This window comes from Myxocyprinus asiaticus, chromosome 33 (assembly GCF_019703515.2).
Source record: "Myxocyprinus asiaticus isolate MX2 ecotype Aquarium Trade chromosome 33, UBuf_Myxa_2, whole genome shotgun sequence".
Lineage (NCBI taxonomy): Eukaryota > Metazoa > Chordata > Actinopteri > Cypriniformes > Catostomidae > Myxocyprinus > Myxocyprinus asiaticus.
This window is the reverse complement of record NC_059376.1, coordinates 15074627-16228059: the sequence shown is the minus strand read 5'-3', so window position 1 is coordinate 16228059 and position 1153433 is coordinate 15074627. Positions and strand designations below refer to the sequence as shown.

At 39.7% G+C, this 1153433-nt stretch overlaps 12 protein-coding genes and 4 pseudogenes across 19 annotated transcripts; 10 read left to right on the top strand and 6 right to left on the bottom strand.

Annotated features, from left to right (window-relative positions):
* The first annotated feature begins 2046 nt into the window (after positions 1-2046).
* LOC127424636 (alpha-2B adrenergic receptor-like) lies at positions 2047-7720 on the top strand. The gene is made up of 2 exons (XM_051669992.1): positions 2047-3556; positions 4216-7720. The coding sequence occupies exon 2, from the start codon at positions 4267-4269 to the stop codon at positions 5800-5802; it is 1536 nt and encodes a 511-aa protein (XP_051525952.1). The 5' UTR covers positions 2047-3556; positions 4216-4266; the 3' UTR covers positions 5803-7720.
* Positions 7721-198171: 190451 nt separating this feature from the next.
* On the top strand, positions 198172-248302 carry LOC127424593 (glycerol-3-phosphate acyltransferase 2, mitochondrial-like; annotated as a pseudogene).
* A 2517-nt stretch (positions 248303-250819) lies between these two features.
* Positions 250820-256021, bottom strand: LOC127424645 (fumarylacetoacetate hydrolase domain-containing protein 2-like; annotated as a pseudogene).
* A 1745-nt stretch (positions 256022-257766) lies between these two features.
* Positions 257767-272615, top strand: LOC127424637 (putative aminopeptidase W07G4.4). The gene is given in 14 exon segments (XM_051669994.1): positions 257767-257906; positions 258618-258765; positions 258958-259066; positions 259947-260068; positions 261441-261540; positions 262100-262175; positions 262452-262537; positions 262938-263042; positions 263134-263209; positions 263291-263409; positions 266291-266374; positions 266476-266533; positions 266618-266799; positions 271974-272615. Coding segments are annotated over 12 exon segments (1230 nt in total). The 5' UTR covers positions 257767-257906; positions 258618-258765; positions 258958-258973; the 3' UTR covers positions 272103-272615.
* Positions 272616-275446: 2831 nt separating this feature from the next.
* Positions 275447-289090, bottom strand: LOC127424632 (RING finger protein 10-like). The gene is made up of 17 exons (XM_051669986.1): positions 288567-289090; positions 287244-287434; positions 285404-285609; positions 285121-285211; positions 284796-284980; positions 284135-284271; positions 283867-284024; positions 281742-281876; positions 279408-279627; positions 279161-279294; positions 278884-279001; positions 278678-278779; positions 278319-278456; positions 278156-278247; positions 277336-277393; positions 277047-277220; positions 275447-276890 (listed from the first exon to the last, which is right to left on the bottom strand). The coding sequence occupies exons 1-17, from the start codon at positions 288709-288711 to the stop codon at positions 276817-276819; spliced, it is 2358 nt and encodes a 785-aa protein (XP_051525946.1). The 5' UTR covers positions 288712-289090; the 3' UTR covers positions 275447-276816.
* A 151-nt stretch (positions 289091-289241) lies between these two features.
* pop5 (POP5 homolog, ribonuclease P/MRP subunit) lies at positions 289242-295033 on the bottom strand. The gene is made up of 5 exons (XM_051670001.1): positions 294961-295033; positions 294715-294857; positions 294371-294520; positions 290399-290482; positions 289242-290080 (listed from the first exon to the last, which is right to left on the bottom strand). Exons 1-5 carry the CDS (start codon positions 294978-294980, stop codon positions 289965-289967), a joined length of 513 nt encoding a protein of 170 aa, XP_051525961.1. The 5' UTR covers positions 294981-295033; the 3' UTR covers positions 289242-289964.
* A 586-nt stretch (positions 295034-295619) lies between these two features.
* On the top strand, positions 295620-327404 carry LOC127424633 (olfactomedin-like protein 2A). Of its 2 annotated transcripts, none has more exons than XM_051669988.1 (8): positions 295620-295951; positions 319260-319523; positions 320912-321019; positions 321219-321398; positions 321693-321957; positions 324216-324503; positions 324823-325008; positions 325832-327404. In XM_051669988.1, the coding sequence occupies exons 1-8, from the start codon at positions 295883-295885 to the stop codon at positions 326434-326436; spliced, it is 1965 nt and encodes a 654-aa protein (XP_051525948.1). In that variant the 5' UTR covers positions 295620-295882; the 3' UTR covers positions 326437-327404. The 2 variants fall into 2 exon arrangements, with proteins under 2 accessions (XP_051525948.1, XP_051525947.1); XM_051669987.1 differs by having other exon boundaries at positions 321693-321981.
* Positions 327405-372692: 45288 nt separating this feature from the next.
* LOC127424286 (actin-related protein 2/3 complex subunit 5-like protein) lies at positions 372693-378589 on the top strand. Its single transcript, XM_051669322.1, has 4 exons — positions 372693-373059; positions 375877-375948; positions 377659-377835; positions 377945-378589. Exons 1-4 carry the CDS (start codon positions 372919-372921, stop codon positions 378005-378007), a joined length of 453 nt encoding a protein of 150 aa, XP_051525282.1. The 5' UTR covers positions 372693-372918; the 3' UTR covers positions 378008-378589.
* A 1568-nt stretch (positions 378590-380157) lies between these two features.
* On the bottom strand, positions 380158-406609 carry golga1 (golgin A1). Its single transcript, XM_051669321.1, has 23 exons — positions 406454-406609; positions 404854-405155; positions 403708-403798; positions 401366-401440; positions 399508-399638; positions 399124-399252; positions 397049-397218; positions 396610-396721; positions 395281-395376; positions 395061-395186; positions 394875-394970; positions 393430-393525; positions 393251-393346; positions 392404-392556; positions 392195-392290; positions 390437-390526; positions 390179-390281; positions 389919-390079; positions 389645-389800; positions 386219-386278; positions 385828-386091; positions 382782-382868; positions 380158-382005 (listed from the first exon to the last, which is right to left on the bottom strand). The coding sequence occupies exons 2-23, from the start codon at positions 404977-404979 to the stop codon at positions 381925-381927; spliced, it is 2595 nt and encodes an 864-aa protein (XP_051525281.1). The 5' UTR covers positions 404980-405155; positions 406454-406609; the 3' UTR covers positions 380158-381924.
* Positions 406610-407535: 926 nt separating this feature from the next.
* On the top strand, positions 407536-413632 carry LOC127424592 (serine/threonine-protein kinase pim-1-like; annotated as a pseudogene).
* An 8594-nt stretch (positions 413633-422226) lies between these two features.
* Positions 422227-479318, top strand: si:ch211-158d24.2 (multiple epidermal growth factor-like domains protein 9). Its single transcript, XM_051669984.1, has 6 exons — positions 422227-422827; positions 436235-436433; positions 457122-457261; positions 461708-461857; positions 472306-472575; positions 477165-479318. The coding sequence occupies exons 1-6, from the start codon at positions 422380-422382 to the stop codon at positions 477653-477655; spliced, it is 1698 nt and encodes a 565-aa protein (XP_051525944.1). The 5' UTR covers positions 422227-422379; the 3' UTR covers positions 477656-479318.
* Positions 479319-484382: 5064 nt separating this feature from the next.
* si:ch211-158d24.4 (uncharacterized protein LOC560966 homolog) lies at positions 484383-508517 on the top strand. 5 transcript variants are annotated; one of them, XM_051669906.1, is made up of 5 exons: positions 484383-484525; positions 494029-494466; positions 495126-495156; positions 495308-495391; positions 496247-498044. In XM_051669906.1, the coding sequence occupies exons 2-5, from the start codon at positions 494272-494274 to the stop codon at positions 496696-496698; spliced, it is 762 nt and encodes a 253-aa protein (XP_051525866.1). In that variant the 5' UTR covers positions 484383-484525; positions 494029-494271; the 3' UTR covers positions 496699-498044. The 5 variants fall into 5 exon arrangements, 3 of the variants coding, with proteins under 3 accessions (XP_051525866.1, XP_051525869.1, XP_051525867.1); XR_007894488.1 differs by lacking the exon at positions 484383-484525 and adding an exon at positions 507916-508517 and having other exon boundaries at positions 490982-494466; positions 496247-497346; XR_007894489.1 differs by lacking the exon at positions 484383-484525 and adding an exon at positions 507675-507909 and having other exon boundaries at positions 490982-494466; positions 496247-497103.
* An 80715-nt stretch (positions 508518-589232) lies between these two features.
* Positions 589233-952562, top strand: LOC127424528 (transmembrane protein 132C-like). The gene is made up of 9 exons (XM_051669844.1): positions 589233-589374; positions 694417-695305; positions 794470-794613; positions 843921-844107; positions 898051-898194; positions 915931-916139; positions 937699-937972; positions 944340-944531; positions 951039-952562. The coding sequence occupies exons 1-9, from the start codon at positions 589299-589301 to the stop codon at positions 952242-952244; spliced, it is 3321 nt and encodes a 1106-aa protein (XP_051525804.1). The 5' UTR covers positions 589233-589298; the 3' UTR covers positions 952245-952562.
* LOC127424539 (solute carrier family 15 member 4-like) lies at positions 927380-1034717 on the bottom strand. Of its 3 annotated transcripts, XM_051669871.1 has the most exons (10): positions 1034496-1034717; positions 1031449-1032072; positions 1026904-1027196; positions 1023384-1023525; positions 1019171-1019248; positions 1011919-1012099; positions 1001216-1001374; positions 991140-991298; positions 932605-932697; positions 927380-928607 (listed from the first exon to the last, which is right to left on the bottom strand). In XM_051669871.1, the coding sequence occupies exons 2-10, from the start codon at positions 1032019-1032021 to the stop codon at positions 928588-928590; spliced, it is 1698 nt and encodes a 565-aa protein (XP_051525831.1). In that variant the 5' UTR covers positions 1032022-1032072; positions 1034496-1034717; the 3' UTR covers positions 927380-928587. The 3 variants fall into 3 exon arrangements, with proteins under 3 accessions (XP_051525831.1, XP_051525830.1, XP_051525832.1); XM_051669870.1 differs by lacking the exons at positions 927380-928607; positions 932605-932697 and adding an exon at positions 973972-977102; XM_051669872.1 differs by lacking the exons at positions 927380-928607; positions 932605-932697; positions 1019171-1019248 and adding an exon at positions 973972-977102.
* Positions 1034718-1037530: 2813 nt separating this feature from the next.
* LOC127424591 (glycosyltransferase 1 domain-containing protein 1-like) lies at positions 1037531-1083686 on the top strand (annotated as a pseudogene).
* A 9624-nt stretch (positions 1083687-1093310) lies between these two features.
* Positions 1093311-1152059, bottom strand: LOC127424525 (transmembrane protein 132D-like). The gene is made up of 9 exons (XM_051669841.1): positions 1151820-1152059; positions 1138316-1139222; positions 1121614-1121751; positions 1117389-1117578; positions 1114909-1115052; positions 1106721-1106926; positions 1104912-1105101; positions 1104623-1104814; positions 1093311-1103765 (listed from the first exon to the last, which is right to left on the bottom strand). Exons 1-9 carry the CDS (start codon positions 1151881-1151883, stop codon positions 1102344-1102346), a joined length of 3453 nt encoding a protein of 1150 aa, XP_051525801.1. The 5' UTR covers positions 1151884-1152059; the 3' UTR covers positions 1093311-1102343.
* Between the last annotated feature and the right edge of the window lie 1374 nt (positions 1152060-1153433).

The following is a 1153433-nucleotide window of genomic DNA, read 5'->3' as shown; positions in this document are numbered from 1 at the left end:
GAAAATCTGCATATTGTCCAGGGCTGATTCTATTGACAAATTTTCAGTGTCATCCGCTTGCTCATAACAGCAGGAACATGATCTACAGCCACAGTAGGTCTGCTTTTGTTGTTTGGGATTAGAGGCTCCTTCTAATAATTCTTCTTAAATACTGCTCTGCGTGCAGCTGTTGCTTTCTTTGCCAACAGAAACTGCATAATTAACAGTAGCAGCATGACACATATACTCTCCCTCCTACTGTGTCTTTAACACACACACACACACACACACACACACACACACACACACATGCGCTGACGCACACACACACGCACACTTGTTTTACTATAATAGTGAGGACAATGGTTTTTATACGGAGGTACAGATATTTTCTATACCTTAACATAGATTTACCCTACCCTAAAGTAGATTTAAAGCAAAACTTTAAATGATTTGTCTGATTCATGAGCCTTTTTTTTTTTTTTTACTAGTGAGGACTGTTGAATATCTCCTCACATAAACAGTACACAGTGGTGAAATTTATAGATTTATCTGACATTAAATGGTTTGTGAAATACATCCAAGTCAGATACTCACGTTAAGGGCAAAATATCTTGCATTCACTCATATCACTGTTCATGAACTCATGATGAGGAAAACACTAGAAACTGAGTGTGAAGGGTGACACTGTGGAAACTGCTGCTCTCCAAAAGGAATATAACTACTCTCTTAACAGACTGGAAAAGGGTACAGTGAATGAAAGTCTGTATTTTCCGAAAAAAGAGCCTCATCATCTGGAGTTTCATAATCTCAGATGGCAGACAGTCAGTGAGGGAAAAGTAAATTCTGGAGTACCTAGGTTTCATTCCATGAATGTTTGCTTAAAGCAATATTCCAGGTTCAATACAGTACAAGTTAAGCTCAATCGACAGCATTTAAAGCATAATCTTGATTACCACAATAATTAATTTCAACTAGTCACCCCTTTTCTTAAAAAAAAAAAAAAAAAAGCTAAAATCTGGGTTACAGTAATACATTTAATTGCAATGGAAGTGAATGGGGCCAGTCCATAAACACTAAAATATTCACTGTTTCAAAAGTATAGCCACAAGATGTAAACAAAATGCATGTTACTGGCTTACTAACCTTTTTAAGTTATTTCCAATTTTACAACTGTATTGCCATGATGACACAACACTGCAAATGCTAAAACCCTAAATAATAATAATAATAATAATAATAAATAAATAAAAAAAGATTTTAATAACTTTACAGTTCAAATAATCCACAAGTTTTAACAGAAGAATTAATGTAAGTGCTTTTATAAAATTATAAGCTTCACATTTCTGCCTTTAAACCCTCCAAAACTGGCCCCATTCACTTCCATTGTAAGTGCCTCACTGTAACCTCGATTTTTGCTTTTTAAAAGAAAAGAAGGGATAAGTCAAATTATATTTGTGGTAATCAACATTATGCCACAAATACTGTCATTTGGACAGTCATGCAGCATGACAATGTTTTTAAGCTGCTGTGAACACTCAGCCCAGTGGATGAGTCACAAGATCTTTAGTATTCTGTCCTTAACCTGGTTGAAATATGGTGGAATAATGTAAGGTAAACCACTTGTGCAAGACATGAATAACAATAGCTTGGAGGCGTTTATATATATATATGTATATATATATATATATATATATGTTTATATATATATATATATATATATATATATATGTATATATATATATATAAAAGATTGCACACAAGCCAGAGTAAATGTTGGATAAAAGAATAGATAGTAACACCTCAAAATATCTGCAAAACATGAATGGTTTATTTATTTCTTTATTTATTCTGATGACATGCGTATTTTGCCCATAGGGGGCAGAGCTTACCACAGTTTTGTAAAAAAAAAAAACAAAAAAAAAAAATTATTTTATAAAGATCTTCCCTGCCATGTGCTATCTATCTATCTATCTATCTATCTATCTATCTATCTATCTATCTATCTATCTATCTATCTATCTGTCTATCTGTCTGTCTGTCTTTTCTTTCATCTATCTATCTGTCTGTCTGTCTGTCTGTCTGTCTATCTATCTGTCTGTCTTTTCTTTCATCTATCTATTTATCTGTCTGTCTGTCTGTCTATCTATCTATCTATCTATCTGTCTGTCTGTCTGTCTTTTCTTTCATCTGTCTATCTATTTATCCATCTGAACACACAAATGGTCCTCTAAAAGCGAACACTTTACTGAAGAGCTCTCTGTTTGAAACTAAGGCTTGTCCATTTATTAAGTTGTTTAATATGATTTATTTTTTTATTTTTTTTTCGATAGAATTTTGAAAATGTTATAACTCAATCGACCCTTTTGACATCAATCTTTATGTTCTTTGCTAAAATCGACAACATTCACGACACAGATATACTCTGATCTTAATGGATACGTTTGAAAGGGGCTCTAAATTGGGATTGGGTATATGCTGCACTTTATCAGCTGAAGTGAGCATTAAACCACTTGATCTTTCTGAAATCAAGCGCGGCATGGTGCGGAGGAAGCGATCATTCGCTCTGATGCGTGATGTGCCCTCTGTCCTTTTACACACGCGAGCGCAATCTGTGATGAAAGTTTTAAAATGTCTGAAATGTTTGAACGGCACAAGGTCTCCGTCGTATTTATAGTGTATTTCGTTATCATTTGCTTCATTTGTGCTCTTTAGTTTTTTTTTAGCAAACCTTTCTCACTTTTTTTCACTCAATAATGCTAATTTTTAAATAGGCTATAGCCTAGGTCGTCATGCAATCTTATGTAAACTCTTAATGCAAATATACAAGGAAAAAAAAAAAAAAAAGACATGTCAGTGTAATTTATTCAAAATAATTCCTTTTATCCATTCAGGACACAAGCTGTTTCAATTATTGAGTCTTCCGAGATGCATTACATTTACATTAGTTCATTTACCTAACGCATTTATTTGTTTTATATTTGACAATAGAGTGCTAGGATAGGTCAGGCTACTGAGTGGGAGGGAAGAGTTCGCTTCATGACGCCCGTCTTGACATCACTCATACTCGGGTACTGAGGAGAACCGCTGCGCTGAAATGAAGCCAGAGCGGCTCGCGCGAGCCCACCACTACTTGAAGCTGTCACTGAGGTAATGCGCGAGGTACGTTGGAGGCATTCAACTTGGAGCAAGCTGCGCTGAGTGAGATACTGTGACTAAAACGGGAGCAACACAAGGGGAGAAGGATAACTGTATACTTTCAAACATTACACTACTTTTAAGTGCTTGGACTTACCCGAAAAATTGTTCGGCGTACCGCTATTTCTTTGTTAAGCCGACTTTCTCCATTCAGGAATGTTACGACGACTCAACATCTTGTGAGTTTTCAGTGTGTGAAGAACAAAGACATTAAATGTTAGCAGGTGGCATCACTTCTGTGTTGACAGAGCAAAATGATGTGCTTAATTTCTTCTTGAAAACTTGTGAAAACTGTGAGGGGAAATTGGCACTCGCTGCTGCGCGCTCTAGGGAGATTTATATTTAAAGCCTCGCGCTCTGTGGAAGGTTGCGCATCTGGGTAACCTAGATTTAAGTTTTCTTTTCTTTCTTTCTTTTTTATTTTTTATTTTATTTTATTTATTTTTTTGTAAACTCTTGTTTAGAAACCATGGTAGTTTTATTGTGTAATTTAAATTTTAGGAATAGGCTATTTAAAATGATAACATTGAACAATTATTTTGCAAATCAGAAGTAGGCTAGCATATAATAGGCTATTGCACAGCTTTTACCTATTGGCAGTTAATTTATTAACTGTGTCACCATGTTACCATAGCTGCTGTCGCTCAGTGATTTTTCATCGATTCTTTCATTTGCTTTGCTATGTCTGGTCTAAGAACATTCTTAAATGTATAATTTAGCGGCAGGATTTAGATTATAATTTAACGATAAAATAGTTTGTATAATGTAAACACACTTTAATGCATCACCTCTGCTGAGGTTTTGCCTTTCACAACTGCAGAACTCAAATGAAGCTCATTCCCAGTTTAGTGTGATGTCAGAGGTAACGAAAGAATTGCAAAGCCTCCTAGAGATGTGAAAGAAACAATGGTAAACAGAATAGTTAGGGAACTAGCCTAGCTCATTTTAAGTAAAAGGATTTTATTTAGTTTAAATAAAATATATTCTATAAAATTCTCAGGAAACAAAATACCAAAACAAAATCTGCCCTTTAATTAGAACTGCGGTTGAGAAGATTAGTCCACCCAAAGTGGCAGCGCATTGGCAGCCATGGAAAGCGCCTGCTCTGCCGGTGCGAGTCTGCCAGGCTACAACATCAATGGCACCGGAGGCACATCTACACCAACTTGTAACCAGAGCATGCTGAAACTCGCTCCATACTCTCCAGAAGCCACAGCAGCTTTTGCAACAGCCATCACCTTGATGATCGTTTTTACAATTGTGGGCAATATTCTGGTCATCATAGCTGTTTTAACTAGCCGCTCGCTTAGAGGACCCCAGAATCTCTTCTTGGTCTCTCTTGCAGCCGCGGACATCTTGGTGGCCACCTTGATCATCCCATTTTCGCTGGCCAATGAACTGATGGGCTACTGGTATTTCCGCTCCGTATGGTGTGAGATCTACCTGGCGTTGGATGTGTTATTCTGCACTTCCTCTATAGTACACCTGTGTGCCATAAGTCTAGACCGCTACATGTCCATCTCACGTGCCGTTACATACGGTCCAAAGCGGACGCCCAGACGCATCAAATGTGCCATTTTGGTGGTATGGCTGATCTCAGCAGTCATCTCCTTCCCACCCCTGCTCTCCATGAACAAGAATAAAGGTGGGGGAGATTCAGATGGGGGACCACAGTGCCAGCTCAATGATGAGCGTTGGTACATCCTGTACTCTACTATTGGTTCCTTCTTTGCTCCTTGCCTGATTATGATCTTAGTCTACATGAGGATCTACCAGATCGCCAAACAGCGCACACGCTGTCCACCAGGGGAGCCCCGGAAAGAGGTCCCGGCCAACGCCTCCACCTCCAATGGTGGAGGAGAGGAAACGCCTGCTACCCCGCAGAAAAACCCTACAATGCCTCGGCCTCCAACTCTCGCTGTGTCCCAAGTGGACCCTGCTCAGCTGTGTAAAATGCAGCCTGCAGGCACCCCAATCGACAACATCCTCCTGCAACCCCCTTTAACAGCCCCGACACCAACCATCACATATTCTCCTCCATGCCCCTCCCTTTCTCTTTCTCCTTCCAATTCATCTGAAGTAGTTCCTAATAAACCTAAAGATGGGAAAAAGGAGAAAAAGACCAATAAACAGGCAGACAACAATAATGGAGAAAGCTTGAGCTCGGACTCAGACACAGAGCAAGGTTGTAGGGGGGCAGAGGTGCCTTGCACCCCCAGTGTAATTCCCAGTGGCATCCACTCTCCTGCCACAACCCAGAAATACAGAGACATGATTGCCACAGCAAAAGGGGCAAAGCTTGTGACTCGAAAGGCAAAGCAGGAAGGAACGGCCAGTTCTACACGGCGCAAAGCCATGGTGAACAGAGAAAAACGCTTCACTTTTGTGCTAGCAGTAGTGATTGGTGTCTTTGTCATCTGCTGGTTTCCTTTCTTCTTCTCCTACAGCCTACAGGCTGTGTGCCCAGAAACCTGTGCTCTCCCAGAGCCCCTCTTTAAGTTCTTCTTCTGGATTGGCTACTGCAACAGCTGCCTTAACCCAGTCATTTACACCATCTTCAACAAAGACTTCCGTAGAGCCTTCAAAAAGATCCTTTGCAAGAACACCAAAGGCACATTCTTCTAAGGTTTCTGAGGTGGATCGGCTGTTCAAATAACAAATATACAGCTATTCTGAACATGGACTAGAGAGAAAGACTAAAAACCGCACAATAACAGTGCTGTTGCAATGTAAATGAAGGGCTTTTTTTTTGCTGCCCAGTTAACCAAGGACACCATGCTACTCTCAAGTGACTATTTTTTGGTCCAGCTGACTGTCTCAGGTTTGGGATTCCTGGACTAATGCTACTAAATGTGGCTCATCCAAAAATATTTACAACAGAGGGAGGGAGGGGGAATGCATAGACAAATCATGGCTGAAAACAAAAGAACTTATTTAAACTATATGGCACACCTGCAAGGACAAGGCACAGTGCATGGAGCACAAAAAGGTTATTGTATTTTGTTATCTTGCCTTTATGAGAAAACCAGGCCTTGGGCATAATGCAAACATGGATCTGTGTAGGGATTTTAATCCAATCAGAATTAAACTGTTCAGATTCTCTTAAATCTTTACTCAGAGCTTTTAAAAGAGAAACTTTCCATGCTTATTAATTTGTCTTATGTCTATACACCATTATTTCTGATGAACAAAAAAGAGAGAGCGACAACAATGCTCTTGTTGAACTCCTTGCCTAAGGCAATGTGTATGAAATGAGCTGATGCAGGTTTCTCCAATCAAACTTTAATGCTTCTAGTTACAGATCCCCCTAGTGCAGGACCATAGGGGAGATTCCCTGCCATGCCCATGTCTTCTGCTCCTTTGATGCGTAGAGGCTCGGTGAATATAGAACACCTCTGTCTCTTTCCACCAGATTATCTCACAAATACTTGAACTGAAGATAAATCCTTACAGGAACATGCTTATCATGAAAACATTTGATATGTATTAGGACAAATGGTCTTTTATTAATCTTTCCCCTAATTCTGACACTTTGCATTATCAAAAACGCATCCTCTATATACTTTGATGACTGTGTCAGAAAATAGGAACACCTCCTGATTTCTTGGACTAGTTTTGGAGGTACCCTTTCTGGCTTCTGTTTCAGCACTTTTCTTTGTTAAAACGAAACAACTGAACAACATTTTTTTTTGTCTCTAAACTGATCTACTGCACCCTACATGCCTGATCATTCAGCAGGGTGATACTTTGGGATTAAGGGCTGATAGCAGTTATGCTTTCCATTTCTTCATTGTCTTTTTGCTGATGATCCCTTTGTGTGTGTGTGTTAGTGCAAAGCAAATACTGTGAATGATGTTTGCGTATGTAGGCTGGGTGTGCGTATGTTGCAGTGTGGAGATGTTTATTTGTTTTTTTTTTTGTTTTGTTTTTTGCGCGAGCGATGGTGTCTGCTTCCATTGGCACCAACTGGAGTATATATGTGTATGTGCTTAATAAATGTGGCTGGTATGCAATATGTGCCATCTTATGCCAGTGCTTATGATTCAGCTGCTTCTTGTGCCAATACTTTTACATGTTTTGCTGCTAAACTCATTTAGTATCTTCTTAAACCAACCATACAATAGTGTGGGTACATGACCAGAGTTTTTTTTTAATAATCTTTTTATTATGCTGACATTGCAGTTCATTTTGAACTGATCATTTTGATTTTAGAGAAGATTAAAAAGCTGACAGCTGTAAATTATCTTGGGTTTGTGAATGATTTTGTATTTATTTATCCTGCTGTTTTCTGTTGTTCCCCTTTTGTATATATTTTCCCATTTATTTTCTTCCATTGGGAAAAATGCATTTGAGAGGTTCAGTTTTAGTTACAAAACAATTAAAATCTTTTAACTACTGTAAATTTTGAGATGATTATTTTTTGTTTGTGTCAGAGTGTTGCATTTGGGCTGCATTCTCTAAAGCTTTGCTATTTACTCCTCTTTTTCAAGTGTAATGCTGTTGGTTTTCCACTACTCTTTAAAAATAAAACCGCTGAGCTGTGTGTTCCATCTGACTCATTGCTGTTTGAGATAGAATAACTATCGAGCTTTAAGTAGCATAACAGATTTTTCTCTCCTTTATAGATATCATGGGACATCGAAATTCTGTAAATATTATTTTTTTTCCTCTAATAATATTCTGTTTTCCTTATACTTTTAGTCAAGTATAAATAAGTCAAATTATTTGCAAAAATGTGGTGAACGTGGAATTTTATCACATGCTTGATGTACTGATTTTCAAACAACAGTAACCCTACTTTCCATATTCACTGCCATGATTCAGATTATGATGCAAATATATTCTGTAGATATACGAACAAGACACTATTGATTAAAAGAGTAAAGGTTTTTAACATCTGTATTCAAAAGGACCAGGGCCAATGTTTTGATCTTCGGAATAAGAATAAGCTGTGAGATAAATTGGCGCTTTGGCAGATGTATGTTGATATGGTTGGATAAACTCAGAGTCTCCCTTAAGGTCAACAAGACACCTTCCAAACCCTTTTTAAAAACTTAATATTCACAGGCATGACTGCATTAGGAATGGTTTCCTAATGGTTTCTCAACACATAACAGTCACAGGTTTGGGGATTAATATTAGACTGAGTTTAATACTGAAGTCTGAGGTCCGACTGCTTTGGTCTTAATTGCATTTAGCTTTATCAAGATGGCACTAAAGATGGTGAAGTGGAAAACTGGCAAAAGAAATCGGAATATTATGTGCATTTTACAGGGTAAGTGCCAGACTCTTGGGTCTGAACTCAAACAGGAAAGGAGATTCATTTCTGATAATTGCAGAAAGATGCTTCATTTAATAATTGATGAACTCTCCTTGTGAAGTGTGTAAATAATTTTGTGCGAATGAGTAGCTTGATCTATTCCTTAAGCATCTATCCAGGGTCATGCTCTGGCAGAGCCTTAAACCCTTGATTGCTTTGCTGTGACTAGCAGGGAAACTGAACTCATTAATCTACAAATATTGAAACGTCATTCCAGGGGATTTAACATATTTCCCAAAGCAACCACAACATTAAAACCACCTGCCTAATATTGTGTAGGTTCCCCTTGTGCCACCAAAACAGTGCCAACCCGCATCTCAGAATAGATGATATTCTTCTCACCACAATTGTACAGCGCGGTTATCTGAGTTACCGTAGACTTTGTCAGTTTGAACCAGTCTGGCCATTCTCTGTTGACCTCTCTCATCAACAATGCATTTCCATCTGCAGAATTGCCACTCACTGGATGTTTTTTTGTTTTTGGCACCATTCTGAGTAAATTCTAGAGACTGTTGTGTGTGAAAATCCCAGGAGATCAGCAGTTACAGAAATACTCAAACCAGCCCGTCTGGCACCAACAATCATCCATGCGATTATCTAATCAGCCAATCGTGTGGAAGCAGTGCAGTGCATAAAATCATGCAGACACGGGTCAGGAGCTTCAGTTAATGTTCACATCAACCATCAGAATGGGGAAAAATGTGATCTCTGTTATTTGGACTGTGGTATGATTGTTGATGCCAGATGGCATTCACTAGGGTAAAAAAAAAAAATCTGGGTTACAGTGATTCACTAACAATGGATGTGAATGGGGCCAATCCATAAATGTTAAAATACTCACTGTTTCAAAAGTATAGACAAAAGACTTAAACAATGTGTGTGAAACATGATTTTAGTGTGATAAAATCACTTACCTTTTCTGTGTAATGTCATATCCAATTTTACAACTTCGTTGCCATGATGATGTAATGCCATAAACCCTAAAACCCTGAAATGAATGTAAAAACAACTATTTACAGCAAATAATCCACACGTTTTAACAGAATTAATGTAAGTGCTTTTATAAAATTATAAGCTTCACATTTCTGCCTTAAACCCTCCAAAAACTGGCCCCCACTGGCCTCACTGTAACTTTGTTTTTTTTTGTTTTTTTTTTTTTAAATTATTATTATTTTTAATTTATTTTTTTAAGAAAAGGAGGAACAAGTTGAAATAAAATTTTCTGGTAATCAACATTTTTCCACAAATACTGTCAACAAGCTTAACTTGTAATGAACATGGAACATTCCTTTAATATGAAAAGTGAAAAGTTTGGGAAGACTTGGGATGTACTTTTTAAACCACACTAGTGTGCTAGTGAGGCTGGCAGAATTGGGTAGCTGTGAGGAGAAAAGTAAACAAGTATTTCAAGCACACACAATTTGCAAAAAAGTAAATGAAGACTATTGTGTCTTTGAATCCAATTCTGTATTTTACTGTATACAGTGTAGAAGATTTTTAAGGTGACGCAACAGAATCCTAGGAAAGTTAAACAAAAGTAAACTTCCCAAAACTGTTTATAGAGCTATGCGTTAGATATGAACAATTTAAGAACACATTTAAGAACACACAACACTCACAAAAAGGGAAATATTGCTACATATATGTATTTACACTTCTGGTACAGTATATGAAATGTGACTCATTGAAAGCACAGCATGAAATGTATCAAGCAGCAAAATGAATAACTTTCCATTAATAATGCAAAAAATATATAATAACAATAACATGAAGACCTGCTAAATCCTTTATAGTTTAAACTTCTTTAATCATGTGCAAGGCACATCCATTTGATAAAACCTGTAATTACTTTAATTCATAATGCATTATGTTATATATTTTCATAGTAACCAGGAGCATTTTCAGAGATCTAATCTGAAAACTTTATCCATTTATGTCTTTGGTGTTTGTGTAAAGAAGACTACTTCATGACAAATGTAGGACACCCCGAAGGACAAGATGTTTTTAAACTTCCTCTTAGGACATTCCTCTCTGTAACTGACTTTCCACTGCACTATTCTCAAAACATGCCATTTTATAAAATAAAATAAAAAAACACAGAGATACACCCACAAATACAAATCATAGAACCTATAGAGGTGTTTTTGAACATCTGAAATGCCCATAGGATTCAATAAACAAGAGATAATCCATTTAGCATTTCAGAGTATGACCATTTTGCTTTGAACAACCTTACATCTTAAAAAAAACAAAACAAAAAAAAAAAAAAAACACACCTTATATCACTTTGAAATTACAGAACTGCAATATGTTCATTGTCCTCTAGGCTTCCCCTGACCCAAATTGTCAGTGTGAAGATTCTAGAATGTTTGTGTGTTTGGGTGAGCAAAGTACAGTATAAAATTTGGAGACAGATTAGTAGGACCATGGCTGGGAATGGACGGGAGGAGGGGAGGTTGGTTTTTGGCATGGACAATCAAACAGGAAGTACAAAGTGTGTTCAGTCACAGCCTCATCACGTACCACACATCATCACATCTAACAGCTGTATCATAATCCACTGAGGATAGCCCTTTTAAGACACTACTCAGCCCCAATAGTGTCTTTTCAATCTGCGAGAGGTGCTAAAAAGTGGTTTCTGCAGTTCAGGATTTGCAAATGTTGACTGGTAATTCATTCTTCATAAAACTGTACTTTTATGTACTTAGTAAAAAAAAAAAAATTTTTAACTAACAATTATTACCCTTTCATTATGGCCACAGGGGTGTAAATTATCCTTTCAGTATTCACAAGGCAAAGCACCTGCTGTAGAAAAAAATATGAATCTTGTTAGAGTCAAACAGTGTAGTTTGTATCAATTAATTGCGAAGAGGATCATGGACAAGCCACTGTCACCGAAGTATCAGGCCAAGACAAAAATGACCAGTGTAGTGGATAAATTGCCTCGCAAAAGTCAACATATTCAAACAGGAGTGTATTTGCAATTCAGCTAAGAGCAGTGTGACTGATTGTCACATTTGAATTCTTCTGAGGCAAATTGTTGGTGGATACAAGGCAGAGCTGTTGGTAAAACATCTCAATTTTCTGCATTTCCATGTTTACATTTTTGCAGTGACTCTGGAAAGCTGGAACAGTAGCTTGGAGGACCTGAATCAAAGCCAAAGCAGACCAGATTGCTGTGAACATTTACGAGAAGCCTGATTCTCCCATGCACTCATGCTTGACACATGATTATTTATGTCCTGTAGATGTGACTAGCATTATATAATTAAAAAATGTATGTCTTGGTTGAGGATAACACAAGCATTGAGAGTCGATCCAGAAAGTATGTTTCTTAATCAAAAAGGGAGGATGATGCAATAATCCTTTGTATAAAAAAAAAAGTTCGTTGGGGTCTGTAGAACAGGATTCAAAGAGAAAAAAGACAGAAAAGACAGATAGAGAGATGAGAAGCTGGACAGAGAAAAATGAGAATGAAAACTGGGATGAAGAATAGACAGAGATGGACAGAATGCTGGAACCCGAGACAGAAGCTCGGAACAGAGGGGAAATGGAATGTAATAGAAGAGAGGGTTTTTGCTGGGAGCCAATGGGAATAGAGAGCAGTATAATGTATGCATGTCACAGGACTGATGAATGTAAAACTCTCTAAATTGATTATCTGTATAAAATACCCTCAGTCTTTCAGGATGACTAATCTATGTGTTGGATGGAAGGAAGATTTCTCTGTAAAAAATGCCATGTGACAGATCAGAGTGGAAAGAAAACACAAAAACGTCCAGATGAACGGTGTCATGCCATAAAATTGTTGTTGTTGTTACTAAGTACTATCAAGGCCTATATAACTGAAACCTATGTTTCGTAAACTGTTTTTTTAAATATCTGGATTTTTTAACCATTTCATTGTCGGACAGACGCAGGCAGGGGCATAGATTCCGGGGGGGATGGGGGAAGGAGACCACCACCAATAATCAAAACAAGCAAGTAACATCTATGAAATGAGAGGCAGCGACTGATGCACTTGTTTACGAGCCTTTATTTGGTTTCTGAACACCAAAGGCTTTGATTCTTCATGATATGACCCCTTTAATAACACTATTTAAATTCTAAATAGTCTCTCATGGTAATGCTTGTTGTACAAAGTGATGCAGTGCAGTTCAGCTACTTTCGTAGAAAAAGACAAGGAAAACCCCACCCATGCCAGTGTGTGGCTGTGACAATGACAAAGAGTGTTGAATGTTTGATAAAATAGTGGGAGGTGTTAGTCTGTTTGCATGGGGCATTTGTACAAAGCGAGGGTCAATTGAACACCATGTGTGAAGAATGATAACTGCAGTGTATAATTTCTCTCAGTGAGGGGTCTACTGTCTTCAACTTTAACTGTGACACACCAGCATCATCCTACAAGGGCCAGCTTACATGTTTGTCCTCTAATAACCACCAGGCTCAGCTGCTTGACTTTTGTTAATAAACTAGAGTCTCTTTTGCAGCCAACAACGTACTTCCTTACGTCTCTTTCCCATCCAACTAGGCAAAAGTCAATGCAATATACCACCCCTAATTAATGCTGGTACACAGTCTGTCACGCACAGACCAGCCAGAACACTGACCTGTCTTTCTCAAGTTTTTTTTCATGAGGTGGTACAGAGCGAAAAGGATTCTGGTTCCACAACACTGCAAAAAACTAATATTCCTACTCAGTATTTTCTGTTTTGTTTTAAAGTTAAGGGGGAAAATGATGAGTCTGCACTGAAAACAGGAATAAAACTCACATCAATTTATTTATACAAGGCCCCAACAGAGCAAAAGTTGTGCAAAAAGTGCCAAGTGCAGTAGCAAAACATTTTTGGGACCACCCCTTCATCAGTAATAAAAATGTATAAAAGCGACACACCTGCAATCCAGTGGTGTCTCAGGGTCATTATTTAGTGTGGGGTACAAACAATCAATTAATAAATAATCAATTATTTGACCGATCTTTGAAACATTGACAAATAATTTAAATTTCTGTCTGTCATTCTGACAGATAAAAAAGAAACAAGAAAAACATTTTAACCTAGTGCATCAGTTTTGACTTCACTCTTTGTCCCTCACATTCCCACTGTACATGTGTCCTGTTTATTCCCTGGTATTAATATGCGTATTTGATGCGTATTAACTGGCACCATCATCATTTACACCTTGTATTGTGCATCTCTTTTGTGTTTAGATTTTGAGTAGAGGGTTTCTGATTTCATGACTGCATACATCAGTCATTACTTCAGTGTGTTAATGTTTGATAATAAAGTGCAAACTGCATAATAACAAAAACAAAACACACACACACACACACAAAAAAAAGCAGCAATATCATGTGCATGTGTGTGTGTGTGTGTGTGCTTTGACCGGCAAAGAACGGTTAAATGGCTCTTACGCAACATACCTTAATAATAATAGAATTTCTCAAAAGAATATCTAAAAAAAATGTTTTATTATTTTTTATTTATTTGTTTATTTATTTTATAATGGACATAAAACATGTTTAAGTTGCGGAAAATATATTATTTCTTAAAATAAACGTATGATGATGAAATATGCACAACAACACCATCTCTGGTGGGGCTTAGCCCCACTTGCCCCTAATGTAGAGACGTGGTTGCTGCAATCGTTTACAGTACAAGCATTTACCTTATACATTCTAACATTAGGTGTACAACAACATCAAAGTAAAAAAAACAAAAAAACATTATTCATCCAAAAAGGCATTGCTAGTACATTACTACAAATGAAATCACTTTTATTGTCACACAACCATATGCACAAGTGCAATAGTGGGTGAAAGTCTTGGGTGCAGTTCCGAGCAACATAGCAGTCATGACAGTGATGAGACATATACCCAATTTACAATAAACATCAGATTTACACAACACAATTTACATATCTAATATACACATAATTACACAACACAATGATAATTATACAATGTACAGTATACAATACACACAATATAGAATACACATACACATAATATAGAATACACATACAATAAAAATATACAGTAGGTTGTATTGTACTGTATTGACATTCAGGCTGTCAGTTGATAGTCAGTTGCCAGTGTGTTGTTAAGAGAGAATATAATTTATGACAGTCCGGTGTGAGATAATAAGATTAATAAAGTGCAGTGCTGTTGTATATTGATCGTGTGAGATCAAGAGTTCAAAAGTCTGATTGCTTGTGGGAAGAAGCTGTCATGGAGTCGGCTGTTGCGGGTCCTGATGCTGAGATACCACCTGCCTGATGGTAGCAGTGAGAGCAGCCCATGGCTCGGGTGGCTGGAGTCTCTGATGATCCTCCGAGCTTTTTTCACACACCGCCTGGTATATATGCCCTGGAGGGAGGGAAGCTCACCTCCGATGATATGCCTGGCAGTTCGCACCATACTCTGCAGGGCTTTGCGGTTGTGGGCAGTGCTATTGCCGTACCAGGCAGTGATGCAGCCAGTCAGGATGCCCTCTACAGTGCTGGTGTAGAACCGTGTGAGGATGTGGTGGTTCATTCCAAACTTCCTCAGCCATCTCAGGAAGAAGAGGTGCTGATGAGCCTTCTTCACAACAGCCTCAGTGTGGCTGGACCATGTGAGTTCCTCTGTGATGTGGACACCAAGGAACTTGAAGCTGCTGACTCTCTCCACCGGTGCTCCATTGATGGTGATGGGGCTGTGTTCTCTGTCTTTTCTCCTGAAGTCCACCACAAGCCCCTTGGTCTTGCTGATTTTGAGGAAGAGGTTGTGCTCCTTACACCAGCATGTCAGAGTGTGCACCTCCTCTCTGTAGGCTGTTTCATCATTGTCAGTGATCAGACCTACCACCGTCATATCATCAGCAAACTTAATGATGTCATTGGAGCTGTGTGTTGCCACACAGTCATGTGTGTACAAGGAATACAAGAGTGGGTTGAGAACACAGCCCTGCGGGGCTCAAGTGTTTAGGGTCAGTGATGAGGAGATGTTGCTGCCCATTCTAACCACCTGGTGTCTGCTTGACAGGAAGTCCAGGATCCAGCTGCACAGTGAGCTGTTTAAGCCCAGAGCCCAGAGTTTCACATAAAGCTTGGAGGGCACTATGGTGTTGAATGCTAAGCTGTAGTCTACAAACAGCATTCTCACATAAGTGTTCCTTTTTTCCAGGTGGGAGAGAGCAGTGTGTAGTGTAGATGCAATGGCATCATCAGTGGAGCGGTTGTTGCGGTAAGCAAACTGCAATGGGTCCAGTGAGGCAGGCAGCACAAAGCAGATGTAATCTCTAGCCTCTCAAAGCATTTGCTGATGGTGGGGATCTGAGCAACAGGACGCCAGTCATTTAAGCAAGTAATTTTGGATTGCTTTGGTACAGGCACAATTGTGGACGTTTTGAAGCATGTGGGGACCACAGACAAGGAGAGGGTAAGGTTGAAAATGTCAGTAAAAACACCAGCCAGTTGGTTCGTGCATGCTCCAATGACGCGGCCCGGAATGCCATCTGGACCTGCGGCTTTATGGATATTCACCCGTCGGAAGGATCGGGTTACATCCGCTACAGAGACGGAGAGTGAACTAACCTCTGTAGCTTCGGCCGCAAGAGCTCTCTCCGGAGTTTTTATTCCCTTTGTAGTCTGTGATGATATTAATTCCCTGCCACATTGCTTCTAGAGTCGGTGGTGTTGAACTGTCCTTCAATCTTGTCCCTGTACTGGCGTTTGGCTGCTCTGATAGTTTTGCGGAGGGCATAATTGGCTTGTTTGTGCTCCTCCGCGTTCCCGGAATTAAAAGCGGAGGTCCACATATTAAATGCTGCACGAACATCGCTATTAATCCATGGTTTCTGGTTGGGGTAGATCCGAATTGTGTTAGTTGGAACAACGTCCTCTACGCACTTTCTGATGAAACACGTTATGCTCTCAGCGTAAACCTCGATGTCGTCATCAGAGGTGGACCGTAGCATCTCCCAGTCCGCATGATCAAAACAGTCTTGTAGCGTAGAATCTGATTGGTCCGACCAGCACTGGATCATTCTGAGGGTGGGTGCTTCCTGTTTCAGTTTTTGCCTGTAAGCGGGCAGAAGGAGAACGGAAGAGTGGTCTGATTTGGCAAATGGTGGGCAGGGGAGGGATTTGTAGCCATCCCTAAAGGGAGAGTAGCAATGGTCCAAAACCCGGTCCCCTCGTGTGTAGAAACTGATATGTTGGTGGTATTTTGGTGCGATTGATTTGAAATTGGCTTTGTTAAAGTCCCCGGTCACAATGAACGCGGCCTCAGGGTGCGCGGTTTCTTGCTCACTTATACTCCCATACAGTTCCTTGAGTGCCCAGTTTGTACTCAGCAGTGATAATGACCGCTGTGAATTCCCTTGGTAGCCAGAATGGTTGACACAGAAGCATGAGAAATTCCAGATTAGGAGAGCAGAAAGACTTGATAGAATGTACGTTCCTCTGATCACACCAGGATTTGTTGATCATAAAACATACACCACCACCTCTGCTTTTACCTGAGAGGTCTTTCGCTCTGTCTGCTTGGTGCACAGAGAACCCCGCGGATTCGATGGATGAATCTGGAATTATATACCAGATTAAAAAATATATGATACAGAAATGGTCACTAAACAAATCCATGCACGAATGTGAAAAAAATCTTTTTGGTGAACAGATTCAAAAGTCTCGAAAATCCCTCAAAATCCCCACCATTTTTTGGAAAGTTGCGAACACAGACAAGTAGAGTGATTCAAATAGTGAAGCATCCCAGTGCTGTTATAAAGGCACACTTGCAACCCCACTTAGAGTCATATTTGAGGAAGGGAACTAACTGTTACATAATTTTTTGGGTTTTACACATAAACGTAAATTTTTTTTTTGAAAGGTTATTCTTAAAACAAAAAAAAAAATTACCATTGGGGTAAAACAACAACAACAACAACAACAACAACAACAAAACAACAACAACAACTTAATTTAAGATACATTTCCTGAAAACAATTAAATATTGACTTGGGAATTGTGTTGATAATTGTCATAAGTTAATGTCTTAATTATTGCTTCACACATACATTATCTTGTTTTGTTCAGATGTTCAGATAGATTCAAGACATGATTTTGCATGCAGTGAAGATTGGTACTTGAACTGCCACGTTAAGTGACAACACAAACATGGACTAAATTTTTAGCATAACATAACCGAAAACCGGAACAAAGTGATTTTCAATTGTTCCGGAGTGAAAACGTAATTTTTAAATGCTGGAAACTGGTTATAACCAGTTAAATTTGTTCCAATCATTTTTCATGACACTAAAGGCCAAAGGGTTTATCACAGTATACTTTTGGAACTACACCACTTCATGCTGCCCGAAAAAATAAAACATGTGCTTTGAACCTGAAGGAAACTGATGCATCACACATTTCTTTGCCTATTTGCCCATTGTGGATGTCATATTCTGTGAATGAAGACCTTTTTAACTACTATGTATAATAACTACATATACAACCCCAATTCCGAAAAAGTTGGGACAGTATGAAAAATGCAAATAAAAACAAAAAGGAGTGATATGTAAATTGTATTCACCCTTTGCTATATTGAAAGCACTACAACTACACATTATATGATGTTTTACCTTTTGAATTTCATTGTTTGTTTTTTTAATGTACAGTAATTTCAAATCAGATGATTGCAACATGCTCCAAAAAGTTGAGACAGGGGCAATTTAAGACTAATAACAATTTGACGAGTTGAAATAACAAGGTGATGTGAAACAGGAGATGTTAAACAGGTGAGGCAATCATGTCATAGTATATAGGCATGGTTGGGTAGTAACAGAATACATGTAACGGGATTACGTATTTAAAATACAAAATATTAGTAACTGAATTCAACTACAGTTACAATTTCAATAATTGGTAATTAGAATACAGTTACATTCAAAAAGTATTTTGATTACTGAAGAGATTACTTTGCATTTTATTGTCATTTGTTTCATTTAATATTTAGTCCTTTCAGATGGAAAACATTTATACATATAATTGATGCAATCCAAAGTGCATTTGAACAGCGGTGAAACACTTTCTTATGATGTGTAACATTCATAAGAGTAGATAGATGAAAAGTTTGAAGTAAGTTTGGAGCAGAAGAAATAGAAACAAACCTTGTGTAAATTGTCAGCTTTATGCTAAGTTAAAATGCTATTTCTAGCCATTTTACATGCACGTGTTACCAGGCACGATCATATTTTTTATCAAGAAAATTAACGTTAAATCATAATTTCTTTTTTCTAGTAAGACCTATCTTATTCTTGATAATAATTTTTGTATTGTTTTCCTGTAAAAATATCTAAACATCCATAAAACAAGATCAATTTGATTGATCTTGGTTTAGAAACAACACTGCATAAGATATTTAGGTTTTTCAGAGAATGTATTTTTACATGTATATTTTGTCTTACTGTACTGGCAGAGTTTTTATAGTCAAAACAAGTGAAAAAATCTACCAGTGCTGAAGGAGTAATCCAAAGTATTTAGAATACGTTACTGACCTTGAGTAATCAACAGAATATGTTACAAATTACATTTTACGGCATATATTCTGTATTCTGTAGTGGAATACATTTCAAAAGTAACCCTCCCAACCCTGTATATAGGGAACCTCCAAAAACAACCTAGTCCTTCAAGAGCAAGGATCATTCGAGATTTGTCAATTTGCCAACAGATGCTTCAGCAAATAATCCAGCACTTTGAGAACAATGTTCCCCAAAGACAAATTGGAAGGATTTGGGGCATTTCACCCTCCAATAAACAACCAATAATCCTCTCAGCAGTCCAAACTGTCCTTAGTAGTCTTCTGATGTCTGATTTTGTAGCTGAACCAAACCAGACAGTTATTGAAGTGCAGAGGACAGACTCAATGACTGCTGAGTAGAACTGTATCAGCAGCACCTGTGGTAGGTTGAATTTCCTCAGCTGGCGAAGGAAGTACATCCTCTGCTGGGCCTTTTTCACAATGGAGTCAATGTGGGTCTCCCACTTCAGGTGCTGTGAGATGGTAGTGTCCAGGAACCTGAATGACTCCACTGCTGCCACAGTGTTGTTTAGAATGGTGAGGGGGGTCAGTGTTGGGGTGTTCCTCCTAAAGTCCACAACGATCTCATCATTTTGAGCGTGTTCAGCTCAAGGTTGTTTTGACTGCACCAGACAGCCAGCTGTTCAACCTCCCTTCTGTATGCAGAATCATCGTCATCTTGGATGTGGCCAATGACAGTGGTGTTGTCTGCAAACTTCAGGAGCTTGACAGAGGGGTCCTTGGCGATGCAGTCATTGGTGTAGAGGGAGAAGAGTAGTGGGGAGAGCACACATCCCTGGGGGGCACCAGTGCTGATTGTACAGGTGCTAGAAGTGAGTTTCCCCTCTCTCACAAGCTGCTGCCTGTCCATCAGAAAGCTGGTAATCCACTGACAGATAGACATGGGAACAGAGAGTTGGTGTAATTTATTCTGGAGTATAGCTGGGATGATGGTGTTGAAAGCCGAACTGATGTCCACAAAAAGGATCCTTGCATATGACCCTGGTCTGTCCAGATGTTGCAGGATATGATGCAAACCTATGTTGACTGCATCATCCACAGACCTGTTTGCTTGATAAGCAAATTGAAGGGGATCTAGAAAGGGTCCAGTGATGTTCTTCAGGTGGGCCAACACCAGTCTCCTTGTCTTTTGTTTCCGAAAGACGTGGCTCACATCATCTTCACAGATCTTAAGTGCAGGTTGAGTAGCAGGAGGGGGGAGGAGGGAGGTTGCAGGAGGTGTTGGTGTTTGTGTGAAGTGAAGGTCAGAGTGGGTGTGGGGTGTGAGATTGGGCCTTTCAAATCTGCAGTAGAACACATTCAGGTCATCAGCCAATTTTTGGTTCCCTACAGGGTTGGGGGTAGGAGTCCTGTAATTTTTGAGTTGTTTCATGCCACTCCACACTGATGCAGGGTCATTAGCTGAAAACTTGTTTTTCAGCTTCTTAGAGTATCTTCTTTTAGCCACTCTGATTTCCTTGTTCAGTGTGTTCCTGGCCTGATTGTACAAGACTTTATCCCCACCCCTGTAAGCATCCTCTTTGGCCTGACGAAGCTGCCTGAGCTCTGCTGTAAACCACGGTTTGTCATTGTTGAACTTTAAATAAGTCCTAGTAGGAATGCACATATCCTCACAGAAACTGATATATGATGTAACAGTATCTGTGAGCTCGTCCAGGTCTGTGGCTTCAGCCTCAAAAACACTCCAATCCGTGCAGTCGAAGCAGGCTTGTAGTTCCCGCTCTGCTTCATTGGTCCATCTCTTTACAGTCCTTAATACTGGCTTGGTTGATTTTAATTTCTGCCTGTAGTTTGGAAGAAGATGAACCAGACAGTAATCAGAGAGTCCCAAAGCTGCTCTAGGGACAGAGCGATATGCATCCTTTATTGTTGTGTAACAATGATCCAGTATGTTCCTGTCTCTGGTGGGGCATGTGATGTGCTGTTTGTATTTGGGCAGTTCATGTGTGAGATTTGCTTTGTTAAAATCCCCAAGAATAATAATAACTGAGTCCAGGTATTGTTGTTCTGTTTCTGTGATTTGATCAGCCAGCTGTTGCAGCGCTGTGTTCAAACACGCGTTTGGCGTGATATACACACTCACCAGAATAAACGAGGAAAACTCCCACGGCGAGTAGAAAGCCTTACAGTTAATAAAGAGCGCTTCCAAATTAGAACAGCACATCTTCTTTAACGTTGTTACATCTGTACACCAACTTTCATTGATGTAAAAGCATGTTACACCGCCTCTCATTTTCCCCATTAACTCCATGATGCGATCTGCTCTGAACAGCTGGAAGCCCTGCAGAATGGCTTCACTCAGCCAGGTTTCTGTGAAGCACAAGGCAGCAGGTGTTGAAAAGTCCTTGTTTGTGTGGGTGAGGAGATGTAGTTCGTCCGTTTTGTTAGGAAGAGAGCGGAGATTGGCTAAGTGAATACTCGGCAGCGCTGTTCAAATTCCATGCCGACGGAGTTTAACCAGCACACCGGCTCGTCTCCCTTGCCTGCGTCTCTTGAACAGCAGAGCTGTGCCTCCAACTTAAATGTCTAGCAAAACGTCTGAATATTCGAAAACCGGGAAAAGATTGTCTGGTATATGCTGTCGAATGTTCAGCAGTTCGTCTCTGTTAAAACTGACTGGAAAAAGATTACTAAACACAGGACAAACAAACAAAAACAACAAAAGAACTGAGGAGCTCCACACCGAGGCAGCCATCCGTGGCGCCATCATGATGATAATGGATATCATGAACATGGGCTTGGGATAACTTTAGGGAAACCTGTGTTTGTCAACACTGCATCCACAGATGCAAGTTAAGACTTTACTATTCAAAGCAGAAGCCCTACATCAACACTGTCCAGAAGCGCTGCCAACTTCTCCTGGCTCAGTCTCATCTTAGATTGAAAGTAGAACAGTGGAACTGTGTTTTTTGAAAAACACAGCCATCGTGCTCTCCGGGCCAAAGAGAAAAAAGACCATCCATATGGGCCAGGGTTGTGTCAGTGCCTATGGCATGGGTGAATTGCACATCTGTGAGGGCACCATTAATGCAGACAGATATGTACAGATTTTGGAACATATACTGCCATCAGCACTGTCTTTTCCAGGGATGTCCCTGCATTTTCTAGCAGGACCACTTCAAACCATACACTGCCTGGATTACAAGTGCATGGCAGTGTAAGCAGAGAGTGTGGGTGCTAGATTGGCCTGCATGCAGTCCTGACCTGTCTGCAATTGAGAATGTGTGGCGCATTATGAAGTGCATTAGATGGCAACAAAGACCCCGTACAGTTGTGCAGCTGAAGACCTGCATAATGAATGAATGGTGGAAAATTCCACTTTCTAATCTTAATAAACTTGTGTCTTCAGTGCCCTAATGCTTAATAAGTGTTATTAGAAGAAATGGTGATGTTGCATAGTGGTAAGCACTCGACTGTCCCAACTTTTTGAAGCGTTTGCCATCATCTGATTTGAAATTACAATAAAAAATGAAACAACAACAATGAAATTCAAAAGGTAAAACATCATATAATGTGTAGTTGTAGTGCTTTCAATATAGCAAAGGGTGAATATAATATACAAATCACTCCTTTTTGTTTTTATTAGCATTTTTCATACTGTCTCAACTTTTTCAGAACTGGGGTTGTACATGCACAGCTAATTCAGATGTTCAGAAAACATTATTAGATGTAAAAAGTATTTTTCTCAGTTGTTTCTAAGTCTTCACTGAATTATTGTTAGATATAATGCTTTAATACAGATTTGATGCTGCCGGGTTTTGACAGAAGCAGATCTTTAATTAAAATTTTACTTAACTGTTAATTAACTGTATGCTTGTTATAATTTCTATTGTGATATATCTAAATTTTTTTGTTTATTTTGAAGCTAATGGCTTATTTTGAGCTTGTTTTTCCAGACCAGATTGCTTGCTTCTCTTGTGAGATCTGGCAACACTGCAATTGGTATTTCACACACACCTAATGGCAGAGTACTGTCATAAAAAAATAAATTAAAAAAAATTATTAACTGTTCTTTTATTTTGTTCTAACCAGTTACCATTTGGAAAGGAGGCTGCAGAACTTTTGAACCGGAACGTTTTTAGTCCATAAACACAAATGAACATCACAATACCAAACCTGTGGGAAAGATGACAACCCCTCCGGCATCTGTTATTATGACTTAACACTCCGAGAAACCATATGGTGATTCATGCATTGCTAGTGACCGCACTACAGTCAAAAAATTGTGTATAATTACCAAGAACCCAAATGAAAGGTTTGCAAATTACAACATTTCCCTTTTACACTCAAGTAATGAGTGTGTGCATGTAGAGGAATCCAAGTGATACTTGCTACTCTGAAGACAATGTTCCTGCCCAACGCCTCATGTGGAGGTGGACAGGAGTGGGTAATTGCTTTGTTATTGGCCCAGAATGAATGTAATAGTTAACTGGCCATTTATGAACAAGGATTTAAAAAGAAAGAAATGTTGATAATATTAAAATATCAGCAAATTATATGAATTACTACTGATTTATGAAATATGTTATATTAACATTAGACAGATAAATAAGCCACAATGTGATATAGAGGGGTTTTCTCACCTTTAATTAATGAAAACTAGAACTGATGGCGCAAAATCAATTGGATTAACTAGCTGTTCTTTTGTAGATGTTTTGGGAGTTTTGAAAACCTTGCAAAGTAATTACCAAGCTCATTCAAGTACACTTAATAACCTTGACATTTTCTTGCTTTTATTCGAATGAGAACACTTAATGCACCATTGAACTGAAACTACAAGTAAGACAATGGAAAATGTCTTGCTTTGCAAGTACATGCAATTTTGTCAGTGCAAATTCAACTGAATAAGATTTTCTCATCTACTAATAAATTTCAACATTAACAAATCCATATAAAATGTAAGACCTAAAGGACACAATGTATGCTGCATTAACTTTTTTATCATGGTTGCAGAGAATAATTTGATGGAGGAATTGTAATGCAATAGGACTTATCTGCTGTTTTATATTGTCCCACTTCCCCTGCTACACTGACTCTTAAAGGGGTAGTTCACCAAAAATGAAAATTCATGACGATTCATACCATCCCAGATGTGTATGACTTTCTTTCATCTGCAGAACACAAATTATGATTTTTAAAATAATATTTCAGCTCTGTAGGTCCATACAATGCAAGTGAATGGATGCCAAAATTATGATGCTCCATAAAGCACATGAAGGCATCATAAAAGTAATTTATATGACTCCAGTGTTTTAATCCATATTTTCAGAAGTGGTATGATAGGTGTGGGTGAGAAACAGATCAATATTTAAGTCCTTTTTTTGCTTGAAATTCTTCTCCCTGCCAATTATGGGGTGATATGCATGTAGAATTTGAATCACCAAAAACACAAGAAGAATGTGAAAGTGATCTGTTTCTCACCCACACTTATCCTTTTTGGGTGAACTAGCCCTTTAAAGGGTTAGTTCACCCAAAAATTTACATTCTCTTATAATTTACTCACCCTTATGCCATCACAGGTGTGTATGACTTTCTTTCTTCAGCAGAACACATATGAAAATAAATTAATAAATAAAAAATAGAAAAATATCTCAGCTCTGTAGGTCCTTAAAATGCAAGTGGACGGTGATTAGACCTTTGAAGCTCCAAAAATCAGTTGAAGTACAGTTGACAAAAACTTTCTAAATAAAGCTGCCTAAAAAATGCAGAGCTCCTATGCGAGATGCTGAGAAAAACGTCATGGTTACTGGTGTAACCTCCGTTCCCGGATGGAGGGAACGAGACGTTGGTGTCTATGTAGTGACACTAGGGAGCCCGAGACACCTCTGGTCTTTGATAAAAGGCCAATGAAAATTGCCGAGTGGTATTTGCATGCCACTCTCCCGAACATATGGGTATAAAAGGAGCTGGTATGCAACCACTCATTCAGGTTTTATGCTGAGGAGCCGATATAAGGTCCGGCAATTTCAGTGGGTAGTTCAGTGTTGTGGCAGGAGGGACCAACGTCTCGTTCCCTCCATCAGGGAACAGAGGTTACACCAGTAACCATGACGTTCCCTATCTGTCACTCACTCGACGTTGGTGTCGATGTAGTGACACTAGGGGTCCCTATACAAAACGCCACAAGGCTGAACTGTGTTACGTGAACTGGCGGTGTGTGGTGGGCAGACTTGCTGTGTGCCTCATAGCCAGCACACCAGGTCGACACGTAACCTCCCCCAACACAGTTATGAGTGTTGAACGGACCTTTTTAGGGACAAGTCGACTACCCAGAGATAGAGACAGGCTTAACCCAGTCATGGCCTCTTTCCCCTTCTCTTTTTCCACTCCCTAAAAAAAGAAGGGGGATTATCCGACTGGGCCACCAGGTCTAGTCGGTGGGTGTCCCTCCCAAGGGGAGGACACCGCGGAGACCACACCTTGCCCCAAGAGAGGGGGGGATATTTAAGTGGAAGAATACATCACATGGTCTTTCCAACCATGTGGAGAGCCTTTGAGGTAGATCCTGCCCAATGGGGGAGGAGTTACTACAACATGGAGACTGGGGCAGAGGGGCTCTGCCCAAGGAAGACACAGTTTGCCAGCAGGGAAATGAATTAGCGGAAGATATAGATCGCAAGGGGTTAGCCTTACAGGGAACCACCACATGCGGAGCACCTACCCCAGAACCGGGCTCTTAGTTAGCGCGTGTACTGGGCTGGCAGCGAGTCTCTCCGAAAACTTGACTGCCACAGGGCTCGGAGGAAGTCAACCAGGGAACAACTTTTGTGAACACTACTGGGAATTAACAGCGCACGTCTTCAGCTCAAAAGGAGGTGGAAGGCACTATGTGCAAGCGATACACCCGGCCGGCTATCCCAGGCTTATCCGCCTGTGTTGCGTGCCACTACCTGGGATGAAACTGGTTCCACCCGGAGGTTGTAGAACCTTGCAAAGGTGTTGGGTGTTGCCCAGCCCTCTGCTCTGCAAATGTCTGTTAGAGAGGCACCTCTGGCCAGGGCCCAAGAAGCCGCTACACCACGGGTAGAATGGGCTCATAGCCCTACCGGGGGCGGCATGTTTTGGGCAAGGTATGCCATAGTTATGGCGTCAATGAGCCAGTGGGCGATCCTCTGCTTGGAGACAGCGCTTCCTTTCCGCTGTGCACCAAAGCAGACAAAGAGCTGCTCAGAGACTCTAAAGTTCTGCGTGCGATACAAATAGATGCGTAAAGCGTGCACCGGACACAGCAACGACAGGGCTGGGTCTGCCTCCTCCTGGGGCAGCGCTTGCAGGTTCACCACCTGGTCCCTAAAAGGAGTGGTGGGAACATTGGGCACATAGCCCGGTCGGGGTCTCAGGATCATGTGAGAATAGCCCGGACCGAACTCCAGGCACGTTTCGCTGACAGAGAACGCTTGCAGGTCACCTACCCTCTTGTTGGAAGTGAGTGCAGTCAGGAGGGCAGTCTTCAAGGAGAGTACCTTAAGCTTGGCTGACTGCAAAGCTCAAAGGGGGCTCTCTGTAGACCCTGAAAAACTACAGAGGTCCGATGAGGGAACGAGGCGCGGCCTGAAGGGATTCAGCCTCCTGGCGCCTCTTAGTAACCTGATGATCAGATCATGCTTCCCTAAAAGACTTACCGTCGACTGCGTCGTGGTGTGCTGCTATGGCAGCAACGTACACCTTCAAGGTGGAAGGGGACAGCCTCCCTTCCAACCTCTCTTGCAGGAAGGAAAGCACTGATCTGACTGCACATCTCTGGGGGTCTTCCCGACGGGGAGAACACCACTTAGCGAACAGACGCCACTTAAAGGCATACAGACACCTCGTAGAGGGAGCCCTAACCTGAGTGAACGTGTCTACTATCGCAGGTGGGAGACAGCTTAGGTCTTCCACGTCCCGTCCAGGGGCCAGACATGGAGATTCCAGAGGTCTGGGCGCGGGTGCCGGATGGTGCCCCTTCCCTGAGAAAGAAGGTCCTTCCTCAGGGGAATTTGCCCGGGGGGAGCTGTCGCGAGGAGCGTGAGGTCCGAGCACCACGTCTGGGCGGGCCAGTAGGATGCTTATCAGGACGACCTTCTCCTCGTCCTCCCTGACCTTGCATAGGGTCTGTGCGAGCAGGCTCACTGGGGGAAAACGCATATTTGCGAATGCCAGGGGACCAGCTGTGTGCCAGCGCGTCTATGCCGAGGAAGGCCTCGGTCAGGGTGTACCAGAGCGGGCAGTGGGGAGGATTCTTGGGAGGCGAACAGGTGCACCTGTGCCTGTCGAATCGACTCCAAATCAGCTGGACCACCTGAAGGTGGAGTCTCCATTCTCCCTTGAGGGTAACCTGTTGTGACGGCGCGTCCGCCGAAGTGTTGAGGTTGCCCGGGATGTGAGTGGCTTGCTGCTGACTCCATTGGAGGAGACAGCGGGCGAGTTGTGACATACAGCGGGAGCGCAGACCACCTTGGCGGTTGACATATGCTACCACTGCCGTGCTGTCTGTCCGAACTAGCACATGCTTGCCCTGGATCAACGGCCGGAACCTCCGCAGGGCGAGCAGAATTGCCAGTAACTCAAGGCAGTTGATGTGCCAACGCAGCCGCGGACCCGTCCAAAGGCCGGCGGCTGCGTGCCCATTGCCAACAGCGCCCCAGCCCGTTTTGGAGGCATCTGTCTTGACCACAACGCACCTGGAGACCAGTTCTAGGGGAACACCTGCTCGTAGAAACGAGAGATCGGTCCAAGGGCTGAAAAGACGGTGACAGACCGACGTAATGGCCACGCGGTGTGTCCCGTGGCACCATGTCCATCTCGGGACTCAAGTCTGGAGCCAGTGCTGAAGCAGCCTCAAATGCATCAACCCGAGCAGGGTGGCCACCGCCGAGGATGCCATATGCCCCAGGAGCCTCTGAAAAAGTTTCAGTGGAACCGCTGTTTCCTGTTTGAACGCCTTCAAACAGGCCAGCACCGACTGGGCATGCTCGTTCGTAAGGTGTCCAACTCCAAACTGAGAAAAGAGATGCTCTGAACCGTGAGGAGCTTGCTCTTTTCCCAGTTGACGCGAAGCCCTTGTCGGCTGAGGTGTGAGAGCACCAGGTCCCTGTGTGCGCATAACACATCTCAAGAGTGAGCTAAGATTAGCTAGTCATCGAGATAGTTGAGAATGCAAATGCCCACCTCCCTTAACGGGGCAAGGGCAGCCTCTTCGATCTTCGTTAAGATGCGAGGAGACAGGGACAGGCCGAAAGGGAGGACTTTGTACTGATACGCCTGACCCTCGATCGCGAACCGCAGGAAGGGTCTGTGTCGAGGAAGGATCGAGACGGGAAAGTACGCATCCTTCGGGTCTACCGCCGTGAACCAATCTTGATGCCGGACGCTCGCTAGAATGTGTCTTTGCATCAGCATCTTGAGCGGGAGTCTGTGTAAAGCCCGGTTCAGTACTCGCAGGTCCAAGATTGGCCGCAATCCACTGGCATTTTTCGGTACAATGAAGTAGGGGCTGTAAAACCCTTTCTTCATCTCGGCTGGAGGGACAGGTTCTATCACGTCCTTCTGTAGGTGGGTAGCGATCTCCGCTCAAGGTAGCAGCGTTTTCGTCTTTCACCAAGGTGAAGTGGACACTGCTGAACCTGGGCAGATGCCCGGCGAAGTGAATCGCGCAGCTGAGTCGGACGGTCCGGACCAGCCCTCGTGACGGACTGGAAGGCGCAAGCCATGCGTCCAAGTTCCGCGCAAGGGGGACCAAAGGGACAACGTCATCGGATGTACCGGCAGGTGGGGCCTCGCGGCGGGGTGGAGCTCGAGGTGCCACACCACGTCGTGGCCGTGCTGAGTCCGAGGACATCGAAGCACTTACCTGGCTCCTTGCGACCACCCCCGGAACAGCCTGGGATGGGGGAGGAAGTGGCCTGTCCTCATGACCCGTGGAGACTGTCACATCGGGGGTGGATTTGTGCCACAGCTGGGCGCTCAGGGCGGGAGACCCTGGGTCACCCGTCTCAAGGGCGCTTTGAAGCCTTTCACAGGTTCTGGGCGGCCGCGAGACGGGTGGCGTCTGCTTCCTGCGGTGGGCTCCACGCCGGGGCCAGGCCGAAGGGGCGGGCTGCGGCGGAGCCGGTGCAGTCACCGCAGGGGGACGCCCTTGGCGATGAGTAGATGGGGTGCGGGATCTTTAGCCGTGCCGGGGCAGGATATGCCGGCTAGCATCCATCTACTGCTCTACCATCGAGAACTGCTGGGCAAAGTCCTCGACGGTGTCGCCGAATAGGCCCGCCTGGGAAATGGGGGCAGCAAGGAATCGTGTCTTGTCGGCCTCACCCATCTCGACAAGGTTGAGCCAAAGGTGGCGCTCCTGGACCACTAGTGTGGTCATCATCCACCCGAGAGACCGCGCCATGACCTCCGTAGCTCGGAGAGCGAGGTCGGTCGCCGAGCGCAGTTCCTGCCTCAATCCCGGGGCGGAACTACCCTCGTGCAGTTCCTTTAGCGCCTTGGTGGACTTGCAGGAGAGCCATGGCGTGCAGGGCGGAGGCAGCTTGTCCAGTGGCACCGTAGGCCTTGGCCGTCAGAGACGATGTAAACCTACAGGCCTTGGATGGGGGCTTTGGGCACCCGCGCCAGGTGGCGGCGCTCTGTGGGCATAGTTGCACTGCGAGCGCCTTTATCCACTGGGGGATTGCCGAATAACACTTGGCCGCCCCACCATCGAGGGTAGTGAGAGCGGGGAAGCTGAAAAGATCGGGACCGAGCAGTAAAAAGTGCCTCCCGTGACCTTGTCAGCTCTTCATGCACTTCCGGGAAGAAAGGAACGGGGTGGGGCGTGGCTTTGAGCGGTGCCGCGAGCCCAGGAACCAATCACCGAGCCACGAGGGTTCAGGGAAGAGCGGTGAAATCCACTCTAACCGACGCTTGCCGCTTCCCGGGAAAGCATGTCGTCATCTCCACGCCAGCCTGTGACTGGGCAATCGACCCCGAAGGGAGGAGCCCAGCTTAGGCTTCCAACTGGATGAGCCCGCTCTCCGATGCTGCGCTCGAGAGCTCATCACTTTCGCGGGCTCCGAATAAGAGGTCGAACTCGCCGTGAGACGAGCCGGCGGACTCATCCGGAAGCCCGATCGGGGCAGACGAGCGTGCTGAGGAATGGGAGGTCCGCGGGGGGATACCCGGCGGAGGCGCTCCCATTGGGGTCCCCAAATCGCCCCCAGTGCTAGCCACGCTGGCCTCAAACCCGTGGGTAAAAGGACCGAGGTGGGAGCCTCTGGGGTGGCTCGCATTCTTACGAAGGCAAGCCGCGACCGCAACGCTGCCATGGACATATTCTCGCAATAAGAACATGACCATCCACGAATGCTGTCTCCGCGTGAGCAGTGCCTAGACACTAAAGACAGTGATTGTGACCGTTAGAAGGCGAGAGATAACGAGCACAACCAGGAATAACACACAATCGGAAAAGCATCTTTAAAAAGACGCGTCTTTAAAAAGACGTTCCGTGTGTGCTCTCTTTTAGAGAAATATATACTCTTTTAGAGGGGAAAAATGCTCTTTCAGAAAATATACTCTCTAGTTTTTCTGCCGAAGCGCCCAGGGGCATTCTCTGCAGTGCACCAGTGCAGAGGAGGGAGAAGCCGCTGAAATGTGCCGTCAGATCCAGCAGAGGTGAATGAACAGTAGTATTCAGCTCAGTGAGCATGACCGATCGGCTCCGAAGAGAAAATCTGAATGAGTGGTTGCATACCAGCTCCTTTTATAACCGTATGTTCGGGGGAGTGGCATGCAAATACCACTCGCCAATTTTCATTGGCCTTTTATCAAAGACCAGAGGTGTCTTGGGCTCCCAAGAGTGACCCCTAGTGTCACTACATCGACACAAACGTCGAGTGAGTGACAGATAGGGAACAGCAAGATGCAGCACAGTGGTCAAAGAGGTCTATCTAGAGCATGTTTTCATAGGAAATCAACTGAAAAATAGCATGGACTGACACATAAATGCGTTCGGTGTTAATGGCCTTGAGCACAAAATAAAAATAAATTTAAAATAATTTAAAATAAAACATTTAAAATAAAACATAAAACAAAAAACTATTTAAAAAAACGACCAGGGAGATACAAATTTCTATGAATCTTCACTACATTTTGCCAAAAGAACAAAGCTGCAATCAATGGAGAATAGCATTTTCTGTTTTTAGAGCTCAACAAAACATGCTTTCCATTTAATATTGAGCTCATCAGTATATGACTAACTAACGTCTTAGTACGAGTCTTAGTAATGTCTTTAGCAATCATGTATTATAATGGGTTTTTTTTTATACAGAAAACACTTAACATAAAATAGTTTATTTCTCCTTAGATCACAGTGTTGTAGTTTTGGAAGTATAGTGTTTATCACAAAAGAAATTAAGAAAATCGCATGAAGCGTATTAATTGCATCCGGAAAGTATTCACAGAGCTTCACTTTTTCCACATTTTGTTATGTTACAGCCTTATTCCAAAATGGATTAAATTAATTATTTTCCTCAAAATTCTACAAACAATACCCCATAATGACAACGTGAAAGAAGTTTGTTTGAAATCTTTGCAAATTTATTAAAAATTAAAAATTAAAAAAATCACATGTACATACTTATTCACAGCCTTTGCCATGACACTCAAAATTGAGCTCAGGTGCATCCTGTTTCCACTGATCATCCTTGAGATTTTTCTACAACTTGATTGGAGTCCACCTGTGGTAAATTCAGTTGATTGGACATGGTTTGGAAAGGCACACACCTGTCTATATAAGGTCCCACAGTTAACAGTGCATGTCAGAGCACAAACCAAGCCATGAAGTCCAAGGAATTGTCTGTAGACCTCCGAGACAGGATTGTATCGAGGCACAGATCTGGGGAAGGGTACAGAAATATTTCTGCAGCATTGAAGGTCCCAATGAGCACAGTGGCCTCCATCATCTGTAAATGGAAGAAGTTTGGAACCACCAGGACTCTTCCTAGAGCTGGCCGCCCGGCCAAACTGAGCGGGCCTTAGTCAGGGAGGTGACCAAGAACCCGATGGTCACTCTGACAGAGCTCCAGCATTTCTCTGTGGAGAGAGGAGAACCTTCCATAAGAAAAACCATCTCTGCAGCACTCCACCAATCAGGCCTGTATGGTAGAGTGGCCAGACGGAAGCAACTCCTCAGTAAAAGGCACATGACAGCCCACCTGGAGTTTGCCAAAAGGCACCTGAAGGACTCTCAGACCATGAGAAACAAAGATTGAACTCTTTGGCCTGAATGGCAAGCGTCATGTCTGGAAGAAACCAGGCACCTCTCATCACCTGGCCAATACCATCCCTACAGTGAAGCATGTTGGTGGCAGCATCATGCTGTGGGGATGTTTTTCAGTAGCAGGAACTGGGAGACTAGTCAGGATCGAGGGAAAGATGAATGTAGCAATATAAAGAGACATCCTTGATGAAAACCTGCTCCAGAGCGCTCTGGACCTCAGACTGGGGCAAAGGTTCATCTTCCAATAGGACAACGACCCTAAGCACACAGCCAAGACAACAAAGGAGTGGCTCCGGGACAACTCTGTGAATTTCCTTGAGTGGCCCAGCCAGAGCCCAGACTTGAACCTGATTGAACATCTCTGGAGAGCTCTGAAAATGGCTGTGCACCGACGCTCCTCATCCAAGCTGATGGAGCTTGAGAGGTCCTGCAAAGAAGAATGGGTGAAACTGCCCAAAAATAGGTGTGCCAAGCTTGTAGCATCATACTCAAAAAGACTTGAGGCTGTAATTGGTGCCAAAGGTGCTTCAACAAAGTATTGAGCAAAGGCTGTGAATTTTACATGTGATTTTTTTTTATTTTTTTATTTTTTTATTTTTTTTGATAAATTTGCAAAGATTTCAAACAAACTTCTTTCACGTTGTCATTATGGGGTATTGTTTGTAGAATTTTGAGGAAAATAATGAATTTAATCCATTTTGGAATAAGGCTGTAAAATAACAAAATGTGGAAAAAGTGAAGCGCTGTGAATACTTTCCGGATGCACTGTACATTGCACTTTTATATTAAAAGTGCTGCCGTTTTTCTCAACACCATTTGTCTGTGTCTATTTTTTTTTTTTCTCTCTCTCTCTCTCTCTTCCAGAATGAGCACTGGCATATGCAATGTCATGTCATGAATAGGTGTGGGGGACAAATGGCATCCTGTATGGATTCAGTATGGAACACAATTTTGTTAGCTTAAAAAAGTGACGATTCCATATTATACGGGACGGTTGGCAACCCTAATGTCAAGAAAGCGTGTGTGGAGAGGTCAGGACAAACCTCCATTTGTATGTAGCTGGTGGGTTGAAAATCATCACCGAATACAAAAATACCTTTTGGGGTTTTATTCTGACAGGTGTCTGTTAAACAAACAAACAAAATAGTGGTCGATGGGGCTTGGGGCCGTATATACTGTATATATACATATATATATATATATATATATATATATATATATATATATATATATATATATATATATATATATAAACAGAAATTAAATGCAAAAATGAAATATAGTACAACGAAATACAGAAAAGGCTAATGTCAAAAGAAAATACAAACAGGGCATTAGCCTACCCATATGCTTCGGCATACATCACCTTTTTTTATGAACTGACACACAGAACACTTCTTTATTACCTGTTAGAATAGTGACTGACACTTAAATAGATGCCATGAAATATCACACCTGTCTCTGTAACAGCCCAAGGCTAGGTAAACAGCTGAATTGTTTTTTTTTTGATTGAAATCTCCAGCAGTCAACATACAAAACGTCAACATTTCATAACAAAATTATTTTTATAACCTGCACACGAAGTATTGGACATTAAAAATACCACCAACTATAGCTTTTCGGGTAATATACACAATAAACGTGATTCAGCTGTAGATTACAGATATACATCATTATAACACTTCTCAGTGGAAGGAGGAGGCGAGAAGCAGATTTCCTGGTTCAGGTAAGCGTTTTTTTTTATTTTCCTCAGTGCAGCACAAACACACTCTCAGGGCTTTACGTTGTTGGCAAACACAGTCTAAAAACATCCACAAACTAGCTTACAAAATAAACTTTCAAATTTACAATCATCAAAACTTCTGGCTTCATAGTCCGTGCCCAGGCTCTCTCTCCCCTCTAACTGCTGTGTGGCTCTATTTATGCCGCTCTCCCCGTGCTCACTGAAATTAGAGACAGGTGTTAGACATAATTTAACTCAGATGTAAGCGCCCTTACCGCTTTCTCTCTCTCCGGAGAGATGCTTGACCACGCCCCCGCTGCCACATATCCCCACCACCCGACTCAGGCCGGGGCGGCATCCGGCCTGCCTACCACTCCCCCCCCATTCCTGGAAAGGAAGTCGGCGACAGCCATCTGCACCCCCGGTCTGTGGACCACCTTGAACTTAAACGGCTGAAGAGCCAGATACCAACGGGTGATCCGGGCACTGGTATCTTTCATGCGGTGGAGCCATTGGAGTGGGGCGTGATCGGAACAGAGGGTGAAGGCCCGCCCCAGCAGGTAGTATCGGAGAGTGAGGATCGCCCACTTGATGGCAAGACACTCCTTTTCTACGGTGCTGTATTTAGTTTCCCTTAATGAGAGCTTACGGCTAATGTACAGCACCGGGCGCTCCTCCCCCTCCACCACCTGCGAGAGTACGGCCCCCAGCCCCCTGTCTGAAGCATCTGTCTGTAAAATAAAAGGGAGAGAGAAGTCAGGTGAATGTAAAAGCGGCTTTAACTTGCGTGAACGCCTGTTGACACTGCTCCGTCCACTGGACCGGATCTGGAGCTCCCTTTTTAGTGAGATCAGTCAGCGGGCTGGTGACGTCTGAATAATTAGGTACGAACCTTCTATAATAGCCAGCCAGCCCCAGGAACTGTCTCACCCCCTTTTTGGTCTTGGGTCTCGGGCAGGTCGCAATCGCCGCTGTCTTGTCAATTTGGGGACGCACCTGCCCGTGGCCGAAGTGGAACCCCAGATACCGTACCTCCACCCGTCCAATCGCGCACTTCTTCGGGTTCGCTGTGAGTCCCGCTCGGCACAGTGATCTCAGAACCGCCCTCAGATGTTGCATGTGCCGCTGCCAATCATTGCTATAAATGATGATGTCATCTAAATAGGCAGCGGCGTAAGCTGAATGCGGTCTGAGGATTCGGTCCATGAGACGCTGAAACGTAGCCAGGGCCCCAAACAAACCGAACGGAAGTGTCACAAATTGGTGTAATCCAAACGGTGTGGAGAAGGCGGTTTTCTCACGGGAAATTGGTGTCAAGGGGATCTGCCAATAACCCTTCGTCAAATCCAATGTCGAATAAAAACGAGCAGTGCCCAACCGATCGAGCAACTCATCAACGCAAGGCATTGGATATGCATCAAATTTTGACACCGCGTTGACTTTTCTATAATCCACACAGAATCGCACAGACCCGTCGCTCTTAGGCGCTAGAACAACTGGGCTGGACCAATCGCTGTGGGATTCTTCTATTACCCCCATATCAAGCATCGCATCCAATTCTTCCCGAACGATTTTCTTTTTGTGTTCGGGTAGTCGATGGGGCGGCTACGTACCACGACCCCCGGCTCAGTCTCGATGTGGTGATGGATGAGGTTTGTACGTCCCGGTAGAGGGGAGAACACATCTGCAATCTCCTGTTGCAACCTAGCAACCTCCGTGAGTTGGCTCGGTGAGAGGTGGTCTCCGGCAATGACTGGGGTGAACTGGTTATGTTTTGAACTCACCTCCGGTCCGAGCTCCGCCTTCTCGGGAACTACCGTAGCCAACGTCAAGGGAACCGCCTCCCTTCACAATTTCAGAAGATTGAGGTGGTATATTTGACGTGCGCCCCCTCTATCGGTTCGTTTAACCTCATAATCGAGATCTCCCACTCGTCGTGTGACCTCAAAGTGTCCTTGCCACTTGGCGAGTAATTTAGAGCTCGATGTGGGAAGCAATACAAGCACTTTATCTCCCAGTGCAAATTCCCTTAGCTGAGTTAACCTGTCATACAGTCGGCGCTGTCGTTCTTGAGCTTGGAGCAAATTCTCCTGTGTTAGCTGCCCCAAAGTGTGGAGTTTTGCTCTAAGATCAAGAACGTACTGAATTTCATTTTTACTGTTTGAAGGTCCCTCCTCCCAGGCCTCTCGCAATACATCAAGCACACCGCGTGGGCGTCGCCCATACAGCAGCTCGAATGGGGAGAAGCCAGTGGAGGCTTGCGGGACCTCTCGTACTGCAAATAACAGGGGGGATGTCATTTAAGCCATTTATCCCAATTTCTAGCATCATCATGCACGAACTTACAAATCATGTTTTTGAGGGTTTTATTAAATCGTTCTACCAGGCCATCCGTTTGAGGATGGTACACACTGGTGCGAATCGATTTAATATTTAATAACTCGTACAGTTCGCGTAGTGTCCGTGACATAAATGTTGTGCCCTGATTGGTGAGGATTTCTTTCGGAATCCCCACCCGGGAGATTATTTTGAAGAGTGCCTCCGCAACACTGCGTGCTGAGATGTTGCGAAGAGGCACTGCTTCCGGATATCGCGTTGCATAGTCCACTAGGACCAATACAAAGCGATGTCCGCGTGCTGACTGTTCTAATGGCCCGACGAGGTCCATTCCAATTCTCTCAAAGGGGACCTCGATTAGAGGGAGAGGACGCAATGGCGCTTTTGGGGTGGCCGGTGGGTTAACCAGCTGGCATTCGCGGCATGCCGCACACCACCTGCGGACATCGCCGCCAATGCCCGGCCAATAGAAACGGGTTATTAGATGGTTCAGTGTCTTCCTTTCTCCTAAGTGACCTGCCATGGGATTATAATGAGCCGCCTGGAATACCATTTCCCGACGGCTCCTTGTAATCAAAAGTTGGGTTGTATCCTCTTTGGTCCGAATGTCCTGTGTCACTCTATACAACCACTCATTTATAATTGCAAAATAGGGGTATGAAAGGGCGATGTCCGTCTGGAGTCGTTGACCATCGATGACTCTCACTTGGTCAAAGGCGTGTTTGAGGGTTTCGTCTCACGACTGCTCCAAAGGGAAATCCCCCTCAGGGAATCCCCTGAGAAGGGGAGGAGCTGCAGCCTCTCCCCCTCTCTCATCATTATGACGTGGAGCTGTCGAGGACGGCCCCGGCTCCGCCTCCCCTGCCAGAGCATCGCACATCACACATCTCCCTATTTTCGTACAGGACCCATCCACGCAAATTCCCTTTAATAAAACTCTAAAGTCAGGCCAATCAGTCCCCAAAATCAGCGAATGGGTGAGGTGGGAACTAACCGCGGCCTCCACACTATGCTTTTTCCCCCAGAATTTAATCGTCAGGGTCACTACCGGATACTTGTGAATATCCCCGTGTACACATTTCACCTTCACCGTTTTAGTTGTGACCAATGCCTCGGGTTGAACCAAGCGTAGGTGGATAGTGGTTTGATTACACTCGGTGTCCACCAACGCTTGGTGAGTACCCCCCTTGACACTTACCGGTATCCGGTATGCTCCGGCCCGGTCGGGGGCAGCCTGTGGGAGGTCAGAGACCCGCACCACTGTTCCCAGCTCCATCAGAGGGCACTGATCTCGGAAGTGGCCCAGGTCTCCGCACCTCCGGCAGGCTGGCCCAGGTGATATGCCCGCACTTGCGTCGGCAGGCACCCCCCCCTGAGGGGGAGAGCGGCGGGGCATTGGAATAGGGGAAGGTGTCGCCTCCCACACCCAGGGAACTGGTCTCCGTGGCTGAAGTCCTCCTCATCTGCATGGGGCAGGAACGGGACCTGGAGAGAGAGCAGAATGAGAGGAGATAGGGGAGGGGAATGAGACAGGGGGAAGAGAGAGAGAGAGGGAGGGCTCTTCCGCCCTCGGGATCGCCGCCATGTGGTCCTCCACAAGCCGGATAGCTTCCTCCAGCGACGCCGGGAGGTGGCACTGGACCCACTCCGCCGTCCCTTTTGGCAGTTGTCGTATTAATTGCTCCAGTACCACCTGGTCGATGATCGCGTCGACGCCGCGGTCCCCCGCTAGCAACCATCTTCGGCAGGCGTCGTGGAGCCGCTGGGCGAAGGCAAACGGGTGGTCGGAGCTCTCCAACTTCAAGCTCTGGAAGAGTTGACGACTTCCCTCCGGAGTACGACCAACCCGTTGCAAGATGGCTCTCTTTAGATCTCCATAGGCCAGGAGTCTCACCGCTGGTAGTTGTTGAGCCGAGAGTTGGGCTTCCCCGGACAGTAGCGGTATGAGTCGGGCCGCCCACTGGTCGAGCAGCCAGCCCCAGATCTCGTCAGTGCGTTCAAAGAGATCCAGGAACGCCTCTGGGTCGTCCGCCGCCCCCATCTTTTGTAACGCAGGCGGGGGTAACGGCGTGTGGGTGTCCGAGGTTGCGGCTGGGGATGCCTCCTGGCTGAGAAGGCTCCGGATCGCCTGTCAGTCCTCTGCTTGAGCGCGCATGAGCTCCACAAACTGGCGGTCTTGATCTTGCTGGAGCTCAAGCAGGGATTGCTGGTGGCTCCGATGTAAGCCAGCGAGGGCTTGGAGGATCTCCGCCAACTGGGAGGACTCTACGGGGCGACTTCCATCCATCTTCAACCAAACTTTAATTTTTCCGTGTTTCACGGAAAACACTTCTCAGTGGAAGGAGGAGGCGAGAAGCAGATTTCCTGGTTCAGGTAAGCGTTTTTTTATTTTCCTCAGTGCAGCACAAACACACTCTCAGGGCTTTACGTTGCTGGCAAACACAGTCTAAAAACATCCACAAACTGGCTTACAAAATAAACTTTCAAATTTACAATCATCAAAACTTCTGGCTTCATAGTCCATGCCCAGGCTCTCTCTCCCCTCTAACTGCTGTGTGGCTCTATTTATGCCGCTCTCCCCGTGCTCACTGAAATTAGAGACAGGTGTTAGACATAATTTAATTAAAGCGCCCTTACCGCTTTCTCTCTCTCCGGAGAGATGCTTGACCACGCCCCCGCTGCCACAGTCATCCACTGCATACATGACAGTGGTTTATATGGAATTTAATGAACACACGCAGTATCTGCAACATGTGTCTTATTCAGTTGTTCAGTTGTAGTACCACTGCTCATTTGGTGAAACTCATGTGTAGCCATACTTGCTTTCTTCTGCCTCTCCAATGGATCATTATTCAGTGGAATACAACATGTTTCAGGCTTGAACCAAATAACTATTCATGGCTCTCTATATTAAAAATCCTTTTATTACAGAAAGTGGAAGGGCACATTATAATTTTTGTGTTTTGTTACATTCAGGGGGTCTCTGTAGGCAAGATATTGAGAGTTTGTTGAGAAGCCGTGTGCTCTGAGATTCCATTGCTATTTAAAAAAGTCTTGCTCTATGTTTCTGTGAGGGGCATCTGGACAGCATACTTTAGTAGTAGTACATGAACTCATAGGAAAATGTTTCTGCTGAGCTGGCTTACATGGATGTGTGTATTTGTGTTTGGCCTTACAGCATGTGCGATTTCTGAATATGCAGCAGTTTAGCAACTTTAGTTAAAGGACTTTTATGCATATTTCTGTAAGGGAAGGAAAGTGTGCACCATGTGTGTGCTTATTTGTGTGCAAAGTACACAGGCAGCATACATGGGCAGGGTTCTGTGCACTTTGTGTTCTAGTGCTGATGCAATTCAATTATAGAGGACACACTTCTCTCACCAGGCTCTCTAGGTTTAACATTGTGCATGTCTTCTATTTAAGCTGTCTGGGAATGTCACAGCCATACTGCTTATGCAAAGAACCAAAAATTTAAAGAAAATGCATGGTGGACAAATGCACTCAGTGATCACCCAGCCACATATTCAAACCTGCCATCTCTTTTGTAATTACACAGAAAAACAACCGGAGCTCATGTGGGGTTAATTAAATAAGCCCCCGATGTTCTCTCTCCTGAGTTTGGCAATTTAACAAAGAAAGCTAGGACTATTAGTAAAGAAAGTCCTCTATCTTCTAGCAGTTGATGAGAGACAACAGCATTGCTGTGCATGGAGAGTTTGAATTAGTTGTGCAGCTGTCACAAGCCCATCTGATAGCTTCTAAATAATTATCTGAAATTATTGATACAGTGACGTTACTAAAATAACTGCAGCTATAATAATCACAAAATGAAGCACATAAGTGATCTTGTGTTAATGTGAAAGACTTTTCGGTGATAATGAGCCAAAGAAATCAAGAGCTGAATACCTGTGCTTTTGGCTTTTATATTCATATAGATAATCATTAGCATAAAATGTATATTTTATTGTCTTCTGGCTCACATATCCTTTGCTGAATACACACAAATGTTTTTTGACTTACAAGACCGGCATTGCTGATCACCAGCATGTGTTTTAGCATAAACCAGCCTGAACTTCATGCTGGTCTAAGCTGGTCTTTTCAGCAGGGTTGGAACAACCTGGTCTCCTTGAATCACACTCCTTAAAATTGAATCACTATACTTAAATTTTTCCCAAATTTCTTTTATGTGACTTTACGTATCATGGCAGTTTCCTGGTGAAATAAACACTAGAGGCGCTACAACAACAACAACAACTTTTATTCCCTTTCACACATATCTAGACACTAAATTAAACATGCAACATAACGAGGTCATATGATAACAATGAGTGCATTAGCATGCACAATATGCTGATAAATACCACAAATCATCTTATTTAAAAAATCTGGCAACGTAAGAAATCTGTGTTTACACGAGAATAGAAATTAACGGGTTATTCTCTGCTTGTGATGTCAAAAGGTAAACAGTCATGTGCACCACACTTGCGCACTTTAGATAAGCCGGTAAGTATGGCGGTAAAGGTGTTTACATGCAATGCGAAATCAAGGAAATGGGCAAAAATCTACCTGCGTGTGTCCATAATTTTTTGCTTAAACCATTTGTGACCTTACCTTGATAAAGAAAAGTTGTTAAGGCATTTACATGACCACATATGTGGTCAACTTATTCAGCATAATGGGTGTAATATTTTGCATGTTGCATATATTGTTTGAAATGTTTATCATGAAATAATGCCTACCATTTCAACTACTATTTTTTAAAAACAGTCAGCTGTATACAGCGTATACTGCACAGTGTTCAGTGATAAACTAGCTAGTATTCATTTCCAAACACAAAGACTAATGGGACTAGCTGTGTGGGTGTGTTTGTATGAGTGAATGAATGAGCTGGACACAGCAAATGAGAGATAAAAATGTGCTGTAGGTACTTATTAATCACTCCTTTGCTCAGTTATATCAGTTGTGACCCCTAAGCCTTGATTTATGCTAGTCAATAAAAGGGAAGCAATATCCAGTAAAATCCAAACACTCAAACTCTAAGCTTAGGGCAAGATCTCAGTATTATTATATTGCTTAGCCCTCATGACAGAACTGAACGTTGTATATTAACATGGCACTTTATCACAAGTGCTGTTCTAAGTTGACTGGCAAGCTGCACAAGACAGGAACATCATTTCCTAGATTTACCAAAGATGTAATTATCTGCCCCCCTAGGCAATGGGTATTATGGAGCTGTGCGACCAAATAAAATTTATTTCAGACCTATTTATGCAAAATGTCTCTCTTTGAATTAACGTTAATGTATAAATAACATTTAACTAACGTCTTTCTATGAATTAAAACACCTGGTTAGCCTGATCAATAGGATAATTTAAAAATAAAGAAATCAATAATTATCTCAATTGTTTCTCCTTGACAGCAATGGGGTTTAAACGTCTGCTCCTTCTTTTTGGATTTTGCTGCAGAGAACAAGACTCTAGTTTCAGAAGAGATCTCAACAATGTGACAAACTCTGCTGGGATTTGCCAAGATACCAAATTCTGCAATCAAAAATGTCAAAATAAACATTTCTCATTTAATTAATCCAAGACTAAATGATCTAAGCTATTCCACATTAATTGTATAGCTCTATACTCTTACTGTATTTCAACAGTTGAATCTCAAATTAAACATACTGTATCTATTTGAGATCTCCAATAAGTCTTGTGAGCTTAGAAAGAGCAACTTTGGTTCCCTGTCTGTCACTCACTCGACGTTGTGTTGATGTAGTGACACTAGGGGTCACTCTTGGGAGCCTGAGACACCTCTGGTCTTTGATAAAAGGCCAACGAAAATTGGCGAGTGGTATTTGCATGCCACTCCCCCGGACATACGGGTATAAAAGGAGCTGGTATACAACCACTCATTCAGATTTTCTCTTCGGAGCCGAACGGTCATGCTCACTGAGCTGAATTCCCACAACTGTTCATTCACCTCTGCTGGATCTGACGGCGCATTTCAGCGGCTTCTCCCCCCTCTGCACTGGTGCAATGCAGAGAATGCCCCTGGGCGCTTCGGCAGAAATAAAAGAGTATATTTCTCTAAAAGAGTATATTTCTCTAAAAGAGTGGCACACACGGAACGTCTTTTTAAAGACGCGTCTTTCTAAAGATGCTTTTCCGTTTGTGTGTTATTTCTGGTTGCGCTTGTTATCTCTCACCTTCTGACGGTCACGATCACTGTCTTTCGTATCTGGGCACTGCTCACGCGGAGACAGTGTTCGTGGATGGTCATGTTCTCATTTTGAGGACATGTCCATGGCAACGTTGCGGTCGCGGCTCGCCTTCATAAGAAAGCAAGCCACCCCAGAGGCTCCCCGCCTCTGTCCTTTTACCCATGGGTATGAGACCAGCGCAGCTAGCACTGGGGGCGATTTGGGGACCCCAATGGGACCGTCTCCTTCAGGTATCCCCCCGCAGACCTCCCATTCCACAGCACGCTCGTCTGCCCCAATCGGGCTTCCGGATGAGTCCGCCGGCTCATCTCATGGCGAGTTAGACCTCTTATTCGGAGCCCGCGAAAGTGATGAGCTCTCGAGCGCAGCATCGGAGAGCGGGCTCGTCCAGTCGGAAGCCTCAGCTGGGCTCCTCCCTTCGGGGACGATTGCCCAGTCACAGGCTGACGCAGAGATGATGACATGCTTTCCCGGGCAGCTGCTCAAAGCCACGCCCCGCCCCCGTTCCTTTCTTCCCGGAAGTGCATGAAGAGCTGACAAGGTTGTGGGAGGCACTTTTTAGCTTCCCCGCCCTCACTACCCTCGATGGTGGGGCGGCCAAAGGCTATTCGGCAATCCACCGGTGGATAAAGGCGCTCGCGGTGCACCTATGCCCGCAGAGCGCCGCCACCTGGTGCGAGTACCCAAAGCCCCCGTCCAAGGCCTGTAGGTTTACGTCGTCTCTGATGGCCAAGGCCTATGGTTCCGCTGGACAAGCCACCTCCGCCCTGCACGCCATGGCTCTCTTGCAAGTCCGCCAAGGCGCTAAAGGAACTGCACGAGGGTAGTTCCGCCCCGGGATTGATGCAGGAACTGCGCTCGGCGACCGACCTCGCTCTCCGAGCAACGGTGCGGTCTCTCAGGCGGACGATGTCCACATTAGTGGTCCAGGAGCGCCACCTTTGGCTCAACCTGGTCGAGATGGGTGAGGCCAACAGGACACGATTCCTTGCTGCCCCCATCTCCCAGGCTGGCCTATTCGGCGACACTGTCAAGGACTTTGCCCAGCAGTTCTTGATGGTGGAGCAGTAGATGGATGCTAGCCGGCATATCCTGCCCCGGCACGGCTCAAGATCCCGCACCCCGTCTACTCATCGCCAAGGGTGTCCCCCTGCGGTGACTGCACCGGCTCCGCCGCAGCCCGTCCCTTTGGCCCGGCCCCGGCGTGGAGCCCACCGCAGGAAGCAGACGCCACCCGTCTCGCGGCCCCCCAGAACCCGTGAAAGGCTTCAAAGCACCCTTGAGATGGGCAACCCAGGGACGACGAAACCCGCTGCTCTGGAGCTGGTAAGCAGATCTCTCCATCTTTTTGTTACCTTTTGCATTTAATTGTGCTGCATGCCCAAGTGGCTGCAGTACTCAAGAGTTCAGCAAAAGCGGTTCCTTGTTCCCTGGGTCACGTATCCGGTGTGCACAGCCGTCATCACGACCACCATCCACCACTCTATTTGGCAGGTTTGCCACTCCAGAGGTGGTCTCCCACCCCTGAGTGCCCAGCTGTGGCACAAATCCACTCCGATGTGACAGTCTCCACGGGTCACGAGGACAGGCCTCTTCCTCCCCCATCCCAGGCTGTTCTGGGGGTGGTCACAAGAAGCCAGGTAAGTGCTTCGATGTCATTAGACTCAGCACGTCCACGACGTGGTGTGGCACCTCAAGCTCCGCCCCGCCGTGAGGCCCCACCTGCCGGTACGTCCGATGGCTTTCCAATCTGTCGTGATGGCTGGTCCGGACCGTCCGACTTGGCTATGCGATTCACTTTGCCGCGCGTCCAGGTTCAGCGGTGTCCACTTCACCTTGGTGAAGGACAAAAACACTGCTACCTTGTGTGGAGATCGCTACCCTCCTACGGAAGGGCGCAATAGAACCTGTCCCTCCAGCTGAGATGAAGGGGTTTTACAGCCTCTACTTCATCGTACCAAAAAAAGGCGGTGGGTTGTGGCCAATCTTGGACCTGTGAGTACTGAACTAGGCTTTACACAGACTTCCGTTCAAGATGCTGATGCAAAAACGCATTCTGGCGAGTGTCCAGCATCAAGATTAGTTCGCGGCGGTAGACCTGAAGGATGCGTACCCTGTCCACCTGTGGTGGTAGACACAATCACTCAGGGTAGGGCCCCCTCTATGAGGTGCCTGTATGCCTTTAAGTAGTATATGTCAACCGCCAAGGCTGCCTGCACTCTTGTTGTATGTCACAACTCGCCCGCCGTCTCCTCCTCTGTAGTCAGCAGCACTTCAAGTCGCTTGTAGCCACTCACATCCCGGGCAACCTCAACACTACAGCGGACGTGCTGTCATGACAGGTTACCCTCAGGGGAGAGTGGAGACTCCACCCTCAGGTGGTCCAGCTGATTTCGAGTCGATTCGACAGGCACAGGTGCACCTGTTCGCCTCCCAAGAATCCTCCCCACTGCCCGCTCTGGTACGCCCTGACCGAGGCCCCCCTCGGCATTGACGTGCTGGCACACAGCTGGCCCCCCTGGCCTGCACAAATATGCATTTCCCCCAGTGAGCCTGCCTGCACAGACTCTGTGCAAGGTCAGGGAGGACGAGGAGCAGGTTGTCCTGGTAGCACCCGACTGGTCCACCTAGACGTGGTGCTCGGACCTCACGCTCCTCACGACAGCTCCCCCCTGTCGAATTCCCCTGAGGAAGGACCTTCTTTCTCAGGGACGGGGCACCCTCTGGCACCCGCGACCAGACCTCTAGAATCTCCATGTCTGGCCCCTGTCCACCTGTGGTGGTAGACACGATCACTCAGGGTAGGGCCCCCTCTATGAGGCGCCTGTATGCCTTTAAGTGGCGTCTGTTCGCTAAGTGGTGTTCTTCCCGATGCAAAGACCCCCAGAGGTGCGCAGTTGGATCAGTGCTTTCCTTCCTGCAGGAGAGGTTGGAAGGGAGGCTGTCCCTTTCCACCTTTAAGGTGTACGTTGCCGCCATAGCAACACACCATGACACAGTCGAAGGTAAGTCCTTAGGGAAGCACAACCTGATCATCAGGTTCCTGAGAGGTGCCAGGAGGCTGAATCCCTCCAGACCGTGCCTCGTTCCCTCATGGGACCTCTCTGTAGTTCTTCAGGGTCTACAGAGAGCCCCCTTTGAACCTTTGCAGTCAGCTGAGCTAAAGGCACTCTCCTTGAAGACTGCCCTCCTGACTGCGCTCACTTCCACCAAGAGGGTAGGTGACCTGCAAGTGTTCTCTGTCAGCGAAATGTGCCTGGAGTTTGGTCCGGGTTACTCTCACGTGATCCTGAGACCCCGACCGGGCTATGTGCCCAAGGTTCCCACCACCCCTTTTAGGGACCAGGTGGTGAACCTGTAAGCGCTGCCCCAGGAGGAGGCAGACCCAGCCCTGTTGTCGCTGTGTCCGATGCACACTTTATGCATCTATTTGGATCGCACGCAGAGCTTTAGCATCTCTGAGCAGCTCTTTGTCTGCTTTGGTGCACAGTGGAAAAGGAAGCACTCTCTCCAAGCAGAGGATCACCCACTGGCTCATTGACGCCATAACTATGGCATATCTCGCCCAGGACAGGCCGCCCCCAGTAGGGCTACGAGCCAATTCTACCAGGTGTGTAGCGGCTCCCTGGGCCCTGGCCAGGGGTGCCTCTCTAACAGACATTTGTAGAGCAGCGGGCTGGGCAACACCTAACACCTGTGCAAGGTTCCACATTAGTGGTCCAGGAGCGCCACCTTTGGCTCAACCTGGTCGAGATGGGTGAGGCCAACAGGACACGATTCGGGTGGAACTGGTTTCGTATCCAGGTAGTGGCACACAACAAGCGGATAAGCCCGGGATAGCCGGCCGGGTGTATCGCTTGCACATAGCACTTTCCACCTCCTTTTGAGCTGAAGACGTGCACCATTAATTCCCAGTAGTGTTCACAAGTTTGTTCCCTGGTTGACTTCCTCCGAGCCCTGTGGCAGTCGAGTTTTCGGAGAGATTCACTGCTGACCCAGTATACACGCTAACTAAGAGCCCTGTTCTGGGGTAGGTGCTCCGCATGTGGCGGTTCCCTGTAAGGCTAACCCCATGTGATATATATCTTCCGCTAATTCATTTCCCTGCTGGCAAACTGCGTCTTCCTTGGGCAGAGCCCCTCTGCCCCAGTCTCCATGTTTGTAGTAACTCCTCCCCCATTGGGCAGGATCTACCTTGAAGACTCTCCACATGGATGGAGAGACCATGTGACGTATTTTTCCACTTAAATATCCCCCCCTCTCTTTGGGCGAGGTGTGGTCTCCGCTGTGTCTTCCCCTTCGGAGGGACACCCCCCGACTAGACCTGGCGACTCGAAAAAAAGAAGGGGAAAAGAGGCCACGACTGGGTTAGGCCTGTCTCTATCTTTTGGGTAGTCGACTTGTCCCCAAAAAGGGCCGTTCGACACTCATAACTACGTTGGAGGAGGTTACATGTCAACCTGGTGTGCTGGCTATGAGGCACACAGTAGTCTGCCCACCACACACCGCCAGTTCATGTAACACAGTTCAGCCAATTGTGGCGTTTCGTATAGGGACCCCTAGTGTCACTACATCAACACAATGTCGAGTGAGTGACAGATAGGGAATGTCATGGTTACTTGTGTAACCTCTGTTCCCTGATGGAGGGAACGAGAAGTTGTGTCCCTCCTGCCACAACGCTGAACTACCCACTGAAATGGCCAGACCTTGTCTCGGCTTCTCAGCATAAAACCTGAATGAGTGGTTGCATACCAGCTCATTTTATACCCGTATGTCTGGGGGAGTGGCATGCAAATACCACTCGCCAATTTTCATTGGCCTTTTATCAAAGACCAGAGGTGTCTTGGGCTCCCAAGAGTGACCCCTAGTGTCACTACATCGACACAATGTCTCATTCCCTCCATCAGGGAATGGAGGTTACACAAGTAACCATGATGGTTTCCTAAGTCTCTTAACCATGTCCTGTCCAAAAATATCATTTAAAAGAATGTTGTCTAGAATGAATTGGAGCACTCATATTATCACAGCAAAGTATTACGTCTTTCTCATTATTTCCTTTAGACATGAAGACCTATGATTCAAGCTGAAAGATGTAGACAAACGCACAGCAAAACCCACGTACAGGAAATAAAATTTTCAATTGTTCATTTATAGCATTAAACAGCTAAGTCTGAGATGAAATTTAAACACTCGGTTCACTCTTGGTTTTAATTCAATTGCAAACCATATCGGATTTCACATGAACCAAACTCCAAATCACCTTTTCAAGCGTACATGGGTGAAAATCGTTGGTGCACACATTTAGGCTTGTGGAGTAACGGATTACTTGTGATGGCGTTAGGTAAAAACTGTAATCCGTTACAGTTACATAAAAAAAACATCATAATCAGATTACTGTTACATTTTAAAAAATTGGGATTACTGTCAGGATTACAAGTTTTAATTTCTGACAAAAGAAATTGTGAATTTTCCTGACATAAAGTGATACAGACAGCTGTTTGTTTAGAGTGAGAGATGGTTTAGATGCGCATTCTCTTCGGGTTCTCTCTCATGACTCACTTGAGTCCGGAGCGCCTCCTACTGTCGCATGCACAAATAACACGTAATTACACTTTTAAAAATACATTCCCCAACTCTGCAAATTATTAAATAGAACAAATGTTTTATCAGACTCTTACTATGCAAAGCCATTTCTAACTGAAAATGTTGACTATATCGAGACAAATTCAAATTTACTACATACTGTATCAGGGATATTTAAACTAATACATTGGATGAAACAGACCGTGATGGAAATTGTACAATTCAGTCCATTACATATTTGTAGTGCAACCTCTGTGTGTTACCTGTAGAGCTGGCACTTGTGTTCAATGGCAACAAAGTCAGAAAATACAATGAAGAATACTAGTGAGGGGAGAAGTCTCTGTTCACCTATTATCCATACTAAAAATAATGTGAAAAGAACAACACGTCAGCTCAAGGAGAGTTTGTCATAAAAAATGTGATCTTAACTTTAAGGAAGTAGGCTACACCTGGACACAGCAGGAGGACTGAAAAATGTGAAGTGTAGTAGAATAGAAATATTTTTTAATAGTATCTGAACTTTTCTGTTTTTATTTTCTGTTTAATTTTATGGGCATTATTAAATGTTTTAATATTACCATTTAATAAATGTATTAAACACATTAAATGTATTTAATTAATTACATTAAATGTATTTCACCCATAATATTAGATAAAACTAAACTAAACTGAACGGACAAATTGAAAATTAAGTAGAAATATATATATATATATATATATATATATATATATATATAAATAAATTTGAAATAATAATCACTCTGGTTGTAATGACTAACACAGCTTTCACTTTCTTTAGTCTATGTTTGGGTGGAGGGGACAAATCAACAAATAACTGAAAGCAATAGAATGCAATAAGAAGTGTTGAAGGACAGTTTTGTCTTCATACACCTAAAGCATATGCTTTCATTCTGAAACCAATTTGAAGTTTGTTCAGCAGGATACTAATTATAACATGTGAATATGAAATGCAACAGAGGTGTTTTTGTTGCATTTATATTGACAGATTGTTTTGTTAAAATAATCTTAAAATGTTGATGTTGAGTTTATGGTTACAATTTTAATTCAGATTCATGACAGATTCATTCGGACTTGACTCGGACTTGGCCTGTTATGGACTCGGTTTTGAGTCCGACTCGGCCCCTTTTGGACTCTGACTCGACTCGTACTCGACTAAGGTGGACTCGAACCCAACACTAGCAGGAATAGCTGCCAATACTGACACGATGTGCGCAGCATTGCTGGTACGGCATAGAAATCCCGTGGTTTGCATGGTTGCAAATGTGAACTGTACTATATTAGCCAGGATGTCCTGTATGTTGTTCCGTTCCATATTGAATCTAAAAAATAAAAAAAATACCCCTCCCCCAGGTGAATAGTACTTAAACCTTCATCGTTTAAAAAAAAACATTTGAATACAATTCACAATACAAAAAAAAAAAAAAAAAAAAAAAAAAGGAAAACCTGCTATGACTTTCTCTCCTTTTTCACCTCTCATGATTTTGCATCCCTGATCATTATTAACAAATCCAAATTGTACACACAAATATCAAATTAATTGAAAATGTGTTTTAAGTTCTTAGGAAAGAAAGTTAAATGAAGAATGAATCTGACTTTTATAAATTATTGTTGAGAACAGTTCAAATGTCTGGGTAAGGGAGACATTCTGGCAAATGTAATATGTTCAACATTTATAGCAATTAGGTAGAAGTAATTGAAAAGACACACTAAAAGTTTAAATCTGTTTTGATCTATTCTTTAAAAATAGATTTTGTTTTCTTATTGGAATCAAAATATTTCTTATTGAAATCAACATCAATCAAACTCTGATGTCAAATTGACTTGGCTCCACAGCAAAAGATCTGGTGTGAAAGCAGCTATGATCTGTATTATCAAGCCATTGCAAAAGGTTGCAATTGCAACTGAACAACGTTAGGATCAATAATCAATAGTTTAGCAGCTCATTAAAGTGCAGTTCCATAGCTCTATCAAAAATAATAATTCTTCCTGTCATGCAAAACACAATATCTCTCCAACAAAGGTACATTCAGAAATGTCAGTCAATGATGTGTCAGAGTCCACCTCATTAACATCAGCAGCATCAATTTCCTTCCCACACATTTTAGCCATGTTGGAATGTGAGCACAATTCCAATAAGCCACTTTGTTTCTTTAACCTTCACATTTTTTTAATTGACCTTGACACGCACAGGGTTCAGAGTTGCTGGCAGAGAAGAAGAGTCAATCCATGGAAAATGAACAATGATATTAACCTGCTCTGCTGAATGACAGAGGTAGTGCATTTCCATTGGCGTTTAATTGACTAATCACATTTTGTAAAACCTGAGTGTCATGGTCAATAGAGGAACACTGTGGTAATTTTAAATAATGTTATAACAGCAGACATTTAGCATTAAAATGTCTTTAATCCTCTTTGTGTGTGTGTGTGTGTGTGTGTGTGTGTAGGAATAATTAATATTTGTAATATAGATTGATCTACACAAATTATGCATTTTCTCATCTGCTAATATTCTGCACTATAGCAATGACAGCTCTATAAGGTAAAAGTTAGTGGAGGGAAAAATTGTGCCCATATTGCAGTGGACTTTAATCCTATTTCTGCTGTATTAGGATTTCAGGATGTGTACAGTGTTGACTAATGCAGGCTACCTGATAAATTCAAGCTACGGAAAGTCAACATAATTTGATTGCCTTAATGTCAATGTGAAAAGCAGTTCACAAGTCGAGCAGCCTGATCTCATGAAAATTACTCGCTAATGCAACGTTCTATCAATTAAGTAACTGTGCAATTTGATTGTGCTTTAACAAGCTTGTAATTGTAGTTGGTAATGTGCAGTAATGCAAAAATTATTAGCTATCACTTTACAAGTCATGCACTATAGCAAAAGTGTTTTGATGTCATGAGACAGCATTGTGTGAGGAACAGAGCGAGTATTGTTTATGAACTGATCATATGCTGCTTTACTCGTGATTTGTTTGAAATAGAAGTGTGGTGATGTGGGCTTGGCCGAGCGACGTCTGTGGAGAGTGAGGCTGGGAGAGGAAGAATGGTAAGGATTGACACCTGTGGGAAAATATATCTAACAACTGTTCTGTATTACATTGATAGCTAGAGAGGGATAAAAAAAGGAGTCCAGACTGCCGAAGGAGAGAGAGAGAGAGATGCACGCAACAGTGATAATGTGTGTGCCTTTGATTATAAACTTATGTGTGAAACTGAAAAGTGTGAATAAAGAATTACATGGACTGTTCACCTGACCCCGCTTCCTCCTTCATAGAAGAGTTAGAGATGTGTCACAGGAAGATATTGTAAATCATATCAGTGCTACTCAACATGAGGCCGCATGCGGCTCTCGAGCGATCTTTTGCGGCCTGCGTTATGATATCATCATCAGAAATATATTTATCAGCAGCGTATCAAATCTATGTGAATTGTGAGGTGTCCGTTTTCATGAGGATTGATTATTTAAAATAATTACAAAAAGGGATAGTTCACCCAGAAATGAAAATTACCTCATCATTTCCTTACCCTCATGCCATCCCAGATGTTTATAACTTCCTTCTGCAGAACACAAATAAAGACTTTTAGAAGAATATGAAAGAATATGAATAATGAAACATTACAAACAGACATTTGTTTGCTTGGAATAATGTGCACCAATGAATTGGTCCAGGTATGTGCATTAAAGTGATAGTTTGATAAAAATGAAAATTCTCTCATCATTTACTCACCCTCATGCCATCCCAGATATGTATAACTTTCTTTCTTCTGAAGAATACAAATTATGATTTTTAGAAGAATATTTCAGCTCTGTAGGTCCATACAATGAAAGTGAATGGGTGCCAACATTTTGACACTCCAAAAAGCACAGAAAGGCATCATAAAAGAAACCCATAAGACTCCAGTGGTTAAATCTGTATCTTCTGGAGCAATATGATAGGTGTGGGTGAGAAACAGATTAATATTTATGTCATTTTTTGCTTGAAATTCTTCTCCCTGCCCAGTAGGGGGTGATATGCATGAATAATTTGAATCACCAACAACACAAGAAGAAGAATGTGAAAGTGATCTGATTCTCATCCACACCTATCATATCACCTCTGAAGATATTGATTTAACCACTGGAGTCTTATGAATTACTTTTATGACTTATGTGATTTTTGGAGCTTCAAAATTTTGGCACCCATTCACTTTCATTGTATGGACCAAAAGAGCTGAGAAAGCTTCTAAAAAAATCTTCTTCACGGAGTTCAGCAGATGAAAGAAAGTCATACACATCTTGGATGGCATGAGGGTGAGTAATTTCATTTTTGGGTGAACTATTCCTTTAAGAGAGCAAATGGGGTCAATTTCTAATGTTGCTTTTAAGAAAGCCACACACTGTATGCAAGTAATAAATACAAGTCAAAAGATAGACAGGCAAGTATTAATAGATAAATATATATATCCAATAGGAAAAGAATCACTCTTTGAAACTAAGCAAAATATACAAAACAGCAACGCACTATTCAAAAACCAGGGAACCAAGATTACAATGACAATTCAAATGACTTCCCAACTCAACCTTACAAACTCACCTCTATATGTACAGTACAAGACCAGATAAACACGTAGGGAAACACTAGGGATATATCTACATACATAGACTAATTGGAAAACAAGGCACAGGTGTGAACACTAAGGATAGGGACACTAGGCATCTAGGTAAAGCAATCTAATTTTAAAAACCAAAGTAACAAGATAAGGAAAATCAAAACAGTCTTAGAATACATGACAAAAACAAGCAATGACAAAAAATTTTTCCCCTCATACAGCTGACTGCTTCAGCCTCTAGTACCATAGGGTCAAATCACAAGCACAATCATTATAAGCTCCATGTAATGAGATTTATTGTGGATGCAGTTCTGTCACTGTCCTGTTTTCTCCTGTTATTTAAATGTAAATTGAGTTATTACAGTCTAGATGGTTTCTATCCTGGCACAAACGCTCATTGGAGCACACATAAACTTCAGGTGAAATTCTCGTACCCATAGAGGCATTATTCATTTCCATTCTTATAAAAATGTTTCATATATTTCTACTTATTTCTTGGGTTCTATACATGAATATATTTTTATTAGATTGTTTTATTATTATTAATTATTTGAAAAGGGCCATTCACCTTTAATAACTGGACTTCCAAGTTTCTCTCCTCCATCACAATTGTCTTTCACAGAACGAATCATCTTCGCTGAACCCATCAGCATGCAGGGATTGATATGAAAGCAGCCTATGGGCTACTTTCAAACTGTTCCAGCACATTAATGTAAAGCTGAAAAAATTGGTTAATGGAAAATATGAAAATTCTGACATCATGTACTCACCCTCATGTTGTTCCATGCCCATATGTCTTTCTTTCCTTTATGGACTACAAAAGGAGATGTTAGGTAGAATATTAGCCTGAGTCACCATTCACCTGTGTTGTATTTATTTTTTGGTTTTATTTCATACAATGAAAGTGAATGGTGACTGACAAACCCTAAATCCCTAAAATGACTGTTAATCAGCTTTATAACGCAAATAATACATTATTTTTAACAGTAGAATAAATGCAAGTGCATTTATAAAATTATAAGCTCCAAAAAATAAACCCTCGCTTTTTTATTATTTATTTATTTTTTTTTTAAGAAAAATGCTGTCGATTGAGCTTAACTTGTATTGAACCTGGAATATTCCTTTAAGTCTTGAGTGTTTGTTAGCAGGAGGCTAACATGTTTAGAAGCACCATTCTTTGTTTTTCCCCACTGAACACAGAATTTTACAGCAGCATCAGACAACTGAAGATATTCGCTCATCACAGTCAACCAAAACAAGGGCAGAGAGCAAGAGCTATAGAGGAGTCAATCTGGTGTCGCTCTTTAATTCGACTAACTGCTCCTCCATTTCTATTGTAAGGTCTTTGCCTGGGCAACTGAAGGGGTCTCATCAGTAAGCAAATGAATGGAAATCCTCACTGAAATAATGGCCGAATTGTTGTTTCAGTACATAAACATGGTGAACGACTGTGTGTATCTAAGGAGAGATATTTATTCCGGTCTCTTGCACATTGTCAGCGAAGTTGGGAAACATGTCAACATTTTTGTTAATCAACCAATCATGTCAAAAAGGTGTGCTTGAAGCGCACTGAGAAAGTGCGAGCACGAGGTGATCGTCTGTGTTCCGCGACTGCTAGCGGGTCCTGGAACAACATATAACGTGTGAATGAGGGCAGCCGGTGGAGTTTCTGGTGCCAATTAAAAACAACGGTCCAAATTAATAATTTTTTTCTTTTATTACATCTCCATAATATGCCTATTAATAGTTATTGAAGTGAATCGAGCAAGAAAATATGTGCGATTTGTGTTTCCATCAGCATGGATCTAGACTAAAGTAAGCTTCTCCCGTCCCACTAATGTTAGTGTTTGGATTTGGGTAGGAGAAACTGACCAGCAGTTTCAATTTTCAGAGTTTCAGAGTGGCAATCGGATGCAATAAGCAGTGGATTGAGTGAGCTATATACAAGTGAAAATTAAGCTATGATTTTTTTAATTCCATTGATTTTCTGCTCATGCCTGACAAGCAATTTTGGGGGTGAAAATATGTCACTTGGGAAGGCACTGCCTACTAATGGCCATCCCTGGTGATGGCCCTGAATTTTGAAACTATCCTGATTGACAATAAATGGAGTCAAAGAGTCAATTACATCAACTCCAATGGCTGGAGTCAGGAATCATAGTCCACTAAAAAACTCGAAATCGAACACCCCTAACTTACGCAGACTGCGTAATATGGCAGCGTCTCCATTGGAATTCACTGTCGATCTGACCCGTGGCTGACTCCCTATCAAAAAGAAAACGCAGAGGGAGAGGGAACGCGTTTTTTTCTTCTTCTTCATTTATGCAGAGGTTAACGTCATGGAGACTGAAGGCAATTGTGAATTACATTTATTCATATTTTCTAAAGGAGATGAAGCATATTGATGTAGCCTACATGTTCAAATTATGTTTACAGTTCACATTAGGCTTGTGTATATTTGCTCGGTACTTCAGTATTAAAGCCTATTTGAAGTCAATCAAAAATTAAACCTTGAAAAAAATGAACAATGAGAAAATACCTCCAGAATCTGCAGCAATATTCCAAGTAGCACTGACTGCATTTTATGCTGGATTCCATTCAAATTAGAGAGTGGAATTTCCAATGTCCTACTTGGAAAAAATGCAACAGAATGTCACTTGAAGCTGAACTTTCTACTCGTGCAGACAAACAGTCCTCCAATTTGATAGGATATGGGGACATAAATACATGCGTATTTACATAATAAATGATAAACAATTCCTTGTTAAGCAAATTAAATGCATCAGTAAGTAAAGTTCCTATATTATAAGATATTAAAACCTGTTCAGCAAACGTATGCAGAGACAGGTGTGCAAAAAAATCAGCATCATCAACGTTTTCCACTGTAAATAATTGTGCGTACACTTACAGAACAAATAGTATTGAATTGCACCATTTATCCTCTGCAGTTCAGCTGCTAAAAGACTTAATTGTTGACAGTTGGACAACTGCAAAGCTAATCGTATCATTGCCAGTTTGTTTCCAAGCTTCAGGCAATGGAATACCTTTGCATGCACCTTGGAGATTAGAGATATCAAGTCGGAAAATCTTGCATCCGACTTTCAGTGTAATGCAGCATTAAACCTACAAACTCTAGTGTACCACGGAAAAATGCCTTGATCAACTTCAAGTTAAGCTTGGAAATTTACTATAAGAATTGTGACAGCTTACACTTGACAGTCCTGCAGAAAGTAAAAAAAAAACAAAAAAACACAAATTTAGCCACTGCAATTTTTCAGATTTTCAACTACATTTAGGGGCCGTTGACATGATAACGTTTTCAACTAAAAACTGAAAACGGGTTTCAAAGTGCAAGTTTTTGAAAAACTATGCCGTTATCGTCTCCGTGTAAACATACAAAAGCACGAATTTGTGAAAACAATGACGTCATGCGCACGCATATTACGTGTTCGGTCTATAGGCATGCGGGCGAGTACTTCAAAACAACGCGTGAGACATTCAAAACTACAATGGCGGACTACAGGACTGTGTTTGTGCTGATCAAGATTGAGTTTATTGACACTTCTCCAGCAAAGTGTAGATTTACTGCATCACTACTACGACCAGCGATCGCCATCTTCATTGTTTGTATTCACCGCTCTGTGGAAGAATGCTTATGTGCGCAGGCGCGTAGTGTTTCTTTACAAAATGACATCGCTAACTACTGGCCTGGCATGCATAATACAGTGGTTTTAGTCGTTTCGCGGATCCGTGTGAACGGGGATCGTTTTGACAACGTTGTCGTCTGAACGCGAAACTTTTCAAAAACGCAAAGGAAAAACTTTTCTGTTTTTAGTGCATCGTTGTTGTGTAAACATAAATAATAATTTTTCTTTTAATGACCACATTTACATGCATATAAGAAAAGAGTATATTCCAGGGTTTTTACGGAAAGCAGCATTCTCAAACACCATGTAAACGAGAAGGCTGTTTTCTTATGCTGCTTAAGGAATTACGTTTTTCACATTTGGGTTTCTCCTGTAGAACATAGCTTAATGAGGCCATATAAACACATAAGTGGTGTTCTTACAGGTTTTTGAGGAGTGCGCTTGTGCCTGGAACAAACGTCATAGGATGGAACCCAACAACATGTCAACACAGCAGAAAGAATTCAACATTTCTGGGAGTACAGTTGGAAAAAGCACATACCGTACCCATGTCCACCAATGTAACATTTCGACTGTCCCTCACGTTTACGTACCGTATATGCACTTGTACATTGATGAATTATGTACTTTTACATAAGCAGGTTGCAATGGAAAGTTGAGGAAACAAACACCGCAACAACTCTGGAATATCTGGAAATAAAGCGAAGCAACAGAGAATAAAATAGCAAAGTCTTCCTCGGATGCCATGTTTGTTATTTACACAAGTGTCACTGGGACATTATGCTGCTGTAGAGAAAGCTGCTTACTAACCGAGCTGCTTGTATACAGGAGGAAAGAGTTACTGGTTATTCATTGCATGCAAACAGGAATGCCACTTTCTTGCAATAAACCGCTTTCTGGTGTCCATGTATACGCAATCACTGTAAGACATTATTAATATGCATGAAGGAACAATTAGAAGTAAGACATTTATAGGTTAATTCCCCTGATTAGTGTAAAGACTGACTCTGTAGTGCTATCAAAACATTGCTCTGTTTGTTTGAGTATCTTGACCAGCCCAGCATAGCAACAATGGCTTAATGCCGTTATTTTAGGGGAGACTATCTGTTTGTCTGTCTAATGCTTTGGTACTCAACAGGCAGCTCACGGGCTGCATCTGGCCCGCAAACCATCTTTTTGTGGCCCACGTGATGTTATTATCTCATAAAATTATTGAATGTTTATGAATTTGTGTCAGTTTTCTAGAGCATTTACGGTAATTCTCAGTATTGATAAACTGCTGAACTGTTATAGAGGAAAAGGATAAAAATAATAAATTTAACTACAAATCCGTGAAAATAAATCAGATTTTAAGCCACTTTATATAACAAGAATGTGGCGTCAATCTGCGAACGCATTGATAGAAACAGTTTGCGTGTGCTTTCAGTCACTTTAAACATGCATCCGCTGAGTCTCTCTTCCACACCTGCTCGTCACTGCCACAGCGTGAGTCAGCAGGTGTCGGGTGACAAACGAGCTCAACAGATACCTATGCTCGTCACAAAAAATAATTACAGGAAAATGGTTTCTCCTGCAATAACGAGTTGAGACATTTTCTCCCAAATGCTTAATTTTAGTGATTAGCATTACTTACCTAAAAATAACTCTGAAAAGAGGGTAATGCCGGGTTCACATATCCTCCATGAGTGGGGCGTTCGCGTTGGACGTTCACATTGGTCGCGTGGAACAGCAGCGCCTGTGTGCAGAAAATAAAGTCCTACACCAAATGTTTTCTTTAATAAGGTCATAATAACAATGACAATCTTTGACGGTGACAATAGAAGAGATAATCCTCTTTCTATATATGGCAAAAATGCTGACATTTCTCAAAATGTACATTTTAATTGTACATTGTAGTTTTTTTTTAATTATTATTATTATTATTGTGCAGTGCTGCAGTATGGCCTACTAGTAAAACTGTGGATCTTTTAAAAAAACAAGCAAACAAAAAACATATAGGCCTATATATGATCATTATAATAGTATATCACAGTTTTTATTTTTTTAAAAACAAACTTTTACAAGAATTTTGCTATATATTAATATATAATGTTTTACTTTATTCTTGTTAATTACATGTGCCCATGAATTGTTAAATAGCATGTAGCATAGTCTGCTTGCCTCAGTAATATAAAAAAGTTATTAATATATTTTTTTTAATAATAAAAAAAGAGTGCAGCCCTCAAGGCTAAAGGGATCATGCTTTCCAAAGTTGAGTACCCCTGATTTAATGCAGGACACAAGGAACCTGTTGGAAAACATTAACTTTTTTTGTGAATCATTTGATGATGCTAGTGGTGCAGATATTAAACTCTTCAGCTTTAAGGACTTGCTAACCTACACACATGGGACCAATTCAATACCGCAAACAACCCAGCTAATGACAAACATAGCATACACTACTTTGTGTCTTACCCATAGCATCCAGTCACAAACACTCAAGACAATGATGCACAGAACTCTATTTGAACAAATGAAACTGTTTTTATTTATTTATTTTTGCTATAGAGAAGCCATCAAGTAGCAGCAAGAGAAAGTGAAATGTCAAAAATGGCAAAGAAGTGATGAAGCATTTTGGTGAAATCAGTGAGCACTTGAGCAGTTTCAATGGATGTCCTAACTCCCCGTCTGAGGGTTGCTGCGAATGAGAAATTTGATTCATGAAATGTGCACTGAATTCTGAAAAATTCTGTAAGCATTTACTCACCCTTATGTTGTTCCAAAATTGTATGACTTTTTTCTTTGGAACACAAATAGAAATGTTCATAACCTCAGTCACCATTTACTTTGTTCATATGGAAAACAAATGCAAGAAATTTGTTTAATTTTCATCTTATGTTGCTGATTCAGACCTAAAAACAGCAAATTCAGATAAACATTTACTTATTATAGATCAGATACCCTGTTTGTGGTGGCTCATCAAACTGGAATTTATTGAATTTATTCAACTGGACTCACCCAGATTAACTATTTAATCACAAATGTTAATCAAATAATGAAACGACCACACCAGAATCATGTACATTATGGCAAGATACAGAATCATAGCTCATAATTATCATCTTTTGCCCCTTCTAAAACGTTTTATTGCAAATAAATTCCCTTAATCAGCAGAATTACAATTACTGGGCAGAGATTATTAATGCACAGTTCTCCATATGTAGCACAAAAGCTCAAATTCTGAACCTGTGGTAACCTATCCCTTTAAAGTGTAGAGAGGGACAAGGGGAAAGTGAGTACTAGAAAGAGATGAGTGCCACAGATACAGTGATGGTTCGGAAATGGAGTGTATTAAGTGTACAAGAGAGTCTGCAAAAAAAAGGGCTATATTTCCAGCTGAACAAACTTTTGGGCATAAGTACTTGCTAATAGACCGAGTAACTAATGGCATCTAATGGCATCAAGTAGCCTGCGGTTTAAACAGCCATGTAATGCAGCTTTAATTAACTCTGAGTTAAATGTGTTGAAACTCACTGGAGAAGTTGCAATGTGCTCGCATATTGATTTTGTCTGCTGTTTGAAAGGAAGACCAAGCTAGCTGTCAGATGGGGAAGTTGTCACAAGGGCTATATCTCAGTCACTACAAGGTGATGAGTCAAATGTTCAGCTACTACACAAATGCTTGTTTTCTCTAGCAGTGGGCAATTTTTGTCAAATATATTCTCATAATACAGACAAATTCAATTTCATTTTATTTTTGCTACTGAACACAATAAAACCATAGTGGCATAGATTCAAAGAAGGGTCAACTGTAAAATGAAGGTAGATTTTAACTGAAATTTTTTTTTTCTGTGTTCTCAAGATAAGGGTATTTAATAAGGGTATTTCAGTTTGGAGCAAGTTGTCACATTGGGACAAGTTGTCACATGTGTTTCAGATGTGATAATTTTAACCCGGTCTCATGACAATTTGCAAAAGTAGTGGGAGATGGCAAAATCATAATAAATTACACAAGTTGACTAGTGCAAAAACATATGACTTTTACATACACTGAGAAAATTAAACAAAACATAGAGCAATAGTATTATTATTTTTCCTAAATTTAACCCCTAACCCAAATGTAATCCTAACCATAAAGTCTAACCCCTTACCCAAACCCTAAACATAGCCTTGATTTTTAAAGGAAAATCACTGTTGTGTACCACCAAAGAAATAGACACTAGAGGCGCTGCAACAACTGTGCGTTTTCTTCACTTTCACACTACCTTTAAGTTTATAAAGGCTGATTATGACTTTATAAACACTTATTTTCTGCTTTGTTACTCACACACTGCTAGGTTATGACAATAAAACACTTTTACTATTAACGATACATTTTATTGATTGTATTACAGACCCACCTGTGTTTTGTGGTAGCTCACCTGATGGAGTGTTAAACTTTGAACTCAGAAGGCCGCGGTTCAAGCCCAGTCAAGGATGCTAGAAATGAAATTGAAAGAACAACCAAAGTGACTTGGCTTGGTTGCTTCAGGGAAAAAAATAATTGCTTTACATGTCGAATTTGCTTTTAAAATTGGTTAGGTTTAGCCATTGGTTAAGGGTAAGGATGTCTGTTTTCTTCACCTCTTATTTATGTTTTAGTATACTACTGATTAGGTTTAGGCTAAAGTTTTAGGTCAGGAAGTGCATTTTAATCATTAAAACCTCCTCAAATTCATCTTACAAAACTTGTTTTTGGCGCCACCTGCTGGACATTTCCCTAGGAAACTGCAGCAAAAAAAAGTTCTTTTGATTTGCAAAAATGTTGCACACATTTAATCAGATGAGGCTGAAAATAAACCTACCCTCAGAAATATTCACTGGAGTAAAAAATGTGACATCTAGCCCCAGTATCCCCTATTCTAACAGTGGCTCCTCTATCTGGTCCCATATGGACAAATTATTTTATGGATTATGAGCAAAGCCAGACTGACAACATAGTTTCCTCAAAGGCTTTACTTCATACTCCTCAAACATACATTATAAGACTAAAGTTTGCCTGATTGGCAGTTTGGTGTGTGCTGATTAATTAATGTGTTTTATAAGTTGTCAGATGTTCAGTGGATGTTTTTGACAAAGTCTGAGCACATACTGAAGCTTTCATTCCCTGGGCGCCGACAAATGAGCCATGGACTACGGAACAGACATGCTCTCGCTCATGCTTAGCTTCCATTACCTCTGATTGTGGATGTGCTGTCTTGAATATAAACATGGTTAGATGGGCAAGATGAATAATCCAAGCAGCTGGATGGAGCTGTAACACGAATTTGCACAAGACGTTTTGCAAAATACAAAGCCTTAGCTATGTATGGCTCTTTGGAGATTCTGTATGCTAAGCTATGTGTTTAAGTGATGTGTCTGTCTGCTTAGAGGAGAAAATAGGCATTTCACTTTAAAAGATAAAATTCTAGTGAAAGGTACGATGTGCCCAGCATGCTTAAAGCACCAATCCTTGTGCCCTCTCCCACAGCAGATGGAGACTGAGCTCTCCATGCACAGTGTGTAAATGCAGTTGTATAGGATGAGAGAGGTTATCATGTCGTTGAGATATTTGCTTTTATTTCTGTTTCTGCCAGTATCTTGCCCTTTTACAGTGATAGCTGAAAATATCACAGATTGCAGAACTTTTGTTAATGATAACTATTTTAAACTATTTAAAAAGTAGCCTCGGCTAACATCACTTTGGTGACCTTAGTGCTTCAGTAACAGTGTCATCCTCAAATACTATATGTCTTTTTTTAAAGACCCCATAACATTACTTGACAAGTGCAGTTTTCTTTCCTGTGTTAATGTACTTCATATTGAAACAATAAGTTTGAGACATATTAAAAAAGCTTGACCCTTTAAAAAAAACAAAAAAAACAATAGCCTTTAGTTTATGTCGCAGACAGTCCATTAACCATGACTTGCTACTTGCTGGTCAGCTGCGGGTTGCATCTGTATAGCGCAAGATGACTCATCATCAATATTTTAGTCAATTTTCCTGGATAAGGAAGACTGTAAATTTTAATGTGTTTACCTGCTAAAAGTAAATTTTATGTCAATTTTTAGGAGTACACTAGCATATAGATGGCTTTAAGGCTAATTGACATGGACTTAAAGCCACAAAATTGATTAGTCTTAAATGATTCAGACCCAGTTTTTTTGTTTCCCCAACCTTTTTTGTCATATGAGCCCCCATAGCCCCATGAGTTAGGCTCAAGTACCCCTTCATAAACACAAAACCAGATCCACAAATGAGATGAGTAAAAACAACCTTTTTCCCTTAAAAAAAATAGCTGAAAAAAAAAAAAAAAAAATTAATTACTTGAAATAGCTTCTATCATCAATAGACAGGCCTAATATTTTTACCTCATAATTTTGTTTTTATAGGTTTAACAAAGCAAAATCGAATTATTTCCCCTGTAACCTGCTGAAGTACCTCTGGTTGGGAATCACTGATTTAGACCAGGTCTGTGAACTTTATGTTTTTGATTGTGTGCTTGAGGATTGCTGAATTTATTTGATTTTATAGCAGTGACATCATAAATGAGTCACTTTGTTGCTATGGTACATGCACCCATGGCAACTGGAGAGCAAATAAAAAAAATAAAAATAAAAATACAAATCTGAAATGATGGAAAAATATGTATTAAGAGAGACAGTAAGAGATTGAGGGTGAGATAGACATTAGGTGATGAAGAACATAGGACATAACTGCAAATCACATGCTTTACTTTCTATACGAACAATTTGCTAAAAAAAAAAAAAAAACAAACAAAAAAAAAAAACGATTCAACATGTTCAGGTGATGTTTGCTTAAAGGAACAGGTCACCAAAAATGAAAAATTTGTCATCATTTACGCACTCTCATGTCACTTCGAACCTGTATGACTTTAATGTGTGAAACACAAAAGGAGTTATTTAGCAGAATGTCCAAGGTGCTCTGTCTATGGTCACCATTCACTTTCATTGTACAGAAAAAAATGACAATGAAAATAATCTTCCATACACTGAAAGTGAATGGTGACTGAGGCCGATTTCCTTTTGTGTTCCAAGGGGGAATAAAAGTAATATAGGTTTGGAATGACATGAGGGTGAGTAAATGAGGACAGAGTTTTCATTTTTGGGTGAACTATCCCTTTAATTGAGAGCAAATAGGACTATGAGCCCTTAGATCTCTTACCCACTAACTTATACCAACACTACCGTGGATGTCCACATCTCCAGACTGCCCAGGCGCCTTAATCCGGTCATGTGGATCTTCGATTGATTATAACTTAGTTATTTACTCACACAGACACACACACACACACAAACAATAATACGACTCTTTGTATCTCTAAGACTATTTAAGTGTTATGCTGCAGGCTGACTTCTGGGTGTCAGGAGGGGTGTCCTTGTTTCCGCAATTACACACTAACAAACACATGTATATACCCAAAAAACCTGCAGTGATGGTCTAACTCTGAGGCACAATGCCATACAGAGATATTCATTGTGTCTCTGCATTATCAGTAGGTCACACTCCTGCCATTAAGCCGTTCAGGAGGACAACAACCTGTAGAAAGCTGCTGATTACCACTGCACCCTTTCTGTACATGCATGTATATGACTTTGATTATGTTTTCTGTGTGGGTGGGTGGGAACGAGTGCAATATACATGTATATTCAGGTGTCTGTGTGCTGAGGTCTATGCTGTTCTAAACCAAACCAGGAATATTAGACCTGCAAGGAAACATAAAGATAGTTGTGGTTAGGGATGTGTGAGATTAGTCGACTAGTCGACTAAATGGTTCTGATGCTGCTAGTCGACACTGGAATTACTAATCGGTTAATATTTCCCCCCATTAAACTGATAATAATTTTTACACATTTACGTTTGGCTTTATATTTTTACAGAGGCTGCACTTAAATTACTGTCATATTAATGTTACATATTTTAAATAGAATTAATAATACAAATATTATTTAAAAAAGAGGATATCTGGAGCAGATACAAAGTTTCATTTCACCTCAGGCTGCACGTGCTTCTTCCCTCTCTTACTCGCGGCACGCGCAGGAAAATGTCCTCCTGCTAGACAAGCAAACTCAGCAAAGTAGCTAGGAAATCACTTCGGTGGTGCTGGAATCGCCTTTCCAAATGTTTGAAAGTCCCTATGAATGTTTTCACATTTGAGTCTTCTTTACATCTGTACATGCTTGGATGTTATTTTTCCGCTGTTCAGGCTTTTTCAAGTGCAGGATAGCCGCCTCAGGTGAGTCAAGTCTCGTCTTTCACCAGACCATGTCGACGGGTTAATTTTACTCATCAAAAATGTATGCTTTTAAGTAACTTAGAAAATAACTGTTTTAGACTAGGTATGCATTTTTTTTTTTAATCTGCTGATTAAGAAGGCTATTTTCAATGAGGTTCCGACTGCTTAACGGGTTAAACTATATTTTATTCTGTGTGCATGTCATGTTTAGAATACATTAGGTTTATTGTTGGCTACATCACAGGCCTATTTTTTCTATCCTATAGCTACTTTTTTTTTTTTACATCGTAACTGTTATTGATTAACGTTCTTTACCGAACAGCTGTCATATTAGATCAATGGTTAATGCACGACTGCACAGTGTGAAATACGCGTGACTTTTCAGTGCATTTTTTTCTCTCTCATAAATTTGGCTTAGTCTACCTGTTAATTATTTTCAACAATGTCCTGACTGTTTTAATATGTTAAGTAACTTTTACTTGGTGATTTCCTTTTAGAACAGGCTTTTAGTGTTGTTTCATTGATCCTGCACTATTATTTCAATTGTGTTTGCTAATGTAGATTCAGTGAATGCGTGTCATGTTCTATATTTAATGTACAATGATCATAATTCAAGTTGAGCACGTCGCAGATAAATGCCCCTTTTCAGTAGAATTTAGGATCGGATTTGGAATAGATTAAGTATTTTAAATGGGTCGCATAAAAACATTTTTTTAAACTGTTTTCTGAAGGTTGGTTTCTATTTAGACTAGTTGACTAGTCGGTTACAAAACTTCCGTTTAAACGACAGTCAAATTAGTCGTAACGCACATCCCTAGTTGTGGTATTCTTTTATCTATTTGTCTGGATGCGGTGTTGAGTGTTAAGAAACAATGAGCTTATTAAATGGAGCTTCACTAACAAAAAACCTCAATGCACCATTGCCTTGTTTTTGGGGCATTTTCCATGACAATACCATGGTATTCTTTGAAGAATCTTGGAGTTCCATGTAAATGTATTGAATCTGATAATCCTTAAGTACCATGGTATAACAAAGTATTATGGTATCTCCTGCTGCAATAGCTTGATTCAGTTTGCATGGTCTTCAGATGGTCTCTAAGCCTAGCAAAGCATTTTAGCTGGTTTAACTGGTCAGCCAGCTGGTCTCCCAGCCTGACCAGCTTACAATTGCCCACAACCCCTCTAAAACCAGCAAAGCAGACCAGATTAACCAAATTGACCAGGCCAGGAGACTGTAGGCTGGTTTAAAGGGATAATTCTCCCAAAAAAGAAAATTATCTTATCATTTACTCACCCTCAATCCATCCCAGATGTGTATGACTTTCTTTCCTCTAGTGAACACAATAAATTCTCCTCCCTGCGCAGAAGATGGCAATTTGCATGAAGAATGCAAATCGCCAAACACAAAAGAAGAAGAATGTGAAAGTGAAAGTGGAGATTGATGGTAAAAAAAGGACTTAAATATTGATCTGTTTCTCACCCACACCTATCATATCACTTCTGAAGATATAGATTTAACCACTAGCTTGAGGTGAGTAAATGATGAGAGAATTTTCATTTTTGGGTGAACTATTCCTTTAAAGAAAAAGGGTAAACAAACAAAAAAGTGTTTGTGTCTCAGTGAGAATGACACGATCACTAATAGAGAAGTGTATAAGCCTCATCCTGCCACAAACAAAGAATGGTCCTCCTCAAACCTCAGCACTTAAGATGAATTCTAGAGTGAATCCACAGTCAGTCTGAAAGAATGCGACAGAGTGCAGTGGCTGGAGTGGATTAAAGAGGACTAATGTCGAGAGCAGGACAAATTATATAATGGAATAATTTTTTTAAGTAACACTGTATCCCACCTCAGTATCCCATCCCTGTATAAATGTATATGATAGTTAGGGGTCCAAGCATGATGGTCCCAAAGTGGACTGTCATACACTGGTTTGAGCAGAGAGACATGGAAGGATGGGTGGATTTTCATGTACCTGGGAAGTTTGAGCTTAACAGCAGAGGGGAGCCTGGGTAGCTCAGCAAGTAAAGACGCTGACTACCACACCTGGAGTCACAAGTTCAAATCCAGGGCGTGCTGAGTGACTCCAGTCAGGCTTCCTAAGTAACCAATTGGCCCGGTTGCTAAGGTTGGTAGAGTCACATTGGGTTAAACTCCTTGTGGTCGCCATAATGTGGTTCTAACCCTAACCCACAATGAACTGACGAGACGGGTCAGGTTTGATCAACACTGGAACTGATGTGAACAAATCCTTAAGTTTAGCAAAGGCTTGATCTGCTTCAACAGTCCAACGAAAAAGGGTTGAAAGCTGATGTGAGCTTGGTGAGAGGTGCAGCCACATGACTGTAACCCTTGATGAATCAATGATAGAAGTTTGCAAAACCCAGAAAGCACTGTAATTGTTAAAGGGAGATAGGTTTAAGCCATTCTGCTACTGCTTGGATTTTCTCTGGATCCGTCTTCACCTGCCCACCCTCGATTATGTAGCCCAGGAAACTGACTGAATTGACATGAAATTCAAATTTCTCTGCCTTGACATATAGTCGATTTTCCAGAAGTCTTTGCAGTACCTGGCGGATATGGCTGCTGTGTTCTGAAGGGGTGCGAGAGAAGATCAGGATATCGTCGAGGTAAACGAAGATGAAGCGGTTGAGGAAATCACGAAGGACATCATTCACCGAGGCTTGGAACACTGCAGGGGAGTTAGTGAGTCCGAAAGGCATCACGAGATATTCAAAGTGGCCTAGGGGTGTGTTGAAAGCGGTCCTCAATTTGTCCCCATCTCGAATTCTCACCAAGTGATTACGCAAATCCAGTTTAGTGAAGACAGTGGCTCTGTGAAGTGGTTCAAAAACCGAGTTATTGAGAGGAAGAGGATACTTGTTTTTGATGATGTTGTTGAGGCCATGGAAGTCGGTGCAGTGGTGGAGGGTACCATCTTTCTTTTTTTGTAACTAAATTTTTTTATTGATTCTTACAATCAATAAAGAAAAGCAAAAACATATATATATAAGAATCAACATTTAAACCCCACAAACACCCCTCCCCCCAATCCCCAACCCCACCCTGACCCCTAACAAACATCCCTGTGGTCACACATGAGTATATACACACAAAAAAGCAAACAAATATTATATATTTATATATAATATTGTATATATATTAATCATACACATTTAAAACTATACTAATCTCTCCACCGCCCCACCCCGAGAGCCCTCCAAAAACTCCAAATAGTTGCCCCATTTCCCAACAAACAAATCCAAGTCACCCCATCTTCCAAGTAACACCTCGTCAAAAGCCGCCACCCTCACCATCTCTGTGCACCACTCCCGAAATGGGGGCGCTCCAGCTGACCTCCAACCCCTCAAAATAATCTGCCTGGCGATTATCACACTGGTCAGAACCTTCAACCAGAATTCCTAGATCTTAACACACCACCAAAAACCATGGGCCGTGTCTCCATCCTCTGATTGGACTGCTAATGGTTCCAGGGCAAGACAGAATAATAATGGGGAAAGAGGGCAACCCTGCTGGGTGCCCCTATCCAGATTAAAATAATCTTAAATTAATTTGTTTGTACCGCTGCTACCGGGTGTCTATAAAGTAACTTAATCCATCCAATAAAAGCATTCCCGAACCCGGATATTTCCAAAATCTTAAAAAGATAATCTCATTCTACCATATCAAATGCCTTTTTGGCATCAAGTGAGATGGCTGAGAGTCTGATCATTCGCCACTGACCACATAATATTGATGAAACACCTAATGTTATCAGAAGAGCTGCAGCCCCAAATAAACCCCACCTGATCTGTATGTATAAGAGATGTCATAACTTAATCAGTTAGCCAGGATTTTTGACAATATTTTTACGTCTAGCTGGATCAGGAAAATTGGACAGTAACTCTTACACTCACTTGGATCTTTGTCCTTTTTAAGAATCAGACTGATCCGGGCTTGTGTCATGGTTGGCGGAAGCTTCAGTTCTTTAATGATTCCGTATAAACTTCTAACAAAAGTGGAGCCAGTTCTGTAGCATAAGATCTAAAAAATTCAGTGGCAAAACCATCTGGCCCTGGAGCCTTGCCTGTAGGCAAGGCCTTAATTACCTCACCAAGCTCCTCCAGGGTTATCTCAGAATCGAGATAATTTGTTTTGTTTTATCAATTTAGGGAGTTCTAATCGTTCCAAAAAGTTTCTAATGTCTTCATCAGTAGACGAAGACGTGGAACTATAGAGATCAAGATAGAATACTTTAAACGCATCATTAATATCAATAGCTGAGGTAAATATTTCACCACCAGCAGATTTCATTGAGGGAATGGTAGAAAAAGACTCTCTCTGCTTTATATATCTAGCCAAAAGCTTCCCTGCTTTGTCCCCCGACTCAAAATATGACTGTCTTGCCCTGAATAGCCAAAAATCCACCTTCCACGACAAAATTTTATTATATCTGTATTTCAAGCAGATCAATTCTCTGAGGCCATCAGATGACATTCGGCACTTCAGCTCTGCCTCGGCAATTTTAATTTTCCCTTCCAAGTTCCAGTGCTTTGGATTTTTTGATGAATGAGGCATACTGTATGATCCGAACCCTAAGAAGAGGATACTGAGGTCTCAAGTTGGTCTCCATATAGACATTGATTTCAGCCTTTAGCATTTGTTGGAATTCAGGATTTTGCAAAAGGGATACATTAAAATGGCAACTATATGATTTATTTTTCTCCGTATGTGGCAACACCTCTAAACTCACCAGGGCATGATCTGAGACTAAAATGTTTCCAATTGAACAATCAACAACAGATGAAATGAGGGACTTAGATATAAAAAAAAATCTATTCTAGAATACATCTTATGGACTGATGAAACAAATATATGGTCCCTACCAGATGGGTTCTAAGTCTCCAAATATCTGCAAGACCAAGATTTTTACATATCCTGTGAAGCGTCAATGTTGCTCTAGGGGGCTTACATGCTTTTGCTTCACTATGATCAAGGACTGAGTCCATCAAAAGATTAAAGTCTCCTCCCAATATTATATCATGAGGAGTGCCAGCAGCTTGCAACATCCCTTCAAGATCTAGAAAAAAGCCCTGATCATCAGCATTAGGTGCGTTAATATTAGCCAAAATCAACCTTTGCTTTTGAATTTCTGCTAAAACAATAATGACTCTTCCTAATTTATCTTTAATCTGTTTGAGACATTTGAATTGTAGATGTTTACTTATCAATGTAATGACTCCCCTGCTCTTACTTGAGCCAGCTACGTTTAAGAAAAGAAATAACCTTCCTTCTTTTTATGGGGTGCCCCAACCCATTCACATTCCACGTGGTGAGAGACAATCCATTCATATTAATATTTGGCATTTTGACATATTAGAAAAAAATAGATTGTGTGTCAAAAACAAAATTATAAAGATCACATTCCAACATTAGAGCAACAATGCTCCCCCAGAAAAACAAAAACAAAAAAACGTGTGCATTAACCCCGTGCACAACAGCGCCAACTGGCGTCCATCCCTCTAAACTCAAACAGTCCATGTATGCCTACGAGAGCCCCTGCGACACATTTGCCATCAGATTGCTCATGTCCAGTGTTTCTATACAAATTTTGTGAGACAGAACTACACAACAGAAAATAATCTATAAAACAAACTCCAGCCAATATTAGGCATATTCATAAAGAGCATGTAGTCATCCACATAACTGTCTCAAAGGTGTGTTCCACCACAAAACAAGCTCCAGCCGCTAGGCAGAACCAGCAAAAAACAAAAAACAAAAAAACAAAAAAAAAAGGCCGTTCAGTTTCCTCGGGCAGTCAAATCAATGTTCAGTGAGCCAGCCCATTCGGCTGTTACATGAGTGTAACACATGCCCTAATCACTCCATTGTTTGCAATAAATATTCCACAAAACAAATTCCACCCAATAGGAGGCATAAGCAAAAAGAATGTGCAGATTCATCCACATACTGTCCCGAAGGAGTGTTATTCCACAAAACAAATTCCAGCTGCTAGGCAGAACCAGCACAAAAAGAAACAAAAAAGGCATTCAGTTCCTCGGACAGTCAAGTGAATATTCAGTGAGTCAGGCCCACTCGGCTGTTACACGAGAGCAACAAATGCCCTAATCACTCCAATGTTTGCAAGAAATATTCCACAAAACAAATTCCATCCAATAGGAAGCATAAGCACAAAGAACGTGCAGATTCATCCACATACTGTCCCGAAGGAGTGTTATTCCACAAAACAAACTCCAGCGCTAGGCAAAACCAGCACAAAAAGAAACAAAAAAGATGTTCAGATTCCTCGGACAGTCAAGTGAATGTTCAGCGAGTCAGGCCCACTCAGCTGTTACAAGAGAGCAATACATGCCCTAATCACTCCAATGTTTGCAAGAAATATTCCACAAAACAAACTCCATCCAATAGGAGGCATAAGCACAAAGAACATGCAGACTCATCCACAAACTGTCCAGAAGGATTGTTATTCCTCAAAACAAACTCCAGCCACTAGGCAGAACCAAAACAAAAAGAAACAAAGAAGGTGCCCAGTTTTCTCAGATGGTCAAGTGAATATTCAGTGAGTCAGGTCCACTCGGCTGCATCGAGAGCATCACACAATGACTTACTCATTCCATTGACTTTATGAAGGACATCAATTGCTGTGGGCATGTAAATATTTTACAGCCATCTTTAGTATCTATTCTCAATTTGGCTGGGAACATCAGTGCAAAAGCGACCTTCCGTTGATGTAAAAGTTTCTTGCATTCCTTGAATTGATCATGTTCTCTCATCCAATTCGCAAAGTCTAGGAACAAGAAAATGCTGTGGTTCTTCCAAGAAAGCCTTCCTTTACTCCTCGCCTTGTGTAACACAAGATCTTTATCGGATGATCTCAGAAATTTTGCCAAAATTGATTGGGGCCTTTCTCCCTGAACCCTGTGAGCTTGCTCCATTTCCAGCTTATGGCCTGTTATGTCGAGCAGACTCAGGAAGAGCTTGTCTAGGAATTTCACCATATCTCAGCCTTCTTCGTTCTCAGGAATTCCAACAATTCGGATGTTGTTTCACCTGTTACGATTCTCAAGGTCTCCCAACTTTTCCCAAACATGCTCCAAATTCATCTTGGTCACTAGAGGATTAGCAGCTAATTCCCTCTCCGATGACTCCAGATAATCGATCCATTTCTCGACGTCCCCCACTCTTGTAACCAACTCAGAGAACTTCGTACCCATGGCAGTGATCGATCGACATATTACAGCAAGATCCTCCAAGTCAGCAACGACCTTCGCCAGCATTGCTGACATGCTCGACAGTTGACGCTGAATCTCTCCCACCGCACCATCCAAACTGAGTCCCCGGACTGCGGCCCTGTCAGGGGTATCAGCTTGCATCAGCTTATTTCCAACTGCATGGGGTTATCAAATGTCGAAGAGTTGGTTGAGACATGGAGACTAGCAAAATTAATTCAGTGACCTCCTTTCCATTTGACCGGGAGAAGTCACAGGAAGAGGGTACGGGGTGTGAGAGACTGGGTTTTTCCCTACGGTGTTCTCGCAGGTGGTTATCTAGAATGATAGAGAGAGAGAGAGAGAAGTGAGTCAAGAAAGTCAGCTCCTTAACAGCCAGTTCATCCATAATTCAGTCATTGAGTCCATTCCCCGAAGGAGCCCAATGACATAAGAGATCTACACCTTCTGAATACTTCGAAAACTAGAGAACCCTGAAGAAGAAAGAAACTTACATTTTCCTAAATCACCGGAGTATGGTTCAGGATCTGGGACATGAGCTTCATGTAAAGGACTCTTGATCTTTGTTATGGATCATTAAAGGTGCATACAAGACTGTCGCTCAGCCTCCAGTGGGGTCAGCGGACCACAACACTGTTCTCCTCATCCCCATCTATAAAACTGTTTTAAAAAAAGAAAAACCACAAATTAAGAGCTTTAGAGTCTGGTCTGAGGAGTCTACTATATCTCTGCAAGGATGATTGGACTGTACAGACTGGGATGTCTTCTGGGACTCTTGTTGTAATATAGATGAACTTACAGATGCTATTAGTAGTTACATTTCCTTTGTGAAGATATGCTTATCTCTTGTAAGTCGGTCAAAATATTTCCCAACAGTAAGCCATGGATCACAAAATCCTTAAAGCACTTATGAATGATGTAAGGCATTTAAGGAAGGTGATCTGGCTAAAAGGCATAGATTGTAAAAGGAAATAAAATTTGAAATTAGAAAGGTTAAGCAAAATTATAAAACAAAACTAGAAGAAAGAACTGAGCAGGAATAATTTAGGCTCCATTTGCAAGGGGATGAGTGTTATAACCGTGTCTAAAGAGTGTGTGAATAAGAAAGTTGAATTAGCTGGGTAAGATTCTAATAACAAACTGGCAGAGGAGTTAAATATATTTTATTTACATTTTGATGCATTTGATTTTGGTTTAGAGACAGAGACACTGAAATCCAAAATGAGACCTGGTTGTGCTTACAAATTATTTGATGAAGTGGCCGTAACAAAGGTTTCTAAGGGCTGTAATGTGAGAAAAAGTCCTTGGCCAGATAATATTGGAGGGCATTTACTTAGGAGTTGTGCTGAACAATTGGGTCCAGGTTTTGTAACATCTTTCAGAGATCACTTGCCCTCCAGAGAGTACCCAAACTGTGGAAACAAGCCACAGTTGTGCCTGTGCCAAAGATTACACATGCTGAAACATTAAATTATTTCAGGCCAATAGCATTAATAGCTCTCATAATTAAATGTTTTGTGAAACTGGTAAAAGATGAATTGCTGTCTAAGAACTTTTTAGACCCTCTCCAGTTTGCCTATAGAACAAAGCGAGGTGTTGAAGATGCCACAGCAACTTTACTACATATAGTACTGAAGCACTTGGAAGGTAGCAAGACACATGCTACACTGCTGTTTATAGATTTTTGTATCTGCTTTTAACACTATACAACCTCATATTGAAGCAGATAAACAAATTACTAATTTTGACCTTGATCTAAACTTAGTAGGCTGGGTTTTAGATTTTTTAACTGAAAGAACTCAGAGAGTGATAGTAAACAGTAGTCTCTCTCTGCACCCCAGAAAACTTCCACAGGCTCACCTCAAGGCTGTGTGCTGTCACATTTATTATATATTTTATATACAAATGACTGCACGAGTAAACATAAAAACAGGCATTTTTTTAAGTTTGCAGATGACACTGTCATTGTGAGTCTCTTGGAAAATAATGAAACATGTCACGGCCCAGTTGTTGATTTTTTTAAATGGTGTGATGATGCCTATTTGCAGCTGAATGTATCTACACTATATTGCCAAAAGTATTCGCTCATCTGCCTTTAGACGCATATGAACTTAAGTGACATCCCATTCTTAATCCATAGGGTTTAATATGACGTCGGCCCACCCTTTGCATCTATAACAGCTTCAACTCTTCTGGGAAGGCTTTCCACAAGGTTTAGGAGTGTGTTTATGGGAATTTTTGACCATTCTTCCAGAAGCGCATTTGTGAGGTCAGACACTGATGTTGGACGAGAAGGCCTGGCTCGCAGTCTTCGCTCTAATTCATCCCAAAGGTGCTCTATCGGGTTGAGGTCAGGACTCTGTGCAGACCAGTCAAGTTCTTCCACACCAAACTCTCTCATCCATGTCTTTATGGACCTTGCTTTGTGCACTGGTGCGCAGTCATGTTGGAACAGGAAGGGGCCATCCCCAAATTGTTCCCACAAAGTTGGGAGCATAGAATTGTCCAAAATCTCTTGGTATGCTGAAGCATTCAGAGTTCCTTTCACTGGAACTAAGGGGCCAAGCCCAGCTCCTGAAAAACAACCCCACACCATAATCCCCCTCCACCAAACTTCACAGTTGGCACAATGCAGTCAGACAAGTACCATTCTCCTGGCAACCGCCAAACCCAGACTCGTCCATCAGATTGCCAGATGGAGAAGCGTGATTCGTCACTCCAGAGAACGCGTCTCCACTGCTCTAGAGTCCAGTGGCGGCGTGCTTTACACCACCGCATCCAACGCTTTGTATTGCACTTGGTGATGTATGGCTTGGATGCAGCTGCTCGGCCATGGAAACCCATTCCATGAAGCTCTCTACGCACTGTTCTTGAGCTAATCTGAAGGCCACATGAACTTTGGAGGTCTGTAGCGATCGACTCTGCAGAAAGTTGGCGACCTCTGCGCACTATGCGCCTCAGCATCCGCTGACCCCGCTCTGTCATTTTACGTGGCCTACCACTTCGTGGCTGAGTTGCTGTCATTCCCAATTGCTTCCAATTTGTTATAATACCACTGACAATTGACTGTGGAATATTTAGTAGCGAGGACATTTCATGACTGGACTTGTTGCACAGGTGGCATCCTATCACAGTACCACGCTGGAATTCACTGAGCTCCTGAGAGTGGCCCATTCTTTCACAAATGTTTCTAGAAGCAGTCTGCATGCCTAGGTGCTTCATTTTATACACCTGTGGCCATGGAAGTGATTGAAACTCCTGAATTAAATTATTTGGATGGGTGAGCAGATACTTTTGGCAATATAGTGTATAACAAAAAACATGATTATTGGTTTTTGAACTGAAGCTCATTCTCTTAAGCTTACTCATATTAAGGCCCAGAAGGTGGAGTGTGTGAATAGTTATAAATATCTGGGAATAATTATCGATAATAGATTGCGCTTTGATGTGAATGCAGAAATGCTGTGCAAAAAGGGACAGCAGCGTCTGTACTGTCTTAGAAAACTAAGATCATTTAATGTAGATAGGACCTTGATGGAATTGTTCTACAAATACTATATAGTCAATGTTATCTTTCTCCATAATCTGTTGGTTTGGGGATCTTAATGTGAAATATAAAAACGCACTCAACATCATTGTCAGAAATAGTGAGAAGATCATCAGAAACAAACAGAGAAGCCCATCTGATCTTGACAGAAATGCTGTAAATCGAGCTCTAACTGTGCTGTCTGACAGTGATCATTCTCTGTATTCAGAGTTCACTATTCTGCCTTCAGGCTCTCGTTATAGACTACCAAAGATTAGGAGTAATCGTTACAAATACTCATTTGTTCCCAGCTCAATTAGATTGTTAAATAGTCATATAGGAACTTTTTTTTAAAAGTTTTTATATTATATGTTTGTATATATCTACTCTTTTATCAATTTAGAAATTGTATTGTGTGTGCTACGTGTTACGTGTTGTTGTTTATCTGTCTGGCTGTTATACTGCAAACAAATTGCCCGTAAGGGATCCTAATAAAGACTGAACTGAACCGAGAAGGTGACGGAGCGGGCTGACTGGAAGTTGGACTTGTAAACCACTGAGCAAGTAAAACAGAAATATAATTTATTTTTTCACAAATCTGTGAGATTTGACCTGTCATGGCTTGGCTGCTGTCCGTGAGATCCCGTAGCTGTCTTTTGTGCTGTCTCTGAAGTATTCAAGAGCTTTATGGAACGAGTCTGTCAGAGGGGTCCATGGTGGCCAGATTGTTCTTTTATGCCTGAACAATGATTTGAACCCAAACGCTGAACACAGACAGAGAGAGAGAGTATGATAAAAATAGTATTTATTAATAAACTGGGAATGGATGAATAAGCAGACAGGTGGTAATGGTAGCGCAGAGCAGTGAGCTGGATGGTTTGGCATGGCAGGCTTGAAGAGGTAAGTGGTGAATACAGGTTGGATGGTGAATCTGTAGCGCAGGGAAATCACACATGAGCACAAAAAAACAAATACTGAACAAGCGAAGCAAAGAACTAGAGAGTTGGCCTTAGCATTTGTACCACTCTGTTAGACTGAATAATCTAACAGTGATTAACTGAGAAATCTGGGTATAAATAGAGCAGGCTGGTGATGAGATGATGACTTGCAGGTGAGAAGTAATCAGTGGGGAGAGCTGCCACATCACCAGAACAGATCAACTCACAAACACACAGGGGGAGACACAGACAGACAGAAAAAACACAAAAGGCCAAAAGCCACATCCTGACAGAAAAAAGGCTGCAGAACTTCTGAACCGGAATGAAAAAATACTGTTTTTTGCTCAGAATGACCCGAAATGAAAAACATTTAATTTTTAGTCCCTGGTTGAAACTCAGTAACCACTTTTAAAAATTAGAAATTAATCCTCTTTGGTACAAGTCCTAGCAAAGTGCTATCCTAATAATATACAAACTGACAAATCAATCAATATGGACATAAAAAGCCTAATAAAAACCCAATATCTGAAACTGTGAAAAGCAGGTCATTATAACATTTAGCATATTCTTGACCAGATGAGATTTTATGCCAAATGTTGTGAGAATTGACAAGGTGGTACTTTAACTGGCTAATTTAAATTTTTTGCAACTAAAATTCCAAAACCTTAACGGCAAGATTAACAATTCCTTTTCCCTCAACTCAAGTTTTTGAGTGCCCCCAATCAAACGATTTTATGGATTTCCATTTCCAAAATTAAAACATTCCAACACTTTTTTGAAAAACCTACAGTGCTTTTTTCAACCTTCTCTTAGGCTATTTTACTTATTTGCACGAAACTTGACATGTACTGTATCTTGATATGTTTCTGAGAAATACGTTTAGCATATCTAACCATTTAGAAAATATGAGCTAATACATTTTTGGTGTAGCCTGTAATGACAAATTGGCCTTTATCTTATAACTGCAATATCCAACCATTACAAATATTGCTACACATGGACAACAGTTCATTCTGAGTAACATGCTAACTTTCATTCAATTTTGACTAAACAAGCCTCTGAACCTTTGAATTGATTTGAATTGTGTTTTGACGTTTTCCACCAATACAACTGTATCCACTTCATCAGCAGGATTTATTCTTTCAAATTTGGCAATTTTGGTAATTTTCTCCCCTTTTAAATTCTGCTTTGACCTCAATAATCGCTGTTTGTGGCTATATTATATTTTACATTTCTGAGCTGGAATATATTTGTCTTTCCTCAGTATGTGCCTGTATTGTAGTCTTTTAAATGTCTACACATACTCTGACTGACACAGCAGTCTCCAGAGCCTGATTCTGTGTTTTCTCCCTGTGCACCCGTTTCTAATGCACTACTCATTAGCATATGATGAAGAGGCTCTCTGAGTGTTTATTCATTTCTTTGTGTGGAAATTAAAAACGTGCCTCTTAAGTGGTGCCTGGCTGCCTTCATATCACAATTTCTGAAAGCATGTTTTAACAGAATATTTTTTCCCATTCTTTTTACCGTATGTCATGCTCTCCCTTTTATTTGTCTCATGTTTTGTGTCCCAGAGAGCCACTTCTGGAATTAGTGCTTGCTTTCTCCAAGTGACTTCCTCTTTTGCCTCTTCTTGTCTATAAATCTGGCAGCACTTTTCCCCTTCTCTCTCTCTCTTTGTGCAGATCAGTTCTTCAGCAAATCCGTTTCCAGTTAGCCCATGGAGATAAGATTGCATCAACACTGAGGACTTCTGGGAATTTAACGAATATATATGAAACTCTACTTTCTCTCTCTCTCTCATCTGTATTATGTATATGCTCCTGGTAATTTACCTAGAAACAAATAAAAGCGTTTATCAGTGAATTTGTTTATCCGTTGTGCTATTTGTTTATTTGGAAAATGGCACAACTGGGTATATATCTGTTCAACTGTTAAATGCAAGCTATTAAAGTACTATTGTAGACAATTTAATTAAACTATAATTTTGTCTCTAGTGGGTTCGGGTCTGCAGAATGAAAAGAGTTGTGAGTGTTTCATAACACTGAAACAGCCTTTTGAAAAAATGCCTTAAAATATCCATCAAAACTGTTCAGGTGCAGAAAAAGTGATTGACATTTAATGGCATTGTTATGAAAGTGTATGCAAATTTTAACCTAAACAGATACCAAAGCCCTTACTGATAAACTGCATGACCGTCTCTAAACAAGATGCACATTAGCTCTGTTCCAAAACCTAGTGAGCTGCTTACTACCTACATAGGCAGCTGCCTTCTAAGACAGCATCCTAACCATCATGAAACCTCATAAGTGACTGATTTCGAACACTCTACATAGCAAAATTAGTGTTCCAACATTAGCATCAAGGGTGTAAAGTAACGAATTACAAATACTCACGTTACATAATTAAGTAGTTTTTCCCAGGATTTGTACTTTTTTTAAGTAGTTTTAAAATTGTATACTTTTACTTGAGTACATTTTAAGTGCTGTAACTGTACTTTTAATGTGCTATTTTCCCACCGTCTGTGTTCACTACTTCCCTGTCCTGATTTTATTTTTATCTATCAACATGATTGGCTAGGGAGAGTCTCGTGACTCCCGTCAAATCAAATCACTCCTAAAAAACTTGAACGGAAGCTGTAGATCGGCGGCAACTTTTATGGATGTGGAGGATGCCTCAAGCACAGTTCAATACCTGAACATCACGGCCGCACCTAAAAGGGCTTTTCGCAGTGAAAAAGGCCAATTGCTTGACTGTGTCATGTGAGTTTAACTTGCTCAAGCCAGATATCAGCATTAATCCTGCCTCTAATTTGAAGAAACATATCAAGGTAAATTTCATATTTCTGCTTACTAGATTCTGTGTGTCTATAATGTAGCCTGTAAATTAGCAATCTATCTCTGAGATTATTTTGTTGATGTGAGAGATTAAGGCAATGTTATCAATAGGGCTGGGTGATAAAACAATCTTAATGTTTATCTTAAAAAAAAAAGAGAGATGTCCTCGATATCCATGATAAACTTTTGAGTAATTTTCTATACTTAGCCTATGTTATACATCTAGACCAGGGGTGTTCATTACATCGATCGTGATAGCAAGACAACCACAAGTTTGTTGATCTGAATAAAATATAAAAGATTGACTTTTTATTTCCTGACGTATGTAGCTCCGTGCTGTTTGATTGACAGGCAACTATGTTTGAGCACTAATGCGGGTTCGCTCCTAAACGATCAAATACACTTTATAATTTCACCAACGCCCATCTTGGTGAGGCATTAATGTAAACGCAGTCGGTTTGGTCTAAAGTGAATGTAAACAGTGGGACAAAAAGTGTATTTGTATCAAAATGTCAGACTTGAAGTGTACATGTTACCGAATAGAGCACTGTCTAGTAGTACTATTAATCAAACAATAATAACAAGGAAACGAGAAAACTACTCACTACTTTTGGCTGAATAACTTGAGTAGCTTTAAAAGTATTAATGTAATAGAATAAAATAGTGACATTTTTAATAATAATATTTTTTAATAATATTGTTAGTTTTCCCCTGATGTAGAGAGTGTGTTAATTTGTAAAATAAATTACCAGGAAAGTATTTTATATTAATGCTTAGCCTTTATCAAGTTTTTTCTAATGCCTGATAGAAAAGTATCAACCTTTTGTAGAGCAATACTTCAGGCAGAACATTACACCTGTCACAAACTTCAGAAAAGCGTGCATCATGCATTGGAATGAGAACACAACTCTTTCTGGGCTTAAAAGATACAAGAACTAAATCAATGTGGAACATTGTATCTCAAAAGGAGGACAATGTGGCCCCCATGTGCTACTTAAAGAAATAGTTCACTCTAAAATGAAAATTCTCTCATCATTTACTCACCCTCATGCCATCCCAAATGTGTGTGACTCTCTTTCTTCAGAACACAAATTAAGATTTTCAGAAGAATATTTCAACTCTGTAGGTCCAATACAAGTGAATGGATGCCAAAATGTTGACGCTCCAAAAAGCACATAAAGGCAGCATAAAAGTAATCCATATGACTCCAGTGATTAAATCCATGACTTCATAAATTATATTGAGAAAAATATCAATATTTAAGTCAATTTTTGCTAGAAATTCTTCTCCCTGCCCAGTAGATGGTGATATGCATGATGAATGTAAATCACCAAAAACAAAATAAGAAGAAAGTGAAAGTTAAAGTGGAGATTGACTGAGCAGGGGGGAGAATTTATTTTAAAAATTGACTTAAATATTGATCTGTTTCTCACCCAACCTATCATATCTCTTCTGAAGACATGGATTTAACCACTGGAGTCACATGGATTAGGCTACTTTTATGCTTCAACATTTTGGCACCCATTCACTTGCATTGTATGGACCAAAAGAGCTGAGATATTCTTCTAAAAATCTTAATTTGTGTTCTGCTGAAGAAAGTCATACACATCCGGGATGGCATAAGGGTGACTAAATGAGAGAATTTTCATTTTTGTGTGAATTATTTTTTAAAGCCCAATGTGGCCCCTGTACCAAACAACTGCTCTACTGCCTCTATTGTGCGGGACATGACGCGCCAAGTGACCCTGCTTTTTTAGTGTTTTTTTTATTTTATTTTTTATTTTTATTTTTTTGCATTCCTTGCATTGCTTTGAACATGTTTTATGCGCAACAATAACTTTCTCAGTCGGCATTAAGGAAAATTCTGACCCTTCACAAAAACTGATTTTAATGTAATTGCTTCATACATTATGATATTGAAAATAACCTTTTCACTTTACTTCATTGTACTTTTAAGAGTATTATTTTCAGTACTCTTTTCACCCCTGGTTAGCATGTTGCGAAGCTAACAACGTAATACTCTAATAAACAAAAACATACAATGCACACACTGACATTGGGTAAAAAAAAAAAAAAAAATACTTTACAACATTTTTTATTAATCATTTTAGAATGGGCTAAAGCATTGTATCATAGGAGGCAGCGCAAATAAGCTGCTTACCATTTGGCATCTTGAACGTGTATTCAGTATGATGACTTAAAATGCTGCTTCAGTTGGTGTTGGAACATGATTGACCTTAACATAGTGACTTTGAGAGAGTGTAAAGTTTGCCTTCTCATTTTACACTTCATTATTAATTTCCTCTAAATGCTAAACATTCCATTTGATACTGCATGACAAGACATAGGCCTACTGAAGTAATGTATATAGGCAATTCTATCACACACATTAATCCTTCATTTACAGGATGTTATTCATCAGGGAAAGACAGGACAAATCATTATAGGCGGTACTGAAAAAATGCAACATGCAAAATGAGACAGGTGCTGAAAAGAGAAGACCCATCATAACTCCACTCATCCATTTTCCATTAGCAGGCCTGCCATTAAGGAACTGTCTAAACCAAAGCTGACCCATGCAAGACATGTTTTTATTTGGTTTACACTCTCTTTTGGGATCTGAAAGTTTGATGAAGGCAGGATGGCAAAGCTGATGCATGGTTGGACAGTAAATCATTAAAATAATGCTCTATGTAAAGCGAACCCACAGGCCATTATCATGACCATTAGTGAAATTACAAGCGTGTGCGTACATGTGTATGTTCATGCTTATGAGGATGCTGATTTTGAGGGATTAATTATTATTGGACAGCAAACATAGCATTCCATAATGCGTTTGCTGGATGGCCATTTGGATGAGTCACAAATTAGCAAAGATGTTACAATAGCTCTGTTCCAAAGTAGTGAGCTGCCTCACTGCCTACTGCCAACATAGGCAGCTGCCTTCTAAGGCAGCATCCTAAATAGATATGGGCGGACTGGTTCGATATGATGCTGTATAAGATTGATCCTCATATAAATGTATGTATAATTAAATGTTTCTTCATATTCTTCATAAAAAAATATTTAATTAATTATTGCGCTTGAACATAATTAAGCTTTGAAGTGAAAAATAAAATCAAATAAAATGTTAGTAAATAGCTCCAGGATAGTATAGGAACTGTTTGCCCTTCCACAAGAAGTCACAGACTGGTAAAATGCTGTCTTCGGAGGCTGTATAAGAAGGTAGGATGAAAATAAGGCGTTTTCAAACTGTTCTGAGACCAGTTTCCTTAAGAGTTCCATTTATTCAAAAACACTGTTGGTTAAGCCATTAACTGATTAGGCAGCATGTCAACTGCCTACGTTTTCGGATGCAGCCACAGATAGCGCTCTTTGTCACAGCACTCATTCAGACAGAGAGAGCAGTGCTTAACAGAGGTAATGACAGAGAAAAGAAACATCATCTGGAGTTATTTCTCACAATATAAAGACAAAGATCAATATAAAATGTATTAAAAAAGATTTCTGTGATGTTTGTTATGTGTATTTAAATTAAAAGTTGAAATTTATTTATCATATTCTGTATTTTTCGATAATTAACAATAAACAAAACCAGAAGTTTCATTTGCAGTTTAGGTCTATTAAATGCTAAAAACTATGGCTTTCAAATATAATGTTAAATAACTATAATTACCCATTTTAAGCTCAGAAATTGTAAAAAAAATAAATAATAATAATAATTATAAAGGTATTGTGTTAGTATTGATGTTACCCTTGATAGTTGGTACTTACTACAAGGTTGGAAAAAAATAAATGGTATCTCTCAACCCAAATCCACACTATCATGGAAACTCAATCAACAGATTTGGAACTCTGTGCCCCAAATGGGAGATTTGATTAATAACTGATTCACAAAAGAATGATAATGCTATTGCGCATGTCTGGTCCAGAAGCATTTCCGGTAGGCGACATTTGTACAACCCAGAATTGTCAAAACAAAATGACTAATGCATATTTTTTAAATCTAGGTAAAACAAAACAAATAAGATACAGTATATGCAAAAACTGAAAATAAATAATGAGGTGTCATTAACAGATCCTTTAAAGAAGACTATGAGGCAACAACATTTCTCAAAGGACATGAAAATGGTGTCGTGCACCATTTTCTTGTTTTCACACAAGTTTGTCTACATGAGAGATGCGATGAAAGCATTTCAGAGTTTAGATGCTTACGGTTATTTCCTTGGTGGAAAGGTCTGAAATATTTTATCACTCCCATTATAATCAATTGTAATGTGTTGGGCCTCATGTATTCAGATAGAAGACAAAGGCAGGCCTAACACAGTCGTAAAACCTGACTGAGGCCCACACACAAAGTCATAAATCTTACTGATAAAAACCGCACCAAAATCAAACAAAGGGAGTCCAAAACAGACTACAAGGTCACTAAAGGATCGAACTCTCAACTCCTATTGGATGAGGCACACAACAGAACGCCCCTCAACCATGACGTCATCAGGAGTAGAAATACCTCCGAGATCCTTCCGGGCATTGCTACAGCAACTTTGCACACAGTGTGTAGACGCAGCTCATCGCTGCTCTCAGGTGTAGCCTCGTGGCACAAGGAAGTAACATCTGACTTGAAACTGTGGCCATACAATCTCCATCTCGCTGGACGAGTTGAGATTACACTGTGTTCCACCGAACACTCTAACGGATCCGAAGGAGACCGCCGAGCAATCCGCATCTTCATTCCTTTGCCTGCAGAAGTGAAGAGAAAAAGATTTCTTTTCCCTCTTCTATCAAGCTGACGTCGCTGATTTCTCTGCCAGCCCGCCGAGAATCAGCAGCTGTACCGCCTGCTGTCAGAGCGAGGAAACGGCCTCCTGACATCACCCAAGCCTCGAGGAACCGAGTCGGAGTTAAAGGATGGATGAACACACATTCGTATGCGTCCTCATGTGATTCAAGTAAGAGGTTTACCTCTGGGCAGAGATAGAATATTATAGTGTGTTATTCTTGTGTATCGAGGTTATTGCTTGTACAGTTTACGGACCGCCGAGTCCGCTCATTGCTGCTAATAATACTCAAGGTATTACTGTAATGTACTGTTATCACGAATGAGATCTGCTGTGTTGTAGTCCAACCACATTGGACTGTTGTGTATTTCCGCCATCGCGGGTGAGACCGGCACACTGAGTTTATCCATTAAAGAACCAAAGATCGCGGGACGGTTTATGAGCCGTCCACCATGTCTCTGAGTGATAAACTAACAGATGCTTTCTCTCCCACGATCGCGAAATCGGCTTTGGTGCCGCCACTTTATTCTCTTACTCTCGTACTAACCACACACACACGCGACCCCTCACAAACATTCTCGCACACACTTTTGGCTAGTAGATAACTTTGTGATAAAGCTCAGCTTTGTCCCTAAGTTATCATACAAGCGGAGACACACGGTAAATGGGCAGACGCCTTTAACCGGCTTCTCTCCGCCCATATTCGCGGCCATATTCTCTGGCCGGAAATCTTGCGTGACGTACTCACCACAAGAGTCAAGTCTGCCATTTTGTGCGTGTCACTCCTTACACACACACACACACACACACACACACACACACACACACACACCCATTCACACACACATGCACACCTTCACGTGTTATAGGATTATTTTGGTTACCATATCTAATCATGTCACTGTTTAGTTTGTAGTTGTAAGTCAGAAGTTTATTGACTGCATTGGATTGATTATTAATTGATATTACTGCATAAATCAACTTTGATATATTTCAAAGAGAAGTGTTTTGGTTTGTTTTGCATATACCTGTGTCACTTGCTGGCAGGGGATGTCAGTGCTCGGATTCAAGCCTTCATTTTTTCCTTTTGAATGTCGATTTTTTTAAGAGAACAATCTAATATTGAGACTGTTATACTGTCTGGTTATTAGTCCCTGATTCCAGTGTGGTGCCCCGGCGATATTAATCCTTATTAATATTCTACTGATTTTGATAATTGATAATTATCTTTGATGATTGTTGAATTTGAAGGATCAGTAAGCTAGTGTTAATTCTAATCAATGTTCCATTGATTTTAATAATTAATGATAGTCTTTGATAATAATTTATATTCTATTGAATTTGATGGTTATCTTTGATTGTTGATGTGAAGGATTAAAAGAGCTAACATTGATTCAAATCTATGTTCTATTGATTTTAATAATTGATAATTATCTTTGATAATTATTAATTATTGCTAATAACCAAACCCACTCTTGAACGTAGCGCACTACATTTAATGGAGCCTCATATGAGGCTTTAATGAGTTAGATTCTATTATTTAATTTAAATATTAATTAAAAAAGAAAGAAAGAATTATTAATTATTTCTGATAGTAACACTGATCTAAACAACCAGTAAAACCTACAACGGGGTAAAGGTGGGCAAGGAGAAGGTGGGAACCAGCTGAACAGTCAACGTAACTTTTAATAACATACACACACACACACGGCTCTGTAACGGGAGTGATCTAAATGGTCACTTTTATCGCTTGTAAAGAAATACTCTAACTTAACTAGCCAGATAGACTCTACCTATCAAACTTAGTTGGCAAAACTTTTGTTTTGTCATACCAGAGATAAAATGTACTGTATGCTAAACATCCTACAGCTGTAAGTTCATATCCAGTCATTTCACTTCACTGCTGCAGTCCATCCATCTCTTTGTGTATAATGTTTTTCCAGAAAGTTTCCAGAAATATTTGTTAGTTCAAGGCATCCAGGTAGAATCCAGCCATCAAATCCAGCATGGTCCAAAATTTTGTTTTAGTAGTGCTTTTTTGAAATTTAGTTTAGTAGTTCAATAGCGCTACAAGTCACTATGAATGAAGCACATTGTTGTTTTGAATGTGTCTGACAACAAACCAGGAATGTTCTACTAACAAAGACATCAGTGGAGCCTGCAGCTGTATGGCTGTTTGCACTGTGCATACCATGAGCACTCCGATTGCCCTAAGAAAATTTTTCAATGACAGTATTTCAGCAGTCATGACGTGTTTGTTTGGAGCGGTCTCTCACAGTAAAACAGTATCGGGATCCTTTAATCAGACTCTAGAGTTCTGGCAAACTTGCTCCAAACTTGCCATAAATTCACTACTCATTTTCACATGCAAATGAGCTTGCTATTTAGTGCAAATGTTTGTCAGAAGTTTGCAACTCTTAACCGGAAGTAACGAACCTGCAGCAAACCTTTGGCGACAATGAAGAATTTGCATCAAAGCTCATTTGCATGTGAAAATAATTCATGGCGAATATGCAGCAAGTTTGCAGCACATTTGCAGCAACTCTAGATTTTTTGTGAGGAGTGCACATTGCGAACAATTGGCATAAGAACACAAAATATTCTTGTTGAGTCATGGCGACATCGTGTGGCGTACACATGATGTGATTAATTGGAATTCTGCAATTTGATCTGAAGTGGAAAATTTGAAATCGGGTATTCCTATAGCCAACATTGTCTGGAACATGGAATAAATCCTGCAGGTGCCCCTAAAAGACATCACTTCACAAGAAAAGATCTATAGCGTTTGATGTTAGCATGTTGCTAAGCTAAGAGTGTAACTCTTATAAGCATAAAATATATAGCACACATAAATATTGGCCAAAGTTTCTTATGGGGCAGCATAATTAAATTGCCTACCTTTTGCAACATCCTTCAGTTTGGTTGCACACCTAAATGTATGATGTCTTAAAAATGCTGCCTACTTAGGTAGCTCACTAGTTTTTCGTAACTGAGCAGTTGTGTCCTTTCCTGTTGTTTTGTCAGTGTGTCTTCAACAAATCCCCATGTGTGTATGCATCTGACTTCGCTGGTGTGTTAGAGTCTGTGTGTTTGCACACTCTCTCTGGGGATGTATTCCCTCTATAAATATAACTGAAGGGAAGACCTTACCCTGACAAGACCTTGTACTAATGTCCTGTGATGCTGATAAACATGCATGTTCCTTCAACCATATTCCTTGGTGTGAATATGCAGAAGGACCTCTTTTAGTATGCATGTTGTTGTTGTGTATACATTTGAATTAGTGTGTGTTTGTCAGCGTGTTATTGTTTTTGTGTGCTTGTGTTTATGTATGTGTGTTGCTGAACTCCCTGAACATTAGTCAGAGCAGTGTCCCCTGTGATGGTCTTGGCATGTTACTAATGGCCATCCATCAAAGCTCAGGACTAGGACTAGTGGCTTCTCACTGGCTTATCAGCTACTGCCACTACATGGTAGTGTAAGCTACAGAGTGTTTGTGTGTTAGTGTGTTTAAATTTTGCATGTTTAAATGTAGTAGGGTCCATGCCCATGTTTTTGTTTGCATTTGAGCGCAGTGTGTGCTTATTGCTTTCTCTTCTTTGTGTGTACTGACTGTATGTGTTGATTATTCCAACAGTGTTTCTCATGGCTTTTGTTTAATGTTATGCATGGCTGCACTATGGGGCTGATATTTTGCTTAGGCAGATGGACATCAGTCACGCTTCAGTTTGGGTTTTGGCCTTTTCTGGCTCTATAGTTCTACCAGTTGCTGTGTGCATATGTGTCTGCGTTTATCTTATTTGTTTGTGCGACCACTTCTGTGTGAATATGTGATCGTTGCAAACAAATAAAGCCGTATTAGGTGAGATTTGTTTAGATTTGTGGTGTTTCGGCACTGTAGACCTGCCTTTAAGCATACTTTTATCAACAATATATATATATATATATTTATATTATTATTATTATTATTATTATTATTTTAATTTTATTTAACACAATTTATTTTAATCAATTATATGAAAAATAGTGCGTAAATGTTTTTTATTACACAATTAATCATGCCCCGGACTCATATGTATGTACATAATTTCCATTAAGTAGAAATGTTCCTACCATTGGACAAATTCAAACTTGATGTACCACCTTGAAGTTTTTGCAAATCTGTGGCAGTAGGTGGCAGTCTGTGTAACTCCAGCTGTACAGGCAACATGACTTCTCAAACCAACGACAGTAGGCAGCACAACCTTCCACAGATGACACGCTCTTGCGCTCAAAGACAGCTGGACCGAACATATAAGAATGCAGGGTCTCGAGACATATTTTCTAAAGTTTCAAATGACGATTAACTTGACACAGCTTCTGAAAAACACAGCGCTTATAACTAGAGCTACTGAAAACTAATGACATGCAATGCGAGATGCTCCAAAACCCTCTGTCTAACACATGAGTACGTAGACCAACAATTAAGTAATAGCACAAACAGAGTTATGTTTAATGATACGAAAATAAAACAAACAATATTTTGATGTCTAAAGCCACTTTTAGTATTGTCTAAATGCTTGTCTGCTGCCACAATATATGTAGTCCTATAAGATGTATTGTATTTGAATTCTCTGAATTATAAGATTTATTATATATAAAATTTATAATTATTTTAATTATTGCATTCTGTCTTTATTTGGGGGCCTTCCTCTATTAGTATTTATATAATTATATTAATTGTGATTAATTAATCATCACATCATATAATTAATCCTGATTTAGTTAAAAGTATTCTTCTCTAGCCTTGTACTAACTCTAGTACTTACAAACTGTGGGATAGTACTTATGTGTAACAAAATGTGTAACAATGCTACTTGTATTGTTTTCATTTTTGGATTAATAGCTTCTGTTTGTATTCTCTGCTGAACAAACCAGATTAGGGCAGAATTAATTTTCATGCTGGTCCAGACTGGTTTGTGTTAGTTTAGTGCTAGTCCAGCTGGTGAACCAGCATTGACATTTTAGATGCTTTACCATCATCACGCCAAAGAGTTACCATTGCTGAATCGTGCTGTTCTGTACCAAACTGGGCTCAGTGACACAGTTACGGTTTCTTTGTCCATTGTGGTGCTGCGATGTCAGGAATTACTTTAGTAACTGACAACCATTATAAAAAATCTAGAGTTCTGGCAAACAAGCCGCAAATTTGCCACCCATTATTTTCACATGCTCACATTTCTCATTTGTAACTGGCTTTGGATGAAAACATCTAATAAATGAATAAATGGAAATGTAAAAACACATGTTCACTCCCACGTACCTCATTAAATATTTAGTTCTGACCACTGGTCTGCCTCTTAGATCATACATCATGAGATGTGTTTTGGACTGGTCTTGTTTGGGACCATTTGTCACAGGCGTCACATTACAGAACATCAAACCCCCAATTCTCCCTTTAATCTTTAGATATCAGAGTAAATTAATGTAAATGGACACATCGAGGCCACCAGCTGCACCATGATGCCAGAAGAAGCTGTTTAAACACGGTAAACATTCACGCTGCATCCTAATATTAGATGTTTCATCTGATGTCTATTTTGATCCAAATGGGACAACAAAGGTGTAACATAAATTTGACATTGAACATGACTCTGGACATCAAGTGGTGACCAAAATCATATTATCATACAAAGGTAAACAATACTGTCCTTAAAATCAAATATTTAAATATATATACCATGAACTACATAGGCCAAACAATTTACAAAATTATTAACATGAAATAGGCTACCTAGGAAAATCAGAAGTGTGATTTTCCAGCTGAACACATGGAACAAGTGTTCAGCTAGTGTTAGCCATATTATCCAGTGAGAGATGAATGTGTGCCAAAACACCATAGATTTTGGTTGGATTCACAGCCTTTGAAATTAACAATGAAAGAGATTGGAACTATTTTCTCCTCCCCTTTTAAAAGTCAATAAACATATTTATTTAGCTATTCTAACTTTACATGATTATATTTAGTTGCATTTTATTATTTGCATTTAGCAATGTATTTCCTTTGCTGTCCATGACAAGAACAGACCTATGGCCCATTTTTGGGATGTGGCCCATCAGTTGAGAATAAGTGTTTTGAGGACTATGAGTGGAGAATATTTCTTAATGCTGGGTTTATTTGTATAGTAACACAGAGACCCCAGAGGTTTGATTTTCATGATGTCTGCAACTGCCTCTCAGTCTAATATTATTTGACCCCGTAATCATTTATGTTATAGTAGAGACAACAGTAAAGGCCATATAAATTTCACAAAGAGATGCTAGTACTTATGCATGCATATGTGTACTTGGGTGTGTGAATCTTAATTGACTGCAGATGATTATATCTTTCCCAGTGTGAATTCAGTATCTTTGCATGAGTGTGTGCAAAGGGTAGAAGAATGGGATGGAGCGTGTGTTTGTACAGTCTGTGTATCTGTTTCACCTGGCTAAGCATGGTGGTTCTGCACTAACCAGATTATACCTTAGTCAACATGATGCATTGGCATTGAGAGGCAGAAGAGGATTGGAGTTTAAGGCCCTTACCATTCATAGAGGCAACTGCATGTGTAGATTTTTAAGACTGACATTTGAAGTTTTTAATTAGGTCAGTTTGTCTTTGTGCTTTCTATGGACCCTTACTGGAAACAGCAACATTTATGGTCTCTCTCTTTGCTGGTCGGTGGGATCAAAGTCATGAGTTGTATCCGAACTGAGAGTAGGATGAGTGTTTGAATTTTAGCAAGCTAGACATGAGAATGCAGGGTTTATAATTTATCACAGTAATGATCCAAGTAAGGTACACAAAAAATAAATTGATAAATAAATTTGGTCATAATTTTGCTCTTTGGATTGATTTTAACATTTGCCAAATGTTTTTTATGTATATTCTCTGAGTTTTTAAGTATGCTAACCAACATCAAATAATTACAACTCCAAAATTATAGTTGTTTCAGCTGAGGCATCTCTGCATAGTGTTTGAGGCAGTGGTCATATAGGTTCTTCCTCCTGAATATTAAATTACTTAGCCATGAGCAAGTTATTGGGATAAATGGGGAATGTTTAGAGTTGTTGTTGTAATAGGGGTTATAGTTGTGTTTACTGTTTCTTTTGTGTGTGTTACACAAGAACTTGCTAGTTTTTAGCGCTAAACAGTGCAAGTTCTTGACGGGTGTCAAGATGTTTTTTGAAAAATGTAAATGTAAGGCTTGTTTTTCCACTAAAGCCTATTATTTGCTTTCAGATGACTTGAAATATGACACACGAGTTGCATGGACTACTTTTATGATACTTTTCCATCCATTTTGAAGCTTGAAATTTAATCACTGTCCACTGCTATTGTATTGTAAAGAAAGACCGGGATATTAATTTAAATTTCTTCTTTTGTGCTCCACAGAAGAAAGTAGAATGGTTTTTGAACAACATGAGGATAAGTAAATTAAGACAAAATTTCCATTCTTGTGTGAACTTTTCCTTTAAATTCACCGTCATGGAGGAGAATAGTGTTGGTTCTAACTAAGTGGCACCTTCTTTAATATACATGAAATTCACTCACACAGTATTCACTCATTCACTCATTTTTTGGCATCAATTGTATCCGTGAGAGTAAATGTCAACAATGGATTATCTTGAATATAAAGGTTCTTCCAATTAGCTCTCTATAAAGACAATTCATCATAAACATGTCAGGTTGGAAATCATCCGATTAAGTTGGGTTTACTCAGTTAAATTCTTTGTATCTTTAATAGTCTATGTATCAGATACATGCACACAAATGTGCATATTTGCATGCACGCACACACACATACAATATATATACTGTACATATATATTGTGTACGTAAGGTTTGCTTGGGGGTGACAAAATTCATAAAGGTGTTAAAATGCTGTGAAATGTGTTCAGTATTTTTAATGTATACATTCCTCCCATGTGTTCTTCCCCTGTCTCCTTTTATTCTGCTCAGGAATAAGCAACATCAATCACATTTGCATTACAAATGTAATATCTGGGGAAATAACTGATTTGATTACTGACTTCGTTGCAGAAGGATTTATGCTGCTACTCTGGCAGACCAGTTCTTATTTAGGCAGTTTTTATGATTTTACATATATAATTTTTGATGTTTATGGGGACATGAATAACAAATATTGTCAGTAGTTGTCCAAGCTCAAAATGTCATGGCAAAAGCATTCATCAGGTCTCCCATATCCACAAGACACATAACCACATTGTATCCACATCACCTTCCATTCATAACTATCAGACAGATTCTGAATGCTAGATAAATATTTCTACTGTTGTCTTTCTCCTTATTGTAACTGCTATAGGCCATTATAGTTAATCTATTTTTTTTTTCTTTCTTTCAGATTTTCAAATTTCAAATGATGTCTGCATGCTTTCATTGGGATAGACTGTGGCTGGATTAACATTGTGTTTTACATTGACATACAGTGCATTCATAAAGTATTCAGACCCGTTCATTTTTTTCACATTTGTTATATTGCAGCCTTATGCTAAAATGCTTTAAATTATTTTTTTCCCACATTAATCTACACTCTATACCCCATAATAACAATGCAAAAACCAGATTTTTTATAACTTTGCAGATGTATTAAAAAGAAAAAAAAAAACTTGAATATCACATTGACAAAAGTATTCAGATCCTTAGTACTTACTTGAAGCACCTTTGGCAGCGATTACAGCCTCAAGTCTTTTTGGGTATGATGCAACAAGCTTTGCACACCTAGATTTGGGGATTTTCTGCCAATTAAGATCGTCACAAGCTCTGTCAGATTGGATGCGGACCATCGGTGGACAGCCATTTTTAGGTCTCTCCAGAGATGTTCGATTGGGTTGAAGTCCGGAATCTGGCTGGGCCACTCAAAGATATTCACGGAGTTGTCCCTAAGCCACTCTTGTCTTGGTTGTGTGCTTAGGGTCATTGTCCTGTTGGAAGGGGAACCTTCAGCCCAGTTGAGGTTCTGAGTGCTCTGGACCAGGTTTTCATTAAGGATATCTCTGTATTTTGCTGCGTTCAGCTTTTCTTCAACCCTGACCAGTCCCCCAGTCCCTGCCGCTGAAAAACACCCCCAAGCATGATGCTACCACCACTATACTTCACCGCTGGGATAGTATTGCGCAGGTGATGAACGGTGCCTGGTTTCCCCTAGACATGTCGCTTGGATTTGAGGCCAAACTGTTCAATCTCTGTTTCATCAGACCAGAGAATCTTGTTTCTCACAGTCTGAGAGTCTTTTAGGTGCTTTTTTTCAAATTCCAAGCAGGCTTTCATGTGTCTTGCACTGAGGTGAGGCTTCCGTCTGGCCACTCTGCTGTAAAGCCCAGATCGGTGGAGTGTTGCACACTCCACATATGATCTCTGGACCTCAACCAGAGTGACCATCGGGTTCTTGGTCACTGCTCTTACCAAGGCCCTTCTCCCCCGATTGCTCAGTTTGGCCGGGCTGCCAGCTCTAGGAAGAGTCCTGGTTGTTCCAAACTTCTTCCATTTAAAAATGATGGAGGCCACTGTGCTCTTGGGAACCTTCAATGCAACCAAGATTTTTTTTGTAGCCTTCCCCAGATCTATGCCTCGACACAATCCTGTCTCTGAGCTCTGCAGGCAGTTCTTTTGACCTCATGACTTGGTTTTTGCTCTGATATGCATTTTCAGCTGCGAGACCTTATATAGACAGGTGTGTGCCTTTCCAAATCATGTCCAATCAATTGAATTTGCCACAGGTTGACTCCAATCAAAGTGTAGAAACATCTCAGAGATTATCCATAGAAATGGGATGCACCTGAGCTAAATTTCAAGTGTCATAACAAAATATATTATGTCAGTGTGATATTTCAGCTTTTTGTTTTTTTAATATACATTTTCAAAGTTATAAAAAAAATCTGTTTTTTGCTTTGTCATTATGGGGTATGGAGTGTAGACTGATGTGAAAAAAATAAAAAATATTATTTAAAGCATTTTAGCATAAGGCTGCAACAAAAAATGTGAAAAAAAATTAAGGGGTCTGAATACTTTATGAATGCACTGTATATAGGCCTAGGTGTACTTTAGGCATCAATGAGTAAAGCTCAAATTATTCCAGCTGTTATCATGAATATACATGATGACTTTATTGCCTGGTTATTATAAGCAATCATAGACCATACTAAAGATTACCACACATTTTTTAAGAGTTCTCTATGGTGCCTGTGGTGGTTTAGAAATAACACACTTCACCTTTAAATCTGTTGATATGTACATGACCCATAATCTCTTAGAGTGATTCAATTACCTGGAAATGGTCTTAATCATGAGAGTGGGCCTTAATGTGAGACCAGGGATGAGAGAGAGAAAACGGATTGTGAGGGTTATGCAGCACAGTGAAACGATAACTTAGATGAATGTGGGGAATGTGTCGTATTTACATTGACGACACCACATACATAACGTCTTCTTTGGCTGATCATCAACATGAGATGACAGAGTAGATGGCAAGATATCCAATCAAAAGTTTTATACAAATGTTATAAGCACCAAGGACTTATTACCATGTATTCGAAAAAAAAAAAAAATTCTTCATTACATTTCAAACAGCATAAATGATACCTTTAGAACGTACACTCTGAAAGGCTCCCTGGCAGCTATTTGGATACAAGCGGTGTAAAAGTACAGCTCCCATCTACTTGAATAGGGAAAGGCCAAAATCTCCAATATGGTTGGTCAAGATTAAAATCAATTACATATTTCAAATCAGCAGTAAAATCTGACAACAGTCACGGTTGTGTAGTAGAGATGAGAGGTAAGGATCTATTCACAGGCTTTTAATGAAGGTATTGAAAAAGATATCAAACAACGAGGAGAACAAAGAACCAAATAAACTCGACTACACACTAACAAGTAAACTGACTGGGAACAAAGATAGGGAACACATGGCTGTGATGAGGGCAAAGAATCATGGGAAACATAGTTTGGGGGAAACTAAAGACAGGACAAAAACCATTACAAAATAAGAGTCCTTGAAAACATAAGAGATTAACTGTGACATAAACCCCCCCTCCAAAAGGGGCAACTCCTGGCACCCAAAGATGGATGTGGAGGGTAGAATGATGCAGAAGGTGAGGAAGATGATCAGGTGGCCAGCAGGGTGACCACAGGGCAGGAACTGGGTCAGGAGGCCTGGGAGGCAGTCACAGGGTAGGGATAGAATCGGGAGGCCTAGAGGGAAGCCACAGAGCAATGACAGGAGATCAGGTAGCAGGAGGTGGCGGCTTAGGGGGCAGAGCCATAGAAGGTGGAGCCACAAGAAGCTTGAGTATTTGAGACACAGGTGATGGAGACCATGGTGGAATGGGCAGAGCCATAGGAGACACAGAGGGCAGAGTCAAGGAAGGGTCGACAGAGGCAGGTTGAGCCCAGAGAGGCACAGAGGGCGGAGCCGTGGAAGACGGAGCCGTGAGAGGCTCGAGGGGCGGGGCCTCGGGAGGCTCGAGGCTAAGAGTCCTGGATGACTGGGAATGGACCTCCATGGTCGTGAACACGGGCAGAGACTGGGGAAAATGTGTCCTTTTCCTTCTTTTCCGGTCGAGGCTACAGGCATTGGCTCTGGGTCGGTCGAGGCTACAGGCACTGGCTCTGGGTCGGTAACCGTGGCAGGCACGGGTGCTCTGGGTCGGTAACCGTGGCAGGCACGGGTGCTGATTTTGGCCCAGGGTTCCCGCCATAATTTACAGAGTACAGGGGAAATGCCACCTCCGTGGTCGCTACTGCTGACTGCATCGGGGAAATCGACTACTAGAGCTTGGAGAGGATGACGCCCCCCGAGAACTTATTTAGGCGGAATATATGGAGAGGAGTTACCTTGGAGCTGTTAATCCAATCCGGTAAATTGACTTGAGATTGGAGTCCTCAAAACCTGTGAGGCAGGCAATGGTGCAGAAATGAAGAGAGTATTCCCTCATGGGTAAATCCTCCCAGCTCAACTGAATGAACAAAGCTGCTAGATCCATCTTGTATGGTCAGTTCTTCTGTCACAGTTGTGTAGTAGAGATGAGAGGCAAGGATCTATTCGCAGGCTTTTAATGAAGGTAATGATTAAGATATCAAACAACGAGGAGAACACAAAGAACCAAATAAACTCTAGACTACACACTGACATACAAGTAAACTGACAGATATTCAGGAACCAATAGACATGCAAGAACTGACAAAGCATGATAGAAACTAAAGGTTATATATACAAACAAGGGTAATGACCAAACACAAAACACCTGGGAACAAAGATAGGGAACACATGGCTGTGATGAGGGCAAAGAATCATGGGAAACGTAGTTTGGGGGAAACTAAAGACAGAGGACAAAAACCATTACAAAATAAGAGTCCTTGAAAACATAACGGAGATTAACTGTGACAACAATGGAATCATAAATTGTGCTTCATTAGCTTAGATCATATGGTCCAGTTAATGCGCTGGTTCAGCTAATGTGCATGCACATTCTTGAGTTGACTGACAGGTAATGTCTGTATCTGAATGGTGGTTGGCTCGTTTACCTGCAAGGCGGGACTTCTTTTTCTACACTGGCCATATTGTGCCTTCCAATTTCTTTAATTCCTTTTAATACAAGTGCTCTTTCTTGGGCTAAATAGTCTCTGATGTTACTGCATTCTCAAAAAATTCCAAAAAGAGTTTCAATCACCTCTTCACCAACCAAGAGACATTCATCATCCATGCAAAACAGTGTCAGTAAAGGTAATGGAAGTGCTGGAGTAATCCATTAAAAAAAATTTCAACTAGTGTTTTCACCCTCATAGATTCAATCAGATTTCATCCCCCTCAAAGCCTCTTAAAATGCTTAACTCATAGTTTCCTTGCGGTATTGGTCAAGGTTGCTGTAAATTTTTAAAGTGAACCACCATGATGCCATGAGGCTGCAGTGTTGCAGAAGTTCAAGTAAGTCAAGCAAACTATCAGTCAGGTACTAAAAACGAAATGTTTTTCATTTCGTTTCATTCTGAGCTGGCGTTCTGCTGCCTCTTTTCCAAATGGTAACCGGTTAGAATGAAATAAAAGAATGGTTCATAGCATTCTTTTGAAAATGACAGTGCTCTGTACTAAGGGTGGGTGATATACCAGCTGCAGTGTTTCCTGGTCTCACTAGAGAAACAAGGCACAAGTTTTGGAAAAACAAGCTCAAAATTAGGGACCTCAGACAAAATAAGCAAAAATAAGCTATACAAATTTTTTCCATGTGGGGAAATTTTCAGGATAGATATCAGAAAAAGCATAATATACAGTAGCCTGTATAAAGTAACGTCTTTTCAATAAATGTTTCCTAAATATTAAATAAAGCATATCCCCAAAAATATTTTAAATATTAATTTGGCCACTTAAAATAAATTAATAGCCTAAATCTTTCTCTACTGCATGCACACACACACTGGGACAAAATGTTACCTTTTGCAGGACAAATTATTTTTATTTTTTGAACATGGGTTTTTAAACTAGCGGTTTCTTTCAGATTCAAAGTGCATTATGTTCTACAGAAAATTCCATTAGTTTTCGTTCCTTGAACTGTTTTTAGTCCCTGGTATCAGTATAAACATTTTGTGTGTATAGTTTTGTTTCAGGGATAGCTCAGAGGTGGTCACACCCATAAAGTGATATTGGCGCACAGCAGATGCCCTGACCCACACCCCCACTCATATAGACCCTGTAAGGCAGAGTAGCCTGCCAGGAACAATGGATGGCACCATTGTCCAATGGCGGAAACTGGCAATGAGGCTAGGTAGCCATTAGATAGCTGTCTGGCTAAAACAATATCGTTGTATACCAAACAAGACAGCACTGACAATGCATTACAGCTATCAACTGAACATTTCAACAACTCTGACATCAAAACATCTTGGTTGCTGTCGTAACCTCCGTTCCTGTAGGAGGGAACGAGGCATTGTGTCGATGTAGTGTCGCTCTTGGGAGCCCCAAACACCTCTGATCATAATTCATTAAACATATGTGAGGGGTCATTATCTGCTTAAAATTGGCAAAAACACCTTAAAGGCTGCATGAGTAAAATGCCATAAAGGCTCACCCTCTCTGACGTGCAGACAGAGAATCAAAAGGATAAAGGATATGCACGTGATGTGGACGTGTCTTCTTTGCTCACGTTCACTGATGACTAATAACGCTGCTTCTGTTTATCCTTAAGCTATTTTGCTGATTTTAGCCTGCGGCTCTGGTTCTTGCACAGCCCTTGATGTACAGTATAGAGAGCAGAAATGTGAAAGTGATTGGGAGAGACTCTGAGCCACTGACGTCATTACATGCACTGCATTTACTGGCATGTGGATTATCTAGACTTTATTTCAGTCTTGTCTGGGAGTCTAATTGTGGTTCTATTCTAGGTCTAGATTGACCAGCCAGTGATTAGGATGTTGTGCCGGAGATCATATGTACCCTGAAACATGGATATGTTCTTCCGAGTGCATACATTAGATGCAAGTGTTAGGTATCTGTGATTGTCTTATAGAAACTGTCTTTTGAAATAATTGTGGACTCAAATAACTCATTTTCATCCTCCAAATATGGATATGTGTATGAGACATTTTGGTCTTTATATTATTTAGAACATATGAGAAAACATGTTGACTACAAACAACAAATTGTCTTTTATTATCACCAGTGAGTCCTTTAAAATACAGTATCTCTCATCACCTGAGACATTCTAGTATCTTCAAATGTTATCATAAATGCTTCAAACTGACAATTTGGATATGCCTCCTCTGCATAATCAAAAACTTTCGTGAAAGACATCAGTTTAACCCCAAATAGCTCAAATTCATCCTCAGTGCATATGTGGGTCAAAAATAGATGTACTATATTCTTAATAACACTACTTGTTTTGTCGGGGGGGGGGGGGACTTCTTTAGCAACATTCGCATATCTTTTCATCTGGGAATACATATAAATACCATTTTAAAATATATATATATATATATATTTTAAATATATTATAAATATATATAAAATATATATATATTCAAAATAGCTATATATATATATATATATTAAAAACATCATTCATCTTATTTTTCTCAAAGGAATATTCCGGGTTCAATACAAGTGAGGATCAGTTGACAGCATTTGGGGTATAATGATTATTACCACAAAAATTAATTTCAACTCATGCCTCCTTCACTTAAAAAAAAGCAAAAACTGAGGTTACAATGAGGCACTTACAAAGGAAGTGGAGGCCAATTTTTGGAGGTTTTAAAGGCAGAAATGTGAAACTTATAATTTTATAAAATCACTTACATTAATTTTTCTGTTAAAATTCATGTAATATTTGAGCTTTAAAGTAGTTTAAATTGTAATTTTTACAGTTATTTTAGGGTTTTAGGGTTTGTTGACATGTTATCACACTAAAATAATGTTTACACGCATATTGTTTATGTCTTGTGGCTATACTTTTGAAAAAGTTAGTATTTTAACATTCAAAAATTGCCCCTATTCACTTCCATTGTTAGTGCCTCATTATAACCCAGATTATGTTTTTTGGTAATCAATATTGTGCCACAAATGCTGTTGATTGAGCTTAACTTGTATTGAACCCGGAATATTCTTTTAATTCTAAAAATGCATGAGGGAGAGTATTAGATTAGGGGTTGGTTTGGGTTTAGTCTGTAGTCATTTTAATAATAGTATAATAGTAATTAGCTTTGTACAAAACAATAAAAGTCTATGGTATGTTCCCATTAAGAGAGATGTTGTATGTGTGCATACCTAACCTCAGCTTGCCTCCTTTTTAATATTAAAATGTGACTTCACATGATTAAATTTACCTTAATTGAAGCTTTCTTGGTAGGCCAGATGAAAAGATCACTTTATGTGAAATTATATCAAAAATATTTATTGATCGACATAAACATTAAGGTAAAGACTGTATAAATGTTCCGCTTATGTATAGGAAATGCATAAAATGTTCAGACTCTAACACATTTACAGTTCTGACATTTTATGAGACAGGTGTCTAAAATTCATAAACTGCACTTAACAATATTTACTCACCAGACTTCAGCAACACCGAAGAGGAACTTCTGTCCCTAACCCAATGATTCAGAGACAAGCTTACAGCTCAAGCTCAGAGGCACAAAAAAAATGCGAAAGGCAAAAATGTAAATGCTCTCCCCCCAACCCCAGGCAAAAGGGGGACGCAAATTTAGGTATCGCATACAGGGGTAGTTGCGCCCCAGCTCAGGCTGCTTCCTCTCTGACTATTACACAAGATGGCAACATCACCGGGTCAAAGGCCACTCACTGCACTGGCACTGGAAGTAATATATGTCTGTCTATGACGCAAGCCCACAAGTCAAGGTCTGGAAGAGGGCTCTTGATATTCCATTCCCTCAGACTGTGTTATCATGTAATATGAAACCAACTGACATAATTCCAAACAACCAGCGGGAGATGGGGTAAAGATTCTCCATAATTACGTAATCACATACTGACATTGATGAATACCATCATCCTATTTCTTTCTCTTAATCACTGCAGTAAACACAAAACAGCTCCACAAAATAGCTAAAAGCCAGCGCTTGTGATATTATAAGTTTAACAGCAATATCATTCTTATATGTTTTGTATGATTGACTGCAGTGCCTGAGAGAGACCCTAGCATCAAACTCCCTGTGGGGTTTTTATTTAACCAGCTGGATATTTATACACTGATGCTGCCATGTTTTATTGACAATGGTAATTAACCTAATATAGCCCACTGTTTATTGTATATGTAGTTTGTTTGAACTTCTTTTGTGAAATATCAAAATGACATTGATTGAACACAAAGAAAAAAAGCATGTTTATGTTTTTGAGGTTTTATAGTAGCATTGCATTAGGTAGTGGAGCTTAATCGTTAAAGACCCCATGAAATCATTTGACAAGCACTATATTGACATTTTTCCAATTGAAAAGGTTGGTGGTGGTGCATATTAAACGGCTTGTCCTTTTGTTTTGTTTTTTGTTTTTTATTTTTTATTTTTTTTATAGCTTTTAGTTTACATCAGCCTGGAAGCATGAATTGCTACTTGTTATTCATAGTCAAAAGGTGGTATTAGCCATTTTATTGGACAAAAATGTCTTTACGTTGTCAATATTTTTGGTCTGTTTTTCGCAAGAGAAAAACTGTAAATTTAAATGTGTATATACGGTATCTATGCTAAAAGATCATTTTATAAACTTCTAAGAGTACACTAGCATATAGATGGCCTCAAAGCTAACAGACATAAACTAAAAGCCATAAAGCTCCAATTTTGATTTCATGTCTTTAAAAGTCTTTAAAAGTAGATTAGTATTAGCATCAGCAGTGAAAGCCCGTACTTTTGACAGCTTCCAGTATTTTGCTTTCAAAAAGTTAAAATGTTCTAGCATTGTAGGTTTGTTGCAGTTAAATCCCAAAGCTGTAAAAAAGAATCATTGATTTGGCTTTTTAGCTGTAATTTACTGGCTGGTGTAATCTTCATTCTCCACCATATTGCAGCGGCCGTATACTAGTTTACAATGGCTTGTCCTTTTTCTTTAAAATAATCAATAGATTTTTTTTTTACATCACATCCATGAACCATTAATTGATACTTGCTGGTCAGTTGCAGGTGGTAAAAGAGGGAGGGACATTCTCATTCTAGACAGAACTTTCTCTAAACTCCAATTTAAAGCCCCCATGAAATATTTTTTTTAGTTTTGTGGCTTTTAGTCCATGTCTTTTAGCTTCAAAGCCATCTATATACAATAGTGTACCCTTAAAAATGGACAGAATTTACTTTTATCAGATACTGTATACACAACAGTTCAAATGATTTAGAACACAAGGACAATTTTGTTGTTGAAAGAAATGTATGCTTCTGTTCACCAAGGATGCATTAAAATGATCCAAATTTTCAGCAGTCATTGCTTCAGTCTACTAAGAATATACTAATACACCTATTCCTTTACAAATTATTCTGATGTGCTTATTTAGTATGCAAGAAACCTTTCTTCTTATTAGAACAACAGAAAATGGTTGTACTAAGCGTTATGAAGTGTGGAAATCGCAATAAAGTGTCTTTCTTGTATGCCGAGGTATTGAGATCACTTGTATTGCTAACAAGTCACTGTCCACTTGCAAGTCAAATTTAGGTTTTAAAAATGACCAAAAAGAAACACATTTCTTCTGAAGTTTATCTTCAGTCTATTGTTTGACTGAAACTCAGTCAAGTGTAAATGCATCTAGCTGTTCAATCTACAAATGTAAACTTCACTCCTCCCAAACAGTGCTACGCCAGCGAAGGTAAAATGTGAAATAAAACAGCTGCTGCCGAGTATTTACAAAGGCTCGCTTCGCGCAATAAAAAATGACAAATTAAGAGGCAGATGCTTGAGTCATGCCGTGATAGTTTACATATTTTGACAAAAAGGGACGAGCCCTTCAACATGGCCTGCTCAAACTTCCTGTTTCAATAGGAAATACATCAACATAGGGCAGAAAACTGCAATCATCCAACATGATCACATGGGAAGTCTGCATGCTGTTTCCGAAAGTTCCGGTACCCTAAGAACGGCAACAGTATGCCGACTCACTGACATGCCCTATCTCCCATCGGACATGTCTGGTACGGCTTAACAAGAACTACTTTCCCTCGTGGCACGACTGGTAGCGCAATTGCATGGGAGACCACAGTTCAATCCCCTTTCAAACGAGGAAGTAATCACGTTTGTATAAACAATCACGAGCATGATAAGGAGATTGCATTTTTATCCCTAACATTGCATTTTGTCTCTACTAATGGTTAGGGTTACATATGTGTTTTGGTTTGGGGGTAGAGTAAATAAAATAAGCATTTCTCTTCACTGTTTTACACCCTGTTCAGCTGAAAACAATTATTTTTACAACTGGCTTCTAGACTTCTCCTGGATGTACAGTAAATGGATGTCACACTTGTTAAGCACACTTCTGAAACACTTACCGCTTTAGCTTCTGGAGGCAGTGTTTTCAAATTCGGTCAACGTATACCGATTTCGGCTAAAGAAAAATCGGTAAACACTTGCAGATTTTTATGTGAGATCAGGCTGACTTATCATGTGATTTCATGGGGACTTTAACCAGCAGAGAGGATGCCTGTTTTGCTAGGATTATTTGTATCTAAATTTCACATCAAAGACACTTTTGATTAGCTTCTTATTTCATCAACATCCACCCTGTGGGAATGCAGTCAAAACATTGCTTCCAGCACTTGGAATATGAGCATCCATTATTGCTTTTCTTCTCATGAATATCCAATGAACTTTTGGAAAGAAAAAACCTAAATGAAAAAACTTGGTGATCTTTTGAGTCTCTCCCTGTCAGGGGCGCAGAGAGGGGATTTCTGTTGCGCTTTGCTGTTTATCTGTGATTAGTGAATTGCAGGTGGTCAGCCATCCAGTGTGCAGAAAGGACCGGGAGGCTAATTGTTTTCCTCAGCCCCCTGATGACCAGACAGCATGTTGGCTTTGGCTTTGCTTTTCTTTTTGTTTCACCTCAGAATCTTCTTCATTCCAGATATGCCAGGGCTGTCTCATAATTGCATTGTGCTATTAAACAACTGGTAAATCTGTATAGCTAGATGCGATATCCCAAATAGAAGACTGAAGGAAGAAATCAAAGCCCTTTCTGCTGTGATTATAATCATTGTTTTTATGAAGTCTTTGAGTATTTAATTGTATTAAAATGACTGTGTAGTAAATTGATTCTGTTCTATAGGTTTCAAACAACCATTTTAGAATACTTTCTCCTTTAATGGCATGTCAACAATATGAACATAATGCAAAGCATTTGTATGAACATAAACAAATGTTGATTTGGCTTAAATGTTCATTTTCTGATTCTCGTACTTTCACTGAAGAGATTAAAAACAGCTTGTTTCGTCTGCCTCCAGGCATCTTTAAGATAAAGTTTGAATCGGCTTAAAACTCAAAGCCAAAGAAAACAAACTGTCAGTAAGTCTGTTTAGCCAGAAATAGAGAACATGGAGAAATGTTAATTGTGCTGTAACTAATTGAAAATGAATACACATATTATGGTAAAAAATAGCTGCATTGTCTTTAAAAATAGCTTTTCTCATCAGACCATCAGTTTTGATCTGTACTATAGCTGTAGGGTGAAATAAACATGTCTTACAAAATTGATTCCCAGCCAGTGAGTGTAATAATAATAATCATAATAGTTTATGACTGTCAAAAGGTTAAAATAATATCACCCATATACAACTTGTTTAAATAGTTTACAATTTTCAAGTATTCATCTAAAAAGAAAGAATATCAAAGAATGGTAGCTGAAATATTTGTTGAGGTACATAAGTACTGTAAAGATCACTCTGGAGAGAACTCTCCACATATTGATATTTTTGCTTTTGCTGTTCACAGTTGGAAGGGGTTAGATTAGGTTACTAAACCAAATGCCAAACTTGAATCATTCTTTTGTTAAGTATGACTCATTTTTAACTTGGTCACCTCAACCTAAGCTTAAATTTGGCTTGAACATTGCGTAATGCGCTCTGGACCGGAGTAGCAATGTGCTGCTGATCAAGGCCAGTCTATAAGCAGCTATCGGAGTCAGCAATCTACCTCTCAGATTTTTAAGAGCTGATGGGGCCGAAGCCACAAAGCGGAATGTGAAAGAATGAGTGAGGATCAACACATTGGATTCCCAAACAAACACAGGACAAGCACACCTCTTGATCAACCACTGCAGTTTTGGAGTCACAGTAATTTCCGTAGTAATTTAGCACACATCTTGTGAATCTTTAATGCATGGGAGAAGACATCCCACCTGAAGATGGTGACATGGTGTATGATGCCAGTTAGATAACTGACCCTAATCAAAGATTATCACAATAGTAAGAAACTTGCTTGTTTTGGATGTAAATCATAACTGTGGCAATGCTCTGTTTGTTCCTTTACTATGATTATTTCAAACTAAAACTGAAACTAAAATGTAAAGAACATTTGAAAATAGTATTAAAATAAAAACTAATTTGAAAAATGCTAAATTATAATTACCTTATTAAGTCCAGTTTAGTCTAACCATCATGAAACCTCATAAGTGGCCGATTTGAAATGCTCTACGCAGCACACTGAGCACAGGATTGTCACGGTCCCAGTGCTTCTCTGTCTTACTGTCATGTCTAGATGTTTTTGTTCATGTTTGGTGTTAGTCTTTTATTTTGAAAAGTGTTTCCATGTCATGTTATTTCCTGTTTCCTTGCCATGTCATGTGTTTCCCTGTTTCCATGTCAAATCATGTGATTGTCCTGTTTGCCGATTGGCATGAGTGTATATCGCCTCATTGTCTTGGTGATGTGCGCTCATGCCAATCAGATGTTTTGTCTGCTTGTGAGAACACGTGGCTTTGTTATTGTTTCTGTAGCAATGTGCTTCTCTGTCTTATGTCATAACATGCCTCCTTGTTTGCCCATTATTGTTTCATTAGTCTCATCTGCCCTGTGTGAACCCACTTGATTTGTCTCCCTATTTTAGTCTCCTCGTGTTTGCTGTCCAGGGCCAGTTCATCTTGTGCTTCTGTCAGTTGTGTTTCATGTCATCTAGTTCCCTTTTATCCTGTTCTCTAATGTTCCAGTCTATCCTGAATTCCTGTTCCCGAAGCCTGGTCCGGTCAGTGCTGATTCCCCGTTTTCCCTCAGCCCAGCCTGGATTCCCGTTTTTCCCTTTATGGGGTAGTTTTAGTTGTTCTGTTGTTTCCCCCCTTGTGGGAGCTTTATGTTGGTTTATTTAATATATTATTTTTGTTTAGAACTCTGTGTTTGGGTCCTCCCTGCACATCGTAACAAGGATGCTCTACCCACAGGAGACTTGACCTGCTATTCATTTCAATAGAGTTTGATGTTAACATGTTGCTAATGCCACAATATTCTAATAAGCATAAAATTACACAATACACAAATATTTGGTAAAATAATCAAATAATTTTAATTACAGTGAAATATTTTTACAGTTACTTTTCAGTAGCGATGCACTGATGTACCCGTCAAACATTTTATTGGCCAATAAAAGCAATTATCGGCACTGCACTACTATTTACATTTCTTTCGAAGTGGTGTTATTAATTATAAGTGATTTGAAACTAGGTAGCATAAAAAAACTGAACCACCAAGCTATCTGTATCAACAGAATCTAAAAAAACTGACATCAGAATCAGCACATATATTTTGTGTTGGTGCTTCCCTATATTTCATTAAATAAGTAGGCTTATACTGTGTATATATATATATATATATATATATATATATGTAATCGTAATTTCTCTAGTTTTGTCCTCCATCTCAGATAATGTTTTTACTAAGTTAGGTGTAATATATAGTGGTGTGAAAAAGTGTTTGCCCCCTTCCTGATTTCTTATTTTTTTGCATGTTTGTCACACTTAAATGTTTCAGATCATCAAACAAGCTTAAAGATTAGTCAAAGATAACACAAGTAAACACAAAATGCAGTTTTTAAATGAAGATTGTTATTATTAAGGGAAAACAAAATCCAAACCTACATGGCCCTGTGTGAAAAAGTGTTTGCCCCACCTGTTAAAACATAACTTAACTGTGGTTTATCACACCTGAGTTCAATTTCTCTAGCCACACCCAGGCCTGATTACTGCCACACCTGTTCTCAATCAAGAAATCACTTAAATAGGACCTGCCTGACAAAGTGAAGTAGACCAAAAGATCTTCAAAAGCTAGACATCATGCCGAGATCCGAAGAAATTCAGGAACAAATGAGAAAGAAAGTAATTGAGATCTATCAGTCTGGAAAAGGTTATAAAGCCATTTCTAAAGCTTTGGGACTCCAGAGAACCACAGTGAGAGCCATTATCCACAAATGGCGAAAATATGGAACAGTGGTGAACGTTCCCAGGAGTGGCCAGCCGACCAAAATCACCCCAAGAGCACAGCGACGACTCATCCAAGAGGTCACAAAAGACCCCACAACAACATCCAAAGAACTGCAGGCCTCACTTGCCTCAGTTAACGTCAGTGTTCATGACTCCACCATAAGAAAGAGACTGGGCAAAAATTGCCTGCATGGCAGAGTTCCAAGACGAAAACCACTGCTGAGCAAAAAGAACATTAAGGCTCGTCTCATTTTTGCCAGAAAACATCTTGATGATCCCCAAGACTTTTGGGAAAATACTCTGTGGACTGACGAGACAAAAGTTAAACTTTTTGGAAGGTGTGTGTCCCATTACATCTGGCGTAAAAGTAACACCGCATTTCAAAAAAAGAACATCATGCCAACAGTAAAATATGGTGGTGGTAGTGTGATGGTCTGGGGCTGTTTTGCTGCTTCAGGACCTGGAAGACTTGCTGTGATAAATTGAACCATGAATTCTGCTGTCTACCAAAAAATCCTGAAGGAGAATGTCCGGCCATCTGTTCGTGACATCAAGCTGAAGCGAACTTGGGTTCTGCAGCAGGACAATGATCCAAAACACACCAGCAAGTCCACCTCTGAATGGCTGAAGAAAAACAAAATGAAGACTTTGGAGTGGCCTAGTCAAAGTCCTGACCTGAATCCTATTGAGATGCTGTGGCATGACCTTAAAAAGGCAGTTCATGCTCGAAAACCCTCCAATATGGCTGAATTACAACAATTCTGCAAAGATGAGTGGGCCAAAATTCCTCCAAAGCGCTGTAAAGACTCATTGCAAGTTATTGCAAACGCTTGATTGCAGTTGTTGCTGCTAAGGGTGGCCCAACCAGTTATTAGGTTTAGGGGGCAATCATTTTTTCACACAGGGCCATGTAGGTTTGGATTTTGTTTTCCCTTAATAATAACAACAACCTTCATTTAAAAACTGCATTTTGTGTTTACTTGTGTTATCTTTGACTAATATTTAAACTTGTTTGATGATCTGAAACATTTAAGTGTGACAAACATGCAAAAAAATAAGAAATCAGGAAGGGGGCAAACACTTTTTCACACCACTGTATTACCTTCTCCACAAATGTGCTCTGGAAGTGACAGTTTAGAGCAAGTTTTCACATAAAGCTCTATTTCCATACACATCATGCAGATACTATAGGCAGCTGTAGGCAGCTTGCTTAGTTTTGGAACAGAGCAAAAGTTTGTAAGTGTACATGACCGAGAGCTGCAGATGAGACAGTCTTTTAGTTTGGGGTATCATAGTGTTTGTTCTGTTTTGCAGCAGTCAGATACACGTACAATCAAAACTCTAATGTTTAACCCCTGTGAGTCGCACATCTTTATTTATGTCTTCCTCATAAGAACTCACTAAGCATCAAAGCACATACTTCCTCTTCTCTCTATTCATCTATCTGTCCATTTGGTTTACCTGGTATTTTCTCTGCCAGCTTTTTCACCACTCTGCTTTAATCACCGACACATTGTTCATAGATACATTTGTATCTCTCTCAGCATCCATATCTCTCTCTCCATCTGTTACATTAATCCTCATCCAATCACAGTTCCTTTAACAAAATACTCAATTACTCTGTGCCGTGTGCTTGTTTTTATTGCACCGTGTGAATTCTCTCTTGTTGGTATCTTATCACTTCTCCAGTGTTGAGGCACTCATTCACTTTCTCAACCCCTATTTCATCACAGTTACCCCTTTTCCTTAGCCGTTTATCTATCTCAGTGCATGTTGCCTCTACTTTCTATTTAGTTTCACTTTGAGATAAAGGGTTGTTTGTGGTTGACATCTACAGCAAGCTCTGTAGCCATGTTCTAATGGGCTAACTATGGACATTTCTTGAATGTTATCAAGTCTTACAGTGCATATCTGCATTGCCATTTCATTCAAGAGTATGCTTCCTATGTAAGATTAGACTGTTTTGGAAATGGGTGCTTATCCGTTTAGTTCCTAAAATGTTAGTGTAGGTCAGAAAAACGGCAAGGTGCCAAAATTTTGCTGCTGGAAGGTGTTGATTACAAAACAAAAATTGAATTCTCATTTTTTAAATAATCTTTTAGCCCTTTTTGCATTTATTTAGAGGGCAGGAGAGGCAGAAAGGAAAGTGCGGGAGAGAGATGAGGAATGGGATCAGAACATGACCTAGGATGGACATGAGCTTGGTTCCTAGTGAGCCAACAGCATATCTATGTTACCATTTCATTCTTTTTTTTTCTCTCTCTCTCTCAATTTGGAATGCCCATTTCCCACTACTTAGTAGTTCCTCGTGGTGGCGCGGTTACTCACCTCAATCTGGGTGGCAGAGGACAAGTCTCAGTTTCCTCCGCTTCTGAGACAGTCAATCCATGCATTTTATCATGTGGCTCGTTGTGCATGACACCGCGGAGACTCACAGCATGGGAGGCTCATGCTATTGTCCATGATCCACACACAACTTACCAGAGAGTGAGAACCCTAATTGCGACCACGAGGAGGTTACCCCATGTGACTCTACCCTCCCTAGCAACTGGGCCAGTTTGGTTGCTTAGGAGACCTGGCTGGAGTCACTCAGCACGCCCTGGATTCGAACTCATGATTCCAGGTGTGGTAGTCAGCGTCAATACTCGCTGAGCTACTCAGCCCCCCCATTTCATTCTTAATGAAGTTTACTATGTAAGATTAGACTATTTTGGGGCTGGGTGCTTATCTGCTTAGTTGTCAAATGTTGTACTGTATACAGTAGGGTTTTTACAGTTTACAGCATTTTTTTTTTCAACCATAACCCAAACCCAAAACTCTAAACCTAACCATTAGTGGACCAAAAATGTAATATGAGCATGGGCTGCACTAAGGAGGGGCTTGCAGGTGCTTTAGCCTCCCAAAGAAAGTCCACAGCATCCCCAACACAATTTTTGTGAGGATGAGAAACATTTCCCCTGACCATTTTTCAGAAATCATATACTGTGTAGGCTACCGTATTTCTGTCGGTTGAATCAAATTCAGTCTGTGAATCACTTGGACAGCTGATGCAATGAAATATTTGGAGCGGGGTGTCCCTCACTTGTACAATGGAATAACAGGAACAGAACAAAAAGAGCATGAGGTGAAGTGGATATTTACACATAATAAATTGAAACTTGACCTGCAGATTTTTTGCCAGCAATGAGGGTCTTTATTATGTTCAAGGCCTACTTATGCAGCTATAAAACACAAGGTAAACATTTTCAAAGAAAAGAGGATCAAAACATTAACAGTGCATGAAAGCACTTAAATAGGCTACCAAAAAGTATAATTGCATTAACGTGGATTTTAAACATGTAGGCTACATTAGAGTTACCATATCAATTCCATGGTGATCATTAAAGTACCATAGTATTGCCATCTGATTCCATTGAAAGGCAGTTTTGAGACTTTAACTAGTGCTGTCTTGTTAGTCTTTTGGAGATGCTTAGCCAATACATTAATGCTACATAATGGTACTCAATATTATGTAAAAATGCTGCTCCCTAAGTCACCAGAATTGAACAATTTAGTTCCATTTTTTGCAACAAAAAAAAATTATACCGAGGGAGCATGCCCCCAAACCCCCAACACAATAATGGTACACTTTATTCTTTATGCGGGACCTCTTCCTCTGGAAATGTGTTGGCTGTTATACTTGTAGTGACATAGCGATTTCTGGTCACCGCGTACGAAAATATAGTAAAATCGTATGTCCGTGCCTGGATAATTTTCGCATATTTAGTGATCGTGGCTCAGCTCCCCCTGTCAATGATCTGGCATCCCCATAGCACCGCCGACCAAAATTCTCTGGAGCCGCCCCAGAATCTGAGAAAAAAAAGAGGGAAAAATGCAAACTCTGAATTGCGCTCATTATTGATTATGTTAATGAGATGACTTCCTGGTTTCAATGGAACAAGAACCTGTGTCTCTGCGACTGTTCGCACTACACACTATCAGTAGCGACCACAGGAAAAAGAAAACACATTTGAATCGATGCAAAGATGCTTAATTGAAGATGCTGTTTGTCAGTAACTTGGCAGAATGATGTCAATGTCAGTCTATTGGAACATTCTGTTGCAACACTTTCATTGTATGTGTTTTTGTGTTCCATGTAATAAAGAAAATCATATGGGTTTGGAATGACATTGGGTGTCGTTTAGTAAATTATAACAGAATTTTAATTTTTGGGTAAAATATCCATTTAAATACTATACTAGCCTTGCAAAAGTAAAATGGCTCCCCCCAGGGCCATTTCTAGGCATAGGCGAACTTTGGGGGCGCCAATAAGGTAGCCACCCTCCCCTACTTTGCTGCCGCCACACAATGCCACACCTGGGCTCGAGTACGGATCTTGCCTAGGGCAGCAAAATGGTCAAAAACGGCCCTGGCTCCCCCTTCATCTGGTTCCTCCCAAGCTTTTCCCCCTCATCCACCTAAACATCTTTGTGAGTTTTTTCTTTGCCACAAATGCCTTTAGTTTGCACTCTCTGGGGAATTGTATGGCACTATTTTCTGCAAAGCTGCTTAAAACAATACTGCATGTATTGTGAAAAAATCTGACTTGACTACTGTTTGACTTTTAAAGTGTTTGCTGTACCCTTTAAGAACGTGTTACCAGATACCAGAAGTAATAGACCTGTTAGGAATACATTAAAGTCAAAACTGATTAAAAACTTATTTAAACATATTTAAACTTTTAAAATATCTTTGTTCCTCTCTTTACATTGACTGCCCTAGATATACGTTATTATAACCCTACAATGTGGGACTTGTATGGGAATATGCATCTGATATTTTATCATCGAGATTTAAAAGTAGGTCCACAAGTGGATATATCATTACCAGTCTGTAGTTAACTACACCTGTTTTTACATTTATTTGTACATCCATCTCAACCTACATTTGATGAGAGGCTATGAAATTGTTTGATGGTTAACATACCAAATATTATCATAACATTTCTAGAACTGTTGACCTAGTGAGTTTTATGTCCAGAGTTGAATGATTGATCGGTTGACTACTGAAAATTCCAGTTAAAACCAACTTAAGGTGGTAGGTTCGTTTTGGAACATAGTAGCTGTGGCGACTGTGATACAGTAAAGGAACATGGTGACTGGGCAGCTGTTTGAAACAGGAGTTCAATGAAGCAAGAGATATCATCATCATCTCCCCCATGTAACACTGCTGAAATGGTAGTCAGCTGCTTCTCTCCTAACTTGTGAATGTGGAAGTAGGACAAAATAAACTTGAGCAGATGAAAGTGTTTTCTGTTAAAAAAGTAAATCATGCTCCTCCATCGTGACTATCCTTTATCTCTGTGTCTCTTGCTCTCAAACTTGTTTTTATTTTTGACCATAAAGCCTGATTAACACACATACCGCCCCACACACACATTTATGAAAACCTGTTGTGATGTTATCATAATTAAAATCTGAACTTGTAACATTCTCAAGTAGCCCCCAGATACAGTAGAGTCTTTTATTTTACCACTACAGCAATACTTTAACCCCAGGCATGAAGCATACTTTAAGCTTCAAGCTACACAAGCTCGATTTCACACATTCTTGCGTTTCAAAATGTGTCAGAGCACAATTTAGAACACAATGCATTGCATTCTCAGAGTTGCCATAAGGGGCGCTATAGTGAGCATTAATAGAAACGTTCTTATGTTAATGTACTGTCATGGCAGAGCAACAGTTTGAAGAGAATCTGTCTGAGCAAATTAAATCTTATAAACAGGAGCTTGGTACTTGAAAAATAACACATCTGCTTTAATGGCACAGCCATTTGAGGGTAACTCTATCACCCCCTTGAGAACGGAAGTTTGTTATCAGTAATGCAAAGCGCTTGCAATGTTTAGACCCAAGAATTCCCTTATTTGTTTGCGTACTTAAGAAAACCATGTTTTTGGTAGGGATGTGTAGTACGACTGACGTTTCAAGTGTAATTTTTGGAGGTGACCAGTGTAAAAAGAAAGAAACCCTCAGAAAACAGTCAAAAAACTGTTTATGCGACCCATTTAAAATGCTTAATATATTACAACAGCCAAATTCTAAATTCAGTTCCACTGCAACGTGTTTGCCTTGCATTACTGATCATTGTACATTAAATATAGAACATGACTCGCATTCACTGAATCAACATTAGCAAATACAGGCATATTTATTGAAAACAATTGAATGAATAGTGCAGGACCAAAAGAGAAACCCAGCCTGTTCTAAACGGAAGTCAGCAAGCAAGTTACTTAACATATTAAAACAGTCAGGTCATAAGCCAAATCCACAAGACAAAAAAATGTGCTGAAAAGTTGTGCGTATTTCACGATGTGCATTAGCCTATGATCTTAAATGAAAGCTGTTAAATGACAGTACCTTAACCAATGACAGTTAAGATTAAAAAAAATAAATAAATGGCTAGGATGGGCCTGTGAGAAATGGCAATAATCATAACATATTGTTCTAAACATGACATTCACACAGAATAAAAGACACTTTAACCAGTTAAGCAGTCGGCATGTTGTTGAAAATAGTCTTCTTGATCAGCAGGGTAAAAATGCTAATAAAACGATTAGCAAACCTAGCCTAAAAGAGTTATTTTCTAGGCTTCTTACTCAGAGCATACATTTTTGATGATAAAAAATAAAAGAAAATTGTCAACATGGTCCGGTAAAAGACGGGACCTGACTCACTTGAGGCGATTATCCCACTCAGTGGGAAAAAACCTTTCAAGCACACACAGATTTAAAAAAGACTGAAATGTGAAAACAACAGCAACTTGCAAGCTAAAGTTTCGGAAATCCGGTTCCCTCACCGTCACCGAAGTGATTTTCAGCTACTTTGATCGTCTTGCGAGAGGACATTTTCCTGCACGCTCTGCAAGTGAGAGAGGGAAGAAGCATGCGTGGCCTGAGGTGAAATTAAACTTTGTATACATCTACTCTAGATATATGCTTTTTTAATAATTGTACTATTAATTATATTTACAAATTTAACATTATGACAGTAATTAAGTGCATCCTTTGCAAAAAAATATAAAGCCAAACGTAAATGTTTAAAAATTTTGAACAGATTCAGTACCGTTTAGTCGATTAGTCTCACACATCCCTAATTTCTGGCCTTATAACAGGATGTGGGAGGGTGTAAATGTGAGAATGTGTGGGTGGATGTTGTGTTATTAACACAATAGCTTTCTGAGCCCCCCCCCCCCCCTCAAAAGAGTGCTAATTTTTAGCATTAATTCTCCTATCAAGGTGTCAATAACATAATACAGCACTGATATTGTAAGTCTTCACAAAGAGAGGTTTTCTCATTTTTGTTTTCTTACTGAATAAATGGGAATGTGTCATTATTGGGATAATGGTGAATTTGATGAAAGGATTAAGCTCCTTTTGCACATTCTGAAATTAAAGGATTTGGTAGAACAAATATAATGGTCGATGTGCCATTGTTGTCAAAGGCAGAGAGCGACTGATAAAAAAAAAGTAGTGGAGAAAGGACAAAGAAGGGCCTCCTATACAATAATCTTCAATGTAGTTATGTAATTTAACCTGCAAGGGTGTGATTTAATACCACATTACACTACGGTGGCCTATAACTCAGAAAGAACATTGCTGTCATCTTTCGCTGTATTGGGATCGGCTATTAGAGATGGAGCTAAATTAAAGACTATTTAACTGTTACTTATTCTGCGAGGGTTATTGAGAATAGGTTTATAATGCCTGGCATTAGTGGATATAATGGCTGAAGTACTCTAAATTAATGCTCTGCATCAAAGTTTCATCATCTGGTGCAGCATTTTAATTGTTTTTGTGATGAGTGCTGAGCAAAATTGATTTATCTCACTGCATGCTAGAAGTTCAAGAGAAAACATTATATAATTGGACACAAAAATTTGAATGTTTCCTGTAATTAAAACATTTCACAAAGGCACTTTTGGAGCAGCTCGTTTTGACACATTTAATTAAACACTCTGTGGTTTAACTGCTACGTACATTTTCAGAACATTCTTGAAATTCATAAATTTTACATTTAGACATTTAATTTGAGGGTGATTGTTTGAATCCCTGTCTTACGTGCATATTAAATGTTTAAAAAATAAATAAATAAAAAGGTGTGGTCATAAGTCTTTGAGTGCAGTTGTGATTTTTAACTAGACAAACTAGAATCGAAGGTGGATCAACAACAAAAATATCTTTGACAATTTACTGTAACATTGCTTCAGATATTACTATACTTAACAGAGATTTTTTAATGCATTTTTGCCACTTTTATTGATACAGATAGTAGAGAGAGGACAGGAAAATATGGGGAGAACAGGGGGGAACAGGACCTGGAAATGATGCGAGCAGCACTCAAACTCACATGACCCCTACTGGAGCCAAATCTCAATCAAGAGGTCAAGGTTTGGCTGGTTAGCAAGGCCCTGTTAACCTCTGCTGGTGGATGCCATAACTACACCCTTGTGCTAACAAAAAGCTCCATTGATGACCAGAAGTTGTAAAATTAGCTTTAACTTTACACAGAAAAAGTAAGTGATTTTATCACAATAAAATCATATTTACATGCATATTGTTTAAATCATGTCACAATACTTTTGAAAAAGTGAGTATTTTTACCTTAAAAATTGGCCCCCATTCACTAACATTGTAAGTGTCTCACTGTAACACAGATTTGAGCTTTTTTTAAAGAAAAGGAGAGGCAAGTCAAAATAATTTTTTTGTGGTAATTAATATCATGCCACAAATGCTGTCGACTGAGCTTAACTTGTATTGAACCCAGAATATTCCTTTAAGCCCTGAATGTCTTTATTAAAGCCCTGAATGTTTTTATCATATTGCTGAGAAGTTAAAAGTACCATTACTTCAGTATCAAGTCAATGTTAAAATATAAAAATAATTCAATATTAAGTAATACATATACAGAATAATACCAGTCTTTCTACAGCATCAGTAATACCAATTAATGACTCAATTTGGCACCCACACGCTGTTTGACCACTGCTTTCCAGCACTCATGTGCACGCATGCAAGAAGATTGCTCACGATTTGCGATTGCGGCTGTGCGTGTGAACGAGGAAATTCCTATCTTGGTGAGATATTGGAAACTGTGTTGACTGAGCACATCCAGATGCAATAAGTACGAAATATTAAGAGACCGGGCTATGCCCTGAAAATCCACTGACACCAGAACCGCCCCTGCTTCTAACTATCAAAATCAGCTTAAAAGTCAAACAACGCAAGAAATCGCATTTACAAGAGATTTGAAATCATTGGGTTTTATTCTGGTTTGACATCAAAACGTAAACAGGCATGTGCACAACAATCGGGAAAGTAAAATCGGAATAATGAGCAAAACTCAACACAGTCAGAAAAAAGGTACAGTTTGGTACCTTTTTATCTGAGAGTGTAGTTGTGCTGAGTGTTTTTTTGTTTTTGTAAAACCATTTAAGAGCTTACCCCAATTCCCCCTACAGCTTTGCAGAGCATTTTCTAAAGATCTTTCTATCCACAAGCACAGACACTAAACCATCACTGACCCACAATGCTGATAGTGATCTGAATCATCACTTTTAACTGAAGAGCACTCATTGTTCGTTTTTTTTTTTTTTTACATTTTTTTATTTATTTTTTTATGCTTAGCGCTATGAACACACCTCATCTTTTTATATTACCACAACATAATAAAATGGAAAAGTTTTTATGTTTTCACAAGAGCTTGACCTCGACAGCTTGACTCAAAACAGCAATAAATGACAATACATTTTAGTTATGCTGAGAAGGGCACATGTAAAAATGTGATTGTTCATTTGGTATTGTCTCTTTTGATGTGTGTGGCTAATGGGCCCTGGTGAATAGGTAAATGCAATAAAACGCTACGTGACTTTTACGGAGCAAACACTTTTCACCGCATTTCCTGTACTCTGTGAGGTGAACATCAACCTCTTTTATCTGCTGATATGTGTGTTCTGTAATAAAAGTGTTGAGAGCACTTTGTGTTCAGTGTGCTGGAGCTTTTCGCACATTTGGTTCCTCCTGCCGTAAATGTCACATAATATTTACATTAAACTTCTCTCTGTAAGTGCTTTATGTAGTCAAAGTAATCAAAACAAAGTTTTGAAACATATGTATAAAATTATGACCACTCACATGAGATGAGGACTCTAGTCATATCAGTAACTTTATAAAATGTCATGTTACTTGCGTAACCTCCATTCCCTGATGGAGGGAACGAGACGTTGTGTCAATGTAGTGACACTAGGGGTCACTCTTGGAAGCCCGAGACACCTCTGGTCTTTGATAAAAGGCCAATGAAAATTGGCAAATGGTATTTGCATGCCACTCCCCCGGACATACGGGTGTAAAAGGAGCTGGCGTGCAACCACTCATTCAGGTTTTATGCTGAGGAGCCGAGACAAGGTCCGGCCATTTCAGCGGGTAGTTCAGCGTTGTGGCAGGAGGGACACAAAGTCTCGTTCCCTCCATCAGGGAACAGAGGTTACACAAGTAACCATGATATTCCCTATCTGTCACTCTCTCAACGTTGTGTCGATGTAGTGACACTAGGGATCCCTATACAAAACGCCGCAAGTGGCTGAACTGTGTTACGTGAACTGACGGTGTGTGACAGGCAGACAACTGTGTGCCTCATAGCCAGCGCACCAGGCCGACACGTAACCTCCCCCAACATAGTTATGAGTGTCGAACGGCCCTTTGGGTACAAGTCGACTACCCAAAAGATAGAGACAGGCTAGCCCAGTCGTGGCCTCTTTTCCCCTTCTTTTTTTTTCCACTCCCTAAAAAAAGGGGGAATATCTGACTGGGCCGACCAGGTCTAGTCGGGGGGTGTCCCTCCCAAGGGGAGGACACCGTGGAGACCACACCTCGCCCAGAGAGAGGGGGGGGGATATTTAAGTGGAAAATATGTCACATGGTCTTGCCGACCATGTGGGGAAGTCTCATGGTAGATCCTACCCAACGGGGGAGGAGTTATTACAAACATGGAAACTGTGGCAGAGGGGGCTCTGCCCAAGGAAGATGCAGTTTGCCAACAGGGAAACGAATTAGCGGAAGATATACATCGCATGGGGTTACCTTACAGGGAACCACCATATGCGGAGCACCTACCCCAGAACAGGGCTCTTAGTTAGCATGTGTACTGGGCCGGCAGCGAGTCTCTCCAAAAACTCGACTGCCACAGGGCTCGGAGAAAGTCAACCAGGGAACATAGTTTGTGAACACTACTGGGAATTAATCGTGCACGTCTTCAGCTCAGAGGAGGTGAAAGGCGCTTTGTGCAAGCAATACACTCAGCCGGCTATCCCGGGCTTATCCGCTTGTATTGTGTGCCACTACCCGGGACGAAACCGGTTCCACCCAGAGGTTGTAGAACCTCGCAAAGGTGTTGGGTGTTGCCCAGCCCACTGCTCTGCAAATGTCTGTTAGAGCGGCGCCCCTGGCCAGGGCCCAGGAGGCCGCTACACCCCTGGTAGAATGGGCTCGTAGCCCTACCGGGGGTGGCACGTCCATAGCTATGGCATCAATGAGCCAGTGGGCGATCCTCTGCTTGGAGACAGCGCTTCCTTTCCGCTGTGCACCAAAGCAGACAAAGAGCTGCTCAGAGATCCTAAAAATCTGCGTGCGATCCAAATAGATGCGTAAAGTGCGCACCGGACACAGCAATGACAGGGCTGGGTCTGCCTCCTCCTGGGGCAGTGCTCACAGGTTCACCACCTGGTCCCTAAAAGGGGTCGTGGGAATCTTGGGCGAGGGGACAAGGACAGGCCGAAAGGGAGGACCTTGTACTCATACACCTGACCCCCGAATGCAAACCGGAGGAAGGTTCTGTGTAGAATTGAGACATGAAAGTATGCGTCCTTCAGGTCTATGGCCACGAACCAATCTTGATGCCGGACGCTCGCCAGAAAGCGTTTTTGCATCAGCATCTTGAACGGGAGTCTGTGTAAAGCCCGGTTCAGTACTCGCAGGTCCAAGATTGGCCGCAACCCACCACCTTTTTTCGGTATGATGAAGTAGGGGCTGTAAAACCCCTTCTTCATCTCTGCCGGAGGGACAAGTTCTATCGCACCCTTCTGTAGAAGGGTGGCGATCTCCGCGCGCAAGGTAGCAGCATTTTCGTCCTTCACCAAGGTGAAGTGGATACCGCTGAACCTGGGCAGATGCCTAGTGAACTGAATCGCGTAGCCAAGTCGGATGATCCGGACCAGTCATCGCGACGGATTGGAAAGTGCAAGCCACTCATCCAAATACTGCACAAGAGGGACCAAAGGGACAACCTCGTCGGACATACCGGCAGGTGGGGCCTCGCGGCGGGGTGGAGCCCAAGGTGCCACACCATGTCGTGGCCATGCTGAGTCTAAGGACATCGAAGCACTTACCTTGCTCCTTGTGACCACCCCCAGAACAGCCTGGGACAGGGGAGGAAGAGGCCTGTCCTCGCAACCTGTGGAGACTGTCACATCGGGGGCGGATGTTTGCCACAGCAGGGCCCGCAGAGGCGGGGAGACCACCGCTGGAGCGCCAATCCTGCAAGGGTAAAAAGGTGGACGGTGGTCGTGATGACGAGCGTGCACACTGGGTATGTGACCCAGGGAAGGAGGAAACCGCTCTTTTGCTGAACTGTTGGGTACCGCAGCCACTTGGGCATGCGGCGAAATCAAATGAAAAGGCAACAAAAGATTCTCCACCGGGCCAAAGGGGCGGGCTGTGGCGGAGCCAGTGCAGTCACCGCAGGGGGACGCCCTTGGTGACGAGCAGACTGGGTGCGGGATCTTGAGCCACACCGGGGCAGGATATGCTGGATAGCCTCCATCTGCTTCTTCACCGTCGAGAACTGCTGGGCAAAGTCCTCGACGGTGTCGCTGAATAGGCCAGCCTGGGAGATAGGCGCAGCAAGGAACTGTGTCTTGTCGACCTCACCCATCTCGACCAGGTTGAGCCAAAGGTGGCGCTCTTGGACCACTAATGTGGACATCATCTGCCCGAGACACCGCGCCGTGACCTTCGTTGCCTGGAGAGCGAGGTCAGTCGCCGAGTGCAGTTCCTGCATCAGATCTGGGGCAGAACTACCCTCATGCAGTTCTTGTAGCACCTTGGCTTGGTGGACCTGCAGGAGAGCTTTGGCGTGCAGGGCAGAGGCGGCTTGTCCAGCAGCACTGTAGGCTTTGGCCGTCAGGGATGACGTGAACCTACAGGGCTTGGACGGGAGCTTTGGGCGTCTGCGCCAGGTGGCGGTGCTCTGCGGGCATAGGTGCACCGTGAGCGCCTTATCCACCGGGGGAATCACCATATAGCCCCTGGCCGCCCCGCCATCGAGTGTAGTGAGGGCGGGGGAACTGAGAAATCGGGACCGGGCAGTAAAAGGTGCTTCTCACGATTTTGTCAGCTCCTCGTGCACTTCCGGGAAGAAAGGCACTGGAGCGGGGCGTGGCTGATTTGAGCGGCGCCGCGAGCCCAGGAACCAATCATCGAGCCGCGAGGGTTCAGGGGAGAGTGGAGGGCTCCACTCTAGCCCGACACTCGCGGCCGCCCGGGAAAGCATGTCCGTCATCTCCGCATCAGCCTGTGACTGGGCAATCGTCCCCGAAGGGGGGATCCCAGCTGAGGCTTCAGCATCTGACTGGACAAGCCCACTCTCCGACACTGTGCCCGAGAGCTCATCAGCTTTGTGGGCTCCGAACAAGAGGTCGAACTCGCCGTGAGACGAGCCTGTGGACTCATCCGGAAGCCCGATCCGGGCAGACGAGCGTTCTGGGGAATGGGAGGTCCACAGGGGGATACCTGGCGGAGGCGGTCCCATTGGGGTCCCCAAAACGCCCCCAGTACTAGCCGCACTGGCCTCAAACCCATTGGTAGAAGGACCAATGCAGGGAGCCGCTGGGGTGGCTTGCTTTCTTATGAAAGCAAGCCGCGACCACAACATTGCCATGGTCATGTTCTTGCAGTGAGAACATGAACCATCCACGAACGCTGCCTCTGTGTGGGTCGCGCCCAGACATGAAAGACAGCGATCGTGACTGTCTGAAGTTGAGAGATAACGACCGCAACCAGGAATAACACACAAACGGAAAGGCATCTTTAAAAAGATGCGTCTTTAAAAAGACGTTCCGTGTGTGCTGCTCTTTTAGAGAAATATACTCTTTCAAGAAAATATACTCTCTTTTTTTTCTGCCGAAGCGCCCAGGGGCGTTCTCTGCAGTGCACCAGTGCAGAGGAGGGAGAAGCCGCTGAAATGCGCCGTCAGATCCAGCAGAGGTGAATGAACATTCAGCTCAGTAGACATCGACCGTTCGGCTCCGAAGAGAAAATCTGAATGAGTGGTTGCACGCCAGCTCCTTTTATACCCGTATGTCCGGGGGAGTGGTGTGCAAATACCACTCGCCAATTTTCATTGGCCTTTTATCAAAGACCAGAGGTGTCTCGGACTCCCAAGAGTGACACCTAGTGTCAATACACCGACACAACGTCGAGTGAGTGACAGATAGGGAATCTGTTTTATTCTACATGGGGCAGGGGCTGCCATTTTAGAATCACATGACCAGCTGAATACTACTCGATTAATCTCAGTAACTGTCTTGTTATTGGACACTTTCACTCTTGGATTAAATTAATCATGGATGATAGTGAACAGTGAATTTCTACAATGGCATATGTAACTGAAAACTATTCACTCCTTTAAAGGTGTTATATTGTTTTAATACCATGCATAAAATGTCCCTACTACCTGACAGATATCACTGAATTAGGCTCTTTAAACAACTAAAATCCACATGCCATTCCACACTTTTTTAGCCAATCAGAAATGTTTTCTGACTGTGAATCAATTTGTGTGTGCAAATTTGCGACATGTCTTTAAAGGGGATGGTTTTGGAGAGAGAGCATAGCTGTGTCCCAAAAGAGTACAAAGTCTACACACTATATAAATTTATACAGTATTTAATATATGACTGATGTTGGCTAATGCGCTAAAGCTAGCGGCGATACATCATGTGCATCTGAAATGTTACTTCCTTCAGCAGGCGATACTACATTTAAAAATAATCCATTCCCTAGATGGACGAGTGCACAGTGTATACTGTAATGCTTCCCTCAAGTGCTATCAGAATTGTCGTGAATACAAATTTCCTATTTGGAATTTCACACAAATGCCCCCTCAAGTCTTAATTATGGCTGGGAAACTCATACCCGAGTTTCCAAGTTGGAAGGAGACATATACTTTCAACATGGCTAGATTTTTATTGGTTGAGGTGTGTATTAATTTCCGATTAGCCTTTTAAAAGTTATAAAATGATAAATGTGTGTTTGTGTGTGTGTACTGTATATTTATGAGTGTGCTCTAATGGATGAAAGTGATCTGCTTTTTGGGACTCTGTCCCAGCATGTGTGCTGTGCTAATAATGAAAGTATGCATTGCTGTGCCAACTCCAAATGATGGAATGATAATTGTCACAGTATGATCTAGACTATACCCTGACTGGCAAAATCAGCCAGCTGTGTTTGTCTGTATATGTGTGCAGAACCGAGGAGGGCGGGGCCGGGCTGGAATGAGACACACCCGGTCCCCAATCAGCCTGATGGGGCGCGCGAGGGATAAAGGCGGCCGGGGACGACAGTTCGAGAGAGAGAGAATGACAGACAGCTGTACTGTGTGTTTATAGTTGTGTGTTTTGTTTAAGTTATTTATTAAATTATTATTTATATTATTAAGCCAGTTCTCGCCTCCTCCTTTCCACTGAACCCCCTTACATTGGTGCCGAAACCCGGGAAGGAGGAGGGATTCCCATCGCAGAGTCCTTGACACTGCCGTCCACCCAGGGGAGCGCCGCTGCCGTCCGACGGGGGACGGAGTAGCCCGAACACCCGGACGCGGGGAACGGCCGCCATCCGCGAGGCGAGTGGGGACGGGACTCCCCGACCGCCTGGAGTGAGGGAGCCGCTGCCGGGGGCGGAGGAGTGCCCTGCCATCCCCCGGGAACGCGGAGGGGTCAAGAGAAGACCGCCGTCCGCGGGGGGAGGAGGGAAGCGACTCCCCGACCGCCTGGAGTGGTAGGGCCGCTGCCAGGGGCGGAGGAGTGTCCCCACGGGACGCCGGGAACGCGGAGGGGCGTTCTGTCCGCTGGGGGTCGGAGGTCTGACTCCGGTCTGCCCGGGGAGGAGCGGCTGCAGTCCGCCTGAGAGGGTGGAGTAGTGATCGAGGACCACGCGACGGCGCATCAGAGAACTGGTGAGTTTCTTTTTTCTCTCTCTCCTCTCTCTCTCTCTGTTGCTCCGTGTTGGCCTTTCCCTCGCCATTTTGTTTTGTTGTTTTTCCCCTCCTGTCTCCTCCCAGGTCAAGGAAGGCGGGGATGACCCGCCGGCTGTCGGGGCGTAAGGGGGATGTACGTCATGCTGGGGGCTCCCTGGCCTGAGGCAATGCCGGGAGGAGTGTAGAGCCGAGGAGGGCGGGGCCGGGCTGGAATGAGACACACCCGGTCCCCAATCAGCCTGATGGGGCGTGCGAGGGATAAAGGCGGCCGGGGACGACAGTTCGAGAGAGAGAGAATGACAGACAGCTGTACTGTGTGTTTATAGTTGTGTGTTTTGTTTAAGTTATTTATTAAATTATTATTTATATTATTAAGCCGGTTCTCGCCTCCTCCTTTCCACTGAACCCCCTTACAATGTGTATGTTTTTGTATGAAAGAAAGACACAAAACAGGTTACAGAGCAATGGTTTACTGCAAAACTTTTGCTGTCTTGGATCTTCTGGTTTGGCATTTTATCCATAGTAATTTATAGTGAATTGTAGACGCTACTACCTATTTTTACAATTGTGTAGTTCTTCAGTCAAAAAGTAGCGGTGTAGCATCGCAAAATGTTACATTTGTCACATAGTATTGCAAATAAAGCAATAAAGCTGGGGGAGTAATAAAGCATGCTCACCTAAATCTCTCTTATATGTTGCCTTGGGAAATCCAAGTTATTTAAGTGAATCAGCTATTTTGGAAAGTTCATGTAAATGAACCAGACGAAATAAATGATTCACTTATATTTAGTGTTGGAATCTCCAGTTCATTTTATTGTCTTTTTTTTTTTTATTGTAATTTTTTTTTTATAGTTCGTGAATGATCTAGTTCACATAAATGATTCACTTATTCACTTGAGCCCCTGCGCAGCCTTTTTTTTTGTTGTTTTTTTTTTAAGAGCAGATTCAATAACCAAAGGTCGCCCATTTTACATAGAGGCCACAGTTTGTTCCTGGGAGGCAGCAGATGCCCTAACCCCACCCATACCTTAATCCTAACCATATGGAGACTGTTAAACTGGGTAGCCTCCCAGGAACAATGGATGGCACCTTTTTCCCATCATGTCAAAGTTCAGCCATGAAACTCTATGTGGTGCAAGCCGATAGGTCTTTGACTTGTTATCTGCTGGCCAACTGGCTCGCTCACCTGTGACATATTAAGCCATTCGGCTCGCATGGTGTAAGCTGATTGGTCCTTTGACATGTAATTGTGTAGCCAATCAACTTGCATCTTTCTCTTTGTGTAACATTTAAATTGGTCAGTTTTGCAGGTATGCCGGTTTCACAGCAGCATTAGAGTTTTCCTCTGAAATGCTATATGCTCAGGTGGTTGCTTGGGCTTTTCTTCTATCAGCTTGCATGGAAGGTCTGCTTTTAGCCATGACACATAGAAGCGTGTCTTTACCAAAGTAAGCCTTAGCCAAATCTGGCCTGGTACACGTCGCTATCTTAAGTCATTAGATTAAATAAATCCACACATAGCTAATCTAAGACACTAGTTAAATAAGCACTGGGTTTTCCTGGTCCTAGTACACATTCTGAGTCAGTTCACTAGCAGTTTAAGCTATTCGGACAAGGAATTTAGTTCATTAGCGTTATGCCATTTGGCCATTTGGCAAGCATACTGTACACTCGGTGCGCATGGCTTTTTGGAGCAGCAGCATTGCACAAGTCTTGGCGATAGATCTGCTTGGTTGGGGGTTGTTTTTTATGTTTATTTGTGCAGCAGCATGTCCTACATGCTCGATGTAGCATGTCTTGCGTTTTGTCTAATTGTGCAGTAGCATTTCCACATGCTAACTCAGTATGTATGTGTATTTTCTTACAGTAGCAAGTCTCTGTACTTGCTCTGCAGCAGCAGCAGCAGGGTTAACAGATCTAGTCCGCCAAGACCATATCCTATCAACATGTCAAACCCATATTAACATGCCAAATATTTTAGAGAGTTATCATGGCTGAACTGTAATTTAGCTACTTTAGTAACTTGTACTGTTTGGGAAGCTACAGTTTCAAAGTGGCTTCCCCAACACTGACTCTTCACTGTTCATGCAATCGCTCAGAGATTTTGCATTTGTAACGTTGGCAGATTTAATACTTTATTACTTCTTTTTGCAGTTTCCTGTAATAGGGACTCACATTTTACCTGTTGCAACTGATTTATTATGTCAAAAATATACAGCTACATTATAAATGTATTGTCTGCAACGTAAATAATTTATGGGCCCTTGGAAAAGGTGTAGAACCTTTACACCTGCAGGATAACTTTTGATCTAGCTTTCTTGCTTATTTGGTACTGAGGTGAAGACCTTTAGCAAATAGTAAGGGTGGACATGGTAGTTTTAGGTTTGCTAGTGTTATTTGGGTTATTTCATGTAGCTTCATCTCAATTGTGTTGGTATCATAGATTTAATAAGACCTGTTTCCTTCACAGAAAGAAAACAATTCCAATGTTCTCTGCCACATTTGGTCGCTCCATTGAGGACATTGTTTTTCATTATAGTAATTAAGCGTCTAAGAACACGCTCGACTCCAGGGAGGCGCAGCAAATTAGCAGCTAGCAGCACTTCATGTAAAAGTAAAAATGCAGTCAAATGCGATTAGCGACAAAGGGAAATTTTGTTTTTATTAAACTATCCAAGTCCCTTCTTTAAAACTCTGCAAGAGTTCAAGTGTTCATGGAAAGTGTACAGCTATGCTACAACACTGAGTGTAGTGATTTCCACATAGAAATAGTTTGAATTTAAAGTTTGCATTCCACTTCACTCACACTTTTTAAAAACATTTATTTATTTATTTATTTATTTATTTTTTATTAATGACAAGTAAGAGAAACAACTGGTTAAAAAGTGCTTATCTTTCAAGGTGGAGAGTATATAATAAAATCAAGAATTGCAGCAAACACACTCTGTGCCCTAAACCACAATCTGTTCTTGACAATTAATTGAGTATACATCAATACAAATTCTGCATATCACAGATTTATTGAATTTAAGACAGGTTCATAATCAATTATAAAACAGTCACTGTGGTGGTGGTTTAGCTGTGTTTGTGTGTGTGTGTGTGTGTGTGGGGGGGGGGGGGGGGCAGGTTTAAGTGGTTTACGAGGACTTTTTTTTAGGTTACAAACTGGTAATTACAAGGGTATTATGCTATAAATGTGGTTTATGAGGACATTTCTAGTGTCCCCATAATTCAAATCGCTTAAAAAACATACTAAACTATGTTTTATTGAAAATGTAAAAATGCAGAAAGTTTTTTGTGTGGGTTAGGTTTAGGGTTAGGGGATAGAGTCTATAGTTCGTACAGTATAAAAATCATTATGTCTGTGGAGAGTCCTCATAATGATAGCTGCACCAACATTTGTGTGTGTGTGTGTGTGTGTGTGTGTGTGTGTGCCGCTCCTACACACTCACCCTTCCATACTGATTTCTGAGTTCTCCCTGGGTAGATTAAGACTGACAGGCTCAGCAGCAGCGATCAACACTTCAGCCTCTGAATCTAGCCGGAATGAGGAAGGGGATTGATGTGGTTGACAATCAGTGCAGGAGTCAAATTAAATAATAATAGAATAACCCAAAAAAAAAAAATAAATAAATAAAAAAAACAGTAATAAAACTGAAGAGAGGAGCACAGGTCTGCTTTTGAGCATAAAGTAAATTAACTTTATTTAAAAAATTTCATTTTATATCCACTAGGACTACTTGATTAAAGCAGTTACAATAATTTCATGATTGTTTTGTTGTTAATGGAATCACATCTGGATTTGACTTATAAATAATCAGCCATTAAGAAATTAAGTAAGTTTGGGAAGGTGTGGTCTGTTAGTCTTTCAATTCTGTTTCGTGACTCTAGTAGCACAGAAATTATGCACTTCAACTTTCGAGAAGCTCATGAAATTTATGAATAGGCTTTCTCACAAGTTTAACAACCTTGGTTTATTGGTCATCATTTGATTTTGGTTAATTAATTATATGCTTTGAGGAAGGCACCAGCATAAATGTTGTCACAGGCTGATAGATTTCATGAACATTTACAAATCTGCCCTAAAATGATTATCATTAGTTAAATTTAGATCTGTGGCCAGCTGCAGGCTGTGGAATGACTTGCCAACTTTTCCCATTTCAATATTATGAATGAATGGACATTACATTTTCAGCAGGGTCCTTATCAATGATTTCCACTTCAGAACACATTAACATATTAATTAACACTGTGAAGTGTACAATTAGGCTGCAATTAACTGTCCATTCACTAATAGCCAGCATCAGACAGGCAAACAAATTATGACCGTTACATTAAACACCAAAAGACAGAACTGGCAACTTAACTGTTAACTTAATTTACCTAAATAAATGACTTTGTATTGTTATTAGGGTAAAAAAATAGGGTGTCTTTAAATTAATCCATACTTTCCTCCTTTCATCTACATGTGGATATTATTCCCTCAATGCCTGCAGCATACATAATTTGGGTAACACTTTACAATAAGGTTCCATTTGTTAACATTATTTAATGCATTAGATTTTTTATTTTATTTGAATTATTATTCAGAAGAGAAAGAATGAATACTAAAGAGGTGTGGGCACAACTCCAAAAAATGGATGGGGTACAGGGGGTGGAATGAGCTCCTGGGTCACTAAAGACCCGAGGTATGCATTAAAGGGTTAAACAATTAATCTCAGTGTGACGAGGAGGAGGGCGTGGCCGGGCCGTGAGGGCGTATGGCAGGCGCTCAGTCAAATAATCAGCAGGAGAGAGAGATAAAGGGGAGCTGGAGATGCCAGTTTCGGAGAGAGAGACACACACGCGGCCACTGTATGTGTGTATGTGTTTATATTTTTTATGTTGTTTTAAGTTCATTTATGATAGTAAAAGTTACGTTGACTGTTCTGCCGGTTCCCGCCTCCTCTTTCCCCACCCCTTACCCATTACACTGGTGCCGAATCCCGGGAAGGAGGAGGGATGCGCTGTTGTGGAGTCCTCACCACTGCCGTCCACCAGGGGAGGAGCCGCGGCCAACTGCAGGGGGACAGTGAGTCGCTGCCGGGCACCGGGAGTCGGAGGAACCACTGCCATCCACCAGGAAGGGGAGGAGCTGTTCCATCCACCAGGGGTCAGAGGACTCGCTGCTTTCTGCCAGCGGAGGAGCCGTTCCATCCACCAGGGGTCGAAGGACTCGCTGCCATCAGCCCAGGGAGGAGGAGTGGCTGAGGACCAGGCGACAGCGTGACCGGGGACCAGCGAGCAAGTTTTTCTCTCTTTCTCTCTCCTCTCTCTTTCTCTGTGTCTCTCCCGCTTGCCCTTTCCCTCTCCCCTCTCCCTCCCCTCGTCTCTCCCCAGGTTCCCAGGAGGCGGAGTGGACCATCGGCTGGCGGAAAGGCCGGAAGGGCAGCTTTTCCCCTTAGAGATGGTGGGGGAGTAGGCCAGTCTGGATGGCGCCCTGGCCTGAATTGGGTGGGGGAGGAGTGTGACGAGGAGGAAGGCAAGGCCAGGCCGTGAGGGTGATTAGTTGAGGGTCAACTAATCAGCAGGAGAGAGACATAAAGAGGAGCAGGAGACGCCAGTTCGGGAGAGAGAGAGAGAGACACACACGGCCCATGCGTCTGTTTTTTATATTGTTTTAAGTTCATTTATGATATTAAAAGATAAGTTGACTGTTCTGCCGGTTCCCGCCTCCTCCTTGCCCATCCCTTACCCGTTAAACTCAGTTAATCTTTATGTTAATGGGACGAGTAAGAGCCAACTAAAATCTTTCTTAGTGCACCTTTAACAAGTGAAACCTTGAAGTAAATTTTTACCGGAATGTTGAAATACAGAGTGTAGGTTGGATGTTGAATTGTTGTATCCCTGCTTTTGTACACCCTGTACCCCCACGAGATGTTATTGAATTTTACATTATATAGTGTAAGGTGTTTTTTATTGTTCTAATGTGTTTGTTGTTTCAGTACTGCTCACAGTAAGGTTTTTTGGGGGGGGTTGAAGGAGGTATGGAAGTGTTACTCTGCTGAAGGCAAAGGTGATAAAACAGTGATTGAGATTCTGCAATAAAACCATTGCTGGAGAAACAGTGAGATTCAATTCCACTGCTTTTATAAACCTATACATCTCCACAGAGGGGTCTGTTTTGGAAAATGAGTAAAATAGAAAAACAGAGATAGGCAGAATGATCTGTACACAGAAAGTTGTCAGCTTAGACACTGCTCTCTTTTAAAAGTAGATGTCTCTGAATCCTGATACACAATCATTAAAACTTACCACTTTAAGTTTAAGAGCATATCAGTTAGTTAGTTTATCACTTGAGAATAGGCTGTGCAACATAGTTTCTAGGTGTTTGTAATGTGTACAAACAGAATCTATTCATACTACTCCCATGCATGCATGAAGAACATACTGTTTTACTGGCGTAAAAGTAAAAGTGCGTCCAACAGTTCATACTCTGACATTACACAATTTTGGACACAGGGAGTGATTTACAACTTGCCAGGTGGCTGCAGGTGGTATTAGGGGAGGGATGACAGATGTGATCAGAAAGCATTTGATTGGCTCAAAATTTTGTAGTGCGAGATGAGTCATCCACATTTTTAGTAAATAGAGAAATATAGTCTATTCTGTATTTCAGGGGTCGGCAACCTATGGCACACGTGCCAGCATTGGCACGCGGAGGGGTAATCACTGGCACGCCAACAAAGGCGAGAGAGGAGTAGACTATTTTATTTATATAAATTCCGCACCTGCATTCCAATCTACATCTTGATGTATCCTTCCTCATGACCATGCAGCGTGTTTTCATGAGCTGAATGGGAGGCTAAACTAAAAAGTTAAAATGTGAAGAAACTGCAGTATACCCAAGAGACTCGTGCAGCGCGTGCAAGCCATTCATGCATCACAAGCCAGCAGCGCTTCACTTTCGGTTAATTGTGCGAGTAAACGCTCCCGCTTTGCTTCAGTCAGGCTGCGCGGATGACAGCCTACATTCCTTGTTTTATTTGTTTATTTTTGCTTTCAGAACTCCTTAATCCATGGCCACATTCAAAATTACATTAAACAATTAAAAGAGAAAACATATACCCACATCAAGTGGTTCAAAAATCTGAGTCTATTCAAAATATTAATTAAACCTGGAAATAACGTTTTAGGATTCTGCAGGTGCGATTCACTGAAAAGGGCTAAATAGTTGATCGTCTTGTTGATCGCAGCGTGAGTCTCGTCACACTTTAATAGTGTTTAGCCTCCCATTCAGCTGATGAAAACATGCTGCGTGATAATGAGGAAGGATTACATCTAGATGTATATTGGTGCGAAAAACTTCTTATAAATAAAATAGCCTGCTCTCTTGCTGTTGCTTGCGTCACACAGATTATGTGTGATTTTGAGAAATGTATGGCATAATATAAGAAATATTTAAGATTCCACAAAATTTTGTGATCAGTAATCAAATAAGCAAATTTGTGACATTAATTGTTAACTCATTTTGTACAAAAGGTCAGGTTTTCTTTCATTAAAGCACTTTCAAATGATGCTTTGTGAAAATTCACATGCAGGATCCTGATTATATCATAATCATCAGATTCTGCACAAATTTTTCACTCAAACTGTTATGATGATAATATCATTTGTAATGTAAAATAAATTATTAAATGAGAAAAATGTAAAATAGAAACATTTTCACAAGTGGATGTGAAACATTCTCAATGGCTTTCTCAAACATGCGCATGTTTATTTTTTGCTTTGGCACAGGCATTGACACTCCTTGTCAAAAAGGTTGCCAACCCCTGCTATATTTAATAAATATAGAAAGACCTGAATTATCTTTTAAATATTACTTTTGCCAACTTTCAGGGGTATGCATAACTTCAAAGATAATGCACATGGACTAAAATGCACAAAAATTTGATTTTGAACTTTGACTTTGAAATGTTTATTTCATGGGGTCTAAGTGACTTCAGCTGTTCTGCTTCTGCCATATTGTTTGAAAGAGACCACGCCCCATCCTGTCAATCACATGCCCCTACACACCCTCCACATATTAGCCAACCCAATGTAAGCAAACCAAAATGTTAAATGATTGACATGCAAAGAGCATTTCTGATTGGAAAAATGTGTGGGCCGCTCCCCCTTGACTCCTTTTTCCTGTTTACAGAGCCTGTGGTTGTCAGATAGAGACAGATGTGATCGGGTATTATGAACATTTTATGCATATCAATACAAAACAATTATTTAAAGGAAATTACAACAAAAATGCATGTGCTGTATATGCTTGGGCACATAAATTGTCTCTAATTCCTACTAAACTGAGAGACAGAGGACAAAATGCCATGTCTTATAGTAAAACAGAAATAAAGTTATTACTCATATCAATGTGGATGTGTGTGTGTGTGTGTGTGTGTGTGTGTGTGTGTGTGTGTGGGTGGGTGGGTGGGTTTGGGTGGTTTATGAGGAAATTATTTTAGGTTACAAACTGGTAATTACAAGGGTATTATACTATGAATGTGGTTTATGAGGACATTTCTAGTGTCCCCATAATTCAAATCTCTTAAAAAACATACTAAACTATGTTTTTTTTTTTTTTTTTTTGTGAAAATGTAAAAATGCAGAACGTTTTTTGTGAGGGTTAGGTTTAGTGGTAGGGGTAGGGGAATCTACAGTTTGTACAGTATAAAAATCATTATGTCTATGGAGAGTCCTCATAAGGATAGCCGCACCAACATGTGTGTGTGTGTGTGTGTGTGTGTGTGTGTGTGTGTGTGTGGGTGGGTGGGTTTGGGTGGTTTACGAGGACATTTTTTAGGTTACAAACTGGTAATTACAAGGGTATTATGCTAGAAATATAGTTTATGAGGACATTTCTAGTGTCCCCATAATTCAAATAGCTTAAAAAAACATACTAAACAATGTTTTTTTATTTAATTTAAAAATGCAGAAAGTTTTTTGTGAGGGTTAGGTTTAGGGGTAGGGTTAGGGGATAGAATCTATAGTTCGTACAGTATAAAAATCATTATGTTTATGGAGAGTCCTCATAAGGATAGCCTCACCAACGTGTGTGTGTGTGTGTGTGTGTGTGTGTGTGTGTGTGTGTGTGTGTGTGTGTGTTTTATCAAGCATCCTTTATATGCAGTTAATCAAACACAGTCTTCATTGAAGGACACATGCTCCACATATTGAAGTTTGCCTGAGCTGGTCCTCCACTCACATTTATAATCACACTTGCGTTCAGATGGAGGGCGAGCATGCTGACGCAAACACTGCTCTCTGACACCCACTGATTCATACTCTTAAAAACCTTTCGCTGCCAGGCTATTTCATTTTCACCCTCTCCCTGTAATACAAATGAGTGTATGTTCACACACACAAATGCACATACATCAGTCACCTAAATCCACTGAATAAAACCTATATTATGAATAACACTGCTAAGCACTTACTTTGACCATCTTTGCTTTCTGTCAGCCCTCTCTTTTCACTTCTTTTCATACAGTTGAGAGGAAAGTTTTATCCCCCAGAAGTTACAGTTTCTAGTTCAGGAGTCTTAAAAGGGATAGTTCACCCAAAAGAAAATTCTGTCATATTTTTTTCATGCATTGAAATAAAAGAGAAAGCAGCTCTTTTGAAAGTACTAAACTAGTACACTTAAAATCATCTTAATACACATGAGCTTGTTTATATGCATACCAATACGCTGATTACTCCCAAAAATCTGATTATTTAAAAAATCTAATTGCAATAAATCTGTGTTTACATGACATTTAAAATAATTACCTTATTCTCTGCTTTTGAAGTCAAATTGTGAAGAGGCATTCGCACAACACGTGTACACATTGGATGAACCGGTAAGAACGGCAGTTAAGGTGTTTACATGCCATGCGAAATTAGCGTAATGGGCAAAAATCTAGCCATATCGACCAGTTTATTTTTATGCCGTTTATGACCTTACACCGACAAAGGAACGCCGTTTATTGTGTTCACACAATACAAGTCAAAACAAGTCATAACTGGACTTTACCATATTTTGTTGAACCATATTTCATTTTTGTATTTTCTTTATTCCTTTATATATATATATATATATATATATATATATATATATATATATATATATATATATATATATATATATATATATATAAAACAGCCGCCAGAGTAAAACCCCAAAAAGAAATGTTTGTGTCCTGTGCTGTTTCTTTACAACCACCTGCTACAAAGAGAAAGATAATGTGCTTCTATGATTCTATGCAGTTATTTGGACAGATCAAATTGAAGTGATGCTAACTCAATTCATTTAGGTTTTTGCTACACAAAGCATTTGAGTGGAGCCTATATTTAAATTTCATACTAGGGCCACTCATTTTCATTGTATGGAACCAATGTTCACAACTGAATTAAGTTAAACCAATGATTCCAAACCCATCTGACTTTCTTCTGTGTGACAGAGAAGGACAAATGTTGAAGAATGTTATATTCAATCTTTTCCATGTAATGAAAGTTAATGTTATTGGCGATTTCATGTCTTGTGATGGATCACAATGCAGCACGTTTGAATATGAGGAAGTACAAAAGAGATTTGAGAGCTAGGGTGAAGGGGAAGGTTATAAGTAAAAATCAACTTACATTTTGGTGTGTTCCTTACAAAGCTATCAAATGTATTCAGAATACCTGGAATATGACAAACAGGTCATATGGATAAATTTTATGTAACTTTTAAGTAACTTCCAAGTAGGATTTCGCTTAGGGTCACATAGACCTTATTCACAGCATCGCCATCTTTCATTTTTAATGGAAACGAGAATGAGGCTGTGAGGGATAGACATACAGTATCTTCCATGGGCTGTACTGCAGTTTAAAGTGTTTTTGGATAGGTTCGCGGACAAAATATTGAAAAAATATCTTCCCAAGAACATTCAGTATATAAAAAAACTCTAGACAACATGAGTTGTGGAAAATCAGATGGGATCTAGGAGCTTTATACAGCTTTATACCATGCACGCCATTGAAGAGACTATAAGTCTATCCCTCACAGCCTCGTTTTCATTCTCATTAAAAATCAAACATGGAGCTACTGTGAATAAGGTCTATATGCTTAAAACCTTCCCTGATGGCATGCACTGTATAAAGCTGTGTAAAGCTCCTAGATCACATCTAATTTTCCACAACACATGTTTTCTGGAGTTTTTTATCAACTGTAATTTCTTGGAAAGATGCTTTTTGAATGTTTCATCGGCTGAACGATCTAAAACACTTTAAACAACCATACAACCCATTGAAGAGACTGAAAGTCTGTCTCTCAAAGCCTCTTTGTCATTTCTGTCAAAAATTAAAGATGGTGCTATTGTTAGTAGGTCCATCTCTTTAATAGTTCTTTTAAAGTTCTCTGATATGCTGCATTTGAGTATCAACTTTGTCCCAAAATTCTTTACTTTTAAATGCAGAATTTGTTATCTTGGCAAATCTAAGAAGTTTGTGACATCTCTTCTGCAACTTAACCCTCCTGTTGTTCTCGGGTTGTTTTTTGACCTGGTAGAAGTAAATAATACACCAAACTTTGTGACATTGTCAAGACGGTAACGCTTTATAATAATGGTCCGTCATTAATAGTTAACTATGCAGGAATTAATGCAGGATTAATGAGTAGTATTACATTAACACTTTAGTTAATACAAGTATAAACATGAGCATTCAATTATATAAATGAACTTAAAACAACATAAAAAATAAGGACACAGACACACATGCAATGCGGCCGCGTGCGTCTCTCTCTCTCGAACCGGCATCTCCGGCTGCCCCTTATCTCTCTATATCATGGTTACAGTGTCTGGTAAAGTATCATAGTCAGCTTACAGATGTTGGGCCTCATGTATTCAGATAGGAGACAAAGGCAGGCCTAACAGTCGTAAAACCTGACTGAGACATACAAAGTCATAAATCTTACTGATAAAAACCGTGCCAAAATCAAACAAAGGGAGTCCAAAACAGACAACAAATCCCATGAAACCTTGCTCACTAAAGGATCGAACTCTCAACTCCTATTGGATGAGGCACACAACAGAACGGCCCTCAACCATGATGTCATCGGGAGTAGAAATATCTCTGAGATGCTTTCGGGATTTGCTTCCAGCAACTTTGCTCGCCGTGTGTAGACGCAGCTCATCGCTGCTCTCAGGTGTAGCCTCGTGGCACAAGGAAGTAACGTCTGACTTGAAACTGTGGCCATACAATCTCCATCTCGCTGGACGATTTGAGATTACTCTGTATTCCTCCGTACACTCTAACGGATCCGAAGGAGACCGCCGAGCAATCCGCATCTTCATCTGTTTGCCTGCAGAAGTGAAGAGATAAAAGATTTCTCTTCCATCTTCAATCAAGTCGACGTCACTGATTTCTCCGCCAGCCCGCCGAGAATCAGCAGCCGTACCGCCCGCCAACAAAGCGAGGAAACGGCCTCCCGTCATCACCCAAGCCTCGAGGAACCGAGTCGGAGTTAAAGGATGGATGAACACACATTCATCTGCGTCCTCATATGATTCAAGTAAGAGGTTTACGTCTGTGCAGAGATAGAATATTATAGTGTGTTATTCTTGTGTATCAAGGTTATTGCTTATACAGTTTACGGACTGCCGAGTCCGCTAATTGCTAATAATAATACTTAAGGTATTAATTATCATGAATGAGATCTGCTGTGTTGTAGTCCAACCACATTGGACTGTTGTGCATTTCCGCCATCGCGGGTGAGACCGGCACACTGAGTTTATCCATTAAAGAATCAAAGACCGCGGGACGGTTTACGAGCCATCCACCGCGTCTCTGAGTGATAAACTAACAGCTGCTTTCTCTCCCATGATCGCGAAATCGGCTTTGGGGCCGTCACTTTATTCTCTCTCTCTCTCTCGTAATAACTACACACATGTGACCCCTCACAAACATTCTCGCACACATTTTTGGCCAGTAGATAGCTTCGTGATAAAGCTCAGCTTTGTCCCTAAGCTATCGTACAAGCGGATACATGCGGTAAACTGGTAGACGCCATTGACTGGTTTCTCTCCGCCCACATTCGTGGCCATATTCTCTGGCCGGAAGTCTCACATGACGTACTCTCCACGAGAGTCACATCTGCCATTTTGTGCGCGTCCCACCTTACACACACACACACACACACACTCTCTCTCTCACACACACACACCCTCATGTGTTATAGGATTATTTTGGTTACCATATCTAATCATATCACTGTTTAGTTTGTAGTTGCAAGTCGGAAGTTTATTGACTGCTTTGTATTAATTATTAATTGATATTACTGCATAAATAAACTTTGTTATATTTCAAAGAGAAGTGTTTTGGTTTGTTTTGCATACACCTGTGTCATGCTGACGGGATGTCAGTGTTCGGATTCAAGCCTTCATTCATTGTTTTTTTCCGAAAATCAATATACTTCGGATGTCAATTTTCCTAAGAAAACAATCTAATATTGAGACTGTTATACTATCTGGTTATTAGTCCCTGATTCCAGGTGGTGCCCCGTCAATGTTAATCCTTATTAATATTCTATTGATTTTTGACAATTGATAGTTATCTTTGATGATTGTTGATTTTGAAGGATCAATAAGCTAGTGTTAATTTTAATTAATGTTTCATTGATGTTAATGATTAGTGATTATCTTTGATAATTGTTGATTTAATGGATTAAAAAAGCTAACATTGATTCTAATCAATGTTCTGTTGATTTTAATAATTAATAATTATTTTTGATAATTATTAATTATTGCTAATAAGCAAACCTGCTCCTAAACGTAGTGCACTACATTTACTGGAGCCCCATATGAGGTTTTAATGAGTTAGATTCTATTATTTAATTTAAATATTAATTAATAACTAAAGAAATAATCATTAATTATTTCTGATAGTAACACTGATCTAAACAACCAGTAAAGCCCTACACAGATGTATGTGCTCAACATGTGTATTCCTTGGGATAGCCTGTCTCCTCTGTTCATTGCAAATTATTGACTTTGGCAGGTTTAATATTGTGGAATTACTAATTATTTTAAAATGAGGGTCATGGTAACGCATTATTAATGAATGAATTTAAACAATTTTTTTTTTTTGTCATAGATACTGTAGGTTAATCTTACAAGAAGTGTTTAATATTATGTGAGTAACTTCCAATGATCCAATGAAAAAAAAAAAATGAGTGTCTGGTCCATCAAGCTTCAGGGTTCGCCATATTCAATGCTCGTGCTGAAACTGAAAGAAGAGCAAGTGTGATTTTGCTCCGCCCTCCTGTGATCTGCCTGCACGCAGTAAACTTTAACATACATTCTGTTCTGTTCATACTGAACATAGGCAAAGGAGGAAACATGCCAAATTAATTTGATAAAAGCTGTACGTATTTACCGAGTGGATTGTCTAGGGCGGAAGTACACATGTGGAATCGGCCTCATGCTGCATGCCGGTTTTCTCTCCATTTTCTGTTGAAGTCTTGTGGAGATCAACACACTTGTCCTTTAGACACATGAGTTTATTATTTTACTTTATGTTAAGAGATAAGACAATTTCCATGATTCATAATTCAATGCCTTAATTTTTTGGATTCTGTGAATGTTTGTTAACTATCTTTTTGATTAAATTAATAAAATGTAGGAACAAACACTTGAGTATTCATTACTAACTGAAAAGTAACTCCTCAGTTACTGTTAATGGTTTTTAATGTGTTTTCACTTCATAATAATGGTCCAGATAACCTTTAACTCCCAAGGAAGGAAACAGTAAGATCTAATTCATAAATAATGCGTAACCATGTCCCTCACTTTAGAATAATTGTCCAGATCATTAGTAATTCTTTCATACTTATGTGGTAACACTTGACTCATTACTTATGGGTAACCAGAATTATTTAAAAAAAGACCTTTAGCAATATCAAACATGCAGAAGTTCATAATTTTTTAATGATCAGAAGAGATATCCCAAGGAATACACAGGCTGGGCACATCCCTATATTTCTGTAAGGTAAGCTAACTATGATTATGGCAGTAACCACCATAGACACTGAGGGGGATCTTGTTCACAATAAAAACATAATCATTCACATTTTAGACACATGTTAATGTTTTGATTAGTAATTAATTAGTAGTTATTTTAAATGAGCCATAGTTAGTTAATAGTTCTCAATGAGGCGGATCAAATTCAGTAATTATTGATTAACTAACAGTGAATTACATCAGTCATCAGTTCACTATTAATTACTGATTGGTTAATTATGTTTCCATATTAGTTAATAGTAGTAACTAAAGTGTTAATGTAGTACTAATCATTTGTCCTGCATTAATTCCTGCATAATTACCAATTAATGACGGACCATTATTATAAAGTGTTACCGTAAAGACTATCAAAATACACATAAAAAAAAAATAATTCGATTTTTTAATAAAATTGTTTAAGATACATACATAACCATTTAAAACAAATTGTTTCATTGATTGCGTACACAGGTCAATTTTGACCCAGGGATCAACTGTGGCTTTAGACATGATATTTTGTAGCTTTTTTTTTTTTTTTTTACATCTTTGAATTTTATTTTTTTATTTTTATTTATTTATTTAACTTACATTTAGCCTCTTTCCCATACTCTCTCACACACTTTTTTGTCTCCCACTGGGACTGTATATTGTTTACAAACATGCACACACACAGTGATACACAGACACACACACATTCCTGTACAAAACAGACATGACAGATGTAACAAACAACAAATAAAATATAGCAAAAGAACTACTGCCTAAAAGGGGTGTGGCAAGATCAAAAGTTCAAGCACACAGTGTAAATAGGGCTTGAAAGAGGAAATTGTCCTCATTTTACTCTGCAGCCATCTGATGATGAACTGGCTTCCAGCATTCTCATACAAAAACATTCAGCAGTTCATGCAAGTAAATAGAATAGATTTTGTTTAAAAAAAATAAATAAAAAATAAATAAATAAATTGTATGATTGAGTTGTACAGTTGTTTTCATGATGTTTAGTTGAAAAAGTTGTTTAATAATTTTGACCAAGTTATATTAAGCAGTTATGAGTAATAGGAAATTCATTCAAATTACTAGTAATTCTCACATTAGCTGTTCATATAATTTTTATATTATGTTTTATTCCAATCAAATTTCATATAAGTGTTGATGAAAAATATGTCTTCACATGTATTACACTGGTTTGGCTGTAGTTTATGTATATTTTGTAATGTCAAAGAATTTGTAAATTGTGTTATTTAAAAAAAAAAGTCATATTAATTAATAACTGAATGTTTATCAGTTATTATGCCAAAATATACATCTTTCTACATGTATGAGCAGTTGAGAAGTTATTAATGACTTACAATATGGTTTTAGATTCAAAACATTGGGTTATGAATGACTTATAAGCTTAAATTCCACCGGGTCAAAATTGACCCTCTAATGCAAAAAGTTTATGCAGATTCTGAATGCAATAGGTGGGTTAAAAAAAAAAGAAAAAAAAAAAGATGTAAAAACATAAGAAGCAGAAGACTTAAGCAATCTCATTGCAGTGTAGGATAAACAAGTTATTAGAAAAATCTTATTGTGATTTTTCTTTCTTTCAATGACTGGGATATTCATTCTTTTCCTACCACTCAGGAATAAGAAATCACTCTGTAAAGGGAAAAAAGGAAGAAACGGAAAGACAGAGAAAGACTTCTGCCAGTTGCTTGAAGCATAGTTTCATAAACTTTATCAAATGGGTGGACATTAATTGTGATTTCAAATGACATTCCCCTCACACACACAAACACACACGTACACAAAACAGAGATCCACACAGTCACTAAATCTTCATTTGGTAGCTGTGCGGGAAACTGTGTGGGTTTAAATTGTTCGTGAAAGAGAAATCCTTCAATTTCATTTCTCTTATTCTTCCATTCCCACTTGCACAACTCCAAAAGTACACTGCCTGGGAAACCTTATCTTCTTTTTCCAGCCAATTCACCTAATCATTGCACCATCATAGCAAGTTCTCCTGCTTCTGGGCTGAGAGAATATGCTTACATTTTAATTTAGACTTTGAACTTGTCATTATTCTCACAAATCACATTCCAAAATCTCTTTCAAAAGTTCAAGCTTCAAAGAGGACAAAGCGAATTCTCCAATTCACTTTACCCAGATGGAATGTACTTTGACCAAAGTATAGGCTTGCCTTGAGCTCTATGTACAACAGAGACATCTTTGACGTACAAAAGGTGAAGATGGTGCCAAAGTGTGAAATTAGTTGCTTCAAGATCATTGCAAAGCTGACATCAGCTGAAATATCAATATCTAATTTTTTCTTCTTTTTGACATTACCATACTAATATTATCTTTCTTCCTGTTTAAAACCTTATATTTTTTTCACCCCTTCACCTGATGTACTAAGCGTTCTTGTCATTTTCCACACCATTAGACTTAATGATTAGTTTTCAATGAAGTACTGGCTTTGAGCTTAAAAGTATCTCATCAGTGTGAAAAGTGAGGCATCACAGAACTTGTAAAGAAGTTGTTCCCTGTGTTTCAAATAAATTTGTTGAACAAAACCAGAGTACATTAAAATAAATTTACCAAATAAAAATGTTTGCGGTTGTTGTTACTAAGTCACATAATCAGGTCACAATGCCAGAGACAGTTTAGATGAGACAAATCACTTGTTTCAGTGGCGGTCAATGAGGGAATATTCCAGTGAGGCAAATATGTAGATCAAACCATAAAAGATTGTAGTGGGTTTAAATATCATGTTTTATGTTTTTTGCTGGTAATTATGTTCCATTACATGGATGATCTCCTCACCCTGACATCTTCAAGTAGTCTTCATAACCACAGATGTGTTATAATCTTTCCGATCACCAACCCAACACTTGTCATTACAGTAAACGAGCAGAACAAATCATGCAGTGCCATCTACAGACTATGATCAATGCAACATCTACTCACCTAATATAGTGTGTAGAGAAACTCCATTCTCCACTGTTTCATGAAGTCAAATTTATATATGATCCTCTTGTTCAGTTTTTCACGTGTTTTTAGATCTTCCAATTATTTTATTTCATTGAAATTTTGGCAAATTTGTAAAGTTTCTCTACACCTGCCACATTCACAAAAAGCAAGCTTGATGACACATTAACGAGATACTAACAGCTGTTTGGCTTGATTGGTTACCTCTCTGATAATGATTAGTTATAAAAGCAGAAGGAAGCTAATTTCATTTTGCCTCCATTTTGTCTTTTTCTGTAACATTTTGGATGAATGCAGATGATATTGCATCGTTTGAATATTCATTTTGATTGATCATTTTACTAACGAGTGGAGGCTTTAATGCCACAAGCCTCCTCTGACATTCAAAATGATTCATACCATTTCATACCATACAGTGCTTAAAACTCACCTGGGTTACTGTGAATATATTTGTCCATTTAATGCATCCAGGTTACAATATGTTAGTGGGTAAATTGTATAAAAACAACTGTTAATTTTATCTTTTTTTTTTTAATTTCTTCTTTTTTTTATGTTCATTTTTAATAAGTTATTCAGAAGACTCAGCCTCCCTTGCCTCCTCTGATGGGCTGCCACTGACTCAATGTCATTTTGCAATAAAATGAATGGGAGAAAAAGAAACTGCCAATATGGCAGCTGGAGAAAAGGAACCTTTTTGAAACATACATCACCTTTCAGTTAATTTGAGAACATTTAGCATTAGCTGGACCAGCTTGAATGATAGTGTTTTTTGAGTGTGATATGAGCTAAAGAAGCACAACTTATGATACTATTGTAGTCAGATTTTGCTGTTGATTTGATTTGATTGTAATCTTTCCCTTATTCAAGAAGGAGCTGTACTTTCATGCCACTTGTTTCCACAGAAAATAGCTGCCAGGGAGTGTTCCAAATATGGCCGCCTTTTGGACAGACTTGCCATGAAAGGAATTTTGACAATGCCCACATTCCCAGATGAAGTACATGTCTGTCCTTGAATGTATACATACTACCCACCTACATATGTAAAGAACATACTTCTTTAACGACTGAGACGTGCATTCTTCTTGCATTCCTCTGAATGTATGCGACTACAGACAAAGTCCTTGTTTTGACCTAATTTTAAGTCAGCATCACGTGTATCCTTCTCAGAGAAGACAGTAAAAGAATGCATTGCTATGAGCTCAGTGAAAAAATAAATAAATAAAATGTGGCAGAAAAGACAAGAAAGTATTGATTATGAATAAATTCAGATTTCATTTAATCTTTAAAAGTAGCGATAAAAATAGCTTGGTGTAATTAACAAATTATTATTTTACCCTATGTTTGTGTGTTGCGCGTTTTTATGCTTATTTAGCTTAGCAACATGCTAATGTCAAAACTGAAATCAATTGCAAGTTAACACACCCATTTGGAATGCTATTTTTGTGGCAATTTGCTGCCTAGCATTCAGAATTGGTCACTTACGATGTTCCATGACAGTTAGGATGCTGTCTTAGAAGGCAGTAGGCAGCAAGACAGCTCAGTAGAATTTGTTACAAAGCTCTGTACCAGTTTACCATTTTTCACATTGTCAGAACGCCATGTGCCCTATCTGCATTGATCATGGGTATTGTTCATGTGCAGTTAAGTTTAAAAAGTAAAAAATAATTTAATCCTAATTCTCTTTAGATGCTATGTTTTCTCCTTGCATTCACATGCTTCAAACCATCTAAAGGCAAAGACAGAGTCATTATAATGAGCATGCCCTGCATTCTTGTTCAACTAGTGTAACGTAACCTTATCAGCTCCCACTATTCAGCCTCAGTGTTTAATTTGCATTAGTGTTTATTAGTCCTTTTTTCCTTTGCAGGTATAAAAATAAATCTGTGATTCTTTATTAGCTGCATGTGTGAAGATAATTATGTGGTACTTCCTTATTACTGTAATTAGTGCGATTGGGAGAGGGGATTGGGGTGTTTTTTATGTTATGATCTATGAATCATGTAGCATTAACACAACTGCAAAAGAAATGAGATCATCAATCAAGGGTATATTATCCCCCTGTGGAGAAAATGCAAGGACTTCAGTAAACAAATATAGGGGTAAAGAAATAAACTGACAAATAAAAAGATAATCAAGTAGATAAATAGGTAGGCTGAAGGAAAGAGTAATAAATTGAAGTTGACTGACAAAAACGTCTTGGTTACTGTTGTAACCTCTGTTCCCTGATGGAGGGAATGAGACGTTGTGTCAATGTAGAGACATTAGGGGTCACTCTTTGGAGCCCCAAACACCTCTGATCTTTGAGAAAAGGCCAATGGGAATTGGCGAGTGGAATTTGCATGCCACTCCCCCGGACATATGGGTATAAAAGGAGCTGGCTCGCAACCACTCATTCAGGTTTTGTGCTGAGGAGCCGAGACAGGGTCCCAGCCATTTCAGTGGGTAGTACAGCGTTGTGGCAAGAGGGACACAATGCCTCGTTCCCTCCATCAGGTTACAACAGTAACCAAGACGTTCTCTATCTGTTACTCACTCGACGTTGTGTCGATGTAGTGACACTAGGGGTCCCTATACGAAACACCACAACCAGCTGAACTGTGTTATGTTGACTGATGGTGCAAGTGCTGGCAAGCCGCTGCGTGCTTAATAGCAGGTGCATCTGGTCTGCACGTAGCCTCCCCCAACGCCCCAAGAACATCGCACAGTCCCTCACATCCCGGGGGGGGGGACAAGACGTATATGTAATGGGAACAGGCCGTGCCAGCCACAACCTTTTCTCTCTTTTTTCTCTCTACAGCATGGCGACCGGTGGCAAGGAGGACCCTGCCGAATGGAGACACGGATTTGCCCTCAGGGAAGCCATACCATGGAAAATATGTCACCAGCACATGTGGAGCACCTACCCCAGTACAGGGCATAATAGCACATGTACTGGGCCTGGCTACGAATTCCTCCACCGAATTCGCCAGCCGTAGGGCTAAGGAGGAAGAAAATCCAGGGTTCACCATCTTGTGAACTCGCATGGGGGAAAAGTGCATGTCTTCCCCTCAGGGAGGGGAAAGGTGCTGTGCGCAAGTGGTACACCCAGCCAGCTGCCTGCACACTTACCTGCTCGTACCTGTCAACACACGGGACGAAACCGGGTCAACATGGAGATTATAAAATCTCACAATGGTATTGGGTGTTGCCCAGCCCTCTGCTCTACAGATGTCTGCTAGAGAGCCACCGATGGCTAGTGCCCCGGAGGACGCCACACTCCTAGTGGAGTGTGCTCGTAGTCCCAAAGGGGAGGGCACGCCCTGGGCCTGGTATGCCAAAGCGATGGCATCCATGATCCAGTGGGCAAGCCTCTGTTTGGAGACAGTGTTCCCTTTCCGCTGTCCACCAAAGCAGACAAAGAGCTGCTCAGAGTGTCTAAAGCTCTGCATGCGGTTCAAGTAGATGCGCAAAGCACGCACCGGACACAGCAACGACAAGACTGGGTCTGTCTCCTCCCAGGGCAGCACTTATAGGCTCACCACCTGATCCCTAAAAGGGGTCATGGGAACCTTGGGCACATAGTCTCAAGGGGTCGGGGTCTCAAGACCATATGAGAGATTGCCGGACTGAACTCCAGGCAGGTGTCACTGACAGAGAATGCCTGCAGGTCCCCAACCCTCTTGATGGATGTGAGCACAGTCAGGAGGGCAGTCTTCCGCTATAGTGGCCACATACACCTTCAAAGTGGAGGGGGACAGCCACCCCTCCAGCCTCTCCTGCAGGAAGGAAAGCACCAACCCGACTGCACATCTCTGAGGGTCTTCACCTCGGGAAGTACACCAATTTGCAAACAAACGTGACTTCAAAACATGACTTAGATCTTCCATGTCCTGTCCAGGGGCCAGATGTGGAGATTCCAGAGGTCTGGGCGTGGGTGCTAGATGGTGCCCCATCCCTGAGAGAGAAGGTCCTCCCTCAGGGGAACTCGCCAGGGAGGGGATGTCACGAGGAGAGTGAGTTCCAAGAACCAAGTCTGGGTTGGCTAGTACGGCGCCATCAGGATGACCTGTTCCTCGTCCTCCCTGACCTTGCACAAAGTCTGTGCAAGCAGGCTCACTGGGGGGAATGCATACTTGCGCAGCCCCTGGGGCCAGCTGTGTACCAGTGTGTCTGTGCCGAGGGGAGCCTCAGCCATGGAGTACCAGAGCAGGCAGTGGGAGGATTCCCGGGAAGCAAACAGGTCTACCTGTGCTTCACCAAATCGACTACAAATCAGCTGGACCACCTGGGGGTTGAGTCTCCACTCTCCTCTGAGTGTCACCTGCCATGATAGCGCGTCCACTGTATGGTTGAGGCCGCCCGGAATGTGAGGCGGGCGAGTTGCGACATGCAACGCAAGCGTAAACCACCTTGGCAGTTTATATACGCTACCGTCGCTATGTTCTCTGACGGACCATCACATGCTTGCCCTGGATCAATGGCAGAATCTCTGCAGGCCAGCAATACTGCCAGCAACTCGAGGCAGTCGATATGCCAACGCAGTCGTGGCCCTGTCCAGGAGCCTGTAGCTGCATGCCCAAATTAACTGGGGTGGGGTGCGGCCGTGAGTGGCGCTCTGAACCCAAGAACCAGTCATCAAGCCATGAGGGCTCAGGGCTGGGTGGAGGGTTCCACTCCAGCCCGACACTCGCGGCAGCCTGGGCAAGTGTGGCCGTCAGCTCCGCGTTGGCCTCAGACTGTGCGACTGTGGTAGCGGGGGTGTGGTCAAGCATCTCTCCGGAGAAAGAGAAAGCGGTAAGGGCGCTTACACCTGAGCTAAATTATGTCTAACACCTGTCTCCAATTTCAGTGAGCATGGGGAGAGCGGCATAAAAGGAGCCACACCGCCAGTAGAGAGAGAGAGAGAGACCGGCATAAGAAATGCAATCCTAGCACGAAAGTTATTTTGAAGTTGTGTGTAGCTAAAGTCAACAAGTGTTCCTGCAAAGCTGTAAAAACTTTAAAACTGGATAAATTAAAGCACCCACCTGAACTGGGAAACCTCGCTTCTCGCCTCCTCCTTTATCCCAAAACCCTTACACTGGTGCCGAAACCCAGGAATTAAGTTTGGTTGAAGATGGATGGAAGTCGCCCCGTAGAGTCCTCCCAGTTGGCAGAGATCCTCCAAGCCCTCATTGGCCTACATCGGAGCCACCAGCAAACACTGCTTGAGCTCTGACAAGATCAAGATCGCTGGTTTGTCGAGCTCCTACGCGCTCAAGCCGAGGACCAGCAGGTGATTCGGAGCCTCCTCAACCAGGAGGCGTCCCTAGCTGCGACCCCGGACACTCACACGCTGTTACCCCGTCTGCGTTACAGAAAATGGGGACGGCGGACGACCCCGAGGCCTTCCTGGATTTGTTTGAACGGACCGCCGAGATCTGGGGCTGGCTGCTCGGCCAATGGGTGGCCCGACTTATCCCGCTGTTGTCCGGGGAAGCCCAGCTCGTGGCTCAATAACAGCCAGTGACGAGTCTCCTGGCCTACGGAGATTTAAAGAAAGCCTTCCTGCAACGGGTTGGTCGGAGTCCGGAGGAAAGTCGTCAACTCTTCCGGAGCTTGAAGTTGGAGAGCTCCGACCGCCCGTTTGCCTTCGCCCAACGGTTCCGCGACACTTGCCGAAGATGGTTGCTAGCGGGGGACCGCGACGTCGACAGGATCATCGACCAGGTGGTACTGGAAAAATTAATACATCGTCTGCCAAAAGGGACGGCGGAGTGGGTCCAGTGCCACCGCCCGGCGTCGCTGGAGGAAGCCGTCCGGCTTGCGGAGGACCACATGGCGGCGATCCCGAGGGCGGAAGAGCCCTCCTACACTCTCTCTCCTCCCTCTGTCTCATCCCCCTCCCCTCTCTCCTCTCGTTCCGCTCTCTCTCCAGGTCCCGTTCCTGCCCCATGCAGACAAGGAGGACTTCAGCCCCAGAGACCAGTTCCCCGGGTGTGGGAGGCGACACCTTCCCCTATCCCGATGCCCCACCGCTCTCCCCCTCAGGGGGGGTGCCCACTGACGCAAGTGCGGGCGTAGCGCCTGGGCCAGCCTGCTGCAGGTGCGGAGACCCGGGCCACTTCTGGGATCAGTGCCCTCTGATGGAGCTGGGGAAGGTGGTGTGGGTCTCTGACCTCCCACAGGCTGCCCCCGACCAGGCCGGAGCGTACCGGATACCGGTAAGTGTCAAGGGGGGTACTCACCAAGCATTGGTGGACACCGGGTGTAATCAAACCACTATCCACCAACGCTTAGTTCAACCCGAGGCATTGGGCACAACTAAAACGGTGAGGGTGAAATGTGTGCACGGGGGTATTCACAAGTATTCGGTGGTGACCTTGATGATTAAATTCTGGGGGAAAAAGCATAGAGTGGAGGCCGTGGTTAGTTCCCGCCTCACCCATCTGCTGATTTTGGGGACTGATTGGCCTGATTTTAGAGTTTTATTAAAGGGAATTTGCGCGGATGGGTCCTGTATGAAGTTAGGGAGATGTGCAATGTGCGATGCTCTGGCAGGGGAGGCAGAGCCGGGGCCGTCCTCAACAGCTCCACGTCATAATGATGAGAGAGGGGGAGAGGCTGCAGCCCCTCCCCTTCTCAGGGAATTCCCTGAGGGGGATTTCCTTTTGGAGCAGTCGCAAGACGAAACCCTCAAACACGCCTTCGACCAAGTGAGAGTCATCGATGGTCAACGACTCCAGCTGGACATCGCACTTTCATACCCCTATTTTGCGATTATAAATGAGCGGTTGTATAGAGTGACGCAGGACGCTCAGACTAAAGGGGATACAACCCAACTTTTGATTCCACGGAGCCGTCGGGAAATGGTATTCCAGGCGGCTCATTATAATCCCATGGCAGGTCACTTAGGAGAAAGGAAGACACTGAACCATCTAATAGCCCGTTTCCATTGGCCGGGCATTGGCAGCGATGTCCGCAGGTGGTGTGCGGCATGCCGCGAATGCCAGCTGGTTAACCCACTGGCCACCCCAAAAGCACCATTGCGCCCTCTTCCCTTGATCGAGGTCCCCTTTGAGAGAATTGGAATGGACCTCGTTGGGCCATTAGAATGGTCAGCACACGGACATCGCTTTGTATTGGTCCTAGTGGAATATGCGATGCGATATCCGGAAGGAGTGCCTCTTCGCAACATCTCAGCACACAGTGTTGCGGAGGCACTCTTCAAAATAATCTCCCGGGTGGGGATTCTGAAAGAAATCCTCACTGATCAGGGCACAACGTTTATGTCACGGACACTACGCGAGCCGTACAAGTTGTTGAGTATTAAATCGATTCGCACCAGTGTATACCACCCTCAAACGGATGACCTGGTGGAACGATTTAATAAAACCCTCAAAAACATGATTCGTAAGTTCATGCATGACGATGCTAGAAATTGGGATAAATGGCTCGACCCCCTGTCATTTGCAGTACAAGAGGTCCCGCAAGCCTCCACTGGCTTCTCCCCATTCGAGCTGCTTTATGGGCGACGTCCACGCGGTGTGCTTGATGTATTGCGAGAGGCCTGGGAGGAGGGACCTTCAAACAGTAAAAATGAAATTCAATACATTCTTGATCTTAGAGCAAATCTCCACACTTTGGGGCAGCTAACACAGGAGAATTTGATCCAAGCTCAAGAATGACAGCGCCGACTGTATGACAGAGGAACTCAGCTAAGGGAATTTGCACCGGTAGATAAAGTGCTTGTATTGCTTCCCACATCGAGCTCTAAATTACTCGCCAAGTGGCAAGGAACCTTTGAGGTCACACGACGAGTGGGAGATCTCGATTATGAGGTTAAACGAACCGATAGAGGGGGCGCACCTCAAATATACCACCTCAATCTCCTGAAATTGTGGAGGAAGGCGGTCCCTGTGATGTTGGCTATGGTAGTTCCCGTGAAGGCGGAGCTCCGACCGGAGGTGAGTTCAAAACATAAACAGTTCACCCCGGTCACTTGCGGAGACCACCTCTCACCGAGTCAACTCGCGGAGGTTTCTAGGTTGCAACAGGAGTTTGAGGATGTGTTCTCCCCTCTACCGGGATGTACAAACCTCATCCATCATCACATCGAGACCGAGCCAGGGGTCGTAGTACGTAGCCGCCCCTATCGATTACCCGAACACAAGAAGAAAATCGTTCGGGAAGAATTGGATGCAATGCTCGATATGGGGGCAATAGAAGAATCCCACAGCGATTGGTCCAGCCCAGTTTTTCTAGTGCCTAAGTGCGACGGGTCTGTACGATTCTGTGTGGATTATAGGAAAGTCAACGCGGTGTCTAAATTTGATGAGTATCCATTGCCTCGTGTTGATGAGTTGCTCGATCGGTTGGGCACTGCTCGATTTTATTCGACATTGGATTTGGACGAAGGGTTATTGGCAGATCCCCTTGACACCAATTTCCCGTGAGAAAACTGCCTTCTCCACACCGTTTGGACTACACCAATTTGTTACGCTTCCGTTCGGTTTGTTTGGAGCCCCGGCTATGTTTCAGCATCTCACATTCAGTTTACGCCGCTGCCTATTTAGATGACATCATCATTTATAGCAATGATTGGCAGCGGCACATGCAACATCTGAGGGCAGTTCTGAGATCGCTGCGCCGAGCGGGACTCACAGCGAACCCGAAGAAGTACGTGATTGGACGGGTGGAGGTACGGTATCTGGGGTTCCACTTGGGCAATGGGCAGGTGCGTCCCCAAATTGACAAGACAGCGGCGATTGCGACCTGCCCGAGACCCAAGACCAAAAAGGGGGTGAGACAGTTCCTGGGGCTGGCTGGCTATTATAGAAGGTTTGTGCCTAATTATTCGGACGTCACCAGCCCGCTGACTGATCTCACTAAAAAGGGAGCTCCAGACCCGGTCCAGTGGACGGAACAGTGTCAGCGGGTGTTCACGCAAATTAAAGCTGCACTTTGCGGGGGGCCGCTTTTACATTCACCAGACTTCTCTCTCCCTTTTGTTTTACAGACAGATGCTTCAGACAGGGGGCTGGGGGCCGTGCTCTCGCAGGTGGTGGGGGGGAGGAGCGCCCGGTGCTGTACATTAGCCGTAAACTCTCCTTGAGGGAAACTATGTACAGCACCGTAGAAAAGGAGTGTCTCGCCATCAAGTGGGCGGTCCTCACTCTCCGATACTACCTGTTGGGCAGGCCTTCACCCTCTGTTCCAATCACGCCCCACTCCAGTGGCTCCACCGCATGAAAGATACCAATGCCCGGATCACCCGTTGGTATCTGGCTCTTCAGCCATTTAAGTTCAAGGTGGTAGGCAGGCCGGACACCGCCCCGGCCTGAGTCAGGCGGTGGGGATATGTGGTAGCGGGGGCGTGGTCAAGCATCTCTCCGGAGAAAGAGAAAGCGGTAAAGGTGCTTACACCTGAGCTAAATTATGTCTAACACCTGTCTCTAATTTCAGTGAGCACAGGGAGAGCGGCATAAAAGGAGCCACACCGCCAGTAGAGAGAGAGAGAGACCGGCATAAGAATTACAATCCTAGCACAAAAGTTATTGTGAAGTTGTGTGTAGCTAAAGTCAATAAGTGTTCCTGCAAAGCTGTAAAAACTTTAAAACTGGATAAATTAAAGCACCCACCTGAACTGGGAAACCTCTCTTCTCGCCTCCTCTTTATCCCAAAACCCTTACAGCAACCACACCCGAAGTTGGGAACCCAGTTGAGTCCTCCGTGTCCAATTGTGCCAATCCACTCTCTGATGCTGCGATCAAGAGCTCATCCTGCTCTCGAGCCCCAAACGAGTCATTAAACTCGCCCTGAGGCAAGCTGCCTGTCTCATCCCAGAACTCGACTGGGGCAAACGAGCGTACTGGGGAATGGGAGGTCCGTGGGGGATTACCCGGCAGAACCACTCCCACTGGGGTCCCCAAATCGCCCCCAGCATTAACCGCCCCGGCCTCGTACCCGTTGGTAGAAGGACTGGGCAGGGAGCGGCTGGAGTGGCTTTCCCCCAGAAGAAGGAAAGCCGCGACTGCAACGTTGCCATGGTCATGTTCTCGCAGTGAGAACATGAACCATCCATGAACACTGCCTCAACGTGACTATGGCCCAGACACGTGAGACAGTGATTGTGGCCATCAGAGGCGGAGAGATAGTGACCACATCCAGGAACTACACACAGACGGAAAGCCATCTTTAAAAAGATGTTCTCCATCAGTGCACACTCTTTTAGAGGAAAATATACTCTTTTTTGTCAGAATATATACTCTCTCAGCTGTCGAAGCGCCCAGGGGCGTACTCTGCACTAGTCATGCACGAGGGGGGGAAAGCCGCTGAAATGTGCCGTATATCCAACAGCATACACTTCTCGTCTGTGAGGTGAATGGAATGGCAGTGGAACTCACTGCTCAACACCGCTCGGCTCAGAAGAAAAAATCTGAATGAGTGGTTGCGAGCCAGCTCCTTTTATACCTGTATGTTCGGGGGAGTGGCATGCAAATTCCACTTGCCAATTCCCGTTGGCTTTTTCTCAAAGATCAGAGGTGTTTGGGGCTCCCAAGAGTGATCCCTAGTGTCACTACATCGACACAATGTCGATTGAGTGACAGATAGGAAACAATAGATTGGGGGAAATGTTGTGTTAAGGGTGAAGTGTAATTTGCCATAAGTTGTGTGTCTGTTAGAGACCAGGACAGAGAGAGAGAGTGACAGAGAAGTTACAAGTAAAGAAAAGACATGTGGGAGAAAAAGAAAGTATTTTGCACATTCAGAGAAAGAACAAATAAACACATGGACAGAAAAAGAGGATGCCTGAATGAAAAGAGCTACATTGTACAGACAAAAGAGTGACGTGAGAAGATAGAAAATAGCAAAGCAAGGAAAAAACAGCACCGAGTTGAATACATAGATCATAGTCAGATGAATGCTTTCACATTTGTTTGATGTCAGCCAAACAAAAGGTGGTTTCACAACACAGGCCATTACATACAAGTCTCCTCTGCTCTAGAGCATGCATTACAAATGAAAACAAAATCTGTTTCATTTCAGCCAGAGACCCCATACACTGACAGAAAATGTGTTCAAATATACAACTAATCAACAAAACATACATTCTCCATTCTCTACTTCTCTATTTCTACTGTGTCACGAGACAATGGATGCTATGTAAAATTCATGGGACTGACACCAAACTTAGGCAATATTATGCCAAAATGTTAAAGATGCTAAATTGTGAACTGATTTTTGATGTATTGAATGGTGTCGCCATGGCGCAGCAATAAATTTATGGCTAAAAATATGAAACTATATATATCATCTATGTGCATTATATGATTTTGATGAAAATTCAGCTGTATGTTAGGTAATGGGGGCTGATCACATTTATGCAGCTATTATAGGTCACATTCATAGCGCCACCAACTGGCATCATGAAGTATGGCACTTTTAACAGACTTTGATATAGCCCTCTTATGTTTACATGAATTGTTTCAACATTCTTTAGAATAACATCAGGACACTGCTGATGTAAATTTGTAAAGGGATATTTTTTATCTTAAATACTGTTGCCATGGCAATGCATTTATTGTTATTATTCCTTTCTTCCTATATTTGGGTGTTTTTGAGGCACTTTGCAATTTCATGAAATTTTGCACACACATCAGAGTCGTTGGCCATAAGTTCTGGGCAAAAGTTCATGCATGGGCGTGTAGGGGGGCTCTGTAGCATCCCCTTTAAAATGGACGTGTAAGACAGCCTCTGTAGCACCCCTGTTTTCACCTACAGTCACCAAAATTGGTACATATATAGTTCTCATCAAGCCGGACAACTTTTATAATTATAGTCATTAGGTCCGCCCAACAGGAAGTCGGCCATTTTGGATTTTTCAAATATTGCAGTCTCTGAAATTTTAAATACTCCTCCTATGTGATTCATGAGACTGTCACCACATTTAGAAAACATTATGCCAAGACATTGAAGATGCTAAATTGCAAAAAGATTTTGATATATCAAATGGTGTTGTCATGGCGAGGCATTGAATTAATGGCAAAAAATGGGAAACAGGAAGTGTCTTATATCTTCTGTGTGCAATGTGTGATTTAAATAAATATTGAGATTTATGTTTAGCTTTGGGGGCTAATCACATGGATTTGACTATTTTGGGTCACGGTCATAGTGCCACCACCTGGCAGCAGGAAGTGTGGCTCTTACAACAGACTTTAAAATAGTCTTCTTATATTTACCCAAATTGCTTCAAAATTGTTTAGAATAATGTCAAATGCCAAATGCATGTGTCCCCTTGCATTGTTTTCCAAAAGCCACAGGGTGGAAATGGATCAGTTGTACCTGGCCCGTCATAGCTGCTTACAGCTATATTATAGTTATTGTTATTAAATACATCATTTAAGCTATTTTAATAAACTATTCCAATTTAAATTTGTTTTTGTGTCTCTTATTGAATGTGCAATCATAGTTGTGTTTACATTTATCAGTAATGATGATTTTATGAAAAAAAAAATTAAGGGTTTTGACAATATATTGTGGTCCAGATTATAAACATGTCAAGGGACCCAAAAAAATCCTAACAACGCCTCTGACCCTAATTATTAAACATCGGTGTACTACGCATACCACACTGATTGCGCTACACACGTGAATTATACCTCAAATTGTGTGGCTTTTTGAGGAGAGGTGTGCTCTCATATTTCTAAAGGCCACAGTATTTTTCGGTTTTCTGCATTGCTGATCGCTTCCAAATTATCATAGAAACTTGGGTTGCATTTTTTTTACTTAGGTCAGTAGGCAACCACCTAGAAACCACCCAGAACACCCTAGCAACGGCATACCGACATCCTGATAACCACCAAGAACATCCGATGGTGGTAGTTTTGACATGGGCCAGTGTACAGAGGCCTCATTTGTTCCAGAACATGGCATTCCTTGTAATTTTCAGTTTCAGGTTTTCACTAAAATTGTCATGATAATATGATTTGTAAAAAAAAGAAAAGAAAAAAAGTATATTAAAATAGAAAATTGCAAACTAGATGCATTAGAACCCCACTGTACAGTATATACAGAGTTGGGGAGTAATGGAATACATGTAACGGGATTATGTATATAATATACAAAATATAAGTAACTGTATTCCACTAAAGTTACAATTTAAATCATTGGTAATTAGAATACAGTTACATTCAAAAAGTATTTTGATTACTTAAGAGGTTACTTTGCATTTTATTGGTTTCATTTAATATTTAGTCCTTTCCATTTGAACAGCGGTGAAACACTTTCTTATGATGTGTTACATTCATACGAGCAGACAGAGAAGTAAGTTTGAAGTAAGTTTGGAGCAGAAGAAATAGAAATAAGCTAAAAGCTAAAATGCTATTTCTAGCCATTTTACATGCACAAGTTACCTGGCACGTGTGGCGAGCAGGGCAGGGCCGAGAGGCATCTGGGCAGAGGCCGGGAAGATAAATGGTGAATGAGTTCCACATGTGTGCCACACCAGTCTCACGTTCCAGTGAGGGGCGGCGGGAGTATTTGAGGAGAGGAGACAGCAGCAGACGAGAGAGAGAGACGCATGAAGCTATCTGTGTGTATCTGTGTGTCGGTGTGGTGTTTCTGAAAAGCAAATTTTTAGTGTACAGCTGAAAAGCGGTTGACTGAAAAGTGCAACAATAAATGTTTATGTGTTTTGTCAAGCCGGCCCCAGCTTTCTCCTTTCCATAATTGTTACAGCACAATCATATTTTTTATCAAGAAAATTCACATTGGATCATAATTTCTTTTTTTCTAATAAGACCTTTGATATTAGGGCAAAAATCATATTCTTGATAATAATTTTTGTATTGTTTTCCTGTACAAATATCTAAAAATCCTTAAAACAAGATCAATCAAATTGAAACAACACTGCATAAGATATTTAGGTTTTTCAGAGAATGTATTTTTAACATGTGTATTTTGTCTTACTGTACTGACAGAGTTTTTATAGTCAAAACAAGTGAAAAAATCTACCAGTGCTGAAGAAGTAATCCAAAGTATTTAGAATACGTTACTGACCTTGAGTAATGAAACAGAATACGTTACAAATTACATTTTACAGCATGTATTCTGTAATCTGTAGTGGAATACATTTCAAAAGAAACCCTCCCAACCCTGAGTATATAGTATATAATTACATTTATAGGGTGTAATCTGACTTAATATTTAATATTTTATGGCTGAGAGACCAAGGCTTGAGAGACCAAGCTCATCTTCTCTGTGTTTGCTCTCAGATTATTTAGTCATTCTATCCACTCTAAATGAATTGGAATATTTCACTTTAGCAAGCCATTGACAAGTGACTTCACTGAAAACTATAATGTGTGTGTGTGTGTGTGTGTGTGGCAGCTATCTGAGAAAGCTCTACCATGAGACTGAGACTGACTAGGCTATTATGTTATGATTGGAGATGGGTTGTAAAATGTTCTGTTCTGTCTTCCATAATTCTCTGTCATACTGAGAAGTATTGTATCTGAGCTGGTACAGTCACTGTCTCTCTTTTTTTATTTTTCACTCCAGCTCTCCATCCTCCATAATAAAAAGGTTATTTTTCCTGAGAGCAGCGCTCCTGCCTGTTCATCCTGACAGTACGTTTGCTTTTTCCCTCTCAAACTCTTCTTTTCTTCCCTGCATCGCTCATTATTTCTCTCTGGGTCCTTTCACCAGCTCTATCTCTTTGCCTTTATTCATACTCTCTAAATTTTGAAAAGGTTAGCCTTGAGTATGTTATCTCTCTCTATCTATCTTTCTCCCTCTCATACTCTTTCTCTCTCTCTCTCTCATACTCTTTCTCTCTCTGTAGTGTGAGAGGCCTGAAAGGTTAACAGTAGCACATTAGGAGGTAATAGACTCCACACTGACCCCTTATGTAAGACACAAACTCACATACTCAGGCTGAAATGTGTGTGCTTATATGTGGTACTGTTAATAGACATTCTGCCTTTGTCCTTTTTTATTTTCAGTGCTATTGCAGGGTTTCATATAGCATGCCTTTTTTTTTTTTTTTTTTTTTTGCATATTTAGAGATTTACTGACTTTGTAGTTGAAGTTTGTGCTCGCACCCTTGATTCAGGCCCTCATCGGGCTGCGATGACATCAGGGACGTTGCAACCACCATAACTGGGGGGAGCATGTCCCCGCTTGCTTAACAACTCACTTTTGCCGCCATCCTGTGGATATTTGATCTGGAAACTCACACGTGCCCATACGTTCAACAACACTTCCGTTTTTGCCCACTATGGGGCATTGTTTTTTTGTTTTTTTTGGTAAGCACAGTCTGAATTCAGCAGCAGAACTTTCCACCTACTGTAACCGAATTCATAGTTAGTAAAATGGTGGAAGTTGATTTGAAGCTTGATTTCACTTCCTTGCACTTGACACATGCACAGAGTCCTGAACACACTATCTGCCTATTGTGGCGGGGTGAGCAAGAGACACAGTGGGTGTGGTGTCAGGCCTCAGAGAGGTGTTTAATAAAGAACATAAAAGGTCAAGTGTCCATGGGTAAATTAGTGTGCAAAATAAACTGTGGGATCTGGCATCCTTGCTGTGTGAGGCTCTATTTACTACAGTTGTGCCTCATCATGCGCTGTTTAAACGAGGATAGTTACTGCGCTCCTCCTCTCCTGCCCACTCCAGTGGACCTGGCCAATGAACAGACCTTGGAAAAGGTGGGGTGATGGTGATGCAAGGGAGAAGCATGTTGTTCCGTCACACCATGTACAAGCACTGTACATAGACTGTACATGTGCTCTGCACAGGCGTCAAGCATGAAGAAGTATAATCAAGCTTCAAGTCAAGATCGTGCCTGGGAGACTACTGAAGGCAAGATTTAGGGAAAAAAGAGTTACATTTTGGTTTGTTCTGGCTCAAAACTGACCATGTTAGAAGACTTGGATTAAACCACTCAAGACGAATGGATTGCCTTTATACTGCCTTTATGTCCTTTTTGGAGCATGGAAGTGTTGGACCCCATTGATTTGCATTGTATGGATATATTCACTTCAAATGTTCATCAAAATAGCTTTGTGTTCTGCAGAAGAAAGAAAGTCATACGAGTTTGAGATGGCATAAGGCTGAATAAATGATGAGAGAATTATCATTTTTGGGTGAACTATTCTTTTAAGGACTTTTTAAGGGTGAGTCCCATAAGGAGTGAGCCATGAACTATTACCACTGTGCCCTACTTAATGGTTGCCTGTGTGACCTAGTGATAAAGCTTAAGGCTGGTGACCAGAAGCTTAATGGTTCGATCCCTGCAGGTTACGAGATGTAAGCCATGACCATTGTGCTTTTAGCAAGGTAAACCCTGGTTGCTTATTCATAGATCTGGGGGATTCACCCTCTTGTATGAGTTTAAGTGTACTGTGAGTTGCTTTGGATCAAAGATAAAAAAAAAAAAAAATACAAAAATTACCATCAAATTCAGAGTGACAAGTTAAAGGTGCCAATATGTAAACTGTTTACATTTTTAATTAAATGTATGTAAATAATTAAGCCAATATCAACCAGTTTCTGTCAACAAAAACTTTTTGAAATGACTAATGTATTTGTACAGTGACTTAAGATAATTAAATTAGCTTAAACTTAAGTCATGTGAATGCTGGTGTTTACAGAATGAAATGGTGCATGGTCATGTCAGCTTTGCCTTGGTAGACAATGTAAATTGGGGATGACATTTATGGTTCAGTATAGCACATAGGCTATGACACCCTGCTGCAAAATGATCTGAACCAAGCAGCCAGCTCACTGTGAGTAACGACAAACAAATTGTCTGTCTGTGTGTGTGTGTGTGTGTGTGTGTGTGTGTGTGTGTGTGTGTGTGTGTGTGTGATTGAAGACTGGCAACTGATGGTTTGTATAATAATTGTGTTTATTCTGATGCCAGTGCCCATTTAGGGTGTCAGCATGGTACTGAAAGAAATGTAAGAAATGTATTGAGTAGTAGATGATATAGTTTGGGTGAAATTGACAATTTTAAATAAAAAATAGTGAGAGAGTGTGGAGAATTATGAATGTTATAACTACAGACACTCTATTATCCTTTCCACAAATTGATGTGAATTTTTTGGAACATGAAAATACATCAGTAATAACAACATGATCACACCGGAAGTCGGCATGTTGTTTCCGAAAGATCCAGTACCCACTTTATGCCAACTCACAAACAAGTGCCATCTCCCATCATACATTTTGGCATAGTGTATTTACCTTCCCTTGTGGCGCAACCGATATCGTGTTGCATCAGTGGTATTAGTGACCCTGTTTTGGATCCCGTGTTGACTCCAGGAAGCAAATTTTGTTCGCATAATCAGTGATGATCGTGATTCTGAGGTTGTATTTTTACCCATTCATACGTTTACCCCACTGATGGTTAGGTTTAGGTTTGGGGTTTGGTTTGGGGGGTACAGTCAATAAAATATGCATTCCTCTACACTGTATTACAGCCTGCACAGTTGAAAACATTTTGCATTACAACTCACATTTTGGGCCCCTCCTTGGATATTAAATCTGGAAAATGGAGCTCACACATTCCCATATGCCCAACAACACTTACCGCTTTGGCCACCTTGGGCAGTGTTTTGCATTTGGGTAAGCACAGACCGATTTTAGCAAAAGAAAAGTCAACCTATGGTTTCTGATTTCACTATGAAGTCAGACTGTCAATAAACATGTTAATGGATGCTTTTTTATTTGTTTGAATTTCTTTTATTTTACCCCAAACTGAAAATTACATTTTACTCCCCCCTCTTTCTTCTGTGGAATACAAAAGAAGAATGACCACCTCAGTTACCATTTACTTACATTGTAGTGAAATAAGATCCAGTGAAAGTGAATGGTGACTGAAGCTGTCAGTCCCTAACACATCTCCTTTTGTGGTCCTCAGAAAAAGAAAGTCATACAGATTTAGAACAACACAAATAAGAGTCATGACATAATATTCATTTTTGAGTGAACTATCCCTTTAAAATTTTATTATTTTTTTTTAAAACTTGTAATGTCACAGACTTAAGCTCACAGATATTCATGACAAGGACAAGGCCTTTCTAATGAATGCCCCTGTGTCACAATCCGGACTGTTCGGTGATGCAGTCCAGTCGGTGGTGGAAAAATTCCGTACTGTGAAACAGCACACTGCCACGTTCCAGCAGATGCTTCCCCGTAGAGAGAGAGAAAAGCCCGCCACAGCTCCGGTGGGTTCACGTTCATTATCTTTGCAACGTCCCACCAGGCACCGGACATAAGGCACTGGACATGAGTTTTGCACCCCCTCAGAAGGATTGGGGTCCATTCATTCCCGCCATCATGGGCACGTAGGCGTTTGGATGTTCTTTTCCCACACAAAACTTATTTTTCTCCCTGGATGTAAACACTGCCACAGACACATTAAGCTCTACTTTAACAACCTGTCTAGACAGCATCTGTCCTCTCTCTTCTAGGCCAGTGTGTATGATACCACCCAGCCCCTGGCCCTCTGACATCCTTTGTGAACGTCGAACTGACCTCAGGGCGGCTGAGTGGAGATGGCGGAAATCTAAAGATCCAGCAGATCTGGGTAAGTATCAGTCTCTGCTTACAACTTTTTCAGATAACGTTAAATCTGCAAAAACTTCCTATTACCAGAACAAGATCAACAGCACCATAGACACTCGCAGCTTGTTTAGAACATTCTCGGTCCTCCCCCTCCACAGCCTGACACATCACTGACAGCAGATGTCTTTGCCACATTTTTTACTAATAAGGTTACAGCCATCAGCAATACATTCTAAGCACCACACCCTCTCAAACACCCACCTCCTGTATGCAGCTCTTCTGTCTCTATGTTCTCTCCTCTGACTGACACTGAGATCTCTAAACTCCTCCTCTCTAACCACCCCACCACCTGTTCCCTTGACCCCATTCCTTCCCACCTTCTCCAGGCCATCTCTCTGTCCACTCTGTCTGCTGCACTCACATATAATTAACACATCTCTACTTACAGGCATTTTTCAAACTACATTTATGTATGCTCGAGTAACCCCGCTGCTGAAAAAACTTGCACTAAACCCCACACAAGTAGAACACTACAGACCAGTCTCTCTCATCCCATTCATGGTGAAAACACTTGAGGGCAGTTTTCAATCAGATCTCTGCCTATCTCTCACAGAACAATCTGCTGGATGACAATCAGTCAGGCTTCAAATGTGGACACTCCACCGAGACTGCCCTGCTGTCGGTTACTGAGTCACTGAGACAGGCGAGAGTTGGTTCCAGATCATCCGTCCTGATTCTACTGGACCTTTCTGCAGCCTTTGACACTGTCAACAATCAGATCCTATTCTCCACCCTCTCTACCCTGGACATCACAGGAACTGTGCTTGACTGGTTGAATTCCTGTCTCTCAGGTAGGTCCTTCAAGGTAGCTTGGAGAGATGAGGTGTCTAATTCACATCAGCTACTTACTGGGGTACATCAGGGCTCATTGCTTGGGCCACTTCTCATCTCTATATACACAACATCACTGGGACCCATCATTCAGGCACATGGTTTCTCTTACCACTTCTATGCCAATGACACACAGCTCTACTTGTTTTTCCAGCCCAACGACACCATGGTGACTGCTCGAACCTCTGCCTGTTTGGCAGACATCTCGGCCTGGATGAAGGAATACCACCTGCAACTTAACCCAGCCAAGACTGTGCTCCTTGTCTTTCCAGCCAACCCTGCTGTTGAACACAACATCACTGTGCAGCTAGGTTCAACTACAGTAACAGCTTCCAAAACAGGTCAGAAATCTAGGGGTAACCATCGATAACCAACTTAATTTCACAGACCACATCTCAAAGACAGCATGATCATGTAGATTTACACTCTACAATATCAGGAAGATAAGACCCTTTGTCTCTGAACATGCCACACAACGTTTTGTTCAATCACTTGTCATAACTAGACTGGACTACTGTAACGCTCTCATTGCAGGCCTCCCTGCATGAGCAATTAGACCCCCTGCAAATGATCCAGAATGCGGCAGCACATCTGGTCTTTAATGAACCAAAGAAAGCGTATGTTTTCCACTCCTTGTCTCTCTTCACTGGCTGCCGGTTGATGCACGTATCAAATTCAAGGCTCTGATGCTGGCATACAGAACAGACACTGGGTCTGCTCCAGCATACCTAAAATCATTTCTGCAGAGCTTCGTTCCCACCAGAAGCCTGAGGTCGGCTAAGGAACGGTGCCTTGTTGTACCAACACAAAGAGGCACCAAAACTTTCCCGGACTTTAGGTTTCATCGTACCACGTTGGTGGAATGACCTCCCTAACTCCATCCGTGAAGCTGACTCACTTTCTGTCTTCAAAAAATGGCTAAATAAACATCTTTCCATCAGCACTTATCCAGTCACTAAAAAAGAAAAATAATAATTTTATTGCACTTTAATCTGTCTTGAATACTACAATTCTGATGCTAGTGAAACTTTGTAATGCAGCAATTTTCGTACAACTATCTCCTTAAGATGAACTGATTATAATGTATTCCTATTTTGTAAGTCACTTTGGATAAAAGCGTCTGCCAAATGAATAAATGTAAATGTAAATGCTGGACCGGCTCCTTTTAAATGGCCGGTAGCACACCAGAAGCAAGCCTGAAGGACTTGCAGTGAAACTAAGGATGAGCCCCCATTCAGTTAACGAAACCGGACCATAGAAATGTATCCGTGTCATTCCTGTTTGCCCTTCGGACAGTATCGGGCTGAGTTCGCCGTTGTTCATGCTTTAAACACCCGACAGCCAGAATATAGTTCAGTTTCCCCCCACAGCTTACACTGGGGAGTGAACATTAAAAACTCACATTCAGAATTCAGCCTCTGTCTCCATGACCAAGGGTCTCAAGACATGCATAAAATCATTAAATGTTCATCAAATACAAGTGTACACAAAACACACAGTGAATATAAGCACCACACATTGTCCCACCATAAAGAATGCTCCCCCAATGTTTTCCCCGGGAAAAGGTTTATTCTGTCAGCATCCCTGCTGCAAAAGTATATTACGACACTCATCTTTTATGCCTGAATACAATAAAGGCAAAAACATTATCAAATTCCTTTCATCCAGCCTCAGTAGTAGAGGAACGAAGGCTTCCCTCTGCTGTGACGCTGGTTCGGGGGCAGTCACCAAAAGTAAGCCAAGCATGCCATCTAGTGGTTACAGGTCACGCTGCAGGCAAAAGCCATGCATTAATCCCTCTGTCTGCCTGTCTGTCAGCTTGGCAGATGCTGAAGAGCATTTCGAACTGGGTACTTCGAACGAAAATGCAAGGTTACATAATTCATTTCAGGTTAACTCCGCTGGTGTTCAACGGGGTTGTTCCGACAGATGTTTCTGTTAGAGAAGCCCCATTTTTGATTCGCAAAATTCATTCTCTCTTAGAAAAAGGGGCAATAGAGGAGATTCCCCCTTCTCAGAGAGAGTGCAGCTTTTACAGCTATTATTTTCTGGTCCCGAAAAAAAAACACTGGCTTGCGTCCCATTCTGGATTTGAGACGTTTGAATTCCAAACTAATGAACTGTCCATTCAGAATGCTGAGGCAGAAGCAAATAGTGTCACAAGTGCAGCCGGGGGACTGGTTTGTGACAATAGATTTGAAGGACACTTATTTCTATATTCAGATTGCGCCGAAGCACAGGTGCATTCTCGGATTTGCTTTCGGGGTAAAGCGTATCAATTTTGCGTCCTTCCGTTCGGAATTGCACTGGCACCAAGCACTTTTACAAAATGCATGGATGCGGTTTTGACACCCTTGAGGCTTCAGGGCATCTGCGTTTTGAATTATCTCGACAATTAGTTGGTGCTAGCCCACTCAGAGACATTGGCTGCCCATCATCAAGATGTCATTCTCAGCCATCTGAGCAATCTAGGGCTGAGTGTAAACCTAGACAAAAGTTTCTTGTTGCCAAGGCAACAGACTCTGTTTCTAGGGGTGGAACTAGATTATCTGGCAATGCAGGCACGTGCCTGTCTCCAGCTAGCATTCTGTAATTCCGCTGGTGTCTAGTGATGTTCAGAGTGGGACGCATTCTCCCTGCAAGAACATTTCACAGGCTTTTGGGGCTCATGATCGAAGCTTCCGTTGTCATTCCTCTGGGCATGTTGCATGTGATACCTTTTCAGCACTGGATGAACTCCACAAAGGGACTTCAACCACTGACACATGCATCTCTTCAAAGTAACGCGTGGGTGCTACCGATCTCTGTTACAATGGAAACGGACTCACATTCTGATGTCGGGTGTTCCGTTGGGACAGGTGTTTCACCGCAAAGTGATAACGAAGACGCCTCATCCAGGGGTTGGGCCACTGTATACGAGGGTCATACAGCCTACAGGGTTTGGACAGGCCAGCGGCAATATTGGCACATAAACTGTCTGGAGATGTTCACGGTGCTGCTGGCATTAAAAAATTTTCCTCCCGGGGATTCAGGGCAACCTTGTCCTTATCTGGTCGGACAACAGGACGGTGGTGTCCTATATCAATCACCAGTGAGGAGTACGTTCTCATGCCATGCTGAGGCTGGCATGGCGCATTCTTCTGTGGGTATAGAAAAATATGCAGTCTCTACGAGCTGTGCATGTTCCAGGCCGGTTGAATTTGGGGGCAGATCTCCTGTCCAGACAGGGCCTGATGCCCCGAGAGTGGACATTAAATCCTCAGATTATGGAACAAATCTGGAGAAGGTTTGGCTGAGCGAAAGTAGGCTGTATGTTTTGAGCGAGACATCATACTGTCCACTCCTGTTTTCCCTCTTGCCCCCGACACCGCTGGGTATTGATGTGTTGGCGCATCAGTGGCCGACAATGCATCTTTACGCATTTACATTAATCGGTCTGCTGCACGTAGTTCTACAGAGAGTTCAGTAGGATTGGGATCGGCTTCTGTTAGTGCCGCTGTTTTGGCTATATCAAGTATGGTTTTCGACTCTGGTCTCTCTCCTGGAGAAAGTGCCTTGGGAGATTCCAGTCAGAACAGACATGTTGTCTCAAGCTCGGGGAAGCATTTGGCACCCCCGGCCAGACTTGTGGAAGTTATAGGTATGGCCCCTCAACAGCATGCTATTTTGAATGATAGGTTATCCCCCTCCGTGGTTGATACCATTCTGAATACAAGCGCTCAATCAACTAGGAAGCTTTATACATTCAAGTGGCGTATTTTTGCTTCTTAGTGTATAGCGCGAGGTGAAGATCCAGTTCACTGCCCTGTCGGTACAGTGCTGTATTTTTTGCAAGAGCATTTTGGGGCCGGGGTTGCCCCAGCATTGCTTAAAATCTGTGTTGCCACTAGTGGCTGAGCATGCGCTTATCAATGGAGTCTCTGTCGGTAGAAATTCTCTTGTCTCCCGTTTTATAAGCGAGGTATGCAGGCTTAGACCTTTTCGCCCCGTCCGTGTTCCTTTACAGAATTTATCTGTTGTTTTAGAGGCACTCTCGAGTGCTCCATTTGAGCCCTTGATGACAGTCGCTGATAAGTTTCTGACCCTTAAAATGGCCCTGCTGGTGGCATTGGTGTCATTTAAAATTGGACTCAAGATGGCGCCGAGTATGGCTGCTGCGTTGCGAGCTCCGAGACAACATTGTAGTGTTTTGTTTGTTTTGTTTACAATTATGTTTTTTGTCTTGGATGTTGTCTGCCTTATTGTCTACAACAGATGAACACTTTTGGACCATTGCTACTCTCCCTTCCGGGACGGCTACAAATCCCTCCCCCGCCCACCATTTGGCAAATCGGACCACTCTTCCATTCTGCTTCTGCCCGCTTACAGGGAGAAACTGAAACAGGAAGCATCCACCCTCAGAATGATCCAGTGCTGGTCGGACCAATCAGACTCTATGCTACAAGACTGTTTTGACCACACAGACTGGGAGATGTTCCGGTCCGCCTCTGATGATGACATCGAGCTTTACGCTGATAGCGTAATGTGTTTCATCAGAAAGTGCTTAGAGGATGTTGTTCTGACCAGAACAATGCGGACCTACCCAAACCAGAAACCTTGGATTATTAGCGATGTTCGCACTGCGCTTGATGCGCGGACCTCCGCTTTTAATTCTGGGAATGCGGAGGAGCATAAACAAGCTAGTTATGCTCTCCGAAAAACTATCAGAGCAGCAAAACGCCAGTACAGGAACAAGATTGAAGGACAGTTCAACACCACCAACTCTAGAAGCATGTGGCAGGGAATTAATATCATCACGGAGTTTAAAGGGAATAAAAACTCTGCCGTGAACACCGCTGCCTCTCTCCCAGATGAGCTAAATAATTTTTATGCTTGTTTCGAGGGAAATAACACCACCCTCGTGGAGAGAGCTCTCGCGGCCAAAGCTACGGAGGTTAGTTCACTCTCTGTCTCTGTAGTGGATGTAACCCGATCCTTCCGACGGGTGAATATCCGCAAAGCCGCGGGTCCAGACGGCATTCCGGGCCGCGTCATCAGAGCGTGCGCGAACCAACTGGCTGGTGTTTATACGGACATTTTCAACCTTTCCCTCTCTTTGTCTGTAGTCCCCACATGCTTTAAAACGTCCACCATTGTGCCTGTTCCAAAGCAATCCAAAAGCACTTGCTTAAATGACTGGCGTCCTGTTGCTCTGACCCCTATCATCAGCAAATGCTTTGAGAGACTAATCAGAGATTACATCTGCTCTGTGCTGCCTCCATCACTAGACCCATTGCAGTTTGCTTACCGCAACAACCACTCCACTGATGTTGCCATTGCATCTACAATACACACTGCTCTCTCCCACCTGGAAAAAAAGAACACTTATGTGAGAATGTTGTTTGTAGACTACAGCTCAGCATTCAGCACCATAGTGCCCTCCAAGCTTGATGAGAAACTCCAGGCTCTGGGCTTAAACAGCTCGCTGTGCAGCTGGATCCTGGACTTCCTGTCAAGCAGACGCCAGGTGGTTAGAATGGGCAGCCACATCTCCTCATCACTGACCCTCAACACTGGAGCCCTGCAGGGCTGTGTTCTCAGCCCACTCCAGTATTCCCTGTACACACATGACTGTGTGACAACATGCAGCTCCAATGCCATCATTAAGTTTGCTGATGATACGACTGTGGTAGGTCTGATCACTGACAATGATGAAACAGCCTACAGAGAGGAGGTGCACACTCTGACACACTGGTGTCAGGAGCACAACCTCTCCCTCAACGTCAGTAAGACAAAGGAGCTTGTGGTGGACTTCAGGAGAAGAGTTAGAGAACACAGTCCCATCACCATCAATGGAGCACCAGTGGAGAGAGTCAGCAGCTTCAAGTTCCTGGGTGTCCACATCACTGAGGAACTCACATGGTCCATCCACACTGAAGCCGTTGTGAAGAAGGCTCATCAGCGCCTCTTCTTCCTGAGACGGCTGAGGAAGTTTGGAATGAACCGCCACATCCTCACACGGTTCTACACCATCTCCACCTGGTACGGCAATAGCACCGCCCACAACTGCAAAGCCCTGAAAAGGGTGGTACGAACTGCCAGACACATCATCGGAGGTGAGCTTCCCTCCCTCCAGGACATATATACCAGGTGGTGTGTGAAAAAAGCTCGGAGGATCATCAGAGACTCCAGCCACCCGGGCCATGGGCTGTTCTCACTGCTACCATCAGGCAGGCTGTATCGCAGCATCAGGACCTGCACCAGCTGACTTCATGACAGCTTCTTCCCCCAAGCAATCAGACTTTTGAACTCTTGATCACACACGATCAAAATACATCAGCACTGCACTTTATTACTCTTATATCTCACACCGAACTGTCATAAATTATATTATTATTATATTATATTCTCTCTTAACAACACACTGGTAACTTACTTTCAACCAACAGCCTGAATGTCAATACAGTACAATACAACCTACTGTACATTTTATATATACTATATATACTTTTTTATTGTATAATGTGTATTCTATATTGTGTGTATTGTATACTGTACATTGTATGTTATTATTTGTATATTGTGTTATGTGTAATTATGTGTACATTAGATTTTAAATTGTGTTGTGTTAATCTGATGTTTATTGTAAATTGGTATATGTCTCATCACTGTCATGACTACTATGTTGCTTGGAACTGCACCCAAGAATTTCACAAACTATTGCACTTGTGTATATGGTTGTGTGACAATAAAAGTGATTTGGTTTTTGATTTGATTTTGATTAAAAGGGTTAGTGATTTGCATTCCCTGTCGATTAATTCCTTATATATGGATTTTGTGGCAGGATGTTCAAGGGTGGTGTTAAGACCTTGCTTGGGCTATTTTCCCAAGGTTGATTCTACATAATTTCACATTCAGAAAAGGAACATCTCGGTTACATGAAGCGTAACCCTGGTTCCCTGTGTGAGAACGAGATGCTGTGTAAGCTGGCCATACTCTCTAGCAGCTGCATAGGCTCATGTCTTCATGCAGAAAATCTGACTCAATGGCACGAAGCAAGTGCCTTTAAGAAGCCCGTGATGTAGCCCCCTAGGGGCGTCGCTTAAGCACAATCAACCAATAAATTTGCATGATTGTATAAGGGCTTCAGACCACGTGACACTCAGGGCGTTTCCCAATGCGATTACGCAGCGTCTCATTCCCACTCAGGGAACAAGTGTTAAGCTTCACGTAACCGAGACGTTCCCTTTCGTAGGAACTCAAACTGCATAATTGCACTGGAAAACACTCTGGGCTATAAATCAATAAATAAGATATGATTAATTCTAAATTTACATACCAGTTCTCACATGTGTGCACAGAACGTGATCAAACTTATCACATGCAATCTATATGCATCCTTCAAAAATAACCCATAACAAACACTGAGTTTTAACATATGACTCTTGTGAACACATATTTAATGCAATTTTTAAGCATCTTGTGTAAAATTGTATATTTACCCAAAGAACTCTCAAACAATTAACAAAACCATGAGCTCTCTTGCACAACGCATGCTCTGAGGCTTCTAACACAAGAGAGTGCTGGAAAGTGGCCATTGCAAAGCTCCAATCTTAAAGGGGCAACGTTCAGTTTATGACTAGAGTTACATTACATGACATTTCTCCACTTGGATATACTTATATACTATATATATATATATATATATATATATATAAATAATTATGTACAGGTCAATTTCAGAAGTTGCAATGAACCTACATTACAGTATATATGTATATACACTAGGGGTGTAACGGTGTAATTGTGGCACGATACACCGTGGTTAAAAATGTGACAATGCACATTGTGGAGATTGGACGGTTTTAGATTTTTTGTTTGTTTGTTTATTTTTTTATTATTTTACAAACATCTGTATCAAATATGTGCAATGTCCTACGCTTACGTAACGTGGGCATAAACATGGAAATCGCTTCAATGCACAAAAGGAGCTCTAAAATGCAATTACTAGCTGAATCTGCGTGAACTGAAAATGAAACCATGTAAGTGAATGTATACAGTGAGTGGGAGAGAAGCGCCTTTTTAGCCGGGAAGGATCTAGGGGCGTATTACAGAAAACTTCCTATCTAAAGTTAGGACACTTATTTAAGATTTTTGGCAAATTAGGATGCTTCACCGAGTGATCTGCTCTGACTGCACGAGAGAAAATGTAAGTTTACAGAGATTTAATGATGATGCCATATTAATCTACTATAGATAATGCTGAATATTTTTAATAATGCTATGTCAAATGTCATGTCTGATTTTATTTCAACAGTACATTTCATTAGGGTTTTAAGTAGGGACATTATTTAACTGGACAAGCATGCACTTCCATTAAATTTGTATTTTTGAAAATAATATTTAGATGTAATCAGTGACAATATTATATAAAGCTTTAATATAAAATACAGTTTGAATGTATGTAATCAGTGACTGTAAGCAGCATATGCATCTAACATTATTCCATATTTTCAGCAAAGCTAATTTTTAGCTAATATTTCCATTTGGTGTCACCATTGCCCTGTTCTTGGCTGATTTTTAATCCCAGTACATCTCTGATGGATCCTATAGCACTTTTAATAACAGTGCTACATTTTAAATGCTTTGCATATGTCTTTAAATATAATCAGTGTAATAGTAATAATAAAATAATCATAAAACTTTCGATCTTAACTTTTCTTGATTCAGGTTTAGTTTAAAGAATGGTAAACTGAACTGAACCGTGAGCTCAGTATCGTGAAATGAACCGAATCGTGAACTGTTACACCCCTAATATACACTCACCAGCCACTTTACGAGGTACATCTACTTATTCATGTGATTATCTTATCAGCCAGTCGTGTGGCAGCAGTGTAATGGATAAAATCATGCAGATATGGATCAGGAGCTTCAGGTAATATTCACATCAACCATCAGAATGGGAAAAAAAAACGTGATCTCATTTTAGACCGTGGCATGATTGCTGCTGCCATATATATATATATATATATATATATATATATATATATATATATATATATATATATATATATATATATATTCTCATTTTCTTCTAGACTGGTCCTTTTCCAGGCTTTCCTCTTTCCAGTTCATTAAATTTGATCATTTATACTGTACACTGAATGTCCCTTTATCAGGCATTGCCTGTTGCCTGGAAACAATTTCTAAATCAGACATAATCCATCATTATATTTTTTATAAATAGCTGTATCTTACCTTTTAATGCTCATAACACCATTATTTGTTCCAAGTCAATTTGAACTATATACAGCAGTAGTCACTTCATTATTTCTCACCATGTTATTAAATATTTAAATTTCATCTGACAATGACTTGTTCTGGCATGACATAATAAACCATACATTTAAAAACTACAACTTTATACAGTACAGCCTATCTATAATACTAAATATTATATTTTAGACTCCTAATTTTTGGTGTTTGTATGTTATGTGAGCAAGGAGAGTTATAGGTGCACAAATATAATGGCCTTATCTGTTAAAGACCAATGTTAAAAAACATAATAATAATTTGAGCTGTGACACATCATAAATGATCACAAACAGTCAATTAGACATGGGCATACAAGTATTTTTGTTCATACTGTATGTTCATACTGTATGCAGAGAAAATCAAATGCTTGCAATGAAATGCTTGATGCCATGCAAATCAATACACAGTACACTTTTTTCATTGGTGACCATTTCACACTCTGAGCTATCTGATTTAAGTTATGTGCCTGTACCAGCCAATTGCTACACAATAGATTTCTTTGAAGAAGTCAGTTAAATATGCAAGATCTGTCCCTGATATTTCAAGACAGATCATTGCTATAAATTCAAGGCCAAAATTTATACAGCATTCCATCCAAACCAGAAATGCATCACTATCTACAAGTGTGCTGAGAAAGTGATCTGACAGATGTGTAGTACTGTGGCACTGGTACATGACTAAAGCTTGTTGTGTGTTATGACTGGCTGATCCCACTCGCTGAGCCCCAATTTAAACAGTGCTTACCCTGCTGTCATCCCGCATGTCTCCTGTTGGACTCAACCAGAAGGGATACACAGGATCTCCTACGATGTGCCTTTTTCTCTTTTACTCTGCTTTCTGGCATATCCTCACATATTTATTCCCTCCTTTGTGTTTCTTTTTATTTAGACTGGGTAGGGTTTTGATGTCTTAGATTAAATGCATCAAAAGCCCTTTCTGTTTTTCCCCTTTCCGCTTCCTTTCCCAAGAGTCAGGGTCTCCTATAGTTGTCTACACTCATTTCTGTCACCTTCACTCTCCCCTTCTCTTCCTGTCTTTTTATTTATTTTTCATTTTTTTTGGTGTCCAGTATTCATGAGTTTTGATGCCTACAAATATATAAACTTATACTTATTTTATCTCTAGGTTGTAGGTTAAAAGTTGAATGACAGATGCTTACATTAAAGCATTAAAAGCATATATAACTTTAAAAAAATTATTTTTTTAGTGTTACATTTGCACCTACCACTGCTAAACAGGGCAATTGTAACACTCCAACTTTTTGAATAACAAGTATCTTGTATTTTCTTTCTCAGTGTTTATGTATATATTAAACATTTTACCACACAGTGAAATATTTAAAGCTGCCTTGCCATGAACCATTTAGGTTTGATCTTTTTGTATAACACACACAGTGGATGACCATATTCCCTGCTGCTTTTATGTATAACTGGCCAATCAAATGTAATATTTTTTATTTTATTTTTTTAACTACAAGCTAAGCTTTGTCCTCAGATACCATAAGCCTCTCTCTATCTATTTCCACAGGAAGTAGTGACATACTTTCTCAAAAGCTTTCATTTTTCAAGCCATTCCAATAGTATAACCATTCTTAATAATACTGTACATATCAGAATAATTGATCAATACTAATTTCATTCCAAACTGACTGATATTTATCAGTTACATAACATCCACAGCTGCTGGGAAGCTACATTACTGATGCATACTGATTTATTATGTGTATGTTCAGTTTTTTTTAATATACACTGTTTTTATACTTTATATTGGAGTCCCAGAGACTTTACATATTTGTAAAAAGTTTATCATGTTGGAATAAGTGTGTAAAAGTAAGTGGGTCTGTAATGCAAGCATTAAAATTTATCTTTTTTTTAAATTATTATTTGTTATAGTGAAAGTGTTTTGATACCATACTGTTAATTTCAACAGAAAACTGCATAGAACACCACACGTAAAACTCAGTTTGCAAAAATGTAGTTATAGTAGAGTTCATTCTATGAGACTAGGTTGAATTTTAGGAGAGGTAGGGAAGCTTAGGAGATGTTGCTTTTCCTGAGGAATGGAACTGCAAGCTCCACAGTTCCCTATCTGTCACTCACTCAACATTGTGTCGATCTAGTGACACTAGGGGTCACTCTTGGGAGCCCGAGACACCTCTGGTCTTTGATTAAAGGCCAATGAAAATTGGGGAGTGGTATTTGCATACCACTCCCCCGGACCGAGCTGGTATGCAACCACTTATTCAGATTTTCTCTCCGGAGCCGAACGGTCGATGTTTACTGAGCTGACTGTTCATATACCTCTGCTGGATCTGACGGCGCATTTCAGCGGCTTCTCCCTCCTCTGCACTGGTGCACTGCAGAGAATGCCTCTGGGCGCTTCGGCAGAAATAAGAGAGTATATTTCTCTAAAAGAGTATATTTTTCTAAAAGAGCGGTACACACGGAATGTCTTTTTAAAGACGTGTCTTTTTACAGATGCCTTTCCGTTTGTGTGTTATTCCTGGTTGTGGTCGTTCTCTCTCAAATTCTGACGGTCACGATCGCTGTCTTTCGTGTCTGGGTGTGACCCACACGGAGACAGCGTTCATGGATGGATCATGTACTCATTGCGAGAACAAGACCATGGCAACATTGCGGTCGTGGCTTGCTTTCATAAGAAAGCAAGCAACCCCAGCAGCTCCCCACTTCGGTCCTTCTACCTACGGGTATGAGGCCAGCGCGACTAGCACTGGGGGTGATTTGGGGACCCCAATGGGACCACCTCCGCCGGGTATCCCCCCACGGACCTCCCATTCCCCAGCACGCTCGTCTGCCCCAATCAGGCTTCCGGATGAGTCCGCTGGCTCGTCTCACGGCGAGTTCGACCTCTCGGCCTCCAGTCGGACACGGAAGCCTCAGCTGGGCTCCCCCCCTCGGGTACGGTCGCCTAGTCACAGGCTGACGTGGAAATGACGGACATGCTTTCCCGGGCAGCCGCGAGCGTCGGGCTAGAGTGGAACCCTCCGCTCTCCCCTGAACCCTCGCGGCTCGATGATTGGTTCCTGGGCTCGCGGCGCCGCTCACAGCCACGCCCCGCTCCAGTTCCTTTCTTCCCGGAAGTTCACGAGGAGCTGACAAGGTCGTGGGAGGCACCATTTACTGCCCGGTCCCGATCTTTCAGCTCCCCCGCCCTCACTACCCTCGGTGGTGATTCCCCCAGTGGATAAGGTGCTCGCGGTGCACCTATGCCCAAAGCTTCCATCCAAGGCCTGTAGGTTTACATCATTCCTGACGGCCAAAGCCTACAGTGCCGCTGGATAAGCCGCCTCCACCCTGCACGCTATGGCTCTCCTGCAAGTCCACCAAGCCAAGGCACTAAAGGAACTGCACAAGGGTAGTTCCACCCCAGATTTGATGCAGGAGCTGCGCTCAGCAATCGACCTCGCTCTCCAGGCAACGAAGGTCACGGCGCGGTCTCTCGGGCAGGCGATGTCCACCTTGATGGTCCAGGAGCACCACCTTTGGCTCAACCTGGTTGAGATGGGAGAGGCTGACAAGGCACGGTTCCTTGCTGCCCCCATTTCCCAGGTTGGCCTATTCTTTGCCCAGCAGTTCTCGATGGTGAAGCAGCAGACGGAGGCTATCTGGCACATCCTGCCCCGGCATGGCTCAAGATCCCGCACCCCGCCTGCTCTTCACCAAGGGCGTCCCCCTGCGGTGACTGCACTGGCTCTGCCGCAGCCCGCCCCTTCGGCCCGGCCCCAGCATGGAGCCCACCGCAGGAAGCAGATGCCACCCGTCTCACGGCCGGCTGCCAAGAACCCACAAAAGGCTTTGAAGCGCCCCTGAGACGGGTGACCCAGGGACGACAAAACCCACTGCCTTGGAGCTGGTAAGCAGGCCACTCCATCCCCCAGTGGAGGGCCAGGAGGAGAATCTTTTGTTGCCTTTTCATTTAAATTTGCCATATGCCCAAGTGGCTGCGGTACCCAACAGTTCAGCAAAAGAGCAGTTTCCTCATTCCCTGGGTCACATTCCTGGTGTGCATGGCCATCATCACGACCACCGTCCACCATTCCATTTTGGCAGGTTTGGTGCTCCAGCGGTGGTCTCCCCGCCCCTGCGTGCCCAGCTGTGGCACAAATCCGCCCCCGATGTGACAGTCTCCACGGGTCATGAGGACAGGCCTCTTCCTCCCCCATCCCAGGCTGTTCCAGGGGTGGTCACAAGGAGCCAGGTAAGTGCTTCGATGTCCCTGAACTCAGCATGGCCACAACATGGCATGGCACCTCAGGTTCTGCCCCACCGCTCTGCCCCACCTGCCGGTATGTCCGACGAGATTGTCCCCTTGGTCCCACTCGCCCGGAGCTTGGACGCGTGGCTTGTGCTTTCAATCCGTCGCGATGGCTGATCCGGACCGTCCGACTTAGCTACGCGGTTCAGTTCACCAGGCATCCGCCCAGGTTCAGCGGTATCCACTTCACCTCGGTGAAGGGCGTGAATGCTGCTAACTTGCGCGCAGAGATCGCTACCCTTCTACGGAAGGATGCAATAGAGCCTGTCCCTCCGGCCAAGATGAAGAAGGGGTTTTACAGCCCCTACTTCATTGTACCAAAAAAAGGGGGTGGGTTGTGGCCAATCTCGGACCTGCAAGTACTGAACCAGTCTTTACACAGACTCCTGTTCAAGATGCTGACGCAAAAACGCATTCTGGCGAGCGTCCGGCATCAAGATTGGTTTGTGGCAGTAGACCTGAAGGACGCGTGCTTCCACGTCTTGATTCTACCTCGACACAGACCCTTCCTGCGGTTTGCATTCGAGGGTTGGGCGTATCAGTACAAGGTCCTCCCTTTCGGCCTGTCCTTGTCCCCTCGCGTCTTCATGAAGGTCGCAGAGGCAGCCCTTGCCCCATTAAGGGAAGTGGGCATTCGCATCCTCAACTATCTCGACGATTGGCTAATCCTAGCTCACTCTCAGGATGTGTTGTGTGCACACAGGGACCTGGTGTTCTCGCACCTCAGCCGACTAGGGCTTCGGGTCAACTGGGAAAAGAGCAAGCTCCTCCCGGTTCAGAGCATCTCTTTTCTCAGCTTGGAGCTGGACTCAGTCTCGTTGATGGTGCACCTCACGAACGAGCGCACACAGTCGGTGCTGACCTGTTTCAAGGCGTTCAGACAGAAGACAGCGGTCCACTGAAACTGTTTCAGAGGCTCCTGGGGCATATAGCATCCTCAGCGGTGGCCACTCCACTCGGGTTGATGCATATGAGACCACTTCAGCACTGGCTTCAGACTCAAATCCCGAGATGGGCATGGTGCAGCAGGACACATCGCGTGGCCATCACACCGATCTGTCTCCACCTCTTCAGCCCTTGGACCGACCTCACGTTTCTACGGGCAGGCATTCCCCTAGAGCAGGTCTCCAGATGCATCGTGGTTACAACAGAAGCCTCCAAAACATGCTGGGCGCTGTATGCAATGGGCACGCAGCCGCCGGCTCATGGACGGGCCCGCGGCTGCGTTGGCACATCAACTGCCTCAAGTTGCTGGCAATTCTGCTCGCCCTGCGGAGGTTTCGGCTGTTGATCCAGGGCAAGCATGTGTTAGTTCGGACAGACAACACGGCAACGGTAGCATATGTCAACCGTCAAGGTGGTCTGCGCTCCCGCTGTATGTCACAACTCGCCCGCCGTCTCCTCCTCTGGAGTCAGCAGCACCTCAAGTCGCTGCAAGCCACTCACATCCCAGGCGACCTCAGCACTGTAGCGGACGCGCTGTCACTGCAGGTTACCCTCAGGGGAGAGTGGAGACTCCACCCTCAGGTGGTCCAGCTGATTTGGAGTCGATTCGGGCAGGCACAGGTAGACCTGTTCGCCTCCCAAGAATCCTCCACTGCCCGCTCTGGTACGCCCTGACCGAGGCACCTCTCGGTATAGACACGCTGGCACACAGCTGGCCCCCTGGACTTCGCAAATATGTGTTTCCCCCAGTGAGCCTACTTGCACAGACCCTGTGCAAGGTCAGGGAGGATGAGGAGCAGGTCGTCCTGGTAGCACCCTACTTGCCCACCAAGACGTGGTTCTCGGACCTCATGCTCCTCATGACAGCCTCCCCAGTGGTGCCTCTCTAACAGACATTTGCAGAGCAGCGGGCTGGGCAACATCCAACACCTTTGCGAGGTTCTACAATCTCCGGGTGGAACCGGTTTCGTCCCGTGTAGTGGCACGCACAAGCAGGTAAGTCCGGGACAACTGGCCAGGTGTATCACTTGCGCATAGCGCCTTTCACCTCCCCTGAGCTGAAGACATGCGCTGTTGACTCCCAGTAGTGTTCACAAACTGTGTTCCCTGGATGTTTTCCTCCGAGCCCTGTGGCAGACGAGTTTGTGGAGAAACTCGCTGCCGGCTCAGTAAACGTGCTAACTAAGCCCTGTACTGGGGTAGGTGCTCCGCATGTGGTGGTTCCCTGTAGGTAACCCCATGCGACGTATATCTTCCGCTAATTCATTTCCCTGTTGGTAAACTGCATCTTCCTTGGGCAGAGGCCCCTTTGCCCCAGTCACCATGTTTGTAGAAACTCCTGCCCTGTAGGGTAGGACCAACCATAGGACTTCTCCACATGACATACTTCCGACAAAGCTCGGCAAGACCATGTGATGTATTTCTACTAAAAATACTTTCCCCCCCCCTTGGGTGGGGTGTGGTCTCCGCGGTGTCTTCCCCTTGGGAGTGACACCCCCCCGACTAGACCTGGTGGCCCAGTCGGTTAATTCATTTTTTGGGGGGGAGAGGAAAATAAGAGAATAAGTGGCCATGACTTGGCTAGCCTGTCTCTATATTCTGGGCAGTCGACTTGTCCTCAAAGGGCCGTTCGACACTCATAACAGCGTTGGGGGAGGTTACGTGTCGGCCTGGTGTGCTGGCTACAAGGCACACAGTGGTCTGCCCGTCACACACCGCCAGTTCACGTAACACAGTTCAGCCAGTTGCGGCGTTTCGTATAGGGACCCCTAGTGTCACTACATCGACACAACGTCGAGTGAGTGACAGATAGGGAACGTCCTGGTTACTTGCATAACCTCCGTTCCCTGATGGAGGGAACGAGATGTTGTGTCCCTCCTGCCACAACGCTGAACTACCCACTGAAATGGTCGGGACCTTGTCTCAGCTCCTCAGCACAAAACCTGAATGAGTGGTTGATTACCAGCTCCTTTTATATCCGTATGTCCGGGGGAGTGGTATGCAAATACCACTCGCCAATTTTCATTGGCCTTTTATCAAAGACCAGAGGTGTCTCGGGCTCCCAAGAGTGACCCCTAGTGTCACTACATCGACACAACGTCTCGTTCCCTTCATCAGGGAATGGAGGTTACGCAATTAACACATTTTCTCTTACTGGTTGAGGATGAGCTTTATTGCATGTTTAGGACATTTAAAGATGAAACATGTCCAGTCAGCACTATTCAAAACCCCTGCAGACAAAATCACTTTATCCCACAACAGTTTTGATTATCTCTTACTGACCCTAAAGGGAACATGGATGCGGAAGTCATAGCATGTTAAAGACAATATATTACTAGCCGATTCTATCAGGGCAGCAACGTTTTTAGTCTCTTTTATATCATAGCAAGAAAGGCTGGATATAACTGCAATCTTCCATTAATTTAATTAAATGTTTGCTGTGTCGTAAGCATTTCAACGGTGTATGAAAAAGTCTGCTTACAGTAACTAGATTAATTCCATGAAGGGGACAAAATTTCCAAGACCCATACTGAATACTGATACTGTATTTGGCCAACACTGAAGTATATCCTCTTTGATATGCTCTGCAAATGGAATAGTATAGTCTAGATAGAGCTGCTGCAACCTGATCTCATAGTGAAAACATGTCTCTATATACATTTTTGCAAAACTTGTTATATGTGGCTCCAGGTACAATTCCCTGCAGTTTCCAGGTGAAATGAATACTAGAGGTGCTACAACAACTGTGTGTTTTATTCACTTTCTCTCAAATCATGACTTCAGTGGTTGATTATGACTTTATAAATATTTATTTTTCCATCTATTACTTAGACCATGCTATGTTATGATAACAACAATTTTACTATAATGCATCTTTTGAAAAATGATACATTTTAACACTTGTATGACAGACACACAGGTGATTTCTCATAGAGCACTGGACTTAGAATTCAGAGGACTGCGGTTTAAGACCAGTCATGATCTCAAGCTGACATGTGACACGACAGAGTCATACAAGCAACATAAAATTATGTGGTTGCTTCAGGAAATGTTCTTTTCATTTTGCTCCTGCATTTTAAAACACTATCAGTTAGGTTTAGGTGTTGATTAGGTAAGGACGTCTCATTTGTATTTTGAAAAAGTATTGGTTAGGTTCAGACTAAAGTTTTAGGTTAGGGAGGTATAAAACATCCATCTAAAATTCACCTTATAACTTCTTCTAAATATGACACCATTTCACTGGATTTTGGCCATGAATGATCTTGAATGAATGATCTTGTCAGTGTTGTTTGTGAGTATTTTTGGCTAATTGACTGTAAATGTTCATCATGTATTAGCTTCACCTCTAAAGCAGAACATGCTTCAGCATAGAAATGTGTGTTGCTCTTATGTTCATTCGGTGTTCTGGTTGGGTCGCCTCTCTTCCTGCCTGTTTTCAGGGTAATTGTTTGTGTCGGGTTGGCTTGTGTTGTTCCTTTCCTAGACTTTCACTTTGTGGATCATGTTTCACAAAGTTGCAATCTGTGTAAAAACGATGTGTGTACTGTCTGTCAATATGCATTTGAGTCAGTGAGATATGGTCCAATTAATACAGATATCTGTTGACATGATCCACAAAGATCAATACAGCAGACGTTTGACCAACCTTGAAAAGCTACCATTAATGAGCAGATAAAAGCACAACAGTGATTTTCTCTCTGGTTCTTTTTTCTCTCTCTCTCTCTCTTTCTCTCACTCCCTACTTTGCTCCTCATCAATATATGGCTCTCCAGAGAATCTGGTCCATTTACACCTGAAAGCCTTCGTACAAGAAAAAAAGTGTGTTGGCCTTACATTCATCGCAGCTGCACGAATGCAAGAATGTGACATTTGCCTTTAGGGAACATTTTATTCAAAACTCTATGTAATTTTATGTGTAAAGAATTATGCTATTAATCCTACAAGACTGGTGCATGATTAATGTGATAACTTGATATTTGAGTTATGTAAGTCCTGATCAGACTCCATATAAACTGTAATGATAACACAGTTCCACCACATACATGTCCAGTAATCTTTCAAATTAGCCATTTTGAAATAATAAACTATAAGAGCTTGAGTGAGACATGAGTCTCAGTGCACTAATTGTTTTGTCCTTTATTTTGACCAATTAATTATTGTATACTTGAATCTTTGTTGTCATGTAATGCTGAATTTGAATGTAATGCAGAACCCAAACTCTTACCCTACCCCCTAAAAGAAAACTTTTTGCTTCTTTATGAGCTATGTCTTTGGTATTTTCTTTGTTATCACATTAATTTGGCAAGGTTTAAGACAAATTGAGGTCTTTTTTTTTTCAGTTAACTAATGTCATTGCTGAAACCTTTATATAGATGCCCTTTTTAATTCCTTATATCATGCTATCTCTTTCTCCAGGAATGAAGAAGAATATTTGTATCCCTTGTTTTGTTGCAGTTTTTAATATTTGTGCCCACAGTAAATGAGCCTCACATGTCTGCAGCTGGTCTAATTGTATTAGAGGGTCATCAGCCCCTCCTTGTTTTATACAGCCCATCATAAGACCTATCAAAGAAATCTTCCTCCATCTGTAACTTTCAACCTTTCTGTTGAACAGAATGCCGTTGATTTTTGGAGCTGAACTGCAGTTTTGGAGTTTTGAAGTGTCTAAGCTAATATTAAACAGTGAACAAAAATGTCGAGGTTTTACATTTCTTCTATGAGGCTGTGTTTTTGACCCAGTGCTTTTTTCTTGATTAAGTTTGATATTTTTCTACATAAAGAAGACACCAAGAAAAGCATGTAATACCTTCTAATCTGGTTGATATATGCCCTTAATTGCAGCCCTTATTTTGGATCTATAGGTTACAATTAATGGCTTGTTTATTGGAACTGGGGTTAGGAATGTTGCTTAAGATTATTTATTTTTGGTGTGGTAGTGTTAGAGACGTCTATTGATTAGATCATGAACATGTGACTTCATGTGCTTTGGTATGTACTGTACCTTATGACTAGGCCTGCGTGGATGTCCACAGAAATCTCTGCAGATTTCTGCAGAGTTCAAAGGCCTATCATTCACAATCTTATACACCAGCTCATTTGCATGTTTGTTTAGGCCTATTCAACATCTGGGCTACTTTAAAGAGATAGTTCACCCAAAAATGAAAAGTCTCTCATCATATACTCACCCTCATGCCATCCCAGATGTGTATGGCTTTCTTTCATCTGCAGAACACAAATGAAGATTTTAGTACAACCCCAATTCTGAAAAAGTTGGGACAGTATGAAAAATGATCACAAGTGAATGGTGACCTGAACTTTGAAGCTCTAAAAAGCACATAAAGGCAGCATAAAAGTGATCCATATGACTCCAGTGGTGTAATCCATGTCTTCAGAAGCGATATGATAGGTGTGTGTGTGAGAAACAGATTAATATTTTAGTCTTGGTTTTTTTTTTTATTTATTATTATAAATCTCCATTTTCACTTTCACATTTCACTTCTTCTTTTGTTTTTGGCGATTCATATTCTTCATACATATCACCACCTACTGGACAGGGAGGAGAATTTATAGTAAAAAATGACTTAAATATTTCATATTAAAGATATAACCACTTGAGTCATATGGATTACTTTTATGCTGCCTTTATGTTCTTTGTGGAGCTTCAAAGTTTTCATTTGCATAGGATGGACCAACAGAGCTGAGATATTCTTCTTAAAATCTATGTGTTCAGCAGAAGAAAGAAAGTCACACATTAATAATTATTACATTATTATTAACACTTTCCAGTGAAAACACTGTCAGAGTTTTAGTATGGCAGAAGATGTTCAATAACCATTACCAGAACTGAATAAAATTGACAACTATAGCCTACTTATGTTCTTGCTTTTGATCCATTCTGTTTCAGCACCTCCTTGCACAATATTTGTCATATTTTGCCTTAAAACACAAGTTTTAATGGGGAATTTATCTTCCATATGCTGTTAATCACAGTAAACACCTTATGCCTGGTGACCTCTCTCCATCAAAATATCCTGATATTTTAACCAAGTGAAGAAACTCTCACTTTGAGATGAGCAGTGGGGCTATCTGCCCTAAACATCTATAATCTCTGTGATTTGTTTAATCCATTTTCCTTCTTATCTCTGTCTCCCACTCATGCTGCATTCTTCTGTCATGCCTCTGTAGTATAAGAGGTCAAGTTTTAAGCATCCGAATGATTGGCCCTCCATATGCTGCCGATGAACTTTAGAACCTGTGAACTCTTGAACTTGGAGTCATTTTATCAAACAGTTACTCCCAGTTGCTGTCCTCTCAGGGTCACCACTGGACACTGAGAGCTGAGACTGAGGTAAATAAATTAACATCTGAGACCAGACTTCTAGTGCCTGATCACTGTATTCTTTCAGGAGGGGGCATGTACAGTATGTGTTTATATGTTTGAAGATGTAAAGCATCGGTTTATCAATTTAAAGGGATAGTTCACTCCAAAATGAAAACATGTTGTTCCTTGCATTTACATTTATTCTTTAGCAGACACTTTTATCCAAAGCAACTTACAAATGAGAAACACAGCAAAAGCTAATCATCCTAAGGAGGCAATAATATGAGAAGTGCTGTAATACAAAGTTTCAAATTGTTTGGAGAATTACAAGTAGAAAGGAAGGTGAGAGACAGAGGTGAAAGAATGGATCAAGATTTTATTTTTTAAAGAAAGAAGACAGTCAGGCAGTCTAACATGAGTAGAATTGGGTCAAATGCTCATGGAAAAGATGTGTCTTTAGATGTTTCTTAAAAGTACCAAGAGATTCAGCTGGACATGATGTTAGTAAAACTTGCAACATGATCACACGGAAGGTCAGCATATTGCTTTCAAATGTTGCAGTGCCCAGTTTGGCGGAACGACCTGTCCATCCATCTCATCATCGTCGCCCTGCCTCTTAGGGCCGTTCTTAAGCCAGGCTCACAATGGGAGCAGGCAGGAGAAAGGAGAGGTGCAACTTAATGAGCCTCATTTGGGCAGCGGATGATGAAGCGCACTTGATGTTAATAGAGCCCCATCACCACTTCCATTAAAACGTAGAGTGTGCTTCTCCTTGGGGAGCCGGCTATTTCCCTGTGTGCACACACTGGCATCCTCGCAGGTCCAGGAGCACAGCACCGGCCAAGTTAGATTCACCACTGGACCCGCTCCCCCAGAACCTTGGCATTAGTTCGATGTGTCGCTTGGGATGACAGCACGCATTTTAGCTAACGTGCTAGGATGCCAGTCCACCTTCCCCTCACACGCCACAGCCTTGGTAAGACAGGCCACAAGAGAAGCCCCATTCACCGCAAGGGCACCAGATCCCCCTTTATTTTGGACACTATTACCCCATGAACACTTTACTCATCTTTTTGAAAAAAAATTGTGGTTTTTATTTCAAATAAATGCCTCTCCAAGGCCTGACACCGCACCCATTTAACTTTTCCTTTGATGCGAACGGAAGCGTGTCATGTCAGCAGTGTGGAAGACCCTGCATATAAACCAGGAAGTAATGGCATTTGGATAATGAGGGACATCCATGATTCAGAGGCTCTATTTTTACTCAACTGACAGTTAGGTTTAGGGTTGGGGTTTATAAGTCTAAATCTCTACTTCACTTTCACTTTCACTTCTGAAAGTGAAAGTTACCGTGAAGATTTAGTCCAAAAAATTACTTAAATATTGTCCTGTTTCTCACCCACACCTATTATTTTGCTTCTGAAGATATGGATTTAAACACTGGAGTCGTATGGATTACTTTTATGTTTCCTTTATGTGATTTTTGGAGCTACAAATGTCTGATCACCATTCACTTATATTGTATGAACCTACAGAGCTGAGATATTTTTCTAAAAATCTTCATTGGTGTTCTGCAGAAGAAAGAAAGTTATACACTTCTGGGATGGAATGAGGGTGAGTAAATGATGAGAGAATTTTCATTTTTGGGTGAACTATCACTTTAAGCGATCCACTGTGGACATTTTACCCAGAAAGCTAACGTGCCCTCATGTTCAAAAAGCCTTCCCTTGTTGGTCACTGGGGACAGTGCTTTGAATTTCGGTAAGCACAGACCAAGTTTAGCTCAAGACAAATCAACCAACTGTTTCTGAATTTACTGTGGCAAAATAAAGAAATAAAATAAATGTAAAAAAAATTTTTCCAAAAATATTTGCATATTTTTTTCTTGCTAAAATCAAGATCATTTACTGTTTAAGCTTGAAAACAATTCCTTACAAAAAAAAAAAAATAAATAAATAAATAAATACATTTAAATTATTGGAGTAGTATCTTGGAACACACAAATCTATTCAGACTGTCAATAGTCTTCTATAGTTTCTATAAAGCTTAATATGGATTTACACATGCATTAAAACTATCATTTGTTATGTTGCCAGATTGAATGATAAAAACTTCAAAGTAAACAGAGGCTTTTAGCATGCCGGTATTCTGATAAAACCTCAGTTGAAAGGTCTTTATCTAATGTCGAGTGTGATATCTCTGCCATGCATACATTAGTAATCAGTATGACAGCATGAAAGTTTATTTTTTAAACTGGCTCTCATGGATTGCTGATTGCCAAGTGTAGGCCAGTTTATGCTATACAGCCAAGAGGTCACCCTTCCTGCAACCTCTGAAATCATATGATCACACCAGTGTTTTAATCAATGCTTGAAAAAGATCAGAGGGCTTATATAAGATGTAAGAGATAAGTAAATAGAGACAGTGAAAACAAGAATAATTTTTTAGATAAAGTTTGATAAAGTAAGCTACACATATACAGTTAAAAATCTGTGAAGTCTGTCCTGTATAATCTGCAAAGAAATAGGGTTCCAAAGGTATTCAGTTCAGAATCAGAATCAGAATCAGTTTTATTGCCAAGTATGTTTTCGCATACAAGGAATTTGTCTTGGTGACAGGAGCCTCCAGTGTACAACAATACAAAAACAATACAAAAACAGCAGCAAGACATAGATAATAATAAAAAAATAATAAATAATTATACACATACGTAAATACACACACAGACACACACATTCATACATACACACATACACATATGTAATGCAAATCTGTTATCTGTTATGTACAGTGCAAACACAAATCTGTTATCTGTTATGTACAGTGCAATATACAAATCTGTTATGTACAGTGCAAATGTTTTTTTGTTTTTTTTTTCAGAGGAATGAAATGGCAGAAGAGGTTGGATGTGTTGAATAAATATTAAAAAATAATAAACTGTGTATTGCACATAGTTATTGCTCAATGGGGCAGTTTAATTGTTCATGAGATGGATAGCCTGGGGGAAAAAACTGTTCCTGTGCCTGACGGTTCTGGTGCTCAGAGCTCTGAAGCGTCGGCCAGAAGGCAACAGTTCAAAAAGGTAATGGGCAGGGTGAGTGGGGTCCAGAGTGATTTTTCCAGCCTTTTTCCTCACTCTGGAAGTGTATAGTTCTTGAAGGGGGGGCAGGGGGCAACCAATAATCCTCTTAGCAGTCCAAACTGTCCTTTGTAGTCTTCTGATGTCTGATTATGTAGCTGAACCAAACCAGACAGTTATTGAAGTGCAGTGGACAGACTCAATGACTGCTGAGTAGAACTGTATCAGCAGCGCCTGTGGTAGGTTGAACTTCCTCAGCTGGCAAAGGAAGTACAACCTCTGCTGGGCCTTTTTCACAATGGAGTCAATGTGTGTCTCCCACTTCAGGTCCTGTGAGATGGTAGTGCCCAGGAACCTGAATGACTCCACTGCTGCCACAGTGCTTTTTAGAATGGTGAGGGGGGTCAGTGTCTGGGTGTTCCTCCTAAAGTCCACAATCATCTCCACTGTTTTGAGCATGTTCAGCTCAAGGTTGTTTTGACTGCACCAGACAGCCAGCTGTTCAACCTCCCTTCTGTATGCAGACTCATCATCATCTTGGTGGTGTCATCTGCAAACTTCAGGAGCTTGACAGAGGGGTCCTTGGCGATGCAGTCATTGGTGTAGAGGGAGAAGAGTAGTGGGGAGAGCACACATCCATGGGGGCACCAGTGCTGATTGAACAGGTGCTAGAAGTGAGTTTCCCCTGTCTCACAAGCTGCTGCCTGTCCATCAGAAAGCTGGTAATCCACTGACAGATAGACATGGGAACAGAGAGTTGGTGTAATTTATTCTGGAGTATAGCTGGGATGATGGTGTTGAAAGCCGAACTGAAGTCCACAAAAAGGATCCTTGCATATGACCCTGGTCTGTCCAGATGTTGCAGGATATGATGCAATCTTATGTTGACTGCATCATCCACAGACCTGTTTCCTCAATTAGCAAATTGAAGGGGATCTAGAAAGGTTCCAGTGATGTTCTTTAGGTGGGCCAATACCAATCTCTCAAATGATTTCATGACCACAGATGTCAGGGCGACAGGTCTGTAGTCATTAAGTCCTATGATTTTTGGGACAGGAATAATGATTGAACATTTGAAGCAGCATGGGACTTCACACTGCTCCAGTGATCTATTGAAGATCTGTGTGAAGATGGGGGCCAGCTGGTTAGCACAGGATCGAAGACATGCTGGTGAGACGCCATCTGGGCCTGAAGCTTTCCTCGTCTTTTGTTTCCGAAAGACCGGCTCACATCATCTTCACAGATCTTAAGTGCAGGTTGAGTAGCAGGAGGGGGGAGGAGGGGGGTTGCAGGAGGTGTTGGTGTTTGTGTGAAGTGAAGGTCAGAGTAGGTGTAGGGTGTGAGATTGGGCCTTTCAAATCTGCAGTAGAACACATTCAGGTCGTCAGCCAGTTGTTGGTCCACCACAGGGTTGGAGGTAGGAGTCCTGTAATTTGTGAGTTGTTTCATGCCACTCCACACTGATGCAGGGTCGTTAGCTGAAAACTTGTTTTTCAGCTTCTCAGAGTATCTTCTTTTAGCCACTCTGATTTCCTTGTTCAGTGTGTTCCTGGACTGATTGTACAAGACTTTATCCCTACCCCTGTAAGCATCCTCTTTGGCCTAACGAAGCTGCCTGAGCTCTGCTGTAAACCACGGTTTGTCGTTGTTAAACTTTAAATAAGTCCTAGTAGGAATGCACATATCCTCACAGAAACTGATATATGATATAACAGTATCTGTGAGCTTGTCCAGGTCTGTGGCTGCAGCCTCAAAACACTCCAATCCATGCAATCGAAGCAGGCTTGTAGTTCCCTCTCTGCTTCATTGGTCCATCTCTTTACAGTCCTTACTACTGGCTTGGTTGATTTTAATTTCTGCCTGTAGGTTGGAAGAAGATGAACCAGACAGTGATCAGAGATTCCAAAAGCTGCTATAGGGACAGAGCGATATGCATCCTTTATTGTTGTGTAGCAATGATCCAGTATGTTCCTGTGTCTGGTGGGGCATGTAATGTGCTGTTTGTATTTGGGCAGTCCATGTGTGAGATTTGCTTTGTTAAAATCCCCAAGAATAATAATAACTGAGTCCAGGTATTGTTGTTCTGTGTCTGTGACTTGATCAGTCAGCTGTTGCAGCACGGCATTCAAATATATACACACTCACCAAAATAAATGAGGAAAACTCCCGCGGCGAGAAGAACGGCTTACAGTTAATAAAGAGCACTTCCAAATTAGGACAGCACATCCTCTTTAACTTTGTTACATCTGTACACCAACTTTCACTGATGTAAAAGCATGTCACACCGCCTCATTTTCCCCGTTAACTCCTTGATGCGATCCGCTGTGAACAGCTGAAAGCACGGCAGATGTAACGTGCTGTCCAGAATGGCTTCACTCAGCCAGGTTTCTGTGAAGCACAAGGCAGCAGAGTTTGAAAAGTCCTTGATTGTATGGGTGAGGAGATGTAGTTCGTCCATTTTGTTAGGATGAGAGCGGAGATTCGCAAGATGAATACTGCTGTTCGAAATCCACACTGATGCAGCCTGACCAGCTCGCCTGCTCATCTCCCTCGCCTGCATCTCCTAGCGCATTTAAACAACATAGCTGCGCCTCAGACTAAAATGTCCAGCAAAACGTCTGAATATTCAAAAACTGGGAAAAGGTTGTCTGGTATATGCTGCCGAATGTTCAGCAGTTCGTCCCTGGTAAAACTGACTGGAAAAATATTACTAAATACAGGACAAACAAACAAAAACAACAAAAGAACTGAAGAGCTACACACCAAGGCGGCCATCCGCGGTGCCATCTTGATGCATCTTTTTTGATGCATGAATTGATCTTGTAAGTACTAGCAAATTCACTTTGTGCACAAATCAAAGTTATTTTTTAAAATTAGTTATGCCCACACAGAACAACATGACATTGAGAGAAAAGCTTTTGTGAGGGAAAATGGGTGTGGGTGTGGGGGGGTGGGGGGGTGTGTGGGGGGATATTTATGTTGGGCTGTTTCCCCACCAAAACTATAACCATTAATCCTTCAAAAGGAATGTCAAAAGATTGGTAGGGAAGCAGCCATACATGAAAATGAGCTGACAGCAGTAAGACAAGGTCATTTAAAACCAAAAAATAAAGTCTCCCATGCCCACATGTTCAGCATATCAAATCATCCCAGGAAAATTGATTCTTTGCATGCATATGTATTGGCCTATCTCTTGTTCTATTGCTTCTAAAATGTACATATTACATAGCGCACGCTTATAGTGACAATCATATACACGCTCTCTTTGTTTTAGGACTTGGTGGAAATAGTAGGCCTCATTCATGTAACACAAGCAACATTTTTGTTTTTTGTTTTTTACTAAATGATTTACACAGAAATTTGTTGTATTCAAGTTTCATGAATAAGGCCCAGTGTGGATTTGGTGCAGAATGTCTTTTCATTTTTTAGTTTCATTATCATTATTGTCATGTTTGACAGAGTTTGTAATATAACATATTTCACTGAATATGTTCCACCCTTTGGAACAAAGTCTCCTGTGGGGTGACATATGAAACACTCAACACATTATTAAGCACTGACCATGTTTCAAAACAGAGCCACTGTCTTTTGACCCAAAGAGGAAGTTTGTTTAACAGCATGATTATATACAACATGAGACTTTGAGAACAGCTCTGAGAAGGCATTCATTGCACACATATATACACTCTAAAATCAGCAACCCAGTCATTATGCCCTCATGTCATCTGCAGTAATTAGAACCCTCTTAAAGTGTCCCTTTGGCAAACCCCTCCCGTTCTAAACCTCTCTTTCCCACATTAATTACCACTGGTATACAATTAGTAACCCACCTTCCATTCCAGTGATTCCCAATCTATTTCCAATTCTAAACGCTTTATCCATGCCCACAGGAATTGTGGCTTATTGAGGAGTTGACTGGATAATGAAGGAAGGAGGCTGTATTAGTTTGCTGATTAGGTATTAGTGTTGTCAGGATCTTTCTCTCTTTCTCTCTCACACACATACACATGTATATCTACGAACGTGGGCGATGATGAATGTTTTTGGAGAGGAAGGAAAACAGCAGAGTACAAAGTGCTTTTCTATACATAAAAAAGCTAAAATCACTAAAAGGTCCAAGGGTGAGGAGAGAAAAAGGGAAAGAGAAGAGGCAAAAGAGAGAACATATTATTATTTCCAACAGACCGGGTCGTATCTCATTTGTAAGCACCCACTTTTACACCTACATGGTGCACACACAACAACATGAGCTCACATTACAGTAAACACACACACATACTCACACAGTTGTGTAAAAGTTACAAGTGTATCTGTACTATGCAAAAAAATAAACCTCTAGGACAGCATCTGATGTTGACATCATGAAATTTTCTTTTCAAATTATTGTTCAATGACACTGTCACCTACAAAAACATTCATATATGCTATAGACACACACTCACACATACTTATTTGAAATTGCTTATAGCACTTCAGCTATTTTGAGGCCTCTGTGGCTCATTCAGTCTGCTCTAGGTATTTGTGTAGTGCTGTTGTCCACAAGTGTTGGCACTGTAAAGGACCTTTTAAGGAACTAGGTTCACCTTAGCTCACCACTTTGGGGTAGGGCGAATACAAGTATAAAAGACACACAAGTGTTAAAATTTAGATTAAATTAACTCCTAAAAACATTCTTTTCCATAACAAAAAATTCTACGGGGGCCTGGGTAGCTCAGTGGTAAAGACACTGGCTACCACCCCTGGAGTTCGCTAGTTCAAATCCCAGGGCGTGCTGAATGACTCCAGCCAGGTCTCCTAAGCAACCAAATTGGCCTGGTTGCTAGGGAGAGTAGAGTCACATGGGGTAACCTCCTCGTGATCGCTATAATGTGGTTCGTTCTTGGTGGGGCGCATGGTGAGTTGAGTGTGGTTGCTGCAGTGGATGGCGTGAAGCCTCCACATGCACTATGTCTCCATGGCAATGCGCTCAACAAGCCACATGATAAGATGCACAGATTGATGGTCTCAGACACAGAGGCAACTGGGATTCGTCCTCCGCCACCCTGGACTGAGGTGAATCACTACGTGACCACGAGGACTTAAAAGCACTTTGTCTTCTATCTGAATACATGAGGCCCAACACCAGAAGTTTGAATAATCAGTGACGGGCGCAATTCGGAGGTTGCATTTTCCCCTATAACATTATATTTTTACTCTACTGATGGTTAGGTTTAGGTTTGGGGGTTTAAGTTGGAGGGTATAGTTTATGCATTCCTCTTCACTGTATTACAACCTGTACAACTAAATACAACTCGCTTCACAATTCACTTTTGGCGCCCCTCTGTGGACATTTCACCTGGAAATGCAGCCCATACGCCAAATAAATAAGACAGTGTTTTAAATTTCAGGAAGCATTGATCAATTTTAGCTAAAAGTCAAACTACTGTTTTTGATTTCACTGTGAGATTAGACTAATAATTCAGGTAAATTGTATTTCAATTATGATACGTCAAAAGATTGCAAGTACTTCAAAATCAACGGGTCTAATCTCTAATATAAATGTAATCCTGTTTTGCCTACAATAATAAATCCACTACAATCTCAGGCTTTAAAGTTTGAGGTTTTGTGCTGAAATGAAACAGTATTTGCTAATGCAATCAGTGAGTATCTCTTATTACGTAGGCAGCCAGTCTTTTATGTATCAATTGACATTATCTTATGCCAAAGCATGGCACTGTATTAAAAGAAGAAAGGCTCAGGACAATCCATGGTGATATATATATATATATATATATATATATATATATATATATATATATATATATATATATATATGAAGAAAAAAAAAACACCCATAACCCATTCCAAATGATTTCATTTTTTTCTATATTAAAATTAAATTATCATTTGGCTTGATGTAAGATGAAGTGATGGTATCTTTAGAAAAACATTTTCAGCCGGTTACAAAATGCAGATCCACACTGAAAAATGGCCAGTATACAAACGTTTCACCATTTCCTGGAAAGGCAGGCAAACATGATGACTTATTCAGCAATGGGACATTGGATCCTGCATGTTCCTGTTCAAATAAATAAGACAAGAGACAGGACAGATAAAAAAGTCAAGAGAGAGAGAGAAAGAGAGAGAGAATTGTGAAGAGAATAACAAAAAAGAGAATATAACATGGAGTGAAGATGTTTTGGTCTGTAAAAATAAAGGGGGAAAAAAAAGAGTAGAAATTATGGATACTGAGGGTCATAGATTAGATATTTGGGGAATATAGTGAGTCCAAATAAAGTTGTGATATTGACAGCCAGTTACAGTAAAAAAAAAAAAAAACTACACACACGAAAGAGGTTAAAGAAAAGACAACAGATGCTTCATGCTTAGAGATCACAGTTGTATCTAATTTTTGGTTTATCTTCGGTTCACAGATTAATTTGAAGTTAGTTCTTTGATGGATAGCAGATGAATGCAGATGCTGTTTAATTGAACACACGTATCCTCAGCTGTAGGGGGCGATGTTGTGTGGATTAACTAAACAAGCGATCCCAAATTGCTCAAGCTGCTGATCATTATTAACATAAGAAGAGCAAAACAATGTTTTTATTGTGTGATATAAATCAGTCTCATTTAAAAGGGACAGTGTAAATTATTGGTCGAGTTTGCTGAACATGAACTTGATATTTAGCCTCGTTTCTTTCCATATAAAAAGGCTGTGGCATCCTTGTTTTCTGAAGCCTCTTAATGTTATTGAGTGTCCCTGAGTAGATTTTAGGAAAATTGTTATTATTTCTCTCAGTCCTAAATCTCCATATTGAATGACAGCACTCAAAGGAGGCTGCTGCCTTGATCTGTTCTTGTTTTGTTCTCAATCACAGATGCATAAAGGCTTTTGAAAGCTTGCTCTGAATTTATATATTAAAAAACAAACCTCGAACGACCAAATAAACTACCACAGAGCTGTTTGATGTGAACGGATGATTGGCTTATTTTTAAGCAAATAAGTTAAAGGTACGTCGGGTAATGCTATATTGCTGAAGGGAGTTACACACATTTTCATTAAATCATTTTAAGCAGAGTTATTAAGTGTCTTGCTTCTGCCAAAAGAAATAGTGCCTGACATATGAGATAAACAGATGTTTCGTGTCATAGATGTAATGAAATGTCAGAGCTGGGATTTGAACTTGGGTCTCTGGCGCAAAAGTCTTAATTTCCACCACTAAGCCACAGAAAGAAGTTGAACCCAGTAGTCAGACGTGTTCTTAAACGAACTCAGAAGAGTTTAACAAAAATAGCAAAAAGGGTACAAAAACGCAATTTCTTACTGACAACTACAAAACAGAAAAATCTTTAGTCCAAAAAGGATCCAAAAGGAGGAAAAAATAATCTCCAAAGAACTCAGGAAAAAGACACCAAAAGACAGCAAAAATAAACACAGGGAAAAAACAATCCAAAAGGCTTTCAAAGTTTAGTACTTAGAACTAGAGCAGACTTAGGGCAGCAACTGGCTAGGAACATCAATAACCAAGCAAAGAAACAAAAGGAAGTGATCAGCTTAAATACACAGCCCAGAACGAGGCACATGTGAAAACAATAACACATGATACAATGGCGGGAAACTGAAATGAAACACAATGAGGGCCTCTAGTGGTCAAAATATAACATTAAAGCAAAAACTCTGACAGGACCCCTCCCTCTAGGAACGGCTCCTGACGTTCCCTCCCGGACGACTGGACTTGCGAGCATGAAATTCTTGAATTAGTTTGGGGTCCAAGATGTCCTTGGCAGGAACCCAGGAGCGCTCCTCAGGGCCATAGCCTTCCCAGTCTACAAGATACTGCCAGGACCCACGTACTCGACGGGCATCCAGTATTCTGTGGACTGTGTAAGCTGGCTGGCAACCAATGATACGAGGAGGGGGAGGTTTACCTGTCGCAAGAAAAGGAGAAGACAAAACAGGTTTTAACAGTGAGACATGAAAAGTGGGATTTATCTTCAAAGACTTAGGCAAGTATAAATGATAAGTAACTGGGTTTACTTTCCTGGCAATCTTGAAGGGGCCAATGAACCTCTGGGAAAGTTTACGGGATTCGACCCGCAAGGGAATGTTCTTAGTGGAGAGCCAGACTCTTTGGCCGGGGCGCAGAGTGGGGGTAGGTCTGCGTCTGCGATTGGCCTGGTGCTGATACTGCTGAGAGACCTTCAAGAGCTTGAGTCGGACTTTTTTCCATGTCTGGCGGCAATGTTTAACAAACTGTTGAGCAGAGGGAACTGCAACCTCCACTTCTTGCTCAGGGAATAGTGGAGGGGTGTATCCCAACTGGCACTCGAAAGAGGACATGCCTGTAGCAGAGGAGCGAAGGGTATTGTGAGCGTATTCTGCCCACATGATGAAGGAAGACCAAGAGGATGGGTTGTTAGCTGCCATACACCTCAGTGTAGTCTCAAGATCTTGGTTAAGCCTCTCCGTTTGCCCATTGGACTCTGGGTGGAACCCAGAAGATAGACTCACTGTAGCCCCCAGAGATTGACAAAATGCCCGCCAGAATCGGGAGGAAAATTGGGGTCCTCGATCAGAGACGATGTATTGTGGGATGCCAAAGACTCAGAAGGCGTGGTTTATAACCAATTCAGCAGTTTCTTTTGCGGTGGGTAGTTTGGGCAGAGGAATAAATCGGGTGGCATTGGAGAATCTATCAACTATGACCATGATAGTGGTGCTGCCTTGTGATAGCGGAAGTCCAGTGATAATATCCATGGAAAGATGAGACCAAGGTCTATGAGGTATGGAGAGAGGATGCAATAGCCCCTGAGGAGAACGGTGAGGGACCTTACTTTGGTTGCACGTGGGACATGCGTTTACAAATGTTGTCACATCCTCCTTGATAGTTGGCCACCAAAATCGTCTTTGGAGGAACTCAAGAGTGCAAGAGGTACCAGGATGACAAGTGAGATGAGAGGAGTGTCCCCACTGGAGGATCTGGGAGCAGACAGCTTTAGGGACAAACAGGCAGTGGGTTGGCCCCCCTCCTGGGTCAGGTTCTCGGGTTTGGGCTTGTTTTACAGTATTTTCCAGATCCCACCTGATAGGTGCTATTATCTTGGAACTGGGGATAATCGATGCAATAGAATCTTCCTCAGGAGTGTTTACATATACTCGGGACAAAGCATCAGGTTTTAGGTTCTTAGAGCCGGGGTGGTAGGATAAGATGAACTTGAATCGGTTGAAGAATAAGGACCAACGTGCCTGGCGGGGGTTGAGTCGCTTTGCCTGCTGAATGTATTCCAGATTTTTGTGGTCCGTGAATACTTGGAATGGGTGTTTGGCCCCCTCAAGCCAATGCCTCCACTCTTCAAGCACTAGCTTAACTGCCAGTAACTCTCGATCCCCTACATGATAGTTCATCTCAGTCGGTGTAAGGCGGTGGGAAAGGAATGCACATGGATGCAACTTGTTGTCCTCCCCCCTTTGGGACAGCACAGCTCCAATCCCTACGTCCGAAGCATCGACCTCCACTATGAAGGGTTTATCTGGGTTAGGGAGAATGAGAATAGGTGCAGAGGTAAAATGGCTTTTGAGTTTGCTGAAGGCCAACTCTGCATCATGTCCCCAATTAAAGCTGGTTGTGTTCCCCTTGGTGAGGGCAGATAAAGGAGCCGCCACAGTACTGAAGTTCCGGATAAACTTGCGATAAAAATTGGTGAAGCCAAGGAAACGCTGTACTTCCTTTACTGATGAGGGGGAGGGCCAATCTACAACTGCTTGAACCTTTTGAGGGTCCATTTGTATCTGGCCAGGCTTGATAATGAACCCCAGGAACTGAACTTTGGTCATATGGAACTCACATTTCTCAGGTTTAACATAAAGATGGTTATCAAGAAGACATCTGAGAACCTTACTGACCTGTTTTACATGCTCTTGGAGGGAACTCGAGAAGATGAGGATATAGTCTAAGTCGACAAACACAAATTGGTTGAGCATGTCTCTGAGAACATCATTGATGAGAGCTTGAAATACTGCAGGAGCATTAGTGAGACCGAAGGGCATAACTAAATATTCATAGTGCCCAGTGGGCGTGTTGAAGGCGGTCTTCCATTCATCTTCTTGTCTGATGTGCACAAGATGGTAGGCATTGCGCAAGTCAAGCTTAGTGAAGATGGAGGATTCTTGCAGAATTTTGAAAGCAGTGGCCATTAGCGGCAAGGGATAGCGGTTTCGAATAGTGATCTTATTAAGGCCCCTGTAATCAATACATGGCCAGAGTCCGCCATCCTTCTTCCCAATGAAAAAAAAATCCAGCTCCAGCAGGGGAAGTGGATGGTTGGATGATACCTGCCGCAAGGGATTCGTTAATGTATTTGTCCATAGCAGTTCGTTCGGGGGGAGACAAAGAGAATATACGATCTCTGGGGGGACAGGATCCTGGGAGCAGCTCAATGGCGCAATCATAGTGGCAATGAGGAGGTAAGGAGGTGGCTTTCCTTTTGCTGAACACTGCTTTGAGGTGGTGGTACTGAGCAGGGACTTGAGACAGATCTAGGCCTTCTTGGGACTCGAGAACAAGATCAGGGGAGTTCTGGGCTAAGCATGTAGTCTGACAGGTGGGACCCCAACTGAGAACAGCGCCAGTGGACCAGTCAAAGTGTAGGTTATGCTGGAGGAGCCAGGGGTGACCGAGGATAATAGGGAACCCTGGAGTCTGTATAAGATGAAAGCACATTCTCTCCTGGTGCTGGTAAGTGACGAGACAAAGGAGAGAGGTGAGGTGGGTTATTTTCCCTGGAGCTAACGGTTTTCCATCCAAGGCTGTCGCAGTTAGGGGGGCAGGAAGGGAATTAATAGGAATCTGGAGACTTTTGGCAAAGGAAATATCCATGAAATTCCCGGCAGCATCAGAATCAACCAATGCCTGGAGTTGGTGTTTTTGATCTTCCCAAGTGAGTGTGATGGGAAGGAACAATCCAGAGTTGGAAGGTGAAGCTGTGCGTGTAACTCCCGTTACAGTCCTTCCTTGCCTGTACGGGACTGGGCGTTTCCCGAAAGCTTGGGGCAGGCGGAGCGAAAATGACCATACAATCCACAATATAGACAACAGTGCTCTCTCATGCGACGGTCTCGTTCTGATGGGTAAAGCCTAGTCCTTCCCAATTGCATGGGTTCCGAGGACTCGTGGGGCACTGGTAGCATTTGAGCAAGTGCTGGACTGGCAGACAATGTGGAAACAGATGGCCGGTTCAGTCTTCTCTCCCTCAGGCGATTATCCAGCCAGATTGCTTGATCCATGAGGGTCTCGAGATAATGAGCAGGTTCTCTGGTAGCCATATCATCCTTGATTGCCTCAGACAGACCATTCAGGAAACACACCATGAGGGCCTCGTCGTTCCAGCCGCTCCCTGCTGCAACTGTCCGAAACTGTATGGCATATTCAGCCGCGCTGCCATTATCTTGTCGGAGGGTGAGAAGTCTCTTAGAGGCTTGCCGGCCACTGAGGGGGTGGTCAAAGACTCGTTTGAACTCCTTTTCAAACACAGAATAACTTGAACAGAAGGGTGCCTGTGCCTTCCAGACCGCTGTTGCCCAAGAAAGAGCCTTGCTAGAAAGGAGGGTGATAACATATGCGATCTTGGCCCGATCTGAAGGGAAGGAAGATGGCTGTAATTCAAATGTGAGAGAGCATTGAGTCAGGAACCCATCAAATGCACTGGGATCACCTGAGAAATGTTGTGGTGGAGGTAGGCGAGGTTCACTCAGAGGAGAGAGCACTCAAGAATCTGGAAGGGGTACCGAGGCAGCAGTAGCTGAAGTAGAGGGCAGCCAGTCCAGGATCTGACGGACAGAAATCATGAGATCAGACAGCACTTGTGAGTGTTTAGCCATCACAATCTCCTGCTGAACTAGTGCTGACTCATGGCATTGGATTGTGGACTCCTGCTGAGCAATTGTGGCCAGGAGTTCCTGAGCATTAGGCATCTCTGTGTTCATAATGTGGCTTGGTTATTCTGTCAGAGCCAGGATTCAAACTTGGGTCTCTGGCGCAAGAGTCTTAATTTCCACCACTGAGCCACAGAAGGGAGTTGAACCCAATAGTCAGACGCATTCTTAAATGAACTCAGAAGAGTTTATTAACAAAAATAGCAAAAAGGGTACAAAAAGCAATTTCTTACTGACAACCACAAAACTTTAGTCCAAAAAGGATCCAAAAGGAGGGAAAAATAATCTCCAAAGAACTCAGGAAAAAGACACCAAAAAACAGCAAAAATAAACACAGGGAAAAAACAATCCAAAAGGCTTTCAAAGTTTAGTACTTAGAACTAGAGCAGACTTAGGGCAGCAACTGGCTAGGAACATCAATAACCAAGCAAAGAAACAAAAGGAAGTGATCAGCTTAAATACACAGCCCAGAATGAGGGACATGTGAAAACAATAACACAAGATACAATGGCGGGAAACTGAAATGAAACACAATGAGGGCCTCTAGTGGCCAAAATATAACATTAAAGCAAAAACTCTGACAATGAAGAATCAGCATCCAAAACCGAAACTATCCGTTTTAAAAGATTTACATTATCATTAATATTATTAGGCATTCACCGGACGTCAGTGCCGTGAGTGATGGTCATTGAGTGAGAAAGTTCTTTTTGCGTGAGTATTCATATCCATAATTCCTATTAAGCCCTGGGATGTGCAGTAATTGTGTGCGCGTGGAAGTGCGCTGACTCACTCATGCGCTTCAGATGCTCGTGAGCCATGACTCTAGTGAGTGATGCAAGTTTCACTTAGTCATGCCACCTGTGTGGACTTTTTTAAGCGTTGTTTTTTTTTTTTTTTTTGCCTAGTTTTTTAAGTGTTGTACCTGTAAGCCCTCTCCATTTTCAGTCATAGCTTTTTGCCAGCACTTTCTCTTTTTTTGGCTCGGTTTCTTAATTAAATTGAATGAGGGGACAGGAACAGTAAGGACTAAAGTTGCTCAGTTAAACTCAAAACCTGAGCTGCTTACATTGTTTGGGCACCACATGCACGCTCCGAGTCAGCAGCAATTTGGGATAATTTATGTGTGCCAAGATGCCCCAGAATGCAGCCTAGGTAGGCAACTCACGAGGTTTTGGGGATGCAGCCTCTAACTGACAGAGACATCTTTTCTCTCCGTGTCAATGTAATGCAGGAAATGCGAGTAAATAACAAATGCATTAACTGTAGCTACAGTGCCAAAGTTTGATGAATAGTGAGGGTGCAAGAGTATTCTGCCAGGACACTACAGTCAGTGTAAGCTATTGAGAGAGGTATAAATAATGACATTTTTAGGGTGAAGGAGAGGATGAGACTTTAGGGCCTGGTCTTGTTTATGCTTGTACTGTTATTAAAGAAAGCATTATGCCAGGATTTCAATTATAATGTTCCTGTTGTGTTTTATATGTTGTCAGCAATAAATGTCATCAATAAGACTGCAGCCTGCTCTCATCTTTGTCAGTTGAGCTGATGTTTAACCTTCAACTTTTTACATCATAGGTGCATTAGATATATTTGGGCCTTGTGCATAAAAAAAAAAAGCAGAATGAATTTCTGTGTAAATCATACGTTAAACTATTATTACATAAATTGTTGCACAGATTTTTTTGTAATTTAATCTATTTCTGCTTCAGGATTTCTTCTGATGGTGGGGCAGTAAGTTGGTGCTAAGAAACATGGATCAAGCCAGTGGAAATGCTTCCAGTGAAACTGCCCATGCTTTTCAGTCCAAGCGCCCTGTGGTAAGACCTTTCTCTTCACAAAACACAATTCACATTAGCTATGAGGTTAGAGTGTCCAAAGCCTACCAACCTTTTCGATTAGATGCAATAAACTTGAGGCTAGAACTGATATCTTCAATTCTACAGAGGGTAAAGTTTCCATTTTTCTGAAGACAGATTGTTTTTTATCTAAAGCCATTTGGAAATCTTGTATTTTTCAGACATTGAGTGCATTTACATGCACGTTCTTACACCAATTATGCTTAATAAGCTGACTTTAATAAGCCGAAAAACGGCTTTCCTTTAACGGTGTAAGGTCATAAACGGCTTAAGAATAAACTGATTGACACATGTAGATTTTTGCCCATTATGCCAATTTTGCTTTGCATGTTAACACTTACCGACTTTCATACCATCTTATCCAATGTGTGCACGTGTTGTGCGCAGCCCTATTCTGGGTTTGACGCCAGAAGCAAAGAACAACGTGATTATTTTAAATGCCATGTAAATGGATTTCTTGCTTTGTCTGATTTTTGGGAGTAATCAGCATATTAGTGTGCATGTAAACAGGCTCATTGTCAGCAATTTTTCAGTACAGTATCAGCAGATTATGTATACATAGATACAGTTGTTCTCAAAAGTTTGCATACCCTTGGAGAATTGGTAATATATGTACCATTTTTAAAGAAAACATGAGTGAGCAGGCAAAACACATTTCTTTTATTTCTTATGGGATTCATACTCAACTGTAGGTTATAACAGAATGGCACAATCGTAAAACAAAACATGGTAACAAAGAAAAAAATGAAATGACCCCTGTTCAAAAGTCTGCATACCCTTAGTTCTTAATACCGTGTATTGCCCCCTTTAGCATCAATGACAGCGTGCAGTCTTTTGTAATAGCTGTCTCTGAGGCCCCAAATTCTTGCAGGTGGTATAGCTGCCCATTCATCTTGGCAAACTGCCTCCAGGTCATGCAAAGTATTTGGTCGTTTTGCATGAACCACACGTTTGAGATCTCCCCAGAGTGGCTCGAGGATATTAAGGTCAGGAGACTGTGATGGCCACTCCAGAACCTTCACCTTTTTCTGCTGTAGCCACTGGAGGGTCAACTTGGCCTTGTGCTTAGGGTCATTGTCGTGCTGGAAAGTCCAAGTGCGTCCCATGCTCAGCTTTCGTGCAGAAGAATGCAAATGGTCTGCCAGTATTTTCTGTTAACATGTTGCATTCATCTTGCCATCAATTTTCACAAGATTCCCCGTACCTTTAGAGCTCACACACCCCCAAAACATCAGTGAGCCACCACCATGCTTCACAGTGGGGATGGTATTCTTTTCACTATAGGCCTTGTTGACCCCTGTCCAAACATAGCACTTATGGTTGTGACCATAAAGCTCTATTTTGGTCTCATCACTCCAAATTACAGTGTGCCAGAAGCTGTGAGGCATGTCAAGGTGTTGTCGGGCATATTGTAACCGGGCTTTTCTGTGGCATTGGCGCAGTAAAGGCTTCTTTCTGGCAACTCGACCATGTAGCTCATTTTTGTTCAAGTATCATCGTATTGTGCTCCTTGAAACAACCACACCATCTTTTTCCAGAGCAGCCTGTATTTCTCTTGAGGTTACCTGTGGGTTTTTCTTTGTATCCCAAACAATTCTTCTGGCAGTTGTGGCTGAAATCTATCTTGGTCTACCTAACCTTGGCTTGGTATCAAGAGATCCCCGAATTTTCCACTTCTTACTAAGTGATTGAACAGTACTGACTGGCATTTTCAAGGCTTTGGATATCTTTTTATATCCTTTTCCATATTTATAAAGTTCCATTACCTTGTTACACAGGTCTTTTGACAGTTCTTTTCTGCTCCCCATGGCTCAGTATCTAGCCTGCTCAGTGCATCCACGTGAGAGCTAACAAACTCATTGACTATTTATACACAGACACTAATTGCAATTTAAAAAGCCACAGGTGTGGGAAATTAACCTTTAATTGCCATTTAAACCTGTGTGTGTCACCTTGTGTGTCTGTAACAAGGCCATACATTCAAGGGTATGTACATTTTTGATCAGGGTCATTTGGGTGATTTCTGTTATCATTATTATTTAAAAAGGAGCCAAACAACTATGTGATAATAAATGGCTTCATATGATCACTATCCTTAAATAAAAGACATTTTTCTTTTGCATGATCAGTCATATTTTCAAAATCAATGCCACAATTTCACAATTTCTGCCAGGGTATGAAAACTTTTGAGCACAATTGTATATAGCCATAATATCTCTAAACATTACATTGATACTCAATGACCTCACTCATCCCACCTCTCTCCACCTGTGTTCAAGAACTTAATTAAATTCATAACTCAGACCAGCTGCAGACTATTAGTCTAAGCCATCCCATCTTCTCCCAGCTGTTGTTGGCAGGGTCGGCTGACTTCCTCTTAGCCTGAAGGATAATAATATGTAGATTAAATCAGATTCAGTCTTCTTGAGGCTTCTTGATTGGCTCTTTGATCACCTAGTAGTCCTATTTTTCTAAGGCAGGTTACATTTATAACACAAATAATGAGCTACTGTTGAACAGAGGAGAAAGGTAAGAATGTGACGAGAGTCTTTGCAGATTTTCCTAATGTTGACAAGAAAATTATCATTGAAGATGACAAAAAGCTTTTGGATTAAATTCCCACAGAAGCTCCTTTCCTTCAAACGCTGATGAATATGACCTCAAATGTATTCCATTTTTTGATTGGTTCATTAGCGTCTCTGTCTCAGGTTGTTATCTGTGTTTACTACGATGGTGATTATCATAATCAGATTCAGAGCACAGCACTAGGTAAGCATAAGGTAACTTGCGCCTCCATTAATGAATGCACATATAGGACTTTGCATTGGCGAAAACACTTGCGCGCACACTTTCAGGAGTCAATCACGTGGAACGTTTGTGAGCTCAAAATGTTTTTTTTTTTTATTATTTTTTTTAATTTAATTAGCATAAGACATAAATGTACTCACCTGGTCAGAAGTAAGATATAACTCTGTCAGATAAGTAGATACTTCTTGCTCTTTCCCCATGAAGCAATAACATTGGGTGGTGGATCTACCAAATTATGCAGATGTTTACATAGCTTTCTGAGCAGGGGTTCAACAAGCAATTTTCCTCTCTTTTTCCCAGTCTGTTATTACATTGGAGAGAACATTTTCTGCACAGTGCCATGACAAAACCTTGCTAATACAAGCAGATGTATTACTGCACAGACAGAATTCTGACTTTTTTCATCAAAACTGATAGTTTAGTGCAAGAGCGTAGCCAGGAAAGTACTTTTGGGTGGGCCTCAATAAAAATAGATGGGCCAAATTTTTTTTACATTTACAACAGAAAGGCGGTGCATTCAGACAGTGCTTTCACACTGTTAGAAAGCAGAATTTATGAAATTTTTAAAGTATTTTATAAATATATATTTGAATATTCTGGGCCTGGCTCTAATTTGGGTGGGCCCAGGCCCAACCCGGCCCACTCTTGGCTCTTTAGAGTCCTCTAAAGAGATATTTAAATGATCTCCATGTCTTGATTTTTATTTTGTCCAACTCCTGATGAGTTTTTGAATCATTTAAAAGTTTATTGAGTTAGTTTGAATTATTTCATATCTCTGTTTTTTTTTTTTTTATATATTTACCCTTAAAGAAATAGTTCACTCAAAAAATTCAAATGTTCATAATTTACTCATCCTCACTGCATCCCCTATGTGTATGACTTTCATTTTTCTGCAGAACACAAATTAAGATTTTTAGAAGAATACCTCAGCCCTGCAAGTTCACACAATACAACTGAATGGTGACCAGAACTTTAAAGCTCCAAAAACACATAAATGCAGCATAAAAGTAATCCATACAACTCCAGTGGTTTAATCAATGATTTCTGAAGCGATGTAATCAGTTTCGGGAGAGAACGGACCAAAATGTAACTTCTTTTTCACTCTACATCTTGTCATTGCAGTCTCTAAGCACCATTATGATTTCAAGCTCAATTACACGTCCTAGTGCTTGACGCATTCGCAGAGCGCTAGATGGCACTAGTAAGTGTAATCGAGCTTGAAATCATGATTGCCAAGGAGACTGCTGATGTCAAGATTCATAGTGAAAAGGAGTTATATTTTGATCTATTCTCACCCAATGATGGCTTCAGAAGACATGGATTAAACCACTGGAGTCTTATGGATTACTTTTATGCTGCCTTTATGTCCTTTTTGAGCTTCAAAGTTTTTTTGAGCTTCAAAGTTTTGGTCACTATTCACTTGCTTTGTATGGACCTTCAGAGCTGAGATATTCTTCTAAAATCTTCTAATATAGTGAAATCTCTCTAAAATAGTGAGAGAAATTTTTATTTCTTTAAAACCGAAGCATTTGATTCTCATCTCGTCTGAAATTAGAGTAGCACTGGAATAAAGTTTAATAAAAACATTACACACTAGTGCAATTTCTCTGCTTGTCAGACTATAATCTTGTGCTTTTATTACACTTGACCAAAGGCATGGGGTGCCTGTGAGCCCAAGCTAATGAAACATTATCAGCAGAAATTATTTTCTGTTGGAAAGGAGATTAAATGAATTAACCTGTGTGCTGGAGCCCCCTATCTATTATGCAGTCTTATTTAATAATTGATTACTGTAAGTGATATTTCCCACACAGATGATTAGAGACTTTGTAATAGCATCCGTTGTCGAGACAGCTTTAAATTATGTTAAATGTATTCTGCTGTCTCCAGCCTTGTCTCTTATCTGTCTGCTAAAATGTTATGATTGCTATCAATTTGATTTGATGTCATCTTCATGTGGAAATCTATTGGGGGACATTCAGTTGAGTGCAACACCTTTCTGTCACAAAGGCCCAAATTGCTTGCGATTCAATTGCAATACTGTTGTAGTAACCACTCATGAATAGATTTCATATATCTCTCCCTTCCCTACATGGTTTGTGTTCAAACATTGATCAGTTCTACCTTTGATGTAGGAAAATGTGAAACAATTTGAGGGATAATAGAAGAGATACAATTGGAACTTGTCACATTCCCAGCACAAAGAACAAGGGTCTCACTATTGGCTGGAGCGTTGTTTCTTATATCATGCTCAATGTCAGATTCAAATTCTCCGTTCAATTTTTTCTTTGTATTCCTTTGTAACCCTTTTATATGTATCTCTGTGTGTGTGCTTGTGTGTGCTTTCATTGGTAGCTGTCCTGGCGTGTGAAAATCAGGAGGAAGTTGAAAAGCGTAGCTCCTTCAGCGTGGTTCAGACCGCTGGTCAGACAGTGCTGTCACCAATGCACCCCAGAGAGTCTGGTGAGAAAACGAGAGGGATGAAAGGATTATTTGAAGATAATAAAAGTACAAACAGGGAGAGCCAGGTGGGGAAGCACACAGGTTTAGGCTTACCTGAAAACCCCAGACACTGCTTTCACAAACCAATATCATGAGGGACAATCAAAGGGATTTCAGACCGCATAAGAACATGTTACTTACGGTATGAATAGCTGGAAAAACAGATTAGGAGTGGAGAAAATAATGAACACTCAAGAGCATAGTTCCCCCCGTGCTATGAAGAGCTTTTCTGAAAACTGCAGATGACTAAGCTTGTTTCCAACTGCACTGGTCCCAGCAGACAGATCGTGCAGAGAGCTGGGATTCAAGGCTAATGGAGCAGTAATCACAGGGTTATTGGATCGAATCCCCTCCTGAATGAATCTATTAATCTCAACAATCTCAGACCAGCCACCCAGATAAATAATATTTGAACATATGATCATAGTCCTTTATTTGGGTTTATATTAAAAGTAATATAAAACATGTGCAATGTTTTTTTTTTTAACTGCCATGGCAAATAAATCTATTCTATTCACAGAACCCAGGGACGTAGCACTGTAATAATTGCATTTTATTTTATTTTTTGAAATCCTTAAAGTGTAAAGTACTTAAAAAATAACATGACTTAAGAAGCTTAATGGAAATTCTGCCATCATTTACTCATTCTCATGTTGTTCCAAACCTGTTTAATTTGTTTCTTCTGTGGATCACAAAGAAGTTTAACAGAATATTGACTTGGTTTTCATGTCAAGGCAAACATGACAACCACCCCCCCAAATAAGTATCTTAAAAGTAGTCTTAAAAGACCCTTACCAAGTCTTTTCTAAACCACTGCACAGAACAGAGATAAAACAAGGTCACTGTAATATCCTTTTACAAAATTATTCAACTGTATAGGTTTACAAATTAGTCTTGATTCCAGTAGTAATTTGTTTGTAATCTTTGTTAAAGCTGCAAAGGCAGTGATTCTGTATCATATTATTAATGGTTGACCTAAATGGTGGCAAAGCATTCGATTGACAGCAAAGAAATCAAAGAAATCAATATCAATATCAATACCCCCAACCTATATATTCCTATACAGCCCCTCAAAAAATTATTTTCTAATTACTTTTTGAAGGTAAACTGTGCAGAGCTGCTGCAGTCACTTAGAAAAGACTAGTTATATGGTAGTTGGCATAAACCAACCCTGTCACAGAGATTATAGGTAATTTTGCCTGCCTTTCTTTACGAGGGTCACAACCTAATTTAAAAATATAATAAATAAAATAAGGTCCATGTTAGAGAATACTGTAGGTGCAGTGGTTACTTCCACATTGGTGCTCTTTGGAGTGATGCAGATTTCAGTATAGCACCTGACATTTCCCCCTCTCTCTCCCAAAAACTTTATTTAATTTTCCAGATAAAAAAAGAGATGAATTTAATAAAAAAAAGAGATGCTCCTCACCTTTGGTTGGCATAACTTTAACTTCAACATTAACCTTGCCTATTATTCTCAAGAACTAGTGTTTTTAGTGTTGAATTATGTCAGTTACCAACCGAACTGCATGTCAGCATATTTTGAGAAACATTTTATTTTGAAGTATTTTTTATGTAGTATGGCATGACTTTCAGACACTATGATTTATAGTGGAACTAATAGGGTACTATTTTGAACTCTGAAAGGTTTCCCTAAAGTGTACCATTATCTCAGTCTATATAGGACATCAGAACAGACTCTCTGAACTCTGTGATGGATGCTGGTTAGAGCACTTTCCATCAGGTTTAATCAAATATCCTCTTGCCAATTTCATGGTCTGAAGTTGCTGCGAAACACTCCTCCGCTGGGCTTTCAGAATTTGACGTGTGTGAACGAGACACACACCAGGTAAGTGCACATCCTTCACTCAGCTCAAGCCCTCCCCATGCCAACCATTTAAATAAAAATGCATCTCTCAGTTCCAGCTTGAAACTACTCGAGTGTAATTACTGTTTGTATTTCTAACTCACAAGCCTGGTATGTGCACTTCAGTCACAAAATAAAGAACTCTAGAACTTTTTCGAGTAACGAGTAAAGTAACACAATATTTTATTTTAACCCATAATATCTACGAGTTATTTTTTAAAATAAGAAACGCGCTGCTTTTGTACACCTATCCATTCCCTATATTGTGATAAATCAGGAGTAAAATCATACAAACTTTGAGGAGGGGCATGATGGGCATTGTAGTTCTAGAGAGTGGTAGACTTACTTGAGATGTTCAATGAAGTTGTAGGATGTGTGTGCATGATGGGCATTGTAGTGTGTGCATTATGGGTATTGTAGTGTGTGCATTATGGGCATTGTAGTGTGTGCATGATGGGCATTGTAGTGTGTGCATTATGGGTATTGTAGTTCTAGAGAGGATGAGCCATGCTTATGAATGATGGGCAGAGCACAAGTCGTCTTTTAGCCCTCCCTGAGATTTATGTTTTAAAAATGGCAGAATATGCTGGTAAAGGAATGTAAATCTGAACGTTTCAGTGGAATCCAGTTGTACTCATCATTTGCAGCAGTGGATTTTTTTGTGCACTGAAGCTTAAATGAGCAGCCGTCATAAACTTTGCCATTATCATGACATCACAGCAAGAGTTAAGAAATGTGTTCTCATAAGGCAACATTTTGTCAAAGATTTAACATTTGAGTAAGTGATACTTTGATTCTCGCGATTGATTCATGTAGGCTGCATTTAAAAGTGTGGTAGACCGCTTAGGTCTTCAGCGTCCCATCCAGGGGTCAGACATGGAGATTCCAGAGGTCTGGGCGTGGGTGCCAGAGGGTGTCCCGTCCTTGAGAAAGAAGGTCCTTCCTCAGGGGAATTCGCCAGGGGGGAGCTGTCGCGAGGAGCATGAGGTCCGAGAACCACGTCTGGGTGGGCCAGTAGGGTGCTACCAGGACGACCTGCTCCTCGTCCTCCCTGACCTTGCACAGGGTCTGTGCAAGCAGGCTCACTGGGGAAACACATATTTGCGTAGGCCAGGGGACCAGCTGTGTGCCAGCGTGTCTATGCCGAGGGGAGCCTCGGTGAGGTCGTACCATAGCGGGCAGTGGGAGGATTCTTGGGAGGCAAACAGGTCCACCTGTGCCCGTCCGAATTGACTCAAAATCAGCTGGACCACCTGAGGGTGGAGTCTCCACTCTCCCCTGAGGGTAACCTGCCATGACAGCACGTCTGCTGTAGTGTTGAGGTTGCTGGGATGTGAGTGGCTCGCAGCGACTTGAAGTGCTGCTGACTCCAGAGGAGGAGACGGCGGGCGAGTTGTGACATACAACGAGAGCGCAGACTGCCTTGGAGGTTGACATATGCTACCTTTGTCGTGCTGTCTGTCCGAACTAACACGTGCTTGCCCTGGATCAACGGCTGGAACCTCCGCAGGGCGAGCAGAATTGCCAACAACTCGAGGCAGTTGATGTGCCAATGCAGTCACGGGCCCGTCCAGAGGCCGGCGGCTGCATGCCCATTGCAAACAGCGCCCCAGCCCATTTTGGAGGCGTCTGTCGTGAGGCATTTAAATTTAATGAATGGTTCATCCAAAAATGAAAATTGTGTCATTTACTCACCCAACATTTAACTTAATTTTTAATTAATTTTTTTTCCATGCAATGAAAGTGAATGGTGACTGAGGCTATCATTTTGCCTAACATCTCCTTTTGTGTTCCACAAAAAAAGAAAGTCATATGGGTTTAAAACCACATGGAGTGAGTAAATAATGTTAGAATTTTCATTTTTAGGTTACCTGTAACTATGCCTTTAATATTTTAGAGGCCCAAACCATTGGCGGATGCTAATTAATATTTTGCAGGCTGATTAGTGCAAAGAATGTGATTCATTCACCCATTATTTATTGGTCAGTTATTAATATGAGTTATAAGTTATATTTTGCAAATCGGGGAAAAGACAGAGGGCATACATATGTGTACTCATCTGTGTGTGTGTTTTCAGGTACCGTGGCTGGTTAGTAAGGAGGATTTGCTGTGTGTTGTTTGTATGGTGTCATGTTCAATCCAGCCCTGCTGGAGATAGACTGCACAGAGGCGAGAGGTGCGGCTCACTCAAACACTCTTTACTGATTAGATGACATGCCTTGTGTAGAGAGAACATGCAAGATGCATTCGAGCTTGAGAGATGCTTTTCTCCCACAAGGCTCCCGTTGAGATTTAATTCAGATTCTGTTAATATAGAAGATTGGTTGCCACTTAATCTGACATTATATGAGCGTTTGCATGGCTTTGGATGCATGACACTGTCACTGAAGCTTGACAAGACCCATTTAACTCTGAGCCCCATATCAGGGTTTTGCACCATTTAGAATAGCCAGTTTAATTTCAATTCAGTTAAATTGAGGTAGCAAACGGGAAGAAGAGTTGCAAATTGAATTTAAAATGTAAAATTAAAGTGGAAAGAAATTAATGTGACTAGTCTAGTTTTAAAAATACTTTACATTTTTCATTATGAATTGCCCATTTACATGCATTATCATACACACAATATATGGTGTTTCCAGATTTCTTGAAACTAGGCTGGGAAATTAAATGCATTTATTTCCATGATTAAGAGTTTACTGTTTAACATGTGAAAAAAAGAACACAATTCCATTATCCGTTTTCCCACTTACTGAAACTTCACCAAAGCTTTTCTGCACATCCTGTGACTAAAATTGGAACTACATGCTCGACTTGCTGTAAATTCTACCACAGAAATGGAATGTGTAGAGCAGTGCATGCTGCTTCATTACAAGCGATGAGTGTCTCAGGCATAATAAACACAGGAGCGGATTTACTGCATGGAGAATGGTGACTTCACCTGCAGTCTGGTGAGTCCAGTGCAGTAAATCCGCTCCGGATATATATATATATATATATATATATATATATATATATATATATATATATATATATATAGATATATTAGTGCCCGACCGATATATTGATATATCGGTCGGCCGATACTTTCACCGATATATCGGTATTGCCGTATATTTTACAGATATGCGCTGATATGAATTTTTTTATTTATTTTTTTTCAGAACATATAATGCAGAAAACAATGCTTTAGAACTGGTGTCACAGCGTAGTTTGTACACAGAGCGTGCTCCGCCTCCATTGTTTACAGAACTGACTCTGAACTGATGGTGGCTCTGCAGACAGGGCGGAGTTCTGCGGTGTGGATTTGAGCGATCTCTTCTCATTAAATTGCTAACTAATTTGTGAAATACATACTGGAAAGTTAATAAAAAATTACCACATCATTTTATATAACTAATATAATGTTAACCCTGTCCCTGACAACCATGTTGATCATATCTGTTTGTTGTGTTAGCCAGCTATAGTTTGTCAGTGCAGTCAGTAATGTAGCAGATTGAAAGGTAAACATCAGAGCATCTTTTTGCAGCTCAGCAGACAACGGTGCGGTGGTGGATTTTGTGTGGTGAGTGTTGATTTCACGCTTCGCTGTTGCCTAGTTGGTGAGACACAATGCTGGAAAGTAAATAAAGTCCATCTTTTACTCTCCGTGGCAACGAGCTTATAGCTAACTAGCTAACCACGTAGCTACTTTCATACCTTGTCAGCGTGTAAACATGTATTCACCAAACTGTTTTGTTCAGGATTCACAGATCGACATTTATAAAATGTAATATTTAAAAGTCTGGTTTTCCAGATGTAAAAGATGACGCAAGAAGCAGTTTTCCTTCTTCAGGTGAGGCTTTATTTCCCCTCTTCATCGACACCACTTTACAGTTTACCTTTATGCACTCACTAAACACTAACACACACTGCTTCCACAAATAAACTCTCACTATTAGAAAATCCTTGCTCGGCTCTGTCGTATCCAGTCTCTCTCCCCACTGAGTGTTGTGTTGCTCTATTTATGCCACTCTCCCCGTGCTCACTGAAATTAGAAACAGGTGTTAGACATAATTTAGCTCAGGTGTAAGCGCCCTTACCGCTTTCTCTCTCTCCGGAGAGATGCTTGACCACGCCCCCGCTGCCACATATCCCCACCGCCCGACTCAGGCCAGGGCGGCATCCGGCCTGCCTACCACTCCCCCCCCCCATTCCTGGAAAGGAAGTCGGCGACAGCCATCTGCGCCCCCGGTATGTGGACCACCTTGAACTTAAACAGCTGAAGAGCCAGATACCAATGGGTGATTCGGGCGTTAGTATCTTTCATGCGGTGGAGCCACTGGAGTGGGGCGTGATCCGAGCAGAGGGTGAAGGCCCGCCCCAGCAGGTAGTATCGGAGAGTGAGAACCACCCACTTGATGGCGAGACACTCCTTTTCCACGGTGCTGTACTTAGTTTCCCTTAACGAGAGCTTACGGCTAATGTACAGCACCGGCGCTCCTCCCCCTCCACCACCTGCGAGAGTACAGCCCCCAGCCCCCTGTCTGAAGCATCTGTCTGTAAAACAAAAGGGAGACAGAAGTCAGGTGAATGTAACAGCGGCCCCCCGCAAAGTGCGGCTTTAACTTGCGTGAACGCCCGTTGACACTGCTCCGTCCACTGGACCAGATCTGGAGCTCCCTTTTTAGTGAGATCAGTCAGCGGGCTGGTGACGTCCGAATAATTAGGCACGAACCTTCTATAATAGCCAGCCAGCCAGCCCCAGGAACTGTCTCACCCCCTTTTTGGTCTTGGGTCTCAGGCAGGTCGCAATCGCTGCTGTCTTGTCAATTTGGGAACGCACCTGCCCGTGGCCCAAGTGGAACCCCAGATACCGTACCTCCACCCGTCCAATCACGCACTTCTTCGGGTTCGCTGTGAGTCCCGCTCGGCGCAGTGATCTCAGAACCGCCCTCAGATGTTGCATATGCCGCTGCCAATCATTGCTACAAATGATGATGTCGTCTAAATAGGCAGCGGCGTAAGCTGAATGCGGCCTGAGGATTCGGTCCATGAGACGCTGAAACGTAGCCGGGGCTCCAAACAAACCGAACGGAAGTGTCACAAATTGGTGTAATCCAAACGGTGTGGAGAAGGCGGTTTTCTCACGGGAAATTGGTGTCAAGGGGATCTGCCAATAACCCTTCGTCAAATCCAATGTCGAATAAAAATGAGCAGTGCCCAACCGATCGAGCAACTCATCAACGCGAGGCATTGGATATGCATCAAATTTAGACACCGCGTTGACTTTCTTGTAATCCACACAGAATCGTACTGACCCGTCACTCTTAGGCACTAGAACAACTGGGCTGGACCAATCGCTGTGGGATTCTTCTATTACCCCCATATCAAGCATCGCATCCAATTCTTCCCGAACAATTTTTTGTGTTCGGGTAGTCGGTAGGGGCGGCTATGTACCACCACCCCCGGCTCAGTCTCAATGTGGTGATGGATGAGGTTTGTACATCCCGGTAGAGGGGAGAACACATCTGCAAACTCCTGTTGCAATTTAGCAACCTCTGCGAGTTGGCTCGGTGAGAGGTGGTCTCCGCAAGTGACCGGGGTGAACTGTTTATGTTTTGAACTCACCTCCGGTCCGAGCTCTGCCTTCTCGGGAACCACTGTAGCCAACGTCACGGGGACCGCCTCCCTCCACAATTTTAGGAGATTGAGGTGGTATATTTGACGTGCGTCCCCTCTATCGGTTCGTTTAACCTCATAATCGAGATCTCCCACTCGTCGTGTGACCTCAAAGGGTCCTTGCCACTTGGCGAGTAATTTAGAGCTCGATGTGGGAAGCAATACAAGCACTTTATCTCCCAGTGCAAATTCCCTTAGCTGAGTTCCCCTGTCATACAGTCGGCGCTGTCGTTCTTGAGCTTGGAGCAAATTCTCCTGTGTTAGTTGCCCCAAGGTGTGGAGTTTTGTTCTAAGATCAAGAACGTACTGAATTTCATTTTTACTGTTTGAAGGTCCCTCCTCCCAGGCCTCTCGCATTACATCAAGCACGCCGCGTGGGCGTCGCCCATACAGCAGCTCGAATGGGGAGAAGCCAGTGGAGGCTTGCGGGACCTCTCGTACTGCAAATAACAGGGGGTCGAGCCATTTATCCCAATTTCTAGAATCATCGTGCACGAACTTACGAATCATGTTTTTGAGGGTTTTATTAAATCGTTCCACCAGGCCATCCGTTTGAGGATGGTATACACTGGTGCGAATCGATTTAATATTTAATAACTCGTACAGTTCGCGTAGTGTTCGTGACATAAATGTTGTGCCTTGATCGGTGAGGATTTCTTTCGGAATCCCCACCCGGGAGATTATTTTGAAGAGTGCCTCCGCAACACTGTGTGCTGAGATGTTGCGAAGAGGCACTGCTTCCGGATATCGCGTTGCATAGTCCACTAGGACCAATACAAAGCGATGTCCGTGTGCTGACCGTTCTAATGGCCCGACGAGGTCCATTCCAATTCTCTCAAAGGGGACCTCGATCAGAGGGAGAGGGCGCAATGGCGCTTTTGGGGTGGCCGGTGGGTTAACCAGCTGGCATTCACGGCATGCCGCACACCACCTGCGGACATCGCCGCCAATGCCCGGCCAATAGAAACGGGCTATTAGATGGTTCAGTGTTTTCCTTTCTCCTAGATGACCTGCCATGGGATTATAATGAGCCGCCTGGAATACCATTTCCCGACGGCTCCTTGGAATCAAAAGTTGGGTTGTATCCTCTTTGGTCCGAGTGTCCTGTGTCACTCGATACAACCACTCATTTATAATTGCAAAATAGGGGTATGAAAGTGCGATGTCAGGCTGGAGTCGTTGACCATCGATGACTCTCACTTGGTCAAAGGCGTGTTTGAGGGTTTCGTCTCGCGACTGCTCCAAAGGGAAATCCCCGTCAGGGAATTCCCTGAGAAGGGGAGGGGCTGCAGCCTCTCCCCCTCTCTCGTCATCATGACGTGGAGCTGTCGAGGACGGCCCCGGCTCCGCCTCCCCTGCCAGAGCATCGTACATCACACATCTCCCTATTTTCACACAGGACCCATCCGCACAAATTCCCTTTAATAAAACTCTAAAATCAGGCCAATCAGTCCCCAAAATCAGCGGATGGGTGAGGCGGGAACTAACCGCAGCCTCCACTCTATGCTTTTTCCCCCGAAATTTAATTGTCAGGGTCACCACCGGATACTTGTGAATATCCCCGTGTACACACTTCACCTTCACCATTTTGGATGTGACCAATGCCTCGGGTTGAACCAAGCGTTGGTGGATAGTGGTTTGATTACACCCGGTATCCACCAACGCTTGGTGAGTACCCCCCTTGACACTTACCGGTATCCGGCCCGGTTGGGGGCAGCCTGTGGGAGGTCAGAGACCCGCACCACCATCCCCAGCTCCATCAGAGGGCACTGATCTCGGAAGTGGCTCGGGTCTCCGCACCTCCAGCAGGCCGGCCCAGGCGCTACGCCCGCACTTGCGTCGGCGGGCGCCCCCCCCCCGAGGGGGAGAGCGGCGGGGCATTGGAGTAAGGGAAGGTGTCGCCTCCCACACCCGGGGAACTGGTCTCAGGGGCTGAGCTCCTCCTCGTCTGTGTGGGGCAGGAACGGGACCTGGAGAGATAGCAGACGAGAGAGAGAGAGGGGAGGGGGAAGAAACAGAGGGAGGAGAGAAAATGTAGGAGGGATCTTCCGCCCTCGGGATCGCCGCCATGTGGTCCTCCGCAAGTCAGATAGCTTCCTCCAACGACGCCGGGCGGTGGCACTGGACCCACTCCACCGTCCCTTTTGGCAGTTTAACTGTGAACTGTTCCAGTACCACCTGGTCGATAATTCCCTGGACGTCACGATCCCACGCTAGAAGCCATCTTCGGCAGGCGTCACAGAGCCGCTGGGCAAAGGCAAACGGGTGGTCGGAGCTTTCCAACTTCAAGCTCCGGAAGAGTTGACGACTTTCTCCGGAGTGCGACCAACCCGTTGCAAGATGGCTTTTTTTTAGATCTCCGTAGGCCAGGAGGCTCGACGCTGGCAGTTGTTGAGCCACGAGCTGGGCTTCCCCGGACAATAGTGGGATCAATCGGGCTGCCCATTGGCCGAGCGGCCAGCCCCAGATCTCGGCGGTCCGCTCAAACAAATCCAGGAAGGCCTCGGGGTCGTCCGCCGCCCCCATTTTCTGTAATGCTGGCGTGGGTGTGTCCGGGGTCGCGGCTGAGGATGCCCCCTGGCTGAGGAGGCTCCGGATCGCCTGCCGGTCCTCGGCTTGACCATGCATGAGCTCGACAAACCGGCGGTCTTGATCTTGTCGGAGCTCAAGCAGCGTTTGTTGGTGGTTCTGATGTAGGCTGGCGAGGGCTTGAAGGATCTCCGCCAACTGGGAGGACTCTACGGGATGACCTCCATCCATCTTCGACCCAAACTTCAATCCCGGGTTTCGGCACCAGTGTAAAAGATGACGCGAGAAGCAGTTTTCCCTCTTCAGGTGAGGCTTTATTTCTCCTCTTCCTCGACACCACTTTACAGTTTACCTTTATGCACTCACTAAACACTAACACACACTGCTTCCACAAATAAACTCTCACTATTAGAAAATCCTTGCTCGGCTCTGTCGTATCCAGTCTCTCTCCCCACTGAGTGTTGTGTCGCTCTATTTATGCCGCTCTCCCCGTGCTCACTGAAATTAGAGACAGATGTTAGACATAATTTAGCTCAGGTGTAAGCGCCCTTACCGCTTTCTCTCTCTGGAGAGATGCTTGACCACGCCCCCGCTGCCACACCAGACATTATAATAGGATATGTAATAAAAGTATATTTAATAAATAGTATATTTGCCTTGTGTAAATAATAATATATAAGAACTGTATCTAAAATAAATGAAGGGTGATACATACTAATACAACAGGCTGGAAAAATAAACATTTATTCATTTTAATATCCTGTATATATATTTTGAATGTGTTGAATCTTGACACCGGGCGACGCACCCTAAAAACGGCACCGTTAGTTCGGTTTCATGCTGAAGAGCCGCTTAAAACAGTTCGTCTCGATTACTGTCGTAACCTCCGTTCCCTGATGGAGGGAACGAGAAGTTGTGTCAATGTAGTGACACTAGGGGTCGCTCTTGAGAGCCCCGATCACCACAGATCTTTGAGAAAAGGCCAATGAGAATTGGCAAGTGGAATTTGCATGCCACTCCCCCGGACATATGGGTATAAAAGGGAGCTGGAATGCAGGATTCATTCAGGTTTTGTGCTGAGGAGCCGAGACACGGTCCCGGCCATTTCAGCGGTACAGCATTGTGGCAAGAGGGACACAACGTCTCGTTCCCTCCATCAGGAAACAGAGGTTACGACAGTAACCGAGACATTCCCCTTCTGTCACTCACTCCACGTCGTGTCGATGTAGTGACACTAGGAGTCCCTATAGAAAAACACCACAACAGCTGATCCGTGTTGCGTGAACTGCCGATGCAGGTGCAAGCAAGCTGCTGCGTGCGTAATAGCAGGTGCATCAGACTGCACGTAACCTCCCCCAACGCCCCAAAAGATGTCATGTAGTTCCCCACATCCCTGAGGGGGGGAAGCGACGTAACTAGCATGGGAGCAGATCTCCACAGAGTACAACCTCCTGATCCACCTGAGGGACCTCCGTGTACCTGTGGACTGCCCCGCCGTCGAGGGTAGTGAGAGCGGACGAACCCAGAAGTCTGTTTTGGGCAGCAAAAGGTGCCCTCCACGACCTCGTGAGTTCGTCATGCACCTCAGGGAAGAAAGGAACCGGGGGGGCGTGGCCGTGAGCGGCGCCCCGAACCCAGGATCCAATCATCAAGCCGCGAGCACTCAGGGGAGGCTGGAGGATTCCAGTCCAACAAGATACTCGCGGTGGCCCAGGCAAGTATGGCGGTCAGCTCTGCGTCGGCCTCAGACTGGGCGGGCAGACCCGAAGGTGGCATTCCAGTCGAGTTCTCGGCATCCGACATCGCCATTGCGCTCTCCAATGCAGCAATCGAAGACTCATCCTGCTCGTGGGCCCCGAAAGAGACGTCAAGCCGGCCATGAGGCGGGCTGGTCTCATTTCAGAACCTGACGGGAGCAAACGAGCGTGCTGGGAAACGGGAGGTCCGTGGGGAATTACTCGGCGAGACCGCGCCCATTGAACTCCCCAAATCGCCTCCAGCGCCAGCCGGGCCGGCCACACACCCGTGGGTAGAAGGCACAACGCGGGGGGTGGCTAGAGTGGCTTTCCCTTGGAAAAAGGAAAGCCGCGACTGCAACGTTGCCATGGTCATATCCTCGCAATGAGAACATGAACCATCCACAAACGCTGCCACAGTGTGATCGCTGCCCAGACACGTGAGGCAGCACCCGTGGCCGTCGGAGGCGGAGAGATAACGACCGCATCCAGGAATCACACAAAGATGGAAAGGCATCTTTAAAAAGACGTTCAACGTCATTGTGTGTGCTCTAATAGAGAAAATATACTCTTTAGCAGGAATATACACTCTTTTAGCACTGTCGAAGTGCCCAGGGGCGAAATCTGCACTCGTCGTGCAGAAGGAGAGAAAGCCGCTGGAAATGCGCCGTATATCCAACAGCATATGCTTCTTAAGAGGTGAATGGAACAGCAGTAATATTCAGAAGAAAAAAATCTGAATGAATCCTGCATTCCAGCTCACTTTCATAGCCGTATGTCCAGGGGAGTGGCATGCAAATTCCACTCGCCAATTCTCATTGGCCTTTTCTCAAAGAGGTGATAGGGGCTCTCAAAAGCGACCCCTAGTGTCAGTACATCGACACAACATCGAGTGAGTGACAGAAGGGGAACTGATGTTTATTTAGCTATTTATTTTATTTGAATTTATTCTTTATTTTAACGGTCAGCCATTGACTGATACTAAACAGTACTGATGTTTATTTAGCTATTTATTAGATTTTTATTTATTCTTTATTTTCTCAGTGTTCATTTCCAGAATTTGTTGACAATGTATAATAATAATGTCAAATGTTCTTTGATAAAAATATTTGTTTAAGAAAGCAGCCTTCTGAGTACCTTTGCATAGTCATATCGGTGCACAATCCACATAGAAAACGTCTGTTTTCAGTCCAGCTCTAAAATTAACTATATCGGTCACCATATCGGTAATCTGTGAATTTTCCCTCTCTAAAATCGGTATCTGTATCGGTCTCAAAAATCCCATATCGGTCGGGCTCTAATATATATATATGTATATGTATATACACCAGAAAACTTTCTGGTGGACATTTTGTGGTACTGTTTAGATGGCTGTGTTAATTATTTTGACAGTATTGAAGCTAGTTTAAAGAACTGTATCTAAACTTTTGGACTAATGAAATTCCTCAGTAGTGTTTGTTAAATTAGAATTCTAGGCAATTCAGTAAATTCCTCTTTGCTATTCATATTCCAGTTTAGTAGTGGGTTATGGCTAATATAATTATTATTCCAACTCATCAATAGAAAGTGAGCCAGATCTTAAACTAGAGGTTGAACTGATGGTATATTTTGCCGATTCAAGTAACTAAGGTGGTGGAAAAGGCGATCAATTGGCCGATAGTTTTTAAAACTGATTAATAGAGTCTTAAAAAACTTTCTTAGTCTTTTGCTTTATTAATTGCGTTTTTTTTTTTGTTTTTTTTTTTACACGTTAAACAAAAAATAGTAATCACAGAAATTAATGTGTTAAATTTCCCAGCGCTAATTTATGCCTCATATAGATATGAGGCACATAAAGATACACAAATTTCATGATGCGATATAGAAGCCTGACGATACAATACAATATGATTATTAAAAAAGAAAAACAGCAGCCACAAAATTGTTTTGCTTAAACTTACACAAGAGTTCATCATAAATGCATTTAAAATCTTAAAAGGCACAACAGTGTCTGACATTGGCAACAAAAAGCAGAGCTCAATAATAAAATAATATAATCATCAGCACTATTTAGTTTGATTGTAAAAAGAAAAACTCACAATTTTTATGTTTTTCTTGAGAAAAATGTGTTTGTCTTAGGGGTGTAACAGTTCACGATTCGGTTTGGTTCACGATACTGAGCTCACTGTTCAGTTTATGATTCTTTAAACTAATCCTGAATCAAAAAAATTATTACTTTTGTTATATTTAAAGACATATGCAAAGCATTTATAATGTAGCACTGTTATTAAAAGTGCTATGTGATCCATCAGAGATGTACTGGGATTCAAAATCAGTCTAGAACAGGGCAATGGTGACACCGAATGGAAATATTAGCTAATAATGAGCTTTTCTGAAAATATGGAATGATGTTAGATGCATATGCTGCTTACACACAGTCACTGATTACATACATTGAAACTATTTTAAATTAAAGCTGTATATAATATTGTCACTGATTACATCTAAATATTATTTTCAAAAATACTTATTTAATGGAAGTGCATGCTTGTCCAGTTAAATAATATCTCTACTTAAAACCCTACTGAAATGTACTGTTGAAATAAAATCAGACATGACATTTGACATAGCATTATTAAACATATTCAGCTTTATCTATAGTAGACTAATATGGCACTATCATTAAATCTCTGTAAACTTTAATTTTCTCTCGTGCAGTCAGAGCAGATCACTCAGTGAAGCATCCTAATTTGTCAAAAATCTTAATTAAGTGTCAAACTTTAGGACAACCTCACTGTCGTCCTAACTGAAAACTTATTTGAAAGCCAACTGTTACAGTCACATTACAATACTATGAAACATAACTACAGAACTGTCTGAGTATAGTGCTACATTTATTAGCGATACAAAATGCAGAAAAGTGATGTTTGATGGTGGAAACACTTTTGGAAGACCCTGATGATGTGCTATGCTTTGATGACAAAACAATCAAAATAATTACATACTCCCACGAAATATGATAATGCAGTTATCAACATTTTTATTTCTGCAGCCTTGAAATTAAAAGCGTGTCAATTTTGTTTCTCCATTTTCATCTATCTAATGTTTAATTCACAGCAGCCGTTTGCCAACAATCATGCCACGCTCCAAATCACTTAGATCACTTTTTTCCCAATTCTGATGGTTGATGTGAACATTAACTGAAGCTCCTCACCTGTATCTGCATGATTTTATGCACTGCATTGCTGCCAAACGATTGGCTGATTAGATAATCGCATGGATGATTGTTGGTGCCAGACGGGCTGGTTTGAGTATTTCTGTAACTGCTGATCTCCTGGGATTTTCACACACAACAATCTCTAGAATTTACTCCGAATGGTGCAAAAAACAAAAAATATCCAGTGAGGGGCAGTTCTGTGGACGGAAACGCCTTGTTGATGAGAGAGGTCAACAGAGAATGGCTAGACTGGTTCGAACTGACAAAGTCTACGGTAACTCAGATAACTGCTCTGTGTAATTGTGGTGAAAAGAATATCATCGCAGAATGCTATTTTGAGATGCGGGTTGGCACTGTTTTGGCGGCACGAGGAGGACTGACACAATATTGGGCAGGTGGTTTTAATGTTATGGCTGATCAGTGTGTGTGTGTCTATATATATATATATATATATATATATATTTACTGTATATATATACTGTATATATACACAAGATTGATGGGGCACGTTTCCAAAAAGTCGCATTTTTCTTTTCATGCCCTCACTTCAATTTAGAACACTTGATTTATCTTATCAAAATAACATTTGCATTGAAGTGAGGATAAAAATATGGATGATATTGTCTAAGATAACCTGTGATAACTTGGTTCCTCAGAATAAGACCACTGTTATATTGCAGAACCTAGCTGTTCTAACAGTAGAATCCCCTAGTGCCGGCCACAGAGGAACACAAAGGATAAAAAGAAAAGATTTTTGCCAACAGGCAATTGTTCCAAAAGGCAACGATTAATCAGTAAAACCAATATATCAATGGAACTCTATCTTAAACCCTGCCCCACATGCCATGATAATGTTCCTCTTGTCCTGGTCACCCTGTTCCAACTCTGCTGCCACACCTTCCCTCTAGTAACCTAACTCAATCTGTGCCCTAACATTTAAATAGCCTTTTATAGTCCCAAAAAACATCGGAGTGTTTTTTACTCTGGAGGCATAACAAGCTTTGGTGTGTTTGTGTGTTGTTTATGTGATGATCCAAAACACACAATATCCTTATTGTTTACTCTGTGGTCTGTTGTCCTGTGACTCGTTATGTGTGTTTTATCCAGAGTGAAGCAGGCTCTGATGACGTCATGCCCCCCAGATAAGGCCAGTGCAACGGAACTGGTGATGCCTGTGGTCAGAGGTCGTTTTGGCAGACTGCTGGCCTTCACTGAAACTTTCATCTCTCCCACCCTAATCCAGTCCGATCATAATTCTGAAATTTTCATTCTTGGGAAATTTGTCAGTTCCTTTTAAGTAGGGATGTCCCGATACCATTTATTTTTTTATTTTTTTTGGGGGGGGGGGGGGACAAGTACGAGTACTGATACTTCATTTTTGGTACTCGCCAATACCAAGTCTAATGCCTGTTTTTTTTTTGTTTTTTTTGTCTAAACTCCATATCAACAGTTTATTTAAATTTTATCATAAAAAAGGTGTTTAAATAAATGAATGTATTAAAATTTTAATCAAATGAAAATATAACAATTAATTTTCAGCTTAATATTATATTATTTTTTATCAAATTAAGTGGTTATATACAGAAACTCTCAGCACAATCCAAAACACAACATTGGAGTTATATTTGTCAAATAGTGCTACATAACAGAGCATCACAGATGTTAGATACTGCTTAAGTAAAATACAATTACAGCTGATCTATTATTAGTAGTAGTAGTAGTAGTAGTAGTAGTAGTAGTAGTAGTAGTAGTAGTAGTATTACAATCATACTTCTTACATACTTTTTTTCCTATAAATGTTTTTATTTTAGCGGAGCTTTTATTTTGAAGTGTTTCTGTGTTGTTTTGACCAAGGAGCTCTGACTTCAGCAGCTTCCCACTCTGGAAAAGCCGGTTGTTATGTGATTCAAAATTATTATTAAACCGCAAAAGGCTGCTATTTAATTAAATAAGTATGTACTCTGTATGTGCCTTGCACTACAACGTGAATTTGCACTCTGTTTAATGTCATCTGCTACAAACAGAGCAGCGTGCAATGCTCATGACGTTGTTTTCCCTGTATGAACCTTGAAGGAGCTTTAAAAGGTACGAGCATCACAACACTGTCTCCACACATTCACAAGCGCTCACATTTGAATTACATGCAAACTATATATTTATCTCATTAAATCGCAACTTTTGCTGCTAAATAATCTCACTAGGACATAATGGGATTTACATCCGATGGTATCTGTTTTTGGTATCGGAGCATTTTTACAAGGAAGAGTAACAGTACATGAGTGCGGTATCGGACCCGATACCAGTATCAGTATCGGGACATCCCTACTTTTAAGATCAAAAACGTCTCAACTGCTTTTCCATTTATCTGGGTAGTTGACGAACAACATGGACATAAACTTTGAAGATTTTAACTTGTAAATATTCATTTCCAGTCAAATGTTTGGACTCTTGACAGAATTTGTTTCTCATGATCTTATAAATCCTTTGTTGCTTTTTAGAAAAATCTCAATTTCATTATTTTAACAATTAATTTACAAAATTAAAGGGGGTTGCGTGGGTTGCTTGATTTTAAAGGTGTATTAAGTTCCAGTGTAAGGAAAGAAAACATGTTGGGTTCGGCGATATTTGTGGTCGACAATCGTTGCAGAATTTACAGTATATAAAAACACTAGACAAGTACATTTCTGCAACAGTTTTTTTCCCCCAGCTTTTGTTTTTGCAATGCTCTTTCCTATTTCCGTCTCATTAAATAACACATCTCATTCAAAAACAAAAATGAATATCATTTATAAATTACCAAACCCAGATCCTGTTTCTCAAACTGAATAAAATGGAAAAAAGTATTAATAAAGAATGAGTAGGTGTGTCTAAACTTCCTCTAGTTGTGTATGTGGGTGATTGATATGACATGTAAAGAAGTGACAGCAGTGTCCTGCAGTTTGACATCCTATACTTCTATATAAAGCTATTTGTATTGATTATTTATTATTATGCATGTGATTTTTAAGACTTTAATTGATACACTGCATGAAATACAGTGTTTTCAATTTTAAAAGTAAACTTTATAAGTAAAATGCAAAAAAGCTAAAAGGGGAAGCTTGTAATTTCACCTTGTAATAGCACCTTAAATATACAATTTCCCATATCAATTTTACCTAAATCTATGTTGAAAAGTTCCTTTCTGTTCCTTTCAGCTACCCTTGTATAACAGAAAGTGTATATTTTAGGAGTCTTAACTGGTTCCCTAACATTACTTTTTAAAGTAATTTCTTATTCACCTTCAACTTTTTTCTCTCTCAGTCCACTAAAAAAATACAAGTATTCCATGTATTCTCTCAATAAATATAAAATTTTATGAAAACTCCATATATAATAATTACACAAGGATTAGGAAATGTTGTCTAAAAAAGTTTTATATGAAGTGTGGCATGTTACACTGCAGGACACTGCCCATCTACAAATAGATATTATAAACTGGTTTCTCACCAAACTTCCTTTCCTTCTCTGTCTCTCAGGCTGGTGAGCTGGGTGTTGCTGAAGTTCTTGAGTTTAATGTTCTGTAGTGTGCAGGTTAACCTCAACCAGCTGGCAGCTTTACACCGTGCCAGAAGACTGGTAACACAAACACAAAACATAATCATTCTCTATACCACCTTCCTCATTCCTTCAACACTTTCTATCACATCAATTTTTCACCCTGTAGGCATCACATTATCTATGCATTCATTGCCTTCATTCTTCATACATGTTATTTGCCTTTGCTGCCTTTCTTCTTTTACCACTGTTTCCCTTGATCTTACTTTTTTCACAATTGCAGTGCTTTTCTGACACAAACTCAATTATTCTCGATTTTGCTCTATAATGTTGTGAATTAAACACAGGAAGCTGAATGCATGAAGGCTGCTCTCTATTTCAGAATGGTCTTTTCGTCTCTCTCTCTCTCTCTCTCTCTCTCTCTCTCTCTCTCTCTCTCATCCCTTTCTTTCATCTATCCTGTTTACACATTTATTTTTATTGCAGTCAGATTTTTCACCCCAGGCTTTTGGTCACACATAACCCTTTATATGGCTATTAAAGCACACTCTGATAAGCTTTTTGTGCCATTTGGGTTGTGTGTGATTCATCCATTTAGTGCAAGTGGAATCATTATACAAAACATCAGAGAACAGATTTACAGATGGTATAAGTACATTTAATCTGCTGTCTGATTTTAAAACCATGTTATGCATCACTCCTGAAAATATTGAGCTCACCTGCAGTTCAGAAACTTGCCGCCCACCTGAACCACAGCTGAACACATTGTACACCGATGGAATCCTGGACCATGCAATCTAAATAATGTGGAAGAAGTTCACGTACACCACAAAAAACAATCCTATTCTTGATTAGTATCTTTGCCTTTGTCTCCAGTAAAAACACCCTTAAAACAAAATAAATGTAACTGAGAAGCTAAATTGGATATTAAGTCATTCTCTTTTTTTCAAAGAATGCATCTTGAATAGTGGTGAACCACATACAGTATGAGCTAGGATGTTTATTTAGCCAAAATGTGGTCATTTTGAGATTACAGTATCTGCTTTAGCTGTTAACTGTACCCGCTTGTGCAGGTATGGAAATCTAATGACAGATTTATCAATGGATAATGGACAATTCTGTTTTCAGGTATTTTCATTGGTTTAAATTCAGCAACTTTGTGGACGTCTGATTTGCTGTTATTAAATTGTATGAATAGCTTTATATTGGCCATCAGCCACCTTGCTCTCTTGATATTGGTATTGCCATCAGCCAAAAAACAATATAGGTTGACTACTAATCTTTAACATTAGAGTATTTTGTCTTGTTCTATTTACAGATATTTATTTATTATTTCACTTTTAAGCACAAACCTCACAGCATTTACTATTTTATTTTGTATTTTTTGCAGAATAGACTCAGGAGTGCAAGTATACATAATTTACAATCAGTTTTTTGGGTCGAATATTTTTTCAGAGTCACAATGGAAAATATTGTTTTTACCATAATGTGGCTGCTGACACAGCTGTGCTGCTGGGTCTGAATGTAATTTAATCGATCTCAGAAGTTCAGGGATATTAGCACAGTTTGTACAAATGGTCTAGAAACACACTGTAGTGTAGGAGCCATACTCTGAAGTAAAAAAAAAAAAAACAGTTCATTTATGGGTTAATTTTGGTTAATAATTTTCAAGTGTGCACTTAACACTGAACTGTATTTCTCCCTGCACTGAAGTGTCCTCTAATTTCATGCGTGTGTGTTGCAGAAAGCTCCACTGGTGTACGTGTGTGTTCGTCAAAGCGGCATTGATTACGCTTTGATTTGTCTTACTCTGTTCTGCCACAACTTGAGAGTTCCCTAAACTCTCTATCCAGCCCAGGTCCGACTAACCTGGCTAAGGTTAATATACGTACACTTTAAACTCCAAAATAGCACACTCTATAGCCCCTGCAGATGCATAGTTTGATTAGAAACCTTTTTTGGGTTGTTACTGTATAGGGTTGGAAGATAATATCGAAAATCAGGCTATATTTGCAATGATTTTACTGGAAATATGAAATTTTGCAATATTGAGTTTTTTTATTTTGCCATTAGTGTCCTAAAGAGTGTGTTCCTAGACTTTCAAGGCCCTCTCCTCATCTTATGACTCGTGAGTATGTGAGTGTAAAGACTCCGAGAGTCTCACATTTTAGGTGCACTCAGCGATTTATTTATTTATTTATTTATTTTTGCTAATTGCTAAACAACAGAAAGAATAGTATTTTTGAAAAATACATTTTACATGATGTACACTCACATGAGATGAAAACTCTAGTCATGTCAATCTTTGAGAATCCTGGATAATCCCGCTATTGGACACTTTAAATTCATTGTAGCTGACTGCGAATAGCGCATTTCTAAAATGGCACTGGTAACTAAGACTTTATGTTCTTGCGTGATGCAGCATCTACGCCACTAGGTCAGCACTACATAAGCGAAAATATTACTGATTGCACCTTTAATCCGTTCAAACAGTCCATTTCGGTGTTTTAGTAAAAATAAATGTCTGTTTATATTGCTGTTGTAAATAAAATAATTCATGTCTTGACTATATTTTCCCCTTTATTTTACATCTTGCATTAAACATTTTGAATCTAATTGGTTAAAATGGCTGTTTGGTTGAAATGATGATTCCTCTGATTGGAGGAAAACACCCTTTTAAATAGTGAGATATGTATCAAAAGCCTTCAAAAAAAAAAGTGAGATATTTATTTAGCTATATCACCCAGCCCTATTATTGAATACCCCCACAGTTACAGTTCATGTCCCAGTTCACGCTCTACCAGTTTATTTTAACGTTGTAACTATGTGTATGTCAACCATACTGGTAAAGTTAAAAAGAGCGATGTTGCTCATTAATTTGCTCAGACAGTTTCCCCATTTAGGTCATGGAAGACTTGGATTCACCTTCAATGCAAGGGGAAGTTTGTGCTTTTTTACAAGGTTATAACAATAATTACTTAATAGCTGTTTGTACATATCTGTGACAGTAATTGTTAATGTATTTATGATATGCATCAAGCTCATGGTTTGATTATGTATGATCATTTGCCACTGGAAACAGAACGCACATGAATATAAATGTAATCATAATGTAGATTTTTTTTTTTTTTTTTTTTTCTGTTAAGGTACACTCAATATTTTTCCTAGTTAAAAAGGGTTTACACACAGAAATGATAGTATATTTTAAAATGAGATGAAGACCAGTCACATCAGTGGCCTAAAAACAGCTGTATTATTCTACTTGGAACAGGGTTGCCTCAGTGGGACTGACATATTAAGATCACATGATGTGCCAAATATCACTCGCTTTATCTCAGTTAACCCTGATAAAAGACACTTTTCAATTAATTAAATATAACTGACTATTAAACACAAGACCACTGTAGTTTTGGCCAGCAAAACATAAAAAAATATTAAGTGCAACTTTAATGTTTATATTTTATTTTCTAGTATTTTTTTTTTTTTTTTTTTTTTTTTTTTGAAGAATGCAAATGAAAAATGTCATTTCACCATTTATTTAAATGGAACATACAGTATTTATCACTTGGAAAATGAATTGGAAATTTTTGTCGCTCTTTTAAAATAAGAGTTTGATATACTGTAACATTATACAATGTTCACAATGCAAAGCTCCTTCCCCACTCCAAAAAGATCATTTATGGAATACAAAAATGGGTCATTCAAAAATAGTCACAGTATTGATATCAGAACCATTGACATATGACAGTCCTCGTTTACACGTCAACGTATTCAGATAGACATTCATAAGAAGTCATTTAAATGAACAAGTCTTAAACATACAGTAGCAAAAACAGCCTGTTAAAGGCCAAGTTCACAAAACAATGTAAACTCTGTGCTCATTTACTCACCCTCATGTCGTTCCAAAAGGAGATGGAAAAAAGGGGTGCAAATGAAAGTGAATTGTGAAGGCTGTTGTTCGCTAACTTTCTACATAACATCTCCTTTTGTGTTCCACGGAAAAGAGTAAGTCATACGGTCTTTGAACAACATGACGGTGAGTAAATGATGACAGAATTGTAATGTTTGGGGGGTGAACTATCCTTTTTAAACACCAAAAGACACAGAGATGAGTTGTGGAAAAACTAAATTGCAACCATGTAATTAAAACCGAGAGTGACATTATAAGTGGACTTCATGGAAAAAAATACAATGCTGCAGAAGTGTATGAAATGGCCCCTTTAAGTCTCATTTACATTCCTATTTCATTTGTTAGAGAAATATTGTAAATGAATGTGCCATTAGTCACTGTTAATTTGACAGCATTCTGTGATCCTCTTCCTCAGGGCAATTCTTCAGAGGCTGGGTGTCATCTTGCTCCCAGAAGATTTGGACTCAGAGCAGGAAGCTGAGATGGACAGTCTCTATTCTCTAGTCATGACCTCTGTAAGCCCCCGCAAAAGCTGAGTGTGCTTCTCTGCTTGAATTGCTCAGATGCAGCAGAAGATAAGACAAGTGAAACAGACTGTCGCCTCAGGCGCTGAGCTGCTGTGTCCAGCACAGCTTGCGTTTAATATGTTTGGTAGTCTTCGGTGGGAAATCACACTGGTTTTGAGTCCCACTGATACCGGTTCAAGCTGGGGCATCTCAGGAAAGATAGTCACCTGTGTGAGGCTGCATTAGTAACCCTTTTAGATAGACACGGTGGTTCCCATGACGATGGGGCACCTGGAGAGTGCAGATGTTTTAGGAGGAGGTACCATGATCCATTGCTCTGCCTCACTGATGCCTGGAGGAGGATAATAAGTGTCTTCATCCTCTTGTTTTACTGTCAGAATCATACTATTTTCAGAATCTCTTGGAGGAATGTCTTATGAGCAATTTTACATTTACAAAAAATTGGACATTGTGATTGCAAGCCGGTTTCTCAGTCTTGTAAATCTCGAAACAGGATGTGGCATAATCTGCAGGATCTTGATAGCAAGAAGGTCTGATATGTGTTCATATTAAGGGGCTTTGAGTAGTTACTGCATACGTGGAGCCTCTGACTTGAGTAAGTGTGCAGAGGAAATAATCTGTCAAGCCTGGAATTGCACATGAGCTTATCATACTTCTCAGGATGGATTTGGAAGAGATTTGAGTGTAGGAGAGACAGAGTTAAGTGAATAGTTCATTTCAAAATGAAAATTCTGTCATATATTTCCCCTCATGACGTTCAAAGGTCTGGAATAAAAAAAACAGAACACTTGTGATGTTTCCAAATCCATATGACTGTCTTCCTTGGTAAACGAAAGGAGATATTTTAAAGAACATGGACACTGCTCTTTTCTGTACAATGACAATCATAAATCGTGATTCTTTTTCTCACTATATTGTATCGATTCCTGTGTTTTTAATTAAATTAAATTAATAAATTTTTTGTTTATTCATATCATGTCCAACAGTTATCATGTCCCTATGGATTTTTTCACATTTGAGTATTCTTTAAATCTGTGCATGCTTGTAAGTTGTTTTCCTGCTTTCAAGCGCAGGATAGCCACCTCAGTGAGGTCCCGTCTTTCACTGGACCGTGTTGACATGTTAATATTTGCTCATAAAAAAAAAAATTATGCTTTTGAGTAAGTAGCCTTGAAAATGACAGTTTTAGGCTAGGTATGGCATTTTTTTTTTATCTGCTGAATAAGAAGGCTATTTTCAATGAGATGCCGACTGCTTAACGGATTAAACTATTTATTATTCTGTGTGCACGTCATGTTTAGAATACCTTAGGTTTATTGTAGGCTACATCACAAGCTTATTTTGTTTTTCTAACCTATAGCTATTTTTCTTTTCCATCACAACTGTTATTGGTTAACGTTCACTACCGAACAGCTGTCATACTGTATTGAGGTCAATGGCTAACGCACAACTGCACATCGTGAAATACGTGCAACTTTTCAGCACATTTTTTCTCTCATAGATTTTGCTTACCTGTTAATTATATTCAACAATGTCCTGTTTTAATATGTTAAGTAACTTGTCCTGACTGTTTTAGTATGTTAAGTAACTTTTACTTGGTGAATTTAGTTTAGAACAGGCTGGATTGCTCAGTTTGTCCTGCACTATTCATTCAATTGTTTTCAATAAATATGCCTGTATTCGCTAACGTTGATTAAGTGAATGCATGTCATGTTCTATATTTAATGTGCACTGATCATAATGCAAGGCATGCACGTCTCAGATACTGTAAGTGCCCTTTTTCTGCAGAATTTCGCTTCGGATTTGGAATAGATTGAATATTTTAAATGGGTCACATAAACAATTTTATTGACTGTTTTCTGAAGGTTGGTTTCTTTTTAGACTAGTCGACTCCAAAATTTCAGTTTAAACAGAAGTGAAATTAGTTGTTCCGCACATCCCTGATTTGAACTTTGTTCTTTGAATGTAATCTAGACCAACTGTTTGGATTGAGATTTCAGTCTGTCCCCATTCAATTAAATGGATCTGTATTTTCATGCCACTTGTATCCATAGAAAATAGCTCCACACACGCTATGTCTCTGTGGCAACACGCTCAACAAGCCACGTGATAAGATGCGCGGGTTGATGGTCTCAGACGCGGAGGCAGCTGGGATTCGTCCTCCGCCGCCCGGACTGAGGTGAATTACTACGCGACTATGAGGACTTAAAAGCACATTGGGAACTGGGTATTCCAAATTGGGATAAAAAAAGTACAAAAAATGGGCATTTCCCAATCAGTGCATGCTTTCAAACCATGATTGCCATTTTTCAACTATTCAATGAAAGTAGGGAATCTCTATCTAGTAAACAAATCGAGTAAAGCGGTTGAAAAATGCACATCCCAGTTTGAAAATGCCCACTGATTGGGAAACACCCATTTTTGTTCTGCAGAGACACCTGTCTCAACATTTTCAATGAATAACAGCTTAAATTGTGTTGCTCACACAAAGATATCATGTGGCTTCACATGGACATGTTTTGATGCTTCTTTTGTTCTTATTGGTGCTTGACAGCCACTGGCCTCTGTCTGCTGCATTGTCACTGTAACATTCTTCAAAATTTCTCCTTGTGTGTTCCCCGGAAAACAGAAAGAAAATCACATGGGTTTGTAATGACATGAGGGTGAGTAAATTAAATTTTTGGGTGAACTTTTCCTTTAAAGCAATGCTGTATGTCTGAATGAAAATTAATTTTGCTTGGCTTTTACTTCCTCTGTCACCTTGCATCTCTGCTCAAATAAAGATTTAGCCATAAATGTTTAATATTCTCTCTAGTTTAGCATTTCTGTGCGCAGATGATTTTCTGCTTTGCACTGCACCTGTCTGTCTTTAATCAGTTTTATTATTCTGGTTTCTAGAGGCTCAGCTCTGTCTGAATGAATTTTTAGTCCTTTGCGTGGAAAGATTTTTACAAGCATTAGAAACATACTGCTTGAATCCACAGAACTGTCGACTTTGCCACTTCCTCTCGCTGTGGCACATTTGATCTGTCTCTATCTCTCCTCTCCACACAGACACTTCTTTCTAACACAGACACACACACACACAACAAGCTTTCAGTTCATTCATAGAGCTAATTGTAAAGTTGTCTTCAGTTTCTTTTTCTTCATATCTCATCCTCTTCATAAAAATGTCCACACATCAGCCTCTAATATAATTTTTCATTGCTCCTCAGGCTATCCACCTATATACGGTTGTGCTCAAAAGTTTGCATACTCTTGCAGAAATTGTGAAATTTTGGCATTGATTTTGAAAATATGACTGATCATGTAAAAAAACTGTCTTTTATTTAAGGATAGTGATCATATGAAGCCATTTATTATCACATAGTTGTTTGGCTCCTTTTTAAATCATAATGATAACAGAAATCACCCAAATGGCCCTGATCAAAAGTTTACATACCCTTGAATATTTGGCCTTGTTACAGACACACAAGGTGACACACACAGGTTTAAATGGCAATTAAAGGTTAATTTCCCACACCTGTGGCTTTTTAAATTGCAATTAGTGTCTGTGTATAAATAGTCAATGAGTTTGTTAGCTCTCACGTGGATGCACTGAGCAGGCTAGATACTGAGCCATGGGTAGCAGAAAAGAACTGTCAAAAGGCCTGCGTAACAAGGTAATGGAACTTTATAAAGATGGAAAAGGATATAAAAAGATATCCAAAGCTTTGTAAATGCCAGTCATTACTGTTCAATCACTTATTAAGAAGTGGAAAATATGGGGATCTCTTGATACCAAGCCACGGTCAGGTAGACCAAGAAACATTTCAGCCACAACTGCCAGAAGAATTGTTCGGGATACAAAGAAAAACCCACAGGTAACCTCAAGAGAAATACAGGCTGCTCTGGAAAAAGATGGTGTGGTTGTTTCAAGGAGCACAATACAATGATACTTGAACAAAAATTAGCTACATGGTCGAGTTGCCAGAAAGAAGCCTTTACTGCGCCAATGCCACAAAAGAGCCTGGTTACAATATGCCCGACAACACCTTGACACGCCTCACAGCTTCTGGCACACTGTAATTTGGAGTGACGAGACCAAAATAGAGCTTTATGGTCAAATCAAAATAAAATAAAATCACTTTTATTGTCACACATCCATATACACAAGTGCAATGGTGTGTGAAATTCTTGGGTGCAGTTCCGATCAACATAGCAGTCGTGACAGTGATGATACATATACCAATTACAATAACATCAAATTAACACAGCACAATTTAAAGTCTAATATACACATAATTACACACAACACAATATACAAATAATAACATACACATTACAGTATACAATACACACAACATAGATACACATTATTCAATAAAACAAAGTATATATAGCAGTATATATAGAATGTACAATAGGTTGTATTGTACTGTATTGACATTCAGGCTGTCGTTTGATAGTAAGTTGTTAAGAGAGAATATAATATAATAGTAATATAATTTATGACAGTCCGGTGTGAGATATAAGAGTAATAAAGTGCAGTGCTGATGTATTTTGATCGTGGGAGATCAAGAGTTCAAAAGTCTGATTGCTTGGGGGAAGAAGCTATCATGGAGTCAGCTGGTGCAGGTCCTGATGCTGCGATACTGCCTGCCTGATGGTAGCAGTGAGAACAGCCCATGGCTCGGGTGGCTGGAGTCTCTGATGATCCTCCGAGCTTTTTTCACACACCGCCTGGTATATATGTCCTGGAGGGAGGGAAGCTCACCTCCGATGATGTGTCTGGCAGTTCGCACCACCCTTTGCAGTGCTTTGCGGTTGTGGGCTGTACTATTGCCGTACCAGGCAGAGATGCAGCCAGTCAGAATGCTCTCTACAGTGCAGGTGTAGAACCGTGTGAGGATGTGGCGGTTCATTCCAAACTTCCTCAGCCATCTCAGGAAGAAGAGGTGCTGATGAGCCTTCTTCACAATGACTTCAGTGTGGATGGACCATGTGAGTTCCACACAACTATAAGCACTATGTTTGGAGAGGGGTCAACAAGGCCTATAGTGAAAAGAATACCATCCCCACTGTGAAGCATGGTGGTGGCTCACTGATGTTTTTGGGGTGTGTGAGCTCTAAAGGCACGGGGAATCTTGTAAAAATTGATGGCAAGATGAATGCAACATGTTATCAGAAAATACTGGCAGACAATTTGCATTCTTCTGCACGAAAGCTGCGCATGGGACGCTCTTGGACTTTCCAGCACGACAATGACCCTAAGCACAAGGCCAAGTTGACCCTCCAGTGGTTACAGCAGAAAAAGGTGAAGGTTCTGGAGTGGCCATCACAGTCTCCTGACCTATATATCATCGAGCCACTCTGGGGAGATCTCAAACGTGCGGTTCATGAAAGACGACCAAAGAATGGGCAGCTATACCACCTGCAAGAATTTGGGGCCTCATAGACAACTATTACAAAAGACTGCACGCTGTCATTGATGCTAAAGGGGGCAATACACAGTATTAAGAACTAAGGGTATGCAGACTGCTGAACTGGGGTCATTTCATTTTTTTCTTTGTTGCCATGTTTTGTTTTATGATTGTGCCATTCTGTTATAACCTACAGTTGAATATGAATCCCATAAGAAATAAAAGAAATGTGTTTTGCCTGCTCACTCATGTTTTCTTTAAAAATGGTACATATATTACCAATTCTCCAAGGGTATACAAAATTTTGAGCACAACTGTATATACAGTATATGTTTTGTTTTATTGTGTATTGCTGTATATACTTATATTTTCTATTCACTTTTTATTTTTATTCTATTTTTTTATTATTATCTCTGTCTTGTTGTTGTATTGTTTGTGCACTGGATTCTTCTGTCACCAAGACAAATTCCTTGTATGTGTAAGCATACTTGGCAATAAACCTAATTCTAATTCAGTTCATTGGCGAGCTGTTATGAAAGGGCCTGGACTCAGCGTGGGCATCTCCGTGGACAAAGCTCACGGCGGGCAATGGCTGGCACGTGTATGTCAGGCCATCACTGATGGTCTAGTGTCTGATGTTAGCATCGTACTAGTGGGCATATCCTATGATTGCCTGTCACAGCACTTTATTCATCCACAGGTGATGACCTTAATATTAACAAAACTCACTCCAGAAAGACCCCATACTGACCCCCATCAAGTCACAGTCGACATCTTCATAGAAGCCCATTTACCAAACCATGCACATTTACCTCATAATGGCAAACATGATAATAGTTCTCATAAAAGTGCAATCATAAGCTTGTAATCTAATTAGAAGTGCTTGCTAGTAAGGCAATCATAACAATTATTATTGCTTATAATTAGGGTTAGGGATTTAAACAAATTAAACTTTACTGTTTGTGCTACAGACATGAATGATACCTCAAATTGAGCGGCTTGTTCAGGAGAGGTGTGCTCTTGGATTTTTGCATTTTCTGACTTAAGATTTTTGCCTGGTGGAAGATATAACTGGCAAGAAAATCCCATAGACTTGCACTGAAAGAGGGACCCAACCAACACCTAGGGGCCAAATTATCATTGAGACTTGGGCGTGGGGTCTTTTGACTTGGGGCAGTATGCAACCACCCTAGCAACCACATAGCAATGCACTAAAATGACTGAGAACAACTTAGCAACATAGCAATGCCTTGGCAACCATACCCTCAACCCCACTAGCATCATGCTGGTGAGTTTTGCATGGGAAAGCACACCTCACATGTACCTCAGGAAATGTGAAAGTCTAGTTTTGCATTTTGCAATTCCTGTATGTACCTAGCATTCATTACATGCAAGCAGCACCATTCAGATTATTGAAATCAGATGCTGATTTGTTTTACTTTTTGGTTTGGTGGTTTTAATATGCAGATATTAATAAGGGTCTTCTAACTGAGGAATGGTGAAGACAAGGCTACAATGTAAAAAGGGAAAGAGACAGAGGTCGGAGAAATCCATATAATTGTGTGCATCCAGCTCTAATAGATGCTAGTTATAGTGATTACAGCCACTAATTTCTCCTCTAATGGCTTTACCATTGGAGCGTCGTGAAGATGACAATAGTTTTCTCTGAATTATATCTAAGTCATTTCATCTGCTTGTGTGTGTGAGCATTTGAATGTGTGGATGATATTAGTATTTTGTTATTTGTTTTATGTGATCTCTAGGCTGGCGTGATGTCTGCTCTGCAGTTTGTGGTCTCCCTGCTAAAATGTGATCACAGAGGAAGTGTTAGGATACATTTTGTGCAAGCCTTCTCTCTGAAGGTATGACTCACACACAAATAATTACACTCATTATCTCTCGTTTCTGCATTCACACACAAAAATGCAAATTTTTCAAAGTATGTTTAAGCCCATATTTAAAGTGTGTAATTTCTGTGATGCTAGTGTCACCAAACGAAATTGTAAAGAATTATGGCAACATGTCTCTGAATACTTCCTCTGTCTTCCTTGGTTAGACAAACTGATAGACCCACCCCAAACTCACCCCATTGGTTGACAACAATGCTGCTGTGTTAGGGCTGGTCGGGATGCACAAAACAAACAAAGCAAAATGTTTTGGTAGTGCCACGGTGTTTATACTTTTTGGGAGAATCAACCTATGAATGGCTTACAATTATCTCTGCATGTTAAGCTGTCATCGGAGCAAGTTTGTAACATTGAAAGGACGCATTTCACCTTTAAGTTTAAGCTTAAGTATGGGTACCATGAAGAAAGTTTTTAGACTCTTTTTCCTCTTTCCTCTCAGGAGACGTGTGAGAGCGGAAAGTGTCGTATGGATGGAGGGTGCCCCCTACAGGACCTGCTAATGTCTGCCATACTGCACAACAGGTCTTTTGCCTGGCTTTCTTCAATCTCTCTATTTCTTCTCTCCCATCTGCAGCATCCCATCCTCCTCTTCATCCATCTCTCCTACTATCTGCCCCCAAGTGTCTATCAGCCCATATGATCATAGACAAAAAACTCATACGATTTGCTTTAATTAATTAATTCATTCACTCTACGTACTCCATTTTTCCTTTTGTTGTTGTTTTTTTGTCAGTCATGAATTTTCCTGTGTTTCTGTACCTCCTCATTTCAGTTGTTCTTCACCTACATGTAATTTATCAGATGTGCTAAACTGGTAGGTAAAAACAAGAAAAAGATCAGGAAGAGCAAATAGTGAAGGAATGGTGCTGGTCTGGGGAGTATAGACAGTGCATCTCAGGCTTTGTTAACATTGCACATCAATACAATTTCTAAATCCAACCTTTAGGACTGAATGTTTACACTGCCATTTTGCAAGTATTTACAAAGAAATTGGATCTGATTGTTCAGCCAGTGTAGTCAATATCCAGTGTATCTACATTAGAAGCCATGGTAATGACTTAAAGGGATAGTTCACCCAAAAATGAAAATTCTCTCATCATTTACTTACCCTCATGATATCCCAAGTGTGTATGGCTGATTTCCGAATGGCATACTACCATACTATTACTATTTCAGCCACTGACATATATGGCAGAAGTAGTAAGAGTAGTATGGGTAGTATGCCATTCCGAACTGAGCTTATGACTTTCTTTCTTCACCAGAACATTTGAAGAAAAATTGAAAAATATCTCCACTCAGTAGGTCTTTGAAATCCAAGTGGATGGTGATCAGACCTTTGAAGCTCCAAAAATGGCAGACCGTTAGCATGAACGTCATCGATGACATTTATGCTGAATGTCTGTTCTTTTTAGAGCTTCAAAAGTTCTATTTTTTCTTCAAATGTGTTCTGGTGAAGAAAGAAAGTCATACACACCTGGGATATCATGAGGGTTGAGTAAATGATGAGAGAATTTTCATATCTTGTCTCGAGCCATATCACCTCGGATCTGGTTAACAAATGGTGTAAGCAATGTTTATGCTGTGTCTCATTCACTCACTCACCATTCATTACATAGTAAATAGCACAAGTGAGTAAAAATATATGAATTTAGACTCAGCTGTATACATTATTATGCCTTGTGTATCATGTTACACACTTCACATCGCAAATGACGGGAATAAAATACTTCAAATGAAATCTGACCGTTCAGACCGAAAAAAAATAATAATATTTATGTCGTTTAGATGGTTATCAAAATTCAAATTTAATTTTTTTTGCTGTTCAGACTTCAAACATCTAAACTGAAATGCCAAAAATGTGTGTTCTATCTGAATAAAGTTTCTCTGAAAGTGTGATCTGTCTTCCTCTCTGACTCTGCCAACACAAAGACAGTTTGCTTAATCAGACCTCCAGAGCTACACCATTAGTTTCTGCAAGGCATGAAACGTTTCTGCATTGTGCTCGGCGCTCCAAGTTTTTACCATCTCCAAGTTCTCGGCAGAAATCAGTCATCCAGATTGTTCTGGCTCTTAATGAGCTGGAGTATCCTGGAAAATCTACAAAGAGCTCCTCATCTGTTCTTTGTTCTCTTCTGTGAGCCTCAGGGGTTGGTGTATGTTTTAAAGCTGAGCATCTACAGAAGGGAGGCACTATCATGAAAACTCAGCCCTAAGGGGCTCAGCTGGCATTTGCATTTTGACAGTTGATAATGTGTTGTTGTAAAGCCTTTTATTCCACATGTTAGGGAGAGAAAGCTTTCACCTGAAACTCGCAGGAGGTTTGTAGAAGGCAGAAATGTAAATGTAATGCTGAGATCAAGGCCATGTGTGTTTCAGGGCATTTCTCAGTGTACAACCTGTTAGTATGCGAGTATGTATTTATTATACAAGGTATGTCATGTTGTGATTTATTACATCAGAATGGATTTCATCTTTGGCCAGAAGGATGTTTCCTGGCTCCTCCCACCTACTGTCATGCCTGAAATACCCCTGCAGAGAGACAGCAGACCATTGCACTAACTATACATTTGATGTACTGTGAGTCTGTCTGATACTTTACAAGATCTCACAGACCATTCTCTTACTCTCATCTTAGTGCTTATTGTATCCATGAGGCTAAACCTTGGTTTTTTTATTATTGTTGTTAAAAATATATATATATATATTTTTATTTTTTTTTTTTTTTTTTAGCCTCAACTAGCAATATGGCCATCGTGTCCATCAATCTGGTATCCTGTTTGCTGCTCCACAAGCATCGCAAGGTGCGTTTTAAATGCAAACTCCTCTCGGGTATTACTTCACAACACTTAAATTATTTATTAGTGGTTGATCGATATATGATTTTCAATGGCCTATCCAGATGTTTGTAGGGAGCAGTGTGGCTGATGACAATGGGCAATGGGAGTTCTTCCACTTCTGTTAATCAGTCAAGCAGGTCTATTGGGCAATGCCAGTAATTAAAAAATGGCCAAACATATGTTGATTTATCATTGTTATGTTTAAGCAATAAGGTACAAGAGGCTATACTATATTATTTTCTTTAAAAGATTATAAAGCAAATTCATTTAGTCCTATTCTTCAAACAAAAACTACATAGTACGTTTACATGCATTTTAAAAGTTTGATTGCAGTCAGGTTAAAAAAATAATTTGTCTTTTTAAAATGTCATATAAACGCTGTCTGATTTTTGATGAACTAAGAGACCTAGATAACGTGATAGTAGGTCAGCTTCATACAGCATGTATACATGTCAATCAAACCACAACTGGATTTTGTGTGCATGCCACAAAAGACATGCGATGCACAACGTGTTTTTAAGTTGAAGTATTATTCGTCTCTCCTCCAAATATTTGATTATGCATTAGGTCATGTACTTGGACAGATAAACACTGTAGCTTGATTACGCAAAAAATCACAGTAGCTCTATTAAAACTGTGCATGCATATGTACTGAGTGTGAATAGAAAATGGGCTGAGACAGGTCTGCATGGGACTGTTTTTTCCATCCCGTATCCGCCCACTCCCGCTGGTTTCTATCCCACATCCGAAAGCTCCTGCTGAATTTTACTCCATATTCACCCGCTCTCTGCCCGCAGTGATTTTCTTCCCGACCGCTCCCATTTCTGCAACCATACATTTGTTTTCCACATTGGGCAAAAGCCATACAAAAAGACAAGTGTACACAAAGAACATTTTATTTTTCTGTTGTTGCTACTATCAGATGGCGTGTGACATGATGCCCATCTGACTTGCCTGAGGCTGATTTCTTAAAGGTGCACTCAGTAATTTTTTCCCTATTAAAAAAGTTTTACTGCTAAAGAAATGAATTGTAGTTTTGAAACCTATATATAACATCATGACCACTCACATAAGATTAGGACTCTAGTCATATCAGTGACCTTATAAAAGCTGTTTTATTCTACATGGGGCAGGGGTGCCCTCATGGGGGCTGCCATTATAGAATCACATGATCAGCAGAATACTACACACTTAATCTCAGTAACAGTCTTGTTATTGGACACTTTCACTTTTGGATTATATTAATGATGGCTGATTGTGAATAGTGAATTTCTACAATGGCATCTGTAACTGAAAACTATTGATTTTGAATGATGCTGCATCCACACCACTAGGTGTCAGTGTATGTCCAACCAGTGTAAGGTTGTCTGGTTGGACTGGTGCATCATGTGCTCGTTCTGCTCCGCCCACATCTGCTCCTGGCTGCAGCTCCACCCACTGGAGTACCCGTCATTGCACCAAGTCCCGACTCGAACTCTCTGGTTACACTGTGCCAACACTGCGATCTACTCACTCACGTCTTCATACATGAGGCTGTAGGAGGTAGAAGAGTTTGTGTGTTAGGGAGGGGATTGGAGGCGAGAAAAGATGGTGTTGGTGTGTTTGGGTTGAGTCACTTTTGCACCACAGCAGTGTTTATTGACTGTGCTAATCCTGAAGCCATGTGTGTGTTTGGGTAAAGTGTGTGCCATCTCAGCCATGCTGAGTGAGGTTGCAGGTTGTGTAGGGGGTAGCGACCTGGAGTTTGATGTTGTTCTAGGACAGGAGGAGCTGATGGAGAAATGCCTCCAACTCACACATTTATTGTCAGCTGGATACATACCAGTGAGTTCCAACTCAAACGCACTGATACAGGGATCTCACTATGAAATGCATTTATTTTATTACACTTAATTGGTTTAATGACTAACTTTTAATCCACACTTTTTTTTATTTGAATGCAAACAATACTTTGTACAAAACAAATAATCAATGATAGTGCAAGGCACAGTAAAAATTATGAAAAAAAAAAAAACATGACACTTGATATTGAACAATAGAAGGTAAAACTGTTGTGAGGTAATAAGTGCATTTTCATGCACAACAAAATGCTGCTAACTCAAAAATCAGCTTACACAAAAAAATGTACAATGCAAGAAAATCATGTTTACATGAGATTTTACATCATCAGTTCTGTTTTTGACGTCAAAACTAAAACAAGTATATGTATATCATTCACGCACATTGGATAAAGGGGCAGTCACACTAGGCCTTGAGCTTACACATTTTTTTCAGACAACCCAACAGACCAAGATATTTGTCACGTGGGAGGGCTCACAGTTTTGAAATATGTATCCTTCGAATTGATCCAAGAAGTCAGCATGTGACATTTTGATCTTCTATTGGTCACACGTCTTCTCGTTATCCAGATTCGCAGGTCAGAGTTCACCAAATTTTAACTTTTGTATGCAGCGAATTGATACGTTTCTTTGCATGATCTTGGGTGCATCCCAGTCAGCTCCCTATACCAGCAGTCAAGGCACTGGTCATGGAGTCAGCCATTTCTTTGGCTGTCTCAGTTGCAAAATCGCTCCAGTGCACTGAAACGTTCACTCCCTGTCTTTCATCCACAATGACCATGAAAGGAAATAATCTTTTAAAATTAGAGTTGTTTGAAGAAGGTTAAAATTACACTCCTTTATATTTGTATTTCTTTATTTATGTCATTTATCTTTCATAATAATACAGTACATTTGAAAATCTACAACGAAAATACATGATAATGTCAGGTAATTGGCAAAAATCTATGTGCCGTTCGGATTTGCTGAAACAGTTTATGACCTTACCCCAATAAAAGAACATGGTTTAAGGTGCTTACATGACCTTACACATTGTTATTAAGCATAATCAGTGTAAGATTGCGCATGTAAAAATGCCCATTGATATATGTGGTGCATGAAAAAGAGTGCATCGATGGTTGATTATCAGTGATTGTCTGCCAGCATTTAACAATATAGGTACAAACTCAATTGACATTTATAATCACACTGAAGCTGGTGGTTATTCAGCCTTCTCACTTTTTAATCAGTCTGAACAAAATGTATTTATTTTTTCATATATTCTTCTGATTTCTTTCTCTTCCAATCGACCAGTCGCTCTCCATCTGTTCCCTTTATTTTTCTCTCTTGATGTCTTTTAAATCGAATTTCCCGTTCAAGGGTTCTTCAGTGGCTGGAATAGCATGTGTAATTATTGCCGGGACATTTTACACTTACATCAGCAAATAAACACTTGTAAAGGCTGTGATATGTCAACAAGAAAAAAACCCCACTACACAACAGCTGAGTGGAACTAATTCTCTCTTGCTTTCTTTCCATCTGCACTGTCTCTCTTATCTGTCTGTCTCTCTCTCAGCCGTGTCAGACAGCTCATAGCTTTACTTTTGGTGTTGTGGATAGTATGGTGTGCTGTGGGGTTCTCGTTATGGAGGAGGTAAATCTTTACACATGTGGCATCTCCAAAATCCAGTAAAGTGCTCAATAAAGTACTCAGTAAGTTCTCTGTGACAATTTTATTAGGTATACTTCTACACCTACTAATTCATGCAATTATCTAATCAGCCAATTGTGTGGCAGCAGTGCAGTGCATAACATCATGCAGATACAGGTCAGGAGCTTCAGTTAATGTTCATATCAACCATCAGAATGGGGAACAAATGTGATTTCACTGATTTCAACTGTGGCATGATTTTTGGTGCCAGACAGGCTGGTTTGAGTATTTCTGTAACTGCAGATCTCGTGGGATTTTCACGTGCAACAGTCTCTAGAGTTTACTCAAAATGGTGCCAAAAACAAAAAATATCCAGTGAGCGGCAGTTCTGTGGACGGAAATGCCTTGTTGATGAGAGAGGTCAACGAAGAATGGCCAGAAAGAGATGTGGAAGGCCAGATGTACAACTAAACAAGAGGATAAGTACATCAGAGTCTCTAGTTTGAGAAATAGATGCCTCACATGTCCTCAGCTGACAGCTTCATTGAATTCTACCCGCTCAACACCAGTTTCATGTACAACAGTAAAGAGGAGACACTCAGGGGTGCAGGCCTTATGGGAAGAATTGCAAAGAAAAAGACACTTTTGAAACAGAAAAAAAAAAAAAAGGTTAGAGTGGGCAAAGAAACACAGACATTGGACAACAGATAATTGGAAAAGAGTGTTATGGATCTTAACCCCACTGAGCTTTTGTGGGATCAGCTAGACTGTAAGGTGCGTGAGAAGTGCCCGACAGGACAGCCACATCTATGGCAAGTGCTACAGGAAGCGTGGGGTGAAAGTATCTGGACAAACTGACAGCTAGAATGCCAAGAATCTGCAAAGCTGTCATTGCTGCACGTGAAGGATTTTTTGATGAGAACTCTTTGAAGTAGTTTAAGTAGATTTTTTTCAAATTGTAATAGAAATTTTTCACATTATTAATGTCCTGACTATACATTGTGATCAGTTGAATGCCACTTTGGTGACTAAAAGTACCAATTTCTTTCCATAAGAGCAAAACCTGTACATTATTCCAAACTTTTGGCGCCTGTGTATGTATGTATGTATGTGTGTATATATATATATATATATATATATATGTATACACAGTTGAAGTCAGTTTATATACACTTAGGTTGAAGTCATTAAAACAAATTTTTTAACCATTCCACAGATTTCATATTAGCAAACTATAGTTTTGGCAAGTCGTATAGGACATCTACTTGCATGACACGAGTACTTTTTCCAACAATTGTTTATAGATAGTCAATTAAAAGTGAAACAATCTATGTAAACTTCTGACTTCAACTGTATATATATATATATACAGTTGAAGTCAGAAGTTTGCATACACCTTAGCCAAATACATTGAAAGTAATTTTTTCACTATTCTTGACATTTAATCGTAACCTCTGCATGTTTTGGCGGCACGCAGAGGACCAACAGCATATTAGGCAGGTGGTCATAATGTTTTGGTAGTTTAGGGAGAGTGTAGGGAGACTGACTTGATTGCATTATACACAGTGCGTCTTGTAAGTGGGCAGTCTCTGCTGAGTTGGTTTTCCCTTCAGGATTATGGGTAATTCCACTCCACGATTTGTTAAACTTTTTATTGAATTACAGTGGACTGATGGATTCAACAGATGCGTATACCAGCGATTAACAAACTCTGAGCTCATGGTTGGTCTGTCTTTAAAGGTTTATTAGTTATTGTTAGAAATTGATTCCCCTATGGAGAAAATGAATGGATTTTTACTTCTGGAACACAACTGTTTCTGCAATACCAATGACATGAATGGGCCATCACAGAGCACAGGCTGATTGTTTGAAGCCAGACAGACTAATGATCATAAATGCAAAGGGTTGGATAGAGGTCATAAACCATCCATAAAATATTTGTTTATTTACATAACAGTGATATCACTTATAACATGATAGATTATCATCATATATTATAATATGATAATATGAAACTGAAATCATTTGCACAGTAATTACTTTCAGTGGACTGTAGGCCTAAAGTGTCATTAAAATGTATTTGTATTGTCAAATTATGGTAAATTGATAATCAAATGATATTTGCCAATGCAGGAAGGCAGATCTCCAGGAGCAGCATTGAGCCCCCCGATCTAGAGACTAGGGTGGCCTATGTTTGCTATCATGAAATTGTATTATAGCATATGATGTAATACAGTATAATTACAGCAAATGAGACACACACAAACTGCTGAAAAGAAATGAATTGTACACAATATTTACTCTAAATTATTTACTTAAATTTATTGTACAGATAATATGCATTATATATGTTGGTCTATCACTAGTCTTTATAAAAGATTAAAAGACAAGATGGACAAAAATGCATTTAGTTTTATTTTTATTTTTTTACACCTATTGCCCAGAGATTCAGCAGGCCCTCAGTCTGAATCTAATAGAGGAAAATGGGTTGTCATCACTGGCGCCCTGACTGTCCCTGCCATTTGTGTTTAAGTGTTTCCATAGTTTTCAGCCTACTGAGTTTGAACACCCAACACCTACAGAAGTGAAAGTTGGCTGATTTTTTTTTTTCATCAGTTTCTGTGATGGTGTTCAGAGCCAGCTATTTTTTTTTTTTTTTTCTCTGTGGTTAAAGGTAATTTCAGTCTCAAAGTGATTATTTGCCACTTGTCTGTGCTTGTCTGTAGAGAAGTGTACTTGTTTGTGTGTTTAGGTTCAAAGGGATACACCAGTGTGTGACTTCATGAAGAGGTAAGGTGTGTTCATCATGGGCTACTTCAGACAATCCTGACCAGCGCAGCGATTCAGACTGTGAGGAACCAGATATGCGCTCTTTTAAGGTACATCCACTCTTTAGGTAGCTTTTGCAATAATGTGACATTACATAGAGACAAGGGGCTGTCAAGCTCCAAAAACAACAAAAACACCAGAATAGTTTCAAAAGTAGTCCATTCGACTCGTTGCGCTATATTCCGCTTCTGAAGCTATTCAAAAGCTTTGTGTGTGGAACAGGCCAAAATTTAAGGATCAGTTCACTGTTGTTCTTCATCTTTGCCCAAGCTTTGTTTGAGTAAATGATGACAGAACTTTCATTTTTGGGTTAATTAATCCTTAAATTAAATATGGAAAATTAGTGTAAATGACTGTCAACATGCCTGAGCATTAAGTTTAAATATTCAGAGGTTTTTGGATTTGAATATAATTTGATTTATAATAATGTATATTCGGATTGAAAGTACACACGTAATGACTGGACACACTATTAAAGGATCCAGTTTTCCAATAAGATGAAAACCCCTCACAAACATAAACACACACCTCATTTATCATTCACACACACCAAAGCAGACAAAAACAGCTTTAAAATGAAGACAGAGTTCAAAGATGCTGCTCTTGAAGTCTGGCGCAGTCTGCTGCTTGACATTTTTCAGTATCTGCGCAATGAATCCACCACAAAGAGAAAACAGTAGAAGGGAAAGTCAATAGCATGTGCTTGGAGGCTGACGTATGTGAAACTGGGGTGAATTGGTGTCTTCTGTCACATCAGAACCTTAACTGATCATTTCTACAACTGAAAGTGCCTGGCTTAGAAGCTTGTTTTTGTTTGTGAGTTTTCTTGTTTTTGTTTAAACTTATTGAACTGTTGGGCTCATTTGATTTTAATTTTAGAGTTTTTGAATGTTGATTCTTTTCTTTTAGCTATTGTCTTGGGGGGGCAAAAATGCTTACTTTAAAGGAATAGTTTACCCAAAAATTATAATTCTCTCATCATTTTCTCACACTAATGCTGTGTCAAACTCGTATGACCACAAATAAATATATTTTCAGATATGTACAGTATGTTGTGTTTATATCCATACAATCTAAGTCAATAGAGTCCAAAACCTTTAAGCACCAAAAAGGAAATTAAGTAAAGGGATAAACAACCAGCTAACTGTACAATATCCCGCTTATAACATGGCTACTAACCAAATAAATAAATGTACATAAAATATTAATTTGCATTGAAATTATGTAATTTTGTGACAAGAAAGAAATCACTGAACAGCTGAAATCCACCTCCGATTTGCGTTGGAGTTCTGTTGGTGTTTATTTTGTAATTAATGAGCATCTGACTCTTCATTATAAATCTTATTACAAACAAATAAATGAACATTGATTTGAGCTGAAATTATTTTATTAGCTTACTTGTAGAGAACACACAGTGATCCAAGAAGCAGGAAAGGGATGACTCGCTATAACTGGATGAGTGGTCTGAAACATTTACATTTATGCATTTTGGCAGACGCTTTTATCCAAAGCAATTTACAGTGCCCTTATTACAGGGACAATCCCCCTGGAGCAACCTGGAGTTAAGTGCCTTGCTCAAGGACACAATGGTGGTGGCTGTGGGGATTGAACCAACAACCTTTTGCTTACCAGTTCAGTGCTTTAGTCCACTATGCCACCACCACTCACATACATAAAGGTGTGGTTGTTACTGAGCAAAATCAGACCGCTGGATGGCACCATTGACCGAGTATTCCAGAGAGCCATGTAAGAAGGAAGCATAACAGTAATCCATACGATTTGAGTGGTTTAATCCGTGTCTTCTGAAGCAATACAAACGATGACAGTAGACCAAGATGCAACTCTTGACATCTGTGGTCTCTTTGGCGCATTCATGAGAGAAGCTTGATTATACTGCCTTTGCGCTTGATGTCAAGCGTGAGGTGGTGTAATGTAATAACAAGATTTTTCTGAAGAAAATGTTAGTGGAAGTTGCCAGGGTTATGCTATGCTATTGTTCTTGATGGTTGCTAGGTTGTTGCTTACTGGCCCAAGTCAACAGAGCCCACCCCCAAGTCCCTATCCCTGCATCCAAATTTGCATACTTCCCTACTGTACAGTATGCCAAAGTCAAGTATGTCAAACTGGTATATGGCTCGGGTAACTCCTTTAATATAAGTCTATGGTATTTTTTCGTCTGTTTTGTTACTTGCCAGAAAAATATAAGCTTGAAAATTAATATCACTCTAAAAATGTAATATAACTCTTTTCAACTCTACTCGATCCACTCGATTTAGATCATTCATGTCCGTAGCACAAATGGTGCAGGACAACTTTTGTGCCCAAATTCAATACTTGGGTTTAGAGGTTTGTTGAAATCCCTAAACCCAGCCTGATCTCATAAAAATGATGCAACTATGGTGACATTTTTGCACAATTACTGTACATCATGTAGTTCATTACCTGTATTGCACCAGTTCTGAGGTAAAATGTCCACTGAGTGGAACTAAAAATGAGTAAAATTTTCCACCGAACAAACAAGGTTTTTAAGGTGAATGCTCTGTTTCAAAAATTTCAAATGAACAAAACTGACCTCCCTTTATCCCTTACCTAAACTTTAAACCTAAACCTAATCGATGGTGTCAGACAAAGCAAATGTGAGAAAAAACGCATTTGCAGAAGCAAACACATCATTTTGTGGTGCTTCCATTGCACTTTTGGCTCATGCATTGACTTGTGTGCTCTTCAGGACTCATACCTCAGTCATTTGCATCACAAGTGCAATGCTGTAATAGTTGAGCAACTGTGCAATTTGATCAGTCTCGAACAAGCTTGTAAATATAGTTGGTTATGGAATGCAAACGTTAATATCTATTGCCTTATAAGTCGTGCTATTGTAAAAGTTTTTGATATCTAAAGATAGCATTGTGTGTTTAATAAGTGTTTATGAACTGATAATCTGCCCCTCTACTTGTGATTTTTGTGAAAGTGAATAGAGCTGTTGTTTTAGCACCTATTGGTGTTTGTTCCACCAGGAATGTGCCCTGATACGTACAACGAGACACGTAAAAATCATTTTGCAAGAATTTAGGTATAGTAACATGATTCTATAAGACCATGTTGCCTTACTCGAAGTATGAGCAATAGTAATAGTGATGCTCTACAAGGATATCAGGAAATATCAGGACACGGGGCAGGTTTACTTACTGTCCTCTACCCTTCTGCCCTCCTTTCTCTCTTTGCTTTCTAGTTGAGTCAGCCATCTCAGTGCCCAGAACTGCTGTTTTTCTCTGTAGTTTATTGAGTGTCCAACTGTGAGCTCTGTGCTGGGCTTTTGAAAGCCTTCATTACATCCCCTTACCTATCACAGGTTAGTACACACCCACACAAACTCTTGACCTCTCTCCAAACAATGCCGTTGCAATATGTGATGGGTTAGTGTGCCTTTGCAGCATAACTCACTATTTACGCTGAGTGTGTTAAGTGTATTTAAACACAATTTTTTTTTTTTTATCTCAGAGACAGATTGCATGAGACAGCTACATGCACACTTGAAGAACCGAGCTCAGCTGGACAAAGTGCATCACGGTAGGAGACACAAACTCACGTTTTCTTCTCTACGCACTACCATGAAGCTAAAAGATTAGAGTTCTCAGTGCAACCTTTTTAGATATAACTTTGGTTGTCAAAGCAGTTTTGAGCTTCTCGATGTTTGATAGAGCATAAATAAACTGGTTTTAACCTTTAAACATGGCCTACGTACTGTAGATATTGATAGCTTCACCTCAACATCTGACAGCTGCTTATGCATTTTCTTTAATGTATTATTAATCCAGCAGTTGTTTTTTTTAACCGACTATCATTGCTGTGTGTTTCTGAATAATATAGCTCTGCTATAAGTCTGTAGCCTTGATGTTTTATTAGTTTAAGGTTTAATGCTCTGCAGATCTCATTGTGCTCAAGGATTATTAAATAATACTTCAAGACAAAAGCACTCCTAAGCAGAGCTATATATCTGATGTCATTGTGTGAATGTTCTTTAGAGTGCTCATCTATTGACTTGGTGAGAATGGCGCTTCGTACTTTCATTGATCTCGGGGTAAGCAAATCCCAGCTAACATGCCCTATACATCCTGATTTACTATATTTACACTCAGTGGCCTTTCTACCAGCCCATTGCACATACCTACAGAAAGCTGTACTAAAACTGCAAGCAGGTGGTATTATAAAAGATGATAAATTTGGCTCTGGTGCTAAAGATTGAGTCTCTTTGTTTCTTTACTTTAGGTGTTGATTGGCCTTTGGGTATTAAACATTGCGTCTGTGTTTCTTTACTCCAGGTGTTGAATGAGGACAGGCAGAGTGAAGTTGTGTATCTAGACATCAGTCCTCTATTCTCTCATGGTGGGAACAAAGAGAAACTGCTGCAGTTTTTCTCACAGTTCATGTGTAACTGAAAGAGAAAAGTAAAACAAGTGAAGAGAGAAGTATGTCTCAGCTGACAATGATAACAGCACAACCAGAGGCACTTCTCAACTTTCTGTTCAGTTCTTGAGTGTTGTATGAATCATTCATTTCCTACAGATTTAAATACATTTGTGTTTATGCTTTGTCCGGTACACTTGGTTTCTGCAGTGTGCATGATATTTAGGTTGCCTTTTGAAGTTAATTGTTCATAATAGCCCAGAATTAGTTGAGTAATGGGTTGAATAATGACTATTTAAAAAGGGATATGTTAGATAATGTTTTCTGTTAATGAAGAGCAGATAGAGTGGGAAGGAACTGCATTAAGTAAAAAAAAAAAAAAAAATGTGTTCTTTAGTTTGATTGAAATGGGTTGATTTAGTATAATTGGTTTTTGTTTAACTGAAATGTATACAGTGTGTAATTGGCTCGGTTCAGTGCATATGTTTCTTATAATTGACCAGGTTGCAGTGTTTCTGTCATGGTTTGATTTATAGATTTACTATGCAGTGGTGCAAATGAGTCCTCATATGCTTACTTAAACGGTACACATTGTCTTCATAACGTTACCTCAAACATTAAGATGAATTATTACATATATTTTCTTTCTATGCATGTTTCTGCTTCCTCAAGCACAAATACACACACACACACAAATACTATTAATTTAAAGGAATAGTTCATCTCAAAATTAACATTATGCCAACATTTACTCAACCTTGTGTTGTTCAAACCTGTATTTTTGTAACTTTTTTTCTTCCACAAATGTATGGAAAACGATGCAGTAAAAGTGAATGGTGACTGAGGCTAACATCCTTTGTGCTCCATGAAAGAAAGTAAGTCACATGCATTTGGATGAGGGAGAGAAAATGAAGTAAATTTGGGTGAACTATCCTTTAAGTCCTATTCCAGTGGGCTTGAAGCTGTAAATGTAATTAAAATGAGTTTTTAGGTGGTTTAGAATTCATTAAATGAACTATTGATGGCAATAATTGTGATGGATGCTACAGACACAGCAGTTTGAGGAGCTACTGAACTATTATTCACTGGAAATGACTTCAGCTCTATATATACCCATCACATGACAGTCTCATATATAAACAGCCGTCCTTGCAACATGATAACAGTTCTACATGTACATTTACACAGGCAGATCATTCTTGTGTGTTTTAATACTGAGTAACACAAATGAGGGGCCTTGGACATCTGAAACAGACTAACAGCTGGTGCTTGTAACACAGAAGTGCTGAATAAGCTCTCTGGAGAGAATCGACCCATAGACTCGCCACACACACAGCTATCAATAACTCCGAGAATGCATAGATGCCTTTAGTTGAAAGTGAAGGGGTAGAGAGCAGGACAGAGGAATGGGAAAAGAATAGGTTGATTAACAAGTGACAAGAAGCTTGGACAGTAATAGTACTACTATCCACTGCTGTCAACATCACTTTTCCCCTAAGAACAAAAGTGTAATGTCTCAGTTGAATTCAGTACTTTAAGTAATAAGTGTCATTTCTACTTTGGATAAATTGGTTTTAAAGGAATAGTTCACCCAAAAATGAAATTAATTTACTCCTCATTACCTCATTTCGAAACTCGTATGACTTTCTTCTAGCAGAATGTCCAAGCTGCACTTTTACAAACAAAGTTCATCTAAAAGCTAATCTTAAACAAGATCTTTAGTGAATAAAGACTTTAAAAGGTCTGTTTCTCACACAAAGCTATCACAGGACTTCAGAAGGTTTAGGAATAGGGTTGCACACTTAATCAAAATAAAATTGAAATCCCGATATAACCTTGTGCGATTACCGCAAAGGGTTGCGATTTAATTAAATATTCTTCTCGCTCTGCTCTGTCCTGTATTTGTGTTAGTGCATTATTACAGTGTTTTCAGAGCAGTCATGTGCTTCACAACTCCATCTCGTGCTCAGAGTAGCAGATTTGTTCTGCGTTCGGTTCTGTTCGGTTTCGTGTGCTGATTCACTTTAATTTCACTTTTGCTTAATTTCAGATATGTTTGGCTGCTACCAGTTAATAAACAAATACAAATAATACACTCCAGGCACTGGGTATTTGTGGACAGAGAGGTTATAGTTAGGAGCACGTGATGCAACTGTGTGAACTCAGTTACACTAAAATTCTCCATGCAGATATCGCCAAATTAAAAGCTTAACGATTCAGAACTCTTTGGTTTAACTGAACTACATAGCAATGCACCATGAGAGTTAAGATTTTATCATAGAATTATTACTATTAAATAATAATCATCATCAATATAATATTACAATAACATAATATTCATGTTGACTGGCTTCCAAATATAATGATGATGAATAGTGGGCTAAGAGACTATCATAAAGTGGACAAAAGCAGATATACAGTAAACATAAAGACAGATTTTTTTTCCTCTTTGTTTCATTGTTTTTGTGGCTGAAGTACAAAAAGGTTCTTTTTATTGGCAGCAGAACATGGGCAAAACATAACCAAATTTTGGTCAAAAGTAGTTACAAACAATCTTTTTTTATTATTATTATTATTATCATATCACAGTTCAAATTGCAATATCTTTAAAAAAAAAAAAAAAAGAAAAAGAAATTGCTCAAATCGTGTAGCCCTAGTTTAGAATATAGTGGAAAAATCTACAGCTGACTACTTTAGGGTGCATTTTTGTTTCTTTTGGGGCTTAACAACCACTGGTCCACATCCACTCTCATTGTACAGAAGAGAGCAACTCAGACATTCTGATAAAAGTCTCCTTTAGTGTTCCACGGACTAAATAAAGTCATGCTGATTTGGAACACCATGAGGGTGAGTAAATTATGACAATGTTAATTTTTTGGGGTGAACTAACCTGTAAACATAGGGTCAAATACTGGATTACATTTGGTCTAAGATTAAATATCTGGTTTAAGAATATTGAAAGTGTAATTTTATACAAAACTAAACACTTCTGTGTCTGGGAAACAAGAATACTATCTCAACCTAAGAACCTAAGGTAAAGATAGAATAGCGATATAGCTACTGTATACAGGTAAATAATGCCATCTACTGGAGGCTTGATTTACATTCTGTTCCTGTGTGAGAAGAAAACTAGTAAAAACAAGCTTTACATTTACAAGAAATTTAACACGGATTTTTGTGCCAGATTCTGAAAAAAATCTAGATGTTCTTGTTTTAGTATCGGTAGCATCCTGTATTTTACTTTTGCAGCTAATTTTTTTAAATGCACACAGTGTATTTCCATCATATTCACAATTAAAAAAATAAAAATTACAGATATTGTTTATGGCACTTGGGTCAATGTTGAGCATTTATCTTGGGAGATATTCCTACACTACTGTGTTCCTTATGGATCCAATTTGATCAGTCTGAGACTCCACAATATCTCTACTCTGAAACATAAAAAAAAATACTTATAGCATACTAGCCTTCATTAAATATCAAAAGAATACATACAATTAATGTTTCAAACAGTTTCCCACATCTTTTGATTAAATAATTTTTCCATGACTTTTTTAGCCGCTTGTACCAAATAACGATTTTTATGAATATTTTTTTTTAAAGATTGTACTCAAAAAGAGTCATTTATAGCTGATTTAATATTTTAGAGCTGAGCATAACAAGAAAACCTTTCCATGACTTTTGAGATTCTATTAATTTCCATGATTGTGGGAACCTCGTTCAAAAAGTACTTGGTACACTTGAAGAGGTTGCTGTATTTTTTAATACTCAATTCTTGTGACATCATATACCTGATTTAAATGATAGAAAAATGTCTATTTTAAATAGAAAAAAAAAATTATATTTGCTTAGACACAGAAATAATATACTGTATATGCTATACATAAATATATGCATATTTGCATCTCAGCATATTAACTTCTCAGACAATGGAAACCGATAGTGCTTTTACCCAGTGGAACATTTTTGCTTGCAAACCTCAATGGACCAGACCAATTTTAATGTGTCAACACATTTTTAGACCAATCGTGTCTAATAATGCAACAGTTTTCAAAAGGAATTAACACTTCTGAGTTGTGAACATTGCATTTAAAATCATACATAAGTAGTTAAAGTATATTTTAACAAGCAAATATTTGGTGTAAATGATGTGTGGCATGGTGGCTGCTTTCTTCTTGGGCACATCTGCTGCACACTGAATGAATGTCAGTTATTGCATAAATGAAGGATGAAGTTATCCTTGTCTAATTGGAAAAGTGTTTTTATTATTGTTATTAATGAAGCCAATAATGTAGGTTCTAGAAAGTAGAGTTAAAGCAATTGAGAAAAAATGCAGAACAACAGCTCTAAGTATAAAAGCAATTAAAATAAGCAGATTTTTTTTTAACTTTCAACAAAGTAGTCACTGTTAATTGCACTATGACTGTCTCTGACATTTTTTTTAGGTCTTACATACAAATCATACAAAGACTTTGCATTTATAGTTTGCCACCCGGTTTGTTTATAGCTCTACTATATCGTATTGAATTGCCCAGAGTTAGAAAAATGTGGATAGATGGCACTATTAAGAATTTTGGTGTGATTAAAACTACAGAATACTGCCAGATCCTGGAATGAGCATTAAGGCTTAAAATAGTTTGATGAAAACAAATTGCTGAAATAGATGGAGAACAATACAGCAGTGATTGCATCTTTGCACAGCCTATTTTCTTTCAAATCCTCAGTTTTGCTTAAAAACTTGCATTACGTCAGCATCAATAAGACCATTCCAGCTGGTCTTTTTTATATGTTGTTCAGGATTACAGCTATTGTCATTGTATCATCAGTCACACTGCTCTGACTGTTTGAACAGAAGGGAATCAGTGGCACGAAAGCCACACGTTACTCGTGCAGCAAAACAAAGATTTCAGGAAAGGGTGTTGACAGCTTGCCAGGTGCAATGATTGTAGAGTGTGACGTCAGCCCAGTAACGTTGAAATATATATCACATTTTCCTAAAGAATAGCTCACCTTTAGAAACACAGGTGGATTTCTGAACACCCCCACACCTGGAGGTGTTCCAGTCAAAAACACATCATCAGGACAAAGAGTTACAAACCTGCGGGAAAAACAGGATGAAGTCGAAAAGCAATAATAAAGTAACTCTTAAAGGGATAGTTCACCCAAAAATGAAAATTCTCTCATTATTTACTCACCCTCATGATATCCCAGGTGTGTATGACTTTCTTTCTTCTCCAGAACACATTTGAAGAAAAATAGAAAAATGTTTTAGCTCAGTAGGTCCTTAAAATTCAAGTAAATGGAGATTTCTATTTTGAAGCTCCAAAAATCACAGACAGCAGAAATGTCATCTATACGACTCCAGCAGTTAAATTAATGTTTTCTAAAGCAACACGATCGCTTTTGGTGCAAAAAAGATAAATATTTAAGTACTTTTTTTAACTCTTAATCTGTTTCCGGTCTGAAGTGGTACGCGCATTTGTCGTAATCACATTGGCATTTGAAACACTCAAGAGAACTGACGCATGTGAGTCACAGCTGGAAGAGCAGTGCTGTTTACAAGTGAGAAGGAGGAACGCTGTACAGTAGCTTTGTTGGTTTGGATTTAGATCTGTTTTTATCTGTTTCTTTAATCACAATGGTGTGTTTGTGTACTCATCCTGGATGTCTCAACCGAGTGGAGAACGTGAGATTAGGTTTGTATCATGGCAACGCGAATACGTCACACGAGAGACCGCTTGGACTCCACCCTCTTGTTAAGCATACCGGAAGCATGATTTAGAGTTAAAAAGTGATCGTATCGAGTTGTATCGATGACAATTCTGCTGACTGTCTGTGATTTTTGGAGCTTCAAAAATCAGATCACCATTCACTTGCATTTTAAGGACCTACTGAACTGAGATATTTTTCTATTTATTTTTTTCAAATGTGTTCTGGTGAAGAAAGAAAGTCATACACACTGGGATATCATGAGGGTGAGTAAATGATGAGAATTTTCGTTTTTGGGTGAACTATCCCTTTAAGAGCTGCAACCAAATGAATAGTCATTTTGTATTACAATATTGAGCATTGTAATGATGTCATGCCCGACTGAATTACAAATTATGTACTATAAAAATATTCAGTGTGAGACAGATTAATCCTGTCACAAAGAATACATTTAACCCAGGACAGCCCACAAAACAACATGCTGCAAACAGTATCACACATTATGACAAGAAATGAACATTTCATACAAGTTTATAGGCCTACATATTTCATGCAATGCATTTCTCTGCTTTCATTAAAATATATACAAGCCAACAACAAATGTTTAGTCACTACTAAAATGTCTTTTGATGGTTTTGAACACATACTATTAGAATATTAAAACCAAAATTATTTGCTTACTGTGAGACCCAAGCCACTAGTTTATCTGTCTGGAAGAACATTTGATTGGTGTTACTGTCCTGAATAACTGCCCCATTCACCAGGCAACGGGTTCCCAGATTATGAACGTCTGCTTGATCAAAAATTACACTAGACATTACTGATTACATATTGAACATGATTTGTATACTTCAGAAGGGGTTTTCCTCTTAAAGTGAGTCCTGCTGTCCTGCACAAGATCACCTTCATTGACACTTTTAACTTTTTATATGGTTAACTTTTAAATACCATTCAGTGCTGCAGTGGTAACAAGCGCTGGCCCGAGAGGTCAGAACGAGTCGAACGTTTTTCCCAGCAGCCACTGCTTTGCATTGCGTTTCATCTGCCAGTCATGAGTGCTGACATCATTAGCTACAGTGAATCCTGCAACATAGGAAAGAGAAAATGATTAACTTATGTGACATTCTTTTCGCAGAGGACTGTCCAACTGCCAGGAGGCTGAATAATAAATTCTGAATGTTAGCATAAAGACATCTCTTCATTAAATTTACGACTTGTTATATTGCATTTTTACTACTCACATTAATCTAGGCAATGCCATAGGCTCTCAGACAAACTGTAGCAAATCATGTTTATTTTATTTGCATTGTTTGGAATATGTCAAATAACCTCACCAATCACATACTTATTTAATTAATATGTGACCACCTATGGCAGACAGTTTCATACCTTAAAAGAATATTGCGGGTTTAGTACAAATTAAGCTCAATCAACAGCATTTGTGGCATAATGTTGATTATCACAAAAAATTATTTTGACTTGTCCCTCTTTTTCAAAAATGAGAAAAATCTGGGTTCCAGTGAGGCACTTACAATGGAAGTGAATGGGGCCAATCCGTAAACGTTAAAATACTCACTGTTTCAAAAGTTTAGCCACAAGATGTAAACAATATGCATGTTAGCATGATTTAAGTGGGATAAGATCGCTTACTTATTGTGTAAAGTTATGTCTAATTTTACAACTTCGTTGCAATGACGACGTTACACTGTAAACTCTAACACAACAGTAAAAACGATTTACAGCTCAAATAATACACAAGTTTTAAAAGAAGAATTCATGTAAGTGCTTTTATAAAATTATAAGCTCCACATTTCCGCCTTTATACTCTATTTAAACCCTTGATTTTTGCTACTTTTAAAGAAAAGTTGACATAATTGATTTTGTGATAATCAAAATTATGCCACAAATGCTGTTGATTGAGTTTAACTTGTATTGAACCCGGAATATTCCTTTAACATAAATATTGTTTGAAACCATAACATACAGAGCTCACCTTACTCTCTGCTGGTAGAATGATATATTCGCAAGGGCCAGTAATGGTTGAAGGGAACTTGCTGAAAATAATGGGCTCCTCACGAATTGGGGCACTCTGCTCTAGGCAGTGGTATCTATAATTCATACCAACACACACCACCTTTTCTGTGCCAGTGACTGGAGAGAGCAGCCTGATATCTGACCGCAGCACAACACACTGACCACTGGACAGAGCCCTAAGAAAGAGGCAATGTACAATGCCTTTATGTCAGTGCTGACTTTAATTTCCGTTCCTCACACAAAGTTATCATATGGCTTCAGAAGACTTGGAATATAGTACATAAATCATATGGACTTCATTTATGATACCTTTGTGGTGCTTTTTTGTAATTTCATGGAAAAGAGTGGCCAGGATATTCTTCAAAAATTCACTTTTTGTATTCCACAGATGGTTGAAAGTCATACATGTATTGAACGTAATGAGGGTGAGTAAATAATAGCAAATTTTTCATTTCAGGGCAAACTATTCCTTTAACATTGCCCGAAATTAAACAATCTATTCACTTGCGCTATCTATTATTTGGCATGTGATTGTAAAGTGTGTGTTCTCTCACATATTTTTCCAGTTTTTGTGGTTTGTTACAGTGGTCATTCTTATACCTCTGAGCACAGTCCATTCCCTTCTGTCCCATCTCTAGAAACTCTCTCATGGTGGAAGGCATGGAGGGGTCGAAAGCTTTCAGATCAATGACCCCCTGAACTTCTGCCTGCTCCACCCTGACTCTGACCCTCTTCTCATCTCTTCCATGGCAGAACTGGACTAGTCTCATAGCGGCTGAGCTTGCGGTGCCTCTGATTGTGCCTGCAGAGAATATGGCATTGAGTGGCCTCAAACTGTACAGCAATCTCATCTATTCAAACACAGAGGAAAGCGGAGAGAGGAAAAAAGAGGCCAGAAAAGAGGAAAACATAAGCAGTTAAAATGTGCAGGGTTATGGCACCCTGCTGTAAAAACAACGTAAACTAGCCCCTAAGATCGTAGGCTGGAAGACCAGCCCATGCCTCTTTAGCTGGACTGTTTTGTTAGTTTTAGATGGATTTTGGCACTTTTAAGCTGGTCCAGCTAAACACCAGCTTGGCCATGCTGGGAGACCAACTAGACCAGCTAAACAGCAGCTGGACCAGCTAAGAACAGCAAACCACACCTTAGACTGGTTTGAACCATTTTTTTGTATTGTTTTTATAATAAAAATGTATCTCGGTAGGGCAGATGAGAAGAAAAGAAGTAGAGAGTAAATAAGTGTAGAAAGCAATCAAAATGTTATCCAATTAAAGGGACAGTTCACCGAAAAATGAAAATTCTGTCATCATTTACTCACCCTTGTGCCATCCCAGATGTGTATGACTTTCTTTCTTCTGCAAAACATATACAAAGATTTTTATAAAAATATCTCGACTCTGTTGGTCCTTTCAGTGCAAGTGAATGGTGGCCAGAACTTTGAAGCTCCAAAAAGCACATAAAGGCAACATAAAAGTAATCCAAACGACTCCAGTGGTTAAATTCATGTCTTCAGAAGTGATATGACAGGTGTGGGTGAAAAACAGATCAATATTTAAGTCATTTTTTACTATAAATTATCCTCCCTGTCCAGTAAGTGGCGATATGCACAAAGAATGTGAATTGCAACAAACAAAAACAAGAACTCTTAGGAGAGAAGAAAGTGCTTAGGAGGGCTGTGGAGTAAAAAAGGACTTAAATATTGATCTGTTTCATTGATCATATCACTTCAGAAGACACGGATTCAACCACTGCAGTCATATGGATTACCTTTATGCTGCCTTTATGTGCTTTTTGAGCTTCAAAGTTCTTGCATTGAATGGACCAACAGAGTTGAAATATTCTTCTAAAAATCATTGTTTGTGTTCAGCAGAAGAAAGAAAGTCATACACATTTTCATTTCCCCATTTTCCTCGAATTTTCATTTTTTGGGTGAACTTTTTTCTTTAAGATTGATTATATACAGTTCAATGATTACATGAACTTAGACCCCCAGCCCAAGCTTCAGCAGGGTTTCTGGTTAAGTAACAACCAATCAGCAGTAGCCCAGTGATGAATTATACAGTACAAGCAGTTTATCACTAGAAATAAAGATATTCAATCATTGCTTGTTTGCAAGATTTAGATAAGAGGTCACTTATGTCCCCTGCTTGCGGTTTTATTGCAGTGCTGAATAACAATCCTACCTGTTCTCGGTGCAAAAACAAAACATTTTGACCATGCATGCAAAAAAAATATTCTAAAATGGCAAAAAAAATAAATAAATAAATAAATAAATAAATAAAAAAAGAAGAAGAAGAAGAAGAAGAAGAAGAAGAAGAAGAAGAAGAAGAAGAAGAAGAAGAAGAAGAAAAAGAGCTATCTAAAGAGTAAAGTAAAATAACACAATCTTTGTACTTTGTTCCAAGTTCAGCTCATGCTCTCTGTTGGCTGTCCTGTGACTTACGGTTTTGTGTTTTGTAGTTCAAAGAATGTCTGCATGTATGGACACAATTTGAAAGTTAAATCACCGTAAGATTAAATGTTTAAATGTATATGTATAAATATAAAATCTAAAGTGAATTAAATCGATAATTCCACAACTTCTATGTATATTATTTCATTGCACTTTCAGAAAAACTACAAATGCGGGTCATATGATCCAGTGGTCACGTGATTTGTCTTTTGAAATCTGTCAGCTGACAGCACGGCGGATACGTAAAGACGTCCGTCCGGTAAGAGGAGTACTTGCAATATCATGCTTAAAATGTGTTTCCAATACTGCTTTTCTTTTTGTTGGGTGTGCGGTGTTTAGTACAGCGTTATGTGAGCTTTTGTGCTGCTGTAATAATTATTTGTAAGTAATAATCGCTAATTGCTAGATGCAATAACATATACAATGTTAATCAATAAAATAGGACACTGTTCCTTTATTAAAATGAGTTTGAATTTTTTCCCGTTTCAGAGCACCTTATGTAAAGAATCTTTGTTTGCAATGTTGCATTTTGTTCCAGACCATCCAGTGGATATACCATCCAAAAAAAAAAAAAAAATAAAAAAAAAAAAAAGAGAGAAAGGATAGGCCTTATAGAAATATTATTAAAAACTAAATATAGTTAATGGTCACATGATATATTAAAAAGTCATTGCAAGTTCTCTTTTTAATTTTCATTTATTTATTTATCTTATTTGCCATGTCAGCAATTAGGGACTGTCTTTGCTGGAACTGTCTGGATGACATTTCAGATCGATTGATTTGTCACTTAATAGACAAAACTATGCAGTGCTCATTTTAAAGACCTGTCCAACCTGCTTTCAGACTTTGCTGATATTCAATGACACACAGTATATTGAATCCACCAACCCAAATGTCAGAGATGATCATAAATAGATGTAAAAATATAAATATATATTGATTTATTGTATTCTTCTGTCACTCATTCCAGTGGACGGAGGCTTAGGGGAAGAAGTCTTGGTTGTTAAGGTTCCTGGTCTCCCTGGAAACAGATTGGTGTTTGCCTCCACTGGTCTAGTGAATCGGGTCTATGATGATGTCAGACGGTTCAGTGACGCTGGTGCTAATGGCATTAAAAGGTACCTATGCAAACACAATACATGCAGAATGAGGCTCTGATTTGTAATGATCAATTTTACATCCTGTGAAAAGAACATAGTGTCCTTTCTGTCTGTAGCTTGCTGTGCTTTTAAAACTAATTTCCCTCTTTGAAGAGCAGCTTTACTCATCTGGCAGTTTCGCTTCTTTGATCTACTTTCTCCTTGCCCTAGGGCTCTGAAAGCTGGCATGCAGCGCCCTCTGCTGGTTTGTCCTCCACACAACAGCTATGCCAGAAACACCTTAGTGGCCGTGCTGGGAGCCCTGCAAGCTCTCTATGTGGTGAGATTCATTTTTTTTTTTTATATATCTAGGCATCATTTTAGCAAACTCCCATTCAGTTAGGGCTCCATTATGGCATGGAATGCCCAATTTTCAGTGAAATACTGATTAATAAAATCAAGTCCCGCCTTACAGGTTTTCTAAATTTTTTTTAATATCCAGTTTTACTTAGAATGTCATCAGATTGGGGGGCCTGGGTAGCTCAGCGAGTAAAGATGCTGACTACCACCCCTGGAGTCACGAGTTAAAACCCAGGGCGTGCAGAGTGACTCCAGCCAGGTCTCCTAAGCAACCAAATTGTCTCGGTTGCTAGGGAGGGTTGAGTCACATAGGGTAACCTCCTCATAGTCGCTATAATGTGGTTGGCTCTCGGTGGGGCGCGTGGTGAGTTGTGAGTGGATGCCGCAGAGAAAAGCGTGAAGCCTCCACATGCGCTATGTCTCCATGGTAACACGCTCAACAGGCCATGTGATAAGATGTGCGGATTGACGGTCTCAGACGTGGAGGCAACTGAGATTCGTCGTCCGCCACCCGGACTGAGGTCACTGTGCCACCATGAGGACTTGGAGCGCATTGGGAATTGGGCATTCCAAATTGGGGAGAAAAAAGGGGGGCTGGGGGGGAAATAGAAATTCATCAGATTACTGAAGTAAAATGATTTGAGGATGCCGTTTATTGTTGAACTCAACAGTACAATAACTTTTTGTATTGCTTACATATTTTTAAAATGTTTCTCCCTAGCTACCTCCTTTACAGAAATCTTACAGAACCAATGTTTTTCTTTAATTACTACTTTTCTCCCTCTCCACTCTCTAGTTTTAGACTTTAATAGTTGCAAATACTGTACAAATGTTACTCAGTTATATTTCCCTCTCCACAGCCTTTAGAGGTGAGAGAACTGAAGTTATCCCTCCATAAGGTGGCTATGTTGGGCATCTGGGTGGAAGATAAGTCGCAGGGAGCAGACATTACTGAGCTGGCCATTGCCCTGGAGAGTGGCAGGTATGAGTCGCCCCTACATTCTGGGGTCCTACCTCAAGGTCCAATGATGAAAACAGCTTCATAAGGAAACTAAATAATGCAAGGCTTTAACAACAACATACATTAAAGGGGACATGATATGTGTGTTTCAATTGTTAATTCTTAAATTATTACTATAATATCCTTTGCTGTACAATTACAATGTAGCAGCTTAGAGGCGCCACAGGGTGTTTGCTTAAAAACAGTGGCAGAGGACAGCATTAAAGGTGCACTAATAAATTGAACACATTTTAAAATGTGTACTTCTAAAGAAATGAATTATAATTTTGAAACATATTTATAAAATCATGACCACTTGTGTGAGATGAAGAGTTCAGTCATATCAGTAACTTTATAAAAGCTGTTTTTTTTCTAGATGGAGAGGGTCCCTTCATGGGGGCAGCCATGTTAGCATCACATGACTAGCTGGATACTACTCGCTTTATCTCAGTTACTGTCCTGTTATTGGACACTTTCATTCATGGATTAAATTAATCCTGGTTTACTGTGCATAGTTAATTTATACAATGGCACCTGTAATTGAAAACTACTGTGTTTGAATGATGCAGCATCCAGGCCACTAGGTGTCAGTGTAAGCCATACGTTGATATACTTTAAAATTACAGAGTGCACAGTTAAGATTTTGTAACTTATCTTTTACACTTATCTTGTAAACTCTGAATTTAAAATTTTGTATACATGCAGAAGCACAGATTTAAGAGAATGTAAATATGCAATGATGTATTAAGAAAAAACATATCAATACAATATGGAATGTGGAATAATACACAAGTTTGAAGAACAATCACTGTGCAATAATCAAGCAGCTTTACAAATTGTATTATGTTGGCTTGACGAAGCCAACATACTGTTATTCTACTAACTGGGTTTTATTTATTTTTTTAAATCACTTATCCTAGACCAAAATTTCTAACACTAACTCCTCCTAGAGCTTTCAAGCTACATTCACCAAACTCGGCACATTCCTTCAGACTGTTCTTGAATAGTGTGCTGTGTCTTTTCTAAATTATTAGACTTACGGTTTTCGCACCGCAGACAATCAAAACTCTGAAAAATCCCATAGACTTACATTGACAAAATGTTAAAATGGGCCAACAGAATGCTCAGCTCCAACTTTAAAAAAATTAATTCCATCCATCCATCAGTCTGACTATGTAGCATGTTAGCTGGCTGTTTGTCTCACTGTAATATCTGTGTATCTTTCAGACTTCAAAATGTAAAAATGAATTTTAACTTTCAGACAAGGCTTTGTAAAACCATCAACATATAAGTCAAGTTTGTCTTGACAAACTTTACTTATCTAGGTGTTTATTGTATACAATTTATCTGGTAGGTTTGTATATTGGGATATTGGTGGCTCTGACCCAGAGCGTATGGCTGCCCCACGTGTAGCTGAGTATGTTCAAGCAGTCTTCAAGGACAGTCCTGTAAAGGTGTGAGTTTTTACTTCAGCAACAATAATTATTAATAATTACACATTTGCACATATACAGTGAAATTCTTTTTTTCACATATCCCAGCTAAGCTGGGGTCAGAGTGCAGGGTCAGCCATGATACAGCACCCCTGGAGCAGATAGGGTCAAGGGCCTTGCTCAAGGGCTCAACAGTGGCATCTTGGCAGTGCTGGGGCTTGAACCCCTGACCTTCTGATCAGTAACCCAGAGCCTCAACCACTGAGCCACCACTGCCCTGAGTGGCCATCCTATACTGTAAATATAGTCGCTGCTAAAAGGTGTTTAAAGAGTGCCGGCAACCCCTTAAGCCATGTATGCATAATATAGTATGGTCTTGAGTGCCTTTATGCTTTTATATACCAATTAGAATATAATAGAAATATCAAGGTAACACATTTTGCATAGACTTATACCACAGGCTGGTATTGCACTGTGTATTTTAGCATGGCAGGAACACTTTATTGACCAGTCAGAACTTTTAAAGCTATAGCTCAACTCGGTAAAATTTTTGCATGCTTTATCTTGATCTCTTTCTCAGGTGACTGTAGTGAGCGATTTGAATACTTTGGAGAAAGAGTATCCCTGTTTGGCTGCAGTAAACCGCTGTGCTAACAGTAAGAGGATGGTTTAAAATTATATCACAGAGAAAATTTCAGGCTGCTATTACAGCATATTCAGATCAGAGTTGGAGTCTAGACTTCTCATTTATTTCAAACAGTTAAGTTTTCACCTCCTTTACAATGTTGGCAATTTTTCCAAAAACAGAAATTCCACACTGATGTCTCAAGACTAAGACCAAAAAATCCAGACTCCAACTCTCGTTCGGAGATAATAATTTGTATTATGTAATGTGTCATTAGTGGTGTTTAAAATAAATCTTTCTGCCTCAGCTGTGCCACGTCATCAGGTCAGAGTGATCAAGCTGCTGTACTGTGGTGAAGGACTCATTCAACAGACTCTTATGATGGTCGGCAAGGTGAGTTTGAGGTTAATTGTATATGTACAGCATGGATAGTGTCTTGAACATTAGAACACTGGATCTGATTCACAAACTGTATATGCACGTACAGTATTATGTGCCACAGTTTTTACCCATAAATCATAATTCCTTATGTTCGCACGTAATTTTTTTTTCCTGATGAAATTTAGAACCAACTCAAAACATGCATATGCAAAAAAGTTACAAACCGATTGTGGCCTTAGAAACATGGACTGTGTTAAGACGAAATGCACTGGTTATATGTGTAATTATATGTATTTAAGTCACCATACTGGATCGTATGCACCTGTTTTTTTTGCATGAGAACTTCTTCTGTGCACATTAGAACTCTTGTGCGCAATTATTAGTGATTTAGACTGATTGTATCCTGTTGCAGGGCGTTACATATGACACGGGTGGAGCTGACATCAAGGCTGGTGGAATCATGGCTGGAATGCACAGAGATAAATGTGGATCTGCTGCTGTTGCTGGCTTCTTCTAGGTATTGATGATCACATGCACTGCCAATTACATGCCTATATTTCTAATATTCACATGATTATATAAGTTTTATCAGTGATTATGTTTCTTAGATCCTAGCCAAACTAAAGCCCAAACACCTGAAGGTTGTGGGCGCAATGGCAATGGTGCGGAACAGTGTTGGTTCTGGTAAGCAACTTTCTGTGCATGTGTGTTGATATGTTTGTATGTACTTTCTTCATGTGGATAACTTTTTGCACCCTTTGGCAGATTGTTATGTAGCGGATGAATTGGTGGTGTCTCGTGCCGGTCACAGAATCAGAGTTGGAAACACTGATGCTGAAGGAAGAATGGTCATGGTGGACTTGCTGTGTGAGATGAAGGAGCAGGTAGACACCAGCATACTTTATACAGAACACTCTGTCCATTTGTAAATTATATACTTGTTGCTTTATGATCCTTTTTGGTGTTCCTGGAGTTTGTGAGTAGCTAAAAGGGATAGTTCACCCAAAAAGGAAAATTCTCATATCATTAACTCAACCTCATGCGATCCCAGATTGGTTTGATTTGCTTTCTTCAGCAGAACACAAACAAAGTATATCTCAGCTCTGTAGGTACATATAATGCAAGTGAATGGTGATCAGGCCTTTTGTAGCTCCAAATATCACATAAAGGAAACATTAAATTGGTGAACTATCCCTTTACGTCTTGGATTGTATTTGGAATGAAATAATTGCATTACTGAATACTGCATAATAAACACTGTATGCTGCTATTTTTAAAAATAGTGTGAAGCAGTATGTGACCATAAACATTTTAAATAGTAATATGTAAAGTTTTTGTCACATAACCTCGCTACATTGCATGTTTAATTCAGCAAGTGGTGACTAGCATTTTGGAAATAAGTACAGTTATAGTATGCGGTTTGGCAGTGTCCTGCTGGAAAATGCTGGGACGTCCCTGGAAAAGACAGCATCTGGATGGCAGCAAATGTTGCTCCAAAATTTGTACATATCTTTCTGCATTAATGGTGCCCTCACACAATGTGCAAGTTACCTATGCCATGGGCATTGTAACAACCCCATACCATGACAAACTCTAGCTTTTGGACTTGACACTGATAACAGCTGGAATGGTCCGCTTCCTCTTTATCCCGGAGAATGCGACGACTGGTTATTCCAACAACTATTTGAAATATGGATTCGTCAGACCACAAAACACGATTCCATTGTTCTGCTTTCCATCTTAGATGAGACAGAGCCCACAGTAGTCTGCGGAGCTTTTAGACAGTGTTGATGTATGGCTTCTGCTTCTTAATTTGCATCTTTGGATGCAGCGGTGAATGCTGTTGACTCACAAAGGTTTACCAAAGTATTCGAGAGCCCATGTCATGATATCCATTACAGATACATGTCAGTTTTTAAGACAGTGACATCTGAGGGATCGGAGATCATGCACATTCAGAAGTGGTTTTCATCTGGCTCTTTACGCAACGATATTTGACCCGATTCCTTGAATCTTTTAACCAGAGACTAGAAACTAAATGTTTCGTCCTGAGCAAAAACAGTATTTTTTAGTTCCGGTTCCTAAGTTCTTCATCCTCCTTTCCAAATTGTAACTGGTTAGAAGAAAATAAAAAAACAGTTAAAAACATACTTTTTTAAAATGACAGTACTCTGAGCAAAGGGTTGGGTGAAATACCATTTGCAGGGTTGCCAGATCTCGCAAAAGAAACAAGCAATGTTGTCTGGAAAAACAAGCTTAAAATAAGTCACTTGCCTCACCAAAATAAGTGAAAATGAGCCATTAAATTTTTCCCTATGTGGTGAATTTATCAGCAGAGAAATCATAAGCACACAGTTAATTCAAGTATATATATATTTTTTTTACAGATCTGCTTCTCAGTCAAAACCCAGCAGCATCAAATCTGTATGAAGGCATCATATTCAACAAATATTCAGTGAAGACTTGGAAACAACTGAGAAATGTACTGTTTTAGACGTGCATGTACATGTAGTAATTATAAATAGTTATAGTAATAATGTAACCGGTTATAATCGTTACCAGGATTTAAAAATAACAATTTCACTCCAGAACAATTGAAAATTAGTTTATTCCTGTTTTCGGTTACATTCTGCAAAACATTTAGTTAGTTTTTGGTTTTCATTACTTGAACTGTTTTTAGTCCCTGCTTTTAACTAAATTTTGCACTGTAGAGGGTGAAATGCCTAAAATCCTTTCAATTTTATTTTCTTTGCTGACGTATCTGTTGATAGTTTGGCAAATCTCGACCCATTCTTGCTCTTGAAGGACTAGGCTTTTTTTTGGAGGCTCCTTATAAACTATAACATGGTTGCCTCATCTGTTCCACGTCACCTTGTTATTTCAACTCATCAGATTGAAATAAAGGCATATCTCTTCAAAAAGCAATGCTGTTGATTAGGTAAAACATGAAGTACCTTGTCTTTATACTGTTTTTGTTTTAATACAAGTACATTACAAATCACTCTTTTGTTTTTTTGGCATTTTGCATATTGTCCCAACTTATTTGGAATTGGAGTTGTACTTGATAATATTTTTTGCATAAACATATTAAAGTTGATATTACTCCTTGCTCGTCACACTGGATGGGCAAGTTGGGTCTATTGCATTATGGGTTCCATTATCCCACACAGTGTGCTCTGGTTGTATACTGCACATTTTGGCAAATGTATTGGGTCACTCGGGCATTCCATGCGCATCCTGTGAACGCTATACACACTGCATACTATTTATTTTAAAAACACTAGGATTGAGACCTGGGTAGCTCAGTGAGGAAAGACGCTGACTACCACCCCTGGAGTCGCAAGTTCGAATCCAGGGCATGCTGAGTGACTCCAGCCAGGTCTCCTAAGCAAACAAATTGGCCTGGTTGCTAGGGAGGGTAGAGTCAGTGGTCGCTATAATGTGGTTCTCACTCTCGGTGGGGCACGTGGTGAGTTGTGCATGTATGCCGCGGAGAATAGCATGAAGCCTTAATGCGTGCTATGTCTCCGCGGTAATGCGCTCAACAAGCCACATGATAAGATGCATGGATTGATGGCCTCAGATACGGAGGCAACTGAGATTTGTCTTCTGCCACCCGGATTGAGGCGAGTCACTACGCCACCACGAGGACTTGTAGCGCATTGGGAATTGGGCATTCTGAAAAAGGGAGAAAAAAGAAAACTAAGCAAAAAAACATGGTTTATCCCATTAGGAACATAACAAAAGTATGTATTTCTCTCTTAGGCATTACGGGAACTTTTTCCCCATCTCTTCACGATTGCCACTCTCACGGGACATGCTATCAGAGCCATGGGACCAAACTACTCTGTGAGTAATTGTATGCACTCCTAGATAGCTTTTGAGGGTAGGGAAAAACATGTTACATCGCCACATATCGGTTCCACTCTCTGTCTCACATGTCACTGTAGATCATAATGGAAAATGGTCCTGCTCAACGCTCAGGGAACGCACTGCAGTTGCAGAAAGGTACGTTTTTGTTTGTTTGTTTGCTTGTTTTTGCTTCCACAAATGTGGCTTCAGTTTACAGCAATCTGTGTGTGTGTGTGACAGCCAGAGAAGTTCTTGGAGATATGTTTGAGGTGTCCACCATTCGTCGAGATGATTACGAGTTCCACAAAGGGAAGTCTGAGTACGAGGAGATCCTGCAGTCAAATAACCTCCCCTCTTCTGCCACACCACGCAGACACCAGACACCTGCTGCCTTCCTCATCATGGCCTCTGGACTAGATAAGGTAGGCATGCAGAAACTCACCAATGGCTTCTCTCTCAATAATAGTTTACAGAATGGAGATCTGTGAGAAAACACCCTGGGGTCTATTTTCGTAAGCACGCAAAGTGCAAAGTCTTAACCAATTTTCATGAGCGCTAATTCTAAGTGCAATTTTAGTGGATGTGGGTAGGAGTGTTTGCGCTATCTGTGAGTGTACAATTGAAGTTTACATACACCTTAGTGTATATAAATACATTTAAACTCAGTTTTTCACAATTCCTGACATTTAATCATAGAAAACATTCCCTGTCTTAGGTCAGTTAGGATCACTACTTTATTTTAAGAATGTGAAGGTCAGAATAATAGTTGAGAAAATTATTTATTTCAGCTTTTATTTCTTTCATCACATTCCCAGTGGGTCAGAAGTTTACATACACTTTGTTAGTATTTGGTAGCATTGCCTTTAAATTGTTTAACTTGGTTCAAACGTTTTGGGTAGCCTTCCACAAGCTTCTCACAATGTTGCTGGTATTTTGGCCCATTCCTCCAGACAGAACTGGTGTAACTGAGTCAGGTTTGTAGGCCTCCTTGCTCGCACACGCTTTTTCAGTTCTGCCCACAAATTTTCTGTCGGGTTGAGGTCAGGGCTTTGTGATGGCCACTCCAATATCTTGACTTTGTTGTACTTAAGCCATTTTGCCACAACTTTGGAGGTATGCTTGTGGTCATTGTCCATGTGGAAGACCCATTTGCGACCGAGCTTTAACTTCCTGGCTGATGTTTTGAGATGTTGCTTCAGTATATCCACATACAGTTGTGTTCAAAAGTTTTCATACCCTGGCAGAAATTGTGACATTTTGGCATTGATTTTGAAAATATGACTGATCATGCAAAAAAGTATTTTATTTAAGGATAGTGATCATATGAAGCCATTTATTATCACATAGATGTTTGGCTCCTTTTTAAATCATAATGATAACAGAAATCACCCAAATGGCCCTGATCAAAAGTTTACATACCCTTGAATGTTTGGCCTTGTTACAGACACACAAGGTGACACACACAGGTTTAAATGTCAATTAAAGTTTAATTTCCCACACCTGTGGCTTTTTAAATTGCAATTAGTGTCTGTGTATAAACAGACAATGAGTTTGTTAGCTCTCACCTGGATGCACTGAGCAGGCTAGATACTGAGCCATGGGGAGCAATGAGCCATGGGGAGTCAAAAGACCTGCGTAACAAGGTAATGGAACTTTATAAAGATGGAAAAGGATATAAAAAGATATCCAAAGCCTTGAAAATGCCAGTCAGTACTGTTCAATCTCCTATTAAGAAGTGGAAAATTCGGGGATCTCTTGATACCAAGCCAAGGTCAGGTAGACCAAGAAAGATTTCAGCCACAACTGCCAGAAGAATTGTTCAGGATACAAAGAAAAACCCACAGGTAACCTCAGGATAAATACAGGCTGCTCTGGAAAAAGACGTCAAGGTCGAGTTGCCAGAAAGAAGTCTTTACTGCGCCAATGCCACAAAAAAGCCCGGTTACAATATGCCCGACAACAACTTGACACAACTTCTGGCATACTGTAATTTGGAGTGACGTGACCAAAATAGAGCTATATGGTCACAACCATAAGTGCTATATTTGGAGACGGGTCAACAAGGCCTATGGTGAAAAGAATACCATCCCCACTGTGAAGCATGGTGGTGGCTCACTTGATGTTTTGGGGGTGTGTGAGCTCTAAATGCATGGGGAATCTTGTGAAAATTGATGGCAAGATGAATGCAGCATGTTATCAGAAAATACTGGCAGACAATTTGCATTCTTCTGCACAAAAGCTGCGCATGGGACGCACTTGGACTTTCCAGCACGACAATGACCCTAAGCACAAGGCCAAGTTGACCCTCCAGTGGTTACAGCAGAAAAAGGTGAAGGTTCTGGAGTGGCCATCACAGTCTCCTTAATATCACCGAGCTACTCTGGGGAGATCACAAACTTGCGGTTCATGCAAGATGACCAAAGACTTTGCATGACCTGGAGGCATTTTGCCAAGATGAATGGGCAGCTATACCACCTGCAAGAATTTGGGGTCTCATAGACAACTATTACAAAAGACTGCACACTGTCATTGATGCTAAAGGGGGCAATACACAGTATTAAGAACTAAGGGTATGCAGCCATGTTTTGTTTTATGATTGTGCCATTCTGTTATAACCTACAGTTGAATATGAATCCCATAAGAAATAAAATAAATGTGTTTTTTCTGCTCACTCATGTTTTCTTTAAAAATGGTACATATATTACCAATTCTCCAAGGGTATGCAAACTTTTGAGCACAACTGTAATTTTCCTTCCTCATGATGTCATCTATTTTAGGAAATGCACCAGTCCCTCCTGCAGCAAAGCACCCCCACAACATGATGCTGCCACCCCCATGCTTCACGGTTGGGATGTTGTTCTTCAGCTTGCAAGCCTCACCTTTTTCCTCCAAACATAACAATGGCCATTATGGCCAAACAGTTCAATTTTTGTTTCATCAGACCAGAGGACATTTCTCCAAAAAGTAAGATCTTTGTCCCCATGTGCACTTGCAAACTGTAGTCTGGCTTTTTTATGGCAGTTTAGGAGCAGTGGTTTTTCCTTGCTGAGCAGTCTTTCAGGTTATGTCAATATAGGACTTGTTTTACTGTGGATATATATACTTGTCTACCTGTTTCCTCCAGCATCTTCACAAGGTCCTTTGCTGTTGTTCTGGGATTAATTTGCACTTTTCGCACTAGGGCTGAAACGATTAGTCGATGTTGTCGAATAGTCGTTTGATCTCATTTAACGTAACATGAGATCACATTAAACTCTAATGATGATGCGTGACAGCAACACTGTAGTTTGCGCCTGACTGAGGAAGGATGAATTACACAGCTCACAGTCCAGTTGCAGTCTAAACTTTCCAAACAGCTTCAGGTGATCTCAAAGTATGAGGGAATTATAATTCAAAAATACAAAAGTAAATACAGAAGCACTCTCATAGTGGAATAAGTGGAGCTTATATTTAAGGTGCATTCTCTTAAAGCAAGTCTAAATATCGTATATGTTGCTTCTCAAGTAAATGTATCTTGTTTTAAGGATTTTTAGACCATTTTAAATGGAAAACAAGACAAAAACACTTGATAACAATAGGATTTTTTGCAGTGAATTTCTTTACTGTATTTAACTTAATAAAAAGTATTTTTTCCATTAATTCAGTGAATGTCATTTAGAGGTATTTTTAAAAGATGATTTTGTCCTCTTTATTGTTAGTAAGCAGGGCACAAGCTAAATAGTCGGTTAAGAGCTAATGATTAATTGTTGCAGTAATCACTGAATAGTCGAATAATCGTAAGATTAATTGATTATCAAAATAATTGTTAGTTGCAGCCCTATTTCGCACCAAACTACGTTCATCTCTAGGAGACAGAATGCGTCTCTTTACTGAGCGGTATGATGGCTGCGTGGTCCCATGGTGTTTATACTTGCATACTATTGTTTGTACAGATGAACGTTGTACCCTAAGGCATTTGGAAATTGCTCCCAAGGATGAACCAGACTTGTGGAGGTACACATTTTTTTTTCTGAGGTCTTGGCTGATTTCTATTGATTTTCCCATGATGTCAAGCAAAGAGGCACTGAGTTTGAGGGTAGGCCTTAAAATACTTCCACAGGTACACCTCAAATTCAGTACACCTCCTATCAGAAGCTAATTGTCTAAAGGCTTGACATCATTTTCTGGAATTTTCCAAGCTGCTTAAAGGCACTAAGTTAACTTAGTGTATGTAAACTTCTGACCCACTGGAATTGTGATATAGTCAATTAAAAGTTAAACAATCTGTCTGTAAACAATTTTTGGAAAAATTATTCATGTCATGCACAAAGTAGATGTCCTAAACGGCTTGCCAAAACTATAGTTTGCTAATATTAAATCTGTGGAGTGGTTAAAATTAGTTTACGTTAATTAGTTTAATTAATTACGATGAAGTTGTAAGTGTATGTAAACTTCTAACTTCAACTGTGTGTGTGCAAACTGTGGGTGTATTGTATGTTAATGAAAAAGTTAATTGCACTTAGATGTTTCAAAACCATATCTGTTTTCAGCATAAAGTCTAATGCAGTTCCTACATTTGCCATTTGGAGATTCCACCAGCAGGTGGTAATAAAGTTCATGTCTAAACTCAAACTATCATGGATCATCAAATTAAGTCCCTGACAATCGCCGTTTTATGAAACAAAAATGTATTCGATTTGTGTTTAACTATCTATGGTCATGGTTTATTTTCCAATTATTATTATTATTATTATTATTATGTTTATATTTACAATTTTATTTATGATCTAATTTGTTTTGGTATTCTTACACCTGTTGTCGTAGAGTTAGGTTTTTTTTTTTTTTTTTTTTTTATAAAGTCACTGCAAAAGACACCAGTATATGAAGTTGGAAAGTGTAAAATGTTTGGATTTGTTATGATTTTTGACAATTTTGTTATTTTGACTATATTTTCATTTCATTTGAAGTGTAATTTGAATTTAGAAATATTTGTGATAAAATTTTTAGTGCTTCAATAAATTAATAAAACTTTTCAAATTCAAAATCGACCAGTAGAAGTGAAGTGCGTGCCAATACAATCACTGTTAATACTAACCTTGACTTGAGTCAGTAGATGAAAATGATTAATAAAACTAATGTAATTTAACGGAGCCTACATCCAAATCCTGAACCATATTTTCCATGCATATAAAAGGTGTCACTGTCAGAAATATGCCTGAGATGGGTGCAATTAATGCACAAAAGAACGCAAGTCCATATTTCTATTCTTCTAATTAATTGCGTACAGTCCATTTACACTACCATCTTCTAATGAATGTGCTGTCTTTGTTTATATTGTCGCTGCTTTAGCGGACTATATAATAAAACGCAGGTGGTGCATTATCCGGAGAAGAACCTCAGAATTAAATTGCACTGGACCCAGCCCATTAGCGCTTTGCTTGCGCAATTTCGCCAAACCCACTTGTGCCTATACTTAGTGCACACTTGCATGAAAATACCAAAACTCCATTGCCATGCCTATTGACTTCACACTGCTGTAAAAATAGGGCCTCCCGTCATTATGTACTCACCCTTTTGTCTGAAACTGATGTTAACTATCTATATCTTTGTCCTTCAGCATGGACTTGACTCAGACAAACCTCTGCCTTATTCCAATATCGACATTGCTGGATCCAGTGGCCCCTTCCCTGGAGTCCCAACAGGTGCCCCTATCCTTGCCATGGCAACAAAGTACCTGCAGCTCTAAATATCCACCCATGATTTTGTCTGTTTTGGTGTAAAGCCAGTTCTCTGATTAATGGCTTTCATTTCAGTCTTAATCTGCTATGTCGAATGCACCATGTTGATGTAAGACAGAGGAAAAATAGGGGCATTTGCTCAGTATATCCATCATTGTAAACGCCGTCCATCTTTTCATCTCCCTAATAACTCTCCATATATGCCCTTAAAAAAATCTTTTCACATCCTTGAAAACATCTACACTCCTCTGTAACACACAGACACCCATTGTTTCACATTTTTAAGTCCTGTGCAGGCTCTCCAAATCAGCACAATTTACCAAAGTGTTTTGTTTCTGTTCTTAATCTGTAGCTTTACTGTTTTCTCACGTGGTCTTGTTAAAGAGAGGGTGAGGAGGATTAATTTTTTGGCAATATTGATATGAGAAATAATACATAATGTGTGATAACTGAATGGTTTTACCATATGTATTTTGTACAAGTATAGTTTGTGTGACCAGAATTTGACAATAAAAACATAAATGAGCATGATGCATTCTTCTGTTTCCAAATATACGGCTCTATTAAAATTGTTTATTTGTTTTCCCCAAATTTCATATTATTTTTCCCCAAATTCTGTTTTCCATTTCTAATTTTTCTGAATTCCAAGTTGGGAGTTATTGGAGTTATTTTTTTGTCAACTACAGTGCTGCACAGCAGAGCATCAAAGTATTAATGAAAGCATTGATAAACTTATTTAATGCAACAGCACTCTTTCTTGTGAGATATTGCTGAAATCTAATGTAATTATTATTGATTTATTTTGTATTATTATTTATTAATACTGCATTGAATATTTATTTATACTACATTTTAATATACAGTAGCAATACATTTCTGTCACAATTTCTTACATTTCACTCGTCTACTTAGAGCATTTTAAGCTAAAGAAAAAAGCTTTTTTAAGCAGAACTTAAAAGGCTGCAATTTAATCATATACATATATAGTCTGCATGTGCTGTGCGCTTCACAGTGAATAAGTGTTCTGCTCTTTGTCATCTACACACACAGAATATTTATGACGTAGTGTAATCAGTAAATGAGCAGCCGGCCTCATTCATTCAGTTTGAAGTGTTCAGCACATACAGACTGTATATTTATTTAATTAAATCTCAGCCTTTTGTGGTTTAATCATCATATTAGAGCATATCATGATTTTAAATTGTGTATTCATATATTCTATTCAATTTATCATGATTAAAGTCAGTGACAGTCCACGCTTTCTAGTTAATCCCATTTTTATGACAGGATTCTGTGATTTCCGCATTGTGGAAATCATAAGGTCCTACAAATTAAGTTATTAGTGTAGTTGCGCCATAGCCACCAAAGAGTAATTTCTCAGACTTAGTGATTCCGCCTGTCATTGGTCAAACAAAGAGATAGTTCCACCCCCAACTCATGCCACTGACTGAGTAATGTTGGTGGGCGGGATCTAAATGGGTCACTGAAAACAAACAGGAATTTTCATGGCGCCAAAGAGACAGTAGGTGCATTCCAATCCGCAGTGTCCCTACGCAGTGTTCACTGCTCCCTACTCATGGAGTATGGGATATCTGTTGAAGTCCACTTCACTTGACAAAATTAGTTAATTTAGAATACCCTGCAATGTCATCAAACACAGATGACGCTTGAGTCTCGCTGATTACGGGGTGCAAGATGACACACAATATACTTGTGTAAATGCATATAAATGTACAATAAATAACCTTACAGCCACATATATACATTCATATAATATTCATGTGTCTACTTTATGTATTGATCTACTTCCCTTTATGCATTGTTATATATTTAAATTAATATATTTCTCCAGACTTGTAACCCATAAGTTAAATGACTGTTGCTGTTTAACATAAGAATATATGTGTCTTCTTAACTGTTATATAACCACTTGTCATTTTAGTGGATGTAAGGGTCACATCGTGGTGTTCGCTTTAAAGGGGGTCGCACATTGGACTAGAGATCTGCACAGGTCTTAAAATGAAACCCGACCCGTATCAAAGACTGTGTGACTGTGTCAGGTTGCAGACCTCTACATCGGACACGTCTGGCGGAGTACCATAAATTGAACCATTTTCAATACTGTTGTAAAAGCATCTTATGTATCTCCAACACACTTAAAGGTGCACTCAGTAATTTATTCCTCGTTTAAGTTTTACTCCTAAAGTAATGAATAGTAATTTTGAAACATATGTATAAAATCATGAGCACTCACATGAGAGTGACTACAGTAACATTAAAAAAAGTTGTCTTATTCTTTGAGGGTCCCTTCATGGGGGCTGCCATGTTAGAATCACATGACCAGCCGAATACTACTCTCTTAAAGGAATATTAAAGGTTCAATAAAAGTTAAACTCAGCATTTGAGGCATAATATTGATTACCACAAAAAAATGTATTTTTACTCGTCAATCCTTTTCTTTATAAAAAAAAAAAAAAAACAGTGAGGCACTTACAACGGAAGTGAAAGTGGCCAATTTTTAAACACTGAAATTCTCACTTTTTCAAAAGTATAGCTACAAAACATAATATGCATGTAAACATGATGTTAGTGTGATAAAATCACTTACTAACCTTTTCTGTTTAAAGTTATAGCCAATTTTACAACTCCATAGTGATGTAGTCAACAAACCCTAAAATGACTGTAAAAATGACAATTTAAACAACTTTACAGCTCAAATAATAGTCTTAACAGAAGAATTAACGTGAGTGCTTTTATAAAATTATAAGCTTTACATTTCTGCCTTTAAACCCTCCTATAATTGGCCACATTTACTTCCATTGTAACTGTAACCTCCATTTTTGCTTTTTAAAAGGAGGGACGAGTCAAAATTATATATTTTTGTAATTAATGTCAACTGAGCTTAATTTGTATTGAACCCGGAATATTCCTTTAATCTCTGTAACCACCATCTTATTGTACACTTTCACACATGGATTTAATTAATCATGGCTGACAGTTAATTTTTTTCAATGGCATTGCTAACTGGAAACTATTTTTTGAATGATATTGCATTCACGTCATTAAGTATCAGTGAAAGTCTAAGATAAAAAAAAATGTTAAAAATTCTGAGTCCACCTCCATTAGACTCCTGCTAACTGGACTTTCTGAACATAATAGATAAATTAATTATGCATTAAAACCAATGTAAACTTGTATTGACACTTGTAATCAAAATTGTATTACAATATCATTTATTTGATTATAATCAGAATTTTCATTTGAAACATTTAGTATCATATTTACATGTGTACAGAAATGTGAATGGCTAAGATGTTGTGGTATGATATATATTTAAAAAAGACCAACACAATGCCAGTGCATAATCCTTTATTCATTTCAAATTATTCTGTATGCAGGGTCTTAAAATCACAAGTTTTTAAAAAAAAGAGAATAAAGAGAAAAAGTAAACCCTCAAAACATTTCATAAAGCCTTTTCTTTGTCTTTACATTCTCTTCACTCAACACATAAGCAGTGGAGTTAGCACCTCTTTAATATTTAATACAATATTATGGACTTGACTATTAGAACTTCCAACTAATAGACAAGTGCTTAAAGGCCCACTAAGTATTCAGCTATTGCAGCTATTATAATTTGTGACGAGGCTCATATACTTGTTTATGCATTGTGAAAAATGTCCTGATGGTGAAAGGCAGTTCTCATGTTGGGCAGATGAAAATTGCTGGTAAGAGTCGGCTGAATACAATGTGACAGAACAATAATCCCGACAAAAAGGTGAAGGTGTGTAAACAATCAAGTATAAATCAGTTAAAATCGGCATGGTTTTTCTGTGCATGCGACTGAAAGCAATAAATCAAATGCATAAATCCTGCCAAAGGTTATTAATTTGCATATTCTTCTAATTTTAGATCATGTTGTAGTTTTTTGTCAGCGAGCACACAAATTTTTATTCCCAGATTCAAAGCTTCAAGGTTTGGTTTGTAGTACTACAGGTGTCTCAGATATATGGTTAAAACGTATCAATGTGTGTGTGTGTGTGTGTGTGTGTGTGTGTGGGGGGGGGGGGGGGGAATGTCTTTGCAGCTGGCTGACTGCTATCTCAGGACCCCCCCCCAAAGTATATCATAGCAACCCATAACCAGAAAGTGTTCTCTGATGGAATTTGGGCACTAAAACTACAGTGCCATGTCAAATGTCACTAGATGTAGAGCTCTTTAAATGGTTACTTTAGAGTACACTGAGAGTTAGGACAACTTTGGGGATTGGTCTATAATACTGAGTCGATTGTATGCACACTCACTGTTGCCATCTAATTTTGAGCTGCTATTGACCTTGTTTACAGTAGTACCATCTTTTATATTTTTAAACGAGAATGAAAACGGGGCTGTGAGGAATAGACTAACAGTCTCTTAAATGGGTTATACTGTTGTTCAGTGTTTTTCCACTGACAAAACACTGGAAGAAAATAAAAAAGTTGACCAAAAAGTCCAGAAAACTTGAGATGTGGAAAATTAGATGTGATCTAGGAGCTATATACACTGGATGCCATTTATGAGACTGTATGTCTATCCCTCACAGCCTAGTTTTCATTCACATCAAAAATCAAATATATCACCACTGTGAATAAGGTCTATTGAGGGACATAATGAAACATAAAAAGCAGATGGGAAGGAATAAGGCTGAAGACAGTGACAGGAGTCAAGGGTGAATTTCAGTGCTGTTTACTTTGTGTGAACCATAGAGGTGCTGAACAGAAGCTTCTGCTTTTTCTTTTTCTTCTTCCCCCCTTTCTCCTCTAAAAAACAAAAACAAATAATAATTACTGTCAAAAACCAAATACTTGAAGCTTTAAATTATGTAAATGATGCAAAGCTACCATTTCAAAAGTAGCTTCCCCAAACTACACAACAGACACATACACATTGAGCAGGATAGAGAATGGGAAACTCACCGGGGATGGGTAAAGTGTGCGCTGGGGTTTGATTTCCATGATCCAGCTGTGACAAAGCCTCCTCAAAGGCCTGACTGAAAGAGTTCTGGAAACTGGGTACTGGGACTCGATCAGAGCCATCACTCTCTCCATCACTGTCTGCTGATGGAGGGGCCAGGAACATGTCTGCACACACTTTGGAGAAAAACACAGGTCAAGTCAGTATAAAAAGAAGATATTCGGAGTTAGCCAAAAGGAAATAAATCTAACATCCAAAAAAATAAAATAATTAGGCTGACATGGGGCTTACTTTTTTTTGTGGTTGTTTTAGGCCCAGCATCCACACGGGCTTTCCCATCTTTCAGCATCTACCAGAAGAGTCACAAGTTAGGCTACCTGCTTTTGACACTCAAACCTCTCAAGACTACCACTCATTTTTCAAGGTGTATGCAGACACAGAACTATGAGGGGGTCCACCCCAAAGTTGTCATGATTTTGCTTTGTCTGAAATACTAATGCTAAAGAGTAATAAAAACAATTTCACCTCCATGTTAAGATGAAAACAATGAGTTCATTGGCTACTAAATGACTATTTTGGTGTTTATTTTAACTGCGTTTTGTATTTTGCCAATTTTCATATCAATAGTTTTCATTAAGTTTTAGTATACAATAATAACCTGGTCCACACAGTGGTAGGTCCAGTAGGTAACAGTCAGCACCCATGCCCACCAAATCCCACTGCTAAATTTGTATAGTAGGGGTGTAACAATTCACTCATCTCACAATTCTGTTCACGATACTGAACTCACAGTTTTGCTCACGATTCTTTAAAATAAGCCTGATGCAAGAAAAGTTAAAGGAATATTACGGGTTCAATACAAGTTAAGCTCAAGCCCAGAACAGGGCAATGGTGACACCAAGTGAAAATATTAGCTAATAATTGTGCTTTGCAGAAAATCCAGAATTGTGTAAGACACACATGCTGCTTACCGTCACTGATGAAGCAGCTAATTTTAACATTTGTCTGAAGGCCCAGTCAATTTGCAAATATCACAAGTGCCTTTGGTGTACCAGAGTCCATGTTTGAATGGGAGTGTTTTCAGCCATTTCAGAGAAAATTGCAGTCAAACCTGAGCAAAGGACATGCAGTGAGAGTCCTCTTCCACACCGGCTGCACTGAGACAGGGACTGTGCTCACTCAGATAAGGGAACATCACTCCATCTGGAATAAAGCAATAAATGGTAAAAATAATAATAACCACAGAGCAATACAAGTGAATGTGTTTGTGTTACCAGAGGACGGGCTGCTGCTCAGAGGTGAGGGGGGTCCCAACAGGAACTCTGGGGGCTGAAATCTTGGACTGTTCTGAGGTGGGGATCCAAAAGCAGGAAACTGCTGGAGGTTCTCCAGCCCAATATGCACATCTGGATCTAACAGACAGACAAAAACTCTCCTTTCTCATTATTGAGCCAATGGTGAGCAAAAAAAATAAAATAAATAAAAAGCACATATTTACTAGAGCACAAAATATTTTTATTTTTTAAACTTTCAGAAAAACAGGACAGAGTTCATTAATGTTCTACTCTGACACATTTGTAAAATGTTGCCAAATTTCCTCAGAAATATGAGTCATGGGGAGCTTAATTCTCACATTTGCCCTGTTTCCTGTTTTCCTCCATCTCAATCCTCTTCTCTCTTCTCTTTTCATCCCTCACTTTCTTCTGCCTCAGACGCTTCCGCTTCTCCAAGTCATCTGCCAGAATGAGACATACACTTTGCCTATCAGCTGTCTATTATTTCTTTTAGCAGTTAGGTTTAAGATGGGGTTGAATAAGGGGTGTTTGTGTGTTCATGTACCTGAGAAGCTGTCCAGGGTCTCTTTTGAGAGAATCGGTGGCTGAAGATTGAGCTCACAGAGGCTGAACTCACATGTGAGGGGCAGGTGAGAGAGGTAACGATGCCGACGACGAATATCCTACAAATAAATACATTTTTGTTTCTTCATGGTAAGTGATACTAATGGAGTTCAAAACCTGATCCTGCAAGCATGGTTATAAACACACCCAAGTACAAGATATGCATTTATCTGCAATACTAGGAGACTAGGGGTGTATTAAATTAGTTGCACGTTTACCTCAGTGACAGTCTGTCCATCAATCTCCACTACAGTAGCAGTTATAGACTGGGGGCTATTCTCCAGGCTTCCATACTCTCTCTGCAGACAGCGAACATTCACTGGGTGCAGAAACATCTGCTGACCGTCCTCAGCTGTATGTGCACGAGAGAGACATATAACAGTCATATACATAGAGCTGGTATGTTCCGTGTACAAAATAAAATAGTAGAATTTTAAGCATCATTACAAATTAGCTGACACAAACCTTGATAGAAGTAGTAAAATGGGCCATGATGAGAGTTCTGCATTGGGCCCATCTCATTCTGACTGGTCTGAGGGGTCTCTTCCACAGGGTTGTCATTCACTGGTTCTTCAGGAATCTCTTCAGCTACCTCAGGAACATTCTGAGCAGGTGTCTCTTCCACTGGCTCCTCGTGGAGCTCCTGAATCTCATCATCAAATGCTGAGGCATACTGTAGAACGGGCTGGGTTTGGACACAGTACGTTAAATTAAATGAGGGTCAGTAATATTAACTGCAGTGGTCCTCAACTGGTTTTGCTTCTGGACCCAGATTTTACATTTGACAAAGTGGCGACTCAACACAGTCCCCAAAATTATTTTGGTCCAATTGTTTAATTGGGATTTATTACTATTACAAGAAATGCAGAGGCCCAACAATATGCAAAAGTATTACCCATTACATATGTTGAAAAGGAAACTGACAGTTATAAAATTAGGTTTGATATACAATGCATCCGGAAAGTATTCACAGCGCTTCACTTTTTCCACATTTACAGCCTTATTCCAAAATGGATTAAATTCATTATTTTCCTCAAAATTCTACAAACAATACCCCATAATGACAATGTGAAAGAAGTTTGTTTGAAATCTTTGCAAATTTATTAAAAATAAAGAAAGAAAGAAAGAAAATCACATGTACATAAGTATTCACAGCCTTTGCTCAATACTTTGAAGCATCTTTGGCACCAATTACAGCCTCAAGTCTTTTTGAGTATGATGCTACAAGCTTGGCACACCTATTTTGTTCTGCTGTAACCACTGGAGGGTCAACTTGGCCTTGTGCTTAAGGTCATTGTCATGCTGGAAAGTCCAAGAGTGTCCCAGCTTTCGTGCAGAAGAATGCAAATTGTCTGCCAGTATTTTCTGATAACATGCTGCATTCATCTTGCCATAAATTTTCACAAGATTCTCCGTGCATTTAGAGCTCACACACCCCCAAAACATCAGTGAGCCACCACCATGCTTCACAGTGGGGATGGTATTCTTTTCACTATAGGCCTTGTTGACCCCTCTCCAAATATAGCACTTATGGTTGTGACCATATAGCTCTATTTTGGTCTCGTCACTCCAAATTACAATGTGCCAGAAGCTGCGAGGCGTGTTAAGGTGTTGTCGGGCATATTGTAACCGGGCTTTTTTGTGGCATTGGTGCAGTAAAGGCTTCTTTCTGGCAACTCGACCATGCAGCTCATTTTTGTTCAAGTATCGTCGTATTGTGCTCCTTGAAACAACCACACAGTCTTTTTCCAGAGCAGCCTGTATTTCTCCTGAGGTTACCTGTGGGTTTTTCTTTGTATCCCGAACAATTCTTCTGGCAGTTGTGGCTGAAATCTTTCTTGGTCTACCTGACCTTGGCTTGGTATCAAGAGATCCCTGAATTTTCCCTTCTTAATAAATGATTGAACGGTACTGACTGGCATTTTCAAGGCTTTGGATATCTTTTTATATCCTTTTCCATATTTATAAAAAGTTCCATTACCTTGTTACACAGGTCTTTTGACAGTTCTTTTCTGCTCCCCATGGCTCAGTATATCCACATGAGAGCTAACAAACTAATTGACTTTATACACAGATACTAATTGCAATTTAAAGCCACAGGTGTAGGAAATTAACCTTTAATTGCCATTTAAACCTGTGTGTGTCACCTTGTGTCTGTAACAAGGCCAAACATTCAAGGGTATGTAAACTTTTGATCAGGGCCATTTGGGTGATTTCTGTTATCATTATGATTTAAAAAGGAGCAAAACAACTATGTGATAATAAATGGCTTCATATGATCATTATCCTTAAATAAAAAAGTTTTTTTGCATGCAGTCATATTTTCAAAATCAATGCCAAAATTTCACAATTTCTGCCAGGGTATGCAAACTTTTGAGCACAACTTTGTGTGTGTGTATGTATGTATATATATATATATATTACACACACACACACACACACACACACACACACACACACACACACACACACACACCCCCACCCACCCACCCTAACATAGCTTGTGAAAAATCAATTTTTAGCAAATGGTTTCATTTTGCTCAATGCATACATTTGAAATTTATTTTTATTTTTTAATTTTATGTTATAACTTAACATTGATTTCCCCCGATGTTCAAAACTCTCAGTACAGGCCTGTGAGTCACCAGCTGAGAACAACTGATTAACGGTAGTTTAAATCCAAAAGATGTCATTCCTTTTACTCTATGGGTTGAGGGACAATGTATTAAGCATTTAAATGGTCATACTCATCACAAATGGTAGTATAGGTGTACTAATGGAAGAGGTGTCTGTACTCACCTTGGAGTGAGTGAATTTCTTGGCCGGTGTGATCTCTGGAGAGGAGTGCTCAATAAGAGACAGTTTCCTCATGTCTGGCTCATCAACAGAGCCTCCATTCTTATGGCGACACTTCAGCAGACCCTCCTCTCGCTCCTGTTGATTTAGGGATTGAATGAGGTTTAGATTGTGAGGTTTACATGTTTGCGTGCAATGTTGGAGAGTAACTAACTAAACATTGTGACACTAACACACTAAATTGAGTAACATAGCTACTCAACTAAGCATCATAGCAAAGCCGTTTTCCAGGTAGTGTAGCTACCGAATTTTCCGGAATAAGACGCGTTTTCTTTTTTCATCATCTGAAAGGTCTTGTAATTAATAGTCCGACACGACTTATATACATCATTTATACATAACGGATGTCAGCCGATCAAACATGCTGCACACAAAAACACATGCTTACACAAAAACAGATGAAAACATAAGTCGTATAAATGGTAGTAGCATTTTAAATGTTGTCTGTTGAGTGTATTTTATGCTATCAGTTGAAATATTCTGTCATCGTAACATTGTTCTAAAAACCTCTAGACCTCTGTCAAACGCAACTCCTCACATACCCAAAAAAAAAAACAAAAATATTCAGTGAACCAGATAATTAATACATTGCAAAGAGGGCTGCAAATATCAGAGGTATCCATTGATAGAAAGTCGCAACTTTAATTAATAGAATTCAACAGGCATATTGTTTTATTCTAAATGGCTAAAAGCTGTTTATTTGTATACAGCACAGAGTTACAACAGATTTGGCTGATCTGTCACTTTTTTTTTCTTCATGAAACAAACTGAATATGATAAACTATTACAAAGGATTACTTTAAGCAAATGCTCCCGATTAAAACAAACCCAAATAAAACGTAATTCGATGTGTAGATCCAGGCACAATCTTCATGGAGCGATTGTTGACATGCTACCGAGCGCCTGAAATGAGGTCGGGCCACTGCCGCATGTAACCTCGGTTGGTGCAACTTATACACAGATGCGACTTCTGTTTTTTTTTTCTCCTCTCAACAGGATTTTGACCTGGTGTGACTTGTATTCAGGTGTGACTTTATTTCCAGAAAATATGGTACTCGACTTTTTTTTTTTTTTATATATAATTTAAAAAAAATCTTTTTAAATGTCTCGTCCATTTCATTCCAGTTTTATAAAACATTTAAAAAAGTAAATTAAACCTCAGTTTTATTAGTTTGTCCAGCAGATAATCTGAACTGGATTCTTTCAGTTTTTGTGCCCTATAAATACTTACCATACTTAACCTAATAACTTGTAATGCAGCTAACTATTTGTTTCAAAAGTGTATCTTAAATGTTTAAAGTGATAAAATGATAATTCTTTCATGATTTACTCACCCCCCTGGCATCCCAAATGTGTATGACTTTCATTTGTGCTCTGCAGAAGAATATTAGATAGAGGATAGAATATTTCAGCTCTGTAGGTCCTCACAATGCAAGTGAATGGGTGCCAAAAATTTGAAGCTCCAAAATCCACATATAGGGAGCATAAAAGTAATCCACATGACTCCAGTGGTTAAATTAATATGTTCAGATATGATATGATAGGTGTGGGTGAGAAACAGTTCAATATTTAAGTAATTTTGTGTCACAAATTCTCCTCCCTGCCCAATAGGGGGCAATATGCATGAAAAATGTGAATCACCAAAAACAGAAGGAGAAAGTGAATGTGAAGGAAAATAGACTTAAATATTGATCTGTTTCTCACCCACACCTATCATATCACTTCAGAAGATATGGATTAAAACCTAAAAGTTGTCTAGAGTACTTTTATGTTGCCTTACATGGTTTTTGGAGCTTCAAAATTTTGGCACCCTTTCACTTACATTGTATGGACCTACAGAACTGAAATATTCTTCTAAAAATCTTCGATTGTGTTCTGCTGAAGACAGAAAGTCATACAAATCTGGAATGGCATGAGGGTGAGTAAATGAGAAAATTTTAATTTTTGGGGGAACTATCCCTTTAACTAGTATGAATTTTGAGTAGCTCATAGCCTGGCAAAGTTTCAAAGCAACTTCTCAAACACTGATTTAATATATTCATATGCAAGTGTGAATGCATGCTTGTACCTGCAGCTGCAATAAGGCGCTTTGTATGAAACAGGCCTGTGGGTCGTCTTTCTCTTGGTTGAGTTGTGTTTGGAGAGCCACCCTCTCTTCAGCCAGCAAACCCAAAACCTGCTCCCAAGACGCCAGCAGCAGCTTAGAGTATGAGCTCAAATGTTCATCTGCATCAAATGAAAGAAAACCCTGATCAAATGTGAAATTTAAAAAACAGTCAAATGAATACCAGCAAAGATGCATGCCAAAACCAGCATGTCAGAGATAGAAATCCCACCTCCAAAATTAATGGGCTCCTCGACTTTAACCCATTGAGAGCTGGGAAGAGCCACCAGCGTTCCTTTCTCTCTCCGCATCAGACACATGGTGATTACATCACCGGTCACATACTGACGGGTCTCCATGGCAACCACACTGGAAGATGCCAAGGAAAGGCTTCAGTTACAACATTAAGGATAACACTTAAATCAACAAGTATTAATGTTTTCACTGTACCTTGAAAAAAGACATTAATGAATGTCATGAGAAGTAGTATGTAATAAATGATCAACTTTCTCTATATGTCTTAATTTCACATGCAATTTTGAGTACAATAAGGAAATTTAGCCTTCCCATGTATGTCGTCAGTGTTTAGCAAATAAAAATCTCATTAAATTAATAATAATTTTGTTCAAATCTAATTTAAAAAAATAAAAAAAACTGCCATTATATCAAGATTCTGATGTCTTAAGATAGCATGATATAGACAAAATATGGTAGTTCACTTAAAATTGTCTCCAAAGGTTCCTTGAGTAAAATATCTACAAAGCCTAATTATAAAAAATCTTGAAATAAATAACCACTAGATCCAACATGAACCACAGACAAAAAAAAGACCTACGACAGTACAATCTATTTAGTTAACCTAAGCATTCCTATTACACAATCTCTGTACAAACCTCTTGAGGTCAACACTGTGCACGGCCTCATAACAAATGGGGCACTTGGACCAACTCTTCTCACTCAAAGAGAGGTAGTGCAGCATACACGGCCAACAGTAGATGTGGCCGCAGCGTGTGATGTGGGCCGCCACGGGGGGATATAGGCAGATCGGACATGACGGCACCTCATGACTGTTGATACGCTGTGCCGAATGAGAAAGATAAAATGTCATGAAGAAAATCATTTACATTTGGTGTCTGCAAGAGTTTTCAGACGAGTCACTGGAAGTATGTAAAAAGAAGCATGCGGTCTGAACTGGAACTAAATGCATAGAATCCTCACCACTTGCTGCACACAGTCCCAGTCCACCAGAGTGTCTGGATCAGTGAAGTGGGCCTGATAGTCCTGATCATCAATTACCACAAACTGGCAACTTGTGGAAAATACACATTTAAGAAACTAGCTGAATGCAGGTATCGCAATCTTATTAAAAAAAATTTAAAAAAAGTACTTTAGTACTTTTTCTTAGTGCAATAAGCACTGGAAAATACATTAACCTAAAATAATCGTTTCATGGTTCAAGCTGAAGTTTAGAATTCTATTTCATGAGTTGTTTTGTACTCACTTGGCCTGTAGGAAAAGCTCCTTGTTGAAGGGCTTGTGTTTGTGACCCCACTTGTTGCGGCGACCCCAGCAGGAATGGCCATCGCCTCCAGAGCCAAAATGACCTCCTCGTGGCTCAAACGTGAAGTTGAGCAGGTGGTTCAGACTTATCTTTTTAGGTCCAGCAAACTGAGCAGGGCTAAACTCTGCCCGGCGGGTCTCTGCTACCTAATGACATATTTACAGTTGATACAGCATTGATACAGATTTCCCAATTCAGATCCGTTTCACAAGCTCTATTCGATTCTGATTCAATATAGATTAATATGGGTATATTTCAGTTACAATGTCCCTATTGTTTACATCTGAACTTACACTTAATTATATAGGGGACCTTCTAACTAGGTATATTACGAAAATATTAATTTTAAAAATTATATTTTATTCGTTTTTTATGATTTGGGTCACATTCTGGCTTTTTAAAAAATGAGCAAATGCATGTATTCAATTAACAACATTATTTTTCATATATTATTTGTTACGTTTGTTTACTTTTACATTTTGCATAATTTGTAATATTTACAAGTATGAACGTGCTTAAACCAGCACTGTCTCTAACAAAACCAGCATTTCTGTAAATGAGCACGTGCTAACAAAAAACTTTATTTTTTGTTGTTTTTGATCAACAACTGACAACAGAACACAAAGGGTATTAAAAGAAACATTATTCAATGACAAATGGGTTGGGTGGATCTCATCTTTGGACACACATTACATGGAACAACTTTTACTCTAAACACGCAATGAAAGGATTTCGCTGATGAATACATCACTATACTACACAATCAGAATAAAATCTAAATATTTACCAACCAGTCACCAAATAAACACATTTTAGCCATATAGCGCAAAATTCAGTTGCAAAGGAAAGTGATTTTCTCATTGTAGTAGAGGGTTGCGCATAGAGTAAAAGATCGATCTTGGGAATAAAGAATTAGGGGTGGGTAAAAATATGCATTTTATGATGCATCGCGATTTTCATTTGAACAATCTCGATATCGATTCTTAAATCCCAAGACCGATCTTTTACAGCCCTCCACTACAATGAGAGGAAAATCACTCGCATATGAGACTAAATTCCACGATATGCGACTATAAATGTATATATTTGGCAGCTGGCTGGTAAATGTTTAGATTTCACTCACCAGTAAATTAATTGTTTAGTATAGTAGTGGAGTATTCAGCAGCAAGATCTTTTCCATGAGTGTCCAAAGACGAGATACACGTGACCCATTTGTCACTGAATAATGTCTCTTTTAATACCCTTTCTGTTCTTTACAGTCAGCTGTTGATCATAAACAACAAAAAAAGAAACATTTAATTCTAATCAGGCATAGCACAGATGAGATGAAGCCATTCGAGTCTCTCTCGTTAGCATGCGCTTAAGATGCTGTTTACAGAAATGAAAATATCATTAGTAAAATTAATATTTTTCATATTGTACCTAGTTAGAAGGTCCCTTGTATAGTTCACAGAATTAGCTGGGAGACAATGCATTTCATATGTGAGCAAAAGGGACATTATACCTGAAAAACACTCATATGAATCAATATAGAATCAAAATCGGAATCGAGAGCTTGTGAATCGGTATCTAATCTGGAAATCTGTATCGATACCTAGCCCTATTAAGTATCCATATCGAGACTGTTCAAATGAAGATCGCGATGTATCGGAAAATCGATATTTTTTACCCACTCCTAGTAGACAATTAACCAAAATGATCATTGCGATTTAATATGAAATATGGAAGCATAAAAACAGAATGTATTCAATTATTACTCAAAATCTATTTATAAACGCACCTCTTCTCTTCTCCCACCACCAGCGAGACCATACTGTCGACTTCCACCGCCACCTCTCTGAGGGGGTCTTTTGTCAAAATTCTTGCTTTTTTGTGGCTGGGAACGCCGAGGGCCTGAAAAGTTCTCAGTCTTGGGAAAAGAGGGCTCATGCTTGCGGTTATAGCGCTTTGAGCCCCCATTATTCTTGCCATCTAAATAAAAGAGGAAAGAACAGTGTCAAATGCATAAAATTTATAGCACACCATTTTACTTGTCAACACAATGAATGTAGGCCTAGTTCCTAGAATGGATGAGGGAGAACCCGGTTTATTACAATTAATATTGCTAATAAAATATGAATTGAACTAAATAATGATAATAATAATAATAATAGTCAAGGATATGTCATGTTTGTTGTACCTCCTTAAAATAATATTATCTGACATAAGACAGTCTGATTGTTGCACATGAATTGTGAATTTGTTCTTAGCATGCATGCCAAATTGATTGAGAAGCACCTTCACTACTTTGACATAATTAACACAGACCTAACTTCATCAATTCAGTCACATGTTGAACTTAAAGTGTTCCAGAAGGACCACATGATAAGAGAAGGGGGTGTAAACACACACAGCTTTTCAGCCAGCAGCAGAGACTCCTTATGGTTCATGGGCCTACATCAAAACATTATTTATCAAAACTAAGATGAGGGCAGTAAACAGTATAACAGTTTTAAGCGGTTATCTACAATGCTTTCATGCTGATATGTTCATAGCTTTCTTAGGCCCCTCCAAAATCTAGAGGGCATTAAACCACTGAAGCTTTTCCTCTGATCACATGGCAGCCTTGATGACAAGAATAGATCCTGACCATGATTCTGAAACATCCATCTACTACAAACAGGAGCAGGAAAAAATTCATTCCCCTTAGGCATGTCGATAAAGATTTAGGAGAATTCAATGTGCGTTTATATCAGTCTACCTATATAGGAAGTTGACACAAACGAGTAAAGTTTTGATATCGGAAATGGATTTATATCAGGTGGATATATTCACTGACACAAGAGGATGTGACAACCAAATGGTTGAATCTGACAATATTAATAGTTTCATAGTTATTCTGAGAATCGTATACAGAGTTGTTTGCCATTTAATACTAATATTGTTCGATTGTCCACTGCTAATGCAAGTAGCCAGCCAATCAAGCTAGCTGGAGCTACGTCATCTCGGCAGACACAAACAAAAGTACGTCACAACCATGACATACCCTTTCTCCTAACCAGAGACAGCTCAAATTCGACCATTAAAACCGTGCATTTATGTCCATAAGGTGCTGATGGTGTACCTGTTTTGGTTTTAGTGTCTGCAGGAGTCGGGCCTGTCGAGCTGGAGCGGGGCGGGATCTTCGTACTGCTGCTGTTGTTGGCGTTTGGATTTTTCTCCATGTTGAGGCCGAACTCTGGGGGGAGAGTCTCCGAGCTCTCTCGCATGAAACAGGGTAAAAGTGAAAAACAACGGGTTGTTGCTGGCGCGGGTCAGGCGACGAAGGCCCTTGTTCATTTCTGTCAAACGCGGAGACCCCATTACGGCGACATATTGACCACAAACAAACCGAGAGAAAACTGAGAGACACAATCCAAATGTCTCAGTAAAAAAAAAAAAAAAAGCTGTGCTAACACACAAAAAAAAGGGTGCCCAAAAAGCGGGGCCTCGCCCCTTGAAACGCGTCGTTTTTCCTTGACGTGGGATGTGTTGCGCCCCACAAGGCGTTAACCGCTCTCCTGAAGAGGAAAACGGGTGACTGAATGGGTTTTCACCCAAATTTTATTGGAGCAAAATGAACTCAGGCTTATGGCGACGGGTCGCCAATCGGGAACCGTAAACACCCGGATGCGTCTTATATACCTCGCAGGGTTTACGACGAGCGCATGCGCGAACACTCCAATTCTGATTAGTGCATTTCACTGCTCGATGTGCTGTAATATACAGTATGTGACAGACAGTCGTGTTTAGCTGTCAAAAATATTTGGTTTATTTCAATTACATCAAACGCTTTTGACATGGTAATAACATGCGGTTTTTTGTTGTCCGCGCTACAAGCAGCAATGGTTTTAGTTAGTACAAAAGCTTTCAAACAACAACACTTTCGTGATGTAAACATTACCTGTTCAACATGTTAAGGATATATATTAGCAGTAATTTGTCACACGTGTTTTATTTTTAGGCTAATAGGTAGAACTATTCGCCTATGGTTTTACTCAGTACAAAATGAAAAAATAAGTGTACACCAAAGCAGTAATGTATCACAACATACTACATTTAAAAAAAAATACAGTGCTGAAGAATGTTCAGAAAAGAAATACTATACAAGTTTATTTTATGATCCAGACTCCACGTTAACCATTTCCTTAAAGGGACAGTTCACCTAAAAAATAAAAATAAAAATTTTGTTTCAACATGTACTTTCAAGCCTGTTTGACTTTCTTCCTTAAAATAATAGTGTATAGTCACATTCTGCCAAAAATGTTTTGCATGTTACAGAGTAAGTCACTTGGGTTTGGAACAACATGGGTGTGAGTAAATGATTATATAATTTTCATTGTTTGGCAAACTATCCCTTACATGTCCAATAATGAAACATATGTGAACTAACTGATCTCTATAAGAAAATAACTAACTTAAGGAATCCAAGATGTCACCATCTTCATCTACAAATCAGGTACAAAGTTTGATATGAGGGTGTTTAGGTCTCTTCATCATCATCATCATCATCATCACTCCCTTCTTCATCAGCTTTCTCCCCTCTGATATTACCCAGGGAACAACTCAGGATAGCTCTTCTAATCTCCTGTCTTTCATCTATGTTTGTGAGAGAGTGAGTGAGAGAGAGATCAGTAGTGGTTCCCCAACTTTTCAGACCTCACAAGTTGCCGTTTATCACTGTATTAAAATTCTACACACATCAGTTTTTATAAATAGAACATGGAAATAATAATAACAACAATAACAATAATAATAATGTATTATTTGACATTTTCAGAATTTTACATGTCCAGAAATGTGCAGCTTACCACCTGGGGGCACTCTTTTCCAAGAATAAATACAGCTCTTGTGCTGATAAATAAAGTCCGACTGTAATGGAACTGATAAGAAAAAAGGCAGGAAACCAAAACTTACCATCTGTTTTGCAATCTAGTAGCATTCTGTGGAGCTGCTGTCTGTTGTACCGAGCAAGAAACTTCTGACATGTTCTAATTGTTCCTGTGGACGTGGACAAGAAAGTACATAGACAGCTGGGTAACACTTTACAATAAGTTTCCATTCATTAACCTTAGTTAATGTATTAGGTATCATGAACAAATCATTAACAATATATTTTTACAGCATTTATTAATCTTTGTTAATGTAAAAGTATTGTTCATTGTTAGTTCATGTTAACTAATGTTAACAAATGGAACCTTATTGTAGTGTTACCAACGGCTGTAAGAACAAAGACATTAGGGTTTAATGTGCTGTCAACCAGCCACCTCAAGGTCTAATAGAGAAAGTGTTCCATAAATGTACTATGCACTATAGCCTGCAACAGCATGTGCCCAAGGTCAACTGGACTTCTTCTGACTTTAGAGAATTTCAATATTGCAGCAATATAAGCAGCCATGTACAGTATGAATCTTAAAGGGATAGTTCACCCCAAAATTTAAATTCTCTCATCATTTTCTCACCCTCATTCCATCCCAGATCTGTATGACTTTCATTCTTCTGCTGAACACAAATTATATTTTTAGAAGAATCTCTCAGCTCTGCAGGACCATACAATGCAAGTGAATGGTGATCACAACCATTATGCTCCAAAAAGCACATAAAGGCAGCATAAAAGTAATCCATAATACTCCAGATGTAAAGTGACAGATGTAGTTACAATATTTTTCACTGTACATCTCTGCATTGCAGTCACAATCATGATTTCAAGCTTGATTACACATCCTAGTGCTCAAGACATGCACAGAGCTAGATGGCGCTAGGAAGTATAATCAAGCTTGAAATCATGATCGCCAAGTAGACCGCTGATGTCAAGATTTATAGTGGAAAAGGAGATATATTTTCACTGTTCTCACCCAAAACCGGCTGGATCGCTTCAGAAAACATGGATTAAAACACTGTTGTATGGATTACTTTTATGCTGCCTTTTAGAGTTGCACAATTCTGGATGAAATGAGAATCACAATTTTTTTTGCTTAGAATAAAGATTACGATTCTTTTACGATTTTGTAGAGAGAAAAAAAACGTATTTCAGTGATTATTTCAGAGCATTAGGCTACTAAAAGTAACATGTATTTTAATAAAGGTTCTGACAAAATATTCTTTCAGCCAGTCTATTTGAAAAATGAAATAATGTAGGAAGTGTAAGTTGTAAATAAAATATATATATATAAATCCCACAAGAGGGTGCAACTAAAATATTATAAACCAAACAGCACTGTGTTATTATTGCAAAAAAAAAATCCTGTTAAAAGTGCAAAATGTGTTAATGCATTAACAAATGATTTAGCCTGTTCGTATTCTGACTTGCTAAAGAGAAGTAAAAAGCAAAATGAGAGGTAAAAAAGATTCATAAACAGTTCTGTTAACTTGGTGTTGTACTGGTAAATAAGCAAATATACTTAAAAAAATAAAAATAAAATATATATATTTTTTTTTTTTTACATTAATTTAAAACAAAGGAGCCTTCAGTGTTTCTTCTTTAAACATTGCTTCAAGCTTTATAACTTATTATTCAAGTACTCAACCCAGTAATCAAATAGAGAGAACAGAGTAAACAAAAGTAGGGCAGGGTGGTTTTTTCCAATTTGTCAGATTAATTCGAATTGCACTGACAATTTTTTATTAATTTTTTTAATCCAGAAATTAAGATTTTGCATAAAAACAATACAAACGCTATAGTTAGATACGTTGTAAATCCACCAAAGGCTGAATAAGGAAGAGAAAAAGAATTCACAGTGCTTGTCTTAATGCCGCTCCCGATCTGATCAGCTGCATGTGTGTGGCGCGCTCCAAATGAACGTGACAAATTAACAACAGAGACTGATAGAAAAGACAGTGATAATATTCCCAGTACAAACTGGCATTTCTCTGTGGGGTCAGCGCCTCTTCTATGAGTTGCGCGAATGTCCCGATCTGAGGGGGAGAGATTGAAACTGCACCCGGCTGATGCACACTCTGTCGCGGGGATGTTCATCCCTCGAGCGCGCTTGCAGCAGCTAGATTATAACGTGATGGCTCACGACTTACTGGATCATAATATATGTGTCACTGTGTATTTCTTATCGTGAAGAAAATTGGCAATACACAGCTTTATTAATAAGAGAGAATTTGTGTTTTTTGAGAGTTAAAGATGGATTGAAGTAAACAAAAAGGTGACACTTCGCCCCATTATACACTGCAACAAAATATGTTTTTGATTTGTTTTCCAATATAAATATCTAAAACTCCTTTAAAACAAAGTACATTTTCTTTAGCAGCTATACTGCAGAAGAAAAAATTGTTATCTGAGAATGTTAAAAATACAAATATAATATTAAAAACACAAATATTTTTAAATATCTAAAAATCCTTTAAAAAAAGATGCATTCACCTGAGAAGTGGCATGTAAGATATTAGACTTGCTTTTAGAGAACAGATCTTGAATATAAGTATATTTTGTCTTTACTGCACTCGCAGAAGTATAACCAAGTGAAAAAATACACATACACAAAATACACATATATTTAAGATACATTCTCTTAAAGCAAGTCTTAATATCTTATAAGATGCTTCTCAAGTAATTGTATCTTGTTTTAAGGATTTTTAGACAATTTTAAATGGAAAACAAGACAAAAACTCTTGATAACAATAGGTGAATTTCTTTACTGAATTAAACTTAAAGTATTTTTTCTTTTAATTCAGTGAATGTCATTTAGAGGTATTTTTAAAAGACGATTTTGTCTTTATTGTTAGTACGTAAGTTTAATACAACCTTTAACAAGCTGAATAATCGGTTAAGAGCTAATGATTAATCGTTGCAATAAATGTCAAATAATCATTCTAATAATCGTTAGATTAATCGATTATTAAAATAATCATTAGTTGCAGCCCTAATGTACACACCGGCTTAAGACCATAACTCGCCTTGGCCTGTGCATGTTAACGAACTGTCTCCTTTTCTTTTTACCCATAAAAAAAAGCATTAGTTACGTGACAGATATTGCGCTTCATTTTAAATCATATGGACAGACTTCAGGCTATATATGGGAGAATCAAACATCCGCCACTCCTTTTGCCATGATGATTCAGATAGATCGCTAATTATTGTTTTGTTCTGTGATGGTTTTTGGTATCGGAGCATTTTTACGAGTATGATTACCAGCACATGAGTGCAGTATCAGACCTGATACCGATAACGGTATTGGGACATCCTTACATGTGAGCATTTGAAAGTAGCCAAATGTAATCAAACAGCATGTGGTACAGAATTGAGTTAGATCTTGATACTGCCGGTATTTTTTTTAGCATCAGCAGCAATCAAAATGTTTAACTGAGCAGAGATTTTGTGGCACCCTAAGCCAGTCGTTTTGGCACCCTGCAGTTTGGGAACCTTTGCGCTTGACTAACGTCTTTGGCTGTTGCATTTCCTAGTTTATTCAGCATCCCGTGCAGGAGTGCTGTTTTTTAGATGCCACATCGAGTTAAAAAGAACTTGCCATTTATAAACGCATCTCAAATCAAATTCCAAAATTACATTTGACCGCCTTACAAAGGCATGCCACGGGAACATTAACATACATAACTGAATCGCTGTCATTTAGGAATAAGATTGTGTGGGTGTCTGCATCGAGATCACAATCTTTTAATGATTAATCGTGCAGCTCTTCTGCCTTTGCGGGTTTTTTTAGCTTACTGAGTTTTGGTCACCATTGCATTGCGTTGTATGGACCTACAGAGCTGAGATATTCTTTTAAAAATATTCATTTGTGTTCTGCAGAAGAAAACAGTCATACACATCTAGGATGGCATGAGGGTGAGTAAATGATGACAGAATTTTTGGGTGAACTAACCCTTTAAAATGTGCAAACAGTCCAGATGGAAGTTCAGAATTCAGACCCACACTCTTACCTCCTACATGTAAGCAGTTGATGAAGCACTGCACCCTTTGACCTCTGTTCTCAAGGTAGGTGATGAAAGGAATGGCAGACCAGATGAGCTGATAGTTTGCTTTCCTGCAGCGTATAAGAACCACTCCAGTGAGGGCATTCAGGTATTTCACTGCAACAAGATTTAAGAATAAACTTTCTGTGACGAGACACTGAATTGATCCATCTATATAAATGCCATGCTAAATGAGTCTGGATAAACGGCATTATAAATAATGTATAATTACGGCAACGTTTTAAAATGACCGGATCACTGTGGTTGCTATTCTTTATATAGGTTAGGATATTCGCTATCAAGTGGCTTACCTGAAAATGCCAGGTTGACCAGAGCTGATCCGTAGTCCCCGTGAGCTCGGTCCACGGCTGCTCGGACTGTGTGGTAAATGCCTCTCTCATCTAACACCTGCAAACTGTTCCGCTTAGAGAAACACACCTCGCAAAGCAAGTATCTGCAAGTCAACAAAGAACGATCACGGGTAAGATTTGTTCAGCATATGCACAGTGTTATTTTATTTTGTTACCCAGACGTTTTTTTTTCTTTTTCTTGTTTACCTCGATTTATATCGTACCATATTTTCAACACGTGCAGAACAAGCTTTGAAAACGCTACCATTTATTTCCGGGTTTCTTTCGGCCAATAATATTTATCGTTGGACCAAAGTGGGCGTGGTTATACGTTGACGTCCCAGTTTTGCAGTTTATTTTGTGAAGTATTTTTAAATATTGTTTTTAGTTCCTTTTTTATCAGTATTACAAAACCGTTAAAATTATCATCTGAACAACATTATCCTTAAAAAGAAAAACATTGTGTATTGTGTGTAGGCCTTCATTGTGCAAACATTGTTCACTGAAAGAGGGCGCTAGACGACAGCATTAACTTAGCAGCCGAAATTAAAAAGGTTGCGTTCGATATCCCATTTTTGTCATAGAAAATATAAACCATATACAGTGATTCTTTAAGAATTGCGATTCATTATTATTATTATTATTATTAATAAGAATAATAAATAACTCTTTTAAATTATGCATTCAACGTTAACCATGAAACTGCCATATGTAGACTTTAACTTTTTGTTATATAGAAATGATATTACATTGCTCAGTGGTCAGTTGTATATGTCTTTTGAAAGTTACCCAGAAGCACACAAAGCTACAATGCCATGTGCTACAGAAGTGGTGCCAGCAGTAATTCCCCGCCTTACATTGGCACTGATTGTCAGAGATGGTGATGGTGGGTGTGCGCGCGTGAATTCCACAGGTCTGTGCAGAACAAAGCTCGAGCTGATTACTCAAAGTTGTGCGTCATAACATACACAACTCTGCATGGCACCAACCTGCAATCATGGAATCGTAAACCAGTGTTCTAGTGGATTCAGGCTTTTAATCCCAGGATACAGGTGCTTTCAGACACACCAAATCGTATCATCAGGTGGAAGGTCTGCCAAAAAAACGGACTTTGATTAGTCAATGAAAAATGTGGATCTACGCAATTATTTTCACATATGTGCTTCTTTTGGCGAAGGACGCAATAGCTATTAATAAGGTAAGATGTTTAGATATGTTTCATACATATTTTAGGAGGTGCAGTCCACTTTTACGCATAGATTACGCACATAATACGCACAGCTTTCACGAAATACAGATGTGCAATAAACATGATTATTTTACGATTTCGTTTGCTTTGGACAAGTGCGTTTATTAGCTGACTCATACTAGATTAATTTGTTTGTAATACTGGAATGTCATTTGCCTGTTTGAGCATGGTGGATTTGGCAAAGTAGACGGTTGCACATTTAATTTGCAGCCAAATTAAGAAGAACAAACCAAAAATTCTAGATTTTGTAATAGTACTTTGTGGGAGTGTCTGTATTTGTAGCATTCGTGAGATTTTGAAATGAGGTTCATGCGGAGATTGTGAAATGACATGCCCTGTAATCAGCGTTAATGAAACGTAAAATTCCATGAATTCAAAATTATTCTGCCAATGAAGATAATCCTTCTTATTAAAGGATCCAGGAACCTAAAACCTGTTTTAAATGATTCTGTTTATGGTCTTGCGAAGTATGCTTATTTTTCTTCCCCTCAGCATTTTAACAGTGGTCTATACAAAGATTATAGACAAAATTAATGAGAAGGTCTGTTCATTAAAAAAAAAAAAAAAATAAAATAATAACATTGAAAGGTGGGGCCGGTAATGAGACTCAAGGAAATACTGGACAGAAAAGCTTGGATGGGACAATTCATCTTGGTTTTTCATCACGTTTCAGTTAGTCAGATCAGTTATAATAAGTAAAACAACACGCAATAAATCAGCTTTCTCACACAATCCCTCCCAGACAGACATTGCATCATATTTTGGCACAAAAGCCTTCACCCAATTTACTCCTGGCACTGCCAGAACATTCCAAGCTTTAATCCTTGAGATGGCATGGCAGTATAATTTAACTGGCATTTTAGACCCTTGACCTTACTCTAAATCCAGTCCAGCTCATTTTGGCTAACAAAGCTAAGAAAGCAGAATACTGTCTTAACTTTCCAACAAAAACACGCACAATAAACTTTTTAAAACCATACTCATTTGTAATAATTGAAAAAGTAACTGCATTCAATACCCTTAACTCCTCAATTCCTGCATTTAGGGCTTTTATCCCTTCTTCTTTTTAGATTAAGATGATTAGCAATATATCAAGCTGTGCTAAATGGGAAACTGATAGGGTGTGTGAGTGTGTTTTGGGCTCTGTGCCAAGTATAGTAACTGGAGTATGGTTCTGCTGGGGTTAAAAACAATATATGGCTGCTTACACAGCTGTAGCACTTAAGAGCACCCCTCTCTGTCCCACAGAAACATGCCCTACGCTCTTATGACTGGGTGTGTGTGTGAGAGAGAGAGAGAGACAGAGAGAGAGAGAGACTCCTCTCATTGTAACTGATAGTCACTGACTCTATAACCCTAACTAATTGTGTTATGTTGTGAAATTTTAAAAACGTCTTTGTTGTTGGTTTAATGTGTGAAGAGGTGAGAAGGTTAAAAAAGCATAGTTAGGGTTGTGATACCTAAACCCTATTACTAGTGTGGAATAATCAGCTGAAAATCTTGTGAAAACTAAGGATCATTGTTTAAAAACAAAAATTTCAGACCAAAATAAAAAAAAATTATTTAGGCATTTATGTTGCATAAAAACAAGTCACATAATTTAAATCTGCAATGTCTGTGATTTTGCAGTTATTGGCACTAAAATCATGATAGATCTTGAAAATAGATGCAATTTGTGGATTTATTATGGATGGGGTGTGTAAACAATCCCAGAGTTACCCATGAGAGATCATAAGGAGAGCAGAGAGAGAGAGCGAGAGAGAGAGAGAGAGAGAGGGATGTTCTGACATGGGGTTGAGAACATCGACAGAGAAAGGTCAGCTGGTGTGTTTTGTTAATATCAGAATTTATTGGTTGTACTTGCTTTGGGCATTAACTCACACACTGCCAATCATGAACTGAAGCAGTTAATGTTTATAAAACAGTCATAACACTTCTACCACAGGATTTCAACGGGTACATCTGTGTCCCATTTAAAGCGTCACAGCTTTGACCAAGCAGTCACGGTGACGATGGCCATCATAGCTGCTGTCCAGAACTTTAAGAGCAATCATATTTTTATCCAGACCACACACTGAGCCTCAAAATGCAACACCAGTGCCAATATACTTTTATATACAGACTTACATAAGAGTTGATCTTTGACCTTTCTGTGTGTAGTAAATGAGCAGGAAATACATTGGTTATGTGGTGGGCAAAATCTGGCCCTTTGGTGGCCTTTCTATTGGCAACTACTGACCATTCAGCACTATTATAACCTGTGGTCCACCAAAGCAGATGATGTTTGGTTAATGTTTATTTGCCAGTATGATCCTGGGCTATTTGCAGCTGCTTTGGGTATAATTTTGGGGCTACTCAACATTCATTTTCAAGTACTCTGTGTACTCTGTCAAAATAAATAAATAAATAAATTCCATCCATTTAAACAGATGGCTTTATAACTATCAAATCACTGATATGGGGTATCAGAATTTTCAGTATTAAAATACATTTTACCATCTTAGAAATGAGAGAGGTGGATAAGCACAAACTTACAATATACTGTGTGTACTAAGATAACATTGGAGGTCAACCAATATTGGACTTTACAAATACTGATAACTAAGCTGGTGGAAAAGGCAGATAACTGATTAATCGGATGATAGTTTTAGATAGATTTATTCATGTTAAAAAGTTTCTTAGTCTTTCCTTTCTGTGACATAGAGGCAAAAGGAGTTTAAAATGAATACAATTCCAGATGCTGTTTATTGTTCAACCATAATCTCCTAAAATAACCAGAAAAATAAAATACGATTTGCCACATAATGCTGGACTTTTAACTATAATTTATAATGGTGGGAGAGAAATCAATTCTCATATGCATCGCAATTCTTTCTCCAGCGATTTTGAATCGATTCTCAAAAATTCAGAATCGAGTCTAAGTTCAATTTAAATCACGGCAGCTTAGTGGTGCTTATTTGCACTCCAGAGACAGAGTGAGATGCTAGAAACAAATGGTTGTATGCGTATTTACTAAAGCTAAGCGCACACTACAGGACTGATGGCAGACTGGGTGTAGCAACCACAAGACCATCGTCCCCGACTGAAACTACGATACAAAAATTCATTCACAAACTCAAGCACATAGCAGTGGAAGAGCTTATTCATGGTAATAATCAACAAACAACATGAAAGATAGGCTCACGTCCGTTATAGACCTTATTCACGCTAGCGCCATCTTCGATTTTTAATGGGAATTACAACGAGGCTATGAGTGATAGACTTACCATCTCTTTAATGGCACGAACGGTATAAAGCTGTATAAAGTTCACATCTGATTTCCCACAATTAATGTTGTCTGGAGTTCTGTGTATACTGAATGTTCTTAGAAAGATATTTTATCAATGTTTTGTCCGCGGAACAATCCAAAAACACTTTAAACTGCAGTACAGCCCATTGAAGAGACTGTAAGTCTATCTCTTACAGCCATGTTCACATTCCCATGTAAAAATCAAAGATGGTGCTAGCGTTAATAAGTTCTATTGCACTGATTTGCACAGAAAGGGAAAAAACTGCTGAAAATAATGATACAGCGGTTCGGGAGGCGTGGGTGTTTTTATTTTCTAATAATTTGTCTGCTGCTTCCCAATGCCATTCTCTCCTCTTTCACTTTCTATTTCTTTGGCAGTTGCTCATTACCAGTCTCTCTCTCGTCAGGACAGTGCTCATATGAGATGCTTGATTGATTTCTTAAGCAGCAACCTGCTATTTGTGCTATCACCTGTGGTGTGGAAAAGAAAAGTTAACATCTGCATTCTCACAGAAGCAGACATCTCATGTAGCATTCTGGACCAGCAACGAATAGTTGTAGTTATTGTTATAGGCTAGTCAAGTCAAGTCAACCTTTATTTATAGAGCACATTTAAAAACAACAGGAGTTGACCCAAAGTGCTTTACAAATCAATCAAATAAATATACAATGACAGAATTATATACATACAAAAAAATAATAATAATAATAATAAATAAATAGACACAATTAAAAACTACATCAAGTATTTACCTAATTTAACCTATTTAAAGTCCTTTTCGAATGCAAAAAAATATAAATATGTTTTCAAAGAGGATTTAAAAATGACTATTGAAGAAGCTGACCTCACATTGTAAGGGAGACTATTCGAGAGTTTATGACCTACCACAAAGAAGGCACGATTACCTATTGACCTATAGCGGCAACGAGGAACCCTCAAAAGAAGTTGATGAGAAGACCTGAGTGCTCTGGTGGGGGAGTAAGTGACAAGAAGATCACTGATGTATTTGGGCGCGAGACCAGATAGTGCCTTGTTTTAGTTTTTTTGTTTTTTTTTCTCTCCCCATTTTCTCCCCAATTTGGAATGCCCAATTCCCGATGTGCTCTAAGGCCTCGTGGTGGTGTAGTGACTTGCCTCAATCTGGATGGCGGAGGACGAATCTCAGTTGCCTCCATGTCAATCCGTGCATCTTGTCATGTGGCTTGTTGAGCGTGTTACCACGGAGACATGTGGAGGCTTCACGCTATTCTCCGTGGCATCCACGCAAAACTCACCACGTGCCCCACCGAGAGCGAACCACATTATAGCGACCATGAGGAGGTTACTCCATGTGACTCTACCCTCCCTAGCAACTAGGCCAATTTGGTTGCTTAGGAAACCTGGCTGGAGTCACTTAGCACGCCCTGGATTCGAACTCGTGACTTCAGGGGTGGTAGTCAGTGTCTTTACTCGCTGAGCTACCCAGGCCCCCCAGATAGTGCCTTGTAAACATAAAGTAAAATTAAAATCGACCCTAAATTTAACGGGAAGCCAGTGTAGAGACGCTAATACAAGGGTAATGTGATCCGTCTTTCTTGACCCTGTCAAAAGTCTAGCTGCTGCATTTTGAACCAGCTATAGGTGGGATAACGCAGTTTGAGAGAGGCCAATGTACAATGAGTTACAATAGTCTAACCTTGATGAAATTAGTGAGTGGATCACAATTTCCAGGTCTTTGCTGAAAGAAAATTTTTGACTTTAGTGATAGAGCTCAGGTGGAAAAAGCTACCCTTGACAACGGCACTAATTTGCCTTATTAAAAAGTAATCATGAATCTAAAATCACTCCAGGACTTCTTACAGGATCTTGTACATTCGACAACAGAGGACCTATCTGGGCGGCCAGGCCAGGTAAGGAGGACATGGGGGGACCTAAAAACAGAACTTCAGTTTTGCTTTAGTTTAATTGTAAAAAAAAAAAATTGCCAGCCAATGTTTAATATCTTTGAAGCAATTTAGGATATTATCAAATGAAAACTTCTTGTCTAAGCTCACTGGTAAGTAAAATTGGGAATCATCAGCATAACAGTGATAGAATATGCTGTATTTCTGGAAAATAGAGCTCAGAGGAAGCATATACAAGGAAAATAATAAGAATCAGAATCAGCTTTATTGCCAAGTATGCTTACACATACAAGGAATTTGTCTTGGTGACAGGAGCTTCCAGTGTACAACAATACAAAAACAATACAAAAACAGCAGCAAGACAGAGATAATAATAAAAAATAAAAAATAATTATACACATACGTACAGACACACACATACATACATACACACATACACATGGGTAGTGCAAATCTAATACAATCTATTATGTACAGTGTAAATACAAATCTGTTATGTACAGTGCAAATGTTTTTTTGTTTTTTTTGTTTTTCAGAGGAATGAAATGGCAGAAGAGGTTGGATGTGTTGGATAAATATAAGAAAGACTAAACTGTGTATTGCACATAGTTATTGCTCAGTGGGGCAATTTACCTGTTCATGAGATGGATAGCCTGAGGGAAAAAACTGTTCCTGTGCCTGACGGTTCTGGTGCTCAGAGCTATGAAGCGTCAGCCAGAAGGCAACAGTTCAAAAAGGTAGTGGGCAGGGTGAATGGGGTCCAGAGTGATTTTTCCAGCCTTTTTCCTCAATCTGGAAGTGTATAGTTCTTGAAGAGGGGGGCAGGGGGCAACCAATAATCCTCTCAGCAGCCCGAACTATCCTTTGTAGTCTTCTGATGTCTGATTTCGAAGCTGAACCTAACCAGACAGTTATTGAAGTGCAAAGGACAGACTCAATGACCGCTGAGTAGAACTGTATCAGCAGCGCCTGTGGCAGGTTGAACTTCCTCAGCTGGTGAAGGATGTACAACCTCTGCTGGGCCTTTTTCACAATGGAGTCAATGTGGGTCTCCCACTTCAGGTCCTGTGAGATGGTAGTGCCCAGGAATCTGAATGACTCCACTGCTGCCACAGTGCTGTTTAGAATGGTGAGGGGGGTCAATGTTGGGGTGTTCCTCCTAAAGTCCACAATCATCTCCACCGTTTTGAGCACGTTCAGCTCAAGGTTGTTTTGACTGCACCAGACAGACAGCTGTTTAACATCCCTTCTGCATGCAGACTCATCATCATCTCGGATGAGGCCGATGACAGTGGTGTCATCTGCAAACTTCAGGAGCTTGACAGAGGGGTCCTTGGAGATGCAGTCATTGGTGTAGAGGGAGAAGAGTAGTGAAGAGAACACACATCCCTGGGGGCCACCAGTGCTGATTGTACAGGTGCTGGAAGTGAGTTTCCCCTGTCTCACAAGTTGCTGCCTGTCCATCAGAAAGCTGGTAATCCACTGACAGATAGACATGGGAACAGAGAGTTGGTGTAATTTATTCTGAAGTATAGCTGGGATGATGGTGTTGAAAGCTGAACTGAAGTGCACAAAAAGGATCCTTGCATATGTCCCTGGTCTGTCCAGGTGTTGCAGGATATGATGCAATCCCATGTTGACCGCATCATCCACAGACCTGTTTGCTTAATAAGCAAATTGAAGGGGATCTAGAAAGGTTCCAGTGATGTTTTTCAGGTGGGCCAACACCAGTCTCTCAAATGACTTCATGACCACAGACGTCAGGGCGACAGGTCTGTAGTCATTAAGTCCTGCGATTTTTGGTTTCTTTGGTATGGGGATGATAGTGGAACGTTTGAAGCAGCATGGGACTTCACATTGCTCCAGTGATCTATTGAAGATCTGTGTGAAGATGGGGGCCAGCTGGTTAGCACAGGATCTAAGACATGCAGGTGAAACGCCATCTGGGCCCTGTGCTTTCCTTATCCTTTGTTGTCGAAAGACGCGGCTCACATCATCTTCACAGATCTTAAGTGCAGGTTGAGTAACAGGAGGGGGGAGGAGGGGGGTTGCAGGAGGTGTTGGTGTTTGTGTGAAGTGAAGGTCAGAGTGGGTGTGGGGTGTGAGACTGGGCCTTTCAAATCTACAGTAGAACACATTCAGGTCGTCAGCCAGTTGTTGGTTCCCTACAGGGTTGGGGGCAGGACTCCTGTAATTCGTAAGTCGTTTCATGCCACTCCACACTGATGCAGGGTCGTTAGCTGAAAACTATCTTCTTTTAGCCACTCTGATTCCCTTATTCAGTGTGTTCCTGGCCTGATTGTACAAGACTTTATCCCCAACTCTGTATGCATCCTCTTTGGCCTGACGAAGCTGCCTGAGTTCTGCAGTAAACTATGGTTTGTCGTTGTTAAATGTTAAATAAGTCCTAGTAGGAATGCACATATCCTCACAAAAACTGATATATGATGTAACAGTATCTGTGAGCTCGTCCAGATTGGTGTGTGCAGCCTCAAAAACACTCCAATCAGTGCAGTCAAAGCAGGCTTGTAATTCCAGCCCTGCTTCATTGGTCCATCTCTTTACAGTCCTTAATACAGGCTTAGCAGATTTTAATTTCTGTCTGTAGGTTGGAAGAAGATGAACCAGACAGTGATCAGATAGTCCCAAAGCTGCTCTAGGGACAGAGTGATATGCATCCTGTATTGTTGTGTAGCAATGATCCAGTATATTTCTGTCTCTGGTTGGGCATGTAATGTGCTGTTTGTATTTGGGCTTTTCACGTGTGAGGTTTGCTTTGTTAAAATCCCCAAGACTAATAATAACTGAGTCCGGGTATTGTTGTTCCTTGTCTGTGATTTGATCAGCCAGCTGTTGCAGCGTGGCATTCAAACACGCATTTGGCGCGATATACACACTCACCAAAATAAATGAGGAAAACTCCCGCAGCAAGTAAAATGGCTTACAGTTAATAAAGAGCGCTTCCAAATTAGGACAGCACATCTTCTTTAACGTTGTTACATCTGTACACCAACTTTCATTGATGTAAAAGCATGTTCCACCGCCTCTCGTTTTTCCCGTTAACTCCGCGATGCGATCCGCTCTGAACAGCTGAAAGCCCGGCAGATGTAACGCGCTGTCCGGAATGGCTTCACTCAGCCAGGTTTCTGTGAAGCACAAGGCAGCAGAGTTTGAAAAGTCCTTGTTTGTGCCAGTGAGGAGATGTTCATTTTGTTAGGGAGATAGCGGAGATTCGCTAGATGAATGCTCGGCAGCATTGTTCGAAAGCCCCGCCGACGGAGTTTGACCAGTGTGCCTGCTCGTCTCCCTTGCCTGCATCTCATAGCGCGTTTAAACAACACAGCCGCGCCTCCGACTAAAATGTCAAACAAAACGTCCAAATATTCAAAATCCGGGAAAAGATTGACTAGTGTATGCTGTCGAATGTTCAGCAGTTCGTCTCTGGTAAAACTGACTGAAAAATTTACCCTTGAGGGATGCCACATGATAAATGAGCAGATGTAGAAGAGAAATTCCCTACATTTACAGAAAATGTCCTATATTTTAGATAGGAGGCAAACCACTGGAGGGCCATACCCTGGATGCCAACCCTACACTCGAGAAGATTGAGAAGTATGTTATGGTCAATTGTGTCGAACACAGCACTAAGATGTAATAAGACTAAGACAACATGTAAGCCTGAATCCATGGAGAGAAAAATATCATTAGTAACCTTGAGCAATGCAGATTCAGTGCTGTGCAAGTGTCTGAAGCCAGACTGAAATGTGTCTAAAATGTCAAATGTATTAGGAGTAAAGCTGCGAATAGACAACTCTCTCCAAGATCTTGGAAATAAAAGGCAGTTTAGAGATTGGCCTATAATTATTGTGTATTGCTGGATCCAAAGAAGGCTTTTTTAACAAAGGATGCTTTGGAACAACTCCATTAGCTAAGGAGCTGTTAACTATAGCTGTCACACTGGAACTAATAGTTGTAAATCATCTTTAAAAAGGCGTAGAGATAGAATATCCAGCTTGTAACTGGAACACTTAATCTTGGAGACTACATCTGCTAACTGTTCTGACGAAACTGGTTTAAAGTGAGTCAGGGAGCTGGACGGGGAAGGTTTTAGTGGTTGATCAAATTGTGAAGGTACAATAGCACCTTTAATATGCTAGATTTTGTGAGTAAAAAAGTTTAAAAATTCGTCACAGGCCTCTTGAGTAGCGTCCAAAAAAGCATCTCTCATAGGGTTTAAGACATAATGCATAGTATTAAACAATACTTTTGGTCGATTTGCATTATCAGAGATTACTTTAGAGAAAAATGTAGCTTTTGCATCTTTCACTGCTCTTTGATAGTTTGTTAAAGACACCTTTAAGATGTCAAAAGAGACCTGAAGCTCTTTTCCACTTGCACTCTACTTTTCTACACTCTTGTCTGAGAGCGCAGGTGACATCATTTTGCCAAGGCTGTGAAACGCCCTTAATTCTCCTTGGCTTGAGCGGAGCAACATTATCAAGAGTGAAAGTACAAGATTTATTGAAAGCTTCTACCAGTGATTCAGTATTGACTTTATCTGAGACATCATAAGTAAAATGTGATAAATAAAATTCTGAAAAAAGATTGGCAGTAGATGAGTGAATGGACCGGGAGTGACGTAAAGACAGAGAGGTAGTAGGGAGAGGACAAGTAGAGACAGACCCAAACATTATTGAATAATGGTCAGAGATGCCAATATCTAAGATCTCTAAGTTAGATACAGAGATACCATGAGATAACACCAGATCTAATGTATGACCCGTGTTGTGGGTAGAACCAGTGGCATGTTGAACTAAATTTAAAGACTCAGTGAGGGAGAGAAATTCATTTACCAGTAGTTTCGATGGACAGCATACGTGGATATTAAAATCCACAAGAATCAGGAGTCTATCACCACGTGGCACCAGTCCAGAGAGAAAGTCTGAAAATTGTTCAATAAAGTCCCTATTAAATCTGGGAGGTCTGTACACATGTGCACATAAGGCAGGACCAAAACTGGAATACGTGTCCGTATTTAAAAGAGTTTCTAAAAACAGTGGCAACGCCATCTCCTCGCCCTGAAGTCCATGGAGAATTTAAAAAGTCACAGCCTGGAGGTGTTAGATCATCCAGGACCATTTGTTCACAAGAATTCAGCCAGGTCTCGGTGATGAATAAACACTCCAATGATCGTGATATAAAAAAGTAGTTCAAAATAAAAGACTTGTTCGATATTGATTGAATAAAAAAAACAAAACAGTAAATTATCCATAAAAGAGAATCCTAAAACTTGATTTCCTGAGGTCGCTCCTTTAAAAGGCCATTTAATAAAATCAACTAGAAACATCAAAAAGAAACCGGAGAACAGCGGCAGACAGACACGCCAGCTAGGGATCGGTTAATTATCAATTAATAATTTAATACTATTTAATGCTGAGTGTCTGTATTGCTAAAAAAAAAAGAAAAAAAAAAAGACAAGATGCATTGAGAATCGGTTTGTAATCGAATCGTTACTCTTTGAATCGCAATCTAATTGAATCATGAGGACAGTGAAGATTCACACCTCTAAAAATTAAGCCAGAAATACACCAGAGACTCTTATTTTGAAAAATGTCAGTGCTCCCAGCACAACCACACAAGGGAAACAAAACATGCATATATTCATCTACAATGTATCACAATATAAACACTATAAAGTAAACATGTCATATAGGCAATAAATACAGTAATTCATCAACAGTAGATCATCGCTTATAATAAATGTCTGGTTATTCAGTACTATTTAAAAACAGACCTTTTTCTTTTTCTCTAAGGACACCATACAAAATCAAGAAGAACTCTATAATGAAATTATGATTATCTTCTACTCAACATTAAAACTTCTTCAGAGCACTCATTTTATAACATTAATAAACTGGACCCCCCTTAACCCTGAAAATAAAAAACCTCCAGTGCCAGCCACGGAGGAATACAGATAAATTACAGTAACAACAACAACAGCAACAGCAAACTATCAGCTACAATAGATATTGAATGTTATGACCAAAATCCCATATCACGATATGAGTAATTTTATATCACAATAATGATATATATCACGAAATAATTACATTTTTCTGAAAAATAAATAAAATTGTATTATATATTAAGCCATGTCGCAATGTGTAATTTTGAGTAATCTAGTCAGTGAATTAAATACTTTATATATGAAAACTTCTTCATCTTATATAATTTTCTCTTTATTTTGAACTTGACAAACGGTCAAAGTTAAAAATACAAAATAAATGACATATTTCAGTCTGATGATGTGCACCAATTTTCTTTTTATTATTGTTGTTGTTGTTGTTGTTGTTGTTGTTGTTGTTGTTGTTGTTGTTATAACTTTCCTCAAGAAACTTAACATCTTTTCAAAGCAATGCAAAAAGTAAAATAACATAAATAAAAAATTATCCATAAATAAAACACTTAATTTGGCTCTTAGTGTTTTAGTAACCTATATAAAGATAACATAAAATATCTGAAGGAAAATATGGTATGGATGGTTTGTTTCCTGATATCAAACATCGTACGAACAGAATTTTAGAAAAGGTTTTGATGTGTATTTTAAAAACCCACTTGACATCAAGTGAAACCAGAATGAGTAACAGGTGTGATCCGCGCCTTTTCTGTCACAGGAGCACAAATGAAGGGACTGGAATGAATTCAGTACTCGCGCACACTTGCGTGTTTCAGACTGCATGCAAAACACTCGCACAAAACACAGCTGCATGTGTTTGGATGGGAGGCATGTTTGGAGCGTGGGATGAATGTCATTGAATTTGCTTTGACGGTGGCTCAAGCGAAAATTCATGCCGCAGAAGCGGATTCAGTGTCATTTTTTCTCGCGCTCTAGACAAGCTTTTTATCTAATGACACGTGCAGCTGTCAGTGAAAAACTGCATTTCATTATTTCTGTCAGTCCTACGTGAAGCCCTGACCATTGATATATATGCGCACATGTATATATCAACATACACAATGTACAAACCTTGCAAATCGCTGTTTTCTGCTCTGTATTGTGTTTTCTAAAGCCAAACCAATTCCACATCACGGAGGACGTGCATTTTCCTTCATAATCTCCTTTCATCTTCTCATTCAAATGAATTTGACCCACCTTCCTCCATTTATCTGAGTGTGTAATGCGTACATGTTATGTTCTATACACATTTCTTGTGTGGCAATTTTGCGTTACCGCGATAGAGAAGATAATCCAAAATGTATACCGGTTGGCAAATTTCTACCAGTTTATTATGTCTACCAGTATATCGCCCACCCCTAGTTGCCAATAACGATAGTTCCAAATAGCAACTATCGGCACCTATTATTCTGTCAACCTCCAGATTGCATGAGCTGAAATAAATATTTAGAAAATATTCAAACCAGTTCCAATAAAGAATGACCTTGTTGTTAACTGTTTATTGTGCAGAAAATCTGCACAACCATATACTGTACACAACATGATCTAGTGGGAGATCAGAGCATTGGTTCCAAATTTGAATGCCCTCTAATTTGACCCTGCTGTGCTGAATTTCTTACAAGCACCACCATGTGGAGAATATTCATGCCCTGAAAATATACCCCACTGTGCCTTCAGGTTAGCGAGCTACCGCAATTTAAAAAAAGGAAGTGAGAAACTGGAGTTTTGGTCTCAGTAGTGTTAGGGTTAGGTTTAGGGATAATGTAATTACTACTCCAATGTTTCATTCTGATAAAGTTTGCTTATGTCTTGCACTTGCGCAGTGTGTCGCACAAAGGTTCAACTGTTGTTCTGTCAATTTGAAAATCAGAGAGCGGTTTAAGCTGACCAAAACATTTTACCCCCTGTGACCGATTTCCCATAAACTCGGTCTGATCCACTTTGAGGACTGGACAAGTGGAGTTCCAAAGGTGCTAAAATTTTGTACAAGGGCACTAGACTCTTCACTATTTGTATCACTCCACTTGTATGTGTTTGCGGAATTCTAAAAGGGCTTTCAGTCTGTGCATTGCTCTCTGACACGCAATGAATGATCCAGCTTTGGCTTTGAAATCGTTTTTGTTAGTGGAGCAAAAATAGACAAAATAACTGGCCATGTTGTGTCTAAAATATAAGTTTCTCAATATCACATAACTGTTGTCTCTGGAACCGTTGTATAAAAGAAATATCACACTCATTTTGTTTTGCATGAACCATCTGTTTGACTTCTTCAGCCAAAATGTCTCACAGTCGTCTCTTGGCTATAGTGAGAAGACAAATAGATTGAGGTCGAGAGAGTGCTGTGACACATAAACATGCTCAGCTGGAATGTGGATGTGTGTCCCCAAAATCAACACATGCTCACTAAGCTAGTTTTGGGCTAATTGACATGTGTGTCCTAATGGTGTGTGTGTGTGTGTCCAGTTGGAACAGAGTGATGAAGAGATCTAGCTGTGTCTTCAGATCTAGATCCATTATTTTGTCTCTGTGAATGTGTTGACTACAATTGATTAAATTAAAATTATGACGGAATGTGTCATCTATCCTTTAACACAATTGGTCTGTTTTGTTTACACTGATATATTTTCTTTGGAAAAATGCGTAAGTTGATGTCTTATTTGTTTTCATATAGATTTTATAATTTGTCTTGCAGATTTTTGAAGGTGAGTCAAAAGATGTTGTAATCAGAGTAGGTTTTTAAGATGAATTTTAGATAAATTTAGATTTATTAAAACGTGCTTCTCTAACCTAAAATTGTAGCCTAAACATAACCTAAAGTGTCCTAAAAGATAAATGAGAGGTGAACAAAATAGATATTCTTACTCTTTACCTATAAAGATATTAATAATGCTTTTAAAGAATTCTATCTTGATCTATATAGTTCCACGTCTTCATCTACTGATGAGGATATTAGAAACTTTGTGGAACCATTAGAACTTCCTAAACTGACGACTGAGCAAAAGGCAAAAAAATTGTCTTGATTCTGAGATAACCTTGGAGGAGTTCGGCGAGGTAATTAAGGCCTTGTCTACAGTCAAGGCTCTGGGGCCAGATGGCTTTGCCGCTGAATTTTTTAGATCTTATGCTACAAAACTGGCTTTACTTTTGCTAGAAGTTTATACGGAATAATTAAAGAATGGAAAGCTTCCGCCAACCATGACGCAAGCCCGGATCAGTCTACTTCTTAAAAAGGACAAAGATCCAAGCGAGTGTAAGAGTTACTGTCCAATTTCCCTAATCCAGCTAGACATTAAAATATTGTCAAAAATAAGTAAAGTTATGGCATCTCATATACATATAGATCAGGTAGGGTTTATTTGAGGCCGTAGCTCATCTGATAACATTAGACATTAGACTCCGGTCGCTGCCATCTCACTTGACGTCGAAAAGGTGTTTGATATGGTAGAATGGGATTATCTTTTTAAGATTTTGGAAATTTACAGGTTCGGGAATAATTTTATTGGATGGATTAATTTACTTTATAGACACTATGTAGCAGCGGTACAAACAAATGGATTAATTTCAGATTATTTTACTCTGGATAGGGGCACCCGGCAGGGTTGCCCTCTTTCCCCATTATTGTTCTGTCTTGCCCTGGAACCAATAGCAGCCGCGATAAGAAAGGAGGATGATTTTCCAGGGGTGATGGCAGGAGATGTGGCGCATAAGCTTTTGCTTTATGCAGATGACATTTTATTATTCGTCTCCAACCCTATTAGATATATGCCTTGCCTCCACAGAATTATTAATTCCTTTTCTAAGTTCTCAGGGTACAGAGTTAATTGGTCTAAATCCGAAGCTTTGGCACTGACAGCGTATTGCCCGGTAACAGCTTTTAAGCAGGGCAACTTCCAGTGGCCCAAACAGGGCATTAAGTATTTGGGTATTTTATTCCCAGCAAATATGTGTGTTAATTTTGACCCTTTAATAAAACGTTTTTCAAGCTATGTGGGCAGGTGGGCTTCATTACATTTATCTATGATTGGGAAGGTTAATGTTATTAAAATTAATTGTATTCCAAAATTCAGCTACCTGCTACAGTCTCTCCCTTTAGATGTCCCCCTCTCTTATTTCAAGCAATTTGATAGCATAGCAAAGTCCTTAATTTGGAATGGTAAACGTCCCAGATTACACTTCAGTAAGTTACATAGGCCGATTGACAAAGGTAGGCTAGGCCTACCCAAGATTTTGTTTTATTATTATGCATTTGGTCTCAGACATTTGGCTCATTGGTTGCTTCCACCTGAGAGAGCCACTCCCTGGTTTTGTATTGAACAGGCAGTTCTTGCCCCTATTTCGCCATTGCAAAGCCTTTCTATCAAACTAACCGGAGAAGTTACACCCCGTTATCTCGCATTTGCACGGGGTATGGACAAAAGTGTCCAGAGTGTTTAATTTGGACATTTATTTAAATGTTGCTTCGAGCATATGGCTGAACCCAAAGTTATGCATTAATAAGTCCCCTTTCTGCTGGACAGAATGGATTGTGAGGGAGGTTAATATGCTCTGTGACCTATATGAGAGTGGAGTGTTGAGATCCTTTGAAAATATGGTTCAACATTTTGGGATCCCCAGGTCTCAATTCTTTAGGTATTTACAGCTGTGCCACCTGCTTTGTACTATTTTTGGGAGTAGCATACCCCCCCTTAAGCTGCAGATACTCTGGGAGTGGTGATTACTGCATTTGGAAAATGTCATGAGGCATCAGTGTATTACTCCCTGCTAATTCAGAGTCTGGGGGATAGAGCTTCAACTTCTCTCAAGAGATTATGGGAGAAAGATTTAAACTTGGTATTGGAGGAGGGAGTTTGGGCTAGGATTCCAAAAAACATCAAGTCTACATCTAGAGATGCAAGGGTGCGCCTTATGCAATTTAAGATTTTACATAGATTCTATTGGACCCCCTCTATATTGTATAGGCTTGGTTTTAAAGATACACCCACCTGCTGGTGATGCCAATCAGAAGATGGGGACACAACCCATGTTTTTTGGTGGTGTGTTAAGATCCAAGAATTTTGGTTGAGGGTTCAGAGTTTTATGTGTGACGTATTGGGCACTCAAATTTCATTTTGCCCCAGACTCTGTATTTTAGGCAATGGGGCGGTCATTAATATAGGGCATAAGTACATAAAAAATTGGGTCCTAGCCAGTGTTATGATCGGCAGACAGGTCATCCTTAGGGGATGGAAGTCGGCTGGAGCGCCCTCATTTCAGGAGTGGTGCACGGAGATGGGCAGGGTAGCGGCATCTGAGGAGATGTCATGTAGAAGGCTAGGCAACCTGGATTTGTTCATCAGGAAATGGTGCAGCTATTTAGACTTTTTGGAAGGCTCTCGGGGAGGGGCAGCATACAGTTTGCAAAAATTATTTTATAGTAATGTCCATTCAACAGATCTAAGAATGGCGTATAGTTGACTACATATTCAGCTTGAATAGGGGAAAGTATTGTAACATTGAAAAAAAAAATGCATGCGTAATCTTTAAATCTATATAAGAACAGAAGTTTCCATTTCTTGTGCTGCCTATTCTGTGGATTACTTTGACATGATCATTTTGCATGTTTGAATTCAAGAATGCACTTAAAGACTCCGCCCTCATTGAATGGTGCACCCATAGATGTATACATGTGCATATGTGCATGGATTAGGAAATCATTGGGAATGACGCTTTCTGGAGCATACAAAGAACTGAGTATGCCTTGATGCATGATGCAGACACCAAAATGTCCATAACACACACTCTTTTATTCCAGTTTACAAGGGGTCTTATTGTCAAAGCCCACTAGGCCATAGACACTGTGAGTGTGTGGGTATGTTTGCAAGTGTTGCAGCATTTTTCACCTAATTAACTCATCTAAACAATGGGAACCATTCTGTGATATTTTCAACAGAGAATAAAATGTGTTTTTGCTAAATTTAGCATATTACAGACAGACTAAATCTAAATCAGTCCCTAAATCAAACTTGTCTGTCAGTCTGGGCGTACACAAAAGAACAGCATGGCTTTATTAATTCCTTCCACTTCAAGCTGACAGTAGCCCAGTTTTTGTGCATTATTCTGTGGTTGTCATGGCTTCATAATTAGCCTAAAGTAGCCTCCTGAAGGACTTAAAATCTAACCCCTTTTAATAAGAGTTTTTGACCTGTCAGTCTGTTTTATTTATAATTAACTAATATTGGCTTGGCACTTGAAATACGGACACTTTTTTTGGCCTAGTATTGAAATCCCTTGTCTGCAAACTATGATGTGACAGCATAATTTCCTTAAAATGTGAATAACAACAGATTGCATTTAGCCAAGGCATCCTTTATTGCAGATGCATTTATCCAATGTGGCCTGCAGTGCAAGGTATGCATTTTATCAGTGTGTGTTCTCTGGGAATCAAACCCATGACCTTGGCATTGCTAGCACCATGCTCTACCAGTTACAGGAACAGTAAATATGACCATAAAGACGTGTTCACTGAGAGTACTACGTGGCAGTTGTGAGATCAGACAAATGGATGGCTCAAAGAGCACACTGTTTTATTCCAGTTTACAAGGGGTCTCAGACAGATAACCAGATCTTATAATGGAGAATTTCTGAAATGCTGAATTCCTTCACTAACTATAAGCAGTTCCACATGTGCCATGGCAGAGCCTTTATTGAGAATGTCAATCTCAGAAAAGATGACAGCTCTGCTCTCTTTGGGCAAACAGTCTGACAGCACAAGGACTTCAGTTAGATTGTTTATCAAATGCTATAGGTTATGTTGTCTGAGCTAAGAGAGGTAAATTAACTTTTATTGTCTCTGTTCACCAGGGTTGAGCAAAATTCAGAATATTTTATCTGGTTCCCTTTCGATTTATGATTTGGAATTGGAATTGAATTGGCCATGACCCACATGATGTTGACTAAGAATGACACAAAGAAGAATTTAATTTACTGAACTGCGATTAGAAGATATTTAACAGTCACACAAAAAAGGACTTTTATTAGTTCAACACAACAACAAAATGGGCCAGATAACTTCTTAGGTGTTCGGTTTAAGCTTTCCATCCTGCAAAACTGATTTATGCTGTCTGGCTCTATTTTTAAGAATTTGGGGTAAATTAAAGCATTCTTTGAAATGATGTGTTAATTTATTAAATTAAATGATTTAATATTTATTATAAATGGGGCCTGGGTAGCTCAGCGAGTATTGATGCTGACTACCACCCCTGAAGTCACGAGTTCGAATCCAGGGTATGCTGAGTGACTCCAGCCAGGTCTCCTAAGCAACCAAATTGGCCCAGTTGCTAGGGAGGGTAGAGTCACATGGGGTAACCTCCTCGTGGTCGCGATTAGTGGTTCTCGCTCTCAATGGGGCACGTGGTAAGTTGTGCGTGGATCGCGGAGAGTAGCATGAGCCTCCACATGCTGGGAGTCTCCGCGATGTCATGCACAACATGCCACGTGATAAGATGCGTGGATTGGCGGTCTCAGAAGCGGAGGCAACTGAGACTTGTCCTCCGCCACCCGGATTGAGGTGAGTAACCGCGCCACCATGAGGACCTACTAAGTAGTGATAATTGGGCATTCCAAATTGGGAGAAAAGGGGATTCAAAAATAAATACATTAAATAACATGCAAAACTGCCCTTCAGTGCCTAAGACTGTAGAGATAGTGGTCTTCAGTACTACATTGGCAAGTTGTTTTGGTAGTCTGATTGAGAATAAAGAAGAACATATGTGCATCATTACTTTTCCCTGCTGTCATTTCACATTGGTCTTTTCTGTGGTTTTTTTCCCCCAGTGGCTCCACATATTCCTTGCTCTTTTACTGCTACTGTTCATTGTGTTCAGTTTATTTGTGCTGTCAATGTCAGGCAGGTATTATAAAGGCAAAGAGCTCTCCTGCATGTACAGATGGCCGACATTGCGAAGAGCACAGCGCCATATATGGGCAACCTTCATATTCAACAACATCTGGCTTTTATGAAGCTCCATATCAGTCCAATGATTGCTTTATGTTAGAAGTGCATCTCTGTAAATTATATTCACATGTAACTCATTGGAAGCAGAGAGAATGTCATAGAAGGTCCTTACTGAGAAAAGGAGAAACATTAGTTCTGTTCCAAAACCTACATGGGCAGCTGCCTCCTTAGGCAGCATCTTAACTGTCATGGAACTTCAGAAGTGACTGATTTGCAATGCTCTACATAGGCAACAACTTCGCGCATCACACAAATAGTGCTCAGCATGGGAGACTTGACATTACCATGTTGCTAAGCTAACAGCAGGGGTGTAAAAAGTACTTAGAAATTATATTTAAGTGAAAGTATGGATATTAAGTGAAAATTTTACTCAAACATCCAAGTATCTAGCCAAAAAATACTTGAGTGAAAGTAAAAAATTATTCACATTAAACTGAACTTAAGTATTTAAAAAGTAACTTTTTTCTTTGCTAGGATGAAATCAAGAGAGGAGATTGTGTGAGAGAGGACGTTGTTAAATTTGATTGGTTTGTTAAGTCGCCTTTTTACGGTCTCTGACGACTGGCATATTTCTCCCCCAGTGGCATTCGCAACCTGGTCAAAGAATCATGTTACAATAACTATATTTTTGCAAAAGGATTTTTATGTGGCCTGTTGTATGTAACACTGCAATTTCATGGTGGAATGAACACAGAGGCACAACAACAACAATGACTTTTATCCCCTTTCACACAAATCACGAGTAAAACGGCAGATTATCAGTTCATAAACACGTACTTTTTGCCTTGTTCCTCACACAATGCTATCTTATGACATCTAAACACTTTTACTATAGTGCATGACTCATTTTAACATTTGCATTACATAACCAACTACATTTACAAGCTTGTTCAAGTGGGATTGCACGGTAGCTCAACTGACAAAGTGTTGAATATGCGATACAAAGGGCTGGGGTATGAGTCTTGAAGAGCACGCGAGTCCACACGTGAGCCCAAAGTGTCAAAGAAGCACCACAAAATGACGTGGTTACTTCAGAAATTGTGTTTTTCAGGTCACATTTGCTTTTTATGACACTATCGGTTAGGTTTAAGGTTTAGGGTAGGGAGGTCTGTTTTATTGATGTAAATCTCGATAGAACATTAACCTTAAAAAAAGGTATCTGTTTGGGAGAACATTTCACTTGCTTTTAGCACCACACAGTGAACATTTCCCTTCGGAACTGCCCTGAGATGTGTAATGAACCACATAATTGTATTTAGCAAAATTTTTGCCACAGTCATGCAATGTTCGTTGCATGGGAGAAGGCACTCACAAATTGCGATCTCAGAGCACTTGAGATATAGAGAAAGATTAAAAAATCCAAAGAAGCTTTGAAGAAATTTTGTGATGTTGGTTTTGTGAGTTGTTTTATAGTGGCTGTTTAGCAGATAAATTTAATAATTAATATTTACTCAGATTCCATTATTTTTATTATCCTTATCATTGTTGGTTTTATAGTTATTATTACAATTAATAGTTGCCTAACAACAACAACAATACAAATTCAGCAAGTAGGGAGTAGAAATTCATAGATATAATTTAAATATGAAGGCAACTGTAGAAATAAATGACATGAATACATTTAATTACAAAGGCCTTTTGTTTATATACAGTACTGTGCAAAAGTCTTAGGCACATAAGATGTTTCACAAAAACATTTGTCTTAAGATGGTTATATATATCTTCAGCTTTAGTGTGTCAATAGGAAATATAAATTTTCTAAAATTTCTATTGCAAATAGAATAGAATAGAAGAACAGGGAGCCCTGCAACAGATGTCGTGGCCCCCACAGAGCCCGCCCACTGAACATCGTGTCAGTCTGAGATTACATAATGAGACCGAAGCAATTGAGACAGCCTAAATAGATAGAAGAACTGCTGCAAATTCTCCAAGAAGCTTGGTACATCCTATCTGCCAACAACCAAGAAAAACTGTGTCCAGGTGTACCTAGGAGAATTGGTGCTGTTTTAAAGGCAAAAGTGGTCAAACCAAAATTGATGTAGCTTTTTTATGTTTACTGGACTTTGTATGATGTTAATTGATAAATAAAAACTTTTTTTGGCATTATTTTTAAAAACATCCTCACTATGCAACGTTTTTCACAAATGCCTGAAACGTTTGCACAGTACTATGTGTGTGTGTATATATATATATATATATATATTTGCAACTTCAATGATCATTTTTGCCTTCATAACAAGCGTTTCGAATAAAGTTTAGGAGAAAAACCATCAGAGTTTCTCACTTCTTGCTCATAGTTTTGAATGAATACATCACATTCAGTCGGGCGGTCACATACAGTCTATTCGCATAAATATTTCAACGTATCCGAAGCTCAAATCAGATCCAAAATTCCATCTCTGCAGATGGTTGGAACTCCACACAACCACTGTGAGACACTGCATTTGTAATGACTGACCTCTGGTCTGTCATCTGTCATTTATCGGATGCAGTGAAAAGGCAGCTTCAGTCCAGTAAGATGAAAGAAAATGATCTGCAAAAATGTAGTGAGTACTTTTCAAGTTTAGATAAAACTGTATGGAGTACAGAGTGCTATTATTTCTTTGGAAATGTAATAAAGTAAAAGTACAAGTATTCTGTTTAAGTTGCACTCAAGTAAAGTACAAATCGATAATAAAAATAATACTTAAGTATAATAGTATTTTTACTTTACTTTACACCCCTCCTGGCTAACAGAGTGAGACTCCAATAAAAAATACGAATGCATAGCACAAACAAATATTGGGTAAAATAATGCATTTTAATTGCACTAAACTATTTTTGACTATCATTTTCTGGATGAAATATAAATAGGATTTGTGAAAGACATTTCACCTTATCCAACATCATGGATTCTTGTAATTTGGGATTGTGTTATCTGTGAAGGATACATGTGATGCTGCCTTAGAATTTGCAAAACAAGGTATCTAGGAGGCAACAAAGCCTAATTAAGTTGCCTATTTGGAACAGCACACCTAGGATGCCTTAAAATGCTGCCTCCGCAGACAGCTCAATAGATTTTGGAACAAAGCAATTCTGTCAAACTGTGAGGTACTCTGCACGATATGGTTTAAAAATAAGTTGTTTATGAGAGAAGGTGCAAATCCACTCAGGCCCCATCTCTGTGCTGAATTTTATGGGAATCTGAAGCCCCAGGTTGTCTTCAAAGCCAGTGCCATGGTAAAAGTCAACTTACCGGTCAGGCTTGCTCTAACTGACAACAGATGCCTAAACGAAAACAAATGAGATAGAGAGCAGTTTAACGTATCTTAAACTGCTCCCTATCTCTTGATTCATAAAAAACAACTTTGTAGATAGATTTAATGTCTTGTGTGCTTTATGTCATTTGGAACTACTGTGATAAGAGTTTAAATGGGGTGTAAAACTGCATACATCCCTCAAGAAACAGTATTATGCGTCAGGATTCTGGTCAAAAGTTATAGGGACTGGTAAAGTTTCACTGCAGTTGGTTCTTCACAGAGTCTATAGCTGATCACTTCCAGAGCATCAGGATTCAAACCAAGAGGCAAAGTCTGTTAAGCAGTTCAAGGTACAATAGCAGTTTTCTCTTTGTCAAATAAAGTGTAAAAAGGCTTTAAAATAATTATTAAAGAGGGACATGAAAGGGTTAAACGTGATGTTTTGTTCTGCTGGATAATAGGAATTTAACTTTAGTGCTTTGGCTACATTTTATTGTATAGAGACAGATATGATATGAATCAGAAAGAGAGAGAGGGAAAGGGATTGAAAAGGGCTGGACTCAAACTCCGACATGAGTATGGGCTCAACATGTCACTAACCGCTAGGCCACAGCCATGGCATGATAAGAATTTTTATGATAAGAAACTGGAGACTTATGAAAATACACTATTCCAATATACCCATGTGGCAAACTTCTGGCCGCAAGTTCATGTTTTCACATGCCAACGGGCTATGTGGCAAACTTTGCTGCAAATAAACAGTTTTTGCAAGGGGCGTGCTAGTTCTTTGGGCCTTGCTATGACATGGTTGTTGGACATTTGGATTGTTTAGTGCAACTTTTGTAGATTTTCCTTTACTTAATCTGTTTTTCTCCCACTTACTCTCTTTCACTCAGATTTTTGGTGAGACTGAGCCAGTCAGGATGATTTCTGAGGGTTCAGACTGCCGCTGTAAATGTGTGATGCGGCCATTGAGCATTGAGGCATGTGCGAGGCTCCGTGATGGAAGCTTACGAGTGGATGATTTTTACACCGTGGAGACGGTGAGCTCAGGCTCTGACTGTAAATGTTCCTGCACGGCTCCTCCCTCCTCACTGAACCCATGTGAGAACGAATGGAGAAAAGAAAAACTGAGGAAACAAGCTCCTGAACTACTCAAGGTAAAAAATGTCTTCATCCTCAGATCAGGGACATTTTACTTTGGTATTGAACTCTTTTTTTGTACTTTAACATACAGATGTAAAATAGGACTATGCAGTGGCACCTAAAAGTTTTTTTGACACATAAGTGGCTTTTTTAGAGAAAGATAGCACACTTCACAAAATGTATTAGGTTTCAAATGATAAAAAAATGCATATACTGTTTAAAATGAAGATACTTACATGGGATTACTCTGCTAGGACACCTGTGTGAACTTGAGGAGAAGTGACTTCATACACTCACTTAAATTCACCTTGACCTTCACCATTAAGATGGTTAAAAGTAATTGCAAAAGGAGTGCTTGGAAGAGTGAAGTTAGTTTTAATAAAGTTTTAAGTCATTTGTTTGCAGATCCCACTTCCTTTTACATTTTGTTATCTAATGCAATGACATCTATTGTATACATTTTTAAGTGTTACTTAAGTATCTAAAAGTGTCCAAATGTTAAATAATAAATAAATATTATAGGGCCCTTGTATGTCTTTAGGAATGTTCTGGGTTAAAAACAAGTTGAGCTCTTTACTGAGGGATGAGTCAAAATTATTTTCTGTGGTAATTTACAGCATGCCACAGTTGATTACCACAGAAAGTAATTTTGACTTTGTCCCTCAATTGGTAAAAACAAACAAAAATGCATAGACACAAATTAACTTATCATGGAATGCTGTTAATTGAGATTTAAGAGATAGTTCACCCAAAAATGTAAATTGTGTTAGAATTTCATTCCCCTCATTTCAGTCCAAACCTGTATTGCTTTCTTTCTTCTGTGACACATAAAAAGTAGATGTTAAGCAGAATGTTAGGGACTGACAGCCTCAGTTACTGTTCACTTTCATTATATGGGAAAGAGCTGCATCAAAATGCTTGGAAATTTCTCCTATTATGTTCCATGGAAGAAAGTAAGTCTTAACAGGTTTGAAACAGCATTTGGGTGAACAAACTCTTCAACTTGCATTTGAACATTCCTTTAATTTATACACAAAAGCTGAAGAGAGAGTATCAGAGTTTATAAAGTGTTCATTTGATACAAACTTATAGCAAGAAAACAGTACAATCCATTTATCCAAAGCTACATTCAGGTGAAACATAATATGTTCAACTTTCAAGAGTCATGCAGATATATTTTATTTTATCTGCACAGTGTGCCATTAAAACATAGACACAGATGCAAAGGTTTTATATTTTGAAGAGAACATAAAGAGACCCAAGAGGTAAGAATTTCATACATTTCCTCCAGGTGTTACATTTCAATCTACAGCGCTGCTGGATATGTATTAGGTATTTTAGTAATCAATGACATATTTACAGTTCAAACAAGCATCATTAATTATACTATATTTGTATTTAGCTCCATTCTATGGTGGACCTGCTGGAAGGAACATTGTACAGTATAGATCTGATGAAGGTCCATGCTTACATGAACAAGGTCGTGGCTCAGATGAACACATTAGAAGAGGTAAATAATCCACCTGAATGGAACTGAGATTGGATTAATCAGATCTGAATGTGAAACATTGACTAAACCTTAATCAATTGTATGACGCTGTTTTATTGGATATGATGAGAATTTAACTTTTTGGCTTTTGCTACTTTTATTATTTTATAGAGAGAGAGAGATTACATTAAATGATCTCTTTTTAATGATCTGTTTACAGACCATAAAGACAAACCTCACTCGAGAGAATGAGTTTGTGAGGGACAGTGTTGTGAACCTGTCCAATCAGCTGAAGCGGTATGAGAACTACTCTGACATCATGGTCAGCATCAAGAAAGAGATCTCCAGCCTGGGACTACAGCTATTGCAGAAAGACGCAGCCTCTGATAATAAATCACAGGTAACAAGTTAGATTGAACACTTAAACCACAGTTTCACTTAAGTCTCACAGTTAAACCAGCTGAGCACCAGTCTAGCCACTGACTGGGAAACCAGCTAGACCAGATGAAGACCAGCTTGGCCTAGATGGGAGACCATCTTAAACCAGCTAAGACCAGCTTAAACCAACAAAGACCAGCAAATCATCTTAGGCTTGTTTAAGCTGATTTCTCCAGCAAGGACAATGACACACACACACACACACACACACACACACACAAGATCAGACTTGTAATCCAAAACTGTATGATTCCAGGGCACAGAGAGTAAAAAGTCCAAGGAGGTTGTAAAACCACCCAACAAGAAACCCCCAGCTGCCAAACCTCCACCCAAACAGCCTAAAGACAAACCTGTCAAGCCCAAGAAAGAGGCCCCAGCCAAGCCATCTAAACCTGCAAAGCCAGACCCCACCACCAAATCCAAGTCCTTGGGCCCGACTGGAGTCATCAGGGGCATCACGTACTACAAAGCGTCTAAGGCAGAGGACACTGAGTCACATTCAGCGGGGAGAGGAGAGAGGGGTATGGAGACCTCTATGCCATTTGGTACATGCACAACACATCTGTGTTCAATTCATGTTCTTGAAAGCCTCTTCATTATAATTCTAGCAGAACAAAAAAACTGACAAATTTCCAGAAAAGGTCTACCTGTAGAGACTAATTCCAGATTGCTTGCTATTGCTAATATTTAGGGTTAGAGATTCGAACAAACCCCTAACCCTTAAATATTAAACTCTGATTAAACTTGTTTGTGCTTATCTGAGCAAAAACATTTTAGTCTGGCAGATGATAAAACAGGCTAAAAAAATCCCATATACTTACATTCATTAAAGGAGGGACCCAAGCCATACCTTAGGATACCAGAATATCATAGAGACTTGGCGATGGGCTCTTTTGACTTGGGCCAGTAAACAACCACCCAGAACACTGTAGCAACCTCAGAGTAACACACTCAAAACCACTTAGAACACCTTAGCAAATTCTTAGCAAAGCCATGGCAACCACCTACTACACCCTGGCATCGTGGTGGTGACTTTTTTTTTGGGCAGCAATACACACACTTTCACAATGTAAAAATCTAGGTTTACTTGTTATTTTTGTGACATAGTCCATAATTTCTATGTAATGTTAGCTGGGTTTCTAAAGGGCATGTTGTTTACAGCTGTATCTTTGTGACCCAAGGCTCTGAAAACGCTCAGGTGCACCTCTTGTGCTGTATTTAGTTTTGCATGCTGAAGTCACCACAAGTCACACATACACTAGTAGTAAAGTGTTACAGGAGGTAAAGCAGCCGAAAGTTGAGAGAAACATTATACTGTTTATTTTTCACAAGCCCCTTGCTGAAGACCTCTTGTAAGACTGGATCTACAACATATCCTCTAAATCCCTAAATAATCCCTTTAGTCTCATAATTTATTCCTTGTTAAAATACTTTGGAAATTGTGAAAACCAGAATAGCCAGTGGTTAAGAAAAAGGGATTCCCTTTTTTTTTAATCTTGACCTGAAATCTGTAGGTGATGTACTGAGGGAATGTTGTAGACTATGCATAAGGATTTGTTTGAGTTTTGGGGCATGTAAAAAGTGTTGAAGTTAGTTCACACAAATAGGGCTGCAGTTAGAAATTCTTGGGCCCGTTACAAAACAAATTCAGTGGGCCCTCCTCTAGTTTGTAGTCCAATGGGTGGGGGGTGGACAGGGACAGTTCTTTAATCAGCGTGTGCGCTGCCCCGGCGCCTTTCGCTTTCACTTTTGCGCACTGTCTCTGTGTTTATATCTGCATCTCCCTCTGAACACGCAATATACAATATGAAACAGCCTTTTTGTCCCAAACACGGGCCCGGGACAACAGGTCCAGTTGTCCAGTGTCCACTCTTATTAGCGGCTCTGCACCCAAAAATGAATATTCTGTCATCATTTACTCATCCTCATGATGTTCCAAACCCTTATGACTTTCATTCTTCCATAGAACACCAAAGGAGAAATTTTAAAGAATGTTCTGGTTTGTCTAATCCATGCAATAACAGCTTTAAATTCAACCTATTCCTTATACAAAGTTAGTGTGTGACTTCAAAATACTTGAAATTTAGTGCACAAGTCATATGGACCACTAATGCAATTACCACTGTAAGTGCATGACAAAAAAAAAAAGAAACGGCGATCAGAACATTCTTCCAGAAATCTCTTTTTGTGTTCCATAGATAAGAAGTACTGGTCTGTATTTCTATGAATTTTGACAGTAATTTCAGCAAGAAGTGTCCTAAGGGATGAAATAATTTGCATAGCTTGTCCAGAAACAAATATAAAAAGATAGTAAGCAGGGAAGAGATAATAATCCTATAAAGTTTGTTGAGGTGTCCAAAACTATTACAGTGATGGTCCTGTGTCCTTGCATGACATATACAGATGATGGTGTATATATTATATCTTATATACTGTACTTATGTCTTGCCCCCTCTCCTGTGCTCATGCCTACATGTTTAATGTTCCAGACAGTCCCACAGGGCAGGAAGAGAAGGCTCAGATTAGGGTCTCTCCTCTAACATTGTTTTAAGGAGATCTGTTGTACATGGCATGAGATCAAATGGCCTCAGTTTAGATATGTTGAATCCAAACAATGTAGGCAGAGTCTAGGTTACAATGCAGGAAGTTTCTTCGAGTGCAAAATATCACCAAAAATTCATTTGATGTGAAGCAGAGGAATCTGAAATGCCTGGGGTAAAACTTTGGACGAAGGGGTGTAATCGGCCTTTCTAACCCTCCCTGTCTACTGCTTTTTCAGAAAACCCTGCCAAAACCCATGCTGTCCACCAAAGCGAGGACAAAAGGAGTTCAGAGCTTGTCTTGGAAGCCTCTGAAATAATTTCGACTGGAACGCCAATATCAACCACCACTACGACCAAGCTCAATGCTATGACAACAACAAGCACCATACAAGCAACCACCAGTGATGAAGGGCTCATGACAAACTCCACCCTGTCCACACCAGCTCCAGAGAAATCAGCGGTCACAGAAACGGCAGGACTGAATGCCAAAGAAGGAAAACTCAAGACACAATTACACAAAGCAGGTACAGTTTCTTCAGCCTTTCTCATAACTTTCCTTGCTAAACCAGCCTAATGTTGCCAGTTTAAGCTGGTCTAGCTGGTTCTCTAGCCTGGCCAAGTTGGCATTAGCTTGTCTCCCAGTCTGACGAGCTGAAAAGTGCCCAAAACCCACCTAAATCCATCAAAACAGCCAAACAGCCTAACCAGCTTGGCCAATTTGGGAAATCAGTTAACCACCTTGGGCTGGTTTAATTTGTTTGTTTTTTGCCCAGCGAAGTTTCTCTTCTACAATTTTAGTAAGTATATCCATCTTTTACTTTTACTCTTTTCATCTTTGAACAGGTAAATCTCTAGACTGTGAAGGCACCATAGCATCAGTGGAGATGCCAGAGAAACATCACAGTTATGGACGGAACGAGGGAGCCTGGATGAAAGACCCAGTGGCCAAGGACAACAAGATCTTTGTGACAAACTACTACTATGGTAACAACCTGGTGGAGTTCCGCAACCTGGAGAATTTCAAACAAGGTAGGAACACCGTAAAAACAAGGAGGGGGGAATTCACTAAGAATGAATTGTGCCTGGAAAAAGCACAGTTTATTTGCATGCACTGTCTGCGCTGGTTTAGTGACTGATTCGATAAAAGATTTATGCAGATCAGGTGAAGGTGCAAAGCACCCACAAAAACTGCTTAACACAATTTGCACTGTACAATTCCCAATCTTGCATGCCAGATCTGAGTGCTATATAGCAGAAGATGCAGCAGACCACCCTTATTTGGCACACTCTGTCAGGACTGTACAGCATCACCCCACTACTGTGATCCAGACACCTCAATCATCCCTTTAACATGCCGAAAGTGTGTTTGACTACACCACACATATGGATAAATGGCAGGTTATAATGCTCTTTTCCATTATTTGATCATTATTTGATGAATTACTGCTGCCACGATTGATAGAAAATTAACACAAGCATCACTTTTTAATAAATGTCAATTTACCACATGCTTTAATAGCATCAAGTTTATTGCACCAGGCAACTATCAGAGAGTTCTGTGCATGAAGCGCAATCTATAATTAGCCCAATTTACATAGAAAGTAGGTTTTTGCACGGAAAAGAATGACAATGTCTCAGGATGCAGCGCAATTTTTGCACTGGTTGCGTCTGCTTAAACTAGATTGTGCAAAAGTGTTACAACCATTTAGTGAATTTGCCCTGGAATGTTTGTTGAGTGCTCTTAATTGAATGCAATTGAGAATATTGAGGTGTGAATTACTGTACCTGTACAGTGTAACTAAAAAAGTAACAAGTTATAATCAATATCTTTAAATATCTCCATTAATCCTAGGTCGCTGGAGCAACCTGTACAAGCTCCCCTACAACTGGATAGGAACTGGCCATGTCGTCTACAATGGTGCCTTCTATTACAACAGAGCTTTCACCAAAAACATCATCAAATATGACTTGCGAATGCGCTACGTGGCAGCCTGGACTCTTCTTCATGATGCAGTCTATGAAGACACCACGCCCTGGAAATGGCGAGGCCATTCAGATATCGATTTCGCTGTAGACGAGAGCGGACTCTGGGTGATCTACCCAGCACTGGATTACGACTACTCGCAACACGAAGTCATCGTCATCAGCAAGCTGGATCCAGGTGATCTCTCCATGAAGAAGGAGACTACATGGAGGACTGGGCTGAAGCGCAACTCATATGGAAACTGCTTTATCGTGTGTGGCGTGCTATATGCCATTGACGTCTACAACCAGAAAGAGGGCGAGGTTTCGTATGCCTACGACACGCATACAAACACGGATGCTGCTCCTCGTTTGCCATTCACGAATGAGTATGCCTTTGTGACACAAGTGGACTATAATCCTAAAGAGAAGGTGCTATATGCCTGGGACAATGGCCATCAGCTTATCTACAATGTACACTTCGTAGGCCAGTGAAGTTTTGTGTCTAAAATCTGACACTGTTTAATCCACAAGTGTTTGTGGACAAGTGGGACATCTTCTTTAATTGGACTTGGTGCATAGGGACAAACAAGGGCGATACTTATTGAGTTCTTTCTGTTAAAGGTGATGTGTGTAATTTTTTGGGATGTTAACATGATTTCTCTGATCCCAGCTAAATATGCAGTGTCAGCTATAAGTAAGGCTGATTCCCCAAAATGTGTAAATACTGTGGCTCTGTGATGTTGTCAAAACATAACTGGAGGTGGGACCAATGGCTGACAGATGGAGTGTTTTGCAAAAAAAAAAAAAAATTGCAATTCCTATTGGTGACAGTAGTGGCACAGAAATTACACACCTCACACTTAAAGCTAAGTGCTTATAGTTTGGAAATATATTGTAAATGTTAGAGGAATTTAGAGAGATGGTTGTCTCATTTAATGTAACTCATAGTTAAGGCCCCAAACTTTTACCACTTTGTACCGTTTAGCAACTCGAAGATATGAACAAACATTACAGGTGGTAAAACAAGGGTAACCATCTTATATGGCTTTATGCAGTAATGCTTTTTTAATTCAAGATTTTATTTTGATGATTGCATAATGTTTCAGTAATTTCACTGACCAACAAAAGAACATCATATTTTTGACATGGTCATTTTAAATGGGATTTTCAATTTTATGTAAATTTCTTTATTTTCAGTTATTGACTTTGTAAAATATGACATTTTCAGTGTAAATATTTCCAAGAATTGCAACCAAGTTGTGCTATTCTTATTATAAGTCTCAGATTATCAACCCCAGATATTTAAGATCATAGTCATTCAGTGTAAGTGATTACTTATTATTATTCCTGGATTAGTTACATTTGCTGTTTTCTTTCTTTTTTCTTTTTTTGTCTTTTTTTTTTTTTTACAGTTTGTGCAAAATTTCACAATTTGATTGAAAAAGCTGAAATAAACTCACTCCTAAATTATGTTGTGTCAGGAGTCTTTCTTTTTCTGTAAATGTTATCACTGGACAATGAATATGAAAACTCACCTGTAAGGCAGAATCACTATTGCTATTACAACATTTTTAAGTATAATACATATTTATGTTGCTTTCATGTGCTATCAGAATTATCCAACTTTCCATTCTGAAGTTGTAATTTTGAGCTCCTCATGTTCAAGTGCTTTGTTGTTGGAAACATGGAGGACGCCAGGTTCATTCATGTATATTTGTTGGAGAACTCTTATTTTGACACCCTAATACATGCTGTCCAACTGGCTGACGATAATGGAATTGTTGTTAATTACATGCTATTTTCTCTGTGTAAAAATGTACAGTAAGAATCAAATAGTTCTTGATATACCTAAATGTATATGACTGAAAAGGCAAGTGATAATATTGTAGCTGCATTTGGAAAAATTTATAAAACCATCTCACTATTAAAACTGAACTCTTGTCCACCATGTTAAATGTGAAACTCAAAGACTCAGATATAAAAATTATCTCAGAGTTTCCCAGTTGTAATTATGACTTGAGGGGGCATTCTTGTGCAACTTCTAAGTAGGAAATTCATATTTGCAATAATTCTGAAAGCATGTGAAAGGCAGCATTCATTGTCAACCACCCAAAACCCTAGCATTATGGTGGTGATTTTTGCAAAAATCTAGTAAATCATTAGTTCTCTGCACCTCTTAATAGACTTGTTGCTGATTTGCTGTGTAAATTTACTAATGCACATCATAATGTTTTATGTACGTATACAGTAGCCTGTGCTGTATTATAATGGTTCTCTACTGGTTGTGATTTAGAACCCAGATTTTACATTGGCCACCTAGTGGTGACCAAACACAGTACCAAAAACTATTTTATTTTCTTCAGATACATACATAACATAAATCCTCACTTGACACACAACTCACCATCTCCAGATGTCTGCCATTTTTAAAAGGCTTAATATTTTACATTGTGGGAAACTAGTAAGCTCAATGTGTATACTTTACAGTGCATGATTAACATGTCATCTGTGCTGAGTTTGTTTCTAATTTAGTATGAGTATATTAAGAGTAAGTATTTCAAGTAAGATGTTATTTTGAACGGTGGATATTATAGCATGCCCCTTTTTTCATTCAGATCTGAAGTCACTTTCATTCAGTCTAAACAAGAATAAGGAAACACAGATTACACGTTTTCATGAAATCATTTGTGCATTTGGGAGGTCTGGGTGTGGTGATAGTTGATTGAAACATTGGGTGTGTAGTGCTTAGGTCAAATGAACTCAGGAGAAGTGTAGTGTTAGAGGAACTGGGTGGAGATTCTGCTTTGTAGAGGGTTTGCATCTGGGTTAACTCTCAAGACTCCGATCTAAACCACCCACTTATTTCTTATGAGCCAATGCTTTAAAGAGCAGAATTGAAAGCCAACATAATATGCTGGTTACATTAGCCAATTTTCCTCAGATTTTCAGTCATACTGTAAGCTTCATTTACATAATCTCCAGCCACACGTATGGAGTTGTAGTTCGCATTAGCATCTGCCAATATTTATGACTTGACCAACTCAACGCCCAGCTGACTTAATGGCTACAGCAAGTGAAACAGCACTTTCACTGTGTTAGAAAAAATCATTCAGTTCCTGCTGCAGGCTCTTGTGTTCTCATCAACTGATCAATGAGCTTTTTCTCATACTGAAGAACTGACAACAAATGGAGTTTTATAAACTATGTTTGGGAGGAGCAAGGTAATTTAATCCGACCAATCACATCGCCAGAGTAAGCGTATATAAACAGCCACTTACCTCTACATGGCCTCGAGTCTTCCGGCATTCGGCCCCGTCCATTGCCTTCAAACAGACCCTTGCAAGTGACTCGGATCGTCGGATGCAACTTCGCTGCAAAGCATTCGCCTCCACCAGATCAGCTCTTCCATCCAAACAATCTCATTATTCAACCATGCCACAGCAGCTCATTTGTTTTTTGCAGTATTGACCACTACCACATTAAGTGTTATATTCTTACTCTGTCTTTCTTTCTATGCTCCATTCGCCTAAGCAGTTTATAGCGTGAAGTTGATTCCGCAGATTAACTATTTAATTCAATTATTATTCCAACGCTCCCCAGCATTTCAATCTGATTCTCCCGCACAGGTGATTCCTGTCAGCCTCATTACCTCACCGCGCAGCTCATTTAGGGCGTGATCCATTCAGCAATACTTTCAAAAACAAACACAGACATTTTAGCGCAAGCTTGCTGCTGAACAGTACTTGCTCTGACCATTACACAGCACACAGCAGTTATACACTGCCTCTGTCCAAAAAGACACGATCCGAATTCAGCTCCGCAAGAGGCAGATCATGTGCCGCGTCCCAACTCGTTCATAATCATTCCGCAAACTGATCTCGCCTCTCAGAATTTGAGCTCGCCGCACAGCCCCGATAACATGAAGCAAGTGCTGCTACAAACTTCCACTCATCTCTACACTATAACATCACTTTCCCTCCTTCTGTCAGGACAACTCTTCATGCAGGTAAAATCAATCTATTATTTTATTTTACAGAAAGTCTTCTCTACTTTTTCCCGAATCATTGGATTACAAACTTTTATTTACAAGCTTGATCATACAGCTTAATTTCTGCATGATTTTAAAAGCGTTCAACAGTCTGTCATAATGTTACGCTCCACCCAAGTTTAAAGTAACAGTTTTAAATCGACGCCAAACCATTCAGCTTGGCACCTTGCTTTATACTTCAGTATTAAGTTTTTCTGTAGAATTTATTACAAGTCATCAATATTAACAAGTAGTTTTATTCACCACACTACTGTAAACGGTGCTCTTATAGTATCTATTAAAGAGCACCTATTATGGTTCCCTATCTGTCACTCACTCGACGTTGTGTCGATGTAGTGACACTAGGGGTCACTCTTGGGAGCCCCAAACACCTCTGCTTTTTTAAAAAAAAGGCCAATGAGAATTGGTGAGCAGAATTTGCATGCCACTCCCCCGGACATACGGGTATAAAAGGAGCTGGTATGCAACCATTCATTCAGATTTTCTCTTCGGAGCCAAGCGGTTCTATTCATTGAAGGTGAATTCATCCGTGAAGTTCATTCACCTCATCTGCTGGATTCTACGGCGCATTTCAGTGGCTTCTCCCCCTCTGCACCCGTGGAGTGCAGAGAATGCCCCTGGGCGCTTCGGCAGAAACAACTAAAAGAGTATTTTCTAAAAAGAGTATATTTTCTTTCAAAAAGAGCGGCACACACAGAACGTCTTTTTAAAGATGCCTTTCCGTTTGTGTGTTATTCCTGGTTGCGGTTGTTATCTCCCCGTTTCTGACGGCCACGATCGCTGTCTTACGTGTCTGGGCGCTGCCCACGCGGAGACATCGTTCGTGGATGGGTCTTGTCCTCATTGTGAGAACATGACCATGGCAATGTTGCGCTCGTGGCTTGCATTCGTAAGAAAGCAAGCCACCCCAGCAGCTCCCCGCCTCGGTCCTTCTACCTACGGGTATGAGGCCATGCCGGTTAGCACTGGGGGCGATTTGGGAACCTCAATGGGACCACCTCCGCCGGGTATCCCCCCACGGACCTCCCATTCCCCAGCACGTTCACTTGCCCCGGTCGAGCGCTTGGAGGAGATCGGGAAGAAGACGAGTTATCGAGTGCATCATCAGAGAGCGGGCTCATCCAGTCGGACGCAGAGGCTTCGACTGGGCTTCCTCCTTCGGGAATGGTCGCCCAGTCCCAGGCCGACGCGGAAATGATGGACATGCTTTCCCGGGCAGCCGCGAGCGTCGGGCTAGAATGGAAAACTTTGCTCTCCCCTGAATCCTCGCGGCTCGACGATTAGTTCCTGGGCCCCCATTCCTTTCTGCATGAGGAGCTGACAAGATCATGGGAGGCAACTTTTACTGCCCAGTCCCGGTCTTTCGGCTCCCCCGCTCTCGCTATCCTCGATGGTGGAGCGGCCAGGGGGTATTCGGTGATCCCCCAGGTGGATAAGGCTTGTGTCCGCAGAGCGCTGCCACCTGGCGCAGGACGCCCGAAACTCCCGTCCAGGGCCTGTAGGTTTACGTTGTCCCTGATGGCTAGAGCCTACGGTGCCGCTGGACAAGCTGCCTCCGGCCTGCACGCCATGGCTCTCCTGCAAGTACACCAAGCCAAGGTGCTAAAAGAACTGCACAAGGGTAGTTCTGACCCGGAATTGATGCAGGGAACTGCGCTCGGCGACCGACCTCGCTCTCTGGGTGACGAAGGTCACAGCACGGTCTCTCGGGCAGGCGATGTCCACCCTGGTGGTTCAGGAGCGCCACCTTTGGCTCAACTTGGTTGAGATGCGCGAGGCTGACAAGGCACGGTTCCTTGATGCCCCCATCTCCCAGGTTGGCCTATTCGGCGACACCGTTGAGGACTTTGCCCAGCAGTTCTTGGTGGTGAAGCAGTAGACGGAGGCCATACAACACATCCTGCCCCGGCGCAGCTCAAGACCCCGCACCCCGTCTGCTCGTCGCCAAGGGCATCCTCCTGCAACTACAACACCGGCTCCGCCACAGCCCACCCCCATTGCCCGGCCCCGGCATGGAGCCCAGCGCAGGAAGCAGACGCCACCCGTCTCACAGCCGTCCGCCAAGAACCCGAGGAAGGCTTCGAAGCGCCCCTGAGATGGGTGACCCAGCGGCAAGTAGACCCATTTCTGCGGAGCTGGTGAGCAGACCACTCCATCCCCCAGTGGAGGGCCGGGAGGAGAATCTTTTGTTTCGTTTTCATTTAATTTCGCCGCATGTCCAAGAGGCTGCAGTATCCAAAAATTCAACAAAAGAGCGGTTTTCTTGTTTCCTGGGTCACATGTTTGGTGTGCACGGCTGTCTTCACAACCACCGTCCACCATCCCATCTTTGCAGGTATGGTGCAAAAATGCATTCTAGCAAGCGTCCGACATCAAGATTGGTTCATGGCGGTAGACCTGTTGGCAGGCACGAGCGGGGGGGGGGGGGGGTTAAAATGAATAAGAGGAACAGTCACAGTGGTTGAGATATAATTATTGCGTGCCAATAGAAATAGATTGCACATAGGTCAGAGTGTGTAAGTGTGTAATGTGTATAGTGTAGCTGAGGTCCAGTACAGTTACAGTAGTGTTGGTCTTATAAGGTGGAAAGTGAGCGCTGTGTGTTCAGCAGTGTGACAGCTCTGGGGTAAAAGCTGTTCTTCAGCCTGGTCGTGTGGGCATACAGGGCTCTGTAATGCTTGCCAGACGGCAAAGGGGTGAAAATGCTGTGGCCAGGGTGGCTCGGACATGTTTTGTAAAGGCCTTCGCTCACTGGAAAGTTCTTATTCAGGATCTTACTGAGGAGAAACCACATTCCCCCTACCACAAACTATTTTGGCACCGCCAGCTAAACATGAAGGAGTTTGTGTGTTTTAAAATCACACAATCTGTGATCGGTGTGTTTGATAAAACATATTCTGCTGCAGTCAGACAGTTGCTTGTCATGAACATAGACAATTCTAGAGACAATTTGCTTAAACAAATATCTGTTAATTTCACCATGTGTCATCAATATTTCTGGTCCATTTTCCAGGAAAAGTAAAACTGTAAATATTTAAAAGCATAAATCTGCTAAAAGGGAATTTTGTCAACATTTCGGATTACTTTCTATTCAGAAGTTGGATTGATTGGGTCAAGAAAATTATGTCAATTTTGATTTCACATTGACTTTGACTACAGGCATAACTAGAGTTCATTGTCTTGATTGGATTTTATTAAGGCTGTTTCTCCAATCAGTCTTTGATTTAATGCTCTCAGAATGTAGTTGAGGTTTACAAAACAAAAAACCAAAGGCTGACCACAAAGGGATTGAAACTCATTATGACAATAACACTGAGAGAAAACCCCCAGAAGCCCTACACTTATGCAAGAGACAGAGCAAATGAGCATTGATTTGGCAATTGCATTTGCAATTGTCTGGCACAGCCTCACATCATATTTTACGAATTACAATATTCAGAACTTGCTTAAGACAACACTTCTTTCCACTCTGGCAACCCATCAAAACATAACAAGAAAATGTGTATGGTTTACAATAGGCTATTCTCACACTTTCTCATATTTCCAGTTAATTAAATTAGTCTTTGCTCTGAAATGAAGAATAAGAAATTTTTGTTTGTATAGCACTTTTCACAACATACATCGTTTCAAAGCAGCTTTACAGAAAATCATGCTTTAGCAGAAAATGAAACTGTAATATCTATAAAGTCATAGTCATCATTGTGTAGTTTGATTAAATATGAATGTAAATTGTGTATAAAAATAAATAAATAAATAAATAATTGTATTTAGAACCCCAGTGAGGAAGCCGAAGGCAACTGTGTCAAGGAAAAATTAATTAATCACAGTAACCACAGTAACTACTAGATCTGATAGAAAATAAGCAAATTCACCAAGGAAATCAGAATACGGCCCGGGTGATCTATATACTGTTGCAAGGGCAGAAGACAACAGAGATTTTTTATTTGTATCTGATGGTGTCATATTAAGCATTATTAGTTCAAAAGACTTTAAACTTATATCTTGTTAGCAAGGTCATAACAGAAGAATTCTTTGACTGACTCTTTTACATTTGTCTTGTTGTGTGATACAAGCATGAATGAACAACCCTTATCAGAAAAGAAGTAGCCCTCGTGACGTACACACAGAGTGAAAGAGCACCGTAGGAAGCTATTGTAAAAAAGCACAATGCAGTCTTTAGGACTGATGGAGTAAAATGTGAAGAATCTGAGGAATTCAGAGGTCCCACTCATGATGACAAATAGGAGATTATGTTCTAAGCTGAATGCATTAGAATTGCATGCACACATTTTTATTAAGTGCTTGAACCAGATATGGTTCAAATACTATCGTACTTATTAGAGAAACCAAAAACTCTTATGATATTTGTCTAGAATCGATCAACCGAAATACTGCAGATGGCACAGCAGAAATAATTTCAGAATACTGATGAAAAAAAGCAGATCCAAAGACGAGAAACATAATTTATGCAAGTATGCAAACACAGACCTTGTGAAAGTGTGTGACTGCATATTTTTTTTTTACAATCGAGACTTGCCGTAGAATGCACATGTCCATATTCAGCTTTCAATGAGTTAAGATATTATGTTCAATAAAAACACACTGTTGTGCATCTGCTTCTGATTTCATTAGTCATTTTAGAGTAGAAAAATGCTTGGTGACAGAATCACTATGGATTACTATCAGCATTTGTGATAATATGCAGCTGAGTGCAATGAAAATGTTCAGATCAGCTTGAAGTCTTGACAGTTCTTCAGCAAGAGAAGCTCATTCATCACTTGAAGAAAACACAAGAGCCCACCCCAGCGACAAAGTGATTTTTTCTGTTATGCTGGATCCCTTTTTCCATTGCGGGAACCATTAACTATTAACAGCAGGGAATCCGACTGTCAAGTGATGAACAGCCACCTGCTGGCAGAAGCTAATGCGCGCTCCGTTGCTCACCCACTGGCTAATGAAGCTCACACCAGAAAATCACTGGAAAATCATCGGAACCCCCACCACCCAAATATATAAGTTTAAGGGGGGGGGGGGGGGACCTTACAGTTTATCCCAGAGATCACAATCATGGTTGCCTTTTCTTCCAATTGCATGTAGACTGTGTATATACTGATTTACCATTAGCTGCATATCCACAAATGCGATGCACTCACATCATTTGAGTCAGAAAAACTGTAAGTCTCATCTTTCAAAATAATGCCAATTTTATCATGAAAATCAACAATAAATGTTGTTTTGATGCTCTTTAATGCTACGTGTGACAGGTCGGGGTAGCTACAAATTCAAATGGAGAGGATCGCAATGTTCTTTCCCTTAGACTTATAGAATGAAAAAACTAACTTGAGAGGGTATATTGAAATATACAGTACGACTTCAACACTCATGTAATCTGTTAATGTTGAAATTACATTGAGAAAATGAATGGAGAATATCTCGTCCTTTGGATATCAACACGCACACACACCAAGTGACAATCGCGCGCCCAGTTTATTCTCTGCAATCTTTGTTTCAATGTCGGGATATGTAAATTTGCAATAATTTGATAAATGTGATATATTGTACTGCCCTAGTTGACATGAAAGAAAAAACTGTCCATAGATGAAGCCAGTTTATGCTAATGTTCGCTATAGTACCCCTTGTGGCCACGCTGAGTATGCAATGAAAATATGCGTTGTGCAAGAGTTGCAGTCTGACGAAATTCGGAATGCAACGATACACAAAATTGAGTATGCATTGATAGAAGTATTTGTGTTCACATATTGCATAGAGTATGCTTCAGGCCTTTCTTTGACCCTGACAAGAAAAACAACCCTCCCAAGAATGCTGATTGTGAAACGATAGCTTCATCATTCCTATTTCCAAATCTGAACCTAAGGCGACTGATTTATGATAGCTCAGAAAATGTCCGCATCGTAGTGCTGAAAGTCTGAGCCTAGACAGGATGCTGACTTCAATGCCAGACTCCCAAATTCCAGTTTGTCTTAATTTAGAGCAAATGTCATCCATACACAGTGAGTTCAGAGAGAGAATAATGACCAGTGTTGTCACAGAAAAAGCTCATATTCTGACCGAGATGTAACACATAAACTACAGTCACAAGGGCTAGCCTGGGGGAAGAGACTTCACAAGAAAAAGAGGCAGTCTAATGTCTTCAATGTGTCAAACTGAAAGGAAACTAAAATGACAAGGAGGGGTCGTATACAAGGAAGCTAATGACATACATCTTAATATGTTGGACCTCAAGGGACAAATTTGTGGCATAATAGCATTACCTCACTCAATAAATCAATGTTTTAAAGCAATAGTATAAAGTTCCCATAGTAAGTACAGTGATATGTAGTTATACAGAGGTCAAACAAGTCACACATTTTGAAATCAGAAAAACAAGTTGTTTTATGTGACATTTTTTTGGTAAAAGACATTTGTATCTATTAATGTAAGAAAAGTCAGCACAAATACAACTAATTGGTACAGTTAAAGGAGAAGTTCAGACCAATTGAATTTATTCTTTGAAAAGACTTGAGTGAGTTATTCATGAATTGAATGTCACTATTTGTGCCAAGCAGAAACAGAGACATGCCAAGGGATGTACCAAGGAGAGATGTCAAGAGAGAATAACAACTTAAATTTCGATCTGTTCCTCACAAAATCACTATTATATGACTTTAGATGACTTGGAATATTACACAGAAGTCTTATGGACCACTTTTCTCATACTTGTATAGTGCTTTTTGTCATTGTCAAGCTTGACAGCCCCAGTACTCATTCACTTTCATTATATGGAAAAGTGTGCAAGGACATTCTTCCCAAATTCATGTAAATTCTTGAGTGAACTATTCCTTTAAAACTCTTTGTGTAATCCTGGAATCAAATTTCACACATGGCATATGCAGAAAAGAGTCTAGACTGCTTCCAGACATATTGATAGATAACACAAGAGGAGGAACACAAAAGACAAAATACATAAAACTTAATGATGCAAATTTTTTTTATTTTTTATTATTGATTCAGCAGTGTGGGCAATGATGCTTAAAAGACTAAACATGCAACAAAAAGTGGTGACTGGGTTACACAGCTGCTCTGTTTAACACAATGGCTAGGCAAAAGGCCAAGAAAAGTACACCCATTGCACATACAAACACACGCTTAATCACCCACCTGTCCGCACAAGCACACACACATAAATCCATCTTTGCCATCAAATGCCAGTGTAATCAGCTCTCACATGCTATCCACACTGAGTTCAGGATCACTGAAGACAACATAATGCTGTAAATAAAACCTTGTTGATTCATGTCTTTCAGCTGTGAAAGTATCTCTTTCAACACCCAGGGAGCAATGGGGTCAGACAACTCCAAGCACAACAAACACAAGGTAAAGTGGTAATAAACTTTAATCAATGTTTCTGAGCAGCTGGTACAATAATCAGTGTGGCTGACATCTACTCTGGCGGCCAACAGTTTGGAATAATGTACAGATTTAGCTGTTTCGGAAGGAAATTGGTACTTTAATTCACCAAAGTGGCATTCAGCTGATCACAAAGTATAGTCAGGACATTACTGATGTAAAAAACAGCACCATCACTATTTGAAAAAAGTCATTTTTGATCAAATCTAGACAGGCCCCATTTCCAGCAGCCATTACTCCAACACTTTGAGTAATCATGCTAAATTGCTAATTTGGTACTAGAAAACCACTTTCCATTATAACAAACACAGTTGAAAGCTATTTGGTTCATTAAATGAAGCTTAACATTGTCTTTGTGTTTGTTTTTGAGTTGCCACAGTATGCAATACACTGGCATGTCTTAAGGTCAATATTAGGACAAAAATGACAAAAAAAAGAAACAGCTTTCTCTAGAAACTCATCAGTCAATCATTGTTTTGAGGAATGAAGGCTATACAATGCTTGAAACTGCCAAAAAACTGAAGATTTCATACAAAGGTGTACACTACAGTCTTCAAAGACAAAGGACAACTGGCTCTAACAAGGACAGAAAGAGATGTGGAAGGCCAAATGTACAGCTAAACAAGAGGTTAACTGTATCAGAGTCTCTGGTTTGAGAAATAGACGCCTCACATGTCCTCAGCTGACAGCTTCATTGAATTCTACCCGCTCAACACCAGTTTCATGTACAACAGTAAAGAGAAGACTCGGGGTGCAAAGAAAAACCACTTTTGAAACAGAAAAAAGAAATGGTTAGAGTGGGCAAAGAAACACAAACATTGGAAAACAGATAATTGGAAAAGAGTGTTATGGATCTTAACCCCATTGAGCTTTTGTGGGATCAGCTAGACTGTAAGGTGCGTGAGAAGTGCCCGACAAGACAGCCACATCTATGGCAAGTGCTACAGGAAGTGTGGGGTGAAATGTCACCTGAGTATCTGGACAAACTGACAGCTAGAATGCCAAGAATCTGAAAAGCTGTCATTGCTGCACGTGGAGGATTTTTTGATGAGAACTCTTTGAGTAGTTCTGAATTTTTTTTTCAAATTGTAATAGTAATTTTTCACGTTATTAATGTCCTGACTATACATTGTGATCAGTTGAACGCCACTTTGGTGAATAAAAGTACCAATTTCTTTCCATAAGAGCAAAATCTGTACATTATTCCAAACTTTTGGCCGCCAGTGTATGTGTTCCTGTAGCTAAACTGGAAGGTAAGTGTGCTACTGCTAACAATGCTGAGGTCATGGGTTTGATTCCCAGGGACCTCATACAGTGGCCCTAAAAAGTATTTGGACACTTAAGCCACACTTAAAAATGTGTGAATATCATTGCATTAGATAACACAATGTCAAACCAAGTGGAATTTATTTTAAAGAATGATAGCACAAGCACACCTTTCAAGCAAAACATTTTACAAAAAGAAGTTTGATAGGTTTTAAATTATAAAGCTAGTCATACAGTTCAAAATATTGACAAAAAGTATTTTGATATGTGTGAATTTGAGGGGAACTGACTTCATACATCCACTACAATTTAACTCAGGATCAGTTATTTAAAAGTAATAGCAAAAGTGAAGTTATTTCTGAGAGTTCTATCATCACATGATTGCAAATGCCGCTTGTTTGATATGTTTTTATATTTGACAGTAAAATTCACAGTGTTGGGTAGATTACTTTTGAAATGTAGTCTGGTACTAGTTACAAATTAGGCAACTAAAATTGTAAACAGAAACATTCTTTTAGATTACACTTTTTAGGTCATCTAATCTGATAAATTTTTGGATTACTTTCTTCTGTCAGCTTGCACAGTAAGGTCTGCTTTTGGCCATGAGTCATGACACATAGAAGCGTGGTTTTTCAAATTTACCTACTTTCTCTGCAGCAGCAGCAGTGTAGCAGATCTAGCTAGCGAAGACCAAATTCAATCAATATGCCATACCCACATTAACATACTAAATCATTTCTTCAGTTGCTACGACTGAATTGTAATCTGATTAAGCAGATTTGAAAATTTAATGTAATCTAATTATACAAGTGCTTAATTTTTGAAAATCCGATTAAGTAATCCAGTTTATATGTAGTCTGTTACTACCCAAAACTGGGAATTCACAAATTTTTAAGCGTCTAAATACTTTTTGCAGCCACTATATAGGCCTACTGATAAAATGTATAACTTGATTGCACAATTTGTGTTTAATTAAAATAACTGATAAATGAAGATGGATGAAATGTGGGCTATTTGAAGAAAGGCCTTCTTAATGAATTTACATAAATGTACAGCCCCAAAACACATAAGCACACAAACAAGACTTTTCTCTGAAATATACACTCTGATGTGGTATGACATCAGCCAGAGCAGTGTGTGAGGGGTATTCCCCAGTAGTGAGCCCATTTGGCAGTGACAGAACATGTTTGATCCCGGTTTATCTCCCTTAAGCTCACATTCACAGCCCAAGCCATGAGGTAACAGGAAAGCAGATTCCACTCCCAAAAGACCATCAACACATGTTAAATCAAGTGCAACTGCATGTAGATCCGGTCCAGCCTATAGGAATAAAAATGAAAGATTTTCACAAAAGAAATCTTCTTAATATCTTAGAAAATTTTAAATGTATAATATTTATGCAGCCCTGGACAGTTTAATTATTTTTAATATACTGTAATAGAAAAGTGTTGCTATCAGTGGCCCTCTAGAGATTTTATTATTATTAAACAGTTATTTTACCGTAGAAACACATTTTCGTTTGTCTGGAAAGCATTGGATTTAATGTTGGTTTTAAAAAGTGTTGAAAGATTTCCACTGTGAACGTTCTGCAGATCTGTCTCTCTCAGTTTCAATTTTAAGGTGCTTAAATGCCATGACAAATATTTGTACATTCGTATTGCCAAAGCGTTTACAGCTGAGCTGCATACAAATAAAACAGTGCAAGTCTCTCTCTCTCTCTCTCTCTCTCTCTCTCTCTCTCTCTCTCTCTCTCTCTCTCGATGCAAGAGATTCCAGTTGCCTGGAAGCCATAACACTATGTAACACAATTTTTGTTCCTGGGTAGTAAGTGTTATTTCCTAATTGCTTATGCCTCAAAAGTATAGAAATGATGGCTATTATTACCCACAGACTTTGCTTTTGTGACCAGGACAGTGATATTTTGAAATTTACATATTTCCAATGAGAAAATGGGCGAATTTGTGTCTTTTCGTTCACATAAAGTCAGAAAAAAACAACAACATATGAATCCAAATTAACATGTATTTATACTAAAGTAATACAAAAATGACTACAAAAGATTTAGAAGTGAGTCGTTTTTCGAGATTTACGATTATACTGTAAATCACTTTCATGAATCAGCCCCCAAATGTACTCATCATACTTCAAGGCGTCCAGCAAGGTCTTTATGCTGTTGTAATCCTCTTTGAGGTGCACCGAGTGAGCCAGGGGAAGAGACAGGTACTTGTTACCATTATGGAGAAGCACAGCTTTGAGGCTCCTGGATGAGCTGTCAATGAAGAGGCACCACTCATTCTGGTTACAGGCGATTCCGATTGCCTCGAACAGACTGGTCACACTATGGCAGAAGCAGAGCCCATCTTGACAGGTGAAGAAGCTGGAAAAAACTTGGTGACGCTTCCTCTGATCTGCGACTTGCACGCTTTCATCCAACAAGTTCCACTGCTTGAGCCTAGATGTCAAAAGCTCAGCATTGGACTTGGTGAGACCAAGATTTCTAAGTCGTTGAGGTCTTTTTGGTTGGGGTAGTATGGGTTTCTCTCCTCAGCTCCACCTCTGAAATTGTCATCTGGTTCAACAACGTCTTCCTCGCTCTCCGACTTGCTGCTCTCTTCTTAAGACAGCTGCTCTCTCTCCAGAGGAGTGGGTATGGGGAGCTCATGGCAGTGTGGCACCGGGGTGATGGATGAAGGAAGTTCCGGATACATGATAGCAGGTGCATTCTTGCCAGTCTGCCAGTCAGGGTCCACCATGCAGGAGTAGCAGTTGCTTGAGTGGTCAGTGGGTTCCCGCAAAATTCTTGGGATAGCTAACTTCATGGGTCTCTTTTCCCTCCTGTACCATCCTACAAAAATACATTTATTTCACCCATGACTAATGTGTAAGAGAATCTTGCAGCATTTTTCATATATGATATATTTTTTCTATAACATTGAAAACTGTAAAACATTTTAAAATTAAAAACTTGTACAATTTTAAAAATTAAAAAAATGTATAACATAAAATTCCGAGCAACAATTGTCCATCTTACCTTCCAGAGTTTTTTTTTTTTGCAGTGCTCGCAGTTGAAATGAGGTGCTCAGGGTTTGTCTTGATCCCCGACAGGCATGCCGAAATATGCCTTGTAGGCCTCACATATCTTAGCAGATGCTTCCACGGAGTACTTTTTCACTCTTGTCTTGATAAATTTGCCGCAGACATAGTAAAATGCATCTGCCGTACCCTTGCAGCCTCTTGATGCCATCTCAGAAAAATGCAGATATGTATCCACTTAGGCAGCTGGAACTAAACTGAACAGGTGGGCTTAAGGCCCCTGTATTTATACTACTATTTATATTACTGGAAAGTTCTAGAAAGTTCTAGAAGTTACTCCAAGTTTACTCAGCACTGAATCTATCTGGAATGTTCTGGAAAATAGGTACATTTCAAAATATCACTGTCCTGGTTCACAAAAGCAAAGTTTGTGGGGAATAACAGCCATTTTCTATACTTTTGAGGCATAAGCAATTAGGAAATAACACTTACTACCCAGGAAAAAAAAAAAAAAAAGCAATGGAATACATTTATTAAAACGCTGTTGTCAGCAACAGCCATCCCCAGGTGCATGCGCTCTGCCATAAAGCAAAAGAAATTTGTTGGAAGCTTTTGAGGATTCTCTTGTACACCACAAATTTCTGATACAAAGCATCCATTATTCACTCATGCTAACCATGAATGTGAATTTCTTTGCAATTTAGACCAAAGTTTTTTTGCACCTATTATTGCTTAAATATTATTGCGTCTATTTTGGCTTTTTCACAACTAACATTCTATCACTAAGGACTAATTTCCCGTCAAGGTCAGGGTGCACGTATAACATTTCACAAAAAACACTAATCATTTGTTTCCTGTCCAAGCCCTGTTCCTGTCCAGACCCAACATGAGGAAACAACACTGAACGCAGTGGTTCAGCAATCTGAACCCATAACATGCACTTACATTTATTATTTTAAGTAATGCCTTTAGAATTACTAAGAAACCTCTGATTACATCATCCAATACCCCAGGTGAATCCAATATAGGCCGTTCAATTAAAATAAACCCTTAATCTGATCCACTGTGTTTTTCAAAATGACATATGTGAATAGCTATTTTCGGACTTTCTGATATATATATATATACACTATATTGCCAAAAGTATTCGCTCACCCATCCAAATAATTGAATTCAGGTGTTCTAATCACTTCCATGGTCACAGGTGTATAAAATGAAGCACCAAGGCATGCAGACTGCTTCTACAAACATTTGTGAAAGAATGGGCCGCTCTCAGGAGCTCAGTGAATTCCAGTTTGGTACTGTGATAGGATGCCACCTGTGCAACAAGTCCAGTCGTGAAATTTCCTCGCTACTAAATATTCCACAGTCAACTGTCATTGGTATTATAACAAAGTGGAAGCGATTGGGAATGACAGCAACTCAGCCACGAAGTGGTAGGCCACGTAAAATGACAGAGCGGGGTCAGCGGATGCTGAGGCGCATAGTGCGCAGAGGTCGCCAACTTTCTGCAGAGTCAATCGCTACAGACCTCCAAAGTCATTTGGCCTTCAGATTAGCTCAAGAACAGTGCGTAGAGAGCTTCATGGCATGGGTTTCCATGGCCGAGCAGCTGCATCCAAGCCATACATCACCAAGTGCAATGCAAAGCGTTGGATGCAGTGGTGTAAAGCACGCCGCCACTGGACTCCAGAGCAGTGGAGATGCGTTCTCTGGAGTGACGAATCACGCTTCTCCATCTGGCAATATGATGGACGAGTCTGGGTTTGGCGGTTGCCAGGAGAATGGTACTTGTCTGACTTCATTGTGCCAACTGTGAAGTTTGGTGGAGGGGGGATTATGGTGTGGGGTTGTTTTTCAGGAGCTGGGCTTGGCCCCTTAGTTCCAGTGAAAGGAACTCTGAATGCATCAGAATACCAAGAGATTTTGGACAATTCCATGCTCCCAACTTGGTGGGAACAGTTTGGGGATGGCCCCTTCCTGTTCCAACATGACTGCGCACCAGTGCACAAAGCAAGGTCCATAAAGACATGGATGAGCGAGTTTGGTGTGGAAGAACTTGACTGGCCTGCGCAGAGTCCTGACCTCAACCCGATAGAGCACCTTTGGGATGAATTAGAGCGAAGACTGCGAGCCAGGCCTTCTCGTCCAACATCAGTGTCTGACCTCACAAATGCGCTTCTGGAAGAATGGTCAAAAATTCCCATAAACACACTCCTAAACCTTGTGGAAAGCCTTCCCAGAAGAGTTGAAGCTGTTTCAGCTGCAAAGGGTGGGCCGACGTCATATTAAACCCTATGGATTAAGAATGGGATGTCACTTAAGTTCATATGCGTCTAAAGGCAGATGAGCGAATACTTTTGGCAATATAGTGTATATATATATTATTTATGGCCAAGACTTAATTAATACAGACCTTCAAAAAATATGTGGGAATGAGTGCGATAGACAGACCCTGCCTCCGGATCAAACCCTTATCTGCACTCCTCGACATTCACTGTGACCAAATCACTGTGATGAAACCAACATTGATATACATTTTTATCTATTATTTTAAGTAGTATTAAAGGAAATATTAAGATTGGAAACAGGAAATCGATTGGAAAAGAGTGGGACAAAACGCAGATTTGAACACACCGTCTTTACACCACACGCCACGGCAGCAATATCTATTGGTTAGTTTGATGTATATTTCTGTGGTTTCACCAGACTATTGGGGTGAAAATACACTGCCTGTCCAAAAAAAAAAAAAAAAAAAAAAAGTCGCTGGTTGGATTTTTATAATAGTTATGATCTGGGGTTGTTTCAATTGGTCAGGTCTAGGCTCAGCAACATTATGCAGATTATGCTGACTACCTGAATGTACTGAATGACCAGGTTATCCCATCAGTGGATTTTTTCATCCCTGACGGCACAGGCATATTCCAGGATGACAATGCCAAGATACATCAGGCTCAAATTGTGAAAGAGTGGTTCAGGGAGCATGAGAAATTATTTTCACACATTGGCCACCACAGATCCTGACCTTAACACCATTGGAAGTCTTTGGGATTTTCTGGAGAATACTTTATGGAGTGGTTCGACTCTCCTGCCATCAATACAAGACCTTGGCCAAAAGTTCATGCAACTCTGGTTAGAAATAAAAGTTGTGATGTTGCATAAGGTTGTCGAAACAATGCCACGACGAATGCGCACCGTAATCAAAGCTCGAACCACTCCGTAAAGTCTTCTACAGCACATCTCAAAGACTTTCAATGGGGTTAAGGTCAGGACTCTGTGGTGGCCAATTCATGTGTGAAAATGATTCCTCATGCTCCCTGAACCATTCTTTCACAATGTGAGCCTGATGAATCTTGGCATTGTCATCCTGGAATATGCCTGTGCCATCAGGGATGAAAAAAATCCAGTGATGGGATAACCTGGTCATTCAGTACATTTAGGTACACAGCTGACTTCATTTTATTGCTGCATAACGTTGCTGAGCTTAGACCTGACCAATTGAAGCAACCCTAGATCATAACCATTATTTAAATCCAAACGGCCAGGCAGTGTAGCTACACTGTGTGGCAGTTGCTATTTACACCTGGGTGCAAATAGACACTCCAGAGAAGTATTCACTTAAAGCTTATGTGTGTAATTTTACGATGTTAAAGTATATTCTCCTATCCCATCTTAAAGGAATAGTTAACCCAAAAATGAAAATGTTCTCATGATTTACTCACCCTCATGCCATCCCAGATGTGTATGACTTTCTTTCTTCTTCAGAACACAAATTAAGATATTTTGAAGAATATTTAAGTTCTGTAGGTCCTCACAATGCAAGTGAATGGGTGCTAACATTTTGAAACTCCAAAATCCATACAAAGGGAGCATAAAAGTAATCCATATGACTCTAGTGGTTAAATCTATGTGTTCAGACATGATATGATAGGTGTGGGTGAGAAACTCTCCATAAATTCTCCTCCCTGCCCATTAGGGGGTGATATGCAAGAAGGATGTGAATCAGAAGAAGGAGAATGAGAAAGTGAATGTAAAGTGGAAAATGACTGAGCAGGAGAAGAATTTATAGTAAAAAAGGACTTAAATATGGATCTGTTTCTCACCTACACCCATCTTATCGCTTCTGAATAGTATATGGATTTAACACCAGAGTCGTCTGGAGTACTTTCATTTTGCCCTTATGTGGATTTTGGAGCTTCAAAATTTTGGCACCTTTTCACTTACATTGTTTGGACCTAAAGAGCTGAGAAATTCTTCTAAACAGAAGAAAGAAAGCCATACACATCTAGGATGGCATGAGGGTGAGTAAATGATGAGAGAATTTTCATTTGTGGGTTAACTAACTCTTTAATATGTGGAAATAATTAAGCCATAAGTAGGCTGAGTTCCCTGAAAAGCAGAAACGCTGTTGTTCAGCTTGTTTAAGCAAACTGTCCTTGACTCTGCAACATTTGACTCGAGCAGTAGTGGGACTATCTGTTTTTCGACCAATGGCAGATGGAGGGTGTATTTGGAAATTGTTTGAAAATCTTTTGATCATTTGGTGATGCTAGTGGCACAAAAAATCACATACTTCGGCTTTGAGTATAATCAGTGAAAACTAGCCTCCCCTACATAAAAGGACAGATTAAGAACTGAGAGGCCCATGGGCCAGTACACCATGGAGGCCACCCATGACGTGCCACGTGACTACATTCACCTTTATGCACTACAGGACGCTTGCCAGATTTTGTTGGATTTTTCAAATTGACAGAAGAAAAGTTTGGAACAATGTCTATATGTACTTTTTCATTATGAACCGATCCAAAATCATGCATTATTAATAGGGATGTGCATGGTATTCAAATACCAAAATCAATATTCCGTTATTCTGCACATGTACAGAGGTCTTCAACCTGATCTGAGTCCAACGGTACCCGACAAACCTACAGGTTTTGGGCCAGGTTCTGGTCAGTTTTTCAAGTACGCTATCGAGCGAGTTTTTTAGACACTGTTAACTTAAAAATAATTTCAATATTTATTAATACATCACGAGAGACCTGTGTTCTGTTTCACCATTTGTTGTGCTGCATCAAGCTTTTTCAGTGCTGGTGTCACAAATCGACATTCTGATGAAGTTCAGGTTGCAAAGAGGACACATGATTCCAGATTGTTTTTCACCTGGCAAAGTTTCAGCGCTTGATAAACGGTGTGTGTTTTTCCCCCTTTTGCTCTGGTGTGCAGACAATAATTACACAAGTTAAATGCTGAATCATTTATCAAATTAAAGCATCCCGAAGGAGTCCTATAAACCGCAGCATTCGCTGCCTCATGGAAATTGAACCTGCCCGGGCAGAATTACACATTTTTGCATTGATTAAGAATAGGCCTACTATGTTGCATTATTTTTGTTCAACTTTAATGTAATTTTATCATTTGAAGATCTATGTATTGTGCTATTTAGGCTCATAGTTCACTGTGCACTTTATTGCCTGCTATCTGAGATTGTGTTTGATGCATTCCTGGTAATAAATGTTCTTTATTATAACCATTCATGAACTCTCACGGTTAACCAAATATTACAAAAGGTTACCATGCATGCAGTACTTAAACATTTTAAAGTCCTCTATACAGTTGCATGAATTCTGTTGCTTATATGAATTTAAACCATCAGCTTTGTACACAGCCAGGGTAAACTGCACCTTATCTTTGTGTTTGGAAGCATTTTGTAAATCAGACGTGGTTCTGTCTAGTCCTTCAAATAAACATGCAGCACCTGTGAGGCGCAGATTCCCTGAGCGCGTACTTGAGTGTCTGTGCTCACGCTGCTGTAGTCCTACACACATTCTAGGCAATGGCCCAATCGGCCCGGTGGTTAATCCATCCCTGCCTACATACAAGCTTATTGTTTCACTTATATCCACATGTAAAATCTGATCCTAAAAGGTCAATGCTCTGATAAAGTCTATTACAACTACTTTAATATATTAACCCTCCCCCCCCCCCGAACTGGCTCAAACACAGAGCATAATATTACATTTCTCTCTATTACATACTGAGATTTTCTGTGAGTGATATAACAGGATTTAGTGCCTTATGGGTCAGAGAGCACATTCAGCCTGGCATCTGAAAAATTCTCTATTTAATGCAAGAATGATAAATTGTCAACAGATGTTGGAGTGGGATACGGTCTGACGAGCGTTATACTTGCCTCCAGAGAACAGGTGATGCCACATGTTGTGAAAGTAGATCGTCATGCATCTCCCATGGTGCTATAATTCTGCACGCTCAATTGACTTTGAAGACAATGATATGCAGAGCTTACGCCAATGTAAACAAATGGTTAAAAGAAAGGTTGAGAAAAGTAAACTGTACTATCACCCAGATTTTTTCTTGATTTAATTTGAGAAGTCTGACTTTTGTGCGTTGGTGTCTAGAGAGAGTGGATAAGGAAACAATAGCTAATCACCATGCCAAAACTCATAGAAAAGCCCAAAATGTTGTGATTTTGGGATGAAGAGTTTTCCTTGGGTTTAGACACTTATTTTTCAATGAATTGTAAGTGGTTATATTTCTTTGCAAAAACATGGTTTAAAAGTGCACTCAGTGATTTTTTTGTTTATGTTGCACTGGCCAACATGGCAATTGTCTTAAACTTCTACTGACACCTAGTGGCGTGGATGCAACACCATGCAAAAACAAATAGTTGCAGATGTCAATGCAGAAATGCACTAATCACAGTCAGCCATGGTCAGAGTCCGATAATAGGGGGTTTAAAGGGATAAAGTGAGTAGTATTCAGTTGGTCATGGAATCTCAACAAAATACTATTAATTTCTTTTGTGGTACAAAGTTTGTAATGAGTAAAAAAATACTGAGTGCATCACCAGGCTGCTTAAACAATTACATCAAAGACAATATAATTCACAAAGCTTGTCCACTTAATTTGCAAACACAGTCATATAGTTTTAAAGTAATAAAGTTCTTTGAATCGCTCTAATACTATCTCTGTTTCACTCACACACCTCTCCTCAACAGGCTGAGGTGAACAGGAATATGGTGATGGCTCACATATGCTGGGAAGGAGGATAAAGAGTCAATATAAAAGCGGATTTACTGGTGTCCTCTACAGAGCAGATGTTGGCAGGGTCTGGTTCCTTTTTACTTGTAAAAGTCAAATGGGAAGACAAGAAGCTGGGGCGAATTCCTAGATGCTCACTCCATGGAATTGCCCGTTTGGTACCTCCAAATCCAGGAGTACCATAAAGGTATACAGAGAGTGGATGCATTATACAATCCTTTTGTTTATTCAAAACAATGCAACTTCATTATTGCACATAATTATTGTCTTACATAGGCAGTAGTCCAGCGGTCCCAAAATGCCAAGAGGGCCCCATTTGTGAAAAACCTGTAGCAAAACTCACGTGTGCACTTGTAAAATCCTGATGAGAGAGAGCAAGACCAGTGTTCGGTGAGGGAGGGGTCATTGAAGTAGTTTTATTGGTTGATGACTAGCCAATGAATGCTACCGGTGTGGATTGTGTTAACTGGGGATGTGCGCGTGCATGTGAACAATTGCACCTTTTCAGCAGATTTGTTCAATGTGAATTGCCAAAGAGCAAAGAAAAGATGTTTTGCACATTCTAAAACATTTCTCGTATCATTATTATCCTGCTTTGTTTCATTGATGTCTGTTCTAATGAATTTGACAGTTTAAAATGATTTTAACTGTTTCACAGAGTAACATGTTTACCTATGTTAACGTGGGACATTGGTTTAAATGAGAACTGGCGATTACACTTGTCAGAGCAGTAAATCGCAAGTGGAATTATTTTTTTTTTTGCAACATTAAAGCATCATAGGCTGATATGTGTCAATAATATACTTTTAGTTGCCTTTATTTTTTTATAATAAATAATAACTTGATTAACCTGAAAATCAACAAAGTGACAGATCTAGCAGAGCTGGGATGCTGGACCAGTAGTTAATCCTACTGGCAGTACATTCAATGACCTGGGTTCAAAGCCAGGTCAAATAGCATGCATTTGTAGCTTTGCTGTAGATTTTGATGTATTTTTAACAGATATAATGAAAACAGTTTTGTAAAACACACATGCACAGACAAACAATTTATAAAACTGTTTTAAATCAATCAATCAAAATTGTAACTGAATCTGACAGCCAGCAATTACAGTACAATATATAGAAGTTTCTGAGGATTTTTGAATTACTGAGAAAAAAAATAAAATATGAACTATGTTTTCCATACATAGTTGAGAGGCTTTTTAAAATTGTCAAACCAATTTATGATTGAAAATCTTAAGGTTTTGCCAAACAAACAGAATTATTGTGTTTCTGAAGAAATTTCTCATGCTTTCTCAGAGTTTATTCTCATTTATTCTCACCCATTGGTCAATATGGCATTTGTACTTGCTTGCCACAAAATAAATAAATAAATAAATAAATAAATAAATAAAAAGCTCTGTTCTGAAAGATCATCTTTTGGCAGTGTCATGGTTAGTTACTGTATAAGCATACGACATTGTCATGCACATAACCTTTGAAAAGTAAAGGATGCTGTTTTAACAATGTAAATAAGAATTCAGATATTCACGGGGGATTTGAACCCAGGTTGATATGAATGGTTAGCAGACATGCTACCACTAGACCAACGAAAAGAGATTGTAACCAATTGTAATTTAAGTGTATAGGCCAATTATTGAGACATTTCAGCTTATGATGCTTTAATTTAGCAAATAAAATAATTCCACTTGTGATTTACTGCTCTGACAAGTGTAATCACCAGTTCCCATTCAAACTAATGTCCCACGTTAACATAGGTAAACATGTTACCCTGTGAAGCCATTAAAATCGCTCTTAAACTCTGTCAAATTTATTAGAACAGACATCAGTGAATAAAGCGGGTTAAAGATGTTACCAGCATTTTTTTATAATGTCTTTTCTTTGCTCCTTGGCAATTCATATTGAACAAATCTGCTGAAAAGGCAAGTGAAATTATTTACCTGCACGCACACATCCCAAAGTAGTTGCAAAAGTCAAGGCGTGAAGATTTAAAGTAGCAGTGCCAGATTTGAGAGGTTGTATATGCCGATTTGTGGTTGTACTGTGAAAATGAATGAAAGTCCAAAAGTGTAATACAAGTTTGTGTCTGTAGTTGTATTTATGTATACATTTTACACATTTGTGACTACTTGTCTACAATTGTGAATTCAGTACACAAGCTTTGAATTATTGTCTGTGTGTGCAGATTGCAACATTCAACTTTTATTTTACAAGTTTTCACATCAGTGCTGTAAGTGCAAATATGCAACCTCTCTAGTTTTGCTACTGATTTACCTTCATAGCACAGTACATATAATCACATTCAAAGAGAGATGCTGATATAAACACAGAGACGGTGAGCAGCAGTAAAAGTCGTCCGTGTAGCGCATGTTCAAGGAAGAACAGTCTGCATCTCAAGCCCCCCTCTTTTATACTCTGTAAAGAGAAGTCAGAAGAATGAACCAGACATGAACAATACACTTCAAATGAACCTACAAACTTCAGTCACAAAAGTTTTGAGCCAGTGCTTGAAGTTGGGCGGTACACAGTACCTGCACTTCTATAATTTACTCTACAGAGTACCGGTAGTTTTTCTTGCGTACCACAACTTCTCAGAGTCTCCCGGTACAATGTAATGTCTTTATTTAATGTAAGTCAGTGATTTGATGCAGCCCGCCAATCACTTTCATCTGACCTTCCAAATGATTTTGATAAAATCGCAGTAAACATCTGAATGCTCTCTGAACAAAACTCAGTGGTGAATTTAACAATACTCAACACGTGTAACAGCATCGGTGCTCATTAAGTTATCCATGGTCCAGTGTTTAAGCTTGTCTGGACATAGTTCAGTTACACTCTACTCCAAAACATGAACCAGCAACTTTTGTATGACCACATTTTATTTCGTCTTATTCAATCAAGTGTATTTATGCAAATTGCTTAGCTGCTGGGTGCAATCAAAACTACAGACTTAAAAAAAACTGCTACAGAAGTGATGCCAGCTCATATGCACAACCTTTTTACACAAGAGGCAAAACGATGATGAAAACCGAACCTTCAAAGAAAATACAAAGGAAAATTTACTTTTATTCTCCATTTTTTTTTTCTTCTGTAGTGCTCGTAAAAAGATTATGTGAATTGTAAATTGCTTATGCATATTTGGTTCTACATCGTTCGCAATCCGGAACATCATCAAACAGTTTTTTCACCGTTTCTAAAGTTTATTATCTGCAAAAGTATCTGGCTCCTGTGTGAAAATGTATGTGTGCAGGATAAGGATGGCACATTTTGTCCTCATTGAAAGGGAGGATAATAAAAAAAAAAAAATAAAAAAAGGGAAAAAACAGACATAATGCTCTTTTTCAGTTTTAGGCTACATTTATTTTTTTTGTAAAAAAACAGTTCTACGTTAGATTGCCATTGTTCTCTTATGTGTGTTGATATTGACAAAGATACAGACTTTAGCAGATCTAAATATTCTTTCTCAGTTTTCATAAACAATAACCCTACTTTGTATGTTTTTATTTTCAAAGTAAGCTAATCAAAACCTATTTTTTAGTTAAGGAAGTAAGGTCATATTTGTTCTTCAGCCAGATCTTAAGAAGGAATTTATGGCCAGACCATGAAAATGTTCTTTAAATACCTCTTTTAATGTAATTAAATACTATTTAATGTAAATAAACACATTATTAACCATTATTAACCATGGGTTAACATGATCCTGCCCTTCAACCCATTAAAATTTTAAACTTAAAGGAATAGTTCACACAAAAATTTAAATTCTGTCATTATTTACTCCTACCTTTATGTCGCTCCAAACCAGTATGACTGGAACAAAAAGGTGAATTTGTTAACCCTTGGTTAGTGTGTAGTGCAACAAGCCTTTTATAGGGCTAAAAAAACTTCTTTCTGAGCATGAGCAAGATTGGAGGTTGAATCTTCTATGCATCAACTGTGGGAAGTTGTTCCAGATTGCGAACGATTAATGTCTTAACGCCTTAAATTGAGTGTTGAAAAATGAAATAAATTTTAAAGTAATCTATATCTTAAGCCCCAGGCTGTAATATGTGTCTTTGGAACCTCATCAATTTGTACAGCACAGAACTGTTTGTTCAGTGTGATAGTGATGTCGACAAAATCAGTGTTCATTGCATTCTTTACCCCAAGACTTCCATCTGTGAATCCATCACCTGCTGTCTGCTTTGATCATTCTAAAATATCCAGAGGAGGCATGGGAGAGTGGCTGACTAAGAGATCATCAAATGTCTACCATTGGGTTCTGCTTGAGATTATCCAATGCAGGCACATCACCGTGCAAATTGGATTAAACAAGAATGCGTGTTATCATGCTTTAGTGCAAAAATAATAAAGAAGATTGCTGAATATCTTGGTTGGATCACACAGTGGGCTGCTGGTGTCTGTTTTCATTGCCAGAGGGCAGTTTCAAAGCAGCATGGTTCTGCTAATACACCTGATAGTTTATCTAGCAACAAGGCACTTTGCTCCATATGTGAAAATCAACAGACGTTTGAACAAAGGAGTGAGTTCTTGGATGTTCAGCAAATACTGGACTCCCATCTGCCTCTGGATGAAATGGTAAGTTCATGGTATGCTGGGCCATTCATATACCTAAGTTAGTGTTGGCTAATTTTGTGAATGCTGTCATTATAGGAAGACGGAGAAAGATATTGGGACTGGGAGAAAAAATATACAATAGCCTATCTGTCTTTTATTGCTATTCCTAATATATATATATATATATATATATATATATATATATATATATATATATATATATATATATATATATATATATATATTCTATTTTAAATGAAATGCATTCAGCTTACATTTCCACTGGGATGCTAAAAGGGAAGTGTGGTTTTTTGTGTGTGTGTGTGTGTTTGAATACTTTCTGCTATCTCAAATTAATGTGTAGAGACAACTATTGTTGGTGGATTTTCCCAAAAAGTGTAATAACGGTGGCTAAAAACATTTGCCAACTTGTTTGTTTGAGCATCCTGACCAGCCTGAGAGAGCAACACTGGCTTAACCAATGGCATGAGTTTGGGGCGGAATCTTTTTGGTTTAACCTGTCGTTACTTTTTGCAGTTCCGTTGGTGTCACTTGTGGCACAGAAATGACATAATTCCCTTTTAAGTAATCAGACTGATCTCACTGTAAATTCTACAACAGCAGATTAAAAGTTCTGCTGCTGAAATCAGTCTGTGCTTACTGAAATTCGAAGCACTGCCCCCAGTGGCCGAACCTGAAAATGTTATTCAATGTATTGGCACGTGTGAGCTCCATTTTCCATTACAAGTAAATTATGTAATGCAATCAACAGGAATGCATATTTTATTAACCAAATGCCCTAACCAAAACCCAAACTGTAAACCTAACCGTCAGTGGAGTAAAAATTGTATTTTAGAATGGAAATTCGACCTCCGATCACATGCGTTTACACCAAGGTTATTATCGTTAACTAAAACTAAATGTAAAAAAAAAAACATTTTCGTGAACTGAAATAAAAAATAAATAACATAATTGGAAAAACTAAAACTAAACTAAAATAAAAAATCATGGCTCTGAAACTAACTGAAATAAAATAAAAATAATCTCGAATAAGATTTAGTTCCCTTCTGACTCAGTACACTTGTCCTACTATATGACCTAGTTGAAACCTTGGCAATTCACCATAATGGCAATTCTAAAATTGACTGGTGTTTAAGCCCCGTCCTTTTAGGCACGAAGCTGTCCGGTATAAAAGCAGGCACGCAAACACCATTCCTCAGAATTTTCTTCCTTCAAGACAGCGATTCATCTCTCATCTAGAAGCCTTCTACTACTTTTACTACTCCAGCCAGCCTTTCGTTGGCTCTGTGGATAGATTTCCTGAGCGTTACATCACGACTCAGCAACAATCGCAGGCTATGAGACATTTTATGCCAAAACGGAGCAATACTTCATCACAACCGGCTCGGGCCAGTGCCCGACTAAAAACCCCATGCCTGCTGCCAAGCCACCAGTAAAGCCACGCACACCATGGCCCAAACGAAGGCAGCCACATCAGCGCGAGCTCTGCACTGAGGGGAAAACCCCTCCACGCAGCAAATCATGCCTCACTAGCATGAAGCGGAATGCACAGCTCGCCGTTTCTTCCAGACCCGTCCCGAAGGAGACTCGATTGGAGACACACAATGCTGTTCCCTTCTTCCCCAGTATTGTTTGTTGGGAAAGGAATATTGTTGTTCAAAATGTTGTTCAAAATATTGTTTTTGTGTCTTACATTCAAACACATGCAATAAAGATTGCAAAAAAGAGTACAGCGTTCGTTGCACATGCTCGAGACGCTCACACTTTTTCAATAAAGAGCTCCTTTCCACTTCAAAGCCCACTCATTATGCACAACCACTTCCCAATGGTGAGCGGAGCATTATATCATGTTATGAACATACAAAGAATGCAAAAAGGATACAGCGCTCATTGCACATGCACAAAACGCTCACACTTTTTCAATAAAGAGCTCTTTTCCACTTCAAAGCCCACACATTATGCACAACCGCTTCCCAATGGTGAGCAGACGCATTATATTATATAATGAATGAAACAAATGGCCCTCTGTCTCATTCGTGGACGCATGGTAAGCCCTTTACAGGCATTTCCGATTTGGTGCTAAAAATAATCGAACATGGTTATACGATCCATTTGCACGTCGGTCCCCCCGTTTCAACGGCATTCTGCCTTACGCGGATCCGTCTGAAGACGCACTGATGTTACAAGCCAAAATACACAATATTCTTCCAAAAAAAAAAAAAAAATGCGATAGAGGTTGTTTCAGATGAATTAATAAACCTGCTGTCCCGCTGCGTGAATGCGTGACAAGCCCTCACGAACGTGTCAGACTGGGTGTTAAAAACGATTGATACGATTCAGTTTGTACTTGCGTGCAGAGATTCACAGTCTCCTTGGAAACAAAATGTGATAGAGACTGTTCTGCAACACACACAGTGGGTTTTACAACCATTATTCCTCATTCTGAGAAGGATGGCGTGCTTCGGCCCATTCTAGTTCTGAAATGCTTGAATCACACGCTCGTGACGCCCATTCAAAATGTTAACTCAGAAACAGATCTTATCGCACATCTGTCCTCAGGACTGGTTTGCAGCAATAGATCTGAAGGACACCTACTACATGTACCAACTGCACCACGTCACAGGTGGTTTTTGAGATTTACATTCAAGGAAACTGCATATAAATTTAAAGTCCTTCCTTTGAGTCTGTCTCTGGATCCCCACACATTCACAAAATGTATCACTGCAGCACTCGCCCCATTGAAAATGAATGTGTTGAATTAGTGTTTGAATTACCTCGACAATTGGTTATTACTAGCCAATCGGAGGCACTTCTGAGCAAACACAGAGATGTGCTGCTTTGCCATATGAAAAATCTGGGTCTGAATGTCAACTGGGTGAAAAGCACTCATTTTCCCAGCCAGTAAATCTCCTTTTTAGGAGCTCAGGCATGCACACACCTCACGAACAAGCGAGTACAGACCATTCTTCGGTGTCTGTCTCAGTTCAAACTGGGAAAACATTACCACTGAAGTCATTTCAGAGAATACTGGGTTTTATGGCGGCTGCATTCGCCATCATACCATTAGGTCTATTACACATGAGAACTCTCCACTACTGACTCAAGTGATGTTCCACATTGTGCCTGGAGCCTCGGGTGAATGCACATCATGGTGACTCACTGCTGTTTGGCTGCTCTAGCACTATGGGCAGTGCCTGCCTTCTACCAACAGGTTGTTAAACTGGGTCAAATTTTCAGAAGAAAAGTGCTGACCACGGATGCATCCAACACAGGTTGGGATAGCAGGTGTGTGACAGACGGCCAACTTTTGGCAGCTGGACAGGTGCGAAACATGCATGGTATGTCAACCACCTGGAGCTACTGGCTGTCTATCTAGCTTGGAGAGCTTTTCATTCCGACATTTTGAATCACCACATTCTGATTCGTTCGGACAACACAACAGTAATGGCATATAACAATCGCAAGTATGCGTTTCCCCCGGTGCGCCTCCTTCATTCTGTCATCAGCAAAGTCAGAGTGAACATGGAAACAGTTCTATTAATTGTGCCAAAATGGCCCAATCAGTCCTGGTTTCTGGAGATGACAGACATACTGGACAGGCCTCCATGGGAAATAGTGCTGAGGAGAGACATTTTCTCTCAAACACAAGGAACAATTCGGCATTCCCAGCCAGAGCTGTGAAGCCTACACGTGTGGCCACTGAACAGAGTACAGCGGACGAGCCAGAATTGTTCAGTTATGACACAGTTTTACAGGCTAGAGCACCATCCATGAGATGCCTTTAAGCACTGAAATGAAATGTTCACTAATTAGTGCTTTTCACACAGCAAAGACCCAGTGAACTGCCCCATACCTGAAATTCATACATTTCTTGAACCAAACATGTATTGATGAAAATGTATATGAGCTCAGTTGTAGCCTATGGGGGAAACTTCCTTCAAGTTTTTCCAAGGAACAGGGTTTCACGATTCCCTTTTTATGGTTGGGCTAAATGAAAGAGACCTGCTGTATGCAGGGTTTCACGATTCCTTTTTATGGTTGGGCTAAATGAAAGAGACCTGCTGGATGCAGGGCTCACTCCGTCAATGCTCAAAGTTTATGTGATGACTATATCTGTGTATATCTCTATAGGCAAACATGATTTAATCATAATTCCTTAAGGGGGCGGAGCGGCTAAATCCCCCTCGCCCAGTTACAGTCCCAACTTGGGACCGAACTTTGGTCCTAAAAGTGCTTGCGGAGCCTCCCTTCGAGCCTCTGGAATATGTTGAATTGCGTGTGCTTTCTCTTAAGACCACACTACTCCTGGCTTGAAATGCATTTTAATAGTGCCACAGAAATAAGTGAGCACTGAATTGAATTTGAATTGAAGCAAAAATGTCTGGTGTTAAATGGCACTCGGCAGAAGTCAATTTCATGTTGAAGTAATAGTTCCCCCAAAATGAAAATTCTGTCATCATTTACTCACCCTCATGTTGATACAAACCATTATAATCTTTTTTCTGTGGGACACAAAAGGACATGTTATGCAGAATGCTGGCCTCAGTCACCTTTATTTTTCATTGTATGGAAAAACAATGTATGCCTAACAACTCCTTTTGTATCTCCTTTTGTATTCTATGGAAGAAAGAAAGTCAAATCCATTTTGTAAAAGGTGAGTAAAATATAACAGAACTTTCATTTTTGGGTGAGCTAATTCAGAGTAACTGACATTAAACACATCTCCTTTTTGATCAAACTTTTTTATTAAAACAATTGTATTATGCTTTCAAGCTGAAATGCCAAAAATTCAAATCTTATTCCAGTACTCCTTTTCCACTTGTTTTACAAGCGTACTCTCAAAGGAGATGACATCATTTATTCATACTGCAAGGTAATGTACATATGTTGAATTGACATAAGTCAGCAGCCCCACAGGATTATCAGGGATTGAACTAGCCAATGTGTTGACAGACAGATAGGGCGCATTTGGCGAGTAAACGTTCCTCAGGGATAAGAGACTTGTGATAACATTTCAAATCACGGTTCAGACTTTATACTAAAAGGCACTTACTCTCAATTGTAATAAAATGACAAAGCATTATTTTCACTGGAATCAAGGGTACATACTATTGCAGTGGATTCATATGGTAATAAATCTAAAGTGTGCTAAGAGACATCATCCTGCCTTGACAGTTTAATAATGGGTTGAAGACTATGGAAGGGAATGGGCAGAATGTTAATCCATCTGCACTGTATTTCACAATCCAAACAAGTTGGTGCAGTTGTTAAAAGTTGCACTTTGCTAAAGCTTTCTCACGAGAAAATATTCAGAATACTCAAAGGTGGATAACAGATGCATAGATCAATCACATGATTTACACTCTGCACACATGTATGCATTCATACACATTTGTCTGGAAAAGGTTATTTTCTGAAATCATGGAAACCTTGAGCATTCTGATTTGAAATGGTGCCACGGTTAAAAACTGAAACACATAATTACATAGAGCTCGTAGAAGGTTTTGTTGCTGTAACCATTGACAACATTATGGGCCTTAATCTTTTACCTTTGCCATCAGAGAATAAAACCAACCACGAACCAAAGCTGAAAGTTTCCATGGAAACTACAAACATGGTCAAACCTCCAATAAAGAGACATCTACATTTAAAGTGGAGTTTAAAACAAACACTGCATAAAACAGAAGAACCACCAGAGTCTTGGAATTAAACTTTACTGTCAGGTAAGAGTACAACCTTCTTGAACCAAACATGTATTGATGAAAATGTATATGAGCTCAGTTGTAGCCTATGGGGGAAACTTCCTTCAAGTTTTTCCAAGGAACAGGGTTTCACGATTCCCTTTTTATGGTTGGGCTAAATGAAAGAGACCTGCTGTATGTATCTATGGTTGGAATCATTTAAGGATTTACAGATGTTGTCTATTTTGTGGGCGCATGGGAATGGTGTAATGAGGAACTGTGGGGCCCTTCGCCATATACCTTTGTCTTTTCTGAACATAACAAACAAGGTACAATGTCAAACTTAGCTTATGATTGTGGGCTGCTGGTGTAAACAACGTAATTCAGGAGATCATTTAAAAGCAACTCTCAGTGTAGCATGAATTTTGTATGAATGCTGCAAGGTAAACATTTAGACAGTATATGATGAACTTGTGAAAGAATATGGGTGCACGCATAAATATGCCATGGAAAACATAAAAAGCAGCCCGTAAGCTTTTGCTTTAGGATAACAACTGTGTAACGTCATGATCTTTATCGGTTTTCTTTTAGATGATTTTTATCAGGTTTCACTCCATAGTTTTTCTCCAGATATGCTTGACTTAAATGATTCTATCAATATACTGTATTCTTAAAAGAACTGCAATAAAAATAATCCTGCACATAGAAAGTGTGCTAATTAAAGACTAACAATGAACTCTTGATTGCTGCAACTGTTAATCAAGCATTCCTTTCACTAAACAGAAGCCTTTTCATTATTGGGTTGTAGGTTAATCTGACTGATATAAATAATAAAATATAAAAATATCTGAACAAGAGTGCTGGATGCAGAGAACACACAGGTTAGGCTATATGCAGGCAACAGATGCAGCTGATCTGCATTCCCTGAATGAGTCATATTGGCACAGACTGACAGATAAACCAGTCATTGCACGTTACAGCATAATAAATGTATAATCTCTCTGTCTTTATTTTTACATTTGCTAGGTGAAAGTTATAAACAATCACTTCATGTCTAGTGGAGTTGCCCATCTTGGGCACAGTTATGCTATGAATTTCTGTCCCCTGAGATGTTTCCGAAAGCACACGTGATCCTGTAGAATAGCAGGTTCAATGGCATGGAACTCCACTGTGAAACAAAGACTGTTGCAACAAGTCACACACCAGAGAGGGTTCCCTCCTGTAAAACGTAAAACATTTCCAATGCATCATCATGGATCATCTTCTCCAAACATTGGGGCCTATAGCAAAAACATGCTCCAAGGGAGGTCCCTAAAAATTAAAGAAACATCTCAAGAGAAACCACCAAGGAATCCTTCACAGCCAAAAAGGCTATGCCCATAGGTAATGATCTACTAATGATCTAATAATCTACAAATATAATGTAATATAATAATCATATCCAGGCTATTCAGACCAACACCACGATTGTGAGTCATTGCTTATATACAACAATTCAATGAACAAGTAAATAATACTGATTAACCTATTTTTCAGATAAAAATTGGCTAGTTAGTATGTGCATTTTTACTCTGCTAGCGAAAATAGTTCCAAAAGAAGCCAAACCATCAAGTTAAACCCTGTCTCTGCACTGCTTTCACACTAATCATATTTTATTTGTGAACAAATCATTCTTGATAACTTCCATTGTTTTGGCTCTGAAAGACTTCTGTTTTCTAATGAATCACTCATAACATAAAAGACACTTAGTTGTCGCCACCTATTGGCTTAAGGCCCAGGTATACTTCGTTTTTGTGCGTTTCGGATTGCCTCGTGTCTGGTAGACCACTTTGCTTTTGTGAGTATACTCCATTTACCCTAAATGCAGACAGTCGTGTTCGACGCATACATAATGCAACTGCTTTGTGATACTCCCCCTGAACTGTAGAGCACAGAAGTTGTGTCCGCTACATAACTTCTGCTCTGAAGGACACAGAAGAAGAAGGACACAGATGGAGAAGGACATGCTGCTTTGTTTGCTGTTCTTGGAGGAAGAAGAAATCAGAAAGATTAAAAAAGAAGATCCATTGTTGACTTCGTTTGTTTGTTCACACTCTTCTTCCACTGTTTAAATGCAACCACCCAACTCCGACTGTAGTTTTCCCCTAGTGGACCCACATATAACTGCAGCCGACCTTTTGCACATGAGCAGACACTGCGCACAGACGATATCGATGACCACGTGCGTGAGGCGCATAATTAATAAGCCTTGTTTGGGCAGCAGGGTGGAACGAGGCACACCTGATGTGTATTTAGCCCCATCACCACTGCCAAATAAATGTAGGCTGTGTCTCGTTTGGAAGGATGCGTCCTACGGAGGTCGCATTTGTCAGCCGCATACGTCATTGAGACTGTCTCGTTTCAGAAAAGCGAGTAGGACACTTCAAATGCAGCCTACGAATGCGACCTTCTTTCACGGGAATTCGGAGGATACATGAGGTGTATCCTTCGTGGGCACTCACAACCCACAATTCTTTGCTTCAATGGAAATGTCTAAAAGAAATGATGCCAATTTGCCCATAAATATGATGTTCAAACACAAGGAATGTTAATTCCCAAGTTGAAGTACACGCCATGGACCAGTGAGACGGACCAACCATGGATCCTCCTCTGGATACTCCCCATCCTGCACGATGCCCACTTTCACCATGAGGATGACTGATTCCCTTTATTTTGAACACTTTCCCCCTTGTACACAATTTTCCCCGTTATGAACATTTTATGTTTATTATTATTTCTAATAAATGCCTCTCTGAGGCTTGACACCACACCCACTGTGTCTGTCTCTTGCTCACCCCACCACAATATGTAATCTACGGTACAGAAATGGTCATTGAATGAATCAGTGAAAAAAATCCAAAAGAACGATAAATCAAAATACCCACTACTAAATGGAAAGCCATGAACACAGACAAGCAGAGTGATGCAAATAGTGAAGCGTCACTTGGCTAATCATATTCGAGGACTGGAACAAACTTTTGACAAACTTACCTGAAATTAAATTTCTTGTGATCTGAATTGGGTAAGTTGCTCAAAGAAAGTAATTCGCTATAAATGACTTGCTATTGCTCAAATTGTAATCAGATTACTGACTGTACTGATTACTTCAATGGAAAAGTAATCACATTACTAGTTACTTTAAAGTTAAAACTTTCTAGAACACTTCAGAAGCTTTTGTTTTACCACTCAATGAATTGTTCATTGGCTCATTAATGTAACGTGGTGGTGATCTTTTAGAAAAGAGGCTTAGGATCTAATCGCAGCTTCTTTTAATGATAGCAAGGAAGAAGGTAATTCAATAAACATGAAAGAGTACAAAATAACTAAATATATACATCAATGCTACAGCTTAACATAAGAACAAGAACTGACAATGAGTGAAGGAAACAAGAGGGTATATATTCACAGATGAATAATGAGGGAACAGGGAACAGCTGTGGAAGATGGAGGGCAGGTGAGTGTAATCAAAATGTGCATACTGGGAAAAGTATTCCATCAATACAACCACTATACAACCTTACTGCATATTTATATATATTATTTTTATTGTATACTGTGTATTCTATATTGTGTCTATTGTATACTGTACATTGCATATTATTATTTGTTTATTGTGTTGTGTGAAAATATGTGTATAATAGTTTTGTAAATTGGTATATGTCTCATCACTGTCATGACTGCTATGTTGCTTGGAACTGCACCCAAGACTTTCACCCACTATTGCACTTGTGTATATGGTTGTGTGACAATAAAGTGATTTGATTTGATTTGAACAAGGGGAAAAACAAAACAGTCACTGAAACTGAACTGAAGGTGAGGGAAAAACACAAGGCAGTTCGTGACAGTTTGGAGGCGGAAGTCCTTCATCTGCCACAAAATGCAAACAGATGTACATCTGAATGTAAATAATGTTTTATACTGTATGTGTTCAACATATATAATTTTATTTTAGAAATATGTGTAGCACAAGTAAAGTAATGCACTAAACTGAAAGTCAGAAACTGTAATCTGATTGCTAAAATTTAAAATGGGTAACACTTTAAAATAATGGTCTGTAATTAATAGGTAACTATGCAGGAATAAATGCAGGACAAATAAGTAGTACTATATTAACACTTTAGTTACTACGATTAACTATTATGGAAACATGATTAACTAATCAGTAAGTAATAGCAAACTGATGACTGAGGTAGTTAATCAGTAATTACTGAATTAGATTATACTCATTGAGAACTATTAACTAACTATGGCTAATTTAAAATGACTACTAATTAATTACTAATCAATTTAGCATATGTCTAAAATGTGAGCATTTTTTTATCGTGAACATGATCATGAAATGCACATTTGGAGAAGCATGCGCCTTCTTTTTGGAAATTAATTTATGAACAGCCCTCTAAATCACTAAGCTAAAGTATCAGATCTAGAGTGTCAGACTAGTAGAGTATCATGACAGCTTACTATACAGAAATATAGGAATTTACGGTATGTGTTTTCTTTGGGGTATCTCTGCTGTTCATTACAAATTATTAACTTTTGCATGTTTGATATTGCTGGAGGTCTTTTTTTTTATATAATAATAATTACTAAGAATAGTAAAGTGAGTAATAGTTAAGTGTTATCACATAAACAGGAATTATTAATAATTTGGACCATTATTTTAAAGTTAGGGTCATGGTAATGCATTATTAATGAATGAGATCTTATTGAATCCTCTTTATGAATTAATAGTTAATTTTTTTCTTTAAATCTTAAAAAAGAAGAAGAAAAGAAAGAAAATCTAGTTTTAAAAAGCATATGCCAAGTTCTTAGAAATTTAATTTGTGCATTCATGTTGCTTTATACATAAAAAAAAAAAAAAAAACTACAAACAGTTTGATCTAATGGCTTTATTAATGTCAATGAAATTAATAAAAATTTCAAGTGGTGTTATCATTAATTAGCGTAATAAGTAATACTTTCCTATAGCACCTTGAGTACATGTGAATTTTTACAATTAATTTTTGAGGCACAGATAGGTTAATCTTACAAGAAGTGTTTAACCTTTTAATTAATGGATCCAATGAAAAAAATAAGAATGAGTGTCACATCCATCAAGCTTCTAATTCAATCAGAGTTCACCATATTCCATGCTCGCGTTGAAATTGAAAGAGGAGCGAGTGCGATTTTGCTCCGCTCTTCCCTCGCTCCGCCTGCACACAGTGAACTTAAACATGCATTTAAGATATGTTCTGTTCAGACCGAACATAGGCAAAGGAGGACACATGTAAAATAAATTTGATAAATATTATACGCATTTACCGAGTGGACTGTCTAGGGCGGAAGTACACAGATGGGTGGAATCGGCCTCATGCTGCACGCCGGTTTTCTCTCCATTTTCTGTTGAAGTCTTGTGGAGATCAACGCACTTGTCCTTTAGACACATCATTTTAATATTTATCTTGATTTATTGTTTTACTTTATGTTAAGAGATAAGACATTTAAAATGTGTAGTAACCATGAGGACCAGCCATTTAAAGCATTATCTAAATGTTTGCGGAAAGACATTGTGTTTTGTTAAGTGTGCAGTTTATGTTCAGTTATTTCAATGATTTAAAATTATTGGCAGAATATATATATATATATATATATATATATATATATATTTTTTTTTTTTTTTTTATGTCTGTGAATGTTTGTTGACTATCCATTTGATTAAATGAATAAAATGTAGGAACAAACACTTGAGTATTCATTACTATCTGACAAGTAACACCTCAGTAACTATTAATAGTTTATAATGTGTTTTCACTTCATAATAATGGTCCAGATAACCTTTAACTCCCAAGGAAGGAAACGGAGATCTCATTCATTAATAATGCGTAACCATGACCCTCACTTTAGAATAATGGACCAGATCATTAGTAATTCCTTCATGTTTATGTGGTAACACTTGACTCATTACTTATGGGTTAACAAAATTATTAAAAAAGATCTCCAGCAATATCTAAGAGCTGTTACTATTATAAATTAATTTATGCAAAGAACGCATTTGAGGTGCATGTTTCTCTGAAGATGCATTTCATGATATTGTTAATAGTTCTCAATGAGGCAAATCAAATTCAGTTATTACTGATTAGCTAACAGTCATCAGTTCGCTATTAATTACTGATTGGTTAATCATGTTTCCATATTAGTTAATAGTAGTAACTAAAGTGTTAATGTAGTACTACTCATTTATCCTGCATTAATTCCTGCATAGTTACCATTTAATTACACTACTTACACTACTTTTTATTAGGTAGTGTAAGTTATTATTTTGTACAAAAAAGTAATTAGTTCACTGTAATTAATGACTGTAATTAGATTACACCAGACATGGCTCATGATCTTAAAAACCTTTTGAGATTAGTTTGTAGACAAATAACTTCTTTAAAACGGTTTGAATTTGATTGAGAGAATATCCAGAATGTACAGAGCTGTAATCTGGCGATGTGACTACTTTAAAGAATATTAAAAATAAAATATTTTTATTTAGCATTTTTGGTCAGTGCATAATTCCCATTTCTTTTGTGTTATTTTATAGTTTGACTTTTATTCTAAGTATATTGAAATAGTACTAATAAAGAATGTGTAGGTGTGTCCAAACTTTTGACTTGTTGTTTGCCTAATAATTGTTGCTGGTCGGGCTACAGTTAAAGTTGTTTCAGTCCTATTAATCAAGATTTCTGTTTATGTTCTCCCAGCATGTGGAGTGCTATGTGTCGTCAACATGGCCCTCCAACTGCTGCACATTATCTCTCAACAAAGATGAAATAGTTAGACCTCATTCCACTCCATCAATGGCAGAGAAATGCAATACAAAGAGAGTTGAGAGAGAGCTGGAGAGATATACTGGCATAAAAAGAACAGAGGAGAGAGAGAGAGAGAGAGAGCGAGGAGTGGTATACACAGACAGAGAGTAACAATAAATTTAACACACAGGCCTGCCACTGTTCCACTGGAGAATCAGATGGGACACCGAGCACTAAGCACACAATGTAACACAATGACATAAAGTAAATCATGGTGTGTTTCTTTATGGGATCTGTATAATTTCTGAGCTCTTTGTTTTATCACAGCTCCCAAACATTTTTGAGCCTTAAAGAGATAGTTCAGCCAAAAAATGAAAATTCTGTCATAATTTACCCGCCCATGTGATTTTCTTCTGTGGAACACAAAAAGAGATATTAGGCAGAATGTTAGGGACTGACAGCCTCAGTCACCATGTACAAAGAGCAGTGTCAACATTCTCTTCTCTTGTTTTCCATAGAATAAAGAAAGTCATACGGGTTTGAAACAATGTGAGAGTGAGTAAATGACAACAAAATGTTCATTGTTGGGAAAACTAACCATTTAACTGAATCAAAATATATAGACCCCAACTTAATCACCTGAACAAACAGTTGCTTGTCATCAGGCATTTAGGTTTGCGTGTCTGACTTAACTTTGGCAGCGCTGCAGTTTGAAAGCAACAGGTGTCATTTGTTTAGACAAGAAACTACATAACATGAAGAACTGCAAAAGATTTTGGATTAAGAGAATAGAATATTCATTTGGTTACTTTTGCAAATACAGGACTATATTTCAATGTTTAAAAAATGTAGTTAGTTTAAAATGGTCTGAACAGAGATTATAAGGAATTCAAATTTGAATTCAAAATTATTCTCACAGTGCTTAAAGTGCCTCACACACTGATTCTCATTATAGAGAAACTCCCACAGGCAAGATTCTTTGGAGAAGAAAAGATGATCAAAGTATCCTCCAAGATGGACCTCAATATTCTAATGAAAAAAAGTCCCAATCTAACGCCATCTCTGCATCTCTGCCTCCTTTCATCATACCAGCCAGAGGAGCAGGGAGACGACACAGAAGAGCAGCAGGATAATAGGTAAAGCTTACTTACTAAACCAACCAACCAAACATCTATACTGTAAAAAGTGGTAAACTGTCATTATTATCCTAAAAAGCTACTTCTTGATGATCTAACCATTAAAAGTAGTTTTGTTGGTGTAACCTAATATGTTCATGTTTATTCAGTCTTGAATCAAACCAGTTAGTTTAGATGTTACTACATAAAGCATGTATTTTTAGGTTAAAACCTTTTTTGTGTGTAGTTAACAAACTAAACTACACTGTATGTCTAACTTTGTGAACAAAATACAATCCTGAAAAGAGGACAACACGATAACAGTACATTCAGAGTGTTGAAACAGAGGGATTAAAAGGGGGTTAGAAGATGTGGATAATAAAAAGACAACTGATTATAACATAGCTCTTATCTAGCACAAGGGAAAAGCAGCTAGCAAAGAAATAAATGTCTAGCATATCGGAATGATAAAATGAGGGACTCATTTATCTATGCACTTGTGTATTGAGAATAAAGGCTGTTAATGAGAGTTCATGAGTGATATCCTGAGCCCTCTGTGCCTTTAAGCAGTATTAAGTGACATATTATATTCTGTGTGGTTAGTGTCTAGCTTTCAACTGGTGACAGCATGATGTTCTCACCTCCATGGAAACTCACAATACTGCCATAGAGGCCATGCTCAAGTCCGATTGCCTGGAGTGGCATTAATCTTATGTTCATAGATCAAGTACCGTAAAAAGTGAATATGGGTTACCTTATGTGGATATTCCTTCATTATCTGACCCTTAACAATGTCTTCCAAAGGTTGATTTAGTCAAATAATATATTTGAATAAAACAAACTACTTTAGATGTTTCCATTTTAAGAACATTTTCAGGCTATTTTACAAAACAGTGAATATTTTTACCCCACTGAAGTTTGTGTGGATGTGCACCCAACTAATATTACTTAGATGTACAATATAAAAGAAATTTGAACTGATGTGCAGTAGGCACAATGTTATATCTGTAATGTTAAAGCCTTTTAGCAGAGCAAATAGCACATGAGCTCTCCAGTCTACTAAATGGCAATGGAAATTTTAAAAGGCATGATATCTCTTTGAATTAATTGAAGAAAACCAATACTTTCACTGTTTCTCATGATTACCCTGTTCATTGCATTTGAAAGAGGGAATTCTTTTCAGTATCTCTGTATCTTCATGGTCAGGCAGCAAATATTCATTTCACATTTGGTATTTGGGGGTGGGTGGTGGGGGTGGGGGTTCTGCACAGTATAGTCTTAGGATGTAATAACTATTTACGTATAAATTATGAACATCTGAAACTATATAATTTTTACTGTCATAATTTGTTAGATTGTTTTGCCCTCCAGACAAATAGTCTTTGAATCTGCTAATAAATATGTAAACTTTTCAGTCATAGCAAGGTGCGTGGCAAGAGTTTTGTTTTATACAAGTTTAATAATAAAAGGAAAGTTCGACAAACAGTGATGTTGGCTTTGTCGGTTTTAAAACAGTTTTAAAAACCTTGAAGGTAGGATTATTTGTTTGATATAACATAGATAGATAGATGGATGGATGAATGGATGGATGGTTGGATGGACGGACATAAGTTATTTTGAAAAATGTTTGTACAAGCCAACATGAAAATATGTGGTGTAAAATGTCAACTGAAAGCAGAGTTTTCTTCCTTAAGTGTTGACAATTTTTTTCCTTAAAACCTCAGAGGAACATGAGAAGCGAACCATCACAGAGGAGCATGTCCGACAACATGAAATCACCATGGAGAACCAAAAACAAGACAACACTGTCAACAAAAGGCATGCTGAACAACAAAATGATTCTGCAGATGTCATAAAATATGATATCACAGACACCAGGCAGTATGACATTTCAACTGGCAAAATACATTCTGACATGACCGGTGCACAATAACATATTACAGAAGACAACTTGGAGAATGACACCAAAGAGGAGATCACAGATGAAAACAGACAACATAAAAGTATGTATGACAACATGACACAAGAAAATCAATATGACATCACTTATGCTTACAGATGTTATAATATCATAGAGGACAAGCAACAACATGACATGACAGAATACATGCAAAGACAGAATGGCATATATAGGAGGACTAGATCAACTGTTTATAACAGAAGTGCATATTTAAGAGTGAAAAAAACCTCTGATAACAAATTCATGGGTAAAGCACGTTATCCAATCACAGCTAAAGCTCTGACATTCCCCTCTGCCCTGTCAGACAGAAACCCCTCTCCCAAACTTGGTGTTTTGCCACCGTTTTATGGAACATCATTTGGCTATCACATCAGAACTTTCAATTCTTCTGATCTCTGCCAGTCCAAAATAAGGACCAAAAATGTCTGTAATGACAACAGATTTATTAGGCAGATGAATGACATGGAACATACCATAGAAATAAAAGGAAATCCTTGCTTATTAAAAACAAAGGCTGGAGCTGTAATCAGCCCCCACCCAAAATATTAAGCACTATGAGGGGGGTTCAGCCTCTTAAAATTAAAACCACCAAGACTGTTTTTGTGGGGACCAGAGGGACCCCAAGAGGCTAATGTGTGAGCTAGAGACTCAAGTGAACAGGTGGAGAAGCTTGGATTAGTTCTGAACGCAATGTGAGAGCACAGTTGTGAGTGGCATTTCAGTCCTATCCAATGTAGAAAACCCGTTTTAAAAAAGATGAATGATTGAGAACGTTTAGCCATTTTGGGTTTAACAAAATCAAACTTCTTATGAATTTAAGAAAAAGGGCTTTAACATAATTGGGTACAACAACTGCTATGTTCTCATTCACTTTAGTCAAGCACAGAAGAATGATACACTTTTTAGGTTCTCTGATACACTCTGGACTTTCTCTCTGACACATAACCTGTATTGATTCATTGCAGGTTTTGGTGCTTTTTTCTGTTACTTGATATAAAACTAGTAGATCATCTAAAAATGTAACTCCTTCATCCAAAAAACATGTCTGGTGAGTGTCTTTCAACTCTAGGGAAAGACATTACATAAGACTTTTCAGGGTTGAGGAAAAAATTGCGCCTACACAAAATAACAGCTGTTGATTTTGAACTAAATGATGCAAAAATCAGTTAAACAAATGCTTTTATATCCATTCTGTCAGTTGTTTTAAAATAACAACAACAAAAAAACAGACATTGTAACAGACATTATAAGTTTATAAGGCCCATAAATTAAAAAAATAAAATAAAAAATAGGCATTTTAATTGTAAATATTTTGGAATAATAAATAAATACTATTTATTTTATTTTATTATATTTTAAAGAGACTAAAGGAGACACACCACCAAATATTAATTTCAGAGGTGAAAGTACTCAAAATCATGGCCATTCTTTAAAGCTGTATACTATGTTTCATTTTGCAGTCATATATGCAATGGAACATCTTTATACTAATACTGTATATATTGACTTATTGAATGAATTATTCATATTCTGGAAATGTTCAAAGTGTGCCTGGAATATGAGACCCTCATCAATACCATACATTAGACACTATCTGATTTAAAGAAAACTTAATTCATAGAAGCAGCAGGGTTTTGTGGAATGCCCCAAAGTCTGACTCTCCCAGCACTCCCTTCCATTTCAGTAAATATTTGTATTGCCCTTAAAATTGGAGAGAGGATGTCAGCTGCGCATTGATAATGCCTTTATATACATCACTTTGCTTCAACTCACAATCAGAACTATTTTGGTATTAGCAATGAAAATACAACCAAAATTCACATACTGTACATGTACATGCAAACACAAGTAATTACATTCATGTCATGGAAATCCTGGATGGTATGGGAACAGACTAGGTCAGACACTCCCATTGATATACAGGGGTTTATGTGGAAAAACGCATTTGCTATAAAAAAAAAAAAAAAAGTTCAGCATCTCATTTAGATTAAATTAACATTAACTTGACAAATGATTAATTTGTTCTAATTTACAACCATTTTAATTAGTCTAATCCTTTATCAGACGGTTGTAATAGTAGTCAACAAGAAAAGGAAAAGAATGACAAGAAAACAATGTTTCATCAAGACGCATGTCTTACAATGTCAAACAGTATAAAATAGAACAAGGATACCTTTGTAAAAAAATAAAACAAATATGTTCAAGATGGTGTACTGGTTTGGCCCCTGAATAAATGTTAATAGATGCAATACATGAGCATTAGTATGAAAACATCTGCTGCCCCCTAGTAGACATTTGCTGCTTTCAGCCATGACTGTATGAAGCACTGCATTCCAAAATAAAAAGTATGTACTCTTTTGTGACAGAAAAGTGTATACTTTTTAGTGTGTAGCAAAAAAGTGTGCAAGTATTGGGACTATCACGTTCTAAAATTGCATCTTGAAACCATTTTATTGTATGTATATGAGACTTCCCTATTAATATTGAAGAGATAGTTCAACTAAAAATGAAAATTCTCTCATCATTTACTCCCCCTCTTGCCATCCCATATGTGAATGACTTTCTTTCTTCTGCAGAACTCAAATGAAGATTTTTTTGAAGAATATCTCAGCACTGTAGGTCCATACACTGCAAGTGAATGATGGCTAGAAATGTAAAGGTCCAAAAAGCAGATAAAGGCAGCATGTCTTCTGAAGTTATTTGATAGGTGTGGGTGAAAAACAGATCAATATTTAAGTCCTTTTTCACTATCAACGATCAATCTCCACTTTCACTTTCACATTTTGGCGATTTGCATTCTTCGTGCATATCACTACCTACTGGTTGGGGCTGTTCAAAGGTGGAGATTTATAGTGAAAAAGGAATTCAATATTGATCTGTTTCTCACCCACACCTATCATATCATTTCTGAAGACATGGATTAAACCACTGATTAAACCAGATTGCTTTTATGCTGTCTTAAAGGTGCTGTAAGCTATTTTAGAGTCCTGAAGCTTTCACGTGACTGAGCCGTTGAATTAGCCACGTGCCCTCATCCCAAAACCCACCCTACAAAGATAATTTTGAGACCAAAACCGAGCAAAAGAACAGCATTGTTTGTTCCTGTGGCTGTCACATTCAACAATAGCACCCTCAACTGACAAACATTATGAAGCATAGCCTCAATGTTCCTCTTCAAATACAACACTATGAGAACAAGCAAAATGATTGACAGGTGAAAAGCGTCAATGTCAGTGGTCCGCGGACATATTTTTGTTTGCTGTTAACAAAGTCTACAGCTGTCACAGAGAAAAATACAACAGCCAGAGGAAAACAATTAATTTATAAGAGGCTATAAATCAACAGTATTCACTGAAATTTTTTTAGGTGTTTTGTTAATAATGCCCAACAAAGATGTAACAAGAATTAAAATCAACAAAACTGAGTGGGAGTGGATTCTGGCTTAAGAATTTTAATTATAAATGATGAATTTTCCAAAAATAATAAAAATAAATAGTAGTTGTTAGTTGTTGCTATCATAAAAATAATATAAAAAGCGTTAATACATTGAGATATTTGCTCAAATCCTTCCAGAAATATTTAACAATAACCAAAAAAGGGATTCAGTCGTACTATCTTTGTCACAAAAAAAAAAAAAAAAAAAAAAAAAAAAAAAATTCTTAATTTTGTTCATGTATTTAGAAAGCATATAATTCAACTCGCAGTCAGATTCAAATCAATCGTTGCATTACAGGAAGCACTGTGTCACACTGTAACCATTGTGTGTGAATCCGCTTCCGGTTTTTTTTTTTTTTTTTTTGTCAGCTCTGCAGGAATGTGTGGAAATGCTCGTGATGGGGAAGAGGTAACAGCACACCTTCCTGCTGACTAATGAACCGACTAACGGATGTCAATGCCTTTGGGTTTCGACACTGAGGATAGCGGAGACAGACTCGGATCGGCGTGTAGCTGAATATCTGTCCTATTATCCCACATTCCTGGAGTCGCATGATTGATTGAAACTGCTCCTCCTCCTCATGGCGAAAAACACCCTCTCCTCGCGATTCCGGGGAGTCGACATCGACGAATACGACGAGAATAAATTCGTGGATGATCAGGATGAGGCTGCCGAACAGCAGGGACCCGACGCGTCAGAGGTGGACGATCTCATCAGGCAATATCCTTCAGTTCAGTGCTATTGATGTCACTGTCATAGTCAATGATCAACAGTCCTCTATTATAGGCTACTAATCAAACATTTCAGGAGAAAGTTTCAATTTCTTTATTACAAGATCAACCACAAATCTTGCCCTAGATTATTGTAGTTTGTATATTATTTACGCACATATTGTGTCTCATAACCTTGTGAGCTGCCTTCTCATGCAGCATTTTGGGCATTACAGGTGCTTTCGAACATTCATATGATGTCATAAAATGCTATCGGATGTTCCAATTGAAAGTTTGAAAGCGCCTTTGATGCCCCAGAATGCTGTCGAAAGCTCGAATCGAACCTTCCTGCGATGGCCTAGTATGTTGCCGAATGTTCGAATCAACCGTTCGAACACGCTTCTGGTGGCAAAAAATGTTCCAGAATTTTATATTTAACTATTTAAACATGCCTCTGATGTCCTAAAATGCTGTTGAATGTTAAAATAACTGTTTGAATGCTGTTGTGATACTCAAAAATGCTGTCGAATATTTGAATCAATCATTCGAACACTCCCCAAAAATGATATTGACTGTTCGAATCAACCGCTCGAACGTGCAAAGATGCCCAAAATATAGAAAGTTCGAATTAACTGTTCAAACACGCCTCTGATACCCTAAAATGGTGGTGAATTTTCGAAACCAGTTGTCCAAACATGACTCCGATGTCATGAAATGGTGCCGAAAGTCCAAATCACTGTTTTAACATGCCTTAAATGTGCATAAATGCTGCAAAATTTTCTAATGAACCATTCAAGTACACCTCTGGTGCTCTAAAATGCTGTTGAATGTTCAAAGAAACCGTTCGAATGTTTTTGTGAATTTCAAAAAATGCTGTCGAATATTTGAATCAATCGTTAAAACACGACAAAGATGCAGAAAAAATTACATCGAATGTTCGAATCAACCGTTCGAACATGACCTGATGCCCAAAAGAGCTGCAGAATGTTTGACTCAAACGTTTGACGGTGCCTCTGATGCTCCATAAAGCTGTTGAATGTTGAAGACATCCACTTGAACATTTTACTGATGCTCAAAAATGCTGTTGAATCAATCATTCTAACGTGCCACAGATGCCCCAAAATGCAGTGAAATGGTTGAATCAACTGTTTGAATGTTATTCTTATGCTTAAAATCACTGTAGAATGTTTTAATCAACCATTCAAACTCAACTCTGATGGCCAAAATTGTTGCAATATGTTTGAATCAACCATTTGAAAATGACTCATGCCCCAAAATGCTGTTGAATGTTCAAAAATAATCATTTGAAACTTTTTTTTGATGCTCAAAAATGCTTTTGATTGAAGGCTCCAAAGGTGCCAAGAAATGCTGTCGAATATTCAAATAAACTGTTATAAAGTTGATCTGATGTTTAAAAATGCTATCGAATGTTCAAATCAATTATTTGAATGTGCCAAAAATGCCAAAAAATGCTGTTGAATGTTCTAATCAACCGTTAGAATGCGCCAAAGATGTCAAAAAATGCTGTTGAATGTTTGAATCAACTGTTGTAATGTTTTTCTGATGTTTAAAAATGCTGTCGAATGTTCAAATCAACGGTTTAAATGTGCCAACAAAATGCTGTCGAATCAACTGTTCGAACGTGCCAACAAAATGCTGTCGAATCAACTGTTCGAACGTGCCAACAAAATGCTGTCGAATCAACTGTTCGAACGTGCCAACAAAATGCTGTCGAATCAACTGTTCGAACGTGCCAACAAAATGCTGTCGAATCAACTGTTCGAACGTGCCAACAAAATGCTGTCGAATCAACTGTTCGAACGTGCCAAAAAAATGCTGTCGAATCAACTGTTCGAACGTGCCAAAAAAATGCTGTCGAATCAACTGTTCGAACGTGCCAAAAAATGCTGTCGAATCAACTGTTCAAACGTGCCAAAAAAATGCTGTCGAATCAACTGTTCGAACGTGCCAAAAAAATCTTTTTTTTCCTGATGTTTAAAAATGCTGTCGAATGTTTGAATCAACTGTTTACCAAAAAAATCTGTTGCTATTGTTTTTTTTGTTGTGTCTGAAAAAGGGTTGTAGTTGTGCTGATTACATTCTTTTCTAGAATATGACATGTTCATGCAGTTTTTTCAGCATGTGTGTTTTCATTTAGTGTCTGAAATTAGGATTGTCCTTCCCCGCTCAATTTGATGTAATTTATTTAATAAGATCAACAAATTTGGTGACTGCAATGATCTATTTCTGGTTTTGTGAGGCAGAACTCCACATTTTTTAGAAAGACATATTTTAAGAGGTCTGAGGTGACTTCAGATTCAGGACTCTCTCTTTCACTCTCACCAATAAAGTAAAGGCCTAACTGAATTAACTGCTTTGGATTCCTTCCTGCTGATGTTAGTGATATTGGTATGGACTGTTCTAGTGTTTAAAGGTTTGTCTTGGCAGCAGGTTATGCATTCTCATTCTTTCCTCACCCTAACAGACAGTGATTTCACAATGACTTCATGTATTAAGGGTGTGAATGATGTGACGCAGATCAAAATCTTATTAAAAAATGTCAAGATTAGCCAGTAAAATTAAAACACCCAGTTTTTAAATAAAGAAGATACTTTACTTTTTTCTGAAGCTGTATGTTTAAAAGACTTTTAAAGAACCCCCCCCCCCCCACCGAGTAATGCATCCCCATTGATCTAAACATGCCTACGTCAAAGTAAGATTTATGTGGCACATTTTAAAATATTCTTTTTATCTAAGGAATGCTCGTTTGCGTACTTTGTGAGTGTTTGACTGGTTGGTTAGCTTTCCTTAACTAACTGTGATGCACAGGGGACATGATGACGGCATTTCACATCGCCTTGAGGAATCCACCAATCAACTCCAAGAATCTGGCAGTGAAAGTAAGAGACATTCAACAAATTCAGTTACTCTGACATGTTCATGTATCACCTTCAGATGTTCAAGAACACTCTGTTTTTAAGGCATAACAGGTTGTCAAGGTTTTCAGAATAATGAGGACATCATGATGACATGATATGACTAAAATGTGCTGTTGTATTAATTTACCTCTAGGGGTGTGACATTCTGTGCTCTGGATGGTTTGATATTAAAGCAGTAAGCTGTGAGAGGCTGTGTGTTGCAGTGATTTTATGACTGCAACAGTAATATGATAACAGGCCAATGTTTAATAATAATGGTTTGACTTTGTAGCAATTTGGTGGATTAAAATGAAATTCAGATGATACGTACATCGTGTGTTTTACAACAAATTTAAATGCAGCTCAGCCAATAAGAATTTAGACAGGGAACTATTCATTTTATAATAAATAATGCCAAGTAATATTGATCATTAGCCTAACTGCATGCTGTTTATCATTTTAATGGTTTGTAGCAACTTGGTGCATTATTCTGATGTCCAGTCACATGTGTGCGTAAATCAAAATCAGCTGTTATATTTTCAGTGGTTTTGAACGTGGCTCATCCAATTAGAACTGTCTGTTTTTATAAACATGTTTATTAGGGCTTAGTATCGCCAGCCAACTCACAATACGATACGTACTGCGATAAACTTCAGGATTCAATATATCACGATATCATGATTCGATTCTGATTAACAAGCTTTTAATTCCAATTCATTTGGGTATACAGTATTTCACTTATATTGTCCATTTTGCTTGTATACATTAAGAAATAAATTATTTTTCAGCTAATGCGTTGATTAATTACAGGGAACCTTCTAACTTAAATTATGTAAATATTAATTTTATTAAAAAAAATTATTTGATTAATTTGTCACATTTAAGCTTTTTTAAAATATACAAAGTCTATGTATTCCATCAATAAATATGTCTTTAAATTGCATATTTTATATCGCATATATATATATATGTTTTGCCACATGTTTGTTGTTTACATGTCTAATTTGTACTGTTTACAAGTATTTACATTAATATGTAGGACAAGTGCTAAAACGGTACTGTCTCTTTAAGACCAGTGGCAGGGACTTTGTCAGAAGTTTTTTATTTTGGTTGAATAGCTTTTTTTTTTTTTTTTTACTGCATCCATGCTATGTGTGATAAGGATTAAATTTATCTTTTGTTGTTTTTGATCAAGAACTGATCAATAACTGACTGAAAATAAAGCGGATATTAAAGAACGGAGGCCTCTTTGGCGCCCTTCCAGCAGGTGGTGCCCTAGGCGACCGCCTAGTTCGCCTATGCCTAGAAACGGCCCTGCTTGAGAGAGGCCCAGCGGTTTCAGGCTCTCTCTCGCCTGAATATCGCTTTGGTTTTCGAGAGTTTGCACTTATTTAGACGACCTACTACTTCTTTATTAAAATGCTGGAAATGATATAAATGCACACATAGTTGAATATAAATACGGATACATGGATCTAAAGTATCGGTACAACATCATTAGAAAAAGTATTGCAATATATCAATATACGATTGTTTTTACACAGCCCTAATGTTTATGCATTTCAGCTGTACCATCTCATGAGAAGACCTTTTTGACTAGCATTTCTCTATTTCACCACCCCCATCTCTCCACTTTCTTTCTATTTCTATTTCTATCTCAACCTCTGCCTCTACCTCCATATCCTGTCCCAGGAGCGGGCCCGGGCGGCGGTGTTACGAGTGTTGACTGCATTTAAGAGCAGCGATATTGAGCCGGCGGTGAAATCTCTGGACAAGAACGGAGTTGACCTGTTGATGAAGTACATCTACAGAGGCTTTGAGAAGCCCTCAGACAACAGCAGTGCCATCCTTCTGCAATGGCATGAAAAGGTTGGGCTAGAAATAAAGCTCTGATATGCTTAATCTGCCCTATGTTTGATCTCTGCGTTTTCGCTTCTCACACATCTGTTTCTATTTTCATGTTTATCTTCTCCCTCAGGCTTTTGCCGTAGGGGGTCTGGGATCCATCGTACGGGTGCTGACTGCGAGAAAGTCTGTCTGAGAAACAGAAAGTGTAAAGAGAGATAACCAGCCATGGGATCTACTATAATTTCTCTGTCTTAAACGTGGACCGCTTCCTCTCTTACGACTCGAATCAACATGCAAAAATGTTATTCGGGGAACACCACACTACCACAGCCAATAGATTATTTCACTCAAAAGCAAGAGGCCATACAAGATATTGTATGATATTTAATGTAAATTATTGATTCTTCTATATGTTCTTATGGAATTCAAACAGCCTGGCACATTTCTTGACTAATGAAATCGAACGGTTATTGCAACAGTCCATGAACTGCAGAAGAAGGACAATGAATCAAATGGAGAGACTTTAATGTATAAGCCCTGAGCAGAAATTTCAGGGCATTAAATACTGTGATGAATATGAAAGTTGTATTTGCTTGTTTTACTTAGTTGCCACTAGTTCCAGTTCTCATTTTTCTTATTGTACAGAAAGAGGATGATGTTTAATATATAGTATTTAGGTGGTGGATGTATGGTTTCATTCATAGTGTTTGATTGAATTGGGTTGGGATAGGAGGGTTATTGTGAAGTGCCTGGTGCAATAAAGAACATAAAGGATTTTTTTTATTTTTTTATATGACTAATTGGTCTATTTGCCCAAGTATAATGATCCCAGTTTCTATAATATTCTGGACCCTAGAAATAGTTCAGGTCCCTCCCTCAATGTAACTCTAAGGACAAAACCGTTAGAAAGCCCTGCTCGTTACAGTTTGATGGAATAATGGCAATTCTAATGCCATTGCACAGGTGAAGGTACAGTCAGATTGTTAAATACAGTGAGCATGTTCACATGCATGATCTTACACTGATTACGCTTAATAAACTAACAACGTGAGGTCATGTAAATGCCTTAAATGGTTTGATTTTATTAATGAAAACTCATGAACTGTTTAAGTAAAACATGATCAGCACACGTAGATTTAATCCATTAACCAGATTTCAAGTAGCTTGTAAACATCTTTACTGGCATTTTTACCGGCTGATCTAATGTGTGCAAGTCCAAAAGCAGAGAATACTCAGATTATTCCAAATATCATGTAAAGGTGGTTTTATTGTGTTGTCTGATTTTTTTATAAGATGATTATGATATTTATCAGCGTATTGGTGTGCATGTAAACACACTCGCTCATTACATATAGAAGAAAATGTGGCAGTTATATTCAGTGCTGGGTAGTAACGGATTACATGTAATCTGGATTACGTGATCAGATTGCAAAAGTCAAGTACTTGTAATTAATTAAATTTCATTTTAAAGTACTCGTAGATTAGTTACTTTTTTATGGATTACATGATTACATATTAATGAGGCAATGGCAGTGAATTGTTCACAATTTAAGTCCCCTCATTCTTTTTTTATTCTAAATAAGCTTACCAGTGATACATAAAACCATACCTTCTCATGACAAATAATTATGCAAATTACTAAACACTGCTGATGTATAGCTGTGAAATAATGTCTACATCATATCCAGTGACTTAAACTAATTATTGATTCTGGAAATCTGGACAAAAAAATTAAATAAAATCTGGAGGACAAGTTTAAAAAGAAATCCTCTTTAAAATAAGAATAATTCCCTTCATCTTTTTCTGCCATCTTTGCAAAAATAGCATGTAAAACATACACACACACACACACAAATCATATCAATTCACATTTTCTGCTTCAAGTTGTCTTCAAAGCACTTAAGCAACATTACATCAAAATAGTGTAGACTATCATACTCAAATTCACCAGTCATCAAATAAACAAAGAGTTAGGTCAGAGGTAATAATCATTCAAAAATAATCAGATTAGAATACTTTAAATATAATCCACAAGATTAGGTTTCTGATTTGCATTTTTAGTTGTCAATTGTAATCAGTATTGGGATTGCAATTCTGAAGTTATCTACCCAGCACTGGTTACCTTACAAATTGTAATCTATTGGAGAAAACTAATTTAAAGTGAAACCAAACCTTGTAATCTTTGCTTGATCTAATGTCTGATCTCATTTTAATTCTTCTCTAAAAATGATTCCAAAAGGCTTTTCCTCATCACTTTCAAATCCACTTTTACAACAAGAACAGCGTAGTCAGCACCTGCATCAAGATACAAGCATAAATATGACTTCAAACAAAATCACTGAACAGATTTAAAAAAATTTTTATCAAGTCTTGATGTTCTTGACAGACCATAAATTGAAATCAAAATAAGGATGCAGTGGTATTTTACAGCAACCAGAAATAATGGATACTTCTATGATGGCTACAGTATCATAAAACAGTTATGCATGTTCTCAGTTTTTGCTAAATGGACTTTTAAAAAGAAATCTTATTTTCAGACTGTTCTTACACAGGGCATTTATATATATATATATATATATATATATATATATATGGTCTCCAAATGTGTTCTTTAAGAATTTTAACTTACAGTAAAACAGGGTGTAAAAATTTCCAGTTGAATTTGAAAAAGAAGGGAGATAAATAAATACAAATTAAACATGTCATTTCCTGAACCAACATCAAATGCTATTTTAGGATGAGCACAGTGGTAAACTGGGGTTTGCAATTGATTCAAGCTTCAAGAGTAAGCAATTGTTTTCCATTTTTTTTTTTTTTTTTTGTATACACACAACAATACAACAGCTAAATTCTTTGGGTTCCATCTTTAAAACAAAAAAAGCTTACAAGAAATATCCAACATTTGCACGGATATTCAAGGCTGTTTTCATTATAAGACGCTGTGTTGCATCATTCAAAGTGTTTAACCTTAGTGCTGATGTGGTCTTAAAAAGTGTTAAAACACACAAATTCGATTGTTCTGTCAGCAAAACACTGTCTTTGACCAAAAACTAGATTCAGTCTTCACAGATAAAAAGGAAAGATATTTCTAATGACATGTTTCACAGGGAAATATAATTTCAGTCCATAGTATTTTATCCTTGAATGTTGAGTGTACTCAAATGCTTTAGTATACACTCAAATCCAATGTACAATCAAAGCATAAAGGCATCCATTTTTTTTTTTCTCTTCAGTCTATGCATATTTGCCTTTATGTTACAGTTTCAAGCCCACAGTGAAGCATCTCTCTCATTCACACACAATATCACACACAAACAGTTCTGAGGACCAATGCATGTATATGATGAACAGAAGAAAAATAACTTGCATATCCACTGATTTATAAACCTTTTCATCAATTATATACAGATAATCATATATAAATACTTGTATGGAATGTACGTAATTGTAATTTCCACATACACAAGGCAGATTAAAATAAGATGCTTCCACATATTCAAAGTCATGACAGTATAGGGCATGTTATCCCACTCGTGATTTTCACTGACGTCCAGCACAGGGCAAAATTATCATTCTGTACTGCTGGAATAGAGCGGTGTAAATAATTTATCCAACCATGATTTCACAGTCTGTTCTTAGTTATGTATTCCAAAAAAGTGAATGAAAAATAATTGATTTCTGTGTTGCAAGGCGTTATCCAGTTGAAGGATGCTGGAAATAGCTGTGGTAGATACCGAAAGCAGATTCAACCATCTGCACATAAATGTTTCTCATGTCTGATGCTCGTCTTCAGAGCAGATGCAACATAGTCTATATGCAAGACAGATGATGCGAAACATCATTTAACCATTACTTATAAGGAGTAAAGTCTCCATTCACAAAGAAAATGTCCATCTATAAAGTATTTTGTTTCCAATCCCTGCAATATTTGAATAGTGAAAACTGGACCGATAGAGCTTATTTTTGTCATCTCTCATTCTTTAGAGGGTATGATGAGCTACACAGGAACTGTTGAGACCGAATGAAACTGCAGAGTCAACTATTGTTCCCTTCAGACATCATTTGACAAGTCTTCCCACTTTTCCCTCTTTCTCTTACGGTTTCTATCTCTCAGCTCCAACTTGTTGAGGTTCCTGAGATGAAAGGCCGTATGATACCTTTGGGTGTGGGCTTGGAACCAAACCATGACATCTGTAACACAAAATAAAAATAACAAAAATCATTAGACTCAAATAGCGCTTTCATTGTTCAAACATAAGGTGGCCACCTCATTGGTTGAAATGGAGAAAGTTGTGAAATTTTGGTCAATATGAAAGCCAATAGATTTTGATATGGCTAATAACTGATATGATGGCCATTGTTACAAATCTATTCCGTTCTGCCAGTTTCTTTTTAACAGCACTAAAATAGCAAGCATATGTTCCAGTCTAGAATTCAAGTAAAATTGGGAATCAAAGCATACAGTAGAAAATATGATTAACTGCTGGCTTTTAACATTTTAAAAATAATGTTTGAATTGGACAAAAAAAGCCATGATATTATCTGCTTTCGATGCTGAAAGTAAAAAAAAATACATACAAATAAATAAAATAACACTAGTATTGGCTAACTGTAATTGTGCATCCTTAGTTCCATATAGTGTACATTTGAAAAGGGACAGCATAATTTGAAGCCGTAAGTGGAATCTAGCACAGTGAAGTGCACTGATTTCCCCTGCTTTTAAGCACTGCTGCTGGTGAGATATAAATACCTGACAGCTGCTATTACTGTGTCACCCAGTGCTAATGGAGTGCTGAGCCAGATATCCTGACCCACATTGTTCGCTGCTTCAGTACAGTGGCCTAGTTAGCCCACGGGTGTGGAGGAGTTCTCCGCTTAGTGTGGTGAAGTTAAAGAAGAACATAGGATGACATTTCTATATGTGGTCCTCCATCACACTTACAGTACAAATATATGCATATACAAACCTTGTACTCCAGTGTCTGTTTGAGCATGTCCTCTTCCTCATGTGTGAAATGCAGGAGTACAGATACGGCTCTGATGAGCTGGTAGGCCTGGGGGGAGAGATGAAGAGGGATAGAGAGAGAGAGAGAGTTATTAAAATAGGAATATTAATTTTAGCATCACTTAAATTATGCTTCCACAGCCAGGAGTTCAACAAAGGGGTTTAGAAATGAGTAATACCAGTATGAATCTGACTAAATCAAGAAATGAATTTGAGTACATCATATTATGAAAAACCTTTTATTACGGCTTCATAAACAGCGTTATAAATCAAATGCCATTGGAACAAAATAAATCCAATATTACTGTTCTGATCAATAATCCAGACAAACATACAGCTGAAGTCAGAAGTTTACATACACCTTAGCCAAATACATTTAAACTCAGTTTTTCACAATTCCTGACATTTAATCGTAGAAAACATTCCCTGTCTTATGTCAGTTAGGATCACTACTTTATTTTAAGAATGTGAAATGTCAGAAAAATAGTAGAGAGAATGATTTATTTCAGCTTTTCTTTCTTTCATCACATTCCCAGTCGGTCAGAAGTTTACATACACTTTGTTAGTCTTTGGTAGCATTGCCTTTAAATTGTTTAACTTGGGTCAAACATTTTAGGTAGCCTTCCACAAGTTTCTCACAATAAGTTGCTTTATCTCACAATAAATTTTGGCCCATTCCTCCAGACAGAACTGGTGTAACTGAGTCAGGTTTGTAGGCCTCCTTGCTCGCACACGCTTTTTCAGTTCTACCCACAAATTTTCTATCGGATTGAGGTCAGGGCTTTGTGATGGCCACTCCAATACCTTGACTTTGTTGTCCTTAAGCCATTTTGCCACAACTTTGGAGGTATGCTTGGGGTCATTGTCCATTTGGAAGACCCATTTGTGACCGAGCTTTAACTTCCTGGCTGATGTCTTGAGATGTTGCTTCAATATATCCACACAATTTTCCTTCCTCATGATGCCATCTATTTTGTAAAATGCACCAGTCCCTCCTGCAGCAAAGCACTACCACAACATGATTTGAAGGAATAATGCTTCACGGTTGGGATGGTGTTCTTCAGCTTGCAAGCCTCACCCTTTACCCTCCAAACATAATGATGGTCATTATGGCCAAACAGTTAAATTTTTGTTTCATCAGACCAGAGGACATTTCTCTAAAGTAAGATCTTTGTCCCCATGTGCACTTGCAAACTGTAGTCTGGCTTTTTTATGGCGGTTTTGGAGCAGTGGCTTCCTCCTTGCTGAGCAGCCTTTCAGGTTATGTCAATATAGGACTCGTGTTACTGTGGATATAGATACTTGTCTACCTGTTTTCTCCAGCATCTTCACAAGGTCCTTTGCTGTTGTGCTGGGATTGATTTGCACTTTTCGCACCAAACTACATTTGCAACAGAATGCATCTTCTTCCTGAGAGGTATGATGGCTGCGTGGTCCCATGGCGTTTATACTTGCGTACTATTGTTTGTACAGATGAACGTGGTACCTTCAGGCATTTGGAAATTGCTCCCAAGGATGAACCAGACTTGTGGAGGTCCACAATTGTTTTTCTGAGGTCTTGGCTGATTTCTTTAGATTTTTCCATGATGCCAAGCAAAGAGGCACTGAGTTGGAAGGTAGGCCTTAAAATACATCCACTGGTACACCTCCAATTCAGTACATCCCCCATCAGAAGCTAATTGTCTAAAAGCTTGACTTAATTTTCTGGAATTTTCCAAGCTGCTTAAAGACACAGTTAACTTGGTGTGTGTAAACTTCTGACCCACTGGAATTGTGATTCCAGTGTAGTTGTAGTCAATTAAAAGTGAAACAATCTGTCTGTAAACAATTGTTGGAAAAATTACTTGTGTCATGCACAAAGTAGATGTCCTAAATGACTTGCCAAAACTATAGTTTGCTAATATTAAATCTGTGGAGTGGTTAAAAAATTAGTTTTAATGACTTCAACCTAAGTGTATGTAAACTTCTGACTTTAACTGTATTTCATTCATCAGCTTACAGGGAAGATCTACAGTAACCCCGAAATGTATTCAGACATTTAAATCACATCGTAAATGTAAGAATGTTTTTGCAATAAAAGGAATAGTTCACCCAAAAATGAAAATTCTCTCATCATTCACTTACCCTAATGCCATCCCAGAATAGATGTGAATGACTCTCTTTCATCTGCTGAATTCAAATGAAGATTTTTAGAAGAATATCTCAGCTCTTTTGGTCTATACAATGCAAGTGAATGGGTGCCAAAATTTTGAAGCTACAAAAATTACTTAAGTCAGCATAAAAGTAATCCATACGACTCTAGTGGTTAAATCCATGTCTTCAGAAGTGATTTGATAGGTGTGGGTGAGAAACAGAACAATATTCAAGTCCTTTTTTACTATAAATTCTCCTCCCTGCTCAATCAATCTCCACTTTAACGTTCACATTCTTCTTCTTGTGTTTTTGGTAATTCACATTCTTTATGCATATCACCCCCTACTGGGCAGGGAGAAGAATTTCTAGCAAAAAAGATTTCAATTTTGATCTGTTTCTCACCACACCTATCATATCACATCTGAAGATATGGATTAAAACAATGGAGTGGTATGGATTACTTTTATGCTGCCTTTATGTGCTTTTTGGAGCATCAAAATTTTGGCACCCATTCACTTGCATTGTATGGACCTACAGAGCTGAAATATTCTTCTAAAAATCTTAATTTGTGTTCTGCAGATTAAATAAAGCCATACACATCTGGGATGGCATGAGGATGAGAAAATTATGAGAGAAACCATTCCTTTAAGTAAAAAAAATTAAAAAAAAGGCATTTAGCACTTTTCATATATAAATATATTGGATATATCCTTCATTGCAGGGTCCGAACTCCGAAGTACGGTCATTTCTTATCTAGTGACCTAACATCATTTGGTTTGAAATTGTGTTCTTAATGCAACAGAATTCATACATTTTTAAGTGTGGCTTAACTGTACAATTACGTCACAGCATACAGGTACCGAACAAGCCCTCACCTCTGCCTCTCTGGATGACATGAACTTCAGCACCACATGTTTGAGGTACTCAAAGTTGATCTCTCGTGTGTCTGTGAGGTCTGAACTATTGGTGACGGTGGTGTTTGGCGTGATGGGAGGCAGGCCTGAGGTTTGAGTGTGTCCTGGGGCTAGAGCTGGACCTGTGGCTGGGGTGGGCATCTCTGAGACTGGCTTATCAGCCGATCTTTCCTGCCTCCCTTCCTGGAGTCTCTCCTTTTCAGAGTCAGGATCTGGTTTCAGTTTCTGTTGCATGCACACAAATTAATGGTTACCAACATGGATTCTGTTGTATAATATCTGTGGAAGTGTAAAAACATTTTGTATACATGCATCTAAAAAAAAAAAAAAAAAAAAAAACACACACACTCACCAGCTCTTTCTGTAATGTCCTCTTCAGTTCTGCAAGCCTCTGCTGTAGCTGTTTTATTGTCTGAAAAGAGACAAATATACACATTTTTAGTCTAACAGGTAGACCGTATATATCAGTTTTACAGATTAATCGCTACCGATGGTTGCTGTTTGGAACTATCGATTATTGGCATAAATCTATGCAGACAGTTTTTGTTATTAACAATCACATGGGTGTTTCCTGTATTTAAATCTTTAATCATTGACAATATTGATGCATATTTTTATTCTTCTTTCAAAGCATATTTTGTTATTCTGATTAGATAATGATGTGTCCTAAATTGAAGCAAGGGCATACAAAGAAAATATGAATCTGGAAACTTGCCCCGTCACATACATCATGTCTCCATCTTCATATTTTGAATAATAATAAACCTTATTCATTATTAAACCTCATCTGGTGAAATATATACTAATATATACATATATACATATATATATATATATATATATATATATATATATATACACATATATACACATATATATATATATACACATATATACACATATATATATATATATACACACACACTAATATATATATATATATATATATTAGTGTGTGTGTATATATATATATATATATATATATATATATATATATATATATATATATATATTAGTGTGTGTGTATATATATATATATATATATATATATATATATATATATATATATATATATATATATATATATATTAGTGTGTGTGTATATATATATATATATATATATATATATATATATATATATATATATATATATATATATATATATATATATATATATATATATATATATACACACACACTAATATATATATATATATATATATATACACACATATATAAACTCAGCAAATAAAATCCAAATAACTTTACTGATCTTTATTGTAAAGGGTTTAAACAATGTTTCCATGCTTGTTCAATGAACCATAAACAATTAATGAACATGCACCTGTGGAACGGTCATTAAGACACTAACAGCTTACAGACGGTAGGCAATTAAGGTCACAGTTATAAAAACTTAGGACACTAAAGAGACCTTTCTACTGATTCTGAAAAACACCAAAAGAAAGATACCCAGGGTCCCTGCTCATCTGCGCGAACGTGCCTTAGGCATGCTGTATGGAGGCATGAGGACTGCAGATGTGGCCAGAGCAATAAATTGCAGTGTCCGTACTGTGAGATGTCTAAGACAGCGCTACGGGGAGACAGGAAGGACAGCTGATCGTCCTCGCAGTGGCAGAACATGTGTAACAACACCTGCACAGGATCGGTACATCCGAATATCACACCTGCGGGACAGGTACAGGATGGCAACAAGAACTACCCGAGTTACACCAGGAACGCACAATTCCTCCATTGCTCAGACTGTCCGCAATAAGCTGAGAGAGGCTGGACTGATGGCTTGTAGGCCTGTTGTAAGGCAGGTCCTTACCAGACATCACCGGCAACAACGTCGCTTATGGACACAAACCCATCTTCACTGGACCAGACAGGACTGGCAAAAAGTGCTCTTCACTGACAAGTCGTAGTTTTGTCTCACCAGGGGTGATGGTCAGACTCATGTTTATCATCGAAGGAATGAGCGTTACACCGAGGCCTGTACTCTGGAGCGGGATCGATTTGGAGGTGGAGGGTCCATCATGGTCTGGGGCGGTGTGTCACAGCATCATCGGACTGAGCTTGTTGTCACTGCAGGCAATCTCAATGCTGTGCGTTACAGGGAAGACATCCTCCTCCCTCATGTGGTACCCTTCCTGCAGGCTCATCCTGACATGACCCTCCAGCATGACAATGCCACCAGCCATACTGCTCTTTCTGTGCATGATTTCCTGCAAGACAGGAATGTCAGTGTTCTGTCATGGCCAGCGAAGAGCCCGGATCTCAATCCCATTGCGCAAATCTGGGACCTGTTGGATCGGAGGGTGAGGGCTAGGGCCATTCCCCCCAGAAATGTCCAGGAACTTGCAAGTGCCTTGGTGGAAGTGTGGGGTAAAATCTCAGCAAGAACTGGCAAATCTGGTGCAGTCCATGAGGAGGAGATGCACTGCAGTACTTAATGCAGCTGGTGGCCACACCAGATACTGACTGTTCCTTTTGATTTTGACCCCCCCTTAGTTCAGGGACACATTATTCCATTTCTGTTAGTCACATGTCTGTGAAACTTTTTATGTTCATACAAATATTTACACATTAAATTTGCTGAAAATAAAAGCAGTTGAAAGTGAGAGGACGTTTCTTTTTTGCTGAGTTTTTATATATATATATATATATATATATATATACACACACACACACACACACATACAGTATATATTGTAACTTCTGTGTCTGTGCAAGTCATAGTATGGAAAGACTATGAAATTTTGAACATTTTATAAGCTAATTTTTAAAACCTTGGCAGTTATACCTCAGTTATCGGTATCTGCAAAATCTACTATTGGTTACCTTTATAACCTATACTGTATATATTAATGTGTTTGAATGTGAATATGTAAAACTTTACCAAAATTCAAATCTAAAATTATTCTTGTTAAACAAAAACAACAACATGAAACTTCCATAATGTGACATAATTCAGAGTAAACAGAATTTTCAGATGGTAGTAATCTAGGGCAGGACTTCATTTTATCCACTGGGATTTGATTGGATCTTAACGTGTTACACTATGACATAATTAGCAAATCTTTTTCCCCGCCCACATGGTCTTGTAAAAAGAAAAAAAAAAGTTTTAGAGTAAGAAGTTATTACATTTTTAAAATAACATCACTGATAAATTGTGCACACTATTTTTTTATTCCATGTTATCTTTAAAGTTAATGTTCGAAGCTTCAACCTCCTGCATACAAAAAAAAATTAAGTGTATTATTTATTTTTAAATACATTTTATTTTTATTAAATATGTATAATATGATATGATTTCATATAATATTTTATAATAATTTAAGCTCATAATTTTGAATAAAATAATGCATAACGCATTGACTTTTTGTCAACATCAACATTTTACATTAAAATATGCACATCTTAAATCCTGTAACTGGCTACAATTTCTTTAAGTTTTTCAACTTTTTCATAACTATTTCACCTTTTTGCCTTCACCAGTTCATTTGAAATGGTCCTGCAGTGTGAAAAATAAATTAGATCTCTAAGAGTACAAATATTCTATGTAGTTTCTCAATTAATATGAGCTCATTAGGGCAGCATGCATAATAATTCTAAAAGAAAGTTCTTGAAAAATGCTGTTGAAAATCATTTTAGATGGGAGAATAGCATGTCACACCATAGGACGTCAACTTTCCAAAAGTATATTTCAGCTCCCCAAAAAAGACTAGGAACCTTGCAAGCTCTCCTTTCCTTCAGTTTCTAGCTTCTTTGCATTTACCTTGTTCTTTTCAGCCAATTGTTGCTCCAGGTCTTTGTTGACTTTCTGCAGCTGGTCCAGATCACTTACTGTAACCGCCCCATTGTGTTCACTCTCACATTTGTCTGCAAGCGACTGTGCTGTTAAACTCATCACCTCACCCTCAAGATCAGACACCTGACACACATATTGACAAAAATAAACATGTAAATTAACAAGCATAATAAAGCAAGTACAGGCAGCTCAGATGTTCACTGGACAGGTATGTAAGTGAAAGACTCAAACACACACTGACCCGTGATTGGTAAGAGGTGAGCTGTTGTGTTTTAGTGAGGACTTCCTGCTGAAGTGATGTCAGCTGAGAGTTGTGCGCTCGCTCTCTCTCCTCTGCTTCCAAATGACGAGATTCACACTCAGCCTGCAGAGAGGACAGACTGCTACGGGCCGCCTGCAGATCTGACACATACAAACACACACAATAAGTATGAGCAGCAGTAGCTTTTCAAGACAATCATTAGAGAGTACATTGATGCTTTTTTTATTACAATCCCTTACCTTCCTTCAGACTGTTTAGCTCCTCCTCCTTCATCCCCAACACTTTAGAGAGTCGATTCACTTCTTGTTCTGCCCTTTCAAGAGACTCTGCCATTTTGCTGACCTATCAGAGACAAGCAACATACAATGTTAAAAAAACACTTTAGTGTTTTATTTTCGAGACTGCCCCAAAGAAAATTAACTGGCTATGGTAAATAATAATCAAATTCCTAACACAAATAGACAGCTGCATGAATTCATGAACAGATGTGTGTTGACCTGTTGTTGAAGCTCCTCCCTCTGTTTTCGTGTTTCCTCCAGAGCTTTGGCAATTTCAACACTTACAGTCTGTCTGCTGCTCAACTCCGCCTGTGACGCACATAAAGATACTCTGGTTGGCAAAATGTCACATTAAATACTCCTTTAAATGTGCAGAAGTTCTGCTCCAATGTCAAGAAAACCACTTTTCTGATTTGAGATGGAGTGATATTTTGGTCAAGAAGGTTAACTGGCCGATATTCGTCTGTTCTGAGTGCCCGCTTGGCTGATTAACGGAACAGAAGTTTCAAACTCAACCCTATCAATGGATAATGCACATTTATGTTTTCCAGTTTTCAGTGAATTATGAATAATTATTGAGTGTCTTTTGAAGAGCACGTGGCTCAAAATATCACAGTTTTGGTGAGAATATTATTAAAAAAAATTCTTAGGAACAAGTGTGCTATTATACTTTACTACCATAAAATTGTATTTTGTACATACTGACATTATATCAAACACAGACTTAAAGGCCATTATAAGATATCTGCTCTCTAAATACACTATATGGCCAAAAGTATTTGGACACCCTAATTAACAAGTATGGTTACTCCATTAATTCCATTTATGTACATTCTTAATGCTGCTCAATACAATGGCATTCTAGACCTGAACCCCGCTGAACATCTTTTGGGTGAATTGGAACACCAACTGTGAGCCAGGCCCCACCGCCCAACATCAGTTCCTGACCTCACTGATGTTCTTGTGTCTAAATGGGAGCAAATCCCTGCTTTGCTATATGTTACTACATGCAATATAGTGAAAGTCTTCCTAAAAGAGTGGAAGCTGTTATTGCAGAAAAGGGCAATAGATGCCTACAGTTTTGAAATTAAGGGCTTTTTTTTTTTTCAGGCCTGCACTTGTCTTATTTAATTTTCATCTTATTTAGCTAATTCTAAGTGCAATTTTCATGCCAGTGCAAGTGGTCGTGGGTGGTACTGCTTGTGCTCTCTGTGGGCGTATACACACAAACAGTGGGCGTATTGTATGTTAATATGTGCCGCTAATTGCAATTTGCTATGTTCCTGAGAAATAAAAGATGTCTGAGAAGCATGTCTATTGTCAAGGGAAAGTCTAAAATAAGTTCCAGCATTTGCAGTTTGGGGATTCCACCAGCAGATGATACCAAAGAGCAATCAATCAATTGGTAGTATTTCGCTGCTAAATACTAAAGCACTGGAACAATGGCAGACAAAACAGGAGAGAGTTCACAGCAAGGATGTAGTTATTGTGCAAAAGAACGCAAGACACAAATGGTCCATATGGATACAGCCCACTTACACTACCAAATTCTTATAAATAGGCTGTCTTCATTTTTAATGACATTGCTTGACAGGGAAGGGAATATATATTAGGATGCAGACAGTGCAATAACTGGAGAAGAACCTCACAATTAAACTTGACCCAGCTTGTTAGCGCTTTGCACGCAGATTCTGCCAAACCACTTGCGCCTAGGCTTAGAGTATGCTTTCACAAAAATATCAAAACTTCACGGCCATGCCCACTGACTTTGTTCACAATGTTCATCAAGCACATATGGTGTACACAAACTTTTGGCCACATACTATAGTGCATCAGGATTGGCACTGGTCATTGAAAAACCAGTATAGGTTGACCACTATTCCTGATGAAGTCTCTGTACCCTAAAAAATGACATCATCTTTAAAATTTAAAATATGCACCAAAGTAGATGAAGTACACTATTCTCATTATTCTTACTCTGGACTGCTCCAGTTCTGCAGTTAGTCTTTCTACAGTGCTCTCACTTTCAGCTTTGCTTTTCAACAGTGAAGCCTTCTCTTCTTCCAGTAACCGCTTGAGAGAAAGAAAGAGACATGAGAGAAGTAAACATAAGTCTGATGTTTAATAACTTTCCCATGTTTTTTTTTTATTATCAAAGAAAGTCCTGCTATTGACAATTCACACACCATGCTGTCCTGATGTTGGTTGATCTCTGTTTCTCTCTCCTTCTGTTGTGAAAGAAGTTCTTCCTCTAGTTTGGCTGTTTTCTCCAGGCCTCTTTGTCTCTGTGTCGAGACCTGCTGTTGTAGCCTCTCTCTCTCCTCTGCCCATTCCAACTGCTGTGGGACCAAAGGTCAAAAGGACAACATTCTGAGGCAAAAGGTTAAAAAAACTTTAAGGATTAACAATAAAGCTGATCGGAAGGCCAGTCACTGCATTATATGCCATTCTTTGTTAATAAACCCAATAAGCCCTTTTCTATGTCTAACAAACAATCAAAGGGGGTACTTTCATTTGTACATACAATGAAGTATAATGCAGGTCAAAAGGAATAGCACTGTACAGTGCGATAAAATATAAAGTTCTACAATAATGATTTTTAGAAAAATATCTCAGCTCTGTAGGTCCATACAATGCAAATTAATGGTGGCCAGAACTTTGTAATCCATACGACTCCAGTGGTTAAGCAATACGATAGGTGTGGATGAAAATAAATCTCCACTTTCACTTCCACATGCTTCTTCTTTAGTTTCTTGGCAACTGCATTCTTAGTGCATACTGCCACCTACTGGGCAGGGCAGGTCAAACGTGGAGATTTATAGAAAAAAGGGACTTAGATATTGATCTGTTTCTCATTCACACCTTTCATATAGTTTCATAAGCTATGGATTTAACCTGGCGTCTTATGGATTACTTTTAATTACAAAGGGGGTACTTTCATTTGTGTATAATTTAATTCAAGATCAGACAACAGCCTTCTCTTCTGAACCTGCTTTAAAAGGTTTTTTCAGATAGTTATCTGACATCATCTACCAGTTTTTCTGCATGTGTTTCACTATCTGCAAGCTGCTGTTCCAAACTCTTCATCTTCTCAAAGCAATCAGTCAGCCTCTGCTCCAGATCAGATATCTGAGAAAAAACACATGTCATTCAGGTCTATAAAGCACAGTTGTGTGATGTGTGGGTTAACTGGAGAATTATACTACTCTCACCTGTGCGTCTGTCCTCTCCCTGTAAGCCTTGGATGAGTCGTCTTTGTGCTTCAGCAGAGTCTGGAGATCTGTGATGTTAGCGTTCAGCCGAGAGATCTGCAAACACAGGACAACAGGAATTCTCTCATTGCAATACAAAAACAGTTTAGTACAGTATAGTATAGCACTATACAATACAGTGAAGTATAATGCAGATCAGAAAGAATAGCACTATACAATGCAGTACAAGATAGTACAGGGCTGCATTTTCCAATAGCATTGCAAGCTTAAGTTGATCGTAGAGACCATTGGCGCCAATGGTTTCTATGATCTACTTAGGCTTATGATGCTTTTAGGAAACACAGCTACGGTCAGTATGGCACTATGTAGTACAGCGAGTATAGCAATAGTACAGGTCAGTAAATTAGTACGGAACAGAATACTGTAGTATAGTGGAGTATAATACAGGTCAGTACAGTACAGCACAGTGCAGTAGATTACAACATAGTATAGCACTGTATTAACTGTATATAATTAATTCTCCTGCCTGCCCAGAAGTTGGTGATATGCACAAAAAATGTGAATCGCCAAAAATAAAAAATAAATTTACATTTTCAGAATTCTCTCACATTCATGCCATCCCAGATGTGTATGACTTTCTTCTGAAAAACATAAATAAAGATTCTTAGAAAAATATCTCAGCTCTGTAGGTCCATAAAATAAAGTGAATGGTGGCAAGAAATTTTAATTCCAGTCAGCATAAAAGTAATCCATACGACTCCACCAGTTTAATCCATGTCTTCATAAGCAATATGATAGGCGTGGATGAGAAACAAATCAATATTTAAGTCCTTTTTTTTTTATTTATTTTTTTTTACTATAAATCTTCACTTTAACGCTCTTCTACTTTCGTTTTTTGGTGATTGAATCTTTGTGCATATCACCACCTACTGGTTGGGGTTGGTCAAAGGAGGAGATTTATAGAAAAAAAGTTTATCTTAAATATTGATCTGTTTCTCATTCACACCTTTCATATAGTTCCAGAAGATATGGATTTAACCTGGAGTCTTATAGATTACATTTAAGCTGGCTTTATGTGATTTTTGGAGATTCAAACTTTTCTTCACCATTCACTTACATTGTATGGACCAACAGAGCAGAGATACTCTACAAATCTTTATTTGTGTTCTGCAGAAAGACAGAAAGTCATACACATCTGGGATGGCATGAGGATGAGTAAAAGATGAGCGAGTTCTCATTTTTGGGTGAACTATCTCTTTGATAAAGCGTAGCGTAGAATAGCAAAACATGTTAACTCTTTGTAAAATAAAAACTCACTAGTACCGGTTTGTAAATTTTCCACTAAGAGACATCTTGATATTTGAGTAATACTGTGAGAGTATGTATAACCAGGCCCAACAAAATAAACAAAGGTATGACGTTCCTAGTAGAAGTTGGCAGTTTACCTGGACCTCTTGTGAGCTGACTGCTGTGGTGTGATTGGTTCTCTCCTCCCGCAGCTCTCCTCTTGCCTCTTCTAACCTCTGCTCTAATGAAGACTTCTACACTCACAAAACACAACACATGTGAATACAAGATGACTGAAACAGCAGCAAGATGATATGCACGTATATGCGTGTGTGTCCTCTGACCTCCTTTAGCAGTTCATGTAGATGTTCATCTTCAGAGAGGTTCCCCTCTAGTTTCCTTTGTAAGGAGGCAGCTTTCTCTTGCAGATCAGCCAACAGACGCTCTCGCTCCTCCTCTGTCACTGCAGTCTGACCAATTACAGTATGGCATGAGGAGTTATACCATTTCATAATAAATAATGTACACATTTAACAGCATGCAAAACAGAGAATGAGCAAGAACCTTGTTCTTGTGCTGTTCATGCTGTAGTTTCAGTGTATTGTGTTCAGACTGGAGATGCTCCATTGACTTCTGTAGTGCTTTTGCATGACATTTTGCCTGGAAAACACAAAACAAATGTGGAGCTGATTTTCATAAAACCATTCCAAAATTGAGTATTGGAGTGTCTGTGTTATTATTATAAATGTGGCACATTCAAAAATGTATATTCCTTTATTTTTAAACAGACAGGTTTGCAGGTCAATAGAGCACAACGGTGCCTGTCCACTTTTTCAGCCATCTGGGTTCCGGAAGTATTATTCCCATTCATTTTTGCATAGGGATTCATAATATCCTCCGTGAAAGAGCTGAAAGCCATGAACCAACCAGGTCCAAGGTGAATCACAACATTACAAACTTTGTTTGAGGCAAAAAAGTATTTGAAAATCAGACAAAAAGACAAAGGTACAAGAATGTGTACTTACCGTCATTCATGAGGGCACAAACTACAATCCCATGAAGCATTGCGAATGATGTAATTGAATACAAATTTAGGGAATATATAAAACTATTGATTTTAGGTTATTGATTATAAGTATAGAAACAATATATTTTACATTTATTGCAAAATATTCTGATATGTACAAATAGATAAGACGTTTAAGGGTAAAGGGAGACCGACTCGATTACGTCACTCACAGTGCGTCATTGGAGCGGGCGGTCGCTCCGAGGCACATTTTGCGGTCTTTGTTGGCAGTGGTTATGGATAATGTAGTTGTTTACCAGGAATTCCACTATCAAACACAATATTTAAGCAATGAAGTTGAAATAAGGCAGACTGATGGCTTCAGGAGAAGCATGTACCTGTAACATCAATGAACAACCTCAGAGCTCACGGTAGGTCTGTCTTTAAAGGTTTATAAGTTATCACTGAAAATCAATTAATCAATGGAAAAATTAAATGGGATTTTTACTTCCAGATAAAGACTGTAATACTCTATAGTTCCAGTACCTACAGAAAATGCTGGCTTCTTCTGGGATTATTTGTGCGTGTGAAAGCAAGGGTGAAGATATTTATACAATTGATTAATGTATAGTTTTGATAATTAATACATTTAGTAAATTTAAGATATCTGTGGGCATTTTTAAACCAAAGTGCTCTAAAATGTCAAAGATATTTGTGAAAATGAAAATGATTTGTGAAAATGAAGATGTGCAAATTCGCAAATGTAAAAAAAGGTGGGACTGAATACTCTACTTTAAAGGGACTCTACCTTGATTACCATAAGTGAACCTCTTGCATCATCTGCACTGATGAGCTAGATGTTTCCAGTGTAAAGAAATATTTCTTACCTTCTGGAAATCCTCTGACACCTGCTGGATCAGCTGCTGTAACTCTTGCTCTCTTCTCTCCAGATCCACAACTCTTCTCTGTGCCTCCACTCTCTCACTCAACAGCTCATCCCTGAGACACAAATACATAGATTGTGGATTACATTTCTCATTTAAAACTTTGCTGTACTTTCTAAAACCTGCAACTAACAAGCAGGCAAATGCAAGCTAACTTTCAAAAGGAAGATATTCTTATTTAACATCAAAGCCTAGTTAACTGTTAAATACATATTTCAATAGTCACATTTCCATTCTATTTCACTTATTACACAGTTTGACAGAACACTGCACTTTGATCAAATGATCCAAAACCTTACTCTTAAAAATTATGTTTCACATTCTCACATCTTCCAAACATTTGCGGAAATAAAGACAAGTTCTTCTGCACTTCTTTTCACACCTCTGGGCTTGTAGCTGTGAGTTGAGCCGGCACATCTCCTCGTGTTCTTCTCCCAGCTCATACAGCTTGTTTTGGGTCTGGCTCAGGGTCAGTCTCGCTGTGTTCAGCTCCTCTCCCCTCAGTTTGAGCTCTTTCTCCCGCTGACTCAGCTGCTCCTCTCGTTTCAACAACTGCAGGAGAAATGCCCAATTATGACGAGTGCTAATGTGGCTTGTGAGGAAGCAACAGACCTCTTGTTTTCTGTTTTGGGATGCATGTGAGCTGCTCTAATCTAAGTTATCAGACACTGCTTGGTGTAAGATAAAATGCTCCTTTAAAACTGCAGGAATGTTCATCACAGTTTAATATAACAATAGTTTTAGCCTTTAGGGATCAAGCACAAAATGCTTCACAAAACATAAAATCAAAAACACACAGTAAAGCCCAACATATTCATATGGTAATAAATGGAACATACGCAATAAAAAAACAACACATTTACAAAAGTAAAAAAAAGCAAGTCTATACAAGACTTAAACGAGACTTAAAACGATTTGGTAGATCTAATATCCCAAGGCAGGCTGTTCCATAACCGTGGGGCCTTCACTTCAAACACTCTAACACCTTTTGTTTTGCATCTGGATCTTGAAGCCAACAGTTCATGACAAGAAGATCTAAGAGGTCTAACTGTTTCATAAGTTCTTAAATGTTCTACGTAATACTCTGGCGCTACGTCATGCAATGCCTTATATGTAATAAACAAATCTTAAAATCAACCCTAAAATGAATTGGTAACCAATACAAAGAAGCTAAAACTGGAGTAATATGCTTAAAAGACCTTGTTTGTATCAAAAGTCTAACTGCAGCATTTTGCACTGATTGTAGCTGTGCTAAAGTGCAATGATTTAAGTTCGTTGACATTACAATAATCAAGGCAAGAAGAAGAAAAAAAAAGAATTTATGGGCTTCTCTGAAACTCAAGACATGTCTCAACTTAGAAATTTTCCTTAACTGATAAAAACAAGATTGAACTTACTTCCTGACATGGTATTCAAAATTTAAATTACTATCAAAATAGACTCCCAACCTGCTTTTTCACCACCTGCTGAATATTTGGGACCACCTGGTTAAGTTCTGACTCAGTCTGACAGTTTTTAGAATCATAGCCGATTATAACAACCTCTGTTTTATCAGTATTTAACTGAAGAAAATTACATCCCTCCATTATGTTTTTCTCTGGTACACGCTTGAAGAACATTTAAATTAGTCAGATTATTCAACGACAAATGCAATTGCAGGTCATCTGCATAGCAATGAAAATTAATGTTGTGTTTTCGAATCACAGAACCAAGCGGTAACATATAGAGTGAAAACAATACTGGCCCTAAAAGAGATCCTTGCGTAACACCACAATTCAGTTTTGAAGAGGACATCTCATCTCCAACAGACACTACAAAATTCCTATTCATCAAGTAGGAAACAAACCACCCTAGATATTTCCACCCATGTCTTCAATGTATCAGTTAAAACTGAATGATCAACATGAAATCAAGCAACACTAAAATGGAGCATTCTCCACCAGTTTACACAAGCAGTCTAAAGTTTGAATACACCTGAAAGAATTTATGTTTCTGATATCAAACCTTTGGATCTAAAGGTTTACACTTAAATATTTGAAATTAGTTTTGTAGACAAATATAAATTATTATTTAAAATCTTGGACAGTATAGTGCAGGTAAAACTGACCAACATTTATGGGAACTCCAAGTCTGTTTACAAAGCATCCCAGGTGGATACCTCGAAGTTGGCTGAGACAATGTCCAAATTTAGCAAAGCAGTTATCAAGGTAAATTGTGGCTATTTTGAAAAAGGTAAATTACAAGATGGTTTTATCTTTATTTGTTTATGTTTTACACAATCCCAATCATTTCACTATTAATCAGAAATGTGGAAAAAATAATGTGTCCAACTTTCTGACTGGTTGTGTATATATCAGTACTGTGTTTGTAATTCTGAAATATTAAAGAATGTATTAATGCTATTCATGCAATATGCAACTTGTAATAAAATAACACCAGGTTTACTGTGCAACTGACCATGTGTTTGACTTTGGCTAGCTCCTGCTGCTGAAAGCCTTCCAGTTCATCCAGGTCATCTCTCTTCTGGAAGAGACTTAAACTCTGCTCCGTCATCTCTTCTAGCTGAGCAGCCAGTGACGCCTTCTCCTGTTTGAAAGAAAGAACAAAACACTCAGTTCTAGATTTCAAAATGCAGGCAGAGGTTTAAAAAAATTATTGTTTTGGAAACAGGAAGTAATCATTTAACACGTTTATATGAAAAGCTTTTTACAGGGGTAGTTGGTCCTGATGTAATCCATGGGGACTTTTGACACATGGATCGTCCCTTGTGGTCCTCGAACCAACAACAATCGAGTTACCAGCTCAGATCTTTAACCAAAATGCCCCAAAACACCTGCTAACCTGCTCTAATGATGCAATCTTATCCATCCACTCCTGGTCCTTCTTCTCTAATGCTAAAGCCATGCCTTCTGCCATCTTGGCTCTGTTAGCCTGGAAGACTTCATTCTGGTCTTGAAGTTTCTGCATGGATGCTGATCAAAGAAAGAAACACAACACAATTTAAATGACTGTCAGTTATGCTTCTGATGAAGGAATATTCCTGGTTATTTTCTTACTGTCTTTGAACTACAGACAATAATTTAGATTTGTACCTCACTGTATATAAACAAATAGCAAACTCATTTACAGTAAATACTCTAATAATAGAAGCTTAGCAATTAAGTGAGTGCTTAAAGGGTTAGTTCACCCAAAAATAAGTTCTCTCATCATTTACACACCCTCCTGGCATCTCAGATGTGTATTACTTTTTTCTTCTGCAGAACACAAAAGAAGATTTTTAGAAGAATATCTCAGCTCTTTTGGTCCATACAATGCAAGTGAATGGTGGTCTGAACTTTGAAGCACCAAAATCCACATAAGGGCAACATAAAAGTAATCAATATGACTTCAGTAGTTAAATCCATGTCTTCAGACACAAGATAAAAGGTGTGGGTGAGAAACAGATCAATATTTAAGTCATTTTTTTTGTCATAAATTCTCCTCCCTAACCAGTAGGGGGCGATACACACAAAGAATGAGAATCACCAAAAACAGGAGAAAGTGATTGTGAAGGAAAAAGGACTTAAATATTGATCTGTTTCTCACCCACACCTTTTATCTTGTGTCTGAAGACATGGATTTAACCACTGAAGTTGTATTGATTTATTTTATGTTGCCCTTATGTGGATTTTGGAGCTTCAAATTTCTGACCACCATTCATTGCATTGTATGGACCTATAGAGCTGAGATATTCTTCTAAATATCTTAATTTGTGTTCTGCTGAAGAAAGAAAGTCATACACATCTGGGATGGCATGAGGGTGAGTAAATGATGAGAGAACTATTATTTTTGGGTGAACTATCCCTTTAACAACAGATATGTGAAGCTCTTCAATAATAATAATAATTATTATTATTTGTATTATTTAAATAACCCAAAGATTCCAAAACAGCCACACAGAACATTATAACTCATTGGTTACTTGTTATCACAGAGAGTAATTTTAGACAAGTACTTAAAATATCTTTGTTAGTGCATTTTAATTGAAAACTCACTACTTTTAATCATGAATTGTTATTTAATTTAACCTTTATGAGGGAAAAAAAGATCAATATAGCCCGACAAATCAATTGTCAATGAAAATAAAAAAAGAACAACATTGCTTAATTTTTAGATGTCCATGGTTGAAACTGAAAGACATTGTTAGTACATGCACCTATAATTAATCACATATAATCTGTCTGTTGTTTCCTCTTATGTTGGGGGTGTACAGTCTATAAATGGAATCTGAGGCTATCCATTTAAAGCATGACTTTACCTTTTGAGTGCCACAGCACATAGGGAGATTTTGCAGGCTTTTGAAAAACTCATTATATTATGCCTACCTTTTAGGCACAATGTACAATTGCAGCAATAGAGCTTGCAATTACCCCAATGGCCTGTCACTAGCACTGCAAACTAGAGGAATCATGGATTGGACCTTTAAACTGTTGAAGCAATAATGTCCAGTCATGAAAAAACTCTGAAGGCAAGAGGTAAACACAATCCTGATTATTTGTTTTTGGATAAAGAATCAACTTTGAAAACATCTGAGTTGTCTACGTTTGAGATGCCTGAGGTTTGTGTAATGCATTGGACAAACAAATGGGAAACAGAGCAGAGGAGAGAAAGCTAAAGAGAAAGGAAGAGGTGAAAATGGGAGGAAAATAATGGTACGTACAATCCTGATACTTCTCTAATGCAATCTCAAGCTTCTCCTTGGTCTTCTGCATTAGCCGAAGTTGCTCAGCGTAGTCTGGGGTTGGGGAATGGGATACCAACACATACACGACCGGAGGGAGGAAGAGGAAGATTGTGGGGTGGGGGGGGGTTCACGGGTAGGGTGGGAGGAGGGACAAAATCAGGGGGGAAAAACAAAGGGATAAATATGATTAAGAAGATAACAAATGGAGGGAAAAACAGAATGTGTCTGTTTACAAACAGGTTTCTCGAACACTCTCCCCATCTGCCATTGGCCAGAAAACAGGTAGTCCCGTCCTGAACTCATGCCATTGGTTGAGTTAATGTTGCTATGTGGGGTGATCGGGATGCTCAGACAAGCAATGTTATGAAAGAGCCACAGAATATCTCTTTTAACAATTTTCTGGGAACTCAGCCTATGAATGGCTTACTTATAGTTGTCTATCCATTTTAAGATACAAAAAAAAAAAAAAAGACACACTTCACCTTTAAAGGGATAGTTCACCCAAAAATGAAAATTCTCTCATTATTTACTCACTCTCATGATATTCCCAATGTGTATGACTTTTGTTCTTCACCAGAACACATTTGAAGAAAAATAGAAAAATGTTTTAGCTCAGTAGGTCCTTAAAATGCAAGTGAATAGAGATTTCTCTTTTGAAGCTCCAAATATCACAGACAGTCAGCATAAATGTCATCCATACGACACCAGCAGTTAAATTAATGTCTTCTAAAGCGACACGATCGCTTTTGGTGCGAAAAAGATACATATTTAATTACATTTTTTTAACTCTAAATCACGCTTCGGGTCAGCAGCGGTATGCACATGTGACATAATCGCACTGGCATTTGAAACACGCAAGAACTGACACACGTGATTTACAGCCGGAAGAGCAGCGATGTTTACAAGAGCAGAGGAGGAACGCTATACAGTAGCTTGGTTGATTTTGGTTTAGATCTGTTTTTATCTGTTTCTTTACTCACAATGGTGTGCTTGTGTGCTTATCCTGGATGTCTCAACCGAGTGGAGAATGTGAGATTACCTCGGTATCCATGACAACGCAAATACGTCACACGAGAGACCGCTTGGACCCAACCTCTCCTGAGCATTGGATTATAGTTCAAATAAATACTTCAATATTGATTATTATTTGCACCAAAAGCGATCGTATCGCTTCAGAAGACATTAATTTAACAGTTGGGAGTTGTATCGATGACGTTTATGCTGACTGTCTGTGATTTTTGGACCTTCAAAAGAGAAATCTCCATTCACTTGCATTTTAAGGACGTACAGAGCTAAGAAATGTTTCAATTTTTTTTTCAAATGTGTTCTGGTGAAGAAAGAAAGTCGTACACACCTGGGATATGAGATCATTTTCATTTTTGGGTGAAATATCCCAAAGGGATATTTTACCCAAAAATAAAAATTCTCTCATCATTTACTCACCCTCATGCCATCCCAGATGTGTATGACTTTCTTTCTTATGCAGAACACAAATTAAGAGTTTTTAGAAGAATATTTCAGCTCTGTTGGTCCAAACAATGCATATGAATGGTGGCCAGAACTTTGAAGCTCTAAAAAAGGACATACAGGCAGCATAAAATTAACCCATACAACTACAGTGGTTAAATCCATATCTTCAGAAGTGATATGATAGGGGTTCACGGGTAGGGTGGGAGGAGGGTCAAAATCAGGGGGGAAAAAACAAAGGGATAAATATGATTAAGATGATAACAAATGGAGGGAAAAACAGAATGTGTCTGTTTACAAACAGGTTTCTCGAACACTCGGTGTGGGTGAGAGACTGAACAATATTTAAGTGCCTTTTCACTATAAATTCTCCTCCCTGCCTGGCAGGTGATAATTTGCACAAAGAATGTCAACTGCCAAACATAGAATGTGAAAGTGGAGATTTACAGTAAAAAAGGACTTAAAAATGTATCTGTTTCTCACCCACACCTATCATATAGCTTCTAAAGACATGGGTTAAACCACTGGAGTCTTATGGATTACTTACATGCTGCCTTTATGTCCTTTTTGGAGCTTCGATTTTCTTGACACCATTCATATGCATTGTATGGACCTACATGTCTATAATATTCTACTAAAAATCTTAGTGTTCAGCAGTAGAAAGAAAGTCATACACATCTAGATGGTATGAGGTTGAGTAAATAATGAGACAATTTTCATTTCTGAGTGAACATTTGATTGTTTCAAAAGTTCCTTTCCAATCTTTGCTTTGGCCAGTTGTTTCTCCATTTCTCATTCATGCTCTCCTTTGATGTGTTCAGATAAGTTTAACAGTCTCGTGTGTGTGATACCTGAGAGTTTGGCCTCCAGCTTTCGTATCTGATCATTTCTGCGCTGAATCTGGGACGAGAGATCATCTCTGGAGCTGCTGCCATCAGACGCCTGAGAGTGAACAATACAAATGTATACACAATCATCAGCATCGTTATATTACTAAATCATTATCTTTTAATCAATCAGCCAAGCAGAAAATGAACTACAAAAACGGAGGTAGAAGCAAATCTCGCAATGCATCTAGCAAAGTAATAAATCTCAAAATGCTACAACACAAAATGCAAATGCCAAACTATTTTTTATTTGAAACAGTTAGCCAGTTGCACAAACACACATGGTCTATCCAAACCCAACTCTCTTTATTATAAAAAAAAAAAAACCTGTTTGAAAAAGGGCTTTGATTTAGACCCGGTTATTGATACACCGTCATGTCCTCCATCAAGTCTGCAGTTTTAATTATTTAAGGCTTACAACAACACGAACCTATCCTTTTGTGTGTATGTGAATCTATCCCGACGTCTATCTCTCTGTGTGTGTGTGTGTGTGTGTGTGTGTGTGTGTGTTTGCCATAAATTGCTCAAAGATCAGGTTACACTGGTTTATTCAAGCAGGTGATATTAATGCTTCCTTATACTCCACAAGTTTCCTAAGCAGCAGAACACAACCCTCTATTAATAAAACTACTCTTAATACCACTCAGATGCAGCACAGTGCAAATACACTTCATCCTACATACCGATATTACTTTCTGATAAGAATAACTCTTTCAAGCTTATTATTAAGGTCATGCTGCTTTTGCCATAGGCAACATCTTGATATTTACAGTGTCAGCCTATAAATGGTTGTAAATTATGCGGAACTCTGCTTTTTGAAACTGGGATTATTCCACGTGTCCTTAGAAAGTCAGGTGAAACTATACTGATGCCTAAAAACAAACTTATACGGTATGTTTTTAGTTTGTTTAGGAAGAATTATTACTGTATCTCTAGAATCTTAACTAGCTACATTTTAAATTAATGATCAAGGGCCATGTCAGCAGTTTTCTTTAATGTAAACATCAAAAAGATTTGTGATCATGTGAAGATACAAGATCACAAGAAGCTGAGGACTATGAAGTGGAGCTACACAGAAAGAAACAGAAAGAGAAAGTAAGATTTACGCACAAAGTCATCCCCTGAATCTGCCCCGACAGAAGTGATGGACTCTTTGCTCATGGAACGGGGAATGCGACCGGATCGGGGGGCAGAGGCTCCCTCGTCTGCCAGCTTCTTCTTCAACTTTGCAAACATCACTGTAGGGTTTAGCGTACGTTTGCGTGTTTAAGGTCCAATATGTGATAACTTGAACGGTTCTCTACGATTGTCTCCAATAGCATGAGACGCTTAAGGGACCTCGTAATGCCCAACAAACTTCGTACACAGGATAGGACGATCTCATTCTGGTGTCACAGTCTGCTGCTTTGACCCTGCAGAAGATCAGACAATCACAACATTAGTCAATTTGTTTTATTTATCATTTGTACAACCTGCAAAGGGTTTGCTGAGGCTCAGACATTATGCAATAACAAGACAGACAAAGAATGTAATAAAAAAAACTCTATATGTATGTATATATATATATATATATATATATATATATATATATATATATATATATATATATACATACAGTATTGTGCAAAAGTTTTAAGCACTGTTGCATAGTGAGGATGTCTTCAAAAATAATGGCATAGTTTTCATATATCAATTAATGTCATACAATGTGCAGTAAACATAAAACAAGCTAAATCAATATTTGGTGTGACCACCTTTGCCTTCAAAACAGCACCAATTATCATAGGTACACCTAGACATAGTTTTTCTTGGTTGTTGGGAGATAGGATGTTCCAAGCTTCTTGGAGAATTCGACACAGTTCTTCTATCTATTTAGGCCGCCTCAATTGCTTCGGTCTCTTTATGTAATCTCAGACTGACTCGATGTTCAGTGGGGGGATTTGTGGGGGCAATGCTATCTGTTGCAGGGTTCCCTGTTCTTCTTTTCTGTTCTATTATATTTGCAAAAATACTGTTTGGGAGTCTAAAATGTATATTTCCTATTGACACACTAAAGCTGAAGATATAAATAACCATCTTAAGACAAACGTTTTTGTGAAACATCTTATGTGCCTAAGACTTTTGCACAGTACTGTATATATGTATATAAGTGAATAAAATCTTCTATATTTAAAGAACGCTAATGGGACAGAAGCACCGATTAACTCTTAAGATGGAAAACATTACAGGTGATGAGAAATATAATTGCTTTTATGTAGGCAGGAACATTTCTGCCAAAGTGTCATGTGCTGTCACTTTTAAAACAGCTGACACTCTTTTAAATACATTGACAGTGAAATACTGGCAAACTGTATCCCAATTTATCAAGGAAAGTGCGTTACAATCATCACTTTGCCTTTATGGAGGGTCACAATGAAAGTATGTTCAATTGCTAAGAAAACACTGGACTGCAAAATGGGCTCAATGTTTACATTGTTTGACATGCTACATTGTTGTAGGCTAACCGGTCTCAGATGTCATCGTCACACGTTAGCTTGATGCCAAAACGAATTATCCATAAACTATTAACAGTGGAAGACATGGTCTACCCCGAAAGTGTCCATAAAAAGCTCAGCAAGTAACAATTAGACACAAACTGTAAACATAAGCTAATGTTAGCTTTCGTACATCTCCATTACTAAACCAACAAAACAGCCGTGTAAGAACCTACCTTGAAACCTTCATGAACTCCGTCAGAACTGATTAAATTCATAGCTAACGTTAAACGTTTATCCGAGAATATCCTTGTGGATGATACATACGTGTATGCTCTTTTTGTCGGGCTATCTGGATAACTAATTTCACCACGTAATCTTCAGTCACCGGATTCCTGATGACGTTCCAGGAACAACTTGGCGAATTTTCTTCGCGCTGATTGGACGTCCATACAAAGGAGGAGTAGCTACATTTTCGCGTGATTTTATGTCAGTGACGAAAGTCTTAAAGTCACAAAGTAATGTCAATTTTTAATTGATCTCACGATGTATTGCTAAATTCTCCCCTAACATGCAAATATGGGTCAAAAATAAAAACAACTCATAAATGGCATTTTACCATGTACTTTCCTACAAAATATAAATTCCAACATAATTATGTTTAACATTACCTATGTAATTATATAGATAACAGATGGAATAAATGAAAAACAAAAACAAAGGCATATGAAAGGCAGGGGCATTCAAAACAAAACTTTCTTAATAATATAATGTAATATAATATTATGTAATGTAATTTCATAATCTAATCTAATCTAATATAATATAATATAATATAATATAATATAATATAATGATTAGCTAACTAAATGTAAAACAATTAGTTCACATGATAAAGACACTGAGGAATTACTCAAATCAGATGAATAGACCACTTAGACAAATTCCTTGTATGTGTAAGCACACTTGGCAATAAAGCTCATTCTGATTCTGAAAATGGAAGGACACACCCTGCAGTATATAAACATCAATCAACTGGTCTAGTTTGATCATAAACACTGAAATACATGCTACCATCATGCAAGATAAAAAAAAGAGCTGCCTAAGTCCCTCGGAAGGAAGATTGTTGAGCTTTAAAGTTATTTAAAATCATTACCAACCTATTTAAAATCCATCATTCCACTCAGAGCTATTTGCAGTATGCAAGTATGCATTAAAGGAATTTTCTGGGTTCAATATAAATTAAGCTCAACCTACAGTTTGTGGCATAATATTGATTACCACAGATATTTATTTTATATTCCTTTTTGCCACAAAGATGGACAACCTGGTGTATTTGAGCATTGTAAGTAGGCCTATAAATGCTTTTCCTTCTCTCAATTCTGTTATCAGTTTAAATGACCTCAATCTAACAATCATAAAATTTGTTCTTCTAGTCTGGTCATACCAAACCCCTTCCTTCAGAAGTGGCTCTCAACATCCTTTCCAATAAGGGCCCCAGCATTGCCCAGATTATTCACCTGCTGGACTGACAGGAGGAGGAAGAATATTACATCATGGTCATGGAGTGTCCCTCGCCATGTGAGACCATGTTTGAGTTCCTGAAGCGCTATGGAGGCAGCTTAAATGAAGGGCTAGAGCGGTGTTGCATGTGGCAGGTAATGCTAGCTGCTGAAACGTGCTGTCACCGTGGCGTCCTTCACAGGGATATCAAACTGGAAAATCTCCTGGTCAACAGTGACACCCTGGAGGTAAAACTGATCGACTTTGGGTGTAAGGAAAGCACCTACACAACATTCTTTGGTATGTATATCCCCCAATGCAGTTGTTTGGATTTAAATTCCAGTGACAAGTTATACCATTTCCTAACCAGGCGTGATGCGCTAAAGCGACAAATAATACAGGTGCGATGAGCAACTGGATATTTTGTCTGTTACTTAATTTCTATATATGTAATGTCCTACCCACAAAAATCCCGCTCCTCTTAGTTGTATAGTAAACGTAAAAACAGTTGTTTGATATGCTGACATTTTGTCACATAACACAGCATTTTTTTGTGTAAACAAATTAAAAACCTGTTGCGTTGCTCCTGATTAGGACATGGTGTTACGCTGAGCCCTGGATGACAGACAGAGCCTATCTCTCTTTTGAAGCTCCATGTAGTGAAACAAATGACATAAAATAATTTCTTGATGCTAATAGATACAGACAGTTCTTTGGTAAATCATACTTACATATTTACATTTATGCATTTGGCAGACGCTTTTATCCAAAGCGACTTACAGTGCACTTATTACAGGGACAATCCCCCCGGAGCAACCTGGAGTTAAGTGCCTTGCTCAAGGACACAATGGTGGTGGCTGTAGGGATCGAATTGATTACCAGTTATGTGCTTTAGCCCAATACGCCACCACCACTTCATACTTACACATTGTACAAAATCTTTTTCATCCAGGCACAGATGTACCACCTGGGTTCACAAAGGCGGGTGAGTACCATGTCAAGCCAGCGACTGTGTGGTCACTGGGGGTGCTCTTATTCACATTGGTCTGTGGATACTATCCAGACAGCAACGACCTCCACATGATCACTGTGATCCCATGGACCAAACCTGGCTTGTCAGAATGTAAGATTCTTCATCACAACAATTGTACTTCTAAATGATATAAAACAGAAACAAGAAACATGGTAGGAAAAGTAAAACCTGAGCCAAGCGGTTTTAATAAAGATGGCCATATGGAAAATGCTGGAATTTTCCAAGAGATTCGACCTGTAGTGACATCTTACAGCCTAGAATAACATGATCAAAGAGAACAGGTAAAAATCAATCTCCCATCTTTCTACACAGAGTGCTGTCATCTGATATCTGCTTGCCTTCAGAGTGAACCAATGCGGTGGATTGATCTGGAGAGTATTCTCCTCCATGACTGGTTTAAGGTACTGAACCTCAGATCAGGTAAAATGATTTTAAAGATTAATGTATATTTTGTATATCCTAAATCAGATTTTTTTGTTCGGTTTGGTTGTCAGATAATGTGTATTAGCTTTCCTGTGCTACCATTCAATACCTGCTGCTGCTCTCATATTGTCAGCCCTCGTACACTGAACAGATGTATTTTATGTTTATACCTTGAAAAATAATTTGAAATTTATTTTTAACATTTCTAATTCAGTTCTTACGTAAAGTATTTTGTCGCTCTTTCTGTGCATTTGTTCTATTTATGTTTGTTTAATGTGATATGGGAAGACATTGCAATAGTCAAATAGGTTCTAAGTGTTGTAACTATTGCAGGAAGAGTCAAGAGAGCAGGATCTTGATCAAGAGTCAAGAGAATGCAGCTTATATTTAATAACAAAACTAGTCCAGATACAAAACTTGGAAAACACAGGAACAAAACAAAAACAAAACCAAAACTTGGGAACAGAACAAATGTTATATACATGTAGGGTAACAGGAACAACAACTGACAAAGACTGAGCAAACACAATGACATTATATACACTGGGGCAAACAAGGTAAATGAGATACAGCTGGGAACAATCAGGGCAGCAAACAGGAACAGAGACTCAAACTAGAAGTCTCTCAACTCCTTGCGACCTCTGGTGGCCGCTAGGTCAAATGTCTCAGGAGTTACAAGTGTGATGTATTTAAACAATTAACCTGATTTCTGATATTTTATTTTCCAGATCACTGCATGAGTCATGCTGTGGAAAATAGTTGTCTTCAGTCAGCTTAGTGTCTGGCGGGCTGACATGAGTGGCCTCTCCATCCCTCCAGGCTGGTAAGCCCTGGTGGCGATTGGTGCCTTGGCTTGAGGTGGCAATATTTGCGTCTTGTGATATTGCTTGCCTAGGGATGTGTCTCCACCTAGAGGCCACTCAGAGACACTTCAGTCAACTTGAATCTCTAACTCAACACCAGTTCCAGAGCTGTCACAGCCATTCCAGAGGTTCCTGGCATGGTCGCCCAAAGGTTCCTGCCACTGACATCTCAAAGGTTCCTGTCATAGTCGCCCACCCAGAGGTACCTACCGCAGCCACCCAAATGCTGCTGTCTTGCATACCTGCTACGGCCGCCAGAGTTTCCTGACATGGGTGCCCCCAAGGCCCCCCAGAGGCTCCTGCCACTGACACCCCAAAGATTCCTATCATGGCCACACAGAGGTCCCTGCCACGGCCGCCCAAATGTTCCTATCATGGCCGATCAAAAGCTCCAGCCAGTGATGCCCTAAAAATTCCTGTCATGGCTGCCCAGAAGTTCCTACCATGGCCATTCAAATTTTCCTCTGATGGCTACCTCAGAAGTTCCTGCTATGGCTGCCAAAAGTTGCTTTTACGCCACCCAAAGTTTCCTCTGCCACTGACACCACAACACTTTCTGTCATGCCACCCAAAGGCTCCTTCCACTGATGCCCCAAAGGTTCCTGTCATGACAGTCCAGAGGTTCCTGACATAGACACACAAATGTTGCTGTCATGGCCGCCCAATGGGTCCTTCCACTGACGCCCCAAAGGTTCCTGTCATGACAGTCCAGATGTTCCTGACATAGACACCCAAATGTTGCTGTCATGGCCACCCAATGGCTCCTTCCACTGATTCCATAATTGTTCCTGTCATGACTGCCCAGAGGTTCCTGCCATGGCTGCCCAAATGATCCTGTCATGGCTACCTCAGAGGTTCCTGCCAATGATACCCCAATAGTTCCTATCATGGCCACCCAATGGCTCCTGCCACTGATGTCTCAAAGGTTCCTGTCATAGCTATCTCAGAGGTTCTTGCCATGGCTACCTCAGAGATTCCTGCTATGGCCACCCAAATATTCCTGTCATGGCTACCCAGAGGTTCCTACCATGGCTGCCTAAATGTTCCCGTCATGGCTACCTCAGAGGTTCCTGCCATGGCTGTCAAATATCCCTTTCATGGATGTCCCAAAGGTTCCTATCATAGCCGCCCCAAAGATTCCTGCCTCTGTGGCCCCAGAACCCATTTCAGTCCCAGAGCTTACAGCCATGGTTGCCCCAGAAGCTCCTGCCATAGCTGCCCCAGAGCTTCCTGTCATGAAAGGCACCTCACTGCAGGCGCAAAAACAGGAGAATTTATGGGGGTTGCTTCAATCCATAGTTCAAATAAAACAATTTAGAAATGATCAAATAGCACTCTTGTCTTTCTTTACATCTGTATATTTTTAATTTTAAATGTGGCCTCATATGTTTTCTTATTTGCTTCATATTTTATTGACAATTTCATGCAGTAGTTCTCAGAATTGTCCCCCAGGGGGGCATGATTTTTACATTACAGTTGTATAAATCAGTCTTCTAAATGGCGTGCATTTAGGGACTTTTAGCAAACGTTTGGGTTATTTAAAAAAATAATCAAATATTAAACTTTCATTGCTTGGATTCAATGGACATTAACAACTTAATTTTCAAATTTATTGTGTTCACCCCAATGGGCAATATAAACAATATACTGTATATATCTATATATCTATATATCTATATATCTATATCTATCTATCTATATATATATATATGATATATATATATAAATATAAAGATGTCTGCACAAAGATTTCTTTTTTTAATAAAGTCTGTTTTGGTTCATTTTCTTTAGTCCTTGAAACATTCAAAGGTAATGGATTGTGACCCATGCTGCTATAAAAAGAGATCCAATAAAATGGTTAGTAGGGATAATAACATCTGAACACATAGATAACTCAATATCTTAAACCTTTTCATAAAGAGTGATTAAAATAATCACAGTTAATTTAAAACCATTGTTTGATCAAACACATTAAAGATAAATTTAAAGTGCACGCAATAACTTCTACTTTGAAAAAGTTTAACCCCTCAAAAAACTCATTTTCTAATGAGTTACTAGATAAGAGCTATCATAGTTGTCTGATTGGTCAAGTATCTAAACTCACATCATTGTGGTAGTTATATATCAATTTGTTAGCAATTTACATTTAATTATAATTCACTTTTAATGTGTGACTGTGTAGTTTAGGTTGTGATAATAAAAAAGTGAAAGTAATGTGAACCACAGACCTTATATTTGTCAGGATACATTCAGAGAACAAGCAGCGGCAGAATGGCTCAGTGGGTAGCACTATCACCTCAAAGTAAGTGTGTAGTCCAGGCTCAAACGGGGCCTTTCTGTGTGGAGTTTGCATGTTCTCTCCATGTTCAAGTGGGTTTCCTCCAGTTGCTCCAGTTTCCCCCACAATCCAAAGACATGCAGGTTAAGTCAATTGGTGACTCTAAATTGCCCATAGGTGTGAGTGTGAATGTCTGTTAGCCCTGTAATGGACTGGCCACCTGTCCAGGATGTTTTCCCGCCTTCGACCAGAGTCAGATGGGATTGTATGGAATAAGGAACAGGTGCTGCTTGCCAGCTGAAAGTTGGCATGATTGGCATTCCCATGGAAACAGTCAGGCATGCCAGCGGCACCTGAAACACATGAAGGAAAAAACGTCAACACGCTTGGAGCAAAACGGAGTTACAGATGCCAGTGCTCATGGTTGTGGAGGCCGCTCCCCTGTCGTGACCAATGTCCATGACCATGGAGGCTGGTCCCCAGCCGCGACCAGCGCCCACACCTGAGCTGTCCACGGCTCTGCCCCCTGTGCCGCTCCCTTCTGAATCCTGTCCAGTGGCTGCTACCCAGCTCACTGTTCTCTCTGCCCTGAGGCCCCCTCCCAAGCCGCCAGACCCTGCCTCTAACCTGAGGCCTCCTCCTAGGCCTCCGGACCACGCCCCTTTACTTAAACTCCCTCCCTGGTTTCCCTCCCTCCCTTCCCTCCCTTTCTGTTGTGTTCTCTGTTCTTTGTTAGTTCTCGTTTTGTTTGTTGTGGCATGAGGGGCGTAGTCATGTGTCGGTCTGCAGGAGAGGGAGAGTGGTAAGGCTCGTCACCTGGGTTGTGAGTACTCTAACACTTGTCTCTAATTATAGTGATGGCAGAGGGAGACCTGAAAAGGCACGCCAGAGCATCAGTGTGAGACAGAGTGACCAGAGGCTGTTCCTGTGTAGCTATGCTACAAACATTGTTGACTCGTTTGTGTATTTTGTCCACCAAAAGCCCTTTTTGTTTAAGTTTTGAACGATGCTGAGAGAGTAATAAAAATACTCATGTTGACTGTTCGCTGTCTCCTGACTTCTCCATTGCCCACGAACTCAGAAACAATCACAGTGGTGCCGAATACCTGGTTTTGTCTACACCACTGGACAAAGTAATCAAGTCCCTTGCCAGCATCCAGCAAAACCAACATCGAACCCTCTTGGAGTTACGCCTGGAGCTGGAACAGTGATTCAAAGCCCTGCTCTAGGCACAAGCGGAGGACTGGCAGGTGTTCCGGAGCCTGATCGTCAGAGAGGGGGCCGGTACTGCGAACCCACCAGAGCCCACCCGTGACCCTGATGAAGATGGTTCCAAACAATGATCCGGAAACTTTCCTCGATCTATTCGAGAAGACCGCTGAGGTATGGAGGTGGCCTCCCGACCAGTGGGCAGGCCGCTTAGTGCCCTTACTCTCCAGGGAGGCGCAGCTAACAGCGCAACAACTCCCCGCCACCAGCCTCCTTGATGAACAACACCTGAGAAAAGTCATCCGGCAATGGGTTGGTCGTACCCCCAAGCAGAGTCGCCAGCACTTCAAATCGCTGAGCTTCGTGAGGCATAGCTGCCCGTTCGCCTTTGCACAACATCTCCGAGATGCCTGCCAGAAATAGTTGATGGCCGAGGGAAGCCGCGGCGCCGTGGACATCGTAGATCTGGTGGTACTGGAGCAGTTCATCTCCCAGCTTCCCTGAGGAATGTCCGAGTGGGCCCAGTACCACAGCCCGGCGTTGCTGGGGGCAGCCGTCTAGCTGGCAGAGGACTTAATGGCAGCATTTCCAGGAGGCAACGAAGCACTGTCTTTTTTTTCTCTCCCTTCTTTCTCTTCTCTCTCTCCCTCCCCCATGTCCCATTCCCCCCCCCCCCCAGTTCCGCCCTGTTCCGCCTCCCCGGAAGAGGGTAGGAACCCCACCCAAACTCCTCCCCTTGTCCGTCCCTCCTACTCCCCCGTCTCTCTCCACTCTCCTCCTCATGTTGGTGAGACCACCCCCATGAGTGTGGTAGGAAAGCCTGAGCTGGTCTGTCGGAGCTGTGGGAAAGCCAGGCACTGCCAGGATCAATGTCTTGTGATGGAGGTGGGGAACACTGATCCGGATCCCTGACACTCCTCAGGCCACCCCCGATCAGGCGGGGGGGTGTTGTTCACAAACCTCTATCCACTAATGCTTGGTGCAAGGCAGGTCATTGGATAAGAATAAATGGGTGAGGGTGAGGTGTGTGCATGGTGACATTCACAAGTATCCAGTGGTTATCGTTGAGATACGATTCAGGGGAAAAAGCCATAGAGTCGAGGCTGTGGTTAATTCCCGCCTCACCCAGCCACTAATTCTGTGAATCAATTGGCCTGGCTTTAAAAATGTATTGAGGGCAATGTGTGTGCATGGGTCCTGCAAAGTGGTGTTGCGGTGTGTGACATGCAACACTATGGCTAGAGAGGTGGTGCCAGGGCCCTCAACGTCTGCTCTGTGTCATGATGAGGCAGACAAGGGAATTTCCATACTCAGGGGCTTCCCTGAGGGGGATTTCCCTCTGGAGCAGTAGAGTGACAATTCCCTCAAGCACGCCTTTGACCAAGTGAAATTAATTGATGGTAAACAGCTCCAGCCTAATGTTGCGCTCACATACCCATACTTTTCTATTATTAACCCTTTAAAGCCTGAGCCCAAAATCCTGAAAATTTCATTCTGTGCCAGAATATGATATTCATATCCATATTCATATTACATTCATATTCATATAACATTACACACCTGAACTGTATATACCATATTGAAGAGAATAACTAGGGCTTTCAAATGATATAAATATATGTATGATTATTTAATGCTAATCATCCTTTATCAATAAGATTTCACACATCAATTTTTCCAAAAATCTTCTCCAGCCACCATACTTCATCAGACAACTGCATTTTCAACCATTTTAATTACAAGCTAGAGGGATGCTTAGAGTGTATGAAATATACATAATTTTGTGGGCAATGTAGAATAGCAGACAGATTCGAAATATAATCTATTGTTAAAAGTTATGACCATTCTAGTGATTAGTGGGAAAACGGAATAAAACAAACATTTAGAATGTTAAGATACATTTCACATGACCACTCCTCAAATACTCCTTTTGAGCACCTGTAATAATAAATTGAGATTGTATCTGAAATTGAAGGACACAAACACTGAAATATACATTTTATGTGTTCAATAAAACATACACTTTATTTAATTTGAACATTAGAATTACACATGAATTACACAGCAAATCATACAAAATCAAACTTTCGAACTATCTACAGTAGATAAAATCAACAACTGCAATACCTGTGGAGAGAAGAGAGGGACAAAAGAGGAGAGGGGGAGGACAACAACACAGTAAACACAGCCTGACCTAGGCCTCTTTGCGAAACTGGTCACACTCAGCTGAGTGCCAAGACTGAAAACAGTTCCTATCGCGAACCAAGCAAAGTCTTTTGCCATTACATTCCGGCGCACAACAAGCTACTTTAATTTTATTTTCAGTCCTACTTTTCCGATAGCATAGCCAACATCTCTTAGAGGACTCTTCAAATTTAGGGACATGGGCTGTGTGGAGTGATGACAAAGGAGGTACTACAGGCTTTAGTGTATGCAAAGGGAAACTTGCGTGAATATCGATACCAGGTTTTCTCTGAAATCTATCTGGGTTAAGTTCACCAGTCTATGCTCATCCCCTGGTGCCGCATGAATGTGTTGCCATTCCTTACACAATATGAAACTATTGACGACGGCAGAGTCTTCCACCACTTCTGAGTTTTTTGTAGGATATCATAAGATTTTATCATTTGGTCTGACCTATCAACACCGCCCATGTTTTTGTTATAATCGCTGATGACAGTGGGCTGGAGGGCTACTTCTTTTGTCCAGTTGCCATCATTTTTTACAAACCTAATAATTTTGGTTGAGCCATTCACATTGTGGAAATTGGAGAGGCGTGTAACTGCACACGTGTCCTTCCACTGAATTACAAGTATATTCCCCTCAATCCTACACCACGTCATATCCTCACGAGCTGTCTTGCGTTCCCATCTTTTGATGTCTTTAAATTCTGCAGGAAACAGTTTACAGTTCACCCTGCATTAGTTCCCATTTCTAACAACTTAATCATAAGAGCTGGGGACGTGTAAAAGTTGTCAAACCAAACATTGTGGCCCTGGTCTTTGAATGGCTGCGGTAAAGATTCAACTACTTTGGTGGCCAAGTCAGTGACATGCCCATCAAAACTACCTGTGTAAACATTAAAGTCGAGAGTATACCTGAGTCTGATGTTGCAATTACCCATAATTTAAAACCCCACCGAGTAGGCTTGCCCTTCGTGTATTGTTTAAATCTTGACCGAGCTTTAGACTTGACCATACGTTCATCTATTGCAAGATTTTAGTTAGGCTGAAAGAGCTGCTGGCATTTTGGTTTGAGGTGGTCCATAAGATAACGCAACTTCCTAAGGCGTTCCTGATTATCCTCTGTGGTAGGGCTGCTAAAAGAGCCTTGTAGCGGTCACGTGACATAAATCCCCTCGCCCATGAGCCCTGAAGTGACTTGTTCCCCAATGACGATGGGAATCAGGGAGAACTGAAAACCCCATGTAAATAAACAACCCAAGAAATTTGTAAAATTCATCAGGGGTCACCTCCATCCAAGCTCCTTGCTTCGTAACTAAAATGTTTTGACTTTCAATAGACAATGTTGACAACACATGTTAAATAACTTGTCTTACCTCGAAAGATCGCCTCAGTTTTCAATTTGAAGCAGTAACCAACACTAGAGGTAATCTCCCGGGATATTCTCTCTGGCTCCACTCAGGCAAATGGAGGATGACGCGGATGACGGTACATTTATTATTCACGCCCAGGAACCCCTTAACCAATCATATGTGCTTTTACCTTATATTGTCAAGAGTATCTGGCAGTTTTCAGAAATAAAATCGGTGATATGATGGTGAAGATACTGAGACAGGAACCATGGGAATAATTGTTCCCAAATTTGAACGCTTCGGCTGGTAAGGATTAAAGAACAGTTGTATCAAGTGGACACTCAAACCAAAGAGAATACAACTCAGCTATTGGTACCAAAGAGCTGTCAGGAAACACTCTTCCAGGTGGCTCACTAAAACCCAATGGCTGGTCACTTAGGTCACGAAAAGACTTAGAACCATATAATCGCCCGTTTCCTTTGGCAGAGCATTCTCGGCGATGTGTACATATGGTGTGTGGCGTGCCGTGAACATCAGTTGGTTAATCCACCGGCCACCCCAAAAGAGCCATTGTGCCCTCTACTGTTGATCGAGGTTCCCTTTGAGAGAATTGGCATGGACCTCATCGGGCCATTAGAGTGGACTGCATGTGGGCATCGCATTGTATTAACTTTTGTAGACTATGCAAATGATATCCGGAAGCAGTGCCTCTAAACAACATCTCAGCACATACTGTTGCAGAAGCACTCTTCAAAATTATCTCCCGAGTGGGGATTCCAAAGGAAATCCTCACTGATCAAGGTACAACATTCATGTCATGTACATTATGCGAACTGTATGAATTATTAGGCAATAAATCGATTCGCACCAGCATTTATCACCTGCAAACCGATGGGTTAGTTGAACAATTTAATAAGACCTTCAAAAACATGATTCGTAAGTTTGTACATGAAGATGCTAAAAATTGGGATAAGTGGCTCGAACCCCTGCTGTCTGCAGTACGAGAGGTCTCGCACGCCTCCACATGGTTTTCCCCATTTGAGCTACTGTATGGGCGTCGGCCGCACGGCGTGCTTGACGTCATATGGGAAGCTTGGGAGGAAGGACCTTCGAATAGCAAAAAACAAATTCAATACTTTCTTGACCTTGGAACAAAACTCCACACTTTGGGGCAGGTAACACAGGAGAATTTGCTCCAAGCACAAGAACGTCAATGCCGACTATACGACAGGGGCACTCGACTACGCGAATTCACACAGGGAGATAAAGTGCTTGTATTGCTGCCCACTTTGAGCTCCAAATTACTCGCCAAGTGGCAAGGATCCTTTGAGGTCACACGACGAGTTGGAGATCTCGATTATGAGGTTAGGCGAAAGGATAGGGGAGGGGCACGTCAAATCTACCACCTCAACCTCCTCAAACCATGGAGGGAGGCGATGCCTGTAGCCTTGGCGATGGTAGTGACTCCCAAACCAAATTCATTCACCTCGGTCCCTTGTGGAGACCACCTCTCACTGTCGCAGCTTACAGACATTGCCTGGTTGCAATCGGAATTTGCGGACGTGTTTTCACCCCTTCCTGGTCGCACGAACCTTATAGAGCACCATATTGAGACCACCCCGGGGATGGTGGTTCGTAGCACCCCTGTCGTCTTCCTGAACACAAGAAAAAGATAGTTCAGGAAGAATTAGAGGCAATGCTTGAAATGGGCGTAATACAGGAGTCGCACAGCGATTGGGCCAGCACGGTAGTTCTGGTACCGAAGAGTGACTGCTAGGTCTGATTCTGTGTTGACTACTGGAAAGTGAACACGGTGTCCAAATTTGACGCTTATCCATTGTCGCAAATTGACGAGTTACTCGATCGGTTGGGCGCGGTTCAATTTTACTCAGCACTGGACTTAACAAAGGGTTATTGGCAGATCCCTTTAATTCCAATATCCAGAGTAAAAACAGCTTTTTCCACACAGTTCGGATTACACCAATTCGTGACGCTTCTGTTCGGTTTATTCGGCCCCAGCCACGTTTCAGCGCCTCATGGACAAGATCTTCAGACCGCACACGGCATATGCCGCCGCATATCTAGATGATATTATCATTTATAATAATGACTGGCAGCGGCATATACAACATCTGAGGGCTGTCCTGAGAGTGCTGGGACAGGCGGGACCCACGGCCAACCCAAAGAACTGTGCAATTGGGTGGGTGGAAGTTAGGTATCTGGGGTTCCACTTGGGTCCACAGGTTAACAAAACTGCAATGTTCACAGCCTGCCCTATGCCCAAGACCAAAAAGGAGGTAAGGCAGTTTCTGAGCTTGGCTGGCTACTACCAGAGATATGTGCCTAGTTATTCTGATGTCACGGTCCAGTCACCTTGTCAGGTTGAGTTTTTTGTCTGACAGGACCATGACATCATCGCCACATATTCTGTCTTGTGTTTCGTGTCCTGTCTTTGTGTGAGCGAACGTGTCCAGTTGTTAGTGACCGCCGTGCACAAGTTACTGCCGTGTGCTCTTCGGTGATGTCACAGTCCTGTCACCTTGTCAGGTTGGGTTTTTGTCTGACGAGGACCGTGGCATCATCATTCCCTGTCTGCCTTGTGTTTCATGTATGTTCTTTGTGTGAGCGCACAGGTCCAGTTGTGAGTTACTGCTCTGCGCAAGTTACTGCCATGCGCTCTCCGGTGGTGTCACGGTTCTGTCACCTTGTCAGATTGGCAAAAACAAGAGTGCAGAAGGCCCAGACTTCAGCCAGGGAGGAAACTAAAGCATGCATGGGAGGGCAAAAATGAAAACTAAAATACAAACAGATTAACTTACAAGTAAATTGAGAAACCAAACTGACCAGGGAAAAACAGGAGGAAGAATCCAGAACAGGCCATAGCACACAAGGGGAATATAAAGAGGCAGAAATCAAGTGGACAAACAAGGAGGGCAGGTGGAGCAAATTATCAGATGATCAGGGAAACGAGGAGGGTGGGACCATGGAACAAGACATGAGAACAGAAATGGGCAGGGCCTTAGAAACAACATAAAATAACTAGTGTCAGGATCCTGCCACAAAAGTGAAAAACAAGACTAGATAGATGACAGGATCTTGGCAGAATTAGGATGACTGAATAATATTATTTATGTAGAATGCATATGAATATATATAAATATATACAAAAAAGAATTTTGTTTCTGTGACAGCTGAAGGGTGTGCAACAACGAACAAGGAGGAAACATTTTGATTTTGAATTCTCTAATGTTTGATTTTGATTGTGTTTACAAAAAAAAGTTCCTTCAATCTAAATAGAATTGTATGATTTAACATATCCTAGGATGTGTTCTGTAAAAAAAAAAAAAGAATAAATAAATAAAAATAATAAAAATCTTTAAATTAAAAAATAGCTATATAGGGTTTAATCACTGAACTGAACAGGGGTGTCTGCTCATCTTTATGTATCCACCTGTGCACTGACAGAAGCCCAGGTGTTCACACATCCCTGAGAAGATTTCCACATGAATGTTGGCCTTCGCCTTGACGAGGTCTCAAAACAGCAGTATGCGAGTGAAGCAAAAAGAATTCCCTGAATCTTTAATACATTATAGTACAAAATACAGGTATTCCTTTATCAAAGATGTTTTACAGGGATATGGTGTGTATTTTGCAGTTTAGAAGGTGTCAGGTGTATATACACACCACCATATTTTTTGTAAGTTTTAGATACTGCATCTAGCAGATGTACGCAAAACAATAATTTGATAGTCCTTAATATAAACAGCAACACCTTGTAGAACAACAAGCTATTTAACTAAGCACACATTTCTGCTATCTATGGACAAGAAGCCACTGTAATAAAAGCTATTTTACAGTTCAACACAAAAACCTGACCATATTGGCTAGCATGGCAGCCTAAGGATATACTGAATTTTTTATTTATTTATTTATTTATTTATTTTACCTAATAGGCTTTGTGTAGTAATATCTATAGTAAAACAAATATTATTTAATATCACTGAATCAATATGAATACTTTAGTTTACACCAACAAAACAAATGTTAAAGGTTAGAACACGTAGAAATAGCTATCTAAGGGGACAGCTGTATGTTATCACTTTTTACAGTGTACTGTATACAGTGATTTTTTTTTTAAACTGCATATTAACATACATAACATCAAGAGAAAGTTCCACACAATCAACATTACATGACTTCCATCTCAGGTACAAAGGATTCAGTTATTCAAATAATAAGATATAGGAAAAAAAAAAAAAGGATACAGTGCCATTTATCTATCAATTTTGCATTTTCAGTCAATATTACAAGCCCTGGAAGCTTTTTTACTTTTACACTTATACAAGTGTAGGCTATACAACGATAAGACCACACCTGCAGAGTTGTGCCGCATTCTTTTGCACAGCCAGAAGATGGCGCTTACTCACAGTGCTCAGTATGTGACGCTGCAGAAATTCATTCCAGAATACCATCTATAATACAATACAATACAGTTCATAAAAATAAATGAACAAATTAATAGAAATAATAATAATAATAATAATAATACCTCAGAAGAAGAAGAAAAAGATAAAATAATATGAATTTCATAGAATATAAAACAGAATACATTTATATTTATGCATTTGGCAAACGCTTTTATCCAAAGCGACTTACAGTGCATTCAAGGTATAGATTTGAGCTGTTTGACTAGTGTGAATAATGTTTGACTGTTAAAATAGCGTGGTTCATTTACACATAGCAATTCCTTTAGTTATACAATAGTAATACATAAATAATTATTAATGAGGACAGAATGAAATAGCATGAGTAGCCTATATGTTCTACAAATAATCTTTGCTATTATTTTTTTGAAGCCCTTAAAGCATTTTCTTTATTTCTTTACACTGCTGACTAACAATAGGCTATAAAACGACCAGTGGAAATATTTTTATGATCGTCTGACAGCATGAACCAGCCAGCTACTCACAACGAGGTTTCGACGCACCTGATTTTAACCAATCAGAATGGTCACCGTCTCTTAAGCGGAGAGAAAGAACACACATCTGAATTCAGCGGTTTAGTCTCCCTGCGTTCTGATTGGTCAGCAAGTGTGTCACTCTAATGCGCTGCGTTACTACTACAGGTCGGTGCGGATCAAGCACCTTGCAGTCGATTCATAGCCATTAAGAAAAGAGGGTCTCAATCGGACATGGTTGAGTAGGCAACATCGGTGCGGCTTGGAAACCACCTGGTCTGGAATAACCTGATGGAAATTGGAGGACGGAGGCCTTGCGAAGTCCGTTTCGAGGAGGTTTTCATGGAGCGTTGAGATTATTATGATGTGGTGGCTTGCCTTAATGATGTTTACACCTCCGGCTTTCCCATTCATCGTGTTCGTGTGCATGGGTTTATCCGAGGCGCTTCATTCCTACGATGCGCTGCCTTTAATAAGGAAATCTCGTGAAATCGCCGAAGAGCATCTAAATAAGAGCGCCAACGGGTTTCCAGTGTACCTGCTCAGTACTGTCGCATTAACACCCGCGCCCACGATCGCTTCCACCAGAAAACCGATAAATGTCGCCGCACCAGCAGCCACCACCATTGAACCACCAACAACAGACCCCACCACCCCATCGCTGTCTAATCCCAGCTATGTGGGCGCATTTGATCGGAGAAAGCCCAGTTTTCCTGAAACGCGGATGAAAACGTCGCAGATATTTGATAATAAAGCCGAGAGATCAGGCGCCGTGCCCTATCTCAGGACAACATCTGACAATTCTCAAGGTGAGTTAAAATAAATAAACAACGAGTGTCATTTAAATGGCCATTTTGATAATCCTTTAAAAGGGATTATCAAGCCTTTCCTGCATTATGCTTTATGATCTGACATTTGAATCCTTTTCTGTTCTAAACCATAATTCCTGCACGCTTTCAGCTGCAGTCTGCCGTCTGTCTCTGAAATCACTTCATTAGCAGTCATAGCCATGCAACATGATATACTGATGAGGTATAGATTCGTCAGCACACTTTCTATCTATCTATCTATCTATCTATCTATCTATCTATCTATCTGTCTGTCAGTTATTTTCTTCATTTTTTCCATCCATCCATCCATCCATCCATCAATAGTTCCTTTTTCTTTTTTCTTTCCATCATCTATCAATTCATTCATCCAACCTGCTTTCAACCATTTGTTCCTTCCTTCCTTTCTTTTTCATGCCATCCATCCATCCATTCTTCAATCATTAGTTCCTTCTTTCCTTCCTTCCTTTCTTTTTTCTTTCCATCCATCTATCCATCCATCCATCAATCCATCCATCCATCCATGAATCATTAGTCCTTTCCATCCATCCATCATAAGTTCCTTCCTCCCTTTTCCCTTCCTTTTCCATCCATCCATCCATCCTTCAATCAATAGTTACTTCTTCCCTTCCTTTCTTTTTTCTTTCCATCCATCCATCCATCTATCAATTCATCCATCCAATCTGCCTTCAACCATTTGTTCCTTCCTTTCTTTTTCTTGCCATTCTTCAATCATTAGTTCCTTCTTTACTTCCTTCCTTTTTTCTTTCCATCCATCAATTCATTCATCCAACCTGCTTTCAACCATTTGTTCCTTCCTTCCTTTCTTTTTCGTGCCATCCATCCATCCATCCATCCATCCATTCTTCAATCATTAGTTCCTTCTTTCCTTCCTTTCTTTTATCTTTCCATCCATCCATCCATCCATTCTTCAATCATTAGTTCCTTCCTTCCTTCCTTTCTTTTTTCTTTCCATCCATCTATCCATCCATCAATCCATCCATCCATGATTCATTAGTCCTTTCCATCCATCCATCATAAGTTCCTTCCTCCCTTTTCCCTTCCTTTTCCATCCATCCATCCATCCATCCATCCTTCAATCAATAGTTACTTCTTCCCTTCCTTTCTTTTTTCTTTCCATCCATCTATCAATTCATCCATCCAATCTGCCTTCAACCATTTGTTCCTTCCTTTCTTTTTCTTGCCATTTTTCAATCATTAGTTCCTTCTTTCCTTCCTTCCTTTTTTCTTTCATCCATCTATCAATTCATTCATCCAACCTGCTTTCAACCATTTGTTCCTTCCTTCCTTTCTTTTTCGTGCCATCCATCATCCATCCATCCATCCATCCATCCATTCTTCAATCATTAGTTCCTTTTTTCCTTCCTTCCTTTCTTTTTCTTTCTTTCCATCCATCCATCCATCCATCCATTCTTCAATCATTAGTTCCTTCTTTCCTTCCTTTCTTTTTTCTTTCCATCCATCTATCAATTCATCCAACCTGCTTTCAACCATTTGTTCCTTCCCTCCTTTCTTTTTCGTGCCATCCATCCATCCATCAATCCATCCATCCATCCATTCTTCAATCATTAGTTCCTTCTTTCCTTCCTTCCTTTCTTTTTTCTTTCCATCCATCAATCATCCATCCATCCATCCATCCATCCATTCTTCAATGATTAGTTCCTTCTTTCCTTCGTTCCTTTCTTTTTTCTTTCCATCCATCCATCCATCCATCCATTCTTCAATCATTAATTACTTCTTTCCTTCCTTCCTTTCTTTTTTCTTTCCATCCATATATCCATCCATCAATCCATCCATGAATCATTAGTCCCTTCCATCCATCCATCACAAGTTCCTTCCTCCCTTCTTTCCTTCCTTTTCCATCCATCCATCCATTAGTTCCTTCATTCCTTTCTTTTTCTTGCCATCCATCCATCCTTCAATCAATAGTTCCTTCTTATTTCCTTTTTTCTTTCCATCCATCCATCCATCCATCTATCAATCCATCCATCCAATCTGCCTTCAACCATTGTTCCTTCCTTTCTTTTTCTTGCCATTCTTCAATCATTAGTTCCTTCTTTCCTTCCATTCTTTTTTATTTCCATCCATGTATCAATTCATTCATCCAACCTGCTTTCAACCATTTGTTCCTTCCTTTATTTTTCGTGCCATTCATCCATCCATCCATTCTTCAATCATTAGTTCCTTCCTCCCTTCTTTCCTTTCTTTCTTTTTTCTTTCTTTCCATCCATCCATCCATCTATCATAAGTTCCTTCCTCCCTTCCTTCCTTTTCCATCCATCCATCCATCCATTAGTTCCTTCATTCCTTTCTTTTTTGCCATCCATCCATCCTTCAATCAATAGTTCCTTCTTCCTTTCCTTTTTTCTTTCCATCCATCCATCAATCCATCCATCCAATCTGCCTTCAACCATTGTTCCTTCCTTTCTTTTTCTTGCCATTCTTCAATCATTAGTTCCTTCTTTACTTCCTTCCTTTCTTTTTTCTTTCCATCAATCCATTCTTCCATGAATCATTAGTCCCTTCCATCCATCCATCCATCCATCCAAATTAATTGATTAATGTTAAAACTTGACCTTTAATTGTCTTTATTTACATACCATATGATGCAACATACCATGCACATCCTACACTGATGTATAAAACTGGTTAAGTGCTTGTCCACAGCTGTAATGTGGTAAATCATATTATAATGTGATCATACTGGCTCCTCATTGATTGAGTTGCAGGCTGTTTGTGTCCTAGCTACAGTAGTCAGTGATCTATCTGCCCTTGCTTTACTCCTTCTCCATTAAGGAATTCAGGATCTGTGTTTTTACCATCAGCCAGCATTTCCAGGAATATATCCAGCTGTGTTTATTTACAGTACATTCTTATTAGAAAATCTTCAGTAGTATGGTGCAAGTAATAGCTGGTAAGAAGGAATGACCTGGGCTTATCCATTGTGTTCATTTGTAAATGAATCAGGTCACACTGCTAATTAGAGGGAGGACTACATTAATCTTGCAATGGTTGTTTGGATAAACCAATAGTTTTTATGGAAATATCTATAGACTTGGCCTACTTTTCTATAAAAATGCTAAATCCCCAAGACAACAAAACCGACAGTTACCACCAATGCACTGACAAAAGGGTAATTGACCCCTGGTGATGTTACACTGTATAGATGTAGATGTTTGTACAACAGGAAACTTGCACTCACTTTTTAAAAACAACACGAGGCCAATGAAAACCGGCTGGCTCATGAAGGAGCGTTTCAACATAATACCAATCTGGCTAAATTTGCTTTCTTGCAGATCTTCAACCAGATTTCCAGCCCTAATCATGAATTAAAAAAATGATTATTTATACAATATTTGTATAAATATTTCCAGTTCAGTAGAAACAAGCAAGCAAGTGAGTTTTGGTCACTAATGTTTAACCCTTCTCAGCTATTGTTCCTAATGAATAAGGTTATAATCTGGAAACAATGTCCACAAATCTAAAACATGGGACTGTGAAAAGAAAGAGCTAAGGAACACTTTTAGATCAGTTGATTTCAACTTTTTTTGCTTTAGGACCCAGATTTTACAATGGACAATAAAGTGGCGACCCAACAGAATATACCAAAATTGTTTGTTTACAAAAATATACAAAATGTCCTTTAGGGCTGCAACTAACGATTATTTTGATAATCGACTAATCTAACGAAAATTAAAATGATTGACTATTCGGGTGATTATTGCAACGATTAATCATTAGCTCTTAACCGACTATTCACCTTTTCCCCCACCTTAAAAGGTTGTATTAAACATGCTTGCTAACAATAAAGAGGACAAAATCATCTTTTAAAAATACCTCTAAATTTCATTGAATTAAAGGGGAAAAAAACAACTTTTTATTAAGTTTAATTCAGTAAGAATTAACTTTTTGTCTTGTTTTCCATTTAAAATAGTCTAAGAATCCTTAAAACAAGATACATTTACTTGAGAAGCAACATATAAGATATCTAGACTTGCTTTAAGAGAATGTATCTTAAATATACGTGTATTTTGTATACAAGTGTATTTTTTCACTTGGTTATACTTCTGCGAGTGCAGTAAAGACAAAATATACTTGTATTCATGACCTGTTGTTTAAAAGGAAGTATAAATATCTTAATTGCTTCTTCTCAGTTGAATGCATCTTTTTTTTTAAAGGATTTTTAGATATTTTAAAATATTTCTAATATTATATTCTCAGATAACATTTTTTTCTTCTGCAGTATAGCTGCTAAAGAAAATGTACATTGTTTTAAAGGAGTTTTAGATATTTATATTGGAAAACAAGCCAAAACAAAAACAAATCAAAAACGTATTTTGTTGCAGTGTATAATGGGGCCAAGACTTCTCACCTATTTGTTGACTTCAATCCATCTTTAACTCACAAAAAAACAAACTCTCTCTTATTAATAAAGCTGCGTATTGCCAATTTATCCACGATAAGAAATGCACAGTGACACATATATTATGATTCAATATGTCGCAAGCCATCATGTTATAATCTTGCTGTAGCAAGCGCGCGCTCGAGGGACGAGCGTTTTAGTGCAGTTTTAATCTCTCCCCATTAGATTGTGACATTCGCGCAACTCATAGAAGAGGCGCTGACTGCACAGAGAAATGCCAGTTTTGGAGTCTGTAGTTATTTACATAACCTGCTTCCTTATTATTTGAACTCTAATAAGCTATAACGCATTAAATATAACTGCATTAAAGATGTAACGCCGGGGTGTTTCCTTTAAAGACGCTCGTCACGCAAGTTTTGCTTAAGCGGAGCGGCAGCTCCAGCTCCACTTATTCCACAACGAGAGTAAAAAATTTGACTTATTTGGTATTTTTGTATAATTCCCTCATGCTTTGTGATCTACATCACCTGAAGCTGTTTAGAAAGTTTAGTGCGCCATCATTAGAGTTTCATATGATCTCATGTTACGTTAAATTACATCAAACGACTATTCGACAATGAAAATTTTTGTTGACAATTTTTTATTGTCGACATTGTCAATAACATCGACTAATCGTTTCAGCCCTAATGTCCTTCAAATCAAACGAAAATGTATTAATATTACCATATTAACAAGCGAAACTATATTTAATGTAGTCTTTTCTTTTACCGTGCATATCATGGTTTTCAAGGTTAAGGGCATGTCAGGTAGTTTGTCCATGTTGGCATCTGTTTAATTAGGCTACAGCTTCTGTCAATCTATTTGACTGAAATACTGAGTTGTAGAGGACGCACAGATTTTACATCAACAATAAAGATAACGTCAGCGTTTTCTCCTCTTTTGGTAAGTTTTTTATTAATGATCTTAACTATACATGTTTTAGGGTTAGCATTTTATTATTTGCATTTAGCATTGGTTTTTCCCTGCTGTCCGCGACCCTAACAGCGGCTAGAGATAGACCGATAATCGGTTTGACTGATATTTTTAACCGATATTTACAATTTTCCACTTAATCGGTTATCGGTTCTTTAATATCCAGTCTACCGATAATGTTGGACACAAAAGAACAACTGTATATTGCAACTAAAACTAGTCAAATTAATTCTCTGTAGATCATACTCAATAATAGTTTTGTAAAGCAGTTTACCAGAGATTAGTGATAAATGATTTAGTTGTTAATGTACCTAAAAGCAGAAAAAACACAAGAATAAAAAATCAGTTATGCATATTGGTTATCAGACACTTAAACACAAAATAATCAGTATCGTATCGGTCATTAAAAATCAATATTGGTCGATTTCTAGTCATGGCCAACCAGTTAAAGTGGACAAGCAGATATTTCCCACAATTAATAAACAGTCAAGGCTTACTGTCTTATTTGACAATGTTCTCTCAGTGAACACACTTCATAGTACCTTTACATTAAATTTACTCATGGTTATCAATGGAACCGATACATTAATCCATGCAGATGGAGTGAAAAACACATATCATATGAATCGCATCATATATCATGCGTATCACACGTTACATATCATATGAAAATATTTCTTAAACTAATAAAAAAAGCTGCATTTGCTTTTTGCCACTCTTATGTTGATACTGTGTAGAGGAATTTAGCCAAACAGGCATTTAACTGCAAAGTCTGAAATATTCTAATGGAAGCAGATAAATGCATTATGGTATGTATGATTTTAGAGGTGAGAGAGTTTGACCTACATCCTAGCAGCTGTGCATTAGATAGCACAGTGAACTCTGTTTACCCCCTGCACTGGAGCTTTTGTAATGGAGTGGTGGGACTAATGCCAGTCCCATTGAAACTAATAGACAGCGGAATATGTTTGCTTCCAATGGAATTCTGAAATATCTATATCGACACACTAAGTGATATGGATTTCTGAACACACACATATGCCAGACACCTTGTCATGTGTTATTTCTTTTGTTTTCTGATATCCAGGGGTTGGCTTGTCTTTATTCATAGCTAACATTGAACAGCTCCCTTTTATACATTTGCAGTAAAACAAATCACTATGTTTATGTTTTTTTATTTATTTTTTTATTCACTTGCGGTTCATTATCATTCCAAGGTTGTGTTAGTAAATTAAGCCACAACAAAAAATTGACCTCACATCAAAGGGTCATCTTCTTGGATGGCTCTGTTGTAATCTCGCGCTGTCATATTGAGTATTTTCATAATATTGTCATAAATAGATGAGTCTGGTAGGCACCCTCATTTACATGGATGTATGTATAATCTTTCAGACTGGGATCTGTAATCTTCTTAACCAAAACCCTCCACAGCCCCCCTCAGAAGGTGTTTACGTACACACTCCACAGCTCTGTGTGTCAGAAGGTGCGTCGGTCTCTGCATACAAATTATGTTTTTCCCTCAGCCAGTGCCCCTCTGGGTGACCCGCTGCAGTAAATCTAGTGAAATAGGTTCTTGGGGACGGAGGCATGAGAGGTTCAAAGAAAGACATCTGGCTGAATATTTCACCCAAAAATTTAAATTCTGTCATCATTTATTCACCCCCATGTTGTTCCGAACCCATATGACTTTCTTTCTTCCATGGAACACAAAAGGAGATGTTAATCTCAGTCACCTTTTTCATTGTGTGGAAAAAAAAGAAAATCTCCTTTTGTGTTTTTATGGAATAAAAATATTTCACATGTGTTTGGAAAAACATGAGTGTGAGTAAATGATGACAGAACTGTTATTTTTGGGGTGAACTATTCCTAAAATATAGATAACTGCTGTGTAAAGTATCTTCAGTCCAATGCATTAAACCCTTGCTGAGCATGCCATTGTCATTGTTATTGTTGACACTACACTAAAAATGTTCTTTAATTGATGTGACTGAGTGCATTGATTATTAGAGTTCAACCGATTATAGATTTTGCCAATACCAGTAATTCAGAAGACAAAGCAGATTTTAAATTAAAAGGCCAATAGATAAATCATTATATTGAATTAGGGGTGAGCAGTGTCACAGTATTGGTAATTTTATATCACAGTAGTGATATATATCACAATATACTGGAAATTTAACCCAAAATGGTTTATATATTACCTAACCATAGGGTGATGCTTATTTCTCAGTAATGTAGTGCATTAAATACTTCCCAAATAAAAATGAGGCTACTTCATATCTATTGATATTTTCTATTTATTAGGACCTTGATGAATACAAACTAAAAGATAAGATTATTCATAATAGCAAAAATTACCAGTTTTTACGTTATCTGATAGTTTCAAAAGCTGCTATTATTGTTAATAATCACAAAAAAATATTAATTATTTGGCTTGACGAAGCCATCATGCTGTTATTTTACAGACTTTTGGGGTTTTTCCATAATCCCGGTTTGGGATCTAGCCGGGATTTCCAAAATCCAGGCTTGGGAATCTATTCTAATCTATTCCAATTTTCCCGGCTTGTATAGCTAGTGCATATGCACATTCCAGAGTTGATTGACAGGTGACGTCTGTCAAAAGGTGATTGGATCTTTTAACTATAAGGCGGGACTTCCTTTCTACATCTGTTGTCCGCTGGGCGCTCGGAGCTCCTTGGTTGAGCGTTCCAATTTCTCCCATTTATTTGAATATAAGTGGCCCATCTCTGCTAAATAATCTCTGTTGTAACTGCTACTACAGCTTTCAAGCTACATCCACCAAATTTGGCACAGACATTCAAACTGTTCTGTATCAAACGTTTTATGAAATGGAGAATGAAAAATCTGAAAAATCCCATAGACTTTAATTGACAGAATGTTCAAACTGGCCAACAGAATGCTCGGTAATTCAAACTCCAATTGTCAAAAAATTCAAATGTAAACAAACACACACAAGGCCTGTAATATCATGTTTTTAGGTTCCAATACAAATATATCCATCTTTCTATTAGGGATGTGCGGAACGACTAATTTCACTGATGTTTAAACGGAATTTTGAAGTCGACTAGTCTAAAAAGAAACCAACCTTCAGAAAACAGTAAAAAAAAAAAAAATGTTTATGTGAACCATTTAAAATACTTAATCTATTCCAAATCTGATGCTAAATTCCACCGGAAAGGTGAAATGAAACCTGGTATCTGCTCCAGATATCCTCTTTTTAAAAGAATATTTGTATTATTAATTCTATTTAAAAAATGTAACATTAATATGACAGTAATTTAAGCGCAGCCTTTGTAAAAATGTAAAGCCAAACGTAAATGTGTAAAAATGTTGATCAGTTTAATGGGGGGAAATATTAACTGACTAGTAATTCCAGTGTCGACTAGCCACATCAGAACCGTTTAGTCAACTAGTCTCGCACATCCCTACTTTCTAAGGTTTTATCTTCAGGTCTACTTGACTATCTATTTATTTTTCCAAATGTTCAGAAAAGGCTTTGTCAAGCCAACATCAAAGTTTTTTTGACAAACTTACCTATCTTTATTGTCTTATTATATCAATAGGCTACCAGCTGGGAGGAAGGTTTTACAGTGCATCCGGAAAGTATTCACAGCGCTTCACTTTTTCCACATTTTGTTATGTTACAGCCTTATTCCAAAATGGATTAAATTCATTATTTTCCTCAAAATTCTACAAACAATACCCCATAATGACAACGTGAAATAAGTTTGTTTGAATCTTTGCAAATTTATAAATACAATAAAAAAAATAAATAAATTAAAAAAAATCACATGTACATAAGTATTCACAGCCTTTGCTCAATACTTTGTTGAAGCACATTTGGCACCAATTACAGCCTCAAGTCTTTTTGAGTATGATGCTACAAGCTTGGCACACCTATTTTTGGGCAGTTTCTCCCATTCTTCTTTGCAGGACCTCTCAAGCTCCATCAGGTTGGATGGGGAGCATCGGTGCACAGCCATTTTCAGATCTCTCCAGAGATGTTCAATCAGGTTCAAGTCTGGGCTCTGGCTGGGCCACTCAAGGACATTCACAGAGTTGTCCTGTAGCCACTCCTTTGTTATCTTGGCTGTGTGCTTAGGGTCGTTGTCCTGTTGGAAGATGAACCTTCACCCCAGTCTGAGGTCCAGAGCACTCTGGAGCAGGTTTTCATCAAGGATGTCTCTGTACATTGCTGCATTCATCTTTCCCTCGATCCTGACTAGTCTCCCAGTTCCTGCCGCTGAAAAACATCCCCACAGCATGATGCTGCCACCACCATGCTTCACTGTAGGGATAGTATTGGCCAGGTGATGAGTGGTGCCTGGTTTCCTCCAGACATAATGCTTGCCATTCAGGCCAAAGAGTTCAATCTTTGTTTCTCATGGTCTGAGAGTCCTTCAGGTGCCTTTTGGCAAACTCCAGGTGGGCTGTCATGTGCCTTTTACTGAAGAGTGGCTTCCGTCTGGCCACTCTACCATATAGGCCTGATTGGTGGAGTGCTGCAGAGATGGTTGTTCTTCTGGAAGGTTCTCCTCTCTCCACAGAGAAATGCTGGAGCTCTGTCAGAGTGACCATCGGGTTCTTGGTCACCTCCCTGAACAAGGCCCTGCTCCCCCGATCGCTCAGTTTGGCCAGGCAGCCAGCTCTAGGAAGAGTCCTGGTGGTTCCAAACTTCTTCCATTTATGGATGATGGAGGCCACTGTGCTCATTGGGACCTTCAATGCTGCAGAAATTTGTCTGTACCCTTCCCCAGATCCGTGCCTCGATACAATCCTGTCTCGGAGGTCTACAGACAATTCCTTGGACTTCATGGCTTGGTTTGTGCTCTGACATGCACTGTTAACTGTGGAACCTTATATAGACAGGTGTGTGCCTTTCCAAATAATGTCCAATCAACTGAATTTACCACAGGTGGACTCCAATCAAGTTGTTGAAACATCTCAAGGATGATCAGTGGAAATAGGATTCACCTGAGCTCAATTTTGAGTGTCATGGCAAAGGCTGTGAATACTTATGTACATGTGATATTTTTCATTTTTTATTTTTTATAAATTTGCAAAGATTTCAAACAAACTTATTTCACGTTGTCATTATGGGGTATTGTTTGCAGAATTTTGAGGAAAATAATGAATTTAATCCATTTTGGAATAAGGCTGTAACATAAAATGTGGAAAAAGTGAAGCGCTGTGAATATTTTCCAGATGCACTGTATATAACAGAGGTGATGCTACTCAGGAATTGGAATGGGTAAACAATGAATATCCTCTCGCCTGGCTTGGATTTCTGCCCTCTGATCTAAATGACCCACCAAAAGAGCATAAGCCCTCCCTTCGTGGCTGCTTTGGGTACAAGCGGATGAACAAAGGATGCTGTATAAAAACATGTATTACATGAAAGAAGGATTCAAATGTACTCAGATTTCCATTTTTACAAATATAGCCCACTTTGCTTTGTGAGATCAAATACTTTTCTTAATAGAATCATCTTAGATTATCTTGGACAGATGAGACAAGGAGGCGCAATCGCACACATAATGAGGTGGGATTTTGAAGTCACTCATTTTATTGACATTCAAAACATGTGCAACTAACTACATTCTAGATCTAACTGCAGCAGGACACAACCTCCAAATGTTGCTGGTAAACTCAATAATGCTGAACCAAATAGTCACCAGACTGAATTCAGATCAATATTCAAATATTTCAGCAACACCACGGGAACTTCCTCTTCTATTTAGTTGCAGATGCTGTAGGTTTGTAATTACACAAGCTTCAGTTGTTCTCAGCAGCTGGTATTTAGTTGAAATGGACCCAACTGACAGACATTTTTTCATCATTTACTCAGCCTTATGTTGTTCTAAATTCATTTGACTTTCTTTCTGTAGAACACACAAGATGTTAGGCATACTATTTACCCAGATTGTTTTACAATGAAAGGGGAGACACTGTCAAGTTCCAAAAAACACAATAAAAATAGTCCATGTGACTCGTCCGCTATATCCCAAGTTCTCTAAATCCATACAATATCTTTAAGGAACAGACTGAATTTCTGTTGTTATTCACTGATAATCTTCCCCTTCACTGCAGCTTTCAAATCTCATTTATTGTTGTGTATATTTTAATATGACGTGTCAAGAGCCATCTGTTGCAACATGCAGACCACTTTTATGGTGTTTTTTTTAGTCACTTTTGGAACTCGACAGTATCGGTCCCCATTCAATTTCATTGTATGAAAAGGAGCTGCATGAAAATGCTCTTTTGTGTTCCACAGAAGAAAGAAAGTCATACAGTTTGGAAAGACGTAACATAACCCTTTAACTCAACACAACTAATTCCCTGTCAAGCCTATACATTCTTTCTCTGTTGTCTTACATCCTCTCCTGCATACTAAAGATGTAAGCTCTCACAGTCTAATATCAACTTAATGAGCTATCAAAGAATCAGGCCAGAGGGAGTCATTCATTATAGCTGGCAGAGATCAAGATGGAGGAGTGAGGCCTAATGGACATGATGGAGAAATGTACTGAAGAGCAGTTCACCATGTCTTTCTACATTGCTTGCAGTGTCTAAGGAAAATAAATACCAGACATATGGGGTGACCTTGTCTGCATTTTATCAGTGTTATATAAAGTATCCATTTGTCATAAAAGTAAAGATACCTTCATGGAAATTAACTCAAGTAAAAGTTAAAGTAGCTCATGAGAAAACGACTTAAGTAACTGATATTAAATTTACTTAAGTATCAAAATTACAAGTAAATTGCATAAATTACAGAACAGTTCATTAAACCCATGGCAACTTATTTGATTGGTGGTGCTCATCATTTACTCACCCTCATGCCATCCCAGATGTGTGTAACTTTCTTTCATCTGCAGAACACAAACAAAGATTTTAGAAGAATATTTCAGCTCTATAGGTCAATTCAATGTATGTGCATGGTGGCCAGATATTTCAAGCTACAAAAAGTACATTAAGGGAGCATAAAGTTATCCATACTTCTACAGTGGTTAAATCCATGTCCTCTAAAGCGATTCAGTTGGTTTTGGGTGAGAACAAACCAAATTGTAACACATTTTTTACTGTATATCTTGCCTTTGCAATCTCTAGGCACGATCATGAATCCATGCTTGATTTCACTTCCTAGTGCTTGATGAGTGCGCAGAGCCCTAGATGGCGCTATAGGAAGCGTAATCGAGCTTGAAATCATGATCGCCAAGGAGACTGCTAATGTCAAAATTTATAGTTGAAAAAGGAGTTATATTTTGGTCTATTCTCACCCAAAACCAATTGGATCCATTCAGAAGACCACTGGAGTGTTATGGATTACTCTTATGCTGCATTTATGTGCTTTTTGGAGTGACTTACATAACTGCGATATTCTTCTGAAAATCTTTTTTTTGTTTGTGTTTTGCAGAAATAAATTAAAGTAATACAGACTGATCGCACATAACTTCATTATTACACAGTTTTCATAATGTTTAAGCCTAAATGTATCAAATTAATTAGTCAAAAAAATAAATACATTTAAACTCACATGAGCAGTTTCTTGTCATACCCAGTGGAGACAGAGGACGGAACATGTAATCTGGCACGTGCTTCGCTTGTGATTTTGATTTTGATTCGTGATTTGCAAAACGAATCATTCAGACCGCTTTTTGAATTGTTTTGTTCATTTCAAAGGAATCAAATTTTACACATTTTACAAATGATTCTTTCAACGAATCTCACATCACTATCGCGATCTGCATGCATTTATGCATGTACAGCTGTTATTTTTTTGCGGTGTTCAGTCGCAAAAGTAACGAAAGGATCTGGAGAATTTATTGGAGTAAAAGTATCAATTTTCTCTTCAAAATGTAGTGAAGTGAAAGTACTTAAGTACAGTAACGAAGGATATGTACTTCGTTACTATACACCTCTGCGTTTTATATAAATATTTGATGAACTGAACATTAGCAGTCTTTGGTGGCCAAAAATGCATAAGAAATATTTTCTCTGTGTCTCTGAAGAGCTAGTGTGTAACTGCAGTGGAGAGGGCGTGTCAGACCCTGACGAGTGTGACCGTGAGACGGGTCAGTGTGATTGTATGCCGGGATACACTGGGCTGGACTGTGAGGAGTGTGAGGAAGATCACTTCACCAACGGCACAATTGGATGTCTCCCCTGCGCATGCGACTCATTTGGCGCAGTCAGCTCAAGCTGTGACAGGTAAGAGGCATTGTGGGAATGTTGCTGCGGATTTTTTATTTTTTTTTATTTTTATTTTTAGTTTACAGATTTACAGTAGTTGAAAAGTGAAAGATATATAATGTAAAAAAAAAAAAAATGAACTTTTGGGGGATCTGCTCAGACAATTGATTTTATTTTTATTAAATTCTTGTCTTACTATATTTGGTGTCTTCTTAAAGGGATAGTTCATCCAAAAATGAAAATTCTCTCATTATTTACTCACCCTCATGAAATCCCAGGTGTGTATGAAAAATAGAAAAAATATCTCTGTTCTCATGTTTTTTCAAATGCCAATGCGATTACGTTACATGCGCGAACCGCTGCTGACCTGAAGCATGATTTAATGTTAAAAAAATTACTTAAATATTAATCTTTTTCGCACCAAAAGTTATCGTATCGCTTTAGAAGATATTAATTTAACCGCTGCAGTTGTATGGATGACATTTATGCTGACTGTCTGTGATTCTTGGAGCTTCAAAAGAGAAATCTCCATTCACTTGCATTTTAAGGACCTACTGAGCTGAGATATTTTTCAGTTTTTCTTCAAATGTATTCTGGTGAAGAAAGAAAGTCATACATATTGGGAATATCATGAGAGTGAGTAAATAATGAGAGAATTTTCAATTTTGGGTGAGCTATCCCCTTGATTGTTATCATACAAATTCCATTTGTCCCAGTCCTCGACTGCTGTGTGCATTTTTAATTTCCCTTTTTGATTTGTAACTTGTAGCCCCTTATAAATATGCCCAATTTTTTTTAGAGGAAACAATTTTCCTAAAAATGTATGTCCTCATATGGGGACAGCAGGACTAAGTTGTGAAATTTTAAATAATACAAAGCTATAGAAAGTCAGATTTATTATAAACAAATGGTTGATTATGTTTCCAGGAGTGTTGGTTATTCATGTTTTTAAGATGTTACAGACATTACAGCTGATTTTCTGTTAAGCTGCTTTGGAATAATATATATTGGGTATAGCACATATGAAAAACTATACAAAAACATTTATTTGACTAGATTTAACTTTTATGTTACAATGTTTTTTTTCTTCTTTGGCAATGTTCAATGTTCTCTCTTCGCTCTATCAAACAAACAAGTAATATCCAGTGCTGAAGCGTTTTAGCAATTAGAAATTAGCATAATTAATTCTGATACAAATAATGGCCAACATTGTCCAATCACTGCCAAACATGTTAAAATAAAATTTAGCATTATAAATTGTGAATCTTCAGTATGTACTGATTATCATTGTCCCATAACTGCCAGCCATGTTGAGTGGTGCAAACATCATCTGCAGCCTGAAACTGGATGGTAGGAGTGAATGCACTTGGTTGCATAGGAAAGCTATAGGATGCTCCCTTGCTCCCTATTTAGTGAACAACATAACCTCCAGTGTGCTGTCTGTCTGCACAGGTTTAAGAACAGTTTGAAATGCACCTCTTCATCCTAAGAAAGTCACACGAGGTTTGAGACAGCATGAGGATGAGTAAATGATGGGAGAATTTTTATTTTGGGGTGAACTAATTGTAAATCAGATCTTCCGTATAATAGATTTCTTTAACAATTTCAACCCAGTGGCTCATACCATTTATTGGTAAGAGTCTTTTTACATGTTATAAGTAATATCTTTTCAAGATTCTTATTATCTAAAAATGTTATTTAAAATGTTCTCATGGTAGATTGTTGGAAATTCCCTTTGCGTATGCCCAAATATTTTCAAACATGATTGAACAGTGTTCCAGAATCTGTAACTTTTTGACAGTTCCTTTCTATGAAAGTTTAAGCTTCAGCATTTTAATGCCAAGGATATCTAGGCAACAAAGTACAAACTATTTTACTGACATCTACTGTATCTTAGCAATATGATTGTTGCTATTTGTGTAATCAAACTTTGTAAAAGAACCATTTGTTATAAAGAGAGAAAATTCTTATTTTAACTAGGCATAAAAAAAAATAAAAAGAATGTGACGATACCAATATCACATTATTTAGAACAACATCTGCTGATACACTGATACCGATAGTTTGGTGGTTCTGCTTTTTTCAGTGATTGCTTATTTCAAATCACTGATAAAAAAACTTTTTTCTATCTCCCTCTCTCTTCATGTCTTCCATGTTTGAGTAACTGGTCCCTGTTATAAACAAAACACAGAAACAAAAGCACATAATTAATTCACACTAACTGAATTGTGAATGATTAAACTCGTCTCTTTGTAGTTGAAGCAGCCTCCGATTTAGCTTTAACAAACTTGTCATGTTTCTTGCTATGCTGAGCTTTTAAGTGAGTAATCAAAGTAGTTTTGTAAACATTTTAACGGTAGTTTCACCTCATGAAATTCTATCAGTGCAAAGCTTAGAAATAGCAGCTCTGCTGTCATTGTTGCCCATTTCAAAGTAATTAAACAAAAGAGACATTTTCTTTCACACGCAGCACAAGTTATAGGCTATTTGATGCATTTTTCCACCCCCTTTCGACAGGAAATAATCAGCCGTGACAACTGGCTGATGTCCCACGCTCTCCCAAAGGAAAAAAAGATTATTGCATTTGCTTTTAACGACCGATACTGATGTTTGGCCGACATATATAATTTTTTTTTTTTTTATATTCAGTTATTGGTTTTATGCTGATATATATTCTTGAATAGTGTTTTTAGCTACATTTGTCACATGTTGCTAACTTCAAGGGACAGTTTTCTCCCCAAAATATACATCCACACACTCGCACAGCAGATGATAAAACAGATTAGCTCGGAAAAGCAATCCCGTATTGCCCCTTTCTCCCACAAACTTTGATTATACTTGGTATGGGCGAAATAATTGGGACATATCACTTGCCTGTTGGCATATTTCTGCTGTGCTTTAATTGTTTGGTGGGGTTTTTGCTATGTTTACTTGGAGACATGCTGATTATTGCCAGTTTGAGCCTAATGAAATGGTGTTTCTTGCAGGGAGCAGATTGTAGTGATCCCAGCCTGTTATGGTACAAGACCATTAAGTAATTGGCTTTTAGAGTCTATGACCAAAGCCAGGATTAAGCCCAAGTTTGTGCATTTTTCAAAGGAGAATTGGACAGTTTTGTTTTCAAAGTATAATAATATATTTGATGTGATCTTATTTTCACTCAGAAATATCAGTATGAAACTGCAGTATATATGACCATATTTTGAAGGGGAGATGAGAGAGAAAATGAGGAGGGAAAGAGAGAAGCCAATTCACCCTTACATTATGAAGGTCACATTTTATAATCTGTTATATAACTTCCCCAAAATCTCTCAAGCAATGACTCTCTTTTATTGGAGAAATAGTTTATACTTAACCATGCAAGATGCTTAGATAAAACACAACATTTTGCCACTGTCAATTTCAGCACTCAAATAGGCCACCATATTTTAACACAGTAATAAAGCTTTGAAGCTTAAATGGTCTTTATAATGAATCTTCTTCTTCTAATAATAATAATAATACTGTGCTTGGGAGGCTCATTTTCTGCCTGTTTCAGGTAGGTAAGAGTTCTGTGTGTGAAATCTCAGCTCTGCTGATGCTGGTATCCTACTGTGTTCATACCTAAAGAGCTCCACAGGGAAATTATAACAACCAATATGCATCCAGTGTGAATTAACAAGCCTTGAATTAACATAATAGCCATATCAAAATTTAACTTGATGTAATTGTTGTAAGAAGAGATATGATAAGCTTGCAATCAAACTATGAAGTGCCTGTTTTAAGGTCTGATGTGTCATCAGTGCTGGGTGGATTACTTGTGATTTGTAGTCAGGTACTGATTACAAATTACATGACAAAAAATGCAATCAGTAACATTATCTCATAGATTACATTTTTGGTAATCTAATCTGATTACTTTGGATTACTTTTGGATTACTTTCAACCGAGTTCTGCATGGTTTAATCGTTTGAGTGGTGCTTATGTCCACAAATTCAGATACATTATTGCAAATGTCAAAATATGAAGGAAGTTTTCATATTTTCATGTTTCCTTCCATAATGCTGATAGAGGTCAAGGTCCTTCATCAATGGCAGACTCAAATATGTTTGAGTTTAACAGGCATTTATTACTGGAGTTTCTAAAATTATGGACAAGTTCCCGGAGCACATTAACACAAATGTGGTCATGCAATTTCACCATTTTACAAACGGCATCCACATGTAGTAAGATCAGACCAAATCAGACCAGTTATATTTGTGAATCAGCATCACAAAAAAATCTCAAAGTTATCACTACACCAAAAGTGCATTCATATAATTTTTTTTGGCTGACTACAATTGCAATTTAAGAAACTAAAAATAACTTTACAGCGCTAATCCAACTGAATATGAAATTATGTGTATTTGTGCATTTTGATGCGTTTGATGGACAAAACCCTTCCAAAGACTTTGCGACATGGTTATATTACACACAGAGTGATAATTCAAATAATTGAAGAAATTTGTTTGAGTTGGTTAGATTTGTGATGTAAGGTAAAACAATAACCGCAAACATATCATCAAATGCCTCTTTTGATTTGATGTAGAATCCTTCACAGTTGACAGGATATTCACTTTTGGAAGGTAGAGTTTACATTGCACAGTGATGTTTTTGCCCTGTGTCTCCATAAAAATATATTATCTCTATAGATCCAGTGGTTAAATGCTGAGGTAGACTGCTCCATCTTCACCTGGCTGGCTCGTAGCGAGTATCAGTTCTGAGTGCAATACACATAACCCTCCCCCTCTCTTCCGAAAACACTCGAAGACTGTAATGTTGTGCAGGCAGGTAGATCAGGAACAGAACTAGATGATGACGAGACTGATCAAGTGACGAACCTAAGTGCAGTTTTATTTACAAAGTGCAATCCAAAAACGTGCAAAACAGATTATAAACAAGAACTATTTCCTTGGTGCAATGATGGACCTGGAGTTTGGGGCAGGGGAAGACTTGGGCCATGAGACAGGGACACAATGGGACCAGACTGGGCTGGGGACCATGGGGGATCAGAGGGCCCTGGAGACCATGGTGATCTATGTGACCAGGGCAGAGCTGGCGATGGAGCTGCTGAAGGTGGAGACCCAGGGGGCAGAGCAGCTGGAGGTGGAGACCCAGGGGATGGAGCCACTGGAGGCAGAGACACAGGGGGCAGGGTGGCTTGGCATAGCGGGTCAGACATGGCGACTTGGCATGGTGGGTCAACATGGCTTGACAAGGCAGATGTGACAACATGGCTTGGCATGGCAGGCGTGACAACATGGCTTGGCATGGCAGGCATGACAACATGGCTTGGCATGGCAGGCGTGACAACATGGCTTGACGAGGCTTGATACTCACTGTAGGCATACTCATCAGCTCCTACAGTGAAGTTAGATCCACTCAGTAGAAGGGCATAATCAATCAATTCAGCCAAAGTCCATGTAATTTGGCCTTGAGGCAAACAAGACTTGATTGGCTCCTCTAGTCCAAAACTGAAAATGACCTACAGAGCAACATCATTAAAGTTAACCTCACTGGCCAAATCACAAAAGTCCACCACAAAGTCCTCGAGGGGACGATTGCCCTGGCGGAGATGCATGAGTGCAACTGCTGGGTTCATGTTGTTCAGTCAGGTATTCTGTAATGTTCTGGTAGATCAGGAACAGGATTAGGCCACGACGAGACTGATCAAGTGACGAACCCAAGTGCAGTTTTATTTACAAAGTGCAATCCAAAAACGTGAAGGTATAAAAGCAATAAAAGAAAACAAAACAGATTATAAACAAGAACTATGACTATAGCTTAGCGTGACTATAAACAAAAACCATGAACTCGAATCAACAGCAACATTACACAAACAATACCTGACAAAGAACAAAGGCAGACATGAGGGTTTAAATATACAGACATGGGGGAAAAATATTACAAAACAACCAATAACAAAACTGGAACCAATTATTAGGAACCAATAAGAACAAAAAACATGAAACATGGTGGGAACAGGAAATTACATGACAGAATCAGAATGAGCTTTATTGACAGGTATGCTTACACACACAAGGAATTTGTCAAGGTGGCAGAAGCTTCCAGTGCAAGAGAATGCAACCATATATACATACATACAAATGTATACATTTAAACAAATATAGTGACATAAAAAGAGAAAAATAAGATATAACAGATAAGAAAAGAGAAATACACAATAGAGCAATAATGTTGTTTGAATATTTGGTCACACTTTATATTAGGTGGCCTTAACTACAATGTAATAACATTAAATACATACAAGACTATGTATTTACTGTGTAACTACATGTTGTTCTGCAAAATTCCCACATTTGCTGCTACTGAGGTGTAGGTACGGGTAGGTTTAGGAGTTAGGGTAGGATTAGGATTAGAGGTTGGAGTTAGGTTTTGGGGTAAGTGTTGGGTAAGGGTTAGGGGTAAAGTTAACAATGTAACTACAAATTTAATTAAATGCAAGTACTTTAAATGTAATTACAATGCAACAAAATGGATGTACATAATAAGTACATTGTATCAAATGTACATAGTACAAAGTTCATAGTAGTTAAGGCCACCTAATATAAAGTGGGTCTGGATATTTTATATACAGATATTCAGTTATGTGCAGGTGATGTAATGTATTGAAGAAGAGGTAGGATATGTTAAAAAATATAAATGAAATATGATATAAGTAGGAATGGATGGATTGAATATTGTACATGTTTGTATTGACAAAAGGAAAGTATTTGGAGGCAATTTTAACTGTTCATGAAGTGGATGACATGAGGGAAAAAACTGTTCCTGTGCCTGGCTGTTCTGTTGCTCAGTGCTATGTAGCGCTGACCAGAGGGCAACAGTTTGAAAAGGAAGTGTGCTGGTGAATAGGGTTAAATAAGTCCTAGTAGGAATGCACATATCCTCACAGAAAATGATATATGATGTCACAGTATCTGTCGTCCAGGTCATTGGCTGCAGCCTCAAAAAACACTCCAATCAGTGCAGTCAAAGCAGGCTTGTAGTTCCAGCTCTGCTTCATTGGTCCAGTCCTTACTACAGGTTTAGCTGATTTTAGTTTCTGTCTGTAGATTGGAAGATGAACCAGACAGTGATCAGAGAGTCCCAAAGCTGCTCGTAGGACAGAGTGATATGCATCCTTTATTGTTGTGTAGCAATGATCCAGTCTATTTCTCTCTCTAGTGGGGCATGTAATGTGCAGTCTGTATTTGGGCAGTTCACGTGTGAGATTTGCCTTGTTAATATCTCCAAGAATAATAATAAGTGAGTCCAGGTATTGTTGCTCCGTGTTTGTGATGTGATCAGTCAGCTGTTGCAGGGCTGCACTCACACGTGTGGAGGAAAATAAACACTCACAAGAATACACAAGGAAAACTCCCGCGGCGAGTAGAAAGGCTTACAGTTTACGAAGAGCACCTCTTAATTAGGACAGCACATCTTCTTCAGCGTTGTTACATCTGTAAACCAACATTTGATGTAAAAACACATTCCACCGCCTCTCGTTTTCCCCATTAACTACCGATAGGTGTAATGCCCTGTCCGTAATGGCTTCACTCAGCCAGGTTTCCGTGAAGCACAAAGCAGCAGAATTTGCAAAGTCCTTATTTTTTCGGATGAGGAAAAGTAATTCATCCGTTTTATTTGGAAGAGAGAAGAGATTCGCTAGATGGATGCTTGGCAGCACGGTTCGAAAGCAGTGCTGTCGGATCTTGACCAGCATGCCGGCTCGCTTCCCACATTTGCGTCTTTTAATGCGCTTGTACAGCACTGCTGCTCCTCCGACTAAAATGTCCAACAGAACGTCCTAATAATTAAAAACTGGTAAAAGATTGTCTGGCGTGTGCTGCCGAATACTCAGCAGCTTGTCTCTGGTAAAAGTAGACAAGACACATGACAAGAAAAAGGAACAGGAAGCATGAACTAAACTATGAAATAAAAGACATGAAAACAAAACATGAACAAAAACACAACTAGACGTGACAAAGACTTACCGAATGTATTTCAGCAGTGTGCTGATTTAGAATGAAAAATGTAAAAGATTGAAAAAAGACAATGATTAGGATGATCAATAAATTATTAACAATTTACTGCCGTTGCCTTGTTAATATGTAATCATGTAATCTATAAAAAATAACTGTAGTCTGATTATGAGTATTTTTTTAAAGTAATGTATTACAATTACAAGTAATTGGGGTTAATAATATGATTAGGTAATCCAGATTACATGTAATCCATTACTACCCAGCACTGTGTGTCATGCTCATGTAAACCCTTAAAATGTTTGTGATTTTGTGTGTTGAAGGAATTTTCAAGGGAAAGAACATGTGTAATTATTAATCCTACAGGACTGGTTTCAATTCTAGACCCAGACATAACAGAACAGCGTTGTTTTGGGACTTGGTTATAATATGGTAAGACAGTATCTCTGGCCAAGATTGTGTGTTTATTCTGTCTGACTCTGATGATGCAAGAAAGGATTATAAATATTATGTTGTGTGTGAGGTAAATCAGTTCTACCTCTCGGTTTGGTGCTTCGTCTTACCACATTGACTTTCAATTACATGCCACATATCTTTCTGTTTGTATCTTTTAATTGCATTTCTTTATTAATGTATGGCTTTCGTCCTGTTACAGTATAGTGGAGACCAAGGCTTGTTGTCACATTTTTTACTACAGTGAATATTTCTCAGGGTAAGTGTATATTTGAAAGTTGATTTCTGCATATCCACATACCTTAAAGCTTTGGCTACAAAAAAAGGCTATTGAACATATTAACAGATATTGCCCAGGGGAAAAAAGTTTGTTGAACAAATTTAAAACTTTCAGTAAAACTTTGCCTTCATAATAGTCGGACTTAGTATAAATTGGACTTTTGACTACAACTATTATTGTTACTGAGAGATAGTCCCCCTTACAACAACCTAAACTTTCTGCAAATTTGCCACAAGTTTGCCACTCGTTATTTTCAAAATGAGCTTGTGATTCGCCAAAAATTTTTGCCAGAAGTTTGCAGCTCTTACCCACTAGAGGTGAACCTCTGACAAACTTTAGGCAACATTGGACAATTTGCCGCAAGTTTACCGCAAAGCTCATTTGCATGTGAGAATTATCAGTGGCGAATTTGCGGCAAATGAACGCTTGATTTTTGTAAGGGCTGTGACAACTTCCCTGTGTGACAACTAGCCCTGATATCTGCAATAGGCCTACCATGTGTTAGTATTAAATGTACCACACATGTAAATTGCGGTGTGATTAAAAATCAATGAAGTATGGTGCAAGAAAAGCACATTTGCATCTAGTGTAAGCCTAAATATCAACATCTGCACAACTTTACCAGTTGCTAAGAAACCAGATCTTCCATGCGTTCTCTACTCTTTACAAAAAATGTAAAGGCCTGGGACACACACACTCATGGTGAAGTGCTTCTTCATTCTTTGCTCAGAGCTAAAAAGTTCTAAACAGCTGAGCAACAACAAACTGTTTGCAAACAATCAGATGAAGGCCTCACCACTGTGGGAGGTTTTTGGAGGATTTAAATATAAGGATGCACAAGACTACATGTAAAACCTTAACTAATGTGACATTAAAATGTTTTATCAATGACACCATGTCATGTCTATGAGTAGAATTCACATTAGATTAGTAAAAGAAGCTGTTTTAACTGCTTCATGATGATTTAAAGTAAGATATAAGCAGCAGATAATGTGTTATTTGTAATGTTTACCTTTTGCTTTAATGCACTAACATGCTATACACAGCCATAATTTGCACCAATTATACTCTGTTATTGTAATTTATAATGACACTGATACTTCTGAAAATATGGGCCAATAAAAGTCAATAAAAGAGTGTTAATGGGTAGAATACAAACAAAAGAATGATGATAGGCATGTTTAAGTTTGGGCAGATGTGTGAATGGCTTTTGGCTGCAGACAGCATATGAATGAGTGGGCTTTTAAGAGTATTTGAGTATATTTTTTCCCTATCTGTCACTCACTCAAAGTTGTGTCATTGTAGTGACACTAGGGGTCACTCTTGGGAGCCCTGAACACCTCTGATTTTAAAAAAAGGCCAATGGGAATTGGTGAGTGGAATTTGCCACTCCCCCGGACATACGGGTATAAAAGGAGCCGGCTCGCAACCACTCATTCAGATTTTCTATTCGGAGCCGAGCGGTTGTGTTCAGCGAGCTAAATTACTCTGCCGATCCATTCACCTCGAAAAGCTGTTGGATTTACGGCACATTACAGCAGCTTCTCCCCCTCTTGCACTGGTGAAGTGCAGAGAACGCCCCTGGGTGCTTCAGCAGTTAAAAGAGTATATTCTTCCTACTGAAAGAGTATATTTTCCCTTCTAAAAGAGTGGCATTAATGGAGAGTGTCTTTTTAAAGATGCCTCTCCGTTTGTGTGTATTTCCTGGTTGCGGTCGTTACCTCTCCGCTTCCGTTGGCCACGATCGCGGTCTTACGTGCTTGGGCACTGCCCACGCGGAGACAGCGTTCGTGGACGGTTCATGTTCTCACTGCGAGAGCGTGACAATGTCAACGTTGCGGTCGCGGTTTTTCCTTCGTTAGAGGGAAAGACCACCCCAGCGGCTCCCCACCTCGGTCCTTCTACCTACGGATTTGAGGCTGCATCGGTTAGCACTGGGGGCGATTTGGGGACCCCAGTGGGAGCCACTCTGCCGGGTAACTCCCCACGGACCTCCCATTCCCCAGTACGCTCGTTTGCCCCGCTGGGATGAGACCACCGGCTTGTCTCAGGGCGAGGTCACGATCTCGTTTCGGCGCTCGCGAAGTGGATGAGCTCTCGATTGCAGCATTGGAGAGCGGGCTTTCCAGTCTGACGCTGAGGACTAGACTGGGCTCCCACCTTCGGGTGCGGTCGCCCAGTCGCAGCCTGACGCGCAGCTGGCAGCCATGCTTGCCCAGGTGGCTGCGTGTGTTGGGCTGGAGTGGAACCCTCCGCACCCCTGAACCCTTGCAGCCTGACGATTGGTTCCTGGGCCCGGAGTGCCGCTCACGGCCGCACCCCACCCCGTTCCCTTTCTTCCCGGAGGTGCATGAGGAGCTCACGAGGTCGTGGCGGGCACCTTTGCACTGCCCAGACCCGGACTCTGAGCTCCTCCCCTCTCACTACCCTCGCTGGTGGGGCTGCCAGGGAGTACTCGGTGATTCCTCAGGTGGATAAGGCGGCAAAACGCCACCACTTGGCAGGGCTGCCTGAGATCCCAGTCCAGCGCCTGTAGGGTTACGTCGTCTCTGGCGACTAAGGCCTGCGGTGCCACTGGACAGGCTGCCTCCGCCCTGCACGCCATGGCTCTCCTGCAAGTGCACCAAGCCAAGGCGCCAAGAGAACTGCACGAGGGTAGTTCTGACACGGGATTATGCGACCGACCTCGCTCTCCGGGCAACGAAGATCACGGCGTGGACTCTCGGGCAAGCGATGTCCACCCTGGTGGTCCAGGAGCGCCGCCTATGTCTCAACTTGGTCGAGATGTGGGAAGCTAACCAAGTACGGTTCCTTGACGCACCTGTCTCCCAGGTCAGCCTGTTCAGCGACACCGTCAAGGACTTTGCCCAGCAGTTCTTGGTGGTGAAACAGCAGACGGAGGCTATTCAGCATATCCTGCACATCCTTCAGGTGCGTGCTTTACGCATCTATTTGGATCGCACGCAGAGATTTAGAATCTCCGAGCAGCTCTTTGTCTGCTTTGGCAGTCAGCGGAAAAGGATCGCTGTCTCCAAACAGAGGATCGCCTACTGGGTCATTGACGCCATCATGATGGCATATCACGCTCAGGACGTGCCGCCCCCCTGTGGGGCTATGAGCCCACTCTACTAAGAGTGTGGTGGCCTCCTGGGCCCTGACCAATGACGCCTCATTAGCAGACATCTTCAGAGCAACGGGCTGGGCAACACCCAACACCTATGGAAGGTTCTACAATCTCCGGGTTGAGCTGGTCTCATCCCGTGTATTGTCAGGTACGAGTGGGTAAGTTCTGGGAGAGCTGGCCAGGTGTACCGCTTGCGCATAGCACCTTTCCCCTCCCCTAAGGTGAAGACGTATGCTTTGACTCCCAGTTGTGTTCACAAAGTTGTGATCCCTGGATGACTTTCCTCCTTAGCCCTGTGGCAGACGAGTTTGCGGAGAAACTCGCTGCCGGTCCAGTACATGTGCTAATTAAGCCCTGTTCTGGGGTAGGTGCTCCACATGTGCTGGTTCCCCATAGGTGACCCCATGTGATATATCTTCCGCTAAATCGTTTCCCTATCGGTAAACTGCATCTTCCTTGGGCAGAGGTTCCTCTGCCCCCGGTCACCGTATTTGTAGAGCTCTTCCCCCTCGGGTAGGACCTACCATGGGACTTCTCCACATGACATAAGACCATGTGACGTATTTCCACTCAAAATAAGAGCGTTGGGGGAGGTTACGTGATGCCTGGTGTGCTGGCTACGAGGCACACAGCGGTCTGCCCGTCTCGCACCGCCAGTCCATGTAACATAGTTCAGCTTATTGTGGCGTTTTGTATAGGGACCCCTAGTGTCACTACATTGAGTGAGTGACAGATAGGGAACGTCCTGGTTACTTTCGTAACCTCCGTTCCCTGATGGAGGGAACGAGACGTTGTGTCCCTCTTGCCACAATACTGAACTACCCGCTGAAATGGCCGGGACCTTGTCTCGGCTCCTCAGCACAGAACCTGAATGAGTGGTTGCGAACCAGCTCCTTTTATACCTGTATGTCCGGGAGAGTGGCATGCAAATTCCACTCGCCAATTCCTATTGGACTTTTTTCAAAATCAGAGGTGTTTGGGGCTCCCAAGAATAACCCCTAGTGTCACTACATCGACACAACGTCTCGTTCCCTCCATCAGGGAACGGAGGTTACGAAAGTAACCAGGACATTTCCTTTTGTAGACTAACTAAAATATTAAATGCATGACATGTTCTTGGAAAATGTCTCTATGCGAACTACAGTATCTTACAGATGTTGGTAAATCTACACCAGCTTGCTAATAACTGCATGCCAATGCATTCATGTTGACTGATCTTATCTGACTTAATGGGAATTAGTTGTTGGCCTTAAAGTAGGTAGAGCTTCAGGTCACACCTCTCGATGACAAGGACCAATGGCAGTAAGAATGTGTTTAGCAGCCAGTTTTCTTGAAAATTCGCACTGGCGATCTGTTGTGAACCACTGAAACAAACTCAAAAACACCTTCAGATTTTATTCTAAATGGCATCACACCAATTCGTTCTTCGAGTTTGTATGAAGTGTATGCGGGCCTTGAGTGTACACCAGAGTTCGGAATGGCATACTACCCATACTACTCTTACAACTTATGCCATATGAATCAATGGCAGAAATAGTATGGCTAGAATGGTAGTATGCAATTCCGAACTCTAGCCTACCTCTTTCAAAGCACCAGGCAAGGTTTACAGCAGTCCAGTTCCTGATTCCACGGTTGCCATGGTTGTGAAGGAAACAGGCAGGAGAATGATGGCATCGGGAGGGGGGGGGGGGTTGTCGTTCAGTAACACTGACCTAGTTAATATGCAGCTGATCTGCTCCAGGGTCTCTGAAACATTAATGAGGTTTCTCCTACTGCTGCATGCTGAACGTGTTACTCCCTTTGAGCACACACTCATACACAAACAAACAACAATTCCAAATGATTTAAGAAGCTCCTGGTGATATTATTGTGATGTATAAAGTTCAAGCCTGCTGTATTAGCGTGTGCTAGTTCGTATGTTAACTATTTCATATAGCTTAGAATCTGACTAATGCTGTTCAGTGTCAGCTTCTAAAGTGTTTTTATTTGAACAAGCAGTTTAAGTGTGTGAAGCGTAAGGGTTTTTACAAATCAAACAAGCGCAGTTCACTCACAAGTAATAATGAATTTTATTAATGCAGCCTTATTGTTATGTCTGTCTAATTTGGATGGTTTTTGTACAATTTTACTGAGCTATTTTGTGCATAGTAGTGTGTATTTAGGGATGATTGGTTGTGAACCAACTATTATGCATTCAAATCCACATTATAACCATGTGTGAAATGCTTTTTTGTGAATTACCATGTGCCGTGACTCTTTTATGCCAGTGTATCGTATTACAAATGACCTGTCAATTTCACAATGCCAAGCTCACACCTCTGAGATCTAGCTAATGGTTGGATAGGTTCTTTTCTAGTATTTCAAGTATTTTTAGTGGTATTTTGACAACAAACAACCTGCATCTTTTGCCAGCCTAATTTTCAGTGGCCTGTTTATAAGAATAGAGTCTTTTTAAGCTGTATTTACCAAATTTTACATATACACAGAGGTCCTAAAAAAAAAAAATAAGGCTAAATAATTGTTCTAGAATGGGGGTGGTCCATTTAGATAAGCATCATGGTGCAAACTGCTATGAAACACCACCCTGTTTCATGTTTATACAAAATGCTAAATGTGCCACCCTTATGAATGGTGCTGTTCAGCATCTGGCTTTAGGGAACTGTTTGTGGCCTAGAGAGAGAGACAGACGAAGGGTCTGTCTGCTAATGAATCTGAATGCAGTGGGAAGGGTGTTAGACAGGGTTTGATTGATCATTATCTGACCTTGATAATCTCTGTGTTTGTGTGTACAACAGTGTGTGTGCATGTGTGTTTGGGAAACAGACGTCTTTATATGCTCTCATTGACTCATCTTTTGAATCTATGCTGTGTTTTTTTAGGAGGAGCAATGTTTGTGTTTAGTGTCCTCTACAAAACCCTTTTTTTGTGGCTGTTTTAAAGTGTTAAAGGAATAATTTATTTACTTAATTTACTTGCCACATGTTGTTCCAAAAATGTATGAATTTTTTTCTTCTGTGGAACACAAAAGAAGTTTAGCAGAATGCTCCAAAAAAAAAAACAAATAAATAAAAAAAAAAAAACATAATAGTACCGTAACATTAATACATGTGACTATAGCCCAAGTCTTCTGAAGCCTTACAATAGCTTTCACTGTATTCACTTTCTCTGTGTAAACAAGCAGCATGAATATTCTGCCTTACATCTCGGTTTGTGTTCAACGGAAAAAGAAAAGCATACAGGTTTGGAACGAGTTTAAGTAAGTGATGAGGGAATTAAAATGTTAAATCATTTTAACAGGCTTTGGTGATCTGTCTCTCTGTCTCTCTTTCACGTTCTTAATCTTTCTCTGTTTCTCTGAGGATGTGATTGATAGATCATATATGTCACACCTTACTCTCACTCCCCAGAATGCTTGAGGTGCTGAGCCATCGCCATGGCAACCTGTCTATCGGACCATGCACATCCACATACAGTATACACGCACACACCCTCCCACACACTCTCACACAGCAAGTGCAAATGTATCCACTAACTCCCCAAAGACTTCAAAGGAATATGTTAACTAACAATTCAGAGGTGCTTTTTTATCTGTAAGATTTTGTCCGTTGTTGTGACATGTCTATTGTAGTGCAAATACACATTGTTTTAGAAGGCGCTACACCTTTTCAATGAAAGGAAAATGCAGCAACCAACTTGGTAAACAGACCATTGTCAAAGTGAATGGTATATTTAATTTGCAAATACACTATATTGCCAAAAGTATTCGCTCACCCATCCAAATAATTGAATTCAGGTGTTCCAATCACTTCCATGGCCACAGGTGTATAAAATGAAGCATCTAGGCATGCAGACTGCTTCTACAAACATTTGTGAAAGAATGGGCCGCTCTCAGGAGCTCAGTGAATTCCAGCGTGGTACTGTGATAGGATGCCACCTGTGCAATAAGTCCAGTCGTGAAATTTCCTCGCTACTAAATATTCCACAGTCAACTGTCAGTGGTATTATAACAAAGTGGAAGCGATTGGGAATGACAGCAACTCAGCCACGAAGTGTTAGGCCACGTAAAATGACAGAGCGGGGTCAGCGGATGCTGAGGCGCATAGTGCGCAGAGGTCGCCAACTTTCTGCAGAGTCAATCGCTACAGACCTCCAAAGTTCATGTGGCCTTCAGATTTGCTCAAGAACAGTGCGTAGAGAGCTTCATGGAATGGGTTTCCATGGCCGAGCAGCTGCATCCAAGCCATACATCACCAAGTGCAATGCAAAGCGTCGGATGCAGTGGTGTAAAGCACGCCGCCACTGGACTCTAGAGCAGTGGAGACGCGTTCTCTGGAGTGACGAATCACGCTTCTCCATCTGGCAATCTGATGGACGAGTCTGGGTTTGGTGGTTGCCAGGAGAACGGTACTTGTCTGACTGCATTGTGTCAACTGGGATTTTGGTGGAGGGGGGATTATGGTGTGGGGTTGTTTTTCAGGAGCTGGGCTTGGCCCCTTAGTTCCAGTGAAAGGAACTCTGAATGCTTCAGCATACCAAGAGACTTTGGACAATTCCATGCTCCCAACTTTGTGGGAACAGTTTGGGGATGGCCCCTTCCTGTTCCAACATGACTGCGCACCAGTGCACAAAGCAAGGTCCATAAAGACATGGATGAGCGAGTTTGGTGTGGAAGAACTTGACTGGCCTGCACAGAGTCCTGACCTCAACCCGATTGAGCACCTTTGGGATGAATTAGAGCGAAGACTGCGAGCCAGGCCTTCTCGTCCAACATCAGTGTCTGACCTCACAAATGCGCTTCTGGAAGAATGGTCAAAAATTCCCATAAACACACTCCTAAACCTTGTGGAAAGCCTTCCCAGAAGAGTTGAAGCTGTTATAGCTGCAAAGGGTGGGCCGACGTCATATTAAACCCTATGGATTAAGAATGGGATGTCACTTAAGTTCATATGCGTCTAAAGGCAGATGAGCGAATACTTTTGGCAATATAGTGTATCTTGGATGTCACATTTTACTCAAAATCAAAAGAAAAGAATAAGAAAATGTATTTTGCTTAAAGAAAGAGATAATAAAGCCTATCAGTAAGACCAGATTTTACATTTTTGTTGCAACATTATTTTTAATGACCATTTTCCCCTGAGATTCTTATTATTTTAATGTAGAAAAATTTAATTCTATAATACAGTAATAAAAATCATACGCAATAAATATTTTTGTATAAAAAATTAGCATTTAAATTAGGTGTAGCAAATGTGACTATCATAAGGCTTTAAAAACTTGGAAAATATTGCGCAGGGGTAGAATGACATGAAAAATACTATTTAAAAAATTAATATATGTTTATAAATACTTAAAATATGTCTTTCTTTTGGGTCAATATTAAACCCTCAATGACCAAGGACATTTGCCATTACACAACCAATAAATTAAAGTGAAACAGTAGCACTTTGTGTCCATATTTTTGTGGGAGTTTGGTGCAAATCACCACAGCAGGTACAGTTCAGTACACTTCAACAGCTGCTCTGAGTCATGAAAATAATGTCACAATGCTTCAGTTTATTTATGCAAATAAAATGTGTTATTTTTATAGTTTGATTTTGGTGTGAAATATTTTTCTTGACAGCTCTGAGATTCACTTAGAAGTACAGTTTGTTCAATATCTCGTGTTGTTTTAAGGTCCTAGATCATGTCTAATTTGTGTTTTACTTCTGGTTTTATGTGTAAATCGTTAGTAAAAATATTCTCACGTAAATTATAACATTGAATTCAATGGAACAATTTACGTAAGAATGGATTCACTATTGATTATTCACAAATTTGTTATGCTTGTGTTTCATAAATGAGGTCCATGGAACAAACTATACTTCCGCTACTCACAGTTTTGTTATTGTTTGAATCAATTTATATATGACGTCTACTACTAAAGTTTAGTTAAAGTTGAAGTAATTTTTTCTACACTCACGCACTTTATTAGGAACACCTGTACACCTACTTATTCATGCGATTATCTAATCAGCCAATCATGTGGCAGCAATGCAATGCATAAAATCATGCAGATACGGGCCAGGAGCTTCAGTTAATGTTCATATCAACCATCAGAATGGGGAAAAAAAGTGATTTTATTGATTTCGACCATGGCATGATTTTTGGTGCCAAACGTGCTGGTTTGAGTATTTTTGTAACTGCTGATATCCTGGGATTTTCACACACAACAGTCTCTTAAGTTTACTTAGAATGGTGCCAAAGACAAAAAACATCCAGTGAGTGGCATTTCTGTGGATGGAAATGCCTTGTTGATTAGAGAAGTCAACGGAGATGTTTTTTGTTTTTGGCACCATTCTAAGTAAACTTTAGAGACTGTTGTGAAAGTCCCAGGATATCAGCAGTTACAGAAATACTCAAACCAGCCCATCTGGCACCAACAATCATGCCACGGTCGAAATCACTGAGATCAAATTTTTTCTTTTCAAATCTTGAAAAGAGATCAAATCTTGATGTGAACATTAACTGAAGCTCCTTACCTGTACCTGCATGATTTTATTCATTGCGCTGCTGCCACATGATTGGCTGATTAGATAATCGCATGTGTTCCTAATAAAGTGCTCAGTGAGTGCACAGTATGTCAAAATGCTTTCTCCTTTCCCAGCTTAATATGCAAAGACAACTATAAGTAAGCCATTTATAGGTTGATTTTCCTGTAAAGTGTAAGCATTGGCTCTGTGGCACTATGAAAACATTGTGCTGTTTGTTTGAGTTTGGTAACCAGCTCAACAAAACTGGCTCAACAAATGGCATAAGTTTGAGGTAGGGCTATCTGCTCGTATGACCAATGGCAGAAGGGGAAGCACTAAGGAAACCTATTTGAAAACAATAATGTATATATATATATATATATATATTTATTTATTTATTTTTTTGCAATTCCATTTGGTGACACTAGTGGCACAGACATTTTATACTTCTTTCTCCTTTGTTATTTTACTTCCATCTTCCATATTTTCTTATCCCCCCTCTTCTTTAACTCTACAGTAGGCTAATAATGTGTCATATAAGATGTGTGTGTAGTTATTCATTCAGATTTGACATTGCGTGGATGTAATTAGATTTAATTAGAGTTGTGCTAATAAAATTGTTAATTCTTGATATAAAAAAATGACGTCATTACTCGATATTTACATTTACATTTACATTTATTCAGTTGGCGGACGCTTTTATCCAAAGCGACTTACAAAAGAGATGTTATTAAAGTGGATGTGTGATGGTGTAGGGCAGGTGAGTCTTCAGTGTTCTCTTTGTTTTTGATACTTTGCAGGAAGCATCTGCACTGCACAATTTCCATACGCTACAGTTACAATTTGCCAGCAATGTGGGTGGATGTTGATGACAATGATGATTTTGTTCCTGTATGTGTCATGTACTGTATATTTCATAAGGCATCAAACCGATTGCTTAACAGAAGCCCAGGAACAAAATCACCAGTGATTCTTTTTTCATTTCTGGACCTTTCTGTCTTTCTCAATCTCTGCTTTTCCTCTCAAATCCCCTTTTTCTGTTTTTGTCCGGCCGCTGCCCCTTTTATTGCTGCTGTTGTTGTTTTTCTGGGGTCCCCAGCATTGGTGGAGGAGATCCTGTCTGCATGGCTGAGTGCTTCAAGCCTGTCCCATGGGTCTCATCGTCCATCCCTCTCTCATCTATCACTAGCTCCACTTACATAGAGGAACCAATCACACAACCCCAGGAAGCATCACCTCACCCCAACCTTCACCCCAGAACTGATGCAACAGCTTAGGGGTGTGTGTGTACAGGGAGTTGACTAATGACTGTTTGGGATGAGCGACGGTTAGAGTAGCCATTAAATGACTTACTAATCAGCAAAATTACTAAATGAAGGAGTGATAAGCACATAGCATCATTATTTTTATGATCTTACAAGTGATGTTATTAGTGGTTGTGGCATTTCTGTAGAAAATACGGTTACACCAAAAGTATTTAGACACTTAAGTAGCATCTACCATCCTCCTACATGTGTAATGCTTCCTATAGCTGCTGCAGTTTCTGTAGTCAAACCACTAATATTTGGGGTTGACAACTTGACAAGCACATTGATATTAAACACAATTAGTTCTTGTTTGTGCATGCGTGTGTGTGTGTGTGTGTGTGTGTGTGTAAAAGAGAGATTCCAGAAATACAGCCTGAAGCAGCAGATGGTTTTTAAAATGTGGTCTGGGCCACAGGTCCCCCTTGCGTACCCACATCTAGAAGTGGTCAAATTATAAATGAAAGGTCTAGACTGTTTTCAAGAGTGCGTGACTGCGGTTTGGGGCAGAATTGTTAGCTGTGGGGAAAAGTTTTGTGTATGCATGTGTGAATGTGTGAGAGAAATACAACAAGTGTATGCTTAAGAGGAAATTGGGTGCACAAAGAGGATGATTCTTTGTGTTCAAACATTTATGTGAACCTATTATGGAAACAAATTACCATTGGTGGTAGAGTGCTTTTTTAAAAAAATTTTTGGCCTTTTTGAATAATAGTTGAGTAGACGGGTTACAGGAAAATAAGGAGATAAAGGGGTAATGGGATCAGGAAATGTTGCATGCCAGACTCGAGCTCAGCTTCCCCACTTGAGCACCATGACTCACCATGTAAGAACATGTGTACTACGGTAGGGCTCCGAGAAAAGGGCACATTTTTAAAGATTAAAACGTATGCAAAATTCACAGATAGCCACTGTTCTTTTTACTATATCTGGCCATATTCTCTCTATGGCCCATATGGATTATAGATTAAGTTATTTTAGAGATTCTTAGTTTGTTTTGTAATGTTTTGTGTTTTTTGTCTTTTTTATGTTGTAGTTCAGGTACGTGTGTTTGTAAGACAGGTGTGTACGGGCCCAAGTGTGATGACTGCCACCCTGGATTCTTCCACTTCAGCAGCACAGGATGCCAGCCGTGCCAATGCAACCACCATTCAACCTACTGCCACCCACAGTCAGGTCAGCCTCACACAATTTTATTATCATTTGATGTCTCCAGATGGATTCTAGACTAATTTAAAGACTGCAGATATATACAGATGATTCTGTGCCACAATTGAAAACCTCTCGTTTGTATCTATATGTACACATCAGGATCAGAAATTAACCAGGACTCTGGGAAAAAATACCACAGATAGGGACAAAAATGGCACCAAAATTCAAGATTTGGGGGCAAAAATGTCCCTGTAATGAATTCCTGCTGTTTTATTTGTACTGTAAGATCTGATGTATTTCCTAAAATGCTCTACTGTGCTTAGTTAATTACTTTTTAATAGTTCAGTGTTTTTAATTCAGAAATTGAAGTATTTCACATTAAACAATGAAATGCAGTATGTTTTTATATGTTTAGAAAAATACAAACCCTCATAAGGTAAAAATGCCCCTGTTCGAATTAACTCAAAAAAATTCTTACAGTAGTGCATATAAATATAAAAAAAGTAATAAAAATAATGTTTGGTACTTTTCGATGTAGTCACAGTCAATAGAGTACAATTCACTTTTTTAGCTGTTTTGGTTCCAGAGGTATTTTTCCCATTAATTTTCTCTATAGAGATTGAGAATTGAAGAGTTCTAGGCATGATCCAGATCAATCAGTTCCGAGGTGAATCGCAAACCTTACAAACTTTAATATGAAGCAAAAAAGTATTTGAAAATGTAACAAAAAGACAAAGGTACACGACGTAATTGAATAAAAAATGATAGAAAAATATAAAACTATTGAATTAAAGTTGTGGATTATGCAAAAATAAACCCAGACAAAGTGATCAGAATCTTGAATCATCCTGAAGGGGTTTATTTTGCGATAACTGGCTGACTATAGATTATCACGACTACCAAGCAAATAAAAAATACATGGACATAAAATATTGATTTGTGTTGAAATTATGTAATTATGTGAGAAGAAATAAATAGCTGAACTGCTGAAATCAACCTTTGCTTTATGTGCGTCAGAGTTCTGTTGGTGGTTATTTCGTGAAAATGACCGTCTGACTCCTCGTTATCCAGCTTATCACAAGACTACTTGCCAAATTAATAAATAAATGGACATGAAACATTGATTTGAGTTGAAATAATTTTATTAGCTTACTTATAAAGAAAGCTCAGTGATCCAAAAAGCAGAAAAGATGATTTTCAATACCCAGATGACCGATCTGATGATATTAATTCCCAGATGTGCAGTTGTTACTCAGAGATATCAGACCCCTAGATGGCACCATTGACCAATCCGAATTGAGTATTCCAGAGCGCTGTGAAGTAAAAGTATAGAAGAAATACATTTTAAGTTAACTGCTAAATATTCAAATACAGTACAAATATGTAAGCAGTTAAAGAATGTTGCTGCAGAGCTCTTTTGCTGCGGTTTGTTTGCCGCGATTCTATTTAATTTCTGTACATGTTGTGCTCTATTCAAATTTGAAATTGACTCACCTAGAGCGATTCATCACAACATCCTCCACACTTTTCCCTCTCTCTTCCTCTGTTTTTCCTCTCTGTATCCATGGTAATCCAGGCTTAATTAACCTCAATTTGAGTCAGGTCCAAAAAAAACCCTATCAACATATTGTAAAAATGAAGTGGAAATAACTCATATGTAGGTCTGTCTGTATAGGCTTAGACATAAGTTATAGTTAAAAATCAATTTGCCTATAGAAAAAAATAATGTGGTTTTTATTTCTGGTCATGTTGTGCTCTATTCAAATTTGAAATTGACTCACCTAGAGCGATTCATCACGACATCCTCCACACTTTTCCCTCTCTCTTCCTCTGTTTTTTTCCTCTCTGTATCCATGATAATCCAGGCTTAATTAACCTCAATTTGAGTCAGGTCCAAAAAAAACCCTATCAACATAATGCTCATGTTTATGTGTGTGTGTGTGTGTGTGTTCATGTCTTAAGCAAACCTGCTGACATATGAGACGTGTAGGCGTGTTTGTCTTAAATAATTTCAGCCATGCCTCAGTATACTGATGTCATAAATGTGTTTGTCAATTGCTTGTGCATGAGCCTTTGTGTGAGTGTCTAGAACCCATCTGTCTCTCTCTCTCCGCAGTGTGTGTGTGTGTGTGTGTGTGTGTGTGTGTGTGTGTGTGTGTGCTAGATTGGAGCTGGTAACCTCTCCCCTGATGCAGAGAGCCACAGTTAGATTTACAGCCCTCCTCAGTCATAAAACCCAATCAGCACCTCCGGAGACTGCTTACAGTTCATAGACTTTGCCCGGCCCTCATAATATAATGCCACACACACAGGAGACAAGCAGTAGCTCACAGAGCCAAAGCAATACTCTTTAGATCAGTGATGAATATTACACAAAAGCTTTTGGGCTTTTGCCAGATAGTTTGCATTGTCTTTGTTCAAGCAGAACCCTTAATGTACTAACGTCAGGCTTGTGAGACAAAGCAAGGCATGATCAATTTGAGCCCAAGTGCAGGATTTAATATAGGGTACAACGGGGCTAAATGCTCCGCAGGGTAAAAGGCACCTTTGATTTTATTTTCTCCCAAAACACTAAATAGCATCAAAAACTACCATATTACTTTCCTAAACAGCTGTTTGTCACTATGCCCTGAAAATGTTTCCTGTTCCATGAGATCAGTGTGAATAATGTCTAAAGGTTGATTTTGAGGCAGTTTGATCTAATATTGAGTAATTTTTTAAAATGTTGTAAATTTATGTAGGTAATGAATATATTGGAGATTATCACATTTATTTTGAAACAAAATACTTATTTGTCATTTTCAGTGTTATATATATATATATATATATATAAAATTTAATAAATTGCCAATAAGTGAAAGGATTGTATTTGGGGTAAAAAGCCCCCCTAAAAAGCCTGTTGCAGGGGCTAAAGGCCCCTATTAAACACATTGTGTATCTTAACTGGGGAGAATAGATTTGATATGAGGAATGTTCAGAGTGAGCTCACATTGATTGATCCGATCAAAATGGAGATTAATTTCTTTATAGAATACTTGAGATGTAATGAAATGCCAAATGTGATTGAAATGTTGCATCCTTTTCTAAAGTGATTATTTTCAGGAAGCAATAAGCATTATCTTAATTTGTTACTCAAAAAAGCATCTTGCTATCTCAAAAGTATTTGCATAAGTTGACAAATTGTGCCCTATTACTATTGCCTCAGTATCTACACTATATCAATATAACCCCTCTGAGGGCTTTTTACCCCAAGTGGAAGGTCCCCTCACCACCTTAAAAAAAAGAAAGAATTTTATTTAAAACAACCTTCTGTTGCTCCATTAATATTCAATAACAATAAATGTATTCCTTGAATCTTAATACATTTTGTGACCAGAAATAAAGCTAACATTCCTTAAGGTACGCCTTTAGCCCCATTGTAATTTAAAGAAATAACAATAGCAAATGTGCACTATTCTGTAACATGGGCTCAAAACATGACTCTACAGATGAAATACAATAGAAGTATCATAGACAAAAACTGATCAATAACCAGGATATAGAAACACAACACTAGACAAAGGACAAGTCAAACACATTGACCATGTACAGGTTCAGAATAAAATATCATCATACTACTCTAACTACAACTGCATATTCAAATAGCATATTCTGGGTATATGCAAATTTTCTGTTGCATGGTATGCCCAGATGACCTACTACATTTGCCAAAATATGCAGTGTACAACTATCACATGCAATAGATTTCATCCCGTATAAGTGATTGAAACCTTTACCTTATGTTTTAAATTTTACACTTTTTTATTTTCTGATTCACATACAAAATAATTTTTCTCTTACTGTTACCATTGTAGAAATAACTTACAGGCGTCACCCATAATTCATTTATTTTGCATTTGAAAGTGTCCATAATTTGGGGGGTACAGTGTAAAAAGTGGTAACCTGCAATTGTTACCTTAAGGGACTATTTAGACCTGATCTAACCCTTAAAATGAGTTTTGTTGGTGTAACCTAATGTATTAATGTTGATTCAGTTATGTTTATTAATATTTTGACCAGTTAATGTAGATAACATTTTTAGGTTAACTTTTATATATATATATATATTGAGATCATCTACAGGATCAGCAACCCGCCCCATGTAGAATAAAACAGCTTTTTCAGGCCATTGATAAGACTGAAATCTTTAATATTTGTCAAAATTACTATTAACTTTTAAAGGGTAAAACTTAGTGCACTTTTAAGGTTATTAGCACTTAAATTTTGGTGATAAGTCCTTCTTTCGAAAATAGAGATTCTGATTTTTTTTCAAAATTGTTTTTGAAGTAGCTGCACTGAACCAGTCTTCGCCTTATGTAATGATTTACGTAAGACTCTGAGGGAGTCAGGAAATCTAATGTATTATCTGTTCTATTCAGATAACCATTCATTGCTAAAAATAAGTCATTCTGCATTTCCTCCCTCTCTCAGGTGTTTGTTTGGACTGTCAGAACAACACTCAGGGCCACAACTGTGAGGAGTGTCTCCCCAATTTTTACCGCCTTCGTGGCGAGGAGTTAACGGAGGGATGTCTGCCCTGTCCCTGCTCCTCCGTGAGCTCCACCGGCAGCTGCCATCTTGGTGAGTCTCCATCCCTGTGACGCTGACAGGGCTGAGGGCAGGTTGTGGGTTCAGTACATGATGTCCTGAAAGTGGTCTGAAATTATTCAGCAGGGTTACTGCACCATCACTGTTCTTAGAGTACACGCCACAGTATATATATTTGGAAACAACATGAAATGGCATTCGCAATACATTTACCTTCCATAATGTGAGATGTTTTCCATGGAAAACTATCTTTTAGATTGGATAGGATGAAAAAAGTTTATATTAGGCTATATAAGTTTTGTTTTTTAAGACAAGCATTCCTACTACTATTGCTCATAATTACAGCAAACCCTTTGGAATGAACCCCCAAGTATGACATTTTTGTAACGTTGGGTTCTTGGAGTGGAAGAGAATAGATACTTTCAATCTTTTAATTATAAACGCTGGAGTGGAACAACAAAACACTTCAAGGTCTGACAAAGGAATGAACAAAAGACTGTGACATTTACCCCCCCTCCGACTCCTGGCGCCCAAAGTTGGATGAGGAGTGTACGGTGACGCAGAAGGTGGGGGATCCAATGTGGACGATCAGGAGGCCTGGGAGGCGGCTGCAGGACTGGGACTGGGTCAGGAGGCCAGAACCGCTTAAAGTTTATCCATTAAAGAATCAAAGACTGCGGGATGGTTTATGACCGTCCACCGCGTCTCTGAGTGATAAACTAACTTTCTCTAAGCTTTCTCTCCCACGATCGCAAAACCGGCTTTGGGGCCGTCACTTTATTCTCTCTCTCTCTCTCGTACTAACCACACAAACACGCGGCCCCTCACAAACATTCTGGCACACACTTTTAGCTAGTAGATAACTTCATGATAAAGCTCAGCTTTGTCCCTAAGCCATTGACCGGTTTCTCTCCGCCCACATTCGCAGCCATATTCTCTGGCCGGAAATCTCGCATGACATACTCTCCACGAGAGTCACGTCCGCCATTTTTTGCGCGTCCCTCCTTACACACACACACACACACACACACACACACACACCTTCCTCTTGTGTTATAGGATTATTTTGATTTCCATATCTAATCATGTCACAGTTTAGTTTGTAGTTGTAAGTCAGAGGTTTATTGACTGCATTGTATTAATTATTAGTTGATATTACTGCATAAATAAACTTTGTTATATTTCAAAGAGAAGTGTTTTGGTTTGTTTTGCATACACCTGTGTCATGCTGACGGGATGTCAGTGCTCGGATTCAAGCCTTCGTTGTTTTTTTTCGAAAATCGATGTCGATTTTCCTAAGAGAACAATCTAATATAGAGACTGTTATACTATCTGGTTATTAGTCCCTGATTCCAGGGTGGTGCCCTGGCGATATTAATCCTTATTAATATTCTATTGATTTTTGATAATTGATAATTATCTTTGATGATTGTTGATTTTGAAGGATCAATAAGCTAGTGTTAATTTTAATCAATGTTTCACCAATGTTAATAATTAGTGATTATCTTTGATAATTGTTGATTTAAAGGATTAAAAAAGCTAACATTGATTCTCATCAATGTTCTATTGATTTTAATAATTAATAATTATCTTTGATAATTATTAATTATTGCTAGTAACCAAACCCGCTCCTAAACGTAGCGCACTACATTTACTGGAGCCCCATATGAGGTTTTAATGAGTTAGCTTCTATTATTTAATTTAAATATTGATTAATAACTAAAGAAATAATTATTATTTCTGATAGTAACACTGATCTAAACAACCAGTAAAGCCCTACAGGTTATTGGAGTGGAAGAGGAAGAGAGGAGACACAGGAGTAGATAATTTCAATCTTTTAATTATAAATGCTGGAGTGGAACAAATGATAAAGCTAAACATCACAAAATCACAAAACAATGAAACACTTCATCAACACAACATAACACTTCAATGACTGACAAAGGAATGAACAAAACAGGAGGGTATATATACAAACAATGACTGATGATGGAATGGAGGACAGGTGAGGAGGATTGGAAACAGATGGAAGTGATGAGGGCAGTGGATTCTGGGAGATGTAGTCCAGAGGAAAACTTCAAAATAAGAGTCCTAGAAGAACATAAGGGAAACAGACTGTGACAATTTTAGGGCCAGTAAGTAACCATCCAGAACACCCTAGCAATCCCCTAGCAACCCCACAAAATTCCTGAGCGATCCCATGCAACCACCCCAACACCTTAGCGTCATTGTGGTGTTATCTTTTGCACGGACAAGCGATTCAAATGTTCTTTAAAAAATGTAGAATTCTATATTCTATTGGTTAATGTTATTTTCCCTGTACACATGGCCTAGGTTATGTCATCAGAAAAGAGGTTGTTATTACATTTTGATGGGAGTTATTGCATTTCAGTGGAAGATTAAAGTTTATATTTCTTTATAAAAATATGCTCTGATAAATTGTGATGAAGACCAGTTGGGCAACATTTGTGCTTAAGGCTTCCATTTAGAAAGTTAATAGGGTCAAATTGGATTTCATGGTGTCAACAAAGGTTACAATAATGTTCTTTGCCTCAAGAGACTATTCCCATCATTGTTAAAATGAAATGGGCCTAAAAAGATATCTCCAGTCTACAATTCATTATATAAGAGACCTGACTTTTTTCCAGTTACCTATAGTTTCAAAGCATTTGGCTGAGTTGTCTGCAAGTTAGCAGGTGAGAGTTGTGCATTCCTTCATGAATTTATATGTGACCTGGGGTTTAAGTCACAGCTAAAAATGTGTATGGCATGGAAGAGCCATCTCAGCTTCCTGTCCATTGGTCCCCACTGCATGGCAACAGTCATGGTGATGTGGCTTTGGGTTGTCAGTTTACATTTATGGCCAGTGGAGCCTGAGGTGGAAAGACAGTGTGTGAGGGGAGAGAGAGAGAGAGAGAGAGAGAGAGAGAGAGGGCACTGAAAGTTCAGATGTGTTATATAAGTGTACTCAGTTTTTCCCTGTAGCTTATAATATTAAATAAGTCAAATATGAGATTATAAACACTGTACCATGGCCGCAAAAAAGTAGTTGGACACTTAAAAATGCTGTAAAAGAATGTCAGCTATTCTCAAACTTCCACCAGAGTAGTGCAACAGTCGGGTTCCGTAAGTAAAAATCCCATTATTTTACCCATCCCATATCAAACTACATATATATATTTTTTATATCTGAATATTTTGCAATAAATGTATAATAAACATATTGCTTTTATACGAACAATCAACTTTAAATTAGTAGTTTCAGATTTTTTCCATTGTTTTAAATTCGATTACATCATTCGCAATCCTACATGGCATTGTAGTTCATCTCCTCATTAAAGACGTTAAGTACACATTCTTGTACCTTTTGTCTTTATGTCCAATTTTTAAATACTTTTTTTGTGCTTCAAATCAAAATTTGTAATGCTGTGATTCACCTCAGAGCTGGTTGGTTTGGTTTATGGCTTAGACCTCTTTAATAAAGAATTTCATGGAATCCTTATGGAAAAAAGTAAATGTGAAAAATACTTCCGGAACCAAGTTGTCTAAAAAAACGGGTGCATGAGCACTGTTGTGCACTATTAGCAACTGTGCTCTTATGGAAAGAAATCGATACTTTTTTTCACTAAAGTGGCATTCAACTGATCACAATGTATAGTCAGGACATTAATAACATGAAAAATTACTATTACAATTAAAAAAAAAAAATTCAGAACTTCTTAAACTACTTCAAAGAGTTCTCATCAAAAAATCCTCCACGTGCAGTAATGACAGTTTTTCAGATTCTTGGCATTCCAGCTGTCAGTTTGTCCAGATACTCAGGTGACATTTCACCCCACACTTCCTGTAGCACTTGCCATAGATGTGGCTGTCCTGTCGGGCACTTATCACGCAACTTACAGTCTAGCTGATCCCACAAATGCTCAATGGGGTTAAGATCCCTAGATTCTCAAGATGGCGCCGAGTATGGCTGCTGCGTTGCGAGCTCCGACCCAATGTTGCAATTATTTGTATAATGTGTTGTGTATAATTATGTGTATATTAGATATGTAAATTGTGTTGTGTAAATCTGATGTTTATTGTAAATTGGTATTTCTCATCACTGTCATGACTGCTATGTTGCTCGGAACAGCACCCAAGACTTTCACCCACTGTTGCACTTGTGTATATGGTTGAGTGACAATAAAGGGATTTGATTTGATTTGAGATCCATAACACTCTTTTCCAATTATCTGTTGTCCAATGTCTGTTTCTTTGCCCACTCTAACCTTTACTTTTTGTTTTTCTGTTTCAAAAGTGGCTTTATCTTTGCAATTCTTCCCACAAGGCCTGCACCTCTGAGTCTTCTCTTTACTGTTGTACATGAAACTGGTGTTGAGCATGTAGAATTCAATGAAGCTGTCAACTGAGGACATGTGAGGCATCTATTTCTCAAACTAAAGACTCTGATGTACTTATCCTCTTGTTTAGTTGTACATCTGGTACATCATGATTGACTGACGAGTTTCTAGATAAAGCCATTTCTTTTTTGCCATTTTTGACCTAATATTAACCTTAAGACATGCCAGTCTATTGCATACAGTGGCAACTCAAAAACAAACAAACACAAAGACAATGTTAAGCTTCATTTAATGAACCAAATAACTTTCAGCTGTGTTTGATATAATGGCAAGTGATTTTCTAGGACCAAATTAGCAATTTAGCATGATTACTCAAGGATAAGGTGTTGGAGTGATGGCTGTTGTAAATGGGGCCTGTCTAGATTTGATCAAAAATGACATTTTTCAAATAGTGATGGTGCTGTTTTTTATATCAGTAATGTCCTGACTATACTTTGTGATCAGCTGAATGCCACTTTGGTGAATTAAAGTACCAATTTCCTTCCGAAACAGCAAAATCTGTACATTATTCCAAACTTTTAGCTGCCAGTGTATGTATGTATATATACTTTAGCTTTAGTGTGTCAATAGGAAATATAAATGTTATATTCTCCCAAATATTATTTTTGCAAATAGAAAAGATTAGAATAGAAGAACAGGAAGACCTGCAACAGATGTCATGGCCCCCACAAATCCCCCCACTGAACATCGTGTCAGTCTGAGATTACATAAAGACAGAAGCAATTGAGGCGGTCTAAATAGATAGAAGAACTGTGGCAAATTCTCCAAGAAGCTTGGAACATCCTATCTCCCAACAACCAAGAAAAACTGTGTCCAGGTGTACCTAGGAGAATTAGTGCTGTTTTAAAGGCAAAGGTGGTCACACCGAATATTGATTTAGCTTTTTATGTTTACTGCACTTTGTACGATATTAAGTGATAAATGAAAACTATTTATGTCATTAATTTTGAAGACATCCTCACTAAGTGCCTAAAACGTTTGCACAGTACTGTATATATATATATATATATTCTTTAACTTTTTAAATAACTTTTAAAGTTATGTATTAAAATTATTAATTATCTTTAACAAAATGTTATCATATATTATCATATTTTATCAACTTTGTACACAAAACACCGTAACATGACTGAGAGCAACTTGCAGAAAATCACATATTCAGTCAACCCCTCTGAATTAATTAATTCATTAAGTTCATTCACTGAAGGATTTGTCAAACTGATTCAAAATGAGAACTCGTGAGCTGGTGAATCACTATTTTAAAAGTACCGGCTCATAAGAGTCATTTAGTCGGACTGATCGGACGAAACCAATCACTGTTTGTTTTTGAGTACAGCCAGCGAACACAACACAATAGAAAGCCTGCTGTTTTGGTGTCATTTCACGGTGCATGCTTTTTTATGTCACCACATTCAATTTAGACTGCAATATCATAACTTGGATCAAATATAATTTTGATGCTGGTAGTTCAGCGGTGGAGCAAAGGAAAATTGGAGCAGGAAAATAGAAAGATGCAGTGGTGTCTCAGGGTCATTATTTAGTGTGGGGCACAAACAATCACTTAACAATCAATTATTTGACTGATCTTTTTGAAACATTGATGAATAATTCAAAATTCTGTCTGTCAATTTGACAGATAAAAAAGAAACAAGACATTTTTTTTAACCTAGTGCATCAGTTTTGACTTCACTCTTTGTCCCTCACATTCCCACTGTACATGTGTCCTGTTTATTCCCTGGTATTAATATGCGTATTTGATGCGTATTAACTGGCACCATCATCATTTACACCTTGTATTGTGCGTCTCTTTTGTGTTTAGATTTTGAGTAGAGGGTTTCTGATTTCATGACTGCATACATCAGTCATTACTTCAGTGTGTTAATGTATGATAATAAAGTGCAAACTGCATAATAACAAAAAGAAAACACAAAAAAGCAGCACATCATTTCAGCCAATTATGCATGCATTTAATATGTGCAAATATCATGTTTAAAGCAGAATTGTCCATTATTTTAGTCGAGTAACTGTGTTAACTGAGCTTCACAGATGTGCTTCTCATGCTACACTTTATGTTCACATCAGGGTCTATGAAGTTCTGTGAACTTGTGCATGTGTGTATGTGCTATGACCGGCAAAGTTTAAAAACCTCGTTTTAGTGCAGCAGTTGATTGACAGGTAGAAGTTTCACACTAGAACTCATTGGTTTCACCGGACTCAAACAAGGGGAGTCCAAAAAATCTATCATAAAAGCCTATCTACTGTCATGTGTGTGCCATTATAATAGATGATATGCCCCTCAATGCCCTAGTACTTATAAAATGAAAGCAAGTATGACTTATAAAAATAGACCATGACAGAAATTTTACAGAGAGTGAAGAATAAAGACATTTTTTTGGGCAACCTCTGAACATGATGCCACACAAACATCCCTAAAAATGTAATCTCAGCACAAAACATCACTAAGAGATGTACATCCACGTCAAAAAGCTCAAGTGACTGTGAAAGTAAACCACAAATAGGCAAATCGTCAAAGGTTGTGCATATTATCTCACTAACTCGAATGAACAGCATAACAAAACTAATCAAAACGACAGACTCCCAATATTTAGCAGTCATTGATATCTAATACAAACCAATGTATGAACAACACCTCAATGCAATGGCATACAATTCAATGAAATTATGCTTAACTAATCCAACCAACAGCATATTTGGAAAAAAAAATATCTTTGAAACTTATCAATGAAGTTCACTACGCAGGTCTACTCTGCACCCGTTAACTTCCGATGCTCATGTCAACAGCTGACATAAATATGATCAAAGCTTTTGATTGGCTCAGGGGCAAAGGCAAACTAGCCCCTTGAACTAGCCCACCAGCCACAGTGGCCGTGAATTCCCAGTTTCACCAGCCACTTTGGTTATTCATAAAGGTATATAAAACACCACTTCTGAAGCTGTAGTGAATTATGATGACACACGTCAATTCATTAATGTCACTGCATATCATTTGCTTTGTATGATTGTGTATTCAGCCACAAATGTTTGTAATTAAGGATTGTTGCATTCTCAATGCGTGTAAATGCGAACTGCTCCATGGAAATCAAACAAACTAAACTCAGAGTACCTTCTGAGATGGTCTGAGATCATTTGCATTGTTCTGCACTATTCTTGCAGTTGCAAACTATTTTAAGATGACTGAAACAGCAGAAACAGTGACACTCTGCATGCGCATGTTCCATGAGAAGCGCTGCGCTTATGGGCGACAGAGCGCCTCTGAATACACAGCGAATCAGATACGTGCATCGTCTGTTCTTCAAAATATAATCAAGTGTGTTTCTTTAAACGCGTGTCTTTTTGTCTGACAGCATTTCTTGTCACATCACTCCAAGATTTTTATAAGTCGCCAACCAGAGGAAACCAAGGTAAAGACTGTTTCAGGTTGGTTATTCGATGGGTATTTGCCTGTAGTTTTACTTAAGTCCACCAACAGCAGTTAGGGACCGTCAACATAGTGACAAATCACATTTTTCAAATTTCGATAACTTTCAAAACTGGTTCTAGCTGACCCAATGGAAGAGACACATATTGCACACACTTGTTTTTTGTAGATTTACTAATTTGCACTATTTTAAATTATTTATTAAAGTTTGTTAATTTCAGCTCCTTGGTCATGTTACTGACAACCGTCTAACTACTTTGAGAACATTCACTCACTAGCCTTAAATATTGCACACCCTTTTGTTTGTCCATTTTCATCTCAGGTGATTTTAATAGAATTTTTTGAAATTAAGAATTTCAATAGCTCCTTGGTCATGTAACCTACTGACCCCAAACAAGGGCCAGAATGTTCCACTGACTACCCTTCTATATTGCACACCCTTTAGTTTGTCCATTTTCATCTCACATGGTTTTATATGAATTTGTTTAACTTTCTAATTTCAATAGCACCTTGGCCATGTGACCTTCAGACGGCAACCAAGGTTCAAAATGGCCATTGACTACCCTTCTATATTGCAGACCTGTTAGTTTGTCCATTTTCATCTCACATGATTTTACATGAATTTTATAACTTTCTAATTTCAATAGCTCCTTGGTCATGTGACCCACTGACCTCAAACTAGGGTCAGAATATCCACTGAAAAAATTTATGTGAAATCTTCATGAGATGAAAATGGACAAACTAAAGTGTGTGCAATATAGAAGGGTAGTCAGTGGACATTTTGAACCTTGGTTGACATCAGTAGGTCACAAAACATTTTTAACTTTAAATTGGCACTTCCATCCTGGGCTCTGATGCTGTTTGAAATGGCCACTCTCTCGCGTGAAATTCGTTCTTCTGTTTTAAATAAGCAGATTCTTGCGTGAACTTGCGTCACGTAACAGCTACGTGATGTGTCAACTGCTGGCAGGAAGCGCTTTTTTAGAAGTTAATAACGTTTTAATTATCGATTTATTTTTTACACAAACGTATAAATTTGCTTCAGAAGACATTCATTGATTGACTGCAGTTGTATGGATTACTTTTATGCTGCCTAAATGTGACTTTTGGACCGTCAAAGTGCTGGCACCTGTGTACTTCCATTATTAGGACCTGACAGAGCTCTATCATCTTTTAAAAATCTTAATTTGTGTTCTGCTGAAGAAAGAAAGTCACACACATCTGGGATGGCATCAGGTGTAAGTGAATAATGAGAGAATTTTCATTTTTAGGTGAACTATTTCTTTAAAATAGGCTATATCTACCTCGGACAGATTGACGAATTTGCATGCTCCGGTAGGAAAGCTCCGCAAAAACCACTTGAGGGGTGACATGATGTTCTGGGTACACATGTTGTCAACACTCTTAGAGTGGTTCGGGTCAGTTTTTCAAGTAGGACTTTGTGTTTGGATTTGTAATTTATGAAAAAATATACAGGACTTCCGAACTTGTGTCGCCCATGAGTTAGGGGTCGTTCACACCAAACACGTTTTGCGTGCGTCTGTGAACGTCCTTGACTGCTGCACTGTGTCTCGCTGTTTCTTCAGTGTTTCACGCAGGACTGGCACATTTTAGATAGTGTCAAGTTAAAAATAACTTCAACCTGCATTCTGTTTCATTCTTTGTGCTGCGTCTAGATTTGTTTTAGCGCAGGTGCCACAAAGATGTTGTGACTGCAAAGATGTGACTGTTACAATGTTTAACATTATTCCAGACTATTCTGATTTGAGTATGACTTTCACTGGGCTGTGGCAAGACAGAAGGTGGGCTGTGGAGGGAGATCTGGTTTAGTCAGCTGGTGGAAGGGGTTGCCCTGGCAACAGCGGCCATTGAGAAAACAGAGCAGCGTTGAGGTATCATGACTATTGAACTGCAGAGGGGTTAATGTTACTGCGTTTGTGTGTGAAAGAGTTTCACTGTCATTCTGTTTTTATTGTTTTATTATATGAAACCTTGTGGTAGGCGGTTGTGGGTCAGAGAGTAAGATAAGTAAATCAGGTCAGATTGCTAATCAAGTTCAGTCATTCAAACATCCTGCTAACTGTGTTTCTTTCCTTTCATGAATATTTCAGGGCTGACCACAGCTAGATTCCATGTGTGTGTGTTTGTTGAATACCCAATGTGTTTTTATCTTAGCTTCTCAATATTTTACAGAGTACCACTGTACCATGTAATATGAAAATAATACATATTTTTCAGTACAATGATCTATCTATCTATCTGTCTACCTATCTATCTGTCTATCTATCTATCTATCTATCTATCTATCTATCTATCTATCTATCTATCTGTCTAATGTACTGTATATATTCCTATGAATATAATCATTCAGTACCTGCAATACTACTTTGTGTACCTTCCACTCAATTTTAATGTTGTGGCGCCACCGTGTGGTTGGATTTAAAACTACACTAAGGTGATTCAAGTATTAGAAAGAGAACTAAAGGCTGTGCATATATTAGAGAACAATAAAACATTACTGTGGTGTGTTCTCCAGAAAGAAACCATGAATACTAAGTCACTGATTTGCTGTGTTTGCACATGTATGTAATTTTTTCACTCAACTCTTATTGTTATATGGGTGTGTGACATCTTGTTAACAGATTCTAGCAGGCGGCCTGTATGTGACAAATGTAAGCCTGGCTTCTCTGGCCCGACATGCGATGTGTGTATAGATGGTCTCTTCAAATCGTCAGGTGTGTGTGTGCCCTGCAACTGTAACGGGAATGCGGACCCTCGCTCCAGGCCTCAAATATGCCACCCCGAGACCGGGCACTGCCACCGTTGCATCAACCACACATCGGGCGTACACTGTGAGATCTGCACCCGTGGCTACATAGGGGATGCCCCCTCCCACAACTGCACCATAAGAGGTACAAAAACTGTCCATATAATTTGTGAGAAACATGGGAAGGTACAAACAAGCAGTCATCTATTCTGCCCTACAAAGGCAAAATGCTGTAACTGCACTAACAGTGAAAATGAGGAAAATATCTTTCAAGTATTTTTTGTCCAGCCAAATGTGGATTATACAAAAGTCTCACTCACATTTTCTTTGAATCTGATTATAGTTGAGTCAAATCGGTCTGTTACAGAACAGATCATTGTCAAAGAGACCCAATTTCAGTCAAAAGTTAGTTTTGACTAAATGTGTTGTTACTGCGTTTGTCTTTACAGGGCGTAATTTTACAGTGCAGACTTGTGAAAATTGTCATACATGTCCACTCTGCTGCTTATTCTGGCCAAAAAATGTCCATGTAGATTAGCAGAGACCATCTGACTTACAGCAATTAACCACAGATTGTTTTTTGTTTTTTCATGTGCCATTTTAGTTGTGGCTTAATTTGAAATCAGTGATACCACAATAGTCAAGTGTGGACAAAAATCACAATAGGGTCATTGACAAATAAGTTTTGTTTGAGATGATAGAAATTAGACATATTTAAAAAAAAATCTAGTTAAAAACACGTGCCAGGTCTGGAGAAATGTAATCTTTGTGTCTATATTGGTCACATGGATTTTTGAAAAACATTTTAACATTTAAAAAAATAAAAAATAAAATAAAAATAAAATCATAATTTTAAGTGGTTACCATCAAGAAAAAAGGTGTTATAATACTTTTCTTGCACCTTGAATAAATGAGTGTACACAATGTAATCGATAAATAAAAAATACTTTAGGAAAATAACAAATATAGAATATCTGAGTCATAAATATCAATACGTTTTCTTAGGGTTACTCATCTGACCTGAACAAAATGTGCCTTTTCTCATGACAACAGAACAGCAACCTGCATGTTGGTTACACAAATGTTGTAACCAATATACTGTTAATTAATATACTGTAATACACCAATAAAATACCATATTTGAAATCAAAATAATTTTATTGTAAAACTTTGCATTTTAAAAAATAAAAATAATAAAAGATTATTCCAAACAACACATTTCTTTTTTGAAGAATTGTATCTTTTAATGAGATTTATTTTCATCCAGACGATTACACCACTTTTCTTTTTTTTTTTTTTTAATTTTTCACTTTTTTTTTACTCTTAACCGCCTAAAAAAACTATCAAAATCACTTTGAGTTCAAAAATTTAAAACATGTTAATCATATTAGAGGTGCATTCAAATATTTGTTTTGTGTGAAATAGTTTTTATTTTATTTATTTATTTTTTTTTAATGTATTTTTAAATAGTTTAATAGATCCAGACAAAAAAGTAATTTATCATTCACCCAATAATCCAATAGTCATTTTCCACAAATTATTTAACAGAAAACACTGAAGAAATTTGTAGAAATGTGGGTAGAGTTTTTTGTGCAATATGCATCAGCTGGTCAGTGAACGGACTGTGGACGGTCCGTGTGGGAGACAAATGGCAATTTAAAATCACCATTAACAACTAGAGATGTGAGAACATGGTGGTGATGAAATGACATGTGCCACAACATTGTTTATCAATACAAACTCATAATGGGGTCATTTCAATGGTTTGTGAGTGCATTTGTTGTAGTAGTTGCTAGGATCCTTGCTTGGGTCATTGACTTAATGAGTCATGAAAAATGAATGCAAGCTTCGGTGTAGATTTCATTCATTAATAATTAAATAATTTGCTAATTATTTCATTGCACCACTCTGACTTTCACCATACTGAGGATAAAGATTATAAGCGTAGACATATATTTTCAGGGAAAGGGCACCTGCTCTTATGGCAATAAACAGAAAATAACAGTATGGGAAATTCTTAACTGTACCTTTGGAATAGTTGATTCCTCTATATGTAGGTATAGTACCTCTGCAAAAGTGAACTCTGTACTCAATGAAACACCATATTTCACATATTTCTGTATTATGCCTAACATTAGGCTACATACTGTTGATAGATACATACTTCTTTCTTTTTACCCTTGTTATCATCATCATCATCATCATCATTTTATTCCTTTATTCTAATGTTCTTTTCACTTTATTTTTGTTTCTATTATGTTTCTTTTTTTAAATGAATATTCCAGGTTCAACAAGTTGAGCTCTATCGACAGGATTTGTGACAAAGTTTATTACCACATTTAATTTCGACTTGTTAATTAATTTCTTTAAAAAAAAAAGCAAAAATCAGCAGGGCCTGGGTAGCTCAGCGAGTAAAGACGCTGGAGTCGCAAGTTGGAATCCAGGGTGTGCTGAGTGACTCCAGCCAGGTCTCCTCAGCAACCAAATTGGCCCGGTTGCTAGGGAGGGTAGAGTCACATGAGGTAACCTCCTCCTGGTCGCTATAATGTGGTTCGCTCTTGGTGGGGCACGTGAGTTGTGCGTGGATGCCGCAGAGAATAGTGTGAAGCTTCCACATGCGCTATGTCTCCACGGTAACGTGCTCAACAAGCCTCGTGATAAGATGTGTGGATTGATGGTCTCAGACGTGGAGGCAACTGAGATTCGTCCTCCGCACCCAGATTGAGGCGAGTCACTACGCCACCATGAGGACTTAAAGCGCATTGAGAATTGGGCATTCCAAATTGGGGAGGAAAAAAAAAAAAAAGGGAATTCTGGGATACAGTGAGGCACTTAAATCGTTGAAACAAGGCTATTTCGGAAACCATTGAGGTCACTGTGCCCCCCCACCAACTAGAAATATCGCCTAGGGTGTCGAATTGGTCAGAAATTGGACTTTGTTAAAATACTCACTGTTTCAGCCACAAAAAGACTTAAACAATATGTGTGTTAACATGATTTTAGTGTGATAAAATTGCTTACCAACCTTTTCTTTGTAAAGTTATATAAAATTTTTGCCATGACGATGTAACACCGTAAACCCTAAAATGACCGTAAAAACGATTTAAACAACTTTACAGCTCAAATATTACATAAGTTTCAACAGAAGAATTAATATAAATGCTTTTATAAAATTTTAAGTCCCATTCACTTCAATTGTAAGTGCCTCACTGTTATATAGATTTTTGCTTTTTTTTAAAAAAAGGAGGGACGAGATTAAATTATTTTTGTGGTCATCAACATAATAAAATGAAATAACAAAATTATTTCACTGCTTATGCACCACATGTACTGTATATAAATGACAAATAAATGACTTTGACATATTTCATTAACCGCTTGTGGGAAATTGCAGTATAATGGTAGACACAATATACACAAAGTTATACAGTATATTGCAAAATTTTGGTTCATTTGCAGATCCCCTTGACACTTTAAATTGCATTATATCTGCCATGCATATGTTAAAGACCCCAAGAAATCAACATTGGAATTTTGTGGCATTTAGTGCAAGTCTTTTATCTTTGAGGTCATCTATATGCTAGTGTACTCTTAAAAGTTGACAAAAACTTTTTGACAAAACTTTTAGCAATATACACATTTTAAATGAACAGTCTTTCTCTTCCTGGAAAACATACCAAAAATATTGATGATGTTTGTGGCACTACAATTTTTTCCAATCAAATGCTTTCTAGAATGTGCTTCACCTTAATACCACCTGGCACTGACTAGTAAATCATGGTTCATGGCTGTAATGTAACTATGGACCCTTTTCACATTTCCGGGTTTGGAACACAGAAGCAAACTACTGTATAGCGGGATAAACTTCTATAGCAGTGAAAAGGAGACCACAGCTAATATTATTTTTCCATTCAGGTTTGATCCGACAGCAAAACAAAAAATCTACTTTTACATTTCCATGACTTTCAAAAAGAGGAAAACAACAGAGTGGTGGATAATGGAAGACAAAAGAGAGAAAGATGCCAAATTTATTGTCAGTCCTTCAGCAGCTTTATTTGTAAACCTATCACGGTAGTGCTGACTGTTTTTTTTGTTTTTGTTTTGTATTTTATTTATGCCAGGGTAATGCAAGGAACATCTCTCTCTCTCTCTCTCTCTCTCTCTCTCTCTCTCTCTCTCTCTCTCTCTCTCTCAGCTGTGAGAATCCTCCCAACTCAAGACATCAGGACCTCCACTGCCCAAATATTCAAAGAATATTGTTATAAATTCAAAATTAATTAAAACATAAAAAAGTTTGCAAGAGTCATCAAGGGATTTCATTGGGTCTTGAATAAAATTTAAGTGACATTACAAGGCACAAACTGCATTACTAAATACACTGAGAAAACATCAGGTGACCGAAAACATGCTTCATTGGTAACATTGGGTAAAGTCAAAAATGACATTAAACATGACAGAATCAACCTGAAAACATTAGGTTACACATTAGGTCAAATAGAAATATTTCCTTAAGGTACAGTGATTTGCAGGTTACCACTTTTTATAGTGTATGGGTATGTTGTACATGTAGCCCATGAATTGGGTTTTATCAATATTTGCACTATTTTTACCTCAATGTGGAGTTAATCTTTTCTGCAGTTTTATCATTTGTTATCTCTGCAAATCCACTAACCATTTTAATAATTTACTCTCTTTCTCTCTCTCTCTCTCTCTTTCTCTCTCTCTCTCTCTCAGCTGTGAGAATCCTCCCAACTCAAGACATCAAGTCCTCCACTGCTGAAATCCCCAAATCCACACGTCCTATTCCTTCTACACCTCCATTCCGCCTCCCCACTTCCTCTTCCCCCACCACCACCACCCACCCCAGCCTCCCGACCCTGCAGTCTGGCACTGGAGACTCCGCAGGACACAACAGCACAGCCTCTGCCCTAACTGTGGTGTCCTGGACGCAGTTTAACATCATCATTCTCGCTGTCATCATCGTCATCGTCGTCCTCCTCATGGGCTTCGTCGGGGGCGTGTATACGTATCGTGAGTATCGGAATCGAAAACTGAATGCCCCGTTTTGGACCATTGAGCTTAAGGAAGATAACATCAGCTTCAGCAGCTACCACGACAGCATCCCGCATGCTGACCCTAACGGACTATTAGAGGAGGAGCCATGCGTGGTCGCAGCCAATGGGCAGTTAGCACTGGCCACTGCCGCCAACATGTACAAAGCGTGAAATAGTTGGTATGATTATATCTGCTCTTAAATACGATGATTAGGGAAAGAAGGTAGCCTTGCTCTGGGAGCCAAAGCTAACTTCTTTATTTATTTCTACATACTATTTGGCTCCCTGTAAGGTCCCATTGCTTCCTGTGTGATATCCTCATGCAACCTGATCTTAAAAAACATATTTCTTGTACCATTTGGAGATTGGAGAGGTCTCTATTAAATTCAAGACAAGCCATTAACATATTACTTTATGGTAGCCCTTAAACACACAAAAAATTAATCATTTGCCAGAACATTATGTGCTGCCTCTTAAATGAGCCTCTAAGGGTTGTGTGTCTGAGTTAGAAAAGACAGAGGCAATGAAAGAGGCAATGAATTTAAGAGACCTTTGGACCAACACAGCAAGATAATGACACCTAATACTACTGTCTGTATAGAAAGCTCACATGTTTTTGAGACAATTACTCTACTTTTAAAAGCAGACAGGGATACGTATGGAACAGAGGACAATTACATACGATTTTTACACATCCATACAGCTTTGCTCAGAAAAGAATGGAACTTACATGTTCAAAATGAACAAGACTTTTGTAAAAGACACCAAGACTGCAAATCAGGTGATATTTGTTAGGGAGGAAACTTCTGACCCTGCAAAGCATCTGTCTTTGAATGAGACTATTTCATACACACATCAAAGGCCATGCTTTGGATTTCTATGGAATGCAGTCTTTGTAATACAGCGTCCCGTTTCTTGCCACGATAAGAGGAAATTCCTGTTACAGATTGGTACCAAACCAAACATGCTACATAACAGACATACCTGGGCTACTGGTAACACTCGCACCTGTTTCAGCCTTATTGTGTTTGTGTGCATGTGAGTGGGTGTTTATGTGTGTGTGGGAGAGACAGTGTTGAGTGTGGAGACAGTTTCAGTTCTAACTGTGTAGAGCTGGATTCTACACAGGAATGTACAAGCCTTTGTGAGCATGGATAGATTCTGCTGCATAGTTTCGCAAATATAAATGTTTGACACAATATTGTAGACACGAAAGCCATGTAAGCGTAAAAAGACACAGGATGTGTGTATTCAGACTTTTAGAAGACATTGTGAAGGAGAGACTGTGTTTGGGAACCTATAAGGTACAGCAGTGGACACAATGTGTTTTTTCCCCCTCCATTTGTCTACAAGGACCCTTTTAAATGTGATTCAGGATCATTTTGATGATTTGGACAAAGGACTGGTCTTTTGTATTGAATTATTACATTTTTTTTTTTTTATTATTATTATTCTAGTTGATCATGTTGACTACTATTTATTTATCCTTTGTGTTTTGTCTCTGTGTTCTTATTTTATTGCTGTTTTGTACAGTGTACCATACTGAATGCAAACTCTGTAGGCCGAGTTGTGAGCACAACCTCAATGACAAGACATGTTGGTAGTCTTATTTTCTCCTCTGATTTTCTTTCTATTTATTAAGTCAGGTTAAACATTAATAACTCACTGTATATGGGATGTCAGTGGAAAATACTGTATTTTCTCAGTCCTGAGTGGTCAAATGACAAATTAAATTAAAGGATTACTGAATCAAAGTACATGCAGACATGAGACAGTATATCAAGACTTTTAGATTGAATGAGAGTGAATGGAGTACTTTAACAGACAGTTTGCAATTCAGTAGAACAGTAATTTGAAATGTTTTAAACACATTAATATTTTTAATCACATATGTCTTAGAGGAATAGTTCACCCCAAAATGAAAATTCTCTCATAATTTACTCACCCTCATGCCATCCCAGATATATATGACTTTCTTTCTTCTGCAGAACACAAACAAAGATTTTCTTGAAGAATATCTCAGTTCTGTAGGTCCATACAATGCAAGTGAATGGTGGAAGCTCCAAGAAGCACATAATAGCAGCATAAAACTAATCCATAGGATTCCAGTGGTTAAAGCAATGTCTTTTGAAGTGATCCAATCGGTTTTGTGTGAGAACGGAACCAAAATGTAACTAATTTTTCACTATAAATGTTGACATCAGCTGTGATTTCAAGCATGATTACACTTCCTGGTGCCATCTAGCACTCTGCGCAAGCGTCAAGCACTAGGAAGTGTAATCGAGCTTGAAATCATGATCTTGCCAAGAGACTGCAATGGCAGGATGTACAGTAAAAAATGAGTTACATTTTGGTCTGTCCTCACCCAAAACCAATTAGATCGCTTCAGCAGACATGGATTAATCCACTGGAATCGGATGGATTACTTTATGCTGCCTTTATGTGCTTTTTGGAGCTTCAAAGCTTTGGTCAACATTCACTTGCTTTGTATGGACCTACAGAGCTGAGATATTCTTCTAAATATCTTTTTTGTGTGTTCTGCAGAAGAAAAATCTCACACATCTGGGATGGCATGAGAGTGAGTAAATGATGAGAGAATTTTCATTTTTGGGTGAACCATTCCTTTAAAGAAAAATCTCCAACTGTAACTAAAGCAAATCAGTTAGACGAGTGGTTCTCAACTATTAGGTCGCAAGTCTGTTCTGATAAGGTGGCAGACAACAGGGAAAAACAATGCTAAATGTCAATATTAAAATGATAAACATATAATTGTAAAATTATATGAGAAACAATTTTGGTACTGTGTTGTGTTCGCCATTTGATGTCCAGTGTAAAATCTGGGTCCTGAAGTAAAACCAGTGAAGAAGCACTGAATTAAACTACATAAAATATGTTATACCTCCGATGAGACTTGTAGATCGACTGGCTGCTGTGCGTGTTTCTCAGGTTTCACTGTACCTTTAAAAAAGCTCCTAGGAATAGAAACCTTAAGGCATCTGAATTTATGATGAACAGAAAAAAAAAGTAAATCTGTAGTAAATCACGATAGTCTTTGATGCTGAAGGGTGTAGCTCAGTTCAGCTCAGTGGCCGAGGCAAGAATAATTGTGACCCAACCCTTCACTCTCCAGAGAGCTGCTGGCAGACTTCCAGACCAACACCGATCAGCCACAACATTAAAACCACCTGCCTAATATTGTGTAGGTCCCCCTCGGTGTATATATATATATATATATATATAATTTTTTTAATTGTTCATTTTATCTTACAACAAAATCTCTACATAACGATTTTGCTGTAAAAACCATTTATGAGGTCAAATTAACCCAGCATATGGTCAATATTAGCTGACATGTTGGGTTAAATGTGTAACCCAACTTTGCTGGGTTAGTTTAAACCAGTGGTTCCCAACCCTGTTTCTGGAGGCCCCCCAGCACTGCACATTTTGTACATCTCCCTTATCTGACACACCCAGTTCAGGTCGTGGTGTTTCTACTGTCAAGCTAATGAGTTGAATCAGGTGTTTTTGATTAAGGAAATAACCAAAATGTGTACTGTTGGGGGAGCCCCCAGGAACAGGGTTGGGAACCACTGATTTAACACAATGTGTGTTCTGATGACATCATATCAGTGAAGCCACTGCGCCGCCATATTGCTATGCCCAAACATTCTAATGTCCGTATTGACTCATTTCAGTGAACAAACATTAATCATTCAATTACCGATTTTATATCTGAAATCTGCATGTACATTCCTGCAATGCAGACATCCTACACTTGTAATTATTTATTTATTTAATGACAGGAAGTTTTCCTCTTTCTTGAAAGCCAGAGCATGTTATGTATATCTATATCAAACAGTATCCACCTCTATCAAACTTCATCAGCAAACAGATCAGCTGAAAGTTCACTGAAACTGGGGTAAGATACAAACAGACATTTTTAGACTTATTTATTGTATATATTTATTGTATATTTTTAGACTTATATGTTCAGAGTTACTTGTTTTATGTTGACTTATGACTTTTTCTCACAGTCAGTTGAGCGCACGCTCTCTCTCTCTATCTATCACACATGCAGTGCCTTAGGGAGACGCAAAGCAAAGCTGGCTAAAATTAAACTGATATGCTAAATTAAAATGGCAAACTAACATGTAATTTATGACATGTATGACTACAGTGAACACTTCAATATGAAAACAGGAAAATCCTAGGCATTTTAGACAAATTAAAAATCCCAGTTTTACTTTTTTAAGGACCCTCTGAGGCAAACAGACATGTTGTCACCCCAAAACAAGCAAATATTACAGCTTTTCATACTTGCATTACAACTTGTGGATAGTTTTGCCACTTCCTTTGGTGATTGTTGTGCTGTACTGAACTGATAGACTGAACACCCGGGCAGGTGAATGCTCTGACATCGCGATCCACGTACTATATCTTCTCCCTTGTAATGAATATTATCCATAACAGCTAATTAAACATTAAACATGATTGTCACTAAAGGGTGAAATGCAACTGTCGTATCCGCAGGTCAGAGACGGTGAAATGGGGGTTGAGAGGTTGGGCATATTAAGATGGCCGTTCGAACACTTCCGGCGACTTCAAAACCTGCTGGCAGTTTATGTTGTGTCAGCGATCCAGTTCTATATATATACAGGTGCATCTCAATAAATTAGAATGTCGTGGAAAAGCTCATTTATTTCAGTAATTCAACTCAAATTGTGAAACTCGTGTATTAAATAAATTCAATGCACACAGACTGAAGAAGTTTAAGTCTTTGGTTCTTTTAATTGTGATGATTTTGGCTCACATTTAACAAAAACCCACCAATTCACTATCTCAAAAAATTAGAATACATCATAAGACCAATACAAAAAAACATTTTTAGTGAATTGTTGGCCTTCTGGAAAGTATGTTCATTTACTGTATATGTACTCAATACTTGGTAGGGGCTACTTTTTGCTTTAATTACTGCCTCAATTCAGCGTGGCATGGAGGTGATCAGTTTGTGGCACTGTTGAGGTGGTATGGAAGCCCAGGTTTCTTTGACAGTGGCCTTCAGCTCATCTGCATTTTTTGGTCTCTTGTTTCTCATTTTCCTCTTGACAATACCCCATAGATTCTCTATGGGGTTCAGGTCTGGTGAGTTTGCTGGCCAGTCAAGCACACCAACACCATGGTCATTTAACCAACTTTTGGTGCTTTTGGCAGTGTGGGCAGGTGCCAAATCCTGCTGGAAAATGAAATCAGCATCTTTAAAAAGCTGGTCAGCAGAAGGAAGCATGAAGTGCTCCAAAATTTCTTGGTAAACGGGTGCAGTGACTTTGGTTTTCAAACAACACAATGGACCAACACCAGCAGATGACATTGCACCCCAAATCATCACAGACTGTGGAAACTTAACACTGGACTTCAAGCAACTTGGGCTATGAGCTTCTCCACCCTTCCTCCAGACTCTAGGACCTTGGTTTCCAAATGAAATATAAAACTTGCTCTCATCTGAAAAGAGGACTTTGGACCACTGGGCAACAGTCCAGTTCTTCTTCTCCTTAGCCCAGGTAAGACGCCTCTGACGTTGTCTGTGGTTCAGGAGTGGCTTAACAAGAGGAATACGACAACTGTAGCCAAATTCCTTGACACGTCTTTGTGTGGTGGCTCTTGATGCCTTGAGTCCATTCCTTGTGAAGTTCACCCAAATTCTTGAATCGATTTTGCTTGACAATCCTCATAAGGCTGCGGTTCTCTCGGTTGGTGTGCATCTTTTTCTTCCACACTTTTTACTTCCAGTCAACTTTCTGTTAACATGCTTGGATACAGCACTCTGTGAACAGCCAGCTTCTTTGGCAATGAATGTTTGTGGCTTACCCTCCTTGTGAAGGGTGTCAATGATTGTCTTCTGGACAACTGTCAGATCAGCAGTCTTCCCCATGATTGTGTAGCCTAGTGAACCAAACTGAGAGACCATTTTGAAGGCTCAGGAAACCTTTGCAGGTGTTTTGAGTTGATTAGCTGATTGGCATGTCACCATATTCTAATTTTTTGAGATAGTGAATTGGTGGGTTTTTGTTAAATGTGAACCAAAATCATCACAATTAAAAGAACCAAAGACTTAAACTACTTCAGTCTGTGTGCACTGAATTTATTTAATACACGAGTTTCACAATTTGAGTTGAATTACTGAAATAAATGAACTTTTCCACGACATTCTAATTTATTGAGATGCACCTGTATATATCGTTGGTTCTGTCCAATATTTACAAAGTGCTGGGTTGCCAATTGGGTTATTTTTAACCCAGCAAAATTAAGAGTGCAGGTTTTACCCTGATTGCTTTGACATAAACATCATCCTGGCTACTTTTGTAATAACAAACACATGCCCGACACTTCAGCTACTGCACAGTTTTTTTCCCCTCAACATTAAACCAGGATATACAGAACAAGCAACACACTTTTATTATAGGACCATTTGAGCTTCCATTTGGGGTTGACCCAAAAGACCCACATTCGTGAAACATAATTGATACTGGTAAAACACAATTGAACTTTAAATGCATCTTATAATCTTATTAGATAAAAAGCAGGTAGAATACAATTATTGTGCCAAAGCTGCTTTGAGAGAAAGATACTATAACCAGACTATCTCCTAAGTGAAATTAGTCAGTGAACCAGGATGGATGAAATTGAAAAGAGAAAGCCCTGAAAATGCCCTGATGATATGACTTCAGTTTGTGTTCAAAATTAACACAATCCAATACAGAATATCTAAAGCATGCATCCATGTTATGCACATTACTGTCAAGTCAGCCTCATAAGAACAGGGGAAACTCCAGTGATCACATTCTGTTTGTGACGTCACTATTCTTTCACTTCTTTAAAAAAATGTAGGGTTACAGCGCCTATTCAAAACAGTGTTTTGGCAGGCACTTTCAGAAAGAAGACATCATGATACAACAAAAGGTTTTTGCTTGACCAGGACACAATGTGTGAAAGGCAATATGACACCTCTGAGTTTTGAAGCTTTATGCAAACCTTCAAAACAATGTAAGTATGTCATTGTGGTTATGAAACTGTAATCAAAAAGAATGCAGAACTTTCTCTGGGCAACAGCAGCATGTTCTACATACTTTAAAACCATATGCCTAAAAATTTGATTCCTGCTCCAACATAGTATAAATATTTTAGGATAAAAGTTTTAATTAAAGTGCTGCTGAACTTTTTTAGAGTGTATAGAGTATTTTTATATACCAAACATAGAAAAAGTGCTTATATAGAATAGTTTGAGTATTATTTTAATCCAGGAAAATAAGGATGAGACTGTAAGGTCTTCGTAACCTTGCTGAGAGAAAGACCTTTCTAGGCACTCAGCCATGACAGAAAATTACTAGGGAGAGAGTACTCTTCAAAGCACTGAATTACACAGACAATAGTTTAAGATTACCACAGCCAATAGTCAAAGTTATTGTATTATGAAAAATGTATACTTTCATAATAAATTAATTGAAAAGGTTATTGTAACAACTTCACAACAAGAGGGAAGGAGGACACGGGGAACCAGGTCTCTTCAATCACAGGTAACGCTCTTTTAATTGGCAACTTTTCTGGTTTACGGCTTCACAACAATTCATCAGCTTCACAATAACTCATCAGCTTCACAATAACTCATCAGCTTCACTAACAGACTTCTGGACCCAGACTCTCTCTCCCTCTCTGCTGGTCGTGTAGCTGCTTATATGCCGCTCTCCCCATGCTCACTGGTATTAGAGACAGTTGTTAAACATAATCTAGTTCAGGTGCAAGCGCCCTTAACGCTTTCTCTCTCTCCGGATGGACGCTTGACCATGCCTCCACTGCCACATATCCCCACCGTCCGACTCAGGCCGGGAAGACATCCGGCCTGTCTACTACTCACCCCCCCATTCCTGGAAAGGAAGTCGGCAACAGCCATCTGCGCTCCTGGTCTGTGGACCACCTTGAACTTAAACAGCTGAAGAGCCAGATACCAACGGGTGATCCGCGCGTTGGTATCTTTCATGCGGAGGAGCCATTGGAGTGGGGCATAATCCGAGCAGAGAGTGAAGGCCCGCCCCAACAGGTAGTACCAGAGAGTGAGGACCGTCCACTTGATGGCGAGACACTCCTTTTCTATGGTGCTGTACTTAGTCTCCATCAGTGAGAGCTTGCAGCTAATGTACAGCACCGGGCAATCCTCCCCCTCCACCACCTGCGAGAGTACGGCCCCCAGCCCTCTGTTTGAAGCATCTGTCTGCAAGACAAAAGGGAGAGAGAAATCAGGTGAATGTAAAAGCAGCCCCCCGCAAAGCGTGGCTTTAACCTGCGTAAATGCCTGTTGACACTGCTCTGTCCACTGGACCGGGTCTGGAGCTCCCTTTCTAGTGAGATCAGTCAGCGGGCTGGTGACATCCGAATAATTAGGCACAAATCTCCTTTAATAGCCAACCCCAGGAACTGTCTCACCCACTTTTTGGTCTTGGGTCTTGGGCAGGTCGCAATCACCACAGTCTTGTCAATTTGGGGATGCACCTGCCCGTGGCCCAAGTGGAACCCCAGATACTGTACCTCCACCCGCCCAATCGCACACTTTATGGGGTTTGCTGTGATTCCCACTCGTCGCAGCGATCTCAGAACTGCCCTAATAAAATTGAGCAGTGCCCAACCGATCGAGCAACTCATCAACTCGAGGCATTGGGTACGCGTCAAATTTAGACACAGCGTTGACCTTTCTAAAATCCACACAGAACCGTACAGACCCGTCGCTCTTAGGAACAAGAACAACCGGGCTGTACCAATCGCTGTAGGATTCCTCTATTACCCCCATATCGAGCATTGCATCCAATTCTTCCTGGACAATTTTATTTTTGTGCTCGGGCAATCAGTAGGGATGTCTACGTACCACCACCCCCGGCTCAGTCTTGATGTGGTGCTGGATGAGGTTTGTATGACCCGGTAGAGGGGAAAACATGTCTGCAAACTCCTGTTGCAACTTGGCAACCTCTGTGAGAATTGTGAATATCCCCATGCACACACCTCACCCTCACCCTTTTGGTTGTGCCCAAAGCCTCACATTGAACCAAGCATTGGTGGATAGTGGTTTGATTACAACCCGTGTCCACCAATGCTCAGTGAGGACCCCCCTTGATTCTTACCGGTATCCGGTATGCTCCGGCCCGATCAGGGGCAGCCTGCGGAGTATCAGGGATCCGGACCACCATCCCCAACTCAATCACAGGGCATTGATCCCGGAAGTGTCCCGGAAGTGTCACGGAAGTGTCCCGGATTCCCGCAACTCCAGCAGACTGGCCCAGGCTCCGCACCTGTGTCAGCAGACACTTCCACCTGAGGGAGACAGCGGCGGGGCACTGTAGATGCTGTGGGTGCTGCAAATCCCCGCGCGTGGGGACCTGGCTTCGGTGGTGGGACTCCTCACCTCCGCGGGGCAGGAACAGGCTCTGGGGAGAGAGCAGAGTGAGAGAGAAGAAGGGAGGGGGAAGAGAATGGGGAAAACATAGAGGGAGGGGAGAGAGAGTGGGAGGGCTCTTCCGCCCTCAGGTGCGCCATCATGTGGTCCTCCGCCAATTGGACTGCTTCCTCCAGCAATGCCGGGCGGTGACACTGGACCCATTCTGCTGTCCTTTTCGGTAATCGATGGATCAGCTGCTCCAGCACCACCTGGTCGATAATTCCCTCGACGCCGTGGTCCCCCAGCAGCCATTTTCATATGTTTCGGTATAATTTCATAATAAATGAATTTAAAAGGTTATTGTAATGACTTCACAACAAGAGGGAAGGAGGACACGGGGAACCAGGTCTCTTCAATCACAGGTAACGCTCTTTTAATTGGCAAATTTTCTGGCTTATGGCTTCACAACAATTCATCAGCTTCACAATAACTCATCAGCTTCACAATAATTCATCAGCTTCACAAACAGACTTCTGGACCCAGACCCTCTCTTCTTCTCTGCTGGTCACGTGGCTGCTTATATGCCGCCCTCCCCATGCTCACTGGAATTAAAGACAGGTGTTAAACATAATCTAGCTCAGGTGCAAGCGCACTTACCGCTTACTCTCTCGGACGGACGCTTGACCATGCCCCCGCTGCCACAGTTATTTAAAAAAAAATAGACTTACTGCCAGAATTCCACTATTAAAAAGAAGTCAGAGAGTCTGTGAAATAATGGTGGCGAACAAGGAGAGTGGAGAAGCACGCTTATTGGCTAAGATAACAGGAGGGGTGTGCTTATGAGGTAATGTGTGATAACAGAAGTGTATAAACAAGTAAGCTATGAATGAGAGGATCAGACGATACAGCTGGCGTCTCGGCTTTGTTGTTTTGCTCAATAAAGTCTAATCTTTGATATCTGGAACCCCTGGATTTTAAGAGTTTTCTTACTGAGAGGAAAAGCGACTTCAATATTCCACGACATAAATTTGGCGCACAACGTGGGGCTGGAAAAGGGGCCAAGGGAGCACCGCTGCAGGTTTGCTGACACAGACTATACAAAATCACTGGCAGCAAAAAACTTAGGTAAGTGATTTTGCTTAAAAGGTGTTTTGTGTAGTCTGTTGTAAGTTAGACCTGGGTAGTGATAAATCAACGAGCCTCTCCAGTCTCGAAATTAATTAAATAATTAATTGGATAAAATAGGAAACTGGTTTCCAGGTTTCAAAAACTGTGCATGCAAATGTAAATAAGTATTGTAAATATGTTGAAGAGTGCAAATCCTACAGATACTGCACTTCTAGGCAGCGCGGAAGTGAGTAGCTCTGGTAGGTCACGCAAGAGGCATGCAAATCCTACGGATACCGCACTTCTAGGCAGCATGGGAGTGAGCGGCTCTGGTAGGTCATCCAGAAGAGGGGAGTGTTTTGAAACCCTGTGGTTACCGCTTTCTGTAGTGACACCAGTAAGGATTAGGAGCCCATTTTTGGTGGCCTTTGAACTGGCTGAGAAACAGTGAGCCCACAATTTGATGGTTGGCATTGTTTTTCAAAATTACACTGCAGTCAGGACTGAGCTGACAGGTACGCAAGAGGCGTGGTCACCCCTAAGGGGCGTTGAGATATTTATTATTTAAAAGCCTGGGCTGAATAGTCTAGACGTTGTTGAATAAGTTTGTATATATATATATATATATATATATATTGGTTGTGTTGAGTTGTTTAATTGCATTGTTGTTGTATATTGGCTGATGTGTTCATGTTGATTGTGCTGCACTTATGCTGGCTGCAATGTGTTATGCTGTATGTGTGTGAGATCAGACTGTGAGTGAGTGATTGAGTGTGCTGGTATATACCCATGTAATTGTTTTTAGCACAGTGAAACAGGTGTATTAGGCCCAGTATTTTGATAATGAATGATGGAAAAAGTGTAAAAGAAGTGAGAAAAATCATTCCAAGAACTAAAATTGTTCCAAGGTATTGGCTTTGTCGATTAATTGGACATCATCCAAATTGTAGTTGGTGTGATCCAGATAAAGAAACACAATTATTAATAAAGAAACTAAATTAAAGTTAAGAAAAAGCACCTGTTTCTTTCTTCCACAGTGGGAGTAAATGAGTACAGGATTGAGAGTGTGTGACTGAGAGAAGGAGAGCGAAAGGAGGGGCCGAAGTCATAGTTGTGTTTTAGAATTTTATTGTATTTTTTGAGAACTCTATGTTTATAAAGGCCTTGTGTTTGTAAAAAGTGTCAAAGTTTCTGTGTTTGTGAGAGTGTTTGTATCTGTGTCTGAAAGTGTGTGTGAAGTGACTGTGAAGTGCGATTGTTTGTAAAAGTGTGAATGAAAGCAAAAAGTGAACTCTTAGCTGGCTGGACAAGATTCAGCCTTGGCCTTGAAGGAAGTGTAATATAAGATTAACTACACTGAGAAAGAGCAAGTGGTATATCTGTGCTTAGAGTTAAAGTTCATATCACATTATCTGGACAAACAATAAAGATCTGAGTCCAGTGTATTACTTTAAACTAAAGTCAACTAAATAATTGGATTTTAAACAAAGGTTGTATTGAAGATAAATGTTGTTACATTACAATAAGGTATAATTATGGCAAACACTCCAGTGGAAATACTCAAATCTAGAAATCCACTGTGTAAAGAATTGATTGATAAAAAAAAAAAAAAAAAGATGAAACTGACTAACATTGTAAACAGTTTTGCTCAGATGCTCTGATATCCAATAAAATAGAAGTTTTATTCTTTTGAAAGTGCATAAAATGGAAAATGTTATTTGTGCTAGAAATTCTGATTTTAAGAATTAAGAAATATCTTTGATGTATTTGATTGTAAAAAATTATTGAAAATGTTAAGGAAAAATTGGTCATTGGTGGCGGGTGAAACCCATGGAGAAACATTAAAATTAAATTGAACATCATAACTTCCTCAATTATGAGTGTTAATAACTTCATATTCATGTGTCTTATTTTAGTTTGATGTGATGTGATACAGACAGTGAGAGACCTTGGGAAACAGGAGGAGACGGGATGTATGTGATAAGCGAATGAGTAGGGAGTTTTAAGATAAGCAACACCTGTGGCAGTTTAACTTCTCTAGGGAGAATTACAGCCTTTCTGTGAATGACCCTTTCTGTGTATGACCCAGAAATAATTTGTGTATTGATACTAAAGGGATGATCTAATGTTTTTAATTAGAACAAAGCCAGGCTCTGCCTGGTACCTGCTTGAAGGAGGCAGAGGACCCATGTGCTAATTAGTGCTAGAAACGAGATGAAACAAATGTATGTGGGTGTGCACACATTTCCCATCTTACAAGAATGTGTGTATCCAATGACTGTAATAAGGAAAATCATTTAATATACTAATCAAATTAATGCAGAAAGTAATGATTGTTAGTTAATATAAAATATGTAACCATATGAGGTGATTACAGTGTGCTTTATGCATATAAAATGAAATGCTGTTGGCATCATTGAAGCAAGTTGGTTCAGGATGACCAGCTGAAAGAGAGAAGGTGGAACAGAAACTGTATAAATGTGTAACAGCCAGCAGAGATGTAAATGGTATATGGCGATCACATGAAGGACACATGATTGATCCAACAGCACTACTTACTATTCTAATCTCAGATGCGCATGTTTTGACCATTGCGCAAGGGGGGAGGTAATTTGAAAACTAAAACGACAGGGATATTAGTCCCCAAAATTGTACAATAAAAGAAGCCCCATTTGCAACAGCCACAAAGCCCCAGTATGCTTTAATACAACTGGGGAAGGATGAATTTTAAATTGTGAAAACCAAACTCTAGTTTTAACTAGGATAAGAACATTTGAGGAAAAAACAATAGCAATAGCAGACTATTTTTAGATTTGTGGAGGAAGACGACTGAGAGCTATATTACCCAAAGGGTGGAAAGGAATATGTACCAGAGTAAGACTGGTACAAGAAACAGTAATGTTAACATGGAAACCAAATTAAGTTGAAACCCCAAATTAGTCTAGAGGGACTGTACAGACAAATTATAGAGTAAAAAGTGCATACCAGCCAGACCCTGATGTATACTTAGATGCAATTGGTCAACCAAGAGGAATACTTCATAATTGTAAAGTTAGAGATGAAGTAAAATCAGGCTTTGAGTCTATATTTGTATGGATACCGGTTCATAAGAATACAGAATGGATTAATTACATTTACGGTTAATAAGAATACAGAATGGACTAATTACATTTACTACAATCAGCAAAGATTCATTAATTACATTGATGACGCATTGAAGGACTTAGGAGAACAAATAGGACCTACAAGTAAAATAGCATGGTTAGAAATTGGTTTGACAAACTATTTGGATCCTGGAAAGAATGGCTTACTAAAGTGGGAGTAATAATAGCCGGGATTTGAACTGGCATCAGCCGGCATGGGAGGTGGAGGTGCTAATGAGGAGGCTTAAGGCTACAGCTCTAGCGTAAATCACTAGTGCGCCTCTTGAGGCCAGGGGAGTGAGGTTTACACATACCGCACAGCTATCATGTACCATCTAGCTCCTGTTACACTCACTCCCCTAAACCTCACTCCCATCCAGGTCACGGCACCACTGTAACCAGTCCTGCTCGACCCGCTCCGAGCGGAATTCGAACTGGCATTAGACAGCATGGTAGGTGAGCATGCTAATGAGGAGGCTAAAGGCCTGACCGTACATTTCAACTGGCGCGTTGAGCAAAGGTGAGCAAGCGTTTTCAATTTATTCCTATGGAAGTTGAGCGCCACACTCTCGAGGTGGATTGTGGGATTGACAGCAGTGCAATGAAGGTGCTGAGAGCAGTCAATGGTGTCGAAAAATTTCAAATTCCTCTGCTTTATGCAAATGAGGAATGAAAAATCCTGGGTGGCAGCCAATCACTGTGAGCTGAAACCAGTGACGTCTGTCATAAGCACTTAAAATATCTCTTTAATGCTGGAGTTTCTGCTGGATTCAGTGCTTTAATCACATCATCATGTACAGAGGTGGTTCTCAATTTTTTTGGGTCACGCCCCCCTTTGAAACAAGAAAAACTTCATCAATCCTCATCCAGTAATAATAATTAACTGTGATTGTCGCATCCTAGCCAGCACTGAAAAAAGTAACAAGTATCACGTGACAGTGCCATCTACGCGCTGTTTCAGTAGTGGTCAGAACCTCTGGACAATAATTAACACCTGATTAATTATAATGATAAATGGACCGGCATCCCGGCTCCTCGGATGATCAAGAGCCAAACTAACTCGGAGGCCACAAAAAAAAAACACCATAACTTACTCACCCCGTCAACTTTATAAAAGACATCATTTATGTGAGCATGTAGATATTTTGCGGTCATCCATAGTGTCCATTCTCGATCTGGCCGAGAACTTCAGTGTAAAAAAGATCTTCCATCAATGCAAAAGTTTCTTGGAGTCATGCCACAAAACAAACTCCAGCTGCTAGGCAGAGCCAGTGCAAAAAAGAAACAAAAATGGTACCCAGCTTCCTCAGATAATAGAGTTCCTGAACCACGAGTCAGTCCACTAATATAAGAAACATCAAATGGTTTACTCACTCTAATGAAGGAGAGTGCCTGTTTTGGACATGTAAATACTTTGCGACCATTCTTCGTTTCTATTCTCAATTTGGCCGGGAACATCATTGCAAAAGTGATCTTCTGCTGGTGTAAGTGTTTCTTACATTCCTTGAACCGATCGCGTTTCTCTCTTGTCGAATTCGCAAAGTCCAGGAACAAGAAAATATTATGGTTCTTCCAAGAAAGCTTTCCTTTGCTCCTCGCCTGGCGCAACACGAGATCTTTATCGGATGATCTCAGAAATTTGGCCAAAATCGATCGGGGCCTATTTCCCTCAGCAGATCTGCGAGCAAGGACTCTGTGAGCTCGCTCAATTTCCAGCTTGTGGCCTCGGGAAGAGCTCGTCCAGGAATTTCACCATATCTCTGCCCTCTTCATGCTCAGGAATTCCAACAATTCGTATGTTATTCCTTCAGCTCATATTTTCAAAATATTCCAGTTTTTCCAAAATGAATTCCAAATCTGTTTTGGACGTGGGCAGATTAGCGGATAATTCCCTTTGCGATTACTCAAGATAATCGATTCGTTTTTCAACTTCTGTCACTCTTGTAACCAATTCAGAGAATTTTGTTTCCATTGCCGTAATCGATCGACGTATTACAGCGAGATCTTCCAAGTCAGCAACAACCTTCGTCAGCATCACCGAGATGTTGGACAGTTGACGCTGAATTTCATCTCCCGACGCACCATCTAAATTGTGTCCCCGGCTCGCAGTCCCGCCAGAGGCCTCAGCTTTTAATGTCTCCAGAGTCTGAGGATTTTGACTTCTTTGCCATGTTTACCTCAAAGAGCAAGTATGTAACTGGGTGTATCGAATCTCACCAGATTATAACATGAAAATAATTAAAAAACTAGCAAAGTTCGCAGAGCTCATGTCTCACACGACTGCTTCTCGCATGGCGTCCCCGGAAAAAAACTACAGTACAATAATATTGTTTGGGGTTCATTTGACCCCAGTTTGACCCCCATCAAAAACACATTGTAGAAGACGTCTACAGCGTGTACTCCAAATGTATTTATTCATGTTTTATACATGGACACACCTAATATAAGTAGCATTCTTCATGAAGGAAGTTTGAATGAAGTTGAAAAATAGTTTATAATCAGCACTCATAAGATTTAGGAAAAGTCATGCAGTATAAACCTGAAACTTCATTGTTCTGTATGAGTTTGAGCTATTATTTTTGAGTTATCCAAACCCAAGCAAAACATTCTGGAACAATAAAATGAAAAGAAAATGTTTGGCACATCAAAAATGAATATATGATTCATATACAGTATTTCCAAACATTCATATCTGCATGTAGCCTACTATGTATCAAGCACTGACCTGTATAAGCCAATCTTTGTTAATGACTTATTAATTATTGTTGTTATAAGGAGTTGCCCTGATTTTACTTTAAAAACTTTTAAATTAAGAGACAACTATGAACACCAGTGACTACATGATTATCTGGCAATCGTAATTGTTATTTCCTCAGGTGACAAGAATTTTGGCACAGAGTCAAATGTCTTTCAGAATCAGCCAGGCGTGAGGTATCAAAGGCAATGCAGGAAGCGACACTGGACTGACCTGACTTGGAAGACTCGTGATGTCATGTCGCCGAAACTTCAGGAGTGGGCTGTTTGTTTTTGGGCGTTGAAGAAAACACGTGTGAGAAATGAGTATATATAGAGAGAGATGAGCTGGAAGGCATGAAGCTGAGCTTATTAAACTACCAGTTATGGAGCACGGAAAAGAAGACGTAGCCTCTAAAGAATACGCTGTTTTAATGGAGCATGACCCTGTAAGCCGACTGAAGACGCAGCACCGCTCGTTACGGCGACAGATGTGCCTCATTCAGTTTATGACTGTTTTTCTCTGCATCAGCTGCTGTCTGTTCACTCTCATGTATCAGCCATATGCGTCAAGCTGCAAGGTAAGCCGCGCTTCAAAGTGAAATTCAAATTCAAATTCAAATAATATTTCAAATGACATTCAGATTCAAATAACATTTGCATTCATGTTAGTGATAAATGACCATATGGAATTTTATGATTTGATTTAGTTATTCTGCAACATCTAAAATGATCTTGTTCTTATTTCCTATTTATATTTTTATGTGTCAAGTGGCAACAATACACAACAGTGTGCATGTTTATAACGCATAATGTAGCCTATTGTGTATTTCCACATGAAGTAGCCTACACGATGTTCATTAGTATTATTCTGTAATTACTTATTAATTGGTTAAAAATCATGCAATATTCGAAAATACTTTTGCCTTAACTAAATAACTTAAAATATGACACCATCATTGATTAGTTGATGGCAAAGCTGAATCAGTTTTCTTACTTCACAGTCTTTCCTGAGAAATGGCTAACGTAACATTTCATTCATTGTTTATTAACCACAATATACTGAACAGCATGTGGATATACAGTCATAAACCAGAATAAACTAAATAGCATGTGGAATGTACAGCTGTACATGACAGAATCAATGATTAATCACTGTCGAAGTGAATGATGGGGTTTTAGTGCATGTGTCTAAACTCATTCATTTTTCTAACTGCTTTATGTTGCTCTCTATTTAAAGGAGAATGAAATCAAAAAGGCACCTGAAATTGGTAATGTTAACTACTGTAAACTATTTCATTATCTACTAATCGAGCTTAATTTCATTGAAAATATTGATTTCAGTGTTTATCTAATGCTATTTTTTAATGTAAATAATACAATATAATAATAATAAACCCACATTTTCATCTCTTCCTACAGGGATGCAGAGACAAGCTCCTGAATCCGATAGTAGAGAAGACATTACCCTGGGACAAAGCCCCACGCGTTTTACTCGCCTGACAAGTAATGTGTTATTTATTCCCTTTTGCTGTGACATGGTCTCTAAATGGTTGATAATGAATGTTTAAAGAGTCCAACTGTTAGAGAGAATCAGGCAATCCTGGAAAAGTTTCTTATTTGTAAAAAAATGTAGGCCTACATGTGGGTACATTTTTATCTGTAAAGTCAATTGTAAATACCCTACAAGCATGCAAAACATGCTCTTTAAAGTGCATGCGTTCTGACTGAGATCATTAAGATCATATACACTGGCACACCTCATTCAGTGCTTCCGATGGTGTGAAACAGGTCATAAGGAAAAACATATTTTACCATTTATGAATTAATGTTATACAGTTTTCCAAATTACACAAACTTTCAATTTCCTAGTCCTATTGTTTGCTCTATAAAAGTTGACTGTTTAGTTAACTGTTTTCAGTCATGGGCTGGTAACACCCATGAATTTGAGATGCATTGAGAAATCCCAACAGATTTCATATCCTTAAGCAGACCACTGCACTGTGTTACTTCAGTGGAACTGCCCTTGTAATTTAAGCACTGTAAGTCACTTTGAATGGAAAACATCTGCTCAAATGGAAAAGAAGGACAGGGATAAAAGGATTCATTGTGCTTTTTAGTGCTAAATTAATGTATGTATTAACTTTTGAGAATGACACAACAAGATGTGCTATTGTCACAGAGCAAAAGCTAAACTAAGAAACTTCACCAAATAAACACAGAGTAAAATGGTTTGACAATAGTTGGCAATAGAGAATATCAAATGCAATTTTTACTCTCAAGGATTCTCACGAATGTACAGTACAATATTTTTGACCAAATATCAAATTTTCACGTATTCACACATTTTCTTTTCTTTAGTTAAACAAAAACCTGGTGTCTCTGGTGCTGGTAATGTGACATGGATTTTGAAAAGTCCAGAGCCAGACCATAAGGAATACTTCACCTTGGATAATGACTGTGAATCTCTGAAAGTGCATCGTGATGGGACTTACAAAGTTTCTCTGCAGATCATGTACAGGGGATTAGAAGGATACATTGGTGATGGTGAACAATCACAGCATGGAATTCTGCACCATGAAATTCACCATTACACCGACAGTTATCCTAGAGTCCCGCCCCTGCTCACCTACATGGAAACAGTGAACTTTAAGAGTCCATACTGGAAGAAAACTCTGTTCTCAGAAGGTATCTTTTCTCTCAACACTGGGGATAGACTGAAGGTGTGGTCCAGTCATCTTATCCTCATTGATGTTGGAGAAAAGGTGGAACAAAAAACATTCTTTGTGGCATATCCTCACTTTTTCAGTTAAAAAAACAAAAATGACTTTTCTTGGATAGCTTTGCTTAAGGGCTGCTTCCCACAATGTGTATCACATTAGAGCCATAAACAATAGCAGATGCATCTACAGAAATAGGGAGTTCCTTATAAAATAAATAAATAAATAGTAATAAAAAAAAAATCAGACATTGGTTTCAGTTTTAAATAAAAACACTAAAATCCAGGATATTCAATGGCACATGAAATTCCAGCAAAATGAATAAAAAAATAAATAAATAAAATAAAAAAATAAAAATAAAAAAAGAGGCAGACTTTGATGTTTCACTTTCACGGAGAATATGATAGGTACAAATATAAATATCTTCCTCTTTCGGCTGCTCCCGTTAGGGGTCGCCACAGCGGACCATCCGTGATCCGCATATTTGACTTGGGACAGGTTTTACACCGGATGCCCTTCCTGATGCAACCCCCAGTAGCTGGGGGACTATCACTCACACCTACGGGGCAATTTAGAGTCTCCAATTCATACAAATAATAAATATAATAAGTAATAATAAGTCCTCAAATACTCAATCTCTACAGAGCGCAGCAATTTCCGCCCACTTTTTTCAGTCATCTTGGTTCCGGAAGTATTTTTTCAGTAAAAGAGTTCTAAGCAAAAAAAACAGCCAGTTCCAAGGTGAATCACAACACTACAAACTTTGATTTGAAGCAAAAAAATACTTGAATATAGGACAAAAAGACAGAGGTACAAGTGTACCTTACCATCTTTCCTGATGGAATGAAATACAATCCCATGAAGCATTGCAAATGATTTAATCAAATAAAAAATGGTAGAAAATCTTCAACAGAAGCATATACCATCTATTAACAACCACAGAGCTTGGTCTGTCTTCAGAGGTTTTTAAGTAATCATTAAGAATAAATCTGCCAATGGAGAAAATGAATGGAATTTTTACTTCAGAAACCAGGCAGTTGTGCTAAATTGTAATACTGTACTTACTAACTTATGTTCTGATATTGTAAGTGTATTTTTGTATATATATTTGGTAAAAAAAAAAAAAATTAAACAGGGAGTTTCACCACATTCATGTCAAAGAAAAATGTACATGGAAGTGTTGTCTACTACAATATCATGGTTGCTGTCATACAAATTTCTATATAGTGCATTACTCAGGATTAATGGGGTCTGTTAACTATTATTTCCTTAAATTCCCAAATGTCATCATAATAATGATTTTGTATGAAATACCGTTTTATATACTTAAAATCAATTTTTCTATATTTTTATGATAGTTCACTGCCATTAACCATCAATAAATATTATGATATAAAGGTTGTCACTTGGTAATAATAATAATAAAAAAAAGTACACCATGTCAGTTGTATTCTTTTCCACTGCTTTTAAGAGATGTCAGACCATTCGAAGACAAAAATTGTCAAAAATATCCAAGACTCTTTTCTATATACAGTATAAAATACCATACAGATATATTTCTTGCTTAGGGGCATTACGTATTTCCATATTGATGTAGTATAGTGAAAATCTAAAAATCAGTGTTTGCCAGCCCTGTTGGTCTCCCAACACTACACGTTCAATTAGTATTATGATTAGTAGAGTCTTTCAAGACCTGAAATAGGTGTATCAGATAAGGGAGTCATCCGAAATGTGTAGTGGTTGTTGGGCTCCAGGAACAAGGTTGGGAAACAATGGTTTATACACAGTATATCTACACTGTAGAGTAAATGCTACATCAGTGATAACTCCTGATAATATTTGCTGTGTTAGCATTTGCCTCAGAATGGCTGTCTGATAAGAGAGTTACTATGAACAGTGAACCACCAAATGAGCTTAGTATTAATTGGTCCCACTGAGATTCAGTCAAGTGATTCTAACAATTTAGGATTGTCTGTGTCTGTTTGAACTTGATATGGGCAACCCCTTGATTGCTTTAGATGCCTTTGTACATAAGTTGTGGCTGAGGGCAAACTGAGGGCCCTTTAAATTGTTCTGGATTATCAGAGTACCTTGACTGAATGTTTAGAGTATATTTGGTAATACACTATACAAGACCTTAAAGATCTCAATGAAAGAGCACCTTTCAAATACTTGTTATTGAATACTACACTACTAAATGTTGTTGCTGACAAGTTGCATTTCATGCATATATAACCATTGGTGTTAATATGCTTGATTATTGTCATATAACATGCTATATTGTATAGAATTTTTTTTTAATTGTTTCTCTTGTTAACTTCAAAGTGTAGTATTTCAAGACAAATACATTAACTAGATGGCTTGGCTTGATTGTGATAAATGACCACTTATTAGTACCATACAAAAGTAACAGTATGTTGTAATATTACAACAGTAATTTTCTAAGGCCTACTGATTTACAGTAAAAGTCTTAGTGCATTGGACACTCTCTACTGTAATACTAATGTAGGTTTACTACAGAGGTTTCAAGCAAATATGTATACATGTCTTCACTCAAGACAGGTCAGTCAGCAATATATTATTTCATGTTGTGCATTCTCTGATGCACTGTAAAGTGAAATCTAGTATTTCACTGCGTTGGTACACGAGGTAGTGAACAACATTTTAACCTTTAGCTCTTTGGCCAATGAAGTTTAAGTTTAAGTTGCAAAATTTTAAGACAAATAATGCACACACACAGATGTATGTCCTGTCTGACAGGTTTAATTTTCCTGACACAGTGTTGTGGTTTGTGAAAGCGGCACTCCCTTTCTAGGTTGTAATGGTATGAGAAGGATTTCAAGCGCATGACTCAACACTGTGTTTTGTGATGCAATCACATCCTACTATTGTTGACATCATGTGGATTGCTTTTGCAAACACTTTCACATTTGCTGTCATATATTATAAAGTGCTATGGGTGCAGAAAAAAAAGATTAATGTTAATTTGTGTTGCTTTTCTCAGATTGAGTTTTCAATTCATAATAAAATACTTTTATAGAGTGACTATTTGCACTAGGTATAAACAGCACCTACCACATCAATATTTGCACTCCAATAGTCTGGTGGAAACACAGAAACTGAAGGCAAACTGCACCCTAAGTGTTGCTGCACTGGCATGGGTTGTAATGACTGTGTGGATATGACTTGTAATGACTTGTGCAGACTACTGGGGTTTGATCCTGCCTTTTGTCCCACTTTTTCCCATCCTGTTTCTTGTCTCCACTATTAATTTTTATTACTTCACTACTATCATTAATAATAAATAAAAATGAATTTAAATGTTTATTTCCTTGCAAGGTCATGGTTAAGGTCGGGAAGTTGAGAGAATGGTTTGATCAGAGTAAAATCTTTACTATATAGTATGGTATATGGTTTTACTATAGTAATATTGTAGTAATAATATTGTAGTAACAACATTTTTGGTGGAAGCCAGAGTTTTAATGCAATTAACCATAATGTTACTACAGCAATATGGTGTTAATATAGAAACCATGTTTAATTTTGTGGTTACATTTATTTAACTACAAAATGCCATGGTGATACTATGGTTACTGTAATAAAACCATAGTTAATTAAGGGAAGGTTAGGGTTAGGTTTAGGGGTGGATGTAGGGTGTCTGTGGGAATCTAAATAAACACAATAAACATGCTGCACTGATGCTGCTATACTGTATGTTAGCATTTAATTAGGGGTGAAAATAGCATCTAAAACTATTTAGATCTACTGTATCACAATTTGCACTTATTGTAAATAGCCTCTGCCATACTGTTAAGTCTAAGCATTTAAAGATGTCTAAGCATTTACAGATTAAATCTTTGAGCAAAGAGTAACTTAAAAATACATTAATTCATATTGAATGTTTTATTTGATATTGGCTCCTTTTCTGTTGATTTAAGTTTTGATTTTCACTCTTGACACGTTTAATAAAATCTTGCTGTTGTAGCTTTGCGATCGTCAAAATCTCTTTAAAATATCAAATCTTGAGACCCAGATCTTTCAGATGATATATTGGATGTAATTTTTTGACCCACCCGTCGTGAAGAGGTTAATCATCAATTACCGATTTTATATCTGAAATCTGCATGTACAGCCCTACAACGCAGGTATCCTACACTTGTAATTATTTATTTATTTAATGTCAGGAATTTTCCTGTTTCTTGAAAGCCCGAGCGAGTTATGTATATCTATATCAAACAGTATCCACCTCTATCAAACTTCATCGGCAAACAGATCAGCTGAATGCAAACAAGTTCACTGAAATTGGGGTAAGATACAAACATTTTCAGACTTATTTATTGTGAACATCGAAGTGTTTGTTCAGAGTTACTTGTTTTATGTTTTCAGCAAAAATGACTTTTTCTCGTGGTCAGTTGAGCGCACGCTCTCTCTCCCTCTATCATGCATGCAGTGCCTTAGGTACACATGCAAAGCAAAGCTAGTTAAAATTAAACTGATATGCTAAATTTAAATGGCAAATGAACACATAATTTATGAAATGTATCCATGTATGACCACAGTGAGCACTTCAATATGAAATGCCAGGCATTTTAGGTGAATTAAAAATCCCAGTTTTACTTTTTTAAAGACCCTCTGAGGCAAACGGATATGTTGTCACCCCAAAATAGCAAATATTACAGCTTTTCATACTTGCATTACAACTTGTGGATAGTTTTGCCACTTCCTTTGGTGATTGTTGTGCTGTACTGAACTGATAGACTGAACACTCGGGCAGGTGAATGCTCTGACATCACGATCCACGTACTATATCTTCTCCCTTGTAACGAATTTGATCCATAACAGCTAATTAAACATTAAACATGATTGTCACTAAAGGGTGAAATGCAACTGATGTATCTGCAGGTTGGAGATGCTGAAACGGGGGTGTTTTCTCCTGTCAGTCACTGATGCTCTATGAGAGGTTGGGCATACTAAGATGGCCGCTGGAACACTTCCGGTGGCTTCAACTCCTGCTGGCAGTTTAACATTGCATCAGTGATCCAGTTCTATATATATATATATATATATATATATATATATATATATATATATATATATATATATATATATATATATATATATATATATCAGTGGTTGTCCAATATTTACAAAGTGCTGGGTTGCAAATTGTGTTATTTTTAACCCAGCAAAATGAAGAGTGCAGGTTTTACCCTGATTGACTTGATGTAAACACCATCCTGGCTACTTTTGCAATAACAAACACATGCCCGACACTTCAACTACTGCACAGTTTTTTTCCCCAACACTGAAACCAGGAAATACAGTATAAGCAACACACTTTTATTATAGGACCATTTGAGCTTCCATTTGGGGCTACCCAAAAGACCCACATTCGTAAAACTTAATAGATACCAGTAAAACACAACTGAACTTGAAAATGTATCTTATTATACTATTAGATAAAAACCAGGTAGAATACAATTATTGTGCCAAAGCTGCATTGAGAGAAAGATACTATAACCAGACTATCTCCTAAGTGAAATTAGTCAGTGAACCAGGATGGACGAAGGACCAAAGAGAAAGCCCTGAAAATGCCCTGAAGATGTGACTTCAGTTTGTGTTCAAAATTAACACAATCCAATAAAGATGGCAAGCTGCTGATTTAGAAATAATTTTGAAAATGATGATATTATTAAATCTATTACAACCCCAATTCCGAAAATGTTGGGACAGTATGAAAATGACTAATAGAAACAAAACGGAGTGATCTGTAAATGATATTCACCCTTTGCTATATTGAAAGTACCACAACTACACATAATTTTATGTTTAACCTTGTGAATTTAATTGTTTTTTTGAAAATGTACAGTAATTTCAAATCAGATGATTACAACACACTCCAAAAAAGTTGGGACCGTCAAGTGTTTACCACTGTGAAACATCACCATTTCTTCTAATAACACTTATTAAGCATTTGGGCACTGAAGACACAAGTTTATTAAGTTTAGAAAGTGGAATTTTCCCCCATTCATCCATTATGTAGGTCTTTAGCTGCACAATTGCACGGGGTCTTTGTTGCCGGATGGTGTGCTTAATAATGCGCCACGCATTCTCAATTGAAGACAGGTCAGGGCTGCAGGCAGGCCAGTCTAGCACCCACACTCTCTGCTTACACTGCCATGCACTTGTAATCCGGGCAGTATGTGGTTTGAAGTTGTCCTGCTGGAAAATGCAGGAACGTCCCTGGAAAACGGTGCTGGATGGCAGTATATGTTGCTCCAAAATTTTGACAAATCTGTCTGCATTCATGGTGTTCTCACAGATGTGAGAGTTACCCGTGCCATGAGCACTGACACACCCCTGACCCATACAGACACTGGCTTTTGGACCTGACGCTAATAACAGCTTGGATGGTCCTTTTCCTCTTTGGCCTGGATAACACGACGGCTGTGTTTTTCAAAAACGTTTTGAAATGTGGACTCTTCGGACCAAAAAGCACAGTTCCACTGTTCTACTTTCCATCTAAGATGAGACCGAGCCCAGAGAAGTTGGCAGTGCTGCTGGACAGTGTTGATGTAGGGCTTCTGCTTTGCATAGTAAAGTCTTAACTTGCATCTGTGGATGCAGCGGTGGGTGGTGTTAACTAACAGGGGTTTACTAAAGTTATCCCAAGCCCATGTTAATGATATCCATTACAGAAGAATGATGTTATTTAAGACAATGATGTCTGAGGGATCAGAGATCAAGCGCATTCAGAAGTGGTTTTCGTCTTGACCTTTACGTACCGAGATTTGACCAGATTCCTTGAATCTTTTTGTGGCAGGGCGGAGGGCCAGGCCGGGCCGTGATTCTGCACACCCGGCCCCTAATCAGGCTGATCAAGCCTGAGAGGGATAAGGCCGACCGTAGACGGCAGTTCGACAGAGAGAGAATTACATTGGTTGTGTCTTTTTGTTTTAGTTAATCATTAAATATTAATATTGTTCAGCTGGTTCTCGCCTCCTCCTTTCCATTGAACTGTGTTACACTTTTAATATTGTGCACTGTAAATGTGGTGAAATGCCCAAAATCCTTCCAATTTGTCTTTGTGGAACATTGTTCTCAAAGTGCTGGATTATTTGCTGAAGCATCTGTTGGCAAATTGACAAGTCTTGAACAATCCTTGCTCTTAAGGGCCTAGGCTGTTTTTGGAGGCTCCTTATACAGTATACAGTATTATGGCACAATTGCTTCACCTGTTTAACATCTCCTGTTTCACATCGCCTTGTTATTTCAACTCGTCAAATTGTTATTAGTCTTAAATTGCCCCTGTCTCAACTTTTTTGGAGGGTATTGCAATCATCTGATTTGAAATTACTGTACATTTTCACAAAAAAAAAAAAAAACAAACAATACAAATCACAAGGTAAAACATCATATTATGTGTAGTTGGGGTGCTTTCAATATAGCAAAGTGTGAATATAATTTAAAAATCACTCTTTTTTGTTTTTATTAGCATTTTTCATACTGTCCCAACTTTTTCAGAACTGGGGTTGTATAAATATTTATATAACAATCATTTATGGTATTAGCTCTGACCAGAAGCCATCAATGCTCATTAAAAACGCACTGGCTTTGCATTTTACAGACATGTCCCAAGGCGGTAGCTGTCTAGCGGACTGGCTTATGCTGAAATTTACATCACACATACTGTGTGCAGTATCATGCAGTATTAACCTGAAACTTCAATGTTCATATGAGTTTGAGCTATTATTTTTGAGTTATCCAAACCCAAGCAAAACATTCTGGAACAATAAAATGAAAAGAAAATGTTTGGCACATCAACAATGAATATATGATTCATATACAGTATTTCCAAACATTCATATCTGCATGTAGCCTACTATGTATCAAGCACTGACCTGTATAAGCCAATCTTTGTTAATGACTTATTAATTATTGTTGTTATAAGGAGTTGCCCTGATTTTACTTTAAAAACTTTTAAATTAAGAGACAACTATGAACACCAGTGACTACATGATTATCTGGCAATCGTAATTGTTATTTCCTCAGGTGATAAGAATTTTGGCACAGAGTCAAATGTCTTTCAGAATCAGCCAGGCGTGAGGTATCAAAGGCAATGCAGGAAGCGACACTGGACTGACCTGACTTGGAAAACTCGTGTTGTCATGTTGCCGAAACTTCAGGAGTTTGTTTTTGGGCGTTGAAGAAAACACGTGTGAGAAATGAGTATATATAGAGAGAGATGAGCTGGAAGGCATGAAGCTGAGCTTATTAAACTACCAGTTATGGAGCACGGAAAAGAAGACGTAGCCTCTAAAGAATACGCTGTTTTAATGGAGCATGACCCTGTAAGCCGACTGAAGACGCAGCACCGCTCGTTACGGCGACAGATGTGCCTCATTCAGTTTATGACTGTTTTTCTCTGCATCAGCTGCTGTCTGTTCACTCTCATGTATCAGCCATATGCGTCAAGCTGCAAGGTAAGCCGCGCTTCAAAGTGAAATTCAAATTCAAATTCAAATAATATTTCAAATGACATTCAGATTCAAATAACATTTGCATTCATGTTAGTGATAAATGACCATATGGAATTTTATGATTTGATTTAGTTATTCTGCAACATCTAAAATGATCTTGTTCTTATTTCCTATTTATATTTTTATGTGTCAAGTGGCAACAATACACAACAGTGTGCATGTTTATAACGCATAATGTAGCCTATTGTGTATTTCCACATGAAGTAGCCTACACGATGTTCATTAGTATTATTCTGTAATTACTTATTAATTGGTTAAAAATCATGCAATATTCGAAAATACTTTTGCCTTAACTAAATAACTTAAAATATGACACCATCATTGATTAGTTGATGGCAAAGCTGAATCAGTTTTCTTACTTCACAGTCTTTCCTGAGAAATGGCTAACGTAACATTTCATTCATTGTTTATTAACCACAATATACTGAACAGCATGTGGATATACAGTCATAAACCAGAATAAACTAAATAGCATGTGGAATGTACAGCTGTACATGACAGAATCAATGATTAATCACTGTCGAAGTGAATGATGGGGTTTTAGTGCATGTGTCTAAACTCATTCATTTTTCTAACTGCTTTATGTTGCTCTCTATTTAAAGGAGAATGAAATCAAAAAGGCACCTGAAATTGGTAATGTTAACTACTGTAAACTATTTCATTATCTACTAATCGAGCTTAATTTCATTGAAAATATTGATTTCAGTGTTTATCTAATGCTATTTTTTAATGTAAATAATACAATATAATAATAATAAACCCACATTTTCATCTCTTCCTACAGGGATGCAGAGACAAGCTCCTGAATCCGATAGTAGAGAAGACATTACCCTGGGACAAAGCCCCACGCGTTTTACTCGCCTGACAAGTAATGTGTTATTTATTCCCTTTTGCTGTGACATGGTCTCTAAATGGTTGATAATGAATGTTTAAAGAGTCCAACTGTTAGAGAGAATCAGGCAATCCTGGAACAGTTTCTTATTTGTAAAAAATGTAGGCCTACATGTGGGTACATTTTTATCTGTAAAGTCAATTGTAAATACCCTACAAGCATGCAAAACATGCTCTTTAAAGTGCATGCGTTCTGACTGAGATCATTAAGATCATATACACTGGCACACCTCATTCAGTGCTTCCGATGGTGTGAAACAGGTCATAAGGAAAAACATATTTTACCATTTATGAATTAATGTTATACAGTTTTCCAAATTACACAAACTTTCAATTTCCTAGTCCTATTGTTTGCTCTATAAAAGTTGACTGTTTAGTTAACTGTTTTCAGTCATGGGCTGGTAACACCCATGAATTTGAGATGCATTGAGAAATCCCAACAGATTTCATATCCTTAAGCAGACCACTGCACTGTGTTACTTCAGTGGAACTGCCCTTGTAATTTAAGCACTGTAAGTCACTTTGAATGGAAAACATCTGCTCAAATGGAAAAGAAGGACAGGGATAAAAGGATTCATTGTGCTTTTTAGTGCTAAATTAATGTATGTATTAACTTTTGAGACTGACACAACAAGATGTGCTATTGTCACAGAGCAAAAGCTAAACTAAGAAACTTCACCAAATAAACACAGAGTAAAATGGTTTGACAATAGTTGGCAATAGAGAATATCAAATGCAATTTTTACTCTCAAGGATTCTCACGAATGTACAGTACAATATTTTTGACCAAATATCAAATTTTCATGTATTCACACTTTTTCTTTTCTTTAGTTAAACAAAAACCTGGTGTCTCTGGTGCTGGTAATGTGACATGGATTTTGAAAAGTCCAGAGCCAGACCATAAGGAATACTTCACCTTGGATAATGACTGTGAATCTCTGAAAGTGCATCGTGATGGGACTTACAAAGTTTCTCTGCAGATCACGTACAGGGGATTAGAAGGATACATTGGTGATGGTGAACAATCACAGCATGGAATTCTGCACCATGAAATTCACCATTACACCGACAGTTATCCTAGAGTCCCGCCCCTGCTCACCTACATGGAAACAGTGAACTTTAAGAGTCCATACTGGAAGAAAACTCTGTTCTCAGAAGGTATCTTTTCTCTCAACACTGGGGATAGACTGAAGGTGTGGTCCAGTCATCTTATCCTCATTGATGTTGGAGAAAAGGTGGAACAAAAAACATTCTTTGTGGCATATCCTCACTTTTTCAGTTAAAAGAACAAAAATGACTTTTCTTGAATAGCTTAAGGGCTGTTTCCCACAATGTGTATCACATTAGAGCCATAAACAATAGCAGATGCATCTACAGAAATAGGGAGTTCCTTATAAAAAGCAAATCAGGTATTGATTTCAGTTTTTAACTAAAAACACTAAAATCCAGGATATTCAGTGGAACAGGAAATTCCATCTAAATGAATTACTAAAAAAAAAAAAAAAGAGGCAGACTTTGATGTTTCACTTTCACAGAGAATATGATAGGTACAAATATAAATATCTTCCTCTTTTGGCTGCTCCCATTGGGGGTCGCCACAGCGGACCATCCGTGATCCGCATATTTGACTTGGGACAGGTTTTACACCGGATGCCCTTCCTGATGCAACCCCCAGTGGCTGGGGGCTCTCACTCACACCTACGGGGCAACTTAGAGTCTCCAATTCATACAAATAATAAATATAATAAGTAATAATAAGTCCTCAAATACTCAATCTCTACAGAGCGCAGCAATTTCCGCCCACTTTTTTCAGTCATCTTGGTTCCGGAAGTATTTTTTCAGTAAAAGAGTTCTAAGCAAAAAAACAGCCAGTTCCAAGGTGAATCACAACACTACAAACTTTGATTTGAAGCAAAAAAATATTTGAATATAGGACAAAAAGACAGAGGTACAAGTGTACCTTACCATCTTTCCTGATGGAATGAAATACAATCCCATGAAGCATTGCAAATGATGTAATCAAATAAAAAATGGTAGAAAATCTTCAACAGAAGCATATACCATCTATTAACAACCACAGAGCTTGGTCTGTCTTCAGAGGTTTTTAAGTAATCATTAAGAATAAATCTGCCAATGGAGAAAATGAATGGAATTTTTACTTCAGAAACCAGGCAGTTGTGCTAAATTGTAATACTGTACTTACTAACTTATGTTCTGATATTGTAAGTGTATTTTTGTATATATATTTGGTAAAAAAAAAAAAATTAAACAGGGAGTTTCACCACATTCATGTCAAAGAAAAATGTACATGGAAGTATTGTCTACTACAATATCATGGTTGCTGTCATACAAATTTCTATATAGTGCATTACTCAGGATTAATGGGGTCTGTTAACTATTATTTCCTTAAATTCCCAAATGTCATCATAATAATGATTTTGTATGAAATATTTTTCTATATTTTTATGATAGTTCACTGCCATTAACCATCAATAAATATTATGATATAAAGGTTGTCTCTTGGTAATAATAATTTTAAAAAAAAGTACACCATGTCAGTTGTATTCTTTTCCACTGCTTTTAAGAGATGTCAGACCATTCGAAGACAAAAATTGTCAAAAATATCCAAGACACTTTTCTATATACAGTATAAAATACCGTACAGATATATTTCTTGCTTAGGGGCATTACGTATTCCCATATTGATGTAGTATAGTGAAAATCTAAAAATCAGTGTTTGCCAGCCCTGTTGGTCTCCCAACACTACACGTTTAATTAGTGTTATGATTAGTAGAGTCTTTCAAGACCTGAAATAGGTGTATCAGATAAGGGAGTCATCCGAAATGTGTAGTGGTTGTTGGGCTCCAGGAACAAGGTTGGGAAACAATGGTTTATACACAGTATATCTACACTGTAGAGTAAATGCTAAATCAGTGATAACTCCTGATAATCTTTGCTGTGTTAGCATTTGCCTCAGAATGGCTGTCTGATAAGAGAGTTACTATGAACAGTGAACCACCAAATGAGCTTAGTATTAATTGGTCCCACTGAGATTCAGTCAAGTGATTCTAACAATTTAGGATTGTCTGTGTCTGTTTGAACTTGATATGGGCAACCCCTTGATTGCTTTAGATGCCTTTGTACATAAATTGTGGCTGAGGGCAAACTGAGGGCCTTTTAAATTGTTCTGGATTATCAGAGTACCTTGAATGAATGTTTAGAGTAATACACTATACAGGATCTTAAAGACCTCAATGAAAGAGCACCTTTCAAATACTTGTTATTGAATACTAAACTACTAAATGTTGTTGTTGACAAGTTGCTTTTCATGCATATATAACCATTGGTGTTAATATGCTTGATTATGATCATATAACAGTGTAAGGGGGTTCAAGGGAAAGGAGGAGGCGAGAACCGTCTTGAGAACTTAAATAATAATTTAATGAACAACTTAAACAAAAACACACAACCATAAACGCACACATAGTACAGCTGCCTGTAATTCTCTCTCTCTCGAACTGTCGTCCCTGGCCACCTTTATCCCTCGCGCGCCCCATCAGGCTGATTGGGGACCGGGCGTGCGTCATTCCAGCCCGGCCCCGCCCTCCTCGGCTCTACACTCCTCCCGGCGTTGCCTCAGGCCGGGGAGCCCCCAGCATGACGTACATCCCCCCTTCCTCTCCGGGGGGTGTGCCTTGCCGGCGGGTCATCCCCGCCTTCCTCGACCTGGGAGGAGACAGGAGGGGAAAAACAACAACAAAAACAAAATAGGCGAGGGAAAGGCCAACACGGAGCGACAGAGAGAGAGAGAGGAGAGAGAGAAAAAGAAACTCACCGGTTCTCTGATGCGCCATCGCACGGTTCTCGATCACTCCTCCACCCTCTCAGGCGGACGGCAGCCGCTCCTCCCCGGGCGGACCGGAGTCAGACCTCCAACCCCCAGCAGACAGAACGCCCCTCCGCATTCCCGGCATCCCGTGGGGACACTCCTCCACCCCTGGCAGCGGCCCTACCACTCCAGGCGGTCGGAGAGTCGCTTCCCTCCTCCCCCCATGGACGGCGGTCTTCTATCGTTCCTCCGCGTTCCCGGGGGACGGCAGGGCACTCCTCCGCCCCCGGCAGCGGCTCCCTCGCTCCAGGCGGTCGGGGAGTCCAGTCCCCACTTGCCTCTCGGACGGCAGCCGTTCCCCGCGTCCTGGTGGTCAGGCTACTCCGTCCCCCGTTGGATGGCAGCGGCGCTCCCCTGGGTGGACGGCAGTGTTGAGGACACTGCGACGGGAATCCCTCCTCCCTCCCAGGTTTCGGCACCAGTGTAAGGGGGTTCGAGGGAAAGGAGGAGGCAAGAACCGGCTTGATAACTTAAATAATAATTTAATGAACAACTTAAACAAAAACACACAACCATAAACACACACACAGTTCAGCTGCCTGTAATTCTCTCTCTCTTGAACTGTCGTCCCCGGCCGCCTTTATCCCTCACGTGCCACATCAGGCTGATTGGGGACCAGGCGTGCGTTATTCCAGCCTGGCCCTGCTCTCCTCAGCTCTACAAACGTTATATAGAGTAGAATTTTTGTTTAATTGTTTGTCTTGTTAAGTTCAAAGTATAGTATTTTAAGACAAATACATTAACTAGATGGCTTGGCTTGATTGTGACAAGTGGCCAATTATTCGTGCCATAAAAAAGTAACAGTATGTTGTAATATTACAACAGTAATTTCCTAAGGCAAACTGATTTACAGTTAAAGCCTTAACAGTGTATTGGACACTCTCTACTGTAATATTAATGTAGGTTTACTGCAGAGGTTTCAAGCGAATATGTATACCTATCTTCACTCAAGACAGGTCAGTCAGCACTATATTATTTCATGTTGTGCATTCTCTGATGCACTGTAAAGTGAAAACTTGTATTTCTCTGCATTGGTACACATGAGGTAGTGAACAACCTTTTAACCTTTAGCTCTTCTGTCAATTAAATTAAGTTGCAAAAGTTTTAAAGCTTTATTCATAAGACAAATATTGCACACACACAGATGTATGTCCTGTCTGACAAAGGTTTAATTTGCCTGACACAGTGTTGTGGTTTGTGAAAGTGCCACTCCCTTTCTAGGTTGTAATGGTATGAGAAGTATTTCAAGCGCATGACTCAACACTGTGTTTTGTGATGCAATCACATCCTACAATTGTTGACATGTGGATTGCTTTTGCAAACACTTTCACATTTGCTGTCATATATTATTATTACTATTTGCACTAGGTGTAAACAGCACCTACCACATCAATAATTTGCACTCCAATAGTCTGGTGGAAACACAGAAACTGAAGGCAAACTGCACCCTAAGTGTTGCTGCACTGGCATGGGTTGTAATGACTGTGTGGATATGACTTGTAATGACTTGTGCGGACTACTGGGGTTTGATCCTGCCTTTTGTCACACTTTTTCCCATCCTGTTTCTTGTCTCCACTATTGATTTTTATTACTTCACTACTATCATTAATAATAAATAAAAATGAATTTAAATGTTTATTTCCTTGCAAGGTCATGGTTAAGGTCGGGAAGTTGAGAGAATGGTTTGATCAGAGTAAAATCTTTACTATTTAGTATGGTATATGGTTTTACTATAGTAATATTGTAGTAAAAATATTGTAGTAACAACATTTTTGGTGGAAGCCAGAGTTTTAATGCAACTAACCATAATGTTACTACAGCAATATGGTGTTAATATAGAAACCATGTTTAATTTTGTGGTTACATTTATTTAACTACAAAATGCCATGGTGATACTATGGTTTACTGTAATAAAACCATAGTTAATTAAGGGAAGGTTAGGGTTAGGTTTAGGGGTGGATGTAGGGTGTCTGTGGGAATCTAAATAAACACAATAAACATGCTGCACTGATGCTGCTATACTGTATGTTAGCATTAAATTAGGGGTGAAAATAGCATCTAAAACTATTTGCATCTACTGTATCACAATTTGCACTTATTGTAAATAGCCTCTGCCATACTGTTAAGGCTAAGCATTTAAAGATGTCTAAGCATTTACAGATTAAATTTTTGAGCAAAGAGTAACTTAAAAATACATTAATTCATATTGAATGTTTTATTTGATATTGGCTCATTTTCTGTTGATTTAAGATTCTCTATATAGTAGGATGTATACAAATAACAACAGATTAATTGGAGTTTGTTGATTTTAGATCCAAATAATGCATATTGTGTACAAATTAGAGGAAAAGTACAGGTGCAAGAAGGTGGCTGAGGGAGGCCATGAGAACATTTGTATAACATTTGTGCATGATTGTGCTTGTATAGCAATAATAATAATTATAATATTAATAATAATATCAAATATATGCACAAATTGGCCAAAAGTTTTTGGGGATCAAAACCAACCCTGAATTGGCGTTCTTCTTATTGGACAGGTAAGCTTACATAACGTCATGGTTACTTGCGTAACCTCCGTTCCCTGATGGAGGGAACGAGACGTTGTGTCGATGTAGTGACACTAGGGTTACTCTTGGGAGCCCGAGACACCTCTGGACTTTGATAAAAGGCCAATGAAAATTGGCGAGTGGTATTTGCATGCCACTCCCCCGGACATACGGGTATAAAAGGAGCTGGCGTGCAACCACTCATTCAAGTTTTATGCTGAGGAGCCGAGACAAGGTCTGGCCATTTCAGCAGGTAGTTCAGCTTTGTGGCAGGAGGGACACAACGTCTCGTTCTCTCCATCAGGGAACGGAGGTTACGCAAGTAACCATGACGTTCCCTATCTGTCACTCACTCGACGTTGTGTCGATGTAGTGACACTAGGGGTCCCTCTACAACTGGCTGAACTGTGTTACGTGAACTGGCGGTGTGTGGTGGACAGACAACTGTGTGCCTCGTAGCCAGCACACCAGGCCAACACGTAACCTCCCCCAACGTAGTTATGACTGTCGAACGGCCCTTTGGGGACAAGTCGACTACCCAAAAGATAGAGACAGGCTAGCCCAGTCGTGGCCTCTTTTCCCCTTCTTTTTTTACCACTCCCTAAAAAAAGGGGGAATATCCGACTGGGCCGACCAGGTCTAGTAGGGGGGTGTCCCTCCCAAGGGAAGGACACCACGGAGACCACACCTCGCCCAGAGAGAGGGGGGATATTTAAGTGGAAAATATGTCACATGGTCTTGCCGACCATGTGGAGAAGTCTCGTGGTAAATCCTACCCAACGGGGGAGGAGTTACTATAAACATGGAGACTGTGGCAGAGGGGGCTCTGCCCAAGGAAGATGCAGTTTGCCAACAGGGAAACAAATTAGTGGAAGATATACATCGCATGGGGTTACCTTACAGGGAACCGCCACGTGCGGAGCACCTACCCCAGAACAGGGCTTTTAGTTAGCATGTGTACTGGGCTGGCAGTGAGTCTCTCCGAACACTCAACTGCCACAGGGCTCAGAGGAAATCAACCAGGGAACATAGTTTGTGAACACTACTGGGAATTAATGGCGCACGTCTTCAGCTCAGAGGAGGTGAAAAGCGCTATGTGCAAGTGATACACCCAGCCGGCTATCCCGGGCTTATCCGCTAGTATTGCGTGCCACTACCTGAGACGAAACCGGTTCCACCTGGAGGTTGTAGAACCTTGCAAAGGTGTTGGGTGTTGCCCAGCCCGCTGCTCTGCAAATGTCTGTTAGAGAGGCACTCCTGGCCAAGGCCCAGGAGGCCGCTACGCCCCTGGTAGAAAGGACTCGTAGCCCTTCCGGGGGCGGCACGTCCTGGGCGTGATATGCCATAGCTATGGCGTCAATGAGCCAGTGGGCGATCCTCTGCTTGGAGACAGCGCTTCCTTTCCGCTGTGCACCAAAGCAGACAAAGAGCTGCTCAGAGATCCTAAAGCTCTTAGTGCGATCCAAATAGATGCCTAAAGCGTGCACCGGACACCGCAATGACAGGGCTGGGTCTGCCTCCTCCTGGGGCAGTGCTCGCAGGTTCACCACCTGGTCCCTAAAAGGGGTCATGGGAACCTTGGGCACATAGCCCGGTCGGGGTCTCAAGATCACGTGAGAGTAGCCCAGACCGAACTCCAGGCACGTTTCACTGACAGAGAATGCTTGCAGGTCTCCTACCCTCTTGATGGAAGTGAGCACAGTCAGGAGGGCAGTCTTCAAGGAGAGTGCCTTAAGCTCAGCTGACTGCAAAGGCTCAAAGGGGGCTCTCTGTAGACCCTGAAGAACTACAGAGAGGTCCCATGCTGGAACAAGGTGCGGTCTGGAGGGGTTCAGCCTCCTGGTGCCTCTCAGGAACCTGATGGTCAGGTTGTGCTTCCCTAAGGACTTACCATCCACTGTGTCATGGTGTGCTGCTATAGCAGCAATGTACACCTTCAAGGTGGAAGGGGACAGCCGCCCTTCCAACCTCTCCTGCAGGAAGGAAAGCAACAATCTGACTGCACATCTCTGAGGGTCTTCCTGTCGGGAAGAACACCACTTAGCGAACAGACGCCACTTAAATGCATACAGGCACTTTGTAGAGGGGGCCCTAGACTGAGTGATCATGTCTACCACCGTGGGTGGTAGACCGCTTAGGTCTTCCGCGTCCCGTCCAGGGGCCTGACATGGAGGTTCCAGAGGTCTGGTCGCGGGTGCCAGATGGGGCCCCGTCCCTGAGAAGGAAGGTCTTTCCTCAGGGGAATTTGCCGGGGGGGGGGGGGCTCGGCTGTCACAAGGAGCATGAGGTACGAGAACCACGTCTGGGTGGGCCAGTAGGGTGCTACCAGGACGACCTGCTCCTCATCCTCCTTGACCTTGCGCAGAGTCTGTGCAAGTAGGCTCTCTGGGGGAAACGCATATTTGCACAGGCCAGGGGCCAGCTGTGTGCCAGCACATCTATGCTGAGAGGTGCCTCGGTCAGGGCGTATCAGAGCAGGCAGTTGGAGGATTCTTGGGAGGCGAACAGGTCTACCTGTGCCTGTCCGAATTGACTCCAGATCAGCTGGACCACCTGAGGGTGGAGTCTCCACTCTCCCCTGAGGGTAACCTGCTGTGACAGCGTTTCCACTGCAGTGTTGAGGTCACCCGGGATGTGAGTGTCTTGCAGCGACTTGAGGTGCTGCTGACTCTTTTTTCTTTCTTTTAGGAAGGGTCTGTGTCGAGGTAGAATCGAGATGTGAAAGTACGCGTCCTTCAGGTCTACAGCCACGAACCAATCTTGATGCCGGATGCTCGCCAGAATGCGTTTTTGCATCAGCATCTTGAACGGGAGTCTGTGTAAAGCCTGGTTCAGTACTCGCAGGTCCAAGATTGGCCGTAACCCACCGCCTTATTCGGTACGATGAAGTAGGGGCTGTAAAACCCCTTCTTCATCTCGGCCGGAGGGACAGGTTCTATCGCGATCTTCACACGCAAGATAGCAGCATTTTTATCCTTCACCAAGGTGAAGTGGATACCGCTGAACCTGGGCGGATGCCTGGCGAACTGAATCACGTAGCCGAGTCAGACGGTCCGGACCAGCCATTGTGATGGATTGGAAAGCGCAAGCCACGCATCCAAGTTCCGTACGAGGGGGACCAAAGGGACAACCTCGTTGGACGTACCGGCAGGTGGGGCCTTGCGGCAGGGCGGAGCTCGAGGTGCCACACCATGTCGTGACCGTGCTGAGTCTAGGGACATCGAAGCACTTACCTGGCTCCTTGTGACAACCCCTGGAACAGCCTGGGACGGGGGAGGAAGAGGCCTGTCCTCGCAACCTGTGGAGACTGTCACATCGGCCCACTTGGGTATGCCACTTTGTCATGCGGCGAAATCAAATGAAAAGGCAACAAAAGATTCTCCACCCGGCCCTCCACCAGGGGATGGAGTGGTCTTCCTACCAGCTGCAATGCAGTGGGTTTCGTCGACCCTGGGTTGCCCATCTCAGGGGCGCTTTGAAGACCTTCGTGGGTTCTTGGTGGCCGGCCGTGAGACGGGTGGCGTCTGCTTCCTGCGGTGGGCTCCACGCTGGGGCAGTCACTGCAGGGGGATGCCCTCGGCAATGAGCAGATGGGGTGCGGGATCTTGAGCCACGCCAGGGCAGGATATGCCGGATAGCCTCCGTTTGCTGCTTCACCGTCGAGAACTGCTGGGCAAAGTCCTCGACGGTGTCGCCGAATAGGCCAGCCTGGGAGATAGGGGCAGCAAGGAACCGTGTCTTGTCGGCCTCACCCATCTCGACCAGGTTGAGCCAAAGGTGGTGCTCCTGGACCACTAATGTGGACATTGTCCGCCCTAGAGGCCGTGCCATGACCTTCGTCGCCCAGAGAGCGAGGTCGGTCGCCGAGTGCAGTTCCTGCATCAGATCTGAGGCGGAACTACCCTCGTGCAGTTCTTTTAGCACCTTGGCTTAGAGGTAATGACAGCAACCAGGAATCAACACACAAATGGAAAGGCATCTTTAAAAAGATGCGTCTTTAAAAAGACATTCCATGTGTGCCGCTCTTTTAGAAAAATATATTCTTTCAAGAAAATATACTCTCTTTTTTTTCTGCCGAAGCGCCCAGGGGCGTTCTCTGCAGTGCACCAGTGCAGAGGAGGGAGAAGCCGCTGAAATGCGCCATCAGATCCAGCAGAGGTGAATGAACAGTCAGCTCCGTAGACATTGACTGTTCAGCTCCGAAGAGAAAATCTGAATGAGTGGTTGCACGCCAGCTCCTTTTATACCCGTATGTCCGGGGGAGTGGCATGCAAAAACCACTCGCCAATTTTCATTGGCCTTTAATCAAAGACCAGAGGTGTCTCGGGCTCCCAAGAGTGACCCCTAGTGTCACTACATCGACACAACGTTGAGTGAGTGACAGATAGGGAACTGCAAAGCATGTGAAATATAGTGCTATAAGGATTGAGCTGTGTAATTTTAGCTAACTTGATCTTGCCTGCTAACGCTGATGAATTGCAAGCTACCTTGCTTCGTAACTTTTAAATAATTTCAATGATCTTCTCTTTTTACTAAAAGTCAGGTTAATTCAATGTTAATCTGTAATTATTCAGCAAGGTAAACTACAATAATAAATGAAATGAATGCTAGACAATGTTCAAGATAATGCAAAAAGCTCCATTCATTAGTGTAACGTAAATTGGTTATACAGAAAATATATACAATCTATTATAATAAAACAATAGTGCATCGATATATCAAAATGACGGTTGTGATGGAATCACATCAATACTGAACTGTGTCAACATATTTATAATGTACAGTCTATTTTATAAACAGCTTCTGTCATCATCCACCAAATTTATCTAACAGCTATTGATAAAGCTGGCTAGCTAGCTAACGCAGACATAGGCTATCGTATAAATGCAGTCAATGTATCATGCAAAGAAATGTGATTACTTCAAACTACAGTCTTGCATAGTCGGACCTATATCCACACTTTGTTTTAGCCCTGTTCCAGCACTGGAGAGTCAAATATAACATGCAGTCTCAAAGTTTGTAGTAAAACAAATATAACTGTGTAATTTTAATTATGCTACCTCATCTGTCAGCATGATGTCTGTGAATCATATTAAGCCTCTTCGTACGTCATTGTTTTGGTCGATGCACGCTCCCGTCCCTATGGAGTGTGTGCGCGAGCACGAGCAACAGGTAGCTGGCTGCAGTTCACTTAACGGCCACAGGTGTCATTGTCACATTTAAGTGTTTTGTGTTCATGTCTTTTATTTTGAAAGTTTAGTTCCTGTTCATGTCATGTTTTTTCCTGGTCATGTGATGTCCTGTTTTCCCTCCATGTTCATGTGTCTTGTTTTCATTGTTTTTTTGTCTTGTTTACTCATTATCAGTCTTGTCATGTCATTGGTTCATGTTTTAGTATCTAGTTATCTTGTTATCAGTTCTGTTTTTTCATTGGTTACCATTGTCATGTTTCTCCCTTGTCCATGTATTTAAGTGTCATGTCTGCCATTGTCCATTTTCAGGTATTGTAAGTGTAACATTGTTGGATTAGTCAAGTCAAGTCAAGTTTATGTTTATGTTTTGTTTCACGTTTGGATTTACGGTTGTTGGATTTCACTTATGTAAATAAACCGCACCTGGGTTCTAACTTCATCATCGTCTTTGTCAGCCTGTCTTTGCCAGCAGCGTTACAGTCATTAATAACAAGGGTTTCTGAATCTTACATACTGCAATGACAATATAATGCAAAGTAATCTCTTCAGTAATCAAAATACTTTTTGAATATAACTGTATTCTGATTACCAATTATTTAAATTGTAACTGTAGTGGAATACAGTTACTTATATTTTGTATTTTAAATACGTAATCCCGTTACATGTATTCCATTACTCCCCAACCATGTGTGTATATATATATATATATATATATATATATATATATATATATATATATCAGTTCAGCTCAGAGGAGGTGAAAGGCGCTATGTGCAAGCGATACACCCAGCCGGCTATCCCGGGCTTATCTGTTAGTTTTGAACACAAAATCATATTGAAACAGCTAAATGGAAAGTGCAAAAATATTTAAAAATATTTCCCAAAAACGGAATTTATCCAAAAACAATTACAAACAGATTGTTCAAAGAAGTTCAATTATATATATATATATATATATATATATATATATATATATATATATATATATATATATATATACTGTATATATGATACTGTCTCCCAAAAACAGTATACAGTTGAAGTCAGAAGTTCAACTGTCATTAAAACTCATTTTTTAACCTCTCCACAGATTTAATATTAGCAAACTATAGTTTTGGCAAGTCGTTTAGGACATCTGCTTTGTGCATGACACAAGTAATTTTTCCAGCAATTGTTTTCAGACAGATTGTTTCACTTTTAATTGACTATATCACAATTCTAGTGGGTCAGAAGTTTACATACACTAAGTTAACTGTGCCTTTAAGCAGCTTGGAAAATTCCAGAAAATGATGTCAAGCCTTTAGACAATTAGCCAGTTAGCTTCTGACAGGTGGTGTACTGAATTAGAGGTGTACCTGTTGATTTATTTTAAGGCCTACCTTCAAACTCATTGCCTCTTTGCTTGACATCATGGGGGGGGGGGGAGGGAAATCGGCCAAGACCTCAGAAATTTTTTTTGGACCTCCTCAAGTCTTGTTCATTCTTGGGAGCAATTTCCAAATGCTTGAAGGTATCACATTCATCTGTACAAACAATAGTATGCAAGTATAAACACCATGGTACCATGCAGCCATCACACTGCTCAGGAAGGAGACATATTTGTCTCCTAGAGATGAATGTAGTTTGGTGCAAATCAACCCCAGAACAACAGCAAAGGACCTTGTGAAGATGCTGGAGGAAACAGGTAGACAGTAAAATGAGTCCTATATATATATAACCTGAAAGGCTGCTCAGCAAGGAAGAAGCCACTGTTCCAAAAGTGCCATAAAAAAACCAGACTACAGTTTGCAAGTACACATAAGGACAAATATCTTACTTTTTGGAGAAATGTTCTCTGGTCTAATGAAACATAAATGAACTGTTTGGCCATTATGACCATTGTTATGTTTGGTGGAAAAAGGGTGAAGCTTGCAAGTCGAAGAACACCATCCCAACCGTGAAGCATAGGGGTGGCAGCATCATGTTGTGGGGGTGCTTTTCTGCAGAAGGGACTGGTGTACTTCACAAAATAGATGGCATCATGAGGAAGGAAAATGATGTGGATATATTGAAGCAACATCTCAAGACATCAGCCAGGAAGTTAAAGCTTGGTCGCAAATGGGTCTTCCAAATGGACAATGACCCCAAGCATACCTCCAAAGTTGTGGCAAAATGGCTTAAGGACAACAAAGTCAGGGTATTGGAGTGGCCATCACAATGCCCTGACCTCAATCTGATAGAAAATTTGTGGGCAGAACTGAAAAAGCATGTGAGAGCAAGGAGGCCTAAAAACCTGACTCAGTTACACCAGTTCTGTCTGGAGGAATGGGCCAAAATTCCAGCAACTTATTGTGAGAAGCTTGTGGAAGGCTATCCAAAATGTTTGACCCAAGTTAAATAATTTAAAGGCAATGCTACCAAATACTAACAAAGTGTATGTAAACTTCTGACCCACTGGGAATGTGATGAAAGAAATAAAAGCTGAAATATATAATTATCTCTACTATTATTCACTAAAGTAGTGATCCTAACTGAACTAAGACAGGGAATGTTTTCTATGATTAAATGTCAGGAATTGTGAAAAACTGAGTTTAAATGTATTTGGCTAAGGTGTTTGTAAACTTCTGACTTCAACTGTATATCCAAAAACAATTATACTAATTGTTAAAAAAATGTGAAGTCATACAGTATATAAACTCAGCAAAAAAAGAAACATCCCTTTTTTCAGGACACTGTATTTTAAAGATAATTTTGTAAAAATACAAATACATTTACAGATCTTTATTGTAAAGGGTTTAAACAATGTTTTCCATGCTTGTTCAATTAACCATAAACAATTAATCAACATGCACCTGTGGAATGGTTGTTAAGACACTAACAGCTTACAGATGGCAGGCAATTAAGGTCACAGTTATAAAACTTAGGACACTAAAGAGACCTTTCTACTGACTCTGAAAAACACCAAAAGAAAGATGCCCAGGGTCCCTGCTCATCTGTGTGAACGTGCCTTAGGCATGCTGCATGGAGGCATGAGGACTGCAGATGTGGCCAGGGCAATAAATTGTGAGATGCCTAAGACAGTGCTACAGGGAGACAGGAAGGACAGCTGATCATCCTCACAGTGGCAGACCATGTGTAACAAAACCTGCACACGATTGGTACATCCGAATATCACACCTGTGGGACAGGTACAGGATGGCAACAACAACTGCCCGAGTTACACCAGGAATGCACAATCCCTCCATCAGTGCTCAGACAGCTTACCTGTCTTCAGCAGCTTTCCCAAATTAAACAGCTTTCTGGTGTACATGTAAATGTTTACTATTCACGGTTACTCCAGATATTAAGTTATTACTCCACCCCCTGCGTAACGGCATTAATGACTGCACAATTTGTTGAACCAATGTGGTTCGAACGATGGATGTGCAACAGTTTCTAGGGTTTTGGAAAACAGTCATGATTAGCTAGTTAATTTCTCCAAAGATGCATCATAATATGGTGGTTAAGCAGTGAGTTATGTCATGGGAAATGCACCCCTGGTTGAATGTGGTTGTAGATTTCAAAACATCTGTCCTAACATACACATCAATCAATGCATAAGCATCCTGTCCATGCTGACGTCTAGTAGCATGACTCACCCATTTCTACTGACCACTACAATCCTTTAATTCAAAGTAAGATCAGTTTTATTGAATGTGGTTGTGGGTCAGCAAGTATCTTGTACAACAGAATTTAAAACATCTGTCCTAGCATTCTAAGCAGTCATCGCATCAGCATCCTGTACATGCTGATGTCTAGGACCATGACCCGCCCATTCCTACTGACCACCACGGCACACTTTGTCCAGCAAGGCTAAATACTTTGCTGTCCCCACACCCAAATGATGGAATCAACTTTACCCAGATGTGAGAACAGCATAATCCCTCCAAATGTTCAAATGCTGACTAAAGACTTGTAACAGTGGCGGCCACCAAAAGAAATGTAAACAAACTGCTTAAAAAATAAATTCAGGCGCCAACACCACAATACACTCAGGATAGCTCTTTACAAGCCACCAGCAATAATATACAATTAAAAAATATATATTTTTTGTTGAAAGAAACACAGTATACTGTACTGACCATAAACCAGAAAACACAAGTGTGTGTGTGTGAATCAACTCTTTAGTACATTCATTTTAAACAAAAAGTGAATCAATAAATCAGGCACTCTGGGGTATGGGAATGAGTGCGCGCTGGGTCAGGAGAATGCTTGCATGTACCTTGAGTATTTGTGTGAGACACTGCTGCAGGAGTGCAGAGGGAGAGCTAAAAATGGGAATACAGGCAGATCAGATCACCTTAGCTCCTGATGCTGGCTCCAGTTCAGCTCGATCGTAGAGCACTATAGCATATGGCATTCCTATACTTACAGCACATGTACACTATTGCAAACTACCTCTTCATTCCAACTCTGTGCATGCAAAACTTCTTCACTCCACACTGGTCAAAACCACCTGGCACACTTTAAAGGCATCCATTCTATACTCACTTACATTCATTATGGCTTGGGGGCGTATACTTAAAGTGGCAGGGAACATTTTCACTCTGCCACAGACTCACCTCTTTCGAATTTCAGTAAGCACAGACCAATTTCTGCAGCAGAACTTTCGACCGACTGTCTGTCACCAAATTTACAGTGAAATCAGTCTGGTTGAATGTGGTTGTAGAATTCAAAACATCTGTCCTAGCATACACAGCAATCATTGCATAAGCATCCTGTCCTTGACGTCTAAAACCATGACTCGCCCACTCCTACTGACCACCATGGCACACCTTGTCCAGCAGGGCCAAATTCTTCGCTATCCTCACACCAAAATTATGGTATCAACTTTGTTTACATTTTGGTAAACAAAAAACGATTAAAGCAGCAGAACTTTTGACCTAATGTCAGCCAAATACTTTGTTGTCCTCACACTCAAATGATGGAATAAACTTTAGCTACATATGATAATAGCATAATCCCTTCCCATTTTCAGATGCAGGCTAGAAAACCTGGATTATTCACAAAAAAAAAAAAAGAGAAACATTTTTATTTTCTTATTGTATCTGTAGGTTTAATGTGTTAGTTATCACCTGTGTGTATGTGCACAGGAAGCACTGTTCTCCTAGAAGACAACGGTCTAAATTGAATGCTTGCCATCTGTTGATCACACCGGCCTCAAATTTGACGCTAAAGCATTTTTTTTAAATTGCCCTGGACATGAATGTTTCTAGTCAAAACTATATTACCTTTAATTGAATTAAAATGTTTACAAAGCTATTAAATACACTTGTTACACAGCTCTCTGGAATACTCGATTCTGATTAATCAATGGTGCCATCCAGCGGTCAGATATTGCTCTGTAACAACCGCACATCTGGGGATTAAGACGTATCAGACTGCTCATCCGGGTTTGGCGAGCTGTCTCTCCTGCTTCTTGGCTAACTGTGCGATCTCTACAAGTAAGCTAATATAATACTGTAATTTAAACTCAAATCAATGTTTCATATGCATTTATTTGTTTATTTGGCAAGTAGTCTTGTAATAGGCTGAATACTGAGGAGTCAGATAGTAATTTTTTATGAAGTAAACCCCAGCAGAACTCTGACGCAAACCAGAGGATAATTTCATCTGTTCAGCGATTTATTTCTTCTCACTTAATTACACAATTTTAGCTTAAATCAATGTTTCATGTCCAATTATTTGTTTATTTGGCAAGTAGTCTTGTAATAGGCTAAATACTGAGGAGTTAGATGGTCATTTTCACAAAATAAACACCAACAGAACTCAGACGCAAACCGGAGGTTGATTTCAGCTGTTCAGCGATTTCTTTCTTCTCAAATTACATAATTTTAATGCAAATCAATTTTTTATTTTTTATTTTGTGATAACAACCGGCTGACTGTACATTATCCCTTACATATACACTAAACACGTATTACATAAATCACAATAAAATACAATAAAAATAGTACAACCATGACCTTTTACAACAATGGACATGGTTTTTCAATCTCTATGCATTTTGAGCTGTGCAACATTATACTACTGTAATCTACATAATTAACATTGAGCATATTTTGGTTTTGTGCTCACATTGTTTTGGGTAAAAATAATAATAATAATACAAAAATAAACTCAATGGCCTTGTATTGCATAAGTATTTTTTTTAAATGCTTGTTTATTTCACATGTAATTCTCTCCTCAAACTGTTTTTTTTTTTTTTTTTTTGTTAATTATTCAATGTAAATAAACTTCTTAAAGTATGACTTATGTTATCAAGATAATCAGTGATCTTTTGCCAGGTGGTTTCTACTATGCCTCTGGGATCATGTAAAGGGTTTGTCCAAGAAAACTATCTTTCAGTCACCCTATTCTCTGGATACTTAGCATTATTTCCTTTTCAAAGAAATGTCCACCTACTGAAAGAGTGTCACTTCTTTGGTAGAATCAAAGTGCTTACCATTATTGCACTTTAATGAAACTAGTATTAGTGAAACCATGAATTTGTGTCATTAGGCTGTGTGTGGGTGTTAAGGAGAGTAGGTAAGGTTACAGTTGCATAATGCCAAAAGTTCTGTGCTCTGTGCAGCAAATACGGCTTGTAGGGATTCCCCTTTCATCCAGTTTATACAGTTTTGAACACATGGATCATTGACTTTCAAGTGAGAATTATGAAATCTTTTTGACTTGGATATCACACCAATAATCTTATGTCACGTTTTAAGAGCACAGTTTTTAAATTTCTTTACAGATGTGATTTATCTAAATAAACATGAAATAGTATTCTGTACATATGAAAAGATGAAAATGTCATATTTCCAACATAAAACAATATATACAGTGGAGATGAAAAGTCTGAGATGTGAGAGCACATTGGAAATATGGGATTCAAAATGTTATTCAAACCTGGAAATAAACAAAGTTCTAGGGTTCTGAAACATTTAAAACAAAAGAAAGAAGTGTGTGTGTGTGTGTGTGTGATATATATATATATATATATATATATATATATATATATATATATAACAATGCTGGAAACAGGCAGACGAATATACGATGGTGAAGTGATGAACCTAAGTGCAGTTTATTTCCAAACATGATATCCAAAAACCCTGACTACAAACGAGAACAAAACAAAACATAACCATGAACAACTTGACTATAGACTTGACATAAACAAGACTTGACTTGACCAAAACAACAAGGTTACTTTCAGAATACCTGACCTCAGACAATGGCAAACATGAGGCCTTAAATACAAGGACATGGGTAACAGGTAAACAAGACAACCAATCACAAGACTAAACTATAAACAATATAACAAGACTTAATGAAAATTAACCAATGAAAAGACAAGACTAATAACAAAGTAATCAAAAAATGAACCAATGAAAACAAGACACATGAACAGGGGAAACACATGACAAGATCACATGAGAGAACAGGAAATCACATGACATGACATGACAGGAACAGGAACTAAACTTGAAAATAAAAGACATGAAAACATGCACCAGCAGAATAATCTTTCGAAGCTCCAAAATCCACATAAATCAGCATATAAATAATCCATATGACTCCAGTGGTAAAATGCATAATTTCTAAAGCAATATAATAGATGTGGGTGAGAAAAATATCAATATTTAAGTTCTTTTTTATAATAAATTCTACTCAGTAGTGGTGATATGCATGAAGAATGTGAATCACCAAAATCAGAAGGAGGAGAATAGTGAAGGAAAAATGACTTAAATATTGATCTGTTTCTCACCCACACCTATTATATCACTTCAGAAGATAAGGCTTTAACCTCCAGAGTCGTCTCGAGTACTTTAATGTTGCTCTTATGTGGATTTTGGAGCTTCAAAATTTTGGCACCCATTACGATACCTCTATTAAATAGAATTTTTACAAATTCTTTGGATAAAATTTGTAACTTTATTATTACTTGATTTTTTATATATATTTATGGGCCTAAACAGAAAATTATTAGGCTGCTTTGTTTACCCTTCAAAAATTTGTTAGTAAAAGCCACATATAAAACCTCAAAATTAATCATAGATATTATTATATGGTTACTATTACTAAAACCAAGTTACCATATGAATACTACAGTAGTGCTGTAGTAAAACCATGGTTAACTGTATCAAAACCTTGGTTACTGCCCCCCCAAAAAAACATGGTTACTACAGTCGTAGTTACTACAGTCATGGTTAATACAATATTACTATAGTAAATCCATGGTAAGTTTTCATAAGGGTATCATAAATTAACAAAGATTAAAGATCATTATCAGTGTTTTAACAACTCTAATAAACCTGTAAAGATGGTCAAACAAGCCCATTATAATAAATGTCACATCTAGGTTTGTCATTAGTGGGAATAACTCCAAATGCTGTTTTTCTGTCATTACCTCAGGAAAGCACTGCACCTTCTTTAAATGATCACTATGACTGAAAGGGTGAGTGCTGTCTGTGACTGCTAGTGTATTTTAGCATTTCTGCACATCAAAAATAGTTCCGGTGCCATGCAACTATTTGCTAATATAATTCTTTTTTTCCACTTTGAAGCTTATGAGATGCATTAATATTCATGTTATCTAAATAATAAGATGACTAGTTAAAAAAACAACAACTTCAGAATCGATATTTTTATGTGAGGATCGATATTCTTGCATATCACATCAGTATTGGAAATATCGATCCTTTAGTACCTAACACTCATGCACAACTATCACAAAAAGACACAAACAGTTATGGGGTGGCGGGGTCCTTGAGGCGTGGCCTGGCGAGATAGGGGGCGTGGAGCATGAGACCAGGGTGGAGCCAGTGGAAGGTGGAGCTGTGAGAGGCTTGAGGGGTGAAACTGGAGAACTGGGAACCCGGAGAGTAGCCGAAGGCTTGAAGGGCCAGGGTGGAGCCAGAGGCTCGGAGGACCAAGGCAGGGTCACTTGACATGGCAGACATGTTAACATGGCAAGGCAGGGCCACTTGACGTGGCAGATGTGGTAGCTTGGCATGGTAAGGTAGGAATGGCAGCATGGCATAACGTGGCCACTGAGGCTTGCAACGCAGGCTCGTTGGCCGTGGCAGGCATGGGCGCTGGCTCGTTGACCGTGGATGGCGTGGGTGCTGGCTCGTTGGCCATGGCAGGCGTGGGCGCTGGCTCATTGGCCGTGGCAGGCATCGGCGCTGGCTTATTGGCCGTGGCAGGCGCTGGCTCGTTGGCCGTGGCAGGCATCGGAGCTGGCTCATTGGCCATGGCAGGCGTGGGCGCTGGCTCGTTAGCCGTGGCAGGTGTGGGCGTTGGCTCCTTGGCCGTGGCAGGTATTGGCCATGGCAGGCTTGGGCACTGGCTCGTTGGCTATGGCAGGCGTGGGCACTGGCTCGTTGACCGTGGCAGGCGTGGGCACTGGCTCGTTGGCCGTGGCAGGCATGGGCACTGGCTCATGCAGCAGAGGCCGGCGTGGACCTGGACTGTGGAGCAGAGGTGGGCCTGGACCGTGGAGCAGAGGTGGGCCTGGACCGTGGAGCAGAGGCGGGCCTGGACAGTGGAGCAGAGGCAGGCGTGACATGGCATGGAGCAGACTGAAACTTGGCAGTGTCAGGGCATGGAGAAGACTGAGGCTGCCGTTACATGGCATGGAGCAGTTGAGGCTTGACTGTGCCAGGGCATGGAGCAGATTGAGACTTGCTTGTGACATGGCATGGAGCAGGCCGAGGTGTGGCTGTGACATGGCATGAAGCAAACTCAGGCGTGGCTGTGACATGGCATGGAGTAGGCTGAGGTGTGGCTGTGACATAGCATGGAGTAGACTCAGGGTCTGGGGCAGAAGGTGGCGCAAACTCTGTGACCATGATGTGGGACCCTGGGTCAGCGACCATGACGTGGGACCCTGGCTCGGTGACCGTGATGTGGGACCCTGGCTCGGCGACCATGACGTGGGACGCTGGCTCGTCGACCATGACGTGGGACGCTGGCTCGGTGGCCATGTCGTGGGATTCTGGCTCGGTGGCCATGATGGGGGCAGCCATAACGGGGAACGCTGGCACGGCGGCCATGACGAGGAACGCTGGCTTGGCGGCCATGACGTGGGACGCTGGCTCGGCGGCCATGATGGGAACTCTGTCTCGGCGGCCATGACGGGGAACTCTGGCTCGGCGGCCATGAAGGTGGATGGCTCTGACATGGCAGTCACTGTAGGAGTGCATAGTTCCTCCTCAGCCACTCCTACAGTGAAAGATGAACCGCTTAATTGTAGGGCTAAATCAATGAACTGAGCCAGATTGAGGGTAATTCGACCATCAGGCATCAGGGAGGAGACCGGCTCATTCAGCCCAAAATGGAAAAACTCCTTGAGGGCAATATCATTAAAGTCCACCCTGCAGGCCAGAGCGCAGAAGTCCTCTACATATTCCTCCAGGGGATGATTCCACTGATGTAGGTGTAGGAGCTGAACTGCTGGGTTCATAGTAGGTTAGGTATTCTGTAACGTTGGCTGGCAGGCAATGACAGGCAGATGAAGATGATGATGTGAAGAACCCAAGTGCAGTTTATTCATAAAGTGTAATCCAAAAACCGTGAACAGAAACATAAACATGAACTAAACTAGACCTGACATCCAATCAACATTACATTAACACAATACCTGACAAAGGACCATTCTTCTTCCTCTGGTGTTTTATGGTGGTTGGCAGTCCAAGTTAAATGGTGCATTCCTGCCACCTACTGGATTGGAGTGTGGAGCGCTAAATGGTTGGGAAGTTGGGAAAACACACACACAAATAAAAAAAATAAAAATAAAAAAAACGTATCTTATATTTTATTGATCAATCTTGTATCTTTTAAGTAATTAAATAATTCTTGATGAATTCTTGATTGCTTTGGGCCATTTCCTAACAAAACCTGAAGTGACACATTATTTACTCCCAGAGATCTTAAAGCTTGAGTAAGATGAAATCTTGCTCTTTCATATGCATCACGTTATAATTACTTGTTCTGCTGATTCTTCTTGACCACATTTGTCACATTACCATTCTCATGTTTCCCTATTCTGTACAAACACTTATTTAATGTACAAAGTCTAATACGCATTCTGGAAATTAAAACATCCTCTTTCCTGTTTCCAAATTTCTTTCAAATTACTTCTTTCTAGACCAACTTTTTCTTGAATTTGATGTAAGTGTCTACCTTTAGTTCCACTATCCCACTCTTTCTGCCATATCTTTCTAATTTCTTTCGCTATTAATCCTTTTACTTCTGTTTTATTTAAAAACAATTTTATGTCAATTTGTGAATGTTTCAAAGCCTGCTTAGCCAGATGGTCTGCCTCCTCATTTCCTTTTACACCCATATGTGATGGAACCCACAAAAAGTTTACTATAAGTCCAGATTGTCTTATTCTAAATAGACTCTGCATCACTTCATATATCAAATCTTGTCTTGCTACAGATATTCCACTTGACAAACTATTGATAGCTGAAAGCGAGTCTGTACATATCACTGATCTTGTAGGTTGAACTTCTTCTAACCATTGAAGTGCTAGGAATATTGCTATTAATTCTGTAGTAAATACAGAAATATGATCAGAGATTCTTTTTGAAATTTTAACTTCAAATGGGGTATGAAAACTGCTGCTGCTTTTATTCCAGAATCTGGATCCTTTGAGCCATCTGTATGTATTTGCACTGCTCTATAGTATGTTCGATCAATATATTGTTGTACTGCTAAACTTTCTAACATATTCCTTTCCTTGTTATGCTTTTCTTCATATAACTGAATGTCCACGAGAGGCATAGGGAAAAGCCAAGGAGGTATTGCTGACATAGCCACAGGACAAAGGAACATGGCAAACATGAGGGTATAAATATATGGACATGGGTAACAAGACAACCAATAAACAGACAGACCTATAAACAAGATAACAAGATTAATAAACTTAAACCAATGACATGACAAGACGGATGTGGCAGCGGGGGCGTGGTCAAGCATCTCTCCGGAGAGAGAGAAAGCGGTAAGGGCGCTTACACCTGAGCTAAATTATGTGTAACACCTGTCTCTAATTTCAGTGAGCACAGGGAGAGCGGCATAAATAGAGCGACACAGCACTTAGTCGGGGAGAGAGACTGGACACAACAGAGCCGAGCCAGAGCAAGGATTTTTTTTAGTAGTGAAAGTTTATTTGTGAAAGCAGTGTGTGATAGTGTTTAGCTTAGTGCTTAAAGGTAAAATGTAAAGTGGTGTGGCGAAGAGGGAAAAATAAAGCCTCACCTTAAGAAGGAAAACTGCTTCTCGCTTCATCTTTTACAACGGATAATGAGTTAACAAGACAATAAACCAATGAAAACAAGACACATGAACATGGAGGGAAACAGGATATCACATGACCAGGAACACGAGGAAACCGGAAATCACATGACATGAAACACATGACTATAAAACAGGAACTAATCTTCCAAAATAAAAGACATGAAAACAAGAACAAAACACATAAACGTGACAGCAGAACCCTTAAACATCTGTTTAGGGATGTCACCGATGAGCCCTGTGCTTTCAATGAGAAACCTTTGGAGTCAATGTACTAACGCAAATGGCATCGACATGTTTATGATCATAAGTCTAGTTTCTCAAAATATCTTGATACATTTGCTGGCTAAAGTGTGTCTGCTTGTAATTGTGTTTATTTCTAAAGAAAGTTGCACAATATAATGAATACACATTTAATTCTTCACATTAATTTAGCTGTTCGTGCCACAATACAGATGCTAAAGGCATGCTTTTGGCATCTACAAAGTGTTTGTATTAATTCTACTATTATACAAATTACACCACAGTATTTGACACCTTAGGAGTATAGAGACTCCCCAGGAAAGTCCATAGCACCACGTAGCATCTCCCCATTTTATTTTTAGCCTATTCATAAAGATGTGAAACATTTTCCCTGACCATTTTTCAGCAACCATGTCCTGTGTAGGCTAACGTGTTTCTGTTGGCTGTTTAAAATCAAATTCAGTCCGTGAATCACTTGGATAGCTCACCCACATGAAACATTTGGAGTGGTTTCTCACTCACTTATCCACCACCTTATTTTTCAGCATGAGTAGGGCGCCGCCATTATCCACCTTGAATGAAGACCGCTTCTGGCATAAGCCACCTCCAGCTATTTTAGCGATACAAAAATACTACCTTAGGCTGGCAATATATGTCATCATATTATTATCATTAATCATTATTTTCATAAACACATTGGTTTGTTGCACAAACAGTTCCCTATCTGTCACTCGCTCGAAGTTGTGTCGATGTAGTGACACTAGGGGTCACTCTTGGGAGCCCCAAAAACCTCTGCTTTTTTTAAAAAAGGCCAATGAGGATTGGCAAGTGGAATTTGCATGCCACTTCCCCGGACATATGGGTATAAAAGGAGCTGGTATGCAACCACTCATTCAGATTTTCTCTTCGGAGCCAAGCGGTTCTATTCACTGAGCTGAATTCATCCACCTATCTCTGCTTGATTTTACGGCGCATTTCAGCGGCTTCTCCCCCTCTGCATCTGTGGTTTGCAAAGAACGCCCCTGGGCGCATCGGCAGAAACAACTAAAAGAGTATATTCTAAAAAAGAAAAAAAAAAAAAAAGAGTATATTTTCTTGCTGCCAAGACATCATTTGTGGATGGGTCTTGTCCTCTCTGCGAGAACATGACCATGGCAACATTGCGGTCGTTGCGGTCGTGGCATTGCGGTCGTGGATTCGTAAGAAAGCAAGCCACCCCAGCGGCTCCCTGCCTCGGTCCTTCTACCTATGGGTATGAGGCCGTGCCGGTTAGCACTGGGGCGATTTGGGGACCTCAATGTGACCACCTCCGCCGGGTATCCCCCCACGGACCTCCCATTCCCCAGCATGCATGAGATCGCCGGCTCGTCTCAGGGTGAGATAGACATCTTGTTTGGAGCCGGGAAGAAGATGAGTTATCGAGCGCAGCATCGGAGAGCGGGCTCGTCCAGTCAGACCCAGAGGCTTCGACTGGGCTTCCTCCTTCGGAAGTGGTTGCCCAGTCCCAGGCCGACGTGGAAATGATGGACATGCTTTCCCTGGTGGTCGCGAGCGTCGGTCTAGAGTGGAACCCTCCGCTTTTCCCTGAACCCTCTTGGCTCGACGATTGATTCCTGGTCCCCCGTTCCTTTCTTCCCGGAAGTGCATGAGGAACTGACAAGATCATGGGAGGCACCTTTTACTGCCCGGTCCCAGTCTTTCGGCTCCCCTGCTCTCGCTACCCTCGATGGCAGAGCGGCCAGGTGATATTCGGTGATCCCCAGGTGGATAAGGCACTCGCGGTGCGCCTGTGTCCGCAGAGCGCCGCCACCTGGTATGGGCACCCGAAACTCCCATCCAGGGCCTGTAGGTTTACGTCATCTCTGACGGCTAGAGCCCACGATGCTGCTGGACAAGCCACCTCCACCCTGCGCGCTATGGCTCTCCTGCAAGTACACCAAGCCAAGGCGCTAAAAGAACTGCACGAGGGTAGTTCTGACCCAGGATTGATGCAGGAACTGTGCACGGCGACCAACCTTGCTCTCCGGGCACTGAAGGTCATGGTGCGGTCTCTTGGGCAGGCGATGTCCACCCTGGTGGTCCAGGAGCGCCACCTTTGGCCCAACTTGTTTGAGATGCACGAGGCTGACAAGGCATGGTTCCTTGATGCCCCCATCTCCCAGGTTAGCCTATTCGGTGACACCGTCGAGGACTTTGCCCAGCAGTTCTCGGTGGTGAAGCAGCTGACGGAGGCCATACAGCACATCCTGCCTTGGCGCGGTTCAAGACCCTACACCCCGTCTGCTCATTGCCAAGGGCGTCCTCCTTTAACTACAACACCGGCTCCGCCACAGCCTGCCCCCGTGGCCCGGCCCCGGCACGGAGCCCAACGCAGGAAGCAGACGCCACCCGTCAATCTTATGTGGGCGGCAGGAGCCAGGTAAGTGCTTCCGCTTGCGTCCGCTTCACCTCGGTGAAGGGCGAGAACACCGCTACCTTGCATGCGGAGATTGCTACCCATGCGCTCTTGACTCCCAATCGTGTTCACAGACTGTGATCCCTGGATGACTTTCCTCCTTAGCCCTTTGGCAGCTGAGTTTGTGGAGAAACTCGCTGACCAGCCCAGTACGTGCGCTAATGAGCCCCTGTAATGAGGTAGGAGCTCCACATGTGCTGATTTCCCGAAGGCGACCCCATGTGATATCTTCTGCAAAATTGTTTCACTGACGGCAAACTGCGTCTTCCGGTCGCCATGCTTTGTAGAAACTCCTCCCCCTTTGGGTAGGACCTACCATGGGACCTCTCCACATGACATACTTCCGACAAGACTCGGTAAGACAATGTGACATATTCCACTCAAAATACCGCCCCCCCCTTTTTGGGCGGGGTGTGGTCTCTGTGGTGTCTTCCCCTTGGGAGGGACACCCCCGACACAGACACTTATAGCTCCCAGTCAGTTAACAAATTCCACTCTTTCTGGGGAGAAAAGAGAGGGAAAAGAGGCCTCGGCTGGGCTAGCCTGTCCCTATAGTTGGGCAGTCGACTTGTTCCTGATGGACCGTTTGATGCTCATAAGAGCGTTGTGGGAGGTTACATGACAGCCTGGTGTGCTGGCTACGAGGCACACAGCAGTCTGCCCGTCACACCGCCAGTTCACGTAACACAGTTCAGCTAGTTGTGGCGTTTTGTATAGGGACCCCTAGTGTCACTACATCAACACAACGTCGAGTGAGTGACAGATAGGGAACGTCCTGGTTACTTTCATAACCTCCGTTCCCTGATGGAGGGAACGAGACGTTGTGTCCCTCTTGCCACAACACTGAACTACCCGCTGAAATGTCCGGGACCTGGTCTTGCCTCCTCAGCACAAAACCTGAATGAGTGGTTGCATACCAGCTCCTTTTATACCCGTATGTCCGGGGGAGCGGCATGCAAATTCCACTCGCCAATTCTCATTGGCATTTTTTCAAAAAAGCAGAGGTGTTTGGGGCTCCCAAGAGTGATCCCTAGTGTCACTACATTGACACAACGTCTCGTTCCCTCCATCAGGGAACGGAGGTTGCGAAAGTAACCAGGACGTTTTACTGTTTATCACATTTTGCCATCATTTCATCACACACTGTTGCACAAGCAGAATAAATGAGAGATCAGGTGCTGATCACCTTTTTAAATAAATAAATAAATAAATAAATAAATAAATAAAGGCAATATCTGAGGTTTTGCAGATAAATATGAATGGAGGTTTACATGGAGACATTAAAAAACTGCATCATCACGCTCTCTGTAAAGTAAGAAGCAGATTTTATTATTGTCTCTTCAGAACAACACACAGCAACAAGTGAATGATCTACTTATTTTTTTACTTTAAATGCTGATGTTAGAAAAGTATGCGACACTGGCATATTATTCTGCTCTACTTCCTGTGGCTGTGTAATAGTTTATTAGCACATATAAGTAAATTCTGGTCTAATTATCCTTCTAGTTATTTACATTGCGATCAATGACAGTAGAACTCTGTCACACTTGCTAGAAACGCAGCTGCTTGCTTACTTCTGCATTGCAAAATAAGGTAGATACGTAAGGGATTATCCACGGCTAGGTGAGTGTTAAAGGATTTCAATACATGATGATGTGGAGGCGAAGAACCATCTGACGTGAAGCACATTCAAATCATTGCATACCTAGCCGTGGATTATCCCGCTTATACCATGGTTACTTGCCAGCATTAATTAGTTACAGCTGTCATTCATTTTTACAGCGCAAATTCTTACTGGAAGAACAACAATAACGGTAAACTTTATCTACAGGTCGTTAGATCTAGAGTTCTACCCGTTCTAAATGAGACACAGAGATAAAGTAGTGCAATAATATTACAGTTTTTTGGAGACCAAACACTCTTTAAAACAGTGAATTTAAATACTCAATCCAGAAATAATAATAGCTACATAATGTAGAAAGGTTGGCACTTCTCAGAACATGTAATATTTAATTTTCTATTCTTTGTCTTTTTCACATTAATGAGAAAAAACCCGCATTGCTTCCATTCTTTATTACAAACAAAAAGAGCCTTAAAAAAAGAACTCTTATGACATTTTTAAAATGTGCATTAAACATTACATGAATGAAATAAACATGAAATCTAACAGCAATGACAGTTTATGATCAAAGTTTATAATTCAAAACACTGAGACATCAAGTTAATTTTAAGTGCATAAAACAATAGCAACATTATGAACATTTATGACCATAAAATCAACAGAAAACGATCATAAAATGAACAAAAATTAATGAACATAAAATCAACAGCAACGATGTTGCTAGGTCAAAGCTTTCATCTAAAAACACTGAAACACTTTTAACCCTTACTGATGGTCCATCGCCTATTTCAAAGCTGAGGTGCAAGATATTATCTTTTGAACAACAAGTATATTCTAAAAGAGCAGAATATTTTAAAACAGCAGAGTTCCACAGTGTCACACAAGTAACAATTGTGTCAAGTTTTATGTCAAGTTTCATGCAGTGGACTCCACTGCATCAGCAGCAACAACAGAGCAATGGGCTTTGTTTAATATTGCTGCACATTTTGCAGTTTAACTATTGTATACCCTGCAGGCAGGACTCTTTAAGATGGCATCAACTAGATCCTTTGAAGCAGTTAAATTCAGTGTGTCAGCTGTACACCATTTGTGTAATTTCATTCTTAAAAATGAAATTACCTCTATAGATCCAGTGGTTAAATGCTGAGGTAGACTGCTCCATCTTCATCTGGTTGGCTAGTAGCGAGTATCAGTTCTGAGTGCAATACACATAACCCTCCTCCTCTCTTCTGAAAACACTCGAAGACTTTCCTAACGTATATCAGCGGTGTGCTGATTTAGAATGAAAAATGTAAAAGATTGAAAAAAGAGAATTAGGATGATCAATAAATTAACAATTTACTGCTGTTGCATTGTTAATATGTAATCTTGTATTCTATAAAAACGGAATTGTATTCTGATTAAAAGTATTTTAAAATGTAATGCAATCCAATTACAAGTACTTGATTTTTGTAATCTTATTATGTAATCCATATTACATGTAATCTGTTACTAGCTAGCATTGAAGGCAGCATAAAAGTAATCCATATGACTCCAGTGTTTAAATCCATATCTTTAGAATTGATTCGATAGGTGTAGGTGAGAAAAAGATAAATATTTAAGTCAATTTTTGCTAGAAATTCATACGCAGCATACTCCCTGCCCAGTATGCGGCGTATGCATGAAGAATGTGAATCACCAAAAACACAAGAAGAAGAATGTGAAAGTGGAGACTGACTGAGCAGGGAGGAGAATTTAAAGTAAAAATTGACTTTAATATTCATCTGTTTCTCACCTAAACCTATCAAATCGCTTCTGGAGACATCAATTTGACCACTGGAGTAATATGGATTACTTGTGTGATTTTTGGAGCTTCAAAATTTTGACACCCTTTCATTTGCTGAGAAATTATCCTAAAAATCTTCATTTGTGTTCTGCTGAAGAAAGAAAGTCATACAGTCATTACACATTAAGTGAATAAATGATGAGAGAATTTTCATTTAAGGGTGAACTATCCCTTTAAAGGTGTGTTATGAAACAGTCTCCATTAAGAACTTCAGTAAGCATTGTGTGATTGTGGGGCACCCTATAGAGGTTAGCTCTAGCCACACATGCTGAGCAGTGCAGCAATTTTAAACAATGTTTTTCATATTATGATTTATTACATGGCTCACTGGGATAATTGATTCTGATTGATCAATGGCACCATCCAGCAGTCAGATATTGATCTCTAACAACCACACATCCGGGGTTTTAGATGTATCAGACTGCTCATCCGGGTTCTGCAAGCCATCTCTCCTGCATCTCGGATTGCTGTGTGATCTCTACAAATAAGCTAAGAAAATAATTTAAACTCAAATCAATGTTTTATGTGCATTTATTTGTTTATTTGGCAAGTAGTCTTGTAATAGGCTGAATATTGAGGAGTCAGACGGTCATTTTTACAAAGTAAACACCAACAGAACCCCAACGCAAGCCGGAGGTGGATTTTAGCTGTTCAGCTATTTCTTTCTTCTCACATAATTACCCAATTTCAGCACAAATCAATGTTTCATGTGCATATATTTGTTTATTTGGCAAGTAGTCTTGTAATAGGCTGAATAATGAGGAGTCAGATGGTCATTTTCACAAAATAAACACCAACAGAACTCAGACGCAAACCAGAGGTTGATTTCAGCTGTTCAGCGATGTCTTTCTTCTCACATAATTACACCATTTCAGTGCAAATCAATGTTTCATGCCCATTTATTTGTTTATTTGGCAAGTAGTCTTACAATAGGCTGAAAGTTGAGGAGACAGATGGTAATTTTCACAAAATAAACACCAACAGAACTCTGACGCAAATCAGAGGTTGATTCCAGCTGTTTAACAATTAATTTCTTCGCAAATTATATAATTTCAACACAAATCAATATTTTATATTATTTTATGTATTTATTTATTTGGTTAGTAGCCATGTAATAAGCGAGATAATGTACAGTCAGCCGGTTGTTATCGCAAAATAAAACTCTTCAGGGTGATACAAGGCCTGATCACCCTGTCGGGGTTTATTGTGCAATAACAATTGGTTGACTATACATTATCCCTAACATAAATGGTCTTGCATCATCTTGCCAGACAGCAAAAGACACATTGGACGGGTCCCAGTTCCCTTCCATCCCACTCCGTGCAAAACAGCTGAATATCAAACCATACTTTCTTTACACAAGAGCTTTGGGTGAGTAATGCGGGGCTGATCAAACCTCTTGTCTTGTCCGTGTTTCCTGTAACACTTCACAGTTGGTTTAAAGATGGTACTGCATGACTTGATGTTGTTTTGTGATGTGATGGCTAATCCCAGCTCTGAGACTACAGAGGCATAAAACTCTCTAAATGTATCAATACAGAAGACAGCAGAGTAGGCGCATTAATACATAATGGTGATGAAAACTGACTGGAACTACCTGTGCATTAAACGGTTTTAAAGCACGTATTCCAACCAATCAGAATTAAGTATTCAAAAAGACCATGGTATAAAATTATAATCAGAACCAGAACAGAGCAAAAAGAGAGCCGGATGAAGTGGATCTTTACAACAAATTGAAACTCTGCCTGCAAATGCATCCAATCGTTTGCCAGCGATGAGTGTCTTTATTATGATCAAGACCTACTTGTGCAGCTTTTGGAAAACACAAGGTGAACATTTTACAAATAAAAGAGTATCAAAACATTAACAGTGCATGAAAGCACTTATACCAAAAAGTATCATTGCATTAATATGGTTTTTGGACATGCAGGCTACATTGGAGTTACCATATAAATGCCATGGTGTACAATAAAGTGTCATAGTATTGCAAACTGATTCCATCACTGTACCATGGCACTGCCACAGCACGCTCCTTTTTTGAAAGGCAATTTTTTGAAACTTCCATAGTGCTGTCTTGTTAGTCTTTTAGAGATGCTTAGCCCAAACATTAATGCTACACAATGGTACTCAAGAATATGTAAAAATGCTGCTCCCAAAGTCACCAGAATTGAACACTTTAATTCCGTTTTTGCAAAAGATTTTCTCTTGGGGGACCATTTTCAATAGTGGTTTCAAATTTTCGGACCCCATTGTAAGCATCAACAGACAGGTACATAAATATTAGATATCTCAAATAAAATGTTATTTTGTAAGATTTCTGAATCTGTAGAGACTTCAATGAGTAATTTCATTTTGTAAAAATTTTTCACATGCTGACATGCTGTCTTCCTTATACAACCCTAAAATTCAAAGAAAGTACAGACCCCTCCCTTGGACTGTAATGTAACAGGTTTTATCTGTCCTTTTGTCTATGTAAACAGAAAACTGAACATTATGTCTATACTCCACTGAACATTCTAACATTTCTTTCTGATATGTTTCTCAGTGAAACTTGATTTGCCACACAATTATATTGTAGAGTATCAGCGACTCTTCTAAGTAAAGAGGAAGTTTGAAATTTGAGTGTACCAGTCTTTGTGCAGTAGAGTAAACTATGCTTCAAGAAGGCTTGAAATTCTTGTGTAGGTGTGAGGCGACAGTTAACCCGGTCCTATTAAATGGATGCCACAGTTTTACCTGAGCATATTCGGCAATCCCCACATTCTGTGTATTTTCTTAATTAATGAGATACCTAAACATTTCTTAAGGATAATGTTTCCTTCAATGGTAACAGTACATGACAGAAACTACTAAGAGATGGGGAGAATTCTTCCTTAACTTTCCTTAAGAGTTATTTGAACCTGAAACCTGAAACCAGCATGGAATGACTATGATACCAGTTTTAAAATAAATGTAGTAATTTTTAACCTTAATTTTAATTATTTATTTATTTATTTATTTATTTATTTATTTATTTTTTGTCAGCAAAGTCAGCAATGTGAAAACACAATCATTATGCAATGATTGATGAATGATTGATGACTTTAGGGTGGGACTTTATTTCCACATCCGTTGAATATTGGTCGTTCCAATTTCTCCCATTCATTATAATAGAAGTGATCCGTCTCTGCTAAATAGTTGCTAGTAACGCTTAATTATCTAGATTAGCTTTTAGTTTTGACATTGTTTAACTTTTACTGCTCGGCAATGAAATTTTACTATTTCCGCAAATGCACTTGTCAGACCACATCTAAACCATGCTACATCATGTCTCACAGGTTCAACTAACACACTATTCTGCTTTTAGAAGAACTAATAGGCCAGAAATAGCACATTCTAATTTTCATTCTCACTCTTTTACTTTCCATATGAAGGATATTAACTATGTAAGCATTAGCATAAGTGTGATCTATTAATAAATACACAATTGTGTAATAATTGAAATATTACAATAAAAGCAATGACCTTATAAATTTGTAGTGCTTTAAATTATGTAGTGCTTCTTCCAAAAGCTCATCTGCCCTGATGGCAGAATCTGCCATTCTTCCTTCTTTCACTATTTCTCTTGTGGTTTGACTTCTTGAACAAGGAAATTGGATTGCACTTTGGTTTTGTTTAGCCAGAACTCTCCATACCATGCACGACATTACACATAGCTTGTGCCAAAAATTCCATAACCTTTGTGACCTGAAAAAAATGTTTAACACCAGGGAGAGTTGTTGTGGTTACACCACTGACCTTAGATGTGTTGTTTTATGATTCAGTTATTAAGTCAAAGTTACAAAGTCAAAAAAACAAAAAAATTATATAATGAAAGCTATACAGTAATTAATTGCAGGTAAGGATCGCTAAATTTCAATGGTCACACACACACACACACACACACACACACAAAACTACACTGACTGACAATTAGGTCTTATTACAGGAAAATTAGGAATTTAGAGTGATTTCAGAAGACAATCTTGTATTATTATGCTGTAAGTGATTTATGTTTTTCCCTATAAAAATATGCCATTTTGTACAGATAATATACAGTATGTACTGTATCATTTTATCAGTTCTTTCACAGTCATATTAAAACACTGGTACCAGATCCTACTACAAAAGCTATTGATATTACAAATACTAAAAACATTTTATTTAAATATTTGATTCAATATTGTTAACCAGACCAACTAATTAAACACAAGAATATCTTGTTTCTCATCTAAACTGAACATAAGAACAATATTCATTCAGTTAGAATCATTGAGGGTGTTATGATTTGATTTCTTTGATATCTATTTTTAAATATCAACATATTCCTCACATAATTTTTCCAAGTAACCTGGGACTTTCCATATGAGTACAGGGGTGTGTTCTATGTTTGTTCTAGTGTAGACTCTTATTTTAATGTCTTGTGGTTTCTATTTGTCTCTTGGTTATCTTAATGTTCTTTTGCCTGATTAAAAGGCAGCACTTTGATTCCACAACATTATTCTGTAGAATCATTTATTTGTTCCTTTTTACATACAGCTGTATGTGTTATGCCCAAACAATGGTTAGAATGCTGAACACAGACACAGAGATAGAGTATGAAACATAGTATTTATTTTGTTATTAACAATTTTATTGATTCCATATAACACACACACACACACACATATACAGTATATATATATATATAGATAGATAGATAGATAGATAGATAGATATAAAATGTATATGTTCCAAAACAAAAAGGCTACAACACACATTTAAAATAACACGTCTCCCTCCACTGCCCCTTTAGAAGAGAGCCTTCTAAAAAGGCTAAATAGCTGCACCATTTCTTACTAGCCTTCTATGTGACAATTCTTCAAATGCCGCTACCCTGCCCACAGGCCCGGTTCTACGGTGGTGCTTAAGTGTGCTAAGTACCCTCAAACGAACCTTAGAGCACCCTCAATTGCAGACCAGTACAAACTGCTGCCTGCGGGTCGATTTATCATGAACGTTTTTTATTAGATCTTTCATTTATCTGGCTTTGGGACCTATCACGCATCCACAAGCTTTTAATATGCTCAGGGTTGCCAGATAATAGATGCATCACCCCAATCAGAGATTTATACTTGCACATATAGTTAATTTATGCAATCTGGCAACCATGCATGCGAGTGTGTGCGCTCTCTCTCTCCTCTTCGGATAAAACCTTAAAGTGCAATATTATGCTCAAAGAAAAGTGTGATGCAGTCACTCCATGTCCATTCGTGATGCTGCGTGTGCTGTTTAGTGCCAAGTCTGCGAGCAAACCTTTTCAGTGATGAACTTTAGTAAAATCCCAATAGATCTTCGCATCATTCACTAACGGAGGGGACACATGAGCAAAACCAAGTGAGAGAGGAATATGTTTGTTCTTTGTGTTATTTTTAAAATGCTGAAGTCCCTCACACCTGTATGTGAATGTTACTATGGCAGTAATCATTTATCAGTGTCATGAAGCTTGTTTTATTCACTTGTGTGCTGAATGGGATTCCAAACATTGACGAGACTCACATCATGACCCATGAGCGTGTAAACAGATTGATAATGTTCTGAGAATAAAACAAATGTGTCCACTTTGCAGCCAACATTAAAATAAGCCTTTAGAATCTATAATTTCAAAATATTTTATTTTACTATTAAACCAAACTCCTGATGTAGAGTGTAAAATTGAATACTAAATTACTACTGCATTGAAGTATGGTAAAATAAACAATTAATAATTATACTCAGTCTTAATTCAGTTTTACTAACACGTGATAGAAATGTAGCAGCAAAACTTCAAGCAATCGCAGAATGTTCCCATCAGAATACACTTCAGAAAATTGTGCATCATTCATTGAGTGCATGAGTGCACTACTACTTCTGGGATTAAAAGATACAACTATGCAGAAATTTTTATCTTCTATCTGCCATGTTCTACTTAATGGCTGATGTGGCCCCTGTACCAAAACAATTGCACACCTCTGCTCAATTGAATATGTAAGTCTAATACTGTAAATTGGCAAGCAGATTTCCTTGAATCCCATCAAACACACAAAAATCCCTGCAGTTTGTGAACACACAATTGCTGCATCAAAACTTATAAATGTGTATGATTGTGCAAATCAGTGTTCTAATCTGCACATGCAGCATTTTGCTGTCATTTTCAGTGACAGATCATGTGAAAAAAACAAAGCAATAAAACTCTCCGCTCCAGCAGCGGGAATCTGTACGATGTGACCAAGATGGCACAGCTCACGAACACTAGTCTCCCATCTCACAACCCAGCCATGGACCACCTTGTTTATATAGGAAGTAAACACACCACGTACTGGTGCTCCCCATTAGCAATCAGCTCACCTGAAAGCGATTAAGAAAAGGGGAGACAAAGACAAAACACATGCTTTACATACACACAAACAATATGGCAGAGAAGGCCATCACAATGGGGGACATAATTTGCTTTTCTATTTCCCGGAAAAGAGCGTGAGCTGCAGAAAAAACTGCTGACAATAGATGACACTGATAACAGCCACAACAATAATTTATCATAAAATTCAAAATAACACATTCCAGCACCGGATCGCCAATCAAAACATACACAGATCAGATGAAATAGAAAATCCTACTCAAGAACTGGAGATGTTTCATATGGATTATACACAAACCTGACGAAAGCTATTTCAGAAAGTGCTGAGGACATGTCCAACTGACGGCAGTATATTGAATAATCATTCAGTGAAGACTTGACAAAAAAAAATTAAGAGAAATTAATCTCTTACCTCTTTGTTGTGGTTGAGGAAATAAGCTAAAAAAAACCTTAGCCCGCTAGTTCCCAAACACTGCATATGCGCTGCAGCAGCAAGTACGCGAATGGCTGCTGCTGTAACCCATCACGCCATTGGCCGCTTCTTTAACCTATCACGCAGTTGACCACTGATATACTTTCATGTGATTGGCTGCCGCTGTAATCAATCACACGATCAGTCTGTGTAGTCATTTGTGCGTCCGGTGAGAGATGAGGCAGTTCGACACGAATAAACCACTACACAACCTCAACATCTTACATTTATATTTAATACATTTTTATACTTATACTTAGGTGGTAGATGAAGTGGCAATGCCTTTTTTGTTTGCCACCCCAGTAGATCCACCCCTACACCCCATAAACCTGCTAAATTAATCTGGCAAGCTTTATTCTACATCAATGGTACAAAATGCATACAATATAAACTGTACAGTAAAAATCCACAAGTAAAACAGAGTTATGCACAATACCAATTTACTTGACTCTTGCCATGATTCTTTAATTGATACGCCCCCAACTTGGAAAACTGGGGCTTCAAGAATATCCCACTGGTATTACGACTTTATGGTGGCGTTCGTTTGCGCTCATCTTGTAAACAAGATCATTCCGACATGGCATGAAAGCACCATTAATTCATATTGTTTACCTTCCTATTTTACACCAGATGAGTAGTACATCTACTCACTGACTGAACTGGTCAGAGCAGTTCTTGAGTTAACTCCACCTAATATAGACTCCAGCATGGCATCGCCACTCAACTAAATTGCCATGGGTATAATTAACTGAGCTTTTATTGATGTGATTTAGGCCTACTTGTTCTATTGATTCATAAGTAAAATTTAATAACAATTCATCCAGTCATCCAGCTACGGGGTCATCAGCGGACAGCCAAACGTCATAGATGTTTCATCTCATTAATCCCAGAACATCTCCTGGTGGTGGGGCAGGAGTCAGGGACATCTCCACGCCATCCCCCACAGCTGGACACTGGATCCTTTACACCGCCTCTCATTCTTGCCTTCCTGTCAAACCCTCCCATGAGTAGTCCTACTCTGTGTCCCAGGTCTCTTCTCTGTTTGAAAAGACACGCTACCAAAGTACGCTTACCACCCCTCTATTGCCTACCCATAAACCAATCCCGCAACAGATTAAGTAGGAGAGCGATTTGAGAGGTGAGCCGCAAGACTGCGTCAGCCACCCCTCTAATGCCTATCTTGGCATGGCTTCGATCCTCCCACTCAACCCCTCTCCAGAAAACTCTGGATAAGGATCAAGTGTGTCTGTGGAAATCATCCCCGACCCCCACTCCTTTCCCTCTGCCACATGCTACCTCACCACGCATAACACTTGTTCCCTATTCCTACTTTCTCACTTCTGCACACCCCACTTCAATGCTGCTGCAATGATGCCAGTGTCTTTCAATAGGTGCTGCATTCATGTTCCCATAAATCCTTGACACCAAACCTCCAAAGGGTAAGTGACAGCCCTCCAATCGATTTTTCCTGCACTCTGCAGCCAGATCAGCATATTTTAGCTTCTCCCTCTCATAGGCTGCCTCCAGTCCCTCTTCCCATTGGACAGTGAGCTGAAGTATTATGACTTTTCTGGCTGACACCAACGATAACACTACGTCCGGCCTCAAGTAAGTAACAGCGTTGTCCTATCATTTCCAGGTGCCAGGATTGATCTGACTTCCCTCCATGCAGTGCCTTGTGTGGCACCTCCCTTTTTATCAAAATCAATGAACTGCCTCTTAGGAGCATGATGGCCTTTGTTTGCCTTTACACACCTCTAGGATCTCCCCCAGCTTGCTAAGGTCCAGATTATGCCACCACCAGTACCTATAAAAAATATTGTGACGCAAACAAGTCCTTTCCTGAAAAAAATGTCATGTTTACTGACAACATTCCAATAGACAACATTGAACTAGACTGGTGGACAAAAATACCCTTAGATCCCCTAAGAGTCTGGCCTCACTAATTAAAGGTTTAAACCCACAGGTATGTTTCAACAACACTGTCTGAATGAAACTTGAAGCCTAATTTTAACCAACAATAAAATTAGTGATTTTGACATAGTCTTTTGACATTGTCTGAGCATGCCTAGGAATGGTTTATAATTTACGCTTATAAACTTAGCAGTCACCTATGTCCAAAGTGACTTCCTATGGAGCACTGACAGTATACAGAGTGTCAGAAACTATTTAGACAAGACAACATTACTTAAAATTTTTAATTTGTTAAACAAACCGGTCACTAATCAAACCCAATATATTTTAAAGTGGCCCTATTATGCTTTTTGGGATTTTACCTTTCCTTTAGTGTGTAATATAGCTGTTTGTGCATATAAAAGGTCTGCAAAGTTACAAAGCACAATGTCCACGCAAAAGGGAGTTATTCTCTCCCACAGACAGCACTGCTCAAGAACTAAAAGAAATGGCTGGATTGTAATCCAGCTATTTCTTCCGCAAAGTATCTACGTCACTATGTAACACATCTGCATAATGCCCACCTAAGGTCTACTTTGGCCCACCCTCAAACAAACATAGTTATAGCAGAGGCCAGGATGAGTTGGATTAGTGCTGCCACCATGTCGAGAAGATGTTGTTTTCTTCACTGCAAAAGCAAAACCTTTTTGTTTGGACTTCCAAATGCAGATGAATTGAAAAATGAGTGGTTAAAATTTATTTTAATTATTTAGCAGTACAACCACAACCAATGGCGAATTTTCAAGACAGTTACTCCCACTTTGTTGGGACAATCTTTCAGGATCACAACCTTAAAGTATGCTTGATTATTTGTGGATTTATCTGCTACTGAGAGTTGAAATGCGGAGTTTTGTGTTGTAGCTACAGTGTACACACCGTGCACAGCTCTAGGCCTCTGCTAACCTGCTAGCTAATGTTACTGTGTTGAAATAGTTTTTCTAATCAGCTGTGGGCCCACTTTTACCTACAATTGTGTAGAATTATGCAGACTGTTTGTTGTTCTTACTATCATGAATAGTGATCAAGTGTGGAGATGGATTTATTTTTACAAACAGTAATTTTACGTCTGCAATCCACGGTAGTGCTCGGCTAACTTGCTATGTAATGTTATTGTTTTGGTAAGGGATTACTATTCAGCTATGTGCCGGCTTTTACTTAAAACTGTGTAACAAAATGGTCGATCTCAAGCGTCTTATATAATTATATAATTATTACAAGCTGTAAAGTTGCAGCCGCTATCCAAGGTAGTCCACGGCTATCTTGCTCATTAACCAGGAGTAAGCCTCTGTTCTCCGTTCATAGCTCAGGCAAAAAAAAGTTTGGCTGCACCCATTCCAACAAAAGATGACTAACTTAGATGCACAACATGTCTTTTACTTGAAGCTTTGTTAGGTTCACAATAATCCACAGTGTACTTGTAAGAAAGCTACAAAATTAAAACTTACCACTGTGAAACGTCCTACTCAAGTCTTGCTTACGAAGGTGGTTCGGGTCGATCAGCTTGTTCTTACAAACTTTCATTATCAGACTCGAACTCAAACTGGTACAGCAAACACCGCCAACATTGTTACCATAGTTACAATAGTGTTTACAGCTGTTAAGGAACCCTGAAACTCAGTTATGTTAAGAGACATTACATTTCCGACACACGCTCTACGCGGCTGACCAATCACAACAGACTAGGCCAGCTCAGATCAGACTGGGCTTTTCGGAAATGGGGGATTTAAAGAGACAGGACCTAAATAAGAGCGTTTGAGCCAGAGGATGAAAATAGGTTTAGCAGAAATGTATAGTATGAGAAAAAGAATGTGTTTTTTGAACATTAAAGCATGTAAACCTATTCTAGTAGACCCCCCAAAATAAAATCATGAACCTGTAAATTAGCATAATATGGGCTCTTTAATGCTCAAGTTCACTGAATTTAGTGTGTCTGCATTTTATTATCTAGAATCCCTGCACGAAAGCTCTCAAAAAGAAAAAATTGACTCTGAAAGTCATTGAATAATTTACACACTGCCCTGAATTAAGCTTTCTAATTTCAGATTGTGTCAGTCCTGTGCTGTGTCACTCATGAGTCACTCTCTCTGAATGTGTAATAAACATATACAGGCCTTAGCGGTGATGTAACATTAATGTCTCCTTTGAATTGTTATCATTAAATTTAGTCAGCTCCTCACACTGATGTGACAAACTCTTGCTTATCTACTCACCAACGTAATCATCAAAAAGAGCCCAGTTGTAGTGACAAAGCAAAGTTGCTGCTAACTTGTCCTTGAGATGTTTATGGTGTGGTTTCCTTTCCTATAAACACTGGAGGCATTAAAATGCTGTTGAATTTTGATAGTTGATGTGTGCATGATGAGTGAACATATGCTGGGCTTTCAGTCAGGCATAAATTTGGTATTGTATTGTTTAGAATATTAGAGCTTGCTCTTTCATAGCTCAGAGGACTTCTCAGTTAGTGAGAAGATGATCAACTTTGAATCAGATGCTACTTGATAAAATTCCATTGGAGAAATAAAAGTAGATACACATGAGAGAATTGTTGAGATACAGTAGTGTGTTGCCATAAAATTAGTGTGACAGCACAGCACACTTTCAATATTAAAATATTAAAGAGATTTTAAAAGACATATTAGTCCTTAAAGAGCTCTTATTTGTGAATTTTCTTTCTGGTGGTATTGCTGTCAAAATGAGAGGTTTTCTGGCAGTCGGACACTAGATGGCAGCATAAGACTATCTTGGGTTACCTGTTCTTCTTTCTGAACAATGTGCTGACACCAAGTAAATTTTACTTAGTGTTAGTAAAAGTCATACAGTTTATGTTGTTTTTTTCTTTTGCTTATGATTGTCAAGCATCCTACACAATAGATCATCGCCGTCGCTTTGTGTTGTTGCAGTTTGAAGGCATGCTTTTGTTTCAAATTGGGTGTGGATAAACTCACCAACTGACTCATTCACTTTGCACTTGTTCATCTTGTTTAATTGTTGTTAAGATTAATTTAATTTCATTTAATTTCATTTAATTTTGATTCAATTCGATTCGATTTGTTTTGTTTGAGTCTGTGGTTGTTAGCTACAGTCATGAAGCAATGTAGCATGTATGTAGCAATAATTTCTAAATATAGCTTACTGTTTCAAGAAGAATCATATTACAGTATATACAACAGTTAGTTCCGGTCTTCGAATCTGATTGGATGTTCCATGAGTACTGATGTCTGAGACTGTGTGTATCACGCCGCTTGTGTTCTTGCAGTTCTAAACTAAAGAATAAGAGCATTGCAGATGTGTTAAGAGCTATACGTATCGCTTCACATTTGCTTTTGTGACATTACTGATTTTAGCCAGCAGTTGGCGGCAAAAAAAAAAAAAAGAAAAAACATTTTTTTGTGTGTAATATAAGCCAGTTCAGATGATGTAAAGTGAGTCAGTGTCAGTCAGTGATTTCATTCATCAGTACTACATGATCGCACGGATTACTACTACACTACTAAAACTAGGAAATAGCTTTAAACAGCTTTAAACTAACAACTTCAGCATTAAGGTTCATCACAGCTGAGAGACACAACAGACTGATTAATTACACAAACTCAAGGTGTTTACCTCTTACCGCAGAGTTCCCACATTGGAGAGGACATACTGTTCAAAATGGCGGAGGACATTGCGGTTTCTGTAATAGTGAATGACTCATGTGCACCGGCTACCGCAAAATAGGGAGGAATGCACCCGCATGAATGGCTATTTTTCCTCTGAGAAAATAGGATGCAGTTGACCAAAATGACATTATCTTCAGAAAGCTGACTAACACACTACAGCATCTCTGCTTGGGAGTGGCAACAGGTGATCACACACGCTCCATATCTCTCTCTCTCTCTCTCTCTCTCTCTCTCTCTCACACACACACACACACACACACACACACACACACACACACACGCATACTTTTTTCTCCAATAACTTGTTAGAAACAGCCCAAGCTGTGATAGTAGTTCTAAAGTTTTTGAATGACTAACGGAGGCTTGGACGCATCATTTGGTTTGAACCAGCAACGGCAGATTCTGATCCGTCGTGTAAGAAAGTAGTTCCATGCACAAATGTGTTTTTTATGACCGTACTGAGTTTTTCCTATTTTTATTTTTTATTTACTTGTTCATTGAACTGTTCTACATAAGCAATATCACACTCACATTCGTGCTATATGGCCCTAAACCCGCACTGCTGTGATTACCTACGGCACTCTGCCTGCAGCCTCGTGCCTGCGGCCGAATCACAGCAGTGCTGATGTAGGGCAATATCATACTCTTGCTCGTGTGATATTGCTTAAATATGACATTGCAAGCAATAATACAGTGTATGTATATACAGTGTATATATATTTTGCAATCAAAATATCAGTTGCAGTCAAAATGATTCAACCCCCCTGACCAACAATACATTCTGGTGATGTGAATGAAAACACATAAACTAAAACCTCAGTAACAGTCAAAGTAAGTTTTTAATACACATTTGAGTGATTTTGAGAACAAGGAGTTCAGTTTACCAAATTGTAAAATAAAAAATAACTAATTCTCTCCACAAATGTCACGTCAAAAATATTCAACCCCCAAAGTCAATCATTTGTGGAGCATCCTTTACCCTTAATAATAGAAAATAAATGTTTCAGGTAAGTGTTTTCAGGCTTCAGACACCTCTCTATTAGAATTTTTACACATTTCTCATGAGCAAAAGCTTCCAGCTCATTGACATTCTTTGGTTTTTGTGCTGCCACTGCTTCCTTGAAATCCCAACAAAGGTTTGCAATGGGATTTTATTGATGGACTGAAAGGGCCATTTAAGGACATACCACGACTTATCCCTGAACCAGATTTTGGACAACTTGGATGCATGCTTGGTGTTACTGTCTTGCTGGAAAGTTCAGTGATCACCAAGCTTCAATTTACACACTGAAGACATCACATTTTTCATGCCAAAATGGCCTGATACCTGAAAGAATCCATGGTGTCAGTCACATAGTCAGGATATCTGTTTCCTGCAGCCGCAAAACACCCCCATAACAGGACTGACCCACCTCCACGCTTGACTGTGGGGATGGTGTCGTTCTTGTCATCACCTTGTCATCTTACTCCAGACGTACTGCTGTCCCATGGGTCTAAAACTCATTTTCAGTTTAGTGTCATACGTCTATAAAACCTTCTTCCAGGACTCCACAGGTCTTTCCTACTTCTTTCCTTTTACTTCTTGAATATTCAAGTCAACATTTTCCTTGGTGAAGTTTTGCTTTCTTCCACATCCCAAGAAGGTTGCTGTTGTACCATATTTAAAAAATGTATGAATGGTGCTGCCAACTTTGTATATTGGAAATTGAAGTGCCTTGGAAATGTACTTTTAGCCATGACCTTTCTTGTGTAATGAAATAATCTCCTCTATTAGCTTTTGAGACAGATTATTTTTTATTGCATTTTTTGCATAGAAATACATTTTTGCTTACAACGCTAAACTTACATTTTAAAACTTAAATAAGTGCCATTGCAGATTGATGACATAATTTTGTTTTAAAACAATTACTTGTGTAGCCTTACATATTTAAGAAACAGCTACATGAAATAGGGGTTGAATAATTATGTCATGGCTGTATTTTTAAAAAATCCTGCTATTTACAAATATTAGGTTATATATTCACACTATGACTTTGAATGTGTCACTCAACTGATATAGATGTAAAGTAAAAAAATTCTGGGTCATCAGAAAAGCTTACCTTTGTAAATCCTTACTGTCTTGGGGAGGTTGAATAATTTCGATTGCAACTGTATATATATATATACACACACATACATACACGCATACATACATACACACACAGACACACACATAAACATATGTAGTGCAAATCTAAATACAAATCGGTTATATACAGTGCAAGGGAATGTAATGGCAGAAGAGGTTGGATGTGTTGGATAATATAAAAAGACTAAGCTGCATATTGCACATTAATTATTGCTCAATGGGACAGTTTTAACTGTTCATGAGAAGGATAGCCTGAGGGAAAAAAGTGTTCAAAAAACTGTTCCTGTGCCTGACGGTTCTGGTGCTCAGAGCTCTGAAGCGTTGGCCAGATCAGAAATGTAGTGGGCAGGGTGAGTGGGGTCCAGAGTGATTTTTCAAGCCTTTTTCCTCACTCTGGAAGTGTATAGTTCTTGAAGGGAGGACAGGGGACAACCAATAATCCTCTCAGCAGTCTGAACTGTCCTTTGTAGTCTTCTGATATCCGATTTCTTAGCTGAACCAAACCAGACAGATATTGAAGTGCAGAGGACAGACTCAATGACTGCTGAGTAAAACTGTATCAGCAGCGCCTGAGGCAGGTTGAACTTCCTCAACTGGCAAAGGAAGTACAACCTCTGCTGGGCCTTTTTCACAATGGAGTCAATGTGGGTCTCCTACTTCAGGTCCTGTGAGATGGTAGTGCCCAGGAACCTGAATGATCCACTGCTGCCACATTGTTGTTTAGAATGGTGAGGGGGGTCAGTGTTGGGGTGTTCCTCCTAAAGTCCACAATCATCTCCACCGTTTTGAGTGTGTTCAGCTCAAGGTTGTTTTGACTGCACCAGACAGCCAACTGTTTAACCTTACTTCTGTATGCAGACTCATCGTCATCTCGGATGAAGCCGATGACAGTGGTGTCTTCTGCAAACTTCAGGAGCTTGACAGAGGGGTCCTTGGAGATGCAGTCATTGGTGTAGAGGGAGAAGATTAGTGGGGAGAGCACACATCCCTGTGGGGCACCAGTGCTGATTGTACAGGTGCTGGAAGTAAATTTCCCCTGTCTCACAAGCTGCTGCCTGACCGTCAGAAAACTGATAATCCGCTGACAGATAGACGTGGGAACAGAGAGTTGGTGTAATTTAGTCCGGAGAATAGCTGGGATGATGGTGTTGAAAGCCAAACTGAAATCCACAAAAAGGATCCCTGCTCCAGTGATCTATTGAAAATCAGAGTGAAGATGGGGGCCAGCGGGTTAGCACAGGATTTAAGACATGCAGGTGAAACGCCGTCTGGGCCTTGTGCTTTCCTTATCTTTTGTTTACGAAAGACGCGGCTCACATAATCTTCACAGATCTTAAGTTCAGGTTGAGTAGCAGGAGGGGGGAGGAGGGGGGAGGAGGGGGGCTGCAGGAGGTGTTGGTGTTTGTGTGAAGTGAAGGTCAGAGTGGGTGTGGGGTGTGAGATTGGGCCTTTCAAATCTACAGTAGAACACATTCAGGTCATCAACCAGTTGTTGGTCCACCACAGGGTTGGGGGTAGGAGTCCTGTAATTCATAAGTTGTTTCATGCCACTCCACACTGATGCAGGGTTGTAAGCTGAAAACGTGTTTTTCAGCTTCTCAGAGTATCTTCTTTTAGCCACTCTGATTTCCTAATTCAGTGTGTTCCTGGCCTGATTGTACAAGACTTTATCCCCACCCCTGTAAGCATCCTCTTTGGCCTGATGAAGCTGCCTGAGTTCTGCAGTAAACTATGGTTTGTCATTGTTAAACTTTAAATAAGTCCTAGTAGGGATGCACATATCCTCACAGAAACTGATTTATGATGTAACAGTATCTGTGAGCTCGTCCAGATTGGTGTCTGCAGCCTTAAAAACACTCCAATCAGTGCAGTCAAAGCAGGCTTGTAGTTCCAGCTCTGCTTCATTGGTCCATCTCTTTACAGACCTTACTACAGGCTTAGCAGATTTTAGTTTTTGTCTGTAGTTTGGAAGAAGATGAACCAGACAGTGATCAGAGAGTCCCAAAGCTGCTCTAGGGACAGAGCGATAGGCATCCTTTATTGTTGTGTAGCAGTGATCCAATATATTTCTGTCTCTGGTGGGGCATGTAATGTGTTGTCTCTATTTGGGCAGTTCACGTGTGAGGTTTGCTTTGTTAAAATCCCCAAGAATAATAATAGCTGAGTCTGTGTATTGCTTTTCAGTGTCTGTGATTTGATCAGCCAGCTGTTGCAGTGCGGCATTCAAAAATGCATTTGGCGCGATGTAAACACACCAGAATAAACGAGGAAAACTCCCGTGGCGAGTAGAAAGGCTTACGGTTAATAAAGAGCGCTTCCAAATTAGGACAGCACATCTTCTTTAACATTGTTACATATGTACACCAACTTTCATTGATGTAAAAGCTTGTTCCACTGCCTCTCGTTTTTCCCGCTTGACCAGCGCGCCTGCTCGTCTCCCTCGCCTGAATTTTTGTAATTTCCTCCATCTTGAAAATCAACTTAATAAGATATTTGTCAGCCACTGTATGTGACTGGTTCTAATTGCAAATGAAAATACATGTATTTTTGAAACATTTTCAGGTGCAATATGTCTCTGTAATTGTGGAATGACCCTTAAACAAATTATTCCATAAAATGACCACGTTATTTTGTTTATGTGTACCCGTGCTGTGAAATTTTTGTGCACATAATCATATAGACAACTTTATAATCACATAGTCAATCATTTTCTGACTCTTTTTCTGTCTGTCTCTCTTTCTCTCTCACACACGCACACAAATTCATACACAAACACTGTTTTCCTATAGTTTCATCATGAAATCTAATGAGATGAGATGGTACATGGTAGATGTGTATATTTGCAAGATTATATGTTTGGGGGTTCGTTTTGCCCAGTGGTGTAGTCCTACCATAAAAAGTGGTTTACTATTGCCCAGTCCCTGTTGGTCTGACTGGGGGACTGCATAATCTGCGTATAGAGAGCGGCGGAATTGCAACTCTGTACATACCGTCAATGGGTCATTCCTACAATTCGGTGACATTTCGGCTTTGAAACTTTTGAAACTTCATGTTTTATCATTACAGCGACATATTAAAGATTGTATTAGTCATACTGGTCAAGCTAAATAAAAAAAATAAATAAATAAAAAATACAAAAATCAGAAATCAGTCCATCCAGATAAATGGGCAGCATCAAGATGGACAATAACAGGGTGGACATTCAGTGGATAAATTAGCCACTACATGGTCTGTGATTGATATCTAGGAAACATATTTGTAAACTAATATTTACGATTTTATTTCTGTTAACATAAATGCTGTATCTTGAAATTTTAAATTATATTAGTTTCTTATATATTGTATTTTCCTATAACAGGGTGGACATGTTATGCTTGACCATATATGACTAACACCACAAAATGAAGGAAAACATAAATAAAATAATAGAGATATAAACTTCAAATAACTCAAAAAATTTTTGCAGAATGGGTGATTAGATTATTCAAGGTCAGTAACGTATTCTAAATACTTTGGATTACTTCATCAGCACTGGTAGATTTTTTCACTTGCTTTGACTATAAAAACTCTGCCAGTACAGTAAGACAAAATACACATGTTAAAAATACATTCTCTGAAAAACCTAAATATCTTATGCAGTGTTGTTTCTAAAACAAGATAAATCAAATGTATCTTGTTTTAAGGATTTTTAGATATTTTTTACAGGAAAACAATACAAAAATTATTATCAAGAATACGATTTTTGCCCTAATATCAAAGGTCTTACTAGAAAAAAAGAAATTATGATCCAACGTGAATTTTCTTGATACAAAAATATGATCATGCCTGGTAACATGTGCATGTAAAATGGCTAGAAACAGCATTTTAGCTTAGCGTAAAGCTGACAATTTACACAAGGTTTATTTCTATTTCTTTTGCTCCAAACTTACTTCAAACTTACTTCTCTGTCTGCTCGTATGAATGTAACATATGAAAGTGTTTCACTGCTGTTCAAATGCACTTTGGATCGCATCATTTACATGTATACATGTTTTCCATCTGAAAGGACTAAATATTAAATGAAAAAATGACAATAAAATGCAAAGTAACCTCTTCAGTAATCAAAATACTTTTTGAATGTAACTGTATTCTAATTACCAATGATTTAAATTGTAATTGTAGTGGAACAGTTACTTATATTTTGTATTTTGTATACGTAATCCCGTTACATGTATTCCGTTACTCCCCACCCCTACATGTTAGTGAGAGAATGTAACCCTAAACTCCTAACTGTATGTGGGGACAAAATCCAATGATTAAGCATTTATATTTGTCAAAGATGTTTGACGTGCAGTTTTTGGGATATGAGAAAATGACACAGTGCAATAGAAAAGGATTTCAATTATTTAAAATTTAACTTTTAAGCCCACAGAAGTGTGTAACATTATAAAAAGTCTTTATTCTTTTTAACAAGCCCATCAAAATTGTAATTGGGTGAAATTAAACAATATAAATACCACACACACTTATAATGGGGACTTAAATGGCACAGAATTGTAGGAAGGACCCATATTTACAGGCGTTCCTGTGCAAGACACTGCTTTACATTGAAAAACACCTCGGTAAAACACGTTCAGTGCAAACATCCCCTACTAAACTTAAAATGAAAAACATTTTAATACAATGACCAGGAAGAAGAGAGAAAGGGAGAGAAAAGGTTTAACATGAAAATAGTGTTTCTGCTTGGATTAGTGTTGTTGTTTTGGCAGTAAATAATGTTTATCATAAGGGAAATGTAAGAAAATCGTGTTAAGTGTTTTAACTACACCTGTGTGATGAGGAGGAGGACGGGGACGGGCCTCGAGTGCACACGGCCGGCCCCCAATCGGGCTAATCATCTGAGAAGAGGAATAAATGCAGCCGAATGCAGCAGTTCGGGAGAGAGAGAGAGCCACAAGCAGCTGCTGTGTGTGTTTATGTTTGTGTCTTTTTAAGTTTTCATTAAACATTATTTTGATGGTTCGTCCGGTTCCCGCCTCCTCCTTGCACATTTTAAACCTTGTTACAACCTGTACTACTGTACTTTTATTTTGAATGCAATAATGCAGTTTTTCTTACCTCTCTCTCTCTCTCTCTCTCTCTACCAGAACAAGCTCTAACATATGCAATAAAATGTAAGGGCATGTCATGAATAGGTGCGTTTACTGGTGTTTTATAAACTAGGTTCGGGAGGAGCAAGGTCATTTAATCCAACCAATCACATTGCCAGAATAAGTGTATTTAAACAGCCGCTTACCACTACATGGTGTCAAGTCTTCCGGCGTCCCTCCACCTCCCCTTTCTCCAATCTATTTATTAATAACTAATCTAAATACAGGGGGGTATTCGAGCTCAGGTCAAGCCTCGAGCCCTTCGCTCAGGACAGCAAGCCACACACTAAGCAGGATTACATTAACTTGCAAACTACTGAAAGCCCAGTGGTGGTAAACAATTAACATGCACTCGAATGCTATAGGATTTTGACAAAATTATCTTGCTTCTGACAGAAAACACGTGCTGATTGTCACAGATCGTCCGTGTAAAGCAACTGCCGATAAATTTATTTTACCTGATACTGCTTTGGTGTGAGGGCGACTCTCTCTCTCCGCTCACTTCCATGCATTCCCTCAGTCGATGACGGTGGTGACAACGGTTGTCAGGGGCGGGGAATGGCTCAAAATGTGGTGATGTCTCAAACTCTGACCAGACCGGGCATGCTGTGAATACACTATAAAAAATGTGAGTATTTAAATGGAAAAGGAGTGGAAAAATGCAGCAATAAAATTTGTTAACCAACAGTTTGCCCAATCTTATTAACTATATTGAACTTGAAATGTTAAAACTTCCTGATGATTTACTGTAAAAATTTTATTTATTTTAACAAGACAAATGTATTTTTACTGTAAAATATTGTGCAAATACATACATATATATATATATATATATATTTAGGTAAAAAGTATTGATTACCTTCTAATTTATTGTAAAATCTATATTTACCATTATAGTACATACAGTATATATATATATATATATATATATATATATATATACAGTATAAACAGTATATATTCCATTTTTTTTTACAGTCAATTTAACATGATTTTCTTTTTTCTTTTTTTTTTACATTAAGGCGTGTATCTTTGAAATATAATGATTATCTCTTGTAAAAATTGGAGGTACAAATATAATAATTTCACCTGTCACCAACTGCAATGGTTTATACTATCCTGATAAACTTTATAATCATAGTTAATCTAAGCTCTACAGTATGCATACCACATGGTATTACCTTCACCACAATTTGCATCTTCCACCTCTTTTGTGCTCACTCCTGTATGCAAGCGGAGAGAAATCATGGTCTGATGTGTGTCTGAGTTTAATTATTTTAGCAGCAGCAGGCCAAACCTGAGACAGTTTGACAAACACACCAGGGGATAGAGCTATAGTCCTTAACAATCAAGTGTATGTCACATCAAACTGTCATCCCTCTCTCGTACCAATTTCTTCTGCTCTCCCACAGAGGTTGAAGAATATATGGAATCATGCTAGGTTTGGCAATGTTATAAAAACAAAAATAACTGCAAGGTAAATGTTGCTTTGCAAACTCATATTCATCACAGCTTATTTGAATCTAATAGAGTCAATCTCCTATACAATCTATTAACCACTAACTCCGGGCGAGGGGGACCAAGGGAATGATCACGTCGGACGCACCGGTGGGTGGGGCCTCGCGGCAGAGCGCAGCGGGACTCGAGCCCCGTGGCCGTGCTGAGTCCAGGGCCATCGAAGCACTTACCTGGCTCCTGCTGCCCACCATAAGATTGGCTGAGGAGGGGGGAGGAGGAATCTCGTCCCTGTAGTCCACCAGAACCAATCCCATGTGGGCGTGTTTGTGCCACAGCTGGGCACAAGCTGTTCCTTTTTGTTGCTAGATCCTTTTTGTTGCTATTACACTTAGTGTAAATAGTATTTATTGCTATTTGCACTTAGTGCAAATAGCCTCTGCCAAAAGAAAATTATATGTCCCTCCATTAAAATCACATTTAAATGAAAAAGCATGTCATGTTTGAGCTTTTTATATGCCGCTTCAAGGATTCAATCCATGAAGTGACTTTAATAAAAATGACTTTAGCTCTGCTGATAGATGATCCTTCAATTAAACTGCCCTGTACATACCTACTCACACATGCTTGTTTTCATGATGGGGCCTTCCATTGACATTTATTGTATTTACACATTGCTTTCATTAAGATATTATTTATTATGTTTATTAAGCTGTTTTTCTTGAGGGGATTGTTAGCTGGTCACCACAGAGTTGCTGATTGTAGGTTTTGCTATCCTTGTGAGGACATTTGGTCCCCAAACAGTAGGAAAAACCTGACATACACACATTCAGACACCCATAGAGAGAGGAGAGCAGGACATGTGGAAATAATATTTGTTGCCGTAGTGATAGATGTGGCCATGTAGAAGCTGTGATTACCGGGGTAAGGGGGCTTTAAGCTCACATCCATTAGACCATTGTTTAGACCTGCTGAGCAGCAGTCTGCCTCCTTCATCATAGACAGAAAGTGGAGAAGAAAAAGAGAGGTGAAGAGTGAGAAAGACAGGAGAGAAGGAGAGGGAGAGTGAAAGAGAGGTGTTTATAAGACTGAGGTCTCATGTTTCCTATTTAAAGAGGGCTGTCGTAGCCATGGTGACGGGTCTGTTATTGCCTTTGTTCTGAGATACAGAAAATTATTTTTCATGCGGGTGATTATTAGAGGCACAATCTCCTTTCTCTTCCCCTCATTCCCCAGAGCGATCATCCACTGTAACCTCCACAGCAGATGATCATCTGAGTCTGACCTTACAGGTACAAATGGTAAAATGTGGTAAAAGAAGTAAAAAAAAACAAGCCCTCTTGAATGGATGCATTGTTGAGCTTCAGTGTTCACGAAGAACATTAAAGAAAAGTTTGTAAAATAATTCTTTTCAACTCCTTGAATCTCCAGGGAGAAAACTATCAATTTCACTTTCAGTGATACTGGAAAAATCCTGGCCAAAATGGACTTAGTGTTGGAAAGCACAGTAAAGCAATTGAATGAAGTAATAAAAACTCAAGTTCTGTTCCAAAACACAAATGATTTCAATACAGTTTGGGGTTAGCATGTTGCTAAGCTAACACAATTACAATTAACTATTTTTAAGCTAATTTTCAGTACTGAATGAATAATGAGCATATTTATAATCAACATTTCTCTTGTCTCATTAGCTATCACCTTTTTTTTTTTCCATTGAGCTCACTGCAGTGCATGAGATTGCCTTATCAGCAAAGAACAGCCTACATGTGCCAGCTGTCCCGTATTAATTGGGACGTCCCGTATTTTGGCATATTTTTGTGGTGAGATGCTTGAGGGGGACCCCTCTCAGTTTGAACATCAAAATAGAGGTCTGTGTGGGACTGTTTTTTCCATCTCGCTCCCGCCCGCTCCTGCAAGTTTCTATCCCGCACCCGAATGCTCCCGCTGAATTTTACTCCATGTTCACCCACTCTCTGCCCACAGTGATTTTCTTCCCGTCCGCTCCCGCTCCCGTTCCCACAACCCCCAACTGTTTTCCAAATAGGGAAAAGCCATATAAATAGACAACAAGTGTACACATATAACATTTTATTTTTCTGTTATTGTTATTATCAGATGATGCATGTCATGATGCCCATCTGACTTTCCTGAGGTTGGTTTCTTAACACTTATATTGGCCCTTTTCCAGTCCCAGTTTCACATCCTTTGATGACACAGTGTGTCCACGCTTTGCTCTTTCATTCTTATAAAACGCCATTGATTATAGCCTGCTCTAAATATTGGATAATTCCATGCACGTGCTGTGCGCACATTTTTACGTTGTATATAACTATAAAAATAGATATCAACATCTGAATTTTTAGGCTCTTCTCTGATTGCCTGCTCCCAGAAGTACCGTCCTCTACCGCTTTCAACTCGTAAATGTAATCCTGCATGAAATCTGATCGGGTCCCGCGGGTATGCAGACCTCTACATAAAAACGTCCCATATTGAAGGCTTTGTTTCCCATATTGTTGTGGAAAAATGCTCAAGCTTCCCGTATTTGCGTCCTAAAAAGTTGCCAACCTAAACACATGCAATGCAGCCTTAAGGCTCATTCCTTAAACTTCCTATTGATTAATGCTGTGCCTTTGCATGTTAAAATAAACCAAACTTGAACCCCACACAAAATTTATGTAGGGTAATTCTTTGCCACCTGATGTCCATCAGACAAATTCCTGATCGTTCAGATTCCAATTGAGATGACTGCATTTTGCCCGCAGAGTTTCACTATGCAGAGGTAAACAAGGTATTAGGAGGCATATAGGAGGTATTGTCAGGTGTATTTTGTTGATTCATGTCTTTTATTTTGAAATTCTAGTTCCTGTTTCATGTCATGTGTTCCTGTTTCCCTTGTCATGTGATTTCTGTTTTCCCTCCATGTTCATGTGTCATGTTTTCATTGGTTTATTGTTTAATTAGCTTGTTCTGTTTGTTAATTGATTTATGTTCTCCCATGTCTTGTATTTAAGCCCTCATGTTTTCATTGTCTAGTTGTCAAGTATTGAATGTGAGTGTAGAAGTTTATGTCAGGCCACGTTTATTGTCAAGTCAAGTTTTTGTCAAGTCAAGTTTTTAGTCAAGCCATGTTCATGTTTATATTTAGTTAGGGTTTTTGGATTTCACGTTCTGTAATTAAAACTGCACTTGGGTTCTCATCATCTTCGTCTTCATCGTCATTGCCAGCAGCCAGCACACGTTACAGGTATATAGGAGGCAGGATATTTAAAATGGCAACCTAGGAACAGCCTTCACATTGGTAGTGTATGATGTATGATGTCTTTTTTTAATTTTTTTTTATATTTGGAATGCCCAATTCCCAATGCGCTCTTAAGTCCTTGTGGTGGCGTAATGACTCGCCTCAATCCAGGTGGCGGAGTATCTCAGTTGCCTCTGCATCTGAGACAGTCAATCTGAGCATTTTATCACATGGCTTGTTGAGTGTGTTACCGCGGAGACGTAGCACGTGAGGAGGACCGCGCTATTCTCCGCGCCATCCACGCACAACACACCACGTGCCCCACCAAGAGGGAAAACCACATTATAGCGACCACGAGGAGGTTAACCCAACGTGACTCTATCCACCCTAGCAACCAGGCCAGTTGTTTGCTTAGGAAGCCTGAGTGGAGTCACTCAGCATGCCCTGGATTCGAACTTGTGACTCCAGGTGTGGTAGTCAGCATCTTTACTTGCTGAGCTAACCAGGCCCCTTATGTATGATATCTTAAATTACTGCCTCACTTGGTTTTGGAACAGAGCATCTGTGTCCTGAGCTAGGCCTTATAGAGAAGTCTGACAGTGAAGTAAATGTGATGGAAGGACAGAGAGGGGAAAAGCAGGAGATTGAACAGAGAGTGTTATTCTGTGAGAGCTGGATTTATCAGTTTGTTGGGTGCAGCAGAAATGTCCTTTAGTCAGAATATTGGATTGGGAACTTGAGGCAGAATTTATCAGTCGCCACAAAAAGTCCTAGCAAGTTAAAGCACATTCTAAGCGGGTCTCGACCTCTTTCATTTCTATAATAAAACTGAAAGATAGGAGGGAGAGAGAGAGAGAGAGAGAGAGAGAGAGAGAGAGAGAGAGAGAGAGAGAGAGAGAGAGAGAGAGAGAGAGAGAGAGAGAGAGAGAGAGGGTACACCAGCATATTCCATTATCACAGTCAAAATGACCCACCTGCCAGTCAGAGTAATAGACTGGTGAAAGAGAGATTAGAATCTGTCGGATGAGGTAATTTTAGGAACGGCTCTTTAAAGAGCAAAATAGCTGAAAACCCACATTGTGGAAGAGAAGAGAAAGAATACTTGCTTAAATGTTTACATTTAGTCAACTGGATTTGGGCCAATAGAGAACAATAAGTACAAAGAAATGTGGTTTCTAATCACTTTGTAATGCTAATGAGATTGCGCTAGGAAAAAAAAAAAAAACTTCCATTTGTGCATTTAAGGTCAGATATTAGCTAAGGTGTATTAAGTTCAGACATGTAATGTCATCTTCTGCAGTGGTTCTCAACCTTTTTGACTTCTTGAATGTTTGCATAGGCCCCCTGGTTGAGAACCTCAGACCTACTCTAATTGCAATCTAATAACTATTCATGAGTTTGCTGGTACATACAGTATAGTCCTGGAGCGTATTAAGATAAACATATTTGGTGTGCTGTTCATAATGGAGGGGCTCGAGCATGGGACTGGGCTTGAGATTCCACTGCTGAGATTTCATAGTCACTCTCAAATGGTCCTGTTCATGGGTCATTGACAAATAAGGTTGTCCAAGTTGATAAAAATTATATATATTTTAAAGCTCTAGTTTAAAACACAGAGGCAGTGCCTTCCAAAGTGACACAATGTGGCCCTTAAAAATTGCTTGTCAGCCATGAGGGGGAAATTAATTGAACGATAAAAATCCCCAGGAGTTTTCACTCATATTAGCTTGTTTAATCCAATAATTTAGATCCGTAATAATTCTGCAGTTTTTCTGTAACAGCTGGTCTAGTATCAGTTTCTCTCACCCAAACCCAAACTATTAATGGGGCAGGTAAAACTGACTCTAAATCAGCAACTGAAACCACATCGCTTGCTGTATGTATCTGCAGAGAAAATGTAATCTTTATTATTAATATTATTATTATTATTTATAATTATACATGTATAACAAAATTTAAATAAAAGTTGTGCAATTCATGGAGTAAAACATATTCATTACAACGAGTAATTACACAGCAACCGTTATAACCAACTCATGCTAACCTACACTGTGAAAAAATGAATCACAAGACATATCCCTTGACCAAGTGAAGCACTGCCTACTAGATTTTATTCCAGCTCCCTAAAACTCTTCAAGTTGATGCTTATATTGTCAGCAAGACCACAAGATATGCCAAGTGCAAGTGTGATTTTGCTGCATTCAGAGGTTAGGCCTGTATATTTTTCACGTTGGCTGCCATGCTGACGGAAAACCAATCATGCATATGTTCTTGCTCGATTCACTTAATTATCAATAAGGTCTGTATGTTATCATGAACAAATAACAAAATTGATTTTGACTGTTGTTTTGAATGGCACATTTTTAATGTTGTTTTAATAATGGCAGTTATTTTTTCCTTGACCACAATGTATTAAACAGCAGGGATTTCATTCACATATATTGGTGTAATTATTGCTTTCAAAATATCGCTTGCTCTCAGATCATAAAGTGTTCCCTATTCAATAGCATGTTCTGGTGATGGACCTGACAAGTTTACAGTCATTATCACTCTCAGTGTAGTTTTTATTTAAAACTTTTTTTTTATGTGTTCCCCGAAGACATAAACTACATAAATGAAGACATAAAATATAACAGCACACTAGTATAAAGGTTCGAATGAATCCAGTTTATCCAGAATCCAGCATTTCACATTTTACCTTGAAATGCCTGTTAAAAACATCAATCCCTGGTTTCTGCCAATAACCATGTTTAAAGGGGGAAAATAACAAGAAACAGGCTGGGCCGAATTTTTTTTATTTCATTTTCAAATAGAAGACAAATTGAGAAACAGGCGGGGTCCGAAAGTTATGAATCAAAGAACAAATCGTCAGTAGCATATAGAGGAGAGCAAAAATGACACGCACTCCAATACACACTGATAAAACCAGCATCAATTTACTTTCCAACCACTGCCCCATGCATTGATGTAATGCTAGAAAGTTCCAAAAGTTTTGTCTTTTGAAGTCTGTCATGCACACTCTCTCTCTTTAGGATGCACATGCATGATCTCTTACTCAAAAGTACATGATGAATGAGTGTCCCACCTACATGTGTGTGTAAGGTATGTGATAGGTTCTTAAGAAAGCCAATTCACTGATCTGAGCCAATCACAACATCCTGTTCGAAAAGATACAGAGTCAATAGAACAAAACAGTTGATTCCTGTCTAGAGTCGACTCAGATTCCATTGCTTGTCAGAGTCGAGGAATCGACTCTTTCGATCTGTCTATGGAAGATCACAGTTTTTCTAAATAAATTTAGCCAACTTGGATTCACTTGGCATCATCAGATGTATAATTGTTTCTTTGGATTAACACAGCACTTCACCATATGTGTTATCTAGCACTTTAATGTGTAATAGTATCTGAGAGCGTTTAAGTGTTTTAATGTTATTGTTTTCACTATTGCAACATGCTCATCTCCCGTTTGTAAATAGAATAAAGTTCTGGACACTGGGACAGTTTCATCTCTATGTTTATTTACATTGCATTCTGTTGCGACTGTGGACACTTCAATCATCGTACTCAAACCACGAAGGTATAAAGTACCGTGCAAAAGTTTTAGGCACTTGTGAAAAATGTTGCATAGTGAGGATGTCTTCAAAAATAATATAAATAGTTTTCAGTCCAGTAAACATAAAAACAAGCTAAATCAATATTTGGTATGACCACCTTTGCCTTTAAAACATCTCCAATTCTCCTAGGTACACCTGTACACTGTTTTTCTTGGTTGTTGGCAGATAGAATGTTCCAAGCTTCTTAGAGAATTCGCCACAGTTCTTCTATCTATTTAGGCTGTCTCAATTGCTTCTGTCTCTTCATGTTATCCCCCAGAGATGTGCAGTCGGATCAGTGCTTTCCTTCCTGCAGGAGAGGTTGGAAGGGCAGCTGTCCTCTTCCACCTTGAAGGTGTACGTTACCGCCATAGCAGCACACCATGACACAGACGACGGTAAGTCCTTAGCTCTGTGGGGGAAATGCCATCTCTTGCAGAGCGCCCTGTTCTTCTGTTCTAATATTTAATTTTTGCAAAAGTAATGTTTGGGAGTCTAAAATATATTTTTCCTATTGACACACTAAAGCTGAAGATATAAATAACCATTTTAAGACAAATGTTTTTGTGAAACATCTTAAGTGCCTAAAACTTTTGCACAGTACTGTAACTCTACATTTTCAACTATTAAACCAGTAATTTTCTGTAACCATTCCTCCTGCGATGGAAATGGTTCTTTATTTGAAATTTTTAAATGGATCTTATGTCATTTGATATTATAATAAGTAAGTACATGAAAGCAATATGATCATTATCATCGCAAAAACTCTGTAGAATCTTTACTCGGAATATAAGTTTTTTTTTAGACTTACTGTATGCCTTTGTCTTGTTCTAGTGCTCTTTAATGTGTAAATGTGCTCTTGTTTGAATATTTTCTTGCATTCATCTAATAAAAAACATTCTGATACTCTGTGAAGTGGTCCCTGCTCACATACATCCTGTTTAAAATATTAAAACAACATGACATTGCTTTTCTATACTTCATTATCCCTGAGTAATGATTGTACGGTGAGGTAGGTCTGTTTAGATTAAGTTTTTGAGATTAATTGTACATAAAATAGGCCATAATACTTCCACGCTGTAGGCACTGTTGTTGAAACAGACTGCAATGGATGTTGTTTTATGGTACTAAGCGAAGCTTCCGCTCTGCGAACACAGAAGTGTGATAAAGGCCTATCCACCTTTTTCATGGGGGTCTTACTGGGGAAACGAATGAGGGAGGGACTTCTGCCGAAAGTTGTTCCACAGCATTCCCTGGCTCTAGCTGCAGTCATTTTAAGACGCTGTTTACAGCTGGTAATAAGACACATTTTGGATGATCCGATTGCAAAGCGCTAAGTATAGTTGTAAACGCGGTGCAAAATGTTTTTTGATTGAATCACAAAAAACACATACAGAGGTAGACAAAAACCACATTGCATTTGAGGTTTAAAACGGCATCCTGATGCGTCCCAGACAGCAGCGAAGCACCACCTCTCATCAGTCAATCATCCGCCAAACAAATGTTTAAACTTAGGTGTGGATTTAAAAGGAAATAACCGTCCGATCAGAAAACTTGAAAAAGCGATTACATACCCAAGTATGAGAACTTTACAGCTCTTCCTCAGTGTGTCTGTCTGATTTGAACATGCAGGGTGACAAGATGACAAGTAGACACATCTGAAGCTGAACTAGCACAGGTACTCCACTAAAACAACCAATAATTTTGCTCGAAATGTTGCGTTTGTGCTTAGATTACATCTCAGCTGCATCTGGGAGAAACAGCGTGCCGGTTTTGTTCGCACTTTCTTTGTCTTCATGACTTTTTTGCAGTTTATTAACGTTCAGTAAGACACTAATATAGAGACTGATGTATGTCCATACAAAATCATACACGCTCTCCTCAAAATCCCCACACCACAATGAAAGAATGAATGGATGTAAGCCGCAACAACAGCTGTGTTAACTTGACAATGTAAGTAATGCCCATATTTCTCGCTAAGCATCACGAGACGTAGGAAAGTGGTGGATAGATGAAATTACTCTGACGTCACACCGCAAGAAACCGTGCTTCCGGGTTCTTTCCAGCAGCAGATTTCAATGGTGGAAATAGGCGGTGCTGCAGTTTTAATAATCTTTTAAGCTTTATAGAATGTAATAATGTCTGTTAATGTTTATAAAAGTTACAAGGTTTACAGTGAAGAAATTATGTGGGTTCTTTCCTGAAATATCAGCAAAACAAGTTTAAACTTGGTTCAGTGAGCCTGTATGTTTACGTCAGACATGTAACAGGTTGATGAATACACATCCTCACATGTTTAACACACTTCTAAAGCCCAAGAATTATGATATATAAAAATAAAAACTACCACTAGAAATGCAATATGTGTCTTTACTGCTTAAATTATTTACCCACATACAATAAATAATAATATTCTTACATAAATATGGTCATATTCCGTATTAAAACTTAATAACTGCTGTTCCCTATCTGTCACTCACTCGACGTTGTGTCAATGTAGTGACACTAGGGGTCACTCTTGGGAGCCCGAGACACCTCTTGTCTTTGATAAAAGGCCAATGAAAATTAGCGAGTGGTATTTGCATGCCACTCCCCCGGACATACGGGTATAAAAGGAGCTGGTATGCAACCACTCATTCAGATTTTCTCTTCGGAGCCGAACGATCATGCTCTCTGAGCTGAATTCCCATGACTGTTCATTCACCTCTGCTGGTTCTGATGGCGCATTTCAGCGGCTTCTCCCTCCTCTGCACTGGTGCACTGCAGAGAATGCCCCTGGGCGCTTCCACGTCCAGCAGAAATAAGAGTATATTTCTCTAAAAGAGTATATTTCTCTAAAAGAGCGGCACACACGGAATGTCTTTTTAAAGACGCGTCTTTTTAAAGATGCCTTTCCTTTGTGTGTTATTCCTGGCTGCGCTCGTTATCTCTCACCTTCTGACGGTCACGATCACTGTCTTTCGTGTCTGGGCACTGCTCACGCAGAGACAGCATTCGTGGATGGGTCATGTACTCATTGCGAGGACATGTCCATGGCAACGGTGCGGTCACGGCTTGCTTTCGTAATAAAGCAAGCCACCCCAGAGGCTCCCCGCCTCGGTCCTTTTACCCACGGGTATGAGGACAGTGTGGCTAGCACTGGGGGGCGATTTGGGGACCCCAATGTGACCGCCTCCGCCGGGTATCCCCCCGCTGACCTCCCATTCCCCAGCACGCTCGTCTGCCCCGATCGGGCTTCCGGATGAGTCCGCCGGCTCGTCTCACGGCGATTGCGACCTCTTATTTGGAGCCCGCGAAAGTGATGAGCTCTCGAGTGCAGCATCGGAGGGCGGGCTCATCCAGTCAGATGTGGAAGCCTCAGCTGGGCTCCTCCCTTCGGGTGCGGTCGCCCACAGGCTGACGCGGAGATGACAACATGCTTTCCCGGGCAGCCGCGATCGTCGGGCTAGAGAGGAGCCCTCCACTCTTCCCTGAACCCTCGCAGCTTGATGATTGGTTCCTGGGCTCACGGCGCCTTTCAAAGCCACGCCCCGCCCCCGTTCCTTTCTTCCTGGAAGTGCATGAAGAGCTGACAAGGTCGTGTGAGGCACTTTTTACTGCCTGGTCCCGATCTTTTCAGCTTCCCCACCCTTACTACCCTCGATGGTGGGACAGCCAAGGTCTATTCGCCAATCCCCTGGTGGATAAAGGCGCTCGCGGTGCACCTATGCCCGCAGAGCGCCGCCACCTGGCATGGGTGCCCAAAGCCTCTGTCCAAGGCCTGTAGATTTACGTCGTCTCTGACGGCCAAGGCCTACGGTGCCGCTGGACAAGCCGCCTCTGCCCTGCACGCCATGGCTCTCCTGCAAGTCTGCCAAGGCACTAAAGGAACTACACGAGGGTAGTTCTGCCCCAGGATTGATGCAGAAACTGCGCTCGGCGACTGACTTCACTCTCTGAGCGACGGAGGTCACAGTGCGGTCTCTTGGGTGGACGATGTCCACATTAGTGGTCCAGGAGCACCACCTTTGGCTCAACCTGGTTGAGATGGGCGAGGCCGACAGGACACGGTTCCTTGCTGCCCACATCTCCCAGACTGGCCTATTCGGTGACACTGTCAAGGACTTTGCCCAGCAGTTCTCGATGGTGGAGCAGCAGTCGGAGGCTATCCGGCATATCCTGCCACGGCGCGGCTCAAGATCCCACACCCCATCTGCTCATCACCAAGGGCATCCCCCTGCGGTGACTTCACCGGCTCCACCGCAGCCCGCCCCTTCGGCCCGGCCCCAGTGTGGAGCCCACTGCAGGAAGCAGACGCCACCTGTCTCGCGGCCGCCAAGAACCCGTGAAAGGCTTCAAAGCGCCCCTGAGACGGGCGACTCAGGGACGATGAAACCCACTGCTCTGGAGCTGGTAAGCAGACATCTCCATCCCCCGGTCAGGGCCGGGAGGAGAATCTTTTTGTTACCTTTGCATTTAATTGCACTGCATGCCCAAGTGGCTGCAGTACCCAAGAGTTCAGCAAGAGTAGTTTCCTTGTTCCCTGGGTCACATATCCGGTGTGCACGGCCATCATCACGACTACCGTCCACCACTCTATTTGGCAGGTTTGGCGCTCCAGCGGTGGTCTTCTGCCCCTGAGCGCCCAGCTGTGGCACAAATCTGCCCCCAATGTGACAGTCTCCATGGGTCACGAGGACAGGCCTCTTCCTCCCCCATCCCAGGCCGTTCCGGGGGTGGTCACAAGGAGCCAGGTTAGTGCTTTGATGTCCCTAGACTCAGCACGGCCACAACATGGTGTGGCACCTCAAGCTCCGCCCCGCCGCAAGGCCCCATTATGCCTTTAAGTGGCGTCTGTTCGCTAAGTGGTGTTCTTCCCGAAGGGAAGACCCCCAGAGATGCGCTGTCGGATCAGTGCTTTCCTTCCTGCAGGAGAGGTTGGAAGGGCAGCTGTCCCCTTCCACCTTGAAGGTGTATGTTACCGCCATAGCAGCACACCACAACACAGACGACGATAAGTCCTTAGGCAAGCACGACCTGATCATCAGGTTCCTGAGAGGCGCCAGGAGGCTGAATCCCTCCAGACCGCGCCTCGTTCCCTCATGGGACCTTTCTGTAGTTCTTCAGGGTCTACAGAGGGCCCCCTTTGAGCCTTTGCAGTCAGCTGAGCTTAAGGCACTCTCCTTGAAGACTGCCCTCCTGACTGTGCTCACTTCCATCAAGAGGGTAGGAGACCTGCAAGCGTTCTCTGTCAGCGAAACGTGCCTGGAGTTCAGTCCGGGCTACTCTCACGTGATCCTGAGACCCTGACCGGGCTATGTGCCCAAGGTTCCCACGACCCCTTTTAGGGATCAGGTGGTGAACCTGCGAGCGCTGCCCCAGGATGAGGCAGACCCAGCCCTGTCGTTGCTGTGTCCGGTGCGCACTTTACGCATCTATATTGATCGCACACAGAGCTTTTGAATCTCTGAGAAGCTCTTTGTCTGCTTTGGTACACAGCGGAAAGGAAGCGCTGTCTCCAAGCAGAGGATCGCCCACTGGCTCACTGATGCCTTAGCTATGGCATATCACGCCCAGTACATGCTGCCCCCGAGCCCATTCTACCAGAGGTCTAGTGGCCTCCTGGGCCCTGGTCAGGGGTGCCTCACTTACAGACATTTGCAGAGCAGCAGGCTGGGCAACACCCAACACCTTTGCAAGGTTCTACAACCTCTGGGTGGAACCGGTTTTGTCCCAGGTAGTGGCACGCAATACAAGTGTATAAGCCCAGGATATCCGGCTGGGTTTATCGCTTGCACATAGCGCCTTCCACCTCTTTTGAGCTGAAGACGAGCACCATTAATTCCCAGTAGTGTTCACAAACTATGTTCCCTGGTTGACTTCCTCCAAGCCCTGTGGCAGTCGAGTTTTCGGAGAGACTCGCTGTCGGCCCAGTACACGTGCTAACTAAGAGCCCTGTTCTGGGTAGGTGCTCCGCATGTGGCGGTTCCCTGTAAGGTAACCCCATGCAATATATATCTTCCGCTAATTCGTTTCCCTGTTGGCAAACTGCGTCTTCCTTGGGCAGAGCCCCTCTGTCACAGTCTCCATGTTAGTAGTAACTCCTCTCCCGTTGGGTAGGATCTACCTTGTGACTCTCCACATGGTTGTCAAGACCATGTGACGCATTTTTTCCACTTAAATACCCCCCCCCCCCTTTGTGCGAGGTGTGGTCTCCTTGGTGTCCTCCCCTTGGGAGGGACACCCCCCGACTAGACCTGGCGGCCCAGTTGGATAATCCCCCTTCTTTTTTAGGGAGTGGAAAAAGAAAAGGGAAAAGAGGCCACGACTGGGTTAGCCTGTCTCTATCTTTTGGGTAGTCGACTTGTCCCCAAAGGGCCGTTCGACACTCATAACTATGTTGGGGGAGGTTACGTGTCGGCCTGGTGTGCTGGCTACGAGGCACACAGTGGTCTGCCCGTCACACACCGCCAGTTCATGTAACACAGTTCAGCCAGTTGTGGCGTTTCGTATAGGGACCCCTAGTGTCACTACATCGACACAACATCGAGTGAGTGACAGATAGGGAACGTCCTGGTTACTTGCGTAGCCTCCGTTCCCTGATGGAGGGAACGAGATGTTGTGTCCCTCCTGCCACAACGCTGAACTACCCGCTGAAATGGCCAGACCTTATCTTGGCTCCTCAGCATAAAACCTGAATGAGTGGTTGCATACCAGCTCCTTTTATACCCGTATGTCCGGGGGAATGGCATACAAATACCACTCGCCAATTTTCATTGGCCTTTTATCAAAGACCAGAGGTGTCTCGGGCTCCCAAGAGTGACCCCTAGTGTCACTACATCGACACAACTTCTCGTTCCCTCCATCAGGGAACGGAGGCTATGCAAGTAACCAGGATGTTTCGATTGAACAATATTATTTACTGCATTCAAAATAAATGCAAAGACATCATTTTAGCAGTATGACATTATTTTTATTCACTTATTCTTTCACAAACAGTAGTCCATGCGCTGCAGTGGTGGATACGGGATCTGTTCCTCCTGTTATATCATATATAGTGTTCTTGATCAGATAAGATCATTGTTAGATCATATTTTACCTCATATCTGACACAGTGACAGCACTTTGGAAATTAAAAAAACAGTTTGCAATCAGAGTTTACATAATTTCTTCGTAAAAAAAGTTCATATTAAACGGATCAAGTGGGTCTAATAGAGCAGACACGATAACAATGACGATGACCCGTGAACTATCATAATTTATGTAAAATCCTGTGTTTTTCCTGATGCAACGATCTAGTGGAAATTTAAAGAAACCCCACTCTCCAATAATCTGTGGGAAACGGTGTGTTTCAACCCCACAAACAGCACTTTTTGGGCAGTTTCAGTGCAATTTGAGCAAAGCGCCCATAGACAGCAGTTCTTTGCTGGGCTACCAAAACAACCCGGAAGGGGCGAAGCATTTGTTTGTAAACAGCAGCTTCATCTATACTCTAATATTTACGCTGTGTCTGACCCCCCCCCCCCCAACTCGAAGACGGTTAATTGCCCATAATTCACCGTGGGGAAGACATACGAGCTGGGAGAGGGAGCGCATGCTGAATGTATTCAATTACTTTTTGACAAATCATTACTTGATTAAAATAACATAATAAAATATTGAGAGGCAAAACATATAGATACATTTTAAAATGTACTCTTTATTTATATTTTATACAGAATTTTGCCGTTAAGCTGAAGAATTCTTTATTTACTAAATAATACACTGAGGTGATATTATTGTAACTCAGGAGACTGCACACAGTGGAAATGAGAATTCTGTGGATGATTTAAATATTCAGTTAAAACATGGAAGTTATGATAACTTTGGTGCTATTTATGGTCGATGAGAAACGCAACCCAGCTTATATTGGAGTTTAAAGATACTAAAGTATAACAAATAAATACAATGTACATTTGATAAAATGTGTTTATTCTTTATATTTACATAAATATATATTAAAAATGACAAACAGAATGGAGATTTATTGTATTAATATATTTAATAATATATTATAATAAAAATAATAACATTTAATAACAATAACAAGTAAGGCCTAAGTATTTAACACTGTGTATCCACCTTATTTTTCAGCGAAACTAGGGCGCCGCCATTATGAACCGTGAATGTAAACAAGGTCTGATATAAGCCACTTACAGCTATTTTAGCTATAAAAAAGTACTACATTATGCTACTTCATATTACAGGCTGGCAATACATGTCAACACATTATTATCATTAATTACGATTTTCATAAACTCATTGGTTTTAAGCACATATAGTTTTACAGTTTTTCGCTTTTTGCCATCGTTTAATCACACACTGTTGCACAGGCAGAATGAATGAAATCAAGTGCTGACACGGACTGTCCTGGGCGCCGTCTGACATGCCTCCACAAACTTTACACAACCAGCAGAGCAGAGAGAAGAAAGATGCCGGGAAAATGCTTCTTCAACTTTCTTTGCACCAAAACTGTATCTTGTTTCATCTTGAGAAAATAATAAACACATTTTACTCTCCGTTCTTGTCAGAGAGCATTCTCCATTTCTAAACGGTGCATGGTAAACAGACACACAGATCTCGCATTCAGCATGGCTTATGAAACATCGCCTTTGGGAATAAATAAAGGCATCATTGGAGGTTATGCAGGTACATATGAACGGAAGTGTACATGGAGACAAGAAAGTCTCGTCACAATTTTGATAAAGAAAGAAGCAGATTTTATTACCATCTCTTCAATAAAACAACATGCAGCAACAAGTGAATGATTTACTTTTTTACTATAAATGCTGATGTTAGAAAATTATCCGACATTGGTACATAATTCTGCTGTACATCCTGTTGTTGTGTGATAATTTATAAGCCCAGATCAATAACTCTGTTATTATAACTTTCTAGTTATTTACCCTGTGGTCAATGCCAGCAGAACTTAGTCACTTTCCCCAGAAATGGGGTTCTCCCAGTTTTATGTTTTTTTTTTTTTTCACATGACAACAAAATGTTGTTGGTGACCTGATTTTGATTTGGTAGACAAAAGTTTTTCAAATATTGATTAATTAATATTAATATTTTATAACAATATTTTTTCACTGCTTTTAATTTAAATAATACTAATTAAATACTAAATTTAAAAGATAAAATTGATCATAAATAAAATCAAAATCAAAACAAATATTACGAAATAGGAGATAAAACTGTTCTAAAATTGTTACAAAATAAACATAATAAATGTTCTTGACGGGTCACCGCAAAATTGAAGGCACTTTTCAGTCAAGTGAGAGGAGACCGTAATCACGCTTTTTATAGCTGGTCACCATCAACGCATTTAACAAAAACTGTGAACAGTTTGTCCTGAATGGGTCGAACAAGTGAAAATGAGTTGACAAATTACACATTAAACAATGTACCCATTCGGACATTTCCACTTTTGGTCACTTATCAAAATGTACTTGATATTATTTGAAATTATGATCCATACAGTATGAGTCAGTTTTTAAGCAACCACTTAGCAGTTCAATTAATGCTGCACCTTTTGACCGTTTCTGTGACCTGCGTTGTTTACTGAGGATTTGATGATCAATGATCCAATAACAAAGTGACTATTAATATTCATAGCTCAATAAAAGTTAGTAATAATAAATAAAAGCTATATAAAAGATGTTATTGTATTATTGTATTTTTAACCTAAAGTTTACAAAAACATAAACTTTTTTGTGTTTGTTCTAATAGCTAAAAATAATAGTTAATATAAATGATAATATTGTTAAACTGAATTAGAAACTTGTATTCTAACAGTGATTATATTTGATATTTTTCACATATGAAGACTTTTATTTTGATATTCCTTCACCTGTAGAGGATTTAGGTAACTGAATGAAAAGAGAGTGAGTTGGGATTAAGGAAGCTTCTCCTCTACCGCTCTCTGAGTGTAATTTTATCATCCTGCCCATTAAAGTTGTTAATCCTGTTGAATCCTGAGTCAATCATCTTAACTGGATATCTGTAGTGTACAAGGTCCATTTTCAAGCCCTCGGTCACAGTTAAACCCCATACCTTTATTGGTGACAGTGGTGGCTTTTGCTGCAAAATTCTGACTCTTTGGAGAGTTCAAGGTGCATTTGGACTGATAATATAACGAAATTCTTAGTTACTGCTGTTTTGTACCATATGAGATTGGGTTTGTGTTCTGAGTGAAACTGCATTCTCTCTGCATGTGAAGTTTTTAGTTACATGGACTATATTCAGATGGATTATATATGTAACTTTAGGGCCGTTTTTTTTTTTTTATTTTATTTTTTTTTTATTTCACCCTCATGTGAGTTTTCTTTTTTTTAATGTTATTAGTCTGTTATTTAATATTATTTAATGAAAAATCGACCATTGAAAGACATGCATCACAGATAATTAAGAGATGGGTCATTGCCAGGATTTCTCAGCACTCATTCTGACATGCCCATCATTCCCTCTTGTGGCAGACATCGGCAACTGTTCAAAGAACTGCATTCATCTTCTCGCTGGGAATGTTCTGCACATGAGAGTGTTGTGTGTTCATCGACAGAGTCCACATGCCTACTAAATTAATTGCTGCTCAAAACCAAGTAAATGACTTTGTAATTCTTTTGTAATTCTTTTAAAAGACTTTGCTGTTTGTAATTCTTTTGTAATTGTTTTAAAATACTTTGCTGGACTAAATTAGTACAGCGGCAGAATAAATGCGTTGCACTGACATAAGCAAAGGCAAATCCTCCTTTACACTTAAGGACTGTTTTACCCCCAGACTTCATTGGAGTTGGCAGTGAAAGCTTTTCTCAGTGGGCTCGTCGTTTTCATGTGTGCTATGAGTCCTCAGGTATGGATAAAGCACAGCTTGCCAAAGTACATCTAGATTGGCAGGTGCTGCATTCAGCTACTGGGATAGTCTCTCTGATGACATCAAAAGCAATTATGATAACACCTGTGGCAAAATGTCTGCAGTTTATGACCCAAAACAACAGCTAAGGACTTTTCAAATGTACCTGAGTGCAAGATCATGTCTTAAAAATGAGCGATTGGAAGTGTATGCTGCTAAACTGAGACACCTTGTGGACCATTAGGCAGCCCGCCTATTACCCTTACTCTCCGGGGAGGCGCAGCTAGTGGCACAGCAGCTTCCCGCCGCCAGCTTCCTTAATTACAACCATCTGAAGAAGGACATCCAGCAACAGGTTGGTCATAGCCTGAAGCAGAGTTGACAACTCTTCAGATCCCTGTGCTTCGGGAAGCACGGCCACCCGTTTGTTTTGCCCAACAGCTCCGGGATGCCTGTCAAAAATGGTTGCTTGCAGAGGGTACCCATGGCGCCGTGGAAGTTATCGATCTGGTGTTGTTGGAGCAGTTCATCTCCCAACTTCCTCGAGGCATGTCCGAGTGGGTCCAGTGCCACCGCCCGGCATCGCTGGAGAAGGCCATCCAGCTGAAAGAGGACTACATGGCAGCATTTCCAGGAGGCAGCGAAGCAGTGTTTTCTTCTCCCTCTTCTCTCTCTCCACCCCCTATGTTTCATGTTTCCCCCCTCCCATCCCTCCCAGTTCCAGCTCCCCAGAAGTGGGGAAGAGCCTTGCCCAAACCGCATCCCCTGTCCAGGGGACCCCTCCCCTTATCTGTCCATCCTACTCCCCCTGTCTCCCACCGCTATCCCCCCCAGGTTGGCGAGACCGCCCCCATGAGTGTGGAAGGAAAGCCTGGGCCGGTCTGTTGGAGCTGTGGGGAAGCCGGGCACGGCCAGGATCGTTGTCCAGTGATGGAGGTGGGGACACTGATCCAGATCCCTGACACTTCACAGGCCACCCCCGATCAGGCAGGGGTGTATCGGATACCGGTAAGAGTAAAAAGGGATACACATCAAACTTTGGTGGATTCGGGTTATTCCCAAATCTCTATCCACCAACGCTTGGTGCAAGGTGGGGCATTGGGTAAGAATAAACAGGTGAGGGTGAGGTGTGTGCATGGTGACATTCACAAGTATCTGGTGGTTTGAACTATATGGTAACCAAAAAGGCATAGAGTCGGGCTGCAGTTAATTCCCGCCTCACCCATCCACTAATTCGGGGAACTAATTGGACTGGTTTAAAAAATGTATTGAGGGTAATGACTGGTGGTGGCATATGCAACATCTGAAGAAATCTGAGAAATCTGTGTCTGCATTTGGCGGGTGTTAATTTCAAACCTTGTTCACCAGGAGTAGGCTGAACAATACATTTGGGAGAAAGGAAATCAAAACAGTGTCATTGACTTCAAGATTTGCAATCACACACAAACTTTCTGCAGGAAAATTAAAAATAATCTTGTGTTGGTAAATGGTGAGACACCCGGCGAGCCACTTGATTTTTAAAAAAGAGCCACTTGTGGCTCAAGGGCCATAGGTTCCCGGCCCCTGGTCTAGATGCACTTTCTGGTGTTAGTTAATAGTTAGTGGCTACTGGCAAATGGAAGTGGATGAAAATAGTAAGGAAAAAACAACCTTTACCACAGGTGATTCTCTCTAACAATTTAAGGTCATGCCAATGGGTCTTACCAATGCCCCACCAATATTTCAGTGCTTAATGGAGCTTGTCCTCCATGACCTCTTAGTGTACCTTGATAACATTATTGTCTTTAGCAAAACTTTAAAGAGCACATCAATGATCTCACTGAAGTGTTTGGCAAACTGTCTCAAACATCATCCGTGAAAATGTCAGCTTATCAAACAATCTGTGCTTTTTCTAGGACACATGGTGTTGAAAGACGGTCTCCAACCTGACCACAAAGAATTGGCCTTGTTCTACTACGGTAACTGAGGTTTGAGATTTTTTCTACCACCACTTTCTCATATAGTTTGCAAAGAAGCCAGCTCCTTTACACAGACTTGCCCAAAAGCATGCCAAATTCTTATGGACTGAACAATGTTAGGAGGAATTTCAGTATTTTCGTCATGCTTTATCATCTCCTCCCATTCCAGATCATAACCGTATTACACCTAAACCTAATTTTGATCAGATGAACCAAACCAAAACTCTGTCTCCAAGGTCCCTGTTGCTGTTCATTCTGTCCCAGACATTGTCACTGAAGATCCTCCAATGTCAAAAATGTTACACCACAATGAATATAGTGTGAAAGTGGTTAGAGGAAAGAAAGAGACCTCCAGCATGGGCTCTAAAGAAGAGTTCATCTGGGTTCAAAGTGTATTGGAGTCAATTTGACAGACTATGTTTACACAATAACAAAATCTACTGTCTCTCTTGTAACAAACTAATGAGGCACCTACCCTTCATGTCGTAACAGTTCTCTGGCCATTTATGGCTAGAGACATTGAGAATTACTGTCAGCATTGTATTGCATGTCTGTCTAGGTCTGTGCCAATTCCACACAGATTAGCTCCCATGCAGACAGTTCAAGCCAGTCATCCTTTCGAAAAAGTTGCAGCAGATATTACTGAGCTTCCTGTGACAAAGATTCAATCGCACTTTAAAAGACCAGTTGAGCAAATGCCTGTATCAGTGAACAGATCCGTGGGATACAATGTTGAGGTCCATCCAACTCTCATACAATATTAGTGTTCACAGTAGCACAGGAAACACTCCCTTATTCTTTGTACATGTTCGAGAAGCCCATTTGCCAGTTCACCTGCACGTCTCTAGTCCTAGTGAACCTTCATGTGCATATCCCTGCACCCTGGCAGAGTATGTCAGGTCTGTCTGCAGAAGACTACAATTTGCTTACAAGGCAAGTCAAGAACAGAATCAACTTGGACATGCCCAACAAATTGCTCAATATGACAAAAAGGTGAAATACACCCCTTACAGAGTGAGAGATTTAGTTTGGTTGACTGATCCTATACATTATTGATGCAAACTTGTTCCACACTGGATAGGACCTTATATTGTGTCTGTTCCAAAACTTAGTGCGCTCCCTCGCTGTCTCCTCTATACATAGGCAGCTGTATTCTATGACAGCATTCTTACTAAAATGATGCCTCATAAGAGACTGATTTGGAATGCTCTACATAGGAGCCAGCTCTGCCCATCATTCAAATAGTGCTCGTCACGATATTGTTTCACGAGATATCTTAAGAGGCAGCATAATTAAGATACTCACCTTTTGGAACAGCCTGCGCATTGGGAGCGTGCCTATGATGTCTTAAAATGCTGCCTCCGGAGGACACTGACTAGGTTTGGAACAGACTCAGAGTCACACAAATCATTTTGCCTGCTGATGGTCATGTGGTACTGTTATCTGTAATCTTTGCTGGCCATGGACAGTGTCAGAGACAAGCCAGGAACATTGGGTAGGGGCAGTCCCATACAAATCCCATTCAATGAGCAGAATTGTTTAATGCTGCACAGCCTAGTGTCACAGATACAGTATCGCAAAATTGGACCATACCCCTAGTTCATCTGAAAACATTGCTCAGGCCTCTAGACCTTTGGGTCGCAGGACATTTCAAAGACTTTGTTGTGAAGTGAAAAACAAAACAAAAGAAATAAATGGCTGTAGTAATGCAAGTTTAAGGTTATTGTTGTTAAGTAATGTTTGTTTCATAATTACTGCCATTTTTTGGTTGTTATAATTAATACAGATCATAGCATGTAGGTTACTTATTGTTTTAAAAGTTTTGCATTGGTTATGTCTCTTTCAGTAACTGAAATGTGGATGTTTCTTTTCACACAGGTTGAATAATGTGAAACTGATTTTGAGACTTGTATTCTAACAGTGATTATATTTTATATTTTTCCACATGTGAAGACATTTATTTTGATATTCTTTCAACTGTAGAGGATTTGGGGTAGCTTGCGGGTACTGAGTGAGAAGAGAGTGAGCTGGGATTGAGTGAGCATCTCCTCTTTCGCTCTCTGGGTGTAATTTTATCATCATGCCAATTAAAGTTGTTAATTCTGTTGAATCCTGAGTTCATCGAATCTGTAGAATATAAGGACCATTTTCAAGCCCTTAATCACTGTTAAACCCCACACCTTACAATATAAATATTAGACTATTAGTTTCTTGTGTTGATAATGTAGCCTAAGGTAAATGATGCTCCGTGTGCCTTTTTATAGTGTAAACATAAAAATGGACCTCAAAAATGAATTTATATTGGACAAAAAAAACAAAAAAAAAAACATTGAAATTTGCCTCCTCATTTCAGAAGTCCTCCACACTCCACTTGTATAAACATCCAAACAGGACAACTGGATTCTGCTGCTGTGTGAACCTATAGGTGCTAAAATCTCTGAAGACTCTGATGTGTGAGTATCCTGTGTTAGTTCTCTGAAGGTCACCTTCTGTTCCTCTCCTGTGGACAAACAAAAGGATGCCACTGGCAGGGGATGATAAGTAAATACAGCTTAAATGGGGCTTCAAATGGGCCACAGTTATCAGTCTTTAGTGGTGTCTCTGTGTGTATATGTGTGTGTGGGTGGGTTTGTGTGATTTACGAGGACTTTTTTTTGTTACAAACTGGTAATTACAAGGGTTATTATGCTATAAATGTGGTTTATGAGGACATTTCTAGTGTCCCCATAATTCAAATCGCTTAAAAAAACATACTAAATTATGTTGTTTTTTTTGTTGTTTTTTTTATGAAAAAATGCAGAACGTTTTTGTGAGGGTTAGGTTTAGGTGTAGGGGTAGGGTTAGTGTTAGGGGATATAATCTATACTTTGTACAGTATAAAAATCATTATGTCTATGGAGAGTCCTCATAAGGATAGCCACACCAACGTGTGTGTGTGTGTGTGTGTGTGTGTGTGTGTGTGTGTGTGTGTGTGCGTGTGTGTGTAAGGGCATGAGGTGTGTGGCCTAGTCAGGTCTTTGCAGTTATTATTAGAGCCGAAATACATCAGATAGACACCAGAAGTTAGATGGTCTATGACTGATGCTAGAAAATCATCATGGCTAAAGAAAAAATGAGAGAAAGAGACTGGTTAAATGTAAAGAGTGAAGGACATAACCCTTGACTTGTATTATGAACACTGCATTCTGTATGATTTACTCTAAGAAAGTTAATGTCATCATGTTTAAGTTCATTACACACAACATGCATGCATTATATATACCATAAAACTTCAAGTATGTAAAGGTAAATAAACACAGCAATAATGAATCTGTCCATAATTTCATATCACACAAACAAATTGTGCAATTATATTTATTAGTTTTGACAGGTAAGGATTGACAATGTTATTTCAATTAAAAAAAATAAAAATAAAATAAAAGACGAAAAAAGAAAGAATAATTACAATAAAAACAAATTAAATATATAGAAATAATTGTAAAAAGGACAGAAGTAAAAATATACTGTGAAAAGAGACATACATTTTATGTGATTATGAAACAAGCAATTAAGAATTTTTTTTTAACGTTTTTTGGTTAGGAAACAGATTGTTCAAACTAATATGGATTAAACAGATGTGGCTTAAAAAGGGACCCCATGCTTTAGTATATTTTTTATTAATCTCTCATACTCAATTTGTTCCAATTAAAAAAATAATAATAATAATAAATAGAGGACATTTTTAAACCAACATTTAAAAATGGACCGCCAAGAGTTTTCCCAATTAAGGAGGATCAAGCATTAAGTCAGAAGGGTGAGAAAAGCAATGCAGTCATTGGACTTGAGAGTAAGACTGGCTTAGCTTTCTACAAGGTCAGAATGTGGATGAGTTGCTGGGACACTGTCAGGGGATGTAGAGATGAAGACCCAAATGCAGAGTTGAAAAACCAAAAGATTTATTCATACAATAAACCAAAACAAACTCCCACGAGGGGGAAAATAACACAAACAACCCCACAGGGGGAAAAACGTAATCCAGGACTGGGGCAGACGGTAATGGGGAACCACGACCAACCAGACAGAACAGGAACACGAAAACCAGGAACAGAACTAGAACTAGAGCAACAGACACACATCACAGGAAATGATACGAACTGGCACTAGACAGCACACATGAGGAGACTAAAATAGGGAGAGAAATCAAGTGGGTTAATTCAGGGCAGGTGAGACTAATGAAACAATAATGGGCCAACAAGTAGGTGGGGTATGACGTAAGACAGAGAAACACGCGGCGATACAGAAACAATAACAAAGTTCTCACACATCGCCAAGACGATGAGGCGATATACACTCATGCCAATCGACAAACAAGACGAGAGAATGCGTAGCAATGCCAAACAAAGCAATGCCACGCATTCTCACATTAAACGAAACCTGAGCATACATTGCAAGGCAAACGCCACGTGATGCACGCAACAGGCGACAAAAACAAGACAGGACACCTGTGCAAGAGTTCGGCCACACACAACCCCGAATCCTCAGACTGAAGTGACCGAACCTCAGCACAATGTGAAGACAGCACGCAAGACAAAGAAAGCGCAAAGCATGCCCATGGTCACGAGAGACAGACATAGATTATTGACACGTGTGCATGCCACCAAGATAACAAGCGCAAGCACTCGCGCCAATACAGGACAAGTCATGGAACATAAGTGTCCGGATCCCAACACCAAAACCAAAACCGAACCAGACAGAAGGGTCAGGATCCAGACACCATGCTCCAGATATGAAACAAGACCAACCGAAAATACAAGACAGACATAAATTATTGATGCGAGTGCATGCATCCAAGATGACACATGCGCGATGCACCCACATCAATAACAGACAGAAAAGGAGTATGAATGTCCGGGTCCCAACACGGAAGGAAACAAAACCAGACAGGAAGTCAGGACCAGACACCACACTCCAGACATGAAACAGAAGGGACTAAAGACACGCGGCAGGGAATATAACCAAAACCGCGTGCTCACACAAAGACAGACATGGGAAGATAATGCCATGGTCCTGTCAGACAAAAACCCAGACTGACAGAGTAACAGGATCGTGACAGACACATGATATGGAGTAGAGAATATTGAAAAGAATAGTATGTGTTGATTAATTTACTGAACATTTCAGATATGACATCTTTATTTGGGGGAATGGTCTAGAACAGGGACCATTTCGTTGCAACAAACAAACACTTCTGAGCAGGTTATACAGTATTTCCACTTCTTTTTTTATGAGACTCTGTAAAGCTCTAGCCTTAAGAATGAGCAGACAGAGTCTTAGAATAGTGAGCTTCCAGATGTTGCAATATTACCTGTAAGATACAAATCTAAGAGCTGTGCAAAAACTATTGTTTTTCATTGTGCTGCCAGAAACTTGAACATGCAACAAAACTGTCCTTCGTGACAAATGCGACTGATAAAAAAACCAAAAAAAACTTGTATGTTGTATGTCTAGCAAACTTTACCTATCAGTTTCCTCAATATGGTCCAAAATATGGTCCAGGCAGTCAGAGCTGCACATGTAAAAAACATGTTGACACACAGAACAAAATGTTTCTGTCATAATAGATAAGTTAATACGATTGTCAGCTGTCAGGCAGGGGTCTTTTTAATTGTGTTGAGACCTACACCTAGAGGAAAGTGTAACTCCAGATGTAGAGGCCCAGTCTCTGGTGGGCCTGTGTGTGTATTTGATGATTATATATGCTTGGCGAGCCTCTTTCAAGCATAGCTCCCCTTCTGTGTGAGCATACATGGGTTTGGCTTTTTAGTTTAACAGTTATCAGTCCCCAAGTATTTAAAGCAACTGAGCCTCACTATTCCTCAACCTTGGCAGCTGCCTGCTCATGGAGTTGAGTGCAAGACAATATTTACTGTGTATATAGTATGTGTACATAGTGTGCTATGTTGAGTAATTTAATGCAATCATCAGATTGACTTATCCTTATTATATTCCTTGAATGGAATGTCACTCTTAGGGATTACATTACATCAATATCCACAACATCAACAACTCTGACTGTACCCCCTTTTCACTCAGGATCTGGGGTCTCTATCCACTCCCTGGTTCAGTTGTAACTCTTTAGGTAAAATCGGTCTGTGCTTACCTAAATTACCCCAGTGGCCAAAGCAGTAAGCGTTGTTGGGTGTATAGGTAAGTGTGAGCTTCATTTTCTGTGTGTATTGTCCACAGAGGGGCGCCAAAAGTGAAGAGCAATGCATATTTTATAAACTGTACCACCCAAACTTAACCCCACACCTAAATCTAACCATCAGTGAAAAATATAAAAATGTAATCTTAGAAAAAAATTGCAATCTCTTAATCATGCTCGTCATTGATTATACAAACACGACTGCTTTCAGGTTTCAATGCGGGATACGAACCCAGGTCTCCTACACTACTGGCACAATGCATTTAAGGTTGCACCATAAGGGGAGGTAAACACACTGGGGTCAATGCAAAAATGTCTGACTGATTGATTTTATTGACAGAGATAGCGCTTGTCAGTGAGTCGGCATAATATGGCTGATCCTAGGGTACTGGAACTCTTGGAAACAAGTTGCTAACTTCCTGTGTGATAATGCTGCCTATTGTGAAAATTTTGATAGTGCACTGAAATGTCACTCCCTTGAAATTGTGATAATGCAGCAGGGCCACCGCTCCCTAAACGCATATTACCCAGTCTGCATAAAGCACCAACTCCCTAGGGGGGCACCATCTTACTATAGCGGGGTACCAGAAACTCCACTGACTGCCCAGTCTCGCACGTTATTCGTGGACCTGAAAGTCACAAAAACGATTGCCTTGCAGCTCACACCATGTCAGATAATCACCTCCAAATTTACCCATTTTCAGGCAGCTACAATAAAGCTGCACGATAAACAAAACAAATTATAACAGAATGATATTGGTCATGGCTTGGTATACAGCAATGTTTTTCATAAGTACCAACTATTTTTTAATCGTGTTACTGGTAATTGTGTCATCAATGTCCCGAAGATTAGTAAATCAAGCCAAGGCCTTTGCTAGTGCTAAGACCTGATGTTCACAATATACTGATGAACATTATAAGAAACTATGGGGAAGAATGAGCCGCAGTTTTGGATTTTTAAAACAGAATATAAAACCTTCATCAGAATATGCATACTTCCCTAATAAACAGTATACATAATGTCTCAATCTCAAATGAGTAGGATGACCTATTGCATCTGCTGAGATTCTGAAGTGCGCAACTTGAAACTACACCTCTGCATACCTTATCCCAGAGCTGTAAGCGCATGCACTTTCACCCTAAGAGTTCATATATAATAGCTCACATGTGAAGACAGAACAGTATACCAAGTGGATATGGAAAAGTGATCTGGAGGAGAGAAAAGCAGGTAGATTGAATATCAGTTATTTAGAGGGCTGTAGGGAGAATAGACTGGAATCATTAAGGATATATTATTGTCTTTAGACAGCTCATTTCAGTGGCTCATGTTTGATTGGAGGATGACAAAATGATGCCAGTTGAGTCAAATCTGAAGAGAACTTAATCTCTGACTCCGAGCATTCACAGCAGGATGTATGTGTGTCTGTGTGTGTACATGCATGTGCATTTGGGTGAGTGTTATTAAGCTGTTCTTTTATGGATTGGGCCCCCTCTGTGCTCAACGCTTTGTGTATAGGCATGCCTTTTTCCAAAAGTGTGAAATAACAGCACAATCTTAAACAGCCAAAATATAATCCACATCCTGTGTTTGTTCTCTGCAAAATCCATTTCAAATCCAATTACTGTGTTAAAGTGAATGCTCATTTATTTATTTATTTTCTCCAATTCTATCTAAATAATTCTTGAAATCATTTATAACACACATTTGAAGTTGACTTTAAAGTTCAGTTCCAGCAGACTGATCTCACTGTGAATTTGATGACAGCAGGTTGAAAGTTTTTCAGCTAAAATCGGTCTGTGCTTACCAAAATTTGAAGCAGTAACCTCAGTGCCCGAAGCGGGAAGTAGTGATGAACGAATGGTTATCTGTTGGCTTACGATTCCGGATGAAATGAAAAGCTTTTTTTTTTTTATTTTTTTTTTTATGTTGTAAATGATGTATTGCAGTGAAGAGAATTGCATATTTTTTAAACATAAACCCTAACCCAAACCCCATCCCTAAACCTAAACTTCAGTGAAGTTAAAAAGTAATCTTTGATGGAAAATGCGACCTCTGAATAACACTTAGCATTGATTATGTGAACGCAATTAGTTCCTGGTTTGTGTGGTACGAGAACCCATGTCTTTCGCACAATGCGCTATCAGCAACACAGGAAAAGGTTTGAATTTATGTAAAGATGTCTGATGGGGGATGGCGCTTTGTGAGTAACTTGGCAGAATGGGGTCAATGTCAGGGTACCGAAACATTTGATAACAACATATCTACATACCATGTGATCATGTTGGTCACTACATTGCAGAAAATAATAAAGTGCTAACAAACGAATGTTATTCAAAAAAAAAAAAAAGTTTAGCCACAAAACAGTGTTTTGACACTAAAGCCAAAGTTAAACACAATCAAGCCTAACAATACATGAATTCATTGCATTAGATGACAAAAAGTAATCTATTTTAAAGAACGGTAACACAAACGCATGTTTCAAGCAAAACATTTCTCAAAATTTCACAAAAAGAAGTTATTAGGTTTTAATAACAATACATATGCAGTTCAAAATTATGACAAAACTATATTTGGACACTTTCTGGTTGTCAAACTAGTGATAGGACACCTGTGTGAACTTGAGGGTAACTGTCTTCAAACATCAATTAACAAAATTAGCCTGGGACCTTTTTATTGATATTTTGTAAGATTAATGCAATAACTTTCATACATTTTAACATTTTCATATATTTTATGTGTGCCTTAAGTGTCCAAATATTTTTGGGGCCAATGCACATCTTTTTAATTATTTTATCTGTGTGTCTGTGTATGTGAGAGAGCATATATTTATAAAGATTTTTCCATTTACACTAAATCAGGTATCTCATTTGCCTTTAATTAGTATGAATGAATGAACGTTACATTTATGTAGCGCTTTTCTGACACTACACACAAAGTGCTTTTACACAGTGAACGGGGGACTCTCCTGAACCACCACCAGTGTACAACATCCACCCGATGATGCAACGGCAGTATAGTGCGCCAATACGCTCACCACACACCAGCTGTTGGTGAAGAGGAGAGAGAGAAGAGTGATACAGCCAATTCATGGATGGTGGCCATGATTGAGAAGGGCCTATGGGGGGAATGTGTCCAGGACACTGGGGTTACACCCCTACTCTTTACGAGAAGTGCTCTGGGGAACCACGGTTTAACATCTCATCCGACGGACGGTGCCTTTTTACAGTATAGTTTCCCCATCACTATTCTGGGGTGTGAGGACCCACACAGACCGCAGGGTGAGGACCCCCTGCTGGCCTCACTAACACCCCTTCCAGCAGAAAACTGAGTTTACCAGAGGTCTCCCATCCAGATACTGACCAGGCTCAACCCTGATTAGCTTCAGTGGGCAACCGGTCTAGAGCTACAGGGTGATATGGCTGCTGAACAAGTAAGTAGCAGTGTAGTAACAATGTAGTAACAGTTGCCTTTTGTGATGAAAGAGGATGTGTGCCAGCAATGAATACCCAGTAAAACCAACAAAGGTCTGTTTTTCACATGTTTGATTCCGCAGACAACAGATCTAAAAACAGTGCACTTACATATTGGCATATTAATGAAGTCAAGGCAACTATACCATGACTAGTTTAAATTCTGAGAGACCCAGCAGCACGCTATTTACTCAAAATACCGCTGTTCATTTAACCCACCCTGTTGATCTACAATCCCCCTTTTCCCGCCTCTCATCTGTTGCATGCCGAGTCGCGAGACATCAAAGGCGCTCATCAACAAATGGATACGCAAAAGACTTACATGAAAGCTTGATTGTAGATGAAGCAGCTGATTATAATTGCATTTTGTATTCAATCGTTTTCTCTCTTTCTCTAATCGGGCCAACTGCCAGCTTTCTTTTCTGTCATTCGGTATTGTGGGAGAGCATTACACATTAGCATTCAAGCATGATGCTCGCTAAATTAATTAAGCATAAGATAGACGCGTGTGTATATGCAATCTGATCTCAATGTGTGTGAGCCCACGTTTAGTCTCTGTTCAAGGCTTCTCAAATGATACGATGACAGTATGATGACGGGAAAGTGGGGTATCTTGTCAGGTCTGTCTGTTTCTGTGGTATGCGCTTTCTTCTGTAAGAAGGTATATTATAAATGGTGGAGTGGCAGCTAAAGGTGTTGCACGCAGGAAGCTGTTGAGTGTCTTGCTGAAGATGCATTCTTTTCTCTTTCTTTTTCCTTCAGAGGCAGTCATCACTTACGTAAGTGTGTCTTTTTCAGATGTGTATTTTTGCATCTTATGCTCTCAATGACAAGGAACCAAATGGCGACAAACTATTACTGTAGAAACGCCTATTTCCTCGATACTTTATGATTTAAAGACTTGGAAAAAGACTAGAAATTCAGCTGTGTTATGTACTATAATCTTGTTAACCGCACTGAGCTGAAGCTGAGAAATGCGGAGGTGTTGGCTGATTGATGCATGAACATAAACTCAGTTTTAGACTGCCTGACAGTCCTGATGGATGCATTTTATAATCATTCAAATAAATCTGATTAAACCTTTTGTGAAATGCAAACACAGTACAAAAACTTTCTGCGGCAGCCTACTAAACCTAAACCTTACACGCAGCATTAATGTCAGAAACTAATCAAAGCTTGTAAATTCTTGTTGGCATACCACCCCTCAATGATTTCCAAAATGCCAAATGAAAATACCAGACAGACTGACTGAAGACAATATGCAGACTTAAAATCATGTAATATCCCAATTCAAATCATTTCTGAATTAGACATGCAACTCATCTATCGAGAATAAACTATACAATTAAGCCTGTTATCTGTTTAGGTCATTTGTCAACAAAATACACAAAATTTTCTCACTATGTCTGTTTGAATGCCTTTTCCTTCCTTTTACTTTTCTGCTTACACCCCCAACATTCACTGACGTAAGTCAATGCTATGCCCACAAGGGGTCGCTGTTGCTTTGCAGTGATTACAATATGATTTGCAACGCTCCTCTATTTGGCACTCAATAACGATTGTGATGTACGTGGAAATGAACTTCTGTTATACCAAATGTATTTTTTGTTGCATGTTTGATAATGTATTTGATGATAAACTATTAAAACCATAAACTATTAAGAAAATAAATCGTGTCTCCAACTTTCCCTTCCTTCCTTAAAATAATAATAATAATAATAATAATAATAATAATAATAATAATAATAATACTATTTAAAACACTTTTGTCAAACACACGCAGATCTTGCAGTTTTGGAGCTATTTGAATGCTCTGATAGGTTGATATGCAGCTTTGTATAAATAGTACGGGGACCCCTTGATCGTGGATGTGGTGCTTCAGGTGATGCTTTAACCATGTACCTCAGTTTGCTCTTGCCAGTCAGTATCTGCGCTGGAGTGTAGAGGACAGCTTGACGCAGGGACCTCTTCAAACCCACATGCAAATTGTCGTATGAGCGATTTTTTCCCGTAACATTAGAAGAATCTTCTGAGGAAGGAAACCATCGTAATAATATTATTTTTCATCCGTGGAGGTTATTTTAAGCGAGACTGAAGATATGGAAAGCGCAAATCATGCAGTCGTGCTCTCAAGCAACTTTTAGGATGTGCACGATAATTCCGCATTAGAGGATGCGCGTGCGAATGCAGTGGAGACCGAGATCTTGCTTTACGCATCACACACACACATCGGGGGGGAAATCCCACAGAAACGCTTCCAAACCAGCCAGACTTTACTAGAAAGACAGAAGTATCCAGTACCGAAATACTGCACACTGATTTGCGGAGAAGAGAGTTGAATAAAACGACGCGTGAGGGAAATATTTCGGATGCGCGAAAAACAATATTTGTGACGGATCTGTCGCGCAACGAGAAGACACATCTGTTTTAATCACGACAGGGCGTATTAATTTGAATATGCGTTTTTGGATGCTCGGACACTTTGTAACCCGAATTAAAGTAAACCGAGCCCGCTGTTAGCTGAAGAACATGGACCATGAACACGTCTGGATTTCATCTAAGTGAGATATTGGAACTTACTTGAGCAAATTTTGTCATCATCTCTCCGGATAGCGCTTTAAGGGAGCCCGCAGGTCTCCTCTCGTGGCCCTTTTCACTTTTACTGCCCTTCTGTGTGGTCCAGTAAGATGGAAGTTTCTGTTCAGGCGAAAGCAAACATGTTGCGGCTCCATACTCTGCATTTCATTTTAATGCTTCTGAGAGGTAAGTTAAGATATGTTCTGTCGTTTTGGTCACCTGCACCACTCTTCATTCCATGGCACCGTCTTATACTGTAATATACGATTTATTGCACCTGCTGCGTGGGGTTTCCCCAATGTAACCTTTGATATGAAAAAAAAAAAAAAAAAAAAAACATAGTTTAAGTCCACAAGCTGCCCTGCGGATGGTGACTGAATCTTGTCTGTTGGATGTGTGGTATTATGAACCTCTTGTGAGACCATTTGGGCTGCAACTGGGGGATTCAAACGCCTTTAAAATCTTTCTGTCCCCTCCCCCCTTACCACACACTCTTGCACTAGTAGTAGGCGACTCTGGTAGCTTTTCATTCACTCATCATTTGAAGCATCTCAGTTCATAAGTCCAGTGGTCAAGCAAAACTGCCTCAGTAGGGTACAACAGGGCTAAAGTTACCCGGGGGTTAAAAGGCACCTGTGATTTTATTTCCCCCCAACACACTAAAAAGCAACAAAAAAACTACCACAGCACTTTCCTAGACACTTGTTTGTCACTATGACCTGCAAAATTCACAATGAGATCATTAGCTAGGTAGATTACATCTGAATTGTAATCTGGTAGGCTACTGATTACAAATTGCATGTCCAAAATTGTAGTCAGTAATGTCATCTCTTGGATTACATTTTTAAAATAATCTAATTTGCTTTTGGATCACTTCTGGATTACTTCTGACTGTATTTTTGTTTATTTAAAGTAAATGCATTTGAAGAGAATAAACTTGTACCATTTTGCTTAAATGCATATAGAAAACTTACTTAATGGACCAGAATATGAGAATTGATATGATTGTATTGTATGTGTTTTTCTCACTATTTGTCTGTCTGAGTGAAATGTAAAAAAAACACTTAAAATGTTCTTACTCTGGCAATTTTGGCATTACACATGCCATCTATGCATGGAAACTGATTAGATATTTTTGTGAATCAACATCATAAAAAAAGTCTCAAAAGTTGTCACAAAAGCAAAAGTGCATTTATAAACATTTTTAAAACCGAGTACAAAAGTAATTTGTGAAACTAAAACTAACTTTACAGTACTAATGCTATTGGTTCAGAATTTATGTGTGGATTCCGCTCCATCTTCAATGTAATTATGGCTGGTGGCTAGTATTGGGTCTGTGTGTGCAGTTTAATTATCACATTTATTTTTAAAACAAAATACTTGTTTTTCATTTTTCAATTTTGTTCAAGTGATTAAACCAAAAGTTTTTCCAATATGTCCAATAAGTGAAAGTATAGTATTTGGGGTAAAAAGGATAGTACGAAGGGGCTAAAGGCCCACCATAAAACACATTGTTTTTCATAAGTATGGTGAAAAGATTTATGTAGAATGTTCAAAGTGGGCTTGCATTGATAGAGACTATCACAATGGAGAATAATTTGCTTAAAGGTGATTGATGATAACGGTGATTGAAATGAACAGGAAATGTTGCATCCTTTTCTGTAGTGGTCATTTTTTAAGCATTATCTTAATTTATTACTTAAAAAAGCATCTTGCTGTTTCAAATGTATTCGCATAAATTGACAAATTTTACTCTATTACTTTTGCCCTACACTACAGTACATCATTATAACCTAATATCACTTTTGCCACATTGTTCCCTACAGTATGTTTTGGATAAATTGAAATACAGCCATATGACCTCATTACGGGGAAAGCACCACTAAACTAAAATAAATGCACCAAACAATTTTAACGGCAGCAAGTGCAAACTATATACAATTAGTGAAAGTGCTGTAAGATGTTTGTTACACTGTAAAAAGTGAAAATGCACAGTTGCTACCTTAGGGAGCTATTTTCACCTGATCTAACCCTTAAAAATGAGTTTTGTTGGTGTAACCTGTGTAGTCTGGTTCAGTGATTCAGTCATATTAAATACTATTTTTGACTTGAGTACAACCAATTAACCTAGGTGTTAAAGAGCACCTATTATGGTTTTTCAAATATTATCTTTCATATAGTGTGTTATATAGCTGTTTGTGAATGTAAAAAAGCCTGCAAAGTTTCAAAAATCAAAGTGCACAATACATTTTTATTGAGTTATTGACACCCTAAAGAAAGAACCGATTTTGAACGCCTGAAACAAGTCGTTAGTAATTCCAGACTTACTTCCTTAACTAACCTATGTAATTTGGTAACAAAAAACCTGCCTCTGATCTGTTTACTAACTCACGTTATTGTCAAACTTCATATAAACTTACCACAGAGAAACGTCCTGTTCTCGTCGTGCTTGCGATGGTGGTTCGGGTTGATCTTCTGATGTATCACTGTCGGACTCGGGCTCAAATTGGTAAGGTAAAACAGAAATTTTTTAAAGACAGAGCTGAAACTCAGATATGGTAGTGGGCGTTTCCTTTCCGACACGCGCTGTATGCGGTAGACCAATCACAACAGACTGGGACATCTGACCAATCAGAGCAGAGTAGGCTCTCTGAAAGGAGGAGTTTAGAATGAATCCTTTAGAACGGATCATCGAAGGAGTCGTTTTTGACACGGGGAAAAAAAGGTAATGCTGCAATTTAAATTATAAGCAAATTAAAGTGTTTTTTCACCTTGGATGGATGTAAATCTATTGTATGACACCTTTAAAACAAAATTAGGCACTTTTAAAATCCATAATAGGTGCACTTTAACAAATGAAGCACATTTTGTTTAGTGAAGTTTAGTGTCAAGCATAATTTAGCCTATAAGTTACCTGACAAAATTATTTTACAGTATAATATACAGTGCCTCTGGGTTGTTTGCCTAACTTTACTTGCGGATGGTTTGGAAGGGAGGCACACTGGGGTCCTGGCAAGCACAGCATTCTGTCTGGATGCTTATGGTTTGGTTGATTATCTTTATCTGACTGTTGAGGACCAAATGTTCTGCTGAAAAATTGTTCCATGCTAAGAGAGGTCAGTGGAGCTTTGTATTGTTCAGGTGTGGGGGCAGAGATGGGCAGTTCAAATTACTTATGCCCTTATACCCTTCTGTAAATCTAGAGCACTCTTGTACACTGGGTAGCATTTGGAAATTATGTTAAATGGGCAAAACCACAATATTAGGATTCTATAAGGGAAGGCCACTCTTTTCACTCGACGTCTTTCTCCCTTATTCCTTGCTTTCTTTTATTGTCTCTCTGTCTTTCTCTCTTGGCTTTCCTCCTCCCCCTCCCTCTGTACCTCAGTGGTCTTTTCTTGCGAGAGAACATGTTGTAGTTAGTGCTGTGATGACCTTGGAATTTTACGGGTCTTTGAGCTTGATGTTCAGCAGGCCCACACATTACTCATTGTGTTTTAAACTTTGAGAAAAAGAAGCGGATTGATTCATAATTAGGTTGGAGAGATGTATGAGAAGTTTTTATAGCACCACAGAGCCACAGTTACACTTTTGGGTGAATTCAACCTACAAATGGCTAATTTACAGTATAGTTGACTCTGCAGATTAAGCTGGGATACAAAAATATTTTTTAACATTGAAAATATTACACACATCAGCTTTAATGCAAATCATTTAGTTTCAATTAAAATTTTGGCAGAATATTGCAAATTTTAGAATACTTGGTAAGTACCAAGAACTGTCTAATATATGCACACCTACTGTGCAAGTTATTACATCACTACATCAGAACAGCAGTCAGTGATGTGGTTCTTTATGTTCACTCTTTTGCCAGAGCTTCTTCTGTGAAGAATGGTTAAAAATGAACTGAAATCTTTGATGTATTATGTCACATCAGAGTAATTACATGTAGCATTATGCCTAAGAAATGTAGAAATTGAGTTCAGCATCCAAAAAAGAGCATGTCATGGGCAAGACTTCATTTGTTAACTGACTAGTTCTTAACAAAGACTTTTGTGTTCCTTTACCACATCAATACTTGATGTGGTAAAGGAACACAATTTGACTTTAGCTTATTTACCTGATTTCCATTCAGGTTTCCCTAGCTGTTGTCTAAAGAATGTTGGAAATGGATATGACAGTTTTCATATGTCATAAATATAATAGGTCAGCAAACTGTAAGAATCACAACATCTACCTGTCATTCCAGCCTGACGACCCCGCTGTCTCAGCTTGTATCTCTGCCTGCCTTTCGGAGATCTCGGCAAGCATAAAGGAACATAGGTCACTATGATTTCCGCAATGCAGAAAACACAGAGGATATTGTGGAATCCAGTCATAAAAACTGAATTAACCATTAAACTTGGAATGTCACGGAATTTGACATTAGGGATAAAATGAATGTATAAATGCATAAGCAATCAAATTAAAATCATAGTATCTCTTAGTATGATGATTAAAGCACAGAAGGCTGTGATTTAATTACATAAAAATATAGTATGCATGTGCTATGCTTCAAAATGTGTGAAGCCAGCCGCACATACACTTAACACCCCATCATGATCATCACACACACTCTTTGTGTGTGCATAGAAGACAAAGAACAGAGCAATTATGCTATATACTTTTGCAATGTATTTATATAATTAAATCACAGACTTTTGTGTTTTAAAAAGCGAACTGCTGATCCGGAGATGTGAAGCTGTCGTCAAAAACATACAAACCGAAAGTGCTTCATCCAATTTTATGACAAAATAAAAGCTAAATTTAACAAGACCCGTGGGGAAAAAAAAGTGCCAGAAAAATATTACTACTGTATATTAAAATGTAATATTCAATGTAGCAATAATAGGCTAATAATTAATAATTAATTATTATATTATATTTAAGCAATACCTCACATGCTTTCAATACTTGCTCATGATCTGCTGTGCAGCACTGTATTTGACAAAAAGAAAAGAAAAGAATTTGATATAAATTTGATAAAAAACAATGCAATGTATGTTGAAAAGTAATTGCTCTGTTTTCATTTGATTCAAATTAGATTAATTCAAGACAGTTTTTTGATTATAAAATTAAATTAATACACGGAATTCAGAAAAAATAAAACAGATTTCATAGGGCCCGAGGAATGCCACCTTCAGCTCAACCTTGCCAAGACAGAGCTCCTTGTGATCCAAACTACTGCACTAATGCCAACGAGGACAGCCTGGAACCTGGGAGTGGTGGTTGATGAGCAGCTTAACTTCACCGGCTACATCTCATCATCTGCCCGGTTTTGCAAGTTCACACTTTACAACATCGGGAGTAGTGCAGTTTCTGGTCCAAACTCTAGTCGTTTCAAGATTTAACTACTTTAATGCTCTGTTGGTTGGCCTCCCAGCTAGTGCGATTAAGCCACTGCAGATGGTCCAGTATGCGACAGCGCGTCTGGCCTTCAATCAACCAAAGAGTGTCACAGTCTCGGTGAGTCCGCCAGTTTGTTCCATTGTGGTTATGTTCTCTTCATGTGTTTCAGGTGCCGCATTTCCATGGGAACCCTGATTGTTTCCATGGGAACGCTGATCATGCCAACATTCAGCTGATGAGCGGCACCTGACCATGGTTTGTTTTCTGCCTATATTTATCCCACTCTGTTTTGTGTTCATTACTAGATTGTTGTTGTGTGTTTAGTTACTCACCACTCTCTCTCTGCCCTAGTCGGTCCTATTACGTGTTTTTTGTGTTGGTTGCCTGTCTTTGCTGTAGCGCCCGAATTGTGGTTACCTTCCTGTTGGTTGCATCGCTCGCCTTGACCCTTCACCTGAGTGTTCCTCATAGGTTACCCCTCTTCACTGGCTCTGCTCTTCACACTACCACGACGCACACAAACCTACAAACACAATATCCTTCAGAGGATTCCTTGCGGATCTGCGCTCCACACTACCACAAATCACACAAACCTACGAACACACTCTCCATCTCCACGCTGCAGTCAGTGCTGGGTCTCCATCGTGCTTCACCAGTTAAAAATATAATAAGGTCTGTTACTTTGTTTTCGCACTTGGATCTCTGGTCTCATCCTTGACAAAGGGGGCTCATGTCACTGCCCCCCCCCCCCCCCCACACACACTTGATTTCACTCCACTGCCTACCTGTAGCTACCCTAATACAAGGCTTTGACTTAGGCCTTCAGGAAAGCCAATGGAAGTGCACCCTCTTAATTCAGTTTACTCCTCCAGGTCTATGTCCCCACTCTCTGCGGTCAATAAATGAGCGGTGCCTGGTGGTCCCATTGCAACAAAGCACAAAGTTGCTCTCCAGATCATTCATATTCTCTGTTCCTCAGTGGTGGAATGAGCTGCCAACCTCCACCTGATCTGCTTAAACCATCTTAATATTCAAGAAACAGCTGAAGACGCATCTCCTCCATGAGTACTTAACCAGTCAACACTAATGCCACTTACTATTTTATTATTTAATGGACAATGAAAAAATAAACCTTTCCTTGTCTGTCTCTTTCTTCTGTGCTACCTTCTATACTTCTCTAGCTACTCTGGGAACTTGGCAGTGCTATACTGCAGATATTGTTGACTTTTGCATGACAAATTGCTTATGTTCCATATTTGAAAGTTACTTTGAATAAAAGTGTCTACTAAATGTCTAAATGTAAATTATAGTGAGCATGAAATCAACTGTAAATTATGTCATGATCTCAGCTACACAAGTTTAGCAAAGCCATCTATAAAAAGCAGTTTTACTTAGACCTTTAGTGGAGTGCTTTTTTATTGAGGTATGAAATACCTGTTTGCTAAAAAGAGGTTTGAGTTACAGTAATACATCACTTATTATTATTATTAAGTCATCTGGTACTTTGTGGTCTTTTAGTGCTGACCTCCAAAGGCAAAGCAGAGTATTTTTGAGCTAAATGAATAATGATGCTGTTTTCACCATAGAATGACATTCAGTAATGTAATTTCACATAATGAAGAATCGTTATAGTAAAATTATTTGTCATTCATTGAAAAAAGAGAAAATTAGTCCCTTATTTAGTGTACAGATTTCTGTGGGCCACATGCATAACATATTGCATTGTCTTAAAAAGTAATGTTTGTGTATGCAAACACAGCAGAATCAGCATGCACACAAAAATAAATCAGATTTACAAATATTACACACTGTATACCATGCATTGCGCACAGTACAGTTTATGACTCTTAGTTTGCATAAGATTATGCACTTTACATGCACAAGCTTTTGGCACCATATGAAATAACTATAAATGGATAATAAAACACATGCTTTGAATATTCATGATCTTATATGCAAATACATATGGCCTTGTTTCTACATGAATTGGTATGTAGGAAAAATGTAATAACCAAGGAAGAGAGTCTAAAAAAAACAAACTTTAAAATGCAGTTTTTTTTTATTTTATTTTTTTTTTACTTTTTTAAAGTTATTTTTGTTGAAGTAAAAGCCTGAAGACATTATTTTTGCTGGTATCTCTTTATTAGTGTTTCGAATAAAAGAGAGAATGCTGAGTGGCAGCAAGTTACAGCGGCTGCCAACATAGGTACTTCAGTACAGGTACAGGGATGAACAAAAATGGTCCATAGAAAATTTTACTTTTCAGCTCTTTACTTTATTTTATTTATTTATTTATTTTACATTTTAGAGATGACTGAAAATCATGCTAAGAAAAAGAAAGGCCAGTGTGATCAATAAATGTCATGAGCTGGACTCAAACTTTTGTTGCCCATATGAGCACCACAGCCCAATATGTCAAAATCATGCATGCTAATTATTAGGCCACAACTCTAACTTCACCTGCAAATATACGCCAAACACACGCTCATGGAGAAATCGTACGGATTCGTTCAAGTTGGCTAAATTGCGGCTAAATCATATGTAATTATATGAGTTGGGACATACCAATTCGCACAACTTTTACACCAGCCAATCAGGTGACTCTCCCAAATCTCCTTAAATGTGACAGTTACTTTCTTCTATCATACACAACATACTCTTTACTCTTCAAATCATCCTTACAGACTCTACTGTATGGTAAGGTTTAGATATTGGGTTTGGGTTAGGTCATAAAATTAATAAGCATGTACACAGCGTCTAACACTGGGAACTTTCACTTACTTCCACATTACACATCCGGGGACTTGCACGTCTACAATTCGTACAAATTCAAATTAATGAACTTGTATGATTGCATGTAAGTTAAAATTTACAGTAGAAATTGCATTGCACATTTTTCAAACCTCACAAAAAACACAACTTCCATGCACAGTTGGAGCTTGAAGTTAGTTAACAACATTACCACTAGATAAAATATATGTTGGTCAAAGATATTTGGACCTTATTTTCTTTGCTTTCTATTACCAATAGAGAAATGATTTCCTATTAATGCTTTTATTGAGTGAATGGAGTTTTGTGCCATTCAGTTGTACTTGAACTAGCTAGTGCTGCAAGTAACATTTTGTATTGGTGAATTTGAAAAGTGCTCATGTGTGCACTTGCTAGTGCGTGAACAAAAGTTTGTGCAACTGCACACTTTGTCTTACCAAGTTTGTTTTTGTTAATGATGTATGCAAAGTAAATAGTGTACTGTATGATCAGTCCCCTAAAATCAACCAATTCTATGTGCTAGTGCAGATTACCTTATCTGTTTCTTAATTGATTTTGGCAATTTTATATTTCCTATTATCTCTTGCAGAGGTTCTTGCATTAAATTCTAAACAACAGGAGACCAGACGTTTGACCTGGCATAAAATATATACTTTTAAATGTAATATTACCAGTGACAAAACATCTTGTAAATTAAATATTACCAGTGACAAAAAAGATTGGCAAACCTAACTTCCCATGATGTTATCCCCTATCCTGGTGGAAATCAGCCCAACCACAGCTAACATATACATTATGTATGAACCTCAGAATGTGAAGTGTTAGTAGAAAACAAAGTTATATATTTAAAAATATATATATATATAAAAAAAATAAAAATAAAAAAAAAAGGTTTCTATTTCTTTATCATTCAAGTGTGAGCATAGAAAATGTTGCTTACATAGGAGCATTGCAATAATCAGCACAACATTCTGAAAAGAAAACTGAAGGCAGAATGACATTTATATACTCTATAAAAATTATATACACTAAAAAATGTGCTTCATGTGGTAACATCTAAATTGACTGTTTTTTTTTTTTTTCAACTAAAAAATATTATTTAACATGACTGACTCAACCTGACTACATTAGGTTACTTCATTAAAAAAAATAAAAATAAGAGTTATATCAGGTAGAAATAGCTCCTTATAGGGATAGTTCACCCAAAAATGAAAATTATCTCATGATTTACTCACCCTCATCTCATTCCAGATGTGTATGACTTTCTTCTTCTGCAGAACACAAATTAAGATTTTTAGAAGAATATTTCAGCTCTGTAGGTCCTCACAATGTAAGTGAATGGGTGCCAAAAATCCACATAAAGGGAGCATACAAGTAAGCCATGTGATTCTATTGGATAATTTTATAACTTCTAAAGCAATATGATAGGTGTGGGCGAGAAACAGATCAATATTTAAGTAAATTCTCCTCCCTGCCCAGTAGGGGGCAATAAACACAAATAATGTGAATCACAAAAACAGAAGAAGGAGAAAGTGAAAGTGAAGTAAAAATGACTTAAATATTGATCTGTTTCTCACCCATACCTATCATATAACTTCTAAAGATATGGATTTAACCACCAGAGTCATATGGAGGATTTTTATGTTGCCCCTTTTGTGGATTTTGGAGCTTCAGAATTTTAGCACCAATTCACATGCATTGTATGGACCAAAAGAGCTGAAATAATCTTCTAAAAATCTTTGTATGTGTTCAGCAAAATAAAGAAAATCATACACATCTGAGATGGCATGAGGGTGAGTAAATGATGAGAGAATTTTCATTTTTGGGTGAACTAACCCTTCAACGTAGTTTACTACTTTTTACATTGTATGTTAGCAGTCTACTACTAATGCACTTTTGCGGGAATATGGACCGGGCGGTGCTCTGGGGGCCTCCAAAGCCTAAGACAGCACAGCCAGAGACTGCCAAAGGAAGCTGAAAACCAATGCCCTCAGTGCAAACACCATGATTTGACCACTAGGGCCCTTGGGCCCCACAACACATACAGCACTTGCTAAATGCTTGGGCCTCTCAGTGCATACAGTGCAGACTGAGCACTCTGCGAGGGGTGCTTTCAAAGACGTGTGCCCCATTAGTGCATGTTCTGTGCTGACTCCATGTTTGAGCTGTCTGCTGGACAGTGTAAAAATAGGTGTCTTCTGTTGCTGCGTGTGTTAAACAGTAAATGCATTTAACACATTTAAGCATAAACTTGTTATTCACATATAAAAGATGATGTGCACCCATAATGTTCCTCTCTTCTCTGTGAGTCATTCTCTACTTCTTGCTTGAAAGGTACTGAAGCATGTAGTTTTATACACTAAAAAGCATGTTCAGTGGTTAGGTGTTTGTCTCACCTGGGAACAAAACCAGCCATTCTGCTCTCGCTGCCTCATTACACCAGAGCTGCTCTACTGCCCACTGAGATTAGAGGACTACTGGCAGAGATTTTAACATCAAAATGCATTTTATGAAAGCCAGCCTACAATTAAGAGTAACTGAACGGAGATTTTTTTTTAACATTTTTAACAACTTCAGATTGATGTCCAGCAATGCCTTTCAACCCTGGAATTCAAATTACAATAACAAAGTGGCTGATGTTCTGCTTTCCCTATTGAAAGCTTTAAGGCCAGAAACATACTCTACACAAGTACAAAAAATGCAGATGTATCCTCTTGAACATACTTAACATGTGCTCTTGTTTTCCTCTGCTGGTAACAAACGTCAGTACTGATGGGGGCAATAGAAATCCCTTCAAATGTCTGTGCCATTAAACTAAATGTTTTATTTTTAATTTTATTATCCATGACTGTATTTGACCTGAAAGAGAAAACTGATAGTCTGGAATATTTCAGAATGCAGTGACAAACAAACTTGAGCTTGTGTAGCTAGAAGTGTGAATGTTCATGTACTAGCGTAGAGAGTGTTTATGGCCTAAAACCTATTTTTCATGCAATTTCAACTTTAACAATGTGTCTGTTGAACTTTCAAAGCATCCGCCAATGATTCAGAGACAATGTAGATAATGTATCATTACATAGACGATGACAGAAGTTAAATCGAAACCAGACGTTAATTGCAGTGCTTTTCATATGGAGGTCAAAGTGGAACATGAGTGATGAGTTGAAGTCCAGACACCAACATGTGGAAGCCCCTTCAGAGTTCAGATTGTTAAGATGCAATCTAATAGAAATTGTTACACTTGACAGAGTGTAAATTTGTCCTTTTTTCTGCTAGAATTATGGCTCAACAACATTTTGGAAAAAATAAAGTTAAATCATCAGAAAGATTTGGCATGTTAATGTGAGTAATGTGAGACATATTGATAGGATATTGGTCTCGGCCAGTGATTAAATTGAAACCTTCGATTCCAAAAAAAAAAAAAAAAAAAAAAGCTTGTTTGTCAATCTGTTACATTTCTTGTGTTCTCCAATGCATTTTTTTTTTTTTTTTGTTTGATCCATTTGACAAATTCAATCTCTAATTAGCGAGTGTACTTGTTCAAAAATATTTCAAACTCATTATGCTTTGGTCAAGTTGCAGAAGTTGGTAGAGGCAGCATATACAAGAGCAGCACGAGACAGCAAGCCCCTGCATACAGACGCGCATTCCACGTTAGATCCCCTGAGGTGCAGTAGTGATCTAAGTTTATTAAAAAGCTGTAGTTATACAAGAAAAGGTTTTGAATCTGGAATCACTCGCATCCAAAGTGATCAAGACCACTCAGCCAACACACTGTAAAAGGTTTCACTGTTATTTCTATATTCATGTGTGTACTCCATTTTTGCTGATTCAGCATTATCTTTATTTTATTTTTATTTTTTGGGGAAACTTTTTTTTTTCTAGCAAATATACAGTGGGATTCACTATTGAAAATGCTTATTCATGCCGTAATGAAGAATTTTAAACTCATTATAATTTAATGCAAATGTTTTCATTACAATTTATATTGTCATAAAACAGTCTGAGTAAAAGGTAGTTGTGTAGGTGTTTGTTTCCCCTGTGAAGAACAATGTGCATTTACTTTTAAATTGTAACATAATTAGATATAAGTTTATCATGTTCTATAATATAACCACCAACCTAAGGCAAGAAAAAGGTAACTTGTCCCAGCTGTGATCTGATTTTCATTCAAATAAAATTATAAAATACATTTGATATTATTCTTAATTAAAAAAAAAAAAAAATTGCCATCTAATGTAAAACACTAAGCCAGATAGTACATGCATTTATGTATTTTCACAATTAAGTTGAATAATGACATAAATAATGACAGACAAATCAAATCAACAGAATGCCAGTTAAATTTATTCATCTGAAAGAAAAAAACTTCTTCTATGAATTAAATACTATACAGTCCTTTTAATAAATCCAAATGTTGACACTCATGTATTTCATTAAAACGTTATTATTTGAAAATTATTATTATTATTTTTTGGTGGTGCAACATATCCTGATTAGGGTTCCCCCAACTCTGAAATTCCAATTTAACCCCTGGTCTTGGTGGACTATATCTGCTAATGCTGCTGCGGACTTGCTACTGCTAGAAAATGCACAAACATACTGAGTTAGCATGTGGAGGAGCTGCTGCTGCTGAACATATAAACAAACATAAGACATGCTGCATCGAGCATTCATTACATGCTGCTGCACAATAGACATTATAAACAATCCCCATGTAGCAGATCCAGGCAGGTGGAAGCTGGGGAGGAGGTGGGTTTTAGAGAAAAACTTTAGCAGCGCATTGTAAAGAAACCAGCTTCAGCAAAAGTGATACATTTAAATGTTATAAAAGAGAAACTCAAGTTGATCAGCTACTGGATATGTCAGAGGACCAATTGGCTAACAGATCACAAGTCAAAGAACCCATGAAGTTGCATGGCTGAACTTTGGTCACTGAGCCTACTAAAGGAATGGTTGTGCAGCAGAATGTGCTGACTGCAGGGAGGCATTTACAGATAATTATAGTCAGTTAGTATAATCAATGTCAGGTCCTTCAACTAAGCAAGGTTGTTCACTCTTGATAAAACACTGAAAGTTAAAGAAACATACATAGGGTTGTTCGGTAATTAAGTTATTACTTCTTATGATGGTAGAGCTTGTTTTTTTGACAGGAATGACATTAGAGCATTGTTTTATTAAAAACAAAAGTGGAAACATGCAGTGTTTACTTTTAATAGCTATTTCTACCTGACCTAAACTTTGTTTGTTTGAGTTAGTTTAGTAAATATTAAAACCATCAATTACTTTCATTGGCGTTACCCAATATAGCAAGGTTGATTTTAACACCAGCTATTTGAGATGTTATTACATTAAAAAAAAAAATTGGTTACTTGACAAAACATATCTTACAGAGTGACAGAAATGTGACAAGAAAATCTACATTTCATCATAACATGAACACTTTGAAAGCATTAATTAATTAGCAATTTGACGAACTGATTTTCTATATAATTGTAAGTGCTACAAGTGATGGCTGACTGAAGGTTTGACATTATTAGGAAATGTTGTAGTGGTCTCAGAAAAAAAGCAGTAGTGCTTCGTAGTGGACAAAATGAATGTGTACTGGACAAAAGGGTGTAATGTTTAATGTGTGTGTGTTCATGTATTTCATGTCTTTTATTTTGGAAGTTTATTTCCTGTTTCATGTCATGTGTCCCTAGTCATGTGATTCCTGTTTTCCCTCCATGTTCATGTGTCTTGTTTTCATTGGTTTATTGGTTTATCAGTTCTGTTTGTTCATTGGTTATCTTTGTCATGTGTTCTCCCATGTCCATGTATTTAAGCCCTCATGTTTTCCATTGTCCTTTGTTAGGTATTATATATTTGGTAACATTGTCAGGTTCATGTCAGGTTCATGTCAGGTTCATGTCAGGTTCATGTCAGGTTCATGTCAGGTTCATGTCAGGTTCATGTCAGGTTCATGTTTATGTTTTTTTAGTTAATGTTTATAGTTAGGGTTCTTGGATATCACTTTTGTTTAATAAATTGCACTTGGATTCTTCAATTCACCGTCTTCATAATTGTCAGCACCAGTGCATCATTACAAAGGGCCCCATATGCTCTTTTATCCAGCCAATTAAATATTCTGACCAAATTATTATGCTTGAATGAGAGGACACAAGTTTGGAAGTTGAAAATTAAAATATAGACACCGATCAGCCACAACATTAAAACCACCTGCCTAATATTGTGTAGGTGCCGCCAAAACAGCGCCAACCCGCATCTCAGAATAGCATTCTGAGATGATATTCTTTTCACCACAATTGTAGAGAACGGTTATAAGCAGATCAGCAGTTACAGAAATACTCAAACCAGTCCGTCTGGCACCAACAATCATGCCATGGTCCAAATCACTGAGATAATTTTTTCCCCCCATTCTGATGGTTGATGTGAACATTAACTGAAGCTCCTGACCTGTATCTGCATGATTTTATGCACTGCACTGCTGCCACACGATTGGCTGATTCAGTAATCGCATGGATGATTGTTGGTGCCAGACAGGCTGGTTTGAGGATTTCAGTTTTTTGGAATGACTCTTTTCTTAAAATATGTTATTTGAGAAAACAATAGACAATATCAAGGCATTTCAGTAAATATTGGACTGGGCAAATTTTGGGTTTCTTTATTGTCAGGGCTTTATTTCACACTGTTTAGATATTTATATGTAGGATTTGTAGATAAAGATACAGAGGCTCACCACAGAAACTTGCATGTCCTCATTTGGTTTGTGTGTCTTTTTGCCATAAACCATAGCGGTAAACATGAGATGAGGTATTTTTTAATGAGTTACAGCAGTAGAGAAAGAAACTTTTCTGCTTATTCTGTCTGCTTTGTTTCCTCCTACTGTTTCCACTTGATTGCGAGATCTTACATCATTACACTGAAATTGTAGCTCATACCTAAAAGAGTTTATTGTAACCTGGACTTGATGTTATTCATGTTTCCAGGAGTGTTGGTTTTGTTTATGAGATGTTGCAGACATTCAATCAGAAATGAGCATAAATAATTCTGATTCAAAGTAATGGCCAGCATCAGCTAATCACTGCCAACTATGTTAAAATAGAATTTTAAATATAAATTCTGAATATGTGTACTGATTACCACTGTCCCATGTCTGCCAGCCATGTTGAGTGGTCCAAACATCATCTGCATCCTGAAACTGAACTTTTGGTTGGTATTAAGGAGTGAATGTACTCAGCTGCATAGGAAATCTATAGGATGCTCCCTTGCTCCCAATTTAATGAATGACTTAACCTCCAGTGTGCTGTCTGTCTGCACTGGTCTCAGAACAGTTCAAAATTCACCTTATTTTCACCCTACCTCCATGTATAAAGCCTCTGAAAGCAAAATGTTTCAGCTTTTGGATGAAATCATTGATTCTCAATGTGATAATGCACAGTAAATGTAGGATTTCGAAGGAAATGCGCTTAAGTACACATTAGCATACATTGTGTTTAGCAGCATAACTCAACACGATAAATGGCTCAAATTTTAAAAATGGCATTTCGAATTAAACTAGAAACTCTAATCTTTTGACTCAAACAGTTTTAAATGTAAAAACTTAATTAGGTTTCTTACCAGATGTAGATTTGTAGGCATTTGTCCCAAAGAAAAAGACCCTGTCTCAGTACTCCCACTTGCGGTCTTGACACTTAAGTGCTTGTGCAGGGGGCATCGAGAAAGTGTTCAAGACTGTCCCATGTCTAAAACATCGAAGCTCAGTGCACTTAACCCTCACTAAATCCACACTAGCCCGAATACTGCTTTGGGGCGTTCTTTCAGGCTAAGTGTATCCCAGAGGTCATCATGTTCAGGAGCTCACACCCTGCCTTCCCGAGCGATCAGCGTATTTTCGCCATGGTGACGTCAAGGAAAGCTTTTCAGCATAAGTTATTTATTATAATCAGATGAAACATATATTTATTTTTGTATATATTAATATGTTCAACATAAAGCACAATATACATAACGTTCACAACTGGTTGGGATGACTTAATAGCAGTATCATAATTACAAAATATATATGAGTAATGCTTTTTATTTGTTTTATGAAACCACATATTGATAAGTTGTGTAAAGTCATGTTTGGTTGTCTTATATAAATGACAAGCCAAATCATATATTTATTTACACTGATTTGTTGAACACGTGCTAAAACCGGTACTGTCTCCAGTGTTGCCAACTTAGCGACTTTGTCGCTAGATTTAGCGACTTTTATTCAAAAAAGCGCCTAACAACAAATCTAGTGACTTTTTGGACAACCCTTAGCTACCTTCCGTAGAAGAAAGTCGCCAGTACTGCCCCACGAGCATGTGGTCTTGCTTTCTTGCCCAGACTCGGAGGCACACCTCTCTCTGCGTCTACTCTGTTCAGTGAGACTGACAGAGAGAGAGAGGTGAGCAGGCGAGAAGACAGAGCACAGCAGCTGACATAGACGTGAATGAGCTGCGCATGTGCAAACAGCGTTGTCAAGGACCAATCACGAATCTGTATTGTTTGCTCCCTTTTGTTTTAAATTTAAAGAGTTTAATTTGACCGTTTATTTTTATTCTTTTCATGCACTTAATCACAAGAGATTTTTAGACAGTTGTTCATTCCTGTTTCTGAACTCTCTGAATTCAGACACTTACTTAGACAATAAAATAATGAATTTTTGTAAATATGCACATAGTGGTTTTGTTATGGCTGAGCTCTGTGTAAGAGAAAAGATAAGAAAGTTTCTGCCTTCTAACAGTCTCTCTGAGTGATTGATAGATATAGGGAATTAACAGGGTATTACAATATGTACGGTGAGCACAGAGAAGCAAACACATGTAAAGGGCGGACACTATGCAAAATGCAAATGAGACACGATGACGTCACGATATGCTAATTAGCATATGATGTCATCTAGCGACATTTAGCGACTTTTCGAGCAGGCTTTAGCTACTTTCCATTGAAACTAGTTAGCAACACTGACTGTCTCTTTAACAAAAAATGGCATTTCTCTAAACAGCGCCTTTAAATGAGCAAATGTTAACTAGAGAGGACTTGAATAGCTTTACCTCATCTGTGCGATGCATGATTAGAATTTTTGTAGTTGTTTTTGATCAACAGCTGACTGTAAAGAACAGAAAGGATATTAAAAGATACAGTATTCTATGCCAAATGGGTTGTGTGGATTTGTCCTTGAACACACATTACACGGTACAACTTTTACTCTCAACATGCTGTGAAAGGGTCTTGCTGCTGAACACTTAAAAAAGACTAATTGTACACAATTACTGGTGAGTGAAATGTAAACATTTACCAGTCAGTTGCCAAATATATTCACTTTAGTCACATAGCGTGAAATTTGGTTGCAAATGCAAGTGATTTCCTCTCATTGTAGTGGAGGGTTGCACAATGAGTGAAAGATCGATCTTGGGATTTAAGAATCGATACCGAGATCGTTCAAATGAAGATCACGATTAATCGGAAAAAATATATTTTTACCCACCCCTAAGCAGTAGCTATTACTGGATCACACTGGTTTATTTGTTATTTTTATGCAGTGTATTGAGAAACAAAGTAGAACGAAATGGCTTAAATGGCAATTATGCACAACACAAATTTACAGTTAAACATATTTTAATGTGCAAAGTATTGAAAATCAAATGACTAAAAATAAATAACTTTTACAATTATTTTCACACAATAAAACATTTAAAAAAAAAAATTCTTACATAATTTCTACAACACAATACACTTCCAACAACCAGTAGTGTCAGAAATGAAAAGATGGGTAAACTATTCTGTTATTTATTACTTTTAGTAGGCTATAACAATCACCCCTACCAACAACAATCAGTCTTCTGTGTGCAACTACAAAATTAGCTATCGCAACTGGGACCAATATCGTTAAGTCTATGAGTGTCCAACAGTCTTCACGTCTACTTGCACACTGTGGCCAAACACCGGAAATACGTAAGACAAGTGGGTAAGTAGGCAAATGGGGGTATTGGGACAGGGCCAAAATCTGCTGGATTGCAGCCATGTTGTTTTGTCACATAACTCTGCATGTTGAAAGTTTAACTCTTTACTGACAGCACAAAGTCTTCTGAACTCTGTGCTGTGAACTCTTCAAAAAAAAAAAAAAAAAAAAAATTGTGCTGTACATAACAGATTTGTGTTTGCACTGTACATAACAGATAACAGATTTGTATTAGATTGCACTACGTATGTGTATGTGTGTATGTATGTATGTGTGTGTCTGTGTGTGTATGTACGTATGTGTATAACTATTTTTTATTTTTTTATTATTATCTATGTCTTGCTGCTGTTTTTGTATTGTTTTTGTATTGTTGTGCACTGGAAGCTCCTGTCACCAAGACAAATTCCTTGTATGTGTAAGCATACTTGGCAATAAAGCTGATTCTGATTCTGATTCTGAGCTGTGATCAGTCATGTGTACGCGGGGTCACACGAGGTAATAATGCTGAAACAGGAGTTAGCCTCCACCAAACTGTTGTCTCAAACTTGAAAGAACAAAATCATATCAAATATCACATGCATAGAGTAGTGCTTAGGGACCGATTAAGATCGATTAGTGGACTAGACATTCAGGCAAAGCAACAACCAGTTGAGTTTGAAAATATGTAGTTTTGCTCATGCCTAGTAGTGTTAATATTTCACTGCTTTGCAACTACGGGTTCTATTCTGCAGTCTGGAACAATCCCAGACCATTTTTTCATCCTCTACCAAACTTTACAGTTAGATTCTGCATTTAGGCAAGTACTGTCAGCCTGCCAGATAGTTAAATGTGACGTGTAAATCATGACACTCCAGAAAGCATGTTTCTACTGATCTCAGGCTTGTGTGCATCTGTTTGCCCACAGAAACCCATTTAATGAAGCCCCCAACGAACATCTCTTGTGCTGATATTGGTTTCAGAAGCACTTTGGAACTTGGTAGCGAGTGCTGAATTGGAGAATGGATGATGTTTACACACTGAGCTGTGCTGAGCTGTTGTTGCTCCCAGTATGTGTACTTACACAGTAACAGAACTTGCAGCTGACTGGAGCAGCTCATGCTGTACTGAAATGTAACAAACTGAAAAGATGGTGTGCTTCATGGTGCCATGTTAAAAATCACAAAAATGTTAGTTACATTATATAGACCATTTAAAGAATAAACAATAACAAAGGAATCTAAAGGAATTCGAAAACTACTGCGCATGTCTGGCCTGGAAACATTTCCGGTAACAGCAATTTCATAACCCAGAACAGTCAAAATAAAATGACTAGCGCATACTTTTAGAGCCTAGCTAAAACAGAACAAACAAGATACTGTATGTGCAAAGACTGAAAATAAACAATAAGGTGTCATTACTGGATCCTTTAAATAAGACTCTGAGTCAACAAATTTTCTCAAAGAGCATCAAACGTTTACCTGAAGTGATCCAGAGGTGTTGTTGATACTGAGCGCGTCTATGCAGGAGAGGTGATGAAAGTCTATCGTAGTTAATTTTCTCACAATTCTTTCCTCAGCAGAAAGGTCGGGAACATTGGATTGCTCCTATTATTATCAATGCAGTTGTTAACACTGTAAGCATGTGACTTGCAGACACTGTAAGGTTTTATTTTTATTATTAAAAAAAAGCTTTCCTTGTGTCTATCTTTCTTCTTCGTTATGTTCTATACTACTTCAGCTACTCTGCAAATTTGGCAGTGTGAAACAATAGATATTGTTGAGTTTTGGATGAAAAATATACTCATTTTATTTCTCATTTGTATGTCACTTTGTATAAAGTCGTCTGCTAAATGACTAAATGTAAATGTAAATGACTTTGCAGCTTAATTCATTACAATGGGAGCGATCTATTGTCACTTTTAAAGCCTGTAAAGAAACACCCTGAATGAACTAGCTAGCTAAACTCTACCTATCTTACTATCAGTTGGCCAAATTTTCGTTCATCTACCATGTGTGCTACTGTAAAGTCATTAGTACTGCACATATCCAGCCGTCTCACACCACTGCTGAGGTTCATGCATCCATTTGTGCTTTTTCGCAAATCTAAACACTTTAATTTCCATCAGTTCCAGGCATCCAGGGAGCATCCAGCCACCGAACAACATGGTCCAAAATTTAATAATGACATTCTATTACAATTGCATTAATGTTATTATCATTAATTGTGTTAAAGTCACTTAGGGCTGCCAACTCTTCTAAATTCTGTGGCTATTATTATTACTGGATTTTGTATTTACATAGTATGTGGTCTCCCAAAACTCATGTCCTTGAGGCAAGTTCATTTCCTGACCCAAACTGTTAAAAAACTTGTCTACACTGAAAATGTTTTGATGTCTAGACTGTAGGGATTTATGATAATACATATGGTTCAATAAACTAGCAATGAGTACTTTATATGTGAAGTTAAATTTTTACAAATTTCACTGCAAAGTTATGTCCGTGATGCTGGAACTGGCCCATTTGTTAAAATACAATAGTGAAATTCCATTAATAAGGCTTTGAACTGAGTGTATTGTTTTGGATAGGCAGAAGCACATTAAAGGTGCAGACTGCTTTATCTTGGTCTTGAGAAGCCCTTGGGATCTCTGACCTATGCCAACAGTAAAATAGGGTTTCCCTATCTGTCACTCACTCGACGTTGTGTCGATGTAGTGACTAGAGGGGTCACTCTTGGGAGCCCGAGACACCTCTGGTCTTTGAAAAAAGGCCACCGAAAATTGCCGAGTGGTATTTGCATGCCACTCCCCCGGACATATGGGAATAAAAGGAGCTGGTATGCAACCACTCATTCAGATTTTCTCTTCGGAGCCGAACGGTCATGCTCATTGAGCTGAATATTACTGTTCATTCACCTCTGCTGGATCTGACGGCGCATTTCAGCGGCTTCTCCCTCCTCTGCACTGATGCACTGCAGAGAACGCCCCTGGGCGCTTCGGCAGAAAAACTAGAGAGTATATTTTCTGAAAGAGCCTTTTTCCCCTCTAAAAGAGTATATATTTCTTTAAAAGAGCGCACACACGGAACGTATTTTCAAAGATGCCTTTCCGATTGTGTGTTATTCCTGGTTGCGGTCGTTATCTCTCAACATCGGATGGTCATGATCTCTGTCTTTCGTGTCTGGGCGCGACCCACATGGAGGCAGCGTTTGTGAATGGTTCATGTTCTCACTGCGAGAACATGACCATGGCAATGTTGCGGTCGCGGCTTGCTTTCGTAAAAAAGGAAGCAAACTACCCCAGTGGCTCCCCACCTCGGTCCTTTTACCTACGGGTATGAGGCCAGCGCGGCTAGCACTGGGGGCGATTTGGGGACCCCAATGGGATCGTCTCCACCGGGTATCCCCCCGCGGACCTCCCATTCCCCAGCACGCTCGTCTGCCCCAATCAGGCTTCCGGATGAGTTTGCCGGCTCGTCTCACGGCGAGTCTGGCTTCTTGTTCGGAGCCCGCGAAGATGATGAGCTCTCGAGCGCAGCATCGGAGAGCGGGCATGTCCAGTCGGACAAAGAAGCCTCAGCAGGGCTTCCCCCTTCGGGACGATCGCCCAGTCACAAGCCGATGCCGAAATGACGGACATGCTTTCCCGGGCGGCCACGAGCGTCGGGTTAGAGTGGAACCCTCCACTCTCCCCTGAACCCTCGCGGCTTGATGATTGGTTTCTGGGCTCGCGGCGCCGCTCAAAGCAGCCACGCCCCGCTCCAGTGCCATTCTTCCCGGAAGTGCATGAGGAGCTGACAAAGTCGTGGGAGGCACCTTTCACTGCCCGGCCCCGACTCTGCAGTTCCCCCGCTCTCACTACCCTCGATGGCGGGGCGGCCAAGGGCTATATGGCGATTTCCCCGGTGGATAAGGCGCTCGCGGTGCAACTATGCCCACAGAGTGCCGCCACCTGGCCTGGACACTCTAGGCTCACGTCGTCCCTGATGGCTAAAGCCTACAGTGATGCTGGACAAGCCGCCTCTGCACGCCATGGCTCTCCTGCAGGTCCACCAACCAAGGCGCTGAAAGAACTGCACGAGGGTAGTTCCGTCCCAGATTTGATGCAGGAACTGCGCTCGGCGACCGACCTCGCCCTCCGGGCGACGAAGGTCATGGCGCGGTCTCTCGGGCGGACGATGGCCACACTAGTGGTCCAGGTGCGCCACCTTTGCCTCAACCTGGTCAAGATGGGTGAGGCCGACAAGACACGGTTCATTGCTTCCCCCATTTCCCAGGCGGGCCTATTCGGCGACACCGTCGAGGACTTTGCCCAGCAGTTCTCGATGGTGAAGAAGCAGACGGAGGCAATCCGGCACATCCTGCCCCGGCGCAGCTCAAGATCCTGCACCCCGTCTGCTCGTCACCAAGGGCATCCTTCTGCGGTGACTGCACTGGCTCTGCTGCAGCCCGCCCCTTCGGCCCGGCCCTGGCGTGGAGCCCACAGCAGGAAGCCGACGCCACCCATCTCACAGCCAGCGCTGAAGAATCCACGGAGGTCCTTGATGCGCCCCTGAGACGGGCAACCCAGGGATGAGGGAACCCACTCACGTGGAGCTGGTAGGAAGACCACTCCATCCCCCGGTGGAGGGCCGGGTGGAAAATCTTTTGTTGCCTTTTTGTTTGATTTCGCCGCACGCCCAAGTGGCTGCGGTACCCAACAGTTCAGCAAAAGAGCAGCTTCCTTCCTCCCTGGGTCACATACCTGGTGCTAACGGTCATCACCACGACTACCGTCCACGGGCTTTTTCTTGCAGGATTGGCGCTCCAGCGGTGCCTTTTCCACCCCTGAGCACCCAGCTGTGGCACACAGCTGCCCCCGATGTGGCAGTCTCCACGGGTTACGAGGACAGGCCTCTTCCTCCCCCATCCCAGGCTGTTCCGGGGGTGGTCACAAGGAGCCAGGTAAGTGCTTCGATGTCCATAGACTCAGTACGGCCACGACGTGCTGTGGCACCTCGCGCTCCGCCCCGCCGTGAGGCCCCACCTGCCGGTACGTCCGTCGATGTTATCCCCTTGATCCCCCTCATGCGGAGTTTGGGCGTGTGGCTTGCGCTTCACGTCTTTTCAGACCTTGGACCGGCCTCTCGTTTTTACGATCAGGTGTTCCTCTAGAACTGGTCTCCAGGCGCGTCGTGGTCATGACAGAGGCCTCCAAAATGGGCCCGCGGTGGTAGACACGATCACTCAGGCTAGGGCCCCCACTATAAGGCGCCTGTATGCTTTTAAGTGGTGTCTATTCGCTAAGTGGTGTTCTTCCCGACGCGAAGACCCCCAGAGATGCGCAATCGGATCAGTGTTTTCCTTCCTGCAGGACAGGCTGGAAGGGAGGCTGTCCCCTTCCACCTTGAAGGTGTACGTTTCCGCCATAGCAGCACACCACGACGCAATCGACGGTAAATCCTTAGGGAAGCAGGACCTGATCATCAGGTTCCTAAGAGGCGCCAGGAGGCTGAATCCCTCCAGACCACGCCTCATTCCCTCATGGGATCTCTCCGTAGTTCTTCAGGGTCTACAGAGAGCCCCCTTTGAACCTTTGCAGTCAGCCGAGCTTAAGGCACTCTCCTTGAAGACTGCCCTCCTGACTGCGCTCACTTCCATCAAGAGGGTAGGTGACCTGCAAGCGTTCTCTATCAGTGAAACGTGCCTGGAGTTCGGTCTGGGTTACTCTCACGTGATCCTGAGACCCCGACCGGGCTATGTGCCCAAGGTTCCCACCACCCCTTTTAGGGACCAGGTGGTGAACCTGCAAGCGCTACCCCAGGAGGAGGCAGACCCAGCCTTGTCGTTGCTGTGTCCAGTGCGCGCTTTACACATCTATTTGGATTGCACGCAGAGCTTTAGAATCTCTGAGCAGCTCTTTGTCTGCTTTGGTGCACAGTGGAAAGGAAGCGCTGTCTCCAAGCAGAGGATCGCCACTGGCTCATTGATGCCATAACTATGACATATCTTGCCCAGAACATGCCGCCCCCGGCAGGGCTACGAGCCCATTCTACCAGAGGTGTAGCGGCTTCCTGGGCCCTGGCCAGAGGTGCCTCTCTAACAGACATTTGCAGAGCAGTGAGCTGGGCAACACCCAACACCTTTGCAAGGTTCTACAACCTCCGGGTGGAACCGGTTTCGTCCCAGATAGTGGCACGCAACAGAAGCGGATAAGCCCGGGATAGCCGGCCGGGTGTATTGCTTGCACATAGCGCCTTCCACCTCCCTTGGAGCTGAAGACATGCGCCATTAATTCCCAGTAGTGTTCACAAATTTTTGTTCCCTGGTTGACTTCCTCTGAGCCCTGTGGCAGTCGAGTTTTCAGAGAGACTTGCTGCCGGCCCAGTACACACGCTAACTAAGAGCCCTGTTCTGGGGTAGGTGCACCGCATGTGGCGGTTCCCTGTAAGGCTAAACCCATGCGATATATATCTCCCGCTAGTTCATTTCCCTGCTGGCAAACTGCGTCTTCCTTGGGCAGAACCCCTCATTGGGCAGGATCTACCTTGAAGGCTATCCACATGGTTGGGAAGACCATGTGACGTATTCTTCCACTTAAATATCCCCCCCTCTCTTTGGGCGAGGTGTGGTCTCCGCGGTGTCTTCCCCTTGGGAGGGACACCCCCCGACTAGACCTGGCGGCCCAGTCAGATAATCCCCCTTCTTTTTTAGGGAGTGGAAAAAGAGAAGGGGAAAAGAGGCCACGACTGGGTTAAGCCTGTCTCTATCTTTGGGTAGTCGACTTGTCCCCGAAAAGGGCCGTTTGACTCTCATAACTATGTTGGGGGAGGTTGCGTGTTGACCTGGTGTGCTGGCTATGAGGCACACAGCAGTCTGCCCACCACACACCGCCAGTTCACGTAACACAGTTCAGCCAGTTGTGGCGTTTTGTATAGGGACCCCTAGTGTCACTACATCGACACAACGTCGAGTGAGTGACAGATAGGGAACGTCATGGTTACTTGTGTAACCTCCGTTCCCTGATGGAGGGAACAAGACGTTGTGTCCCTCCTGCCACAACGCTGAACTACCGGCTGAAATGGCCGGACCTTATATCGGCTCAGCATAAAACCTGAATGAGTGGTTGCATACCAGCTCCTTTTATACCCGTATGTCCGGGGGAGTGGCATGCAAATACCACTCGCCAATTTTCATTGGCCTTTTATCAAAGACCAGAGGTGCCTCCGGATCCCAAGAGTGACCCCTCTAGTCACTACATCGACACAACGTCTCGTTCCCTCCATCAGGGAACGGAGGTTACACAAGTAACCATGACGATTTTTTTAATTAATATTATTATTATTATTTTAATATATATATATATATATATATATATATATATATATATATATATATAAATGCCCCTGGTCTTATTGTGTATCACCAATGCATGTTATTTTTGTAAACAACTTTCTTTTTTCACAATAATTGTTTTCTTTTCATAACCTTTCATCAAAATGTGTTTACTTAATTATTTCTTTTTTTACCCCTGCTGATATAACCAAGTCCACACAGGCAGAAAAAAGTAATAATAACCAATTCTAAACTTACATAGATCTTTTTTCACAGTCCAATCAAATCATGGTGGATAAAATCAATTCCAGACCTACATTATTTCACAATGAATATTCTGTTTCATTCAGAAGAAGTGGTGCAATTGTCTGTGCATGCAATGAGATGTGCACTTTATATCTCTTGCTCAGTCACAGCAGTTTCACGGAATTGTGTGCTTTTCAATCCATGCTTCACTTTCATTGAAAATGCATTGTGATGGAGCAGGACGATAAATTGTGACAGAACCCCCTGTCCCCTCTGTGCTGTATTTTATTTTATTTTACTGCCCAGAAATGCATTATATTACATAGTTTCATGTGCTGTGATTGTCGTTTCATGTTAACATTAAAGGGGAATTTCAAACGTCTCTCACTGTGCTCTTATTAGATTGATTAAATTGTTATTTAGTCATAGTCAGTTTATTAAAGCTGAAACTAGTCCCTTCCCATTACTTGATTAGTCATTCCCACTCTCACATTTTCACTGTCTCATTCTTCAGTTAAGCTAAACCCAAATGACCACCACTGTCACTGTGTTCAGAAGTCAGATGAGATATCTCTTCATCTCATTTTTTTTTTTTTTTTTTGCTTTTTAGTGTTTACATACCCTTCCTCTCACCATGGCCTTGTTGCCGTGTTGTAGCTGGGGTCCTGTGAAGTTTAGTATCTGAATGGTTCTCACAATAAGTGTCAGCTTGCAAAAGGGAACCTGTCTGTCAATAATGTTTCCACAGAGCCTAAGAGTTTTGCTGTCTCCTCAAAAGTGCCCACAAGGAAAAGGCTTGTATCGTGATGAATGGGAGGAAAGCTATTTGAAATGAATTAATCTGCAAATCTGAAAAAGCAATTGTGAAGTTAATCTGTATTGCTTGTATTGTATTGTATTTTACTTCAGTCAAAATAAGCAGTTAGCCTTTGTTCTACGTTTTCACTAGTCCTTTATCAAACATGAAGTATTTAAAGATGAGAGACAAAATGATCAGATTGGGGCATTTTTTATTTATGTATTTTTTTTTATTTTTTACTTTTCGTATTTATAATGAGTCTTTGAAAGAGAGCTCAGGAAAATGTGTGTATTTTTAAAAGAGTATGTTTCTCATTTAGAAGTTTACTCTTTAGAAGTAACACAAAACCAATGAGGTTTGGGTCAAGGTTTGGCTAGTTAGTAAGGCCTGTTATCTCCTAGATGCTGTACTACACCATTTTTAGGGCAAATCTTTCTCCATTGACTGCCATTCAGAAGCAGACATGTATATCTCTCAAATAGATATTTTACTACTGCCAGTTGTTTATGTAGAGCTCTTGTGGTTTCTTCTGTCAGTAAGGATTAGCATAACATCATTTTGCGGCAACTCCACAGTGATTTGTCTCATGACATTCACGGCACATCTGATTGGCTCAAACAAAGAATGTGTGCAGAACAGAGTCCCCATAACCAAACATGGCATCATCAGGTTGTGTGCTTCCGGAGGGTGCTGCACCAGCTCAAAAATGGTGATTGAGATTAATGGAAATACTAACGTAAAACTCTCTCCAGGTATTATAGACCTACAAAACAGATAATTGATATCTGTGTGTGTCCTTGGCCTTGACACAGAAGCTGCATCAAATTCCCATACTTGTACTTAAGTAGGGATGTTCTCATATTTGAATGTGGGGTTATTAATTCTTACAATCAAATAAGCAGCTAATTAAAACCTCACAAGATTGCATTAAGTTATTCTTAGATTTCTTGGTTGAGACCTATACGGATGATGCCTCAAATAATGTTACGCTCCTGACTGCAGTTACTAAGGATTTTCTCACACCCAACAGGTTTCTGCTTATAAACTCAGTTGCTGTAAATGGATCTCCAGGGGCCCATTATGCTCACTTTAGTTGAGAGCTACAGCAACACACACTGCTATCTGAATTATTCAGCGTGTCTGGTTGGTCGAAGTTAATTTAATCAGGTCACAGGTTCAGCTCAGGCTACAGACTGATTCGGTGCATCCTGGGAGTGTGTAAACCTTGTTGTACATGTAATGATTGAGTCATCTGCCAGAGATGAGTAATTAACAAATAAACACTTAATATGTTTTAAATAAATTAGATAATGTTTATTTCCAAATAGACCCAGAGTAATAGTCATGTCTTTTTTTGTAAGTTAGAGAACTTTTCTTGTATCAGTGCCAAGACAGAAATGTTTTTTAAGAAAAAAAAATAAAAATACTTTTTCTTTACGGTATTGATGGAGTTGTTAGTATTGTCTAGTATGCAGTGGTTGGAAAAATGCTTTGCAAGCACAACCTAATATTAAATATTGATAAAACATGCATGCCAAATCTTTTAACCTGTCCAGCCCTGTGCATTCATCTCTCTATTATTAAAATATGAATGTGCATTCTTGTGAATAAGTGTATGATTTTGGACATCTGGAGCTGCAGTTATAAAGCACTATGAGAGGAGAGAGAAATGTGTCTGTAATTTGAAATATCATTTTTGGAAATAATATGTTATGTACAGGTAGCTCTAGATATCATATAAAAGGCAAACACAAAAGGAATATTGTTGCATTTTGACTTTTTAATAATGATTAACATGTGTAAGGATAATTTGTGAGGTATATGCATAAAATCATTCTGTGGAAGAAATGCTGTCTTGTCATTTTGTGCAATTTAGGGAAAAAAGAAAGTTATACAAGTTTAAAACAGCATAAAGGGTGAGTAAATGATGAATGAATGATTATTGGGTGAAACTATTCCTATTCCTACTATTCCTACTATTCCTTTAAAGGGGAATTTCAAATGGAATGGCATATTTCTTCATCTCAGTTTTTTTTTTTCTTTTTAATGTTTACATAACCTTCCTCTCACCATGGCCTTGTTGTCGTGTTGTAGCTGGGGTCCTGTGAAGATTAGTATCTGAATGGTTCTCACAATAAGTGTCAGCTTGCAAAAGGGAACCTGTCTGTCAATCATGTTTCCACAGAGCCTAAGAGTTTTGCTGTGCCCACAAGGATAAAAGCTCGGATCATGATGAATGGGAGGAAAGCTAATTGAAATGAATTATTCTGCAAATCTGAAAAGGCAATTGTGAAGTCAATCTGTATTGCTTAATTATACTTCAATCAAAATAAGTAATTAGCCTTTGTTCTATGTTTTCACTAGTCCTTTTTCAGACATGGAGTATTTCAGATTGGAGCATTTTTTTCTTTTTTTTTTTCTTTGAAGAGAGATAAAAAAAAAAGTGTGTATTTTTAAAAGAGTATGTTTCTCATTTAGAAGTTTGCTCTTTAGAAGTAACACAAAACCAGTGAGGTTTGGGTCAAGGTTTGGCTAGTTAGTAAGGCCTGTTTTCTCCTAGATGCCGTACTACAACATTTTTAGGGCAAATCTTTCTCCATTGACTGCCATTCAGAAGCAGACGTATTCTGACGGAATACATTTTTGCAAGAAAGCAATTGCAAATATTTTATTATTTTCAAGTAGATATTTTACTAGTGCCAGTTGTTTATGTAGGACTCTTGTGGTTTCTTCTTTCAATAAGCATTAGCATAACATCATTTTGCGGCGACTCCACAGTGATTTGTCTCGTGACATTCACGACTCATCTGATTGGCTGAAACAAAGAATGTGTGCAGAACAGAGTCCCCATAACCAAACATGGCATCATCAGGTTGTGTACTTCCGGAGGGTGCTGCACCAGCTCAAAAATGGTGATTGAGATTAATGGAAATGCTAATGTAAAACTCTCTCCAGGTATTATAGACCTACAAAACAGATAATTGATATTTGTGTGTGTCTTTGGCCTTGACACATAAGCTGCATCAAATTCCCATACTCGTACTTAAATAGGGATGTTCTCATATTTGAACGTGGGGTTACTGATTTTCACAATCAACTAAGCAGCTAATTAATACCTCACAAGATTGCATTAAGTTATTCTTAGATTTCTTGGTTGAGACCTATACAGATGATGCCACAAATAATGTTACGCCCCTGACTGCAGTTACTAAGGATTTTCTGCTTATAAACTCAGTTGCTGTAAATGGATCTCCAGAGGCCCATTATGCTCACTTTAGTTGAGAGCTACAGCAACACACACTGCTATCTGAATTATTCAGCGTGTCTGTTTGGTCAAAGTTAATTTAATCAGGTCACAGGTTCAGCTCAGGCTACAGACTGATTCGGTGCATCATGGTTGTCCAGTGTGTAAACCCTGTTGTACATGTAATGATTGAGTCATCTGCCAGAGATGAGTAATTAACAAATAAACACTTAATATCTTTTAAATAAATTAGCTAATGTTTATTTCCTAATAGACCCAAATAGATCTGTCTTTTTTTCAGTGTAAGTTAGAGAACTTTTCTTGTATCAATGCCAAGACAGAAATGTCATAAAAAAATAAATAAAAAGGTTTTCTGCTGTAGAAAATAAATAAATAAATAAATCTGCTAAACAAACTGCTTTGTGAATTTCACTGGGTATTCAATATCACTTCTAAACTGCAAAAGTAGTACTTTTTCATTACGGTATTGATGGAGTTGTTAGTATTGTCTAGTATGCAGTGGTTGGAAAAATGCTTTGCAAGCACAACCTAATATTAAATATTGATAAAACATGCATGCCAAATCTTTTAACCTGTCCAGCCCTGTGCATTCATCTCTCTATTATTAGAATATGAATGTGCATTCTTGTGAATAAGTGAAGTATGATTTTGGACATCTGGAGCTGCAGTTATAAAGCACTATGAGAGGAGAGAGAACTGTGTCTGTAATTTGAAATATCATTTTTGGAAATAATATGTTATGTACAGGTGGCTTTAGATATCATATAAAAGGCAAACACAAAAGGAATATTGTTGCATTTTGACTTGTTTTAATAATGATTAACATGTGTGAGTGATAATTTGCGAGGTATATGCATAAAATCATTCTGTGGAAGGAATGCTGTCTCACATAGCCAAATCTTTCAATAAAACCGCAAAAGGCCTGGAGCTTATTAAACAGGCTAAACGCCAATTTAGACAGAAAGAACTGATAACTGACATGTAAAGTTTTCAATCATAGTTGGTCTTATCATTTTGTGCAATTTAGGGAAAAAAGAATGTTATACAAGTTTAAAACAGCATAAAGGGTGAGTAAATGATGAATGAATGATTATTGGGTGAAACTGTTCCTTTAAAGGGATAGTTTAAATGAATTAAACTATTCCTTTACTATTCCTTATCATTTACTCACCCTCATGTGATCCCAGATGTGTATTACTTTCTTTCTTCAACAGAAAACAAAAGAAGATTTTTAGGAAAATATCTCATTTATATACACTTTGATAAATGCAGTAGGGATGGACGGATCGATACTAAAGTATTGATACTTCCGATACTGATGTGGTATCAAGAATATCGATCCTCACATAACAAAATCGATTCTGACAGGGGATTTTTTAACTAGTGATCTTATTATTTAGATTACATGAATATTAATGCATCTCATAAGTTTCGAAGTGGAAAAAGATTTAAATGAGCACAATTTTTCTTATGCTCATCTTGACGTGCAGAAATGCTAAAATACACCAGCATACAGTGCTCAGCCTCTCAGTCATAGCACTCGTTCTGAGAGGGAGCAGTGCTTTCCTGAGGTAACGACAGAAAAACAGCATCTGGAGTTATTCACACCAAGTAATGAGAAACTTAGACATGACATGTATTATAATGGGCTTGTGTGACCGTTTTTACAGGTTTATTTAAATTTAGAGGTGTTAAAACATTGATAATGATCTTTAATCCTCGTTAATAAACGATACCCTTATGAAAACTACCCACGGATTTACTGTAGTAATATTGTATTAACCATGACTAGTAACCACGACTGTAGTAACCATGTTTTTTTTTTTTTTTGGCAGTAACCAAGGTTTCGATACAATTAACCATGGTTTTAGTAATAGTAACCATATAATAATATCTATGGTTAATTTTGTGGTTTTATATGTTGCTTATACTTACTAATTTTTAAAAGGTAAACAAAGCAGCCTAATAATTTTCTGCTTAGGCCTATAAATATATAAAAAATGTAAGTAATAATTTAAGTTACTAATTTTATCCAATGAATTCGTAAAAATTAAATGTATTAGAGGTATCGGTATTGGTTTCGATATCGGCGATACTGGCATAAAAGTACTTGGTATCGGATCGAAAAGAAAATAAGTGGTATCGCCCATCCCTAAAATGCAGCAATACAGCAAAAATTCCCTCTGTGCAGTGTGGAGGCAAGACCTCAGGATAAGTGACAAAAAGCAGGGTGTTTCTCCCCAGTGGTTCTGTCAGCATGTGCTGAGATGAATGTTTATGGAAATAAAGGGCAGTCAACACATTCAAAGTGTCCAGTGACTTAAGAAGCAAACAAGAGGAAGTTGAGACCGTTCTCTGCAGGCCACTGCGGTGGGTCTATTTCAGTGAATTGCAAGGCTGGATTTCCTGGCTTCACTGTGCCTGTTCTAATAAATCTTTGAAACTGCACTGAGAGTGGCAGCCCTGCTTAATTGGACTTTAGCAAACAAAAGCTAATGTATCTCTCTTTCTGTGGAAAAATGTTACTGACATATAGGGAACCTTATTTTTTCCTCTCTTGTTTTTCTTTATTCTTCTTTCACCTTTTCATCAGTGTAATTGCACAGAGCTCTCAGTCATTTTTGTTTTATTGGTCTCTCATTTTGTCTGTCTCAAAGCTGTTTTTTTCCATTAGACAATTTAATTGTTTGACCTGGTTTGTGCGTGTTTGTGAGCTGCTTTGACAAGAAGCTTAAATGCATTCAGTCTCAGCACACCTACCTGTTTTTTGTTTGTTGGATTGTTTTGTATAATGTTGTAATATTATAGTTTTGCATTTTTCAAAGTTGATGACTGAAACGACAACATATGTTAAAACAGTTTCATGGATGGATTAATTTGTGGATGAATGGATAGACATTTAGGCTGACAAGACAGATGTGTTGAGCCTAAAAATAAACCCTCATATATTGGAGATCAGACTTAGTGAGTAGTGCACATACATTTTACATGGTGGTGCTTGATTCCTGTCTCTGAGTTTAAGCCATTGAAAGCCCTTGAAAATAACTTTAAAGGTTATGCATGTACATTACATTTTAAAGTGCTCTCTTCTATAACATGCAAAAAACAAATGATTGAGGTTCAGGCATGAAACTCTACATGGCACAAACTGTTAGGTTCTTTGGACGTATTATCTGTTAGCCAATCTGCTCATTCACATGTGATATGCTAAACCTATTCGCTCACATAGTGTAAGCTGATAGGTCCTTTAACATGTAATCAGATAGCGAATCAACTTGTGTACTCTAAATTGCTCAGTTTTGCAGATAAGCTAGTTTTACTGCAGTGCGCTGCAAGAGTTTTTCTTTAAAACCTCTCATCCTCCCCAGTTTCACTGGTCTAGATCTGCTACATAAGGATTGCATGTACTGTGAATTGTGCCGCAACAGCATGTCTACATGCTTAACTCATAACCTAGTCTTATAGAATTAACATAACTATAACTACATTTTTGCAAACTGAGTTTATGTGCCGTGTTCTTCGTTTTGCAGTAGTTTCTTGGTGAAATTACCACTAGAGGCACTACAACAACTGTGCGTTTTATTCACTTTCACACAAATCACAAATGCAGCGGCTGATTATGACTTTATTAACACTTATTTTTCGCTTTATCACACACTATTATGTTATGATATCGAAACGCTTTTACTCTTAATGCATAATTTGAAATACAATGCATTATAACGCTTATATTACAGACCTACCTGCATTTACACACTTATTACAATATGATTAGCTTGCACAGTAGCTCACTTGATAGAGTGTTGGACTTTGGACTCAGAAGGCCAAAGCTCATGCCAAGCATGCAAGCTGACATGTGAGGAGAAAGTTTCATTGAGACAACACAAAATGAGGTGGTATTTGGTTTTAAGACACTATCGGTTAAGTTTAGGTGTTGTTTAAGGGTAAGGATGTCTGTTTTGTTTACCTTTCATTTACTTTTTGGACACTTCTTGGTTAGGTTTAGGTTAAAGCTTTTAGGTTATCGAGCAATGTTTTAATCCCCTTACTAAAAATATAGAGTTGCCACACATTTGCTGCAAACTTGCTGCAAATTTGTCACTCATTATTTTCACATGCAAATGAGCTTGCTATTTTCCACAAATGTTTACCAGAAGTTTGCAACTGGTAATTGATGAACCTGCAGCAAACCTTTCGCGACAATGAAGAGTTTGCAGCCAAGCTCATTTGCATGTGAAAATTAATGAATGGCAAATTTGCAGCAAGTTTGCAGCAACCCTAGATTTTTTTGTAAGGGTCATTATGTAGAACCTCCATCTCATGTTCATGTTAAAAACCTTCTCTGATTATGACACCATTTCACTCACTTTTGGTGCTCCTCAATGAATATTTCCCTGGGAAACTGCAGTGAAATATGTAATACAGCATGTAATTTCGTTTTGCAAAAATAATGCCATGATCATGTCATTTTCATGAGATCAGGCTGTAAACTCAGCATGTTTGTGTTTGTTCTAGGAGTAGCAAGTCTTTGTACTTGATCTGCAGCAGAGCAGATCTAGTCCACCAATACCAAAATCCTATCAATATGTCATCCTCACATTACCGTAACATCTTGGCTGGCTGACCAATGGAAGATAGGGGAGTATTTGTGATACCTGTCTGAAAACATTAATTATTTTTCCATTTGGTGAGGCTGAAGGCATAGAAATAACAAACTTCACCCTTAAAAGAATAACCCTTGTACATACTGTAAGTTCTAAAAGATCCCTAAAAATATCCTCTGCTCTGAATCAGTATTTATGTGCTGTAATGATTTGTTTCAGACGCATTCAGGTTATTAACCCAGGCGTATTGTTAAACCAGGGTTGCATCTGTCATTGTTTATCCTGTGCATGACATTAAGCAAAGTACTATCATAGCTTTGCTTTATAATGAAGAAGCCAGATGTTATCTCTCTAGTAAATGCATTTTAAGGCTGGAACGTCAAATGTGCTTATTTCGTCATTGTTCATGCAATTTGCCAACCCAAATTTGTTAGCAATACAATTGAGAAGCAATTTTCAAGAGGACTTATTAACTCAATGGAGCTGAAGAGGCCATTGTGTGCATGTAAGTGTGCTGGTGTGTACATTAGAGAGAGACAACAGCTTTGCTTAGCCATTTCGAATGCCTAGCAAACCAAACTAAAGTACTGGTAGAAAGATTGCGAGAGCGATGGCTGTTTTTCTGTGAGGATAATTGCTAAGACCTGAGGGTACTTTAAAATCTTACTGAAAAAAGACAAAGAAGAAGTGTGTGTGTGTAGTCTATAATCAGTGAGCACCTAATGATCAGCCAGAAGCTCTAATCAGTATGTATGTGTTTCTGCATAACTCTGCAAGGGTACATCTCATCTTAATCTGTCAGATCCAACTTGCAGTTTGCGAATGTGTGTGTGTTGGTGAGAGTACTTTACCTCCACACTCTTCTGCCTATTTGAAAGCAAGGTAGCTAACTCAAAGGCGAAGTCATCAAAGCTAGTGTGAAGTCTTATAGAATACATCTAAGCAAGATTCAAAAGATTGAAAGAACACTGACAGGAATACCGCCTCCAAATTAAGTGCTTTGTCAACAACACTTCTAATAAACTCAGCAATGAATATACTTGTTTTGTTTACATCACACCAAGAACAAATATCTGAGCCAAACTCCCCTGCATCTAAAAACAAAGATATGTTCTTTTAGTTCTGCATGCCTGATATAAAAGTGCATAAATTTACAAAAGACTCAGAAAAGATTTTCTTTGATTTTTTTGTTTGACATTGTGTTGTTTAGAACTTCCTCATGGTTTTTTGCGACTTCCAGGTGTGTGTAATTTGTTTGATTTTAAAATACTTTGTCCTATGCCAGTTTGATTTGCAGAGACAACTAAAAGTAGGCCATTCATTGGGCAAATTTATTCGACATTTTAGCAGTAATTTTGAACAAAAAAACAGCGTCTTATTCACGTACTCCCAGTTCAGCTTCCCTGTGCACTTTCTGTTTTGGAATTATATTGAAAGTATTTATCATAGAGAGCCTGATCATATTGAGTCTGATCATCTGATTTAAAAAAAAAAAAGAAAAAAAAAAAAAAGACTAGGATGTTTTTGCAAAATTATATTACATGGCTCCTTACTTGTACTGCAGCATTTTGTGGTGAAATGTCCAGCTAAAGTGGAGCTAAAAAAAGTTTTAATTTTCTCCCAAACAGATGAGATTTTTAAGGTTAAAGGGATAGTTCACCCTAAAATTTTAATTCTCTCATGAGTTAATCACCCTCCTGGCATTCCAGATGTGTTTGACTTTTTTCTTCTGCAGAACATAAATGAAGATTTGTAGAAGAATGGGTGCCAACATTTTGAAGCTCTAAAATCCACATAAAGGGAGCTTAAAAGTAATTTACATATATTTAAGTCATTTTTTTAAAATCACAAATTCTCCTCCATGCCCAGTAGGGGGCGATATGCACGAAGAATGTGAATCACCAAAAACAGAAGCAGAAAGTGAAAGTGAAGGAAAAAATAAAATATTGACCTAAATATTGATCTGTTCCCCTTCTGTCACTCACTCGACGTTATGTTGATGTAATGACACTAGGGGTCGATCTTGAGAGCCTGAGACACCTTTAGACCTTTGAGAAAAGGCCAATGAGAATTGGCGAGTAGAATTTGCATGCCACTCCCCCCAACATACGGGTATAAAAGGGAGGCTGGAATGCGGATTCATTCCAATTTTTTCTTTGGAGCAGAGCGGTTGTATTTCAGCGAGTTGAATACTACTACTGATCCATTCACCTCTTCAGAAGCGTGTGCGTATATGGTGCATTCCAGCGGCTTTCTCTCCACTCCGCACTCCACTGCAGACTACACCCCTGGGCGCTTCAACATCGCTTTAAAAGAGTTTATTTCCTCTAAAGAGTATATTTCCTCTATTAGAGCAGGCACAGTGACGTTGAACGTCTTTTTAAAGATGCATCTTTTTAAAGATGCCCTTCCATCTCTGTGCAGTTCCTGGATGCGGTCGTTACCTCTCCGCCTCTGATGGTCACGATCACTGCCTCACGTGCCTGGGCCAAAATCACGTTGAGGAAGCGTTCGTGGATGGTTCATGTTCTCATTGCGAGAACATGACCATGGCAACGTTGAGGTCGCGGCTTTCCTTCTTTCGAGGGAAAGCCACTTCAGCTGTCCCCCTCACTGGTCCTTCTACCTGTGGGTACGAGGCCGCCCTGGTTGATGCTGAAGGCGATTCGGGGGCTTCAATGGGTACAGTTCCGCTGGGTAAACCCCCACGGACCACCCACTCCCCGGTATGCTCATTTGTGCCTGTCCAGTTCTGGGATGAGACAGGCAGCTTGCCTCAGTGCCAGCCTAATGTCTCTTTCGGAGCTTGTGAGCTGGATGAGATGTCGAGCGCTGCATCGGAGAGCGCCTTGGTGATGTCGGACGCCGAGGACTCAACCGGGCTGCCGCCTTCGGGTGTGGCAGCCCAGTCTGAGGCTGACATGGAGCTGACCGCCATGCTTGCCCGGGCCGCCACGAGTGTTGGGCTTTAGTGGAACCCTCCACCCGCCCCTGAGCATTCGCGGCTTGATGACTGGCTTCTGGGTTCGACGTGCCGCTCGCGGCCACGCCCCCCTCCAGTCCCCTTCTTCCCGGAAGTGCATGATGAGCTGACACAATCGTGGAGGGCACCTTTTGCTGCCCGAACCCGATCCTTCAGTTCGTCCGCTCTCACTACCCTCGACGGTGGGGGGCCGAGTGTTATGCCGCGATACCCCAGGTGGATAAGGCGATCACGGCACACCTGTGGCCGCTGAGCGCAACCACCTGGCGGAGTCGCCAGGCACTCCCTTCCCGAGCCCCGCGCTTCTTCGCCGTTCCCATGGCTACCAGACACTGAGCGCCTGCAGCCTGGGCCTCAGCAATGTGCCCCCCGCCTTCACGTGCCCCGCTGCATCACACAAACCACACCCCTGGCCGGCTGGTGGTGACGAGTCTCGAGGACGCCCGAGAGGCCCTCCTCCTCAGTCACCAGCCTACCTTACACCGGGCGCGCGGAGCAAGGTAAGTGCTTTGAGGGTCTCCTCAGCGCGGCTGCCTCAGGTCGGAGCACCGCTCCCCGATGCGGCACTCCCTGCTTCCCCCCACCGTGAGGCCCAACCCCCAGGAACATTGGATGCGATCCTTCCGTTAGTGCCCGTTGCCCGGAGTTTGGACGCATGGCTATCGCTTTACAACCCGTCACGCTGGCTGGCCAGAACCATCCGACTTGGCTGTGCGATTAAATTCGCCAGGCGCCCGCCCCGGTTCCACGGCGTTCTCTTCACGTCAGTGAAGGACAAGAGCGCCGCCGTCCTGCGGGCGGAGATCGCGGTCCTCCAACAGAAGGGCGCGATAGAGCCTGTCCCTCCAGCCAAGGTGTTTTACAGCCCTTACTTCATCGTTCCCAAGAAGGGCGGTGGGTTGCGACCAATCTTGGACCTGCGAGTTCTGAACCAGGCCTTGCACAGACTCCCGTTCAGATGCTGACGCAAAAGCACATTTTGACGTGCATCCGGCATCAAGATTGGTTCACGGCGGTAGACCTGAAGGACGCGTACTTTCATGTCTCGATTTTACCTCGACACAGACCCTTCCTACGGTTCGCGTTCGACGGTCGGGCATATCAGTACAAGGTCCTCCCCTTCGGCTTGTCCCTGTCCCCTCGCATCTTCACGAAGTTCACAGAGGCAGCCCTTGCCCCGTTAAGGGAAGTGGGTGTTCACATACTCAATTACCTCGACGACTGGCTGATTATAGCACACTCTCGAGAGTTACTGTGTGCACACAGAGACCTGGTGCTCACGCAGGTCAGCTGGGAAAAGAGCAAGCTCTCCCTGGTTCAGAGCATATCTTTTCTCAGCATGGAATTAGACTCAGTGTCAATGATAGCGTGCCTCACATGCGAGCGCACGCAGTCAGTGCTGAACTGCCTGTACTTATCCAGGTGGGAAATGTCGGTCCCACTGAAATACTTGCAGTGGCTCCTGGGGCATATGGCATCCTCAACGGCAGTCACGCCGCTCGGGTTGATGCATATGAGACCGCTACAGCACTGGTTCCAGACCCGAGTTCTGAGGTATGCATGGCACCAAGGCACACACCGCGTGGCTCTCACACCCGCCTGCAACCGTCTTTTCAGCCCTTGGACAGACCTTGCATTCCTACGGGCTGGAGTCCCCATACAGCATGTGTCCAGGTGCATCGTGGTTACGATGGATGCCTCCAAGTCAGGCTGGGGCACCATGTGCAACAGGCAGGCAGTGCTGGCTCCTGGACAGGACCTCACCTGCGTTGGCACATCAACTGCCTCGAGTTGCTGGCAGTACAGCTCACCCTGTGGAGGCTATTGCCAATGATCCAGGGCAAGCACATGTTGGTCTGGATGGACAACATGATGACAGTGGCTTATATAAACCACCAAGGTGGTTTACATTCTCGTCGCATGTCGCAACTCACCCGTCACCTCCTCCTCTGGAGTCAGCGGCAACTCAGGTCGCTGCGGGCCACTCATATCCCTGGCAACCTCAGCGCCAAAGCAGATGCTCTGTTCCAGCAGGTGACATTCAGGGGAGAGTGGAGACTTCACCCCCAGGTGGTCCAGCTGATTTGGAGTCGATTCGGCAAGGCACAGGTAGACCTGTTCGCCTCCCGGGAATCCTCCCACTGCCCGCTCAGGTATGCCCTGACGGGAGCTCCCCTCAGTACAGACGCACTGGCACACAGCTGGCCCCGGGGGCTGCGCAAATACGCGTTCCCGCAGTGAGCCTACTTGCACAGGTTCTGCGCAAGGTCAGGGAGGACGAGGAGCAGGTCATTCTCGTGACTCCGTATTGGCCCACCCAGACCTGGTTCTCGGACCTCACGCCCCTCACAACAGCACCTCCCTGGCAAATTCCCCTAAGGATGGACCTTCTTTCTCAGGGACGGGGCACCCTCTGGCATCCACGCTCAGACCTCTGCAATCTCCATGTCTGGTCCCTGGACGGGACGTGGAAGACCTAACTGGTCTACCGCTCGCAGTTGTTAACACGATCACTCAGGCCAGAGCTCCTTCTACAAGGCAGCTGTATTCCCTGAAGTGACGTATCTTCACTAAGTGGTGTTCTTCCTGTAGCGAAGACCCCCAGAGGTGCACAGTCGGGTCAGCGCTTTCCTTCCTGCAAGAGAAGTTGGACAGGTGGCTGTCCCCCTCCACTCTCAAGGTCTATGTAGCTGCTATAGCAGCACACCACAATGCTGTTGAAGGTGAGTCTCTCGGTAAGCAAGACCTGATCATCAGGTTCCTGAGAGGTGCCAGGAGGTTGAACCCTCCTAGGCCACACCTCTTTCCCTCATGGGACCTCTCCGTGGTCCTTTTGGCCTATGGAGAGCCCTGTTCGAGCCCCTAGAGTCAGTCGAGTTAAAGGCTGTCTCATTGAAGACCGCCCTTCTGACCGCTCTCTCTTCCATCAAGAGGGTCAGGGACCTGCAAGCGTTCTCTGTCAGCGAAGAGTGCCTAGAGTTCAGTCCAGAAGACTCTCACGTGATCATATTAAGCTGGTATAGGAGAAAGTATTTTAACACTGAAAAAGTTACACAATTCAGCTTTAATTTGTTTTACCTAAGTAGGAAATGTTTCTGTATCAACATTGTTAGTGCTGGAATGACATTCTTATTAACCAATCATATTTTTGGGTTGGGGATAAAGGAGTAGTTAACATAAAAATAAAAATAAAAAAAAAAAAAAGAAGAAGAAACAAAGAAAATTATGTCATTATCACCCCATGGCCGCCGCCGCCAGTATTGCCCAACAATACTAATTTTCTCCGTAATTTCAGCTTCATTAACCTGCATTTTTAGGTAGTTCAAAATAGAATCCACATATGTGATCCAGTCCTGACTTTGCCTTTCACATTGTGATTGGAATCGTTGTGATTGAAATCAGTTGGTTGCCCTGCTGCTTAATTGAATGTGCTGCTTCAGAGCAGAGGTATTTCCCACCCGGAGAAGATGAGAAGCATGAGCAACGAATGTGAGAGGATAATAGCTATCTGTAATATTGATTATTTGTTTATAGCGTATTATAGGTTTAGACTTTTACCATTTAATTTTTAACATTTTATTATTCTAAAAGACTAACATTTAACCATACATGTGTATAGCATGGCTGAGTGTAGTAGCCAACATATTCACATTTAACTTGATAACCAGCGAAAATGTGTCAGGAGTAATAAAACAAAATGTGGATTGTCATATTTAGTGTTATGTAAATTGCTTGTATCTTTAACTACTTGCTAGCTTGGCAAATGTTGGCTGTAGATTAACTTTTGAGCTTTTTTCTATGCAGGAGTGGATAATGCTAGCTAGCTAGTTTTTAGTGAGCCATTTCCAAAGCTACCATGAAGCACACACGTGCAGCTCAAAAGAGCATAGTTTATTTCTTCAAAAGATTTGTCAACAGATGTGGGAGGCTAAAAGATAATGTCAGTAAACAATTTTAAGTGACTTGAGGTGGGCGATATACTGATTACATCGATATACGAACAGAAATGTGCCAACCACAAGAAATGTTCGTGTATCCTTGCTACCGCGGTGATGAAAAGTGCTGCCGTTTGGTAGGGAATGTGCATTTGTAGCCATCGTTAATTGATTGTGCGTTATTTTACATTTAAATGTGCACTTTTCTCTGCATACAACGTAGGCTGATTGAAGACACCTAAAGATGCTTAAAATGAAAATTGACTGAAATTTAAAAATGAAAGCAGTCATTGATAGTATTTTATTCAGCAATATTTAAATTTGTTTTGCAAATATTGAAACAAAGAGCTTACTAACTAATTATTAAAAACAATATTTTATTGTTTATATCATAATATTTTATCATTGGACATAGTGGATGTGAAAATTCTACCATTACTCTGGACATTGTTTTAAATAAATAGGAACTTAATCAGCAGTGTAAGGGAGAAGTCACCCACTGGTCCAGGGACGGTATCCAATGGCGTGGCTGATGGTCTCCTGCGTGTTCTGTCTTATCGTGCGTGACATTACATAATACTTTGATTATTTGATTTGAGTTCCATGTTTTATTAATCTTATCATTAATTCTTTCCTTTATTTCATCTGACTCCAATTATGAAAAACCTTGTTGATGTATCTATGCTCTGAAATTTAGTAATTCTCTCTTCTAGTCTGCATTTGTTATTTCAATGTTATTTGGGTCCTGTGCCGGCCGGACACAGGTCCTTTAACTACAAATTCATCAGTTTTAGATATTAGTAAGTTTTAGACTAAGTCCTTGTAGATTCTCGGCTTTATCCATTTAGTCTGATTTGGCTAAATTCATATAGATTCTCGACTCACCGTTAAGCCCCAGTTTATTAAGTTCTGTTTTACAGATTCTCGGTCCTACTCTTAGTATTCCCGTTTAATTCTACTTGGCTAAGTTCTATTATAGATTCTCGGTTCGCCATTTAGCCTTTTAGTACATACTTAACTAATGGGTTACTTCTGAAGTAGCTTAGTTAAGCCAACTCTGACCATAGATTTGTAGTTAATAAGAAATATACTAGAAAACAGGTCTTCAGAATGAATCATAATAATTTATTTACCAGGTAATAGTAATACATTCAAACAATCCAATTAAAATAATAAATCAAACTCAAAGCTATCAGTGACATTTACCAAACATAAGAAATTCAAATTGCAATTACCTGGTAGAGGACAAAACTACACACAATGTTTACTGTGTGGATCATCTGCTTACAGATTCCCCGACAAATATAAACTACATGCAGCGGTACAGCATGGGAGATCTGCTTACAGATTCCCCGAGCTTCTTGCCAACTTTCCTTAAATACCCAGACAGAATAAACATTGTGTACCAAATGGTATTATCCTTTGAACAATGAGAATTTGGGGGTGAATGGGTTCTTGACTTCCTGAGGTTTAACCTTGTTAACATACAGGAGATCATTTAAACTGTAGGTCAAGGAGGGGGATAGACCTCCAGAATTATGCAGTATTTGGCAAAGACCTTATAACTTTGTTACCATTAGTTTTATCAACATGGGAAAGAGACCACTATACCAGTCGCACAGAGATCTCTTAAATGATATCAAACATGTATGATCAGAAAACCTTTTATATTACAGAACAGGATAAGTCATAACTTAGTTTTTGGTGTCCTTAAAGTGATCTGAGGTGAGAGAGAGAGGGCAGTTGTGAGTGTGATTTGTGTTTGATGGTCCCCAATCACTGAGGTGTGTTTTCTCAGGTGGAGATGCTCCTCTGTGTGAGAGTTTTATGACATTGGTTCTCACAGAGTTCTTTGACTTTCCCAGAAGTGATGCAAACAATTTTGTGCCAGTCTTACAGCAGTTACAGAAATACTCAAACCAGCCCATCTGGCACTAACAATCATGCCATGGTCCAGATCACTGAGATCACATTTTTTACACATTCTGATGGTTGATGTGAACATTAAGTGAAGCTCCTGACCCATATCTGCATGATTTCAAGCATTACACTTGCACATGATTGGCTAATTAGATAATTGCATGGATGATTGTTGGTGCCAGACGGGCTGGTTTGAGTATTTCTGTAACTGCTGATCTCCTGGGATTTTCACACACAACAGTCTCTAGAATTTACTCAGAATAGTGCCCAAAACAAAAAACATCCAATGAGGGGCAGTTCTGCAGATGTAAATGCCTTGTTGTTGAGAGAGGTCAACAGAGAATGGCCAGAATGGTCTGTACAATTGTGGTGAGAAAAATGGAATCTCAGAATGCTATTCTGAGATGCGGGTTTGCGCTGTTTTGGCGGCACGAGGGGGACCTACAAAATAATAGGCAGGTGGTTTTAATGTTGTGGCTGATCGGTGTATGAGCAACTGGTGTTTTTGTAAACAGATATGAGCAGCAAAAGGAGACAGCTGGTACCTCATCACCCAGCAGTGAGAGGTTCAACATGTTAGTAAATAGTTTATTAAGTTAGATGAAGTAAATGTTCAAAACAAGTAAGTTAAGTGATGATTAGAATCATTAAATCTAAAAGGACCTTAAAACGAAATGCAGCAGACAGTAAAAAACAAATGTCTATTTTATGATCCCCTCAAAAAGGAAAAAAATCTCGAACCGTTCAATTATCTATATTAATATAAGATTTTATGTTGCTTGTAATACCACTTTGTGGCATGTGATGGCACCCCTGACTCACCCTCATGTCATTCCAAACCCGTATGACTTTCTTCAGCGAAACAAACAAGTCCCTCTTTTCAGTATGGCACTTTCAAGCTTCGAATATCCATACTTCTCTACTATATACAGTAGTAGGGCTGCAACTAACGATTAGTTTGATAATCGATTAATCTAACGATTATTAGGCTATTTGGCGATTATTGCAATGAGTAATCATTAGCTCTTAACTGATTATTCAGCTTGTGCCCTGACTTAAAAGTTTATATTTAATGTGCTTACTAACAATAAAATACCTCCTAAATGACATTCACTGAATTAAAGGGAAACATTTTGTTTTAATTAATTTTAATTCAGTAAAGAAATTCACTGCAAAAAATCCTATTGTTATCAAGTGTTTTTGTCTTGTTTTCCATTTAAATTGCCTAAAAATTCTTAAAACAAGATACATTTACTTGAAAAGCAACATATACGATATTTAGACTTGCTTTAAGAGAATGTATCTTAAATATAAGTGTATTTTGTATATAAGTGTATTTTTTCAACTGGTTATATTTCTGTGAGTGCAGTAAAGACAAAATATACTTATATTCAAGATCTATTCTCTAAGAGCAAGTCTAAATATCTTATATGCTGCTTCTCAGGTGAATGCATCTTTTTTTAAAGGATGTTTAGATATTTACAAATATTTGTATTTTTAATATTATATTCAACATTCTTGGATAATTTTTTTTCTTCTGCAGTATAGCTGCTAAAGTAAATGTACGTTGTTTTAAAGGAGTTTTAGATATTTATAATTGGAAAACAAGCCAAAACAAAAACAAATCAAAAACTTGTTGCAGTGTATAACGTGGCAAAGACTACCTCTCTTACCTTTGTTTACTTCAATCCATCTTTAACTCACAAAAAAGCAAACACTCTCTTATTAATAAAGCTGTGTATTGCCAATTTTTCTCATGATAAGAAATGCACAGTGACACATATTATGATTCAATAAGTCACGAGCCATCACATTATAGTCTGGCTGTATTAAGCACGTGCTCGAGTGATGAGCGTCCCCGCGACAGAGTGTGTCTCAGCTGGGTGCAGTTTCAGTCTCTCCCCCTTAGATCGTGACATTCGCACAACTCATAGAAGAGGTGCTGTCCGCACAGAGAAATGCCAGTTTCGGAGTTTGTAATTATTTACATGATCTGCTTCTGTATTATTTGAACTTTAATAAAGCTATAACGCATTAAATATAACTATATTTAAGATGTAACACTGGGGTGTTCCCTTTAAAGAGGCTTAACATGCAAGTTTTGCTTCAGAGGCTCCACTTATTCCACAACGAGAGTGCTTCTGTATTTACTTATTTTGTATTTTTGCATTATAATTCCCTCATACTTTGCTATCTACATCACCTGAACCTGTTTGGAAAGTTTAGATTGCATCTTGGCTGTGAGCTGTGTAATTCTTCCTCTCCTCAGTCAGGCGCAAACTGCAATGCTGCTCTCACGCGTCATCATTAGAGTATAATGTGATTTCATGTTACATTAAATGAGATCAAACGACTATTTGCCAACAGAAATTTTTGTCGACAATTTTTTTTATTGTCGACGTTGTCGATAACGTTGACTAATCGTTTCAGCCCTATACAGTAGAATGCCAAAAAACAGTATGCCAATGGAGTAGTATGTCTGATTCCACTGTATCCTTGAAGCAGTAAGCGAGAAATACCCAGATGACATACTATTTCCGGTGAGATTCTGGACTGGACACTTAACGATACCATAATCCCTTGAGAGCTGAGGTGACGTCACATTCAAAACGCTGGATTTAAAAGAACAGCGGTGAACTGCAAATCAGATGGCTATTCTCAACTGTAAGTGCTATATTTACCAAGATAATTGTTCCTTGCACTTCAATTGAGCTGTTTTTTAACAAAACCAGAGCAGATCATTTTTGTGGTTGTTGTTCTTACATCATTGTGACGAGGAGGAGGGCAGGGCCAAGCCGTGACTACGCATGCTCGGCCTCCAATCGGGCTAATCAGCCAAGGAGAGGGATAAGTGCAGTGGAATGTGGCAATTCGGGAGAGAGAGAGCCACATGCAGCTGCCATGTGTGTTTATGTTTTTGTGTCTTTGTTTAAGTCCCTATTAAAATATTACTTTGATTGTTCAGCCGGTTCCTGCCTCCTCCTTTCCCATTTGAACCTTGCTACATTGGTGCCGAAGCCTGGGAAGGAGGAGGGATGCGCTGTTGTGGAGTCCTCACCACTACCATCCACCCAAAGGAGCAGCCACAGAGGAGTGGCTGTTGTCCGCTAGAGGGTGGAGGAGTGATCGAGGACCAGGTGACGGCATGTCTGGGAACCGGCGAGCAAGTTTTTTTCTCCTCTTTCTTTTTTTTTTTTTTTTCCCTCTCCCCTCGTCCCCCTCCCCAGCCCTAGAGAGGCGGGGAAAATCCTGCTGGCATGCGGGGCCAGAAGGCAGAATAATAATTCAATATTATTGACTGTTCAGCCGGTTCCCGCCTCTTCCTTTCCCAACCTTAACCTTGTTGCAATCATATATGCGGGTCACGGGTCAATGCCCACGTCCCCAGATGTATGTCCGAAATCTATTCAATCTACATACTTACCTAAAAGAACGTACTGTTTTGGTGGCAGATACGTGCGTCCTTCATCAAATACAGTACATACTGTTACAATACGCAGTTTCGGGTGTAGTACTAGTACTACTTGGCTTTGAATCCAAACACACTCTCTAAGACCTACAGACTGCACACCTGAGAAATGAGGCATCTACCACCTGTGTTCATCTAATTTTTTTCAGAACGCTGCTGTAATACCAAACTTGCACAATTACACATGAAAAGCAAACTTCAATGCTAGCTGCTATACCATTATCTGTTTTTTCTTCATTTCATTCAATACACAAACAAATACATGCAGCAGTGTTAAAGTGACAGCTCTTTACACTCAACAGCCTATGTGTGCCAGTAATGTGATTGTGTATGTGTGTGTGTGTGTGTGTGTGTATGTGTTTGCGTGCGTGAGAGAGAGAGAGAGAGAGAGAGAGAGAGAGAGAGAGAGAGAGAGAGAGAGAGAGAGAGAGACTGTATCTGTCTGACAGACGTGGCCAGCTAACTGCCAGTTGCTTTGCTCAACATGTGAAATGTGTATTTGTGTGAATGTTCATATGTCTATATAAAGTTAATGTGGGGGGACAAATAATTGTTCAACACTTAATCCAGATATTCGCACTAAGCACCAAGCTGTCATTTTAATCCATGCTGCCTTCGTAATGAAAAACATACACATGCATATGCACACACACATAGAGACTAATACAAACTCATGAAAGCATGAGCAAATATGCAAGAAACACACAAACATCTTCTGAAGTCAAAGATAAGACGCTGAAGGCTTTTGCATTTCTGTCACTGCCTGTGTCTTTCTCCTGTCTGGCTCTCTCACTCTCTCTCTGTTTCAGTCTTTCCGCCTGTTCTTCCACTCACATTTGAAGCTTTTTCCTGGGTGACAGTAGGTCAGTGTGGGGCAGCTGGTAAATGCAATATAGACATAAAGTAGAGAGTAATAGAATGTTACAGGACCTCATTTCCCTTAGAGCTTTGTGGGAATGTTTGAGATGAACTGCTTTGTGAGCTTATTAAAATTAGAGCTGTATGTGTTAGTGTGTGTGTGTTTGCTTTCAGGGTTGTCTTTTCTTTTTCATTATCCCTGAGTAAGAATATATTGTTTTGTTCTTGCTGTTTGCCCACAGAGATTATTTGGAGATTAAATTGAAATACTGTATTTAAATCTTAATTTAATATTTGATAATATCATTATGTAAAATATAGAAAATAACTTATCAATCATTTGTATTCAGCATTTATTAAGTCATCATTTGATTTATTAAAAAAAAAAATAAAAATAAAAATAAATCCACTGAAAAACATCAGAAGATTTTGCACAAATTGTAATAAGTTGTCTACTGATTTTATGGCATGTATACATATAATTTGATCAAAAAAGTAATACCTGTAAAGATTTGTCTAATTAGCTCTACCTGCAAAATAAATAAATACATAAAACTGATCATTTTATCATGTACATATTTAAATAATTAAAATAAATGACCAACCAATTTCTTGCAAGTTCTTTTAGACAAAGTATAAAGTAAATATATTTATGATGATTTTTAATGTTAATGTATCATGTACCATAATTTAATCTTGATTAATAACAGACAATTGTGCAATTGATTAGTTGATTCATTTTTTAAATGGATTCACAGCCCTATTTAAAATTTGTAATTTTTCAAGTGATGCATTAGAGTAAAAGTGTTTAGATATCGTAACATAGTAGTAATAGTGCGAAAATTAATGTTATGAAGTCATAATCAGCCGTTGATGTTTTTGTGAAACTGAATAAAACGCACAGTTGTTGTAGCGCCTCTAGTGTTCATTTCACCAGAAAACTGCAAAGCAATGTAGAATTCGGCACGTAAAAGTCAATTTGCAAAAATTGTGTTATAGTTACATTCATTTTATGAGACAGATTGCAAATTTACTTAAAGGGATAGTTCACCCAAAAATGAAACTTCTCTCATCATTTACTCACCCTCATGCCATCCCAGATGTGTATGACTTCCTTTCTTCTGCAGAACACAAATTATGATTTTTAGAAGAATATCTCAGCTCTATAGGTCCACGCAATGCAAGTGAATGGGTGCCAACATTTTGACACACTAAAAAGCATATAAAGGCATTATAAAAGTAATCCATATGACTCCAGTGGTTTAATCCATATTTTCAGAAGTTATATAATAGGTGTGGGTGAGAAACAGATCAATATTTAAGTCCTTTTTTGCTTGAAATTCTTCTCCCTGCCCAGTAGGGGGCATTATGCATGAAGAATATGAATCACCAAAAACACAAGAAGAATGTAAAAGTGATCTGTTTCTCACCCACAGCTATCATATCGCTTCTGAAGATGTAGATTCAGTGGAGTCTTATGGATTACTTTTATGCTGATTTATGTGATTTTTGGAGCTTCACAATTTTGCCACCCATTTACTTGCATTGTATGGACCAAAAGAGCTAAGAAACTCTTCTAAAAATCTTCATTTGAGTACAGCAGATGAAAGAAAGTCATACACATCTGGCATGGCGTGAGTAAATGATGACAGAATTTTCCTTTTTGGATGAACTATTCCTAAGGAGCAAAATGATGTAAAATAATTTGTTTGGTTTTCAGGGAAAACTAACAAACTTTTGTAAAGTTCATGCTTATAACAATAAAAAAATAAAAAAATAAACTATATGCCAATGGGGTAAGAAAAAAAAATTAAAAGGGAGAACAAGTTTATTTTTCACAGCCTATTTGCACATAATTTTTCATGTTTTAAGCATAAACCTCACTAAATGTTGTTAGATTTCTCGGAAAACAAGATTAAACATCTTAAGTCGTTCTGCTTGTCAATTTATTTTTATTATTATTATTTTAAGGATGTTTAGATATTTTTACCAGAACATTTTGTGTGTGTTTGTGTTGTTGTTGCCGTGAATACATTGAAGCAAGGCTCAACTAGATTATAATACTGTACATGGTACAGTAGATTTTAACTGAAAGGTTGAGCAGTGTTCTTGGGATTTTTTTTTTTTTTTTGGCAATGGTACAAGTTGCCATCTGGCATTTAGTTTGTGACTTTTTTAATTAATTGATTAATTAATTACAACTTTTCTGCTGACAGTGGTTTGATATATTTGTTACCTTTTTCCATTTGAGCTTTTTCATGAATTGTTTATCAAATATGATACCACAATGTTTGTAGGCTGTGTACCATATTCTCTCAGATATTACTCTTTTGTTTTGTGCCTGTTACTATCATCATGCATACAAAATCAAGATAAAGTTCATCTTCTCTAATATGCACTCTCTGTGACTACAAAGATTGCTTGAATATTCCATGTTTATTTGTCACTAAACCTCTGAACTTTTCAGATGAAATTTGATGAAAACCTTTGTTACAATTGTAAAACGGCTTCTCATGAGCACTTGAAAGTTTTTATTTTCATGCTATGAATATTTGAGCATTGGGGAATATGTGAACATTTCTCATCTAATGGTGTAGCACATAAAATATGCGGCTCTTCTGTTTGTTCTCAGCAGTATGTGTGAAGGTCTATGTTCCTCCAGCTGTGATTTATTGTGGAAGTGTGGTTGCAGTGTTGTGTATAGATGATAGCGCTTGGTGTGCGTTTGCTTTGGCCTACATTGTTCGTGAAAGTAGATTCAGGTTTAATGTGCCTGTGTGAAGCCTCAAGCTAGTTTCTTTTAGGGGAGAAATTCACAAAGTGTTGAACTCAGTTTTCAAAGAAATACCCCCTTCAGCTACTCATATTTCCTCACATACTTTCTCTTTTCCCATAACTCTTTCATATATGTGACCTGTCTTCAATATTAACTTCCCTAGTCCATCTAAGTTAAACTCTCTGATTACATGACTTCAGGACCTCTCTCTTTCATCCAGTTCTATCCATCGGACTGTTCTTTTTTTTGTGCTCCCATGTGGGTGTCACGAGAATGCTGATGATTAATAAGGTTTTAGTGGAGTTGCGACCTCTACTTTTGCTCTGTCAAATTGAGCCACTGATCTCTTACGGAACACGCTAGTTTAAATGTAATCTCTCTCTTTGATTTTTTTTGTCCCCTCTTTACAATACTATTAATAAAAAGTGGCAAAAAATACATTCAGGACATGATATGACTTGATACGTTACAACAGTGACACCAGTGTCCTGCAGTGTGAAACAGCATGCAATTTTTATGACCTTTATATTATTTGAGAGATTTAAAATAAAAGGGGGTCAAGTTTCGGCTAGTTAGCTTCGGCAGTTTGACACTGCTAGTAAATGCCGTAACTACACTAATAGGTGGATTTATTTTCTTGATTGACGATCCCTGCCTTCCAAACAGGCACTTCGAAGGGAAGACAATAATGGCTGTCATGTTGGAGGGTCATTCCAAAGCAAAGTGCTTAAAAACAACTGCTTTGAAGGGCCCTTCAAAACTAACATTTCTGTTGGGTTCAATTGATGGACATTTTGCTCCCAGGTGGACCGGAACCAGACCATACATCGTAAATCTGCACAAGGTTTGCTAAGTGTAATGTAATTTAAACAAAATTTGGGGACCATCACAGGGTGCATTTTGCACAGTGGGTCAACTACCCAATTTAAAAATATTTTTTTTTTCTTTCTCTTTCTCCATAGCATAGATGTCTTGACTACCTCTGAGGAGTGAGACTACTTTTTTGTTCCTTTTTTGTGCTCTATTTATAGATATTTTATCCTTCTGTATATTTAACAAGAGGAATAAAAGTGAAAGGGGGAAAGACAGCGGCAAACTTATTCAGCATGAGCACCAAGTTTTCATCTTGTTCAGCAGAGGGTTGAGACTGAGATATTGAAAAAAGAACATATAAAAAGAAATGGGGAATATGCATAGATAATAGAGTGTTTTTTCACTGGAGAGAACGTCACAGAGGAATTGAATGTTGCATGTGACAAAGAGTGGCTTTACAATGCAATGTGTCATATAAACAGCTTCCATCTCAATATGTGTCTATGGGTATGCATGCAGTGACCCCAAAATATATTTTGACACTTAAGCCTCACAAATGTATACATGTTAGTCAAGTCACATCTGCAAACAGATGATGGTAAAGTTTTTCTCAAAACTAACTTTACTTTTCTAAACTAATTTGCAATTACTTACTGGTCCCAAGATCATTTTTAGTGTATGTATGCAGTCAAATCACATCTAGTTCACCACACTTTCTGGCTGCAAACTTGTCAATAGTGTCTTCAAATGTGGAACATGTTCCACAAAGTTTGCCAATCAGAAAGTGGCCAAATACTTTTAGTTTGAGCAATACATCTATTGTTTGATCATTTGAAACCTTTCAAACTGTTTTGGGTTTGCTTTAAAAGCATACTTGTGCTATATTTCTTTACAATAAACTCCACTTGGTTTGATATTTTGTTATCTAATGCAATGATATTCATCCATACATGTTTTAGTGTGTTTTAATAAGTGTTCAAATAATTTTTGGGGCTGTGCGGGATGGCTTTGTATGTTATTTGTGAGTACTTTGTGCTTTTCTGAGTCTGTGTACAAGAAGGGAATTGGGATTGATGAGAAATTTGTACCGTGACATTAAATTGCTGATTTGGAACCACATCGATCTCAAACCCTCGCCGCTCAAGAACAACCATAACAACAACAAACAATTGCGGTAAGTCATGGCATCCGCACATGATTTTTCTTCCTGCATTGCATACCACATGTTTACTATGGCTTCTTCCATCAGCAGTGAGGGATTCACATGTGATAAATGTTAGGAATTAGTCAGTCTGACGGAGAAGGTTAATTAGATAGAGGCATACATCCGAACGCTAGTAGAGGTCAGTGAGAAAGAGAAGCCAGTAGATACTGTTTAAGATGCGGGTAGTACAGCGAGCAACACACACACTTTGGTACCGGATATAGAGCTCCCGAAGCAGGGATGTCTCGGCGGCATACTTGCTCAGCAAAGCAACACCACTCTCCCATTCCTGTTAGGGTTTCCAATCAATTCTCCCCACTCAGTGATGCACCCACTGAGAATCATGTTGAAATAGCCTTAATAATTGGTGATTCTATTGTAAGGTACGTGGAAATAGACTTCAGCCACCATTGTTAAATGCATTTCTGGGGCTCGAGTGTCTGACATCTCAAATTTACAAGTGCTGGCTAATGCTAAACGTAGATTTTCTAAAATTGTTATTCATGTTGACACCAACGATGTTCAGCTTTGCCAGTCGGAGATCACTAAAGATAATGATAAAGAGGTGTTAGACACTAATATGCTCTGGCCCCCTCCCTGTTTGTCATGGTGATGAGGTTTATAGTAGATTAGTGTCATTGAACGGCTGGATGTCTGAGTGGTGTCTGGAGAATAGCATAGGATTTTTAGACAATTGGAAGAGTTTTTGGGGTAGACCTGACCTGCTAAAGCGAGACGAACTCCATCCCTCCAGAAAAAGTGTCGCTCTCCTCTCTAGTAATTTGGCTCATAGTCTTAATAGTGATAGTATTTGACTAACTGGGGCCCAGGTCAGGAAGCAGACAAACTGGTTGATCCAAACGTCTGCTAGCTCTGTCTTGAGACATCACACAGGTCACATAAACTAAAACACATAGATACTGTATCACCTAGGTATCACATAGACACTGTGTCTGTTCCCCTGAACTACCAAACACAAAACTCTCACTAAATGATTTAGAAAAAATCTGATTAAGGTCAAACGTATTTTTTTTGACAGATAAGTAAATCAGATGATTTGTAGAAGGAATAACAACTTTAATTTGTAAAGATTAATAAATGAATAAAAATGAAATAATGAATACTGAAAATAAATGTTTGATTATAAATGTTAAGTAGATATCTTAAGGATATATCCAAGGACTAAGTCCTGGAATAATCTGAACAACACAAAGTCTTTGTCTAATGAACGAAGTAAGTAAATGGAAAAAAGTTAAAGTACAGAGATGAGTCGAGATGAGGCCTCAAAGTTGGAGATCAGATGCGAAGAGCCAGAGAGCTGAGGTGTTAGTCTGACACCCAGATATTCATTAAGATCTTTATACCCTCTTGAGACTGTGCCAGCAATCATTTCCTTTTTAGGTACAGAGAGTTCTGCACAATCATGCAATAACACTAAGTGTCAGGTCAAGCAGTTATGACTTGAAGTGTGAAAATTGCGGTTTGAGTGGAAAGATAGACTATAGCTCCACTTGTACATTTATTTATGCAAACGACTCGTAAATTTACTTATCTCAGCAAAATACGAGGACAGGTGTCTCGAAACATATCATGTTGTGTACTAAGTCTATATCTGTTCTATGTCTGCACATTTCTTAGAACAATAGCAGATTAACTACGCTCTCTCATTCCAGTTCTGAAGCCTCATGAGCTCAAATGGTTAATCAACAGGTCAAAAGGGTATATGTATATATTTGGTCTCACGCATGCATTTAGTTCTCACTGGAACATTGGATACATAAGGCATCAAGCATGAATATAATGATAGTTATACAGTGATGATATAAATGAATATAAGACTGAGTACATAAATGTGAATGTATGAATATGATTGCATAACTTCTGATTATAGTTGATTTCAAGCATAATATCAATAAGTAAAAATATAAAATATAGAAAAGACTCTAACCATTTGCATCAGTAACTTAAACATTCGCATGGATAATGAAAATGACACATTGGGATTAGCATTTATCGATATTCTCAACTCTCTTGGAGTCAGACAAAATGAGACAGGACCGACTCATCGCCATAATCATACGCCAGATTTAATTCTGTCATATGGAGTTGATGTTAATTCTATAGAAATTCTACCACAGAGTGATGACATCTCAGATCATTACCTTGTCTCTTGTTTGATGCGATCAGCTAATGTCACTCAATCTATACCACACTATCGTTCAGGTAGAACTATTTCAACCACTAAAGTTAGCTTCACTAATAATCTTCCAGAATTGTCTCACATACTCAGTAAGCCAAAAAGTTTAGAAGAACTTGATGTAAAAACAGAAAATATAAATACAGTCTTCTTTAGCACTCTTGATAGTGTCACCCCCTTCGATTAAAGAAAATTCAAGAAAAAGCCCTGCACCGTGGTACAATGATCACACTCATGCTCTCAAGAGAGCAGCTCGGAAAATGGAGCGCAAGTGGAAGAATAGAGGTATTTCGCGGTGCATGGAAGGATAGTGTCTGTAGCTAAAAACAGGCACTAAAAGCTGCCAGGTCAGCATATTTGAGTAAACTCATAGAAAATAACCACAACAGTCCTAGGTGTTTATTCAGTACTTTGGCTAAATTGGTTAGGAATAAAGCATCAACTGAACCAGAGATTCCATCGCAGCACAATAGAAATTACCATGAATTTCTTTAATGATAAAATTGAAATAAGCAGAAATAAAATTGGAACTATGCAATCAACTGTCACAGCACCTCAGAAAACAGTGTCTCATAATTTTCCTCACGAGCAACTTCAATTCTTCACTGTCATAGGTCAGGAAGAGCTAACAAAACTTATCAAAAAATCAAAAGCCACAACATGTATGTTAGATCCAATACCAACTAGGCTCTTAAAAGGGGTATTCCCTGTAATCTCAGAACCTCTTCTTAATATTAGAAGCTATCCTTAGGACATTTCCCAAGAAACTTTAAAATGGCAGTTATCAAACTGCTCATTAAAAAGCCACAGCTTGATCCTGGATAATTGGCTAATTACAGACCAATTTCAAATCTACCATTTATGTCAAAAATACTAGAAAAGGTAGTGTCCTCCCAACTATGTTCAATTCTACAGAGAAATGGCATAGATTAACAGTTTCTGTCAGGATGTAGGCCCATCACAGTACAGAGACTGCACTTATCAGAGTTACAAATGACTTTCTCTTATCATCTAATCGTGGCTGCATTTCTGTTCTAGTGCTTTTAAATCTTAGTGCTGCCTTTGACACGATAGATCACAACATTCTCTTGAATAGGCTGGAGAATTATGTTGACATTAGTGGACTTGCATTAGCATGGTTTAGGTCCTATTTATCAGACCGCTACCACTTTGTATGTGTAAATGAGGAATTGTCAAATCAAACAAAAGTATGGAGTGCCACAGGGATCAGTTTTAGGGCCTCTGCTTTTCTACTTATACATGCTTCCCCTGGGAAATATTATCAGGAATCATGGAATAAGTTTCCACTGTTATGCAGATGATACCCAACTTGATATTTCTTCTAAATCCAACGAAAATTCACAATTCTCCAAATTAGCAGTGTATCAATGAAATCAAAGATTGGATGGCCAGAAATTTCCTTGTACTCAATTATGACAAAACAGAGATACTATAATTGGACCAAACACCTCTAAAAATAAGCCGCTAAAATACAATACTGTTACATCGTCATCTACAGTGAAGAACTTAGGTGTTATATTTGATACCAGATTGTCCTTTGAAAATCTAATTTCCAATGTTTGTAGAATACCATTCTTCCACCTCAGAAATATTGCCAAGTTATGACACATGCTCTCTGTTGTTGATTCCGAAAAACTAATTAATGCGTTCATGACCTCAAGACTAGATTATTGTAATGCATTACTGGGAGATGTACTGCAAGTTCAATAATTAAACTTCAATTGGTTCAAAATGCAGCTGCCAGTGTGCTGACTAGAACCAAGAAATATGATAATATTAGCCCCATTTAATCGTTGTTACATTGGCTACCTGTTAAATTTCATATTAGTTTAAAATTCTGTTAACTACATACTGTACAAAGCTTGGAATGTTCTAGCTCCACAGTACTTAAGTGATCTTCTGACATGCTATAATCCTTCACGTTCATTATGCTAATATTATTCTGTTTGTTTCCTTGTCTCAACCTTGGGATTCATGTTACCACAACCGGCCATATCCAGCTCTGTTCCTGCTTGGTGTCGGACTCCACTGCTACATGTCGCTGAGTGATGACGGCAAACTATAGCCGGTGCTAGCCAGACATCACTTCAGTCTTTTATGATGGACTTCATAGGATGAACTGATGCCAACTCCAACTCTAAGACATTGGATTCTTCATATGCCACTGCCTGAAACTTGGATTTAGGATGGACCCCACCGAACCTCACTGAAATTACCTGCCAGTTGAACTGCGATGCACCTCATTGATCTCTGCCTGCATCACCTTTGCCTATTGATGGACTACACTCTTGAAATGGAATACATAGACTATCAATTAATTGCCAAGAAAAGCCTTTATCAGCCAACTAACAAAGGACAATGCATCTATGTGAACTTCTGCAGTTAATCCAGGATGGACTTCAAAGACATTAGTCATTAATGTTACAGTTCATTAAAAATTTTTTTTTTTTTTTCAAAAACACTGGACCTTAACACTTAGTTCACAAATTTTAAACCATGACTTACACTGCACACGAATAACTAATACTGGCATTATATTCATGTTGTTTAGCCAGAGGAGAACTGGCCCCCACAGTGAACCTGGTTTCTCCCAAGGTTATTTTTCTTCATTAACCAACATCTTATGAAGTTTTGAGTTCCTTGCCACAGTCGCCTTCAGCTTGCTCACAGGGGTTCTAAATACAATTATTATTCAATTATTTAATTTTTATACAAAATTTGTAATCATATTTAATCAAACTACACAATGATCCCTCTAAGACTTTATAGATATTACAATTTCCTTTTTTGTTAATGCATGATTTTCTGTGAAGCTACTTTGAAACGATGTGTGTTGTGAAAAGCACCATACAAATAAAAATGACTTGACTTAAATTGTACACACAAACACATTTCATAGTCAAGCAAGGCACGGCCTCAGCTGCAACCTCAGTTGTCTACCGCAAACTAAATGTCCCAGAAAGTTTTTTTTTTTTTTTTTTTTAAACCCCTGGGTTTTGATTTATGCCCAGCAGTTCAGTGTGCAAGATGTGATCTGTGCCCTTTGCAATGGATCATTTCATAGCAGTCTTTCACAAATGGAATGATTTCATCACTTTGTTGGTGCTATAGTATCGACTGAAATAAAAATGTTTTATTATATTAAGTAAAATGTTGGCATCAGATGTGGTTGTATTTGTTCTGTTCATATTAAAGCCTGATATTTTGAAAGTATAAGGTGGTGGTGTCCAACCCACCTAGAAGAGGCAAACCAGTTTAAAGTTTCTGTTTCACTTTACATACTTTTTAAAATCTGTTTCAGATATGCTTTTCTTGTTTTTCCTTAAGCTGTGAGCTCTTTCTAACAGTCAGATGTAGTTATTTTATGTTCAGGATTTTGTTTTTATCTTACTTATGGAGACAGAAAGAGATCATGAGTCTTATGCAAAAAGGGATTGTGGGATGTGCTGTCTAACTCATGAATCTCTCTAAACAAAATAAGAGTAATCTCTTTATTCTCATTAGAGACAACCTCTGCCTTCTGTCTCTCTCCCTCACCTCCCGTGTCTGTGTCGACACATCTGTCACTTATTTGCTCTGTAGAATCCGAGGGCTAGGTGCTAATTTCAGCCTGCTTTGGAAGGCAGAAAATGAAAAGAATAGGATTGTCTTTTGAGGTGTAACGTGTCATTTTAAAGCCTTTTTTTTTTTCAAAATCACAAAATGTGCTTTGTACTTCAACTCCACTTCTTGTTTCTAACCACCATACAACCCCTCCAACCCTCTTTTTTTCCCCACTTCTGACCGTTTTCTCTTTAGAGGATGCGATTTTTGAGTGCTTAATGCTCTCAAAGACATTAAGGTTTTTCTTGATGACATTTTTCCTAAATAGGCTACCTTTTTAAGCATCAGAACCTTGATACACCAGTCATTCCTGGAAAGTTTGTTCCAAAGTTTGGAACATGTAGTTTTAAACCCTGATTTGTGTTATTTGTGTTATTTTTATTTTTTAATAACCATATATATATATATATATATATATATATATATATATATATATATATATATATATATATATATATATATATATATATATATATATATACATATATATATACATACAGGGTTGGGAGGGTTACATTTGAAATGTATTCCACTACAGATTACAGAATACATGCTGTAAAATATAATTTGTAACGTATTCCATTAGATTACTCAAGGTCAGTAACGTATTCTAAATACTTTGGATTACTTCTTCAGCACTGGTAGATTTTTTCACTTGTTTTGACTATAAAAACTCTGCCAGTACAGTAAGACAAAATACACATGTTAAAAATACATTCTCTGAAAAAACCTAAATATCTTATGCAGTGTTGTTTCTAAAACAAGATCAAACTGATCTTGTTTTAAGGATTTTTAGATATTTTTACAGGAAAACAATACAAAAATTATTATCAAGAATAAGATTTTTGCCCTAATATCAAAGGTCTTACTACAAAAAAAGAAATTATGATCCAACGTGAATTTTCTTGATAAAAAGGTATGATCGTGCCTGGTAACGTGCGTGTAAAATGGCTAGAAATAGCATTTCTATTTATTTCTATTTCTTCTGCTCCAAACTTACTTCTCTATCTGCTCGTATGAATATAACACATCATAAGAAAGTTTTTCACTGCTGTTCAAATGCACTTTGGATCACATCATTTATATGTGTAAATGTTTTCCATCTGAAAGGACTAAATATTAAATGAAAAAATGACAATAAAATGCAAAGTAATCTATTCAGTAATCAAAATACTTTTTGAATGTAACTGTATTGTAATTACCAATGATTTAAATTGTAACTGTGGTGGAATACAGTTACTTATATTTTGTATTTTAAATACGTAATCCCGTTACATGTATTTCATTACTCCCCAACACTGTATCTATCTATCTATCTATCTATCTATCTATCTATCTATATACAGTATATATCTATCTATCTATATACAGTATATATCTATCTATCTATATATATATATATATATCACAAAATTAAGAGACATTTTTTTTTTATGCCACGGGCTAGCTAGTTTTGGATCAAATGTTGGTTTGTAATTATTAATGAACTTTTATTTCCCATAAAGCAAGTTACTTCTGTAAATAAGGCAATGCGAAAAAAGATGGTCATTATGATATTTTCATAACCGCAACATGAAAAAAATACATTATTTAAATTACTTTATTAAAATTGCATTATATTGAAATGATAAAATACATTATTTCAATCAGGACCATTTCTGTCATTTGAATACTTTTATTCACTTATAGACAATTAAAGCAATCTGTTGGTGTTGGCAGCTTGGTTCTGTTCTGGGCAAACTCTGCATCCATTCATGCAGCCATGCATGGACAGAGCAGGGAGTGCAGCGAATATGCCCTCTCAAGATACTTTTTCTCTCGAGATACTCTTAAGATGCGTTTTAACTTTCACCTTGGTTCTCATTTCTTCTGCATCTCTATCATGCCTTTCTACAGCTACAATCTTGTTTTATTCCATCTATGCTTTTCTTCTGATCTTCTTAATAACTTTCTTTCTCTCTTTCTGGAGAGAAAGCCCAGTCTGACAGCATTTGAGGTTAAACCACAGATTTAGAGGCTCCATCTGGAGCCTTCACAAAAGCTCCTTTAAGACACACACACACACACACACACACACACACACAGTGACATACACACAGATGCACACGTGTACCAAGGGGCTACGCAGAGGACAACATGCGCTTCTGTGGTGAGAAAACTCACTGCTGTTTCAGATCACATGGTGGCAAAAGCGTGAACTCGTTCCAAATTGGCATTTTTTTTTTTTTTTTTGTGCTTCATTGTTTCTTTCAGAAGCATGCAGTCTCCACTAGTGTGTGTTTTAATCACACCGCCATCTCGACAGTCGCGCAGATGTAGCACACATGTAATTTAAGCTCATAAGAATTATTTTCAGCTCCAGGTTTTTTTGTTGTTGTTGTTGTTTTGCTCCAATCGTTTCACACATATCTGGAGATGATTCGAAATGAAACAGGATGAATTTAAGTTGATTGCTCTCAAGGGAAATTGCTTCTGCTTTTGTTGTCATAGCCAAAGGGAGGTGCTATAAATAAACAAAGGGCAGCGCATAGCATTTTATGTTTAATTGGAAGAGGAACGTCATCTTCGATTAATGTTCAGTGAGCAGAGTGCTCTTCTGTTGGCAATGTGAAAGGACCTTGTAAAGAAATTCAAGAGTTCATCATTTTTTTTAAGTTCAAGTTCATTGTACAGTATTGTTAATTAGTTTCCAATGGTGAAAAGCAATTGTTACTGAGGATATTGTTTATGTTTACTGAGTTTTTGAAAAGTGTGTGTGTATTTTAAACCCAGAGGAAAACTGTATTGCTCAAAGATTTCTCTTTCAGAGATTTAATGGAGTTCTTAGTTCTTTTACTTTCAAGTATCAATTTTGTCTGAGAGGTTTCTCCTAAAATTCCCTGGCAGAAATCAAGAAATTAAAGAGTTAACATGCAGTTCCTTAAGATTATCTGTATAATTTTGAAAGTATAAAATTAACGTTGATAGCATAGCTGAGATAATTTGGCCTTGGAAGAATGTATTTGTTCAAATACAGGTGCATCTCAATAAATTAGAATGTCGTGGAAAAGTTAATTTATTTCAGTAATACAACTCAAATTGTAAAACTCGTGTATTAAATAAATTCAATGCACACAGACTGAAGTAGTTTAAGTCTTTGGTTCTTTTAATTGTGATGATTTTGGCTCACATTTAACAAAAACCCACCAATTCACTATCTCAACAAATTAGAATATGGTGACATGCCAATCAGCTAATCAACTCAAAACACCTGCAAAGGTTTCCTGAGCCTTCAAAATGGTCTCTCAGTTTGGTTCACTAGACTACACAATCATGGGGAAGACTGCTGATCTGACAGTTGTCCAGAAGACAATCATTGACACCCTTCACAAGGAGGGTAAGCCACAAACATTCATTGCCAAAGAAGCTGGCTGTTCACAGAGTGCTGTATCCAAGCATGTTAACAGAAAGTTGAGTGGAAGGAAAAAGTGTGGAAGAAAAAGATGCACAACCAACCGAGAGAACCACAGCCTTATGAGGATTGTCAAGCAAAATCGATTCAAGAATTTGGGTGAACTTCACAAGGAATGGACTGAGGCTGGAGTCAAGGCATCAAGAGCCACCACACACAGACGTGTCAAGGAATTTGGCTACAGTTGTCGTATTCCTCTCGTTAAGCCACTCCTGAACCACAGACAACGTCAGAGGCGTCTTACCTGGGCTAAGGAGAAGAACTGGACTGTTGCCCAGTGGTCCAAAGTCCTCTTTTCAGATGAGAGCAAGTTTTGTATTTCATTTGGAAACCAAGGTCCTAGAGTCTGGAGGAAGGGTGGAGAAGCTCATAGCCCAAGTTGCTTGAAGTCCAGTGTTAAGTTTCCACAGTCTGTGATGATTTGGGGTGCAATGTCATCTGCTGGTGTTGGTCCATTGTGTTTTTTGAAAACCAAAGTCACTGCACCCGTTTACCAAGAAATTTTGGAGCACTTCATGCTTCCTTCTGCTGACCAGCTTTTTAAAGATGCTGATTTCATTTTCCAGCAGGATTTGGCACCTGCCCACACTGCCAAAAGCACCAAAAGTTGGTTAAATGACCATGGTGTTGGTGTGCTTGACTGGCCAGCAAACTCACCAGACCTGAACCCCATAGAGAATCTATGGGGTATTGTCAAGAGGAAAATGAGAAACAAGAGACCAAAAAATGCAGATGAGCTGAAGGCCACTGTCAAAGAAACCTGGGCTTCCATACCACCTCAGCAGTGCCACAAACTGATCACCTCCATGCCACGCTGAATTGAGGCAGTAATTAAAGCAAAAGGAGCCCCTACCAAGTATTGAGTACATATACAGTAAATGAACATACTTTCTAGAAGGCCAACAATTCACTAAAAATGTTTATGCTTATGATGTATTCTAATTTGTTGAGATAGTGAATTGGTGGGTTTTTGTTAAATGTGAGCCAAAATCATCACAATTAAAAGAACCAAAGACTTAAACTACTTCAGTCTGTGTGCAATGAATTTATTTAATACACGAGTTTCACAATTTGAGTTGAATTACTGAAATAAATGAACTTTTCCACGACATTCTAATTTATTGAGATGCACCTGTACTCTTGTGGAGACACAATCTAGGAGAGAGAATTGATCATCAGTCAATTTTTTCACTTTAAAGCAGTGAAACAAACATTGTCTATGAAAGAGAAATACATTTGAAAAATGCTGTAAGCCACAGGGCAAGTTGCAGTTGGAAAGTAAATTACCCAAGTTGTCCAAAGCATGGTAAATTGATTGCTGATATTAAAGAGATCTGATTTTTTTTTTTTTTTTCTTCATTTTTGCTTGTTACGTACAGAAGTATGTTTACACTCATAACTAAAGAGATGAACTTGTTAGCATGTAGGTTAGTATTGGTAGTAATGGTAGTACTCAATCATTAGATCTATTATGGTCAATTTTGTGGAGAGTTTCAAGGACATTTTATAAATTACACCATATAGTTTATCAATAAAATGGAGGGGAACTGGTTTGATTTAGGTGTGTGTTGCAGAGAGAAGTCTTCTGTCTGGGGTGGTGATGGTTACCTATAGATTGGCAGGGGAAGAGTACTAGATGAGCTAGTAATGATAACAGATGATGTGTGGTGTGAACAGTGTCCAGGTGGAGGCCTCAGTGGAGAACAGGGCTGTCAGCAAAGCTTAAAGCAGAATTTATTACACCACTGACCTATGACCTTGAGCAAAGTTTACCACTATTTCAGTGGTACCAGGGGGTAAGAAAGTGTGTATGTGCACATTCTAGTGTTGGAAATTTACCAGGACTATTTACCAGGATATTTTAAATGTTGGGACACAAAATGCCCAGCATAGTGAATTCTTCATTTATTTATTTATTTTTTATATATGTTATTAAATCTAACATTTAATATATTTCACACTATTCTATTCTAGGCCTATTTAGCAATGGGTCAACATGATCATATAGTAAATCGACATGTACTGTAACTTCCGAAAGTTCACGTACCCTTAAGTCAATCCCTTTCAGTCAAATTAATGTGAATCACAATCCCCCATCAGACATTTTAGCATTACTTTAAACATGAACACATTTCCCTTGAGTGCTACTGATAGCGAGACACATTTCCTAGTCCTACTGGAACCAGAAAGTAAATGTGTTTACGTAATCATTGGTGAGCGCAATCTGGAGAATTACATTACATTTTGTCTCTACTGACAGTTAGGTTTAGGATTTGGGTTAGGGGTTTAGGATTTGGGTTAGGGGGAGAGTTAATAATATAGGAATATGGATTGTAACAGGAATATACTGTAATAACAGAAATATGCATTCATGTTGACTGTATTACATAATATACAGCTAAAAATACAACTCTCTTTTAGTGCCACTCTGTGGACCTTCCCACTGGAAACTAAAACTCAAATATGTCCATGCATTTAAAAACGCTTCCAGCTATGGCCACTGGGGGATTTGAATTTCGATAGCCACAGACTGATTTCAGCTGCAAAACGTTTGACCTACTGTTGTCAGATTCACAGTGTGATGAGCTTGGATGGGTTTAGTACCTCTGCAAATACTGTAGTCACTGATAGGTGTCAGATATTTAATATCTAATATTTTGATTACATAAAAAATCTACTGTGACTATGAATAGCAGAGAACTTTTTAATCTAACATAGAAACTGGCCAGTTATTTAAAAAGTATTCTTGAAGAATGTTTATTGGGTTTCAAAATCTTGTGCATTATTTACAGCTGCATTTTAATATTTGATGTTTATTTGATTTTGTAATTAACAGCCATATTTGTACAGATTTAGAATTTAAGTTAATAAATCTATACAACGGATGTATTTTACATAAATTGACGACATGCTGTGCCCCTGAAAATCAATTCTAGGGATGAACAAAACTACATAATTAACAACTAGTCGGTGGATTGCCTGAATGATTAGTCATCTAATCAGTCTAATAATATGAGCTGGTTTCAGGTTCACTTGATGCATTTCTTATGGTACAATTACAGAAGACACATTCTTGTGTTCAAAAATAGCTGGACGGAGTGCAATGAAAAGGAACAGGATGCACATGTCACGTCATGTCTTAATAACATAACATTTGTTGCTGATACACTCAAAAAACAGCGACCAAAGATGTCCATATACATGTGTTCAGGTATAGAGGCAGTGCTTTAAAAAGGATGGGTTTAAATAATTTTCAGTGAGGAAAACTTAGCACACTGTCATCATGCTAATTAAAATACGACCACAAAAAAAAAAAAAAAAAAAAAAAATTTACATTTTTTTAAATAATAATAATACAAAAATATCTGGATAACATTTGAATTTGTCGATTTTACTAATTGACTAGTTGATTGTTAGAGGACTAGTCGACTACTTGATCACAATATCCCATCCCTAATAAATTCCAGTTGACAAGAAAAACGTTTCTGACACTTGTTTGTTCATATTTTAGAAGGAAGGAGCATTACAGAGCTGAGTGTTTTTCACTTAGTTACCACTAATTTAAACGCTCACCATGAAAAGGCAGGAAAAACAGCTTCTCTCAGTGCTTACACCAGGGGCCAGATTCACGAAACGTTCTTAAGAAGAAATTTCTTCTTAACTACCATTTTCTTCTTAATTTATAATTTAAGAAAAAAGTTACGATTATTGTGTATTCCAAAAAAACTTCTTAAGAAAGATATTTTTCTTAAGAAAAACTTAAGAAGCATTAAAATTCTCAAAAAAACAAACAAACAAACAATAAAAATCTTAAAAATCATCTTAAATAAAATCTTAAAGTTAGGATAACCTCAGAGTTGTCTTAAATTTAAAAAGGTAAGATGTTTAATGAATTAACTGGGTTTTTCATGTTGAGTCTGAAGTCGCAATGGGCTGTTTACATAGAAATGTGATTTTAGACCAAAACATGTTTTTGACTGTTTTGTGTTTAATTATATTTTTATTTTCAGCTTGTGAACCATGTAAATGTTATCACCAAATTCAAACTATAAATGTTGTTTTGAAGCTTTTTAATGGGGTGACCAATCATGTTTATTCAAACGGATGCGCTGCATATAGCGCTCTCTTTCCACAATATTTAGAGTTCATAGAAACATAATAATTATAACAATTAGAAAGCTGAGTCTTTCTTTTTCAGCCCCCATCCACATCCCTATTGGAGCTGGGCACAGCGGAGACAGCCTCCGCCACCCTTTCTCATTTACCCTCATATTTTCTGACATGATATTATTATCAAGCTTCCCAAGGAGAACATTTTCCTTGCAGTAATTTCCTCAACAAGAACATCCAGCTCTTGTCTACTAAAGTTTTTCTTTTCTTTTCTTTTTCTCCATGTCAAATTAAAAGTTATCAAATGGTTAGCAGAAAGTAAATTCCCTGTGCCGGTTAATGCCGTTAAACGTCATGGTTACTTGCGTAACCTCCGTTCCCTGATGGAGGGAACGAGACATTGTGTCGATGTAGTGACACTAGGGGTCACTCTTGGGAGCCTGAGACACCTCTGGTCTTTGATAAAAGGCCAATGAAAATTGGTGAGTGGTATTTGCATGCCACTCCCCCGGACATACGGGTATAAAAGGAGCTGGTATGCAACCACTCATTCAGGTTTTATGCTGAGGAGCCGATATAAGGTCCGGCCATTTCAGCGGGTAGTTCAAGCGTTGTGGCAGGAGGGACACAACGTCTATTTCCCTCCATCAGGGAACATAGGTTACGCAAGTAACCATGACGTTCCCTATCTGTCACTCACTCGACGTTGTGTCGATGTAGTGACACTAGGGGTCCCTATACGAAACGCCACAACTGGCTGAACTGTGTTACATGAACTGGCGGTGTGTGGTGGGCAGACTGCTGTGTGCCTCATAGCCAGCACACCAGGTCGACATGTAACCTCCCCCAACATATTTATGAGTGTCGAACGGCCCTTTTTGGGGACAAGTCGACTACCCAAAGATAGAGACAGGCTTAACCCAGTCGTGGCCTCTTTTCCCCTTCTCTTTTTCCACTCCCTAAAAAAGAAGGGGGATTATCCGACTGGGCCACCAGGTCTAGTCGGGGGGTGTCCCTCCCAAGGGGAAGACACCACGGAGTCCACAACTCGCCCAAAGAGAGGGGGAATATTTAAGTGGAAGAATACGTCACATGGTCTTTCCAACCATGTGGAGAGCCTTCAAGGTAGATACTGCCCAATGGGGGAGGTGTTACTGCAAACATGGAGACTGGGGCAGAGAGGTTCTGCCCAAGGAAGACGCACTTTGCCAGCAGGGAAACGAACTAGCGGAAGATAAATATCGCATGGGGTTAGCCTTACAGGGAACCGGCACATGCGGAGCACCTACCCCAGAACAGGGCTCTTAGTTAGCGCATGTACTGTGCCGGCAGCGAGTCTCTCCGAAAACTCGACTGCCACAGGGCTCGGAGGAAGTCAACCAGGGAACAAAGTTTGTGAACACTACTGGGAATTAATGGCGCACGTCTTCAGCTCCAAGGGAGCTGGAAGGCACTATGTGCAAGCGATACACCCGGCCGGCTATCCCGGGCTTATCCGCTTGTGTTGCGTGCCACTACCTGGGACGAAACCGGTTCCACCCAGAGGTTGTAGAACCTTGCAAAGGTGTTGGGTGTTGCCCAGCCCGCTGCTCTGCAAATGTCTGTTAGAGAGGCACCTCTGGTCAGGGCCCAGGAAGCCGTTACACCTCTGGTAGAATGGGCTCGTAGCCCTACTGGGGGCGGCATGTTCTGGGCATGATATGCCATAGTTATGGCATCATTGAGCCAGTGGGCGGTCCTCTGCTTGGAGACAGTTCTTCCTTTCCACTGTGCACCAAAGCAGACAAAGAGTTGCTCAGAGATTCTAAAGCTCTGCGTGCGATCCAAATAGATGTGTAAAGCGTGCACTGGACACAGCAACGACAGGGCTGGGTCTGCCTCCTCCTGGGGCAGTGCTTGCAGGTTCACCACCTGGTCCCTAAAAGGGGTGGTGGGAACCTTGGGCACATAGCCCGGTCGGGGTCTCAAGATCACGTGAAAGTAACTCGGACCGAACTCCAGGCACGTTTCGCTGACAGAGAATGCTTGCAGGTCACCTACCCTCTTGATGGAAGTGAGCGCAGTCAGGAGGGCAGTCTTCAAGGAGAGTGTCTTAAGCTCGGCTGACTGTAAAGGCTCAAAGGGGGCTCTCTGTAGACCCTGAAGAACTACGGAGAGATCCCATGAGGGAACGAGGCGTGGTCTAGAGGGATTCAGCCTCCTGGCACCTCTTAGGAACCTGATGATCAGGTCATGCTTCCCTAAGGGCTTACCGTCGACTGCGTCGTGGTGTGCTGTTATGGCGGCAACGTACACCTTCAAGGTGGAAGGGGACAGCCTTCCTTCCAGCCTCTCCTGCAGGAAGGAAAGCACTGATCCGACTGCGCATCTCTGGGGGTCTTCGCGTTGGGAAGAACACCACTTAGCGAATAGATGCTACTAAAAGGCATACAGGCGCACTCGAAGAGTGATCGTGTCTACCACAGCGTCTACCACACACGTCTCGAGAGTGAGCTAGGATTAGCCAGTTGTCGAGATAGTTGAGAATGCGAATGCCCACCTCCCTTAGCGGGGCAAGGGCAGCCTCTGCGATCTTCATAAAGACGCGAGGAGACAGGGACAGGCCGAAAGGGAGGACTTTGTACTGATACGCCTGACCCTCGAACGCGAACCGCAGGAAGGGTCTGTGTCGAGGAAGGATCAAGACGTGGGAGTACGCATCCTTCAGGTCTACCTCCGCGAACCAATCTTGATGCCGGATGCTCGCCAAAATGCATTTTTGCATCAGCATCTTGAACGGGAGTCTGTAGAAAGCCCAGTTCAGTACTCGCAGGTCCAAGATTGGCCGCAGCCCACCGCCTTTTTTCGGTACGATGAAGTAGGGGCTGTCAAACCCTTTCTTCATCTCGACTGGAGGGACAGGTTCTATCGCGTCCTTCCGTAGGAGGGTAGCGATCTCCGTGCACAGGGTGGCGGCGTTTTCGCCCTTGAATACCGCTGAACCTGGGTGGGCGCCTGGCGAACTGAATCGTGTAGCCGAGTCGGACGGTCCAGATCAGCCACCGTGAAGGATTGGAAAGCGTGAGCCACGTGTCCAAATTCCGCGCTAGGGGGACCAAGGGGACAACGTCGTCGGATGTACCGGCAGGTGGGGCCTCGCGGTGGGGAGGAGCGCGAGGTGCCACAGCACCTCGTGGCCGTGCTGAGTCTAGGAACATCGAAGCACTTACCTGGCTCCTTGTGACCACCCCCGGAACAGCCTGGGAAGGGGGAGGAAGAGGCCTGTCCTTGTAACCCATGGAGGCTGCCACATTGGGGCGGCTGTGTGCCACAGCTGGGCACTCAGGGGCGGAAAGGGCACCGCTGGAGCATCAATACTGCAAGAAAAGCCCGTGGACGGTAGTCGTGGTGATGACCGTACGCACCGGGCATGTGACCCAGGGAGGAAGGAAGCTGCTCTTTTGCTGAACTGTTGGGTACCGCAGCCACTTGGGCCTGCGGCGAAATCAAACAAAAAGGCAACAAAAGATTTTCCACCTGGCCCTCCACCGGGGGATGGAGTGGTCTTCCTATCAGCTCCACGTGAGTGGGTTCCCTCATCCCTGGGTTGCCCGTCTCAGGGGCGCTTCGAGGACATCCGTGGGTTCTTCGGTGCCGGCTGTGAGATGGGTGGCATCGGCTTCTTGCGATGGGCTCCACGTCGGGGTTGGTCTGAAGGGGCAGGCTGCGGCGGAGCCGGTGCAGTCACCGCAGGGGGATGCCCTTGGTGACGAGCAGACAGGGTGTGGGATCTTGAGCCGCGCCGGGGCAGGATGTGCCGGATTGCCTCCATCTGCTGCTTTACCGTCGAGAACTGCTGGGCAAAGTCCTCGATGGTGTCGCCGAATAGGCCCGCCTGGGAAATGGGGGCAGCAAGGAACTGTGTCTTGTGAGCCTCACCCACCTCGACCAGGTTGAGCCAAAGGTGGCGGTCCTGGACCACTAGTGTGGCCATCGTCTGCCCGAAAGACCGCGCCATGACCTTCATCGCCCGGAGGGCAAGGTCAGTCGCCGAGCGCAGTTCCTGCATCAAATCTGGGGCGGAACTACCCTCGTGCAGTTCTTTCAGCGCCTTGGTGGACCTGCAGGAGAGCCATGGCGTGCAGGGCAGAGGCAGCTTGTCCAGCAGCACTGTAGGCTTTAGCCGTCAGGGACAACATGAGCCTACAGGGCTTGGACGGGAGCTTAGGGCGTCCACGCCAGGTGGCGGCGCTCTGCGGGCATAGGTGCACTGCGAGCACCTTATCCACCAGGGGAATCGCTGTATAGCCCTTGGCCGCCCTGCCATCGAGGGTAGTGAGAGCGGAGGAAATGCGGAGTCCGAACAAGAAGCCAGACTCGCCGTGAGACGAGCCGGCGAACTCATCCGGAAGCCCGATTGGGGCAGACAAGCGTGCTGGGGAATGGGAGGTCCGCGGGGGATACCTTTCGGAGACGATCCCATTGGGGTCCCCAAATCGCCCCCAGTGCTAGCCGCGCTAGGTAGAAGGCGGGGAGCCGCTGGGGTGGGTTGCTTTCTTACGAAAGCAAGCCGCGACCGCAACGTTGCCATGGTCATGTTCTCGCAATGAGAACATGAACCATTCACAAACGCTGCCTCCGTGTGTGTCGCGCCCAGACACGAAAGACAGCGATCATGCCCATCCGTAGTTGAGATATAACGACCGCAACCAGGAATAACACACGATCTGAAAGGCATCTTTGAAAAGATGCATCTTTAAAATGTCCGGGGGAGTGGCATGCAAATACCTCTCGCCAATTTTCATTGGCCTTTTATCAAAGACCAGTGGTTTCTCGGGCTCCCAAGAGTGACCCCTAGTGTCACTACATCGACACAATGTTGAGTGAGTGACAGACAGGGAACTAACACATCTCATGCACTTTACATTAAAAAAAATTATTGCAAGGTGCTTGCTACTTAGAAAAGAAAAAAAAAGGTTATTAGATCAAATTATCGTTACGGTTTACCAGTGTTGAGGTATTTAATTTGTTGTAGGCTATTAGACAAGGCAAGCCCATGAGCGGGCTGATCAGACAATGTCAAAGCCTGTCTTTTTATTCTTAAGAAAAAAATTAAGACGTTCTTAAGAAAATATTTGAGAATTTCTCAAGAATTCTTCAAGAATTGCACTTAGGAACGTTCTTATGAACTTCTTGTAATGCATCCTAAGAACTTTCTTAATTTGTTTCTTAAAAACATTTTTGTGAATCTGGCCCCAGCTCTCAGAGGTAATTATATCAAATGCTGTTTTTTCTTTTCTTCTTCATACTTTTGTTGTAGGCATTATGCCATGCGTCTCCAGCTGGGTTGGAATTCTGCCACTAGCTTGATAACATGCTTTTGTTTGAACTTCACATCCAATTCCAAGAGTTCTACCTTAGGATAGTGGAAGACATACTCTGTCATTGATATCTCAGATGTAGATCCCATGTGACTTTCTAAGTGTTTTATTGTTTCCTAAAGGGGACATTGCATGGAAAACACAATTTCCTTTGGTCTTTTGAAATGAGAGTACAGGATACTTTGTAGGCATATCCATTACATTCACAATGCAAAGCTTCCTCCCTAGTCCACATACTGCAGATCATTTTCTGAAACTAAGTGTGGCTATACTCTAGAGAATGGTATGACAGATTGTTCAACGGATTGGAATACGGATGATTTATTTTGAAGACATTGAAAGAACCATGTCAGTTTGAAGACAGCAAACTTGGATTTCCAAAAACACAACTTAACTTACCTCTCAAGTGATGCCTACGTCAGAGTTCATTACAATAAAAATTGAAATATTCTTGACTTTTGGTGACACGACAGAGCGTCACTTTTGCAAAACCTTGTCAATGTCCTTGTGACACACTAGCGGTCGACCGATATATTGGTTTTGCCGATTAATCGGCGCCAATAACAGATTTCTGGAACTATTGTTATCGGCAAAAATCCACACCAATAGTTTTTCCATGTTGAGTCCGGTGCTGGAGCAACTTGGAAGGGTCCACTGTCATTATACAGTATGAGAGCAGCCTCTAGATGCGAACACTTCACTGATGCCTTGTGGTGTTTGTTTTGACATGTGAGACTACACTCTGCATGGAGCGGAACACTTCAGATGCGGATTTAAAACATCAACAACAAAAAGGTATGTATACAGTACACTACAGTACATGTTGTCATATCATTATAAAGTAATTAATTTATTGACTAGATGCTACAACAGTAGAGAACAGCAGCATGTTTGCCGACAATGCTGAGAGGGCGCTAACATTAAAGCTTACCTCAAGTGGTTAGAACAATGTGACAACAAAACACGCAAGTCTTACCCAAATGTTTAAATGTCATGATTGTTACCATCTATTACCATCTATTTGCATTAGTTTATATCCATCTGGTCATGTTTATGCATTCCTTAGCCAGAAAATGTGCATATTTAAAGCTAGTGATGTGAGAAAGTAAATTAATATCTTCATGCAGCCGAGAGAAACTTACAGTATAAACAAATCAGAAACGCATCTGATTTCAATAAAAAAAATTAAAAAGATTATCCTCACTGTAATACGTTGACTTCAGATCACATTCTTGCACTAAAAAAGGCTAGACAAGTCACAGCACAACAAATACAGTTTAACAGAAAGCAGGTGTCTCAATATGCTTTTAAATTTCTTTTTAATTAGACACATCATCTAAAAAACACTCCTGCAGCACTCTTATGCATTAAGAAGAGAGAAGTAGAATGATGAATGGATGGATATACACTGGTGGCCAAAAGTTTGGAATAATGTACAGATTTTGCTGTTTTGGAAGGAAACTGGTACTTTAATTCACCAAAGTGGCATTCAACTGATCACAAATTATAGTCAGTACATTACTTATGTAAAAAACAGCACCATCACTATTTGAAAAAAGTAATTTTTGATCAAATCTAGACGTGGAGGGACAGGTTCTGAAAGAGAAATTCTGAAAAAAGTTCTGAAAAAAAACTATGAAGAAGTTCTGAAAAAAAAAAATTCAAATTGTAATAGTAATTTTTCATGTTATTAATGTCCTAACTATACATTGTGATCAGCTGAATGCCACTTTGGTGAATAAAAGTACCAATTTCTTTCCATAAGAGCAAAATCTGAACATTATTCCAAACTTTTGGCCGCCAGTGTACATGGTGATGGCGTTAACCGGATGAATTAAATCACTACCATGTGTGAATAAGTATAAATAAGGCACTAACCAAACGGGTAGTGAAACATTATATAAGTGACTGCTAACTGCGGGTTATTATGGGATGACCATGAATAAATAAGCTGGTAGTAAACAGCAGGATACACAGTTTAACTCTCCTTCACAGTAAGCACCTGGGAAGAGAGAGAGGAGACATCCAGGTTGTAAAACCTGGCGAAAGTGCTAGGGGAAGCCCAACCTGCAGCTAGGCAGATGTCTTCAACGGAAACACCATTGACAATGCCCATGAAGATGCCATGCCTCTAGTGGAGTGAGCTTTTACTCCAATAGAGCACTGTATGACTTGTGAGTCGTATGCGAGCACAAAGGCATCCACTATCCAATGTAAAATCCTTTGTTTGGAGACAGCCAACCCTTTAAAGCGACCTATGACGCAGACAAAGAGCTGATCCTAAAGCTACATTTGCCTCGTGCAATCAATATACTGTATACATTCAGTGCTCTTACAGGACACAGTGTGTGTAGCCTCTCCACTTTGTCCAAAGTGAATTGAGGGGGATGCATTTTCCTGCACTGAAGTGGTTTCATCTGCAGTAGCCCCAGCGGGGTGACCGCTGTTGCAGAGGTCACGAGGCCCAGTGCTCGTTGAAAATGTTTCAATGAAAATGTTCAAACACCGGTGAATGGAATGAATGCGTTCTTCCGACAGGCCTGCCATCATAGATACTGAGATGAGATTCATGCCTAGGAATGAAATCTGACAGCTGGGCGTTAACATGCTCTTCGACCCATTGACTTTCAATCCCAAACACTCTAAATGTCCAAGTAACAGTTCTCTGTGTTTGCAAGCTTGTTCCTCTGACTGTGCTAATAGCAACCAGTCATTGAGGTAATTCATAACGCTAATGCTGCTCAGCCTCAGCGGAGCGAGTGCCACATCAGCACATTTCGTGAATGTGCGAGGAGCCAGGGATAAGCCGAAAGGCAGGACTTTGAATGGGTAAGCAGTCCCCTCAAAGGGGAACCTCAAAAATAGCCTGTGATGAGGGGCTATTTGTATGTGAAAGTAAGCATCTTTCAGGTCGATCGATACAAACCAGTCCATAGGACGAACATGAGGCACAATATGTTTCTGAGTAAACATTTTGAAAGGAAACCTCACGAGCACCTCAGATCCAAAATGGGGTGTAATCCTCTGTCCTTTTTTGGCAACTAGAAAATAGCTGCTGTAGAATCCACTGTGGGCATCGTCTGCTTATAGCATCTCTATCACATAATTTGTGAGGAGATTTAATATCTCTGAGCAGAGAATCGGAGCGTCCCGCACCGTTACGGTGGAGGAAATAATGCTGTTGATGCGAGGCGGCCGCTTCGTGAACCTTAACACATACCCTTGTTCTATCATCCTCAGTATCCAACTTGAAATGCCCGGAAGATGGCGCCACGCGTCCGTGTAATGGGCCAGGTGACACAGGAGCCTCACTTTGTCTGGTTGTGTGCCCCTCGCCCTCGGGGAGCATTCGTAATGGGTGTATTGTACTGATGCATGAACTGGAAATGAGCTCTTTATTGTGAATATGTTTGTGCCCTGAGCAATCGCATCAGGGGCTTGTATTATTTATTGGTTCGTGACACACTCTTGGCACGAAGCCAACAACATTGGAAACATAAAGCTTTGCGGGGACTCGGCTGGACGATCCGGGTCCTCTTGGTGGCTGGAACGAACACGTCTGTTGGCTCTGGTCCCCACTTCATGCCAGTAACGTCAGGAATGCTGCTCCGGTTTGGCGGGTGGCCTTCCGCCGGTACGAGGGCACATCGGGACCGCGATCATTGGGACCGTTTTCCGGGGTGGTGGTGCAGCGGGTGCATTGAATTTGTGGGGCCGTTGACCCAAGGAGGAGCACGAGTGAGTTGGAGGCACTACAGAGCCCCTTACATTTGTAGTGTAGATTAAAATGTAGAAAATGTCACCTTTCATCATTTCAGTATTGTACAATACACCTTTTCAATGGTGTATTAGATTGCTCTCTCAGTGTTGGAGCTGGACCACCGCTGTGTAAGAGGCCCACTGGAGTGTGTGTGCGGGTGTTTGAAATATGTGAGTATCTCTGAAGCAGGACCCAGGGATTTAGTTCAGTAAAGCTCTGCTGCCACATCCAATCTCTGCTTCTTCATCACCCAGAGCTGACATCTAGTTCACACGGGCATCTGAGAAACCTGTCTCTCACTCAACACACACACACACACACACACACACACACACACACACACTCACAAACTTGGTTTTATATAATTGTGGGGACTCTCCAGAGACTTCCATGCATTTTATGGATTTTATACAGAACTAACGATAATTTCTATGCCCTAACCCTAAACCTAACCCTCACAGTAAACTAAATGTTTTTATGCACAGTGAATGCATACAGCTAAGGGAAAAACAAGATCACAAGTCTGAGGCCATTTGTTAAAATGCTTATAATTAGCAGTTTTCTACTTTATTACAAAAACATTTCTTTACAAATTGCAAAACTTTTTATTGAATTTTTTGTACATGGTGTGTCCCTCTTTTTCTTTAAACCTGTAAAGCCTGACATATGAAATCATTGTCAGTAAATTAAATTTTTTTGACATTACACTGTTTTTAGTGCCATTAGACAAACTTAAAAAAAAAGTTTGTGTATAATATTTGATACATTATTTTATGTATAATATTTGATATATTAGGCTTTAAAAGTCATTTTCTTCCTGAGGCCCAGCAGTTAATTTTTTGTGTAGGAACTTTGTTATCAAAGTTTTTTATTAGCCCATACATGCTAATAGAGTATGTGAGTGAAGTGGAGCAGTGTGACACTCCGCTCAATAACCCGCTCCATGCGTGTCTGCTCCGCTCACGGCCCAAGCGGACGCTCCGCTCAAGTACCGCTCACGCTCACCTGTAAAAAAGTGTTCGCTCAAATCCCGCTCTGAAATTAAATTTCTCTGTAGTATACTTGGTTCCAAGCACATATACGGGGGTAGCTACAGTGGCCCAAGCAACTGCCCCTTTGACCACATGGGCTGAGGTGCCCCTCTGGGTGAAATACAGACTATAGGCCAACATTTATTAAATTATCAAATGCTTAATAACGTACACATCTAAAATTATGTGATTGTATTGTTGTGTTATTGTATATAGAATCTCGCTGTTTATTTTGGACTAGTTTACAATGGCTGTTAGATAATCGGGTCAACCAGACCTTCATTATCATTTGTAATCAGTCAAATATTTCCCTGTTAGCACATATGTCATTGAACATCTTCAAATAATGGCTTAAAAGACGTCCTGGTTACTTGCATAACCTCCGTTCCCTGATGGAGGGAACGAGACATTGTGTCAATGTAGTGACACTAGGGGTCACTCTTGGGAGCCCGAGACACCTCTGGTCTTTGATAAAAGGCCAATGAAAATTGGCGAGTGGTATTTGCATACCACTCCCCCGGACATACGGGTATAAAAGGAGCTGGTATGCAACCACTCATTCAGGTTTTGTGCTGAGGAGCAGAGACAAGGTCCCGGCCATTTCAGCGGGTAGTTCAGTGTTGTGGCAGGAGGGACACAATGTCTTGTTCCCTCCATCAGGGAACGGAGGTTACGCAAGTAACCATGATGTTCCCTATCTGTCACTCACTTGACATTGTGTCGATGTAGTGACACTAGGGGTCCCTATACGAAATTCCGCAACTGGCTGAACTGTGTTACGTGAACTGGTGGTGTGTGATGGGCAGACCACTGTGTGCCTCGTAGCCAGTGCACCAGGCCGACACGTAACCTCCCCCAACACTGTTATGAGCGTCGAACAGCCCTTTGGGGATAATCGACTACCCAAAAGATAGAGACGGGCTAGCCCAGTCGTGGCCTCATATCCCCTTTTTTTTCCTCTCCCCCAAAAAAAGGGAATTAACTGACTGGGTCCACCAGGTCTAGTCGGGGGATGTCCCTCCCAAGGGGAAGACACCGCGGAGTCCACACCTCGCCCAAAGAGAGGGGGGGATATTTAAGTGGAAGAATACGTCACATGGTCTTTCCAACCATGTGGAGAGCCTTCAAGGTAGATTCTGCCCAATGGGGGAGGAGTTACTGCAAACATGGAGACTGGGGCAGAGGGGTTCTGCCCAAGGAAGACGCAGTTTACCAACAGGGAAACGAATTAGCGGAAGATATACATCGCATGGGGTTACTACGGGGAACCACCACATGTGGAGCACCTATCCCAGTACAGGGCTTAGTTAGCATGTGTACTGAGCCGGCAGCGAGTTTCTCCGCAAACTCATCTGACACAGGGCTCGGAGGAAATCAACCAGGGAACACAGTTTGTGAACACTACTGGGAGTCAACGGCACACATCTTCAGCTCAGGGGAGGTGAAAGGCGCTATGCACAATTGATACACCCAGCCAGCTGTCCCGGACTTACCTGCTTGTGCGTGCCACTACACGTGACGAAACCGGTTCCACCCGGAGATTGTAGAATCTCGCAAAGGTGTTTGGTGTTGCCCAGCCCGCTGCTCTGCAAATGTCTGTTATAGAGGCACCACTGGTCAAGGCCCAGGAGGCCGCTACACCCCTGGTAGAATGGGCTCATAGCCCTACTGGGGGTGGCACGTCCTGGGCGTGATATGCCATTGTTATGGCGTCAATGAGCCAGTGGGCGATCCTCTGCTTGGAGACAGTGCTTCCTTTCCGCTGTCCACCAAAGCAGACAAAGAGCTGCTCAGAGACTCTAAAGCTCTGCGTGCAATCCAAATAGATCCGTAAAGTGCACACCGGACGCAGCAACGTCAGGGCTGGGTCTGCCTCCTCCTGGGGCAGCGCTTGCAGGTTCACCACCTGGTCCCTAAAAAGGGTTGTGGGAACCTTGGGCACATAGCCCGGTCGGGATCTCAGGATCACGTGAGAGTAGCCCGGACTGAACTCCAGGCACGTTTCGCTGACAGAGAACGCTTGCAGGTCTCCTACCCTCTTCATGGAAGTGAGCGCAGACAGGAGGGAAGTTTTCAAAGAGAGTGCCTTAAGCTAAGCTGAGTGCAAGGGCTCAAAGGGGGCTCTCTGTAGACCCTGAAGAACTACAGAGAGGTCCCATGAGGGAACGAGGTGCGGTCTGAAGGGATTCAACCTCCTGGTGCCTCTCAGGAACCTGATGATCAGGTCATGCTTCCCTAAGGACTTACCATGCACTGTGTCATGGTGTGCTGCTATAGCGGCTACATACACCTTCAAGGTGGAGGGGGACAGCCACCCTTCCATCCTCTCCTGCAGGAAGGAAAGCACCGATCCGACTGCGCATCTCTGGGGGTCTTCGCGTCGGGAAGAACACCACTTAGCAAACAGACGCCACTTAAAGGCATACAGGCACCTCGTAGCTGTGAAAGAAGGTCCTTCCTCAGGTGAATTTGCCAGGTGGGGGCTGTCGTGAGGAGCGTGAGGTCTGAGAACCATGTCTAGGTGGGCCAGAAGGGTGCTACTAGGATGACCTGCTCCTCGTCCTCCCTGACTTTGCACAGGGTCTGTGCAAGTAGGCTCAGTGGGGGAAATGTATATTTGCATAGTCCATGGGGCCAGCTGTGTGCCAGCGCGTCTATACCGAGAGGGGCCCCGGTCAGGGCGTACCAGAGCGGGCAGTGGGAGGATTCTTGGGAGGCGAACAGGTCTACCTGTGCCTGCCCAAATTGACTCCAAATCAGCTGGACCACCTGAGGGTGGAGTCTCCACTCTCCCTTGAGGGTAACCTGCCGTGACAGCGTGTCTGCTGCAGTGTTGAGGTCGCCCGGGATGTGAGTGGCTCGCAGTGACTTGAGGTGCTGCTGACTCCAGAGGAGGAGACGGCAGGCGAGTTGTTACATACAACGAGAGCGCAGACCGCCTTGACGGTTGACATATGCTACTGTTGCCGTGTTGTCTGTCCGAACTAACACATGCTTGCCCTGGATCAACGGCCGGAATCTCTGCAGGCTGAGCAGAATTGCCAGCATCTCGAAGCAGTTGTTGTGCCAATGCAGCCGCGGGCCTATCCATAAGTCGGTCACCCAGCCCATTTTGGAGGCATCTGTCATAACCACAACGCACCTGGAGACCTGCTCTAGGGGAACGCCTGCCCATAGAAACGTGAGGTCGGTCCAAGGGCTGAAGAGGCGGTGACAGATCGGCGTGATGGCCACGCGATGTGTCCCACGGCACCATGCCCATCTCGGGACTCGAGTCTGAAGCCAGTGCTGAAGTGGTCTCATATGCATCAACCCGAGCGGAGTGGCCACCACTGAGGATGCCATATGCCCCAGGAGCCTCTAGAAAGAGTTTCAGTGGAACTGCTGTTTTCTGTTTGAACGCCTTCAAACAGCTCAGCACCAACTGTGTGCGCTCGTTGGTGAGGCGTGCCATCAATGAGACTGTGCCCAACTCCAAACCGAGAAAAGAGATGCTCTGAACCAGGAAGAGCTTGCTCTTTTCCCAGTTGACCCAAAGTACTAGTCGGCTGAGTGCGAGAGCACCAGGTCCCTGTGTGCACACAACACATCCTGAGAGTGAGCTAGGATTAGCCAATCATCGAGATAGTTGAGGATGCGAATGCCCACTTCCCTTAACGGGGCATGGGCTGCCTCTGCGACCTTCGTGAAGACGCGAGGGGACAAGGACAGGTTGAAAGGGAGGACCTTGTACTGATACGCCCGACCCTCGAATGCAAACTGCAGGAAGGGTCTGTGTCAAGGTAGAATCGAGACGTGGAAGCTTGCGTCCTTCAGGTCTACCGCCGCGAACCAATCTTGATGCCGGACGCTCGCCAGAATGCGTTTTTGCGTCAGCATCTTGAACGGGAGTCTGTGTAATTGGCCACAACCCACCGCCTTTTTTCGGTACAATGAAGTAGGGGCTGTAAAACCCCATCTTCATCTCGGCCGGAGGGACATGCTCTATCGCGTCCTTCCGTAGGAGGGTAACGATCTCCGCGCAAGGTAGCAGCGTTCCCGCCTTCACCGAGGTGAAGTGGATGCCGCTGAACCTGGGCGGACTCCTGCCGAACTGAATTGCATAGCCGAGTCAGACGGTCCGGATCAGCCATCATGTAAGATTGGAAAGTGCAAGCCATGCATCCAAGCTCCGGGCCAGGGAGACCAAGGGGACAATCTCATCGGATGTACCGGCAGGTGGGGCCTCGCAGCGGGGTGGAGCCCGAGGTGCCACGCCATGTTGTGGCCGTGCTAAGTTCAGGGACATCGAAGCACTTACCTGGCTCCTTGTGACCACCCCCGGAACAGCCTGGGACGGGGGAGGAAGAGGCCTGTCCTCGTGACCCGTGGAGACTGTCACATCGGAGGCGGATTTGTGCCACAGCTGGGCACGCAGGGGCGGGGAGACCACCGCTGGAGCGCCAAACCTGCAAGGATGAAGAGGTGGATGGTGGTCATGATGATGGGCATGCACACCGGGTATGTGACCCAGGGAACGAGGAAACTGCTCTTTTGCTGAACTGTTGGGTACCGCAGTCACTTGGGCATGTGGCGAAATTACATGAAAAGGCAACAAAAGATTCTCCTCCCAGCCCTCCACCGGGGGATGGAGTGGTCTGCTTACCAGCTCCAAGGTGGGTTTCGTCGTTCCTGGGTCGCCCATCTCAGGGGCGCTTCGAAGCCTTCCGTGGGTTCTTGGTGGCCGGCCGTGAGACGGGTGGTGTCTGCTTCCTGCGGTGGGCTCCACACTGGGGCCGGGCCGAAGGGGCGGGCTGCGGTGGAGCTGCTGCAGAAGGCGATGAGAAGGTGGGGTGCAGGATCTTGAGCCGTGCCGGGGCAGGATGTGCCAGATAGCCTCCGTCTGCTGCTTCACCGTTGAGAACTGCTGGGCAAAGTCCTCAACGGTGTCGCCGAATAGGCCAACCTGGGAAATGGGGGCAGCAAGGAACTGTGCCTTGTCAGCCTCACACATCTCGACCAGGTTGAGCCAAAGGTGGCGCTCCTGGATCTATAGGGTGGACATCGCCTGCCCGAGAGACCGCGCCGTGATCTTCATCGCCTGGAGAGCGAGGTCGGTCACCGAGCGCAGCTCCTGCATCAAATCTGGGGCGGAACTACCCTCGTGCAGTTCCTTTAGTGCCTTGGCGGACTTGCAGGAGAGCCGTGGCATGCAGGGCGGAGGTGGCTTGTCCAGCGGCACTGTAGGATTTGGCCGTCAGGGACGACGTAAACCTACAGGCTTCGGATGGGAGCTTTGGGCATCCGTGCCAGGTGGCGGTGCTCTGCGGGCATAGGTGCACCGCGAGTGCCTTATCCACCGGGGGAATCGCCGAATAGGCCCTGGCCGCCCCACCATCGTGGGTAGTGAGGGCAGGGGAGCTGAAAGATCGGGACCGGGCAGTAAAAGGTGCCTCCCACGATCTTGTCAGCTTCTCATGCACTTCCGGGAAGAAAGGGACTGGAGCGGGGCGTGGCTGCTTTGAGCGGCGCTGCGAGCCCAGGAACTAATCATTGAGCCGTGAGGGTTCAGGGGAGAGCGGAGGGTTCCACTCTAGCCTGATGCTCGCGGCTGCCCGGGAAAGCATGTCTGTCATTTCTGCATCAGCCTGTGACTGGGCAACTGTACCCCAGGGGGGGATCCCAGCTGAGGCTTCTGCGTCCGACTGGACAAGCCCGCTCTCTGATGCTGCGCTTGAGAGCTCATCAGCTTCGCAGGCTCAGAACAAGTGGTCGAACTCGCCATGAGACGAGCCGGCGGACTCATCCAGAAGCCTGATCGGGGCAGACGAGCATGCTGGGGAATGGGAGGTCTGCGGGGGGATACCCGGCGGAGACGATCCCATTGGGGTCCCCAAATCGCTCCCAGTGCTAGCCGTGCTGGCCTCATACCCGTAGGTAGAAGGACCAAGGCGGGGAGCCACTGGGGTGGCTTGCTTCTTTACGAAAGCAAGCCGCGACTGCAACGTTGCCATGGTCATGTTCTCGCAATGAGTACATGATCCATCCACGAATGCTGTCTCCGTGTGGGTCGTGCCCAGACACGAAAGACAGCGATCGTGACCATCAGAAGTTGAGAGGTAATGACTGCAACCAGGAATAACACACAAACGGAAAGGCATCTTTAAAAAGATGCGTCTTTACAAAGACGTTCTGTGTGTGCCGCTCTTTTAGAGAAATATACTCTTTTAGAAAAATATACTCTCTTATTTCTGCCGAAGCGCCCAGGTGTGTTCTCTGCAGTGCACCAGTGCAGAGGAGGGAGAAGCTGCTGAAATGCGCCGTCATATCCAGAAAATCTGAATGAGTGGTTGCATACCAGCTCCTTTATTCCCGTATGTCCGGGAGTGGAATGCAAATACCACTTGCCAATTTTCATTGGCCTTTTATCAAAGACCAGGGGTGTCTCGGGCTCCCAAGAGTGACCCCTAGTGTCACTACATCGACACAACGTCGAGTGAGTGACAAATAGGGAAATTCAGTTCTAAATTACCTTTATTTACTTTAAACAAGTCATCAAACACACCATAGCCTATGTGCGTTGGCATGGAAACTCGCATACGTGCAAATTTGCACTTTTCAGTTTAAACTGGACCCGAGTGATACAACCGACCCAGAAAACTACAATCTTTTCAACTTTAAAGTTTGTTCGAGTCATTCATGGCAATAATGAAAACATGGATTGATACCAGGAAAAATATTGCAGGTAAAAGTGAAATTCATAATTGTTCTTCAGTTGTCTCCACAGAATGATTATAGATTTGATACATTAATAGGTGTCTGATTTAATGCTATCAGACTTTAGGTCTGTAAATTAAAATGAGCAATTTTTCATCCTAATTTTGTGTTCAGTTTTAAAGGGTGTATTAAGTTATCCAGAAAAGAGCAGTGAATGTTTTTCTCTTTTTTCAGTTTTGTTGCTTTATAAATATTCCCCACAATTTTATATGTACGAATCAGATGCAATCTAAAGGACTGTGGTTATTTATATAATAATTATTATATTAGTAGATACCATGTGCCCCCTTTGTTTTTTCTTGATATTTTTAAAGCAGTATAAAGTGAATCTGGACTTTATATGTGTCAAACGATCATGTGTTGTGCATGCACTCTTTATATCTACAGCAGGGTTTAACCATTGATTTAACAAATAAAACATAATTGTCCTGCATAAAGTGAGATTTTGTTCAATATATATTAGATGAAATAATGTTTAATGATCCTAAAACAAATAAAAATAATTTAATTCACAAATTACACTGCCTTCATTTAAGAAAAGTTTTTTTTTTTGTTGTTTTTTATTTTTTATTTTTTTATGTACAATCATTTATAGCTTTTTTTCTCTGCGCATGAATGCAGCAAGCGATGTCAAAGATAGGCTATTATATGCAACCACTAATCTAGAGTAATTTTTTTACGTTTCACTTATCATTAAGGTGTGGATTTGGCTTTGGGAAACTGACCAGCAGTTATGTGCCACTTTATCCCGAAGCAGAAATCGAAAGCAACAGCTCTAACGTTTGCAACCCTGCAGAACCGGGCCTGCATTTAGCTGGCAGTTGCACTGACATGATGGCAAAACAACAAGATATCTTACTTATCTATTAATTTATTATCGGATAGTAGTGTAGTCTACTAGCTCACCTTTTACTGTGCTACCATGTTCGCGTAGCACATCCTCTTCCTTTCTGGCAATGTGACACTTACGACTCCAAAAGGAATATTTGCTAATTCTCACGTTCTCTCCACACTCCCTTTCAATTTCCTCGTTCTTAGCTTTGATTTTATACTTTGCATTTATTTAGATTATAAGGTTTGCAAATTCACTAAAACAAAGTTAGAGCTCCATAACATCAGGCCTATTGCTTATTTCGCAAATTCCCAAACCAGCATATCACAAAGCGCATTCTGGGTTGAGCGAGCGGCACTGAGCGGCCTGAGCGAGCGAAGCGGAATCATCAAAAAGGCACTTTCCGCTCAGGTGGAATTATCACCACTCTGCTCAACGCTCTGCTTCGCTCACATGCTCTGCATGCTAAAGTGGTAAATATTGGGGTATTACCAGAGATAGGAGATGCCAAATGTTTTGAGAGTTTGGCCATGAAGACTTTCTCCTTGGTCTATAAATATGAATTGAAATGTATCACAGTTCAGTTCAGCACATCAAATACAATATGAATAAAATATTCTTTTTTCAATAAACACTTTTTATAATATGTATTTTATGCACCAAACACTATATTCACATTTAAAAAAGGGAAATTGTAAAACTTTTTCACTGGATTTCAGGAACTTAAGGTAAGATGGCATCATAATAGCTTGTAATGTTAAATAATGAGATATATATATATATATATATATATATATATATATATATATATATATATATATATATATATATATATATATATATATATATTAGATATACCCCAAAAGCCAGGTGTATCATATTTGATACATATGGATTTCAACAGGGTTTTTCAATAAAATAATATAAAACAATTTAACCAAGCACAAGTTGCTTATATTCAGCAAATATTCATTTTAAAATAGCAGTAATAATATAATAATTACTGTCACTTTTACTTTATTAAAATAAGTGGTCATTTATCCCAACATAAGAGTCACGTTTCATGCAAGTCTGCTGCCATTTTAAATAGATCGATATAAACATTGAAAGCATTTTTTCACAAATAACCACTAGATGGTGCCATAAACATGTCACACTTACATACCATATGTTGTTTGGCTTATCAGCTTGTTCAGAGAGTGAAACAGGAGCCATCAAACGTTGTGGATCATATTTGATACACACGGCATTATAGGGTTAATGACAGCATGTACTCGAACTGGCATGAACTTCACATGTTTTTTCAAAACCTGATGATCCATGTTGTCGTAAGTGGAAGCAATAAATTCTGACATTTTTAACAGGGGTTAAAATTGTCAATGGCACAAATTTGCTTACATTTAATTAGTGGTGCAGAATTTTTCTTCTTTATTTTAAGTCATAACTTTTCTATTTTAAATTGTTCAAAATCCTAAAACTGTTTAATGAAAAACTAAACAAAACATATTTTCTAAACCCGTTCTTTTGAATCCCATTGGATATTCCGAAATACCCATGCCTGACCACAGTCTAAAATTAGACAACCATACTGCTACCACACAACTGAAAAGTGTTCTTATTTCTATCTCACAAAAAAAGTAAAAGCCTTTGCCTCTCCATCAGAGTTTGACAAGGTCGTACATTATGAGGTAGATTTGGATGGTGTCTGCTGGAATGGGAAGACAAGGCGCTGTAAACTCTTTGTGCCATTTTTACTTTCCAGTCTTAAATTTAAGCTTTTTCACAGTGGCCTAAGACTTAATACTTTCCTAGAAATATATTAAGACATTTCAATCAAAGAAAGTTCCACTGGAGTTCCTTATAAAACTTTTAGAACTTGACAATTTGAAAGATGCTGTGAGTAGAATTTTAATGGTTGAAATGTGGAATGTGGATCCCTGTGTGGTTTATGGTGATGAGCTGTTGCATTATTATGATCGCTATGATTACTCTTCCATTACTCTCACCTTCAATTACAGTAGCACATAATATTTACCGGGATGCTTTTATTTCATTTTGATTTGTTTATTTATTTATTTGTGCCTGATTGTGGCATTCACTTCTTCATGAAGGCACAGACAAGGACACATTTCAATGCTCCCTTTCTCCCGTCTTCTTAATCACAGGGTGTAAATACTGGGGAGTATGAAGCCGTTTTTTTAAAAAAATCCCTAAGACATTGTACTCTCACCTCCCTGATGATTTGACATCAGTAATCATAACGGAAGGTGCTTGATAAACGGAAGCCATTTGCTTGACAGAGGCTGAAACTCCCCCTACCTGATGAGAAGCTTCAGTGTTGCTGCTGATTTATGATGTCACAGCACCATAAAGGGCATGAAGAAGCAGGAAGAGATTCATTAGGAAATTTGTCCAGGTTTTTAGTGAAGTCCAAGAGAGGTGCTTGGAATACTGATGGGCCCTCAAATCTGTGCTGGTCTTGTCCTTAAAATCTCAGTTTAAAAATGTAGCTTTCTCAACGCCACACACCAATACGTGGAAGTAACAGGCAATGATCGATCATCATGACACAGTCATTGCATGACTTCAATTGAAACTGCAACTTTTTTTTAAAAAGTCTTCATAATACAAATCAAAATTCATTAAAATATTCACATGATGTGAAAAAAAAAAGAAAAAAGAAAAAAAAAAGAGTGGTGCAACAGCCAAAATTGTCAGTTTGATGCATGTATACATAGACCAACAATTGGAAAATAGTGCAAATGGAACCTATTAAGTACTCGCAGGTATAAAATGGATATGTTTTAGCCAACCATGAACACCAAAATGAAAGCATGTTCATTCCGAATTCTTTATGAAAGGTGTAATCACAGAGTAGCATGCAAAATTACTGCATTAACTAGCATTGTGAATATGAGTAGCACAACACTCATTTCCAGTTTCAATTATGGGTAACAGTTTACAGTAACTTTTAGTTAACTAAAATAGTTAACATGGACTGACAGTAACAACACTTTTACAGCATTTATTAATCTTGGTTAATGTTAATATTAACATATATTAATAATTTTTTTTAATCAAAAGTTGTACAAACTTATCGTAAGTTGTTATCCATTTATGTTAGAGAAAACCAGTTATGTTCAGATGAGAAAGAAAAACTTATTTCATGTTAGTTCATAGTACATCAACTAATGTTTATAACTGTATTAGTATATGTATTAATTAACATTAACTAAGATTAATAAATGCTGTAAAAGTATTATTCATTGGTAGTTCATGTTAACTACTGTTGTTAACTAATGTTAACAAATGGAACCTTATTGTAAAGTGTTACCATTTTGTTTTATTGTACACCATTGCTAGAGCATGTTAGTGCTTCAGATTTCATAATTCGAAACTCGAAAATTTGCTTGTAACAAATACAGAGCGGATGTAACAGTAGTATTTTTATATTATGCATTCTGTATTTTATTGAATCAATGTATTTATTTACAGAAACCTTGCTCTTGTCCACTATTAACTCTTTGATAAGCAAACAATAATAATTTACAACCTTCATGAAGTTTATGTGTTAGGCTTTACTGTGGTACCAATACTATCACCAGCTGCAAATATTTAAAGGTGCAATATGTAACAATTTTTATGTAATATTCATCTTTTTTTTTTTTTTGCCAATATGTGAACAGCTTGTAACGCAGCTTAAAAAAATGAGCCCTCCCCGGACTTCCTAGTTTGCCTATTAAAGCCTGTAGACAGATTTTCATGCAAAGGGAGCGGGTCGCTTTTGCCGGGAAAATCCAAAGGATGTGACGTTTATGCGTGCTCCCGAGAGACTTGCCTCAGTGCTTCTGCTATTCAACAGCAACAACAAACTGCAACACTGGGTAACGTTATCTTAGAAATGGAATCCAGCAAATGTCCGGCTCCCACCACAACACTGACTCCTACACAAACTCCAAGTAAGCAGAAAAAAAAAAAAATAAAAAAAAATAAAAACCATATCTACTGAATCCCATCTACTGAAAACCGACCCTGAATTGGCGTTCTTCTTATTGGACAGGTAAGCTTACATAACTGCAAAGCATGTGAAACATAATGCCATAAGGATTGATCTGTGTAATTTTAGCTAACATGATCTTACCTGTTAAGGCTGATGAATTGCAAACTACCTTGCTTCGTAACTTTCAAATCATTTCAACGATCTTCTCTTTATACTAAAAGTCAGTTATACATGATAAATTTAAGCAAATACGCTGGTTTCTTATTGGTAGTACAACTTATGACACACAAAACATACAATAGTGCAACATAACAGTGCAGTGCAACAGTAAACTGTCTGGTATAGTTTGGTAGTATGTAGCTGTATGTGTGTATCAGTATGCTATGTTAGCTGATAAGTAGTTTTAGTTTAGTCTCAAAATTTATAGTAAAACAATCATAACTGTAATTTTAATTATGCTACCTCATCTGTCAGCATGATGCCAGTGAATCACGTTCAGCGTCTTTGTACGTTACGTCATTGTTTTGGTCGGTGCTTACTCGTGTCCCTATGGAGTGTGCACACGAGCGCGAGCACGAGCACGAGCAACAGGTAGCTGGCTGCAGTTCACTTAACGGCCACAGACTTCATTAATCACAAGGGTTTCTGAATCTTACATACTGCACCTTTAAACAGTAACAAGTAAATTGACCAAATTAATTTGTTGAACCTGAAACAGCAGAATTCTTTGTAGTGAGACTTACAAAAGGCAAGCTGTCAAATCTTGTTTTTTAGACACATTACTCTTTTCCACACTACTAATTACTGGCCTACTTTATTATGTTGTTTTTGTGTGTGAGTTCATATTTCTTAATTTGTCCTGAGTTTAGAGTAATTAAGTGGTTTCTTTGAACAGCTAGACATTCGTAAGCAGTTGTTGTAATGTCTGTGGATCCAAGACCTTTGAAACCACTCCATATCCAGTAGACTTGGGATCAATACCTTGTTCATGCATCGATAATCAGAAAATTTTCCTGATGATTATCAATCTATATCACCATTTTTTCAGATATAAATAGGGCTACTCATTGTACAAAAGTCTTTGTCTCTTCATACATATTTGAAAATATATATAACACAACTTTGGTAAAGTGTGAGCGGCAGGGTATCTTAAAGGGGGTTGCACACCGGACGTGTCTGGCTGATGACATGAAAAATTCTAAAATTCAGAAATATTATTTTTTATGAAGGTAAGCACATTGTCACTGATGTCTGTCAGTGGTGCCCAACTACGACGCCAGAGGCTGCTCAAAATTCTGCAGGGCCACGGAATGCAAATCACATAGTATTCCATGAAATTTGACCCAAATCATTATCAAAAGGTTATTTACTCTAGTCATCACTGGATGATATAATGTTTACATGCATCTTTCATATAACCTACATCGTTTATTTTCATTACAAGCATGTCTTTTTGTGTTTTGACAGCTTGAATGAAACCTATTCAAGGCTACATACAGAGTAATTGCATAATAAACATCACCATTTCTATTTGTTCCATTTGTGCAGTTACACCTGTTTCATATACTCACCTGCAAATTTATCAGTGACACTTTGTTCATTCGCAAAGAAGGACAAAGTTACCTTTGTAACTTTTGTGTGTATGGTGACTAGAATCACAGCTTTGGACTATCACCTGCATCGTCTCATCCTGTGTGTGATACCTGTGGCTTGTTCTACCTGCGACGTGATGCTTCTCGTCCAAAGAGCAACTGGCTTCAGTATTAAATACAGAAAATGGTACATCACCACCTTGTGGTCTCCCAAAGCTATTGTGCCAGACTACATTAAACGGAAGCCTTCAAATTTAGGCTAATGTTAATCAATGTCTCAAAAACGTATCGAGAAAATAACGTGCCGATCGCTGTATCGATATTTTATGATATTCCTAACGTCCGGTAATTACGCAAATGATTTTGGGTACCAAAGTGTGCAAGTCAGCCTCACCAAGGAGGTCTGTAATATCCAGAGAGAGCTATCCATTAGCATTCCCAATGATATTAATTGCAGACGTTCCGCTTGTGCATCCCTAGAGTAGGAAACCTGCATACCGCCATCTTTGCTTATGGACACTTACGTTCTCATCCGTTGTTTTAAGCCAGTTGCCTGAGCCTTAAAAGGCAATATAACTAGTTACTTTGGAGGCACAGGAAAATTACATCTTGACAATGATGATTGGCTGATGGCACCACAAGAACACACACACTGTCCCAAGCCCATCACTAGCGACTATCCTGCTGGTGAATGAGCTGTGACATAAAAGGCAGTATAAGTCAATTTCACGCTTTTAAGAGCCCTCACAAAATTGGGAACTGATAAAAAATCTGCTATAGTATAATTAAATATTTGCAATTTATATGTACCTTGCAAAACATTCAAAATACACTACTTTTGTATATCTGTCAATAATAATAATAATAATAATAATAAAACAGGCTTTTTGCCTTCAGAAGAGTCAAGTTACAGAATCTAACAGCAGGAGCTAACTGTTCATGCTAACCAGTCAAACCTTGACTTCCTGAGCATTACACACTTGTCATAACACCAGGGTCATGTTTAAAGGCCATCTACAGTACAGACCCATGAGGACAGACAAGGTTAATGCATAAATGGACAAGCCAATCCCAACTGGATCATTGCCAGTGAATTGTAAGTTGCAGCGAATGAAACAAGAACTTATCACGTGGTGTGTACTCCGCAGTCGATAACTCTTAAAGCCTTGGCTAAAGAAATTGGTGATGAGCATTGATGACAGAGACTTTGAGTTCTGCGCCCATATTAGTCTGTATTATCGGCATCTGTCCTCTCTACACAAGGCCATTACCGAGCCAAACAGGATGGCACTGTGGGCGGAGGCTCTTTAGAGAAAGTGATGAAGGGGGTGCAGAGTAGCCCTAACGACAAACCTCAATATAGCACTATTGCTGTTTGGTGACTCAAACAAAAACAACAGGCCACTCTAGATAGTGTTTAATGTGTAATACTCTGTAATATTGACTTCAAAACAGCAGAAAGTGCTTTTTTTTTTTTTTTTGTGCTACTGCAGTTCTTTTAACAAAATGTCCTGTGAGAGGTTAAAATATGATTAGTGGTACTGCGGGGTGCCTCTAGGTAACACAAATAAGCTTACCGGTGCCACTCCATTTCTCTGAAACTGTCGAGTTGGATAAAAAAGAACATAGGAATATGTTTAGAGTCTCAGCTTTTCACCTTGCAGTATTCTTGAGGGCTTTTTAAATAGACCTCTAAAAGTGCCCTGCTTTGTAAATCATTAGTTCTGGCCAGTCTGGGTAGATGAACATGCTCATTTCTCAATATCATTAATTTCTATGGGAACCCTAAACAGGCATAATGTTGTATAAGATATTGATTCTGCTCACAGCTCCTAGCATACGTTTAACTGCCTTTCTGGCTGTTTTAAGACAAGACCACATATATCATTCCTTAAATGATGCTTGTGAAAGCAAAAGCTCTATGAATTATTTTTGACAGGCCAGCACAAAGTCAATAGCCCTTATTAATTACAATTGATGTAATGTATGGCAAGAATTATACATTGGGACTTGCGGAAAACAGTATAAGCGTTGTGCTCTTATTTAAGGTGAAGAAGTTGGCTTTGAGATGAAAGTTGGTGAGGTATGGAGGGTTAGAGAGTTGGGTAACTATAGAAAACAATGTGGACATGCTTGCAAAAGCAACTGCAGTCTGAACAGAAGTAAATCTGATCTGGCCACATATAACTTGCAGTTTCAGCAATCAGTCAAAAAATTCCCTGCAGTGTGAACAAAGCCATATTCCTTCAGAACTAAGCAGCAGAATTCAACAGAACAGTCCCTTGAGAAAACATTCCTGCTCCACTTCATTAAACACCAGACAACCACAGTCCTCTTTCTCCTTTCATAGCTTCCTCCTATCTTCCTTTTATCTGTTTACTAGTCCCTCTTTCCCCACCTTCTCTTTCTCACACCTCTGTAACTTGCTCTCCCATCGTACCCTATCACCACACTCTTTGACAAGCTGTGGACAGGTTGACACTGACTCCTGTAGTCTTACACATTATTAGGGCTGCTCCTGTCCACATACAGGCTAAGGGGCAGTGACTCTGCAAGCCCTCTCCACCCTCCTGTCAGGCTTCCCTAATACCTTGTCCTGCTTGGGCATTCAGAGAAAGAGCTTCCCCTTGTCTGGAGCTTCCCTACAAGGGCTGATTGGATGCTTAAGTTGACCCATCAGCATGGCAGCAGTGTGGTCTGAGAGAGAACCAGTCAAAAGAGCCAAAAGTACAGGAAAATAGACAGTAAGAGGCAGTGATTGGTAGGTGAAGACTATGGAGGCTTTTTACCACTTGTCTAAGGCCCATTTCACACTGCACCCAAAAGCAGCATGTATTTCTTTTGCAGCCCATATTAACAGTATTTACACTGCTAGCCTATAGCAACTCAGTTCTATGTATCAGAAGTGTAGCTGCAAGTGATTCTCCAAAATCTGTTGAGAAAATGTCCTGGTCATATTTTTTTTTATATACAGTATATATACAGTATTGTATATACACACATGTGACATTACTTTTATGACAGTTACACACATTCCCCCCCCCCCATTTCATTATCGCAATGTAAAAAAATGAATAAAAATAATATATATATATTATTTGTATTTATTTTTTTACATAAAAAAAAAAAAATTAGTACTCGCAGGTCCAAGATTGGCCGCAATCCACCGCCTTTCTTTGGTATTATGAAGTAGGAGCATAAAACCCCTTCTTCATCTCGGCAGGAGGGACAGGCTCTATTGTGTCCTTCCGTAGAAGGGACGCGATCTCCACACGCAAGGCAGCGGCATTCTCGGCCATCACCGTGGTGAAGCGGATGGCGTTGAACCAGGGCGGACGCCTGGCAAACTGAATCGTGTAGCCGAGTCAGACGGTCCTGGTCAGCCACCGCGATGAGTTGGGGAGCACGGGCCAAGCCCCCAAGCTCCGGGCGAGAGGGACCAAGGGAACAATCACGTCGGACTTACCGGCAGGTGGGGCCTCATGGCGGGGCGGAGCCTGAGGCGCCACGTTGGGGGGGCTCAAGCCCCGAACTCGTGGCAGTGCTGAGTCTGTGGACATCGAAGCACTTACCTGGCTCCATATACCCACCATAGGACCGGTCCAGGACGGGGGAGGAGGGAAATCATCCTCGCGGCCTGTCGCAACCGTCCTGGCATGGGTGCAATTGTACCACGGCTGGGCGCCCGCCTCCAGAGCGCCATGCCTGCCATAAAGGTGCGGTGCCTGGTGGTCAAGATAATGACGGCCATGGACACTGAATGTGTGACCCAGGAAGTGAGGAAACTGCTCTTTTCTCCCTGGGTCACTCGTCCAAGGGGCGCTTCGAAGCCTTCCTCGGGTTCTTAGCGGCGGGCCATGCTTCCTATGGGTGGCTCCACGCCGGGGCCAGCCTCCTGGAGCGGGTGTTGCTGCCACAGGGGGACGCCCTTGGCAACGAGCAGATGGCAGGATGCTTTTGTCTGCTTCTTGCCCAGCAGTTCTCGACGGTGTTGCCGAATAGGCCAACCTGGGAGATGAGGGCATCAAGGAATCGTACCTTGTCAGCCTCCATCTTGACCAGGTTGAGCCAGCTCCACGTCAGCATGGGAGCCCAGTCAAGTCCTCGGCGTCAGACTGGACGAGCCCACTCTCCGATGCTGCGATCGAGAACTCATCCACTTCACGAGCGCCGAATGAGATCGCAAACACGCCCTGAGACAAGCCGGTGGTCTCATTCCAGCAGGGCGAATGAGCATGCTGGGGAATGGGAGGTCCGTGGGGGGGTTACCTGGCGGAGCGGCTCCCATTGGAATCCCCAAATCGCTCCCAGTGCTAACCGACACAACCTCAAACCCATAGGTAGAAGGACCACGGCGGGGAGCCGCTGGGGTGGCTTTCCCTCGGAGGAAGGAAACCCGTGACCGCAATGTTGCCATGGTCATGCTCTCGCAGTGAGAACATGACCCGTCCATAAACGCCGTCTCCGTGTCTTTAAAAAGATGCTCTCTGTGAGTGCCACTCTTTTAGAAGGAAAATATACTCTTTTATTAGGAAGAATATACTCTTTTAGCTGCTGAAGCGCCCAGGGGCGTTCTCTGCACTCCACCGGTGCAAGAGGGGGAAAAAACCGCTGTAATGTGCCATAAATCCAACAGCTTTGTAGAGGTGAATGGATCGTTGGAGGAATTCAGCTCACTGAAACACAACCGCTCGGCTCCGAAGAGAAAATCTGAATGAGTGGTTGCAAGCCAGCTCCTTTTATACCCGTATGTCCGGGGGAGTGGCATGCAAATTCCACTTGCCAATTCCCATTGGCCTTTTCTCAAAGATCAGAGGTGTTTGGGGCTCCCAAGGGCGACCCCTAGTGTCACTACATCGACACAACATTGAGTGAGTGACAGATAGGGAACCACAGTTAACAACATATTCCACAGTTTATGTAGCCTACATATTTAGCTTCAGCTGGTGAGAAAAAAGAATATATCAGTAATATAATTAAAAATAATAATAATAAAAATATAATAGCAATAATAATAATAATTATTATATTAATACTACTACTACTACTACTACTACTACTACTACTACTACTACTAATAATAATAATAATTAAATATGCCTATCCGAGGCATACTTTATATACAGAAGCTATAGCCTAAATGTAAGAGAGTTACATTTTTTAATTAGTTTTTGACACACATCCGGTTTAAACCACGCCCACATCTGGTTCTATCCGAATACAGATACAGTTACGGACAATTTTTTCATAGTTACAGATGCAGATACAGATAATCGCTTTGCTGCACACCCATAATTTATATATCGTAATAGAACTCCCTTGGTACAGCCTTTCCTTTTTATTTATTTATTTATTTATTTTGCTAATTTTAATAATAAAAATATAATAATACAATTATACTGTAATACAGCAAAAAAAGACTGCTTGAGTAATGAAAATAGTAATTGAAAACAATGGGAATAGTAGAAGTAAAACGTCCAGAAGCATTATGCTAACACTTTTCAATAAGTTTCCATTTGTTAACATTCATTAATGCATTAGGCATTATAAACAAACATTTAACAATATATTTTCTAAATCATTTATTAATCTTTGTTAATGTTAGTTTATAAAAAATGCTATTGTTCATTGTTAGTTCATGATAGTTCATAGTGCATTAACTAATGTTAACAAGTACAACTTTTGGTTTTAAACATGTATTACTATATGTTGTAATTAACATTAACTAAGATTAGTAAATGCTTGTAAAGGATCTTAGTTCATGGGCAATGAAGGAGTCAGGAGACAACAAAGCAGGTTCAAAGTCAGTCCTTTTATTCGTAAACACACAATCTACGGTAACCTTCGATAATAAAGAAAACGTTTTAAATAAAGAAAGCACTCCAAGTCATAAACACTCTCTCGGTGTTGTCGTGCTTTCTGTTCACTCTCCCTCCTCTCTGACACTCTGACATGCCTTTTCAGGTCTCCCTCCGCCATCACTATAATGAGAGACAGGTGGTAGAGATAATTACGACCCAGGTGACGAGCCTTACCGCTCTCCCTCTCCCGCAGACCAACACATGACGATGCCCCCCATGCCACATTGCTTAATGAGTGTTGTTCATTGTTAGTTCATGTTAACTAATGTTGTTAACTTATGTTAAAAATGGAACCTTACACTACTGATAATTGGTTGATAAAATGTGCTTAAAAGTGTCCCAAAAATATTGTTACATTGCAAAAAATCACAATGGTCCTAACTCTAGGCTTAATTTTCTTTGTGCAAAATTGAATTTTATATATATATATATATATATATATATATATATATATATATATATATATATATATATATGTATTTTTATATTGATTTGGGGTTAAATATGACCAGGACATTTTCTTGACATGTCTTTTGAGAATCACCCAAGTAGAGTTTCAGCTCTAAAGTACTATTTTTGCCCCTTTAGCACAAGGCCGTAACCATGTTTTGAACATTAGAGGGGGACCAAACCATTTTAGGGGTGGGGGGACATGGGTGTTGAGGTCACAAATATAATGGTACCTGGTCCTTTAAAATAGTAAAGGTGATGAAATTGTAACAGCATTGCTAACAGTATGTCAGTTTCAGTCATCTTTTCTTTCTTTTTTGTGCTGATGTATCTGTAAAATGACATGACATCAGCTTGCAAGCAAAAAGAAAATACACAAAATTATTTACTGCCCTCAAGTTGTGCCTCATTGTTTTTTCACCCCATAGAATCTTAAAACAATCTTTTCTTCAAGAATCTTAACGCTGCTCTTTTCCATACAAAAATGCTTCATTTTGACCACTGCTGTCAAGGTCCAAAGAGGGGGAAAAAAAATCATCATTAAAATAAGTCTATGCAACACTAAGCTTTTCTATGGCCCCAGAAAGCTTGGAACATTGTGCACAAGTCATTTGGACTACTGCTATAATATCTTTATGAACATGCTCAAAACAGTGGATATAACTGTGGGAGGAACACCCCAACTCTGACCCTCCTCACCATTCTAAACAGCACTGTGGCAGCAGTGGAATCATTCAGGTTCCTGGGCATTACCATTTCACAGGACCTGAAGTGGGAGACCCACATTGACTCCATTGTGAAAAAGGCCCAGCAGAGGTTGTACTTCCTTTGCCAGTTGAGGAAGTTCATCCTGCCACAGGCACTGCTGATACAGTTCTACTCAGCAGTCATTGAGTCTGTCCTCTGCACTTCAGTAACTGTCCGGTTTGGTGCAGCTATGAAATCGGATATCAGAGGACTACAAAAAAGTTCGGACTGCTAAGAGGATTATTGGTTGCCCCCTGCCCTCCCTTCAAGAACTATACACTTCCAGAGTGAGTAAAAAGGCTGGAAAAATCACTCTGGACCCTACTCACCCTGCCCACTACCTTTTTGAACTGTTGCCTTCAGGCCGATGCTTCAGAGCTTTGAGCACCAGAACCGTCAGGCACAGGAACAGTTTTTTCCCTCAGCTTTTTCCTTCGCCATATGGTGAATAGTTTACACCCTTGGAAATTACTTTAAGTTGGTACAACATTTTAATCATAAAACAGTGGTCAAATATTGCATGTTTAGTTAGATACTTACATCTCACATGACACTAACACTCTTAACCTTTACTGCTTGCTGATGAGCGGCGCTGGAATAATCCATGAGGTTTCTGCTTAGCTTCTGCAACTTCAGTCCCGTGACTCCCGACTTCATCAGTTTGACTGGCTATCTCAAATGATATTGACGAGCTGTGTTTGACTACTGAGCATGCTAAAAATGTAACATTTTGAAACCTTTATGTTATTCCTGCAACAACTTAATGTCAACTAGACGGTGATGCATAATGACATCTTCTTCTAGCGCATCTTAGTGACAATAACATCTTAAATGTGAGTGTTGCCACCTTTTAGACTCACTAATTAGTGCAAGTTATGCCAGGCACATGCGCATTCTGCGCGTTCAAAGACTCTCGGTTAGAAAAATTGGGCTGAATTGCGTCTTGCGTCCTATACGCGGATGCTCAGTGTCCACGTCTGACTGAAGTATACTTGGGGCTTTAGCTGAACATAGGCAGAAATGCTGACTCAAGAGAAACATCACCTGGAGTTATTTCATACTAAATCATGACAAAGCTACTGTAAATGTGACATTTTAAAGTGGGTTTGTGTGATGTTTGTTAAAAATTTGAAGTTAGATTAAATGTAATTAGTGTAAAGATAATTCATGTTCTTAAAGTATAGTTTCTCAGCGTCTTGATGTTCCAAACCTGTATTTATTTATTTTTTTCCGTGGAACACAAAAGGATATGTTAGGCAGAATGTTAGCAGCAGTCACCATTCAATGTCATTGCATCTTTTTTCATACAGAAATGAGGTTGAGTAAATGATGACAGAATTTTCATTTTAGGGCGAGCAATCCATTTTATTGTTAAAATTTTGGATTTAAATATGTTAAATAGCTACAATTACCATTTTACCCTCTGAATAACTTGTCATTTAACAGAGCTGTTGGGTTGCCAGTGTTGGTGTTGATACTGAAAATATTGGCCTCAGATCGAACAGAAAAAAGAGGTATCACTCATCCCTATCTAAATTAAGCTGTTCAATTTGGATGTTTTTATTATTATTATTATTATTATTATTATTATTATTATTTATTAACTGTAAGATATTTAAAAAAAGGAAAAACATTTCAGTTTAATTATTTGTGTTGAATGAGAAAGTGAGGACTTATAAGTGGTTATTTGCTACTGTCACTCTTCATAATGAAGAAGTTGAAACTACCAAATATGTTCCTTTGTGCCTTTGTTCAAAATTGTGCTATCATAAAACGTACAACCAAAAAAAACAACAAAAAAAAAAACAAATCATTATTACTGCACTAAATAAAATGAATTTGACCTAAATTAAATAAGTGGAGGGAATTTGTGGGTGTTTAGTGTCATTCAACTCCCATATTTCATTTTCTCTTTCAAATAAGTGTATCACTTTGTATTACGCCTGCTCTGAAACTACTGCCACGCAGCACATGAAAGAGTTTCTGATTAATGGCTTCCTTTTTTTGGGTTGCTGGTCATGTTCGTAATTTCATTTAAGCCCTGGCTCATTCATTAATTTTCCTAACTATTTCTCTCTTTTTATACCAAATATTCACAACTGCTTTGAAAGGGGCACTCTAGAAATTAAACAAAGTCAACCGAGCTTGTAAGTTGTAAATTAAATTCTGTAATGGTTTTTGCCAAAGAAGAGATTGTGTTATATTTCAGAGTCTGACTGCAGGCAGCCAGGACTTTTCTACCTCTGCAGGTGACCGTATGGCAATCTGCTCTGCAGTATTGTGTTTTTGGTTTGTGGGGTAGGTTTTGTTACCTGCTGAGTGTAAACTAGCTGTTAGTGGCAGAATAACATCCACTAACATCTTTACTGCAACATCTGTCAGAGGGAGTTGATTACTGGACAAGCATTCATTGCCTACCGTCTATGTAAGTGTATGTGTGTCTGTGACCGGGTCTGTATTTGCGAAATGCATTTCCAGGCAAGTGTATGGAGATATGTTGTTGTTAGCAATTTGAGCCATTTTGCTTACTGCAACCACACACTCTCTCTCCAAAACCCTGCCCTCCATGTCAGTAAACCTGATGACAGCAACCAAAGGGTCAGAGTTTGGCTGGAGTTAGCCCCTGCTGATAGACACCGTAACTAAACCATCTGGACCCCCCCCCCCATTCAAAAGTACAGCAGCTGTGTATTCTGATGAAATACATTTTTAACAAGCAAACACAGGGATGTTGTCACAAGGTCAGTGGTTCTCAGATTTTTTTTTTTTTTTTTTTTTGGAGTACTAGACCCCCATCATATCTCATACCAGTCTCAAGGACCCCCTGAACACACAGACTCTGCTTTTTACTTCACAGTTTTACTTATATTTATCACCTTCATTTACATTTATATTATATTATTATACACTCTTAAAAATAAAGGTTCTTTATTAGCATGTATGGTTCCATGAGGAACCTTTAGCATCCATGGAACCTTCACATTGCACAAAAGGTTATTTGTAGTGGGGAAAGGTTCTTAGACTGAAAAAAAGTTCTTCACAATGTTTTTTTAAGAAACTTTCACTGAAAAGTTTTTTCAATTTTTCAAACAAGATTTTTTGTTTTCTATTTTTGGAAATAATATTGTTATCTCTCTCTGAACAACGTGTGTAAATGGGTTAGAGGGAAAGGAGGAGGCGAGAACCGGCTTGACAATATAAATAATAGTTTAATAATAAACTTAAACAAAAAGACATACAAACACATACAGGGCAGCTGCCCTCTCCGGTTGCCTTTATCCTTCGCTCGCCTCATGAGGCTGATTGGGGTCCGGGCGTGCGTCATTCCGGCCCGGCCCCGCCCTCCTCCGCACTACAGCGTGATTTTAAAATAATTTTTTATCTGATTCTACGGACCCCCTGTAATTATGCCATGGACCAATAAGGCTCTGCGGACCCCAGGTTGAGAAACACTGGTCTAAATTACCCCCCTTAATCTAAGTAAAATCCTGAGAAATATTCACTGAAATAAAACGTAACAACTGATGTTTTATGGATAGCTTTCTCCAGATATTCTAAACGTGCAAAACAGTCATAAGCAGAAAGTGTTTCTGATAGGTTAGTTTTTGGGTTGCACAGGCCACTCTCTATTTACAGAGTTCTAGGCTCTTAAACAGACAGGTGTGATTTCTCAGGACACATATTTCAATGATACCTGTCAGGTACATTTTTGCATGGGTTTGGAAAAAAAAAAAAAAAGCTTATACAGCACCTCTAAATGCACTATGAAATCCCATTTCTTTTGTAAAGGCAAGACAATAAATCTTGTAAACAATGAAAACGGTGCATGAACAATTTATCTTTTTCTGTATTTCTTTTCAATCAATGCATTGAATCACTCAGTTTGTTTCGCAAGGACAAAATGTTACTCCATGTCCCCTTCAAAGTTTTCAGCTGTGCTAGTGTACGGGCATGAATGTGTGTGACTAGCAAATCCTGCTGAATGAGTAGCAATTTATGCTCTCTAATTCACAAGGAGGTCATTCATTCCTGCATCCTTGGTCAAAATGCAGAGTATAAAAGAGAGGAGATGAGGAAAGTAATCAGAGTACAAATTGTTCTTCTGTTTAAAGGTCAAAGACCACTTAACCATTGATTAAGACACAGGTTGAATATAAATATATAAGATACATTTTAAAACTAGATTTGACTCTGGAGGGACACATTTCAACATATTTAATAAAGCAATGAGCCATGAGAGGCCATGCATTGCAGTTTTAAGGATAAAGTAAAACCATGCAAACTATGTAGATCCAAACCCTTGTGACTTTTTATCTTCTGCGGAAATAGAGGAAATAATTTAAAGGGGTCATGACATGCCTTTTTTGATTGTTTAAAATGTTCTTTGAGGTCCACTTATAATATTAAAGTTTTTTTTTGCTAAAAAACAAAAAACAAAAAATACATCATATATTTGTAAAACATGATCATTTTCCACCCTATTTTTGACCCTCTGTCAGAAACACTCTGTTTTGGTGCTGCTTCTCCTTTAAGACTTGACAGTGAACACCCACTGTTATAATTTGCTCTCTGCTATTTGCTGCTCTTTACTGGTCATCTTCCTGCTCACTGCTGCTGGGTGGGGATAGGGAAGTGATAAGGTATAGTCAGGGCTTAAAATGGGCCAGTACTGTCCGGAACATCGTTCTGGCACCTTCAGTTCCAAAAAGAAAAACAAATGCTTGTTTGTCAATGCATTCCATTTATTATATTCTCTGATGTGGTTTTTGTTTGATCCATTTGACACATTCAGTCTCTATTTAGCAAGTGTACTTAATCAAAATTATTTCAAGTTCATTATGCTTCACTCTAGTCATTTGCGGACGCTGGTAGAGGCAACATATTCGAGAGTGGCAAGAAGCCACTCGCCCCCACATCCAGACATGCATTCTGCTTCTGTATCGCACCGTGGACCAATCTCTGTTTCTTAGAAATCACATAATATGGAATCAACTGCTCACCCATTTCTTAGATCCACTGATGTAGTAGCGATTTTGCCTATTTTTGTTAAAAAGCTGTACACATGAAGGGGTTTTGAATCTGGAATTACTCGCATCATACATCAGTATATCATACAACTTTACGTCAAAAGACCACTCGAACACACTATAAAAGGTTTCACTGTTATTTGTATATTTATCTGTGTACTCCTTTTTTGCTGATTCAGCATTTATTTGTATTTTGTGTGTGTTATAAATAATATTCTAGCAAATATACAGTAGGATTCATTAGTGAAAATGCTTCTTCACGACACAGTGAAGAATTTTAAACTCTTTTATAATTTCTTGCAAATGTGCTTATATTATCAGAATAATAATTTGAGGAAAAGGTAGTTGTGTAGAAGGTGTTTGTTTCCCCCATTAAGAACAATGTGCATTTACTTTTACATTGTAATACAATTAGATTTAAGTTTAGCATGTTCTATAAGATGACCCCCAAGAAGAAGGTAAACAGAAAACCCCCAATCATCAAGGAAAGAGAATCCCCCACCTCTGAAATCCAAATTTAACCCCTGGGTATAGTAGGCATTGATGTTTTGCTGTGGAGATTTACTTTATTTTAATTATTTATTTTCTTTCTTCACCTGTACTCCTTTTTATGCCTCAGTGATTGTATTCGTTGTATCTGTGTAATTTTGTACATCTTAAGCCCTATTCGGACGGCAATTATTTTGCATGGGGACATGAGGTACTTCCAGCATTTACAGGGGGTAGTCAGTGATTTTATTGATGTCTGAATCCGAAATGTCGGTGATTTTCTCCCACCTCCCGTGAGAAAATTGCCGGCCAAATTACCTACTGTTTTTTGACAAAAACCAAGGTCCTGTGGTAATTTAATTACCATCCGAATCCACATCTCTGAGTTTATAATCCAAAAGCCCTTTTGGAAATCCTTTTTGACCACTGCTAAGTGCCGTTCGTTTGCGCTGCACATGGTAACAGCTCTGATGGTAATGGAAAGTTGTGAAAGTTGGAGGACTGTGTAACAGAAATGTTTTAAATAATTCACAGTAATAAAATTATGTCGCCACTCCACCACAGTGAGTGGGAACTCTTAAGTAGAAGGGAAAGAAAAATGAGAGCCAGATCACGTAAACTTTTGAAATGGTCCATTATTTTGGCAGCAATGTACTAAAATTGTAATATATCACATTTTAAAGTAGAAACGTTTACTAAATACATTTATACATAGGGCTTGCATGACTACTCGTTTATACGGGTCGAGTAGTCCCAGAAAAGTTGTCGGGTTAATGTCTATCTTATTTAAAAGGCTTAGGTTTTCCACCTCCACTTTTTAAACACTGACAGATAATTCAAAATGATATCCATCATTTTGATAGATAAAACATAAGAAAACCATTTTTACCATAGCTCCTCAAATTTTATTTTAACTATCTTTACTGTCCTTGATATGTGCAGCTTCTATATCTCCTTGTGGGCACTTAGGAGAGAGCGCGCAAGCGGCACAACTGAGGTGATGCGGGTGACAAAACATGCGTACCCCCATTGACAGATTTATTTGGCTGCGTTGATAAACAGTCTTGTTCCTACAGTTTCTTGATTCGTTTAATTGCTCTTCGCAAGAATTTTGACTTGCTCCGTATGTGAAAATGTACACTGTAAATGTCAGCAGCGCTTTGCAACACAGTTCCCTCATGTTTTAAAGTGTTTATTTTCACTTTAGCGTAATTCCAAACATATTTAAACACAAATACAGAGGACACAGTTTATGGATTGATGAATTTTCCATATAACAAGCACAACTGCAATCATGTGATCGACAAAAAGTCTTGCTCATCCCCCTTGATTTAATTGTCATCCGAACGCATGAGTTTTATCACAGAGGAGCCATGAAAATTTACTTTTACAGATGTCACCCTGAGAAACAATTGCCGTCCAAATAGGGTTTGATGAACATTTATATTGAACCTTCTGTTTTTCAATAAAAAATCCACAGTTTTAGCACAACGTTGGACTTTTCTGACGGTCCCTTCCCACACCTTCCACAGTATTAGCATATTTCAGCACAGTGTGTGGACTTTTCAGATGACCCCTTACCCAGTGAATGAAAACTTTCCAACTTGTATCAAGGTTAAATTAACGATCTGGAATGATTTTGGCATGACGCCATCTGACCAGCTTACGGGACAAATCACATCCCGTATTGATTCGATACGGGACGCATGATTACATATTTAAATACGAGACGATCCCGTATTTTACGGGATGGGTGGCAACCCTACCTGGAGGTCTAATACATTCTGATGAGCAAAGTGTGGATGCGGAAAATCGTGAGTTTATAGGGAGAAATTGTAAATCCGGAGTACGGCGGGAGGAGGGGTGGAAAAACAGGAGAAACACGGTAAAATCGGGAGTGTTATCAGGTATGGTCATGACCCCTTTAATAAATGTCCTGTTGCATTAAAGAGTGACTCACTTTAACACTTAAGCACCCAAAAATTTCATAAAAGTAGTCCATGTGACTTGTGCATCATATTGTATGCCAAGTCTTCTGAAGGCATATGATCATAAGGTTGCGATATGACGTCATGACGTTTGGTCATGAGACCAAATATTTGATGATATCGACGTAGCACTTTATTAACATTCGTAGACTTTATTTATTATTTTGAATTTAGAGTGAATAACAACTTAAATTATGGTCTGTTCATCACATAAACTGATTGTATGCCTTAAGAAGACTTGAAATATAATGCACAAGTTGCATGGACCCATTTGGTCACACTTTTGGGTGCTTTATTATGCGCTAAAGTGAGTCACCATGTATTCATTGTATTGAATACAGCCAACAGGACATTCATTAAAGTATTTCCATTAGTGCTCAGCAAAAGAAAGAAAGCCATACGGGTTTGACATGACATGAGGGTGGGTAAATGATTGCAAAATGTTAATTTTGGAGGGAACTCTTTCTTTAAATGATAGTTTACAGGACAACATCTCATGTTAAATTGATATGTGTTTGATTTATTTTAATTATGCATTATGCTTATGTATGGAATCTAGAAAGTGAAAAGCTGTGCTGTAATACTGTAGGTCATGTTTACTCTGAAAAGACAAAACATTTTTTAGAGTGTCTATCTGTGTCTATTTTGGTGTGTGTCCACTTTTTCATATCAGTGTGTCTCATCAGTCTTCATAATACTGTCTGTCTGTGAGGTGAAATCAATGTTTGTGCTGGAGGCTTTGCTATTAAGGTTATGATAGCATGCCACAGCCTGTGCTGTCTACCAGGAACAGCAAGGGAGATATCACACAGGATACAAGCAGTGCCTGCTCTGAAAATAACTTTGTCACTTCTTTTGCGATGTAATAGATTTGTGGTAAGAGGTGAGAAAGTTGAATCTAGATCAGTTCTCTGAAAGAATAATCAGACGTCTGTCACCTGAGCTAAAGTCAGGTCGTCATTAAAGTTATCAAACTCACATGCAACTTTCCATGTGATTTTGCTTTAAGATGTCCTTAGGTCTCTCATTTTCTTTTAATGACACTGTAAACCTGATTTCCATTTAGTTTCTACATGGGTGGAACAAAGAGACTGAAAACACAAAATGAAAACACAATTTTAATCTGATGTAAGTTTTTTTTTTAATTTTTTTTTTTTTACGACAACTACTGTATTTAAGTTAATTTTCCCAAAAATTGTAAACCCAAGTGTAAAATTGCACACTTATAGGGTTAGTTTAACCATAAGCGAAAATTCTATTATGATTTACTCATTTGTTCCAAACCTGTTTAATTTCATTCTTCCATGGAACACAAAAAGATGTGTAGGAGAATGTTAATCTCAGTCACCATTCACTTTCATTGTATCTTTTTTTCCCATACAAAAAAAAAAAAAAAAAAAAAAAAGTGAATGGTAACTGAGGCTGTCAGTCCCCAGCATTTTGCTGGAATATAACACTGCACCTCCAAAAGCAGGCTGGAGGTAAGAGTGTAAACTTGCCCTGTTTCTCACATGATATTCAGTTTTTTCGATTTCCTCATTAATATTGAATTTGCCTCCCAAAAATGCAGACACACACACACACATAGACCCTCATCTAACTATTTCAGCTGGTTTTGACACCTCTTTCTTTTCCTATGTCAGTTACAGACTGTCGGATCCTGGAGAATCTACAGCGCTATGCCTTCCCTACTTACCTGCCTGTCAACTACCAGCTCATCAACACAGAGTCCTCCTTCTTCCTCAAGGAGGCCACCCAAGACTTCATGCGTAACTCTAGTTTCCTCTCCAGAACAGAACTTTTCTTCATCCACCAGGCCAGAAAACCCCCAATCATCAATGCCACATATGGGATGCTCTCAGTGGAAGAGCCTGTTCCATTGGACCTCTTACAAATGCCTGGCTCCTTTGTGGCTTCTTCAACTCTCTTCACCTTCAACTGGAAAGTTGAGACCTTTGTTCTCAATGAAAGGATTTACCTGAATGAGCCCAAGGTGCAGGTATTGTTCTACATAGCTGGAAGAGACTGGGATGACTACAGCGCAGTGGATAAACTGCCTTGCGTACGAATGTTCGCCTTTCACGAAACCCAGGAGGTCCATGGGAGCTGCAGATTGAGAAGAGAGATGGGTGTCTGTGTTGCAGAGCTTGAGCCTCTTCCTGGGTGGTTTGCACCTCCTAGTGTGGTCCCTGGACGCCAGAGGGGTCCAGATGTTTCCGAGGGAACACCCGTGGAGCTCTACTACAGCCTTCATGTGGCAGAAGCCGGGGGTTGCCTTGGCGAGGAGTTAGGAGTCAAAAACTCCGCTCACTCGGAGCAAGAGGGTTTGTTTGGGTCACCAACCTCTACGGCCATGAGGCGGATTGGGAGTGTAAGATTGTTCCAGACTCCATCTGCTCCTGAATTATCAGAGCACCGTATGGATGGGAATTTTGCAGTGTTGGTGCCATCCACGCCAGTTCGGCAAAGGGATACCGTGTCAGCATATGTTGCCGCTTCACCGTACTCACCTGTGGAAATGTTCACTCTCAGGTAAGGCACCCAGTGGCCTTCGTATGCAAGAACTGCAACCGTAGAGAAACTGCTGTGTTTTCATAAAACTGTCCACTCAAGACCCTTTTGAAGGATTCATAATTACAGTATGATAGTGAAGGTTTCTGTAATGGCACAGAAAGCTTTACTACACTGTAAAAAAGTGGAAACATGCAATTTTTTCCATAGGGAATAATTTCTTCTTGACCTTAAAAATTGCTTTCGTTGCTGTGACCTAAGTTTTTTTACTTGAGTAAGACCAATTAGTTTAGATGGGTTGTAATGACACCAAGTTTTCAAAAGTCGGTACCAATACCAGTGAAATTTCATGATTCTTAATACCAATTCTGATACTACAGCAAAAGCTAATACTAATTTGTTTATTAATTAAACATTGTTTCAAGTTCTGCAGTAAATATTCAAGACAAGTAAACAGTCAGTAACAAAATAAAAACATATAAAAACAACAGAAAAAAAGATTTTAAAAGTAGTTTTTCAATTAAATCTAACAGCATCAAATATTACATAACAAAAAAGGATTAAATTACTGTTCTTCACTGAATTATTATAATAAATAAATATGTTCTAAAGCTATAAAGTAATAAATCCAAAAACATAGTGAGTTGTTTTCTCGTTTTCTTGTTATTTTTATTTTATTAATATTAGCGACTTACTAGACACCGGCAAGTCTATTATTCCCAATGCACCCATATAGTATTTTGATGCTAATACACTTTTTTTATCCTGCGGTTTTCGTTCACTTTAGACATGATTTACTGTGTTTACATTGATATCTCACCAAGACTGGAGTTTTTACCAAATGTTGAAGTGTGTCTGACCGTTCAGGTACATATTACTGCAAACACCATCAGAGCACACTCGCACATAAGCGCACATAAGTAACGACTAAGTACTAACTTAAAAAAAAAAAAAAAGACTGGTATCACTACATCGTTTTTATTATAGTACCGACTTGGTACTGAAGTACTTTTGAAATGCCTTGATATTACAACATCAAGAATTTTTTAAGTTAGTCACTGCATATCAGCATTGTTAAATATCAATTTGTTTTGCAGCTACACATTAGTTTTTTTATTCTACTATTTTAATCCCAACTAGTCGTGTTTTTCACTTTTCTGTTCCCTATCTGTCACTCACTCGATGTTGTGTCGATGTAGTGACACTTGGGGTCACTCTTGGGAACTCACCCTCGGGACATGTTGTGTGCACACAGGGACTTGGTGCTCTCACACCTCAGCCGACTAGGGCTTCGGGTCAACTGGGAAAAGAGCAAGCTCCTCCCAGTTCAGAGCATCTCTTTCCTCGGTTTGGAGTTGGACTCAGTCTCTTTGACAGTGCGCCTCATGAACAAGCATGCCCAGTCGGTGCTGGCCTGTTTGAAGGCATTCAAACAGAAAACAGCGGTTCCACTGAAACTCTTTCAGAGGCTCCTGGGGCATATGGCATCCTCAGCGGTGGCCACCCCACTCAGGTTGATGCATTTGAGACCGCTTCAGCACTGGCTTCAGACTCAAGTCCCAAGATGGGCATGGCGCCGTGGGACACATCACGTGGTCATCACGCCGGTCTGTCACCGTCTTTTCAGCCCTTGGACTGACCACTCGTTTCTACGGGCAGGTGTTCCCCTAGAGCAGGTCTCCAGGTGCGTCGTGGTCATGACAGACGCCTCCAAAACGGGCTGGGGCGCTGTTTACAACGGGCATGCAGCCGCCGGCTTGTGGATGGGCCCGTGACTGCATTGGCACATCAACTGCCTTTTGATGTCAATTGTTGACAATTCTGCTCGCCCTGCGGAGGTTTCGGCCATTGATCCAGGGCAAACACATGTTAGTTCGGATAGACAACACGGCAACGGTAGCATATGTCAACCGCCAAGGCGGTCTGCGCTCTCGTTGTATGTCACAACTCGTCTCCTCCTCTGGAGTCAGCGGCACTTCAAGTTTCTGCAAGCCACTCACATCCCCGGTGACCTCAACACTACAGCGGACGCGTTCTCACAGCAGGTTACCCTAAGGGGAGAGTGGAGACTCCACCCTCAGGTGGTCCAGCTGATTTGGAGTAGATTCGGACAGGCACAGGTGCACCTGTTTGCCTCCCAAGAACCTCCCATTGCCCGCTCTGGTAAGCCCTGACCGAAGGCACCCCTCAGCATAGACGCGCTGGCACACAGCTGGCCCCCTGGCCTGCGCAAATATGCAATTTCCTCCAGTGAGCCTACTTTCACTGACTCTGTGCAAGGTCAGGGAGGATGAGGAGCAGGTCGTTCTGGTAACACCCTACTGGCCCACCCAGATGTGGTTCTCGGACCTCACGCTCCTTGCGACAGGCCCCCCCCCCCGGCGAATTCCCCTGAAGAAGGACCTTCTTTCTCAGAGACAGGGCACCATCTGGCACCCATGACCAGACCTCTGGAATCTCCATGTCTGGCCCCTGGACAGGACATGGAAGACCTAAGCGGTCTACCATCCGTGGTGGTAGACACAATCACTCAGGCTAGGGCCCCCTCTATGAGGTGCCTGTATGCCTTTAAGTGGCGTCTGTTTGCTAAGTGGGAGGCAGACCCAGGAGGAGGCAGACCCAGCCCTGTCGTTGCTGTGTCCGGTGCACGCTTTACGCATCTATTTGGATCGCACGCAGAGCTTTAGGATCTCTGAGCAGCTCTTTGTCTGCTTTGGTGCACAGCGGAAAGGAAGTGCTGTCTCCAAGCAGAGGATCACCCACTGGCTCATTGATGCCATAGCTATGGCATATCACGCCCAGGATGTGCCGCCCCCGGTAGGGCTACGAGCCCATTCTACCAGGGGTATAGCGGCCTCCTGGGCCCTGGCCAGGGGTGCCTCTCTAACAGACATTTGCAGAGCAGCGGGCTGGGCAACACCCAACACCTTTGCAAGGTTCTACAACCTCCGGGTGGAACCGGTTTCATCCCAGGTAGTGGCACGCAATACAAGCGGATAAGCCCAGGATAGCCAGCTGGGTGTATCGCTTGCACATAGCGCCTTCCACCTCTTTTTGAGCTGAAGACGTGCGCTGTTAATTCCCAGTAGTGTTCACAAACTATGTTCCCTGGCTGACTTCCTCCGAGCCCTGTGGCAGTCGAGTTTTCAGAGAGACTCGCTGCCGGCCCAGTACACGTGCTAACTAAGAGCCCTGTTCTGGGTTAGGTGCTCTGCATGTGGCGGTTCCCTGTAAGGTAACCCCAAACAATATATATCTTCCGCTAATTCGTTTCCCTGTTGGCAAACTGCGTCTTCCTTAAGCAGAGCCCCCTCTGCCACAGTCTCCATGTTGTAGTAACTCCTCCCCCATTGGGTAGGATCTACCATGAAACTCTCCACATGGTCGGCAAGACCATGTGATGTATTTTTTACATTTAAATACCCCCCCCCCCCCCCCGGACGAGGTGTGGTCTCCACGGTGACCTGGCGGCCCAGTCAGATAATCCCCCTTCTTTTTTAGGGAGTGGAAAAAAAGAAAGGGAAAAGAGGCCATGACTGGGTTAGCCTGTCTCTATCTTTTGGGTAGTCGACTTGTCCCCAAAGGGCCGTTCGACACTCATAACTATGTTGGGGGAGGTTATGTGTCGGCCTGGTGTGCTGGCTACGAGGCACACAGTGGTCTGCCCATCACACACCGCCAGTTCACATAACACAGTTCAGCCAGTTGTGGCATTTTGTATAGGGACCCCTAGTGTCACTACATCGACACAACGTCGAGTGAGTGACAGATAGGGAACGTACTGGTTACTTGCGTAACCTCCGTTCCCTGATGGAGGGAACAAGATGTTGTGTCCCTCCTGCCACAACGCTGAACTACCCCCTGAAATGGCCGGACCTTGTCTGAGCTCCTCAGCATAAAACCTGAATGAGTGGTTGCATACCAGCTCCTTTTATACCCGTATGTCTGGGGGAGTGGCATGCAAATACCACTCGCCAATTTTCATTGGCCTTTTATCAAAGACCAGAGGTGTCTCGGACTCCCAAGTGTGACCCCTAGTGTCACTACATCGACACAATGTCTCGTTCCCTCCATCAGGGAACAGAGGTTACGCAAGTAACCAGGATGTTCTTGGACCACCATATTTGGTCACACATATTCCTTGGCATAATCTTTTGGCTCTTGAAATAGTTTTGATTAATTCAGGCTGGTGCTCCTGAAATGTAATTCACTTCATGTTTGAATTACTTAATTTAACTTTGCTTTTTTTTTAGCGTAGCTGAGTGAAAGACATCTTCATATTCAGGTGAAAACATTCAGCCGCACTGAAATTGTGGGCACTAATTAGAATTTGCAGATGCAGCTAAGTGATTAAGGTAATTAACACACAATGCAAACGAGGATGTCATCAATTAAAATGCGCCTCCATTAGCTTAATGACTGCAAGCTCATCCAATTGTCCGATAATCACAGTGGGTGAGAACATCTATAAAACATATGAGACACAACCTGACAAGGGGTCAAACCAATCTGTCAGTGTGCATGCAAGATAAGGGGCACTAGGGCAGGCGATAGGGTGATGTTGAAGAAAATTGGCTGATCCATTTATGCAAGCTGTTTCCCTGCTGACTTCATGGATAGAGCTGTATTTTTCTTGTGACAAAAACACTAATTTTGTGCTCAGGTGTTTTTAAATTGCGACAGTGTTACAGTTTTAGTGAAACAGGAGATCACTCACAAAAAAAATGCTTTTTGAAAGTTGAGAGTGTGTGTGTCTGTTAATGCTGTGTTTGTTATGTATTCTTTTTTGTGATCTGCAGCCACACAGATAAGACGTGTTGATTTTAAAAGACATGTGATTCTAGTGCTATGAGGTGATAAGAGTGCGCACGTGTCATGGCCAGGTCTAAGTGGGGGCTGGGGGGGGGGGCATTGCCACCCTATATTTTCTTTGTGCGACACCGGAAAGTCGCAAGTGGTCAAAATCGCATTGTTGAGAAAAAGAGAAAAGCCACATCTGTGTATACATTGTACTGATAGCCTGACAGAGGTTTCATATGGTAGGCATTAGGACCAGGGGGCAGCTGTCCTACTTTCGTTCAGCCTCTTAGCATGTCAAGAAGCACTCCGTAAAGATTACCATTAAAATCTATGTATCATAACACAATGTATTTGGTGCTCGGGAGCATCTGCTTAAAGTAATTGTGTGTAAATGTTTTTCATATTCTGTGTATGTTTCATAAAAAATAAAAAAAAAAACACAAAAAAGCCATATCTGTTTATAGCAAATGCAACTCTATGCTATATACAGCAATAAACAGCTTTTAGGCTCTGTGTGAAAAATAGGGCTGCATTACCACTGAACTCCTGCAGGAGCTTCTTTGTGTACACTTGTTTTCTTTTTGTATGGCTTTTGCCCTATGTGGAAAACTCGTGCTGCTTTGCGGGAATGGGAGCAGTTGGGAAGACAATAACTGTGGGCAGAGGGTGGGTGAACATGGAGTAAAATTCAGCGTGAGCGTTCAGGTGCGGGATACAAAACTTGCGGGAATGGGATGGAAAAGATAATGCCATGCAGACCTCTAGTGTAAAACAATATTGTTGTTGTATTCTAGTAATTCATTAACTTCAACAACTGTCAGTCATGGATTTCTGATATTTGCAACTGTATTTGCTATGCACTAATTGTCAGGTTCACTGACTGAATGTTTTATTTGTTATTTATTTTTTTATTACTATGAGTGTGACAAAACCTCATTTTGTGGGCATGTGAGCTGCATTTGACAGTGGTCTAAAATTTGATAGCACCATTATGTTCTAATAGACAGAATATTTAAAATATGTTGTAAACAGGGTTTGAAATTAACTTTTTCACTCACCAGTCATTTTGGCTAGTATATTTTTAAGTTACCAGCCATCCAGAAGTTCTACTAGCCAAAACAAAATCTCAGAAATCAACCAAGTAGTTCAAGATTCATGTATATTTAATATTAAATCTGTATTTCATGGGGGAGTGCGGGGCACAAACTTACACTTTTTAGTTTTCTTAAGTTTGTGTAGCTACACTTGGGGTTCGACGTATATTTATCTTTTTTTTCACATTAATTTTACACATCTGGTACAAATACAGTATGTGGTTCCCTATCTGTCACTCACTCGACGTTGGTGTCGATGTAGTGACACTAGGGGTCACTCTTGGGAGCCCGAGACACCTCTGGTCTTTGATAAAAGGCCAATGAAAATTGCCTTTTTTATTTGCATGCCACTCCCCCGAACATACGGGTATAAAAGGAGCTGGTATGCAACCACTCATTCAGATTTTCTCTTCGGAGCCGAACGGTCATGCTCACTGAGCTGAATACTACTGTTCATACACCTGCTGGATCTGATGGCGCATTTCAGCGCCTTCTCCCTCCTCTGCACTGGTGCACTGCAGAGAATGCCCCTGGGCGCTTTGGCAGAAAAACTAGAGAGTATATTTTCTGAAAGAGCATTTTTCCCCTCTAAAAGAGTATATATTTCTCTAAAAGAGCGCACACACGGAACGTCTTTTTAAAGATGCTTTTCCGATTGTGTGTTATTCCTGGTTGTGCTCGTTATCTCTCGCCTTCTAACGGTCACGATCACTGTCTTTTGTGTCTGGGCACTGCTCACGCGGAGACAGCATTCGTGGATGGTCACGTTCTCATTGTGAGAATATGTCCATGGCAACGTTGCGGTCGCGGCTCGCCTTCGTAAGAAAGTGAGCCACCCCAGAGGCTCCCGCCTCGGTCCTTTTACCCAAGTCCTGCAAGTCCGCCAAGGCGCTAAAGGAACTGCACGAGGGTAGTTCCGCCCCGGGATTGATGCAGTAACTGTGCTCGGCGACCGACCTCGCTCTCCGAGCGACGGAGGTCACGGCGCGGTCTCTCGGGCGGACGTTGGCCACACTAGTGGTCCAGGAGCACCACCTTTGGCTCAACCTGGTCGAGATGGGTGAGGCCGACAGGACACGATTCCTTGCTGCCCCCATTTTCCAGGCGGGCCTATTCAGCGACACTGTCGAGGACTTTGCCCAGCAGTTCTCGATGGTAGAACAGTAGATGGATGCTAGCCGGCTTATCCTGCCCCGGCGCGGCTCAAGATCCCGCACCCCATCTACTCATCGCCGAGGGTGTCCCCCTGCGGTGACTGCACCGGCTCCGCCGCAGCCCGCCCCTTTGGCCTGGCCCCGGCGTGGAGCCCACCGCAGGAAGCAGACGCCACCCGTCTCGCGGCCGCCCAGAACCCGTGAAAGGCTTCAAAGCGCCCTTGAGACGGGCGACCCAGGGACAACGAAACCCGCTGCTCTGGAGCTGGTAAGCAGATCTTCATCTTTTTGTTACCTTTTGCATTTAATTGCGCTGCATGCCCAAGTGGCTGCAGTACTCAAGAGCTCAGCAAGAGTGGTTTCCTTGTTCCCTGGGTCACATATCCAGTGTGTACGGCTGGCATCACGACCACCATCCACCACTCCATTTGGCAGGTTGGCGCTTCAGCGGCGGTATCTCTTTTCTCGGTTTGGAGTTGGACTCAGTCTCCTTGACGGCGCACCTTACGAATGAGCGCGCCCAGTTGGTGCTGGCCTGTTTGAAGGCCAGACCGAAGGCACCCCTCAGCATAGACACGCTGGCACACAGCTGGTCCCCTGGCATTCGCAAATATGCGTTTTCCCCCAGTGAGCCTGCTCGCACAGACACTGTGCAAGGTCAGGGAGGATGAGGAGAAGGTCGTCCTAGTAAGCACCCTACTGGCCCGCCCAGACGTGGCGCTCGGACCTCACGCTCCTCGTGACAGCTCCCCCCGGGCAAATTCCCCTGAGGAAGGACCTTCTTTCTCAGGGAAGGGGCACCATCCGGCACCCGCTCCCAGACCTCTGGAATCTCCATGTCTGGCCCTTGGACAGGACATGGAAGACCTAAGCTGTGTCCCACCTGCGTTGGTAGACACGTTCACTCAGGCTAGGGCTCCCTCTACGAGGCGCCTGTATGCCTTTAAGTGGCGTCTGTTCGCTAAATGGTGTTCTTCCCGTCAGGAAGACCCCCAGAGGTGCGCAGTCAGATCAGTGCTTTCCTTCCTGCAAGAGAGGTTGGAAGGGAGGCTGTCCCCTTCCACCTTGAAGGTGTACGTTGCTGCCATAGCAGCACACCACGATGCAGTCGACAGTAAGTCCTTAGGGAAGCATGATCTGATCATCAGGTTCCTAAGAAGTGCCAGGAGGCTGAATCCCTCCAGGCCGTGCCTTGTTCCCTCATTGGACCTCTGTAGTTTTTCAGGATCTACAGAGAGCCCCCTTTGAGCTTTGCAGTCAGCCGGGCTTAAGGCACTCTCCTTGAAGACTGCCCTCCTGACTGCGCTCACTTCCATCAAGAGGGTAGGTGACCTGCAAGCGTTCTCTGTCAGCGAAACGTGCCTGGAGTTCGGTCCGGGCTATGTTCCCAAGGTTCCCACCACTCCTTTTAGAGACCAGGTGGTGAACCTGCAAGCACTGCCCCAGGAGGAGGCAGACCCAGCCCTGTCGTTGCTGTGTCCGGTGCGCGCTTTACGCATCTATTTGGATCGCACGCAGAGCTTTAGAATCTCTGAGCAGCTCTTTGTCTGCTTTGGTGCACAGCGGAAAGGAAGCACTGTCTCCAAGCAGAGGATCGCCCACTGGCTCATTGATGCCATAACTATGGCATGTCTCGCCCAAAACATGCCGCCCCCGGTAGGGCTACAAGCCCATTCTACCCGTGGTGTAGCGGCTTCTTGGGCCCTGGCCAGACGTGCCTCTCTAACAGACATTTGCAGAGCAGCGGGCTGGCAAAACCCAACACCTTTGCAAAGTTCTACAACCTCCAGGTGGAACCGGTTTCGTCCCAGGTAGTGGCACGCAACACAAGCGGATAAGCCCGGGATAGCCGGCCGGGTGTATCGCTTGCACATAGCACCTTCCACCTCTTTTTGAGCTGAAGACGTGCGCTGTTAATTCCCAGTAGTGTTCACAAAAGTTGTTCCCTGGTTGACTTCCTCCGAGCCCTGTGGCAGTCGAGTTTTCGGAGAGACTCTCTGCTGGCCCAGTACACGCGCTAACTAAGAGCCCGGTTCTGGGGTACGTGCTCCGCATGTGGCGGTTCCCTGTAAGGCTAACCCCATGCGATCTATATCTTCCGCTAGTTCGTTTCCCTACTGGCAAACTGTGTCTTCCTTGGCAGAGCCCCTCAGTCTCCATGTTGTAGTAACTCCTACCCCATTGGGCAGGATCTACCTTGAAGGCTCTCCACATGGTTGGAAAGACCATGTGATGTATTCTTCCACTTAAATATCCCCCCCTCTCTTGGGGCGAGGTGTGGTCTCCGCGGTGTCCTCCCCTTGGGAGGGACACCCCCCGACTAGACCTGGCGGCCCAGTCAGATAATTCCCCTTCTTTTTTAGGGAGTGGAAAAAGAGAAGGGGAAAGAGGCCACGACTGCGTTAAGCCTGTCTCTATCTCTGGGTAGTCGACTTGTCCCCAAAAAGGGCCGTTCGACACTCATAACTGTGTTGGGGGAGGTTAAGTGTCGACCTGGTGCGCTGGCTATGAGGCACACAGCAAGTCTGCCCACCACACACCGCCAGTTCACGTAACACAGTTCAGCCTTGTGGCGTTTTGTATAGGGACCCCTAGTGTCACTACATCGACACCAACGTCGAGTGAGTGACAGATAGGGAACGTCATGGTTACTGGTGTAACCTCCGTTCCCTGATGGAGGGAACGAGACGTTGGTCCCTCCTGCCACAACGCTGAACTACCCGCTGAAATGGCCGGACCCTATATCGGCTCCTCAGTGTAAAACCTGAATGAGTGGTGGTATACCAGCTCCTTTTATACCCATATGTTCGGGGGAGTGGCATGCAAATACCACTCGCCAATTTTCATTGGCCTTTTAACAAAGACCAGAGGTGTCTCGGGCTCCCAAGAGTGACCCCTAGTGTCACTACATCGACACCAACGTCTCGTTCCCTCCATCAGGGAACGGAGGTTACACCAGCAACCATGACGTTTTGTTACATGGATACAGCATAACAATTTTTCGTCATCTACCTGGAAAGAAGTGAAGTGAAATGTTACAACGTGCCCCATAGGCAAGCCACATTGTAACATGACCATATGACATATATAATAAAATTCCCCTCTAACAATCTGTAACAGTATAAGGATGGGCAAGGACGAGGTGGGAACCGGCTGAACAGTAAATGTATGGTTAAAATTATAACTCAACTTAAAACAACATAAAACAGAAACAAACACAGACACACATGTGGTGCGGCCACGCGCGTTTCTCTCTCTTTCTAACTGGCGCCTCCGGCTCCCCTTTATCTCGCTCTCCCACTGATCAGCTGATTCAGCGCCCTTCTCCTCGTCACACTCCTCCCCTGCCCGATTCATGCCAGGGTGCCACTGGACTGACTTACTCCCCCCCCACCTCTGGAGGGGAGATGCTGCCTTTCCAGCCGTTCCATCAGCCGGGAGGCGTGAGGAGAGGGAAGGGGCAAGTGGAGACACACAGAGAGAAAGAGGAGAGAGAAAGAAGAACTTGCTCGGCTCCTGGATGCGATGTTGCCCCATCCTTAACTGCTCCTCCGCCCTCTGGCGGACACCAGCTCGCTTCTCCCCCGGTGGACGGCAGCGAGTCATCCAGCCCCTGGCGGATGGAACCGCTCCTCCCCTTCTTCAGCAGATGGCAGGGGTTCCTCCAGCAGCGACCCCTTTGTCCCCAGACAGACGGCCGCGGCTGCTCCCCTAGCAGATGGCAGCGGCGAGGACTCCACGACAGCACATCCCTCCTCCCTCCTGGGTTTCGGCACCACTGTAACAGTATAAGGAACTGGCTGAACACTAAACGTAAGGTTTAATGATATAACTCAGCTTAAAACAACATAAAACATAAATGAAGACAGACACACATGCAGCGCAGCCATGTGCATCTCTCTCTCTCGAACTGGCGCCTCCGGCTCCCCTTTATCTTGCTCTCCCACTGATCAGCTGATTCAGTGCCGGCCGTGCACCATAATGGCCCAGCCACGCCCTCCTCCTCGTCCCACAATCGTATCAAAACTTGTAACAAGTTTGCCTCGATTTGAATAAACACTTAAAACAGAGATGAAAATAGAACACTTAGAGATAACTTTAGTTTGAAATGTAACTTTTGCTACTGTAAAATGAACTTTTTGTGGAATCTTCTAAAGTTTTTTTAATTGTGCCATATTTTTTTCTCTACACAGTGTTAATATGCCAACAAGTAAACAAATGAAGTTTCATCTTACAAGTGTTTGTGGAAACTTTTAAACCATGTGTGTTACAACTAGCCCTGCATTAGTTTGTGTCCACGTATCTGCACCATGAGCACTCTCACAGCACATGCGATGTAACGCACACACACAAAGCCGGCTGTCAGTCAAATGGTGTGCTGCTGCTGAAGCGATTAAATAAAAAAGTCAATCTTGTTGGACCTCATGTATTCAGATAGAAGACAAAGGCAGGCCTAACAGTCAAAAACATTCCTCAAGCCCCCTCCTTCTAAGTCGTAAATTTTACTGACAAAAATCGCGCCAAAATCAAACAAAGGGAGTCCAAAACAGACTACAGATCCATGAAGCCTTGCCCTCTAAAGGATCGAGCTCTCAACTCCTATTGGATGAGGCACACCACAGAACGTCCCTCAAACATGACATCATCAGGACTTCAAATAATTCTGAAATGCTTCCAAAGTGGCTTCCAGCGACTTTGTTCACCGAATACGGACGTAGCTTTTTGCTGCTCTCCGGTGCAACCTCGTGGCTTAAGGAAGTAATGTCCGACTTGAAACTGTAGCCATACGATCTCCATCTCGCTGGACGAGTTGAGATTACTCTGTGTTCAACCGAACACTCTAACGGATCCGAAGGAGACCGCTGAGCAATTCGCATCTTCATCCGTTGGCCTACAGAAGTGAAGAGATTAAAGATTTCTCTTCCATCTTCAATCAAGTCGGCATTTCTGAGTTCTCCGCCAGCCCGCCGAGAATCAACAGCCGTACCGCCCGCCGACAGCGCGAGAAAACGGCCCCCGTCATCACCCGAGCCTCAAGGAACCGGGTCAAAGTTAAAGGACGGAGGAAAACACATTCTACCTGTGTCCTCATGCGATTCAAGTAAGAGGTTACGTCTGGGCAGAGATAGAATATTATAGTGTGTTATTCTTGTGTTTCAAGGTTTTTGCTTGTACAGTTTACGGACCGCCATGTCCGCTCATTATTAATACTCAGGGTATTAATTATCACGAATTTGTTTTATAATTATGATCTTTGATAATTATTAATTATTGCTAATAACCAAACTTGCTCCTAAACGTAGCACACTACATTTACTGGAGTCCCATATGAGGTTTTAATGAGTTAGATACAATTAATTAATTTAAATATTGATTAATAACTACAGAAATAATTATTAATTATTTCTGATAGTAACACTGATCTAAACAACCAGTAAAGCCCTACAATCTTTAAGTTGCTCTTTATTTGTGCCATTTCTCTCTCTATTCTCTTTCCTTTTTGACCTGTTATCGAGATGTAATGAGCACCCCGTGGGGTACGCGTACTGCCGGTTGGGAATCACTGAGATAGATGGCCTACATTGTGATAGATAGAACTTTGAATTTTAACCCGCCAAATTGGCTAGAGAGTTGACAGCGTTGTCCGCCACGGTTGATTTTCACCCTTATTTGGAGGGTTGGTGGGTGTTAATTTCAAACCCTGGTTGTAAAGGCAAATTTCTTTGAATAGGCTACCTTAAAACACTATTATTTCATTATTATTCATCATGAAAATAAGCTGCATTGAACTATAAGTTGCAGGACCTTTTAGATGATTAAAAAAAGCAACAAGTCGATTTCCTGTGTGATCATATTGCTTTAATCACAGTGGTTTACAGGTGTGTTTTGATTATGATTTATGCAATTATGACTTGATGCCTTATCTCTATTATGCATCTGTTTCCTAAACAGGTACATTTCCAAATAAATAAATAAAATAAACAAGCAAACAGTAGCATCAACCATCACTCTGAATCTGGTTTTAATTAACGCTTTAGGCTGTGTGAACAGATGTTTCACAGGGTCTCTGAAACATATCCGGCTAACCCTAAATAAGCAATCAGCACCTGCCTTGGTAAACAATCTCATTCCAGTTAGATAAGGACTATTATCTTCAGTAACTCCAAATCTACACATATGCACACACATACACTCTGTGACAGATGAAGATGCAAAAACAATTTAGATTAAAACATTTTATTTTTCTTCCCACACATAGTTCCTTTCTTCTCAGAGGAAATGTCACTTTAATTTGCATGGTCTGATTCAAAAGGTGACCATTTATTTATTTATTTATTTATTTATTTCAGAAATTCAGGCACAGTTCAAAAGAAACTTTAGCTCTCTAAAATTAGATTGCAGTGCAGTTCATTAGAGAGAGTAATGCAAAGAATACACCAACTACATAATTAGTGGAAGCCTGCTCTCTCTATATGCTGGCATCTATGAGTCATATGGTGTTCAAAAATAGTGCTGATGTGTTATTGTTGGCACTGCATTAAATACAATAGTTCAATACTGATTTCTGCATTTAGTCATTACGGCTGTCACTGCATGTGAGCTTACCATAAAGTAATCAAATGTTCACCTACAACAGCTGTGAGTGGTTAGTTTAGCTGTTGAGCTTGTTTCTTTGTATCTGCATTTTATATGAACATTCTGTCACGTCACGTCATTCTTATGTTTTCCCCAAGGTCTCATGTTGAAAGTTTAAAGAGACTCTTAATTTGAAGTTCTTTATCTTCCTGTGTCTTCCTGTCCTTTTTCCCTAATTGTATCCCAAGTGTTCCTTGTCTCCTTATTAGCCCATGTGTATGGCTGTGTCTCATTTGGATGGATGCGTCCTCCGGAGGTCGCATTTGTCGGCTGCATACGTCATCGAGGCTGTCTCGTTTCAGAAAAGCGAGTAGGACACTTCGAATTAAGCCTTCGAATGTGACCTTCTTTCACGGGAATTCGGAGGATGCATGAGGTGTATCCTTTGTGGGCACTCATAACCCACAATTCTTTGCTTCAACGGAAATGTCTAAAATAAAAAATGATGCCAATTTGCCCGTAAATATGATGTTCAAACGCAAGGAATGTTAATTCCCAAGTTAAAGTACCTCAGTAGATGGGTGCAGAGTATATAATATGTATAATTATATTAATATATAATTAAAATAAAGTATTATAGACTAAAAGTACACCTGTAAAATCTATTTTCTGTTCTCTTTACATCATTATAACTCTCCTAAAATGTACCTCAACATTCCCTTCCAGAGGGACTTTGTTCCCTTCTCACTCAAAGTGCTCGCGCGTGTTAAAGAGTGCCGTGCTGTCATAGCAACCATGTTACGTTCCGTTTCTGTTTGTCCTACGAAGGCCGTCTCATTTAAACAAGGCTTGTTTAAAGGAGGACACTCAGTATACTGCAGCCTTCAAAGAAACGCGTCCTACCTTGCATGCAGCCTTCCAAACGAGACACAGCCTACATATTCCCTTGTTCTTTGTTCTTGCATCGGTTCTTGTTTGTATGTGGTGCGTTATTTGCCAGCATACTGCTGTAGAGTATGCTACTTTCCTTTTTGTATGTTTACTTCCATCGTTATATCCTCTTTTGTGTACAATTAAAGTTCTGCGTTTGTATCCTCACTCTCTTCCGTCTCTTCCCTTCACAAACTGTGATGCATTTGTTCTGCTTAGATGTAATTACAGAAAATCAATGTTTCAAACCTGTGAGTAAAACTACTACTTGTATCGGGCAGATACCCAAAAAGTGCTCAGAAATGATGTCACAGTTTGAAGCACATCTAGTAGCCCTAAGAATTTAGACACTTTTGGAAACTTCAGTCACACTTTAAATGTATGAATGTCATTTCGATATTTACTAAATATTAAGCCAGTATGAGGCCATGTGCACTGATAACACACTGTTAATTTGCCAAACAGGGACAATTATGGCCAGATATTGGCATATAAATGTATCTGGCTGATATATTGGTCTATTCCTAGTCTTTTGCATTAAAAAATAGCATAGAAACATTGTATTATGAAAGATAATTTCAAGACCCCTTTAAGTAACTTATGTCACACTCTGCACTTGAACAGACTTAATTTAGGTCCTGTTTTGAGTTGTAGCTGCTATTGCCTCTGCATTCATATAGAGGTTCTAGTCTGATGTAATCTTTTTAATTGAAATGAAGTAGAGTCCTTTAGGTGGCCTATCTATCTACAGTATATCTATGTAAAATGTGTGTGTATATATATATATATATATATATATATATATATATATATATATACTATATCCAGCACTGCAGTCTCTGAGATACTGATTATATTTTCCCAAGGCTATGCAGAGCACACTTTGCAAGAAACATGTATTTCCCTCATCACAATCAATAGCTAAATCTTGCATCGGCCTAGTTGCAATAGACTCGTTCTATTTGCAGGTGACTGGAGGATTGGATATAAGTTGCTAAGTGACTTTGATTTGTGTGTGTATCTGCAACATTTTCCAATTTCAGGTTTGAGATGAGCAACTTTTATTCCCAGTGATTCATAGATGCATGCTGTTTTTCTCCATTGGACTGACTAAATAAAATTCTGGGATATCTGTCTTTGTGCAAGCAAAATAGTTAAATTTGTTATTTGTGCTTATTAGAAAAAAAATAAAGGGGAAGAAATGCATTTTATTTGATCTCTCTCTTTCTCTCTCTCTCTCTCTCTCTCTCTCTCTCTCTCTCTCACTCACTCTCTTTGAATCCTTTTGCAGATTCATTTGTGTGTGTGTGTGTACTGTAAATACCACTGAGTTCTTCATCTGTTTATGGAGTTGTAACTACCAATATATTACCCGATTTGAAAAGAGCTTCATTTTTGTTCATGCAAGCATTATGAACCATACCATTTTAAAGTTTGCACCTGAAATATGCGTTGGCTCAGATTGTAATTGGCTGAATTAAACAGAATTCAAATTTTCGTCCTCCCATGTCTGCTTCTAGAACATTTTTTCAAAGTAACATACAGGTTCATCACTACTCTACAAGATCTTTAAATAACATTCATTCAGCCTTCTTTAGGATATCTTTAGGCCAATTTGCAATTTCTGGAACTGTCTAAAAGCTAAAAAAATTAGCTTTTTACTAGATTCAAATAGGCAATCCTACCACAGTTACGAAGTGATGAGGGAAAGCATGAATGTTATGCATTGTATGAGTTCATACACTTCATGGGTAAAATTACTTTATGGAGACCATATTTTTTACTTGCTAACTCATGAGGCACACTTTTTACCTGACAAATTTTTTTATTTTTTTTTATTTTAATTTTAATTTTTTTTAAATCAAGATTATTTCAGATCATTGAGAATGAATTGCCCCTTTAGATTTACGTTTAAGACCTGGTAAGAGTAAGAGAGTACAGACAAATACATTGTAAGGGGGTTCAGTGGAAAGGAGGAGGCGAGAACCGGCTTAATAATATAAATAATAATTTAATAAACAATTTAAACAAAACACACAACCAAAAACACACAGTACAGCTGCCTGCAATTCTCTCTCTCTCAAACTGTCGTCCCCGGCCGCCTTTATCCCTCACGCGCCCCATCAGGCTGATTGGGGACCGGGTGTGTCTCATTCCAGCCCGGCCCCGCCCTCCTCGGCTCTACACTCCTCCCGGCGTTGCCTCAGGCCAGGGAGCCCCCGGCATGACGTACATCCCCCACCCTTCCTCTCTGGGGGGGGCGTGCCTTATGCCCCGACTGCCGGCGGTCATCCCCGCCTTCCTCGACCTGGGAGGAGACAGGAGGGGAAAAACAACAAAACAAAATGGCGAGGGAAAGGCCAACACGGAGCGACAGAGAGAGAGAGAGGAGAGAGAGAAAAAGAAACTCACTGGTTCTCTGATGCGCCGTCGCGTGGTCCTCGATCACTACTCCACCCTCTCAGGCGGACTGCAGCTGCTCCTCCCCGGGCGGACCGGAGTCAGACCTCCGACCCCCAGCGGACAGAACGCCCCTCCGCGTTCCCGGCGTCCCGTGGGGACACTCCTCTGCCCCTGGCAGCGGCCCTACCACTCCAGGTGGTCGGGGAGTCGCTTCCCTCCTCCCCCCACGGACGGCGGTCTTCTCTCGACCCCTCCGTGTTCCCGGGGGACGGCAGGGCACTCCTCCGCCCCCGGCAGCGGCTCCCTCGCTCCAGGCGGTTGGGGAGTCCAGTCCCCACTCGCCTCGCGGACGGCGGCCGTTCCCTGCGTCCGGGTGGTCGGGCTACTCCGTCCCCCATCGGACGGCAGCGGCGCTCCCCTGGATGGACGGCAGTGTCGAGAACTCTGCGACGGGAATCCCTCCTCCTTCCTGGGTTTCGGCACCAGTGTAAGGGGGTTCAGTGGAAAGGAGGAGGCGAGAACCGGCTTAATAATATAAATAATAATTTAATAAACAATTTAAACAAAACACACAACCAAAAACACACAGTACAGCTGCCTGCAATTCTCTCTCTCTCGAACTGTCGTCCCCGGCCGCCTTTATCCCTCGCGTGCCCCATCAGGCTGATTGGGGACCGGGTGTGTCTCATTCCAGCCTGGCCCCGCCCTCCTTGGCTCTACATACATGAAAGAAAAATGGCCTACTTTTGAGATGAAGGAATCACAGTTGCTCTGCAACTATGATCTGTATCAGACTAACCTTTAGATTCAAATCAATGTAAATGGATTCCCTTTTACCTTTTTGTGCACAATATGTACTGTGAGAAAGTCATTTGGCAGATAGGGCCCCCACAATAACTGTACTGATAGACTTGACTTTTCAAATGGTTGTCTTTATCTCCAGTAACATTTCCGAGTACAGTTTTTTGTAAAGTTGAAATGGAGAGCTAGATAGTGTTCCACAAAGCTAGGAAAGATTCAGAAAAGCAGTGAGGTGTTGAATGGCAGTCAACCGGAAGATTTATCCATTATATTCTGATTTCTGAAAAGCTGTCCTTCAATGAACTTGCAAAATTCTGGCACCTCTGCAGGCATCATAAGTCAGGCATGATTTATGATGCGCAATGGGTTACCAATAAACAATTTAAGAGGTGTAAATATTTATTGCTGAAGCTCAAAGTAGCAAGCCGTAGTGAATTCTGAATAACACTGAGAGTAGGAAAAAGGACGTACTTGTCGGAGACGTGGCCCAGGGGGCTGTGCGGGTGTTCTTACATGTTGTATAGAGGCGCTTAAATGCGTTTCACCCGAGTTTGTGTCTGGCCCCAAGTAATTTCAGACTGATAGCACTGTGAATTCAGCGACAGTTGGTCGAAAGTTCTGTTGCTGAAATCGATCTGTGCCAGGGCTGTTTCTGAGCATATGAGTGCCCTAAGCGAAATCCTACTTGGAGGCCCATCACAACCCCACCCCCTCCCTGCTTTGAGCAAGCACAAGCCTGTCACATCTAGCTGACTCTCTCCTTGCAGTTACTGTACATTCTCCCTTCTGTCTTGGGCCACAAGGGGCCCCCCTTTAATTTAGTCTAATTTAGCCATAACAGCTTTATTATATTTAAAAATAAAAAAACAACAACCTTGGGTGCCCTAAGCGGCCGCTTTTAGCTGCTTATAACTAGAAACGGCCGTGGTCTGTGCTTACCCAAATTCAAATCACTGCCCCCAGTGGGCAAAACTGGAGGTGTTGTTTATCTTATTTGCATGTGCGACCCTAACCCTAAACCAGGGCTGCACAATTAATCAAATAAATAATCGAGATTACAATTACAGCTGCCACAATTAACTAATCGTGAAAAGTGTCAATTATAGCAACCTATAGGTCTACCCATGTTGCATTAAATTTTCCATTTCGTTTCCTATTTAACGTATGTTTTTGCAGTGGTTGATCATTTTAACCAAATAGAAATACTGTATGTCAGTTGCTCACTTCTGTGTATAACATTGTATGTTTTATATGCTTCTGAGAGGGCCAATGTAAAGTTGACCGGTTAGGTGATTAGTCTTGAATTGCTGATGCATTAAACAGCAATAAAGTTAATTAGAAATGCAGTTCTCAGCTTGCTGGATGTGCTGCTGACATAAAGAATATGGCAGGCAGGTGGATGTGTAAGTACACTTAAATCTTGTATTAGCATCTATTGAGATGTATACTACTTAGTTCATTTAAACTTAAGCACAGCTTGTTAAGGTATGTAACTGTACATAATGTACTCCTAAGTACAATCTACAGTTATTAAACTGTGTAATACTGTGTAATTTTAATGTAATTATGAAGCTATTACATGTATTCAGCTGTGTACTAGTGAGATAATTTAAACTTAAGCACAGCTTGTTAAGGTGTGAAGTTACACATAAAGTACACTTACGTACAGTCTAGATACACTTTATTTTACAGTGATTAATACTATGTAATAAAGTGTAATTTTAATGTAATTATAATGTTATTACATGCAACAACATCTGTCTGTTCCACTTATGTAACAAGATCTTCCTATTACAGAAATAGGTATGTAACAAAACTGGCCTTTTAACAACACATGTAAAAACATCTTGTCTATTACACATACATAATTACAATGTTTAAGTACATGATGTTCCATAATTTATTACATATTAAGTACATGTTGTTTCATGTTATTACATTATTAATTAAGAACTCTAAACTCAGGCGCTGAACAATGCATCCCACTTGGACCACATACTTTTTTGCACATTCCCTTGCACATTTCTTTGCACATAATTTCTACCTCTTGATGCCACTTGCACTGTTATGGTCTCTGGCCATATATATATATATATATATATATATATATATATATATATATATATATATATATATATACTTTATTCTGTACAATGCATCTTCAGTGTTTATACTTCTTCATTTGCACCTTGTACTATATTCACTGACATTTGCACTGAGCTGGTCTCTGCTTCTCTACCTCATTACCTTGAACTCCATAAAAATCTTTATTGTATATACTCATATACATATTGCTATTTGCACTTCTGGTTAGATGCTAAGTGCATTTCTTTGGCTCTGTACCTGTACTCTGCACAATGACAATAAAGTTGAATCTAATCTAATTTAATCTATTCAGTACTCTGTCCTTACTTGGGTAATTAGACTGTAACAGGGACACTAAAAATAGTGTTACCAAAATGGACACGAGGATGAGTAAAAAGTAACAGAACTTTCATTTTGGTGAACTATGGTTTTGTTGTATTTTGTTGTTACCTCATTTAGAGATGCTGAACACTTCCTGTGAGACATGAGTAGCAAATATGCTTGTCATCAAGGTAAAGGAAGCTTCCTTCACAAACGTGCACACACACAAATTCAAACCTACTTAACAAATGAGCCACTAATTGACAGCTCCTTGCTCACACCTCTCCTCTGACCTTTCATCAGTCTGTTTCATCTCCTTTCTCTCTCTCAACTCATCATGACTCAGAAGTCCTTTGTAATGCTCCAAAAACCCCAGGACCACACAATTAGCAGCCAACAAAGAATCCAAACAGTAAGAACCTCAAGCACCTGCTTTCTTTTAACTATTACTTAACACTGAATACTTGATTACAATTGGACAAAGAGTGCTCGTTATTTATTGAGTGGCGATTAACTTAGGTACAGCTCGTCATGTCTTTCCACACTCAAGATATTTCAAGTGTTTCTTTGGACATTGACCCATGCATTTGGATCATCTGGATGCTAGAATATTGTTGCAAGAGCTAGGAAGTATCTTATGGTAAAAACTAGAATTATGCTTTGTAAAATCGATGTAAAATCATTTTTGTGTGAGATACATAAATTTGCTTGTCAAAAAGCTGTGGAACATAAAGGATTATGTGCTCTGTGGATGGCAGTTGTTACAAAGTGGCCCATACAGGTCAATTTGCAACAGCTGGTTAATTAATTGCACATTATCCATACACAGTGGCGGATTTAGGCATTGCTGACATGGGCAGTACCCAAATGGTTTGAAATGGGTTTTCAAATACAGCTGCTGAGGGAGTGACTGTAAATTGGGCAAATTTTCAAGCACTCTCAATTTTTTTCCCCGTTTTGGACAGTAGTGGAAATGCTAAAGTTGGAGCAAATGTAAATGAAAAAATAATGTTTGCTGTTGGCTCCCATTCACCACTATAGAAGTTTCCCACACTATAGTTGATCTCTGTGTTCTAAACCCGGATGTACAATTTGGTTTGGTGACGCTAATTGCACAGAAATTACACACTTAAGCTTTAAGGTTAAATTATGCTTTTTAATACTATTTATAACTATAATATGTTATTTGAGAAAGCTTCCTTTTCTGTGGTTATGGCCTTGATGAGATAAATCCGCATACTGTAACCCTCTGACTCACTTCTTTTCAAATGGATGCAGTGCATTAGAATAAATGGAAGCCTGTCGCAGCATCCCACAGATGTGATGTGACAAAATAGCTTGCGAAACATTGTTACATTGTCATTTCCTAGCAACTGAGTAAGCCAATACCAACACATTAGCATCCTGGTGATCAGAATACCCCATGGGTGTTTGCACAGCCTCTCTGTCATAGTCCTCATTTACCCCTAGTATATTGTATAACGTAAAGTACAGTAGCTCTGATTTTAGCACAGCAAATTTCTTTATTTAACTGAGTTGAAATTATATGCCGATACTTTCACTTTTAATACTAGCCATGACTTGTGTCAGTAGATGAAAATTATAAAAAATAATCACTTTCTCTATAATTTAACAGAGCATGCACCCAAATTCTTACGAGAATCACATTTTCTCTGTGTATAAAAGGAGCATGTCACTGTTATAGAAAAGTGCCTGACATTCATTAATAGACCATAGAAGCTAAAAACCTAAACCAATTTAACCATACCCACTTGCTTGGATTGACCAAATTTAAACATGTGAGTGGGTTATTTATGCCACAGGCTAGAGCTTTTTTCTTACCTACAATAATCCTACAGCATACAATATATAGTATTATTTATTTGATGCAGCTTTATAATCTAATTGGCTCAAAAAATCGAAAGGGGCAGTGCCAGTCCTACCCCATTTGGACCCTAGTTGAAACCCTCAAGTCTCCACCCTTGGCTTGGTAATTTTTGGTACTTTTAAGTGCTTTCATGTAATGTTAGTACTTTGATACACCTTTAGATAGAAAATGTCTTTACCTGCAGTAGACAATCGTTCACAGGCTGCACCCGCACTCGCACATGACCTTCTTCATAACTGGCAAACGATCAAGTGCAACTGCAGGTTTTGTTTAGATGAACTGTAAGTAAATATCCACTTCATTCAGCATTGTTTTTGTTTTCTGTCTTCTAAAGCATCCTGTACTGCTTTACTGCCTGACAAAGCACTTAAAACAATTTAGCCCACACGTTAGACAAATTGAGAAGAACCGACTCAAAAGTGTGACTCCTGTACTGTATCTTGTAATTTGTAAAATTTTGGGTAGTGCTACAGTTATGTTTTCAGTTCCGTATGGTGACTACAGCAATAATTAATATCAGAGAATGGTAGCCCCATTTGTATAGCCACTTATTAAGCTTTAAATAGCTTTTAATGTCAATGATTTGCATGATTAAAAAGGCTTAAGATGTTTCTTTTTATTAGGACATAATATTCATGGCTGCATTTTCCTTCATTTTTGTCAAATCCAGAAAATGACTCAATCGTGTTACTGTAGCCAACATATCCAGGAGATTATAATTTCATTATTAGAGGGATCAGCCAGCCTTCACAATTACCAACTAGTATTAAAGACATAACTGGAAACGCAAAACATTATTTCAGAGTTTTATCACACTGTTTTAAATCCTGTAATAATGCATGCATGCTATTGTGACTGATTCATCTAGTCCTCTACAATAGATGGTTTTGTTTGCCTGCTAGGCAACTACATAATGTTTGCAAATTATGTGATGTGTGTTCATGCACACATATAGTGGCCGCAAAAAGTATTAGATGCTTAATCCACATTTAAAAACATTTGAATGCAATTGCATTACAGTAGTTAACAAAATATGAAACCAAGTGGTTTCTGCAAACATACATATGCTAGACCTTTTCTCAAAACTGACTTCACCTTTCTCATTCCAACAGACTTATTTTTTTTTAATATTTTGCTTTAATTTCTTTTATTATTATTTTATTTTATTTTTTTTATATATGAATTCCTATTGCTTTAATATTTTGTTATCTACTGCAATGACACATTTTTAAATGGGGCTTAAGTGTCCAAATACTTTTTGAGATATCTTTATTTGCTTGTTTGGACAAATCCAAAAAAAAAAAAAAAAAAAAAAAACTGTTTTGAGACAATACTAGAGATTTATAAAAAATCACTTTAGAATTCAATGTTGGACCAAGGTTTTGTTTGATGTGTAGCTTTCTAAGTGAAAGCAATCTATTCACAATCTATCCAGCTCATTTATTTGTAATGACCTTATTTTTCAATGGCGTCACTGAGTAAACTGCAGCAGCATTGGACATGTTTGGCTAAGTCTTTTATTTTTATCTTGGCCTTTATTCCCTTCATGTATCTAATAACATGCTGCCGTAGTTCTGGGTCAAGAGGTTAAGGAAGGCAGTAGCGTCTTTTTGCTGAGTTCGCCTGTTGGATTGAGCCTAATACATTCTTACGTTTTTATTAGCAAGCAGTTTGGATAACACATACCCCAGATTTGTTCTCGAGCCAATATGTCACTTGTGTCTTTATCAGATGATTCCAGTCCTGGAGGATTTAGAGCAAGTGTACTGATAATTAAATCTATGATATGCATGCTTTAGGAAAGGTTAGCATCATTGCTGAACTGTATGTCAATTGAAAAGGTGTTGACCTGGTCACATTGATTGGACTAATACAGCACTAGTTTCACTGCACTATTCTACTTATATATGTACACACACACACACTGGCAGCCAAAAGTTTGGAATAATGTACAGATTTTGCTCTTATGGAAATAAATTGGTACTTTTATTCACCAAAGTGGCATTCAACTGATCACAATTTGTCAGTCATATACAATCAGGGTTGGGAGGGTTACTTCTGAAATGTATTCCACTACGGATTACAGAATACATGCTGTAAAATGTAATTTGTAACGTATTTCGTTAGATTACTCAATGTCAGTAACGTATTCTAAATACTTTGGATTACTTCTTCAGCACTGGTAGATTTTTTTCACTTGTTTTGACTATAAAAACTCTGCCAGTACAGTAAGACAAAATACACATGTTAAAAATACATTCTCTGAAAAACCTAAATATCTTATGCAGTGTTGTTTCTAAAACAAGATCAACCTAACTGATCTTGTTTTAAAGATTTTTAGATATTTCTACAGGAAAACAATACAAAAATTATTATCATGAATACAATTTCTGGCCTAATATCAAAGGTCTTATTAGAAAAAAAGGAATTATGATCTAACGTGAATTTTCTTGATTAAAAAAATATGATCGTTTCTGGTAATGTGCATGTAAAACTGCTAGAAATAGCATTTTAGCTTAGCGTAAAGCTGACAATTTACACAAGGTTTATTTCTATTTCTTGTGCTCCAAACTTACTTCAAACTTACTTCTCTGTCTGCTCGTATGAATGTAACACATCATAAGAAAGTGTTTCACCGCTGTTCAAATGCACTTTGGATCGCATCATTTATATTTATAAATGTTTTCCATCTGAAAGGACTAAATATTAAATGAAACAAATGACAATAAAATACAAAGTAACCTCTTCAGTAATCAAAATACTTTTTGAATGTAACTTTATTCTAATTACCAATTATTGAAATTGTAACTGTAGTGGAATACAGTTACTTATATTTAGTATTTTAAATACGTAATCCCGTTACATGTATTCCGTTACTCCCCAACCCTGTATACATTATAGTCAGGACAAATAACGTGAAAAATTACGATTACAATTTGAAGAAAAAAAAATGTTCAGAACTTCTTAAACTACTTCAAAGAGTTATCATCCAAAAATCCTCCATGTGCAGCTATGACAGCTTTGCAGATCCTTGGCATTCTAGTTGTCAGTTTGTCCAGATACTCAGGTGACATTTCACCCAACACTTCCTGTAGCACTTGTTGGGCACTTCTCACGCACCTTACAGTCTAGCTGATTCCACAAAAGCTCAATGGGGTTAAGATCCATAACACTCTTTTCCAATTATCTGTTGTCCAATGTCTGTGTTTCTTTGCCAACTCTAACCTTTTCTTTTGTTTTTTCTGTTTCAAAAGTGTTTTTTCTTTGCAATTCTTCCCATAAGGCCTGTACCTCTGAGTCTTCTCTTTACTGTTGTACATGAATCTGGTAATGAGCGGGTAGAATTCAATGAAGCTGTCAGCTGAGGACATGTGAGGTGTCTATTTCTCAAACTAGAGACTCTGATGTACTTATCCTCTTTTTTTTTTTGTTGTTGTACATCTGGCCTTCCACATCTCCTTCTGTCCTTATTAGAGCCAGTTGTCCTTTGTCTTTGAAGACAAGTGTACACCTTTGTATGAAATCTTTAGTTTTTTTGGCAATTTCAAGCATTGTATAGCCTTCATTCCTCAAAACAATGATTGACTGACGAGCCAGTCTATTGCATACTGTGGCAACTCAAAAACAAACACAAAGACAATGTTAAGCTTCATTTAATGAACCAAATAGCTTTCAGCAGTGTTTGATATAATGGCAAGTGGTTTTCTAGTACCAAATTAGCAATTTAGCATGATTACTCAAGGATAAAGTGTTGGAGTGATGGCTGCTGGAAATGGGGCCTGTCTAGATTTGATCAAAAATGACTTTTTTCAAATAGTGATGGTGCTCTTTTTTACATCAGTAATGACCTGACTATACTTTGTGATCAGCTGAATGCCACTTTGGTGAATTAAAGTATATATATATATATATGTGTGTGTGTGTGTGTGTGTGTGTGTGTGTGTGTGTGTACAATTCTGTATATAGCAACCAACTTCATCTGTGGTAAATTTACTGTAATGGAGTGTAATTCACTTCTTCCAATTATTTCTTGTCATTGCTTCACTTTGATTAATTAATACAAAAATTAATAATGCCAACCCCCCCAAAAAAAGAAACAGAAAAATATTATACTTTTTCATGTTAAAAAAAAGTTCTAAAAAGTTTTAATAACAGTGTTGATTAGAATGCTTCAGAAATTTGTTCAGTTGTTTTCACTACAGAATTGTATATCTTTAAAGCACCACATATTTTTTGTAGTTCTTTATAGGTCATAAGTGTCATATAGTCTTGTTTTATGTTGACTTCTCTTTAATATGAGACTAGCGATCTAATTGGTGTGAGAGAAATTTCAACCTCTTAGATGAGCTAAGTTTACATTGTTCATGTTATACAGTGTTTGTTTGCAGAGAAAACTGACTGTCTTGTGTACTAAACCTAGATTTCCACTGAAAAATCCCACACGTGAGCCTTGCCACATGCTCGTCTTGCAATGTTCCCTATTTCTTTTCTTTTATTTGTTTATTTATTTATTCTTATTTTCCTTGGGATGTCAGATGTATCCTCAGTATGCCCCATATATGTGACACAGATTTAAGAATGAAAACAGAAACACCGGGGGGCTATGCTGTGCTATAATTCCTGTTCTTGGCTCCGGAGAGAATGAGTCACCGCAGCTCCATAATATTCACAGAATAGAACCCAATAACACAATTGCTTTCTTTAAAAGTGTTTTGTCATCCACTCTAAAACTTTGCCAAAAGCTATTTTAATTGTAACTTTTATCTGTTACACCATTATATAGAGCCTGAATTTGTGGTGCTATTGTGATTATCTTATTTTATTTATTTATTAATTTTTCATTAAAACGCCTTTTATAGAATCCATGAAATATAAGATTTTGTTATATGTATGTCTATTAGCTTTGAGGCCACCATATGCTAATGTATTCCTAAAAGTAAGTGAATGTTCAGCAGATATACACATATATGTAAAATTTACAGTATTTCTCTTCTCTGAAACAGACCAAAAATATTGACGACTCATCTTGTGCTCATGTGCATTTACAAATTTTCGACCAATAAATTGCTGTATATAATGAGAATGTCCCTCCTCCTAATTCCACCTGCCTCCAACTGGCAAGCATTATGGTTAATGGCTATGATGTAACTAAAGCCTATTGGCTACTTTAAAAAAAAAAAAAAAAAAAAAAAGGATGAGCCCTTTCTTATGTCCTGTCCAAACTGTTCATTAGGGAATATGTCAACACAACGAAGAATATTGCATTTGTAAAGCCATTTCTTGGGGTCTTTAAGCATTATTTATTAGCCCAGGTAACTGAAAAAGAAAGTTACACTAAAAAAAAAAAATTACCAGTATGCTAAATATAGAACTACACAATTACTTGACAGTATCAGATGCTTTTAACCATACAAACCTGAAACATCCATACACTCTCCCTTTCGCACAGTTTCAGTCTACAGAAACATCTGACCTACCTCCAGGTATCTAAGAGGCCCACCTAAAATGTCAGATTAGACTGGATTATCTCTACTAACCTTTGAGGTTTTATCTTCAATCATTTCTTGTGTTTTTAACACTGGCACGCCTCACAATCCCTTCCACCATCCTTCATGTCCTCTTTCCCTCTGTGAAGAAGCCCTTGCTGAATTATCAGATTAGTCAAAGATGAAGCACCTCATCACCTCCCCTGTTTTATCTGTGTGCTGCATGACAGTCAGACTTCACCCTGAGGTTAAACTGGATTTACTGCACTTGACTCCACTCAAGTCCAGATCCCAGTTGAGCTCAGGTTGTGGCCATGGACACCTCTACAGTTTTTGTTTTTCACCTGTTGTGATGAAAGCTCTCTGGCCTCCTTTGACCTCAAATCAAATCAAAAATCAAATCAAATCACTTTATTGTCACACAGCCATATACACAAGTGCAATGGTGTGTGAAATTCTTGGGTGCAGTTCCAATCAACATAGCAGTCGTGACAGTGATGAGACAGTACCAATTTACAATAACATCAAATTAACACAACACAATTTAAACATCTGATATACACATAATTACACTCAACAATATACAAATAATAACATACACTGTACAGTATACAATACGCACTATATAGATACACATTATTCAATAAAAATAACAAATAAAAATATATAAAAAAGTATATATAGTATATATAGAATGTACAGTATTGTACTGTATTGACATTCAGCTGTCGGCTGATAGTCAGTTGTTAAGAGAGAATATAATATAATAATAGTATAATTTATGACAGTCCTTGAGATATAAGAGTAAGGGTAATAAAGTGCAGTGCTGATGTATTTGATCGTGGGAGATCAAGAGTTCAGAAGTCTGATTGCTTGGGGGAAGAAGCTATCATGAAGTCGGCTGGTGCGGGTCCTGATGCTGCGATACCGCCTACCTGATGGTAGCAGTGAGAACAGCCCATGGCTCGGGTGGCTGGAGTCTCTGATGATCCTCCGAGCTTTTTTCACACACCGCCTTGTATATATTTCCTGGAGGGAGGGAAGCTCACCTCCGATGACGTATCTGGCAGTTCGCACCACACTTTGCAGTGCTTTGCGGTTGTGGGCGGTGCTATTGCCGTACCAGGCGGAGATGCAGCCAGTCAGGATGCTCTCTACAGTGCAGGTATAGAACCGTGTGAGGATGTGGCGGTTCATTCCAAACTTCCTCAGCCGTCTCAGGAAGAAGAGGCACTGATGAGCCTTCTTCACAACAACTTCAGTGTGGATGGACCATGTGAGTTCCTCAGTGATGTGGACACCCAGGAACTTGAAGCTGCTGACTCTCTCCACTGGTGCTCCATTGATGGTGATGGGACTGTGTTCTCTGTCTTTTCTCCTGAAGTCCACCACAAGCTCCTTTGTCTTACTGACGTTGAGGGAGAGGTTGTGCTCCTGACACCAGTGTGTCAGAGTGTGCACCTCCTCTCTGTAGGCTGTTTCATCATTGTCAGTGATCAGACCTACCACCGTCGTGTCATCAGCAAACTTAATGATGGCATTGGAGCTATGTGTTGCCACACAGTCATGTGTGTACAGGGAATATAAGAGTGGGCTGAGAACATAGCCCTGCGGGGCTCCAGTGTTGAGGGTCAGTGATGAGGAGATGTTGCTGCCTATTCTAACCACCTGGCATCTGCTTGACAGGAAGTCCAGGATCCAGCTTCACAGCGAGCTGTTTAAACCCAGAGCCCTGAGTTTCTCATCTAGCTTGGAGGGCACTATGGTGTTGAATGCTGAGCTGTAGTCTACAAACAGCATTCTCACATAAGTGTTTTTTTTTCCAGGTGGGAGAGAGCAGTGTGTATTGTAGATGCAATGGCATCATCAGTGGAGCGGTTGTTGCGGTAAGCAAACTGCAGTGGGTCTAGAGAGAGAGGCAGCACAGAGCAGATATAATCTCTGATTAGTCTCTCAAAGCATTTGCTGATGATGGGGGTCAGAGCAACAGGATGCCAGTCATTTAAACAAGTTATTTTTGATTGTTTTGGAACAGGCACAATGGTGGATGTTTTAAAGCATGTGGGGACTACAGACAAAGAGAGGGAAAGGTTGAAAATGTCCGTAAAATCACCAGCCAGCTGGTTCGCGCACGCTCTGATGACCGGAATGCCGTCTGGGCCCGCGACTTTGCGGATATTCACCCGTCGGAAGGATCGGGTTACATCCGCTACAGAGACGGAGAGTGAATTAACCTCTGTAGCTTCAGCCGCGAGAGCTCTCTCCGCGAGGGCGGTGTTATTTCCCTCGAAACGAGCATAAAAAGTATTTAGCTCATCCGGGAGAGAGGCAGCGGTGTTCATGGTGGAGTTTTTATTCCCTTTAAAGTCCGTGATGATGTTAATTCCCTGCCACATGCTTCTAGAGTTGGTGGTGTTAAACATATCCTTCAATCTTGCTCCTGTACTGGCGTTTTGCGGTTCTGATTTCGGAGGGCATAACTGGCTTGTTTATGCTCCTCCGCGTTCCCGGAATTAAAAGCGGAGGTCCGCACATTAAGTGCCGTGCGAACATCGCTATTAATCCAAGGTTTCTGATTCGGATAGATCCGTACTGTTCTGGTCAGAACCACGTCCTCTACGCACATTCTGATGAAGCACATTACGCTATCAGCGTAAAGCTCGATGTCGTCATCAGAGGCGGACCGGAACATCTCCCAGTCCGTGTGATCAAAACAGTCCTGTAGCGTAGAATCTGATTGGTCCGACCAACACTGGATCGTTCTGAGGGTGGGTGCTTCCTGTTTCAATTTCTGCCTGTAAGCGGGCAGAAGCAGAATGGAAGAGTGGTCCGATTTGCCAAATGGTGGGCAGGGGAGGGATTTGTAGCCATCCCGGAAGGGAGAGTAGCAATGGTCCAAAACCCGGTCCCCTCGTGTGTTGAAACTAATGTGCTGGTGGTATTTTGGTGCGACTGATTTGAAACTGGCTTTATTAAAGTCCCCGGTCACAATGAACGCGGCCTCAGGGTGCGCGGTTTCCTGCTCACTTATAATCCCATACAGTTCCTTGAGTGCCCGGTCTGTGCTGGCTTGTGGGAGAATGTACATAGCAGTCATAATGACCACTGTGAATTCCCTCGGTAGCCAGAATGGTCGACACAGAAGCATAAGAAATTCCAGATCAGGAAAGCAGAAAGACTTGATAGAATGAACGTTCCTCTGATCACACCAGGATTTGTTGATCATAAAACATACACCACCTCCTCTAGTTTTACCTGAGAGGTCTTTCACTCTGTCCGCTCGGTGCACGGAGAACCCCGCGGGTTCAATGGCTGAGTCTGGAATCTCCGCAGACATCCAAGTTTCCATAAGGCAGATAATGCAGCAGTCCCTTGTATCTCGTTGGAAAGAGATCCGCGCTTTCAGCTCGCAGAGCTTGTTATCCAGAGACTGAACATTTGCCAGAAGAATAGTGGGTAGCGGGGGTCGATTTGCGCGGCGTCTTACTCTGATGAGAACGCCGGCTCTGTTTCCCCTTTTCCTTTTGCGTTTCTGCAGCCGTGCTGCCCAGACAAAGGGCTCCGCTTGCGTGTTTGTAAACAGCGGGTCGGCATTGAGGAATGTGAAGTCCGGTTTACGGTGTGAAATTGCTGAACCAATGTCCAAAAGTGTTTGTCTGTCATAGACAATAAGGCAGACAACATCCAAGACAAAAAACATAAGAATTGTGAACAAAACAAACAAAACATTACTATGTTGTGTCGGAGCTCGCAACGCAGCAGCCATACTTGGCGCCATCTTGAGTCCAACTTCCGAAAATGAAAATGAAACTAAACCTTATTGGAAAGAAAAATCACATATGAGATATCTCAATTTAATACTTTAATATCTCAATTGTTTCTCATAGACAGTAATGAGATTCCTCATAAAATTCTTCCAATAATTTGGCTATGCTATCCATATTCATTTAAAATTCTCCATACCTCCAACTGCATCATTTATTTTGGTTTTATTTATCTTAGAGAATTTGAGGAAAACGCATTATAAAAAGATTTGATGCACAAAACATAACAGAGAATTCCTGAGCTGTGAAATTGTTATGAATTTGAAGTGAGGACCAACAGTAAATGGTTATATCGAAACACTTAATGCAAATAAGGACACAGTTCATAGTTCACACTCATAGTCCAGGCACCGGCTGCAGCGGGAGATCAGAGGTGGAGAAGGAAAGTCTGCTAGGGGTTCCCCGGTGGCAAGAGGTAATTATAATTCCACATGATAAGTAGAGATGGTCTTGAGGGCACGTGAACCAAGCACGGCATATCTGACTGTCAGAACAGCGACTAGAGAAACAAAAACTTAAAGCAAAACTGACAGGATACCAAGACTAGAGAGAGGTATCACACAAGAATCTCAATGAAACAATCCCGCAATAAACAGCACACATGAGGGAACTTAAGTAGGGCAAGGGTGATAGTGAACGTGCAGCTGATCAGTTGATGAGAGGAGTGAATGAGCATTCCCAAGGAGATACTGATCGTGTCTTCCACATGCCACCTGTAAATATACAAGGGTGAGGGAAATACAAAGACACATGTACCAACTGCTAAGGAAAGGACAGTGTTGGTGATGGCCGTTGGGGAAAGGACTGACACTGCGGCCACTGGGGAAGGGACAGAAACTGCGTCCACTGGAAAAGGGACAGAAACAGCAACAGCTGGAGAAGGGACAGACACTGCAGCTATTGGGGAGATGGGTAGGTCATTGACGGCCACTGGGAAAGGGACTGGATCGATGGTGGCTGTAAAGAAGGGTAGGTTGATGTTGGCTGTTGGGGAAGCGACTGACTAGGCGGACATTAGGGTAGGGACTGACAGAGTGACCGCTGTAAAATGGACTGGCTTGATGTCCACCGAGGAAAGCACTTGGTTGGCGGTGGCCCCAAAAGGAATGACAGGAATGGCAGCTGCCAATGGGAATGGGAAAGTCTCAGCGGCTGCTGGGGAGAAGGGTTGGTTGTTGGTGGCCGCTGGGGAAAGGACTGACATGGTAGACATTGTGGAAGGGACTGACTTGGTGGACAGTAGGGAAGGGACTGACTCGGTGGCTGGTGTGTAAGGGACTGATTTGGCGGCCGATGGGGAAAAGGGTTGGTAGTTGGCGGCCACTGGAAAATTTACTGACTCGAAGAGAGCTGCAGTAGACTTGGGTACCTTCTGAGAAGCTGCAGTGGGCTTGGGCTCACTCTGGGAAGCTGCAGCAAATACAGACTCAACCTGTTTCTTCCTCCTCCCTCTCCTCTTCAGAGTAGTGGAAAGAACTGCAGTGGACTTGGAAGCCCCCTAGAGGTCGGCAGCAGACTCGGGTGCCCCCTGGCAGACTAGGGCACCTCCTGGTGGTCAGCAATGGACTCGGGCGCATCACGGCAGTCAACAACAGACTCAGGCACCTCCTGGCAGTCAGCAGTGGACTCAGGCATCTCCTGGCGGTCAGTAACGGACTCAAATGCCAGCCGTTTCCTCCTCCTCTTTACCATTACCGCTCTTATGTAGGTGACACGATGGCTGGCAAAAGTAAGATAGGGAGTGGTGAGTCAATAGAGTTAACTGCAGAAATGGGTGGTTCAGGTGGGAGAGCTTCATTGTCCTCAAGCCAGGATGGGAATGAGAGATCTCCCAGGTGCACGCTGATATAAAAATCACACTACCTGAAAGCCATGTTTATGATCTCTGGCAGGATCTCCTTTCCATCCCTGTCTGGAATGCATGACCTGATGGGCTTATTCAGGCTGGCAGTGAATTGATCCTTCAGGAAAGCCTGATTGTAGCCAAGACCCAAGAACAACACATAATATATTGAGGCATATTCCCTCAATAATCTCACCCCCTGGCAAAATGAGAACAGTATATTTGCCCTGTCTCCATTCCAGGCAGCAGAGGAACAGGGCTTCAACAAGATCCCATGAAAATCCCATTGGGTCCAGTTCTGGTGGGATTGTTATATCACAGACTGGAATTGATGACCCAGATGTGGAGATTTGACAGTAAATGGTTTTATTAAAACACTTAAGGTAAAGAAGGACACAGTTCATAGACCAGGCAGCGGGAGGACAGAGGTGGAGAAGTCTGTTTGGGGTTCCTGAGCGGTGAGAGGTAATTACAAGCCCACAAGGTAAGTAGAGACGAGACTTGAGGGCAAGCCATGTGAACCAAGCACAGCACATCTGACTGGCGGAACAGTGTCTAGAGAAAAAATAAATAAAAACAATTCACAAGAAAATCATAAAACAGTTCTGCAACAAACAGCACACAGAAGGGAACGTAAGTAGGGCGAGGGTGATAGTGAACATATGCTGCTGATCAACTGATGAGAAACGCGAACAAGAGTTCCCAAGGAGATACTGCTCACGTCCTCCACGTGGCACCTGTAAGCATACAAGTCTGAGGGATTTACAAAGCACCAACACTTGAGAGTTTGGGCAGGATCATGACAGAAAGAGCAATATTTGAGCAATACATATTTTCTCTGGGTTATTCTGACATTTATATACTCTACTTGCCTAATGTTTGTTGTCTTTGTTTTACTGAAATACATTTGTAAAACATCTTGGACTGTGTGGGAGGAATTTCTGACTCTTCTGTCTACTCTTGTTTCAATTAGTAAAGCTGGTCAGGAAGTATTTGTTATAAATTGGGTCATGGCACCATGAAACAAAGTGCAGTGTTTATTTTACACAACAAAAGAAGGAAGTGAAAATTAAAGATTTTAAAAAGCATTACTCAACTTAAAAAAACATGATTTGAGCATGCCATCTGACTGGACTCTGACTAGATCTGAATGGCCTCATTAAAAAGTCAACAATAACATCATATTTAACACCAGACAAGGAACATATATATATTTATATTTATACTTTTGGGGGTAACAGCTGGGTCCTCAGTATGTATATTGAGGAATAAAACTCAGAGTCAGGTTTTGCAATAATCAAATGAGAGAGTTTACTCTGATTGTTCTCTGCAGGTTCAATAAGCATCACTAGTTGATGAGATACAACAGTTAGAAAGACAGGAAGTCGAAGTGAAGTTTTACAAACTTTCCAAAGCAATTATAGTTATATGCAAATGACATTAGGTCAACAATTTCAAACATTTTAAAATATTACAAATATGGACTGTTTCCGCCTTCGTGCAAACAATAATTGTTAGCCACAACATGAATCGAGGTCCCATCCTTGGTTGAGACAAACTTATGATCAGATATCAGAGGTTAGATATCAGTTATGGCTACTCCTTATTTCTTTACATCAAAGAGGTACTAAGGAGAGCAATTAAAATCCTTGGAAGTTATTTTCGACTATTACAAAGTCATGTTTGAAAGGGCACAATAACCATAAATAATTCAGAGACATAAGTTATCTAGACATTCAATGTATCAGTGCTATCTTCTCCTCCGGAATAGAGGCCTTCTCCCCATGACTTGCTGGAATATCAGGCGTCATCATCGGTGGAACATTAGGACATAGACCAGGAGAAAACACAGACAGAATACACAGGGCCAAACGAAACATAGTATAATATCACATTAAAGAAACTAAAATGTCTCTCTCTCATACAATTAATAATGATTGAATAAAATAGAATCACATGGTTATAGAAAAGTTGATTAATTACATAATAATTATAACAGATACATATGTTTGTGAATAAATACAAGATGCAGTAAATGTTCCTGGCATAAGCCAGACCCTCAGTCACCCCTCAGATCACATACATGTTACTTGCACCTTATAGTAAAAGATAAATAGAAAATCTATTAATATAATAACAATAAATGAGGATGATAAAAGATAATTTATAATTTGTAAACATAAATAAAAGGATTTCGAAAAGCCACCCCTTCAATATATATATATATATATATATATATATATATATATATATATATATATATATATATATATATATATATATATATTACACACACACACACACACACACACAATAATTAACAAACAAGACACAGGTGGACACAGTGAGAGTACTAGCTTTGTATGCTGCATACACTGCAAACACTGTGTATACTACCTACTGTTTTTTTTTTTTTAAATAGTGCATGAAACAGAATGCATTGTGCAAACTTAAATGTTTAAAACTGTAATATGTTACACTGTTGTCAAATTACCTCATTATATTAATTTTTTCAACAGTCAGTGATGTCGTTATTATCTTTGAATTAAAAAATGAAAATATAAATCTTACAGTTTTTAAATTCAATCAAATAATTAACCAAGAAGGATATGTTAAAAAAAAAAAACACAGCTGATATTGCTAATTAGAGCATTGCATTGTTGGGATACAATACATTCACTAAGCATGCATACACACGTATTTGTCCATAAAACCTGCTTTTACACAGAGAGTATGATTCATCAACAAGTCTGCAATTAAATATATTCAGAATTTATGATACAGTTTTATTCATGTAAGTTTTTATTTATATTATTACAAAAAAAGTCTTACTTATTTCTGAGTAACAAATAAGTGTTATAACTCGATCTGGTAATGGTTCTGCATAAAAATTTAGTCTCTGTCGATATTAAAAGTGTTTATTGTGTTTCAGGCAAGAGCACATGTTTAGAGAGTTTGCAGTAAGTGAAAATGGCTGTACAGGAGAGATATTTCAGAAAGCAAAATATGGAGATGGTGGGTGTGTTTTATGCAGACATTCTGTGAGATTTTCTTTCTGCGCTAAAGTATGAAACTTGGATGCATTTATAAGTGAATATGACCCATTATTCCTGGCGTGTGTCCTGTTCTAAACTGCACATTTTGACAAACAAGTTGTAAGTTACCCAAGTATTATATTGCATACAGAAAATAATAATAAAATATTGCAGAAATATTAAAAATATTCTGGAACTATGCTATTCCAAACAGCCATTGTGAAAATGAAACAAGAGATTCACACAAAAAGACTGAAACAAAACACAAAGATCCACAAAACCATCACAGTGGTGAAATAGTGACAGTGCTCATGTGTTTACCATGGCAACATCATGACACATTGGGCTCTATTTTAAAAGCGCTAGCGCTCAGCACAGCAAAATGCTATAAATCATAAGCGCAAAGTCAATGGGTGTGGCCATGAAGTTTTGGTATTTTTGAGCAAGCATGCACTTCGGCTAGGCACAAGTGGGTTTGGCGAAATCTTGCACGTGACGTGCTAATGGGTCAAGTGCAATTTAATTTGGAGGTTATTATCTAGTTATTGCAGTGTCTGCATCCTGTTATATAGACCATTCCTTGTCATGCACCAGTGATATAAACAAGGATAATCAATTTATCTTATTTTTCAAGCTTATTCATTGTTTGCTTTTATTTGTTTGATCTTTATAGATTTGATTTTTTAAATTTGAACAGTTATTTAGTATGTACAGTAAGTAATAATAGATAGCCCATTAGTGTAAATGTTTTTGTTTTCCAACAACATATTTAGTTTCTTCACCTTTTAAACAGCCTTGGTGCTGTTATTTTCTAAAACGGAGACACACGTGTGGAACAAATCTAACCCCATTTGTCACAGAGATTAACTTTCATGCGATATGAGATGACAAAATGTTACAAATATCATATTGCGTTGAGACCACCTTTGATATCTGTATTACTTTCCTGATGGGAAAATGGCCCATTTCAATGATTTGCTCCCTTATAATTTAATAGGGTACAGAATATCTCAGAAGAGCTGTTCTTATCATTTGCGTATCAGCCATCACGACCTTGAGTTATGATTCTTCATGATGTCGTATAATGATTATTAATGTTTTACATTATGAATCCTGAATAACCTTGTCAAAAATGCTTTATATGTCTCTGCTGAAAGAAAAAGGCTTGAACCAGCCTAAGGTGGTACAGTAAGCTGGTATCCCAGCCAGGCTAAACTAGATAGGATTGTCTGTTTTGCTGGTTTTAGATGGGTTGGTCACTTGTCAGCTGGACAAAATAGAAGACCAGCTAAATTAATTTAACCCAGCTAAGACCAGCAAAACACTTTAGGCTAGTAGAGAGAGTTTTGTAAGGAGGCTTAGGTTAAATGGAAATCAGCGCTGTATACTGATGTCTTTTTATTTAATTTTAGTTGCATTATTTGCTGACAGTATAGAAGTTTCCACTCATAATCAATGAATCAAAACATTTGTTTAAAACATGTTTTTATCTAAGCAGTTCATTTAAAATGAATTTTCACAATGTTTTCATCACATGTACATAAAATACACCATTACAGGGGTGTCAAACTGATTTTTTTTTTTTATTTTTTTTTTGACTTGTATAGTTGTCAATGTAAAGTTGGCAGATTTAATTAACCTTGTCTTCCCATTACGCTACAATTCTCCCATGTTTTTCTGTTTTTACATTGGCAATCACGGATAATGCAGTTATAATTATTGCATTTTTAGTGTAAAACAAATAAAAGTATTATGTTTCAGCAAATGACAAATAGTTAATAAATAAAGTATTAATGTCTTACTGGCCATTAAATTGCTTATTCTAAACTACCTCTGTCCTTTACTCTCATCTCACTCGGTTTTGCTTTATTATTTCATAATGCTTTATATTAAGTTTATATTTAAATTCTTCCAAACAGCGTCTTAATGTCAGTGGGTAAGCTATCAATGGGACATTGCAAATAAAACCGCTTCCCTTTTTCGCTGAATGAGAAAGAACATGCAGATTTGCAGCTCTCAATGCTAGCCAAATTTACACACCATTGGGAATTAACAATGAAAAAGACATGCTGTACAATGCTGTGGCATTTTACATACACGTCCAAATTTCAGAGGGTTATTTAATAGGCTGACATTTTGGAAAAGGTCTTGGCCTTTGTGAACGGAGTCGTTTCCTCCAATATAAATTTTTCAGCTATTGAAGGCCAGCTTAGAGGCCAAAGGGCGTACCAGGAGAGGATGGGTTATCAGTCAGTGAAATTGATCCATGTTGAGTTGGTCCTCTGTGCCTGTGATCCCTGGATATTGTCCGTAGACCTAATCAATGGATCTTGTTAAGGTGTTACAGTCTGCAAAAATGTAATTTTATGATGTTTTACCTGTGCCAGATTTTATTTCGAAGGCTCTTAACAACTTGAAATATTTGTCCTTGTCTGTTTTAATTCATAGTGATCAGTTACATAGCATTTTAGGCTCAGGTGATTGGCTCCAAAAAAAAAAAAATTTATTGTGAAATAAAGATGGCAAATCCCAGTTGCATACTTCTGGGGCTGTATACACCAGCCAAGCAACTACAACTGAGATGAATGCAGTATTAGTCTTGTCAACAAAATTACTGCCGAAAAGGTTAGTTGACAAATTATTATTATTATTATTATTATTTCTTCACCAATAAAGAAGAGGACACGGAAAAAGACGCATCATGCTGGTAATCCAATTATTTTAAATCAATCGCATAGCCAAGCGTGGGCCAGGATATTAGAGATTTGTTTTACTTCAAATATATATATTTATAAAATAGTTTAAAAAGCATAAATTCTGATTTCTGAAAGTGTTTTCTGGACTGTTTAAATGTGCCACTTCTGGTAAAAAAAAAAAAAAAAAAAAAAAGATTTTGGGCGAAAACTTGGCCCATCCATTTTTATTGAGGCCCACCCAAAATCATTTCCTGGCTACGCCCTGAATTTAATTAAACAATACTGTTGATGAAGAAAAATAATACTTCAAGATATAACCAATACACTAACAATGTTTTAATATATATATATATATATATATATATATATATATATATATATATATATATATATATATATATATTTTTTTTTTTTTTATTTTATTTTTTTTTTACAATACTATGTTGGGGATTTCCCCACTTGAGCTGCGTGAGCTAAAAATAGCTGTAGCAAAATTAACCGCTTTACTAATGGGTTAATTACCTCACTGAAAGGAGCAATATGTAATATATGTATTGTACTAAAGCATAAAATGACCATAGTATGTTATCAGAGATTTAGGGAACATGCTAAGTTGAAATACTGGCTTCTCCGACAACTGTGCTACAGCCAGTATGTTTTACATTGAAATTTCCGTTCCGGGTCAGAACTTCTGTTTGTGTTTTGGCGAGTGTGATCATGCCCACTGCCCATTTCCCAATAGTACAGGTGCATCTCAATAAATTAGAATGTCGTGGAAAAGTTCATTTATTTCAGTAATTCAACTCAAATTGTGAAACTCGTGTATTAAAGAAATTCAATGCACACAGACTGAAGTAGTTTAAGTCTTTGGTTCTTTTAATTGTGATGATTTTGGCTCACATTTAACAAAAACCCACCAATTCACTCTCTCAAAAAATTAGAATATGGTCACATGCCAATCAGCTAATCAACTCAAAACACCTGCAAAGGTTTCCTGAGCCTTCAAAATTGTCTCTCAGTTTGGTTCACTAGGCTACACAATCATGGGGAAGACTGCTGATCTGACAGTTGTCCAGAAGACAATCATTGACATCCTTCACAAGGAGGGTAAGCCACAAACATTCATTGCCAAAGAAGCTGGCTGTTCACAGAGTGCTGTATCCAAGCATGTTAACAGAAAGTTGAGTGGAAGGAAAAAGTGTGGAAGAAAAAGATGCACAACCAACCGAGAGAACCGCAGCCTTATGATTGTCAAGCAAAATCGATTCAAGAATTTGGGTGAACTTCACAAGGAATGGACTGAGGCTGGGGTCAAGGCATCAAGAGCCACCACACACAGACATGTCAAGGAATTTGGCTACAGTTGTCGTATTCCTCTTGTTAAGCCACTCCTGAACCACAGACAACGTCAGAGGCGTCTTACCTGGGCTAAGGAGAAGAAGAACTGGACTGTTGCCCAGTGTTCCAAAGTCCTCTTTTCAGATGAGAGCAAGTTTTGTATTTCATTTGGAAACCAAGGTCCTAGAGTCTGGAGGACAAGGAAGCTCATAGCCCAAGTTGCTTGAAGTCCAGTGTTAAGTTTCCACAGTCTGTGATGATTCGGGGTGCAATGTCATCTGCTGGTGTTGATCCATTGTGTGTTTTGAAAACCAAAGTCACTGCACCCGTTTACCAAGAAATTTTGGAGCACTTCATGCTTCCTTCTGCTGACCAGCTTTTTAAAGATGCTGATTTCATTTTCCAGCAGGATTTGGCACCTGCCACACTGCCAAAAGCACCAAAAGTTGGTTAAATGACCATGGTGTTGGTGTGCTTGACTGACCAGCAAACTCACCAGACCTGAACCCCATAGAGAATCTATGGGGTATTGTCAAGAGGAAAATGAGAAACAAGAGACCAAAAAATTCAGATGAGCTGAAGGCCACTGTCAAAGAAACCTGGGCTTCCATACCACCTCAGCAGTGCCACAAACTGATCACCTCCATGCCATGCCGAATTGAGGCAGTAATTAAAGCAAAAGGAGCCCCTACCAAGTATTGAGTACATATACAGTAAATGAACATACTTTCCAGAAGGCCAACAATTCACTAAAAATGTTTTTTTTATTGGTCTTATGATGTATTCTAATTTGTTGAGATAGTGAATTGGTGGGTTTTTGTTAAATGTGAGCCAAAATCATCACAATTAAAAGAACCAAAGACTTAAACTACTTCAGTCTGTGTGCACTGAATTTATTTAATACACGAGTTTCACAATTTGAGTTGAATTACTGAAATAAATTAACTTTTCCACGACATTCTAATTTATTGAGATGCACCTGTATTTTGAACAAATCGGTGGGCAAACACAGCGTGCTGCAGCCATCTAGCTAACATTGACAAAGTTATAAAAAATCCACATGAGCTGTCTTATAATTTGCAAACAATACATTAGCTGATCAGCTTACAGTGTAAGGCTCATCGCTTGCCATTGTCAGTTTTGCTCGTTCCTGTTGCATGTCCTCAACCTGGCAGCCCGCATGAACTTCAAGTCTGGGGAGGAGGGGGTGGGGGAGACAACTCTCTCCAATATTTTGAATTTGGACTGCAGTACCCATTTTAAAATGCTTGCTGTCACTGTTACATATTGCTCCTTTAACCACAGAGGTGTATAGTAAAGAAGTACAAATGCTTTGTTACTGTACTTAAGTACAGTTTTTCAAAATTTGTAATTTACTTGAGTATAAATATTTTTTCTGACTTTTACTTCACTACATTTTGTGGAGAAAATGTATACTTTAACTCCAACAAATTTCTCCAGACCCTTTCGTTACTTTTGCGACTGAACACTGCAAAAAATGCTGTACATGCAAAAATGCATGAAAGCTGTGAAATAATGATGAAGTTATGTGTTATCTGTCTTCCGCCATTTCAGGAAACCTGTTCCTATAAAAGTAAATCAAACACATTTTCATTTTACATTTTACCATGTTAGTGGTTGCTAAAGTGTTCTCTTTGCTTTTTAGCACATTGATGCTACAGTATGTGGTTACTAGGGTGTTCTGGATGGTTGCTGGGGCATGCTATGCAGTTGTCAAGGTGATCTGCTGTGTGTTACTGTGGTAAAGTTGGTTTAATATTCACATACTCAGATTTCTTCTCTCAATAGCTTTCTAACATATTCACATATTCAGATTTCTTCTCTCAATAGCTTTCTAATGGTGGGTACAAAAAGGATGGTATCAGTAAATTATGAATATTGGCTGTCATGTCATTCTTGTGTTTTTCCCCAAGGACTCTTATTTTGAAAGTTTGTAGAGACTATAAGTTTGAAGGGCCCCCTCGCTTCCCGTTCCTCCTCAAACGGCTCCGCCCGCTCCTCCTCCAGCAGCTTTGTCCGCTCCTCCTGAGACTCCAGCTCCGCCCGCTCATCCTCCATTGGCTATGCCCACTCCTCCTCCAGCTGCTCCTCCTCCTGCGGCTCCGCATGTTCCCCCTCCTGAGTCTTCTATGGCTCCACCCTCCGAGTCTTCCATGGCTCTGCCCTCCAAGCCTTCCGCGGCTCTGCCTGCTCCCTTCCAGAGACTCCAGCGGCTCCACCCGCTCCTCCTCCAGCGGCTTGTTCCGCTCCTCCTGCAGCGCCTTCATCTGCTCCTCCTTCAGTGGCTTCACCCGCTCCTCCTCCTGAGACTCCAGTGGCTCCGTCTTCTCCGCTTATTGCAGCTCTGCCCGCTTTGCCTCCTGACAATCCTATAGCTCTGCCTCCTGAGACTCCTGTGGCTCCACCTCCTGTGGCACCGCCCCCTGAACTTCCAGATGCTCAGCTTCTTGAGCCTCCACCTCCAGTGGCTCTGCCCCCTGAGCCCTTGCCTCCTGTAGCTACATCTCCTGAGACTCCATCCCTGGCAGCTCTGCCCTTGGAGTCTTTACCTTCAGCAGCTCTGCCCCCTGAGCCAGTTCCGTCCAGGTCTCCTGATCCTCCGCCAGTTCCATCCTGTTATCCAGAAAGTCCACCAACTCCACCCAGGCCACCGGACCCCGCTCCCTTCCTGGAGCCACCTCCCAGGCTGCTGGACGCTGCTTCCTTCCTGGAGCCGCCTCCCAGGCCACCGGACCCCACTCCCTTCCTGGATCCACTTCCTTGACCACCGGCTTTGCCCTGGTCCCCTGGTCTATGCCTGTCTCCGGGCTCTGCTTCATTGTCTAACCTTTTTTGGGGGGCTTCAGGAGACACCCTTTGGGGGGTACACTTAGTTTGAAGTTTTGTATCTTCCTCTGTTTTGTCTGTCTTCATGTCCATTGCCCTAATTGTATCCCAGGTGTTCCTCATCTTCTAATTAGGCCTTGTGTCTATATACTCTCTTGTTCTTTGATCCGTGTCAGTTCTTGTTTGTATGTAGAGTGTTGTAAGCCAGCATACTGCTGTTGTGTTTGTGTTACATTCTTCTTCGTTGTATCCCCATATTTTGTTTATAATTAAAGTTCTGCATTTTGATCCTCACTCTCTTGCATCTTCCCTTCACAACCCTGACATTGGCAAGTATGGCAATGAGCTACAATGCTGTTTTCTCTTGAAGTCAACATTTTTTAAAAGCGGACAAATGCATTGATCTCTATGGGGCAACAATCTCTAAGGGACCGTCTACAAATTAAATATTATATTTTATGTCAACTGGCTCCGGCCTCTGAACTGAACACCTCTGTTTGACTTGTTCTGTTAAGGTTCCAAAAAAAAGTCGTAGAACATCTTTAAACAAAGAATAAATAAATAAATTGAAAAAAACAAATCTCTTGATGTAAATTTAACTTTTGCTCTGCGTATGATTGTCCTTGCCAATCATTATTGAGAAAATGAAAACCACATCTGAATGATTGTTCAAATTCATGTGATACACACTAGAAAACATTCAGGACATACTAGTTGGCCTTCTACAGCTTTGACTTTTGTAATTAAAATATATTTGATTTAAGTCCAAACTTTACCTCTCAGTTTGTGCAGTTGTACAGCCTGCTGAATTTGTTGCCTTTTTAATAAGGCAGGTTTAAGAGATTTTTGTCATAATTAATGTGGAGTTCAGCTATTTTATGGTTGACAAGATTACTCTTAAACAAGTTGGAAAACCTAATCTATACTCCAAAGGACACATTAAAGCTTGCAGCTTTCCAAACTTGCCGGGTTTTGGTTTTCCACCTTGGTAAAATTTTGGTCATGTTTTCCATTAAAAATGTAAGTAACTTACCACTATTTTAACTGATTGGTCAAATGTTGGTAAGTGTTGGTAAACATTACGCGCCCTCTCGCATCAACTTTTTGAATGGCAACTTTCACCTAAAAATTTCAATACCTTTTCTGTGCTTGCACAGATCACCCCAAAACAACTTCAACACTATCAAGCACCCTCTTATACTACACCTCAAAGTCTGGCTTTTGTCAAATCCATTTTGTTCCTTTGACTTTCTAATGCAGCAACATATAGAGCTCAATCGATTCTACAAGGTAGAACAGACTGTTCTAAAACAAGCTTGAAATCCACACGTGAACCCTGAATGTACTGAATATACTACAACTGAACATTTGAAAGTTTCACCAGAACTTCATAGTGATGTTAATTTTAATCAAGACATACCTGTTTATTCACTCTCCATGTGCATCGTGCTGAAAGCACACATTTCTACCATGTGCCAGTGCATGATAAATTTGCTCTTTTTTTGTGTGTGTGTGGTGGGGGAGGGGGGAGGGGGGGGGGGGGTTGGATAAAATAATTTGGATAAACATCAGTTTCAATAGATTTTGAGTGGATAAATCAATTGGTTAAAATCAATTCGTAAACACTTTTGTGCAAACTGAAGGACATGCTGCAGGTTCACCTTTCAATTTCAATACCTTTTAAGTGGTTGCTCATATTGCCCTTAAACAACTTTGAAAAAATAAAGCACACTCTAAAAGATATACTAAACCTCATAGTTTGGGAACTGTCATATCTACGGGGTTCTGTTGACTTTGTAATGCAGCAACATTATGAGTTCAATAGATTTTACATAGTGGAACAGATGGTTCCAGAATAAGGATTAATTTATGTGAACTCTACTGAATGCACTACACACTACTAGCTTTCATCTCAGCTGCATTTTGGTGCTGTTCCTATTTATAAAGAGATGTCTGCACCTCTAAATTTCAGTACTATTTCATTGGTTGCACACATTGCCCCAGAACAGCATTAACACTTATCAAAAACACTCTTAGAGATACATATATTTTGGGTACTGTCATATCTACTACTGAGTTCACTTGACTTTGTAATGCGGTAACATACTGAGCTCAATAGATTTTTACATGGTGGAAGAGATAGTTTTAAAAAATGCAGGAATGTATTACTTGTACCCAACTGCATATACTACAGCTAAAAGTTTCACCATAGCTAAATGTTAGAGATGTAAATTTTTATAAAAACATGTCTGTGCCTTTACGACTCAGTCACTGTCCATGAAAATTGATGATTCTGCTGCACGCCTGCGCATTGTAATGATGAAAGTACAGTATATTGACTTTTAATGTGACAACATTTAGGGTTCAGTAGTTTTTGAATGTAGAGTAAATTTCCCTAAAGTGACTTGACAAGCCTTATGTGAAATGTACAGTATATGTAACATCTCTAATTGCATCACTCTCACCTCCAAGTTTCAATAACTTTTTAAGAAGTGGCAAAGATTGCTCCAAAACTGCATTAACATTACTAAGCACCCTCTTAAAGTCATACTACACCTTACAGTTCGTCCATTGTCAACTGTACTAATTTCTGTTGACTTCCTATTTCGGCAACATAAAGAGCTCAATAAATTCTATATGGTGGCACAGATTACACTAAAACAAGCTGGAAATCCATACATGAACCCTACTGAACATACTACACTTTAAAAACTTTAAGGTTTCACATGAGCTTAATATTAGTGATGATCATTTTAATCAAGACATGTATGCACTGTCAATGTGTGTGGTGCTGAATGTGCACATTTCTGCCATGTGCCAGTGCATAGTTATTCTGCTCAATTGTTTGGACTTTCGGATGAAATGTTTGTGTTGAGGGCGGCATGGTGCCTCAGTGGTAGCACTGTTACCTAACAGTAAGAAGGTCCTGGGTTCAAGTCCTGGCTCAACTGGGCCTTTATCTGTGCTCTCTGTTCCCTGTATTTGTGTGGGTTTCCTCCAGGTAATTGATTTGGAGACTCTAAATTGCCTGTGAATGTGTTTGTCTGTGTATGTTAGCCCTGTGACAGACTGGACACCTGTCCAGGGTGTTTCCCTGCTTTTGGCCCAAGACAGGTGGTATAGGCTCCAGCACTACCCATGACCCTGCAAAGGACAAGCAGCTATAAAAAATGGATGGATAGAGGTCATTCTACAATTTCAGTAACTGTTTAATAGTTGCACAGATTGCTACAAAATACTTTGACATTATCATACACCTTCAAAAAGGATATACAACACATCATAGTTGAGCAATTGTAATACCTGCTAAAGTCTTTTGACATTTTATTAAGGCAAGATACAGATCACAATAGTTTTTGAATGAATGATCAGTCTGTTGCAAAACACTTGGGAAAATCTGCTGGGCTACCTGCAACACTATGACGTGCACAGAAGGGGGGCAGCAGGGGCGCTAGCACTAAAGGTGCCCTTTTGGCCATCAAGAAAAAGGGAAGAAATTGTAATAAGTAAATTAAAATAGTCAAATAAAACAAAATTAAAATCTCGTAATAATCTCACAATAACAGAAATAATGTGTTATAATGAGATTTTTTTTTTTAAAATTGCAGGCGTATTAAAGAAAATTCAGCCTCAACAGCGTGTGCAGATCGGGGACGGAATCCAATTGCAAGTGATCCTCCCTATAGCCTATACTCACTCTGAAGTGCAGAGCCCTTGAAGTGGGTACTCTGAAGGAAACATGGCATTACTGTATGAATGTACCCTTTGCTAACGGTCTTGTGGAAGGGCCCTTCAAGAAAAGATTCATTTTCTCTCTTTCTTTTGAACGAGCTTTTGAGTGGCATCCCTTCTTGCAGCAGTGCCCTTCAAGGAAGCAAAAATGCAAGTCTGTTACCTCAGATGAGTTACAGGTCAGACAAAAAGTCCACTCCATGTATTGTGTTGTAAGTTCATCAAAAGAATAATACTCCATTGCAAACAACATCTCCTAATCCGTACACCTGCAGTGTAGACAGACTTATTAAGTATAATGGGAGCGGTCGCTTCGCTTTCAGTGACAGAAATTCAATACGGCTTTTATAGAATACTGTCATAAACTGAAGGAGCTGTCTGGTTCAGCCAAAGCCAGTTTGGTTTTTGTTGAACCAAAAAGCTATTACACTAATCACTTTCAGAAAAATACCATGGTATTACGATTTTTTTGACATGTAGTCTACCATGATAACCATTGAAAACCATAGCCATCTTGACACCATTCTACCATGGTTCCACCATATTATTGCTGTAAGGTCCTGTATATTTATAAATATTAATGACAGAATACAGTAATATAACATTATATAAATATTAAAAGAAATTAAGAGAAAGTAATATAAGACGTGTCAGTTATGATGACTGGATGAAGTGAGGGAGCAGAGATGAGAGAAAGTGAAAAGAGTGAAACATTAGAGCCCTATAAGTAAAAAAGACACTCTGCCATTACCAGGGTATTACCATGGTACTGAATGATTATTATATTCATTGATGATACTGTCATGGTGCTCCAAGGTGAAACAAAAATGCCATGGTTTTACTATTACACATGTCAAAAACATGGGGTTATCACAGACCACGGATGAAAATAAATAAATAAACAAGTGTGATACCATGGTGCTTTTTGCCACAGAATATGCTATTAATTGTGATAAAGGAAAACATTTAAAAAGTATGTTCAGTATATAATACAAGGAAAATACTCAAAAAGCAAAGAAATTAGTTAAGTATATATAATTACTACTCATTAAAATGTTTTTTTTATTTATTTTTTTTTTTATTTTTTAAATCAGTGCTCTTTTTCATCCTTCCGACCCTGTCCCTGCTAAGGTCTGTGCACGTCACTGCTACAACACATGCTACATCTCTTCGTTTCACAATTTCTGCCTCATATTTTCAATGTCTAGAATCATTGTGAGGTGTTGACTTCCTTAATGACAATTTCAATAGATTTTGAAAGGAGGAACATATTGCTCCAAACAACTGTGAAAACCTAAAGTTTATCCCAAGGGTAATACTACAGCTCAGGTTTATTCAAATTTCACCTGGCCTGAATTTAAAATAAAACTGAAAACTTTTCAGCAGTAATTATAGTTCTCATAATTTAGCAATACAGTTGCCAGCAGTCATTACTAAGTGTTGTAGTATGTCCTTTAGAGGGTGCTTGATAATGTTAAAGTTGTGAATTATCCCTCGTACCATTTTAAAGTTATTGAACTTTAGAATCGAGAGCACTGTAATTACTGCTGAATTACTACTGAAAAGTTTTCAGATTTGTTTTAAACTGAAGTGAGAGTAAAATTTGAATTACCCTGAGCTGTAGTATTACCCTTGGGGTAAATATAAGGGTTTCCAACTTGCTTTGGAGCAGTCTGTCCCTCCTTTCAACAACTGTTGAACTGTATCTTGTGTTATTATATAAGTCAACACTACACAGTGCTTCTAAACTTTGAAAATTTGAAGCAAAAATTGTGAAATGAAGTGTTGTAGAGTGTCAAATGGGTATCCCAAAAGGGTTTCTGACTTGTTTTGGAGCAGTCTGTCCCTCCTTTCAACAACTAGTGAACTGTATATTGTGCCATTAAACAAGTCAACACTACACAATTCTTCTAGACATTGAATATTGGAACCAAATATTGTATACTGAAGAGATAGCATGTCCTTTAGATTACCCAGAAGGTTTTCCAGCTTGTTTTAGAGTAATTGGTTCAACCATTTAGAAGGTATTAAACTCCTATTAGTACATCCTTAGAAAACTCTGTGATGCCTAGTAGACATTGCAATTACCAAAATAAAGTGTGTAGAGTATCCTGTAGAGGGTCCTTAATATTGTTCAATTTGTTTTGAAGAACTGTGTCCAAACATCAAAAAGGTGTTGACATTTTGGGGTGACTGGTGCAAAATAAAATTTCTAGTAACCTATGCTCTGAAGGGAACATGAATAAATTGTTAATTCTTTTTAATCATTCAATGTCATCCTATCTTAGCAGACACAGTTGACAAATGGTGTACTGTGTCCCTTAAAGCGTGTTTCCTAACATATTCAGTCTTTTTCAACATTGTTCAATGACAATGTTGAGAGTATAATGAGGTGAAATGTTTTTTTTTTTTTTATATATTAGTATTAGTACCATTTAACCTGTACAACAATGGAGAAGCTACTCACTTTTTATTTATTAAAATAAAAAATCAATAAATGTTTATGTTTCTAAAGCAGACCAATATGTCTGTGGTATACAACCTTCAACATCCACATATTCAATATTCAGCAACATCCACTCAACTAGTAATACAATGGTTGAAATAATCGAAAAGTGCATTAAGGTTGGATGGAAAACATGTTTGTATATATACAGTATATGTTACAAGAATAGAAATGTACTGATTGTTAGTTCAGGAAAAGCATACGATAAAGAAATAATAACTCACGCTGATCAGTGTCCGTAATCAAACTAAGGTGGTTTCATCACATGCTGGTCGCAAACAAATAAAAAAATTTGCACACTTTATAGATGATCCCTAACTTCTCCGACATACATTCTGTAGAGATTCGGAGAAAATATGACATAAAATCGATGACGCGTATTTTGTTTGATTAAATTAGTTGTAGCTGATTGTCATACATGCCAGTTAATATAATTTACAAACACTGATCGTATTACATCCATTATTAGAAAACTATTGACAAAAGAAGTCCAAATGTGTGAATATGAAACCAACTTTACTGCGGTCTGTGAGTTTTAGCGCATTGTTTGCTACAGTATGCGGTTGACAGGTTGTTTCTATGCTGTTGCTAAGTTGTTTTCTGTGTTTTTAGCACATTGCTCTGCAGTTGCTAGGGTGTTCTAGGTGGTTGTCAGACTGTTGCTTTGCAGTTGTTATTTTAACTGTATTTTTAGCGCATTGCTTTGCAGTTGCCAGGGTGTTCTAAGTGGTTGTTGGGTGGTTGCTTATTGGCCCAAATGAAAAGAGCCCAGTCTCTATTCTGGTCACTAATATGAATCAGCTCCCTCCTTCAATGTTACAATTTGTTATGGTCTGTTCCAATTTGATTGATTCTTGCCATGCTTATTAAATTGATATGCCACCACCTCAGAAAATCGGTACTTCAAGACAATCTCACTGGATTTAAGACTTTGTAGTGGTGTTCATGTACTGTACACTAATCTCATAAATATGATCATTCTGATGTGACTTAAACACTTAATTAAAGGGACAGTTCACTCAAAAATGTAAATTCTCTCACAAAGCATGAGATCTTGCAGGTGAGTCAGTTGTCATCACTGCTGGTATTGCCGTTGGAAAGAGATCCTTATGGATTTAAAAACGCGAGATGTTCTGCATGACCGTGTGATTGCTTAATTTATTAAACAGGAAAGGAGGACTGATTTTCACTTCAAGTAAATTGGTAAGTGCTTTTTACATTGTTATAGCAACATCAGGAGTTTTCTAAGTGTAAATTAGGCTGCTTGAGCATTCAGTGTCAGATCAAGTTTTGAAAAGAAGTGCTGCATTCCATTCAACTTGGAAAGTTGGATTTTACAACTTCCTACTAGGAAATGGAATGCATCTTCAAGTCAGAATTACAACTTGTAGGCTCGTACAGAAATTCTCAACTCCGATTTCGCCGAGATGCAGGGGCATGATGTCACACAAACATGTCAACACTCAGAGATATACAGTACAAAGTAAGTGATAAACATTCACTTTATTAAGTAATATCGATAAATGAGTTCATTTCCACATTACATGATATTAAAGCTTGTTTAACAAACGCCTGCAGAAACAGGTGTATAAAACATTATAATCTCTTTTGATAATCATACTCCTGAAGCACAAATGCTAGCGCTGCAGCATTGTTTATCAGTTGGGTTGCTAGGAGACATCTGTAATAAGAGTCAAACCCCTGCCAAGCTAACGGGAATGCTGCAGTTTTGTTTCCTTAAACGTCATCTTCCAAATATCGGGGAATAGAATGCATTTATGGTCGGAGATATCAAGTAGGAATATCCCACATCCAACTTGAATGGAATGCAGCATAACCGTGTACCCTGATGAAACGAAATACATTGCAAGCAACATTTAAATTGCAAATATTATTAGATAGATTTTCCAGGTATTTTAGATCACCTTGGTGGATTCATATGAAAAATTACGATTTTTGAATGACTGTTCGGGAGACGTTCATTTCACAAAACAGTCATGCTGCAGTTAAAATTAGGCTTGCTTGAGCATTAAGTGTCATTTCAAATTCTGGCTTTCGTGCGTAGACGTGTTTTTAAAATGTCAATTGGTATTACTAGTTAGCTGCAACATAATGTATGATGCCCAAAGGTATAGGGTGTCTTATTCATTGTGAAACTATGTTTTCTTAGTGGCATGAATCTCACTGAAGGCCTAGACTGTAAATGCACAGCCCACCACTGGTTTTGGGTGATAACAGACCAAAATTTAACTCCTTTTTCACATTACATCTTGACAGCAGTCTCCTTGGTGATCATGATTTCAAGCTCAATTACACAAATAAGTTGGCATGGATCCGTCCTTCAGATGAGACATTAAACCGAGGTCCTGACTCTCTGTGGTTATTAAAAATCCCAGGGCACTTCTCGTAAAAGAGTAGGGCCAGATTCCCCCCATTGGCCCTTCTCAATCATGGCCTCCTAATAATCCCCATCCATAAATTGGCTCTATAACTATACTCTCTCCTCACCACCATTAGCTAGTGTGTGGTGAGCGGACTGGCGCACTGTGGCTGCTGTCGCATCATCCTGGTGGATGCTGCACAGTGGTGGAGGTTGAAGAGAGTCCCTTGTTCACTGTGTAAAGCGCTTTGAGTGTAGTGTCCGAAAAAGCGCTATATAAATGCAACATTCACATTCACTTAATATAGTGCCATTTAGCACATGCGTCAAGCACTATGAAGTGTAATTGAGCTTGAAATCATGATCATGCCTTAAGACTGCAATGGCAACATGTACAGTGAAAAAGGAGTTATATTTTGGTCTGTTCTCATCCTAAACCAAGTGGATCTCTTCAGAAGACATTGATTAAACCACTGGAGTCATAGGGATTACTTTAATGTTGCCTTTATCTCCATTTTGGAGCTTCAAAGTTCTAGTCACCATTCACTTGCATTGTGTGGACCTACATAGCTGAGATATTCTTCTAAAAATGTTGTTTGTGTTCAGCAGATGAAAGGAAGTCATACACATCTGGGATGGCATGAGAGTGAGTAAATGATGAGCAGCACCGTCAATCAAATAAGTTGGCATGGATTTAACTAGCTGTTCCATAATTTATGCGATTTACTTGTACTTTTGATACTTAAGTAAAATTTATGTCAGTTATTTTAAATCTTTTACTTTAGTATTTTTCTAATGAGCTACTTTAACTTTTACTTGAGACAATTTTCATGAAGGTATCTTTACTTTTACTTAAGTATGATGAATGGATACTTTATACAGCACTGACTTAACCGCATAATAATCGGTTATATTCACAGCATAAATGTAACATTTTAACTGACATCTTCATAGACAATGTAGTGTCTTGTGTTGCTGTTTCCGTAAACACATGCTACACGTAATTCAATGTCCTAAACTGTCTAAAACACAGAATAGTCTGTAAGGCCATATGCACACTAATCCGTTTTTTGTTTTTGTTTAAATTTTTTATTTTCTATCATTATTGTTTTCTAAAGTACAGTATGTAGTTATGAAGAGTGTTTTCGAAAGTCTCAGTGGAGAAAATGCCACGGAAGCTGACAAGAATATTTAAAACAAAAAGATAAGTGTGGACATAGCCAAAGCAAAATCAATGCATTTTCAAACAAAAACTGATTAGTGTGGATGTAGCCTAAAGCATGAAGAATTTAATCAGAGTAAAATTGGCTAAAAGTAATGAATATGATATGACAAAATAATGACTAAATTTAAAGAACATTTTTGTCAAAAAGACCAAAAAAACTGTAACTAAAAAAAAAAAAAAAAAAAAATAGAAAATTAATGAACACAATATGAATGGGAATACTACTATATAGCTTTCTCCAAGTGGATTAGAACTCCAGGAAAGTCCCTCGGGACATCTTTGTAAAGCCTGAGTCACCAGTCTCAGAAAAAAGAGACAATTTAATGTTATACTTGAATTTTGAAGGATCCTCATGCCTTTTTGATTACACTGAGAAGTTTATTTTCTATACCACTTGATTTTCATGTTTTTAAAGTTTTTCTTACCTGTGATTGCCCTGTGAAAATAAAATCCAATCAATCACAGATTTTCATGGGTACTTGATTAATTTAGTGTTCCCAGGTGCTACACCAGAATACGAACTGACCTGACTCTTGTACTTCTGCAGTATTTCTGTAGTCTATATCAGTCGTGTTTCATCAATATGTATCATAAATATACTGTATATATTGATGATGGCTTCTGATTTGAATCAATAGATTTGACTCTTTTTTATCATATAATTCATCAGATCTTGGTGGTGAAAATACTTGAGATTATTGTCATCAACATGTATGGTAAGACCTCTGTTGATTGCACATGCTCACGCTATTTTTTTCTATTTCTCTGCCTGTCTCTTGATCTGTCCTAACCCAGCCAATTCCATGTTCCTCTCACCTGCTGTCTTTTTCTTTTGTCTTTCCTTGATGCTTGGTAATAATCCAAACATGTTTAGAGTGAAGAGATCCTTTTATCTAGGATCAGTCACAGCAAAGAACATGAAACTTATGGACCTTTAAGCAAGACAACTGTATGTGTGTCTCTCACATATTTTATGTTATTATTAAACCAAAGGACAACACATCATCAAAACAGCATAAAAGGGTTTTCTAGAGAGAAAAAAAAAGACCTTTATATCAGAGTTTTTATGAACCTTTGAGACAAGGACAGTGTTGAGATAATGAGTTTAGCCGCTGGCTTCTTTTTATCATTTCCACGCCTGTAAATGCTCAAGACTATTTGCATATGAATGAGCTATTTCATATAACTCGCTATTTGCATTCATTGTTTGTATAGAAATGTTAAATCTGTTTGCAAAGTGTACAGATTTTCTGTATATCGAGTTCAAATATTGGCCGTCCACTCCAGATTTTATTTTATTTATTTATTTATTTTTGCAATCAGTGGTACTCTCTTAAAGGGATAGTACACTCAAAAATTTAAATTCTGTAATCATGTACTCTCCCTTATGTTGTTCCTTACACCTTTCTTCCATGGAACACAAAAAGAGATGTTGAGGCAGAATGTTAGTCTCAGTCACCATTCACTTTCATTGCAGATTTTTTCCATACAATGAAAGTGAATGGTGACTGAGGGTAACATTCTGCCTAACATCTCCTTTTGTGTTCCATTGAAGAATGAAAGTCACATTGTATAGGTTTAGAACAACATGAGGGTGAGTAAATGGTGACAATATTATTATTATTATTATTATTATTATTATTATTTTTTTTTGGTAAACTATCCCTTTAACACTTTAAAGTTACACTGCTATAATTAAATACTATAGTAATATAGTAAAATAACTGCAATTATAAGCAGCACATACAAGCAAGTACATAGACAATACTTGCAATTAATTTCTCAGTACTTAATTATATAAATACACAGCAAAATGAACACTCCACTAGAAAATGTGACCAGTAAATGTTCTGGTTTGTTAGTGTGTTTGTGTGAGTGTCCATGTCCTCTGCTCTCTGAAATGGAGACTAATGGGGAGCTCGTCCAGGCCTGACAAGCCCTGAGGACCTGTGTTCATACTCTTATGCGTCTGTCATCCATCATATTTCATGCACTGTGATGTGAGGAAATGATGCTAAACTAAGCGCTGTCTGGACACGACCACACTCCACTGAGAGTTACTGTACATCTGTACCTTTACTACAGCTTCAACCAAGCCCTGTGCAGGACACACAACATTAAGAGACAGTCCCATGGACCATTACCCTTTTGTCCCTTACAACACACTGTTATTCACTGTGGAACACGGTAGCTATTGTTACCGACAAAAATAATCTAGTCTATAATGATGGTAAGAGGCTATTATATACTTTCCTGTTCATCTATTGATTTCTGACCACATCTGTAGATATGAAATCGAGTTTAGCCACAAGCTGTGTGGTGTATGAATTTCTTATCTATTATGTTTCAGTTTGATCTCTTTAAAGCTGACAGAACTTGAAATAGCAAATGAAGATAATATCACTTACTGTATGTTTAGAAGCATAATATTATATTCAATAGCCTGAAATTCATCATCCCACTAGGCATTACACATTTTCCAGATATAAACATTGGAAAAGACATTAGAAATATTAATATATTGCTTAAAAAAAGTAATAAAAACCCACATTTTGAACTGTATAACCTCCGGGCTTATGGAAGGGCCTGCAGCCATTTCGAACCACTGCTGCTACCGGAATATGCACAACAGGGGTCCCTAGAGTTTGCAGAAATGTGCTGATTCATGAAGTTCGACCAAGTGGTAATGACAATGGGAAAATGCACCAATACCTCCCAGGTATCATTCATCTCAAAAAGGCATTAGATATTACAGGGATGTATAGTAATTTTTTTCAAACTGAAAAAAGTCTGAGACCACTTGTGAAAATGTAGATAATTTAATCTATTGTTCTAAAGAAATAATATTATCAGCATAAAAATGAGTGAAAACGGAATGATAAATTTATCATGAATATCAGAATTTCTTAACATATGGTATGCAACAATTATACTTAGGCCTAAAAGGGATAGTTCAAACACAAATTAAAATTCTGTCATCATTTACTCACCCTTATGTTGTTCCAAACCTGTATGACATTCTTTCTTGCATGAAACACAAAATTATATGCTAAGCAGAATGGTAGCATCAGTTACCTTTAACTTTCACTACATTTTTACTTGAAAGGAAATGGTGACTGACATTTTGTTTAACATCTCATTTTGTGTTCCATATAAAAATAAATGTCTTACGGGTTTGAAAGGGTAAGTAAATGATGACAGATTTAGGGTGTACTTTCCATTTAGGGTGTACTATCCCTTGAATGACAGATTTAATATTCTGACTCTAAATTCTGATTGGAGAATCAGAACAGTTAGTTCCAGTCCTCGAGTCTGATTGGACAAGTGCCTTTCTCTGTTTGTATGCATCTCCGTGTTTGTGGATTTCAAAATAGTGATAGAAAGATTTTAATTCATTGTTTGCTTAGATTTCTTTCCCTGATACATTCAGTGACCATTTCTAGAGATTGTATATTTATGCCAGTAGGTAGCGACAAATGAGCATCTTTTCTGTGATGGAGTCATTTAATTATTAGCTAATCTAACTAGTTTTCGAAAACACAAACAATGGAAACACCGAAAAAATGGAGGTGAACGGGAATGATTTGCTTATTTGAAATATTTGTTCAAAAACACAGACTAATTTACTAATTTAATACTAGTTCAAAACCAGAGCATGAGCATGCTTTGGCTTCTTTTGGAACTATTTTCACTGGAGGAGAAGAAATACACAAATTAACTTCTGAAACACAAGTTATGTAATATTATTCACTTGTTTGTTGAACTGTTGCAGCAATATTACATTGACAATCATGCTGTTTTTCCACACACTGTGATTTCCTGATGGCTGAATCTCAGCCATGTTGATTTACAGAACAAAAGTTGATAACAAGGTACTTACATTTAAGACACAATATGGTTAGATATTTAGTATATTGTGGCTCCGCTAATGAAAAAAGTTCCAAACGAAGCTATAGCAGGATCAACTGTTGCATGTCACCGAGCAATGCACAAACTGACAGCCTGACACGCTGTAAACAGTGAATTCATGGAAACAGTGAAGCGTACCAGTGCTGTTATTCTAAATATCAACACTTTTGGAACAGCTCGTCCTATCAGATTAGAGTAGCGGATTTAACTGTTTTATAATTATGCTTATCTCTTATTTGTGTAGCATATTGAACAACTACCGTGGTGTAGGGCTTTACTGGTTGTTTAGATCAGTGTTACTTAATAATTAATTAATAATTATTTCTGTAGTTATTAATTAATATTTGAATTAATCATTTGAAACTAACTCATTAAAACCTCATATGAGGCTCCGGTAAATGTAGTGTGCTACATTTAGGAGCAAGTTTGGTTATTAGCAATAATTAATAATTATCAAAGATAATTATTAATTGTTAAAATCAATAGAACATTGATGAGAATCAATGTTAGCTTTTCTAATCCTTTAAATCAACAATTATCAAAGATAATCGTTAATTGTTAACATCGATGAAACGTTAATTAAAATTAACACTAGCTTATTGATCATTCACATTCAACAATCATCAAAGATAATTATCAATTATCAAAAATCAATAGAATATTAAAAAGGATTAAAATTGACGGGGCACCACCCTGCAATCAGGGACTAATAACCAGATAGTAAAACAGTCTCAATATTAGATTGTTTTCTTAGGAAAATCGACATCCGAAGAATATCGATTTTCGGGAAAAAACAATGAATGAAGGTTTGAATCCGAGCACTGACATCCCGTCAGCATGACACAGGCATATGCAAAACAAACTAAAACACTTCTCTTTGTAATATAAACAAAGTTTATTTATGCAGTAATATCAATTAATAATTAATACAATGCAGTCAATAAACTTCCAACTTCCAACTACAAACTTAACAGTGATATGATTAGATATGGAAATAAAAATAATCCTATAACACATAAGGTGTGTGTGTGACAGTGTGTGTGTGTGTAAGGAGGGACACGCACAAAATGGCAGACGTGACTCTCGTGGAGAGTATGTCACGTGAGACATCCGGCCAGGGAATATGACCACGAATGGGGGCGGAGAGAAACCAGTCAATGGCGTCTACCAGTTACCGCGTGTATCCGCTTGTACGATAGCTTAGGGACAAAGCTGGGTTTTAGCATTTAAGCTATCTACGAGCCAAAATGTGTGCCAGGATGTTTGTGAGGGGTCGCGTGCATGCGTGTGTGTGGTTAGTATGAGAGAGAGAGTGATGACGGCCCTAAAGCCGTTTTCGCGATCGTGGGAGAGAAAGCAGCTGTTAGTTCATCGCTCAGAGACGCGGTGGATGGCTCGTAAACAGTCCCGCGTTATTTGACTCTTTAATGGATGAACTCAGTTGCTGTCTCACCCGCGATGGCGAAATTGCACAATAGTCCAATTTGGTTGGACCACAATACAGCAAAACAAATTTGTGATAATTAATACCCTGAGTATTAATAATGAGCGGACATGGCGGTCCGTAAACTGTACAAGCAAAAACCTTGAAACACAAGAATAACACACTATAATATTCTATCTCTGCCCAGACGTAAACCTTTTACTTGAATCGCATGAGGACACAGGTAGAATGTGTTTTACTCCGTCCTTTAACTCTGACCCGGTTCCTTGAGGCTCGGGTGATGACGGGAGGCCGTTTCCTCGCTCTGCCGGCGGGCGGTACGGCTGTTGATTCTTGGCGGGCTGGCGGAGAACTCAGAAATGTCGACTTGATTGAAGATGGAAGAGAAATCTTTAATCTCTTCACTTTTGTAGGCAAACGGATGAAGATGCAGATTGTTCGGCAGTCTCCTTCGGATCCGTTAGTAATCTGAACTCGTCCAGCGAGATGGAGATTGTATGGCCACAGTTTCAAGTTGGACGTTACTTCCTTGTGCCATGAGGTTGCACCTGAGAGCAACGAAGAGCTGCGTCCACACGCTGCAAACAAAGTTGCTGGAAGCAAATCCCGAAAGCATTTTAGAGGTATTTCAACTCCTGATGATGTCATGGTTTGAGGTGCGTTCTGTTGTGTGCCTCATCCAATAGGAGTTGAGAGTTCAATCCTTTAGTGAGCAAGGCTTCATGGGATTTGTAGTCTGTTTTGGACTCCCTTTGTTTGATTTTGGTGTGATTTTTATCAGTATAATTTACAACTTGGAATGTGGGGGCTTGAGTTAGGTTTTTACGACTGTGTTAGGCCTGCCTTTGTCTTCTATCTGAATACATGAGGCCCAACAGTGGCAACTTTCTGTAACTGTTTAAGCAGATTTCCCTAAAACCTGTAAAAGCTGTGTCCACTGAATCAACATCACAATCACCCACCTCATTTGACAAATGCTGCTTGGCAGACAGTTCATGAGAGGACTTTGCTGTTGCTGCAGAAATGAGGCACTTAGTGTCTTGAATTTACAAGAGCTTCATCAGTTTTAAGTCAAAACTAGCTCCTATTTCTGGTGTGTTGCTATGGGATGGGATTTGTGTTGCTACATTGTAATTGAGTTGACTGTGTAACCACAGTGTAGGAGGAATGAGCAGAGAATGGCCTTGCACATGTTAACTATCAGAGAATATGAGTCTGCACATATGCAGCTATAGTAATACTTTTTGGTGTGCATCCAAGGCTTGACTATGGAGCTGTATTTATCTTTACGTGTACTGCTATCTTCACTTTCTCTAATTTTTTTCATTTATTTTTTTTTAAATAATTTAATGTTTTTTTTTCCCTGAGGCTACTTATAATGTTAACTAAATTAATGTCAATGTGCCCCCCCCCCAAAAAAAAAAAAAAAAAAAAAAAAAAAATATATATATATATATATATATATATATATATATATATATATATATATATATATATATATATATATATTGTTATTGAGCAGGTGTGTAGCAACCATAAACCTAGAATGACACATTTTTGAGAAATAAATTATTGTAGGCCTATACAATAAATTCTGAGAAATTGTTGCTGGCCACAAAAAAGTGACAACTTAAAGATCAAGCAAAAGCCAGACACAATTTTTACTGCATTATGCATTATCATAATGTTACATCACCTAATTAATATTCATGAGTCAAGCTCATAAGGTTTTAAATGGCTTCGATGTTGGGTCCAATATAGTTTGCAGAACCAATCCTTTAAAAACAGCCTCTGTGCAAAGCATGCATTACATTGTGACACGTTCACAAAACAATCAGCGTTGAAACGTGCCACTCAAACTGTTATGGTATGAACACAGAATAGGCGTTGTTGACATGTAAATGTGTGCAGTCATGTTTTAACCCTTAAATGCATGGGAATTTCACCAAACACTCTTTCATATCAATATTTGGGTCTTTAGAGACCCGTCACGTATATCTATCACAAACTGATCTAAAAAATCCTCAGAAAGTGTACAATTTTCAAAACATGTTCAAGACAATTTGAAAATTATAGATTAAAATATATTTAGATATATTTTGTTGTGTTATTTTTCATATTTCAAATAGATAATGCAACAATCTGAACAAAATCTAGAACAGGATTTATTACTTTCACACTGAAATTGAGACCCACTGGCTGTCAAACACATATTGAGCTACATGTAACATAAGATACACACAAGCTACACATAAGTATTTTCTCTGGCACTTATTGAGTGTAAACTGATGCACAATGTACATAATATTAGCAGTACACACAAATTACAATAATCATATCATACTGTTCATGTGTTGTACTTGCTATAGTTTACTTCCATGTTGTTTCTTCATCAAAAAGCAATGTCAAATGTAAATCAAGTCATTAACTGAAACAACAGCGGCACCTTGAGTAACAAATAGCATGTATAAAATATATGTGTACATGCACACGGGATACTGATAATGCACCATTGTTGCACAGAAAATCAATGTGATATAGTATTTATTTGTATGAATATAGTACTCATTTCTCTTGTAATAATAATAATAAAAAAAAGATATTTTTTATATAGATATGAAATAATCATAAAAAATATAACTGATGGAAGTGCAAAAAAAAAAAAAAAAAAAAAAAACTATTACATACCTAGGGACTCTAATGACCCTATACACTTTTGGTACTTAAACCATAAAAAATAAATAAATAAATAAATAAACAAAATTCTTTTTTTATTTTTTATTTTTTTTTACACTTTATAAGAGAAAGATTGATGAATATTAAAGAGGCATGAAAAAAAAAAAAAAAAAATGGCCAAGAGCCTCCTTGAGGTGCTTGAACAATGAATATGCAATATGTTTACACTCTTATTGAATTTGACCATAGCCTTACTCATAGAAAGAGTAGTTTTACTGTGTGTGACATCCTCTGCAGGGTGATTTAAAGTAAACCGGACACACACACTCATTCACAGAGACCAAGAGCACATATTGAGTTCACCTTTCCTCTCAGGAAGGTCCTGAGCTCATCAACAACCTATTGTTTTAGAAAGAACAAGAAAGAAACAGGGCTAGAGAGAAATATTGTGTCTGTTAAAGAGGGAGAGGTGTTGTTCTGGGAAATGGAGGGATTTTGTGGAACCCTCTGGAGTCACAAGCACTCAGTGGATTGTGACAGCATCTCCACTTACAAACAACAAGGGAACAACACTCCAGAAGTCACAACACAAGTCTACTTTCTTTTGTGTATGAGGCTGTTTCATTCTGTGGCCACATTTAGTGCTTGTTTGAGCTTGTCTATGAACTAATGCCTGTGTGTGTGTGTGTGTGTGTGTGTGTGTGTGTGTGTGTGTGTGTGTGTGTGTGTGTGTGTGCGTGCACTGATCTTATACTTAATCCAAAAAATGTATGTTTTGTCATAATTTACTCATTCTCATGTAGTTCTATACCAGAACAGTATGACGTTCTTCTTTGGAACACAAAAGGATGTTCTGATGTTCACATTTACTGTGGCTTTTCTTCTGTAGTGGAGAGAGCTTTAAAATATTCTTCAGTTTTCTAAAAGTAGGTCTGCTCCTCTGAAAATCTGCTTGGGTAAGAGAGAAAGTTATTAAAATCTCATAAGTGGTTAATTGTGAAAACTCAATGAAAAATTCTTCGATATTACCAATCATTTTTTACAGGCAAAGAGCCGGAATGCAACTTATTTCATAATTTACTGATAGATCTAGGTCAGTCTATGCTGTTTAAAGTTTAATTAACCACTGGAGGACTATAAATTACCAAACTGCCCCTGGAGTCAAAGCTGTGGGAAGACTGTGGTGATGACTGGTGGTGTGAAATCATCAGTACATGCAGCAGTGTTCAAAGAACCCAGTAAATGCAATAGTATCCACACAGTTTCAGGAAATATGAGTGAAAAGTAAAATATGTTATTTAATTTTACAGCTTAGAAATCATAGAATCATAGAAATCTCTTCCCACTCTTCATTATTGGAGTAATTAACAACTTGAAAATGAAACCCAAAAATGAAAATTCTCTCATTATTCACTTACCCTGATGCCATTCCAGATGTGTATGACTGTTTTTCTTCAGCAGAATACAAATAAAAGATTTTTAGAAGAAGACAGAGCTCTGTGAGGCCCTTTTAATGCAGGTACATGGGTGCCAGCACTTTCACGGTCCAAAAGTCACATTTTGGCAGCATAAAAGTAATCCACATGACCCCAGTCAATCAATGAATGTCTTCTGAAGTAAATCGATAGGTTTATGTAAGAAGCAAGTCGATAATTAAAACATTTTTAACTTTAAATCTATGCTTCCGTCCAGGGCTCTGGTGCTGTTTGAAATGGCCTCATTCTCGTGTGACGTTCATTCGTGACGTTGTAAATAAGCGCTGCTTCCGAATTCTCGCGTGAACTCGCCAAAGTGCCTACATCACACTACAGCTAGGTGATGCGTCAACTGCTGGCAGGAAATGCTTTCTAAAAGTTAATAGCATTTTAATTATCAATTAACTTTTTTATACAAACATATCAATTTGCTTCAGAGGACATTCACTGATTGACTGGAGTTGTATGGATTACTTTTATGCTGCCTAAATGTGACTTTTGGACCGTGAAAGTGCTGGCACCCATTTATTTGCATTATAAGGACCTGACAGAGCTCTATCTACTTCTAAAAACCTTAATTTTTGTTCTGCTGAAGAAAGACAATTATACATATCTGGGATGGCATCAGGGTAAGTGAATAATGAGAGAATTTTCATTTTTGGGTGAACTATTCCTTTAAAGGGTTAGTTGAGCCAAAAATTACAATGTTGTCATTTACTCCAATAGTGTATTACCTTTTTCATCTGTGAAAGATAAAAGGCAGAATGTTAGGTTCTCACAGCCTCAGCCCCTTTCACTTTTATTGTGGTGGGGGGGTCCTTTTAAATACCTTCATCTCTTCTTAATGACGTTCATGGGTCTTTTCATGCATTCAGTGCCAGTTCAGTAAATTACACTTGATATTTTTAAAAGAAAATGACAGGTTCTGGTTTACTGACGTTAATTTTATAGAATATTAGGACCACCCATCGTCACACTATAATTCTCAACTGGCTCCTCCATTGTTCAGTTGTATGCAGAAATTACACAGATTGAACTATTAATTTTCAAAGCCTTTCTTTAGTCCCAGTAGGTCCACAGTCATAAGCACGTTATGTTCTACAATTCCCAGTACTGAAAATTAAGCAGAGTTCTCATTTTTCTAAGCATTAGGACATACACTCACTGAGCCCTTTATTAACAATATAGTCCTAATAAAGTGCCTGACGTGGTCTTCTGCTGTTGTAGCCCATCCACCTCATGGTTCGATGTGTTGTGCATTCTGAAATGATATTCTGCTCACTACAATTGTACAGAGAGGCTGTCTGAGTTACCGTAGCCTTTCTGTTAGCTCGAACCAGTCTGGGCTGTGATTCCCAAAAGCATTGTAAGCCTAAGTAGATCATAGAAGCCATTGGTGCCAAAGGTCTCTGCGATCAACTTAATCTTGCAATGCCTTTGGAAAACGCAGACCAAGCCATTCTACATCAACGTGTCTCATCAACAAGGCATTTCTGTCCGCAGAACTGCCACTCACTGGATGTTTTTCGTTTTTGGCACAGTTCTGAGTAAACTCTAGAGACTGTTGTGAGTGAAAATCCCAGGAGATAACAGTTACAGAAATACTCAAACCACCCCATCTGACACCAACAATCATGCCACGGTGAAATCACTAAGATCACATTTTCCCCATTCTGATGGTTGATGTGAACATTAACTGAAGCTCCCGACCCATATCTGCATGATTTTATGCATTGCACTGCTGCCACGTGATTGGCTGATTAGATAATTGCATGAATAAGTAGGTGTACATGTGTTCCTAATAAAGTGCTCGGTGAGTGTAGATGTTATTTACTGTATGGTGGCAATGCACTTTTTGCCATTTCATTCCACCACTTTATGATGGATATTTTCATTAAAAATACAAATTAAATTAGGGCAGATTAGAACCCTGACCCCCACAAATCTGAAGTGAAAATATTACCACTAGTCCAGCGTGTCATACTTAACATTTAATTGCTGGAAAACATGAGAATAAAATCATAGGATTTTTTTTTTTTTTTACAAAATAATGGGACCGACAGTGATAGATGCACTGTAGGAATAAAGATATCAAATACAATATGTCACAAGTTTACTTGAATTAGTCAGCAAGAATAATTTCTCCCTCAAACCACTGCATAATTAGAACTTAGTTTTATGTTGAAATTGTTGTTTAAATTATTTTTTAAACATTTCTAATCATAATGTTGTTTAGTTATGACTTGGAAATTATCAAATGCTCTACCACAGACCCAATTTCTGGATGAATATATCACATCAGAGACTATTTATTTATCAAAACAGTAAAATTTTATGTTAAATAATGTGCACTGCTTAATATTTATGAGCTAAGCCTTCACCATTTCATGAACAACACTTTTTAAAACAAAATTGCGCCCATGCATTAAGAAATCAGTATATGTCTCATTTGGAAACATTTGTTTGCCTTTGGGGATTGCAAAGCATTTAGGGAGGTCAAATCAGGCTATTATCATTCCAGTGGCATTCTTGCTACTATTCATTCAGTCATTATTATTCATAATGGTAATTTGGAAGGCTTGATTATAACTGGCCTTTCATTTTTTACTGTTGATAAAGTCAGAGTCATGACGCAGGAGTCATCACATCAGCATTAGTTTGAGAAATTAAAGGAAGAGCCTTTGAGAATGAAGAGAGTCATCTGACAAAGTTAATCTCATCATCCTAAAAGTGTGTAGCTGGGGATTCTGTAGTTCTTTTGTGATCATAAAATGAGGATCATGGTTAACCGAAACTCAATTAGTGGAGATTGCTAATTGAATTAATTGTGATGGGGATGTCTCAAGCTTATCTCTCTGTTGGTCTCACCACACCCCTCCGGTCATGTGATGGGTTCTCCTCTCCCTAATACATTATTTCCTACACACTCTCATGGCGAAATCGTAAGGATTCATACGACTTCTCTAAATTTGGCTAATTTGTATGATATTTTATGACTGCACTCGTATGATTTCGTATGACTTTCACTACAGCCAATGATGTCGCTGGACATCGTTTCCATCTAATACGTGACAATTACTTGCTTCTGTCACACACAACAGCTTCCTATCATGTTTACATACTCTAATGATCGGTTAGGTTTAGATAAGAGTATTGGGTAAGGGCATAATATTAATAAGCATGTCTTTAACACCTCGTGCGTGAAGCTCACACTTCCGCATTAAACATCCAGGCATTTGCACGTGATAATTGTACAAATTTATACGAACGAACTCATACGAAATCATACGAAATAGCCCACTCATAAAATATGTACGAATTTTCATGAGACTGGGTTGTTGTTTCTGTCTGGGAGCAGTTTGTCACTGAAGAGCTAGTAAATGGATGTTTTATTCAGTCTCATATGCAAACATTTTATTCAGTCATTTTAACAGCTTTGCAATAACTGGACTAATGTAAAACTATTAGGTGTTACAGTTAGTTCCATTTAATTGGTCAAGCAATATTCTTAAATTGTCAAGTCTGTTGACACAGGGGGGCACTGGCCCCAACTCCTGGTTTTTGTGAAAGTTTTCTGGCCTTCGAGAGTGACTAATTTAAATCCAGTGGACCAGAAGAAAGGAAGAGGGAACCTCATTTGCTTCACAGAAAGAATCTGAATGGCTAACAGTGGTCTGCTAATGCAATTGACATGAATGTTTGGGCGTAATAGCTTTTTCCTGGTGGGTGCAGAAATAGGAGTTTCGCATATTAACCTGTTTGAAATGGAAAACGGAATGTACTTTCATTTTCACCCTGGTAATGGAGTGAGATGAATGACTGAGGGGTTATGGTTTTGGGTGGTCTGAGTCTACTGGTCTGAGTCTTTCATTCACGTCCTTCTTTTCCTGCCAGTTGTTTCTGTTAATCACTTTTGTTTTCTCTCTTCAAAATCTACTGAGTATTCCCTCTTCTGTGTCTTTTTCATGTTTATGCTCTCTCTTTTTTTATTTTTTTATTATTGTTTTCAAACTTTGGGGTTTGAAATAAAGTTGCTGTTTGTGTGTGTGTTGCAATGCTGGGGAATAACAAGCTTAAAATAGAGATGCCACTAACTACAAATTACTAACGAGCTGCTTTTTCCAACAAGTAGATTGCAAAACTGCATTGCTTTTTATGTCACATTTAGGGCTGGGTATTGATACAGATTTCACAATTTGATTAGATTTAGATTTAGATTAGATTTCAATTCATATGGGTATATTTTAGGGCTGAAAAAAAAAAAAAAAACTTGATTCTGTTACAAATCACAATTCTTTAGCCAAACGATTTTAAAATCATTTCCCTGTATTTAATAAAAAAAAAAAAAAAAAAAAAAAAAAAAAAACATGTTTATCTTAATCTGACAATGATTAATAGATTCATATATTAACCTACATTACTGCAAAGTAGAGTTGGGGTACTCGAGTTCGGACTCGAGTCTGAGTCACGAGTCCAATTTTAATGGACTTGGACTTGTCACGGACTCTGTTCCATTTTTACTCGGACTTGACTTGGACTTGAGCCTTTGGGACTCGGGAACTGAGTCCATGGCATTTGATTTGTGATGCACTGAACAAAATAAATAAATAAAAATAACGAAACAGAAATAAATGGACACTCTGTCTCACCCCCTGATGCCGTAGACATAGCAAGAGCTTGTTTCACCGTGTTAAGCATACATGCCTGCAGAGTGGCACACTCAGTCAACCAATATGCTTGAATGTTACTACGGAGACGGCTGTATAAAATCGATAACCAAAGTGGCTGGCATGACGAACACATAAAGACAAATATGTAGCCAATGAACTAGAAACTACTAGGCAGTTTTGCATGGCACAGGACCTGACAACTGGTAAATTCGCACGCGCCGTTTGTGCAGCCAAGACAGTGCTCGCATTGTGGTTTCGTCATGGTTAAGAACTTCATTAAGTCAAGTCACCCACATCATGTCTCTCACAGTTTACTAAAACAACATATAAAAATAAAAATTCAGAAAAATATTATTAATATTGGGCTATTAAGTCTTTTTAGGTGTAATGTATCCACACATGTATGCATCTGTAGTCTCTTGTGGTCCACCAGTGTTGTCAACTTAAACTGGTTGGGGGGGGGGGGGGGTAATATTGCTAAAGCAGACTGCAACACTGAAAGTCAGATAAACAGCACTTATTTATTTTTTTCTATTTTAAAAGCATTGACGAGCTGCTTAAAATGTGTTCTTTTACAGTTTTTTCCACAATAAAATGCACAATGAAATATGAAGTTATTTTGGGCAGCGAAATGTTTTGTTTATAATTTAATTGTAGATTGGGTGACCAGATGTCCTGGTTTTTGGTAGGGTCACTGATTTTTTTCTTCTTAAATTAAATATCCTCATTTTCCTTCTTGCTATTGTCTCTGGTATCGTTTGCAGAGAAGAAAATAAATTTTATTGCATCACACGTTGATTTGACGATACATTCATTCTAGTCTTCAGCAAATCAGCTGAAATGTGTCTGGCTTCCATGGCAATGACGTCATGCGCTATATGTCATCCTGTCAGTCAGCGCAAATGCCCAAAATAATGCAAAAATGCATTTTCAACAACGAGCTGAAAGAAGCCGATCCATGTTTTAGCGCAACTTGTGAAAATGTAAGCGGGGTGTTTTCTGAATGTTCATTTTCCCCATGAGCATGGAGGTAAATCACACAAGTGTCACATTCACATTCACTTTTTACTTAGTACAAGCACTTAAAGGAATATTCAATACAAGTTAAGATCAATCGACAGCATTTGTGGCATTATGTTGATTACCACAAAAATACATTTTGACTCGACCCTCCTTTTCTTAAAAAAAAAAAAGCAAAAGTCGAGGTTACAGTGAGGCACTTAAAATGGAAGTGAATGGGGCCAATTTTTTAACGTTAAAATACTCAATGTTTCAGAAGTATAGCCACAAGACATAAAGGATATGTGTGTAAACATGATTTTAGTGTGATAAAATCACTTACAAACCTTTTCTTTGTAAAGTTATAGCCAATTTCACAACTTCTTTGCCATGACGATGTAATGTCAACAAACCCTAAAGCCCTAAAATAACTGTAAAAATGAAAAAAATTTAAACAACTTTACAGCTCAAATAATACATGAGTTTTAACAGATGAATTAATGCAAGTGTTTTTAATAAAATTATAAGCTTCACATTTCTTTGTTTAAACCCTTCAAAAATTGGCCACATTCACTTCCATTTTCCCCATTCACATCCATTGTAAGTGCCTCACTGTAACACAGATTTTTTGCTTTTTTTAAAGAAAAGGAGGGACAAGTCAAAATAAATATTTGTGATAATCAACATTATGCCACAAATGCTGCTGATTCCGCTTAACTTGTATTGAACCCAAAATATTCCTTTAAATGTTGAGATGTGGGGACTGTATTTTGAATTTTAAGTTCCAATGTTGTGAATTTTGTGTTAAAATGTGTACCTGACATGACAAGTCTACTCATAATTACACATGCAATATGAAATTATATGGATAGAATAAGCTACGTGGAATTTGTAAATGAAAAAAAGCTAAAATGTGGTTAAATAGTGAAATACAAAATATAAAATAAAATATCCATTTTCACAAACTATATATTGCAGAAGTTTGCATTCCCCTTTTGTTTTAGGCCTATATGTTTCCACACCCCTTTCAGAATGTGTGCAAATATAAGAGATAAAAGATTAAAACTGCTATTGTGTGACATTACTGAGCACAATTTATTTTATTTTTTTTCACAATTTCTCCCTTTGTGTTAAGAAAAAGAAAGAAAATCATATGGAGTTATAACAACACAGGGGTGAGTAAACAATAACTAAATTTTTATTTTTGGGTAAACTTATCCTTTTAGAACCAAGGGAACGTAAACTTTTGAACAGGATAATTTGTTTAAATCCAGTTACTATTTTTGTCTTGTGAAATACAGGTGCATCTCAATAAATTAGAATGTCGTGGAAAAGTTAATTTATTTCAGTAATTCAACTCAAATTATGAAACTCGTGTATTAAATAAATTCAATGCACACAGACTGAAGTAGTTTAAGTCTTTGGTTCTTTTAATTGTGATGATTTTGGCTCACATTTAACAAAAACCCACCAATTCACTATCTCAAAAAATTAGAATACATCATAAGACCAATAAAAAAAAACATTTTTAGTGAATTGTTGGCCGTCTGGAAAGTATGTTCATTTACTGTATATGTACTCAATACTTGGTAGGGGCTTCAGTTACTGCCTCAATTCGGCGTGGCATGGAGGTGATCAGTTTGTGGCACTGCTGTGGTGGTATGGAAGCCCAGGTTTCTTTGACAGTGGCCTTCAGCTCATCTGCATTTTTTGGTCTCTTGTTTCTCATTTTCCTCTTGACAATACCCCATAGATTCTCTATGGGGTTCAGGTCTGGTGAGTTTGCTGGCCAGTCGAGCACACCAACACCATGGTCATTTAACCAACTTTTGGTGCTTTTGGCAGTGTGGGCAGGTGCCAAATCCTGCTGGAAAATGAAATCAGCATCTTTAAAAAGCTGGTCAGCAGAAGGAAGCATGAAGTGCTCCAAAATTTCTTGGTAAATGGGTGCAGTGACTTTGGTTTTCAAAAAACACAATGGACCAACACCAGCAGATGACATTGCACCTCAAATCATCACAGACTGTGGAAACTTAACACTGGACTTCAAGCAACTTGGGCTATGAGCTTCTCCACCCTTCCTCCAGACTCTAGGACCTTGGTTTCCAAATGAAATACAAAACTTGCTCTCATCTGAAAAGAGGACTTTGGAACACTGGGCAACAGTCCAGTTCTTCTCCTCCTTAGCCCAGGTAAGACACCTCTGACGTTGTCTGTGGTTCAGGAGTGGCTTAACAAGAGGAATACGACAACTGTAGCCAAATTCCTTGACATGTCTGTGTGTGGTGGCTCTTGATGCCTTGACCCTAGCCTCAGTCCATTTCTTGTGAAGTTCACCCAAATTCTTGAATCGATTTTGCTTGACAATCATAAGGCTGCGGTTCTCTTGGTTGGTTGTGCATCTTTTTCTTCCACACTTTTTCCTTCCACTCAACATTCTGTTAACATGCTTGGATACAGCACTCTGTGAACAGCCAGCTTGTTTGGCAATGAATGTTTGTGGCTTACCCTCCTTGTGAAGGGTGTCAATGATTGTCTTCTGGACAACTGTCAGATCAGCAGTCTTCCCCATGATTGTGTAGCCTAGTGAACGAAACTGAGAGACCATTTTGAAGGCTCAGGAAACCTTTGCAGGTGTTTTGAGTTGATTAGCTGATGGCATGTCACCATATTCTAATTTTTTGAGATAGTGAATTGGTGGGTTTTTGTTAAATGTGAGCCAAAATCATCACAATTAAAAGAACCAAAGACTTAAACTACTTCAGTCTCTGTGCATTGAATTTATTTAATACACGAGTTTCACAATTTGAGTTGAATTACTGAAATAAATGAACTTTTCCATGACATTCTAATTTATTGAGATGCACCTGTACATTTTTATGATACCTTTTTTTTTTTTTTTTTTTTAAACGATAACACACGGACGCATCAGGGTTTTAGGTGCACAAGCAGTGCATAGAACTGCCCCACATTTTCCGTGAATTAACAAATATGTCCGTGTTAAATGGCCCTAATATTAGCAGAGGGTTTTACCAGTGTTTTCAGATTTAGTAATTGCAGTCAAATCGTGAGATGTAACTTCTCAGCGAGTGCTAATTACTACTGTGTTGGCTCATTATTTTCCTAAACAAGTCAGCAGATTTTGGACTCGGACTCGACTTGGACTTGATTGTTTAAAGACTCTGACTTGACTCGGACTCGACTAAGGTGGACTCGAACCCAACATTACTGCAGAGTTCCACACTAACAGGCTTTCTGTGTGAGAAGTTTTTTCTCTTTAATTCTTTGTTTAGTCCTTTAATGTACCGCTGCTGCAGCCATCAAGGGCCATTTGTTCACTGTTGGACATCAAAATCCTCTGCTGTGATCAATGTTCCTGTTATTATGCATAATCCAGACATTTATTTGAGAGGTGTTGTGGAAAGTATTTGTCAGAAGTCACCCTGCAGATTCTGTCTGACACTGCTTTAATAAATAGTTTAGCTGTAAAAAGGCTTATCAAACTGTTGGACACCATGAACTAGGTTACATGTTGCGCCCCACAATAATCTAACAGTTAGGGTTTTCATGCGCAGTGGTGGGTAATTTTGCAAATTTACCCGCCACTGCCGACAAGAAATGCTGCTAGACACAAAGACGTGTGCTTCAGGAAACACACCTGATTATATTTTGAAGAACAAATGAAAGAAATGCCGGCGATTAGCATGTCTGATTTGCTTATTTGTTCAGAAGTTCATTTGCGCTTTGGCGTCCGCGATCCTGTCTCGCGGAACACGTGAAAATGGTGAGTTCCTTTTTATTTCTCTGTCAGTCATCCGGGAGCAGTTTATAAAAATAGAGTTGTCTATGAGAATGCTGCATAGGCTCTCAGACTATCTCAGGATGCTTATGCAAATAACATGCAGTCCAGTTGTATGTTGCAAAATTATCATTATGATAATAGTAATAGCCTATGGTAATATATGTTATATTTTATATTCTAAAATAACCAAATTATTTTGAGAAGTTAAAATTATATATATTTATTTGTTGAATACAAATGGACATAATGTATCCTTACATAGCATCCTTTGCGCTAACTAGTCACCTAGCTCAACTGATGGTTTTAAATGGGTAGTTGGCACATTCCTACCTTTTACCTGCAAATTATTTATTACAGAGTGAAACAACTGTCATTTCAGACACTACTGTTCTTCAGTAGACATTTCTTTCCGAGAAAAACAAAGAAGTTTTATATCAAAATCGTAATATAGCAATACATATTGAATCGGCTAGGAAATATCATTGTAAAATCAAATCAGGAAGTCTGTGGCAATTCCCAGCCCTAGTATATTTCAGTTATAACCTGTTAATTTCCCCTTATGATTTGTAATTAGTAGCACCTAATAAACATGAAAAAAGAAAAAAAAAAAACATAAAGCAAATAGTTTTCCTAAACATTGATGTCCACATATGTGGACAGTGGGACTAAGTTGTGGAATTTTAAGTAATACCAAGCTATAAAAAGTCAGATTTTTTCAAACAAAATTAGAGACGCCACTCTTTACAACCAAACAGGTTTCAATCAAAAACTTAAAGGGGTTTCTTACCAGAGGCACTTTTGTTGGCGCTGCATCCGTAGTAACACTTCCTGGAAATCAACGTCATGCCGTTGTGCCATGTGACTCGGTGCACCAGAATTTTAATCCTTAAATGACAGTGTTGAGTCTTGTGAACAGTATTCAGTTGGTTTTAATTCATTTAAATTATGCACTGCATATAGTGAAGCAAAAATACAACATCTACACGTGGACACTGGGTCGCACAATGATAATGTCCCTTTTGCTTAAATATGAAAGAAATACTCTCTCAGCAAATGCTGTTAATTTTACAGGGGACCTTTGAACTTGGTACATTAAAGAAATATAAATTTTACGAATTATATTTTGTTAGTTTTTCATCATTTTGGTAACATTTTGGCTTTTTAAAAATGAACAAATCCATGTATTCAATCAATAAATATGATATTATACTTCATATATTATTTTTTGTTACATATTGTTTAATTGCATAATTTGGACTATTTCCAATTATTTGCATTAATTTGTTGAACATGAGCTAAAATCGGTACTGCCTCTTTAACAAATCCGGCATTTCTTTAAAGAGCATCTGTAAAGAATGTCTGTAAATGAGCGCATGCTAACGAGAGAGACTCAAATGGTTATATCTCATCTGTGCTATGCATGATTAGAAATAAATGTTTAATTTGTGTTGTTTTGACCAACAACTGACTATATAGAACAGAAAGGGTATTAAAAGAGACATTATTAAATGACAACTGGGTTGCATGGATCTCGTCTTTGGACACACGTTACAAGGAAAACAAATTTTACTCTCAACACACAGTGCTGTTTATCACTATGCTCTTGATTTAATTATCTATGTTATAATATATACATTTTTTCCTCTTCTTTTCTCCCTAATTCTGGCATGCCCAATTCCCAATGCGCTCTAGGTCCTCATGGTGGCGTAGTGACTCGAATCTCAGTTGCCTCTGCGTGTGAAACAATCAATCCGTGCATCTATCACGTGGCTTGTTGAGTGCGTTACCGCAGAGAACCACATTATAGAGACCACGAAGAGGTTAACCCAACGTGACTATACCCACCCTAGCAACCAGGCCAGTTGGTCGCTTAGGAAGCCTGACTGGAGTCATTCAGCACGCCCTGGATTCGAATTTGCGACTCCACGTGTGGTAGTCAGTGTCTTTACTTGCAGAGTTACCCAGGCCCCTTATTATTATATTTTTTTAGGGCTATCATTCGATTAGTATTTTTTTAGTTAATTATACGACATGCCGATTATTAACTGAATTAATCACAATGAGTCACATTATTTTCTGAGAAAGGATTTTTCCCTGATTTTCAGCATTATAAATGGTGCATTTGCAGGACAGTGTGTCAAGTTAAATGTACAGTAATTGAAACTTGGCAAATCTCATCTCGAGATGGATTCTGTTCACCCAGCTCAAGCGCTGCTTATGAGGTTTGTTGAGGCGTGCTGACTGCTCCCTGCTGACACGGCTCGTAAAAATACATGCACATAAAGCTTGAATTGCTTCTATGGTAGAGAAATATGTACTTTTATGAAGAGCCTTGTGTTTTCAGAAGTGCCTTGTTGGCAAACAGCAATTTCAAAGTAGCTCTCCAACACAGTTTGCACTGTAGTGTGCATGTGTTTGTGTATGTGAAGAGTCATTTCTTACTTCAAATACATTACTATCATCTCAGACTTAGCAAGACTGTTACTCAGATGTTACCTGGATGTTTCTTATACTGACTCCTCAAGAATATGCAATACACAGGAAACAAAATCTTATCTGACCTGAAGCTGTGATTGGCACACAAGTTACACTATTTGTGAACATAATGCCGTAGCACAGTATGGCCCTTAAAATATATATTATATGACATCACATCCTGATACAGATGCCAAAAGTGGGCCTTTTTATTTGTTTACTTCAATATCAGTTAGCACAAGACTGCATTTAGAGAAAATGCTGTTTGAGATTTGTTGGTGAGCTGGCCTTGGTCAAGAGTCTTTTTTCTTTCACCATACATCATTGCTGTTTGATTTCTCTGTTTCAGCCGAGGCTTCAGAAATTAGATGTACAGTGCATCCGGAAAGTATTCACAGCGCTTCACTTTTTCCACATTTTGTTATGTTACAGCCTTATTCCAAAATGGATTAAATTCATTATTTTCCTCAAAATTATACAAACAATACCCCATAATGTCTACGTGAAAGAAGTTTGTTTGAAATCCTTGCAAATTTATAAAAAATAAAAAATGAAAAAAATCACATGTACATACGTATTCACAGCCTTTGCCATGACACTCAAAATTGAGCTCAGGTACATCCTGTTTCCACTGATCATCCTTGAGATGTTTCTACAACTTGATTGGAGTCCATCTGTGGTAAATTCAGTTGATTGGACATGATTTGGAAAGGCACACACCTGTCTATATAAGGTCCCACAGTTAACAGTGCATGTCAGAGCATAAACCAAGCCATGAAGTCCAAGGAATTGTCTGTAGACCTCCGAGACAGGATTGTATCGAGGCACAGATCTGGGGAAGGGTACAGAAAAATTTCTGCAGCATTGAAGGTCCCAATGAGCACAGTGGCCTCCATCATCCGTAAATGGAAGAAGTTTGGAACCACTAGGACTCTTCCTAGAGCTGGCCGCCTGGCCAAACTGAGCGATCGGGGGAGAAGGGCCTTAGTCAGGGAGGTGACCAAGAACCCGATGGTCACTCTGACAGAGCTCCGGCATTTCTCTGTGGAGAATCTTCCAGAAAAACAACCATCTCTGCAGCACTCCACCAATCAGGCCTGTATGGTAGAGTGGCCAGACGGAAGCCATTCCTCAGTAAAAGGCACATGACAGCCCACCTGGAGTTTGCCAAAAGGCACCTGAAGGAATCTCAGACCATGAGAAACAATGATTTAACTCTTTGGCAGGAATGGCAAGCGTCATGTCTAGAGGAAACAAGGCACCGCTCATCACCTGGCCAATATCATCCCTACAGTGAAGCATGGTGGTGGCAGCATCATGCTGTGGGGATGTTTTTCAGTGGCAGGAACCGGGAGACTAGTCAGGATCGAGGGAAAGATGAATGCAGCAATATACAGATACATCCTTGATGAAAACCTGCTCCAGAGTGCTCTGGACCTCAGCCAAGATAACAAAGGAGTGGCTCCGGGACAACTCTGTGAATGTCCTTGAGTGTCCCAGCCAGAGCCCAGACTTGAACCCGATTGAACATCTCTGGAGAGATCTGAAAATGGCTGTGCACCGACACTCCCCATCCAACCTGATGGAGCTTGAGAGGTCCTGCAAAGAAGAATGGGAGAAACAGCCCAAAAATAGGTGTGCCAAGCTTGTAGCATCATACTCAAAAAGACTTAAGGCTATAATTGGTGCCAAAGGTGCTTCAACAAAGTATTGAGCAAAGGCTGTGAATACTTATGTACATGTGATTTTTTGTTTTTGTTTTATATTTTTAATAAATTTGCAAGGATTTCAAACAAACTTCTTTCACGTTGTCATTATGGGGTATTGTTTGCAGAATTTTGAGGAAAATAATGAATGTAATCCATTTTGTAATAAGGCTGTAACATAACAAAATGTGGAAAAAGTGAAGCGTTGTGAATACTTTCCAGATGCACTGTATGAATAGATGCTCACACACACATAGAGGCAGACATTCAAAGAGCAATGACTGTGAGCTTATGAGCTTGACTGCAGGCAATGCTGCACCATTTAACCCTCAGATCGCTGTGTTTTGACAATCTCCTGGATCAGAAATATATGAATTCAGGATTTTGTTTTACAGTCCAATGGTGTACCGACATTACAGGTGCTCACTTCTGACCCAGCAAGTCAAGAATTCTAAACTGACAGAAGTATCAGTTATAATACTGTCAAAATGCTTGTACTTTCTTCAGAACTGGTGAAGCAATTTCCATTTACTTTATAGCTCTTTTTTTATTTATTTTTATTAAATGCTCTTCGATTGCCTTTTTTAATATTCAAACAGGAAGGTGCTTTATGATTACCATACACCTAAAGTTGTAAAACTTTACACAAAATGTGTGTTTGAATGAATGAATGAATGGAACAATCAAAATCTTGATATTACTTTTGTGATTACAAGTTTAATGTATGATATACTGTACATGTACAGGATGTTCTTTTGGAATTAGTGCTGAAAATTATAACCTGGTGTTCATTATCCATGAACACTATACAAGTGTTTAATCAGATCTTTGTGGTCAGTGTAAACATTATGCAAGTATGTAACTGTAACAAATCCCTTAGTTCCAGGGAAGGAGGAAGTGGGAGATGGCGTAATGCGTTCCAGTGAAACAGTTCTTTATTTGTAGGTTAATCTGTTGCTTTTCAGCAACACACTCTGCACACAGGCACACACACACAGGCAGTTCACGCACGACTCTCTCCCCCGTCTGCCGCCATCTCCTTTCCTTTTATCTCCGCCACAGCTCATTGGAAACACAAACAGGTGATGGTACAGGTGTAAATCCTTAACCACTCAGCTTTCCCAGACCCCACCTCCACATACCCCCACCACCTGACTCAGGTCAGGGACCCATCCAGCCTGCTACCGACACCCCCCCACCCCCCATTCTGAGAGAGAAAAATCAGCCACAGCCATCTGCGCCCTGGCCTGTGGACCACCTCGAATTTAAAGGGCTGAAGTGCCAGATACCAATGAGTAATCCACACATTGATATCCTCTATTTTTTGTGTGTGTTCCAGTAACTGATAGGGGTGGGAACATACCATCACTCCTACCATCACACATCTCAATGTGGTGTTCTATGAGGTTCATACAACCAAGTTGAAAACATGTCAGAATACTCCTTTTGCAACCTGGCAACCTCATTGACTTGGGATGGTGAGAGGTGATCTCCACAGGGAACTGGTGGTTTGATGGGCAGTTTTTGATTCCACCTCCAGACCTAACACCAGACTTCCTCAACTCACTGTGTGACCTCAAAAGACCCTTGCCACTTGGTTAACAATTTAGAGCTTGATGTGGGTAATAACACGAGGACCTTATCTCCTTGTGAGAATTCCCATAGCTGAGTGCCCTTGTTATACAGCCAGGACTGCCGTTCCTGGGCCTGGAGCAAATTCTCCTCTGTTAGTTGCCCCAGTGTGTGGACTTTTGCTCTCAGGTCCAGAACATATTGAATTTTGTTCTTAATCTCTGAAGGTCCCTCCTCCTAATTTTCCCTCAGAACATCTAGGATGCCCCGAGGCTTGCGGCCAAAAAGTAATTCAAAGGGGAAAAACCCAGTGGAGGCTTGTGGGACCTCTTGTACTGCAAAAACAGGGTTCTAGCCATTTATCTCAATTTTGCGCGTCTTCGTGTACGTACTTCTGAACCATATTTTTAAGGGTCCGATTAAATTGCTCATCCAGGTAGTAAACACTGGTGCAGATCGATTTAATCCCCAGTAGTTCATAAAGTTCATGGAGTGTTCGTGACATAAACGTGGTGCCCTGATCAGTTAGGATCTCTTTCGGGATCCCAACTCAGGAGATAATTTTAAAAAGTGCCTCCTCAACACTGCTTGCTGAAGTGTTGTGCAGGGGCACTGTTTCAGGGTATCGCATTGCATAATCCACCAAGACTAATACAAAGCGATGCCCCCATGCCGTCCATTCTAATGGCCCAACGAGGTCCATGGCAATTCTTTCGAAGGGGACCTCGATCAATGGAAGAGGGCGAAATGGTGCTTTTGGAGTGGCCGGTGGCTTCACCAACTGACATTCGCGACATGCAGCACACCACCTGCATACATCCCCGTGAATTCCCGGCCAACAGAAATGGGCTATGAGACGTTTCAGTGTCTTATCTTGCCCTAAATGTCCCACCATCGGATTATAATGAATTTTCAGAATTAACAACTGTGTTGTATTTTCTTTTGTTTGAGCGTCCTGCATCACCCGATACAACTGGTCTTTAATAATTGAAAAGTAGAGGTAGAAGAGCACATTGCCGGACTCAAGCTGTTGACTACCAGTTACTCTCACTTGGTCAAAGGCGTGCCTGAGAGACTCATCTCCTGTCTGCTCCAGAGGGAAATCCCACATTGGAATTTTATGGAGGGCGGGCTGGGCGGAGCCCTCACTTTCCTCTGGGTTTCCATGACCTGGAGCTGACGTCGACAGCCCAGGCACCGCATCCCCAGCCAGCACTGCACAAATCCCACACCGAATTATACTACCGCAGGACCCATCCGCACACATTTCCCTCAATAATGACTGAAATGCTGGCCAATTCATACCCAAGATCAGCGGATGGGTGAGGCGGGGACTAACCGCTACCTCTATTCTATGTTTTTGTCCCTGGAATTGAACAAGAACAGGCACTAAAGGGTATTCGTGTATATCTCCATGCATACACCTCACCTTCACCTGGCATGCTGTACCCAAAGCCTCACCTTGAACCAAGCTTTGGTGAATCGAAGTCTGATTACAACCCGAATCCATCAAGGCTTGGAAAAAACCTCCTTGGATACTCACTGGTATGCGGTACATTCCCACTCGATCAGGAGTGGCTTGTGACACTTCAGGGATCCGGACCCACAGCCCCACATCCATCACCGGGCATTGATCCTGAATGTGTCCTTGTTACCCTCAGCACCAGCACACCAGCCCAGATTATTACTCCCACACTATGGACCTGGATTCATCAACCTCGCAGGAAATGGGAATAGGAAAAGGAGGAGTTGGGACAATAGAACTGCCCCGGGCCTGGGGTGCAGGCTTCGGGGCAATGAACCCCCGGCAGTGAGGGGTAGGGTCAGGCACAGTATGTGACGGGGAAGGGGAAGAGAGACAGAGTTGCAGAGAGAGAACTGGATTCACCGGCTCCCAGATATGCCGCCAAGTAGTCTTTGCTAGCTGGTCTGCCTCTTCCAATGATGTCAGATGGTGGCACTGGACACACTCCATTGTCCCTTTTGGTAGATGGTCTACGAACTGCTCCAGTACCACCAGGCTGACGATTCCATCGGCGCCGCGGTCCTCCACCACAGCTCAAACAGGTGTTAGCACAGGTGTAAATCATTAACTACTCAGCTTTCCCGGACATCACTCTCCACAGATTGGCACTCGATCACACCCCTGCCTCCACAGTAACACTCAGTCATAAACATTTTGAAATGTAATAGACAGGGCTGTCGATTTAGCTTATTAATTTAGTGTGATTAATTAGATAAAAATTAATGTGTTAAAAAAATCAATGCAAGTAATTGTGCCTCCTGACCCATACGTAAATTCCATAATAAATGTATGTATTTTCCTACCATCAGAGCAATTTTAGTTTGAAGTAAATGTAACCATGGTTTTATGAGCCAAGTCAGTAGGGGGCGTCATTGTGCCTCGACAAACCTCACAAGCGGCGCTGCCACAGAATAAGATCCAGGACAAGAGAAAAACCAAATGCTGGGATCTCAAGACGTGATTTTCATAGTTTCTACATTTAATGACACAGAATCCTAAAAACACGGTGTTCATGATGCTGAAAACCAGTGAGATGCCCCAAAAACGTCTGTCTGATTCAAATGTACATACACGACAATGTGATTAAAAATAGAGGAGAAGGAATGCAAGAACGCATCCTGTTAGAACAGGACAGATTGACTAAATACATTTCTAAATGGTTTGCTGTTGACTGTACAGTAGCTAATATTAATAATGCGATAAACTAGATTAGTCATGTAATTAATTTGATTAAAAGTTTTAATCAATTGACAGCCTTAATTATAAACCTATTAGCTCATTAGCTAACTTATTTGCTAAAGTTCATGAGTCATTCAGTTGCTGAATCAGGCCTTGTCCACAATAATATGTTTTCGTTTGAAAACGTATCTTTTTCTCTCTGTTTTGGCCTTCCGTCCACACTGAGAGAGCATTTTTGTCCGCAAAAACTGAGCTTTTTGAAAACGCACTCCAAAGTGGATAAATATGAAAATGCTGTTTTCGCATTGTAGTGTGGACTGTGAAAACGGATGCTTTCGAAAAACGAAAACGCATTTTTAGTCATGTGATGCAGTCATGTGACCCATTCAGTCCAAAACAAGATGGTGGACGACGTTGTATCGCAGTTGTTTTGGCTACTCTCCAGTTTGATTGCGTTGTTAAAGATTAATGTCAGTTTGTACATACATTAGCTTACATTTCTTCAAAGAAGACGGGATGTTTACTCACAGTTGTTGTTCAGCGGTGGAACGCAAGGACCGTTGAGAAAAAAAAAAGAAATAAAGAAATTTCCACTTCTCCAGTATCTGAATTAGTGTAAGACAAATAATTTAGCAGGTACAACCTTACCCTGAATAACAACACAGAGAAATGGGGCTTATAGGAAATTTCACTTATGTTTTTATTTAAGGATCAACTTTGTCTCAGATGTTTCTAATTCCATGTTGAAACAAAAAACATGACACACATTAAACAATTGTTGACATATAGTAAAAGTATACAGTAGATGTACAACCCCAATTGTGAAAAAGTATAGAAAATGTAATAAAAGGAGTGATTTGTAAATTCTATTCACCCTGTGCTATATTTAAAGCACTACAACAACAGAGCATTTTTTGTTTGTTTTTTGTTTTTTAAATATACACTCATTTTAAATCTGATGATTGTAACACACTCCAAAAAGTTGAGGAAGGGGCAATTTAAGACTAAAAACAATCTGAGGAGTAGGAAAAACAAGGTAATTTGAAAAGGAGATGCTTAACAGGTTTTTTTATATATATAAGAAGCCTCTAAAAAATCCTAGCTTTGAGAAAATGTTTCCCAAAGATGAATTGGAAGGAATTTGGGCATTTCACCCTTTACAGTGCACTTGTTAAAAGATTTAAGGAACCTGCTCAATTCTCGGAGCACAAAGGGCAATGCCAGTAACCACTTCTGAATGTGCATGATCTCCGATCCCTCAGACGTTACTGTCTGTCATACGTATAAAATGGATATCATGACATGGGTTTAGGAATACTTCTGTAAACCTTTGTCAGTCCACATCATACACCACTGCATCCACAGATGCAAGTTAAAGGGAAAGTTCACCCCAAAATTAAAATTCAGTCACTGTTTACACATCCCTTTGTCATTATAACCCACACAAAAAAACTGTGCTCAGTGATGTATTATTCAGAAGTCTAATAAATTATTGCATGAGACTCATGTCTTGTTCTGAAAGCATACAATGAGGATTGGTGAGAAACAACGTACTGAAATCTAATGTATTATTTAGTGAAACTGTTAACTGACCATTGCTCTCATGTGCATGGTCATGAGATTGCACAAGAGCAACAGTTACTCTAGCCCAAGAATCTTTTCGCTGAGGTATCGCTCTCTTCAGTTGGAGGTCTGTCACAAATACTCGGACGGCAGAGGCGGACTGGCCATCAGGAGAACCAGGACTTTTCCCGGTGGGCCAGCCACGAAGCGGGGCCGCGTTATGCAGAAGTGGGCCGCGATAAGCTGAAGGGGCAGCGAACTGCAGAAGGGTACAGGGAAACACATTGCTGTCAAATCATTCACACCCCCACCCCCGAGTCAACAACTTGACATCATACCCATAACCCCCCTGGGGTTAATACTCCGTTTCAAACAAATGAGGCTTGGCATAGAAGTGCATCTATTCTCTGACTACAAACTCATCAAACATATTTAGTAAGTTTGGTTCTCTGGTTTGTGTGCAGCTGTGTTGTGTTGTTTCTATCGCTGTGGCAGATCTGTTTTTAGATAAACAAAAATCGTTGTCATTTGAATGCCCTATTTCTCTCATGCAGTCTCATGTATGCACAGAGGAGAGCAACGGTCAGTCAGTTTCTCTAAATAATACTTTAGATTTTGGTTTGTTTCTTACCAAACCTCATCGTATGCTTCTAGAACAAAACATTAGTCTCATGGGATAATTAATTAGACTTATGAATTATACTTTTGCATCCTTTTGAAGCTTGAAGATATGGTCACCATAAACTGGCATTGTATGACATCACTGAGCACAATTATTTTATTTTTTTTTCACAATTTCTCCCTTTTTGTTAAGAAAAAGAAAGAAAGCCAAATGGGGTTATAACAACACAGGGGTGAGTAAACAATGACTGAATTTTCATTTTGGGGTGAAATATCCCTTTAAGGTTTTACTATGCAAAACAGAAGCCATACATCATCACTGTCCAGAAGCACCACCGACTTCTCTGGGCCCGGTCTCATTTAAATGGAAATAGAACAATGTAATGATGTTTAGTGGTCTTACGAGTCCACATTTCAAATGTTTTTTTGGAAAAAGCAGCTGTTATGTTCAAGACTAGCATTACTAAAAGTTTATGTATCATGAAAAGTGTTTCAATTGTAAGGAGTGGACAGAATTATTGTTGTGATGGGAATTCACATGTGACAAAGGAAAGGAGAGGAGGCAGAAAGACATATGTGCTTTTCAGAGTGTTTACCCCTATCTGTCGCCACAGCTTAGTGGAGACTTGTGCATGTTGACAGGAATGTTGTGGTAGAAATTATAAGACCTTCTTACGCACACAGGTGCACACATGTCTCATAGAAATGGACAGTCTTTCCTTTGTGATTGCAAAACTAACCGGTCCTGTATATACTGATTCTGTCAGAGCTATAAAAACTGGATGACCAGCATGGTGACATCAGTTGGAAAATCAAGTGTTATTTGTTATGAAAGTGTTATAAATAAGACAGCTGTAAATATAGTGTTAAAAATTAAGGCAACGTGTATTTGGATACTTTAAAGTTGTTAGGCTAAGTTGAACAGGTCCATTGTTAATGTGATGAACCATTCATGTGGTTACTATATGACTATATGGCTATAACTTAAAAAGAACTGACTTCATACATCCTTGAAAACGGCCTTGGGACCAGTTGATTAAAAGTAAAAATTATAAAAATGAAAAGAAAGTTGTTCTAAGAAAAGGTCTAACATCATTTTTTTCAGAATTCAATTGATTTGGTATTTTGTAGAGTTGGGGTACTTGAGTTCGGACTCGAGTCCGAGTCACGAGTCCAATTTTAATGGACTTGGACTTGTCACGGACTCGAATGCATTTTTCCTCGGACTTGACTCGGAGTCGAGCCTTTAGGACTCGAGATTTTTTTCCGAGTCCAGACGAGTCCTTTATTTGTGATGCAATGACAAACAAGCAAGCAAACAAATAACGTAACATAGGGTGACCATACATCCTCTTTTTTCCGGACATGTCCTCTTTTTCAGACCTGAAAAAAGCTTTCGGCCGAGATTTCAAAATTTCCTCTAAATGTTCGGGATTTGGCTTTGTCTTCATAATGATGTGCTCTCTACAGTTAGTACTATCATACATTCTGTGTATTTGATACTGCACATCAGTTTTCACGCATATATGTCCTTACGTGTGATTATTCTGGCTGAGAGCGGCAGCGTGCACTCTTTCAAAGTACTTTTTTAACTCTCTTACCCACGCGCCTGTGCTGTATGTGTGTGCAGGAAAGAGATCGCCACACGTGCTCTGCCACTCTCATCCAGAAACATTAATAACGGAAGTACACTTTAAAAAGTTACTACGCAAAGCCATTTCTAACTGAAATTGTAGACTATATCGAGACTAAATCAAATATGCTAGGGATCAGGGATATTTAATCTAATATAACAGATGAAATAGACTATGGAAATTGTACAGCTTTGTAGTACAACCTCTATGTGATACCTGTAAAGCTGGCACTTGCATTTCAATGGCAACAAAGTCAGAAAATACAGTGAAGGACACAAGTGAGGGGAGAAGTCTCTGTTCACCTATCTAAATTAAAATTTGAAATAATAATTCTGGTTGTAATGAATAACACAGCTTTCACTTTCTTTAGTCTATGTTTGAGTGGAGGGGAGAAATCAAAAACGAATTGAAAAAATTAACAGAACACAGTAAGAAGTGTGTTGAAGGACAGTTTTGCCTTCATACACTTAAAGCATATGCTTTCACTCTGAAACCAATTTAAAGTTTGTTCAGCAGGATACTAATCATAACATGTGAATATTAAATGCAACAGAGGTGTTTTTGTTGCATTTATATTGACAAATTGTTTTTCTTAGTTGTAAAGGTTAAAATAAGCTTAAAATGTTGATGTTGAGTTTACGGTTACAATTTAAATTCAGATTCTTGAACAGATTCATTCGGACTCGGACTCGACTCGGACTCTGCTTGTTATGGACTAGGTCTCGAGTCTGACTCGGCCCCTTTTGGACTTGGACTCCACTCGGACTCGATTTTTTTAAACACTCAGACTTGACTCTGACTCGACTATGGTGGACTCGAACCCAACTCTAGTATTTTGTTATGTATGCAATGACGGCTTGAGTGTCCAAAATGTGTTTGTGACCAATGTATGTAAATTGTCTCACCCTGCACTAAGACACTTGATAGGAACTCAAAGTCTCTTAAGTACTCTTAAAATACCAGTTTTCTTCTGCCTGTCTGTCAAATGCAATTACCTGTTCCCTTTCTCAGAAGAAATCACTGAACCCTTCTCTAGACAATGAAAGCAGATGAAATGAATTGAGATGAATTCTTAATGCTCACTGTATGACGATCCCTTGAGCTCTCACTCATTCTCTGTTTAAGCAGAAAGAGTGATTTAATTAGCAAACAGTTATATGCAGAAGCATGCTTCTCACTTCACTATGAGTCAAACACTTGAATTAACTATAAGTTTAGACTTTGCAGTCTCAGGTCTAAAACTTTGTCCTCAAGTTTGATAATAGCAAATCTTTGTAGAACTTAATACAAAGATCTAAGGGTCTATAACGTGACACTTATTTTTTTGGTCCTGATTCATTCAATTATTCAAAGATTAAAAATGCAATTCAAACAAAACAATTAACTGAATACACTTCAACTATGATGAACATGTTTTTAAGTCATTTTGATCACATTTCATTTTTGTTTTCTGGGGTTAAGATTAGAGTTAAAATAAAACAATTTCTAAGTGGAACCCTCAGGATACAGTTTAAAAGTCATTTAAAGCTGAAATTGCTTAAAATCTTTAATTATTATTTCTTTAAAAAATAAGCAGTAAAACGATTTTGTTTTAAAATATTACTAACATTTGAAAAACTTTTCTTTAGCAAATCAAAGTCAGTTTGGTGTAAGCCACATGCAGGTAGCCATTCTGTTGTCCTATTTCATCATATCACTGAAGCACAATGGCTTTGTAATGCTTTTTCATGTTGACTTTAAAGGTATGGTTCACCCAAAAATCAATCATTTCCTCATACTTACATTTTTATAGCCTGCCTTTCTTCCATTGAACACAAAACAAGATGTTAGGCAAAATGTTAGACATTCTATCTTCAGTAGAACTCATTCACAGTTCACTTTCATTGCATGGTATAAAGATGCAATAAACACGAATGGTGACTGAGTTCCACTGAAGATAGAAAGTCATACAGTATTGTAACCACATGAGGGTAAGTGATGACAACATTTTAATTTGTTTTGGGTGAACCTGAAATGCTTGTGCCAGGTTGTCTGACCAGGTTGTGAGCACTACTCCCCAGGAAAACAAAGAAATTCCCAGAAAATCGACATATGAGCTCTCTCATAAAGTTTGCATCTATACCTGAGACACCACACCCAACTGAGGAGAATTGCAAATTCGCTCCTCGTTATTATTCCACATCTTCTCCTGTCTCCCCCTCTCCTCCTTTTCCTCTCAGGACAGAAATACCTCAAACCCACCTAAGCTCTGATAGCATATCTGATGTAGACAAAGAATGTGACTATGCATGTTTGATATCATTCAAAAGGCCTCAGTGCGACTGGTACAACGGGCTCATCCTCACAGCAGTAGACTTGGTCATAACAAAGATTTGGGGATTTAGAGAAAAGACGTCTCTGCTGTAGGGGTGTGTCTTCTTGGGGTTTTAAATGCAAATTATCACCAGTGCTCAGGAAATTGTGACCTCCTGACTCACTGTATTCAAGTAAATTGGTCATTTCAATTATTTAGGATTCCCCTGAACTTATTTCCATTAAGAAGAGTCTGGTGTTACAGCAATCATATGACCAGGATAAGAGCATTACTGAGGCCCATGAATGAGAGCAGTAGGTGCATCATTTGGGACCGTCAGTACTACACCAAAAACATCTCCACAAAATAAATTGCCCACTATAAGCAAAAAGGGAAGCAGAAATTCCTGGTCCTTGCTGTGTCTCTGTTGAGGTTAGCCCAGGTTAGAGTAGTCTATCTCCAATCAGACACTTGTGTCAATTTCAGACAAATGACTGAACAGATATTTATGAAGTATGGTTGAAAGCAGTGTAAAATTTACAAAGTGTCTCACCCAGAGGTTTCAGGGGCCTGTTTGATAATCATTTGTGAAATGGATAGTTTCAAAGAGTGGGTTGTTGCTGAATTATTCATTATTCAGTGATGGAGAAGCAGAATATTATAGCATAGTGTGTCTAGAAAATATTCAGGTGTGGATGACCTGTCAAGAGCCTGTTGCCATTTTAAGCCAGAGTGAAGCTCTTTGAATTTTTACCTTTTCATTTTCAAAATAATATTTTGACATTGACAGTTGTACTCCCAAATGTGTATTTTAAATATTTTAGATTGTGTGTAGGACAGTGGCTCTGGTGATTATCACAAGCTGTTTTAATTGATAAACTGTATAACATCAGGCATGAAGTGAAACATTTGCATATTTGTTTAACATTCCAGAAGTACTAGATGATCATCTTGTGTTTGAGTGATCTACAGGGTGGCCCCCAAAAAAAAAAAAAAAAAAAAAAAAAAAAGCAGGGCCACCTATGGTTGGCTGAGGTATCGCTCTCTTCAGTTAGAGGTCTGTCACAAATACTTGGACAGCAGAGGCGGACTGGCCATTAGAGGGAACCGGGACATTTCATGGTGGGCCGACCACTTAGCGGGGCCGCAGTATGCTCAGATCTTAAATGTGTTTGCACGATTTTTGCCATACTTCCCATACTTTTTATAAACAAAATGACACAGACATCATTGTGAGCAACAACTTGCTACTGTTATGCCAAAGGAGGACTGAACCCAAAAGCATAACAGACAAAAGGGAGTAAATTCAAGAAAACAGTTTATTACCACAAAAAAGGTGAGGTAATTGGCAGAGCGGCAGGCTGGTTGAGGATCAAGGCAGAAGAATACAAGATGGGAACAGGCAGGCAGGAAGAGTGATGGACTTGGGGCAGAGAAGAAAGAAGATAAGTAACTGGTTAACCCTGAGAACAAAGAACTCGACAAACTAAGTTCAGCCTTGACACTCATACCATAGAACTAGACTGAACAATCTGGTGATAAGTGTGTGAAAACTCCGGGTTTATGTAGACAGGCTGGTGATGGAATGATGGGATGCAGGTGTGAGGTTAATCAGTGGAATGGGCTGCCACACCACAGGAACAGACCAACACAAAAACAGGGGGAGACAGACAAACAGAAAAACACAAAAGGGGAGCTTCCTGACAGTAACAAATAAATAAGTAAATTCACACAGGTGCCTTGACAGAGTAACCACAGGTGTAGTTCATCACATCAGCTACTCTTTGTAAATATTCCACTGATGTTTGACAACCAGAAAGTGTCCAAATAATTGTTATCTCTTTTTTAAACCATAATTTGAAACCTAATAAACTACTATGTGGTAAATGTTTGCTTGGAAAATGTGTCTGTGTTGTATTTCCTTAAAATGAATGCCACTTATGTTGATATTTTGTCATGTAATGTAAATTCATTTATACATATTTAAGTGGGACTTAAGCATATGGATACTTTTTGGGGCCAGTGTATATTGTGTGAATTTCATATTGGTAAAATAATAAATGAAGTGATAAGTATGTATGTTTTACAAACAAGCTGTCTGTCCTGCATTTGAGTGGAGTGGTAGAGAGCGAAAGACAGTGAAACAGATTGACTTAACAAGATATTAATTTGTAGAGCAGACTGTGGAGTCATGCCCTGGGAACTCAGAAACAGAAAGCAGGAACACACACACACACACACACAGACACTTACATACAGTATATTCAATTCCACACAACTCCACTTTAAAAGTACACTAGCAATTCTAAGCAAATCTGAAGAATTATATTCCCCAATGAAAATGCAAAAGCACGGAAACATCTGCCCTCAGCAAAATGTAAAACAACACAGGCACTTTGCCATAGAAAAAACACTGATGACAACTACAAAGCACAATCTTACCCAGTTTAACATACTCAGTCACCCCTCATTGCATTTCTATTGGCTTTCACAGATGTCACCACTGTTACTGAGCATTTGCCAAGCAACTGTCTCTCTGTCTTGCCTTACGGGAGACAACAGGGGAGCTCAAGCTGTTGTAATGTGTCTGGGGAGATGTTGTTATGAGTTTCCTAGACTTAAAAGGGCTGTAATGCTGAATTAGTTTAATAGAATGGTTTGGTTGCGTAAGTGGTGGAATCAACTGGATGTAATTTTGTGAGAAGACTTCGCATTTTGTTTGGATTTTATTTTTATTGTTTTTACTTGAAAGGCTTGAACCACCTTACATTTACCCTATGTGTCCACTGATGAGGAAGAAATCTGCTTAGTACCGCCAAAAATGCCAGAGGGCTATTGCTATGGTAGTGTGTCCAGACATGTATTTCAAGGTCAAGTCTCAAGTCTCAAGTCATAGATTTGTTTTTTTGTTTTTGTCTCGTGTCCAAGTCAAGTCTTAAATCTATTAACTCTTTTCTATATGCTGCAGGTTATTTGTATAAATCCTGTTGCAGGACAATCACTTTTATATAGTTTTTAAAAAATCATTATTTCTAGAGATTTCCTAGAAAAACTGAGCAAATGACAACACATTTTCACAGGCAAAAGCAACAGCGAGTGCAGAGGCACTCTTGTATCTAAACAGTGTCGCAATATTAAGAGAAAATTATGGAGTGACTTTTGCACAGTTAACAGTTGCTCCACTTTTGGGTGTGGTATTTTAAAGCAAAAACCTGCATCTTATTCACTAGTATTTGTCCTTTTTGAAGCTTGACAGCTCTTGCTCATTATAAACGGTTATTCTATGGAACTGAGCTTCTTAAAGTATACATTTTGATGTGCCAAGGAAAAGTAACAGCAAATGGGTTTTGAAATTGAGTAAAAGTAATTTTTCCATTTTTAGGTGAACTTCTCTTTGAACCGGCGGATAATTTTTTGAGCACAGACCTGACAAGGACATACTCAAAATAAAATTGTCTCTTTTCTTAGGAGATGCTGTACAAAACTCAAAAAGTTAATTAAATACAGAAAGAAATTATTTAGAAATCTTAAATTGATTTTAAATTATTACCTAAAATATTTGCATTAAGAATATATGATCTAAAAGCACAATAGAAGTCACAAGTCAGGGGTCTTGCCATGTTCTAGTTCTAATTTGAGGATGATAATGCTCTACTTTGTATAGATAATTTTCTTAGACAATGTCACATGAATTTTCTAAAAAGCTACTTCAAAAGCTTTCCAGATTACCACATTCATTCAATTCCTTTACAATATACACACTCTTTGTCTTAAGCCTGATACAATGACAACTGCTCCATTAATGTTTTCACATTCACAATTATGAATGGCATGCAAATCACATACTGTACATGACATATTTTCAATTCAAAAAGAATTTCACCAAACGATGAATAATATGCACCCTTGGAAATTACTTTGGTCGGTACAACATTTCAATCATACAACAGTGGGCACATATTGCATCTTTATTTAGGTCTTACATGACACTAACACTCAACTGCTTGCTGATGCGTGCCGCTGGAATAATGTCTTGCCTTCATCGATTTTATTTATCTCAAATGACATTGATGAGTGGTGTTAGACTACTGAGCACAATAAAATTTTAACTTTTTTAAACCATGATGTTATTCCTGAAACAACTTAATGACAATTACACTACAGTGCATAATGGACTGGGGTCTGGCCATATCTGATTATTGGGGGGACTTGTCCCCTTAAATGTATATTGTGGTTACGGCCCTGCATTAACATAAACATTTCAAGTAGTGGAAAGTGTATATGATGTTGTATCTTAGTTAATGTTACACTTGACAAGCTCCAGACGTGCACAATTAACAGAGACAACAAATGGAGTCAAGACAATGCCCATCCGATCTGAAATCACACTGTGCGCATTTCCATTCATTACACTTTAGAAATATTGGCTGCACAGATTCATAAATAATAACTGATAAATAATTTTGGATATGTTTATTTAAAATGTCGCTTTATCCTTGTGATTCTTGGTTAATCAGTCAAATGATTTAAAAAAAAAAAAAAAAAATGTATATTATTCGTATGAAAACATAATTTATTTTGAAGTCATTATTCGTGCCTTTCCGAATAGGATATTTGGCTTTGGGCACATCCCTACTGTAGAATTAACTTAACTATTTAATGGACTCAAATTTAGGTCATGCAATAGCACAACTCAAATTAAGATTATAACTGTTTCTAGCTCAGTCATAAAATAAAGTTCATTCTCAACAGAAATTCATAGACACCTGTACTTCAGCTGCACATACACAAGGAGAACTGAGATAGTGTTAACAGTGTCCAACTTGATCACAGGTGACACATAACCCTAATGGTGACATCATAAGTAACAACTATTTGCAACAAAACAACATAAACAATACAACAAAAGAGCTAAAACAGCTATGATTTCTTAATTACAACTACTTAAATTCCCCCGTATTTTTTCTTTGACTAAGGAAACATGAATAATTCCAGTACAAGGCATTTTGGATATTCCCCACAGCCTCAGTTTTGTACTCAATCATTTGAGTTATTGACATTTAAAACTGAAAGTCTATTGATTTTTAAGAAAAATAAGTCACATAGGAAAAAAAAAGAACATAGATATTTGAAATATGAGCCCAAAACTTGACATTTCAATTAATGTTTAATTTAGACAAATGACCAAAGCTCAGCCATGCAACTCTATGTGGCACAAGCTGAAAGGTTCTTATCTTCTATAGCCAGTCAACTCACTCACATGTGACCTGTTAAGTCAAACGGCTCGCATGGTATAAGCTGATTGGTCCTCTGACTTGTTATTGGGTATCTAATCAACTTGAGTCTCTCGCTTTGTCTAACATTTAAATGGCTCAGTTTTGTTGATAAGCTGTTTCTTTGCAGTGCAGTGCGAGGGTTTATTTTTTTTTCCCCTGAAAATGCTATTTGCTTGGGTGTATTGCTTGGGCTTTTCTTCTATCAGCTTAGCCATGACACATACTGTAGAAGCACATCATTAACAAGGTTAGCCTTAGCCAAATCTGGCTGGTACACATCGTTGTCTTAGGTCATTTCATTAAATTAATCCATACATAGATAGTTTTAGTCACTAATTAAATAATCTCCAGGCTTTCCTGGCTTAGGTTGAACATTATGAGTTAGGTCACTAGTCGTTTGAGCTATTCGGCTAAGCAGGCCAAGGCACACATCGAAATTTAGTTATTTAGCATTACGCCATTAGCTAGCATACACTACCGAGTGCACATGGCTCTTTGGAGAAGCAGCAGTACATAGGTCTTGGCAATGGATCTGCTTGGTTGGGGGATTGTGTTTGTGTTTTGTGCAGCTTCCCTTCTTTTTTGTGGGATTGTTTGTAATGTCTTTTTGTGTATAATAAATGCTCGATGCAGCATGTTTTGTGTTTGTTGATATGTGCAGCAGCAGCATCATGTCTCCATGCTAACTCATTATAAATGTGTATTTTCTTGCAGTAGCAAGTCTCCGCAAGTGCGTTAGCAGATCTAGTCTGCCAAGACCAATATCCTATCGATATGTCATACCCACATTATCATGCTAAATCTTTCCAAGCGTTTCATGACTGAACTTGATTTTTTCAATAATGATAAAGCAGCCACAATCGGTGCTAAAATAGCGCCACGTCTTGAGTAGTAAAATTAAGTAATTTTCAGTGTGCAAACACTTTCTAAATTCTACTTTAAATATAGCAATGTTAATTGATATGTTTTAAACAGTGCATCTACCAGAACTTCCAGCAAAAGCTTGGAATTTATGACTTTTGCTTGTCTTCACCTCACAGTGATTGGCTGCTCCCCACTTTTTTTTTTTTTCATCTTCTATTTGCATAAAGTTAAGCATTTACTGACTTTTAGATGCTCTCACTGCTTGTTCTAATGCCAGTCCCACTGCCTAGATCCTAGTGGGGTCTTTGTCAACTGGGACCTCCAAAAATCTTTGAACATGCAAGACACATTGTTAATTGATTGTGATGGTTCAGATAATTGAGAAAAGGAAAGAGTGAGGTGAAAAGATAATAAAAATACTGACAGTAAATCAATTCATCACCATGTTTAGCTGGATTAATGGTATCATTATTTAGTTTATCAGAATTCAGCTTTTGCTGATTCTTGAGATAAGGGACAAAACATGTTTTATATCTTCACTTGTATTTTTTAATATGAAATTAATATATTTGTAGACAAAGGTCTCAGTTAATGAACCATGTCAGGGAACAAGTGTTTTTGAAAATTGACATTTATTCACTTCATAACTTACATTTTAATGTAATTTGTATCAGCTCCATCAGACACTCTAAAAAGCATGCTATTTTAATTTGATCCAACGAATTTAATGATCTAATAATGGTGTTCAGTAAAGGAGTTAAGTAATAAATTACATTGTATATATATATATATATATATATATATACCAGCAGAAAACAAGGTCTGTAATAACTGCAGCTGGAGCCAGGATGACTTATGGCAGAAGTCACACCCACATCCGATTCCCCAGTAAGACCCCCAGGACAAAGGTGGATAAAACCCTACTCTTGAAGATATACCTTACTGCAGAGTTAGGTTCTAACACATTTGGCATGAGATCTTCAAAAGAACCCAAAGAACCTGACTGACTGGTTCAGGTGTATTTGATTAGAGCTGGATACAATGCAACACTCCATTACCAGGAATGAGCTCTTTTGAGAGAGAGAAAAAAAAAAAAAAAAAAAATGCTCTTCATCACCCCCATATATTTAGCATTATTAAATAAGCCATGGAAATGTGATCAGCATATTGTGCTAGTTAGTTTATGAGAATTTTGGTTGACTTTGACTTCTGTTATATTGCAGTAGTTCTGTAATTGCCTGTTGTTCTACCCTGATAATATGTGAGCTGCAGACAATTTCTTAATGCATTATAAAGTATGCAAAGAGCATCATTTGCAGACTTCAGTTTAGCCACATGGGTATTATGCTTCTGCAGAGAATATGTTACACTAATAATGAGCTGATCTACAATCTGCCATCCTTTAGAGTTTTAGCATGTTAGTCAAAGACCAACCACTGATAAAGACAGTTGTCTTGTGCTCTAGTCAAGAGTGTAGCAGATGTGGGGGACATCCAATACCCCCCAGTGATGTTCCTCATCACTATGCACAAACTTGTCATTAGCATTGTTTTCATGACAATGAAGTCACTCTCACCGAAGCCACAACCGCTCACCGGCACAGAGCAAATAATTAACAAATCATTAACATTACATCGTGATTTAAGATGTGGTATCTAAATGGGGTTTGTGTGTGTAACGTCTGAAAGGAGGTCACGAGAGCAGGATCCAAGTGCAGCAAGTTTTAATGATAAATGAAATAAAAAATAAAATAAAAAAAAACAGAGTAAAACTGGGGACCATGAAGCAAGAACAAAAGCCATAAACAAACAAGAACTAACTAGGACCATGAACTTGATAAAACACATGCATAAACATAACACACAAGGACTGAAAAGAAATCAGGGCATTATATACACCAGGGATAATGAGTTAATGAAACACAGGTGAGGAAAATAGAGGACAGCTGGCAGTGATGAGGGCAGGGAATTATGGGAAGTGTAGTCCGGGAGGAACAGATGACAGGGGAGAAACACAAAGCAAACAACAGTGAATCATGACAATATTATATCTATATAATGAATAATAGTTTATTTGGCCTGCTTATTTCTTGTCAACTTTATCTCAGAATCAAACAGAGATTACATTTAGACAGTGAGCACAAATTCGGATGTTAATTGGGATGTAGATCCTATTTAAACAGTTACAGCTTCTGTCTGGAAACTTTTGTTTCTTTATGTGTTCAACATCAGATTTTACTTTTTACTTTTTTTTTCTGGAACTGTTAGGTATGTTTTAATGTGTCTTACATGTGTGTCTTACAGTACATAAATGTAAGCCATCCACTTTTAAAATCATTTACATCCCTTGCCCAAGTCCTTTGAGAATGGAGATGAAAGATAAATGTTAGCTAATTGTAACAAGACACGCACGTAGCGATATCCCATCTCTTCATTCTATAGTGTACAATAGTCATGCTTAACTGTTCTCAGACCTGCTGTCCCATCCCTCTGCTAATTATTCTCCATCTGACTACATCTGTTCACAGACCAGCTCTTACATATTTAATGAACCACTGTGCGCTTGAACAAACGTACATTGACATCCAGTGGTGAAACCTATTATGAATCAGAGGGTCGGTCTGCATGGATCAGAGGAGGCTGGTAATGAAGAATGTGTGGCTGAGCTAGACCTCACTCATTTCGGGTGCCTCTCCATCTGTTATTCCCCCTGGGACAATGATGGCCCCCTGTCACATGCTAATGTGGTCCCACCCCCAACCGAGCCTTTTGATTGGCTGTTTGTCTACCATTTGTCATCCTATTACCGGCCTGTGGTCTGCTGTGTACCTCTGTTACGTGCTACCTCTGTTATCTCTTTTGCCTCTGTTGGCCTTGAGCGGTTCTGAGCATGGAGAGAATGGAATCTATTCGAGCTCAGATCCACTTTTCTTTTTCATTACTGATGACACGCTACTGTGTCTGGATGAATTGGCCCAAATTCTACGCCTCTCTCCCTTGTCACTCTTTCTGTTAGAGTATTATTTCTTTTTGCAATTTTTGGTGTGTACACGGATATTGGATACTATTTTTTATTTTTTTGCTACAGACAATCTAACTCTTAGAGCTGCATGCCAAATTTAGATATGTGAATTCATGCTGGAGTAGGCAATTTTATTTGGGACGTGTGTTGAAGATAATAGGAGTGCAGAGTCAATTTGTCACAACAGGATCTAATAGCTTAACTATGCTATCCAATGTGAAATCTGAGGGGAAATTCACTTACACTGTTGCGTACGATATTTCAGGATAAAACTTCCATCTTACTAACAACTAGTACACTATGCTGTAAGATTAATATCACCAGAACTTGAATTTGAAAAAGCCTCCAAATTCATGATCTTGTAAAAAGACTGAGTGTAATTTGATGTTATCGGTTAAAAATAATAATAATTAAAAAAATATATATATTTAAGTTTTAAACATTTTAAAATATTTTGTGAATTTACCTCATAGAAATTTGGGTTGTGAAATTCAAGTTTTAGTTATTTAGGTTGTGGATTTCAGGTCATGAAATTCAGGTCTCAATATTCAGGATGTTAAATACAATTTGAGAAATTCAGGTTGCAAAATTTGAGGATGACATCCGGGAATGCAAGGAAGACTCTTGGACAACTGCAAAGTGATGGAAACAACTCAAAATAAATTTAAACAACTGTGACTGTGAAAACACAAAAAGGTATACTGTAGGGATACTTATTATAATGTTTCACAAATGTTTTATGAAGAAAAGATCAACGTAATCAGTAAATTGGATAATTTATCTAACAGCAAGTTTCGTCAAGAACCTTATTTTATAATCATATAGGCAAAGGACATTTACCAGAGGAAATGAATAATCAAACTACCTCATTTTAACTGCATGTCTGCAAATAAATAAATAAATCACAAGTATTAAATAATAAATCAAAAAATAAAAAGATATTTTTTATACATCTGTTAAACGTGACTCTCTCTCTCTCTCTCTCTCTCTCTCTCTCTCTCTCTATATATATATATACACTGGCAGTCAAAAGTTTGGAATAATGTACAGATTTTGCTCTTTGCAAATTGGTACTTTTATTCACCAAAGTGGCATTCAGCTGATCACAATGTATAGTCAGGACATTAATAACGAGAAAAATTACTATTACAATTTGAAAAAAAAAAAAAAAAAACCTACTTCAAAGAGTTCTCATCAAAAAATCCTCCACGTGCAACAATGACAGTTTTTCAGATCCTTGGCATTCCAGCTGTCAGTTTGTCCAGATACTCAGGTGACATTTCACCCCATGCTTCCTGTAGCACTTGCCATAGATGTGGCTGTCTTGTCGGGCACTTCTCTTGCACCTTACAGTCTAGCTGATCCCACAAAAGCTCAATGGGGTTAAGATCCATAACACTCTTTTCCAATTATCTGTTGTCCAATGTCTGTGTTTCTTTGCCCACTCTAACCTTTTCTTTTTGTTTTTCTGTTTCAAAAGTGTTTTTTTCTTTGCAATTCTTCCCATAAGGCCTGCACCCCTGAGTCTTCTCTTTACTGTTGTACATGAAACTGGTGTTGAGCAAGTAGAATTCAATGAATTCATCTATTTCTCAAACTAGAGACTCTGATGTACTTATCTATATACTTATATATATATATATATATATTAGATTTATTATAAATAGACATTAAAGTCTCATACCATGAGTATTCCAAATAAATAGCATTTATCAATGGTAAGTTGAAGTGTGTGGGGTTCTGGAAATACAGAAAATATACAAAATATAATTAAACATAAATATATACATTAACAAGGGTAAATCTGTTAACTGGCACTTGAATAATTATTTTAATCAGAGTAATCAGTATTGTATAAAGCATGCTACGTGAACTAGATATAAGATAAACAATATACATACAAAGAAATACTATTAAAGATTATGTGGTGATAATACTAAGTAGTAGAGGAAACTGAATAAATATATATATATATATATATATATATATATATATATATATATATATATATATATATATATATATATATATATATATATATATATATATATATATATATATATATATATATGTATATTACATCGACACTTGTTTGCTCTTCCTTGCATTCCCGGATGTCGAATTTTGCGACCTGAATTTCTCAACCCGTATTTAACAACCTGAATATTGAGAACTGAATTTCACGACCTAAAATCCACCACTTGAATAATTAAAACTTGAATTTCTTAACCCAATTTTATGAAATATTTAAAATTAACCCAATTTTAAGAAATATTTAAAATTAAAAGCAAAATTTTTCGATAACATCAAATTACACTCAGTGTTTTTTCAGGATCATGAATTTGGAGGCTTTTTCAAATTCAATTCTGGTGATATTAATCTAACGCCATAGTACACCAGTTCAAAGAAATAGTTCATCCAAAAATAAAAATCTGTCATCATTTTCCTCATGTGGCTCTAAACCCCTATGACTTTGTTTTCTTATTCAGAACATAAAATGAGATGTTTTAATACATATTACAGCCTGTTTATTTTTTAAGTCTTTAAACTTGAAAAGATGTCACTGAAGTAATGAAAGGTATTTCTAGTGCCTTTTTTTTTTTTTTTTTGTCTGTATATTAGCTCTGTATTTATCTAAGTGGATTAGCCAGAACATAAGTGATTGGTACAAAACCTGCCACTGTGCACTGCTCAACTATGAGAGCTCTTGAGCTAGCAAAAATGAAAGCTTATGATAGTTTTTAATCAAGTGCCTGTTATATGGGTAGCTCAGTGTGAATTGTTATCCAGTAGGTCAAGTGTAGGCCATAGATGAGAGACAGAGAGACTTAAGTACTTTAAACAGTTGCAGGGCTCAATCAGCTTCATATAAGTCTCTCATTTTATGCAATGGTCAGATTGATAGGAGAAAGCAATGGATCCTGTGAAGAATGGTCTCTGGGGTTGACACTCAAGTAGTGCAATATTATGTTAATCTGCTTTTGTGAGTGAATGCTATGTAAATGGTAAGTGGAGGGTCATACATAGATGTATTAACTGGGATTTTTAAATGGTACACTACATGGCTAAAAGTATGTGGACAACCCATAATTGAAAGGTTTGACTGTTTCAGCTTGACCCATTACTTGCATGTGTATAAAATCAACCATACAGCATTCAAGCTCTTTTTTTTTTTTCTTTTTAATTCAAGCCCCTATGCTCACCAAAGTGAGGTCCATAAAGAAATTATTAATTGATTCAGGTGTGGAGTAACTTGACAGGCCTGAACAAAGACCAGACCTGTGTGTGGTTTAAATGTGTCACAAATGTGTAGTTACTGGCAGAATACTCATCATGTACATCAGGGTTAGTTAGAATTCAACCAATCAAATCCTCAGTAATGTCAAAAGTGCTTTTGGAAATTAGAATTTTTTAGAAAAACAAGTTATTTCTTACCTTTCTGCTTCTTATGCTTCTGTGACTTTAAGACTGCATTGCAGTAATATTCTCTTTCTCTTTGTTTTTTTCTACACTGCAGGGTGAAGTTAAAAGATGGCGTGGCATTCCTTGGTGCCCGACCCAGTAACCCCACACTCTGGATGGTTAGTCAAGATGTAAGAACAGAAGGTCATAAGGTTGTGACCTTGCATTGTCGCCGTAAGGATTCCAGCTATGGACAGAGGTCAGTTTTCTCACATTTCTTGGAACTAAAGGATAGCCTCTCACTTCACATACACTTATGCAGTGGTGTATGATTTGAGTGCTTCATAAATAGCTGTTGTCTCAGGAGTGTCAAATAGCATGTCAAAGTAATATTTGGAATTGGTTCTTTGCCTTCTAATGAACATATGAAAAAAGGGGGAGCTCATTAGGGACTACTTTTTATTATTGTAAGGAAAGGATGGCTTTGCTAAAATATACAGTGTGTTCACATATACAGTGGGGCCCAAAAAGTATTTGGACATTTGAGACACACTTAAAAAATATCTGAATGTTGTTGCATGATATAACAAAATATCAGACTAAGTGGCATTTATTTTAAAGAAATATAGCAGAAGCACACACAAGCAATGTCACAAAGTGAAATTTAAATGATAAAAGAGTAGATATATTGTTCTAAATTAAGCCAAAATGTACTCTGACAATTTCTGGTTGTCAACATGTAAGTGGAACAGTGAAATACCCATAGTTAAGAGTCCAAAAGACTCAAAATACTTTTTGGGGCCACTGTACAGAATATGTTCAATACTGTATGTTTTGAGACAGAAGACACGAGTTGCCTCGAGATTTCCCCAACTCATCAAATAGTAATATTGGGATTATGATAACAAGGACTGGACATCAACAGAGATATTAAAGGCAAGATTTTAATACCATTTGATGGACTTAAGAGCGTGGTTGGGAAATCACTTTGAAGTTGTTAGAAGTCACAGAAACATGTCCAGCTGATACTTAATGTCCAAACAGAGAGTGTTTGGACCAATTTAACACTACTCTAGGCTAAAGCAGCAATTTTACTTTTACACTATATGCCTGTCTTTGCAAATTAATCTTAGCTGACAGGAAATAGTTAACAACATATCTCCGTTTCCCTTCCTATTTGCATTAGAATATTGAATCAGTGATCCAAGGGGGGCTAAAAGTTGTTTCGTCCATTTCCGAATCTAATTTGCATGCTCAAATTAATCTGAAAAATAGGAAACCGTGTTGATGGATGCAGAAGAAAAAAACATGCTGCTTGTAATTAAGTGTGGATGTGCAGTCTTTGTGTGTTATCATGCTCTAAATCACATTTCTCCACAGATCTGGAAATAGTATTAATGAACTGGGCTCTGCACTGACAGGTGTAATTTTATGCATTAAATGCGGTTTGATGGAGGTCTGTAAACTTAAAAGATTAAGTCCAGTGCTATAGTGCAACTCAGCATGGAAACACACGAATGAAACACCCATATAAAAAAGCCTTTTGCATAACTGCATGCACCTTGCCTGTATTAGAAATTAAAAATTAAAGAGAGTTTGTTGTTATTTTTATTTTTGGTAATTTCTCCATAGCAGAATACATTTGAATTAATTAAACATTATTCTTTTTTATTTTTTTAACTGAAACTAATTGTTGAATGATAAATAATTGCACATCAATCAAGGATTTCCTTTTCATCTTTAAATTTCAAGGTTTTCTGGGATAACCCTAGAAACTCAGGCTGCCAAGCAAATGGTGTAAGCAACAGCATACTAAAATATTACCATCACAGCATTTCCAGTGCATGTTTATACATTTGGACGCCTGTAACAAAAAAAGAAAGAAAGAAAAATAATATATTTTAAGAGTACATTTGTGTGAATCCAGGGTCCCTTAACATTTGCCATTTGATATATTGCTGCTTGGATTGAGGGAACTGTGGCCATGAGCTAAAACTAGATTTCAAAGCAGTTTTGTCACTCATCCCAATCTTCTGCCAGGTCTTTAGAGGTTGAAACACAGTGTATGGCTGAACTTCACCAGAGGCACTGCTGTAAAAATTATTTCCTTTTTTTGAAAAATGCCCCTCCAAAGGTCTGTTTCACCATGTCCAAATATGGTATGCAGGGTTAATTATTTAAAGGAAAATTTAAGTCATTTACTCTCCCTCATGTCATTTCAAACCTGTATGATGTTATTTCTTCAGTGGATCACAAAAGGTGAATTTTTGAAGAACATCTATGGCACCATTAAATGTATCGCTTCAAGTTTGACGTCAGTGACTAAATATTTGGTTCTTGCTTGTCTTGTGACCAAACGTCATTGACCTCTCTAACCTGATGTGATGCATCTAATTGCACCAAATTTTATTTGAGATCTACAGTGCAGGGCAAGATTTTCAGTAAACAATTACTTACATTTTGGCCTTTTCATCACACAAAGCTATTTTATGCCTTCAAAAGACTTGGTATATAATGCACAAGTCGTTTAGAAGGCTTTCATGATACTTTTATTGTTTTTGTGTTTTTTATTTTTTTTATTTTGGAGCTCTACACCCATATCCACAAAGTGGCTATGATATTGTTAAAAATTTACATTTTGTGTTCCACAGAAGAAAGAAAGTCATACAGGTTTGGAACGAATTAATGATGACATAATTTTTAGTTTTGGATAAATGATCCCTTTAACTTAATGTAATTCTAATAAGTGTGTTCTGTACTATGCTTTAGTATATAGTAAGTGCTATTTTATTTATTTTTTTCTCTCATTTTAAAGATTATCTGATTTGAAGAGAATGTGTTGCTTGAACAAATCATGTATATATGGTCTGTTTTTATAAGTGGTTCTTATACATAAAGTAAAAAGGTTTCAAGTGTGTATAAGATTTTGCTTACTCAATTTGCACAAAATGCCAAATGTTCATCAATCCAGTATAAACTTGAAATAGAAATCATTCCAAAGAAACACAAAAGTCCTATACAAATGGCACTAGTTTTCCATGAGGATGTTAGGTAAATTTGTGTTTAACAGACCTACTTTGTGATTTTAATTTGCCCAAATCGAATGCGAATTGAATTATTTGGGGTTTTATGCACCACCTCCATCAAAATGATGGAAAACAATAACTACTGTTTTTCAGCCAAATCTGGTGTCCTGTGATTGCAGTATATATATATATAATTTTTTTTTTCTTCACAACACTTCTCAGTTTATTTTGACCTTCTTTAAATAATGTAACTAAAGCTAAAATCTTGTTGCACTGCCTGGTGCACCATTATTATGGACTTTTCCCATTCAGTGTGGAAACGTAATTCAATTAATAAGGAGAGCAAGCTTCTGTAAACTGCTCAGAATGGCTGCTGTGGTAGCAATATCATGTCAATTAATATCTTCCCATAATTATATACATAATTTTACAAGTATATAATTCATGACATATATAAGTCTTGTTCATTTCAGTGGGTTTTGTAATGAACGAATCCAGAGAACGCAATCTTCATTAAAATTATGGTCCCAATCCTGTCTGAATCAGTACATGAAATCACAGACGTCCGCTATATATAATAGCAACTCAGACATCATTTATAAAGCTAATACCATCTGAATAGTGCTATAGAATTTTGCTGTTGCCTTCCCTTAACCTGATATTGTGAAATTGAATGGAATATTAACCGAGTTACCCAGCTGCGTTTGTAATGGGGAGTCCCTAGCCATGTCACATGACAAATTTCTACTTAATTTAGTCTGGCATTGATCTAAGACCAGGAGTTTCAGACTAAATAAAGCATGTTAACTTTAGTCTGGGTCTATTGGGATGGCCCGAACTAATCTGTCCAGATGGCGCAGGCATTTTTTACTGAGTCAAAAAGAGCACCACTGAGCATACTGTGTATGATCCATTTGTCTCTTTCATCTGCCTTCCTTATACTTCCTCTCACTGCTCAAGTATGATTCATCTTTGTCTTACGTTTCTTTCTTTTCTGTTTATTTTAATTCCCTGTAAACTATTGCACATTTTATACATATGGGGTCTCACTAGATATAGATGTCCCTTTGCCATAACAAAATGCAAAGCTACAAGTATAAATCATTTAAAATTTGTTTGAAATGTTTGGCTTTTAATGCAGCCATCAAAGTTTGCTAGGATCCACCACTGTTCATCTAGTGGTCTCAATGATAAAAAAAAAAAATTTAAAAACAAAAATGAATGCAGAAGTCGTATGATTGTGTGAGGAACAGATCAAAATGTAAGTTATTATTCACTGACAATCTTCCCCACCAGATCATTCAGTAAGTTGAACTCAAGAACCGAGCAGTATGGTTGTTTTAAATTGGATTTATTTTTCTACTTAATGCTTCAGAAAAAACAGCCCAGATCTGTTTTGTGAACTGGATCACACAAATTTTCATTTCCTTTAAAGGGATAGTTCACCTAAAAATTTAAATTCTCACATGATTTACTCACCCTCCTGGCATCCCAGATGTGTATGACTTTCTTTCTTCTGCAGAACACAAATTATGATTTTTAAAAGAATATTTCAGCTCTGAAGGTCCATACCATGCAAGTGAATTGGTGCCAAAAGTTTGAAGCTCCAAAATCCACATAAAGGCTGCATAAAAGTAATCCATATGACTCCAGTGGTTAAATCCATGTGTTCATACATGATATGATAGTTGTGAGTGAGAAACAGATCAATATTTAGGTCGTTTTTCTTTTATCAAATTCTCCTCCCTGCCCAGTAGGGGGGTGATATGCATGAAGAATGTAAATCACCAAAAACAGAAGGAGAAAGTGAAAGTGAAGTGGAGACTGAATGAGCAGGGAGGAGAATTTATAGTAAAAAAGGACTTAAATATTGATCTGTTTCTATCCCACTCCTATCATATTGCTTCTGAAGATATGGATTTAACCACCAGAGTCATCTGGAGTAATTTTAAGTTGCCCATATGTGGGTTTTGGAGCTTCCAAATTTTGGTCACCATTCACTTGCATTGTATTGACATACAGAGCTGAAATATTCTTCTAAAAATCTTCACTTGTGTTCTGCAGAGATATTTCATTTTTGGTTGAACTAACCCTTTAAGACCATCTTGTCAATTAGTCATTCAGACAACCCAATGACCAGTCAATTTTGAAAATATATAATAATACCTAATCCATTGTTATATTATCTCTTTCCATTTTTCCCACTTCATTCTCAATACTTGTTGGATCAGTTTCTATCACCATGCTGGACCTGTCATCTATTCTGCTTTCTTCAATATTCTCTTATTTATTTTTTTCATTCCCCTCTTCTCTGATGGAGGGATGAGGTCTTGACATGGATGGATGGCAGGGCAGGTTGATTCGCTCCAGCTCCCACCTCTTTCCCTTTATTACATTCTCTCGTACTTTTCTCGGCAGGGGAAATTTGATTAGGCATGCTATTACCTTCGGTGGGCACCTTTCACCTGTCATTTTTGAAAGGTGTTACAGCAGAATAAAATCTTCTGTCAGAGAGAGAGAGAGAGAGAGAGAGAGTAACAAGGAGAGGAAGGCTTAAGTAATTGCAATATGTACACAGAGACAAAAAATGACATAAGAAAAAGGAAGAAGGAGTGAAGGAAAGCAGGACATTGTTGTGTTTTTGTGTAGAGTCAGCAGCTTAGGCTGCTGTCAGAGTTCAGCCACTTATGTTGGTTGAGTTTTTGTTGTCTTTGTGGCTGAGTTCTGACACCCCTGTGTAGTGTTTTGTCTGGTCTATGTGAGAATGCATGCCTTGCCCTTTGGTGTTTTCATGCATTCTCTTGTCTTGTTGGTTACTGGCACGAATGCATTGCTCTTATGTCATCCTTGTGGCATGCACTCCTGTCAATTGTTACGTGTTTGCTTCAGGCATGCTTCGCATTGCGCTTGCTTTGGGCTGCACGTCCAGGTTGCGATCCTTTGTCATGTTGTGCTGGGGTTCGGCCGCTTCGGTCTTGGTGACTGTTTATCTGTGGACGAGCCCTTCCACAAATGTCCCTGTCGTTCGGCATGGGCGCATGTTGCCTTTGTCTCTGGCGATATGCGCTCGTGTCATTCGGTGTTTGTGTCTGTGAGAGCGCATGGCTTTATTTAGTTTCTGTATTGCCACTTGTCTCTCGGTCTTGCGTCTATTTTATTGGTTTCACCTGTCCCTGGTTTCACCTGTCCATGCTTAATCTGTTTCTTTCTCTCCCTATATTAGCTCCTCGTGTATGCTGTCATGTGCTGGATTGTTTCATTTAATTCATTCACTAATGTCCTTGAGTGTCCCTGTTTGCTGTCTGCCTTCTCTGTTAGTTTATTCTATTTTGGTTTTGTTTTGTTTTCTCCATTGAGAGAGTTTTGCTTTTGTGTGTTTTCTGTTTTATTTAATAAAAGCTCATTGTTGATCATCTGCACTTGGGTCCTTCCTTCTAACACCCCAATCCGTGACAGAACAATCAAGCCACTACTGGACCCAGCAGAGGCACAGTGGGCATCTTCCTTTTTCCATCTCCCCTCATTTTATTTTCCATCCATCAGCACATGATTCAACTCATCCACATCTGTCAGAGGGGAACTAACGTAATTTTTTGATTGCAGTGGACGAGCTGTATTTTGATGAGACTAATCTTAAGGAGGTATTTACCATCTGCCTCAATCAGTCTCTCAGTCGGGGGGAGATTGAAAAGCTGGGGCATTTGGGCTTTTGGGACTTTGTGTATCACCTTCTCAAGTGCGGGGAGTCTTCACTCCCATCCCAGGAGGAGATTCCCCTGGTGGGCATTACCATCTTCCCACCCACAACATGCCCATTCCCCAGTCCTCCTGTGACCGGTAAATGGAAGAGGAGGAGGAAGAACGGGTTAGCTGCAGCCCCCCCCCGCCCATCCCTGCTTCCGACTGCCAGGAGGCGGTGGCCATTGTCGCTGCAGTTCCCCTGCCACTGCCAGCGTTCCCAGCCACGGATGCCATTCAAAGTCGCTGCCAGCATTCCCGGCCACGAAGGTAGTTCCCCAGTTACTGCCAGCATTCCTGGCCATGGAGGCCATTCCCCTGTTGCTGCCAGTGTTCTCGGCCATGGAGGCTGTTCCCCAGTCACTGCCAGCATTTCCGGCCATGGAGGCCGCTCCCCAGTCACTGCCTGCACTCATGGCCACGGAGATCCTTCCCCAGTTGCTGCCAGTGTACCCAACCATGGAGGCTGTTCCCCAGTCGCTTCTCGCACCAACGGCCATGAAGGCCGTTTTCCAGATGCTGCCAGCATTACCGCCCACAGCGATCAGCACACAGCCTGTTCAGTTCCCCATGGTCATTGGGTTTGTCCAGTTCCCTGAGGCTGTCAACAAGCCTGTCCTGTTCCTTCTGGTCATTGATGAGCCTGCCCAGTTACCTGTGGTCATCAAGTCTGTCCAGTTTCCTGAGGCTGTCGACAAGCCTGTCCTGTTTCCTGTGGCCATCAACGAGTCTGTCCAGTTCCCTGTGGCTGTTGACAAGTCTGTCCAGTTCCCCGTTGTCGCCGACAGGTCCTTCCAGTTTCCTGAGGCTGTCTATGAGCCTTTCCTGCTCCCTGTGGCCATTGACGAGCCTGTCCAGTTCCCTGTGGTCATTAAGTCTGTCCTGTTCCCTGTGGCCATCGATGAGCCTGTCCAGTTCCCAGTGGCTGGTCCTGACCTCTTCCCAGTAGCCATTACCCTACCTGCCCTGCCTTTTGTGTCTGTCCAGTCAGCCCTGTTGTAGCCTCCTCCCTGGCCACTGGACTCAGACCCTCTTTTAAAACTTCTCCCTTGGCCACCTGACCATTACCCACTCCGGAAGCATCTTCCCTGTGTGCTTCTTCCAGACCAGGCCTTAGAACTAACTTAGAACTTAGGGCTAATTACAGAGTTAAGCTACTTATGTTGGTTGTATTTTTGTTGCCTTTGTGGCTGAGCTCTGACACCCCTTTTTAGTGTTGTGTCTAATCTATGTGAGAATGCATGGCTCGCCCTTTTGGCATTGTCATGCATTCTCTTGTCTTGTTGGTTATTGGCATGAGTGTATTGCTCTTATGTCATTCTTGTGGTTTGCAATCGTGTCAATTGTTTCGTGTTTTTCTCTCGCAACCTCGGGTGCGCTTCGCGTTGCACTCACTTTGCGTTGCGCATCTTGGTTGCAATCCTTTGTCATATTGTGCTGGGGTTCGGCCGCTTTGGTCTTGGTGCCTGTTTATCTGTGGCCGAGCGCTCTCACAAATGTCCCCGTCTTGTCTGATGTGTGGCATGGGCACATGTAGCCTTTGTCTATGGCGATATGCACTCGTGTCATTCAGGTGTTTGAGTCTGTGAGAGCACGTGTTTTTTTTTTTCTGTATTGCTACATGTCTTTCAGTCTTTCATCACACCCCGCCTCCTTGTCTCCTCATTATTAGTTTATTGGTTTCACCTGTCCCTGGTTAACCTGTTTCTTTTCTCTCCCTATATTAGCTCCTCGTGTATGCTGTCCTGTGCTGGATTGTTTCACTTCATTCGTTTGCTCCTGTCCTCATGTGTTTGTGTTTTCTGTCTTCCTTCCCTGTTAGTTTATCTTGTTTGGTTTTGTTTTGTTTTCTGTTTTATTTAATAAAAGCTCATTGTTGCCTATCTGCGCTTGGGTCCTTCCTTCATACACCCCGATCCGTGACAACTGCTGTTCATGGTGTAGTGTGTAGTGTTAGGTAGTTCAATCTGTCTGTCACACTGGCAGCTTTTGTTTGTGGGAAGAAGGTCAGAGCAATATTGAGTTTTGAACAAGAGTTCATCTCTCTTTTACTGATGAAAACTGCCAGGAGCATCTCATACTCTTTTAGAAATGTAGTCAATATGAGGAACAAAGGTTTTCAGCAAGAGTCCTATAATGCCAAGTATCTTTATGGAAGAGCTATGGAAGTTTTCAATACTGACTTGAAAAAAACATTTAACGGGTCTTGCAGTGAAGTGGTTGAAGATTCGGGCTGGTTACTGAAAGGTTGAAGGTTTAAACCTGGTTTGTGGTGTTCCATGGCCCGAAGCAGTGTTTCCCAATTCTGGTGAAATGCTTTTTGGATGTCGCCCAATTTTGAGTCACTTCATTCAACTCATCAGCTTATTAGTAGAGACTGTGAAAGAGCTTCTCACATGAATGCACAAAGGTGGGTGCGGATGTCAAGATTTTTGTGAATAAGGACTTGAGTATTGGTCAGTTTCTCACCCAAAACCTTTAGGATGAATTGAAATGCAGATTGTGAACCAGATGCTCTCACCCAGCATCAGTGTCTAACCCAACTGAAGCTCTTGTGTCTGAATGTGAGAAAATCCCTGCAGCCATGTTTCAACATCTAGTGGAAAGCCTTCTCAGAAGAGTAGAAGCTGCTGCCACAGAGGACCACCTGAATATTAATGGAGTGGTTTTAAAATTAATATTAAATTAAAATATGCATCAGCATTGAACGGAACAATTTACCCCAGATTGCTCCAGTGGGATTGCCACTTTAATGAATGCTCTATAAGTTGCTTTTGGATAAATTACATCTTAAATCTGCAGTAAGCGATTTGTTGAAATGCCATGCACAAAATGTCCTTACTGCCTGACAGATATCACTGAAATATGTGTCCTGAGAAAATACTCCTGTCTTTCTGACAGCCCTTGACTCTGTAAACAGCAGAAAATCAACCGAAAACTTGGAGATGGCTCTCTGCCAGTCAATAATTTTGTGCTTGGGGGCTAGGGTAGCTCAGCGAGTAAAGATGCTGACTGCCACACCTGGAGTCACAAGTTCGAATCCAGGGTGTGCTGAGTGATTCCAGCCAGGTCTCCTAAGCAACCAAATTGGCCCGGTTGCTAGGGAGGGTAGAGTCACATGGGGTAACCTCCTCGTGGTTGCTATAATGTGGTTCTTGCTCTCGGTGGGGCGCATGGTGAGATGTGCGTGAATGCCATGGAGAATAGCGTGAAGCCTTCACATGCGCTATGTCTCCGCCGTAATGCGCTCAACAGGCCACGTGATAAGATGCACGGATTGAATATATCAGGTATGTGTTCATATATTGGAACTGTGCAGACCTTGCAGCGTAAATTAAGCCTAATATATCAAAACAAATAAAAATCAAATCACTTTTATTGTCACATAACATAACACACACAACACACTGATCTGGTGCAATTGATTTAAAATTGGCTTTGTTAAAGTCCCCAGTCACAATGAACGCAGCCTCAGGGTGCGAGGTTTCCTGCTTGCTTATACTCCCATACAGTTCCTTGAGTGCCCGGTCTGTGGCGGCTTGTGGCGGGATGTACACAGCAGTGATAATGACCGCTGTGAATTCCCTCGGTAGCCAGAATGGTCGACACAGAAGCATGAGAAATTCCAGATCAGGAGAGCAGAAAGACTTGATAGAATGTACGTTCCTCTGATCACACCAGGATTTGTTGATCATAAAACATCACCACCTCTGCTTTTACCTGAGAGGTCTTTCACTCTGTCCTCTCGGTGCACGGAGAACCCCGCAGGTTCGATGGCTGAATCTGGAATCTCAGCAGACATCCAAGTTTCTGTTAGGCAGATAATGCAGCAGTCCCTCATCTCTCATTAGAAAGAGATCTGCGCTCTCAGCTTACAGAGCTTGTTGTACAGAGACTGAACATTTGCCAGTAGAATACTGGGTAGCTGGGGTCGATTTGTGCAACGTCTTACTATGATGAGAACGGCGGCTCTATTTCCCCTTTTCCTTCTGTGTTTCCGCGGCCGGGCTGCCCAGACAAAGGGCTCCGCTGGCATGTTTGTAAACAGCGGGTCGGCATTGATGTATTTAAAGTCTGGTTTTCGGTGTGCTATTGCAGAACCAAAAGTGTCCAAAAGTGTTTGTCTGTCGTAGACAATAAGGCAGACAACATCCAAGACAAAAAAACATAGAATTGTAAACAAAACAAACAAAAAACTGCAGTGTTGTGTCGGAGCTCGCAACGCAGCAGCCATACTCGGCACCAGCTATATGCTGTCTATTATATGTTAATCAAACAACAATAATATTAAAAATAATAACATTCGGGGCCTGGGTAGCTCAGCGAGTAAAGACGCTGACTACCACCCCTGGAATCGCGAGTTCAAATCCAGGGCATGCTGAGTGACTCCAGCCAGGTGTCCTAAGCAACCAAATTGGCCTGGTTGCTGGGGAGGGTAGAGTCACATGGGGTAACCTCCTCGTGGTTGCCACAACGTGGTTCTCGCTCTCGGTGGTGCACGTGGTGTGATGAGCATGGATGCCACGGAGAATAGCGTGGAGCCTCCACATGCGCTATGTCTCCACAGTAACGTACTCAACAAGCCACGCGATAAGATGCGCGGATTGACAGCCTCAGACGCGGAGGCAACTGAGATTCGAGTCACTACACCACCACGAGGACTTAGAGCGCATTGGGAATTTGGCATTCCAAATTGGGGAGAATGTTTTTTATTTATTTATTTGTGTTTTTATTTATTTTATTTTTATTAATGGTCTTATTTTATACTTAGTACTTTATATTATGACTGTTTACCTGAATAATATAAAAATGAAGTAAAGTTAACTTAAAGGGGTCATGACATGCCTTTTTTTATTATTATAATGTTCCTTGAGGTTCATTTGTAATATTAGTAAAGTTTTTTGCACAAAAATCAGTAATGTATTTGTAAAACATTATAATTTTCCACCCTCATTCTGACTCAGAAAACGTTTCTGTCAGAAACGCTCGGTTTTGGTGCTTCATCTCCTTTAAGAATTTACAGTAAACGCCCACTGTTATGATTGGCTCTTGGCTCTTGGCTCTTGACTGACCTGCCATCTCACTATTCACCACTAGTGGGCGGAGCCATGGATGTGATAAGGCCGGGGTTTTCAAAGTCTTGGACAGTAAGCCAATAATTTAAATTCATCTTTGCAATGCATTTTTGTTGTATATATGTATCTTTTGATTTCACTGTGAATTTATCGTCAATCTCCGGGCCTCCCCTGACATGCTCTGGCGCCCCCCTGGGGAGGCATGCCTCCCAGTTTGAAAACCATGATGATAAGGTATAGTAGGTGTTGATGTGTTGTTGTGGAGGCATCAGATGCAAATGTTTACAACAGAGTGCCATCACAATCGGGAGGAAATAGAGAATGATTTGCTTTTATATATAAAATAATCATATATATATATATATATATATATATAGAGAGAGAGAGAGAGAGAGAGAGAGAGAGAGAGAGAGAGAGAGACCTTCCAATAGAAATAGGTTTTACAAAAAATAAAGGGAATAATGGTCACCATTCATTTTCATTGCATGGAAAAAAAGATGAGCAATCAAAGTGAATTATGACTGAGATTAACATTTTGCCTTATATCTCCTTTCGTGTTCCACAGAAGAAAGAAAGCTGTAGGGGTTTGTAAAAACATGAAGGTGAGTAAATGATAACATTTTTGGGTGAATTTTAACTACTGAATAGTTTCATCATCTTCAAATCTCGTTATTTTGCTAACTGGTGTCACACTGCCCCAATAACTGCCACCAACTTAATGTTAGCAAACCCAAATTCCCAAAATGATCAACAGGTAGAGAGTGTTTCTGAAGGGCTAAAAAAAAGCATTGGCCACCTGACTCTTTTTTGTAATTTACAGAGCCAATAAGGCTGTCACTGAGACAGGTGTGATTTTTCAGGACACCTATTTCAGTGGCATCTGTCAGATAATAGGGACATTTTGTCCCTGGTATAAAAAAAAAAAAAAAAAACTCTCTCTCTTTTGCCTTCGCCCCCAGTTTCCCACAGCAGAACATGTCAGATACTACTGCAAACTTGCACTGGATTCTGATGGAGCCAAACCACAGTGTGTGATAATTCATCTTTAATGAGCAGCGAGCTTCCCCATGAGCCCTTTCCACACTGTTCTTCTCCACTGTGCAGTCAATGAATCACTCTCCTCTCTCTGTCTCCGCCTCCACATGCTAAAAATAACTTTTATTTTAATTGACAAGATTAATCATAATAATCACAAGCAATCCTGGGACAAATGTGCTGACTCCACATGCCCGGTCAGAGCCCAACTCTGAGACTTCACTGGTCCCCGTGGCCATTTGGCTGTATTACTGTAAACAGCACAGCCTCTTCCGCTGACTGATAGAGTGTGCCTTTAAAAGCTTCAGTAGCCCTGTGTGTGGTGTGATGGTGTGCACTTTGAAAGTGTATTTTTTCAATACTTCATGTTGGCAACTAAAAAAGGGTGGGGGATAAATATTGTTCTGTTTCTCACCCACACCTATTATATCGCTTCTGAAGATATGGATTTAAACAATGGAGTCATATGGTCTCCTTTATGTGATTTTTGGAGCTATAAAGATCTGATCACCATTCACATGCATTGTAAGAACCTACAGAGCTGAAATATTCTTCTGAAAATCTTCATTTGTGTTCTGCTGAAGAAAGAAAGTCATACACATCTGGGATGGCATGAGGATGAGTAAATGATGAGTGAATTTTTATTGTTAGGTGAACTATCCTTTTAATAACAAAATGCTACTTTAGTCTCATTGTTTTACAAATTTAATTTCATAATGCTATGACTTCATTCTCATACTTTTTATTTAAAAATGCTGTAGTAATATTTTGAGAATAAAGTCAAAATTATGAGAATGAAGTCATAGTATTATGAGATTAAAGTTGTAGCATTACGAGAATAAAGTCATATTATTATCAGTATTATAATTATTATAATAGCATTATTAAATACTAAAGAAGTAATGTTTTGAGATCACAGTTATAACATTACGAGATTAAAGTAGTAACATTTTGAGAATAATCTTGTAATGTTATGACTTTGATCTCCAAACATTATTAGTTTAACCTCTTAATCTCTTAACTTTAATGATATGATGCAGTGACTTTTCCTGTAAATTTTGTCTTTATTCTCCAAAAATTACTACTTTAAATCTAATAAAACATTCGCGAAACTTTGACTTAATTCTCATAAAAGGCCAATTATGAGATTATTCTAAAAATAACTTTTTTCTCGAAAATGTTGATTTTCTTTTTTTTTAGAAAAAAAAAAAAGAAAAGTAAAAGGCCGTTGTAGAAAGGAGCAGCCTGAACATTCTGCAAAATCTATTTTTGTGTTCCACTAAAGAAAGTAAGTTATGAGGGTGACAAGAGGGTGAACTATTACTTTAAACTAAGTCTACCTTGTGGGTTTGAGCTCTAGCGTGGTTCTGTTGCCCTATCATTGGCAAATGACTGGAGACGCAGTTGCTCTATGTTGAAGCTTCCATATAGGTACACACATATGAGGACATGGCCACAGTGACAAGCTTGGGACACAAAGTCCTCTCAGGGTAATTTCAAGTGCTTACATGATTGTGGAGCCTTTATTATTCATCTTTATGTCTAATAAACTACAGGACATCACCAATGCATCACCAAAATGTCAGGTCAACTATTTTACTCTGTGTCTTGGGACAAATTAATAACTTGGGGGGAACCGTTAAACTAAACTATTGTCGTCCACACACTCCTGTTGCTCATATGTCTCCATTAGCTCTTCACGGTTATTATGTCGTAATATTCTGATAATTCACAGCAGACAGTCAAAAGACACAGACCCGCGGTTGCGTGCGGGCCTATTTCAGGGCCACTGAAGAGAGGCACAGGGGATGATTGCATCACGTTGCATTTCAGTCAAAAGAAAGGAGAAAACAGGCAGGCCGTCTTGAGTAAACCATATGCAGCCCTCAGGAAAAAGAGTTGAGTGACCGCCATCAGGAATGAAGTGATTACTTTATTCATGATCAACATGTTTAAAATACTGTATATCTTAAGTAGCGAAGAACTGCTGTATATTCAAGCATTTACATATATGTTTTTATTTTTTATTTAAGATTGGACACTTTTATGTCCCAGGGGTTGATTTTTATTAAAATGAAAGAAAAGAAAAGAAAAAAAAAAAATGTAAAAAAATTTTGTGGATTTTATTGATTTACCTTTGTCCCATACTCAAAATTTCAGTCTCAAATATGAAAATCTATCATAAAATTATTAGTACATTAAAAACGTCTAAATTCTTTTCACATATCAATTTAAAGTAGAACTGTCCTTCTGTTGGTGTCATTTCAGGTGTTATTTACACCACAATTAACAATTCTGGCACTTATAAATTAACTAATAAACAAGTTACCAAGTAGTACTTGGTTACCAAGGAGACAAAAGTTTCACTGAAGGGCATGCTTGAGATGAAATATGAGACATTTGAAGTGTAAAGAAAAATCAAGGTAAATATTATTTATTTGTCTGAATTTAGGATACATAAACAGCTAGCTATCAAATTAGCTCTAACAAGGTGTCTGCCATTTTATTTAAACAAAAATATTTAAAACCGCCATCATTTCCACAATCAAATTCTATCAAACACATTACATAACTTCAGATTAGGTTGAAATGGCATTTTGGTGTAAATGTTCATGACATTTTAGAAAAGTTACAAAAATTATCCTGAGATGCATGTACAGTACATCCAGAGTTGGACATTTCTAGTGGACAAACTACTAAAAATAAATGTGTGTGTTCTGTGTTGTTAGAGAGTTTATATTCTTAAAGTCCGCAGAGCCAAAAGTGCCCATTGTTGAAGAAACACCCTTATAGTAAAACTAGGGCTGTTGATTTTGCGAAATTAATCATATTGAAAATAACGTGTTAAACAAATTAACGCAATTAATCATGTCCCCAAACCATAATATAGAATGTTCCTACCAACAGAGCAACTCAAGCTTGAAGTACCACCTGTTTTCAGCAGGGGGCAGTAAGGGAGACTCCAGCTGTGTAGGCAAACAGCTGTACAGAGAACAAACCACACCAAGGCATGTTTGACACTAGCAGCAGCACAAGATGAGAACGTTTACTTGCGTTTAAACACAGCTGGATGGAGCACAATTCTGAATTCAGGAATCTTGAGATGTGTTTTTATACAGTAAGTTTTAAACTGTTTCACTTGACACAGCAACCTAAAAGCACTGTGTTTATGACACAATGTAACCAAAGCACTCTAAAAGCATTCGTCTGATGCATGTGATCATTGACGTGTCCTAAGAAAGCCCTTATAATAAATCTATCTCGGACAGATTGATGAAATCAATTGCAAAATGAATTGCTGTGAACTGTAGGTCAATGATAGGCTTCTGTTCAATACAGCCTGATCTCATGAAATTTAAGTGCTGCATTTTTTCAAGTCAAAATTTACGTGCTGTATAACATGTTTGGCTGCATTTTTCCAGTGAAAGGGAAAATTTCTGCTGGAGGCGCCAAAAGCAAGTAAAATGTTGTCGTTATTAGACGTGCATTTAAGGTGAATTTTAGAGATTTTCTTTTTTTTAACATGCCTCCCTAACCCAAAACTTTTGCCTGAACCTAGCCAATAGTGTTTTAAAATATAAATGAGATGTTAAAAGACATCCTTACCTTATCACAGCCAATGCTTAAAATGCAGAAGCGAAATTAAAAAAGCACATTTTCTGAAGAGTATTCATTAGACATATTAGGCTTAATTTACTATAAATGAGAAAAAGTTCTGTCTGTTTTGTTTATAGCTCTCTGAGGGCCATAATTTATGTCAAGTCCAAACAATAATGGCTGTGTATGAAGTCAAAGGACTCAAATCTAATTTTCATTACTGATCCACTTTTTCAATCAAAGACATTTTAAACACCTGTGTATGTGTTTGTTAGTGCCTGCTGTGAGCTGTATTATCACTGTGGCATCAAAATAAACGGCTCATTAAAATGGACCCAGCATGGTCGCATACATATTAGCACGCAGATGTGGGTGTGTGTGTTTGCATATGTGTTGCTTTCAGTGCTCACTCAATCATTTCTGATCATATTTCCCTCCAGGGTCTCTCATGCCATGCATTCAAAAGCAGACAAAGGCAATTTACTTTATCTGGGACCTGTGGATAAAGCAATCTTCTTCAAGACAAGCAGAGCCCTGAAAATGGGAAAGCATTACTGGGAGCAACAGGTGGTTTAGAGCTAGAGGAAGGAGATTGAGAGAGAAAGAAAGAGAACAGAATGGTTAGGGAGCAGAGAGAAAAAAGTGGAAACAGAACTAAAAGAAGGAAGATAGGGCTCAGAAATGGCTTCCCTTGGCACTGGCTTTGTCAGAAACAATTTATGTCAGTCCAAGTGCAGTTCAGGTGCTGCTACTATCCTGGAGAAATTGATGAGGAAGTGTGTGCAAAGCCTGTTAGGGTGGGAGTGTGGATGTGTGTGTTTTCTTACTGCCTTGATGGCCAATTGTAGCCATTGAAATGTGAACCATTATGGTCTTTTTTGCATTGTGAAGTGCCAACAATCCTCTAACGTGAGGTTGGCAACCTTTTAGTGCTGAGTTTCTTGGAATCACTGTGCAATATTTAGTACAACAAATTATTATTATTATTATTATTATTATTATTTTATCCCCTTATTTCTCCCCTATTTGACATGCCCAATTCCCACTACTTATTAGGTCCTCGTGGTGGCGCGGTTACTCACCTCAATCTGGGTGGCGAAGGACAAGTCTCAGTCGCCTTTTGAGAGAGTCAATCCGCGCATCTGATCACGTGGCTCCCTGTGCATGACACCGCAGAGACTCACAGCATGTGGAGGCTCATGCTATTCTCCGTGATATATGGTGATTTAATCCATATATTCTGAAGTGATTTGATAGGTGTGGGTGAGAAACAGATCAATATTTAAGTCCTTTTTTATTTTAAATTCTCCTCCCTGCTCAGTCTATTTCCACTTCACTTTCACTTTCTTCTGTTTTTGGTGATTTACATCCTTCTTGTATATCGCCCCCTAATGGGCAGATAGGAGAATTTATGACAAAAAATGACTTAAATATTATCTGTTTTTCACCCACACCTGTCATATCGTGTCTGAAAACATGGATTTAACCACTGGAGTCCTATGGATTACTTTTATGCTGCCTTTATGTGGATTTTGGAGCTTTAAAATTTTGACACCCATTCACTTCCATTGTAAGGACCTACAGAGCTGAATTATTTTTTCAATTATCTTAATTTGTGTTCTGCAGATGAAAGAAAGTCATACACATCTGTGATGGCATAAGGGTAAATCGAGAGTAAATCATGAGATAATTTTCATTTTTGGGTGAACTATCCCTCTAATGGTATATTCCAGGTTCAATACAAGTTAAGCTCAATTAACAGAATTTGTAGCATGATGTTGATAACCAAAAAAATAAATAAATAATAATAATAAAAAAAAATACTTTGTATCATCCCTCCTTTGCTTTAAAACAAGCAAAAATTGAGGTTAGAGGGAGGCACTTACAATGGAAGTGAATGGAGCCAATTTTTGGATGGTTAAAGGCAGAAATGTGAATTGTATAATTTTATAAAAGCACATTTAAATAGTCGTTTCTCAGTTGTTTTCCATCTCTCTCCATGCAAATTAGAAGTTGTGTAATGTGCACGTGCTCTCGCAAAGGCACAGAGTGCTAGTATTGTTCCCAAAGTTTAAAAAAGTGCGCTTTTCTGTCAATTTTTTTTTTTTTTTTGTGGGGGGGGGGGTTAGATATGAAGCACAGGATGAAAAGTTATAAACTTAGTTAAACCCCAGTCATACATGTGGCTGGAAATCTGAGTCGTGCAGTATTCTAAATGTAAATTTATTTAAAAACTAGGTAATGTTTCAAAACATAAACATTAATTTGACATGCTAATTCATAGATTAGGCCTAATATCTACCTAATGTATATTACATGTCACAACCAATTTAGTATTAAGGTCTCCTCTCTTAGGAATTTATATGTTTATTACATTCAGCCAACATTCAAATATTTAACTCAGTGACTAAATCTTGCGCCTAAGGTTTCCAACCCCCACTAAGAAATGTCTTTACCAACGTCGTGTCTGAACACACAGATGTTCGAACACACTCACAAATATCCTATTACTTTATCCCTAATGTTGATATATTAATCCACTGTTGATTTTCCATTCTGTTTCTGCGGATGCAGACTGTGATTAATGCTCGCTGGTGGAGCAGGCATACTCGCAGGAAGAATATGTAAATGTTTGTCATTAAGTTCACTTTCTTTAATTAGTCCAGAAATTTCATGACTGAATGCCTCCAATTACAAATCAATGTCTCAATTCTGTGGCAAGCCTCCCTGGTACAGAGTGTGTGTATATCTTCTTCAGGTTTTTCTGTGTACACGTTCTGAGTGCATATCTGCAGACAGCAAGGACTTTTCTTAATCTGAGCCCAATCATTGAAAAATAATCAATTCCCCCTCCTGTACATGATAATATTTGGTGCATACAGTGGGGCTCAGAAGTCTGCATCCACTTGTGAAAAAGTTTCTAGTTTGCATTTTCTTGATTTCACCTTAACAATTTTAGATGATTTGAGGATGTTCCAAAGGTCATCTTGTGTGCTTCCATGTTAGCAAGGAAATCTGACCATTTGTACAAAGGAGTTAAAATATGTTTATTTGATTAGTGACTCAGAAATAATGCAGATTTCTAAATACTGTATTTCTTATTCATTTTACATCATAATGTTTTCTTCTTCAAAAACCAATAAACATTTCTGTTTATCAAAATAATTATTTTAATTATTAGAATTTCTAATTAGTGATTAGAATTGAAATACCAGATTTTCTGGGGACTCAAACTTTTAAACCCCGCTGTGTTTATTTAATCTAAAATGTCTGAACCTGTTTTCCCCTTATAGACGACAAACAAGCCTGTGTACATAATTAACCCAGTTGTAATTTGCAGGAAAAATAATTAGCGTAAAAAGCAGGAGAGAATAAAGGTATGCAACTGCACGCGCACACACACACACACACACACACCTTCATACACAAACGAGAGTGACAGAGAAAGGTAAATTAAAAATAAGCAACAGAAGTTAGGGGACTAAACTTCTTAGGGTGAACAAAGGATGAAAAACAAAGCAAATTGTGATTAGGAGAGAAAGTGACTCACACACATAGAAAGAGAGAGTTGCAATACATTAACTGCATACACTATTAATCTAAACTAAGTGAACCAACCAGTCTTCTGCAATTGTTCGTCAGGTAACAGCAGTGGTGCTTAGGTGTCTGTCGTACACCCTGAGCTTGAAGAAACTGGCAGCTTTACAAGCCTCATGTGTGATTACTGCAAGCTTGTAAACAAGAATGGAACAGCTTGTCTAATTGTAGGTCTTGCTGTTCTTTGCACTTGCAGACTTGTTAATACTTTATTTGAATCATCCCCCTGTGTCCTTTCAGTAGCCTGTTGCATTGCTTCAGAGCGAAGGGGGAACCCAAACAGAATTAGACTTCCACAGCTATAGTGCTGTCCATTCTAAACTGAATGAATGATCCTCTAACTTTTTGTCTTTATGTTATATCAAATAATTATTTTTATTTTTTTATTTATTTATTTATTAAGGGGGAAATTGTGAGCCTGTAGCCCTACATGGACATGATTCGTTTTACATGTGAAGGGGGAGTACTGTAATAATTACCAGAGCTTCTCTGTGATTTCTAATCCCATCCAAATCAGACATATCAGTATATCATTTTTATTTCTAAGACTCTTTATGGACTGTGCATTCCCACACAGGCAATGGTTACACCACTTTTTACGTTCTATAAAATGCCCTAAAAAAATAACCCCAGGTTAAGGTAGTCCCTTGCGAATTTACATGCAGGTAAAAATCCTGTAAATTGGCGCTGCCCAGCCTTGTGAGGTTTTTAACTATTGTTGTTTCACAAGTTCTCCAAGTGTCTGTAGAGGCAACATGATCACAAGGGAAATCGGCATGTTGTTTTCAAGAGTTCCAAGTTATGCCGACTCACTATTAAGCGGCACGTCCCATCAGACATTTTTGCATCTTCTTAAGTGTGTTTATCTTCCGTTGGTGCGACCGGAAGTGCGTTGCACCAGCGGTGTGGTAGACCCGGGTCCAGATACCATGTTGAAACCAGGAAGTCATTGCATTTGCATAATCAGTGATGAGCACGGTTCGCAGGCTGCATTTTCCCCTCTAACATTAAATTATTACTCCACTGATGGTTTGACATTCAGTTAAAAAGCCTGTAAATCTGTGCTGCCCAGCCTTATGAGGTCTTAAACTATTGTTGTTTCACAAGTTCTCCAAGTGTCTGAAGTGGCAACATGATCACACAGGAAGTCAGCAGGTTGTTTCCAAGAGTTATAGTACGCCAGGATTGCCCACATTATGGCGACTCACCGACGAGTGCCATCTCCCATCAGACATTTTTGCATCTTATCAAGTGTGTTTCCCTTCCCTTGTGGTGTGACCAGAAGTGTGTTGGATCAGTGGTGTGGAAAATATGGTGGCTGTGAAGTGCAAAACAAATAACAAATCTAAAAATACAACGGCAAATCCAAAGACAAAATAACAATTCAGAAAACACAACAGCAAATCCAGAAACAAAACAAGTTAGAAAACACAACAGCAAATCAGAAAACACAACACCAAATCCAGAAATAAAACAAGTTAGAAAACACAACAGCAATTCAGAAAACACAACAGCAAATCAGAAAACACAACAGCAATTCAGAAAACACAACAGCAAATCAGAAAACACAACAGCAATTCAGAAAACACAACAGCAAATCAGAAAACACAACAGCAAATCAGAAAACACAACAGCAATTCAGTCGAAACGGAAAGGGTAGGTACCATAGCTTCTCGCCTGATTGGCTGTGTGGAGAATACCTATTCCTTTCCTATTTTTGAAGTGGAAATAGGTCACATGGTCTTGCCGAGCTTTGTCAGAAATGTGTCATGTGAAGAAGTCCCATGGTAGGTCCTACCCTACGGGGGAGGAGTTTCTACAAACATGGTGACTGGGTCAGAGGGGCCTCTACCCAAGGAAGATGCAGTTTACCAACAGGGAAACGAATTAGCAGAAGATATACGTCGCATAAGGTTACCTATGGGGAACCAACATATGCGGAGCACCTACCCCAGTACAGGGCTTAGTTAGCACATGTACTGAGCCAGCAGCGAGTTTCTCCGCGAACAAGTCTGCCAGAGGGCTCGGAGGAAATCATCCAGGAAACACAGTTTGTGAACACTACTGGGAGTCAACAGCGCACGTCTTCAGCTCAGGGGAGGTAAAGGCACTATGCACAAGCGATACACCTGGAGACAGTGCTTCCTTTCCGCTGTCCACCAAAGCAGACAAAGAGCTGCTCAGAGACTCTAAAGCTCTGCGTGTGATCCAAAAAGATGCGTAAAGCGCGCACCGGACACAGCAACGTCAGGGCTGGGTCTGCCTCCTCCTGGGGCAGCGCTTGCAGGTTCACCACCTGGTCCCTAAAAGGGGTCGTGGGAACCTTGGGCACATAGCCCGGTCGGGGTCTCAGGATCACGTGAGAGTAGCCCGGACCAAACTCCCATGTTTCGCTGACAGAGAACGCTTGCAGGTCTCCTACCCTCTTGATGGAAGTGAGCGCAGTCAGGAGGGCAGTCTTCAAAGAGAGAGCCTTAAGCTCGGCTGACTGCAAGGGCTCAAAGGGGGCTCTCCGTAGACCCTGAAGAATTACAGAGAGGTCCCATGAGGGAACGAGGTGCGGTCTGAAGGGATTCAACCTCCTGGCGCCTCTCAGGAACCTGATGATCAGGTCGTGCTTCCCTAAGGACTTACCGTCCACTGTGTCGTGGTGTGCCGCTATAGCAGCTACATACACCTTCAAGGTGGAGGGGGACAGCCGCCCTTCCAACCTCTCCTTCAGGAAGGAAAGCACCGATCCGACTGCACATCTCTGGGGGTCTTTGCATTGGGAAGAACACCACTTAGCGAACAGATGCCACTTCAAGGCATACAGGCGCCTCATAGAGGGGGCCCTAGCCTGAGTGATCGTGTCTACCACCGTGGGTGGTAGGCCGATTAAGTCTTAAGTTGCGAGGAGTGTGAGGTCTGAGAACCATGTCTGGGTGGCCTAGTAGGGTGCTACCACAACGACCTGCTCCTCATCCTCCCTGACATTGCACAGGGTCTGTGCAAGTAGGCTCACTGGGGGAAACACATATTTGTGAAGTACAGGGGGCCAGTTGTGTGCCAGCGTGTCTATACCAAGAGGTGCCTCGGTCAAGGTGTACCAGAGCGGGCAGTGGGAGGATTCTTGGGAAGCGAACAGGTCTACCTGTGCCTGCCTGAATCGACTCGATTCGAACTCGAATAGTTTGAGATTGCCAATTTAACATTTATATAAGTTGACAAATTTGCCTACGGTTGGTAATGGACCATCTGAAAAGTCCACACATTGTGCTAAAACGTGCTAATACTGTGAAAGGTGTGGTAAGGGACCGCCTGAAAAGTCCATAAATGGTGGTAAAACTGTAGAGTTTTTTCTATATAAATGTTCAATAAGATCAAACAATGTATGAATACAATCATAAAGACAAGTACAGGTGAAGGAAAAAAAAATAACAAATAAAATAAATAAAATTATTAAAAAATATTAAAAATATGTATAAACCATCCAAAATGTATACATAAATGAGATAAAGAAGACAAATAATCGAAAAATTTAAATAAATGTACTTTTAACATATAAATTATGTTTTTTTTTATATATATATATATATAATTCATGGGTCAAGAAAGTTCTCATTTTAGCATATAAGAAAGGATATACAATTTTTATTAACGCATATTAACTCAACACATTTATTGCTAAAACTGTGGAGGATGTGGTTAGGGGACGTGATCCACCCAAGTGTCCCTTATTTTATAACTGAAAAAGTGCCAACCCTATCTCTATGGTTACATTTTTACTCCACTGATGGTTACGTTTAGGTGTGGGGTTTGGTTTGGGGGATTTAGTTTATAAAATATTCATTCCTCTTCACTGCATTGCAGCCTGTACAGCTTAAAACAACTTAAAACTTGATTCTGGTGCCCCTCTGTGGACATTTCACCCAGAAAATGGAGCTTACACTTCCCATACGCCCAACAACACTTTAGCCTTTGCCCACTGGTGACAGTGTTTCGAATTTCAGTAAGCACAAACCAATTTCTAGCTAAAGGAAAGTCAACTTACTGCTACCAATTTCACTCCTCAATCAATCTGGAAGTGGATATTGGTCTATGACAAGACACCAGAAAATAATTATTTGCGCTTCACAGCTTCAAATAATGCTGGCTGTTGTCTATGGACTCAGTATTTTCTCAAGCATTTAATGCTGTCGAGCATTTATTTACCATGTAAAAGAGAAAGAAACAAATCATGAGAGAATCGTGTTTTCTTTTGTTTTTAAGGGGAGACGTTGTTTTGAGGTTTGTAAAATATTTTCCAGATGGACAAATAAAATTGGTTACTTTCAATTGTACTAGTTGTGTTGTGTTTTGCCAGAATTTCCAAACAATTTCTTATATATGCTCATGTTTAATATGTACTGCATAATTAATTAGCACAGCTATACAAGTTAAACAAGGGTGAGTATACGCTGACAGCATTTTCATTTTTGGGGGAACTATACCTTTAAAGGAATAGTTCATGCAAAAATGAAAATTCTCTCATCATTTACTCACCCTCATGGTATACCAGCTATTCTTGACTTTCTTTCCTCTGTAGAATACATGAAGATTTTTAGAAGAATATTTCAGCTTTGTAGGTCCATACAATGCAAGTGAATGGTGGCCCAAACTTTAAAGCTCCAAAGCACATAAGGGCAGCCTAAAAGTAATCCATACGACTCCAGATGTTAAATCCATATCTTCAGAAGTGATATAATAGGAGTGGGTGAGAAAAAGATCAATATTTAAGTCCTTTTTACTATAAATCTGCACTTTCAGTTTCACTTTCACATTCTTCTTCTTTTTGCCAATTTGCATTCTTCATGTATATCACCACCTACTGGGATGGAAGGAGAATTTATAATAAAGAATGACTTAAATATTGAACTGTTTCCCACCCACACCTATCATATTGCTTCTGAAGATATACAGTATATTTAACCACTGGAGTCTTATGGATTACTTTTATGCTGCCTTTATATACTTTTTTGAGCTTCAAAATGTTGGTACCCATTCACTTGCATTGTGTGGGCCTAAAAAGCTGAAATATTCTTCTAAAAAATTTTGTTTGTTTTCAGCAGAAGAAAGAAAGTCATACACATCTGGAATTGAATGAGGGTGAGTAAATGATGAGATAATTTTCATTTTTGGTGAACTATCCCTTTAACAAAGCACAAGTGTTTGTGTCCCTGCATCTGAAAATAAATGACTTCTGGCCACTTTGCCACTGTAAATCACCATCAGTGTGACTGCCCTTAAGTTTGCTCCCTTGCATTAATGCTACTGCTGTAGACTTTTGCCAACTCAGTAACTTAAACCTTGATTGCAGTTCATTGATTTTTAGGGGGAAAAAACCCTCATAATTATTCTATTATTCAGTGTGTTTTCTTGTTTCTCTCTTTCTCACTCTCTGTTCTCAGAGTCTCATACTGTCTCTCTTTAACTCCCACAGTGATGTGGGCTGTATTAATGCTTATTTGTGGTCTTTTAAAGTTGAAGACCCATTGACTCATAGCCTGCCATAGCCTAGCCAATCAAGAAAAACCCACACAGTCATCTCTATTATCTACGCACGCTGTAATCATGGGATGTGTGTAACTTTGCTTTAACAATAAGACAACATGCGAACTCTTGCAGAGATGCTCCAAGGTCAGTTCAGTCTGTTGTTATAACTATCATTATTGTCTGGAACAAAAGGAGCTGTAATATTTCATTTTGATAAAGACAATGATTAACAAACTTCCCCCAACCAGTCTTTACCAAAGCAATTTTAGTCTGGTTACCTTGCTGGCTACTGAGAATGCATCATCTAATCGGCTATTATGGGATAAATTACACGTTCTGTTCTGCTTTTCGCAGTTTATCCCCTTCTGAAATGGGCCAGCCGCTCAAGCGGAGGCCCAAACCACCCAATCTCTTTTTGACAGGGCGATAGTTAACCTTCCCCCACTATTCACTTTGTGCCTGCAGTTCTTTTCTCTCTGTTATTGTTGTATTTTATTTTTTTTTTATTTATTTTTTCAGTCTGTAGTGCAGCCATTGATTTGATGCACAGGGGGCCCCAGTCAATGAGGCTTTGTGTGTGCCCTCTTGCCGGTGTTGCCATGCCAACTGAGGTTGAATTCCAACACACACTGTCATTAAGAAAGGACACACTTTCTCTCTCTTTCTTATCCCAACTGTTTCGACTTATCTCTGCCCCACATCTTGAGGTTTTTTTTTTTTTTGTACTAAAAACTGTCAGCAATACTCTCCTTTCCTTCTTTGCCTCTCTCTTTCTCTCTCTCTCTCTCTCTCTCTCTCTCTCTCTCTCTCTCTCTCTCTCTCTCACACACACACACACACACACACAATAAGTGGATAAACAGGTGGTCAGGATGTGCTGCGCCAAGGGGACAGGGTTTGTCTGATTAGTATGGTCCAGTTAGCCTCTGCTGGTAGGTGCTGTAACTAAAAAAAAAAAAAAAATGTTTTCTTTATTGACATCCATTTAAAACTATAGCAGTGTATTCTGACTTTTTATTTATGTATTGCAAGCAGCATATAAATGTTTAATTATAATATAAGATGTTTTATCATTGCTCATTTTTTATTATTTATTTATTTTTTTATTTTTTGTAAAATGGACTTATGCTGCCTTCAAATGCACCTGGGAACCTCCAATGTTTGAGTTGAGCAGTTGATAAGCATAACTGAATACAACACCCATTTTGTACAAACTATATGATTTATTAATGTGTGGTGTCTAACAAATTATTCATTAATTTGCATAAAGCAAACCATAAATGGTGTGTCATTACCTTCACATTTGTTAAAAATAAGATCTGTCATATGTAATTAAATTACTGAAATACTACACTGAAACCATTCCAAAAAATTAATAACTGTATAGTTGCTGTCTACCATATTTCATGTCAACACAGCCATATCTCGGCAACATGGGTATAATCTAGAACTCAGAGTTTCCCACTGATAAATATGACCTCGCTTGGTCATTCATGTGCTTCTAACTCATAATTATGATATAATTACGACTCCACTTAAAGGTAACATTACATTTTTCCCTGTCTGCTGCCTTTGACGTCACAGCTCATGCACTGGCAGGATGCCATCAGATAATAAACGATGTCATGACATCGTTTTCCTGTGGCTTCAGTGTGATAATTGTGATAGCTTAAAAAAGCCTGGAAGTGGAACTGAGTGTCCATGAGCAAAGATGACATGCGCCAGCCAAGCAACTGCCATTGAGATTAATGGAAATTCAAACAGATATTATAGTCCTTCTTGTGCTGTGCCATGTCTGGCTGCCCTACTAGCTGTCTGCTTCGGTTCTGGCCATCCATATACTGTAATAATGGCAGATTGAATGCTTTCTTACAACCTGATGACATAAGCAGAAATACAATGCAGTTATCAGACCAGCCTTTCTGGAGGCAATGGAATATTCTATGTATCTGTCTGTCTGTCTATCTATCTGTCTGTCTGTCTGTCCGTCCGTCTGTCTGTCTGCTCGCCCCTGTGAGAGCATCTTTGGTTTATGCCCTGGGCTCGTTATAATAGTATAATTAATTGTACTCAGCCCGCTCTCAGTACACTATGAAAGGTTTTATAATAAATTAATCATTTAACAGAATCTGATGAATATTAAAACAAGGCTTTTATTTCACTTGTCCAACATATTCAGAGGCTAATTGGAGATTCTATTTTACATGTGTCTTGTTAGAATAACTAAAAAATAAAGATTTCATTTTAAAAAGGTGTGAAACGACAAGCTTGAGGAATTCTCAGAAAATGTAGACACACACATTTACATATATTTAATTTAAATGTAGTGTAATGTAATTTGTGACGAATCAGCTTTTTTTGTTTATGGAAGAACTTTAAATATGCAAGTTCTCTTGTAAACAAGCAAACCATTATGAACAAGCTTCATTCATCTACTAATGAACGTGTAAAGAACATCAAGATTCACACTGACAAATTACTTAAATTCAGTGTTGTTTCTCACCAAAACTGAGTCAGTTGGATGCCTTCATGCCTTCAACTCGCTCTCTGCGGTCTATGAACGAGTGATGCCTGGTGGTCCCATCACTAAAAGCGTCTGCTAAATGACTAAATGTAAATGCCTTCAGATTGTCTTATATACTGTATAATGCACAAGCCGCATTAATTCTGCTTTTACAAACTTTAATAAGAGGCACTATCCCTTTCATTGTATTGATAAGGATTGCAATATTCATAAAAACATGTCCTTTTGTGTTCTGCATAAGAAAATCTTACAGGTTTGAAGCGACATTATGTTGAGTAAATAATGACAGAATTTTATTTTTGGATGAACTATCCCTTGTTAATAAGTTCCAATACATTTGACAAACAGCAATTGTCCTAATACATTTTTAAATAGTAAGCTTTTGTTTTATCATTTAAATATGAACAAAGTTCTTTTTTATGAAACATTTTGCTCAAAAATTGTGTTTGTTATCTTTCTTTAAAATTAAAAGCCACTTGGTTTAATATTTTGTTATATAATGCAACAATATTTATATTTTTTCAAGTGTGGCTTTTATGCATTATATAAGTATTTATTTTAGTTTAAAATATGACTGGACTGGGGGAAATTGCAAGTCTCTATTGAGAAGTCCTGGCCCAATTTTTTTCTGTGCCATATTGGGTGTGTTTCAGTCATATTATTATTATTATTATTTTTTTTCTTACAATTGCATTGATGCAATTTGCTGATGCTTTTATCTGAAGCGATGCATTGCATTCAAGGAATACATTTTATCAGTGGTGAATTCTCAGGGCCAGCAAAGCCTTCTCTGCCGGCCTAACCTGCCAAATAAATAAATATTTTTCATCCTTTCATTCTCAATCACCATTCTCAATGTATTTTTAATCACTTTCCACTTTTAATTAATCTACAAACAAATTGAGAAAAAACGAAAAGTTTATCCAGTCAGAATTTATTCCTTGATGCTTACAAGCAAAGCATGACAACTGTTTCATAAATCACATGCTCGAAGCAGTGTATGAGTCTGAGCTCCACCCCCTCAGGCCTTCAGAATTTCCACAGAATCCCTCAACAGTGCAAATGAATGAGCAACTAAAGACAGATTGTCTGATTCATCAGCCAATCAGATTGATTTATTTGTTCTTAGTGGGTGTGATCTTTAGGATATGTCCCGGTCGAGGCCTTCTAGCTGGCCTTGAGTGACGCAATCACGCTTTAAGTAATGTAGGTAATTTGAAAGCAAAGAGTGCGAGATCGTCATCTCTGCCGCTATCGCCATTGAGAAAGAGATCCTTATGGATTTAAAAACACGAGATGTTCTGCATGACAGTGTGATTGCTTAATTTATTAAACAGGAAAAGAGGACTGATTTTCACTTCAAGTAAATTGGTAAGTGCTTTTTGCATTGTTATAGCAACATCAGGAGTTTTCTAAGTGTAAATTAGGCTGCTTGAGCATTCAGTGTCGGATCAAGTTTTGAGAAGTAGTGCTGCGTTCCATTCAACTCGGAAAGTCGGATTTTACAACTTCCTTCTAGGAAAAGTACAATGGAATGCATTTTAAAGTCAGAATTACAACTTGTAGGCTTGTACAGAAATTCTCAACTCCGATTTCACCGAGATGCAGGGGCATGATGTCACACAAACATGTCGACACTCAGGGAGATATACAAAGTAAGTGATAAACATTCACTTTATTAAGTAATATCGATAAATGAGTTCGTTTCCACATTACATGATATTAAAGCTTGTTTAACAAACACCTGCAGAAACAGGTGTATAAAACATTATAATCTCTTTTGATAATCGTACACCTGAAGAACAAATGCTAGCGCTGCAGCATTGTTTATCAGTTGGGTTGCTAGGAGACATCTCTAATGAGAGTCAACCCCCTGCTAAGCTAACAAGAGCGTTGCAGTTCTGAATATCGGGGAATGGAATGCTTTTATGGTCGGAGATATCAAGTAGGAATATCCCACATCCAACTTGAATGGAATGCAGCATAACCGTGTACCCTGATGAAATGAAATTTATTGCAAGCAACATTTAAATCGCAAATATTATTAGATAGATTTTTCCAGGTATTATAGACCTCCTTGGTAGATTTATATGAAAAATTATGATTTTTGAATGTCTGTTTGGGAGACAGTCATGCTGCAGTTAAAAATAGGCTTTCTTGAGCATTAAGTGTCGTTTCAAGTTCTAGCTTTCGTGCGTGGACGTGTTTTTAAAATGTCGTTGGTATTATTAGTTGACTGCCATGTAATGTATGATTACATACATAGCGTCTTATTCATTGTGAAACTGTGTTTTCTTAATGGCATGAATCGCACTGAAGGCCTAGACTTAAAATGCACGGCCCGCGGCTGCATTTTATCAGTTCTTGTTTTCCCTTGGGATGTTACCCATGTTGATTATGGCATTGTTAGGGCCATGTTCTACCAGTTGAGCTAGAGAAACCCAAAGGAAGAAACCTTAAAATACTGTCCTGCTATATTTGTGCTATGAAACAAACCATTATAAGAAAACAAAATATCCAAATAAATCGAATTATTTGGAGGACAAGTGAAGTCTTGTGTATGGAGTGCACTCTATGCTATCCTAACTAGTCACCTTAATTGCTCGTCGATTCTCTTAGAAAACACAAAAATGACGAGTTACTCAATTTGCAAAGCAATTTCCGTCTCAGTAAATAAAGGTCGGCTGCTTCTTGCTTCCTTCTCTTAATTCATCCTGCTCCCGCCATCCCTAGAGAGGGGCAGGCTCTGTAAATCGGTCCATCTAACAATAGTTGAAGCAGCAGTGTTTGTGGTGAGAATGTAGTGGCTGACCGGGCTCTATCACACTGACATTTATCACTATTATTTTGTCTTTTCCCCTTTTATTCTCTTTTTATTTTCTCTTTTTTCTCCATTTTATTTGAGAAGGGCGCAGGATATTTGTCTCTTCACTTTCTCTCCCTCTTTTTATTTATTTATTTATTTATTTTATTTTTTTTTTTTTTTTTTTTTTTTTTGCTTGTACCCTTCTCCTTTCTAAATCTTTGGTTCCCGGACCAAGTGAAAGTCCCTGATAGGAATAGGGCACATAACTCTCTCCACTCTCCACTCATTCTGATGTTGTTGTTTCACTCTACCTTTAGTACCCTTTCTGGGGTCTATTTTTGATTCTTTACCATTGTTCATATTATTATTATTATTATTATTTATTTTTTTCACATTTTCTCAATCTTATTCCTAAATTTTATATGCAATTTTTGCCCCTTCTGTTGCTGCTTTTCATTTTATTTTAATATTTTATTTTATTTTATAAATGCAGAAATGTTTTGCTGGAATGCCATCTCTAATGTTCTGTCTAGTTTCTTCTATTCAAACAGGAAAGAGAAATCACAAATCTCTTTAAAGGGATAGTTGTAAAAAGAAGTAAAAAAATAAATAAATAAAAAATAAAAAATAATAATCCATATGACTTGTGCTGTATTCCAAGCCATTCATTAGCTTTGTGTGGGGAACAGACTGAAAATTTGGCAGTTATTCACAGACAATCTTCCCCTCTGCCGAAGCTCAGAAATGGAGGTCAAAAGTTGACGGTACTGATGCAAATGCCATTAGTTCTCACTTGTCTTGTGACCAAATGCCAAAGACATCAATGGTGCCATTTTTTATTTGAGGGCTACACCAGACAGGAAGATTTTCAGTGAATAACAAATTACATTTTGTTCCATTTATCACACAAAATGTATGGCTTCAGAAGACTTGGAATATAGCAAACGAGTTGTATGGGCTACTTTTATGGTGCTTTTTAATCTAATTTGGAAGATTAATTGCTTTCATTATATGGAAAAGAGTGGCCAGAGGATTCTTAAAAAATTCTACTTTTTTGTAACATGAAGAAAGTCTTGTGGGTTTGGAACAATATGAGGATAAAATGAGTGAATGTGTATAACATTTTCATTTTGAAGTGATCTATTCCTTTAACATCTCAAGCATAATGTCTCTGTTTCTCCTAGACAGCAATGGGAATAGATGGGGAGCAAATGGAGACTTTTCCTTGAGTCTCTTTTACACATTTAAAACAGTTCTAAACAAATTCATCCAAGAACAAATTATCTGAGCTATCCACATTCATTTTTATACTCATACAATTCTATAAATCTTATATTTGTATCTCTCCTGAGGAATTTAGGAGATATTGTAGATCTGAGAGAAAGTCAATGCTTAAAAGAAACATGAAAGAGTAATAAAATCCCTCTGGGTTGCTTTTTATCTCTCTGGGTGATATTTTGAGTTTTTTTGTTAGGATGAACCTACAATTTTTTTTTTAATTTTTTTTTTTCGAAGAATAGTATGATGATGGCCATGCTATACACAGATGCTTCACAGATCAACTTTAATTTCTTATTCTCAACCATTTTCTATATGGGCCACTCCTTTGCCCTTTTTCCAATTTTTAAGTCATTTGCTATCTCTCTCTCTCTCTCTCTCTCTCTCTCTCTCTCTCTCTCTCTCTCTCTCTCTCTCCTGCTACTCTCTCTCTCTTTCTCTGCATCGTGGCTGAATGCCAGCTAAGTGCACTGTCCTAGTCTTCAGACACTTGTGTCCTGTTGCACTCTGTTGCCCTTAACAACAGAGATCTGCCCACCCCCGGTGCACCAAAGAGAGAGAGAGAGAGAGAGAGAGAGAGAGAGAGAGAGAGATGAGAGAGAGCACTTTAAACAGTCACTTTAAACAGAGTTCCCTCCTTTTCACCTGTGAAATGAAATCACGCCAGCATTTCCTTAATAGTCACACACTCAAACAGCACACACATCGTATTTGCCAGTCGGAAAACACATTTAGTACATTTGATGCACAAATTGAATACAAAAGAAGCCACACATGAAGGCACACAGATGTATGCGGCACACACACACACACACACACACACACACACTCACACACACTCTCTCTCTCACACACACACACACACACACACTCACACACACTCTCTCTCTCACACACACACACACACACACACACACACACACAATGCTCGAGATGTCTCTCCTAGTTGTAGGTTTGAGACTACAAAGCCTTTGTAGTGAAATTGATTCTCTGCTTTGATGTATTATTATTGTCACAGCTAACCAAATTGCCGCCCCGCTTGAAAGGTGTAAGCACAAAAGTAACAATGCAACCCCTGTCTTCTGTCTCTGCATGGGAGAGAAGCATACCCACACACGAATATTTATAAACACACACACATTTATGACAGATTTGTTACAGAAGTATCGTTTAGCTCTGTTGCTCTGTTTCAAAACCTAGTGAGCTGCCTACCCCAGACATCATTTTAAGGAAATTATATGTTGATTCAATACTAAAAAGCATCATTAAAAATTGCTTGTTGTAATAAAAGGGTACTTACCCTAACATTTAATAATTGCAATTTACTTTAATTAACCCATTTACCCTCATGTCATTCCAAACCCATATGACCTTCTTTCTTCTGTACAATAAAAAACCTTTTAAAGATTGTTGATGCTGCTCTTTTTTATTTTATTTTTTTATTTATTTTTTTACAAATAATGAAAATGAATGGTGACTGAGGCTGTTGTGTTAAAGAAAAGTCCCAAATGTGAAACATCTGTATAAAACGTTCATTAAAATGTTATTTTATGTACCATGAGATCAGATTTTTAAGTACAAGTTACTGTATAAATTGAAGCTTTTAAGTTAGATTCACTCTCTTACTTTATTCAATATTATTGTGTTGTATTATTATGTCATTAATTTAAATAGATGTTACTTAACTTTACCTTTAAAATATGCACAAACTCGCAAAAGAAATATTACAGGAATATTTCACCCAAAAATTATATTTCCCTCATCATTCACTCGCCTTTATGTGGTGTCAAACTTGAATGACTTTATTTCTTCTGTGGAACACAAACACAGATATTCTGATGAAGATACAGTATGAGATGTTTTGGTCCACACATGCAAGTCAATGGGGTCCAACAATTTCAAGCTCCAAAAAAGACATAAAGGAAGCAAAAAGGTAATCCATAAGATTCAAGCAATGCAATCAGTTGTGGGTGAGAAAAAATGACCAACATATAATTCCTTTTTCACTTTAAATCTTGACATCTGCAGTCTCCTTGGCACAATCATAATTTGAAGCTTGATTAGTCTTCCTCACGCTTGATGCATGTGCAAAGCGCTGTACACACGCTCTATCAAAATATATGTTTGTTTGTGTTCCACAGCAGAAAAAAAGTCATACAAGTTTGAGACACCATAAAAGGCATAAATAATGGGAGAATTTCCATGTTTGGGTCAACTATTCCTTTAAATAAATCTTGCTAGTCATTTATTTATTTATTCAGAGTAGAGTGTTCTAAATGACTCACTTACAATATGAGGTTCCATCACAGTTAGAATGCTGCCTTCGGAGCTGCTGCCTATGTAGACAGTAGGCAGCTCACTGGGTTTTGGAACATACTTGTATGTTTCCCCTGCCCACACTTTAGTTGAATGTATTTGAGGGTTTGACTTACTTTGTTATTATATTCCTTTTTCTTTTGCAATTGATGTCCTGCTTTTCCATTGCCCCCACCCCCCCACCACCCACCCCACACGCACACACACACACACACACACAATCAAAGATAGTGTCATTTCTTTCTGGCTGTGGGGTATTTAAATATGTATGATGGTCGTTATGTTTCTTCCAGTCAAAGACCGATGTCATGCTGAAACACTGCCTCTTACCGTACTGTCTGTCAGAAGTATTCATCACTGTGTGTATACCTGTGCGTCTTTGTGCTTGAGAAATGGGGAGAGTTGTTACGGACTGCCAAATAAACAACCTAGCAGCACATTTCTTATGTATGCATGTTTGTGCGTCTCTGATAGGGAGCCAACCAGTCCATCAAATCTGTCTCTCAGAGTGTGAGTGAGTATTTTAGTGGGACAAGAAAACTTGTGGCATATAATTTTAGAACTATGCCTGTACACATTTTTATTTTATTTTTTCATCTACATACTGACAGAAACAGGGTACCTCATGGTCTTGGAAAACCTGGAAATACAGTGAAATACAGAACATATATTTTTTCTTTTTTTTTTTTCAGGCCTGGAAAAGTCATGGAAATCTGAATTTTTATATTTATAAATTTTTCTAGTTATGCTTGTCTCTAAAATATGTCATCAACTAAATATTAATTTGCAGTGTAAAACTTGCTCGCAAGTAAATTGATGTCTGATTTTTGAGTGAACCTTTTGAGTCGGTTGTCCTCAATAAGTCTAAATGATTCATCAGAAAATTAGAATTAATAAAAAAATGGAAAGGTTCTAAAAATTAATGGAGATTCATTGGTCAATAAACCATTTTGTCCTTCCTGGTTTTGTTTGAGATAAGTCTTTTAAATGGTCCAAATATGCATGTGTGAATGTGACTGGGAGCAGGTATCATACTTTCAGGTGTCCAAATGTTCATTTCCGTTTCTTCTTCCTTTTCTCCAAGGCTTCTTCGGAGTCTAAAATGTAATTATTTTCTTACTAATGTTTGGACTTTCCCATATTGTACTCTTACATTAGTTCCTCTGATGTTTAGGAATAATAGTATCCCTCCGACTTCCCTCTTATTACCTCACAAAGGCTGGCTCATTTAGTGCTGAGCAATGCAATAAATGATGATGACATAATATCGTCATGATAATGATGACATATTCACAGTTAAAGGCAACCAAACCTTTCAATCTGATAAACATCTGCTGTTGGTACCATACTATATGAAGTAGTTCATCTGAAAAGATGTATAGTATACTGCCTCATTCCAAAATGGATTAAATTCATTATTTTCCTCAAAATTCTACAAACAATACCCCATAATGACAACGTGAAAGAAGTTTGTTTGAAATCTTTGCAAATTTATTAAAAATAAAAAACGAAAAAATCACATGTACATAAGTATTCACAGCCTTTGCCATGACACTCAAAATTGAGCTCAGGTGCATCCTGTTTCCACTGATCATCCTTGAGATGTTTCTACAACTTGATTGGAGTCCACGTGTGGTAAATTCAGTTGATTGGACATGTTTGGAAAGGCACACACCTGTCTATATAAGGTCCCACAGTTAACAGTGCATGTCAGAGCATAAACCAAGCCATGAAGTCCAAGGAATTGTCTGTAGACCTCCAAGACAGGATTGTATCGAGGCACAGATCTGGGGAAGGGTACAGAAAAATTTCTGCAGCATTGAAGGTCCCAATGAGCACAGTGGCCTCCATCATCCATAAATGGAAGAAGTTTGGAACCACCAGGACTCTTCCTAGAGCTGGCCGCCCGGCCAAACTGAGCGATCGGGGGAGAAGGGCCTTTGTCAGGGTGGTGACCAAGAACCTGATGGTCACTCTGACAGAGCTCCAGCGTATCTCTGTGGAGAGAGGAGAACCTTCCAGAAGAACAACCATCTCTGCAGCACTCCACCAATCAGGCCTGTATGGTAGAGTGGCCAGACGGAAGCCACTCCTCAGTAAAAGGCACATGACAGCCCACCTGGAGTTTGCCAAAAGGCACCTGAAGGACTCTCAGACCATGAGAAACAAAGATTTAACTCTTTGGCCGGAATGGCAAGTGTCATGCCTGGAAGAAACCAGGCACCGCTCATCACCTGGTCAGTATCATCCCTACAGTGAAGCATGGTGGTGGCAGCATCATGCTGTGGGGATGTTTTTCAGTGGCAGGAACTGGAAGACTAGTCAGGATCAAGGGAAAGATGAATGTAGCAATGTACAGAGACATCCTTGATGAAAACCTGCTCCAGAGCGCTCTGGACCTCAGACTGGGGCAAAGGTTCATCTTCCAACAGGACAACGACCCTAAGCACACAGCCAAGATAACAAAGGAGTGGCTCCGGGACAACTCTGTGAATGTCCTTGAGTGGCCCAGCCAGAGCCCAGACTTGAACCCGATTGAACATCTCTGGAGAGATCTGAAAATGGCTGTGCACCGACGCTCCCCATCCAACCTGATGGAGCTTGAGAGGTCCTGCAAAGAAGAATGGGAGAAACTGCCCAAAAATAGGTGTGCCAAGCTTGTAGTATCATAATCAAAAAGACTTGAGGCTGTAATTGGTGCCAAAGGTGCTTCAACAAAGTATTGAGCAAAGGCTGTGAATACTTATGTTCATGTGATTTTTTTTTCTTTTTTTTTTTTTTTTTCGTTTTTTATTTTTAATAAATTTGCAAAGATTTCAAACAAACTTCTTTCACGTTGTCATTATGGGGTATTGTTTGTAGAATTTTGAGGAAAATAATGAATTTAATCCATTTTGGAATAAGGCTGTAACATAACAAAATGTGGAAAAAGTGAAGCGCTGTGAATACTTTCCAGATGCACTGTATGTGTATATATATATATATATATATATACACACTACCGGTCAAAAGTTTTGAGACACTCATTCTTAATTATAATTTTTTTTTTTTTTTTTTTTTCCACATTTCAGAATAATAGTAAAGTCATCAAAACTATGGAATAACATAAATGGAACTATGGCAGTTATGTTGAGACAAAACAAAATCCAAAATAAATCAAAACTGTGTTATCTTTTAGCATCTTCAAAGTAGTCACCCTTTGCTTAGAATTTGCAGACATGTACTCTTGACATTTTCTCAACTAACTTCTTAATGTATCACCCTGGGATGCTTTTTAAACAGTATTGAAGGAGTTCCCATCTATATGCTGGGCACTTATTGGCTGCTTTTCTTTATTATTTGGTCCAAGTCATCAATTTCAATTTATTATCAAATTTTTGTTTTGTAATTAAATAAATTAATATGGTGGCACAATTATATTTTTGTCTACAAAACTAGTTTAAAAAATGTAAGCATAAGCCTTCAGATCAAAAGATTTTTAAGATCATGAGAAATATTTCATTCAAGTGTTTCAAAACTTTTGACCGGTAGTGTATATACCAGTGGCAGTGAGCAAGCCAAAGGTGACTTTGGCAAGGAACACAAAACTTGTATGATGTAGTTCATGGAGAAAAATAACATCGGGGGAAACCAGGCTCACAGAGGGTGCCAGTTCCCCTCTGGCTAAAAAGCTTGAATGTAATACCAGTATTAGTTAACTGTAATACAGGCATGGTTTAAATTAGTAAACTGAGTAGATGTTGGTAGCCAATGTTTAAACTGAAGGATTTTGTATGAAATGTAAGATAAATGACAAAGTCTTTGAAGTCGTTCCCGAATTGAATGTGGAAGTGCACAGAGATGCAGTGTCCTTTGTTATTTGGACACTGCATCTACGTACATACTTTGTTGGAAAAAGGTAAAGGGTACTTCACCTTTCCTCTGAGATGACAATAGAGTCAGTCAAAATATCACAGATCTCTCACACACACATTAAAACAAGACCCTTGAGGCTGAAACATTTACTCTGATAACTGGATAATACAGCCAGTTTCAATTATGTCCGTCCCTGGAGACCTGGTACCGAAATAAATCACCTCAGTGGAGAAATTGTTCATTTGCTCTGTCACTTGACTCTCCGTGGCATTTAAATTTGGTCCCAGCAGACACTTTTACCAGGAGCTCATCTGACCTGTTGTTCTAGAGCACTCCTTTGGGAAGAAAGATCTGTAAAGTGATAGGAGCTTCACAATAGATGGAAAATACATTTTTGGTTTTCAGCATATTAGGACTGCTAAAGTTAATGTAATAACATACTGTATATAACTGAAATATGTTTAACGCTGTTTCATCTTTCACAGTCACTCTACTGAAGGCTTTCTAAGCCGCAACACATCAGTTTGTGGAATGTTTTTAACCTAATAGCATTATTCATTTTAGGCTTTTTAAATGTATATCTTTGAATGTCTTGGACAACTAGTTTAGTGTTTTTATTTTATTTTAGTTTCAGTGTTTTTTGTTTTTGTTTTGTTTTTGACAAAATTGTTTTCATTTAATTTTCATTAATTATAATTCCACTGGTTCCTTTATCAGTTCACTCAAAAAAAGAGGGTTCGTTTTAAGATATATGCTGTCCCACTGGTTTTCTCTGTCTAAGCTCTCAGTTAGATTTTTGTTGAATAATTTTGAAATGTTTTTTAAGTAGTCATTCATACAATCAAAACTGAAAATTCATTTAAATCTGGAGACCAGAGAGTAGAACAGTGAAGGCGTGAATTCACTTAATCTTTAGTCTACAGAACTGTATTTATGAATGTTCTTGTACTCTAAAAGCAACCCCATTCAGCTGAATTACTGACAAGCGCCACCCCCGTCAGACATTTTTTTTAATCAATTCAGGTGTGATCACATTCCGTATAGCGCTACTGATAGCATGTTGCGCGAGAAACCTCAGAGACATGGGTTCTGATTTCGTAGGAACCAGGAAGTAATCACATTAACATAAACAATGGTTATCACAATTCTGAAGGTGCAGTTCTGCTCTAAAATGACATTTTTACCCCACTGATGTGGGTTAGGGTTTGGGTTACGGGATAGAGTTAATAAAATATGCATACCTATTGACTGTATTACATAATTTACAACATAAAAATACAATTCACTTTACAACTCTCTTTTGGCCCCACCCTTTTCAAGCGGAAACTGAAGCTCGATCATGTCCATAAATTCAGCAACACTACCAACTTCGGCCACTAGGGGGGAGGGATTCGAATTTCAATAAGCACAGGCCGATTTTAGCAGCAGAGCTTTCCACCATACAGTTTCCAAATTCACAATGCAATCAGTCTGGTATTTCACTGCAAAATCCTGCAGGTAAACTTAACCAGGCGCTATATGCACTGCACCATGCATATTTAAATCAAATAATTTTTATTCATTTTGGACAAGCATGCCTCCTTTCTATTTAAATGAGGCATATTGTACAATATGCCAAATTCACCAACCCTAATGGTAAACAGAATTTCAAAAATAAATATTTATGTACATTTTCTATTGATCATGGTATAAGTACATTTTTTTTTAACCTTGTGTGTTCGTAGTCTTGAGTTCCCAGTCTGAAAATGTTATTGCTTGCTGTCTTTTAGCCATTTTCTGGGCGCATATCCATGTATAGGGTACAATTGTCCAATGCAAACAGGAATCAGCACCAGTTTTGTGGGAGGCATTAGCTGATTTGCATAATTCTTATAGTGAATTTGGTGCTAAAACAACCCAGAAAACCCATTCAAATTAATGACACTATCAGTGGATACAATTCATTCTCACTAACAGGGTTTTTGAATGCTGAAATATTGCTATTTGTCCAGTGTTCAGGAACATGAGTGCACATTTATAATGTTGAATCTCTCTTTTTGGTACAAATTACTCTGTGAATGCTGACTTTACTGAAAGACAGTACTATAACAAATATTTCTAATCCACAGTCAGTAGTGTTTTCAGATTGCTCACTAAAAGATATACTAGATGTATTTCTTACTAGGCCTGTGCTTTAGAGTAAGTGAAGTTTGACCACAAATGTTATTGAGCACAGTCGATCTTCTGTTTTCCTCAGCTGAAAGGCTCTGAATGTTTCTTCAGCATTGCCCTCCTCAGAGGCCCACGTGGGACACAGTCGGCTGAGCGTAAATCGTGAATCTGTGGACTGATCCCTGGGAAGGTGCTATTCTCCTTTGCCCCATTGAGAATGTGTGTGTGTGTGTGTGAGGGAGAGGGAGATTTTACACAGGTTGTTTAGTGGATTGTGTCTCTGTCCGTGGTGCTGAAACATTTATAGCCTTCATAGCAACTATTAAACTCAAGTTACAGTTTTGACAGGACAAGTATACACTGTAAAAAAAATTTAAGAGGTAGCCTAAAAAGATATCTTAATGTGATAGCATCTAAATGAACTGATTTTGTTCAAGCCATAAATATTATTTAATATTACTAAAACAATCGACACACACAGTAAAAAGAACACAAATCTCATTTAAATGAATGCATTTGAAATAGTCTATGAGGCAAGAAAAGCAACAATACTTTTGAGGAAAAATAAAATATTCCAGATCCTAAGTGCATTAGCGTACACATGTTTTATGTTTGTTTGTATGAAATGAGGGACAAGTTTAAATTATTTTCTGTGGTATGTCACAGATGCTGTTGACAGAACCTAACTTGAATTGAACGTTCCTTTAAGTTTCACAAATGAAAGTCAGTGTAAGAGCCAGATCAGGTAGAAATAGTTCCTTAAAGGTAATCATTTTGTCAGATGTAATGGTATAGAATGGTGTCATTTTTTTCAATGCTACAATGCATCTCTTATCCCAGCTTAATATATCAACATGATCACACAAAAACGTGACATGTTGCAACCAAATGTTCCGGTACCCGACAACGACCCCATACTGCCAAGTTACTGACAAGCACCAGCTCCTGTCAGACATTTTTGCATCAATTCAAACATGTTTACCGTTTTCTTGTGGGGCTACTGATAGTTTGTTGCACAAGAAGCCTCAGAGACATGGGTTCTGGGAGATTTGGAGGTTGCATTTTCCCTCTAAGATTCAGGGCCAGATCTACCTGACATGGGGTGGCAACTGGGGCTTTTTATTTTTTTATTTTTTTCAGAATACGGTCATGTTTTATGGGATTCTAATGCATGTCTAATCCACCCTACGTTTTCAATTGGACACTGAATGTGAGAGACATTGTCACAAGAGAACCCTGTTAATTTTTCCAACCACAATAATAATGACAACATGGACAGATACATGGAAAAATAGGGGTAAATGTACATTTACCAGTTGTTGTCTGGTCTTCACTGAATGATTATTAGATATGATGCATCAATACAGGTGCAATGTCAGAGTTGACCAGTAAGTACAATTATCTGTGCAGTGTATTTTTATTTAGGCACTCTCCATTCATGGGTACATCAAGGTTTAATAAATTAAAATAATTTTGCCTGCATAATGCATGAGGTGTCTTTTAGTCCAAGTTTTACACCCCTGCTCTACATATTAATAGTCATGTAGTTTGTTTGTTGATACAATTATTGAAGCAAGATTATTTTGATATATAGGGAGACTGTGGCTTATTGTGAAATGGGTAACTTTAAGAAGATTTAAGTATAATTACACAAATGTGTTTTGTCTCTGGCAATGGTTTTGTATGCTTGTTTCAAACACCTAGTTCAAAACTAAAAATTGTGGCCATAACCACAATATACATTGAGGGGGACAAGCTGCCCCCAAATAATCAGATGTGGCCAGATGTTTTTTTTTAAACATAATGGTTTAAAAAGTTTTAATGTTTAGCGTGCTCAGTAGTCTAACACCGCATGTCAGTGTCGAACCTCATGGATTTTTCCAGCGCCACACATCAGCAAACAGTGCATGTTAACTGTGATATTGTCATGTAAGATGTAAATATCTAACTAAACATCCAATATTTGCCTACTATTTTATGACTGAAATGTTGTACCGACCGACAGTAATTTCCAAGGGTGCAAAATATTCAGATTTTGATGTTCTGAATTGAAAATATATCATGTACAGTATGTGATTCGTATGTCAGCATATCAGGCTTAAGACAAAGAGCGAATGTTTGAATATTATATAGGAATTGAATGAATGTGGTTATCTGGTAAGCTTTTGAAGTAGTTTTTTTAGAAAATTCACTTGACATTGTCTTAGGAAATGATCCATAAAACACAAAGTAGAGCGTTATCGCCCTCAGATTAGAACTTGAACATGGTAAGACCTGCAACTTGTGGCTTCCATTGAGTTTTAAGGTTGTGGCAAGGACAGTGTCATTTACCATATGTTTAATGTATATATTATTAGGTAATAATTTAAAATCAATTTAATATTTTCTAAATCATTTCTTTATGTTTTTGATTCTGAATTTTGTCCAGCATCTGCTAAGAGTCTTCTTTCAAAAGAGACCATTTTATTTTGAGTAAGTCCTTGTCAAGTCTGTGCTCAAAATTAGCCACCAGTTAAAGTAGTTCACCTAAAAATGGAAACTGTACTTTTACTCACTCATTTACTCACCCTTATGTTGTTCAAAACCCATATGCTGTTACTTTTTCTTGGAACATAAAAATAGATATTTTAAGCAGCTCTATTCCATAGAATAACAGTTTATAGTGAGCAGGAGCCGTAAGGCTTCAAAACGGACAAATAATATAAAGTGTTATTAAAGGTTCAGTATTAAGACACAATAAAAGTAGTCCAAATGACTCGTGCATTATATTCCAAGCTTTCTGGAGACATGCAACAGCTTTGTGTTATATGTACTACTTTTATGGTATTTTAATAATAATTTAGTTTTTCTCTTTGGACCCTGACAGCAGTGGTCAGTATGAACTGTTTTTGTATGGAAAAGAGCAATGTTAGGATTCTTGAAGAAAAACTGTGTTAAGATTCCACTGGGAGGAAAAAAACACAATGAGGGACAACCTGAGGGCAGTAAATAATTATGCGTATTTTCTTTTTGCTTGCAAGCTGACACAGTCATGTCATTTTACAGATACATCAGTGATGAAAAGAAATTCAAATTATATTCGTCTTTTCTTTGAGACAGCACAAAAGATGGCTGAAACAGGCAAATTGCTAGCAATATAGACACAGTGGTAGTCTTGTTCTGTGTGAACTTCTGTGTGAAAAAACATGTATCTTTTAAAACCAAAAATTATCACATTTTTGGCCTTTATTCAGAAAATTTTGCATTCAGTGCCTTTACTGTTTTCAAGGACCAAAGAGGACCATTATATTTGAGACCTTAACACCCGTGGTCTCTCAATATATATATATATATATAATAACAATATACACTATACAAAATAAAATAAAATAAGTATTTATCAAGACATTATGAACATAAAAAAATAAATAAATAAAAATAAATTAAAAAAATACTGTGACCGAAGGCAGTGATTGGTTTCTTAGTGTGTGCAGCTCAAAAATAAATTTTTATACAACTGCATTTGATCTGTTACTGCTGAACTGGAAAACTGTGGCATGAGGTTTGAGAGTTTGTCAAAGTATTTCTCTCTCACCTCTGTAAATTTCTCACAGTATCGGAGAAAGTGTGTCTCTGTCTCGACCTCAGCAGTGTCACAGTGAGCACAGACTCGTTCTTCCTTTGAAATCCATGTTTGTCTGCCTTTTTCTATGGCCAGACTGTGATCACACAGTCTGTGAGTCTGTATTTGGTGAGGATCCGTCTCTGTTTTGGATCTCTTTGGAGATATTCTTCCAGATTATACTTTCTGTTTAGGGCCCGATAACATTTCAATTTGCTTTGGTTTAACTTTCATTTTCCCAAAGGTCCAAATATGAATTTTTGCTTTCTTTTATGATTTGGTTTATTCTGATTTGGTTTTGTTTAGCAGTGCTGGTCTGAAACTGGTGTGTGTTTGTTAGTTGTTAGTGGTGTTGTTCTCTCTCTCTCTCTCACTCTCTCTCTCTCACACACACACACACACACACACGTTGGTGTGGCTATCCTTATGAGGACTCTCCATAGACATAATGATTTTTATACTGTACGAATTATAGATTCTATCCCCTAACCCTAAACCTACCCTTAAACCTAACCCTCACAGAAAACTTTCTGCATTTTTACATCTTCAAATAAACATCGTTTAGTGTGTTTTTTTAAGCGATTTGAATTATGGGGACACTAGAAATGTCCTCAAAACACACACTCTGCACTTCTCTGCTTGGACTTCAAAGAAAAAGAGGCAATACAAAATTTGTTGAAGCACACTCACTTTTCTTTTTTTCCTGTTCACTAAATGTAAGAGTTAAATGAAAATGTTCCTACAAGAAGGCCATAAGGACCTTTTAGGACAGACTTTACTGGATTTCATCTATAAAGACACCTATTATGTGTTAATTACATCCTTAATATGCAAAGGAGACTTTAATATTAATTAAAGAACCATAATAATAAACAAGAGTTTTTGTCCTAACCAGCATATAATTTTGTTGATTGGTTTCTTTTTCTGTCGCATTACGACGAGTAGCCCCAACTACAGTGAAATCTCATTGGTTCAAAATCCCGCTCCACGTGAGATGAGATAAAATATTTTTTTGTGATTATCAAAAAGCATGTCTAAGTCCATATAAATAACAAGTGATATTCCTCCAATGTTTTAATAAATACATATATTTCTAAAGCACTTACAGCACTTGCACAAACACTAAAACTGTTAAGTACAGTATATGTTTTCAAGATAGACCCCTTCAAAGGGAAAGTCTAATCTCATTTGCACTCATGCATATTCAGTGTAGGTGCCACAATTACAATTATAATTTTTAGTAAAATGAATAGTTCATAGAGAAGCTCCGATCAGGATTTTTACAGCCGATACTGATCACCGATCTTCTTGTCACGTGATCGGCCATTACCAATACTGATCATTTCACCTTTTATCAAGATATCTGTCATAACTGGCTAAATGTAAGCTTTCTGCACACTGTCACTATCAATTGAATTTTCCTCTTCCCAGTAATATCACTTTGCCTAGTTTATGCTGACAAATAAGTTTAAAAAGTATAAAAAAAGCTTTTTTAATAAGACTTTAAAGCAAGTATAGGCTAACAAAATATTCTCTATATTAAGATAGATAGCCCTATAAAAAAATGAAGCTTAGTGTCAAACTGAAGACAAACATTTTGGATATTGATTAATTGTCATTATTTTATATAATTATTATTGTTCCTCATTTTATTTCTATTTGATTTTTGCATTATATTTAATACATTATATTATGGTATCTTAATACTGTATAAAGAATTATTACATTTATAATTTCCTTCCCTGCCTTTTCATTTAATTGGATGATTGTATTAATAGTTCATTTTTCACTTGTTGCTGCTTGAACTTTAATGAGAGGAACATGCACTCTCTCATGATGGCAAGAGATGAAAGAAAAGAGCGCATTTCTGGACTCTACAGGTGCTACTATTGCTAATGCCTTTTAATCGGGAGATATTTAATAAATTACACCACATCTTGTAACTCGTGTTATTACTGAGATGCCTATGCCCGGCGGAGATTGAGAAGCTGCCACCATGAACAGGACCATTTCACAGCTCGCGCTGTTTTCCCTTTGCTTGTCGCGTGTGAAACCCCACATTAACAGTACAATACACAAGCTTTTCATATTCGCCATACCTCTCCCGCTGCATCGTTCTTAACTGCTGAATCAAGTTTGTTGTCTTACAACACGTATTCCTCACATTCTGTGATGCCATGACAGTGCTGCTGAAGTCTTAAAGGAGCCGCGTGTCTTTTGCGACATGAGCAATCGGCTAAATTACCGATCACCGATCAAGTCATAGGATGTGAATATTGGCCAATACCGATCGGTGGTCCATCGATCAGAGCATCCCTAATAATTCATCCAAAATTCTGAAAAAATCATTATATACCTTTATGACTTTCTGTGGAACACAAATGGATAATTTTTGATGGACTGTTCCTTTAAGTATCTATGTACAGCTGTATTCTCGTTGGTTACAAAGTGTATCTACACTGCTCTGTGGCTCCCATTGTGACTTTCTGATTTTGCTGGTCTCCAAAACAATTCAGAATCTGTTTTGACAGGCTGCTCTCAAACTTTTGAGTGTGTATTAGCCATGGGAACAGTGCGACACACAGTGTCAGTGTTCCTCAAATGAAATGTGTTATCTCCTTTTCATGTACTATTCAGTGAACCTCAGTTTTGTCAGGAACATTTTTTAGATTGTTGATTCACAACTGGGATGTTTATTTTCTTACTCTCTCTCACTCTTTCTTTTAGTGGGGAGGATTATCATTTGTATGAGAGATTCTCTCAAGAGATGGAGTGTTATTAAATAAACTACATTTAGAGTGTTGTTTTCTTTTTGACTGTTTCTGTAAAAGTGTAATCAAGAAAGATTATATGCACTCTGAGACTCTCACAGTTTCCTCTTAGCAAAAACAGAACATGTCTAAAGTCTTGGCAGTACACAATTTATTTTTTTTGTCAGGTTTCCTAAAAAAGGCCCACCTACATTTACACGCTTATTCCAATTTGATTAGTTTGCGTGGTAGCTCACCTGATAGAGTGTTCGACTCAGAAGACTTCGGTTCAAGCCAAGCAAACAAGCTGACACGCGAGACGAAAGTGTCAAGTAGTGACATGAAATGACATGACAGCTTCAGAAAATTTGCTTTTCATGTTGCGTTTGCTTTAAGGACACTATTGATTAGGTTCAGGTTAAAGTTTTAGGTTAGGCAGTTACATTTTATTCTTTAAAACCTCCATATCAAATTCTTCTTAAGTACCTCATCTGATTAAGACACTCTCTTTTGGTGCCCCCCGCTGGACATATCAGGAGTTCACCTGCCCATATTATCTGAGTGATAAAGGGTAAACGTATGTGGCTTGCTGTCCGCAAAAGAGGGGCTTGAGGAAGAAGCTCAACTCGAGCGATAAATGTACCCCCTGCAGCGAAACGTTTAATGAAGCAAGTAATTTCTTTCAGTAAAATTGTTGCCACGGTCACCCAATGTTCATGAGATCAGGCTGAAATTTACTGGCTTCATTCAAGTAAACAAATACTATAATATTGACAACACTTTACTATAAAGTGAACTACATTAATTATCATGAACTAACAATGAACAAAACTTTTTCAGCAGTTATGAATCTTGGTTAATGTTAATTTAAATACTAATAAATTTAAAAATGTAAAAAAGTTGTATATGTTAATATTAGTTAATGCAAATTGAACTAACCATGAAGAGTTGTATTTTCATTAATGAAAATGTACTAAGATAAATAAATGTTGTAAAATGATATTGTTCATTGTTAGTTCACGATACCTAATATGTTTACTAATGTTAACAAATACAACCCCATTGTAAAGTGTTACCAGTATTATATATCATGGTTAAACAAACCTGATTACATTAGTTTATGTAATTGTCAGGTATAAATAGCTAGTTAAAGCTGAAGCTTGGATACAAGAAAGATATTTAACATTGAAAAGATAACCTAACAATGTGAAATGTTAAATGTGCTGCTAGTGTAAACCAAAATAAATTTTTTTGAAAGGGTGTTGTTGTTCTGGCTTCAACTCTGCATGCCATTTGATGCAAGGTGATCATCACCAAAATTAACTTTCTATTTCTTTGTTTCTCTCTTGTTCTGCTCTCTCTCTCTCTCTCTCTCTCTCTCTCTCTCTCTCTCTCTCTCTCTCTGTCTCTCTCCCCCCCCCCAAAAAAAAAATCCCCCAACTACTGTACATTATTTGGCTTCCCAGCATCTTCTGCTGATTTTGGTTCTTCCCAACCGTGGCTATATGATATACATCCAGCTTTTGATACTTAGGACAATCGATGGACTCATACACAAATACTACAAAAGTTGCAAATGTTCATTGATGCTCAAGAAGGCAACACAAGAACCAAAGGAATGCAAACTTTTGAACAGGATGATTTTTGTAAATTACAGTACATTTTGTGTTATGTAGCTTTTGAAGGGCAACACTACATAAAATATGTTATATTTTATCTCTTATATTTGTATACATTCTGAAAGGGGAGTGGAAACTTATAGGCCTAAAACAAAAGGGGTATGCAAACTTCTGCCATATATAGTTTGTATGTAGTACCATGTAGAAATTCCATGTAGCCTATTCTATCCATATAATTTCATATTGCATGTGTAATTATGAATAGACTTGTCATGTCAGGTACAAATTTTAACACAAAATTCACAACATAGCAACCTAAAATTCAAAATACAATCCCCACATCTCAACATTTAAGTGCTTGTATTACGTAAAAAGTGCAGTGTCTGAATGTGACATTGTGTGATTTACCTCTGTGCTCGTGGGGGAAATTAACATTCATAGTGACAGAAAACACCCCGCTTACATTTTCACATGATGCGCGAAGAAATGAATCGGCTTCTTTCAGCTCGTTGTTGAAAAAGTATTTTTATTTGGGGATTTGCGTGGACTGACTGGACGACATAGCGTGAATGCCAAGCGCATGACGCTATTGCCATATTAACCAGATACATTTCAGCTGATCAGCCACCTCGGTAATCGACATTATACAGTAGTCTCCGTAGTAACATTAAAGCGTACTGGTTGACTGATGACTACTGGTTGATGCTCTGCACGTGCGTATGTGTGTGTGCTTGTGTTTGCTCAACACGGTGAAACAAACTCTGGCTACGTTTATGACATCAGGTGGTGGTACAGCTGTATGCAGACAGAGATGTGTTCATTTATTTCTGTTTCGTTAGTTTCTTTTTCATTGCATCATAAATGCTATGGACTCGGCTGGACTCCCGAGTCCCAAAGGCTCGAGTCCGTGTCAAGTCCGAGTAAAAATGCATCCGAGACCATGAAAAGTCCAAGTCCATTAAAATTGGACTCGTGACTCAGACTCGAGTCTGAACACGAGTACCCCAACTCTAGAAATATGCCATTCAATAATTCAGTTCTAGACCTATTAATGATTTCTTTCTCTCTCTCTCACTTTCTTCAGTGTGGAGCCGGGATGGCAGAGAGTCATTCAGGTGGATCTGGAGGTGGATGGCATCGGCAGTACGGTAGGCAGTAGGTCCATTTCCTGGGCAGTGGAATACCCAGGCATCAGGGCCGGCACTGAAGAAACTGAGACACACATCCACCTGGCACAGAAAGACCTAGTTGGCATTGTGCCATTGGCTATGGTGAGAATAACTGTCTATCATTTTTATTAGGGACTCTCTGCAGCACTCTTCATGGAGTACTGGGACTGAAAGAAAAAAGTCATGCTTTTTTAGGGGACATTGATATATTATTGATAAATAACATTTTTCATTTGAGCATAATCTCTTGTTTTAAAAAGTGTTTTAAAAGTAAATGGTCTAATAAAAATCTATAATCTAAAAAATCTAAAAACTATAGAGTGCAGCATCATTTACATAATCAATTATTTTGCATTACAGTTGAGCTCTCAATCAATTAAATTAATTTTTTATAAGCATGCATAATAGGTATCTACATTTTAATCACTTGTGCAAAAAAAAGAAAAAACAAAAAAAGTTTTCCTAGCAAAAGTGAGTTAGTGATGTCATCTGGCATGCAAAGCAAGAATATCATTGGCACTTTATGATAACAGAGAAAGTTAAGACAAGTTATGAATTTTATTTGAAGTCTAGCAAATGATACAAAGCGATTCTGGTGGTAATCTTTTAAATTGGAAGGCAAAAGGTTACTCACTCAGTTTATTTAATGTAAATTCAAAGATGTTAAGGATTAATTTACAAGAATCATCAGATGGCAGTCATTCTCAGGGCCCTGTTAAATTACACCTATTTTTAAGTCAAGGTTTATTTATATAGCACATTTAAGTGCAACAGAAGTTGACCTTTTTATTATTTCACTTTTAGCATATTACTTCCAATAACTAAAACATCTTGGTAACAGTTTACAATAAGGTTCCATTCATTAACATTAGTTAATGCATTAAGTATCATGAATAAACAATTAACAATACATTTATTGATGCTGACATCTTTGTTAATGTTAATTAATACAATTACAATTGTTCATTGTTAGGTAATGTGAGTTAATAGTGCATTAATTAATTTTAACATATATAACTTTTTATTTTAAAAATGTATTAGTATATGTTGAAATGAACATTAACTAAGATTAATAGATGCTTAATAAGTCTTGTTTATTGTTAGTTCATGTTAACTAATGTTGTTAACTCATTAAAAATAAATGGAAACTTATTGTAAAGTGTTGCTAACATTTTAATTGACAACTGTTGACAAAAATGTAACATAAATTATTTAAAATCATTATTTAACATTATTTCAGCACTGACTGAAAACGTCACATTTTAGATGCAGAAGGTGTTCAAGGATGAAAGGAAGAAAGGAAGTTTTAAACTTTTATTACTGAATTCTCATGCTGTGATTTACAATAACTTTCAGCCCTAACTGTGTGAGAAAAGATTCAAGCTCAGTTGTCAGTCTGCCTTTGCTTTTAGCTACATGTAACCAAGGATTTCCACATTCATTTGAATGTTTATTAAATTATTTAATTACTATTTAGTTTTTCCATTCACTTGCATCAAATTCACTTGAAATATATATACAGGTGCATCTCAATAAATTAGAATGTCGTGGAAAAGTTCATTTATTTCAGTAATTCAACTCAAATTGTGAAACTCGTGTATTAAATAAATTCAATGCACACAGACTGAAGTAGTTTAAGTCTTTGGTTCTTTTAATTGGGATGATTTTGGCTCACATTTAACAAAAACCCACCAATTCACTATCTCAAAAAATTAGAATATGGTGACATGCCAATCAGCTAATCAACTCAAAACGCCTGCAAAGGTTTCCTGAGCCTTCAAAATGGTCTCTCAGTTTGGTTCACTAGGCTACACAATCATGGGGAAGACTGCTGATCTGACAGTTGTCCAGAAGACAATCATTGACACCCTTCACAAGGAGAGTAAGCCACAAACATTCATTGCCAAAGAAGCTGGCTGTTCACAGAGTGCTGTATCCAAGCATGTTAACAGAAAGTTGAGTGGAAGGAAAAAATGTGGAAGAAAAAGATGCACAACCAACCAAGAGAACCTCAGCCTTATGATTGTCAAGCAAAATCGATTCAAGAATTTGGGTGAACTTCACAAGGAATGGACTGAGGCTGGGGTCAAGGCATCAAGAGCCACCACACACAGACACTACAGTTGTTGTATTCCTCTTGTTAAGCCACTCCTGAACCACAGACAACGTCAGAGGCGTCTTACCTGGACTAAGGAGAAGAACTGGACTGTTTCCCAGTGGTCCAAAGTCCTCTTTTCAGATGAGAGCAAGTTTTGTATTTCATTTGGAAACCAAGGTCCTAGAGTCTGGAGGAAGGGTGGAGAAGCTCATAGCCCAAGTTGCTTGAAGTCCAGTGTTAATGTTCCACAGTCTGTGATGATTTGGGGTGCAATGTCATCTGCTGGTGTTGGTCCATTGTGTTTTTTGAAAACCAAAGTCACTGCACCCATTTACCAAGAAATTTTGGAGCACTTCATGCTTCCTTCTGCTGACCAGCTTTTTAAAGATGCTGATTTCATTTTCCAGCAGGATTTGGCACCTGCCCACACTGCCAAAAGCACCAAAAGTTGGTTAAATGACCATGGTGTTGGTGTGCTTGACTGGCCAGCAAACTCACCAGACCTGAACCCCATAGAGAATCTATGGGGTATTGTCAAGAGGAAAATGAGAAACAAGAGACCAAAAAATGCAGATGAGCTGAAGGCCACTGTCAAAGAAACCTGGGCTTCCATACCACCTCAGCAGTGCCACAAACTGATCACCTCCATGCCACGCCGAATTGAGGCAGTAATTAAAGCAAAAGGAGCCCCTACCAAGTATTGAGTACATATACAGTAAATGAACATACTTTCCAGAAGGCCAACAATTCACTAAAAATGTTTTTTTATTGGTCTTATGATGTATTCTAATTTTTTGAGATAGTGAATTGGTGGGTTTTTGTTAAATGTGAGCCAAAATCATCCCAATTAAAAGAACCAAAGACTTAAACTACTTCAGTCTGTGTGCATTGAATTTACTTAATACACGAGTTTCACAATTTGAGTTGAATTACTGAAATAAATGAACTTTTCCACGACATTCTAATTTATTGAGATGCACCTGTATATATATATATATATATATATATATATATACAGTTGTGCTCAAAAGTTTGCATACCCTTGGAGAATTGGTAATATATGTACTATTTTTAAAGAAAACATGAGTGAGCAGGCAAAACACATTTCTTTTATTTCTTATGGGATTCATATTCAACTGTAGGTTATAACAGAATGGCACAATCATAAAAGAAAACATGGCAACAAAGAAAAAAATTAAATGACCCCTGTTCAAAAGTCTGCATATCCTTAGTTCTTAATACTGTGTATTGCCCCCTTTAGCATCAATGACAGCATGCAGTCTTTTGTAATAGTTGTCTCTGAGGCCCCAAATTCTTGCAGGTGGTATAGCTGCCCATTCATCTTGGAAAAATGCCTCCAGGTCATGCAAAGTCTTTGGTCATCTTGCATGAACCGCACGTTTGAGATCTCCCCAGAGTGGCTCGATGATATTAAGGTCAGGAGACTGTGATGGCCACACCAGAACCTTCACCTTTTTCTGCTGTAACCACTGGAGGGTCAACTTGGCCTTGTGCTTAAGGTCGTTGTCGTGCTGGAAAGTCCAAGAGCGTCCCATGCGCAGCTTTCGTGCAGAAGAATGCAAATTGTCTGCCAGTATTTTCTGATAACATGCTGCATTCATCTTGCCATCAATTTTCACAAGATTCCCCGTACCTTTAGAGCTCACACACCCTCAAAACATCAGTGAGCCACCACCATGCTTCACAGTGGGGATGGTATTCTTTTCACTATAGGCCTTGTTGACCCCTCTCCAAAACATAGCGCTTATGGTTGTGACCATAAAGCTCTATTTTGGTCTCGTCACTCCAAATTACAGTGTGCCAGAAGCTGTGAGGCGTGTCAAGGTGTTGTCGGGCATATTGTAACCGGGCTTTTTTGTGGCATTTGCGCAGTAAAGGCTTCTTTCTGGCAACTCAACCATGCAACTCATTTTTGTTAAAGTATTGTCGTATTGTGCTCCTTGAAACAACCACACCGTCTTTTTCCAGAGCAGCCTGTATTTCTCCTGAGGTTATCTGTGGGTTTTTCTTTGTATCCCGAACAATTCTTCTGGCAGTTGTGGCTGAAATCTTTCTTGGTCTACCTGACCTTGGCTTGGTATCAAGAGATCCCCGAATTTTCCACTTCTTAATAAGTGATTGAACAGTACTGACTGGCATTTTCAAGGCTTTGGATATCTTTTTATATCCTTTTCCATCTTAATAAAGTTCCATTAACTTGTTACGCAGGTCTTTTGACACTTCTTTACTGCTCCCCATGGCTCAGTATCTAGCCTGCTCAGTGCATCCACGTGAGAGCTAACAAACTCATTGACTATTTATACACAGACACTAACTGCAATTTAAAAAGCCACAGGTGTGGGAAATTAACCTTTAATTGCCATTTAAACCTGTGTGTGTCACCTTGTGTGTCTGTAACAAGGCCAAATATTCAAGGGTATGTAAACTTTTGATCAGGGCCATTTGGGTGATTTCTGTTATCATTATGATTTAAAAAGGAGCCAGACAACTATGTGATAATAAATGGCTTCATATGATCACTATCCTTAAATAAAAGACAGTTTTTTTGCATGATCAGTCATATTTTCAAAATCAATGCCAAAATTTCACAATTTCTGCCAGGGTATGCAAACTTTTGAGCACAAATATATATATATATATATATATATATATATATATATATATATATATATATAGTATTGCGGACAACAGTAAAAAGATGTAAACAAAAATAAATAAATGCAACAAACCATATAAACACGCATAGATTTGGCAGCAAAATAAAAAAGCTTATCAAACAGAAAACACTTCCCATATCTTTTGTTGTTGACATTCGAACTCCACAGAAGTTAGCCGAATTAGACAGATGTCAGCATGGACAGGTTGTGTGACATGCCTTTAACCTTAGCAAAAAACAAAAAAACAAACAAAAAAATTACATTAAACATGTTTTCTCTTGCAATGAGCAAAAACATGGTTTGTTCTGACCACACAGTGCATATTGTGCAGTGAATTACTGACTGCTAAGAGGATGAGACCATTGAAAGATGAGCCTATTGAGTTTTTCATTAATAAATTATCCTATATTACAGTTTTTCTCGGTCGATTTTACAGTACATTAGGCAATGCTCTCAAAACGATTCACACAGCCGACGAAACAGACACTTAATTTTGCAGAACAGTTCAATTTCACAGCATAATGAAGCACTTTATTCATTTCTGATTATACATTTATTAAAGCGAAATACTTGCATCAAAACCATAGATGTGTTCTCCATTGAATTCATAACATTTTCAGCTATAGACACACAACTCTACTAATGAAATAAAAATGTTTTCATAAAAATCCACAATTAAGACCTTTTCCATGTGTTTTCATACAATTTCTCTAAATATCTTTTTATTTTTTTATTTTTTATAATTTACTGCTTTTCCTCTGGAAAGAGGATGAGGAATTTTACTGTAAAAAATAAATACGGCTATATTGCATAGACCTATGTAAGACAGCACTGTTGCTACAGATGGTACAGTTATTGTGGACATTGATTGTGGCATGCAGACATAATGCCATTTCTCCCTATTCTATTTTGTTGAGATTGAAGTCACTGTAGATCTGCTCACATTAGACTAAACTCTTTGTGTGCTTCAGAGACAGGGGCGGACTGGCCATCGGGAGAACCGGGACTTTTCCCGATGGGCCAGCCACGAAACGGGGCTGAATGGGCCACGATAAGCTGAAATGGGCCGGAGCATTATGCAGAATGGGCCACAAAACAGCGCCGCGATATGCCAAAGGGGGCAGCAATATGCAGAAAAGGACACTCTCAGATCATTTGAGCTTCTTCTGTGTCTTCTTTACTGTGTTCTGCCACCCTGCTCTCCTCTTTCTCTCTGCTCGCCATCATTACACCATCTCCATTTGGTCTTTCCTCAAGTCTTTCAATGCTCACCCCTGAAAGAGTTAAGAAATCCTTTCCATTTTCTCATCACTTCTTCCTATTTCCTCTTCATTTACACACTCTACCTCTTCTTAGATTCTTTATCTTGTTCTCCCTCTTCTTCCTTCTCATTGAATTTCAATATTTGACCCCTTTTATAGATAGTGTGTCATGAAAGTTGTGAGAAAAATTGTGTAAATTGCATTTTCTTTGCTGTGTGCATTGCTAACACAGCAGATATACATATAAAGTGATTTGACAACCTGACATGTGCATTTGAGAATATGACTTTAATTTAGTTGTCAGTGTTAACTGTTTTGAAATCATGAATCTTGGATCAGAGAAATCTGTGTGTAGTCTTTCGAGAAAATTATGAAAATCAAGAAATATGTACAATTTGTTCAGGACAATTACAAAGTGTTCAGATGGCTGTGTTAATTGTTTTGAGTGCAGTGTTCTGAGTTTGGAGAAATGTGTAAAATTGATTGAGAAAAACTGTAATAAATTTCAATGTTAGATTTTAAGGACATTTTTGTTTAATTTGTAACATGCAAATTTTGGTACAAATCTATATTCTGAGTTCTGGATCCTGAAGTAAAAAACAGTTGATCTAAACAATAGAAATGAAACAATCAAATTTATATCTTATTTATAGGTAATTCAATAAATGACACATCACCATTACTATATTTGTGGTTTTGATGAGGCATATGTAAAATACAACCCAGTGATGTAATTTATTACCTGCCTGCCCCTTCTCATCTGAGACCCTACATAGCCATTTTTGAGACTTTTAAAGTCCTAAACAGCTGGGATTCAATGCTGGAGTGCTTGCTGTCATACTTCACTGTTCCCTCACTAATCATTTGGCAGAGTTTTTGGCTCCAGTAGACAATGATTCTCATGCTCCCTATGCCATTTGCTGCTTGTTGGTTCACTCCTTAATTGTCTAGCATGTTGTTGTGGTCTAATGGGAGAGTTTTGGCTTGGACGGGGCTCTTGTTCCACACTCTTTAGGAAAGAGTGAGTGGATTTGGCTATCGCTGAGCTCCAGACGAGGTCTCTAGTGGAGGAGCACAGGGAGTCATGCATGACCAGGCAGCAGGATTTCTCTCTTCTTTTCTTTTTTTTTCTTTTTGGATTCTGAAGAGGCAACTGCTCTCCATGTCTGCTGGTTTTCCATGAGCTAAATCACTTGCACTGAGCTGATTGTAACTTTTCATATATACAGTGGCCTCAAAAAATATTTTGAAATTTATTTTACGATTGTTTTTGCACACAATAAATCAAACTAAGTTGCATCTGCAAACAGATGATGCTAGACCTTTTCCCTGATCTGACTTCTCAGTCATTTTTTCAATTATATGTACAAACAGGTCTCAATGTAATTTGTAGTGGATTTTTTAAGTCTGTTCCCTTCACACAGATTTCCTAGCAGTGTAACCTCAGGTGTAGTTCATCATATTTGTGGACATGTTCCACAAAGTAATTTTTGTCTTCATTTTCAGCATTATATTTATTATTTTATCATTTCAACCTAACAAACATCTTTTTGAAAAATGTTTTGTTGGAAAATGTCTGTTTGTGCCACATTTGTAAATAGATGTTATTGGTTTGACGTGTTATATAATACAAAGACATTCATGTTTTTCGAAGTGTGCCTTAAAGGGATAGTTCACCCCCAAAAAAAAAAAAAAAAAAATTTCTCTCATCATTAACTCCCAATCATGCCATTCCAGATGTTTATGACTTTCTTTGTTCTGCAGAACACAAATTATGATTTTTAGAAGAATATTTCAACTCTGTAGGTCCATAGAATGCAAGTGAATGTGTGCCAAAAAATGTGACACTCCAGAAAGCACATAAAGGTATCATAAAAGTAATCCATACGACTCCAGTGGTTTAATCCATATCTTCAGAAGTGGTATTATACCATGTGAGAAACATATTTTTGTCATTTTATGTCCTTTTTTTGCTATGAATTATTCTCCCTGACCAGTAGGGGGGCGATATGCATGAAGAACATGAATCACCAAAAACACAAGAAGAAGAATGTGAAAGTTAAAGTGGAGACTGACTGAGCAGGGAGTAGATTTTATACCAAAAAAGGACTTAAATATTGATCTTTTTCTAACCCACACCTATCATATCGCTTCTGAAGACACCGATTTATCCCTCAGGGTTCGACGGATGCACCGGCGCGTCCTGCTGGATTTTTTCCTCATAACAGCGGAAACAACTTAAAATACTCCATAATTTTTGGGCATACAGATAAGTGTAAGACATCATTAGAAACTATAAAGGGTCTACTTTTATTTGTGTACACTCACAATAACAACAAAACCTTGTGCTTTTGTAAAATAAAGAAAATATACAGGGTGCGCTTTCAGCCATCTCTGTCTCCGCGAGCATCTTTCTGAAACATGTCACAATAATGAACTGAAACTCAGCGAATACTTATCACACAAACATGAAACATATGTCTAAAGAAAGCTTAAAATGTCTACTTTTAAATAAAACAATTCAAATGCAATGTACAGTTTCTCCTGGCTCAGCTAATTATCCCTAATGTGATCACAGCCATGTGCAGAGGGCGCTATTCATACGGTAATGTGCTGAGGCGATCAATGCAAATGGTAAACGCCCCCGAGGCAAGTTTTATATATATATATATATATATATATATATATATATATATATATATATAACACACACATTTTTGCATAAAATCAGTGTGCAAACATACAGTGTATACACAACCTGTTGTAAATCCAGCTAAAATAAAAACATTTACTTTAATTTAAACATAATTACTAGTGAATGAAACAATGTGTGGTCTCTGATACCGGTGAACGTAACTTATTGTAAGTTGGAAATGTATGCACTCACACTGCAAAAGCTGGCTCTCTTTTGGAATGACCTTTACTGGAACTGGTCAAATACTGTGGATATATAAAAAGAGCACACCCCAGGGTTCACACTGTCAGATTGGTCCTCAGATGGACTCCCACAAACATGCACTTGTAAAGTGTGTTGCTTAGGTCACCCATGATCTCCACTGTAATGACTTTAACAGAACACCCACTTCACCAAGTCAATAACTGCCTTTTCCGCTATATCAGATTCATCATATTAATGCTTTGGTACAGCTGGGAAGCTCTACAGGTCCCAAATTGGAGGTATATCAAAGCAATTTATAAGACAGGCCTCCAAATTCAGGTAAGTCTACTGAGGTAGGGGTTTTGTTTGGGCTTCCAGATTCAGGGTGGTCCCATGATACAAGTGAACGTGATTATGCCAAATAGGACGTGTTCGTGGATCAGCATCCTTGTTGGTCCTGGAACAGCATTCCTATCAACCTATCAGATTTTAAGGTTTCTCTTAGGGCTGTGTTTGGGTCTTCAACAACTTCCTATTCCTTTCTGATTTTAGGATTACCTAATGGTTAGGATCAGGGATGGGGGTAGATGTGGGGTTAGGAACTAGTTCTTTTAGATTTTCCAATGTGAATAAACATGTACTTCAATTTATTTAATTATTTAATGATCCAAGTCCTGGATTCTCATCCAAAGAACTTGGCACCTAAAAGCGAATTCACTTATAACAGCTCCAGGCAAAAACAATAGAGATGAAAATGGAATTGAAACCCATTGTAATGAGAGACTCACCCCAGTTAAAATGCAGATTAACTTATGGGCTAGAATGTGACTTTCCTCCTGAGCCAGCAGGAGGTTATATGTTTGGATGTTGGATGTGGGGCATTTACTGCTTTCAACCTTTACTTAGATGAGCCTCCTGTAAGACCTGCACTTTGGAGCCCAGTGACATGAATTAAGCGGAGCGTGAAGAGCCTGGGCAGCCCGGCAGTGCAATACCGCCATGGCCTTAGTGAGTCCCACATCGAGGGTCATTCTAATCTCTGTTTATCACCTCCAACAGATGGCCTCCACTGAGAAAGAGAGCAAGAGAGAGATAGCTGTTGACACAAGTGTGTCGCCTGAGCTTTACCGTACAGCAGGCTTTCATCAGTAATTTGTTTTAATTAGACTAACAGACCACATTGTCTTTGAGCTGTGATACGGAGCTAATAGGGTTATGAGGGGTGGAAATAATCCTTTTAAACAGAGTAATCTATGTGTGACCTTTGCACAGGTCATGGATTTATAACATAAATGATCAGAAATGATGCAATGGCTTTGGTGCCGTCGTCCATATTTATGGATTATTAGCTTTCTTGGCCGTATCTGTCTTCTCTCACTATCTTTATTTCTCTCTCTCCTTCTCTCTTTCCTTAATTTGGTGCAGATTTTTCAATTAATGATGTCCTTGCTGTTAATCAATTTGAACAAAAGGACATTTAATAGCTTCTCTAAAGCTTAGTAGCTCAACTGTCTTGCAACATACCTCTGGGAAAGAGAGAGAGAGTGACAGAGAGAAAGAGGGAGAATCAAGGGACAGATGTAGAAAGCCAAAGTTTTATGAGAGAATTTTTCACTTTGAAAAACATACTTTGAGAGTGGTAGAAGGCTCTCTCAGGTGCACACTGGCTGCTTGACAGAGACCAAATCTGTCATCTATTTCAATACTGCATAGCAGAAATGACTCAGAGGAGAGGAAAGGAATGAGGAATGAAAGAGAAAAAGAGAGAAAGCAGGAGTGAAGGAGGGAGAAGATAAAAGATAATTCCCCTAAAAATGTGTCTCCTCCGTCCACTGCGTGTATGTGTGTGTGTAAATGATGTGTTATGTGGGTCATGTGAAGATAGATCTGCCAGTTGATAATTGAGGCAGATCAGATTTGTCAGCACAGCATGAGGCTGCTCTCTGAGCTGACTCGCACACATACACACACACACAGTGATTTTAGCATTGATTAGTTCAGTACCTTCATCATTACAAACAGTTGAGATAAAGACATTGGTAGAGGACAAGACTTGGGCCATTTCTCTTATCAGAAAAACACACATATGCTATATAAATGGAGACATACCTCAGACTTCTATTGTTTTTATATAAATATAATTATATTTACTTTAGACTAACCTTAACCCAAACTCTAACCTATTAAAAAAAAAAACACACCAAAAAAAAAACATTATTAACATTATTAATATTTCATATGTACATATGAGGACATCCCAAGGGAAAAGGTTGTCAGATTTTGCTAACTTCCGGGGACAAATTTGTCCCCAAAATATAGTTAAATAATCACATACACACTTGATTAACGATGAAACACAACATTTATTATAAAAGATCTGTCTTTCGAATCATACACGCATCTAATATTCTAATGATTACACATTTGGTAGATGCTTTTATCCAAAGCACTCAAAGCACTGTTCACACTGACTGCAAGTTAAGACTGGATTACAATACACAACTTCTAAAATCTGAACAGATTTTAAAATACCAGGCATATCACACTTCAAAACTTTAAAATTGCTACAGACAAAAGCTAACCATCACCAAATGACTGGGGATCACACACTAACTGACTTTCAAGTCGATTAGTCTCGATCACAAACTCACATGGAAACACACGCCCTTCTGTTTTAGGAGACGCCTGACAGTGGCGAATTCTCAGGGCTAGCAAAGCCTTAACTGCTGGCCTAATATGCCAAATAAATAAATATTTTTTCATCCATTCATTCTCAATCACCTTTTGCCTGTGTATTTTTAATCGCTTTCCACTCTTAATTAATCTACAAACAAATAGAGAAAAATTAAAAGTTTATCCAGTCAGAATTTATTCCTTGATGCTTACAAGCAAAGTGTGACATCTGTTTCACAAATCGCATGCCCGAAGCAGTGTATGAGTCTGAGTTCCACCCCGTCAGGCCTTCAGAAATTCATCAGAATCCCTCAACAGTGCAACTAAAGTCAGATTGTCAGATTCATCAGCCAATCAGATTGATTTATTTGTGCTTGGTGGGTGTGATCTTTAGGATATGTCCCGGTCAAGGCCTTCTACCTGGCCTTGAGTGACACAATCACGCTTTAAGTGATTGTGGCATGGGGGCGTGGTCATGTGTCGGTCTGCGGGAGAGAGAGAGCGGTAAGGCTCATCACCTGGTTCATAATTATCTCTAACACCTGTCTCTTATTATAGTGTAGGCGGAGGGAAACTTAAAAAGGCACGCCAGAGCATCAGAGGGGGAGAGAGAGAGTGTTACACTACAGCCAAACACAGAGTGTTTTGCCTTTATTTTTGAAATCATTAGTTTGTATTGATGGTTACTGTCAAAAGTGAACATTAAAGAGACTGACCTTGAATCTTCTTCGTTGTCTCCTGACTCCTCCATTGCCCGAACTAAGAGATACACCACTGTATCTAAGAGATACAGTGGTGCCAAGAACCCGGCTTTGGAGGAGAATGCTGCTATGGAGCCTTCACTGCTGGGCAAAGTCTTCAAGACCCTCACCAGTATCCAGCAGTCCCAACACCATGCCCTCATGGAGGTACGCCGGGAGCAGGAAAAATGCTTCCAAATCTTGCTCCAGGCACAAGCAGAGGACCAGCAGGTGCTCCGGAGCCTTATCGCCAGGGAGGGGGCTTGCACTGCGACCTCCTCGGAGTCCGTCCCACCAGTGGACCTTACAAAAATCTGGGCCAAACAACGATCCGGAGGCCTTCCTCGACCTCTTTGAGAAAACCACGAAGGTTTGGAGATGGCCTCCCGATCAGTGGGCGGCCCGCCTGTTGCCCCTGCTCTCCGGGGAGGCGCAGCTGGAGGCACAACCACTCCCCCCCGCCAGCCTCCTGGATTACAATCACCTGAAGAAGGCCATCCCGCAATGGGTCGGTTGGACCCCGGAGCAGAGTCTGCAGCTTTTCCGCTCGTTGAGCTTCGGGAAGGACGGCTGCCCGTTCGCTTTTGCACAGCAGCTCCTTGACCCACAACGTCGTGGAAGTGGTCGATCTGGTGGTACTGGAGCAGTTCGTCTCCCATCTCCCCCGAGGCATGTCCGAGAGGGTCCAGTGCTACCGCTCGGCGTCGTTGGAAGGAACCGTCCAGCTGGCAGAGGACTACAATGCGACATTCCCAGGAGGCGGTGAAGCAGTCTCTACTCTCTCTTCTCTCTCTTCTCTCTCTCCACCCCCTGTGCCTCATGTTCCCTCCCATCCCCCCCATTTCCCTCACTCCCGCCCAGTTCCTCGGAGGTGGGGAGGCCTGCTCAAACCCCGCCCCCGGTCTAGAGGACCCATCTCCTTGTCTGGCTCTCCTATCCCCCTGTCTCTCTCCGCTATCCCCTCCAGGTTGGCGAGACCACCCCCACAAGTGTGGAAGGAAGACCTGGGCTGGTCTGCTGGAGCTACGGGGAAACCGGATACAGCCAGGAGTGGTGTCCAGTAATGGAGGTGGGGACACTGGTCTGGATCCCCGATGCTCCACAGGTTGCCCCCGATCGGGCAAGGGAGTATCGGATACCGGTAAGGGTAAAAGGGGATACACATCAAGCTTTGGTGGATACGGGTTGTTCTCAAACCTCAATCCACCAACACTTGGTGCAAGGCAGGGCATTGGATAAAAATAAACTGGTGAGGGTGAGGTGTGGGCATGGTGACATTCACAGGTATCTGGTAGTTACCATTGAGATACGATTCAGGGGAAAAAGGCATAGAGTCGAGGCCGCGGTTAATCCCAGCCTCACCATCCACTAATTCTGGGAACCAATTGGCCCGGTATAAAAAATCTATTGAGGGTAATATGTGTGGATGGGTCCTGCAAAGTAGTGGCACGGGGTGTGACGTGCGATACTATGGCTGGTGAGGCGGTGCTGGGGCCATCAACTTTGGCTCCACGTCAGGATGACGCAGACAAGGGAATTCCCGTTTTCAGGGGCTTCCCTGAGGGGGATTTCCCTCTGGAGCAGTCACATGACGAGTCCCTCAAGCACACCTTCGACCAAGTGAAAGTAATTGATGGTCAACAGTTCCAGCCCGGTGTTGCGCTCACATACCCATACTTTTCTATTATTAAAGAGCGTTTGTATCGAGTTACACAGGACACCAAAAATAATAAAATTCATATAGAATACAGCTGTTAGTACCAAAGAGCCATCGGGAAACACTCTTCCAGGCGGCTCACTATAATCCAATGGCTGGCCACTTAGGTCACGAAAAGACTTTGAACCATATAATGGCCCGTTTCTTTTGGCCAGGCATTCACGGGAACGTTCGCAAGTGGTGTACGGCGTGCAATGAATGCCAGTTGGTAAATCCACCGGCCACCCCAAAAGCGCCATTGCGCTCATTGCCATTGATCGAGATCCCCTTCGAGAGAATTGGCATGGATCTCATCGGGCCATTAGAACGGACTGCATGCGGACATCGCTTTGTATTAGTTTTGGTGGACTATGTAATGTGATATCCGGAAGCAGTGCCCCTGCGCAACATCTCAGCACGTAGTATTGTGGAGGCACTCTTCAAAATTAGCTCCCGAGTGGGGATTCAAAAGGAAATCCTCACTGATCAAGGCACAACATTCATGGCACGTACACTACGCGAATTATAGGAATTATTAGGCATTAAGTCGATTCGCACCAGCGTTTATCACCCGCAAACCGACGGGTTGGTCAAATGATTTAATAAGACCTTAAAAAACATGATTTGTAAGATCATACATGAAGATGCTAAAAACTGGGATAAGTGGCTCGAACCCCTGCTGTTTGCAGTACAAGAGGTCCCGCAAGCCTCCACCAGGTTTTCCCCATTTGAGCTACTGAATGGGTGGCGGCCACGCGGCGTGCTTGACATCATATTGGAAGCTTGGGAGGAAGGACCTTCAAATAGTAAAAATCAAATTCATTATGTTCTTGACCTAGAGCAAAACTCCACACTTTGGGGCAGGTAACCTAGGAGAATTTGCTCCAAGCGCAAGAATGTCAACAACAGGGGCACTCGACTACGGGAATTCACACAGGGAGATAAAGTGCTGCCCACCTCAAGCTACAAATTACTCACCAAGTGGCAAGGACACTTTGAGGTCACACGATGAGTCGGAGATCTCGATTATAAGGTTAGGCGAACAGATAGGAGAGGGGCACGTCAAACCTACCACCTCAACCTCCTCAAACCGTGGAGGGAGGCAGTACCTGTAGCCTTGGCGACAGTAGTTCCGGAGTGGGTGGAGCTCGGGCCGGAGTTATTTCACAAATCAAGTTCATTCACCCCTTGCGGAGTCCACCTCTCGCTGTCGCAGCTTACAAATATTGCCAGTTTGCAAGCGGAGTTCACAGACGTGTTTTCACCCCTACCCGGTCGCATGAACCTCATAGAGCATCACTTTGAGACCACCCCAGGGGTGGTGGTTCGTAATCACCCCTATCGTCTTCCTGAACACAAGAAAAAGATTGTTCAGGAAGAATTAGAGGGCAATGCTTGAAATGGGCGTAATACAAGAGTCGCACAGCGATTTGGCCAGCCCAGTAGTTTTGGTACTGAAGAGCGATGGCTCGATCCGCTTCTGTGTTAACTACCGGAAAGTGAACGCGGTGTCCAAATTTGACGCTTATCCAATGCTGCGAATTGACGAGTTACTCGATCGTTTGGGTGCGGCTCATTTGTACTCTACGCTGGACTTAACGAGGGGTTATTGTGAGATCCCTTTAATGCCAATGTCCCGAGAAAAGATTGCTTTTTCAACACTGTTCGGATTACACCAATTTGTGACTCTTCCGTTCGGTTTGTTCGGAGCCCCAGCCACGTTTCAGTGCCTTATGGACAAGGTCCTCAGACCGCACATGGCATATGCCACCGCATATCTAGATAACATCATCATTTACAGTAATGATTGGCAGCGACATATGCAACATCTGAGGGCGGTCCTGAGAGTGCTGAGACAGGCGGGACTCACAGCCAACCCGAAGAAGTGCCAACCCGAAGAAGTGCGCAATTGGGTGGGTGGAAGTTAGGTATCTGGGGTTCCACTTGGGTCATGGGCAGGTACGTCCACAGGTTGACAAAACCACAGTGATCGCAGCCTGCCCGGCGCCCAAGACCAAAAAGGGGGTAAGGCAGTTTTTGGGGCTGGCTGGCTACTACCGAAGGTTTGTGCCTAGTTATTCTGATGTCACCAGCCCGCTGACTGACCTTACTCATGTCAAATGTCAAATATCTCAGTGGACAGAGTCGTGCCAACAGGCCTTCCTTAAGGTAAAGTCTACTCTGTGTGGGGGGCCATTTTACATGCACCTGATTTCTCTCTCCCCTTTATTTTGCAGACTGATGCATCTTACAGGAGGCTGGGCACGGTGCTCTCGCAGGAAGTGGGAGGGGAGGAACGGCCAGTGCTATTTATTAGTCGCAAGCTCTCCTTCAGGTAGACAAAATATAGTACCATTGAGAAGGAGTGTCTTGTGATAAAGTGGGCTGTTCTGACCCTCCACTACTACCTGCTGGGGCGAGCCTTCGCCCTCTGTTCCGATCATTCTCCTCTACAGTGGCTCCACCGCATGAAGGATACTAACGCGCAGATCACCCGTTGGTAACTGGCTCTCCAGCCCTTTAAATTCAAGGTGGTCCACAGACCGGGGGCGCGGATGGTTGTGGCTGACTTTCTCTCCAGAAATGGGGGGGGGGGGGGGCAGAGTAGGCAGGCCGGCAGGGACATGTGGCCGTGGTCATGTGTCAGTCTGCGGGAGAGAGAGAGCAGTAAGGCTCGTCACCTGGTTCATAATTATCTCTAACCCCTGTCTCTCATCATAGTGATGGCAGAGGGAGACTTAAAAAGGCACGCCAGAGCATCAGATGGGGAGAGAGAGAGTAACCAACTACCCTACAGCCAAACACAAAGTGTTTTGCCTTTATTTTTGAAATCATTTAGTTTGTATTGACGGTTACCGTCAAAAGCGAACATTAAAGAGACTGACCTTGAATCTGCTTCGTTGTCTCCTGACTCCTCCATTGCCTGAACTAAGAGATCTGCTACAGTGATGTACGTAATTCAAGAGCAAAAAACATAAGATCAAGCTGTCTGATGAGTCGGCTGTCATCACTGCTGGTATTGCCATTGAGAAAGAGATCCTTATGGATGTAAAAACACGAGATGTTCTGCATGACTGTGTGATTGCTTAATTTATTAAACAGGAAAGCAGGACTGATTTTCACTTCAAGCAAATTGGTAAGTGCTTTTTGCATTGTTATAGCAACATCAGGAGTTTTCTAAGTGTAAATTAGGCTGCTGGAGCATTCAGTGTCGGATCAAGTTTTGAAAAGTAGTGCTGCGTTCCATTCAACTCGGAAAGTTGGATTTTACAACTTCCTACTAGCAAGTGCAATGGAATGCATCTTGAAGTCAGAATTACAACTTGTAGGCTCGTGCAGAAATGTTTATCAGTTGGGTTGCTAGAAGACATCTCTAATGAGAGTCAAACCCTGCTAAGCTAACGGGAGCATTGCAGTTTTGTTTCCTTATAGGTCATCTTCCGAATATCAGGGAATGGAATGCATTTATGGTCGGAGATCGGAGATATCAAGTAGGAATATCCCACATCCAACTTGAATGGAATGCAGCATAACCGTGTGCCTTGACGAAACGAAATGTATTGCAAGCAAATATTATGTATTATTAGATTTTCCAGGTATTATAGACCTCCTTGGTAGATTCATATGAAAAATTATGATTTTTGAATGTCTGTTTGGGAGACATTCATTTAAAAAAACAGTAATTCTGCAGTTAAAATTAGGCTTGCTTGAGCATTAAGTGTCATTTCAAGCTCTGGCTTTCGTGCGTGGACATGTTTTTAAAATGCCAAATGGTATTACTAGTTAGCTGCGACATAATGTATGATGCCCAAAGGCATAGGGTGTCTTATTCATTGTGAAACTGTGTTTTCTTAATGGCATGAATCACACTGAAGGCCTAGACTTTAAATGCACGGCCCGCCACTGACGCCTGACAGATGTAAACAAACATGGATACAGGAACTGATGCTGTTGATGTTGCTGTGTTCAGAGTCGTGAAAGAAGTGGACAAAGCGCATTTGGGTGTGTTCTTGGGTGGGAAGATGCAGCCAGTATGGCCTCTATACACGGCAACGCTTGTTCACCTCCTCCATTTCTTGACATTTGCGGTTCTGCATGCTCACTGTATGACTTCAGATTTCAGTCGTGGACCATCACACACTACCAGATTTCCCCTACAGTCACGGATAGTTGGATCAAAAATATCAAATTGTTTGGTATCCTCCGACTAGATGGAATTATAGTCTGAGGGTTAAAAAATTGGAGTTGGTACCCATCATATACTTTGCAATTTTTTGTGTAATTTGTCAACTCTGATTTGGCCCTACTGAAATTTGGGCTCAAATTGATGTTAAAGACGAATAGTGTAATCTATCCTTTTCAATGACTTGCAGTGACAAAGTGACCAGAAATCATTTATCTTTAATGGAAGTTGATGATTTCTGCAACATGAGCGACAGTGACTGCTGGCGATGCAATGTACAGAAGGTATGTCTAGCGACACAACAAAGAAAAAAATTTAACTTTATGCAATTAAAGGGATAGTTCACCTAAAAATGAAAATCCTCTCACCCTCATGCCATCCCAGATATGTATGACTTTCTTTCTTCTGCAGAACAAAAAACAATATTTTTAGAAGAACATTTCAGCTCTGTGGTCCATACAATGCAAGTGAATGGTGGCAAGAAATTTGAATCTCCAAAAATCACATAAATCATCATAATAGTAATCCATAAGACTCCAGTGGTTAAATCCATGTCTTCAGGAGCATTATGATAGGTGTGGGTGAGAAACAGATCAATATTTAAGTCCTTTTTTTGCCATAAATCTCCACTTTAACTTGCATTCTTCTTCTTCTGTTTTTTGGCAATTCACATTCTTTGTGCATATCGCCACCTACTGGTTGGGGCTGGTCAATGGTAGAGATTAAAAGAAAAAAAGGACTTAAAAATGTATCTGTTTCTCACCAACACCTTTCATAGCACTTCAGATTATATGGAGAGCATAACACTATATGGATTATACCCACTGGAGTTTTATGGATTACTTTTATTCTGCCTTTATGTGATCATTGAAGTTTAAAATTTCTGGCCACCATTCACTTGTATTGTAAATGTTGAGCAAATTTTCATTTTTGGGTGAACTATCCCTTAAAGCGATGAAGTGACTGCTTATGAGAGTTAAGACAGTGAAACTCACATGATCTGTTTCTTGTGAGTTATTGTAGTTGTGTGTCAGCAAGACAGAGAAGTTAATGCTACTACAATTGATTTCACAGTTCTATATGATTTGTTTCTGCCCACATACAGGTATACAAGTATATATTATGAAAAAAAAAAAAAAGAATGTATGGAAAACTGTCAGAAATTGTCGCGATTCTGAGTGAGTTTGATTCATGCTTTGATACTCGTTCATTTTGTTCATGAGAAGATATATTATGCCCTGCTACAATTTAAATTCAAATGCTTTTCCCCTGAGGACCACATTTTTTACATCAAGAAACAGATTTCTCCAAAACAGAACAACATCATTTTACAGACAATATATCTAATTTTTAATCTGATTTTCAAAAGTTATGGCTTGTAGTGTAGCCCACAAATAACGTTCAGGCATCCGGTGGTGGGAAGACTTACTAGAAACCAACAATACAGTGACTTGGCAACATCCAGTGACATATTTCAGTGTGAACAGGATGCATTCGCTTTGAAATTTGGCATTTATCAAACTTATGATTGTTATGAAGCCGAGACAATGGATTGAACCCAGATGCAGTTTAATGAATAACTCAATGGTGGTATAAAGAAAACATGGGTAAATACAGGTTAACTCAGACAAAGAAGCAACAGAGGTATAAGACATCCAACTAATCAACTACTCACGAGAAGAATACTCTAGGAAGAGCTTATAACATTAGATGAGGTCCAAACGAGACTAGACAAAGAGTGAGAGATTGTGGTGAGACTTTATAGTGTTCTAGATGATAGTTTGATGGAGATCAGGTGTGCGTAATTAGCATTCAGGGGAGTGAGATGGAATTGAGGGAGCAGAGACTGACGAGGGCATGACAGTACTCCCCCCCCCTCCACAGGCAGCTCCCACGGACCGGAACAATCGATGTCTAGGGCAACCTAGCCCACGAGGAGCAGGACGATCTGGATGCTGGTTATGAAATTGTGTAAGAAGCAATGGGTCCAGGATGTCATATCGGGGAACCCAAGATTTCTCCTCAAAACCGTATTAACCGTATTAGGCCATAGGACTCGAAAAACATGGTTTTCTAGCAATTCACAGTTTCTTTAGCGATAGGTAATTTTGCCAGGGAAATAAATCTGCAAGCCTTAGAGAACCGATCAACAATGTTGGGCTAGCACCTCCTCATGGCGCTGAACAGTGGCCTCATGCTGAGCAACCGTGGTGACTATGTTACGAGTACTGGTGGTCTCTGCTGGTTCAATGTTTGTTGGCTTGGTGTTTCTATCAGAACTGGGGCTTCACAGCCAGACACCCTATGAGTGTGCCACGGGAGATGTAATGAACCCAAAGTACAGAGAATTCATAAGAACAATGGACAGTGTCCATTAACAACTTCAAACGAAGTAACAGAAAACCTTTGAGCAAATTGTAAGGGGGTTCAGTGGAAAGGAGGAGGCGAGAACTGGCTTGACAACTTAAATAATAATTTAATAAACAACTTAAACAAAAACACACAACTATAAACACACAGTACAGCTGCCTGTAATTCTCTCTCTCTCTAACTGTCATCCCCGGCCACCTTTATCCCTTGCGCGCCCCATCAGGCTGATTGGGGACCGGGCATGCGTCATTCCAGCCCGGCCCACTCCCCCCCTCGGTTCTACACTCCTCCCGGCATTGCCTCAGGCCGGGGAGCCCCCGGCATGACGTACATCCCCCCTTCCTTTCCGGGGGGGGCGTGCCTTGCGCCCCGACTGCCGGCGGGTCATCCCCGCCTTCCTCGACCTGGGAGGAGACAGGAGGGGAAAAACAACAAAACAAAATGGTGAGGGAAAGGCCAACACAGAGCGACAGATAGAGAGAGAGGAGAGAGAGAAAAAGAAACTCCCCGGTTCTCTGATGTGCCATCGCGTGGTTCTCGATCACTCCTCCACCCTCTCAGGCGGATGGCAGCCACTCCTCCCCGGGCGGACCGGAGTCAGACCTCCGACCCCCAGCGGACAGAACGCCCCTCCGCATTCCCGGCGTCCCGTGGGGACACTCCTCCGCCCCTGGCAGCGGCCCTACCACTCCAGGCGGTCGGGGAGTCGCTTCCCTCCTCCCCCCGCGGACGGCGGTCTTCTCTCGACCCCTCCGCGTTTCCGGGGGACGGCAGGGTATTCCTCCACCCCCGGCAGCGGCTCCCTCGCTCCAGGCGGTCGGGGAGTCCCGTCCCCACTCGCCTCGTGGACAGGGGCCGTTCCCCGCGTCCGGGTGGTCGGGCTACTCTGTCCCCCGTCGGACGGCAGTGGCGCTCCACTGGGTGGACGGCAGTGTCGAGGACTCTGCGACAGGAATCCCTCCTCCTTCCCGGGTTTCGGCACCAGTGTAAGGGGGTTCAGTGGAAAGGAGGAGGCGAGAACCAGCTTGACAACTTAAATAATAATTTAATAAACAACTTAAACAAAAACACACAACTATAAACACACAGTACAGCTGCCTGTAATTCTCTCTCTCTCGAACTGTCGTCCCCGGCCGCCTTTATCCCTCGCGCGCCCCATCAGGCTGATTGGGGACCAGGCGTGCGTCATTCCAGCCCGACCCCACCCTCCTCGGCTCTACACAGATATAATCCAAGTAGATGGAGGAGACAACAGAAGAGATATACCAAAAACAGGAAAAGTATAATCCACAATGGCATCAGTTTGAAAAGCAAAATATAGTCCTTTAGGCGAGGGAATAACCAAAAAAGGAAAAAAACATAAAAGAATATATCCACAAATCTGTAAAAACGCATAATCCACAAAGGTTTTAGTTTAAAGTACAAGTCATAATCCTTTAGGCAAGATAATATATCCAGAAAAGGCAAAAAATACAAAGAAAATATTCACAAAGCAAAAAACCAGGAGCTGAAACATGAGTACCTAAACATGACCAAACACCAAGCAACGAAGCATGGAACAAACTCGACTTAAATACACAAAGGGAAACAAGGCACAGGTGAGAGCAGTGAGGACCGATGAGGCACTCTAGTGGCAAAACAGATAATAACCAGTCCATGATCCTGACAGATTATGAGCCCTCCGACAAGGGCGGCCGTTGTTTGGCTTTTATTGTTCGTATGTGAATAAATAAAAGTATATTCCTAGTGTCCAAAACCCCTGCAAAGATAAGCAATGCTTTGCCATTTGAAGGTAATTTAATAATTTTATATAAACCGCATTTGCGGTGTCATGGGATGCTTAGAAGCACACCCAAAGGCATGTCGCAGTTGCTGCACCTAGACAGAACTTTTGCACTGCTTAGGAGATGCACTGAGATAATAGCAGAAAACACACTGTGGTTGCGGTTTTGTGGGATGCTTAGTCGCACGGCAGAAAGACAAGCCACAGTTTGGATGGCACAATTGCGCTGCCAGCATGTTTGCACTGCCAGCAGTGTTTTATCTCAATGAAGTATACAAATACCTTACTTACCTGATACTAAATGTTACTGTCCCAATCAAAGTATAGTGAACAAATATGTTGATGAACTAACATAGAGAGCATTAATGGGGAGCTTATGTTTTGACCAGCAGATGGAGAAAATAAACTGTATGCAGAAACTTGAGTAATGAAATTTGGAATTCAAACGTTAGTGAAAAAAGCCCCATAGTGTAGAAAGGCCCCATTGTTTAGAAGAGGGTGGGGGGGCCGTTTGGTGGACTGTGAGTTGCAAGGCGCGGTGCGAAAGATGCGTGGTGCAAAAGTTGCGGGGGGCGAGCACGATGTGATAGTCTTTGTTTCACGACTGCTACCGGGTCCTTGAATAATATAAACTCAGCAAAAAAGAAACGTCCCTTTTTCAGGACACTGTAAAGATAATTTTGTAAAAATCCAAATAACTTTACAGATCTTTATTGTAAAGGGTTTAAACAATGTTTACATGCTTGTTCAATGAACCATAAACAATTACTGAACATGCACCTGTGGAATGGTTGTTAAGACACTAACAGCTTACAGATGGTAGGCAATTAAGGTCACAGTTATAAAAACTTATGACACTAAAGAGACCTTTCTACTGACTCCGAAAAACACCAAAAAAAAAAAGATTCCCAGGGTCCCTGCTCATCTGCATGAACGTGCCTTAGGCATGCTGCACGGAGGCATGAGGACTGCAGATGTGGCCAGGGCAATAAATTGCAGTGTCCATACTGTGAGACGCCTAAGACAGCGCTACAGGGAGACAGTAAGGACAGCTGATGGTCCTCGCAGTGGCAGACCATGCGTAACAACACCTGCACAGGATCGGTACATCCGAATATCACACCTGCGGGACAGGTTCAGGATGGCAACAACAACTGCCCGAGTTACACCAGGAATGCACAATCCCTCCATCATTGCTCAGACTGTCCGCAATAGGCTGAGAGAGGCTGAACTGAGGGCTTGTAGCCCTGTTGTAAGGCAGTTCCTTACCAGACATCACTGGCAACAATGTCACCTATGGGCACAAACCCACCTTCGCTGGACCAGACAGGACTGGCAAAAAGTGCTCTTCACTGACGAGTCACAGTTTTGTCTCACCAAGGGTGATGGTCGGACTCGCGTTTATCGTCGAAGGAATGAGCATTACACCAAGGCCTGTACTCTGGAGTGGGATCAATTTGGAGGTGGAGGGTCCGTCATGGTCTGGGGCGGTGTGTCACAACATCGTCGGATTGAGCGTGTTGTCATTGCAGGCAATCTCAATGCTGTGTGTTACAGGGAAGACATTCTCCTCCCTCATGTGGTACCCTTCCTGCAGGCTCATCCTGACATGACCCTCCAGCATGACAATGCCACCAGCCATACTGCTCATTCTGTACGTGATTTCCTGCAAGACAGGATTGTCAGTGTTCTGCCACGGCCAGCGAAGAGCCCGGATCTCAATCCCATTGAGCACGTCTGGGACCTGTTGGATCGGTGGGGGAGGGCTAGGGCCATTCCCCCCATAAATGTCCAGGAATTTGCAAGTGCCTTGGTGGAAGAGTGGGGTCACATCTCACAGCAAGAACTGGCAAATCTGGTGCAGTCTATGAGGAGGAGACGCACTGCAGTACTTAATGCAGCTAGTGGCCACACCAGATACTGACTGTTACTTTCATGTGTGCCCCCCTCCCCTTTGTTCAGGGACACATTATTCCATTTCTGTTAGTCAGATGCCTGTGAAACTTGTTCAGTTTATGTCTTAGTTGTTGAATCTTTTTATGTTCATACAAATATTTACACATGTTAAGTTTGCTGAAAATAAAAGCAGTTGAAAGTGAGAGGACGTTTCTTTCTTTGCTTAATTTATACCGTGTGAGTAAGAGCAGCCGGGTTGAGTTTCTGGTGCCCCCCTAGGGTAAGATGTTGCCCCCTTAGGGAGTTGGTGCCCTACGCAGACTGCATAATATGAATATAGGGAGTGGCGGTACTGCACAGTGGTAACATTTGGGAAATGTTCACCCATGCTCAGGTGCCTGAGTGGTGCAGCCGCCGTGCTGTGAAACGCATGATCACCTAACATGATCGGTGAGAACCGAATGCTCTAGTATAATTAATATTTCCACTTGAAGTGATATTGATGCATTATAAAGCTTATGATGAACAGAGGATTGAGAACATTGGAGGCAGAAAGCCTGAAACCCCATCTACCACCAGCTATTTGCATTGACCATTGTTTCCCTAAAAGAAGAATAGACTGAGAACTTATTTTCCTGATGGAGACTGGCTGGATAAATTTTCATACAAAGCGTGAAAATCAAGGTGAGTGATCATCCAACCTGAAGCCACTGTTGCTTGGAGAAGTGAGGCATAGCGTGTAACATGATGTGTGTTTCACTCACATGCGCGTAAGTATGTGAACAATGAGAAGCAGCCGGCAGGCTTATAAAGCGGAGGCTGTATTGTGATTGAATAAGATGCCTGATAGAATTAATCCCAAGATCTTCCTGCTAGAACCACATTTACGCTTACATTTCTGTGAAAATCTTCAGGGTTTTGAGTGCAGTTCTGTGGTGCAGGAAAGGAGTGCATGTTGGTTTTGCAGGTAGTCTGTGCAGTTGTGAGGAACCAGATTCCCAGTGGTCATGGTTTATGTCCCATACATTAAATGTGCTGCTTTATCCAGCAGTATCTGGGGATTAGGCATAAAGGCAAGACTGAATTATATGTTTAAATATTAGAAATGGCGCATAACAAAGTGGTTTAAAGTCAGTTCATTATATATGTGCTTCATCTTTTATGCTCGTAATTTTACTGATACTTGGTAATTTAGTCATTTAAAATACTCTTGGTTATCTTAAAAGTGCTGTTGGGCCTCATGTACTTAGATAGGAGAAAAAGGCAGGCCTACATACAGTCATAAAGCCTGACTGAAGCCTGTAGGAAGACTAGAAGCATGATAGCCACAACAATGGTGCCAAAATCAAACAAAGGGAGTCCAAAACAGACCACAGATCCCATCAAGCCTTGCTCACATTACACCTATGTGTGAAATTCTGAAGGATTGAACTCTCAACTCCTTTTGGATGAAACGCATGACAGAATGCGTCCCCCAACCATGACGTCATCGAGAGTATAAAACCTGGAAATTCCTTCTAGTCTTTGCGTGTGTGTCCCTCGTCTAGTTGCAGCCCTGCTGCTCCCAGGTGTAACCTCATTGCCCAAGGAAGTAACATACGTACCTGAACTTTGGCCATACAATCTCAATCTCGCTGGACGAGCCGAGATTTCTCCGAGTTCCACCGAGCATGCTAACGGATCCAAAGGAGACCGCTGAGGAATCCGCGTCTTCACTCTTTTGCCTGCAGAAGTGAAGAAAGAATATTTATCTTCCTCCTTCTCCTACTTTGCTGTTTTCTCCGCCAACCCGCTGAGAATCAGCCGCTGTACCGCCCACCGACAGAGGGAGGAAACGGCCTCCCGTCATCACCTGAGCTTCAAGGAACTGAGTCGGAGTCAAACGACAGACGAACACACATTCTACCCACATCCTCACACGACTCAAGTAAGAGGTTTACGTCTGGGCAGAGATTATTATAGTGTGTTATTCTTGTGTATTGAGGCTATTGCTTGTACAGACTGACTGAGTTTATCCTTTAAAGAACCAACGACTGCGGCGGACGGATTACGAACCGCTCACCGCGTCTCTGAGTGATAAAACTAATGGTTGCCTTCTCTCTCACAATCACTAAAACCGGCTTCAGTGCCGTCACTCTGTTCTCTCTCTCTCGTACTAACTGCACACATACACATGACTTCTCTCGAACATACCCACACACACATTTGGCGAGCAAATAACTTGGCTATAGAGCCCAGCTTTGTCCCTAAGTTATCGTACCAGCGGAGACACATGTTAAACAGGCAGATGCCATTAACCAGTCTCTCCGCCCACATTCTCTGGCCAGAAACCTTGCATGATGTACTGTCCACGAGAGCCATGTCTGCCATTTTGTGCCCTCCTTCTCTCCTTGCACACACACACAAACACACACACACACACACACACATACACCCATTCACACACATATACCCTCCTCTCATGTATTGTAGGCTTATTTTTTACCATATCTAATTATGTTACTCTTTAGGTTATAGTTGGAAGTTGGAAGTTTATAGACTGCATTGTATTGATTATTAATTGATATTACTGCATCAATAAATATTTTATACTTTAAAGTATTCAGAAAGCTGTTTTGAAAACAAAGTTTGTTTTTGCAAATCCGTTTGGTGGTGCTGGTGTGGTAGGAATTACAAACTTCAGCTTCATGTGATGTGTTAGATTTAAACAGCTTTTAAAAAAATACTGATATAATAGAAGTCTTCATTTCCCATGAGTGGTCATGATTTTACACATACAGTATGTTTCAAAATTACAGTTAATTTCTTTAGAATTAAAATTGTTTAATGAGGACAAAATTACTGATTTTGAATGCATGAATCCTTCTCTTCTCTTCTCTTCTCTTCTCTTCTCTTTTCTTTTCTTCTCCAGCTCTCATCTTCCAATAGGCTTTAATTTAGACTATGTGAGTGTATCATATTACATTTCTTAGCATGCTGTGACACACATTCTCTCCACAATGACATCTCTGAAATATGAATCCCCAGTGGCTAATCTCTCTCTCTCGCTCTCTCTCTCCGCACCCCCCCCCCCCCCCCCCACACTCTTTCTCTCTCTCTCTCATCTCTCGATCACTTGCCCTCTCTTTGAATTAGCATGCTAGAGTGTGGTAGTTAATTGGAACAGCCATGGAGTTCATATGTGCCATCACGCAGGTAACAGCGCATATTAAGGTACACAGCTGTTAAGCACTGATTAATAATGTTCTATGTACATACGTTTGATGCACTCAGTGCCCCTGATTCCCATCATTCTACAAACACCTTCAATGAGATTCATAGTCACTCATATGATCAGGGACTCCTGATCATTGTCACCTTTCACACACTCTTGTGTGTCAGATGCCTGATGCTCCATTGGCTGCTTAGATGAGTGCTTCAGAAATCTTTAGCGAATAGAATGAAAAGACTAACTTGATGAACTCCTCCAAGCTTAATAGAACTGCAGTTCCCTATCTGTCACTCACTCAACGTTGTTTCAATGTAGTGACACTAGGGGTCACTCTTGGGAGCCCGAGACACCTCTGGTCTTTGATAAAAGGCCAATGAAAATTGGCGAGTGGTATTTGCATGCCACTCCCCGGACATACGGGTATAAAAGGAGCTGATATGCAACCACTCATTCAGATTTTCTCTTCGGAGCCAAACAGTCATGCTCACTGAGCTGAATACCCACGAATGTTCATTCACCTCTGCTGGATCTGACGGCGCATTTCAGCGGCTTCTCCCACCTCTGCACTGGTGCAATGCAGAGAATGCCCCTGGGCGCTTCGGCAGAAATAAGAGTATATTTCTCTAAAAGCGTATATTTCTCTAAAAGAGCGGCACACACGGAACATCTTTTTAAAGACGCATCTTTTTAAAGATGCCTTTCCGATTGTGTTATTCCTGGTTGCGCTCGTTATCTCTCGCCTTCTGACGGTCACGATCACTGTCTTTCGTGTCTGGGCACTGCTCACGCAGAGACAGCATTCGTGGATGGTCATGTTCTCATTGCAAGGACATGTCCATGGCAACGATGCGGTCGCGGCTCGCCTTCGTAAGAAAGCAAGCCACCCCAGAGGCTCCCCGCCTAGGTCCTTTTACCCACGGGTAAGAGGCCAGCGCGGCTAGTACTCATCTCACGGCAAGTTCGACCTCTTATTCAGAGCCCGCAAAAGTGATGAGCTCTCGAGTGCAGCATCGGAGAGCGGGCTCGTCCAGTCGGACACGGAAGCCTCAGCTGGGCTCCTCCCTTCGGGGACGATTGCCCAGTCTCAGGCTGACGCGGAGATGACGACATGCTTTCCCGGGCAGCCGCGAGCGTCGGCTAGAGTGGAACCCTCTGCTCTTCCCTGAACCCTCGCGGCTCGATGATTGGTTCCTGTGCTCGCGGCACCGCTCAAAGCCACGCCCCCGTTCCTTTTTTCCCAGAAGTGCATGAAGAGCTGACAAGGTCGTGGGAGGCATTTTTTCCGGCCCGGTCCTGATCTTTTCAGCTTCCCCGCCATCACTACCCTCGATGGTGGGGCAGCCAAGGGCTATTCGGCAATCCCCCGGTGGATAAAGGCGCTCACGGTGCACCTATGCCCGCAGAGTGCCGCCACCTGGCGCGGGTGCCCAAAGCCCCCGTCCAAGGCCTGTAGGTTTACATCGTCTCTGATGGCCAAGGCCTACGGTGCCGCTGGACAAGCCGCCTCCACCCTGCACGCCATGGCTCACCTGCAAGTCCACCAAGGCGCTAAAGGAACTGCACGAGGGTAGTTCCACCCCAGGATTGATGCAGGAACTGCGCTCGGCAACTGACCTCGCTCTCTGAGCGACGGAGGTCACGGCGCAGTCTCTCGGGTCCAGGTGGTCCAGGAGCACCAACTTTGGCTCAACCTGGTCGAGATGGGTGAGGCCGACAGGACACGATTCCTTGCTGCCCCCATCTCCCAGGCTGGCCTATTCGGCGACACCGTCAAGGACTTTGCCCAGCAGTTCTCGACGGTGGAGCAGTAGACAGAGGCTATCCGGCATATCCTGCCCCGGCACGGCTCAAGATCCCGCACCCCGTCTACTCGTCGCCAAGGGCATCCCCCTGCGGTGACTGCACCAGCTCTGCCGCAGCCCGCCCCTTCGGCCCGGCCCCGGCATGGAGCCCACTGCAGGAAGTAGACGCCAACCGTCTCGTGGCCGCCCAGAACCCGTGAAAGGCTTCAAAGCGCCCTTGAGACGGGCGACCCAGGGATGATGAAACCCGCTGCTCTGGAGCTGGTAAGCAGACCTTTTTGTTACCTTTGCATTTAATTGCGCTGCATACCCAAGTGGCTGCAGTTCTCAAGTGCAGTTTCCTTGTTCCCTGGGTCACGTATCCGGTGTGCATGCCGTCATCATGACCACTGTCCACCGCTCTATTTGGCAGGTTTGGCGCTCCAGCAGTGGTCTCCCGCCCCTGAGCGCCCAGCTGTGGCACAAGTCTGCCCCCGATATGACAGTCTCCATGGGTCACGAGGACAGGCCTCTTCCTCCCCTGTCCCAGGCAGTTCCGGGGGTGGTCACAAGGAGCCAGGTAAGTGCTTCAATGTTCTTAGACTCAGCACGGCCACGACATGGTGTAGCACCTCGAGCTCCACCCCGCCGTGAGGCCCCACCTGCCAGTACATCCGACGATGTTGTCCCTTTGGTCCCCCTTGCGCGGAACTTGGATGCGTGGCTTGCGCTTTCCAATCTGTCGCAATGGCTGGTCCGGACTGTCTGACTCGGCTACGCGATTCAGTTCGCCAGGCGTCCACCCAGGTTCAGCGGTGTCCACTTCACCTTGGTGAAGGACAAAAACGCTGCTACCTTGCATGGAGATCACTACCCTCCTACGGAAGGGCACGAGATGAAGTTTTACAGCCCCTACTTCATCATACCGAAAAAAGGTGGTGGGGTGGTGCCAATCTTGGACCTGCGAGTACCGAACCGGGCTTTACACAGACTCCCATTCGAGATGTGGACGCAAAAACACATTCTGGCGAGCGTCCGGCATCAAGATTAGTTCGCGGCGGTAGACCTGAAGGACGCATACTTCTACGTCTCGATCCTTCCTCGACACAGACCCTTCCTGGTGTTTGCATTCAAGGGTCAGGCATATCAGCACAAGGTCTTCCCTTTCGGCCTGTCCCTGTCTCCTCGCATCTTCACGAAGGTCGCAGAGGCAGCCCTTGCCCCGCTAAGGGAGGTGGGCATTCGCATTCTCAACTATCTTGACGACTGGCTAATCTTAGCTCACTCTCGACATGTTGTGCGCACACAGGGACTTGGTGCTCTCACACCTCAGCCAACTAGGGCTTCGGGTCAACTGGGAAAAGAGCAAGCTCCTCCGGTTCAGAGCATCTCTTTTCTCGATTTGGAGTTGGACTCAGTCTCTTTGACAGCGCGCCTCACAAACGAGCGCGCCCAGTCGGTGTTGGTCTGTTTGAAGGCATTCAAACAGAAAACAACAGTTCCACTGAAACTTTTTCAGAGGCTCCTGGGGCATATGGCATCACAGCGGTTGCCACCCCGCTCGGGTTGATGCATATGAGACCGCTTCAGCACTGGCTTCAGACTCGAGTCCCGAGATGGGCATGGCACCGCGGGACACATCGCGTGGTCATCACGCCGGTCTGTTACCATCTTTTCAGCCCTTGGACCGACCTCTCGTTTCTAAGGGCAGGTGTTCCCCTAGAACTGGTCTCCAGGCGCATCGTGGTCCCGACAGACACCTCCAAAATGGGCTGGTGCGCTGTTTGCAATGGGCACGCAGCCGCCGGCTTGTGGACGGGCCCGCGACTGCATTGGCACATCAACTGCCTTGAGTTGTTGGCAATTCTGCTCGCCCTGTGGAGGTTTCGGCCGTTGATCCAGGGCAAGCACGTGTTAGTTCAGACAGACAACATGGCAATGGTAGCATATGTCAACCGCCAAGGCGGTCTGCGCTCTTGTTGTATGTCACAACTCACCCGTCGTCTCCTCCTCTGGAGTCAGCAGCACTTCAAGTCACTGCGAGCCACTCACATCCCGGGCAACCTCAACACTACAACGGACGCGCTGTCATGACAGGTTACCCTCAGGGGAGAGTGGAGACTCCACCCTCAGGTGGTCCAGCTGATTTGGAGTCGATTTGGACGGGCACAGGTGCACCTGTTTGCCTCCCAAGAATCCTCCCCACTGCCCGCTCTGGTATGCCCTGGCCCCCTGGCATGCGCAAATATGCATTTTCCCCAGTGAGCCTACTTGCACAGACCCTTGCACAGACCCCCCATATCACGCCAAGGACATTCCGCCCCCGGTAGGGCTACAAGCCCATTCTACCAGGGGTGTAGCGGCCTCCTGGGCCCTGGCCAGGGGTGCCTCTCCAACAGACATTTGCAGAGCAGCAGGCTGGGCAACACCCAACACCTTTGCAAGGTTCTACAACCTCCGGGTGGAACCGGTTTCATCCCAGGTAGTGGCATGCAATACAAGTGGATAAGCCCGGGATAGCCGGCCAGGTGTATTGCTTGCACCTAGCGCCTTCCACCTCCTTTTGAGCTGAAGACGTGCGCCATTCATTCCCAGTAGTGTTCACAAACTTTGTTCCCTGGTTGACTTACGCCGAGCCCTGTGGCAGTCGAGTTTTCAGAGAGACTCGCTGCCGGCCCAGTACACGTGCTAACTAAGAGTCCTGTTGTGGGGTAGGTGCTCCGCATGTGGCGGTTCCCTGTAAGGCTAACCCCATGCGATATATATCTTCCGCTAGTTCGTTTTCCTGTTGGCAAACTGCATCTTCCTTGTACAGAGCCCCTCTGCCCCAGTCTCCATGTTTGTAGTAACTCCTCCCCCGTTGGGTAGGATCTACCTTGAAGACTCTCCACATGGTTGGAAAGACCATGTGATGTGTTTTTCCACTTAAATATCCCCCCCTCTCTTTGGGCGAGGTGTGGTCTCCACGGTGTCTTCCCCTTGGCAGGGACACCCCCCGACTAGACCTGGCGGCCCAGTCAGATAATCCCCCTGGGTTAGCCTGTCTCTATCTTTTGGGTAGTCGACTTGTCCCCAAAGGGCCTTTCGACACTCATAACCATGTTGGGGGAGGTTACGTGTCGACCTGGTGTGCTGGCTATGAGGCACACAGTAGTCTTCCCACCACACACCGCCAGTTCACGTAACATAGTTCAGCCAATTGTGGCATTTCGTGTAGGGACCCCTAGTGTCACTACATCGACACAACGTCGAGTGAGTGACAGATAGGGAACGTCATGGTTACTTGTGTAACCTCCGTTCCCTGATGGAGGGAACGAGATGTTGTGTCCCTTCTGCTTCAATGCTGAACTACCCGCTGAAATGGCCGGACCTTATATCAGCTCCTCAGCATAAAACCTGAATGAGTGGTTTCATACCAGCTCCTTTTATATCCGTATGTCCGGGGGAGTGGCATGCAAATAGCACTCGCCAATTTTCATTGGCCTTTAATCAAAGACCAGAGGTGTCTCGGGCTCCCAAGAGTGACCCCTAGTGTCACTACATTGACACAACGTTTCGTTCCCTCCATCAGGGAACGGAGGTTACACAAGTAACTATGACGTTTAGTCGTTCCTGCCTTTAATAAGAACACAATGCGTTAGAGCAAAAATCATATCCTGTTTACTGCATACAATAGCACACTATTAATCCGAACAGGAAATTATCTTTCCCCTCCACCAAAGAGTGAGAAACAGAAAGAGACAAAGGCCTCAGTAAATCTGTTGCCTTTGCATCTAAATCTACCATTTATTTAGTTCTTGTTTGTTTATTTGATTATTTATTTATCATTTATCCATTTATTTGTGTTCATACATGCTTTCGCTAGCATCTCAAGTGATGTACTTAAAAGAAAGGAGCTGACAGTTGTGCTGGAGGCAAAAGGAGACAATGTTATGATGCGTATTAATGTGTGTGAACCAATTATAGCTGAAGTAGTGAAAGGATGAAAAGAGAATGACAGCAATTATTCTGGCCCACACAGCTCACTGGTCCCCACCTGATATGGAGCTTCTGTTCCGCTGTTGCAGCTCTCTGAATGCCAGACCAACACACACGCAGAATATTAACAACGTGATACTGAGTGGGATTTCAGATGTAATTTGAGATCTGTTTAGTGACTGGAAGGTCACTAAGCAACATAGAGTTGAGAAGTCCAATTAATTTATAGAGAAGCAGTTTTTTGGAAGGTTTGTTTCAACACTGGTTCAAAAAACAGATCACTGATTTGTGTGAGGTATCACTCAACAGTGTTTCCAGAAGTCCCTGCAACAACATTTGGTGTTTCATTTTTGTAGTGACATAAATATTTAGTTACTTTAGTTTAGACTCTAAATTCTGATAGAATAAGCCACATTTGAGGCTGTCGTAAAATGACTGTTAACACATCCTTTAATAATGAGCCATGTTGTCAAAATGTCAATTATTGTGGCTTGTTGCTTTATTAAAGCACCTGTGAGCAACGTTAGCCATTTTGCTAACGTCCACCAGACATAGCCATTTTATCTGATCCCACCCTTTTAGCCCCATGCTTTCTCTTAAACCCGCCCTCCAAAAACAAGTCAACAAACCCAAAAACAGCAAACCTAAACACAGAAAATAACTGACAGTCAGAGAAATGAAAGTTTTCTGATTGGCTAACCTACACAGGCCACGCTCAGATACTTCTTTGCTGTTTACAGAGAAAAGTGTGTTTTCTTAAGGCACCATTTTCTCTCAGGCAATAGGGACTAGTCAACTTATTTAAAATTATTTAAAGTTATCCTTTAAAGTGGAGTGATTTGCAAACACTTTGTGAAGTGTTATGACTGAATAATTAAAAGAACCCGTTCAAAAGATTGATTCATTTTCAAATCAGACATCACTAAAACAATTGTTGCTGAAATCAACTTCTAAAAAAAATAGGTTGAAACGATTTATTCAAAATCAGGCATTGCTACAACAATTGTTGCTGAAATCAAGTGTTAAAAAAAATTGCTTCAAAGTATTGATTCAATTCAAAGCAGGCATCACCAAAACAATTGTTGCTGAAGCAAACAATTTTTAAAGAAAGTGCTCAAAAAAGTTATTCATTCACAAGTCAGACAACCATTACAGCAATCACTGCTGAAATCAACCCTTAAAAAGAAATGAAGTGTAAGTGTAGTTCTGTTGGGAGACTCGTGGTCATCATCATTACACAATAATTCATTTAACCTAGTAGTCCTCCATCAGCCTATCCTCTCTGCTGTTCATTGTGCCAACGTAGCAACCTGCACCTCCCCCGCCACCACTAGTTAGAGTCCCCGTCCTGTCCTGGGGGTAGGCTCCTCGCCCCTGCCGCCTTTCATCCAGCAGGATTTGACAGTTCAAGTTAGAATCTCATCAGAGCGTCGGACAGGGCTTGCGCCAAAGATTGACATTAATCAATTGTCTCACTCTATTCCTTCAGTAATAGATTCTGTTAATCCATTCGGTCTGCGAGTCTTCTGATAGAACTGTTTTAAAACATTGATTCATTCACAAATTAAACATCACTAAAAAAAACACTGTTGCAGAAATCAACCATTAAAAGTACCATTTCAAAATATTGATTCATTCACAAATTAAGGCAGGGTCACATTTACCTTTGCATGGCAAAATTCTGTCAGCAGAGTCATCTACAGTCATCTCAGTGGTGTCAGTAATATCGCCTGATTGATTTCCCTATGCAAAATTTTACTTGGTGCTCAAATTTGGTGAACTTTGATATACGCAAATTGCAGTGTTAACCAAGTATTTACAATGGATGAGAAAATAATTTTAGTGGTGAGTTTCTTTATAACCTCACTCTCCCAGAGGATTAAGTGTAGCATGCAAAAAAAGATGATAGTTTTTTCGGGTTTCACACTCTCTTAACATCAACCACACCTTCTTCACCTGTGGAGTTCCGTTGTGCAAAGGTAAATGTGACAGTGTCTTTAGACATCACTCAAACAGTTGTTGCTGAAATCAACCATTAAAAAAGTAATGGTTGAAAATAATGATTCACTCCAAAATAGCCACCACTACAACAATTGTTGCTGAAATCAACTAGTAAGATGAATTGTTCCACAAGATTGATTAATTTGCAAATCAGACATCAACTAAACAACTGTTGCTGAAATCGAATATTAAAAGAACCAGTGCGTGTGGGTCAGGCTCTTGCTGGTTGAGTTTGGCTGAGCTGCAGCAGTATAGATTTATCCCAAGCTGAGTGCTGAAAGGGAGGGGAAGCAGTGGCATGGATCAGAGGGCAGAGGCAGAGAGGTTAGGTCCCTCCGGTGGAAGCCCTGCCTTAGGTGACAGGCTTGTCTTCGATCCATCTGTTTAAACTCACAGATCCCGGTCATATCCTGTCTTTCTGCTGGCACTTATTGTTTAACAGTGTGTTAACTTGTGAAAGATTGAGAAATATTGTTTTCAACCGGCTCCTCTTTCACCTTGTATATGTCCATTTAATCCAAAATCGAATTGGTAAATCCATAATTAATTCAGTAAAGGATGAGATCACTGCTTGCTTAATGTAAAGCATAAATTGCTGGCTCTAAACTACAATAGTCTATGTGCATCACCAAATCTTGAAAGAAAGGAAATCGACTCTATTGTGTAGCAGGATGAAAAACAGAATGAAAAAATAATGGAAGAAGAAGAAGGTTTAGCAAAGGGGGAAGTATAAAGATATATCTTTGTTGAATGCATTAAGAAATAACCTGGAGAAAAGTTTGGGCAGCAAAAAAATAAAAAATGAAGCGAGGATGTTTGGAAAGGCCATGACCTGAATACTGAAGCCAAACCTAAGGTCAGGACCTGAGATTAATCCTGTGGAGATGGTCAAGATCTAGAGAAGAGAACTGTGCTTGATCTTACCTGTGGGTGTGAGAAGAGTTTGACTTGCATGCAGCAATGTATAATGTGGATACTTCACAATTTATTTTTATTTTTTTTAGCTAAACATTATCTATGTTTCCAGTAGGAAAACATGTCATACAAGCCTAAGCTGATCAGCCATTTTGAGATGTGTTTTGGAATGCTTAACTAGCTTAACCAGCTTTACACCAGCTTAGCCAAGGTGTTGAGACAGCTCTAAGCAAGTTAACCCCAGCCCTATCTGCTGATCGACCACCTAAACCAACATGGATTAGTTAATGACCGTAAAATGACCATGTTCAACCAACTAGAAACCATATACTGTAACTAGCTACTGTAAGGGGCCATTCAGGCCAAACGTGATCTTGCGTTTAAAAAGCTAGACACGGGGGCTTGGGTAGCTCAGTGAGTATTGACGCTGACTATCACCCTGGAGTCATGAGTTCGAATCCAGGTTGTGCTGAGTGACTCCAGCAAGGTCTCCTAAGCAACCAAATTGGCCCAGTTGCTAGGGAGGGTAGAGTCACATGTGGTAACTTCTTCATGGTCGCGATTAGTATTTCTCGCTCTCAGTGGGGCACATGGTAGGTTGTGCGTAGATCACGGAGAATAGCATGAGCCTCCACATGCTATGAGTCTCCACAATGTCATGCACAGCGAGCCACGTGACAAAATGCGCGGTCTGACTATCTCAGAAGCGGAGGCAACTGAGACTTGTCCTCCGCCACCCAGATTGAGGTGAGCAACAGTGCCATCACAAGGACCTAGTAAGCAGTGGGAATTGGGCATGCCAAATTAGGGAGAAAAGGGGATAAAAATGGTTTAAAAAGCTAGACGCAGTGCAATGAATGGATCAGAATGCAGATGTCTTGAGATATGTAAAAGAATGTGACGTTATCTGAACGTGACATGAGCATCCTAAAAATGCGGGGCTCTTGCTAGAAATGCTGAAAAAACTGTGAAACGTGGTGCAATGGTCAAAGACATCAGACTAGTTTACATAGAAAAACAATTTAAAAAACAGTGCAGATGGATGCAAAAAACCCATTCGACGTGAGCGGCCCCTAAGAAGCTGGTTTTAGCAGGATTTTTCTCTAGGGATTTTTTTTTCTTTACTGGAAGAAGTAATATAAGTTGTCAGAGATAGGAAAGGAGAGGGACTTCAGTCGAAATTAAAGTAAGAAATCATAATTTGGTGGCTCTAGGAATGGAAGCCCTGCCTTTCAGTTAAAAAAGCCATTTGCTTTTTTTAATGGAGGCATCGCCTGTTTGTTTACTCTAGAACATGCATGTGCATAAGCACAAACATATGCACTTGCTTCCCATGGCTGCTCTGTTGTCTCCCTGTGTTTGACCTTGGCTGCATGGCTCTTGGTAACTGCAAAAAAGTCACCTAATTTAAATTCACAAGGGTTGCCAGGTCCTCCCACCTGACCCATTGATCTGGGTGGATTGCAGGTGTGGTATGCATGAGAGCGGCTAGGGATTTGTCCTATAAAGTTAAAATATAGTCCTGCTTCCGACCACTATGTTTTATTCAAAAGCCTGTCTCTCTCACCTCCACCGACTAGTTACCAAAAACCGCTGCTCAGATATTTTTTATATATTGTCTTTATTTCAGACCTTCTGTCTCACTTTGTACCTTTTTCACTCTCACACATAGCAACAATGGCACAAACCTCATGATGTATGAAAATTTATCAGCAAGAAAATCACTAAGGGTAATCAGTAAGAATATGGTGACCAGATGTCCCATTTTCACGAGGTGTCCTGGTGTCTCGACAGTTTACTGAAAATTGTAATTATGTCCCTGTTAGCATTGCTGTTAGATGCAATCTTTGGTGGGGCACTTGTATGTTTTGGGGGGTGGGGGGATTGGGGCAACGTTGATCGTTTCGCAGTCAGTCTGGGGGACAGAATGCCCCTTGAACCTTTTAATGTCAGTCAGGGCATGTGAAGCACATTTCTTTAGTTACTACAGATTTTGAAATGGCTTTTGCTAAGTTCAAATGTGTTGTTGATATTTCGCCAATTTAGTCACTGTGCGGCCATCTGAGCACAACATCAATACATACAGTGAACTGAGAACACTGCAGTTATGAAATGAAATCCACTCTCAGTCAGACCTCGGCTATTGTGTCAGTTTGATTGCATCCACTTTTTTCCTCACATAAAATTAAAGGTTTAATTATGCAATTTGTCTTGTAGCACTTTAAATCCAATTAACGCTTGTGTTTTGCTAAGTATAATATTGTCAGTAATGATGAACCCTTTCAAGATTCACAAGAATATTTGGTAACACTTTACAATACAGGTGCATTAATATGCATTAATTCATGCTTAACTAATGCACAGATAATATTGAGTTAATGTATCACTCATGATTAACTAAGCCATTCATTAATGATTGCCACATCAGCAACTAATAAAGAGTCTGTCTGATTAATATATTAAGTCATAATATGAATTGCTATTAATTAAATGTATCATTGTGGATTAATTCCCTAACAACTTATTATATGAACTAATAGTGTTAATTAATGTGTTAATTACCACAATGAGATGAAGCCATGTATTTGAACTTCCACCCAATACGGGTGCACTAATATGCATTAATACATGCTTAATTACTGCATTATTACTGCAAATTCATGTGTTAATTACAACAATTACTTAATTATGAGTTGATAGTCATGTGCCTCAACAAGTAAAGTCATAACATAATGATATCTTTGCAAACCATTAGTTAATGATTCATTAAAACAAATGCTGATACAGCCAAAGTACTGCCTAAAAAGTCATGACTTGAGAACTAATTTATCATTAATGACCATCATTGGACTTTATAAAAGCAGTTTAACATCGGTTTCCAAAAAAATTGCCCCACTAAAGAAAAAAACAGAAAAATAACAGAGGGATGCAGAGATAAAAAAGAGATATACAAAATATCACATATACATACATACATATTTTGATAAATTAGTTCTCAAGTCATGACTTTTTAGGCAGTACTTTGGCTGTATCAGCATTTGTTTTAATGAATCATTAACTGTTTATTTTCTTTATTTTACAAAAGCACAAGGTTTTGTTGTTATTGTGAGTGTACACAAATAAAAGTAGACCCTTTATAGTCTCTAATGATGTCTTACACTTATCTGTATGCCCAAAAATGATGGAGTATTTTAAGTTGTTTCCGCTGTTATGAGGAAAAAACCCAGCAGGACGCGCCGGCGCGTCCGTCAACCCCAGAGGGTTGACTCAATATATCTGTGCATTAGTTAAGCATGAATTAATGCTTATTAATGCACCCATATTGTAAAGTGTTACCAAATATTTTATACAGGTAATAAGCAGCCATAAGTTCTGCTCTGCTTGTAGGGTGCTACACAGATACACCCTATAAGCTGTCAAATAAGCACATATACGCCTGACAGTCCTTTGATAAAAATAAATTTGAAGTATTCCCATACAGAATGCTCCTGCTATTCATTCCAAGCTTGTTTAAGACTATAGAGTATACACACGGGCACGTCTGCGTGTTTGTGATTAAATTTTGAACTTTCAGTGTTAATGTGTTTACTTACATTTATTCCCACTGTTGGGTCTCAAAGCACATAGAAATGAGCTTTAAACTGGCAATGCGGGCGAAGGCGCTTCTCAAGTCGCATTCACAATTTTTTCATTCATGCACATGCACTTGCCCGTGCTGCACCTTGTATAGACCTCAAACAGCCACCACAAATCTAAGTGAAATCTTAGAAATCTAATCTAAGAAATCCATTATGATATAGACTTTGTGGAGTTGCTTTTTTTTCCCTCAAGCTCATAATGTAAGTCCTCTTACCCCATTAGATGTCCAACAAAGCCATGTAAGGTCTATTTAAGGCAGAATTGTTCCACAAGTAATTGCATGTACAGTAATTTGCATAACTGCAAATGGTAAGGAGAAGACATGCTGGATGAGGCTTTAAACCCATCTGTGTAATTGTGTTCTTGAGATGAGGAGGACGGAAATAAATTGAAGTCCATTTCGAGAGATCTCTGAACAAAGTGAAGCTTCATTAAAGGGATAGTACATCCAAAAATGAAAAGTGTGTCAACATTTAAACTGAGTTTAAATAAGATTTATGGAACAGAATACACAAGCTGCTCCAGTCCATACAATGAAAGAGGATGAGGACTATGAACAACCATGGTCACCGTTCACTTTTAATGTGTGCAAAAGAGAAGCTTGGACATTCTACCGGATAACTCCTTTTGTATTTCACACAAAAAAAGTCATACAGATTGAAAGAATAATATATGTTTACAAAATTTACATTTCTGGGTGAACTATTCATTTAAAAGTTTGCATGTAAAGTTCACCCCATAATAAATACACAAGTATCATGGCACATGCATGTACATATGCACATATTCAAGCACCCACAAAAACAGAATTTGTTTCACCAGTTTTCTGCCTCTGGACTTTCTGTCTGTTCATTCATCTTTTTCTGGCACACAAACACTACTGGAGTCTGTCAGAGTCTCCTGAAAGCAGAGCATGCTCTGGAGCCCTATAAGATTGTGAGATGAGATTCTTACATCTCTTCATGAGTGTGTGCATGTGTGGCTAAGGAAGGGCTTATCAGAAACTTTTTCAGTTTTTGATTTGTAGAAAAGCTTTTTAAATTTTTGAATTTGGGTTTTGGTCAAATATATGGTGAAATCGACAGTGATGTTTGTAGTTCAATTCTGTGGAGGAACTGATCATGTCCCTAGACTTCTGGAATTCTGAATTAGTGCCATGTGAGGACGAATTAGTGCCGTGTGAGGCTGTACAAAAATTATACATATTGCTATCATCTATAATGTATTAAAATGTATAATAATAATGTATTAAAATATAAAATGTATATGCTAATTTAACACTTGCATAATCATAACATATATTTAGACAGCAGCAGTATTACTATTTTGTTTTATAATTGGGTGACTCTCACAAAAAAAATATTGTCATGAAAATTCTCCCCTTAAGAAAAACAATTATGATATATTATTTAAATTGTGAATATGTATACATCATGGAATGGCAGTATTTGTTATACTGCATAGAATTTATGGTGTATTTAAATAAAATATATATATATATATATATATATATATATATATATATATATATATATATATATCACAGTAATAAGTGTGTCAATTCTAAATGAACATTAAGAATGATGGGAATTATGAAAAATCTCAAATGTAAAACAATCTGTAATTAAGAATTAGGGAGGGGGGTACCTAATTGTCATAAAAAATAAAAAAAAGTCACAATCCAAAAAAATCAATCAATAAATAAACATGAATGTAAAAAGGTTTAATTTAATTTATGCAAAATATTATTTCCTCCTTTTTAATATATTTATTTATTGTATTTATTTATTAATTTATTTTGGGGGGGGGGGGGGTATTGTCTTGAGATTCACCCTATTACACTCTTTTGATTTTGGGAAGTGATTCGTTTTCTGAGTTACATTAGTAGGAATTTGATTACTAAACCATGAGGTACAAGAACATTTTCTTGGAAAAAGTCTTAAAATCAGATTAATTGTAAGAGACAAAGACATCTCCATTATATATCATGCTAGTTCTGCCTCTTTCTGGCACATTGTGATATTTTGAGTTTTTTTCTCTCATTCACTAAAGCAGCAAGACCCAAATTAAAGAAGATTAAAGTTGAATGTAGAATGTAGAGAGAGAGAATGTCACCAGTGCTCGGCTTGTCCACTTGTTCTCGGGATCCCCCCCACTGGGAGTAGAGCTGACCAGATGAGGAACGTCACTGGCTCTCTCAACCTGCTTGTTAGCACACTATTTCAGCTTCTAGAAGCATTCATGTCTGTTCTTTTTTTCTTTATTTATGTTTTTGGGTGCAATTAATGACTTTCAGACCTTTGTTTCTTGGAGTGCTCTCAATGATGAAGACACTAGACAGGGAGGTTCTCAGCAGGTCAGCAGAACCGCCACTGGACTGAAATTTTGAAGAATATTCATGATGCTCATTTCCACATAATGAATGTGAATGGAGACTGAGGCTGCCAAACTACAAAAATAGCAAAAAAGACCAAAAAGAACGAAAATATTGTATGGAAAAGAGCAGTATAAACATTTAGTGTTCCTTTCATGTTTGTGCTGTGGAACAAGGTTGAGTAAATGATCACAGAATGTTTTTGTTGTTGTAGTATTTCAACACTTTGTTGTGACTTTTTCATGTTTCCTAATAAAAATTGCCTCCTAAACCCTAAAATACAAATAGACTATATCACACAGCGAGAAATGTAAACATCTGAAGTGAATAAACAGCGCATGAGTGAATACAGTAAATAAATTATACAGTGTTTATTCTTACTTCTAGGCTAGAACTTGAGGAATAATAAGTACGTTTTGTCACCATGTACCTGACATGAAGGAACACTGATGGCCCCAATAATTCAATTATTCCTTCGAACAAAGAAACAAAGTGAGTGAGACAAAGAAAATGATGTGCTGCAGTACAAGCAAAATCTCTCTACTTTGTGGTGAATTGAGATTGTCATGTTAGATCACTTTTTAATACACCACATTTCTATAATTATGTTATATTTCATACCCTTTGTATTTCAAAATAGAGCAGGATTTATATGTCATAAAAGAACAAAGACTGCCGAAGAGTGGCAGGAAAAGAAGGAGGGATGGACAAGTGGAAGGCAGCAAAAAGAGATGAAAAAAAGGATAGAGCATCTGTTTTTCATGCTGGTCAGATTACGGGGGCTGACACCATGAATCTTACTTATTCTCAGATGGAGAAAGGGAGGAGGACAGGGAGACGCTGACAATGCTCTCCTGAATTTCAACACAGGGAAATCAGTCTAGCGGATTCAGTCACTGTTCTGAGAAAGAGAGAACAGTGACATTTAGGGTATGGGTCAATTTGTGAATTTCGGCTCTGACTCTGAGTTTTTTATACCTATCATAGCCCTCAGAAGTTGTAGTTCCAAACATCTTTTGTGAAAAATCCATTATGAATAGAGTATTGTAAATGCCTCAAAATCCAGGAATTAAAAGGCACTGGATTATGGATGAACTGTTCGCTCACAGTTCTCGTTTGGGCTCGTTTGGACTAAATGTCACCTTTTGCAGGCCAAATGATTTTTATTCTTTTTAACATTGGTTAAACTAGTGTTTTCAAAGTGCATACTTATGTTCTACTAAAAAGAGAGAAGCTTTTTTGGGCAACAGGAAGAGGTGTAATTCCCAAAATTTACTGTGATAAACCCTTTGGTCTTTGGTTTCATGAAAATTTGTTTTACGTTTGCATAGATACCAAAACGTACAATGTTGATGTATTGACAGCATCTAAAACAAAATCATTCTACATATTAACACCTTTAGAAATGTCCAAATGTTTATGTGTACTGGTTGAATCAATGAATATTAAATTCATGAAATAATCATTTATAATCGATGAGATTATTTAAATGCCATCACAATTATTTAACGCAGTTGACATTATAATATGATATTTTAATGGTGTCACGGCTCCGGTGAGTTCGCCGATTTGTTTTGTTTGTTTTGTCATTTTCACTCCCCCATGTCTCGCAGGCTCCGCTGGCCGCGGCCAACACTGATTGTTCCCGGGGAAACGCTGATCATATGCCACTGATTAGTGCGCCGAGCAACACCTGTTCTCCTCTAATTCACGCCCTTCTTAAGCCCATCGTGCTCTCAGTATCTTTGCTAGATTGTAGTTTGATATTGAGTACTAACCTCACTCACTCTGCCTAGTTGGTCCTGTCTCATGTAACTGTTGGTTGCCCGTGTGTCGGGTGTGTGGATGCCTTCCAGTATTGCTGCGTGTTTGCTGGTCTTCCACAGAGGATACCTTGACTCTGCCCACGTGTCGGGAGTAGTATTGCCTTCTTCAGCTGTGTGCTGTTCTGCACCTCACTAGCTTCAACAGAGGATTCTATGAATCTGTTCCTGACTTCCACAATGCACACACTCATCCTACGAAGACACTCTTCAAGGATTGTCCCCGAGCATGGCCTCAGTGCGCTCGCTTCCCTGTCGCCTCTTCCTGCTGCTGCAGCCAGTGCCGGGATCCTCGACATCCACAGTGACTGCCTTTTATTATTAATAAATTCTATAAACGTTTCCTCTGCTCTTGGGTCTGTTTGTTCTCCCTATCGCATTGTTACAAATGGTTTCATTTGGTTCTGTGTGATTTCTGCTGCCCTATACAACGTTTTAAAGGATTATATCAAAACTTCAAAACGTTGAATAAAAACTCTGTAATCGTTTATCAACAAAAGCACCATAAAACAATAATAAAAGTAATCCATTTAATTTGACCACTGTAATTCAAATCTTCAGATAGATTTGTGTGAGGAACAGACCCAAATTCAAGTCTTTTATTTAACGATCTCCGTTTCCATACACTATAGCGGCCGCCGTAACAGTCAACCCACATTGGTTTCATTTTCACAGTTAAAAAATTGACACCTCAAGAAGCACGACGCAGGTTTTACAGTGATGTCGAATGCTCATTGGCTCTCAAGTGTCTCGTGACCGTTTGCGACAAGCCATATTCTGTGATGTATATGTTTGAATGAGAAATTACAGCACAGTTACAGAGTGCATCAGGAGAAGATTTCAGATATTATTAAGTTAAATTCCACTCTCTGCCTCACACAAAGCTATTGTATGCTTCCAGGGAGCACATCGGATGCAGTGCATCATCCTTTGGACTACTTTTGTTCTGAATTTTGCAATTTTTCAGAATAAATTATTGTGGTTAAATTGATCTGCCTGTTACATTTTTTTTTTGTTTGCTTAATAAATGGCTATGGTTAGGTTTAGGAGTGGGGTGGGATTAGCAGTTGTTGTAACAAAAATATTTGTTACTGTACATTAATCTACTTGGTACATCTTTTTATATTGGTAAAAAGAGGTTATGTTTAGAGGTTGGGGTAAGGGATCTAAAATATCTATAAAACAGTAAAAATTTACAAATACATTTATAATAGATTTGTGTATTCAAATACTGTATATTTGTAATGGATTCGTCAATATCTTACATTTCTAAAGCTGTAAATATGTAAAAATGTTGACGTTTAGATGCTTTCAAAATGTCCATATTGTATGTTTTTGTGTCTATTCAGATGTACAAAACATGTATGTTGTAAATGTTACAAATATTGATATACAAAATGCTACATATGTTAATGAGATCAGGCTGAAATATGACACTAGGTTAGCCTCTGTGAACATCTGCCAAGAACAAGTGTAAATGTAAAGTGGGGCTCATGTTTTCTGTCAGCATAAGCAAGAATCAAACACTTGGACATGAGTCAAATTTCATCTCCTTCTCTGTTAAATTTTTGAGCTAAAGTGACCAGCCACTTTACTAGAGCAGATAAAACACGCACTGGATGGTCAGATGCTTTGATAGGTAAATGGGGAAAGCAAATTATAATAGTCAGGCACTTTGACTATTATACAAGCACATCTCAGAAGCAGAGATTACTGTGCCCATCTACATGATGGTATAAGTATTTTACCTTAACAGTTGGGACTGACTGAATACCGTAGTGGGTTGGAGCTTGAAATACGATCTCTGTACCAAAGATGTAATTTTCTTCCTTTTTCATCCCTTTACATTTGTGCAAGTCCAAATAAAGCCGTCTGAAAAGAACTCAAAATTTCAGATTGAAAGTCTGGGCCATTATCGAGACATTTCATTAATTTCAAGCATATCATTTTGTAAAGGTCTTAGATCTTTTGTATTAGTTTGTTGGATTAGCTTAGCTTAACTTTCACTGGGACCTTCAAAATTGATTTCAGCACATTCACTTGTTTGGTACTTTCCAATGTCTCTTGAGTAAATGAGCAGGTAGATTTGAAGTAATGAGATACTATTGAGGAAATCTTTGCAAGATATTGGCACCAGGATTCAGCCTGTTCAAATGCATTTTGGTTAATTAATTGTAGTTTCTGTGCAAAGCAACTGATCTAGTTGAAATTGGTCTTGTTTATTTATTTTAACTTTCCAGAGTTGGTTTGTGGAATTTACAGAGGGCTTTCATCATGTGGTCAGCATTGTAAGAGACTGTGGCCCTGTTTCCACCTAGTATTAAGATTTTCGGGGGGCCTGGGTAGTTCAGCAAGTAAAGACGCTGACTACCACCCCTGGAGTTCGTGAGTTCGAATCCAGGGCGTGCTGAGTGAATCCGGCGAGGTCTCCTAAGCAACCAAATTGGCCCGGTTGCGAGGGAGGGTAGAGTCACATGGGGTAACCACCTTGTGGTCACTGTAATGTAATTCGCTCTCAGTGGGGCACGTGGTGAGTTGTGCATGGATGCCGCGGTGGATGGCGTGAAGCCTCCACATGCATAATGTCTTCCTGGTAACGCGCTCAACAAGCCACGTGATAAGATGTGCGAGTTGACGGTCTCAGACGTGGAGGCAACTGAGATTCGTCCTCCACCACCTGGATTGAGGCAAGTCACTACACCACCACAAGGACTTAGAGCACATTGGGAATTGGGCATTTCAAATTGGGGAGAAAAAGGGGAGGAAAAAAAAAAGATGTATTTTTGGTGATCCTATCACAAGTGGTCAGCTGAGACGCATCCCTGTTTCCACCTGGTCTCAAATGCATCTCCTGTGACCACTTATGTTCAGATTTCGATTGGAGGGTCTCTGATTTCATGACAACATACATTAATCACAATGTCAGTGTGTTACTGCATGATTATAAACCACAAAAAAGTAATAAAAGACGAGGAAAGTGCAATAAAAACTGCCACACTGTTTCTCTCCCATTTGCAGTTGAAATGTAATCTAAGCACAAATGCAATATTTCAAGCAGAATTCACTGTTACTTTTCTATTAGCCTGAGCTTCAGATGTGTGTGCATGTTGATATCAGACACACTGACGAAGATCAATTTCTCATGCTTGTATTCGTATTCACTTTTTCAAATGTTCCAACTATGTGCTTGTTTTCTTTTAAATGTTTGAACGTGTGTTTCAGCACAGCGGTTGATTGACTGGTGAGGGGTGGTGCTTCACTGCTGTCTGGGACGCATTCAGCACATAGTGCATTTCAGACCTGAAATGCGACTGTGGGCAAAATGCATTTTGACCATCTCCATATGTGTTTTTTGTGATCCGATCATAAAATGTTTTGGACACCGTTTCCACCTGTATTTAGCGTTGACCACTTGTGATCGGATAACTAAAAAATGCATCTTAATACCAGGTGGAAATGGGGCCTGTGTCACTTTTTCTTTAACATTTCCACTGTGCTTTATTGGTATATAGTTTCAGCTGTGTGTGAACATAGAGTATATCTTAAAGATTTAGATTTGATGCTTTGAATCCCAGTACTGACAGGGACTTATGAAAGAGCAAACAGCTTTAAAGCTATAGGGGGCAACAGTCCCACCAGATTCCCTAACTCCAAATTTCTCCATGGCTCAGAGTCTTTCTGTTTTATAATATAGTTTAATAGCAGCACAGAATTCTAATAAGGAAATAGTTTAAATGAAGACAGAATTGGGTTTTTCTAATGACAGAATTAGGTGTGTTTTAGTTGGGTTGTGCTAAGAATGATTCTCCATCCCAGATGTGTATGACTTTCTTTCTTCTGCTGAACACAAACAAAGATTTTTAGAAGTAATTATCATCTCTGTAGGTCCATACAATGCAAGTGAATAGCCAGGTCACATAAAAGTAATCCATATGACTCCAGTGGTTAAATCCATATCTTCAGAAGCGATTATAATAGGTGTGGGTGAGAAACAGAACAATATTTAAGTCCTTTTTTACTCTTAATCTCCACTGTAACCTTCACTTTCAGATATGAAAGTGAAACTAAACAGGCATCACACATGACTTTCAGATGTAAAAGTGAAAGTGGAGATTTACAGTAAAAAAATGACTTGAACTGTTTCTCATCCACAACTATTATATTACTTCTGAAGATATGGATTTAACCACTGAAGTCATAGTATTACTTATATGGCTATGTTCTGCATATGCACAGCAGCTGAATGTGGCCCAGACCTGATTTTTTGCTGAAATCTTTGTTAGGTTGTTCACATGACATTTTAAATATAGCCCATATCAGACACTGGTCTGAACAGCCGACACTCCTAAACTGACCTGCATGCGTGTAGCACTCCTTGAGCATGCGTATGACAAACTCCGGCATGTTCATCATTATAGTATGAATAATTAATAAAATTAGGCTATAAAATAGAAAGACAGCAGGAAAAACTGCATTACATACACAATCGGTCAAAAGTTTTGAAGCACTTGACTGAAATATTTCTCATGAAATTAGTTTTGTAGACAAAAATATAATTGTACCACCATATTAATTTATTTCATTACAAAACTAAAATGTAATAAAAAGAAAAAAGTTTTTGAAATTGATGACTTGGGCCAAATAATAAATAAAAGCAGCTACTAAGTGCCCAACGTAGATGGGAACTCCTTCAGTACTGTTTAAAAAGCATCCCAGGGTGATACCTCAAGAAGTTGGTTGAGAAAATGTCAAGAGTACATGTCTACAAATTCTAAGCAAAGGGTGACTACTTTGAAGATGCTAAAATATTACACAGTTTTGATTTATTTTGGATTTTGTTTAGTCACAACATAATTCCCACAGTTCCATTTCTATTATTCTATTGTTTTGATTACTTTACTATTATTCTAAAATATGAAGAAAATTTTTTTTTTTAATGAAGAATGAGTAAGTGTTTTAAAACTTTTGATCTGTAGTGCATATGTAAGATAAGAAGAGTTATCTTTATTTATTTTATATTTCCATTGACTGGCTTGCATTCGTATTTTGATACAGTTTGAGAAATATAGAAACTGTATTTTCTGGGCGAGTGACAAAAGCAAAAATTCTGATTTGGGCCACATTCAGTTGCGGTGTGAATGTAGCGTATGCTTCCTTTATGTGATTTTTGAAGCTACAAAGGTCTGATCACCATTCGCTTTTATGGACCCCATTTAAAAAAAACAAACAAACAAAAAAAAAAACAATTTTGATATCCACTCTAGCTTTGTTTGACATGTTCATGAATAGCAATGTCTGATTCATGAAAGAATCATTCGTTTGAGTGGGATCTTTTCAATGAATCAGTTAATTTACAATTTGGTTTACAAAACCTGCATGATTCGTTCACAAATCAGACTGATACGGTTCTGTTTCTCACCAAAAGCTTGTATATTTCTATAGAAGACTTGGAATATGGCACACAATGTCATATGGATCATATGCCACAAGTCATATGGATCAGTTTTTAATAGTTTTATGGTAATTTTGCCCTTTTCAAAGATTGAAAGCTCCAGTCCCTATTCAATCTAATTCCATGGAAAAGAGTGACTAGTACATTTCTCCTTTTGTGTTCCACAGGAGAAAGAAAATCATACAGGTTTGGAACTAAAGTGCATAAGGGCAAATAAATGATGATTGAATGTTAATTTTAGGTTGAAATATTCCTTTAATTACTATCTTACAATATGTAGTTTCATGGCATTGACAGGAATCTATCAGGTCTAGAGCCAACTGACCAGAAAAGCCTCTTTTTCTTGTCAAGGTCCATAAATGACACTAATGGGGCTTTTCCACTGCACGGTACGGCTCGACTCGACTCGACTCTGCTCGTTTTTGGGGGGTTTTCCACTGTGGATAGTACCTGGTACCTGGTACTTTTTTTAATACCACCTCAGTCGAGGTTCCAAGTGAGCTGAGCCAATACTAAATGTGATGTCAAAACCCTGCAGATCACTGATTGGTCAGAGAAAATCGTCACTACCAGCGTCATTGCTATAAGCTAGATGGCAGGTTAGCTTACCCTCGTGCATCGTCTTTGAGCTAACACAGTGATGTCCTCGTCTGTGCTTTGGTGTATGATTTCCCAAACTCTCCTGTTTTTTTTTTTTTGTTTTTTTGCTGTATTTTGTCTTGCTGCCGTCAGCCTCTTTTGAAACAAAGTTTGTCGTCTTGCTGTGAAAAACAGCCACATGCAGAGAATCAAGAACACCATTCCTTCGATATCCTCTATTGCTCCTTTGTTGTGTGTTTGTGTTGCGTTTAAGATGATGTCACGGCAGTAGAGTCGGCGCAACTATGAGGATCAGCCTATAATCCCACCCACGTTGGGGCTGCACTAAACTACAGTGGAAAAGCAAGCTCAGAATAGTAAAGCGAGCAGAGTCGCGTCGCGTCGAACCGTTACGTGCAGTGGAAAAGTGCCAAAAAGCAGCATAAAGAGGCACAACTCAGCATTTGACTGTGATGTCCTTGAGTGTGAGCTAGTTTCATAAATTCCTCCATTAGCTCCTGGGCTTGCCCTGCAGCATGCTTTGTATCTAGCCTATTAAAACCCACTGGGGAAGAAGCCTGTAAACAGTACGCCATGCCAGCCCCACTACTTTAATAATGGCCATGTCTGTGTCTATGTCCAATTGCAGTGGCCATCTCAGCCCTCTGTACTTTCTACCAGTGTCCCACTGTGGCTTATTACCAGCATGCAGTGATCTCGCTTTTGCTAGCAGCTAATGTCCTGCTGCTTACTTTGAGTCTGCTGTGGGGCTCCTAAACCCCACACACTCACACACACATGCTCTGGCTCTCTCCCTGGGTCCACAGCCATTTAGCCCATTAAGTGCAATGATCTTAGCAGGAGAGCAGACAGAGGCTTGGGGGTGTTCTGGGTAGAGTGTACAAAGGGAGAGAGGGTAAATGGATGAAGCATTTAGTGGTGTATGAATGAGGGATTTCCTGATTGTTGATGTTGTGGACTGAAGGTGAAGTGAACAAGCCAGAGGCTTTTTTTATGACTTGAGTTAACCTCCATGAAGTATTGTGAAACTGATGAGTTGAGTATTTTTTCAGTCATTTTATTTGACCCTATTTAAGAACTTTAATTTTGATATTTCTCCACCTGGGGAGAATTTTGGGTAAATTACAAGGACTGATGGAGGAGGGAGATAAATTTGGATTGAGTGAGTTTCTCCTCTCTTGCTCTACAACTCTGTTTATTATTTTGCTCATTAAAATTAGTTAATCCTTTTGAATCCTGAGTGCATAGATTCTGCTTGATATCCAAGACAAAGCTGAAGGGGATTGTTTTTCTCTAATGACCAGCTAACTGTGCATTATCCCAACTATTACACAGCTATTTACCAAATAAATGGAGTTTAAATAATTTTTTGAAAACAAAGAGACCGCAGAGTGATGCAAGAGCAGGGCATGATGACATGTGATATGGGGCAAGTTGTCACAATTAAACCTGCCATTAAACCAGTGCTTATCACAAATACTAAATCTAATCCCTTTTAAAAAAAATACTTGGATTACACAGTCTTGTCACAAATGCTAGCAGGAAGGAGGACCCAATCACAGGAATGAGTGAACACAAAAACTTTATTAAAACAAAGGATACAAAGATGAACATAAAACTCCCACAGGGGAAAGAAAACAGACTAATGAATACAAGAACAAAAATAACAACAAGGACCGACCGAAAACAGGAACAGCATATATAGAGGAACTGACAGACCAACCAACAGACTACACAAACCTTACAAACAAAACCAACTTCACAAAACAATTCGACAAACACAAGAGGGAAGAAGGCACAATATATAGAGGGAGACACATGAGAGACAGGTGCAGACAATCAACCTGACAAGATCCATTGCCTTCATATATGCCAGAGTGTTTTGATTATTTTCAGTTGTTTACCCAAAAGCAATAACAAAAATACGATAACAAAAGTACAATAATTTGGAGAGTAGAATTCACAATATATTCATTTCAGATTTAAAACTAGGTGTTTGAAATTAAAATACACAATCTTAGAGAAAACATGTTTGCACAATTTAACTTTTGACTCTTAATCTTATTGTTACAAATCATATCGTGAAAACTTCCCCATGTGGCAATCATCCCTGTTCTCCCTTATAAGTGTATGTAATTATTTATCCATAATTTTGGGACAGATTTGTTGAAAAATGTTCCCAGAAGCTCAATATGTCAAACGTTTCTTCTGATGATGTCCTCAAAGAGAAAATTGGTTCATATTTTTTCTTTTTTTACATTTTCAAAAATACAAAAAGTTCTCCTGTAGGGCGATATTGCTTGTGTTTTCCTTTTGTGCCCACATGCAATTATTTACTGTGAGCCTAATTCTGTTCCCCCCAAAAAAATGACATCACAATCTCCCTCCTCTATTTCTCTCTCTGTAAATTATTTAGCACACAAAAAACAATGTAAAAAATGTTTAAGCCTATTCTAAGTGGGATGCATTAGAAACATGACTTCCCCTCTTGGCATGAAGGACTGACTGAAACTGAGTCGAGATAATAGATCAAAGCATGCCAGCAGGAGCAGGCCATGAAGTCTTTTCAGCCAGGAAACACACAGACGTAATCCAGGAATTAAAACAGGAAAGACAGTAAGTAGCATTACACAAATTACAGAGAATCTACCCTGTTAAGAGCAGATCAACTAAAAAAATAAAAAAATAAAGTAGGAAAAAACACAGAGCTGTCAGGACGTTTTTATTGCACTTTCGATTCAGCCCCTTTCAGACACTGGTCTGAACAGCCGACACTCCTAAACTGACCTGGAAAAGAACTAGGAGACAGAACAGAGAGAAAGAAAATGGTTCTTGCAATAATGGGTATAATAAGGCAGAGAGTTCATGAGATGGCCGTAAACTGAGCGTGTCATTACACATTCATAGAGATTAGGTTTTGCCATCTCTCTGACTCTCTTACAAAAAGAGGGGAATAAAGAGAATGAGATGTGAGATGACGCTTACAATGAATGAATACTGTCTGATTGCTGTAACCGTGGTGCCACTGTTGGACATTTAGGGCAAACAGATTGGTTAATTGAAAGTGATCTGCTAATGAGGTAAATTGACTACATTATCCACGTCTGCCTGTCTCTCAGGGATGGCACAATGGGAGCTGAGTTTCTCTTGCTGACTGTAATGGTCTCAATTATGTCGTTGTCTGAAACAGTGTGGCTCAGTGGCTGAAAGGTTAAGGACTCAGGCTGTTTCTCTTCTAATGAACCCCTTCCTGAGTATCTGCCCCTCCCCATACTGACTAAAAGCACAGCACTGCAGTCTTTCCTTCTGCCCTATTGGCTCTTTCCTCTGTGAATTGACTTTCTTTTTTCTTTTTTCTTTTTTCTTTTCTCTGTTCTTTTTTACCAGCTATTTTTTTCTGCATTCTATCTCAGTTCATGTCACCCTCAGTGGGGTTTTGTGTGATGTAATTAAAGAATGAACAAACTAAATAAAACAAAGGATGGATGGATGGATGGATGGATAGATGGATGATTGCAAGCAAAAAGAAGGTAAGAAGGAAGGAAGGAAGGAAGGATGGATTGATGGATGGATGGATGACTGCAAGCAATAAGGAAGGAAGGAAGGTAGGAAGGAAGGAAGGATGGATGATTGCAAGCAAAACGAAAGGTAGGAAGGAAGGAAGGAAGGAACTAATGATTCAAGGCAGGATGGATGGATGGATGGACGGACGGATGATTACAAGCAAAAAGTAAGAAGGAAGGAAGGAAGGCAGGAAGGAAGGAAGGAACTATGGGTTCAAGGCTGGAGGATAGATGGATGGATGGGAAAAAAATGGAAAAAAGGAAGTGACTGATTGATTGATTGATTGATTGATTGAAACAGTATTTTCCTCCCCTAAAAGCTTTCAAAAACCACTTCTTTTACCATATACTTTGGAAAATGTTGATGTTAGGAAATGAAAAATTTAGTTTTCAACCAAAAATGTATTAGTGTGGACATGGTCTTAGACATTTTTCCTAACTGTTTTCACAGGAAAAAGAGATTCTGAACACAGCTGTGCTGAACGGGAAGACAGTGGCTGTGCCAGTGAAGGTGGTGACAGTGGGGACAGATGGCACTATTATGGATGTGTCAGACACTGTGCAGTGCCAGTCTACAGATGAAGATGTGGTTAAGGTCAGTGAGTAGAGTATTAATAGACCTTATTCACACTAACGCCATCTTTGATTTTGAATGGGAATGACAACAAGGCTGTGAGGGATACACTTACAGTCTTTTATTTATTTATTTTTATTTTTTTAGGGTCCTTAAATCTTTATTATAATGGATCAAATAAAAAAAAAAGTATTCTGCTATTTTCTGCAAAGTTTTAATCATTGTGATAATGTTAAAATGAAGCTTGCAATAAATTCCATTTACACCTAATGAAGTTTTCACAATGATAAAAAGGTGATAATTATTCATCATGTAGGGACAGACAGCCACTAACTATAATTTAAAATATCCTTCAAGGATCAATCTGTACTTGAACAGATCTCATCCTCACTAAATTAAAATGCAACAATGTGTCAGTAAACGTATACTCAGTAAACTTTTATAATCCACCTGTTTTCATTCTGTGACACTTGTTTAACTGAGATTATCTGTTTTTCTATTTCTAGAGCAACTATTTTAGGGCATGTTGCAACAAACTGACATGAGATGTGATGTTTACTGACCATTATATGCTTTTCTGTTGTTCTTGTCCTTTGGATTCTTTTCAATGCATCCAGCTGGATCTTGGTCTAATATGAGCTAAAACTCAATCATAGAGTATATAATTATTATATGTTTGATTACGCATGATGCGAAAGCTGCTGAAGCTTGTTTCTAAATCAAATGGACTGTGGGATTTATTTTATTTTTTTCCTAGAGATGATAATTTGTATTCGACAAGCCTATTAAGTTGAAGTTACTAAGACATGACATTCCCTGATTTTAAATTACCCAAAATAATTATGCAATCAGTTTTCACTCTGGGAGTTCATTCAATGCTGATGAATTTATGAAATATCATAAGAATGTTTTTAATTGCTAATTTCAATCCATATATACATGTCACATGTCAGAGAGTTCCGTTTATAACACAGCTGTGCTTTATCTAACACTTCCTCCTAAAAGCATTTATGAATTTGTTCATATGCAAATGATCAAAACATTGCATATGTTTACATAGAATGCAATAATGCTACTGACTACTGGCAATTTGCTGGGCATAACCCAATTTATGGCTATGATCCACTATAAAAATTAAATATGTGCAGTTGCTACCGTCAATGAATGTTTAGAGTTCAAAAAAGTTAAACTCATTGAACTGCATTTGTGGCATATTTTTTTATAATGAAATAAACTATTTTGACTCCCTTGTTTATTTAAAAAACAAAAAAGTAAAAATTGCATTTAAAGTAAGGCACTTACAATGGAAGCGAATGGAGTCAATGCATAGACTCTAAAATACTATTTAAAAAGTAGCAAGACAAAGACATTATGTTTTAACATGAATTTAGTGTGATAAAATTGCTTACCTTTTCTGTGTAAAGAAAGATCCAATATTTTATATTAAATGTTTTTTTTTTTTTTTTTTTAGATAAATGAGGGACAAAAAAAAACATTTTTTTGTGGTAATCAACATTATGCTTTTGATTGAGCTGTATAAAACCTAATGTGGGGTGAGACAGCTATGCTTAAACAAAATGTTTAGTATTATGTTTCCTGTTGAGTCCAGTTAAGTAGTATATTTGTATATGACCTGGATGGAATTATTCAGGGTTGAACATTACTTATTACTTTAATTTTTCCTGAATTTTGTTTCTATTCTGGAGATGTGTCATGAAATCTGTTCAAAATTTCAAATCTTTTTTTATTTTCATCTTGACCGCCACACAATCACATCTACAGTATTTCAATTCAAAGTCTTTATTTTAACAAATCATTTCAATAGTCCAGTTGCTTTAGAAAGATGCTATTTGCAGCCTGGTGCAAATAATGATATATGCTATTTACACCCCAGTACAAATAGTGGCAAATATTTTTCCACCTCAACCCCGGTGCAAATAATGGTAGATAGTAATTGCACCCCAGTGCAAATTCTATTTAAATAGTATTTAAATACTAACATAAAGTATATGGGCATCACTCCAGTGTGTTTATTATTTATTTTATATTATTTACAGACAAACTACATTAACCCCTACCCCTAAATCTAACCTTAACTTTACCTTAGGAAAAAATAACCTTGGTTTTATTACAGTAACCATGGTTTCACGTGGGAACAAGTGCGATCAACAGACCCCGCCTCCGGATCAAACCCTTCTCTGCACTCCCCGACATTCACTGTGACCAAATCACTGCACTGAAATCAACATTTATATTCATTTTTATTTATTATTTTAAGTAGTATTAAAGGAAATATTAAGAGTGAAAACAGGAAATTGGATGGGGAAAAGAGTGGGACAAAACACAGACTCGAATCGCAGTCGCTAGGACAACAGTGCACATTCTCACCATTTTTACACCCCACGCCACTGCAGCAACATCTACTGGTTAGTTTGTCGTATATTTCTGTGGTTCCACCAGACTATTAGGGTGCAAATAACTGCCCTGTGTGACAGATAGTATTTACACCTGGGTGCAAACAGACACTCCGATTGCTTTATGCTTCTCTTTTTTTAAATAATATCAAAAGCAGGCGGAGGCATAAAATAATGCATTGCAATTATTCCATCAGACCAGCTGACCTTATAAAAATATCTTTATTCATTTAATAAACATGGACAGAATGATAAATTTACTTCATTTTAACTGGGTATTAATGTTAAGTACACAAGTATGACTTTGCAACTGAATAATGGATCTCAATGCAAACTCACTAATGCATGATGGATTTGCTTGCATCATAACTTTAAGGCTGGTTTGATATGAATTTCCTGATTTACATGGAGAGGGCTTGTGAATGTTGATGCTGCATATGCTTGTGAAATGATTAAATTTGAGAAGGGACTAGTTGATAAGGTGTATAAGTACTTTGTTCCCTGAGAAGCTGAAGTAAAAGCTCCTTTCTTCCTGAATCATGACCACCAATTTGGAGCCTGGATCATTATGAAACATTTTGGATCATTTTCTCCCAATTAGTTTAATAAAGATACCTATCAGCTTGCCGGCAACCTCAACAATAGGTAGTTAAAGAAAATGAATGTAATGCCGGATGATTCAATTACACAATCTTCTCAGCTAAAATGTCAGGGCCAAAATGCTGAATAGCTATATTGTGCTGCGTTATATCATAAGAAAATGGTCTTACATGCTAAATAGAAAACATTTGCATTTTAGCATCATTAGTGGTTTGCACTAAGCTATTATTAAATACTGAAATAAAAGCATGAGATCTTTATTTTAAAAACAGGGGATCTGTCATGTCACAGTGCTACATTTGTGAATGACTGTCAGCCTTCTAGACATTGTCAGTGTCTATGAGCTTTTCGGATTTTGTCAGGATTGTAGTGGTGCTGTTTGCTGATAAAATAATAAAGGGTCACAAGTTCTGCATGTTTCTAGACACTGTTGGCTGGGTTTGATCTGTGTTTTACTGATGTAGCCTGTCTTATTTAAAATTGAAGTAAACAGAATGGCACAGTCAGTACAACTTGTCCCAAAACAAAACAGGCACGTTTCACTGACAGAGAACACTTGCAGGTCACCTACCCTCTTGATGGAAGTGAGCGCAGTCAGGAGGGCAGTCTTCAAGGAGAGTGCCTTAAGCTTGGCTGACTGCAAAGGCTCAAAGGGGGCTCTCTGTTGACCCTGAAGAACGATGAATTATGGGCTGTAAAACCCTTTCTTCATCTCGGCTGGAGGGACAGGTTCTATCGCGTCCTTCCGTAGGAGGGTAGTGATCTCCGCACGCAGGGTGGCAGCGTTTTCACCCTTGACCAAGGTGAAGTGAATACCGCTGAACCTGGGTGGGCGCCTGGCAAACTGAATCGCGTAGCCGAGTCGGACGGTCCGGATCAGCCATCGTGACAGACTGGAAAGCGCGAGCCAAGTTCCACGTGAGGGGGACCAAGGGGACAACGTCGTCGGACGTACCGGCAGGTGGGGCCTCGCGGCAGGGCGGAGCGCAAGGTGAAACACCACATCGTGGCCGTGCTGAGTCTAAGGACATCGAAGCACTTACCCCTGGAACAGCCTGGGATGGGGGAGGAAGAGGCCTGTCCTCGTAACCCATGGAGACTGCCACATCGGGGGCGGCTGTGTGCCACAGCTGGGCGCTCAGGGGTGGAAAGGCCACCACTGGAGCACCAATCCTGCAAGGAAAAGCCCGTGGATGGTAGTCGTGGTGATGACCGTACACACCGGGTATGTGACCCAGGGAGGAAGGAAGCCGCTCTTTTGCTGAACTGTTGGGTACCGCAGCCACTTGGGCATGCGGCGAAATCAAACAAAAAGGCAACAAAAGATTTTCCACCCAGCCCTCCACCGGGGGATGGAGTGGTCTTCTTACCAGCTCCACGTGAATGGGGTCGCACGTCTCAGGGGCGCTTTGAGGACCTCCATGGGTTCTTCGGCGCCGGCTGTGAGACGGGTGGCGTCAGCTTCCTGCGGTGGGCTCCACGGCGGGGCCGGGTCGAAGGGGCAGGCTGCGGCGGAGCCGGTGCAGTCACCGCAGGGGGACACCCTTGGTGACGAGCAAACGGGGTGCGGGATCTTGAGCCGCGCTGGGGCAGGATGTGCCGGATTGCCTCTGTCTGCTGCTTCACCGCCGAGAACTGCTGGGAAAAGTCCTCGACGGTGTCGCCGAATAGACCCACCTGGGAAATGGGGGCAGCAAGGAACCGTGTCTTGTCGGCCTCACCCATCTCGACCAGGTTGAGCCAAAGGTGGCGCTCCTGGACCACTAGTGTGGCCATCGTCCGCCCAAAAGACCGCGCTGTGACCTTTGTCGCTCAGAGAGCGAGGTCGGTCGCCGAGCGCAGTTCCTGCATCAAATCGGGGGTGGAACTACCCTCGTGCAGTTCTTTCAGCGCCTTGGCTTGGTGAACCTGCAGGAGAGCCATGGCATGCAGGGCAGAGGCAGCTTGTCCAGCAGCACTGTAGGCTTTAGTCGTCAGAGATGACGTGAGCCTACAGGGCTTGGACGGGAGCTTAGGGCATCCGCGCCAGGTGGCGGCACTCTGCGGGCATAGGTGCACTGCGAGCCACATAGCCCCTGGCCGCCCCGCCATCGAGGGTAGTGAGAGCGGGGGAACTGCAGAATCGTGGCCGGGCAGTAAAAGGTGCCTCCCATGACTTCGTCAGCTCCTCATGCACTTCTGGGAAGAATGGCACTGGAGCGTGGCGTGGCGTGGCGTGGCTGCTTTGAGCAGCGCCGCGAGCCCAGAAACCAATCATCAAGCCGCGAGGATTCAGGGGAGAGCGGAGGGTTCCACTCTAACCCGACGCTCGTGGCCGCCCAGAAAAGCATGTCTGTCATTTCCGCATCAGCCTGTGACTGGGCAATCATCCCCGAAGGGGGAAGCCCAGCTGAGGCTTCTGCGTCCGACTGGACAAGCCCGCTCTCCGATGCTGCGCTCGATAGCTCATCATCTTCACGGGCTCCGAACAAGAAGCCAGACTCGCCGTGAGACGAGCCGGCGAACTCATCTGGAAGCCTGACTGGGGCAGACAAGCGTGCTGGGGAATGGGAGGTCCGCGGAGGGATACCCGGTGGAGATGATCCCATTGGGGTCCCCAAATCGCCCCCAGTGCTAGCCGCGCTGGCCTCATACCCGTAGGTAGAAGGACCGAGGTGGGGAGCCGCTGGGGTGGCTTGCTTTCTTATGAAAGCAAGCCGCGACCGCAACATTGCCATGGTCATGTTCTCGCAGTGAGAACACGAACCATTCACAAACGCTGCCTCCGTGTGGGTCGCGCCCAGACACGAAAGACAGCGATCATGACCATCTGAAGTTGAGAGATAACGACCGCAACCAGGAATAACACACAATCGGAAAGGCATCTTTAAGAAGACGTTCTGTGTGTGCGCTCTTTTAGAGAAATATATTCTCTTTTAGAGGGAAAAAGCTCTTTCAAAAAATATACTCTCTAGTTTTTCTGCCGAAGCACCCAGGGGCGTTCTCTGCAGTGCACCAGTGCAGAGGAGGGAGAAGTCGCTGAAATGCGCCGTCAGATCCAGCAGAGGTGAATGAACATTAGTATTCAGCTCAATGAGCATGACCGTTTGGCTCCGAAGAGAAAATCTGAATGAGTGGTTGCATACCAGCTCCTTTTATACCCGTATGCCCGGGGGAGTGGCATGCAAATACCACTCGCCAATTTTCACTGGCCTTTTATCAAAGACTAGAGGTGTCTTGGGCTCCAAGAGTGACCCCTATTGTCACTACATCGACACAACGTCAAGTGAGTGACAGATAGGGAGCCTATTATATCAAAAGCCACAGAAGAGCATACTGTATGGTATGTGTATTGAAGTTCCTTGTTTCCTGGACAGATAGGTTACTTGTAATTAACAAGATGCAGTATATGCATACCTTTGTATAGCGGTGTTATGATATAACAATAGAAAATTGTTGACTATTTTCCACCCCCTCTTTGACCCTAAGAATTAAACAGGATGATTTTGCTACAGTATCTTTAACATGTCTTTGTAAATTACCTCTGCTATCATTGGAAACCTCTTTGCATGGGAAAACTGCCAGTGTACATCACATCAGGGTTGGTCAAGTTGCTGAATGCCAAATAGGCATTGATATGTAAACGGTCATATGGGACATAATATGGTAATGTGCTCATGGTTCTTATAACCCTTTTCTGCTGTTTCAATAAATAGTGTGGGTGAACTAGGGAGTCTAGCATTGCAGCATTCACGTTAGAGTATTTCTACATAGTACATGCTATTGTACTCTGATATGTTTTCCATGATATGTGCCCTTTATCATAAAAGTTGAAAAAGTCTCTCAAGTCAAGAGGGCACTCAGGCAACACAACTTCACATATATGTATGCATATTCAGAATTGATGGGAGTATATATGCACAGTAAATGTAAAAGCGTGCACATAATTCACTCCAGGTATAAAGGCAAACTGGTGAAAATGTATAAAGTTTATCTGCAGTATTTGTTTTATTTATTTATTTATTTATTTTGCTGTGGGGCAGCCATATACAGTCACCACTGGCCTATAGCATTGTATGTACAAAAGAATGGGGCTAGTCACACTTATTATGTGAAGAGAGAGAGTGCACATGGGAGTATTATCTGGGGAATCTTTCAGTGGAGTTTGATGTAAAGCACTGCTGGGAGCCATTCAGCTAAAATTGATGAATACATGAAAAAAAGTGAGTTTACATTACAGGTTCTCCCAATAGAAGAGTCAATGTGAACCCTCATTAGTAGTCAAACAGTGTCCAGTCTAGTAAGTGAAAGTTTAATATGAATAGAAGGAAGTAAAATCTGGCAGTTTGAATGTATTTCAACTCTGATTATCTTCTTCTTCTTCTTTCGGTTGCTCCCGTTAGGGGTCTCCACAGCAGACCATCCATGATCCACATATTTTACTTGGCACAGGTTTTACACCGGATGCCCTTCCTGAATTTCAACTCTGATTATAAACCTTTTAAATAATAGGGAAAAAAACTCTGTCTATGCTTCCTTGTTCACCGAGGACCCGCAAAGATGTAGTTTAAGACCTGGTTAATTGTGCTGTCAGACCTGCTCAGTCAAACATGTGTACAAAGCCGCTCATAGTTCGGTCTTCTCAACCCTCCAATGGATGCTTGATTGGATGTTTCTGACAGGTAGTTAATTTCCCAGTCTGAATAGTCATGGCTGTAACATTGTGGTGGAAGATTTCCCTCTCTATGGCAGTGATTAATGATGATGTCTCGTATATTGCATTTGTGTGTCTTATTAGAAAGTTATCAGTGCAGTAGAAATAGTTGAGTTTTCCACTTTTAACATGTGCTAAATTAATAAGATTGTGCAAGTACAGCAAACTTGCTGTTTTTTAAGAATTAGAAGTAGGGCTGTCAACAGATTTAAAACAATAATGCACTATAGGTCATGATTTTAACGATGGCTATATAAATACAAATGGCTAAATAAAAAATTACTTCAACATCCATTCATCCATCCATCTTCAACCACTTATTTGGGACTGGGTCGCAGTGGCAGCAGACTAAGCGAAGCAGCCCATACATCCTTTTCCCTGGCCACAATCCTGAGGACCCCAAACTGGAAACATTTCACATCTCAGCTGCACCTTGAAATCCTGTCCATGACATCACAAACAGGGTCGTAGGGGGACAGTGCTGTCGGAGTCTGACGGCCACTGAGAACATGCTTGACTTAATGCCTAGGATGCGGACACAGCTCTTGCAACGGTTATACAGGGACTAAATGGCACACACTAGTGGCCCTGGTACCCCATACTCCCACAGTGTCCTCCACAATACACCTCGAGGGACACCGTTCTATGCCTTCTAGAAGTCCACAAAACGCATGTAAACTGGATGGGCAAGCTCCCACGACCCCTCTTAGACCCACACTAAGGTAAAGAGCTGATCCACTGTTCCACAACCTGAACAAAATCTGCATTGTTCCTCCTCAATCAGAGGTTCAACACTTGGCCATAGTCTCCTTTCCAGGACCCTGGCATAAGCTTTCCCAGGTAGGCTAAAAAGTGTGATACCTCGTTAGCTGAATTCACCCTCCAGGCCCCATTTTTAAAATTGGGAACCACCACACATTTATGCCAATCCCCAGGTGCTGCCCCAACCTCCTTGTAATGCTGAAAAGGCATGTCAGCCATGACAGTCCAACAATATCCAGGGCCTTCAGCATCTCAGGGTGAATCACATCCACCCCTGGTGCCTTGTCACTTCAGGAGTTCCTCAAAGTGTTCCTTCCACCACTCAACTATATCGGCAGGCGAGTTCAGTAGTTCCCCGTCTAACGGCAACAACGGTCTGGACAAAACCCTTCTTATCATGCCTGAGCCGTCTTACAGTTTGCCAGAACCTCTTTGAGGTCAACCAAAAGTCCTTCTCCATGGCCTCCCCAAACTCCACCCACACCCAAGTTTTGCTTTCACAATCGCCATGCCTGCAATCCTTCTGGCCTGCCGGTATCTGTCAGCTGAGTCTGGAGTTCTGTGGTCTAACCAGTCCCAAAAAGCCTTCTTCTTTAGCCTGACTGTGTCCACCAGCGGGTTCTTGGATTGCTGCCCCGACAGGCACCAACAACCTTCCAGCCACAGCTCACGGTAGTCACCTCCATGATGGAGGCCTTAAATAGGGTCTGCTCAGACTCCATATCTCCAGCCTCCTCTGGGATGTAGGAGAAGCTCCTCCAGAGGTGGTGGTTAAAGATCCTACGGACAGGGGTCTCCACCAAACGTTCCCAGTTCACCCTCACAGTCCATTTAGGTTTGCCAGGTCTGTCCAGCTGTTTCCCCCACCATCTGTTCCAACTCACCACCATGTGGTGATCATCGAATGCTCCTTTCTTTTTTTTTTTTTTTTTGTGGATTTTTTCCCCTTTTTCTCCCAAATTTAGAATGCCCAATTCCCAATTCTAGGTGAGTTAGCAATTTCAAATAAAATTAGCAGTATTAAACACATTTAAATGATCTCATATAAGTTAACATGTCAAAAAGAATTGTAAGCCCTAGTGAAAAGCAGAAAGAGTGAAAGACATAAAACTAAAGAGGCAGAGAAAGGGGAAACTCTGACAGCAGACAACTCTATCAATCAGACAGGCATGAAACGGACTCTCACAACTCTAACAACCCTTAAGTGCAGAAGGCAATACACCATGATGTTCTGATACTGCATTCATGTCTTACTCTTTCTCTGTCTGTCTCTCCAAAAGTGTGTGTAATGTTGAGCAAAAGCCAGGAATATGACTCTTGGATTTTTAACTATTTACTGTAGAATGACATTATTCAGAAGTCTCTTCTGCTCATGTACTGGCACTTCCCACAAATAGGGTACAGAATAATGTAGATCCTGAAACTCTTAAGAAATGTAGTCATTTTTGTTTTCGTTTTAAACAAATGGTTTTCAGAAAATGTTGACTGACAATCTGAGGAGATCAAACTAAGTATTAATCATGAGCTGTTTTATTTTCTATTCATTTTATCTTCTATTAAATAAATAGAAAACAATACAGCTCATCTAATATTTAGTTTGATTAAAATTTTGTAAGTTTGTAATTTTTGCAACCTGATACCACAATTTAGGACAATATTACTATTTAAAAAGAGTTTAAAATCCAGATTTGGTAATTTTCGAGCAAAAAATATATATAATAAACATCAAAATAAATATTAAAACAAACAATGCCAGAATGGAAACAGGGTTGCAGATTTAACCAAAATTAAGCTATCACTCCATACATGGGCTAATTTGGGACAAAATGTTGGTTTATAGTTATTGACAAATGTATATTTCCCATAATTTAAAGACAAATATTTGTTTAATCATTTTTTCTTTCAAGAATTTGGGTAACAGGGTTGATTGGTTGAGTTTGATGAATGATGTCAACACAACAATATTTGTAACAAATTGGAAAATGGACATTGAAACAGTTGCACACAAAATGTGGGGCACAGCTAAATATTACATTTCTGGTCATTTAAAACAGACATTTGATCTGTTTTAAATTAGCTGCTTTTCATGCTAGGTTAATTTTATGCTCGATAATAATTTATCTAACGTATATTATACAACAAATTCGTAGGATTTGAGCCTCTGATGCTTAAAGTAACATTACGGGTTCAATACAAGTTAAACTCAATCGAAAGTATTTGTGGCATAATGTTGATAACAAATAATAATAATAATCATTTTGAAAAATGTATCATTTTCTTGTAAATAAATAAATAAATAAATAGGTGAATGTGAATGGAGCAAAAGAAAAAAAAATCAAAAGTTTCAAAGGTATAGCCACAAGACGTAAACAATATTCATGGTAACATGATTTTAGTGTGATAAAATTGCTTATTAAACTTTTCTGTCTAAAGTTATATTCAATTGTACACCTTAGTTGCCATGAAAATGTAATCCTTTAAGTCCTGTAATTCTGCAAAAACAACAACTTTACAACTCAAATAATACACAAGTTTTAATAGAAGTAAGTGCTTTTATCAAATTACAAGCTTTACATTTCTGCCTTTTAAACCATTTCAAAAATTGGCCCCATTCACTTCATTTGTAAGTGCTGCACTGTAACCTCAATTTTTGCTGCTTCTTTTTTTTTTTCAAGAAAAGATTGTTGAGCATCAACATTATGCAACAAATGCTGTCTTGGATTGAACCCGGAATATTGCTTTTAAAAAAGCCATCGTGGGACACTAGAATGTACCGTATTTGTGGAAAGTGCCTACTAGGTTTCAACATGATTGCCAAGATCTGTAACCTGCAATTGCTCTACAGGGAGCATGAACTGATTATGCTGTTTTCAAACCCTAGTAGCAGAAACTTAATATTCCTTATGAGAACACAAATGTGTATGAGTATGTATGTTCTTATGTACTTTTATCTTCCTGCTGCTGGCCACAAGTAATGTCACCACCATTTTTTAAATGGATGGTTTTGAATCTAGACTTGTAACTACTAACCAAGAAGAGGAAATCGTTCTGTCGAAGTCTTCCCTCTCCTTGTGTGTGTGTGGGTGGGTTTGGGTGGTTTACGAGTTACCTTTATGAGGTTTACAAGGGTATTATGCTATAAATGTGGTTTATGAGGACATTTCTAGTGTCCCCATAATTCAAATCATTTAAAAAACATACTAAATGTTGCTGGTTTTTTTGAAAATGTAAAAATGTAGAATGTTTTTTGTGAGGGTTAGGGGATAGAATCTATAGTTCGTACAGTATAAAAATCATTATGTCTATGGAGAGTCCTCATAAGGATAGCCACACCAACATGTGTGTGTGTACGTTTATACTACATTGTGGGGACCAAATGTCCCCACAAGGATAGTAAAACCTGAGATCACCTACCTTGTGAGGCCCAGCCAGTGGTCCCCACGAGGGAAATGGCTTTTTTTTTCTTTTTTTTCTCCCCAATTTGGAATGCCCAATGCTCTCTAAGTCCTCATAGTGACTTGCCTCAATCCAGGTGGCAGAGGACGAATCTCAGTTGCCTCTGTGTCTGAGACCATCAACCCACGCATCTTATCACATGGCTTGTTAAGTGCGTTACAGCGGAGACATAGTGCATGTGGAGGCTTCACGCCATCCACCACGGCATCCACGCACAACTCACCACACGCCCCACCGAGAGCGAACCACATTATAGTGACCACGAGGAGGTTACCCCATGTGACTCTACCCTCCCTAGCAACTGGGCCAATTTGGTTGCTTAGGAGACCTGGCTGGAGTCACTCAGCACGCCCTGGATTCGAACTCACAACTCCAGGGGTGGTAGACAGCATCTTTACTTGCTGAGCTACCCAGGCCCCGGGAAATGTCTTATTAAACATACCAAACTATGTTTGGTTTTTTTTATGTAAAAGTGCAAAAAGGTTTCTGTGAGGGTTAGGTTTAGGGGTAGGGTTAGGGGATATAAATTAAATTACATCTGTATAAAATCCATAAAATGCATGGAAGTCTATGGAGAGTCCCCACAATGATATAAAAACAAGTCTGTGTATGTGTGTGTGTGTGTGTGTGTGTGTTATGATAGGTCGTTGTGTTTACCTATCGTTATTAACCAAGCTGGCGCTTATTTCTCCATCGGCCATCTGGAAATGTAACTTTTGATCTGTGACTCAGCTGGATGCCAACGACACACACACACACACACACACACACACACACACACACACACACACACACAGTTATACTCTCAATCAGGGTGCTGTTTTCATCTCAGCATTTGTAGTGCTGTGTAAGCTGGGAGAGAGCCAGTACTGCTTTCATTTTTTTCATTTAAAGGTAAACAATAGAATAACTGAAAGTGTTGAGAAAGATCAAGAATCCTAGACATCATAATACTTGATGGTTATTTCACTATTTTATTTAATCAGATTTCATCTGGATCTACTTGTGTGTATGCAGCTTTGATTTGCATCTAATGATTTTGCAAATCAAAAAACTCAAGAACACCAAATAGCAGACACACCCTTGTCTTTCAGGTTTGTAATCAGTATTGTTGGCACATAATACTGTTAAGTGATGGATACCATTTTTTTGTAAATGTTTAAATTGTATAAAAAACAATTCTGCAAAAAAGATTTAATTTCACTTTAACGTTTCTGATAAAAAATAAAAAAAATGTTGAACTTAATGCATACTTGTTGAATAAAAACAATGAATAACTGCATTCGCTCTTTCAGTTATCACTGTTTCATTGAATAATAAAAAAGGCCAGTTAAACTTTATTGAAGGAAATTAAACTAAATGAATTGTGTCATTAGACATATTTTTTTCTGTAAACTTTCTATTGCAAAGAACATAATAAAACATTTTAATTCTAAAATATAATTTAAGAAAATATACATAAGCATTATTAAATGAATAACGCACCCATAAATAAAAAATTCTGTCATCATTTATTCCCCTTTTGTCGTTCCAAATCCAAATGACTCTGTGAAACAAAAAACAAAAAACTAAAAAAAAACTAAAAAAATGAGCAGATGGCAACTGTCATCCATCTCATTACAAAAAGGACAAAAGTTATCATAAAAGTAGTCCAAATGACTTGTGCGCTTTATTCTAACCCAGATAGCACACGTACATCTCCGAGATGCCAGTTGAAGAGCACAGCATCAGGAAAGCCACATAATCTAATTAACATCTGCTAAACATCTTAAAAAGATCAGATTTAAAAACATTCTAAATCCTAAAAGTCTCAAAGAAATCTACTGAACATTTATTAGAGATTAAACTTTTAAAACCTCTGCACATGAAGAATCAACCTAAAAAAAAAAATGTCTTCCAGCTTTGAACACACACATCAAAGAGATGTCTGGGTGATGTACATATGCTATCAGGAAAGACTTCTGAAGTCATAAGATAGCTTTGTGTGAGAAACAATGAAAATTCAATGGCAACCTTGCATTCCATTGTTCAATGACACACACAAGAACATCACTGTTTGCATTCACCTGGTGTCAAGCAGTATTGCAGTCCCCCAACAAATCATGTCACCCTTGGGAAGTTGTTTGCATAGTCTAATCTGAAATGTCTGTTACTAATTCATGTCATAGCTGATGACGAAAATACAGTCAGTAAATACAATATTACCATATCCATTTACCCGATAGCACAAAATAAAATTTATTGAGATTATTATATCTAAATTCATCGGCTGTGCCCGTGCTGTTTTTCCAGTGAACTCAGGTATGTGTGAAAAATGTGTCATATAGCCTATATATTTCTATATAGTACCATCTCCTCTTCTCTTCTAAAATCAGAATCTTCCAACATCGTGTTTGAAATTGTTTTGGACTGTTTTGGTTTGTGAACGGCGCTTGGTCTGTGGTCTGTGCAAGTTTCTCTTGTAAACAATGACGCACTTCCTGCCTCCTGCTCCACGCATGACCTTACCAACGAGCTTACGTCATCCCTCTCGTGAGCGCACGTCACAGTGCACGTACAGAAGTGAACATTTGCAGTTAAAAAGTATATAAGTATTGTTTTGTTTCTAAAAATAATCAATCGTTTTGTTTCAGAAGAACGTTATTTGTCGACTGGAGTCATGTAGATTATTTTGCTGCACTGATTTAAAAATGTACACTTAAAAACCCATATTTACAGAATCACCCTGAAAATGACCATCACCATGACACAGAAAAGCCCGCGTTATCATTAGATCCACAACTTCCCTTAAGGCGTGCTGCCTTAAGTTGGATCTGCAATTTTAATCTTGAAATATCTGCTTGTCTTGGTGTTAAATGAAGGCATTGCACGACAAAACTATTCTTTTTTCACTGTGCAGAGTGAAGAAAGTGTTTCACTTAGTTAGAAGAGCTTGATGCTGCAGCAGTGATTGAGTGACAGTCTGTGACAGCGGCTCAGCGCGCACAGCATTGAACTTGCACTGTCGTAAAATTCCCATTTAATAATCTCTCAATAAAGTATGCATTAATTAAAATTAAACCCAGTAATGTAACGACAGGAATGCTGCCCACTGTAATGAAGTAAAAGTTTAAAAAAAATAAATTCGAAATTTACTTGAGTTAGTGTAAAAAAGTACCCACTTTTAAAACTACTCTAAGTCATTTTTCCCCAAAATGTTACACAAGTACATGTAATGAAGTTACACCTCTGGTGTTAGTGCGCATGTGTGTGTGTTTGTATGTGTGTGTGGTAATGTTGGATGGATGGATGAATGAATGTTGGATGCAATACAGGGTAGGATAAAGTTAATCTCTGTGAAAAAGAAAGCATGTAATACTCAAAAGAGTTTGTGCGTGTACGTGAGCATGTGTGTGTTTGTGTGTGTGTTAGTGCACATGTGTGTGTGTGTATGTGCGCATGCACAGGTCCGAGGCCTTTATGTTTAGAAGCACACATGCACGTGAACATGAACATGAACATGAACGTGCTCCTGAACACTCAATTTTTCTCTTCTTTTTGATCTCCCTCATTCATTTTCAATGGCCGGTCATTTCTGACCAGGAACACCACAAGTGTGACTTTGTGCCATTTTGTACAAAATAAAGCATTTCAAAACAAACTTCCTGGTTAAACATTAAAGCACACTAGTGTGATAAATAGTACAGAATGTTTTCATATTTTATTTAATATTGCCAAAATTATCCACAAATAATGCTTTTTTCACTCAAAAACAGAGGTGCATAAGCTCAGGTCAGTGAGGCCTATGATCAATAATTTTCAAAAAGAAATACAAGACCTGTGCTAACTGAAAGAAAACAAGTTGTCAAAAAGATCCAATCCAATATTTGGTGATAATATAGCATAATGAGAGACTTATAAGCAATTTTCATAGGCAGGTCATTTTTGACCAAAGGTGTAACAAGGTGAAAAGGGTTCTGGGGGGGAAGTTGTGATACCCTGTGTGAGCCAAGTCAGTAAGTTTTAGTCCAATAGGATAACATTAACTAGCAATTTCAGGCAAAAGAAAATCATGTTCGGGACAAAATGACCGGAAAACAACATGAGGGTTAAGATATCTGCTCTGGTGCCCTGCCACTCCATTTCAAATATACAGGTGCATCTCAATAAATTAGAATGTCGTGGAAAAGTTCATTTATTTCAGTAATTCAATTCAAATTGTGAAACTCGTGTATCAAATAAATTCAGTGCACATAGACTGAAGTAGTTTAAGTCTTTGGTTCTTTTAATTGTGATGATTTTGGCTCACATATAACAAAAACCCACCAATTCACTATCTCAAAAAATTAGAATACATCATAAGACCAAAAAAAAAAAAAACATTTTTAGTGAACTGTTGGCCTTCTGGAAAGTATGTTCATTTACTGTATATGTACTCAATACTTGGTAGGAGCTCCTTTTGCTTTAATTACTGCCTCAATTCGGCGTGGCATGGAGGTGATCAGTTTGTGGCACTGCTGTGGTGGTATGGAAGCCCAGGTTTCTTTGACAGTGGCCTTCAGCTCATCTGCATTTTTTGGTCTCTTGTTTCTCATTTTCCTCTTGACAATACCCCATAGATTCTCTATGGGGTTCAGGTCTGGTGAGTTTGCTGGCCAGTCAAGCACACCAACACCATGGTCATTTAACCAACTTTTGGTGCTTTTGGCAGTGTGGGCAGGTGCCAAATCCTGCTGGAAAATGAAATCAGCATCTTTAAAAAGCTAGTCAGCAGAAGGAAGCATGAAGTGCTCCAAAATATCTTGGTAAACGGGTGCAGTGACTTTGGTTTTCAAAAAACACAATGGACCAACACCAGCAGATGACATTGCACCCCAAATCATCACAGACTGTGGAAACTTAATACTGGACTTCAAGCAACTTGGGCTATGAGCTTCTCCACCCTTCCTCCAGACTCTAGGACCTTGGTTTCCAAATGAAATACAAAACTTGCTCTCATCTGAAAAGAGGACTTTGGACCACTGGGCAACAGTCCAGTTCTTCTTCTCCTTAGCCCAGGTAAGACGCCTCTGACATTGTCTGTGGTTCAGGAGTGGCTTAACAAGAGGAATACGACAACTGCAGCCAAATTCCTTGACACGTCTGTGTGTGGTGGCTCTTGATGCCTTGACCCCAGCCTCAGTCCATTCCTTGTGAAGTTCACCCAAATTCTTGAATCGATTTTGCTTGACAATCCTCATAAGGCTGCGGTTCTCTCGGTTGGTTGTGCATCTTTTTCTTCCACACTTTTTCCTTCCACTCAACTTTCTGTTAACATGCTTGGAACAGCCAGCTTCTTTGGCAATGAATGTTTGTGGCTTACCCTCCTTGTGAAGGGTGTCAATGATTGTCTTCTGGACAACTGTCAGATCAGCAGTCTTCCCCATGATTTTGTAGCCTAGTGAACCAAACTGAGAGACCATTTTGAAGGCTCAGGAAACCTTTGCAGGTGTTTTGAGTTGATTAGCTGATTGGCATGTCACCATATTCTAATTTTTTGAGATTGTGAATTGGTGGGTTTTTGTTAAATGTGAGCCAAAATCATCACAATTAAAAGAACCAAAAACTTAAACTACTTCAGTCTGTGTGCATTGAATTTATTTAATACACGAGTTTCACAATTTGAGTTGAATTACTGAAATAAATGAACTTTTCCATGACATTCTAATTTATTGAGATGCACCTGTATCTTCTTTCTGTCACTGAGACGTAACCTATTTATTTCAGTAATGTGAAGTTCACCATGGTACCTTGGAGTTCTGTTCTTTTCTTACCTCTCATTCACTCTTGTCTTTCTCTCTCTGTTGCTGTCAGGTATCAGACAGGTGCGACTACGTCTACGTGAATGGCAAAGAGATGAGGGGGCGTGTTCAGATGCTTTTGAACTTCACTTATGGTTACCTGAAGGCCCAGCTGGAGGTGAAGGTTTGGATCCCCAAACTGCCCCTGCACATCGAAGTGTCAGATACAGAACTCAGCCAGATCAAAGGCTGGAGGATCCCTGTAAACAGTAATGCCCAGAGGTATGAATCTTTGGGTTGGTTTTTGAGAATTTTACGATTTCAGTTATGAAACATCCAATCCCACTGTACTGATCAACAACAAGGAGGTAGAAGGTAAGCCAGTAAGACTGAGATTGATTCACATCCATGCACGATACACATCTGACTATACATACTTTTGCAAAAAGTAGTGTGCCAATTAATTAGGATGTCAGAATGCTTAGTATTCATGTTACAGTAAGGGAACAATACCCAGATGACCTAATGCATCTGCTCAGATTCTGGAGTGTGCAACCTGTGGACACCTAAGGAGCCATCAGATTCTAAAGTAAAATAATAATAATAACAATATAAAAAAATGTGTTAGTGTTATAGGTTCTGTACCTGGAAAGTTGTTTTTTGTTGTTAAATTGTACTTGTTTCACAACAGCCAATTAAAGGGATAGTTCACCCAAAAATTAAAATTCTCACAACATGTACTCACCCGCATGCCATCCCAGGTGTGTATGACATTCTTTCTTCCACAGAACACAAATGAAGATTTTCAGAAGAATATCACTGTGAGTCATCACAACGCAAGAGAATGGTGGCCAGAACTTTGAACCATAAAAGTTATCCATATGACTCCAGTGTTTAAATCCATGTCTACAGAAGCGACATGATAGGTGTTGGTGAGAAACAGATCAATATTTTTCAGTTTTAATCAATTTTAAATTTTTTATCATCAATCTCTACTTTCACTTTCACATTCTTCTTTTTTTTTCTTTTTTTTTGCATTCTTCGTGCTTATCGCCACCTGCTGGTCGGGGCTGGTCAAAGGTGGAGATTTATAGTAAAAAAGGACTTTAATATCTGTCTCACCCACACCTATCATATTGCTTCATATGGATTTAACCACTGGAGTCTTATGGATTACTTTTATGCAGCTTTTATGTGATTTTTAGACATTTAAACATATGGTCAACATTCACTTGCAATGTATGGACCTACAGAGCTGGACTGCGTAACCCAAAAGCATCGCAATCTTAAGTTGATCGTAGAGACAATTGGCGCCAATGGTTTTGACGATCTACTTAGGCTTACGATGTTTTTGGGAAATGCAGCCCTGAGAAATTCTTCTAAAAATATTTATTTGTGTTCAGCAGAAGAAAGAAAGTCATACATATCTGGGATGGCATGAGGGTGAGTAAAAGAAGAGAGAATTTTCATGTTTGGGTGAACTATCCCTTTAAATTGTTTTCACAGTTGCTGATAGAGCATCATAGGTCAAAGAACTCATGGGTAAAAGGACAATGCCAACATGATGAATGTAGTATGTGGAATGTATTTATACTACGAACCTGCACATCTACAGAACATACTTCGTCAATGTTGGCGAAGTTCTTGTTGAATCCATTACATACTACGAAAGTATGGTAATTAGGATGAAGTCCAAGTGTTCATATATGCAATTTTTTAGCATGCATTTGGATGTGTGCAGTAATGACAGTTTGTCATTAACCAAAATTGGAGCATGTGGACACTTTCTCAAATCCCATTCACACTGACCACAAATTTATTGCTGGAGGTCGACAAGTTGTTGTATTTTTTGGTCATCTTGATGCCTTAACATTATTGGTGGGCTGCACAACTGGCCATAGCTTTTAAAAATCTAATTACAAATTAGATTTATTGCCTGTAGAAAATAAAATGTCAGTCTGTTTTTGAAAAGGAATCAGTTTTCTTGCTGCTAAAAATTCACATTCGGCTGGGGAAAGTGTTTTATAGGCTATAAATTGCAGCAGTGCATAATATATCATATCATGAACAAGATGAACGACTATCAAAGCATGAATCAAACTCACTTAGAATGCTGATACACAGACACAGTTTTCCACGCATAATTTTTTACATCCCTGTATGTGGGCAGAAACAAATCATAGAGAATAGTGAAATCGCTCCCAGTAACATTTACTTCATCTTGCCAACCCTTCACTTTACTGTCTCACATGAGATGTATCACGTGTGCTCCACTCTCTTCACTTCCACTGGTAGTCACTACATCGCGTCACTGCTCATTTGCATAACGGCAGATTGTTTTTCAATTTTGTCAGATTGCTGGAAATGCCCACATCGCGTCACCAATGGTCACTGTCGCTCATGTCGCTGCAAATCATTCTCATTGTGAACAGGACTTTACACCTTATAAGCCACAGACAAGCTTAGGTGTGTGGAAAAAGTCGTAATATAAAAATTTTCTTAAAGTATAGAGACAGTTTCTTCTATTCCATTCCAGTATGCCTCGTGTGGCAATGATGCACAATGTTTGTAAGAAACTGAGAATATGAATCTCTTCATAGGAGAAATTTGAAGTTGCTGTTTCCAAATGGGTCAGTCTGTCAGTTCAAACTCCAGCAGTTTGACAGAGACGGAATGGACTAAAGGGTTGAGAATTTGGGGAAAGCCAAATGAGAGATCCCATACATTGCAGAATTTAGCTTTGTTCCAAAACCTAGTGACCTGCCTTGCTGCATCTGCCTTCTAAAGCCCAAAGTATACTTTGGTCAGACGTGAACGCTAGGCATCTGTGTACAGCTCGTGTGATGCAAATTCGTCATTAAAAGAGTGCTCGAGCACTGAACATGTGCAGCCTGATTTTATTAACCGTGTGTACTCTGAACGTGCAGTATGTGCATGCACTTGGAATTATTTTAACTAATAAGTAGGTTCCATAAGGTGGAGTAGGATTTTATATGTAAATAATTAGTTTAAGAATCTTGCCCACGTTCGACCACCAAAATAATGTAGGGAAATATATGCAAGATAAATGACACCAGAGCAGATTAGAAATCTGATTCAAATTCTCCACCATTCAATATGTAATACAACAGGATTGTTATATCTGCTAATAATTTATATTCAAGGAATTTAACTCAATAAAAGAATTAGCTATTGATTTGGGGAATATTAAAAGAATCAATGTTTACATCTGATCAAAGTCTTCAGCCAGCAATGAGTTGATCAGATCGTAAGATGAATTCTTCCAGTAATACTACTTCCATGGCCATGAAAATAATATCACAAATAGACTGAAATACTGTTTATGAGCATGTAGCTTAGGATCGACCGATTTCAAGATTTCACCATTCTCTTTCAATACAAACAAGTCTTTATGAACTAATCTACACATACAACTAAACTAAAACATAGACAAACAAACATAACCACTGGTTGGTAAGTAGGCTTTGACAGAAATGAATGGAAAATTATCGTAACAGAAAAATGAACTTTATGGAGTCTTTAGACCTTCATTTAGTACGCTGCGATTTGAGATCGGGTTACTCAAATTATATTAAAGAAAGCACCAGATTTCAGCGAAAGTATGGAGGTCTGTACTTGCCTTGCATTGGGCACGTTGCTTGGCGTGTGGAGTTCTTGAAGTTCTTTGAAGTCCTTTGGCTTGGTTCAGTTCCAGGATGCCTTCGTTTGGTTCGATGGATGGGTGATGGAATGACCAGGCAGAGCCCTGGAGGTGAGGCTCCCATAAGGGAGAACTCGGGACTTCCCGGGACAGAGGTCAAAGTGTGTGAAGGCAGAGAAATGAGAGAGATGGTTGTCCAGGCTGGTCTTTTAACCCATTCGGTTTGTTCACATCCCAAAGAGGCTCATAGCCAATCAGAGGCGGCTTTTCAGAGGGCCTGTGGTCAAAGTGTCCTTCCCTCAAGATAATTAATTTATGGCCTTACTTCTAAGTCAGTTTCCTGCTCAAAAACATTTTAATCATGAATTTCATAAGAAAACTGTATCTGCAAATAACCTGAAAATACTTAACACCATCATTCTGGAATTTGAGAGACAATCAATTACATACCAAACACTTGTACTTTCTTACTGAATTACAGTTATAATTAAGTAATAATGCATAATAAAACTTCCTACTATTTAGTTTGTTAGTTTTAAACATGGATAATACATTATGAGAAACATACTTGTCTATAATTTTAGTATAATCCTACACATGGCTGTGTATTTGGATTGTAGTGAAATAAGAAAAGTCCAAAATCCATGTCAGTGTTCATGAATTAAGCTTCATGTGAGCTGGTAAGCCAGAAACATGCTTCATGATTAGTATAATAATTTTATGTGTAGATGTAACGATGTTGGCTGCTGACAATGATGACAATGATGAAGATGACGTGAAGATGAAGAACCCAAGTGCAGTTTATTTACAAAGTGAGAACCATTAACCCTGACTACAAAACAAAATATGAACATGGACTAGACTACACTAGACTAGACTAGACTAGACTAGACTTGACTATGGCTTGACTTGACTTGTCTTGACTACAGCGTACCAAACACATACAATCACATTCAATACTTGACAACTAGACAATGCAAACATGAGGGCTTAAATACAAGACATGGGAGAACATAAACCAATGAACAAACAGAACTCATAACAAGCTAATTAAATAATAAACCAATGAAAACATGACACATGAACATGGAGGGAAAACAGAAATCACATAACAAGGGAAACAGGAACACATGACATGAAACAGGAACTAGAATTTCAAAATAAAAGACACGAATCAACAGAATACACATGACATATCCCCCCCACTAAGGGGTGGCTCCCGACACCCCAACACATAAACAAAGCACGTAAAACATGACATAAATTCAAAGTTCTGTAGGGGGGGGGGGTGTCTTGAGGCGTGGGGCGTGGCGTGGCGAGAAAGGGCGAGGGGCATGGGACCAGGGCAAAGTCCGTGGGGGGTGAAGCCATGAGAGGCTCGAGGGGTGGAGCCATAGAAGGTGGAGCCGTGAGAGGCTCGAGGGGCGGAGCCATGGAACGTGGTGCCCGGAGAGTAGCCGAAGACTCAAAGGGCCAGGGTGGAGCCGATGGCAGGGAGGACCAATGCGGTGCTGGAGGGAAGGAGGTCCCCGGTGAAGCTGACAGATTGGAGGGACGAGGCACAGCCAGAGGATCAGAGAGCCAAAGCGAAGCCAGGTGACCGACAGACCAAGGAGGAGCCGGAGGGACGAGGGACCCCGGCACAGCCGACAGGCTGAAGGACCGTAGTGGAGCCGAGGGAACACCGAGCTGAGGCAATGTCGAGGGACCGACAGGCCAAGGCGAAGTCCAGGGCTCGGAGGGTCCAGGCGGGGTCGGAGGGCCAAAATTTCCCCTTACCTGCTCAGGAGAACTAAGGGTGGGTATAAGGGTGGGAACCATCACCAGGTCCCACTGCTCAGGTGTGGCTGTGACATGGCGTGGAGCAGGCTGAGGCGTTGCTGTGACGTGGCATGGAGCAGGCTGAGGCGTTGCTGTGACGTGGCATGGAGCAGGCTGAGGCGTTGCTGTGACGTGGCATGGAGCAGGCTGAGGCGTTGCTGTGACGTGGCATGGAGCAGGCTGAGGCGTTGCTGTGACGTGGCATGGAGCAGGCCGAGGCGTTGCTGTGACGTGGAACTCTGGCTTGGCGGCCATGTCGTGGAACTCTGGCTCTGCGGCGGCCATCTCGTGGAACTCTGGCTCGGCATCCGCCTCCCCCACAGTGAACGGAGAACCAATGAACCGTAGGGCGAGGTCGATATATTGAGCCAGGCTGAGGGAACTGCGACCACCAGGCATCAAAAAAGAAATGGACTCATTCAGTCCAAATCTAAAACAGTCTTTGAGGGCAACCTCATTAAAGTCCACCTGGAAAGCCAGATCGCAAAAGTCCTCCACATAGTCCTCCAGGGGACGATTCCCCTGACGTAGGCGCAGAAGCCAAACTGCTGGGTTCATGGTTGGGTCAAGTATTCTGTAACGATGTTGGCTGCTGACAATGATGACAATGACGAAGATGACGTGAAGATGAAGAACCCAAGTGCAGTTTATTTACAAAGTGAGAACCATTAACCCTGACTACAATACAAAACATGAACATGGACTAGACTAGACTAGACTAGACTTGACTAGACTTGACTATGACTTGACTATGGCTTGACTATGGCTTGACTTGACTACAGCGTACCAAACACATACAATCACATTCAATACTTGACAACTAGACAATGCAAACATGAGGGCTTAAATACAAGACATGGGAGAACATAAACCAATGAACAAACAGAACTCATAACAAGCTAATTAAACAATAAACCAATGAAAACATGACACATGAACATGGAGTGAAAACAGAAATCACATGACAAGGGAAACAGGAACACATGACATGAAACAGGAACTAGAATTTCAAAATAAAAGACATGAATCAACAGAATACACATGACAGTAGAGAGTTGGTTATATTGAAGAAAAATGGGTTTCCATGGGTTTCCCTGGCAATCATAAAAAGAGTAGTCCCTCAGCAAATGGCCAGTCATGTAATGAGTTAGTTTGGGGATTTATCTGATTAACAACAAAAGGGGAGGTTTGTTGTGCTTTTCTCTGATTCACCTCTGTTCTTAAGGCAGTTGAGATTTGCCAGATGCAAGAAACTCAGACTTGCTGGCACCAGTCCAAATTCTTTATAGCTCAGGAAAGAGTCAGTTTAGATTCTGTATTTAAGTCATTCTGTGTAGAATTGTTCAACTTCTCTTAGGTCTCTTCTGCCTTGAAATCCTACAGTGGTAACACTCACAGTTGAGCAGTTGTTGTCATGAAGAAGCACTAGAAGAAGGTTAATCACCGCTAAACAACAGGAGACGAAGCTGGAAACAACAACAGTGGATGCATTTCAAGAGTGCATGTGTGAGGAGGTCTGGAGATACCTCCTTCCCTATCTGTCACTCACTCAACGTTGTGTCGATGTAGTGACACTAGGGGTCACACTTGGGAGCCCCAAACACCTCTGCTTTTTTGAAAAAAGGCCAATGAGAATTGGCAAGTGGAATTTGCATGCCACTCCCTCGGACATATGGGTATAAAAGGAGCTGGTATGCAACCATTCATTCAGATTTTCTCTTCGGAGCCGAGCGGTTGTATTCAATGAATTCAATTCCCTGCAAAGACTCACCTGAAAACTGCTGGATTTACGGCGCATTTCAGCGGCTTCTCCCTCTTTGCACCTGTGGAGTGCAGAGAACACCCCTGGGTGCTTCAGCAGAGTGAAAATAAGAGAGTATATTCTAAAAGAGTACATTTTCATTCACAAAAAGAGCGGCACACACACAGACACAGAACGTCTTTTTAAAGATGCCTTTCCGTTTGTGTGTTATTCCTGGTTGCGGTCGTTATCTCTCCACTTCTGATGGCCACGCTCGCTGTCTTACGTGTCTGGGCACTGCCCACACGGAGACATAGTTCGTGGATGAGTCATGTCCTCATTGCGAGAACATGTTCATGGCAATGTTGCGGTCACGACTTGCTTTCATAAGAAAGCAAGCCACCCCAGCGGCTCCCCACACCGGTCCTTCTACCTACGGGTTTGAGGCCGAGCTCGGTTAGCACTGGGGGCAATTTGGGGACATCAATGGGACAACCCCCGCCGGGTATCCCCCCATGGACCTTCTATTCCCCAGCATGCTCGCTTGCCCCGAATGGGCTCTCGCACGAGACCGCCGGCTCATCTCAGCGTGATTTCGACTTCTCGTTCGGAGCTCGGGAAGACGATGAGTTATAGAGCACAGCATCGGAGAGCGGTCTCATCCAGTCTGACGCAGAGGCTTCGACTGGGCTTCCTCCTTCGGGAACAGTCGCTCAGTCTCACGCCGATGCGGAAATGACGGACATGCTTTCCCGTGTGGCCGCGAGCATCGGGCTAGAGTGGAACTCTCCACTCGCCCCTGAACCCTTGCGGCTCGACGATTGGTTCCTGGGCTCGGGGCGCCGCCCAGGGCTACGCTCCGCCCCCATTCCTTTCTTTCCGGAAGTGCATAAGGAGCTGACAATATCATGGGAGGCACCTTTTACTGCCCGGTCACAGTATTTCAGCTCCCCCGCTCTCACTACCCTCGATGGTGGAGCAGCCAGGGGGTATTCGGTGATCCCCCAGGTGGATAAGGCGCTCACGGTGCACTTGTGTCCGCAGAGCACCCCACCTGGCGCAGGCACCCGAAGCTCCCATCCAGGGCCTGTAGGTTTACGTCATCCCTGACCCGTGGCCCGGCTCCGGCGTGCAGCCCTCAGCAGAAAGCAGACACCACCCGTTTTGTGGCCGGCCACTAAGAACCCGAAGAAGGCTTCGAAGCGCCCCCGAGACGGGCGACCCAGGGGCGAGGAGACCCACTTCTCTGGGGCTGGTCGACAGACCACTCCATCCCCTGGTGGAGGGCCAGGAGGAGAATCTTTTGTCGCCGCATGCCCAGGAGGTTGCGGCACCCAAAAGCCTCACAAAAGAATGGTTCCCTCATCTCCTGGGTCACATAACCAGTGCGCACGGCCGTCGTCACGACCACCGTCCACCGTCCCATTTTGGCAGGTATGGCGCTCCAACGGCGGACCCCCCGCCCCTGTGTGCCCAGCTGTGGCACAAACACGCCCACACGGGATTGGTTCCAGTGGAATACGGGGTTGAGATTCCTCCTCCCCCCTCCTCGGCCAATCTTATTGTGGGCGGCAGGAGCCAGGTAAGTGTTTCGATGTCCCTGGACTCAGCACGGCCACAGGGCTCGAGTCCCCTCGACGTGGCACTTCGAGCTCCGCCCCGCCGCGAGGCCCCATCCGCCAGTACGTCCGACGTGATCATTCCCTTGGTCCCCCTCGCCCGGAGTTTGGGCGCTTGGCTTGCACTTTCCAACCCGTTGTGATGGCTGACACGGACTGTCCGACTCGGCTACGCCCCATGTTCAGCGGCGTCCGCTTCACCTCAGTGAAGGGCGAGAACGCCGCTACCTTGCGTGCGGAAATCACTACCCTTCTGCGCAAGGGTGCGATAGAGCCTGTCCCTCCAACCGAGATGAAGAAAAGGTTCTACAGCCCTTACTTCATCGTACCGAAGAAAGGCGGTGGGTTGCGACCAATCCTGGACCTGCGAATACTGAACTCGGTTTTGCACAGACTCCCGTCCAAGATGCTGACGCAAAAACACACTCTAACGAGCATCCAGCATCAAGATTGGTTCGCGGCGGTAGACCTGAAGGACGCGTACTGCCATGTCTTGGTTTTACCTCGACACAGACCCTTCCTGTGGTTCGCCTTCGAAGGCCAGACATACCAGTACAAGGTCCTCCCCTTTGGCCTGTCCTTGTCCCCTCGCGTCTTCACGAAGGTCGCAGAGGCAGCCCTTGCCCCGCTAAGGGAAGTGGGAAGGGGCATTTCATAGCTACACTGACTACTGACACCATGCAAGTTATTGTCCGGACATTTGCTGGGAAGGAAAGGTAGAGACCGGACCTCTTGGAACCTTAATTGATTTCATTTTTGATGTGAAAGTCGAAGTTGTATCATTTGCTATGTATGTGAATGATACCTTAAATTGCATGCTCCTTATCTAGTAGAGATGTGCAATTACTTATCTAAGCAATTGGATAATACAGATGTTAAAATGGAGTTACATTGCGGTGGCAACAGGAAGCCTTTAAAGGGGTTAATAAAAACATGATTGGGTCAGAAGTAATGATGAAATAATGAAGGGGCAACACACATATCTAGGGATTATATCATCATAGACACTTGAGTGAGGAGTCTTTTGACTTGGGGCAATGCTCAGGTAGCAACCACCCTGAACACCTTAGTAACCAACTAGTAACACCTTAGCAACTACCCAGACTACCCAAGCAACACCCCAGAAACCACTCTGAGCACTTTAGGAATTCATTTTCCCAAATACTAGGAAATTTGTCAGGCCTACTCACATTTTCTACTCACAAATGTAAAAATCTAGTTCAGTTTATTTCCCCAAATGTGTTTTAAGTTTGTGCCATCTAAGTTGCGCATTATTTTGAAAATTCAAATTAATTTATAAGGTTAGCTCCTTAAAAAATTAACATTCCATCATGATTTACTCACCCTGGTGTCTTTCACAACCTATTTGACTTTCTTCTGTGGGATATAATTTGTATTTTTTTTTTTTTTTTTTTGTAAATTTAAATGACTTAAATTTAGATATGTTTCTCACCCAAAGCTATCGTTTGGCTTCAGAAGATGTGCATTGTGTGGACTGCATTGTGTGGAATTCCGTTGGACTGCTTTTATGATACATGTACTTAGTTTCATGGTGCTGTTGTGTCCTTTTTTGAAGCTGAAAAGCTTCAGTTGGATTTTATTGTAATTGCTAAAAAAAAAAAATTTGTGTTCCATGGAAGAAAGAGAGTATTTGAAACAGCATGGGGATGAGTACATGATTACAGAATTTTCATTATTGGTTAAGCCGTTTCTTTAAAGTGAAAGTAATCAGTAGGTAATGCATGATTCCTTGGACGATACAAGTCAAATTAAACTTGAATAGGATGAGTAAGAAACCCCTACAGGTCTTTGTGGTAGTTTCTCCATCAGTAGGTGGTTGCCTGTCATGGTGGATCGAGTGGACTCTAATGAGAGGCTTGATTGCCTCGTCGTGACAACCTCAATCTCACACAATCTGAGAGAGCGCTAACAAGATGGCCACCTGACGCAATCATGTTCTGATTCAGTGACAGAGCCCCAAAGACCGTTCTAATGTCCCAGAACTGTGTCAATAATGCGCAATGCTGTGGAGACACCTTTAGAACCCACTCACTAATGTTCTAGCATTCATCATGCTAGTTACTTCCAGCTCTCACACGGCTGTTAGTAGCCAAGTCTGGGCTTAATGTTGCTAGTTCAGTATAACTTTGATGAGAAAAAAATGGTGATTGAATTAACGTCCCATCTCATTAAATGCAGTTGTGGTGATGACGGTATTTTGGCAGTGTTGCGCAAGAGTCAGTCCCCCTGCAGAATCTGATTCCCCTTGGACCCCAAGGGATAGCTGTTTGTAATGCCTGATCAGATGTGTCTGTCTCATCTTCCTATTGTAACTGATCACGTACACACAGTAATAATAAAACAGTACTTCAATGTGGATAATATAATATATTTCATATAGTTTCTGTGGATATCTTTCTTTTGTGGTTAATAAACGTATATACCCTTTGACAATTGACAAACATAATTGTGTGTTTTTAATAGAAAATATGCTAATATCGTATCCATTGTGCCATGTAGCACTCAATTCGGTATTCTGATATAATAATGTGATGTAACTTGTGCTGGATATCACGTTATATTACATTATCATATCAGGTCCCAATCCAGGATGTTTGATTACTTTTTTTTTTTTTTTAAAGCATGCTAACCATAGGGAATGCTGAATTTCAGCTTAGCAATTAGCATGCTAACTGTTAAAAAAAAAAAAAAAAAAGAAAAACAAAAAAGCCTTTGGCAATTGAACATAATTGTCTGTTTTCAAAAGAAATACGGTGCCACATCCATTATGCCATGTTACACATGACGTAACTTGTCCTGGATATGTTAGATAAGTAGGTTATTTGATTAGTATGCTATTCACTTTATTCAGCAAAGCTCCTTTTCAGCACTCTACCAGGATTTGTCTTCTAATTTCCGGTTTATACTGAAGTTACTGAGAAGAGTCCATCAAAATGGAAAATGTCTGGAAGCACAGAAAGTGTTTTTCACCAAGAGGTGATGCTGTGAGGCTACAGCACCCCTCTACTGGAAAATCCAATTTAAGATGGTAGCTGGTCCAAACTGGTCCTTAGCTGGTTCAAGCAGGTCCTGAGCTGGTCCAAGCTGGTCATGAGCTTGTCCAAGTTGGTCCTTAGCTGGTCGACCAGCTACCATGTTCCAAAAACCTGTTTGAACATCTTGTAGGAATTTCAGTTAATGTAGATGTACACGGTACAGATTAAAGTGCCGCGTATCTCCATCATTATATGTAGGGAAAATTATAATGGAATTAGTCACGTTCGACAACCATTATAAGAAAGATAAATGACAAATAATTAGATTATTTGTCTGAATAGAATGATCCACCATTAAAATTGTAATACAACATCTCATTGTATCCACTCACAATTTCTATTGTAAGGAATTAGCTTTAATAAGGGAATTATGATTAATCCACATATTGGAGTAATATTATTCTCATGGCTTTTTGAAAATAATATCACACATATTTTAGCTATAGCTTTGAAGCAAAATCTTTTAAAATCAAGTGACGAGATTATTTATCAAAATATACCACAGTCAAATAAACATGAAACAGGTTAATGAGTAAAGTGACAGTATATGTGGAAGAAATGATCAATATAGAGAAAATGAACATTATGGAGTTTGTAGACAATGCCTTACAGAACCATTTATCCTTCTTTGAATCTCAATCGATTTGCAATCGGATTACCCAAAGTATTTCAATAATACACCAGCACTTTCAGCAAAGTCTGGAGATGTACTTGCGTGTCGTTGCGTTTCCTTGCGTTGCTTTTCCTTGCATGGCTTGGTTCTCTGGCTCTTTGTAGAAAGTTCATTATGTCAGTGTTTTGGACCTCTGTTAGATCGTGGATATCTTTTGTGTCAATGGATGATGAGGCGGGCTTTAATTTAAGTAAAAATGACATGAATAACACAAGATTAAATATTATAATCATCGATTTGTCAGTTATAAGTGATTAAAAATCACAACACATATTTTAAAAGGTACATCAGGCTATAATCATTAATTTGTCAGTTATAAAAGTGATCACAGGTCATAAAGTCATTTTCCAAATTATCTAGCAAGACTAGGTATTGTGTACATTTTGGGTCCAAATGCATTCTGTACATTTTAGAGGGTTAAATCACAAGTACTGTGACTTTGTGTGAAATGTTCATGGATTCTTTTTAGCTGCTTTTTGCAGAATAATGATCACAATGTCTAATGATCTCCTGATTTGTTAGTTAAAGTGTTGCAAATTGGTTTATCTTGAAGAGCACTAGGCTTCCAGCAATAGGTTTCTCTGGCGATCATGAAAAGAGTAGTCTCTCAGCAAATGGCCAGTCATGTGATGGCTAACCGAAGGGTCGGAGGTTGAAGGAATATAATTTGGACTTCCATGGTAACCAGGGGAGGTTATCTTCAGAGGCATTAAGTTTCCGGGTCATGTGCTATCTTGGACAAGTCTCTTTTGTTCATTTTATTGGCCAGATGTGAGCTTCAGCTAGACTTCTGGAAGCCATTTTGTCAGGGTTAAAAGGTTGGGTTTTCCAGATTCAAGTCATATTGCCAGCAATTGTTCGCTCTTCTGCACCTAATATCCTACAACCTTGAGCTGGTATGACAAACTGACCAGCTTGGACCAGCTAAAGACCAGCTTGGACCAGCTAATGACCAGCTTGGACCAGCTCATGACCAGCTAGAAACTAGCTACCATGTTCCAAAACACAGCTACCATCTTAAGATGAATTTTCCATTTGGGACATGGAATATAAAATAAAATGACATTTAAGTATGTACAATATGTGCATGTGTGTGTGTGTCTTTATAGCGGCACTCCCTCTTCACGGTTTGAGACGTTAAAAATCTGCTCACTTTAACTGTAATGCAATGTGTGAATGACATGAGAAAGTGGACAGAGGTGCAGTACGTATATATTTTTAATGACTTTGTGTTGTCTCTTTGAGTTTCATGAGCACAGAGACATATCAGGACATCCACAGTTATGAAAGAAGCACTCTTGTTTTAAAATCTCCCCCCTCTACTTCCAATTTTTATGATGTTCCCTGAACACTTTAATATACTTATGATAACTTTTGCCAACTGTACAACCTTTAAATCCAATTCGTTAGCTAATTACACTTTGGCATTAACACCATAGATATCTATAGAGAACCTCTACACTGGAAGTTCAAACTCTTCAAAATGGCTGTGCACTTGTTTCTCTGGCTCAAAAGGTCAAAAGGGAGTGCATAATTTTAGCTTAGCAGGCTAATAGGTTAGCATGCTAAACGACAACTCAAAGAGTATTATGTGATATGTTATATAATTTAAAATACGTTTTTGACATATTTTCGATTCATCAAGAAGAAAACCCTTACAAAAATCTAAAGTTTTGGGAAACTTGCTGCAAATTTTCCACTCATTTTTTGACACACAAATGAGATAATTTGCAAAACGTTAAAGTAGGAAGTTTGCAGCACTTCACCGGTAGTTGTGAGCCTGCAGCACACCTTTGGCAACAATAGACAATTTGCAGCTACTGGCAAACACTTAAATCACAAACATGAGGCAACAATGAAAAGTGTGCTGCAAAGCTCATTTGCATGTGAAAATAATGAGTGGCAAATTTGTGACAAGTTTTCACTGGGGTTTGTAAGAACTCTCGATTTTTGTAAGGGAAATCATCAAGCGATATTGTAGGATTTCCGATCAGGTACTGCATACAGTAGAATACTAAGTTGGTTTTCTCATGTTAGCTAGTTTAGTAGGTCTCCCAGCCCGCCCCATCTGGTATTCAGATGGGTTAGCCTGCTGGTCTCCCAGCCTGACCATGTGAAAAGTGGCCAAAACCCTTTTAAAACCAACAAACAGATCAGCCTGACTAGACAAGCTAATACAAGAAATGCCCTTGCTAATATCAGAAAACCATCTTGGGGGGTGAGGGGGTCAGCAGAGTTTGTTTTTGGGTATCACTGGTAATTTGTTCGAATCTTGTCAAAATGCCTTTAATTCTGTGTGTAGTCTCTGAAATGCAGGCTGTTAATGAAAGAGTGAATCGTCAGCACATCACAACTAATTAACCTAGCACAGTTATCCACACTCACCTGGCACTACAGAAAGTGGAGGGGCTCTGTCAGCAGTTTATGAACATGTGTTCGGCTCAGACCAGACACTCATTAACCAGTGGTAGATTTGGCTTGCACAGCGACTGTCCAGTCTACAGTGTTATGCCAAAATACGTTCATCTTTCCTGTGATTACCACAGTGTGAACATGCTTAGCATGGATGTATGACCATAATAAATATGGCAATGGTGCCCCATGTTTGCTTTATTTGAACTGGAGATATTTTACATGCTAGAGAGGAGAAAATATCAAAATATCACAAAGTGTGTGTGTGCGTGCGTGTGTGTGAGTGTGTTGATTTACAATCAATTCCCCTCTCCACACAATCTCATTTATATTTATCGGGACGTAACAGGCATGACCTTGCTGATGTAACAGCATTATGGTTTGATGCTAGTGGGCTCTGATGATCCATTTGTTTGCCGGTATGTGTGTATATGTGAGTTGGAGAGGGATAGAGAATTATGAGGCTCTTCGGTCTCTGCCAAATGCACTGCCAGTTGGTCCGTGTAGTGCGTACTAGAGAGAAACTGACCCGAGAGAGCAGTTTTGTGTGTATGCCAAGCCTATAGCGTGTAGAGTGCCAGGCTGCCCCTCACTTTGTGGGCTGGTGTTAACAGTGTTCTCTCAACACCGGGCAAGCATGATAAGTCCCACCTTTGGGAATGGCTATTCCTGTCTGTGTCGAGAAATTACACTGTGCGAGTGAGATATGTGGTGTTGGTACAGGCTACCCCTTAAGGGATGTGTCTGTTCGTGTCTGAAAATATTTTTTTATTGAATCGTCTCCTGACCTCCTGTCCAAATAACAATATGCTGCCTCTGCCATCTTGCCAAGAACAACTGATGGCTAAATCACAAAATGCCATTTGTAAATATTCCATCCATTCAGTAAAGACTTGTTTAGAATGTATTTTTTTTTTTTTTTTTTTTAAAGTCCATGGATGGTCTTTGACATTTAATATTGTGAAGGTTGCACTTACAGTATTTCACAGTAAAATCACAGCTTGGGACCATTTCGCTCAATATTTTTGACTGGTCAATTAATGTAGATTATTTGCAGTTTGAGAAAAGATTTAAAATGTATAGCTGTTCAAATGTGGGTTGCCCTTTTTTTTTCTTTTTCTTTTTTTGCTTCAGAACTGTCAAATTCAGTGTATAATCAACATTTGACTGAAAATATGTTTTTCATGATTACAAAGATATTTATCAGAAAAGAATACAGTGCTTCATTATTCAGTGAAATTTATTTGTTCTGCAAAAATAAGTGAAACAAGGAAAAAGTGAACACTGAAAGAAAAGCATACTTGATCAATGCTCATGTTAAAGTCCTGAAGTCATCACACCCAGTACTTCCCTAAATCTCCTGTGTGGCAATTCACATATTGCATTCTTTTGACCTAAACAGCAAGACAGAGCAATGGAATAGTGAACACGTCAGCCTTGAGATGCATTTTTAAAAGTTGAACCGTTTTCAACTTGATGCACCGCAAAACGCGACACAATGATCAAAGATGGACACAATAGCGCAACCGGAAAGCAAGAACGCATCTCGAGATCCTCTCGTTCACTATTCTGTTGTGTTCCGTCTTGCTGTTTTAGGCACAAGAAAACGTTATGTGAACGGCCACACAATAAAGGAGACTTTTAGGGCTATGTGAACAACCCCAAAGTAAAATTTAATCGCATCCTTTCATTAACAAACAAGTTTTTCTTATGTTTTTAGAAACATTTTGCTTGAATTATCATCTTATTACTGCTTGTACTTACTGACTTCGATGTTTCCCATTGGGATTCTGTGAGACGCCGCTCTGCTCAAATGCAGCCTTCCCTCAAAACATGTACTGGAGGTAAACTTCATCTCTGGGAGGCAGAGAGAGAGGGAAAGAGCTAAGATAAGCGTTCATTATCATTACCAAGTATATAGTTTATCTAACTAACAATGCCATACATCAGAATTTCAAATATAATATAGAGGCATGTTTACTGTTTAACTTGTCTACTTCATTATGGACCGCTTCGGACTATGGACAACACCAGGTGCTGACAGCGGAGATGCTGACAGTGGAGGCACTGATGCGTACAGTATTTTTTTCCCTATTAATGCTCCGATATCAGACGGAGTCTGCCTATATGTGTGTTAATGCAAATAATTACCAGGGTTTATGAATCAAAAAAGAATATGAACACAGACAGACGTACATTCCTCAGAAGTGGGTTACTGTATTCAGATTATTACTGTATTCATTAGATATTTTTTTTTATTTTTTACTGTACTTAATGGGTGAAATTTCCCTTGATGCAATGCATATTACAGTTAAATATTGTATGATGATTTAGTAAATTACTGGCCATTTTAAAGTTATTTACCCTATAAACTACAGTAAATGTTAAAAGTACATTTTCAATACTGGACTTAAGCACTCCACTGTATATATACATTCTGTATATATCGTGCATGTGGAAAGATAATGAAATAAGTAATATATGTAATGAGGTGGAACAAAACAATTGTTCTGCCATGTGAGTGTTGATGTTTCAGTTTTGTAATTGATATGATTAAACATAGATTGGATTTGTAATGCATTTGCACTGCATTAGAAATTGGTAGTGCTGGGAAGGTCAGTCTGCTCCATTACAGTAACACACACTAATGCTGAACCAGTGGACTTATACAAACATACACCTTCCTCGCAGATACCCCAGAATGAGTTTTAATGCCATATCTTACACTTTTAATTGTTTAAACAAAATACGAGTTCTTTCTGTGATTTAATGACTTGACTTTACCTCGCAAAAACTGCCTACGCTAAAAGGAGTATGATCTTTATGACATTTTTATGAAAGCAATTTTTGACTAGATTCCTGGAACATCTTTGATTACTGAAGCACATTAGCCCCTTATCTTCAAAATAAGCTTGTGTTCCTTCTGTCGCTCTTGTAGGAATTAAATTAAACTGTCAACATTCTACATCATTATTATGTAGGGGAATTTATAATGGAATTAGCTGCATTTGACAACCATTATAAGAAAGATAAATGACAAATAATTAGATTATTTGTCTGAATAAAATTCTCCACCATTAAAATCGTAATACAGTGTCTCATTGTATCTGCTCACAATTTCTATTGTAAGGAATTAGCTTTAATAAGGGAATAAGGATTAATTAATTTTCTGGAGTAATATTATTCTCATGGCTTATTGAAAATAATATCACACACATATTTTAGGAATGAGCTTTGAAGCAAGATCTTTTAAAATCATGTAACGAGATTATTTATCATAATATACCACAGTCAAATTATCTTTGAATACAAACACTTTATTGCTAATCTAAACATAAAAACTAATCTAACACATAGAAACATGAAACAGGTTGGGGAGTAAAGTGACAGAATGTGAAAGAAATGATCAATACAGAGAAAATGAGTCTAAATTGATTTGCAGTCGGATTACTATTTAAATAATACACCAGCACTTTCAGTAAAAGTCTGGAGATGTACTTGCGTGTCGTTGCATTTCCTTGCGTTGCTTTGTTCTTTGGCTCTTTGTAGAAAGTTCGTTCCATCGATGTCTTGGACCTCTGTTAGATCATGAATGTCTGTTGCCTGTTGCGTCGATGGATGATGAGGCGGGGCTTTGAAGCGAGGCCTTCTGCAAGGAAGACTCACAACTCCTGTTACGTGTGTGAACCGTAGAGCAGAGAGTGAGAGGCTTCCTTGGGACTTCATGTCCCGAGCTTCCTTGGACTCTACATGGCACGGAGGCTGCAAGCAATGAGGGCAAGAGCGCGGAGGAAAGAGGAGCTGCAGTGGAAGTGAAGAGAAAGAGAGCCGGAGAAGAGAGAAGACCACTGAAGACTTCTTCCTTGGTACCAGAGTCTTGAGTGTAAACCGGCCACACCCTAAAGAGGCTCTAAGCCAATCAGAGACAGCTTTTCAGAGTCACATGGTCAACTTGTCTGTCCTTTTCAAAGTTGATTTACAATCCTTTGTGTGGAGGATTCTTACAAATTTCCCGCTCAAAATAGTGCATGTTTAATCATGAACTTTTATATCTTGAAAACGGTGCAAGGGACATCACATTAGTTATCATCAACATTCTCTACGTAAACACGCAAGCATTTACATACTAAATGTGACAGACATTCATGAATATTCCACGTGTAAATAACAAAACATGAAAATACCTGATTACAAATCATACCGGTTAATTCATTGGTTTTACAGTATGGATAATACATTATACGCTATGAGAATCCTGATTGTCCCTGCCTTGAATAGTTACCATTCTTAGTAGAATGACATGAACAATAAAAGATTAACGATTATAATCATCGATTTGTCAGTTATAGGTGATTACAAATCACTCCACATATTTTAAAAGGTACATCAGGCTATAATCATTAATTTGTCAGTAGTAAAAGTGATCACAGGTCATAAAGTCATTTTCAGAATTATCTAGCAAGGTTAGGTAATGTGTACATTTCGGGTCCAAATGCATTCTGTATATTTTATAGGGTTAACTGTGTGAAATGTTCCTGGATTAAGATGAGATGTCCTAGTATTAGAATCATGCAAACACGAGGGTCTTTACAAGGAAACCTGCTTTAGCTCTGTGTGGAAGTTCAGAAGGTCATGCTGAGTCTGTCCCATGTCACCGTCCCATGGGTTGAGGGGCCTCTCTTTTAAATCATGCTGTTTCAGTCTCTTTGACCATTTTATCATCCAAAGGCAGGCCTCCACTAGACTTCTTGACACCTAGTCGAGCAGAATCTTTTAATTTATGATGTTAAGGAATTCCAGGATTAAAAGGTAGGGTTTTCTAGATTCAAGTCATATTGCATAGCAATTGTTTGCTCTTCTGCACCTAATATACTACACTCTACCTTGATCCACTGCCCTTCTGCATCAAACCTAGGTCTAGTTGCCCAGTTTCAGAATAAAAGTACAGGCTTTTTTTTGTGCGCTGCAGGTTGCACAGTATGTTTTAGATCTGGCTGTAAATGTCACTCAGTTGTAGAGTTTTAAATAAAATTGATATGCTTAATTAGCTTCCCTTGTTTAGGTGCTTCAGCCACATCAAGCTTAATGGAAACTCATCAACAAACATTTGTTTCTGTCAAAAAATGGGTTATGAACTACAAGTTCTTTCTGTACTCTTCTATGTATTGAGCTGCACTGCTCTGTACTGCATGTTCATACTATAGAGTTTCAGTGGGTGTCGTGGGCACTGCACACCCATTGCCCACTAAACAGAAGGCTTTAAAAATATAGTGATATTATTTAGTTATATTATTTGGAATAAAAATAACTTGAACTAAATAAATAAGCATGTCATAAAAAATTTTGGGTAATTTGCCATCAGTTTCGTGTTTGCAGTTTGATTTGCACCTGACCTAATGCATGCTTTCTCACTTGCACCCATACTAAAGAGGCCACACTGCCCCTGAATGTATACTAAGTCTTCTGCTCTAGCATTGTACTATTCTTGTCTACTCTGGAAATGTGACATTGTGGCACTGCTACTACTGAGCGCATTTACATGCGCACCAATAAACTCTAACGCCATTCTAACACCATTTATGCTTAATTAGCAAACAACATATATGGTCATGTAAATGCATTAAATGGGGTTCCTTTATCGGTGTATGGTCATAAACTGCGTAGAGTAAACCAATCAACACAAATTTTTGCCCATTACGCCGATATCGCATTGCATGTAAACACCTTAACCTGCGTTCATACTGGCTTGTCCAATGTGCACACGTGTTGTTGTTCATGCCTCTTCACTGTTTGATATAACAAGCAGAGAATAATATGATTATTTCAAATGTCATGTAAACACAGATTTCTTGCATTGTCTGATTTTTTAAATAAGCTAATTTTTGGGAGTAATCAGCATATTAATGTATATATCATATACACAGCTTTTGTAAAAAAAAATCGTACAATGCAAATAACCTGTTTATGAAAGATATACACTCATTGGGTTATTATCTGCTTTTGACATTGGACACTGAAGAAGCCAAATGCTGGTAGAGGTGCAAAGCAAAGTCAGGGAATTGGACAAAAATCTAGGTGTTCTGATCAGTTTATGCTTAAATATATATATATTTTTTAAATGTTTATGAACTTGCCTCGATAAAGGAACGCTGTTCAAGAAGATAACATGACCACAAATGTTTTGGCTATTAAGCATAATCAGTGTAAGTTTATGCATTTAAACACACTCATAGTTGGTTACTTTATTATTAATCACCTCTATTTTTCCTCATTTTACCACAGAAATGTAAGGTAGATTGTGGACATAGATATTAAAGACCAGAGACACTTTAATGTCTCACTGTTGTTTCAGAAATGGAATTCAAACAAAATCATTAGTGTTGCTTTCTAAGCCAAGCATTTCTATTACTTTTACTCATACAGGTTACTCATTTTAACAAACCCATAAACCTAATGCTACAGACATCCATGATACCTCATTCTGCTGCTTGATGAGGAGAGGTGTGCTATTACTATTCCAAGTGATTGGACTTATTTTTCCCTGGCAGACAATAAAACAGACAAAATAAGTCCTCTAGGCCAACATTAAAGGAGGAATCTATGGCATAACAAGGGACCGGAATATCAGTCTTGGGGGTGCGGGAAAACAAAAACCCTGCAACCACCTAGCAATGCCCCAGTAAAAACATTAGCATCCATATTGCAATGCTCTGGCAACCTCACCATTGTGTTGGTGACAGAAAAATTTAAAGGGTTCAATAAAAACATGATTGGGTTAGAAGTAATGATAAATATTATATAAATAATAACTATCCTGTTGCAGTTATATACTTTTGATGCTTTTCTATACATTCCCAGGTCAACACGGGACAGTGAGGATGATGATGATGAAGAGCGGAGAGGAAAGACCTGTACACTGCAGTACCAGAGAGCCATGGTGCGTGTGCTCACTCATTTTATCGCCGAATCCTCTGACACACGAGGTCAGGTGGCCCACATGCTCGGCAGTGATTGGCAAGTGGATATTACGGAACTAGTCTGGAACTTCCTGAAAGTAGAGAACCCACAAATTGCCAGGCTGAAAGAGGGACGTGTTTTGGAGGGTATGGACACAGGCATGACCAGCATTCAGGTAAGTGTGTGTTCAGGGGCAAATTAAAGACCACATGAAATTGCTTGTGTTCTGTTTTGACGTATTTCAGATTGAAACAGTAATTTGTGTGTGACATATCAAAGACAATATTTTGGGTCCGTTTGGTCAACAAGAAAGATTGTACATTTTAAATGTGTATATGCTTAAAGTGAATTTTGTCAATGTTTAGGAGTACACTAGGATATACTTTGAATTAAAGCTAATAGACATAAAAGTCAAAAATCTATTTTGATTTTCATTTGGGTCTAATTTTAATTTCATGGGGACAACTGGCCAATCTGGTGTTACCTGGTCTCCCAGTCTGACCAAGCTGGTGTTTAGTTGGTTTAGCTTGTAAGCCAGTTGGTCTCCCAGCCCATTTAACTGACCAAAACCCCTCTAAAACCATTACCCAGGCTTGGTGATAATCAGCTACCTTAGGCTAGGTTAAAGCAATAGTTCATAATTTAAAGTGAGTTGTCCAAAATTAAAATGCTGTTGTTATTATTTACAGTACTGACCCTCATCTCAAATCCAAATCCTTATGACTTTCTTTCTTCCATAGAACCCAAAATGGAAAAATTTTGAGGAATAAACTGGTAATTTTTTCCTTGCAGTTACAATTATACTAGAGCTTTCAATAATTACATTTTAGTCTGTTTCTCACACAAAGCTATCGTATGAATTCAGAAGACTTGGAATGTAGTAAAAAAGTCATATGAACTACTTTTATGATACTTTTATGGTGCTTTTCTGTCTTTTTTTTTAATGCTTAAAAGCTCCAGTCCCCATTAATTGTAATTGCATGGTCAAAAAACTAAATCACTGGTATCTACCTTTTTCCTGGGGGTCTTACTAGGGAAACGAATGTTGGTGTAACTTCCACTGAAAGTCATTCTGGCTCCGGCTGCAGTCATTATATTAAGGTATTAAGGTATTAAGATGCATTTTGGATGATCCAATAAGAAATGTCAGCGCTAAATATAGTTGTGAACGGGGGTGCAAAATGTTTCGTGATTGAATAAAAAAAGACCAGTGTTGTATAAAGTATCCATTTGTCATACTTGAGTAAAAGTAAAAATACCTTCATGGAAACTGACTCAAGTAAAAGTTAAAGTAGCTCATGAGAAAACGACTTAAGTAAAAGTATTAAAGTAACTGATATTAAATTTACTTAAGTATCAAAAGTACAAGTAAATTGCATAAATTACAGAACAGTTCATTAAACCCATGGCAACTTATTTGATTGGTGGTGCTCATCATTTACTCACCTTCATGCCATCCCAGATGTGTGTGACTTTCTTTCATCTGCAGAACACAAACAAAGATTTTAGAAGAATATTTCAGCTCTATAGGTCAATTCAATGTATGTGAATGGTGGCCAGACATTATAAGCTACAAAAAGCACATTAAGGGAGCATAAAATTATCCATACTACTACAGTGGTTAAATCCATGTCTTCTGAAGTGATTCAGTTGGTTTGGGGTGAAAACAAACCAAACTTTAACTCATTTTCACTGTATATCTTGCCATTGCAATCTCTAGGCACGATCATGAATTCATGATTGATTTCACTTTCTAGTGCTTGATGCATGCCTAGAGCCTTAAATGGTGCTATAGGAAGTGTAATCGAGCTTGAAATCCTGCTCACCAAGAAGACTGCTAATGTCAAAATTTATAGTCGAAAAAGGAGTTATATTTTGGTCTATTCTCACCCAAAAACCAATTTGATCCATTCAGAAGACATTGATGAACCACTGCAGTATTATGGATTGCTCTTATGCTGCATTTATGTGCTTTTGGAGCTTTAAAGGTCTGGCCACTATTCACTTACATTGAATTGATTTACATAACAGCAATATTCTTCTGAAAATCTTTTTTTGTTTGCGTTCTGAAGAAAAAATAAATAAAGTGATACACATCTTGGATTGAATGAGGGTGAGAAAATTATGAGAGAATTTTCATTTTTAAACAAACTATCCTTTTAATGGCACATTCAAGTCACATCAGAATGATCATATTTATGGGATTATGGGGCCAATAAGCAACCACCCAGCAACCACCCAGAACACCCTGGCAATTGCATAGCAATGTGCTGAAACACAGTTAAAACAACTTAACAGCATAGCAACAACCTGTCAACTGCAGAGCAATGTGCAAAAAACACAGAAAACAACTTAGCAACAGCATAGTAACAATCTGGCAACCATATACTGTAGCAATACACCAAACACACAGCAGAGATCACCTTGACAACTGCATAGCATGCCCTAGCAACCATCCAGAAAACCCTAATTACCACATAATGTAGCATAAATGTGCTACATAGCAAATATAACACTTTAGTAACCACCAGAAAACTAGTTTTGCTTTGGCAAAGACCATTCACATCTTCATAAAATATAAAAATAAACAAACATTGTTGGACATTTTCATGAGCGCTGGTGCAGTAACTATTCATACACATCATACATTGTTTAAATGTAAAATGTAAACGCATGTGATTGACTTTTATATGAACAGGTCTCCTGGAAAGTGGGAAGACTGATCGCATATAACTTCATTATTTCACAGCTTTCATAATGTTTAAGCCTAAATTGTACATTAAATTAGTCGAAGAAAAAAAAACTCACATGAGCAGTTTCTTGTCATACCCTGTGGAGACAGACGACGGAACACGTAATCTGGCGCGCGCTTCGCTTGTGATTTTGATTCAGATTCATGATTCGCAAAACAAATCATTCAGACCACTTTTTGAATCTTTTTGTTCAGTTCAAAGGAATCACATTTAAAAGATTCGACTCAAATGATTCTTTCAACAAATCACACATCACTATCGCCGATCTGCACGCATTTTTGCACGTACTGCTGTTATTTTTATTTTATTTTTTTTATCGGAGTAAAAGTATCAATTTTCTCTTCAAAATGTAGCGAAGTGAAAGTAAAAGTCCAAATAAATATTTATACTCAAGTAAAGTACAAATATAAAAAACTGTATTTAAGTACAGTAACGAAGGAGTTGTACTTCGTTACTATACACCTCTGCAAAAGACTCATATTGAGGCAGTCAAAAACGCATGTGACCACATTGCATTTGAGGTGTAAACGTTGTCGTGATGCATCCCGGACGTCAGCGAAGCACCACCCCTCACCTGTCAGTCAAATGCTGCAACAAATCAAATTCTCAAATGAGAACCCCATCACTTGTGCATTTAGTTACATATAATAACAAAATAAGGCCTGAAAACATTTATGTCTCAAATTGGCCCCACCTAGAGGTTATGTTGTAGAAATTTTAAAATGAATATAAAAATCCTTCACATAGCACTTAAATAGTCATCATATATCAAATGAAAGCAGGAAGGTGACTGTACAGTGTATTTTGTTGCCATAATACCACAGTTTGAATTATTTTAAAAAAATATCACAAAGTGAAATTTTATTTTGGTTAGGCATAAAATGTCCCTTTTCTGTGCTGACCACTAATCTGTAAGCCCCAAATAGCCTCAAAATTTAAATAAAATCTTACCTTGGTTTGTTAGCTTTAAAATTAGTTAAATCAATTGTTTGTTTACTTGTTTGTTAGCTTGCTCGGATGAATATTTCAAAGTTGTGTAAAAAAAAAAAAAAAAAAAAATTAGAACAAAATATCTGGTAGAAAAAGTATGAGATACAGATATTCAGCAAAATAGGTTTTCATCTATAGAAGATTAAATGCTATACATCATAGTAAAGCTGGGATTCTCTGCTTTCCATTGACACCTAGATTGGGCTTTTAGACAACTCAGAAGCCAAGACATTCAACAAAACATTGTGGAAGCTCTCAGCATTTAAAAAAAAAAGACTTGTTGTATATGGGTTAAAATGTGTTAGAGCACCACCTACATTTTAGATCAGTATAATGTGATGGAAGGTGATAGAGGGAAAAACATTTTTTCTAGTACTTGCTGCCATCCACCAGTACAGAACTGAATTGGTATGCTTTTAAACTTTAGACATAAAAAAAAAAAGATGTATTTTAAAAAAATATGTTTATCATAAAATTGTAAACATATACAATGTTATATATTATTGCAATAATTTCTTAAAATATAGGGGGTTATCTGTAAAATGAGACAATTTTTATGAAATTAGTCCACTGTATGTGTGAACAGGGAGCTTTTAAATTTGAGTGTGAAAAATTTCGGATGGCAGCCTAAAAATCCTGCAGAGTATAAGAGGTTAATGTTGCATTTGCACTCAGATTAGCTTTCAACCGCATCTATGAGAAACACTGAGTGATAGTGATTGATGTGTGCTGTCATAAAATCAGACACCCTCTCCTCAAAATCCCAACACACCTAGATGTATAAATGGATGACCGTCACTGCAACGAAAGAATGAATGGACATATGCCACAACGACAACGTTGTTTACTTGTTAATGGAATAACACCCACATTTTGCACAAAGCATCACAGGATGTAGGAAAAAGGTGGATATTCTTTAAAATGTCTTCTTTTGTGTTCCACAGAAGAAAGAAAGTCAGGGTGAGTAAATCATGAATTTTCATTTTTGGGTGAACTATTCTTTTAAGCTGTTTTTAATTAAGACGTTATGTTTCCTCGAGACAGAGGAAAGTGGGCTAATATTGCCATATACATGTGTTTGAGGAGGTGTTAGCCATCTGGATTTATTTAGCATCTCTGCAGTTAAAGTGTGGGCAGGCAGGATAATGTCTATAAGACCTTTTTATTGCATCAATCACTAGATGGGTTTACAGCCTTGGGTTTTTTATATCTCTCCCTATAATTGGAGGTAATCCTATGTGGGCAATAGTGTTTTCAATAACACTTCAGTGAGTAGAAGAAGAGTTGGGGAGTAACTAACAATAAGTAGTGACACTACTTCATTGTGTGACAGTAATTACGATTTATTTGTTTTATTTCTTTTTTTCAAAACAGTGGCTTTTCCAATAACAAAATACTTTTTCCAATGAATAGTAATGTAACACGACCTGTAAATGTATCTGTTCAAGGTTGATGTTGTCACCCAATTTGAGATAATATGGAGGGAAAATCCTGAATAAAATAAAAATGATGTAATTGAATTGTGAATTGAAATATTTAAAAAAAAGTAATTGCCTTAAAGGGACAGTTCACACAAGGATCTAACCCTTTAAGTAGCATTAATTTTGTTAGCTACTTTATGTTAGTAAGTTATAGCACAAAAAACTACGTTTTCACAAGAGTAGCTTGACTGTAGTTGACCTGCTTCAAATTATGAGTTGCTTGTAGCTTGGCAAGCTACAATTTCAAAGTAGCTTCCACACCGATTAGGAGAATATACTATTACTTGTAGTATCAATAGATACTATACTGTAGTATCTATTACAGTTTTTTCTTTTACTCACTTTGGTACTATTTTCACATGTAAGTGGTAAATTTTCAAAAACCCGTAGTACAAAACACCAGACTGATCTCATCTGTAACAAGGCTAGTCATGGATTTCAAATTGACCTTAAAGATGTTAAATAAAAAAATGGAACAGTACTGTAAAGTCACATTAGGAAATACACATACATTGCCTACCCAAATTGTCATTACAGTAAAGTCATAATGCCAACTCAATTTGTAATTAAAAAGTATGCTCAGTGAAGGTACAGTATGGTACTGGAATGATGCTCTTCCTAATTTCTGGGTACAGAGTATGCTGTCAAAAAAAAAAGTACAGTAATGTACGCTGTAATGTGATTTTCTGTACTGTAGTGTACTGTATACTACTCTACTCTTACAGTACAGTAAGACAAATTTGACAGTTTACTGTACCTTTTCATATTGGGGTGAGAATTTGGAGCCTTTGCTATAGTTGCACCTCTGTTTACTATATCTGACAATGGTAACAGTCTATCCTGCTCTACGTATATGGTACATATTGTAAACAATAGTGGATACAAATAAAAAAATTGGCAATATTGTAACACTAATTCATTGTTTGATCATCCAGTTTTGAACAGGAATAATTTAGATGTTGGTATACAAATACATAAAATCAAAACAATTAAAAAGTCTATAGATATATATACCAAATGATTCTGATGATTGGTAAATCATTCATTGGAAATGGTAGTCAGATGTATCAAAATGAATGAGAATAGATGCAAATGAAAAGTTTGATGTTAATAACTTTCAATGAAAAGTATAAACACTTTTTTTTAACTTATTTGGTTATTGTGTTGTAAATGGTACTTTGTGATTTTGTGTTTTGTACTTTGTATATTGTCAGTAAAAATATGCTGAAATGTTTACAAATGAAATGTTGTGTGTGTGTGTTGAGGGGGGGGGGGTTGGGGGTAAACAGTATTAATTTGTTTATATGCTGTGCTGTAGGTTCTGTCCCCGCTGTCTGATTCTATCCTGGCAGAGAAGACGGTGAGGGTTGTGGATGATAGAGTGACCATCACTGAACTGGGGCTGCAGTTAGTCAGTGGCCTCACGCTCAGCCTGCAGCTCAGCACAGGAAGTAACCGAGCCATCAGCGCCACGGCAACCACACAGGAAGTGCTCAACAATCCTAAACAGGTAATTTAACTTAATCTTATCCTAAACTTATATTTATGTAGGTACAGGTGCATCTCAATAAATTAGAATGTCGTGGAAAAGTTCATTTATTTCAGTAATTCAACTCAAATTGTGAAACTCGTGTATTAAATAAATTCAGTGCACACAGACTGAAGTAGTTTAAGTCTTTGGTTCTTTTAATTGTGATGATTTTGGCTCACATTTAACAAAAACCCACCAATACACTATCTCAAAAAATTAGAATATTTTGACATGCCAATCAGCTAATCAACTCAAAACACCTGCAAAGGTTTCCTGAGCCTTCAAAATGGTCTCTCAGTTTGGTTCACTAGGCTACACAATCATGGGGAAGACTGCTGATCTGACAGTTGTCCAGAAGACAATCATTGACACCCTTCACAAGGAGGGTAAGCCACAAACATTCATTGCCAAAGAAGCTGGCTGTTCACAGAGTGCTGTATCCAAGCATGTTAACAGAAAGTTGAGTGGAAGGAAAAAGTGTGGAAGAAAAAGATGCACAACCAACCAAGAGAACCGCAGCCTTATGATTGTCCAGCAAAATCGATCAAGAATTTGGGTGAACTTCACAAGGAATGGACTGAGGCTGGGGTCAAGGCATCAAGAGCCACCACACACAGACATGTCAAGGAATTTGGCTACAGTTGTCATATTCCTCTTGTTAAGCCACTCCTGAACCACAGACAATGTCAGAGGCGTCTTACCTGGGCTAAGGAGAAGAAGAACTGGACTGTTGCCCAGTGTTCCAAAGTCCTCTTTTCAGATGAGAGCAAGTTTTGTATTTCATTTGGAAACCAAGGTCCTAGAGTCTGGAGGAAGGGTGGAGAAGCTCATAGCCCAAGTTGCTTGAAGTCCAGTGTTAAGTTTCCACAGTCTGTGATGATTTGGGGTGCAATGTCATCTGCTGGTGTTGGTCCTTTGTGTTTTTTGAAAACCAAAGTCACTGCACCCGTTTACCAAGAAATTTTGGAGCACTTCATGCTTCCTTCTGCTGACCAGCTTTTTAAAGATGCTGATTTCATTTTCCAGCAGGATTTGGCACCTGCCCACACTGCCAAAAGCACCAAATGTTGGTTAAATGACCATGGTGTTGGTGTGCTTGACTGACCAGCAAACTCACCAGACCTGAACCCCATAGAGAATCTATGGGGTATTGTCAAGAGGAAAATGAGAAACAAGAGACCAAAAAATGCAGATGAGCTGAAGGCCACTGTCAAAGAAACCTGGGCTTCCATACCACCTCAGCAGTGCCACAAACCGATCACCTCCATGCCACGCCGAATTGAGGCAGTAATTAAAGCAAAAGGAGCCCCTACCAAGTATTGAGTACATATACAGTAAATGAACATACTTTCCAGAAGGCCAACAATTCACTAAAAATGTTTTTTTTATTGGTCTTATGATGTATTCTAATTTTTGGAGATAGTGAATTGGTGGGTTTTTGTTAAATGTGAGCCAAAATCATCACAATTAAAAGAACCAAAGACTTAAACTACTTCAGTCTGTGTGCATTGAATTTATTTAATACACAAGTTTCACAATTTGAGTTGAATTACTGAAATAAATGAACTTTTCCACGACATTCTAATTTATTGAGATGCATCTGTATATTTAGATACATTTCATAATCCCCCACCAGCCAACCACAGGATAAACATTCAAAATTAGATCATTGTTAATATTTGTTTAATTCTTGTCCAAGGTATATGGACACTGTCTGGTCGTCAGACATCTGTGGAACATGTCAATAGTCAATGTGAAACTACACCTGTGGTTACTTTGCTTGGACACCAGTGTGAACTCAAGGGGAACTGACTTTTTACATCCACTAAAAATCACCTTGAGACCAGTTGGTAAAAAATAATTGCAAAAATAACTCAGTAAAGTTTGTTCTGAGAAAAGGTCTAGTATACATTTTTAAGTATGGCTTAAATGTACAAATACATTTTGGGGCCATTGTACTACCACAGATATTCCAAAACGTGATTTTTTTTCTTCTTCTTCTTCTTATAAATAAATAAAAGTGGATAAGGTAAAGCATAGTCATGTCCAACTGCAGAACGCTTGCCACTTTTTTTAGCACAAGTATAATGCTGAATCATAAATCCCAAATATCCTATAGGAGTAAATAGCCATTTTAGTTTCATCTCTGCCCTTTGTTAAATTTGTAAAGCATTTTAGATTATAATTTTGCATTTGATTTTCTCAATTTTATGAATTTGTGCTATTACATGATGGTGACAGTTAGTTAACACTGTAGTCTGTTACTGCAATAAGCAAATGGTTACTTAGCTTAAATACTAATCTAATTATGTTTTTTTTATTTATTTATTTTTTTATATATATATTATTTATTAGTTTATATTAATGATATATCAGTTATCACGATTGAATTAAATATTTTATCTTGCGATTTGAGCGTTTAATCGAATGATCCAGTCAGTTATTGCTTTTGAATTGCACTAATTAATCACCAACCTTTAGTCTTTAAGAAAAGACTTGAAGCCTCTGGTGTGCATTTCTCTGCAACTCCTTTCTTGATAATGCACCATTTTGTGCATCTAATAGCAATCCATTCATATTACGACACCTTTGAAAAACTCACATGCAATTATTTTCTATAACAGGCTATTTAGAGTGCTTTTTGTATTCATTGGCCATTTGTTCGACAAAGGGTGATGTATACCCCCAGCGATTAAGGCAACCATGGTTGCCTATGGTTACCACTGTCATGGTTAATTATGGCATTGCTAATGGGCTCAGAGGAGGTGGTAAATGTGAACTGCCTCAGTACCTGGACTCAATGTAATTATCTTGTAGTTGACAGTCTTAATCAATATGACACACCTCAATTTAGCCGCAGCTCAGTCCAATTCTTTTAATTAAGCAAGACATAAGTGTGTTTATATATTTCAGAGGACTTATAACAGGCTGTAAATCCAGAGTACCAGACATGTTTTTCACACAAAAGCAGCACATGAGCTTAAAGCAAGTCAGCAGGATGCTGCCAGATTCAAAAGAAGACATATAAAGAAAATTCTATTCTTCCTTATGAATAGTTGCCACTGAAACAAGAAGAAACAAAATGCCAGCATAGAAAATGTGATGTGAATGAAATATAAAACAAAGGCAATTTTACCAATATTAGTTACTTAAATGATAATGGCACTTTAATGAAAATTAAAGTGCTGATTCTCAGCTGTGCAAAAATGGACTTATTCATGTTTCTTGAAAGTTAGGAGTATTTGATGGCACCAGTACATGGGTCATTTTGTGAAACCTTTGCTTCATCTAGTTTTTAGCCTCATCCAGGTGATATTTAAAGTTGTTTTTGTACATTTTTATACATTGTATAAGATAAATAATGTTTTCAAATGCTAATAAATCACATTTTTCCATCTCAAGCTAAATCAGTGCATTTTAATATATGTTGCAGAACAATTATGCATTTAAAAGGGTAACAGCGTGGATGAAAATGGGTTAACAGTTTAATTTGACATTGCAAGCCTTGTGCTTAAGGTCCTGAATTTGCACACTGCTTATTAGAAAGATATTTTAATGCTGGTATATCCACTTTTCATATAAATTGTTTCATAATCAAAATCATAGTAACAGGGTTGACAATTTAAGATCCCCTTCTGACAAACATAACATAAGATAAAGTGACAAAAGAGTATATTTTAACTTTTTCTTGGATAGTTCACTTCTTGAAGAATGATGATGTCATTATATGTTTGATTTATGAATTAGTCCAATTTTTTAAAAGGGGGGGGTTGATGCTACCAGGGTTGACGCATCAACTGTGGACTATTAAACTGTGGACAAGTCTATAAAAACATACATTATGTCGACTAAAATATAAAAAAAAATATAGAGATGATTAAGACAAAATGTTAGCATATACTGTATATCCATATACTGTATTTTGTTTTCATCACAATGTGCATATTTGCTAATATTCAAGAATAAGTTGGAAACACAGGTGAGAGCAGGACTAAAAACTAATGTTAAAATAAAATAAAGTTATACATTTGTATAGAAAAATGTCTGTTTACCAATGTCTGTTGGTAAAAGCTGTCATCAGTTATTCATTGTTAAGAGTAATTTTTTACACATACTTTATGTTTATAATGGGGGCAAAAGGCCCTATGTCTTGTTTAATGACCCACATCCACACCAGACCTTTTAATGTCTAGACTTGAATTTTGTTGGTTTCCTACCACTTAAAACCTAAAAGAGACTTTCAAAAATGCTGGCTATCAGAAGGGTGGGGTAAAAAAAAAAAAAATAAATAAATCAGATACTCTACCAAAGAATCCGTTTAAAACAGAATAATTGCAAATCCCAAATAAACACATTGCGTTAATAAATGTAGCTGTTCCAAACCATTTGGAGCTCATCATGGGCTTTTAAATTATTACAGACATTATCATAACTCTTTCCCTCATTTGCCTTCTCAATGCATGATTAGAGTGCTCTGGGAGTTTCCCCTTCCTGTAGAAGGATATGTAGCATGTTATTTGCAGACAGCGAGCATTGATGTATTGGTAAGTGAAGAGCTTAAAATGCTTGTGTGTTGCAAATCACTATATGCATCCTCGTATCCATAATGGGACTGTGTTATCTCCTCATATCTTTTAATCTGACTTCTTCTGACCAAGTAAAGACCTCTCATGGCCTATATTAATGGTTTGTTATTAAAGTATATTAGTAAAGTCACATGCAGCGACATATGGGCTCCACCTCAATATGTGTGGGCTAACTATTTGTCTACTGCAGTGCTTCTCAAACTATTCAGGCCAAGTACCACCTTCGACCAAATCAGAAAATTCAAGTACCACCTAGTCACCACAATGTTCACTCAAATATTTTTTTCAGCATTCGGCAAATATACATTTTTGAGCATAGTCTTGAGGATTGTGAGCAACATACACAATGCTATATTTGATTAATATAAATATTCCTGTTATTCACACAATCAGCAAGAGTGTTTTTCTAAAATACACACATACAATATTAACATTTAGAAGTTTTGCAATCCAGTTCAAACAAACTACTACCTAATATATATTTAGGAATTTGAAGCCTAGGCATTGCTAGAACCTGTTTTTCATCTCAGCCCCACAACAGTTCTGCAGCTAGTATCACTCTTGAAAATATGTGATAATGTGCATGTGATCTATGAAAGCAGCGGCTGCAGTAAGCTATCTGAGGCTACTTTTACTCTGAATCATGCCCTTACCAGTTGTTAACTTTAAAACTTGTCAAACTAAGATTTATCCTTCCCTCTAGTCATAGGTGACATAGCGGCAGTGTTTGTCACATAGCTCTGCCTTGCGCACAGCTATCAGACACGCACTCCATTTCTCTGTCCCGCAATCTTTCAGTGAAATAAAAAACTAAATACAGCCAAATACAACCCAGTGTCTGAGTCAAAAGCATTATTTAAGATCACCTGAAATAAAGCTCACAGACTTTAAGGAAGTCTGAGAATGTATAAATTAAACAGAATGATATCTTGCCTCGATCGCATCAGTTTTTGCCATTCTGTTTTCTGTGTAAGAATAATATTCTGGTGTGCACACAAAGACATCAGTGCAGCCGCATACAACAAGAATGATACCTATTCACATCCCGCACTGCCGATGAAAAATAAAAGAAGAAAAAAGTGGGCTATACATGGCTAGATCTGCATTAGAAATAAAACATGGAAAACATTTGAATAAAATATATATTTTTATTATTTTTAATGTTAATATCCCAGGTTATGCTGCGTACCACCTGAGCACTCTGCATACCACTGGTGGTAAAACAACTGGTCTACTGCCTACATAGGCAGCTCCTTACATAGATGACATCCTTCCTATGTACATACTGTGGACAGCATAATGAGAAACCTCAGAAGTGAACAATATTTTCAGACAGCTCTTTCGAACTCTCGACTCGTCTGCTATTGATCAAACAAACAGGTAGTCCCGCCCCAAAGTCACACCATTGGTTGAGTCAGTGTAGTTGAGTAGGGCTAGACCGGGTAGCCAAATGCACACAGTGTTTACATTTTAGGAGGAAATTAACCTACGAATGTATAAAGTTACACACTTCAGCTTTAACTTTTTGCCACCCTAGCCAATAGCAGTTTAATTGAGAAAATCTACTAGCCATGAATATTTCCTACTGGCCATGCTAAATGAGCAAAATATGCAAAATGAGGGGGCCTGGGTAGCTCAGCGAGTATTGACGCTGACTACCACCCCTGGAGTTGAGTCACTACACCACCATGAGGACTTAGAGCGCATTGGGAATTGGGCATTCCAAACTGGGGAGAAAACGGGAGAAGAAGAAAAAATATGCTAAATGTGACAGTCTCTTTGTTTCAGTGAAACTGCACCTGCCACAAAAACATGAAAACATTTCGTGTTTTGTAGACTATCCCTTGTTGTGGCAGAAACAGTCATAAGTGTCTCCTGTTTTTCTCTTTGTGCTCTGTAGGAGGCACTGATCAGTGCTTGGCTGCAGTTCAGTGATGGCTCCATGGCTCCTCTGGACCGGTACAACCCTGAGCACTTTCTTCTGACAGCTACCTCTCTGGATGAGGAGGTGGTGTCTGTGCGGCAGGATGCAGGTGGCCGGTGGCCGGTCATTTCTGCAAGGGCTGAGGGTCAAGGTTTGCTGGTGCATGTCGAGATGACTGTATCTGAAGTGTGTCTGAAGTTTAAACGCCGGAGTGTCCTGGCCGCTGGAAACTGCAACATCCGTGTGAAGTTTGGTCGCAATGAAAGCGCACTGAGGCCAGGCGGCGGTGACTATGGCCAAGATAGAGAGAACAAGGACAACAGACCAGGCGATCGTAGACAGAACCCCTCTCTGCCAGATAGGACTGGAATGGACAACCATTACTATGGGAGCTCCATCTCAGACATGGAGGATGGGATTATGAGGCGAATCACCACTACAACCAAAACGGCGATAATCAGGAGACCAGGTGGGGACAAGTTGTCAGATGATGGGAGCCAGGTGCCTGGAATTCCCATTGACTTCTCAGACATTCCTGCACAAGTGGACCTCCCTCAAGGTGACAGCATGGATGAGGATGACTTGATTCAAATGCCTCATGGACTTACAGACCTTGAAATCGGGATGTATGCTTTGTTAGGTGTCTTTTGCTTGGCCATTCTGGTTTTCCTCATCAATTGCATCTCATACACCCTCAAGTATCAACACAAGGAGATGTCAATCGAGGGCCAGGAGAGCATGCACCACGCCCATGACTGGGTGTGGCTGGGAAATGATGCCGAAGTTTTGGAGAGCCACGTTAGTTTGTCTCCACAGACCGATGAGCAGATTACCATTATGGACTCCAGCTTAGGAGGACTAGAAGAAGGTAGCCACCTTCTTAACGGTGGATCTTCGCAGAAGAACATTCAAGGCCAGGTACATCGAGGAGCCGACAGCACTACTGTCTGCACAGGGAAGGACAGTAAAGGTAATTCGCCAACAACCAAAAGGAAACGTGTTAAGTTTACCACGTTTACCTCCATCCCAGCAGAAAGTGTTAGTCCTGTTAAGGAAAAGCTGGGGGTAGAGCCTGACAATGACATTAAGTGGGTATGTCAGGATGTTGAGGTAAGCGAATCCAAGGAACTGCGAAACTACATGGAACGGCTAAACGACAGTGCTTTAAAAGAGATTGCATAGTCTATTCAGTGTGTACAAACTGAACTCACCCTTATGCCTTTGTAACAGAGATGAGTACTAGCCAGGGAGCTATTATTACGTAAACCTTAATGAACACAACACATCAGCCATTACATAACAAAGGATTTCTATCGTTCTTTTGGTTTGACTTGCCAACTGTAAAAGGACAATGATCTGACGTACAACGGGAGAAATGGAAACAAAAAACAATTGACAAAATATAACATTTTAACAAAACGAATCCAGAAGAGGTTTTTTTCTTCTTGTATGTTCATTTATATTATGTTGTCTATAATATTTTTTTTCAGGCCAATGCTCTGCACTCACTTGTGAGGCTACAGAACTGTAAGCAGATAGTGACAATGTAGAATAAGGATTGTAATATTAATGAATATTGAATCATTGTAAATAAAGTGCACATAGAATGGTTTGGAATTGATGCCTTATGAGATTTATTTGTGTTTCTTTAAGCTGTACTTAACAGATGTCCTGATAAAATCAGGACAATCTCCATTTGCTTAGTTTGTCTGATATAAATACATGAAAATTATGTGATTGTGGCATCATTTTTGCTTAATTATAATAAATGACTCTTTACAAGTAAACTCAGCAAAAAAATAAACTGTATTTTAAAGATAATTTTGTAAAAATCCAAATAACTTTACAGATCTTTATTGAAAAGGGTTTAAACAATGTTTTCCATGCTTGTTCAATGAAACATAAACAATTAATGAACATGCATCTGTGGAATGGTCATTAAGATACTAACAGCTTAAAGACGGTAGGCAATTAAGGTCACAGTTATAAAAACTTAGACACTAAAGAGACCTTTCTACTGACTCTGAACAACACCAAAAGAAAGATGCCCAGGGTCCCTGCTCATCTGCGTGAACGTGCCTTAGGCATGCTGTATGGAGGCATGAGGACTGCAGATGTGACCAGAGCAACAAACTGTAATGTCCTTTACTGTGAGACGCCTAAGACAGCACTACAGGGAGACAGGAAGGACAGCTGATTGTCCTCGCAGTGGCAGACCACGTGTAACAACACCTGCACAGGATCGGTACATCCGAATATCACACCTGCGGAACAGGTACAGGATGGCAACAACAACTGTCCGAGTTACACCGAGAACACACAATCCCTCCATCAGTGCTCAGACTGTCCGCAATATGGTGAGAGAGGCTGGACTGAGGGCTTGTAGGCCTGTTGTAAGGCAGGTCCTTACCAGACATCACTGGCAACAACGTCGCCTATGGGCACAAACCCACCTTCGCTGGACCAGACAGGACTGGCAAAAAGTGCTCTTCACTGACGAGTCACGGTTTTGTCTCATCAGGGGTGATGGTCGGACTCATGTTTATTGTTGAAGGAATGAGCGTTACACCAAGGCCTGTACTCTGGAGCGGGATCGATTTGGAGGTGGAGGGTCCGTCATGGTCTGGGGCGGTGTGTCACAGCATCATCGGACTGAGCTTGTTGTCATTGCAGGCAATCTCAATGCTGTGTGTTACAGGGAAGACATCCTCCTCCCTCATGTGGTACACTTCCTGCAGGCTCATCCTGATATGACCCTCCAGTATGACAATGCCACCAGCCATACTGCTCGTTCTGTGCGGGATTTCCTGCAAGACAGGAATGTCAGTGTTCTGCCATGGCCAGCGAAGAGCCCGGATCTCAATCCCCTTGAGCACGTCTGGGACCTGTTGGATCGGAGGGTGAGGGCTAGGGTCATTCCCCCCAGAAATGTTCGGGAACTTGCAAGTGCCTTGGTGGAAGAGTGGGGTAACATCTCACAGCAAGAATCTGGTGCAGTCCATGAGGAGGAGATGCACTGCAGTTCTTAATGCAGCTGGTGGCCACAACAGATACTGACAGTTACTTTTGATTTTGACCCCTCCTTTGTTCAGGGACACATTATTCCATTTCTGTTTGTCACATGTCTGTGAAACTTGTTCAGTTTATGTCTTAGTTGTTGAATCTTTTTATGTTCATACAAATATTTACACGTTAAGTTTGCTGAAAATAAAAGCAGTTGAAAGTGAGAGGACGTTTCTTTTTTTGCTGTGTTTATCTCGGAAGTTCAGAGGTGAAATGTCCACTGAGTGGCACTAAAAGTGAGTTAAATTTTCCCCCAAAACAGATGTGGTTTACAAGGTTAATGCTTTATCGAGTTTGAAAACAAAACCTACCTCCCTACCCTAAACCTTAAACCTAAACCTAACCGGTAGTGTCAGATAGAGCAAATGTGTGATTAAAAACGCAACTGCTGAAGAAGTCCTGTCATTTTATCGGGCTTCTATGACACTTTTTGCTCTCGTGTCGACTCGCATGCTCATCAGGACTCGTATCCCGGTCCTTTGTGTAAAAATTGCAATGCTGTATCAGTTGAGCTACCATAAATGTAATAACTCTCGAACAAGCTTGTAAATGTTGTTCATTATGTAATGCAAGAATTAAAAATGTTTGCCTGATAAGTCATGTGCTATAGTAAAATTGTTCAGATGTCATAAAATATCATTGTGTGAGGAACAGGAAGAAAAGTATGTGTGTAGAACTGATAATCTGAAGTTTTACTCTTAATTTGGCAAAGAGGAGTTAAAGTCATCGTTGTTGTGTTTAATTCACCAGGAAACTGCTGCGATACGTACCACTAGCCACGTAAAAAATAATTTACCAAAAATGTAGGTATAGTAATGTGATTCTATGAGACTAGATTGCATAAATAGTTTCAAATCACTGTGATTCATGCTTTTCCTATAATAAGAAAACAGACATTTCTTTAATTTTTCAAACTGGTATATGAACTACAACAAAAACATTAAAGCTGAAGTATGTAACTTTTTCTATGTTAAAATACTTTCTACTATCCCAGCTTAATATGCAGAGACAACTCTTAGAAAGCCATATAGGTTCATTTTCTCTAAAACTGCAAGCACTGTTTCTTCTTCCTGTGTTGTTTTGGGCGACCCGCCCCAACAACGCTATACAACTAATGCCGTGAGTTGGGGGTGGGACTATCTCTTTTTTTTTACCAAGGGCAGATGGGGGCTTATTCAGAAAGCTCAGAAATGTTCGTTGTCGCATAGTTGTTTGATCTCATTTAACGTAACATGAGCTCACATTAAACTCTAATGATGACATGTGAGAGCAGCACTGCAGTTCGTGCCTGACAGAGGAGAGGAAGAATTACACAGCTCATAGTCCAGATGCACTCTAAACTTTCCAAACAGTTTCAGGTTAAATCTATAATGCAGTTATATTTAATGCATTATAACTTTATTAAAGTTCAAATAATATAGAGGCATATCATGTAAATAACTACAAACTCCGAAACTGGCATTTCTCTGCGCGGTCAGCACCTCTTCTATGAGTTGCGCGAAGTGTCCCGATCCAAGGGGAGATATTGAAACTGCACCCAGCTGATGCACACTCTGGCACGGGGACACTTGTCCCTCGAAAGCGTGCTTAATTCAGCTAGATTATAACGTGATGGCTCGTGACTTATTGAATCATAATATATGTGTATTATAATATATCATAATACACTCTGCATTTCTTATAGTGAAGGAAATTGGCAATACGTAGCTTTATTAATAAGAGAAAGTTTTTTTTTTTTTTTTTTTTGTGAGTTAAATATGGATTGAAATGAACAGAGAGGTAGTCTTCGCCCCATTATACACTGCAACAAAACACGTTTTTGATTTGTTTTTGTTTTGGCTTGTTCTTCAATATAAATATGTAAAACTCCTTTAAAACAACATAATTTTTTTTAGCAGCTATCGTGCAGAAGAAAAAATTGTTATCTGAGAATGTTGAATATAATATTACAAATATTTTAAAATATCTAAAAATTCTTTAAAAAGATGCATTCACCTGAGAAGCAGCATATAAGATATTTAGACTTGCTTTTAGAGAATAGATCATGAATACAAATATATTTTGTCTTTACTGCACTCGCAGAAGTATAACCAAGTGAAAAAATACACTTATATACAAAATACACGTATATTTAAGATACATTCTCTTAAAGCAAGTCTAGATATCTTATATGTTGCTTCTCAAGTAAATGTATCTTGTTTTAAGGATTTTTAGACAATTTTAAATGGAAAACAAGACAAAAAAACTTGATAACAATAGGATTTTTTGCAGTGAATTTCTTTACCGAATTAAAGTATTTTTTCCTTTAATTCAGTGAATGTCATTTAGAGGTATTTTTAAAAGATGATTTTGTCTTCTTTATTGTTAGTAAGCATGTTTAATACAACCTTTTATGTTGGGGCACAAGCTGAATATTCGGTTAAGAGCTAATGATTGATCGTTGCAAGAATCGCAGGATAGTCGAATAATCGTTCTAATAATCGTTAGATTAATCAATTATCAAACTAATCGTTAGTTGCAGCCCTAATGCCCACTAGATTGCTTGCTGGATTCAGTAGTACAAATACTTCATATAGGTTATTCACCAAGAAATCTTGTGACATTTTTGTTTTCGATGTTTAAAATTGTTGGTTATAAACCTTTTCCTCAGCCTGAATGTAAATAAGTTATACAACTCCAAAACTGTAAAACTAAATCAATTACACAGTTCCCCAAGGCTCCGTTTAAATTATATTTTACTTCCCAAATCTCATTTATAACTTTATGTTGCTTGAAGCATCAGAAACAAGCTGTTTCAACTGAGATAGGGACAATATTAAAGTACCAAAGGGAACTCTGCTGTAGTCATTTTTGACCATGGAAATTTTAAGGGAGTAAGAAATTAAATCAATTATAAATTCCAAAACATTAGGGCAATCAATTCAAAACTTGTTTCAACACTAGAATGTGAAGTCCAAAAGATGCCAATATTTATGCAGCAAACGATAACACACTTGCTTGAAAAAGGGCAAAATAATTCTATAATGGTTGTACTAGATTCCAGTCAAAATACTGTAACCTTTCACTACACAAATGCCAATTATTGTCTAATTAACCTATAGTAGACACCTCTTGCAAGTGCTCAATTGTATTTCTCTCTTTGTTTTAATAATGGGAAACTATCCTTCCTCCGTGAAAATCATTAGTAGCCCCAGACCTCAGTGAGCTAAGGGATTTTGCACATTGTACCAATTAAAGAAAATAAATTCAAAAATCACTGTTATTAACTGATTCTTGACAACCAAGAACACATTAATGAAACATTTTACAGTATATACTGAAAACCAAAATGAGTTTTTTCCTTCTATAATAAATAAAAATAGTTTCATAAATGTAAATTAAAGTGAGAATATAGAGTTCCCTATCTGTCACTCACTCGACGTTGGTGTCGATGTAGTGACACTAGGGGTCACTCTTGGGAGCCCGAGACACTTCTGGTCTTTGATAAAAGGCCAATGAAAATTGGCGAGTGGTATTTGCATGCCACTCTCCCGAACATACGGGTATAAAAGGAGCTGGTATGCAACCACTCATTCAGATTTTCTCTTCGGAGCCGAACGGTCATGCTCATTGAGCTGAATACTACTGTTCATTCACCTGCTGGATCTGACGGCGCATTTCAGCGGCTTCTCCCTCCTCTGCACTGGTGCACTGCAGAGAATGCCCCTGGGCACTTCGGCAGAAAAACTAGAGAGTATATTTTCTGAAAGAGCATTTTTCCCCTCTAAAAGAGTATATATTTCTCTAAAAGAGCGCACACACGGAACGTCTTTTTAAAGACGCGTCTTTTTAAAGATGCTTTTCCGATTGTGTGTTATTCCTGGTTGTGCTCGTTATCTCTCGCCTTCTAACGGTCACGATCACTGTCTTTCGTGTCTGGGCACTGCTCACGCGGAGACAGCGTTCGTGGATGGTCACATTCTCATTGCGAGAATGTGTCCATGGCAACGTTGCGGTCGCGGCTCGCCTTCGTAAGGAAGCGAGCCACCCCAGAGGCTCCCGCCTCGGTCCTTTTACCCATGGGTTTGAGGCCAGCGCGGCTAGCACTGGGGGCGATTTGGGGACCCCAATGGGACCGCCTCCGCCGGGTATCCCCCCGCGGACCTCCCATTCCCCAGCACGCTCGTCTGCCCCGATCGGGCTTCCGGGTGAGTCCGCCGGCTCGTCTCACGGCGAGTTCGACCTCTTATTCGGAGCCCACGAAAGTGATGAGCTCTCGAGCGCAGCATCGGAGAGCGGGCTCGTCCAGTCGGAAGCCTCAGCTGGGCTCCTCCCTTCGGGGTCGATCGCCCAGTCACAGGCTGACGCGGAGATGATGACATGCTTTCCCGGACAGCCGCGAGCGTCGGTTAGAGTGGATTTCACCACTCTTCCCTGAACCCTCGCGGCTCGGTGATTGGTTCCTGGGCTCGCGGCGCCGCTCAAAGCCATGCCCCGCCCCGTTCCTTTCTTCCCGGAAGTGCATGAAGAGCTGACAAGGTCGCGGGAGGCACCTTTTACTGCCCGGTCCCGATCTTTTCAGCTTCCCCGCTCTCACTACCCTCGATGGTGGGGCGGCCAAGGGTTATTCGGCAATCCCCCGGTGGATAAAGGCGCTCGCGGTGCACCTATGCCCGCAGAGTGCCGCCACCTGGCGCGGGTGCCCAAAGCCCCTGTCCAAGGCCTGTAGGTTTACGTCGTCTCTGACGGTCAAAGCCTACGGCGCTGCTGGACAAGCCGCCTCCGCCCTGCACGCCATGACTCTCCTGCAAGTCCGCCAAGGCGCTAAAGGAACTGCACGAGGGTAGTTCCGCCCTGGGATTGATGCAGGAACTGCGCTCGGCGACCGACCTCGCTCTCCGAGCGACGGAGGTCACGGCGCGGTCTCTCGGGCTAGTGGTCCAGGAGCGCCACCTTTGGCTCAACCTGGTCGAGATGGGTGAGGCCGACAGGACACGATTCCTTGCTGCCCCCATTTCCCAGGCGGGCCTATTCGGCGACACTGTCGAGGACTTTGCCCAGCAGTTCTCGATGGTAGAGCAGTAGATGGATGCTAGCCGGCTTGTCCTGCCCCGGCGTGGCTCAAGATTCTGCACCCCATCTACTCATCGCCGAGGGCGTCCCCCTGCGGTGACTGCACCGGCTCCGCCGCAGCCCGCCCCTCCGGCCCGGCCCTGGCGTGGAGCCCACCGCAGGAAGCCGACGCCACCCGTCTCATAGCCGGCACCGAAGAACCCACGGAGGTCTTCGAAGCGCCCCTGAGACGGGCGACCCAGGGACAACGAAACCCGCTGCTCTGGAGCTGGTAAGCAGATCTTCTTTTTGTTACCTTTTGCATTTAATTGCGCTGCATGCCCAAGTGGCTGCAGTACTCAAGAGCTCCGCAAGAGTGGTTTCCTTGTTCCCTGGGTCACATATTCGGTGTGTACGGCTGGCATCACGACCACCGTCCACCACTCCATTTGGCAGGTTGGCGCTCCAGCGGCGGTCTCCCGCCCTGAGCGCCCAGCTGTGGCACAAATCCGCCCCCGATGTGACAGTCTCCACGGGTCATGAGGACAGGCCTCTTCCTCCCCTGTCCCAGGCTGTTCCGGGGGTGGTCACAAGGAGCCAGGTAAGTGCTTCGATGTCCTCGGACTCAGCACGGCCACGATGTGGTGTGGCACCTCAAGCTCCGCCCCGCCGCGAGGCCCCACCCGCCGGTACAGTACCGGGAAAAAGGCGGTGGGTTGCGGCCAATCTTGGACCTGCGAGTACTGAACCGGGCCTTACACAGACTCCCGTTCAAGATGCTGATGCAAAGACGCATTCTAGCGAGCGTCCGGCATCAAGATTGGTTCGCGGCGGTAGACCCGAAGGATGCATACTTTCACGTCTCGATCCTTCCTCGACACAGACCCTTCCTGCGGTTTGCGTTCGAGGGTCAGGCGTATCGGTACAAGTCCTCCCTTTCGGCCTGTCCCTGTCTCCTCGCATCTTTACGAAGATCGCAGAGGCTGCCCTTGCCCCGTTAAGGGAGGTGGGCATTCGCATTCTCAACCATCTTGACGACTGGCTAATCCTAGCTCACTCTCGAGACGGGTTATGCGCACACAGGAACCTGGTGCTCTCACACCTCAGCCGACTAGGGCTTCGGGTCAGCTGGGAAAAGAGCAAGCTCCTCCCGGTTCAGAGCATCTCTTTTCTCGGTTTGGAGTTGGACTCAGTCTCCTTGACGGCACACCTTACAAACGAGCGTGCCCAGTCGGTGCTGGCCTGTTTGAAGGTGTTCAAACAGAAAACAGCGGTTCCACTGAAACATTTTCAGAGGCTCCTGGGGCATATGGCGTCCTCGGCGGTGGCCACCCCGCTCGGGTTGATGCATATGAGGCCGCTTCAGCACTGGCTCCAGACTCGAGTCCCGAGTGGCCGCGTGGCCATTACGTCGGTCTGTCACCATCTTTTCAGCCCTTGGACCGACCTCTCGTTTCCACGAGCAGGTGTTCCGCTAGAACTGGTCTCCAGGCGCGTCGTGGTCACGACAGACGCCTCCAAAATGGGCTGGGGCGCTGTTGGCAACGGGCACGCAGCCGCCGGCCTCTAGACGGGTCCGCGGCTGCGTTGGCACATCAACTGCCTCGAGTTACTGGCAATTCTGCTCACCCTGCGGAGGTTCCGGCCGTTGATCCAGGGCAAGCACGTGCTAGTTCGGACAGACAGCACGGCAGCGGTAGCATATGTCAACCGCCAAGGTGGTCTGCGCTCCCGCTGTATGTCATAACTCGCCCGCCGTCTCCTCCAACGGAGTTAGCAGCACCAAGTCGCTGCAAGCCACTCACATCCCGGGCAACCTCAACACTTCGGCGGACGCGCCGTAACAACAGGTTACCCTCAAGGGAGAGTGGAGACTCCACCTTCAGGTGGTCCAGCTGATTTGGAGTCGATTCAGTCAGGCACAGGTGCACCTGTTCGCCTCCCAAGAATCCTCCCACTGCCCGCTCTGGTACGCCCTCACCGAGGCCTTCCTCGGCATAGACGCGCTGGCACACAGCTTGTCCCCTGGCATTCGCAAATATGCGTTTTCCCCAGTGAGCCTGCTCGCACAGACCCTGTGCAAGGTCAGGGAGGACGAGGAGAAGGTCGTCCTGGTAAGCACCCTACTGGCCCGCCCAGACGTGGTGCTCGGACCTCACGCTCCTCGTGACAGCTCCCCCGGGCAAATTCCCCTGAGGAAGGCCCTTCTTTCTCAGGGAAGGGGCACCATCGGGCACCCGCGCCCAGACCTCTGGAATCTCCATGTCTGGCCCCTGGACGGGACGCAGAAGACCTAAGCTCGTTCACTCAGGCTAGGGCTCCCTCTACGAGGCGCCTGTATGCCTTTAAGTGGTGTCTGTTCGCTAAGTGGTGTTCTTCCCATCAGGAAGACCCCCAGAGGTGCGCAGTCAGATCAGTGCTTTCCTTCCTGCAAGAGAGGTTGGAAGGGAGGCTGTCCCCTTCCACCTTGAAGGTGTACGTTGCTGCCATAGCAGCAGCACACCATGACGCAGTCGACGGTAAGTCCTTAGGGAAGCATGATCTGATCATCAGGTTCCTAAGAGGCACCAGGAGGCTGAATCCCTCCAGGCCACGCCTTGTTCCCTCATCGGACCTCTGTAGTTTTTCAGGGTCTACAGAGATCCCCCTTTGAGATTTGCAGTCAGCCGGGCTTAAGGCACTCTCCTTGAAGACTGCCCTCCTGACTGCGCTCACTTCCATCAAGAGGGTAGGTGACCTGCAAGCGTTCTCTGTCAGCGAAACGTGCCTGGAGTTCGGTCCGGGCTATTCCCACGTGATCCTGAGACCCCCGACCGGGCTATGTGCCCAAGGTTCCCACCACTCCTTTTAGGGACCAGGTGGTGAACCTGCAAGCGCTGCCCCAGGAGGAGGCAGACCCAGCCCTGTCATTGCTGTGTCCGGTGCGCGCTTTACGCATCTATTTGGATCGCACGCAGAGCTTTAGAATCTCTGAGCAGCTCTTTGTCTGCTTTGGTGTACAGCGGAAAGGAAGCGCTGTCTCCAAGCAGAGGATCGCCCACTGGCTCATTGACGCCATAACTATGGCATGTCTCGCCCAAAACATGCTGCCCCCGGTAGGGCTACGAGCCCATTCTACCCGTGGTGTAGCAGCTTCTTGGGCCCTGGCCAGAGGTGCCTCTCTAACAGACATTGCAGAGCAGCGGGCTGGGCAACACCCAACACCTTTGCAAGGTTCTACAACCTCCGGGTGGAACCAGTTTCATCCCAGGTAGTGGCACGCAACACAAGCGGATAAGCCCGGGATAGCCGGCCGGGTGTATCGCTTGCACATAGCGCCTTCCACCTCCTTTTGAGCTGAAGACGTGCGCTGTTAATTCCCAGTAGTGTTCACAAAAGTTGTTCCCTGGTTGACTTCCTCCGAGCCCTGTGGCAGTCGAGTTTTCGGAGAGACTCGCTGCCGGCCCAGTACTCGCGCTAACTAAGAGCCCGGTTCTGGGGTAGGTGCTCCGCATGTGGCGGTTCCCTGTAAGGCTAACCCCATGCGATCTATATCTTCCGCTAGTTCGTTTCCCTACTGGCAAACTGCGTCTTCCTTGGGCAGAGCCCCTCAGTCTCCATGTTGTAGTAACTCCTCCCCCATTGGGCAGGATCTACCTTGAAGGCTCTCCACATGGTTGGAAAGACCATGTGATGTATTCTTCCACTTAAATATCCCCCCTCTCTTGGGGCGAGGTGTGGTCTCCGCGGTGTCCTCCCCTTGGGAGGGACACCCCCCGACTAGACCTGGTGGCCCAGTCAGATAATCCCCCTTCTTTTTAGGGAGTGGAAAAGGAGAAGGGGAAAGAGGCCACGACTGCGTTAAGCCTGTCTCTATCTCTGGGTAGTCGACTTGTCCCCAAAAAGGGCCGTTTGACACTCATAACTGTGTTGGGGGAGGTTACGTGTCGACCTGGTGCGCTGGCTATGAGGCACACAGCAAGTCTGCCCACCACACACCGCCAGTTCACGTAACACAGTTCAGCCTTGTGGCGTTTTGTATAGGGACCCCTAGTGTCACTACATCGACACCAACGTCGAGTGAGTGACAGATAGGGAACGTCATGGTTACTGGTGTAACCTCCGTTCCCTGATGGACCAGTAACCATGACGATCATACATTGTACACTGTTCCAATTTATTATGGGGCAGAATATGGAAAAGATAATTGATAAAATAATGGCCAAAGATCATTTTAACTTGAAATATAAGCATTATAACAAGTCATTTAGAGGTATTTAAATCATATCTATAGTGCCTGTATGGAAGTGTAACTAGAAAACTTTTAAATTATTGTGTGAAGATATTGGTACTTAAAGGAATGGTTAATCATAAAGTAATAAAAATGACTCAACCTCGTGCCATTCTAACTTCTTCCACGGAACACAAAAGCAGATGTTCACACTGTTCTTTGTTTATACAATGAAGGTAAATGGGGACGTACGCTGTCAAGTTCCAAAAATGAACATAGAAGTAAACCGTACTACTTGTGTGTGTGAGGAACAGACTGAAATGTAAGTCGTTATTGACTGAAAGCAAAACACAGAACTATATGGCTTAAGAATAGTGTGCAAGCTGTATGACCTACTTTAAATGAATAGTTCACCCAAAAATATAAATTATCTCATTTTCTAACCCTCATGCCATCGCAGATGTGTATGACTTTCATTTTTAGAAGATTTTTAGAAGAATATCTTAGCTCTGCAGGTCTTCTCAATGCAAGTGAATGGGTGCCAAAATTGTTAAGCTCCAAAAAGCACAGAAAGGCAGCATAAAAGTAATCCATAACACTTCAGTGGTCAAATCCATACCTTCACAAAAAATTATCTTCCCTGTCCAGTAGGTGGCGATATGCACAAAGAATGTGAATTGGCAAAAACAAAAGAAGAATGTGAAAGTGAAAGTGGAGATTTATAGTAAAAAAAACTATAAATACCCACACCTGTAATATCGCTTCTGAAGATATGGATTTAACCACTGGAGTTGTATTGATTACTTTTATGCTGCCTTTATGTGCTTTTTGGGGTTTTAAAGGGCCACCATTCACTAGCATTGTGAGGACCAACAGAGCTGAGATATTCTTCTAAAAATCTTCGTTTGTGTTCAGCAGAAGAAAGAAATTCACACATGTGGAATGGCATGAGGGTGAGTAAATTATGAGAATTTTAATTGTTGGGTGAACAATTCCCTTAACGGTACTTATCTGGTGCTTGTCTTGTCATTTCTAGAGCTCATCAAAATACATGCCCATTCACTTTCATTTAATGGAAAAGAGTGGCATAAACATTCTGCATGAACATATTTTGTGTACCATGGAAGAATAAGAATTCAAATGAGTTTGGATGAACATGAGGGTGAGTAAACAATGAAAGAATCTTCAGACAGTCAGAGTAAACATGCTATCAAAGTAACAGACCACAGCCATTAAGTTGCTTAGTCAAGAGTGCTGAATAACACTGCTATCTGTTACTTCACTGGAACCCCTTTTTAGTATCAATGCTGACTCTTGTGCACAGATCTCTATTGTAATTATGTATTACTTATTGAGGTTTTATTTTTATAATTTGTTCATCACACACCAGTTGCTTGTCTATACAATTACAGTTGCTTCTCTGTGTGTTGGACTATTGATCTCTTGCTCTAAGCCTAATTAAAAACAACCCTATTGAATAAAGTCAGTTTGTACAAGCTTTCTAATCCTGTGTCTCCTCCTCTGCCTTTCTCCTCGTCTCCCTTTTATCTGGAGCATCATATCAATCATTTCATCTCTCTCTGCCTGAGGGCTTTCCCGTTTCCTCTATGCTTCCTGACATGATCACTCCTTTCTCTTTCAGACACACACAGACAGTTTTGTTTTCCAGTATTCTGACAAATTACATTTTTTCTTTGTTTTCATTCAGTCTCTTCTCTGTTTGATTTTGAATGAATTTCTATCAGTGGTATTGTATTGTCTTAGGGATCTTTTAAACTGTTTATGGTATTTATTTATTTATATATTATTATTATTATTATGTATAGTGTGTACAGAATGCATTTTAGTGTAATTTCTGTCCTTTGACATCAACCTGCCCAGGGATAGCAGATAAAAATGAGCCATTTTGGCTAAATAAGGCACATTTACGTTAGTGAGATGCTTGATTATTGAATTTTCCCTCACAGATAAATAAATAAATAAATAAAATACTGCTAATGAAACTAAAACAAAAACTAAATTATATTTGAAATAATATATATATATATATATATATATTATTTCAAATATAATTTAGTTTTTGTTTTAGTTTCATAATTGGAAAATGTTAAATTAAAATATTTTTTTAGACTCTAAAAAAACTAAAAAAAAAAAACTAACCACCAATTAATTTTAGCTTTTGATACACAATATATTATCAAATTTGAATCCTTTAGCCACCATTTTATTAAACATGAAAATACCACCCAATAGAGATAACACTAGATTGCCCTGAAAAGGAAAATTTTAAATAGAATAGAAATAAAAACTAAAGAAAAAAGAAAACTAAATTACCCTTGGTTAGATTGATATATTGGGAGCATGTGCTGCACAGGGTTACTGTGAATGAGGTGAAGTTTGTGAACTGTGAAGGGCATTTCACGCTGAGCTGACTAGAAGAGGAATAATCTATCACTCAGAGAATGACTAATGGAACTCTAGCTGTAATTAACACATCTTTTATAATCACTTCTCTTTTACTTCCATCATCAGCAGGGGGAACATTTAATTTCAGGATGACATATAACAGAAAACCTTTTTCTTCATTTATATGCTTCCTTTTTAGTTTGCGGCTTGATGTGTAACTCTATCTGCCTCTCGCTTGGTGAAGCAATTTGTTGAACCTCAGGATCATCAGTCACATGTAAGTGAAACAGACATAAGCTTTTATAGGAATGGTGACCGACACACTAGAAAACTGTTGGTCTGAATATATTTGTGGACCTTGAATGCATTTATGCAGGCAATGAGATATATTCAAATCCAGCACAAAAAGGTGATGAAAATGTAGGACAAAATAGGGTATAAAACAGGGATTGAAAATTTTTGATCAGCAAAAGGAGGTGCTTAACCTTCAGGAAATGTTGTTTGTCAACATCAGGAAGACAAACTGAATGTATGTGGTGGTTTAGTTTAAATGTTTTTATACTAGATCTGCAATTTTTGCAGCCGTGTTAGCAATATTTTCCCCAAGTGTAGTTTAAATCCTATATTTGTGCGATTTTCTAGTAAAAGATATTAAAATAATTATAATAATAATAACAATAATAATAATCATTTCTAAGGTTATGGCTTTATGGCACAGCTAACTTACCACAAGCCACAACATGGGAAACAATAAGATGAATACGCTTTATAACACTACATATTTTGCCAATTAAAACGTTTAACAATCATTTACATTGTCTGCATGCATGTGCCTAACCTAAGGTTGCCCCATGAGTATTATCACTGTTAATAATTATACTGTGCTGTAAATTGCTATGGATGCAGAATCTGCTAAATGACAGCTTGCTGTTTACATTCTTACCAAATGTAAATCTTAACATGAACATGATATTACATTGCATATGGGGAGTTTGTATGGCAGGGTACTGGAACATTTGGTAACAACATGTTGACTTTCCATATGATCACGCTGATTAAGCTATAGGGGCTTGCTAGTTTGGCACCAAATGTTTGTAGTTATTGGTAAAGTTATATTTCTGAAAAATTCAAGATTTTTTTTTAGGACAGCTAGAAAGTCTTCTGTACACACACCTGTCTAGCAGCAGAAGCACAGAGGATAAGGTCAGGGCTGGCTCATTCTCATGCCTGGGGGAGTGCAGTCCGGTATTTGCTCATAAAAGCCAGTGATATGCTAACATGATGCTGTGTACTGACCTCACTGTGCAGCAGGCCACTGAACATGACTCTCACCCTCCATTACATGCACAACACACAAGCACACACTCAGTATCCTCAGCAAAAATACAGCTTCATGGTTCTCAAATAAGTGCACACGTGCATACATGCACATAGAACATGTAAGGGTACAGACAGTGATCCATGTGGTCAATGTGTCTCAAGAGATGAAGTGTGAAACGCAGTCAGTCTTGTCACATGGATGTGCTAGTTTGGGCACACTTGACAATTTATGTTTCTTGTGATCTGAATATCTTTTGATCTAAAGGCTTACACTAAAATTAGTTTGGTAGACAAATTAATTTTATAAAAATTAAAATAATAAAATCATGGACAAGTTGGACTAGATGGTGAAGAAAAAGCAGCTAACAAGTTGCCAGCACACAGTTGTATATGGGAATTCCTGTAATACCGTTTGAGAAGCATCACAGGTATCCATTTCAAGATATTATTGATTAAAAAAAATTGTCACTTCGATTTGTTATTTCCTAGTTTTGATAACTTTACTATTATTCTAAAGCTGAAAATAGTAATAATAAAATAATATGAAGGTCCGTTAGGTACCTATTGTAGTAGTAGGAATACGTATACAGTACTATGCAAAAGTAGTAGGCACCTGTGAAAAATACTGTAAAGTGAGGATGGTTTTCAAAATAATGAAATAGTTTACCAATTAACTTCATATAAAAAGCTGAATATACACTCACCAACCACTTTATTAGGTACACCTGTACAGCAAATTATTCAAGCAACTGTCAAATCAGCAAATCGTGTGGCAGCAGTGCAATGCAGAAAATCATTCAGATATGGGTCAGGAGCTTCAGTTAATGTTCACATCAACCATCAGAATGAGGAAAAACAAATGTTATCTCTGTGATTTAGACCGTGGCATGATTGTTGGTGCCAGATGCGCTGGTTTGAGTATTTCTGTAACTGCTGATCTCCTGGGATTTCCACACGCAACAGTCTCTAGAATTTACTCAGAATGGTGCCAAAAACAAAAAACATCCAGTGAGCGGCAGTTCTGCAGACGGAAATACCTTGTTGATGAGAGAGGTCAACGGAGAATGGCCAGACTGGTTCGAACTGACAGAAAGGCTACAGTAACTCAGATAACCCCTTTGTACAATTATTGTGAGCAGAATAGCATCTCAGAATGCACAACACGCTGAACTTTGAGGCGGATGGGCTACAGCAGCAGAAGACCGTGTTGGGTTCCACTTCTGTCTGCCAAGAACAGAAAACTGAGGCTGCAGTGGGCCTACCATTTGTGTACCTCAGCAGAAATCCAGGTTCATCAGACCAGGCGATGTTTTCTGTTCTTAGCTGACAACAGTGGTACCTGGAGGGGTCTTCTGCTGCTGTAGACCATCCTCCTCAATGTTCTACGTGTTGTATGTTAAAAAATGCTTTTCTGCATAGAACTGTTGTAACGCATGTTTATTTGGTTACTGTCACCTTCCTGTCAGCTTGGACAAGTCTGGCCATTCTCTGTTGACCTCTCTCATCAACAAGCTTTTCGCCCACAGAACTGCTGCTCACTGGATGTTTTTTGTTTTTGGCTACATTATGAGGAAACTCTTGAGACTGTTGTGCGTGAAAATCCCAGGAGATCAGCAGTTACAGAAATACTCAATCCAGCCAGTCTGGCACCAACAATCATATTACAGTCAAAATCACTGAGATCAAATTTTTTTCCCCATACTGATGGTTGATGTGAACATTATCTTGCTTGATTTTATCCATTACACTGCTGCCATACGATTGGCTGATTAGACAATCACATGAATAAGTAGATGTACAGCAGGGGTGTCCAAACTTTTTCGTTCAGGGGTCAAATGCGGAAAAAATTAGGTGCCACGGGCCGCATCGCTGTAATAATTTAAAAAAAAAATGGCTAGAAGCTACTAGATTGCCACTATGCATAATCTTTATATTGTACGCTTAATATTATGCAATTGCTTGTGTAGGCCCTACATACAAATAGAGGATATGGTATTTCACTCACAAAGAACACTTAGAATGGAACAGTGATATGTCTAATACAAAATATTATACTAATTTATTCACATTTTTATCTTTTTGACATTCATTCAGTGGCACTGCAAAGAACATATAGAGCTGCTATAAGTGTTGGGTGTGCCCCATCACAATAATCAGAATCAGATTAAATTTTCCTGTTATGAAGTGATGCAAGGAATTATTCTTTATAGCTGTACAATTATAACTTCTGTTCTGTTGTTACTTGCGTTACAAATACGATTTTAATTTGATAAAAATTATTGTATTTTATTTTGTAGACGTGCATGTGCAAGCTGAGCGCACGCATCAGGCACAGATGTATAAGTGTTTTAAGCGCTCTCTTCTACAGTGTGTTCTCACTCAAATGGTGCTGGGAAGCCCGTGAATAATTTTTCTTGTTTCAACTAAATATTAGAACGAACCAATTAATTACAGTATACTTCCCAGTGCTACAGAGGATATTCTGGAAGAGTATGCTCGGATTCTGCGTCTCTGTGCATGCTCAATAAACTCTGAACAGCCACTCACACAACAGCAACTCCACTCAGTTGTATGATGTGAGGTATCAGGACATTGTTTACAGGAACAAGTACATGAGTAAAGTATCTAACCTGATGTCAGTCCTTTAATAAATGCATCATGCTTTCTGCGGGCCGCTTCATCCTTGGAAATATGGAGTATTCAAACCTCCCGTTGAACTCTGGCAGTGGATGAAGCTGATGATGACACAGAATGCACAAGTGGAGATGATGCTTTGAATAGCGGCCGCACGTGATAGCGAAATCCAGTGTCCAGAATATGAATTTCATATAATTTCTCCATAGCGGTCCTAATTCGGTTCTATTTCTAAAGTCTCTCGCGGGCCGCATCGGAGCAGTCGGAGGGCCGCAGACGGCCCGCGGGCCGGACTTTCGACACCCCTGGTGTACAGGTATACCTAATAAAGTGGTCGGTGAGTGTAAAAACAAAATCAGTATTTGGTGAGATCAGCCTTTGCCTTTAAAAATTTACTAATTCCCTTGTTGAGATCAAGGCTCTGCAGGGGCACCTTGTTCTATTTGTAAAATAAATATTCGGAATTCTAAAACTGATATTTCCTATTGACACAAAAAAGCAGAAGATATAAAATAAACATCTTAAGACGTGTGAAACATCTAATGTGCCTTAGACTTTTGCACAGTACTTTATTCAATACTTATAATGGTTACACTTCACAATAGTGTTCCATTTGTTAACATTAGTCAACAACATTAGTCAACATGAACTAACAATGAACAATTCTTTTACAGCATGTATTAATCTTAGTTCATGTTAATTTCAACATATGCTAATACAGAAAAAAAAGTTTTATTTGTTAACTTTAGTAAATGCACTATGAACTAACATGAACTAACAATGAACAATTGTATTTTTTTAACTAACCTACAAATTATTAAGGCTGTAAAAAATATATTGTTCATCGTTTGTTCATGATACCTAATGCAATATCTAATAAAAAAAAATTTAAAAAATGGAACCTTATTGTAAAGTGTTTACCATATCATTTTAAAAAATTGCTTTAAAAAAACACAACAAAATCCCCAGTGTTAAATTAAGGGTGTGTTCACACTTGTAGTTCAGTTTTCTTGGTATGGACCAAAAAAGAAAATGATACATTTAGTCCTGGTTCCCTTTGCGTTCACACTGGCATTTTTAACACCGAACCTAAAAATACAAAACAAACGGCATAATGATAAGGTCACAACCTGATTGGACAGCTTTTATGGCGTATAGTGTGTGACAGAACTTGCCGAACATCCAAAACTATGCTGGCTGCTGGACTAAATGCGCTCGTTGGATTTATATACACTAGCAGTCAAAACTATCGAAACACTCGACTGAAATGTTTCTCATGATCTTAAAAATCTTTTGATCTTAAGGCGTATGCTTAAATGTTTGAAATTAGTTTTGTAGACAAAAATATAATTGTGCCAACATATTAATTTCATTATAAAACAAATTTAATTTAAAAAAAGCAGCCAATAAGTGCCCAAAATAGATGGGAACTCCTTCAATACTGTTTAAAAAGCATCCCAGGGTGATACCTCAAGAAGTTGATTGAGAAAATGTCAAGAGTACATGTCTGCAAATTCTAGGCAAAGGGTGACTACTTTGAAGATGCTAAAATATAACACAGTTTTGATTTATTTTGGATTTTGTTTAGTCACAACACAATTCACATAGTTCCATTTATGTTATTCCATAGTTATGACGACTTTACTATTATTCTAAAATGTGAAAAAAAAAAAAAAATTACTATAATTTCTATACTATACCGAATATATTTTATACCGAACTATAATGGGCAACATAGCTCCTATGATGAGAAGAAACAGGTATGCTTGAGGTCAGTATTAAAGGCAAATTACTTCCTGTTATTGGTCCGTTTAGACGTCTTTGGTCCATGCTGCGTTCATATATCAATCGAACCATACCAGAGTTCGTTTGGAAGCAGACCGAGACCCATTATTCAGGGGGTCACGGTCCGCTTGTTTAGTGTACACCAAGGTTCAGATGGCAGTGTTCACACTTGTTCAAATGAACCGCACTAACAGAGAAATCGCACCAGAGTTTGTTTTAAGCGAACCAGACCTGCCAAGTGTGAACACACCATTACACTCTTGGTGTTCCCACGAGTCCAATCTACAGGAGTTAAAAACAAACACTGAGCAGTGTTGAATCTTCTTCGTCCCTGTGTCTCAGTCAGCTCCTTGTGTTGTGAATCAGTATATGGTGAACACGAACTGGGGCACTGGCAAGGGTGTTTATCCACTGAACATTGGGACACTTATGACTGGTTAACAAGCTTGTGCATTCAAGCAGCTGATATTAATCAGCACCATCACTGTATAAAGCATACTATCCTTCATTTTCGTTGAAGATATTAAAACGTACAGTGTTATTATAAAAGATAAACTGCATTAATAAAGAAAGAAAAAATATATAGGAGTGTATTTTAAACCTTTTAACAACTTAAATATTTAAAAGATTGTTTCACTTTCATGGTAATTATGAATGAAAGACATTACAAACAACAGGCTTGTACATCATAGTTTTACACTTGTGCTCAACATCTGATGACCTGAGAGATTTCAGAAGACATGACAACGTTTCCAGTAAGGGAACATAGTGAGCAACGATACTCCCTGGTTTTTATGGTGCACTGTGGGATTTTTTTTAGGGAGCAAATTTTCGGTGCACTGGAACGATTTTGCGAATGAGACAGTCCTAAAAATGACCGCCTCACTGATCAGTGCCCCGACTACTGAACTAGAGAGCTGATTGAGATGCACCCCGTGTTGTGTTGAATGTTGAATTGGCCAAACAATTAATGAGATCAAGTAGGTACACTCTCTGAGTGATGATTGATCATTAGTGATGACACCTGCTGTTAACAAGCAGAGTCTAGTGAAGGAAAGAGGAACAACAAGAACAGGACATCAAGAGAACAAACCAGCACACACCACAACAGTTGAATCTGTCTAAATGAGATGTACATCAACTGCAAATAAAAAAAGATTATTGGACAACAATCTCTTAATATGCTTAACAAATGTGGGTTATTTTGATTTGCATATGTGTGCAAAAGTTATTTATTGAGAATTAATAGAGGTCTGTCTCTATTAGTGTTGCTGATGTTATTTTGTTTCATTTGATCAACATTATGGTGATTAGTGTTCGCTTTGGTTAGGCACTTGAGCTTTGTATAATTATACAACAGTTTACTTTCAACCAGTGTGGTGTTGTACACGAGAACAACTATAATGCATTGTGGCAGAAAGAGAACGTTTGGTTGAGGTCAAGTATCTCTTGTTAAAACTTCAAACAAAATATAATTTCACTTAACTTAGGAAAATTAATTAGAAAATAAAAAACCCTAAATAGAGACAGACCTCTATTAATGGTGTGCTTATTCTCTTGTTGTCCTGTTCTTGTTGTTCCTCTTTCCTTCACTAGACTCTGCTTGTTAACAGCAGGTGTCATCACTAATGATCAATCATCATTCAGAGAGTGTACCTACTTGATCTTATTAACTGTTTGGCCAATTCAACACAACACAGAGTAGATTCAACACTGAATCTAGTGTTAGTTTTTAACTCCTGTAGAGTTGACTTGTGGGAACACCCAGAGTGTCAATTTAACACTGGGGATTTTGCAGTGACTGATAAAAACACATTAAAGAAACCATGACACATAGTTCACATAATTACAACTTAATTTACTTTTCATATTGCACATGTCATTAGTGAGATTTTTTGTTGTTGTTGTAAACTGCATTCCAATATGTTCATTATATTCACCTCCAAACTAATTTTCTTTGCTGCGAGTCCAGTGAATTGGTTATTTACAGTAAGAGCTCTATAGATTTAGAGCCAGGACTGCAACGAGGTTTGCAACCATGAACACAGTATGACGAGAAATGTAAATAATTCAGGATAAGGCTTGTGATGGCTAAATTCTGACCTGTTCTATTTACTTCATTGGGTATGTGTTCCTAAATACACTGTCGAAAGAGCACAACAATGTTAAAACATGTAGACGGTAGGGATATACATGGTCTGTATAAACAGTCTGACTCAGAGTGAGAGGAGATAGAGAGTTCAAACAGCTTGCTGGCGGTCACACTATTAGCAGGAAATCACTCATATGTGTCTCTGTCTAGATATGCTTGGATGTAGAGACGATGTTCTAATTTCATGCCCATCTGATGAAATCAGACAGAAATGCAATTGAATGTGAAAGTTTACTGAGTTTGCATGTGAGCGTGACTATATGAGGGTGGCTCACTTTGAAAATGCCTCTCTCACATATACACAAAAATCAGAGGTCAGATACATTTTATTGTAGAGAGAAAAACAACTGAAATCCATTTCATTAAGCATGAACTATATTAAAGGGAAAAAAGTTTGCAACATTTTACAGCATACACTCAAATGTGTTTGAGAATATTGCAGTTTATAATGACATCATTTGAGGGAAATGGTTTAGTTCAATAAAATAAAATAAAAATATTAAAAAAAGCTTTTGAACTTGCCCAGTTCGTAATTAATGATGCCCTTTCATCCTACCGAGCAAACAATTCTTAATATTTCAACAAATTGTTCACAGATTCATAAGGGTGTATTATATTGTCTCTAGTGAATTTTCATCAAAACAGATTCAAGAGGATATAGATCATTTCACGTACCTAATGAACACTTTGAAATAATACATGTAAATGGATAGAGATGAGAGAGTGCATCAGTAGCAACAGTAATGTGGAGCAATATTGGCATTGAAGGCACAATTTGTAACTGCTGAAAAAGTGTGACTTGAACCCTCGTATATCTGTGTTAAAACACAAAGGACCAACACCGAAACATAATGGGAGTGTTGATACAATTTTGCAAAGAAAGCAAACGTAATTAGTTGTCAATAACAAAAAAAAAATAAATAAAATATGGTTGTCATTGCTGAATTTGCATCAAAATTACATCAAGCATAAAGCCCTCTACACCATGATACCATTATGAAGCTGAGGTATACATTTTTATGAATGTGAAGTGATGTCTAATGAGCCTGCATGTAAAATTAATGACATCAAGTAATTATAAATCCTTAATTATAAATGTATTTTTACAAGAGATTAGTGCAAATGTGATTTCATTCATATCCTCATGCAGACAAGGGTTGTTGTTTATAATAAAAGCACTGTGCAATTTTACGGTGTTTTCACAAAAAGAAACTATTCATTTAAATTTGCACAAAAACGTCTTCCTATTTAAGACGAGCATAATGAGATCTTGTGCAAATTCTCCTTGAGGACATTATTTATCTGATGATGTTTGTTTGCTGTGCTCATGTCATAACCATTATACACGTAGAGTACTGAAGTGCTTGGAAATACAATGTATCATGCAAATTCATTAAAAACAAGCTAATGGAAAAGTAATGCCTAATAAAACATCTACAACAGACACAGACCTTTAAAATGCTATATGTTTGGTACCAAAGTTACTAATTCAATCAAGCTGTAAAAAACTGAATTAAGCCATTAAAAAAAAAAAAAAAGTACTGCCGTTTTAATTAAATACTTCACTAATTATTTTGACAATACTCTGTATGTGCTACTTGTGTAAAGGCACCATTTCAAATAACCAATCATACTTGCTGTTTTAGACATCAGTTAAACACAGCCAATTCGTATTAATTAATAAAATGACTGACCTGAGATTCATCATACAGTGCAAATAGTGCCTGAACTGTATATTTAGTGAACAAAAAAGGAAAATAATTAATCGTTAAAAAGTAGTATTGTTAAAACTATTAAAAAGTACCACAACACATGCCCAAAAAGACAAATTTAAATAAAAATGGACTAGATATGTAAGTGCAGCAGTACAGAATTTCACAAGTGCAATCCACAATAAAAAAATAATAGGTTCAATAAATATTCAAATCCAACCGTTCAAAAACAATAACATTTTCAGTTATACAACTCACTGTAAATAATTGCAAGACCACCTTCAATATAAGGGTCAGTGAGTATAGAACAATTTGAAAAGACTCCAAACAAAAGTACAAATATACTCAAAAGACCATAATCTCCAAATTGTTAAAGGGTTAAGTTCACCCTCATGGCATCCCAGATGTGCATGACTTTCTTTCTTCAGCAGAACACAAATGACATTTTTAAAAGAATATCTCAGCTCTGTAGGTCCATACAATGCAAGTGAATGTTGACCAGAACTCAGAAGGTTCAAAAATGGCATAAAGGAGGCATAAAAGTTATCCATAAGACTCTAGTGGTTAACTCCATGTCTTCTGAAGCAATAAGATAGCTGTGGGTGAGAAACAGATCAATATTAAAGTCCATTTTTTACTATCAATCTTCACCTTTGACCAGCCCCAATCAGTAGGTGGCTGATTGTGAAAGTCACTTCAACATCAGAATGTGGAAGTGAAAGTGTAGATTTACAGTTTAAAAAGGACTTATATATTGATCTGTTTCTGACTCACACCTATCATATTGCTTCAGAAGGTATCGGTTTAACCACTGGAGTCTTATGGATTACTTTTATACTACCTTTTAGACCTTCAAATTTCTGGTCACCATTCACTTGCCTTGTGAGAAACAACAGAGAAATATTCTTTTTAAAATATTTGTGTTTTGCAGAAGAAAGTAAGTCATACACATCTGGGATGGCGTGAGGGTGAGAGAATTTTCATTTTTGTGTGAAATATCCCTTAAAAGTGTCATTTGAACTACACACTACAACAAACAAGCATTTCCAGTTTGCTGATGGAGTGAACAAACCTAATTTTCCAACATCATTTTAAATAAAACATTTTATGCAAAACCATTTTTAGCTAACTGCCACTTGAGGTTTGTTTTTCTGTTTTCTCTCAAATTGTGTGTTTAAAATTGCTACAAATGGACAGTTTATGTAAACAGAAGGGGTTCAAGTGTCGAATCAAATGTTTAAAATCCTACCTCATTATTATAATACCAAGAGTCTTACAGGGCAAGTTTGGCCAAAAATGAAAATTATGTCATCATTTTCGTCCCCTAATTTTATTCCAAACCCACGTGACTTTTTTCTTCAGTAGAACGCAAATGAAGATGTAAGGCAGAATGTTTGCCTTAGTCACCATCCACTTTTACTGTATGAACAAATGAGGAATGAAACTGAATGGTGACTGAGGCTAATCTTCTTTTGCATTCTACAAATGAAAGAAAGTCATATGGGTTTTGAACAACATGAGAGAAAATAATGGTGAACTATGGGCTGTTTTCCATGATCTGGTATTGTGATGGGGTCATGAGTTGGTGAGAGAGGCCCTGTGGCTTCCTGCTCTGGGCTTCTGTTTGTCATACTTCACAGACACAATGAGGAAGAGGAGCAGCGTGACTCCCTGAATGGCAGCCAAGAGGAAAAAGTAGTAATTCAGTGTGCACTCATTGATGTTACCTACAGAGAGAAGGACACAGGGAGAGAAAGGGACAGAACTGTTCAGCAAAATATCACATCATTGTAAGATTTCACTACACCATATCATTTCAGTTGTCGACAGACACTAGTTCCAGTGAAACAATTCTCTATACCAATTATGTTGCCATAACAAAAAATCTGAAAATTTGTTTAACACAAAACTACTGCATGTAGCTTTTAATCCCAAATAGCTTCAATAAACAGTTCTTGATTTTTGACCAGTATGATCAGCTTGGTACCGAAGTCGGTGGATAATGTAGATCTGAACATTTATGTGTGCATATGATGCCTTAATATGTCAAAAAAAGAAGGGGGGAAAAAAAGTGTATGCTCCTGCTTGTTGTATTCCTAAAGGCTAACAGACAATCTTCTCCCTTCATACTACCCTACAGCAGCAATGAACTCTAACTGATAGCATCTGTCTGCACTGGTAACCCATCTAACTCCCTGGTTTATTCAAGCAAAACCAAAACAAGCATTCCTTCAGCATCCAATCTCTCTCTCTCATTTCCCCTCTCTCTTAAATGCTTCAGAGCAGATAGAGGGTTTACATCAATACTTACAGGGGAACCATAAACAAAAAGCCACATCTTCACCGGATAGAGAAAGAGCTGGGAGTGAAGGCCTATAATTCACCATCTGAGGAGCTTAAGCAGAACACACTCGCTCTGATTCAGCTGGCTTTCGAGACTCAAGCCCTCGGCCCTGCTCTAACGCTCCTGTTGTTTAAGCTTCTAACTGCTCAGGGCCATTATAGTCCTGGATGAGAAGTGCGTATTATTAAATTTAGCCCTCCATTTACGATGAATTCAGAACACAAACATGAACACACAAAATCACTTCAAATATTTTTCCTGCATTACAAATGATAAGTCTGAGCCTCTCTCTCAGAGCAGATGAAAAAGCAGCTTAATATTTCTGATCTGTTCTGTAAGAGGTGGCCAAACCTCCTGGGTTGAGAACCATCAAAGAGAAACTATAAATAAGAAGTTCTGCATAGGGACTGTCGGTAGTCGGGAAGGTTTCAGAGCAGTTAAAGCATGGCCCTGTGGCACTGCTTAGCATTACCTATTACAAAGTCTAAAAAGGTTTATGCATACTGTAGGAATGCATTAGCATTTAAATAGATGTATTCAAATGTACACATATTGCTGAAATAGGGACATTGATTCAAGAATTTAACCATATAATGAAGATTAGGGGGGACTAAATGTAATCATTTAAGAATCAACTATTGGAAAAACCATATCGGTTGACCAGTATCCTAAAAATTGTGCCCTCTTCAATGTCTATGGTGGTTACGGCCCTGCGTGTTTTGGTTTTATGATCTGATTTGCTGAAGAGCATGAAATAGCATCTTCTACAACCAGCCAATAGGAGGAAAGGTAGACGAAAAAGGCTTGTTGTCCCAAAGCTCACCCTTGAGGAACATCATAAGTAACTCTAAAAGGTGTAATTGTCCACTTCCTGAAAGAGCATACCAGACAGAAGACTAACTACAGGACTGCAGGAACTACTTTAAAAGCAGACAGTTGATAAATACATGAAAAGGACATTTTAAGACAGTTAGGAGATCAAAAGAGGAGCCATGTGAAATGGAAGAATGGAAAGCAACTTGGAAAACTCCCTCAACTTGGAAAACCTCTTTATCAAGAGGCGTTGCTATCACATACCAGTAATTAGGAAAATCCTGAAGGCAGCACTCTTTAATTGCCCTAATAACGGGTCATATATGTAGCAAAGGCCAAAAGATTCAGAAGCTCACAGAGACCCCATTTCAAATGGCACACTTGATGTGGACTTAGGGTCTCGTTGTCTTCTCTAATGCATGTCCAAAGTCCATGAGGTGATAGGATGTGCCATTTGGCATTTTATGATTCAGTAGGTTTTACACGAATGTCCACTTAGTTGCCAGTATGTGCCCTTGATGTGGCCTTTTGTAAAACCCACACAGTCTATGTGGCATTATGTCTTAAAGTGAGGACTTACTGCAAGGGCTGAGGCAGGCATTTAGGACAGGTACCCAGTCTTGGATGCTCACCAGCTGGGCCAAAAATGTAATAGAAGTCATGGCCTAGCAGTTTCCGCACATGCTCTGAACATGCTGAGAGAACAAGTTCACGCAGGAGATGCAGGTTTGAATCCAGCCAGCCTCATGTCCCAATCTGTGGCTAACCCTACCCCCAACTCTAATCCTAACCCCTAACCCCAAACCCAAACTCACACTACAATTGTAAGGCAGTTCCATTAAAGGTGGCTCACGTGTCACCAGGCGTAACCAGTCATGAAAATGAAGATCCAACTTTTTAAAGGGTTGAATCTGGCCAACCTCATGTCCTGTTTCCATTCCCCTTTCAATCTCATATAATTTCCAATATCCCCCTCAGTCTCCATCCAATAAAAGTGGCAAACATTCTGGCCATGTTGTGGTTAAGAAGAACCTCTCAATCATTTTCTTTGCTCCTTTTATGTACTTTGCAACAGCAGGCACTCCCCAATGACAAGTGTTAAAAGCAAGCGTACAGTTTGACTGAGAGAGCAATAGAGCTGAGGGGGAATAAATGCCCCTGCCTGTGAAAAACACTGCATTTACAATACCCACATGCCAAAGTGCAGCTAAGAGCAAACCAACAATCAATACGCTCAAACGGGACCCATTCATGCCACAGGCTACTCCAACTCATGGAAATAATCAGAATAAAAACTGTGTGCTATTGTTTTGAGTTTGTCCCACACCCCACCCACAGGTTTTTGTGCATTGTCGGGTGATGTGGCTGTTCATTCTCTTCTTCTGGAAGATTACATGATTTAACAGTGCGCTTGGCAGGATGTGGAGGTGCCAGTAGCCTCCCTGAAAGGCAAGGCCATAAAGAATGCTCAGTCAAAGGACAGAGGGGGAGATATATCACGGTGACATGCTTGGGTGAGATTGCTCACACTTCCCTCAGGAAAGTGGCAGCTGAAGCAGCTTTGGTGACGTTTGGGCTGTAATGGAAAAATAACCATTACTGGAGCACAACTGCATGAGCCTGACACGAATCTCAAACAGGACATACAGTAAGCATGCTAATACAAACAGAAGGATCACCACACCAAAATGCAAGGCTAAGACAAGAAGCAGAGAAAGAGACAGGAAGGATAAAAAAAGGTAGAGGCAGAGAAAGAATGAGAACATTATAGGATACAAATGTTCAGCTAAATCAAATCTTGCTGCAAAATGTTAAACATGAATTAACCTAATTACCTCACTGTGCACCGATTTTCATTAAATCTCAAAAATCTCCTTCCAGGGTCCAAAATGAACAATTGTCAAGCGAATTAAAATTGGCTTTGCTGCGTAAATATTACATTACTCACCAGTTGGCCAGTAACATTATTAGGAACTGCAACATTACGTGGTTAAAGTCTAACTGTAAGAATTATAATCTGAGCCCTGCTGGTGTAAGAGATATGCATGATTCAAACAAAAGACATACAAATTGTCTACTAAAGAAAACATCCTCACCACTGAATGTTTGCCTAAAAACAATTCAACAGAACTTCTAAAAATGTGGAATATTCCTTGCAATAAACCACCAAAAACCAAATATGAGAAACAAAATGACAAAGTGTCTTCATGTTTTTGTGACAGGTGCACTTTTTACTGAGAGATGGAGACCATCTCATCTCATATAAGATTCTGTGAATGTCACAATGACTGGTGCTACTGGCCATTAATATGCAAAGAACAAACTGTTGCAAATCCCATAATTTTTCCCTGTGCATTTCAATGTAACCACCTTTGGCAGGTGTGGCATAAAATAAATGTAAATGTCGCAAAAAGTTAATTCTGGACCCAGCTCCTTCCAAATTCAACAGATATAAATATTTTCAGGTGCCTCATTTAAGTCCCCATACTCAGTTCAATGAATGGCTACTGTAGCGTTACAGTCTGCATGCCCTCATTTCACGTTACATTACACATTCAGTCTTATACAGCCGCTACACCAAGATTACAGAAGAAACATGGAAGTCTCATTCTACAGGGCCCGACAACTGCATTTGTCTTGCTGCATGCCCTCTGCAGTTCATCATGTAACGATTTTATTAACCTTTCCCTGGCATGCCGTTCCATATGACACACATGCTGATCTTTGTGTTCATTTACCAAATATCAGTATTTATCACGTGTGCTTCAAACGGTATAAATGTCCTATGTGAGGGCTTATCAGGGGTAATTGGAGAAGGTGGAAAATTAAAGATGTAGTAGTAAAAGAGGTTGTCAGGGAATTAATTTTGCCCACACTGCATGTGTAAGGCAGTTCCATTAAAAGTGGCTCACGTATCATCAGGCATAAAGAGTCATGCAAATGAAGAACCGACAAAGACCTTTTATCCACCCTTCAAAAAGTGGAATAAGCAGGGAAATGAGAGAGTAGAGTGAAGATGAGGTCAGAGGAAGTGGCAAGATAAGAGAGATAGATGCACAATTAAGGAACAGGAAAATAAAGAAAGGTTTGCAGAGAGGTGAACAGGGGAAAGTAATGATGTACTTAACCATGGGGAGGGGCAAAATAAGGGCATTTGCTAAAATATAAAATCTGCACCAATTAAAGCTGAATGGTCAATTTTCGAAGTTCATCACAAACATATAGAGTACAAACTCACAGGCTAATACAATTAAAAGAATTCTCATTTTATAAAACAGGAGGTTGAGCGACGTTGTTGTTGTAAATTAGCCAATAGAGTATACACACACCTGTGACTGCACAGTAATTGAATTCTAAACATGATGTTATCATTTAAAAACAAAACATTCAGTGGTGGCACTTTCGGGTTCTTTTGGTACACCTGAAAAGAACTGCTTTCAAATGGTGCTTTGTTCAAATTAAGCTGAAAATGGCCCAAAAGTGCTGTTGGTGGAGCTCAAACACAGGGTTCTTTAAATTTCCATCAGAATTGGTGGATCAGGACAAACTCAGGATTTGACATAATTTAATGGATCACAGTCATTGATATGGTCTGCTCTAAGAATACCCATTTGCCTGGCATTTGCTGTTGGTGAACTTTGTGTGAAAGAAAAGCACAAACTCCGAATGGCAACTACTGTCCCAGATATGATCTAACTGTGCTCAGATATGATCTAACAATGATCTTGTACCATCATGGAAGGGAAGAAACGGACCCAGTCTTTACCACCGCAGTACAAACTTTATTTATGCAAATAAAAATGATATAATACTTCTAAAATATGTCTGCATTTATTTTGAATTCAGTAATTAACTTGTTCAATCAAAACCATTATGTTGGAATATTCAAGTCAAACATTATTACTTTATTTGTGGACCAATAATTTAAGCCGTAAATACACATATTGCATGTCTAATAATGGTTTTCATTTTTATGCCACATTTCTCAAGCTTTAGAAGCGTGTTAAATGTATGAGGATGTGTATTCATCAACCTGTTACATGAACAGCTAAATCATGCAGGTCTTTGAATCAAGTTAAAGCCCCAGGTAGTTTAAAAAGAGCCTACATATATTTCTTCACAAAAAACAAAAACAAAGACATGTCTTTATAACAATTTTAATTAATATTTACAAACATAATTTTAAGTTATATAATGCTTAACAGATTATTAAAATTGCAGTTGCCTGCTGTGTGACGTCATGGTTTACTTCATCTATCCACCTTTTTCCACAGGCAGCAAAATTACCCATTATGCTTAGCATGTTCTTCCAATGCGGATGCTACAGACTTCCGTTTTGCAGCTTATTCCCATTACCAAGCACTGAAATATCACTAACAGTCAAAAATGAGTGAACAGTCTGTGTTTACTTAACGTAAATCCCTTTCTCACTAAAGGCCGCATGTGGACATTTGGTTTCAACGGCAATCCCTGAATAGAAAGTACAAAATCACACACATTTACGTGGTAAAGTTACTGGGCTCTAGCGCTCTCTGCGCGCACCCTGTATGTGTGTGTGTGTGAAAGAGAGAGAGAGAAAGAGAGAAAGAGAGAGAGAGAGGAGACAGACATCACGCAGAGAGAGAGAAAGAATTCACGTATATGATGCGCTAGATCTAATTACGTTTTTTGTTGAGCAGTTCAATATGAAAACAGCCAAATCGCGAACATTTAAGGAATCGAAATCCCGACTGGTCACTTATTAAGGTTCGAAAAAAAGAAGACATGTCCGTGAAAAGAGGACGTATGTTCATAATAGGTTCCATTTAAAAATCTTCCGATTTGAGACACGTATCTTTGCATTATTTCTGCATTAACAAGTGCCGCCTTCTCACGCACTCTGTCGAGAACAACTCTGTCTGTCCCTCATTCACATGCACTCACAGTGCGACATGAGATATGAACCCTGTAAAGATGATTAATAAAACAAAGGCTTGGTTTAAATGTTTTTCATCTTTGTTATCTTCCAAAATGACAGACAGTATTAGAAATTATCTGTCAATGTTTTTAAAAAAAGGCAAGTGATGGAGAATTAGTTTAATGCAACCTCTGATTATTAAATCTGGTTCGACTGTGAATGTTTCGGCATTGGCAGCTTTTGGGGGTATTATCGTATTGACATTCATTTTCCAGTAGTCTTTAAGCCACCTGAAGTTGTTATAACACCCTATAACAGCACATAATTATCCAGACCCTTAGCTGCAATGGCGCCTCCCATGGAGAAGTCAGGAAAAAGGTGGACATTAATGTGGCAAGTTGCTATGTTGCTTGGCAACCAAAAACAGCCCACTGTTAGGTTAATAAACTGTATTACTTAATTTGTGATTATAAATATATGCAGTTATTTATTGAACATTGGTGTTAATTTTTACTTCTACTTCACACTCCTCTGATCAGTCTTCGGTTTCTCTCATAAATTGACAGTAGGCCTCTCACACTCAATTAAAAAACAGTTCTATTGCCCAACACAGATAGACCAGCACACACACACACACTGCACTTGACCTAAGAGTTCTGGCAGTGTCTGCTGTGCTTCCTCACTCCTCCTGAATAATATATACTGGAGAAGTAAAACAAACTGCTCAGATGGCCGGCCATGAACATGTAGGAGTAAGTGAGTCTGCTGATCAATAAAAGCCTCCAAACACATCGCTATACAGCACGCTGAGGGATTGATATTGGTTTAATTAACACAGGGGTGGGCTTAGAGTCAGGAGGAAAGGAAGAGAAACTTCATTAAGGAAATTGTGATTTGAACTTTATCTTCTAGCCTGTTAAAATATCAAACACCATCGGTTGTGGGAACAGAAGCACTCTTTAGAGAGGGATTACCACACACAGGTTATAAATCACAGAACATTAGTGCAAGGAAACACTTATTGGAACAAACAAACACACTCAATACGTAACAGTCCATTTTTCGGAAGTAAATTTTTTTTTTCGTTTTTTTTTTCGGTTCGTCTTAATTCACTTCTTAGTGCTTTTGTTGGACACATTTTCCTCATTAGAGATACATCAAACTGCCAAACACTTGCAGGCTTTTCAATTACATCTGCAAAAGACAAAGCAAGAGCTGCCCATAAAAGACATGGCCCCACAAATGATTGGCAGGCTGGTGACAACAAAGGTTTCATTTTCCTCATCCTCTTTCCATCTGTCTCGGACACTCATTATATTTCTAACATTTTACCCCCTTTGTCTCTCTCTCCTACTTGAAGAATCTCAATAAATGTCTCTTTGACAGGGACAGATCACGCAGGGAGAGAGGATGGAGCAGATGTCTTCACCTCCGACAGTCAGAAATGTGTCCTAACAAATAGCAAAGTTGTTCACATTATATCAATTCACCCAATCCCCTTCTCAACTCTACCAGAGTGTGCTAAGCCCAACAACAATATTTCTGCACTGTTCACCCTGATGCCTTTGACGGCTTTCTGCAGGAGATTACACAAGTCAGCACACAGAGTTCAATGTCATTTGTCAGGATCTGCAAAGGCAGAGATGTTCATATTTTATGGCTCTCTTGTCTAGGAGGCAATCTCTCAGCAACACGTGTCCAAACTATGAATATAAGCTATATGCTTTGTGGAAACACAAACAAAATGACAATCTAAAATGTGGTGACACTTTATATTGGTGATCATGTTACTGTGTATAAATAAGCACTGACTAATACTAATGAATTACAAGTAATTACAGTGCAAATATTTTCTGGATCCATTTATATTTACACTTTGTTATTAATATATTAAAGTAACATTATGTAAACTAACTGGGATGTAACAAAGATTCTGTACAAAAAAGACGATGAATATTTCAGTAATTTCCGTTCACTTTGCAGTCTAAAGACGGCTCTCAATCCAATCCAAAAGGTGACCCAAATGTCACATCTGAAGCAGCATGTTCACCATGAAAAGCTGTGTTTAAGTTGTTTTAATGTGTCTCGGAATTGACAAATGTTTTTACACAGGAATAACAATCATATGTATAAAGGACTCAAACAGCCTGATCTCATGAAATTAACGTGAACATGACAAAATTTTTGCAATTCAAAATGTACGTGCTATACAACATGTTTGGCTGCAGGTTTCCAGTGAAAAGTCCAGCTGGGGGCGCCAAAAGCGAGTAAAATGGTGTCGTATTCAGACGAGGTTTTAAGTTGAATTTTAGATGGATGTTTTTAAAACACTACCTAACATAAAACTTTTGCCTGAAGCTAACCAATAGTGTTTTAAAATATAAATAACACATTTAAAAAATACATCCTTACCAAACCAATGCCTAAACCTAACCATTAGTGTTTTAAAATATAAATGAGATGTTAAAAAAAGACATCCTTACCTTATCAATGCCTAAATCTAACCATTAGTGTTTTAAAATGCAGAAGCAAAATTAAAAAAAATAATTTCTGAACCAACCACATAATTTTATGCCGCTTTTTATGAGTTCATGACTAGACTTGAATTGTGGTCCTCCGACTCCAAGTCCAACGCCCTATCAGGTGAGCTACCGCACAAGCTAATCATGTCAGAATAAGTGTATTTATGTAGGTGGATCTGTAATACAAGCATTAAAATGTATCGTTTTTTTAAAAGTAAAAGTGTGTCAATATCATAAAATAGCAGGGTCTGAGTAATAGAGAGAAAAATAAGTATTTGTAAAGTCATAATCAGTCATTAAAGTCATGATTTGAGTGAAAGTGAATAAAACACACAGTTGTTGTAGCGCATCTAGTGTTTATTTCACCTGGAAACTGCGGGAAATTGTGCCTGAAGACACGTATAACAAGTTTTGCAAAAATGTACATAGAGTCATGTTTTCACTATGAGACCAGGTTGGACTCAAAAGTTGACTTGATTCCTATGCACAGCTCACAGAAAACTATACGAGCATTGACTGTCATGAAAGCGGCAAAGTTTAAGATGGCTTTAATGCAGAATTTACAGAGAACCAAAGTAAAACTAGTACCTTTTTAGCACGCCTTTTATGCAGCACTTCATCTTTACACAGAATGCGAGTTGTATGGAGTTCAAACTACCTAATTAATAAACAGGGCTTCCTTTTAACCATCTCTTCATGCCTTATTATAAGTGGGATTCTTAAAGAAAATTTGCTAGCCAGACAGGAGTTCTTTACATGTCAAAGGGGGGATGTTAATTGTTAAACAATAAAGACTTGTTCAATGACTCGAGTTAAGTTTCAGTAAGGTTCTCACAAAAACTTTGATAGAAACATTTCCATTCTTTTGTCTCGCCATCATCTCTTTGCTTTCACCTGTATTCCTTGGCAGGTGCTCCTTTGAATATGACAAAAGGTAAGAAAGGTGTATTCACTGAACATATCCCCATCTCTTCCCTGAAACTCTTGCCCTTGATTAAAACACTGACATTTCTGTAAGTGGCATATCCTGATTCTAGACCAGGAAGTGAGGGTCATGTCTTCAGGCCACGTGGTTTTTTGCATGTTTTTAAACTGCCCTCAGATCAGACAGGCAGCACATTCAGGCTCACCTCTTTGAAAAAAGAAAAAGGGAGAAGCTCCCTTGGAGGGCAGAGAAAAGATTTGAAAGAATTCCTTTTACCAACACCGTGAGCCAAAACGAGACTGGTGACACATCCAGTCCCACAGATAAAATAAAAAAACGAGGGAAAATGTCTCTGAAAGCACTTATCAAAGCCTGCATCACAAGTTGCCTGAAAAGTAATAAAAGTTCTGGGAAGCAGAGCCAAAGGAAGTTTGTTATAAAGGGCACATTTACAAAAAACACATAACATCTTGTGCAACCACTTTTTCATTCAAAGAAGAGGAAAAATCACCTTATAGATAGCACTTGTGTTCCCAGATGAAACAGATTGAGAAGATCCAAACTAGTGGAAGGTAACACCATGGGGGGAATTCACCACGAATGAATTACACCCTCTATTAGCATTGTTTATTTGCACACACAGTTTTTGTTGTTTTAGCACACGGTTCACAAAGGGAATTATGTAAATCAGATAATGGCACGAACATGCCAGAAAAATCTCTGTTGTATGAAATTTGTGCAGCAGACTACTGCAATCTGGCATACTTCACTGGGACTTCATAGCACTCAACCGCTGTGATCCAGGCACCTCAATCTGCGATTTAAAATTCAGTCAAGTATATTTTGTGCATTTAGCGCAAAAACACCACATGTGGATGTACTGTATGTCCCGTCTTCTCTATTTTATCATCATTCTTTGAATTACTTGTGCCATGTTCACTAGAAAATGTACACAAACACCTCTTTTAAATAAAACCTGCTTTCCACTAGTGGTAATTGTCAACTCATAAGTAACATTTATTGCACCTGGCAAATAAAGTTTAGCTTTGTGAACAAGGCACAGTCTCACAGTAAGCCTAATTTACATGGAAAGGAGGCGTGTTTTCCTTATAAACACCGACAATGACTTATTTGAAATATTCATGGCACAGGGCTATTTCAGAACATTAAGTGCCAGGTTAAACTGGATTCCGGATGGTTAGTGAATAAGTGAACGCAGATCCCCCAAGTTCAACACGTCTCTGTGAGCTTTTCTTTTATCTGTCTTTTGCCATTAGCACGCTAAATTCAGCGACGCATTAGCATAGATGTGCGGCGGGTTGCAGAATTACAGCTGCTAGCCTCCAGGGACAACGGAAGCTCTCTGCTGTCTCTGTGCTGATAAATGATCATCCCTAAATCAGTGGTGTTGTGCGAGCAGTAGCTGCTAGCTCTGTGGGCCGATGGCCTCCAGCTTTAAAGAGGCTTCATCAAGTTTTGTTGGATTTTAAAAGTAAGACAGCATGCCCAACTCATTTCTACATGCCACCTGAGAGGTAAGTTTGATTTGCTAAACATTCTTCTGGGAGAATAATCAAATCTGTGTAAACAGGTAAGAGAAGCAGTGTTACAGAGCTGAATGCTGTGTAATCAGGCCCTCCAGCTAGTGATTAATACCTGGTCGTCTGATCCCACATGTATATGCATTTGCAGGCATGCCACAGGCTTGGATTATTTTTGAGTGTACATATACTTTAAAAGTTCTCGGCACGACAGTGCACAATTCTCGCTCTCTCTACAGGTTCCTGCAGTGTACACCACATGGAAACAGGGAGAGAGAACAGCAATGGAGTAACCAATAGAGATAAAGCACAACATTACGCTGGTGGTCGGAAAATAAATATGAACTACTAGAAACCAATCCTATCCAACTCCTGTTGTTCAGAATCAGACACTATCAGATACTGTACCTGGACGTCTAATTCATGCCTTTTTCACTTTTCTTCTTGACCAAGATGAGGAGAGGAAATAGATGTAAAGAATAGGATTATTATGGAGCCGTGGCCTAGCGTTCAGCACATATGCTCTGAAATATTGAGCTGTGGTGGTCACGCTGGCAATGAAGTTTCAAGTCCAACATTTGCTATATTCCGATACCCTTCCTCCTTTTTCACTTAGATAAGGAGGTAAGAAAATACAGAAGATAGCAAGAATAGGATTATGTTCGAGCTGTAGCCAAGTGGACATGCTCTGACATATTGAGCTCATGCAGTTCATGTGGGATTTACAAGTTCTAGTCTGGCTCGCGTTACATCCTGATCCTATTGTCCCCTCTTCTTCCCATCATTTTCTATCCTCCCTCTGCTATCTTACACAATAAAAGTGGCAAATGGAAAAAAAGAATAGGAATGTATGATATAATTCATATTAAAGGCCCACTAATATCCCAATGATGCTTGCCAAACAAATCAAGCAAGGAGGGACAGATTTACATATATGCACATTCTCTCTCTGCTGCCACTGGCAGAAATCCCTCACACCTGTCTGGGTCTGCTGTATTAATGGGCACTAAGCAGTTTGTGTGTAAACTGTTCATTACCTCTGATACACACAATAGGTGGGAGTACATCTGGACCATTGAACTGCCACTGTGATGAAATCACATTAATCTACTGTCACTTTTGTCGCCTAAGCAGCGACAGATTTACAAACCGATTATGACACGGCCATCTGTTAGCATGCACTTAAAAATAAGACCAATATGGGTACCTTTTTCTAATAACTTCATGTACTGTTTTTAAAAGTCATCACAAAAAAAAAAAATTTGGTGTGCCAAGACAACATAAAATGGCTTTTGTAACGCATTGTAGTGCAAAGTATTTCTGAGTAAAAAATAAGTAAGCAGGAAATAATGCAGAGCGGTACTTGATTTTATCCCTCAGGATTGGATTGGATTGGATCATGAAAAGTGGGAGGGGATTAAACATGTTAGGCTACAATATTATGACTTGATATTATTTGTCTCTGCCAGTTTGGCCTTGGTTACGTCAACTGAGAAGTTGTTCCTGAGATCGTTACATTTTGATGCAAGGTTATGATTAAAAAATAAATTCTACAGAATAATTGATGAATCATGCACAATAAGATATTTATATAAAGTAAATAGTGAAAATCAAAATGTTCGCTAAGAATGATTAAAAAAATAATAATATTCATGTCTAAAATAAGCTGTCAAATTCCAAATGACAGATGACTTATTTAGTACTAATATATCCTATGCCCCATCAGATAGTCCTTTCAAATACGACTGTCACAGTGTATGGCACAATAAATATTGTGTGCACCTTTGCTAAAGCACATTGAAGATGGCCTTCTAAGAAAATGGAAGCTGAGTTTCTTAACATAAATGCAAAAATGAAAATCAATAGGACATTGGTAGTTCAAGGCAACAATATTTAAACAACAATGCCGCAATGTTTGTATCTGTGTTTGGGTGCTGAAATCTCTTCTGTCTGATTCCTGTTAGTCATCAATTATTCAGTGGACCAACAAAACACTACACCTTTTTATTTGGAAGGGTACACAAAAACAAACGCATCCACACACACACACATTTACACAAACAGTGGCTAAATGGGCACTCACCTCTTGAAATTAGTTATTGATGACTGCGCTCAAGCCTTCATACGTGCACACGCACATCTAACACAAACATCGTCCATCAAGTACATGTGCTCACCTCATAATGTCATAGAGCTTGAAATGTGTGATCCTCAGCATAATTACAATAATCACATGTAAACAGAATGCTGATCAGAACCATCTTTCATCATTGATTTCTTTCATCAAGATGGAACATAACACTGATTGATTTAGGGATATTTACAAATACAAATAATAATTTGTGGTTGTTATGGTTTTACTACAAATACAATGGTATTTAGGTGCACGGCCAGCGCAGAGTCGACTGATCAGCGGGAGAGCAAGATAAAGGGGAGCCAGAGATGCCAGTTCGAGAGAGAGAGAGAGAGAGAGAGAGAGAGAGAGAGAGAGAGAGAGAGACGTGGCTGCTGCTGTGTGTCTTATGTTTTATGTTGTTTTAAGTTGAGTTTGTCATTAAAGTTTACATTGACTGTTCTGCCGGTTCCCGCCTCCTCCTTGCCCATCTTTACCTGTTACAGTGAGCTACATCTCTTTCATCCCAGATCTTTCTGGTGTGCAGTGCTATTCACATGGCTGGTTCAAACTCTTGAAGGCACAAACTTGTTCGCACACAACTCTTACCGAAGTCTTTATGTGAGGACATCCAGCCGATGGCTTTGAGGGAGACGACAGCCAGAAGTCCAGATCCCACAAAGGAGCCAATGCCAGAAAAAAAGAAGAACAGGCCCATTATAGCGCTCTGCATGGACCGTGGAGCTGCGGAGTAGGCAAATTCCAGACCTACAAGCACAAGAAGATGCAGAAATCAATGATCAAAGTCCCAAGTTTGCAAAGAATATATGATTAGAGCCTCAAAGCCATCCAAGGCACTCTACACTATGCACAAGAACACCCAGAATAAGAGCAGAAAGCATGGTCATGCGGAAAAGGCCAGATCATGGCTGAACAATGACATGTTCCACAGCAGTTTCATTTGTAAGAGGCTTGCTGCTTGCAGATCCATGGTGCATACTTTCCATTACCCCTGAACTCTCACACAAATATTTTTGCATTTCTAGATTTTCACATAATTTATTCATCTTCATGTTGTTTGAAAGCCATATGACTTTCTTATATGGGACACAAAAGGAGGTCACTTTCCCTTCACTTTCATTGTATGTAAAAAGGTGCAATGAAAGATTTTTTTTTGTGAAAACTGATACAATGAAAGTGAATGGTGAATTTGCTATGTTCCATGGAGGAAGGAAAGTCATATGGGGTTTAAAAAAAAAAAAAAAAACATAAGGGTGAGTAAATAATTATATCATTTTCATGTTTGCTTGAACTATCCCTTTAAGTCTTTATTTAATATGTTTATCAAGCAGGTTTCCAAAAATGCAGGTCATTTCAGGTTTTACTATGCTTGTGGAGACCAAAACAAAAAACAAAAAAAACACACAAACTCTACAAATCAGACAACAAAACATCAGCTAAAAAGTGGGACTAATTGACTACAATGTGTCTGGTAGTAAGTAGGTGAATGTGTGCATGCGTGCGTGCGTGCGTGCGTGTGTACACCCGTAGCACTAAGCTGAAGGTCTGGCAGCAGAGCAGAGTGACTCAAAACACCTACTCAACTGCCAAAATCAGCACTCATTCCTAAATATTTACTGAGAGAGAGAGACATGAAAAAGAAAGGAGTGAAAGTGAAGGGGCTGAGGAGAAAAAAATAAAAGATGAAGTAGTAGTTCAGGAGAGATAGAGGAGGTAGAAAGGACGTAGAAGAAGAGGAAGAGAAGATCAAATCGCTTTCTTTGACCTGGAGTGCTGGCTGCCTGCTGGCTGACATTGATAATTTCATGGCACCTCAAACTTGTCATTTCTAAAATTATGGCTTGTGGGCACAACTGTCAGACTCGTTTACTGAGCCCAGTAAGGCCATGTATCTTCTTGCTTCTAGATGGATAGAGATAGAAAGAAAGAGAGAGAGACGAGAGAGAGAGAGAGAGAGAGAGAGAGAGAGAGAGAGAGAGAGAGAGAGAGAGAGAGAGAGAGAGTGTGTGAGTGCAAGGGTAAATCAGCAAGAAAGTACAGGGAGGGATCCTGCAAAAGGAGCACATGGGAGATAGTCTAATCCCATACCGCAATCCCACACTAACGCCCTCACTACATCCTGCTCGAAACTACTGTTGGTTAAGTAATTAATTACTAACTACTAATTACATCATCTACAGAGTAATTAGATTACTGTACTAATTACTCTGTCTGAAAAGTAACTATTACTTATTACTAATTATTTTCTATAACCCTTATCAAGCTAGACCAGATGAAACATACAAGGATAGACATGAAACTGTTCTTTTAATTCTTTCAAATAAATCATATAAAATCAAATAAATTATTCATGAACTGAACAAAGAATTTAAGGGGGTTGCATTCAATTAGAAAACATATATTTTAACATTAGACGTTAAATTTCGATTTTAAATTCACTATGGTTTTATATAGAATTGTTTTATAGTCTATACAGTATTTAACACAATTACATCAGAAGTAACTGTAATTAAATTACTGAAATTGAGTAATCCCTTTACATTTTACAATGAAAAATCAATTTAATTACAGTAATTAATTACTTAATGCATTACACCCAACACTGCTCGAAACTAACACACACCATTAGGAGATGTGGAGGCAGGAGTGAAGAATGTGAGGGTCGGAGATAAAAAGTGAAGTAAAAGAGAGATGGCTGTGTGGTTGCTTTATTCCAGTGTTTATAACTGTCTGCAGGCACAGGTGACCTTTTCTAAGTGCTGTTTGTGTCAGGGAGACTGTCTGGATCTTTACATGACAGTGCTATGAATTTTGAGAAACACTGGGGTTAAGAAATGCTACTGATACAACAATAACAATTAAAAATCAATAGAGAATAAAATATTTGTTAAGCTCTTGAAAAAAAAAAAAAATAACTTAAAAAACCAAACAAACAAAAAACAATTTGATACACTTTTAGTTATGTTGGTTTGACAAAGCCAACATACTGTTATTCTACAAACTAGGTTTAGGGTTTCATCAAAATCCCTAATCCGAGATCAAAATTTATGACTCCACAGTACTCCTCCTACAGCTTTCAATGTACATCCACCACACTCGGTACAGACCTTCAAAGGATAGTTCACCCCAAAATGAAAATTGTCTCATCATTTACTCACCCTCATGCCATCCCAGATGAGTATAACTTTCTTCTGCTGAACACAAATGAAGATTTTTAGAAGAATATCTCAGCTTTGTAGGTCCACTGAATGCAAGTGAATGGTGGCTAGATCTTTGAAGCTGCAAAAAGCACATAAAGGCAGCATAAAAGTAATCCATACGACTCCAGTGGTTAAATCCATGTCTTCAGATGCAATATTATAAGTGTGGGTGAGAAACAGATCATCATTTAAGTCCTTTTTCACTACAAATTCCCCTCCCTGCCCAATAGGTAGCGATATGCATGAAGAATGCGAATCGCCAAAAATAAAAGAAGAATGTGGACATGAACATTTATAGTAAATGGACATTTATAGTAAAAAAACTCACCTACACTTCTATCGCTTCTGAAGATATGGATTAAACCACTGGAGTCAAATGGATTACTTTTATGCTGCATTTATATGTTTTTTGGACCTTCAAAGTTTTGGTCACCATTCACTTGCATTGACTTACAGAGCTGAGGTATTCTTTTAAAAATCTTTGTTTTCTGCAGAAGAAAGTCATACACATCTTGGATGGCATGAGGGTGAGTAAATGATGAGGGAATTTTCATTTTTGGGTGAACTATTCCTTTCAGACTGATCTAACTTTTTGTGCTACATCTTTTCAAACTGATTGTAATAACAGTTTTCCCATAATGGATGTTCAAACCAGCCAAAATTCCCATTGGCTTCAATTCAACATTTCTAAGTGCAGTAATTCTTAGAGCTATCGAGCTACTTCAAACAAACTGGCACAGACCTTCACTGTTCAGACTTATCAGGCTGTATTTATTTTTTTTAACTGACCCAGCTCACGGTTTTCCTGTAGTGGACGATCATTTATGCACAAAAATCTGTCTGTCTGTCTGTCTGTCTGATTTTCTGTCTGACGGCGAGGCCTGGATACCTTCAAAACTTTTGAAAACTTTAGGACAAGGCTTTGTTAGGAAAATGTAAACGTTTTTCTTTACCTATCTAGTTAGATATTGATGAGTTTGAATTTAAAGGCCCTTTCACATGACTTGCATCACATTCCCCAATGCAAGTTTTTTTTAATATGCATATCCCATTTTTCATTATATTTTTGCCAAAAATAACTATATTGTGATATATACCGTTACTTTTATATAATAAGTCTCCTTCCGTTATGCATGATTTTGGTCTTACCACCCACTGCTTAGGTCAAGCGATGTAATTAGGCACTCAAAGTTTAAACTCAAGCTTTGACCTAATTTGCCGCTGACCTTTTGACAGGAAGCAAATGATTACTAGACAATTTTCATGATGTATTGTTACATTGGTTACAACTGTTTTCTGTATGAACTCTAAATACATGTTACCTCTTTTGATTCATTATACAATTTTTACAGCTACTACCCATTATCCTGCCAACTAGAAACCTCATAAAATTTCCATGATGCTATCTGCCCCGCTTTTCATGTGGAGGTCAAAGCGGAGCATGATGCTTGTGTTGAGATGTGTGCACTGAAGCTCTGATGTGCGTCATGTGAAAATAAGGGTTAAGTGAGGAGGGGAACTTAACATTATTCTACAATCTGTCTCAAATGTTATGACTAACAAGAGCCTAATGACATGGCCATCCACAATATCACACAAAAATCATAAATAAAAAATAAAACCTGACCTTTTCTAGCTTCAGAGCTGAATTATTTAAAAGCCAAGAGAACAACTTTAACTTTGAATATTCTGGTTTCACTTTTCCTCTTGCAGAGTCAAGCAGTGGCCAATTTTTCTGTGCTGGAAAACAACATTAGCCTTTAATATTTTTTGGAGAGAGCGATATATAATTAAAATCCCCACTGGAAAATAAACCTCAGTCAGGTTTTAGGTCCGTCCACTCTACCAGAGTCCACACATATTTCATCTCCACAGGTGGTGTGTGTGCACACAAGTGTGTGTCTACAAAACTGTGAAAAATCAGACTCTCGAATCAACTCTCGGCTTCCACTGTCATCCAACAGCCCACGACAAAATAGAGCTGGCAGTAGACTCCATTAAAAAGGATTTATTCAAACAGAATAGGGCCAGAGGAAGGAACTTTCCAGAGACATTTGTCACAAGTCTTGTCGTCCAATTTCCTAGAGTTTCCCCAGAGGTAGGGACAGAGCACTGAGGCTTTATTTGAAAGATTCCTACATGCTATCGGGCGGCATTTGCATTTCATGGGAGGGTTGGGACACTAGAGACCTGGGGTGAGATGGAGAGAGTTTGGAGACTTGACTATGAAAGTGTGTCAGCATACTGCCGTACAGGCATGAGGTTATCCAAGACAAACCTTTGTTAGTTGCTGTTGCAGTCACATTAAATCTTACTCTGATTGCCCAAAGGACATAAAGAGCTGTTTTCCCTCTAAAAGCTACTGCTAAGGCATTTCACTTCGTAACTGGCGGATAAATGTCCTGCGGCTGAGCTTCTGGAAAATATTCCGTGTTAGCATGTAAGTGTCCCTCTCAGAGCAGAACTGATAAAAGTTTTAAGACGCATTCTCAAGATTTTGATGACAAAATTGTATGCAAAACTATAGCAAGCTATTTCTCCATTAGATGAACGTTGCAGTGTGTAGAATTTGGCTATTATTAGTAGTCTCACAGTCTGTTTACTAGCTATAGGATGCATATTGCACACAAAACTGGAAAACACTTTCTCAATCTAGTCAGTGCGAATCTGATTGGCTGTTTTGAAGTATATTCCTTGAGGAAGGGCACAGTTTTGTTTTTTGTTTTTTTCAGTCTGTCTGAAAAAGTTGTGTTAACTAGGTACTGGGTTGATACAACAGGCACCAAAATCATCACTTGTCAATGTTTGCCAGATTAGTAACATAAAACTTTGAAAGATATTTAGATCTTTGTTTGAGGCATTTACTAGCAAATTAACTAAACCCATGAGTAGAACTGTTTTCTGCTTTGGTTTCTTAATTATATCTGTAAAATAGTCTGTGCTAATTTATTATACTTCATTGCATTTAGCCATGCTCTTTTGTGAATTAATTTTTACTACATCATCCTTTTACTGTGATATATTATCAGATAACACCCACCCAAAACATCATGTAAAACCAATACAAACTGACAGCTTTACAGGTCAGTCAGAAAGCTAATCCTGTCAAAAACAGGCAGTTCTTGGCCAGAATAAGCTGCAGAAAGAACCAGACTTTCTGCCGCAAAATAGACCATTTGCCACAGGACTAGGTTATTGGTGAAGCACTGTCACACTGACTGCTAGCTATCTTCCAAATCATTTATGTTCCGAAGTAAAATGGCTTATGCAAGAAATTGAAAAAGAAATATGGAATAGAAAATGTATCTTCATTTCACTGGGCGACATTCAGTGTCTTTAATCATAATATTTTTGAAGACATCTTCGCACAACTCCAATTTCTCCAATATCATTTCACAGCTGGCTGTGATCAAGCGACGGGCAGCCTCTTGTATTGATTCTTATAGCTTGATGGCTCTCTTCAGGTTTAAAAAGTGCCTGTGCAGATAACGCCTTATGGGCTTTTCACAATACTCGAACTCCTGGAGACGTGATGGAGGAGCAAAAGATTACACTTAGCCTTCCCCATCTCCTCATTCTGCTGGAAATTCAATCAGGAGCCGCAACATCCACCGTGGACATATTATTGCACCGGCACTGAGCCTTTTTTCTTTCAATTTTTTGGGTCCGCAGGTAAAAAATTAAATGAAGATGTTAACTGTTAGGGACAGCCACTATCCCCACAAGAAAGTGCAAAAAATGCAAAGGGAAAAGGATTTAGCTTGTTTCTTTTGGAGCGGGCTGCTGTGTTAACAAAAAGAGGGTAAAAGTGTTATCTAGTTGGTGTGCCATCGTGTCATTAAGATGAGGTGCTCTGTCAGAACTTAAACTTTTTTTTTAGTAAGGGGCAATATTTTTCACATGGAACTGATTTCAGGTGTTTTTTTTTTTTTACCTTTTAGCCTCCTCTAGCCCTCATTTAGATAGCTTCTTCTCTTGCTGGCTCAAGTCTTTGGTCTTCTTATAAAAAACCTTAAATGTTCTTGCAGGATTGGGTCCAGATTGAAAAAAACAATCCTGTTGAAGGACCGGATTGTGGGGGTAGAGGAGTAGTCAGTGTTCACTACAATTCAGTATGATGGGAGAGTGTTTTTCCCTGTCTTTGCCAAATGCTACTTATTAGTCTTGCTGGTTCATAATGGCTAAGAGGAGGTACACTGCAGCCTTTGACTTAATCTGTGTGTCAAATGGCTGTGAAATTACCTGTGTGCTGTGTGTCTAAGAGGAAAACAGGCATATTTGAACATGACCTTGGTAGAGAAGCTGGTCGGTCAGAAATGAACACAGTTGTGTGCTTGGGGGACAAACAGCACAAATAAACTAGAATTTCTAATAGATATGGGTCAGGATGGTTGACTTGTCAACTAGTCATCCACCATCATGACTAGTTTATCTAGTTTTGTCAAAAAAAATTTGTTTTAACGTTAATATTTTTATCAGCTGTGCCTTACAAGGGCTGAATTTAGAGATGCAACTTTCCTGAGCGGGCTGATAGCGCCTCCATTTTAAGTATAGCTGCTACAGCCATCAAAGTAGAGCTTGTACAATAAATTCAGTCTTCAACAATATTTTTTAAGACAATTACTGATGGACTTCAGAAGCAATGTGTGGATAGTTCTGTGCAATTAAAAGGTTATACTGCCTATTAAACTTTATTTGTTGAATATCTGTAATTTCCCTTAATGAATGGCTGGAGTGTATGTGCTATTTTTTAAATGTTGGTTTGTGTACCTACAAAAGCGGATGTCTTTTGACATTGCATTGCTTCTTGTATTTATTTATTTTTCGGAGTGACTATTTGGACCGCGTTGTAAATAGCATCTGCCACACAATGCAGCTATTTGACCCCAACAGTCTGGTGAAACCACAGGAATACATGACAAACCAGACAATAGATGTCACTGCAGTGGCATTGGGTGTAAATACGGATCGAATGTGTAGTATTGTCCTGGCAACCCCGATTGGATTCCACCTTTTGTCCCACTCTTTTTCCCCATCCGATTTCCTGGTTCCACTCTTAATATTTCCTTTAATTCTACTTAAATTAATAGATACAAATGAATATAAATGTTGATTTCATCTCAGCGATTTAGTCACGGTGAATGTTGGGGAGTGCAGAGAAGGGTTCGATCCAGAGGAGGTGTATGTCGATCACACTCGTTCCCCCATCGCTTGTGTATAGACTGCATCACTGTAGCAATATTGTAGTAACCATGTAATTTGGCAGAAACCAAAGTTTTAATTTAATTAACCATGGTGTTACTACAATAATATGGTGGTAATATATAACCATGGTTAATTTTGTGGTTACTGTAAATACAACGATTACTATGGTGAAACTGGTTACTGTAGTAAAACCAAGGTTATTTTTTCTCAGGTAAGGTTAGGGTTAGGGGTTAATGTAGTTTGTCTGTGGGACTCTAAATAAGCACAATAAATTGTATGTTAGTATTTAAATATGGTGCAATTAGATACAGTTAGTATCTACCATTATTTGCACTAGGTTTGGGGTGCTAATAATATCTGCCACAAATTGTACTGGGGTGTAGCACATACCATTATTTGCAACACGGTGCAAATAGAATCTGCCTATTTTTTTTTCTTCAGGGTCTCGCACCATCAGCGTGGCATTTTAAGACAGCATGTCAAGGTAATAATGGTTCTACATGTAAAAAACATGTCTTGAGACCCCTGTTTTCTGTTCCATTGTTATGCTCCATCAAGCTGTTTTTGAACACACACAGAAAATAAACACCACCAGTTGAGGTAATATTAAGGAGCAATTATAGGGCTTCCATAACACCAACTAGCTGTTCACACAACTCACTGACTACTCAAATATGAAAATATGTAGTTTTACACATCCCAAATTTCTAACCAGTTTGAAATGTGCATGGACACACAAAGTTGCACAGATACCGTAACCAGCAGTTAATACAAACAGGGTTCCCATACCTTTTGTCCCAAAAATTTCAAGATTTTCCAACTGTCTGTGATTACTGAAATTATTTTTTTCAAAAATAATTTCATAGAAATTGCACTCGCATAGGACAATTTCTAGCAAATATAAAAATTAAGCTAGATAAAAAAATAAATAAATAAAAAATGCATACAGTATTTACTTCAAGTATTTTCCATGACTTTTCCAGGCCTGAAAAATACCAATTTAAAAATGTCCTGATTTTTTTCAAGTTTTCCATGGGAACCTTATAAGAGAGCTGCTATAGAAAAAACACAAATACGAAGAGTGTTATAGATAATTGTAATGATGAGGAACATGACAGAAATTGTTGTAATTATTGGAGCTATACGAGCCGGTCTACAACATTAAGTGCAATGTTTCACACAAACTCAGTGTTAGGGGACATCGTTTCCTTTAATCTCTTATCTCATTCATCTCTTGCCCACTTGCTTTTTTAGACTTTCTTGATATTTTTTTGTGTATTCCAGTGAGGGTTTTTTCCCAGCCATCTAAACTGCATAACTGCAATAATGTATCGCCAAGCTCTGATCGATTGGTCCTGATTGATACAGTCATGGATTCCTTACCAAGCAATTTCAGCAATGGCTCAGACAAGAGCTGCTACATGAAGGCAAGGCGGAGAGAAGTTTACTGCAGTTTTTAAAAGGACACACATTGATTAGTGCGGTGATTAAGTAGATGAATGATCCCATGGAGAAAAATCTACAGTACACAGAAGGGACCAAGAGCTGAAGAACTAAAACAAATGACACACCTAAACACACTAAAAACAATGCAACTCATTTAAACTAAATATGGCTTAAGTTTAACGTATCAGCAAAGATGTGCTGGATAATGATTATTTTTACAATCACTGTCACTTTAATGTGTCTTATCATAAAGCACCCAGTATTACTTTGGCTTTATAAACCACTGAATGTAAAGGGGACATGAAAAGAATTTGGAAATAACAGTATGCAGTCATACTCGAATGTGAACTATCCAGACATCCTCAAACATTCACAATGCAAAGCTCACTTGCCAATCCACAGAGACAATGTAAAATAATTGAGTTGCAAAAGTGGGTCATTCAGAAATCACTATGGTATGGATATCAGAACCATGAGCATATTAACATATACTGTAACTGCCAAGATTTACATATGCCTTTACATATACTTATGCAGTATTCAATTAGGCCTGCCCTTATAATTAGCCAATCATAACAGAGGTCATTTCCATAGAAGTCTTAAAGGTTCAGTAGCAAAAGCAGCCTGTTAAATTCTAAGGGTCTAAGAAAGCAACAAAACTCTGATTAACATTAAATGGTAATGTTACAAAAGTAAAAATTCGATTTAGTTTAGAATTTCGCCACACTGAAGGTGAGAGCTTTTGATGTGTGTGTGCAGTTCAGAAGCGATTTGCAAAGGTTAGTACAGATGGCAAACCTCAGGACCACCTACCTGCAATACTAGCGAAGATTTCACTGACGCCAATGAGGACGTATTGAGGCACCTGCCACCATATGGCCAGATTAGCTGCATAGTATATAACTCCACTGAACGACTGCTCAATAGGGCCTTCTTTGTTGACAATCTCCAGCCTCTTCGTCTCTAAAATGCCTATTATGGGAGAGAAAAAGAGATACGGAGATAAATGACCTCATAGTACCTCATAACAGTCATAGGAACAACATTTCAAAGAAAAATAAATATATCCTGATCTTAGTATCATGATAAAAGATGTGGAGCAGTAGACTGTTTCTGCTTGGCCAATAAAGAGAATGGATAACTGCCCCTTGTTTCAGTTCCAAAATCTACTGATTGCCATTTTCTCTTTTAAAATTATGTATTTTCAGTAAATATTGAGCAAACTTAACATTCATTCATCTGCAATTATGTGTACTTTTTGAATGGGTTACCATGCACAACAATAAGATAAAAAAACAGCTCATTCTAAAAACCAGACATCAAAATGTAAACTGACATCCACAATTGAATAAGCAGACAGCATGCTGGTAAAGGTGTTTACATGCAGAGCAATAAGGTAATAGGCAAAAATCTGTTTGATCGGTTTTTGCTTAAACAGTTGTGTGTTTACATGACCTTTCACAATGTTATTAAGCATAAATAGTGTAAGATTGTGCAAGTAAATGCATACAATAGCTATAATAATTAGAATTTTGAGTGAATTTCCAATAAAAGTCATGCCAAGTAAATGTATTTTTAATTTCAGCAATTTCACACATCTCATCTGCAATCATTAAATTCTAATAATATCATATAAATCAGCATTACATCAACCACTGGTTACCCTGCTTTCTAGATATCTGCATCGGCTATTGAAAAACCCATATCGGTTGACCACTAGGTCTTGACTCGAGCATGTGTATGCATTTGTGTCTGAGTGTTAGACCTGTATCGGATACAATGTATAGATGTCTGGATAGAAAGTGCATGTAACAGTGAATGGATAGGTAAGAACAGTCCATTAATGGATTAAGTGTCAGGTCAATGGCAGCGCTTCACGCAGGTCAAAGCGGCTTATCTTCCACACATACAAACATGGGTGCGCACACGCACACACACACACACACACACACACACACACACACACACACACACACACACACAATTATTTCAGGTTGGGTTTAGCGGGTAATCATAGTGAATGACAGAACCAGAGATTGCTGTCCTGGTCTATCTAAAAGCTTGATCCAATAATAACCAGGTTCCAGGCATTGTTGAGATAACTCCTCATGGAAACCCTCAATCACACCAACATACAAATATCCCCATTTCTGAAGGTATATGACCTTGTATTTCATAAACTTAAAGAGATAGTTCATCCAAAAATGAAAATGTACATAATTTCCTCAAGTTGTTCCAAACCTTTGTTCTGCAGAACACAAAAGATTGGCAAATTAAAAAAAAAAAAATTTGGGGGGGGGGGGGGGGTTTAAGTCTGAAGTTCACTTACTTTTGTCAGATTTCTCTTAAAACAAGACATACAATCTTATGCCATTTTGCTTGACAAGAAAATAAATCATGTTTTAAGAATGTTTAGACAATTTTACAGGAAAACAAGACAAAAACACTTCACAAAATCTTTTTTTGCAGTGTGAGTAAAATTATCGATTTTCCAATGCATTTTGATCTACGTTTGAACGACCTCAATATCGATTCTTACATCCCAAGATCTCTATGTGGCGACTCTCTATAATGCAAGTAAATCACTTGCATGTGCGACCAAATTTTGCGCTATGCGACTTAAAATGTCTGTGATTAGACACTGGTTGGTTAACTTTCAGATTTCACTAACCAATGACTGAGTAGAGTAATTAGCACTGAGACCCTTTAACTGTGTGTTGAGAGCAAAAGTTTGGTTGAACTCATTCTGTGTCCAAAGACGAGATCCACGCATATGACATTGAACAATGTCTCTTCAAAACTATTTCTGTTCTTTTCAGTCAGTTGTTCATTAAAAAAAGGCAAAAAAGGAACATTTAATTCTAATCACACACAAATGTGCTAAAGAAACCATGCACGCCCTCTTTCGTTATACGCGTTTACTGGCCGATGCTGATAGTCTTAAACAGTCACGATTTAGCGTGTGTTCTAAAAATCTAATACTTGTAAATAGTCCAAATTATGCCAGTAAACAATAAACAACTAACAAAAATATATGCAAAAAAATATATGCAATTTCAAGACATGTAATGATGAAAAAGACTGGCAAAAATATGACCAATAAGATGATAAACTAAAGACAAAATATAATTTGTAAAATTAATATTTTCTAATGATACCAAGAAGGGTCACCTAGAAAGTTAGAAGGTTCATTTATAATTAAGAGCATTAGCGGAGAGAGAATCTCCTTCATATTTAAGCAAAATGGACATTGCAACAGAAATATACCCAAATAAATCGATTTCAAATCGAAATAGGTATTGAATCGAAAGCTGAATCAAATGGGGAAATCTGTATCAATACCCAGCCTTATTGGCAACTGAGGCTAACATTTTGCCTAACATCTTCTTTTGCGTTCATGGAACAACATTAAGATGAGTTAATGATGACAAAATTTTCATTTTTGAAAGAACGATTCCTTTAAAATAACCAGTCTGTGATACAGAGCATCTATACCACAGCCGCTAACTCAAAATTCTTCAGTTAACAAAAGACTAACTTTTTCTCTTCCCTCTCATCTTTCATTCCCCCTTTCACTTCTCGCCTGAACACCGGAAGCGTTCCGCTCTGATCTTCGGCTGTGGCATGTCAGATTTAGATCGGAATACAAATGATGCCTGGAATAAAACACTCTCTGGCTGAAAGTGTGACCCGCTGCAGATTACAGACCTCACTTCTGCACTTCCAAGAGATTTAAATACCAAGACAGAAAAAACGTGACTTTTATTTCTGGGAAAAATTCGATGGAGTTGGAACTGCCCCAAGGCATCGTCTGCTGTGTGGTGGGTATGTGTATATGTGTGTGTGTGTGTGTGTGTGTGTGTCTGGGCTCAGCTTTGTTGTCAAAGCAGCTTGCCGTGGAAAAGCCTGATAGCAGGACAAGTGTCCAGGTGTGTGGGCAACATCTGTGCCAGTGGGCAGTGTTGGGTTTTGGGTTGTGCCATTGCAAGCACACATCTGTTTGGGCAACATTCTTTAAATGTTTAGATGTGGGTCTGGAAATGTTGTTGATATTGTAAAAACCATCGAAGCCCAACTGGGTTCAGCCACTAGGTAGCCATGGATTAAAAGTGCTCGAGTAGATGTAAAGTAAGAGACACAGTGCAGGCATAAAGACAAACCAAACACACACCCGCACCCTGTGAAAAAAAAAAACGTAAAAAACTGAATTCCCATTAAACCCTTGACCTACTATGTTTGACTTTGTAGTCAGAATGAGTGTTCGCAACCCATTTTACTTCTATAACATGACATATTTTCAAGAAAAACAGGATATACAACAAGACAGAAATGGTGTGAGTTGTTTTGTATCCATTGAAAATGGATCATTAAAAGCTGTTTCTATATGATAGGTGCTTGGATGGAATGGGTTAAAAAAAAAATAGGGTTTGGTGACTTCAACCGAACAGTAAAGTCATGTCAGAACTGAAACAAGTTATTACATTTTGAGGAAAGATAACAAGCAATTACAAAAGATTACAGGGGAAAAGCAAGACAAACCTTTTTTGCACTTATTAATGGTGCACAATAAGAACAGGAAAATGTAGGAGGAAAGCAAAAAGAGTCCATTTTGATTTCATGAGACTTTTAAAAAGCTTTCAAAAAATTTGCAACTCTCTTTTGTCTTTCCTGCTGCTATTATTTGTCATTATTTGTTGATATTTAATTTCACACACATCCTTGACTCTTTCAAGTCTTTGTATAAATGCCTGCAATTTACCTATTATGTAGCGTGCACCCGCAGGTGACGTTTGTATGCATGACATGTGTGTATATCTTCATGTACTCAGGAGAGTGAAATGGACACGTGAGAGCTTAGGAAGAATGAAAAAGGAGAAAAAGGAGCTAGAAGAGAAAGAACTGTGGGAGTATAGGTTTGATATTAATGAGGAGCACTAAAAGACTCATTTCCCAAGATATCTCATCTATATAATAAGCCCCATTAGTGGGCCCCATTACATCAGACACACGCACACTTACCACTCCATGCATTTTAACACACACACACACACACACACACACACACACACACACACACACACACACACACACACACAATCTACAATGGTCCTCCCTTGCACATATACACACACTTTTATTGAATCCATTCACACAGAGTAAGCATCCTTAAACAGTGATCGTATCAGGTAATAGTTTATTAATGAGTCACTGTGGGTGAGTGGGAGTAGAGAATGGGACGTTTTCTCTCGCGAGAGAAAGAGAGGGTCCCAAAGGTTCTCATTATTTTGATCTCTAGAACACATACACAGTGCAATATGAACATAGATGGCACATACTAATTCCGCAAAAGTGTGCCAATGATTTTCCTCCCTGCTTCTGGCTACAACAAAGTAATGGTTATTATTAGATAACATCTGTATTGTGCACTGAATACTAGTCTTCCTGCATGTTCAGGCTTTATCATGCAATATCAAGGTTATATTCGTCTGCATCACTGTAGAATACCAATTAAAGATAGGTGTTTTGAAGCAAAAATTATTAGCATTTTATGTATTTTCGGTTCAACACAAGGGATTTTTAATGAAAGTTCCAAGAATCCAGTATCCAAATTTCTTTCACAGCAACGGTCAGGAGAATCATAACTTAATCAATATGCAGTATGATAATGAATATTACTAAGCAATAATAATAATAATAATAAAAATAATAATAATAAGCAATCCTAAACTGACTTTTTAAAGCATTAGACAGATGCAGCATTAGATTAAGAGAGTGTCTCCTTTAACATGAGTGTTGACAAGCATTCTGACAGACTGAATTGCATTAAGCCGGCACCACACTAGATTTTGGCAGTGTGTCAAACATGCAGACTATTTTGCAAAGATCTCCCTCTCTTCAGTCAGAGGTATGTCACACTTGGCGATGAAGAATGGAGGAGGGGTGAGACAAACCAACTCACCAACTCTCTGTCTCTGATTCCCTGTCACATGGAGCTCGCCAACGGGAGAACCGTGTGAGCACAAACAATTGTAATAGAGTCATTTATAGAGTAAGTTTACCTTGTGAATGTGTGTGATTGTGCATTTTATCCCCTCGAGACTTGCCATAGAATGCGTATGTCCATATGCAGCTTTCAGTGAGTAAAGAAATTATGTTCCACAAAAACAGACTGTTGTGTCTCCACTTCTAAATTTCATTAAGTCATTAGTGTAGGGGAAAAATGTAGGACAAACACTTGGTGACAGAATCAATATGGATTACAATCAGCGTTTGTGATATTAAGTTTTCATTTGTAAGTGCAATGAAAACGTTCAGATCAGCTTGATGTCTTCAGCCTAGGGACATATTAATTTCACATTAATTTTTTACGAGACTTCTTGATTTTGCGCTATATAGCGCATTGTTATGGCAACAGCGTTTTCACAACGTGAGAAGAATGTGAAAGGGCTCACGTCTGTTTATGCTATGTTTATGATACGATCGCTTTGGGTGAGAAACAGATCAAATTTAAGTCCTTTTCACAATAACTGTTTATAATTGTTGGTCTCCAATGCACGTCCCTAAGGGGACTCAGTTCACGCTGCCTCCCATGTGACGTAAACGTGTTGGCATTTTCATGCGAGAACTGACATGAAACAACCGGAAGTACAGCTCAATTTGTTTGCAAGAGAATGCTGTTCACAAACATAATTTGTTTTGCTTTAATTTGAACATGCCAGCGTGCTTATGTCACGAGAGGAAGCGTGAAATTAGTCCCCTTATGGACGCATCCCCTCATGGAAACCTTTAACGACCTCCCGCTGGCAGACGCTAATGCACGTGGCGTCTCTCACCTACTGGCCGGCGATTATGTTAATGAAGCTCACACTTGAAAATCACTCCAAAAATTGGCTAGTGTGGCTCGCGCTATCTGAAAATCTGGGCAAATTAAAAAAATTATAATAATAAATTGCCGCCACAACAGCATCACCTGCTTATGTCAAAGCTTATTTAAATTAAGTCCCTGCTTTCGTGTCCCTGGTGGAAAAATGCCGCTTGAAATTGAATCAGAACGGGTATAGTTGCACCACAAACTGATTTTAGTTCAGGTACTAGTTCCACATATTGTGTGGAAAAATGCCTATTTAGTAGCAAGTAAATGTGTAATCATTACACCTGTATTTGTATATTTTTGTGGCGAGAAGGGTGGGGCCAAGCGGTGTCTGGGCAGAGCGAGACCGGGAAGATCAGTGGTGACCGAGTTCCACCTGTGTGCCACACCGGTCTCGTGTTCCAGTGAGGGGCGGTGGGAGTATTTGAGGAGAGGAGACAGCAGCAGATGGGGAGAGAGAGATGCATGTTGATGTGGTTGTGTGTGTCGGGAACTACTGAAAAGCAACCCGGACCTGTCTGTTTGTTCAATGTTTCGACTGAAAAGTCATATTGTGTGACACTGAAAAGAGTATATGCAATAAATGTCTCACGTGGATTGTCAAGCCGGACCCAGCTTCCTTCTTTGTCATTCTTGATTCCTTTACATTGGTGCCGAAAGTCGGGAAGGAGGAAGGATGCGGCGTCAAGGAGTCCTCGCATTTGACTGAGGATCGCGATGCCGAGGGAGTGCTCGATCCGGTGGCTCTGGAACACTGCGTCAACCAGCAACCGAAAGGGACAGCTGAGGGGTCCAGTGCCATTGCCCGGCATCGCGGACGGAAGCAGTACATCGAGCTGGGGGCCAGTTGACGGCGTGTCTGGGGCCGGTGAGCCCGTCTCTCTCTCTCTCTCTCTCTCTCTCTCTCTCTCTCTCTCTCTCTCTCTCTGTGTCTCTCCTGCTACTCTTTTCCTCTCCCCTCGTCTCTCCCCAGGCTCCCAGGAGGCAGGGTGGACCATCGGCTGGCGGAAAGGCCGGAAGGGCAGTGACTCCCCTCCAGAGATGGGGGCAGGGTGAGTAGGCCAGTCCGGATTGTGCCCTGGACTGAAACAGGCGGGGGAGGAGTGTGACGAGGAGGAGAGCATGACCGGGCCGTAAGGGTGCACGGCCAGCGCTGAGTCAACTAATCAGCAGGAGAGAGAGATAAAGGGAAACCGGAGACGCAAGTTCAAGAGAGACACACGCCTCCTCCTTGACCATCCTTTACCTGTTACAATTTTGTTTTCAGTTATATCCACAATCAGATTTAAACATCACATTAAAAAAAAAAAAATATTTGGTTTGCCATTTTACATATTACTCAAATGATCAATTCCTGTCTAAGTGGGATGTCTTTAGCCAGAAAAACTGCAATGTGAACCACACTTTATACTAACAATCAAAAGTCTGACTATGCAAGACCATTATATTGTAGATATTTTGGTCACTGTAGTTAACAGGAACCAATATATTAAAGTGGGTGCAAATCAAGAGCGGCAAACACCTGAAAATCTATTGCAATCATCCAGAAATTCACTTGACATCAATCTCTCATTATTTTGACTGTCTGGAGTTTGAGGTGAGATTTTGAGTGTTTATTGCTTAAAGAATCCCCCATGAAAACTACAAACACACACATATTCATTTTGATGGCAGCCGAGAGAGAGGAGGAATTTAAAATGTCTAAACATCTCTCTCCCTTACTGTGCAGAGTTTGACAGTGGTTTGAAAGAATCAGAGAGAGTGAAAGACAAGGTTGGAGAGAAAAATATTCATACTTACTCACACTCCACAGCACAAACTCCCAATACTCATCTCACTCAAAAAGCGTTTTAGTCTGAAATATGTCAATGTCTGGACGCAGCACACGCTGTCAGCCTGACTAAGCTTGGTGTAATCCACTGGGATGAGCTGGAATTGGACTGGGGACTGACTGGAATGCGGGGCACAATCAATCCGAACAATGAAATACTGCCGACCTGTCAACGGTGTCTTTTCCGACAACTTTCAAACAAGCACTTCACGACTCTCACAACGTGTAACTTGAAATTTTGTGTATGTGCGGACATGGTCTCAAAAAGTATTGTCTTCGTAGTGAGGCATCAACAGTGTAAAGAACGCCTGAGACTCTTCAGGACAGGACATATGAGCAAGTCAAAAACATTTAGCTTGAGGAATGTTTTGGAGAGATATGGGCTGTCTAAAGACCTAGTGAGCTGTCAACTGCTTTTTTGGGCATCACAGGTACAATTCTGATATGAAGGCTGTCTCAAATTGTAGTAAGCAAGATAATTCTTCCATCTAAGATGATGGCACAAAAATAAGAATTGTTTTTTATTCGTTATTAATTCTGATTAGTTTTTATTCCCAATATTTCACTGGCCCGCACCACAAAAAGAGCTAAAAACTTTTTAGCAACATGTGTTTCAGAAATAAATACATTTTCATTCAATAATAAATTTTCTTTACAAACTGTAATTTGCAATAACAGCTGGAAATTCTACAGCTATCGATGTAACTCGAAAAATAGAGAACAATGGCATACTGAATGGTGTTTATAATTTTCAACCCATTCTTACACTTCCAATACCATCACAACCATTCTCACAATTTGAGAAAACCTTTTAGTGCGTCAATAGATAGTGCTTCATACAGATGTAAACGGTTAAAAAAAAAAAATTGTTACACGATAACAAACCACATTCGGATGTAGTCAAAAATGCATGTGAGCACATTGCAGTTGTAGAGTAAACACCAATCCGTCCTAATGCATCTCAGATCACAAGAACCAGCTACTCACTTGTCAACCATCTATTGCCCAAAAAAAAAGGTTTTATACTTTGCAGGTTACATGCAGATTTAAAAGTCTGAAAAGCACAAGTTTTGGAGACTCTCACTAGTTAATTTCCAAAGTTCCTCTGGAAAAATATTTTAAGATGGAATAAGAGACTAATGAAGAGTGCAAAAGAGCTGATTCAGGTTGGTATTTTTCGAGGATGGTGAAAATATAAAAGGTATGAATATTACCTCTCAGAACTAGCGGGAATATTGATCTTCCTTCTGCCTTATGGTTGGACAGGAGTGACAGAATTCAGAGGTGAGATCGGTGAACTGTGTGAAAGTGTCAAAACTGCGTGTGTGTGTGAAAGTGTGTGTGTGGAAGTCATTCTACATTGAATCACTGCACCTGGACGCTTCCCATCACAAATCTTAGAGTCGCTGTACCGTATCTGACAACAAATGGCATTGTCATAATCTCTATCATGAATACATTTTAGTTTGAGTTTGATGTGAACAATCCTATGAATACGTGATGTATGTAATTAAGTAGGGCTGTGCCGATACAACCATATATCAACATATATTATCACATATCAGAATATTTCTCAAAATATCGCATCGATACTTCAAATCGGTGTTTCTCAATCCCCAGCACTGCACCTTGTGAATGTCTCCCTTATCTAGCACACCTCATTCTATTGATTGGCTCATTAGTAGAGACTCCAAGACCTGAAATAGGTGTGTCAGATAAGGAAAACATTGAAAATGTGCAGTGCAGGGGTTCTCCAGGATTAAAAAACACTGCTTTAAATTTTGTGTTGGTAATTTTAGGTGCGCATTTATATAATTTCAAACAGATTAAATTCAATTAATGAGGCAGTATCATGCAAAATCTTGAAAATCTGAATCTGATTTTGCAAAAACGCTAGGTCTCTCTAAAGCGTTTGCTGCAATTACAATCGCGATGATGGTTCATTTTATGTTGCGGTGTATTGAATCATGACATATATGCCATAAGGCAGTCAGTGATATCCAGCCGTAAAATTAAGAATGCATGATTGTGTGTGTGTGTGTGTGTGTGTGTGTGTGTTGTGTGTGGGCGGGTTTGGGTGGTTTACAAGGACTTTTTTTAGGTTACAAACTGGTAATTACAAGGGTATTATGCTATAAATGTGGTTTATGAGGACATTTCTAGTGTCCCCATAATTCAAATCGCTTAAAAACATACTTAATGATGTTTTATTGAAAATGTAAAAAGGCAGAACGTTTTTTTGTGAGGGTTAGGTTTAGGGTTAGGGGATAGAATCTATAGTTTGTACAGTGTAGAAATCATATCTATGGAGAATCCTCATAAGGATAGCCGCACCAGTGTGTGTGTGTGTGCGTGTGTGTGCGTGTGCTCGTGCGCGTTAGGTTTTGGAGTTTTAGATTGTTCCGAAGAGCAGTGAAGGGTGTCTGTACGATTTTACAGGTAACAGAACACACAGCATGTGAATCTTATGAAGTTTGAAATTAAAGTTCAGTACCGTGACGGACCTCTTGACACTAAACGAATGCATACATTAAAATGTGTCTGTAAATTTGTGCTATCACATTCAAACACTCCTACTGCTTAAGTGGGCTGCAGCTTGTGAATGTGTATATGTGAAGATTTTTACACCCACTCCCCCTCCTACCAAGTTACACACACACAACACTTCATCTGACAAGAACATGTCCAGAAGAAAAACAGAACAGAAAAGGTTGAACGCTTCAGTCACAAACCTTTGCAATGTGTGTTGTCTGAGTCGCACCTCTGATAATACTGATAATGTGCATGCGTATGTGCGTGCGTATGTTGACTAACCAGCAGCCACGGCCGAGCACATGACAAAGAACATGCCAACAGCGATTCTCTTCAGAGGGGAGGGCAGCAGGCCTTTGCGTTTGAGGATGGGGTCCACCACTTTATCCTTGAGGGGGATCAACATGAGGATCAGCACGGCATCAAACATGGTCAGCCAAGCCGCAGGGAAACGGAAGGTGTGCTACGAACAACAAGGATAAATAATAATGTGTAATGTTTACAGATCACTAAAAGAATGAACAAACAGGAAACAAGATACAGTAGAATGAGAGGTTGTGGGTTTATGTAAAGGTCAACCATAATTCTCTTCTGCATTCTTCTCTGTGGCCATGAACACACACTACAAAGTTTTGGAGTGACAACCACATTTAAAAGCTGAAGTGTGTAATTTCTGCACCACTAGTGTCACTTAAATGAAATAGCAAAAATAGAGATTGTTTTCAAATAGTTTTCCAGAATATTCCCCCATTTAACATTGGTCGAACAAACAGATAGTCCCGCCCAAAACTCAAACCATTGGTTTAGTCAATGTTTCTGTGTCGGGCAATTGGGACGCTAAAAAAAAAAAAAACAGAGGAAGTTTTCATAGCACTTTTGAAAAGCTTGATTGTACAGTATTTGTCTCTGCATTTTAGGCTGGGATAGGTGCTGGGATTGTAGTTTTAACAATAAAAAAAAAGTTACACACTTCTTCAAATTCAGGAGTCATAAACTGACATTATGTGTACAAAATTCAGGCTATCACTCCATAAACTGTGATGACTGACAAAACCATAAAAGATCAAAACGGCTTGGTCTTGAAACTGCAAACATGAAACACGGATGGCATATGCCAACAGTTTAAGCAATTTGCTCACATGTTAAATATTTTTAAAGATTTTGATATACTGCAAGTCATATTAGTGACCAGGAATTGTAATAAACCACTGTTGACAGACATGCTGTGTTGTGTTTCTGCTAGTTAATCAGCTGACTTCCAACAGCACACTGTTAGTCTGTAGACTTTAATGAATGTGTTCTCCTGAGACCGCAGGGCTAGTGGGAGAAACTACAAGGTAGAGAGACAGATTTGTCTCAGATTTTTTGAATGAGTCAAAACATGTAACTCTTTCACTGTGATTTTCCTGCACCACACTTGGAAAAGAATGACGCACATCTCAGATGCACATTTAATTATTACGTAATTGAGAAACAGTTGCAGTATTTAGTTTGGTCCTGTACTCCTACTGTATGCCGATTCTTGGTAAATACATCCATCACTTCCTGAGTTAATTTGTTAGCAGAATGCACGGCGTCACTCCTGTAAATAACCGCACTCTGTGTGAATACAACAGAATTAAGAAATGGGGGTAGGGATATTAACCATATTTTTTTTGATCATTCATTGAGAAAGTAACTACTATACATGAATGCTGGCAGAGCACGTGAGAGGATGAGAGAGAGAGAGAGAGAGAGAGAGTGAGTGAGTGTGTGTGTGTGTGTGTGTGTGCACGCAAGCGAGAGAGAGAGAGTTTGCAGAAAAGGCATCATTCCAGCAACCTTAGCGCCCTCATGTGGTCAATGTTAGACTATCCCTGCAACTCTACAGCTGTTACCTCCTGTATAGTAACAGAAAGGGGGACAGGACTCCAAATATGCTGTAAAATCATTAATCACTTGCTAAGTACTTTAATATCCAAAGGGCATTCAGAACCATTAGTCAGAGCACCTGTTTTATGATGAATGGCTGATTGCTGCTCTCACGTGATAGTGATAAATGGGGGGAAACTCAGCATTTAGGATAGCAGAGGTTTATTAAAAAAAAAAAAAAAAAAAAATTTAGAGGTAAGGCATGACTATTTGGAAATCATCACAGATTTGGGGATTTAGAAATATTTGGCATTTGCATTTAAAGACTAGATTTTCTTTTACATTTTCTTAAGAACTTGTGAGTGGTGCTTGCCTGTGTAGAACTTGCTGCCTCAGTGCTAGAGTGTTGTGGATGATTGCCAGTGCAAAAGAGTGCACCACCAAGTCTGTTTGATATTCTGGTCCCTATGTTCAATGTAAATCTTTGGGATTAGTGTTCATGTTCCTAACCACAAGTATGAACAATAGTAATAATGATGCTTGTCTCAGCAAGCACTACTAATAAAAAGGTGCTGAAAGATGGTTTCCGATAAATGATAATGAGTGGTCAAATGTCTACCGTTGAACAATGTCATATTGACAAATTCTAACTCGGATTATCAGCATGTTCAGAAATCATCTGTTCTTTTAGAGTGCAACACTCTGGTTCCAGAAGTAAAAATCCCTTTTGTTTTTCCAAAGGGGAATTGATTATTAATTTTATTTTCATTATTTTTAACTTACTATCCTTTATAGACAGAACTACCGGGACCTGGGTAGCTCAGCGAGTAAAGACGCTGACTACCACCCCTGGAGTTCGCAAGTTCGAATCCCAGGGCATGCTGAGTGACTCCAGCCATGTCTCCTAAGCAACCAAATTGGCCTGGTTGCTAGGGAGGGTAGAGTCACATGGGGTAACCTCCTCGTGGTCGCTATGGTGTGGTTCACTCTCGGTGGGGCGCATGGTGAGTTGTGCGTGGATGCCGCGGTGTTTGGCATGAAGCCTCCACAGGTGCTATTTCTCCACGGTAATGCGCTGAACAAGCCACGTGATAAGATGTGCGGATCGATAGTCTCAGATGTGAAGGCAACTGAGATTCGTCCTCCGTCACCCGGATTGAGGCGAGTCACTACACCACCACGAGGACTTAGAGTGCATTGGGAATTGGGCATTCCAAACTGAGGAGAAAAAGGGGAGAAAAAAAAAAGACGATAGACCTACCGTGAGCTCCGAGGTTGTTAATCAATAGTATATGCTTCTGCTGAAGCCACCAGTCTGCATTATTTCAAGTTTTGTGTTATTTCAAATTGTGTTTAATAGCAGAATTGCTGCTGAAAAACTACACTGCTCATGATGCTGAGGGGTAAAATCCACCAAATCAGAGAATTGTGGCAAGCAAACCACGGCAAAAGAGCCCAGCGACATCCACCTACTGGCTAAATGAATAGGAAACATTCTTCTGGAAGCAAGGCAGCTGAAAAAGTGGGTGGACACTGCTTCACTTCCTCTGTTGCAGGCCTTGATGTGCTGAACAGAATTGTGGGTATAAGTTTCTGCGCAATAGCTGTGCAACAGCGCAATCAATACTAAGGATCCGATTGGTCGGAATGAAATCAAACACCCTGAGCCGGTGTGGACTGGGAAGAGAAATACGTTTTGCGGCCGGTCCACTGGGAAAAGTCCCGGTTCTCCCCATAGCCAGTCCGCCCCTGCCCTGAGCAATATTTCACCATCCGTACATTTAATTGATCTGTAAACATTAATAAAAAAAATAAATCTATTATATAGCAGGCATGCACGCATACATTATGCACCCAGTTTACATATCCAGAAGAGTATTAGCCGGTTTAATGTTGAACATATCTCACTCAGCATGTTTCAATATAATTCCTCAGTTTAAGCCAGTCCCAAAGCTGCTGTTTTTAACACTTATAATTCTCCAGTTTATTCCCTCATTACATTTACATTTCTTTGACTACACACTTGTAATTTATATATGTCCCTCTGAGCACTCTCTCTCTCACTCATCATGCACTTTCAAATACTTTTTTCTCTCCTTAAAATTGCCAGTTTGCATCATTCCATCATCATATAATTTTCACCCAGATTACTGCACTCTCTCTGTCTCTCTCTCTGGGTATCTCCTAATTAAGAGCTCACAGTCTGGCCTTGTTAAGACTGCACACTGGATTCCCTTAAGGCTGTGCGGTCCACTGAGAGGACAAATCTAAAGCAGCACATGTTCATTTAGAGGGGGAAACCCGTGTGTGTGTCAGTGTGAGAGATGGGGATTTGCACACCTGACATGCAGTACAGAGCAAATCTCTGGTACCCAGGAGAGAATGTGTCTCCTGTAGAACTAAATGCATCTGAAATGGCCCCTAAATGTGTTCCTGTAGGCCTGTGACAATTCAAAAACAATGCTAAGGAAGTCTGTCACCTAATTTAGGTTTATGTTGCAATGCAAACAGCCATTTAGGGAATGATTTGCCCAAAAATACACATTTTGTCATCATATACAAACCCTAATGGTTGTTCCAAACCCATATAACTTTATGCGCACCAAAAACACCCTGAACACAAAGGGAGAATTTTTGTAGAATCTTCATAGTGCTCTTTTCCATACAATTAAAGGAGATAGAAACCAGAGTCAATGAAGTGAAAATTTTAATTTTTGGCTGAACTAATTCTGTAAGGTTCAGCTGTGTAATTATTTAATTGTACAGCATAACACAGCAAACAAAATGTAGCTTAAATGTTTTTCATTTGCTATCTATTTTAAGCCAAATGCTTTTTTTCCCTGTCTGAAATAGATTAAAGAGGATCCACATCTCCTTTGATTGCTAATTCACTAGCAATAAGAAGTTACAAGACACTGGACTTGTGCTTATTCATTCATTACAGAGGAAGTTTTAGCCTATATATTTTGATAACCTAACCTGTCAAATTCTTCCAATGATTCGTCAATATCTATCTATATATATATACAGCTGGCAGAAAACAGCACAACCCTCACACTCTAGTGTCTTATTTAACACTGGGCAATTTGTTCAGAAGATTATGTCTCTTTCAGTTCCCCAATATCGTTTTGCACTTCCTCTGTCCTTACCATGTGATTCTGTCTCTCATTCTAGAAAACTAAATTAAGTGTGTATGTGTGCTTTTGACAGCCAGACTACCGTGATGGTCCATGTACTTTTGCATCCATTCCTTTTTCTTTTTTAACCCAAAAATGAAAAACGAAAAATGCGGGTTTCTCCTTTATTGGTTATAACACTGATTTATCAATGGGACACGAATACACAGGAACTACAAAAATCATACAATGTTAATAAAAATAATATATAATAGACCAGCTCCCATTCAGCATATGGCAAAGTGATGTGGCTTGCGATCTCTCACGCATCGTCCATTAGAGGCAACACCTCGCAACAACACCTTGATGTGCCAAGCAGCAAGATTCTAACACATATGGCTTGCATAGTTTACAGTTGGTTGTGGTTCAGGACAATATTTAAATGAAAATTGAGACAAATTTGCAGAACAATCTCAACTTAATTCCAGCTGATGGGATTAAGGCAGTAGGCATTTTTTAAACAATGGAAGAAAATGAAAATTGAGCCATTTCCCCCTTTCTCTTTATTCTGTTTTAAATAGAAAATGAAATGGTCAACAGAAAATGAGTTTGTATCTGCTTATTCTATTCATCAGTGTTAAAGCCAATAATGAAGAAACCGCATTTTTCATTTTTCATTTTTGGGTTTAAAAAGTATTAAAAAAATGGACGCAAAAGTACACAGACCCGTGATAGTCTGACTGTCAAAAGCACACGTACACACTTAAACGCACTACAAACAAGTTGCTTATTAAGCTACATTTGTGTCTATGCACTGTCATGGTCACAGAGCAACATGTGACTGCATTGTCAGTGTTGAACAAATTGACCAGGAGTTTTTGGATTAGTCACTGTGAAACCATCTTGAGGGGGTTGGATTTAATTCAAGGCGGAGGTACATCAGTTCTGACACATTTACCTAGTACAGTGTACTCCTGTACAGGTACACACATACACAAGCAAAGCAAATAAACAGCAACTTCAGATGAGAAAGAGGGCACAGGGTGCTAATCTGCGATTAGTGTAGGTAATGGTTTTGAAGTTAATACCCTGGTTTTCAAAGGATTTCTCTAGCTGCTGTGTGCCAGAGACCCAATAGTGTCTTGAAACAGACTGTACTCAGTGCAGCTTCGCTGTCCATACAAACATCACCTGGTATAACCTCCAATATTAAAACTGAATTAAGCCTTGAAAGACATTTTAAGGGGCCATATTCTACATGTCTGTATTTCATTTTTGTCCTTGAACTTCACTTATAATGTTAGTCAAGATTTCCGATCCATGTACACTGCGTTCATTTGGTCAGCGCTAAATATAGTTGTAAAAGGGGTGCAAAACGTTTTGTGATTGGATCACAAATAACACATACAGGAGGTAGACAAAAACGCATGTGGTCAGCATCCCGGACGGCAGCGAAGCACCACCTCTCACTTATCAATCACCTGCCGAAACAAAAGCTTAAACTTACGTATGGATTTAGAACAAAAAATACCCAAACGATCGGACAACTTGAAAAAGCAATTACATACCCAAGCATGAGAACTTCACGGCTCTTCCTCAGTGTCTGTCTTGTCATCTGCAGTGTGACAAAATGACAAGCACACACATCTGAGGCTGAACTAGCACAGGTACTCCACTAAAATAACCAATAATTTTGCTTGAAATGTTGCATATGTGCTTAGATTCAATTTCAACTGCATCTGGGAGAAACAGCGCACCTGTTTTGTTCGCGCTTTCTTTGTCTTTATTACTTTTTTGCAGTTTATTATCGTTCAGTAACACACTGACATAGTGACTGATGAATGTCATCATGAAATCAGACACCCTCTCCTCAAATCCCAACACTGCAACGAAAGAATGGACGTAGCCGTAACAACAACTGTGTTTACTTGATAACTGAAGTAACGCCCACATTTCGCTCTAAGCATCACAGGACACAGGAAAAATGTGGATCTTATGTGGGACATGCAAGTTCAATTTATGTTCTCATCCCACTCCCCCATTAACTCCTGTCACTATGGTAAAAGTCTCAAAACAATAACAAAAAACTGTTTTTGCTAGTGTACCTTGTAAATGATCTCCGTTACGATTATCAAGTCAAATTGATGAATACTATGTTGATGTATAAATGTGGGCATTAACATGTAAATGAGCACAATATACAGTGACGATTTCTGTAAAACCCGAACTGGCAGCTTAGTTTCCAAATATGGTCTGGGTGGACTGTTGAGGGAGCTTTGTGAAAGTTAGAGTATTTTAAATTTAAAAAGAGCCAGAAAAATCCTGTTTTTCATCATATGTCCACTTAACAAAAATTGTACTGAAACATGTGGCTTTGAAATATTTTGATTCCTAATAGTGGCTCACAGAATAGTTCAAGTACTATTGGGAAAACTGATGAGGACAGTGAAAAAGGAGGACAATACATTTAATAATTGAACTCCTTATTAACGAAGCAATTAAAAACATCTGTAGGGCAATTTGGAAGTGATCTGAGCTGACTGGCACAGAGATCACTGTGCTCTTACCGGGTGGGAGTCTGTGGAGTTGTGATCGGTTCCAGGAATTCTCAGATGAAGACTCTGGAGATAATACGTGGTCTGCATCTGGAAGCCAAGAAAACAGCACAACATATGAACATAGGCTGACTATGCTCAATTCTCATTCAATGGTAATGAACAGACTGCTATGACCCATTTAGCACATTTAACACTGTGCCAGAATATTGTTATTGATTAAAATTTGAAATAAAGCAGTGAACAAAAACAGAAGCAATAGTTCAACCTTTAACGGTGGTTTGGTGCTTCATGGGAACCATCTCCAATAACTGTTTATGCACAAATTCATTATGAAGTTAGAGATGTTGTCCTTTACTCTAACCTCAATTCAGGCCCTGAGGACTAACAATGCTGGGTAACCTTTCTAATAGTTGGCAAGCATCTCAGCAGAGAAAACATATGGGATGACAGGGCCTAAAAAATGTGACCTTTTCCCCGTAATTGGAGGAAGAGAATCTTGTTTCTGCTTGTGATGGGCTACGACACAACAATCCTTATCATGACAGAGCCAAACCAATTTTACATTACTACAAAAGCAGAATTCACCGCAGGAAATTACTTAATGCCTCCTTCATGCAGTGGAATTAAAACTGTATCAGAGACTATTTAGCATAGACGGGCCACTTCTATGAAAATGAATGGGAGATATTGGAATGCCCAACCAAGCTCTAGTGCCCAACGGATGTAGAAAGGAAGTCCCGCATTACAGGTATAAGAGACAATCACCATTTAGACACAGACATCACCGGTCAATCAACGAGAACGTGCATGCACATTAGCTACAAAATCTGGTAAAATTGTGTTTTTATCATAATCTGAGGTAAAGAAGCACAATTTTTGATACCAGCGTTGTCAGATTTTACTGATAATTTGAAACATGTTCTTCGATCGTAATCTTGACCAACCGTTTTTTTAGTTTTCAGTATACCCTCATCAAGTAGATAGGAGCTGCACTGGCATGATTGGAAATAGCCTCCTGACAGCGCTCCAAAGTTGGACGACAGTGGACTGACTTGCTAGAAAGACTTTGTGTACACACAAAGAATGTTTTCATACGATACCATTGGCCTGATCTTTAGAATTCATGGCCTGGATATGGATTAGGGTGACTGGTCGACCTGATACATTTGGGAAAGTCCTGATTTTATGAGACATCTCTAAAGTCCCAATGGAGTTACAGTCGAGACTGCATTTGTCCTGATAATTAGTCCTTAGTAAGCTTTAGACTTTAGTTTGATTGCTGTAAATAAATGTTTAACGAGCAATGCAATTATTGTTGTAGGATTTTATATATAAATAATTAGTTTAAGAATCTTGGCCATGTTCGACCACCAAAATAACGTAGGGAAATATGTGAAATAAATGACACTTGAGCAGATTAGAAATCTGATTAAAATTCTTCACCATTCAGTATGTAATACAACAGGCTTGTTATATCTGCTAATAATTTATATGCAGGGAATTTAGCTCAATAAGGGAATTACCGATTGATTCGGGGAATATTAAAAGAATCAATGTTTACATCCGATCAAAGTCTTCAGCCAGCGATGAGTTGATCTAAACGTAAGATTTATTCTTACAGTAATACTACTTTCACGACCACTGAAAATAATATCACAAATAGATTGAAATACTGTTTATGAGCATGTAGCTTAGGATCGACAGATCTCAAGGGACCGATATAATTTAATCAAATACACAGTCAACTTCTCTTTGAATATAAACAAGACTTTATTAACTAATCTACAACAAATAACTAAACTAACACATAGACAAAGAAATATAAACATGGGTTGGCAAGTGAGCTTTGACAGAAGATGAATGGAAAATTATCTGTAACAGAAAACATGAACTTTATGGAATCTATAGACCTTGCCTTAAACAAACCCTGAGAACTTCATTTAGTATGCTGTGATTTGAGATCAGGTTACTCAAATTATATTAAAGTCTGGAGGGCTGTACTTGCGTTGCGTGCGTTGTTTGGCGTGTGGAGTTATTTGAAGTCCTTTGGCTTGGTTCAGTTCCAGGAGGCCTTCGTTTGGTTCGATAGATGGGTGATGGAATGACCAGACAGAGCCCCAGAGGCAAGGACTCCCTCAAGGCAGAACTCGGGACTTCCCAGGTGAGAGGTCAAAGTATGTGAAGGCCGTAGAGCAGAGAAGAGAAAGAGGGGTTGTCCAGGCTGGTCTTTTAACTCATTCGGTTTGTTCACACCCCAAAGGGACTCTAAGCCAATCAGAGGCGACTTTCAGAGGGCCTGTGGTTAAAGTGTCCTCCCCTCAAGATAATTAATTAATGGCCTTTGTGCTAAAGTTTGTCAGTTTCCCACTCAATAATTATGCATATCATAAGAAACGTATAACTGAAAATGACCCGAATATACTTCAGACCATAATTCTGGAATTTAAAAGAAAATCAATTACATACCAAACTCTTGTACTTTCTTATTAAATTACAATTATAATTATAATTCAGTTATAATGCATAATAAAACTTCCTACTAATTAGTTTGTTAGTTTTAAACATGGATAATACATTACACGTTATGAGAAACATACTTGTCAGGGTTATCATCTGCATAAGATGCATTTGTCAATTTCTGGTAAAATCCTACACATTGCTGTATATTTGTATAGTAGTAAAATAAGAAAAGTCTAAAGTCCATGTCAAATGTTCATGAATTAAGCTTCATGTGAGATGGTAAGCCAGAATCATGCCTCATGATTAGTATAATCATTTTAAGTGTAGAGAGTTGGTTATATTGAAGAACAACGGAATGTCTTTGTTCTGAAATTCCCATGGCAACCATGGGGAAGTTTCAGCAGCAAATAGTCTTATCAGTCTTATCAAAGAGGAGAGGGGTTTTAGTAGCTTAATTAACAATAATGGGTGGATTATGTAAACAGATCAATATTTAAGTCCTTTTTTTACTATAAATTATCCTCCCTGCCCAGTAGGTGGTGATATGCACAAAGAATGCGAATTGCCAAAAACAAAAGAAGAACTCTTAGGAGAGAAGAGTGCTTAGGAGGGCTGAATGAAAGTGGAAATTTATAAGAAAAATAAAATATTGATCTGTTTCTCACCCAGACCTATCATATCGCTTCTGAAGATATGGATTTAACTACTGGAGTTTTACGGATTCCTTTTATTCTGCCTTTGTGCTTTTTGAGCTTCAAAGCTTTGGATCCAGTTGACTTGCATTGTATGGACCCACAGAGCTGAAATATTCTTCTAAAAATCTTTCTGTTCAGCAGAAGAAAGTGATACACATCTGGGATGGCATGAGGGTGATTAAACATTTTTGAGTGAATTATCACTTTAACTTAATCACACCAGGCTGAATTCGAAACTCAGATTGCACCATCACATGCTAGAGCACACACACTACACACCAGGCCATGTCTCGGACCAGTCTCGATTTTTAATCGTGGTCATTTGGTCACCCAAAGATGGATTAAGCAGCTTTGTGATGATTATATTAATCTGAAACCTTTAACATCTATTAGAACAGAACTCTGTGACCACCTAACGATGACAATCGAAATGTGTTCTATGGGGAAGTAAAACACAAATGATTTATGTTTCCAAGGCAATTGTAAAATGCTAAAATTAAAAAGACAAAGTGGGAATGTTGAAAACCTGAATTTCAAGGTCTTAAAAAAATTAAAAATAAAACACACACACACACACACACACACACACACAGTGGTTTGACACACATATTTTGCATTTCCGCGGTAAGGTGACATTAATTCAGTGGTTATAGGCGCCAGGCCAGCTGTCGATTTGGGGACACTGCTTTAGAGATGCCCCAGTCTTTATTGCTTGTCCTTTCTTTAAGCATTCCCTTGAGCAATGCACATATAAAGTCCTTCCAAGATCTGCTCAATGGTTTAAAATCCATCCATCCTATAAAGTCTCCAAATGGCACAAGCCTCTTCATTTGTCAGAGACAAAATCTCTACTTATGAACATCAATCACTTCTATCTGACATTCCAATGGCATTGTTCATCGACACCACGTGTCAAAAACGCTCTCTGCTTTTCTGCTATACACCTTGAGACTAAATAAAAAGTTGAAAAATACATTGCGTATACAATCACCACAGTTTTGATGGAACTATATCTGACACAACAGATCTGATAGATGTGGGAGGAATTTCACTTGTAATATTATTACCTGGAAATACACAGTCCAGTATGGAATGAGGGCCAGGAAAACAGGAAGTATTTTAACCAGAGATTTCACTTCCTCCACCTTCTCCTCTGGAAATCGCCCACCGTATGTCACCTTGGCGCCATCCAGCAGAGTTGGCTTTGGTCTGGTGGGGAAACATGATTGTAATGGGTTTCAATGCATTCTTGAATCACTACTACTACTACTACACCCAATAAACATCTGTCATAATTTACTCAGCATCATGTTGTTCCAAACCCATATGACTTATATATATATATACTCTCTTTTATAATGGAACACAAAAGTAGTTAAGTCTGACACTTTAATTGCTTCTTTTTTCTATAATGAAAGTGAATAGTGACTGAGGCTGTCATTCTGCCTAACATCTCCTTTCGTGTTCCATGGAAGAAAGTTGTAGGGGTTTGGGACGACATGAAGGTGAATAAATATAATGCCAGAATTTTCATTTTTGGGTAAACTACCCCTTTACAAAGTCTGAGTACCTCTGTGTTAGAGAGAGCAAGCATGAAAGGAGTAAGGGAGTGAAAAAGTGAAAGGATTTGGCCAAGTTAAAAAAATATTTTAATGATGTTTTTTGTAAAGCAAATGTTCTGCCTTGATGTAGAGAGGGCATGGCACTTGACAGTAACTTATGCCATGAAGACACAATGAATAGCGCACTGCAGCCAAATCAGACAGACAGGAGAGGTGGATCAAAGAAAGATGTAAAATGAGGGATAAAAATCACAGACTAATAGAGCCATCTCAAACAAGAGTGGAGGTTCCCACATAGGAATCACATAAATTTACAAACTAACATCCTCGTGACTATTTTAAACAGCATGGATACAGTAGTGACTAATACGCGTATTAATTTAAATATAAGATTAAAGATATTTTTTAACCTGCAATTCCTGACAGGTCCATTTTAAATCATGTTTAAAGTCAACATGAAACAGCAGTCAAAACCAGAAAATCAACAGAAATGCAGGGTAGAAATTGATTTATTCATCAGGAATTGATCAGATCATGAAACGTCTCCAATGCTGCCTTCAAATCATGTCGGAATGATCATACACTATATTGCCAAAAGTATTCGCTCACCCATCCAAATAATTGAATTCAGGTGTTCCAGTCACTTCCATGGCCACAGGTGTATAAAATGAAGCACCTAGGCATGCAGACTGCTTCTACAAACATTTGTGAAAGAATGGGCCGCTCTCAGGAGCTCAGTGAATTCCAGCGTGGTACTGTGATAGGATGCCACCTGAGCAACAAGTCCAGTCATGAAATTTCCTCGCTACTAAATATTCCACAGTCAACTGTCAGTGTTATCATAACAAAGTGGAAACGATTGGGAATGACAGCAACTCAGCCACGAAGTGGTAGGCCACGTAAAATGACAGAGCGGGGTCAGCGGATGCTGAGGCGCATAGTGCGCAGAGGTCGCCAACTTTCTGCAGAGTCAATCGCTACAGACCTCCAAAGTTCATGTGGCCTTCAGATTAGCTCAAGAACAGTGCATAGAGAGCTTCATGGAATGGGTTTCTATGGCCGAGCAGCTGCATCCAAGCCATACATCACCAAGTGCAATGCAAAGCGTCGGATGCAGTGGTGTAAAGCACGCCGCCACTGGACTCTAGAGCAGTGGAGACGCGTTCTCTGGAGTGACGAATCACGCTTCTCCATCTGGCAATCTGATGGACGAGTCTGGGTTTGGCAGTTGCCAGGAGAATGGTATTTGTCTGACTGCATTGTGCCAACTGTGAAGTTTGGTGGAGGGGGATTATGGTGTGGGGTTGTTTTTTAGGAGCTGGGCTTGGCCCCTTAGTTCCAGTGAAAGGAACTCTGAATGCTTCAGCATACCAAGAGATTTTGGACAATTCCATGCTCCCAACTTTGTGGGAACAGTTTGGGGATGGCCCCTTCCTGTTCCAACATGACTGTGCACCAGTGCACAAAGCAAGGTCCATAAAGACATGGATGAGCGAGTTTGGTGTGGAAGAACTTGACTGGCCTGCACAGAGTCCTGACCTCATCCCGATAGAGCACCTTTGGGATGAATTAGAGCGAAGACTGCGAGCCAGGCCTTCTCGTCCAACATCAGTGTCTGACCTCACAAATGCGCTTCTGGAAGAATGGTCAAAAATTCCCATAAACACACTCCTAAACCTTGTGGAAAGCCTTCCCAGAAGAGTTGAAGCTGTTATAGCTGCAAAGGGTGGGCCAACGTCATATTAAACCCTATGGATTAAGAATGGGATGTCACTTAAGTTCATATGCGTCTAAAGGCAGATGAGCGAATACTTTTGGCAATATAGTGTATATACGTAATGACGGCACATGAACAGCACCAAAATGTCACAGTTACGGTACCAGTGGAAAGTTCAGGACTTTCTTTGAGCCCCGACTTTGAGCTTGGGAATGTGTCAATTAAAGAATCATGGTGGTAGCAAACTGATATTGGTCAAAATTGTTTTCAATTTTTTTTATGTTTTGAATGCGAGTGCTGAACGTACGCACCTTTGTACGCATTTAGCTGGTTTATCTAGTTTAACTTATGCAACAAAACATTTCCCATAATTTTCTGAGGCAGTACAAGAATAATCAAATACATAAAGCTTCAAATAAACCTTGTCCACATCCTTGCAATTTTTCAGCACTAGTGCTACAAATGCTTTATCGAGAAGTAAAAAAACAAAAACAAAAGATAAATATGAAATTGCCATATACATTAATTTTAGTGTGCCAGTACACTCACCACACACCAGCTATTGGTGGAGAGGAGAGAGTAAAGTGATGGAGCCAATTTATGGATGGGGATTATAATAAGGCCATGATTGATAAGGGCCAATGGGGGACTTTGACCAGGACACCAGGGACACCCCTACTCTTTACGAGAAATGCCCTGGGATTTTTATTGACCACACAGAACCAGGAAATTGGTCGGTGAGTGTGAGCACAAACTAGCCTCACTAACACCTCTTCCAGTAGCAACTTTAAGGCAAAAGTATAATTTGGTTGTCCACGTTGCTAATCGCTCCACGCACAGTATTCGTGACTCAAATTTTGTCACCAACACAATCCACGCAGACCTTCCATGCACAGCCCAGACTATCTCTACACACAGACAGTCCTCGTCTGTATGCATCATTTGCGCATGTGCCTGCTGTTGACTTTACTAAAAGAGGATACCAAAACAGTCAAAGTGCTAATGCATCAAAAGCGTTTGTATTAGCTCATGGTCAAAAGAGTATACTTTGAAAGGCAACACAGTTAACCGATCCGGAATGCAGAAAAACGAAGAATACCCAGGCCATTAGTTTCCCCCAGGAGGTCTCAAATCCAGGTACTGAACAGGCTCAACCCTTCAAAAATAACCATGTTACTTGCACTGATGAATCATTCACAATAAGACCAGGAATGTGTATGAAGTAAATATTGATTTTATATTGACTTTAAAGTCTAAAGTGAACTTCCTCATTCATCTGAAGTAGTTCACTGTAAATCTAGCCCTCACCTGAGCAAACTGGGTTCTTTTGGCCCACGACCGCAGAGGGCCGAGCCCAGGATCCGGAACATGTCACTGAAGGCACTGCCGTCTGCAGGCTTGGTGATAAAAACCATGCGGCCCAGACAAAAAACGATAAGGGACACCCCAAGGCAGACAGCAGGGATGATGTAGCCAACTGAGAAGCTAATGTTCTGCTGAATGTAGGCTACTCCACCCAGCGAGAAGATAGCTCCCAGATTAATGCACCAGTAGAACCAGTTAAAGAACCGCCGTGTTGCTTCTGGACCTCGATCTTTCACCTGCAAGGACATTTTCATACCAAAAATATTGTCATAAAGAGGAACAACAGTACTGAATTCTTTGTAATGTTATTGAGTTGTGGTATTGTGATATCAAAAGAACAAATAACATTAACATTTTCTAAACAGTTGTCTGCCTCCAAAAAATACTAAAAAAAAAAAAAAAAAAAAAAAATACTGCATGACTTCTATGGTCATACAATCAGGGGAGTAGATCCCTCAGGAAACAGGGGGGCCACATCCCCATCAACTTGGGGAAAATTATCAAAATATTACAATTAATATTGTAAGGAAATGTCCTGTTTGTTGCCACCCTTCCACCCCAAGTTGAAATGAAATATATGTCCCTTCATACGCCAAAGTCCAGATGGCACAGCCTGCAGTTTAAACCTCTTCACGGAGTCTAAAAATCACATGACGAACATATGACGATTCAGCAAGTCAACAAAATCAACACTGGCTTAACCAAAGTCATCCCCATTTCAAGACATGTTTTGAAATGTAACCCTATGTTTGTGTTGCTGTTGTTGTTTTTTATAACAATCAGAACAGATTCTGAATATTCCAGGAATACCAGGTAACATCTGTCAAGAAAATCTGTCAAGCAGAGAGATAATTCAATGAACACAGATGTCAGTTTTACTTCCTTAGTTAAAGTTTCAGTTTCACATAGTGTTACATTTAATTCAACTGAAGCACAGTAAAGAAGCATCTTGCTCATCATCATGTGGGCCTGCTAATGAGTCATTTAGCTGTGTTGTCTTTCAGCTGATGCTTTACTTACAGTTTACTTATTACAGGGAGAGTCCCTCTAGACTGGGGTTAAGTGTCTAAAGTGTTTTGAATCTACTGTACAGGGTTACTGTACAGTTTCATGTCACCGAGAGGTCTTGTAATGAATTGAAAGATGTAAATGATTGGTAGAGCATGGCTACTATTTTAAATGGATTGTTTCTTTCATGGTATAATGCTTTTTGCACTGTAATTAGTGTATTATGTAACCACTGTTGTGCTTGATAGGAGTCAATCTACACTGTATAACTACATTTATAGACATGATTCCTTCCTCCCCTTCACTAAAATGAATTTACCTTGCAGATAACAATTTAGCTATAACCTAAAAACCTCAGCATCTTTTAAAATATTCACAACAGAATCCGAAAAACAGACCTTGCCGGTGACCATGGAAGCCAAAATATTTCGATCTTGTGACACAGGCCATTTTGCTGCCCACAGGGCTGAATCTGACTCAAAATACTTCAGAAATTTTAGGTATGTGCTTTGTCATTTAATAAGAGAAGTGAAAGCGCCCGAGGTGTGTCCAAATTTAAGAAAGTCCCACAATAACACTGTTACTTTTGCCATGGAGCCACAACAGCAAGCCTAACTCTTTAATAAGTTAATACAGTCATTGAAACCTGTGCATTATAAATGGTCCCAGTTTGTAGGTACTTTCATTGGATGTTCTGTAAATTGTTTAGATATGAAATTCTGAAATATGGCATTGATTTGTCTAGTCAACATTAGGACTGAAACGATTAGTCAACGTTATCGGCAATGTCGGAAAGAAAAAATTGTCGACAAAAATGTTCGTTGTCGAACAGACATTTGATGTCATTTAATGTAACATGAGATCATATGAAACTAATGATGGCGCACGACAGCAGCACTGCAGCTCGCGACTGATTGAGGAGAGGAAGAATTACACAGCTCAGTCCAGATGCACTCTAAACTTTCCAAACAGCTTCGGGTGATGTAGATCGCAAAGTATGAGGGAATTATACAAAAATATCAAATAAGCAAATACAGAAGCACTCTCATTGTGGAATAAGCGGAGCCAGAGCTGCCGCTCCTCTGAAGCAAAACTTGCGTGTCGAGCGTCTTTAAAGGAAACACCCCAGCGTTACATCTTATAGCTTTATTAAAGTTCAAATAATACAGAAGCAGTTCATGTAAGTAACTACAAACTCCAAAACTGGCATTTCTCTGTGTGGTCAGCGCCTCCTCTATGTGTTGCGCGAAGTGTCCCGATCTAAGGGGGAAGAGATTGAAACTGCACCCGGCTGAGGCACACTCTGTCACGGGGACGCTCATCCCTCGAGCGCGCGCACGCTTAATGCAGCTAGATTATAACATGATGGCTCGCACTTATTGAATCATAATATGTGTGTCACTATGCATTTCTTATCATGAAGAAAATTGGCAATATGCAGCTTTATTAATAAGAGAGAGTTTTTTTGGTGTGCGAGTTAACGAATTTAAGTGAACAAAAAGGTTCGCTCCATTATACACTGCAACAAAATATATTTTTTATTTGTTTTGGCTTGTTTTCCAATATAAATATTGAAAACTCATTTAAAACAATGTACATTTTCTTTAGCAGCTATACTGCAGAAGAAATGTTTTTTTTATCTGAGAATGTTAAAAAATACAAATATAATATTACAAATACAAATATTTTAAAATATCTAAAAATCCGCAGAAGTATAACCAAGTGAAAAAATACACTTACATACAAAATACACGTATATTTAAGATACATTCTCTTAAAGCAAGTCTAAATATCTTATATGTTGCTTCTCGAGTAAATGTATCTTGTTTTAAGGATTCTTAGACAATTTTAAATGGAAAACATTTGATAACAATAGAACTTTTTACTGAATTAAAAAGTATTTTTTCCTTTAATTTAGTGAATGTCATTTAGAGGTATTTTTAAAAGATGATTGTGTCCTCTTTAGTGTTAGTAAGCACGTTTAATACAAACTTTAAAGTCAGTGCACAAGCTGAATAGTTGATTAAGAGCTAATGATTAATCGTTGCAATAGTTGCCCGAATAGAATAGTTCTAATAATTAGATTAGATTAGTCAATTACTAAAATCATTAGTTGCAGCCCTAGTCAAAATCCACTTTTTAAAAAATCATAAATGTGTAGTATGGGGTATTTTGCATGAGCACCCCATCTTCAAGCTGAAATGTGCAACATTTAGAAAGCAATATCAGCAGGCAACCTCCTCTACATTTCACTGAGTCTCTACTCTCTAAACACATGAATTTCCCAATTACCAGGTCTAGAAACCCTCACATTGTTACACTTGTTAAGTGGGTTGAGAACACCACTCAAAGTCCAAGCTATTGACCCACATCAAGAGTATTTTCAAGCACTCACAGTATGTTTTACTCTTGGACATGGACATGACAATGTTGAGTAAATTGAATCTTAAAAAAAATAAATAAATGAAAATTCTCACATCTTCTCCTGAACAAAAAAAAAAAAAAAAAAATGATTAGAAGAATATCTCAGCTCTGTAGGTCTATACAATGCAAGTCAACAAGGTCCAAAACTTTGAAGCTCAAAAAAGCCCATAAAGCAGCATAAATTAATCCATACGATTTCAGAGGTTAAATCAATGTCTTCAGAATTTATATAATAGGTGTGGATGAGAAACAGATTGATATTTAAGTCATAATAAATTCTCCTCCCTGTGCACAAAGAATGCAAATCGCCAAAAACTAAAGAAAAACCCTTGGGAGATAAGAGCGCAAAGAAGGACTGTGGGGATTTATAGTTAAAAAATTTACTTAAATCTGTTTCTCACTTCTGAAGGCATTGATGAAACCACTGAAGTGATATGGATTACTTTTATGCTGCATTTATGTGCTTTTTGAGCTTCAAAGTTTCAGACCCTGTTGACTTGCATTATTTGGACCAATAGAACTGAGATATTCTTCTAATAATCTTCGTTTGTGTTCAGCAGAAGAAAGTCATACACATCTGGGATGGCATGAGGGTGAGTAAATGATGAGAGAATTGTATTTTTGGCTATACTATTCCTTTCACTACACAAGTAGTAACACAATACACAATTATCATTCTGCACACGCTGTGATATTAAAAATCCAGTTCAGTCAGTTTTTAACATGTTTAAAATATCAGTAGATTTAGTAAGAAAAATAAGTAGCCTAAAAAGCAAAGAAAAACAAACTTAACACACTACAAAAGTAGTGACTAATCCTAACTACAGGCAGGAGCAGCTAGTGTTAACCTGAAGCGTCCGAATGGATTTTATTGAACCAACACCAGCTATCATGTCAAAGGTCTTAATATCATTTAGAGTTTCATAAGAGCCAGACACAGTTGAGAAATATATTGCTTTGAGAAGCAATCGGAAGTTGGGCCCCTGAGATTTGACTCTACCTACCAAAAGTTTATACAAGTCTCCAGTTGTGTTGGTTGTGAACTGCATTTATTACCTGATCAGCCCCAAACGGGGTAATGTTTGATTTCACGGCTCCCACCCCAAGCGCTACCAGCACCAGACCGCTGTAGATTGCCGGCCCACAGTAGGACTTCCGATTGGTGCAGGTCACATTGGCGGGCACAGTCCCGTTTTCTGGAAAACAATCTGCTGGTTGTACAGGGAATGCCATCTCTTCACCACACAGATAGTTCCTGGTGTTGTCACTGGCCACAAGGGGGAAAAGCAGCATCCCGATCAAGTAGAGCACTAAACTCAAGGCTATGGTTAAGAACTTGCCAAGGAATGCATCTGCCAGCCAGCCTCCAAACGGTGATATCAAATAAGTGACCCCCATGAAGACCAAGGGAGCTTGGCTGGCTAAAGTGCCCTCCCAATAGAAGGGGCTACTGTTGAGGAAGAGTACCAGGTTTGAGGTGATGCCATAGAAGGTCATCCGCTCTAAAGACTCTGCCAGCAGTATGGCAGCACATGCCAGTCTCCTGCCTTGGAACAATGACTCTGATCTGGGTGAAGTTGTGGAGTTCTCCAAAAGTGGAGTGTTTTCGTTTACACCCCTGCCCGCCATAGCCTCTTATTGCTGTTTCTTGCAAGGTGGTCACCAGACTAAAATCCAACCCTAAAAAAAATTATGACATCAACAAATGTAATCAATAATGCTAATATCATGGGATGGTTCACTCAAAAAGAAAATTATGTAATCATTTACTCACCCTTATGTTGTTTAAAACCTGTATAACTTTCTTCTATGGAAAACAAAAGATGTAAGGCAGAATGATAGCCTCAGTCACCTTTCACTTTCATTGTATTAAAAATAAAAAATGCAAAGAAAGTGAATGGTGACTGAGACTTACTGCCTAATATCTCCTTTTGTGTTCTACAAAAGAAATAAAAGGTGATATGGATTTGGAACAAAATTAAGGTGAATAAATGATGACATAATTTACATTTTATCACTTCAAAATATTAAGTCAGAAGTTTACATTAACCTTAGCCAAATACATTTAAACTCAGTTTTTCACAATTCCTGACATTTAATCCTAGAAAACATTCCCTGTCTTAGGTCAGTTAGGATCACTACTTTATTTTAAGAATGTGAAATGTCAGAATAATAGGAGAGAGAATTATTTATTTCAGCTTTTATTTCTTTCATCACATTCCCAGTGGGTCTGAAGTTTACATACACTTTGTTAGTATTTGGTAGCATTGCCTTTAAATTGTTTAACTTGGATCAAATTTTTTGGGTAGCCTTCCACAAGCTTCTCACCATAAGTTGCTGGAATTTTGGTCCATTCCTCCAGACAGAACTGGTGTAACTGTGTCAGGTTTGTAGGCCTCCTTGCTCGCACACGCTTTTTCAGTTCTGCCCACAAATGTTCTATCAGATTGAGGTCAGGGCTTTGTGATGGCCACTCCAGTGCATTGACTTTGTTGTCCTTAAGCCATTTTGCCACAACTTTGGAGGTATGCTTGGGGTCATTGTCCATTTGGAAGACCCATTTGTGACCGAGCTTTAACTTCCTGGCTGATGTCTGGAGATTTTGCTTCAATATATCCACATAATTTTCCTTCCTCATGATATCATCTATTTTGTGAAGTGCACCAGTCCCTCCTTCAGCAAAGCACCCCCACAACATGATGCTGCCACTCCCATGCTTCAGGGTTGGGATGGTGTTCTTGGGCTTGCAAGTCTCACCCTTTTTCCTCCAAACTTAACGATGGTCATTATGGCCAAACAGTTCAATTTTTGTTTCATCAGACCAGAGGACATTTCTCCAAAAAGTAAGATCTTTGTCCCCATGTGCACTTACAAACTGAAGTCTGGCATTTTTATGGTGTTTTTGGAGCAGTGGCTTCTTCTTTGCTGAGCAGCCTTTCAGGTTATGTCGATATAGGACTCGTTTTACTGTGGATATAGATACTTGTCTACCTATTTCCTCCAGCATCTTCACAAGGTCCTTTGCTGTTGTTCTGGAATTGATTTGCACTTTTTGCACCAAACTAAATTCATCTCTAGGAGACAGAATGCATCTGCTTCCTGATCGGTATTATGGCTGCATGGTCAAATGGTGTTTATATTTGCGTACTATTGTTTGTACAGATGAATGTGGTACCTTCAGGCATTTGGAAATCGTTCTGAAGAATGAGCCAGACTTGTGGAGGTCCACAATATTTTTTCTGAGGTCTTGGCTGATTTCTATGGATTTTCCCATAATGTCAAGCAAAGAAGCACTGAGTTTGAAGGTAGGCCTTAAAATACATCCACTGGTACACCTCCAATTCAGTACACCTATCAGAAGCTAATTGCCTGAAGGCTTGACATAATTTTCTGGAATTTTTCAAGCTGCTTAAAGGCACTAAGTTAACTTAGTGTATGCAAACTTCTGACCCACTGGAATTGTGATATAGTCAATTAAAAGTGAAACAATCTGTCTGTAAACAATTGTTGGAAAAATTACTCATGTCATGCACAAAGTAGATGTCCTAAACGATTTGCCAAAATTATAGTTTGTTAATATTAAATCAGTGGAGAGGTTAAAAAATGAGTTTTAATGACTTCAGCCTAAGTGTATGTAAACTTCTGACTTAATCTGTAGCAGATGCCTTAATAATAGAGATTTAGAATAAAACGCCATGATTACAAATAAATAAATGTTTTAATAGACAGGTTATTACACTTTAACATGCCATAACAAAACAAGACCGGTGTTGTATCGAACTGTGTTCCCCGTCGAAAACGGTTTCCCCCTAGTCCACATAGGGTATGGTAGGGTAGTGTAGGTTAGGGTTAGTGTAGGTAGGGGTAGGGTAAGGTAGGGTAAGGTAGGGTATGGAAGGGTTTGTGCATGAGGGAACGCATTCTTACAACGGAGAAAGTTACCATCAGATACTGTTCCCCCCATACAGATCTGCTGGGGGTGGGGGAAACAGATCCCGACGGGGAAACACCGGCCGCTGTCACAAGACACATTTAAACTTCGGGAATGCACATCGTAAACAAGCTAACACCAAACTCGCAGTCAAAATAAAAAGTAAACATACCTTTCTTGTACACTAGGCAGTACTCCACATTTAGCGGTTTACCCCGCGACGTGTCTACTAATATAGTCCGTTTTCATTTTGTTCAAAATACTGCTTCAAATGTCCTTAAAGTCTAGAAGTTTAGCAATCGCCTCAAACTGAGGTAAAACAGCCAGTCACAATACGACTCGCAACAATCACGAGCATAAGTGACGCGCTCATCAGATCTGTATATAATCTGAATGTGTTTATGTAGAGTGCTGTGAGGCGTGTCAGGTTAGTAGTTTTTATAGAGAGAGTGTACAGTCAAGCGTTCGTCTACAGCCAAAGAACGTTGCTGATTGGATACAGGAGAAAGATAGCGTTCGTTCTATTGGCTAGTATTGCAGCCAATCATTTTTTTCTGCAAATAAACTTCCGGGTTGGAACCTTATTGCTTGTCATTGGCGTTGAAAATGTTTTGGACATGTATCGCTGTGATTTTACCTTAAAAAATTAGTAGAGTCAGAGTCATGAAACCCTTTAATTCTTTACTGGCATGACTGTCAACATTTACAATATTGTCAAAGTATATACTTATAAATACTTACATTTTTATTATTAAAGCATAGTATTTAAGTATTAAAGTATACTATTTTAAAGTACATAAATAGACAATATATTAATGTGAAGTAAAGAAATTAAGGAAATGAATGTGGAAAAATAAAGGTACAAGGTAAAACCATAAAATACTTAATGGAAATTGGTTTAGTTACAAAATTTGGTTTAGAATAATAAATGCCCATCAATAGTGGTGTGTACTGTATTAGATGTTCACATTATTACATTCAGTTGTTTTAAAGTCGTTAAACTGTTGTCAGCCCTGCTTATTGTGGATTATTCCCATAAAGTGAACGGGTAAATTCACAAATGAACTACCCATTCAATAAAATAATAATAATAATAATAAAGTTTTACTCCTGAAGAAATTATTTTTAATTTTGAAACATGTATATAAAATCACAAGCACTCACTTGAGATGAAGATTTCAGTCATATCAGTAACCTCATGAAAACTGTTTTATTCTACAGTGAGAGGGTCCCCTCTTGGGTTCTGCCATGTTATCATCACATTTCCATCTGAATACTATTCGTCTAAATCAAGCAACTGCCTTGTTATTGAACAATTAAAATTAATCATGGCTGACTGTAAATAGTGAATTTCTATAATGAATGTACTTATTGGTAATTGAAAACTATTGTGTTTGAATGATGTTGTATCCATGCTTCTAAGTGTCAGTGTAAGTCCAAAATATAATAAAAAGTATAAAATCTGAGTGTTAATTGTGTGCACAGACAGATCACATAGGCCCTTCAGAACTGAACTACTGCAGCAGCTGCTCTGCTCCGTGTAGATGACAGAGATGAATTTGAACAGGTGAAGAAAATTCCCAACTTTAGTCCTCTTTCCTTAGTCAGGCCCATTAAAATGTATGAAATTCATGAACTCAATTTCAAACAGTCTGTACTATAAGGAGGTGCCACTGGCAATTTGCTTTGGCATGATAACACTGCATGAAAGTCAGCACATCCTTCATTCACAACCTCTATGAGTCTTAGAGACTTGGGTTATGTGTTTGTAGTTTCTACTCAGAATAAATGATCAATCACAAAAGCAAAGCAGTGACTTACATTTGACCCATTTATTCATCATTTCTTAATATTCTGTCTGTGTTTGACTGGCCTCTATTCATCTAACATTTCTTCAGCATTTTTCATTGATATTCTTTATTTTATCAAATTTTGTTTTAATTTAATGAACTACACATTATTTTGTAAATAATCAATTAAATCACAAGAAAATACAACAGGTCATTGTGGCACACCTATGGACAGTATACAAAACAATAATAAGACTAAGTTTGTGTTTTAAATAAGGCTGTTTTGGATAATTTTCTTCAGTCTTTGTATCAATCAGAGGTTAGGTATTCTTAGCAGTGCAACCCATGCTGCTGTTAAATGATCCAATAAAATGGTTTCTTGGCACAGTAACATCAGAACACTAGCATACCTTACCACACCATACCATATCCTACAGTACACCATTTCATCAAGAAGAGTGATTAAAATGACATTAAAATGTGCAACTTTAATTAAAAACCATTACTTGATTACACATAACTCAGTTGCACTCAGTAACTTTTTCTACATTGAAAAGTTTTACCCCTCAAAAAGGTTGTTGTAGCCCTTATCTAGCAACTTATTTGCAACTTAAACTTTAACCCTTTAAGAAATCATGTTTGCAGTGTGACTGTGGAATTTGTGTTGTAGTACAAATTGTGAAAGTGATGGGAACAAGTACCCATAAATCACTTCACAGCAGTGTTGGGTGTAATGCATTACTAAGTAATTAATTACTGTAAATAAATTACTTTTTCATTGAAAAAAGTAAAGTAAGGGATTACTCTTACTTTTTCAGTAATTTAATTTACTTCTGATGTAATTGTGTTCAATACTGTACAGACTATAGAACAATTCTATGTAAAACAATAGTGAATTTAAAATCGAAATTTAACGTCTAATGTTAAAATAAATGTTTTCTAATTTAATGCTGCACCCTTAAATTCTTTGGCCAGTTCAAGAATAATTTATTTGATTTTATATGATTTATCTGAAAGAATTAAAAGAACAGTTTCACATCTATCCTTATATTTTTCATCTGGTCGAGGTTGATAAGGGTTTTAGAAAATAATTAGTAATAAGTAATGCAATTAATTTTCAGACAGAGTAATTAGTACAGTAAGCTAATTACACTGTAGAAGATGTAATTAGTAGTTACTAATTAATTACTTTTTTAGAGTATGACCCATATGTTTATGGTTCAGTGATTCCAGGTTGTTGTAATTGTAAACGGGCCTGTGCTAAACAAACTCCATGCGTGTGTGAGGGAGGCTGTGCTGTGACGTGACAGAATGAGATTAACAAAAAAGTCAGGTCAAAAGAGTAGCACACTGACCGTCAACTGGCAGGTGCTATCTCACCGTTTATTTGCGTCAGTATTTATCATTACATGCTGAAATGCGCTTGCTCTTCCTCGCCTGCCTAAGTCCCCAAACAGGGAATTGTACCACTGCCGAAAGTAAAAGGTACCATAACATTGCTGTTTGATTCGTGGAATCGTGGACCAGGAAGTATCATAGTCTTTCCTTGATTCCCAGGTGTCACAAAACAGCATACCTCATTGATTTATTCCAACAAGGTGAACATGACAGATATTGTTTCATCAGGAGAAACGGTTCAGTAATTAAAACAGTCTGTAGTTCATTACACATCAATACGCCTCGTATTGCACGCATGCATGCACTCACTAAAGCCTCGAACGCAAATGCAAACGTATTATAAAAGAGAATGAGATGATGAATTATAAGTGTGTGTTTGGGTTGCAGGAATCACATCGTAGCTGCAGGACATACTTGTGGACTGTGTGATACAAGAGAGTTGAGCTCTGCTTCTGACGTTGCGTCCCTGATGACACAAGAGCCGTGGTTCGAGGGTGTGCTGGCCATTCATCTTTTCAGAGGCAAGCTTCTTTTAGGTGGCACGTCATGTCCCCAGCCTCTCAAACACAAAGGCACACCATTAGTCCATCTTCTTCAGTGTTCTACACTGTCCACCTTTATAAAACTTAAGCACACAATCAATCTACTGGATATAGATCATTGGTAATAACTGAAAGCAGCTACTTAGCACAAGAAACATATGGTCTAAAATACCATTTTTTTGTTTTCATTCCTGTAACGATGCCTTGTCATTAGATACAGTAGCCTACATATTCTGTCCGATACCGATAATTTGCATATGATGGCCTGTGCTGCATCTGAATTTGCATGCTGTCAAAATAAGTACTGCATTTTACAAAGAATGTACTTCTCGTCTGTTAATAAAGTACGTTCTTTAGGTATGCAGGTGAGAAGTATGTATATATTCCCAGACATGGGCATTGTCCTGTTACCCTAATATAATATGTAATAACAACCGAGGAAACTTTTTACAGTAGTTTGGATTTGTTAAACAAGTACAATTCAACCACAAAGAACAACTGTCTTATGTATCCTGTAGATTTTACAGTTGAAAAGAGCCACCCGACCTGTGGTTCTCTGCCTTTTTTATTTATTGATGGTTTTGAATATATCTTCTCAGTTTTTTGGTGTAATGGGATAATAACAGGTCCTATGATTGCACACTTTAGATTCTCAGTGGCTGTAGTAGGTCATATGGGTATTTCTCACCTACTGTTTTATGAATACTGAGAATTCTGACATACTACTTGGTTAACTTACTGTTTTTGGCAAACTATATAATAGGGATGTATACACATTTGGACATGGTGCAAAAGTCATGTATCATGGGATTTGCAGTTGCTGTTGTTTTTTCTTTTTGTTTTTTATGGTAATACCATGGTATTCTTTGAAGTACCTTGGTGTACCATGTAAATGCATGGAATAAATTGGGGTTTAATTTGTGATCATTTTGTTACATAATATACAGTTTATAAAAGTATCAGGGAATTACCATTTGAAGCCATCACTGTTCTGTCGTACCCCACGCTACTTTTTGTAAGCATAGTATGATGGGAGATAATCTACACTGTTTTGTCTACAACACACAACAGACTGAAACCCTAATCCAGAATTTTACGTGCTAAAAGTGAATTCAAGCATCAAAACATAATGATGGACGGGACAGCACTGTTTATTGTTTCTTAAACCTGATAACAAAAGAGTATACTGTTTGAACTAGAAACAAAAGTTGACATCCAGTTTCAGGGTCAATGATGTGACACTTAATTTTTTTTCCCAGATCTGTTAAATTAATCTAAAATACAACAAAAATGAAATTTCTGAATTAAGTCGTTTGGATATTTTTGCTTAAAGTTAAAAAATGTAATGTGGTGCAACCATCCAGAGATAGTAAAATAATTAAAAACTGAAATTCTTGAAAAAAGAAGATTATGTTTAACACCTGTCTCTAATTCCAGTGAGCATGGGGAGAGCGGCATATAAGCAGCCACGCCACCAGCAGCGGAGTGAGAGAGTCTGGCACAAGCAAGGCCACGGTGCTACAGAAGCTGTTGTGCTTAATCTATTGTGTTTGTGAAGCTGATATGTTTAAGTAACTATGTGCCTGTGAAGCTGATGTGTTTAAGTGACTACGTGCCTGTGAAGCTGATGAGTTTGTGAAATTGTAAAGCACTGAAGTGGGCGATTAAAACTCTTACCTGAACCTGGAAACCTCGCTTCCCTGCGTTCTCCTTCCCTTCTGCCTCTGAAGCAGTGTCACATAATTGTGAAACAATTTTATTTAAAAAAAATTCATAAATAAATTATTAAAATATGAATTGTTTCTGTCCACCAAAACAAAGTCATGAGGTGTAACCAACATTTAGGTAGCCACTTTGTTGTTTATGTTGAAAAATATAACAGAGAAGACCCCTTTAAACCCCTCAAGGCTAAGGGCCCTATTTTAAGGGTGCTTTCACACTTGCACTTTTAGTGTGCACCCGAGTTCAAATGACGTCAAAGTTCGGTTCATTTGGATGGTGTGAATGCTGTTTTCCGAACTCACCCACACACTCGCGGACCGCACCTGAGTCTGCTTGAAAAGGTGGTCTGGGGTACAGTTTATGTGAACTCTGGTGTGGTTCGCTGCTAATATGAATGCAATCGTACCAAATCGCAGAGGTGAACTGCTATTAATTATGTATAACTTGTGTCTTTACAGGCTCCCAATCGCAATTATTATGGTTTAATTAATTTCTCATACATGTTTTTGTCCAAATAATTCACCTTTAGAGAGCAGCTCACATTCTTCACTCTTGCAATGCATCCGCGGCCTCGCAGCAGACAAACGCTAATATTCTTCACATCAATGCGCATTCAGTGCATCCATGGCAGACAAACATAACTGTCGTTTTGTGCATGGAAAGATTTGATGGTAAATCCAAAGAGATGAATACTTTAATAACACAGCAAAGCTGATGTCTTCTTGAGGTGTTGCTTAGTTACAGTGTTAAACAGCTGCCGCTTGTACTCACATTGACGACATAATCGGACCGCGGTTCGGATCCAAAAATTATGATGTGAACAGAGACCAGTGGGGGGAGGAAGAAGAAACGAACACGGGTTCAGTCCAAGTAATCAAACCAAGTGTGAAAGCACCCTAAGAGTGTTACCATTAAGCGCACCACTATGCCATATGTGAAGTTTTGGTATTTTCATGCAATCATGTGCTAAGTCTAGGCGCAAGTGGGTTTGGTGAAATCGTCCACGCAATTTGCAAATGGGCTGGATTAAGTGCAATTTAATTCTGAGTTTTTCTCCAGTTATTCTACAGTCTGCGTCCTATTATATAGTTAATTCCCTCAAGCACCAGCAATATAAACAAAGACAGCACATTTATAAGAAGTTGGAAGTGCAAATGGTCTGTATGCAATGAATCAGAAGAATTCAGTTTTTCCAGATACTCAGGTGACATTTCACCCCACGCTTCCTGTAGCACTTGCCACAGATGTGGCTGTCTTGTCGGGCACTTCTCACGCACCTTACAGTCTAGCTGATCCCACAAAAGCTCAATGGGGTTAAGATCCATAACACTCTTTTCCAATTATCTGTTGTCCAATGTCTGTGTTTCTTTGCCCACTCTAACCTTTTCTTTTTGTTTTTCTGTTTCAAAAGTGGCTATTTCTTTGAAATTCTTCCCATAAGGCCTGTACCTCTGAGTCTTCTCTTTACTGTTGTACATGAATCTGGTGTTGAGCGGGTAGAATTCAATGAAGCTATCAGCTGAGGACATGTGAGGTGTCTGTTTCTCAAACTAGAGCCTCTGATGTACTTATCCTCTTGTTTAGTTGTACATCTGGCCTTCCACATCTCTTTCTGTACTTGTTAGAGTCAGTTGTCCTTTGTCTTTGAAGACTGTAGTGTACACATTTGTATGAAATCTTCAGTTATTTGGCAATTTAAAGCATTGTATAGCCTTCATTCCTCAAAACAATGATTGACTGATGAGTTTCTAGAGAAAGCTGTTTCTTTTTTGCCATTTTTGACCTAATATTGACCTTAAGACATGCCAGTCTATTGCATACTGTGGCAACTCAAAAACAAACACAAAGACAATGTTAAGCTTCATTTAACAAATCGAAAAGCTTTCAACTGTGTTTGATATAATGCCAAGTGATTTTCTAGTACCAAATTAGCAATTTAGCATGATTACTCAAGGATAAGGTGTTGGAGCGATGGCTGCTGGAAATGGGGCCTGTCTAGATTTGATCAAAAATGATTTTTTTCAAATAGTGTTGGTACTGTTTTTTACATCAGTAATGTCCTGACTATACTTTGTGATCAGCTGAATGCCACTTTGGTGAATTAAAATACCAATTTCCTTCCGAAAACGCAAAATCTGTGCATTATTCCAAACTTTTGTCCGCCAGTGTATATGACAGAGACACGCTCCTTTTGTATGCATGGAAAATGTGATTTTCATCAGGATTTGGATATACATTCCATTAAATTACAGAAAATATAAGTATTATTAATCATTTTTATCTACTGACTCATCAACAAATCACGGCTATTATTAACAGTGATTGTATCGGCATGCACTTCACCTCTACCGGTCAATTTTGAGTTTGAAAAATTTCATTAATTTATTGAAACATGAAAAAATTAAACCAAAATTATTTCTAAATTGAAATTACACTTCAAATGAAACAAAAATATAATAAAAATAATGAAGTGGTCAAAAAAATCATACCAGTTCAAAAACACTTTACTCTCTCTAACTTCTTCCACCGGTCCATTTGCAGTGACTTATTCACTCAACAACAACAGGTGGAAAAAATACTAATACAAATTAGATCATAAATACAATTTAAATATAATTATAATAATTAAAAAATAAAACCATGACCTATAGAAAGTTTAACACAAATCTCACACATTTTTGTTTCATAGGAGATTGATATAACTCTTATTGTAAGGGACATAATTTGATGTTCCACTTTATTTTCAGAGTTTGGACATGAACTTTATTTCTGCCTGCTGGCGGAGTCTCCAAAAAAGACATTTTGGCGCAATTACCTATTTCTCAGGAAAATAGGGAACTGTGCTTTGTGCCACTTCATTACCATCCAATACACTCACTGTTTACACACATACACCCACAATAGTGCAAACACTCCCACCCACGCCCACTTGCACTTTGTGCTGGCACAAAAACTGCAATTAGAATTAGAGCTGTCATGAAATTTGGATAAGACATTATGCATGGTCGTAGCGCTGTCACGAAATTTGGATTAGACATTATGCAGGCTTTGCACACTCAAGAAAATAGAGCCCAGAGTGTGAAATTTAAAAAGATATCAGATATTTTGACATTTTGACACATAAAACTTGTAACTTGCATTAAAGCGCTTAAATTACTGAAGTGCTTTTTTTTGTTTCTCTCTTCATGTGAACAGAACTTTCGTTTTTTATTTATTTATTTTTATTTTTATTTTATTTTTTAGGTATTATTAGGCCTTTATTCAAATTGAAGGCTACTGCTTGCAGTCATTTTTAGCTCCCTAAAATCTAACTGAGTTATTGGCCAAAGTGTCCACTATGTGGATGACTACTTTCCCTTCTGGCAAGATAAACATGTTGTTTCATGCCTCAAAGACTTTTCCTCGCTCAAAGGATTTAAAAGTTGAACTTCAGAGAAAGTGAAAAAGTGAAATAAGGGATTTTCTTCTTTTTTATTTAATTTCTCCGCAGATGTTGGAGTGCCGTTTGGAGTGGTGTTTGGAGGAACGGATGTCAGTGAAGACGTAAAGGATGAGCACAAGCAAGCTGTAATGAAGGAAGTTCTGCACACGGCCAGGTGAAATCTTCTCTCTCCCTGATGAAAGCTGCTGTTTTATACAGATTTCTGACCTGTTCACATGAGCCAAAATTAAACAGCTTTTATAAAAGAACATTAGCTTAGTGAACTACTGTATTGTTAGGCATCTGATATTAGTCTTATATCTTGGAGACAGTCATCAATTAGTTTGCAACTTGACAGTTTAGGACTTCAGAGTTAGAGTGTGTAGTAGTACAGTCTACAGCAGGGATGTCAAAACGTTGTATTTCTTAAACCATGGTGTGAGTCTACTAATGGAGAATGCATGCATATTACATGTTCATCTGGTGCTAGAAAAGCCCTGAATCAACTTTAATATCTAATATTGGGATAAAAAAAAAGAGAGCAAATGGAATTTTCTGTTGTGTTATTCTCTCATTTATTATTCAGCCTTCAGATTACATATATATTCGGAATTGGTAATTATGTCCACACAAACAACAATACTGACAAGAAAAGAGAAAAGCACTCACTGCTGGTTAGTACTTTATTAGCTTTAATAAGCCATCTAAAACTGACCTTAAACACAAAGTTAGGCCAATAAATAAATAAATAAATAAATAAAATGTACAACTCATTTTATTTACAGGCCTGCATCTCAGTCCAAGAAGTGTAAAAGTGCATTTAGAAGTGATCATTTTTATGTTGCACTGACACCTAGAGGCGTAGATGCAGCATCATGCACTGTTCACTGTCAGTCTTTATTCATTTATTCCACGAGTTAAGGCATCCAGTTACAAGGGATTATTCAAATAAAATGATTATTAAAATGAATAATCCTCATACTGTATTCAGCTCATGGGCTGTGTGTTTGACACTCCTGGTCAACAGAATAGAGAATCAGGTGCTCTGTAGGTTCTTGTGATGTGTTTGATTGGTACAGGCAGATTCACACACTTATCTTATGGGAATAATTGTCACTGGGGAGTATGAGAACAATGAGTGCCCTTCCACTTCAAACACATTTAGCTAAAGCAGACCCCCTACTGCTGCTGTTACTGACTCAACCCTTACATTCCTTGAAAGATGAGTGACAGGGATTGTGGAATAGAAATCTAGATGAAGGAAACCCATGGAGTTCAGTCGCAGTCTTTTGAAAAAAAAAAAAAAAAAAAAAAACATTTTTATATATTGTCTGTCCTTTTTATTTATTTAAAACCATGTGACGGGGCCCTGGTTAGCTCAGCGAGTATTGACACTGACTACCACCCCTGGAGTCATGAGTTCGAATCCAGGGTGTGCTGAGAGACTCCAGCCAGGTCTCCTAAGCAACCAAATTGGCCCGGTTGCTAGGGAGGGTAGAGTCACATGGGGTAACCTCCTCGTGGTCGCAATTAGTGGTTCTTGCTCTCAATGGGGCATGTGGTAGGTTGTGCGTGGATCACGGAGAGTAGCATGAGCCTCCACATGCTGTGAGTCTCCGTGGTGTCATGCCTAGTAAGTAGTGGGAATTGGGCATGCCAAAACTGAGGAGAAAAGGGGATAAAATTTTTTTTAAAAACGTGACAGAACCTTGTTAGCACAACTCACAAAAATTAATGCGCAATGAGGAGGACCTTATGTCTTATCTACAGTGTGAAGATGTGTGTAGTTGCATATTTGTTTGTTTTGAGTTTAATAGAGGGAGCTATAGGATGTGGCTTGAGAGCAAGACTGAGGCATAGCTGAAACTTACAACTTTTCCTTGGAGATAAATACACATAGCTTCATCTTACTCCCAATCATCCTCACCTGTCTCTACTCATCCTCACTTTAAGGGGAACCCGTGGATCACATTGCCATGCTTTTATTTGCATGACTTGACTTTGTGTGATTAATTTTTTTGGCAGACAGCTTTGATGTCTTTTTCCTGCAAAAGTGTGGCGGAATTGCGGGTGAGATGAAAGCGGTTGAATGAAGTCACTGGGGCATAGCTCGCCACCAGAAACCAGTGCAGAAATCTGACTTTTCATGTAATTTTACATGTTAACATATCAACTCACTCTCTTCAATTCTCTCTCACTTGCAGGTTTATTGTGGCATTGAAAGAACAGGCTGCGGAGGCACTATTGATAAGGAACGCCAGGTTTACTAGTCCATGTTCTTATGACTCCTTTTGTTAGCATGTGATCAGATAGAACCAGTATCAGCAGTTGCCAGGGCTGACTCTATTTACCATACATGTGAACTGCTGTTCTGGATGCAGTGTAGAGTGCTTAGAGACTTTGCTTAGTAGTCAATGTAAAATCAAAATTGACGCTATTTACTTTCTCAATGCACATTCAGGGTACGACTTATCGCTGCACATTATGCCAAAGAAAGAATTGTTTTTCTTTGTTATCTTTCATTGAAATGTAGTAACTTACTCTGCCTCTGAAAGCACTTATTTTTTGCTGACATTGCCAAGGCCTCATATTTTTCAACCCCTTCCTTTCAACCACCTGAGTCCTCCACTGCTATTCAGGTCTGGTTCCATTTTAGTATGGAACCCTCTAGGGGTGTAATGGTTCTTGGTAAAACAAAATGAACCATACGGTTCGCCACCCAAGATTCGGGAAGCATTGGCACCGTGGTTCACCTCAAGTTTATTGACGCATCTGGAGCACAAGGTTTTGCACAGTTACAACCTCCCCTAATGCAATGGATCTGTAAATGGATACGCTATGCCTGTGTTTCACGTGGGTCAACTTGATGACATCACTGTTCTGTAAGGGTTGTGTGTAGTAAAATTGCAAGTGGAGAAAACGAGGCACTGATAGAGAAGCCCCCTGCGTTATTCAGGTCTCCTGTCTGGAAACATTTTGTCTTTGCAGTCAAACAGCGATGGTCAATTTTCTTTTACAAAAAACAGGCAACACTGTTTGCAAACATTGCTCGACACGAGAGCTGTATACTGGTAATACATCGACGTATGATCATTTACACCTAAATCACTGGGGAAAGAGCCGCAGATGAGCCGAAACTGCACACACTCCTTTTCGTTTTCGAGCAAGCACTCAGTGCTGATTCGGACAGGCATAAAAAAATAACTAAAGCGATTGGGGTGTTCATTGCCTACGATATATTTCCCTAATCCGCTGACGAAGCTGTGTGATTTCCACGTATGATTAAAACACTCGAGACATGTCACAACATTCCTAGTGTTGTGTCGAACTCTGTTTCCCCGTCGGGATCTGTTTCCCCCTGCAGATCTGTATGGGGGGAACAGTATCTGATGGTAACTTTCTCTGTTGTAAGAATGCGTTCCCCCATGCACAAACCCTTCCCTACGCTACCCTACCTACTCTAACCCTAACCTACACTACCCTACCTCCCCTAACCATAACCATAACCCCATACCCTATCGGGACTATGGGGAAACAGATTCCAAAGGGGAACACAATTCGATACAACACTTGTATCCATTTTAATAGCAAAGTGTCTTTTATAGTGATGTACAGAATATTGAATATACTGTATGTGCAGTGGAGTTTGAAATGCATTTTATGTCAATGCGTGATTCTGATTCTGCACACCTGGCCCCTAATCAGGCTGATCAAGCCCGAGAGGGATAAAGGCGACCAGAGACGGCAGTGCGACAGAGAGAGTGTTACGGGCAACTGACTGACATGTGTTTGTGTATTTGTCTTTTGATTAAGTTGATTATTAAATTATCATTTATATCGTCATGCCGGTTCTCGTCTCCTTTCCCTTTTACCCCGTTACACCATGACTTCTGTCACCATGGTTTTCTTTGCAGAAATCATGGTTTTGGTACAATTAACCATGGTTTAACAACAGCAATACTGTAGTTTCCATACAGTAACCATGATGTTTTTACTACAAATACCATAGTTAAACTATGGTTACTGTAAAACAATGATTTTTATTAAGGGCAAACCTGTTGAAGTGTTTGTTACCAAACAGAGTATTCTTACTTTGAATTTGGCAGCAATATTTATTTTTTTCTGTACATTGCAAATACCGAACTGTACCGAAACCATGACCCTAAAACTGTGATACAAACCGAACCGTGAGAAATTTGAACAGTTACACCCCCAGAACCCTCAAATCCTGACATTTATTTTTTCACTTGGAAATACATGAAAATTTTAAGACAACTTGCATTAATTTACAAATGCCAGTTTTTGTCAAAAGAAAAATATGTCCTTTTAAATAAGAGTGAAAAGGTAGCATGTTTTCCAGACCCCTTTTAAAGGGATAGTTCACCCAAAAATGAAAATTCTCTCATCATTTACTCACCTTCATGCCATCCCAGATGTGTGTGACTTTCTTTCTTCAGCAAACCACAAACAAATATTTTTAGGAAAATATCTTGGCTCTGTAGGTCCACACACTGCAAGTGAATGGTGATCAGACCTTTGTAGCTCCAAAACTCACATAAAGGAAACATAAAAGTAATCCATATGACTCCAGTGGTTATATCCATATATTCGGAAGAGATATAATAGGTGTGGGTGAGAAACAGATAAATATTTAAGTCCTTTTTTTAATCTAAATATCCACTTTAACTTTCACTTTCAGATGTGAAAATGAAACTAAAGAGTGTAACATGTCACACCACATGTGACTTTCAGATGTGAAAGTGAAAGTGGAGATTTAGAGTAAAAAGGACCTAAATATTGATCTGTTTCTCACCCACACCTATTATAGAAGACATGGATTAAAACAATTCAGTCTTATTGATTACTTCTATGTTTCTTTTATATGATTTTTGGAGCTACAAATGTCTGATCACCATTCACTTGCATTGTATGGACCAACAGAATTGAGATATTCTTCTAAAAAATCTTTTTTGTGTTCTTCAGAAGAAAGAAAGTCATACACATCTGGGATGGCATGAGGGTGAGTAAATGATGAGAGAGTTTTCATTTTTTGGTGAACTATCCCTTTAAGTGCCCTTCTGAGCACTCAGGACATCAGATGGTAATACCGAGGTACTTTGATATGTTCCATGGTACTGAATGGAAACCATATTCATGTATGGTAACATGGTGCTTCTAGATACCTCTAAGAATACAATTGTTTTTTTGTTGTTTTTTTTTGGTGGTTTTTGTCAGTGATGTAATAATAATAATAATAATAATAATAATAATATAATAATAATAATAATAATAATAATAATAATAATATATATATATATATATATATATATATATATATATATATATTTGTGTGTGTGTGGAGAGGGGGTCAAATACAGGCCAAATAAAACAGCACCATTTATTTTTAATGGGCTAGAGTGGAAGAGAGTGAGAAAGAGAGAGAGACAGAGAGAGAGAGAGAGAGAGAGAGAGAGAGAGAGAGAGAGAGAGAGAGAGAGCGAGAGATGTACTGTTCTAAATGATGCTATAAATGCAAAAGAAGGATTTAATGGCTACAAATGCAATATGCTGCCCTACATCCGATAATAGCATAGCATTAAAAGCAGTATCTCCATGTTTTATCCTTAAATGAAACCTTAGACGTTCACACACATGTGCAAGCCAAGGCAAACAGAATGTGCCTGTCTGTTAGTTCATACAAATGCAACACAATCATATAGAAATCTTAGACACACACACACACCAGGGGTCTTCCTCCCCCAAGACTGATAACATACAGCCAATTTCCCCTCTGTCTGTGTGGAATTATCCCCTTTATCTCATCCAGGCATTTACATATTATTATTTGATTGCCTTGCTGCTATATTGTTTTTTTCTCCACTGGTATTGATTTGGGCTAATCAAAGATGTGTCAGTTTGCCTTATTTCATTGAGATTATTCCCACTGATATTTTCTCTTATTACATTAGCCAAGGACATGTTTCAGGGATGAACTTTGAATGTGGATGATTCTATTGTCATGCAAAGGGAAACTCTAATACTTGACATTTAGTTTTATTTCACTGCATTTATTCTGTAGGCTTTCCATAGAAAATATTATAAAATATCAGGTAATTTAAAATTGTGATTTCCAGACCTGGAAAACTCACGAGAACGAATGAAATCTTAAATGTGAAGTGTGTCACATTTTCTTCCATTGGTTGTCAAACAGATAGTTTCGAAAAATAGTCCCACCCAAATCTCATACCCTTTATTAAGCCAATATTGCTTTGTCAGGCTGGTAAAAATGCTACAACAAAAAGGTCAATGTTGAAAGCTCCACAGAACAACAGTCTATGTTCACACTGCATACTGAGCTGGGATACAGGAGATTTTTTTACAGAGAAAAAGCACACTTCACCTTTAAAAAGAAAGAAAATTCGAAGCAAATTAAAATTTTTCTAACTGTGCTCGACACTAGCATATTTAATCAGCTAGAAACTGGTCATTTTGAATGTTGTCCCTATAAAAAAAATATATATATATATATATTTTTTTTATTTTTTTATTTTTTTTGCAGTAATCACGAATGACTGGAAAAGTAATTGAAAAATTAGTGTGAGAGGTCTTTATCTGGCACTAATACTTACATCTAGTAGGGGTCTAATATCCATTTCTGTTCCATTTCTCCAGGTCTGTGAGAGCAAGAAGATCTATGTCCAACCTCAAGGTACATTTTTAATCATACCACATGCTTTTTCACTGTGCAGCTATAAAAAGTAAAAGAGACTTGAGCCAAATAGATTTTGAAATGTCCCTCTGTCCTTCTGCATGTATTTCAAGGGATTGAGACCAGAGTGACATCACGTTTTAGTTGGAGTGACTTTTTGCAAAGTGCAAGTACAACACCTTCACCAATTTACGATAATCATTTACTTTGCGATAGATTTGGTGGTAAATGTTTTTCCTGCATATATGTCTAATGGCTTATATTGTCCAACTTCCTTTCTATCACTGTTATTATGCATCAGTTAGCTCTGGTTCTCTAATCCAATTGGCCAAGATGCATTCCAAGAGTGCCGATAATTAGGGATGCTACACTCTTTAGATCACTCCATTTGGCAATCCATGCAGGCTGCCAGTTTTTTCATGCAACAGTTGATCCTGCTTTGGCTTTATTTGGAGCTATTTTCGTTAGTGGAGCAAAAACAGACCAAATAACTGGGCATATTGCATCTAAGATGTAAGTCACTCGATATAAACTTCTTGTTTATGAAACTGTTGCATAAAAGCAATATCACACAATAATGCTGTTGTGTGGAATAAATGTACGGCTGAGATTACCTGCGGCATTACACAATATTCAGCCCAACAGCACTCTTGCTTGTGTGATATTAATTAATTGCAAACTCCTCACATAACTTACTCTAACTTTAAAAAAAAAAAAATGGCTAAAACAATTGGTTCTTCATCTTTGAAGCTGTTTAGAAGCTTCTTGTTTTGGTTGACTTGTTATTCTGCGGTGCTGGCTCTCTATTCCTCTGGGCCTCAGTTTTGATGTGTGTGATACAAGTCCATCACTTGCTATCAGGTATGTCTGTGATTAATGTCTCCATCCTGCCTCGCTCTTCTCTTTTGAGACCAATGAGAGACATCCATCAATCTTGCCAATGTAAACTTCTCTATACACAGTTTTAGAGTACACACAAACAAAATGCTTACATTTCTTATGTATCTTTTTGAATGTCCTCTTCTTTTACCTCCACTAAATGGCCTGCCTCACATGATAGATGTTGATCAAGAACAGTATAAGGTCAATTTCTACATAGAGGCAGTTTAAGATCTGAGCAGGGCTTCCTGTTTGATTTATAACTCTATATATGAATTCATCATCATCCCTCTCAAACAGACTGTGATCATTTCTATAGCAGACTTCGCCTCATTAAATATACATGTGGTTTTCAGCCCTCAACACTCTTGAACGGATTCACAAGCTCTCAGCCTTGATTAGAGACAACCTGTCTGCCTGTAGGGGGTGAAAAAGTTTGTGTGTGAGAGTCTGCGGGTGCTTTTTTTAGCCTAAAGAAGCATATTTATATGTGAGATGGTGCAAAAAGATCATATTTATTAATGGGATAGGGGCAAAAGAATGAAAGAAACACAGAAAACCTTTGCGAGAATGAAGGAACAGAGATGAATTTGCACCATTACCCACCTTTTTCCTGAACTCAAGTTTTGCCGTGATTCATTTTGGAAGTCTGATGTCGATTACAGGTCAGACTGTTTTGTATTCACATTGCTTTACATTTCATTAGCCAATAGAAGTTTTGTGTTCAGTGTGGAGAGACAAATCGCTTGTCGAGGAACGTTATCGCAACATGTCTAATAAATTAAACACAACTAAAATAAAAGTGTATTGATATCTCTCAACTGTTTACTGTTCACACAGAAAATAAATACAGACCTTGGCAGAACCAAATGTGTCTTTTATAATGAATAAAAAACTTCTAAATGCAATGAATCTATCAAAGCTTCCATCCTGTTGCAAATAACATAGTTTTATACAAAGAAAATGTATTACGCCCATGTAAATGTTTTCACATCTGCTATTTCCATTTCATTAAATGCACAGATAAAAACAAGCAACTGATTCAAAACCAGACTGTTAAATAAATGTTTCCACTGTATCACCTCCCCAGTTGTTACTCTAAAGTGAAGACATGAAGTCATATAGTTTTACTGCTTAGTTTGAGGAGTGTGATCATAGCTTACAGTAGGTACAGTTCTGGATTGTGTGCAGTTTGTAGATTTTTTTTTACTAAGAAAAAGAAAAGAATATTACACTCTGTTTGGATGATGTTTTAATTTATAGCTGCAAATAATAGCTTGTTTCCTTTCCTCCTGATTTGGCATGAAATGTAAAGCATAGGGTGTTGATCACACGTTGAACTTGAGTTTATATTTAAATGTATCATAAAGTTCAAATGGTTCTGGTTCATGTGTGTAGCTTGAATTTTTATGATTTTTGATGAGACAAAGTGGAAAACAGGCAAACAAATATAGGTTGTCACATTGGCGGCACCCAGTGGTTGTTCAAGAAACTTGTAGATAATTGTGATTTTTCTTTGTAATGTGGCTTATAATAGTTTATGTGTCTGTGATTTGTAAGCTATCAGAAGTTTTTGGTTATTATATGGTCTGTGAGTGATATGTAGCATAAATATTTAGCTTTCTGTGATTTGGTTTCACTGATTTGTGCAGAGATGAGAACTTGCAGGCAGCACCATCACTTCAAGCAACACAAAATGATCCTTTCCTCCTCCTAGGCCTGTCGACCGTTAACCCCCTCAGAAGGAGTATATTCTTTTTTTTCTTTCAAGATGTAATACACAACTGCCCTCAACACCTAAATATATATTTTGACTACATTATAAATTATTTAGGATAGTTTGATTTAAATTCACAAAACTGTTGAAAAGGTGTGATGTTTAACCTTGCGCGATCCCGCGAACAAACTGATGCAGTTCAGAATACTCTGGGCTGTCAGTAAAGCGTTAAACTTTCACTGTATGGATTCATGTGACAAACAACATGGCGCTGATCACAGCAGAGTTTGTCTTTGGGTGAAATGCCAACAAAACTACATCTGGTAAAAAAACCTCATGAAGTTTTTACATTGAAACCTGTTTGAGTCAAAAGATTTGAGTCTGTAGTTTCCTCTGATATGGCATTTTTTAAATTTGAGATATTTATCGTGAAACGCCACGCTGCTAAACACTCTGTACACTAATGTGTATTTTAGCTATTTCCTTAGAAATCCTATATTTACTGTGCATTATCACATTGAGAATCAATGGGGTCATCTAAAAGCTGAAACATTTTGCTTTTAGATGCTTTATATGGAGTTAGGATGAAAATAAGGTGCATTTCATACTCTTCTAAAACCAGTGCAGATAGACGGCACACTGGAGGTTAAGTTCTTCACTAAATAGGGAGCAAGGGAGCATCCTATACTGTAGCTTTCCTATGCAGCTAAGTGCATTCACTCCTAAAATTCGACAAAAATTTCAGTTTCAGACCGCTTATGTTTGGATCAGTCAACATGTTTGACAGACATGGGACAACTTTAATCAGCAATTAGATTCAGAATTTATAATGTGTAATTTTATTTTAACATTGTTGGCAGTGATTGGATGATGCTGGCCATTACTTTGAATCAGAATTAATTAAGCTAATTTCTGACTGGTAAAATGCTTCAGCACTGGCTATCACTTATTTGTTTGAGAGAACATTGAGATTTTGTTGCCAATGTAAAAAAGAACTAATAATAATTAACATAAAAGTCAAATTAAGTCAAATAATTTGTATTTGAATATTTATTTTATTTGTGCTTTTCCCAGTAGACAATTGTTCCAAAGCAGCTTTGCAGAAAATCAGCTGTAATGTCTCAAAAACAAGAATAACCAATACTCCTGGAAACATAATAAACAATTTCTGTAACTTGGTATTATTTAAAGTTTCACAACTTAGTCCCACTGTCACATATGTGGAAATATTTTTTTTAGGAAAACTATTTGCTGTAGAATTTTTTTTGCATGTTTATTAGGTGTTGCTACAAATCAAAAATGGAAATGGAAAATGCACACAGCGGTCATGCTCGGGTCTCAGGTGGTTAATAGTAATATAAAATCTGCTGTCAATTTTTACAGCAAAGTTGTCACTTGAGTAAGTTTTTCATTTACCGTTACATTGGCTGATATGTTGGTTGTCTTGGACTTCTGCTGACATCTAGCAACAGATGCAGCATCATGCAAAAGCAAAACTAATGTGTACAACATTTTTAATGAGGGAAAAATTACTGAGTACACCTTAAATTCCAGATCATGTTTTGATATTTCTAAATCAAGTCCACTCTTAGTGGAATTTCTGATAAAAAGACAGAAAGCCCTTCACATAGGCATGTTGACTTACCGTATACAAACCCAAATGCAAAGATAAAGAGTCAATCTCTCAGCCCAGAATATGTAATACATTCTCCTGGGCATACTGACTGCTGTGTTGGTGTAATCTACTCCAGCTAGTGTGCCTGCTGCTCCTTGTTGAAGATTGATCTCTCTGCAAAAACCCATGCTTGTTTACGAAGGCCCCTGGGGCTGATTCCACTGCTTTGAGATCAGTCAACTCAAGCCTCAGCAGCTCTATCAAAGCAGGTCTCTAACCTTATACCAGCGTGAGTGGATGCTGCAGTGGATGATGAGATAGCTGGCATGTCAACTCTAGATCACAGTGGGGTTTTAGGAGAGCATAGGTATGAGGTCTAAATTACCCTGCAAATGCAAAATCTAACTACACATATTAGCAAAATCGAGTCATGACTGAAATCAGGTCTCTGGACGATGATCTGTCCTTTAACAGATGGGTTTGGTTAAGCTATGCTCAGATCCAGAGGTAAGAGTTAGAAATTGCATTGAAACCAAATAAGTACATTTTAAGCAATTTTTCAATTTAGCGACTGTAGCAACATTTTGCAAAATGATATTGCATGGTTCATTACACGTATCACGGGAGTTCCGAGGTGAAATGTCCACTGTGTGGTGCTAAAAGTGTGTTAAACACAACAGCAAAGATTTTTGAAAGAATAGTTCACCCAAATATTTTTATTCTCTCATCATTTACTCACCTTCATGCCGTGCCAGATGTGTATGACTTTCTTTCTTCTGCTGAACACACAAAAAAGTGAATGGGTGCCAAAATTTTGAAGCTCCAAAAAATCACATAAATCAGCATAAAAGTAATCCAGAAGACTCCAGTGGTTAAATCAATGTCTTCAGAAGTGATATGATAGGTGTGGGTGAGAAACAGATAAATATTTAAGTCCTTTTTTACTATAAATTCTCCTCCTTGATTAGAGTAAATGATTGGAGAATTTTCATTTTTGGGTGAACTATCCCTTCAAGGTTAATGCTCTATCGAGTATGAAATTAACAAAACCGACCTCCCAACCCTAAACCTTAATCCTAAACCTAAGCGATAGTGTCATAAAAAGCTAATTTGTGATGAAAAACAGATGAGGTTTTTAAGGTTAATCTTCTATCAAATTTAAAATCAACAAAACCTCCCTACACTAAACTTCACCTATAGTTTCATAAAAAGCAACTGTGAGATGAAAAATACTATTGCTGAAGCAGCCATGTCATTTTGTGGTGCTTATATGACACTTGTGCCTCGTGTGTCAACTTGCATGCTCTTCAGGACATATTGCAGTCCTTGTATATGACTGTAAATGACTGGTTATGTAATACAAACATTAAAATGGATTTTCATACAAATCATGTGCAAAAGTTAAAGTGTTTAGTTGTCATAAGATAGCATTGTGTCAGGAACAGGGTGAAAAGTAAGTGTTTATGAAATGATAATATGCCCTTGTGATTTGTGTGAAGGTGAATAAAAGTAATTGGGGGTGGTAAACGCTGGTCCGAATCGATTTAATCTCCAACAAGTCGTACAGTTTGCGTAATGTGCATGACATGAATGTAGTGCCCTGATCAGTGAGGATTTCTTTCGCAATCCGATTTAATGGACGATTTAGTGTTTTTTTCTGCCCTAAGTGACCTGCCATATGATTTGGTATTAATAATTGGGTTGTATCCCCCTTTGTCTGAGTGTCCTGCATCACTCGATACAACTGATACTTGATAATAGAAAAATATGGGTATGAGAGTGCAGTGTCTGGCTGGAGGCATTAACCATCAATCACTTTCACTTGGTCAAAGGCTGAGGGTCTCATCTTGTGTCTGCACCAGAGGGAAATCCCCTGCAGGGAATCCTCTAAGGGCTGGGGAAGCCGAGACTTCCCCCTCCCTTAAGTCTTCCTGACGTGGAGCTGACATAGACGGCCCTGGCACCGCCTCCCCAGCCAGCAAATCGCACATCACACACCGATACGCTTGGTTGCAGGACCCATCCACACATATTCCCCTCAACAAAGTTGTAAATGCCAGCCAATTCGTACCCAAGATTAGTGGGTGGGAGAGGCGGGGACTAACCGCAGCCTCGACACTATGCTTTTGTCGCCAAAATTGAATGATGACCGTCACTAAAGGGTAATTTTGAATATCCCTGTGCACACACCATACCTCCAGCAGACTGGCCAAGACTTCACACCCACACCCGCGGCAGCGGATTCACCAGTCTGTGGGGAAGAGCGGAGAGAGATAGGGGAAACCGGCAGGTTAAACGGTCCCTGGGACCGGGGAACCGGTTTTGGGGTCATAATTCCCCATTTCCAGGGAATTGGAACAGGACAGGGGGAAGGAGAGGGGGAGGGAGGAGAGAAAGAAGAAGAGAGCTCGCCGGCTCCTGAATACACCGCCATATGGTCCTCAGCCTGCTGGACGGCCTCGGTAGTGGCACTGGACCCACTCCGCTGTCCCTTTCAGTAACCGGGCGATGAACTGTTACAGTACCACCAGATCGAGTACCTCCTCAGCATCACGATCTTCAGCCAGCAGCCACCATCGGCAGATGTCATGGAGCTGTCGAGTGAATGCGAACAGGCGGCCGAGAAAATGTTGGCGGTGTTGCTCTGGGCTTCGGCCGACCCATTGCAGGATGGCTTTTTTCAGGTCTTCGTACACCAGAAGGATGGACGCAGGAAGTTGTTGGGCCGCAGGTTGGGCTTACCTGGACAACAGCCGCAGGAGGCGGGCTGCCAACTGAGTGTTGGGCCAATTCCATGCTCCAGCCGTCCACTCTAAGAGCTCGAGGAATGCCTCCAGGGCATTCTGAGGTCCCATCTTCACCAGCGTGACATGTGGCACAGCTATAGGTGGGTCCGGGGTCATGGCTGAAGACCCCTACTGATGTACCAAGCTCCGTAACACCTGCCGGTCCTCCGCTTCAGCCTGGAAGAGTGCCTGGAACCACTGCTTCTGTTCCACATGCAGCTCAAGCAGAGCCTGATGTTGGGCTTGGTGGATGCCGGCGAGGGTCTTGATTACTTTGGCCAGCGGCGAGGACTTCATGATGGCGTTTCTTCCTCCTAATTCCTGGGTTTCAGCACCACTGTGACAGATCTCTAGCTAGGCTGTGAAGAGGAAGCGAGGGCCGGGCAAACTGTACATGTAAGTCTTTATTTTGAACACTTTTCAGTGACACCCAAAAGGTTTGCTTTTCAGCATAACTTAAATGATCATACACATAAACACGGCTGCGTGTGTCTCTCTCTCTCCCCTCCAGCAGTCTTGGCTGCCCTTATATACCTCTCCAGCTCTCACTGCAATACAAAACAGCTGTTAGAGATAATTTCCCACAGGTGTCAGTCCTTACCACTCTTCCTCTCCCGGCCTCGCTCTCCACAGATGTCTCTCGGCCACGCCCCCGTCTCCACATAGGGCAAAGGTATTCAAATTGGGAAGTTCACAGACAATTTGTGGGGAAAAAAAATATTCTACAAAAATTTATTTTAACAGTAAGACATAAAAACCAAATCTGCTAATTGCATCATGTAATAAAAAATGCAGCACACAAATGCAACCCTTGCAGCATTAGTATGTCCAAGACTAGTTTGTTTTTGTGTTGTATCTTTCTAGGAAGTTTTTCATCACCACTATTCTCTTTGACTCACTTACTGGTTGGATAGCTCTATTTTTTGTACAGCAGCTTTTGATTCAAAATGCTTTGCAAATTGTGCTAAAAAAAGTAAAAAATATTCTTAACTTAATAAAAAGGGGAGGGTGTTATACATGAAAATATATAGCTGCCATAATATTTGAAGAAGAGGATACCTTGGAAGGGGTTCATCACATTGGGGGTCCTTGGCATTAAGAAGTTTGAAAATCCTTTTTGGGCTGGGAACATTCTAAGTTTTTAGGCTGAGCAACTTTGGCATGATCCGGGAGATCAGGGTGGTCCTCTGGGATTGTGACTTTAGACCCCCTCATAGCACTGGAAGACAATGAGAGTCATGCCTGCAGGGCCTCATGGGATTTGGTGTCCTGATGCAAAGATGATTTAGTGTGCTTCAGATGTGAGTGGTAAGAACGAAGTTTGATTTCTTCTGTTGCTCTCAGAGGCTTTGAGCTGTCTGGCGGTGTACCTAGGAGTCAAAAAACATAATGCGAGGAGCTAGCAAGACTGTATTTTGGCTAAGCCATTGAGCACTTTATGGCTCTCTGTGTTACAGCAAATTTAATCACTGTCAGTGTGAACACCCCATCAGTCTCTCATTCTTAAGACATCACAGACTATTTGGAGTAGAGTTAAAAAATAAAAATAAAAATAGGTGATGATTTTTATATCATACAAAAGTGAAAATTCTGTCATTTACTCACCCTCATTCAATCCAAACCTGTATGACTTTCCACTGTGCAACTTGAAATGGGATTCAGGCTGTCTAGCTTTAAAATGACATAAAACACCATAAAATTATATATTATATCAGTATCATAATGTCACAAGTTATATGAGAACCAATTGTTTTTGCCATCAAATTGTTGTCAGATTTGTACCAAATATGAAGTAAATTCCAGAACTTCAATGGAGGGCAATATTTTCTTAGAAACATTGCTTACATTTTGTGTATTTATAACTCTATAAAGCTAGCGTATGGTTTCAGAAGACTTACAATATAATGCATGAGGCATCTGGATTACTTTTATGGTGCTTTTTGTCCCCATTCACTTTCATTATTTGAAAAATAATAGTACATTCTTTAACGTTGCTTGTTTGTGTTCACGGAAGAAAGAAGGTCATACAGGTTTGGAGCAACATGAGGGTGAATAAATGATGACATCATTTTCATTTTGGGTGACCTATTCCTTTAAAAATGGTAGATTTCTCTATTTTAATGTGGCCTTTTATGAAAGCAAGAGACACTGAAATACATCCTTGTGTCAGAGTGTTTAGTGGTAGAAGTCACCCACACAGAAAACAAACAGCCAATGATGCAAAAGTCCCTCCTTATGATCAAAGGCTTTAAACATAAAAAGGAAATCTCTAAGGTAAGGGGACAATGAAAACAGGTAGGGGGATAAATATAGTGAGCACAATCAACGGTTTGTCCAAATCACTTTCTGTGGCACGCAAAGATGAATAACCTCCTCCCTGTGGAGAGAAATGCTGTTCTTACTTTTATTTACCATACATTTTTCCCGCACCTTCTGTGACAGGTCTGTTTGATTATACCCTACTATTTTACTTTCATGTGAATGCTCAGATCTAAACCTGTAGAGAAGACACTTGTTAACCTCTTTGCTCCCACATACAGTATGGGCAAACACACTCTGCTGTATTTTTTGAACCCTTTGAGTTGTAATTCAGCCTGCAGTAATTATATTTCCTTCTCAGTTGCATCAGTAGATTTGTCAGTACATTTTTAACTGTACTTTCTGACATGTGGGGAAAAATTGCCAAGCTTGTCTAATGTTCAGCCACTCCTTGAAGGCAGAGGGAAGATAAAAGTGTAGATGACTGATGAAAGGTTGATCAGAAGTGTGAAGACCATCCGTCTGTCCAACCATCCGTCTATCTGTCCGTCCGTCTGTACGGCCAGCCAGCCAGCAATCATTAGTTCCTTCCGTCCTTACTTTTTGCTTGCAATCATCCATCTGACAATCCATCCACAAATGAATGACCATGTGAGAGGAGTGATATGTGCCACAGTTAGGGTTAACCCTAACCCTTTTTTCTTACCTTGCTGAATCTGTATAATTGAATCATTTTTAAAATAAGACCAAATCTCATATATACGTATGTCTGTTTACTCTAATACCTTACCAAGACGAACTCTTTGGCCCTCTTCGTGTTTTCATCTGGACAAACTGGCCCCCGAAAGGAAGTTCAAAATCAAATCACTTTTATTGTCACACAGCCATATACACAAGCGCAATGGTGTGTGAAATTCTTGGGTGCAGTTCCGATCAACATAGCAGTCGTGACAGTGATGAGACATATACCAATTTACAATAACATCAAATTAACACAGCACAATTTAAAGTCTAATATACACATAATTACACACAACAGTATACAAATAATAACATACACTGAACAGTATACAATACGCACTATATAGATACACATTATTCAATAAAAAAGTATATATAGAATGTACAGTAGGTTGTATTGTACTGTATTGACATTCAGGCTGTCGGATGATAGTAAGTTGTTAAGAGAGAATATAATATAATAATAATATCATTTATGATAGTCCGGTGTGAGATATAAGAGTAAGAGTAATAAAGTGCAGTGCTGATGTATTTTGATCGTGGGAGATCAAGAGTTCAGAAGTCTGATTGCTTGGGGGAAGAAGCTATCATGGAGTCGGCTGGTGCGGGTCCTGATGCTGCGATACCGCCTGCCTGATGGTAGCAGTGAGAGCAGCCCATGGCTCGGGTGGCTGGAGTCTCTGATGATCCTCTGAGCTTTTTTCACACACCGCCTGGTATATATGTCCTGGAGGGAGGGAAGCTCACCTCCGATGATGTGTCTGGCAGTTCGCACCACCCTTTGCAGTGCTTTGCGGTTGTGGGCTGTGCTATTGCCGTACCAGGCGGAGATACAGCCAGTCAGGATGCTCTCCACAGTGCAGGTGTAGAATCGTGTGAGGATGTGGCGGTTCATTCCAAACTTCCTCAGCCATCTCAGGAAGAAGAGGCGCTGATGAGCCTTCTTCACAACGACTTCAGTGTGCATGGACCATGTGAGATCCTCAGTGATGTGGACACTTGATGAGGAACTTGAAGCTGCTAACTCTCTCCACTGGTGCTCCATTGATGGTGATGGGACTGTGTTCTCTGTCTTTTCTTCTGAAGTCCACCACAAGCTCCTTTGTCTTACTGACGTTGAGGGAGAGGTTGTGCTCCTGACACCAGTGTGTCAGAGTGTGCACCTCCTCTCTGTAGGCTGTTTCATCATTGTCAGTGATCAGACCTACTACCGTCGTGTCATCAGCAAACTTAATGATGGCACTGGAGCTATGTGTTGCCATAATTCTGGCCAAGTGTATCTTGGCGAGGTATTAGTGTAAACAGACAGAATAAAATTTTTATATGTGTCAAAATATAGGGTCTGTGCATTAGGCTTGCAGTGTAAGTGCAGCCCTGGAGGACTGTATGGTCATGGAGATGTGAACCCAGAGGCTTACTTCCTCTGTTTAAGCTAAAGGGGAGGATGCATTCCCTCTGCTGTTTGGTCTGAGAATGGTGGTAATCCCTTGTAAACCACTCTTGTGCACAAATCCCCTAACACAAGATGACAGCACAGGACCAAAGGCATCTGTGGACATACTTCAATGTTAAGGTTACTGTGGGAAAGAGTTTGCAAATTAAAAATGCTAGGTGCCTGAAACAAGAGAAACAAGATTTTAGGGCACTATAATCAGACATGTTGCCAAGATACAAACTGTGAAATCAGAATATTAGGGGGCAGATTAAGTGGTAATGCAATAAAGATGTCCCAGTGTCAAAATGCAGTATGTACAACAGGGTCCATAAGTCTGAGAGCAGACCACTAGTGACCAATGTTTCTATTTTGTATTTATTTTCTCTGATATAACACTATTTTTTTCTTTACACTGTATTTTATCAGCATAACATTTTGAGTGAAATGTGTAAAATTAGATGAATCTTAATATTTGGTATGCCCGCTTTTGCTTTAATGACAACATGTACTCCAGCTGGCATGGATTCCACAAGATTGTGCAAAACTTGATGATCCATGTTATCAAGCATGGTTTGAAAATACTTCAAAGAGCATATTGTGTGCTTCAATGGAAGCAAGGCAATCAGACTTTTTTTACAAAAGAGTTAACATGGTCATTGGTCAGTGTCACAAATTAGATTACATTTGATTAGTGACCTAGAAAATGTGCAAAATCTTAGATAATCCTTCATTTTAAAGAAATGATGAAGCAAAAAAATCAAACATAAACCATATACAGTAGACTTTTTAATTTAGGTTTTTATTTGTAACCTTTATTGCTGATTTAGTTCATTTAAAGGAGATGTCTAAACAAATTAAAGCCCCATAAAAATGTTTTCATTTTGTCTTTTCAAAGCTGTTTCTAGTATGTAGTAAAAACCTATTTTCCCCTACTGCCACTTGGTGGAGTGTAGTCTCTGGTGGTGAAGGCTAATTTCTCTGCTAAACTACTTTTAGTGTGATCATTAGTCATGCTGATGCTTTCTCTAGGTAGATGTTTAGACCTCACCCCTGTGCAGCAGAGCCTTTGAAATCAGAGATCAGTCATCAACTTGATCCATATCTGTTTGATCATCTTTCCATTCTCAAATGTTTTTTTTTTTTTTAACATGACAATGCCTGACATGCTTTGGCACTCTTTTAGATCCACAATAAATCATGTTTGTGCCTCTAAAGTTTTATGTTTGCTCTTGCTGAGAAATGAATACACTTCAATATAAAAATATAATAAATCAAAGAGTCCAATTCAAGCCATAGGCAACTTCTTTCGAAGTTATCCATCTCTACAAAGACCCCAGACATCATGGTCAGTTGGTCTACCCCTCAGATGTCTGATGAGAATGACACTATTCTGCTGGTTTGTGTGCTACTGGAGCTGAATTCGAACTCACAGACAACATCAGATTATGCTGTGTAATCAAGCACTGTGACCGACCTGAGTAAAATGCAGATTGCTTCAGATAAACTTCATCTCTTCTGCTGTAAAAAAAAAAAAAAAAAAAAAAAAAAAAAAAACTTTAGTTTGTTTTTATGTGAAAGGCTTGTTTGATTTGTTTTGATTTCTAGATAATTTAATACACTGTCTTGTGATTACCTGCTTCTTGATTGTTTACTCTTTCATTGGATTTTTGTGAACTTTCCATTTCTAAGATTTGTTTGACTCATTCGAATCTCTGCAAATGCCTTGCTCATGGCATACATGATATGCATCTAAAATATAACTAACTTTAACTTGGTGCTACTCATCAGGAATGCAACCTTCAATCCATTTTTGTTCTCACAGCGATGTTGTCATCATTATGGGAAAGATGTCGCTTTACCATGTTATTAAGGAGCATGGCTGTGAGGTATACCGTGCGACAGTAGTCAATTACTGTAATATATGTAACAATATAGTACAGTAATAAATGTTTTTCTGAAGGACATGTTCCTGGAGCAACATCATTGTTGGTCCTGGAGCAACATTCCTATCAGCCGATCAAGTTTTCTTTAACACAAACTATATGTATTTTAAAGAATGGATATATTTAGAAAATGTTGCAATTGCTGATTTCCATACATTATAATTAATTATAGTTTTTTTATATATAGTTATCACACATTTGCACATATACAGTGAAATTCTTTTTTTTCCCCCCACATATCCCAGCCAAGCTGGGGGTCAGAATGCAGGCATGATACAGCACCCAAGGAACAGATAGGGTCAAGGGCCTTGCTCAAGGGCCCAACAGTGGCATCTTGGCAGTGCTGGGGCTTGAACTCCTGACCTTCTGATCAGTAACCCAGAGCCTTAACTGCTGAGCCACCACTGCCTCATTAACAGTTGGTTGGCATTGTCCCCTTAAGGCCTTTTCACATCAAACGCGACCCTTTGACGCAATTTCTCGATGCGATTAAATTGTTTTTATGGTAACAATGGCTTCCCAATGGGCCCTTCACACCTGGAACGAACGTTTGTTTTTTTTGTTTGTTTTTTTTTTTGTTGTTGTTTTTTTTATGGTGAGTGTCGAATTTTTTTTCTTTTCCCAAACAAAATAAAATTTGAACTGTGATTCACGTGTCAGCTGCCATATCCCAAAGCCATAAGAACAGGTGGAGTTAAAGCACAGAAAGCTGTTTTGACTACCAACATTAAACTCTGAAGCAGTGAGGACGTGGGATTTATTTACATAAAATACCTCAAAAACAGAAACAGTTTTTTCTCCTATGGGTTCTTTTAACATGTAAATGATAATGCAGCATCACTGTCTTGCATCCCCTTTAAAAAGCTCTCTAATCTTACATGGATTGTCTTTGTATATTTCTGTAATTTTTCCTTTTCATTTAATCTTATGTGAGTTATCTTATATCTTTAATGTAACATATATTGCAGAATAGTTTCCTTAGTATCACCTTTTTTAATAAACAACTACAGATATTAATAAAATGAATGCTGTGAATTGCAGTGCACTGTATGTCTTTCTATCAAAATGCCTTTGTATACAGGGTTGGGCTGTAACGGTATAGGCTACATGTAACGGCGTTACGTATTCAGAATACAAAAATGAAGTAACTGTATTCAGCCCCCTTTACGTTTTCAAGCACCTGTATTCAGAGTACAGTTACTTAAAAAAATAAAATAAATGTGTTAGAATACTTTTAGAAAACTCCTCTCATAATGTACAAAAATAGGGCAGATGTGAAAGAAAAAAATTATTGTCAATCAAGTTAGAAACAGTTTTTCTAAACACGCACAAGCACACACTACACACTTGCTCTTTTTCCCTTTTAGATCAGCAGCAGAGCATCCAATATTGCCACCTTTCACAATAAATTGGGCTAATTTGAAAACACAATCGTGGGTTAAAATCAAAGAGTCATGGGTTGTGTTTTCGGGATACTTTATAAATGGCCCGCGGTCACCAAAAGGTCTGATGGTTGGCACTAAAGAAAGGAAATGCAATGTTTTATTCATGTTTAATGATTCGCGGATTTAATATCTGGCAACCTGCACATCTTAACTGTCAGCTGTGCAGCAGTATCAATACAGTCATCAATGTTATTTCCACAAATAGAACATTCGCACGCATGATACATTGTTTCCTGTGATTGTTGTTGTGTAAATACGTACATTTATGCAGCTGCAGATGCTGCTTCTGTGTAAAGACAGAGTAAAGACAGGCGGCTCACAATAAGCATTTGGTGAGTCACATCCACACCTGAAAGTTGCAGAACTGTTGAGAAATAGCAGTTATTAACGACAATAATATACTACTATGAATAGGTAAAAAATAATTATAGAGAAAGTAGTTCTTCTGCAAAGACTGAAAGAGGTAAATCGACTTGAAGTAGATCAGAGTACAAACGACAACAGAAAAACCTCATGTAAATAACTACTGTAAAATTTGTGGCTTAAAGAATTATGGGAGGCTAGTTTAGTGTGACATATTGTAACATACAGGCATTTTAATATTATTTGTAACTTAAAAAAATAAATAAAAAAAAACAAAAAAAACATCTCATACAAAGTGATTCACAAAAAATATAAAACAACAATAAAATAAAACAAAGAATGAGTAAAAGAATCAAAAGGACCCAAAATAAAAGTGTTGGTAATTAAAGAGATATGAATAAACTAAATGAATAAATCGGCCTAAATGGAAAAATGCAAGCAAGCCTAGTTAAAAGTATTTTAATATACCACATTGTTGTCACATGACCTCACTACTTTATGGCATCCAGTTATCATCTCGAAAATAAATATGGTTTATTTGCATTTCTTATCTAATTTTGTGTCAATATGAATTATTCTTTGTCAGTCCAATAATATAATGGGTTAAGAAAAAGATTAAAATGTTGTTAAAATATTAAAATATTGTAGTTGACCACAAACTGCCTTCTGTTTGCCTTCTGCCTTCCATAAAGAAAAATATTGGTGTCCAACTCAAATCTGCTTTAAAAGAAACTAGCTATTCAAATTCACTTACATTAGATAAAAGTGGAGGTTTAGCGGTTCAAATAAGATAATAATGACATATCACATGCAATTCCTCCAACTGTGCCTTGCCTTTATAAATGTGTATTCTGAAAGTATTCTTGTATTCTGAACATGTTACTTTTTTATATGATGTATTCGGAATAATTTACTGAATACTGTTATGAGAGAGTATTCAGTATTTAGCCCAGAAAACTTTCTTAAAGTAATCCACCCAACCCTGCCTTTGTATACCAAAAATGTTGTAGAGTCTCCTCAAAATCGTTATTTCTGTGCAATTGTTAATAGTCCTTAACAGCTGTCGTTGGGATGTACTAGTGTCTAATAATGGGTCAGACTGTAGATGGTTTTGTTGGGTGAGGTGTTGTATTTCTTGCATTGTATAGACCCTTTGGCTGTTTAAATGCAGTCACGTTCAATTAGTACCAAGTTCAAATTGACAACATCTGTTACAACAGTCATTAGATGTGTGCATTACGCATTGAATAAAATATGTACTTAACATACATGCATACTTAACATTTAAGCAGTGGCATATAATCACTCTTTCTTCCAATGATAACATGTTTTAGCCGTTAAAATAATTTTTTTTACACTTGATTCTTTCTTATCACCCCTCAGACTGTGTACACATGATAATACTTCCAGTCAATTTGTCCAGCAGGTGAACTGAAATAGTTTGTGAAATGTCTCGAATGTTTTCTTTCTCAACTCAACTGCTGTTGCTTATAGAGAAATCTTTTTAATTTTAAAGTTTTTTTGTTTGTTTGTTTTTGTGCTTTTAAGTCCTCGTGGTCACGTAGTGATTCGCCTCAGTCCAGGGTGGCGGAGGACGAATCTCAGTTGCTTCTGCGTCTGAGATCGTCAACCCGCGCATCTTATCACGTGGCTTGTTGAGCGCGTTGCCACAGAGACATAGCGCGTGTGGAGGCTTCACGCCATCCACCGCGGCAACCACGCTCAACTCACCATGCGCCCCACTGAAAACGAACCACATTATAGCGATCACGAGGAGGTTACCTCATGTGACTCTACCCTCCCTAGCAACCGGCCCAATTTGGTTGCTTAAGAGACCTGGCTGGAGTGCTAGCAAACTAGCGAACTCCAGGGGTGGTAGCCAGCATCTTTACCACTGAGCTACCCAGGCCCCCAATCTGCTTGTTAAGTACCACATGGATCGTCATGAGCGGAGGGCAGACCAGCTCAAAGGTTCGCTGAGCCACCTACTGTACCGGGATAAAATTACTTGTCAATTAACGGCAACTATGGTAAAGGCGTGAATGTGCTAACGCTGGTCATTCGCTTCGCTTTCTATGGGAAAGGGCCATTCGCCAGCAATTTGCCTCTCATTATCGTGTCGCGTTTGGTCTGAAAAGGCTTTTAGATTTGGCTCTCCACCCATCCCGATTGACAGCCAAGAGTTCCCCCCACACCCCCCTAAACATACAAGTGCCCCACCAATGATCGCATGCTAGTACCATCCCTGCCCAAAATTGTCATTAAACCAAGCGTCATGACACACTGTCACTATCTAGTGCCTTTGCATGAGAATCAGTAATCGTGACTTTTGTGTATATCCTTTTGTGTTCCAAGAACAACAAAATATGTCGATCTTGGAAAGCATCCCACTTGGCTAAATCATGGTCACCTTATGCCCTATTAGGTAATAGGTATCCGTAGTTGTTTCCAGATGAACATTATCCAATTAAAAGGAGTGAAATATTTCATAAACATGATTTCAAATAAAAAGAATGGAAAAAGAGACTATTGATGTGGATGTTAACTACCCTTTCCATAAACTACCCTTTTATAGAAACCATTTTATATTAGACAAGTGTACATCTATACCTGGTGGTTTAACTTGGGGTAAATGAGGTGAGACATCCATGCATTTCACTTTCCATATAAAAGAATGGACTCAAATCCCTTATCTGTAAGTTAAACCGTTGTAAGCAGGTACCCCTAGATCAGTTGTCTAATCTGTCAGCTTTACCTCATGTCACATACCTCTCCGTGACCCTCCCCCTCTGTTACCAAGAGTAGAAACTGTCCTCATACTGACCAATGACTGGACTTAGCCTTGCCAAAGCATCATGGAAACTAAAGCAAAACTGGGAACAAATTCTGCTAAAAGCAAAACAGCATTAAGCTGCTTGCGTGTGGATTGTTCATAGACAAAAGAGTAGCTCTTATCTGTAGGGTTCAAACTTAATTTCATTTATGACTCATCCTCAAATGTATGGCTCGCTGTCTGGCTTTACCTGCTGAAACATATTGAAATAGAAAGTGCACTGATTTTAAAGATGTGGTTTCCAAGAGATACTGAGGGTAATGCTGTAACCTATGGCCTACGAACTATAAAAGCCCTTTAACATGACACATCAACGTTGCACAATGCATTGAACTCTATGGAGGTATGGGGGCAAATTTAAATAACAAATAAAGTACTTTCTGCTATCCCAGCTTTATGTGCAATGACAACTCTAAGAAAGCCATTTATAAGTTGATTTATTCCAAAAAAGAGTAAACGCATTGTTTAATCAGTTTGTTTAAGTACCGACCAGCCAGGTGTTCCAGCAATATCCCAACCAATGGTGTGATTTTCTGTCCAGTGGCAGATGGGGGAGTGTTTGGGAAACCTGTTTGAAAACAATCACTATTTTGACATTATTTAAATATAATTCAGTTTGGTGGCACTAGTGGTTAATTACACACTTCACCTTAAAGGAGTTCTGTAGTGATGCGTTATTTTCACTTTCATTTTTGTGTTGTAGAAATAATTTGATTTTGCCATTGTTAAGACATTGAAGTTTGATGTATTTCTGCATTTTTTGTTTTGCCCAGTGAAGAAGACCTTGTTCATAGCCTGGACTGACTGAGAGTCCTGATGTATATTACATACACATATGCATGCTTACAAGTGCTCATATTTTTGTGGATAATCTGGAATAAGTGGGATTTAAAGCAAGGATGATCTGGGGTAAAGCACAGATTTGGGTGGAACGTTCTCACGTATACCCGCTACTGACCAAAGGGAGGATTGTGGTGACATCATCATGCCCATTCTATTTTGCTTATGAGAGAAGACAGCAGCATGTGTGTATTTTTCTTAATCCTCCTCACCAACAGTTCTCAGGACTTTATCACCCAGATGTCCTGAACCAAAAAAATAAACATGTAGCTCAGAAAGACGGTTGTTATTCCTTATGTATGCTGTGATCAAGACCATATAAGTTGACATTTATCCATGCCATACAGTATATCATGTGTGTATGGCATATTGATAAAGTACTGATGAATGCTATGCACGCTACTTTGAGCACGGCAGCAGTTCTGCACTTGATGCCTCTATGACACTGTTTGATGGATTAACCTCATTATGTACTGAGGTACAGCATGTGTGCATTGATTTATGTTGCATTACATTTCATTGTTCAGAATCCTTGTGCTTAAACATCTAATTTAGGATCAGCAGATTATTCACATACAATTATTATAGGATCTCTTATGTTTTGGGTGTGTGTATCGAGCAAGTGGAAGATCTGCATGTGTTTCTGATGGTATATGGACTCAGAGAGTTAAGGATCTGCTATATCTACTTGAAGCTTTTGCAGGTAATGCAGTTGTGATCTATAAAATCAAATACACCATGAGTCCTGAATTGTTAAATGGGAAGTGTGTAATTTTCTCAATGTAAAAATACTTTCTCGTATCCCAACTTAATATGCAGAGACAACTAAAAGTAAGTCATTGGTATGTTGATGTCCCCCGAAAAGTGTGAACACTGGCTCTGTGATGCTATCAAAACATTGCTCTGTTTGAGGATACCGACCTGCCCAACATTGGCAACATTTTGGATCTGTTTGGCTGACCAACAGTCATTATTTTTGTAATCCCATTTGGTGACACTAGTTGTGCAGAAATGACACACTTCATCTAAAAAAATTATCTTTAATATACTTGAATGACATGCTGTGACAGTTGTGATATCTCTGAGCAGGCAAGGGAGGCAATGCCTCCTCAAAAATTCAGGTGAGCAAAATAAACGACTGTACATATTAAAATGTGAGCTCAAACAATATTTCAAACTCACTCTGTCAAACAGAGACACAGCAGACAAAGTTTCAAAGGGAGGCAGCATCTCTCATGCCTCCCTTCAGTTCATAAAGTGTGTGGTGAATGTGAGGGGAGGTAACTGCCAAATATGGGTGAAAATGGGGGATTGCGAGCACAAGCGCGGGGTGTGGTGAGAAAGTGCAAGCGCGAGGTGATCGACTGTGTTCCGCGACTGCTACCGGGTCCTTGAATAACATGTAACATGCGAGTAAGAGTAGCTGGTGGAGTTTCTGGTGCCCCCCTGGGGAGTTGGTGCCCTACGCAGACAGCTTAAAATGCGTATAGGGAGTGGCGGTACTGGGTATGTGAGTGACATGCTTTTTAGCAAGCACTCGCTCTTAAAGGTACAGATCCATGCCATCACAAACCCTGTGTTTACCAAGGAGCAGATGATGGATGATCTAAAAATAAAATGACTATAAAAATAATAGGTGAACAGATATATATATCAGTAGTCTAACAATGCACGTCAATGTCATATGAGATAGCCAATCAAATAGATGAAGGCGGGACTCAAGTTTAAGGTGCTAAGCGGGAACCTCGTGGATTATCCCAGTGCCGCGCATCAGCAAGCAGTTCAGGTTAAGAGTGTTAATGTCATGTGAGATGTAAGTATCTTACTAAACATGCAATAATTGACCACTGTTTTATGATTGAAATGTTGTACCGACCGACATTAATTTCCAAGAGTGCAAACTATTCACCATTTGTCGATATTCGTCGTTTTGAATTTATAATATGTCATGTACAGTATGTGATTTGTATGTCATTCATAACTGTAAATGTGAAAACATTAACGGAGCAGTTTTCAGCAAATTAGGATTAAGACAAAGAACGAATGTGTGTATATTGTAATAGAATTGAATGAATGTGGTAATCTGGCAGGCTTTTGAAGTAGCCTTTTAGAAAATTATCTTGACATTGTCTAAAAATTATCTATAAAAAACACACAAAGTAGAGCATTATTATCACACTCAGATTAGAACTAGAACACGGTAAGACCCGTGATTTGTGACTTCTATTGTGCATTTAGGTTTTTGGCAAGGACAGTGCCATATATTCTTAATGCAAATATTATTAGGGAACAATTCAAAATCAATTTAAGATTTTCTAAATAATTTCTTTATGTCTTTAATTAATTCTGAGTTTTGTACAGCATCTCCTAAGAGTCTTCTTTTAAAAGAGTCCATTTTATTTAGAGTATGTCCTTGTCAGTTCTGTGCTCAAATATGAGCTACCAGTTAAAGGAGTAGTTTACTTAAAAATGGAAAATGTACTTTTATTCACTCATTTACTCACCCTTATGTTGTTCAAAACCCATATGCTGGGTTTTTTCTTGGAACATAAAAATAGATATTTTAAGCAGCTCTATTCCATAGAATAACAGATTATAGTGAGCAGGAGCTGTCAAGCTTCATAAAGGACAAATACTCTAAGTGTAATTAAAGGTTCAGGATAAAGACATCATAACAGTAGTCCATATGACTTGTGCACTTTATTCCAAGCTTTCTGGGGACATACAACAGCTTTGTGTTATATGTACTACTTTTATGGTATTTTTATGATTTTTATGATTTTTTTTCTCTTTGGACCTTGACAGCAGTGATGAACAGTTTTTGTATGGAAAAGAGCAGCATTAGGATTCTTAAAGAAAAGATTGTGTTAAGATTCCACTGGGAGGAAAAAAAAAAAACAAGGGACAACTTATATAGGAGCAGTAAATAATTATGTATATTTTCTTTTTGCTTGCAAGCTGACACAGTCATGTCATTTTAAAGATACATCAGTGATGAAAAGATGACTGAAACAGGACAATTGCTAGCAATGTAGACACAGTGATTGTCTTGTACTGTATGAACTTTAAAAATATATGTATCTTTTAAAACCAAAAATTATACATTTATCGCATTTTAAGCCTTTATTTAGAAAATTATTGCATTCAGTGCTTTTACTATATTAAAGGTCCAAAGAGGACCATTATATTTGTGACCTCAACACCCGTGACCCCCCCACCCCCAAAATGGTTTCAGATTTGTATGGGTTTAACCTGAAAGCTATTTAAATGCCAACTGGAACTGAAATAGGAATTTATATTGAAAAAAAATAATAATTTACACTGAGATGGCACTCTGCTTCCTCAAATGTCCACCACAAGCCACTGTGCTGTGATATCTGATGTCTTATAAATGGGTCTTGCGTGGTAATTGTGTGTCCAGTCCAATTTGTTGATCCTTTGTCTCACAGAATGGCACATTCAGAACCCCCTCATCATCATTGGTCCAAACTCAGTTTCTGTGACTGAGTGTGTTAAATTGACTCAAGAGTGCTGTCTAGTTTAGGGCTCTTAATCTAGCAGCACACAGCCCTATCTGGCCCATTAAATAAAATTATATGGTCCTTTGATTGGTTTTGATGAAATCGCTGCACTACTTAATACATAAGAGTGGTCTTTGTGCAAATCTCAGAAATGAGTTTAAAAAAAGTTATGTCACTTGTTGGCCATATATTGTAATGCCTCCAGGCAGCTATTTTCTAATGATGCAAGTACAGCTCCTATCTACTTGAATGGGGAACAAACAAAATCTCTGATTCCTCTGCTTTAGTTGCGCCACGTTGTACAGTGGGCTGCGCAGATAACTGATTCATGTGATTTAGCTGAAAAGCACATTTAGTGCGCATTTATCCATGGAAATTTTGAATTGCAGGAAAAACCCTGGATAATCTGTTCCTCGAAAGAATGGTCATTAAAGACCCGTGTCTAATTATTCCAATTAACACCCATTCCTGCTGGCGTCACGTCACCACAGGTAAAGTGCTAAAGCGGTTCCACACGTGTTGAAGTTCACTTCATGACTTGTTAAAATCACCTAAATGGCCATCACATTCTTTGTCAAGAAGCTTAACAAAGCTACAAGATGGCGCCGAGTATGGCTGCTGTGTTGTGAGCTCCGATACAACATTGCATTTTTTTTGTTTTTTTGTTTACAGTTCTTATGTTTTCTGTCTTGGATGTTGTCTGCCTTATTGTATACTATAGACAAACACTTTTGGACATTGGTTCTGCAATTGCACACTGAAAACCAGACTTCAAATTCCTCAATGCCAACCCGTTGTTTACAAACACGGCAGCAGAGCCCTTTGTCTGGGCTGCCCGGCCGCGGAAACGCAGAAGGAAAAGGGGAAATAGAGCTGGCGTTCTCATCAGAGTAAGACGTCATGCAAATCGACCCTCGCTACCCAGTATTCTACTGGCAAATGTTCAATCTCTGGACAACAAGTTCTGTGAGCTGAGAGCGCGGATCTTTTTCCAACAAGAGACGAGGGACTGCTGCAATATCTGCCTTACAGAAACTTGGATGTCTGCGGAGATTCCAGACTCAGCCATCGAACCTGCGGGGTTCTCCGTGCACCGAGGGGACAGAGCGAAAGACCTCTCAGGTAAAAGCAGAGGTGTTGGTGTATGTTTTATGATCAACAAATCCTGGTGTTATCAGAGGAATGTACATTCTATCAAGTCTTTCTGCTCTCGTGATCTGGAATTTCTCATGCTTCTGTGTCGACCATCCTGGCACCCGAGGGAATTCACAGCGGTCATTATCACTGCTGTGTACATCCCTACACAAGCCGACACAGACCGGACACTCAAGGAACTGTATAGGAGTAAAAGTGAGCAGGAAACCGCACACCCTGAGTCCGCGTTCATTGTGACCGGGGACTTTAACAAAGCCAATTTCAAATCTATTGCACCAAAATACCACCAACATATCAGTTTCAACACACAAGGGGACCGGGTTTTGGACCATTGCTACTCTCCCTTCCAGAATGGCTACAAATCCCTCCCCCACCCACCATTTGGCAAATTAGACCACTCTTCCATTCTCCTTCTGCCCGCTTACAGGCAGAAACTGAAACAGGAAGCACCCACTCTCAGAATGATCCAGTGCTGGTCGGACCAATCAGATTCTATGCTACAAGACTGTTTTGATCACGTGGACTGGGAGATGTTCCAGTCTGCCTCTGATGACGACATTGAGGTTTACGCTGATAGCGTAACGTGTTTCATCAGAAAGTGTGTAGAGGATGTTGTTCTGACCAAAACAATATGGATCAACCCCAACCAGAAACCATGGGTTAATAGCGATGTTTGCGCGGCACTTCTTTTAATTCCGGGAATGCGGAGGAGCATAAACAAGCCAGTTATGCCCTCCGCAAAACTATCAGAGCAGCAAAACACCAGTACAGGGACAAGATTGAAGGACAGTTCAACACCACCGACTCTAGAAGCACGTGGCAGGGAATTAATATCATCATAGACTACAAAGGGAATAAAAACTCTGCCGTGAACACCGCTGACTCTCTCCCGGATGAGCTTAATAATTTGTATGCTCGTTTAGAGGGAAATAACACTGCCCTCGCGGAGAGAGCTCTCGCAGCCGAAGCTACAGAGGTTAGTTCACTCTCCGTCTCTGTAGCGGATGTAACCCAATCCTTCCAACGGGTGAACATCCGTAAAGCCGCAGGTCCAGACGGCATCAGAGCATGCGTGAACTAACTGGCTGGTGTTTTTATGGACATTTTCAACCTTCCCTCTCCTTGTTTGTAGTCCCCACATGCTTCAAAACGTCCACCATTGTGCCTGTACCAAAGCAATCCAAAATCACTTGATTAAATGATTGGCGTCCTGTTGCTCTGACCGCCATCATCAGCAAATGCTTTGAGAGATTAATCAGAGATTACATCTGCTCTGTGCTGCCTCCCTCACTGGACTCACTGCAGTTTTCATACCGCAACAACCGCTCCACTGATGATGCCATTGCATCTACACTACACACTGCTCTCTCCCACCTGGAAAAAAGGAACACTTATGTGAGAATGCTGTTTGTAGACTACAGCTCAGCATTCAACACCATAGTGCACTCCAAGCTTGATGTGAAACTCCGGGCTCTGGGCTTAAACAGCTCGCTGTGTAGCTGGATCCTGGACTTCCTGTCAAGCAAATGCCAGGTGGTTAGAATGGGCAGCAACATCTCCTCATCACTGACCCTCAACACTGGAGCCCCACAGGGCTGTGTTCTCAGCCCACTCCTGTATTCCCTGTACACACATGACTGTGTGGCAACACATAGCTCCAATGCCATCATTAAGTTTGCTGATAATACGACGGTGGTAGTTCTGATCACTGACTATGTTGAAACAGCCTACAGTGCGAACTGCCAGACACATCATCGTAGGTGAGCTTCCCTCCCTCCAGGACATATATACCAGGCGGTGTGTGAAAAAAGCTTGGAGGATCATCAGAGACTCCAGCCACCCGAGCCATGGGCTGCTCTCACTGCTACCATCAGGCAGGTGGTATCGCAGCATCAGAACCTGCACCAGCCGACTTCATGACAGCTTCTTCCCCCAAGCAATCAGACTTTTGAACTCTTGATCTCTCACGATCAATATACATCAGCACTGCACTTTATTCATCTATTATCTCACACAGGACTGTCATAAATTATATTCTCTCTTAACAACACACTGGCAACTGACTATCAACCGACAGCCTGAATGTCAATACAGTACAATACAACCTATGTATATTTTATATATACTTATACTATTTTTATAGTATATGTATTCTATATTACGTGTATGTGTATTCTATATTTTGTGTATTGTATACTGTACATTTTATATTATTATTGTGTTGTGTAGTTATGTGTCTATTAGTTTTGTAAATTGTGTTGTGTAAATTGTGTTGTGTCAATCTGATGTTTATTGTAAATTGATATATGTCTCATCACTGTCATGACTGCTATTTTGCTCAGAACTGCACCCAAGACTTTCACCCACTGTTGCACTTGTGCATATGGTTGTGTGACAATAAAAGTGATTTGATTTGATTTGAGCAGTTTTAGTATTGGCACACTAAGAGCAACATGATTCTGCCAGTTCCAATGTAGCACTAATTGGATGAAGCAAAGATAACAACATTAGCATCCTTTAAGCTGGACCTATCTGAGGCATTCAGAGGCTCACCAGAGCTAGAGCAATGGAAGCATGGAAAGGATTGGGATGGGGAGGAGTTATGAAGAGGACTAGGCTAAGCTCTGGACTACGAGAATACCTGCAGTGCTTTATGTTGCTTTGGGAGGCTTCTTAGCTGCTAGGAGCTAATGGCTAGCCTGTGGCAGGCCATCTGCCACTCCAGATTATGTGCCAAGCTGAGGTGCTGCCACTCTGCCAACCCCGTGGAGAGGTCACTCTCCCCCTTCGGGTGGAATAAAGTCAGACTAGTCACAGATGTGGTCAAATATTTTTGGAAATAAAGAGAAATTTTTGAAGAAAAAACTGGCCTGAGGCAAAATATGTTTCTGTCCTGAAGAGTGTCTGGGGAAAGGGTTACAAGAGGACTGCAGACTTCAAGACAAGACCTCAAGGCCAAAATACCTCCTTTCTCTACCCTGTGAAAGTTTTCTCTGGTTTTACAATAGAAACCTAATCTTATGTTCTGCTTCAACACCAAAGGATATTTTTGTTCTGATAGCTTTTTCTTCGTATTCTTGCAGAGAGTCTATGGCAGTCCATGGAACCATATGGTAGAACATTGTGAAATTTGGTGTACTAATTGAGGTGGGAATGAATAGGCCTGTGACCAACTTTGGCAGACTGATCACACTGTGATTTTGGCAACAGTAGGTAAAAAGTTCTGCTGCCAAAATCGGTCTGTGCTTGCTGAAATTCGAATCACTGCCTTCAGTGGTCAAAGCTGAAAGTATTGTTGAATGAATGGACACGTGTGAGCTCAAGTTTCCAGGTGAAAAGTCTACTGAGTGGTGGCTAAAGTGAGTTGGTTTTAGCTGTAAATGATGTACAGTCAACAGGAATGTATATGCAGAACGACTAATTTCACTGATGTTTAAACAAACATTTTGGAGTCGACTAGTCTGACAAGAAAGCAACCTTCATAAAACAGTAAAAAAGTGTTTATCTGACCTATTTGAAATACTTAATCTATTCTAAATCCAACACTAAATTCAGTGGAAATGGGGCATTTATCTGTGACATATGATCATTGTACATCAAATATAGAACATGATATGCATTCACTGAATCAAAGCTAGCAAATACAGGCATATTTATTGAAAACAACTAAATGAATAGTGCAGGACCAATAGAGCAACACTAATAGCATGTTCTAATAGAAATCACCAAGTAAAAGTTACTCAACATATTAAAACAGGACATTGTTGAAAATAATTAACAGGCAAGCCAAATCTACAAGAGAAAAAATGCACTGAAAAGTTGCGTGTATTTCACAACATGCAGTCATGCATTAGCCATTGATCTAATATGACAACTGTTCGGTAAAGAACATTAATCAATAACAGTTATGATGTAAAAAAAAATAGCTATAGGATAGAATAGGCCTGTGATGTAGCCTACAATAAACCTAATGTTGCATCATAGCCGCACAATGGGCAGATCCGTGAAGGGTGTGTTCGTAGATGAGTTTGTGCGTTGTGGAAGTCAGGAGTATATTCGTAGGAATCCTTCGTAGAAGCGTAGAGAGGTGCACAGGAAAACAGCCAGCAGATTGGAAATCAATCACTTTCCCGACAAATGGGCAGAGATGAGGAATCCTGCAGATTCGTGAGCACAGAGAACAAGCGTACAGCAAGCTGGAAGGTAATCACACTCCCGACACGTGGGCAGAGACGGGCAACCAAACAGAAATACGAGACAGGACCAACTAGGCAGAGAGAGTGAGGGAAGTTACTTCACATCAAACAACAATCTAGCAAGGATACTGAGAACACGAAGGGTTTAAGTAGGGAGTGAATTAGAGGAGAACCAGGTGTTGCTAGCACGCTAGTGGCATGATCAGCGTTCCCCTGGGAACAATCAATATTCCCAAGGAAACACTGATCATGCATGCCAGCTTCACCTGCGAGACATGAGGGAGAGAAAATAACAAAACACACAGAATAAACCGACAAACTCACCGGAGCTGTGAAACATAATGTATTTTAAACATGATTTTCACACAGAATAAAAGATAGTTTAATCTGTTAAGCAGTCGCCATCTTGTTGAAAATAACCTTCTTAATCAGCAGATTAAAAAAATGTCATACCTTGCCTAAAAAAAGCATATATTTTTTGATGAGGAAAATTAACACGTCAACATGGTCCGGTGAAAGACAGGACTTAACTCACCTGAGGCTGCTATCCTGCGCTTAAAAAAGCCTGCACAGCAGAAAAATTACGTACAAGAACGTACAGATTAAAAGAAGACTCAAATGTGAAAACATCCATAGACATAAGACATGACAATTTATTATTATTGTATACAATACAACAAAATTTAGTGTGGCCACCCTCAGAAAGCAACAGTAGACATATTACACTTAAAGAATAAAGATAAATAGATTAAGTAATAAAGATAGCGACTTGTTTTCCAACGTTTCGGAAATCCACTTCCTGCACCACCACCGAAGTGATTTCATAACTACTTTGCTAAGTTTGCTTTACCTTTGTTGGCTCTAGATGCTCTTCATTCAAAGCAACTTAGAGGCATTTCTGGAAGTAACGGATTAAGTTGATGGTAGTGGCACCAAGCAGGAAATGACCCTGTTTACACCTGGTATTAAGATGTGTTTTTGGTGATCTGGATACATATGGTCAGCACTAAATACAGATCTAAATGTGGTCTTGAATGTTTTGTGATCAGATCACTAAAATGTGGACTATGAACTAGAAGATAACAAGAAACTGAGATCACATCATACACATCTACAAGTATTTATGTTATATTTAACTTTTTCTTTGCATCTCATTTATTTTATTTGTTTACTCTTTATATATTTTGTCCTTCCACCCACCTGAGTAGAAACACATGGAATTTTTTTAAAGAAATTCTCCAAACATCTTCAATATGAGCACTAAAATATGAACCTCATCCCCCACACCACTGGCTTCTTGCCAGTGAGTCAATGCCACCCAGCACCTTTATGACAGATCCTTTCTGTTTATTCATGGTGGCTTCAATGTTCCTTAATTTCCTCCTGAACTTCAATACATTGTGTGTTTCAATGTAGCATATTTCTACAGTGACCCATCCACAAGCATTCTCACATCACAAGCCCGACTGATTTTACCACAACGCGCTGTGATGTTTCTCTATTGACTTTCGCACATCAGGTGGAGAAACAGTTTCTTTTGATTGTCTATTTGCATCTCCAGTGATGTTCAAACGCTTTCTTGATTGAGTGTGTTTAGCTCGGGGCGAACCGATGACACTGCCAGTGCCTTACATGTTCTTTTAAGCTGTGGTGTGTTTTTGTTTGATAAGAATATCTGGAGATGGGTAAGATTCATTGTTTCTTTGGAGGGGACAGCCTCATGTTGATGACATCAAATGGATCACAGATGTCTTGTGTTTTTCCCCCTACTCTTTGTTTTGATTTAAAAATAATGTTTAAAGCTGCATTCTTGAAAAGTGCTGAAGGAAATCCACTTTCCTGGTGCGTTGCCAGTAGCTAACTGTGATTGATGACAATGAATACTTGTTAAATTGAACCAATTAAACCAATTAAATTGAGTTTTGTTGGTGATATTTAAAATAAAATTCAGTCCGCTTCCTGAGTTTATCATTTTAAATCTGTGCTTTTAGATTAACAATATAGCAATAATTCACCCAAAAATGAAAAATCAGTGTTTATTTACTTGTTTTGTTGGAATGAAGACTATTAAGAATATTTATTTTTAGGTAAACTGTCCCTTTAACCCTGATAAAAGGACACAAGTACACTAACAAGAGTTGTTTTTACACAAATAACCTATACGAAGTAGTTGTCGTAAGTCACTGTTGTATTTAAATGTAAACTCATTTCATTTTTCCTCATAAAATCCTCTTAAAAATGAATAGAACATGAAAAATATGTTTATACTTACAAGAGATAAAAGAATCCAGTCATATTAATAGACAAATAAAAGCCTTTTTTTATTATTATTTATTTTACTTTGAGCGTGTTGCCTCATGGGGGCCACCATATTGAGATCACATGACCAGCAGAATACTTTGTCTTTTTTACTTTTTGATCTCTGTTACCCCACTATTATTGTTCACATTCATTCATGGAATAAAATTTATAAATTAATTAATCTTGGCAGACTGTGAATAGTGCATTTCTACAATGGCTTTGGTAACAGATGGTAACAGTACACACGCTTCTAGGTGTCAGTATACAGCCACGACATTAAAACCACCTACCTAATATTGTGTAGGTCCCCCTCGTGCCACCAAAACAGCACCAACCCGCATCTCAGAATAGCATTCTGTGATGATATTCTTCTCACCACAATTACACAGAGCAGTTATCTGAGTTACCGTAGATTTTGTCAGTTCGAACCAGTCTGGCCATTCTCTGTTGACCTCTCTCATCAACAACGCATTTCAGTCCACAGAACTGCCGCTCACTGGATGTTTTTTGTTTTTGGCACCATTCTGAGTAAATTCTAGAGACTGTTGTGTGTGAAAATCTCAGGAGATCAGCAGTTACAGAAATACTCAAACCAGCCCATCTGGCACCAACAATCATCCATGCGATTACCTAATCAGCCAATCGTGTGGCTGCAGTGCATAAAATCACGCAGATGCAGGTCAGGAGCTTCAGTTAATGTTCACATCAGCCATCAGAATGGGGGAGAAATGTGATCTCTATTTCTGTAACTGCTGATCTCCTGGGATTTTCACACACAACAGTCTCTAGAATTTAAAAAGAAAAAGGAAAATCAAGGCTCAGTTCCAGATAAAAAATATAGTAAAAGCCTTTATTGTCAATGGCTATAACAATAGTTAAAAACAATGGAAAAAAGAGGGCTGCAAACCTATGCATATCAGCAAAAATACCTTCTTCAGGGTGCAGCCTACAACACACAAAAATGAATTCCTAGAGTCTCTAGAATTTACTCCGAATGGTGCCAAAAACAAAAAACATCCATTGAGATGCAGTTCTGTGGACGGAAATGCCTTATTGATGAGAGAGGTCAACAGAGAATGGCCAGACTGGTTTGAACTGACAAAGTCTAAGGTAACTCAGATAATCACTCTGTACTAGAGGTCTTCACGGGTCCAAAAATTAGTGCCCGAACCCAAAGAGATGTGTATTACCCAGGTGAAATGTATTAGCTTGGACCCGTACCTATGCAGAACTGAGAAATTACGGACCTAAACTGGACCCTTCTATTATTTGAAAGCGTTTGACACCGATTTCACAGCTGATTGCTATTAACAAGTTAATTTACAAGTTGTGAAAACAAAACTTTGTGTCTTACCTAATGTAACGTTAGTAGCCTTCTCCCCTGAGCCTGGCCGTGATGCATATAATCCATCCTCCTTGCCAAGAAAGTTGGTAAAATACATCCAGGTTTTCTGTGATTCCTCTTTTGCTGGTTGAAACAGCAAAGCTAGTCCACTCATTATTTCAGCTTCTAAAGTCCACTTGCTGTCACGGTGACGGATGAAAAACGCGACTTGTTTAGAATCAGATTTGCAGTTTTTTTGTATCTCACATAAGATAACTTTGACTGTTTGCCCTTTTGAAATATAATAACGATTGCTCGTTCATTGCCACGGCTGCTAACGTTAGCATTGCTAATTTGCTATCATGTGCCTCCGCTCTGCCTCTGACGTCATTCAGCTCTTTGTGGCTCCGCTCCGTTTTTCACCTTATTTCCCACCCACACTTTCTCATCCTAATTTTACAATGTTGCAACTTAGTTACAACACACACACACACACACACAGCCCTATCATCAGCAGCACTGTCTGATCACAGCTGGGTCTTCTCGGATCAACTCGGGTATTATACATAATGTTAAACAGACCCGGGACCCGCAGCAATAGAATGAGACCCGACCTGGACCTGGCTTACTGTATAAAACGTAGATCCGAACCCATACATGTCCCGGGTCGGGTCTCTGGTCCTCAGGTTAGGGTGGACCCATGAAGACCTGTATCCTGTACAAATGCTATTCTGAGATGTGGGTTGGTGCTGTGTTGTCGGTACAAGGGGTACCTACACAATATTAGTCAGGTTGTTTTAATGTTGTAGCTGATCAGTGTCAAGCCCAATCGGTCAGCACAACATAAACAAAAAATACAGACTGTACCTTTAAAGGACCTTTTAAGGACTCAAATGCTGTGATATACAGCTATATACATCAATTGACCAATTTTTTTTTTTTTTTTAAACTAATGTAAAGATCATTTGGCTTTATTTTTATCTAAATTGTACTTGCGTATAATAATTGACCTTACATGTTCTACTCCTTTGGAGTGCGATTAAACTGCATTTCCTGCTAAAAAGCTGATTGCACAGTTTCGTCTTAACCAGTAGCTTTAGTTGTCCAATAATCTCAAAATTTGCTATTAGTATTGTATTCAAATGTGCATCAAATATTGCATTTCACTCAGACAATATAAATAGGCAGATAGTGGAATGAAAACAAACAGGATTTGTTCAGAGGGTCTGCCATTCTCACGCGCTCATATCATCTTTGACCTAAATTGCATGTGCTGTGGCGGCTACAGCTGTCCCGGCCAGCTAATACATGCAAAGCTTGTCATCGTAATGAATCAGATTGAGCAACAACCCTGCCCTGACCCTAATATCAGAATATCTACGGGATTTTCAAATGTGTTTTTACCCCTGGACAACTGGCCATGTAGGAAATTATGATCAGTATGAAACGTCTTGTCCACAGGCCATGATTTGGTATTATTGACAGTATTTTACAAAGTAGATGAGAGGCAAGAAAAAAGAGCAAGAGGGGAAAAAGCCATTTAGGATTTGTGCTAAAATTGCTTATAAGCAAAGATAAGCCATAGGAACTTTTGACATCTCATTTCTCATCACAGTGTGACCTGAAGTCACTTTTCATAAGGGCCAGTTCATGTTTCTTTTAGAGCACATGGCCTCAGATTCTCATGTGAAAAAAATGTGAACTAAAATTAACTCAAGTTGCAATATTGCTACAGTCTGTCATTGCGTAAATGTGAGGATTATTACTGCAGTTGCTTCCAAGCAGTATTGGAAAATTCTGTATATGTATTATTTCAGAAAAACTCAAAAGATATTTCAAAACCAATTATAGAGTAGAAAGTAGACAAATTTAATTTAATATTGCTTACTGAACAAATGTAATTGGTATTATGTTCTTTTTTTGTATAGTTTTTTTATTATTAATTAATTAAGTTGAATTACATTTCAAAGTGTTTATCTCACTGATTAAATTGTGTTTTGTTTTTTGTTTTTTTGGTTTTTTTGGTTTTTTGTGGAACACAAAAGTAGAGATTTTATGAGAATCTTCACAGCTCTTTCCATATGGTGACAGTTCATAGTGACCACATCTGTGAAACCCAAAAAAAAATAAAAAAATAAAAAAATAGCATCAAAAAATTATGATAAAAGTAGTCCATACGACTTGAATGCTGTATTCCAAGTCACTGTGGTTTGGTTGGAAAGTTCTATATGAAAAGTCTTCATATTCTTTCTCTTTTTGTGTTCCCCTAAAGGAAACCAGTTTGGAACAACTTGAGAATTTGTCCAAAAAAAATAAATAAAGCACAGAATTTTAATTTGTGGATGAACTTTCCCTTTAAATAGTTTATGTCTCGTTTGAGATAGATCCAGTGTTTAACGCAGAGGTTGAGGAAAGTGTCAAGAGGTAATAAACTTCACCTTAAATCTTCTCATGCCTTTGATCTGCTCTTTTTTACTTTCATCTCCATCATTCACTCCCTGCTCGATCTTCAAAGTCTCAAGGGTGATTTCACTAAAAGGTTGCACCAATTTTGCATGTGGTATTTTAACGCAAAAGCATGTGTCATATTCACCAGCCATCACGAGTATTTAAAAGAAGTCACTGGTATTTCTTTCCATGCAAACATGCCTCCTTTCTATGTAAATTAGACTCATTATAGATTGCACTTCCTTCACAAAACTCTGTGCAATTTGCCCGGTGCCATTTACATTGCGCAATTAAAGCAAAAACATTTTCTTTAAAAGAGAACATTTTCTATCGATCATGGCTGAAATAATTAATCAATTTATACAAAATGATGGAGAAGAGTGTTATAACCGTCTTATAACCAGATATGCGGCACAGTCATTTGCATTTTCGACATGTTAAAGAGATGATTCAGATGTCTGGATCTCAATAATGGATTAATGCTGTTCAGTCCTGGCAGAATGTGTTAGATCACAATGGTCTGCTGGATCCTATACTAAACAGCACTCGGAATCAGCCTGCAAGAATGGATTTGCGCCTGCACGTTGCATTCAGCATAGATTGTGTGAGCGGGTTTGCATTGTTGCCTGATCTGCAAAATTCCTTTAGCGAATGGGGCGCTAAACCAGCGCAGAGAGCGCGCGCTAATGAATAGCACATTTACCAGGCGCAATTCCACTGCAGACCCACATATGCTGACTTATACACGTGTGTGCTTATTTCAGTTGTTCTCATGAATCATTCTAGTACTCTTTACATTCCTCAAGTGTGATGTCACAAAAATGAAAACCAAGGGATTGACAAGCGAGGTTGTGGCTGGTTATTACAAAATTTTCTATTTTTCTATGATTTCTAGTATTACATTAAGAGGTTTTTATCTCATCGCCTGGTTAGGACTTGATGTAAAATGCCTCTTGTACCTGACAGATATAGGTGTCCTGAGAAATAAATCTGTCATGTCTCTGTGTGTGTTCTAGGCTCTGTAAACTGCACAACAAAATTCAGTTGTGCCCCGTATGTATTAGCCAATCAGAACATTTTGAGGTGGCTTTTTGCCATCTATTTGTCCAAACAATAACATACAGGGACCAGTGTTTGTTTACTACACTTGTCTTTTATTAGACATGATATTGTGACCACAATATCGTCATTGGACAGGATGAGATCTAGTTAATCTGTTTTCAAATTGACCAGATTAGTTCAAATCGCAGTGGGATTAAAGTGCTAAATAGCTCTTATAATATTTTCCTTCACAGCTCTATATCGTTTTATCACACTGTGTGTGAACTAGCCTAGATTAAAATGACCATAATATCTGTACAGAATTGAAGTAAAAATGGTGTTATACATAAAAACAGTTCCAAAATTAAAAGGAAAAGTACTTTGACTACAGTCAATTAGCTCATGTTACTTAAAGGAATAGTTCACCCAAAAATGAAAATTCAGTCATTGTTTACTCACCCCTGTGTTGTTGTAATCCCATATGATTTTTTTTTTTCTTTGGAGAAATTGTAAAAAAAAATGATGTGCTCAGTGATGTCATACAATGGCAGTTTATGGTGACCAACTCTTCAAGCTTCATAAGAATGTAAAAGTATAATTCAGAAGTCTAATACATTATTCCATGAGACTCATGATTGTTCTGAAAGCATACGATAAGGTTTGGTGAGAAACTAACCAAAATCTAACATTTTATGTAGTGAAACTGTTGACTAAACGTTGCTCTCGTGCAGTCTCATGAACGCACACAGGAGAGCAACGTTTGGTCAACAGTTCACGCAGCCTCCTTGTGACATGGGGTGTTCAAACAAAAACTTATTTTGTTTATCTAAAAACAGGTCTGCCAAATCGATAGTAACAACAAAACATAACACAGCTGCACACAAACCAGAGAACCCAACTTACTAAACATGTCAAACAGAGAGATAGAGGATGCTGAAGGCAGCCACAGTCACACCTAACCTGACAGCAAACGACTTGCGATATAAGGTATCTTTTCTATGTTAATTAGAGTTTTTGTCCTAACCAGCAGTGACGAGCGACAGAACATTCTGTCGATAGCTTGGTTTCTAATTTTGGCATCGTGCCGGGTAACTCCGCCCGCTATGAACTGCCACTGGTCCAACAATTTTCTCATAACAGTATATTGAAGCCAGCATCTCGTGAGCCAGTCAAAAATGACTTGATTTTGGCCAAGAGTGTTACACCTTCCAAATGTTTTCGCTGAGGTCTCACTCTCTTCAGGTTTATCACAAATACTCACCGATTCAGAATGGAGGAGAGTTGACGGACATTCCTGCCTCCTCTGTCTCTCTGTTTGATTGAGGACTCTGTTTCAAACAAATGAGGCTGGGCATAGAAATGCATTTATTCTCTGACTACAAACTCGTCGGACATATTTAGTATATTCTGTTCTCTGGTTTGTGTGCAGCTGTGTTGTGCTCTGTTGTCACAATTGCTGTTTGTTTTTATATAAAATGAGTTTTGAGGTGGCTGCGTGAGAGAACTATTTCTCTCCTGCAGTCTCATAAATGCGAACAGGAGATCAACGGTCAGTCAACAATTTTACAAAATAATACAGTAGATTTCAGTTTGTTTCATCATATGCTTTTATAACAATCATGAGTCTCATGGAATAATAATCAGACTTTTGAATTATAATTTTACGTCCTTTTGAAGCTTGAAGAGATGGTCACCATAAACTGCCATTGTATGACATCACCGAGCACAACATTTTTTTTCACAATTTCTCCCTTTGTGTTAAGAAAATAAAAATAAGGGACCTGGGTAGCTCAGCAAGTATTGACGCTGACTACCACCCCTGGAGTCGCAAGTTCGAATCCAGGGTGTGCTGAGTGACTCCAGCCAGGTCGCCTAAGCAACCAAATTGGCCCGGTTGCTAGGGAGGGTAGAGTCACATGGGGTAACCTCCTCGTGGTCACGATTAGTGGTTCTCGCTCTCAATGGGGCGAGTTGTAAGTTGTGCATGGATCGTGGAGAGTAGCATGAGCCTCCACTTGTTGTGAGTCTACGCGGTGTCATGCACAATGAGCCACGTGATAAGATGCGCGGATTGACTGTCTCCTTCCGGATTGAGGTGAGTAACCGCGCCACCACAAGGACCTACTAAGCAGTGGGAATTGGGCATTCCAAATTGGGAGAAAAGGGGATAAAAAGAAAAAAAGAAAAAGAAAAGAAAAAGAAAACATATTATGCAGTTATAACAACACAAGGATGACTAAACTATGACTGAATTTTCATTTTAGGGTGAACTATCCCTTTAATTGCTTGTTTGCAGTTACTGTTCCTGTTGCTCAGCGTTTCCTAAACTGGGGTATGCGTATTTTAGTCTAAAATAACGCACAGAGTTCATGAATTTCTTACTTGCAAAAAAATTATTTTGTGCGCCCTTTAGTGTAGGAACACCAAAATGGTCATGTCATAAAGGTCAGATAAATAGCACGCAATGAAATAACCCTATCTTTTGCGGTTCAAAATCCATTTACACATGCGCTGTACTTAAGTGCACAACATACGTGATTCAAATACTTTTTTCACCAGCCCAGTACACTGGTGCCAGGTGACTTAGCTAAGTGATCGCCTAGTAAAATGTTACTTCACTGTTTTACCAGACTGACACTTGTAAGTCTTCCACGATTTTAGTTTATTTATTCATTTGTTTTAATCACAGTTTGAATTGTAATTTGCAAGGTAAGATGCACAGGGACTTTTGATTCTGATGATAAAAATGTATACGTTTTGGTGACAGATGTCACTTGCACCAGTGAGGCCAAATAATTTTCAACAGTCACCCAGTCATTTTTACTCTCATTTGCCCACACCCTAGAGTCCTGTTTTTTTTTTTTTTTTTTTTTTCATCAGCAAATTAGCTCAACCATTTGTCAAATGTGACATCAAAAAGCACCTTGAGCTGACCACGCAATTGCGCGGATACTTCCCTGCAATTCCATACCTGCAGTGATGCTCAATTCCTGACACAGTACTGCCAGCTAATATATTCTTGCATATCGGCAGCTCTTATCAAGTGCTGGGACTCTGTCCTGCTTCCGCAACATGATGAGGGGGGAGTTTAAAAGATATGCAGTTAAGTCATAGCACACCCATCTATTAATTGGTAAGCCATTTATTCAATGTCTTTATGATATATATAACATGTACAAAAGATGTACACGTATAACATGTTTAATATAAGGGAGTTGTTTTACAATGCTGTTGTGTTAAATATACATATTTTCAAAATACCATGTGTGAATGTTTTCATGCATTATAGAGGGGGTATGCAAAAGGGTGTTGAATGTTTGGAGGGGTACGCCTCTGTAAAAAGTTTGGGAACCACTGCTGTAGCTTAACTGGTAGACCATGGCACTAGTAATAGCACCAGATAGGCTACTGATAAAAAGAATACCTTGAATGCACTTTAATTCACTTTGGATAAAAGCATCTACCAAATACATTAATGTAAATACAATGTCCACAAGGCCAAACAGCATTAATATATTGCTATCTGGTGTAGGCAATGGATTTAGGTCTGCCTGTTTTAGCAAGGGATATTCCTGGAAATGCTGCAGTAGTCCAGCATGAGGTCACAGGGCTGCTGTACTCAACCCTTTAGGTAAGATTTACTAAGGTTTGGATTATTATGAAGAGCTTAATTCTATTCAGTGAAATTGTATCAGTGTTTTTTCATAGAAATCTATATAATCTATAATTCTATAAAGATGTTTTAGTCCATGTTTAGAGGACAAAGCAATGAATATCATTAGGACAGAAATTACATTCCCTAATGAGTTAAATGAGTTGAAATATAGCAGTGAAATTCAAATTTACTTAAAGTATTTTCAAGGTTTCTCTTAAAGGGATAGTTTATTAAAAAATAAAAATGCCATCATCATTTGCTCACCCTCATGTTGCTCCTAACCAAGTTGACTTTCTTTTGTCTCTGGAACATGAAAGTTAGGCAGAATGAACTCAGTCACCATTTACTTCCATTGAATGGAAAAAAAGATGCAATTAAAGTGAATGGTTACTGAGATTAACACACTGCCCAACATTTCCTTTTGTGTTCCCATAAAAAAGAAAAGCATGCAGGTTTTATTGGACAAAATTAGGGTGAATAAATGATGACAGAATTTTCATTTTTAACCACTATCCATTTAACATTGAAATAAATGAACTGACAAACATATATGGGTAGTTGACACAACATTTCCAATGAGTTTTTTTTTTTTTTTTTTTTTTACATCAAAATTTTAGGTAAAATTTCACTTTAAAGTGAACATTTAAGGGACAGTGAATATTTCTTTAATTTCTTTTTAAAAAATATCAAATTTTTGCCTTCACTAGTTCATTTTAAATGGTTCTGAATTTTTTAAAGATATTCCTTGTAGTCCCTTAATTAATATGGTCTTAAAAACTACATGAATAAATTAGCAAAATGCTGTTTAAAATAGTTTTAGATGGAGTATAGCATGACACATAGCAGGACATGCTAGCTACCCAAAAGTATTTCATGTCAACTACCAGTACTTTTCAGCCTCTAGAAAGATTTTAGATGGTGTTTCAGGATCAAGCTACTAAATTGTAGCGTAAAACTAACAATTTGGCAAAGTAAAGGATCATTTTTGTGCATTTTTCTTTCTCTCAAAAAACAATGAACATTTAAACATTTTAAGTTGTTTAGCTGTAACTATTGTTGGCTTTAAAGTGACTCTTCTTACTGCTGCCTCTATCTCCTGGTGACTAAATCTTGTTTGGGGTCTTTAGGGGATAAGGTTGGTGTCGATGTAGTGACACTAGGGGTCACTCTTGGGAGCCCGAGACACCTCTGGTCTTTGATAAAAGGCCAATGAAAATTGGCGAGTGGTATTTGCATGCCACTCCCCCGGACATACGAGTATAAAAGGAGCTGGTATGCAACCACTCATTCAGATTTTCTCTTCGGAGGCGAACGGTCATGCTCATTGAGCTGAATACTACTGTTCATTCACCTCTGCTGGATCTGACGGCGCATTTCAGCGGCTTCTCCCTCCTCTGCACTGGTGCACTAGAGAGTATATTTTCTGAAAGAGCATTTTTCCCCTCTAAAAGAGTATATATTTCTCTAAAAGAACGCACACATGGAACGTCTTTTTAAAGACACGTCTTTTTAAAGACGCTTTTCCGATTGTGTGTTGTTCCTGGTTGTGCTCGTTATCTCTCGCCTTCTAACGGTCACGATCACTGTCTTTCGTGTCTGGGCACTGCTCACGCGGAGACAGCATTCGTGGATGGTCATGTTCTCATTGCGAAAATATGTCCATGGCAACGCTGCGGTCGCGGCTCGCCTTCGTAAGAAAGCGAGCCACCCCAGAGGCTCCCGCCTTGGTCCTTTTACCCACGGGTTTGAGGCCAGCGCGGCTAGCACTGGGGGCGATTTGGGGACCCCAATGGGACCACCTCCGCCGGGTATCCCCCCGCGGACCTCCCATTCCCCAGCATGCTCGTCTGCCCCGATCGGGCTTCCAGGTGAGTCCGCCGGCTCGTCTCGTGGTGAGTTCGACCTCTTATTCGGAGCCCGCGAAAGTGATGAGCTCTCGAGCACAGCATCGGAGAGTGGGCTCGTCCGGTCGGAAGCCTCAGCTGGGCTCCTCCCTTGGGGGTCGATCGCCCAGTCACAGGCTGACGCGGAGATGACGACATACTTTCCCGGGCAGCCACGAGCGTCGGTTAGAGTGGATTTCACCGCTCTTCCCTGTACCCTCGCGGCTCGGTGATTGGTTCCTGGGCCCGCGGCGCCGCTCAAAGCCACGCCCCGCCCCCGTTCCTTTCTTCCCGGAAGTGCATGAAGAGCTGACAAGGTCGCGGGAGGCACTTTTTACTGCTCGGTCCCGATCTTTTCAGCTTCCCCGCCCTCACTACCCTCTATGGTGGGGCAGCCAAGGGTTATTCGGTAATCCCCCGGTGGATAAAGGCGCTCGCGGTGCACCTATGCCCGCAGAGCGCCGCCATCTGGCGTGGTGCCCAAAGCCCCTGTCCAAGGCCTGTAGGTTTACGTCGTCTCTGACTGCCAAGGCCTACGGTGCCGCTGGACAAGCCGCCTCTGCCCTGCACGCCATGGCTCTCCTGCAAGTCCGCCAAGGCGCTAAAGGAACTGCACGAGGGTAGTTCTGCCCCGGGATTGATGCAGGAACTGCGCTCGGCGACCGACCTCACTCTCTGAGCGATGGAGGTCACGGTGCAGTCTCTCGGGCGGACGATGGCCACACTAGTGGTCCAGGAGAGCCACTTTTGGCTCAACCTGGTCGAGATGGGTGAGGCCGACAAGACACGATTCCTTGCTGCCCCCATTTCCCAGGCGGTGCTATTCGGTGACACCATCGAGGACTTTGCCCAGCAGTTCTCGATGGTAGAGCAGTAGATGGATGCTAGCCGGCATATCCTGCCCCGGTGCGGCTCAAGATCCCCCACCTGCCGGTACGTCCGACGACGTTGTCCCTTTGGTCCCCCTTGCACGGAACTTGGACGCATGGTTTGCGCCTTCCAATCCGTCACGAGGGCTGGTCCAGACCGTCCGACTTGGCTGTGTGATTCACTTCGCCGGGCATCCACCCAGGTTGAGTGGTATCCACTTCACCTTGGTGAAAGACGAAAACGCTGCTACCTTGCGCGGAGATTGCTACCCTCCTACGGAAGGACGCGATAGTACCTGTCCCTCCAGCCGAGATGAAGAAAGGGTCTTACAGCCCCTACTTCATCGTACCGAAAAAAGGCGGTGGGTTGCGGCCAATCTTGGACTTGCGAGTACTGAACCGTGCTTTTACACAGACTCCCGTTCAAGATGCTGACGCAAAGATGCATTCTAGCTAGCGTCCGGCATCAAGATTGGTTCGCGGCGGTAGACCCGAAGGATGCGTACTTTCACGTCTCGATCCTTCCTTGACACAGACCCTTCCTGCGGTTCACGTTCGAGGGTCAGGCGTATCAGTACAAAGTCCTCCCTTTCGGTCTGTCCCTGTCTCCTCGCGTCTTTACGAACATCGCAGAGGCTGCCCTTGTCCCGTTAAGGGAGGTGGGCATTCGCATTCTTAACTATCTTGATGACTGGCTAATCTTAGCTCACTCTTGAGACGTGTTATGCGCACACAGGGACCTGGTGCTCTCACACCTCAGCCGACTAGGGCTTCGGGTCAACTGGGAAAAGAGCAAGCTCCTCCCGGTTCAGAGCATCTCTTTTCTTGGTTTGGAGTTGGACTCGGTCTCCCTGATGGTTTGCCTTACGAACGAGCTTGCTCTTTTCCCAACACAGAAAGTTCAGTTGTGCTGGGAGCAACTCTGCTTTTTTATCTCTGATAATAAAGTCTATCTTCTGGCATCAAAACCCCAAGACATCAAGAGTGATGTTTCACAGAGGTGGCAGAAGCCACAACAATGCTGACTCGTTGGCCGTGGCAGGCATGAGCGCTGGACCGTGGAGCAGAAGCGGGCCTGGACAGTGGAGCAGAGGCGGCCCAGGAAAGTGGAGCAGAGGTGGCCCAGGACAGTGGAGCAGAGGTGGCCCAGGACAGTGGAGCAGAGGCTTGCTTGTGACATGGCATGGAGCAGTCTGGGGCTTGGCTGAGACATGGCATGGAGCAGACTGAAGCTTGGCTGTGGCATGGCATGGAGCAGACTGAGGTTCGGCTGTGACATGGCGTGAAGCAGACTGAGGCATTATTGTGACGGGCTCAGGCATGGATGTGACATGGCATGGAGCAGACTCAGGCGTGGCTGTGACATGGCATGGGGCAGACTCAGGCGTGGCTGTGACATGGCATGAGGCAGACTCAGGCGTGGCTGTGACGTGGCTGTGACATGGCATGGGGCAGACTCAGGCGTGGCTGTGACATGGCATGGGGCAGACTCAGGCGTGGATGTGACATGGCATGGAGCAGACTCAGGATTAGGGGCAGAAGTTGGTACAAGTTCTGCGACCATGACGTGGGACCCTGGCTCATCGACCGTGACGTGGGACCCTGGCTCGTCGACCGTGACGTGGGACCATGGTTCATCAACCGTGACGTGGGACCCTGGCTCGGCGGCCGTGACGTGGGAACCTGGCTCGACGGCCTGATGTGGGACCCTGGCTCGGCGGCAGTGATGTGGAACTCTGGTTCGGTGTCCACCTCCCCCATAGTGAACAATGAACCACATATCAGTAGGGCAAGGTCAATAAATTGAGTCAGGCTGTAGGTACTCCGGCCGCCTGGCATCAAGGAGGAGATTGGCTCATTCAGCTCAAAGCGAAAACAGTCCTTGAGGGCAATCTCATTAAAATCGACCCTGCTGACCAGAACACAAAAGTCCTCATCATATTCCTCAATGGAAAGGCCTTCCTGATGTAGACGAAGTACCTGAACCGCTGGGTTCATCTTGGTGAGTCGAGTATTCTGTACCATTGGCTGGCTACAGATAGACGAAGAGACGATGACAATGAAGTGCGACAAACCCAAGTGCAGTTTATTTACAAGGTGTATTCCAAAACATGAATCCAAACATGAGAACAAACATAAACATGGACATGGACTTGACTAAAAACTTAACATGGAATGCTGTACACCAACAACTATACATTCACAATACTCAACAATGGCAAATACTTGGACTTGGGAGAACACATGACAGTGATAACCAATGAACACACAGAACTTAAACAAGATAACGAGACTGCTAACAAGCTAATGAAACAATGAACCAATGGAGACAAGACACAAGAACATTGGAAACACATGACAAGATCAAATGACAATGAAACTGCAACAAACATGGTAATTATTTTTATTACCAAAATAAAAGACATGAACAAAAACACTTAAAACCATGACAAGTGTTGGGTAACATTACTTTTAAAAGTAATTTGTTAGAATATTGTGTTACTCCTTAAAGTAACTTTTTTTTTTTATTAACTTTTTTTTTCACAGACACTTTCTTTTCTACTATGCTATGCATTCCATACAAATAAGCCATGCACTGCATACAAGAGACATTACAGGTCATGCTAGCTACTGTACAACACACATGTCAAAACAACATAGTAAACAAACAGATATTTAGAAAGTCTACAATCAGTAGGTCTTCATGTCATATTTACAATAAAGAATCAATAACATAAGCATGATTTGTTTTTCTTTCAACATGGCAGCCAATGTGAATAAAGAAGAATAACCACTGTCTTACCCAAAGCAGCAAAGTCCAACACTTGAACCTGCATCATATACGTCATCATGTGCTTTTCACATCCCATTTTCCCAGTTACGGGTAGCTGTCCATGCATACAGTAAGTCAGTGAATTGAGCAAGTATTTCACCCTGTATATCATGTCCAGTGGAAGACTATAGTTTTATAATCCCTCTGCCTAAAGAAATATACTGATTTTTTAATGCAGTGTGTATTTACAAATTAATGTTAAATGCTTTAACATGGAGCAATTTGGATGCCAACTGATCCTAGAGCAGTGGTAATGGGCAGTTTTAAAACAAAGCTATTCGGAATTTTGGATGCACAAACAGTCAGCAATCATTCCACATTGTATGTAACTGTATAATCATGCCGTGACCACGGGAAGACTTCTCCGTTTACATACTTTTAAATGCAGCGTACATGAATCAGTCACGAAAAAAGCAAAGTTTCACTTACAACATTTCTTAGTTCTAGGTGTGATTGTCTTGACAACGGAAAAGGTTTTGATGGCTGCACATGCAAGCTCCAGCGCACAACATATCCACGGCTGCAAATGATGAGTACAACTGGATTCCACTGAAGCGTTCAGATTTACATTCCTTTAACAGCAATATTTTGCAGTTTTTAAAACATAAATCTCAAAGTGGGCTAAAAGAAGACTTATTGTGCTCTGTCCATCACTGATAAGCTTGGCTCATATGCTCTAGAACTACAATACCCATCATGTGCACACATACTACAACATCATTGTCTATGCATCTCTAGTAGGCAAGCCTCACACTCTATAAAACTACGCCCATCATGTACTATGTCTCCTCCCCAAAGTTTGCACACTTTTACTCCTGATTTCTCGCAATACGGAAAGTAGAGGTGTATAAAAGCAACGCGTTACTTTATTTAAAAAGTAACTCCGATTTTATGGTCTAAAATAAAAAATAAATAAATAAAAAAAATATTGCTTTACTCGTTAAGTAATTTGATTATGTAATGCACGTTAGTATATATATACATTTGTGCTCAGAAGTTTGCATACCCTGGCAGAAATTGTGAAATGTGACTGATCATGCAAAAAAAATCTGTCTTTTATTTAAGGATAGTGATCATATGAAGCCATTTATCATCACATAGTTGTTTGGCTCCTTTTTTAAATCATAATGATAACAGAAATCACCCAAATGGCCCTGATCAAAAGTTTACATACCCTTGAACATTTGGCCTTGTTACAGACACACAAGGTGACACACACAGGTTTAAATGGCAATTAAAGGTTAATTTCCCACACCTGTGGCTTTTAAAATTGCAATTAGTGCCTGTGTATAAATAGTCAATGAGTTTGTTAGCTCTCACGTGGATGCACTGAGCAGGCTAGATACTGAGCCATGGGGAGCAGTAAAGAAGTGTCAAAAGACCTGCGTAACAAGGTAATGGAACTTTATAAAGATGGAAAAGGATATAAAAAGATATCCAAAGCCTTGAAAATGTCAGTCAGTACTGTTCAATTACTTATTAAGAAGTGGAAAATTTGGGGATCTCTTGATACCAAGCCAAGGTCAGGTAGACCAAGAAAGTTTTCAGCCACAACTGGCAGAAGAATTGTTTGGGATACAAAGAAAAACCCACAGGTAACCTCAGGAGAAATACAGGCTGCTCTGGAAAAAGATGTTGTGGTTGTTTCAAGGAGCACAATACGACAATATTTTAACAAAAATTAGCTGCATGGTTGAGTTGCCAGAAAGAAGCCTTTACTGCGTGAATGCCACAAAAAAGCCCGGTTACAATATGCCCGACAACACCTTGACACGCCTCACAGCTTCTGGCCCACTGTAATTTGGAATGACGAGACCAAAATAGAGCTTTATGGTCACAACCATAAGCGCTATGTTTGGAGAGGGGTCAACAAGGCCTATAGTGAAAAGAATACCATCCCCACTGTGAAGCATGGTGGTGGCTCACTGATGTTTTGAGGGTGTATGAGCTCTAAAGGCACAGGGAATCTTGTGAAAATTGATGGCAAATGAATGCAGCATGTTATCAGAAAATACTGGCAGACAATTTGCATTCTTCTGCACGAAAGCTACGCATGGGATGCTCTTGGACTTTTTGGACAATGCGACTGCATTGGCACATCAACTGCCTCGAGTTGTTGGCAATTCTGCTCGCCCTACGGAGGTTCCGGCCATTGATCCAGGGCAAGCACGTGTTAGTTCGGACAGACAACACGGCAACGGTAGCATATGTCATCCACCAAGGCGGTCTGCACTCTCGTTGTATGTCACAACTCGCCCGCCGTCTCCTCCTCTGGAGTCAGCAGCACTTTAAGTCGCTGCGAGCCACTCACATCCCGGGCAACCTCAACACTACAGCGGACACGCTGTCATGGCAGGTTACCCTCTGGGGAGACTGGAGACTCCACCCTCAGGTGGTCCGGATGATTTGGAGTCGATTCGGATAGGCACAGGTGGACCTGTTCGCCTCCCAAGAATCCTCCCACTGCCCGCTCTGGTACGCCTTCATTGAGGCTCCCCTCGGCATAGACGCGCTGGGACAGAGCTGGCCCCCTGGCCTACGCAAATATGCGTTTCCCCCAGTGAGCCTACTTGCACAGACCCTGTGCAAGTTCAGGGAGGACGAGGAGCAGGTCATCCTGGTAGCACCCTACTGGCCCACCCAGACATGGTTCTCGGACATCATGCTCCTCGCGACAGCTCCCCCCTGGCAAATTCCCCTGAGGAAGGACCTTCTTTCTCAGGGAGGGGGCACCCTCTGGCACCCATGACCAGACATCTGGAATCTCCATGTCTGGCCCCTGGACGGGATGCGGAAGACCTAAGCACCTGCGGTGGTAGACACGATCACTCAGGCTAGGGCCCCCTCTACGAGAGGCATGTATGCCTTTAAGTGGCGTCTGTTCGGATCAGTGCTTTCCTTCCTGCAGGAGAGGTTGGAAGGGAGGCTGTCCCCTTCCACCTTGAAGTTGTACGTTGCTGCCATAGCAGCACACCACAACGCAGTCGACGGTAAGTCCTTAGGGAAGCATGACCTGATCATCAGGTTCCTAAGAGGCGCCAGGAGGCTGAATCCCTCCAGACCGCGCCTCGTTCCCTCATGGGACCTCTCTGTAGTTCTTCAGGGTCTACAGAGAGCCCCCTTTGTGCCTTTGCAGTCAGCCAAGTCAGCACTCATTGACGCCATAACTATGGCATATCACGCCCAGGACATGCCGCCCCGGGTAGGGCTACGAGCTCATTCTACCAGGGGTGTAGCGGCTTCCTGGACTCTGGCCAGGGGTGCCTCTCTAACAGACATTTGCAGAGCAGCGGGCTGGGCAACACCCAACACCTTTGCAAGGTTCTACAACCTCTGGGTGAAACCGGTTTCATCCCAGGTAGTGGCACGCAACACAAGTGGATAAGCCCGGGATAGCCGGCCGGGTGTATCGCTTGCACATAGTGCCTTCCACCTCCTTTTGAGCTCAAGACGTGCGCCATTAATTCCCAGTAGTGTTCACAAGTTTGTTCCCTGGTTGACTTCCTCCGAGCCTTGTGGCAGTCGAGTTTTCGGAGAGATTCGCTGCCGGCCCAGTACACGTCCTAACTAAGAGTCCTGTTCTGGGGTAGGTGCTCCGCATGTGGTGGTTCCCTGTAAGGCTAACCCAATGCGATATATATCTTCCGCTAATTCGTTTCCCTGTTGGCAAACTGCGTCTTCCTTGGGCAGAGCCCCTCTGCCCCAGTCTCCATGTCTGTAGTAACTCCTCCCCCATTGGGCAGGATCTACCTTGAAGACTCTCCACATGGTTGGAAAGACCATGTGATGTATCCTTCCACTTAAATATCCCCCCATCTCTTTGGGCGAGGTGTGGTCTCCGCTGTGTCTTCCCCTTGGGAGGGACACCCCCCGACTAGACCTGGCGGCCCAGTCGGATAATCCCCCTTCTTTTTTAGGGAGTGGAAAAAAGAGAAGGGGAAAAGAGGGCACGACTGGGTTAAGCCTGTCTCTATCTCTTGGGTAGTCAACTTGTCCCCAAAAAGGGCCGTTCGACACTCATAAATATGTTGGGGGAGGTTACGTGTCGACCTGGTGTGCTGGCTATGAGGCACACAGTAGTCTGCCCACCACAAACCACCAGTTCACGTAACACAGTTCGGCCAACTGTGGCGTTTCATATAGGGACCCCTAGTGTCACTACATCGACACAACGTCTAGTGAGTGACAGATAGGAAATGTCATGGTTACTTGTGGAACGAGACATTGTGTCCCTCCTGCCACAATGCTGAACTACCCGCTGAAATGGCCGGACCTTATATCGGCTCCTCAGCATAAAACCTGAATGAGTGGTTCCATACCAGCTCCTTTTATACCCGTATGTCCGGGGGAGTGGCATGCAAATACCACTCGCCAATTTTCATTGGCCTTTTATCAAAGACCAGAGGTGTCTCGGGCTCCCAAGAGTGACCCCTAGTGTCACTACATCGACACGTCTTGTTCCCTCCATCAGGGAACAGAGGTTACACAAGTAACCAGACGTTTTCCCTTTGAATTAAGTTTATTTTTCATACCCCATTGTCAAACTGTTTTTTCTTGTTTTAAGCATTTATCTTACTAGATCTGGTTAGATTTCTCTCAAAACAAGACTTAAAATCTTAAGGAAATTTGCTTGTCAAGTAAAAAAATCAAGGTATAATAATGTTTAGATAATTTTACTGGGAAACAAGAAAAGAATTATTGTCTTAAAAATCCTTTTTTTGCAGTGGAGATGTGTAGCATGCTCAGATTGGAAGGGTTTGATCAACCTGAAGTTATACAGAGCAAATCTGTATAATGGAATCTGCATTATAACCAGAAAAAATGGTCAGTTATAAAGTATAGCAGTCATTAAACAAAAATATTTGACTGCAGAATGCAGCCACATATTCCAAAGAGATGTCTTATAGCTCCTGTTATAATAGAGTATATGCTCTGGCTTGTCTCAGCGCTAGGAGCTCTTGTATAAGATCTTCAGTCTCTTGCTAAATACAACGGACCAATAAATTGTTACATGGATGAAATGTACTTGCACTACACTCTAGGCAAGTCTCCGACAAATGCAGTCATTTGTACTCTGATTTCATTATGGTATTGTGTCAAGGGCTGAGGTCTCATGTTGTGGACGACTCTTTCATTTCACACTAAAACTGTTTCACTTGCATTTTTCTCTTGGCTTTTGGTATCCTGCTGAGCTGAAAGTGAAGTTACATCCTGCCTATCTCATCAGCAAGAGGCCAACTTCAACATGACTCTCATTATACCCGTGGACAAGAGAAAATCGCAGGGGGTCAATGGGAGCTGAAGGTCTTTTAAGTCAGATTGAAAGGAGGCAATGTCACACATGCACTTGTGATGAAGATATGGCCGCTTTGTAAATCATGGCCTTTGGGTCTCAACTATGTGGAAAAAAACAAAAAAGACCATAAGTTAGGTCATAATTTAGTTTTTCATGGCCATTTTCCACCCTTAAATTGAAACCCGTGAATTTTTTTGTTGATGGACTTTTAAGACTGTTGTGTAAATGCCCACTTCACATGTGAATGAATAGCAGCGCTTTGCTACTCTTACTCATGGGCTGCATGCTTGCTGTTGAGTTCAATATAGTTTGCCCTGCCCCATCCTTCAAAAACAGTCTCTTTGCAAAGCCTGCATTAAATGTGACAGGTTAACAAAATAAATCTGTGCTGAAATGTGCTGCACAAACTGTTAAGATCAGACTGAAATGATCAGGGACCTTGTTAAAACATAAACCCAGAACAAGTTGTTTTTCCAGTTTAATTTCAATAAATGGTCTTTTTGGACTGTGAAGGAAGATTTGAGTTGTTTTATTATGTTTTCATAGTACAGTGAACACTTTATTTTAAAGGAATCTCTGTTAACAACAGTCCCAAATCACTTAGGTGGTGTGGTCATAATGGGAACATAGGATCTATCTGCTGTCCCTAGAAGCCCTCAACAGGAAACCCTCCACACTGGGTATAATTTCTTCATATTTTCCAATTTATCTCCCTGATCTTGAGAAGACAGCAGTGTTTGCATCTCTTAAACATTTAGACTTGGAATGAGAATGTGCAATAGTCAAGATACAGAGGAAGCTGACTGGCACAGCACATTGAGACTGGACAGCTGCCACAATTAATTGGAGATGTCGAAGTATAAATGAGTAGTTATTTGCCATTGTTCGGAAGTGACCTTCCATTTCAGAAATGTGAGTGACATTAAGGATGTCATTAAGAATCACTGTTGCCTAAATCCAAAGTAAATCTAACAACCATAACTCAAGAGGAAGGGGCCACTGGAAATTAAAAAACTTTCAGCCTTGACATCTTAAGCCTTAACATACTGTTCAATGTTCTTGTTTCTGCAGGAATTTGTAAGTATGTCCAAGAAACTTCTGGATGATCGCAAGCTCCAGGAATGAGTGGTGAGAAATGGAAAGAATTACATTGCAACATGCCACAACCCAATGAAAGTGAGAGCAGCCTACCAACAGTTGGTAAAGACACTTCATTGATGGTGCAATGGGATCATTGTTTGTCCCAAGTCTTTTACAACTTAAGAGACTTATGCTCTTACTTAATAGAGATTATGAGTAGGCAAATGTATTTTTCATTTGAAAATTCAAGCCTCTGCAAAGACTGCCAAGATAATTGTGGCCTTTGTGTCTGGAATAGGATAAACAAGAAAATTTTATTTTGTTATGGTTTTCAGCAACCACACAGGGTTATACTGATTACTTATGTAGTACCAGGAATGAAAGGGACATTTAAGTTTTTACTGTACTTTATTTTTACTAGCTTTAACATTTTTAAAACATTTTAAGGCCAGTCCAAAAGAATAAAGGGAAGCTTTTATCTTAAATCAGCCATAAGCTGATTAAGTTGCCAAAAACCGGTGAAAATAATGTGGCAATCTATTTCAAATGCTCATATATATTTACACCGTGAATGCATTTGTCATATCAGATTACTGGCATCATCATTGTACAGGTTAAACCTCTGATTCCATGAAAAAGCATACTTTTCAATAGCCCAAATGAGGAACAGTGTTGCTGTCTTTACTATAAATGTAACATAAGATTGTTCTACTGGACACTTTTGCTCTGCTTTGAATTTAATTTCTCTCTAAAAAGCATCTTTATTTAAGGGTTTATTTATTGGAGGTTTTGCTATAACTTGCATGATAAAATATTTATTCTGTTAAAGGTTGTGTAGCTAAGACAGTAGTATTTGTATTTTAAACATTATTTTCATAATGTACCTGCACTTTTAATTTTATAAATGTCTCAATTAAATTAAATATAAACATTTGCATTTAACACATTTGGAATTTGTGATATTTTAAAGCTAGAATAGCGGAATATCTAAAGGTACGCTTTTTGGTGGTGGTCTAACAGTTCCAGTAAGTGATTCTAAAGTCATTGTTTTCATCCTAATTTTAGGTGATTTGGAAACTGACAAGTCATCTGGATCATAATCTGTTTTTACACAGTATAAAACACAAAGGCTTATAACAACTGGTTGAACTGAAATGTAGATGCACTACGTATGTATATAAGCAGTGCTATTCATTTTCACTTATCTGCACATTTGGATTTACCTCAAAATCTTTTACTAACATGAAAGCCTGTCATACCAATATTGCTTAATGCAATTTAAATATTTAAAGATTAAATATTACAAAACATAAAAATTCACCTTTCATTTCTAATCAAATTAAATCTAATGGCTTCTGCATCGTAGCACATACCACTGAACACATGACCTCGTCTTTTTGTAAAACAAAACCATTCAAATTAGACTGTACATACAAATGCAGGGTGGTAAAATATTTTTAAACAAAGTGAACTTTATCTACTACATTAATCACATGCACTTTTGTATAAAAAACGGAAAGATGAAGTAACAAACAAAAAGTCGACTGTGACTTCTTACAGTGGATTAAAAATTATAGTTCAATAGTGTGCAATCCGAGTGTTTGGTTTAAGTGAAAGATTGACAATTTTCTCTTTTAAATCTTTCTTTTTTGAAATCTCGTTAAATTCCCCAAATGAAAACTCATCAAGGAACATGAAAATTGAACTTGGCTATCCACCTCAAGGTGGTTTGTGTGTGGTGCTGCCTAAAAAAAGACTCCCCATTTTATAATGCTTCGTAATAAGACAGAATACATCTTGTAGGCCTAAGCCTAATAATAAAGAAAATAAGTCACAACCTTGACCATTTGAGAGTCATGAAGCTGTACCGATTGTCTTGACCTTAATTATGTGCTTTATCCAGAACAAAGAAGGCATTTAGGTGACCTTTTAGAGATGTACTCTATGGGTGCATCATTTAGGCTGCATTTGCACCAGCAATCACAGTAGTTCCAAGGACTCAGCAGCTGACACCTCAGGTGTCATGCAATTGTCCTCCTTGCCCACCCAATTAATGCCATTACAGTTATCTTGGGGTATTATTTTGGGAGAATTTTGTCTGTCCAAGGATGTGAAGGTGGTGAACTGGACCCTCTTCCTCTTACTTGTGGGTGAGTGTAAGGACTCACTTCTGATTGGTTTTACTCTAAGGGTTCCTACACACCCAGCACTAGAGTCAGTTGACACTGAAGACTCCTGGCAGGAAGTCTTTCGAGTGTGAGTTCCGCAAGGTTCTGTACTTGGTCCAGTGTCGATTACAGCAGTGTTGTGAGCTTCCTGCTGTAATGGGCTTCCAGTGACATTCATAATTAGCTCAGCATCAATTCCCAGCAATACCCAGTCATGTCGATGACCAGTGTGCTCGGAAACTTGAGTGGGAGTCTGCTTATGCCGAAATTTAGCTAAGTATGACACACAGTTGACCATAAATGCTATGATCGCCAAGCAGAAGACACCAAGTAAAGCGTACATCCCTATTTCCAAGTCTGTTAGAGGCCGGTTAGATAGTGGTCCCTCAATACCATCATCATCATCTTCATAGTCATTGTTTTTTGCCTCTTGATTGGGTATTTCCACTTGTGGAGAGTAGTTATTGTAGTTCACTAAGTTCCCAGAAGTTTTTCCAGTGCTTAACATTGAGCCCTCAGGAACCTCATTACTATTCCAAGAAATTCCTGTGCCACCATCGCTACTTGCTTTACCCGTACTAAAGAAATTTCCACTCTTTAAAATATTCCCTAGTTTACTGACTCCGGCAGAAGCATCTGAATAGACGTTAGCACGTCCCATTCCCAAATCATTCGCAATGCTACCAGCGGTTGAGTGTCGTGCTGTCGACTTGGCTGTGGTGGTGATCTTTATCAAGGCACTTTCCAATTTCTCAGACTCTGAACTGCTGCTTGGAACCTGTTCTGGCTGCAGCATCTTCTTCTTAGTGTAAAATCCTTCTCCTTCAGTACCACGTTCACCACTGATATCTGTCCCAGTGACACCAGCAAATAGTCCTGTGCTGCCTGAGCTGCTTCCAGTAGTGTTTGTAACACTGTTGATGCAATTATTGTTGATACTACTGTTTTCAGGACATCTACTGTTTGTCTGGAACTTCACCGTTAAGCTGCCACTGCCGACAGCTAAAGTGCTTTTGCGCTTGGATTTTTGACAGACCTCACAAATGGTCATCTCGGCTCTCACTAGTGCTCCTTGGCCTTCACCTTCTGCCACAACACTAATAGGCGAGTCCTGCACAGAGATCACGCCCTCATCCAGTGATGTCACAATCAGGCGGTAGTGAGTAGAGTCATAAATATCCAAAGGGGTGAGGGAGCCATCGCTAAATTGAAGCCAAGAGCTCAACACTGCCTCCTGAAACAAGAGAATAAAGTTATTAAGAATCTTGAACTATTTGAGTTTGTACATGCGTGGATTCTTCCACAGTTTAGGACACTTGCACACTAGAGAAAGCTCTGCATTTGACAGACTGAAATTTTGAGGGTTTGGAAAGAGCAGTGTCAGTTTGAAATCAAATTCGAATTGATTCATCAAATTGAAATTCAAATAACACAGCGGGTGCCACTTCTTGGATCAGATTGTGCATTGCAGAGAAAGTTAAAAAATAAAGTTTTCCCATTTACATGCACTGTTTAAGTGCCGTACTTTTTACTATCGTATACATGTGGATCCGTCAGTAAGCACCCTATATCGTTTGTTATCCAGGTGTGTTCCACGCACGCGCACTCTTCAAACACCCATCAGAACGGCGCTTATGCATTTACATGACCACATTAAGCTGTTTTCTCTGAGAGAAATCTAGGTGTGTTAAACCACTTTCTCTTTACCTTAAACATTGTAAGGAAATCAGCGTTCTTGTTTACATGACATTTCAGAACACCGCTAAAACCCTGGAATAAACCGTTTTCTTAAGTGCATGTAAATGTGGTCATTAAATGTTAAAAATGTCTCAACTTTTGGTCTCATGACCCTCACATTTTTCTTAGTCTTTGTGATGTACCATCCCCATTGAAACACTCAAAAAAATATTCAACACGACTGGATGCCCACACACTAGAGTTTACAAGAGTTAAGAACGCTGTGAATTCAATCACAGCGTTCTTAACTCTAGTAAACTCTAGTGTGTTGGCATCCAGTTGTGTTGAATATTTTGGGACTGATATATTATATATAGTATATATGACACCTTGTGTGGTTGGATGATAAATTACCTGTTCAGGATAGCCAAGCACTTCCTGTGTGGTCGCAGTAGCGCTAATGACACGGTTACTCCCTGTGCTGAGCTGCAGGCTAAGAGTGAGGCCACTGACCAACTGCAGCCCCAGTTCAGTGATGGTCACTCTATCATCCAAAACCCTCACGGTCTTTTCTGCCAGTACAGCATCTGACAGAGGGGAAAGCACCTGAAAAGGGAGACACCTGGTAAACAAGGATTCCGTTCATGAGATCCACTACAGTTATCTTGTTGTGAGGCCAAAACTCTTGACCATTTAATTTGACCTTTATTGATGTGGTGCCCACATCTAGTCCTGAAAGCACCCTGCCTGCCTGCAGATGGGCAATGTTAGCATCATCCACCTTCAGGAAGTACCGCACAAGCTTGGTCACATCCACCTGCCAGTCAGAGCCCAGGAAAATGTCATGTGTCTCCCGACACACCATACCTCTTCTCCCATACATTCCCTTGCATCTGTATATAACAGATTTGTATTTGTACATACGTATATATATATATATATATATATATATAGTCTTATTGTGTATTTCTATATACACTTATATTATCTATTCACTTTTTATTTTTATTCCATTTTTTTATTTTTTATTATTGTTTGTGCCCTGGAAGCTTCTGTCACCAAGACAAATTCCTTGTATGTGTAAGCATACTTGGCAATAAAGCTCATTCTGATTCTGATTCGAACTTCACCAGACAATGCAGATACATCGCGATCGGTTAACCCACGAGTAATGTTCGATTCATAAAAGCATGACAAGCAATATAAGCTTCAACGACCCTACCAGAAAACATATCCAAGCATTATAGCAGATAAGCAGCTTTATCAAATGGATAACAGATAAACATCCATCTAGACTGCAACGATGCTGTCCTGAACTGTGTGAGTGTTACTGAACTAAACTGAACAGCGTAGTTAGTTTCTCCAGCCGGAACATGAGACAGCTGGCACTTCTTTCATGTGTGTGCGGACATGACGTAATGACGCAAGGATGCATGTCATAAACCAGCGATTTTGCGCCAAATCGAACCCAACAGCTCAAAATTCTAATCATTTTAATAGGCTTACAGTAGTGATTCGGGGTAAGGTAAGGACATTGTTTTGAACACTGTTTGTTGATGTACTCAATAAATAATGCAGCTTTAAATCTTTAATTTGGGAGTTTAATTAGCAAGTGTTAAACAATTAAACCGATAATATGGTTTTAAAAACATGGTATCTGTAGAGAAACCAGCCTTCTTGGATCAGTTCTTTGTGTGCATCTTAACATTCAGCACAAGTCAATCTTTCACATACTTTATTTTTCCCTATTCAACAAACTGGAAGTAGCAACTCAGACTTATTTCAGTGCACAAACTCCTTTATACCCACACACTGTTATAATAACAATGACCTAGTTTACATGCATCCAAGAAGATTTTGATATTAAGATAATCAGAATTTGGTCGTGTTCTGATTATGTACGTGTTATTTATACATGCTTTCCAGATTGCCTTCAATGTAGCCAATATTTCTGATTCTAAACATCCCAATAAGACAGCAGGCATATGCATGAATAAACTGGGATTTTGGGTCATGTACGCACCTTATTCAGAATATCCACTTTTAAAAAATATTAATTTATCTCTGTGCATAGTCAAATGAAAGTAATTCTTTAAATAAAGCAATAGAAGAGAAAAGTTTTTTGTAGTGAAGATATTTTTCCCAAATATTTATAGAAATCAGCATAATATACAGACTAACAAAAGCGCTGTAACAGCCTTGTGATCTACATTTGTAATTTACTACTCTCGCATGAGCAACTGTCAAAGACATGAATGTAAATTAATGATTTTATTGAATGACTCTGCAGAAATACAAAGATGCAGTGTAATAAATGTCTAGAGCGAGCATCCCCAGTATTTCCAGAATAAAAATAAGGAAAAGAATGTGCATGCGTTAGATTATTCGGAATATGCTGATTACATGTATACTGGAATATTCCTATAGTCTTTTTGAGAATAAAGGTTTAACCAGAATATAGACCTTAATCTGAAAGTGATATGCATGTAAACATGGTGAATGTTTAACATACCTTTTGGTGGACATGATGGGAATCCTCCAGCTCTTGATTTGACTTAGTTCTGTATCAGACAACTCGATGTCCAATGGAAGACGAGGAAACCATACCTTCATTTCCAGCTGGGCGCTCAGGTAACTGTAGGTGAAGTTCACCAGCATCCGCAATCGTCCCTGGGTTTCTTTTCCATTTACATAGACAAAGTCGCATCTGTCAGATACCTGAGGACACCAAAAAAAAAAAAAAAATCATGTTTTTCTCAACACAAAGCAAGCAGGCTGTTCACATTGATGTTTCCATGTTTTAGCTGATTTGTATGGAATTTTGACTAAGAGGATTTGTTTGCGCATAGCCCCAGTACAAACATGCATTTTTGGGATAAAATATAATTTGGGTTCAATTCAGATCAGCATTTACAAGTGCATAACTATTTAAGATTTAAGCTGTTTTTAGTAGTAATTTACTGCCTCTACTAATAAACTCAACTTCCACATGAAATTTACTATGTAAAAAAAAAAATTCTACATAAAATCCAATGAATCTCCTTTGATCAGTAGGAAACTACAGGACGGAAGCTACAGCATTTGGTGGGTCTGAGTATCGTTTGTTATTTATTTAAAAGTGACATTAATACTAATAATGATTATGTTAAATGATATCCATTATAATATGTGAGACAAACAATAAAATGGACTCATGCCAGGTTTGGTTTGGGAAACACTGATCTACTGTACCATTTGTACATTTCCATGCTGACCTGACTGTACATGAAGGTCGTATAGCAAATACGGGTAATGAACCTAAACACTAACCTCTAGGTCAAAACCATAATCTTACACAATTATTCAAATTTACACTGAGCAACGAATGGTGGTAAACTACACATTAAATCAGACTAGTGGTTTTTCCTTGCTTGCTTCATGGCCATTCCGCTGCATTAGAATTTCTAATGTAACCTTTGCACGTTTACTGTCACTTTTGAAATATAACGCATGACTTTGGTAGTCTCAAAGACACGTAAAAGTTCAGCATGGGCATATCAAATGCATGCAGTGAAATTATTAAATCAATTGGATAATTTATGATGCAATTAAATTTCAATAAGATTTAAGAAGGCAGATAGAGGTGACTTTGACCGATATCCTGGTGTGGAATAGCAAGTAAGCACAACATAAACACATTAGAGTGTAGGCTAAGTATGTATATGAGTTGGTTTCTGTGTATATAGTGTATGTAATGTCTCTATATCTTGATATGAACTATGGGACTCTTTAATGCCTGATTGGCAGTTGAACGCTTGCTCACAAACATTGTTTAAATGGATGGTAGATATCCTGTTTATCAGTGCATAAGATGTCATAATCCATACTATTTATGGTCTTTATCCTATTAGCAATGAAAAGTAGATTAAATATGTTTGCACTTGTAAGATCATGGGCTCACAGCAGTCAAAAGCATATATTTGTTTATTATAATCTTATATATATCTTATAAAATGTAATAGAAAGAATATGTATGTATACATTAAGATTTATCCTTCGATAAAGCCCATCATATAAAATGTAATAGAAAACATATGTATGTATACATTAAAGTTTATCCTTCGATGAATATCATCAGCCTGTCCTCTATAGGACATTAAATTCAATAGATTAAAGTTTGGTCCAGTTATTTTTAGAGGGTCTGATATTTTCTGATTCTCTGATCTGTTATAAATACACTATATGGCTAAAAGTATGTGGGCATCCCAACATCACACCCACATGTACTTTTTGAGCATTTAATCTCAAAACCATGGCCGGTCTAACAGCTTCCACTCTTCTGGGAAGGCTTTCCACTAGATGTTGGAACATTGCAATGGGGATTTGATTTTGTTCAGACACAAGAGCATCAGTGAGGTCAATCACCGATGCTGGGTGATGGGGCCTGGCATGCAGTCTGCATTTAAATTTATCCCAAAGGTTTTCAATGGGGTTCAGATGGCTTTATGCAGGCCAGTCAAGTTTTCAACACCAGACTAGGGCTGGGCAATAGGACATTGTTATCGGATATCGACGATGTCTTACAAAGTTCCCAATGCCGATTGTGACACAATTGACAGACGACGATCGATGATCGGGAAATGGCAAAACCATGGATCTGGGAAGTCGCCAAATATATTAAAGATGTCTCGGAGTGACACATGACAAGAAATGCTGTTCGTCACAAAGACACGCTCTTGAAGAAACACACTTTATTATATTTTTAAAAACAGACAAACGACAAGCGGTCAATGCTTGTGTCTCATTCGCTGTATGTTCAGAGTTGTGCAGGATGTATCTTGACCTACATCCTGAGGCACGTTGTCATTCCCAACCGGACCCCTGCCATCTTGCTCTTGAGAGTCATCAGACGCGTGTGAACATCAGTGCTTTTTAATGTCCCCACAGGCTGACGATTTTGAATTCTTTGACATCCTACATTTCCAGCGCAGTTTAACAATCAAAACTAAATTAGTTCTCACAGAGTAATGTTGATTGAAAGGATAACTGTAGTAAAGTGTAGCTGAGAATGCCACTAGGCTGCTTCCACTGGCATAGCGTCACGTAACTCCATCAAACCGTTTTCTTAAGTGCATGCCCTAGTGCAAAAATAATATACTTAAGCACACTTTATTCTTGGGTGCTTCAGTATACAAAAGTGTATTTTTGGCAGACAATAAATTGTAGATGGAAACGAGCACCTAACCAGTGTACTTTCTTAAAGTACACTACTGTAGCGCAGAGGAGGGCGGGGCTGGGCGGAATGACAGACGCCCGGACCCCAATCAGCCTGATGAGGCGAGCGAGGGATAAAGGCGTCCGAAGACGGCAGCTCGAGAGAGAGAGAGAGAATTATGGGCAGCTGCCCAGTATGTGTTTGTGTGTCTTTTTATTTAATTAAATATTATTTATATTGTTAAGCCGGTTCTCGCCTCCTCCTTTCCCTTGTACCCCCTTTACATTGGTGCCGAAACCCGGGAGGGAGGAGGGATGCCCGTCGTAGAGTCCTCGACACTGCCGTCCACCCAGGGGAGCGCCGCTGCCATCCGCCGGGGGACGGAGTAGCCCGACTGCCCGGACGCGGGGAAAGGCCGCCGTCCACGAGGCGAGGAGGGATGGGACTCCCCGACCGCCTGGAGCAATGGAGTCGCTGCCAGGGGTGGAGGAGCGTCCCCACGTGCTGCCAGAAAAGCGGAGAGGCGTTCTGTCCACTGGGGGTCAGAGGTTTGACTCCGGTCCGCCCGGGGAGGAGCGCCTGTCGTCCGCCTGAGAGGGTGGAGGAGTGATCGGTGACCACGCGATGGTGCATCAGAGAACCGGCGAGTGAGTTTTTTCTCTCTCTCTCTCGTACTGTCACTCCATGTTGGCCTTTCCCTCGCCTTTTTTTTTTATGACCTGCCGGCGGCTGGGGGGGGGGGGGGGGGGGTTGTACACCCGGCCTGAGGCAACGCAGGGAGGAGTGTAGCGCGGAGGAGAGCAGAGCTGGGCGGAATGACGGACGCCCGGACCCCAATCAGCCTGATGAGGCGAGCGAGGGATAAAGGCGACCGAAGACGGCAGCTCGAGAGAGAGAGAGAATTATGGGCAGCTGCCCTGTATGTGTTTGTGTGTCTTTTTATTTAATTAAATATTATTTATATTGTTAAGCCGGTTCTCACCTCCTCCTTTCCCTTGTACCCCCTTTACAACTACATTTGAACTAATATACTTCTAATTGCATTTGTAAAAGCTGTCCTACTTTCAAAGTTATCAAAGTTTCTCTGTGTGCATTTGAAGAAAGCTTGAGATAAGTGCAATTGCATAGTACTTTCAATTAGTACATAGATATGTTAATGTATTTGTAGTATACTTATCACAAAATAAATGTATTTTAAAAACAATCTGGTATATTACTTTTTCACTAGGGTGTAAATGTGGTCAGTACCTGGTTTCTATAAGTAGGACTGAACTGTATTGTTTCAAAGACGGTATAAGCACACATTCAAGCATCAAGTGAAAGAGAGGTAAACCTATGACGCCGGGTTCACACATCCTCCGTAAGCAGGGCGGTCGTGTTGGACATTCACATTGGCCACATCTCTTCCGCGAGAAACAGTAACACCTCTGTGCAGAAAATAAAGTTATCTATGGGGTCCTACGCCAAAGTTTTTCTTTAATAAGGTCATAATAAGCTAAGGTTATTGCTGCTTCAAGGACAACAGCGGGCAGTCACGTGCGCTTCATCTTTATCAGCACACTTGGTTGTGATTGGGTAAAGTTTTCACCTATATTCACAGAATGGCAAAATGTCAGTCAGTTTATTAATTCTTTCCTTTAATAAGTTATTTTATTGAGTTTACTTGCATGCAGACATATAAATTGTAGTGTACTATAGGTTTTGTTTGAATCATTTCGATTTGCTTTTGTGTCTTTTCAATAATCTGATTATTTTAGTTTTGTACAGCACCAAAGGCCACTGAGCTCAGTGTGAGCCGCACGGCAAAAATAGGCTGAATGCCAAAACTATTCGCTCACTGCTGCATCTGGGACGCTTCTGGGATGCTTCACCTCACAACTCACGCTTGCAGTGTAAACAGTGTCATCTGTTAATATGGGCAACGAAATGAAAATGCACCGCTCACTCCTCGCTCATGGAGGATGTTTGAACCCGGTGTAAGTTACATTATTGGATTAAGAATCTTAGCAGATACTTCAGACACTTAGGCTTACAAATATCTGATCAGTGAACTCTAAAAAAACACAATGAAGGCTTTAGGGTTTAACTTTGTGAGAATATCACAGGCTGATAAAGATGGTAAATATATTAAGATTGCAACTATAAGCTGACTTATACTTCATATAACCCTGTGAATTATGGGGGATGAAGATATAAATTTATACAGTAGGCCAAATGGCCAGATGGCTGTGAGTTCTGCTTTTGTTACTCCACAGCAAACATACTGGATGTACAGGTGCATCTCAATAAATTAGAATGTCGTGGAAAAGTTCATTTATTTCAGTAAGTCAACTCAAATTGTGAAACTCGTGTATTAAATAAATTCAATGCACACAGACTGAAGTAGTTTAAGTCTTTGGTTCTTTTAATTGTGATGATTTTGGCTCACATTTAACAAAAACCCACCAATTCACTATCTCAACAAATTAGAATACATCATAAGACCAATAAAAAAAACATTTTTAGTGAATTGTTGGCCTTCTGGAAAGTATGTTCATTTACTGTATATGTACTCAATACTTGGTAGGGGCTCCTTTTGCTTTAATTACTGCCTCAATTTGGCGTGGCATGGAGGTGATCAGTTTGTGGCACTGCCGAGGTGGAATGGAAGCCCAGGTTTCTTTGACAGTGGCCTTCAGCTCATCTGCATTTTTTGGTCTCTTGTTTCTCATTTTCCTCTTGACAATACCCCATAGATTCTCTATGGGGTTCAGGTCTGGTGAGTTTGCTGGCCAGTCAAGCACACCAACACCATGGTCATTTAACCAACTTATGGTGCTTTTGGCAGTGTGGGCAGGTGCCAAATCCTGCTGGAAAATGAAATCAGCATCTTTAAAAAGCTGGTCAGCAGAAGGAAGCATGAAGTGCTCCAACATTTCTTGGTAAACGGGTGCAGTGACTTTGGTTTTCAAAAAACACAATGGACCAACACCAGCAGATGACATTGCACCCCAAATCATCACAGACTGTGGAAACTTAACACTGGACTTCAAGCAACTTGGGCTATGAGCTTCTCCACCCTTCCTCCAGACTCTAGGACCTTGGTTTCCAAATGAAATACAAAACTTGCTCTCATCTGAAAAGAGGACTTTGGACCACTGGCAACAGTCCAGTTCTTCTTCTCCTTAGCCCAGGTAAGACGCCTCTGATGTTGTCTGTGGTTCAGGGGCGGCTTAACAAGAGGAATACGACAACTGTAGCCAAATTCCTTGACACGTCTGTGTGTGGTGGCTCTTGATGCCTTGACCCCAGCCTCAGTCCATTCCTTGTGAAGTTCACCCAAATTCTTGAATCGATTTTGCTTGACAATCCTCATAAGGCTGCGGTTCTCTTGGTTGGTTGTGCATCTTTTTCTTCCACACTTTTTCCTTCCACTCAACTTTCTGTTAACATGCTTGGATACAGCACTCTGTGAACAGCCAGCTTCTTTGGCAATGAATGTTTGTGGCTTACCCTCCTTGTGAAGGGTGTCAGTGATTGTCTTCTGGACAACTATCAGATCAGCAGTCTTCCCCATGATTGTGTAGCCTAGTGAACCAAACTGAGAGACCATTTTGAAGGCTCAGGAAACCTTTGCAGGTGTTTTGAGTTGATTAGCTGACTGGCATGTCACCATATTCTAATTTGTTGAGATAGTGAATTGGTGGGTTTTTGTTAAATGTGAGCCAAAATCATCACAATTAAAAGAACCAAAGACTTAAACTACTTCAGTCTGTGTGCATTGAATTTATTTAATACACGAGTTTCACAATTTGAGTTGAATTACTGAAATAAATGAACTTTTCCACGACATTCTAATTTATTGAGATGCACCTGTAAGTGTTAATGTGGAGATACGATACTCAGGACACATTAGTGAAAGTTTGAAGACAAAGATTAAAGGATGAGGGCATATGGATGGCTGGGGAACATATAACCTGAAGTGAGAGCATTGAATTGATGAAATGATGGATACTGTAGATGGATGGACAGATTAGACGATAACAGAATGCTAAGCGTGATAACAATAATTTATTACAAGGCACCCTAGCAATACTTAACAGACTTGATTCTGATTGGCATTCTGCTGTCCAATATTTCTAAAGAACTGTGTAATGGACAATTACAAATTATGGAAAACTGTGAAATGGGTGGCTCTTTTGTGTATGTACTATAGATAGTGTGTCCACATCAATGGTCCAGAAGTATTGGAGTATTCTTCATCGAATTCAGTACATACTCAGAAAGTATGTGAAACTGGATGTAACCCTGTCTAAGTTTATTTTGTGGGAATGAACATGGATGACTGTACACCATGTTTTTTGCTCATGTATAATCTTGTTTAACTATGAATGGGTTTTTTTCTCTTTGAGGACATCAAAGTAACTGCATTTCTATGTAATTCTAAGAAATGAGACCAGAAAATGTTGGTGTCCTTGACAGTTGAAGTTCTTTTAAGTCTGTCTAAGTTTATTTTGTGGGAATGAACATGGATGACTGTACACCATGTTTGTTGCTCATGCATAAACTTGTTTAACTATGAATGGGTTTTTTCTCTTTGAGGACATCAAAGTAACTGCATTTCTATGTAATTCTAAGTAATGAGACCAGAAAATGTTGTTGTCCTTGACAGTTGAAGTACTTTTAAGTCTCTCATCTTGGCTGCAGTCACAGTATGGTGCTGAGCTGTCCTTTCGGATTAAGTCCTCACCAAAGAGGACACAGCTCTCATGAGTAAGGTTGGTGTATGGCTTAATGACTTTTATACAAGACCTTCCTGTCCTGTTTCGGTTGCTTACACAAGAGATGACTTTGAGATGTTCTTTGGAGACCTTTGACAATGACAAGCATACAAGGACACTGCATTCTATCTCAAACATGCACAGAAAATGACAGTTTGACATTATCTAGATATGAATTTTATTCAACTTCCAGAAGATATTAAAGAAATATTACTTACATTGAAGTCTATAGGGAAAAAGATGGGCCATCTCATAGACATCATATAATTGCATATCTTTCCGATTCAATACAAAATCTAAACTGACATATACAGTAATTTCTCAATGCATGTTTGTGAGCTTTTTGTGAACGATTCATTGGTGCATGTTATTTCAAAGAAAGAATGTCTTCGTAATCTTAAATCAAGATGTAATAACTTGCTTTTCTTCTGAAAAGACTTTCATTTTCTGCTGGAATCACTTATTCGATAAGCCAAATTGCTATGTAGGCATTGTTTCAGCATTCCGGTCTGGCTCCATTCTGTTATGTTACAGCAAATTCTCATGTGTTTCAACACACATCTTTTTCCTTTGCCTTTTTAATCATCCATTGCAAATTCATGTAAGTGCAATAGCAATTTCTAAATTTGTTGGCCAGCTATGTCCCTAAAGACAACTACAGGTGTCATATAGAAAAGTGAAGTTGAACATGTTTACACACTCACTGAACTAATTCAAATGCTTTGCTTTTTGAGCACACACTGTACCTTGAGAACATCGTCATCTGTGGAGCTGCAGTCCGCAAAGTCAGAGACATCCATCACAGAACCATCCTGTTCCACAGCAACGGTTCTTATGCCTACTGTAACCCTCTTACCGGTCAGCACAGCAGTGTTCATCAGCTCTGTATCCTGAACAGGGAACACAGATCAAAGTGAGAGGTTGGGCCTTAAAACTGTGCTAACCTAAAAAAATTAAGCAGCCCCAGAAAATTCAGTGATTTGCCAGTTATAAAAGCACTGTTCAATCTACTAATCTGATTAATTTAAATACCCCATTAAAACATAAACAATTTGAGTTATGTGGCTTTTAGTCCATGTCAATTAGCTTGGAGGTCATGTACAGTATATGCTAGTGTATGCCTAAAAGTTGACCAAATTCACTTTTAGCAGATATATACACACATAAAATGTACATTCTTTCTTATCCGTGACATCAGACAAAGATAATGATAAATAATCTTGCACAGCACAAATTATGTCTAATGCTCTATAGAATAAGAATGTCCTCCTAGTACAACCTGCAACCAACTAGCAAATCATGGGTCATGGCTGTGACGTAACTAAAGCATACTGACCATTCTTTTTATTTATAAAAGGGATGAGTCCTTTGATATGTCCCCCATTGTGTTGAAATACAGTACATCAAGACAGCCCAAAAAACTGCTCTCGTCAAGCTATTTCATGGGGTCTTTAAAGTCACAATATATTTTTTAGCATCTGTGGCAATAAATCATTTTATAGGTAAAAAGAGCACACTACAGTACACAATTTTAGGATGGAACAAACTGTGTCAATCATTTTACATAATCTGGGACAGAGACACACTACAGTGCATGACAACTAGATTGATACAACTTTATGTAATCAAAAGTACATTTTGACAAGAACAAATGAAGAGTAAAAAAGGATTATTCTATGGGACAAAATCTAATGTCCCATTACTGTCTACAATGAAACTTGATGTTCCAGTCTAATGAGGCAAACCACTGAAGTTCCTGACAGATACTAAATGTCAGCTGACGTACAGTAAATGAAACAAGTTTAGAGGAGTGAAGTTCACTTATTTTTTCTTTACGGAATGCAATAAGCAAATTTCAACTTAGCCTAACATTAAAAGAAAGAAATAATTTACCATTACCATAAGGTGGATCACACAGCTGTGTTTTGCTGGGCTGTGCTGTAAAATGAATGGCTATTAGATATTTAAAAATGGCAAGCCTTTCAATACGTTTTTTTGTTTTGATAGTAATACGTTAACAGAGCAAAGAAAATTGTGCTTGTAAAATTGTTTTATGGGGTGTTTAATTATAGGTCCTTATTAAGAAAGCCCAACTCACAGCCCTATTTGCTATTGCTTGGTCTCAAAGCTCTCACAACCCTCCAAAAACAGATCTTCCAGACTTATGAAGAGTTTTATTATCTTTTGGCCATTCTCTGTCCTGTGCTGTTGTTCAGATTTCTGAGATGGCATCCAGCTCTGTATAAGAGCTGTTACAGAACATTTGACTGATAATGTCCAAATCTGCTCATGTCTGGACACATCCCAAAGGCCAACATTATCAGTCTAGCAGATGAATCTTGTCACATTTACAGCGCAGTTATGATCACGAGTCCCTGGCACCCAGCTGGAAAAGCCATAAGACTGTACTTTAAAAAGAAACCTCTGTTAAACAGTTTTCTATGTCTTTTGGTGGATACAGTGACAGTTGATCAGTGGTTGAACTAACAGTTAGTCATTTAAATAATTTGAAGTTACCAAAATTACCAACAGTAATGTAAGGAAACAAGATGCTCTGTTTCTTGGTACAGGCCAGACTCAAACCTGCATCTACAGAAGCAATACAGTACAACTCCAATATGCAAGCATGTGCACCTACCACTGCACCATGGCTCCAGTTATTTTATATGGAATATAATCATATAACCATTATGTGTTCTTGACATCTTCATGGCTCTGACATTATTAAATCGCTTTCAGACTTTAACGACAGTCAGTCACTGTTTGCGGATACCATAGAAATAAATAGGTAATGGCGTAAAATAAACTACACTTGTGTAATTGTACTGTGACATTTTTTTTATAGTAAACTCCAAATATAGCTCACTCCAAAATGAATGTCATGCCAAACATGCTGAAGATTAGTGAATGGGCAGGTAATTTATTATGTGACAAGCTGTTTTCGCACAAAAGCGGTTCATTCAGTGGCGCATCTGAAGCATCTCCTCCACTGACTTCCATTCAAACAGAACAGCCTCTTGTATCCATATCAGGATTCCGCTGCATTATGCATTTTTTTTTCAAATAACATTTAAGGCTCCCCCAGAAAGAAGGGCTCTTAAAAGTCCTCATGTCTCTGACCACTGTTTTGGTGTCCCTGAAAACCTTCACAAAACCTCTGGCATCACACCAAACCCACGATCCTCAAGACCCTTAAGACAAAACTGTACTTTCACAGCTGACCTACCATAACTAGAGGAGCCAGGCCTACAAAGTCCCTCTGAGTGGTGTAGATCCTCATGGTGCCCTCTGATGCCCCCATCATTTTGACATCATAAGGAAGCGTCAATTCCCACTTTATCACTTGAATCTCTGATTGACTGCTGACGTTTTCCACTTCAAAATCCATCTGTAGAATGGCTTGGAGTTTGTTTAATCTGAAAGAGAATGTGCCATTAAAAATCTTAAAATAAACTCTAAACCAAAAACCATACACTAAACGTCTTTGCTTTATCATGTGAAACCTAACACAGTGCTACAAAAATTTCTCATACAAAGGTTCAAAAAAGGCCAACAATACAAAAAAATATTAACACAATGTGGTTGTCTCAAACCACGTTGTCCCTGTTGCATGTGGACTTTGGCTAGCACCTATCAAGTGAAGAATTTGCACCAAAATACCATTGAGTTTGATTGGTTGCCCAGCCTTTGACGTCAGCAACAAAAGATATGGAATGTGTTTTCTCTTCCCCTTTAAAAGTTGATAAGCCTGTTTATTTTGCTACCCTAACTATACATTATTATGTTTTTACTTGCATTTTATTATTTGCCTTGTGTATTGTTTTTTTCCTGTTGTCCCCGACTCTGTCCCTCCAGTTGAAAACCACTGTTCTAAACCTTTTTCATCTTCTATGGCCAAACTACTGTCACATCTACAGCTTCATTTCAAAGCTGCTATGCTTTCATTCAAACTAATTAAAATGGGTACTTTTATGTCAACTGAGGCAACAGAAGAGCAGTTCTATGCCCTTTCCTAGAAGTGGTTACCCACAGCTCTTTACACACTGTCCTTAGGCCGGCCATTTAAAATGCAGTCAACTATTCCAATGCCCACAGCAGGTTAAAAGATTCACAGCTCGTTGGATCACCCTTTCAGAAATCAGCAAGCCATACCATTTTAACCTATTAGCAGTGCAATCCCATCAATGTGCTGCATAATACTTTCAATAAGATATGGGATCACCCCATATCTGATGCATCAGTCTCAAATCTTAAAGCTTTATAATGCACAGCTTTCAAACTCTGGGTATGAACCAAAAAAAAAAAAAAAAATTCATATTCTTTTGAATGGCATATTTGTCTACACGTGTGTGCATGGATATGTTTGTTTTGTTTAAAAAGATGGATTGAGATTTTACTTCCATGCTCTTTAAAGTCTTTGTACAAATCAACTAGTTATCTTGATTTGGGTTAATATCAAACAACTTATGAAATTCAGAAAAACAAACAATATAATTCCAAAAATTATGTTACCAATCTCTTTATCTCAAACAAACAGAATTATCTATTGTTTACTGGCTGCAAATCTTTTTGTTAGTCCTTAGATGGATTACATAAATCACTACGTACCATATACAAAAACAATACACAGTGAAAAAGGACACTATCCAGATTTGGGTGGACGGTCCCTCTGGTCTCCTCGTGTGGGTGTTTTTGTGATGCATCACGTACAGTATCAAAACAAAAAAACAAATAGATTACTGATGGGTACAAGTCTTTGCCTCAGTGGCAATATTTGAAAGAGTGATTTAGGTTATCCTTTCTTCAGAAATCACTTTCACCAATCATCTGCTTTAAACTCTTAAAGTGGAATACTACATAAACATCAGAAAATTGTGCAAACATTAGGATACTGCTGTGGTGACTTGAGCCAATTATGAACTAGTTTTAAGATGGATTAAGATTGGAATCTGACATTTCTAAGTATACACAAAGTATATCGTCCAACAAACATTCCCAATCCCCGTCATTGAGGAAGGAATATCGTCACAAAATTTAGACAATGCTAAAATCCTTCTGTCATAAAGAAGTAGAAATTAAAGAGGAGTTATTGAGCTACTGTATGAGATGATGATGATTAAATAACAGAAAACAGCTCTTACATTACTCATAATATTAGGGGAGTATTGTGGCACATTTAGTTTCTATATCTGTAACTCAGTGTTTTTTTTGCAACTCACATATAATACTATATACACTGTAATGATATTCCCATATTTGTGTGCTTTAAAGTAGTTTAGAAATGTACAGTTATTAATAAACAGTGTAAATTAATGTCAGTTACAAAGGGTATAGTTTTTACAACCGACCCCACTAGCGTGGTGGGTTGTAATACTTAGACGGCCGTAGCAAGGTATTCTGGGCCCCCTGACTGTATATTGCTCTGGGCCTCTTTCCTATTAAAAATACAGTTTAGAATTTGATGTGAACCCAGAACTGTGGGCACCTAGAATAATTACCACCTTTCTCCCCACTAGCTATGGCCCTGATCAAATGTACTTGTTCAAAATAATTGTTATTCCACCCCCCAAAACCACTTCTATTTAATTTGAAACATTATAAATAAAAATAGTCCAAACATAAGAAACATACAGTTGAAAACAAACATGGACATAAATAAAACATAGGCCACCTGCTATTTAACCCAGCCAAGACTGAGTTCCTCGTCTTTCCAGCCAACCCTGCTGTTGAACACAACATCACCATGCAACTGGGTTCAACTTCAGTAATGCCTTTCAAAACGGTCAGAAATCTAGGGGTAACCATCGATAACCAACTCAGTTTCACAGACCACATCTCAAAGACAACAGGATCATGTAGATTTACACTCCACAATATCAGGAAGATAAGACCCTTCCTCTCTGAACATGCCACATAACTTCTTGTTCAGTCACTTGTCATAACTAGACTGGACTACTGTAATGCTCTCATTTAGGCCCCTGCAAATGATCCAGAATGCAGCAGCACGTCTGGTCTTTAATGAACCAAAGAGAATGCATGTTACACCACTCCTTGTCTCTCTCCACTGGCTGCCAGTTGATGCATGTATCAAATTCAAGGCTCTGATGCTGGCATACAGATCAGTCACTGGGTCTGCTCCAGCATACCTAAAATCATTTCTGCAGAGCTACGTTCCCACCAGATGCCTGCAGTCGGCTAATGAGCGGCGCCTCGTTGTACCAACACAAAGAGGCACCAAAACACTTTCCCAGACTTTCAGTTTCACTGTACCACATTGGTGGAATGACCTTCCCAACTCCATCCATAAAGCAGTCTTACCCTCTGTCTTTAAAAAAAAAAAAAAAAACGGCTAAAAACACATCTTTTCCATGAGCACGAAACCATTCAGTCATAATATATATATATATATATATATATATATATATATATATATATATATATATATATATATTCTTGTTGCACTATAATCTGTCTTGAATACTACTATTCTGATGCTGGTGAAACTTTGTAATGCAGCACTTTTCATACCACTGTCTCCTTAAGATGAATCGCTATTTGAATAAAAGTGTCTGCCAAATTAATAAATGTAAATATAACTGGCTATTCTAAAAACATACTGTAACAGACAGTGCGTTTCACAATTGTGGCTTGTGTGGATTAATATACTGTATAAACCTGTTGATTCAGATGATACCAGTTTTGTCATCTAACATTCATTAACCTGATCACAAATCAAATGATAAACCAGACGTGATTTACATGATTTTCCAGACGAAATTTAAATTACATAACTCAAATGTGGTCTTTGTAAATCCTTTATATTTTTTAAAGACAGAATCCTTGAAACTTACAAATTCTACTGTCACCTCAGGAAGGTTCTGGTTATGGATTATAGTGACTTCACCCCTGTGGCTAATTTCTAATTGATCAAATGGATGGTTTTGCCACTCACCCCACAATTCTGTCAAATCTACCCTACTTGTATATAGAGCTTAACTGTGATCCAAGAATTTGTGGGACTGTTCTTATTAAGGAACAAAGGTGACACTTCAATAGACACCATAACCTTTATACACAGTTTTCTTTGTCTCCACTACGGCCACAATGTCAGCCAAAAATAGTGAGTGACTTCAGGTCAGGCTTTCACTAATAGGATTCTGGCACACACACACACCCTTGTTTGACCCTTACACCTTTAAGCCCACACCTGACACACGTATTACAAAACCTGCACATTCATGCATGGCTCAAAACAAATGAACACATGGACATATGAGTTCAATGAGGTTTGCTTAGTTAGGCATTCTAAAACAGATACTGTAGTTCTGACTCTAAATTGTGATAGAATGCTATTTATGTCTAATCAGAGGTGGTATATACCACTAAAGAAATCACAGCCCAATCATCTGATTAAAGTAATTAATTGAATTTACCCTAACAGACACACTCACCTTTTCCCATTTGCACTTGACTTTCTCTGACAGATTACTCCAACACTTCCATCCAGGCCTGTGTCCAGGGTGATGTCCCACAGTAATGTGTTGCTAGGTGTGGCTGTGCGGAAGGACACACCCTTTTTTACCATGGCCCTATTTGGAGTAAAAAAGAAAAGACAAGAAAGGAATATCTTGATTTGATTTTGTCCAAATAGCACTTTCATGCCAACTGCATAAATTATAGGGTAGATTAAAGAGTACTTCTTTCTTTTAAAAACAGGAATGTTTTGTTTACCATTAAAACACACTATTTGTCCATAAACAACTGAAAAAATTAACCAACATTCAAAACTGTATTTTTGTCTGGTTGTGCTTCCCTGGGATCAGGCATGGCCCAGCAGGCTGCTCATCTTAGATTACTGGATTAACTGGAGCTGGGGTTAAACCATAAACATGAGATGTAACTCACACTATCCCTTAGATGACGTTGCAACAAACACATCTGAGCTTGACCTGTATTTTCCTGCGACCCTCCGAATGCTCTGATGCGGTCCGCGAGAGATTTTAGAAATAGAACAGAATAAGGCCTGTGGTTGGTGGTTGGTGGGTTAGTGACGACTGTGCTGTGACTAGAGAGGGTGGAGGTGGGTTGTTTGGATGGTGAAGATGACTCTTCAGTCATGGATAGTGAGGAATTGTCCCAGGTTTTTCACACATCACATAAGCGGAAAAATAGGGACTCTGAATCGGATGATAATGTAACAGAAGATGGAGGAATCAATAAATCAATGAGGATGGAGGATGAGTACAAAGCTATGATAACTTTTGCGGCAATTAGGGACATAAACAATCCGATGCGATTGACCAAGTAAATAAAGAAAACAGTGAGAAACATTAAATCAGCAAGATATTTAACCAACAATCGTGTTTTGCTTTTTTGTATGGATAAAAAACGACAAGGTGTGGCATTAAAGCTGAAGGAACTGGGGGGAATAGCAGTGAAATGACATGCTCCTGGTGAAAATAACAGCATTAAAAGAGTGATTACTGGTGTACCGGTGTCTTTGGGAGATGATGAACTAAAAGCACAGATAATGAGTGAAATAGTAGCAGATGCAAGACGAATATCATCAAATAGAAATGGGAAAAAATAAGCAAGCACTACAGTGATGATAACGATTAATAGTAAGACTCTGCCAGAACGTGTTAAAATAGGATATGTGAGCTACTTTTATAAAACTTGCACTGAGATGCTTTAACTGCCAAAGACCAGGTCATGTTGGAGAAGTGTGCAAGGGAAGTAAGAGATGCTGTAAATATGGTGGAGATCACGAGTATGGTTGGTGTGGAGAAGGTGTTGGCCCAAGTGTTGTAATTGTGGTGGGCCTCATAGTGCAGCCTTTCTAGGATGCAGGGCCCAAAAACAAGCAATGGAAGCAATGAAATATAAATCAGTACACAATATACTGTATGCCTAAGCAGTGAGACAAATTCAGGGTGAGCAAGGACACAGAATGTAAAATAGATTAACCCAAGTTTACACACAGGAAGAGCCTGGGAATGGAGTGAGTAGTCACAAGTGTAATATTGTTGCAGATATGCTTGTGGTCAGTAAAGTTAACTTTATTGCATTTATTGTGGAAATTATTAACTGCTCAGCTCAAACAAATAAAAGGATAGAAAAACTAAAGATCATAATTTCTGCCACCGCCCGCCACTTGGGTATGACAGAAATATCAGTTGAGAAAATTCAGGCATTTCTAGGGCCAGCTGAGGGTGCCGTACTTTCTCAGGAATTACTAGACAGGCACAGAAGTAAACAAATGACATGACATTTACAATATTACACTGGAATGCTCGAAGTTTGATTGCAAATGGTCAAGAATTAAAAAAAATGGTACATGAGTTAACAACTGTCCCAGATATGATATGTATTCAAGAGACTTGGCTTAAGCAGCAATTAAACGTTGTTATTCCTGGGTATCCACTGGTGAGTAATGATAGAGTAGAAAAAAGTGGTGGAGGGTGTGCAACTTTTGTGAGGGATGGTGTGGCATACAGAAAGATAAATATAGAGTGGGTGTGTTATGGTGGAGGTGTGGACATCAACTTAGAGTTAAAAAAATTTACATTTGTAAAATCCATGCTCAGTTATCTACAGAAAAGTTAAATCAAATTTGGGGAAATGTTGAGGGTACTGTGATATGGTGTGGGGATTTTAACGCACATAATATAATATGGGGGAGTTCAGTCACAAGACCAAAATGAAATAGTTATGGAAGAATTTATGGAAGAGCATTTATTGGTTTGTTTAAATAATGGAAGTGGAACCAGATTTAACATTAGAGATTCATTTAAGTCTTGTCTAGACCTCACATTATTTTCAGGAACAATAACATTAAAATGTCAATGGAAAGTATTAGATCATTCAACATAGGGAGTGATCATTTCCCTAGAGTTTGCTCAGTAGGAGTGGAAATGCATAGGAATACATCAACAAAACAGTTAAGATGGAGATTCCACATAGCAGATTGGGGAACATTTTATAAAATATGCAAGGAGGAACCATTAAACTTTAATAATGATGAAGATATTGACAGCTGTGCAGATAAACTAAGTTCAATTATAATTGGTGCAGCAGAAGAGTCCATTCCCAAGTCTAAAGGTAATGGGAAGAAGACAGTTTCATGGTGAAATGAAGAATGCTCTAAGGCAGTTAAAAACAGGAACGAATCTTTCAGAGTACTAAAAAGAACATTAGTACCATAATCCGTGTTAATATGTCAGAGGAAAAGAGCACAGGCTAAGAGAGTAGTTAAAGAAGCAAAAAGGAAATACTGGCAATCATACTGCTCTTCAATAGGGAAAGAAACACAGCTGGGAGATGTATAGAGTACTTTAAAGAAGATGATTGTAGTATATAAAGCCAACAGTATTCCAGTATTAACAGGAGAAGAAAGAACAGCTGTCGCTGAGAAATAAAAGGCAGAATTACTAGTAAACACCTTTCAAAAGTCCCATAGTACAGATAATTTAGATGACAAATATAGAAGGAGAAGATGGGACATTTTGGAACAACATCAAAATATTTATAATCAAAAACCTGGTGGACAGGGAGCCTTAGATGCTGCATTTGGATTATTTGAATTTAAGAGTACTAGTTTGGTTTGGGCGTACTACGCCAGGGAAAGATAAAATATGCTATGTTATGCTCAAGAAGATATAGTGCTTAAAACAGTCCTATAACTAATTAATAAGGTTTGGGTAGAGGGTAGACTGCCAAGGGCATGGAGGCATGCAATTATAATTCCCTTTGCCAAGCCAGGAAAAGAGTCTTCGGTAGTGGGGAATTATAGACCTATTGCCCTCACATCTAACCTCAACAAATTAATGGAAAAAAATACTGTAAATTGATTATATTATGTGTTAGAAAGTAGAGGTGTGTCAGCATCATATCAATATGGTTTTTGGAAAGGTCGATCCACACTGGATGCAATAGTAAAATTGGAAACAGAGATTAAAAACACTATTGCATTGAAAGAGGTGCTGGTAGCAGTTTATTTCGACATTGAATAGGTTTACGGCATGATGTGGAAAGAAGGATTATTAATAAAATTACAGAAGATTGGGATTGAAGGAAGATTATATAACTGGGTTTTAAGTTTCTTATTTGGAAGTCATTGAACAGGGGTCTTTAGAATGGGGGTTTAAATTCTCTATCTCTAAAACTTGTTGTCAGATTTTTACAAGAAGAAAAATAAAAGAAAACCTGCAACTAAATATGTATGGACTACCACTGGAGAAGGTACCCAAGTTCAAATATCTGGGAATGTGGTTTGACAGTAAGCTCACATGGAAAGATCATATAGAATATATTGAAAATAAAAGTGGTAGGGTGTTGAATCTAATGAGATATGTTGCAGGACAAGATTGTGGGGCTGATAAACGGTCATTGAAGGACATATATTGTGCACTTCTTCGATCGGTTTTAGATTATGGATGCATAGTTTATGGATCAGCATCAGCTACCATGCTAAAGAGATTAGATATTATTAAGGCTAAAGCGCTGAGATATATTACAAGGGCAATCAAAACAACACCAATAGCAGCATTGTAGGTAGAAACATCAGAGATGCCATTGAATCTGCGAAGGCAAAAATTAGCAATGGCCTACTGGATTAATCTACAGGGTCAAAACAGTGAACATCCAGTGAGAGAAGTGCTTGAAGAGAGTTGGGAAACATCAAATACATCTGGTACAGGATTTGCATGCAAAGCAAAGAAATGGGCTACTGAAATGGCATTAGACTCTATAACATTTGGTCCAATAGTATTAATTTCCCCAGTGCCCCCTTGGCTTTTCATTCAACCTGAAATTGACTTATTATTGCAAGATAGAATAATAAAATAAAAAAAACGAGTGTGGAAACAATATAAGTAATTATACGATAGCATATTTTGGAACAGCTCACTATTAATTTCTTCAAGTGTACACTGATGGTTCAAGGAACCCAGATACTGGGAGGACAGGTGCAGCTTTCTATGTTCCAGAATTTAAAAGAGGAAAATATGGGAGAATAACAGATGGAGAATCAGTGTACACTGCTGAGATGATAGCAATACAAATGGCACTCAGTTGGGTAGAAGTGATGCCGGAGAAAGTGGTAGTTTGTTCTGACTCAGTGGTGGAACTTCTGAGCATTCAAACATTCCAGACACGTCGCAGTGATATTTTAACAGAAATAATGATTACAATATACAAATTAATGCAGGCTGGAAATCTAGTTAATTTTATATAGGTACCAGCCCATGTTGGAATTAAGGGAAATGAAGAAGCAGACAAAATGGCTAAAGATTCATTAAGGATGGACAATCCAAATATCAAAATCACACTTAGCAGAGCAGAAGGAAAGCATTTAATCTCAGAAGCATGTAACAACAAATGGCAGAAGTACTGGGATACATGTCAGACTGGATGACATTTCCATAGGGACATTTTAATGTGATGCATGTCAGGAAGTTGAAACTGTAGAACATGTTTTATTGGCATGTCCTAAATATGAAAGAGAATGGATTTAATTAAGGAAAGAATTTGAAATTTCAGGATGTCATCAATTTGAAATATCTAGCATCTTAAATAATGGTCCAGGAGCAGGAACAATAATAAACATAATAATGAAATTCATTAGGTTCAGCGGTCTTAAACTTTCTATTTAGGGATATACAATAAACACTTGAGTTCAATCTCTTCACACTTCAGAAAAATAGGTGGAGGTATGCTCCTATTCAGTTGGTTCGCGACCTGCCAATAAACTCACCGAAGAAGAAGAAGAAGAAGAAGAAGAAGAAGAGGAAGAAAAAGAAGTTTGCATGCACCATGGGGCCGCTAACTTCAAAACAAACGGATGCGATCAGCAGAAAAATGTCACTATGATTTAAGGTTGTCTCATTTTCTCTCATTTCTAACCAAGAATAAGATCACTTAATGTTAAAAGCTGGGGGGAAAAAAGCTAATTTTTAGGGTGAAAGTCCTGGTTACAGTGCTTCATGTAGCTTTTTAGCGAATAACACTGGCCTGTGTCGTTTGATGTTATAATCTGCTATTTTCACCTTAAATAGGTTTTTAAAAACTCCTATTTACATATTGGGAAGTATGTGTTTGTGTCTTGTTTTAAATGTTATTAATAAAAAAATAAGGCATTAATGCAGAAGAACAGCAGTATAGCTATAGAAGTGCCTCTATGAAATATGAATCACAATTCCTGAAGAACATATACCATAAATGAATACTGTAAATTAGAGTTTGTGCAAGAATTGGGTTTCACATTTGTTAATGTATTTAATAAAAACACATTATCTTTAGTATATTATATTTATAATTAGCATTCTATTGTATGTCATGGCAGACCAGTCTTATATTACTCTCATAAAATACTATTTCATGTTCAGTGATGATTGACTTATTGGTGCTTTCTGTCTTTTTCAGATGTTCCCCTGTGAACTGCCCATCAACTGACCACTTGACTCACCTGCTCTCAAACTCTGTTTCAAGCTCCAATACAGGATACATTTTTAAATGTGTAACATAAGATCAGTAATTGTTCTCTGTGGTGGTTGTCAGACTTTTTAGTAATATTTCCATGTCTTCATATGAAAGTGTTATAAAACTTGACAAAATTAGCAACACTGTCTTTTTTTGGCTACATTAAAGGACTGCCAACAACCAAGAAAAACTGTATCCAGCTGTACCTAGGAGAATTGGTGCTGTTTTAAAGGCAACAGCACCACTTTGTATGACATTAAGTGATAAATGAAAACTATTTATGGCATTAATATTTTTGAAGACATCCTCACTATGCAACATTTTTCCCAAGTGCCTAAAACTTTGGCACAGTACTGAATATATAACTTTTTTTTAGAACTGGATGGAAGTGTTGGAGTAATCTGTCAGGGAAAGTCAAACTTTTTTTACAGTGTACATACAATTTTACAGTGTACTGTAAAATTAAATGTATACTGTAAAAAAGTGCTGACCTGCTATTGCTATTGTTAAGAGTTATTTATACCTTCTCTAACCCCTTCAAATTTGATTTGATGAGGAAGCCGAATGAATTCTGGTTGATTCAGTGATTGTAAATAATAATTTTGACTTGAAACAAACCATTTAATTTAGATGTTACCACATGAAGTTTGTGTTACCACATTTTTAAACTTAACATGTTTTTTGTAGTTTTTTACTAGTGCTAACCATTTTGAAGAGCAATACTCATGTATCTATTCATAGCTATACATATGGTTGTGAGCTTGTTGACTCACACTGACATTGTCTTTGTTTTAGAGAGTGTATATTTTTGTATGATTGTGTGGGTGTATTTGGCAGGGGGAGATGAAGCCAAGGATAGTCAGCTCAAGAAACAGAGGCTGACAGCGTGGTTTCCAATGCAGGGGTAAAGAAAGGGATGTTAGTCTCCATTCCCTTACAGAGGACAGGAAATAAATGATGTCCACATCAGACCCAGTTAGCCAAGCCTGGACAGTCATTTCAACCCCACCTACAAACAGTCACACACAAGCACACAAAACCTTGCCCAAACCTTTTTTATTTCATTGTTTAGAAACTCACACAAAGAAACTAACTAGTAAATGAGATAGTGTTGAACTTGTAGATGATGATGTCATGCCAGGCAAGTGTAACAAAACACTGAACTTTAACACTCATACATAGCACCATGAAAGTATCATCATAAAAGCAGTCTGTATGAGTATATTCCAAGACATGTGATAGCTGTGAATGAGAAACAGAACAAAATTAACGTCACTATTCACCAACAATCTTTAATCAACCCCACCCATTCATCAAATGGGCTATACTGTACATTCATCACTACACATGCAAGAACCAATGGAGTTTGGTGTCAATGATGTTGATACAATTTTTTGGCATATAAGTTGCAGGCTAGTGAATTAGGGCTGGGATGATTCATCGACATAATCGATATCATCGATTACAGAAATAGGTCGATTTGCATAACATGCGTCGGCACGTCGCAATGGAGTAATTAAAATGGCAGCGCCCGGTTTAAGTATGGATTCCCTCGAAGAACAAACTGCAGCTAAAAAAAACTCGCCTACAGTCATCTAAAGCATGGGAGTATTTTAGCCAGAGACCCAACAATGTGGTGCTGTGTAAGCTATGCAAATTTGAAATGGCTTATCACAGCAGTACAACCGCCATGAACGAACACTTGAAGCGAAAGCATCCCAGAGCGCTTTGTCAAGACGGCAGCAAGGCAGCACCATAAGTCCTGTTTACTTTTTGTCCCCAACCAAGCATGACATATTAGTATCACAACACGTGTTTCTGTTAGCAGTAGTCACTTTAAATTGATTTTCTAAATGTTTCCTCATCGCCCCCATGTTAAAAGTAATTTCTGCACCACTGCTAACGTAGGGTGACCATACGTCCTCTTTTTCCCAGACATGTCCTCTTTTTTGGACACACAAATTTGTTGTATGTCTTCAGAAGACTTGGAATACAGTGTGCACGTATGATCTACTTAAAAGATGTTTCATGTGGTGTTGTTTGTTTGTTTTGTTTTGTTTTTTGTTTTTTTGTTGTTGTTTTTTTTTGGGGGGGGGGGGTTGACAGTCCCTGGTTACTACAAGAGCTGTGTAACAATTCTTACAAATTCTACTTTTATGTTCCCTGGGAAAATAACAGTTTTTGGGGTTGGAATGACATGAAGGTGATAATGATAGAAAATAATAAATAAAGATTTTTTATTTTTTATTTGACCATTCCTTAAACTAATGAGGTAGATGCTCTACTGGTCAACTGTAGCAGCTCTCAGAAGTTCGTGTGAGGCCTTTTGAGTCAAATGGTTAGAGCTAAAGCTCCTGTTTTTCCCAAACTTGTAGGAACTGTCACACTGGCCCCATGTAACAGTATAATCAGATTACATAAATTTTGATCATAAAAAAGCAAGATTATGTACCCATAGGGGAGAGGAAGTTGGGCAGCTCAATAGTGCCACAATCCTGAATACCCCAAGGGACAATTAAAGCTGTGGGAACAGACTCTAAAAGCTTCCAGAACCGATACAGACATGCAGAGTGGCATAGAGGCCATCACAATGAGGGTAAAAATAAAATACTGTTAAAATGATAAAAACTACAGACTACTTCAAAATACTCTTTCTCAGGAACAACTAAATATTTTGCAATTTCAGAGTATTATTTGTTTTTTTTTTTCCTCTGTTTATGTTTTTTTTTCTCCATGAGTGCTTGTCATAAAGTTTGGGGATATTAAACGCAATAGGCAGGGTCTAAAATGTAATTTTTGCTAGTAACTGCTATTTATGGGACAATTGAGAAAATTTACTGGCCGTAAACATTTTTACTGTCCATTAAACTGTATTGAATTTGCATTATTTCCATAAAAATATACACTCACAGAGCACTTTATTAGGAACACCTGTACACTTATTTATGCGATTATCTAATCAGCCAATCAAGTGGCAGCAGTGCAATGCATAAAATCAGGCAGATATGGGTCAGGAGCTTCAGTTAATGTTCATATCAACCATCAGAATGGGGAAAAATGTGATCTCAATGATTTTGACTGTGGCATGGTTGTTGGTGCCAGACGGGCTGGTTTGAGTATTTCTGTAACTGCTGATCTCCTGGGATTTTCATACACAACAGTCTCTAGAATTTACTCAAAGGTGCCAAAAACAAAAAACATCCAGTGAGCGGCAGTTCTGTGGACAAAAATGCCAGAATGGCCAGACTGGTTTGAAGAGACAGAAAGGCTACGGTAACTCAGATAACCCCTCTGTACAACTGTAGTGAGCAGAATAGCATCTCAGAATGCACAACATGTCAAACCTTGAGGCGGACAGGTTACAACAGCAGAAGACCACGTCGGGCACTTTATTAGGACCATAGTGCTCAGTGAGTGTAAATTTGTCCCAGACAGCAGGTAATAACTCACAGCACCTCTCACAAACATTTTTGCATTTTGTGATTTTGTTCGTCATATTGTCGTTTTGGTTGCTTAACTTCAGAAATGTCTACATGAAGTTCTAGAGTTACGACAATAAAAGGAAAAAAAAAAAATCCTTCCTTGACAAACATACTATGCTGCAGGGTCGCCGCTCCCTATACGCAGATTATGCAGTCTGCGTGGGGCATCTTATCCTAGGTGCCCAAAAAGTTTACCGTCTGCCCTTCCTTGCACGTTTTACATTATTGAAGGACCTGATAGCACTCGCGTAACACACGATCAGATGATCGCCTTGTGTACATTAAAATGTTTAAGTAGTGAATTGTATCTCTTTGATTTGGTTAAGAATATTGTTCTTTTCCTTTCAGTGATTTCAATTTTTCATTGTTTTGCAATACCTAGAAAATTGACGTTAAGTGGCCAGAAACAAGAAGTTTTATTACTATTCAAAGCCAAATTTTTACTTACACTTGCCGGGTGTTAATTCTGGACCCTGGCTAATGGACGTTTTCAGTCTCAGAGGGGCTGTATTATAAGACAACATCTAATGATGCCTTTCTTGAACACAATTCTCTATATTTTCTCTATATATAAGTTACTGAGATTTTCATTCATAGCACCGAAGCATCAAGGGGGCATGTGCCATTTAAAAGTTCTCGCCTCTGAGTGAAATTTCAATGCAACTTTCAAAAATAACTTCCTCTTAATTTACAGCAAATGATGAAATTCTGTTATGACGACAAAATTAGTTTCCATCAAAATTGTTTGACCATGTGAATAAAGCAAATAAAATGTTTTTATATCATTGTGATGGTGAAAAATGGTGTAGCTATGATTTTAAACTATAATTTAATTTAAACTATAATGTCTAATTACTATTTTGAAACTTTTGATGCTTGATTACTCTTTTAGTGCTTGATTACTCTTTTGATGCTTGCCTTTTATTTCTGCTTGTGCTCTGGCATGTCAGTATTGCCCTGCATCAGTCTTACATTCTTCCCTTTTTCCCCAGAAACATCTGTCCAAAACTGATGTTTCACCCTCCAAACAGAATAAATCAATAGCAAGAGGCATCTTTGCTTTTGACCAATGGAGACCAAATAACTTTGGAAACATTCAGCCCAAATCATCTTCTGTCTGTTACTGTTGAGAACTTCACAGTATTATCGGAGTGAGCTCAACCTCTGATATCATGAGTTCGTTTGCAAGCCGTTTTTCAATTATCCGTCAAACACTGCTGACATTTCACATAATGAATGTAGGTTTTAAAATGTCATGCACATTCTCACACACACACACACACACACACACACACACACACACACACACACACACACACACACACACAAATGCCAGAACACCATATTGAGAATATTAACTGACCAAGTTGTGGAGATCCACCTGTCTAGAGAAAATACACACACACACACACACACAGGGTCCAACATTCCCTAAGTGCTGACTGCAAGGAAAAAAATTGGCTTAGCCATGCAAATAAATAAACTAGATTGGCGCATTTTTAGAAAACGGTGCCATTTGTGTCCTAATTGTCTGCATTACTGAGAAAACGTAGAAATAGTCTTGAGAGAATTTGTCCATAACTTTCTGCTCAGCCCTGTTATGCTGTGACATTTTCCCCTTTAAAAATAATGGTTTGATAATTCTGATAAATCATATTTGACTGAATGACATCAAGTCATTTTGGCCATATAGTTTAAACTTAGGGTAAGTTTCTCTTACAGTCTCAATATTTCATTATGTTTACACATATATTGGCATGTACTCTGTAAAATTGATCTCTGTTATGGGGAAAAAATATAATGTTTTGCTTATACCACAATAAAGTTAAAAAATACTGAGAGGTGAATTCACCAAGAATGAATTGTGTCCTGTTATAGTGCCTTTTAAAAAGAGGGTGCAACTGAGTCATGACATAAAGCAGGTCGGACTCAAACCTGCAACCTCACATTAATGGATATAATAATGTTTTTTTTTTCTTTCACATTTGATGACACGTCAACCTTTCTCTGCATTTTCTGTTGACAAACCTTCCCTACATATTTAAAAAGACAGAGTAATAGGGTGAGATTGTGAGGCAAGAAAGACAAATGACTTATTTCTTCTTCTTGTCACAGCATTTGAATTATAAAGAGATGAGTCTAAATAATGAAGATGAACTCCTCTTGATCAAAACAATCACTGAGCAGCAGTTTATCTTTTCTGCCTCAAAACCACATAATTTGTGACCAGTTTTTATGCAACTGCGATACGCGTCACTTCATGCGTGATATATGAGTGTGACTTCAGGTGAAATTTTTCGTGCTGACTCCTAACAGGCACCCAGAAAGATTTACATCTGAAGATATTCAGATACGCTGGTGTGGCTCTTTTTCACAAGGCTTGATTTGATGATGAATTTACAATGATTGATCCCTGTGTGATTAAGTAACCAAAACAGTGCATTGAGGAGCCTAGTGTTTTCATGAAGTAAACCAAAAAATTACAATTATTAGATCAGTACCTTTGTGTAAACTACAGCCATAACTTACACACCTAAATATGCCATCACAGACATATTCATATTAATATGAAAATTCTGTCATTACTCACCCTCATGTTGTTCCATTCAAATCCATATGCTGTTATTTATCCATACAAAAAGAGACTTTTCAAAGAAAAGAAAAAACAAAGGACCGGTAACCTCCAAAAAGGACCCAAAAACGCTATAGGTGTGTTCTGATTTGCAGGGTTCCTACGAAGTATTCACTGCTCCCTACACCTTGAGCATGGGATATCTAATGAAGTTCACTTCACTTGAAAAAATTTGTTCATATGGAATACCCTTCAATGTCATCAAACATACTGAGAATTTTCATTTTAGATGAACTATTCCTTTAAAGGGGGGGGAAATGATCATATATTACTAAATTATAACTGTTTTAATGCAAAAAAAAAAAAAAACTTTACTAACATTATCAGTGGACCTCAGGGAAGATAATAAAACTATATATTAAAAAAAGAGCATTTCATGACCCCTTTAAAGGCTGATTATCTCACAGGTTATTGAAAGCTTTATAATATAAACTTTGCTGCCAAATCAAAGTTAGTGTGGTTTAACCTCCATGCAGGAAGTCATGACAAGCAGCTAAACCAAAAAACAGGAAAGGACACCTTTTTTCACACATGGTTAGTTTGTATGGTTCGACAAGCTGTACATTTGCGTCTGTGCAACCCGGCCTCATGACAAGTCATAATAGCACTACGAGATGGCAAAATCATTAGAAATCGTATGAGTTGGCTTGTACAAATATGCTCCAATTTTACTCCCACATACGAAAACTCTACGAACCAACGAATTATATTCTTACAATTATTCCAAAGTTTAAACCTTAACTCAAACCTAAACCTAACCATGATTTTAATAGTAAAATAACTTCTGTGTACCACAGACGAAAGAAAACATCAGGGTTTGGAATGAGACAAGGGAAGTGTATTACAGGTTTTTTGCCAAACATCAGTCATTTGTATTAATAAATATGGAATTAGAAAACTTTTTTAAAATAAAGTGTTGGATAGAAGGCTAGCAAAAATGTTATGCCTGTATTGTATTAATTTGAAATATTGTTTGTTGATTGGTTGGTCTCTATGGAAATAAAAGTCTGACATTTTTGTACTAGCCAAGTCGAATATCTTACGAATTTTGCAATCTCATTCGAATTATTAGCCATTGACATGAGACTATGTTTGGCTGTGAGTCCTAGTGCCAAATATTTATCACTGTAACTAATGATTCAGTAGGAGAAAATGCCAGTTTCACTGTGTTATTGACGAATTTCATCCATTTGGATTTACCACCAAAACTTTACACACACAGAACACTCTTGTGTTTGTCTGCTGCTGATGCACTGCAAGAGATGCAGAGAATGCAATGCTATTTAAAGCACAGCATGGAAATGAATGAGCAGCCAAAGCATTCAGCCAGGGAGAAAAGCAAAGGGCACAGCATGCCTTCGCATAAAATTTGAGGGATTAAAACTGCATGTCTTTTTCAGGCATATACAGTATATTGTAGCTAGATGATCAAATCTGCACTTTGAGCTTTCGAGACTATGTTCACAGACTCTGATATCGCCAGAGTCCAGCAGCATAACAGCTCAGAATATCAGTGTTATTGTGATTACATGCATTTCTCCACTCAGCACTGATAATCTGCAATGCCCCCAGAAAGGCCTCTAATGTCTCTAGTATTTTCAGGAAAAAGCAATAATCCATTTAAAATCCATTCGTCTGTGTTCCATGACTGCTATCGGGTCAAGTCAAGTTCTCCTCTGGCTAAACAGCATGAATACAATGGCAATATTAGTAATCTATATGTAATACAAGTCTTGTTTAAGTAAGTAAACTGAGTAGATGTTGGTGGCCAATGTTTAAACTAAAGGATTTTGTATGAACTATAAGATTAAGTGTCTATGAATTCCATCGCAAATTGCTTGCAGAAGTGCATGTAAATGCAGTGTCCACGTGCGATGCGCAGCCGGTGAAGTTTCTGGTGCCCACCTAGGATAAGATGGTGCCCCCCTTAGGGAGTTGGTGCCCTACATAGACTGGCAATATGCTTTTAAGGAGCATAAATTCACTCACAAACTCAAGCACATGGCAATGGGAGAGTTTACTCGTGATAACGTCAAAAAACAACAATGAAAATAATGATAAGACAGTAGTCTAGAGACGTAGGTGATGTTTTTATTATCTAAATATTTTTTTTCTCCTGCTTCCCAATGCCTTTCTCTCCTCTTGCACATTCTATTTCTTTGGCTATTGCTCATTTTCAGTCTCTGGCTTGTTGGAACAGTGCACATACAAGATGCTTGAATGATTTCTTAAACAGCAACTAAGGATGGGTTTTTCTTTTTTTTTCTCCCAGTTTGGAATGCCCAATTCCCACTACTTAGTAGGTCCTTGTGGTGGTACGGTTACTCACCTCAATCCGGATGGCAGAGGACAAGTCTCAGTTTCCTCCGCTTCTGAGACCATCTTATCACGTGGCTACAGGTTCATCTGTCGTGCATGACACAGCGGAGTCTATACATGTGGAGGCTCATGCTACTCTCCCCGATCCATGCACAACTTACCACGTGCCCCACTGAGAGCGAGAACCACTAATCGAAACCACGAGGAGGTTACCCCATGTGACTCTACCCTCCCTAGCAACCGGGCCAATTTGGTTGCTTAGGAGACCTGGCTGGAGTCACTCAGCACACCCTGGATTCGAACTCGTGACTCCAGGGGTGGTAGTCAGCGTCAATATTCGCTGAGCTACCCAGGCCCCATCTGGGTGGTCTTTCAGATTTTTCCAATTCATTCGAATTCGATTTTGCAAAAAATATTGCAAATGCTGAAGTTAGACACAGTGTAAATGCACCAAAGGCTGAATAAAGAAGAGAAAAAGATTTCATAGCGCTTGTCTTAATGCCGCTGCCGATCTGATCAGCTGCACGTGTGTGGCATGCTCCAAATGAGTGTGACAGGTGAACAACACAGAGACTGATATAAAAGACAATGGTAATATTTCCATTACGATTGTACACAGTGTGACTGTAGCTCAGCTCGTCCATCATGCAGGTATACACAGGCTTTAGATCATAAATGGCCTTGGCGTGCGCATGTTGATGAACAGTCTCCTTTTTTTTCTTTTTACCCGTAATAAAGTGTTAATTACGTGACAGTTATTGCACTTCATTTCAAATCATATGGATAGCCTTCAGGCTATATATGGGAGAATCAAATATCCGCCACTCCCTTTTGCCATGATGATTCAGATAGATCGCTAATTATTGCTTTGTTCTGTGATGTGTTTCAAGTGTACTGCATCTATAGCCAACATTTGGCAAGCGATCATTTTGATAAACTTTGCTAGTTGAATTGAAATGATAAATTATTTCATATTGCTGCGCTGCTCAGCATGAACCACTAGAGGGAGCATCTCTATCTGCAGGGGTTTATGAATATACATACAAATTGTTTCATATACAATGAGTACTTTCTAGATAAACTTGATAATTTATACAATATATGGCCAAAAGTTTGTGGACACCCCCTTCTAATTTACGAATTTGGTTACTCCATTAAATCCAGAAAAGAAAAATCTTAATGTTTCTTTATGTAATGGCTTGGGCTTTGTGTGCTTCCAAATATGTGGCAACTGTTTGGGGATAGCCCTCTTCTGTTCCAGCATAACAATGCCCCTGTGAACAAAGTGAGGTCCATTAAGAAATGGTTTACCGTGTCACTTTTGGGGTGAACTGGAACAGCAACTGTAAGTCAGGCCCCATCGACCAACATTAGTTCCTGACCTCACTGATAGCCTTGTGTCTGAATGAGAACAAATCCCTGCAGCCATGTTACTACATACAGTATAGTGGAAAGCCTTCCCAAAAGAGTGGAAGCTGTTATTACAGCAAAGGGGGAAATTGATGCCTAAGGTTTTGAAATCAAATGTTCATCAAGCACACATGGTGTCCACAAACTTTTGGCCATATAGTGTAGATACTGATTTCTAGATAACTTTCTATATAGACTTGGTTTAGATCAAATTAATACCTGCACTGGCTAAGAATTGTTTTCTTATTTTAAGTTTTCTTATTCTATTATTTCTGAACATCTGGGTTTATTAGATTTTAATTTATTTTACGTTTACACTGTTGACAACTTCCCCCTATGGTGCATTTGTACATTTTTCTTGCACAACTTTGCAAAAGAATTTGGATATCTCTAACCAGGTTGCCTTGCATTCTAATAAAGAACATACAATTTAAATCATGTTGGAGTACATTTAAAAGCTGAAAGATCGAATCATGAATTGTGAATCGTCCATAAGTTTGAGAAAATCAAGATTTTATTTTTTTGCATAAATAAATGCCTCTAAAGATCAGATTAATAAACATTTCTGTTTTTGATGTCGAGCTGTGCACTCGAACTGTACTGTTAACCAGTAAAAATGTATCTATTTGCCCTCAAATAAATCATATGCCAAATATAATCACAGTGGGTAAAATTATTTTTTTCCCAAGGACATATTACTGCACAAAGGGGTGTTCTGATTACCATTAAAAACATACGAAGAAGGAGTCTACTACAAAGAAAGGAAAACCGAAATTCAGCCAAACAGAAATCTCACAAAGATTACAGCAAGGCCATCCGTTTGAGACTTACCTGAGAGAGAAGGTGTCCAGGTTGGCAGAGTTCCTCATGTAAACATAAAAGGATGCGATATCCGTTTTCTTAAGTGGTTTAGAGGAGGTCTGGATGACCACAGCCTCTCCCAGTCTGAGCACCGACACAGGTGTGGCCCCCTGTTTGACCTGCAGGAGCCGCACACTCCTGATTCTTTGCATGGGGGTCATGGGCATGTACTCAGCCTGCCCAAGATTTCCACCCCCTACATCCCACCTCTTACCCTCCTTCCCACCGCCAGTGCATGGGCCATATGCACTGGGTCGGGCCTGGTAGTACAGCTCCACAGAGTTCCCCTGACTGGGCCCTTGTCCTTCTTGACTGGAGCTACCCTCAGCTGAGCTAAACCAACCCTCTGGAAGGTCAACCTCGGCCATGCAGGTCCCATGCTCATTTCCAATAACACAGGACCCTCGCATCTCCTGTGTCTGCCAGAATGCGTACACAGTCACACATGGCAGTTCATCTTTAGTACCTTTCTCCTTCTCTCCTCTGTCCCAGTCCCTTCCAGCCACGTAGAAGAGCATCCGTACTTTGGGAGAAAAGGAATAGACCCAGCGGGTCAGGACAAAGGACTGGACTCTCCAGTTGAGAAAGAAAGCTGGCGGTGAGGGGCAGAATAACTGCACTGATTGCACTAAGTCCAGTGGAATATCCCGTTTGGTAGAGAGTGGGCCATATGTAGCACTGATCATGGGGAGGCGTCCCGATCTCAGCACAACAAATGGCTGTGTGTGGCTTTGCATGCTGGAATTGCGCATGATGTTCTGTCCTGCCTCCTTTAATAGGAAGTAGTCAGCATCCCACACCTGGTAACTGACAGGAAGGAACATAGGATATGGGGTGAAGGGTTTGGTGGCATCAGAGATCTCTTGACTGTCCATCTCTGCAGAGGAAGCCAGACACAAACATTGTTGTCATTAATATTTCTGATTCATTTACAAAGAGTCATTGCTGCTTGAGTGGCAGACAAACTGTTGTATGTACAGTATATATGGCAAAATTGTATGATTGCTGTTTTCAATGACTGCTGAGCACTGTATGGGTATGAACTCAGTGAGATGCTAATCGTAACAACTGAAGAATAAATAGACCTTCTTTCTTGATATTATTTGTGCCAGCCAAGTGCTCTATACTCTCTACGTACAGGCAATAAGAATATTACATTCTACTAAGATGAATGTCATTAAATGTAAATGTGTTTTTTTTACATTTAATCCAAATATTTTAATCCACCCAAGCTTCAACCACTTTCATCTCATGAGCACAATATCAATTCAATATTCTGTTCTTGATCACGAGAAACTCCTCCAGATTGGTAAACTTGGTGGAGTCTGATATCTAACATTATGTGTATTATGTGCCCGTAGACAGCAAAACATAAATAAATAAATAAATAAAAATGTACTTCAATAACAAGGAAAAGCTCAAAATATTCCTGGAAGTAATTTGAAAAAAGCAGATTGAGCATCAGGGTCATACAGGCATTACAATGAAAGGCTAGCCAGTTATGATTCAAACTAATCTCAAAGTTAACTCACCGCAAAAGGCCACCCCTACACTTACAGTACACTTACCGCTGAAACAGTGCAACAGAGAAAGATTTCATCTGAAATTGATAATTCAAGTTATTCTCCGGCTATGAATCAAAATAATAATCATACTGTACTCACCCTTATATTGTTCCAAACCAATATGACTTTCTTTCTTCCATGAAACACAAAAGGAGATGTTAAGCAGAATGTTAGGGACTGACAGCCTCAGGCACCATCGACTTTCATTGCATCTTTTTCCATACAATAAAAGTAAATGGTGACTGAGGCTGTCATTCTGCCTAATGTTTCCTTTTGTGCATATTCTGTGTAAAATTCTGTAGTTTTGTGTGTTTAGCTATACGAGTTCAAGGGTAAAAGACAAGTATTAATTTTCTGTAGTTCTCAAGTAAAGTATGAATTCCAAAAAATAAATAAATAAATACTAACTGTAAGTATAGTGATGAAGTACTCAAGCAATTTACACCTCTGGCAAAGTTTATATAAAGATTCTTTCTGTTAGCCAAAGCCCAAAGAGGATACTGTACTTTAGCATTTACAGTTGTGCAGGTCAACAGGTGAGCATCCATTTTATTTACCCTCCATTTTTGCAGATGACATAGATAACATCTGGCTGGATTGAGTTTAAAATCTGTGTGCACAGTGAGCTAATTATCCTGCTAACCACACCAGGAAAACAGCATCAGCATGCATGGTGTTGAATAGCAAATACTGATTAAACTAGATTAACAGAACAACGATAAACCATCAGTTTGTTTAATGTGTGTGTTGAATGTACATATGGGGAGTTAGATATGAGCGTGTCACGTTAGAAACCACATTACAATCGAAGTAATGTATCCTTTATCTAATATCTAATCTATTAATTAGGGCTGCAACAACTAATCACTAAAATCGATAATTATCGATAATGAAAATCATCGACAATAAATTTCATTATCGATTAGTTGGATATATGTCGCGAGCACAGAGAAGCTCCGTCAGTGACGTCACTTTACAGCCCGGTGAAAAATGTGTTACATGATGAAACTCATTTGAAAAACAACAGAGACAAGTTGAAGTGTAATAAACAAGACCCAAGTTGTCCAGAGCATTAGAGCACTTTATAAACACGTTACAGTTTAACATGGAGCGGTTGTGGAGTGATTGTGCTGTTTGATGCGTTTAAGAGTTGCTTCTCTCCAGCACATGACCTACATTTAACCGCTATTTTCTGTTTTATAATTGTTCTGAATTCAAAATCAGGCGTGTATTTCTGCATATTTCACAAAACTGTTTGTTTTTACCACAAGCGAGTCTCCGTTAAACTTCAATGAGCAAGCGAGTGCATCAAACGGATCACAATGGAGAAAGGGAGCGTAATCACTTTGATTAAACTCGTGCAACATCATACCGCGCTTTCAGTTTCAATGTAATCAACTGTACACTGATGTCTAAGAGGCCAAAGTGTGCGGTTTAAAGTGTTTTAGATAGTTTCTCGCATGTAATACAGTGAGCATCGGGATGAGTCTTTTCAGCGCGAGAGTCAATCTGCACTGCATTTACAGATGATTGTACCATATGAAACTGTATATAATGCTGAATATAATGTATAATAATGCTAAGGGTCCTGATATTTGATCATCCCAATAATGCCAAATGTAATGTCTGATTTCACCAGTAAATTTATACTATAGCAAACATTATTTTACTGGATAAACATACACATTTTTGAAAAGAATATTTTAGAAAAATGTAATCAGTGACAATTCTATTTTAAAACCTACAATATTAATTTAAAATACTTAAAATGTATGTAATCAGTGACAGTGTACAAGCATATGTGTCATAACATAATTAAGTTTTGTGAGAGTATAGAATCATGAATGCAGTAATGTAAATCGAATCAAATCCTTACGCCTTTTATCATTTCTGTTTTAAAAAAAATAAATAATATTTGAGTAAAATACAGGCAATACATTTTCATTTTTATCCAATTAATCAATGAAATTTTGATAATCAATTATCAAAATAATTGTTAGGTGCAGCCCTACTATTAATCAATATCATTTCAGAGTGACGAGAATCATTTTTGAAGGGATATAAAATGAAAATTCCTCTTTTGCCACAACACATTTTTAAAAAACCAACAAGCTGTACCACGTTCATTTACTGAATGAACATCTAGAATTTTTTGCTTGACTACTATTTCAGCTATAACAGGTTCACAAATCCTTCTATGAGGCATTAATATGCAGATCTACGTAAACTAGTTTAGGCCATATATGCTAAGTTGTGCAAAACAGTCATTTGAGTTGATAAAAACATGATTATGTCAAAAGAGAAGGTTAATTCTTATAGCTTACTTGAGAGGTGAATACAGATTTCTTTGGTGTTTGTGTTACCCTACACTTTTTTATTAGGTAGGTTAATTTTTGAAAGTCAATTTCTGTATATCCACATTCCTTTCAGTCTCAGCAACAAAAAAGCTATTCAACATTCCACCAATATTGCCCAGCGAAAAAAGACGGTACATTGAATTCAAACTGATGCAACATGCCCCAATCGTGGGGCATGTTGTCACACTATTTGTGGTAAGGTGTCCCAATTCTAACTGCCCTTAAACCAGTGGCTCACGTTTCATGTGAACATTCTGCGGGACACGTCCTCCCATGACCCCACCACCACCACCACAAAAACAATATCTCTCTTTAAATCACTGCCTGCATTTTACAGCCCATAGTCTTTTCAGGAAAATTTTCAAATTAAAACTTGACTAAAACAATCAAAGGGAAAAACAATTCCTGAAGAAACAAAAGTGGAAAAGGTAATGCACAAAAATATTAACAAATAACAATTATCGTAATTTAAAAACTGTTTAAAGATATACAAATTTTAAACATGACAACCTCCTTCAATACATGTTCTAACCTGACTTTCATGAAAATACATTTGTCCTAGGAACACATTTAAGCATTTTGGTAAAAATCTGCCTTCATAACAAAGTTGACCCTTGCCTGAATGTATGTGTGGGTTGATTGTGTTTGCTTGTTTACCATTAGCTATAACAAAAATATGATCATAATGAACATTTACTTTTGAGCGTAGATTTCACAAACAAAACCAAAAAAAAAAAAAAAGATTCTAATTTAGAGTATTTTAAACTAGGTGTTTGAAACCAACATAAAAAACCTCTGCTAAAAGCAGTATCACACTCACAATTAGCCTTTGCAGTATTACTGAATATCAGCAATATAATTATCTGGCTGCAACCAAATTACAGCTGTGCTGATATTCAGTAAAACAGAATTTTTTGGTTGTGTGACATTGTTTAAATATAGGCTAAATGATGGGTGAGTCATGGATTTCTACACCTAACAGAAAAATGTATATGACTGATGTACTAGAAATTTGGAACAACTTGAAATGTGCAAATCATTTTGAAAACAAAAGGAAAGCTCTTGGGGTTTCATTTAGGGAAATATAAAGAAAAGCAAGCATCTTCAATGGAACACAAAAGGAGACATTTTGAAGATATTTATTTTTTTCTATGCAATTGTTCTTTTCAATGCCATAACAATGAATGAAAACTGTGGCTTTTCAGTCCATATGACTTGTGTGCTATGTTCCAAGTCTTTTGAAGCAATGCAACACCTTGTAAGAAATGTAAGTAGTTACTCACTGATTATCTTACTCTCCACTGAGCTGGTAACCACTGTGACCAGGTCATTGAGTCATTGAGTTGAACTAAAGAACCAGATCAGTCTGATTCATGAATGAATAATGCAGATTTTGTTTGATGAACTGGATCAAATGGAACAAAAAACTATTTGTTCATGAGTGTATACCAATTTTTTGATCTGCTCCTCACTCAAAGCTACTGTATGACTTCAGAAGTCTTGGAATATAGTTCATGAATAGGATGGACCATATTGATGTTGGTAAAAATCGTCAATGGCAGTAACTCCATCACTCTTGCTACTTTGACGGGTGACATTTTCAGAGTTTTTCTTTAATTCTACAGAGAATATTCTAGTATAAATCGCTATATGGAGGAAGTCAAAACTGTCAGACTGCTAGACAGACCCTCCATTATAAACAGTATTGATGAGGAAAAGAGATGACAATATACATAATCAGTTTTTAAAATACATATCATCATCATCCTTAATAAAATGTTGTTGTTGTTGTTGTTGTTTTACTGCAGTAACACTAACTGGTAAATTGTAAAAATTCATATTAAATCTATTAGGGTGAATCTATTAAACCTCATATTTAATACAACTGTTTATTTTTTAGAAAAGGTTATCAACATTAACCTAACCACAGTAATGTGGAGCCATCCATGATCTTACCTGTCCTTTATCATTACAAATGCTACTGTTGAACAATAGTAAAACCAGCGAGATCTATTGCTGACAAGTCAGCTGTCATCACTGCCACTATCAACATTGAGAAAGAGATCCTTATGGATTTAAAAACCCAAGATGTAAACAGGAAAGTAGGGCAAATTTTCACTTCAAGTAAATTGGTAAGTGCTTTTCGCATTGTTATAGCAAAATCAGGAGTTTCCTGATTGTGAATTAGTCTAGCTGGAGCATTCAGTGCAGGTTCAAGTTTTGAAAAGTAACCGTGGACCTTAAGAAACAAAATTTATTGTTAGAAAAATGTCAAATCACAAATATTATTAGATAGCTTTTTCCTGATATTACAGACCTCCATGGTTTTGGCTTTCGTGCGTGGACATGTTTTTAAAATGTCAATTGGTATTATTAGTTGACTGTGACGTAATTAATGATTTCCATAGGCACAGGGTGTCTTAATTTTATTGTGAAATTAATTGTGAAACAGCGTATTCTTAATGGCATGAATCACACTAAATTTAGGCAAGTACAGTTTAGAAGGGGTTAAAATCTGAACTTCCATGAGTTATGGACAAATTATTGATAAGTTTTTCTCCTGTTCTATTTGGCCATGTCTGCCTTCAGATTTCCAAAGGTGACTTCAATCATTAAGTCTGTGTCCTGCTAATTCTCATTCAAATAAAATATTCAAACAAATGCATGCAGTTACTGTCATGATCCCACTCTGTCTGCCCTTTTGTTTTTGTCTGTTTTAAATCTGTGTGAGTTTGTACTGTGTATGAGCACATGGCTGAGTCAAGTGTTTTTGTTTGCCATGTGCTCTCCCTACTCCTCCCCCTCATTCCCTCTGGCCTCATTCCTATAGTCCTCCTTATGTTGATTTTCTTCACCTGTTCCTCATGTGCTCTGCCTGTATATATTGTACTACCTTTCCTCTTGTCTTTGTCAGATCGTTTTGTTCCCATGTCTGTGGTCTGGTTTGCTATCTTGTTTATAGTGTTTAGTTACTTTTGTTTTCTTATTAGTTTTCTCCCTCATGTTTCCTGTTGGTTTTTCTTTTGTTTAATAAAATCATTTATTTTACTCAATTCTGCATTTGGGTCCTCCTCCCTGCAAAACCTGATCCAGTCTCCAGTCACCTTAACACTTTTTGTGAGGCAGGGGATTTTGACCAGTGAAAATGCTGAGTGGTTAGTGACACTTCTAGCTAAGGTGGCAGGTGAGCCAAAAAGTTTATTTTTTCTGTTACTTTAAAAGTGCTTTGGAGTTTCACAGACCCATACCTGATTTAGAAATGGAAAAGAGAGGCCAGGATATTTTTTTTTACAAATTCACTTGTGTTCCACGGAAGAAAGAAAATCATACTGGTTTGGCATGACTTGTGTAAATAATTACAGTAATTAAAATTTTTCGGTTAACTATTCCATTAATTCTAAAAAACTGCAAACAATTTAGAGTTCAATGTCTATGTAATTGTTATGTTCAAATATTGGAAAAATACATTTGGGATGAAGCTAAATTAAGCAACTACAATGCATTATATTATGGTTGGGTTCAGTTATAGCACCGTTAATGCTCTAGAAATTAAGCACAGACGGCAGCTCAAGAGACATAATGTTTTGGGTTTCTGACTTTAGAATCCAAGGATGTCAAAACTAGCTGTTTTTGCAGCTCATTTTCAATAGATGGTCTTTTTGTATAAGGGAGGATGTTTTGAGTACTGAATGTTACAAAAGGTCAAGGAGTATTTACAGTGCATCCGGAAAGTATTCACAGCGCTTCACTTTTTCCACATTTTGTTATGTTACAGCCTTATTCCAAAATGGATTAAATTCATTATGTTCCTCAATTCTACAAACAATACCCCATAATGACAACGTAAAAGAAGTTTGTTTGAAATCTTTGCAAATGTATTAAAAAAATTATAAAAAAAAAAAAACATGTACATAAGTATTCACAGCCTTTGCTCAATACTTTGTTGAAGTACCTTTGGCACCAATTACAGCCTCAAGTCTTTTTGAGTTGATGCTACAAGCTTGGCACACCTATTTTTGGGCAGTTTCTCCCATTCTTCTTTGCAGGACCTCTCAAGCTCCATCAGGTTGGATGGGGAGCGTCGGTGCACAGCCATTTTCAGATCTCTCCAGAGATGTTCAATCAGGTTCAAGTCTGGGCTCTGGCTGGGCCACTCAAGGACATTCACAGAGTTGTCCCGGAGCCACTCCTTTGTTTTACTGGCTGTGTGCTTAGGTTCATCTTCCAACAGGACAACAACCCTTCACCCCAGTCTGAGGTCCAGAGCACTCTGGAACAGGTTTTCATCAAGGATGTCTCTGTACATTGCTGCATTCATCTTTCCCTCGATCCTGACTAGTCTCCCAGTTCCTGCCGCTGAAAAACATCCCCACAGCATGATGCTGCCACCACCATGCTTCACTGTAGGGATGGTACTGGCCAGGTGATGAGCGGTGCCTGGTTTCCTCCAGAAATGACCCTAGCCATTCAGACCAAGGAGTTCAATTTTTGTTTCTCATGGTCTGAGAGTCCTTCAGGTGCCTTTTGGCAAACTCCAGGCAGGCTGTCATGTGCCTTTTACTGAGAAGTGGCTTCCGTCTGGCCACTCTACCATACAGGCCTGATTGGTGGAGTGCTGCAGAGATGGTTGTTCTTCTGGAAGGTTCTCCTCTCTCCACAGAGAAATGCTGGAGCTCTGTCAGAGTGACCATCGGGTTCTTGGTCACCTCCCTGACCAAGGCCCTTCTCCCCCAATCGCTCAGTTTGGCCAGGCGGCCAGCTCTAGGTCACTAGCCACTGTGCTCATTGGGACCTTCAATGCTGCAGAAATTTTTCTGTACCCTTCCCCAGATCTGTGCCTCGATACAATCCTGTCTTAGAGGTTTACAGACAATTCCTTGGACTTCATGGATTGGTTTGTGTTTTGACATGCACTGTTAACTGTGGGACCTTATATAGACAGGTGTGTGCCTTTCCAAATCATGTCCAATCAACTGAAATTACCACAGGTGGGCTCCAATCAAGTTGTAGAAACATCTCAAGGAGGATCAGTGGAAACAGGATGCACAGGAGCTCAATTTTGAGTGTCATGGCAAAGGCTGTGAATACTTATGTACATGTGATTTTTTTCGTTTTTTATTTTTAATAAATTTGCAAAGATTTCAAACAAACTTCTTTCACGTTGTCATTATGGGGTATTGGTTGTAGAATTTTGAGGAAAATAATTAATTTAATCCATTTTGGAATAAGGCTGTAACATAACAAAATGTGGAACAAGTGAAGCACTGTGAATACTTTCCAGATGCACTGTATAAAGCTCTGTAGGCGTATACATACAGTATATGAAAAATGAATTCAACGATTAATGTGAGCACTTGTCTTCATAAAAAAAGGCAGCTTACTCCACAACAGCTGTTTCATCACATGCGCAGCACATACAATATCAGCAACAGTGAATTTATCCCTGTCAATTTACTATTATTTTTATGGGGGATTTGTAGCTGGCTCAGAGTCTGAATTCAATAATGGATGACAATTACAATTATTGTCCATTATGAGCTTAATCACTGTGTGTGGGGGGGTAAAAAAAAATAGGCAAAAACAACATCTAAACACGGCAGCAGACAATACCGAGATGAATAGAGATCATATATAAATAAATGTACCTTCATTTGAACTTTTTATTTATTTATTTTATCCCCTTTTCTCCCCAATTTGGAATGCCCAATTCCCACTACTTACTAGGTCCTTGTCGTGGTGCAGTTACTTGTCTCAATCCGGGTGGCAGAGAACAAATCTCAGTTGCCTCCGCTTCTGATACTGTCAATCCACGCATCTTATCACGTGGCCCGTTCTGCATGATACCGCGGAGACTCACAGCATGTGGAGGCCCATGCTACTCTCCGTGATCCACGCACAAATTTCCACGTGCCACACTGAGAGCGAGAAACACTAATCACGACCATGAGGAGGTTACCTCATGTGACTCTACCCTCCCTAGCAACTGGGCCAATTTGGTTGCTTAGGAGACTTGGCTGGAGTCACTCAGCACACCCTGGATTCGAACTTGCGACTCCAGGTTTGGTAGTCGGTGTCAATACTTGCTGAGCTGCCCAGGCCCCCAAACATTCATTTGACTTTTTTAATCAAAGACAGTCAGTAAAATTTACTAGAGGTGTGAATCTTCACTGAGCTCACGATTCAATTACGATTCAAAGGGTAATGATTCGATTATAAAAAGATTCTCGATACATCACCATGCATCTTGTCGTTCAATTTCTTTCTTTTTTCAGTTTCTTCTATATTTATTTTTTACTCTATTTCTTCCCTTTCAGCTTTTTATTTAACAGCTGTTTTAAAAAATCAGAACGAGTCACATTACATAAACTGGCCTTTTACATTCAGTATGAGCTGTGAACAAAACATGGAACATCCACAAGATTAAATAAATGGTTCTATAGTTTAAAAGTGTATCTCAGTTTTTCAGTTTATTTCTTTTGAACCTTATAAAAAAATCTCTTACAAGCACAAGAAAAAAAAATATTGGTTCTCCATCAAAACACACTGAATACAATTACTTCAACTGTATATATATATATATATATATATATATATATATATATATATATATATATTTAAGCATTGTAAATCATTTAATAGTATTTAATTATTATTTAAAATTAATCTATGCCATGCCTATTCATTTAAATTTTTAACCACAACTGGAAGTTGCTGGTCCAGGATGAGAGATATATCTGCTTATATGAGAGTGCATCTGTCAGCTTCTCCTCTCCTCACCTGCACAGGTGATAGTAAAGCGGTTTAAATAGTGCAGATGTTGCTTCAGAAATGTATCAAGCATCTCGTATGCACTGTTCCATCTGTTTGCTCTGCGAGTAGAAGATCGCACGACCCTGTCGCAAAAGCTACGATGGATTCAAACCTTTATCATCAGGTGTGTGCACTGTCCTGACAAGCGAGTGACCGGCAATGATCGGCTATAACGCAAAAGCCAATGAAATGGAGAACGCTTAAGAGTAGAGAAAGGCATCGAAACAAATAAAGAATTAAATGAAAACATCAACATCTCCCGAACCGCTGCCTCATCATTATTTTCTTCTGTGTTTTCCCCCGTTGTGTGCAAATCAGTGCAATAATGGGTGGCTTGTTATCACGAATAAACTCTCCCGTTGCTATGTGCATGGGTTTGTGAAAGAATTTCGAGATCGCAGTTTCGTTCGGGCACAAATGGTCATGTGTTTGATACAGCTGTCTGCAAACAGTCGTGTTTGTGCACTTGACTTTAGTGTATGCACTTAACTCGCGTCTTTGTTTCTACATCTGTCTTTGGGGCGCACCACTGCTCTACCGTGATTTAAATTTAACTCAGGATCGATTCTGATTCTTTTGAGAATCGATTCAGAATCATTCGAGTATGAATCGCGATGCATCGCTGAATCGATTTTTTTCCCCCACCTCTAAAATTTACCATTGTTTCTATGATCAAAAATGTGCCATGCTTTTATCGAATTGCAACCACAATAAGCTAGTATTAATTTAAATTTGTGGCATTAGGCCTAAACAATGGCTATAATTATGCTATTATATGAAATGTAAGGACAGTCTACAAATAATATGTAAAGTGCTTTAAATGGCTGCCCGCTTCTAAATGTTCATAGCTCTACATTTAGTTTTAAGACTGATAAATAATTGCTCACAAATTAATTTTAATGTTTTACATTTATAAAACATGCTATAAAAATGAACAAAATACCTCTGAAAAACACAATATTTTTGTAAAGCACTAAATGCAGAAGAATTGGCTGTAGTTTATCGCATAATGTTTTAAATCCTAAAAACGTTTTCAAAAATGAATTCACAAATATGAACATTTACTAATCATATCTATACTATAACTGAGTGTATGCAAGAATGTATCCATTCTCTCTTTTCACCAGCAATGTTTTTCCTGTACTGTTTGACCTTTTAAAACAAACCCTGGGAAATTCAGTCACTGAACGCATTGCAGAGAGTGACGCCAATTCAAATGGGCTGAGTGATGATGATGAATCATGCAACATCCTGAAAATGATACAGTATATGATGCATGTGCAACAACACAGAAGTTATTTCAAAATATCTTAAAAACACCATTAAAGACAGAAGACACAGCACAGATGTCTCAGCCTCTTTGAGTGAGTGAAGTTGTAGGAACACTGTTTCTAGGTCAGGATGAACTCTAATCCTATACACGACTTGAGACACAACATAAGAAAACACTTGAGGAGGGATTGAATAGATGAGGGAAACAGCCAAACAAAGAGGAAAGAGAGCAAAGACCTTTGAAGGAATGGTCGGAACTCAGGAATGGTTCTGTAACCTATACAGCCCTGAAAACTATTGAGAAAAATCAGTTTTATCTAAATTTCATTAAGCTTTTATCCAGGCACTGAAAGAAAAAAATAGTCTGCACAACTACCTTCAGAATGCAACTGAACATGGCCTATACATTCATGTTTGTCAGAAGCATGTGCCCCCTTAATTTTTGAACCAAGTTGATTTTGAACACAACTTTCATAGAGATTATTTGTTTCTTTGAAAAATTACATGATTTTTGTAGGTTAGAAAAAGCTTTAAAATACTGTGGCAGAAATCATGCATTTATAAATTTGGTCAGTGAACAGTTGAGTCACCTTCGACAGATCATTTCCTTGAAATTCATATCCCCACAACTATGACTTTTTCCCATTGAACACAAAATGAGTTATTACAGTAAGCTGGACTTTCCACACAATAAAAATGCATGGTGATCACTGGCTGTCAAGTTCAGATGCAACACATATGTAAAGAACTACAACTTGTTTAGTCATGTGATCTCTTGCCAAAGGCACCAAGAACTGCCACTGGTGCCCTCTAAAAAAAAAAAAGGTGCGCTAATCAAGAGGTACACAAGAAGGAAACAAGACTCAACTGCAATAAGAACTGAATCATATGTTGACACTATGGCTAAGCCCATATTCATAATCAAATTGTGTGGTCACAATGAAGTGATGCACATATGAAAGTCTACTGTAGATGATCTCACTTCGAAATGAGTCACAGGTTAAATGAGTTTGGTGACTTGTGTAGTTTTGCCATCAGTAACACTGTCTACAGTTAGAAAACATCCTATTATATGCATTACCTGAAAGTCCAAATGTACATAAAGATCAAGTAGAATCTCTTCTGTAGTGCACACATGATCACTACTGCTCCAAGCAGACAGCCAAACACAAACAAGGGCAGGAACACACAAATACACATTCACATGATCAAGGGGTATATTTGGCTTGAACATTGGGGGGAGGGGGGGGGGGCGGCCGGCTGCAGCATGAAGCATTTACATGTGTGTACAAAGTGCATCGTGTCCAAAAAGCCATATAGCATTATCGTGGTACTTTTTGGTTAGTAATGTTGTGATGTCTTTCCTAAAGTATTTTTAACAAACCCACAAACTGGTCTTTAAAAACACTCTAAAGACTGACCAAAACATCGTGAACAGTGATGCAGGCAGCTCTTCTAAACTTTACATACCTTGCGTGACCGCCGTCGCCAAGAATATGCGCAAAATCCGCCATATGTGAGAATAGACTCTCATTTTGGCAACAGGGGTTGTCTGTGAAATGTCCCATTAACGTTTCTAGGAGTCTGGCGTTTACGAACCATAAACAGGAAAGACTACGTCATCATCTGAGATGCTGTTTTACCTGAGAAAACATTCACCTGTTGACGCGCTCCTCAGAGATACACCGAAACTATCGACAGTTGCGCACTTCTGAATTACTCTGTCTGTGTCTGTCTGTCTGTCTCTGTGTGTGTGTGTGTGTGTGTGTGTGTGTGTGTGTGTGTGTGTGCATGGGGGGTCTTTTTCGAGATATATAAGTTTACAACTCATTTTGTTGATTTGCTTTAAATTAACGCACCGATTTTCAGTCAAATCCAACGATAAAAACATGTTCGATGATGGTTGTTGATTTCATAAGTACTGTTCTGATTGTCTCGTCCTGTCAGAGGCGCAACATCACAGTCATCTGCCCGCCCGTCACCCATCACGAGCTCTCGATCCTCAACAGTTCAGAACACGAGCGACTGGATTCACAGTGACAGTCATGCGATTATCTGTTCAACGAAGAGTGGACAGACAGACAGACAGACATATAGATAGACAGACAGACATATAGATAGATAGACAGACAGACATATAGATAGACAGAGAGACAGACAGACAGATAGATAGACAGAGAGACATATAGATAGACAGACAGACAGATAGATAGACAGACAGACATATAGATAGACAGACAGACATATAGATAGACAGACAGACAGACATATAGATAGACAGAGAGACAGACAGACAGACAGACATATAGATAGACAGAGAGACAGACAGACAGATATATAGACAGAGAGACAGACAGACATATAGATAGACAGAGAGACAGACAGACAGATAGATAGACAGAGAGACAGACAGACATATAGATAGACAGAGAGACAGACAGACATATAGATAGACAGAGAGACAGACAGACAGACAGACAGATAGATAGATAGACAGAGATACAGACAGACATATAGATAGATAGATAGATAGATAGATAGATAGATAGATAGATAGATAGATAGATAGATATTCGTGAAGTTAGTTTCAATGGGTATTTTGAAATGTAATAACAGCGACACCTCGTGGTCAAGTTTGTAAGTGTACCTTTTTGCTTATAGTGTAGACTGGGCACATTTTGTTTGTCTGTAGTGTAGGCTAACTATATGTCCATGTGGTTTTGAAATCAAGACTGTTTATCCCTAAGCTGTGGAACTGGTGTCAAGTACAAAGAGTGCTGTTGTTATAACCTATTACACAACATATTATTATGTAATACTAATAGAAATCATTGGACATCGGTTTAAAGTTTGTACATGAATTTATTGTTTATCAAATTTACTGTTCAAAATAAGTGTTATGCCCCCTCCCCAACAAGTTTCAATATATGAAGAGGGGGAAACAAATTTAAAACTATTTTTATAGTTTTTTTTTAAAGGACTCAGGTGACTTCATTTATCATCAAATAATCACACACACACACACACACACACACACAAATTTACACAGTGGTGGGTAGTAACGGATTAAATGTAATCTGGATT

Bases quoted from the DNA above. Each gene is read 5' to 3' on its own strand.
- LOC127424633 (XM_051669987.1), top strand. From the start codon at position 295,883: ATGTGGATCTACGCAATTATTTTCACATATGTGCTTCTTTTGGCGAAG. The intron at 319,524-320,911 runs GTAAAAAATGTC...ATTTGTATTTAG, and splicing joins AAGCTCCTGAACTACTCAAG to CTCCATTCTATGGTGGACCT. The intron at 324,504-324,822 runs GTACAGTTTCTT...ATCTTTGAACAG, and splicing joins GACACAATTACACAAAGCAG to GTAAATCTCTAGACTGTGAA.
- golga1 (XM_051669321.1), bottom strand. From the start codon at position 404,979: ATGTTTGCAAAGTTGAAGAAGAAGCTGGCAGACGAGGGAGCCTCTGCC. The intron at 397,219-399,123 runs GTCAGTTGCACA...TTTCTCCTGCAG, and splicing joins TAGCCAAAGTCAAACACATG to TTGTTGAAACGAGAGGAGCA. The intron at 390,080-390,178 runs GTAAGGGATTGT...TGTATGTGTCAG, and splicing joins GCTAAACAGTCTGAAGGAAG to ATCTGCAGGCGGCCCGTAGC.
- LOC127424632 (XM_051669986.1), bottom strand. From the start codon at position 288,711: ATGCGAGAGAGCTCGGAGACTCTCCCCCCAGAGTTCGGCCTCAACATG. The intron at 287,435-288,566 runs GTACACCATCAG...TCTTTTATTTAG, and splicing joins AGACACTAAAACCAAAACAG to ATGGCAAGAATAATGGGGGC. The intron at 284,272-284,795 runs GTTTGTACAGAG...GGCATCTTCCAG, and splicing joins CACAGTGTTGACCTCAAGAG to TGTGGTTGCCATGGAGACCC.
- LOC127424539 (XM_051669870.1), bottom strand. From the start codon at position 1,032,021: ATGGCGGGCAGGGGTGTAAACGAAAACACTCCACTTTTGGAGAACTCC. The intron at 1,027,197-1,031,448 runs GTAATAAATGCA...ATGTCCTTGCAG, and splicing joins CCCCGTTTGGGGCTGATCAG to GTGAAAGATCGAGGTCCAGA. The intron at 1,001,375-1,011,918 runs GTTAGTCAACAT...CTCCCATAATAG, and splicing joins GTGCTCGGCCGTGGCTGCTG to GCATTTTAGAGACGAAGAGG.
- LOC127424525 (XM_051669841.1), bottom strand. From the start codon at position 1,151,883: ATGAGAGTCTATTCTCACATATGGCGGATTTTGCGCATATTCTTGGCG. The intron at 1,117,579-1,121,613 runs GTGAGTGTGTCT...ATTCTCTTTCAG, and splicing joins TCAAGTGCAAATGGGAAAAG to ATTAAACAAACTCCAAGCCA. The intron at 1,103,766-1,104,622 runs GTAATTTATCAT...CTCTTGTTTCAG, and splicing joins TGCTTGGCTATCCTGAACAG to GAGGCAGTGTTGAGCTCTTG.
- LOC127424286 (XM_051669322.1), top strand. From the start codon at position 372,919: ATGGCGAAAAACACCCTCTCCTCGCGATTCCGGGGAGTCGACATCGAC. The intron at 375,949-377,658 runs GTAAGAGACATT...ATCCTGTCCCAG, and splicing joins CCAAGAATCTGGCAGTGAAA to GAGCGGGCCCGGGCGGCGGT. The intron at 377,836-377,944 runs GTTGGGCTAGAA...CTTCTCCCTCAG, and splicing joins TTCTGCAATGGCATGAAAAG to GCTTTTGCCGTAGGGGGTCT.
- si:ch211-158d24.2 (XM_051669984.1), top strand. From the start codon at position 422,380: ATGATGTGGTGGCTTGCCTTAATGATGTTTACACCTCCGGCTTTCCCA. The intron at 461,858-472,305 runs GTGAGTCTCCAT...TCTTGTTAACAG, and splicing joins CACCGGCAGCTGCCATCTTG to ATTCTAGCAGGCGGCCTGTA. The intron at 472,576-477,164 runs GTACAAAAACTG...TCTCTCTCTCAG, and splicing joins CCACAACTGCACCATAAGAG to CTGTGAGAATCCTCCCAACT.
- pop5 (XM_051670001.1), bottom strand. From the start codon at position 294,980: ATGGTACGATATAAATCGAG. The intron at 294,521-294,714 runs GTAAGCCACTTG...ATCTTGTTGCAG, and splicing joins GGTCAACCTGGCATTTTCAG to TGAAATACCTGAATGCCCTC. The intron at 290,081-290,398 runs GTAAGTTTTGGT...TCACAAACATAG, and splicing joins ACTAGATTGCAAAACAGATG to ATGAAAGACAGGAGATTAGA.
- LOC127424636 (XM_051669992.1), top strand. From the start codon at position 4,267: ATGGAAAGCGCCTGCTCTGCCGGTGCGAGTCTGCCAGGCTACAACATC.
- si:ch211-158d24.4 (XM_051669909.1), top strand. From the start codon at position 494,272: ATGGAGCACGGAAAAGAAGACGTAGCCTCTAAAGAATACGCTGTTTTA. The intron at 494,467-505,747 runs GTAAGCCGCGCT...CTCTATTTAAAG, and splicing joins CATATGCGTCAAGCTGCAAG to GAGAATGAAATCAAAAAGGC. The intron at 505,779-505,929 runs GTAATGTTAACT...CTCTTCCTACAG, and splicing joins CAAAAAGGCACCTGAAATTG to GGATGCAGAGACAAGCTCCT.
- LOC127424528 (XM_051669844.1), top strand. From the start codon at position 589,299: ATGGAAGTTTCTGTTCAGGCGAAAGCAAACATGTTGCGGCTCCATACT. The intron at 589,375-694,416 runs GTAAGTTAAGAT...TTCCTATGTCAG, and splicing joins CATTTTAATGCTTCTGAGAG to TTACAGACTGTCGGATCCTG. The intron at 844,108-898,050 runs GTGAGAATAACT...CTGTTTTCACAG, and splicing joins GCATTGTGCCATTGGCTATG to GAAAAAGAGATTCTGAACAC.